This window comes from Mobula birostris, chromosome 2, assembly GCF_030028105.1.
Source record: "Mobula birostris isolate sMobBir1 chromosome 2, sMobBir1.hap1, whole genome shotgun sequence".
NCBI lineage: Eukaryota > Metazoa > Chordata > Chondrichthyes > Myliobatiformes > Myliobatidae > Mobula > Mobula birostris.
The window spans coordinates 191,571,797-192,725,229 of NC_092371.1; the positions used below are offsets into that span (position 1 = coordinate 191,571,797).

The 1,153,433-nt window shown below is 41.6% G+C and overlaps 2 protein-coding genes and 3 long non-coding RNA genes across 44 annotated transcripts; 1 reads left to right on the top strand and 4 right to left on the bottom strand.

The window, feature by feature from the left end:
* Positions 1-16,163: 16,163 nt before the first annotated feature.
* LOC140193988 (uncharacterized) lies at positions 16,164-72,568 on the bottom strand. 2 transcript variants are annotated; one of them, XR_011885015.1, is made up of 3 exons: positions 72,104-72,567; positions 69,451-69,624; positions 16,164-22,138 (listed from the first exon to the last, which is right to left on the bottom strand). It is a non-coding gene; the product is annotated as an uncharacterized lncRNA (long non-coding RNA). The 2 variants fall into 2 exon arrangements; XR_011885016.1 differs by lacking the exon at positions 16,164-22,138 and adding an exon at positions 49,298-58,376 and having other exon boundaries at positions 72,104-72,568.
* Positions 17,470-476,342, top strand: LOC140193984 (protein GREB1-like). Of its 25 annotated transcripts, XM_072251240.1 has the most exons (36): positions 17,779-17,883; positions 32,215-32,435; positions 110,081-110,147; positions 175,866-176,025; positions 181,804-181,941; positions 187,414-187,590; positions 202,038-202,220; positions 202,889-203,023; positions 204,691-204,831; positions 205,243-205,368; positions 217,162-217,299; positions 218,186-218,371; positions 219,678-220,028; positions 222,267-222,395; positions 226,690-226,809; positions 228,516-228,719; positions 240,347-240,527; positions 244,396-244,582; positions 246,133-246,269; positions 257,160-257,499; positions 273,364-273,479; positions 277,596-277,795; positions 278,159-278,254; positions 278,376-278,959; positions 287,874-287,976; positions 291,845-291,997; positions 295,029-295,171; positions 298,394-298,555; positions 300,474-300,678; positions 302,995-303,169; positions 304,025-304,252; positions 305,054-305,189; positions 310,549-310,749; positions 311,946-312,084; positions 314,510-314,691; positions 331,007-332,649. In XM_072251240.1, exons 4-35 carry the CDS (start codon positions 175,866-175,868, stop codon positions 314,671-314,673), a joined length of 5,838 nt encoding a protein of 1,945 aa, XP_072107341.1. In that variant the 5' UTR covers positions 17,779-17,883; positions 32,215-32,435; positions 110,081-110,147; the 3' UTR covers positions 314,674-314,691; positions 331,007-332,649. The 25 variants fall into 25 exon arrangements, with proteins under 25 accessions (XP_072107342.1, XP_072107341.1, XP_072107343.1 ...); XM_072251241.1 differs by lacking the exons at positions 17,779-17,883; positions 32,215-32,435 and adding an exon at positions 17,470-17,767; XM_072251242.1 differs by lacking the exons at positions 32,215-32,435; positions 331,007-332,649 and adding an exon at positions 412,062-412,141.
* Positions 100,870-163,481, bottom strand: LOC140193986 (uncharacterized). Of its 15 annotated transcripts, XR_011885011.1 has the most exons (6): positions 163,387-163,434; positions 157,888-158,112; positions 150,287-154,151; positions 122,331-133,071; positions 104,431-104,579; positions 100,870-103,523 (listed from the first exon to the last, which is right to left on the bottom strand). XR_011885011.1 is itself a non-coding variant. In XM_072251268.1 (4 exons), exon 4 carries the CDS (start codon positions 150,182-150,184, stop codon positions 147,653-147,655), a length of 2,532 nt encoding a protein of 843 aa, XP_072107369.1. In that variant the 5' UTR covers positions 150,185-150,416; positions 154,089-154,151; positions 157,888-158,112; positions 163,387-163,436; the 3' UTR covers positions 146,874-147,652. The 15 variants fall into 15 exon arrangements, 9 of the variants coding, with proteins under 9 accessions (XP_072107369.1, XP_072107371.1, XP_072107370.1 ...); XR_011885014.1 differs by lacking the exon at positions 104,431-104,579 and having other exon boundaries at positions 130,068-133,071; XR_011885012.1 differs by having other exon boundaries at positions 100,870-104,579; positions 130,068-133,071.
* Positions 311,444-324,533, bottom strand: LOC140193989 (uncharacterized). The gene is made up of 3 exons (XR_011885017.1): positions 324,311-324,533; positions 314,481-314,669; positions 311,444-312,529 (listed from the first exon to the last, which is right to left on the bottom strand). It is a non-coding gene; the product is annotated as an uncharacterized lncRNA (long non-coding RNA).
* Positions 476,343-559,617: 83,275 nt separating the features above from the next.
* On the bottom strand, positions 559,618-574,999 carry LOC140209909 (uncharacterized). Its single transcript, XR_011889094.1, has 3 exons — positions 574,974-574,999; positions 562,589-562,689; positions 559,618-559,692 (listed from the first exon to the last, which is right to left on the bottom strand). It is a non-coding gene; the product is annotated as an uncharacterized lncRNA (long non-coding RNA).
* Positions 575,000-1,153,433: the final 578,434 nt, after the last annotated feature.

The following is a 1,153,433-nucleotide window of genomic DNA, read 5'->3' on the forward strand; positions in this document are numbered from 1 at the left end:
CATGTCAGGCTGCCATTTATTGATTGGAGCTTGGTGCTCAACACTGTCACCCCCCCCCCCCAATACTAATTTACAAGCATTTAAACATGGGACTCAGTACCTCTCTTTGCAACTGGATTCCGAACTTTCTCACTGGGAGACCATAGTCTGTAGAATAGGTGATAACATCTCTTCCTTACTGATAATTAACACAAGCACACCTCAAGGGCGCGTGCTTCGCCCGCTGCTCTACTCTCTCCACACTCATGATGTTGTGGCTAGGCACAGTTTAAATGCCATCTATACTGTAAATTTACCAATGACATTGTTGGCATTGTTGGCAGAAACTCAGATGGTGATGAGGAGCAAAATAGATCCACTGGTCCAGTGATGTTGCAATAACAACCATGCACTCAGTGTCAGCAAAACCAAACAATTGATTGTGGACTTCAGGAAGGGGAAGTTGGGAAAACACACATCTCCTCACTGAGAGGTCAGCAGTGGAAAGGGTGAACAAGTTCCTGGTCATCAACAGCTCAGAGGAACTATCCTGGGCCCAACATATTGATAAATTTGCAACAAAGTGGCTGTAACATGAAGGGTTCGCCAGTTGAAAGCTGCTTCTTCTGTGTCGGTTGCTGATTGGCTCACTCAACGGATGTAGCAGTTCTTTTCCATTGGTTGGCTTTCATGCCATGGCACTGGCTTCAGGTTCTAGGTACCTCAGGGTTATAAGAGTAGCACGTGCGAAGGACTCTGTCTCTTTGTTTGGGGCTTATCTTCACAATGAGGTTGTGACCAATGCCGAAGAACTATTGGGAAAGTGTGCTGCAGAGATAGGAGGGCCCACATCCACACTTGCCTGTTTGTTGAATGTTTACATTTGTACTTGTGTAACTCAGGGAGACTTAACAAAGTACCTGTTGAGTTTGAAGTGTTAACTGCATGTCTTGTGTCATAGTTTTTGTAATTTAAGTTGGCTTATGAGTACTTGTTGACGTTGATGTTTGGTCAAGTGTTTTACTGTTTGTCTGTAAATAAATGGCTAATGTGTTGATCTGTTGTCATTGTCTTCTGTTCCACTTACTGAACCTGCTAACCTGCTTCCCCATAATATTTGGCACTGCAAGTAGGGTTTGGTGACTGAACAGGAGATGAATATCTTCAGAAGGTTATATGAGGGACGGAACCCCGTGTGTGAGCAGTGCTGAGTCCCAAAACAGACTGACAATGGTGCGGGATTTGGGAGTCTTGCCAACCTACTAGCAGACTATGGGATGCCTATAGGCAGGGCAGACAAGTTGGACACCACATTGTGACTGTACTAGAGAAGGTAAGGTTCCCCAAAAAGAAGGAGAACTGGAAGGATTCTCTCTGGCTGCTAGCAGTTATCATAAAGTACCAGCATGAAACAATTGCAGAGAGAGAGCAGGAGATAGTAAGTCTCAAGAACGAGGTGGAGACGCTGCACCAGCACTGCACCATCATATGAGAAGCTGCTCGGTCAGTGTTCACCCGGGCCATCAAGCTAGAAGACAAGGGTACAGAGATAGCCTGTTAGCTAATGAAGGTGCAGCAATTACAGGTTGCTGGATGGGCTAATTGGCAATCAGATCCCATTAAGGTCTGAGCCTTGATGCTGTGTGGAGATGATTCCAACATGTGGAGGGGGATGGGGGTATCTAGCTGAATGGTGAGGATGGGGAAGAGAGGGTAGAGTGAAATCCTATGATTCTCCCTCAGAAAGATCGTCCTCTCCCCTATGCAACTGAGACAGTACAGGCCAGAATGGTTACCGTGTTATGGGGAGCTTCATCCTGTGGCCTCTTTGGCCCTCAAGAGATAGGGCCAGAAACCTAGGGGGGAGAGTTGAAAGATGGGCCCCTCTGGGAAATCAGAGATCAGGGAGTTCTCCGCTAAGGACGATGGAATTAGGGGATAGGTACAGCCAGAAGTTGGGAGAGCCTCTGGCCACATGGTCGTGAATGATATGGGATGAGAGAGGTACTGGAGTGAGTCTATCTAATAAAGAGATGGATGTAATAGGAGGGCTGTTGTTCTAACACACGATGAATAATGCCCTGACGATACTGGTCGCTTTCCATGAGGGTAATACATCATTATGGGATCAGGTGACAGCAACGGTCAGGGTCAGGTACCGTTCCCTCCTTGAGTGGGATTGAAAGCCCTGGATAGAGTGGAGTACAGTACAAGAAGGAACCAGACCCCTTCACCAGTGGGTTCTAATTACAGGTTTATACAGCGATAGTGATAGATGGCCAGAGGATTCTTGAGTAGACCATTTGGTTATGGCAGTGGCTCTCCTCTTGAAACGAATGGTGGTGTCTTTAATGGGACTGGCAGTCGGGTGTACCATAAGTGTAGTCATTCAGTTGCTAGAAGAGTTGGAGTATGTAGAATAAGGTAGGTGTAGCCAGGTATGGAAGTTGGATGAGCAAATGGGAAGTGGGGGATCCCACATGACCTGTAGGGAGATGTTTCTAGCACTGTTCAGAGACAGGGTCACAAATGAGCAGGTGAATGGGGCTCCCACTCCTCCCCTCTATGCCATGTGGTCAGAGCACTACCAGGAGAAGAGAGGTCAGGAGGCCATTAAGGAAGAAGGGTCGTTCTTCAAGCCATCTCCCGACAAGGGCACCTTCCTTTCTCCACAGGATTCCTCCCATTCCATTCAGGATTCCTTATATCCCTTGCTAGGAACTCTGTAAAAGGCACTGGTAGACCTTCAGTGGCAGCAGGAGTCGGGGGTGGGTGGTGCCTTCCTGTCTCATTCCCATAGGGAGGGGAACATTTGCTGCATACCCCTCCTCCATGAGTAGTTCAACTTTAAAAAATGTTGCATGAGGTGTATCCACTCGTGAGTTTACTGGAGTGTGTACATCCAAAGTCTATCTTGTATTTGTTAAATCTGTAATGGAAGGGTTTTGAATTAATCCTATGCTTCAGTGGAAAAGATAACCTATTGAAATATTTTGCTACTTGGTAAAGTGAACTTTTAAGCAGCTGTGTAAATGAATAAATGTGTCAGGTGTCCCACCCAGCAGTCTTTTCTTTTCTTCTTTGGAAAATGTATCAGTTTTTCTATAGAGTCATACAAAAGTACAACACAGAAACAGACCCTTTGGCCCATCTAGTCCATGCCAAAACCATTTAAACCACTCAGGGATTCATTTTGAACCTGGATGAGAATGCTACAGTTGTTACCAACTTCATTAAAACCTGTGTGGATGAGTATGTGCCTACAAAGACTTACTGTACATTCCCAAACCAAAAGCTGTGGATGAACCAAGAGGTTTGTCGTCTGCTGAAGACTAGATCTGTGGCACTCAAGTCTGTTGACCCAGGCCTGTACCAGTAAATCAGGTATGATTTGCGGAGGGCTATTTCAAGGGTGGAGAGACAATTTTGAACGAGGTTGGAGGCGACATTGGATGTATGACAGCTCTGGCAGGGTTTGCAAGACATTACTTCCTATAAAGTGAAACCCAATAGCATGAATGACAGTGAAGCTTCACTACTAGATGAACTCGATGCCTTCTATACCTGCTTTGAAAGGGAGAATATAACTACAGCTGTGAAGACCCCTGCTGCACCTGATGATCCTGTGATCTCTGTCTCAGAGGCCGATGTTAGGCTGTTTTTAAAGAGAGTGAACCCTTGCAAGGCAGAAGGTCCCAATTGGGTACCTGGTAAGGCTCTGAAAACCTGTGCCAACCAACTAGCAGGAGTATTCAAGGACATTTTCAACTTCTCACTGCTATGGGCGGAAGTTCCCACTAGCTTCAAAAAGCCAACAATTATACCAGTGCCTAAGAAGAATAATGTGAGCTGCCTTAATGACTATTGCCCAATAGCACTCAAATCGACAGTGATGAAATGCTTTTAGAGTTTGGTCACGACTAGACTGAACTCTTGCCTCAGCAAGGACCTGAACCCATTGCAATTTGCCTATCACCACAATAGGTGAATGGCAAATGCAACCTCGATGGCTCTTCACGCGGCTTTAGAGCACCTGGACAACACAAATACCTACATCAGGATGCTGTTCATCGACTATAGCTCAGCATTTAATACCATCATTCCCACAATTCTGATTGAGAAGTTACAGAAACTGGGCCTCTGTATCCTCCCCTTCAATTGGATCCTCGACTTCCCAACCAAAAGACCACAGTCTGTGCGGATTGGTGATAACATATCCTCCTCGCTGACAATCAACACTGGTGCACCGCAGGGTGTGTACTTAACCCACTGCTCTACTCTCTATATACCATGACTGTGTGGCTAGACATAGCTCAAATACCATGTATAAATTTGCTGATGATACAACCATTACTGGAAGAATCTCAGATGGTGACGAAAGGGCGTACAGGAGCGAGATATGGCAACCTGGCACTCAACGTCAGTAAGTCAAAAGAGCTGATTGTGGACTTCAGGAAGGGTAAGATGAAGGAACATATACCAATCCTCATAGAGGGATCAGAAGTGGAGAGAGAGGCAGTTTCAAGTTCCTGGGTGTCAAGATCTCTGAGGATCTCATGTGGTTCCAATATACCAATGCAGTTATAAAGAAGGCAAGATAACGACTATACTTCATTATGAGTTTGAAGAGATTTGGTATGTCAACAAGTACACTCAAAAGCTTCTATAGATGTACCGTGGAGAGAATTCTGACGGCTGTATTACTGGTCTGGTGTGGGGGGGGGGGGGGTGGCAGGGGGTTACTGCACAGGTCTGAAAGAACCTGTAGAGGGTTGTAAATTTAGTCGGCTCCATCTTGGGTAGTAGCCTACAAAGAACCCAGGACATCTTCAAGGTGCGGTGTCTCGAAAAGGCAGTGTCCATTATTAAGGACCTCCAGCACCCAGGGCATTCCCTTTTCTCACTGTTACCATCAGGCAGGAGGTACAGAAGCCTGAAGTCACACACTCAGCGATTCAGGAACAGCTTTCCCTCTGCCATCCTATTCCTAAATGGAGATTGAACTCTTGAACACTACCTCATTTTTAAAATATACATTATTTCTGTTTTTTGCACCATTTTTAATCTATTCAATATATGTATACTGTAACACACATCAAAGTTGCTGGTGAACGCAGCAGGCCAGGCAGCATCTGTAGGAAGAGGTGCAGTCGACGTTTCAGGCCGAGACCCTTCGTCAGGACTAACTGAAGGAAGAGTGAGTAAGGGATTTGAAAGTTGGAGGGGGAGGGGGAGATCCAAAATGATAGGAGAAGACAGAAGGGGGAGGGATGGAGCCAAGAGCTGGACAGGTGATTGGCAAAAGGGGATACGAGAGGATCATGGGACAGGAGGTCCGGGAAGAAAGACAAGGGGGGGGGGACCCAGAGGATGGGCAAGAGGTATATTCAGAGGGACAGAGGGAGAAAAAGGAGAGTGAGAGAAAGAATGTGTGCATAAAAATGCTTTCTCTGGTGGACAGAGCGTAGATGTTCAGCAAAGCGGTCTCCCAGTCTGCGTCGGGTCTCGCCAATATATAAAAGGCCACATCGGGAGCACCGGATGCAGTATATCACCCCAGTCGACTCACAGGTGAAGTGTTGCCTCACCTGGAAGGACTGTTTGGGGCCCTGAATGGTGGTAAGGGAGGAAGTGTAAGGGCATGTGTAGCACTTGTTCCGCTTACACGGATAAGTGCCAGGAGGGAGATCAGTGGGGAGGGATGGGGGGGACGAATGGACAAGGGAGTTGTGTAGGGAGCGATCCCTGCGGAATGCAGAGAGAGGGGGGGAGGAAAAGACGTGCTTAGTGGTGGGATCCCGTTGGAAGTGGTGGAAGTTACGGACAATAATATGTTGGACCCGGAGGCTGGTGGGGTGGTAGGTGAGGACCAGGGGAGCCCTATTCCTAGTGGGGTGGAGGGAGGATGGAGTGAGAGCAGATGTACATGAAATGGGGGAGATGCGTTTAAGAGCAGAGTTGATAGTGGAGAAAGGGAAGCCCCTTTCTTTAATAAAGGAAGACATCTCCCTCGTCCTAGAATGAAAAGCCTCATCCTGAGAGCAGATGCGGCGGAGACGGAGAAATTGTGAGAAGGGGATGGCGTTTTTACAGGAGACAGGGTGAGAAGAGGAATAGTCCAGATAGCTGTGAGAGTCAGTAGGCTTATAGTAGACATCAGTGGATAAGCTGTCTCCAGAGACAGAGACAGAAAGATCTAGAAAGGGGAGGGAGGTGTTGGAAATGGACCAGGTAAACTTGAGGGCAGGGTGAAAGTTGGAGGCAAAGTTAATAAAGTCAACGAGCTCTGCATGCGTGCAGGAAGCAGCGCCAATGCAGTCGTCGATGTAGCGAAGGAAAAGTGGGGGACAGATACCAGAATAGGCACGGAACATAGATTGTTCCACAAACCCAACAAAAAGGCAGGCATAGCTAGGACCCATACGGGTGCCCATAGCTACACCTTTAGTTTGGAGGAAGTGGGAGGAGCCAAAGGAGAAATTATTAAGAGTAAGGACTAATTCCACTAGACGGAGCAGAGTGGTGGTAGGGGGGAACTGATTAGGTCTGGAATCCAAAAAGAAGCGTAGAGCTTTGAGACCTTCCTGATGGAGGATAGAAGTATATAAGGACTGGACATCCATGGTGAAAATAAAGCAGTGAGGGCCAGGGAACTTAAAATCATCGAAAAGTTTAAGAGCGTGAGAAGTGTCACGAACATAGGTCGGAAGGGATTGAACAAGGGGTGATAAAACAGTGTCGAGGTATGCAGAAATGAGTTCGATGGGGCAGGAGCAAGCTGATACAATAGGTCGGCCAGGACAGGCAGGTTTGTGGATCTTGGGTAGGAGGTAGAAACAGGAAGTGCGGGGTGTGGGAACTATATGGTTGTTAGCAGTGGATGGGAGATCCCCTGAGCGGATAAAGTCGGTGATGGTGTGGGAGACAATGGCCTGGTGCTCCTTAGTGGGGTCACGATCGAGGGGTAAATAAGAGGAGGTATCCGCGAGTTGTCGCTGTGCCTCGGCAAGGTAGAGGTCAGTACGCCAGACTACAACAGCACCCCCCTTATTGGCGGGTTTAATAATAAGGTTAGGATTAGTGCGGAGGGAGTGGAGAGCAGAGCGTTCGGAAGGAGTGAGGTTGGAATGGGGACAAGGTGCGGTGAAGTCGAGACGGTTGATGTCCCGTCGGCAATTAGCGATAAAGAGATCCAGAGCAGGCAGAAGACCAGAGCGGGTGTCCACGAAGAAGAGGAGGGTTGAAGACAGGAGAAGGGGTCATCGGTGGGGGTGGAAGAGTCCTTGCCGAAGAAGTAGGCTTGGAGACGGAGACGGCGGAAGAAAAGTTCCGCATCATGGCGAACACGGAACTCGCTGAGGTGTGGGCGAAGGGGGACAAAGGTGAGGCCCTTACTGAGGACCGAGCATTCTGCCTCCGACAGTTGAAGGTCGGAGGGGATGGTAAAGACCCGGCACGGATGAGAGCTCGGATCAGAGGGGGGAGGGGGGAGGCTGGGGGTGTCAATGGAGAGGGGAGGGTTGGGGTGAGAGGAGGATGGAGCCCCCGAGGGCCCAGGAGTTGACGGCTGGATCTGAGGAAGACGGGGCTGCGGAGTGGTAGTGGGGGAAGGGGAGACGGGAGTCACAACAGCAGCACATAAAGACCCGGCCTGGAGTTCAAGGCTGGAATCTGGAAAGCTGGGATCAGAGGGGGGAGGGGGGAGGCTGGGGGTGTCAATGGAGAGGGGAGGGTTGGGGTGAGAGGAAGATGGAGCCTCTGAGGACCCAGGAGCTGATTGGTGAGCTTCCCCCACCAATACTCTGCAACCCCGTCTCCTTCAGATCCCATCGTCAGCTCACTGGGAGATCCTGCTTTCTCTGGCGGACAGAGCGTAGGTGTTCAGCAAAGCGGTCTTCTGGCGGATAGAAAGCAGGATCTCCCAGTGGCCACACATTTTAATTCCACATCCCATTCCCATTCTGACATGTCTATCCACGGCCTCCTCTACTGTAAAGATGAAGCCACACTCAGGTTGGAGGAACAACACCTTATATTCCGTCTGGGTAGCCTCCAACCTGATGGCATGAACATCGACTTCTCTAACTTCCGCTAAGGCCCCATCTCCCCCTCGTACTCCATCTGTTACTTATTTTTATGCACACATTCTTTCTCTCACTCTCCTTTTTCTCCCTCTGTCCCTCTGAATATACCTCTTACCCATCCTCTGGGTCCCCCCCCCTTTGTCTTTCTTCCCGGACCTCATGTCCCATGATCCTCTCGTATCCCCTTTTGCCAATCACCTGTCCAGCTCTTGGCTCCATCCCTCCCCCTCCTGTCTTCTCCTATCATTTTGGATCTCCCCCTCCCCCTCCAACTTTCAAATCCCTTACTCACTCTTCCTTCAGTTAGTCCTGACGAAGGGTCTCGGCCTGAAACGTCGACTGTACCTCTTCCTACAGATGCTGCCTGGCCTGCTGCGTTCACCAGCAACTTTGATGTGTGTTGCTTGAATTTCCAGCATCTGCAGAATTCCTGTTGTTATATGTATACTGTAATTGATTTACTTATTAATTATTACTGTTTTTTATTTCTTCTATTTTATGTATTGCACTGAACCGCTGCTGCTAAGTTAACAAATTTCGCGTCATATGCCGGTGATAACAAACCTGATTCTGATTCAAGCTGCCTGCTCCCATCAATCGCACTGGTACCATAGCCGTCTATACCCCTATCATCCATATACCTATCCAAACCTTACATAAATGTTGAAATCAAGCTCGCATGCACCAATAGTGCTGGCAGCTCATTCCATACTCCCACAACCCTCTGAGTGAAGAAGTTTCCCCTCCTGTTCCCCTTAAGTTTTTCACCTTTCACCCTTAACCCATGGCCTCTGGTTGTATTCTCACCCAACTTCAGTGGAAAAAGCCTGCTAGCATGTATCCTATCTATATCCCTCATAATTTTGAATACATCTAGCAAATCTCCTCTCAATCTTTTACAATCCAAGGAATAAAAAGTCCAAACCTATTCAATCTTTCCTTATAACACTGGTCCTCCAGTTCCAAAAATATCATAGTAAATTTTCTCTGCATACTTTCAAACTTATTTACATCTTTCCTGTATGTAGGTGACCAAAACTGCATGCAGTACTCCAAATTAGGCCTCACTAACGTTTTGTTCAACTTCAACATAACATTCGATCTCTTGTACTCAACACTTTGCTTTTTGAAGGCCAGTTTGCCGAAAGCTTTCTTTTCGAACCTATCTACCTGTGACGCCACTTTCAATGAACTATGGACCTGTATTCCCAGATCCCACTGCTCTACTGCACTCCTCAGTATCCAACTGTTCACCGTGTAAGACCTACCCTTGTTGGTACTACCAATATGCAACACCTCGCACTTGTCTGCATTAAATTCCATCTGCCATTTTCCAAGCCGATCCAGATCCCGCTGCAAGCCATGATAGCCTTCCCTGCTGTCCTACACTGGTATCATCCACAAATTTGCTGATCCGGTTAACCACATTATCATCCAGATCACTGATATAGATGACAAACAATTACAGACCCACCCAGCACCGATCCCTGTGGCGCTCCACTTGTCGCAGGCCTCCAGTCAGAGAGGAAACCATCTACCACTACTTTCAGGCTTTTCCCACAAAGCCAGTGACTAATCCAATATATCTGAATCTTCTTGACCACCTGTCCTTGCGGGACCTTGTCCAATGCCTATCTAAAGGCCACTGCTGTGCCTTCATTAACTTTGCTGGTAACTTCCATGAAAAACTCTATAACTTTGGTTAGACATAACCTACCAATCAGGAAGCCATGCTGACTATCCTTAATCGGACCATGACTATCCAATACTTATATATCCAGTCCCTTAGAATGCCTTCCAATAACTTTCCCATAAATGATGTCAGACTCACCAGTTTATAATTTCCTGGTTTATGTTTAGAGCCTTGTTTAAACAGGTGAACAATATTGGCTATCCTCCAATACTCTGATACCTCCCCTGTCTTTAAGGCTGATTTAAATATCTCTGCTAGGGCCCTGGCAATCTCTGTACTTTCCTCCCGGAGTGTCCGAGTGTACACTTTGTCAGGCTCTGTGGATTTATCCACCCTAATCAGAATCAGGTTTATTATCACCGGCATGTGACGTGAAATTTGTTAACTTAGCAGCAGCAGTTCAATGCAATACGTAACTTACATCAGGGTAGCATACACCTCCTCCTCTGTAATCTGTATAGGGTCTATGAAGTTGATGCCACTTTGCCTCACTTCTATAGGCTCTGTGTCCATCTCCTGAGTAAATATAGATGCAAAAAAATTATTTAAGATCTCTCCCATCTCTTTTGGCTCCACACATGGATTACCATTGTGATCTTCCAGAGGACCAATTTTGTCCCTTGCAATCCTTTTGCTCTTAACATATCTGTAGAATCTCTCAAGATTCTCCTTCACATCTTGTGCTAATGCATCCTCATGCCTTCTTTTAGCCCTCCTGATTTCTTTCGTAAGTGTTCTCTTTCATCTCTTATACCCCATTAGCATATTTGTTTTTCCATATTGGTTCCAACCTGAGTATAACTGGTACGCAGTTACTTTTTTTGTTAACCAGGGCCTCAATATCTCTTGGAAACACGTTCCTGCAGATGGTGTGTGAACACGCAAACAGGACCAACATGTCAGAGTGCTGGATTTGTATGAGGACTCCTAACCCTGCCATGGAAGGGATGCCATTAATACCCATCCCTTTTGATGACAAGGAAAAGGGCTGTTGGGAGAAATTGTTCAGCTTCTTGGGTTTTGGCATTCTGTTTAGGGCAGTCGGAAGGGAGTATTCCAGCCAACCTCTCCGCATAGTATGGTAGCAGCCTTAAAGAACTTGACACCTAGTAGCCCCCGGTGGAGTAAGTGCTTTAATGGCTGGTACTTCCTCACATATGATTTATTTAACTCAAAGGCCTGACTCTGAAAGTGATTTCCCAACTGAAAGGGAAGGGAAAGGAACGTTGGTGTAGGCGATATGATGAGCACAGGTCCAACCATTTGCTGAGATATAGCGAGTACGAGCAGCAGCGGTATCCTGGGACAACTGTGTCTACGACGAGTGGTGCTGTAAAGACAGGCAGTCCCTGGTCATTGAATGGCACTCACTGGATATGCAGCTCCCAGGCCTACCTGTGGCTCCTTACGGGGTGGTACAGCTGCTGGTATCTGGGGTACGTAGTGCTGTACATACACCACCTCAGTGCCCTGGCTGAGCACCCAGCCTTTGTTGGTCGGCATAGTAAGAGGGCTATCACAGAGGCAGAAAGGTTTTGGATGATAGTCTCTCCCAAGTATGGTACAGCCAGGCTGTCCTGGGAAATGATACGCATGGTCTCTGCTGGCTAATGAGTCAGCCATAGTACTCAAGGATACAGAGGATGCACTGATCTATGTTTTGGCTGAAATGATGGCTATTCAAATGACTACTTTGCAGAACTAGACAACCTCCTCACAGAGAAAGGTGGTATTTGTGCTGTTATCAGTCAGCTGCACCTACATTCCTGTCTAGTTGGAGAACATCTTCACTGAGCTGATCACATCCTACGGGTTGCTGGATAATATTAGGACAGTGGGGGGGGGGGTAAGCTCCATAGTTATTACATTCTGGGAGGAAGCTGGTGGTCTTTTGGGGTGCTAGGAGATTGGTGGGCTACTGTAGTACACTGAGTGGTGACCACTGGGTACTGTAATTTTGCATTTTATATGTAGTTTCATGTGGTGTTTACAGGGGTTACACTAGCTTGAGAGCTGGATTGTCCTGGTGTCACATCTTTTGATGGGTGGAATGTAATCAAAGGGTTAGCTCGCTTGCTAATCGAAAGTCATTTCCGCTGTGCCGGTCTTCGATTGACCTGTTCGAAGGATATGGCAATTCTTTCCCATTGGTTGGCATCTGGTTCTGGGAGCTTCAGAGATAAGAATAGCAGATATGTGGGCACTAAGTACCGCTGTGTGCCCAGGTTCTACCTGTCACCCTGGCTGCTCAGGTTGGGTCTGGCCCCTTTCCCGCGCAACACCCCCGTCAGCTGGTCATTGCCGCCATACCTGTCCTTCGCAGAAAAGTTCTTCCAGTTCAATGCCTTTGACCACAGGGCCATCAGGCAGTGGTCGGCACGTAATGTCCTGTAGGCACTGCAGGGGAAGGATGAGATGGACACAGTGGGGTGGTTCCCTGAGCAGACCGTCCGGTACACCTGGCAAATTTCCTCACCGCCAGACCTCACCAGCAGGCACCAAGACCTCGCCCGGCTGGTGGTGAGAGGGGACCTCCCTGTCAGATCCCTCCCGTACGCCCGAAACATCGTCTCCACACCCCGCTACCCACGGGAGCACTGTAATGAGGCGGAATCAGTGACTTACCTCTTTGCACACTGTAGGTTCACGAAGAAGGTGTGGAGGAGTATGGAAGGGACGGTGTCGAGATTCATGCCCAGCAGCTGCGTAACTGAGGACTCTCTGATCTACGGGCTGTTCCCGGGGACGCACATGGAGACCAACATCTGGTGCTGCTGGCAGATCATCAACTCGGTGACGGACGCTCTTTGGTCAGCCCGAAACTTGATGGTCTACCAGCACATGGAGATGTTCGTGGCTGAATGCTGCTGACTGACACATTCTCGCCTGCAGGAGTACGTGCTGAGGGATGCACTCAAACTTGGTGCAGCCACCGCGAAGGCCCGTTGGGGAAGGACCACAGTTTAGGGTTCGTCACCCACGGGAGTGGGAGGGGTCGGGTGGGGAGGAGCATACCCCTCATTAGCGGTGTGGATAGATGAATCAACATAGTGCCACAGGAGTGGCTGGAAATGTGGAAGGGTAAAGACCGTAAAGGAACTTTGGTAAAGGAATGAGAGTCAATGCCTGGTTTTTATTGTAAATAGTTTTATTGTAAACAAGTCTTATTCTTGACTGAGGTTTGAGAGTCAACGAATGACTTATTGTAAACATCTTTATTTTGAATAAGGATTGAGAGCCAATGCATGAATTATTGCAAATAACTTTATATATTGAATAAGTACTCAGAGTCAATGAATGTTTTTTTTGTATATAAATTTATTTTGTAATATTTCTGAATAAAGTATATTTTTGGGGAAAAAAAGCACATATGAGGTCACGCATCATGCTGAAGAAGCATTGAGTAAGTGTGCTACATATATTAGAGGGCCCATGTGCATTTTTAACTAATTACCTGTTGAATGTTTAGTTCTGTAGTTGTGTGACTCGGGTATACTTAAAATACCTGTTGAGTTTAAAATGTTACTGAACGTTTAGAGTTGTAGCTTTTGTTACTTAGAGTGGCTTAGATGAGCACTTATTGACAAATGGTTGGTTGTGTGTTCCTTACTGTTTGCTTGTAAATAACTGGTTAATGCACTTACTTGTAATCAGTGTCTTCCGTCCCACTTACCAAAACTGCGAAACTACTTCCCCATAACAGCAGCTATACTTCATTAGGAATTTGAGGAGTTTTGGAATGTCATCAGAAACCCTTGGGAATTTCTGTAGATTTTGTGGAGAGAATTCAGACTGATTACATCATCATCTGGCATGGAGCCACCATTGCACAGGATTATTATAGGTTTCAAAGGATTGTAGACTCAGCCACGTTCATCATGGGGACAAGCCTCCCCACCATCGATGACAGCTTCTGAAGATACTGCTTCAAGAAGGTGGCATCCATCACCATCAGAACATGCCCTCTTCTCATAATTACCATCAGGGAGGAGCTACAGGAACCTGAAGACCTACACTCAATGTTTTAGGAAGAAATTCTTCCCCTCTTCCATAAGATTTCTGAACGGTCCATGAGCTCATGAACACAACCTTGCTATTCCTCTTTTGCTTGACTTTATATTTTTATTGTAATGTATAGTAATTTGTTCTGCCTGCACTGTACTTCTGCCAGAAAACATTTCACAACTTACGTCAGCAACAATAAACCTGATTCTGATCCCAAGAGCAATGAGGACTCTGTTGCTCTCCGTGAATTTCCAAGAATAGAATCAATAAAGAATTCACAGTAGCTTCACAATTTTATTATGAAGTTGCAAAAGGCTCTGTGCCTTGTTTGCTGTCAAGTAGATTCTTTGGCATCACTGAGACACTTCAGTGAATCAGTTAACTGGAAAGAAATTCCATATTTTATTTTCTGTCTAATAGGCATGGATTGTTAAGCATTAAAATGACTGAAAGAAAAATATTCATTTTGGAAATAAATTCTACAAAATACTTTATTTGTAAATGGCTATTGAGGCTGGAGGATAGGAAACTACTTAAGGCATAAATACTCATTGTTCTTGAAGAAACCCCACAGGTTCAGTTCATTACAGTTGTTCTAACAAAATTAAATATTATCGGAAATACCTATGACTTTTGAGATAGTGTTTTGTTTTAGATTGTGCAGCATCCATTGTAGGCATTTAGACTAAATGGAGCAACATAACACCTTCCATCGGGTCCTGCAAAGATGGATATTAACAAGAGTCAGCAATCAAAATAATCAAAGGTGTTAACTAATATGCTCTTCTAATTTCAATTCATTTATTATCAAAGAATGGATATATTATACAACATTGAGATTTGCCACAAAGCAAGGAACCCAAAAGAACCCAGTTAAAAAAAAACAACCAACACTCGATGCGTAAGAGGAAAAAAACCCATAAATCATGCAAGCAATAACTAAAAGTTTCCCAAAAGAAGTAGTAATACTATATATTTTTTTTCTGATTGCTTTAATACAAGGTAGGTCATGTGAACGGTAATGCCTTTGTACCAGGAGATTAAGAACAATTTTTTCTGCTTTTATTTCACATTTATCAATTTGCGGTTTAGTTTTGTTTTCTTCAATGGTTGACAACTGACTGATACTGTTTTGAGCAACACACATAAAAGTTGCTGGTGAACGCAGCAGGCCAGGCAGCATCTCTAGGAAGAGGTGCAGTCGATGTTTCAGGCCAAGACCCTTCGTCAGGACTAACTGAAGGAAGAGTGAGTAAGGGATTTGAAAGTTGGAGGGGGAGGGGGAGATCCAAAATGATAGGAGAAGACAGGAGGGGGAGGAATGGAGCCAAGAGCTGGACAGGCAAAAGGGATACAGGAGAATAATATGTTGGACCCGGAGGCTGGTGGGGTGGTAGGTGAACGGGTCCAACATATTATTCTCCGTAACTTCTGCCACCTCCAACGGGATCCCACCACTAAGCACATCTTTCCCTCCCCCCCCCCCCGCATTCCGCAGGGATCGCTCCCTACGCGACTCCCTTGTCCATTCGTCCCCCCCATCCCTCCCCACTGATCTCCCTCCTGGCACTTATCTGTGTAAGCAGAACAAGTGCTACACATGCCCTTACACTTCCTCCCTTACCACCATTCAGGGCCCCAAACAGTCCTTCCAGGTGAGGCAACACTTCACCTGTGAGTTGGCTGGGGTGATATACTGCTTCCGGTGCACCCGATGTGGCCTTTTATATATTGGTGAGACCCGACGCAAACTGGGAGACCGCTTTGCTGAACACCTACGCTCTGTCCACCAGAGACAGCAGGATCTCCCAGTGGCCACATATTTTAATTCCACATCCCATTCCCATTCTGACATGTCTATCCACGGCTTCCTCTACTGTAAAGATGAAGCCACACTCAGGCTGGAGGAACAACACCTTATATTCCGTCTGGGTAGCCTCCAACCTGATGTCATGAACATCCACTTCTCTAACTTCCGCTAATGCCCCACCTCCCCCTCGTACACCATCTGTTACTTATTTTTATACACACATTCTTTCTCTCACTCTCCTTTTTCTCCCTCTGTCCCTCTGAATATACTCCTTGCCCATCCTCTGGGTCCCCCCCCCCCACCCTCCTTGTCTTTCTTCCCGGACCTCCTGTCCCATGATCCTCTCATATCCCTTTTGCCTATCACCTGTCCAGCTCTTGGCTCCATCCCTCCCCCTCCTGTCTTCTCCTATCATTTTGGATCTCTCCCTCCCCCTCCAACTTTCAAATCCCTTACTCACCCTTCCTTCAGTTAGTCCTGATGAAGGGTCTCGGCCTGAAATGTCGACTGTACCTCTTCCTAGAGATGCTGCCTGGCCTGCCACGTTCACCAGCAACTTTTATGTGTGTTGCTTGAATTTCCAGCATCTGCAGAATTCCTGTTGTTTGATACTGTTTTGAGATGTTTTATGAAGAGGGAGAACTAAGCCTTTTGGAAATCCAACAGTTTCAGGGGTAAATCACAGCAATATGAAGTTACTTTATAGGCAACAGTCTTGCAAGAGGTGACAAGGTGCTGATAGTATGGAATGACCTTCCTTTTTGGGATCATCTCCCACTCTAAGAAAGTCATATTTTGATTTGCAAGTGTTGCAAGATTTGAAGAGGAGGCCCTTGGGTGTGATGAAAATTACACAAACCAACAATGGCTATGAAATTAGACGGTATAATTGTCCAATGTTATCTTATTGTACAGTTTTTGATGTAGCCTTGGTCCGTGTAGAACATTCTTGTGTTTTGTTACAGAAGGTTATGGATTCAAGCCCTACACCAGAAATCTGGGTTTGTAATTTTCACTGTATTGCCATTCAGGTCCTAAAGAATATTTATCCTCAATCCTGGAGTGGAGCTCGGCCCTAAACGTTGATTATTCGTTTCCATTGATGCAGCCTGACCTGCTGAATTCCTCTAGCATTTTGTGTGTGTTGCTAAAGGAATTTTTTTGGCGTTAAACAAAAATCTGTTTGGCTTCCCAAGTAAACACAGATACAGCGAAGTTTTATATAAGAGCATGGAATCCTTTTAAGATGATTATACCCAAAGAATCTAGAAGTTTGTGGGACATTGCTGCAGTTAAATTGACTACAGCACTTTTTTACAACAACGACTGATCCTCAAACATTCGTAAATAACTGTGAAAAGTACTTTACGACTTCCACTTCTCTTCACCTGCTTATCACCTCCCCCGGTTCCCCTCCTTCTTCCCTTTCTCCTATCGTCCACTCTCTTCTCCTATCAGATTCCTTCTTCTCCAGCCCTTCATCTTTCCCACCCTACTGGCTCCACCTATCACCTTCCAGCTTGTGTTCCTTTCCCTCTCCCACCTTTTCATTCTGGCTTCTTCGCGCTTCCTTCCCAGTCCTGATGAAGGGTCTCGGCCGGAGAGGTGGACTGTTTATTCATTTTCATAGATGCTGCCTGACCTGCCGAGTTATTCCAGCATTGTCTCTGTGTGTGTGTGTGTGTGTGTGTGTTGCTTTGTATTTAAAAGTTGATTTCTTTCTTCAGTCCGACCCACTCTGATAATAGCAACAATTGTGCGGGGCTGTAGGAAGAGGGCGCAAGCGCCCTGTGGAGCACGAGCAACACTACTAAAGACACACGTATTTACCTCGACCACTATTTGAATCTGATAAAAGGGGACATCTCCCTCATGCTCCTAATATTAATTCCTGCAAACGCAATTAAAGTTCATTGCAGAGCGCCGGAGGTGGTGTTAAAAAGTCTCTGCGAAGCCTAATCGTAAGAAAATAGTAAGAATATTCTAAAACCAGCGGACATGCAATCGCTTTGTGCATTGATAATCAAATAATGTCCGTTAACTGAATGCTGTAGGGCGAGAGAACTAAGTGTAAGGAAGCAGCATTTGTCTCCGATCATAAGGTCTTTACCCATTGGTTCTCTTCAGAGGAACTCCCTGGTGCGCAAGCCACTTGCTTCTGCTCTTCAGCAGTTTTGCAGCGTGGGGCTCGTCGACGTACGTATGCGTTTAATCGCTCGCTTTGTCATTATTTTTCAAAACAGCAAGTAATCTTGCACATACTGGACCGGAGATTTGTACCACGATAATAAGCAGCTGCATTTTGTCTGGCGGTAAGATTTTTTGGGCTTTTCTGTCTTAGGCAAAGTTCTGACCCACACGCTGGAACACATAAAAAAAAGTACATCTGTTTGAACGGGCTGGCATGTGTTTGTGGGGAAACTTGGGGTTGGAATTTTTCGTTTAAAAGAGTGCTTGTATTTCTGTCATTCCAAGTGCAAAAACGTATATAAGCACAACATAATTAAAAGCTTGCCGTGCTCTTGATTTACAGCTTGGAAGAGATATGTTAATATGAGTCTGTGGTAAATCTAAACGCGCGCGCGCGCACACTCATCATCATCCTCAAACCCTTCAGTGGTCAACGTCGTGCCAAGGAACGGTTTAACCTTTGGATTGTTTTTCGTAATATTCTTGGCGTCTTTTGAATTACAAAAAGTGCACTTTTTCTGTTTGAAGATATGTTAGCAATATTTGTAACATTGCTCAGAGTACAGTTCATTTTCGCACACACATGATTTGTACTTAAAATACATCCGATTGCCATTGCTTAGTGTTATTAGTCCTTTCAAAAAATATTATTATCCATTTGAAAGGCAATGGATGTAGTTTTTATGGAAGATATATTAAATAAATTTTCCGTAACCATTTTGAGATATTACCGTAATTATTGATATTATTTCCAGTGATTTGACAAATAGGATATTTCTGATCATTGGCCAACTTTCGGAAGTTCAACCACAACAGTGGCTGAAGCGAAAACACATCGCCCGATACGAATTCACTGAAGTTATCGCAGAACCTGCAATATTATTCCCGGATCGATGTTGCAAACTTGCCCATTATCCGCGATGACAATATACGATATCGAGGAGCATGAACTCTATCATTGTATCAATTTAATTTTCTCTGTAAAACTTATGCGATCGTTGATATTGTAGGAAATAATTTGTTTCCCTCCACCATTGCGACCGCATTGCATTGTTGATTTTGCTCGCAGATAAATAATTCAGTTTAGCGATTTGAATGGGCAGCGGTGTATTGTTGCAGTGGATTCCTGTTAATTGGGCTATTAGTTCATCGGGGCAGCCATTTATTTGGGACAACTCTTAACAAACAAAAACTAAATCGTGAAAATAGCTGGGATTCCCATCGTATATATGGGACAGTGCCGCTTCATTGGGGCAAGGGACGTCGAGCGTTCGACCTAGCGTCAGACGCGTGCACTTGAGTGGCTGTTGGACACAACACTGTGCTTAAAGCGAACAGTTTTTAAATAGCGTCAGCTCTGCGTGTCTGTGTTCACAAAGCAGTGATTTTGTCACAGAGTTGGCAAGAAATAAGCAGTAAGACCATTCTGAAATGTTTTGCTCACCGCGGTTTCAAGCATTTAGGCTTGGAGATGCCGGAAGCGACTTCAGTAAATTAAGAATTTACGAAGGTATCAACAGTCATCTTGAATGTTACAATGCAAATGACGATTTGGAGGATGCAATAAGCACCTGTGCTGATTTTGTTCATTTACAATCAAAAGAACACAGCAGATGAATTCCACCATTTCACCATTGATAACTTTTAGGAACTAATGCATAGTTTTATAGTATTGTAGAAGGATTGATAGTGTTCTAATTTGTTCTGAGTAACGATTAATGTATTTAATTTCATTTAAATACATTAATCGTTACTCAGTTAAATGGTGGTTTGTCTTTTTTATACCTTTAACTATTTCCATGAAACTTGACTAATTGGGGAAGCAGCTTAATTGGGTCAAAATGTACTGGTCTCCAATGTGCCCCAATTACCTGGTATCTACTGTATTACCATATTTATTTCCTATATTAATTAAATATGTATTGGCTACCTATTATTAGTAATACAGGTCAAATATGAGTTTTGAACCATTCATTAAATTAACAGTACTGGTCACCCTGTACCTGTGCTGCAAAAGAAATCAAAGCTAATATTAATCTTACATTTTTAAGCATCTTATATTGCTTCAGAAATATATCTGCCTTTCAGGGGAGTAGATTTAGGATGAAGATGAGGAGGAGCTGCTTTTTCCAGAGAGAGGTGAATTTGTGGCAATAAGGCAGTGAAGGCTACCTCAGTAAATATGTTTAAGACAAGGTTGGATAGATTTTTGATAGGGGAATTAAGGGTTATGAGGAAAAGGCAGGTAGGTGGAGATGAGTCCATGGCCAGATCAGCCATGATCTTATTGAATGGTGGAGCAGGCTCGACCGGCCAGATGGCCTACTGCTGCTCCTATTTCTTGAGTTCCTTTGAAAGATCCTGTGATCTTTTCAGTTGCTTCTCAGGGCAAGACATTCTAAGCTGCAACACTTGACAGATGAGAAAAAAAATGCCAATTTCTGTCCATGCCATCAATTTAAAATTGTTGCTATTTGCCAAATTTCTAAAATCCTCATTGGAAATTGTTTTTACCATTTAGATGATTACAACATTTGAAAATTTTAAAGATCTGTTTTTAGACATTCCTGTTCTGAAAGAAATATATATATTTTGCAAGTTTTTGATACAGAATTAAGAGTTCTTAATTTATTTCTCCGTGAAGAATGTCTGGATTGGTGCATGCTGCTTAGTGGATACCATGGTAAAAGTGATGATTTCTACTTGGATTTTCTCTGTATAATGAAAAAGCTGTTCTTTAATATTATGGAAATATTGACTCCTGTCTGGCATGTGGTCTCTGAATACCACTTGCTGGATGAGACTTCATTCAATTCTTCATTATTAATTTGAATCTTAATGATGCACTTTCATGGCTTTTTAACCATTGAAGGACATCACAGCAAAACCTGTTTCTGTCTATTAAAGCAGATTTACAGTGGGCCTTGTTTTTATTTACCAAGACTAAATTGGACACAATGCAATTCTGGTTACTAGCTGATTGGAAACTAACTACAAGAGGGATAATTTTCGTCCCTCTTCCCTCTGGGAGAAGGCTCAGGAGCTTGAAGACTCATACAGCCAGATTTGGGAACAGCTTCTTTCCAACTGTGATAAGACTGCTGAACGGATCCTGACCCGGATCTGGGCCGTACCCTCCAAATATCCGGACCTGCCTCTCAGTTTTTTTTGCACTACCTTACTTTCCATTTTTCTATTTTCTATTTATGATTTATAATTTAAATTTTTAATATTTACTAATTTTAACAATTTTTAATATTTTTATTATTTAATATTTGTAATCCAGGGAGTGGGAAGCGCAGAATCAAATATTGCTGTGATGATTGTACGTTCTAGTACCAATTGTTTGGCGACAATAAAGTATAAAGTATAATTAGAAAGCAAGGCTGAGATCTTGCTGTTTTAATAATTAATTATTTGTGTAACACGCTGTAAGGTTTCACTGCTAATGTAACAGCTTCTCTGTAATGTTCCACTGCTAAGGTAATGGTCTCTCTGTAGCAGCAATGTTTGGGTTATGACTAGAGATAACAGGGCATGTTAGCTAATGAACGGGATGTTGTTCTTTCTTGTGTGTCTGGAAACGGGGTATTTGCGGTCTTTTGCCGGGGAGAGATGAGGAGAGAAGACGTGAATGGAGAGAGTTGGTAGTCCACCGGATGGAGTGGACTTGGAGCGAGGGTCCGAAGGTCAGCGACGATCGGAGGAGGTCGATGGTTGACGAACGGCCTTATCAGAGAGTTCCAACATTGCACATTAGACTGTTTTATGAAAATGGGCCCTTTTTAAATTTTTTTTTACTAACTATATAGTCAAATTAAGAATTATAAAGCTCAATTGTTTAATTGCATATTGTGTACTGTATGTTATTTTGTGGTACTGATTTGTAACAGGGGACACATTGTGCAGCATCCACCCAAACGAGACTTCTTAAGTTTGGCTGGGCTGGTGGGGGGGGCGGGGGACTATCATCCCCTATATTAAACCACTAGCCAAAGCGAGAGTTACATTTGTTTGTACACTTAACTAACGTGAACATTTATCATAATCTTTTGAAGAGTGCTTTTTTTGCTTACTTAAATACCCTCACTGTTATAATAGCATTAGAAATGTTTGGTGCCATTTTGATAGCAGAGCCACAGTTTGAAATTCCTTCATTTTGTAAAATCTTCAACGAAAGTTTGCTTGGTTTTGGGATTGCACTGACCCAAGCAGACCAGGAGGTCCTATGTTTATCTGTTGGTTTTTGCTGAATTATTTAATTTTTCAGCTGAGGTTTCAGAGGAGAACTGTATTGAACATTTATGTCTCTGAGTTCGGAAGGGGCAGAAGTTTGCCTTGGTTCTGGAAAATCAACAAACTGCAGATGCTGGAATTCTGAAATGAAAAACAGAAAACATTGGAAACACTTATTAGGTCAGGTAGTAACAGTGGAAAGAGAAATAATTTGATGCTTCAAGTGGAAGGCTACTTGTCAGAACTGGGGAAAAGGAAAATAATTGCTGGTTTTAAGTTGGTGATTGGTAGGTGAAGAATGGGGTGCAATGGTTACTGCTCTTGTTTCAATGGATTGACTGCTGCAAAAAAGCAAACAAATCATTGAAGTTCAAATTCTTTGGAAGTGCATCAGTCAAGCCATTTGAATTAAAACCAAATTAAAATATTTTTGGTTTCAAAAAGAGGTGTGTTCTTGCTAACGTAAATGTTCCAGTTCTGTGTCTTTTTGGAGAAAAAATACGGATGTCTGGTTCAGTTATTACAGTGACATTATCATGTCCCATTGGAAAGTAAGAAATCAACCATTTTGTCTATTTAATGGAGGAAACATATTTACACTGAAAATTACAAGCTTATAGTCTTGTTGTCAGGCAGGTTGGAGCTATTACGAATAGTGATAACCAATTACTAGATGGTCAAATGAACATTTGATATTCTCAGTCAGATTGTTCAGAAAAGCACAGAATGGCTCTTTTAGCTATATAGTCACCGTTCTTCTGTTGTCTTCTGCCTTGGTTCTAAGATGACTGATGAGGTTAATGTCAGACTATTCATTCTTGTGGAGCAGCAAGTGCCTGCTGGAACAAGTCAGTGGTTAGCTGTTTCTAATTTCAAGGATGGGCTTCCATATTCTCCCAATGCAGATCACGATTATGGAACATCAATTCCTTGGAATGAGAGTGGACATTGCATACTTTCCAGGAAACCTCTGAGGACTAATGTTCTGAATGACTGTAAGGCTACAAATCCATATTAAGTTTGCTGACTGTCATTGGCTGATTCAAAAGTAGTGACGAATCAGCACATAGGAGGGAAATTGACAGTCTGGCTGAATGGTGCCACAATAACAACTTCTCACTCAATGTCAGCAAGACCAAGAAGTAGGAGTTTGCCTTGGTTCTTGAAAACCAACAAACTGCAGATGCTGGAAATCTGAAATTAACAAAAACAGAAAGCATTGGAAACGCTTATTACGTCAGGCAGCCAACAGGTCAGATTGACTAGAGGAAAAAGAAACCAGAGGTCCATGAATCGGTCTTCATCAGGGGATTAGAGGAAGAGAGGGTCAGCAACTTTAAATTCCTTGGTGTTATAATTTCAGAGGATCTGCCTTGGGTTCAGCTGTAAGTGCTATTACAAAGAAAGCACAGCAGTGCCTCTACTTTCTTAGAAGTTTGCATAGATTCAGCATCTCATCTAAAACTTTGACAAACTTCTGTACTTGTGTTGTGGAGAGTATATTGACTGAAAAAGGATCTAGTGCTTTCCCGGTGTTTGTGATGAATAAACTGTTCTTGGGCTTCCATCAGGGTACATGTATTGATTTTTACCGATGTTTCGAAGACAACCTCTGCCATCTTCATCAGGGATGATGCCTGGGCAAGTCTAGTCCGGTGGTATTTATACCCATTGTAGTTCATCCTTCCTGATTGGTTAGTCCTCATCCAATCAGGTTTCCCCTCTCCCATCTTACAGTGGAATTCCAGTTCTTATTTAGAAGTATGTTGGAAACCCACATCAAGGAGCATCGGAGGTGTATCATTTTGGGTTACCCGGAGAAATTGGCAGTAGCAGAACATTGCAGGCGCAATGTCTATAGGGTTGACTTTGGCACAAAACTACTGCACTGCATCAATGGCTTTTGGGACCGCATGGTGAAGGAAGCCATTGAAATAAAACTAGAGGAAAAGAATTTTAACAAAAACCGAAGGTCTCCTAAATAGGAACTGGAATCTGATTGTAAACAAGGTGGGACAGCAGAAACCTGCTTGATTAGTCCTCACCCAATCAGGAGAGACAGAAAACGGGGATATAAATACACTGTTCTAGACATGCCCAGGCATCATCCCTGATGAAGATGGCAGAGTTTGACATTGAAATGTTGGTTATAATTGATACCTGTACCCAGCTGGAAGCCTGAGAAGAGTTTATTTGTAGTATGTTGACTGGTTGTATGGAAACACCAATGTCCTTGAATGATAAAGCAAACAAAAAGTAGTAGATATGGCCCAGTCCATCACGGGTAAAGCCATTCCCACGTCTACATGGAAACCTGTCACAGGAAAGTAGCATCCATCATCAAGGACCTTCATCTCCTAGGCTCTGCTCTCTTCTTTCTGATGCCATCAGGAAGAAGGTACAGGAGCCTCTGAACCTGTACCACCAGGTTCAGGAATAGTTATTACCCCTCAACCATTAGGCTCTTGAACCTGAGGGGATAACTTGAACTGAACACCCCAACACTGAACCATTCCTACAACTTTCAAGGACACTTCATTTCATGTTCTCAATATTTATTGCTTATTTATTATTATTTTCTTTTTGTATTTGCACATTGTTGTCTTTTGTACACTGGTTGCTTGTCCATCCTGTTGCATGTGGTCTTTCATGGATTCTGTTGTTTCTCTTTGTAGTTACTGTGAATGCCTGCAATAAAATGAATCTCAGGGATGTAAATGGTAATATACTGTATATGTACTTTGAAAATAAACTTGCTTAGAACTTGAACTTTGAGGACATCCTTGAGTCTCTTCCCGTAATGCCTCTGGTAATGTCTTGTTGTGATGGAGCTGGGAATAGACCTGTTTCAGAAATGTCGTGTTAGGACATGAACGGCATTGCCTGCCAAGTGAAGCCATTGAATATAATTAGGACCTCAGTCTTGGTGATATTAGCATAGAGGATGTTTCTCTTGGTTCATTTATCTTTCTAGTACATTTGGGGAAATATGTAGAAACAGCAACAATGGTAACTCCGCATGGCTTTAAGGAACAGTAATTGCTGCTGGTATCTCAGCATCATGATCCTTGTATATGATGTATTTTTTGTCTTGCTTGTGGTCTTGGGTTTTTAAACATCCTTCTCTATCATTGACCGGTGGTAATGCTGGCACAGTTAATTTTTTCATGAATTTAATTGTTATCGTTGTCTTTATTGAGAATGAATCTTGAAATGTGGGAACTAGTTCACATTTTTGGGATCTTGCCATGAATTTTTTTTGTGAAAAGGTATTATAAAGCAGGACAGGTTAGTAGACCATATCTGTCTTTTAATATGTAATTGGATATGCATCTAGATTTTTAGATTACTAACCTTTGTGTAAACTGGCTTGAAAACACCATTCTTGAGCTTTGGATGCAAAAGTATAGCCCTGGAAAGATGCCATAGCGTTCCATCAGTTCAGTGAGTAGCTGGCTCTGCATCTAGTGTGTTTCTTGTAAAACGTTTTACTTGCTGGAGGAAAAGTTTATGTATACTTGGACTGTGGTTGTTTCTCCTTTTGCAGAGATGATCAAATCTCTGGGATTAGTCTTTCGAGGGTACCTATTAGTTTATTTAGGTTCATTATGAAAAAAAGGTTCTCTATAAATTCTGCTTTTGTAAATTCCAGGAAAAAAATCTACTGTTTGTAATGTCTATTAAATGTAATGAAAACAAATGAATTTTACTGTTAAATTAATGAAATACTCAGTTTTGCCATTGCCTGCTGAACATAGCTTCTGCTTTTTTTGGAAATAGATAGATCCTTAGGATTTTAAATCTTGAATCAAAGTTAATTTTCTTCCTCTTAAATGCAAGACATAAAGCATAATTCCTCTGGAATATTCCGATGGCAGTACTTATCTTTACAAACTTTCAATAATTTACTCAGTGCTAGTGTCATTGTTGAAAATCAACATTTTGTTTTGATGACATCAATTGTTAGAAGTATCTGAAGGCTTTCCCTTAGTTACACCAGATTTTTTTTTTCTGTGCTGTGAATTTTCACATATTGTATTAAGTTGCCAATCATTTTGCTTTTTGTATATTTATTATATCCAGAAAATCATCAGTGCACCCGTTAATTAACAAATGGAAGGACTTTTGCTCACCCCGGTATTATCAGTGTGCTTCTTGCATATGGAAGGAAGAGATTTAATAGCAAAAGAAAACTATTGTTTCCAAACTTCTTTTATTTCAAACAAAATGGGTGAGTCTGTGTCAAATAGAGATGCAACTTGTATAAATACACCTCAAAGAACTGAGCTGTCTCTCCATGTGAACAGAAATAAGGCTGCTGTGGTAAAGTTGTTTGCAGCATTACTAAAACCATTCTGTATGTTGATGTGTTGGGATTCATGAGCTCCACTTTTTGACGGCATGTTGAAACGTCTTTATTGTAATCCAATGTGGGTCCATGCGGAGGATATAGCACAGATCCTGAAATAGTGAAATAAAATAGCCTGGAAATTGAATCAGTAAGCACTGTTTTGTTTAGGTGCTCATAAATAATGTTAGCAATTAATTCTGTGTGGAAAAATAGCAGTGCTGTCAAAATTTGATGTGTACTGAATATTGTCTCTTCGCATGTTCCCATTTCTCGTCTTGTTGACATGGGTTGCATCTTTGAGTCCCAATTTATTGTTTTTTTTTCTCCATTAACTTGTGCTTATTTGAAGCGATTCTATAGGGGTATGGGGCAAAAGAAACATTAGGCCCAGGTGGGCTGATTACAGAAGGTTAAAAGTATGGCAGCCGATTGGATGGGATATCTGCACACCAGCTTACTGAGGAGGAGGATACAGTAGGGTGATACTTGTGAGATGGCAGCTGTGAATATGTTGTGAGTTTGTTTAGCCTGTTTACTCCCTTGTGCCCGGGTCTGATAATATTTCTGCTGTATGTAGGCTTTTGGATCATTTTCAGCTTTGAATAGGAAGAAGGAGAAGCCATTCATAGCTATTGGATTGGAGATTTCTGTTCTCCTATAGTGGGGCTGGTTATTGAGGGAATATTTGAAGCCTTCATGAAGCAAAATCTGTGCAGAATGTGGACATTAGATTTGGCACTGGTCTGGGCAAGATCAATCTCAATCATAGAGCAAGTTTGTCTACCTGGTTCTCTGAGAGATCCATTGGAATTGGGGAATATGCCACTCCACCTTCCTGTCATGCCAGCACCCTTGAGAGCTCTCATTGGCTCTTAGATCAGATGCTTGTCTTTGGCCCAAAGCTAGCTTCTCTAGAGTGGCCACACAAGGTGGCATGCTGAATTTGAAAATGGATCATCCCCTCATGGGTTTCTTTCTCAGATACTTGTTGGCCCTCAAAGTGAAATAGAGTAACTGTGTGCAGCCACTAAGAACACAAAAGAGACAGCAGATGCTGCGAATCTGGAGCAACATAAAAATGCTGAAAGAATTCAGCAGGTCGGATCACATCTATGTAAGGAAATGGCCAGTCAATGTTTCAGTCTTGATGAACGAAAACACTGACTGTCCTTTTCATTCGTAGATGCTGCCTGACTCATTGAGTTCCTCCAGCATTTTGTGTTGCACAGTAAGAACGTTCTGTCATTATGTTAGGCCAATCAGACTTAACCAACAGCACTTGCAATGGGAAAGCACTGGATATTATCTTTTTGCCCAATCTTCCAACTTGTTTACATACTGCTGTAGCTTTAGACAACCTTTGGTGGCATCCACAACTCTGTAAGTTTTAATGTCTTCTGCAAACTTACTAATCATATCTCCTAAGTTCGTATCAATGTTGCCTATATATCACAAACACCAAAGCCCAAGTGCTAATCCCTAATATGCACCATGAATCAAAGACTTGCACATTTAAAAATACATCTCTGCACTCTTGCCACTTGCTATCAAGGGAATTTTGGACATTTTTAGCCAGGTCACCTTGGATCCCATTTATCATAACCCTTTGCACTAGCCTACTAAGTTGCACCTTTTCAAATGCCTACTCAGTTTACATTTCACAGACGCCATTTGCAGTGATGGCAAGATAATATATGGAGCCAGGCTCCTGCCTGTCTGTTTCAACTTTGCATGATTTTCTGAACTATTTATTTTCTAATAATAAAGCAGAATTTCATTTTCTTCATTATGTGAGATCTATTGCTGTTCAAGACAAAATTGGCCACAGTATGATGCTTATTGATTGTTAATGGACACGATGTCAAGCTGTCCCTTCTGTAGTATCACACAGTTCTAACACACTGGTATTTGCAGTACTTGATGTTCTCCTTGCTTTGGCTGAGTTCCACACCATTGCCTTATGGTAACCCCTGAAATAATATCTGAGATGTCGTGTTGGTTAGGATGCAGTTGATGATGGTAAAGCCTTAAGACCTATTTGAGTGTACTGTGGTGGACAGCTCGACTGATGTAGACAGTGGATTCATACCTTGTGAAAGCTGTTGTAGTTCTCTAGTAGGAATCTGGTGGTGCTGGGGATTTCAGTACAGCAATGCTCAACCAATGTTGATTGAACATAGTGAAGTGTGAAAAACTGGAGATGATTGCCGTTCACCAAAATCCTGGCCTCCCAGTGCAGGTAGTGAAGGACACCAAGCAAGTGTCCTCATTTTGAATGAAGGAGTACTCAGAGTTTTGGATACATGGCCCTAGGAAAGTTTATTTTTTCTCTCTCATTGTCTTGTGACAAGAACATTGAGGGAGCAAGGCCTTTGTAATTTATATAGTTCCCTGGATTCTCAAAGGGAGCCTGAAATTCTTTAGGAGTGGAGTCTACCACAGCCTTGGTAGAAGCCAGAAATGCGAAACATCCACATATTTGCTAGCCCATCCTTTCCACAAATGGACAAAAGAAGACACTCCTTTCTCCTGGGATATAGTGCACTCCAGTGAGCAGCAGATGAAAGATGGTATCATTAGCCACCTGGAATAACACCAAGTTGCGGAAGTTGCGGTGATCTTGACCTTGTATGGCTGTAGGCCTGAACAGAGTGCCTCTGTGATACTTGTCTTGGTAAATGCCAGCCTCTGGGGACTTTGCTGTATGGGGGTATTAACATAAGAATATGTGGATTTTTTACCATAGTTGTCAAATGGGAGCACTTCCATACTTCCACTCCTGGGTCTCTGTCGCTGTGATCCCTAGCCTGTAGCTGTCATTCAGAAAGCACTTCCAGCAGGATTGCCATGGAAGCAGACATTCTAGGTAGTTTCCAGGTGTTGAAATGGCAATGGGAATCTGTAGTCAGAATCAGAATCTTTTTTCATCATTGATATATGTCGTGAAATTTGTTGTCTTGTGTCAGCTTTACAGTGCAATGCATCAAAAATTACCATAAGTTAAAATAACACACATAAAAGTTGCTGGTGAATGCAGCAGGCCAGGCAGCATCTCTAGGAAGAGGTACGGTCGACGTTTCAGGCCGAGACCCTTCGTCAGGACTAACTGAAAGAAGAGTGAGTAAGGAATTTGAAAGTAGGAGGGGGAGGGGGAGACCCAAAGTGTGCATACTTAGCCCACTGCTTTCATAGTGTGGAAAGAGTAGAGCAGTGGGCTAAGTATGCCCCCTTGAGATGCCCGTATAGATTGCCAGCAAGTTCGATCATCATGAGTGTAGTTTTCATTCTGTACCAAAGCTGAAGAAGACGGAACTTCCATTATATGTCCATGCATTACATAGCTTGAGGGCAGATATGCTGCTTCATCTCAATGTTATTTAGTTTGAACTGGTCACGCTTTAAAATGGCATTGCATAATAATGTCTTTAAGTGTTCATCTGAAATGGAAGCTGCATCAGTGGTGCTACAAGTATCATGACTGGAATTGCCTGCTTGAATATCTTGTGATGCAGATTGGAAATGGTTGTCATCCAAAATTCACTTTGGGGAAAATTAGTTTTCATGTTTGTGATATAATTTGAAGGCATGTGTTTGCCGCTTCAATTTCCTACCTAGCATTCATATTTTGGTGCTATAATTGTTGGGCACCGTCAGCCTGAGTAGCACAGAAAGGCTTAAAAGAGGTAATTACTTATTTGTTGTTGAGAATGGGGTAAAGAAAGAAAACATAAGAATGAACAAAAATTGACGGTCAATGTTGTGATTAATGTTTTTTTAATGGACATGTTATTGTTAAATACTTCTGTGAAATTAATCTTATTATTTATTTAACATAAACTATCCTGGCTGCTTCCTGTTTGGTCTATTTGCTTAATTCTTGGAGCTTTTTCAGAGTTGATTGTTTTGAATTTGTATTAGTTTCCAAGCATTTTGACCTTGCAATGATTTGCATTCAGTTTACTCCCACATGATCTGTTGTTGCTCACTTCATTTCCAAAAAGAGAGTAATATATTTTGCCCAATTATTTGGCTCATTGTAATTGTAGCTTATATGCTGCATTGTGATTTGAATGTGAAAATTACTTTATGATCCCAACGTAATTTATGGCTTTGTAATTAACAGTAGGACCCGATATTGAATCAGGAGAATAATTAAGGAGCAATATGTTAAACACAATCATTTTATTTTAAGCTAGTTCAATTTAGAAGTTGTTTCAAGATCATTATAAAATTGACCATTTGGGGCACACGTTTCAAAATTTCGACACAAAAGAACACTTGCAAGAGTTGATTGAGTGTTTGGAAAATTGATTGAAAATAAATGCAGTTATAAGGTTGGATGGGAATAAATGCCCTGAGAAGCATAGAAATGTCATTGAAGTAGCTTATCGAGATCCATGGTATTTACAGTTACATTGGACATGCATTCATGCTTTGAAAATTACTTGTTTGAGAACATGAGGAGTAATAGTCCTGATGAAGGGTCTTGGCCCGAAATGTCGACTGTTTATCCTTTCCCATCAATGCTGCCTGGCCTGCTGACTTCCTCCAGCATTTTGTGTGTTTTGCTTTGGATTTCCAGCATCTGCAGAATTTCTCGTGTTTGTGAGGAGTAATAGCCCAGTCCGTCACTTGGGCCTGCTGCTTCACTCACTGTCACATCTCTCTGAACTCATTTTTCTTGCCAATCTTCATGGTTAAATTATTTATGTAATATCCATTCTACCACTCAAATCTCACAATATACCTGACCTTATTTTGTACACTAGCTTGAAAATACTTGATGATCACGTTAGCTCAGTCATTAACACATAGGACAGCACAACATAGGAACAGGCCTTTTCGCCCACAATGTGACTAAATTTTAGCCTTTAGGCTAAATTACTTATGCTAGTAATTAGATGGCTAACTAAATTAATCTCTGCTCTTTATCTCTTCTCTGCTCATCACATGATTAGCTTAAAGCCTGTTTAATGTCTTTATGGTATTTACTTCCACTACCACCCCTGGCAGTGCATTGTGGGCACCCTTTATTCTCTGTGAGACAGCAGAGGAGCTCACCCAAATCTTCTCCTTCGAACTTGTCCCTCTCACCGGAAATGTCGGCATTAAACATGTCAACGGCTGAGGCCTAATGTTGATTCCTGTACCATAAGACATCGCAGCAGAATTAGGACTACTCCACCACTCCATCATGGCTGATTTATTATCCCTTTCAACCTCGTTCTCCTGCCATCTCCCCAAAACCTTTGACACCCTGATTAATCAAGAACCTATCAACCTCCGCTTTAAGTATACCCAATGAACTGGCCTGCAGTAGTTTGTGGCAATGAATTCCACTGATTCACCACCCTCTCACTTCTCATCTCATCTGTTCTGAATGGATGTCCCTCAACTCTGGTCCAACATCCTCTCTACATCCACTCTATCTAGGCCTTTCAGTATTCAACAGGTTTCAGTGAGATCCCCCATCATTCATCTAAACTCCAGTGAGTACAGGCCCAGAGCCATCAAACGCCTCTCATATATTCTGGACCCTCTCCAATGCCAGCACATCCTTCCTTAGATAAGGGGCCCAAAACTGTATGTTAGAACAATTTTTTTTGGATTTAGGACATTTACATTTAGCAAATGACTTTGGCTACCAGTCTTCACCACTGAATATAAATTGTGGATTTAATTTGGAATGCAGCTCTGAACAATATGTTCCTAGATCCCATGAATCCCAGACCAGACAATGCTGATTAAAATTCATTTGGATGTGTGTGGTGTGGGTGCAAATCGGGGAGGTGCGGAGTTTGTGTGTAGTTTCAAAGAAAGCATCATCAATATATTGTAAATATGGAATTTGTCCTTTGATGTTTAGCACATAAAATATCGAGCCGCACATTAGGCCTGCCAGATCTTTCGACTGAAAGCATCTCCATATGATGCCTGCTGTACCTTGTTTTGTCGAACAAAGGAGCTGCTTCATAACAACCGGTACTTTTCTCCAGTGACTTCATTCACACAGCAACACTTGGTGTCAGGAGTGGGATACCTTTGTGTGATCCATCATGTGACCAGTGATCTTAGCAGTCTAAGTGGGTGAGTATTTTTAAAATTAACACTCACACTTGGATCTGTTCAGGTTGGTGGTAGACAGGAACACGAGGTGTCACGAACATGGAGAGCTGAACTGGTAGATATAAAAGTTGTGTGCATGCATGTGTGCACGCGCGCCTTGGTGTTACAGTTAGATTCAAGGGAATACAGCAGGCATCTTGAGTTTAGGTGCTCAAAAGTGGCAGATTGCAGAGTACATACTCTATGGTTTTAAGTAGGTGCTGTTTAACTGATACCCATCATTTATACTTTGTGTAGTGTCGGAACTAGTGTGGGGATATTTCAGGGAGAAGTTTTACCCAGATATATATGTCAGGATGGCACCTAAGTCAGGTCAAGAACCCTGATGATCTGAGCCAGCCCTTTACTCCAGTTACAACCATTCAGGAGTTCATCACCCCCCACAGAGAAACAGCATTTTGTCAGAGTTGCCCTCAGTTAAAGTTGCATTTGGGAATTCAGAGTTCTAGTGCAAGCTCGAGGAAATGGTTGAAATTCACCACGTGCTCCCTAAAGATATACACGTGTTGATAAAAGCAAAGTGCCTGAGGAATATGTGGGACATTATGGCCCAGGGGCTGCAGGATGGTACATGGGCAACTTCCGGGAATATCAGCAATGAAGAAAGGCATTGCTCTTTTAAAGGGGAAGTGAGGCAGCGACTGGAGGGAGGGGAGAGTAACTGGAGAACGATAACGGCAGTGATTCAAGGAGTTGATGAGACAGCCATAGATTATGCAGAACATAAACATTGAGTGTATGGGGAGTATTCAGGGTTGGATAATCCAGGGAGGGACCACCCATTCTTCCAGAAAGTGATGAAGGAAGGCCTGAGCTCAGTCTACCAGGAAGTTTTTGATTTAGGAATAGCGGTGGGGTCGACCTACTCTGTGATAGTTTTGTTGGCTGGTGAGATAGACCAAAGAAAGTGCAAGAGAAATCGTAAAGTGGCTATAGTGGATGTAGCTCCTGTGATGTCCCAGAGGGTTTGTTTTGTTTGCCAGCAGCCAGGGCACGAAGCAAGTAGCTCCTGGAATAGAAGTGGGGGGGTAAGGGAGTTGATGTGCTACAGCTGTGGCCTATTGGGACTTGTTTGGAGGCAGTGTCCAAAAAAAAGGAAAGAAAAACAGGTGAAAGTCTTGGCAGACATGCGATCTCTCATCCCACTGACACTCAGTCTGACCAATCTGCTGATCAGATCACAGAGCTGGTGAAAGTGGCTCCTAGGTCAGAAAAAGAAGTGGCAGTGGCTCCCACTGCCAGTGCTGGTGACTCACAGATGTACACAGCAGCATTGTTAGGGGGATGGCAATGCAGTGTGTTAGTTGACATGGGTATCGATATTGATAACTGACCTACCCTTCCCAACAACTGGACAGGTTATTTATATTCAGGTTGTAGGAGGAAAAACAGTGAAATCAGAAAGAAGCAAGTCGCAAATACTTGCAATCAGTGGACTTCAGCTTCCATTGTATTTCTGTCCAAGTAATAGGGGTACTATCCTTGGAATGGATAGTCTGTTGGAAGTAGTAGCTGTTATAGATTAATGAAAGGGAGAAATAATATGGACAAGCCAGGGGCTGAGAACAGGTACAACCAACAGAGGACACAACATAGCCAGTGTAGTCGCGCTGATAGGGTAAAGTGAAGGAACTAGAACACCAGGAGATACTCAGAGAAACTATGGTAACTACTAACTTGCCTATATGGTCAGTAAAGAAGCCCGATGGATTATATCGATTAACAATAGTCTATACCGCCCTTACAATCTTGCCAAGATTGCATCCCATTTTGGTGAGCCCTGCAACAATCCTGAATGGTCTGTCTCCAGAACATAATGTTTTTTCAGTGCTGGATATCAGTGATGTATTTTGGGGCCTCCCCTTAGCACCTGAGTCCCAAGACCAATTTGCCTTCCCCATGGGTGGGCAGCAGTATGCGTGGACCAGTCTCCCCCATGAATTACACAGTAGCCCAGTCATTTTTCATAAGGTCATGGCACAGACTTTGGAAAAGCTCAATCTAACGATCTACCGATCAACCTGCTTACAATATGTAGATGACCTATTAACGGCTTCGGAAGATGAAGCTGGTTGTTTAGGGGCAATAGCCAGTGTTTTAGAGATACCGCAGGATGAGGGGTTTACAATCAGTCCACACAAGGCTCAGATAGGAAAGCAAACTGTATGGTATCCATTTCCCAGGGGAGAAAGAACAGATTCAGAATCCGGTTTATTATCACCGGCATGTGACGTGAAATTTGTTAACTTAGCAGCAGCAGTTCAATGCAATACATAATCTAGCAGAGAGAGAGAGAAAAATAAAATAAAATAAAACAATCAGGAAGAACCAAGTAAGTGTATTGAATAGATTTTAAAAAGTGTGCAAAAACAGAAATACTGTATATTTAAAAAAGTGAGGTAGTGACATTCGGCAATCAGCTTCATGCCCTGCCCAGTAAACGTAAGGCAAGTAAGGAAGGTAACGAGTCCATTCAATTTCTGGCATAATTTCATACTAGAGTTCTCCTTGCTGTGACCCCGATACAGGCCTTAATTAAAGGAGGGGAACCCCCTCTGGAGGAAGTAAGATGGAGGACAGATGAGAAAAAGCCTTTTACGGTTATCAAAAAAGCTCTGGTCTCTGCACCCGCGCTAGGATTACCAGATGTGGCTTGCCCCTTTCATCTATACTGGAGCAATGAGGGAGGGTACCACAATGCCGTAGTGGTCTAGGAGCATGGGGACACAAGGCCAGTGGCATATTATTCAATGATACAGTCACCCATTGCAGTCGGAATTACCCGCTGCGCAGCAGCTTCAGACTGCGCTGCGTGTGCAGTGTGAGGAAGTGAATGAGTTGCAATGATGGGACAACTCATACCACACACACCCCATGCCATTGTAGAGCCCCTGAATACGGGGAGGCTGAGAGCAGTCACAGACAGCAGAAGGGCAGGTATTCAGCGCAGGCACATAATACAGCAACTGCTGGGAGCAGTGAGTCTGCCAGCTGAGGTGGCAATAATTAAAGTAAAAGCTCACCAGAAATGGGAGAGTAAGGAGCAGAAAGGAAATGAGTGGGAAGATAGCAGTGCAAAGAAGGCAGCAGAGGAACAAGAGGCAATTGAAATTTCAGGCGTGCAGGAAGAAATGACAGAAGCCAGTTCAATAAAATTATGAAGAGGTGGAGACAGAAGAGACAGGGAAATGGAGAAAGGAAGCAAAGGAGGGACTAGATGGGGGCTGGACGCACTGGGAGAAAAGAGTCATGGTGGCCTCACCATGTATTAGGCAGATACTATTGAAGTTATATCATGGGTGATGCATCAGGAAAGGCAGAGCATGATCACAACCGTCCGGCAGGACTGGTAGTGGCCAGGGATAGGTGGAGATGTTGTGAAATTTTGCCGCCATTGTATCAATTGTGCCCAACATAACCCTGGTAATGGCAGAAAGCTACAGCTGGCAAATCAGCCACAGCCGAAGGAACCCTGGGAAAATATCCAGGTGGACTTCACAGGGCCCCCGCTGAAGAGCAAGGGGAAAAGCTACTGTTTAGAAATTACAGATCACTTCACTTGGTGGGTTGAGGCTTTCCCAACAAGGGACTGCATCGCTGCACAGATTCTAGCTCAGTAAGTCCTCCCAAGTGGGGAAGCCCAGTTCAGGTGGACTTGGAAGGGTGCACATTTCACAGGGAAAGTGATGAAGGAAATGTGCCAACTGCTAGGAATTCGACAACGGTTCCACGTGCCCTACCACCCTCACAGTTCAGGAATGGTAGAAAAGATAAACCGGACAATCAAGAACATCTTAGCCAAAACTATAGCTGAGATGGGAAAGAATGGATTGACGTATTACCAGTGAAGCCCCTTTTTACTGGGTGCGTCTGGAGAATCAGTTTGTTAGTCCCTCGCTAACAGCCACTGGAAATGGCGGTGAGAAAACCACCTTTCTCAGACTGTGTACATTAAGGCTAGATATGACTTTGGTCTTGCCAAACCCGTGAGGTTGGGATGTCTTGCCCACCAAACCCCGATTTGTGTGAATAATTTGTAGCTTACTACTCCCATGTGATCACCTGTTGGCAGGAAATAATAGACTGCGCACTGTATACAACATTTAAGAAAGTACAGTTATGAATGTTAACTTAACCAAATAGTTATTTAAAAAAAAAGAAAGGAAGAAAACAAAAGGTCCCATCATAATTAAACAGTCAAATGTGCACAGGTTGGAGCACAAATCTTCCAAAAGCCGATGTGTCCGATGTGCTGATGGCGCCAACTCATATTCACTGATACCTGGTAGTATTCCCTCTCTTGGGCCCACTGAGTCATGCATTCCCGCTGGATTGAATCCTAAGGGCAGTTCTCTCGAGCTTCTTCTCTCCATCTCCCGCAGAAAGAGACCTCGACCCACCTCAGTGCCCATCACGAAACCTCTCCCCCCAGCATTCTCTAGAACCTTCTCCCAGTTCTATCCTCCTGATTGGATGACACAACATTCCTAAGCGTCCCATATCTCTACCAGCATAACACATTTCTTCTTCAGAAAACCATTATATGAAATACTCTATAGTTTTATCTTTACCAGGGATCCTGATGAGATCGTGAGCAACCCCTACAAGTTATTGACTCCCTTATGGAGTAATTACAGGTTGCAGTGAGCTTGGGGCTTACAGGGATAGAATGACACAGTGCGTGAAAGACTGTTTAACCAATTTAAAATGTTGAAGGACTGAGCAAAACAACAACAGCACATTGCTGATCAGAGCGAACTGAAGGGAAAGGAGATAATCCTCCCACAGTGGGGAACCAAGTCATGGTGAGGGTATTGCCTGAAAGGGCAGGGGTTTGCTCCCAGATGGATAGGACCTCGGATGGTACTTTAACAAGTGACACTTGTGTCTGTGTGCAGACTCAGTGAGGCAGCCCTTGGAAACACTGGACTCAGGACTCAGATTAAACTGTACAACTCACCTTCTTGCTCCCACAGACAGAGTGGGGGATCAAGTGTACCCAGTGTTACGTACCCCGTAACTGGGTTGCCAAAACAGCAGAAATGGACCACTAGTTGGAGTCTGGTTTAACAGAAACTAATAAAGTTTTATTAAAGAAATAAGTAACACAGTACTCTAATCGTAGGGATATAAATGCAACGGGTTAGCAATGATAAAACACACATGTACACAGAACGAGGGTAATAGGAATCAACCAAGCTCTATCGCAGTCGAGGGGTAAAATGATCATTCTCAAGTGACGCAGAGTTCAGTTCAGCTTAGTACATTTCGCAGTAATCGCTGTTGTGCTGTTGGAGAGAGAGAGAGCGAGAAATGCAAATTTTGATTCAAGCAGACCTTTGATGTTCACAGGTGGTTTCGGGTGGACCCTTTTTATGTCTTCTGTGGTCACCGACTGTGACCCCTCCATTCCGGATACGACCGTTCTTCCGCGGTGAACCCGGCACCCAGGCAAGCACGGACACACACACCAGGTTCCCGCCAATCGTACCCTTTTCACCCTGTGCGTCTATGGTTGGTTCCTGCAAACCAGACCCCCAAACTCCCACCAACTTGTAGGGGCACGTCGCTCTTCCAGGGTCTCGTTATCTCGTGATCTTGTGGTGTGTGTCGTGCCTTAGCGAGCCTGTTCTTTTTATCCCCCTGCTGGGGTATCGCCTTTCCATCAAACTTCAAATAGTTCAGGTTCAAAGCATTGGTCTGTCAATAACTGAAATGTGTTTCTTTCTCGCTAATCTCTCTCTTCTCTCTTATTAGCATTTTGAATGTTTCTCCATTGTCTCCCTTATCTCTCTCTCATTAGCATCAATCTTCTGATAACTTGGTTTTTCGTCACACCAGTAACCATGTGATTACAGAGAACCTAAAATATGAACACCAGCTGGCCACACCGGACCTGACCACAGTTGATGGAAACACACCCACAGCAAACCTGAAGGCGGAAGACATCAAGGGTGTGACAGAAACCTGTGAATAGCATGCTAAAGTGTGATGGTGATGGTACTCTGTAATGAAGGCTGGTTGCTGAAAGTAGATGATCAGTTGAATAGCATGGAATAGAAAAGATATTGGGGAAACTAGACTTGGAGGATTTAAGTTAATGCAGAAACAGCAGGTTCCACAACTATGGTAGGGTGGTAGATTGAGAAAGATTGCACACAGCATCTGAAAGCAGTCACCCCCACCCTGAATGGGGATTATATACAAATGAGCTGGGCCCTTTCAGCAGTCGGACCAGCAATCGACTGGACAGTTTGGAAGGGAGTGCCCCGGGGGAGAAGGTCCTTGCAGTCATTCAAATTGAGACCACCCCAACCCCTTCCTGTACGTTGATAACAGGGCCTTTGAGCCTGATGCACTCACCTTGCTGATGCCCCTGGAAAGAGAATTTAAGCTCCCAGAGGATGAAGGGGTGAAGATAAGGAATGTGACTGAGCTGCAGTCGGCCAGCAGGCAAAGAGCCAACAGGCATGTGAATGAAGTGCATTCTACCAGACACGGAGCAAATCAGCTACACCCTGTTATGTTTTCTGTCCCTTGTTAATTCTTTTCATCACCCAAAAACTGATTCTACTTTCTTATCTTCTGAGCCAAGAAGCTTCTCACAATAGTTTCAGTGTTTTCCTAGAAATTTCATTCTATTCCTTTCTTATGCGTCAAGTCCCAAGGAAAATGCAATTGGTAGAATTATCACGCACCCATATCTCTGTATTGGTATTACGTGAAGCTTAATTCTCTTTTGTTTTTGCAATTAATTTATTCATTTTGTTATAACATCTTTGTGCTTCCAGATAAATTTGCAAAACTCATCTGCTGCTGCATTATAATTATATATGCTATTTCCTCACAAAGTACAATCTGCTTATCATTAACTGGTTACTACATTTTCATCCTGCTTGTGTTTCCCCTCTCACTCACTATTCAAGTACCACCCCCCTCCCCCCCCCCATAGTCCTTAATATTATCAGTACACTGGACTTAATCAAATTTGAGTAAACCTCTCTCTTTTCCTGGTACTGGTGCCAACACTCCATAAATCAAAATGCCTTTCTCCCACAACAAATTTTGAGCCATATATTCCACTCTCTGCTTTGTTAACCCGATGTCAATGTATAGCTGGCTGTAATCCAAAGCATTTTTACCTTGTTATTTACACCCTAGCTCCTCCTACTCCCCTCGGAAAAGCCTCCTTTTAAAGTAAATTTAACAAAGTCATGTTCCCTCGAGAATCGCGGTAACTCAATCCTCCCCCTCTTGCTCCAGCACTGAATCATATAAGTAATAAATTGATTGTTTCTGTGATCATTATAGCTGCACCAAACAAAAATCAGAATGGCTGACGGAAATTTACTTCAGTTTGCTGATTTTCAGTCAAGTTTCTTATTTGATCACGTATGTAGGGTGGGCCTCACAATCTGTTATCAAGAAACTTGAATTTTGTAAACTGTGTGAAAAACCTCACTGGTTTTTGTCCCTGTTTTTAAATATTTACTCAAGTAATTTGGAAATCGTTGGTGAGGAGGGCATTTATTGTGCATGCCGATTAATCCTTTATGCAAACAGATTTAAACACTGGACCCAGAGTTTATTCTGCATGAGTTTACACAGGGGGAAGCAGCTTACCATTCCCGATGTACGAGCGGACTAAATTAGCCTTATCATAGATTGGAAGTTTTGTGGTTATTATTGATCTTTAATTACAGATTTTGTAATTATGTGAACTTAATATTTCTTGCTGGAGTGTTGAGATTTGGACTTGTGTTCCTGGATCAATGGTTTGGCCTCTTGGTGGAAGTGCAAAAGCCTGGTTCTGTCAAAAGACAGAGGGACATTCCTTGTTCTGGGTACTTGAGTATGTTGGAACAAGAGATTGCATTGTTCAGATGCTTAAGTGTGAGATGATATTCAGTCCGCAGTGTGAATGCGAGCACTGAAGATTTTTCTGAATTTCAGAGAGATAGACAGTTGTTTGCTTCTTACGATCTTGCCCAAGGTTGACTATTCATTGGGAGCAGGGAACTGAGTCTCTGCAAAGCAATGTGCAGGGATTCTTCAAGCTTTTTGTGATACTGTCTTTTTGTTTTTAAGAGAACAACATCCCGATCAGACTTCAGGCCATGCCTCTCATGGATTTGTGCTAATATTATTTTGTGTCTGTATGTGCTGTTATTACTACATATGCTGTGCTCTGTGTGTGATCATATGTACTGTGTTTTATTCCTTGTCACCTGAGGAATGTTGTTTCGTTTAGCTATATAAATGTATATAGTTGAACAACAATTGAACTTGAACTTGGGAAAGCCCCTAAGGGTTAACAATATATTTTGTGGCCTTTATTGTGATGGACAAATTTGGGGTTTAAAGTCTTAAAACATTTATTTACTATGAAAAATTATGCAGGAAAGATGGATAATGTAAATTTCTGTATCTGTGTATATCTGGGTCTAATCATTTGTGTAATTATTGCAATTTTATCTAACAGCAACAAAGATAAAAATGCAAAGTATGATCGCTAAAAAGAAGTAAATTTTCAAACATGAGCCTGAAAATTATTGATGGTCGTAGGAATGACAGTGTTAAATACAAGCTCTTCTTTCTACCATGTTACTAAACGGGTCTAATGTTTAAATAGTGGAGAATGAAAGGTGATGCAAATTGCCTAGAAATTCTTGTACACCAATTGAGGTTTTGTGATCTCTTGCAGGTGGAAATGCTTCTATAGCTTGTTAGGATAGGGTGGAAGGTAGCTTGGAGATCGATATGGGGCATGGTCAAGAATAGGAGAACATTGGGTGTGAAGCTGATTTGTTGTGTGTGGGTTTGGGGATGGAATGAAAAATCAGAAGCTGGAAGTTCCTGAAAGAAAAGAGATCGGAGACTGAGAGAGAAGTTAAGGGTTTGGCAGCGAAGGTAGGGTGGGTGGAGAGAATTCCACGGACTGTAAACACAGATTGTATTTTTGGCAGTCATTTTGATATTAGGGCCATTGAGTTTGGTACTGGGACAGGGGCATGTGTTTTGATTGTGTTACTGTGGATATAGGGCCTAAGGATAGAGTTAAGCCATACCTTGTCTTGGGAGTGCCCATCACAAGGGTCCTAAGGGCAGCTTTCCAAAAGGAGCAGTGGATAGTATTGGATACCATCCTATATGCTGCTGCTGAGGGGGTTGTGTTGAGGTACTTGGGTGATTCAGGGCCAGAAGCATCAGTCATATTTGACAAGTGACCCAGAATGAGGTGTTCACTTTAAAAAATGTATACATCTACTTTATGCAATTGAAATTCAATGGAAAGGTGTTTAATATTTGTAATACTGCAGACAGTAATTTCCAAAATACATCTTGGTCTTGTACTAAATCCCTGAAATCTGGAATGTAGTGACCATTATGCTTAGCAACTTTCCACATAATCAAACTCCCAAGATTATAGATTGATTTTAATGAATAGTTTATTGTAACATTCTTCCTCAGTTTGGCGTTTATAAGCTTGTGACCAGGTCATGGAAAATATGTACTTTTACATCCCTTAAAACGCTAGCTTAAATTGGAAGATGATGCAGTACAAGGTAATTGAATGTTTTTGGGAGTAAAATTTGACAAAAGTTGTTTAAAAAGATGTGCTGTATATCAGAAGTGGAGATGTAATTTGGCCTCAGCAAAGCCTTCATTCAGAAAGATAGGAAGGTAGACAGGATCTTGAATAAGTCTTCAAACCATGATCAACTGCCTAAGAAGAAAGGACATCTGATTTGGCGAAATCATGTTGCTGCTCTAAGAGATGGAAGAGGAAAGTTTGCTCAGGTTGTTTCCAGCAGGAAAAGCATGTCACAGTAGTTTCCACGTTTGGATTTTTATTCTCTTCTCAAAGATGTTCACTCCTTTTACGTTCCTCAAATCAGCAAGATTTTCTTTCTGAATGGAAATCTTAATTGTAAATCTGCGAATGGAAAACATGTCCAACAGCTTTGAAGATCATGGTCAAAATTCTTTCAGACTGGGGATCTTGCCTTTTATTATCTCAGTGGATGACAAAACTCACAGAGAAATGTGGGTTTTGAATAGATTGTTTTTTGGGGGTGCTATGTGATGGATTCAGTTATGCTATCTGTTCTCTAATTTTTCTGTTTAGGAGCATTTGGAAGTTCTATTGCTTTGGGGTTTTGTTGGATCTTATCATTTTAATGTGGTAGTACTATTTCAGGATTATAAAAAGGTTTGACCAGGAGAGCTTAGGCCATGAATGATGTTAGTAACACTGTAGAGACTACCATGTCATGCCTCCCTGCAAACGGTTGGATTTTCCTTGAATTTTTATTCCTCCAGTTATTAATTTCACCGAAGGTGAAATGTATGCCATGATGCATTGTTTCCAGCCTCAAAATGCTTTCTTCTTTTTCTCTGGTAAGATCTTGATTGATGTATCATTTTCATTAAACTGATCACAATGATTGGTGTAAAAATCATTTCATAGAACATAAAACACAGAAATTTACAGCACATTTCAGGCCCTTCGGCCTACAATGTTGTGCCGACTATGAAACCTACTCTAGATACTGCCCAGAATTTCCCTAGCACATAGCTCTCTATTTTTCTAAGCTCCATGTCCCTATCTAAGAGGTTCTTTAAAAACCCTATTGTATCCGCTTCCACCACTGCCACCGGCAGTGCATTCCACGCACCCACCACTCTCTATCTGAAAAACTTACCCTGACATCCCGTTGGAACCTATTTCCAAGCAGCTTAAAACTATGCCCCCTTGTGTTAGTCATTTCAGCCCTGGGAAAAAGCCCCTGGCTATCCACATGATTGATGCTCCTCATCATCTTGTACACTTATATCAGGTCACCTCTCATCCTCCACCACTCCAAGGAGAAAAGGCCAAGTACACTCAACTTGTTCCCATAAGGTATGCCCTCCAATCCAGGCAACACCCTTGCAAATCTCCTCTGCACTGTCTCTATAATATCCACATCCTTCCTGTAGTGAAGTGACCAGAACTGAACACAGTACTCCAAGTGGGGTCTGACCAAGGTCTTTCATCATCCTCTTTTGGTTCTGGAATCCTCATTGTCCAAATGATAGATTATGGTGCAGTGGTCTGTTATTTCCTTCAGAGGCTTTTGGCTTATATACATTGGACCTTACTGAAATTGATAATGGATTTTTAGAAGGCGATGATTGTTAGCATCTCACAGGATGTTGGTGATGCAATTATTTTCAATATTTTAGTCTTGGATGTGTCAGTGTTCTGAAAGTTAATGTGTTAAGGTCGAATCTGAATAAAACTCGGGAGAGCAACTTTTGAGGGAAGGCACGTAAGTTCTGCCACCATCCGACAAGTGGGCCCACTCTCTCCGGTTACAGCCGTATATTTATACATAGTAAGTCCTATACATTACTGTTGCAAGATGTCATTTGAACTGATACGCCCACCAGGTCTGTTCATGAGAAACTTAGTTACAGATAAGAGAGTCTGCTAGATCAAGGCTTAATTACAGATGGATGTGCTGTTCAGTCCTTATTAGTTATTCCCTTTGTTAGACCCTGACTTAATTACGGATGGATGTTCATTCCTGTCCTTATTGGTGAGTCCTCTTTCCCCTACTCAAACAAGGGTACAATGTACAATGTTCTCAAACTCTCAATGTCTCCCTGCAAACCAAGGGAGAACTAGTATAAGCAACACACATAAAAGTTGCTGGTGAACCAGCAACTTTTATGTGTGTTGCTTGAAATTCCAGCATCTGCAGATTTCCTCGTGAGAACTAGTATAAGCCAGTTTTAGCTAACTGCTGAAGACAGAGTTTACTTCAGTTCAAAGATTCCTATTCAGTCCCAATTATTCTTTTTGCCAGAGATTACATAGGTTCAAAATGATTTTTTTTATATAAATTTCAAGTCCTCAGATGTTATCATGTACTTGGCATGTGATTTTAACAAATTGTGTTGGTAATCACAAGGTCAAGCTTGGCCCGTTCGCTGATGAAGAGAGGTTGTTGAAATGTGCTGAATTTGACCTTGTGATAACTAACACATGTTTTAGATGACATAGCAAGTCAGCTTGGACCGCATCTATGTCTCAAGGACTCTATGACTGTTTGTGAGCAGCGGTTACCAGCAGCATAGCAGTTCAGGTTGTTAGACTTTAGAAATCTATTACTGCAAATACCAGTGTCGAACTCTATAAGTCACAAAGAATGTAAATACAAATTCAGTTTTGTTATTGAAGTCATAGTGTTTTTTTTCAGTTTGGGTTGATGGCCACAATTGTATTATATTTAATTTTCTATTTATAAGGAAGATTTGCAATGATTTGCTGATATTCAGTCATATGTTTTTGAGGAATGTATGGTGTTCAGATTTTAAATCTGATGTTAACTTAGGACACCTTTTTTATCATTTGTTTGCATTTGTTCTGATTCTTGGATGGAGACTCGTGTTCCAAAACACAGAATTGGAGTAGCAGCTTAAAGGTGCTTAATTTGGAATTTAGTCCAACACACTGATGTCAGTGCAATGGTCGATATAACATTTGCCATGGTTCACATAAAATGTCATTTGAACTTGCAAGAAACAGCTTGTGAGTTATTTGTGAACGCAGCATGCCAGGCAGCATCTATAGGAAGAGGTACAGTCGACGTTTCGGGCCGAGGCCCTTCGTCAGGACTAACTGAAGGAAGAGCTAGTAAGAGATTTGAAAGTGGGTGGGGGAAGGGGGAGATCCAAAATGATAGGAGAAGACAGGAGGGGATGGGATGGAGCCGAGAGCTGGACAGGTGATTGGCAAAAGGGATGTGAGAGGATCATGGGACAGGAGGCCCAGGGAGAAAGAAAAGGGGGAGGGGGGAAAACCCAGAGGATGGGCAGTCCCTCTCACTATACCCCTTGCCCATCCTCTGGGATTTTTCCCCCCTCCCCCTTTTCTTTCCCCCTGGGCCTCCTGTCCCATGATCCTTTCACATCCCTTTTGCCAATCACCTGTCCAGCTCTCGGCTCCATCCCTCCCCCTCTTGTCTTCTCCTATCATTTTGGATCTCCCTCTCCCCCTCCCACTTTCAAATCTCTTACTAGCTCTTCCTTCAGTTAGTCCTGACGAAGGGCCTCGGCCCGAAACGTCGACTGTACCTCTTCCTATAGATGCTGCCTGGCCTGCTGCGTTCACCAGCAACTTTGATGTGTGTTGCTTGAATTTCCAGCATCTGCAGAATTCCTCGTGTTTGTGAGTTATTTGTCTGTTACAGGTTTTATAAAATTATTTAGAAATACACAGACTTTTTAATTTTTATTGATTTATGATTGTTGTATGTGATAAGATATAGTGTAAAGCTTTTGTTTTGCACACCATCCCAACATTCATTCCAGGCACAAGTACATCAAAGTAACATAAAGAAAACTGAATGCAGAATATAATGTGCAATTATAGAGAAAGTAAATTGCACGGGCCACAGTGAAGTAGATTGATGTGAGAAGTTCATCTTGCAGCATAAGAGAGGTCCATTTAATTATCTAATAGCAGCACAATAGAAGCTGTCCTTGACCTTGTGGTATGTGTTCTCAATCATTTTTGTCCTCTGCATGATGGGAAGGTGGAGAATAGAGAGTGACTGGGTTGGAAGGGATCCTTGAACATGTTGGCGCTTTACCCAAGGCAGCAGAAAGTGTAGAAAGCAGAGTCAATGGAGAGGTGGCTGTTTTGCATAGTTGACTGGGCTGTGTTCACAACTCTCTACAATTTCTTGCTGTCTTGGTATTAGTTTATTGAAATATGAACTGAGGGCGCCATGTTGGCATAGTGCAACACTATTACAGCTTGGGGTGTTCCAGAGTTCTGGTTTCATTTCTGGCACCATCAGTAGGGAGCCTTTCCATCTTCCCTGTAGAATGTGCTCCAAGTGCTGTGGTGGGGCTTAAAATTAAGCAACTCATCTTCAGGCCAATAAATAATAGTAATACGACTTCAAGACCCAGCTCTGAACATTTGACAAACTGGAAATATTTGGTACCAAATAATCCATTTACTCTGTCATTTTGCTTCTGTGACTCAGCCTCTGAAATTCACTCCAAAATCCATGAGCTTCTATTTTGTGCATTTAATGCTTTTTCCCAATTGCATTTAATTGAATAACTTGTGGAAATGCAGATGCTCTGCATCTACTGGCTTCTATTTATGTACTACAGTGGCATCCTCATACATTAGTCTCACTCGATTTTCCTTCCATACAATTACAAATTTGCTTTATTGTATTATGACTTTCTATATTCCTACCCGAATCTTAAAATAGATCCCAATAAGATTTGCTGCTTGAATTTATTACATGGCCCTTAAAGTAGTAATCTCCTCTATTTTTATTTTACTATTGGAAGGAGAGGGATGTTTAACATCAAGGCAGAAGGTGAGAGCCCTATTGCAGACACAGAGCCTCAGTAAAGATGGGATGCTCATAATGCAGTCTGATTTTAGTCCCATGTTTCAGTTGTGTTTGGATTACGGATTCTTGTGACCTTTCAGTTTTTACTGTAATAGAGCACTGGCAAGCAAATTGTATTGAAATAAACTGCACATCAAGAAGAAGAGGTAAAGGAGTAGTTGTATTTTCAAAGTAATATTTGTCTTGTACCACACGTGTATTTGCTGGTGATGGTGTCTGGTGTCTGGGATTGTTGGTTATAAAGTTAGTTTTATTTTATTATTGAAGTCAATGAAAAAGCATGAAACACTAATATGAATAATCCGATTGCATAAACACATCTTCATCCATGTCCTTTGCTGATTGCTGGGGAAGCCAAGACCAGTTGCAGGATTATGTAATCAGGGAAAGTCATAGATAATTGGCCAGATACAATCCCACTTTTTTACTCAGTCATTTTATTTGTTGAATGTTGGCACCGATGGAGTGTGAGGCGGAATATTATGGCAGCAGAGGGATTTGTATAACTGAGGTGTTATTGCAGCATCACTGCTATGCACATTTAATTACAACTTGACAATTTTACTGCAAATGTAGACGAAAGAATTTGTGTAAAATATGACAATGTGATAGAACATTTCAGCATGAAGTGGGGTTTTGTAAATGGATTGCTTTGTTGTACCAATTATACTTGCACTGCTGAGATCCTGGCCAAACGTAGTTGAGTCAAAATGTATCAGATTGAGAAATAATTGAACCAAGATGCCAAAGCAAAATTCAGTTCCTGTATGGTTATATATATTCTTTTGTCCAGCAGCTGATCTTCAATGTGATGTTGAGTGAATAAAATGAAGATATTGGGGCATAAATGTTGAGAGAATATTAAATTCAGAGGTATCAGAGTTGGGTAGAGAGCAGACAAGAAAGGTTTCACTGTTGGGTTGTCCCAGGTCAGCCAATTTTCTAGTGCGTCACGGAGGAGGGATAATTGAGGGTGAATGTTCTGCTGCAGTATCACATCATGTTAAGCCTTTATTACAGATCAGATTGGCAAGTTTTTACATTTGTTGTTCACCATTGTATTTTAATTGAGATTTAAAAGTTGGAAGGCTGTATACTTGGGTTGCCTGATTTGCTCGGCTGTCAATAGCAGCAAAATGATAACTGAGAGATAGAAAAAAACAAAAGAGAAATGGTTTTAAGGGCAAGAGCTGCAATAGATCCAGAAGTTATTTAGGAAGTAAAAGATAGCGATGTGGGCTTTATAGTTTTTCAGAGACTAAAGAGATTGGTAAATTATTGTCAATCTGTCACTGTAGCGTAGTAAATTTGGGAGAGTGAAGTTTGGTCATTTTAAAAAAAGAAGATGGAGTAGGCGCCTAAGCACAAACTTGTGGTGCACCTGTGCTGATGGAAATTGTAGAGATGTTGTTGCCAATCCAAATTGACTAGGGTCTGCAAGTGAGGATGTGCAAAAGGAAGTATTGAAACCAAGATCTTGAAATTTATTGATTAGTTTCGAGGGGATGATAGTAAAGACCTATGCTGATCAACTGGCTGGAGTGTTCACTGAGATCTTTAACCACTTACTTTGGTAGTCTGAGGTACCCACCTGCTTCAAGCAGGCTTCAATTGTACCACTGCTTAAGAAGAACATAGTAAGCTGCCTCAGTGAGCTGCTGTCAGTGAAGAGCATTCTGATGTATGCATCTTTGCTATCCAGCTGTTCCAGGATTGAGTGAAGAACCAATGAAATAGTGGCTGTGTTGACCTGTTTTGACAATTGTCAAATTAGAGCAGATCCAAGTAATTTCTTAGGCAGGAGTTGATATGTTTCATCACCAACCTCTCAAAGCACTTCATCGCCGTGGCTGTAAGTGCTACTGGACGATAGTCATTGGGGCATGTTCTTCTTAGGCACTGATATAATTGAAGTCTGCTTGAAGCAGGTGGGTACATCAGACTTCTGAAGCAAGAGGTTAAAGGTAGCGGTGAGCACTCCAGCCAGTTGATCAGCGCAGGTCTTTAGTACTCAGCCAGGTACCCTGTATTGGCCGGATGCTTTCTGTGTTTACTGTCATGCAGGATGTTCTCATGTTGGCTTCAGAGACCTTTAAATCACAGGGTCATTGGGGGCTGTGGGAGTTTGTGAAAGTGCCTTGATGGTTTGACAGTGAAACAGCATAAAAGTCATTGAACTCATCTGGGAGTGAAACCTTGTTGTCACCTATGACACTTGGTTTTAACTTTGTAGGAGATGATAGTATTCAAGCCCTGCTACAACTGTTGAGCCCCTTGCCTGTGCACAGGGAGGAGAACAGCCAAGAGATCAGATTTCTTGAAATGCAGTCTAGACAGGGAACGGTAGGCATTCCTAATTGTAGTATAGCAATGTCAGAATATTGGGACCCCTGGCACTGTAGGGAATATGTTGATAATTGTACAGAGATTTCTTGAAACAAGCCTGATTTAAATCCCTGCCAATGATTTGAAAGGCATCAGGGTTGGCTGTTTCTTGTTTGCTGATTGTGGCACTCAATCTATCAAGTGCCTGCTTAATATCGGCCTTTGGCAGTACGTAAACTGCTGTCAGGATCACAGAGGAGAACTCTCTTGGTAAGTTGCACAAGTGGAGAGTGTCCATTCACATTTCTAACTTGTGCCTTGTAGGTAGCAGAAAGACCTTGGGGTATCAGGAGGTAAGTTACTCCGACCTGTTCCTATAGCCACAGAATTTGTGTGGTTGGTCAAGCTGAGATTCTTCGCCATAGAGTCTTACAGGATGGAAACCAGCTTAAATCATCCATGCTGACTGTTACCCAGTGAGCCTACATTTGGCCCACAGCCTTCTAAACCTCTCCTATACATAGATGGCTTTTAAATGTTGTTAATGTGCTCACCGCAACCATCAACAGGTAGTGTAAAGACAATGAGTCTGCAAAAGAACTAGGACCTACTGGGAAAGTGGACGATAGAATATAGTGTAAGGAAGGTTGGGTTTATGCACTTTGGTTGTCAGAGGCTGTTTGAGACCCATACCATTGGGAGCATTTAATAGGTAGTGGGAGGCTGTCCCACTAACACCCCCAACTACAACAACCATTAGTTATTGCTGAATAGAATCATAATTTGTCCTTCTCTAATTAAATACTTTTCCATACTATCTAATCTGTGCTCTGTCCATGGCTTGGGTAAAGTACAGGCAATTGTGACCACAATCTCCGAAATGCTCACCCACAGCGAGATCTTTCACTTTACCTGATTTATCGCCAAGTACTAGACCTCACTAGTTGGCTTGTCTAAGAATTGTGTCAGAGTCCTTCCTGGACACAGCTAACAAATTATGAACCTTTTTTTTTAAAACTAAGGAGGTGCCAATTAATATTAGGAAAGATGAAGTCGCCCTAGACAACAACTGTGTTATTTTTGCACCTTTCCACAATCTGCTTCCCAATCTGTATCCCAGTGTCTCAGTTGTTGTGGGGGAAGGTTCCATAGAATACTCCTGTTTCTAACACCCACCCATTCTGACTCTGTAGACAAATCCTCGAGGACAACCTCCGTTTTCTGTAGCTGTGATACCATCCTCGATGAGCAATTCTACTCCCCATCTCTTTTCCCTCCCTCACTGTAAATTTTGAAACAGCTAAGCCCCAGAGTGGTATGCTACAGGCAGCACAGTAGTGTAGTGGTCAGTGCTCATTGGGGGATTGGGGCTCATTTTCCACTGCTGTCTGTAAGGAGCTTGTATATTTTACTCTGGGTTTCTTTTGGATGCTCCGGTTTCCTCCCATATTCCAAAGATTTATGGTTGGGGTTTGTGAGTTGGCACCTCTTGCAGGTTGTCCTGTGCATTCCTTGCTGATTTGCTGCAAATGCCACATTTCACTGTATGCTTTGATATAAATATGACAAATAAAACTAATCTTTGTCTTTAAAAATCTTAAATCTGAACGTTCAACTGCATTTCTGCCCTCGTGACAGTCAAGTCTCTGTAATGGCTACAACGTTGTATCTCCATGTATTGATCCACGCTCTAAGTTAGTTGTTTTAATCATAGAAGCTTCTCACTTCTGATCATGCGATAAAGGAAGGTCGTTGATTAAACTCTGAAGCTGGTGGAGCCCAGGACTTTACTTTCTGGAACTCCTGCTGTGATATATTACAGGGGTTCCCAACCTTCTTTGCACCGCGGACCGGTTTAATATTGACAATATTCTTGTGGACTGGCTGACCGGGGTGGCGGGGTGGGGGGAGAGCAGTGTTAATCACAAACAACAGGAATTCTGCAGATGCTGGAAATAAAAGCAACACACATAAAAGTTGCTGGTGAATGCAGCAGGCCAGGCAGCATCTCTAGGAAGAGGTACAGTCGACGTTTCAGGCCGAGACCCTTCGTCAGGACTAACTGAAGGAAGAGTGAGTAAGAGATTTGAAAGTGGGAGGGGGAGGGGGAGATCCAAAATGATAGGAGAAGACAGGAGGGGGAGGGATGGAGCCAAGAGCTGGACAGGTGATTGGCAAAAGGGATACGAGAGGATCATGGGACAGGAGGTCCGGGAAGAAAGACAAGTGGGGGGGGGACCCAGAGGTGTTAATCACAACTGGAATATAGGTGATAAACCAACTATAAGTCACTTATCAGTGGCTAATACACTCAATTTCGTTTCTAAAAGCGTTTAAAGAATTTAATATTAAACACACAGGGCATATTTTCCTCACACGAATATAGTGATAAGTCAATTATAAGTCATAAGGGGGTTCCTTATGTCCAGTCTATTCCGCAGTTTAGTTTTCGTTGCATTCATTGCAGAAAACTCCGCTTCGCAGAGATATGATGTTGGAAATGGAAGCAACGTTTTCAGTGCTTTCGTGGCTATCTCAGGATATTCAGCCTTGACTTTCTTCCAGAATGCTGGCAGAGATGTTATGTCAAACATACTTTTCAGCCCACTGTCACTTGCAAGCTCGAGAAGTTGATCTTCTTCCCGTGCCGACATGGATGATTCACCAGGGACATTCACAAATGGGTCACGGATCCATTCCATTGCACGCCTTGGGTCATTTGTGGTTGGGAAGTAACGCTCAAATTCTGTTGACAACGAAGATAGGTGCTCATGCACCAGCTGTGAGCCTCAGTCTCTTCCAAATTCCCAGCTAATGTTGGGAACATGTCAAATATACCCCTGTCCACTCGCCGACCCCACAGTTCCAGTTTGGCTGTGAAAGCAGATACTTTATCTGCCAACTTGAAGACAGTTGTCATTCTCCGCTGAAGTGACAAATTGAGTTCATTGAGCAGGTTGAAGATGTCACACAGATAAGCGAGTTTTGCTATCCACTCCTCGTCACTGAAGTGTGCTGCCCTTTCTTGAAAGAAATCTCTGTAGCTGCTCTCTTAATTCAAAAACCCTGGCCAGGGCTCTCCCCCTTGATAGCCACCTGACTTCAGTGTGTAAGAGAAGGCGTTTGTGCTCTGCATCCATTTCCTCGCAAAGCTGCTCAAACAGATGTGAGTTAAGGGCTTTTGCTTTGATGTGATTGATAACTTCAACAACGTCACTCTATACGCTGTTAAGATCAGGTGACATTTTTTGGCTAGCCAGCATTTCCCTGTGTGTGACACAGTGTGTAGACTGGCATTCAGGGCAACCTCTTTGACTCAGGTAGTGAAACCAGACTCGTTAAGCCGTTCCAACAGCTGTGCTTCGATGCCCTCCACTATGTCATCGATTCTCCTTGAGACTGTGGTAGCTGAAAGAGGAACTTGTGCCATCTTGTTAGCTGCAGCTTCTCCCTACAGTCCACAGCACATTGTCTTGGCAGCAGGCAGAATCAATTCTTCACCAACGGCGAAAGGCTTCTTAGCCTTAGCAATACGGCTAGCCACTAAATACGACGCTCTCAGAGCAGCAGCATTTGTGGAGGTGGTGGCTCTCAGCACTTGCTTCTGTCCCACTTGCTCACGTTTTTTTCCGCTCAAAAAACTCAACGGGTTTGTCTTTAAGTGCAGGGTGCTTGGACTCCAGGTTCCGAAGCAGTTTTGAGGGCTTCATTGCCTCATTAGACAGCTTGTCTCCACATATCACACAAAGGGGGCTTGGAGAGTGTGAGTCACCGGTCGCAATAAAGCCATATTTTATGTACGACTCATCGTATTTTCTGTTGAAAGAAGCTCTCTTTTTTTTTGCAGTCTCGGCTTCAGCTGTCTCTGCGTTTATCATCCTTTTATGTCCCCTACCATCTCTTCCAAAGAAACTCTCTAGCGACGTCTGTTTTTTCACTGATCAAGTAGTTGTAGGTTAATGACCCACTGATGACCTCGCGTGTGTTCAAGTTCAACAGTGGGTGTGACAGGGAATGAGGAAAGGTGCAGCTGACTCATATCGTTTTTTCGCGGCCCAGTAGCACACGCTTTGCGGCCCGGTGGTTGGGGACCACTGGTATATTGGGGATGTGGTACATGATTTGTATACACGGCACTTTTTAATGATTGTGAGCAGGTTTCCTTTATGCTTTTGGTACTTGCAGCCCTCTGAAATGCACTTTAATTTAGAAATACCATTGCCAATTAATTGTATAGCTGGTTTAAAAACTCTTTTATAGGCTTTTTGGACGATGCCTCTTGTTCAGTTTTGTGAATATGATCACGAAGGTTACTTTGATTCTTGGTAGTGCAAATCACAATCTACTATGAATTTGACTTTGACAAACTAACAATTTTTTGTAATTTGTTAGTTTAATATTTCATCACACTATTAATACATTAAAAAAATTACACAATGATATTCTGATAAACCCAGTAGGTTTAAAGTGTACTGGAAACAGAACTAGGTGACTTTAAAGGAACTGTGGGAATCTGGGCCCTGGCAAGTGGGTGCAGACTAAGTCACATTCAAGTTTAATGGTCGTTCAATCCTGCATGAAACGGTGTTCCTCCGGCCAATGTGCATAACACAGTACCAACAGTTGTCATGACAATAATAAAATAACTTAAATAACTGTGCCCAGAACACACACATACACTGTTGACTCAAGTATTCCTTTTATTTTACTTGTCCGCAAGGAGAAATAGACTCCTGTCACCCACACTCTTCTGAACAGAAAACTACTATTTTACAGAGAATTGGCTTATCAGTTATGGATATTGATTATTGTAGGTTATATATGTTTGAATTCCTTACCCTCAAGATCAATCACCATTCATGATAGAGGTGTTAAAGTCAATCGAAACTTTGAGTGGACAGCGGATGATATTTTGAAGTTAGTAAAGACAATAGAGCCTTAGTTGTTGGGTATGTTTCACGTCCTTCTATCATCTTGTCTGTCTTTGGCACCCCTTATTGTGCAAAGGGACTCCATGGTTTTGGAAGACCTTTCTGGAAAAGTCTCACTACAGAGGCTTCACTCGTCTGGCTTGAGTACACAGTGTCACAGTCACTCCTGGATATCTCAGCTGTAGTAAGTAGAGGTTTCCCTAGCGGTCTCACTTCAAAAGACAGCTACTCCAGGCTGTCCTTGCCTTACCATGTCTTCCACAAGGCATAAGGCACATATAGCACATATAAGATAGCAGTAAACTTCATCTCACACAAAAGAAGTAATATAGCCGGTCCAAGTCCAAGTCCATGAATATTGTTGGCAAGACCAAGCCCTTAGCAGTCTGCAGGCGAACGCAATCCAGCTTGACTGCCATTTGAGCAAATGCATGAGGGCAGCACCGCCTCTGGTGTTTCCTCTCCTGTCTGGCTGCAACAGGTGACACTGCGGCATGAAGCCTAGTCCATGCCGCAATGGAGACCGTGCATCACCTTGCCTTTGGTCCTGCCAATAAACCAGTGAACCGGACTTGCAGATGGTACATTACCAGCGTACAACAGGGCAACAGGGTCTTGAGATCACAAGAGAAGTGATGAAGACAATCACAAGAGAAATGATGAAGACAATTGCACACCTTTGCACACTGATTCAGATGCTTCTTTGTAGCAGGCAGTGACATGATCTGTGCAAAATCCAGCTTCTCCACCAACGAGCAACTTGCTGATGAGGTAGACCTGCATTACTTGAAGTTCTTAATGTCCTGCATTGTCTTGCAGTTGTAGAAAAGATGCTTAAAAAGGACAAATGCACCTTTAATTGGCCCCATGGATGCCACTGCACCTGATCCCGCCGCTGCCTGACTGCCATGAACTAATCAAATGTAACTTTTTGAGCCAGGTTCTGAATGGTTAGATAGTGGACTATTGGAGACACAGGAGACTTCACATGCAGAAATTTGGAGGAAAAAAAAACGTTCGATGAGTTCAGTGGGTCAGGCAGCATCTGGAGGTGTATCGATGGTCAATGTTTTAGGCCAAATGTCTGCATCAGGACTGAGAGTGGAGAAGGAAGATAGCTAGTATATAGAAGCGAGAGAGGGGAGTGATACAGAACCAGGCAAGGAAAAGAAACTTGGGTGTGTGAAGTTGGATGGGGGAGGGTAGATACTGAGAATTATCAGACATTTAATTTAGTTTGTTACCATGGTTATCAATAACACTTGCCTCCATGCCTGAAGGCAACATCAGTGAAAGCTAACTATGCCATAAAATAATGATTTAGTCAAATATATAATTAGCCATAATAACATGAAATTTACTGGCACTGCTTCCTTTTCCGTGGATTACAGTCACAGTTAGTATCTGGTCAATAATCAGTTATTACTTAAATAAGCTGAACCACACAGTAAGCATCGGTTCTAGCAATCCTTTCTTTAAAATGTAAAGTGATGATTTGGATCAGGACATTGCACAGCAGAACAGGATTTACAGTGCACTGGCTAAAGGTAAACTTGTACTAACATTCAAGTTCTCAACATAAAAATTCCTTGTTCGCTGATTCATTTTAATCAGAGCGATTTTGCCATGCTGCCATAATTTTTAAAAAAAGTTCAGAGTTAAAATTTAAAGTAAATTTATCATCAGAGTACATACATGTGTCACCACATACAATCCTGAGATTCCTTTTCTGGGGGCATACTTAGCAAACCTGTAGAACAGTAACTGTAAACTGTAAACATCAGGAACTGTAAACAAACTGAATGCAGATAGAAATAAATAGCAATAAACAACAGGCATGAGATAACACTATAACAGAGTCCTTAAATGAGTGCAGTTATGTTCAAGGGCTTGGTGGTTGAGGGGTAGTAACTGTTTTTGAACCTGGTGGTGGAGTCCTGTGCCACTTGTACCTTCGACCTGATGGCAGCAGCGAGAAAGGAGCATGGCCTGGTGCTGAGGTTTTTCATGATTGCAGTGGCTTGATATTTGTGGATCATCACCTCTTCTGCTCATCAACCATGAATGGTTAAATCAGTTTAACAAGATGGCAAGGGGAAAACCTGATCTATTGTTTCGGGCAACATATTTTTGTAATTCTTGTCATTTTTACTTGAGGTAACTGAGACAAGAATTGTAATGTAAGTGTAAGTAACCATGATTAGGTTGCATGCACACTTGCTGCAGGTGATAAAGATCCCTCCTTGCTGTTCCCAGTCCCATTTGAGCACATCGTAGCCTCAGAGTCAAAATGATTCTCTCTACTTCTGTCCCAAGTTATCTTTAGTGGATTCTGTGAGAAGTTAAGATTGTACACTGCAAAATCCTGTGAAAGGAGTCTCAAATGGTTTGGCGTTGTTTCCTGCCCAGTCTTTCTAATTAGCATTCTGTCTAATTAGTTTTCCCATAACTCACTCAATCCTGTTGGAAATACTCCGTTTTGTTATTGTGCTTTTTAAAAAAATGGTTTTCAGTACTCTTATTTCTTGTAAGTACCTGAATCCACTAATGATTTTTAACGCCTGTACAACAAACTACTGAAAGCAGGATATGGGATACTACAGGGGATAAAATATTGTGAATAATGTCATTTAACCACCAATTTGCAAAAAAGTTGTGAACTAAAACGTTGCGGGGAAGAATTATAACTGATTTGCCCAAACAGCACAAGAGCAAAATAATTATGGCAAAAGCCTGTAAAACCACGATTGAAATGATTCAGTCTACATTCATATGTTTGTGTAGGTTTATATTTGGGCTATTGATATATTACAGTTGAATCATGCAAATTATAAAGTAATTTTGAAATAAAAGGATGTCTTTTTAAAAAAAACGAAACTGAGTTTCATTGCACCACCCAGACTTTTGAGCTCACTCCAGACGTCACAATAACAACTCACCTCGTCAGATTTCATAGGAAAGGTTTACCTCAACTTGCAGTCATTGTGGCTTCTTACATGCATAGTTGCTTTCATTGACTTGTTTTTGCTTTCCTCATTGACTCGTTATCCTGTTGCTTTTCTCATATAAAGCACTTCTTCTCCATTGCCCACTATAACTTGGTAGAAGATATGCAGAACAAGACCTGAAACTATGCATTTAGTTTGGAGTTGCTTCCTTTCTAATGTCTAGATTTTCCACTGACATTATTGGAAGCTGATCATGATCATGCGTTGTCTGAGTGAATGTAGCAAAAATTCTTCACGTTATGGCCTCCCACAATCAGCAGTCGGGGGAATAGGCAATTGGTCTGTAATTGAAATTGCTTCAAGCAAAATGCTGGTCAAAGTAACAAAAAGAACTCTTTGCTCTTTGAACAACACTGCTGCATTAATTAAGATCCACTGAAAGAGATAGACTTCAGTTTGGCTCAGTGTTTCACATAAAGGAATACTCTTCTGATGCTACGCTGCATCTTGCATGAACAGAAACCTTTGACTCACTTGATTAACAGTCAAATAGAACTTCATTGCCCAGTAGAATTTCCATGTTTTATGTAACTTATCAGATATCTTTCAAGGTAATGCCTTGACAGGCGACGGAATCTGAGCCCGGAGCAAGTTGCTGGGCAGTGAAATCTGGGCCTGGAGTGAGTCTCTGGGCAGCGAATTCTGGGCCTGGAGTGATTCACTGAACAGCGTGGTCTAGGCCCGGAGACTTTTTCTGCAGCTGGATCCTAGTGTGAGGTATGATTCGCTGTTTAGACAATTAAAATGCCAGCCCAGATTGGAGGTGAGGGCTGATTTTACTTTCTGACCGTCATCTTCACTCATCTTTCCAGGGCGCGGAGCCTTTCACTGTTCCGTCGTTGGATCAATTCAAATGCCGGCCCAGATAAGAGTGAAAAGACAGGTATCAGTTGGGATGAATGGCAATTTCACTCACTCCACGCAATGGTCACTCCTCTCTCCATGGTTCTGAGGCTATGAAGACTGCCCTAGCTGCTGTGCTTCATGCCTGCTAATGTGGTTAACGGATAAGTGAGGCTTTGGGCCTACTCTAGGCTGCTCCAGGGTGTGGATGTGATGACTCAGTTTTGGTTTGGAATGCTGCTGTTACTTGCCTCACTTGCTTGCATGATATTTTTTCTTTCTCTTGTGTGAGTATTGGTCTTATATTTTTTATTTTTATTCTTTTTTTAAAATTGAGTTCTTTTGTGTTTCTTCCTTTGTGGCTACCTGTAAGCAAGCAAATCTCAAGGTTGTATAATTTATACATTCTTTGATAACGTACCTAGAATCTTGAATCTTTAATGTGGATGTAACAGGCAAGGTCAATATTTACTGGGCATTCGTTTTCCAAGTTTGTAAAGAAAAAGTATTGGCATTCTTCTGTCTTAATCTTGCGCATTAACTTGATGGTGCTCCCACAGTCTCATTAGGTAGGAATTTCCATGGTTTTGACTAAATGATGTGTAAATTATTGTGGAACCTGCAGGTGGTGGTGTTCCCAGGCATGAGCTGCCTTTGACTCTATGTTTGGGCGGCACTATTGAAGAACTTGGAGGGTTGTTATACTGCATTTAATGAATGGTATGCATGACAGCTTTGTTGAGCCAGAGGCGGAAGGAGCGAATGTTTTTAAAGTGTTGGGTGGGTTTCTAATCTAGTGAATTGCTTTGTCAGAGACAAGCTGAGAGTATTCATTCACACTGCTGATGTGCCTCATAAATGGTGGAAAGGCTTTGAAGATTTGGAAGCTGAGCCACTCTGCAACATTCCTTTGACCTTTTGTCTGATAAAAATTAAATCTCAGTTTAAAATCTTTGATTTTATTTTTAAAATTATAAATTGTAGTAAATTTCTTAAATTATCCATCGTTATAGACCGAAAGGGCTTTAAATTAGGGTAAAATTGCAGTCAGTGGGATGAGTTGAAGTATACCATGGGGGCAACATTGAAAAGGGTGATGGATACAGGACTGAAGGTTTTATATTTGAATGCTTGCAGTATAGAGAATAAGATAGGTGATCTTGGAACACAGTTAGAGATTGGCTGGTATGGAGTTGTGGGCATCAGCGAATTGTGGCCGAAAGATCATAGTTAACATCCAAGGACACACATTAATCGAAAGGACGAGCAGGTAGGCATGGGGTTGGGATGGCTGTATTGGTAAAAAATGAAATCAAATCCTTAGAAAAAAAGTGACCAGAAGATGTAGATTCGTTATGGGGAGAGTTAAGATGCTGCAGGGGCAAAAGGACGTGCTGTGAGTTATATACAAGCCTATAAATGGTAGCCAGGATGTGAGATACAAGTTATAACGGGAGATAGAACAGGCATGTAAACAGGGCAATGTTACAATAATGACGGGTTATTTCAGTATACAGGTAGATTGAGGAAATCAGGTTGGTGCTAGATCCCAAGAGGGAATTTGTAGAATGCCTACAAGTTGGCTGTTAACAGCAGCTTGTGGTTGAGCCTACTGGGGAAAAGGCAATTCTGGATTGGGTGTTGTGTAATGAACCAGATTTGATTAGTGAGCTGAAGGTAAAGGAACCCTTAGGAGACAGTGGTCATAATATGATAGAATTCACCCTACATTTTGTGAGGGAGAAGATAAAGTCAGATGTATCAGTATTGTACTGGAGTAAAGGGAATCAAAGAGGCATGAGACAGTAAAATTTCATGTTTTACAACAGTGGCTGCCTTTCATAAATTTTTTAATTACTTCTGCGTGGGACATCTTGATATTGTGAAAATTGCTGCACAACCGTCTTTCTCAAATACGTTGAGAAGTGTAACAGCTATTCAAGTTTCTGATCTGCTTTTTGATAAAGATCAATTTATTTATGTTTATGCATTGATTTTGTTTTTGCTCAACATAGTGGATAATGGCAAACACATTAACCTAAAATGTTTGTATATTGGAAAATGGGATGGATTGCCATGTTTAATCTGCACATGTGTATTTTAAATTTTAGTGTAACAGACAATTTAACTGCTCAGATGTGTTGAAAATACTTTCATGAATCTCATGACTACATGGAATTACACCATCCTTTACAACTTTTGTTGCTTCACACAATGGAAAACTCTCTTAATGAGGGTCAGGGTTTGATGAAAAAGAGGTCAGACTGGGGAATGGGTGAACTGTACGTACTATTATCATATCATTCAAGCTTCCCGTTTTATATTTGTGGTGACTTGATTAATTCGCACTGCTCTGACTCTTAAAATTAGACTTTATTTAACTGCAATAACTCATAACAATATGGGATTTTAACTAATCTTCATTGTCCCTCCGGTGCTTGTAATAGGAAAATACTAAGGCTGCATTTTCATTTTGAATTTGATATTTCATCATATAGACCAAAACAAAGAACCATCTGTTTCACTAACAACACAATTTAATTTTTTGACTGATTAGTTCCAAAATGTATCCTTTATGTTAAATGCACAGGTCACACTATGAGGGCTTAGGGTGTCAAAAGGTGCTGAGAATAATCGCTGTGGGGGAAATGTGGCTTGCAGCAGCCTTTTGTTTCTGCACACTGGTTGTTGAGGATGATGACTGGAGACATCAAAGAGTGTTATATAGCTTTATCTTTTGCTGGTTTTATATTCCCAAGATGGTTAAAAGAACTAGGCGTGAGAAAGTTGTTGAGTGCAGCAATTCAGCCCAAAACAAGTTTGTTTGACTTTAGTTTGTATGTTCTCAATCTTGCTAAATTCAAGTTTGCTATCAGCTACTCTTTCTACCCTCATTTAACCAGTAGGTTTACTGCAAGTAAAGTTAGCATATTATTACCGTATAACTTTCAAACTAACTTTGCCTTTTATATTTAGTGGCACTACAAAGTTACAGAGGTCCATTTTATCATGGAAGGTTAGTGGAAATATCTAAGCAATTTACAAAATTTAGGAGCCGAGAGGTAATGTTGCAGCTATATAGGACCCTGGTCAGACCCCACTTGGAGTACTGTGCTCAGTTCTGGTCGCCTCACTACAGGAAGGATGTGGAAGCCATAGAAAGGGTGCAGAGGAGATTTACAAGGATGTTGCCTAGATTGGGGAGCATGCCTCATGAGAATAGGTTGAGTGAACTTGGCCTTTTCTCCTTGGGGCAACGGAGGATGAGAGGTGACCTGATAGAGATGTATAAGATGATGAGAGGCATTGATCGTGTGGATAGTCAGAAGTTTTTTTCCAGGGCTGAAATGGTTGCCACAAGAGGACACAGGTGCTTGGGAGTAGGTACAGAGGAGATGTCAGGGGTAAGTTTTTTATGCAGAGAGTGGTGAGTGTGTGGAATGGGCTACCGGCGATTGTGGTGGAGGTGGATAAGATAGGGTATTTTAAGAGACTTTTGGATAGGTATATGGAGCTTAGAAAAATAGAGGGCTATAGGTAAACCTAGTAATTTCTAAGGTAGGGACATGGTCGGCACAACTTTGTGGGCCGAAGGGCCTGTATTGTGCTGTAGGTTTTCTATGTTTCTGTGTTTTAAGATGTCAAAGAACACTCTTGCAAATCCACAGAATGCACTGCTCTTGCAAAGAACCATTCTATGGACGTTATAGTCCATGCTAGCTCAGTGCAAGACTGATTAATCTTCTTCAATTTTTTAGTAATTTCCCCAAAACCCTAGCGTATGTTTTTCTTTTGAAAATTTATCTGCATAAATAGCATAGCATAATTTTCCTTTATTATTTCACATGGTTATACTTTCCAAACCCTTATGAACTGCTGTATAAATAAAGTCTTCTCCCCTGTTGTTTTACTGTCAGTCTTTATTCTGTTTTCAGTGCTTGAGCCATTTCACAAGATCACAAGACAAGTCCACCATGAGCTAAACTATTCTCCCATCTAGTTCCAATTTCTGGCTTTTTCCCCATATCCCTTGATACCCTGACAAATTAGATACCTATCAATCTCCTCCTTAAACACCCTCAATGATCGGGCTTCCACAGCTGTATGTGGCAACGAATTCCATAAATCCAGGACCCTCTGGCTAAAAAAATTCTTCCTCATCTCTGTTTTAAATGGGTACCCTCTAATTCTAAGACTGTGACCTCTTGTCCTGGACTCACCTACCAAGGAAAGCAGCCTTTCCACATCTATTCTGTCCAACCTTTTCAACATTCGAAGTGTTTCTATGAGATCCCTTCTCATTCTTCTATACTCTACTGAATACAGTCCAAAAGCCGACAAATGCTCCTCGTATGTTAGCCCCTGCATTCCAGGAATCATCCTCGTAAATCTTCTCTGAACTCTCTCTAACATCAGAACATCCCTTCTCAGATAGGGGGCCCAAAACTGCACACGGTATTCCAAATGAGGTCTCACTAATGCCCCACAGAGCCTCATCAACACCTCCTTACTCTTAGCATTCTCTTTCCTTACTGCCGATCCAACCTGGTGGTTAATCTTTAGGTTATCCTGCACGAGGACCCCTAAGTCCCTTTGCACTTCTGAGTTTTAAATTTTCTCCCCATCTAAATAATAATCTGCCCGATTATTTCTTCTTCTAAAATGTACAACCGTACATTTCTCAACATTGTATCTCATCTGCCATTTCTTTGCTCACTCTCCTAAACTGACCAAGTCTGTCTGCAACCTTTCCGTTTCTTCAATACTTCCTGCTCCTCCACCTATCTTGGTGTCATCCGCAAACTTAGCCACAAAACCGTTTAATTCATCATCTAAATCATCGATATACATTGTAAAAAGAAGCGGCCCCAACACTGACCCCTGCGGAACACCACTAGTAACTGGCAACCAAACAGAATAGGATCCCTTTATTCCCACCCTTCGTTTTCTGCCTATCAGCCAATGCCCCACGCATTTCAATATCTTTCCTATAATTCCATGGGCTCTTATGTGGCACCTTATCGAAGGCCTTTTGAAAATCCAAATACACAACATCCACAGCCTCTCCCTTATCAATCTTTTTTGAGATTACCTCAAAAAATTCCAATAGGTTGGAGAGGCAGGATCTTCCCTTCATGAAACCATGCTGGCTTGGGCCTATCTTGTCATGCACCTCAAGGTAGTTCATAATCTCGTCCTTGAGGATTGACTCCAATAACTTTCCAACTACTGATGTCAGACTAATAGGTCTGTAATTTTCATTTTGCTGCCTCCCTCCTTTCTTAAACAGCAGAACTATATTTGCAACCTTCCAGTCCTCTGGAACCATGCCAGATTCTATTGATTCCTGGAAGATCATTTCCAATGCCTCCACAATCTCCAAAGCCACCTCCTTCAGAACCCATGGGTGCACCTCATCCAGTCCAGGAGACTTATCTAAGTCCATTTAGCTTCCCAAGCACTTTCTCTCTAGTAATCTTGACTGTACCTAATTCTATTCCCTGAGACCTCTGGCTATCAGGTATGTTGCTAATGTCTTCCACTGTGAAGACTGATGCAAAATACTCATTTGGTTCCTCTGCCATTTCTTTGTTACCCATTATAATTTCTCCAGCATCATTTTCAAGGTCCTATATCTATCCGTGTCACTCTTTTACTCTTCATATATTTAAAGAACTCTTAGTATCCTTTTTTATGTTAATTGCCAACTTCCTTTCATAATTCATCTTTTTTTTCCTAATGACTTTCTTAGTTTCCTTCTGTGAGTTTTTAAAAGTGGTCCAGTCCTCAGTTTCCCCACTAATTTTCGCTTCCTTGTACACCGTCTCTTTTGCTTTTATTTTAGCCTTAACCTCTCTCATTAGCCACATTTGTGCCATTTTTCCATTCATGATTTTCTTTTTTCTTGGAATATATTTTTCCGGCAGTTGTAGGAATTTCATCCAATTCTGCTCTACCGTCCCTCCATCTAGCTTACTTTTCCAATCTACTTGGACCAGTTCTTCTCTCATACCACTGTAATTTCCTTTGTTCCACTGAAATATCGATACACCTGATACCAGCTTTTTTTCAAATTTGAAACTGAACTCAATCATATTATGATCTCTACTTCCAAGGGGTTCCATTACCTCTAGCTCCCTAATCGCCTCAGGTTCATTGCACAGCACCCAATCCAAAACAGCCGATCCCCTGGTGGGCTTATGGACAAGCTGCTCCAAAAAGCCATCCCGTAGGCATTCTACAAACTCCCTCTTCTGAGATCCAGTACCTTCCTGACTTTCCCAATTCACTTTCATATTAAAATCCCCCATAATTGTCTTGACATTTTCCTTCTGACATGCTTTTTCTATTTCCAGCTGTAACCTGTAGTCCACATCCCAGCTGCTGTTTGGAGGCCTGTATATAACTGCTATTAGTGTCTTTTTACCCTTACCATTTCTTAACTCGACCCATAAGGATTCTACCTATTCTGATCCTATGTCCCTTCTTTCTCGTGATTTGATATTGTTTACCTTCAGGGCCAAGCCACCCCCTTTACCTACCTTCCTATCTTTCCTATATGCTGTGTATCCTTGGACATTCGGCTCCCAATCACATCCATCATTTAGCCATGACTCGGTGATGGCCACAATGTCATATCTATTAACCTGTAGCTGTACAACAAGGTCATCCACTTTATTTCTAATGCTGTGTGCATTTAAGTACAGTACATTTAGATCAGTATCTGTTACCGATTTTGCTATATTTCTATCGCACAGCAAATTATCCTGTCTATTCACCGGCCTGTCCTTCTTGCCACCTTTGCTGCACAGTATCTTTGACTTATTTCTATTTTCCTCTTTCTCGACCCTAACACCCTGGTTTCCTTCCCTCTGCCAACTTAGTTTAAACCCTCCCTAACAGCTATATTAAACAATCCCACCAAGATATTCGTACCCTTTGAGTTCAGGTGTAACCCATCAGTTTTGTATAAGTCATACCTCCCCCAAAATAGATCCCAATGATCCAAGAATTTGGAGCCCTACCTCCTGCGCTGGTTACTTAGCCACACATTCATCTGCTTAATTCTGCTAAATTAAAGGCATCTGTTAGTCTTGCGAGACCATGATCTGCACCTGGAAAGTCTTCACTCTCCAGGGCGCAGGCCTGGGCAAGGTTGTATGGAAGACCAGCAGTTGCCCATGATGCATCTCCCCTCTCCACGACACCAATGTTGTCCAAGGGAAGGGCATTAGGACCCATACAGCTTGGCACCAGTGTCATCGCAGAGCAATGTGTGATTAAGTGCCTTGCTCAAGGACACAACAACATGTTGCCTTGGCTGTGGCTTGAACTCATGATCTTCAGGTCGCGAGTCCAATGCCTTAACCACTTGGCCACGTGCCCACTGCTATTCTTACCCTAATTAGCGCGTGGCTCAGGCAGTAATCCTGAGATTATTACTCTGGAGGTCCAGCTTTTCAATTTTTATTCCTCGCTCCCAGTAATCTTCCTTCAGGACCTCCTGTCTTTTTCTGTCTATGTCATTGGTACCAACGTGTACCAGGACTTCTGGCTGCTCGCCCTCTCTACTCAGAATACTCTGGACCCAATCTGAGACATCCTCGTTGTCCACGGGAATGGTACCGGAGGATTGGAGGGAGGCGAATGTTGTTCCCTTGTTCAAAAAAGGTAGTAGGGATAGTCCGGGTAATTATAGACCAGTGAGCCGTACGTCTGTGGTGGGAAAGCTGTTGGAAAAGATTCTTAGAGATAGGATCTATAGGCATTTAGAGAATAATGGTCTGATCAGGGACAGTCAGCATGGCTTTGTGAAGGGCAGATCGTGTCTAACAAGCCTGATAGAGTTCTTTGAAGAGGTGACCAGGCATATAGATGAGGGTAGTGCAGTGGATGTGATCTATATGGATTTTAGTAAGGCATTTGACAAGGTTCCACATGGTAGGCTTATTCAGAAAGCAAACATGCTAGCAAACCTACCTGCAAGGATATTGCTCCCCCTCGAGTTCAGGTGCAACCCATCCAATCTGTACAGGTCCTACAGATCATTGAACTGACTTGAATGTAAGTTTGTTTACAAAGTTTAGGGGAAAGCAGTAGTTTATCATAATTAGAACGGTAATTTTCAGGTTGCATTGGAAATTAAATGGAAATTAAATGTATATCAACCGTAAAGTTGCAAATTAACTGCAGGGGTCAGTTATAGGTCTGCTACTTTCATATATATTTTAATGATGTGGTTGATGGAATTGATGGCTTTGTGACCAAGTTTGTAGATGATACAAAGATAGGTGGAGGGGCAGGTAGCATGGAGGAAGCAGGGAATCTACAAAAGGACTTGGACAGATTTGGACAGTGGGCAAAGTTGTAGCAGATGGAATATAGTATAGGGAAGTGTATGGTCATGTACTTTGGTAGAAGGAATAAAGGCATAGACTATTTTCTAAATGGGAAGTGAATTCAGAAATCAGCTGCAAAGGGACTTGGGAGTCCCAGTGCAGGATTCTGTAAAGATTAACTGCAGGTTGAATCAGTAGTAAGGAAGGCAAATGCAATGCTAGCGTTCATTTTGAGAGGACTAGAATATAAAAATAAGGATGTAATGCTTTATAAGGCATTTGTCAGAACACATTTGGAGTATTGTGAGCAGTCTGGCCCCATATATAAGAAAGGATGTGCTGGCATTGGAGAGTATGAGGAACATTTGATGGTTCTGGCTAGGCCTGTACTGGCCCGAATTTAGAACATCTCCTTTACACCTATCAAATATTGAAAGGCCTATATGGAGTAGATGTGTAGAGGATGTTTTCAATATCGGGAGAGCCTCGGACCAGTGGGCAGAGCCTCAGAATAGAAGGATATGCCTTTAGAACAGCAATGAAGAGGATTTTTTTTAGCCAGAGGTTGGTGAATCTGGACTTCATTGACACAGATGACTGTGGTGGCTAAGGCATTGTATTTTACAGTGGAGGTTAATAGGTTCTTGATTAGTAAGCTCATCAAACATTAGAGAGAGAAGGCAGGAGAATGGGGATGAGAGGGGAAAATAAATCAGCCATGATGAAAGGTGGAGCAAATTCAATGTGCTGAATGGCGGAATTCTGCTCTTAAGTCATGTCGTCTTATATAAAACAATGTAAAATCATAAAGAGAAAATGCTAGCTATGCTCAAGTGTTCAGGCAACCTCTGTGGAGGGAAAAGCTGTTAGTATTTTCAGGTCAATGGCTTTTCATCAGAACCGGTGAAGATTTGTAAAATCATAGTGCTATTTCAGAAATAACTTCTTTCCTGAGAGTCAGCCAAGGCTTGTGTCTCCAGATAGAGTCATAAAATATTTCCAAAAGCTATTTCTTTTCCCAAATTATTTGCATCTGTTTCACTTGTCTGGAGCTAACAATTTTATCCCATGCTTAAAAATGTGCCAGTTAAAGTAGTGGGCAATGGGAAGTTGGTAGGAAAGTGTCTAAATTAGTCAGAGCTCTTACAGAAAAACAAACAAGCTACGGCCTTCAAAATTCTGTTTTCTTTTTGTGTTTGAACTGTTAAAGCAACAAGTAATGTCGTCAGGGATATTAGTGAACTGTGACCCTGATCTATCCATTTGTTGGCATGTGACCCCTCACCTTTCATAGGCTGAAGTTGAGGTCTATCAGGTAATGACAAAAAATATAATGTGGATTTGTTATTCTTATTAAATCTACAATCTAGCTGGCTAGAGAAGTTACTTTTTATTTGAAATAAAGGAATGAAGTAATGTAGTTCAATTGGCTGATGAACAACAACACTTGTTTATTATGAACTTGGATTTAATATGGAACATAGATTCTTGCTTTTTAAAGGTCTCTTGATGTTCAAAACAGCTTTTGACTCTTGGGTGGTGACCAAGATATTAAAAATAAGGTTTATTTTATTGTTTACCAGTATAAAATGAAATTCCAAAGTACAGAAAGCAAATACTGCTATTATTGTGTTGCCGACACCTTTGGAACTGAAGTAACTTAATGATTTGGAATAAGGTAATTTTTAAGATTATCTTTGTGTGACTTGCATCAATAATGTAACTTCTTAATAGTAGTATCCTGGGCTATGAACACGACAGAGAAGTTTTATAAATATTGTTCTGAAAGTATTTCTATTGATGACTAAAATAAACTGGAATGGCCTCTGCAGTATGGAGATTATTTATTAACATCTGAAACTTTGGTAACGGCTCCTTTGGTAAACTGGAGTAGTTAAGTTTCAAGCATCTCTCAGATTTACCAGTTAAATGGAAATATGCCTGTTATCATAAGTGTGCACTAATTACCTTCAGTTTGATATTGAATAGACTGCAAATCCAGGGTAGTGTCAAAATTAGTTTTCTAAATACTCTTGGCAACTATACCTGATTTAAATATAAATCTTTAGAGGAAGAATGCTCTCCTGCTTCAATTTAGGAAACACAAAGTTCTTATGCTTTATAGGTAGTTAGAAACCTTGGCTTTAAATAGATGAGTTAATGCTCTTGTCGGGTAAGAACCAAATAGTGTGAAAGGGTTTATGTCCAGCTGGAACATGAACCACAGTAACTACTCAACACCCAGTAACTGCCTAACTGGAGTCTAAGTGCTCCTTCTGAAGGGTGTTGTTTCTTTACAAATAGCCAACCTACAGACAAATTTAGAGATCCAAGGATTGTGCACCTTGACGCTCAGTTTATTTGCTGCAATATTTACATATCTTAAATGGTTCTTTCCTGGGTTTCTTTTTGACATTTGAATTGAATTCCGCTGTCTGCTATCTAGCTCATGAACTCTGGCTTCAGACAGCTCTGAGACCTGAAAGAATTTGGTACAATTTGGGAAGTTTAAGTTTATATCTTAAAAGAAGCACCTCAGTGCTGCATCTGGAATTCAACGTTAAATACTGTTGGGGATCAGCAAAAAATTTCAGTTAGTCAGCCATGTTATATGCCTCTGCATGCAGTAGCTAAGTGGGACAGGAACAAAATCTGTTAAGTCTCATTTTCTGAAGACTTCTTCCAATGTATTATTGATGGACCTGATTGTGTGGTAGAGTTCTTTTACTTCAGTAAACAACTCAGCTCAATATTTAAAGTTAATTTATTATCAAAGTACTATACATATATGTCACCATGTACAACCTTGAGATTCAGTTTCTTGTGGGAATACAGGTTTCCCCTGCGATCCGAAGGTAGAGCGTTCCTATGAAATGGTTCGTAAGCCGAAATGTCGTAAAGTGAAGAAGCAATTACCGTTTATTTATATGGGGAAATTTTGTGAGCATTTGCAGACCCAAAAATAACCTACCAAATCATGCCAAATAACACATAAAACCTAAAATAACAGTAACATATATATAGTAAAAGCAGGAATGATATGATAAATACACAGCCTATATAAAGTAGAAATAATGTATGTGCAGTGTAGTATCACTTACGGGAATCAGGAAGACAGCGCCGAGCACACTGATGATGGTGTGTTAGACGGAATCGTCGCAGGTTGGGTGGTGCAGTGGCCCCCGCCCTCCAGGCCCCTGAGCGATACCGATCTGCGAAGCATGCAGGGGTGCAACGGTAGCCGGGAGGCACACAGCACATCTTTAAGAAAAAAGCTGAAATAAACATACTAATTAATTAGGTGCCGCCCGGCACATAATTGTCAGCCCAGATCAGAGGCAATTGCTGCCTTTTATCTAGAATGCTCAGGGCGTGTGCTGCCTTTTATTGCACGCTGCTTTTCCCCGTGCGCTGCCTTTCTTCGTAACAGTGAAAACACCTTCTGTTAGCGAAAACAGGTAACTAATGTAGGTCTTTCGTAACAGTGAGGTTTCATACAGCGAACGTTCAAAAAGCGGGGGACACCTGTACTCAGAAAATCCAAGAAACATAAGCAACACACAAAATACTGGTGGAACTCAGCAGGACAGGCAGCATCTATGGAAATGAATAAACAGTCAATGTTTCGGGCCAAGACCCTTCTTCGTGACTGGAAAAGAAGGGGGAAGATGCCGGAATAAAAAGGTGAGGGAGGGGAAGGAGGACAGCCAGGAGGTGATAGGTGGAGCCAGGTGCGTGGGAAAGGTAAAGGGCTGCGGAAGAGGGAATCTGATAGGCGAGGAGAGAGGACCATAGAAGAAAGGGAAGGAGGAGGAGGTAATAGGCAGGTGAGAAGAGGCAAGAGGCCAGAGTGTGCAAAAAAAAAAGTTGGGGGGGGGGAGGGAAAAACATTTTACCGGAAGGAGAAATCGATATTCATGCCATCAGGTTGGAGGCTACCCAGATGGAATATCCTCTACCCTGAGCATACGAGGAGGGCATGGACTGCCATGTCAGAATGAAAATGGGAATTAGAATTAAAATGTCTGGCCACAGGAAAGTATCGCCTTTGGCGGATGGAGCGGAGGTGCTCAGAAAAGTGGTCCCTCAACTTGTGTTGGGTCTCACCAGTGTAGAGGAGGCCACATTAGGAATACTGGGCACAATGGCTGATCCCAGCAGATTCGCAGGTAAAGTGTTGCCTCACCTGGAAGGACTGTTTGGGGTCCTGAATGGAGGCGAGGGAGGAGGTGAATGGGCAGGTGTAGCACTTTGGCCGCTTGTAGGGATAGTGCTGGGAAGGAGATTAGTGGGGAGGGACAAATGGGCAAGGGAATCACAGAGGGTGCTATCTCTGAAAATGGAGGGGGATGCGTAAAGATATGTTTGGTGGTAGGATCCTTTTGGAGATGGCGGAAGTTATGGAGGATGTGGAAACTCATGAGGTGGTAGATAAGGAACTCATCACTGTTAGTGCTGTAGGTAGATGCGGATGTCAGGAAATGGAGGCAATGCAGATGAGGACAGCATCAATGGTGAAGGCAAGGAAACCCTGTTCTTTGAAGAAGGAGGATATCATGTATGTCCTGCAAAGCAAAGCTGCATTCCGGGAACAGATGCAGTGGAGACGAAGGATTTGAGAAAAGGGAAAAAGCAGTTTTATGGGAGACAGGTTGGGAAGAGGTTTAGCCAAGATAACAATGGGAATTGGTAGGATTATAAAAAACTGTTGACATTTTGCCTCCAGAGATGAAGACAGAAGGATTGAGAAAAAGGGGAGGAGGTTTCAGAAATGTAGCAAGTGAATTCAAGGGCAGGGTGGAAGTTGGAGGCAAAGTTAATGAAATTGATGGGGTCAGCATGGGTGCTTGAAGTAGCAGTAATGCAGTCGTTATTGTAAAGGAGGAAGAATTGGGGAGCATTCCTGGCAATTTCTTGAAACATGGACTATTCTACGTAGCCATGGAAGAGGCAGCCATAGCTGGGGCCCATGTGGGTGCCCATGGCTACCCCTCAAATCTGGAGAATGTGGGAGGAGTTGAAGTAAAATTGTTGAGTGTGAGGACCAATTCTGCCAGACAGAGCGAGTGGTGGTGGAGGGGAACTGGGTGGTTCTTTTTTTGAGAAACATAATAGAATCAATGAAAGACAGCACCTAACTGGATGGGCAAACAATTAATGGGCAAAAGTCAACAAACTGCAGAAACAAAAAGAATAAATAAATAAAGAAACAAACAAACAAACAAATCAGCAGTTTTTTTTATGGGGAGGTGTGTTTTATGTTTTTCTCTGAACAACTTTCATGTTCTTTGTTTCATGGCTATCTGGAGAATACAGATTTCAGAGTTGTATAGAGATACGTGTTTTGATAATAAATGAACCTTCGAAATTAATAAAAAGAAGATTTGTTTACATGGGGCCATAAGAATGTGCAGCTGACAAACAGCGATATCCAGTTGGGAATAATGCTCAGATTCTTTTCTATATTTTACATAAGCACTTAACCAATGCAGTACACACTATCTTCTATCTTCCAAATACTTTTCACAGCAGAATATTGTATCGTTGTGTTGGGGGTGGGGGGAGAGATTGATTGAACTCCTCAGTGCTGAGTGATTGAGTGATCTTTTCCAGTTTGCAATAAATATTTATCCTTCCACAAATTTTTTTTTCTGAAAATACATACTGAAATGTTTTATTGCATTATAATACAAATATGTCTTAAAATATTTATAATGGAGATCTATAGAATTAATTTTTATATTATGTACTCACCTAATTGAGCAACTCTTCCATGCTGTACAGCCTCTTAGAGGTAACGTTCTGTTAAAATAATTTACTTCCTTTTCAGAAAATCAGCTTTATTTTGACAACTTGGTTTCTTGTTTGTTCTTTCAAGCTGGACATCATCAAGATTCATGGGTATTAGTGCAGTACTATTTATTGAAAATCCAAATTCAAAAACCCAGACACTTCAGATAAAGCTGATGATGCTATTTTTACAAAATCAGTTGAAATTCTCTGCTATGTTCATGCTAAACAAAATCCAGTAGTACTTTGTATTTTAATTTACTGTCATGTACGCACTGGGGTACAAAATGTACAGTACGTTTGAGTATCAGCATGTTCACATTTTTTGGACTTGCAAAATCCCAATATTATTTTCCAGCTTAAAAGCCAAATCATTGTGTCATTGGCCCCAGCATATGCATTGTTCAAAAGCCATGCCTCTTTTTCAGCACTAGTGCAGGCACCTGTGACTCACTTTCCTCCCGCTGTCCTCCTGAGCCACTTTCTGCTGTTGAGAATGTGGCAAGGCTCAAAGGTTGGGGAATATGCTTGCAGTCTTCTACATCCACATCAATCATTAGAGTTGTCACATGTCAACTTCTTGAGGGGGCTGGAGAAATTAGTGGAGAAACCATTGAAGCGGATGGATTTTCAGAGGAGTAGAGGAATTTCATTATTATTATTAATACTGACATTTAATTCCAGTCTTTAGTTAACTGGATATAAGTTCTCCTGTTGCTGCGGTGGAGTTTGAATTCAGGTTGTTAGTTACAAGTCTCTATTTTTGGTCGAGTAGCATGACCACAGCTTTGCCATTCAGTGTAGACCACTGTCCAATTACAGTTTCAAAGATTTGCAAAGTTGAAAAGAAAATGCAGTTATGAAATTTAAATTTTAAGACATAGATAATTTAATATTTTTAGCTAGATTATACCAAGCTTCCCGTCAGAGTCATAGAAAAGTACAGCACAGAAACAGGCCCTTTGGCCCATCTAAGCCATGCCAAAACCATTTTAAACTGCCTACTCCCAACTGGACCACAACCCTCCATGCCGCTAATATCTGCCAGATCCAAACTTCTCTTAAACTTTGAAACCAAACTCGCATGGACCACTTGTGCTGGCAAATCATTCCACACTCTCACAACCCTCTAAATGAAGAAGTTTCCACTTAAGTTCCCCTTAAACCTTTCACCTAAGCCATGACCTCTGGTTGTAGTTCCACCCAGCCTCAGTGGAAATACAAACGAGAAAATCTGCAGATGCTGGAAAAGAGTAAACAGTTGACATTTTGGGTTGAGGCCCTTCATTACGACTTCATGAAGGATCTCGGCCTGAAATATTGACTGTTGACTCTCTTCCATAGATGCCTGGCATGCTGAGTCCCTCCAGCATTTTGTGTGGATTACTCAGTGGAAAAACCACCTTGCGTTTACCCTGTTTATACCCTTCATAATTCATAATTTTGTATACCTCTGTCAAATCTCTTCTCAATCTTCTACGTTCTAAAGCATACCTGTTGTAATGTGAGTGTAATTAAAAGTAAGTTAGTACTAATTAGGATATCGGGGGGGGGGGTCTACTTCTGTCTGTTGTTCTTCCGGTGACCCTCGTGTACTTAGTGTTCCCGCCATGCCGTACGGGTTGTGAAACCCTCTATATATACGTAACGTTTTGAAGTTCGAGATAAAGTTGTTTCTTTGGCATGAAGTTGTCGAGTGTGCTTTTTCAAAGTAGAAGTTACCACATATTTTTGGTGACGAAGGTGAACTGGTTTTGTGAACGTATTGGCACATCTTTCGAACGGGAGTTTTCGCGTTCAGTATGGCTACGTTTGGAACTATCTGTGAATTCCTGGAAGAAGCCGAGGCTGGAGTATGAGGAAAGGTTGGGACACTTTTTCTGTGCCAAGGGAATTATGGAGGAGGCTAAGAAGTGCTCTATCCTCCTGAGTGTGTGTGGGTCAAAGACTTACAAGCTAACAAGGAATTTAGTAGCACCGCGGAAACCGGGGGAAGTTCCATTTGACGAACTAGTGAAAATCGTGGGGAACCATTTCAATCCAAAACCTTCTCTGGTAGTCCAATGGTGCAAGTTTCACAGCCGTTTCAGGAAGCCAGGTCAATCTGTGGCTAATTTTGTGGCCAAGCTTTGGCAGCTGTCGGAGCATTGTGATTCTGGAGCGGTGTTGGAAGACATGCTCCGTGATCGATTGGTATGCGGCATTAATAATGCCGATATACAACGCCGCCTGTTAGGGGAAACCCCACCGTTGACTTTCAAGAAAGCCTTAGGGATTGCCCAAGGCATGGAGATGGCTGCTAATAATGTCAAGGATATCGGGTTGCAGTCAGCGGCAGTGCACTAAGTCAGGAGGGAGACTGGTAAGCGGGCAAAGTGCATGGAATGTTTCTGATGTGGAGGGTCGCACTATGCAAATGATTGCAAATTCAAAGACTCTGTCTGCCATGCTTGTAGCAAAAAGGGACATTTAGCTAAAAAGTGCAGAAGTTCAAAGGGTAAGATTAAGCCTGGGCAGGGGAAAGCTCAACAGGCTCAGGCAGCCACACACCATCTAGAAGAAGCAGATGAAGAGGCAGCATGTGCCTACAACATGTTTGGAGTGGAAACAGATGAGGAACCACCTGAACCATATTATGCCACAGTCACTGTCAGGGGAAAGGACATTAAGGTTGAGATTGATTCAGGGGCTACTGCATCAGTCATTAGTGAGGAGACCTACAGGAGGACATGGGGGTCCAACCTGCCACCCATCAGACCGTCAAATCTCAAACTCAGGACCTATATGGGGCAGCCCATACCTCATTTAGGGGTGTTATACTTGGACATTTCAGCCGGGGGTCAGAAGGCTGAAGCCAGGCTAGTGATAGCTAAGGGCAGGGGCCGGGTCTTTTGGGTCACGATTGGCTTCACAAAATCCAGCTAAATTGGCATGAAATTAAGTACGTACACACGACGGAGAACATTCTGCAGTGGTACAGTGACGTTTTCAGGGACGAGCTGGGCACACTGAAGGGCGTGACAGTGAAACTCCATGTCGACCCTGAGGCTATACCACGTTTAAAGCCCAGGTCGGTGCCCTATGCCATGAAAAGCAAAGTTGAGGAGAAGCTGGAACGTTTACAGAGGCTGGGCATTATTGAGCCCATCCAGTTTTCAAGATGGGCAGCTCCCATTTTTCCAGTTTTGAAGGCAGACAAAACGGTGAGGATATGTGGGGATTATAAGCTTACGGTGAATCAGGTCTCTAGGCTGGAGGAGTACCCATTGCCACGGATGGATGACCTGTTTGCCACCCTGTCAGGGGGTAAGCTGTTCACAAAGCTGGACATGAGCCACGCCTACCAACAGCTGCTGCTCGATGAGGATTCAAAGGAGTACGTCACAATTAATACGCACAGGGGATTATTAAAGGACTATCGCCTGGTGTTTGGAGTGGCGTCCAGCCCTGCCATTTTCCAAAGGACAATGGACACTTTGCTGCCGGGGATTCCGCACATAGCAGTGTACCTTGATGATATTTTGATTACGGGGGCTATGGAGGCGGAGCATCTGGCGAACATAGAACAGGTGCTGAAGAGGCTCTCAGACGCAGCTCTGTGGTTGAAACGTGGAAAATGTGTGTTCCTGGCATTGAGTGTGACTTACCTGGGACACAAGATCACAGCTGAGGGGCTTTGCCCTGTGGAGGACAAAGTGAGAGCTATTAAGGAGGCCCCAAGCCCTAAGACTGTCACAGAACTCAGATCATTTTTGGGCATTGTGAATTATTATGGCAGGTTTCTTCCGGACCCCTCAAGGGTTTTGACCCCATTGTATAAGCTGCTTCACAATGACACTAAGTGGCAGTGGTGTGAAGAGCAGGAGAAAGCTTTCAAGGAAGTGGAAGAACTTCTCCACTCAGCGAAGCTGCTTGTTCACTATGACCCAGACAAGGAGATCACCCTGGCATGCAATGCCTCGCCCTATGGAGACGGGGCAGTTCTCTCACATGTAATGGAGGACCGTTCAGAGGAGCCTATTGGTTTTGCTTCACATACTCTGACAGTTGCAGAGAAGGGATATTCACAGCTAGAGAAAGAAGGTCTAGCCATTGTTTTTGTGGTCAAAGGCTTTCATCAGTACCTTCATGGATGCGTATTTACAAATTATACGGACCACAAACCACTGATGAGCCTCTTCAGTGAGACTAGATGCATCCCGCCACTAGCCTCAGCCAGGATACAGCATTGGGCTCTTACCTTGTCAGCCTACCAGTACACTATAGTGTACAGGGTGGGTGGGAATAATGCAAATGCTGATGCACTGAGTCGACTACCTTTACCTGAGACACCTGTTACTACATATGCGCCTCCAGAGACTGTGTTTACACTGCAGAGGTTGTCAGAGACACCTGTAAAGGTGACCCAGATCAAGCAGTGGACAGGGAGGGACTCAGTCCTGTCCCAAGTCAAGACTTTTCTTTTACAAGGTTGGCCCAGAGTCATGGAAGGAGAGGAACTGAGGCCTTATGCCAAACGCAAGACAGAACTCAGCTTGCAGGATGACTGCATTTTCTGGGGGGCGAGGGTTATCGTGCCTCCCCCTGGCCGTTCACAGATTGTGGAGGAAATTCATGAGACTCACCCAGGAGTGTCTCGAATGAAAAGCCTTGCAAGATCCTACGTTTGGTAGCCAGGAATGGGTCAGGATCTGGAGAACAAGGTAAAATCATGCACGCAATGTCAGACTAATCAGAATATGCCACCACCAGCTCCTTTGCACCCATGGGAGTGGCCAGACCACCCCTGGTCTAGGCTACATTTGGACTTTGCTGGCCCTTTTATTGGGCAGATGTTTCTTGTCATGGTAGATGCACATTCTAAATGGATTGAAGCTCACATCATGAGCAACATCACAGCCCCCTCAACCATAGACAAACTCAGGCAAGTGTTTGCAGTCCACAGGCTACCTGACACTCTGGTCACAGATAATGGCCCGACGTTCACTAGTGAGCTGTTCATTGAGCTCATGCAGCAGAATGGCATTCGTCACATTCGGACAGCCCCTTTCCACCCAGCCTCCAATGGTTTGGCTGAGCGGGCTGTTCAGACAGTGAAGGAAGGCCTGAAGTGGATGACAGGGGACCCTCTTAGCATGCCGCTTACACGTTTCCTGTTTAAATACCGCCTCACACCACAGACTACAACTGTACGCACTCCAGCAGAGATGCTGATGGGGCGGAGGCCCAAGTCAAGATTGGACCTGCTGCGCCCAGACATGAAGACGAAAGTGGAGAGAAAGCAGGAAAAGCAGAAGGAGGGACATGATCAACATGTGCGAGAGAGGCAGTTAAAAGCGGATGACAATGTCTATGTGAGAAACAATCAGCATGGCTGCCTTGGGTTATTCTTAAGCAGAGTGGTCCCGTCTCCTATGTTGTTAAGCTGACTGATGGGCGTGTTTTCTGCAGACATCAGGACCATGTGCGTCTGCGTCATGATACCGGCTCAGAGGCAGACAGTTCCATGGAGTTTCCATTTGTGAGTCAGACTATGGTGGAAGCATGTCCACCAGTGACTTTGCCAGAGGGAGAGACGCTGACAGAGGGGTTGGGGTCCCCTGAGGAGGATGGACATTCTCACGCAGACACACAGACCCCTCTCATGCGCCCAACACCAGATCCACCCAAAACACCCTCACCAGCGGTGCCTGCTGGGTCACCGGGGGTAGTGTGCAGATCACAGCGCACGCATAAACCTCCTGACAGACTGAATCTTTGATGGGACAGTTTATTTTTGTGTTGTTAGATTGAATGTTGAATCTGTCACATTTTCCAGATGTTTTGTATTGGTAAACTGTTGCTAAGGTACTAGTGTAAGTTTACAGGGGTATGCAAGTTAATAACATCACTTTTTTTATTTCCTAGTATTTTACCTTTGGGGATGTTGGATTTTAAAGTGGGAGAAGTGTTGTAATGTGAGTGTAATTAAAAGTAAGTTAATACTAATTAGGATATGGGGGGGGGGGTCAACTTCTGTTTGTTGTTCTTCCGGTGACCCTCGTGTATATCGTGTTCCCGCCATGCCGTACGGGTTGTGAAACCCTCTATATATACGTAACGTTTTGAAGTTCGAGATAAAGTTGTTTCTTTGGCATGAAGTTGTCAAGTGTGCCTTTTTCAAAGTAGAAGTTACCACATATTTTATTGAATCTTTCCTTAACTCAGGTCCTCCAGACCTGGCAACATCCTTGTAAATTTTCCCTGTACTCTTTCAACCTTGTTTACATCTTTCCTGTAGGTAGGTAACCAAAACTGCACACAATACTCTAAATTAGGCCTCACCAACGTCTTGTACAACTTCAACATAACTTCCATCTTCTGTACTCAAGACATTGATTTATGAAGCCAATGTGAGAAAAGCTTTCTTTACAACCCAATCTGCCTGTGACGCCACTTACAACAAATCATGGCCCTGTATTTCCAGATCCCTTTGTTCTACCACACTCCTCGGTGCCCTTCTACTGTTCGCTGTGTAAGGCCTACCCTAGTTGGTCCTACTGGGAACTGCAAAATGCCACACTTGTCTGCATTAAATTCCATTTACCGTTTTTCAGCCCATTTTTCCAGCTGATGCAGATCCCTCTGCAAACCATGATAACCTTGCTTGCTGTCCACTATAGCCCCAATCTTGGTGTCATCTGCAAATTTGCTGATCCAGCTAACCACGTTATCATTCAGATTATTGATAGACAGAAGATAAACAGCGAAAGACCCAGGTAACACTCTCTGTCTTCTCCCTCAAAGCCATTGTCTGATCCAATTTGCTACCTCATCCTGAATGCCGAATGACTGAACCTTATTGACCACTCTCCCATGTTGGACCTTGTCAAATGCCTTGCTAAAGTCCATGTAGATGACATCCACTGCCCTGCTTTCATCCACTTTTCTGGTAACTTCCTCAAAAAAACTCTAAGGTTGGTTAGACTTGACCTACCAGGCACAAAGCCATGTTGATTATCCTTGATGAGTCCATATCTATCCAAATACATATATCCAGTCCCTTCAAGATGTAACATATTCCTGTTTACAATGTAAAGTGATATATAAGTGTATGATTTATTAATTTTAGATACAAATGGCAAATAGCTTGGCCCACAATCGAAGGTGAAAATGACTGGAATATTCAGACTTGTCTATAAGCTGTTTCAGATGAATATACTAATTCATGGTTTGTTTTGAAACCTGTTCTTGAGTAAGGTATCATGGTACCAAGAGAACTGTTTTTACTGGTCAGGAGACCCAAGTGTTAAGCTATCTGCAAATGAAATACACATATTTGCTATTGTATCTTCGGCGATATTTTCATCGTGTTTTTTTTTGCCCAAAGCTGTCCCTCACTCTGTGCCCCTTATTTAATGTTATAGTTTTGTTTTTGCTCAAAAGTATCTTATATTACAGTATGCCAAACTTAATATAAAATCTTTCTGATCTCTCCTGTTGGCTCTACCTTCAAGAAATTGATATAGATGTCAAAGGCAATTCTTTTATGAAGCCAGATTTATCTGCTGATCAGATATTGATTATTTTGTTTTAAAGTGTCCTGTTAATAGAGTATTAATACAGGCTCTTAGGACAAACTTCTGATCTATTGGATATGCTATTCCTATAAATATTGGATATATACTATTCCTGTTAAAAGTTCAAAATACATGTATTATCAATGCATACAACCTTGAAATTCGTCTCCTTACAGGCAACCTCAAAATGATGAAACCCAATAGAACCTATTTTTTAAAAAAACACCCAATGTGCAGAGAGAAATGAAAACAAATTGTGGAAACAATACAGTAAGCACATAGCTTTCAGAATTGAAGTACACAAAAGCAAATCCACAGACATGAAGCTAGGCATTACTGCAGCCAATCAAGGAGCAGGCCGCAGCCCCAGTTCAGCGCAGAGACAAGTAAACCTCACGGAGCTGCGACCTGAATGGGCCTGTACGTCACCCTGACATTCTTACCCTTTCAATCTGGCCCAATGCTTACCTCGTCCAACCCTTGGGCTGTTCCTTGCTGTCGGATCTGAGCTCAGCAGCTTTGATGCACTCTCGGGCTCAGGCCCCACCACCTTAAGTCGGTGCCTACACGCTATAGCACAACTGTCTTGCACCTTTGAGACTTCAGTTCACACTGCAAAAATGCCATGTTGTATAGGTGGTTCAGTAGTTCACCTTTGAAAGGGAAGTTACAGGCTTTTGTTACACCAATCATTTTCAAGAAAAAGTGTGATTAATAAAGTAGTTAGTTTTTTCTTGTCTTGTTTTCTGCTCGTAAGTGGTTACTGAGCTTCACAAGTGCTACCTTAAACCAGGGTGGAGATACGTCTCTACCGAAGGAGGTGTAAGGCACTCCTTCCCTCTGCTAGCCTGTAGGTCACTGTTGGGCAAAGTATAGCAGCTGCTTAGCCCCCCTCCGATCAGGATCATGTGAAGTCACCGTATGAACATCTGGTGCATGTCACAAGCCCTTCGTATGCGACCACTGATGCCAATCAGGCAATCTCTGAAGGGTATTGATAATGGTTGGGGTCACCTGTCTTGTAAAGACACTGTCAAGAAGAAGGCAGTGGCTTATCTCTTGTAGAAAAATTTGCCAAGAACAATCACGGTCATGGAAAGACTATGATCGGCCACGTCATATGACATGGTGTCTGAATAACAAATGAAGAATAGTTCAAATTTTTCCAGTGAATCCAAAGGGTATGTAGGAAACAGAATGTGACAAGATTAAATGCAGACAGTTGAGGCTCTGCTGAATTTAAGGGGAGTGCTGGAAACAGCCCCAGTAAATTGGACTTCCAGAAAGTGTCCACAGCAGGGGTGATTGATAAGTTAGTGGCCTAAGTTAGAAGGAGATGAGTTACACAGCTCTCGTTACATGTGCATGCAGGTCAACTCTTTGAGTGATTATGCAGAAAGTTTGAAGTTAATAACTCATCAGGGATGATTGATAAGTTTGTGACCTTAGGTAGAAGGAGATGAGTTATTAACTTCAAACTTTCTGGAGGTCCAAGATCAGTATGCTCCACTAAGTGTGTAAATGTAGGAGGGGACTATGTTGAAAAATAAACGTGCTAGGTCTTCTAAAATTGACTCCTTGTACCTTAGGCTATGAACTTATCAATCACCCCTTGTAAATGGTTTGTGATTTAACTTTTATTCATCAATCAGTTTTAAATTGAACTTGACACAACGTTTTTGTTCCACTGCTGAATCGTTCTGAGAATTTTCTATTCTCTTGGTATTTGTTTGGAAACATTCAGTACTTCAGCAAATAACTTTTGTTCTAGTACTCTGGACTTCTTGTTTATACCAAAGGGAGATGACATATCCCAAACTACTTTCTGTAATTTCAACATTATTTTCCATTCTACAGCTCTAGCTCAGAGAAAGATACTTTTTTGACTTTTTATGGCAGTTGGCATCCACATTATTGCATTACTGCCATCTTCATGATTTATTTTCCTCATTGTCCATTCACTTTAAAGCCGTCTTTCCAGTCCAATATGGCAAACATTTCAACTGCATATACACTCAAGCAGTCAGGTGTTCTCTTGCTAATCTCCGCTCGATAACTTGGTACAACAATTGCAGACCCTGTTGCACCTGTTTCTGGATCCTTTGATCCATCAGTAAAAACCTGTACGCCTTTATATTTACATTCCCTGTAACTATGATATTCACTGAGTATATCAGCCGTCTTATTACTGTGCTTAATTTTAAGCAATTCCAAATCTAGAGGGATTTTCTAATACCCAGAAAGGTCTGACAGGCCACACCCCACTTGGACAAAACTCTTTATCGTATACACCCATATCTTTTGCTGTTTGCTCTCCTGTCCAACCAAAACTTTCTTTTTGTGACCTCTCCTTCTCCCAGCATGTCTGCAACACCCTTCTTGTAGGATGGCTATCACCATGCCCCCTTAAATTAATCCAGTAATTGGCCTCCAGCTGTTTACACCGCAACCCCAATGGCATTTCATTTGTCTCAACTTGGAGAGCACACGCTGGGCAAGTTCTAACCGTTCCCAAGCACACCCTTAGAGCCCGAGCTTGTACGATAGTCAGTTCTGCCAGCACAGATTTTGCTGCTGACCCGTATACAATACTTCCATAGTCTAATCTTGATCTTATTAATGCTACATAAATATACTTCAGTGATGCAAAATCAGCACCCCATTCCAATCCAGCAAGAACTAACTACATATCTAACATGTTCTCTCCATGTTAATTTCAAGTCAAAGTGCACTCCCAAAAACCAAAAACTTTCAACTCTCTCCAGGTTACATCCATACAGATTCAAATTAAGTCCCCTGAACTTTTTCCTTGTAAGGAACATGGCTTTTGTCTTCTCCACTGAAAATTTAACACCCCACTTTGTCCCCCACTCTTCAACCTGATTAATTCCATCTTGCATTTTCGTAACTTTATGTTCAATATTTCTCCCTCTTTTCCACAAAGCCCCGCCATCTGCAAACAAGGATCTCCCCATTTCCATTGGAATATTTACGAATATATCATTTATCAAAATGGAGAATAAAGTTGGACTCACTGCATTCCCCTGAGGCGTCCCATTTAATACAACATACTGGCTTGATAGCTCTGATCCTATCCTCACCTGAATAGTTCTCCTGTTTAAAAAGTCCTTAACCCAATTGAACATTGCCCCCCCCCCCCAATTCCCATTAAATGTAGCTTGATTAGGAGCTCCTCTTTCCATAACATATCATAAGCTTTCTCAACATCAAAAAAAACTGCAACCACTGTCTCCTTATTTACTTGAGCTTTTCTTATTTCATCCTCTAGACACAACACTGGATCCATAGTATTCCTTCCTTCCCTGAACCCACTTTGATACATAGACACCATACCTCTACTTTCCAAGAAGTATACTAACCTCTCATTTGTCATACGTTCCATAAGTTTACATACATGTGACGTCAAGGCAATTGGCCTGTAGTTTTCTGGCCTGCTGGCATCTTTCCCAGGTTTCCTTATTGGAATAATTATTGTCTCTTTCCAGCTTCCTGGTATTCTCTCTTCATCCCAGACTTTGTTATAGAGAAGCAGTAGTTTCTCCAGACTCCCTTCACTCAAGTGTTTTATCATACTATAACATATTTCATCTCTACCTGGTGCAGTCTTTCCTGTTTTATCCAGTGCCTTTCTTAATTCTCCCATGCTGAAAGGAACATCTTGCACACCGTCAAGGTTAGTTTTCCTACATAAAGCCTCCATATTTTCAGCTTTTGTTCTCTCTCTACTTCTTCTACTCTTCTCAGACAAATTATCAGAACTATGTACCATAACAAAGTGTTTGCCAACAACTCTGCCTTTTCCTTATTTGTTTCTGCAGTCACATTTCCATCAACCAGAACTGGGTAACTCCACTCTCTCCTGTCCCCTCCCATCCTTTTTATCATTCCCCACACCTCTCCTACTTGAGTTGTGTTTCCGATTGAATCACAATACTGTCTCGAGTGCGTTCTTTTAGCTTGTCTTATTGTCCTCCTTACTACTGCCTGAGCTTGTTTGTACTGAATCATATGTTGGAAGTTATGAGTTCTTTTAACCAGTTTAAGTGCCTTATTTCTATTTCTCACTGCTTCCTTACAATTATCATCCCACCATGGTATTATTCTCTTCTTTACTCTTCCTTTACTTTTAGGGATGGATTCTAATGCAGCTGATGTTATACTTTGTTTTAATATGCTGTCAAGTGTTCCTATGTCCATTCCATCACTGACCTGACTTAGATATCTATCACTTTTTTTCCACAAATTTCTCCCAATTGGCTTTCTCAAGGATCCATTTCCCACCTGTATTCTCTGTGACCAATGAAGCAGAAATATTTATCTTGCACCAGATTGGGTAATGATCACTCCCTACAGTTCCTTCTTGGTACACTAACCAATCACACACTGATGCAATGGAGTTTGATACTAATGTAAGATCAAGCACAGATTCTTTACCTGTATGAACATCAATTCTAGTACTACTGCCATCATTTAAGCACACTAAATACTTCTCATCTAGTAACTCCTCTATTACCTGACCATTGATGTCTGTTCTGTCACTCCCCCATAATACTTTACGTCCATTAAAATCACCACACCAAACAACGTTACTACTATTCTGCCCTTCTATCTCCTCAAGCTTGTTTAACTCTAGTCTTTTGCATGGATTATAATAATTCACAATCACCAACTCTTTCTTTTCAGACCATACTTTTACTACCACATACTCTTGTTCACTGCCTACACCTAGTATTCTATAAGGAATACCTTGCTTTACATAAGTTGCACATCCTCCTCCTCCACCCTCTCTCCTGTCTCGTTTTACTGCCTCATAACCATATAAAACAAAATCTAAATTAGGTTTTAACCAGGTCTCTTGGATACACACAACATCTGGCTTTTCTCTCCTACTAGCTATAAACTGCTTGAAATCTTGTCCATTAGCAATCAGGCTTCTTGCGTTCCATTGAAGAAGTAGCATTACTAGTAATATCAACCCACACATACTGTCTCTTGACTTGACCGTACCCTGAGTTCATCATTTACTTCTTCCCATTTTAATCCTATCAAACCCAAATGGTGCCCTGCAGCTTTCACAATAATCTAGATCCTTTCAGTTTTAGATTTGATCTCATACGTTGCATTTACCACTCCTGCTATAAAGGTCACCAGTTTCTTCTCTATCCACGCATTCTTTTTATCTTGCCTTGCTTTAGCTGCCACATGCTCTTTGCTCCACCCTCCATCATTCATTTTCTTCTATCCTGCCAACTTGACTGCCTCAGCATATGAGACCTTTTCCTTCACCCTTATCTGCTGCACCTCCACCTCTTTTTTCAACACTTCACATCCCCAGTACGCTACACTGTTACCTCCACAATTGCAGCACCTTGGTCTCACGCCCTCTCCACATTTTCCGTATTCATGTTCCCCACCACACCTTGCACATCTTCTCTTTCCTTTGCACACTTTAGCCACATGCCCAAACTCCTGGCAATTGAAACACCTCATAGGTTTTGGTATATATTCTCTTACATTGTATCTTAGAAATCCAAAATATAACTCCTTTGGAGGCACCCGATCCTCAAATTCTATCAGAAGGGTTTTAGTCTCCCTTTTCTCTGCTCCCTTTGTCATTCTTTTCACACTCTTCACTGAACTACTCCTCACCCTCAAGTTCTCCACTCACTCCTTCATATTAACACTGAGGGGAACCCCAGATATCACCCCCTTGCAACCATTGACCCTTTGTGCTCCAACTCTTACAACCCTGGACACTTTGACTTTCCCAACATTAGTCACCTTCATTGCCTTCTCCAGCTGCTCTTCAGTTTTACATCCAATCAGCAGGTTTCCATCTCCTAAAATTCTCGCATGGTTCACTTCCCCTACTTGTCCTCTAATGATTTTTGTTAGCTTAAGCGGATCAATTTTCTTTACTCCCCCTTCCCCCTCAAATCTTATCACTACATTTAGCAATTTTGCCCTCGGGCCCTTCTCCTCAACTTCTCTTCCCTCACTTTCCGATCCACCTACTTTAGACCCACCTCCTTTCTTTCTCTTCCAACCCATCATCTTCCTGCCCTTAGTCCCTCTCCCTACCTCTTCTCACTCACACTCCGTGCTATTGCTGTCACCATCAGTCTCCCTCCCTGCCATCCTATCAGAGTTTGCAAGGGACCATGTACGGATATCGTCCTGGACCTATACAGGTCGTCGGTCAATATTCCCACAGAATGTCCCCCACAACACCCCACAGCCAGCAGCTAACTCCCTCGCCCACTCAGCCACTCCCGCAGCAGCCAGCTTTCAGCCCTCCCATCCCCCGCAGAACGCCGTTGATTAGACCACACTCAGTTTTTCAAACCGTAGACCGGTCCTAGTGATTGATCTTTAATTGACTCAAGTTGTTCTACAGTATTTACAGGATCGAAACAAGAACCGTTGAAAATTCCTCTTTTTAAACCTAATATATGTTGCTAGGCAGTTCTCGATGACTCTAATGCTCGGCGTCTGGTTAGACACGACGTCTCTCCTCACCAACAAGTTCCAACGACACTAAGTCGACTGACCGGTATCGACAGCGTCTGTTTCTTTCTCGAAGCTGGCTTTCTAAGAATCCATACTATCTGCCTTGCAGGTATTTGTTTCTGGCCTCAAGGTAACCAAAGTTTAAACCCTGAAAATCCTCGGATTTTTTATAGAAAGATACTAACCTAATGTAGTTGGAGTTAAACATAACCTTATTGGCTGTTCTTTTATGGATGAGCCTAATGGTATTACTCGCTTTCTGTTATTTTGTAGTCTTGTGAAGTTAGACCGTAAGATCTAAGATATAGGAGCACAAATAGGCCATTTGGCCCATCGAGTCTGCTGCGCCATTTCATCATGGCTGATCCATTTTCCCTCTTAGCACCAATTTTCTGCCTTCTCTCTGTACCCCTTCACACCCTGGCTAACAAGAATCTATCAACCTCTGCCTTAAACATACCCTGTAACTTGGCCTCTACGGCCACCTGCGGCAATGAATTCCACAGATTCACCTCTCTCTAGCTAAAGAAATTCTCATCTCTGTTCTAAAAGGATGCCTATCTATTCTGAGTGTGTCTCTTCTGGTCCTAGACTCTCCCACAATAGGAAACATCCTCTCCACATCCACTCTATCGAGGCATTTCAACATTTGATAGATTTCAGTGGGGTTCCTATCATTCTTGTGAATTCCAGTGAGTAGAGGCCCAGAGCCATCAAATGCACCTCATATGATGCCTTACAATCCCAGAATAATTTTTGTGAACCTCTTTTGAACCTTCTCCAATGTCAGCACATCCTTAATTAGATAAGGGGCCCAGTCCTGTTGAAGGGTTTCCGCCCAAAACGTCAACGTATTTTTTTCCATAGATGCTGCCTGGCCTGCTGAGTTCCTCCAGCATTTTGTGTGTGCTGTTTGGATTTCCAGCATCTGCAGATTTTCTCTTGTTTGTATCTTAATACATTAGAAGTGCTGATAAATGGGCTCAGTATGGATAAGTACTTCATAGTTGGTATAGATTGTGGTTTAGAAGGCATACAGTGTATTGGCCTTCATCAATTGTGGAATTGAATTTAGGAGCCAAGAGGTAATGATGCAGCTATATAGGACCCTGGTCAGACCCCACTTGGAGTACTGTGCTCAGTTCTGGTTGCCTCACTACAGGAAGGATGTGGAAACCATAGAAAGGGTGCAGAGGAGATTTACAAGGATGTTGCCTGGATTGGGGAGCATGCCTTATGAAAACAGGTTGAGTGAATTCGGCCTTTTCTCCTTGGAGCGATGGAGGATGAGAGTTGACCTGATAGGTGATGAGAGACATGGATCGTGTGAATAATCAGAGGCTTTTTCCCAGGGCTGAAATGGCTGCCATAAGAGGGCACAGGTTTAAGGTGCTTGGGAGTAGGTACAGAGGAGATGTCGAAGGTAAGTTTTTTTTTACGCAGAGAGTGGTGAGTGCGTGGAATGGGCTGCCGGCAACGGTGGTGGAGATGGATACGATAGGGAATCCTGATGAAGGGTTCCGGCCCAAAACGTTGACTGATCTTTTCCATGGATGCTGCCCGACCTGCTGAGTTCTTCCAGCGTGTTGTGAGTGTTGCTTTGACACCAGCACCTGCAGGTTATTTGGCATTTACGATAGAGTTTTTTAAGAGACTTTTGGATAGGTACCTGGAGCTTAGAAAAACAGAGGGCTATGGGTAAGCCTAGTAATTTCTAAGGTAGGGACATGTTCGGCACAACTTTGTGGGCCGAAGGGCCTGTATTGTGCTGTAGGTTTTTCTGTGTTTCTACATGGTGGGCTGATGAGTACATCTTTGTGCTCCTTGATTGACAGTTCTGGCCAAACCTGTATACACTGGAATTTAGAATTAGGGACTTGTACGTGGAGATGTCTTTCATGTGTGGAAAACTGAGAACTGAGATCACTGCTCAAAAAAATACAGACTTGCTCATTTAAGACAGATGAGGATTGTGGAAGCTATGTGAATCTTTAGATTGTATCTCTGAGAGTCTTTGAATATTTTTAAGGCTGTGTTAAAGAGATGGGGTGAGCAATGGGGTGAAAGGTTACCGCGGGTAGATGGGAATGTAGAGATGAGGTTTCAATCAGTCCCAGCCAATGAATGGAGAGCAGGTTCGAAGAACTGAGTTGCCCATTTTTTTTTGTTTTTTTCCCTATTCAAGTCCTATAAAGTAAAGGATTAATTCACAACAGGAAACGCTGAGTGAGAATAAGCTGTCATCTTCAAGTGGTGTTGTAATGCAAAACAGGAAATCTGTCTCAAACAACAGGAATTCTGCAGATGCTGGAAATTCAAGCAACACACATCTAAGTTGCTGGTGAACGCAGCAGGCCAGGCAGCATCTCTAGGAAGAGGTGCAGTCGACGTTTCAGGCCGAGACCCTTCGTCAGGACTAACTGAAGGAAGAGTGAGTAAGGGATTTGAAAGTTAGAGGGGGAGGGGGAGATCCAAAATGATAGGAGAAGACAGGAGGGGGAGGGATAGAGCCAAGAGCTGGACAGGTGATAGGCAAAAGGGGATACGAGAGGATCATGGGACAGGAGGTCTGGGAAGAAAGACAAGGGGGGGGGGAACCCAGAGGATGGGCAAGGGGTATAGTCAGAGGGACAGAGGGAGAAAAAGGAGAGTGAGGGAAAGAATGTGTGTACAAAAATAAATAACAGATGGGGTACGAGGGGAAGGTGGGGCCTTTATGATCTGTTTTTGTTCTTAACCTTCTAAAGTTTCCCACACAAACTACAACCACCTGCAATGACCCAATCACTCCCATATACCATTCAAACAATATTTAGTTTAAAGTCTTATCTGTCGCTCTGCAGGGTGGACAGAGAATGGAGGAAACCATTGTTTTCTAAGTGGACTATAGAGTAATTGAATACACAAACCAGGAAGACAAGTTAAACTTCTACTAATTTTTGTATGGCCTCAGCTGGAACATTTTCTACAATTCTGTGGACCACATTTTAGGAATAATGTGAAGATTTTGGTGAGGGTACAAAGGAAGTTCATCAGTATGATTTCTAGAAATGAAAGCTGAATTATATGTGGAAATATTCTAAGCAATTGATTTTTCTGCTTTTGGACAGGAAGGACCCTTAGTGACAATAATATTCCAATGTTTTGATCTGGCAATTGAAAGAAAATGTTAACTTTGACAATAGATTTAGTAGCTTGAAGTCATGAGTTAAATATGTTAGGTAAAATGAAATAAAGGTAACTTGCATCTCAAGCAATGTTGTTTAGATGGGAAGAGAATTTTTTTTGTGTAAGACATGAGATTGCTCTAGCAGACAGGGTGAAGGAGAACCCTCAGGACTTCTGCAGATATATTAAGAGCAAAAGGATAGCAAGGGACAAAATTGATCCTGTGGAAGATCAGAGTGGTTCTATTTGTGGAGCTGAAAGAGATGGGGCAGCTCTTAAGTGGATTTTTTGCATCTATATTTACTTAGAAGATGGACACAGAGACTATAGATGTGAGGAAATGCAGCAGTGAGGTCATGGGCCATATAGAGACTACAGAGGAGGAGGAGGAGCTGTTTGCTGTCTTGAGGTAAATTTGGGTGGATTAGTCCCCAGGGTGTGACAAGGTGTTCAGTCGGACCCAGTGGGAGACTAGTGCAGAAATTGCAGGGAACTTAGCAGCGATATTTAGTCAAGGGTGAGCTGGAGGATTGGAGAATAGCTAATGTCATTCTGTTGCGTAAGAAAGGCTTTAAGAATCCGCCAGTAAATTATAAGCCGGTGAGTCTGCCATCAGTACTGAGAAAGTTGTTGGAAGGTATTCTAATGAACTGGATATATTAGTTCAGCGGTCCCCAACCGGGCCACAGAGCATGTACTACCAGGCCGCGACGAAATGATATGAGTCAGCTGCACCTTTCGTCATTCCCTGTCACGCACTGTTGAACTTGAACATAGGGTTGCCAACTGCCAGGACATCCCATATATTGGGCTAAATTGGTTTGTCCCATACAGGACCGCCCTTGTCCCGTATTTCCCCCGCTAAGGTAGAGCATTCCTTTGAAAGCTTTCATGCTGAAATGGCGTGAAGTGAAGAGGCAATTACCATTAATTTATATGGGAAACATTTTTGAGAGTTCACAGACCCAAAAAATAACCTACCAAATCATTACAAATAACACATAAAACCTAAAATAACACTAACATAGTAAAATCAGGAATGATATGATAAGTACACAATATGATAAAGTAGAAATAATGTATATACAGTGTAGTTGGGAAGATTAAGTCAAAACCGATTTGTGGGAAAAAATCGGCACTTATGTGCATGCACACCTCACGCATGTGCACACAGGTGCCAGTGCAAGGCTTCATGGTCATTGTAGTGTTTCTTGGGGTAAACACTGTCCCGGGATTTGACTGCTACTTTTGTCCCTTATTTGGGAGTGAGAAAGTTGGCAACTGTAACTGTAAAAGAAATGTTGAGGTGAGTTTAACCCTACTTGAACACCCCCCCGCCCCGGGTCGGCTGGTCCACAAGAACATTGTCAATACTAAACTGGTCTGCAGTGAAAAAAAGGTTGGGGACCACTGTATTAGTTGGATAGACAGGGACTGATTAGGGATAATCAGCATGGATTTGTGTGTGGTAAATCACGTCTACCTAATCTTAGAGTTTTTTGAGGAAGTTACCAGGAAAGTTGATGAAGGCAAGCCAGTTGATGTTGTCTACATGGACTTTAGCAAGACCTTTGACAAAGTCCAACATGGGACGTTGGCAAGAAAGTTCAGTCAAGATGAGATAGTAAGTTGAATTAGACATTGGCTTGTTGGAAAAGCCAGAGAGTGGTAGTATTTGGTTGCCTCTGACTGGAGGCCTGTGATAGCGGAGTGCCGCAGGGATCGGTGCTGGGTCTGTTGTTGTTTCTCATCTATATCGACGACTTGGATGATGACGTGGTTAACTGGATCAGCATATTTGTGGATGACACCAAGACTGGGCTGTAGTGGACAGCGAGGAAGGCAGTCATGGCTTGCATTGGGATCTGGACCAGCTAGAGAAATGGGCTGAAAAATGGCAGATGGTATTTGATGCAAACAAGTATGAGGTGTTGCACTTTAGGAGGGTCAACCAGAGTAAGTATTGCATGGTGAGCAATAGGGCACTGAGGAATGCGGTAGAACAGAGGAATCTGGGAACACAAATCCACAATTCCTTGAAAATGTCGTCTCAGGTAGATAGGGTTGTAAAGAAAACTACTGGCACATTGGCCTTCGTAATTAATGTATTGACTACAGGAGTTGGGATGTTACGTTGAAATTGTATAAGATGCTGGTGAAATTTAATTTGGAGTATTATCTGCAGTTTTGGTCACCTACCTACAAGAAAGAAGTAACTAAGATTGAAAGAGTGCAGAGAAAATTGACAAAGATGTTGCTGAGACTTGAAGATCTGAGTAATAGGAAAAGGTTGAAAAGGTTAAAACTTTATTCCTTATAACATAGAAGATTAAGAGGAGATTTGACAGAAGTATATAAAATTATGGGGGGTATAGGGTAAATGCAAGGAGGCTTTTCCCACAGAGTTTGGGTGCAATTACAAATAGAGGTCATAGATTAAGGGTGAAATGTTTAAAGGGAACATGAGGGGGATTTTCTTCACTGGGTATTGAAAGTGTGGAATGAGCTGTTAGTGCAAGTGGTCGATGCAGGGTTGATTTTAGCATTTAAGAGAGATTTGGATCAGTTTATAGATGCGATGGGTATGGAAGGCTATGGGCTGGATGCAGGTCGATGGGAGTAGGTGGATTAATGGTTCAGCATAGACTAGATGGGCCAAAGGGGCTGTTTCTGTATTGTAGTGTTCTATGACTATGACCCTAATGGCTTTTAAATTGTATTCAGTTCTGTGAGGCATGAATCTCATGTGCAACTAAAATAAAGAACCTTCAATTCTGTATTTTTACCATTTTCCCTTTTCCTAATTCCTACATAGAAGTATATACGCAAACACGAGGAAATCTGCAGATGCTGGAATTTCAAGCAACACACATAAAAGTTGCTGGTGAATGCAGCAGGCCAGGCAGCATCTCTAGGAAGAGGTACAATCGACGTTTCGGGCTGAGACCCTTCGTCAGGACTAACTGAAAGAAGAGCTAGTAAGAGATTTGAAAGTGGGAGGGAGAGGGGGAGATCCAAAATGATAGGAGAAGACAGGAGGGGAAGGGGTGGAGCCAAGAGCTAGACAGTTGATTGGCAAAAGGGATATGAGAGGATCATGGGACAGGAGGCCTAGGGAGAAAGAAAAGGGGGAAGTGGGGGAAAGGGGAAAGGACTGGATGTCCAGTCCCTATGTACTTCCATCCCCCATCCGGAAGGTCTCAAAGCTCTCCGCTTCTTTTTGGATTCCAGACCTAACCGGTTCCCCTCTACCACCACTCTGCTCTGTCTAGCGGAATTAGTCCTTACTCTTAATAATTTCTCCTTTGGCTCCTCCCACTTCCTCCAAACTAAAGGTGTAGCCATGGGCACCCGTATGGGTCCTGGCTATGCCTGCCTTTTTGTTGGCTTTGTGGAACAATCTATGTTCCAAACCTATTCTGGTATCTGTCCCCCACTTCTCCTTCGCTACATCGACGACTGCATTGGCGCTGCTTCCTGCATGCATGCTGAGCTTGCTGAGTAATTGATTTTTCTGCTTTAGGAAAGGAAGGACCCTTACTGATAAATAGTGATTTAATAATATTCCAATGTTTTGATTTGGCAATTGAAAGAAAATGTTAACTTTGACAAGAGATTTAGTAGCTTGAAGTCATGAGTTAGGTATTTTAGGTAAAATGAAATAGATAACTTGCATCTCAAGCAATGTTGTTTTGATGGGAAGAGAGTTTTTTTTGTATAAGCTTTCAAAAGACAATTGGGTATGTATTTAAGGATTGATTTTTTTTTCCCCCTGGGTTAATTTGGGGTGGGGATGATGGAATGAACAACTCCAGCTGAATGACCTCTACTAGTGCTGTAAAAATCTATGATTTGGCACATTTATGAGTGAAACTTGAGTGCAGGTTGATATAAACTAAATTTGGTAGCAGCCATTTGTGTGGAGGTACTGCTGGAATTTATCTAGCTAACCTGTCATTTGCCAGCACTAGTCACCTTCCTATTGTTTGTCCAACCTGATTGCTTATCGATTAGGGTATTTGCTGAGAAGGTTATCCGAGGCTGACTGGGAAGAATTCCAATCCTCAGTACCACAGCTAACCTTTCCAGGTCCCATTGATTATACAATCTAACCAATTAACCATAAGCACTTTCATGGAGGATTGAAGATCTGCTTGGCTTGAGTAGGCAGTAGCTAAGAATTTCAGAGGTTGATTTTTTTTTTACAAAGACATAAAGACTTTAATATAGATAAATTGAAAGTGCTAGAACAAATTGCCATCAAGAGAAAAAGCACACTTGTAGGAATGCTCCAAATACAAGTCCCTTCACCGCAACAGTTATTTCCTTTTTTAAAAATTTTTTTAATTTTAATTTTCAAATTTAATTACATAAAATAATATCTATCCTCCCCCTCCCCTTAACCCTTCCCCCGTAACATACCGCTACCTAAAAAAAAGGAAAAAAAACAGGAAAAAAAGAAAGAAAGACTGCCTGGATAGTGGAAGGTCTCCACATGCTCCATGGGATTCAAAATAAATTTAATATATGTATTTGTTTCTTTCCCCAAAGGACCAACATCTTTATCATTAGAGCACCTATATGTACAATACTATTTTTTGTAAATAAGGGCGCCAAATACTCAAAAATGAGGTTGATTTTGAGCTAAGTGTGACACATCTTGAAAATATTTCACCATGCACAGACCAGGACTAAATTTGATAGCTCTCACAAACAGGAGAGGAAATTGCATTATATTATTAATCTGTTCTTGTTGATTGCATTACACATGGTACACTAACTTCCTTGTAACTATTCAATGATCTCAGCTCAGTGATTTGCTTTTTTTTCTGCCTGTGTCAATAGTACATTAATATTAATCAGTGTCTAGATCTAATTAATGCTAATCTGCTTTCCTTAGGCCATCTTGCATCACAGCTTCTGAGGAACTGAGGATATAAAAAAATCATTTGGAACCTGTGTCACCTCTGACTAAAAGAATAATTGGGACTGAATAGGAATTTTTGAACTGAAGTAAACTCTGTCTTCAGCAGTTAGCTAAAACTGGCTTATACTAGTTCTCCCTTGGTTTGCAGAGAGACATTGAGAGTTTGATAACATTGTACATCGTACCCTCGTTTGAATAGGGGAAGGAGGACTCACTGATACGGACAGGAATGAACATCCATCTGTAATTAAGTCAGGGCCTAGCAAAGGGAATAACTGATAAGGACTGGACAGCACATCCATCTGTAATTAAGCCTTGATCCAGCGGACTGTCTTATCTGTAACTAAGTTTCTCACCAACAGACTTTGTGGGCGTACCAGTGCAAATGACATCTTGCAACAGTAATGTATGGGGCTTACTATTTATAAATATATGGTTGTAACCGGAGAGAGTGGGCCTACTTGTCGGATGGTGGCAGTACTTATGTGCCTTCCATCTGACAACTGGGTCTCAAACTCCTGCAGGAGGGTGCGCAATAAACTGATGTATCATAAGAAGTTGGTCTCCCGAGTTTTATTCAGATTTGACTTTAACACATCAGGGATATGCTGTCTTCTTGTTATCACCATTGAGGAGGAGGCATAAGAGCCTGAAGACTGAACCTCAATGATTTAGAAGCAGTTCCTTCCCCTCTGCCATAAGATTTCTGAACAGTACATTCTGAACTACCTCTATTTTTTTGCACTATTTATTTCTTTATTTTGTTATTTATTGTAACTTTTGTCTTTCCACTATACTGCTGTGGTTGTGCACTGAGGCAATTGGCCACATACTCAGTGGATAATCCTTGACATTCAGTAGCCATGTATTGCTTTGCTGCTGCTACTGCATTTTGAAGGCACCATGGTGCCTGGGATGGACCAACATGATTTACTTCCGGTGAATGCACTTGTGTAAGCAAATGGACAAAAGAGTCCCATAAACCAGTGCCTGGTAACTTGCAAAACTGCGTGCTCTTTCACTTGCTGGTACTTGGGGGGGGGGGGGTTGGGGAGAAAGAAAATTAATCATTTTTGGATAGTGTCTCAGTGACTTCCCTTGCACACATTACACACATTAGTGAGGAGACTGCAATAGTCAAGATGTACCCTGGAAGGAATCAGATGTGTAAATGTTTATTCCACAACCACAATGACAAATCTAGTGATGCTGCTTTCAGCACCTCTGGGTTGAAATGATGATCGTAGTTGGTGGAACATTGCACTCTGAAACTCCTCGCTGAAGCGCGGATACCTTGTAAATCATTCTTCACTGAAGTTCGGAGAGGAGAGTTGTACCATGAATAACTTGGATAGTCATACCTCCTACTGTGAGGACTTTGTCTCCTTCTTTCTTATCCCTTGTCAATGAGCTTGTGCTGCTGTTTATGCCCTTTGCCTAATCTCCCAGTCATGTTGCATTGCAGGGGCATTTCTTACTTATCTGCCTGTCTGAGGAAACTGGTATGTGGAGAGGCATTGTATCAGAATTAAGCACTTTAATGTTCACTGCATCAATTACTGTGTACTCTAGAGTTAAGGAAAAATAAAGTCACCTAAGCATTAGAGGTAATTAATTAGCGGACATTCTATATATTTGCTGTTTTCTTTGGCTTCTCTAACATCAGAAGCAGAATCAGGCTTAAGGCCAATTTATACTTGTGCGTCAAATCGACGCCGTAGGTGCGGCATAGCCGAGAACCCTACACTGTACCCTAAGCCGTAGCCTGACGCGCACCTCCCCAAAAATGTAACTATGCGTCGCGGTGACGCAGACAGCAACAACTGTGATTGGTCCGCTTTGTAGCATCGCATTTCCTCCTACGCTGCAGTAGCTTCCCATTGGGCAGTTGTAGAGCAGGGAAGGAACTCTGGCTGCAATGCTTTCCATAAGGCTTTACAGACCTCCGAAATTATGGAGGACCCTGTGCTTGACTCCAGTTTGTAGCTAGCTGCTACAGCCTGTTGACTTCCACCTGAAGCTAAAACTCGAATGGTGATTGCCAGTCTCTGAGTATACTGTGCTTACACTAATGCAAAATGGTTGGAGACGATGAATCAAATCATCAAATCAACCTGCCGACATCTGAAAATATTTGAAATGCATTTCCTCGTCCATGTCTCTCAGTGGCCAGACAAGCACAGAAAATTCACTCTCCTTCAGTTTCAGTCGCCATTGTTTGAAGTTTGAGTTTCTTCGTGTTGAAACTCAACACGAAGAAACCCAACACAGTGGCATAGAAACCCCACTGCCAACTAGCATTTTGGCAGTGAATTGCAGAGCGACGCAGACACACCAATGCACAAGTATAAATGCTCACAATGGCGTAGGCTACTACGCAGAAGTATAAATCAGCCTTTATTATCACGGACATCTGTTCAAGCCATGCCGCCCGAGTAACCCCTGACAGCCCCGCTTAACCCTAACTTAATCATGGGACAGTTTACAATTACCTATTAACCTATGTGGTACCTCTTTGGACTGTGAGTGGAAACCAGAGGACCCAGAGAAAACACTTGCATTCCACAGGGAGGACCCAGAGAAAATACACGCAATCCACAGGTAGACAGTACAGGGACTCCTTACGCAGCAGTGTCGGATTGAACTCTAAACTCCGGAATGCCTCAAGCTGTAATAGCGTCACACTAACTCCTATGTTACCATGGCCCTGGTTGTTGTGACACCACCCAACCTGCTGATCTACCTCACTCCTGTACATCTCCTCATTACCATCTGAGGTTCTCCCAATAACAGTGATGTCTTCAGCAAATTTATTGATCAGGGGTTCCCAACTTGGGGTCCACAGGCCCCTCGGTTAATGAATAAAAAAGGTTGGGAACCACTGTTGTAGATGGTGCTTGAACTGTGCCTTGCCACATGGTCGTGAGTATAGAGAAAATGGAGCAGAGGGCTCAGGACACATCCTTGGTGAGCCTTATTGTCAGAGAAGAGGAGATGCTATTACTGATCCACATTGACTGTGGTCTCACAATAAGGAATTTGAGGATTCAATTGCAGAGAGAGGCATAGAGGCCCAGATTTTGAAATTTGTTGCTTGGTACTGAGGGGATGATGATGTCAAATGCTGAGCTGTAATCAATAAACAGCAGCCTGATGTATGTTTTGCTGCTGTTTAGATGTTCCAATGCCGAGTGGAAAGCCAGGAAGATTGTGTCAGCTGTAGACTCATTGTGGTGACAGGCAAATTGCAGAAGGTCCAGGCAGGGGTTAACTCTAACCATGACCAATCTCATGCTTCTTCACAGTAGATGTCATTGCGACTAGGCAATATTCATTGAGGCAGCTCTCCCTGCTGATCTTGGGCATCGGTTTGACTGCTGCCTTTTTGAGGTTGGAACCTCTGACTGCATAGTGAGAGGTCGAAGATGTCCTTGAACAGTCCAGCCAGTTGATCTGCACAAATTTTTAGCACACTGCCAAATTTACCATGGGACCTGATGCCTTCAGCCTCTAATATTCAGATGTTGGCCTCCGAGGCACAAATCACAGGGTCACCATGTGTTCTGAAAAATTTGCGCAGGGGTAATGTTATTCTTCCTTTCAAAGCATGCATAAAAGGTGTTGAGCTCATTGGGCAGTGAAGTATCACTGTCGTTTGTGCTGCCTGTTTCTCCTTGTAACACCCTCTGGACAAATTTTTAAACACTCCTAATCAATCTTGGCTTCCTTTGTTTAGTGTCCATTTTTTCTTCTGCCTTGGAGGCTCTGAAGTGCAGGTTAGGATTGTTATTCTGTTAACTGACTGTATGTATACATGTTAAATAAAAAATGGTTGGCTCAAGGCTGAGATTGAATACATTTTCAGACTTCCAGAATCTGCAGTATTTTTTTCTTTGCTCAATATATAGGAGTGGGCAGGCTGATGTGAGAATTTTTGGAAATCTGGAAGTATATCTTTTGCAGAATTTAATTTAAAAACAATTGTCATTTCAACAGTTTTCCTGCTGAAAAATAAATAGATTTACACTCCCAACAGTGTGCATTACATGCATTTAAAATTATATTTTACTAACTTATTTATGGTAATATTTATGGTCCCCCGCTTTTCAAACGTTCGCTTTACGAAACCTCACTGTTACGAAAGACCTACATTAGTATCCTGTTTTTGCTTTCAGAAGGTGTTTTCACTTTATTTTCCGAGATTCTGGAAGAGTATGAAAGAAAACTGAATAAAAGTAACTGGGAAAGTTTTAAAGATTTCTTGAATAGTAGGTATGGGTTCCTCACCTACTACCCAACTTTAATTTGGAAATGAGAAAGTTGAAGATGGGTTTTTGTCTGAAAATTGGAAGATATCTCTTCCACCCCTCCTCAGTCTCTCCATCCAAATGCATGGGCATGGGGGCAGTTATGAAAATTCCTTTCCTCCATATTTTGGATGTAATTTCTTCCTTGAAACTTAACACCATCAGCATGAAGCAGCATTTTTGTTTAACCTTATACTGTCTTTGCCATGAATGTTGGTAATTGCTTTTGGAAGCTCTGTAACTTGTAAAAATTTATGTGGGTATGGGTTCTTTCTGTTACATTTGCTCCATTACTGTTGGTACTATACATATGTGGAACAATAGGTCTCAGTTTGAAGATGAATAAAGTTATCCTGGTGAACAACAATAGTGACTGAGTACTAAATAGGGAAGAGAGACCATTAATCTGTCAGAAAAAAGTTAATCAAGTGCGAGTTTACAAGTATATAGGGGTGTACAGTATTATAATTTTATACCTTTGTTTATCCTTTTATTTGTTTGCCTTAGTTTTAATTTGGATAATAACTCCTTCTGTGCTGGGGAGCACATGCCACATTGGTTTGCTGTTTTTACTGCAGACAAATTGAAAGGCTTGATTATTTGCTTTCCTAAAATAGATGAACATATTTTGAATTCTGTAGAGGAATGTGTCGTTACCAGAGGAATTGGTGAAAATACCAGCTTTTAGTTTTTGCAAAACATTATGACAGCTTAGAACTGGCTCTAACCAAACGTGAAGTAAACAGTGTCAAATTTCTGGCATAATATTTGTGGTCAAGTCTCTTAACCACAAAGAAATAACTAAAGACTAATTTAGTTTAATTAAATGAAAAATGGAAAGCTGTTTTCTGTATATTTATTTTTCAAATACTTTTAGCTCTTCCAACTTTCTCTGCTGCTTTACAACTTCTATTTGACTTAGTTTTTAGTTTCAGTGACATCAAGTCACACTTAGCTACCTCAGCTAAATGGCCGCTCCTCATCCATGAGCCTAAATGTTCTTCTACATCCAACTTCCAAAAATGCTATCTTCTAGTAGGATTTATTGAATAGTCATCTGGAGCAGAATTTCAGGTTGTTAATCTCTGTCAACCAAGCATGGAGCATTGTTGTAGAAGTTAAGGTGAAGAAGTATTGAAATCAGTTTGAAGATGAATAAAGTTATCCTGGTGAACAACAATAGGTGTGGAAATGTGTTCTGATTTTGCCTGCAGAAGCATAATACTACTTGTATTTATTTACATTTATATGATGAAAGAAACAATGGAATACTTGCACTTACTGCTTACTGAACTGCACTCAAATGGTGGTTGCTCTCAGAAAGTCCTGTGGACTTGTATTCGCAACAGAATTAAATTTAATATCATTGGTATATGTCATGAAATATATTGTTTTGCAGCAGCAGTACATTGTATTACATAATCAAAAACAATAAAGAACAATAAGAAATACAGTGGATTCCAGCTACAGGTTACCCTCGCCATCTGAAGGTAGAGTGTTCCTATGAAACGGTTCGTAAACCGGAATATCGTAAAGCGGAGAAGCAATTACCATTTATTTATATGGGAAAATCTTGTGAGCGTTTGCAGACCCAAAAATAATCTACCAAATTATGCCAAATAACACATAAAACCTAAAATAACAGTAACATATAGTAAAAGCAGGAATGATATGATAAATACACAGCCACAATCATTGCCGGCACTGTTCTCCGTAGCAAAAATCTCACGCAAGTGCTCTCGGCAGAAAATCTCACGCAAGCGCTGTTGGCAAAAACATTCTCTCCAGTAACCTTTAAACTATGAAGCTGCCAAATGATACCAAATAACATGTAAAAATACACAGCCTATATAAAGTAGAAATAATGTATGTACAGTGTAGTATCACTTACGGGAATCGGGAAGACAGCTTGCCGAGCACATTGATGATGGTGTGTTAGACTGAGTCGTTGGAGTTTGGGTGGTACAGTGGCCCCCACCCTCCAGGCCGACGACCGATACCGATCCGTGAAGCATGCAGGGGTACGGCGGTAGCCGGGAGGCACACAGCACATCTTTAAGGAAAAAGCCAAAATAAACATGCTAATTAATTAGGTGCCGCCCGGCAAGTAAATGTCGGCCCAGATCAGAGGCAACGCAGTCGGCAATCGTCTCTGACCTGGGCCGACATTTACGTGCCGGGCGGCATCTAATTAATTAGCATGTTTATTTCAGCTTTTTTCTTAAAGATGTGCTGGGTGTCTCCTGGCTACCGCTGCATGCTCCGCGAATCGGTATCTGTCTGCGGCCTGGGGGTTGGGGTGGTGGGACACTGAGGTGTCATCTCGTCGTCTGTTTCCATTAGGGCAGGTAGCTCATCTTCTATGACTGCTCGCCTCGATGTCAAAGGTCGAGGTTCGTCGTCTGCTGTGGCTGATGTGGAAGGCTTGCTTGACCGCTTAGCCTCGCACATTTTTCTATCATACAGTTCTTCGTAAACACTCAAACCATCTTGCAAATACTGTATGCCCTAAACCAACGTACCCTTTCAAAATTAAAGTCGTACTTTATCATAGCAGTGAAAATTTCACGCAGCTGCTTCACGTTCAGTTCCTGGACGACTTCACTTTCGCTGCTGAATTCGGTTTCGATTGTTATCCTTTCCTTTTCCAATTGCATCAGTTCTTGGCCATGGGATGCCAAAACCATCTTCGTCAGCTTCCACAAGCTAAACTCACTTTGTCCTTACTTCGTTCACCACGATCGAAATGCTTAATTATGTCTAGTTTTACGCTAAGGGTAACACCCTTACGAGCTCTTTTAGGCTTTTCCGATACCTTGGAACTCATCTTGCAAACGGCTGCTCACAGGCATGTGTTTAAGCAATGCTGGCTAGAATGCCGTTCTGAATCCGTGGGGGGGGGGCGGTGGGGTGTGGCTGCTCGGGGTGTGCACTGCCTTTTATCGGGCGCTGCTTTTTTATCGTGCACTGATTTTTTTTCGCGCGCTGCCTTCTCCATAACAGTGAAAACATCTTCTGTTAGCGAGAAAAGGTAACTAATGTAGGTCTTTCATAACAGTGAGGTTTCGTAAAGCGAACGTTGGAAAAGCGGGGGACACCTTAGGATCAGTATGATTTGGTCCCATTAAGCGGCTGCCCCAGTTAGCTGAAGTTTCATGGAAGTAGTTAAAAAGGTATAGTTTAAAAAAAGCAAATTACCATTTAACTGTGTAACAAATAATGTATTTAAATGAAGTACAGAACAAATTAGAACACTACTAATGCTACTACAGTACTATAAAGCTGCGTATTAGTTCCCAATAGGTATCGACGGAGAAATTCATCCAGTGTACTTTGTTTATGGGGTATCCAGCGAGGAGTAGTACCTCCAGTGAAGGGGTTTGTCGTGTCCATTCTAGGACAGCTCACTCACCTTTGGTTCCCACCAGACAATCAACTCCCATCTGTGGCTCCAAGTAGCAGTTTGTATGTGACAGAAGGCACCCTGGGTACACTGCTTATACAGGTGTGCTAAACCTGTTGATAGTAGTGGGCACCTCGTACCCTGGTTCAATAGGGACATGCCTGTCCTAGCATATGAAGTCAGCTCCAGCAGACTGGGTGGCTGAGATCAACAGTCAGATCAAGCGGCCAAGAATGCAGTTCTGCAACACTTTGTGGAGAACGAAGGGCATGATGAGGTACAGAAGAAGTCGTGGTTATTCACTGCAACCAAGGAAGATCCCAGTTTGTGCCGACTCTTCATACTACTGGACCTGAACTTCCAAGTTGAGAGATTGGAACTGTCCCAGTGCAACAGCTTTTCCACTTTAAAACTCTCCCACATTCGTTTCACCGTTATGACAAAAACCACCATGCTGCTGTGTTGTCTTACCCGACTGTAAGTCAACAAAATTAGTGCAGTTAACAGACTAGCTTCATATACTGTAATGCTTCTGCATCCTTCAGCTCTTCATTTTCATTGCATCATTCAGGATGATTGTTGATACCTTAAAGTTCTTCAGAGTTCCTAACTTGAAGTAGTGAAATAGTTTCATTTTCACCCTTGGCTATTTCTGGCTTATCCAAGCCTGAATGCTTGAAATCGCAGTGACTAAAACAGTTCTACATTTTCTTACTGCTCATTCCTTCCCAAATATCAGAGACAAAAGTCACTGTATTTTGAACATGTAACTGACACCATTAAAAAATGTTTGCTCAAAGTACAGTGAAGTGTCTAACGTCCATACAAGTGCATGTGATTAAAGTTAAGTAGTGCAAAAAGAGAGCAAAAAGGAAAAAAAATAATGAGATAGTGTACATGGATTCATTGTCCATTCAGAAATCTGATGACGGTGGGGAAGAAGCTGTTCCTAAAACATTGAGTGTGTGTCTTCAGGCTCCTTACCACCTCCTTGATGGGAGCAATGAGAAGGGGGCATGTCCTAGGTGATAGTGGACCCTAATGACAATGATGTGTCTTTGAGGCATCGCCTTTTGAAGATGTCTTCGATTCTGGGGCGGCTAATGCCTGTGATGGAGCTGACTGAGTTTGCAACTTTATGAAGCTTTTTCCAATCCTATGCCATGGCTCCTCCGTACCAGAGGCTGAAGCAACCAGTTAGAATGCTCTCCGTGGTACATCGGTAGAAATTTGCATGAGTCTTTGGTGACATATCAAGTCTCCTCACATTCCTGCTGAAATATAGCCGCTGTCATGCCTTCTTTGTAATTGCATCGATATGTTGGGCCCAAGGTATATCCTCAGAGATGTTGACACCAAGGTACCTATCCATTGCTGATCCCTTATCAGGAGTGGCGTGTGTGTTCCCTTGACTTCCCCTTCAGAAGTCCACAATCAATTCCTTGGTCTTACTGACGTTGAGTGCAAGGTTGTTGTTGAACCAGCTGTTCTGCAAGACCATAAGGCACAGGAGCAGAATTTGGCCATTTGGCTAATGGAGTCCATTCAGCAATCCTATCATGGCTGATTTATAATTCCTCACAACTTCATTCTCCTGCCTTCTCCCCATAGCCTTTGACACCCTGATTAATCAAGAACCTATCAACTTCCTGCTTAAATATACCCAATGACATGGCCTGCACAGCTGTCTATGGCAACGAATTCCACAGGTTCACCACCTTCTGGCTAAAGTAATGTTTCCTCATCTCTGTTCTAAATGGATGTCCCTCAATTCAGAGGCTGTGCCCGCTGGGTCAGAGGCTCACCCACTGCAGGAAACATCTACTCTATCAAGGCCTTTTGATAGTTGATAGGTTTCAATGAGGCCAGAACCATCAAACGCTCCTCATATGTTAACCCTTTCATTCCTTTTTGTACAGGTTATACTTTCCCCAGAACAGATTCCAATGATCCAGCAATCTAAATACCGCCTCTTGCACCAATTCTTCAGTCATGCATTCATCTGCCAAATCATCCTATTCTTACACTCACTGGTGCATGGCACAGGCAGCAATCCAGAGATTACTACCCTGGGGCTCCTGCTTTTCAGCTTTCTACCTAACTTGCTATATTCTCTCTTCAGGACCTCCTCCCTTTTCCTATTTATATCAATGTGCAAAAGACAACAAACTGTGGAAATACACAAAGAAAGAAATAATAACAATAAATAAATAAGCAAATAATATTGAGAACATGAGATGAAGGGTCCTTGAAAGTGAGTCCATAGGTTGTGCGAACATTCTACTGATGGGGCAAGTGAAATTGAGTGAAGTTATCCCCTTTAGTTCAAGGGCCTGATGGCTGAGGGTTAATAACTGTTTCTGAACCTGATGGCAGGAGCCCTGGGGCTCTTGTACCTTCTTCCTGATGGCAGCAGCGAGAAGAGAGCATGATCTTGGTGGTTGGGGTTCCTGATGATGGATGCTGTTTTCCTGCAACAATGCTCCGTGTTGCATCCTCCGATTTAAGATGGTGCTGGTGAACCTCAGGGGCTTCTGGCTGGTGGCTAATGAATCAAGGACAGCAACTAAATACTTCGTTAACCACATTTTGTCTGGCAAACAATCATCACAAGTAATGGTCTGCAACTTCCCTTTGGACGTGGAGGCAATTCGGTGTGGCAGAACTGAGGCGAGGCGAGGCGGCAGCCTGTCGCCAAGAATTTGAAAGGTCGGGCACAGGTCGAATCAAAGCCACGGGTTCCAGGCCTCAGAGCGTATCAACGGGATGTTTGGACAGAGGTTTACAGGCCAAATTGAGGCAGTGAAGTCCAGTGTGTCTGGAGAGTTAAGTGCTGGGCGAGATTCGAAAGGTCAGGGTGTTGGGGCCCAAGTCGATGCACAGGCTCCACGATGTTTACTCAGCTGCGCACTGAACTTTGGGGCTCTCTTATGGACTTCAGTTTAGAAACACTATTTCCCTGTGGTTACTGTTTGCATGATTTTTTTTCATTGCTCATTTGGTGTAAGACACATATTTTTTCATATGTCTAGGGTTTGTTTTTTGTTTATTTGTTTCGTGGCTGCCTGTTAGGTGGCATATTTCAAGGTTGTGTAATGTATACTTACTTTGAACTTTGTGTAGATGCTTTCAATGGTGGAGAGGGTTTTGACTGTGATGGATTTGTGCCATTTCCACTACTTTTAGTAGGGTTTTCCACTCAAGGGCATTGATGTTTCCATACCTGGTTCTGATGCAGCCAGTCAATATACTCTTCACTACACATTTATACAACATAGATAGAACATAGAATAGTACAGCACAGTACAGGCCCTTCAGCCCACAGTATTGTACCGACCCTTAAACCCTGCCTCCCATATAACCCCCACCTTAAATTCCTCCATATACCTGTCTAGTGGTCTCTTAAACCTCACTAGTGTATCTGCCTCCACCACTGACTCAGGCAGTGCATTCCACGCACCAACCACTCTCTGAGTAAAAAACCTTCCTCTAATATCCCCCCTGAACTTCCCAGCTCTTACCTTAAAGCCATGTCCTCTTGTACTGAGAAGTGGTGCCCTGGGGAAGAGGCGCTGGAGAAGTTTGTTAAAGGTTTGGATGTCAAGCCTATTCAGGATTCCTTTAAGGTGTAGATTAAAGTAAAGAATGCAAGTGCAACATGAACATTCATTTCAAGAGGACCAGAACATAAAATTAAAGGATGTACTGCTGAGGCTTTATAAGACATTAGTCAGACCCTATTTGTAATATTGAGCAATTTTGGACATTGTATCAAAGGAAAGTGTTGGTCCTGGACAGGGTCCAGAGGAGGTTCACAGGAATGACTCCAGGAACATAAGGTTTAAAATATGAGGAGCCTTTAATGTTTCTGGACATATACTCGATGGAGTTCAGAACAATGGGAGTGTGTGGATATTACCAAAACCAACCAGATACTGTACTGAGAGGCCTGGATAAAGTGAACATGGAGAGGATATTTCCATTTCCAGATCTGAGGGCACAGCCTCAGAATAAAAAGGCATCCCCTTAACACAAACGAGAGGCAATTTATTCAGCCAGAGGGTATTGAATCTATGGAATGTATTGCCACAGACTAAACACAGAATGTTTAGTCCAACGCCGTGATTAATGTGCTCTTGATTGGTAAGGCGGTGGTGGGGGTAGGGGAGGTTAAGGATTATAGGGAGAATAGGATTGAAAAAAGTCAGCCATAATTCAATGGCAGTAAAGATTTGATAGGCTGAATTTTCAAATTTTGTTCATATCTCTTATGGTTGTATAGGAGTATTTTAGGAAATCATTCTCAATTTACTTTTCTTGAACCAAAAGTTATAAAAATATATTCTAACTTTGATTTTGATTAATTTTCTTTCCACTATAGTTTTCAATGAGTAAATTATGTAGAGGGATAGAGAGTGTCGAGGTCCTCAATGAATACTTCTCTTCGGTATTCACCAATGAGAGGAAACTTGATGATGGTGAGGACAATATGAGTGAGGTTGATGTTCTGGAGCATGCTGATATTAAGGGAGAGGAGGTGTTGGAGTTGTTAAAATACATTAGGATGGATAAGTCCCCAGGGCCTGACGGAATATTCCCCAGGCTACTCCACGAGGCGAGGGAAGAGATTGCTGAGCCTCTGGCTAGGATCTTTATGTCCTTGTTGTCCACAGGAATGGTACTGGAGGATTGGAGGGAGGCGAATGTTGTCCCCTTGTTCAAAAAAGGTAGTAGGGATAGTCCAGGTAATTATAGACCAGTGAGCCTTACGTCTGTGGTGGGAAGGCTGTTGGAAAAGATTCTTAGAGATAGGATCTTTGGGCATTTAGAGAATCATGGTCTGATCAGGGACAGTCAGCATGGCTTTGTGAAGGACAGATCGTGTCTGACAGGCCTGATAGAGTTCTTTGAGGAGGTGACCAGGCATATAGATGAGGGTAGTGCAGTGGATGTGATCTATATAGATTTTAGTAAGGCATTTGACAAGATTACACACAGTAGGCTTATTCAGAAAGTCAGAAGGCATGAGATCCAGGGAAGTTTGGCCAGGTGGATTCAGAATTGGCTTGCCTGCAGAAGGCAGAGGGTCATGGTGGAGGGAGTACATTCAGATTGGAGGATTGTGACTAGTGGTGTCCCACAAGGATCTGTTCTGAGACCTCCACGTTTCGTGATTTTTATTAACGACCTGGATGTGGGGGTAGAAGGATGGGTTGGCAAGTTTGCAGACAACTCAAAGGTTGGTGGTGTTGTAGACAGTGTAGAGGATTGTCGAAGATTGCAGAGAGACATTAATAGGATGCAGAAGTGGGCTGAGAAGTGGCAGATGGAGTTCAACCCGGAGAAGTGTGAGGTGGTACACTTTGGAAGGACAAACTCCAAGGCAGAGTACAAAGTAAATGGCAGGATACTTGGTAGTGTGGAGGAGCAGAGGGATCTGAGGGTACATGTCCACAGATCCCTGAAAGTTGCCTCACAGGTGGATAAGGTAGTTAAGAAAGCTTATGGCGTGTTAGCTTTCATAAGTCGAAGGATAGAGTTTAAGAGTCTCGATGTAATGATGTACCTCTATAAAACTCTGGTTAGGCCACACTTGGGAGTACTGTGTCCAGTTCTGGTCACCTCAGTATAGGAAGGATGTGGAAGCATTGGAAAGGGTACAGAGGAGATTTACCAGGATGCTGCCTGGTTTAGAGAGCATGGATTATGATCAGAGATTAAGGGAGCTAGGGCTCTACTCTTTGGAGAGAAGGAGGATGGGAGGAGACATGATAGAGGTGTACAAGATAATAAGAGGAATAGATAGAATGGATAGCCAGCGTCTCTTCCCCAGGGCACCACTGCTCAATACAAGGGGACATGGCTTTAAGGTAAAGGGTGGGAAGTTCAAGGGGGATATTAGAGGAAGGTTTTTTACTCAGAGAGTGGTTGGTGCATGGAATGCACTGCCTGAGTCAGTGGTGGAGGCAGATACACTAATGAAGTTTAAGAGACTACTAGACAGGTATATGGAGGAATTTAAGGTGGGGGGGGGATATATGGGAGGGTCGGCACAACATTGTGGGCCGAAGGGCCTGTACTGTGCTGTACTATTCTATGTTCTATGTTCTATGAACATAATGATTTACCATCCCTCTGATCTTAGAATTCATAGGCTACACCTTCTTCCCCCAATCAGGGAAGCCTCAAAGCTCTCCACTTCTTTCTGGGCCCCCTCCACCACCACTCTGTTCCGTCTGGTGGAACTGGTGTTCACTCTCAATAATTTCTCCCTCGGCTTCTCCCACTTCCTTCAAATGAAAGGTGTAGCCATGGGCACTAGCATGGGTCCCAGCTATTCCTGGCTTTGTCAGCTACGTGGAACAATCCATGTTCCAAACCTACACCAGTATCGCTCCCCAACTCTTCCTACACTACATTGACGACTGCGTTGGTGCTGCTTGCTGCACCCATGCTGAACTTGTCGAGTTCATCAACTTTGCCTCCAACCTCCACCCTGTCCTCAAATTTACTTGGTCCATTTCCAACATTTCCTTCCCCTGTCTCAACCTCTATTTCTGGAGGCATTCTATCTACTGATACCTTTTATAAACGTACTGATTCTCAGAGCTACCCAGACTGCAACTCTTCCCAACCTATCACTTGTAAAATTGCCATCTCCTTCTTCCATTTCCTCCATCTCTGCTGCATCTGCTCTCAGGATGAGGTGTTTCATTCCAGAATTAATGAGATGTTCTATTTCTTCACAGAAAGGGGCTTTCCTTCCTCTACCATCAACGTTGCCCTTACCCGCATCTCTTCCATTTTGCTCATCTCTGTCCTCACCCTGTCCTCCCAATACCACACCAGGGATAGAATTCCTCTCTTTCTCACCTACCACCCAACTAGCCTCCATGTCCAGCACAAAATTCTCCATAATTTCTGCCATCTCCAAAGGGATCCCGCCACCAAACACATCTTTCCCTTCCACCAACCACCCCTTTTCCGCTTTGTGCAAGGATTGCTCCCTACACGACTCCCTTGTCCACTCATCTCTCCCCACTGATCCTCCTCCTGGTACTTATCCTTGTGAGCAGAACCAGTGCCACATCTGCCCTCCACGTTCTCCCTCACAACTATACAGGGCCCCAAACAGTTCTTCCAGGTGAGAAGACACTTGACCTCTGAGTCTGTTGGGTCGCTGTTCCTGGTGTGGCCGGCTGTACATTAGTGAGACCTGGCATAGATTGGGAGACTGCTTCACCAAGCACCTATGCTCTGCCTGCCAGAAAAAGCCACCCATTTCACCTCTACTTCCCATTCTCATTCCGACATGTCAGTCCATAGCATCCTCTGTTGTCACGATGAGGCCAGGGAAGCAACACCTTTTATTCCGTCTGGGTAGCAACCAAACTGGTGGCATGAGCATTGATTTTTCGAACTTCCCATAATTGCCCCCCCCCCCCCATCTTTAACATTCCCCATTCCTATTTCCCTCACTTTCCTATCTCCTTAAATCCCCATCGCCTCCCTCTGGTGCTTCTCTCCCTTTCTCTCTTTCTCCCCCATCCCCCCTTTTTCTCTCCCCCCCCTCTTGTTTTTCTCTCTCCCCCCCTCTTGTTTTTCTCTCTCCCCCTCCCCCTTTTCTCTCTTCCCCTTTCCCCTTTCTCTCCCTCCTCCTCATAATTAAGTATAATTATATTCATTAGATATTTCACAATTTGGAAGTCAGAGTCTTGGCATTAGATATTTATTTTTCTTAGATAATCTTTGGATGATAATCTTGTGCCCTGAAATACCTGCTGGAAATTGAAATTTGCATGTTCCATAATCTTCCACTGTAAGTCTCATTAAAGTGGATTAGCAAACCTACAAAAATTAACAAGGGAAACCTCCTTTCAGAATTTGGATTTCTCTTTTTAATTGTAAAACCTGTTGAAGAGTAGATGAAGCAAAAATATTGCAAATAGAAGTACAATATTAATAGATCTGAATTTTTTTAAAAAATCAAGTATTTCATATAGCCTGATTTTCTTTTCTCTCCAAATCTGTCTCCCTTTTATTCAGGTGTGCAGTAGAAGGCAAAATCAGTATGTGTGTGTAACAGGCCTGTTCGAACAATGAAGAATGCAAGGTAAATCCTTTTTCCATTTTGTTCTGTGCATTGCATGATTACATATTTCTTTTGTTTGCAACTGATTTGTATCAATTTTGAATGGTAACATTTACCTCAACTTACTTTGTGTATTTGATATTTGGGTACTACCCATTATTCAGGGCAAAGAAATCAGTCAGCTAAGTATTCGGAAATGATTTGAAAGAACATAAGCAGCACAATACAGAAACAGGCCCTTCTGCTCCCAATGTTGTGTTGAGCCAATTAAATTGGCATTCAGATAGCTAACTAAACTAATCTCTTCTGTTTACATAATGTCCATATCCCTCACATTTGTGTGCCTATCCAAATGTCTCTAAAATATATCTGCCTCTACCACCCAGCCAGTGCATTCCAGGTGCCTGCCACTCTATACTGAAAAAAAATTACCCCTCACATCTGCTTTGAAATTGCACCCTCTGGTATTTGACATTTCAATCTGGGAAAACTATCTGTGCCATTCATAATCTTTAAACCTCCATCAGATCTCACATGAACCATGGCTGCTTAAGAGATCACAACTGAAGTTTGTTCAATGTCTCGTTATAGCACATGCCCTCTAATCCAGGCAGCATCCTGGTAAACATCTTCTGCACCATCTCCAAAGCCTAATGTCCTTCCTGTAACGGGGTGATTAGAACTGTATGCGATACTCCAGATGCGGCCTGACCAGAGTTTTATAAAGCTGCCGCATAATTTCCTGTCTTTTGAACTCAATGTCTCAACGAAGAAAGGCAAGCATACTATATGTCGTCTTAACCACCCTACCAACCTGTGTTGCCATTTTCAGGGAGCAATGAACTTGGACCCCAGGGTCACTGTTAAGGAAGGGTCTTGCCCTGAACAGTACACCGTCTCCTTACATTTGATTTGGGTTGGTCGCAGTTACTAGATGTTGGGAATGTAACTAATTTGTACCAACAATAATGATAGACGGTTTGATATTTCCAAGCATAAAGCAAAGTATTGGTTGTTGATGCACTTTTTGAGTGAAGGCTAAATTTCTGGCAAACCCAGCAGCAAAAATTTGATCTCATTAACTTGGGGTTTAGATCCTTATAAACTGTGTTAGGTTGCAATTTTATTATACATACTTTGTTAACCCTGGATTTTTTGAGTGGCCTCTGAAAATGATTATTTAGTCTCTTTTGCCAACATTTAAAGTTAAAGGAACTGCTCATTCTGAGACAATATTAATCAAGTGGCTCGATCAGGTACTTGATCAACTGCAACACACATCAAAGTTGCTGGTGAACACAGCAGGCCAGGCAGCATCTCTAGGAAGGGTCTCGGCCCGAAACGTCGACTCTACCTCTTCCTAGAGATGCTGCCTGGCCTGCTGCGTTCTCTAGCAACTTTGATGTGTGTAATTTTTATGCGTGTTGCCTGAGATTCCAGCATCTGAAGATTTCCTCGTGTTTGCGATTTGATTACCTGGCTGATTTAATGCCACTCATGGCAGTATTTAGCAGGTAACGATTGTTTTTGGTTTATGTTTTGCCATAGAACAGTACAGTACAGGTGCAGGCTTTTTGGTCCATTAATTAAGCTAATAATGCCTAATTACATGGATCCCTTCTGCCTGCACATAGTCCATCTAATACATGACAGTTACACGGCTGCCTGAATTTTTTTTTACTTTTGCTCTGTTAACCTCTATGTGATTCAACCTTACAGCTCTTGGCCAATCGCCTTTAGCAGTCTAACACTCGGATGTGCTCACTAAGAACTTCTGAAAGATTATAAGAGTATTTGCCTCCACCATCCCCTCAGGCAGTGTGTTCCAGAGTTTAACTTTCCCCTGAATGGAAAAAAAAACATTCTTCAAAGTCTGCACTAAATCTTAATCCATGCTTTTGGTCATAAGCATCTGCCAAGGGGAGGTATTTTTGTGCTTTCAGTTAGAGTGCGGTTTGGGTAGATGATTCATTTACATTTAGGTGAATCTGGCCTCCAGTCTTCTGTTCTTTGACAAAGTACTGTGGATTGAGTTCACAGCAATGCATTTCCTAAAAGCTGTGAATAGCCAGACGCTGCAGATGGAGGTGTGAAGTTTACAGGTAGTTTCGAAGACAGTATTATCTATACTTTATAAATATGAATTGTCCTCTGTTAGAATGTAAAATACCAAATAAGTGTATTGTGGATTTAACTTGCATTCCTAAAGGCTGTGAGTACCAACCCAGACAGGCAGGTGTCTGGAGGAGAGGATGAAGTCAGAAGGTTTGATATTTTGTATGTAGCTTCAAAAGAAAGCATTGTCTATGACTTTGTAAATAGGAATTGCCCTTTGTATTTAGTATATAAATATCAAGCCCAAATTGGGCTAACAGACCTCTCTACCAAAAGCGTTTCCATCCGTATGATGCCTGCTGTACCTTGTTGTGTCGAATAAAGAAGCTGCTTTGTATCTACCAGTAACTGTGTTTTTCTGGTGATTTCATCCACCCCGCAACGTTTGGTGTTAGAAGTGGCCAGCATTCCTAGCAGTCTAAGTTGGTGAGTGTTTTTCCAGAACACTCACACTTGGATCTGTTCAGTCAGTGGTACACGGGAACACAAGGTATCACGAACGCGGAGAGCTGAACTGTTAGATATAAAGTAATGTGTGTGTGTGTACGTTGGCAAGACTGAGCCACCAATTGCGAAAGGTGGTAACTGATGGTACGGTTCGAGATGCCAGAGTAGGGAGGTGTATACTCGTTCGGGGAGCTGCATTTTAGTGTATGTGTTTGCAAGTGTGATGCACAGGAATACAGCAGGCATCATGAGTTCGGGTACTCAAAAGTGGCAGATTGTGGAATACATACTCTGTGGTTTTAACCATGTGCTGTTTAACTGGTACCCGTCTTTTATATTCTGCGTAGTTTGGGAATTAGTGTGGGGATATCTCAGGGAGAGGTTTTACCCAGATAGATCTACCAGAATGGCACCTATTGAGGTCAGACAACGTCAGGTTGAGAACCCTGATGATCCGAGCCAGCCCTTGACCTTGATTACGACTATTCATAAGCCCTTCACCCCCGGGGAGAAATAGAGCATCTTGTCTGAGTGGCCCTCACTTAAAGTCGCCTGTGGGAAATCAGAATTCTGGTGTAAGCTCGAGGAAATGGTTGAAATTCACCAGATGCACCCTAAAGATATACATGCGTTGGTAAAAGCGAAGTGCCCGAGGAACATGTGGGACAGAATGGCCCAGGGGGTGCGGGATGGTACATGGGCAACTACCGGGAGCGCCAGTAATGAAGAAAGATATCACTTCTTTAAAGGGGAAGTGAGACAGTGGCTGGGGGGAGGCGAGAGTAGCTGGGGAATGATAATGGCAATGACCCAGAGGGCGGACAAAACAACCATGGATTATGCAGAACGTAAATACCGAGCATATGAGGAGTATTCAGGGTTGGATAATCCAGGGAGGGACGACCCAGTCTTCCTAAAAATGCTGAAGGAAGGCCTGAGATCAGCCCACCAGGAAGTTTTAGATTTAGGCATAACGGTGGGGTCCAACTTCTCTGTGATAGTTTCATCGGCCAGTGAGATAGACCAAAGAAAAGGCAAGAGAAATTGTAAAATGGGTATAGTGGATGCAGCTGCTGTGATGTCCCAGAGAGTTTGTTTTGCTTGCCGGCAGCCAGGGAAGCTAGCAAAGGACTGCCGGACCAGATATAAGACAGTGAAGGAGTTGATATGCTACAGCTGTGGCCTATCGGAACATGGCTGGAGACAGTGTCCAAACGGGAGGGGGAAAACCCAGGCGAAGGTCACGGCAGACACCCAGTCACTCACCCCATCAGCAACCAGTCTGACTGTCGATCAGATCAAAGCGCTAGTAATGACGCCTTTTAGGGCAGAGAAAGATGTGGCAGTGGACTCCACTGCCAGCGCTGGTGACCCGCGGATGTACACAACGGCATTGTTAGGGGGACGGCAATTCAGTATGTCAGTGGACACGGGCATCGGTATCGGTAACAGATTTACCCTTACCAACAACCGGACAGGCCAGTTATACCAGGGGTGTAGGAGGGAAAACAGTAAAAGCAGAAAGAAGCGAGTCGCAAATACCAGAAATTGGGGGAGTGTGGCTTCCAGTATATTTCTGGGTATGTCCAAATAATGAGGGCATGATCCTTGGAATAGACATCCTGAGGGAAGCAGGAGCTGTTATAGATTCAGGAAAAGGAGAAATGATATGGACGAGTCAGGAGCAGCGAACGCGTACAACCAACAGAATACACAGCCTTGCTAGCATAGGCGCAGTTGCCCCGATCATTAGAGACTGGGGCCAGGATGGTGTCTTTGGGTTACTTTGACAGCAGTTCCCAGCTGTGTGGGCTAGACACAAGCAAGATTGTGGGCGGGTAAAGATAGACCCAGTTAAAAAGATGGGGACCTGCATAAACCCCATATGCAGTATCCTATAAAGCCTGACGCATTGGCAGCTGTCCAGGGTATATTGCAGGAACTAAAACACCAGGGGATAGAGGCTGCGACCACTACTAACTCACCTATACGGCCAGTAAAGAAACCTGACAGGTCATATCGGTTAACAACAGACTACACCGCCCTTGATAAGACCATGCCCAGATTGCATCCCATCGTGGCGAGCCCTGTGACAATCCTGAATGGCCTGTCTCCACAACATAAACTTTTTTCAGTCCTGGATATCGCTAAGGGGTTTTTGGGGCTCCCCTTAGCACCTGAATCCCAAGACCGATTTGCCTTCTCCCTGGGTGGGCGGCAGTATACGTGGGCAGACTTCCCCAGGGATTCCACAATCACCCAGCTATTTTTCATAAAGTCATGGCGCAGACTTTGAAAAAGCTCAATTTAATGCCCTACCAGTCGACCATCTTACAATATGTAGATGATCTACTCATTGCTTCGGAAGATGAAGCGGGCCATTTAGGAGTGATGGCCAGTGTTTTAGAGGTACTGCAGGATGAGGGGTTTAAAATCAGTCTGCAGAAGGCTCAGCTAGGCAAACAAACCGTACAGTACCTGGGCTGCACCATTTCCCAAAGGAGGAAGGACATGTCAGATGACAGACGTTCGGCAATCAGCTCCATGCTCCGCCCAGTCAACGTAAGGGGAGTGAGGAAGGTGATGGATTTTTTTTAACTACTGCCGAAATTTTATACCAGGGTTCTCAGCACTCGTCGCCCCGATACAGGCCTTGATTAAAGGAGAGAAGCCCCTTCTGGAAGAAGTAAAGTGGGGGTCAGAAGAGGAAAAGGCCTTTACAGAAATCAAGAAAGCTCTGGTTTCCGCACCCACGTTAGGGTTACCAGATGCAGCTCGCCCCTTTCACCTGTACTGTAGTAATGAGGGAGGGTACTACAACGTGGTAGTAGTGCAGGATCATGGAGACACTAGGCCGGTGGCCTATTACTCTACGAAACAGGACCCCGTTGCAACAGGACTTCCCCGCTGCGTTGCAGCTTTAGACTGCACCGCGTGGGCTGTGCGAGTAAGTGAACCAGTTGTAATGATGGGGCAACTGATCCTACACACACCCCATACCATTGTAGAGCTCCTGAACACGGGGAGGCTGAGGGCAGTCACCGAAAGCTGAAGAGCAGCTTGGGAGGCAGTACTCATTCCAAAGGACAAATCAGTAACTATAGTTAGAGACACTGGGGAGAATCCCACGAGCACTATCCTAACAGAGGGAGAAGCACACGAGTGCCAAATAGGAATTGTCAAGGAAGAAGATATCGGTGTGAAGGAACCTACCTCTGGAAGGAACAACAGATGAAGTCTTTATAGATGGGTCTAGGAGGTACGTAGATGGGAAACCACGAACTGGGTGGGCCGTGGTAAAGGAAACAGGTGAAGAGTTAGCTTCAGGAGCACTGCCGGGGTCTGCTCAGCTCAGGTAGCAGAACTGGTAGTCCTGATAGAAGCTCTACACTACAGTGAGGGCAGACGGGTAAATATATATACCGACAGCCAGTATGCATTCGGGGTGGTGCATGATTACCTAATGGCTTGGGCACGACGACGATTCATAACTTCAACAGGTGCTAATATTCAGCATGGGCACCTAATACAACAGCTACTGGAAGCAGTGAGCCTGCCAGAAGAGGTGGCAGTGATGAAGGTAAAAGCGCACCAGAAGGGTGAGAGCATGGAACAGAAGGGAAATGAGTGGGCAGATGTCGCCACAAAGAAGGCAGCAGGGGAGTAAGAGGCAAGTGAAATTGCAAGCGTGCAGGAGGAAATGCCAGAAGCCAGTTTAGTAAAATTATATGACGAGGTTGAGGCAGAAAAGAAGGAAAAATGGAGGAGGAAATGAGCAAAGGAGGGACCAGATGGGTGCTGGACGCGTGGGGAGGAAAGAGTAGCGGTGGCCCTACCCTGTATTAGACAGATACTATTAAAGTTTTATCATGGGGCGATGCATCAGGGGAGGCAGAGCATGATCACAACCCTTCGGCAGGACTGGGGGTGGCCAGGGATGGGCGGGAATGTTGAGAAATTCTGCCACCGTTGTATCATTTGTGCCCAGCGTAACCCTGGTAAGGGCAGAAAGCTACAGCTGGCAAATCAGCCTCGGCCGAGGGGACTCTGGGAAAACATCCAGATAGACTCCACAGGGCCCCTGCCAAAAAGCAGGGGGAGAAGCTACTGTCTAGTAATTATGGATCACTTCACCCAGTGGGTGGAGGCTTTCCCAACAAGGGACTGCACCGTCCACACCGCTGCATGGATCCTAGTTCAGGAAACCCTCCCAAGGTGGGGAACCTCAGTTCAGGTGGATTCAGATCAGGGAGCACATTTCACAGGGAAAGTGATAAAGGAAATGTGTTGACTGCTAGGGATTCGACAATAGTTCCACGTACCCTACCACCCCCAGAGTTCAGGGATGGTAGAAAGGATGAACCGAACAATCAAAGCTATAGCTATAGCTGAGACAGGAAAGACATGGGTTGATGTATTACCAGGAATCTTGATGAGATTGTGCGCAACCCCGAACCGCACTTTGGGTCTCAGCCCCTATGAATTATTGATGGGGCGAGCAATGCGATTCCCTTATGGGGTAATTACGGGTTGCGGGGAGCCTGGGGCTTACAGGGATAGAATGACACAATACGTGAAAGACATTTGTAACTAACTTAAAGTGTTGAAGGACCGAGTGAAACAATAACAGCGAATCGCTGATCAGAGAAAGCGAGAGGGAAAGGGTCTTCCAGAGCCCGGTGACCAAGTTATGATGAGGGTGCTGCCGGAAAGGCCGGGGTTTTCCCCCAGGTGGATAGGACCACAGACGGTACTCTTAACCAATGATATGTGTGTCTGTGTTCAGACTCGACGAGGCAGCCAGTGGAAACACTGGACCCAGGTTAAAGCATACAACTCACCCTCTTGTTGCTCCCACAGACAGCGGGGGACCACGTGTACCTATTAACCATGTAATTACAGTGAACCTAAGAGAGGAACACCAGCCGGCTGTGCCAGACCTGACCACAGCTGATGAAAACATACCCGGAGAAAACGCAAAGGCAGAAAACGCTGAGAGCGTGGCAGAAGACACTGAGAACGTGTTGGAAAACCATGAGTAGCCTGCTAAGGTGTGATGATGATGGTACTCTGTAAAGAAGGCTGGTTGCTGAAGGTAGATGATTAATTTTATAGCATAGAATAGAAAATTATTGGAAAATAGATGGGGAGGGATTTTTGAGTTAAAGCAGAGACAGCAAGTTCCACCACTTCGATGGCATTTCAGACTGCACACGGCATCTGGAAGCAGTCACCCCCAGTCTGAGGAGCTGGGCCCTTTTCAGCAGTTGGGCCAGGGATCGACGGGCAGTTCGGAAAGGGGGTGCCACTGGGGAGCGGTCCTTGCAGATATTTACATAGAGGCCACCCCAACCCCTTCCTGTACACCGATGAGAAGGGCTGTAGGTGCTCCTGGAAGGAGAGTTTCAGTGACCAGAAGATGAAGGGCTGAAGACAAAGGAATGTGATTATGCTGCAGTCAGCCTGCAGGGAAAGAGCCGACAGGCACAGGAAAGGAACCGCATTTCTAAAGACTTGGAACAGCCTCTCTGCTTAACATTTGGTAGGTAGCAATTAAGGAATGCTAGGATAGATATCGAGGCACATAAAATTGGGGGGGGGGGGATTTCGAGACAAGATGTTTTTGCTGCCCTATTTGAGCAGATCCTCCTAGGTTGGCCTTTCCTGGCACAGATTTATTTTTTGTCCAGGAGGGCCAAGAGGAGGGACTGTTAGAGAGAGTGAGCTTTTGGGTAGATGATTCATTTACGCTTAAGTGACTCTGGCCCCCAGTCTTCTGTTTGACAAAGTACTGTGGATTGAGTTCACAGCAGTGTATTTCCTAAAAGCTGTGAATAGCCAGACGCTGCGGATGGAAGTGTGAAGTTTACAGGTAGTTTCGAAGACAGTATTATCTATACTTTATAAATATGAATTGTCCTCTATGTTAGAATGTAAAGTAGCAAATAAATGTATTGTGGATTTAACTTGCACTCCTAAAGGCTGTGAGTACCAACCCAGACATGCAGGTGTCTGGAGGAGAGGATGAAGTCAGAAAGTTTGGTATTTTGTAGGTAGCTTCAAAAGAAAGCATTGTCTATAATTTTGTAAATAGGAATTGCCCTTTGTGTTTAGCATATAAATATCAAACCAAGATTGGGCTAGCAGACCTTTCTACTGAAAGCGTCTCCGTCCGTATGATGCCTGCTGTACCTTTTTGTGTCGAATAATGAAGCTGCTTTGTATCTACCAATAACTCTGTTTCTCTGGTGATTTCATCCATCCCACAGCACTTTCTTTTGGCAACACTTGTCACCAAAGCATCAGAGCTCACATCAGGATTTTGGGAAAATCCTCCATATAATTTTCAATCAGTTCGTTTTGCACGGAAAATCATAAGGCATAATTGTCAAGGATATGGTAGCAGGGTGAAAATCTTGCGAATAGGAATGTGCTCAGTAATTCAGTGGAGCATCTGAGTCTTTATCGGTTTATATTTTAAAAGTACTTTTTATTTATCGTAATTTTGTTGCATTGGCTATAGACAGTGAAACAGTGTAACTCAATGAAACTGCATATTTATCTAATTTAGCATTAGATTTGTTTCAAATATAGTAATCAGATTGGGAAAGGGCTTTGTAACAAACTTAAAAGGATAAATTTCCAATTTCCTAGAAAACTGTTAAATTTTGTACTGACAGATATTTGTCTGATCTGGCAGTGTACTCAAAAAGTGTGAGTGCTATGCAGAAAGCAGTAAAGAAAACCATTTCAAATTCCCAATGTGCAATTTAGCTGAAGATTCAACATTGAAATTATTTTGTAATTTAATGCTGATAGGCAGATATGTCCATTATGAGGATATTCTAAATTAACATCTAAGCCATTAAATAGAAATGCCACTGGGATTATAGGTCTTAATCAACTGAAGGTAGGCTTGCATTTTCAATCTACCAGTGATGGATGTGAAACAATCCAATTATTTTAAGCAATACACACAAAATGCTGGAGAAACTCAGCAGGCCAGGCAGCATCTAGGAACGTCAACTGTACTCTTTTCCTAGATGCTGCCTGGCCTGCTGAGTTACTCCAACATTTTTTGTGTGTTACTCGGATTTCCAGCATCTGCGATTTTCTTTTGTTTGCGATTCAATTATTTTAAGCCTCGAGTTACAATTCGTTTAATCAAGATCATTTCTAGTTTATGTACAATTTGTTCATTGTTTTCTGGTAGATAACAATGACCACATCCTTGTCCCTGAGTAAGAATCTTAGCTTCAATTTACCTTTCAAAAACTTGGACCCATAATCTCAAAATGACTCCTCAGTGAAACAAACGGGGTTGCCTTGTTTCAGGTGAATGTTTTCACTACTAACTTGGAGATCTTGCCTTGTAGGAACATGGTTGTTTTCAGCTTAGTGAGTAAACATCGGCAAAAGATGTAATATCTATTTTGTGATGTGTGTCTACATCAGCTGTAAAAAGAAAGAAATTGTTGCAGCCCCATCATTAGTGAGATCCTGAAGACCTCACTGCTACTCACTACGTAAGCCGAAACAAAGTGGTCAGCCAGCACTATGATAAACGGCCTCCTAAAATGGTATGTGTGGAGTAGCAAACACGGATCTATGGAAGTTCCATATCAATATGCAGTGCTGAACAAGTAATTGATGCTGCCAGCAACAGAATGCAAGTGATACAAGTATGTTATTAGGACTATGTATAGAAGCATGTGAATGGCTCTCAGGAATTCATTGCAAATATAACTATGCAGCATACCACAATTAACATTTCACTCAACTGGAGAAGTAAGCAGGGAAAAGCAAATTCCCAAAGCATGGCAAGACCCCAGAAAAATTTCAAAGAAGTTGATAATTTAAGAGTAGAGAAGATGGTCTGCCAAGTTAAGCATATATTTTAGTTCTGGGGATAAGTCTTGGCAAGCCAGTGACCATTGTGTTGGAAGAATAAACCAAGAAGTGGCTGCAAAGGGATCAATGTAAGATGATTTGAGAACATGGTCAGACATATGAGGGGTGATTGATAAGTTTGTGGCCTAAGGTAGAAGGAGTCACTTTTAGAAAACCTAGCACACTTATTTTCCAACATAGTCCCTTCCTACATTTACACACTTAGTCCAGCGGTCATGGAGCATACAGATCCCTTCTTTGTAGAAGTGATCCACAGCAGGGGTGATTGATAAGTTTGTGGGCTAAAGTAGAAGGAGATGAGTTATTAACTTCAAACTTTCTGCATAATCACTTAAAGAGTTGAACTGCACATGCTTGTACTGAGAGCATCTTGGGCCTCCAGGTGGTCCATAGCAGGGGCGATTGATAAGTTTGTGGCCTAAGGTAGAAGGAGATGAGTTATACTGCTCTCGTTACATGCACATGCAGTATGCAGAAAGTTTGAAGTTAATAACTCATCTCTTTCTACCTTAGTCTACAAACTTATCAATCACCCCTGCTATGGACCACTTCTGGAGGTCCATGATGCCGACTTCTACAAAGAAGGGACCCGTATGCTCCACGACTGCTGGACTAAGTGTGTACATGTAGGAAAAATAAATATGCTAGGTTTTCTAAAATTGACTACTTCTACATTAGGCCACAAACTTATCAATCACCCGTCGTAGTTATAGAATGGGAATGGTGTGTTTTCGATAGTGTGAGTACACTCAGTGGCCACTTTATTAGGTATATCTGTGCAACTGCACGTTATTGCAAGTATCTTAATCAGCCAATCATGTGGTAGCAACTCAATGCATAAAACCATGCAGACATGGTCAAGAGATTTAGTTGCTCAGACATACCATCAGAATGAAGAAGAAATGTGATTTAAGTGACTTTGATCATGGAATGATTGTTGGTGTTGGACGGGGTGGCTTGAGTATTTTAAAAACTGCTGATCTCCTGGGATTTTTATGTACAATGGTCTCTGGCATTTACAGAGAATGGTTTGAAAAACGGAAAAAAAATACCCATTAAGTGGCAGTTCTTTAGGCGAGAGTGCCTTATTAATGAGAGAGGTCAGAGGGGAATGGCCAGGCTGGTTCAAGTTGACAGTAACTCAAATAACTACGCATTAACACAGTTGTTGATAGAAGAACACATTGAACCTTGAAGTAGATAGGCGACAGCAGTAGCAGAAGACTATGAACATACACTCAGTGACCACTTTGAAAAGTGCAGGAGGAAACCCATGTGTTGCAAGGACCGAAGGAAGTGAACCCAAGTGCCGGACACAAGCACAGAGATTGAGTTTGGATGTTCACAGGGGCGTAAATGCCAAATAACAAACAGGAGGGATCTTGACACGGAGCCCTGATATGGAGTCTTGACTCAGAGAAACGGAGTCTCATAGGTAAGCCTTGAAACTGGAGCTAAACTTAGAACAAACGATTCTAAGTGGTTGGGAAATGTAGTTATCTCACAGGAAAAAGACAACAATCTGGCGACTAATGGTTGTAACGCCAGAGTTCTTATGCTGCAGGTCTTGATGGAACCCAGCTGTGCCGTTATCAAAGAGAATTAGCAGTAAATGGGAAATTAACAGTCGGAATCAAGGCATAATCAAAGGAAATTAGGAGGAAGATAGGGAATTAACGACTGGGACCATGACAGTACCCCCCTGCCCCCCCCCCAAAAACGGGAGCTTACAGGCGATATACCAGGCTTGTCCGGATTGTCCCGATGGAAATCACGGATGAGGGGGATGTCTTTAGAAGAGAGCCAAAGGCCGATAATCGGGTGCAGAAATCCGATAGCGATTGGCGATCCTCTGGTTGCGGTTGGTTGAGCGGAGCAGGGCCACGCGTGTGTCGTTCCAGATCTTGCAGCACCGTCAGAGATGGGCCTGAACTGAAGGCACAGCAATGTCATCTTCATGAGCGGAGAACAGAGGGGGTTGGTAACCGTGTGAGCATTCAAAGGGAGACATTCGGTGACAGTGCTGACCAGGGAGTTGTGGGCGTACTCTACCCAAGCGAGATGGGTGCTCCAGGAAGACAGTTGTTGGCAGTTATGCAGCACAGTGCTGCTTCCAAGTCCTGGTTAACTCATTCTGTTTGACTGTTTGTCTGTGGATGAAAGCCGGACAACAGACTTACTGAGGCTCCAAGGGCTTGACAAAAAGATCTCCAGTCTTGAGAGATGGATTGGGGACCCTGGTCAGAAATAATGTCAGAGGGAATCCTGTGAAGGCGGAAGACGTGATGGACGAGAAGGTCGGCTGTTTCACAAGCTGTAGGGAGTTTGGAAAGGGCTAGGAAGCGCACAGCTATAGCGAAGCAGTCCACCACGGTGAGTACGGCAGTGTTTCCATGTGAAAGGAGTAGTCCAGTAACAAAATCCAGCGCAATGTAAGACCAAGGGTGGTTAGGGACAGGTAGGGACGAAGCAATCTAGCAGGTGGTCGGTGGGAGGCTATTCCGTGGGCACAAACAGAACAGGCAGAGATGAAGGAACAGGTGTCAGCGTCCATGGAGGGCCACCAGAAACGTCTCTTCATAAGGGACAGAGTCCGATCGATCCCGGGATAGCAGGCAAAACGAGAAGTATGCCCCCACTGGAGAACCTGAGACCGAACAGATTCGGGCATAAAGAGGCGATTGGAGGGTCTGTTGCCTGGGTCAGGTTGAGTCCGTTGGGCCTCTTTGACTATGGATTCGATCACCCAGGTGAGGGCAGCAACTACACAGGATGGTCTCGGGGTTGGGAAGGCCCTCCACGGAAACATATTGACGGGAGAGAGCATCGGGCTTCCCATTCTTGGACCCCGGACGATAGGTGAGTGCGAATCTGAACCAGCCAAAAAATAATGCCCAACGGGCTTGGAGGGAATTCAGGCGTTTGGTGATTTGGATATATGTGAGGTTCTTCTGATCGGTCCAGACGATAAATGGATGTTCTGCTCCCTCCAGCCAGTGCCTCCACTGCTCCAAAGCAAATTTGACCGCCAGTAACTCCCGGTTCCCTATGTCGTAATTTCATTCAGAGGGGAGGGGCGGACAGCCGGTGAGAAAAGAAGGCACAGGGACGAAGTTTTTGGTCAGGGCCTGAACGTTGTGAGAGGACCGCTCCCACCCCAGAGTCAGAGGTGTCAACCTCCACAATGAATTGACAAGAGGGGTCTGGTTGAACCAGGATGGGAGTGGAGGTGAAACGTCTCTTCAGCTCCGAGAAGGCAGCATCTGCTTCGGGGTCCAGTGAAAATGGGTCTCAGAAGAGGTGAGTTGTGTAAGGGGCGCTGCCACCCGGCTGTAATCCCCGATGAAACGACGATAAAAGTTTGCGAACTCCAGAAATCGCTGAAATTGCTTGAGTGTTGTGGGTGTTGGCCACTCCGCCACCGCCCAGATTTTTTCGGGATCCACCCTCACTTGCCCGCTCTCAATGATGTATCCTGAGAAACTGGCAGAAGGAACGTGAAACTCACACTTCTCAGCTTTTATGAATAGTTTGTTCTCCCAAAGCCTCTGCAAAACTTGATGGACGTGGTGTGTGTTCCTGAAGACTGCTGGAGAAGATTAGGATGTCATCCAAATAAACAAACACGAAACGGTTAATAAAATCTCTAAGGATATCATTTATCAGGGCTTGGAAAATGGCAGGAGCATTGGTGAGGCTGAATAGCATGACCAGGTATTTGAAGTGACCAAGAGGGGTGTTGAACGCTGTTTTCCTCTCATCTCCCTCCCTTATCCTGACCATATGATAGGCACTTCATAGGTCCAACTTGGAGAAGATGGTGGCTCCGTGAAGTGGTTCGAAAGCAGAGTTGAGAAGGGGTAGTGGATATTTGTTCTTTACAGTGTAAGGGGTTTCTTCTTTTATGTTACTGCAAGGCTAATAAAAACAGCTTCTTTGTTATGTTAACTGCTGAGAAAGTGCTTCTTTATAGCAGCTTGTTTGGGTTATAATTACTGATAGAGAGAATTGTATTCATTTGCTTTGGGATAGATGTTATTCTTTCTTGTGTGTCTGTAAGCTATTGTTTTCGCGGGCTTTGGGGCAGAAGGCGCGATGGGGACAGAGAGAGGAGACGCGATGCTGTAAGCTGGGCGACAGAACGGACCCTGAGCGAGAGTTCGAAGCCCGGGGTCTTCAGCGAGGAAAGGAGACGAGGACAGACTCGTGTGGAGCGTCTGGTCGACCACCGTGGTTGGTCCCAGGCGGCGGGTCGAGGTGGTCGGAGGAGATCGAATGGTGGAAAGAGGACCCCGTTAATTGAGCTCTAACGGTTGTGCACGAAGTGGTTGAACTCTGATAAGTTTGGCGCCCTTTACTTTCCCTTTTATATTGTATCTCTATTAATTACATAGTTCCAGTAAGATTTATAAAGTGTAATCATCTAATCGCATATGGTATACTATCTGTTATTTGGCGTGGTGGGGTACGTCACACAGCATCTGCACAAACTGGTTAGCCAGTTTGGTGGGGCCGAAGGCTGCTCCCCCTAGACGAAAGCAAGCCGAGCGATCCTGAGGCTTACCAGGGGGCTACAACGGTTATGCTACTCAGGCCCCGGTAGTCAATGCAGAGGCGCAGTGAACTGTCTTTCTTCCCCACAAAGAAGAAACCTGCACCAACAGGGGACGATGAGGGTCGGATAATGCCCGCCGCGAGATATTCATTTAATTAAGCTTCCATTGCTTCCCTTTCTGGCCGGGACAGGTTATACAGCCGGCTGGTGGGTAAAGGAGCTCTGGGGAGAATGGCAATAGCACAATCGTAAGGTCGGTGTGGAGGCAGGGAAAGGGCCCGTTGTTTACTAAACACTTGTCCCAGGTCGTGATACTCTGCTGGAACCTTGGATGAGTCAGGGGTTTCAGAGGCAGACGAGGTCGCGGTGACTTTCACAGGGGACAGGGCCGACTGTAGACATGTGGAGTGACAGAACGGACTCCAGCTGGCTATCTTCCCAGTGGACCAGTCGATGTGAGGAATATGGCGGTCCAACCAGGGATACCCAAGTACCATAGGAGCTTGAGAATAGGAAATTAAGTTAAATTGTACATGCTCCTGATGGTTTCTGGAGAGAATAAGAGACGGGTGGTGTGCAGTGTGTGACTCGGGCCAGAAGTCTACCGTCCAGTGCCCGGGATTCTGGAGGGGCACTCAAAGGCTCCCGAGGGGTTCCGGCCTGGGAAACTATGTCTTCATTCAGAAGGTTTCCCTCAGCACCGGAGTCCACTCGAGCTGACAGAGACAGGGACCGTTGGTTGTAACATAAGGTAGCTGGTATCTGCATCCGGTTTCGGGGGACGGAAGGGAATGTTGTCTAGCTCACCAGGGTCCCCCTTTCTACAGGCAGGACTTCCCTCTTTGGCTGAAAGGGAAGGGTAGCACAGAAGTGGCCGAATTGGCTGCAATATAGACACTCACCGGCTCTCAATCTCCGTAGTCATTCGGTGGGGGAAAGGCAATTCCGACCCAGCTGCATGGGTTACTCTGCTGGGGCGGTGGAAACGGCCGGGCTGGGAGCTACCCTAGGAGCAAGAGAAGGAGAGGGGCTTGTTCTTGTGGGAGGCAGAAATGAGTGCCGTAGAGTGGCCAAAGATGGTAGACGACCAGTTCTTTCCCTGTGGCATTCTCAAAGATGATTGTCTAACCTGGTGGCTAGGGAGATTAAGGAATCCTGGCTGTTGGTCTCATCTCTTGCCACCAACTCGTTTTTTACCCTGTCACTGAGACCATCCTGAAATACCCCTTGGAGTGCCTCGTCGTTCCACCCCAGTCGGCCAGTAACGTCTGGAACTCTACGGAATATTTGGCAACGCTGCTTGAGTCCTGACGGAGAGAGAGTAAACGCTTAACGGCATCTTTACCATGGACAGGGTGGTCAAAGATCTTTCTCATTTCTGTGATAAAGGTGGAGAAAGAAGAGCAGGTTTCTGGTTGATTATCCCAGACAGCTGTAGCCCTGAAACGTCGACTGCACCTCTTCCTAGAGATGCTGCCTGGCCTGCTGCGTTCACCAGCAACTTTGATTTGTGTTGCTTGAATTTCCAGCATCTGCAGAATTCCTGTTGTTTGTGTTTTTAAATTCACTACTGCGAAGCCTCTTCTGGTGATGCCTACACCGAAGAAGTTTAGATCCTCTCTTCGACGGGAGTTCAGTGAAACCATCTCTCACTGCTCCCCATCTGTAATTTCTTCGGCTCTTCAACTTTTTGACCACATTTTGACTCAGACTCGCTATCACAGCCATATATCCTTTCTTGGAACGTGCCTCCGTTGCTAACTTACTCCAGTTGGCTTTAGGATTCGTTTCCGAGCCTCTCAATTTGGACCTTCTGAGGATCTCAGGTACTCACATTTTATTGACTCTGCCTCCCGTCGCTTCTCCCGTCAAGCTCTGAAGGCGACTCTCTCCGCCATGAGGAGGTACTTGGTGTCCCTATCCCAGACCCTTCCACACCTTCGGGACACTTTCTTCACCGTCTGTAATGGTCCTACCCGTTATTTCATCCTCCGTCGGATTCACACCTGCAATCGCCGTTTTTTTGACTTTGTCATGTTAGGCAAAGATCGCAAGATCCTACATCTACGGACTCCAGAGCCTGCCAGCCCCGACGCTAGCAGGCATGAACTTCAGATTGCGGCCCCTGCCACTGATCTCGCCGGCTCCAACACCTCAGGGCATATTCAAAACCCGGATTCCAGCAACGACCATGGACACCTTCACAGCGATTGCGCAACCACCAACTGCGACGCCAGCCTTGAACCCCAGGCCGGGTCTTTATGTGCTGCTGTTGTGACTCCCGTCTCCCCTTCCCCCACCAATACTCTGCAACCCCGTCTCCTTCAGATCCCATCGTCAGCTCCTGGGTCCTCAGAGGCTCCATCTTCCTCTCACCCCAACCCTCCCCTCTCCACTGACACTCCCAGCCTCCCCCCTCCCGCCTCTGATCCGAGCTCTCATCCGTGCCGGGTCTTTACCATCCCCTCCGACCTTCAACTGTCGGAGGCAGAATGCTCGGTCCTCAGTAAGGGCCTCACCTTTGTCCCCCTTCACCCACACCTCAGCGAGTTCCGCATTTGCCATGATGCGGAACTCTTCTTCCGCCGTCTTCGTCTCCGAGCCTACTTCTTCGGCAAGGACTCTTCCACCCCCACCGATGACCCCTTCTCCCATCTTCAACCCTCCTCTTCTTCACGGACACCCCGCTCTGGTCTTCTGCCTGCTCTGGATCTCTTTATCGCTAACTGCCGACGGGACATCAACCGTCTCGACTTCACCGCGCCTTGTCCCCATTCCAACCTCACTCCTTCAGAACGCTCTGCTCTCCACTCCCTCCGCACTAATCCTAACATTATTAAACCCGCAGATAAGGGGGGTGCTGTTGTAGTCTGGCGTACTGACCTCTACCTTGCCGAGGCACAGCGACAACTTGCGGATACCTCCTCTTATTTACCCCTTGATCGTGACCCCACTAAGGAGCACCAGGCCATTGTCTCCCACACCATCACCAACTTTATCCGCTCAGGGGATTTCCCATCCACTGCTACCAACCTTATAGTTCCCACACCTCGCACTTCCCGTTTCTACCTCCTACCCAAGATCCACAAACCTGCCTGTCCTGGCCGACCTATTGTCTCAGCTTGCTCCTGCCCCACTGAACTCATTTCTGCATACCTCGACACTGTTTTATCCCCCCTTGTTCAATCCCTTCCGACCTATGTTCGTGACACTTCTCACGCTCTTAAACTTTTCGATGATTTTAAGTTCCCTGGCCCCCACCGCTTTATTTTCACCATGGATGTCCAGTCCCTATATACTTCTATCCCCCATCAGGAAGGTCTCAAAGCTATACGCTTCTCTTTGGATTCCAGACCTAATCAGTTCCCCTCTACCACCACTCTGCTCCGTCTAGCGGAATTAGTCCTTACTCTTAATAATTTCTCCTTTGGCTCCTCCCACTTCCTCCAAACTAAAGGTGTAGCTATGGGTACCCGTATGGGTCCTAGCTATGCCTGCCTTTTTGTTGGCTTTGTGGAACAATCTATGTTCCGTGCCTATTCTGGTATCTGTCCCCCTCTTTTCCTTCGCTACATCGACGACTGCATTGGCGCTGCTTCCTGCACGCATGCAGAACTTGTTGACTTTATTAACTTTGCCTCCAACTTTCACCCTGCCCTCAAGTTTACCTGGTCCATTTCCGACACCTCCCTCCCCTTTCTAGATCTTTCTGTCTCTGTCTCTGGAGACAGCTTATCCACTGATGTCTACTATAAGCCTACTGACTCTCACAGCTACCTGGACTATTCCTCTTCTCACCCTGTCTCTTGTAAAAACGCCATCCCCTTCTCGCAATTCCTCCGTCTCCGCCGCATCTGCTCTCAGGATGAGGCTTTTCATTCTAGGACGAGGGAGATGTCTTCCTTTTTTAAAGAAAGGGGCTTCCCTTTCTCCACTATCAACTCTGCTCTTAAATGCATCTCCCCCATTTCATGTACATCTGCTCTCACTCCATCCTCCCACCACCCCACTAGGAATAGGGTTCCCCTAGTCCTCACCTACCACCCCACCAGCCTCCGGGTCCAAGATATTATTCTCCGTAACTTCCGCCACCTCCAATGGGATCCCATCACTAAGCATATCTTTCCCTCCCCGCCTCTCTCTGCTTTCCGCAGGGATCGCTCCCTACGTGACTCCCTTGTCCATTCGTCCCCCCTATCCCTCCCCACTGATCTCCCTCCTGGCACTTATCCTTGTAAGCGGAACAAGTGCTACACATGCCCTTACACTTCCTCCCTTACCACCATTCAGGGCCCCAAACGGTCCTTCCAGGTGAGGCGACACTTCACCTGTGAGTCGGCTGGGGTGATATACTGCGTCCGGTGCTCCCAATGTGGCCTTTTATATATTGGCGAGACCCGACGCAGACTGGGAGATCGTTTCGCTGAACATCTACGCTCTGTCCGCCAGAGAAAGCAGGATCTCCCAGTGGCCACACATTTTAATTCCACATCCCATTCCCGTTCTGACATGTCTATCCACAGCCTCCTCTGCTGTAAAGATGAAGGCACACTCAGGTTGGAGGAACAACACCTTATATTCCGTCTGGGTAGCCTCCAACCTGATGGCATGAACATCGACTTCTCTAACTTCCGCTAAGGCCCCACCTCCCCCTCGTACCCCATCTGTTACTTACTTTTATACACACATTCTTTCTCTCACTCTCCTTTTTCTCCCTCTGAATATACCCCTTGCCCATCCTCTGGGTTCCCCCCCACCCCTTGTCTTTCTTCCCGGACCTCCTGTCCCATGATCCTCTCGTATCCCTTTTGCCAATCACCTGTCCAGCTCTTGGCTCCATCCCTCCCCCTCCTGTCTTCTCCTATCATTTTGGATCTCCCCCTCCCCCTCCAACTTTCAAATCTCTTACTCACTGTTCCTTCAGTTAGTCCTGACGAAGGGTCTCAGCCTGAAATGTCGACTGCACCTCTTCCTAGAGATGCTGCCTGGCCTGCTGCGTTCACCAGCAACTTTGATGTGTGTAGCTGTAGCCCATGTTAAGGCACTTTCCTGCGACAGAGCCATGATATAAGCTACCTTTGACTTGTCTGTGGAGTACGTGGATGACTGCTGATCGAAGTCATCATTGCAGAAGGAAGGCCCTTCTCCGGGTCCAAGATATTATTCTCCGTAACTTCCGCCACCTCCAATGGGATCCCACCACTAAGCATATCTTTCCCTCCCCGCCTCTCTCTGCTTTCCGCAGGGATCGCTCCCTACGTGATTCCCTTGTCCATTCAGAAATGCAGAAATCAGCATTGCAGAAGGAAGGCCCGGCACTTCCCCAAATTCCCAGCGTAGTGTTCTGGTTCAGGTATGTGCAGTTCCGTTGGCTGGGGTGTTGCTGACACGTAGGGGGTTGCCACTACAGACTGTCTGGACTCGTTTGACAGAGTTCCAGGAGAGGATGGGATAAGATTAGTGGATACACGGTCCACCTGGTCACTGATCTTCGTTATGTTAGCAGACAGGGAATGGAGGTTCTCCATGACATCCCAGAGAATTTGATCATGTAGACCCAGTAGGGAGCCCTGGCTGGCGAGGGCTTGTTGCAGGGTCTTCGTGTCTGCTGGGTCCATTGCGGCCAGATCGTTCTGTTGCAAGGAGCGAATGAAGCGAACCCAAGTGCCGGACACAGGCATGGAGATTGAGATTGGATGTTCACACGGGTGTAAATGCCAAACAGCAAACAGGAGGGATCTTGACACGGAGCCCTGATATGGAGTCTTGACATGGAGCCTTGACTCAGAGAAATGGAATCTCATCGGTAAACCTTGAAACTGGAGCTAAACTTAGAACAAATGGTTCGAAGCAGTCGGGAAACGTAGTTATCTCACAGGAAGAAGACCAACAATTTGGCGACTAATGATTGTAACGCCAGGGTTCTTATGCTGCAGGTCTTGATGGAACCCAGGTGTGCCATCATCAAAGAGAACTAGCAGTAAATGGGAAATTAACGGTCGGAATCAAGGCATAATCGAAGGAAATTAGGAGCAGGATAGGGAATTAACGATCGGGACCATGACACCATGAAGTGTCCACTAAGTATATGTAGTCAAATGTTCAAAGGTACATTTGTTATCAAAGTATACAACTCTGAAATTCTTCTTCTTCAGATAGCCACGAAAGAAAAGAATAGCAGCACAATCATCAACCCAAATCCTTCCTCCCCGCACAAAAAAATGAACAAAAATGAAACAGGCACATCAACCCCCCCAAATCACCCTCCCTCGCACACAAAATAAGACAAGAGTGAAAAGGCAAAAAGCACAGGATATAAAAAAAATATAAGGTCTATAGTCCAAGTCCGTTTCCAAAATGCAGAAAACCTCGGTGTCATTCTTCTGGCACAGCAGCAGGCCTTTCCCTTTCCACCAGCAGAGTGATTTCCCCAGCAATCAAAAGATAGTCTCCCCTGTCCAGTAGCAGAGCGATCCCACCAGTGATCAAAAGGAATGTCTCTCTTCTCCGGTAGCAGTGTAATCCCCCAGCAATCAAAAGACAGTCTCCCCTCTCCGTAGTAGAGCAATCTCACCAGTGATCAAAAAGCAGTCTCCCCTCTCCGTAGTACAACAATCCCTCCTGTGATCAAAAAGCAGTGTCTCCCCGCTTCAGCAGCAGACCGATTTCCCCCAGCAATCAAAAAGCGTAATGGTTTGATCCCAGCAGTGATCAAGAAGCAGTCTCCCCTCTCCGGCAGCAGAATGATCTCACTAGTGATCAATAGGCAGGTAGCTGGTACTCACTTTTGCATTGGCCTTGATGTTTCAATCTCTCTCATCACTTTAATCTGTGCACAATGGAAGCATTAATTGGCAAAGTGGATTGAACATTGGCTTGCAGCCTTCTTGCCACGACGTTCACACATGCTGCCTCTGCCTCTTGGAATCCTCTCGGAGACCGCAGAGAGCTGGAACACCCAAACGATCTCCAAACTACAAGTCACAGGCTCCCAACAGTTCCAGGGTCACATTCAAGACAAAAAACAAATGTAAAAGACATTAACAGAAGTGAAATATGGCTTCTTCGTCTACCCAGAAGATGTCGACTGAAGGAGCATTGTACGCAGGTGCCATTTTGATGGGAAGTCTGATCTCCATTTGGGAGCTAGATGTGATATTGAAGTCTTGGTCAGCTTCACTGTTGACTTAAATTTACCAATTGAATTTTAGAGCGCAATGCTGTGAAGAAGGGGTGAGTATATCCATTTATCCTTCAATTAACTTGGTTTGATTGGTATCATATACTTAAGTTAGAAGATGAAGAGTTCCAGCTATCCCAGGGGATGAGCTTATAGCTCAGCCTGAAACTCTAGAGAACATTTTCAAATGAGTTTACAAAAGGAAATGTCATTTAGAGACACATAAGGAGTTATTCTGTCAGTTAGCTGACATAACCTCATGGTCAGTATCTTCAGATTAACCTCCAGATTGTTGACTGTGAGTACTTGCAATAGTTGTCTGTACTGCAGTCAATCACAGTTCAGAAGTATTTCATTCTTTGTTCTGATCTATGGCCATTGCCTGCTTCACCATAGTGTTGTTGATTATCTTGAAGGGAAAATCATAAAGCAGGCATTTGCAGTGGGTCCCTCAATAGCATAGGTGAAACAATTTGGAATGCAACATAGAGAGGAAAGGTGCCTCATAAATTCAAATTCTTTGCTTTACACAAACTGCTCTCTCAGACTAGCTCATTGGCACATCTCAGTACATCTACATTGTTGAGCCAAGTATTATTCATTCTTTGCTTCAATCTGCCTGTCCAATGTTGTTCTTTTCAATCAAGCTGGCATAGAGCGTCGAGTGAATTGTATGCTAGTTACGCTCTCTGCTCTTCTTCCTCCTCCCTCTGGTATGGTAATATAGCTGTTGATGTCTATCGATGAAAGCAAAAGAAAAAAGTCTGTTGGTTTATGTTTTACATCTCTACTGCACATGAGATCTTGTATTCAAATAATATTTTTCTTCCTCTACTGAAATTGTGCTTCAGAGTGAATATAATTTAAATTATAACTTGAAACAAGTGCTTGGTGTTCCTCAGAAATGGGTCAGGTGTACTTACCTTTCTGTGTCAAGTCTCTAATCAGTTTGACTGAGAAAACAGGTCATGCTGTAAATTCAAAGTCAATCATGCCCCTGTTTGTTTATACAAACAGGGGCATGATTAAACTTCTGGTCAGGATGACCCAAACTGAAAATGATTTTGCACGAAAGGAAATATGCATGTAGATGTTCTTTACTGTTCAATGAACATATTCTGATATCCCTTTGATGCAGTTTTAAAAAACATTTATTTTAGATTAGATGATCAATTTTGCAATCATTTTATATCCCTCTCCTAAGACCACATACATAAGTAATGAGTGCTGTGTTTCTGCTGATACCTGGCCACATTAATTGGATTGGTTCATTTATCGTGACCATGCCACAAATTTGGATTTGCAATAGAAGAATAAATTGAGGCTGAAAGCTGAAGAAGCAAGCATTCAGTTAATTTGTAAATTCTATATTTCTTATCGATGCACCATAGAAAGCATTTGATCTGGACGTATAATGGCTTGGTATGGCAACTGCTCAGCACGAATGCAAGAAACTGCAGATTGTTGTGAACATGAAATTCTGCGATGCTGGAAATCTTGAGCAACATACACAAAATGCTGGAGGAACTCAGCAAGGCAGGCAGTATCTGTGGAGGGACATAAACAGTCGACTTTCTGGCTGAGACCTTTCATCAGGACTCAGATGGAAGGGGGCAGAAACCAGGATAAGAAGGTGAAGGGATGGGAAGGAGTACAAGCTGGCTGGTAATAGATGAGACTCTACAGGGAAAGTTAGGTGGATAGGGAGGAGATTAAAGTATGAGTGTGGGGAGTGATAGGTGGAAGAGTTAAAGGCTGAAAAAGGCATCTAATAGGAGAGAACATTGGGAAATGATGTAAAGGGAAGGAAGAGGGAAACAAGAGGGAAGGAATGGGCAGGGCAGTGAGGAGAAGAGAAAGTGAGAAGGTAACCAGATTGGGGAATGGGAAAAAGGAACAGTGGGGAGTAATTACTAGAACATAGAGAAATTGATGTCTATATCATCAGGTTGGAGGCTACCTGAGCTTGAGGTGTCACAATGGGAAAGTGAAGTCAAACAGAAGGGCATGGCTACTGGGAGATTCTGCATTTTGTGGCAGACTGAGTGAAGTTGCTTAAAGAAGCAATCCCTGCAATCTACGTTGCGTCTCACCAATGTAGGAGAAGGTGCACCAGGAGGACTGGATACAATGATAGATGACCCTGACAAACTCACAGGTGAAGTTTTGCCGCACTTGTTATGAGTGTTTGGGGCCCCGAATAGTGGTGAGCTGTAGAGACAGGTGTGGCAGTTGTCACGCTTGCAGCGTGAGATCAGTGGGGAGGAACGAGTGGACATTTATCCCTACGGAAAGTGGAGAGGGGTGGAGGGAAAGATATGCTTTATGATAAGGTTCCATTGGAGATGGTGAAAGTTATAGAGATTGACATGCTTGTAGGGTGACAGGTAAAGACAAGGGGAACCCTATCTTTGTTATGATAGTGAGACAATGGGTTGAACGCAGATGTGTGGGAAATGGAGGAGATGGGCATGAGGGCAGCATCAATGGTAGTGCAAGGAGAAACCCATTCTTTGGGGAAAAAAAAGAGGATATTCCTGATGTTCAGGAATGAAAAGTCTCACCCTGAGAATAGGTGCAATAGAGATGGAAGGACTGAGGATCAGAAATTACATTTTTTGAAGTGACAGGATGGGAAGTGATGTAACCAAGATACTTGTGAGAGTCACTAGGTTTGTAAAAGCTGTCAGTAGATAGTCAATTTCCAGAGATGGAGACAGAGAGCTTGGGAAAGGATTGAGAGGTCAGAGATGGGCAAAGTAAATTTGAGGGAAGGTAGGAATTGGAGGCAAGATTAATGAAATTGAGCTCAGCACAGTTGACTGAAACAGTACCAATGCAGGTAATCAGAATAGCAGAGAACGAATTGGAGAGCATTGCCAGTATAAACTTGAGACATGAATTGTTCCACATAGCCAACAAAAAGCAGTCATAGCTGGAGCTCATGTGGTTGCTGATAGCTGTCCTTGGGTTTGGAGAAAGTGGAAGGAGCCAAAAGAAATTGTTGAGGGTGAGAACCAGTTCTGCCAGGCAGAGAAGGGTTGGAGAAGAACTGGTTAGGTCTGTTGCCCAGAAAGAAGTGGAGGGCTTTAAGGCCTTCCTGATGGAGGATGGAAGTGTACGTGGACTGGATGTCCGTAGTGACAGTAAGACGATTAGAGGCAGGGAACAGAAAGTGATTGAAGTGATAGAGTGTGTGTGAAGTGTTACAGATGTAGGTAAGGAGGGACTGGGTTGAGGTATGTGGACATGTGTTCAGTGGGGCAGGAGCTGGCAGAAATAATGAGCGTACTGGAACAACACACATAAAAGTTGCTGGTGAACGCAGCAGGACAGGCAGCATCTCTAGGAAGAGGTGCAGTCGACGTTTCAGGCCGAGACCCTTCGTCAGGACTAACTGAAGGCAGAGTGAGTAAGAGATTTGAAAGTTGGAGGGGGAGGGGGAGATCCAAAATGATAGGAGAAGACAGGAGGGGGCGGGATAGAGCCAAGAGCTGGACAGGTGATAGGCAAAAGGGATATGAGAGGATCATGGGACAGGAGGTCCGGGAAGAAAGACGGGGGGGGGAGTGGAGACCCAGAGGATGGGCAAGGGGTATATTCAGAACTACAGAGGGAGAAAAAGGAGAGTGAGAGAAAGAATGTGTGTATAAAAATAAGTAACAGATGGGGTACGAGGGGGAGGTGGGGCATTAGCGGAAGTTAGAGAAGTCGATGTTCATGCCATCAGGTTGGAGGCTACCCAGACGGAATATAAGGTGTTGTTCCTCCAACCTGAGTGTGGCTTCATCCTTACAGTAGAGGAGGCCGTGGATAGACATGTCAGAATGGGAATGGGATGTGGAATTAAAATGTGTGGCCACTGGGAGATCCTGCTTTCTCTGGCGGACAGAGCGTAGGTGTTCAGCAAAGCGGTCTACTGGCGGACAGAGCGTAGGTGTTCGGCAAAGCGGTCTTCTGGCAGACAGAGCGTAGGTGTTCGGCAAAGCGGTCTTCTGGCGGACAGAGCGTAGGTGTTCAGCAAAGCGGTCTTCTGGCGGATAGAAAGCAGGATCTCCCAGTGGCCACACATTTTAATTCCACATCCCATTCCCATTCTGACATGTCTATCCACGGCCTCCTCTACTGTAAAGATGAAGCCACACGCAGGTTGGAGGAACAACACCTTATATTCCGACTGGGTAGCCTCCAACCTGATGGCATGAACATTGACTTCTCTAACTTCCGCTAATGCCCCACCTCCCCCTCGTACCCCATCTGTTACTTATTTTTATACACACATTCTTTCTTTCACTCTCCTTTTTCTCCCTCTGTAGTTCTGAATATACCCCTTGCCCATCCTCTGGGTCTCCCCCCCTTGTCTTTCTTCCCGGACCTCCTGTCCCATGATCCTCTCGTACCCCTTTTGCCTATCAACTGTCCAGCTCTTGGCTCCATCCCTCCCCCTCCTGTCTTCTCCTATCATTTTGTATCTCCCCCTCCCCCTCCAACTTTCAAATTCCTTACTCACTCTTCCTTCAGTTAGTCCTGACGAAGGGTCTCGGCCTGAAACGTCGACTGCACCTCTTCCTACAGATGCTGCCTGACCTGCTGCGTTCACCAGCAACTTTTATGTGTGTTGCTTGAATTTCCAGCATCTGCAGAGTTCCTGTTGTTTGCGTACTGGAACAGTTAGGATTGTGGATCTTCGGTAGGAGGTAGAAGAGGGCAGTGTAGGTTACAGGAAATATGAAGTAGGTGGCAGTGGACGGGAGATCTCCAGAGTTGAAGTTGGTGATGGTGTGGAGGCAATGGCCTGATGCCCCTTAGTGGGGTCCTATTCAAGGGGTTAGTAGGAGGAGGTGTCATAGAATTGACACTATCCTCAGCAAGATTGAGATCAATCTGCCAGACTAGAAGACCGCTCATTGTCAGAAGGTTTGATGGTGAGGTTGTGATTAGTGTGGAGAGAGTGGAGCACATAAAAGTTCCAATGTTAATAGACCAGTTATTGATATGTTAAATTATATTATCCATCTGGTGGGAAGTTTCCTTGAACCAAGCAACTTAATGCAGTTTGTCGGTTTTCAAACAAGCCAAGTTAAATAACCCATTGTCTCTTGAACAGTAATAAACCAGGTGCAGCGAACTACATTTTACTTTCTACAGACTGAGCGTCTGCTATTTATTGAGCTTGTTTGCAAGGCTGTTCTATGACCATTTTTGTTTTAGCTTTCCATTTACATTTTGAGAACTGAAGACTAACTCCCATTTATGACCAGAAGCTAACAAACGATATAGTTGGAAGTTTATTTACATTTGTTTGATTGTACAAGTGATAGCTGCTGAGTTTAGAAAGCGAGCTTTGCAAAACATGAGACCCCTGGGCCAGGAAATGAATATCCATCACGCATGTAAGTAAAATAGGAATCAGCTGCATGAAATTTTTTTTATGTTTAAGTATATATAGACTACTTCTGCGTGACTTTCACTTTAATGGCAATCATAATGACTTAAACCTGCACTACTCAAGTTGTAGCAATATACTTCTCTGACATTTAAGCAGTGGTTGTCACCAATTTATTCACTTTATTTCAAGTAGCATTTATATTTCTGTAATGATGGACCGATAGCAATCACACAACTTTAAAATACTAACATTGTCTCTCCAATATTCTTGTTTCAGAGCATGGCAGAAATTTCTGGCATTAGTAAGCATATGGTTGTTCTGGTGAGGATGGGGGTGGAAGTCAGCTTTTCTAGGGCTTACAAGTTGAAATGGAGGTCTTAAGTTTAGTTCAAACTTGCTTGGCCGAACTTGCTAAGAGTATATAATTTGACTTGGTCACAGACCTTTGGAATGCATTTTAGAATTTCAGAAGTATCAGTACCCAACCTTTATTTTAACTGTTTGCAATGCAACTTTGAGCATGGGTTAGAGTGAACAAAGTAATTCTCTGCCAACCTAGATGCATTTAGTTTCAATTAGTATTCTGAAGCATCTTAATCAATATGTGAACTACGAATTAATTTTAAATGTTCTTTACTTCGTAGAAAATCTAATTTCATGATGCTGCTTTTTATTAGGAATTTCTAAGTCTTTTCCCAGCTGGAGTTTGATTGGAAATTTTTCAATTCAATTTTCTGAATAGGCAGAAGTTCTCATCAGGACAGAGTTGAATATTTTATCCTTTAAGAAGAATGCCTACCTCTGTTGGACTGGTGGTTTTAAATTACAGGAAGGAGTAAAGGAATACAGATATATCATTGGACCTGTGATGTATTAGATTGAATAATGGATTTCTAGCCAGGGTTGTGTTACTAAGTGCAGGAAGGATTCTGGCAGTGACACAACCTTGAATCCATGACAGGGCAAATTGAAAAGTTGTAATTAATAACCATAATAGTTAGGCTGCAGAGGTTATGTTTCAGTTTTACAATTCATTGGACAGGTCATGTTTAGAGAATGGTCTTGGATTGCAGCCAAAAGAAAAATCATAATTTGGAGAAGCTGGTGAGATGAGCAACAAATACAAAATAAGATCGATTAAAATGCAGTTCATGTTTATTCAGTTGACAAAACTCTTATTAATACACGTAAAATATGAAATATATATGATAAGTCAGTTAGAATATTCCTTCTGAGTAGGTGATCAAGACAGGACAATGAAGATTTAAAATTAACATTGGAATTACTACTTAAAACATGATTAACTATTTGGAGTAATCTGCCTTATTGCCTGTTGGTTAGAAAATGTAAAGGTGATACAACTTGAACATTAATAATTTGGATGAATTACAGTGGCACTGAATGCAGTGCTACATCCCACAACTGCAGTGTTCAGGGTTTGATCTTCACCTGACCTGCATTTTCATGTGGAATTTATCTGCTTTCCTTTAGACCATATACGAGGGGTGATTGATAAGTTTGTGGCCTAAGGTAGAAGGAGTAAATTTTAGAAAACCTAGCACATTTATTTTTCAATGTAGTCCCCTCCTACTTGTACACACTTAGTCCAGCGGTCGTGGAGCATACGGATCTTGGACCTCCAGGAAGTGTCCACAGCTGGGATGATTGATAGATTCGTGGCCAAAGGTAGAAGGAGATGAGTTATACGGCTTTCGTTACATGCACATGCAGTTCAACTCTTTGAGTGATTATGCAGAAAGTTTGAAGTTAATGACTCATCAGGGGGTGATTGATACTTTCGTGGCCTAAGGTAGAGGGAGATGAGTTATTAACTTCAAACTTTCTGCATAATCACTCAAAGCGTTGAACTGCATGTGCATATAGTGGGAGCTGTATAACTCATCTCCTTCTACCTTAGGCCACGAACTTATCAATCACCCTTGCTGTGGCACTTTCTGGAGGTCCAAGATCCGTATGCTCCACGACTGCTGGACTAAGTGTGTAAATATAGGAGGGGACTATGTTGAAAAATAAATGTGTTAGGTTTTCTAAAATTGACTCCTTCTGCCCTCGGCCACGAACTTACCAATCACCCTTTGTAGGTTTCCGCTGATTTTTACCACTGTCACCACAACTTAGATGCTAGTTGCTATTGTCCTTTGGAAAAATATATTGCATTATGTACTTGCCAGATATTCTTCGTATTATATGCTTCAAAAGTCAGGTCACGCCTTTTGGGTCGGGTTGGGTTAATTCCGAATTTGTGAACCAGACTGGTGTGCCGTACAAATGAAGTGGCAAAACTGGTGTACTGGTGGCTAGCTGAACTTCTGAAAATGTAATTTTTGAACAATTTCTGTTTCTGGACAGCTGGACTTTTCATTTGTAGTTTCTTTGTGACTTCATTTGGGGGAACATGACTGAGATGTGGAGATAAACTATGTTCTTTTACTGCCAACTGACACTAAATCCATTCAGAATTTGTCAGATTCCCTTCAGAGAAGCTGAACAATGAAGCTAATAAGCAACAGGTGAGACTTGCTTTCATTGTTTCCCTGAACCAGCTGATCAAGTGATGAGCCTATAATGAGACCACACAAAGAGCTGAGAGCGTAGGTAAGAATATGATCAAACAAAAGCATGCAACTTCTTAAAAGTTCAAAGTTAATTTATTATCAAATTATGTATACATTATACAACCTTGAAATTCATCTCCTAACCGGTAGCCACGAAACAAAGACACCCAAAAAAACTCATGTATAAAGAATGCAAACAACAGGAATTCTGCAGATGCTGGAATTTCAAGCAATACACATCAAAGTTGCTGGTGAACGCAGCAGGCCAGGCAGCATCTCTAGGAAGAGGTGCAGTCGACGTTTCAGGCCGAGACCCTTTGTCAGGACTAACTGAAGGAAGAGTGAGTAAGGGATTTGAAAGTGGGAGGGGGAGGGGGAGATCCAAAATGATAGGAGAAGACAGGAGGGGGAGGGATGGAGCCAAGAGCTGGACAGGTGATTGGCAAAGGGGATATGAGAGGATCATGGGACAGGAGGTCCGGGGAGAAAGACAAGGCAGGGGGAACCCAGAGGATGGGCAAGGGGTATAGTCAGAGGAACAGAGGGAGAAAAAGAAGAGTGAGAGAAAGAATGTGTGTATAAAAATAAATAACGGATGGGGTACGAGGGGGAGGTGAGGCATTAGCGGAAGTTAGAGAAGTCGATGTTCATGCCATCAGGTTGGAGGCTGCCCAGACGGAATATAAGGTGTTGTTCCTCCAACCTGAGTGTGGCTTCATCTTTACAGTAGAGAAGGCCGTGGATAGACATATCAGAATGGGAATGGGATGTGGAATCAAAATGTGTGGCCACTGGGAGATCCTGCTTTCTCGGGTGGACAGAGCGTAGGTGTTCAGCAAAGCGGTCTCCCAGTCTGCGTCGGGTCTCGCCAATATATAGAAGGCCACATCAGGTGCACTGGACGCAGTATATCACCCCAGCCGACTCACAGGTGAAGTGTTGCCTCACCTGGAAGGACTGTCTGGGGCTCTGAATGGTGGTAAGAGAGGAAGTGTAAGGGCACGTGTAGCACTTGTTCCGCTTACAAGGATAAGTGCCAGGAGGGAGATCAGTGGGGAAGGATGAGGGGGACGAATGGACAAGGGAGTCGCGTAGGGAGCGATCCCTGTGGAAAACAGAGAGAGGGTGGGAGGGAAAGATGTGCTTAGTGGTGGGATCCCGTTGGAGGTGGCGGAAGTTACGGAGAATAATATGTTGGACCCGGAGGCTGGTGGGGTGGTAGGTGAGGATCAGGGGGACCCTATTCGTAGTGGGGTGGTGGGAGGATGGAGTGAGAGCAGATGTACATGAAATGGGGGAGACGTGTTTGAGAGCAGAGTTGATAGCGTAGGAAGGGAAGCCCCTTTCTTTAAAAAAGGAGGACATCTCCCTCATCCTGGAATGAAAAGCCTCATCCTGAGAGCAGATGTGGCGGAGACGGAGGAATTGCGAGAAGGGGATGGCCTGGAATAAAAAGCCTCATCCTGAGAGCAGATGCGGCGGAGACGGAGGAATTGCGAGAAGGGGATGGCCTGGAATGAAACCTACTGACTCTCACAGCTATCTGGACTATTCATCTTCTCACCCTGTCTCTTGAAAAAATGCCATCCCCTTTATTTACAAAAATAAAAGAATAAAATAACCTATAATAAAAAGACCATCTAGCACCTAATGTGCAATGTAAAAAGCATCATGCAAACAGTAACTGCAAGCAAATAGTGCTTCTGAACTGAAGTCCGCAAGAGACCCCATTGTTCAGTGCTGAACAGAGTAAACACTGTGGAGAAGTGATCTGAACTGGGCCCCACCACACCTCAGGCTCCAACACATTGGCCTTTTCAATCTGGCTCAGTGTTTAACTCTCCGTCCGAACATTGCCTTCAGTACCATCAATATGCACTGGAGCTTGGACTCCCAAAGCTTCTACTCGGCCTCTGCCTAACCTTTCATGCTCTTCCACGCTCTTGTCAGTGGGCCCGTTGCCTCACTTTGCTTCGAGTTTGCCACAGTGAATTGCTTCTAAGCTCAAAGGGAACTTGCAGACTATTACTTGCGATGATCATTTACCAGGAAAAGTGTGGTTAACAAAGTACTTAGTTGTTATCCTTATTTTGTTAGCCACCAGCCAGTCGCTGAAGTTCACCAGCTTCATCTTAAACTGGAACCCATCTTGGTCAGTGCATCCTTCTGAATCTGCTTTGCTGCAAATCACCAACACTACCCTGACAGAGAAAAGCTTTTCCAATAGATAACATTTCAAGAATCTGTTCCTGAGCATTACAGGAGGCTAGGTCAACGGTAGGTTGCCTTGACATTAATTCCTCATTTAATTATTGTAAAGTGAATGATAAATTGTGACAACTAGAGTACATTCCATAATTTTTTTTAGCTTTCATGTACATGTCATAAAAATCTAGCTTGCTTTGTGGGAGAAATCTAATAAACAATCTCCTTCTATGGGCACCTCATTACTTGATTTCTAGCTTCTTAAATTGCTTTCAGTTTGATAGGCAAAGCAAGGTCTTAGATTTGAGCAAACAGTTAACAATACTTCAAGATATTTGTCCTCCAGTAAATGTGGTTATTGTGCTGTAGATTTTCTGTGCAATGTTACACATTTTTTACATTTTGGATTTCTTGGCGTGTTATCTGATTTTGTTTTTCCTGACTTAGTTTACCAGTGCAACTAACTGTTGTTTCGTTAGGGCAACATGACCCAGCAAATACTTTTTCTGTCACAAATGAAAGAATGACATTTACAGCCACTTTGTTCTCCTCTCTGGGTTGAATGGAAATGTAATTATGATAAACTAACACCAGTGATGTTGAATTCATCGCGTATTTGATCATGGGAGTTTAGATTGGTTCTGCGGCATTACGGTTGCATTTCAGAATCAGGTTTATTATCGCCGGCATGTGACATGAAATTTGCTAACTTAGCAGCAGCAGTTCAACGCAATACATAATCTAGCAGAGAGAGAAAAAACAAAATAAAAATAATAATAAATAAACAAGTAAATCAATTACAATATACGTATATTGAATAGATTTTTAAAAACGTACAAAAACAGAAATACTGTATATTAAAAAAAGTGAGGTAGTGTCCAAAGATTCAAGATCTATTTAAGAATCAGATGGCAGAGGGAAAGAAGCTGTTCTTGAATCGCTGAGTGTGTGCCTTCAGGCTTCTGGGTACTTTGTAGGCTAGTACTCAAGATGGAGCTGACTAGATTTACAACCTTCTGCAGCTTCTTTTGGTCCTGTGCAGTAGTCCCTCCATACCTGACAGTGATGCAGCCTGTCAGAATGTTCTCCACGGTATAGCTACAGAAGTTTTTGAGTGTATTTGTTGACGTGCCAAATCTCTTCAAACTTCTAATAAAGTATAGCCGCTGCCTTATCTTCTTTATAACTACATAGATATGTTCGGACCAGGTAAGATCCTCAGAGATCTTGACACCCCGGAACTTGAAACTGCTCACTCTCTCCACTTCTGATCCCTCTATGAGGATTGGTATACACTTGACTTCTACTCATTTTAATATTGTTGACTTCTGGAGTATGCTAAGAGGGAGATAATTTACTCTGATCAGCACTGAAGAGCAAACTAGTCTTCCAAATTTTTAGGATAAATTAGTAGAATGATAATGAGAAACTGTTTTGCATGCCATCCATACAGATAACTTCATTACAACAGAATCAGCATTGGATTTATTATCGCTGACATATAATGTGAAATTTGGTTGTTTTGTGACAGTAAAGGCCTAACAGTTACAGGTGTCCCCCGCTTTTCAGACGTTCGCTTTACGAAACCTCACTGTTACGAAAGACCTACATTAGTACCCTGTTTTCACTTTCAGAAGGTGTTTTCACTGTTACGAAAAAAAGCAGCGTGCGATAAAAAAATTCAGCGCGTGAAAAAAATCAGCGCGCGATAAAAGGCAGCGTGCTCCCCGAGCAGCCGCTCTCCCCAGATTCAGAACTGCATTCTCGCCGACATTGCTTTAACACGAGCCCGTGAGCAGCCGTTTGCAAGATGAGTTCTATGGTGTGGGAAAAGCCTAAAAGAGCTTGTAAGGGTGTTACACTTAGTGTAAAACTGGACATAATTAAGCGATCCAATCATGGTGAATGAAGTAAGGACGAAGTGAGTTTGGCTTGTGGAGGCTGACGAAGATGATGGTGAAGAGGTTTTGGCATCCCATGACCAAGAACTGATAGATGAAGAGCTGATGCAATTGGAAGAGGAAAGGATAACAATTGAAACCGAATGCAGTAGCGAAAGTGAAGCAACTACATGAGATTTTCGCTGCAATGATAAAGTACGACTTTAATTTTGAAAGGGTACGTCGGTTTAGGGGATATTTGCAGGATGGTTTGAGTCCTTACAAACAACTGTGTGATAGGAAAATGTGCAAGGCTCAGCAGTCAAGCAAGCCTTCCACATCAGCCACAGCAGATGATGAACCTCGACCTTCGACATCAAGGCAGGCAGTCATAGGAGAAGATGAGCTGCCTGCCCTGATCGACGATGAATTGACACCCCCGTGTCCCACCACCCCAACCCCCAGGCTGCGGACAGATACTGTACCGATTCGCGGAGAATGCAGCGGTAGCCGGGAGACACACAGCACATCTTTAAGAAAAAAGCCGAAATAAACATGCTAATTAATTAGGTGCCACCCCACACGTAAATGTCGGCCCAGATCAAAGGCGATGCAATTGGCAATCAGCGCTGATCTGGGCCGACAATTACGTGCCAGGCAGCACCTAATTAATTAGCTTGTTTATTTCGGCTTTTTTCCTAAAGATATGCTGGGTGCCTCCCGGCTGTCGACCCCTGCGTGCCTCGCGGCAATGTATTGCTCGGCGGCCTGGAGGGTGGGGGCTACTGCACCAGCCAACCTGCAATGACTCAGTCTAACACACCATCATCAGTGTGCTTGGCGCTGTCTTCCCAATTCCAGTAAGTGATACTACACTGTACGTACATTATTTCTACTTCATATCGGCTGTGTATTTTTATGTGTTATTTGGTATGATTTGGCAGTTTCATAGCTTAAAGGTTACTGGAGAGTGTTTGCGCCATGTTTTTGCCAATAGCGCTTGCGTGAAATTTCCTGCCGACGGCACTTGTGTGAGATTTTCGCTACGGAGAACAGTTCAATAATGATTGTGGAAAAATATTTCTACTTTATATAGGCTGTGTACTAATCATATCATTCCTGCTTTTACTATATGCTACTGTTATTTTAGGTTTTATGTGTTATTTGGCATGATTTGGTAGGTTATTTTTGGGTCTGCGAACGCTCACAAAATTTTCCCATATAAATAAATGGTAATTGCTTCTTCACTTTACGACGTTTTGGCTTACGAACCGTTTCATTGGAACGCTCTACCTTCGGATGGCGGGGGAAACCTGTACCATAAATTACAAAATAACTCATAAAAAGGAATATTAAGGTAGTGTTCATCGACTGTTGAGAAATTTTATGGTGAAGAGGAAGAAGCTGTTTGTAAATAATTGAATGTGGATCTTCAAGCCCTTGTACCTCATGACGATAATAATGAGCAGCAAACATGTCCCAGATGCAGAGGGTCCTTTTTGATGGATGCTTCCTTGCCGAGGTGGTTAGGAGATTTGTGCCCTTGTCTACAATACTTTGGAGCCTCTTGCAATCTAGTGTATTGGAGCCACCCTTCCAGGCTGTGATCTCACCAGTCAGAATGTTCTCCACCATACATCTAAAGAAATTTGTCACTTTGATGACATGCCAATCATTTTGAAACTCCTGATGAAGTAAAGCCGCTGACGTGCCTTCTTCATGATTACATCATTGTGTTGGACCCAGGATAGATTCTCTGAGATGCTGATGCTCACAAACTTGAAGCTGCTCACCATTTTCACCACTGATTTCCCCCCTCAGTAACGATTGGTGCATGTCCTCCCAACTTCCCCTTTCTGAAGATCGCAATTAATTCCTTAGTCCTGCTGACGCTGAATGTGACACCACTCAACTAGCCAATCCATCTCACTCCTGAAAGCATCATCAAACTCTGCTTGACAGAAAAACAGACCAAATAAGCCTCCTTCAGAAACAGAAATTTAAAGTGGACAAGGGATAAGTTTCTTGACTTTTGATCTGATGTTTTCCTTGAATAACAGGCCACAAGTGAAATAAAAATACATTTAAAATTGGTTTTAAGATGCACCTCGGAGTAGTAATAGAGCATTATAGAAATGCAAGTCTGATAAGGTTAATTAGTGTACAAATTATCTTAATTAAATGGTCAACAAAAAAAATCATCCCCAGTTGCCTCTAACTAAACTAACCTGACTAACTAAGATAAAGAATGAATATACTTACTCATTTAATTATATAATAATTTGCTTGTACCACGCCCTAACCCATGTGACAAATTACTGAAACCCACAGTAAATGTGCAACACAAAATACTGTACAAACAGAAAAAAGATACATGGAATCAAGATAATTGTGCAATTTATATTCCCTCTGTGTAACAACACTGCTAATGTGTTTTGACCGGAAATATTAACAGTTCCTCCTCCAAAAGATGCTGCTTGACGCATTGATTTCAAAGGCTCATTTATTATCAAAGTCTACAACTTGAAATTCTTCTTCTCCAGGTAGCCAAGAAACCAACCACAATCATCAACCCCTAAAATCCACCCCCCTCCCACTTCCTGCACAAAAAATGAATAAAAACGGAACAGGCACATCAACCCCCAAATCCCTTCTCTCAGCACAAAAAAACAGGAAAGTTAGGCAAAAAGCACAGAAGATAAAAGCTGTAAGACTTTAAAAAAAAGTCTGTAGTCCATGTGCACATCCAAGATGCAGAAAACCTGGGTAACACTCTCCAAGCTCAGCAGCAGACTGTTCCCTCTCTGGTACAGAGCAATCAAAAGGCAAGCAGCTGGTGCTCACCCTCCACATTCACCTCAATGCTTCAATCTCCCTCGTTTTAATTGACAACAGTAGAACCTTTAATCAGTGAAATGGAGTCTTAACATTGGCTCACCAACCCCCCCCCCCGCCAACGACCACACCGTTTTGCAGCCTTCCTTCCATGAAGTTTGCCCACACTGTCTCTGTCTCCCAGAATCCCCTTGGAGACTACAAAGCGCTGAAGCACCCAAACGATCTCCAGTCTGCAAATCACAGGCACCAACAGTTCCAGAATCACATGAGGAGGAAAAACAAACATAAAAGACATAGAAGAAGTGAAATACATGGTTTCATGATCTGTCCATAAGACCATAAGACCATAAAACAAAGGAGCAGAAGTAGGCCATTCGGCCCATCGAGTCTGCTCCGCCATTTTATCATGAGCTGATCCATTTTATCCTATTTAGCCCCACTGCCCCGCCTTCTCACCATAACCTTTGATGCCCTGGCTACTCAGATACCTACAAATCTCTGCCTTAAATACACCCAATGACTTGGCCTCCACTGCTGCCCGTGGCAACAAATTCCATAGATTCACCACCCTCTGACTAAAAAAATTTTTTCGCATTTCTGTTCTGAAAGGGCGCCCTTCAATCCTGAAGTCATGCCCTCTCGTACTAGACTCCCCCATCATGGGAAACAACTTTGCCACATCCACTCTGTCCATGCCTTTTAACATTCGAAATGTTTCTATGAGGTCTCCCCTCATTCTTCTAAACTCCAAGGAATACAGTCCAAGAGCGGACAAATGTTCCTCATATCTTAACCCTCTCATTCCCGGAATCATTCTAGTGAATCTTCTCTGTACCCTCTCCAACGTCAACACATCCTTTCTTAAATAAGGAGACCAAAACTGCCCACAGTACTCCAAGTGAGGTCTCACCAGCACCTTATAGAGCCTCAACATCACATCCCTGTTCCTATACTCTATTCCTCTAGAAATGAATGCCAACATTACATTCGCCTTCTTCACTACCGACTCAACCTGGAGGTTAACTTTAAGGGAATCCTGTACGAGGACTCCCAAGTCCCGTTGCATCTCAGAACTTTGAATTCTTTCCCCATTTAAATAATAGTCTGCCCGTTTATTTTTTCTGCCAAAGTGCATAACCATACACTTTCCAACATTGTACTTCATTTGCCACTTCTCTGCCCATTCTTCCAATCTATCCAAGTCTCTCTGCAGACTCTCCGTTTCCTCAGCACTACCGGCCCCTCCACCTATCTTCGTATCGTCAGCAAACTTAGCCACAAAGCCATCTATTCCATAATCCAAATCGTTGATGTACAATGTAAAAAAAAGTGGCCCCAACACTGATCCCTGTGGAACACCACTGGTAGCCGGCAGCCAACCAGAATAGGATACCTTTATTCCTACTCTCTGTTTCCTGCCAATCAGCCAACGCTCTATCCACGTATGTAACTTTCCTGTAATTCCGTGGGCTCTTATCTTGTTAAGCAGCCTCATGTGTGGCACCTTGTCAAAGACCTTCTGAAAATCCAAATATAGAACATCCACTGCATCTCCCTTGTCTAGCCTACTGGCAATTTCCTTAAAAAATTGTAATAGGTTTGTCAGGCAGGATTTTCCTTTAAGGAATCCATGCTGAATTCTGCCTATCTTGTCATATGCCTCCAGGTACTCTGTAACCTCATCCTTGACAATCGACTCCAACAACTTCCCAACCACCGACATCAAGCTAACAGGTGTATAATTTCCTTTTTGCTTCCTTGACGTCAAGCTAACAGGTGTATAATTTCCTTTTTGCTTCCTTGCCCCCTTCTTAAATAGTGGAGTGACATTTGCAATCTTCCAGTCTTCCGGAACCATGCCAGAATCTATCGACTTTTGAAAGATCATCGCTAATGCCTCTGCAATCTCCACAGCTACTTCCTTCAGAACACGAGGGTGCATTCCATCTGGTCCAGGAGAATTATCGACCTTTAGCCTATTCAGCTTCCTGAGTACTTTCTCTGTCGTAATTGTGACTGCGCACACTTCTCTTCCCTGCCACCCTTGAGTGTCCGGTATCCTGCTGTCTTCCTCAGTGAAGACTGATGCAAAATACTTGTTCAGTTCCTCTGCTATCTCCTCATCTCCCATTACAATTTCTCCAGTATCATTTTCTATCGGTCCTATATCTACTCTCACCTGTCTTTTACTCTTTATATACTTGAAAAAGCTTTTAGTATCCTCTTTGATATTATTTGCTAGTTTCCTTTCATAGTTAATCTTTTCTCTCTTAATGACCTTCTTGGTTTTCTTTCGTAAGGTTTTAAAGACTTCCCAATCCTCTGTCTTCCCACTAATTTTTGCTTCCTTGTATGCCCTCTCCTTAGCTTTAACTTTGGCTTTGACTTCTCTTGTCAACCACGGTTGCATCCTTTTTCCACTCGAAAATTTCTTCTTTTTTGGAATATACCTGTCTTGCACCTTCCTCATTTCTCGCATAAACTCCAGCCACTGCTGCTCTGCCGTCCTTCCCGCCAGTGTCTCTTTCCAGTCAACTTTGGCCAGTTCCTCTCTCATGCCACTGTAGTTTCCTTTACTCCACTGAAACACCGACACATCAGATTTCGGCTTCTCTTTTTCTAATTTCACAGTGAACTCAATCATGTTATGATCACTGCCTCCTAAGGGTTCCTTCACCTCAATCTCTCCAATCACCTCCGGTTCATTACACAATACCCAATCCAGTACAGCAAATCCCTTAGTGGGCTCAACAACAAGCTGTTCTAAAAAGCCATCTCGCAGACATTCTACAAATTCTCTCTCTTGAGATCCAGTGTCAACCTGATTTTTCCAATCTACTCGCATGTTAAAATCCCCCACAATTATCATAACATTGCCCTTCTGACAAGCCTTTTCTATTTCCGGTTGTAATTTGTAGTCCACATCCCTGCAGCTGTTTGGAGGCCTATAAATAACTGCCATCAGAGTCCTTTTACCCCTGCTATTCCTTAGCTCAACCCATAAAGATTCTGCACCTTCCGATCCTATATCACCTCTTTCTAATGATTTAATATCATTTCTTACCAATAAAGCCAAGGATGTCCAAGGATGTCAACCGAAGGAGCATTGTACACAGGCACCATCTTGACCAGAATTTCTCCAATAGATTGTTTGTTCCTCTAGATTCCAGCACCTGCAGTCTCTTGTGTCTGTACTTTTATGAAAACTGATGTTAATATGTCTGCCTGAAATTGAACTAAAAGCTTTGCTTCATGCTTGTTGGGGTTTAAAACATGAACTTGGATGTTACATGATCATGATCAAGCTCATTGATGTCATGTATCTAAACTGGAAAAAATGATCATTTGCCTGGAATTCTTGGAGATCAGGGAAAATGTATTTTGTCACTAGATTAAAAAAATGAGTTAAGTGAGGGAGAATATGAATCCAAAGGAGGAATAAGCCTTGATGGTCAGTCTCAGACTGTGACATTTGGAACAACAGAGGTAATTATCAGGCTTGGGAAGAATATCTGTTACCATTTTTATTACTTTACTGCAGTTTTACAGTTGTTGAACACTTTATCGTGTAACTTGCAAAATGATTCACAAAAGAATTTGTTTTTGACTTTGTAGATGAATATTACAGACCAGAAGGTCAAAGGTTTGATCCCTGATTCATGCTGAGTGATCTTAGGGCTGGAACTGCAATACAGCATCTAGCTCCAAGGGAGAAGGGAAAAAATAACCAAGCATGATTCCCCTACTGAACTGCTGTTTGGTGATACTAACTGAAATGTTTGCATGCAACAAAAATCTTAGTCCGATGTAGCAATTCTATGCAGCAGCTCACCAAGTATGGTTGCAGTATGACATATTTTTACTGATCAGTTAATGCAGTCACCTTTATTAATGAAAATCACAAATTTATTTTCAGGTCTTCCATATACATGGCTTGATAACCCTTGGTAGCAGATTTGTATAGAAATTTCCAAAGCCATGCTACTTCCAGAAAACTCAATTGTGCATGCTTCAGCAGACTCCAATAACTGCAGTGAATATGATGTGATACATGCATAAGCAACTGTTAAAGGCAGGGGAGGTGACAAGCTGTGGAGTTTAGTTCTATGACATGGCTCTGATAGATCCCCCCCCCCCCCCATTCAAATCTGGCTCAGAAGTAGCCAACTCAGACTATTCTTTCACTTTGACCACATCTCAACTCTGACCCACCACCATCAAGAAGAGATGCTAAGCATTAATCCCATTCCCACTAGTGAATTACTGTGCAGCGCCCACATGACCAAAACAACATTGGAAATCCTGAGATGGACTTCCCAATATCTTTCCTCTGCTTGGGTCTAATAGGGAAGAGAGCAGGCCTTATGTATGGTAAACTTGCAATGTGTTGGTGCTCTTGTCTTACAAGGTTTTTTGTACTAGTCTCTCTCATGATAAACATTTGTTGACCTGTTGTGTATCCAGACATCCTACCTCTCCTGGAAGTTCCGGGAGTCTTTCGCATATTGATAGTGGCTCCCTGATGCCCAGAAATTATATACAATATCCTGGAAATCGATTTTTTTGAAAAGGAGAGCGAGAGCGAGAGCAAGCATCCTGATTGGCCTCTCTTCGTGCTAAGTAGACCTATCAGTTTTCTCTGTGGGCAGGCTTTACAGTCGACCTCAAAAATAATGACAGTGTTGCTCGCTGCACTGTTTGCAACAGTGACTTTTCTATTGTCCATTGTGGGTTAAAATGTAAAAGACATGTTGAGGTGAGTTTAACAGGTGTCATTACAGCATAGCTAACATTATTTAAACTAGCTGGCTGGCTGCTAAGGAGCTACGCTATTGATGTCCTACATGATGAGGCCAAACTCCCTGTAGACTTGCTTAAAGTTGTAATAGAATAAAAAAAGACTCCATGATAATGTAATACAAGTACTTATTTCAATGTCACATTTTCTGTATATACCCAACTTGGTTTACAGATTAGACAAAATTACTGAGCTTTTGCAGAAAGAAATGACTGTGTTCATTCCCCGGAAATTTTATGTCACCCCTTCCTTTCTTCATATTCCTTGTGACCTCTTTTATTAAATTCTCAATCCATCAAGAACTTGTGAACACCTTGGCCAGATTTAATATGAATTACATCCAGACAGCACAGATTCTGTGAAACCACTGGCAAAAGCTGGAGGAAATCAGTGGGTCAGGCCATTAGAAATGGAGGGAAATTAGACAGTTGTCATTTTAGGTTGAGATCTTTTATCTGGATTGAAAGGTAGAGGGAAGAGCTAATATAAAAAAAGGTGGAAGAGGAGAATAGGGCAAAAGCTGACAGGTGTATGCAGGTAGGACAGGAGCTGGGAGGGAGAGTGAGAACAGCATGATAGTTGAAAGTGACAAAGGGGTAAAGATGAAGGAATTTGTCAGGAGAGGAAGGTGGAGCTTGAAATAGAGGGAGGAGAGTAGGGGGGGACGGGGGAGGTGGGGGAGCCAGAGTGAGGAATGTGTGGCAAATAGGTAAATGAAAGTGGAAGGTGGTGAAAAAGGCAGGATGATGTGGACTGGGTAATTCAGGGGGAGAGAGAAAAGGAACAGGGGGAGTGCAGTATACTGGAAGCTGAATAATTCTCTCTTCATGTCTCCTCCATCTAGGCAGTAGAGGAGGTGATGGGCAGACATGTCAGTATGACAGTGGGGAGGAAAATTTAAATGGCAGGTTATTAGAAGATCCAGATGGCTGTGGCAGATGGTACGCAGGTGGGGAAGAAGATCCCGTGTCTCAATTTTGCAGAGGAGTTGAGATCAGGAGTATGGGATGTAATAAATAATGCTGGACGATTGTAAAACCTGCTTATTTTTAAATGATATCACAATGTGAGGATTGTGAGATGTTTTTCTAATGTAAGAAATGTAATGACTACTTTGCACATAGAAACCTTAAAATCAGATCCATTAATCTCTTTTCATCATTGCACAAGTTGCACAAAAATGATGTCCCATTGATGTAATAATGATGTCACCATTGCTGGTGTGAATTGTAGCTTTTAAGTAGAACATAGACTTTCTGTGAGTTCTCACAAAAAGTGAATGGTGTATCAATTGCTATGTTAGTTAAAGAGTCTGCACTGTGTTATTGATTTCTTGTGGATAAGATCTTCCAGTGTCAATTTTCAACTCTGAGCATTGTCCAGATGTGTTATCCTTACTGGCAATTATTCTATGTCCTCATTAACTGCAGCCATATTATATGTTGGGGGATCTGTAGTTCAGGCTGGCTATGGAAAGCTAGTACAGGATGTTAATAAACCAGGCTTGACAATCCGTTGACTTTACATTCACAATTGCTGTCCTAACTACCCACTTAATTCAGCTTTTTAGAACACATATATTTACTGTAATTCGGATTTTTTTCTCTATTGTATTGCATTGTACATACTGCAGCAGCAAAAACAAATTTCAGGACATTTGAGGGTAGGGAGTCTTCATCTGGAGGGTGTCAGTTTGAGATGAATGGGTAAAGATTTAAAGAGGACCTGAGGATCAAGTTTATGGCACAGAGGGTTATGGGGGGGTGGGGGTGGTGGAATGTGGAACAAGCTGCCAGAGGATATGAAAGAAACAGGTACAATTATAAAGTTTAGAAGACAAGCACGTGGAAAGGAAAGGTATAGAGGGATGTGAGCCAAATGCAAGCAAATGGTACTTGGCTTACTTGGGCACCTTGGCAGGGTGAATAAGTTGAGCTGAAGGGCTGTAACTGTGACTCCTTAATGATGGTCAGGAAGTGGGGTCATGGGTGATGGGGTGGATGGGGAATGTATCAGAGCCATGGATATGGGTGGAGAGGTGGTAGGGTACGGAAAGAAATTAACTTGCCAGACTTGGAATTAACCATTGATTCCTCCTGGGTTGCTCCAGGCTTTCCATTGGCAGATGTTCCTGGAACAATACAGAAAGCTACAGGGTACAGTCTGCATCAGATGTAGAAAATCCCCTCTGGATGATGTGTTGGGAAGTGACCAGTCAAATGTCTGGAATTGTTCTAAATTAACTAAAAATTATTAAGTTTGACCCTCAGTCTGGGAGTTCTTTTCAGTAACATAGTGATGAAATACACATTAGAATTGTAGGTTGAAACTTTATAATCCTGCTTCCTTGGGACTTGACCGGTGCTGTATCACAGAACACCCAGATAACCAAAATTATTTCCGCCTCCTCTCTCCCACCCACCCACCCCTGACTAATTATCATCCTATGAGCAAGAGAACCGTTCCTTTTCAGAATAGGTTTACCAGCTCACATAAAAGTTCAAAGAATTGCCTGCAAACAGAAGTTTCCATAAGGTGGAAGCACTGTCAACTGAAAGCATAGGTGTTGCACTGGCAGCATAATTAGCTACAGATTAGTATAGAGCACACACACAAAATATTGGAGGATCTCGGCTGTCCTGCCGAAGGGTTTTGGCCTGAAACGTTGGCTGTACTCTTTTCCTAGATGCTGCCTGGCCTGCTGAGTTCCTCCAGCAGTTTGTTTGTGTTGCTCGAATTTCCAGCATCTGCAGATTTTCTCTTGTTTGAGATTTGTACAGATCTTATTTGATTTTAGATATTACATCTTAATTGGACTCAGTTAATTAGCACAAATCTGTACTGCAGATTCAGAACATGCTGGACCGTGGGAGATGCCTATCCACAAAATGCCAGAGTAAAGGTTCAACCAACAAACCAGCACAAATACAGCAATTAGATAATCTGTGATGATGACTGAGTTGTAGATATGACTACTTGCTAGTTTTTCTGAAAATGGTGACATGATGTCATTGGACAGAAGAAATGGTGTGCAGTTTGGTCACCTATCTACAGAAAAGATGTTAATAAGTTTGAAAGAGTATAGAAAGAATTTCTCTGAACATCCAAGAAATGGCACCTTTTTCCATCTGGGAGAAGCAGCATGGTTTTATTGGTGGGAAATCCTCTCTGACTAATTTGATTGAGCATTTTTCTTGAAGAAGTAACAAAATTATTCAGGAGAGTACTGAGGTTTATGTAGTCTTTTAGAATATAAAAGCAAAGATGTAATGTTGAAACTTTATAAAGCACTGTTGAGGCCTCACATGGAAGTTTGGACCGCTTAGAAAGGATGTGCTGGAACTGGAGAGGGTTCAAAGGGCGTTCACGGAAATGATTCCAAGATTGCATGGCTTGTTATATGAAGTTTTATGGCTCTGGGCCTATATTCACTGGAATTAAGAAGAATGACGGGTGACCTCATTGAAATCTATTTGACAGTGAAGGGCCTTGAAAGAGTGAATGTGAAGAGGATGTTTCCTAGGTGGGAGAGTCTAAGACTAGAGGACGCAGTCTCAGAATAGAGGGGTGTCCTTTAATAATGGAGATGAGGAGGAATTTCTTTAGCCAGAGAGTGGTAAACCTGTGCAATTCTTTGTCACAGGCAGCTGTAGAGGCCAAGTCTGTATGTATATTTAAGGCAGAGGTTGATAAATTCTTGATTGGTCAGGGTAAGAAGGGATACGGAGAGAAGGCAGGAGGTTGTGGCTGAGAGGTAAAATAGATCAGCCATGATGAAATTGTGGAGCAGACTCGATGGGCCAAATGGCCTAATTCTGCTCCAATATCTTATGATCATATGGTCTAGGTGTACTTCATCAAGACTTTCGATAAGATCACCATAGTGAACAATGGTCTAAGGTTAGAGCCCATGGGAATTAAGGCAAGCTGGCATGTTAAATCCAAAGGTGGCTTGGCTATAGGATACTGAGCATGATGTAAGATTTGCTCATGTGATTGGAAGCCTGTGACTAATAGTGCATCAAAGGGATCTGTGCTGGTTCCCTTGGTATGTGCAACAGGACTGTCAATGTAACATAGAAATACAGTTGTGTCAGCATAAGTTAATCAGTCTGATGGCCTGGTGGAAGAAGCTGTCCCGGAGCCTGTTGGTCCTAGCTTTTATACTGCGGTACCATTTCCCGGATGGTAGCAGCTGGAACAGTTTGTGGTTGGGGTGACTCGGGTCCCCATTGATCCTTCAGGCCCTTTTTCACACTTGTCTTTGTAGATTTCCTCAATAGTGAGAAGTTCACACCTACAGATGCGCTGGGCTGTCTGCACCACCCTCTGCAGAGTCCTGCCAGTCAGGATGTTCTCAATTGTGCCCCTGTGGAAATTTCTTAGGATCTGGGGGCCCATACCAAACTTCCTCAACTGTCTGAGGTGAAAGAGGCGCTGTTGTGCCTTTTTCACCACACAGCCAGTATGTAGAGACCACGTGAGATCTTTGGTGATGTTTATGCTGAGGAACTTAAAGCTGTTCACCCTCTCAACCCCAAATCCATTGATGTCAATAGGGGTTAGTTTGACTCCTTTCTTCCTGTAGTCCACTACCAGCTCTTTTGTTTTTGCGACCTTGAGGGAGAGGTTGTTTTCTTGACACCACTGTGTCAGGGTGATGACTTCTTCTCTGTAGGCCACCTCATTATTGTTTGAGATTAGGCCAATCAATGCAGAGTCATCGGCAAATTTAATTAGCAGATCAGAGCTGTGGGTGGCGACACAGTCATGGGAAAACAGGGAGTAAAGGAGGGGACTTAGTACACAGCCCTGAGGGGCTCCTGCGTTGAGAGTCAGAGGGATGGAGGTGAGGGAGCCCACTCTTACCACCTGCTGGCAGTCTGACAGGAAGTCCAGGATCCAGCTGCACAAGGCAGGATCAAGGCCAAGGTCTCTGAGTTTCCTGTCAAGCCTGGATGGAATTATGGTGTTGAATGCTGAACTGCAGTCCGAGAACAGCATTCTCACATAATCATCCTTCTTCTCCAGGTGTGTTAGGATGCTATGCAGAATGTCTGTAAACACGGCTACCATTTGTGCCACACTCATCCTCTGTACCCGCCCTGGGATGTCGTCCGGACCTGCAGCCTTGTGACTGTCCACCTGCTGTAAACACCTGCGTACTTCGGCCTCAGCAATGACCAAGCTGCAAGCCACGTCAGCTGTAGGTCTCCTCAGGGGCAGCAGTGAATCGGGCGTAAAAAAGATTTAGCTCATCTGGGAGAGAGGCAGCGATGTTGGAAATTCCACTGCGTTTAGCTTTGAACTCTGCGATCATGTGCAGACCTTGCCATAAGCTGCGTGTGTTGTTGCTGGAAAGTTGTGTCCGAAGCTTGTCCCTGTATTGTTGTTTTGCTGCCTTGATGACCTTGCGCAGATTGCAGCTGCATTTCTTGAGCTCCTGTTGGTCTCCAGCAACATAAACTCTCTGTTGTGTGGTAAGTGCTGCTCGCACAGAACTTTTGATCCAGGGATCCTGGTTTGGATAGACCCTGACCAATTTCTGGGGGAAAACACCCTCGATGCACTTCTGGATGAAACTCATGACTCCATCTGTGAAATTGGAGACATCCTCATCATGGAAGACATTGCAGTTGAGTTGAGGTCATCAAAATAGGCCTGTAGCATCGATTGGTCGGACCAACTGTGGGCAGTTTTTACGATGGCCACCTCTTGTTTCAACTTATGCCTGGACTTCGGCAACAGCAAATTAGAGGAGTGATATGATTTTCCAAATGGTGGGAGGGGGGGCAAAAGAGTGCTTTGTATGCATTGCTCAAGGGAGAGTAGCAATGGTTGAGTATGCTATCTCCCTGTGTGCTCACCTGGATGTGTTGACAAAACTTCGGAGAGACTTTAGTCAGCGACGCTTGATTAAAGTCACCGGCGACGATGAAGACAGCCTCTGGGTGTGCAGTCACCAGGCTGCTGATGGCCTCGCACAGTTCCTTGAGAGCCAGGTCAGTATCAGCCTGCGACGGGATGTACACAGCTGTGAACTCCCTAGGCAGCTAGAAAGGTTCTGCACAGCAGCACCAGGTACTCCAGATCTGGGGAACAAAAGGATTTGAGGGCATGCACGTTCCGGGGGTTGCACCAGGCATTATTGACCATGAAGCATACCCCACCTCCTTCACTCTTCCCAGAGAGGTTTTTTACCATCCGTCTTATCCTGAGTCCCTTCACTCCGGTGTCCATCCCCCTGCCATATTAGTTTAAACCCTCCTCAACAGCTCTAACAAACCTGCCCATGAGAATATTGGTCCCCTTGGAGTTCAGGTGCAACCTGTACCATTTTGTACAGGTCACACATTCCCGAAGAGATCCCAGTGATCCAAGAACCTGGAGCTTTACGCCCTGCACCAGTTTCTGAGCCATAGATTTAACTACCAGATCATCCTGTTTCTAACCTCACTGGCACATGGCACAGGTAGCAATCCAGAAGTTACTACCCTGGAGGTCCTGCTTCTCAGCTTTCTTCCTAGTTCTTTAATTTTCTTTTCAGGACCTCTTTGCTTTTCCTTCCTATGACATTGGTAACAATTTGTACCAAGGTATCTGGCTGCTCCCTCTCCTCTTCAAAATGCTGTGGATGTGATTCGAGACATCCCTGACCCTGGCACCTGGGAGGCAACATACCATCCGGGTGTCCCATTCACGTCCAAAGAATCTCTTGTCTGTTGCTTTGACGATTGATTCCCCTATCACTGCCACACCCCTCTTCTCCCTCTTTCCCTTCTATGCCGCGGACTCATGCTCAGTGCCAGTAACCTGGTCTCCGTGGCATTCCCCTGGGAGGTCATCCCCCACAACAGTATCCAAAAATGTATACTTATTATTGAGGGGAATGGCCAGAGGGGTGCTTGGTGCTAACTGCCTAATCACCGTCCCATTCCTTCTCTTGACAGTCCCCCAGATACCTGCCTGCTGCACTTTGGGGGTGACTTAATTCCCTGTAACTCAGATCAATGATCTTCTCACTCTCCTGTACAAGCCAAAGTATAAAAAAGTTTAAGATTTTAAGTTTGTAGATGACACAAAAGTTAGGGATGTTGTTGGTAATGAAGAGAGTAGTCTCAGTTTAGAGAACAATACTTATTAACTGATAACTTGGGTGGAACAATAGCAGATGAAATTTAAATAATACATTTTGGAAATTTCAGGATAGGACATGTACCATAAATGGTAGGCCCAAGAGAGTATTAGGGAGCAGAAAGATTCCGGTGTGTAAGTCTTTTGATTGCTAGAGGTGACAGCAAAGCTAGATAAGTTGATAAAGAAGGCATACAGGGTTCTGGTCTTGAGTAGTCATTGTATAGAGTATAAGGGCATGGAGGTCATGATATAGGTTGGGTAACCCTTATTAAAAATCCGAAAAGTTCTGAAATCTGAATTTTTTTTGAGCACTGCTATGACGTTAGAAATGGAAAATTCCACAAAGCGCTGCGAAGGTTTGTGGGTGATACACAGGTCTCTACACACTACAGACAGTTCTCAGAAGTGACCTCACATATGTAATGAACAGAAGGTGATGAAAAATAGGTAAGCACTGCATAAAGTGAAAAATTAAAATCTCAGTCATGTATTGGAAGAGTGGACTCTTCAGCATCAGAGTAAACATGCTGCTTAATGGTGATGAAATAAGCAAACTGCAAATCGAAGGTAATTGTGAATATTTAGGTGGGCTATAGAAATTTAAGAAAAGGTTTAAATTAAATGTTTAAATATTTTAAAAATTTTAAAGATTAAACATCTGCTGATCAAAGTATCATCAAAATATTGAGTATAGGAGATGGGAGGTTATGTTGAAGTTGAATAAGATGTTGGTGAGGCCTTATTTGGAGTTGTTGTGCGCAGTTTTGGTCACCTACCTACAGAAAAGATGTAAATAAGTTTGAAAGAGTACAGAAAAAATTTACAAGGATGTTGCCAGGATTGGAGGACCTGAATTATATGGAAAGATTGAATAGGTTAGGACTTCATTCCTTGGAATGTAGAAGATTGAGGGGAGATTTGATAGGAGTGTACAAAATTATGAGGGGTATAGGTAAGTTAAATATAAGCATGTTTTTTCCACTGAGGTTGGGTGGAACTACAACCAGAGGGTTAAGGGTGAAAGGTGAAAAGTTTAAGGGGAACATGAGGGGAAACTTCTCCGCACAGCGGGCTGTGAGTGTGTGGGGTGAGCTGGCAGTGCAAGTGGTGCATGCGAGCTGGATAGCAAGGTTTAAGAGAAGGATAGGTGCATGGATACTAGGGGTGTTGATGGCTACGGTCCGGGTGCAGGTCAATGGGACAAGACATTTTAAATGGTTCAGCATGGACTAGATGAGTCAAAGGGCCTGTTTCTGTGCTGTACTTGTCTATGACTCTGTGACCACGTAGCAGCAGAGAAATTCATTGATGAGTTTACCAAGATCGCTGCTGAATGAAAATTTACACCAGGACAAGTTTACAATTGTGATTGTTTTCATACCTTACATAAAATCTTTAAAAAGGTAAAATACAAATACAGTGTTCTGTAATCCTTTAATTAAAATATGACATTGTGGATGGAGACTGAAAGCCTGCTGTTGTTTGTTATTCTGCAACTGATTCAGGTATTCTCCCGATGCTGCCGTGCTGTTTTTGTTACCCTGCACACATTATATTTTCATTATATTAATGGTATTAAAGAATTTTTACAGTTATGTATATATGTGTGATGAACAAGTGAACGACAAAAACTGCTTACCCATACACATAAATTCAGAGTTGGAAATGAAGGAGATTCCAAGCTAACTGATTATATATTCCAAAATCTGAAATCCAAAATACTTCTGGCGCCAGGCATTTCAGATAAAAGGTACTCAACCTGTAGATCTTTGTCAACCATTGTTTTAGCCACAGCTTGAGTTCTGTGTCACCATGTTATAGGAAGAATTTGGAATGGGTGAAGAAAAGTTTCACTGTGATTTTGCATGAGATGGAGTGTTTCAATTATGAGCATAGACTAGATAAGATGGGTCTGTTTTCTTGGAGTGGGAATTTGCTGTTGAGAGATTCAGCATTGAATGGGGCAGACCTGTTTTGCTCATCTGATAGATGCCCCATTACATAACCAAAAAGAAAGTTAGGCAATGTCCGCTCCAGTTAAAGCTATTTTTTTTATATCTTGGTATGTGTATTCTTCATTGAAAGTGGCTTCATAAGTAGGCAAGCGCAAAGCTCGTTGAAAGTGCATCAGGAGCATTTAGCATGCTTGCTTCTATCAGTCAAGGCACTATGTATATGAGTTGGGATATTATTTTGCAATTATTTAGTGTTTGGTGAGGTTGCACTTGGAGCAATATGCACAGTTTTGGGCCCTATGTTATAGGAAAGATGTGGTTAAACTGGAAAGAGTTCGGGAAAAATTTATGAAGATGTTGCTAGGACTGGAGGTCCTTAGCAATCGGGTAGATTGGCCAGGCTAGATCTTTATTCCTTGGAATGCAGGAGAATGAGGGGCAAATTTATATTGCAGAATTGTTTAAAATTATGTGAGGCATAAATAACTTGGATGGTAACAGTCTTTTCTCCAAGGTAGGGGAGTCCAAAACCAGAGGCATAGATTTTAGGTGAAAGGGACAAGATTTAAAATGGACCTGAGGGGCAACTTTTTCACCATGATGGTGTTAAGTAAATGGAATGAGCCGCCAGATGAAGTGGTTGAAGCAGATAGAATAGTATCATTTAAGAAGAGCTTGGTAGGTATTGAAGCGACAGGGCTTTGACAGATATGAACGGAATGCAGGAAATTGGGACTAGCTGGTTGAAATGGACTCATTGAGCTAAAATATAGTTCTGTACTTCTGTACTAATTTCAGCCTAATGTTCAACAATATTTCTCTTATGAAATTTCATTGCCCATTGTATCAATGATTCCCTATATCTGTCTGTTTATCTAATTTTTTCCTTTAATTTTGCTTTCCTTGACTGATTTGGCATGAAAATCCTCTTCTTTTCAGAGATGATTAAGAATTTGGAATGAGGAGGAGTTGAAGTTGTGTTACCCTTTGTTTCTTTTCACTCTGCTTTATACCTTTCTAATACTCCTTGTTGAAAGCATGCCTTAACCTACCCCGATAAAACTTTTGGACACCTGTCTTAAAATCTCATTTTTGTTTTTAACTTTTGCTAATGTTTGTATGATAATGCTCCCATGTAGTAAGTACTGGCATTTTACCATGGTAACAGTCTTACAAAATTAATTGCCTGATGTTTTGGAGGAGATTTCACCTGAAGACTACTTTCAGGCATGTTGGGTGTCAGCTGCATAATAACACTAACTTAGCCCGAGCAAGAGCGGCCTGTGGGTGACTACCAGCAACCTCTGATGGCAATGTTAAGCTGCAGTGTAGTTTGCCAAATCAGTGAATAGTTTTGCTAATTTTTGCAAATTAATTTCAGTTCAGAATGATCTTGGAAGATGCTAATCAGTATTGCAAAGTTTGAAAGGAAAGAGTATGACAACCGTAAGGAACCTTTAAGGTTGTCATAGCCAGGGAAGGTAGTGGGGATAAGCTTCACTAATTAAATGCTCCCAACAACGCGTGCCTCAAAGAGCCTCTGATAACCAAGTCCAGCTTTTGGCTTTCATGTGTGGCTTAGCTACTCAGCCCAACAGAACTGTTTCTACTGACAGGGAAGGAGTACAGCCGTACTGGCATCTTAAAACCAGTCACAAGCAGATGGCGGTTGTCAGCCGTGGATGGCAGCAGAGTTTTGTGATCAGTGATCCTAGGTGAGAAGGAAAACTCTGCTGCCTTGAAGCTATACATACTCATGGGGAAGGTTTCGGTAGTAAACCCCGAGGGTAAATCCAGAGCTGGAGTCCCTAAGGCAGTCCTACACTGATTTCAATGCCACTGGTGTCAAACTGCATTGCTGTCTGCCGTTCCTTGGATTCATCGGCTGCGCGGAGAGAAGGAGCCGACTGCATGGGCAAGATCTTGCTCTCCATAACGTTATGTACTTGGCTTGCGTATCCTGTTAGATAGCTAGGACGCAACATCCATGATTGAGCTTGACCAAAGTGTGACAAATTAATTAGCACTTTCATCAGCAACTTTTGTTTAGAAGTAAAATTTGAAAGAGAAATGAGCAACTTTTAAGTAGGATTGAGAAAAATGAGCTGTGCAAAATCAGGTACTCCAATTAGAAATAAGCAGATTAAATGAGCTGCTTAATAGAAGGCTCGTGTGATTAAAATATTTTCCAGAAGATGCTGAAAAAAACATCAGAATTATGGTGTTCATTGCTAAAAGTGCTAATCTAGAATAGAATATAAATGATTAACTTACCAGATTTCAATGTCTTCACTGTTTGCTATTGGACTCATTAGGACTGACAATGAGAAATTTATATAGTTTTGGATTTGCCCCAGAGTACTTTATCTCTTAATCTTGGAACCAAATCTTCCGAGAATGTAGAACACAACAATTTGTTCTGAACTGCCAGGAAGGGAAAATATTCCATGACATGAATCTTAACTTTACAATGGTATTCATATTTTGCCAGTAACATTCTGCAGATATTACATCAGAGTACATGTAGTCATCTTAAGCAGTGATAATTTAAATTTGCTTGTTATTTATTTTTGTCAAATAATTTGTTTGGTAAAGCAGGGACTCACGAAGCGAATACATGGGTAGGAGTGGAGATGCATTAAACTTCAGGCCTAGTGGTTGTTTACTTCTGTTTCTTCTGTCATTTCTTGAGTTATGTGATCCTTATATTTTGAGTTATGTTTTCTATCCTTTTTTAAAAAACATGTCTTAAGACTTGAAATCAGCATGGGACTGAAGAAAATATGGAATGATTGGACATGATGTTTTAAAAATAATTTCTAGTCATCTATGTGTGTGGACCCAGATATAACATTTAGCACGAGAGATTAAGGACAGAATTTTTTAACATGTCAGCTGTGAGCCTGTGGAATGCACCATCAGAGTAATTAAAGATAAGTTGGGATATGTGGATGATCGAAAGGAAGTCTGGGGTTGGAGCTGGAATTCTTACCAGTCTTGAGTTCCATGATGGGTGGGTTGGATTTTCAAGTTTCAATTTGTGCATTATTTTGTGGCTCATGATTGCAAATGGGTACTGCAGCTAAATAATTATTTTTATGTATGCATCTTCTTTCCAGGAGCTTAAAAAATATGTGAAACTATTTTGTGTGTTTTTATTTACCAGTGATGAAAGGGACAGCTGATGAGTTAATGGCATTTACTTCAGTTGTCATGGTAAACCAGAATGTGCTGAAACAGCTTGAAGCTTTACATTTTTGATTTTGACTGGTTAAATATCAGCTCTTTTTACAGATAATGTGTATGTACAGTATTTGCAGCTTGTGTAAATCTTGGTGTGAGTCGGGGATAGATAAGTCTGGCGCCCGATTCAAGGTGACAGTAGATGAGCTGGAATTGATCCTTGTGCTTCATTCAGGCTAGAGTTGGAGGAAACACTGTCTGTAATTGCACCACATAATGCCGCAGGGGAGGATTCTGCGCAGGATAGAGCTGACACTTCCATGCTTATCAGTTACTTGTTGGGAAGGTTCTTCAGCAAGCTTTAGCAAATCCAGTGATTGTTTTAGACAACTACCCGTAATTCATTAAAATAAGAGTGCTGTGGCTTTTGCAAGTTGTGTGGCCCATGATTGTGTACTCTGGTACAGTTCGTGCCTGCTTTATGCTTGAAAAATAATACAGATAGCATTTGAAATAATTATGTTGTGGATTTTATTTCCTGGTATATGAGCACTAGCTATTGCATCTTGTTAGCTATTCGTCTAGATACAGCTTCTTAAAGCATTTTCATTAAAGTAATGGTGGAGTGTATATATGTATTCCTAAATTAATATAACTAATCTTTCAGATGATAGTTTGGGCACTTTTCTAGTAATAATTTTGATAGTAACTGTAATTGTGCCTTTAAGCTGGTTTTACTTGTTCGATTTGACTCTTCATCTACAATTTCTAACCAGATTATTCCTATTCTTCACCTCTGAAATGCCACATTAGTTTCTTTGCGAATCCGGTGTGACCTGCTGTTGATCAAGTGGTGTACTCCAATAAACCGTGCTGCACGCTTGCCAGGATGATCGATTGGAGAGACAGCAAAGTCTCATTTGGTCATTTTGCAACGTTAACATTCATTTTTGAGAAGGACTAGAATAGAAAATAAGGATGTAATGCTGAGGCTTTAAAGGGCACTGGAGAGGTGTCACTTGGAGTATTGTGAGAGTTTTGGGCCCCTTAACTGAAAAAGAATGTGCTGACATTGGCGAAGGTTGAAGGGAGGTTCATGAAAATGATTCTGGGATTGAAACAGTTAACGTATCTGGAGCGTTTGATGGCTGTGAGCCTGTGCTTACTAGAATTTAGAAGAATAAGGGAGGATCTCATTGAAACCAATCGAATGTTGAAAGGCCTAGAGAGAGGGTGTGGAGAGGATGTTTCCTATGGTGGGGGAGTCTAGGACCAGAGGGCACAACCTCAGAATAAAGTGATGTCCATTTAGAACAGAGGTGAGGAGGAATTCCTTTCGCATCTGTGGAATTAGTTGCCTCCGGTGGCTGTAGACATCAGGTCATTGAGTGTATTTAAGGAGGAGGGTGATAGGTTTTTGTCAGGGTATGAAAGGTGACAGGGAGAAGGCAAGAGAATGGGGTTGAGAGGGAAATGATCAAATGGCTGAGCAGACTCGATGGGCCAAATGGCCTAATTCTGCTCCTAGGTTTTATGGTCTTGTGGTCTACACAAGTGTAAAGGAGCAGGTGCTACCCTTCAATAAGGATCATTTTCAGGGAGTTGGAAATACTCAGACTAATGCTAATCCAAAGCAAATTTCCCATTGGTGCCATGTATTGATTACACAACAGCAATCTGGACTTGTACATCTACTGCCTTTAATGGTCAGAAATGTATCAATTTACAGAAATATGCTTCATGCCTTCAAAAGGAGAGACGACAGAGGAGTAAAAAACTTGTTTTTAAGCAATGTTTAGAGAAATGAGGTAGGGACAGGCATTTCCTGAACAAATTCCAAGCACAGTCATTAGTGAGGAACTGATTAAGTTTGGATATGCTCACCAAAAATCTCAATTGCCAGTGGACAAACAGCTGAAGGATACAGAAAGGAAGGGCAAAACCCAATGGAATAAAGAAAACAAAGATGACAATTTTAAATCAGAGTCATGACTAAACTGGGAGCCAGGTTACCAAGCATAGGCGTGATAGTGAATGGAACTTGGTTGAATTTGTGCAGGAGCAGCAGTGGTTGGATGACTTCAAGCGTAGAATATAGAACATAGAATACTACAGCACAGTACAGCCCCTTCAGCCCACGATGTTATGCCGACACTTTAACATTCTAAGATCAATTTAACCCTTCTCTCCTGCACAGTCCTCTATTATTCTATCCTCCATGTGCATGTTTTAAGAGTTTCTTAAATGTCCGTAACATATCTAACTCTACCACCACCCCGGAAAGCACATTTCACGAACCCACAACTCTTTGTGAAAAAAAATACTATCTCTGACATTCCGCCTATACTTTCCTGTCAACACCTTAACGTTATGTCCCCTTGTATTAGCAGTTTCTGCTATTTCCACCCTGTGAAGAAGTCTCTGGCTTTCCACTCGATCTATGCCTATTATACTGTTATACACATGTACAGTATCAAGTCACTTCTTGTCTTCCTTCACTCCAAATCAAAAAGCCCTAACTTGTTCAACCTATCCTCCTAAGACATGCACTGTAATGCAGGTGGAACCCTGGTAACCTCTGCAACCTCTCTAAAGCTTCCACATCATTCGTGTAATTAGGTGACCAGAACTCAACAAAATAGTTTTGTGGAGCTGCATCCTTATCTTTCATCTTTTGAATTCAGTCTCCCAACTAATAAAGGCAAACGCACACCATTTGCCTTAACACCCTATGAGCGTGTTGTACAACTATGGATGTGGATTCCAAGATCCCTCTGTTCCTCCACACTGCTAGCAATCCTTTCACTCGTCTGTATTGTGCCATCAAATTTGACTTGTCAAGGTACATGGATTCCTAAAGGTGTTGGAATATGCAAAGTAACACACATGAAAGCCCTAGTTTCTTCAACCTATCACCACGCTCTGTAATGCAGGTAGAACATGAAATTTGTGTTATCGAATCTATCAAATAGTGAAAGGCCTTGATGGAGTGGATGTGGAGAGGATGTTTCCTATGGTGGGAGAGTCTAAGACCAGAGGACACAGCCTCAAAATAGAGGGTTCTCCTTCTAGAACGCAGATGAGGAGGAATTTCTTTAGCCAGACAGTAGTGAATCTGTGGAATTCTTTGCCACAGGCAGCTGTGGAGACCAAGTCTTTATGTATTTTGAAGGCAGAGGTTGATAGATTCTTGATTGGCAGGGCATGGAGGGATACAGGGAGAAGGGAGGAGATTAGGGCTGAGAGGAAAATTGGATTAGTCATGATGAAATGGTCTAATTCTGCTCCTATATCTTATGGCCCAGAGCACTGCAGGTCAGGAAGCGTGTATGAAAAGGAATAAAGAGTAAGTGTTTTGGTTGGAGAGAGAGGGGGCAGCAGAGACAGGTGAGGCCACAAAGAAGGGGGCGCAGAGGGTTTGGGACTGCTGGGGCACAGAGAGAGTGTTGCATGCTGAGGGAGAAAGTAAGGACAGAGAGAGACAGAAGGGCAGGGAGGGAGGGGGTGCAGAGAGGAGTGAAGGGAGAGAGGGGTGAGAGAGAGGCAAAGAGAAAGAAAAAGTAGAGAGGGACAGAGAAAGAGAGGCAGAGAAAGAATGAAGGACAGAATATATGAAAGGGGGAGTGTGAAAAGGGTAGAGAGAGAAAGGGAGGGAGAGAGGGGAAACAGAAAGGAGGGAGAGGGAAAAGGAGCGAGTGGGAGAAAGGGGTAGAGGGACAGAGAGTGGTAGAGGCAGGGACAGATGTCCATAAGCATGTATGTTAATGTGCAAATGCATTAAACAGTTAGAGAGCTTTTTCAGTCTGTTAATTGGACTTATATTTCATGGCAAGAATGGTGAATTGGCTGCAAAATGGATTGGGTTCTCCACTTCCTAGAATCCCTGGAATTAGAAAACAGCAAAATTAAGCAAATTGAAGGTAGTGTTAAGGGAAATATTGCCAAGCTGGAAAGACAGCATGTTCTGTAACCTACCAAAGGAATTTTTACAGTCGTGAGACAATGCAGATACAATTACATCATTGTGACTATTTTGTGAATCTGGATTAGAAAAGTAAAACCAGGGAGTTAACAGGAAGGGGGCATTACATAGAACGTAGAACAGTACCGGACAGAACAGGCTATTTGGCCCACAATGTTGTGCTAAACCAGCTAAAAAGCCAGTGAAGAACACCCAAACACTAAGCCCCCTCCTACACCATGTCCATGTAGCTCCATTGTGCTTATAGCCATGTGCCTATCCAAATGTTTCATAACAGCCTCTGGCTCAAACGTTTATTTTCCTCCACAAGTGCTGCCCAACTCTCTTGAGTTCCTCCCAACATTTTATGTTGCTCCAGATTCCAACATCTGAAGTATCATGTCTCCAATTGGAAAGGTTCAAAGGAATGTGAAAAGATTTGGCAAGCAAAAATGTAACTGAAAATAGACCTTTTTAGGAAGCATTAACTTAGTACAGCAGATATTCCCTTTAGAGAGAAAAGTAGGACAGTTAAAGCCAGTGATTCCCGAATGATTCAAGAAGTCTCCTTCTACCTTAGGCCACAAACTTATCAATCACCCCTGATGAGTTATTAACTTCAAACTTTCTGCATAATCACTCAAAGAGTTGAACTGCATGGACATGTAACGAGAGCTGTAGAACTCATCTGCTACCTTAGGCCACAAACTTATCAATCACCCCTGCTGTGGACACTTTCTGGAGGTCCAAGATCCCTATGCTCTCCACGACCACTGGACTAAATGTAGGAGGGGACTGTGTTGAAAAATAAATGTGCTAGGTTTTCTAAAATTGACTCCTGCCTTAGGTCACGAACTTATCAATCACCCCTCGTATGTATATGTGGTGCGTGGCCAAGTGGTTAAGGTGCTGGACTAGCAATCTGAAGGTTGTGAGTTTGAGAGCCCCAGCTGAGGCAGCATGTTGTGTCCTTGAGCAAGGCACTTAACCACACATTGCTCCAGTCCACCCAGCTGAAAATGGGTACTGGCAAAATTCTGGGGGTCAACTTCACGATAGACTGGCATCCTATCTGGGGCGGGGGTGGGGGGGTGGGAGTCTCATACTCTCAGTCGCTTCACGCCACGGAAACCAGCATAAGCACCGGTCTGATGGGCCACAAGACTCGTGACAGACTTTAACTTTAACTCGTACATATATATATATTAAACAAGAAGACTATCGAACACCAAGGTGCAGAGAGAGAAAAAAACAAATCCTGCAAACAATAAATGCTAGCAAATAGGTCCACAAAGAGAGTTTGTCCACGAACCCCTAATTCAGTGCAGAGCGGAGCACCAAACCGAACCAGCCCATCTTTCGCCTCAGGCCCCGACATTCTGATCTTTTCAAACTGGCCTGGTGCCTGTATTGTTTTCCAGACATCGTGTTCAGTTGCTTTGATATGTTCTGGGGCCCAGACCCTGTTGCCTCGGTTCGGACTGAACCCAACCTTTCTGATTCAGCCTGGAGGTTAAATTGATTGAACCTCAGGTCTTTGCTGTAAGTGAAGTGCCCTTTGCCTCGCCTCAACTTGGTTCTACCACATCGAATTGCCTCCAAGGCCAAAGGGAAGTCACAGGCTATTGTTCTGCAATGTCATTTACCAGAAAAAGTGTGATAAACAAAGTATTGTTTATCTGACCTGCTGCGTTCACCAGCAAATTTGAGGTGTGTTGCTTGAAATTCCAGCATCTGCAGAATTCCTCGTGTTTACGTAAACAAAGTATTTATTTGTTTTCCTTGGTTTGTTAACCACCAGCTAGAAGTTGCTGAGAGTCACCAGTGCCATCTTAAACTGGAAGAAACTAAATCATAAAGTATTTGGTGTGTTCCTGTGGTAGGCTGCAAAGGAGTAGGAGGGAGGGAAGCAACTGTTCAAGGAAAGCATCGATTTCACTGGTCGCTCACTCTTGAATGTACTTCGGACAGGACAAGGAAGAATTCTTGATCCTCCAGCGCTTGCAAGTGGAACAAGTGCTACACCTGCCCCTACACCTCCTCCCTCACTACCATTCAGGGCCCCAAACAGTCCTTCCAGGTGAGGCGACACTTCACCTGTGAGCCTGTTGGGTGCATCTACTGTGTCCGGTGCTCCTGGTGTGGCCTCCTGTATATAGGCGAGACCCAATGTAGATTGGGAGACCGCTTTGCCAAGCACCTGCTATCCATTTGCCAGAAAAAGTGGGATCTCCCAGAGGCCACCCATTTTAATTCCACTTCCCATTCCCATTCCGATATGTACATCCATGGCCTCCTCCACTGTTGTGATGAGGCCACACTTAGGGTGGAGGAACAACACCTTATATTCAGTTTGGGTAGCTTCCAACATTGGTATGAACATTGATTTCTCAAACTTCTGGTAATGTCCCCCACCTTCACTCCTCTCCTTCACTATTTTTCATCCCCTTTTCCCTTTCTCACTTTATCTCCTTGCCTGCCCATCGCCTCCCTTTGGTGCTCCTCTCCCCTTTTCTTTCTTCCATGGTCTTCTGTCTGTTTTACCAATTTACTTCCCAGCTCTTTGCTTCATCCCTCCCCTTCCGGTTTCACCTATCACCTTGTGTTTCTCTATCCCCTTCCCCCTACCTTTTAAATCTACTCCTCAGTTATTTCCCTCCAGTCCCGCCGAAAGCTTTTGGCCCAAAACATTGACTGTACTGTTTTCCATAGATGCTGTCTGGCCTGCTGAGTTCCTCCAGCATTTTGTGCGTGTTGCTCTTGATCTTTCAGCCTCCTTTACCATGGTCCTAGTCCTTTTGTGCGTTCTCAATATACGTATGTATAATATCTGTCTTATGGCACGCAGAGAAAAACTTTTCACTTTATTCTGTTACTTGTGACAATAATACTTTGAATGTTTCTGTCCACTCCTTGAGTCATTCAGGAATTTCTGGGTTTAATCGTCCTACTTTTCTCTGTAGAGGGAATATATGCTGTACTAATTTAATGTTTCCTAGAATGGTCTTCTATTTTCAATTACATTTCTGCCTGCTAAATCTTTTCACGTTGCATTGAACTTTTCCATTTGGAGACATGATACTTCAGATGTTGGAATCTGGGGCAACATAATATGTTAGAGGAACTCAGAGGGTCAGGCAGCATCTGTGGAGGAAAATAACATTTGAGCTAGAGGCCTTTAAGAAATGTTTGGACAAGCACGTGGATGTAAGGAAGATGGAGCGACATGGACATGGTGTAGGTGGGGGGGATTTGTGTTTGGGTGCTTTTAATTGACTTTTTAGCTGGTTTGGCACAACTTTGTGGGCTGGATAGCCTGTTCCTGTGCCGTGCTGTTCTACGTTCTATGTAATGCCCCCTTCCTGTTAACTCCCTGGTTTTACTTTTCCAGTCCTGATCCATAAAATAGTCACAATGATGTAATTGTATCTACATTGTTTCACAACTATAAAAATTCCTTTGGTGGGTTACAGAACATGCTGTCTCTTCAGCTTGGCAATATTTCCCTTAATACTGCTATCAACTTGCTTAATTTTACTAATTCCTGGAGTTTAGGAAGTTGAGAACCCAGTTCATTTTTCAACCAATTCCCCATTCTTGCCTTAAAGTATAAATCCAATTAACGGAGTGAAAATGAAGCTCTCCAATTCAGTTTGTTGCATTTGTGCATTAACATATACGTGTGTATGGACACCTCTCTCTCTATCTTTCTCTCTGTCTCTGTCTCTCTCGGTCTTTATGTCTCCTCTCTCTCTCTTGCTGTCTCTGTCAATCACTCTCTCTGTTTCTCCTCCCCAGCTCTCTCCCTCTCTTTGTCTCCTTTCCTCTCTCTGTCTCCTTACCCCCACCTTTCTCCCCTCTTTCTCTTCCCCCCTCTCTGTCTCCTCCTTGACTCCTTCCCCCCTCTCTCTTGCCTCCTTTCCTCTATCACTCTCCCTTTCTCCCTCTCGCTCTCCCTTTTTCTCCCTCGCTCTCCCTTTCTCTCTCTCTCACTCTCCTTTTTCCTCTTTTCTTTTTTCTCTTTCTTTTCTTTTTTCTCTCTCTCCCTTTCTTCTACTCAATCAATTTTTCTCTCCAATTGACTTTATTTCTTCCATCCTTCACATGCACGAGGAGTAAAAATCTTTACATGAAATCTCCATCTGAATGTGCAATTTATCATAATTTGTAAAAAAAAAAGTATGTACAACAGAACAGTTAATGTAGCTTAGAAATACAAGTGTGTCAGTGTGAATTAATCAGTCTGATGGCCTGATGGAAGAAGCTGTTCCTGAGCCTGTTGGCCCTGGCTTTTATGCTGCAGTACCATTTCCTGGATGGTAGCAGCCAGAACAGTCTGTGGTAACTCGGGCCCCCAGTGATCCTTCGGGCCCTTTTTATGTCCTGAATAGTGGGAAGTTCACATCTACAGATGCGCTGAGCTGCCCGCACCACTCTCTGCAGAGTCCTGCGATTAAGGGAGGTACAGTTCCCATACCAGGCAGTGATGCAGCCAATCAGGATACTCTCAATTGTGCTCCTGTAGAAAGTCCTTAGGATTTGGGGACTCATGCCAAACTTCCTCAACCATCTGAAGTGAAAGAGGCGCTGTTGTGTCTTTTTCACCACACAGCTGGTGTGTACAGACCACATGAGATCCTTGGTGATGTGGATGCTGAGGGACTTAAAACTGTTCACCCTCTCAACCCCAGATCCATTGATGTCAATAGGGATAAGCCTGTCTCCATTCCTCCTGTAATCCACAGCCAGCTCCTTTGTTTTTGTGACATTGAGGAAGAGGTTGTTTTCTTGACACCACTGTGTCAGAGAGATGACTTCTTCCTGTAGGCCAACTCATAATTGTTATTGTTTGAGATAAGGCCAATCAATGTAGTGTTGGCAAATTTAATTAGTAGATTAGAGCTGAGGGTGGCAATACAGTCATGGGTATACATACATACTATTTCTCCCCATAATCTTTTATGCCTGATTTATCAAGAATCTATCAACCTCCACCTTAAATACCCTCAGTGACCTGCCCTCCACAACCATCTGAGGCAGTGAATTTCATAGATACACCATTCTCTGGCTTAGGTAATTCCTCCTTATCTTCATTCTAACTGGACGTTCTTCAGTATTCTGAGGTTGTGCCCTCTGGTCCTAGACTCCCCCACTATAGGAAGCATCTCCATATCCATTCTATCTAGGCCTTTCAACATTCGATAGCTTTCAGTGAGATTTCACCCCCCCCCCCCCCCCGCCCCCGGCTCATTCTTCTAAATTTCAGTGATTACAGGCCCAGAGCCATCAAATGCATCTCGTATAATACTCCTTTCAATCCCAGAATCACTTGCATGAAGCTCCCTTGAACCCACTCCAATGGCAGCACATCCTTTTTTAGATAAGGGACCCAAAACTGCTCGCAGTGCTCTAAGTGAGGCTACACCAGTACCTTGTAAACCCTCAGCATAACATCCTTGCTTGTATGTTCTGACTCAACCTGCAAGTTAGCCTTTAGAGAATTCTGCAGGAGAACTCCCAAGTCACTTTGCACCTCAGATTTTTGAATTTTCTTCCTGTTTAGACACTTCTTGACACTTTATACCATCTGCCACTTCTTTGCAGCCTCTGCAGTCCTTCTGCAGCCTCTGCTTCCTCAGCACTACCTGTTCCTTCGCCTATCTTTGTGACATACGCAAAGTTGGTCACAAAGGCATCAGTTCCATCATTCAAGTTATTAACATACAACGTAAAAAGAAGCTGTCCCAACATCAACCCCAGCAGAAGACCAGTAGTCACTGGGAGCCAATGAGAAAACGCTCCCTTTATTCCCACTCATTGCCTCCTGCTAATCAGTAATGCTCTATTGCTGCTACACACACAAAATGCTGGAGGAACTCAACAGGCCAGGCAGCATCTATGGAAAAGTTAACCAATTTCCCCTGGGATCAATAAAGTATGACTATGACTATGACTATGACTAAAAGAGTATAGTCGATGTTTTGGGCCGACATTTCACCGAGTCCTGATGAAGGGTCTTGGCCGAAACGTCCTCTAACTTCCCACTATTTTTTGCTTTATTATATACCCTCTCTTTTGCTTTTACGTTGGCTTTGACTTCCCTTGTCAGCCCTGGTTGTGCCATTCCACCTTTAGAATACTAATTCTTCTCCAGGATCTATCCATATTGCACCTTCTGCTTTGCTCCCGGAAACTCCAGCTGTTGCTGCTCTGCCATTATTCCTGCTAGTGTCCCTTTCCAATTAACTTTGGTCAGCCCCTCTCTCATGTCTCTGTAATTCCCTTTACTCGAATTTAGCTTCTCCCTCTCAAATTGCAGGGTGAATTCTATCATACTAAGATCACTGTCTCTTTTACCTTAAGCTCCCTAATCAAATCCAGTTAATTACACAACACCCAATCCAGAATAGCTGATCCCCTAGTGGGCTGGAAATGACATTAAATAATATTTGATTTTAAATAGTATGTTTAAGATTGTGAGAAGTATTCAGGGTTGCTTCTTGTTGAGCTTGAATTCTTAATGGAGTGGCTGTGGGGGTGGTGGTGTGGGATAATATATGTCGATATGAACCAACGCTCCCTCTAATGTTTCTTTACAACTGTACCAACCATTGCTCTGAGGAGGAAGTTTTTGCATGGTCTAAAAACTGCGCAACACTTCAATAAAACATTATATAAATGAAAATTCTAGCTGTGCATCATCAAAGACTACATGCGCGAGAGCATTTCAGTTACTGCACAGCCACGCACCTGCGCAGCTCTAAGGGAACGGTCAAAAATAATATGCTGTCTTTTAAAATCCATTCCTATGAGGAGAGCGTTATAATCCTGATGAAAATACATTTATGACAAGGCAATAGAAAAGCAATCCCCAAGGAAAAAGTAAGGACTTTTCATCATCTGCAAATATTGAATTGCATCATTAGCTAAAGGTTTTGTTTTGTTTGTAGCTCTTTTTATGACATGGAGAGAGATGTTGTTATTAGTCAAAGCAAATAAATTTCATATTATTTAACAGTGTGACACACGAAAACTCTGTTGTATTCATTGCTTTTATTATATTGCAGCTACAGGCCAGTTTGTTCCATCGTGCTGCAACCATTTCTTCCTGACGTTTCCATATTGCCACCTTTTGGTTATCTGGAACTAAATGACAAGTCTTAGAAACAGGAAATGTAAAACTTGTGAACTCAGTTTGACTAATTCATGTAACAAAGTACCTTATCATTAGGTGTTTATACAGTATTTTAATGGTTCTTGCTGCCTTTTATGCAGGAGAATTGGACAATCTTGTAGATGAGTTTATTGCTTTTTTAACTGCACGTACTTACTAATGCATGCCTCATTAACATATAACATTAGATGTCAATAACTTCCACAAAAGGGTGTCTCACATGGCCCTACAGTTAAAGAATACGATTTCCTGAAATTTATCAGCAGGGTGCTTTTGCTGTGCTGCTCCACTTGACTAAACATGTTGAAAACAATTCAGAGGATAAACGCAATTCATCTTCAAACAGCTCAATCTAGTTTCTAATTCTGTGTTCAGATCTTTATACAGTCAGTCCATTCTGAAATTTGAGGCACTTGTGCTTTTTATTTTATAAAGATGGGAAATTCATATGCTGGGCAACTGAAGACAACCCGTTTCGAAGAGGTTCTGCACAATTCTATTGAGGCCTCTCTTCGTTCAAACAGCTTGGTCCCCAGACCTGTGTTTTCCCAATTATATCTTGAGGCTGAAAACCAGTTAATCTCCAATTTTGAAGGTAAGAATAAAGATGCATTTTTTAAAGCTTAACTTTGCGCTGTTTTCATGCTTGTATTTAATGTGTTTCATATCTAAGGTTTCTATTTTATAGGAAAAGAAGCCGAGCTCATATCAACATTTCATCTCCCTACATTGTTAAGACTTTTTAACCGAGCAGTGCTTTTATTGATGACTCAATTTTCTTGGGAATTCATTTCATTGCAGTCATACTAATGTAACAACACAATTCATCATTACTTCTGGAAAGCTGACTGTCGGAAAAAGTCTATGAAAAAATCTTTTCAAATTTGGACTGTCTGTATCAATGACTGTAAGATTGCATCTCCTTAGGCTTGAAAGCTGAGAAATTTGCCTGTTCTATAAGCGCCCAGTGTAGGAGGTAGGAATTTATAGAGAAACATAGAAACATAAAAAACCTACAGCACAATACAGGCCCTTTGACACACAAAGCTGTGCCGAACATGTCCTTACCTGAGAAATTACCTAGCACTCTTATTTTTCTGAGCTCCATATACCTGTCTAGGGGTCTCTTAAAAGACCCTATCGTATCCACCTACACCACCGTCGCCAGCAGCCCATTCCACGCACTCGCCACTCTCTGCATAAAAAAAATTCCCTATCTTTATACCTATCTTCTCTGCTCATAGTATCCAGGATCTGTCCTGTAAGCACTGTTCAGACTTTTACACATGCAAAAGTAACACAGCTTCTGTTTGAAACTGTCTGTAAAATTTTTGTGCCCTGAATAGGACCTGTGGTTAGCCAGCTGTGCGGATGTTAACTCTGCCTGCAGGAAGCCTGAGCAGCGGTCCATAAGGAACAGTTCAGCCAGAAAGGCTCACCAGCAGTCTTAGAACAGACCACTCCTCACATTTACCATTCACTGCCTTTCTGTGTGCCCTCTTCTCCTTCCTGAGGGCCTCTCTTGGGATGTAACTGGTTCCAATGTAGAATTGGTAATCTACCTTTTTGTCCCCAATGGATATCACAGCTCACTAACAGGAAGCTGATATGGCCTGAATAACACTTTCGGGTGGCCTCCAGCACCCTACCTACAACAATGATAAACTAATTTGTCACGTGTAGAAATGATTTAGAAGAACTTGCAGTTGATATTGAAGTAGATGACATTGCAGACTGATAGGAGAAAAGCTTTAGGCTGTAAGAAAAAGCTGACTAGTGGAACTTAATTCAGAAAAGTGTGAATTAGTACATTGGCAAAGTGCAAAAAGATAAGGGCATATACAATACATGGCAGGATATTGAGTGGAATAAAGATCTTGGACATCAGCGGGACTAGACAATGATTTACTGATCTTTTACTGTGTATATAGGGATCTGTGTTTTATATTCCAAGTTCACATTTCTCCTCCATGCCACGTAAAATCCTGCCATTTATTATTATTAAAATCCTGGAATATAAAATAAGGGAGACTGTGATGAACTATGTTGGATCCCAGCTTGTATACTGTGGATAGTGTCGTCTCCAGATTACAGGAAAGACGTGATTGTACCGTGCGACAAGTGGCTGGGAGTAGAGAATTGTAATTATGAGGGGAGAGTGTTAAGCTGGGAGTGGTTTTCTTTGGAACCAAAGAGGCGGGAAGGAAACTTAAATAAGCATTATAAAATTATGGGGGGGTCTAGACAGAGTTATCAAGAGGAATGTATTTCCCTGATCAGAGGGTTCAAAATTTAAGGGATTTGAGGAAAAGTGAAGGAAGTTATTTTTACTGAGATTTGTTGGATCCTGGCACTCAAGTGCTTGAAAGGTTATTGAAGTCAAAAAAACTTGGCATTAAAAAAGTGCTTCGATATACAGTGGCATGCAAAAGTTTGGGCATCCCTGATCAAAATTAATGTTACTGTGAATAGCTAAGCGAGTAAAAGTTCTATTCAAAATGTTCAAAGGAACATCTAAACAAGCCTGATGCATTTTGGAAACAAGTCCTGTAGACTGATGAAGTTAAAATAGAACTTTATGGCCGCAATGAGCAAAGGTATGTTTGGAAAAAAAAGGATGCAGAATTTCATGAGAAGAACACCTCTCCAACTGTTAAGCATGGGGGTGGATCGATCATGCTTTGGGCTTGTGTTGCAGCCAGTGGCACGGGGAACATTTACTGGTAGAGGGAAGAATGAATTCAATTAAATACCAGCAAATTCTGGAAGCAAACATCACACCGTCTGTAAAAAAGCCGAAGATGAAAAGAGGATGGCTTCTACAACAGGATAATGATCCTAAACACACCTCAAAATCCGCAATGGACTACCTCAAGAGGCACAAGCTGAAGGTTTTGCCATGGCCCTCACAGTCCCCTGACCTAAACATCATCGAGAATCTGTGGATAGACCTCAAAAGAGCAGTGCATGCAAGATGGCCCAAGAATCTTACGTAACTAGAAGCCTTTTGCAAGAAAGAATGGGCGAAAATCCCCCCAAACAAGAATTGAAAGACTCTTAGCTGGCTACAAGATGCGTTTACAAGCTGTGATACTTGCCAAAGGGGGTGTTACTAAGTACTGCAATGCAGGGTGCCCAAACTTTTGCTTCAGGCACTTTTCCTTTTTTGTTATTTTGAAACTGTAAAAGATGGAAATAAAAAAGTAATCTTGCTTAAAATATTAAAGAAATGTTTAACATTTTTAACTTTATGCCTTTTGGAAATCAGTTCATCTTTTACTTGCTTAGCTATTCACAGTAACAGAAATTTTGACCAGGGGTGCTCAAACTTTTGCATGCCACTGTACACTGGAAGAGCCTGGAACTGTAGGACTACTGACAAGTGCTGGAAGATGCGATGATGCTGAAAATCTTCCTTGCCCAGCATGGACATAAAGAGCCAAATAAGCTCCTTCTATTTTAAATATGTCTGTGGTTCTATTGTTTTATGAAGCTTTCTTGGAAAGTTCCACCAGGTAAAGGAAGCAATAGCGTTAATGCAAAGCTGGATTTAAACTATTCACATTAACTTGTCACAATTGAAGCTATCAACTTAATTAAATTTCAAAGCTGCTGTGCTATTTTACTTGTTTATAAATGCTAGATAAAAAAGATAATGTGTAGAAGGCATATTTGAGTTTCTCAGGAGGTCACTGCATTGAAGCTTTACCTCACTTTTGTTAACAACTCAGGAAAATCTATTCTAAGTTTCCGGAATGCACTGCTGGTTTGGAACAGTCCTAGAGCAGGTGGTTCAAGTGATAGGTCAACTGTTTCTTTGTCTACAGAATGCTGCCCTACAATGCCGTGTTTCACTTTCCAAATTTCTGCACCTGCAATTTAAAAAAAAACAGTTTAATTTCATTTAGCATTTCTTGTTAATCAATGTTGATTTGGGTACATTGCATTGAAGTGTTGGTGATCTGAAAGCAGAACGTTGAATCATATATCCAGTTAATAAATTGACAAAGGTGATAATGCTATCTGTTAACCTGGATTACTGCAGCTGAGCATGTCATCCCTTTGACTGTCTTCACAATTTTTTCTTCAACCATTTGAATAGTCAAGAGATAGCTTGAGGCTGCCATGTTCTGCTAAGCGACACACACAAGCTGCTGGAGGATCTTAGCGGGCCAGCTAGCAACTGCGGAGGGAAATAAATAGTTGGCGTTTTGGGCTGAGATCCTTCATCACGATTTGAAATGCAGGAGGCAGAAGCCAAAATAAGAGGGTGGGGGAAAGGCAAAAGAGGTACAAGCTAGCAGGTGATAGGTGAGACCAGATGAGGGGGAAGGTGGGTGGGTGTGGGAGGGGGGGTAAGAAGCTGGGAGGTAATAGATGGAAGGGTTGAAGAAGGAATCTGGTAGAAGAGGAGAATAGCCCATGTGTAAACTTCTATGTTGAAAAGGATGTGAGAACTGGCAGGAGGTAATGGGCAGCTCATGAGGGTGAGGGAGAGGAAGAGAAACTGAGAGAGTAACCAAAATAGGGAATGGGGAAAGGGGAGGGGGAAACAGAAGAGAGTGATTACGCAAAGTCAGAGAAATTAATGTTCACGCCTTCAGGTTGGAGAATACCCAGACAGAATATGAGGTGGTGTTCCTTCAACCTCAGTTTGGCCCCATTGTGGTGGTAGAAGAGGTCATGGACGGATATACTGATGTGATTTCCAGCACCTGCAGAGTCACTTGTGCCGCTGATTTGCTGCTTCTCTGATCTCAGTTGTTGGGATGTTCTGACCAATGGAAGTGTGAATTCACAAGGGGCAAACTACAATTTAAAACGTTTGGCCACTTTCAGAATTTTGGCTTGCCTCTGTTGATTCCAGAGTCAGGTCATTGAGTCATAAGAAACACTGCATGGAAATAGCCCTTTAGCCCACTGAATCTGAGCTGATCATCTGCTACCCATTTACACTTACCCAACTTTAATGCCATTTTAGTACTCCCACATTTTCAGCCATTCCCTCCAGATTCTACGACTCGCTTGCTGTCTGGAGGTAAATTGCAGTGCGAATTAACCTACCAATCCACATATTTTTCAGATGTGGGAGGAAATTGGAACACACAGACAAAACCCATACTGTCTTTCTGGGTGTCTGCAGAAGATTTGGAGAATGGGCAAAGAAGTGGCAGTGTAGGGAAGTGCATTGTCATGCTCTTTGGAAAAAAGGAATAAAGGCATGGACTATCTTCATAATAGAGAGAAATTTCAAAAATCAGAGCTGCAAAGAGACTTGGAAGTCCTCGTGTTGGATTCCCTCAAGTTAACTTGCAGGGTGAGTCAGGCAAATCCAATTTTGCCAATAATTTTGAGAGGACTAGAATACAAAAGTAACAGTGAATTCTGAGGCTTTATAAGGACCTGGTCAGACCACCCTTGGAGTACTGTGGGCAGTTTTAGGCTATTTATCTAAGAAAGGATGTGCTGGCATTGGAGAGGGTCCAGAGGAGGTTCACAAAAACGATCTCAGGAATGAAAGGGTTAACATATGAGGAACATTTGATAGCTCTGGACTTGTACTAACTGGAGTCTAGAAAGGTGAGACGGGATCTCATATTAGATACGAGTGGATGTTTCCTATAGTGGGGGAATCTATGACCAGAGGGCATAGCCTCAGATTAGAGGGACATTCATTTAGAACAGAGATGAGGAAATTTTTCTTAAGACAGAGGATGGTGAATCTGTGGAATTCATTGCCACGGATGGCTGTGAAGACCAAGTCATTAGGTATATTTAAGGTGGAGGTTGATAGGTTCTTGATTAATCAGGATGTCAAATGTTACAGGAGAATAGGATTGAGAGTTATAATAAATCAGCCATGATGGAATGACAGAGGAGACTCAATAGGCCAATTGGCCTAATTCTGCTTCTAAGTCTTATGGGCGTATGGTCCGTCACAGGGAGAACCTGCAAACCCGAAGCAGACAGCTCTAGAAGTCAGGTTTGAGTAAGAGTCTGTGGGACTTCAGCTCTACTGCCTGGTCACTTTGCTCCTGGAATTGTATTCAGTATTTCTGATTCACCTCTGAAGAAGACAGAGCCCAGGAGTATTCCTCCTTGTCTCATTAGTGCAGGTGCATATGGTCTTTCTCAGGCAGAGATCAAGGTCTGCATGTCTGGTGTGCACAGGAGAATTTGCCTGTCCTTTGATGTTCCATAGTAATTTCTTGTACCTTCAAGTGCACAAGCAATGTGAACATTAACCCTATTTTCAATGGTCTATTTTTAAAGAGCTCAAATCTCTGTATGAAATGGATATTTGCATTCTGTGTGTTGTACTAGTTTCAAAAGTTCATGAATCAATATACTGTTGGCCTTCCAAATAATACAGCTTGCAAAAGACCAGGCAACGAGGAAGAGGAGGAGGAAGAGGAGGAAGAGGAGGAGGACGATGATGGCTCTGAGTCTAGCAGCCCCCTCATTCGTTATCAAATGAATGCTCCCCCGGAAGGGTGTTGTACCACTGATGGTAAGGTGATAAACCTTTCATACAAAGAATGTTAATTTTCAATCAAAATTAATATTTTTATGAATGACCAGCTTTAAATTTAAAATATTAGTATATAACTAAACTGTGCTCCATCACTTCCTGAGGTGGGAATTAATGGAGGGGAGCTGGTTTCTGTGTTATGCTGAGCTGTGTCCACAACTCTGCAATTGTCAAACCAAGCTGTGCTGCATCCAGATAGGATGCTTTCTGTGCTGCATGCATTAAAACTTGGCGAGGGTCAAAGGATGTTCCAAGTTTCTTTCTCCTCTTGAACGGGAAGTGCTGGTGAGCTTTTTTGGCCGTGGTGTCGATGTGGTTGGACAAGGGCAGGCTTTTGTTGATGTTCCCTCCAGGGACTTGAAGCCTTCAACCCTCTCAAACTCAGCATCACTGATGTAAACAAGATCATGTGCATCTTCCTGAAGGAAATGAGCAGCTCTTTTGCCGGCATTGAGAGAAAAGTTGTTATCATGACACTGTGTCATTAGGCTCTCACCTGCTTCCTGTAATCCGAATCATCAGGATTTGAGATGCAGCCCACAACTCCGGTGTCACTTGCAACCTGGAGTTGGAGCAGAATCTGGCCACGCAGCCAGTGGGGAGTGTATAGGGAGTAGAGTAGGGGCTAAGGACACAGCCATGTGATATATCATTATTGAGAATATTTGAGATGGAGATGTTGGTGCTTGGCCAGTCAGTTGGTCAGGAAGTCAAAGATCCATTGCAAAGGAGGGTACTGACTCCCAGCTTCAGGGGGTTTGGATATTATTTTGCTTGGAATTACAGTACTGAAACAGGAGCTGTGGGAAATAAACAACACCAGTGTCTTTGCTCTCCAGATGCTCCAGAGATGGTGTTTCTTGTATACCTGTTCTGGGTATACTCAGGGCAAATTTCAGAGGTTTAAGGGGTTCTGGAAAGCTGGAGTTAATGCATGTCATGGTTAGCTTTTCAAAGTACTTCATGCTGGCTGCCACAGTGATAATCATTCAGGCACATTTGCTTGTTTTTAGAAACATAGAAAAGCTACAGCACAATACAGGCCCTTCGGCCCACAAAGCTGTGCCAAACATGTCCCTACCTTAGAACTATCTAGGCTTTACCCATGGCCCTCTATTTTTCTAAGCTCCATGTAGACATCCAGGAGACTCTTAAAAGACTCTATCGTTTCCGCCCCCACTGCCGCTGCCAGCAAGCTATTCCATGCACTCACCACTCTCTGTGTAAAAAAAAACTTAACCCTGACATCTCCTCTGTACCTACTTTTAAGCACCTTAAAACTATGCCCTCTCGTGCTAGCCATTTCAACCCTGGGGAAAAGCATCTGACTATCCACACAATCAATCCCTCTCATTGTCTTGTACACCTCTATCAGGGCACCTCTCATCCTCCGTCGCTCCAAGGAGAAAAGGCTGAGATCACTCAACCTATCCTCATAAGGCCTGCTCCCCAATTCAGGCAACATCCTTGCACCCTTTCTATGGTTTCCACGTCCTTCCTGTAGTGAGGCAACCAGAACTAAGCGCAGTACTCCAAGTGGGTCTGACCAGAGTCCTGTATAGCTGCAACATTACCTCTTGGCTCTTAAACTCAATCCCACGATTGATGAAGCCCAATGCACCGTATACCTCCTTAACCACAGAGTCAACCTGCGTAGCACCTTTAAGTGTCCTATGGATTTGGACCCCAAGATCCCTCTGATCCTCCACACTGCCAAGAGTCTTATCATTAATGCTACATTCTGCCATCATATTTGACCTACCAAAATGAACCACCTCACACTTATCTGGATTGAACTCCATCTGCCACTTCTCAGCCCAGTTTTGCATCATATCTATGTCCTGTTGTAACCTCTGACAGTCCTCTACACTATCCACAACACCCCCAACCTTTGTGTCATCAGCAAATTTACTAACCCATCCCTCCACTTCTTTATCCAGGTCATTTATAAAAATCACAAAAAGTAGGGGTCCCAGAACAGATCCCTGAGGCACACTACTGGTCACTGACCTCCATGCAGGATATGACCCGTCTACAATCACTCTTTCCCTTCTGTGGGCAAGCCAGTTCTGGATCCACAAAGCAATGTCCCCTTGGATCCCATGCCTCCTTACTTTCTCAATAAGCCTTGCATGGGGTACCTTATCAAATGCCTTGCTAAAATCCATGTACACTACACCTACGGCTCTACCTTCATCAATGTGTTTAGTCACATCCTGAAAAAATTCAATCAGGCTCGTAAGGCACAAGTTGCCTTTGACAAAGCCATGCTGACTATTCCTAATCATATTATACTTCTCCAAATGTTCATAAATCCTGCCTCTCAGGATCTTCTCCATCAACTTACCAACCACTGAAGTAAGACTCACTGGCCTATAATTTCCTGGGCTATCCCTACTCCCTTTCTTGAATAAGGGAACAACATCCACAACCCTCCAATCCTCCAGACCTCTCCCATCCTCATTGATGATGCAAAGATCATTGCCAGAGACTCAGCAATCTCCTCCCTCACCTCCCACAGTAGCCTGGGGTACATCGCATCCTGTCCTGGCGATTTATCCAACTTGATGCTTTCCAAAAGCTCCAACACATCCTCTTCCTTAATAGCTACATTCTCAAGCTTTACAGTCCACTGCAAGTCATCCCTACAATCGCCAAGATCCTTTTCCATAGTGAATACTGAAGCAAAGTATTCATTAAGTACCTCTGCTATTTCCTCTGGTTCCATGCACACTTTTCCACTGTCACACTTGATTGGTCCTATTCACTGACGTCTTATCCTGTTGCTTTTCACATACTTGTAGAACGCCTTGGGGTTTTCCTTAATCCTGTCTGCCAATGCCTTCTCATGGCCCCTTCTGGCTCTCCTAATTTTATTCTTAAGCTCCTTCCTGCTAGCCTTATTATCTTCTAGATTCCTATCATTACTGTATCTAGTTTTTTGAACCTCTCGTAAGCTCTTCTTTTCTTCTTGACTAGATTTACAACAGCCTTGGTACACCATGGATCTTGTACCCTACCATCCTTTCCATGTCTCATTGGAACATACCTACTCAGAACCCCACGCGAGTATCCCCTGAACATTTGCCACGTTTCTTCTGTACATTTTCCTGAGATCATCTGTTTCCAATTTATGCTTCCAAGTTCCTGCTTGATAGCCTCATATTTCCCCTTACTCCAATTAAATGTTTCCCTAACTTGCCTGTTCCTATTCCTCTCCAATGCTATGGTAAAGGAGATAGATACCAAAATGATAGTGATCTTAAAGCAGTTGGGAACATCAGATTGAAGCAGGGAGAGGTTAAAAATGTTTGCACATATTCCTGCCAGTTGCTCTGCACAGGAATTAAGGATGTGGCAAGAAGCTTTCCATGGGTCCACTCTCCAAAAGACTGATCTTGTATCTGCAATGGTGACTGTGGATGTATTGGAGGCTATTAGGGCAAATGGTGACATTCCAACCCCTTCATTTTTATAATGTGCACAGAATGTGCTATGTTCATCGGGGAAGGGATATGCTGCCTGACTTCTTTTTGTAGCCCATTATAGCACGTAATCTATGTCAACACTGATGACTGATCTGGGACTCAATTTTGCACTGATGTTGTCTCTTGGTATGGCAGAAGTCATCTTTTGCATGTTTATGTTCATGTACACATTAAGTGTGGACTCAGAGTGCAAGTTGCTGGCAGCTTCTAATTGCCAGTGAATGGGCCCAAATAACTTGATAAGAATTAAGATTGGCTCTTTGGTCTCTGCAGTCTATTGCCCGTACTATGTCAGCAAGCAAGTCAACACTGGGCATCCATTTAAACCAGTGTCATCACCTGTGTCCAATTAACACACTGTGGAAACCGCTTTTCTCTGCATCTTATCAAAATCACCATGCATTCTTGGTGGGTATTTGGAAATAGGAAGACTGGTGGACAAGTGAAATTAGAAAAGCACAGGAAGCTAGAAACCTGACTAAGACTGCCCCCAAACTAATTCCTGTTCCATATCTTTCAAGAAATCTGTTGGTAAGGAGTGGGGTTATTTAATAAACTGGCCCAACTTCTGTTTTCATTTCTGCAGTGGAAAATATAATTTTGCTGGGATCCGTTATCACACTTGGGAAAGAGCGACTGAGTTGCTCTGTGGCTGACCAGGTTTTGGTTCTGTAAGGTGATTTTAGGCCTTCATGATCTGAATGTCCAGAATTGCCAGGCAGTACCAGGAGTGATTCTGACTCAATAATATCTTTATAGGACTCTGTCTACAAATCAGCCTTAGAGATAGCTACTTGAGGCACATGAGATTAAGCCAACCAATAGTTACCATTATCTTACACTCGCTCCTCATTGGAGAATAGTGTCTTACATTTGTTGTCTTGCTTTTATTTACTTTCCACTTCCACAATGTAAACTATCCTGCATACATCTATCACCTACCTGCCTCAACTCCACCCCTCCCTCAATGGCTTCTTCTATGCATCATCGCTCACCCTCCCACCTTCTTCCACCAATCAACAAGGACATTAGGGATAACTTTGCTGCTGTTCTGTAAAGTATTGCCTTGGCAACTTTTACGTCGACCTGGAGAACAACTGTGGCCTTGGATAATCATTGCTTCCAAAAATGCAGCATGCTGTCAGATTTACCTTAGAGCATCAACTTTGATTTATGTCTTATGAGACTGACACAAGAACCCTCAGATTGTTAAAGGAAAAGCACTATGACAGAGCCATCTTAGATTAAAAAGATCCATTAAAAGTGATGTCCATTATTAAGGACCCCTATTACCCAGGGCATGCCCTCTTCTCATTGTTACCGTCAGGCAGGAGGTACAGAAGCCTGAAGGCACACACTCAGTGATTCACGAACAGCTTCTTCCCCTCTGCCATCCGATTCCTAAATGGACATTGAATCCTTGAACACTACCACACTTTTTTAAAAAATATATAAATTACTTCTGTTTTTGCACTAATTTATTCAATATACATATGCTTATTGTAATTGATTGATTTATTTTTTTCTTTCTATATTATCATGTATTGCATTGAACTCCAGCTGCTAAGTTAACAAATTTCACAACTCATGCTGGTGATAATAAACCTGGTTCTGATTCTGAGGTTATCTCTTTTTTTTTGCGGGCAATGTGATACCAGATACAAGATCAAATATATGGCATCATTTTAGTCAAGATGTATGTACCATTTTTTCTGTCTTTAGTTTTGGATTCATGGATTGCTCAAAGATTAACTTGAATTTTCAAGCAAACACAAATTTCCTAAATTGACCATTTTGTGTTTGGCCTGCACAAGAAATATTCAAACCAAGTAGCCAAGTAAGTTTATAAATGTGAAAATTCAGGAACTTGTCTGATGCTCTTTTCAGGGGAACCTGTCGTTTCTTTCTTGTCTTAAAAAATGAGTCTATTTCAGTTTGATTCTTATTACTCTTTTTTTTTTAGGTTTCTGTCAGGCAGGAAAGGACATACGACTAGCTTCCATATCAAACGAGCAGTTTGAACTGCCATCAGGATTCTTGCTAGTTGGTGTAAAGTCTCCAAACCTTCCTGAGCACCTGTTAGTCTGTGCTGTGGATAAGCGATTTTTACCAGATGACAATGGTCGAAATGCTCTATTGGGTAAGATTGGCTTTTTTAAAAAAGTCATGACAGTCTATCATTGTGTTCTCAGGACCATATTATTCATGTGGAGTCGGAATCAAGATGCAATCCTAATTCATTCTTAGTTCAATTCATTAAATTTTGATGCAACTTTCATATTAGTAATTCAGCAACAGAAATTCCATGGAATAAAAAAATGTCAATTGAAGAACTAAAAATGCAACCTCTGTATTTTGGAAAAAATTGAAGCAGATAATTTTGTTGATCCATGATGATTATATCTGTTTTTGATTTAAACCAACAGCACAAGTAACCTTCTAAATGCAAAAGGAATAAAGCAGCAATTATTTAGCTATAGAGGGATAGCTCATAGAGGGAGCAGAAGTGTAGAGAGTGAGCAGCTTCAATTTCCTGGGTGTCAAGATCTCTGAGGATCTAACCTGGTCCCAACATATTGATGTAGTCCTAAAGAAGGTAAGACAGCGACTATATTAGGAGCTTGAAGCAATTTGGCATGTCAACAAATACACTCAAAAAATTCTATAGTTGTACCATGGAGAGCATTCTGACAGGCTACATCACTATCTGGTCTGGAGGGGCTACTGCACAGGACCGAAAAAAGTTGCAGACGGTTGTAAATCTAGTCAGCTCCATCTTGGGCACTAGCCTACAAAGTACCCAGGACATCTTTAGGGAGTGGTGTCTCAGAAAGGCAGTGTCCATTACTAAAGGCCTCCAGCACCCAGGGCATGCCCTTTTCTCACTGTTACCATCAGGTAGGAGGTACAGAAGCCTGAAGGCACACACTCAGCGATTCAGGAACAGCTTCTTCCCCTCTGCCATCCAATTCGTAAATGGACTTTGAAGCTTTGGACACTACCTCACTTTTTTTAATATACAGTATTTCTCTTTTGCACATTTTTAATAATCTATTCAATATACATAATTGATTTACTTGTTTATTTATTATTATATTTTATTTTATTCATTTTTTTCTCTCCTCTCGCTGCTAGATTATGTATTGTATTAAACTGCTGCTGCCAAGTTAACAAATTTCACGTCACATGCCGGTGATAATAAACCTGATTCTGATATTGTCCCATTTTTACAATAATCTCCATAAGAAGACAGCAATTGTGAAAACTCATTTTGGTATTCAGATATTTAGCTGAAATTCCTGAAAGACCTGGTTTCTTTGCCACATATCTTTCCACATGATGGTGTTCAGAAGTAAAGCAATCCAATTTTAGTCCTGTAATAGTGTTACCCAATTCTAGTCCTGTGTGGCGTTAGGAATTTAAATCACTTTGTTTGCTTGCGTGTCCCAGATTACCTGCAGCTCACAGTTCTTGATTTTCACCATTTCTTCTGAGCAAGCAATGACAGTCATAATTTTTAAAGATGAAAAACGAAACAAAAAGCTGCAAGACAGCAAATGCTGTAAGTCTGAAATAAAGCAAATGCTAGAATCACTCAAAAACCAGGCAGCATCTATGGTAAGAGAACCAATTAACATTGCAGGTCTGAGACCTGAAGGGTTTCTGAGCTGAAATATTAACTGTTACTCTTTCTACAGTTGCTGACTGAACTGCAAAGCATTTCTAGCATTTTCTATCCCAGTTTCTATTTTAGAACTGCCCATTAATGTAATTGAAATCCAACTACAATTTTAACAAATCATTGAAAAGAGTAAGTTCTGTTAAATTTCCCCAGAAAGTAATCTAATAAAAGTTCAAAATGACACTTTCTTCATCAGGTAGGCTTTAAGCACCTTTCCTACAAACTAATCTTGACACAAAACCAGGACAATCTGGCATTAGCCCCTGTCAGTCTTGGCAGAGTATCTCCGGACACCCAGTGATTTATTACCTGGAAAGTGTAAGAAGCTGGCTGGTGAAATTTAAATAAAACATGGATTTTACATTCATCTAGCAGAAACTAAGCCGCAGTTAAAATCAGAGTCCACTGCTCCAAATTGCAGGTTCTTAAGTTGGTGCCTTGATTACGGAGAGAAATAGCCTGGGTCTGGGTAAATGGGACAAAGCAAAGAAAAGATCAGCACGGACTGTATGGGTCATAGGCCCTGTTTTTGTGCTGTAGTACTCTATGACAAACTTAAAATTGAAAGTAAAATAACAGTTTGGAGGTAAAAGTGAAATTATATCCACTGTACAGTGTTTATTTTACTTTAAGTGTTTTATAAATATTTACATTCTGCTCAGACTGAATCAAACCAGTTCACAGATGGCACTTTGAAGGAATTATTGTATCGAAGTAAGATAAAAAAAATCTTGACATACAATACACATCACTCAAACCTGGCCAAGACTGCAGAGTAGTCTCAGTGCTCACATTCCACAGTACTTTTACAGTGGATACTGTGGAGACTGCAGCAAGAACTACATCAGCTAGACAGGACATAAACTCTCAACTTATGGGAACACAAACTGTGGAGGCTGCAACAAAAGTACGTTGGTTAGACAGGACATAAACTCTCAAATTACGGGAACACAAACTGGCAGCATGGAGACATGATCCACTGTCGTTGATCTGGGACCATGAAAACCACTTTAACTGGGACATTGTGGATATTCTGGTGCAGGCAAATGTGAAACAGGGATGAGAATTATTAGAAGCATGGTTCCCTTCTCATAACTCCATAAACAAACTTATCAAAATAGACACCATCTACGAACACCTACAAGCCAAAGAAACGCAAGCCAATAGAATTCAAAGGTAAACTGAAGTGGAAGCTGATCAGAATTGAGGCATGCAAACAGGGGCCTATATAAATGTGAGCACTCCCAGAGAGAAAAACAAACAACTGGGCACTTAGGACAGGGGTCCCCAACAAATTTAACAAATCATTGAAAATAGAAAGTTCTGTTAAATTGGTTTGCTTGTTTATTTTTTAGTATATTTTTTGCACCGCGGACCGGTTTAATATTGACAGTATTCTTGCGGACCGGCCGACCGGGGGGTGGGAGGGTGCTCAAGTAGGGTTAAGCTCACCTCAACATGTCTTTTACAGTTAGGGTTGCCAACTTTCTCACTCTCAAATAAGGGACAAAAGTAGCAGTCAAATCCCGGGACACTTTACCCCGGAAAAGACTACCATGACCTTGAAGCCTTCCACGGGCACCTGTGTGTTGCATGCGTGATGTGCGCATGCGCGTACGTGCCGATCCCAGAAATCGGTTTTGCCTTCATCTTCCCGACTATACTGTACATACATTATTTCTACTTTATATAGGCCGGGTATTTATCATATCATTCCTGCTTTTACTATATGTTAGTGTCATTTTAGGTTTTATGTGTTATTTGGTATGATTTGTTAGGTTATTTTTTGGGGCTGGGAACGCTCAAAAATTTTCCCCATATGAATTAATGGTAATTGCTTCTTCGCTTCACGCCATTGGGCACGAAAGGTTTCATAGGAACGCTCTACCTTAGCGGGGGAAATACGGGACAAGGGCGGTCCTGTATGGGACAAACCAATTTAGGCCAATATATGGGATGTCCCGGCAAATACAGGACAGTTGGCAACCCTATGCTCAAGTTCAACAGTGCGTGACAGGGAATGAGGAAAGGTGCAGTTGACTCATATTGTTTCCTCACGGCCCGGTAGCACATGCTTTGCGCCCGGTACTGGTCCGTGGCCTGGTGGTTGGGGACCGCTGACTTAGGATGTCACCTCAACTGGTGATGAAACATCTGCAAGCTAATTGTCAAGCTCTGCGAACACCACAATATCAAACTTTTACAGACACATTGAAAATATGTGCCTCTTAAACATAATGAAAGCTTATTAGATATTACAATGAATATATATTCAGTTTATAGAGAGTCACTTGCTTACAGTTTTCCTGGCCATTTTACAGTTTAAGTTTGTCTTGAGTATGTTGATGCGTCAGCTCAGTTGTTTATGTATTATGTTCATCTTTGACCTCTCCAGTTAGCTTTGTTTTACGGACGTAACAAGTAAGAGATTGCAAGATGTTAGGATAGGTTTATGTGTACTGTTTTACAATTCCAAGGATGTTTGCAAAACAGAAGAGTGGGAGAATATTTGTTATTTATATGGATTCTTTTAAGTGGATAGCTTCAGACATCGGAACACAAGGTTGAAAAACAAATTGTTCGTGCAAAGCTGTTAAGGAGTTGACCATGTATATGAGCTATTAATGTGACAGTGTTTTAGGAAATTTGTAATCATGGAGGATATGAATATATCTGAAGTGTCATACACAGACTAGATTGAAAGAACTGTTAACAAATTTATTTGTTGAGGCAATTAATAAGTGTTCCAATATGAAATGTGTGTTTCAAAACCTACAATCTTGACTCCTGTATTTGTTGTTCAGTCAATGTAATTTAAACATATTAGACCGGTCAGTCTCGTCGTTTGTGGGAGCTTGCTGTGCATTACATATTAGTTGCTGTAGGCCCTACGTTGATTATAAAGTGTTTTAGAATATCCTGAAATTTTGAAAAGTGTACAGTGGAGAGCATTCTGTCAGATTAGCCTGGAGGCTGCAATGAACAGGATCGCAAGAGGTTTCACAAGGTTGTAGACTTATCAGGCTGTGTCATGGGCAAATACTCCCCACCATTGAGGATATTGCCAAGAGCTAGTGCCTCAAGAAGGTGGCATCCATCTCTAAGGACCCTCAATGTGCAAGACATGCTTTCTTCTTGTTACTACCTTCAGGAGGAGGTGCACGAGCTTGAAGACCCACACTGAACGAATTAGAAACAGCTTCTCCTCTGCCATCAGACCTTTGAATGGTCGATGAACACTACTTCATTATTTTTTGCACCACTTAATTATTTTGTAATTTTTAGTAATTTTTATGTCTTTATTCTTTACTGCTGCCACACATCAACACTACATATAAGACAGTGATAATGAACTCATTTCTAATTCTGATTTTTCATACAAGGTGCTAAATAAATAAAATCTTTCTGGAAATTGTGGAATCCTACTTGTGGAATGTTGCTTGTTAAATCCTAACAAGTACAAATGAATAATTGATGTAGAATTCTGTGCAGGCAGTTTGCGAATCTTCTGGAATTTAAGTTTGACTGTTCAGAAATTCACTACAAATGATATAATTTAAAGTCTTGAGTGCTTTAAGTGTTATGTTGGAAAAATCCCAAAGACAGAAATGAATAGGGAAAATATTTAAATGCCTTCCTTTTGTGCTACCAGTCGTAGCCAAGAGGTCAGAGTTGTACATAATATGTAAGCAAATAGGCTGATAAATCAACAAATGCCAAGACATGCTAAAGAGCAGCTTAAATTGTAAAAGGGTCATGCAAAGGTAACTCTTTGACAGCTGGATTTGCACTTAGTGGCCACTTTAAATACACCTGGATTTATTAATGGAAATAGCAAATCAGCCAATCGTGGCAACAACTCAGTGCATAAGAGCGTGCAGACATGATCAAGAAATTCAGTTGTTGTTTGGATCAAACATCAGAATAGGGGAAGAAACAAAATCTAAGTATCTTTGAACTTGGAATGATTGTCAATACCAATCTGCTGAACTCCTGGGATTTTCACACAGTTCTGTGGAATTTACAGAGAATGGTGCGAGAAACAAAAAACATCCATTCAGCAGCAGTTCTGTGAGCGAAAACTTCTTATTAATGAGAGTGGTCAGAGCTCAATGGCCAGACTGGTTCAAGGTGACTGTAACCTAAGCAACCGCATGTTACAACTGTGGTGTGCAGAAGAGCATCTCTGAATGCACAACACATTCAGTCATGAAGTGGATGGGCTACAGCAGCAGAAGACCGCAAATGTACAATCTTTGGCCACTTTATTTGGTACAGCAGGTAAATAAAGTGGCCATTGAGGGTATATCCATTGTAATATTGTGAATTTTCTTCCATGGGAACAAATATAAATGTTGATGCTCCCACCTCAGGTGACAGTCTGTAGCTGAAAGTTGTGTACAATGTTTTTAAATGTGAAAAATGAGCATGTTAGTGACATACTTGAGAAATGATCCTGTCAGAGCAGAATAACCTGCAGTCAGTGTGTAATCAACAGATTGGGTCAAAGTTCTGTGTTGACCACATTCGGTCATGAATATGACATTTACTCAAATGAACGTGGCCCTGACTGCCACAAAAGCAAACTTTTGGCCAGCTTATTTACACTGTCTGATAAAAAGAACGTGTGAGTGTGCTGGATACTAGAAACACTGAGCTTTTTGACCATCAGACTAAATGCTATGTTTGGCATAAGCCACACACCGCACATCATAAAAAACACACCACCGCTACTGTGAAGCATGGTGGTAGCTGCATCATACTGTGGGGATGCTTTACTGCAGCAGGCCCTGTAAGGCTTGTGAAGTAAAATGAATGCAGCAAAATACAGGGAAAACTTGGAGGAAGACCTGATGCAGATGCAAGAGGACTGCGACTTGGGAGGAGATTTGTTTTCCAGCAAGACAATGACCCTAAACATAAAGCCAAAGCTGTGCAGGAATGACTTAAAGACACAAAGTTAATGTCCTGGAGTGGCCAAGTCAGAGTCCATAGCTCAATCCAATTGTGAATTTGTGGCTGGTGTTGAAAGGGGCTGTTCCCTCACATTCCCCATGCAATCTGACAGAGATTGAGCAGTTTTGGGAAGAAGAATGGGTAAAATTTGCAGTGACCAGAAGTGCAGAGCTGATAAGAGACCTATCCACACAGACTCAAGGCTGTAATTGCTGCCAAAGGTGCATCTACTCGTCGTCGTGACTATCCCTTGAGGTCGAGGATGATGGTCTTCATTCTGTTCATCTACTTAAGGGCTCTCAAGTGGCCTATGGGACCAATCTTGGCTTTGAAAGTTCTTCAGCATTCAGGACAGGTAGTTCCAGATGGCAGATCGGGCTTTGGTTGTTGCTACCTCTCTTTCCATTTTCTTCTCTTTTCTTCTAATTCTGCACATCTGTTAGCTTCAAAAGTTGCTGTTCCTTCTCGAATGATGGCTTGCCAGAGTTTCCTGTCCTTGGCATTGGTTTCCCAATTGTTGATGTCGATGTTACATTTCTTCATGTTGGCTATTAAGATGTCTTTGAATCTCTTCTGTTGTCCGCCTCTTTTACGTTTGCCTTCTTTAAGCTGGGAGTAGAAGATTTGTTTTGGCAGTCTTTCATCCGAACATGTCCACTCCATCTTAGTTGGTTCTTGATGACGTAGGCTTCAATGCTTGTTGTTTTTGCTTCACTTAGCTGCTAAATACTGACTTGAAGGGGGTGAATACTTATGTATTCAATTATTTTGTGTTTTATATTTGTAATTGATTTAGATCACATGGTAGAGATCCGTTTTCATTTGGACACAAAAGAGTCTTTTTCTGTTGATCAACATCAAGAAAAAGCCAAATTAAAACCACTGTGATTGAACGTTGTAAAACATTAAGACATGAAAACTTTCAGGGGTGGGGCAGTGTGAAGACTTTTTTTGGCATTGTATCTCCTTAGTAAACAGAGTGTTTTTTCCTGTGCATTGTCTTGATCAAGTCCTGTAGCTGGGCATTGGAGAACCTGAAAGCACCCACTGGATCCTTTCCAACCATTTTTAAATTTTCCCATGGGAAGCCAGTTGCATTGTCATGGAATTGTGTCCATAGGAGGCTGAAGGAGTGTGTCAGAAACTTACTGTGTCTGCATTTCTCAGCTGATCAAATTTCTTGGCAATTGCATTTAAGACTGGCTAAGCTTGTATATATGAATCGAGTATGAAGATTTGGGTAGGCCCTGCTTATATCAACCAGCTGCTGCTTGTGTTCACTTCAGCATGTTCAGCTCCAGTGATTCCATAAGACCATAAGACATAGGAGCAGAAATAGGCCATTCAGCCCATTGAGTCTGCTCCACCACTCCATCATGGCTGATCCCAGATCCCACTCAACCCCATACACCTGCCTTCTCACCATATCCTTTGATGCCCTGACCGATCTGGAAACAATCAACTTCCACCTTAAATATACCCATGTACTTGGCCTCCACTGAAATCTATGGCAGAATTCTACAGATTCACTACTCTCTGGCTAAAAAAATTTCTCCTTGCCTCTGTTCTAAACTATTGCCTCTCAAATTTGAATCTGTGCCCTCTTGTGCTGGATACCCCCACCATAGGAAACATCCTTTCCACATCCACTCTATCTAGTCCTTTCAACATTCAGTAGATTCCAGTGAAACCATGTAAAAACAGCATGAATATTGATTTCTTAAACTTCCAGTAATGCCCTCCCTCACTATTTACCATCCCCCTTCCCTCTCCCACCTTATCTCCTTGCCTGCTCATCGCCTCCCTCGGGTGCTTCTCACCACGTTTTCTTTCTTTCGTGTCCTTCTGTCTCTTTCGCCAATCAATTTCCCAGCTTTTTACTTCATCCCTTCCCCTCCACATTTCACCTATCACCTGGTGTTTCTTTCTCCCCTCCCCTCACCTTTTAAATCTAACCTCAGCCATTTTTCCTCTAGTCCTGCCAAAGGGTTTCGGCCTGAAAAGTTGACTGTACTTTTTCCATAGATGTTGCCTGGCTTGCTGAGCTCCTCCAGCACTTTGTGTGTGTTACTCTGATTTCCAGCATCTGCAGATTTTTTCTTGTTTGCCAGTCTTCCTGCATATGCTTGTATTCCAGCAATTAAAGCTGAAAGTTTGTGTGCCAGAACTCGCCACAGCTCTAGTCAAGCAGATTTAGTATTTTTTACTTCAGTAGCATTTACTCAACCATGTGAAAATTTGTTCCAGTATGCTCTAGCTGCAAAAAAAAAATCTCGTCCAGTTAACTATATCCGATGCCTTGCCTGTACTGCATGTCAGGAGTGGGATGCCTCCTGGTCCTGGCACACAGTTTGGATTTTGTCAGCACAATTAAATTCCCCTTTATAGCCTTGCTCAAAAAAATCAACAAAAAGGCTAACTGTCATAAGAATGAGTTCTCTGAAGTCAAGGGAACATTTAATAGGGTATGGCATCTTAAACTGACACGACTGAAGTCAATAGGAATTGGGAAGTTCTATTTCTGGAGTTATCCTTAATGTTTGACCATTGCTGGATGTGTTCCACAGGTCATGTTTAGGTTCAACTATCTTCAGCTGCCTTCTGAATGACTTTGCTAAAATGCTAATTTCCGAAATGGGGATGTTTGATGATGAATATACTGCAGTAAGTTCCATTTCCTCAGGAACTGTGGCAGCTCATTCCTTCGTGCAGCAAGATCCTGACAGTATTCGGTGATTGGCTGATAAGTGGTAAGTAGCAAATAGACAACACAAATGCCAGGCTGTGCCTATTTGAAACAAGAGAATATTGAACCAAATCCTCTTTGCATTCAGTGACATTGACTCTGCAGAGTTGAACTACCTACAAAATCGTATTTCCATGTTTTATGTACTCCAATGACAATTCCCAACCTGCATTCTCTACTACCAGGAAAGACAAGGCCATTAGACTCAATGGAGCTTCACTTGCATATTCCCTCCAATATGCTTATCACCTTGACGAGGAGCTATAGTCTCTGTATCTTCATCGTGAGATCTGAACTATGGAACTACTTACCCAACAGTGGGAATGCTTTCACTAGAAAGACTGCAACAGTTCAAGATGGTGGTTCAACACAACTTCATTAAGGACATGATAATTGTTGATAAATGCTGACCTTGCTGGTAAGCAGCATTCCATAAATTACAACAAACATTAACAATGAGTTTAAGGAGAGAGATTTTCTCTCAATGAGAGGAGAAGGAAAATGCTTGCAGAAAATGTAATGCTCTGTATTAGGAAGAGTTGAGGCAGAAACTAAAACACCTATTCAGATAAAAATGAGTAAATATTTGAGCAAGCAGAAGAGTATGGCCATTAGGGTTTGGTTTTGATTGCTCTTGCTGAGATTTAGCACAGATGTCACTGATTAAATGTCTGATTCCTGCTCTAAGTGTTTATGGTTTTATTGTTAATTCCCTGAGCAAGATGTTGACAGCAGAATCTAATTTTCCTTTACCGTGACCTTGCACAACCCTGCTCTCAGTACCTGAGTCGTGCTTTCCATGGGTGGATATAGATTTTGTACAACGTTTAAAAGCTTGTTTCTGATTGCTTAATTTATTTAACTAATTATGTTAATACTTGATTTTTTTTTGTATTTTAAGTAAAAGTATTCCTAAATGCTAAGTATGCCTTTTAAAGTGGGTAGAATTAGACCATAAGACCATAAGACAAAGGAGCAGAAGTAGGCCATTCAGCCCATTGAGTCTGCTCCGCCATTTTATCATGAGCTGATCCATTTTCTCCTATTTAGTCCCACTCCCCCGCCTTCTCACCATAACCTTTGATGCCCTGGCTACTCAGATACCTATCAATCTCTGCCTTAAATACACCCAATGACTTGGCTTCCACTGCTGCCCGTGGCAACAAATTCCATAGATTCACCACCCTCTGACTAAAAAAAATTCTTCACATTTCTGTTCTGAATGGGCGCCCTTCAATCCTTAAGTCATGCCTTCTCGTACTAGACTCCCCTATCATGGGAAACAACTTTGCCACATCCACTCTGTCCATGCCTTTTAACATTGGAAATGTTTCTATGAAGTCTCCCCTCATTCTTCTAAACTCCAAGGAATACAGTCCAAGAGCGGACAAGCGTTCCTCATATGTTAACCCTCTCATTCCCGGAAACATTCTAGTGAATCTTCTCTGTACCCTCTCCAACGTCAGCACATCCTTTCTTAAATAAGGAGACCAAAACTGCCCACAGTACTCCAAGTGAGGTCTCACCAGCACCTTATAGAGCCTCAACATCACATCCCTGTTCCTATGCTCTATTCCTCTAGAAATGAATGCCAACATTGCATTCGCCTTCTTCACTACTGACTCAACCTGGAGGTTAACCTTAAGGGTATCCGGTACGAGGACTCCCAAGTCCCGTTGCATCTCAGAACTTTGAATTCTTTCCCCATTTAAATAATAGTCTGTCCGTTTATTGTTTATGCCAAAGTGCATAACCATACACTTTCCAACATTGTACTTCATTTGCCACTTCTCTGCCATTGTTCCAATCTATCCAAGTCTCTCTGCAGACTCTCCGTTTCCTCAGCACTACAGGGCCCTCCACCTATCTTCGTATCGTCAGCAAACTTAGCCACAAAGCCATCTATTCCATAATCCAAATCGTTGATGTACAATGTAAAAAGAAGCGGCCCCATCACTGATCCCTGCGGAACACCACTGGTAACCGGCAGCCAACCAGAATAGGATCCCTTTATTCCCACTCTCTGTTTCCTGCCAATCAGCCAACGCTCTATCCACGTATGTAACTTTCCCATAATTCCGTGGGCTCTTATCTTGTTAAGTAGCCTCATGTGTAGCAGTTTTAAGCATAAAGAAGAAAGTTCTGATAGATAATAAATATTATTGATGTCAACTTGAGTTAAAAATAGTCTGTTGCTGTTTGGAAGAACTGTGACAATTTCATTCTTCTCTGCAGAAATGTAATTTCAGTGTACTTATGATGTAGAAGTGGCATTAGTCGAGTATGCATGTTAATTCTGGGAATCCTCTACAAGGAATAGATTTACTTGATGCATCATCGTGGCTGAAGTACTTAACAGTGGTGTTTCTTACCTGGCACTAATACTGGCACAATATTGGAGTAACTTTGGGTGACTTGACCTGTTTCTAAAAGTGTCAGGAAGGAAACTGGAAAAGTAAGACTGCTTTTCTGGTGCTTGATTAAACGTCATGATGATATTTGGGTCACGATAAAATGTTTGGAGTTGTCTGAGATTGTAACCAAAAATGAAAATTCAAGCCCTCACCTGATAAACACAGACAACGTTTTCCACGTAAGATTGGTGAATTAATTTATTATTGTCATGTATACCAAGATACAGGGGAAAACTTGTCTTGCACACTGTCCATACAGATCAATTAATTAAAATTGAGGTAGTATAAGGTAAAACAATAACAGGATGTAGTGCAGGTAGACAGAAAGGAGCAAAGTCACACCATGGTAGATTGCAAGATCAAGGGGGTCATTCAGTAGTAACAGTGGGATGGAAGCTGTCCTTGAGTCTGGTGGTACATGCTGTCAGGCTGTTGTATATTCTGTCACTAGTGTGGGAAAGAAGAGAGAATGTCTAGAGTGAGTGGGACCTTTGATTATACTGGCTGCTTTAGCGAGGCAGGGAGAAATGTAGACCATGGAGAGAAGGCTGGTCTCCTTGATGTATTCACCTATGTCCTATCCAGATGCATCATGGCTTGGTATGGGAGCTCCTTGGTCCATGACAGTTTCTTGCAGTCATGGGGGCGCAGACCTGTGGAGCAGCAGTGTTGAGAATGAACATGGTGGAGGTGTTACTGCCTTTCCACACTGATGGTGGTCTGTTGATCAGCAAGTTACAAAGGGAGATGTTCAATCCCAGGTTTTGAAGTTTGCAGATGGGTTTAGAAACATAGAAAACCTACAGCACAATACAGGCCCTTTGGCCCACAATGCTGTGCCGAACATGTACTTGCTCTAGAAATTACCTAGGGTTACTTATAGCCCTCTATTTTTCTGAGCTCCATGTACCTATCCAGGAGTTTCTTAAAAGACCCTATTGTATCCGCCTCCATCACCGTCGCCAGCAGCCCATTCTCTGCGTAAAACACTTAACCCTGACATCTCTGTACCTGCTTCCAAGCACCTTAAAACTGTGCCCTCTCGTGTTAGTCATTTCAGCCCTGGGATAAAGCTTCTGTCTATCCACATGATCAATGCCTCTCATCATCTTATACACCTCTATCAGGTCACCTCTCATCCTCCGTCGCTCCAAGGAGAAAAGGCCAAGTTCCCTCAACCTATTCTCATAAGGCATGCACTCCAATCCAGGCAATATCCTTGTAAGTCTCCTCTGCACCCTTTCTATAGTTTCTACATCCTTCCTATAGTGAGATGACCAGAACTGAGCACAGTTCTCCAAGTGAGGTCTGACCAGGGTCCTGTATAGCTGTAACATTACCTCTCGGTTCTTAAACTCAATCCCATGCTTGATGAAGGCCAATGCATCATATGCCTTCTTAACCACAGAATCAACCTGCGCAGCAGCTTTGAATGTCATATGGACATGGACCCCAAGATCTCTTTGATCCTCCACACTGCCAAGAGTCTTACCATTAATACTATATTCTCCCATCATATTTGACCTACCAAAATGAACCACCTCACACTTATCTGGGTTGAACTCCATCTGCCACTTCTCAGCCCAGTTTTGCATCCTGTCGATGTCCCTCTGTAACCTCTGACAGCTCTCCACACTATCCACAACACCCCCAACCTTTGCGTCATCAGCAGATTTACTAACACATCCCTCTAGTTCCTCATCCAGATTTGCTTAGAGTTATAGTATTGAGGCAGAGCAGTAGGCAGTAAACAATAGACTAACATACACTCAGTGGCTTCCATATTAGTTGCCTCTGTACAAACTGCTCATTAATGCAAATGTCTAATCAGTTGATCACGTGCAGCAACTCAATGCACAAAAGCATGCAGACATGGTCAAAAGGTTCAGTTGTTATTCAGATCTAACATCAGAACAGGAAAAGAAATGTGATCTAAGTGACTTTGACCATGGAATAATTGATACCAGGCGGGGTAGTTTTAGGACCTTAAAAACTGCCAATCTCTTGGAATATTGACGCACAACAGTCCCTAGAGTTTACATAGAATGATACGAGAAAGAAAAATGGGTGAGCATCAGGTCTGTGGTCGAAAATGTCTTTTTAATGAGCAAGGTGATAGGAGAATGGCCAGGCTAGTTCAAGCTGACAGGTAGGTGATAGTAACATAACTAACCACACATTGCATCAGTAGTGTACATTAGAGCACCTCTGAATGCACAACACATCGAACCTCAAAGTGGATGGTGTACAGCAGCAGAAGACCATGAACATACACTCAGTGGCCACTTTATTAGGTAACTTCTGAAGAGTGTAGATGTCTTTACTGTCCCATTGCTCCAGAGATAAATGAAGGGTGTCCATCCAAGATGGTGCCTGTCATAGAGCTGTTTTGTGTCAAGGTGTTATGAGAGGCTGGAGTTAATGCATGCTCCTCGAAGCACTTCACGCTGACTGATGTCAGAGCCACCTGACAGTGGTCATTAAGACACTTTACCTTGATTTTCTTAAGTACCAGGAAGATAGTTGCTGTCTTAAGCTTTGCAATTTACAGCTATATCAGACTATTTTTGTTTTCCACAGCAGGTCTTACATGAACCTTGAGCACATCAAGGCTGTGTTTCTATTTATGAACTTGTGAAACTGAAGTTTTCTGTCCTTTGAGTTTTAACAATGCAGTTCAGACTCAGGGTAAAAAAAAATCTTCTCTCTGACAAATTGCAAGTCTGTATTGCAAATGTACTTATTTAAATTATGCAACAACTCATTATTTCTGCTCAATATTTCTCTAGGTTTCTCTGGAAATTGTGTTGGCTGTGGCGAGAAAGGATTTCGGTACTTCACAGAATTTTCCAATCATATCAACTTAAAATTGATCACTCAGCCTAAGAAACAAAAGTACCTGAAATGCTACCTGGTTAAGAATGCACAGGGCACACTGTCTAAAGGGCCGTTAATTTGCTGGAAGGGCACAGGTGAGAATTGGATAATGAATTTTTATTTACTGTATATATGTAGTTGAGGATCATCAGTGCCTGGCAGATTTTGCTCAGAATTCATTGGGTTAGATTTAATGAAAAACATAGGGACAGAACTTGAAATAGCTCCATTATTAGTAATGTTTTTACAGATGTATTTCACCTTTTGAAAAGAAGAAATAAGGTGCTGAAATCCCCAATCTCAAAGAATCATTGTTATGTTTAGCATTCTCAATTTCGGAGGCCTTCTCCATCTCTACATCCTAGGATATCTTTTCCTTCCTATTGTGCTTTTCCAGTTTTTTTCTGTTTGTACCATTAATGGTGGCTGTGCCTTCAACAATTGTGAGCACTGTGTTTGGAATTACATCCATGATTCCTTTCTTCTCATCACTGCTCTGTTTCCCTTTAAGGTGCACTTTAAAATGACCTCTAATCAAACTTTTCATCACCCCGTCTGATCGTCTTCTGTTATGGCTCGCTGTCAGTTTTGGCTTGCTTGTTTGGTTTCAGGGAAGCTTTTCTATACTGAGGTCAGAATATATTGCAAGTCTTTGTGGATGCTTTTGAACTAGTAATATTTCCTAGTGTATCTAATGCAAAACCTGTAAGACTACGGATTCAAAGTAGCTGTGTTGATAAGAGTAGACTTTTAATTTTAACAGAGGGCAAGATACAACAATCAGGCTCTAGTTCCACCTCTAGTGTTCCCTCACAACCTCCTGAGAGCCCGGCCTCATCCACTACAGTGTCGTCAGCGGAAAGCATTGCTGGAACATCAACTGGACTTCAGCAAGCAGGTGTCGTGATCTTTTATTCCTTTAGTGGCATTATTTTGATGTGTTTTTGAATAATTTAAATCTGAAAATCTGTTAAGTACAACGAGAGGAGGCAGCAGGATGAATTCTAACACGGCTTGAACTCTTCAGAGATATTCATGCTCCATTCAACCTGCCAGTTACTCTCTTCTGACGGAGTTCATGCAAAGATAAGTAGGTTAGATAGTTAGAAGTAGTTGACCTTCTACCCTCTCAGATGTGCCCGTACTCACGGTTCTGTCCATTGATTCTGCTTTTAAACTAATGTGAATAGAAGAAGTAAAACAATTAAGCCTGATTTATTATTTCTACTTCTTGATGTAGGGTCTCACCTGCCAAGAATCAGGACCAACTCTTCAGAATCTGAAGATTTCTGTCTCAGCAAATAGATAAGGAAGTTGCAGTTGTGTTAGCCGTTATTTTTCAAAGCTGTCTCTTCAGAAATTTTCTCGATGGATTGATTGTAATATTAAGGAGACAGGGAGAAACCAGCTTTTGACAAACCTACCAGTTTAACATTAATTAATTTGATTATTAGAGTCAGTTAGAGACAAAAGGATGATGTGAAAGTCAGCATAATGTCAGAGTAATCCAGAAGAATTTTATTAAAGAGTTCTTAACATCATTTCAGAGTTGAATTGAATCAGCCTTATCTCCCTCCCCCACACACCCATCCTAATTCTGATAATGGACTAAATGTACCCGAGGCTCCAAAATATATAAATTTGTACAGGTACTTTGCAGTAGCAGAATTTAATTTATCATGATTATGCAGGGTTCTCAAAGCTTATTGCTGCCTAATATTTTCACTTTCTGTGATATTAAATTTGTAATTTCTGTTTTGTTCTTTGGAGTTGTTCAGTGTAAGGAATAGGGAAGTGGAGTAAGGTTCAGTCAGAGGAAAGCAGTGGACAGGGATCAAATTAAGACATCATGCGGGGCCAGAGTTCACATTGGGAAAGGATGGTAGTGATGCCAACGATCGAAAGCTGTGAATAGCACAAGAGATAGATGTAAGGTACAGGAAAATATTAATGAGAATCCATTGCATGAGGATCCAAGCATCAAACTAGAAATGGAGCAAGAGTGATGTCCAATCAGTGTTTGACAGCACTTTGTGTGCTTGGACACTTCTGTCCATAAGCAAATAATTGTCACAGATGACCCAGAATAAGTTTGGTGCCTTACACAAACCAGAGTAAGTTTATGATGCCAGAATAAAAGATTTTGCTAATGAAGGCAATGAAAATAGGCTTGTACATCTTACTAACAAACGTACTGGGGGATTTCAGCAAGCTAGGCAGCATCTATGGAAAAGAGTAAACTGTCAATGTCTCAGCCTGAAACGTCGGCTGTTTACTCTTTTCCATAGATGCTGCCTGGTCTGCTGAGTTCCTCCATTATTTTATGTGTATTGTTTGGATTTCTCGCATCTGCAGGTTTTCTCGCCTTACATATCTTGCTGCTTCTCCGTTTTCCTAAGAATCTTTTCCTAATTTTAGTATTGACTACTAACACTTTTTTTGGCACCATACCAATTTGAAAATTACATGAACTGTTGGCAATATAATGTCCCCCTTGTTTCCTCTTTGTTGAAATTTTGCCCTATTATGAGGAAAGCCATTGACAAGAAAAGATTGTAATTACAGGTTTTGCAACAGATCTGACTCTTTTTCGTGCTGCTACAGGAATTTCTGTAACTGATAACAACAGAGAATCATCCAGGCACCAAAATGCATTGAAGGTCAATAATGTAGCCACACAGATTATGTCAAGACCTTCAGTAATAGGTATGTAATCATAGGCATTGACGTCTTCTTTTTGGTTTCAGCTCTGGTCTGCCAGCTAATTCAAGCTCTCTCTAGATACTTGAACGTAAAGGTCTAGGCTTTTGCTGCTGTTAGTACCTTAGGACTGTAGTAACATCACAGGCACCTTTCTTTTCAAGGGACACATAAAAAAGAAAGATGCAAATTTATAAAGTTCTTCAAATTCCTAGTTTTCAGAGCCCATGAACTACTTTTGAAGTACTGTATAGTCAGATTTATACAATAAATAAAATAACAACAGAAGTATTCTGAGCAGTCTTCTGAAAAATACTGATTGTTGCTAAGATCTTTGTCATGTCCTTTGGGTTTGTCAGTGGTAGCCATGGACACAATAAGTAAATGCCATTATCTTTATTGTTGGTGTCTTTTCAGGCAACTTAGTTAATTCAGGTCCTCCAAAGAAGCGCCACAGGGGTTGGTCACCAGATTCTCCTTCAGCAGCAGAAGCGAGCTACATTCAGTGCAATCCACCTGCTCAGAATTTAGGAAGCAAAGCTGGTATGACATATCAATAACATTATCAACATCCAGTTTCTGCTTTTAAGTTCTACTTTCTCACTTTACTATCACCTAGCATTTTGAAGTGATGTATACGTATCTTATATTCATTGGTTTATAGTGCTTTCCAGACGATTATAAATCAGTGAAAAACAGAGTCATACATTCAGGAAGGAGTAAAACACAGCAACAGGCCCTTCAGCTCATTTAGTCCATGCTGAAACTATTTATACTGCCTTCTCCCATCAACCTGCACTGGGACCATAGCCCTCCACACCCCTACTATCCAAACTTCGCTTAAACGTTGAAAGCAAGCCTGCTTGCACCACTTGTGCTGCTCACTCATTCCACGCTCTCATGGCCCTCCGAGCAAAGAAATTTTCTGCATGTTCCCCTTAAACTTTTCACCTTTCACCTTTAACCCGTGACCTCTGGTTGTACTCCCAGTCAACCTCAGTGGAAAAATCCTGCTTTCATTCACTCTATTTATACCCCTTGTAATTTTATATATCACTATCAAATCTCCCCTCAATCTTCTATATTCTAAGAAATAAAAACATAGAAAACCTACAGCACAATACAGGCCCTTTGGCCCACAAAGCTGTGCCAAACATACCCTTACCTCAGAACTACCTAGGGTTACCCATAGCCCTCTGTTTTTCTAAGCTCATGTACCTATCCAGGAGTCTCTTAAAAGACCCTATTGTTTCCGCCTCCACCATCGCTGCCGGCAGCTCTTTCCCGCACTCACCACTCTCTGCTTAAAAAAACTTACCCCTGACGCCTCCTCTGTACCTACCTCCAAGCACCTTAAAACTATGCCCTCTCATGCTACCCATTTCAGCCCCGAGAAAAAGCCTGTGACTATCCACAAGATCAATGCCTCTCATTATCTTGTACACCTCTATCACGTCACCTGTCATCCTCCGTCGCTCCAAGGAGAAAAGGCCGAGTTCGCTCAACCTATTCTCACAAGGCATGCTCCCCAATCCAGGCAACATCCTTGTAAATCTAACCTATTCATTCTTTCCTTATAGCTCAGGTCCTCCAGACGTGGCAACATCCTTCTAAATTTTCTCTGTTCTCTTTCAGCCTTATTTACACTTTTCCTGTAGGTAAGTGACCAAAACTGCACACAATACTCCAAATTAGGCCTCACCAACGTCTTATACAGTTTCAACATAACAACCCAACTCCAATATGGAATACATTGATTTATGAAGGACGATGTGCCAAAAAGCTTTCTTTATGACCCTATCTACGTGTGACACCTTTCTCAACAAATTATGGACTTGTATTCCCAGATCTCTTTGTTCTACCACACTCCTCAATGCCCTACTGTTCACTGTGTAAGACCTTCCCTGGCTGGTCCTGCTGAAGTGCAACACCTCATACTTGCCTGCACTAAACTCCATCTGCTATTTTTCAGCCGATTTTTCCAGCTGATGCAGATATCTCTGCAAGCCATGATGGCCTTTCTTGCTGTCCACTACACCCTCAATCTCAGTGTCATCACATATTTGCAAATCCAATTATCCAGATTATCATGGATATAGATGACAAACAACAGACCCAGCACTGATTCCTGCAGCACTCCACAAGTCACAGGCCTCCAGTGAGAGAGGCAACCATCTACTACCACTCTCTGGCTTCTCCCACAAAGCCAATGTCTAATCCACTTTACTATCTCATCTTGAATGCCAAGTGACTGAATCTTCTTGACTAGCCTCCCATACAGGAGCTTGTCAAATGGCTTGTTAAGTCCAATTAGTCAACTACTGATGGTTATTCTGTCCAAATAGGAATGGATAAATGTTATTTTATTCACTTCCTTCTATCCTTTGTCATGGGATATTTTTCATCCATGTCCTTAAAAACTGGGCCAGCATGGATGAGTTGAGGCAAAGGGTCTACTGCAATGCTATATGACTTCCTGGTTCTCAATGCCAGATCTGGTTTAGTTCTCTCTTTACATCTGAGTGAATGCACCACTGGATCTGTTATCACCTTCATTATTTACATCATCTATTCAATGTATTTCCATGCATTTTCACAATGTGTTGTACAGCTGCCTTAATATTTTATAGATTCCAAGATGGAGCTTTAAGGATATTCAACTCCTACGTACTTCTTTCAAGTACCCAGACACAGCTCTGTTTTGACTCTAGTGCAAGATTAATTTTGTCATTTATAGGATTTTAGATATTCACCAGAATTGTCAATGTAAAGACCCAAGATTTTGAAGAAGTAACAGTGCTGTAATTCATTACACTTCAAAACACAATTTAAGAATGTTTTTTAAATTTTGGTATACATGCATGTAACTAGAGAGCATGAGTGGCTTTATAGAGAAAAGTTTTTTTCTCTATTCATGTCAACTACTTAAAAAGTACTAATTTTCTACTTTTGGAAATACACCATAACTTAAAATGTGCTTGCTAGCACATTTGGTCTGAGTTCTTGTAAAGCTTTTTTCCTCTCAGTGGAGTCCAGGTTTTATGACCATTCCAGATCTTTGTAAAAGATAGAATATTTTCCTTTCTATTTATCAGATTGCCCAGAAAAGGTAGGCGGTAGTGGAGGCCCAGAAAAGGTAGATGGAGTGTCTTCTGCTTGGAAGAATGGTGACCACTGATGTTTTGCAGGGATATGTTCTCGGGCCCCTGCTCTTTGTGATTTTTTAATAAGTGACTCAGACAAGGAAGTGGAAGGTGATTGGTAAATGTGTAGGTGATACTGTTGACCATGGGGGAGTTAAAATATGGAAGAAAAGATTGGACTTGAAAGGGTCAAGGACACTGGAAGCAAACAAACCAGTTGTCTTTGTTCTTGCCATGAGGTTGAAGGAATGGAGGTTGCCATTTTGTGAAGCTGCTCTGCATCCTCTGTTTTGTGAACTGGAGTTGATTGGCTTGATCAGATTTTTAAAGTAGGCACAATAATGCTCTGGGTAATCAGCTGGACTAGAGATCATTTCCAAATAAGCAGTTTTTTGTGAGGTGGTCTTTGGTTAGATACAACATGCAGGTTTGTGAATGGTGGTGTCTGTGTCTGTCCTGAGTGATTCAAGCTGGTTACTAGTTTGGTAACTAATTTAAAGCAAAGAGCCATAAACTATCAGATGTTATTTGCAGAAGAGGGCAATAAATGGATGCTGGCTTGGACAAGAGCCAACAAGAAGGTGTTATAAGTCTGTCATATGACACTGAATAACACCAGTAACACTGAAATGAAACATTTGAATTGGTAAGGACTGTATATAAAAGCAGAGACTTTAAATAAAAAGTAACGATAACTTCGAAGATTCAGAATCACAAGGAAGAACTCCCATTCCAGGAGCTAACATCTGGCAAACAGGAGATCCCCTATTTCAGTGTTGTAAGTTGGAAAAGCTTTCTGAGTGTGTATGGGTTGTTGGCCTGGGATCAACATCGTTACGTCGTTGTTTGTGCCAAGACAGTGAAGTGTGAAGTTCAATTAATTGAGAGTTGCCTAACCTAGATCCGTTGATGAATGGTCAACAACACAAAGGTTGGTGGTTTAGAAAGTTATCATAAGTTACAATGGGATAGCGATTGGAAGCAGAGCTGGGCTGAGAAGTGGCAGATGGAATTCATTCTATAAAAGTGTCAAGTGATGTACTTTGAAAGGTCAAACTTGAATGTAGAGTATAGGTTTAACAGCAGGATTCTTAGGAATGTGGAGGAACGGGGGAAGTTGAAGTCCATGTCAGACATGGAATGCTGTTTCATTTAGCTGTATTCATGTGTATGGTTGAATGAAAATTAAACTTGAACTTGAGATCCCCAAAGTTGCTGGGCAAGTTGATAGGGTGGTTAACAAGGTGTATAGAGTGTTGGCCTTCATTAGTTGGGGATTTACTAATGTTGCAGCTTTATAAAACTGGTTACATACTTGGAGTATTATACTCTGTTTTGGTTACCTTATAGAAAGGAATTGAATTGAATTGACTTTATTTCTTACATCCTTCACATATATGAGCAGTAAAAATCTTTATGTTACATCTCCGTCTAAATGTGCAATCATAGTAATTTATAATAATTTATAATAAATAGAACAGTCAATGTAACAGAAATACACTCAAAGCAGCGTGAGTTAATCAGTCTGATGGCGTGGTGGAAGAAGCTGTCCTGGAGCATGTTGGTCCTGGCTTTTATGCTGCGGTACCATTTCCCAGATGGTAGCAGCTGGAATAGATTGTGGTTGGGGTGACTCAGGCCCCCAATGATCCTTCGGCCTCTTTTTACACACCTGTCTTTGTAAATTTCCTGAATCATGGGAAGCTCACAACTGCAGATGTGCTGGGCTGACGCACCAATCTCTGCAGAATCTTACGAATAAGAGAGGTACAGTTCCCATACCAGGCAATGATGCAGCCAGTCAGGATGCTCTCAATTGTGCCCCTGTAGAAAGTTCTTAGGATCTGGGGGCCCATACCAAACTTCCTCAACCGTCTGAGGTGAAAGAGGCGCTGTTGTGCCTTTTTCACCACACAGCTGGTGTGTACAGACCACGTGAGGTCCTCGGTGATGTGGATGCCAAGGAACTTAAAGCTGTTTACCCTCTCAACCCCAGATCCATTGATGTCAATAGGGGTTAGCCCATCTCCATTCCTCCTGTAATCCACAACCAGCTCCTTTGTTTTTGTGACATTGAGAGAGAGGTTGTTTTCTTGACATCACTGTGTTCGAGAGATGACTTCTTCCCTGTAGGCCACCTCGTTATTGTTTGAGATTAGGCCAATCAATGCAGTGTCATTGGCAAATTTAATTAGCAGATTAGAGCTGTGGGTGGCAACACAGTCATGAGAAAACAGAGAGTAAAGGAGGGCATTTAGTTCACAGCCCTGAGGGGCTCTTGTGTAGAGAGTCAGAGGGGTGGAGGTGAGGGAGCCCACTCTTATAACTTGCTGGCGATCTGACAGGAAGTCCAGGATCCAGCTGCACAAGACAGGGTGAAGGCCGAGGTCTCTGAGCTTCCTGTCAAGCCTGGATGGAATTATGGTGTTGAGTGCTGAACTATAGTCCGAGAATAGCATTCTCACATAAGCATCCTTCTTCTCCAAATGTGTAAGGACAGCATGTAGAGCAGTGGCTATTGCGTCGTCTGTCGATCGGTTGTGCCGGTATGTGAATTGTAGGGGGTCCAGTTTGGATGGTAGCAAGCTCCAGATGTAATCCTTGACCAGCCTCTCAAAACAAGGACATGGATGCTGGAGCTGCTCCGGCCTATGGTCAGGCCACACTTAGATCCCCTCCAGTCTGCCTACCAGCCCCGAGTAGGAGTTGAGGATGCCATTGTCTACCTGCTGAACCGTGTCTACGCCCACCTGGACAAGCCAGCGAGCACTGTGAGGGTCATGTTTTTTGACTTCTCCAGTGCGTTCAACACCATCCGCCCTGCTCTGCTGGGGGAGAAGCTGACAGCGATGCAGGTGGATGCTTCCCTGGTATCATGGATTCTCGATTACCTGACTGGCAGACCAAAGTACGTGTGCTTGCAACACTGTGTGTCTGACAGAGTGATCAGCAGCATTGGGGCTCCACAGGGGACTGTCTTGTCTCCCTTTCTCTTCACCATTTACACCTTGGACTTCAACTACTGCACAGAGTCTTGTCATCTTCAGAAGTTTTCGGATGACTCTGCCATAGTTGGATGCATCAGCAAGGGAGCTGAGGCTGAGTACAGGGCTACGGTTGGAAACTTTGTCACATGGTGTGAGCAGAATTATCTACAGCTTAATGTGAAAAAGACTAAGGAGCTGGTGGTAGACCTGAGGAGAGCTAAGGTACCGGTGACCCCTGTTTCCATCCAGGGGGTTAGTGTGGACATGCTGGAGGATTACAAATACCTGGGGATATGAATTGACAATAAACTGGACTGGTCAAAGAACACTGAGGCTGCCTACAAGAATGGTCAGAGCCGTCTCTATTTCCTGAGGAGACTGAGGTCCTTTAACATCTGCCGGACGATGCTGAGGATGTTCTACGAGTCTGTGGTGGCCAGTGCTATCATGTTTGCTGTTGTGTGCTGGGGCAGCAGGCTGAGGGTAGCAGACACCAACAGAATCAACAAACTTATTCGTAAGGCCAGTGGTGTTGTGGGGATGGAACTGGAATCTCTGACGGTGGTATCTGAAAAGAGGATGCTGTCTAAGTTGCATGCCATCTTGGTCAATGTCTCCCATCCACTACATAATGTACTGGTTGGGCACAGGAGTACATTCAACCAGAGACTCATTCCACCGAGATGCAACACAGGGCGTCATAGGAAGTCATTCCTGCCTATGGCCATCAAACTTTACAACTCCTCCCTTGGAGAGTCAGACACCCTGAGCCGATAGGCTGGTCCTGGACTTATTTCATAATTTACTGGCATAATTTACATATTACTATTTAACTATTTATGGTTCCATTACTGTTTATTATTTATGGTGCAACTGTAATGAAAACCAGTTTCCCCCGGGATCAATAAAAGTATGACTATGACTATTTAGAAAGGGTGCAGAGGAGATTGACCAGGATGCTGCCGGGATTAGAGTGTACGTCTTATGAGGGTACGTTGAGTGAGTGAGAGCTTTTCTCTTTGGAGCAAGGAGGCTGAGAGAAGACTTGGGAGAAGTGTACAAAATGATGAGACATGTATAGAGTGGGCAGACAGAAACTTCTTCCCAGGGTAGAAATGGCTTGTACAAAGGGCGTAATTTTAAGGTGATTGGAGGAAAGCTTACGGGGGGGCGCGGGGCGGGGTAGGTGAGTGGAATGTCAGGCAATGTTACACAGAGCGTGGTGGGTGTGTTTGGAACTCATTGCCGGGGGTGGTGGTAGAGGTAGATACGTTGGGGCATTTAAGATAATCTTGTATGAACATGGATGAAAGAAAAATGGAGATCTTTGGAGGAGGAAAGGATTGGAATGATCACAGAGTAAGTTAAAAGGTTGGCACAACATTTTGGGCAGAAAGGTGTGTACTATTCTATCAATGTTGAACGTTCTATTATGCTTGTCATATGAAGAGGGGGAGGAGAAGATGGCGGCACGACAGCAGCGCGCGTGGCCTCTCCAGTGATGAATATCTGTTATCTGTCAGGTAGGGGACCATGCACAATTCTGATTTGATGGAGACAGACGTGAGAGTACAGAGAAACATCTGGAAAACTTCTGAAATGCCCGCTTCGCTGCCGCTGCTACTGTGTGGTAACCAGAATCTCCGGAGCAGAAGGCCCCGAAATCCTCAGCTTTGCTTGTTTCAGCGGCCGGGGCGAGGTTGAAGGCACTCGGCAGAGGATGGCGCTCGGGAGGCTGTATCGGAGGGGCTGTTAAGAGGTTCGAAGTTTTTGGACGGATGGACTCAGTGTCGACTGTGGTCGGCTGCTTCCGAGGCATCGGCAAGTTAACGGTGCCTGGAGGTTTATGGCAGGGAGATTCTCCCTTTTGCCGCCGCTATCGGGAACTCAGGACTCAATCGACTCGGGGACTTTTGAGACTTTTTTTTACCATATCCATGGTTCGTTCTTCATCAAATAATGGTATTGCTTTGCACTGCTGTAACTATATGTTATATTTATGTGATTCTGTCAGTGTTAGTCTTTGGTTTGTCCTGTTTTCTGTGATATCACTCCGGAGAAACATCGTATCATTTCTTAATGCATGTATGCATTTCTAAGTGACTATAAAAGAGGACTGAGTGTTCTCGTAATCTAAAGAGTGTTTGATGACTGTGGGCCTGTATTCACTAGAATTCAGAAGAAAGAGTGGTGACCTCATTGAAACCTATCGAATGTTAAAAGGCCTTGCTAGAGTGGATGCGGAGAGGATGTTTCCTTTGGTTGGAGAGTCTGAGACCAGAGGGGTGCCCTTTTAGAATGGAGATGAGGAGAAATTTCTGTAGCCAGCGAGTAGTGAATCTGTGGAATTCTTTGCCACAGGCAGCTGTGGAGAGCAAGTCTTTGTGTATATTTAAGTTATAGTCATAGTCATACTTTATTGATCCCCGGGGAAATTGGTTTTCATTACAGTTGCACCATAAATAATAAATAGTAATAGAAATAGTAATAGTAATATTACTATTAGTAAATAGTAATAGTCATAGAAATAATAAATAGTAATAGAAAATAGTAATAAATAGTTAAATAGTAGTATGTAAATTAAGCCAGTAAATTATGAAATAAGTCTAGGACCAGCCTATCGGCTCAGCCTTAAGGCAGAGGCTGGTAGATTCTTTATTGGTCAGGGTGTGAAGGGATACAGGGAGAAGGCAAAAAATTGGGCCTGAGAGGAAAATTGGATCAGCCATGATGAAATGGCAGAGCAGACTCGATGGGCCAAATGGCCTAATTCTCCTCCTGTGTCCTATGGACTTTTGAATGATACAAATAAGGCACAATTATTTTCTGCATATTTATTTTGTTACTTGAAACAATCAAATAAGACAATGCCATTTAAACAAGACAAATAAACAATGTATGTCAATGCTGAAAATATTAACAGTGAAGTAAATACTGTCACGTTTCAGAGAATGGTGCTTTTGGAATGTTTTGGTATAGAGTAGTTGATAGAGAATTATGGAAGAGACGGGTTCTTGATGAGATGTAACAGTTTGTTACATATGTGAAACTTCATGTCTACCATTTATTGGACTAGTTTTCCTCTTTGGGATTTTGGGTCAACAACAGTGCTATTCATACCCGTCTGATAATGTTGGTTCTGGGGCTGCTATTGTGGTAGGAAGTGCTGGGAGCTACTCTAGTGGTACAACCTTAATGCATGTTTAATGAGGTGTTGTGATAACATACCAGGCTGATTGTACTCTTGTTGATGTACATCTCTGTTGGATGGTTTGCTGCTTCTGATGTGTAGATTAAGGCTGCTTCTTTTCCTACATTAACAGTGGTTTATGTTACGTACCCCATAACTGGGTTGCCAAACCAGCAGAAATGGATCACTCAGTTGGAGTCTGGATTACTAGAACTAAGAAAGTTTTATTAAAGAAACAAGCAACACAGTACTCTAATCAAAAGGATAATGAATGCAACAGTTCAGCAATAATAAACATACATGTACACAGAATTCAGATAACAGGATTAATCAAGCTCTATCGTTGTCTAGGGGTAAATGACTAGTTTCAAAGTAACACAAAGTCCAGTTCAATTTAGTTCTGTTCGCAGTAATCGTTGCCATGGCGATGGACAGTGGGGGGGGGGGAAGGAGAGAGAGCAAAACGAATGAATATTCAACACAGCCTCCACACAGACCTTCGCAGTCAGCTTTCGTGCGAGCCCTTTGTGATGTCATCTGAGGTCACCGACCGTGACCCCTCTGTTTCCAGATACGACCATTTCTCTGCGCTGAACCTGGCACCCAGCCAAGGGTGGACACACACCAGGTTCCCTCCGATCGTGCCTTTCCACCCTGTGCGTTTATGGTCCGGTACTTCCCACCGACTTGTGAGAGGCGCACCGCTTCCAGGGTCTCGTTACCTCGGGTGTCGTGTGTGTGCTGCCTTAGCGAACCTGTCCCTTTTTATCCCCCTGCTGGGGTATCGCCTGTCCATCACTTCAAACAATTCAGGGTTCAAAGGAGGAGCCGCTCTAGACAGCTCTCTCTCCTGTCCCTTCATTACACATCTCCAAATGCTGCTCCATTGTCTTCCTTATCTCTCTCTCTCCCGAAGACAGGTGGCAGACCAACTGCTGATCACACAGGACAGCTAACATCTATGTGTATTCTTGTCACACTGGGTAGAATAATGTGTTGGTTGGTGGTCAAAATACTGTACGGTCGGCCCTCCTTATCCGCGGGTTCTGCATGCGCGGATTCAACCAACCGTGGATCGGGAAAACCCGGAAGTTCTTTCCCCAGCACTTGTTGTTTGAGCACGAACAGACTTCTTTTTCTTGTCATTATTCCCTAAACAATGCAGTATAACAACTATTTACATAGCATTGACATTGTATTAGGTATTATAAGTAATCTAGAAATGATTTAAAGTATACGGGAGGATGTGCGAAGGTTACCACGGATCGGGATCAAAATAAAACTAAGTTCTCTTTCTAAGTAAGTCGGAACAGGTACATCTGGTATTATTTAGCGTCAGTCAGTCAAATGTTTGTCTTAGTGTATAGTCATAGTCATAGTCATACTTTATTGATCCCGGCGGAAATTGGTTTTCGTTACAGTTGCACCATAAATAATAAATAGTAATAGAACCATAAATAGTTAAATAGTAATATGTAAATTATGCCATTAAATTATGAAATAAGTCCAGGACCAGTCTATCGGCTCAGGGTGTCTGACCCTCCAAGGGAGGAGTTGTAAAGTTTGATGGCCACAGGCAGGAATGACATCCTATGACGCTCTGTGCTGCATCTCGGTGGAATGAGTCTCTGGCTGAATGTACTCCTGTGCCCACCAGTACATTATGTAGTGGATGGGAGACATTTGACCAAGATGGCATGCAACTTAGACAGCATCCTCTTTTCTTTTCTTTTCTTCTTTTCTTAGACAGCATCCTCTTTTCTTTCCTTTAAAATATAGAGTATATATTTTACTTTCCTATGCATATAAAACACTTAAGAAATGTATGCATTTCAATAATTAAACCACTGCATTGCTTAGTAATAATTGCAGCTTTCATCGGGGCAGGGCCTTTCTCACTTTATCCTTTAAAATTGTTCTGATCGTTAACCGACTGTAGCCTAACGCTTTTCCAGTGACCAATGGCGTTTCACCTCTTTCCGATCGCTTTATTATTTCCACTTTACTTTCAATCGTGATCGTGATTAATTTCGTGAACAGAAATACTGCGGATTCAGCGCTCTGCCGGGTCCTAAAGTCCACCGCACTGAGATGGGTTAAATAAGGTTCGGGCTCCGCTGGGTCCTAAAGTCCACCGCACGGAGACAAGTTGAATAAGGGACTTGAGCATCTGCACTTTTTGGTATCCACGGGGTGTCCTGGAACCAATCCCCTGTGGATAAGGAGGGCTGACTGTACTGCCAATGCTGGAAATGTGAAATAAAAATGTTCCATTAAACTATATAAATTGTATTATTTTTCTTCCTCTCCTGCCAGATTGTATGTGAATAAAGTAAAGGAAAATTATATAAAATTACATAAGTTGCACTGGCGGGCAATATCTTAGACCATAAGACCATAAGACAAAGGAGCAGAAGTAGGCCATTCGGCCCATCGATTCTGCTCCGCCATTTTATCATGAGCTGATCCATTTTATCCTATTTAGTCCCACTGCCCCGCCTTCTCACCATAACCTTTGATGCCTTGGCTACTCAGATACCTATCAATCTCTGCCTTAAATACGCCCGATGACTTGGCCTCCACTGCTGCCCGTGGCAACAAATTCCATAGATTCACCACCCTCTGACTAAAAAAATTCCTTCGCATTTCTGTTCTGAAAGGGCGCCCTTCGATCCTGAAGTCATGCCCTCTCGTACTAGACTCCCCCATCATGGGAAACAACTTTGCCACATCCACTCTGTCCATGCCTTTTAACATTCGAAATGTTTCTATGAGGTCTCCCCTCATTCTTCTAAACTCCAAGGAATACAGTCCAAGGGCCAATCATCCTTCAAATTTCCAATGTCTGCTCCATTTTGCTTTTGATCTAAATGGCTACAGAATATGCTGTCAAACACCATCATCTTCTTACCTTATCTTGGTTAAGACTGAAAAAGTACACCCACATTTGTATGCTGGACCACTTGCTGACTGTAAGTCTTTCATGAAATTCATTGATTCCCCTTGCTGCTTACAGAACCTGTGGAAATAACTTGCATGACTCAGTCCAGTCATTTAGGACCTGCTCATTCTCCACTTACAGCCTCCGAAGAGCCTGTGGTTGTACCTGATAATCTACTTCAAAACTGCGGGACCCGACCTGTAATCTTTAAAGGTAATTGAATGTCAATGAAATGAACTGGACATTTGGGCCATTATTCTGGCTGGAAAGTAGGTTCAGATTGGGCCCAGTAGAGAGAAGTATTTGGAGTCTGGCTGGGACATGTTGGCAAAGCCTAGATTAAGTGAAATGTCCTGGACTCCTGTTTCACATCTGGTCATCTTCACAATCTGTGCAGACAGAGCAAGAATTTGTCCATCAAAACCTTTGGGCCCATAGTTGTGATCCTTGACAATCAGATGAAGTAATTATCTTGGTATTTGCAATTGGGTTGGAAAAGGGTAGGATCCCTGCACATTGGGTGACTCTTAAGTAACTCCATGGGATTTCTAGGAAAAGCACTCTCCAAACAATTCAGAGATCTTGTTTTGCTAACAATCAGCTTAACCCTTTCTGGCCTGTCGCTGTATTTCATTACTCTGCCTTCAATATACGGTTTAACCGAGGCTCCAATATATCAATCAGATGTGACCTTTGTATCTTAAGTTGACTCCTGCTTCCTTTTGAGAGAGACACCAGAAACTGAACTACTGCACCAATGTTCTGACTGGCATGGTGATTAGAGGTGGAATTTCAGTTTTCCCAAATTTTAGTTTCATTTATCACCATGTGGGGACTGGGAGGGTAATTTGGGGATGCAATTGTTTGGGTAATAATAGCACATTGTTTACAAAAGATTAAGTATTTTACTTTGTGTGCCAAGCTTACCAAAAGAATTGCTTATGTACCGAAGATGGAATCTTCAGCAGAATTATTCTCTTATGGTTATAAAAAAAGAACTTTACGTTCCCTTTAAATCCGAATAATCTCTAGATTGTAATAAAATGAAATAATTAATAATTATAAAATGAAAGGATAATTCAAAAATTTAATTTTTTAGGCCATGGAAGCTTTCCTCACCTTTGTGGTAATCTGAATGATGTGGTGGTTAATCCATTGCTACAGAATTGCTATGGAAACACCCGGTCGTTACCCAGAGGGTATGAGCAGCATTGTGCATCTGTGTCCACAGTAATGTCTGTAGAGATGCAGATCTTACTAACAGTGTACTATCTTGTTCAACTTGGTAAGTAATTCAAAAGCAGTTTTATCGATTGTAAATTAGTAGAGTTCAGTTATTTTGAATAGAAGTATAGTTTCTAGAAAAAAGTAAGCAGTTTAACCCTGTAATTTTCTTCTTAAACCTGTACTGTATCCTCTGCAGATATTTGTCCTCCATTTAGATGCATTTCAAACTACATCTCTTTGGCCATGCATTTGTTTGTTTACCCTAATACTTCTTAATGGATTCCATATCAAATCCTGGCAGATAATGTTCCAGTGAAGCCTATTTTAAGATGCTGAGAAGCGTATAGAATTGCTTCTGTTGTTGTAATCACTCTTACCTCGATTTCTTTGGTTGTTGTTTTAAATAATTCAAGACTTTCTAGTGGATTTACCCTAAAATATTCAGAACAATACTGCAGCATACAAGCCTCCACTTAAAATCAAGAAGTCAGTGTATTGGGAACAATGTGTTAAATGCCTCATGTTTATTTAAAGCAAACCTCTTGCAATTATATAGTCCTTTTTAAGAAACAAGCAGCCAATTTACCCAAGTCAAGATACTGCAGAAACTTTTGTAATAATTAGTAAATTATTCTTATAATGGTTAAGGGATAAATATTAGGGACGCCTAAGGGCAGTGCTGTCTTTTGAAATAAGGTTGTGGAATTCTTCATGTCCTCATTACTTGGTAAGCTAATATCTTCTTGCTTGAAAGACAATGAACCAAGAATGCAACAGTCTCCTGGTACTACAGTAATATGTTAGTCTACTTATTTTACTCATGTTTCTGCAGTGGGAGCTGAACCCAGACTACGCAGATTCACATAACCAGTGTACCTATAGAACTGAACTTCCATTATGGATTCATTTTTGCATGGCAGGAGAGCGGAATGAAGAAGTGTTAAAATTAACAGCCGCAAAATGTGGAGTGATGTAAATTGACATATAAATCACTGTGATCTTCTGATTGATGTACTGACAATGGGGTTATAAAATAGGATCTAAAGTCACTCTATTAATCATTGATTTCATTGTCAGTACATATTCATTATTCATATGGCTGCTCAGAGTAATGATGGCTTGATGATGTACAGAATGTTGCTAAATGAAGAAATACTCATTTCTACATTAGCAAGTGTATTGTGAAGCTCTGATTATCTCCCGATCGTACACTTGTGTAATTGAATAAACTAAAATACTGTTGTAAGCCAGTTCTTTCTTTTATGAAGTGCATGTTTCTGATTTTTATTGGAAATAATAAGTGGTTAGATTTCTATACCATTGAAATCTTGCATATTTGAACTTACTTATTTTTTGTTTCCTAGAACCAGATCAGGTGCCCTTAATTGAGGAGTTGGAACATATATTGGTGAGAGCATGGCAGGAGTCTAATCTTACTGAAACCAAACATTACCAGCAAGCAGTATCTCAGATAGGAACATGTGTGCCATCGCAGGCTTTGGCTGTCACCCCGAAGCAGCTCACCTGGCTGGCTAAATTAGCAGCCAGTTCCTGTAAGAATGTCGTCGAGATCATTGACTGGACAATTTCATTGGCAGAAGGCCTTGCAGAAACATTTAAACTTCTTGGTGAGGGTAAATTACAAGGAAAGAATTTTGTGGTAATCATTTGCACCAGTAAGAACCAAAGCACTGAATCATGTGTAGTGGTTACAGGTCAGTATTTGATATTTTTGAAACTTGAACAGAATAATTTGCCAGTAAAATCTTAGATTTAATTTGTCTTGCATTAATATTTCAACATGTATCCAGTTTCCAAATCCATGTCTACCTAAAGTGAATCTCCATTTATGAATATCCATCAGCATTTTTCTTACCCCACCCCACCACAGTACTGCAGTAGTCCCTTATCAGAATCACAAATGGCATCCTATATGACAATGTAAAGGTAAACCATTGTCTCCCACTCTCATTCCTCACAGCCTTTTTTTTCAGCATTTCATATGCTTGAACACATCACCCTCCTCCACTGCCTCCCCTCTCTTACAGAGGTGGGTGGTTTACCTTTGGCTAGGTTCTCTCTCCTTTTAGCCAGTTTTAACATTTTGTGGTTCCCACTTAATGATTACTTCCCAAGTCTCATTCTTGTGCTGATTCCTTTGTCTGGTTCTTTGTCATTTCTTTTTAGTATTGCATCTTTAGTGCACTGAGGTAATTTTCGCTATACGAAACATGATAAATAATTGTATTTTTTAATATAATGCTGGTTGAATATTATGGATTTCCAGAAGTACCTCCCCCAATGTGTCTGTGTTGGCATTCTCAGAGAGCATATTTCCAGCACCCATGGTGTTTTCTTTATGGACAGAAATAATTACATCATCCACTTTTCTCAATTAAGGTGACATTTCATTAACAGTTCCACAGTTAGTTATTATGCTTTATTCAGATTTCTTCATGCTCTAAGGGGTGACCACACCAACTGGAATATGTTAGGAGAGTATTTGACTATGTCTAATTGCTTAGCTGCTAGTAAAAGAATTTGCAGTTAAATCACATATTTCATGCTCTTGGGATGTCCCACAGTTCATCTATGGGACATTTTTTGAAATATTTTCTCTCTTGTAATGCAAGAATCAAGACAACCCAATTTTCACACAGCAAGCTACCATAAATAGCAATGAGCTGAAAGTATGGATGATATGTGATTTGGTGGGAAACTAGTACGAACTCATCTTCGTGTGATTTGATTCAAGGTTACAGGAGAGAGGTGTCGTCAAAGTTGCTGAAGAAATCTCATTGGAATAGACACTACAGGGAATATAAACACCATTTTCTAATTAACAATTTCTTGGGACGTACTCCAACCAACAACACAATTTATAAATGCAGTTAAATGAATAATGATTTATTTCAATGGATCTTTTGTTCTCTTGACTTTTCTATTCATTTTTACATCTTAGTTGTCACTGTGGTAAAATAAAATAGCAATGGAATAGAAATTGGAATGTATTGCCAGTACCAGAAAATTGATAACATAATTGGTATCTGTTGTTTGTTAATTAGCTTCATTAAAACTATGTTGTAGTGCAGTAAGTGGAGACTCTTAGGAAATTATGTGTCCACTCTGGAAACCTAAGAAATATTCATCCTATCACTTTAATCCCATTGACAAGAGAGAGAAGCTTCTTTAAAAAAGGTTTTACTTGAATTATTCTTAAAGACAGAGAGCTAGTCCAATGTATAGGACTACTCCTGTTTTTCCCTTGGCTCTGTTCTATGCAAACTCCATTCTCCAGGCTCTCCCACTGTCCTTCATTAAGATTTCAGTGAAATTAATGCAAGGTGGCTGGAGCAGTTTGTAATTTAAGTGTTTTTTTTAAACCAGGAATCTCCGTTCAATAAAAGGCCCCTATATAGCCAGTATTCAAGCTAACCAATCTGTTCAACTGGACTTTGGAAGAAATCCTTATGCATAGAATGCAAACACATACATGCACTTTTGTGGGAATAACCATTCCTGTATACTTCTGATATAACTCTGCAGTCAAAATAGGTTACTAATGTGTGGTTGTCGTGCATCATAGCTATATTGAGTCAGTGAGCGAAAAGCAAAACATTGCAGGTGCTTGAAGTCTGAAACAGAAATATCAAATGCTGGGGATAGTCAGCAGATCAGGGATCATCCGTGGATGGAGAAGCAGAATTGATGCTTCAAATCAATTATCTTTCATTTGAGCTAAAAGCTTAGGAATCATGTTTAATTTGTAGTCAAACAGGAGGGTTGGAGCGAATAATGGGAACATGTGGGAGGGTGGAGACACTGAGGTAAGTGGGGTGTTTGTGTTGCCTAAGAGAAGCTCTTAGAAGGCATGTTTATCTCTAATGATCTGTCTCTAATTCATTCTAAAAGGTTCCCTACTGTTCGTTTTTACGTACCTCTTATTTTTCAAGGGAAACATCAGGCTGTATTTTTGACTGGAAGAATGCTTGGTCCAAAAGAGCATCTGAAAGAAATTAACTATGAGCTTGTCACCGGGAAAATTGGGACATTAGGAGATTTCTTTAGCAGCCTTTGTCCAGGTAAATTATTGCTGTCACCAGCCTCCCCCCCCCCCCACCCCATTTCTTATTTCCTTATTATCTGGTTGCTTAGGAATTTGATTACATATTTGTGATGTGGGTGTTTATCAATGTAGGGGTGGGAAAACAGCCTTCATTTTCTGGCCCAGCGCCTCCATGAACTTACTTGACCTGAAATAGCACCTAACAACATCTTGTGTATGATGGAAGATCTGTTCATACGTCTTTCTGCCTTGGACCGGATTCTCAGACTGATGTGTCGTCCAAAATAGTAATGAGCCTACTGAAAACTAGAATCAAAATTAGGATTGTAGGAAATCTTCATTATCTCCAGAAACCTCAATATCATTTTGCTGCTGGTTGGATAAAAGAAAGGCCATTTCTCTTCAGGCTGCTGTAAGGCACTTGTTTAAGTAGGTCATGATAGTTGTCCAGGAGCTACACATAGTACTGGGAACATGTGTTGTAAAGTATCCTTGAAAGTGAATCTGCAGATTGTAGAATCTGTTCAGTTAAGTTTTCCACACCAGTTCAGGAGCGTGATAATTGTAGGGTAATACAGGTCCACAATCCCTCATCCGAAATCCTTGGGGTCAGTTGCATTTCGGAATTCAGAATTTTTCAGATTTCAGACCCCCCCCCCCCCCCCCCGATACCAAAAACCACGTATGCTCAAGTCCCGTATTTAACCTGGCTCAGTGCGGTGGACTTTAGGACCCGGCGACGCAACAAACATACGCACATCCTCCCATATACTTTAAATCATCTCTAGATTACTTATAATACCTAATACAATGTAAATGCTATGTAGTGTGGTAGTTCCGACACTATTTTCTTCAGTAAGACACCGCACAGACACACCACGATTAAGCTGCTACAATAACCCCACTTTCTGCATTATTGATAATGATAGGTAGATGCTTCCTTCTCTTTTCCTCATTGTTACCCATAGGGGTATCTGCAGCTCTTTTTGACATTTTCACAGTGAAATTAAACACAATGTCAACAGTAAACACAGAATATCAGCGAACAGCAAATGCACGTATAACCAGTACGAGCACTGAGCCGTAACTGATGTCTTGCGGCCTCTGCTAGTGCTGCCACGTCACACCTGAGTGACGTCAGCTTTTGACGAAAAAAAACTTCGGTTTTCGGAGCTGTTTGGATTTCAGAATTTCGGATAAAGGAATGTGCACCTGTAGTTATTACAGGTGCACATATGACAGTGCTCCATGTAAACGTATTCAGTGCTGAGAAGGGTTTTGCTTGTGATAGAATAAGTTGCTTACTATAGCCTTCAATGTTCCTATACTTTGGTGTTTCCATACCAGGCCATGATGCAACCAATTAGGATGCTCACTGCTGTGCCCCTATTGAAGTTGTTGAAATTTTTGATGTCAGATCCTCTGATATGATAACACCAAGGAATTTAAAGATACTGATCCTCTCCACCTCCAGACCCCAAATGAGAACTGACTCAAGGAACTCTCGCTTCTTCTTCCTGTAGTCAATAATTAGCTCTTTTTGGTTTTTGCTGATGTTGAGTGAGAAGTTGTTGTGGCACCACTCAACCATATTTTCAGTGTCCCTCTTATATGCTGTTTTGTCACCTCCTTTGATTCGACCAACAACAGTGGTGTCGTCAGCAAACTTAAATACAGCATTGGAGCTGTACTTTTCCACACAATAATAGGTTTCAAGTGAGTAAATCAGGGGCTTAACACAGAGACGTGGTGCATCTATGCTGATGGCAAATGTGGAGGAGATGTTGCTGATCTGTACTAACTGGAGTCTGCCAGTGAGCAATTTGAAGATTCAGTTGCACAGGAAGCTACCAAGGTGCAGGTCTTGGAACTTATTGATGAGTTTTAAGGAGATGGTAGTGTTGAATGCTGAGCTGTAGTCAATGAAGAACTCCCTGATGTCATTGTCCAGGAGTTTTGGAGTTGAGTGAAGAGCCAAAGAGATGGTTTCTGCTGTTGTCCTGTGGTGGTGGTAGGTAAACTGGCATTGACCTAGGTTGCTCTTCAGGCAGGAATTGATATGCTTCATGACCAACTGCTTGAAGTACTTCATCATGGTGTCATTGAATGATAGTTATTGAAGCAGGTGGGTACTTTAGACTGCTGAAGTGAGTGGTTGTAGAAGTCTGTAAACCCCCATCTAGACAAGTACAGGCCTTTAGTACTTGAGCAGTGGGCGAGTGAGGGCTAGACTTACTAAGGTGAGTGGGGTCTTTAAGGACTCTTTGTGAAGCTTGAGATCACTCGGTTTATTAGGCACTTGGCAAGGGCCAATAAAATGAAGTTAGGTTTGAAAAGAGAGGCCATTGTTGATCGGGCAGGGTTAGAGTGGGCAGCTGAGGCTTTAGCCCAAGAAGCTTTGCCTACAAGAGGCGAGATTACGGTAAGTTTCTGGTATGTTTCTTTCTTCCTTTATTGTTGCACAGATTGAGCAGTGGGAACGATAATCAGGACAGTGGAATTCTCCTCTTGTGGGGCGTGGGAAGACAGGGCGACCTCTAGTATCCCTGACAATTACTCTTGCAAGGAGTGCTTGCTGCTGCAGCTTCTTGCATGTTACATCAGGGAACTGATGCTGGAGTTGGACGAACTCTTCATTCGGGAGTCTAAAGAGTCTTTGAATGGAGATACAGGCAGGTAGTTACACCTAAGGTTCATGACACAGGTAACTGACTAACCGTCAGGAGAGAGATAGACAGCCATTGCTGAGTATACTTGTGGCTGTTCCCGCCAATAAAAACATAAATTTTTTGTGTACTATTGGGGAGCACAGCCCAGCAGAGGAAAGCAACAGAGTTCGTCTCTGGCACAGAGTCAGTTGATCTCTGTGACTCAGAAGGGAAGTGGGGGAGAAGGTGTAAGCAGTAGTGATTGGTTAGGGGAAGGGACAGGAAGTTCCTTGGTTGAGAATGCGATTCCTAGATGAGACATCTCGGATTGAGTCCTTGGCATTCTTGAGGAGGATGAGCAGTCAGAGGATGTGGTCCAGTGACATAGGCAGGAAGGAGTTTTAGGAGTTAGATGCTAAGTTAGGGTGCAGGACCTCCAGGATTGTGATCTCAGGGCCATTGCTGTTTGTCACATTTATGGATGACACCAAGATAGGGTTGTAGTGGATAATGAGAAAGACAATGAAAGCTTGCAGCGGGATCTGGACCAGCTGGAAAAATGGGAATGGAAAATGGCAGATGGAATTTAATGCCATGTGAAGTGTTTCACTTTAGGAACATCATCTAGGGTAGCACATACATAGTTAATGGTAGGACACTAAGGAGTGCGGTAGACAGAGGCATCTGACAATACAGATCCATAATTGCTTGGTGTCAAAGTGGATAAGGTCCTAAAGAGAGCTTTGGCACATTGGCCTTCATAAATTAAAATATTGAGTATAGGAGTTGTGATGTTATATTGAAATATTCATGGGTTAACAGTGAAAGGTGAAATATTTAAGGGAAACATAAGGTAGAACGTCTTCACTCAAGAGGGTGGTGCGAACGTGGAAATGGTGGATGCAGGTTCGATATGAACATTTAAGGGATGTTCGTATAGGTAAATGGATGAGAGGGCTGTGATCGAGGTGCAGGTTGATGGGTCTAGGTAGAATAACAGTTGGGCACAGTCTAGATGGGCTGAGATGACTGTTACCGTGTGGTATTTCTCTATGACTCTAATCTGTCAGGTCTTCCATCTGGAATGATCAGCCGATTTCCTGGTCCATCTTTAGGATAATGCCATAAAACTTCAGAGGATTATGACCGATGTTTCAATTGAACTATGATCAAGAGAAAAGTTTCTCTTGTCATCAGCAATAGTGGTACATTTCAAATGCTCATCTGTGGTTACCAACAGTAATTTTAGTTATGAAAAGCTGGACATTCCCCCCAAAGAAATGTTTTTTTCTATGTAAAGATCAAACCAGCAGGAAGAACTGATGAGAATTGAACAAAGCAAGAGAATCAGCACTAGGAAGTCTCCTTGGTGTCTTTGGTCAGTGTACAAGAAAATAAACATAAAGCTTTCTGAGAGGGAGTTTTGATCTGTGCTTACTTGATCAAATTTCAGTAAATTAATTCCATTTTGTGTTCAAAGGCCTTGAGAGCAAAGTCTGACAACTCCAAAATATATTTTAGATGAATGAGGAATGAAAATAAACCTTATGAGTATCAATGTATTCTACAACTGAAAATTTAAATGCCAAGACAATACTTCGTTTATTTGCCACATGTAACAAATAAGTTTATCATTTTTGCTTCTGTTGGTATTTTAACCAGATGGAGATCTCGACACACTCTTGAAAAAGTGCACTCTGGTAGAGAATAGTCAAGGTTTTGGTTTCAATGCTTCATTGAAGAAATCTGATGCCTCAGTTGAAAGATCAACAGTTTGTTCAGGTGAGCCTCCAAAATTCCCATCCAATTAGCTTATGAAATGAGGGGGCAGCCCCGCAGCTTTATAAGGCATTGGTCAGACTGTATTTGGAGTACTGTGAGCAGTTTTGAGCACTTTATTTAAGAAAGGATGTGGTGTCACGAAAGCAGTCCAGAGGAGGTTCATGAGAATGCTCCTGGGAGTGAGGAGTGTTCGATGGCTCTGGGCCTGTACTTACTGGAGCTTAGGAGATTGGTGGGGGATCCTACCAAATATTGAAAGGCCTAGACAGAGTGGACATGCAGAGAATGTTTCCAATTGTGGAAGCATTAGGGTTGAATGCCAAGTAGACTCAAGAGCGCTGAATGGCTTAATTCTGCTCATCAGGCTTATGGAAAGAATAAACAGTCTGGGCCTGGAGTTCAGAAGAATGAGCCCATAGAAACAATACAATTCTGAGAAGACTCATTTGGGTAGATGCTGTGAAGATGTTTTCACTTCTAAGTGAGTCTCAGATAACGAATTAGCCTCAAAACTAATATCAGGAAAAATATCTTCTCTGAGGGCTGTAAAAGTTTGGCATTCTTGAACCTTAGAGATCTGAGGATACTGAGTTATTATGTTTATTCAGGGTTGAGGTATTGAGGATGGTGAGGTTTGGACAGTGGAGTTGATTATTGAGGGATCACATGCCCCGCTCTTGCTTTAATTACTCATATTCTTCTGATAGAATACATTTTAATATCAGCAACATTAAAAATATATTTTTTTAGAAAGTCAATATTAGCTCACTTGTTCTGGGGAAAAGTGCAACAAAATAAGTGGAAAATGTTTGGATGTGAACATTATGCCTGTGTGTTGATGAATGTGAAAACAGAGGCAGCTATTTAACCTGCAAAATTGATTATCTCTATTATTGATTTTTTTAGAACCTAAACGAGGTAATGTAACAGACTATAATTTTGTAATCCCTATCATCATTTATACCTTGTATCAGTGTGTGGCATTTGTGGAGATTATTCCCTTGGTTTTCAGCAAAATTATGCAATAAGGTACAGAATGTGAATTGCAAAAATGGGAAGCAGCAAAGATCAATTTAGAGGCAGTATGATGCAAATTCGGCCACAAAGTGAGTAACGAAGTCGCTAAGATACTGGTCCTGTGTCCACTGGTAGGTGTGACAGTTCATCCAGAGAGACAAGCCGGAATCTCCTTAAGGCAACTGTGCAACCCAAATTCAAGTAATTCAAATAAAAGCATAAAATAAAAAGATACTGTTAGCAGTGGTAACCATGAAACTGAGGCTGCCTCCTCCTCCGCAAGTTTTTAGCTAATTAGTGATTGATAATAACTTTACACTCTATGAATGGATACATACAAAGAAAATAAAATGGAAATGGAAAGACTGGAATGAGAGAATTTGAGAGAAGTGGGTTTGCAGTTAGACGAGAATTGTGGTCATAAATTTTGTTATGTAAATGACAATGAAGGAATATTCAGAAAGTTGGAATCTGTTCTATAATTTTAAAAATATTGGCAGATTTATTTCATGTAGCATGGTTTCACCTTATACTAGTTAGTATGATATGGGGGAGTAAGGTCTATTCTGTGTGATTATAGTTTTTGTTGTCAATGTAGTTTGTCATATTCAGTGATCCAGTAAAGTCAATAAATTGAACTTTTAAAAGCAGTGATTAATATCTTTTGTTTTAATTTTTATCTCCACTAGCCACAATTTCAAACAAAGAAACATGTCATATTCATCCCATACAACTTGCTGCAGCTCGAAAGCTGTTATCTCATGTCTGCGCAATTGCTGACTCCAGCACGCAAAATCTGGATCTGGGCTCTTTTGAGAAGGTTGACTTCCTTATTTTGGTGCCTCCATCAGAAGTGGCTTACCAGCAGACAGTGCTGCGTGTCAGGCAGTCAGGTAATGTTGCAGTTTCAAGCACCTGTTAAATTTATGTTTCAGCTTTAAGTTTTACTTTTCTCACTTTTAGGATCACTGGCAGGGTCGGCATTCATTCCCATCCATATTTGCATTGAGAAGCAGGCGACGAGTCACCTCTTAACACACTGCACTCACTCAGTTGAAGGCACTTCCCTAAGACCCTGCAATGTCACCAGAATACTGTTACCTTTCATCAAGATGGTGTTGGATGTGTAGGTGGTGATGCTCCCACATACCTTCTGTGGCTGATCCTTTTTGTAGGGATGGTGAGTTTGGGAAGAATTGTCAAGAATATCCTAAGTGAGTAACTGTGGTGTATTTTGTAGTTGGTGGAAGTGGCAGCTACAGTGTTGTATAGTGGAGAGAGTGAATGTTTAGGTGGTGGATGAGGTTCAGGCAACTGGGCTTCTCTCTAAGTGGAAAAGCTTTGAACAATCAGGATGCAAGTCTCTTGCCGCAGGATACTTGGCCTCTGACTTGCTCTTGAAGGCACAGTATCTTTGGGTTATTTTTGGAAAAAGTATCTTTGGGTTATTTTTGGAAAAAGGTTTTTTCATGATTAATTTCAGGATGTTGACACAAATGCTTAGAATTTGAATGTTAAAGGCTACTCACATCTGCTGAAGCTTGAATGTTTGTAGACTATACAGCTTTAGGCCTGCAATACTTTGTTATTGGATCACAACATAGAACACTGAACATGGTGCTTTCAGAGTCATCTAATTTATTGATCACACAGGAGTTTGAAGTGCTCGCTGAATAACAAAATTGTCTTCTCCTTCTTTCTCTCTTAGGATTGGTCAATAAAGCATTTCTGTGAGCAAGGGATTTTGTTGAAGCCTTGAATTGAAAAACAAACTGCTTTAGGTACATTAGTTCTTGAAGACTTTGCAAACTGTAATGAGTCCAGGAAACATGAAATTGTAGCCTACCCCATCCACCACTCCCGACAACTAATGTAGGTTGAGCCACTAAAGTCCTTATTCAAGAACATTGCAACAGAACGTGTGTGCAAGCCCACACTCCATTGATCAGGTAGCTGAGTTGTCCTTTCTTCTAGCTCCGGGTACAGAGCATTTATTCTATAAATTCAATAAATAATAATTCAATAAGACTGAGCAAGCCTCTAGGCTAATCTCCACAGCATGACGACTGTCTTTATTTGAGCCAGTGTGATGTATGTGTCAGATCAAGTAAAGATTGCTTCATTTTGTTCTCCTGCTGCTTGATCATTGTATTTCTGGTTGGACATCTGGCTTTCTAAAAGGGGAAAAATGCAAGGCATGGTTATAAGTGAAGGAACTAGTTGGAACACCATAAAGTGCAGATCTATGTTGAGGCACTGAGATATATAGATGTCTTGTTATCATCATATGGTTGGAGAGTTCCCATATGGTTCTGATTTCCCAAAATGGTGCTGGCTAGATACAGTGATGCTTTGTGAGGAGCTAATACCATTTCTAACTGTTGTACCAAATATACTTTCTCTGGACTACAATCACTAATCACGGCGCGCTGGAATCCGTACTCGTTTGGGGCCTGGCCCTCTGGTAGGTGCTGCCATCCAGTGTTCGCTCAGTGGAAGAACAAGTTGGACCAGGACTGGGACTTTTTTTTTCTTTGTAACTGTGTGTTTCTTGGAAATCATAACCATAAGTCCAGTTGGTAATGTGAGTTACACCTTGTTCCTGGAGTAATGCTGTTTCGTTTTATGACCATTGTCTTGAGGGACATGTGCTTGACGTGTTATGTTCGGTTTTGTTTGTGCGGGAGGAGGGATTTGGGTGTCAACTTATCTGATCCACTTTGCTTATTTTTGTGCAGGAAGAGGAATTTGGGTGTTGATGTGCCTGTTGCGTTTTTTTGAGGGGTTGATGTGCCTGTTGCGTTTTTTTTGAGGGGTTGGTGTGCCTGTTGCGTTTTTTTTGAGGGGTTGGTGTGCCTGTTGCGTTTTTTTGAGGGGTTGGTGTGCCTGTTGCGTTTTTTTGGAGGGGTTGGTGTGCCTGTTGCGTTTTTTTGAGGGGTTGGTGTGCCTGTTGCGTTTTTTTGGAGGGGTTGGTGTGCCTGTTGCGTTTTTTTGGAGGGGTTGGTGTGCCTGTTGTGTTTTTTGGAGGGGTTGGTGTGCCTGTTGCGTTTTTTGGAGGGGTTGATGTGCCTGTAGCGTTTTTTTGGAGGGGTTGATGTGCCTGTTGCGTTTTTTTTGAGAGGTTGATGTGCCTGTTGCGTTTTTTGGAGGGGTTGATGTGCCTGTTGCGTTTTTTTGAGGGGTTGGTGTGCCTGTTGCGTTTTTTTGGAGGGGTTGGTGTGCCTGTTGCGTTTTTTTGAGGGGTTGATGTGCCTGTTGCGTTTTTTTGGAGGAGTTGATGTGCCTGTTGCGTTTTTTTGGAGGGGTTGATGTGCCTGTTGCATTTTTTTGGAGGGGTTGGTGTGCCTGTTGCGTTTTTTTGGAGGGGTTGATGTACCTGTTGCGTTTTTTGGAGGGGTTGGTGTGCCTGTTGCGTTTTTTTGGAGGGGTTGGTGTGCCTGTTGCGTTTTTTTGAGGGGTTGGTGTGCCTGTTGCGTTTTTTTGGAGGAGTTGGTGTGCCTGTTGCGTTTTTTTGAGGGGTTGATGTACCTGTTGCGTTTTTTTGGAGGGGTTGATGTGCCTGTTGCGTTTTTTTGAGGGGTTGGTGTGCCTGTTGCGTTTTTTTGGAGGGGTTGATGTGCCTGTTGCGTTTTTTTGAGGGGTTGATGTGCCTGTTGCGTTTTTTTGGAGGGGTTGGTGTGCCTGTTGCGTTTTTTTGGAGGGGTTGGTGTGCCTGTTGCGTTTTTTTGGAGGGGTTGGTGTGCCTGTTGCGTTTTTTGGAGGGGTTGATGTGCCTGTTGCGTTTTTTTGGAGGAGTTGGTGTGCCTGTTGCGTTTTTTTGAGGGGTTGATGTACCTGTTGCGTTTTTTTGGAGGGGTTGATGTGCCTGTTGCGTTTTTTTGAGGGGTTGGTGTGCCTGTTGCGTTTTTTTGAGGGGTTGGTGTGCCTGTTGCGTTTTTTGGAGGGGTTGGTGTGCCTGATGCGTTTTTTGGAGGGGTTGGTGTGCCTGTTGCGTTTTTTTGGAGGGGTTGGTGTGCCTGTTGCGTTTTTTTGGAGGGGTTGATGTACCTGTTGCGTTTTTTGGAGGGGTTGGTGTGCCTGTTGCGTTTTTTTGAGGGGTTGGTGTGCCTGTTGCGTTTTTTTGGAGGGGTTGGTGTGCCTGTTGCGTTTTTTTGAGGGGTTGATGTGCCTGTTGCGTTTTTTTGGAGGGGTTGATGTGCCTGTTGCGTTTTTTTGAGGGGTTGGTGTGCCTGTTGCGTTTTTTTGGAGGGGTTGGTGTGCCTGTTGCGTTTTTTTGGAGGGGTTGGTGTGCCTGTTGCGTTTTTTTGAGGGGTTGGTGTGCCTGTTGCGTTTTTTTGGAGGGGTTGGTGTGCCTGTTGCGTTTTTTTGAGGGGTTGGTGTGCCTGTTGCGTTTTTTTGGAGGGGTTGGTGTGCCTGTTGCGTTTTTTTGGAGGGGTTGGTGTGCCTGTTGCGTTTTTTTGAGGGGTTGGTGTGCCTGTTGCGTTTTTTTGGAGGGGTTGATGTGCCTGTTGCGTTTTTTTGAGGGGTTGGTGTGCCTGTTGCGTTTTTTTGGAGGGGTTGGTGTGCCTGTTGCGTTTTTTTGGAGGGGTTGGTGTGCCTGTTGCGTTTTTTTGAGAGGTTGATGTGCCTGTTGCGTTTTTTGGAGGGGTTGGTGTGCCTGTTGCGTTTTTTGGAGGGGTTGGTGTGCCTGTTCTGTTTTTTTTGGAGGGGTTGGTGTGCCTGCTGCGTTTTTTTGGAGGGGTTGGTGTGCCTGTTGCGTTTTTTTGGAGGGGTTGGTGTGCCTGTTGCGTTTTTTGGAGGGGTTGATGTGCCTGTTGTGTTTTTTTTGAGGGGTTGGTGTGCCTGTTGCGTTTTTTTGGAGGGGTTGATGTGCCTGTTGCATTTTTTTGGAGGGGTTGATGTGCCTGTTGCGTTTTTTTGGAGGGGTTGGTGTGCCTGTTGCGTTTTTTTGGAGGGGTTGGTGTGCCTGTTGCGTTTTTTTGGAGGGGTTGGTGTGCCTGTTGCGTTTTTTTGAGGGGTTGGTGTGCCTGTTGCGTTTTTTTGAGGGGTTGGTGTGCCTGTTGCATTTTTTTGGAGAGGTTGATGTGCCTGTTGCGTTTTTTTGAGGGGTTGGTGTGCCTGTTGCGTTTTTTTGGAGGGGTTGATGTGCCTGTTGCGTTTTTTTGAGGGGTTGGTGTGCCTGTTGCGTTTTTTTGGAGGGGTTGATGTGCCTGTTGCGTTTTTTTGAGGGGTTGGTGTGCCTGTTGCGTTTTTTTGGAGGGGTTGGTGTGCCTGTTGCGTTTTTTGGAGGGGTTGGTGTGCCTGTTGCGTTTTTTTGAGGGGTTGGTGTGCCTGTTGCGTTTTTTGGAGGGGTTGGTGTGCCTGTTGCGTTTTTTTGAGGGGTTGGTGTGCCTGTTGCGTTTTTTTGAGGGGTTGATGTGCCTGTTGCGTTTTTTTGAGGGGTTGATGTGCCTGTTACGTTTTTTTGGAGGGGTTGATGTGCCTGTTGCGTTTTTTTGGAGGGGTTGGTGTGCCTGTTGCGTTTTTTTGAGGGGTTGATGTGCCTGTTGCGTTTTTTTGGAGGGGTTGATGTGCCTGTTGCGTTTTTTTGAGGGGTTGGTGTGCCTGTTGCGTTTTTTTGGAGGGGTTGGTGTGCCTGTTGCGTTTTTTTGGAGGGGTTGGTGTGCCTGTTGCGTTTTTTTGAGGGGTTGGTGTGCCTGTTGCGTTTTTTTGGAGGGGTTGGTGTGCCTGTTGCGTTTTTTTGGAGGGGTTGGTGTGCCTGTTGCGTTTTTTTGAGGGGTTGGTGTGCCTGTTGCGTTTTTTTGGAGGGGTTGGTGTGCCTGTTGCGTTTTTTTGGAGGGGTTGGTGTGCCTGTTGCGTTTTTTTGAGGGGTTGGTGTGCCTGTTGCGTTTTTTTGGAGGGGTTGATGTGCCTGTTGCGTTTTTTTGAGGGGTTGGTGTGCCTGTTGCGTTTTTTTGGAGGGGTTGGTGTGCCTGTTGCGTTTTTTTGGAGGGGTTGGTGTGCCTGTTGCGTTTTTTTGAGAGGTTGATGTGCCTGTTGCGTTTTTTGGAGGGGTTGGTGTGCCTGTTGCGTTTTTTGGAGGGGTTGGTGTGCCTGTTCTGTTTTTTTTGGAGGGGTTGGTGTGCCTGCTGCGTTTTTTTGGAGGGGTTGGTGTGCCTGTTGCGTTTTTTTGGAGGGGTTGGTGTGCCTGTTGCGTTTTTTGGAGGGGTTGATGTGCCTGTTGCGTTTTTTTTGAGGGGTTGGTGTGCCTGTTGCGTTTTTTTGGAGGGGTTGATGTGCCTGTTGCATTTTTTTGGAGGGGTTGATGTGCCTGTTGCGTTTTTTTGGAGGGGTTGGTGTGCCTGTTGCGTTTTTTTGGAGGGGTTGGTGTGCCTGTTGCGTTTTTTTGGAGGGGTTGGTGTGCCTGTTGCGTTTTTTTGAGGGGTTGGTGTGCCTGTTGCATTTTTTTGGAGAGGTTGATGTGCCTGTTGCGTTTTTTTGAGGGGTTGGTGTGCCTGTTGCGTTTTTTTGGAGGGGTTGATGTGCCTGTTGCGTTTTTTTGAGGGGTTGGTGTGCCTGTTGCGTTTTTTTGGAGGGGTTGATGTGCCTGTTGCGTTTTTTTGAGGGGTTGGTGTGCCTGTTGCGTTTTTTTGGAGGGGTTGGTGTGCCTGTTGCGTTTTTTGGAGGGGTTGGTGTGCCTGTTGCGTTTTTTTGAGGGGTTGGTGTGCCTGTTGCGTTTTTTGGAGGGGTTGGTGTGCCTGTTGCGTTTTTTTGAGGGGTTGGTGTGCCTGTTGCGTTTTTTTGAGGGGTTGATGTGCCTGTTGCGTTTTTTTGAGGGGTTGATGTGCCTGTTACGTTTTTTTGGCGGGGTTGATGTGCCTGTTGCGTTTTTTTGGAGGGGTTGGTGTGCCTGTTGCGTTTTTTTGGAGGGGTTGGTGTGCCTGTTGCGTTTTTTTGGAGGGGTTGGTGTGCCTGTTGCGTTTTTTTGAGAGGTTGGTGTGCCTGTTGCGTTTTTTTGAGAGGTTGATGTGCCTGTTGCGTTTTTTTTGGAGGGGTTGGTGTGCCTGTTGCGTTTTTTTGGAGGGGTTGATGTGCCTGTTGCGTTTTTTTGAGGGGTTGGTGTGCCTGTTGCGTTTTTTTGGAGGGGTTGGTGTGCCTGTTGCGTTTTTTTGGAGGGGTTGGTGTGCCTATTGCGTTTTTTTGAGGGGTTGATGTACCTGTTGCGTTTTTTTTGGAGGGGTTGGTGTGCCTGTTGCGTTTTTTTGGAGGGGTTGGTGTGCCTGTTGCGTTTTTTTGAGGGGTTGATGTGCCTGTTGCGTTTTTTTGGAGAGGTTGGTGTGCCTGTTGCGTTTTTTTGAGGGGTTGGTGTGCCTGTTGCGTTTTTTTGAGGGGTTTGTGTGCCTGTTGCGTTTTTTTGGAGGGGTTGGTGTGCCTGTTGCGTTTTTTTGAGGGGTTGGTGTGCCTGTTGCGTTTTTTTGGAGGAGTTGGTGTGCCTGTTGCGTTTTTTTGGAGGGGTTGATGTGCCTGTTGCGTTTTTTTGGAGGGGTTGGTGTGCCTGTTGCGTTTTTTTGAGGGGTTGGTGTGCCTGTTGCGTTTTTTGGAGGGGTTGGTGTGCCTGTTGCGTTTTTTTGAGGGGTTGGTGTGCCTGTTGCGTTTTTTTGGAGGAGTTGGTGTGCCTGTTGCGTTTTTTTGGAGGGGTTGATGTGCCTGTTGCGTTTTTTTGGAGGGGTTGATGTGCCTGTTGCGTTTTTTTGAGGGGTTGGTGTGCCTGTTGCGTTTTTTTGGAGGGGTTGATGTGCCTGTTGCGTTTTTTTGAGGGGTTGGTGTGCCTGTTGCGTTTTTTTGGAGGGGTTGGTGTGCCTGTTGCGTTTTTTGGAGGGGTTGGTGTGCCTGTTGCGTTTTTTGGAGGGGTTGGTGTGCCTGTTGCGTTTTTTTGAGGGGTTGGTGTGCCTGTTGCGTTTTTTTGGAGGAGTTGGTGTGCCTGTTGCGTTTTTTTGGAGGGGTTGATGTGCCTGTTGCGTTTTTTTGGAGGGGTTGATGTGCCTGTTGCGTTTTTTTGAGGGGTTGGTGTGCCTGTTGCGTTTTTTTGGAGGAGTTGATGTGCCTGTTGCGTTTTTTTGAGGGGTTGGTGTGCCTGTTGCGTTTTTTTGGAGGGGTTGGTGTGCCTGTTGCGTTTTTTGGAGGGGTTGGTGTGCCTGTTGCGTTTTTTTGAGGGGTTGGTGTGCCTGTTGCGTTTTTTGGAGGGGTTGGTGTGCCTGTTGCGTTTTTTTGAGGGGTTGGTGTGCCTGTTGCGTTTTTTTGAGGGGTTGATGTGCCTGTTGCGTTTTTTTGAGGGGTTGATGTGCCTGTTGCGTTTTTTTGAGGGGTTGGTGTGCCTGTTGCGTTTTTTTGGAGGGGTTGGTGTGCCTGTTGCGTTTTTTTGGAGGGGTTGGTGTGCCTGTTGCGTTTTTTTGAGGGGTTGGTGTGCCTGTTGCGTTTTTTGGAGGGGTTGGTGTGCCTGTTGCGTTTTTTTGAGGGGTTTGTGTGCCTGTTGTGTTTTTTTGAGGGGTTGGTGTGCCTGTTGCGTTTTTTTGAGGGGTTGATGTGCCTGTTGCGTTTTTTTGGAGGGGTTGGTGTGCCTGTTGCGTTTTTTGGAGGGGTTGGTGTGCCTGTTGCGTTTTTTGGAGGGGTTGGTGTGCCTGTTCTGTTTTTTTTGGAGGGGTTGGTGTGCCTGTTGCGTTTTTTTGGAGGGGATGGTGTGCCTGCTGCGTTTTTTTGGAGGGGTTGGTGTGCCTGTTGCGTTTTTTTGGAGGGGTTGGTGTGCCTGTTGCGTTTTTTGGAGGGGTTGGTGTGCCTGTTGCGTTTTTTTTGAGGGGTTGGTGTGCCTGTTGCGTTTTTTTGAGGGGTTTGTGTGCCTGTTGCGTTTTTTTGAGGGGTTGGTGTGCCTGTTGCGTTTTTTTGGAGGGGTTGGTGTGCCTGTTCTGTTTTTTGGAGGGGTTGGTGTGCCTGTGGCGTTTTTTGGAGGGGTTGATGTGCCTGTTGCGTTTTTTTGAGGGGTTGATGTGCCTGTTGCGTTTTTTTTGAGGGGTTGGTGTGCCTGTTGCGTTTTTTTGGAGGGGTTGGTGTGCCTGTTGCGTTTTTTTGGAGGGGTTGGTGTGCCTGTTGCATTTTTTGGAGGAGTTGATGTGCCTGTTGCGTTTTTTTGGAGGGGTTGGTGTGCCTGTTGCGTTTTTTGGAGGGGTTGGTGTGCCTGTTGCGTTTTTTTGGAGGGGTTTGTGTGCCTGTTGCGTTTTTTGGAGGGGTTGATGTGCCTGTTGCGTTTTTTTGAGGGGTTGATGTGCCTGTTGCGTTTTTTTGGAGGGGTTGATGTGCCTGTTGCGTTTTTTTGAGAGGTTGATGTGCCTGTTGCGTTTTTTTGAGAGGTTGGTGTGCCTGTTGCGTTTTTTTGGAGGGGTTGGTGTGCCTGTTGCGTTTTTTTGGAGGGGTTGGTGTGCCTGTTGCGTTTTTTGGAGCGGTTGGTGTGCCTGTTCTGTTTTTTGGAGCGGTTGGTGTGCCTGTTGTGTTTTTTTGAGGGGTTGATGTGCCTGTTGCGTTTTTTTGGAGGGGTTGGTGTGCCTGTTGTGTTTTTTTGAGGGGTTGATGTGCCTGTTGCGTTTTTTGGAGGGGTTGGTGTGCCTGTTGCGTTTTTTTTGTGGGGAGGTGGGATTTGGGGGTTTATTATCACGCTGCCTTCCGTTTTTTTCTTCTTGGTTTCACAGCTACCCGCAGAATTGAGGAATTTCGGACTTGGATACTTTGATAATGAAATGAACTTTTGAACATAGGAGCAGAATTAGGCCATTCGTCCCATTGATTCTCCTCCAGCATTTGATCATGGTTGATCCATTTCCCTCTCAATCCCATTCTTTACCTTCTCCCGGTAACCTTTCACACCCTGACTTACCAAGAATCCGTCTTAAAACTACCCAAAGACCTGGCCTCCACAGCCACCTGTGGTAATGAATTCTACAGATTCATCACCCTCTGGCTAAAGGAGTTTTAAGTGGACGTCAGTCTATTTTGGACCTAGACTCCCCCACTACTGAAACATCCTCTCCACATCCACTCTATCTATTCACGTTGGTTGAATGATAATTGAACTTGAATCCGCAGCCTGTAATTTCCCTTTGGGAGTTGTGCTTTTGAACAGTCTGTACAACCTGGCGTTTTGTGGTATCCTGGAGGAGTCAGCCAACTGGACTCTTGAGAATGCAGGTATGGCTGCATCAGCCATTGTTGGAACAGAATGCAGGCTGGATTGAAACTTCAGGTCAGGTCGAAACTTTGGGTCAGGTTGAAACTTTGATTCGGTTTGAAACTTCAGACCAGATTGAAGTGGTGGGACCTGGGACCAAGACTGAAAAATAAACCGATGTTTAGCCCTTTTAAGTGTCGCGCCAGATTGAAATGATTAAGGCGTCGAGGCTAAGGGCAAAGGAATAACTGATGTTCAGCTTGCTATTCCGAGAGGTTTCACCTGCTTCGGTGCTGAACAGCAGACATCCCACCTCTCCCGGAAGTTACGGGAGTCTCCCGCATACCGATAGTGGCTCCCCGATGCCCGGATATTATATACAATATCCCAGAAATAGATTTTTTTGAGCAGGAGAGGGAGAGCGGCATCCTGATTGGTCTCTCTTTGTGCTAAGAGTGGTTCCCAAAACCACCGGGCCGTGAGGAAACGATACGAGTCAGCTGCACCTTTCCTCATTCCCTGTCACGCACTGTTGAATTTGAACGCACACGAGATCATCAGTGACCCAAGACATGCAAAGGAATGGGTCCGTGACCCATTTGTGAAAGTCTCTGGTGAATCATCCATGTCAGCGCGGGAAGAAGATCAACTCCTGGAGCTTGCAAGTGACAGCAGTTGAAAAGTATGTTTGACATAACATCTCCGCTGGCATTCTGGATCAAAGTCAAGGCTGAATATCCTGAGATAGCCTCAGAAGCACTGAAAATGTTGCTTCCATTTCCAACATATCTCTGCGAAGCGGAGTTTTCTGCAATGAATGCAACAAAAACTAAATTGCGGAATTGACTGGATATAAGGAACCCCCTTCGAGTATCGCTGACTCCCATTACCCCTCAATCGGACCATCTTGTTGCAGGAAAACAAGCCCGGGGCTCCCACTGATTCAGCGATATTGGTGTGTTGCAATGATTTTATATGTTCATACGGGGAAAATATGTGCTGTGTGTTTAATATCCAAACGTTACTTAAAATGTGATGATGCAATTGACTTATCACCTATATTCCGGTTGTGATTAACACCCCTGCCCCCGGTCGGCCGGTCCACAAGAATATTGCCAATATTAAACTGGTCCGCGGTACATAAAAGGTCGGGGACCCATGCTAAGTAGACCTATCAGTTTTCTCTGTGGGCAGGCTTTACAGTCGACCTCAAAAATAATGACAGTGTTGCTCGCTGCACTGTTTGCAACAGTGACTTTTCTATTGCCCATGGTGGGTTAAAATGTAAAAGACATGTTGAGGTGAGTTTAACAGGTGTCATTCATTCATTAGCATAGCTAACGTTATTTAAACTAGCTGGCTGGCTGCTAAGGAGCTACTCTATTCATGTCCAACTTGATGAGGCCAAACTCCCTGTAGACTTGCTTAAAGTTATAATAGCATAAACATGATAATATAATATAGTATTAGTACATATTTTAATGTCACATTTTCTGCATATACCCAACTTGGTTTACAGATTAGACAAAATCACTAAAAGTATTACACACACCCTTGGAGGTCGGGGTGGGGGGGAGGGTTGTGTGTGGATATGGGGTTGCAGGGGGCAGGGATGCTACCTCCCTGAAATGGTGGTGCTACCTCCCTGAAATGAGTTTTTGCAGGGTGGGATGTCTGGAACTGGCTCCATAGCCATGTACCCACTTTTGGGGATTTTCTGGTTCATGTTGTGTGTTATTTATTTACTTTACTTTTCGCACATTAGATGTTTCGCGATCTTTGTGTGAGGTTTTTCATGAATTCTATTGTGTTCCTTTGTTTTATGGCTGCCTGCAAGAAGAATTTCAAGCTTGTATGTGCTATATGCTTTGATTGTAAATGTACTTTGATCTTTGAATATTCTGGATACACGTTAATAGCTTAGGTCATTGCAGTTTGTCTAAATAGTCTCTCGTTAGAAAATTGACCTGGCTGCTGCTACTTGTGTCCTTCCAGCAAGCTGCAGTTCAAGTAGCCCACAGTGATGTGCAAAGACAGCTATCAGCACGTACAGCTGTATTCAGTGAAGAGCATTTGGCACAGATTGTGTTTATTAAAGAAGAATATCTTTAATCTCCAAAAAATTAGGATGTTTTAATGTAGATCTTTCCTCCCAGTTAGGAATTGCATTTGATAGTTAAGTTTTTATGTAAGCTATGTTTGGTATTTAAAGCAGGTCAACAGATCTAATCACGGACAATTATTTTCAGGGGATCACTTAAAGCAAATCTGCACCTGAAATAGTGCTTTTGGATTCACTGATATTTCATCTTGTGTATTGTTTTGCAGGGATCTTGGGGGATCTTGGATTGGAGGCAGAATCTGTAGCAGATCAGTGTGCAGAACATTATGTTATGAAGCTTACTGCAGAAGCTCAGAGCAAGTTTGAAGCTTTTCAGCAAAGAGTATTAAACAGCCGTTACACATTATTCATACTGATCCATGACCATGCACATTGGGATTTGACAAGGTGAATGTCTGACATACATTTCACTCTTTGGAGTTCTATAAACAAGATCCTGATTTTTTTTTTGGCTGTGGGATGATTGTGACTCTGCTATATCCATAATTTGAATTGCAGTCCACTCACATGCTTTTGTTTCTTATAACTTAGTTTGTGAGCTTGCATCGTATTCCTTCTGTCTTGTTCAGTTTGTGGGGCTGCTCTTGAATGTGCCTTATTCTGCCACTGTTGACTGGTGTCTGACATTAATATGTCGTGGTTGTCACCTTCCCCACCACCACCAAACCCTTCATTCAGTGCCAGCCACTGGGCTGTACTCTCACTTAGCTGGAGTCCTGGAACAGCACTGTAATGCGCTTAATATTGGATTAGTTGTGAAACTCTTACTGAAGGTCTGTGTTTTAATTCCTCTTGATTTTGCATTTTGTATACAGTGAACTGCATAGTGTCTCTCATGTTAAGAGTGCTCAAGACACTTTTGTACATAATCATGTGTGTATAATCATGGTATTTAAGAATATATCACTTACGGGATGAAAAAATACTTAGTGATGAAAACATGACATGTGCTTCTGGAAATACAGTCAATATATAGTCTTAATCTGTATATCACTGTAAATAATGCGTGTAGTCAGAAAACTTTGTCACATTCTTTCTTTGTATTTCAGATTTATAGTAAATAATGACATCAGCTAGGGAATTCCATTTGTATCAAAGGCAAGATTATAAAATTTACAAACAAGAGAAAATCTGCGGATGCTGGAAATCTGAGCGCGCGCGCACACACACACACACACACACACACACACACACACACAAATGCTGGAGGAACTCAGCAGACCAGGCAGCATCTATGGAAAAAAGTACAGTCGATGTTTAGGGCCGAAACCCTTTGGCAGGACTAAACTACAAAATTTAGTTTTGTTACATTTCAGGGTTGGGTTGCATACCAATAAGCTTTAGCAGTGGTGGTCTGGACATCAGTAACAAAATTTGTCCCTAACACCTAAATAAGGATGTGAGATGTGTAGCGTGTTTTTCATTCAGATAATCTGATATAAATTTTTTGTTCTTTCCATTCTCAAACTATATTTTTGACTGTCTCAGTTAAATGGTTAAACGGTGCTCTGCTATTGATTCTGAGTTGGTGACGTGTTTTTTTCTTTTTAAAATCAGATTGTGCCCCATGACTTCAGGTGTAGATTCTTAAATAAGGTTTTCATAAGCAAGAATAGTGCAGTGCCATTGCTAGTGCGTGTTTCCAGCAGTTAGAGCTGTTTTAACAAATGTTAACACCATTAATATGTGAAGAAAGCCTCTTGCCATGTCTGTTGGAAGCATCAAACAGAGCATCATATGATATAACTGTGGTATGGTTAAATGTGCCAGTGATTTAGAAAAGGTGATATTGATGCTTCAAGAGATATTCGCCAATGCCTGTAGAAATGAGCGGAAGATTTCTGTAGAATATTTGAGCATATAGAATATGTACAGATTTCTTTATGTTTGAGAGATAAATGTTGGCCAGGCCAGTAATGCTTTCTTTTCAAAAATGCCTTTTGGACCTTTTACATTCGCCTGGGGGAAGGTTGGGCCTTAGTTTAACATGGTGAACAACAGCATTGGCAGATTAGCCCTATTCTTGTTCTGCCAAATATTTGTAGTCACAGCTTTTTGTGAAACATCGTGAGATGTATGAATATATTATACAATCTTTCTGGCTTTTGCATTTGAGAATGATGCCACCTAAAATTAGCTAGCAATGCAAATACTAATGGACAATCTTGCATCATTACATGAAATTTGTATACTTACAATTTGAGGCTTAGTAGTCTGATCCACCATATTTAAGTTGCTGCTGCTTGTCTGTTAAAGGCCTGTGTCAAACTACTCATAACTTTTTTTTTACTTCAGTATTGCTTTTTTAAGAGGCTGTTTCTATATTGCTTGTTATAACACGGAATTTTGGAATTGTATGTTATCAAGCTGGCATAATAGTGGTTGGGCACATTAAGACCATTACAAATTGAGTAGAGAATTGACAACAACTGATCTGGTGTTATGGTAATTTGTTTTACGCTTTCTTTTGAGCATTGGTGTTCAGAAATTAAGTAAAATCAACTCTGTTGTCCAAGTGTTGAGAAAGGGAAATTTAATTTTACTTCTTCTAGAAATCGATCAGCCGATCTCTAACTGATAGATTTAAGTTTGCTGGTGACACCGCAGTTGTAGGCTGAATCAAAGGTGGTGATGAACCAGTATATAGGAGGGAGACTGAAAATCTGGCTGAGTGGTACCATAACAATAACCTCAAACAATGTCAAGGAGCTGATTATAGACTTCAGGAGAAGGAAGCCAGGGGTCCATGAGCCAGTCCTCTTTGCAGGAGCAGAGGTGGAGATGGTCAGCAAACTTTAAACTCCTCGGTGTTGTTATTTTGGGGGACCTGTCCTGGGCCCAGCACTAAGTGCAATTACAAAGAAAGCACGGCCGTGCCTCTACTTGCTTAAGAGTTTGTGAAGATTCGGCATGACTTCTAAAACATGGACAAACTTATATATATAATAGATGAGTAGTGGAGTGTATATTGACTGGCTACATCACAGCCTAGTATGGAAACACCAATGAACTTGAATGGAAAATCCTACAAAAAGTAATGGATACGGCCAGTCATTGAGCACATCTACATGAAACGTTGCAGGAAAACAGCATCCACCATTAGGGGCTCCCTCCACCTAGGCCATGCTCTCTTCTCATTGCTGCCATCAGGAAGAAGGTACAAGTGCCTCAGGATTCACACCACCAAGTTCAGGAACAGTTACAACCCCTCAACCATCGGGCTGTGGAACAAAAGGGGATAACTTCGCTCAACTTCAATAACCCCATCATTGGAATGTTCCCACTACCAAAAGATTCACTTTCTAGGATTCTTCATCTTCTCTTGATATTTATTGCTTATATTTATTATAATTATTTCTTCTTTTTGTATTTGCACAGTTTTTTGTGTTTTGCACTCTGGTTGAACACCATAGGTGGGCAGTCTTTGATTGATGATTCTGTTATGGCTATGCTATAGATATATTGAGTATTCCCACTAGAAAATGAATCTCAGGGTTGTATTCATTTTATTTATTTATTGAGATACAGCATGGTATAGGCCCGTCTGTTCCTTCAAGCTGCGTCGCCCTACAATCCCCCCGATTTAATCCTAGCCTAATCACAGGACAATTTAAATTGCCTGATTAACCAACCAACCAGTATGTATTTGGACTATGGGGGGAAACCAGAGCACCCGGAGGAATCCTACGTGGTCACAGGGAGAACGTACAAACACCTTACAGGCAGTGGCAGGAATTGAACCCAGGTCGCTGGTACTGTAAAGCTTTGTGCTAACCATTGTGCTGCCATGCCATCCCATATGGTGACATATATGTACTTTGATAATAAATTTACTGTGAGTCTTTGAATTGATCCCAACTTGTGGTGGATTTTGAGTAATGGTGGTCATGAAGCAGGTTGTTGCAACACTGGTACCAAAAGCAATACTTTTCAGGGAAGGCGATATTGTTATGTTACGATAAACAGTAAATGGATTTCTCAACTAATGTGCTCAGTTAACACAGACAGTGTGCATTTGGCACAGTAGTACTTAGTTTGCCTTTTTAACATAAATAATTCATGGTAGTTGCTCTTTCATTTGCAGCATCTTTACTCTTTAAGCAAGCACCCAGCATTTTGCTTTTCTTGAAATTTGTTTGCCCTACTTTATTTTGCTTGTTCGTGCTGTAGTTGTGTCTCATTTTTGCTGTACCAGGACTTGTATATACCGAATGATCTCACTAATTCACATTTCTGTGTTTTGTCTTGATTTTAGTGGAGGAGCAGTTTCACGAAATGAACCATTCCTGGGTGTAGCAGACAGAATCATAAACTGCAAGGAAATGAAAGAAGCACTGAATGTTTTAACACTCCAAGTTACATCTTTCCCCTTTGCTTTCCAAACACAGCAGACTTGCATCAGTCCCTACAATGAGATCCACTGGCCTTCATCCTGGAACAATGTAAATGTTACTGATGTTTACCATTCCTAATACATAAATATTTTTCACTATTGCTATAATAGTGTGAGAGCAAATTAAGAAGTCCGAGTCCTTTTTCACCAATTTTTAGAACTGGGGTTTAAAGGATTGCTAAAATAACGCTCGACAACAAATTTTTTTTGGAAGTGTTGCTTTATCAAAAATTTCTTTTGTTTTTGATAGACGACTTGAAGCTGAACACAAATATAATATACTTGTTTCACGTAGGAATTTGGAGAAACAGGAAATTAACTTCTTGAATATAATGCATTTAATTGCATAACGGTGCTGACACTTTGCAATAGTTTAAAACATTTTTAGCTTAATGGTTGATGATCTTCATTTGTACTCAGTGTCTGAGGATTCTTGCTTAAGTGTCTAACAATAATCAGCCCTGATACTGTTTCTCCATGACTGCAATGTTCTGGTGAATCCTTTCACCGTGCTCGTCACTGACAGCGGCAAGGCTTGCAAGGATGAAGTCTATAAGTAGGAATGAAGAAAATGAATCTTTAATGACATGTTGCACTTCAAGATTTTGTATGCTTCAAACATGTTGTCAACCAGCTGCACACAGTTTGGCATTCTGTAGTTGCCAAGAAAATTTTCAACAACATCCCCGAATGCCTTCTATGAGATTTTCTCTGGTCCCACCAGAAGTTCTTTGAACTGCCTGTCATTGGTGACCCTGTTTGATTTGTGGACCACCAAAAATGCCTTCCTTAGTCTTGCCATCAGTTATTCTGACTTGAATTATGAATTGAAATAACAAATATAGGCAATTTCAATAAATGGTGTTAGAGATCGAAATTTCATGGTGATTTTCCTGATAAGCAGCCCAAAACCCATAAGACACACAGGAAGCAAAATCTTTGTGGTCCAGTGTAATTGAAGAAGTAAATATTCTACCTTTTGTACTCAACTTTTCTAGTCTGAACCAGGCAACATTAAGACTGGATGAGAGAGGGAAAAATCACTCAGTTGGTTTTGTTCATTCAATGTCATTAAGTGAACATTGGTGACAAGGTGGGTAAGATGGCACTGGCTTGTATTTTGTTCCTGTCACTAAATAACCAAAATTCCTGTGACACATAATCTTTTACAAAAAAAAAAGGCAAACATGTGAATAGAGACTCTGCATTAGGACTAAGAGTGTTCAGGCAAGATAGACGGTATAAAGAGGTGAGATGGAGGGATGAAACGGGCTGGTAGATGATTGGTGGAAGCATGTGATGGGCAGATGGAGTGAGGGGGTGGTGGAGCCACCTAGCTCCCTCTGTCCATTTTTTCTTTGTCTGGTTTCCCCTAATACCCACTGGTTTCTATCTCAAAACTTGTCTGTCTCTTGTGGGTTTTTTTTTTTGCATACACACAAATCATTAAATGTCCAAATTAACAGAAACAGACTGTTCTCATTTCTGTGGGTAATTTAACACTTAATTATTATATTTGAATTCTGAGGCTTAGTCTTTTTTCTGTAAAATATTTGGTAGTTAATTGATGGCATGTAACTTCTGTTCTTTGTCTTGTAGAGAGTGAACTTGTATCAGGAAAACAGCAAGTATTTTGGGCTTTCGGACTTAATTGATTCCACATACTCAGCTCACAGGCTCCCATTGTTGAGATATGACAGTTCATTTGAGATTATGGTTACTGCAGTACAAGAAAGGTAGGTAATTAATATGGTTTTATGGTCAACAAAACAAGCTGATACCAGAGGTCACATCAAACCTGTATGGTTATCTCAATCATTTGCAAGGACTTAATACAAGAGAGGAGGAAGAGGACTCCACTAACTTATGGCTATATCCACTCATGGGGGGAAGCTTTGGGAGTAACCCCCAAGGAAAGGTCTGGAGCTGGAGCCCCTAAGGTAGTCCTATGTTGAGTGTAGTGCTGACTGGCAACTGCTGAGACGCTGCTGGAACATACCTTTATTTCCATGTTAACTTTATAGTTAAGCACTGCACTAGGTACTCATTTTTCACTGTTGCAGTAGAGAGGACAGAGCATCCTCAGACAGAACATTCAGTATACGATGAAACACTGCAGTGGGTGGTGTACGACCAGATGCAATGTCCAGCATACAGTGTCACATTGGGGTGGACAGAATGTGCTCAGTGTGAAATGGTCAGTATATGATGACCTGGGAGGGCAGAACATGAGGTTCAGCATGAACAATTTGGAACGTTCAGTATATGATTTCACACTGCAATTGGCAGAGTAATTACACATTGGAATGTTAACGATTATTTCGGAGTGCAGCAGATGACAAAATGTTCCCTCGAACCCTATTGGAGGCAAGAGCAGAAATCGCCAGGGCCCTAGCAGAGGTATTTATAACATCCTCAGTGACTGGAGAGGTATCAGAGGATTGGAGGCTAGCCAATGTTGTTCCACTGTTTAAAAAAGACACTAAACATAAACCAGGAAATTATAGGCCAGTGAGGCTGATATCAGTTGTGAAAAAGTTATTGGAAGGTATTCTAGGGGACTGGATATATCAGTAATTGGATGGACATGGTCTGATTAAGGATCGTCAGCGTGGCTTTGTCAAACCAATCTTAGAGTTTTTCAAAGAAGTTCCCAGGAGAGTGGATGAAGTCAAAGCAGTGGATGTCTACATGGACTTTAGCAAGGAATCTGACAAAATTCCGCATGGGAGCCTGGTCAAGAAGGTTCAGTCGCTTGGCATTCAGGATGAGGTAGTAAATTGGCTTAGACGTTGCCTTTGTGGGAGAAGCCAAAGAGTGGTAGCAGAGGGTTGCCTCTGACTGGAGGCCCGTGACTAGTGGTGTACAGCAGGGATCGATCCTGGGTCCTTTGCTGTTTGTCATCTGTATCAGCAAATTTGCGGTTGACACCAAGATTAGGGGTGTCGTGGACAGTCATCATGGCTTGCAGAGGGACCAGCATCAGCAGGAAAATTTGCAGATGGAACTTAATGCAGACAAGTCTGCTGTTTTGCACTCTGGTGGAACCAGCCAGGGTGGGTGTTACACAGTGAACGGTGAGGCACTGAGGAGTGCTGTATTACAAAGGGATCTGGGAATACAGTTCCATAATTCACTAAAAGTGGCATCACAGCTAGATACGGTTGTAAAGAAAGCTTTTGGCACATTGACCTTCATAAATTAATGTATTGAGTACAGGAGATGGGATGTTACGTTGAAGTTGTATAAGACATTGGTGAGGCCTAATTTGGAGTATTAGGTGCAGTTTTGGTCACCTACCTACAAGGAAGATGTAAACAAGTTTAAAAGAATGCAGAGGAAATTCGCAAGGATGTTGCTGGGTCTGGAGGACCTGAGTTATAATGAAAGATTGAATAGGTTAGCACTGTATTCTTTAGGACATAAAAAATTGAGAGGAGATTTGATAGAGGCATACAAAATTATGAGGGGTATAGATAAGGTGAATGTAAGCAAGCTTTTTCCACTGTGGATGGGTGGAAGTAGAACCAGAGGTCATGGGTTAAGGGTGAAGGGTGAGAAGTTTAAGGTGAATACAAGGAGAAACTTCTTCACTCAGAGAGTCATGAGAATGTGGAATGAGCTGCCAGCACAAGTGGTTATGCTAGTCTGATTTCAAAGTTTAAGAGAAGTTTGGACAGGTGCATGGATACTAGGAATATGGAGGGCTTATCGCCCTGAGGCAGGTTGATGGGAGTAGGCAGTTTAAATGGTTTCAGCATGGGCTGGATGGGCCGAAGGGTATGCTTCTTGTCCTGTACTTCTCTATGACCCTATGAAGACTGCTCAGATTGGAGTTCTGTCCTCGTTCTTTGCTAGAAAAGCACCATCAAATTGGAATTTTATTTTTGTGATGTCAAAGTAGAAAAAACTCAAAGTAAAATTTATTATAAAAGTACGTATGTTATCAAATACTACCTTGAAATTCATTTTTTGCAGCATTTATGAAAATAAAGTACAACAGAATTTATAAAAACCAAAGTCTGATGAACAACCAATGTGCAAAAGAAGGCAAAATATGCAAATAAAAAATAATAATGAAAACATGAGTTGTTAAAGATCCTTGAAAGTGAGTCTGTGGATTGTAGAATCAGTTCAGAGTTTTGGTGACAGGCCAAATCCATGGAAACGTCTAAAAAAGTAGAGGCATTGTAGTGCCGCCTTTGTGATGGCACTTACGTGCTGGCCCCAGGAGAAATCCTCAGAAATGAGATTGCCAAGGAATTTAAAGCTACTGACACTCTCCACTTCCAATCCCCTAATGTGGACTTAACCAAGCTTCTCTTAAATCTTGTAATTGAACACACATCCAACACTTCCACTGGCAGGTCTTTCTACAGTCGCACCACCCTCTGAGTGAAGAAGTTTCCCTCCAGTTCCCCTTAAATAGTTCACCTTTCACTTCTGATCTCTAGTTCTAGTCTAATGCAACCTGACTGGGAAAAGCCTGCTTGCATTTGCCCTATCTATACCCCTCATAATTGTGTATATGACTATCAAATCTCCCCTCATACTCCTTCCTCCTGGAAGAATGCCCTAACCTATTCAACCTTTCTCTAACTCAGGATCTCAGTCCTGCATTATCCTTTTTAAATATTTCCTTTACTCTTTCAATCTTATTTGTATCTTTCCTGCTGGTGGGTGACCGGAACTGCACACACTATTCCAAATCAGGTCACACCAATGTTTATAAAACTTCAACATAACATCCCTATTTCTATACTCAGTACTCTGATTTCTGAAAGCTAATGTGCCAAAAGCTCTCTTTCTGATCCTATCTACCTATGAAATCACTTTCAAGGAATTACGGAACTGTATTCCCGGATTATTCTGTTCTCCTGAACTCCTTCGTGCCCTACCATTCCTATTCTGGTCTGTCCTCCCAAAGTGCAACATCTTACATTTTTCTGCATTAAATCCCATCTGCCATCCTAAGCCCATTTTTCCAGCTTGTTCCGATCCCGCTACAAGCTTTGATAGCCTTCTTCACTGTACACTATACCCCCAATCTTGGTGTCCTTCTGTCTCCATACAAGCACAGGCCAGGGAGCAAAGCTCCAGAAATTAGGATAACAAAGAGGTGGTCGCGCGAGGTATAAGAGCGGCTACGGGATTGCTTTGGGCTAGTGGACTGGGCTTTGTTCAAGGTCTCAGCTGTGGATCTGAGTGAATACACCACAGTTGTCATGGACTTTCTAACAACAGTTGTAGGCAATTGGAAGAGCAGAGGTGGGGAAAGTTAGAAACTTCAAATTCCTCAGTGTTACCATTTCAGAGGGTCCAGCACGTAAGTGCGATTATGAAGAAAGTACGGCAGCGCCTCTACTTCCATAGGAGTTTGTGAAGGTGTGTCATGACAACTAAAACTTTGACAAACTTCTATAGATGTGTGGTGGAGAGTATATTGACAGCTGTATCACAGCCTAGTATGGAAACACCAATGCCCTTGAATGGAAAATCCTACAAGAAGTAGTGGTTACTGACCAGTCCATCACAGGTAAAGCTGTCCCCACCTTTGAGCATAACTACAGGAAGCACCGTGGCGGGAAAGCAGCATTCATCAGCAGGGACCCCCACAAGCCTGGACATGCTCCCTTCTCACTGCTGCTGTCAGTAAGAAGGTACAAGAACCTCAGGACTCACACCACCAGGTTCAGGAACAATTATTACCTCTCAATCATCAGGCTCTTGAAACAAAGGGGATAACTTCACTCAACTTCACTTGCCCCATCATTGAAATGTTCTGACAACCTGTGGACTCACTTTCAAGGACTCTTCATCTCATGTTCTTGATATTTATTGCTTATTTACTTATTATTATTATTATTATTATTATTATTATTTCTTTTTTATTTGCACAGTTTATTGTCTTTTGTATACTGATTGAATGGCCAAGTGGTCTTTCATTGATTCTGTTATGGTTATATTTCTAATATGGATTTATTGAGCATGCCGCAAGAAGATGAATCTCAGGGTTGTATATGGTGACGTATATCAACTTTGATAATAAATTGACTTTGAACTCATAATTTTGTATTGCTTGTGTATTCAGCTACACATATACTGAGATCGTACATCTTCTCTCCATGTCTCTAACTTGCCTTCCCTTTAAGATGTCCTTTAAAACATCCCTTTGATCTTGTCTTTTCACCTGGACTAATGCCTCATAGAAAGAGTAATTGTTAAACTTATTTGATGCCACAGAAACACTCAAAATGCTTAATATTCATAAAAGATATTACACAAATTGCATATTGCTTTTAATTAATATGTCTGACTTGGGTAAATGGAAGCTGTTCAGAGTAGGTTCTTCTGTACGTCCTGTCACAATGGGGAAGGTGGAACATTGTCAGATAGGTTGTGCTTTCACAGTGAAAGAACACTGTATAATAGAACACTGTGTTCATATTTGAGTAGTGTTCATGACAGAGAACTGCATGTACCTAATTATTCATTTGAAATCTAATGCTAATTTCAAGTAATATTGAGGGAAAGGCAATCAATAGTAATTACTAAAATAGTTCTTGATAAAAAGTAGTCCAAGCATATTTTAATGAAGTGTCCTGCAATGGAGAGAAATTGAAACATGAACTTTAGGTTATAAGCTGCTTTCTATTCATTTTAGATAGCCAGAGATATAACCAGAAATGCAAGCAGGTTTACCACTCATACTTTGGTTTGCCGAATCCTGCTACTTACTTAAAGTGTTTGACTTATCATCAAGAACTGACCATTTACCTTCTGTTAAGATGCACCAAGAAGTCATTATCTGGCCTCATGACCCTCAAAGGGTTCAGCTGAGCTCAGCTGTAAAAGGATTAGCAATTATGGAGGTGGTGAGGTTGGGTGAGTTTATTTGGTCACTGGATGAGTGGAGTCTAAAGGAAGGTGGAAGGTTGCAGAAGATCATGGCTGGTTGTTGGTGGAGTATTGAATGAGAAATTGAAGGTTATGGTGGTTTATAGTATACAGTGGCATGCAAAAGTTTGGGTGCCCCTGGTCAAAATTTCTGTTACTGTGAATAGCTAAGCAAATAAAAGATGACCTGATTTCCAAAAGGCATAAAGTTAAAGATGACACATTCCTTTAATATTTTAAGCAAGATTACTTTTTTATTTCCATCTTTTACAGTTTCAAAATAACAAAAAAGGAAAAGGGCCCAAAGCAAAAATTTGGGGACCCTGCATGGTCAGTACTTAGTAACAGTCCCTTTGGCAAGTATCACAGCTTGTAAACGCTTTCTGTAGCCAGCTAAGAGTCTTTCAATTCTTGTTTGGGGGATTTTCACCAATTCTTCCTTGCAAAAGACTTCTAGTTCTGTGAGATTCTTGGGCCGTCTTGCATGCACTGCTCTTTTGAGGTCTATCCACAGATTCTCGATGATGTTTAGGTCTGGGGACTGTGAGGTCCATGGCAAAACCTTCAGCTTGTGCCTCTTGAGGTAGTCCATTGTGGATTTTGAGGTGTGTTTAGGTTCATTATCCTGTTGTAGATGCCATCCTCTTTTCATCTTGGGCTTTTTTACAGATGGTGTGATGCTTGCTTCCAGAATTTGCTGGTATTTAATTGAATTCATTCTTCCCTCTACCAGTGCAATATTCCCCATGCCACTGGCTGCAACACAAGCCCAAACCATGATCGATCCACCCCCATGCTTAACAGTTGGAGAGGTGTTCTTTTCATGAAATTGTGCACCCTTTTTTCTCCAAATATACTTCTGCTCATTGCGGCCAAAAAGTTCTATTTTAACTTCATCAGTCCACAGAACTTGTTTCCAAAATGCATCAGGCTTGTTTAGATGTTCCTTTGCAAACCTCTGACGCTGAATTTTGTGGTGAGGACACAGGAAAGGTTTTCTTCTGATGACTCTTCCATGAAGGTCATATTTGTGCAGGTGTCGCTACACAGTAGAACAGTGCACCACCACTCCAGAGTCTGCTAAGTCTTTCTGAAGATCTTTTGCAGTCAAACAGGGGTTTTGATTTGCCTTTCTAACAATCCTATGAGCAGTTCTCTCGGGAAGTTTTCTTGGTCTTCCAGACCTCAGCTTGACCTCCACCGTTCCTGTTAACTGGCATTTCTTAATTACGTTACAAACTGAGGAAACGGCTACCTGAAAATGCTTTGCTATCTTCTTATAGCCTTCACCAGCTTTGTGGGCATCATTTATTTTAATTTTCAGAGCGCTAGGCAGATGCTTAGAGGAGCCCATGGCTGCTGATTGTTGGGACAAGGTTTGAGGAGTCAGGGTAGTTATAAAGCTTTGAAATTTGCATCACCTGGCCTTTCCTAACAATGACTGTGAACAAGCCATAGCCCTAACAAGCTAATTAAGGTCTGAGACCTTGGTAAAAGTTATCTGAGAGCTCAAATCTCTTGGGGTGCCCAAACTTTTGCATGGTGCTCCTTTCCTTTCTTTCACTCTAAAATTGTAGAAAACAAAAATAATGCACTAATCTTGCTTTAAATATTGAAGAGAATGTTTCATCTTTAACTTTATGACTTTTGGAGATCAGTTCATCTTCTACTCACTTAACTATTCACAGTAACAGAAATTTTGACCAGGGGTGCCCAAACTTTTGCATGCCACTGTATCGCATCATGACATTGATCGGGTCTGTGGGAGGCTGTTGGGTTGGGGCCAGTAATGATGAGAAAGATAGTGCCAGGGGAAATCTGACAAGCACGGGTGTTGAAGCTTAGAGTGATCAAGTAAGGGAGGAATAGATCTGCTGCATGGAGCTCTGAAACAACAATGGGATCCCAGTCAGGTGTAGTTCTGCAGAGGTTCTTAGAGAGACCAAGGACATTGTGGATAACTTTTATAAGACAGTGATTTGCAGAATTATGTCTTGTTTTTGTACTACACTGAAGGAGAGATGCAAAGTGTGCAGAAGAGATTTATCAAGACAATTTCATTTGGGAAGAACGTTGGTTCTGTGGGAAGGCAGAAGAAGCTGGAGTTCTTCTCCTTGGAACAGAGAAGTTGAGGGCTGATCTGAAACGTATTTAAAGTCATGAAGGCTACAGACAAAGTAGAAAGAGAAAAGTTGATCCCATTGGCAGAAGCGTCTAGAACCAGGGGGTATGGAATGAAGGTGAATAGCAAATGAATCAAAGCTAACATGAGGAAAGTTGATTTTACACGGTGAGCATTTGAAGCTTTACACTGTTTTCACTTGTAGGAGGAGTGGTGGAAATATCTAGTTCCAATGATAGCATTCAAAAGTACAACCAGAGAAACTATAGATGCTGGAAATCTGAAATTTAATTAAAAAAAACAAATTTCTGAAAGCACTCAGTAGGTCAGGCCACATTTGTACAAACAGAAACAGAGTGACCTTTTCATGCTGAAGACCCTTCATCAGAACTGGGAAGGAGAAAAAAGAAGGTTGTAAAGCTACAGGGAGAGCGGTGGAGGGAAATAGAATAGTACAGCACAGTACAGGCCCTTCGGCCCACAATGTTGTGCCGACCCTCCCATATAAACCCCCCCCACCTTAAATTCCTCCATATACCTGTCTAGTAGTCTCTTAAACTTCACTAGTGTATCTGCCTCCACCACTGACTCAGGCAGTGCATTCCACGCACTAACCACTCTCTGAGTAAAAAACCTTCCTCTAATATCCCCCTTGAACTTCCCACCCCTTACCTTAAAGCCATGTCCTCTTGTATTGAGCAGTAGTGCCCTGGGGAAGAGGCGCTGGCTATCCACTCAATCTATTCCTCTTATTATCTTGTACACCTCTATCATGTCTCCATCCTCTTTCTCTCCAAAGAGTAAAGCCCTAGCTCCCTTAATCTCTGATCATAATGCATACTGTCTAAAGCAGGCAGCATCCTGGTAAATCTCCTCTGTACCCTTTCCAATGCTTCCACATCCTTCCTATAGTGAGGCGACCAGAACTGGACACAGTACTCCAAGTGTGGCCTAACCAGAGTTTTATAGAACTGCATCATTACATCGCGACTCTTAAACTCTATCCCTGAACTTATGAAAGCTAACACCCCATAAGCTTTCTTAACTACCCTATCCACCTGTGAGGCAACTTTCAGGGATCTGTGGACATGCACCCCGAGATCCCTCTGCTCTTCCACACTACCAAGTATCCTGCCATTTACTTTGTACTCTGCCTTGGAGTTTGTCCTTCCAAAGTGTACCACCTCACACTTCTCTGGGTTGAACTCCATCTGCCACTTCTCAGCCCACTTCTGCATCCTATCCATGTCTCTCTGCAATCTTTGACAATTCTCTACACTATCTACAACACCACCAACCTTTGTGTCGTCTGCAAACTTGCCAACCCGCCCTTCTACCCCCCCACATCCAGGTCGTTAATAAAAATCACAAAAAGTAGAGGTCCCAAAACAGATCCTTGTGGGACACCATTAGTCACAGTCCTCCAATCTGAATGTACTCCCTCCACCACCACCCTCTGCCTTCTGCAAGCAAGCCAATTCTGAATCCACCTGGCCAAACTTCCCTGGATCCCATGCCTTCTGACTTTCTGAATAAGCTTACTGTGTGGAACCTTGCCAAATGCCTTACTAAAATCCATATAGATCACATCCAATGCACTACCCTCATCAATATGCCTGGTCACCTCCTCAAAGAACTCTATCAGGCTTGTTAGACACGATCTGCCCTTCACAAAGTCATGCTGACTGTCCCTGATCAGACCATGATTCTCTAAATGCCCAGAGATCCTAGCTCTAAGAATCTTTTCCAACAGTTTTCCCACCACAAACGTAAGGCTCACTGGTCTATAATTACCCAGACTATCCCTACTACCTTTTTTGAACAAGGGGACAACATTCACCTCCCTCCAATCCTCCGGTACCATTCCTGTGGACAACGAGGACATAAAGATCCTAGCCAGAGGCTCAGCAATCTCTTCCCTCGCCCCGTGGAGCAGCCTGGGGAATATTCCGTCAGGCCTCGGGGACTCATCCGTCCCAATGTATTTTAACAACTCCAACACCTCCTCTCCCTTAATATCAACATGCTCCAGAACATCAACCTCACTCATATTGTCCTCACCATCATCAAGTTCCCTCTCATTGGTGAATACCAAAGAGAAGTATTCATTGAGGACCTCGCTCACTTCCACAGCCTCCAGGCACATCTTCCCACCTTTATCTCTAATCGGTCCTATCTTCACTCCTGTCATCCTTTTTTTCTTCACATAATTGAAGAATGCCTTGGGGTTTTTCTTTACCCTACTCACCAAGGCCTTCTCATGCCCCCTTCTTGCTCTTCTCAGCTCCTTCTTAAGCTCCTTTCTTGCTTCCCTATATTCCTCAATAGACCCATCTGATCCTTGCTTCCTAAACCTCATGTATGCTGCCTTCTTCCACCTGACTAGATTTTCCACCTCACTTGTCACGCATGGTTCCTTCACCCTACCGTTCTTTATCTTCCTCACCGGGACAAATTTATCCCTAACATCCTGCAAGAGATCGCTAAACATCATGTCCATAGTTCATTTCCCTGCAAAAACATCATCCCAATTCACACCCGCAAGCTCTAGCCTTATAGCCTCATAATTTGCCCTTCCCCAATTAAAAATTTTCCTGTCCTCTCTAATTCTATCCTTTTCCATGATAATGCTAAAGGCCAGGGATGTTCCTAATGGAGTGAAACGAAGCTGACCGTGGGGTAAGCTGTAAACAAAGCTATCAGGTCAGTGAGTAAATGGAGGGGTTAGAGAGTGAGAATATGGACAAAAGGAAACTCACAGAGGAATGTCGAAGTTTTGCAGGAGGACGTGCCTGCTGGATCAGGCTGGGAACGTCCTGCACTTCAGAGAAACAAAAACGTAGAAGCTGGACTATTATCGCAGATGGATGATTGATGCCGACAGAGAAATCAGCTTGCCTGAAGTTGTAGAATTTGGTATTGAGTTCAGAAGGTGACAACATGCCTCGATGGAAGTTGGTTCACTTTATCATTTCCTGTCACTCACATGTTCAGATACTCTGGCACCTAGCATCACTTTATGTATATAAGCTAATCTTATGTATATTTGGCCATACTCAACAGTTACTTGTACATTCTTTTATACTTACATTGTGTTTTTTTAAATCCTGCATTGGATCTGGAGTAACAATCATTTGGTTCTCCTTTACCCTCGTGAACTGAAGAATGAAAATAAACAATCTCAACTCTTGAGTCTTGAATCTTAACAAATCATTTTGATGTTTACAATTGCATCTGTAGAATTACAATCCTGAGACTCTGCTGTTTTTATTCCAGAAAGTTTGGAAACCTGTTTGCTAATTAGGAAATGTATTCCCAATAATTCAATCTCATTTCATAGGAATCCAGATTTAGTAAATCGTGTGTATGATTAAGAAGTGGTATAAAATGGTTCCAGAATGTGGAATTATGACCACTAATGAAGTCTAGAACATGTGTTTTTCTTCAATGTTTAATACCTCTAATGTCAATTGAAAGCTTTGAAATTCCATGTGGGTATACATTGAAATTGTAAGGCAATTAATTTAGAGAGCTTCATATTTTATATTGGTTGTTCCATTGTCAATGATGAGAGAATAAAGACCAATTCTTTTTGTTTTGGTTTCAGGTTTCCCACAATACACAGTGCAGTGACCTGGACATATATTTTAATTCAGCATTACTCTGCAGCAATGATGGTAACAGCAGGGCACTTGCAGATGAAGAACTACTCTTCTGTGGAAACATTAGAGATAATTCAGAGCCTTATTAACTCCGCAAGGAGCTGCCCAAGTAGTCATGGGTACATGGTTGTACTCAGGATTCCCTCTGTTTCTCTGGCTGCACTGGCATATGAACGGTTAAGTCAAGTTAGGTGCCGTTTGGGTCTGCAATATACATTTGAAATCATCCTTGGGACACCAAATGCAAGGATCACTATTGACCAGCACTTTATAACACGACTGAAGGTAACCAATGGTCTATATTTACAATGACTTAATTCCATATCAAATAGGATATGAATTGATCTCTTTTCGTTATGTAGATGTTCCTTGGTGCCTATAGTATTTTCATCAGTATACTGAGTATGCAAAGAGGTAGTTGTATAGTTGTTTGTTAGGTAGAATGTCTAGCTATTTAAATATTGAGACTCCTACTAGCAGACTAAATGTTCTGGACTGTGACAATGTTGCAGAAAAGGCAGACTGTGACTTCCTATCCAATCGGGTCACGATGTGAATGTACAATGGGATGCAGACAGAACACCAAACCTGTGGTTACAGATACAATGTCCTTTTTTTCACCAAAAGCAACAAATTGTTAGAAGGAGTCGAGGGGGGGAAATTACTTGACAATGTTGGAACTCTGCCTCCCATCACACGTGAGGAAAAAGCAACTTGGTTGACTACTTGGAAAACCAATGATTGTAGTGCTATGGACTAAGACCTAGGAAGTGGTGTTAACCAATGGTCCAGAAAGAATGTGATAATCCAGAAGGCCTCAATATAGACTCTATGATTCAGAAAAGGCTGACTTCTGTGTGTATAATGATCTATAGTGTAACAATGAAAGAACCTAGCGTTCTGGACTGGCTCTCTTCATCTATTTGCTGCCTTTGAAAGAACCTTGAGTTAATACTCTGCAAGACAAATATAGATCTGGTTTCTAACCTGTTTAATTTTACAGTAAACAAAACATAAGGTACATGGATGAGATAAATGACACTCGATACGGTTGATGTCTATCTTCCATTTCTGTATTGCCCCAATTATACAAGACATCATGCATGGACCCACACTTTCTTAAAGAATGAGAAGTACAATACAATCTCTTTGTAATCAAAACTGCCAACCATAGAAGATGATTGTTTCCTCCAGAATTTTGTCTTCTTCTTGAATTTTGAACTGTGACAGATCCCTTGATATTTTGCTTTATTTCTAATAACGTTGATCTTGGGAAACTTTGCTACATTTCTGGATGTCTTTCTGCCGAATTTCCTTACATGACAATGTAATAGTAAGGCATTGATTTACTGTATTGTCATAAAATGTTGCTCCAGCAGTCTGAAAAGGCTGCAATTTGCAATAAAATAGTCCTGGAGACAACATTTTGTTTTTAACAAATCCTCATCACAAAAGGGATCTGCAATCTGGTGACTAAGTAAAATACAGGAGGTCCAGGTATGACCTCTGGAAAGCCATCTCACATACGAAGTGGCAATTCTGGACCAAACTTGAATCACTGGAGGATGCTGACAGCTGTGGTCGGGTTTGAATGCTATCACCTCCTACAAAGTGAGTAAGCAACATAGGTGACAACAAGGTCTCACTTCCAGGTGAGCTCAATGTGTTTTATGCTCGCTTTGACCATGAAAACATGGAAACACCTTCATAAACTCTAACAGCCCCTGATGACCCTCTGATTTTAGTCTCTGAGGCTGACATATCCTTCAGGAGAGTGAACACAAAGAAAGCATCTGGCCCAGAGAGGGTACCTAGCCTAGTACCAAAAGACATTGGCAGAGTGTTCACTGATATCTTTAACCTCTCACTTCAGCAGTCTGAGGTACCCACCTGCTGAAATCAGGCTTCAATTTTACCACTGCCTAAGAAGAACATGGTAACCTGCCTCAATGACTATTGTCCAGTGGCACTTACGTCCACTCTGATGAAATGCTTTGAAAGGTTGGGAATGAACCCTATCAACTCCTGCCTGAGGAGTAGCTTGACTCCAGTTTGCCTAGCACCACAACAGGTCAACAGTAGATGCCATTTCATTGGCTCTTCACTCAACCCTGGAACACCTGGATAGGAAAGGTGCATACATCAGGATGTTCCTCATCAACCACAGCTTGACATTCAATACCAGCATCCCCTCAAACTAATCAATAAGCTCCAAAATCTTGGCCTCAATACCTCCTCGAAACTGGATTTTCAATTTTCTCACTTGCAGAACCAAGTCAGTTTAGATTGGTAATGGCATCTCCACAATTACCATTAGCACAGATGCATTATAAGGCTGTGTGCTTAGCCCCCTGTTCTACTTGTTTTATACTTATGACTGTGAGTTCTAAGCACAGCTCCAATGCCATATTTAAATTTGCTGATGACACCACTGTCATTGGCTAAAAGAAAGGTGGTGACAAATCAACAGATAGGAGGGAGATTGAAAATCTGGCTGAGTGGTGCCACAACAAGAACCTCTTACTCAATGTCAGCAAGTCCAAAGAACTGATTATTGACTACTAGAGGAGGAAACCAGAGGTCCATGAGCCAGTCATCATCAGGGAATCAGAGGTGCAGAGGGTCAGTAACTTTAAATCCTTCGGATTTATCATTTCAGAGGATCTATCCTGGGTCCAGCAAGTAACTGCCTTTACAAAGAAAGCACAGCAGCGCTTCAACTTCCTTAGAAGTTGGCGAAGATTTGGCATGTCAAATGAAACTTTGATAAATTTTTAGACGTGTGGTGGAGAGTATATGGACAAATTGGAAACACCAACACCTTTGAACTGAAAAGCCTACAAATAGTGGATACAGCCCAATACATCATGGACAAAGTCCTTCCCACTATTGAACACAACTACATGGAACGCTGCTGTAGGAACACTGCATCCATCATCAAGGACCCACACTAAGCCAAGCTCTCTTCTCTCTGCTGTCATCAGGAAAGAAGTACAGGAGCCTCAGGATCCACACCACCAAGTTCAAGGACAATTATTACCCCTCAACTATCAGACTCTTGAATCACAGTGGATAACTTCACTCGCCCCAACACTGAACTGTTCCCGTTACCTATGGACTCACTTTCAAGGACTCTTCATCTCATATTCTTGATATTTATTGCTTATTTATTGACTAATTTTCTTTTTTCTTTTTGTTTTGCACAGTTCGTTGTCTTTTGTACATTGGTCGGTGCTATGTGCAGTCCTTCATTAATTCTATTGTGTTTTTAGTATTTACTGTGAATACATGCATGAAAAATTATCATAAGGTTGTATATGATGACCTATGTGTACTTTGATAATGAATTCATTTTCAACCATGAACTTTGAACATCACTCCCAAACAAAGGTAACAACTCAGAAGTTAATAAAACCAGAATATTTTGGGCTATCTGTTATGTTGGAAAAAGATTTCATGCAAAGACTTTTAATTGCCATTCATATCACATTATTCTGCTCAATTACTCTGGCTGTGACCAAGTATTAACCCTTAATTCTTAGTTGGATCCTAGGTTTTAGTAAGACCTTTAGTAAAAAAAGACAGAAGAGAGGAGCAGTAGTAACTGGGCACTTAATAGTCAGAGGAACAGACAGGAGATACTGTGGACATTAACGGACGCTTGAATGCCAGGGTCAGGGACGTCTCAGATTGTGTCCACAGCATTTTGGAAGGGGAGCCAGATGTCTTGGGGCATACTGGTACCAATGGCACAAGGAGGAAAAGCAATGAGGCTCTGAACAGAGAATTTAGAGAGTTAGGCAGAGAGCTGAGAAGCAGGACTTCCAGGATAGTAATCTCTGGATTGCCACCTGTGCCATGCACCTGTGAGGGTAGAAACAGGATGATTTGGCAGATAAATATGTGGCTGAGAGGGTGGTGCAGGGGGCAGGGCTTCAGGTACTTGAATCATTGAGATCTGTTCTGGGTGAGGTATGACCTGTATAAAAGGGATGAACCTGAACCTGAGGGGGACAATATTCTCGCAGAAGGCTTTGTTAGAGGTGTTAGGGAGGGTTTAAGCTAATTTGGCAGAGGGATGGGAACTGGAATGAAGGGACTCAGAATAGGACGGATGGTAAAAAAGCAAAGATAGTGTGCAGTCAGAATATCAGGAAGGGCAGACAGATGATAGGACTCAATTGCAGACAACAGGGTGAGTATCTGCATTAGGGATACAAAATCAAAAAGGGTAGCAAACACAGTACTTAAGGTGTTATGTCTCAAAGCATGGAGTATAAGAAATAAAGTGGATGATCTTGTTGCACTTTTACAAGTTGTCAGGTATGATGTGGCCATAACTGAATCATGGCTGAAAGATGGTTATAGTTGGGAGCTGAACGTCCAAGCTTACACATTGTATTGGAGGGATAGGAAGGTAGGCAGAGGAGGTGGCATGGCTCAGCTGGTAAAGAATGGCATCAAATCATGAGAAAGATGTGACATAGGATCAGAAGATGTTGAATCCTTTTGTGTTGAGTTAAGAAACTGCAAGAGTAAAAGGACCCTGATGGCAGTTATATACAGTCCGCCAAACAGTGGCTGGGATGTGGACTACAGATTACAGTGGGAAATAAAAGAGGCAAATCAAAAGGGCAGTATTATGTTAGTCATGGGAACTTTTAACTTGCAGGTAGATTAGAAAAATCAGATTGGTAATGGATCTTGAGAGAGTGAATTTGTTGAATGCCTGTGAGATGGCTTTTTAGAGAAACTTGTCATTGAGCTTACTAGGGGAATCAGCTATACTGGATTGGGTGTTATATAATGAACCGGAGGTGATTTGGGAACTTAAGGTAAAATAACCCTTAGGAGGCAGTGATCACAGTAAGATTGATTTCAACTTGAAATTTGATAGGGAGAAAGTAAAGTCTGTTGTAGCAGTATTTCAGTGAAGTAAAGGAAATTACAGTGATATGAAAGAGGAGTTGGCCAAAGTAAATTGGAAGAAGATTTTAGAAACGTAAACACGAGGAATTCTGCAGATGCTGGAAATTCAAGCAACACATATCAAAGTTGCTGGTGAACGCAGCAGGCCAGGCAGCATCTCTAGGAAGAGGTACAGTCGACGTTTCGGGCCGAGACCCTTCGTCAGGACTAACTGAAGAAAGAGCTAGTAAGAGATTTGAAAATGGGAGGGGGGGAGGAGGAGATCCGAAATGATAGGAGAAGACAGGAAGGGGAGGGATGGAGCCAAGAGCTGGACAGGTGATTGGTAAAAGGGATATGAGAGGATCATGGGACAGGAGGCCCAGGGAGAAGGAAAAGGGGGAGGGGGGGAAAAACCCAGAGGATGGGCAAGGGGTATAGTCAGAGGGACAGAGGGAGAAAAAGGAGAGAGAGAGAAAGAATGTGTGTATATAAATAAATAACGGATGGGGTACGAGGGGGAGATGGGGCATTAGTGGAAGTTAAAGAAGTCAATGTTCATGCCATCAGGTTGGAGGCTACCCAAACGGAATATAAGGTGTTGTTCCTCCAACCTGAGTGTGGCTTCATCTTTACAGTAGAGGAGGCCGTGGATAGACATATCAGAATGGGAATGGGATGTGGAATTAAAATGTGTGCCACTGGGAGATCTTGCTTTCTCTGGCGGACAGAGCGTAGGTGTTCAGCAAAACGATCTCCCAGTCTCGGGTCCCCCCCCACCTTTCCTTCTCCCTGGGCCTCCTGTCCTATGATCCTCTCATATCCCTTTTTCCAATCACCTGTCCAGCTCTTAGCTCCATCCCTCCCCCTCCTGTCCTCTCCTATCATTTTGGATCTCCCCCTCCCCCTCCCACTTTCAAATCTCTTACTAGCTCTTCTTTCAGTTAGTCCTGACGAAGGGTCTCGGCCCAAAACATCAACTGTACCTCTTTCTAGAGATGCTGCCTGGCCTGCTGCGTTCACCAGCAACTTTGATGTGTGTTGGAAGAAGATGCTGGCAGGGATGACAGCAGAGCAGTAATGGCTTGAGTTTCCAGGAAAACATGAGGAAGGTGCAGGGTAGTGTGTGTGTCTTCAGATTCGTCTGGGGATCCAAGATGGAGCGGGTGAGACGGACCGTCATGCACAAGTCCCTGGACAACGGGGGCAAGAATGCCCCCAATGTCGCCCTCACCCTGATGGCCAGCTTCGTATGTGGCTGCATCAGGTTGTGTGTAGAACCCAGGTATGTGGGCACCAAATACCACTATGTGCCCAGGTTCTACCTGTCGCCCTGGCTACGAAGGATGGGTCTGGCCCCACTCCCGCGCAACGCCCCAGTCAGCTGGTCGTTGCCGGCATACCTGTCCTACATAGCAAAGTTCTTCCAGGAGAACGCCTTTGACCACAGGGCCATCAGGCAGTGGTCGGCACGTAGTGTCCTGCAGGCACTGCAGGAGAAGGACATGATGGACACAGTGGGGTGGTTCCCTGAGCAGACTGTCCAGTTCATCTGGCAAAATGCCTCATCGCCAGATCTCACCAACAGGCACCAAGACCTCACCTGGCTGGCGGTGAGAGGGGCCCTCCCAGTCAGAGCCCTCCTGTACACCCGGAACGTCGTCTCCGCACCCCACTGCCCACGGGAGGACTGCAGTGAGGAGGAGTCTGTGACCCACCTCTTTGCACCCTGTCAGTTCGCAAAGAGGGTGTGGAGGAGGATGGACGGGCTGGTGTCACGTTTTATCCCCAGCAGCTGCGTAACAGAGGACTCTCTGATCTACGGGCTGTTCCCAGGGACGCACACGGAGACCAACATCCGGTGCTGCTGGCAGATCATCAACTCGGTGAAAGACGCTCTTTGGTCGGCCCGAAACTTGATGATCTACCAGCACATGGAGATGTCCGTGGGAGAATGCTGCCGACTGGCACATTCTTGGCTGCAGGAGTACGTGCTGAGGGACGCACTGAAACTCGGTGCAGCCATCGCAAGGGCCCGGTGGGGAAGGACCACAGTATAGGTTTCTCCACCCGTAGGAGTGGGAGGGGTCGGTGGGCGGGGAGTATACCCTTCAACAATGATATGGTAAGCTGAACTACTGGAGTGCCACGTGGGTGGCTATAAATACGGATATGTATTGAGTATAATGCAAACGTATGTAAAGGATGAAAAGTTATTGAATGGTTTATTGTATATATTTATTTTGAATAAAGTATATTTTGAAATTAAAAAAAAATGTATTTCAAAAACAAAGAAATAGTTGCCTGGATTGGGGAGCATGCCCTATGAGAATAGCTTGAGTGAACCTGGCCTTTTCTCCTTGGAGCGACGGAAGATGAGAGGTGACCTGATAGAGGTGTATAAGATGATGAGAGGCATTGATCATGTGAATTGTCAGAGGCTTTTTCCCAGGGCTGAAATGGCTAACATGAGAGGGCACAGTTTTAAAGTGCTTTGAAGCAGGTGCAGAGGAGATGTCAGGGGTAAGTTTTTTCATAGAGAGTGATGAGTGATGGAATGGGCTGCCGGCGACGGTGGTGGAGGCAGATACGACAAGAGACTATTAGGAAAATAGAGGGCTATGGGTAGCCCTACATAATTTCTAAAGTAAATACATGTTTGGCACAGCATCATGGGTCGAAGGGCCTGTAGGGTTTCTATGTTTCTGTGTTCTGTGTTACTGAAATAGCAAAATAGTACAACTGTGGCTGTCAAGGGAAGTCAAAGCTAATGTAAAAGCAAAAGAGAGGGCAAACAACAAAGCAAAATTTAGTGGGAAGATAGAGGATTGGAAAGCTTTTAAAAACCTACAGGAAGCAACTAAAAGAATCATTCGGAGGGAAAGGATGAAATATGAAAGCAAGTTAGCTAATGATATCAAGTTGGATAGAAAAAGCTTTTTCAAGTATGTAAAAAATAAAAGAGAGTTGAGAGTGGATATAGGTCTGTTAGAAAATGAGGCCGGAGAAATAATAATGCATTGGCAGATGAACTAAATGAGTATTTTGCATCAGTCTTCACTGTGGAAGACAGTGTGCCAGGTGTTGAAGGTGTGAGGGAAGAGAAGTGAGTGCAGTTGCTATTACAAGGGAGAAGGTTCTCAAAACGCTGAAAGACCTAAAGGTACATAAGCCACCCGGACCAGATGACCAGGTGTTGGGACCACTTCTTTCTGCGCTCTATATCAATGATTTAGATAGTCATAGTCATAGTCATAGTCATAGTCATATTCATACTTTATTGATCCTGGGGGAAATTGGTTTTCGTTACAGTTGCACCATAAATAATAAATAGTAATAGAAATAGTAATATTACTATTAGTAAATAATAAATAGTAATAGTCATAGAAATAATAAATAGTAATAGAATAGTAATAGAAAATAGTAATAAATAGTTAAATAGTAACATGTAAATTATGCCAGTAAATTATGAAATAAGTCCAGGACCAGCCTATTGGCTCAGGGTGTCTGACCCTCCAAGGGAGGAGTTGTAAAGTTTGATGGCCACAGGCAGGAATGACTTCCTATGACGCTCTGTGTTGCATTTCAGTGGAATGAGTCTCTGGCTGAACGTACTCCTGTGCCCACCCAGTACATTATGTACTGGATGGGAGACATTGACCAAGATGGCATGCAACTTAGACAGCATCCTCTTTTCAGACACCACCGTCAGAGAGTCCAGTTCCATCCCCACAACATCACTGGCCTTACGAATGAGTTTGTTGATTCTGTTGGTGTCTGCTACCCTCAGCCTGCTGCCCCAGCACACAACAGCAAACATGATGGCACTGGCCACCACAGACTCACAGAACATCCTCAGCATCGTCCGGCAGATGTTAAAGGACCTCAGTCTCCTCAGGAAATAGAGACGGCTCTGACCCTTCTTGTAGACAGCCTCAGTGATCATTGACCAGTTCAGTTTATTGTCAATTCGTATCCCCAGGTATTTGTAATCCTCCACCATGTCCACACTGACCCCTTGGATGGAAACAGGGATCACCGGTACCTTAGCTGTCCTCAGGTCTACCACCAGCTCCTTAGTCTTTTTCACATTAAGCTGCAGATAATTCTGCTCACACCATGTGACAAAGTTTCCTACCGTAGCCCTGTACTCATCCGCATCTCCCTTGCTGATGCATCCAACTATGGCAGAGTCATCCGAAAACTTCTGAAGATGACAAGACTCTGTGCAGTAGTTGAAGTCCAAGGTGTAAATGGTGAAGAGAAAGGGAGACAAGACAGTCCTCTGTGGAGCCCCAGTGCTGCTGATCACTCTGTTGGACACACAGTGTTGCAAGCACACGTCTGCCACTCAGGTAATCAAGAATCCATGACACCAGGAAAGCATCCACCTGCATCGCTGTCAGCTTCTCCCCCAGCAGAGCAGGGCAGATGGTGTTGAACGCACTGGAGAAGTCAAAAAACATGACCCTCACAGTGCTCACTGGCTTGTCCAGGTGGGCGTAGACACGGTTCAGCAGGTAGACAATGGCATCCACAACTCCTAGTCGGGGCTGGTAGGCGAACTGGAGGGGATCTAAGTGTGGCCTGACCATAGGCCAGAGCAGCTCCAGAACAAGTCTCTCCAGGGTCTTCATGATGTGGGAGGTCAATGCCACCGGTCTGTAGTAGATGATGAAATAGATGGCTTTGTTGCTAAGTTTGTAAATATGAAGAGTGGTGGAGGGGCAGATAGTGTTGAGAGAACAGAAAGACTGCAGAATGACTCAGGTTATGAGAATAGGAAAGAAACGGGCAAGTGAGATACAGTGTTGGAAAATGCATGGTCATGCACTTTGGTAGTAGAAATCAATGTGCAGACTATTTTCTAAATGACAGAAAATCCAAAAATCTGAAATGCAAAGGGACTTGGGTGTCCTTGTGCAGAGCAGCCTAAAGGCTAACTTGCAGGTTGAGCTGGTGGTGAGCAAGGCAAATGCAATGTTAGCATACATTTCAAGAGGTCTGGAATACAAGAGCAGGGATGTGATGCTGAGGCTTTTTAAGGCACTGGCGATGCCTCACCTTGAGTATTGTGAACAGTTTTGGGCTTCTTATCAAAGAAAGATGTGGCATTGGAGAGGATTCAGAGGAGTTTCACACGGATGATTCCGGGAATGAAAGGGTTATCATATGAGGAACATTTGATGGATCTGGGCCTGTGTTCACTGGAATTTAGAAAGATGAAGGGGACTCTCATTGAATCCTTTCAAACGTTGAAAGGTCTAAACAGAGTAGATGTGGAAAGGATATTTTCCATGGTGGGGGAGCTTAGAACAAGAGGGCACAGCCTCAGAATAGAGGGGCGTCCATTTATACACAGTTACAGAGAAATTTCTTTAGCCAGAGGATGGTGAATTTGTGGAATTTGTTACCTCAGACAGCTGTGGAGGCCAGGTCCTTGGGTGTATTTAAGGCAGAGATTGATAGGTTCTTGATTGGCTATGGAATCAAAGGTTTCGGGGAGGAAGTCAGTGAGTGGGTCTGAGGAAGTGAAAAAAGGATCAGCCATGGTTGAATGGCGGTGCAGACTTGATGGGCCAAATGGCCTGATCTGCTCTTATGTCTTATGGTCTTAGTCTGATTGGGAATCTCCCCCATTTTATTGGAAATTCGCTTGACTAATGTAATTTCACCTTCTTTTAGCCATCAATCTTCATTTCTTTCACCAGATGGAATAATGTCCACTTGTACTTTGGTGTATGTTAAAATAAAAATGGTACTTCCTGTAGGTGTTATATTGGCAGTTGCTAATGGCACGAAAAGACCTGTGCGCTCGAATTAGCTCTCAAATGAAATGATCTGATGTAAATAATGATTTCCAATGTAGCTTTTAACCTGCTATCATCTTGTTGATTTTATTTGTCATTGTTATGGATCCCTGGGGTTCCACTCATGAACATTCTGGTGTTCAATTTGTGATTAATTTATGCAAGTCATTAACAAAAGATGTGACCCGATTTGACATTGTACGTAATATTAAAACAATTACAAACTTCAATTTTACGTTTTCTGAAAACTCATTACAATACCCTGAGGTAATCTAAATTCAAGTCTTTAACATCCTTCTGCTGTTCTCTTTCTGTCCTTGAGCTAAATAGGCATTATGTCCTAAATGGTCTGCCTTCTCATTTCATTTTATTTGAATGGATTGACCCTCATTATTAATGACACCTCTACAAGCATTTGGATAGACAGGGACTTATTAGGGAGAGTCAACATGGCTTTGTGCGTGGTAGGTCATGTTTGACCGATCTATTGGAGTTTTTCGAGGAGGTTACCAGGAAAGTGGATGAAGGGAAGGCAGTGGATATTGTCTACATGAACTTTAGTAAGGCCTTTGACAAGATCCCGCATGGGAGGTTAGTTAGGAAAATTCAGTCGCTAGGTATACATGGAGAGGTGGTAAATTGGATTAGACATTGGCTCCATGGAAGAAGCCAGAGAGTGGTGGTAGAGAATTGCTTCTCTGAGTGGAGGCCTGTGACTAGTGGTGTGCCACAGGGATCAGTGCTGGGTCCATTGTTATTTGGCATCTATATCAATGATCTGGATGATAATGTGGTAAATTGGATCAGCAAATTTGCTGATGATACAAAGATTGGAGGTGTAGTAGACAGTGAGGAAGGTTTTCAGAGCCTGCAGAGGGACTTGGACCAGCTGGAAAAATGGGCTGAAAAATGGCAGATGGAGTTTAATACCAACAAGTGTGAGGTATTGCACGTTGGAAGGACAAACCAAGGTAGAACATACAGGGTTAATGGTAAGGCACTGAGGAGTGCAGTAGAACAGAGGGATCTGGGAATACAGATACAAAATTCCCTAAAAGTGGCATCACAGGTAGATAGGGTCGTAAAGAGAGCTTTTGGTACATTGGCCTTTATTAATCGAAGTATTGAGTATAAGAGCTGGAATGTTATGATGAGGTTGTATAAGGCATTGGTGAGGCCGAATCTGGAGTATTGTGTTCAGTTTTGGTCACCAAATTACAGGAAGGATATAAATAAGTTTGAAAGAGTACAGAGAAGGTTTACAAGGATGTTGCCGGGACTTGAGAAACTGAGTTACGGAGAAAGGTTGAATAGGTTAGGACTTTATTCCCTGGAGCGTAGAAGAATGAGGGGAGATTTGATAGAGGTATATAAAATTATGATGGGTATAGATAGAGTGAATGCAAGCAGGCTTTTTCCACTGAGGCAAGGGGAGAAAAAAACCAGAGGACATGGGTTAAGGATGAGGGGGGGAAAAGTTTAAAGGGAACATTAGGGCGGGCTTCCTCACACAGACAGTGCTGGGAGTATGGAATGAGCTGCCAGATGAGGTGGTAAATGCGGGTTCTTTTTTAACACTTAAGAATGAATTGGACAGATACATGGATGGGAGGTGTATGGAGGGATATGGTCTGTGTGCAGGTCAGTGGGACTAGGCAGAAAATGGTTCAGCACAGTCAAGGAGGGCCAAAAGGCCTGTTTCTGTGCTGTAGTTTTTCTGTGGTTTCTAAGTTATGGAATTCTTTTACCTTGAGAAATTCCAATAAACAACGATGGATAATATCACAGTAGTTTCAGGATAAAACTGAATAGTAGAATATTAGTTAGTAAGTAATACAGTGCAGAAGAGGTTGTTCTAGCCCTTCGAGCTGCACCGCCCAGCCACCCCCAGATTAACTCTAGCCTAATCTCAGGACAACTTGCAATGACCAATTAACCAACTAACCAGTATGTTTTTGGACTGTGGAGGAGACCGTTGAACCCAGAGGAAACCCACACGGGGAGAACGTACAAACTCCTTAAAGGCAGTGTCGGGAATTGAACCCCGGGTTGCCGGTATTGTAAACCGTTGTGCTAACCACTCTGTCAGATGCTTAACGTGGCAAATTCAAGAGCGATTTGTTTTTGTCTTCTGGTCGACCTGGTTAATACTTATTTCTCAGCTAACAGTACTAAAATAAGTAGAACACAGCACAGTTCTGGCCTTTTGGCCCACAATGTTGTTTCGACCTTTTAACCTTCTCCAAGATCAATCTAACCCTTCCCTCATACATAGTCCCCCATTTTTCTTTCATCCATATGCCTATCGAAAAGTCTGTAAAATGTGCCTAATGTATCTGCCATCACCACCACCCCCAGCAGTGCATTCCATGCACCCACTATTCTCTGTTTAAAAAAAAAACTTACTTCTGATATTCCTTCTATATTTTTCCTCCAATCACCTTAAAACTGCTTCCTTTTGTATTAGCCATTGCCACCCTGGGGGGGAAAAGCTCTAGTTGTCCATTCTGTCAGTGTGTCTTTATCATCTTGTACACTTCTACCATCCTCTCATCTTCCTTCGCTCCAAATCAAAAAGCCCTAGCTCACTCACCCTTTTCTCATTGGATATATTCTCTAATCCAGGCGGAATCCTGGTAAATCTCCTCTGCACCCTCTCTAAAGCTTCCACATCCTTCCTGTAATAAGGCAACCAGAACTGAACAGAATACTCCAAGTGCAGTTTACCCAGAGTTTTTTTTTTAGAGCAGTAACAGCACCTTGCAGTTCTTGAACTCAGTCTCCTGACTAATGAAGGCCAACATATCTTCTTAACTACCCTTTCAATTTATGCAGCAACTTTGAGGGATCTTGGTCTCCAAGATCCCTCTGTTCCACAACACTGCTAAGAATCCTGTCATTAACTTTATATTCTTCCTTCAAGTTCGATTTCCAAAGTGAATCACTTCACACTTTTCCAGGTTAAGCTCTATCTGCCACTTCTCAGTCCAACTCTGCATCCTGTCAATGTCCCGTTTTCACCTACGACAACCTTCTACGCCAGCGGTCCCCAACCACCGGGCCGCAAAGCATGCGCTACCGGGCCGCGAGGAAACGATATGATTTGGCGATATGAGTCAGCTGCACCTTTCCTCATTCCCTGTCACGCCCACTATTGAGCTTGAATGCACGCGAGGTCATGACCCGCACATCATCCATTTCAGCGCGGGAAGGAGATCAACTCCTCGAGCTTGCAAATGACAGCGGGCTGAAAAGCATGTTTGACATAACATCTCTGCCGGCATTCTGGATCAAAGTCATGGCTAAATATCCTGAGATAGCCACGAAAGCACTGAAAATGTTGCTTCCGTTTCCAACATACCTCTGCAATGAATGCAACGAAAACTTAATTGCGGAATAGACTGGACATGAGGAACCTCCTTCGAGTATTGCTGTCTCCCATCACCCCTCGATAGGACCGTCTTGTTGCAGGAGAACAAGCCCAGGGCTCCCACTGATTCAGCGATATTGGTGTATTGCAATGACTTTATATGTTCATATGGGGAAAATATGTGCTGTGTGTTTAATATCCAAACGTTACTTAAAATGGTATGATGCTATTGACTTATATAACAATTGCAGCAGGGAAATAGGCGATCGCTGCCCTTCTAGTCTGTGCCGAACGCTACTCTCACCTAGTCCCACCAACCTGCACTTAGCCCATAACCCTCCATTCCTTTCCTGTCTATATACCTATCCAATTTTTCTTTAAATGATAATATCGAACCTGCCTCTACCACTTCTACTGGAAGTTCGTTCAACACTTGCTTCAAGCTCCCCTGATAATTGACTTATCGATATATTCATGCGAGGAAAATATGCGCTGTGTGTTTAATATTAAATTCGTTAGATAAACCCTTTTAGAAACGAAATTGAGTGTATTAGCCACTTATCACCTATATTGTGTTCGTGATTAACACCCCCCCCGACAGAATCGCCAAAACCGATTTGTAGAAAAAAATCGGCACGTACATGCATGCGCACTGGTGCCCGCGCAAGGCTTCATGGTCATTGTAGTCTTTCTCGGGGTAAACCCAACGCATTTGCTACCCTTGTTCGTTGGCAACCCTATTCCCCCCCCCCCCCCCCCCCCCACTGGCCGGTCTGCAAGAATATTGTTAATATGAAACCGGTCCGCAGTGCGAGAAAGGTTGGGGACCCTATCCACAACATCGACCTTTGTATCATCTGCAAACTTGCTAAGTCAGCCTTGCACTTCATCTATGTCATTTCTAAACAAAATCACAAAGAGCAGGGTCTCACAACAGATCCCTGTGGAAGACCACTAATCACGGACCTTCATGTTGAATATGCTCCATCTACTACCCCCCCCCCTGTCTTCTACGGGAAGCCAGTTCAGAATCCATGCAACCAAGTCTAAACTTATTGCAGCATGGGCATTCATTGCTCTGTTTTCCTTCATTCCAACTCTGACTGTAGTTCAAAAAGTGTTCATTGACTTTTAAGTGTTCTGCTTTCCATTGGAGCAATGAAGGATAATAGGATATTTGACAGAGATTTCCAAAGTTAGTAAGCATCTACATAAGGCAAGTAGGAACTTTGCATAATGATGTGCAATTGTCAGTTTAAAATGATCACAAATGTAGTGAAATGGGGAATTAACTGAAATGTTTCCATTCTAAAAGTTCCTGAAGTATGAAGTACTTTGTCACCAGGATTACTTGAAACTGTATTCATTGAATTGGGTAGTGAGAAATAAAGGTATTTGTGGAAGAGAATAAAAAATCATATTAAGTCGGAATTGCTCTTTCAAAGAGATGGTTATGCCACACCGGGCAGAACAGTTGACTTTAATTATGTGACCTTCTAATTTTTAAGTACCGCAGCACTTCTTGTCATTTCACAAACTGACAGCTTGTTCACCTTCTCTGAGTCTCAGGCAGTTATTTATCTACATATTTAATATTCTGTTTATCAGTGATATAAATCCCTGCAGCTTGATATCAACGGCTGCAAACAGATTGAAAAATAGTCGTCAGGCCTATGTGACTAAATAAATAAAACAAACACACAATACTGGACGAACTCAGTAAACCAGGCCGCATCTATGGAAAAGAGTAAACATTCAACATTTTGGGTTGAGACCCTGTTGATGAAGGGTCTTGGCCTGAAACATTAACTGTTCACTCTTTTTCATTGATGCTGCCTGGCCTGCTGAGTTTGTTCAGCATTCTTGGATTTTTGGCACCTGCAGATTTTCTCATCTTTGTGACCAAATAAGTGGTTCTCTATTCTCTTTTTGTGAATTCTTACAATATTTCATTTGATCTACAGATAGGAGCATTGGTTCTACTGAACAGATCAGAGTGAATACTCAGTAAATATTGTTGTGTACTACCATTTGATTACAGTATGTCTTTTGTTTTGAAAGGAGTGGCAAAAAATAGAAGATCCTGATTGGGTACCTCAGACTTATTTGGATCTTGAAGACCTACCCTGTATACTTATCTTGTCTGGCACCGATCATTATGGAGAATCTTTTCCAAGGTAGGTACATCCTGAAAACATGAGCTTGCTTCCGGCTGAAATTTCTCACCAGAATAATAAAGGGAAACTTGGTAAAGGAAGTGCATTCCCTGGTATCAAGAATATTGTGTGTGACCAGATTCAAGTTAACCAGTTCCCCTGCTTCAATCAAAAATCGCTCGCTGCAGAAAGAAGGGTCTCAGCCCACAACGTCAGCTGTTTATTCCCCTCCATGGATACTCTGACCAGATGAGTTCTTCCAGCAGTTAACATCTTTTCAAAAGTAATTATGATATTTTAAAAACATTAACTTCATTTTGTAGCAGCACACACAAAACACTGGAGGAACTCAGCAGGTCAGATAGCATCTATGGAAAAGTGTCTGTAGTTGATGTTTCAGATGACTTTGTGTTTCCACAAAGCTATCATCTGAATCTCTGAGCAAAATTACAACAAGGATGAGAAAGGTCTTTTATTTCCATTTTAGTGGTTTGATACAGTAGCTTGGTAGGTCACATGAGAGAATAAAAACAGAACTATGCTGACCTATGTCATTGACATATACAGTGGAGCTAGAAAGTTTGTGACCCCTTTAGAATTTTCTCTATTTCTGCATAGATATGACCAAAATTATGATCAGATCTTCACGTGTGTTCTAAAAGTAGATAAAGAGAACCCAATTAAAACACAAAATATATTATACCTGTTCATTTATTTATTGAGAAAAATGATCTAATATTACTTGTATTTGTTGGAAAAAGTATGTGAACCTTTGCTTTCAGTAACTGGTGTGACCCCCTTGTACAGCAATAACTTCAACCTAATGTTTCCGGTAACTGTTGATCAGTCCTGCACATCAGCTTAGAGGAATTTTAGACCATTCCTCCACAGAGTTCAAGATTTCTGGAATACTTTGCATGAACAGCCCTCTTCAGGTTATGGGCCACAGCATCTCAATTGGGTTAAGATCTGGACAATGACTTTGGTATTTCAAAACACGAATTTTCTTCTTTTCAAACCGTTCTGTTGTGGATTTACTCTTGTGTTTCGTATCATTGTCTTGTTGCATCATCCAGCTTCTATTAAGCTTCAGGTGACGGACTGCTACCCCAACATTCTTCTGTAAAATGTCTTGATACAATTTTGAATTCATTGTTCCCTGAACAACTGCAAGCTGTCCAGGCCCTGAGGCGGCAAAGCAGCCCCAAACTATGATGCTCCTTCTACCATGCTTCAGCATGTTGAGATGAGGTTTTGGTGTTGGTGCGCAGTGCGCTTTTTCCTCCAAGCAAAGCACTGCACACTTCTGCTGAGAAGTTCAACTTTTGTCCACAGAATATTGTCCCAGAAGCATTGTGGAGCATCCAGGTGGTCTTTGCAAACTTGAGGCATGCAGCAATGGTTGTTTGTTGAGCAGTGGTTTCCTCCATCGTGTCCTTCCATGAACACCATTCTTGTTCAGAGATTAGCATGTCCTAGGGATTTCTGCAGGTCTTTTGCTGTTATCCTTGGGTTCTTTTTCACCTCCTTCAGCATTGCACATTGTAATGTTGGTGTGGTCTTTGCAGGTTGTCCACTCCTAGGAAGAGTAGTGACAATACTGAGTTTCCTGCATTTGTAGACAATTTTTCTTACTGTGGACTGATGAACACTCAGGTCTTTAGAAATGCTTCCGTAGTCTTTTCCAGCTTCCTGCAACTCTACAATTCTTCCTCTAAGGTCCTCAGAAAGTTGTTTTGATCGAGTCATGGTCCAGATAAAGAGATTTCTCTTGAGAAGAGTAGGCTCTGTCAGTAACCTGACTTTGTGTATCTTTTTTAAAGGGCAGGGCACCTCTACAACCCACACCTCACTGAATCCAAATAGCTTTTGTAGAAGGCATTATCCCAGAGTTTCACATACTTTTTTGAACCTAGACTGTTATTGTTTAAATGGTGTACTCAATAATGGCGAGAAGAAGTACGATGTATTTGTGGTTATTAGTTTAGGCTGATGGTGTTCGTCTATTATTGTGACAGATGAAGATCAGACCATATTTTATAAATAATTCATGCAGAAAACCAGGTAATTGGAAAGGGTTTGTAAACTTTTTCTTGCAACTGTAAATGATCTGCTGAGCTATCCTTTCAAGGGGAATATGAATTTGTGTTGGCCACACTAATGAAGTCCAGACACTGAAAAGAACTACATTAAAAAAAATCCTTCTCTAAAGGCTGATTTATTCCAACTCTTAATCATTTTTATCAAACTGGATTTTGATCTCAAAATTGTTACACTCAAAATAATTATGACAGCAACAGAATTTGTCTCAAAAACTTTATTTTAAGACAATTAAAAGAAATGTTAGCCCTAAGGGCAAGCATTTTTTGTAGTTTTATAATTTCTTTTGATAAATCAACTACTTTGATAACTCACCCTTCTGAGTAGAAAGCATAGGTAATAGAAGGCAAGAAAATGTCCACTGATAATGCAGTTATGCTCTGCTTGATATTGTTGTGGCATGAAGAATCCCTAAGTCTATCACTGGTGTCTTAGCATTTGACTGATTAGACAGAGACTGTAACTGGATAAGCTAATTGGTAAATTTCATTGAACTTTTTATAAAGGTTAAGTCGCAATAATTAGGTCATAATTATTTTTCTTTTGAATCCCACAATTCTTTATAGTCTTACTCTAATTTCCACAGTGCTTCAATATCACTGCTCCCAAGTCTTTTCACTCAGTGAACATTAATTTCTTCTTCACTTCTTTCTGCTACAATTCTCTTGTTCCTTTTCATTCCACACCCTCTCCCTTATTTTTATCCTCTTTGTCATTGTGTTTCTTTTGTCCATTTTTTCCCTTCACAACATGTCCACTTACTGTTCTCCCACAAGTTTGAACTTGCTTAGTGAATCATGCAGTGTTGACCTATCAGCAAAAGGCTGAGTTCTTATTACAATACTTAATCAGCCTCCCAGAATTCATTTCGGAATTTGATTTAAATTTCATGATCACTGCCCAAGAGCTTTGAATTTACTGTTGGCCAGTGCCAACAGTAATAAGTGCAATTAGGCAACACTTTGAAACATTTTCTATTATACTTGTTTTTGAAAGTATTCTTTGATAGATTTAAGAAGGTGACTGTGCTGTTTACTGGTAGTTTTCCATGATAAATCTATTTTCTGTTTTATTAATTAAACTATTTTAAATATTATACAAAATAATGAAGGTTTACATATTATGGTAAACCTTTTAGAAAAATTTTAAAGACATTTCCAGACATTTTAAGAAATTTTGTTAATGTTTTTGCACATATTTAACATAACTTTTGAGTCTCCTTGTCAAATCACAAACAAGTATAGTTAATGGAAACTCGTCATAGTAATCAATGACCAGTTTATTGACCGGTAACAAGTTACAATATGATATTCTGTCACTTATATTAATTTTAATTGTTTTAAATAATCAGTGTAAATTGTGGTGAATAACTGTTATTATTCTCAAAAATAGACTTTATTCATGATAAATATATATAAATAGGAATAAGCAGTGCAAAATAATTGAATATTCATGATCATTACATTCAGTATTGTAAACTCTTTAAAATGGACACAAACAAACATAGCACTATTGCCACTCACGTGGTTCCATACTCCTTTCATTGGTTGAAGGGCTTCCTCACCCAAATCTGCTGCTCTGTGTAGTAGTGGAAGGAGCCTACACGGAAGTCCTTCCCCACAGAGCCTTAGAATTGGCTGCACTGAGCGTCCACGTTTCCATCAGCTCTTTCTCTTGCAGCCTGGTCTGTGCTAGTCTGCTGCATTCCCTTACAGGCATCGAGCTGTGCTGGAAGATCAACAGGTTTCCAAACTTGTGCTTGAACACCTATAAGTTTCTCAGCTAGCTGGTCAGTGTCAGGCAAAAGTGTATTGAGTAAGCCGCACCATGTAGCAGTGCACATGAAAACTGAAGCCAGTGGTTATCCCTGAGATTTCGCACACTGGCACATATTTAAAATCACTTTGTCCCTGCTCTAATTTCCTTAACCTTCCTGGCAGATACAGAGTTTTATATAGAAAGTAATCAGTAGATTCTGTGAATGGAATAATCTGGATATTTGCTTGGGATTGCTTCAGCTTTCTGCTTCTGTCACAGATCTGCAAAGTACTATGACTTGCGTTTAATAAATTCAACTTGTCTTTTGCGAACTGCTTTGGAACAAGAACTGGGTCTGGCTGCTTGTTACATAGTCCCCGATGCCATTGTGCAAACTGGAACAATGAATGATCCCTCTGAGAGTGACCTGGATAAGCCAGGCAGCACTGATGATGATGAAGACAATGTTGCAGTTGAAGGCAAGTTGTTTTGAAATATCCAAGTTACCAAAACGTCGGCTTTTTAAGAGACGCGTAGATGTAACTCTAAGTAGGATAAGATGGTCCTGGTGATTGTTGTTCTGTTTTTATTACCGTGGCAAAGGACTGAGCAGGAAAAGCCCTGCCGTTATCCCTGGTCTGGGCTGAGTTATTTGGCTTTAAGCATTTGATGTACATGGTCGGCTATGATGTACCGGAGTTTTAATGCCTTTGTATGCCCATTGGCTATGCTTAGAGATGGCAAATACTACAAGCAACAGGGTAGTAAGGACCACAAGAATCTATTCAACAGAAAACACATGGGCTCTCATTACAATTTCTCTCCTGTGGCTTTTATTTTAGCGTCAACAGTTGAAGGCTCGGCTAAGAGTAGCAGCACTAAAAGACAGCGTTCCCATTCTAATCACTCAGCTTCGTCCAAGTCATCGAAAGCTTCAAGTAAGAAAAAGATTTGAACTTTCATTTCCAATGCATAATAGATCAAATGATGAATTAGTCAAATGTTACAATTTTTCATCTGATGCAAACTAATCTCTTTATTTTTCTATGTCAAAATTAGGCTTGATCGGTGATGGTGATCATTTCTCAGGCTCTGGAGCAGACAGTTCTGCAAGACATCCACTGAATGTTGATTCTGTTAATGTTGAGGACAGTACTGTGGCCAGAGAGATGTCAAAGCTAAAGTCAGATAACATAAAGCAGATATCGAAATGTGAGATAAAGCATTCAGAAAAAGATCAAAGTAACACCAAAAGCAAAAGCTCAAGGAAAACTTCAAAGGGAATTTCTTCAGACCCTTCCTCTACTCAGACTCCCATTGTAGGACAGGTGTCATCCCATTGCCCAAAGGCAAAAGCATTCAGTCAACCGCCAACTGTGATTCTCCCAAAATTGGTCTATGGAATAGTTACTAAAGTGGACAATGCTGGAGTGGCCAAATTATCATCTTTCCTTCCTCATCATTCCGTTCAATGGATTACTCCCTGTCGTCCCTCATTGGCTAAAATTATGACCTCCACTGAGCAATCACTGTACTATCGTCAGTGGACGGCAGCTAAGCAAAACCACATGGATTTTAACAAGATGCAGAGTAGAACTGAGATATTTCATCCCCGCAGACTTCTGCTGAGTGGCCCACCGCAGGTGAGGTGGAAGGAGTAGATCGAAAGAGAACATGAATATTGTATGACTGTTGCTTTAAAACATCATTTGGGATGGGGATTAAAAAGAAAGTCAAATTCACCTGTAGCACACCTAAGTACAGAAGGTGCCCCTAATCAGTCTTGATCATCAGAAGGTAACCTTTTGGTTGTGCACATCTAAATTACTCATTCTTGACTTATTGATATTGCCACCTGGATAACTTGAGTATAGTTCTGCCTTACACAAATTAGCAGTATATGTAGAAGTTAGAGGACTGTCCTGTGGAGTGTAACCTGCTACCTTCCCACCATAGTTAGGAGAGAAAGATGCCCAAGGCTTCAGAAATATTAGACTTTTGTGTAATTGTCAGAAAAGAATATTTTAAGAGCATTGTGCGTACATCCAAGGCTGCTCTGTAGGTTAGATTGCAGATGATCCGGTGAGATCTAGCTAATTGGATATAAGACACAGTGAACAGTGGAGTCCTGGGGAGTGTTGTGGAGGAAAGGAACCTAGGAGTACAAGACAAAGTTCCCTGAATGTGGCATCACATGTAGATGGGCTGGTGAAGAGGGCTTTTGGCACACTGACCTTCATCAGCAGGGCACTGAGTACAGTAGTTGGAATGTTATGTTTCAGTTGAACAGGACAGTGGTGAGGCGATTTAGTCATAGTCATAGTCATACTTTATTGATCCCGGGGGAAAGTGGTTCTCGTTACAGTTGCACCATAAATAATAAATAGTAATAGAACCATAAATAGTTAAATAGTAATATGTAAATTATGCCAGTAAATTATGGAATAAGTCCAGGACCAGCCTATTGGCCATTTGTAGTATTGTGTTTGGTTTTAGTAAGAGTACTGAGGTATTGCCGAGACTGAGTTAAGGGGGAAGTTTGAGCAGCATGGAACATTTCATCGAGGAGTAGGAAGATGAGAGGTGATCTTACAGAAGTCAATAAAATCATGAGGGACATGGAAAGGCTGTATTCACAAACAGCCTTTTTTCCAGAGTTGAGGAATGAAGAACTAAAGGGCCTGGGTTTAAGGTAAGGTAAGAGAGATTTAACAGGAACACGAGGGGCAAATCTCCTTCACTCAGAAGGTGGTCAGTATATGGACTGAGCTGCCAGAGGAAAGATTTGAGGCAGGTATGTTAACAATATATAAAAGGCACTTGGACAGGTATGCAGAAAGGAAAAGTTTGAGGGAAGTGGGTGAAACAGAGACAAATGGGACGAGCTGATTTGGGAATCTTGGTTGGCATGGACCATCTTGGACAAGGGCTTGTTGCTGAGCTTTATGATTTTCAGTTACAAAATTTTAACGGTGGGGGATTATATATGGATCCTTGTAATATTGTGTATGCTGCAGTTTGGAGAAGATGAGTATGAAATGAAACTATATGCTCTGTGTCATTACATGCTTGCTGTCAATCCAAACAAAATGCATTCCTTATCTCTCCACAGTGCTGTCAAGCTGCCGAAGGATTTTATGTTTGATATTACTATCTCTGTTCTTGCTGTTGCACCGTCCTCCAGTGACTACTTGAAATGTGCTCATGGGTCTGAGAACATTGATTCTCATTTTCACTACCCCAAGAAGAATTGTCCATTTTAATAAGTCTTGGCCAGTATTCTTCAGCTCATTGTTACTGTTAAAGAGAAGCATTTCTAGAAGTAGTAACAAGAATCTTTCAAAGAAGAATCCATTCATGTTGTTGGCCTGTGCATTATTTTGGAGCCTTAATTTCTCCAAAATATAATTAATTTGCGTCTTTTGCATTTGCCAGTAAATTAAAGGCCTTTTTACGCAAATGGTGGTATGTTTGTGGAATGACTGAGGCAGGTACAGTAACATCTTTTTGACAGGTGTGTTGGATTGGAAGAGTTTACAAAGTTATGGACTGAACACTGGCAAATGGGGCTAGCTCGTATGGGGCATCTTAGTTGGTCTGGACCAGTTGAGTTGAAGGGCTTTATGATCCCATGATGCTTTCCTGCTTTTGAGATCCTGCTTTTTATTTTATATTGGTGAAACATATCCAAAACATTAACGTAATTTTTCCCTCAATGAGTGTTGACTGACTTGTTGCCTGTTTACAGTTTTTTTTTACAGTTAACTGTTTTAAAATTCCTCAGGATCAAAGTCAGATTCAGATTTATTATCTTTGGGATATGTCTTTCTTTATTAATCTTTTTATTGCTTTTTTAAAAAGGCAAAGATACAGTCAAGAGGTGAATTAGTTCAAATACATATATCAGTTACATTATAAAGCCAGATTAAGATAAACATAGATAATATTAAACCAGTGTAAAATATATAATAATAATAAAAAAAATAACAATTCTCCTCTTACTAGTTTATGAAAAGAAAGGAAAAAACATTGGATTTTAAATGAAAAGAAAAAAAACCCACTGCACTATAATAAAACAAAAACAAAGGGACTGGGCAGTCCATTTTGAGGATATGACAAAAAGAAAGAAATGCTTTCTGATCAAATCTAAGACTTCGGAAAAAAAAAGATTGAAAGTGTAATAAATCAAATTAAATGAAAATATTGGATAAAAGGTCGCCATATTTGCTCAAATTTAAAGGATGTATCAAATGTCCGACTTCTTATTTTCTCTAAACTTCAACAGGACATAATGGAGGAGAGCCAGTAAAAGACCGTAGGTGGATTAGAATCCTTCCAGTTCAATAAAGTGGCTGTCCTAGCCAGTAATGTCAAAAAGGCCATCATACGTTGAGCAGAAACAGGAATATTTCCTGCTTCCAGTGGAATAATCCCAAAAATTGCCGTAAGCAAGTGAGGTTGTATATCCAGATCCAGAACTCTTGATAGTGTTTTAAAAACATCTCTCCAAAAGTTATCTAGCTTTATACAAGATCAATACATATGAGTTAAAGTGGCCAACTCAGTATTACATCTGTTACAAATCGGATTAATATTAGGGAAGATATGCGCTAATTTATCCTTTGACGTATGGAACCGGTGTACTACCTTGAACTGTATCAAGGAATGACAGGCACAAATAGATGAGTTGTTAACCAAATGAAAAATTTTACTCCATTGACTATCTGTAAATGACGCGAAGTTCCAATTCCCAAGCACGTTTAATTTTATCATTAGATATCATTCGTAAACTCAGTAACTGCTTATATATTATAGCTATCAACCCTTTTTGAGATGGTTTAAACTGAAAGAGAACATCTATCATATTAGATGGATAAACAGAAGGGTAATTTGGTAACAAACCACGTTAAAAATTCCTAATTTGTAAATATCTAAAAAAGTGTACATTAGATAAATCATATTTGTCGGCTAACTGAGAAAAAGACATTAAACAGTCCCTAAAAAATAAATCTGAAAAAGTTATTATTCCCTTAGTTTTCCAAATTAAAAAGACCTTATCCAAAGTTGACAGTTTAAAAAATAATTGAGATAAATATTACTAGAAAGAATAAAATTATTAAACTCGAAAAATCTCCGAAACTGGAACCAAATCCTTAATGTATGTTTAATAACAGGATTAAGTTCTTGCCTGCTAATCTTAGAAAGCAAAAAAGGGAAGAGGAACTCCCAGTAAAGAGGCCAAAGAGAAACCTTTCACCGAGTTTGCCTCTAGATCCAACCATGAAGGACATCCATATATATCTAAATAGTGAATTGAAAAAGTAACGTATTGAATATTGATTGCGCAATAGTACATTCTAAAATTAGGCAAAGCCATACCACCATCCTTTTTTAATTTCTGCAATAAGAGTTTACTCGATCTAGGATTTTTATTGTTCCAGATGTAAGATGAAATTATAGAATCTATTCTACCAAAGAACTTTTTAGGAACAAAAGAGGGAACTGCCTGAAATATATATCTTTGGGATATGACATGAAAATTGTTGTTTTGCGGCAGCAGTACATTGCAATAGATAATAATTTTTAAAACTATAAATTACCATCAGAAAAATATATTTAAAAATTAAATAGTGCAAAAAGATAGCAAAAAAAAGGTAGAGTACATGAGTTCGTTGTCCATTCAGAAATCTGACGGTAGGGGGGAGAAGCTGTTCGTGAAACCTTGAGTGTGTATCTTCAGGCTCCTGTACATTCTTGATGGTAACAATGAGAAGGGGGTACGTCCAGAGTGATGGGGGTCCTTCGTGATGAACGCCGCCTTCTTGAGGCATCGCTTTTGAAAGTGTCCTCGATGCTGGGAAGTCTAGTGTCCCTGATGGAGCTGGCTGAGTTTACAATTGTCTGCAGCTTTTTCCTATCCTGTCCCTCCATACCAGATGGTAATGCAACCAGCTAGAATGCTCTCCGCACTGCATCTGTAGAAATTCGCTAGAGATTTGGTGGCATACCAAGACTCCTTAAACCTTAACCCTCCTTTAATTGCATCAGTATGGTGTGCCGGGATAGATCTTCAGGAATGTTGATAACCAAAAAACTGCTAACCCTTTCCACCACTGATGCCTCAATGACGTCTGGTGTGTGTTCTCTCAACTTCCGCTTTCTGAAGTCCACTAAAATTTCCTTGGTTTTACTGACCTTGAGAGTATGGCTGTTGTTGCAACACCACTGAACGAGCTGATCTATCTTGCTCCTGTGTGCCTCTTCATCACCGTCTGAAGTTCTGCCCACAGTAGTTGTATTATCAGTAAATTTATAAATGGCATTTGAGCTGTGCCTAGCTGCACAGTCGTGTGTGTAGAGAGAGTAGAGCAGTGGGCTAAGCATACATCCTCGAGGTGCTAATTGTCATTGAGGGAATGTTATTTCTGATCTGCACTGACTGTAGTCTCCTGATTAAGAAGTCAAGGATCCAGTTGCAGAGGGAGGTGCAGAGGCCCAGGTCTTGGAGCTTGGTTGGAGTTTCCTGTCCCATCTCCTGATATTATATTCTATATGTGACTTGTAGTCTGATTTTTAGTTTATGGGGCTGCCCCATCCTAACGTCATTCCCTCTGTCTTTAGTGGAATCAACTCTATCTCCTATTGTAAATTCCATTGAAAATATTGATGCAGGTTCATCTCGTCCTTTGCTTAAGTCATTGGTAAACTATTCATTTGCTTTCATCAGACTAATGGGAGTTCTTGATTATGCAGATCAGGTAGGGAGGTGAAGATGAAGGTTACAATTTTATTGGCCATGATCACCCTGTTCCTGCTTTGTTCTTGTTGCAAGATCAGTTTATTTTGTGGAAGTTGATTTCATCTCGTGGTCACAATGGTGCCAAGCTGCAAGCTGTGGATGTTGTGCCTCAGACTTAGTTGTGTTTTAGGTTGGTAGAGGTAGTTTGGGGGATAAGTTAGGAGTCAGTTTAGGGTTTAGGGGCAGGAATGAGAGAGAGTTGGAGGCCATGGGGCAGTAAATGAAGAGTTGGGCAGGAGCTGGTGTTTGGAGTCCAGGCTGGAGCACTCCACAGTTGAAGGCCAGTGATCCTAGAAGTTGGGTTGGCAGGTGCTGAGAATGGAGACTGGTGATCCCCAGGTTGGCATCCCAGTTTAGAGTTCTGAGCGGGCAAGAAGCATGAAGGCCTGTGACCTACCCCCTACCCCCCGCCTTTGTCAAATCCTATCGGAGGTCTGTGCAAGTTTGGAGATAGAGACCCAAAATTCAAAATTGCTGGGTCAGCTTGTCTGAAGGTCAGAAGCCCATTGTTTGCGCGTGCAGGTTAGGGGCAGAAGACTGGAGGCCCATTGTCTGTGAGTCTGGGTCCAAGGACTAGAGGCCCAGAAGCAGCATGTACTGGAGTTGGAGTCCTGACTGTGTGAGTAAGAGTGTGGTTGGGAGGATGGGAAAGCGGCTTGTTTTGTTTTGTTGTGGCATATGTTCTGCTGAACATTGTGGACATGCAATGTTGGCACTGGAATATGTGATAACACTTGCAGGTTGCCCCCAGCACATCCTTAAGTGTGTTAGTTGTTAATGTAAATGATGCATTTCACTGTATGGTTTTATGTACATTTGATAAATAAATCTGAATCTCAGTCGTTGGTTACATTAAATTTTCCCTACAAACTGATGACGTGGGGTAAGAAGGGAAGATCCTTACCTCTGAGTTCAGAACTGAGAAGATCGCGTGTGTCGGTGTTCCCTGCACAAGCCTCTGACCTCATGCCCCAATATTGTCAGTCACTGTAGGCTGCTGAATGTGTCTCTGGAAGCCATTGGCTAGAAGCTGTGTAGGCCCCTTCAAACATCTGTTTGAGTATAGGACATGGACTAATATCTAGGCTTTGTAATTTTTTCCATTCATATACAGGGTCTATTAACTATATGCATCCACATGTTTCTTCACAAGTGAGTGAATGCAGCCAAGTCTCATCATGAGAACAACTGTGGTTTCACTTACTTCAACTTCTTTATTGTCCTACTATCTGTTTTTTTTTCTTTGTAACCAATTTTAATCTCGCCTTCTTTACAATTAATTCCCTCCATCATTTTTCTGTGTAGTGTCTTATTAAAGGCATTTCACATGTGAACTGTGAAAGGCACAAAGTGAATACAAGCCACTTTTCTGTTTTTCTCTTTTTCAGATGTCCATACATTCTGCTTCCACATATTACTTCCATTTACCTCCTCAAAGAACTAAGATTTGATGAGCATAATTGTGCCATTGAAACTCTGTCTATTTCTCATTCTACTCTAAATCCAGTGTAATTTTTCCTTAACTGAAAGTGCTGAAATATTCCTTACTGCAGATGTTGCCATTTGGTCATTACCTCTGACACCTTGTTTAAAACATTGTACAGATCAGCAACTTTTCAGTTCCCATCACATAACTGCATTGCTCTGAAATAAAATTGCCAAGACCTCTGTAATTTTTTCCTTCAACTCCTAGAGTAATCTGTTAGTTCCTGGCATTTTGTTTTGCTGTATCTTACCAAATGAATAAGGCTACTTTGTTCTGGACCCTTCAGTGATCTGATCAACATCTGAACCTCTTGACCATGTCTGCATGTGTTTATGCATTGAATTATTGCCACGACTGGTTGATTAGATATTTGCATTAGTGAGTTGGTATACCTAATAAAGTAGTCATTAAGTGTATATACCATCATTATAAAATAAAAGGTGTGATATACAGAGGGAAGAATTTGGTGTGACCAATGTTGATGATGTCTCACATGGTAATTTGTACACTTTGACTCACTTTCTTAAACTTGCTTAAAGAGACTTGGCTCCATGCTAGCTTTATCTTAGGAATTATCACTTCAGAATTTCACTGTCTTGACTCCCATGCCTGGATTTGTTATTCATTTTCTCCTTCACCCAGGAGTGCCAGTTCTGTTTTATGTATGAAGTTTACATACATTTGTCTGGAAAAGATGGAAGTTGTCAATTGCACCTATGAATTAAAAACAAGTTTAGATGGCCAAATTGATATCCATTGAATGATTTAGATAACATCAACCACACTGAGTGCTTTCCACAGTAGAGTAAAAATATTTTGACAAATATAACTACAACTTAAATTACAAAGCTGCTGCTGGTTCTGGGATTTTTGCCAAATAGAGCATTAATTTTCTGTAGCCAGAGAACTAATAAATCACTTGTTTACATTATGGAGATCTGCTTTAATAAATTTGTTTCTCTGTGTAATTCTTTACCTCCATAGCAGATGCAGCCAACACAGGAAACTTGACTTGAGTGGTCTCTTTTAATTTAGTTATTTGACATGTATTCCCCCAGCAGACCTCCCTTGTACCTCCCCCCTCATCCCACCAATGTTTCCTCTGTTATCCAGTTCACTCCTCCAAGCCCTGATTAGACAACTCAACTCTTAACCATCTTGTCTGTGTCTCCTGTAACCCTGGTGCATTTCTTGGTGTGCTCTGTGGTGTTACGGCATGCAAAATGAAATGTGCAAAGCCCTCTTAATTGCAGCTGTCTCCTTGGGCCTCTGCCACTACTGAATTGTTGTGTAAGAGGCCTGCAAACTCATGCCTGCAGCTTGAGTAATGGCTGCTAAGTGGAAGTGAGCTCTGCCTCTTTCTACCAGATAAGGTCACACAGCTGCATTTATCCCCAACGACTTCACTGTCGCTTCCTGTGATTTTATGCCTCCTTGTGAAGGGGATTGAAGGTCATCAGTGCACATGAAGGATTATGTTAAGGCGAGTATGTCAAGCAGTTGGAAGTGTGCGTGTGCGTGTGTGCAGGTATGGGAGAGTGAGACTTGTAACAGCATTAAGTACCTGAGGAGAACCTATGAATGTTCAAAAGGCATCCTGAAAAAGGTGGTTGATGGGTGACTGATGACACTACTTTTCATGGAGCTGAGGCTAACGGTGCAGAAGGTTAATTACGACATTTGAATATCCTTGCTAGTAAATTTCTTGCAGCATTGAATTAAGCAATTTGATTCTGTTGACCACAGCTTCAGCATGGCTGCTCCAAAGATGGTGAGCATTTGATTCTTCTTGATTTAAATGTTCCCACACAAGCTCCTGCAATGAAGAAGGGAGTATTGGTCCCCTGGAGTTTGACTGCTGGCTTCAACAGACACAGTAATCCCTACCACAGTTGGTCAGGAAAGTGTGACACCCTCTAAACTCTGTCATCTCCACTAATGTCTCGGGTGTTTGAGAAAATCGTGGAATCTACTGCTCTTGAATATCTTCCATACTATAGCTTCAGGATGACTGTCAGTGAATGCCCCTTTTCAGAAGTCTGGGTCAGTTCCACGTAGTTTGGGACAGGTTCATTCATGATGTTGGCTCTATATTGAGGCAGCAATTATCCAACAGAATAGATAGCAATGACAGCAAGCTGTGATTATGCACATCACAGGAAACAAAAACTTGGTGTATTTATCAATTATTTCATCCATGCACTCCTGCTGCAGCCTTAATTTTTATATGGATCTCTTGTAAACATTCCCTTACCTATATCATTATTTTCAGGTGGGGAAGACTGGGGCTTATCTGCAGTTCCTCAATATTCTGTCGAGGATGTTGATCCGACTGATGGAAGTAGATGTTTATGATGAGGAAGAAATTAATCTCAGTAAGTGGGTCTCTAGCATGATCTTGAAAAGTTTGTCTCTAACAATAGTTCATATCTGCAGTTCTACTGGTGGCAAAGCTCTCAGTATTCACCATTGTCACAGTGAATCTGATAACTTTGAGGTGATGTGCAGTTAAATAGGAAAACTAGAAGTATATGTTGATGATTCTGAGCTTTCCAAACTATGAAATGTAAAGTTGCATGTTTTTGCACCACGCTTCACAAAGCATACACAAGGGCAAGTGATGGAAGTCTGTGTAGGAGAGCACTTTGGTTCCAGTGATCATAACACCATTAGTTTCAATTTGATCATGGACAAGGATAGATCTGGTCCTAGGGTTGAGGTTCTGAACTGGAAGAAGGCCAAATTTGAAGAAATGAGAAAGGATCTAAAAAGCGTGGATTGGGACAGGTTGTTCTCTGGCAAAGATGTGATTGGTAGGTGGGAAGCCTTCAAAGGGGAAATTTTGAGAGTGCAGAGTTTGTATGTTCCTGTCAGGATTAAAGGCAAATTAAATAGGAATAAGGAACCTTGGTTCTCAAGGGATATTGCAACTCTGATAAAGAGGAAGAGGGAATTGTATGAAATGTATAGGAAACAGGGGTAAATCAGGTGCTTGAGGAGTATAAGAAGTGCAAGAAAATACTTAAGAAAGAAATCAGGAGGGCTAAAAGAAGACATGAGGTTGCCTTGGCAGTCAAAGTGAAGGAGAATCCAAAGAGGTTTTACAAGTATATTAAGAGCAAAAGGATTGTAAGGGATAAAATTGGTCCTCTTGAAGATCAGAGTGGTTGGCTTTGTGCAGAACCAAAGGAGATGGGGGAGATCTTAAATAGGTTTTTTGCGTCTGTATTTACTAAGGAAGCTGGCATGAAATCTATGGAATTGAGGGAATCAAGTAGTGAGACCATGGAAACTGTACAGATTGAAAAGGAGGAGGTGCTTGCTGTCTTGAGGAAAATTAAAGTGGATAAATCCCCGGGACCTGACAGAGTGTTCCCTCGGACCTTGAAGGAGACTAGTGTTGAAATTGCGGGGGCCCTGGTAGAAATATTTAAAATGTCGCTGTCTACGGGTGAAGTGCCGGAGGATTGGAGAGTGGCTCATGTTGTTCCGTTGTTTAAAAAAGGATCGAAAAGTAATCCGGGAAATTATAGGCCGGTGAGCTTAACGTCAGTAGTAGGTAAGTTATTGGAGGGAGTACTAAGAGACAGAATCTACAAGCATTTGGATAGACAGGGGCTTATTAGGGAGAGTCAACATGGCTTTGTGCATGGTAGGTCATGTTTGACCAATCTGTTGGAGTTTTTCGTGGAGGTTACCAGGAAAGTGGATGAAGGGAAGGCAGTGGATATTGTCTACATGGACTTCAGTAAGGCCTTTGACAAGGTCCCGCATGGGAGGTTAGTTAGGAAAATTCAGTCGCTAGGTATACATGGAGAGGTGGTAAATTGGATTAGACATTGGCTCGATAGAAGAAGCCAGAGAGTGGTGGTAGAGAATTGCTTCTCTGAGTGGAGGCCTGTGACTAGTGGTGTGCCACAGGGATCAGTGCTGGGTCCATTGTTATTTGGCATCTATATCAATGATCTGGATGATAATGTGGTAAATTGGATCAGCAAGTTTGCTGATGATACAAAGATTGGAGGTGTAGTAGACAGTGAGGAAGGTTTTCAGAGCCTGCAGAGGGACTTGGACCAGCTGGAAAAATGGGCTGAAAAATGGCAGATGGAGTTTAATACCGACAAGCGTGAGGTATTGCACGTTGGAAGGACAAACCAACATAGAACATACAGGGTTAATGGTAAGGCACTGAGGAGTGCAGTGGAACGGAGGGATCTGGGAATACAGATACAAAATTCCCTAAAAGTGTTGTCACAGGTAGATAGGGTCGTAAAGAGAGCTTTTGGTACATTGGCCTTTATTAATCGAAGTATTGAGTATAAGAGCTGGAATGTTATGATGAGGTTGTATAAGGCATTGGTGAGGCCGAATCTGGAGTATTGTGTTCCGTTTTGGTCACCAAATTACAGGAAGGATATAAATAAGGTTGAAAGAGTGCAGAGAAGGTTTACAAGGATGTTTGTGGAACTTGAGAAACTCAGTTACAGAGAAAGGTTGAATAGGTTAGGACTTTATTCCCTGGAGCGTAGAAGAATGAGGGGAGATTTGATACAGGTATATAAAATTATGATGGGTATAGATAGAGTGAATGCAAGCAGGCTTTTTCCACTGAGGCAAGGGGAGAAAAAAACCAGAGGACATGGGTTAAGGGTGAGGGGGGAAAAGTTAAAGGGAACATTGGGGGGGGGCTTCTTCACACAGAGAGTGGTGGGAGTATGGAATGAGCAGCCAGACGAGGTGGTAAATGCGGGTTCTTTTTTAACATTTAAGAATAAATTGGACAGATACATGGATGGGAGGTGTATGGAGGGATATGGTCCGTGTGCAGGTCAGTGGGACTAGGCAGAGAATGGTTCAGCACAGCCAAGAAGGGCCAAAGGACCTGTTTCTGTGCTGTAGTTTCTATGGTTTCTATGGTAAAAGGCAGTTATTTGACGTAGAAGTCAGAAGATCTGGATTCTCACCTTAATAGTAACTTCACATTTGAAACAGTTTGAATAGTATAGCCTTGACGAAAGAGTTCTCTAAACTTTCAACTTTCGTATGAAGTAAAATGCATAACACCAGAGATACTTGCCCGTATATATTTCACCCAATTATCCATAAGTAGGTTTTACCACTCATTTTATTTCTCATAACTAGCACTGCTGAATATCTACTTATATTTAATGATTTATTACAGTTTCATGATCAGGCTGTATACAGAATATTTACCTGAGTGCAGTAGCAAAGTAGTCAAATTACTTGACTAGCATACAGACCTAGACGATGATTTGTGAACACAAGGAAGCATCTCATGACAGCAGTGAGGGGTATTTAGATTCAATTCATTAAGTAAAAATATGGATTTTTTTTAAATCTAGAAGATATAATGGTGCTCATGAAACTACTTAATAATAAAAAAACTTCTAATAATATCTCTCACTACCATTCAGACTTGGATCCATATCTGCACTGACATGGTTCCTTCTTACCAGTCTTGCAAATAACAAGCACTTCCTGTAAATGAACAATATTAAAAAATTGGTGAATCTAGGTACACAGAAAGAACTATGATAGGTAGTGTCATGGTTTTGCTAATAACCCTGCTTTTGGTGTAAGTAGAATTATTAACAAACCCCTAGTACGACAATAGTGATATTCAATAGAGGTCTTACAGAGTTGGAACTTTTTAAATGGCCATGATGTGTACTGGAACCATATCCAGTCATGAAAACTAATGTGAGTATGAATGTGCTGGAGATAAAATTGACTTTGTGTGACTGTAAATAAAGGGCATGGGATGGTATCAAACTGGGAGTACTTTAAATGAAATTAATTCGGGTATAAAATGGGATCCTGATTCATTCATTTTACAAGCTCTATTTTACTCTGTTGTGGAGAAAAATCTAAATTTAGAGCATTAGTCATGAGGATTTAGAATTTGTGATGAGATTCAAGAATGAATTTAGCAACTTACAACCAATATGTGAGCTTGGCATTGAAAGTTTTTAGATTTGAAGATTCATTCTATGTACCAAGTAAAATGAATTTTTTATTGTCTGGGTATTGATTTTATTATAGAGATTTATTTGTATATAAGTATGGATCTTATTCTATACATTCTAATAACTAATCAGATTTCCTTGTATTATAATGTTTTATTTACTCACATAATAAACCTTTGTTACTGGAAATGTGAAGAACCATAATGAGTGGATAAACTCATAATTTAATTTTCTCTATTTCTCTTTGATCTTTTAGATGTTAAAGAACATTCTGTATCACAACAGAAAGAAAGCTTACAGTGGCCTGATTTGGAAACCTTCAGTAAATTGCTTTTTGATTACACGGTCCATGATCCAAATTATGAAGATGGCAGTCCAATTTATTCAAAGGACCTTGTCGACAATAAAGGTCAAAATTCATTTCTGTTTCTACTGCATGACCAGCATATATTGTTCGATGGTCGTGGTCCTTGGCCCGAAATGTCAACTGTACTCTTTTCCATAGATGCTGCCTGGCTTGCTGAGTTCCTCCAGCATTATGTGTGTTTTGATTAAAGTGCTAGTGGTGTTGGATTATAAGGGTATCAGTGTTTTTCATTAGCTGCTGCTGTTATTGTAGTCAACTGATGTTTGAAAATTGGTAGGGGAGTCTATAATTCAGAAGCATAGGTTTAAAGTGAGATCAGTGATTTAAAAGGGACTGAGAGGCAATTTTTTTTTAACACAGATTATGCTGGGTGTATGGAACAAGCTGCCAGAGGAAGCTGTAGAATCAGATACAATCACAGTGTTAAAGGGAAATTTGGAGAGGTAAATAGGCGATGAAGTTTTAGCTGGATAAAGGTTAAATGTGTGGAAATTAGACCGACTCGGATATAAGTCTTGATCGGCATGGATGACCTGGGCCAAAGGGCAGTCCTGTGATGAGGTTACAATTACCCAACCTATTTATCTTTTTTTAAAAAAGCACCATGTCTGGTTTCTCAAGAGTTTTCTGGTTGCGTGGCCCCTTAAGCGCTGGAGGTTTTCTTTTCACACACAAAAGAACAACTCTGCCAGTATCAAGATCTGCTCTCTCCAAGCTATCAGGGGCCCTCTGTAGCATCACCAGGTAGGCCCACTGTTTCTGCCAGCACCTGCCCCACTGAACTTGCGTCCACGTACTTCAACTCCATCTTGTTCCTCTTGGTTTAGTCCTTTCCCACTTACATCCATGACCCTCCACATGCTCTGGATATTCCCAACAACTTTCAATTCCCTGGCCCTAATCTCCTCGTTTTCACTATGGATATCCCAGCCCTACATACTTCTATTCCCCATCAAGAAGGTCTTAAAGCTCTTCACTTCTTTATTGTCCACAAAGCCGATTAGTATCCCTTCACCACCACCCTCCTTTGCCTGGCGGAACTGGTCCTCATCCTCAACAAATTCTCTTTTGGCTCCTCCCACTTACTCCAAATTCAAGATGTAGCAATGGGCCCTAGCTACGCTGGCCTTTTTGTTGGCTTCCTGGAACCAAGCAATGCCAAGCCTTCCCTGGTAATGCTCCCCAACTCTGTCTGTGCTACATTGACTACTGAATGTTGAGCTTGTCAATTTCATTAATTTTACCTCCAACTTCTAACCTGCCCTTAAATTCAGGAAACACACATAAAAGTTGCTGGTGAACGCAGCAGGCCAGGCAGCATCTCTAGGAAGAGACGCAGTTGACGTTTCAGGAACCATTTCTGACACCTCACTCCACTTTCTAAATCTTTCTGTCTCTGTCTCTGGAGACAAACTCTCCGGATATCTTTTGTAAACCCACCGATCCCCACTATTCCTCTTCCCACCTTGTTTCGTGTAAAAATATGATTCACTTTTCTTAGTTCTTTCATCTCTGTTGCATCTGTTCCTATGATGAGGCTTTCTGTTCCAGCACATCAGAGATGTCCTGTTTCTTCAAAGAACATGTTTTCCCTACCTCCACCATTGATGTTCCCCTTTCCCACATCTCCATTTCCCAGAATACATGCTCACCCCATCTTCCTTTTGCCTCCACATCCACCATTCTCCACAACCTCCACCATCTTCAATGAGATCCTATCACCAAACACATTATTATCCCCACTCTCCACTTTCTGTTGGGATCACTCCCTCTGTGATTCCCTTGTACACGAATCTCACTCCTGGCACTTAACCCTGCAAGCAGCAAAGGTGCTACACCTGCTCATTCACTTCCTCCCTCACTTCATCTCGGGCACCAAGCAGTTCTTGCAGGTGAGGCAACTTGTTGGGGTTGCCTGCTGTATTGCTGCTCCCTCCCTCTCGATGTGGCTTCCTCTACATTGGTACCGCTTTGTTGGACACCTCTATTCCATCTGCAGAAAGCGGAATTTTCCGGTGGCCAACCATTTTAATTCCTATTCCCATTCCTGTTCGTCCATGGCCTCCGCTTCTGCCATGATGAGACCACCCTCAGGGTGGAGGAGCAACACGTCATATTCTGTCTAGGTAGTCTGCAATGTGATAGCATGAACATTGACTTCTCCAACCTCTGGTAAATGTTCCCCCTTCTCTCTTCTTCAATCACCCACTTGGTCTCTTACCTCTTCTCCTCGCCTACTTATCACTTCCCCCAAGTGCCCCTCCTCTTTACCTTTCTCTCATGGTTCACTTTCCTCTCCTGTCTGATTTCTTCTTCTCAGGCCTTTTCCACTTATCACTTCCCAGCTTCTTACTTCATCCCCCCTCCACTATCCTTCATTTATCACCTTCTGGCTTGTCTTCCTTCCCCTCCCTCTTCTTATTCTGGCATCTTCTCCCTTTCCATTCAGTCCTGATAAAGGGTCTTGGACCAAAACGTCAACTGTTTATTCATTTCCATAGAAACTGCTTGAGCTGATGAGTCCCTCCAGCATTTTGCGTTTGATGCTCTGGATTACCAGCACCTGCAGCATCTCTTGTGTTCTCGTGTTTTCTTGTGCATTGGTACCACCAAGTTCCTGCACAGAGACGTTGATCTGCCTTGTGCATGTTTTCTCATTACCTGAAATGCCTTCCTCTTAGAAAGGATATGGATCCATCTAACTGGAGCAATTTAGCAGAGCTACCGCACTGGGGTGGCACTTAACATTTGCTCTCTGCATCTACATCAGTCTTATATATTGATGCCTAATTGTGAATTGATGGTGCTAAGGATTATAGAGTTCTGAGCTACGTTACCTAACCATACTTTTTAATCAGTCTTCATTGGGAACTTAGTTTCTTGGTTCAGTTTAATATCGTTCCAGTTGTTTGGATATAGTTAGGTCAGTGAGTTGCTTAGTATTTCCCTTCATGAACTGGATGAATGGAATTATGCAATCCTATTGCACCAAGTTCTAAGCTCATACATAAATTCTGAAAATTTCTGCTTGTATAGTGCTTATTTGACTTACTAAAATCCCTGAATTTAACAGGATACATAGCCAATAAGAAAGATGACGACATCTATCTGCGGCGCCATACAACACGTATGAGGTTATCCAAATATGCTGCCTACAATACCTACCATCACTGTGAACAGTGTCATGAATACATGGGTTTCAATCCCAGATGCCAGGTATGCATGAGGATCAAACAGCAATTAGTTAAACAGATAAAGAATAAAGGTACAAACAGATTTGAGCTCATTGTGTGGAATTTTTGTGGGCAAAGTGAACTATCTCCTTTCACAAACAAGCATGAACTGAAATCTAGTCTTGAGGCCCTGATACTAGAATGATAATTTTGAGTGTGATTATTTTTCAGGGAAAATTGGCTGTTTGTTAAAATAAATGTTGATTAGATTAATTTAGGATTTATGTATAGATACAGCAGTAACAAATTTTTGAATACATTCAGATAAATTTTGAACATCTCTAAAAGGATATCTTTAATAAGTTTTATCAACTTAATAAAATTCATATTCTTTCAGTAGGCAAAATTGAAGTTGTTACATTTAACATAGTGCAACTTTAATACACAAAGAAATGCTGCCAAATATTATCCAATTTGAAGGACAAACTGATTTGTATTTCCTACATAAACAGCATTTACAGTTTACCTAACTTACAAATATCAAGGTACGATGAAGGTGAACAGTTTTACACATTTGACTGGCTGTAAAACATTATTAACTCAATTCAATCCATTTCAAAGTAAGATGGATAAATTTCTTTTAACATGATTACCACAAATGTTTTGAGTGAATGTTCACTCTTGACCAGATTTTGGAATTAAGGTACTTGTTAGGAGGTATATATTGTCTTTTCCAATTGATAATTCACTTCGAAGTGAATCTGGAAACATTATTTGGAATAAATAATTTTGGAACTAATTTTGAGAAATAGAAAAGATAAAGGAAACAAATATTTTCTTGTTGAATTGTGTACTTTTCCTAAACCTCTCCCATCTAGCTTAATATAAACGATAATATTTATTTGGTGATGCTGTGGAGCAGGCCCTTCCAGCTCTTCGAGTCGTGCTGCCCCAGCAGCCCCACAACCCTAACCTAATCACTGAACAATTTACAGTGACCAATTAACCTACCCAGTACCTCTTCGGACCTTGGGAGGGAACCAGAGCATACGGGGAAAACCCACGCATTCCGTGGTGAGGATATACAGTGACTCCTCGCAGAATAGTGCCGGAATTGAACTGCAGAATGCTCTGAGCTGCAATAATATTGACTAACTGCTACACTACTGTGGTGCCTTTGATTTAAAGTATTATTGGTATAGTTTAAAGATTGGAAATTCTCATAAGTTTTCATTATACTGCTAAATCTAAATCTGTAATATTTTATACTCAACCGATACTTCTACTAATTTGTAATGAATGAGAAATTGATTGGAGCCATGTTATAATCTTCCTCTTTTGAACTTCCATGAAATACAGTTGTGTGAGGGGTGTTACTTCAGAAATGTGGCCTGCTATGTTTTTGATTTACTTCTGGCATTGATGTGGTTACTGTTGCAAAAGTTTTTTTAGGTTACATAAAATCAAAATACAGTGCCTATAAAAAGTATTACCCCCTTCCCCCCCCCTGGAAATTTTCATGATTTATTGTTTTACAACATTGAATCACGGTGGATTTAGTTTCGATTTTTTGACAGTGATCAACAGAAAAAAGACTCTTTCATGTCAAAGTGCAAACAGATCTCTGCAAAGTGATCCAAATTAATTACAAATATAAAACACAAAATAATTGATTGCATGAGTATTCACCCCCTCCCCTTTAATATGACACACCAAATCATCACTGGTGCAGCTAATAGTAGTCACATAATTGGTTAAATGGAGATCTGTTTTTGGAGACCTATGGGCAGTCAAGGTGTTTCAATTGATTATCGTAAAAATACATCTGTATCTGGAAGGTCCGGCTGCTGGTGAGTCAGTATCTTGGCAAAAACTACACCATGAAAAAAAAAGAACTCTCCAAGCAACTCTGCAAAAAGATTATTGAAAAGTACAAGTCAGGAGATAATTACAAGAAGATTTCCAAGTCACTGAATATCCCTTGGAGTACAGTTAACTCAATCATCAAAAAATGGAAATAATATGCATAACTGTGCACGTATGACAAATCTGGAGGAGTTACCAACTTCAGTGGCTGAGATGGGAGAGACTACACATAACTCTTGCCCAGGTGCTTCATCAGTTGCAGTTTTATTGGAGAGTGGTAAAGAGAAGGCCACTGTTGGGGGAAAAAAAACTCAGATGAAATCTTGGCTAGAGTTTGTCAGAAGGACTTTGAAATCGCTGGAAGAAGGTTCTATGGTCAGTTAAAAGCAAAATTGAGCTTTTTGGCCATCAGACTAAACGAGTAAGCCAAGCATTACACATCATCAAAAACACACTATCTCCACTATGAAGCATAGTGGGGGCTGCATCATGCTGTAGGATATTTCACTGCAGCAGGCCCTGGAAAGCTTGTGAAGGTAGAGGGTAAAATGAGCGTAGTAAAATACAGGGTAATCCTGGAGGAAACCCTGATGCAGTCTGTAAGAGAGTTGCGACTTGGGAGGAGACTTGTTTTCTAGCAAGACAATGACTCCAAGCTACAAAGTCAAAGCTACACAGAAATGGCTTAAGAACAACAAAGTTAATGTCTTGGAGTGGCCGGGCGAGTCCAGAGCTCAATTCAATTGAGAATTTGTGGCTGGACTTGTAAAGGGCTGTTCATTCACAATCTCTATGCCATTTGAGAGAGCTTGAACAGTTTTGTAATGAAGAATGGAGAAAAATTGCGGTGACTAGATGTGCAAAACCTAGCCGCACAGACACAAGGCTGTAATTGTTGCCAAAGGCACAGCTACTAAATACTGACTTGAAGGGAGTGAATACCTATGCAATCAATTATTTTGCATTTTATATTTGTAATTAATTTAGATCACTTTGTAGAGATCTGTTATCACTTTGATGTGAAAGCGTCTTTTTTGTGTTAATCAATGTCAAGAAGCCCAAATTAACTCCACTGTGATTCAATGTTCTGAAGCAATAAATCATGAAAACTTCTGTGAGGGGGAGGGGGGTGTTGAATACCTTTTATAGGCACTGTACAAGGAATAGGTTTACATAAATTTATTTCACTATAAAATCCAGATTATATTTTCAGCTCCAAATCTAAGGGTTCACTTCAATGCAAATGGAATAAAATAACATTTTGTGTTGTGTGCTGCAAAAGTAAATAGAACTCTCTCTCAATTTTTCAATTATTCATAAAGACAAATATAATGTTAATAAGGATTGTTCCTGCAATGCAGAATACATTTGGAACTAATTTTACTTTGTTTTCTGTTAGCCATATGATTCTACACTCCATGCTTTCACCTTTTCCTGCTCGATGCTGGGAGAGGAAGTCCAACTCCACTTCATTATTCCCAAATCAAAAGAACATAATTTTATTTTTAGTCAACCTGGAGGGCAGCTGGAGAGTATGAGGTTGCCTCTTGTTACTGACAAGGTGAGTTTTAATCTGAAACTGCAATTTCACTGCTATTTGTTATGCTTATGATCTAATATGATTAATTGAAGATTTTTTTAAAATTCCTCTCATTTATCATTTGAAGGTGGTGCCATAGAATGTATTCTAGTTTAAGCAGAGGAGATAGTGTAATTACTATAATTAGGGAATGTTTATTTTGAGATGCTAAAGTTTTCTACTATTTGGCTAAGAGGAAAAGCTGTTTTCCTGTTACAGACTTAAAAAGATATTTACACAGTGTGCCAATTTCAACCATATCTGGCCTCATTTACTGTTGGATTTTGGGTGATAGCTTTGATCCAACAATGTGGAAGTGGCTTGTGTTAAAGGATGGGCCTGCCACGAACACAAAGAGAAGGTTCCTAGTGGTCACGGCAATCCTCCAAAGGTTCTAATTTAGCAGCTGTGAATCTAGGGATTTTTGTTGTAGGAAAAGACTAAATTTTATTGTGGGTAAAATGGCTTACGTCATTAAAAATTATTTCCATCCAAGTAATCTCTGCTGTTCTTGTGATCTGAAATATATGTGATCAACAGGTATGTTCTATTTAAAGCTGTGGGATGTATGCCACAATTTCATTATTTCTGGGAAATAATTTACCTTTTTCCACAAACGTACAATAACAATAGAGTGCATATTGATAAAGTTAAATTTTAAGTGCAGAGCTACTTGGTGGAAGACAAACTAAGGCTACATCCACACTATGCCAGATAATTTTGAAAACGAAGCTTTTTCTCTTTGTTTTGACCTTCCGTCCACACTGAAACGGCGTTTTTAGCCCCCGAAAATGGACATTTTCAGAAACGGTCTCCAGAGTGAATAAATCTGAAAACGCCTAATATCCGTTGCAGTGTGTACGGGGTAACCGGAGCTTTTTAAAACCGCTGTCATGACGTGCCAGAACAAATGGCGGCAGCCCGGCATTTCATTGTTTTCTCCTTATTATTCTTATTATTATTACTACTTTATTGTTTAGAGCGTACAGTCATCACAGTGATATTTGATTCTGCGCTTTGCAGAACCTAACAATTTCAGAACAGACGGTAACGAGACTGAAGCCAGAAGAGTTAGAAATGTACTCACCAAATACTTTGACCCATAGCTTACTGAATAAGTAAGTATACTCACTTTGCCCTGTTTTCTGTCCTTGCTTGTATGAAGGTAAGGACAGAAAACACCCTCTGCCACCTTCAGTTTAAATTCCATGCGGAGTATTTTGGAGGATCAAGAACCAAGAACCAAGGTGGTTTACCTATTTATGCAAGTACTTCTCTGACAATAGATGTGTAACAGCCTAATGTAACATTGTGTGGGAATACAAGATAACACTGATGCAGACATGTTTTTATACATTTAACAAGGTACTTTATTAATGCAACAGAGTTAGTCAGTTTTTCAATGTTCGTCGTCAGCCGGGTCATACTGTCTGTGAATTCTCTGTCGGTTGCCTCCATACGCTCCAGTATTTGTGTTTTTTTTTAGCTTTAAGTCCTTCTGTGCGAGAGCCAAGAGCAATTTCTTTTAAGTTTTTCTACTCTAACTGGACAAACGCACACCAAGTATACCGTTTCCTCTTCGCTTGTTTTCTGTGTGTCCTGCACATGCCCAGTAGGAGGAGATTCACCCAAATATCCATCTAATGTGGATAGAAATATTTTGAAAAACACTTTTTACTCGAAACCAGCATTTTCAAAATTATCTGGCGTAGTGTGGACGTAGCCTAAATTACGCCTTTGCTGTGGCAGGTCCGGCTGCTTTGCTTAAAAAGCCAAAAAATGTCAGTTCTTGGGTATATTCAAGGCAGAGAACAAGGGAACAAGGATATAGCAATCAGATAGGAAAGAGGACTTGTGAGGTTCTATAGCTTTACTCATGCTGCTGGTTCTCATGTCCTAGAATTCAGATTGCATAAAGAGTCCAGTCTTTACGCCAACTACTGGACGTCATGAACATGGTCTTTTCAATCTCTATCACGCTATGGATGGTGCTAGCCATTTGCACGTGCTGGTTATCAAGGAATATGAGATGGCAGTCTACAAGAAATATTGGCCAAACCATATTATGCTCGTCCTACCCAGCATCTTCAATAACTCTGGAGTTGGTATGTTTTAAATGTAATACCTGTGAACTTCTTTCATTTTGTTTGTAAAAGTATAGCAGTTTCCATCTACTGATTTATAACTTAATTGTGCTGTTAAGTTTTGTTTATTTTTTTAAATTTCATCTACTGCAAAGCTTTTCATGCAGTGTCAATACATAGATTTTTGGTAGTTGTAACTCAAATATGTTGGACAGGTTTTTAAAAGAATATATGTGGTCAAGGGGGAAAAAGCAGTCATGACACGTTAATGAACTCTTTCCTAAGAGGGTGGTCACGCTGTTAGTACGTCTGACTTGTATTACAGGCATGAGGTTCTGTTATTACAGACAAATAGCAATGTGTAATGAGTATTGGAGTAGCAGTTTATATGATTGAAAATAGTGCACCTTGTGCTTTCCATGGCATTTTGAGGAGCTTTGTTAGGTCTTAAAATGTTGCCGTATAAGGTTAATGAATGAGAACAGTAAAATCATTTACATTCTGGCTACTTGAGTGATAGTCTAATATAAAGTCCAAACTGACTATCCTTTATCATGTCCAGTCAGAATTAATTTAAATTTAATTTCAACACAATGAATTGTTAGTAATTTTGTGTTACTCTGAATTTCCAGTACCTCCAGAATCTCTTGTGATTATGAATTTTTAAAAAGATCACCTTCCATGTATTTAACCAGTCATTGACATTATCTGCTAAAAGTTAACGTGAGCCCTTGTCTAATCTTGTTAATAATTATTATCAATTAAACCTGAAATTTTTTATGTTTTAATTGAATTAATTTGAAAAAGTTCTAATGGTCTTAACTCAGCAACTTATGTCTAAACAGCAGTATTTCTATTCCTTGTGAAGTATTTTGCAAATTACAATCTGGGAGGTAAGTAATAGTAAAGATGATGGGTAGGGACAGAAACTCAAAAACTATAACTTTGCCTTGGAGCATGCACATCCAACCTGTAACTAGTTCATAAAGATAGATAAATCAAAGTTCTTTCTATTTACATCAGTTAAATCTATTTTGGAGCAAAAAAAAACGTGCTTTCTAACAAACACTCTGGTAATTTATTTTATATATCCTCTTTCTTTACTATTTACTGGCAAAGAAAAATAGAAGGGTTTCCTTTTGTAAGATGTACCTTGGCTAACATTACCCCATTTCAGACAGCGATGTTGTCAAAGTCAAAGTACATTTATTATCAAAATGTGTATAATACATTGAGTCTTGAGGTTTATCTTCTTATAGGCAGCCACAAAACAAAGAAGCTCAATAGAGCCCATTAAAAAAACAAAGACTGTCAAACACCCAATGTGCTGAAAAACACAAATCGTGCAAAAAACAAAAGTAAACAAATAACTAAAGTGGAACCACAGCCACGTAGTCGGTCATCACTGCAGCCGGTCCAGTAGCCTGTTAGCTGCAGGCCACAGTCTTAGTTCAGCACAGAGACGAGTAAACCTCATGGAATAGTGAGCTGAACCGGCCTGTCCCTTGCCTCTGGCCCCAACACCCTGACCTTCTCAATCTGGCCTGGCGCTTAAATCAATCAAACCTCAGGCCATTCCTCACTCTCGGGCCCGGGCTCAACTGTAATCAAGATTTTATTCCCACCCTTCACTGACATCCTGTGAATGTATTCCTCTCTTGTTATGCTATGAACACCAACTTCAAGTCAGTCATAACCTTAGCTTGTTTTTGTGGAAGCAATTTCTGATTATGCCTAATTCATAAGTCTTTAACGTTTCATGAGAAAGTAGTTGAGGCACTAAATTTATAATCCAGTAGCAGTGATTTTGCTTCATCCAACACCTGAGGAAGTGATTATGAAAGCTAAGGCAACCTGAATTGTGGATATCTATCATGCCAGCTGAACCTTGTGCACTTTGTACCAAGAAATGAGTTACTTCAGCCACGTTAATAGAATGCACAAAACATTCCCGCCATGGATCATGCCCAGTATAAGTGGAGAAGCAGCAGTCAGGATGGTTTTGAGAACCTAGACTCCATGCACTGGAAGCTCACGGAGATCTTGTATGAAGTACATAGCAACTTGACAGACTTCCCAACCCCCTCATCTGCCTCCATCTGCAGAAGATTTTGTTGTCCCATCATCTCTCTCAGAACCCACAAAACCAGAGTGAAATTAATTAGTTTTCAGTCTCAAGGGACTACATTGGAAGGAGGAGGAGGACTCTGGTATGTAGGTTGGTGCATTACAAAGAGGAGCAAAATGAGAACCTGATTTTTTTTTTGTTTTGTTTTGTACTGCAAGATTTTAATCATATCCAACCCTCTGAGTAACATTCCTTTTATTTTGTTTTAGGTGCAGCTCACTTTTTGATTAAAGAGCTTTCCTACCATAATTTGGAACTGGAACGTAATCGTCAAGAGGAGCTTGGAACTAAACCCCAAGATGTGTGGCCTTTCATTATCATTGCAGATGACTCTTGCGTGATGTGGTACAGTATTTGTACTGAAATCCCTAAGAACTCTACCAGGTAATTATAAAGGCATACCTATTTCAAGTGCCAAACTTTCAGCTGTAAAATAAAAGTCAAGATTTTTTCATTTATGTATACAGTAATTACAATTCGGTAGAAGTGACAAATAAATGAAGATAAAGTTAAACGTTTCTTTGCATTATGTTACATTGTCAAAAAATATAAAGCTAATGTTTTAAATAGCAAACCTGAGCATAAATTCAGTGATGCTCCCTTTAAATCTCCATTTATGTCAAACATTATTGTAACATCTTCAATGCTGTCAGACAGAATATTTCAGAATCTATTATGGATAATTTATTCCATGTCAGAAATTTGGCAACTATTTTATACCGGGTGAGATCTACAAAATGCATTCAAATAACGGCTCTGATAATCTGGTTGTGCTGAGATTTGGGGATTAAGTTTTCCCCAGGTTATCAGGGGAGACTTTTTCATTGAATTCACACAGTGAGAGCAGATGGCACTTTGAAATCTGAACAGTGACATCATGGGCAGAAGCACAAGCTCTCAATGCTACACTGATACATCAGGCAGGATGAAAAAAACAAGTCTGTGGAGTAAGGTTCCAATCTTCAAACTGAATGAAGGTTATTTATATTCAAGAATTGGCAAAAAGTTATTTGCTTGGATGTTTCTGACATTGTTTATGAAACAGGGAAGTATAGTTCAACTTCTAGGGACTGCCAGTTTAATAACAAACTCAACCTTGTGAATGTTCAGATAACTTAATTTAAGTCAGTATTTTTCTACAGCCATTAGAACAATTCACTGTATATGATATATCACTAACCCATCACCTTTATTATGAACTAACTAAATTTTTACTTTTAATATCTTTTTGCCATCCAGTGTACCTACTGAACAAAAAGTTGTAGAGAGAAATGTTTCTTTGAAGCATGTACTCCAACACATAGAGGCAACTGGTCAAATCTCACACTATGCTCTTTGTGGGATCCGAAAGTGGTCCAGCAAAGTAAGCAGTCTATACCTCACAGAGCCCTTCTCTCGATGTCATCTGCATGACTTTTTGATGCTGAACGTGGATTTGACGCAAAATGTTCAGTACAACCAAAACAGGTAATGTTGCTTGTTATTTACTTTGTGACACACGAACATATACCCTCACCAAAAATTTTATTTCGTAATCAAATCCTGACCCAATTAGCAATGAGAACTGTTCTCAATAAATTTGGACTTCAACATAAATTTGGGTAACAACATAATTTGGGTTATAAAATTCATTTGCACCTGCCTAGAAATTCATCCCCATTTGTTAGCACTAAATGTGCACTGTCTCCACAACATATTCTATTAAAATCAATAAATCAATGGGTTAGGGCTAGGACTGGATTATGGCTATCCAATAATTATTTAGGAGCTAGCAGTTGGGAGATAAATTTTTGGGTAACAATATCACTGTTTGTTCCAAAATCCAGATATCGGATATGATTAGATTATCCTGGATGGTGTTCAATGTCAGGAGTCTATCTTGCGCACATGACTGCTGCTTCTGCTCTGGCTCCAAATAAATTCTATGATATTGATTTATGTCTCGGAGCTTCAAGAAGAGACAGGGACTCTATCCCTCAAACAGAGACCATACAGTTAGCCATACATTGGTGCAGTTAGTTGATGCATTGATGTAGTAGCCAACAAAATCTCAAACATCATTTGAAGATGTATTTTGTTGGCTTGTTTTATTTAGAGGTACAGCACTGTATTAGGTCTTCTGGCACAACAAGCCCACACCACCCAATTAGAATAGCTCGAGTGTGCAATATGACAAACAATTAATTAGTTACTATGCACAAGAAACATGTTATGCCATGCTTCAGCAAAGCAAAAAAAAAACTATTGTACTATTGTACCTTGTTTCAGATTTACCTGTGATGATGTAGATTTCAACCTCCGTGTGAACAGCGCTGGTCTCCTCATCTGTCGTTTTAATCGCTTCAGTGTTATGAAGAAACAAATTGCCATTGGCAGACACAGGACCTTCTTTATTAAGTCAAAGGTATTCTGAAAGGATTATAACGATTTGCTCCTCAGTGATTTGATGAAAAGTTATCAGTTTTGAGAAACAGCAGTAGGTTAATTTTTGCCACAGTCATTCTTGTTTCCATTGAATTGGTGGATAAATGTTGCGCCTGTCCCGGCAAAGATGGAAACACAGTGACAGATAAATATGCAGGATAACCTGACATCTGTGCTGTCCTTGCACTGGGCGTAGTTCCTCCAGATCACTTTGTCTGAAGTGCTGGTCAATGAAATGCTGGCTGGCCAAGCTTTTACTCTGTTGTGAATTTGAACACTTTTTTTTGTTACTTACATGGTTGAGATTGAAGGTTTTAAAGCAGAATATATTGGACTGAGTAGAATGTCTCTTTTGCTCGATGTAAACATTGTGCCTGTACCTAATTTTCTGAAAGTGGTTAGACTGAAGTTAATCACAACAAAATTATCAATCACAGAAATAATTACATCCTAACATTTTCTCATCCATCTCTTAGGAGAGGTCAAGACTCAACCATCACTGTGCTATTCTCTTTTTATATATTTATGTATTAGATTGTGAATGCACAGGCCATGGGACCAACATTATGATGTCTGTCACCTGTAAGTGCTATAGTATCATTTCATTTTTATCATTTGACTGCAGCACCAACTAAAAACATGAACTTTTGCCTTCAGCAATATCAGTTATTTTTACTGAACCCTGCCATTCCCTTCATGCTGCACGCTTCCTTATTGTGGCCAGTAAGCAGAGCCACATTAAAGAGCACTGTATAGGTATGAGGTTTAGCCTGCATCATCATGTTCCCCAAGATGGCGAATGCAGAGGAAGTGGAACTTTTTTTACACATTCTTGGGAAATTGCTGCAGGACATTCAAGACAAACAAGACAGGCATTTATTACCCATCTCTGTTCTCCTTTTAGGTGGCTTGGGTGTCAGCCATTTCATTGATAGTTTGTTAACACTGAAGGGCTGAAACTGTTTAAGTCAACCCCATTGTGTAGGGATTATGGGCCAAGATGGGATGTTTTCTTGCTTGAGTGGCATAATTGAGCGAGTAGCACTTATATGACAATCTATCAATTTCTTTTTCATTCACTAATATCAGCATTTCCTTTAGAATCTCCATTCTTAAAACTTAATTTTGAATTCACAATTTGTCACATTTGAGGAACCATTTTCTCCACTACTATCAGATTCTGTAGATGACTCATGCTATCACGATTGCTGGTTTAGCAAATAGCAATGCCACAATGCTCTTGCCTGACAAATTCCCACCTGTATTTCTAAGTATGGAGTTCTGTATCTCAGCCAAGTGAGGTTCTAGTTCTGTGCTCTGTTTGTACTGTGCAATAAAGCCTGGATGCTCTTTCTTGTTCAACCCTGTTAGAAAGTTTTGGGAGTCAAAAAATTAAAGAAAAGTTTAGACTGTTGGAATTAATTTGAAACCAATGTGGCAAGATGTGGGCGATGATGGTCTGCAAAGCTAAGGAAAAACTAAGATTGTAAACTTGACTTTGATTTAAGGCCTTTGACCACTGCTCTCTATAGCTTTGTTACTTCCTTGCTAAAAATTGCAGGGACTTTTGTCATGAGGTTGAGGTTGTGTGTTGGACGATCCTGACCCATCCAAGATCCATGTGAGCCCCAATCCATTGTACCTGCTTCTAAGAGGCAGTTGCAGGTAGAGGGGAATCTGCATTAAAAGGAGAAATTATGTCAATGGACTATCCAAATTTTAAGTTAGCAAGGTTTTCTTGAGAGCCTGATATAATATCTCGTGGCAGCATTGTGCTGACTGGTGGTTGCTTGTTACAGATAATGAGAAATGTATATTCTGTGTAAAGGTAGCAATACATGACTTTCTGCTAAAATGTAGATCTTTGGAAAATATCCACTTACTATTATGTATTTTTAATCAAAGTTCTATTTTTTGCTACTTGTAATGAATTATACCAATCGAAGCACATATACAATCAGTCTTCAATTTATTCGGTGCACCTGTACATCTGATTAATGCTAATAGAAACACAGAAAACCTACAGCACAATACAGGACCTACAGGCCTACGGCCCTTACCCCTGACATCTCCTCTGTACCTTCTTCCAAGCACCTTAAAACTGTGCCCTCTCGTGTTAGCCATTTCAACCGTGGGAAAAAGCCTCTGACTATCGACATGGTCAATGCCTCTCATCATCTTATATACCTCTATCATCCTCCACTGCTCCAAGGAGAAAAGGCCAAGTTCACTCAACCTATTCTCATATGGCATGCTCCCCAATCCAGGCAACATCCTTGTAAATCTTCTCTGCACCTTTTCTATAGTTTCCACATCCTTCCTGTAGTGAGGTGACCAGAACTGGGCACAGTACTCCAAGTGGGGTCTGACCAGGGTCCTATGTAGCTGTAACATTACCTCTTGGCTCTTAAACTCAATCCCACAATTGACGAAGGCCAATGCACCCTATGCTTTCTTAATCACAGAGTCAACCTGCGCAGCAGCTTTGAGTGTCCTATGGACTCGGACCCCAAGATCCCTCTGATCCTCCACACTGCCAAGAGTGTTACCTTTAATAGTATATTCTGCCATCATATTTGACTTACCAAAATGAACCACCTCACACTTATCTGGGTTGAACTCCATCTGCCACTTCTCAGCCCAGATTTGCATCCTATCGATGTCCCAGTGTAACCTCTGACAGCTCTCCACACCATCCACAACACCCCCAACCTTTGTGTCATCAGCAAACTTACTAACCCATCCCTCCACTTCCTCATCCAGGTCATTTATAAAAATCACGAAGAGATAACATTTAATCATCCAATCATGTGGCGCAACTCAATGCATAAAAACATGCAGACATGGTCAAAGCTCCAGTTGTTGTTCAGACCAAACATCAGAATGGGAAAAGAAATGTGATCTAAGTGACTTTGTGGAATGATTGTTGGTGCCAGACAGGTTGGCTTGAGTATCTTAGAAACTGCATGCATTACTAAATGACAATAAAAGGGGACTGCGTGTCCTCATAATCTAAAAAAACTGTCAATCTCCTGGGAGGGATTTTCATACTCAACAATCTCAAGGGTATACAGAGAATGGTGTGAAAAACAAAATCTATCCGGTGAGTGGCTATTCTGTGGACAAAATGCCTTCTAATGAGAGAGGTCAGAAGAGAATGGCCATTCTGGTTCAATCTGACAGGAAAGTGACAGTAAATCAAACAACCATACATCACAACAGTGATGTGCAGAAGACTACACCAGGTTCTACTCTGTACCCAGTATAGTGGTCACTGAGTGGATAAGCACACTTAACTTGGCAACTCTCCTGAGGCCAACAATTGCTTGATGTGACATTGGTCACTTAATTATTTCTACCTCGACTGGTTCAGTACTGCTTCTCACAGGAAGATGGTTTTAGACTCTTTAGCTGTCCCTCTCAAGTTTTAGAATTAAAATAATCAGTAGTCATTTACTGTGAATGTCCAATAATTTGCCTCCATTACCCAAGGTTTACCCTCTGCACCAGGCTTACTGTTCTCATGCCATTCAGATAATCCTGCATCGTAGCAGGTAGCCAGATTTCAGCATCATGATGCATTAACAGCTGTCCGTTCTGATACCACATTGCAGAACTGCACTGTTGCATTGTGGGTTTGTATAATTCTTGTAAACACTAAAGGTATTCTGAATAGTTTTTATTTACCATTACCAGAATGTGAGATTCAATCAAAATCTAAGTCCAGGGTTCAGATGCAGACTTGGTTATGAGGAGAAGGCAGCAGAATTGGTTTGAGAGGAATAATAAATCAGGCATGTTAAAATGGCGGAACAGAGTTGATGGGCCAAGTAGCCTAATTCTGGTCCATTGTCTTACTGTGATTACTCACAGCACTAATTATTCCAGTTTGTGTTCAGATTTTCACTGCTCCTTTGTCAGATATCTCATAACCCCAATATTGTTTATAATTCCTTATTCTAATATTCCACTGCACCAGGAGAATGAATGCCTGTCACACTTTCATACCTCAACTATACCTCTTCTCACCCCACCACATGCAAAAATGCCATTCCCTATTCCCAGTTCCTCCATCTCTGCTGCATCTGCTCTGAAGATGAGGTTTTCCATTCCAGGACATCTCAAATGTCCTCTTTCTTTAAGGATCGTGGTTTCCCTTCTGCTGTCATCAATGATGCCCTCACCCGCATCTCCTCCATTTCCTGCACTTCGGCTCTCACCCCATCCTCCCGCCACCACAACAGGGACAGAGTTCCCCTTGTCCTCACCTACCATCCCAGCAGCCTCCGGATCCAGCTCATTATCCTCCACAACTTCCACCACCTTCAACAGGACCCCACCACTAAGCACATCTTACCCTCTCCACCCCTCTCCACTTTCCGCAGGGATCAGTCCCTCCGCAACTCCCTGGTCCACACGTCCCTCCCCACGGATCTCCCACCCGGCACTTATCTCTGTAAGCGCAAGTGCTACACTAGTCCCTACACCTCCTCTCTTGCCACCATTCAGGGCCCCAAACAGTCCTTCCAAGTGAGGCAACATTTCACTTGTGAGTCTGTTGGGGTCATCTATTGCATCCGGTGCTCCTGGTGCGGCCTCCTCTACATCGGTGAAACCCAATGTAGATTGGGGGACTGCTTCGTCGAGCACCTCCGCTCTGTCCGCCACAACAGACAGGATCTCCCAGTAGCCACCCACTTCAACTCTGCTTCCCACTCCCATTCAGATACGTCTGTACATGGCCTCCTCTACTGCCATGATGAGGCTAAACTCAGGTTGGAGGAGCAACACCTCATATACTGTCTAGGTAGTCTCCAGCCCCTTGGTATGAACATAGAATTCTCCAACTTCCGGTAATTCCCTCCCCCTCCCTTCCCCTATCCCCATGTCATCCTGTCCCCTCCCCCAGCTGTCTATCACCTCCTTCATGGTTCCGCCTCCTTCTACTACCCATTGTGTTTTCCCCTTTTCCTTCTTCACCTTTTCTGCCTATCACCTCCCTGCCTCCCCGCCCCCACCCCTTTATCTTTCCCCTTACTGGTTTTTCACCTGGAATCTACCAGCCTTCTCCTTCCCACCCTCTCCCCCACCTTCTTTATAGGGCCTCTGCCCCTTCCCTCTTCAGTCCTGACGAAGGGTTCCGGCCCGAAACGTCGACCAATCTTTTCCACAAATGCTGCCCGACCTGCTGAGTTCCTCCAGTGTGTTGTGAGTGTTGCTTTGACCCCAGTATCTGCAGATTATTTTGTGTTCACCTTCATACCTTTATATTTTATATTGCTCTGGCTTAGAAAAAAATTATTGTTCATAATCTCTCTGAATTAATTTGTATCTTGCAGGTCCCTGATGTGCCAATGTCCATTTCTCCATCTCAGTATATCTGTGCTCCAGACAGCAAACACACATTTTTAGCTGCACCAGCCCAGTTACTGCTTGAAAAATATCTGCAACAGACAAGCAACAACCTCTTTCCATTGTCGGTGAGGAACTTCAATCATCCAGTGGTGTCAGTAGATTGCTATCTAAACCTGGGACAAGAGGTATGGCACTGACATCATAAAATCTATGCACACTCTTTCATTAATAATCACAAATTGAAATATGTGTTTGGTTAGGGAATAAGTGTGAAATGTTAAACTTTAAAATTAGGCAGTGATCAAGTTTTCCCCAGTACACCTACACCATATTATCGCCAGTAATAATATAATGGTCTGTGGGCAGGTCAATGGGACCAGGCAGTTTACATGGTTCTGCACTGGCTAGATGGGCTGAAGGACCTGTTTCTGTGCTGTAATTTTCGATAACTCTCTGACTCCAATTCATGTATGGCACTTCCTGGAATTTTAATTCTGCCTCATTTTGGAAGAACACTCCAGCCTGCTGTAGAGGGATTTTTTGACTGGCAAGAGGTCATCAGGAACCTTCTTTCAACTTTCCTTTCGATTAGTGTCATGGCATGTCAGTGCCTGTCAAAAGAACTTATGCAATTGAGGTCAGCAAGTTCAAGACTAATGATGGAGGAGCATATGGGAGGTTGCCCTGTTGTGAGATCCATGCAATGAAGTTACTATAGACACTTGCTTTATTTGCTGCACAGGCAAATTTTGTGTCTGTTTGCTCCCCAATCTCACTGATGTATAGGATTTTAGTGAAGCTGCTATTGTTTCAATTCCAGTCTTCAAATAAACACAAGAAATTTACTGCAACTCTTTACAAAAACTTCTGTGTCAGTGAACCATCTTTTATTGATTATGCTCTGAAACCCAGTTACATGTGGCTTAATCAGAGATAACAGGAGGCCAATCCTGAAACATTAAGTTGCTTAAAACTGCTTTCCTGAATCTGGAGGCGGAGGACCAGACCTCATCACTCACCCAATCGATTGCTTTCCTTGTTCTGACCACCTCCAACTTTCACCCCACCCATTCCCCGTTTCTTTTTATAATTGTCTGCAATCTCTTCCTGGGGTTGACCTGAAGCACTGTACCATTAAAACAGCAGCACAAAACTAGAATCAGGCTTGATGATGGGGTGCTTTGGTGCATGTAGGAAAATATGCTCAGTATTGGACTGCCAGCATCATTTGTCTGAAAGTTATCCTGCCGGCTGCAGCCAGTGTTCAATATTGTATTCATACTTATCTGTAAGCTTGTTATTTAAGTCGATTGTATAATTTGAAAGCATAATTGATTTCTGAAGGTCGTAACATTTGCAATCTCAATTTTTAACATTTCAGATTACAGTCTGCTTTGTGAGTTCTCGTCCTCATTCTTTAAACATCAACTATTCAGACCTTGCTTTCAGTGGACTCCTCTTGTATCTCTGTGACTCATTTGTCACAGCAAGTATTTTGAAAAAATTCCATTTTCTGAAAGGTAAGATTGGATTTGTTCAGATTTTCACATTTTGAAAAGGTGGCATGACCTTTTAAATGGATTTTCTGAGGTAATTTTAAGTACAAGAAGCAGTTAGCCTGGGGTGACTTGGACATTAAAACCTGATGATGTGTCCAAATGGAATTGGGATGGGGTCATCTTCCAACACACACAGGAGGTGGGTTGATCATTCGTATAATTAATTTTGCATGAGCTGGTTTTGAATCTTGTGTTGATTATGGAAGGGATGAGTACTTTATGATTCTGCCTACAGCCTATTGCCCTGCCTGCAATTTGTCTCCTTACACCATATCCCAGAGAGCACCAGTCAATTTCTCAGGATGCTGCCGCGTCCACATGCAGATTCCAGACCTCATGTTCGACAGAGTTGGATGCAGCCCTTCTGGTTTATCTTGACCTACTGTCTTCTCAGTTAAATTGTTATCTGGGTGGGAGAAAAAGGCACAAGTAGTGAACAAAGTAGATTGTTGGCACTCACCCGACCCACCATAGTTAAGAATAGAGATCGGCAATTCATAGAAAGTTTCCCATTAATTGTCACCCTATGTTTTATAGCTTCATGAAATGTTAAGAAACTTGCTTCAAAATGTGTGAAACAGTAAAATTATAATCTCTAAACAAATACTGACCTCTCTAGCCTTTTACCCATGAGCATTTAGATTTTCTTCTCTTATCGTGGTTACTACGTGGACCTTACTAAAGAAAAATCATCCCTTTTCCCCCAAGATGTTCTGTTTTCATTAGTCTACTGTTGACCGTACCATTTACGTTCATATTCCCAATGTTCGTGTGTTCTGGTGATCAACTTTCAAGTTGCTGTTGTGTGGCAAAAGAATATTTTAATTTTTTTTAATATAGATGTAATATTGAGGAAAGACTGAGCAAATTCACCTTTCAGGACTCCACCTTGTTTATGCAGCCTCCAGTCAATGGACTCCCAGACTTCCCTACTTTTGTACTCTATCCCTCTTGCAATATAGACCCAAGTCCCATCTGCCTTACCAATTGTTTGCTCTTCCTACATGCTAACATTGTCTAACATGAAAGGACACTCATTCTTCTGATTGGCATTCTGTTGTTCCTTTAACTAATATTTTGTTTTTTTTTTGTTCTTTCTGCTAAAGCGAACATCCTCACATTTCCCCATTAACTCAAATGTTTGCGCACTCATTTAACCTACTTTGCAGTCTCTGTGTCCTCCTCACTCTCTGTCTTCATATCATCAGCAATCTTGGCTACAGTACACTTCATCCATTTATCTAAGTCAACTGTAAAGACTGAAAATAGTCCCAGTTCAGATCCTTGTGGTACTGTATGAGTTATCCAAAAATGATCCATTTATCCTGACTTCAGTGCATTTTTGCATGAAGACAGATACATAAACAATCAGTCCTGCAGAAGGGTCTCAGCCCAAAACGCTATTTATTCATTTCCATATAGGCTGTCTAACCTGCTGAGTTCCTCTAGCGTTTTGTATGCGTTACTTTGTACTTCCGGCATGTGCAGACTTTCTCCTGTTTACAGAAGGTATTTATTCAAAACTGTTAATTCTCCCCTTCAATCCTTAAGAAATTCCATCTGCTTTTAAATTGTAGTTTATTTGTAATTTTTAAAAAAAATACAGCTATATCTGGTTTCCAAAATAAATTACATTTTCACAATGTTGTTCTGCTTTTTTTTCTATTTAATAACTTCCTTGGTTGGGCACACAAATCATCCTCAGTGATTAAGATTCTCAATCGAATTATATCCTGAAGGATTATGAAGCATCTCATTTAAAGTCTGTCCCTGATCAATCTAACATCTTTCAATCTATTTTCCCAGTCCACTGTTGCCAGCTCTGTTTTCATACCTTTATATCGATTTTATTTATCTATCAGTTTCAGACCCAAGTTCTAACACTCAAACCAAATGTGAAATTTGATGTAAGATCTCTGCCAATGATCATTTACACAGGGATCATTAAGCACTACCATCTCACTGCATATCAGCAGATCTAAAATTAGGATTAACTCCTTTGGCACAGGCAAGATTTAAAGTCAAAAGTAAAGGCTTTTTGTGGATCACGAGATTACAACAATAGAGTATTTTTCTTGTGGGGACATGTAGAATTTTCATCCAAATCACAATGGTTAACAAAGCCTGTTGTCGCAAAATGTATTTTCTTGATTTGGCTTATAATACTTGGCTGAGATTATTACGTTTTCCACTTTTAAGTTCAAAATGTTGAAATTCGATTTTGCCTTTAAAAGGACAAATTGCGAACATTTTGTAATTTGTAAAAAAAAAGTCAGACGTTAATTTCCAGTGCCTTTGTTGCAAACACATCCTTAAGGAATGAGCAGTTTTAAACTTTAAGAAAAATATTAGCTCACCTATGTTACTTAAGAATTCTCTTTTTTAGGTGCAACACTATGTGTCGTTTGTCAAGATCGTAGTTCTCTTCGGCAGACCGTTGTGAGACTAGAGCTGGAGGATGAGTGGCAGTTCAGATTACGAGATGAATTCCAGACAGCTAACTCGCAAGAGGACAAGCCACTCTTTTTCCTGACTGGACGGCACATCTGAAGAGTTAAAATTTCCCCGGTAAAATATACACTATAAAACAAGCACTCCAGAAGTAACACTATTTTCTATGAGCCATGAACATATTTTAATATGTAAAAGTGTTTTTTTCTTTTTTAAAAAAAACTGAATAGAATGGTACCAAATCAAATGTAAATACTCATACTGATCAAGAAAAAAATACCATAACCATTCACCTATCTTATGCACTGTCTTAAAATATTTTTTGAACAGAATTTTTGTGATGTCTCTATTCGCCTGAATATCAGACAGAAGGTTAATTTCAATTTTGATATAGCTCAGACTAAATGATCTTGTATTTGAACTGGTTTAAAACACCATGGCTTGAATCTCAGCTCTGCTGTTCTGAAAGAAATCAGGAAGTTACTGCGGTAGTTTGTGGCAGACCTGCACTTTAGGACTACTTAACTGTGAAAAGAAAAATAAGTGACTGAACTCTCATGTTACCCCTGCAAATAATAGATTTATTCCTAAATAGGCCTCCTAGAAGTTTCGACCCTTTGATTTAAGAAAGAAATCTGACCTTTCATTCCTCATAGGATATTTCTAGATGAAGAATTGGAAATGGGCGTAAGTGCTGGCCTTGCCAATGATGCCCTCATCTGGTAAATGAATGAAAGAAATCCACTTTTATCTGCTGTTCATTGCATTGTAGCGTTTTTCAGTAAGATGTTGCATTGATCATATTCTCTGAAGGCATTGGATGTCAGATACTTTTTACTCGCGGCACTGTCTATCCTGAATTTAGTATACAGTGATACCTAGACGAGGAATTATTCTTTAAAACGTGTATTGGAGCAGTGTTAGTTGCAAGTGTATGATTTTTGTTTTACTTTTCCAAGACCTTTGTTCGTTTCAAAGAGATAGGAGCAACTTGAATCCTAAACACAAATTTATAAAAATTTATTGGCTATTAAAAGTTCCATACTTATTACGTTTTTCTTGTCAACAAATACTTCAGTTGTCAACATGTTATATTAATATGTTTATAATAATTGAGTTAATGGAAATTGAAATGTCACACTAAAAGCTGGTAGCTGGATTTGTTTTTTACCTAACGTTAGAAAACTTCGTTTTCCCATCTTATCAGAAAATAATGCAAAAAACAGGAATATATTTTTCAGGATTTAAAAAAATTGAATCACTCCTAATTAAGAATAGTTTGCATAACTTTTGTGGAATTCCCTTATCACCTGAAGGACAACATGCATAAAAACTATGCTTTATGAGCATTGCCTTACTGATTGAGAAGGATAACATTTTGCCAGCATGAAGCCTCCCCAACTGCATACAACTTCCATCATTTGATGCAGTGGTGTTGTAGCTCATTACCAGCTTATACCTTGACTCTGCCTTCTTCTCTGGCACTTTCTCCCACTTTGAGTACCTCGTTTTCTCTAATACCACTGCCCCTCTTAAAATACAACTACCAAATATAAATTCTCACCGAGCTGGCTCCACTGTTCCCTTCCATCAGCCTCTGCAAAATCCATATCAATTCATCTTTTTCTTGCACCTCCAGCATTAACTGACCTCGTACCACTGCTTAATTTCTCATCCAACTCATTTTCCTGGCTCACTGTTCCCATAATATAAATCAAAGTCATGTTGGATCACTTCCTACTTCTGTTCCTCTCCTTACCCTACTTCCTTCTAGTTTCAGTAACTCCTCAACCTCCAGGAGAGGAGAATCTTGCTAGTTTATAAACATCTCTGTGCTCATAATCCCAGATGACTGGCAAGTGATTTCTGCTGTTATAATTTATTCAGCCTCATAATCACTTCTGTCTTTGATGAACTGATCCAGATTAAAAATATGACTGCCCCATACACAGCTTTATCACAGGTACACTCCTCATTTCTGCTTCAATTAGATTCTGGGGGGTAGAAGTACTTTGCTATGTTTTAAACAACTGGTTTACTCACAAACAAGAGAAAATCTGCAGATGCTGGAAATCCAAGCAACACACACAAAATGCTGGAGGAACTCAGCAGGCCAGACAGCATCTATGGAAAAAAAGTACAGTCAACGGTTTGGGCCGAGACCAAGATGTTTTGGGTCCTGCCGAAGGGTTTCAGCCCGAAACATCAACTATACTTTTTTCCATAGATGCTGCTTGGCCTGCTGAGTTCCTCCAGCATTTTGTGTGTGTTAGCTGGTTCACTCATCCAGTCTGACTCAAATACAAGGCATCAGTATCCAAATTCATGTTGTTGAAACTCAAGTCTTCCTTCGCCACTTCTCTTGCAACCGCCTCCCCCAACTGTCTTTACAATAAGATTACAGATAATTGTCTAATGTCCGGTATTGGATGCGCAGAAATATCCTCTAGCTATATGGAGCCAATGACCAATGTCCTTTTCATAAACTGCTAATCACAGACTCCATCCTTCTCCCCGGTACTTCTCTGATACTGAACCAGACAGTTCACAAAAATTGGTGACAGTCAGCATCAAGTTTGACTGTGAAAAGCCCTCTGTCCACTCCCAAACACCTCTGCCCATTTCCAGAACCATTCTAGGTGTGCAGAAGAAAGGTATAGCTTCTTTGTCATTTTGAAAGCCCTTTCCCCTGCCAAGAGTTGATTTACTCAATCACATTATCTTTGTTGTAACAGAAACTCTGCAATTTTGACTTCTGAAACATTCTTCCAAATTCAACTACTCAGCTCATCAGTGCCAAAGCCCACATTCAACTTTTACACCTCTTGACTAGACTATTCCAACACTCTCCTGATCACCCTTGCATGTTCTACTTTGGCCAGTATTGAGGATATTTGAATCTCTGTTGTCTGTGTCATAACCCACACCAAACCCCATTAATCACTGAGCTTGCTGGGTTCTTTATTTAACTGACACTGCCATTTTAACATTCTCTTCCTCGTTTTCAAATCCATCAAACTCTTGCCTAATCCCCACTTACCTTCAACTTCGAGCCCCACAGTGTAGACATGCCACTAAAAGTGAGCACTGCTAATTTTAAATGCTCCATTGTGGGCAGTCATACACAGACCCCAGGCTCTGGAACTCTCTGCCTAGCTGCCTCTTTCCTCCTCCAGACCTGCCTCTGAGACCAAGCCTTTGGCTACCTACACTGATATCAGTGAAACTGGTGGCAGGTTTTCTTTTAATGTTCGTGTGAAGTACCTTGGAATGCTTTATGAGTAGAAGCTGATGTTTAAGATCTAAACATCAATTTCACTACAACATCACACAAACTACTATTATGACAAACCTTGACATCATTTTGCATCCAAGCCAATAACTATCAGATTTTCAATATACACGTTGGAAAAGAAGAAACATTTGCCGAGAATGCTTAAATTAGTCATATGTTGCTCAAAGGATTGCTTGACTTCCAGACCAATACAAGTCCTGTTTCTAACTCTCTCTACCTTTGTCAGAGTGGAAATATAATTAACACTCTGTCATTTACCTTTGCTCTCTAGAATGCCACTACTATAATCTTATTTGTTCAGAGGTGACCAAAGTGGCCACCACTAATCGGGGTCTTGCAATTTACTTGGGACCCAAATGCAATTTTAACCCAACAATTCTGGTGCTTCGATGTCCGGATAAATAACATGGCAACATGGAGTAACCCGGGAGCCTCTCCCAAGACCAACTTCAATGCCTTCTAGGATGTCTTTTCCTCCATAAATGGACAGGCTTATTTCTTTCAGTCTTTTCACTGATGCCACTGTTCAGCTAATATCTGGTACCAGGCTAGAGGTAGTGGACTGAGTCCAAGCAATTGAGGCAGAAGAGTTAAAGGTCTGACAAGTAGAGGGTGATAAATGGTTTCCGGTTGGTCTCAGCCCTGCCAGCTCCCCTCAATCATTTACCACATTACTGCAAGAAAGTTAAAATCATAAGACCATAAGACATAGGAGCAGAATTAGGGTATTTGGCCCATCGTGTCTGCTCCGCCATTCAATCAAGGCTGATCCTCCCCCCCCCCCCTTCTCAGACCCACTCTCCGGCCTTTTCCCCATAACCTTTGATGTCATGGCGTATCAATCTCTGCCTTCAATACACCTGGCGACCTGGCCTCCACTGTAGCCTGTGGTAACAAATTCCACAAATTCATAGTCATAGTCATACTTTCCCGGGGGAAATTAGTTTTCGTTACAGTTGCACCGTAAATAATAAATAGTAATAAATCCATAAATAGTTAAATAGTAATATGTAAATTATGCCAGGAAATAAGTCCAGGACCAGCCTATTGGCTCAGGGTGTCTGACCCTCCAAGGGAGGAGTTGTAAAGTTTGATGGCCACAGGCAGGAATGACTTCCTATGACACTCTGTGTTGCATCTCGGTGGAATATCGCCCTCTGGCCAAAGAAATTTCTCCACATCTCTGTTTTAAATGGACATCCCTGTATCCTGAGGCTGTGCCCTCTTGTCCTAGAATCCTGAACCATGGGAAACATCTTTTCCACATCTACTCTGTCTAGGCCTTTCAACATTCAAAAGGTTTCAATGAGATCCCCCTCATCCTTTTAAATTCCAGCAAACCCAGAGCCATCAAATGTTCCTCATATGATGACACTTTGATTCGCAGAATCATCCTTGTGAACCTCCTCTGACTCTCTCCAATGCCAGCACATCGTTTCTTAGATAAGGAGCCCAAAACTGTTCACGGTACTCAAGGTGAGGCCTCACCAGTGCCTTATAAAGCCCCAGCATCACATCCTTGCTCTTGTATTCTAGACATTTTAAAATGAATCCCAGCATTGCATTTGCCTTCCTCATCACCATTGCAACCTGCAAGTTAAATCCCAAGTCCCTTTGCATCTCAGATTTTTGGACTTTCTCCCCATTTAGGAAATAGTCTGCACATTTATTTCTTCTACTAAAGTGCATGACCATGCATTTTCCAACTTCGCATTTCATTTGCCACTTTCTTGTCCATTCTCCTGATCTATCTAAGTCCTTCTGCAGTCTTCCTGTTCCCTACACTACCTACCCCCCCACCAATTTTCATATCATCTGCAAATATGAAAACAAAGCTATGTATTCCATCATCTAAACCATTGGTATATAGCTTTAGAAGAGTGGTCCCAAAACTAACATCTGCGGAACACCACTAGTTACTGGCAGCCAATCAGAAAAGGACCCTTTTATTCCTACTCACTGCTTCCTACCAATCAGCCAGTGTTCTAACCATGCTAGTAATTTTCCATGGGCTCTTATCTTGGTAAGCAGCCTCATGTGTGGCACCTTGTCAAAGGCTTTCTGAAAATCAAAATATACAACATCCACTGCATTCTCTTCATCTATCCTCAGAGAATTCCAACAGGTTTGTCAGGCAAGTTTTTCCCTTAAGGAAACCATGCTGACTTTGTCACCAAATACTCAATAACCTTATTCCTAACAATTAACTTCAACATCTTCCCAACCACTGAAGTCAGGTGAACTGGTCTATAATTTCCTTTCTGCTGCCTTCCTCCTTTCTTAGAGTGGAATAACATCTGCAATTTTCCAGTCCTCTGGCACCATGCCAGAGTCCAGTGATTTTAGAAAGATCATTACTAATGCCTCCACAATCTCAACTGGCACACTGATAGTGTCTTCCATAGTGAAGACTGATGCAAAATACTCACTTAGTTCATCTGCCATCTCCTGTCCCCCATTAGTATTTCTTCGGCTTCATTTTCTAGTGGTCTACTTTCCACTCACATAACTTTTATTTTTTATATAATTGAAAAAACTTTTACTATTTACTTTGATATTGTTTGCTAGCTTGCTTTCATATTTCATCTTTTCCATCCTAAGGATTCTTTTAGTTGCTTTCTGTAGGTTTTTAAAAGCTTCCCAATCCTCTATCTTCCCACTAATTTTTGCTTTGCTGTATGCCATCTCTTTTGCTTTTCCATTAGCTTTGGCTTCCCTTGTCAACCACGGTTGTACAGTGGTGTTAGGAAGTTTGTGAACACTGCAGAATTTTCTTTATTTCTGCATAAGTATGACCTAACATATGATCAGATCTTCATGTAAATCCTAAAATTAGATAAAGAGGACCCAATTAAATAAGTAACACAAAAAAAAATTATACTTGTTCAATAATTTATTGAAAAATAAGGGTTCCTTTACCTTATGCTCCCTAATGGGTTCCAGTTCATTTCATAATACCCAATCCAGTATAGCTGATCCCCTAGTAGACTCAGTGACAAACTGCTTTAAAAAGCCATCTTGAAGGCATTCAACAAACTCATTCTCTTGAGATCCATTACCAACCTGACTTTTCCAATCTACCTGCATGTTAAAATCTTCCATGACTGTCATAATATTGCCCTTTTAACACGCCTTTTCTATTTCTGTTTGTAATCTATAGTTCACATCCCAGCTACTGTTTGGAGGCCTGTATATAATTGCCATCAGGGTCCTTTTACCCTTGCAGTTTCTTAACTCAACCCATAAGGATTCAACATCTTCCGATCCTATGCCACATCTTTCTCATGGCTTGATGCCATTCTTTACCAGCAGGGCAACGCCACCTCCTCTGTCTATCTTCCTATCCCTCCGATACTGTATGTAACCTTGGACATTCAGCTCCCAACTACAACCATCCTTCAACCACGATTCAGTGATGGCCGCAACATTATACCCGACATTTTTGAAAAGTGCAATGAGATCATCCATCTTATTTCTTATATTCTGTGCATTGAGCTATAATACTTTGAGTACTGTTCTGCACCCCTAATGCCCTAATACTTACCCTGCTGTCTGCACTTTTGTCCTATCACCTGCCTGCCCTTCCTGACAGTCTGACTGCACGCTGTCATTGCTTTTTTACCATTTGTCCTATTCTGAGTTCCTTCACTCTGGTTTCCATCCCCCTACCAAATTAGGTAAACCCTCCCCAGCAGCTCCAACAAACCTGCCCACGAGAATATTGATCCCCTCAGGTTCAGGTGCAACCCATCCCTTTTGTACAGGTCATACCTCCCCCCGCCCCCCAAAAGAGATCCCAATGATCCAAGAGCCTGACGCCATGTCCCCTGCACCAGCTTCTCAGCCACACATTTATCTGCCAAATCATCCTGTTTCTACCCTCAGTGGTGCATGGCACAGATAGCAATACAGAAGTAACTACTGTGGAGGTCCTGCTTCTCAGCTTTCTGCCTGGCTCTCTAAATTCTCAATTCAAGACTTCTTTGCTTTTCCTTCCTATGTCCTTGGTGCCAATATGTAGCAAGAAATCTGGCTGCTCTGCACCGACCCCTCCAAAATGCTGTGGGTGCAATCCAAGACACCCCTGAGCCTGTGACACCTGGGAGGCAACGTACCACCTGCGTGTCCCTTCTACGTCCACAGAATCTCCCGTCTGTTCCTCTGACTATTGAGTCCCCGATCACTACCGCAATCTCTCCCTCTTTCCCCTTTGCACCACGGACCATGCTTAGTGCCAGTCACCTGGTCTCCATGGCATTTCCCTGGGAGGTCATGCCCCACAACAGTATCCAAAATTTTATATTTATTATTGAGGGGAATGGCCACGGGGTGCTCTGCGCTAACTGCCTATTCACGTTCCCATTTCTCCTGACAGTCGTCCAGCTACTCGCCTCCTGCAACTTAGGGTTGACTACTTTCCTGTAACTCTGATCGGTGATCTCTTCACTCTTCTGTACAAGCCAAAGGTCATCTAGCTGCTGCTCCACATCCCTAACACGGTCTTGAAGGAGCTGCAGCTGGATGCACTTCACACAGATGTAGTTCCCCAGGAGATCCTGGGTCTCCCAGGACTCCCAACAGCCCAGCATGAAGAACACACAATAGCCATGTAAACTACACTAAGTACCCCTGACATAGTAAGAAAAGAGGGAAACTTAACAGAAACTGACCTGGACAACTTGCCCAGAGCTGAAGCCTTCTTTGAGCCGAAGCCTGACAGTCCCACCCTCACCACGGGCCCACTCACAACAATGGCCGTTCCACCTATCCCTTCTGTACTCTTATTTACTCCTCTTTGCGCTGCTCCCACCACTGACTGGCTGATGGAATGACACCAAATGCCTGTGGAGCTCTCCTTTGAAGTGAGACTGTAAGAAACCTCCTTGCTGTGCACTGCTTCCACCGCTGATTGGGCCTCTGGAATGACTTGGCTTTATGACCTGTAATTATCACCAGAATTTCCTTCACTTGATGAGTACCTGGCAGGTAGATGGTTCAATCTTAAGCTTTTTAGCATTGTCTTTCCTAATCCCCAAATCGATGTTTTAATAAAGTAACAATTACTTTATAATTGTTATAAAGTGCATATATCTTCAAGGTCAAAATTGAGCATCACAGACATATAGCATCAGAGAAGCAGCATTTGCGACCAAAGCATAAATTACTTATTATCCTCAGAATCAGAATTAGATTTAATATCACCGGCATGTGTCTTGAATCTTTGGAGTACTTCTGCAACATTTGTGAATCTTTCTGCTCCATGTTGTTTTAACCATTTAGTTTCAATTTTAAACTGATGTATTATGCATCAAGCCTCGCATACAAAAAAATCCAAGTAAACATTGCAATATTTTACAATACAATTTCTGTTTAATAATAATTCAACTTCTGTCTGCTGTTACTCCACTGGTTTAGACAATACAAAATAGTCTTTAGATCAGTGATGGAAATATAAAAGTCAGTAAATGGCTACAAATAATCTACCTGAATGATGCAACGTAACAGTCTGAAAATAAGGGAGACATGGGTATTATTTTGCTTCCTGTTTGTGTCAATGGCCTTTATTGGCTGAAACTGAATCACACTTTGTGTCAATGGCCTTTATTGGGTGAAACTGAACCACACTTTGTGTCAATGGCCTTTATTGGCTGAAACTGAATCACACTTTGCCACTCCAGTTGCATTTTCCCGCCCAGAGAGGAGAAGCTGCTAATGTTACAGCCTTGGGTTGTGATTTAATCTAGATTGCTCCTCCCATTTCTTCTCCCTAATCTGGTTTTCCTTTCCTGAGGTGCTTGCTCTTTGCTGAGTTTCCTGGTGTCCTGTGGTTCTTTAATACATTTTGGCAGGTTTTTCAGCTTTGCCGTAATTTCAAGCAAATTACATTTGAATGACAAATTTAAACAGGATTTGTTGATCTAGTTATGACTGATGGGGCCTCATGCCTCACTGCCCCAGTATGTGTATTATTTAATAGAAAAAAAATCGAAGTGCACAAGAGAAAAGAATCACTGATTTTACAGAATTTTAAAAACCTTTAAATGTGGTGTAAGATTTGGCAATGCACACTCTCTAGTTAGTCACCATTCTTGTGAAGAATGGTGATGCTGTTAACTTAATAGCTAGTGTATAATTGAAGGATGACGGATAAATCACAATATAATGCATTGATTAACTGTAACAGCCAGTCAAGCTTGCACTACCATTCAATTATATCATGACTGATATGATTGGGACATTAATTCCACTTTCACCTCCATCTGTGATAATCCTTCACTCCATTGTTTTAACAAAAATTCATTAACCTCTGCCTTAAAATAGTCAACATCTTTCACCACTCTTTGAACAAGCGTCGCTGAGGCTCACTATCTTCAAAAAAATTCTACCTCATCTCTGCCTTAAATGGGCAGTTACCCTCTATAGAACAGTTCTGGATTTCACCTGCAATTCTGATCCGAACAACGTCTCAGCAGTCCTCAGGATCTCAAGTTTCCATAAGCTCCCGTCTGGGTATTGTAAACAACAGTAAATACAACCTTAGTCTGTCCAACCTTTCCTTCGGAGACCATGCACCGCTCAGTCCAGTAAACTCTCTCTAAGCTGCCTGCAATGCATGTACTGCTTAAATAAAGAGAGTTGTAGTGTAAACTGCACTCCAGTGATGTCCAGCCACCTTCTGGTCCTAGATCTGCATGTTGGCTGATTTTAAAGGCAAGATGTGTTTTTTTTTAAGAATGAGACATGTGCATCACTGGTGATGCAATGTTATTTTCATTCTTGTTGCCTCATACTAAGAAGGCAGCCAAGAGTCAACCACATTGACAGGTCTGGAATTATGTAAGTGAGCAGGGCCAGTGACGAAAAGAGGTTTACTTCTCTGAAGGACATTGGTAAGGTGATGAGGAACAATATAATAGTTTCATGCTTTCTGTTGCTGAAACTAGTTTGTATTTAAAATTGTGGAAGTATTTAATTCTATTTACGTATTTAAAGATAATTCTCCCCCCTATCTCGATGGATCAAAGCTCCAGAATGCTAGTCTGGTAATTTAGCTACAACCCTATTATAACCAATTTAACATGACAGCATTGAACCCCTGTATTTACGGTGGCACAGCTGAGCTGCAGGTAATGCAGCTATTTCACAGCTCTAGCTTTCGGGAATTGATTCTGACTTCTGGTGCTGTTCATGTTAGTTTACACACTCTCCATCGGCTGTTCCGAACTCCTCTCACATAAGACCATAAGATACAGGACCAAATTGGGCCATTCATCACATTGCATCTGTTCTACCGTTCAATCTTTGCTGATTTTTTGTTAACTCAGTTCTCAGAATCCAGTTTAATATCATCGTCATACATCATGAAATTTGTTAACTTGGCGCAGCAGTACAGAAAGAAACATACATAAGTAAAACAATTACATTAAGTATATGTATGTATATTAAATAGTTAAATTTAAAATATTGCATAAACAGAAATAATAAAAAATGAGGTGGTGGTCATGGGTTCAAGGTCCATTTAGGAATCGGGTGGCAGAGGGAAAGAAGCTGTTCCTGAATCACTGACTGTGTACCTTCAGGTTTCCGTACTTCCTTCCTGACAGTAGCAATGAGAGGAGGGCATGTCTTGGGTGATGGGGGTCCCCAATAATGCCTTTCTGAAATTGTCTTGGATACTACAGAGGCTAATTTGCAAGATGGAGCTGACTAATATTAAAACTTTCTGTAGCTTCTTTTGATCCTGTGCAGTAGCCTCCCCACCCCTCCCACTTTTGGAGCTACCTTTATAGCTGCATCGATATGTTAGAACCAGATTAGATCATCAGCAATCTTGACACCCAGGAACTTGAAATTTCTCAGGCCTGCTTCCGATAACCATTAATCCCACAGAAGTAACACACATAAAAGTTGCTGGTGAACGCAGCAGGCCAGGCAGCATCTCTAGGAAGAGGTGCAGTCGACGTTTCAGGCCGAGACCTCTTACTAACTCTTCCTTCACTTAGTCCCGACGAAGGGTCTCGGCCTGAAACGTCGACTGCACCTCTTCCTAGAGATGCTGCCTGGCCTGCTGCATTCACCAGCAACTTTTATGTGTGTTGCTTGAAATTCCAGCATCTGCAGAATTCCTGTTGTTTGTGTTTTTAAATCCCACAGAAGTGCAGGTTTGTGGGTATTTGGCTGTCTTAAACTCCTCCTTGTGTAGTGATTGCTAGGAGACTCACAGGGAAATTCATTGGCACATTAGAGAGAATAGGTTGCAGTGAAAATACATGGAGTAACGTGATTGCTGTCAAAGCTGGCATAGATTCAGTAGGGTGAATAGAGTCCTATCAAGTTTTAGTCAGTGGGAAAGTTGGTTCACTTAAAATTAGTCTCTACTTGTAGTACCAGTTGTACCTGTGGGTGGCGTTGCAGTTCGTACTCAGTGTACGAAAAGCAGCTGAATGGGTAATGTGTTCCTGGCATTCAAATCCAAGGAGTCAGCGTGCATTTCTAGTACAAAGACTCCAGGTGGCAACAGAAACACATTGGAAATGTTGTCGTATGGGAATCAAAGACCTTACTTCAGAGGGGAGAAAAGGAAATTCTAACTGAAGTATAAGCAAATTCCAAAATGGAAATGTAATTGTGGGAACTTGTAAGTCGAATCAGTTTAAGCTAACAGAAGTAAGCCTTTGCAAATAAAGTTTCTGAAAAGTATCCAGAATGACTAGCCCAGTGGCACTCTGTTTGCCAGGCTTAATCCTTTTCTCTGTTTTATCCCATTACTTGCACCCAAAGTGGTTGTGGGATCTGGCAAATTTTCTGATTTTCTCCCTTTCCTGCTGAAATTCTATGTTGTAAATTAATGAGTTGATGAACATCAATCTGACACTTGCTTCCACAAATCTATGTCACAATGGTATTAAGCAAATGTGTCCATTGATTATTTTATGAGAACTGCCCTTGATGTGCAAACACTAGTATAACTCTTGATAGAAGTGGTATCTATGCCACTAGGAGAGAGATCCATGCAGTATCCTGCTCCTCACCCATTTCCTGGGTCTCAATTCCCCCTATAGGCTCCAAATTATTACCCCCATCTTTATTATCACCCTTCCACTGTATGTTTAGACTCCTGACACATTTCATAACAGGCTGTATATCCCAGTTCCAACCTACTCCAGAGCTGTTCACTTGCTTTCTTATTTCTCATCACTATTGATCCCATTCCTCTGACTTTCCAGCATCTCTCCCATCCTCCTCCATTACCCTTATCCACTTCCTTCTTCTTGTCGCAAACACAAGGAAATCTGTAGACGCTGGAATTTCAAGCAACACACATAAAAGTTGCTGGTGAACGCAGCAGGCCAGGCAGCATCTCTAGGGAGAGGTACAGTCGACGTTTCAGGCCGAGACTCTTCGTCAGGACACTGATGAAGGGTCTCGGCCTGAAATGTCGACTGTACCTCTTCCTAGAGATGTTGCCTGGCCTGCTGCGTTCACCAGCAACTTTTATGTGTCCTTCTTCTTGTAGCTGTTTATTCCCTCTTTCCTTCACTTCCCATCTTCTTTCTGTAAATACTTGCATTTCTGCCTCCCCTCCATCATTCTATTGCACCCCATATTATTTCACTTACCTCTCTTTCACTCTCTTCTTTCCCATCCTTTCCCCTTCAAACCTTTGCCCATCACATCTTATGTTCTCCAACTGCATTTCTGCAACAATCCAGTTAAAACTTCTGTCCTTTAACTTTGCTCTTGGCTGTCCATGTGTAATCCCATGGGCACCAATTAATCAAATTAAACACAACTCTCTCTACATACTTTTGACATATCCCAGGACTGTTTTATACCTGATTGCATTTAGGATTCCATTACTTTACACAATTACTTGATTTGTAAATTATATTATGTGGCACGCACGGATATAGTTGTCAATTCCCATGATTGCTTACGTACTTTGTTGGCCTTTAGTATAGTACAGAACCAAAATCAAGTAAGTACAACAAATTAAACAAGCTGTAGGTAGAAATGTTGCCTGGAGGAAATGGTATTTAAGTTTCACCAGATCAAGTTGATTTTGTAATCCTCACTTTTATCATTGGAGTACAATAGATCCTGTTCAAGAATGAGCTTAAATTATATTATTATTTGCATCACAGTGAAAGCGTTCCACCATCATAATCTATGTCATGGGACACTGTTGATAATTTCATTCCTATTTAGTGCTCTTCTCAGATTTTACTACATTTCAAACACTGCTTTAAGACTGTAAACAAATTCCACAGCTATACTCAAATTTGGACTTTTTAATTGCCAACTTTATTTTAGAGATAGATAGATAGATAGAGAGATCTGTCCATTTCCATCTGGCCTTCTATATATATTCCATCATTTCCACCCTTCTTTCCTTTATTTTCCACCACTCCCTTCTGCATCCTTTTTATCTGTTTCTCTCTTTGGTATTCAGGTACAAAATGGTCACTTAGAAATTTTGAGCAACACACATAAAAGTTACTGGTGAATGCAGCAGGCCAGGCAGCATCTCTAGGAAGAGGTAAAGTCAACGTTTCGGGCTGAGACCCTTCGTCAGGACTAACTGAAAGAAGAGTTATTAAAAGATTTGAAAGTGGGAGGGGGAAGGGGAGATCCAAAATGATAGGAGAAGACAGGAGGGGGAGGGATGGAGCCAAGAGCTGGACAGTTGATTGGCAAAAGGGATATGAGAGGATCATGGGATAGGAGGCCTAGGGAGAAAGAAAGGGGGAGGTGGGGGGAAGCCCAGAGGATGGGCAAGGAGTATAGAGAGAGGGACAGGGGGAGAAAAAGAATACATATATATTTCAGAAGGTAACTGGTCGACAGCGTATGAACAAAGTAATCTTTCAACTCTGTCTATGGTAGCTTGCTGGCAGGGGTTAGGAACCCTCAGCATTTCTGGCAGCATTCATTTTTCAAGATCTGGACATCAGTGGCAAGGATAACATGTCTTGCCCCTGAGAAGGTCACATTGCTGAACCAGCTCCTTCAACTACTACCTTCTAGTGAAGCTCTTCCTGACTTACTATTGGAGAGGGAGTTCTAGATTTAGATGCAACTGTTCATCACCATCTGACTGAAAAATTTCCTCCTCATCTCTGTTCTAAAAGGACATCCTTGTATTCTGAGGCTCTGTACCTTGGTCCTAGACTCTTCCACTATAAAAATAAAGAAATATCCCCTTCTCATCCGCTGTATCTCAGCCTTTCAAAATTTGGTAGGTTTCAATGAGGCCTCCCTTATTCTTCTGAACTCCAGCAAGTTACAGGCCCAGTGCCATCAAACACTCTTCATACATTAACCCTTTCATTCCCAGGATCATTCTCATAAACCTCCTCTGGACGCTCAGATTAGAAAGTACCAGAATTGAGTGTTTGAATCTTCACATACACCCACCCTCTCAATATGTGGAATTAATATACCTTTTTCGAAGAGTAATTCTTTCCACTTTTTGTTAGCATTGGTTGGACAATAGCAGTATACAGGTGAACAATTTCTAGTGCATTTAATATAATACAGAATTCTCTCTTTACTCTTTGGATCCTTTCATGTATTATTTTGTCAACTGAGTTTTGAATTCTGTGAAAACCCATAATAATACTCTTAAACAAATAACATCTGGTTCTTGCAAGTAACTTAGGTCTTTCATTATATTTTGTATGAATAGTATCACAATTTATATTTTTGTAAACTTATACAAATAATATTTTTCCCATTTTCTAAAATTACTTTTCTAGAACATTTTTTTAGTAAACATTTAAGAGATTTTGTGTTACAAATCTACAAGTTTGTGCTATTTTCTTTTGTTAAGGACTTTCAGACAGAAAGTCAATCTTTGCGCTGTCAGGTACTTTTATATTGACACTGGAATTGACATTTATGAAACTTCTATATTTATACTTTCATTGCAAAATACTTGTGCTTTAATAGAGGACTTTGAAAATGTTTGCGAGTGTCTTTAAAGTCAATAAAATAAAATATTTTGAACCATGTAGGAAACTGTTCATTAAGTAGTTCCAAGACATGCTCCCTAAATGCAGGAAAATGAAAATCTGATACAGATTTTCAGTCATGTGATATATATATTTTAAAACTGGTAAAAGAAATTTACATTACTTAAATAAAACCATAGAAACCATAGAAAACTACAGCACAGAAGCAGGCCTTTTGGCCCTTCTTGGCTGTGCTGAACCATTTTCTGCCTAGTCCCACTGACCTGCACACGGACCATATCCCTCCATACACCTCCCATCCAAAAGAATAAAAAATGCTGATTAATTTGTTTGACGTTAAGTATCAAAGATGGTGTTTTCTAAAATAACCATATGGAAACATACTATATAGAAAATGCCATTTAAAGTATCGCTTCCATACTGATTTTGAAAGAGCTATGCAATTAGTTGCTCTTTTCATTAGTCCTCAGTTCTGCAGTTTCCCAAGTTTGTATCCAATTCCTTTTTGGAAGCCAACAGAAATTTCATCCAGCTCATAATAACATAGTCTAAAATTATTCTCCTCATCTACCCTCGTTATTTGGTTGGTGAACTTGCATTTGCAGACTCAACATGTTACTTGAACCCTATAGTGTGCAATTATAACAAGGCAGAAATTGGAACAACTCGATTGAATCACATGTTAACATTCCCACCTTTGAGAACAATATTTGGCTCACTGGGGTCTCTGCATAAATGCATACAACACCTCCCCCCCCATCCTCAGCCATCTTTTTAACCTCTTTTGCACCTTCTCTATGACTTCAACATCTTCCTTGAGTGAAGTGGCCCTGCTTTAAATGGGGCACAGATTAACCATGATCCTTTTACACTCTATTAGCCAAGCCCAACTTCCCTTACTTAAAATTACCAAGGTATACACTAGTGTGATTTCTGGCTTCCAAAAGCTCACCGAAAATGACAATTCCTCAATTAAATTTGTCATACTATTAAATGTTTGAAGGACGTATATACAGGCATAGCAGTAAAGTCTTTTAACAATTTTGTTTTCCTGTTATTACTTATCTGTAGATGTGTGATTAAAATAATGGGTAACTCCAAGCTGTAAATGGATTTTTTTAAAGTATATTGCAACTCTGAAATGTATGTTTGATCTTTAAAGTCGAAGATTTTCACCAATGAGATGGAAGTCACATTTTCAGCTCAGAAGCAAGTGTTACTAAACAACTGTACCACGGAAAATAAACCAAGTCACTTCGTTTATAATGAATTAGTATGCTCTTATTCATGAATACCTATCAAGTAGAAAATCTTTATTTCAAAGCTCTTCAAGATCATGTTTAATAATAATATAAACTATTGTAGCAATAGAAGCTTATCATATCTTTGGAGAGCTTTCTATTTTCGCATTATGGACAAAAGCTTGAAATTCATTTTATTGTGTTTACAGTTGCCAGATCTGGGTACGTGCAAAAGTCCATATTGTTGTATTTTGAAACCTTCAGTGTACACATGAAGTATATTGTTCGTGATTAATATTTTTGGAATTTAGTTGTCAATGAATAAATTTGTTTTGTGTTTTCTCATGATTACTCTTTATTGATTTCTCGAAGTACTTGTGTAAAAAAAAACATTAGGAGAAATGCTGCATGATGTTCACCTTCTTTGAATTTTCTGCAGAAGTCTACTGATGTGGAGTTATTTCAGCTTCATTTGAAATAATCATAGAACAAAAAGGAACAACCAATGCACAGTATTTTCATCTTACTTCTGAAAACTATTCTGTTTTGTATTTTGAATTAAATAGGGGGATAAAAGGAAAGTTTGCATTTTGTAAAGGGTTGTCTCTTAGGATGACATTTCAGATGTGACTGTGATAAATAATGAAAACTAGCTGAAATTAACTAGATTTCCAGAATTTGCTAATACAGCCATTAAAAGATGGATAACTCAAATGGGTCACTTTGTGATGTTGCCAACTGATTTACTATGCAATATATGCATTCCCTGAGCCTCTTGAACTTAGTTGTAAACGTTTCATTTATCTGCACATATAATCACTCATTTAGCTTTATTGTGGATTAATTTGCAAAATAAATACATTTTGAAGTAACTGTGTATCTTAAAAAAATACTGATTTGAGAAATGAAATTCACCCTATACACCAATCTGTAAATATCGTGGCAACATTTGCCACTTTAACCATTAGTCAGTTAACACTTTTTACAGTAGTGAGTCAGTCTCTCAGTTTCAGCCCTTTTTAAAACAAGGATTCGCCCCCATACAACCGTCCAACCAGTTCTCATCTACCTCACTAACAATATGAATTTCCTACATTAAATTCTGGGAATAAAGGGGTTTCAAGAAAATATTTAAAGGGATTCTAGTTCTTCCCATCTTTTAGTAGCACATTCATTTTGTTCTAGTTTGACCAGTCAGGAATCTTTTATTCTCTGGTGCATGGATAATTCTACTTTCGATTAAGTTATACTCTTGTCAATGAAACATCAAATGGTCTGTACTGGTCTCCACACTGAACTTCGACTCGTTACTCTGTAAGGTTTACTCGTCTCTGCACTGAACTGTGGCTGAGGTCTGCAAATAGCACCGTGTAAACTCACTTTTGTGAACTTCAGTTCTGAATGCTATTTGCTTACTTCCATTGTTTGTATGGTTTTTCTTTTTTTATCTCTCTGCACATTGGGTGTTTGACCGCCTTCTTTTGTTTTAATGGGTTCTATTTGGGATTCTGTGTTTTGTAGCTGCCTGTCACAAGGTTGTATAAAGCATTCATAATTTGGTAATAAATGTACTTTGACTTTGACAAAGGTCTAGACTTCTCCTTAAGCCATGCTACATTAACTAAGTACATTTTTGTCTTGTTCAGTGAAATACAGCATCAACAGTGATTTCAAATGCATGCACACGTGCACATTTCCAATATCTGTTTATCAGATGAAACACTAGACCATGTCTCAGTCTGCCAGCCTTTCAAGATAAGTCAGAACTGTCAACTGATACTCCTTCCTTAACCTTCCTCAGAGCAGATTCTGGTTAATCTTTCATTTCCTGTGTGTAGGACTATATGAAAAATTGCTGCCACATTTGCCTGAGTAACTGCAACAGGATCCATGCTATCTATGGATAACAAGGATAAAAGCTATTCACTCTTTAAAGTTTGTTTTTAAATGTGAAGGTATCTTTGTTCTTTAGCTGGAATGCAGAGACATAATTATGCCAAAATTCTGTATCTTTCCCCAGTCTCCTCTCTGCTCCCCTTTTGATAACCTAAATATAAGATTATGTACCCTAACTCATAGGCCTTTTGAATGTGGGAGGAAACCTACACAGTCATGGGGAGAAGGTACAAACTCCTTACAGACAACAGAGGGAATTGAAGCCCAATTGTTGGCGTTGTAATAGCATTTAGCAACTGTGCCACCAATCTATAGTCTTGTGGTAGTTGTTGCATGAATGGATGACTCATTTTGAAGCTGGCAGCTGTTCAGTGAAATACAAAGTGTTACTGGCAAAGCATGCATCATATTATAGACCAGTTAGCCTGACCTCAGGGGTTGGGAAGATGTTGGAGTCTATTGTTCAGAATGAGGTTATGGAGTACTTGGTGACACAGGACAAGATAGAACAAAGTCAGCATGGATACCTTGAGGGAAAATGTTGCCTGACAAAGCTGTTGGAATTCATTGAGGAAACTACAAGTAGTATAAATAAAGCGGATGCAGTGGTTGTTGTATATTTGGTCTTTCAGAAGGCCTTTGACAAGAAGCTACATATGAGGCTGCTTACCAAGTTAAGAACCCATGGTATTACAGGAAAGTTACTGGCATGGTTAGAGCATTGGCAGATTGGTAGGAGGCAGCGAGTGAGAATAAAAGGATCCTTTTCTGGTTGTCTGCCGGTGACTAGTGGTGTTCCGCAGGGGTTGGTGTTGGCGTTTCTTCTTTTTATGCTGTTTATTAATGATTTAGATGATGGAATAGATGGCTTTGTTGCCAAGTTTGCAGATGATATGAGGGGCAGGTAGTGTTGAGGAAACAGGTCAGATGCAGAATGACTTAGAGGATGGGCAGGAAAGTGGCAAATGAAATACAATGTTGGAAAATAAAATGTCATGCACTTTGGTGGAAGAAATAAATGTTGAGACTATTTTCTAAATGGGGAGAAAATCCAAAAATCTGATATGCAATGGGGCATGGGAGTCCTTGTGCAGAACACCCTAAAGGTTAACTTGCAGGTTGAGTCAGTGGTGAGGAAGGCAAATATATTGTTAGCATTCATTTCAAGAGGTCTAGAATACAAGAGCAAGGTCGTGATGCTGAGGCTTTATAAGGCACTGATGAGGCCTCACCTTGAGTATTGTTAAGAGTTTTGTGCTCCTTGTCTTAGAAAAGATGTGCTGGCATTGGGCAGGGTTCAGAGGAGGTTCACATGGATGATTCTAGGAATGAAAGAGTTATCACACTAGGGATGTTTGCTAGCTCTAGGTCTGTACTGACTAGAATTTAGAAGAATGGGAAGGGGAAGATCTCATTGAAACCTTTTGAATGTTGAAAGGCCGAGACATAGCAGATGTGGAAAGCGTGTTTCCCATGGTGGGTAGTCTAGGTCAAGAGGGCACAGCCTTAGGATAGAGGGCCATCCATTTAAAACAGAGATTTCTTTAGCCAGAAGGTGGCGAACTTGTGGAATTTGTTACCACAGGCAGCGGTAGAGCCTAGGTCATTGTGTGTATTTAAGGCAGAGCTTGATGGGTTCTGGATTGGACATGACATCAAAGGTTACAGGTAGAAGGCCGGGCAGTGGGGCTGAGTAGGGAAAATAAAAGATCAGCCATGATTGAATGGTGGAGCAGACTCGATCGGCCAAATGGCCTAATTCTGCTGCTGTGTCTTATAGTCTTATAAAATCTGTAGAATAATGTCATTGTTAACAAAGGTCTGATTGCATTGAGGCACTACTCCAATAAACCCATCTGTTTCACTCCTGTCTCTGAAGCTACTTGGTATGTTCTGGTCAGTAACAGGTGGCAGCTCCACTTTGAAGTCATTTAAACGATGTCATCTGTTGAGGATCTCTCGCTCTTGAGAGCTTTTAAAACAATTTTCCAATGTGGCTGCATTTGTCACTTTTGATGACTATTTAGTTAAGTTGCTCACGTAGAGCAGTAGTGCTTACACCCCACAGCATCAATTCCAGTCACATGGAACTGCTCAACTCACATCTGGTCGATTGACAGGACAAAACAGAAATCAGCTGTATTCTAATTTGGTGGCACTCCAACATGAAATGTAGAACTTATTAAGATTGGGAAAATTGCCCAACAGTTTGCAGATTTATACAAATTAATCGTCATTTGTATAATTAATGGCTAGAGAAGTGTTGGGAAAACACCATCTTCATATCAAGTTTTTGTTGGCCATGTGGGAAATAACTGGGTACTATCTTGATACATTGATTAAAGCTGTTTACAATTAATATTGGTTTTTGTGTATTTCAGCAGAATTAACCCGAGTGCTTCTATTGAGATTTTCTTAGTTGAAGCTGATTGTAGGTGCCAGTGTTGCAAATATTTCAAACAAGATTAGATTGAACAATGGAGGAGAAAAATTGGTATTTCAACGAACAGCTGAAATACAGGCTTTCAGTCAACAAATAAGTCTGTTCAGACAATGGCACAAACGTATTGTGCCCCTGTTTCCCATGGAAGAGCATTGTGATTAACAATGGTCAAGGGCTGAAATCAAACATTGATGTGGTACATTAAAGTTCAGATGTAAAATATAAATGCTCAATTAATTTCCATGATTACAACAATTTGATGTGCATGCAGAAGCACACCAGAAATCTAAGATTTGACACAGAAAGAGGGATGAATGTAATATTTGTTGTGCCTTTTTTTGACATAAACTTCCAGGTAAGGAGTGGAGAGCCATGGCTGAGACGCACCATGCCGGGAAAAGTCAGAGAATGTACTCACTCAGGGCAGCACTGGAGGTGGAGGTGGGCAGGGCAGTAAGGAGTCCTACAGCTAGATTAGCCCAGAAAGTTCCCTGATGTTTTTCAGGAATCTTTTCTGCAGCTCTAACAACAATAGCTAAAAAATTGTCACAGCCTCTTGAAATTGTGCTTAAAATCGCCATCATCATCATCATCATCATCCTCATCCCATTTTCCTCCCAAACACTGAGTGTTTGTCTGGAATGGGTGTTAGTTGCTGCAATTCACTGAAGTACTGTGCCAGCTCTGTAATGTTAACTAACGGGTGCTCTGTGATGTTTTGATAAGACTCTTCAGCAATCCTCACCATACCTACGTGTCGGTTTAATTAAGCAGTATATTGTGGAGAATAAAGCCAATGTCAAAAGACCTCACAACATCTAAAATCCAAGAACAGATTTTGATCTTTGAAAGGCAGAGATTGTCTCGTGTCCACACTCCCAGTGAACTTGACAACCAAATCGGTTAGCTTCAATGCATTGGCTTCTGGACAGCACAGAATCGCGTCTCCCAGAACCAGAGGTACATGGTTAGTGATTGATCAGTTATTGTGGCTGGGGTGAAAGAAGATGAGATATAGGGTTGGGACAGTGAAGAAAGTATGAAAAAAAACGAAAAGATAAATCAAAAAGTGTTAAATGACAGGGTGGTACAATCTTCTGAAGATCACTCAATACTGAGCTAACCACCTCTATAAAAGCAACAATGCACTCCACAATTTGAGTGCAGGGAAACAAACCTTAGCTTCCACCCCATAATAACATAATTCCAGTTAACCTTGAAAATATTCAGAGTAATAGGAATACATAATTGTGGAAGGGTCTCATGTTTCCACTTCCTTTATCACCCAATTACCATGATAATTTGAAGGGAGTCAGTGGAGCAAGTTTTTGTGTGTGGGCTAGCCAAGCTACTGGGTCTGGAGTGCTGGATTTCAGAGCACTGAATAGATCATGGTTGTTACGGACTTTATTATAATACAGTCGGTGGACAAGTGTGTGCCCACAAACTTGAGTCACTGGTGGATGCTCAACAGCTGTGGGGGTTTGAACACTATCAACTCCTACAAAGTGAAACCAAGCAACATAGGTGCTAATAAGGCTTTGCTCCCAGATGAGCTCAATGCCTTCAATGCTTGCTTTGACCGTCAAAAGTAAATGGCAGGATACTTGGAAGTGTGGAGGAGCAGAGGGATCTGGGGGTACAGAACAGAACAGGAAGGACTTGCAGCGGGTGGTGAGGGTAGCAGAGCGGGTTATTGGCACAACATTACCCTCCCTCAGAGACATTTATACTGGCAGACTTCAAAAGAAGGCTTCTTGTATTTCAAAGGTTCCCACTCATCCTGGACATCACCTGTTTTCCCCTCTACCTTCTGGGAAGAGATACAGAGCTTTAAGGACGAAAACAAAGACACTCCTTAACAGCTTCTACCCCCAAGCAGTGAAATGTATAACACCCTCTTCCCTTCTCCTGCCCCCCTCCTAAGACGGCGGCACCTAAATGCATCACACTTCCAGGAATGGCAGGTGTGTAATAGTCCTACCCCCCCATCCATATATTATTAATTTTGGACTGCGCTCCTGAGGTTTTAGAGTTTATTTTATGTATATATTCTTTGTCATGCTGCAAAACGTTGAGCTGCTAAACTGTGTTTCATTGCTCCACAACAATGACAATAAAGATATTCTTTATTATTCTTTATGTCCACAGATCCCTGAAAGTTGCCTCACAGGTGGATAGGGTAGTTAAGAAAGCTTATGGAGTGTTAGCTTTCATAAGTCAAGGGATTGAGTCTAAGAGTCGCGATGTAATGATGTACCTCTATAAAACTCTGGTTAGGCCACACTTGGAGTACTGTGTCCAGTTCTGGTCGCCTCACTATAGGAAGGATGTGGAAGCATTGGAAAGGGTACAGAGGAGATTTACCAGGATGCTGCCTGGTTTAGAGAGTATGGAGTATAATCAGAGATTAAGGGAGCTAGGGCATTACTCTGTAGAGAGAAGGAAGATGAGAGGAGACATGATAGAGGTATACAAGATAATTAGATAGAGTGGGCAGCCAGTGCCTCTTCCGCAGGGCACCACTGCTCAATACAAGAGGGCATGGCTTTAAGGTAAGGGGATGGGAATTCAAGGGGAATATTAGAGGAAGGTTTTTTACTCAGAGAGTGGTTGATGCGTGGAATGCACTGCCTGAGTCAGTGGTGGAGGCAGATACACTAGTGAAATTTAAGAGACTATTAGACAGGTATATGGAGGAATTTAAGGTGGGGGGGGTATATGGGAGGTAGGGTTTAAGGGTCAGTACAACATTGTGGGCTGAAGGGCCTGTACTGTGCTATACTGTTCTATGTTCTAAAACATGGAGGAACCTTTATGATCTCCCACAGCCCCTGATGACCCTATGATTTCAGTCTCTGAGGCCGATATGAGAGCGTACCTTTAGAAGGAAAGCATCGGTCCAGATGGGGTTACTGGCTGAGTACTAAAGGCTTGTGCAGATCAACCTGCTGGAGTGTTCACCAATGTATTTAACCCTTCGCTTCGGCAGGCTTCAATTATACCGATACCTATGAAGAATGTGGTGACCTGCCTCAATGACTATCATCCAGATGCACTTACATCCACTGTGATGAAGTGCTTTGAGAGTTGGTGATGAAATCTATGAACTCCTGCCCGTGAAGCAACTTGGACCCACTCCAATTTGCCTACTGGGACATTTTATTGGCTCCTCACTCAACTCTGGAACAACTGAATAGCAAAGATGCATATATCAGGATGCTCTGTATCAACTACAGCTCAGTATTCAGCACTATCATCCCCTCAAAACAAATTAAAAAGCTTCAAGACCTGGCCCTTAATACCTCCTCGTGCAATTGGATCCTCAATTTCCTCACTTGCAGACCCCAGTCAGTTAAGATTGGAAACAACATCTCCTCCACTAACTCCATCAGCACAGATGCAGCACAAGGCTGTGCTGAACCCCTGTTGGCTGAATTAAAGTTGGTGAAGAATCAGCAAATCTGGCTGAGTGGTACTAACAAAACAACAACCTCACCCTCAATGTCAACAAGAGCAAGGAGCTGATGTTTGACTTCAGGAGGAGGAAACTGGAGGTCCATGAGCCAGTTCTGAGGTGGAGAGGGTCAGAAAATATTAATTCCTCAGTGTTACCATTTCAGAGGATCTGGCCTGGGCCCAGCATGTAGGTGCAATTAGAAAGAAAGCATGGCAGTGTCTAAACCTCTATGGATCTGTGGTGGAGAATGTATTGACTGGTTGCGTCATGGCCTAGTTTGGAAACACTAATGCCTTTGAACGGAAAATCCAACAAGAAGTAGTGGATATGGCCTGGTCCATCATGGGTAAAGCCCTCCCCACCATTGAGCACATTTACATGGAGTGCTATCACAGGAAAGCAACCTCCATTATCAAGGATTCCACCACCCAGGCCATGCTCTCTTCTTGCTGCTGTCATCAGGAAGAAAGTACGGGAGCCTCAGGACCTACACCACCAGGTTCAGGAACAGTTATTACCCCTCAACCATCAGGTTCTGGAACCAGAGGAGATAACTTCACTCAGCTTCATTCGTCCCATCACTGAACTGTTCCCACAACCTATGGTCTCACTTTCAAGGACTCTTCATCTGATGTTCTTGATATTTATTGCTTATTTATTTATTATTGATAATTTTTTTTTGTATTTGTAGTTTGTTGTCCTTTGCATATTGTTTGTCCAGCCTGTTGAGTGATTCCATTTTTGTTTCTTGGATTTACTGTGTATGCGGGCAAGAAAACAAATCTCAGGGTTGTATATGGTGACATCTATATACTTCGATATTAAATTTACTTTGAACTTTGATTTCATTTCGGCATTCAACACTATTGCCCCACAGACCTTGGTAGACAAACTCCTTCTCCTCGATCTCATACACAATTGTGCAACTGGGTGTTGGACTTCCCAACCAGTCAGCATGCACAACCGTTCCTCAACACAGGCTCCTGCACGCACCCACCCCCCCTCCCCGCGCTCTGCTGAACCCTTTACTGTACACTCTGCTCACACATGACCGCACAACCAAACAACCAAGTACTCACATTGTCAAGTTTGCTGATGACACAACGATAGTAGGGCTCATCACCAACAATGATGAGACAGGCTACAGAGAGGAGGTGGAAGAGTTCATGGCCTGGTTCCAGGCACATAGCATCTTCCTCAAGTGACAAGGCAAAGGAGATGGTTATCAACATCAGGAGAACTCACACCACTCACACCCCTCTTTGCTTTGTTGGCACAGCAGTGGAAACTGCAAGCAGCTTCTAACTCCCAGGAGTGCACATCTCACATAACTTCTCATGGCCCCAAAGTATATTCTTCACAATCAGGAAAGCTCACCAATGCCTCTACTTTCTGAGGAGGCTGAAGAGAGCTGGACTATGCATACAGTATCATGTCACGCTACAGATGCACGGTAGAGAACATCCTGACACGCTGCATAACTGGTACAGAAACTGCGCTGTGTCAGACAAGAAGGCTGTACAACGGGTAGTCAAAACTGACCAAGACATCACTGGCACCAGCCTACCTGCCATCAAGGGCATTTATACAGAAAGGTGCCAGAAAAAGGCCAGTAACGTGGGAGATCCCCTTCCCCACCGTGCTCATGGACTGTCTGACCAACACTCATCAGCGAGGAGGCTACATAGCATCCACACCAGGACCACCAGACTCTAAAACAGTTATTTTCCCCAAGCAGTAAGACTAATCGACACCTCCACCCACTAACCCACCTCGCCACACCTCCCACTGCCACGACTTTATCATTTCCTGTCAATCACCTTATGTACAGACACTCCTGTGCCTATCAACACTTTATGGACATACAATCAATCAATCTATCTGCAATCTTATGTATTGACACTTTGATTATTATTGTGTTCTTTATCACATTGTGATTTTTTTTTGCGCTGCAGCAGATCCAGAGTAACAATTATTTCATTCTGTTTTACACTTGTGTACTGGAAATGATGTTAAAGAATCTTGACATTCAACAATCTTGAAGAGGTAATTGATGCTTAAACATATATAGAATAAAAACATCCCGGATCAATCACAGTTACCTATGATTTGTTTCATGAACGTCCATCAGGTGAAGAAATGTGTGCTCCATGTGGTTGCCCTTTAACTGCTTTTCAAATGGAAGAACTGAGAGAAGGGTGTGGCAAGTTTACCATCCATCACCACCGCACCTGCTCTCAGGATTCAGCTTTTCATTCCAGAACTAATGAAGTGCCCTCCTTCTTCAAAGAAACGGGCTTTCCTTCCTCCACCATCAATGCTGCCCTGATCCACATATCTTCCATTTCACACACGTCTGCACTCAGCCCATCTTCCAGCCACCCCTACAAAGGTTAGGGTTCCTCTTGACCTCCTCTCCTACCACCCCAGAGTCCTCTGCATTCAGCACATAATTCTCCATAACTTCTGCCATCTCCAACTGAATCCCACCACCAAGCACATCTTTCCCTCACCCCCCTCCCGACTTTCTGCAGGGATCCCCTTGTCCATTCATCCCTCCCCACTGATCCTCCTCCTGGTACTTATCCTTGCAAGTGGAACAAGTGCCATAACTGCCCCTACACCTCCTATCTCACTTATTACGTACACGCAGCCCTGGGCAAAGTACCGGTTACTTGCACGCAACACTGTAAAAGTATCAGCAGCAATAGAACACACCTGGAGTCTGGTTTTGATGTTAAAATCCACTATCTTTATTGATAAATACTAAATATAGTAAGATAACCAGGTGAACCAAGAGTTAGGTGTTAGGCATATATAGGTGTATAGATAAAGTTCCCAAACTTATTCAAGCTCAAGTTGCAAGAGTTACAGTCTTACGATGGTATGTAAGAAAGTTTAGGTCAATCCTCAGGTTAATTAATGCGAGATATTTGTAATCCAAAGGCGAATGTTGTGAGAAGGCAATTACGTCGATATTCCACAGATTCCACGACAGCAATACAAAATAACAATAGCAGTAGGTTTTACCTCTGAAGTTGCTCCACTCCACACAAAGTATCACCGACAGTGATCTTCAACAAATATCCTTTCAACACAAGTGGTACCACACCCAAATTCAGCTATGGGACATCCCAAAGTGGTGGCCACAGGATACTCAAACTGAATCCAAGTATGGATTATCACCAACAGTAGCTTATCACAAAGGGGACCCTCTTCCAGGGAAAACTACTACCCAGACACACTGGTAGATTCCACAAGGTTAGCCCAACCATACAACGTGATAACCACTTATCCATTTCCACGACATACGAAATAACTCCAACAGTGATTTGCCACAGGGGTGCCTTTCTCAGTGCACTACCATACCCAGACAAAGGGTAAACACACACGTGGTATTCATAAAGGTTTTCCCCTCACCAGAGAACCCTCTCTTGTGCATTAACTATGTGACAATCACACTTCCGTATTTGAATGGAATCAAACTCACCCTTACGGGCTAATTAGAAGAGAGTCCAAACAGTGATCTCTTTATCACTAGGTTTCTTTTGTTTCAAATCTTTCTTCCCCCTCCTCTTTCTCTGCAGACTTCTTCTAGTTGCAGTACTTTGTGAGAGTTGTTTATCAATACTCTGGATCGATCTCAACTCACCCCTTTTGGGCTACTGAAAGTTTAAACCAGCGACCCCACTCACTGGCATCTTTCATTGATTGAAACCATCTCGACTCTGAGCATGTGTCTCTCTATGTGTCTATGAGAGAATCCTCTGACCTTGCTTATTCAAAACAAGCCACGAACTTGTATAAACATTCATTGTCCATCAAATAACTCCACCTCTCTCACCAAGCAATTTTGTAGTCAGTAGAAATCCAACAGTGTCCAAAAGTCAGTCTCATTCTCTTGGCGTTTTAAAGTTACAGTCCACAGAAAAAATGAACCCTAGGGGTATATAACGCACTCTTATTCAAGATCCAAAACAGTCCTTCCAGGTGAGATGTTACTTCGCCTGTGGTTATCTACTGTATCTGGTGCTCCTGGTATGTCTTCCTGTATATCGGTGAGACCTGACATACATTGGGAGACAGTTTGTCTGAGCACCTACACTCCGCCAGAAAATATGGGATCACCCATGGCTACCCACTTCAATTCTACTTTCCGTTCCCATTCCAATATGTCAGTCCATGGCCTCCTCTACTGCCATGATGAGGCCATACTCAGGTTGGAGGAGCAATATATTATATTCTGTGTGGGTAGTCTCCAACCTGATGGCATGAACATCGATTTCTTGAACATTTGGTAATTGCCCCCGCAACTCCTCCATTCACATTCCCTTTTCCCTCTCTCACATGAACTACTTATCTGCCCATCACCTCCATTTGGTGCTCCTGCCCCTTCCCTTTCTTCCATGGTCATCTACTTTCTGTTATCAGATTCCCCCTTCTCCAGCCACTTATCTAGTTCGCCAATCATCCAGCCCTTTACTTCACCCTTGCTCCCTCTCAGATTCACCTATCACCTACCACCTTGTACTTCTTCCTCCCTTTCCCCCATCTTCTTATCCTGACTTCTCATCTTTTTATCCAGTCCTAATGAAGGGTATAAGTTGTCTGTTTACACTTTTCTATAGATGCTGCCTGGCCTGCTGAGTTCCTCCAGCATTTTGTGTGTGTTGCTTGGATTTCCAGCATCTGAAGATTTTCTTGTCTTTAATGAAGACAGGTTGCTCTGTGAGGAAATATGAACTGTTGTTTTTGGAGCAGTGAAGATGAAACTCAAGCTGGAGACAACAGTAACAGAGACATTACTGTTGAAATCAATTAAAAGAGGTACTGGTAGAAGGTAGAGGGTGGAGATTTTTCTTTATCAAAGGCACACAATGAATGAATGAACTGATGAAAACAGTGTGCTTTCATTCCAAATATGTCTGAATCTTAATTGCACTATATCTGTGATGGATTTTTAACTTGCAACCAATGAACTGACCATTATTCAAGATACCTCCCCAACAAACAGAAACATTGTCTCCACATTCACCCTTTCAAGATCCTTCAGGACCTTATATGTTCCAGGCAATGTCCCTCTCACTCCTCCGAAGTTCTAAATGTACATGTCCAGGCAATCCAATCTTTCCTCACTTGTTTTAGATGTTAATCTAGTAAACTTCTGTGGAGTGCTATTGAATCATTCTTCCTCAAATAAGGATACAATACTGTGCATGTTAGTCCAGATTTGGTCTCACTGATGTCATAAGAACATAAGAAATAGGAGCAGGAGTAGGCCATCTGGCCCGTTGAGCCTGCTCCACCATTCAATAAGATCATGGCTGATCCGGCCATGGAATCAGAATCATCTCCACCTATCTGCCTTTTCCCCATAACCTTTAATTCCCCTACTATGCAAAAGTCCTATGTAACTGAAGTATAACCTCCTTACTTTTATATTTGGTTCCTTACTGGTTTCTATACCTATTACTAGGCTTTTGTGAATCATATGCCCAGATCCCTCTGCATCTCTGCAACCTCTCAGTATTTTGATAATATATTTATTTCCTAGACGTTGTACTCCATTTACTAGATCAGTGCCCACAACATAATCTGTGGCCTCCTTCTGTGTCCTTTACAACTTTTTTTTCTTCCTACCTTTCTGCAATCAGCAAATTTAACAAACATATTTTGGAACTGGAATTCCTTTATTAATGTCTTATGTACTGAGATACAGTGAAAAAAGAAATTAATTTCGCAAGCCATCCCAACAGATCAGATCAAAACAGCAGTACATGGATGTAGTACAAGGAAAAGGCAGTGACAGAATACAGTGTTAAAATTACAGTTACAGAAAGAAGTGCAGTGCAGACAGACAACAAGCTGCAAGGTGGACTGAAAAGTCAGGAATCCATCTTTAATGTACAAAAGGTCCATTCCGACCCCGTGGTGTGGGCTTTCAAGCTTCTGTATTTTCTGCCCTTCTGATTTCATCCAAGTTATTTTTATAAACTGTAAAACAACTGAGGCACACCTCCCAATCGTCTTGCTACCCAAGATCTGGCTTCATGGTCTGTTGAATCTGTTTGGGCATACAGTCTCACAACTGATCCAATCTTAGCTTCTTCCTGTTCTCCATAACCCTCAATCGTCTAAAACTCCTTGCCTTAACCTCTGATTTTCTTGCAGAGAGAATTCAAAGAAACCATGGTCCTGATTTCTTTGAATTCTCAATGATGAGAACAGTTTAACATTTAGAGATTTTCGTAACATATCTGTTCGGCCCCAATTTATAGAACCGGTAGATTGTATGTTGAATTATTTTTGTAAGAAAGTGCTGGTGTTGAAAACATGGAGAAGAAGCTCACCCTCAGTCAGTAGATCTTCAAATACATCATTGTTATGTTTCCTCTGCTTCCAATATTTGTCTCCATTTAATGATGAATGTTAAGTTTTTATGGCAATCGTTATCCCGAATATCCGAGAAGCTGCTTTTGCTTTGGAACGGGAACATTTTGGGAAGAACAGTGGAAATGTAGTTTAAGCACGTGGGTTAAGAGTTCTGGATGCGGGCTGTGTGTATTGGTTAAGTTACTTGGTTAGTAGCCAGAACACGCACCATTGAATGTCTTCAAATTCCACCCTGTTAACTGCGAAACATAAATGAAAACCTGGGGTTTTAAAACAAAGAAACTAGTCTAAGTAACTGTGAATTTGAAATTGCCAGATAGTCCCTCTCATCATTATCCTCTAAGGAAGGTTAGTTTCCTTACCCAGCCTGCCCCACGACACTTGTTTGGCTTTTGGTGACTTGTCCCCGTGAACAACAAATTTTTCAGCCCTTCAACAGTGGAAAACATACTCAGTATCATTTTTTTGTACTTAAGTTGGATAACTTCATTTTCCCACATTGTACTCCATTTGTCAGGTTCTTGATCACTGTCTATATTCTTCTGAAGCCTCTTTCGATCTCGTCATTACTTACATTCCTGTTGGGTTTTGCCAAATCAGAAAATTTGGGAATGTTACGTTTGGTTTCCATCAGCCAAATTGCTGATATAGATTGTCCTTGGCCCCACTCATCACAACCTTCCAAGCCAAGTAGGACACATTTATTTCCATTCTTTGTTTTGCATCTGTTAATCAATTCTCAATCCACAATATTAATTACACCCTAACTCCTTGCTCTCCAACCTTCTCTGCGGGACTTTACCAAATGATTTCAAATAATCCAAAAACACCACACTTACTGGTCCCTCCTCATTTACTCACTTAGACACATCTTGAAAAAATTTCAGGTCATAAGTAAACATGCTTTCCTTTTCAAATATCCACATCAACTTTCCTCAAATTTTACTATTAATTTCTTGATGTCCCACATTTTATTCTGGATTCTAGAACTTTCCTATTAACAATGTCAGGTTAACAAAATTGGTAGACATAAAGGTCTGCAGATGTAGGAATCTGGAGCAACACAGAAAACGCTGGAGGGATACATAACAAAACTGGTAGTTCTCCATTTTCCTCGCTCTCTCCTTTTTTTAATAGTAGGGTCACATTTGCTACCCATCAATCTTTAGGAACCGATCCAGAATCAATAGAACTTTGCATGGTGATAACAAAGGTATCTTCCATCCATTTGGCCGTCTCCTTCTAATTCCTAGGATGTAGATCATTGTCCTTAAGATGTGTTGTTTTTTAGGCTCATAAACTTATCTAACAGTTTTTTAAATATATAATTATATTTCTTTCTAACTTTCTCACTTACACCAGGACTCTCGGCTCTTTATTACTTATGTGAAGTTCTTGGGTGTCTTCCATAAAGGCTGACACAAAGTATTAGTTTAATTGCTCTGCAATTTCCTTATTTTCATCATAAATCCCCCCCCCCATATTTATCTACATTTACATTTGCTTGCCTTCTTTTGATATTCTTACCGAAGTAGTTACAATCTGCTTATTACATGTTTTCGCAAGCTTACTTCCTTCGTCAATGTTTAAATCATCTTTTGCTGAATTCCAAAATACTCCCAATCCTCAGATTACTGCTCCTCAAGCAGTGTTATAAGCTTTGATCTTAAGATACAGGACTCTCTTTGATTTCCCTAGTAATTTACAATTGGACCTTTTGCCCTGTACTTCAAAGTCATTTGTATATTTTGCAATTAATGTGTTGGTTCTTTAAATGCTATGCATTCCCATCCACCGTCATACAATTTAATACCAAAATACCGGAAACACTCAATGGGCCTGTTCTCAGAAAGGATCCTCACACTGAAATATTAGCTGTTTTCTCTTTCCACAGGTGCTACCTGACCTACTGAGTTTTTGAAACATTTTCTCTTTTTATTATTACTCTTTAATGTGGCGGGGGGGCAGAAAGGGAGTGGAGAGGAGCTCTCAAATCAATATTCATCTCAAAGCCATGAATTCTTGATAGAAACACTTTCTATTTACATGCAAATAATTCCCAAAGGAAGTTCACTGATGTTGTGCTGAACTGTGAGATGAAAGGAATATATAAAAACATCAAAATCAGAATCGGACTTAATATCACTGGCACATGTCATGAAATTTGTTGTTATGCAGCAGCAGTACATTGCAATACACAATAAAACTGTATTACAGTGTGTGTATATATATATAGACACACACGTGCATATACATACATATATTAGTTAAGTGAAATAAGTAGTGCAAAAAAAGTAGTGGGGTAGTGTCCATGGGTTCAATGTCCATTCAGAAATCTGATGGTTCAGGGGAAGAAGCTGTTCCTAAATTGTCAAGAGTGTGCCTTTAGGCACCTGTACCTTCTCCCTGATGGAAGCAATGAGTTGGGCGTTGGGTGTTGGGAGTCCTTAATGATAGATGCCACCTTTTAGAGGCAACACTCCTTGACGTTGTCCTGGATTCAGTGGAGGCTAGTGCCTAGAATGGAGCTGACTGAGTTTACAACCTTCTGCAGCTTGTTTCGATCCTTTGCAGTGCCCCCCATACCAGACATGGTGATGCATAGTCATAGTCATACTTTATCGATCCTGGGGGAAACGGGTTTTCGTTACAGTTGCACCATAAATAATTAAATAGTAATAAAACCATAAATAGGTAAATAGTAATATGTAAATTATGCCAGGAAATAAGTCCTGGACCAGCCTATTGGCTCAGGGTGTCTGACCCTCCAAGGGAGGAGTTGTAACATTTGATGGCCACAGGCAGGAATGACTTCCTATGACGCTCTGTGTTGCATCTCTGTGGAATGAGTCTCTGGCTGAATGTACTCCTGTGCCCAACCAGTACATTATGTAGTGGATGGGAGACATTGTCCAAGATGGCATGCAACTTGGACAGCATTCTCTTTTCAGACACCACCGTCAGAGAGTCCAGTTCCATCCCCACAACATCACTGGCCTTACGAAAGAGTTTGTTGATTCTGTTGGTGTCTGCTACCCTCAGCCTGCTGCCCCAGCACACAACAGCAAACATGATAGCACTGGCCACCACAGACTCGTAGAACATCCTCAGCATCGTCCGGCAGATGTTAAAGGACCTCAGTCTCCTCAGGAAATAGAGACAGCTCTGACCCTTCTTGTAGACAGCCTCAGTGTTCTTTGACCAGTCCAGTTTATTGTCAATTCGTATCCCCAGGTATCTGTAATCCTCCACCATGTCCACACTGACCCCCTGGATGGAAACAGGGGTCACCGGTACCTTAGCTCTCCTCAGGTCTACCACCAGCTCCTTAGTCTTTTTCACATTAAGCTGCAGATAATTCTGCTCACACCATGTGACAAAGTTTCCTACTGTAGCCCTGTACTCAGCCTTATCTCCCCTTGTTGATGCATCCAACTATGGCAGAGTCATCAGAAAACTTCTGAAGATGACAAGACTCTGTGCAGTAGTTGAAGTCCGAGGTGTAAATGGTGAAGAGAAAGGGAGACAAGACAGTCCCCTGTGGGGCCCCAGTGCTGCTGATCACTCTGTCAGACACACAGTGTTGCAAGCACACGTATTGTGGTCTGCCAGTCAGGTAATCGAGAATCCATGACACCAGGAAAGCATCCACCTGCATCGCTGTCAGCTTCTGCCCCAGCAGAGCAAGGCGGATGGTGTTGAACGCACTGGAGAAGTCAAAAAACATGACCCTCACAGTGCTCGCTGGCTTGTCCAGGTGGGTGTAGACACGGTTCAGCAGGTAGACGATGGCATCCTCAACTCCTAGTCGGGGCTGGTAGGCGAACTGGAGGGGATCTAAGTGTGGCCTGACCATAGGCCAGAGCAGCTCCAGAACAAGTCTCTCCAGGGTCTTCATGATGTGGGAGGTCAAAGCCACCGGTCTGTAGTCATTGAGGCTGCTGGGGCGCGGCGTCTTCAGCACAGGGACGAGGTAGGACGTCTTCCACAGTACAGGAACCCTCCGGAGCCTCAGGCTCAGGTTGAAGACATGGCGAAGTACTCCACGTAGCTGAGGGGCACAGGCTTTGAGCACTCTGGTATTGACACCATCCAGTCCTGCAGCCTTGCTTGGGTTGAGACATTTCAGCTGTCTTCTCACCTGTTCAGCTGTGAAGCCCACCGTGGTGGTTTCATGTGGGGAAGGGGTATAGTCATGAGAGCGGGGTGGGGGACTGTGAGGAGGGGTAGGACAGGAGAGTGGAATATGTGTTGGGAGCCGACAACAGATGACTCATGTGGGGGATGGCCAGGGGCCACAATGTCAAATCTGTTAAAGAACAGGTTAAGTTCGTTAGCCCTGTCCACACTGCCTTCAGCTCCTCTGTTGCAGCCAGTTAGAATGCTCTCCATGGCATATCTGTAGAAATTTATAGCAAATGGAATTTGTTTGGTCGATTTAAACACCAGGCCAGGTGGATTGAAAAGGCAAACAAGAGAAAATCTGCAGATGCTGGAAATCCAAGCAACACACACAAAATGCTGGAGGAACTCAGCAGGCCAGGCAGCATCTGTGGAAAAGGGTACAGTCAACATTTCAGGTTGAGACGTTTCATCTGGACTGAAAACAGGGTGTCGGAACCAGGGGCAAGGGTTGGACCACTTCCATTCGCTGAACTGTGACGTTTATTCTGCTCTTCGCTGCACGGAGAATGAGGCCGTGACCTGCTCCACCTGCCTCGGGCTCCGTGTCTCCGGGCTCTGTGTCCGCGGGCTCTCTCTCTCCAGGCTCTGTGTCCATGAACTCTGTCTCCGCGGGCTCTGTGTCCATGAACTCTGTCTCTCTGGGCTCTCTCTCCGCGGGCTCCGTGCCTCCGGGCTCTCTCTCCGCGGGCTCCGTGTCTCCGGGCTCCATGTCCGTGGGCTCTGTCTCTCCGGGCTCCGTGTCTCTGGGCTCTCTCTCCGCGGGCTCCGTGTCCACAGGCTCTGTGACACTTACTCTGCAACGTGCTGAACTGAGGCTGAGGCTGGGTCCTGCTCGGACTGCTCCAGGCTTCGTGTCTGAGGACTCACTTTCGTTCTAAATGCAATTTGCTTACCTTTATTGTTTACATGATTTGTTTTTTTTCCTCTCTCTCTCTCTCTCTGCACATTGGGTGTTTGTTGGTCTTTTTTTTGGTTCTTTTGGGTTTCTTGTGGCTACCTGAAAGGAGTCAAATCTCAAGACTGTATAAAGTATACATACTTTGATAATAAATACATTTTGAACTTGGAACTTTTGAACTTAAATAATGCTCCACTTAATGGCATTAAATAATACACTCCCTTAACTGGTGTAAAAAAGCACTCTATCCTAGGCACTGTGGGGAAACAGTCATTCTCAGCAACTTTTGTAAAGTAGTGGAGTATTTCCTTTTATCAGTATCTGTAGTTAAATAGAGAGTGTTTCAATCAAGAATTCATTTATGTCTTTGAGATGAATAGTGATTTGAGAGCAGCCCTCCTCTCCCTTTCTGCCCCTCTCTTCCCTTTCTGCCCCTCTCTTCCCTTTCTGTTTGCAACAATGCCACAGGCCTTTAGGCCTTCTCTTGTTTCAGTCTTAACACGTGCAAGCGAGTGGTGCAAGACTTCCCGCAAAGTAACAAGAGAGGAGCAATGAATATATTTACCTCTTTAATTCAATAAATAATCTTTGTGATTCAAATGTGATCCAGCTACAGTGAAACAGAATTTCAGCAAACATGCAGATTATCATGTCAGCCACAACACCCCAAAGCAGCATGCAATTAAACTCATTCATTTGACACGTGAGCCATGTATGGATAGTTTTCACTGGGTTAAGATTTTGGTCTTTGGGACTTGTATTTCTCTTTCGTAAAGTGAGTGAGCCCTTTCATGTTTTATTATTGCATTAAATAATTATTAATATTGATGAAGAATGCTTGCATGAAGTGAAATGTCATGATTTTAGTCAGAAATATTGAAGCAACCAAATAAGCACTAAAATAATCACTTTTTTATGCTTACTTTTCTTTGAGTTTCTTCTCCTAAATTATGAAGGAATAGCCTCAAGCAGAGGAGTCTGATATCACCAAATTCAAAATAAGAACATTAAAATATTATTAATACTTTAATAATGATTAAAATTAATCAAATTATCACTTAATTAATTTATTAAATGTTTGGACTAATTTATGAAGACTTTTCATTGTCGTTGTTTATCTATATTTCTGCCTTCTATTAAAATTGTGGCCTAACATGTTATTTGGTGACACTGGAATATCTTGAGGGTTAGATTAGCATGACTGCAGCCTGACTCCCTGCTCAGGTTTCTGCTTGGATGGCCATTCTAGAACTTGATCATATAAAATTAGCACATGAACATGATCAGCAACTTGCTGAATACACAGCGATGAGATTTCCTCAGAAACCACACTGTCGTGCAAGTGATTAGAAGTCGGGGCTTGTTTTTAAATTTGGACTTGGGAATCAGACAGCAAATTTACAAAAAGAAAATGACAGAAGAAGAAAATGAAGAAGTTATGTACATCGGGAGTCCAACAGAATCGATTTGGTCATGGGTAACTTTTTTCTTAAACGTATCTAATGGTTGTGCGAAAGAAAAACAGGATGATTTAAGCAAGTGAGATAATGTCTGCATTGCTGGAAAATTTCTGTGTATGTGGTGTTAACAATTCAATTGAAAGAATTATAAACTTATAAAACTTGGTGATATCTGAAGCAATGCAACCTGATTTTGTTTGGAGTTGAGTTGGTTGAAAAGTTCTTCATTGCATTATATATTAATGAGCTGGTTTGGGTATTGAAAAGGCTGTTTATGGATATTGTGATGTATCTCTTGGTTAGTCCATGTGGTGTATAAGTTCAGTGTGTTAGTGATTTTCTCCATTTCCCTAATCTATTTTGTGTCCATGGAGATTATAACCATGCAGTACTGGGAAAAGGAACTCAAATGCTAGCTGCATTTAAAGAAAGGATTGTATTCATTATTTAAATCTGCATGCTGCCCAGTAAAAGAACAGAACTGAACAAATGCCTGCTAAGTCAAAAGAAATGTCTATGGCCAAAAATGTAACTGTGCAAAATCTGAGGACAACCCACAGCAATCAGATAATAGTGGCAGTTATATCAGGAATCAGATGAATTATTTCCAGGTTTCAGAATCTAGAGAGAGCTGTTGATAGGGCTAGGGTGGATTGATGGAGAAAGTGGCTGGGATGATGAGCAAGAACACTTCAGGCATTTTGTAATGCACTCTGCCCCTCTAGGCTCACAAGCAGTGCCACAAAAAGGGACATCCTCCACAGCCAGGGGTACCCTTTTCCATTTAGTTTCCAAATTACTCCAGTCCTTCGGGAACCTGGAGTGTACCTTCCCAATGAGTACTGTTAGTTCCAATCACTGCTGGGGTGTACCTTCCCAATGAGTACTGTTAGTTCCAATCATTTCACTAGCATTTGTCCGTTTGAATTTCATTTGTGCATGATCCCAAGGCTTCATCTGTGGATCCTGCCTGCAAGCCTGAGATGGTGTCGCTTCTCTCACAGCCCTCCTCTGCTGGACCCCACATGTAATTTAACAAAAGACTTGGTCTTGCTGAGAACTCACAGCATTTTAAGATGAATAGTTAAGGGGTGGGGGGGAGAACACCCCAGTGTTTGGAATCATACAAGAAAGGTGGCTGTGGTTACTGCTGGTTTCCCATTCAAAGTAATAGTTTACATTAATATACCAAGAGTCATTTTAATGTGTGCTTATTGGCAACCTAGTAAAGTTCCTCCAACACTTTTACATGAAGATACACATAACAAGGCCCAAGCAAGGTGTTGATATTTCGAATGCAAATCTCAAAAATTTCCCTGGATAGGAGAGCCAGATCTATTGCTTGGCTTTCTGCATGTTCATGCAGTGAAAGACATTAATGTGATTTTCTGCTTGTGTTACCCAATACAATGAGCCAAACTGAACTGGTGTTCTACATGGCAACAAGCCAATACTGCAATACTGCAAAGCAAAACCGCTGGAGTGCTACATAGTCAGATGTGTGACAAATTGTTAGATTAGTTCGCTTTCACTGAATTGCAAACATATCAATGCATTATTCAAAGAACAACAGGAAGTTCTCCCACAATCCTCGTGAACTATCATTCTCCGGTCAGTTCCACATGGATCAACCTGTTGACTCACCTTGTGAGTATAGTGAAGTGGGACAATCATATATGCTAAATGGACAACTATCATTCTCTTCACCTGTAATTCATTTTCTAAAGTAACTTCATGATCATGAAACTTAAAAACTAATACAGGTTGAGTATCCCTTATCTGAAAACCTATGAAATCCAACGTTTATTTGAGTTCTGACATGACGTCACAAATGGAAAATTCCACAAGATGTTGAAAAGGTTCCCAGGCGATGTGCAGGTCTCTGCACGCCGGAGACAGTTCTGAGAAGTGACCTCTCGTATGTAATGAACAGAAGTTAATGAAAAATAGAAAAACACTGCATAAAGTGAAAGAATAATAACTCCATCATGTATAGAAAGAGTGGATTTGATAGTGTTGGAGTGAATATATACCATTTAATAGAACGTTGATCATGAAGCAAGCAAAGATTTATCACGATGAAGTGAAAATTGAACATTTGACAGGCTGTTTGCAGAAATTTAAGAAAAGGCACAGCATTAAATTTTTAAATATTTGTAGTGATAAAGCATATGCTGGACACAAGGCAGCAGAGAAATTCATTCATGAATTTGCCAAGATCATTACTGATGAAAGTCTAACACCAGAACAAGTCGACAATGCTGATTTTCTTTATAGCTTGCATACAACCTAAAAAAAGGAGTAAAATACAAATACAGTGTACTGTAACCTCTTAATCAAAACACAGCATCATAGGTGGAGACTGAAAGCCTGCTGCTGTTTGTCGTTGATCTGCAGAGTGCTGCGATTAAGCGAGGTACAGTTCCCATATCAGGCAGTGATGCAGCCAGTCAGGATGTTCCCAATTGTGCCCCTGTAGAAAGTTCTTAGGATTTGGGGGCCCATACCAAACTTCCTCAACTGTCTGAGGTGAAGGAGGCGCTGTTGTGCCTTTTTCACCACACAGCTGGTGTGTACAGACCACGTGAGTCCTCGATGATGTGGATGCTGAGGAACTTAAAGCTGTTTACTCTCTCAACCCCAGATCCATTTGTCATACATCGTCACCCAAAGTCATACATTTAAGACAAAACTATGAAGGCAAACCCAACTTGCAAAATCTAAACTTAGCATCAGTTCTATTTTCCAGTGCCTGGGCGGCCTCCTGTTACATTTGCTTCCTTGTGTAGGAGAACAGCTCCACTGGCATTAGCTGCAGGTACACAGTGGATGCTGAACAGAATCAGCCCCACATATACAATCTTCATTGCAAAGTTACACCTGGGCCCATTGGCATATCTGTGTTGAACGTGCTCAGTGCTTCTGACATTAGTGAAATGCTTCCAGATATTCTACTGTAAAGATGAAGCCACACTCAGGTTGGAGGAACAACACCTTATATTCCGTCTGGGTAGCCTCCAACCAGATGGCATGAACATCGACTTCTCTAACTTCCGCTAGGCCCCACCTCCCCATCGTACCTCATCTGTTACTTATTTTTATGCACACATTCTTTCTCTCACTCTCCTTTTTCTCCCTCTGTCCCTCTGAATATACCTCTTGCCCATCCTCTGGGTCCCCCCCCCCCTTGTCTTTCTTCCCGGACCTCCTGTCCCATGATCCTCTCGTATCCCCTTTTGCCTATCACCTGTCCAGCTCTTGGCTCCATCCCTCCCCCTCCTGTCTGCTCCTATCATTTTGGATCTCCCCCTCCCCCTCCAACTTTCAAATCCCTTACTCACTCTTCCTTCAGTTAGTCCTGACGAAGGGTCTCGGCCTGAAACGTCGACTGCACCTCTTCCTACAAATGCTGCCTGGCCTGCTGCGTTCACCAGCAACTTTGATGTGTGTTGCTTGAATTTCCAGCATCTGCAGAATTCCTGTTGTTTCCTGACAGAAATTGTGTTTTATGGCTATTAATTTGACTTGTACTTCAGCAAGTATGCTTAATATTTTAAAACTATTGTAATTTTCCTTTAAAGAATGGTGCTGAACTTACATTAAATTCCACTGTTAATTTTCACCTAAAAGGTTTGCTGGTGTCAAAATTTCAGACACTGATTAAAAATGTTACCAATTGTACTAGTATAACTGCAAATAGAGAATCTGGCACCTGATGTTAGGTGTCCAGTCTAGATTTTTGATAAAAATTAGCCTATGATATTTCCCTTTTTTGTCCATTGAAGTATTAACGCTATATTTTCACACTGCATTTAAAGAATTAGAAATAGAAATTGAAAATCTAAAAATGACAATCTGGCAATGTGTTGCAAATTATGGGATATTTCAATCCATCCCAATTCCATTCCAATTTATTTATTTATTTATTTATTTATTTATTCATTCATTCAATCATCTATCTATCTGTCTATCTATCTATCATAAATCAAATTTACTAGTCATTTTATGTCAGTTGATTATAACACCTCTGCCCACTGGGAACAGTGCATAATTTAAAACTTTAAATTTTGCCAGTAGTAAGGAAGAGAATGCTTTCAGTTCACAAAAATAACCACAGTTGTTTGATGATACCAACAGGGAAATAGCTTTTAACAGACACTCCTTTACAGTGATCAAGCAGCAAGATGTGTCAGTGTCAACCATGAGCAGAATCATTCTGCTTGGTCTGTTCAAGTTAATCTGGTTTGCAGGGGATTCTAAATGTTCTTTGTCTTTCACTGCCCTCAGTCCACTAATGAATCAATCACAGATGAACAGCTTTAATGACTTCTCTGTCATTAAGTAATGTAGTCACACCCCTCCCTCACCTTGGGCTTTGTCTTAGTCATTTTCCCAAGCTGCCCTCTGAGCAAGATGACTTGCTGTATGCCAGTTATGAGGAGTTGAAGATGTGCATGCAAAAATCTTTTAATATGAAGTCTCTGTTACACGCCAGCTTCGTGGTGGTCACACACACAAGCACATCCCCTCTGCACCTGATAATTCATCCATCTCTCCCCTCAAGCACTCTTCCTTTCACTCACTCAGCTTCCCCCTTTTCTACTTGCCCTCCCACAATGCTCACTCCAGTCACAGAGAACTCACTCATCCTCATTACATCTAGTCCTCTGGCAACCCCCCACCTCCAAGCTCTGTCCATCTTCCTTTCCCTCTCCATCTCCAACAACCCATTTGTCCAGCCAGTTCATATTAGCCCACTCTAACTACCTTATCTTTCAAAATGGCATCAATACCTATATCTTCTTCTTCTTCTGTTTTTCTCCTCTTTACCTGCAACCGATTAAACATGGCAGAATGATTTTATTTCCTCAGAAATGTGACCTGGTCCTCTCTGAACTCCAGGACCACAAACATTTGGCTTTACAGCTCTGATATTTAAAAAAATGCTCTTAGTAGCCACTTTATTAGATTCTCCTGTACATCTGCTCATTAATGCAAGTCTCTAATCAGCTAATTATGAGGCAGCAACTCAATGCATAAAATCATGCAGACATGGTCAAGAGGTTTAATTATTGTTCAGACCAAACATCAGAATGGGGAAGGAATGTGATCTCAGTGACTTTGACTGTGTAATGATAGTTAGTGCCATACAGGGTGGTATGTCTATCTCAGAAACTGCCAATCTCCTAGAGTTTTCATGCATGACATTCTCTAGAGAGTTCGGAGAATGGTATAAAAGCAAAAGAATCCAGTTAATGGAATTTTTGTGGGTGAAAATGCCTTATTAATGGAGAGGTCAGAGGAGAATGGTTCAATCTCACAGCAGCTCAAATAACCATGTGTTACTACTGTAACACATCTCTGAATGCACAACATGTCAGACATTGAAGTGGGTAGACGACAGCAGCAGAAGGCCATGAACATGCATTCAGTGGCCACTTTATTAAGTACCTCCTGCATACCACTGAGTGCATGTGAAACTCGCAAGTTGAAGAATGTTGCCTGTCTGTCCTTCTGAGGTCCTTTATGATTTGCTCCCTTCCTGTGATATCTTGACCAATACCATTCCATGGTGATGTTAACATTTTACAAATGAGTAACTCAGCATTTCTCACCATACTTGTGACAACCAGTCCATTCAGTATAATAATGAGCATGTTGGCCGCTAGAATCATTCAGTAACTAGCCTAAAGTTGAACCATTCAGTCTTGCCAACACTTGACCTCAACTTGGCTCCTGATGAGCTCTGAATTTAAATGTATTTTAATTTGGCAGTCAGGAAACCAGCAGATGGCCACCTCCTGTGTTTGAAGCGAGATGGAACAGAGGGGGACTCAAAAGGCCATTAAAATTTATAAAATGCTGTTACTTTTCAATAGAATCGGTGTAGAGAAGTAGGAGTGCAGTTCTGGATCCTGATTAAAATTCGGGTGCTTGGTCATCCTTTCCTCTTGACTGGTATTAATTTGGCAACCTCCACATGTTTATCCTGTTCCCCTGGGTCACCCGAGGCACCTTTGCCAGAACCTGAAGAACTGAAATGATCCTCAGCTACTTCAGTCAGCTGGGCCTTAAAACCTTTACAACTTTCCAGGTGCGATGGCCAGTAGCCATTCAGGAGTCCCTCACCAAGTCACAAACATTTGGTATTCTTTCCACTTACATTCTGTGAGGTAATGTGAAGCAGAGATTCCCAACAGCGGGGAACAACACAATCGAATCAGGTTTATTATGACTGACATAAGGCAAGAAATTTGTTGTTTTGTGGCAGCCGTGCAATGCAATAGGTAAAATATACTGTAAGTTACAATAAGAAATATATACACACATACGCATATAAAATAAATAAGTCATGCGAAGAGATGAGGAAGTGTTCACAGACCACTGAGGAATCTGACGGCTGAGATGAAGAAGCTGTTCTCAAAACAGTGAGTCTTCTTGCTCCTGTCACTCTTCCCTGATGGTAGCAATGATTAGAGGGCATGTCCTGGATGATCCGTAATGACGGATGCCAGTTTCTTGAGGTGACAGCATTTGAAGATGTCCTCAGTGGTGGGGAGGCTAATGCCCATGACGAAGCTATCTCAGCTTACAACTCTCTGCAGCTGAGCTTACAAATTTCTGCAGCTTTTTCCCATCCTGTGCATTGGTGCCGCAGTACCAGACAGTGATGCAAACAGTTAGGATGCTCTTCGTGGTACTTCTTACAGAAGTTTCCTACAGTCTTGGGTGACATACCAAATCTCCTCAAACTGCTAATGAAATACAGCTTCCTGTTGTAGCGTTAATTGTAAAATTTAGAATATTGACTTTCAAGTGTTTTCTCTTTTTTTCCTACTAAAATGTCTCAATCCAGTCCAAAGTAGAATACATTCCGAAAGCTGTAGACAGATTTCTTTTCCCCACAGTTTATTTATCGATTTTCTTTCTTTATATTTGCTTAGTTACAACAGTAGAGATGCCAGGAAGTACTATAGAATGCTCCTCTTGCAGGATGTGGGAAGGCAGGGAGACCGCCAGTGTCCCTGACAACTGCAACTGCGAGGTGCATTCAGCTGCAGCTTCTAACAAACCACAGAAAGGAGCTGGAACTGGAAATGGGTAAACTCAGAATCATTAGGGAAGCTGAGGTGGGGGTGGTGAGGTAGTTACAGCCAGGTTGCAGGACACAGGAAACTGGGTGACAGTCAGGAAGGGGAAAAAGGTTAAACAACCAGTGCAGGATACCCCTGTGGACATTCCCCTCAACAACAGGTATACCTCTTTTGATACCGTCAGGAGGATGACTTGGCAGAGGAAAGTCACACCGGTCAGGTCTCTGGCACTGAGTCTGTTCTGACTCGAAAGGAAGGGGAGAGAAGTGGTGAACTGTGTGATTGGGGATTTGTTAGTGAGGGAACAAAAGGTAGGTTCTGTGGACCAGAACGAGATCCCTAGATGGTATGTCGCCTCCTGGGTGCCAGGGTCTGGGACATCTCAGACCGAGTCCTCAGCTTTCTTAATTAGGAGGGTGAACAGCCAAAGCTCATGGTCCATGTAGATACCAATGACATAGGTAGGACGAGTGACGAGTTTCTGCATGGGGAGTTCAGGGAGTTAGGTGCTAAGTTAAAGGGTAGGACCTCCAGGGCTGTGATCTCAGGATTGCTACCCATGCCACGTGCTAGTGAGGCCAGAAAAAGGAAAACTATACAGTTTAACACATGGCTAAGGAGATGGTGTAGGAAGGAGGGCATCAGATTTTTGATCACTGGGGTCTCTTCCAGGGAAGATGGCACTTGTACAGAAGATTCTGCTTGCACCGGAACTGGAGGGGACTAATATCCTAGCGGGAAGGCTTGCTGGTGCTGCATGGTGGGGTTTAAACTAGGGTTGCAGGGAAACGGGACCAGAGTGTCAGAACGGATAGTGAACAGTTTGTGGAAACAGATGTTGGTAAAACCTCAGAAAAAAAATCAGGAATCAAAAGGTTGAACATGGTGCAACTAATGTCCTGATTTGCGTAATCTCAATGCAAGAGGAATGGTAGGAACTCAGCATGGATCAACAAATGCAATTATGACTTAATCACACATTGTTCTGCAACGACACCGTGCCAAGCTGTATGGGTCCTAATGCCCTTCCCTTGGACAACATCGGTGGCGTGGAGAGGGGAGACTTGCAGCATGGGCAACTGCTGGTCTTCCATACAACCTTGCCCAGGCCTGCACCCTGGAAACCTTGCAAGGCGCAAATCCGTAGTCTCACGAGACTAACGGATGCCTATAAAATAGACTACCCAAGAGTCCACAGGGTTTAGAGGAACATATTTGTAGAGAGATCACAGACTGTTGCAAGGAACATAAAGATGTTACAATAGGTGATTTTAACTTTCCACATATTGACTGTGATTCTCATACTGTAAATCGACTAGATGGAATAAAGTTTGTCAAATGTGTTCAAGAAAGTTTCTTTAATCAGTACATACAAGTCTCAATGAGAGAGTATGCGATACTGGATTTGCTGTTAGGGAATGAGACAGGGCAGGTGACAGAATTTAGTGTTGGGGAACACTTTGTATCTAGTGATCATAATGCCATTAGTTTCAAAGTAAATATGGAAAAAGATAGGTCTGATCCATGGGTTCAGATTCAAAATTGGAGAAAGAGCAATCTTGAGGGTGTCAGAAGTGATCTGGCAAGTGTGGATAGGGACAGGCTGTTTTCTACCAAAGTTGTACTTGGCAAGTGGAAGGCCTTCAAAAGTTAAATTTTGAGAGTACATAACTTGTATGTCCCTGTCAGAATAAAAGGTAAAAACAACCTTGGTTTTCAAGAGATATTGAGCCTCTGGTTAAGAAAAAATTGGAGCAGCATAGCAGGTATAGGCAGGTAGGAACAAATGAGGTGCTTATGGAGTATAAGAAATGCAAGAGAACACTTAAGAAAGAAATCAGGAGGGCTAAAAGAAGGCATGACGTTGGCCCAGCAGACAATGTGGAGGAAAATCCTTAAGGATTCTACAGATATGTTAAGAGCAAAAGGATTACAAGGGACAAAATTGGTCCTGTGGAGGATCAGAGTGGTAATTGATGCATGGAGCCAAAAGAGATGGGGGAGATCTTGAATGATTTTTCTGCATCTGTATTTACTGAGGAGATGGACAGAGCCTCTTGAAGTGAGGCAAAGCAGCATCAACTTTATAGACCCTCTACAGATTAGAGGGGAGGCGGTGTTTGCTGTCTTAAGAACATTAGGAGCAGAAGTAGGCTATTTGGCCCATCCAGTCCCAGGCAACTCAATCTCTCCTCATAGTCTAACCCCCCAGTCTCTGGAATCAACCTGGTGAACCTCCTCTGCACTGCCTCCAAAGCCAGTATATCCTTCTTCAAGTACGGAGACCAGAACTGCACACAGTACTCCAGGTGCAACCTCACCAGTACCCTGTATAGTTGCAGCATAACCTCCCTGCTCTTAAATTCAATCCCTCTAGCAATGAAGGCCAACATTCCATTTGCCTTCTTGATAGCCTGCTGCACCTGCAAACCAACATTTTGTGATTTATGCACGAACACTCCCAAGTCCCTCTGCACAACAGCATGCTGCAATTTTTGCCACTTAAATAATAATCTGCTCTTACATTTTTCATTTTTTTCATTTGAGGCAAATTAGGGTGGATAAATCCCCAGGACATGACAAGGTGTTCGCTCAGATCCTGTGAGAGGCATGTACAGAAATTGCAGGGGCCCTAGCAGAGATATCTAAATCATCCTCAGCGACAGGGGAGGTACTAGAGGATTGGGAGATACTCAGTATTTTCCCACTGTTTAAGAAAGGTTCTAAAACTAAATCAGGAAATTATAGGCCTGTGAACCTGAAATCAGTAGTGGGAAAGTTGTTGGAAGGTATTCTAAGGGACCAGATATATGAGTATTTGGATGTTGTCTACATGGACTTTAGCAAGGCATTTGACAAGATCCCACTTGGGATGTTGGTCAAGAAGGTTCAGTCACTCGGCATTCAGGATGGGGTAGTAAACTGGATTAGACATTGTCTTTGTGGGAGAAGTCAGACTGTGGCAGTAGATGGTTGCTTCTCTGACTGGAGGCCTGTGACTATTGGTGTGCTGCAGGGATCGGTGCTGGGTCTGTTCTTTGTCATCTATACTAATGATCTGGATGATAATGTGGTTAACTGGTTCAGCAAATTTACAGATGACACCAAGATTCGGGGTGTAGTGGACAGTGACGGAGGCTATCATGGTTTGCAGTGGGATCTGGGCCTGCTGGAAAAATGGGCTGTAAAATGGCAGATGGAAGTTAACGCAGACAAGTGTGAGGTGTTGCACCAGTGTAGGTCTTACATAGTAACTGGTAGGCACTAGAGAGTACAGTAGAACAAAGGGATTAAGGAATTCAGGTTCGTTATTCATTGAATGTGGCATCATAGGTAGAAGGGATTGTAAAGAAAGCTTTCGGCACATTGGCCTTCATAAATTAAAGTATTAAACATAGGAGATGGGATGTTATGTTGAAGTTGTATAAGACGTTGCAGAGTCCTAATTTAGAGTATTGTTTTGGCAACCTACCTACAGAAAAGGTGCAAATAAAGTTGAAAGAGTACAGAGAAAATTGAAAAGGACCTTGCCAGGACTGGAGGACCTGAGTTACAAGGAAAGATTAAATAAGTTAATACCTTATTCCTTGGAATGTAGAAGATTGAGAGGAGATTTGATAGAGATATACAAAACTACGAGGGGTATAGATAGGGTAAATGTCGGCAGGCTTTTTCCGCTGAGGTTGGGTGGGATTACAACTAGAGGTCATGGGTTAAGGGTGAAAGGTGAAAAGTTTAAGGGGAACATAAGGGGAAACTTCTTCACTCAGAGTGTCATGAGAGTGTTTAGTGAGCTGCCAGTGCTAGTGGTGCATGCAAGCTCAATTTGAACATCTAGGAGAAGTTTGGATAGGTACATGAACGACAGGGGTATGGAAAGCTATGGTCCTGGTGCAGGTCAATGGGAGTAGGCAGTTTAAATGGTTCTGCATGGTCTAGATGGGCTGAAGGGCCTGTCACTGTGCTGTACTTTTCTATGGCACTATGACTGAAGGATGCTGGGAATCATAAATAATCTAGTCTGGTGCCTTGGTACCTCCTCCTGTAGGTAAGTCAATGACTTTTGACCCAGCATCACACTCTAACATGGAAACAATACACTTACACTGTCATCAGCCTGGTTTGTGGTGAGGGAAAAAGTCCATATTCCAGCTTCCTAACATAAAAACTCCTTGTCCACATTGCAGATCATAGACATCAATGCCACTGTCAGAAAGAATGCTTTCTTATGGAAATGTCCAGTTGACTGGGTGGGGTGGAGACTCTGATTCCAAGAGCCCTACTCTTGGAAAAAATATTTTGAATATAATATCGTCAGCAGGGAAACAAGTACAAGATCTCATGGTAACATTACTGACTCAGGCACCGACATGTTAGATTACAGCACCATGACAATTTTGATGGCTTGAATATATTCACCGCCTAATCCTGTTTTATCTTCATTAGTCTGGCCCCAAAACAACAATGGGAAAGAAACACCCCTGCAAGTAAAATCAATTCCTACAAGGGAAGCTCTTCTCAGAAACCGGCTCAAGGACAATCTGGTGACTTAGTCAAAACGGACACTGCAGGGGAATTCGGCCATCATTGTCGTTAATGGCTGAACCTGCACCACCTTAAAACCTGTCAGATTTTAGCCTGTTTTAACCTACTGTACATATGAATTAGATAGTTAACTCAGCCTCTCAAATTTGCACCACCATTGAATAAGGCTTGACCATAAACTGCACTTTGCATTCCCTCATCCCCTTATCAAGAATCAACCTACTTACCTCTAATGATCAAAAGCTGTTTCATTGCCCTTGATCCAAAGACTCAACATGCAGAAATAAAAAATTCATCTCATCTTTGTCTTAACTGGCCAGCCCCTTATTTTTAAATATTGAACCCCCACCCCCCCATTCTAGATACTGGAAGAAAACCCCTTTCCATATTTTGCTTTGTTAAGACCCCTCAACTCAGCATAGTATTGGCATTAACATTAAATTATTCAACTACAATTCTAATATTGGTTGGCATAACAATGACGTTAACCAATTTCAGGACAGAATGTTCACGTAATATATTGATTTTTTAATTTATTCTCGATGCACACAACTGAAATTAATAGCCCATCTTTCTTTCATTTATATCTTTTGATGAAGCGCTTCATTCTTGAACTGGAAACTTTATTAATCTCTCCTTTTTGTCAGACAGAAGCCTTCCTTCTTTCAATTGTGCTTCATTTTCAAAATATGTAAAGCTAGTTGTATAATTACTGATAATCAACAGATGGCCATTCAAGAGAGCAGTGATATGACGATAAGATCTAGGAGCAGGATTAGGCCATCTGGCCCATCGTGTCTGCTCCATCATTTCATCATAGCCAATCCATTTTCCCTCTCAGGCCCAATCTCCTGCCTTCTCCCTATATGTCACAGTCCTGATCGGTTATTCCCTGGTTCCCTTTAAATTTCTTTTGTGTCACGATCGGGACCGTTGACTCCTTGTTTTCCTTTAATTCAATGTTTCCCTGTGTTCTTGGGCTCTATAACTAAAGGCACGTGATTCTCAGCTGAACGAGCAGTATTTTGTGTCCAGTTTACAGCTACTTGGCGCTAGACTGTCACCAAAGCAAATGCGAGCAAGTCATATCGCCGGAGCTAGTCTAGTCTCCTTTCCGAAGCGAGTGCCAGTAAGTCACCTCTCCTCGCCGGAACGAGCCCGTCAAGTTACCGCGCCTGAGCAAGCCTGCTACGCTACTTTGCCAGAGCGGGTCCATCCAGTTAACCTGCCAGAGTGGGTCAAGAGCCGCTGTCTGTAGTTCCGGGGCCGAGTCGAGAACTTGGCGCTACTTGGAGCCACTTTGTGCCAAGATAAAGAATTGTCTATCTATCGTTGTGTGGTTTTGGCTCTTTGTGTCCTTGCCTTCGCTGGGAAGGTCTGGCCATTTGCCGCTACCCTGAATTGAGAATTGTCTCTTCATGTTCTCGTCTCCGCTGGATAGGTCCGGCCGTTTGCCGCTACCCTGAGTGGGAAACTGTCTCTTCATGTTCTGTGTTCTGTGTCCTGCGTTCAAGAAGAGTCTCGGCTCTGTGTCCTGCGTCCAAGAAGAGTCCTGGCTCTGTGTCCTGTATCCAAGGAAGAGTCCCGGTTCTGTGTCCTGTATCCAAGGAAGAGTCCCGGTTCTGTGTCCTGCGTCCAAGGAAGAGTCCTGGTTCTGTGTCCTGTATCCAAGGAAGAATCCTGGCTCTGTATCCTGCGTCCAAGAAGAGTCCCGGCTCTGTGTCCTGTATCCAAGGAAGAGTCCCGGCTCTGTGTCCTGCGTCCAAGAAGAGTCCCGGCTCTGTGTCCTGTATCCAAGGAAGAGTTCCGGCTCTGTGTCCTGTGTCCAAGGAAGAGTCCCGGCTCTGTGTCCTGCGTCCAAGAAGAGTCCCGGCTCTGTGTCCTGTATCCAAGGAAGAGTCCCGGCTCTGTGTCCTGTGTCCAAGGAAGAGTCCCGGCTCTGTGTCCTGTGTCCAAGGAAGAGTCCTGGCTCTGTGTCCTGTGTCCAAGGAAGAGTCCCGGCTCTGTGTCCTGTATCCAAGGAAGAGTCCCGGCTCTGTGTCCTGCGTCCAAGAAGAGTCCCGGCTCTGTGTCCTGCGTCCAAGAAGAGTCCGGGCTCTGTGTCCTGCGTCCAAGGAAGAGTCCCGGTTCTGTGTCCTGCGTCCAAGGAAGAGTCCCGGCTCTGTGTCCTGCGTCCAAGGAAGAGTCCCGGCTCTGTGTCCTGTATCCAAGAAGAGTCCTGGTTCTGTGTCCTGTATCCAAGGAAGAATCCCGGCTCTGTGTCCTGCATCCAAGAAGAGTCCTGGCTCTGTGTCCTGCATCCAAGGAAGAGTCCGGCTCTGTGTTCCGAGTTCCAGGTCCAAGCTCCGATGTTCCGAGTTCCAGGTCCAGGCTCTAATGTTCCGAGTTCCAAGTCCAGGCTCTGACGTTCCGAGTTCCAAGTCCCAGTCCAAATCCAAGTCCAGGTCCCGAGTCCCAGGCCAAGCCCAGGCCCTGAGTCCCAATCTAAGTCCAGGGTCCAAGCCCAACACCAGCTACGCAGATTCCCACCTCCACTTCATTCATTCCTTGATGTCTCTCTGTACAATCCTTGCTTCCCTGCTTTTCTAGTAACTATTAATAAACTCTATTTTTGTTAACGCTACAAAACGTGTTTGTTTCCTTCATTTGGGCCCACCCATGCTCCGCACTTGTGACACTATATCCCTTCATGCCCTGACCAATCAACAATCTGGCAACCTCTGCCTTAAATATAACTGGTGACTTGGCCTCCACAGCCACTTTGTGGCAATGAATCCCACAGATTCACCACTCCTTGGCTAAAGAAATTCCTCCTCATTTCATTCTAAAGGACACCCCTCTATTGTGAGACTGTGTCTTAGAATCCCCTACCATTGGAAACATCTTCTCTACATCCACTCTACTGAGGCCTTTCAATATTCCATTGGTTTTAACAAAGTCACCTCAATATGCTTATATGTGCCCCCCATACACACATGCATGAAATCGAGTCAGGAATAGAATTAAGTTCATTTTTTATACATGATATACTTTTTAACCTTATCTGGAGAGCAGAAGAATCTTGGTGTGTGTAGTCACTGCACTAATGGTGCCCTATAGCTATACATACAGTACTTTGCTGCTTTCTCATTTATAGAGGAATTTACAGATCTTTGTCTTGGAGATCTATACATTTTGCAAACATTTTCTGATATTCATCAGCTCTGATCTCTTCTTTCCCAGTCATTTTATTCCTTTGCTCCACCCCTCCATTCCCCCCCCCCCACCAATTTATTTTGTGAAGAACTTTGCACCACACGTAATTTTACAATACGATGCAAGATCAGTGCAAAATTGGCCGGCAGAACAGTGTTTCTGAGTCATTTAAAATTCAGCAAGCTGTAGCACCTGCGGGTCAGTAAGTGGAACTGGCTGACCTTTACCGTAGAATACAATATAAAGTACAAGCCATCTGGACACAAATTTCCAATTCCAACAAAATGTAAAACACAGATCTGCAAATACAAGATAGCATTTGTAAATGAGCCTTCTTTTGGGAAGTACTTTCTGCAACGCTATCATCCCTCGTGCCACTGGCATGGTAGAGATGCACGAACAACATGGGCTTTTCCCAAGCTTGGCACGTATCCAATTGTGCTTTCTTTTGTCTGACCTTTCCCCGGCAGGGTGACAAAATACATGGAAAGCTCAGTAGTCAATTCTGCTTGTAAATTCTCAATGTAACAAAAGGGAATTCGCCATCAACTCTATCCAATCCAGCCGTACTGTGGCTTGAGTCAGAAGTCTTGGTGACTGAATTTGTCAGCTGTTGTGCAAAGTGCTTTGGGGAAAGGGCAAAAAGGCAGACCCGTGCCAGGACTGTTATAGATGCCGATTTTGTAACAAGCATATCCCAACCTGAGCTGGCAGTAAGTCAAGACTGAAAGCACTGAAGACATTGGAAGCCTTTCATAGAGAGACACAGCACAAAAACAGCTTGCTTGACCCTCATTGAATCTGTATCATCATCAAGGAATCATTTTTGCATTAATCCAGCCTTAAACCATTTTAATAGCTCCATATTCCTATCATTTCCTCTCTGGGTTACTTATCTTGGCTGGGTTACTTTCCCGCCAGGGGAAATTTACAGCCAACTGACCCACATCCCTTTAGGATGTGGGAGAAAAGCAAAGCACCCAGAGTGAAACCATGCAGTCGCAGGGAGAACGTGGAAACTCCACATAGACAGCATCATAGGTCGGGATTGAACCCAGATCACTGAAGCTGTGGGGCAACAGCTCTTTTATCTAGGAATCTGTTTTGCTGTAGGAAATAAAATACTTCTTTATAAACAGGTTTACTATTCTTTAAACACGGAAAGCAGCACAATTCTTAACAGACCAAATTTCTCCTAGCTGCAGACACTTTCAAATTTTGTGCTAGGGAACCCCCTAATTCCTGGGCATCAAACATGATAGGGAACAAAAGTTGCTCAAAGTGAAAATGAAAGTAAAGCTTATTTTTTGAGATTTTGCTCAAATAATCCAAAAGTAAAATCCTGCTGTTCACTGATCTGGTTTTGAAGAGATTGCAGAAAAAACATGCAAAAAATAATACAATTGTTGTCAAAAGTTAAGAATATATTGATCATTCATCCCGAGCAAGGATTTGCAGCGAAGGAATTATTTTTAAATCGGTAAGGATTTGCTTTGGTTTTAAAAACAACAGCCAGCAGCCCTATGGAGAAGTCAATGAACACCAAACATGAACACTATTACGTATAATCACGTGGATAAAGAAAATGAGATTAGCTCTGTGATGGTGATCATGAACTGTGGCTAAAGTTCTGAGATTTGATACCAAGAAAATAATTTAAAATAAAATTAAGATTTGTTCTTGTGGACAGTTTCTCCCTAAAAGTGTTCATTTTTGCTTTGTGATTATACAACTAACAGTTTTGCATGCCAGTAAGAACAAGACTAAAAATAATATTGGTCAAAGTAACAAGCCTGGTCAGGCAGTACCTGTGGAAAGAAAAACTGAGTCATTGTTTCAGGTTTACAAACTTCCACAAGAATCTTGCTGAATGAGTTGTTGATATTAAGCATTTTCCCCAATTTCTCATTTTCCAAACAGCTAGCTATTTCCTGCATTTTAGCTGTATCTCTGTAAAAATATAATTGCAACTTGAAGTTAAACTGACAAAAGTGCAAGCATGTAATATAAATACATTATGGTTATGCTGCCATAGATTTTGAGAACAGGGTGTTCAGCTTTGTACAATCTGTTGGAATTCCAAAAAAGCTCAATTATGATTGCAAATTAAAGTCTTTAAAAATTGGATAGTAATCCCTAATATTTATTCCAATATTTCTTTAACAGAGACTAGAACTACAGTTTTACTGAACTGAAAATAAATGTATTTATTAAACATCCAGGACATCCTGAAGAGTGAATAAAATATTAAGTTAAATGTTGTTACTGTTGTAGACAAACTTGACAGTAAATCTGTGCAGGACAAGAATCTGTCAAACAAGAAGATAAATCATCAGACCTGCTTATGGATTAGTGCTGACTAAAGTACTGGGGAAAAAAATCTTCCTGCTTTACATGGAGTGGTTGCAGAGGACACTGGGATAGGTAGTGCATTAAGGACACATGAGGATCAAGATTATTAGAATGAATACATGTTCTCTCTCGATGGTGAGAGAGAGTTTGCTGCTGACTCTCAAACTGGGGGAACTCAATATAGGCGATGCTGCAGACTGTATCATCGAAACAACGAGCTGTGGCAGGAGCAATATCGCCCTCTCTCTTGTTACTGAGGGAGAGGACCTGCAGGATGTCAGGGTGTTGTGATGAACTGTCGTTTTTAATGGACTATAGATCATCGTCTCCAGGAGCTTACTATTGCTTGCATGGTGGGTGGTTGCTGGGGTGGGCGGGGTGTGGTTCTAATGCCTTCTGCTGAAGCAAGGAGGGGAGGAGGGAGGGGTTGACGCTTTGCCACTGCTTGCACGTGGGAGGGGGAGGGGGGTTTTGTGGTTCTAAAGTTTTTCTGTCATTCATTCTTTGGGTTTTTTTCTTTCTGTTTTGTGGATGTCTGTGAAGAGAAAGGATTTCAGGTTATATACTGTATACATTCTCTGACATTAAGTTGAGCCATTGAACCCCTGAACATATTCAATTTAAATAATCTTCAAAGGTGCTCATCTTCTGTATTGATTGTAAATCTCCATTGCAATAATGTTCAATGGTAATTTACTGACTAGTTAAAACAAATCCACTGCTAGCACCCCTCCCTATTAACACTGATTATTGATTACTAATTATCCTTCCTGGACCCTTTATTAACTGATATAATTAGTGGCCCTCTCCCCTCCAGAATCATACCTGTCAACATCAATCTGCTCCCTTCAACTCCTTTCTGCAAAAATATGCCTACTTCCTGCACACTACTGTCCCATCTGCAAACCCACTTTCCACTTCCAAGTTCGTGAATGCAAGATTGCCTCTGAACTACTGTCCATCCTTCTTGGACCAATGCCTCCAGTCAGGTTTATGACCTTGTGCAAACCAACTTATGACTCAAATCACTAATGGAACTCTGTGTGACTGCTGCAAAGTGTTCTTATTCTTCCTTCATGACCAGTTAGGATCACTTTAGATTAGATTAGATTATGAGGACACGCAGTCCTCTTTTATTGTCATTTAGTAATGCATGCATTAAGAAATGATACAATGTTCCTCCAGAATGATATCACAGAAACACAAGACAAACCAAGACCGAAAAACTGACAAAAACCACATAATTATAACATATAGTTACAACAGTGCAAAGCAATACCGTAATTTGATAAAGAACAGACCATGGGCACGGTAAAAAAAAAGTCTCAAATTCTCTTGAAAGTCCCATCATCTCACGCAAATGGTAGACGGAAGAAAAACTCTCCCTGCCATGAGCTTCCAGCACCACAAACTTGCCGATGCAGCACTCTGGAAGCACCTGACCACTGCCAACTCGAAAACTTCCGAAAACTTCGAGCCTCCAACCAACCCTCTGACCCTCCAACCAACCCTCTGACACCGAGCACCAAGCACCATCTCTGCCGAGCGCTTCAACCCTGGCCCCGGCAACAGGCAATAGGCAAAGCCAAGGATTTGGGGCCTTCCCCTCTGGAGATTCTTGATCGCACAGTAGCAGCAGCAGTGAAGCGGGCATTTCAGAAGCTTCTCCAGATGTTCATCCGTGCTTCTTACATCCGTCTCCATCAAATCAGGTTTGTGCACGGTACCCTACTTACAAATACGATATCATTTGAGAGCGGCCGCGCGCGCTGCGTCGCGCCGCCATCTTCTACTCCCCATTTGACATGGTTCCCTCTCATTCAAAGGCAGCTTTCCTCCAACCAGTTGAGTGGGTCAGCACGTGCTTTGTTTTACCACAAATGACTTCACTTCCTTTACTTGCATTGCCCTGATGTCTCCTAGGGATCTAACTCTAGCCCGATATCATCCAAAAAAAGTTCGATCTGTACAGTGAAAATGTCCAGCTGTATATCACAGCCTCTTCAGTCCTCTGGATTTCATGAATAAATCCAATACTGGATGAGTAGAAGTTTTCTTCACCCAAATATTGGGAAGACCAAAGCCATAGTCATCACTTTGTGGGCATCACTGAGTCGTAACTGAAAGAAGGACATTGTTGGGAGTTTAACATCAAAGGATACACTTTGCATCGAAAGGACAGGCACAAAGGGATAGGCAGTGGTGTGGCTCTGTTGATGAGATATGGAATTACAGCTTTAGAGAAAGGGGGTGACATTGGATCAGAGAAGTTGAATCTTTCTGGGTGGAATCAAAAAATTACAAGGTAAAAATACCATTATGAGAATCATATATAGGCCTCCAAATAGTAGCCAGGATGTGGGGTTAAGATCGCAAAGGGAGCTGGAAAAGGCATGTAATGTTAATGACACAATTGTAATTGGAGACTTCAATATGCAAGGGAACTTTGAAAATTAGATTGGTGTTGGATCAGAAGAGAGGGAATTTGTTGAAGTCTATGAGATGATTTTTTAGAGCAGCTTGTGCTTGAGCCTACTCAGGGAAAGGCCATCTTAGATTGGGCATTTTGTAATAACCCAGATGTTATTAAGGAACTTAAGGTAAAGGAACCCATAAGAGACAGTGATCATAATATGATTGAATTCATAATGCACTTTGAGAGGGAGAAGCTTTACTCACGTGTATCAGTATCACAATGAAATAAAGGGGATTACAGAGGCATGAGAGAGGAGTTCACCCAGGTGGATTGGAGGAGGATACTGGAGGGAATGCTGACAGAGCAGAGATGGCTGAAATTTCTGGGAATAGTTCACAAAGCACAGGATAGAGGAAGAAGTTCTCAAATGGCAGAGCTAGACAACCGTGGCTGAAAAAGGAAGCTAAGGACTGTAGAAAAGCCAAGGAAAGTGTATATAAAGTAGTAAAAGTGAGTGGGAAGTTGGATGATTGGGAAGCTTTAAAATCCAGCAAAAGGCAACTAAGAAAGCTATAAGAAGGGAAAAGATGAAATATGAGGACAGACTAGCTAATAACGAAAAGCAGAATACCAAAAGTTTTTTCAGTTATACAAAGAGTAAAAGAGAGTTGAGGGTTGATATTGGACCACTGGAAAATGATGCTGGTGAGATAATAATGGGGGACAAAGAAATGTCAGATAAACTTTATGGGTACTTTGCATTTGTCTTCATTGTGGAAGACACAAGCAGTGTGCCAGAGCTTCATGAGTGACAGGGAGCAGGAGTGAGTGCAATTGCTATTACAAAGGAAAAAGTACTACGCCAGCTCAAAGGTCTTAAGGTGAATAAATCACCTCAGCCGGATGGACTATATCCCAAAATCCTGAGTGAGATTGCTAAAGAGATAACGGATGCATGGGCTCCTTATTTTAGAAAGGATGTGCTGACGTTGGAGAGGGTTCAGAGAAGATTCATGAGAATGATTCCAGGAATGAAAGGGATTACCGTATGAGGAAAGTCTGGCAGCTCTTGGGCCGTATTCCCTGGAGTTCAGGAGAATGAAGGGGGATCTCATAGAAACATTCCGAATGTTAAAATGCCTGAACGGATTAGATATGGCAAAGGTATTTCCCATGGTATGGGAGTCTAGGGGAAGAGGGCACGACTTCAGGATTGAAGGACTCCATTTAGAAGAGAGATGCGGAGAAATTACTTTAGTCAGAGGGTGGTAAATCTGTGGAATTTGTTGCCACAAGCAGCTGCCGAAGCCAAGACATTGGGTGTATTTAAGGCAGTTATTGATTAGCCAGGGCATCAAGCGGTATGGGGAGAAGGCAGGGGAGTGGGGATGACTGGAAGAATTGGATCAGCCCATGATTGAATGGTGGAGCAGACTCGATGGGCCAAATGGTCTGCTTCTGCTCTTATATCTTATGGTCTTATGATCTTCCAAGAATCATTTGATTCTGGCATGGTCCCAGAGGACTGTAAGATTGCAAATGTCACTCCACTTTTTAAGGAAGGAAGGAAAAAGAAAGGAAATTATAAGCCAGTAAGCCCACCCCCAGAGTTTGGGAAATTGTTGGAGTCTATCATTAAAGATGAGATTTCAGGGTACTTGGAGACTAATGATAAAATAAGTCAAAGTCAGCATGGCTTCTGTAAAGGGAAATCTTGCCTGACAAATCTGTCAGAGTTCTTCGAGGAAGTAACAAGAAAAGTGGACAAAAGACAGGCAGTGGATGCCATTTACTTGGATTTTCAGAAGGCGCTTGATAAGGTGCCACACATGAGACTGATTAACAAGATAAAATCCTATGGTGTTACAGGAAAGATACTGGCATGGATAGAAGAATGACTGACAGGCAGGAGGCAGAGAGTGGGACTAAAAGGGGCCTTTTCTGGTTGGCTGCCAATGACTAGTGGTGTTCCTCAGGGGTTGGGACTGCTACCTTTCACATTATTTGTTAATGATTTGGATAATGTAATTTATGGCTTTGTGGAAAAGTTTGCAAAGATATTAAGACAGCTGGAAGAGTGGTAGTGCTGAGGAAGCAACGTGATTGCAGCAGGGCTTAGACAATTGGAAGAATGGGGAAAAAAGTGGCTGATAGAATACAGTGTTCAGAAATATTTTGGTTAAAGGAACAATGGTGTGGACTATTATCTAAATGGAGAGAGGGTTCAAACATCAGAGATGCAGAGGGACTCAGGAGTCCTCGTGTAAGGTTCCCAGAAGGTTAATTTACAGGTTGAGTCTGTGGTAAAGAAGGCAAATGCAATCCTGGCATTTATTTCAAGGAGAATAGAATATAAAAGCAAGGAGATAATGCTGAGGCTTTATAAGACACTAGTTAGGCTGCTCTTGGATTATTGTCAACAGTTTTCGTCCCCATATCTCAGAAAGGATGAGTTGTCATCAGAGGGAGTCCAAAGGAGGTTCACAAGGATGATTCTGGGAAAGAAGGGGTTAACATATGAGGAGCATTTGGCAGCTTTGGGCCTGTACTCATTGAAATTTAGAAGAATGCATGGAGATCTCATTGAAACCTACCAAATGTTGAAATGACTAGATAGGGTGGATGTGAGAGGATGTTTCCTACGGTGGGGGTATCCAGATCTAGAGAGCACAGCCTCAAAACTGAGGGGCAATCATTTCGACCAGATGAAAAGAGGAATTTTTTTAGCCAGAGAGTAGTAAACCTATGCAATGGTCTGCCACAGACTGCAGTGGAGTCCATGCCCGTGTGTTTATTTAAGACAAAATTTATCATTTTCTGATTGGTCAGGGCATCAGAGGGTAAGTGGGAAACAGTCAGGAGAGGGAAGGGCAAGAGTCAGATCTCGGGATTACTGTCTGTGCCACGTGACAGTGAGTATAGGAATAGAGTGAGGTGGAGGATAAATGCACGACTGAGGGATTGGAGCAGGGAGCAGGGATTCAGATTGCTGGATCATTGGGACCTCTTCTCTTCATGATCTTTATAAATGACCTGGATGAGGAAGTGAAGGGATGGGTTAGTAAATTTGCTGATGACGCAAAAGGTTGGGGGTGTTGTGGATAGTGTGGAGGGCAGTCAGAGGTTACAGAGGGACATTGATAGGATGCAATACTGGGCTGAAAAATGGCAGATGGAGTTCAACCCAGATAAGTGTGAGGTGGTTCATTTTGGCAGAATATAGTATTAATAGTAAGTCTCTTGGCAGTGTGGAGGATCAAAGGGATCTTGGGGTCCGAGTCCACAGGAAACTCAAAGCTGCTGCGCAGGTTGACTTTGTGGTTAAGAAGGCATATGGTATATTGGCCTTCATCAACTGTGGGATTGAGTTCAAGAGCAGAGAGGTAATGTTATAGCTTTATAGGACCCTGGTCAGACCCCACTTGGAGTACTGTGCTCATTTCTGGTCACCTCACTACAGGAAGGATGTGGAAACTACAGAAAGGGTTCAGAGGAGATTTACAAGGATGCTGTCTGGAATGGTGGGCATGCCTTATGGTTGAGTGAACTTGGCCTTTTCTCCTTGGAGCGACAGAGGATGAGAGGTGACCTGATAGAGGTGTGTAAGATGATGAGAGGCTTTGATCGTGTTGATAGTCAGAGGCTTTTTCCTAGGGCTGAAATGACTAACACGAGAGGATACAGTTTTAAGTTGCTTGCAAGTAGGTACAGAGGAGGTGTCATGGGTAGGTTTTTTTTTAACACAGAGAGTGGTGAGTGTGTGGAATGGGCTACCGGTGACAGTGGTGGAGACGGATACAATTAGGGTCTTTTATGAGACTCCTGGATAGGTACATGGAGCTTAAAAAAATAGAGGGTTATTGGTAACCCGAGTTAATTTCTAAAGTAACTACATGTTCGGCACAGCATTGTGAGCTGAAGAGCCTGTATTCTGTTGTAGGTTTTTCTATGTTTCCCTGTTTCATCAAAGGATACGGCGAAAAGGCAGAAGTATGGGGTTGAGTGGGATCCGAGATCAGCCATGATGGAATGGTGGAGCGGAGTCGATAGGCTGAATGGCCTAATTCAGCTCCTTCATCTTATGGTCTTATCCTGACTAAACAGTTCCCTAGACAAGCTCCCTCTCCATGGCAATGGTCTAGAAGTGAACCACAGGCCACAAAAACATTTCAAACAGGATGCCAAGACCACCCTCTGACCAAGCAGCTGTCCTTTAACCCTGAGAACTTACTCCACCTTGTAAAAAAGAGTTCCCAATGGTATTTGGGATTTAGCTCATCTGCTGCTGAAACCCTTGCCCATCCTTGTTAAATACAGATATACAATTTTAAAACAAATCTCTCTCTTTCCATTTTTCAGAGAATATAACATCCAAAGTTTTGCTGCTCAGTTTTTTGTCCAATATTACTTTTGGGCTACCAGTAACCAGTTGGAGGAATGCTCCTTTTTAAAATTATTATGCATATTTATTCAAATCCTTTTCATCTCCATAATATCATCCACCTCAACAATCCTCTGAGGACTACTCTTCAAGTTGTACCTCTTGAGCTCTCCCATCTATAACCATGCCATCAGCACCATTGGCAGCAGCTGGATGTTCTGAATTTCCTACCACTCCTCCATGGCCTTCCAGCAATGTTCTCTTTTAAGATTCTCCTTGGACCACAGTGGCACAATAGGTAGGGCTGCTGCTGCCTCTCAACTCCACTGAGCCAGGTTTAATGCTGACCTTCTGTGATGTCTGGGACTGTGAATGTTTCCTCTTGAAAACTCAAGTTTGCTTCCACACATGGGTTGATAGTTTAAATGGATATTGCATATTGCCCCTAGGGTGTGGGTGAGTGTAATGGTGGTGGTGGAATCTGAATACTGTTGAAGAACATGAGAGTGAAAATGGGTGTTTGATGGCTAGGTGTGTTCTCTGTGGGATGCCAGTCCTCTGACCATATCCAATATCTCCAAAACTTACTTTTTCCAAAGTACCTATCATATTTATGTAGCCGTACCAAATTTTCATGATAAAATTCACGTGGATAATCGAGAGATGTTTTACTGTGTTAAAATCTTTATGCAAATATAAATCACTGTAGAATACTTGATGTGGTAGATCACAAAGACAATACGTCCAGGAGTTTCCAATATCTTGCCAGCCCATGGTTACTAACCCGTATCTGGAAAGAGCAGGCAGCCAAACGCTGCTGTAAAAACTATTGGTCAAGGGCATAATTCCTCTGCAGATTGGTAATATTATGGTGCTGTTGTTTAATTGGATAACACACTGTTAAACTGCTGTGTCTGTGTGAGATTAGTTAGTGCTGATTGTTTGAAGGCAATTAGAGATTAGGAGAAACAAACAAAAGAGGAGAAATGGATAGCAGCCTCCTTTCCAACACAAATTGGACCTCTCTGTCTGCTGACCCTGGAACCTGATTGATAGTGGACCACAGAAATTGTCTCTGAACATCCTCCTCCGAGCAGGAGAGCTTTTTAAAGTATAGACACCTGCTGGATCACACAAGGATCCTTAGACCTGTCTGTAACCCCAAATTTCTGTAATTCAGAAACACTATTAGCTGCGATTCCAAAAGTTACACAGATAGGTTAATTAGCAACAGGCTAACACAGATCTTAGTTAATTTTAGATCCTAGACAGAATTAGTTAATTGATATAGATCTTTTCTGAAGCTTCAAAACATGCCGAACCATGGGAGTTGCTAAAATTGTATAATTTCACACATTAGATAAAGATATACATGGCATTCCTCTTACATTAGGGATGATTATGTGTGCTGACCTCCAACGAGCAGCAATTTAAAAACTCTTTCGAATAGGCATTTTGGAAATTGGTCCTGGTGCCAGTATTGCAACCTCGTCTAGAAACCGATTGTGGAATGAAATTATTCTGGGGCGAATGTACAAAATGGATTGTTACGAATTGATCACCTTTTGTTGTAGTCCTGCCAACTCACTTTTCTTCCTTACCAGCCTGCAAGATTTTCACTTAGACCTGGGGAGTAGGCGTATGGCAGCTCTGGAATTTGTGGACTTTCCTTATCCATATGCAGAATTGTACTCAGATACAATAACACAATCTACTCTGAGACATTGGCCTCACGAATGGGAACAGTCTTTTGGATTAGAAATTGCTACTGCCGTGTTTATAGTGAAATAAGGGATTGTGCAAAAGCAGGTGGGCCCCCAAGAATGAAAATTATTAGAGCATTAATACATAATGATACACAAAATCAATCAACATCCATACAGGCACCACATACCTGAATTGCTACAATGCCTTTATGAACATCGTTGAAGATGTACTGTGACACTTCAACAGTACCTCAAGGCATCATTCATTATATCTTTTCAAATAATACTTGTTTTGCTTAGGAGTGTGAAATTAATTTCAATGAAACACATAACAATGTAGAAAAATCTTTGATGTTTCTGATGTTGTGAAATAAGCTGGATCTTCTCCTTTTGAGATCAGCTAAATTACCAGGCTTGCTCTGCCTAAGATAGCTGCCAAGTTCTACAATATATGAAAATACCAATTTTCCTGACAGAATAAGAGTGCTTGTGTCAGATATTGTTAGTTAATTGGTAGAATTTTCTCCCATGTATAAAAACAATGTGGTGATTTCTGAACAAAACATAACTCATTGTTGTGTGACTCAGGATAATGCACGTGTTGTACTGAAGTTCAGCAGTAAAAAAGAGACTGAATTTTGAGCCAAACTCTCTAATTGCTTCAGTCATTTTACTTTCAAAGGTATTTTTGTTTTCTTCTTCATTCTGTGTGGCTCTTTTGATGAGTAGGAACTGAAAAATATAATCAGTGACAATTATTCTTATCCACAAACAAGAATAGGAGTTGGAACTTTTGGTGTTAGTTCCTATGTTGTCCATTCAACATATCAACAAATGTAACCTTTACGAATTACATTGCAATCTCTGAAGAAAATAGCCATAGGAAAATTAGTTGCATTAATATAGTCCTGATATGTTTTCAAGTCTTACAGTCATACAATCATACAGTAAAGAAACAAGCCGTTCAGTCCAACTAATACGTGCAAACCTGTGGGCACCCTTCTGTATTAGACCCATCTCATACTGCTTTGTCCACAACTCTCTATGCCTAGCCAATTCAAGTGTTCATCTGGACAATCAGCAAGGACCTGAACCCATTGCAATTTGCCTATCGCCACAATAGGTCAATGGCAGATGCAATCTCAATGATTCTTCACACAGCTTTAGACCACCTGGACAATACAAACACCTATGTCAGTATGATGTTCATCGACTAAAGCTTAGCATTTAATACCATCATTCCCATAATCCTGATTGAGAAGTTACATAAGCTGGGCTTCTGTACCTCCCTCTGCAATTGGATCCTCGACTTCCTAACCAGAAGGCCACAATCTGTGCGGTTTGGTGATAACATCTCCTCCTCACTGACGATCAACACTGGTGCACCTCACGGGTGTGTGCTTAGCCCACTGCTCTACTGTCTCTATACCCGTGACTGTGTGGCTAGGCATAGCACAAATACCATCTATAAACTGGCTGATGATACAACCATTGTTGGTAGAATCTGAGTTGGAGACGAGAAGGCGTACAAGAGTGAGATATGCCAACTAGTGGAGTGATATCGCAGCAACAACCTGGCACCCAGTGTCAGTAAGATAAAAGAACTGATTGTGGACTACAGGAGGGGTAAGATTAAGGAACACATACCAATCCTCATTGAGGGACTAGAAGTGGAGAGAGTGAGCAGTTTCAGATTCCTGGGTGTCAAGATCTCTCAGGATCTAATCTGGTCCCAACATATCAATGCAGTTAGAAAGAAGGTATGGTAGTGACTATACTTCATGAGGAGTTTGAAAAGATTTGGTACGTCATTAAATACACTCAAAATCTTCTATAGATGTATCGTGGAGAGCAGTCTGACGGGCTGCATCACTGCCTGGTATGGGGTAGGGGGCCTACTGAAAGAAGCTGCAGAGGGTGGTATTTCGGCTCCATCTTGGGTACAAGCCTACAAAGCACCCAGGACATCTTCAAGGAGTGGTGTCTCAGAAAGGCAGCGTCCATTATCAAGGACTTCTAGCACCCAGGGCTTCCCTTTTATCACTGTTACCATCAGGTAGGAGGTAGAGAAGCCTGAAGAGACACACTCAGTGATTCAGGAACAGCTTCTTCCCCTCTGCCATCCAGTTCCTAAATGGATATTGAACCAGTGAACACTACTTCACTTTTTAAATATATATTATTTCTGAATTTTGCATGATTTTTAATCTATTCAATATAAGTATACTGTAATTGATTTACTTATTATTATTTTCTTCTGCTATATTATGTATTGCATTGAACTGCTGCTGCTCAGTTAACAAATTTCATGACACATGCTGGTGATAATAAACATGATTCTGAAATTCTGTCCATGATCCAGCTTCAACCACTTTCTCAAGTAGTGCATTCCAAGTAGTTGCAGTCAGAATCTGGCATATGTTGTAAAATTTGTTGTCTTTGTGGCACAATGCAATACTTAATAAGAGGGAAAAGATACAGTAAGTATATATATTAAATAGCTGAATTACATAAGAAGTACAAGAAAAGTAGTGAGGAAGTGTTCATGGGTTCAATGTCCATTCATAAATCCAATGGCAGAAGTAGACAATTTAAAGAGGAAACAGATATTTTATTTGAAAATAAATATTCAAGGAATTGGGGTCTATGGAGAACTGGCTCTGAAGAAGAGGTGAGTGAATACATCAGCCAGGATCATACTGAATGGTGGAGCAGGCTAGAGGGGCTGTGGCCTACTCTACTTTCTTGTATTGTTATGAGCATAAAAGAGTTTGCATGACCATGTGAAAGGGCAAATAGCAAGGCATTTAAAATATAATTATATATACCCTTCGGACTTGTAAATAGTTGTGTTAATGTAACTTGGTAAGTTATCACAACTGTTTATTCCACAGTGCCATAGCTATGACTGTATTGCTCAAAAATGATGTCAAGTTAAACCGGGCTTGCAGCTTTCTGAAGAGTTGATATACTCTTCTCTGTAAGTGATAACTTCAGCAACAACCCTAAATATCTACAATCCACCTAGTGACACTCATGAGATAAGTCAAACAACATACTCGTAGTGCAGCAGAGATCAGCTACAAGAAATTCATCCCATGGATGTAGAGGTGTTGATGGACTTCGACTAGTCATGTCGCACACAACCTCTGAGATCATATCGTGCTCACTATGGTGCAGGCTGTTAATGGAAAATGATTCCTGCTGTGACAGTCATAGCTTCCCTCTCATTGCTTGGGTATTTATAGATGAAACAGCTTCTTTCCCTCTGTCATCTAATTTTTGAACGGTCCGTGAACACGACCTTGCTAGTTCTTTTTATTTTGCACAATTTATTTATTTTTGTAATTTACACATTTTTAAAATAGATCTATCTTTGCACTGTATTGCCGCCGCCAAACAGCTAATTTCATGCCATATGTCAGTGATAAGAATTTTGATTCAGGTGATGCAGATTGAGATTTATCTGGAGCTTACTTAACTAATAATGCATTGATCAGCAGTTTGACTAATGAGAGGTTACTCTGCCAAAGTTTCAGGTAATAACAAGTTTGTGACCCCCAAAGGAATGTATCACAAAATAGAGTATACCTTTCAACAGGTAATAAGAAACACTTAAGTACCTGAGATTTATGACTTTGCAATATTCTCATCCATCACATAGGCTGCTACAAAAACGTTGTAGTCCTCAAAGCACTGAGGACTATGCAGTAACAATGTATTTTTTAAAGAGGCCATTTGCAGTGACAGGCTCAATTAATTTTACCCATTTCTTCCCCTAGCTTAGCTCAGACATGTACTGTGAATGGAACTCTGCAATGAGTCAGAGTCAGAAGCAGGTTCATTAAGCAAAGGCATATGTCATGAAATTAGTTGTTTTGTGGCAGCAGTACAGAGCGATACATAAAAAAATAACTACAAATCACAGAAATGAATAAATAGTACAGAAGAGGAATAACAAGGTAGTGTTCATGGACTGTTCAGATATCCGATAACAGAGGAGAAAGAGCTGTTCCTAAAATATTGAGATTGTTTCTTCATGCTCCTGCACCTCCTCCCCAATGGCAGTAATGAGAAGTGGGAAGGTCCCAGATGGTGAAGATTCTTTTTGATAGATACCTCCTTTTTGAGGCAGTTCCTCTTAAAGATGTCCTCAGTGGTGGGGAGGTTTGTGACTGTGGTGAAGCTGGTTGAGTCCTCAACATTCTGCAGCTGAGTTAAATATTCTAATAACATAGGTTTAGTTTTCCAAGGAACATTGTGTAACCTAGATATCCATTTGATTAGAGAAAAAAGAATGATCATTGCCTGAGAGTTAATCTTAAAACAAGATCAGATGTTGCTGATTGTACTGGCCATCTCCCCTCAATTTTTTTTTTTATAAACAGTCCAAATGAAAGATCTTAATTATTTGACTGTCCATTCCCCTTCGCAGATGCTACCAGATCCACTGAGTTCCTCCAGCAATTAGGTTTCTGCTCCAAATTCCAATGCCTGTATCTTCTTGTAGCTCAATTGTTGCTCATCCTGTTCCAACCTGGCGTTAATTGCATCAATTCCTTCAAGTGATTCCAATGACTCACCTTGATGTATAATTTAAAAAGGCAACTATTTCTTTTAGCAAGAACACTCCCATTGCTTATTTGATAGAATTAGTTAAGATCCCTTGATAGCAACACATTTTCTTAATTAACCATTATGCTTTCATAGATGTATGTTGCCAGGGATCCAGCTGTTGTGGATCAACTATGATGCTCCCCTAATAGTGTTTTTTTTACCTTTTTGATAAGCATTTACAAAATGAAGTTCTTTGAAGTTTCTGATATGCTAATTAAAATTAAAAGCACCCTTGGGATTTTCGTGGGATCTGCTACTGGGCTTTTTCCACTCATCCCCTGAGGGTATCAATTATGGTGATACTCTGCTGGAGTTGATGGAAAACACATCACTGTGTGACTGAGGCTTTGCTGCTATTTGTGCAATATCCTAATTCCTTGAGTTTTCTGCAAGAAAGCATTTTTTCACCTCCCGTGATTGTCTGTAAGGGGAAGAGTAGTTAGTTCTTAGATTTGCTGTAGCCTTGCAATTTGTCCATTGAAAGTCATTTGCCGAAGTGAACTGTGCGACCATTTGAAAGTCCAATGGGACACCTCTCAGAAAGCGTTCCCAGTGGCAAGGCATGCTCATGGAAATCTTCCGACTCTTTAGCTGTCTCTGATTGTATATTATAGCCTCCCTCCTGTGGAAGTCTGCAAGATCCACATTGTCCTCTTCTTGTAGATCCTGATCCCTTTCTACTCTGGGGCTAGTTTCCTCCTCATCCTTCTGCTGCGGTCTCTCAGCTAAGGTTGAGCTCTCCTGTTTGCTGTTGTACAGCATGAATCAGGTCATCATCATAATATGCAGATTGACAGAATATATTACGGTGAACCCGCAGAATGGAGGGTCTCTCCTCCGGATGGATGATTGGTTTTGTCATTTGATTCCTGGGGGTGCCTTAGCTTTCATTATAGTGATACAGTAGGTATTGATAAGAGACATATTTATTTTAGAAACCATGATTGAAGGGGGTGGCTCATCATTCTCACAGCAGTGCTGTCCATGAAAATCCATGGAGAACTGGATGCTTGCCAAGTGAGGAGTCATGTGATAATCCCGGACACATACCACTGGCTATTAGAACATTCATTTCATGATTCCAGTGACAGACATGTTAAAGGAGTATACTGTAAGCCCTTGTATTTCATGAAACACAGAGCTTGGGCTTCATTTAACGGTAATTCACCATGGCTCAGACCCTACGAAGCCACCAATCTTGGCAAGTTCTCAAGCTTATTGTAGATAGAAAGAATTAATACAGAGTCTCAGGTTAGCCTTTTATTACAAGCTGACATCAACAGGGAGTCACTCATCCTGAAACAAATGCTCTCTGATCCAGAGTTTTCATTATTCTTCACTATTTCTTTTCTGCTTCCTCTCCCACTATTTCTATCTCACACGAGGTAAACCGTTTGCAGTGTCAAGCTTCAGTGTCTACGTGCTACGTGAGCTGTGTGCAATTCTGTTTTTATCTCTGATGTAAAATGTCTCCTGTGTGGGCACGTGGCCAAGTGGTTAAGGCACTGGACTAGCTACCTGAAGGTCGTGAGTTCGAGCCGCAGCCGAGGGAACGTGTTGTGTCCTTGAGCAAGGCACTTAATCACACATTGCTCTGCGGCAACACTGGTGCCAAGCTGTATGGGTCCTAATGCCCTTCCCTTGGACAACATTGGTGTCGTGAAGAGGGGAGACTCATGGGCAACTGCTGGTCTTCCATACAACCTTGCCCAGGCCTGTGCCCTGGAGAGTGAAGACTTTCCAGGTGCAGATCCATGGTCTCGCAAGACTAACGGATGCCTTTACTTTATAAAATGACTCCTCCATTCTGGAGATTGTGGGGTTAGGCTAGTAAACAGGCACAAGTTTACTCTAGTTCACTTTAGCCTGTGGTTGTGGCTGGTTCGAGCCTATGACAGACTTTCAGTGTCTGGTATGAACCCTGTAGAGCCTCCCTTTATCTCTGTGCTACATGATAATCTCCTTTATCTCTACTGAGCTACAGAACCTAGAATTCACTATTTTACAATCTCCTGTGGCTTTCCACCATTTTGGCTGTAAATTAGCTAATATAGTCGTAATGGCCACTAGTGTAGGTTCCTCCTTCCAGTTGATCAGGCTCTCGGCAGGTAGCATGGAGGAGTGAAAATTCTACAGCCACAAACTGTCTCAGAACCTTGCCGCTCCTTCCAATCATTAAGTCGATCACCTCTGACGTTTCTGTCCTTGGACGGAGATTGGGTGTGACAGTCCTTGCATAATTAAACTATGCCACAGTAGGCTACAGTTCATTCTGCCTTTTGTGTACCATGTAGCTGTTGTTGCTACATAATTATTTCCCAGTGGGTCTGCAACACTGAGGAAAGAAGAATTAGTCTTAATATTAAGCGTGAGTTGACAAGCATTGTAATGGGTAAATCCACAACTGGATCCTACTGTGTTGATTACTTCCTCTGAACAAGTCCAGCAGGCTCGGTGTTGGTGGTCCAAATGAGATCTCACCTTCTCTGGGTTTCCTATCAATTATTATAGTGTGGTTTGGGGCCTCGCATGCTTATATTGTCTGATGTTATGAACTCAGTATTGGGCAAAGATTTTATTTTGCTGCTCGTGATGAATTTGCAGTACTTATCCCCTTGGGAACCTTGACAACCTGATCTACCTAGCTCACTATGGTTAAGGCTCCCATGTGCTTCATTACTCCTTTATCCAAGTTGTCAGCTTGATATCATTGTCAAAGTTTCTTTCATGATCTTACCAGTGAAATATCTTCCGTTGTCAGAGTCAATCTGCACCTGGGCCTAGTCTCTCTCAGTGGTGTTTTTTCAATTCTGTTCACAGAACATTCCCTGATCACAAAAGCCTTTATCTGCTTTGTAAATTGCTTAATAATAACTGAACAAAATTTCTTGCCCCTCTCAGGATTGCGGTGTCCAGTGAAGTCAAACAGGATATTTTCCCAGGGTCTCAGTGGCTGTGTTGATGGTCCATTTGGACCTACACTTTTTAATCTCACTGTTCTTTGCATGGATAATGAATTTCTGTCAATATCCGACCACTTTTGGCTATCACCTGCCACACCCAATATTGTTTCAGTAGATATAGCATTTTATCTCAGCCTCTATGGGTAAACCCACAATACAGATTTAGAAGCTGTTGTATTAAGCATCCAAACACCATCAAAGCCCTTGTGCTATTATTTTATACTCCTCCCTTCGTACTCCGATCAATGCCTTTCAACTTCTAAGGCCCTAACTACTTCTGCCTGCATAGATTAATGACGGATCTATGGCCTCCTCCTTCATGGGCTGATTTGCAGAGTTATTCTCAAATGTTTGCACATCATCTTGTTCTTTCTCCCAACAAGCACTTTAACATTTATGATAGTCATTTCCTGGATGTCCTTGGTTACCTGGAAAATTTGTTGTATCTTATCTCCGTACTTCACCTCTGGCCCCACTAGTATGCATTAATCCCCTTCTACTCCATATTACATATAGACAAGTTCTACTCCAAACACAAAAAGCTGTCTCTGTAACTATTGACTCTTCTGTCTGTACCAGTTCCAAAGCTTAGTTAAGGATCACCCTACAACCCTAGAGATGGAAATTCTAGATAATACTCCCCAATCTAGGATATAGCCTCTCCCATTAACTACTGAACTCCTTGCCTTAAAAAAGCCATCACAGTATCTTCTGGGCCCACACACATGCATTTCCATGTCTGTGTTTGCTCTGGACTCTTCTCAGACTTACCCCTAGTTTTCTAACAGTAACCACTCAGTGTCTGCTTCTACAGCATATCATTAAGGGAGGTAAGAACTTTAATACATTTTACAGTAATATCTTCACCTTGAGGGTCCAGAGAGATGGGGCTTACTGATCAAACCATTGCAATTGGACTGTCCAAAAGCAGCTGCATAGCTGTGTACTCTGTCTTGTTGGTGAGGGGTTTAGGCTCACCAATATAAGTAACATGCTAAACTATCTCTGGTCCAATCCACAATTCTAACTGAAATCTTATTTGCATTTTATGAGGCACACTGATTCATTTGAAAAATGAGTTTTTCAAAGGAAATCTAAAACTCCAAATGACTAAACACTTGAACAACTTCACAGTCATACTAATCCTTCCCTCCTACACAGCCCACAAACCTCTATTTTTTCTTTTATCCATGTGTCTATCTAAGAGCCTCTTAAATGTTTTCTCCTCTCATTTTAAAAGGATGCTGTCTGGTTTTGCTCATTGTTGCCTTGGCATAAAGGCACTATATGTCCACTTTATCTATACCTCTTATAATCTTAACCATCTCTATAAAGTCACATCTCATCCTCCTTCACACCAAGAAGCCCTTGCTCACTCAAACTATCTTCATTCTCTCTAATCCAGAAAGCATACTGATAAATCTCCTCTGCAACCTCTCTAAAGCTTCCACATTCTTCCTATAACTTCCAATATAAGACCATAAGATGTAGGAGCAAAATTAGGCCATTTGGCCTATCAAGTCTGCTCCACCATTTCATAATGGCTGACCCATTTCCCTCTCAGCTCCAATCTGCCTTCCCCATGTATAACCTCCATGCCCTGACTAATCAAGAATCTATCAACCCCTGCCTTAACTTACCCAATGACTTGGCCTCTATCTTCCTCTCTGACTCAAAGTGTATTCTTATACTGGGTAATTTTTCACCTGGGAGTTAACACTGCTGTTTCCATTTCTGCCTTTTAACCCTCTATCAAGACATAGAACAATTATTTCTTCTGTCCCCTTTCAACTATCTTTACCTTGCATTGTGAATTTCCATTTTAGCCTGTTAATATCATTTTTTTTCCAGTTTTTTCTAAGTTTATCAATTTTATCAGTGGCAACCTCTCTGTAGTTTAAGTCTCTGTACAGATCTTCCTACTCCACAAGTAGGTCCATACAATTCAGTCTTGCCAGTTCTTTCTTCTGTTTACAACCTGCCAGTTCTCCCACCTTCCTGGATCTGAATCATACCACGGAATTACCATTTTATTTTGTCATGGTTCGCAACATGCTCCTGTTTGTTCTTTTGGTTGTCTGGACTTCTCTCCGTCGATGTGTTGGTTACCAGATCTCACCTTAACAGATTCTCAGAGTGGTGATTCTCCGTTCGTCCCCATCCCAGTGGACCCGGCTCACAGTGGCAATTGTAGATGGAATGAATTCACACAGAGTACTTAGCTTTCTTTCAGAACAAGCTTTCTCCTTACTACAAGCTGACAACGACAGGGAGTCACTCATCCTGGAACAAATGCTCTCCAATTCAGAGTTTTCATTATTCTTATACTATTTGTTTTCTACTCTCCCCACCCCCAAGCACTATCTCTACCCTGTATGCACATAGATTGAAGACAGCCCTTGGTACAGTCAGGCTTCAGTGCCTATGTGATGTGTGAGCTGTGTGCAGTTTTGCCATTGTCTCATATGTATAATGACAAGCGCCCATTCTGTAGTTTATGGAATTGTTGTTAGGCTGGTAAACAGGCACAAGTTTACTTAGTGCACTCTCACCTATATTTTGTGGCTTGGTGCATTTTGAGCCTGTTACAGACTTTCTCTGCTCTGTAGAGCCCCCCTTTATTTCTCTGCTAGATGATCATCCCCATTAGGTTGGCACAGTAACAGATTGGTTAGTGTAATGCTTTATAGCATCAGCTGTAGGATTAGGGTTCAGTTCAGTTCCTGCTGCTGACTATAAGGAGTTTGGATATTCTCCCCATGACTTTGTGGGTTTCTGTCAGGTGTTCCAGTCTCTCCCGCCCCAATATTTTAGACAAGTACAAGTTAGGGTCAGTAAGTTTTGGGCATGCAGTGTTGCCACTGGTAATACTTGTGGGCTGTGTTGGTCGTTGATGCAAAACAATTTATTTCAATGCATGTTTTAACGTTTCAATGTACATGTGACAAAATAAAGCTAATCTTTAATCTTTAACCACTACTGCACTACATAGCCAAGAATTCGTTATGAGTTTATTCTCCCCTAATACACCTTTATAGCTACATCCATGCCAAAGGAAGGAAGGCAGAGCAAGTCCCTTCTTGAGAAAAAGAAGATCAACAAGTTCTCTAATGATGCAGTGACAGCAAACTATATACTGGCAAAGATGGAGGCCTGCCTGTGAAATGCCATTCATCTCTGTGCATTTACAATGTTGAGCCAGCACATGTACACACAGGCATCTGGGCATGCGTGCCTTCTCTCGTCTTCAAAGATAAGCACTTTGTTGTCTCTCCATTCAGGGTCCCTGAACTTGCCCAGGTACTGGCAGTGCCTGACCCAAAGCTCTCACACTGAGAGCTCCCAATGGGATCACACAGAAGTAGTTTCTCAGTCGGGGTCAACTGAAGTGGCCATGGAGAATTGAAATATTTATCAGATTGAGAAAACATCCTTCAGAGATTCCTGCATTAGCATGCAGTAATACGACGTTTCAAAGCAAGTGACCCTCCAAATGGCAATGCTAAACAACGCCATGGAGGCCCGCTTGGCAAACGACTGCTGCAAGATCATTGTCATCAAATTTAAATTGGAAATGAAATGCTGCATGAGAATTGGCATCATGAGGTGTGTGTCAGACACAATAAATGTGTATCCCAACAGGAGATGCATGATTAAACTTACAGAGAAGTACAATACAAACTGGAAATTGTCAAATTTAAATTATGCTCTAGGTTAAACACATTTTCAGTCATATACCACTATAAAATCCAGTTCGTTGTATTCTAATTTCTAGATGTGAACACAATTACACCCATTGTTTTCCCTCGTAACATTCATATCAACTACAAGCCTGCATCAGACTATATCTTTTGGGGGGGGGGGGGGAAGAGAGAGAAAAACATGTTTGAGCATCAAAGAGAGAAATAGACTGAATGTGACTCAAATCCAGTGGTCCTGCCAGTTACCCAGTTGAAAAAGCTGACCCTCCAGCCCTAAGGATCAAGTGGCAAGGCCTGAGCTAGTGTGCCTCTCAGGCCCTGTCCCCAGAACCCCCCTGATAGCCTTTGACAGGATGCAAGTCTGGGCACAGCAACTTGCTCTGCATTAAAGCTGTCAAGAATATGTGAACTTTTAAATATATCTGAACATCAGAAACATATAAAAGCTCTTCAATTGCTTTACATGATGAAATAAAATTTTAAAGTACTGTATAATAATATTGACATGTTTACAAGGATGTTGCCTGGATTGGAGAGTGTACCTTACAAGAATAGGTTGAGTGGACTTGGTTCTTTCTCCCTGGAGCGACAGAGGATGAGAGGTGACCTGATAGAGGTGTATAAGATGATTTGAGGCATTGATCATGTGGATAGCCAGAGGTTTTTTTCCCCAGAGCTGAAATGGCTAAAGTGAGGAGGCTAGTTTTAAGGTGCTTGGAAGTAGGTACAGGGGTTGTCAGCGGTAAGTTTTTCACATGAAGAGTGGTGGGTGCGTGGAATGCACTGCTTGTGATGGTAATGGAGGCAGATGCAATAGGGTCTTTTAAGAGACTCTTGGATAGGGACATGGAGCTTAGAAAAATAGAGGGCTATGCAGTAGGGTAATTCTAGGTCATTTCTAGAGGTGGTTGGTAAAACATTGAGGGCCGAGGGGCCTGTAAGGTGCTGTAGATTTCTATGTCAACGTTAATTAAAACATGTTAAATGCCAATAGCAAAGATAAGAAATTAAATTAAATGAAATAAGTAAAATGAAGTAAATATCCAAACTTGCCTTTTTCTTTCTTATTTCCAGGAACAGGAATCCCTGTTCAAAGACATAAAATGCAGTTGAGCTTCAGTGGTTCCCTGATGGAACTGTTAGCAGAGGCAACTATTTTGGCCCATTGAAATAGGTTTACTTTATTGCTTACTCCATTGTGTTCTCTCCTTCAAAGCCTAGATCTGTCATGTATAGCCTTCATGAAACCAAGTATAAGCTGCCCCTTTCTGATTACTCCATGGTGCCTGACAGGATGATCTGTGGGGGAAACTGCAACCCTCATAGAGGTCTCAGCAGACACCCCGGTTATGGCGTGTAAACAGGTCATCTCCTGTCTGTCTGTATCTTGTTTTACGGCAGTCAGCATCCAGCTTAATGGTGCATTACCACCACCCTCTGCTCCAGAATGTGCACTAGACATATATTCTAAATCCTTTCACCCAATCGTACACGTACACACACACACACACCCCTACACTTTACCCTCCCATCTTTGACCATCCTAGTACCCTATTCCTGTTTATCCGTCATATCCTATAAAAAAAAACCCTTTGCCCCTTAAAAACGCTAAAAATACCCGGACTTGTGCTCTCTCACCCATGCCCAGCAACCCTTTTAATGTGAATTCCTGCATCCCCAACTCCCTTAATTTATTTCTCATCATCTCTCTCTGTATCCCATACTTCCTGCAACACAAAACTACATGTTCTACTGACTCCTCTTCCTGACATTCCTCACACAATCCTGTCTGGTGTTTCCCTATCATTTTCAATGTTTTGTTTAATGCACAATGCCCCAGCCTTAACCTAGTCCACACAATTTTCTCTCTTCTGTTTCCATTACCTACCCTAGTAACTGCAACACTCTTTTGTATTTGATATAAATACCTCCCTTTCCCCTCCCTGTCCCATCTTTCTTGCCACATTCGGTTGACTTTTTCCCAGGTTACACACTTAACCTCTGCTTTACTGATACTAATGTGCATTTCCACATTTTCTTTCTTTAACACCCTCTTTGCCAACTCATCCACCCTCTCATTCCCCTTCACCCCTACATGTGCTGGAACCCATAGAAATTTTACCTGACCTCCCTGATTTGCAATTCTTGTAACTAACTGAAGGACTTCATAAAGTACATCTTGCTGACTGTTTGTGTGAAAAGACCTTAAACTTGCTAGAACTGAGGATGAATCTGAACATATCAATGCTTTGACTTGTCTGGCTTTCTGCACCCATTGCAATACAACCAACACTGCCAGCATCTCCACTGTAAACACCCCTAACTTATTAGATGTTCTTCTGCTGATTCCAATTTCTTTTGCTGGTGTCACCACCCCAAACCCTGTCACTCCTGTTTCAGGTTCCTTCGCACCATCCGTATAAATGTGAGTATAATCGCTATACTTTTCCATCACATGACAGTTAAATGCATTTACCAAATCTGTTTTATATCTTTCTTTCCTTTTTACCTCTAACAAATGCCAGTCTATGTCAGGCCATACAAGCTTCCATGGAGCTACAACCGGATAAACTACTGAAGGACTTATCCTCAGATCAAATACTCCACATTCTTTCGCGATATCATTCCCTACCCGACTAAAGGTATCCCTCTGAAACCTCCCATTTTCCCAGCACTCCTGCAACACTCCTTTAGTAGGGTGAGAATCATTGTGCCCCTGCAAGTTAGCCCAGTAGTTTGCCATCAGTTGCATCCTTCTTAGCTCCAAAGGCATTATTCCCATTTCTACCTGTAGGGCTGATACTGGTGACGTTTTAAAAGCCCCACTGCACACTCTCAAGGCCTGAGCCTGAATCACATCCAGTTTCCTTATAAGAGACCTAGCTGCTGATCCATATACTATATTTCCATAATCCAATACAGATCTTACTAAAGCCACATACATTCTCTTCAAAGCTGAACAACTTGCTCCCCATTCCCTACCAGTCAAACATCTCATCACATTTATTACTTTTTTACATTTCTCCTCAACTTTCCTGATATGGTCTGCCCATGTTAATCGTGAATCAAATATAACTCCCAGAAATTTAAATGATGCAACCCTTTCTAATTCAACCCCATACATCCTTAACTTCTTCCCTACCTCAACCCTTTTCCTGGTAAAAAAAATACAGATTGAGTTTTGTCTACTGAAAATCTACATCCCCAATCATAACCCCACTCCACCACTTCATCAATTGCTTCTTGTAGTTTCCTGATTATATGGTCCATGTTCCTGCCTCTTTTCCACAAGGCCCCATCATCTGCAAACAGTGACCTACCTATATCCACTGGTACCTTTGTGAAGACATCATTGATCATAATCATGAAAAGTAATGGGCTAATCACACTACCTTGAGGTGTGCCATTTTCCACTATGTACTGTTTTGATAATTCTGATCCAATCCGAACTTGAATTTTTCTACCAAACAAAAAATCTTTAATCCAATTAAAAACTCTCCCACCAACCCCAATCTTGTGCAGTTTAATTAATAATCCTTCCTTCCACATCATATCATAGGCTTTTTCAATGTCAAAGAACACTGCCACTGCTGACTCTCTATTTGCCTGGGCCTTCCTTATTTCAGTCTCTAACATAATCACTGAGTCCATGGAATTCCTTCCCTTTCTAAAACCACTGATAACTTGCCAGCATTCCCCTTTTCTCAAGCTCATATGATAACCTTTCTGTTATCATCCTTTCCATTATCTTACATATACTTGATGTTAATGCAATTGGTCTGTAGCTAGTGGGTTTTGACAGATCCTTGCCAGGCTTCCTTATTGGAATTACTACTGCTTCTTTCCATGCACTTGGTAATCTTCCCTCCTCCCACACTCTGTTATAAAAATGCAGCAACTTCAAGAGCGCTCCTTCTCCTAGATTTTTTAGCATCACAGAGCATATCAGATCTTTCCCTGGGGAGGTTGGTCTCGATCTCTTTATTGCTCTCACCATTTCTGCTAATGTAAATGGATCATCAATTATATCATCTGTTCCTTCCCTCCTGTTTAACACACCTGGGTGTTGGCTCATTATCCTTTCCCTTCTTCTTCTCCCTTCTTCAGACAAATTTTCTGAACTGTGTATCAGTACAAATGACTTGGCCATGACCTCAGCCTTATCCCTACTGGAGACTGCAGTTTCCCCCTCAGATATCATTACTGGATATTCCCATTCCCTTCTATCTCCTCCCATTCTCTTAATCATTCCCCATATCTCTCCCACAGGTGTTGTTCTTCCTACCTTGTTGCAAAAACTCCTCCAACTTGCCCTTTTAGCTTGACGTATAGTTCTTCTCACCACTGCCTGTGCTTTCTTATATTGAACCAAATGCTGCATATTATGGGTTCTTTTAACTAGCCTGAATGCTCTATTTCTGTTTTTTACAGCCTGACAACATTCCTCTGTCCACCATGGTACCAATTTTCTATTCATTCTATTTTTACTCCTAGGTATAGATCCTTCTGCTGCCATGATAATTGCTGAAGTCACCTGACTGTTTAATTCATCTACATTTCCAGAAATATCAATCTTTGTCAACCCTTCTTCACTCAACTTCTGGAACTTACCCCAATCAGCTTTTTCAAACACCCACTTTGGGGTTCCGCCACCTGGTCTTACTTCAACTCTTTCACCCACTGAACACAAAACTGGGTAGTGATCACTGCCTACTGTTGAAGCAGTCCAAACTCCCCAGTTACTAATGCCAGCCAAGGTATTAGACACTAACGTAATATCTAACACTGACTCAGTTCCTGTTGTTATATCTATCCTTGTGCCGCTACCATCATTCATACACACCAAACCCCTTTCTTCCATCAAATCTTCAATTACCTTGCTATTTGGATCTGTAATCTGATCCCCCCATATTGTGCTATGAGCATTGAAATCTGCACACCACACTACTTTATGTCTGTTTTGTCCTTGTATCTTTAATAGGCTGTCCAAATCCAACCTTTTACATGGATTGTAGTAGTTAATTATAACCACTCCCTCCCCTCTCTCCCACACTTCCACCACTATGTATTCCTGATCAGCTCCTTTTTCCAGTACCCTATATGGTATACCTTGCTTGATTAACATAGCACAACCCCCTCCTACCCCTAGATTTCTATCTTTCCTTATCATTGTATACCCATATACCAATAAGTCTAAAGTTGGTTTCAACCAAGTTTCCTGAATACACACTACATCCGGTTTTACAACCATTTCTTTAATAAAGTGCTTGAATTCCTGGCTATTGGCCAGTAAGCTCCTTGCATTCCATTGTAAAAGAATCACCATAATTAGTATTAACCAACACATGACACTTCCTGGCTTGACTGATTAATGAGGTTCTCCCTCACTTCCTCCCATATCAGTCCTACTAACCCTAAATGGTTTACTGCTGCTTTTACCACCAGCTGAATTTTGTCACTTTTTGACTTTACCTCAGCAGTACTATTAATCACTCCTGCAATGAGTGTTACTAGAGCCTTTTTGTCTACATAAATCCTGTCATTTGTTCTTTGTTGCATCTCTCGTATCCCTATTGCTCCCTGTTCATTAGGAACATTATTCTGTTCTCTTGACATTCTTACAGCTTCTGCATAAGTGATCTTTCTTTTCACTCTTATTTCTTGAATTTTAGTCTCCCGTCTCACAACCTCACACCCACTATATGCAACATTATGAGCTCCTCCACAATTGCAGCATTTTGGTTGAACTCCTGTTCCGCACTTTCCATATTCATGATCACCCCCACATCTAGCACATCTCCTCTGCTTTTTACAGTTTTTAGCCACGTGTCCAAACCTTTGACAATTATAGCACCTCAGTGGCTTTGGCACATACACCCTTACTGGGTAACTCATGAAACCCAGGAACACCTTCCTTGGCACTCTTTCTTCTTCAAATTCAATCAATACTGATTCACTTTCCTTTTTCATTCCCTCCTTTGTTGTTTTCAGTCTTTGAACATTCATTACTTTCCCTCCTTTGATATTCCTCTTTATCTCCTCCATATTTATACTCATTGGTATCCCCGTGATCACTCCTTTACAACCACTGTTTTGTGCTCCCACCCTCCCAGTATATTCCACCTTGCATTTTCCTATCTCTTTTAGCTTGAGTGCTTTCTCAAGTTGTTCCTCATTCGCACATCTTACCAATAAGTTGCCATCATTAAGGACTTTTGCAAATACTATTTCCCCTATCTTATTTGTCAGAGTTGTTGTTAGCACAAACGGGTTAATTTTTTTCATATGTCCCTGAGCCTTCTCATTAAACCTAATTATGACAACACCTCCTCTCTGAGCTTGTTCATCTTCCTCACTTTCAGAGCTTTCTCTACTATCATCTCTTATTCTTTTATTCCCTTTGTCTTGGTTTTTATTCATCCAACCCCTCATTACCTCCTCATTCCCTTTATTTTTCCCTTCACAATAATCCACCTCTCCCCAGCTGCCTACCTCTGGTCCCAAGTCTCTATCCCTCTCCTTCTCCACTTTCTTTCCCTCAACCCCGCCTCTTATCTTGTCCACCATTACCAGACCCACACAACCCCCTCCCAGCAATTTCCATTCCTTCCCCACTCTCCTTCCCTCAACAGGTTCCAAAACACACTCACGCAACAAGCAAAACACAGCCAGCTTCCAGTCAAGCCAACTCAGCCACCTCCCCATTTTTGTCCATCACCACAAGTCATTCTTATTCTGAGGGACTGTTTAAGAACTCCAAGTCCCCAAATCACCTGAGGTTACTTTTCTTGACGAGAGTGTGATATTGTCAATGAAATACAGCTGAAGTATAGTCACTGTTGTGATGAGAACGCCACAGTCAATTAGCACAAAGCAACCTCTCAGAACAGCAGTTTGGTATTTATTTTTATGATTTATTTTCTAACAACTAAATGTCAATGGGACACCAGATGCAACTATCATTTTTTTCCCAAAATAGCATCATGGAATGTTTTAGGCCCAGCTGAGATAGCAGATGTAGATTTTGTTAAGAGATACTTGTACCAGTGAGGTTCTGTGGTTGTTTTGAGTTTCTGCAGGTTTTTCTTCTGGCAGAAAACAACCGCTGAGCTCTGAAACTCTGAAGGCAATTTTACTTCACACAAGATCATATACATCAACTGGATCCAAGTTCAAAGTTCAAAGTAAATTTATGTTCAAAGTAAATTTATTGTCAAAGTACATATACTGTACGTCACCATATACAACCCTGAGATTCATTTCCTTGCAGGCATTCATAGTAAATACAAGAAACAACAGAATGAATGAAAGACCACCTTCAACAGGATGTACAAACAAACAATGTGCAAAGGGTAACAAACTGTTCCAATACAAAAATGATATAATAATAATAACAATAATAATTAATAAGGAATAAATATTGAGAACATGAGAGGGAGAGTTCTTGAAAGTGAGTCCATAGGTCGTGGGAACAGTTCTGTGATGGGGCAAGTGAAGTTATCTCCTCTGATTCAACAGCCTGATGGTTGAAGGGTAATAACTGTTCCTGAATATGGCGGGGCTCCCTGATGATGAATCTGCGTCAATGCTTTGTGTAGATGTGCTCTATGGTGGGGAGGGCTTTACCCGTGATGGACTGGCCTGTATCCATTAGCTTTCGTCGGCTTTTCCATTCAAGGGCATTGGTGCTTCCATTCCTGGCCGGGACGCAACTAGTCAATATATTATCCACCATACATCTATAGAAGTTTGTCAAACTTTTAGGTGACATGCCGAATGTTCACAAACTTCTAAGAATTTTCTAACTTCTAAGAGATGCTGGACTCAGGACAGATCCTCTGAAATGATGATACAGAGGAATTTAAGTAGGTTAAATTTTGCTGACCCTCTTCCCCTCTGATCTCCCGATGAGACTGGTTCATGGACCTCTGGTTTCCTCCTCCATAAGTCAATAATCAGCTCCTTGATTTTGCTGACATTGAGAAAGAGTTTGTTATTGTGCACCATTCAGCCAGATTTTCAAACTCCCTCCAAGATGCTGGTTCATCACCACCTTTCATTTGACCAATCAATTGCCGTCATCAGCAAATTTAAATATGGCATTGGAGCTGTACTTAGCTTCACAGTCATAAATATAAAGCAAGTAGAGCAGGGGGCTAAGCACACAGCCTTGTGGTGCACTCCTGCTGAGGCAGACTGTGGAGGAGATGTTGTTGCCAATCCAAACTGACTGGGGTCTGCAGTGTGAAAATTGAGGTTCCAGTTACATAATGAGGTACTGAGGCCAAGGTCTTGAAACTTATTGACTGGTTTTTAGGGAATGATAGTATTGAATGCTGAGCTGTGGTTAATGAAGAACATCCTGATGTATGCATCTTCGCTGTCCAGGTGTCCCAGGGTTGAGTGAAGAGACAATGAAGTGGATCTGCTATTGACCTGTTGTGACAGTAGGATAACTAGAGCTGATTCAAGTCATGGCATCATGACATCATGAAGAAAGTGCATGATTCTGGCCATTGCTTTCTATCCATACTGATGGAACCATTTTTTGAATTCATGGTGTCTACATTTAGTGAGGCAGATGACTATAGGGTTAACTTCATCTCATCCAACAAGATCTTAATGAGGTCATTTCTGAGCTGTGTATTGTGCTGGTTAATCTAATCTCCATGCAGATGGATGCTAATTGAAAACTGGCTTCTGTGTTAATCTTTTCAGAAATATGGCAGATTGGAATTAAATGTATTTTGTGATTTATGTGATTTATTTATCAGCTCTCTCACATTTGTTAACAGGCTCACTTCTTTTTGCCATCTCAGATTATTTAAAGTTTTCACTTCAGTAGTAAAACTACACTTACCATTTTGCTGGACACTTTTTCCAAGTATCTTCATGTCACTTTGCAATTCATTCATTCACAGTTCAAGTCTACTTCCCCCTATCAGTAGATCAAGATGTTGGAATGTAAGAACTTCTAAAGGAAAGTTAATTCAGATTAAGAGGTGTCACATAAAATGAATGATCAATTTTAACCATGTTTTTCTCTGTGGTATGAACCAGAACCACTGTGCTACCATGGCGGGGCGGGGTGGGGTGGGGGGGGGGCATGGTAGCGTAGTGGTTAACACAACACTTTACAATACAGATGACCCGGGTTCAGTTCCTGCTGATGCCTGTAAGGAGTTTGTACGTTTTCCCTGTGATCGCATGGGGTTCTTCTAGGTCCTCCAGTTTTATTCTACAGTCCAAAGACCTACCGGTTGGTAGGCTAATCAGTCACCGTAAATTGTCCCATGGATTAAATCAGGGTGATGTGCACCAAAGGGGCAGGAGAGCCTATTCAACATTGTGTCTCAATAAATAAATAAATAACCCCCATTTGTCTATTTGTGGTGGTATTGAGAGTCAAATTCCACAGATGGATGGACCATAAAGCAGTGCTTTAGTTACGGGGTACAGAGAGATTAGAGATCAGCTTTATTTCTTACAAGTGCATTGAAACATACGGTATCAATGACTAACATAGTCTGATGATGTGCTGGGGGCAGCCTGCAAGTTTCGCTGTGCTTCATAGCATGGCCACAACTTACTAACTCTACCCCGTATGTGTTTGGACTGGGAGGAAACTGGAACACCCTGATGGAAACCGCTGCGGTAATGGGGGACAGCAGCAGGAACTGAACTGAACCCTGATCTTATAACTGGTGTTGTAATGCGTTACACTGACCAATATGCTGCTGTGCCAACCTAATGGTGATGATCAGACAGTGGCAGGAACTGAACTCCAAGCTTCCGATCACAGGCACCGTAAAGTGTTACACTGACTGCTATGCCATCGTGCTGCCCTCTAGTGCTAGCTGATCCATTCTGGCACCTGCTTGATGTTTCCGGCAGATAGAATACTCTTCGAGCCCTTGGACAGAAAGACCGGGTGATTCTGCTTTAAGTATGTGATTATTACATGCCTGAGACCTCACTCTACAGGAAATTTGATCATGGTAAGAGGAAAGGCTTCTTTTTTAGGCCAGATCTGCTGGTAAAAGATTGTAGGGCAAACAAATCCCTAGTTGTACATCTGAAAACTCATTCTCAGCTGGCAATATTAAATGTGCTTGATAGCTTGTCCCTGAAATTCTCTTCCACTGGCTTCATCGTTCCAGGGACCCAGGTCTGATCCCACACCACACACATCAAAGTTGAAAAAGAGGTACAGTCGACGTTTCGGGCCAAGACCCTTCGTCAGGACTAACTGAAAGAAGAGCTAGTAAGAGATTTGAAAGTGGGAGGGGGAGGGGGAGATCCGAAATGATAGGAGAAGACAGGAGGGTGAGGGATGGAGCCAAGAGCTGGACAGGTGATTGGCAAAGGGGATATGAGAGGATCATGGGACAGGAGGCCCAGGGAGAAAGAAAAGGGGAGGGGGGAAAACCCAGAGGATGGGCAAGGGGTATAGTGAGAGGGACAGAGGGAGAAAAAGGAGAGAGAAAAAGAATGTGTGTATATAAATAAATAACAGATGGGGTACGAGGGGAAGGTGGGGCATTAGCAGAAGTTTGAGAAATCAATGTTCATGCCATCAGGTTGGAGGCCACCCAGTCGGAATATAAGGTGTTGTTCCTCCATTATATAAATAAATAACGGATGGGGATTATATGAATAAATAACGGTTGGGGTTTGATACTGACTTTGCGTTCCTTCCTTGACTCTGCGGATTTACTGCAGGTTCTCTGGCTTCCCCTTATATCTCAAGATGCGCTGGGAAGTTATTGTAAATTACCTCTCTGTTAGTTAAGAAAGAATAAAATGGGAGTTGTTGGGCACTCATAGAGAAAATAAGCTGCAGAGACCCAGGGAAATAAGGAGAGGTGGAATGGGCTGAATGAGATTTCATCCCTGGACCAAATCAACCACGTGACCTCCATCTGTGCAATAACGTGTACAAGACAAGAGATTTTAGATCCATGATTTACCTTAGGCAGAACTCTGATCCAGGAGAAGCAGGAATACTTGCTCAGGTCACATACAGAAGTCATGGACCTTTCTTTTCATGGGCTGCCCCATGTCCCAGTTACAATCAGTAACTGCAGAGGTGGGACTGTGATGTTGGGCTCCATGCTGCAGCACCGCTGGGTAAATGACCAGAAATGTATTGAACAAGCCAGCGCAAGGTAGCGCAACCTGACCAGCCATGGCTTGGTCCCATCAGCAGATCAGCTCTGGAGCTTGTGCAAACATCATATCTGCAATGCCACCATCCCCCACACCCTTGCTTTCTAAAATCAGGGATTAATGGCTGTCTGGTGCAACTACTCTGACTACTGGCAGTTGCCTGGTTGTGTTAATGGGAGATGCATTGTGACTCCTGCGTTCAACGTCAGCTCTTCACAAACGGGAGTAATCTTGTGTAATGAGAGGCACAGTGGATGAATATGCAAAATACTTGTTGAAATTGTAACTCAGCAGTAAAGGAGAAAGCGAAATGCCTATGAACAAAAGCACTATTCTGCTCATAAACATCTTCATTGTTGAGGCTCATTCCCAGAATACTTGGTCCAACCTGACTCAAGACCAATGCTTGGATTTTTAAATAACAGCTTTGGACTCAATGAAAGGCAAAACACTCGACATCCAAAAATACTGTTGAGTTGTAATTACAGATTTAATTTCAAGTCGCAAAGCTGATCCTGTAGCCAATAGCATTTATAAAACAAGGGATTGGTATAATCTGTCAGTGCAGGAATTGTTTGGCATACAATTTATTTGAAACTTCTGGTTAAAGTCAGTGAAGCTGGAAGAGTTTTGACAGTTCAGTTACTAGAATTTGCATAGTGCAAAGCTCTCATTGAATAGACCAGATAACCACAATCCTGTGCTAGCATACATAAGCTTGTATGTCAAAAGCTGACAACAATTAGAATGTACAACAGGCTCACAGCAGTAGTATGGTTTTGTACGTTCATGTTTTCATCAATATTAAGAAACTCTAGCTCAAATGTGGAAAGAAAGAAGACACCATGGGAATTATTCCCCAGTTAAAATACTCTGTGAAATATCAGATGACTCCAGCTAACATTGTTTTTTTCCAAAGATGGAGCAACAAGTTGGTCAGTATCTATATCTAATCATTCTATAATTCTCTGATTATTCATGGATTTATCTCAGCTAGTAGCCGTGCAGAGTAAATGCATGGATTTGTATTGTGAGATGAAGACTTTGCATGTTTTGTTAATGAAATAGAATTTGCTATTTTCACAAAGTGTCACAATTGTAAATTTCTATGTTCAGTGAAAAGATAACATACAAACATGGGAACTTTTCCATTCAACCATAATCTTTATTCTCCCTTCTCTCCACGCACCTATTTCAATTCCAGATCCTTTATGTGTTTGCTTGACAAAAATTGATCAATGTTAGCATTTTCTATTATGCAGTCCTCAACAGCTTTTTCAGTGTAGGCATTAGAGCTTGATTATACTTTGTGTTAAGAAGTAATTTCTGTTTTTAACTCTTTGAAGTCTTGCTTGCATTACTCTACACTGAGGCTGAACAAACTTAGTAACGTGCGGAGGACAAAGGCTGGGTACACTTCATATCCAGACCCAGCTTTATGTCAGCTGTTACTGGCACACCTATTGTGATGCTATTCATGTGAATTGAATCACAGACCTTCTGAAAAAGAGATGAGAGAGGCTATGTTTTGTTTGCAAAAAGCAGCCTGCTGGAGAATCTCAATGGTTCAGGCTGCATCTGTGGAGGCAAGCAGATAGTTGATGTTTCAGGCCAAAACCCTGAGTGTGGAGGGGAGATGAGGAGAAGGGGTGAGGCTGGGGCTGGCAGGTAATAGATGGAACCAATTGATGAGTGAGATGATTGGCAGATGGATCAGGTAGGGGGAGGGCAGGGTGGAGAGAGACAGAGGCTGGAAGGTAGTAAGGGGAGACAATTTAGGGCTATGGGTTTTGGAAGAAAGGGAGATGTGAAACCGCATAAGGAAAGGATGAAAGGCAGATGGAAGCAGCGGGAAAGGGAAAGGAGATGGAGACACAGTGGGTTAGCCAAGTAGATGATGGACACATGGAGCCAGATGGGGAAACCAAGTAATGGGAGGGTGTGGGATTGGAAAGAATCTCTGTGGATCAGAAAGAGAGAAAAAAACAAATACAGGGTGCAGATACCTGAAACTAGAAAATTCAATCTTTGCACCAGAGGGTTGTTGACTACCCAGGGAGATCAGGAGGTACCGTTCTTCTAATTAAACTTTGACCTCATCCTGGCAATGGAGAACAAAGAAAGACAAGTTGGTGTAGGAACGTGAGAGAATTTGAAATGGCACGGAACTGGGAGGCCAAGATAGTTCAATCGTTCAATTCTTCTGACTTTCAATGGCGGCTGACAGTCCAACTTAAAGGTGCATTACTACCACCAACTGGACTGAAGTGTGCTGTAGAGAACTGGGAAATAATTCCATTTAATATCATAGAATGTATACAGTATACAACCTGAAATTCCTGCTCTTCACAGACATCCACAAAAACAGAAGAGTACCCCAAAGAATAAATGACAGTAAAAACATTAGAACTCCAAAGACCCCTTCTCCCCCTCCCATGCACAAGCATCAGCTAAGCATCAACTCTTCCCCCTCTCTATTTAATTTAACAAAAAGCACCAGAACCTACCACCCACCAAGCAAGCAATAGCAAAGCCCCAAAAAGAGATCATGATCTTCAGTACAGACAGCCATGGGGACAGAGTGCAAATGTTTGTCAAAATGATTGCTTAGATAATGCTTTGTATAGAAGATGCATGTGAATCTCTGCCTCATTTGTTTGTGTCCCTGGATGTGATGAGGGAGGATGTATAAGGATAGGTGTTGCACCTCCTATGGTTCTAGGGAAAGCGATGGGAGGGTGAGTGAGTGGGTGTGATGAAAAGAGTGGTCCCAGTGGAAAGTGGAAAGGATTGGGGAGGGGACAATGTGACTGGTGGCAGAATTTCACAGCTAGTAGAAATGATGAAGAATGATGTGCTGAATTTGGAGGCTGATAGGATAATGGTAAAGACCAAAGGAACTGTATCTCTGTTCTGGGTGAAGTGCAGTGAGGGAAGTGGAGGAGTGAGGAACACACGTTTCCTGAAAAATGAGGACATTTCAAATATTGTGGAACAGAAAGCATCATCTCAAGAACAGGTGCAGTGGAGATGGGAGAAATTGAGAGAAAAAGGATAATGTCCTTACAGAGACAAGCTGGGAAGAGGTTTCATCAGTTTCTAAAATCTCTACTCATTAATGAAAACGCCTTGTAGAGCACATGTACAGGAGAAGTCAGAATGACCGGCCTGATAAAAGATCACTGGTTGTCATTGTTCATGGTCCTCCCAGCCTGCAGAAAGACTACAGCACTGAAACCAGTGGGGCTTTAAAGGGCTGCATAGGGGTTAAGGTCATTGTGGCCTTGTGCACCCTCTAAAAAACAAATGGTGTGGTGATGGTGGATTGGTGTCACGGGGTGAAGAGAGGAGTGGGCTGGGATGAGAGTGATCTGGCCTGATTTATCCTTCTTGATGTGTAGTGTCCAGAACCAAATTAACTACTCCTGACCCCTAACCCCCACCTGGTTTAACAAGAACTTTGTATGACCAATCACTTCAACAGAATTGTGTTGTACAGATATTGAAATTCGAGCTAGAATCTTTTAATGAGGGTATAGCCTCAATGCTGATTATTTTTAATCCTGGGTGAGGGAAAGTCTTGTAGCCACTAGGTAGTCTAATAAACCGTATAAGTAAATAGCTGTATTCAGAGTTGTACTACCTAAGGTTTTGGCAAAGGATTTCACATCAGTGACAGATAGGCTGTCAACATTTAAAATTCTGTAAAAAAGTATGTCCACCATTTTTTCCAGTATCCTTTTACTATGTGTGAGCACTACAGCACCTAATGCATGCTGGTCTCCAATAGCGTAATGGGACATGCAGGAAAACCTGCCTCCAGCTTTCCAAGCAGATGGTAAATGGATCACCTGACAGAGGTGCAGAAGATCCCACAATTAAGAGCAGTGAATTCCCCTCAGTACTCTGGTTAATATTTATCATCAGCTAACAGTCTATCTGGTCACTGCCACATTGCTATACACAAATAAAACACTGCACTTTGTGAGAGCGACGACACTTCCAACTTGCCTCATTTTTGGATTCCATACTTTCGGATTCTGGAAAGGATGTAAAGTCTGAATACAGCTGTTTGCTCATACGGTTTATTGGACTACCTAGTGGCTACAAGACTTTCCCTCTCCCAGGATTAAAAATAATCAGCATTGAGGCCATACCCTCATTAAAAGATTCTAGCTCGAATTTCAATATCTGTACAACACAATTCAGTTGAAGTGCTTGGTCATGCAAAGTTCTTGTTAAACCGGGTGGAGGTTAGGGGTCAGGAGTAATGCATTTGGTTCTGGACACTACACATCGGGAAGGATAAATTCAATGTGACTCATTGAATGAGAGAGGACCAATTTATACATGAGCTAATGTTTTGCTAGGTCTGCTGTTTGACTACTTTCCAGGCATTTCTTTGGTTCATTGCATCATTTTGCAAAGTTAGCTTAGTCAGTAGAGGTGTGCTCTCCTTGCATCTAACCTGGGTGCAGTCATGAGTGGTGTCATGGGGCTGCCTATGAGCACAGAGGACAGATGGGACCAGTAGTGATGTCAAGATAAAGCTGGGGAATTTGCCACAAGGAAGAGGGTATTGAACAGAAGGCCCGAGGCATAAAGAGTATTTTGTGCTACATCACCTTTACTAAGGAGCAATATGATTTTGGCATGGACTAGATGGGCTGAAGGGCCTGTTTCTGCATTGTATTTCTCTATGACTCAAATAAAGAAGATCTTTGCTTCAGCAGGGAAGCTGCTATTGAGCTTTGTCACCTGTGGCAGCAACGATTCATGCTTTAAACTAGTCTGTGTACAACATTCTCAGTGGCTGGTAAAGTTTTTGTCAACCACATTTTTTATGCAACCTACAGTCCACCAGGGAGTGATGTCAGCAACCTCTCTCAGCCCTTTGCTAAATTAAAGAAGTCATCAAATCTCTGAAAATCAGAAGAAGCACTCAAATTACTTTTGCTTTTTGCAGAGCAAAGCTATACACATGAGGATTTTGTCACAGAGGCACGGCATCTTTCCGTCTGTGTTGGGTGCCATTAAATGCCTAAACTTTATCTTGTGAGCTCTCTATCAGCAGCTGTGCTTATTGACCAGTCAAAGGGACTCTGTTTACTCAAAGTTCAAAGTAAGTTCATTATCAGAGTACATCTATGTCATCATATACAACCCTGAGAATTATTTTCTTCCAGGCTTTCTCAATAAATCAAATAACTGCAATAGAACCGATGAAAGATTTGGGTGTACAGTCAATGTGCATAAAGCAACAAACTATGCAAATATATAAAGCAAGAAGTGTTAATACTAATAATAAATAAATAAGCAACAAATATCGAGAACGTGGGATGAAGAGTCCTTGAAAGTGAGTCTATGGGAACATTTCAGTGACTTGGCGAGTGAAGTTGAATGAGGTTATCCCCTCTGGTTCAGGAGCCTGATGATTGAGGGGTAATAACTGTTATTAAACCTGGTTGTGTGAGCCCTCAGCTGTACCTTCTTCCTGATGGCAGCAGCGAGAAGAGAGCATGACCTGGGTGTTGGGGGTTCCTGATGACGGGTGCTGCTTTCCTGCAACAACTTTCCATGTAGATGTGCTCAGTGGTGGAGAGGGCTTTACCCGCGATGGACTGGGCCGTATCCACCACTTTCATAAGATTTTTCATTCAAAAGCTTCGGTGTTTCTATGCCAGGCAGTGATGCAACAGTCAATACCCTCTCCACCACACATCTATAGAAGTTCGTCAATGTTTTAGATGTCACGCTGTATTTTCAAGGAAATGGAGGTGTTGCTGTGCTTTCTTTGTAATTGTTCTTGTGTGCTGGGGCCAGGACAGGTCCTTTGAAGTGAGAACACCAAAGAATTTAAAGTTGCTGACCCTCTCCACCTCCGATACCCCAGTGATGGACCTCTGGTTTCCACCTCCTGAAATCTATAACCAGCTCCTTGGTCTTACTGACATTATGTTAGAGATTGTTGTTGTGGCACCACTGAACCACAATTTCAATCTCCCTCATATCAATTGGCCTACAATAATGATGTCATCAGCAAACTTGAATACGGCATCGATGCTTTGTTTAGCCACACAGTTACAAGTATAAAGTGAGTAGAGCAGGGGACTAAACAAACAGCCTTGTGGTGCACCTGTGCTGATGGAGATTGTGGAGGATGCCAATTACATCAATTATATAATACAGGTTTGTGGCCAGTACACTTTGAAGCAGGTATTACTTTTTTTTTATCCTGTGATACCAGGCCAACAAGTTACAGCCTGGTTGATTCCAGTGATTCTATCTGGAAATGGATAGTGAAACAGTCAGGGGTCTAAGTCCAGCTGTAGAAAAGGCCTCCAACATTACATAACTATGAGAAAAGGCATCAGACCTATGTTTCCTACTTCATTTCACTGCAATGCCAAATACTAGCTCCAAATTCATAACAAAACCGCAATGGTCACAACGTAAAACACACAAATTGCTGGAGGAACTCAGCAGGCCAGGGAGCGTCTATGGAAAAGAGTAAACAGTCAATGTTTCGGGCCAAGATCCTTCATCAGGACTGTCACAACAACATCAACAGTAAAAAAAAAGACCCAATTGCACCGATACCTGATTCATATACTGTACTTATTTCTTTTCCTTCTTGCTTCTACAACTGGCCTTTCCCAATGGCCAAGTGTTGAGAGACGGACTTTCGCTGAGATTGCCATATGGCTTCGAGGTCAGCCTTGAACAGTACTGGGACTAAACTGTCCAGATTCTGAGTGCAGTATCACAGTGTGCGTTGCAGCAGCTGAATTAAGATGACACGTAATCCAGCAGGGTATGCTGCCATTCTGAGAGGGGGCACTCGCCAATGGGACAATTCCTTTCTACAGGAACAGTGCACAGGGGCTCCAATTCTTGGACATGATATTAGGGAAAAATAGCCTATCATTGAGAGGATCTGGAGCTCAGTGAGGAAGTGTGATCAGTAAACAGAAAAGCTTGCAGAAATGGTGGATGAAGAATCAGAAGGTCTGAGATGGAATGGTGAAGTCATTTGTGATAACACTGGCAGAAGAGCTTTTTTCTCATTCCTTGATAGGTCTCCAATTGAAGATTGCTATCCTTGCAAGTGGAACAAGTACCACTGTATATCTCCTGTATATCGGTGAGACCTGACATAGATTGGGAGACTGCTTCACCGGGCATCTACGCTCCGTCCACCAGAAAAAGTGGGATTTCCTGATGGCCACCCACTTCAATTCTACTTCCCATTCCCATATATCTTTACATGGCCTCCTCCATGGCCGCGATGAGGCCACATTCAGATTGGAGGAGCAACATCTTATATTCCGAGAAACACACAATAAATGCTGGAGGAGCTCAGCAAGCCGGGCAGCATCTATGAAAAAGAGTAAACAGTTGATGTTTCGGTCTGAAACCCTCCACCTTATATTCCGTCTGGGAAGCTTCCAAACTGATGGCATGAACATCAATTTCTTGAACTTCCAGTAACTGGCCCTCCTTCACACTTCACCATTCCCATTTCCCTCTCTCACCTTATCTCCTTACCTGCCCATCACCTCCCTCTGATGCTCCTCCCCTTCCCTTTCTTCCTTGGTCTTCTACCCTATCCTATCAGATTCCCCCCCTTCTTCACCCCTCCTCCTCTCCCAGTTTCAACTATTACCTACCACCTTTTACCTTTTACTTTTTCCCTTTTCTTCCGTCCCTCCACATTCTTACTCTGACTTCTCATCTTTTTTTTCCAGTACTGATTAAGGGTCTCGGATGGAAACCCCAACTGTACTCTTTTCCATAGATGCTGCCTGACCTGCTGAGTTCCTCCAGCATTTTGTGTGTGTTACTGTGGATTTCCAGCATCCGCAGGTTTTCTCGTATTTGTGGCTCCAATTGAATAATCTCACTCTCAACAGGCTGCTAAATCTCACCCCTCTTAACGGCCCAAAACTTCCAGTACCGGTAGCGCTGTAAGTGTAGCAGCTGTGGCAAGTAATCACGGCTGCCAGGTCTTTCACTTAGTACTATTGCCACAATAAGAAACAAGTTAATTCTCGACCTCCCTACCCACTGGGGTCACTAACCGAGGCTGTAACCAGCATTTTTCGTTTAAAAAATAAAATCAAAATTAAAACAATCACTGTTGATATCAGATACTGAATTCAATAAACAGTTCCAGTCATGCAAGTGTTTAAAAAAAGTCTTTTAGGACAATCAGAAAATATTGTTTGTTTTCTCCTTATGAAAAGTTAAGAGATGTAAACAGATTCAGTAAAATATTATATATCTTTCTTTCAAAGTTCATCAGAATTTTCGTTTTGAAACTATTAACCAAGAACGTCAAGTGCAGGTTAAAAATTTCGCCGATGAATCTGAACAAAACAAAAACTGATTGGCAAGTCAGTGAAAGGTTCCTTGAAACGATTACCTTATTCGTTTTATGCAAATAAAATCAGCTAAGCATATATCGTAGAAGTACTGAAGTACCGACGGTCGCCTGATTGGTTGAGCAGATCACCTCAGGTTGAGCCCGACGCCTGATGTATCAGTCATCATATTACAGGCTAATGACTGTACCCAGGACATTGCGAAGACAGAATTCTCGGGAAACAGCACTATCTCCTCGGACAGCAGAGATTTTCCCCAAGATATTTTAATAACCAATACTGTATATATCTTTGAATAATGAAAACAAAACACAAGAAGCCTTAAGATCCCGATATCTTCTGTTTATCAAATAGTTCTGCATTGTTTAAACTATGCCCCAATGTTACTATTCACATCCTCCCTCCCGTCCTTTCAAACGCCAAAACACCAGAATTCCTTTCAACTTCCCGGCTTTAAGACACTGCATATTCTGTCTTCTGCCCTACTGCCTCATTAGGTGCCTAGCTAAGCTTTTGAGAGCTCCCCTGCAAAGAAGAATGTGGAATGTGTTGTGCAAATGGGGGTTTGTTTTTGTATGTGTGTGTCAGCGAAGAGGAAGTCAAACGGCAGAAGCAGAACCTAGCGGGAGCTGGGTCGCCAGATGTCGGCAGCGCTGAGCGGCGAGGCCCCGCCTCCTCGCCGCGGTTCCCGTCCCGCCATTGGAGCGCCGCCTTCGGGTGCTGGTGACGTCAGAGGAGCCCGGTCTGACTCCGGCTGCGGGTCGTCCTTGCCGCACACGCTCAGCTTTCGGCTCAGGGGACGGGATTCGGCCGAGCGGCTGCACGTAGCGTCGTTGAATTCAAGCCTTGGAGTTGTGTTTCCCGGCAGTGTAGGTGAAGCTGAGGCAGTGGGGTGTTGGTGAAGTGAGGGGGCAGGTGTGACTGTGTTGATGGTGGTGGTGGTGGTAGCTGGGGTTGGGATGAGGGTGATGGAGGGGGTTTGCGGCAGGAGTGGGAGTGTAGCAATGTGTGTGGTGACCTGGCTGTTGGAACAGGTATTATCCTCAAGGAGTTCCGTAGCTGATCTATCATTTTCAGTTATTTAATCACAAACCTTAATGGTTCCTGTTGTTTGTCGAAGGAGTTGAACACTCTCTCAGTAAGTCGGCGGTTCATCCTGTATGCATCAAGATCTCGGACAACGTTTAGGCGCGTGCTGCAAGTAAAATTCACGGTGCGGAAATGACCAACCTAAAGACAGGATCTGACCACCCACCCACCACTGATATTCACTGGCATTACTGTCTGTGAGTTCCCCACTCTCAATATCCCGCATGTCACCGTTGACCAGGACTCCACTGGATCAGCACTATATACCCTGGGCACTAGAACAGGCAAAATGCTGGATGTCCTCTGGCAAATGATTTACCAGATGATACCTCAAGGCCTTTCCATCATCGCTGAAGCCAAAAGTGTGATGGCATACACTCCCCATATATGAGTGCAATTTCCAGCATTTGAACAAGGTTAAGCAGCCTGCTTAATTTACTGCCCCCCAATATTTATCCTCTGTCACATATGATATAGGAGGCCATTCAGCCTAATGGGTACTTCTCAGTCTCAACAAAGCTATCACATTGCTCCCAATCCCACTCTTTATTTCTCTAAAATCCTGCAACATATTCTCAGTCATATGGGTAATGTAGAATGGTCAGTTAATTTACCAGTACATCTTCAGGATGCTGGAGGGAACCAGAGTGCCCGTTGGAAACTGATAAGGAGAACCTGCAAATTTAACTCGGATGTTTGCCAGTATCAGTATTGAACACAGCCCCATACAGCTGTGAGGTAGAAGTGCTGAGTTGTTGTACTGCTAACGTGTGCCGTCTACAAATTATTGTAGTTAAGAATCTATAATCAGAAGGAAAAAGTCAGGAAAGAAAAAATTGTGGTACACCGTGCTTGCAAGTGTAAAATTATTGAATCAAAAGCAAAGTACTAATCTTGAGTTGAATCTTGGGATAAGTTTTTACTTGTATGTAGGTTTTGGATTTGTTTTTTTTTCAAGGTGAGCTTAAGTTTTCAAATACATTTTGTTGATTACAAGCAGGTTGTAATCTGTCATACAGATGACTTAACTATCCTGACACCTATAGAAACTTGAATGAATATCTAAATGTAGATGCATTTTACATACCTTAAAATAATCCATTGTAAAATTGCTTTGAAGTCTTCGCTTGTAGAAAAACTTTGAAGTGAAGGGTGTGTGGGTGAGTGGACGGGGAAACGAGATGAAAAGGAGATGGGTAGAAGTGTAATAAAATGCATCCAATTGTGCATGTGCAAGTCAAACTATAAGCAGAAAAACAGAAATCTACAATAGCAAGGGAGCAAATAAAACTGAAGTGGTAAGGTTCTTTAGTTGGAAAGTAGGCTTTTTTTTGAGAAGTGTTCACAAAAGGACATCCTCCTGGAGGACTTAACCATTTTAGATTGTTTGATAATTGAGATACTTAATTATGGGTCAAATAATTTGGATTGGGAGTTGGAACAAGAAGTTGAAGAGGAGGTAATGATGCAATAGGGAAAGTAAAAGTCCAGAAAAGTTAATGCTTCATGATTTGTGTGGATTTTCTGATGAAACGAAAAAATTCCAGGGCTGCATTAATGGCTTTGTTCACTGTACTACTTTGTGCAGTTTTTGTTGTTTTACGAACATCTTTAAATTTACTTACAGAGGCAGATAATAGTTGTGTGGTTTTACTTCATGAGTTGGTAAAATACTTGAGTTTGTCATCTGAATCGAATCGTTTGCTTGACCTGCTGTTTGTTTGCACCATTCTTTTAGTCTAACAAAAGTCTTCTGGCATCCTGTTCTCTTTTGGATTAGAATTTGGTGATGCTCCATAAATTAAAGCAAGTTACCCTCGGGAGGCTAAAGAAATTTGACATGTCCCTTTTGAATCCTTATCAATTTTACTCAATGCACTGTAGAATGCATCCCATCAGGATGCATGGTGGCTTGATATGGCAACTACTCTGCCCCATGACTGCAAGAAACTATAGAGAACTGTGGCACTCAGCATATTATGGGAAATAGTCTCCCCTCCATAGACTCTACCTATACTTCTCACCTCAGTAAAGCAGCCAACACAATCAGAGACCCCACCTACTCCAGACATTTTCTTTTCTCCTCTCTCCCATCAGGCATTAGATAGGAAGGCCTGAAAGCATGTAACAAGAGTCTCAATGATAGCTTCTATCCCACTGCTATAATGTTCCCTAGCAAGATAAGATGAATACTTGACCTCACACTCTACTTTGTTACGACCTTGTCCCTTTTTGCACTTTTTCTGTAATTGTTACACTTTATTGTACATTGTGTTATTGTTTTACCTCATTGCACTGTGTAATATACTGTATGAGCAGTACACAAGACAAACTTTACACTGTACCTCGGTGCATTTGGCAGTAATATTCCAATTCCAACCGTAGCTGGGGATACACTGACAACTTGAAGGTACCACTCAGAGTTTAATTGTGAAATTTCCAATCTGAGGTAGTAGCTCTAATATTAAACCATTCAGCAAATTTCCATTTCAGAAAACTTCTAAGCTTGCAGTTCATTTCCTGTGCTATCTTTATCCATTTAGTATTATTAAGGCATATTTCTTGGCATGTACTTTTAATAGAAGTAAGTGGAGCTGCTTTGCAAGTAAATACTTGTTTTGTTTCAAAGGCACAGACCATGAATTACGTTGGACAATTGGCTGGCCAAGTGTTTGTAACAGTGAAGGAACTTTACAAGGGATTAAACCCTGCCACTTTATCTGGCTGCATTGATATCATTGTTGTCCAACAGCCAGATGGCAGCCTCCAGTGCTCCCCATTCCACGTTCGCTTTGGGAAACTAGGAGTACTCCGATCCAGGGAAAAGGTGGTAAGTCAGCAATGGCCTTTTGGTCTATTGGGACATGTTCTTTTACGTACAACAATAGCTAGTCAGGTCATTTTATGTTGGAGTGATTGAATATATTAAACATGTCTTGAGCCCAGTTAGAGCCTCTTAGAAACCTACAGCACATTACAGGCTCTTTGGCCCACAAAGCTGTGCTGAATACGTCCTTACCTTAGAAATTACCTAGAGTTACCCATAGCCCTCTATTTTTCTGAGCTCCGTGTACCTGTCCAGGACTCTCTTAAAAGACCCTATCATATCCGCCTCCATCACTGTCGCTGGCAGCCCATTCCACACATTCACCACTCTCTGCATAAAAAAACTTACCCCTGACCTCTCCTCTGTACCTACTTCCAAGCACCTTAAAACTGTGCCCTCTTGTGCTAGTCATTTCAGCCCTGGGAAAAAGCTTCTGACTATCCACACAATTAATGCCTCTCATCTTAAACATCTCTATCAGGTCGCCTCTCATCCTCCGTCGCTCCAAGGAAAAAAGGCCGATTTCACTCAACCTATTCTCATAAGGCATGCTCCCCAATCCAGGCAACATCCTTGTAAATTTCCTCTGCACCCTTTCTATGGTTTCCACATGCTTCCTATAGTAAGGTGACCAGAACTGAGCACACTACTCCAAGTGGGGTCTGACCAGGGTCCTATATAGCTGCAACATTACCTCTCGGCTCCTAAACTCAATCCCACAATTGATGGCCAATGCACTGTATGCTTTCTTAACCACAGAGTCAACCTGCACAGCAGCTTTGAGTGTCCTATGGACTCGGACCTCAAGATCCCTCTGACCCTGCACACTGCCAAGAGTCTTACCGTAAATACTTTTGTTGGATATCAAGGAAGTAATGTGATGTTAGTACTGGAAAGAACAGCCATAATCTCACTCAAATATGCAACTACAAAATAGAATAGGATTTTGCTTTCGTGCAGCTATTGAATCTTTCTGTAATAAGCAAAACTGTGTTTTCATTAGTAAATTAAAAAGCCAACTTTGTATGAATAAAAGAGGACACTAATTTGAAATGTGCCCCAATGCTGCAGGCAATCAGGTAATCTGAAAGGTAACTGTGACTAAGAGCATTATGTGTGACAAAATCTAGAGTTATATCCTTTTGGCTGCATGTAGATTGAAATGATTTAGATAAAATAATGTGTACACTGAAACAAAATCAACATTTAATTCTTTTGCTTTTTCATCCTTGGTCATAAGTATACACTTGTTAATTGAAATATGTTATAACTGAACATTTTTAGGTGGATATAGAAATAAATGGAGAACCTGTAAAGCTGCAAATGAAGCTGGGCGATAATGGGGAGGCCTTTTTTGTTCAAGAGACAACAAATAATAAGGTAATATCACATTGTTTCCAAATCAAACTTAGATAATTGATAACTGAGAAATTAGCTTATTCCATCAGCGGTATTATTTATCTCTTCGATAGTATTGACTTTTATACATGTATTTCCTTTATAACAAACTAAGAAATATTGGCTGCATAGTATATAGTTTGATTTTTTACAAATTTGATAGCTCTCCAAATGCTATTTTTCCTCTTTTCCCAGTTGACTGTATTGAATTTCTGAAATGCATGCTTGCATGACTGAAATATATTAAAAATATTTTGTAGTTAACAGACCAAAAATGCCATCATTTCACCAAAAAATTTCTTCTATGTCCCCACAACCTTGCAACTTCTTTCTGATTTAGACTTGTTCCCACATTGTATATCACATAGAAAAGTAGCTGGAAAAAGCAGTGTGAAGTGAGTGGTTGGGAAGAATGTGCAGAAGGAAATGGATCTTTTTTTTTTGGATTTGGAGTTTCACGTGGGAAAAGGTGAAGTTATTCCACTTTGGTAGGAAAAAGTGAAAAGCATGATTTTGCTCGAGAGAGGCTTTGGAATGCTGCTTGAGGATCAAGGTGACCTTGTACATGATGCACAAATATTATCATGCAGGTAGGGCATGTAATTGGGAAGGGAATTGGAACATTGCAGAGTAGGTAGAGTATAAAAGCATTACGGCAACTGATATGATAGTGAAATTATCCTGGAGTACTGTATGCAGTATGATAGTGAAATTATCCTGAGGTGCTGTATGTAGTCTCCTTATTTAAGAAGGGATCCCCTGGCTTCTACTCAGGTTATGTGGTACACATTGTTGAAAGGAGCAAAGATACAAGGCTGCGGGGCAGAAACTATAGAGCAATACTTATTGTAGCCCTGGACTAGAGCCCGTAAGGTAGTGACCCATGTAGGACAGGTGACCTTGAGCCAATGGGATGGAGATCCATCAGCTGAGGAATATTATAGGAGTCAGGAACTCCAAACATGAGTGATGGCTCTCTAGGGGATTTACTATTTGTGGATGTGAGGTGCCCTACAAACTTGGTGATTTGAAACAGGACTATGAGAAACACATAGCCAGCAGCAGAAATTCTTTTTTAACTGGTATTATTTCCTGTTCTTTGACTGTTCGTGGAAAGTCAGGAAAACTTAGTAGTGTGTAAGCTCAGGTGTGCTTCTGATGAGACAATAAAGGTACTTATTGGTAATTACAGATTCTCCCTGCGTATGTCCCTGATCATTATTATAAGGGATGATTCTTGTAACAAAGTAAAACCAGTCCTAACCTTGTAACTTCTGTGAAGCAGGAGATTTCTGGTGAGGGTAGGTTGTTTGTGAGGTGGTGCACTCCCTCTGTCATTGACCCTGGGCTTTCGATTTATGGACTCGTGATTTTCAGTACTTTCCTGACATTGAATGATCATGGACAGGGGATTATGAAGAATCAGTGTGGATGTCACGTTTTTTTAAGGTGCTCAGAATGGTGCCTGCTTCAGGGAAATGGTATCAGGCCTGTGACTGATGTGGCCTCACTTAAGGGATCGGTGTTTATTTATTTACTGAGATACTGTGCGGAATGGGATCTTCTGGCCCTTCGAGCTGCAGCACCCAGCAATCCCCTGATTTAACCCTACCCTAATCACAGAACAATTTACAATGATCAATTAACCTATCCATGGGTACGTCTTTGGACTGTAGGAGGAAACCAGAGCATCTGGAGTAAACCCACACACTAACAGGGAGAACGTAGAAACTCCTTACAAACAGCAGTGAGAATTGGGAACTTGGCCTTAAAGAGTTTGCTGACAGTAATTTGCTTATTCTTCCAGTTGATTTGGAGCAGGGGCTCCCAACCTGTGGTCCAAGGACCCCTCGTTCAATGGTAGGTGTCCATGGCATAAAAGAGGTTTAGAGGATTTAGCAAGCGATATTGGTAGTAACTCTTCAGTGCTACAAGGTGCCTCTTGGTGGTGTCCAAGAATCTGAAGCAATTAGGAGGGCAGGGATTACTGCTGCCCAATAGACTGTTTATGCTGATTCTGATAACAATCTTCAAACACCCTCTTTCATACTTGACCAAACATCATGTTGATGTATTGAAGGCGATGGTGAGTTTCATTGTAAATCTGCCTTCAGTATTTCCCTAGATATAGGAAGTAGTTTCTCGGGATTTGGCTGGCATTGGAGACAATTCACTAAAGATTTACCAGGTTGTCCTGGGGTGCAGAAGTTGAGGAATGGTTGAGCAGATTGGGGCGTATACACGTTGGAGTTTAGCAGAGTCTTGTTGAATAATGGAAGTTGCTGAAGGAATTCTACAACTTGATTCTGAGAGGATACTTTCCCTTTGGTAGGAGGTGAATTGAAGATGTAGTTTCAGAATAAGTGGTTGTCCATTTAAAATGTAAATAAGGAAGATTTTATTTTCTCTCCAGAAAGTTGAGAGTCTTTAGGATTCTACTCAGCAATCTGTGGAGGAGGAATTAATAAATGTTATGTAGTCAAGGCTGTGACAGTGTGTGTTGCTTTAGATTTCCAATGTCTACAAAGTCTCTTGTGTTCATAATCGCAGGGGCATCAGTTAATGAGGTCTAGAGCAAGTTAGCTGTGCTACAGTGCAACAAACTAAAGGGCCTGAATTGCATATTCCTGCGCTTCTCTCTTTGTTCTTGCACCAGACTTCCTCTTACGCAGCAGCAGTGCGAGGGATTTCACAAGAAGAACTACAGTTCAAAAAGATGGTTCACTTCTATCTTTTCAGTGTAAGCAAGCATTGGCAATAAATGCAACATTGCCAGCAGTGCCCACATCCCAATAATAAAAGTTGATATCCTTGACAAAACCAAAGCTGATCCATGAAATTATTTGTATTATTTCTTGTACAACTTGCCTACTTTTAAATGTGTGATCTAGACTGTTACTCGTATACATGCACCAACCTGGGGTACTTGGGGGTGTACCTGGATGACAGACTTGAGAGGAACACCAAAACAGAGGCTGTGTACAAGAAGGGCATAGTTGCCTCTACTTCCTGAGGAGACTGATGTCTTATGGAGTGAAGGAGAGGCCTGCATACATTTTCTACCAATCTGTTGTCTTCAGTACAATCTTCTATGCAGTGGTGTGCTGGGGTAATGGCATCAACACAGGTGATGCCAATAGGCTCAATAAACTGATTAGAAAAGCTGGCTCTGTTTTCGGAGTCAAATTGGATACATGGTAGAACAAAGAACCTTATGGAAAAACCTGGCAATTCTGGACAATGTTTCTCACCCTCTGATGCCACCTTGGCTAATCAGAGGAACATTTTTAGTAATAGACTAAGGCAACTGTGCTGCTCCAAAGAGCGCTACACGATCATTCTTACTCTTGGCCATTAGGCTCTAAAATGAGTCAACCGAGAGCCAGGGAAGTGATGAATCCCCTCCTGTTTGTGGTAACTTGTTTTTTATTCTTTCTACTTTTCTTTTAATATGTATATCTGTGTACTTGTAATGCTACTGTGACACTGTAATTTCCTTTGGGATTAACAAAGTATCTATCTGGTCTTTAGATTTGTCACGACAATTTTTTCTATTGGCAGTTTAAAACAAAATATTGAGTCCAGCATAAATGAAAGTTGGAAGATAGATTTCTTGAATTGGATCACGATTAGGGCATTTATTTTCATTTGCTGCATTCTCTGATGTAATTCCTTGTCATTGAAATGGAAATTCAGTTTATATAGGGTGGTAGACAATAGAGAAATTAGCACCTGTGAACACACAATAAGCATACACCTGCTGAATCTCATTAGGCATTGGATGAATTGTGTATTTGGTGGTTCAGTAGCAATTCTATAAAAGTAGGCAGCAGGCTGACTGGTATAGGACAGGGAAAGTGGCTCATGCATTGCACCATAGTGCATATTCTTCTGGGCACAGACTAGAAGGGCCGAGATGGCCTGTTTCTGTGCTGTAATTGTTACATGGGCAGATCATGAAGCAGAGCTGCAACTTCAGCCAAGGCAGGACCACCAGGCTGTTGACAGAGCAGAATAGTAGTCCTCTTGATAACAAGTCCTCTAAACAACCAATAAATTAAATAAAGGCATCTTATCTCACATGAAAGCTCATCTTAAATTGGAGCTGTAACAGCATGTGAAAAATAGCAAGCAGAAAAAAACTTGCCACATTGCCCTTTCCCAGAAATACTCCAGGGGCATGCTAGTCTTTGTGTTGGCCTATATGGAGATAATAATAATAGGCATCCGTTAGTCTCATGAGACCATGGATTTGTGCCTTGGAAGGTTTCCAGGGCGCAGGCCTGGGCAAGGTTGTATGGAAGACCAGCAATTGCCCACGCTGCAAGTCTTCCCTCTCCATCCCACCAATATTGTCCAAGGGATGGGCATTAGGATCCATACAGCTTGGCATCGGTGTCGTCGCAGAGCAATGTGTGGTTAAGTGCCTTGCTCAAGGCCACACACGCAGCCAAGGCTCGAACTAGCAACCTTCAAATCACTAGACGAATGCCTTAACTACTTGGCCACGCACCAACACGGAGATAAAGGGCTGAGTTTAAAGACTGTAGCAGAAATAGCTCCAGAAGGCATGTAAGGATGAAGTCTGAGTAATCCAAGCTGGAGATACAATGGTGCGTATCGAATGATGAGGTTTGGCCTTGATACTGTCAGAAGATAGGCTGGTTATGCAGTGTTAATGATATCAGGAATGGCTGATCATTTGCACCTAATTGATTCATTACCGTTAACTTTGTGAATTGGATGAAGGTGCTATTCCTTATTTCCACATGTGTACAAGAGTGCTGTCGCTGTACAAATGGGAAATGTGACCAAACTTGGTAAGGTGGAGTAGTCCTGTTTTTCCCACCCAACTTCTTCCCAGAAGCAAGCATAAGAGTGGTCAAATGAATTCCTGTTTGATCTGAAAAGGAAGGTATCAGTATTGATTATTATTGTGGAGTGGTGGCTATTGTGTTAAAGAAAAAGCCTTCATTAGGTAATTTGTTTTCAACTAAAGTGAATGGAATGCATTTTTTTCAGATTGGTGCCTCTGATCTATGATAATGACATCATACTATAAAATTGCACAAAAGAGGAAATAAAATTTCAAGTTTGAATTACATAAGTGCACTTCTCCTTGTGTAATGAAGCAATCTATTGTTATCAATATCAGCCCTTTCTATCAGCAATTTTTGAGGGGAGAGGATTAAGTTAACAAATTTCACGACATACGCTGGTGATAATAAACCTGATTCTTATTAGTTACATTTTGATTAAGTCATTAAAAATATCCTCAAAATAAAATTTCATTTAACTTTTCAGCCAAGGAAAAGGCTAGGCCTTCCTGTTTTTCAACATTAGATTAGATTAGATTTAGATTAGATTCAACTTTATTGTCATTGTGCCGAGTACAGATACAAAGCCAATGAAATGCAGTTAGCATCTGACCAGAAATGCAAAGAATAGTGTTATTTACAAAATAACTGTGAATAAAAAGTAAGTGCTACAGCACACAAATACAAAGTACAGTATGGGTGCAATACTGTGTAATGCTGTGATGTGAGGTTCAGCAGGGTCACAGCCTCAGGGAAGAAGCTTTTCCTGTGCCTGCTGGTGCGGGAGTGGAGGCTCCTGTAGCGCCTACCGGATGGGAGGAGAGTAAAAGGTCCATGGTTCAGGTGAGATGCATCCTTGATAATGCTTTTTGCCCTGACCAGGCAGCGTTTATGGTAGATGTTCTTAATGGTGGGCAATTGGGTGCTGATAATCTGCTGGGCGGTTTTCACCACACGCTGGAGTGCTTTGTGGTCCGATACGGGACAATTGCCGTACCACACTGAGGTGCAGTTGATGAGTATGCTGTCAATCGTACAATGGTAAAAATCCGTCAGTATCCTGGGACAGAGGTGAGCTTTCTTGATGCTCCGCAGGAAATAAAGGCGCTGTTGTGCCTTTTGATCAGGATGGAGGAGCTCAGGGACCAGGTGAGATCCTCAGAAATGTGGACACCAAGGAACTGGAAGATTGATACATGCTCCACTACAGCTCCGTTGATGTAGATGGGGATGTGAGTGTGGCTCCTAGCATGCCTGAAATCTACAACGATCTCCTTGGTCTTCTGGGTGTTAAGGGCCAGGTTGTTGTCGGCACACCAGGTGGCCAGGTGCTGGACCTCGTCCCTGTAGGTTGTCTCATCCCCTCTGATTAGGCCAACCACCGTGTCGTCTGCGAACTTGATTATGGAGTTAGAACCATGTACGGGAATGCAGTCATAGGTGAAAAGGGAGTACAGAAGAGGGCTCAGCACACAGCCTTGAGGCACGCCGGTGTTCAGGGTGAGAGTGGAGAAGGAGAGGTTGACTAACTTAACTGATTGAGGTCTGTTAGTCAGAAAGTCCAAGGTCCAATTGCAGAGGGATGAGCTGATATCAAGCTGGCGAAGTTTGGCGATCAGCTTTGAGGGGATCGCAGTATTGAATGCTGAACTAAAGTCAATGATCAGCATTCTGACGTAAGAGTTGGGGCTGTCCAGGTGGGTCAGGGTGGAGTGAAGTGCCGTGGAGATGGTGTCCTCTGTTGACCTGTTGGTACGATAAGCAAATTGATGGGGGTTCAGGGTAGTGGGCAGACAGGATTTCAGATGTGATAGAACCAGTCTCTCAAAGCACTTTGCAATGATGGGGGTGAGTGCAACTGGATGGAAGTCATTCAGGCCCATGCCAGTGGAATGCTTTGGCACTGGCACAATGGTGGTGGTCTTGAAGCTTGTGGGGACAACTGCCTGGGCCAGGGACAGATTAAAAATGTCCGTGAAGACCCCGGCCAACTGCCCTGTACAGACTCTGAGCACACGACCAAGTATTCCATCCGGACCAGCTGCCTTCTGTACATTCACCCTGCTCAGGGTGGCACAAACATCGGAAGTGGAAAGTGAGAGAAACAGTTCACCAGGTGGGAGATCTGCTTTGAGGGTGACCTCCTTGTTCTCTCGGTCAAAGCGAGCGTGGAAGTAATTGAGTTCATTAGGGAGGGAAGCAGAGCTGGAAGGGAGAACAGTACTAGGTGGTTTAAAGTCTGTAATGACCTGTATGCCATGCCACACGCGCCAGGGGTCCTAGGAGTTGAAATGCTCCTGGGTTCTCAACCCTCCTTCCTTCATCTCTTTAAAAGAAGTAAAGACATTGGCGTTCTTTCCTTGTGATTTCTAGACAGATCGTCACATTAACCACTCCAGTGTTTCGTCTGCCACCTGCTGTATACACTGGAGTTCATCCAGAGCATGGTTTTGCAGCTGCTGATGCTGTTCACACATTTGATTACCGAATTAGCAGGGCTTGTTTAGTTCTGGTCCAGCAAAGTCTCGGTTCAGATTCCTACTGCATTTTCAATTCCCTCCTTATATTCAGGCCGACAGGTTCCCAGTCTCTTTTTTTTTTAAATACAGGTCTTATGCACACACCTGCATTTAATCAGCCTACCAGTTTCTTTGGTTTCAGCTGCACTGTTGAAAGTATCCTAACTGGGTTTCATCATGGGTTAGTACGGCAATTCAATTACCATATGAACATAAAAAAACGAGAGTGGTGGTTTCAGTCCTGCACATCACAGGCACATGCTGTACCTCCCCACTACCGGTAGTATGTACAACATGCAGTGCCTCAAGAAAGAAGCATCCCCACAGATCGGGCCATATAATTTTCTCACAGCTACTATCAAGCAGAAGGGACAGAAACTTGAAGTCCCACACCGTCAGGTTCAAGAACAGCTATTTCCCTTCAACCATCTGGCTTTTGAACCAACCTACATAACCCTCATCGCTGCAGTAAAGCAACATCGTGATCACTTAGCACGAAAATAAATGTTGTTCTTTTTTTTCCTGATCATTATGTTCTTGTAAAAATTGTCTGATTTGTATTTAATTTATTTTTGTGAATTCTGCTTATATGAAATGTAGCTTATGGGAATATTAGTTGGCACAGATTGGTTTGGCCACAATGAAGCTGTAACTGCATTTTTCATTGCTCGCATGCTTGTACTTGCGCATCTGACAACAAACTTTAGGTTTACCTTTTTCTTTCTTTCTTTTTCAATCTTTTTATTAGTTTCATAATAATAAACATAACATAGTAATGGTACAAAGTTATTGGGAATACATTGTTATAATTGACATAGTTGACACTTAAATGTTAAAACTCCCAATCATACAGGATACAGCTGAACAATATAAAACAAAGAAAAATATCTAAAAAAAAGTCATGAAAAGGGAAAAAAAATAACACTTTAACCCCCCCCCCCCCCAAAAACTAACCTAAACAGTATTAATCAACTAAACTAAAAAAAAAAGACATGGGCTGTTATGTAACGTCATTAAAAAAAGAAAGCATTAGTGTCAACAACTCCGTTCCTCTCAACCAATATTACAAAGAAATAGAATAAGTTTGGAAAAGGTCAAATTACGTTATATGAAAATGTTGAATAAGTGACCTCCAGGTCTTATTGAAGAGTTTTACCTTTTGAATTTGATTTCATAAAGGTAACAAAGGTATTAGCACTAGATGAGCAGGAGCGGACGAGGGCAATAATATGTAAAGGAAGTAGATGGTCTCGATGGGGCAAACATTTGTTGCTTAACCCTATCAAATAGTAGTTCAATAATTCCATTTAATATCAGAGAATGCATACCATATACAACCTGAAATTCTTACTCTCCACAGACATCCTCAAAAACAGAACAGTACCCCCAAAAAATGAGTGACAGTAAAAATGTTAGAACCCTGAAGCCCCCCACTAAATTATACTATATTAAATTATACTGTAAAACAGTTTAATTGCCCTGTGCCTAAAATATATAACTAATTTTATATTTGATCTTCGCTGTTCGATTTTGTTTTTTTTTTGGTCCTGTTTTCCATAGTAGGTTGTAGCATAATTCTGCTTAAATTTAAATATTTATTGCCTCCTAGGTAAATGTTCCGTCACACCTGGCCACCTCACCTATCATCATTTCTGAAGGTGCTGCACTGATGGAGACCGCAGTGGGGAGAAGCTTGGCTGGCAAGCACAGAAACCCAGAGTCTGTTGTCACGTCGCAAGCATCTATATCTATTCATTGTACACCGTGTTCTCCTGAAAACCAATTGAGCGGCAACTCTGTGAAGAAAAGAAGAAAAAGGAGACGCAAATCGAGATTGGATAGCGTGAGAAGAGATGACGTTGGTGATACTTCAGAGAATGAAAACATGTTCCCTATTGAAATCAGCTCTGAAGAAGAGGTGGAATTCACTGAGACTCCAAGGTACATACCTGAATGATTCTTAGCAGTACAAAAACTGCTGTAACAATTAGTATTGTAATTCATTGGGTCTGTACTTAGTTATTTATAGGTTTAGTTACGATGAAATTTTATATACTTATGGTATTCAAATGAAGAAATTAATTATGGGCAATTTGCCTGGATCAATTTTGACTGACTTTTGCCCGGTACTTTGCTGTTGTATATAACCTAAAGGTGGCGGATTTTGAAGCGCCTTTTCCCTTTCTCTCTTGCTTACATGTTTGTATTACTTTATCATACTGAGGCGGTAGCTGGTCTGAATACAGAGTGGAGTAGGCACTATTTAACTGAAACGTACCACTAAATCCTACCAGAGCTTCAGAATTTCCTATTTGTTTTTAAGGTAGGGTTTTGAAAATTGCCTAGTCTTAACTTGCACTGTTCTCCTTAATCAAGTCTTCCTTTGCTTTGTGCTCTTCTGGAACTTCATGGTATGCGATTTGAATACATCAAGAACAAAAGCAGATACATCCGAAAAAATCCAAATGTATTTTCTCAGCCTATAGGCAAACTTGTTGGCCGCTTGTACAGCTGCTAGAAATTGGAGACATCAGAGACTGCAGATGCTGTGATCTAGAACAAAACACAAACTGCTAGGGGAACTTAGCAGGCTAAGCAGCATCTATGGAAGAAAATGTTGATGTTTTGTGTTGAAATGCTCTCGCAGGGTCTCACCCCAAAATGTTGATGATTTCTTTCCCTCCGCAATGCAGCTTGACCTGCTAAGTTCCTCCAGCGGTTTATTCTTGTGGCCAGTGTATGTGAATTCCTTGTCCGCTTCTGTCCTTTAACCAAAGTGTGTAAAATTATGATGAAACCACATGACAGCTAACATTAACGCCAATTAATTTTCCAAACTTAATGTGGAATTTAAAGTCCTTGGCCTGCAATTATCAGTTTGATTAGAATGACGAGCAAGTAAAGAGAGATGAAATGCCTAAAAATTGCTGCAAGAAAAACGGGAGAGAAGATCGGCCTACGTTTTAGTAAGAGTCATGCTGTGTAATGGGTAGCATGAAGACTTAGCAGAAAATAGCCAGTGATCTCCAACAGTCGGAAGTTGATGGATTTGACAGACTTGTGTTGTGCTGAGTTAATTGGAGATTGTTAGACAGTGAAATTATTTTGTTTAGAAATGCATTATAGAAGCTAAATAATGCACTCGAGGACATGATGAATTTTATTTATTCACTCTCGGGAGACAAGTTCAGCATTTTATTATCAATCCCTAACCACCCATAAAATAAAATGCAGATGCAGAAAATCTGAAATGAAAACAAAAGCTCCAAACACTCAACAAGTTAGGTCTCGTATACGGAAAGGGAAATAGGGTTAATATTTCAGTTCAAAGGCATTGTCATTTATTTCTAAAAATGAAATGTCAACACTGGTTTCTCCAATAGTTCCCTGAATTGGCTTGTGAGGTAGTTAAAAGCACCTGTGTTGCTTGGTCTGGAGTCACTGGTTAGTCAAACCATGTCAATAGCACACACATTACTGGGTCTGGAATCACTGGTTACTCCTGCCATGCTAGGTTGGCATGTTTTCTTTTCTGATTGATGAACTGAATCAAGAGGATGAACAAAACATTGTACTCTTATCAAGCTGATCCGTGCCAAACAATATTTTTGTGATGGTCTTCAGTGTTCTGCATTGTTGCTGTAGTCCTTTCATGTGAGGAACAACCGGACCCTAAGTAACAAGAGTGAAGGCCTTCCTTATTGGTTATTCCAATGGTTTTATGACAGCTTGTTGACAGGAATCATTTTCACTGGGAGACAGTGAGGGTATAAAGATTTCCTGGGACAGTGGTTCATCCTGACAGTGTAACGGCAGTGTGGTGAAGAGCAGTTGGTTTTATTGTCTATGCGAAGTTAATAGATGATCCCGTTTATAGACAATAGTTCTCGACATTGAAACAGATTTTATGCGGTGTTACAAAGACAGAAAATGCTGCAAGGGCTAATCAGGTGAGGCAATATCAGCAGTGAGAGAAATGACTTAACATTATGGGTTCAACGATTCTACAATCTGCGACTTTGGCTATATGCTAATATAGCCAGTGTGTCAGCCCCTTCTCCCAGCATTTTGCCTTTAGAGCAGCTGCTTAAAAAGGTCTGAGGCAGGTTGTGCAGTAATCTCCACTGCTATGCTATTCTACAATTCCACAACAGCTGACTTCTCCCCTCAGTGTAGTGGAGCATGTGGGAACGTTTCATTCTTCAGGGTGCCAGTGACTAATTTTAGAAGCGAGCTGAATCCAAATTAGATTTGGTATTTGTTTTGTTGATCATCACTTGCGTACTAAATGTCCTGAGGATCAAGCAGCAATCATGTGGTGTCACCTTTCAACTTCATATGTCATGTATATATTTGAAGCTTTAACAGCCCTCGTGGGTTTCCTTTTTGATGGTCTGAGGTACCTCAAGAACCTTGAATCAATTTTGATTTTTGAGTATGGAACTGTCGCAGATCTTACAGCATGATTTACCCCAGGTTTTCCTTGGGAATATCCTTTGTTAGCATTGGCATTATCCTGAGCCCACAGTTGCAGCAGCAGTAACTTCTTCTGCCCCGTTGCTGTCCAGCACTGGTGGACTCCACACATTATGGGATAGCAAGGTCTTCTGCAGATGTGCGGATGGGAAGCCTACACCTAGTTCAGTCTGGCATAGTCTCAGTGATCCCAACTCAATGGGGGAATATGCTGCTGGGAGAATAGGACTCTGGTCATTTCCATTATTTAAGTTGGCATAGTAATTCAAAATGATTATGTGAATGTTTCTTTTAGTATAACGAAACTAGTTTTTAAGCTTTTTGACATGATCTACATGTTTTGCATGCCAAGAACATTTACAAACATCCGGTGGCTCCAGATGGATGCGGCAGGGGAGTGGGGGATAATCTCAGCATTTGTCAAAGCCATTCGGTCAGTACAGTGGGCTGCATGCAGGGAGGCAACACTCTGCTCAGTGGAAAGTGCAGACGTGCTGGCAGTCCATCTTCCTAGGGGAATGTTGTCCAAGGCCAGCCAACAAGTAGTTGTATGACAGAGAGAGAGAGACCCCATGATCCTGGGGCAACAATAGATCTACACAGTAATTTTCTTTACATTTAGTAATAAAAATGTAACTGGAAGAACTGAAACATCTGGCTGTTCATTAGACTGAGCAGGCAGACTTCTGCATAAATGTAAAATTCTTTGTGTGTACATGATTATTGCCTACAGATTTAATGTGAAAGAAAAAGATTGAAAGGATAATATGATAATTACAAGTAGAATTCTTTGTTTCTTCTGCTTCCGTGACATAGATGTATGTGTGAACATTGTTATATACATGGAAAAGTTTTAATTCTGATGACCTGAAAGGTCAGTTATTTCTTTCTCTACAAACTGCCTGACCATCAGAGTATTTCCAGAGCTTTTCTGCTTCTGCAGCTATCGTTTTTTTGATTTTCATTTTTATAATAATAAAGGCATCCGTTAGTCTTGCGAGACCATGGATCTGCGCCTGGAAAGTCTTCACTCCAGGGCGCAGGCCTGGGCAAGGTTGTATAGAAAACCAGCAGTTGCCCATGCTGCAAGTCTCCCCTCTCCATGACACCGATGTTGTCCAAGGGAAGGGCGTTAGGACCCATACAGCTTGGCATCAGTGTCGTCTCAGAGCACTGTGTGATTAAGTGCCTTGCTCAAGGACACAACACGTTCCCTCGGCTGGGACTCAAACTCACGACCTTCAGGTCGCTAGTCCAATGCCTTAACCACTTGGCCATGTGCCCACACAGATGAAATTATGAAAACACTTTAGCACGGCGCCACTTAGTACCTAGAACACCTCACTGCAGAAAGATCTGGTCAACTTAAAATATTCCTCCCTCACTGATGCTAAATAGATTGCAATCATGTCTGCTGACTTTCAGTGCATGCATAGATGTTACAGAATGTGAACAGAGTAACATACAGTTGATATCTTTATGAATTTAAAGGTAAATCATATGAAAATCTGTATCAGTGTTGTACTGTTCATAAGATCAAAATATCAAATCGGAGTCAGGCTTAATATCATCGGTATATGTTGTGAAATTTGTTTACTTTGCGGCAGCAATGCAAAGCATTACATGATCTATCGAGAGAAAAAAAAGTGAATTACTGCGTGTGTATGTGTATATGTGTATGTATGTGTGCATAAAAATAGATTAAAAGTAGTGAGGTAGTGCTCACGGGTTCAGTGCTCATTCAGAGGTGAAGGAGTGGTTTCTGAATCTTGCATGTGGATTTGAATTTCACTTTATCTAATTCTGCTTATGAGAAAACAAGCTTTTCTGAACCAGATTATCATATAACCAGGCTGGTCTGCTCCATTTTCAGTACCTTTATCAAAATTAGTTATTTCTACAGATGTATGTTGGAGAAAATTCTAACTGGTTGCATCACCGCCTGGTATGGTGGGGGGGGGGGGGTGAAATGCAGGGATTGTCAAAAGCTGCAGAGGCAGAGCACTTCTATCACGGGCACTAGCGTCCTGACCATTGAGGGCATTTTCACAAGGACATGCCTCAAAAAGGCGGCATCCATCATAGTGGACCCTCTTGGCTTTTGATGTTTTAATACAAGGTTCTTTTTTGGAAGTCAGGAAAGAGATGCAAAACTTGTTTCTTCACTTATCATTTTATTAAGCATTAATAGAACAAAGAGAATTGAATAACGGACAGTGATAGAAGTCTAGTAAGTGAAGGAAGAGAAGTAAGAACTACTGGAGCCTCATGGTCTGATGGAATTTTATCACTAAGTCTGGGGAGCCTAGTTTGTTGATTGACAGTCACCAGTTTAGCTATGATCTTTTCTCTGATTGCAGCAGCCAGCGTCGATATGCCCTGAGATGAGGTTCGAACTTGCACTTGCCGTGTGCAAGGTGTTGCTATTACCTTTGCTCCATGATGAAAGATCCTGACAAAAAGCAACACCTTCAAACTTCTGGCCTATAACCTGTCTGTCAATAACATGGAAGCTTCTATCAGGCATTGTAGCCACCAAGCTGAAGGAATGTGTGTAAATTTCTGAGCCCTGCTCAGAGGGAGATTAATAATGAAACCAGAGCCTCCAAGCACCAACTACTGATAGACAAAGCAGTCGTGTGAGACTCCAAGACCAGGCACACCAACCTAAACATAGCTTGGATCAACTACCAGAAAGCATATGACTCAATGCCCCACACATGGATCCTGGAATAACTGCCTCTGTACAAAGTCAACAAGACATGAAGCACCTTCATCAAGAACTCAACAGGCCATTGAAGGATAATGCTAGAAGTTACCTCAAAGCCAATAGCACAAGTGACTATCATATGTGGAATATATGGTTGGGCACAGGAGTACATTCAGCCAGAGACTCATTCCACTGAGATGCAACACAGAGTGGGGCATAGGAAGTCATTCCTGCCTGTGGCCATCAAACTTTACAAATCCTCCCTTGGAAGGTCAGACACCCTGAGCCAATAGGCTGGTCCTGGACTTATTTCCTGGCATAATTTACATATTACTATTTAATTATTTATGATGCAGCTGTAACGAAAACCAATTTCCCCCGGGATCAATAAAGTATGACTATGACTATACCAGGGTGATGCTGTTCTGCATAGACTTGAACCCCTTCAGGCATATGGTCTCAAAGAGTGGATATCGATACAGGTTCAAGAGTGGAGTAACCATCAGCCACCTCCTGTACATGGATGACATCAAGTGCTATGCCAGAGATGTAAGAGACACTGACTCACTAATCCTCCTGACAAGGATATACAGCAGAGTCACTGGGATGCCATTTGGACTGGAAAAGTGGAGGCAGACGGTAGTGAAAAGAGGTAAACTCATCAAGACCGAAGGAGTCGAGTTACCTGAAGGCCACATACCAGATGTTCAGGATAGCTACAAATACCTGGGCATCCTGAAGGTTCTTGAGAGCCACGATGGGGACACAAGGAAGGCTGCAACATCCATGTTACTCCAAAGAGCGAGACAAGTCCTAAAACGCCAGCTGAATGGGAAGAACAAGATCAGAGCCATCAACACATTCATCCTACCCGTCAACAAATGCGCAGCCGCAATAGAGTGCTAGCCAAGGAACGAAATGGAAGCCACTGACATCAAGACCTGGAAACTACTTAAGATACATGGAGGATTCCATCCAAAGTCCAATGTTGAGTGAATGTACACCCGCCAGAATAAAGGAGGACGGGGGCATGGAGATGTCAAGGCCTGGAAGAAATGCGAAACATCCATGAATACGTTAGGAAGATGGCCCCCAAGGATGACCTGCTAGGAGAATGCCTCAGACAGCAAGCAGGGGACATGGAAATGGAAGTGGGTGTAGCAGAGCCAGAGAATCCGGGGCCACGGCATGCCAAGCCACTGTATGGGATGTACCATTGCCAGATATTGGAGGTGGCTGACATAAGAAAGTCCTACCAATGGCTGGAAATGGCAGGGCTGAGGGACAGCACAGAGGCGATGCTCATGGCTGCACAACAACAGGTGCTGAGTACAAGAGCAATAAAAGCAGGGGTCTGACACCAGACAAGACCCAAGGTGCAGATCGTGCCCAGAATCTGCTGAAACCATCCAGCACATAGTAGCAGGGTGCAAGATGCAGGTAGGAACAGCATACACTGAACGGCACAACCAAGATGCAGGAATTGCGAACAAGAATATCAGTGCTGAATATGGACTGGACACTCCCAAGTCCAAATGGGAAACACCTGAGAAGGTATTGGAGGATGACAGAGCTAAGGTCCTGTGGGACTTCCAAATACTGACCAACCAACCAGACAGAGCAATAGTGGACAAGGAACAGAAGAAAGCAATAGTAATAGATGTGGCAATCCTGAATGACAGTAACATCAGAAAGAATGATAATTCTGGTTGTCATCTGACTTTGCCTCCTCACTCTGATTTCTGGATTCCCTTGAAGCCTTTTTACATCCTTTTTCTCACTCAGAGTTCTACCTACTTAATGCCGTCATGTTCTCAACTAAAATGTTGAATAGATGATGAAAAGCTGAGATCTGAGCCGCAGTACCTCACTAATCAGAGCCTGCCTACCTGAGCAGTGGGTTTATTCTCACTTTGTTTTCTATCTGATATCCAAGTTGTATTCCATTTTAGTATATTACCCTCCCAGTGCCATTTTTTTTGTCCTAACTGTTGATCAACATCCTGTTCAGAGTTTATTTATGAGCGATACATGCACATACAGTTTTCTGTGATAGAAATTTGATAATCAAGAAGCCAAAAAAAACCCTTGCAATATCTAATTCAGGAAATGGTTAAATTAAACCTTAGTTTCCTTCTTGTGCCAATGCCATGTCACCAATGTGGAAGGTTTTACCTTGCAGATTAACTCTAATAGTAGGTGTTGAAATCTGGTACTTTTGATGTTAGTTGTCACTTTATTTGATTTGTTGTAACATTATGAGTTTATCTTTCAACAGGGAAATAATGATGGACAGACTGGTATATGGGTGTCCACACACTTGTCCGTTGATTTAAGTGCAAATTTATGCTTTTAAATCACTCCTCCTCTCAGAACAATTTATGAACTGTCTTTGGAAGTTTCCTGCTAATTGGTGCTTTGCTTTTCCTTTTCCAGGAATTCAACACATATGCAGAGTGACCTACAAGTGCAGAACCGCACCTTGGTTAACATAACTCATTCTCAAGTGCATCCTTATTCAGACACAGAATGTTCATCCAGACACAGGTATTGGTCTTTACTGAGTTTTTCAATGCTTCTGACTCATTCCTGCACTAGCTGTTATTGCTGTCCTCTTAATTTTTTCTGCAGCAAACAACTTTCATATTTCTGATGGCAAACAACAGAAGTTTCTTCAGTTTGTTAAAGATGAGGTTGCAAAGGTGATGAATTCTTGTTTAGCCATTATTTAAGAAAGTTAATTCCTTGCACTGCTTAATCTTAATACTCTTGTTCATCGGCACAATATAGGTGATGGTGAACAATTCTAAAATGGAGGCAGCTGCATTAATATTGCTGTTTGTTGAAGAAAGAAGCTCAAAGAAACAACAAACACGGCTAAAATATGCTTAAATTATCAAAGCTGGAGGATTGTGAAAGATGTTTGTTTGAAATGAGCAAACTTATGTTATCTTTGCATAGGATAATGTGCATTACTTTTATTGCTAAAATGTCCCATTTAAAGAAATGGGCCCAATTTTTTAAGCTTGGATGTTTCTACTCAGACAACCGAATTTTCAGAAAATTATTAATCTTAAATCACAGCTCTTTTAAAGATGGTTTGTGATATTACTTAATATCAGAACGGTTAGTGGGACAGCAGTTGCAATGGTTAACTCAATCAAGAGATTAATGTCATATTAGAAGTCAAAAGATAAACAAGTCATTCTGATGGCAAAAGATGTCTTGGTTGCTAAACTAATAATAAGATATTATTCGTGATGATAATGTCACAATCCTTCAATGAAAGACAAAGACTTTTTCAAAGTTAGTTATGTTTGCTGAATTCATCACTGAATACTTCTCAAATAATAGTCAATGAGAAAACACAGCAATTAGATGAATTTAACCAAAACCATCTGAAAAATACAATCTGGGAATAGTGAATTTCACTGAACCAACATCAGAAAGTAGTCTTTTTAGCCCTACCTCCCTCAATAGTTGTGTGGTAATCAATTCAGTTTAGGTATGGTCTCAGTCTGAAGCGTTGACTGTTTATTCCTCTCCACTCATGCTGCCTGACCTGCTGAGTTCCTCAGCATTTTGTGTGTGTTACTGTGGATTTGCAGCATCTGAAGAATCTCTTATGTTTATTCATATCTGGCAATTCTTGGAAAGATTTCTAAACTCAATAAATCATTGATATTTTGTGATAGTTACAAGAGTACCTATATTAATGGATTTTGATTATTAGTGACATATTTATTTGTGAATGAGGTAAATTTATCACACTTTATAAGATTAATTCTGCTAAACTCAGCTTTGCTTTAAAGTATTATTACAGTTTTAGAGGAGTACAGTGCTGTGTTTGCCCAGTTCTGAATATTCCAGCTCATGTTCTGAATTGCCGGTACAGCGAGTGTAATGCAGGGATGATGTCACAGCTGGTTGCATTGTTGTCCTTGTCATTTGTACACTCTGCATTCAGATATTTCGGCAAGATCCAGGCAACGTAAATAATTCTGCTTTTTATGCTGCACTGCAAAACTCCAGTCTGCCTGCAGAAAGCAAGCAATTGACATCACACCTTTCGGTTACCGTTGCTGGAGGCTTGTCTAGCTCTTGTCCACAACCAGAGCTTCTTTATCCATCTATGCTCAGGTATAAGATTGCTACTGCACATCCCAGCAGGCATGCCTTTGTGATGCTACTAATGCATTCATCAGTTTGCAATAATGGTGTTTGTGAATGTGATTTTTTTTTTAAAATTAAAATTTTCTTTTCTCTTAAAACTTCTAAATTAAGTTTAAATTCAGTTCAGAAGCTTACAATACATACGTATTCCCTTTTTAAATAGGCATTGCAGGACCTTGTGATACCAATGTCAAATATATTTACCTGAGAGCTGTTTATACATCTGAAGATTAAATATGCATTTAACTAGTCAAATAGTTGTTTTATTGGTTTCGTGGTTTGTGAAAGGCAATGAGTGCTCCTCTAAACTACCACTCCTTTTAATCTTCTGTAGTAATGCTGCTGTTCAGTGAGCCAAACAAAAATTAGTGAAGCTTTATAAATTTTATTTTACAGCATCATTCAGCATTTGCCAGGAAGATGAATGAGGTTATGAGTGTATTGTAATGCTCAACCCTATTTTGAATAAACTCATTGGCAGATAGAAGGTTTAATGTTTGTCTAGTGTTTTGGATGGCAGGTGAGATTATACTGAGTATGATAGTGAAGGAAATAAGGACAATGTTAAACTCAGGATTACAATTAGATTAAGGAAACCTCTATCAGGGGGACTCAGTGACTCAGCAGCTACAGCTCCTGCAGTTTAGTTCAGTCCTGATATCCAGTGCTGTTTGTGTGGAGTTTGCAGTCAAAGGAAGAACATGCATGTGTTTCTTCTGGGTGTTGTAGATTCCTCCCACATTGCATCGACATGCTGGTTAAATGGCCACTGTAAGTGATCCCAAGTGTACTTGGGTGGTAAGAGACTTGTGTTGGAGTTGATGGGCATATAAATAGGGATTTTTGGGATTATCCTGAGATCTAGTCTAGGCTCAATGGGTCAAATGGCTGTCTCCTTTGTCAGCAGAAATATGAGATGTACATCAACATGAATCAAGAGGGAGGACAAATCTGCCTTTCAGCACTGCAAAGGTTTAGGTTAAACACTGGAACAAAAGGCAGGAATTCAGTCATTTTACAAACATTCTTATTCCCACAACGCATCAGTTTCTGAATGTACTTGCAACATATTTATGTAGTTTGATTTCTTTAAAGAAAGCATAAATATTTCTACAGCTATGGTTGCTGTTGATGAATGCTGACCCCTTTTTTTTAAAATCATCTTTAAAGGATGGCGGATTTGTTTAATGCACATTCATCACAGAGCTCCATGCTCCAGAGAGAAGGGATTTGATTAGGTTGGAATATCTCCATTTAAGAAAAAGAATAATCCCCTTTGGGGAAAACTACTTTTGTTCCCATCAACATCAATCCAACAGACGTTAAGTTCATTGAATCTTAACCCAGCAAGTACAGGGAAATAGAATAAATATTTATTGCATGAGCGGTTTCATAATTTATAAGGTCAGCTACAAAAGCACGCTATTTACGCATGTTTCGTTGCTTTGGGATTTGTTCATTTTACTTAAATCTATCAATATCTCTGCCTGTAAACATACCTCATCTCCCAAACTATTCTTGAAAGTGAAATGTTGGTTAAAAGATATCTTCATACAGTCATTAGAGCTTCTAATCTACATAAATGATTACTTGTTTAAAGAGCAGGTTAATGAGTCTCTTATCACCTTTGTGCACTTTTATTTGATCAGTAGTCACTAACTACTAATTCATCATGTTTAATAGATAATTAGTGTACTTAATATATTCTAACTGAAGTTTTTTTACCCATGAAATGAATGCAAAATATTCCAGTCTATAGGCATAAAAATTATGGGAAATCATCTCTTTCACATAACATAGAGAATGTCAATGTTCATTTTGAACCAAGTAAAACTCCCAGTGTAGTATAGTGTAAGTATCCAGTTGTATTGATAGAGAAAAGCAGGATTGGGTTAATTAAATGTAGCAAAGAAAGATGTCTTTTTTAGAAAGTTGTGAGCTGAATCTTCTATCTATCCCATGCTAAAATACATAAGTGTAAATTTATATTGTGCAAGTCTTTAATCTGTGGTATTGCACTGGTAGCTGTTTATTTTTCATTTTTATAAAAGTTTCCATTGAAGATTTGCTTAATTATTTTTCAGTCACTCAAGGTTCCACCCTCCTACGCCTAACAGCGATTCTGAGTTGGTCAGCAAGCCATCGGAACGGGGGATACAAAATATAAATACGCAAGTGCACTGGGCTTGGGGAGAACTACCTCAATCTGCCAAGGTATCAGGGAAGGAGTTCGAGATTATGTAATTGTGAAAGCGTATTCATAATGCTGCTCATAAGAATACAAAAATGAGAAAAGGCCATTTGATTTATTTTGGTCTGTTATCCATTTATGTTCATTGATGTGGAGTCACAGAAATCCCAGTGTAAATGCAAGCTTTTTGTTCCATCTGACCACTTCCATACCTGCTGCTTTGACCACCTGATTTCTTCATTGCTGCTGTCTATTCTGCCTTAATTCCATATAGCTTGAAAGTGAAAATCTTTAAAATGCTTATCTACTTCCCTCTCAAATGTCTTGTGTCACTCTGTTTCAACAACCTTCCATTGTTGTATTCTCATTATAAATCACATGTTAAAAAGACCCTTTCAGTTGGTTTACTTTTTTCTCATTTGCAGATTTGTGGAACTGTTGACAAATTTTTCAGGGAACTACCAATGCCATAACACTTTGAAACCTCTACAGCAATTGCTCCACTGGTTTGCTCCAGAAATCCTTGGGAAATAGTACCAAATCATTATCAGCTTGCTTGTGCACATAGTTCCAAACCTAACAACAGTTAATTTGCAGTATTGGTGGCTGACCTCTTGTTGGCAGCAGCCTCAGAGCTCGATGTTGTCATAGTTTCGTGGCTTTGACTATGGGAATCCACTTGACACACTTTAGGTTAAATCTGGTGCGGGGCAGTGACACTATTCATTTGAATGGAATAGAATGGCTGTAAGGAAAAAGGAAGCATGTAATTTTATTGTACTTATTTTTAAATATTATAGTTTTAAATTCTTCCAAAAAGTTGTTAAAAGAAATATCTTCTGATGTTTCTAACTTTAAAAAAAATAGTCATTGATAGGTTTGTAGGAATTTGTTACTTTGAATGTACTCTATAGCAGGGGTCCCCAACCTTTTTTGCACCGCAGACCAGTTTAATATTGACAATATTCTTGCAGACTGGCCGATTGGTTCGGGGTGATGTTCAAGTAGGGTTAAACTCACCTCAACATGTCTTTTACAGTTATGGTTGCCAACTTTCTCACTCCCAAATAAGGGACAGAAGTAACAGTCAAATCCCGGGACACTTTACCCAAGGGAAGACTACCATGACCATGAAGCCTTGTGCGGGCACCTGTGTGTGCATGCGTGACGTGTGCATGTGATGTGCGCATGCATGTACGTGCCGATTTTCTTCCCCCCACAAATCGGTTTTGCCTTCATCTTCCCAACTATACTGTACATACATTATTTCTACTTTATTTCTGTGTATTTATCATATCACTCCTGCTTTTACTATATGTTAGTGTTATTTATTTTCGGTTTTATGTGTTATTTGGTATGATTTGTTAGGTTATTTTCTGGGTCTGGGAACTCTCAAAAATTTTTCCCATATAAATTAATGGTAATTGCTTCTTCGCTGCACGTCATTTTGGCACAAAAGGTTTCATAGGAACGCTCTACCTTAGTGGGGGAAATATGGTACAAACCAATTTAGCCCAATATACGGGATGTCCCGGCAAATACAGGACTGTTGGCAACCCTATGTTCAAGTTCAACAGTGCGTGACAGGGAATGAGGAAAAGTGCAGCTGGCTTGTATTGTTTCCTCATGGCCTGGTAGCACATGCTTTGCGGCCTGGTAGTTGGGGACCGCTGCTCTATAATCACTGGCAAGCATGGATGGTTTGTTATGGACAGGAAAATTTGGCCGACTTTTGTTAACTCCCTGTGCCAGCCCAAGATTTTATGCAGTACCATAACATCCCTTTGAATTTCTCTGCAAGTTTTTTCCCTCAAATTTAATTTTACTACACCTGCTAGCACCTTTACACTCAAGGGAGTTTAAATTGTACTTCCATCAGGCATCATTTATACCAAGCTCTGTCTAATGTTATAAAGTATGATACTTTACGATTAGCTGATACAATTTCATTTCAGAGCTGAATGTGGCCACATATAGGTTGGAAGAAAAATGAGATAAGTGACATTGATTTATTTTCCTCTTATACTTTGTTTTCTCTTTATTGTGTTTCTGCATTCTCTTTTCTCCCATAAAATCTGTTTTTAAATGCTGCCAAACAACATTATACATATATTTATGATGAGTAGATGTACTGTTAATAAAACTACGTCTGTCATTTATTAGACAATATTTGTTAATCAGTGTAAATAGATAAATGTACAAAATATTAATACTTTTTCAGCTTATTCCTTATCAAAAGGTGGAAGATCTTAACAGGGTAAACATAACTCCATCAGGAAACACTCACTTCAGGGTAATCAACAGTGATCCATTCGTAAATTCTCATGACAGTTCGTCAACTCCTCCTCCATTAATGAAACCTGAGCCTTTAACAGCAGGTGGAATGATGCCTCAGTCTGTGGACAGTTTCATGTGTGATTCAGAGCACTATGAACCCTCTACTGCAATTGCTCCTATGGTTCCAGAAAATGGGGAGGTGAACAATACTCAGAATCAGAACAAGCAAGTCAGTAAAACTGATTCACCTTCCAAGAAGAAAGGTAAGAATGTCACATTTGGATCAGCTATTTCATAGAGTTTTCTTTTGTAAGATAGGCTGCCTAATAATAGCCTCAGTTACTTTTTAAATTAAGTTATTTGTGTTGTGACTTTCCACTACTGGAAATGAGCAGTTTAGTTCATATTCAGGTATCAGAAGCACTTGGGAAATTTAGGATAGTTTGAAGCTCTGAGTCATTGGCATCAAGTTTTAGTAACTGTCATATTCAGTTCTGAATTGTGATGTGTCGTCCATTTGAAAAATGCTTCCTCTTGGCAGTTGAGAATCTGAGTGGACATTGGCAGAATACGTAAGCAGTGCAGATGAAATGTCAGATAAGCTGCCCAGATATTTGAAATGTAAATGAAGCTTTTTGTTGGATATGTGGGTGTTTAGTCACAGAATCCAGTCCATGCTAAGCTTGGGATAAGCAACAAGAAAATGAGGTTACAAGGCTCCTACACATCTGCAGCAAAAAATTTGAAGCTGTACATTTACTTAAAAGTCTACTTCCTGTATTGCATTTTTACAGGCAAGGTCTCGCCCTACTAATTATTTTTGGACTGCATTGAAAAATTTTGGATCCTTATGCAGCTCCCACAACAGAATAAATATATTTCCTGACCAAAAGAGCAGTTTCTTTCCTCTCTAATTTCCTTTGTTTTTCCACTACTCAGTAAGCTATATTTTATAAATGTATGTTTGTGTGATGATAATAGGTTGGTGATAGGAAAAGTGCATTGACTCAGCATGATTAACTGTTCAATTGGATTAGTGTCTGACGGCTGAAAACAACTTATCTTAATGAAATGTGTTTTCATCTGTCAAGATATCTTTTTCACTGTAGCTGTTGATGAAGATGTGGAAAGTAATCTGATTATTTAAAAGAAATAAACTGGACTTTGTGGGAATTGATAAGATTGAAATTGATGTCTCACTTTGGTTAAATTTTAGGGAAACTTAAGCCCACAATTATTCTACAGATTCTTCGTTCTCATTTTTTCCCCCAGATAAACGCAGTCGTCACCTGGGTCTGGATGGTGTCTACCTGGATGATATCACAGAGATGAACCCTGAAGTTGCAGCACTTTATTTTCCAAAATGGTAATTCCCATGAATGTGTAAAGTTCCTTTCGAAGTTCAGTCATGATGTGAATTCTAAAATACTATAATTGTTTCGTCTGCAGTGATAACAACACAGCTGGTCGAAACGGCTCTGAACAGGGAGTGCACTCAGAAAGTCAGTCACCGCAGTCAATAGGAAGCTCTGGAATGGACAGCGGTGTTGACAGTTTCTCTGACACTATTGGGGACTTGCCAACCATTGCCATTTCACTCTGTGGTGGGCTAAATGACGACAAAGAAATAACAAATGGTAAAATCTTTATGGGCCCAAATCTTTGTTTGTCACAGAAATAATGCAGGCTCGGTCTGTTAAATGTGTTATTTTATTTTCAGGTTTGCCAAATGAACCAGTATAATCCACAGTTGAAACTTGATTTAAAATATGTCAGTTTCATATACATGCCTGTGAACCCTCAACCTCAACAGCATGTTGTGACCTGTGGGAGTTGCTTAAGCCCATTTCTTTGTTGGTCAAAAATGAGCCTTAGGTTACTAGCTTATGACTTTTGTGGGACTGAAGATACATACAGGCCAAAACAGATGAGGACATTTTTTTTCTTCCCCTGGGGACAACAGCAATTAAAATGACATGTTATTTGTTATCTGTCAGCTTATGGGCAGCTTCACCATTTCTTGCATTTTAGTCTCTTGGAAACTTTTAACAATTCAAGTTTAATATATCAGAGCCTCAAATTTAATTAGGTATTTTCATTATTTTAATTTAGATGCTCACAGTAGATATTTCTGACTTGTGTACTGCACAATTTATTGTAAGAGGCTTAGTTGGGGCAGAATTTCCAAGGGTCATTAAAGAGGTTTTCTTGAAAAGATGTTGTTTGGAAAGGCCTACTAGGGAAGGCATTGTGCTGGAATTTGTTTTGGGAATTGAGACAGGCAGGGTGAAAGGTATTTTACTGGGAGCCAATTTTGGGATAAGTGGTCACACTCAGTTTTAAGATAGTTTTGAATAAGGATCAGTCTGGATCTTGCAGGGGAGTACTAGATTCGGTCAAGTTAGGAAATCATTAGAGAGAAGCTGATGACCTGGGGGAATTGTTTAAGTACCTGTTAAGCACTGGTATGTTCCAATAAGGAAGAACAAAGCTGGTAAGAGAAGCTTGGGTGACAGGAAAGGTTATGAATTTAGTGAAAAAGAAAAAGGGAATATCTAAGGTTCAGGATGCTAAAATCAGATAGGGCTTCAGAAGTGCAAAGGAAACAGGAAAGAAGTCCAGCAGGAGATTAGGGGGGCCAAAAGAGGCCATGGTCTTTGGCGAGTTGGATTAAATAAGGACATCTAAGGCATTTTGTACCTGCATTAAAAACAGGAGGATAAATCAGCAGAGGATAGGACCATGCAAGGATAGAGGAGAGAATTTATTCTTGGAGTCTAAGGATATGGATGAGGTACTAAACAAGTACTTTGCATTGTATTTACTACGGAGAAGGAGAGGGAGGGTAGTGAGAGCAGTATGGGATATGGTAATATGCTAGGACATTTTGAAATCAAGAAAGAGGTAGTGCTGGGGCTCTTAAAGATCCTCAAAGTGGATAAATCCCTCGGACCTGAAGAGAATTGTTTCAAGTTATAAAAAGAGACAAGGGAGGAGTTTCCTGGAGCCTTGATGAAGATTTTTCTATCCTCAGTACCCAGAGGAGAGGTCCCAGAGGACTGGAGAGTAGTTAATGTTGTTACTTTGTTCAAAAAGGGAACAGGGAATAATCCATGCAGTGTAGGCTAGTGAACCTCACACCAGTGGCAGGAAAGCTGTCAGACAGGGTTCTTGAGGACGGCATTTGGAAATATGTGGCCTAATTGCAGACAGTCAGCATGGCTTTGTGTGGGGCAGGGCATGTCTTATGAACTTGATAGAGTTATTTTGAGGAGGTGATGAAGGCGATTGATGAGTGTTGGCTAGTAGGTAGACTTTGGTAAGACATTTGACAAGGTCTGTCATGGTAAGCTGATACTGAAGATTAAGATGCATGGGGCCTTATTTGGAATTGACTTGCCCAGAGAAGGCAGTCATGATGGAGAGATGTTATTCTGACTCTCTCTGTGACTAGTATTGTTCTTTGAGGATCAGTGGTGGGATCATTGTTCGTGATATATATAAGTGATGATGAAAATGTAGATGGGTTGGTTCGTCAGTTTGTGGATGACAAAGGTGGGAATTGTGGACAATGTACGAGTGCTGTCAAAGGATACAGCAGAATACAGGTCAGTACGTGTGGCAAAATGACAGACTGAGCCAGTGTGAGTTGTTGCACTTTGAGACGTTAGTGTAAATGGGAAGCATGCCATTCACGGCAGGAGCTTTAACAGTTTTGAAGCAGTAAGGAATCATGGGGTCTGGGTTGTAGTCCATTGCTTCCTGAAAGTGGCCACCCAATAGATATGGTGGTAAAGAAGATGTATGGTATGTTTGGCCTAATTGGTCAGGGCACTGAGTGTAAGAGTAAGCAAGTTGTGTTGTAATTATACAAAACATTGGTTAGATTGAACATGGACTGTTGCGCGCAGTTTTGGTCATCCTATTACTGGAAAGATGTGGAGGCCTTCGAAGGGATATGGATTAGCTGGAAAGAGAGGTTGCCTTGTTTTCTGTGAAAGCAGCAGAGCTTAAGCAAGGACCTGACTGAAGTTTACAAAATTATGAGTGGCATACATAGATAGGCTAGATGGTCAAAATGTGTTTCCCAAGGAAGAAATATCAACTATTAGAGGGCATGTATTTAAGGTGAGAGGGGTGATGTTTAAAGATGTATGGGGCAATTTTTTTTGTTGAGTACAAAGTAAGGGATATGAATTATGTACAAGTAGAAGAGAGAGTTTAATTCAATATCATATTTGGCACAGCCATTGTGGGTAAAGGCACTGTTCCTGTGCTATGCTGCTCTGATTGTCTTTAACCAAGATGGCACTTTGATATACGACGACATTTTGCAGGCAGCTCACAAAACCACTAGATGTACTTCTTCTGAACTACAATTGCTGCAATCTGCAGCCTGTAATTTCCCTTTTAAGAAACATACTTTTGAACTGTCTACATGAACTCTGATTCAGCGAACTTGACTCGGGGATGCTGTTGCAGCATCTTGAAGTGGATGAAAATCATCGATTGCCAAGACGGACTTCAAGCCAGATTAAAAGTTGAGACCCGAGAGCAGAAAAAAAAGCAGCGGTCAGCCCCGCTACTATATGCCAGCGAAGATCCCCCATCTGTCCATCCTCTCTTCCTGCGTTTGACCTGTCTCCCCCTCTTCTCACTACTACCATCAGGCAGGAGGTGCAGGAGTCTTGGGTCAAATGCCACAACTATTGTGCTTCTGGATTGGCATGGATGGTTCTCTTGCCTCAGCGCAGAACTTGACTACACAACCTATAGACATCTGCCTTTGTTATGTATGGTTTTTCATGGATTCTATTGTATTTATTTATGTTCCTGTGAGTGTCTGCAAGAAAATGAATCTTACGATTCTGTATGGTATACACACTTTGATAATAAGTTTACCTTGAACTTTAATTGGAGGAGCACTTCATGTGAGATGTGTGGAAGAGGCTCCCATCAAAATTAGTTAAGGCAACGTTATCTTTAATGTCTTTTAGAATGAGTCAGTAGGATATGTGGATAAGAACATACTTAAGAATGTAATGAAATACATAGGTATTAATGATCCAATGTGGGATCCTGTGCTGTTGAGATTATAGAATCATCTGGGGAGTGCAGCTGTTCAGGCTTGATGAGTGTAGCTTGTGCTATTGGATTTAGATTTTCACTAATTGCTTTGGGGGATAAGGAGGAAATTTCAGAGATTTGTTTTGTAGGTTTTGCCTGTCATTGTTCAGGTCCCTCATAAAATTAATGTAGTGGGCACAGTTTATGATAGATTATATTAGTTTGCGGTGAAAACGTATGTGATCAGTCAAATAATACTTTCTTATTTTGTTGAAACTGAGGCTTTATTTCCTGTTGCGAGAGCAGAGTTTTATTTCAGTGAGTTTAGTACATTCAACCCATTTCCTGGTGGGGCTTAAATCCACACTGTCACTCTGCTTAATCTTCAAAAAATGGTAGAAAGCTGTCAAAGCCTGAGAGGTGGCTGATGTTTAGGCAAATATAGCATGTTCATGCAAGATCATAATAAGCAATCTTTCTTTATGATAAAACTTGGACAAATTATATGACTGATAATGAAGTTTTTAAAAAAAAGACAATGTCTTATTTCAGAGTAAAAATTCATTGTTCTTCAATGAAATCAAACATTTATGCTGTCGACTATCTTAAACATTTTTTGTATCAGGTTTTATCAATGTAATATCTTCCTTTGAATTTTAAAAAATAATATTTGGTGACTTTATTATTGTCATTTAAATCCTGTTTCATTCAATTGCTTGTCAGTTGTCAACGTGGAACAGGATTGGGAACCTGCTAAATTGGATCCCATGACTTTTCTTGCTATTACTGACTCCCGTCTGTGTCAGTGGCATTACGATTTTGAAGATAAAATTGGAGACTTCGGAGAAGGCTACTCTGAAATACAAACATGCAGTAAATGGCCAGCAGAAAAAAACAAATGGCTGGAGAAACTACAGAGGTGGCAGGGAGTGGTAAGAAAGAGATCAATTGTCCCATTTTAGGGTGAGGACTGAGAGTAGAGCGGGAAGGATGACATGGGGGACTGTTTTGTGATAGGTGGATCAATGAGAGAGTAGGTTTGGGATGGGGGAGGGGTTGAGGGGATATGGAGGCAGGTGGATGATGGATGGAAGCAGACAAGGAGAAAAATTGGCGAATGGAGTTGTGATAGGTGAAAGTTGAGACAGAAACTGGTGTGTGATAAGTGGAGATACAAAGGCCAAAAGTATGAGACTCTAAGTAAGGAAGGTGATGTTTGGAACTATTTGTGAGAGATGAAGGGCAGATGGAACAAGTTTGAGGAAGGGTTGAGCTCTTCCAGCAGTTTTTGTTGAGTTCCTGCAACTGTTGGTTTTTGCTCCAGATTCCAGAATCAACAGACCACTGTAATTGTCCATTCTGGTTTGTAGATAGAGCAAAGAAAGTTATCAACAGCAAGTGTAAAGTTCTGGGTGCAAGATGGTGGTGGCAATGGTTTTGCAAGAGATTGAATGAAGCTTTAGAATCTGTAGCAGAATGGATGTTCAACATCTTTAGTTAAAGCCTGGAAACGGTGAACAGAGCCAATAAAACTGGAATGGCTCTGTACATTCAGAGCAAGCAGCATTCAAACTGTATAGTACTTGGTGAGTTTACATGTTGAGTGTTGTGGTATCAAACTTGCAAGATGAGTAGACTCAAAATACTGTGAGACCAACTGCTGGAGTCAAAAGAATTGGGAAAAGAACATCTAAGAGCTGGTCTTGACGTTGGGCAAGATTGGAAATGGTAATGGAAGATTTTGAAACTTACTTTAAATTTTAAAGTGGATGCACATAAATAAGCATGTGTTCACATGAATGTGGTAATTGTTGAACATGTCAGAATGCTGTTCACTCAAAATGTGGAATAACTAAGGAAAAGCCACGATGTTTTAAGAAATGAGGTTGCCATAGGAAACCTTGAATTTTTTGGGTAGATGGATGAAGTTGCATTCATGTCTTATGATTTTGCAGTAGTATTATTGGTTAAAGTCGAATTTGTCCTCATATGCACAAGTATATGTATGCACGAATGAAATGAAAAACTTGCCGCAGAATTTCAGGCATGTAGCAAATAAACATTCATAAAAAACATGAAACATAAATTATACAGTATTTTTACAAGAAAGAATATAATTAGAACAAAATAAGGCCAATTTACTGCAAAATGGTATGAAAGACTAAGAATACAAATGATTTTGTTCTTGCAGAACAGTTTATGGGGCGTTCTGTATCATATCAAGAATTTGCAGAGAATCCGGCAATCATTGATGATCCCAATCTGGTAGTGAAGATTGGCAGCAAGTAAGTGAAACAGACAAGGGAAAAAATGTAAAGAATTTGTGACAACTGCTCAAAGTGCATTATGATTTGAACTTAGTCTGTAGTAGTTTGAAGATCTGTGAAGAATTAGAAGCAGACTTCCATGACTAATAATTGCTCTGACCCTCCATTGCATCTTGCCAAGTGTTTCAAATGAGACAAAGGAACGTCAGCAAATACCCAAAAATATTAGAGGAATGAATTGGCAATTTTGTTCAATAGACAGCTTATTTAATTGTTTGCTTATTTTAACTATATTCATGTTATCTAGTTTGTAAAATTTATGGTGGTAAGATAAGTTAATTTCATACTGCTGCATCTGGTTAATTTATTGCTACTTTGTGGGAAAATGAGTCTTGTATGCCACATTTAAATTATATAAGATTAATTAGCCCTTTACATTTTGAGTGATATTAATGCTGTCTTCATCTGCTGATGAAAACTAGGTATTATAACTGGGCAACTGCTGCTCCTGTGCTGCTTGCTATGCAGACATTCCAGAAACCATTGCCAAAGGTGAGTTAACAATTAAATGCTAACTCTTGCAAAAGGGTCCCAAGAAGTCAATAACTGGAGGATTTAATTGTTTAGTAAACAGTTAATAATTGTTCATCAACAATTTACGATTATTTTACAGTTTTAGGGTTGGTCATGTTCAAGGAGTAATGAGATTATGTTCAATACATTATGTTCTAATTTCATAACTAGGGAATTATTGTTGTACAAATACTATGTATCTTTTTAATTAATTCCCCAAGGAGATGGACTGAAAACCATTTGTGGCATTATCAAGCTTAACTGAATTTCTAATTCTAATGTATTTTTATCTGAACATTATAGGTATGTGCAATTTATTATCCCTTCACTTTTCTCCCCCCCCACCGCCACCCCCACATTTCCATGATAGGAAGCCAGTAGAATGTCAATGTCTCCCACTAGTGGAAATTTGAGCACAGACAGAGTTCAGTCAACAGAAATGTGGGGTGATACATTTTGAGAGGTCAAATGCAAGAAGAAAACATAGACTAAATGGCAGGACGTGTGGAAGCACTGCTGTACGGTGGTATCTGGGAGTCAACTCCATAGCTTCCTGCAACTAGCAATGCAAGTGGATGGGGTGGTGGTAAAGAAACTGTATAGTATGCATGTTGGTCAAGGTGTCAGTCCAGAGAAGGGTGTTAGCCCGAACTGCTGACTATCTGTTTCTCTGCGGTGATGCTGCTTGACTCCCTGTATTCCTCCAGCATCTTCTTTGTTGCTCTGTAATGCAGCATCTGCAGTTTCTTTGGTCTTCATTACATATAAGAACTGGCAACTTAAGTTGCAGCTGTATAAAGCCATGGTGAGGTTACATTTGGAATACTGTCTGTATAAAGCCACAGTGAGGTTACAGTGGCATGCAAAAGTTTGGGCACCCCGGTCAAAATTTCTGTTACTATGAATAACTAAGCAAGTAAAAGATGAACTGATTTCCAAAATGCATAAGGTTAAAGATGACACATTTCTTTAATATTTTAAGCTAGAAAACTTTTTTTTATTTCCATCTTTTACAGTTTCAAAATAACAAAAAAAGGAAAAGGGGCCCAGAGCAAAAGTTTGGGCACCCTGCATGGTCAGTACTTAGTAACATCCCCTTTGGCAAGTATCACAGCTTGTAAACACTTTTTGTAGCTAGCTAAGGGTCTTTCAATTCTTGTTTGGGGGTTTTCACCCATTCTTCCTTGCAAAAGGCTTCTAGTTCTGTGAGATTCTTGGGCCGTCTTGCATGCACTGCTCTTTTGAGGTCTATCCACAGATTCTTGATGATATTTAGGTCAGGGGACTGTGAGGGCCATGGCAAAACCACCAGCTTGCGCCTCTTGAGGTAGTCCATTGTGGATTTTGAGGTGTTTAGGTTCATTATCCTGTTGTAGATGAAATTCTGCACCTTTTTTTCGCTAAACATACCTTTGCTCACTGTTCTATTCAAAAGGTTCAAAGGAATATCTAGACAAACCTGATGCATTTTGGAAACAAGTCCTGTGGACTGGTGAAGTTAAAATAGAACTTTATGGCCGCAATGAGCAAAGGTATGTTTGGAGAAAAAAGGATGCAGAATTTCATGAAAAGAACACTCTCCATCTGTTAAGCACGCGGGTGGATCGATCATGCTTTGGGCTTGTGTTGCAGCCAGTGGCTCGGGGAACATTTACTAGTAGAGGGAAGAATGAATTCGATTAAATACCGGCAAATTCTGGAAGCAAACATCACACCATCTGTAAAAAAAAAAAAAAAAGCCAAAGAGGAAAACAGGATAATGAACCTAAACACCTCAAAATCCACAATGGACTACCTCAAGAGGCACAAGCTGAAGGTTTTGCCATGGCCCTCACAGTCCCCTGACCTAAACATCATCGAAAATCTGTGGATAGACCTCAAAAGAGCAGTGTATGCAATATGGCCCAAGAATCTCACAGAACTAGAAGCCTTTTGCAAGGAAGAATGGGGGAAAATCCCCCAAACAGGAATTGAAAGACTCTTAGCTGGCTACAAAAAGCGTTTACAAGCTGTGATACTTGCCGAAGGTTAGTATTGCCATGCAGGGTGCCCAAACTTTTGCTTCAGGCCCTTTTCCTTTTTTATTATTTTGAAACTGTAAAAGATGGCAATAAAAAAGTTTTCTTAAAATATTAAAGAAATGTGTCATCTTTAACTTTATGCCTTTTGGAAATCAGTTCATCTTTTACTCGCTTAACTATTCACAATAGCAAATTTTGACCGGGGTGCCCAAACTTTTGCATGCCTCTGTACATTTGGAATACTGTCTGTATACAGCCATGGCGAGGCTAGTACCCATGATGGAGCTGACTAATTTTATAACTCTGTAATTATGGTTGCCGTGCTCTTGGAAGGACGTGAAGGCTTTGGAAAGGATGCAGAATAGGTTCACCAGGATTTTAGCTGTAAGGAGAGTTTGAACAAACTTGGATTACTTTCTCTAGAGGGCTACAGGCAGAGTAGCAGCTTGACAGAAATATAATTGAGGTTTAAAGCATATGTGCAAGTCATTTTTGTTTTGCAAAGAGAGTGATAGATGCCATGGGACGTGCTAGTAGCAGATCTGACAGTAATGTTTAAGAGGCTTTTAAGGAGACAGTGAACTGATAGGAATCTGGACTTCTCTGTGTTCAGTGGGTGCACCATTTCCACAAAATGTGATTTCTAGTAACTTGGCCAATATTAGATAACATTCAGGTTGTAGTGACTACCTGTCCAGTGGCGTTATTCCTTTTTCAGGAGGGATCTGTTATGTAAAAATCCTACTTGGTGTGAGACTGAGCTAAACTCTGCTGACCTTTCTGGAGAAGATGGTGGATTAAGGAAGGAAACAGGAAGAACTAAAGCATAAGCCAGCCTTGTTGATAGCCCTGTTGTACTCCAGTATTAGATTGCTGAAGATGTTTTATGTTGGTGGAAGCCTTGTAGTCTAGCCCAGATCTCAGGCCTGAGCTCGCTGTTGAACATAAGTTTCACAAAATGTAAAGTCATGTACCAACATACAGTGTTAAGAGCCAGTTTACAATTAGGCTGCAAATCCTCTTCCTGGCCTATAGCTCTGCTTATTAGATAATCCCTCTATAAACCCAGCAAAATATTCACATGGTGAACCATAATTCCACATACAATTAAAGTTGTGCAAAGAAACAAAATGAATTCAGCTATCATTTGTAAGAACACGGAATTATACACAGTTGTTTTCTTATGCCACCTGAACTAGTCATGTGGCTATGTTGCATATTATTTTATTAATTTCTTTGCCGCATACCAATTTAGTAGCAATACATATGGCAGCTCTATTCATTTTCTTTGCCAAGCCCGTGAGTCCAGGCTTTCAGAAGTGCAGTCCATCACCCCTCTGTGTGGTCCTTAGACAAAGCCTTTTGATTTATTTTTGGGAAGCTTATTGCACCAAACTACTTGTTGTTCTGTGCAATTGTTGCATGAATGCAAAGTTCTGCTTCGGATACTCAATCTAAAATAACTTTCAATACTTGCATTGTCAACATTTAGAAGTAATAACTTAGCCCTTTGTCATAAATTTAATCTGGAGTAAAAATAAATGTCTGTTAAGTGTTCATGTGTTTTTCCACTGACTATTGATTGAATAAGGGGTTTGATATCTAAAATCCAAGGGCCTTGCCTCTATCATGAAGTCCTGCTGTGTCAATGATAGACATGTAGCACCAGTGGCTGCATTAGAGCTCTTCTGCAGCCAGAAACTTGCATAAAGTTCATTTTTTTTCAGATAGGGCTTTCAGTTCCCACTTTAACAGAAAAGGTGATAGATTTAATATCTGGTCTGAGCAGAACTCCTTAACAGTCTGAATATCGGGAACCTGTTGCTTGGTTTTGCTGTCTCTGGTTCTTGACAGGGTGGATGCATAGAGGATTTCCTCATTGGAGAATTTGGAAATAAGCGTCACTGTTTAAAAGTAAAAGGTCTTCCATTTAAGGCAGACATAAGTATCATTCATTCTTGGAGGACTGTGGGCCTTTAAGTGCTCTTAAGGCAGAGGTTAATGAGTCATTATGGAAGGTTACTTGAGGTAGACTGGAATGTAGAGTTGAGTTTATAAATGCATCATCCATGATCCTAGTGAATGGCTAAGCTGACATGAGTAACCTTCTCCTGTTCCTTATCTTTTTTCTCTTACTGATAACAACTTTATATTGCCAGCTTGACCAAGAGTTCAATATAGCTACATCTACACTTGTCCATGGTGGTAGTTCTTCACCACTTGGACTTCCAGTGGAATGATTTAGATCAGATCATTAACCCATTACTTAAGTCTAGAACACAGTGAATACGAGCATGTCCAAGAAATGTGTTGGTGAATTTGTAAGGAGCCTAACCTCAATGTAGAGCTTGCACTGTACTTGGATTGTTCATATCCCAGGATCTCTACATTTGTTTTTGAAGGATGTTCTTTAAGGAAATTCACTTACTTACAGAATATTACCTTGCAAGTGACAATAGTCAAGCAGTAGTAGATTCTGTAATTGGGGCTTTCTGTAGTTAGATTTTGAACTATTTTCATATGTGGACACTAAAATTTCTGCTTTTGATTGAAACCAAATTTTAATCTTCATACTTCTATGTTTATATCCTTCAAAAGTAACCTTTTCTCTTTTCCTCTTTTTCCTTTTGGTCATGATTTTTGAATTTGTTTTATAAATCATTTAAGCACTCATGCCTCAGTTACCTTTGTTCTTTACTCAAATACGCAGTATTTTGTGTTGCAGAGATTAGTTTTGTGGCCACAGTATGTTTCTTATTATTTCATTCACTTGGGGAGAGCAGCATTTTGTTATTTTGTATGACATTTATGTTTATCTTTTTATTCTATTAGTTAATTTTGTACATTTAAAACAGGCAACAATGGAAAAACTATTTAAAGAAAAGATGCCCAAGAAAGGTAGCAGATGGTGGTTTTCGTGGCGTGGAAGAAAAACCAGTGTAAAAGTGGTATGTTCTCCTGCTATACCCAAGTCTTAATTTGTTGGTAAATAACGTTTCAGGCCAAGACCCTTCATCAGTCCTGCTGAAGGGACTCAGCCCAAAACACCAACTGTTTACACTTTTCCATAGGTGCTGCCTGGCCTTCTGAGTTCCTCCAGCATTTTGTGTGTATTGCTTGGATTTCTAGCATCTGCAGATTTTCTCTTGTTTGTGCTTGCTATAGGGTTGTCATATTTAATTTCTGACTATGGTATTAAGCGGCTAAATTTTAACCATGTAACCATATAACAATTACAGTACGGAAACAGGCCATCTCGGCCGTTCTAGTCCATGCCGAATGATTACTCTCACCTAGTCCCACGGACCTGCACTCAGCCCATAACCCTCCATTCCTTTCCTGTTCATATAGCTATCCAATTTTACTTTAAATGACAATATCGAGCCTGCCTCTACCACCTCTACTGGAAGCTCATTCCACACAGCTACCACTCTCTGAGTAAAGAAACTTTTGCCCCTTAACTCTCAACTCATGTCCTCTCGTTTGAATCTCCCCTGCTCTCAATGGAAAAAGCCTATCCACGTCAACTCTATCTATCCCCCCCCATAATTTTAAATACCTCTATCAAGTCCCCCCTCTACATTCTACACTCCAAAGAATGAAGACCCAACTTGTTCAACCTTTCTCTGTAACTTAGGTGCTGAAACCCAGGTAATAAACCCAATTTTGATTTCTAAATCTGGGTCCTGCAGTTCTAAGTGGTAGCAATGCACAATTCGCTTCTTCTGTCATCTCTTGTGCTTGCAATAGCTGGAGGTCATGAAGAGTTAGACTATTATACCATACTGGATTGGGCCACTTGCCCAGTAGAATGTTGGAGCCTTCCCTGCAGGAGAGTCAAGCTTTAGGAAGCCAGGCCAGGGATTCTCATGCAATCTATGTTCGAATGATTCATTGTAGAATGTTCAATTTACCCTTGTATGCTGCAGTTCTTTGCATAATCTGCTGGATTCCAGCAGCTGCCAACCTATTCCAGCAATGCAATTATGGAGGCATTCATTTTAGAGAAATATAATTCGTGTAGTAGATTTTTATGAATAGAACGCACACACAAATTTGTAAGTTAAGAATTGGGCTGACATTCCGCACATGAATTACACATCGGTTTAAATTAAAATGGATTGAGGTTAAAAATTTGACATATTGATCATGGGAAAATTAAAATGTTTTGTGACTCATGACCACCAGATGGAGGAAGAGAACTGCTGTAAGATACCTTTTAAAGAAAGACTTGTTTATGGAGCACAGTTTACAACTCCAGGATATTGCTGCTAAGCCATACTTTCGGAAGTGTAGTCACTACTGTGATGTTAAAAATGCAGCACCCAATTTCTGACTAACAGGGCAGTGATCACAAAAATATCAAATTGGATATCAAGCATAAATGAAAGCATTTAATTAGCTCAAATCACACTTGTTAATTTACTCCTGAATATTGCTTTGATATCAAACTATACTTGAGTATTAATTTTTGATATATTAAAAAGAAGTTTTGGTAATGCTTTATTTTGAGACAATGGGAGATGCAAATACTTTGTTTTTGTTTTAAACATTAATACTATTTTGAACTTCTGTCCCAGCTCACCTTGAAATAGTTTAGAAAATGATGAGATATTACTGGAAGCAAACTGCAACTGGGTATTTGCTAGCAAAATGATTTGATGTAAGAGAGTGCACAGACAAAGCACTACATGACTGTAATTTGCATAAGTTTACAGCCTTTGTGGCATTAAGCACAGTGTTGCAAGATCTTGCAACAAACATCTGTTGTAAGCTCCTGTGAGATTAAGTTTGCCATAAAACTACAGGAGGCTATTTCTTGATGTTATAACTCATAATAGAATAATTTTCTTTATTTTCTGACTCTCAGCATATGCAAAACAGGGCAATATTAGAGTATAAATGGATAAATGAGCATATTAGTAAATTTTATATGGAATATCTAATGCCTTTTGAGATGATTTATTTGTACTTAGCACAAACCCATAAAATTCATCTTGATATTCATAGATTTCAGCTAAGTATTCTTTGTTTTCAATTGCACTTAACTCTTAATTGTGCTAGCCATGATGTCAGCAGTTTGAATGCAGAACTAGTTATGATTCCTTGCTTAGCTTGATGATAGATGCTTATATCTTTTCACTGCATAATAGTATACAGTTAGCATTGAATGGTATGTGCTATTTAGAAAAAATGGTTAAAATTATCTATATTGTTCATTTTTAAAGCCTTTTTCAGCTGAGTTTTTCATCAGGGTATCTTGGATTTTTGTTATTTAATGATATTTTGGAAATGAACAATGATATAGTAGTCTAATACTTTTTAAATTTTGTGGCATAATCTTGAGGAATTGTTATGCTTTTTTTTGCATGTGATTTTTCTTTTGCGAGAGGAAACCTATGTCAAAGTTATCTGTTACAGGAACCAGAAACTGAAAAGATCCAAACTGAGCAGAATGCAGGAGAGCGGTCTGTATTCCCTGAAAGCAGGTATTAAGTTGCTGCAAACTTGATTGACTCTTGCTTTTAACAGCTTTTGTTAATTTTGTCCTCGTGTCACTGTCGAAGGACTGTCAATGTTGTTGGCTTTAAGGGACATGAACAAACATATCAATGTCTTACGGAAACCTCTGAGACTAACTGTTCTTTCCAGCTTCCAAATTATACAGATACTAATAATGTAATACCTGAAGGACTTAATGCAAATTATTGCTGTGATTTTTTTTAAATGCTCTGATAGAAATCTACTAAGCATTCAAGCACACCAATTTATAAAACTCAACAATTTACACAGAAGATTAAATTGTCACAGTTGTTTGAAATAGGAAACCTGCAAGTCTGGCACAGCAGATCTATCAGGTTTCATATTTTAATATTGCATCAATAATTCTTGTCACACTTCCTTGTCCTTCACCACCTGTGCCAAATTTTAACACAGGATGAGCAGAAGAGCCCGGAATTGCAGGCCTCTTGTGGTCTCAGTAATACCCACCAGAAGCTGTGAAAGAACAGTCTAATTTCACTGGCTTCTCATTCCCCTCCGTTGCCCCTTTCCTCTGCTGTGAGGAAACATCTGGCCTCTGCCTTGTGCATCACTCCTGTGTCATGGCTGAGATTAGAAGTTTCCACATGGGAAACAACAGGCTTAAATTCCTGTCCTACCATCCAAAACATAGTATGTTTTGCACCATGGAGCTGAAACCATAACTTACAAAAATGAAATCAGTTTGCTGACGCACATTTGCCACACAGCCATGACCATTTATACAAAGGTGAAATATACATGCTTCATTAACATTATGTTCCAGAGGAGAATTATAAAATAGTGCACTTTGTGTTTGTCCAAAGGATATAAGCAGGGAAATTCCACTTTCTCATGAAACAATGCTGTCTTTGTGGCATTTGGAACTCTGTTCAATTTTATATTAAAAAAGCACATTTTGATTGGTAATCTGTAATGTTCAATTTATTAAAAAGCATTAAAATGTTAGGTGTTGGTAACTGAGTTTTAAAGGGGCTCTTTGTTGCCCTTGTTTTATATAGTATGGTGATGTGGTTATTAGTTATTTTGCTGATTGAATTGCTACAGCTAGTCTTGTATTTGAACTTCTGTTAGGTTAAAGGATGAATCATCATCAAGTGATGAAGATGTCAGAATGATCAATCAAAATAGTAGTGTGGCCCAGCAAGATCTTAACCTGTCATCTTTACCCTATGTTTCATACGTGAAGTCCCTTCGACTCAGCTCTGACCAACTCGTAAGTACAAAATGCACTGTAGGATGATGTTGGTCTGTATAAAATCATATAATATGTTTAAGCTGCTATGTGCTAAGGGTCCCGGGAGTTCTGCATTATATGTTTGTTCTTAAATTATATCTAGAGCTGGATGTTCCAGGCAGCTGAGAACAATACCCTGTCAATCCCCTTAGTATCTGTAAACTTGTTTCAAATTGCCCTTTCTGCTCCAAATTCTAGGAAAACAAATTTATGTAGGATCTCCTCTTAATTTAATTCTTGAAACCCTGGATCAGCCTGGGAAAATTGTGCTGTCAAGGCCAGAAAGGCTTTTTCAATGAATAGTGCCTGGAACTGATTTCAGAAGTTCATTTTGACCATGTGATTGTAGCATAACTTTTAAGTTTTAGTGCTCTATCCTTCAGACATTAAAAAAAGAGCATCTATTAACACTTTGGATTATTTTCTGTTCTTCTAGAAATGAGTTCTATTTTCAGTTCAGTGTACCTTTTGCTTAATAGATTCAAACTGAACTGCTTGATCTCTGTAGTTAAAGTAACACACTCAATATGTGTGTTATATTATAAAAGGTTAAATCCACAGTGAAGGAACTGGTTATTAGAGATCAAAAGAATCCAACTAACTGACACAAACCATGTTGGTTTATTTGAATTGTAGAAAAGCCTGCAACTAAAGGATGGCCCAAACGACATTGTGTTCAGTGTCACCACGCAGTACCAAGGCACATGCCGTTGTGAAGGAACTATCTACCTCTGGAACTGGAATGACAAAATTATTATTTCTGATATTGATGGAACAATCACAAGGTGCATTTTAATCAGATGTGTATTCCTGTATTTGTATTTGAATGCATGGATTTCCAGTGAAATAGTGAATATCTTGTACTTATGCAGGTCTGATGCCTTGGGACATATCTTACCCACACTCGGTAAGGATTGGACGCATCATGGAATAGCAAAGCTTTACCACAAAGTTAGCCAGTAAGTTTTACAGCATATTTTACATCATTTTGTTAATTTTATCTTGGATATTTCTTTTTTTTTTTGCTCTGTTACTCTGTACAGGCTACTGAAAGTTGACAGTATCTGAATTCAACACAGATAAATCAGAAACAAAATAGAACTAAAACCAGAATACGCTGGAAACATGCAGTGTCGGGCAACCATTGTGGATAGAAAATACTGTTCAGTGACCTTTCAAAGCCCCAAAGTAAATTTATTATCAAAGTCCAAATATGTTACCATCCACAACTCCTGAGATTAGTTTTCTTGTGGGCGTACTCAGTAAATCCAAGAACCATCATAGAATCATTGAAAGACTGCACCCAGCAGGACCGACAAGCAACCAATGTGCAAAAGACAGAAAACTGTGCAAATACACTTTTTTTGCAACATATCCTACTGTACAGAATAATAGTGTTTTGATTTATTGTCACTTATGAAGGCAAATGTAACAGTTGGTTTGCACAGTGAGGACAGCTGGCTGTAACGTTATTGAGTTCCTCCTACTATGTAAGGCTTTTAAAAGACCATGGAATATTTTATTTGCAATTGAACGTGTAAGTCAGTCTGATGATGGTGCTCTGATAATGTGCTTGAGTCATGGAGTGGGGCTAATACCAATGAGTTCCTGACTTGTGCAAGAGCAACCACTACATGATTTTTTATTCTTTAGTTCAGTTCTTAATTTGTGAAGTAGTTAATGAATTTAGATTTTTTTTATTACCATTACTCAGTGCTGGAGGTTGGTTTTTTTCTGTTGGAAAGTGTGGTTGTACTGAATTGATTAATCTAATAGATTTGGAGGCTGTATGGAAAATTCACATTATTTGACTCCAATGGCTGCCAAGGAACCACTCTGACGGGTGCGATGATAAACTTTTGTTCATGGAGATAACCGATCACATTTGTCTGGGCCATTAATGAGTCTCTGGAATTTGTCTCCATGCCATTCTGGAAGTGAAAAATCTAATTACAGCTACTGAGAAGATAGAAGTCCTCTGATTATATTGTGTAACAAAATTATAAGCCCACACATGACCGTGCCAATTTCATTATCTTCCTCCTCATGACTGTCAATATTATTGTTTAGAATATAAGAATTAGAAGTTGGAGTAAGTTGTTCAGCTGAGCTGTTACTAGAATACCGGCTACTTGTGCTAACTTCACACATGAGAAAGTCTGCAGAAGCTGGAAATCCAAAGCAACACACAAAATGCTGGAGGAACACAGCAGTCAGGCAACCTCTATGGAAAAGAGTAACCAGTTGACATTTCCGGCTGATACCCTTCATCAGGACTCTATCAGTTCATCATGTCCTGAAGAAGGGTCTCAGCCCGAAACATTGACTGTTTACTCTTTTTCACTGATGCTGCCTTGTACTACCTCTATGTCCCTTGGTTCTTTTAATATCTAAACATCTATTGATCTCTACTTTCTGCGAAGGCTGAGAAAAGTCCATCTCCCACCCCCCATCCTCACCACATTCTACAGAGGTTGTATTGAGAGCATCCTGAGCAGCTGCATCACTGCCTGGTTCGGAAATTGCACCATCTTGGATCACAAAACCCTGCAGTGGATAGTGAGGTCAGCTGAGAAGATCATCGGGGGTCTCTCTTCCCACCATTAGAGACATTTACACCACACGCTGCATCCGTAAAGCAAACAGCATTATGAAGGACTCCATGCACCCTTCATACGAACTCTTCTCCCTCCTGCCATCTGGCAAAAGGCACCGAAGTATTCGAGCTCTCACAACCAGACTATGTAACAGTTTCTTCCCCTAAGTCATCAGACTCCTCAATACCCAGAGCCTGGCTTGACACCAACCTACTGCCCTCTACTGTGCCTATTGTCTTGTTTATTATTTATTGTAATGCCTGCATTGTTTTGTGCACTTTATGCAGTCCTGGGTAGGTCTGTAGTCTAGTGTAGTTTTGTGTTGTTTTTACGTAATTCAGTGTAGTTTTTGTATCGTTCATGTAGCACCATGGTCCTGAAAAACGTTGTCTTGTTTTTACTGTGTACTGTACCAGCAGTTATGGTTGAAATGACTGTAAAAAGTGACTTGACTTGACTTGATCTGTTTTGAATGTACACTGCACCAGAGCCTCTGCAGATTCCTAAATAGGAAATTGCAAAAAAATAGGCATTTGAACATGATATAAAGGGTGGGTTAGTAAGTTTGCTGATGACACAAAAGTTGGGGGTGTTGTGGATAGTTTGGAGAGTTGTCAGAGGTTACAGCGGGACATTGATAGGATGTGGAACTGGGCTGAGACGAGGCAGATGGAGTTCAACCCAGATAAGTGTGAAGTGTTTCATTTCGGTAGGTCAACCTTGAAGACAGTACATAATATTAATGGTAGGACTCTTAGCAGTGTGGAGAATCAGCGAGATCTTGGGGTCCATGTCCATAGGACACTCAAAGATGCTGCGCAGATTCAGTTTAATAAGAAGGCATATGGTATGATGACGTTCATCAATCATGGGATTGAGTTCAAGAGCAGTGAGGTAATGATACAGCTATGTAAGCCTTAGTTAGATCCCACTTGGAATAATGTGTTTAGTTCTGGTCACCTCACTACAGGATGGATGTGGATAGTATAGAGAGAGTGCAGAGGAGATTTACAAGTCTTTTGCTTGGATTGGAGAGTGTACCTTATGAGAATAAGTTGAGTAAACTTGGCCTTTTCTTCTTGGAGCGATCAGAAGTGACCTGATAGAGGTATATAGTTGATGAGAGGCATTGATCATGTGGATAGCCAGAGGCTTTTTCCCTGGGCTGAAATGGCTAAAATGAGGGGACGTAGTTTTAAGGTGTTTGGAAGTAGGTACAGAGGTAATTTTGTTTTACACAGGGTTGTGGGTGTGTGGCATGCACTGCCAGCGGTGCTGGTAGAGGTGGATATAATAGGGTCTTTTAAGAGACTCTTGGATAAGTACATGGAACTTAGAAAAATAGAGGGCTATGCAATAGGGCAATTCTAGGCAGTTTCTAGTAGGTTACATGGTCAGCACAACATTGTGGGCTGAAGGGCCTGTAATGTGTTGTAGATTTCTATTCTATGAACTTCTCTGGAATGGTCAGTTCCTTGAGCTTGTGGGCTCTGGTTGCAGATTCTTACATCTATACTATCGTGTGCATTAGGAATTTGTAAAATCCAGTGAGATTATTTCTCATTGTTCTAAAATCCAGACAGTTTTGGCTCAGTTTGGTTAATCTCCTTGCTGTGCCAGGAATGTTTGCTCTTGCAGGGAGAGAAGACCCCTACATACTTTCCAGATGTATTATTATCACCACAGACCAATATATTTATTGTCCTGGTCTCTAGAGGTGCAGGTCATTTTGTATGAGCGTCACTTCCTAAACGCAAGCTGGTTTATATACCATTTCCTGCGCAGTTTTTATCCTGAGAAGCGTGCAGTGGAAAGGCACACAACTCCGTTCACTCTTTACTTGCCTTTGAAACAGCAATATCTTTTTCCAAAAGAAAAGAGATCTCATTAAAAACCCTGAAGAAAGCTCCTGTCTCTGGTGATTTTTGAGAAGTTGTTGGCTCACTGCACAGCTGTGTCCACACACATGGTGAAGGCAATAGAGAGAAAAGATAGTTCGCCCCCAAAATCATCGCCCTGGACTGGACACACATCTAAACACCCTGGGCGATAATGTCAGCTTCCGTCCTGATGAATGTCGATTGCCAAGACCTGTAGGTCAGGTCAGAATGGGACTCATCTGCTATGACTTCAGGGTGCTCAAGTGGACCCGCAGTTATCATAGCTGCAGCACAGGCTTGCACCAAAGCTGAAGCGACAGGAATGAGAGCAGTGTATGGTAAGCATGAAATTGAGATGCAAACACGTATAGACATGGAGAGGGCGCCTATAGAGGCTACATTAAGTGGGCTCAAGTAAGAGTGTGAAGCTGAAACTGCCTCAGCAGAGGCAAAGGTATGTGAAGCAACAGCTGACTCGGACAGTTGGGTCTATAATAGAACTAGTCATGCTTTACTGTCACAGTTGCCAATGCATCTTACAAAAGAGTATGTTCAAATGCATTTTGGCTATAAAAAAGAGAATTCTACAAGCAGAAGCTGTCTTCACCACTCCAGTCAACATGCCTTTTCATGTAGTCTGGGCATTGGCAGTCAAGGTCTACAGCAGCAAAGACCTATAACAGCCCCTTTAGAAGTTCTTCCACAGCAAAGACCTCAATCGAGGTTATAGAAGAATCTCGCTTCAGTAGGCTTCATAATTTTCCAAAGCTCTCACACAAAGAACCACAGAGGCTACAGCAGCTTGCAGAACTGTTGTTGGAACTACAAACCTCAAAAAGTGAAGATTACCTATTGAGGCCTGCGTTTCTTGGACACAGTAGAGGAGTAGACCCTTGAGGGTACTGCTGAAAAATATCCAAGAACAGTGGATAACTGAAGGTTAAAAACGGTTATGTTCTCTGAAGGTCGGAATTCTCTAGTTAAATTGGAATGTTTTTGAATGTCATATGGGAAGAAATGTTTGGAAGTCATGAACAATGAGTATTGGTTAATTCTGTTTATGGTGATCTTGGTCTTCAGATGTCCTCCCATAACCTGTATTTTTATTTTTATAAATCAAGTGAACTGTTCATGGAGATAAATCCAGATTTCCCTACTCTAGCCTTTTAGAGGAGGAGGAATTATAGCAACAGAGGCTTAGTTAAAGTAATGCGTCTGGACATTAGGAAAATATTACACACTGACCTGCAAGTGTTCATTTTTATGAGCATGTACCTTGTGGAATTATTAAAACCTTAAAATAGAGTGCTTTGAGAGTAAGAGGGAAAAATTGAGTTTGATTTTTACTTATCCAGCCTGCTTGTCAGTTCCCACCCCCAACCCCTGGTCCAACTAACCTCCTACCCTTGGGTTGGTTGGAAGGTCTTGGCGGTGATAAGGACCTGGATGACGTACTTCTGAGCTTATGGCACTTGCAGTGTGAAATACTGAGAGTTGTCAATGCCAAAATTAAACATAAAGATTTATCATGTATACACTAGCCAAGATCATGATTGCCATTGTCTATTCAGTCACAGGATGTTCATAGTCTGGAGAATAAAGAAAATGCAGTGGCTGAATATATTGTTTTGATTTCTCTGCAGAAATGGGTACAAGTTCCTCTATTGCTCAGCACGTGCTATTGGGATGGCTGATATGACTCGAGGATATTTACATTGGGTTAACGAAAAAGGAACGGTGTTGCCAAAAGGCCCTTTATTGCTATGTCCCAGCAGTGTGTTCTCAGCATTGCACAGGTGATCCAACTTCTGTTGCTTTTAGTTTTCTGTTCTTTTTAAATTCCATTCTTAATGAAAATAGATCTTTTTGGCATCTCCTGCAATTATGTAAAATCAAGTCCCTCTGTAAAGACAATGTCGAATTCCTTTCTTGATTGGTTTCAAAAGATAGCCTCTGTATATTGAAATCACTGGCATTGTGCTTGCAGTTAACATCATTTAAGAAATTCTTTTAAATTTCAGCATTGTAACTAGAAGCTCTTCTGAACAAAATCAGTTTAGTAAACTGAAAATACGCTAACTACAACTAGTTTGTAGAATTATAATATTAAAATGAAGTATGCATGTAACACCTTAATAAAGATGTTACGTATAAAACCAAACTTTATCAATCAAGATTAGTTCCTTTGCATGTCATCCCAAGTTAATAATCATATATATTTGCTTTTTTATTATTTTAGGGAAGTAATTGAAAAGAAGCCTGAAAAGTTCAAGATTCATTGCCTAACAGACATCAGAAACCTTTTTTATCCAAATAAAGAACCCTTTTACGCTGCTTTTGGAAACCGATCAAATGTAAGTCAAACTCTACCCACTGAGAACCATAGTTATATGAAATATGTCAAAATACAGAATTGTAATCAGTCAGGACTGCCATGTACACTGAAGATGCAGTGCTTTAAAAGCAAGCCTATTAATTTTATTGAAAATGTTCAGTGGGGTACTTTTCATGCAAGTTCGAGCACTCTTTTTGCATTGAATTTACCAGCTCTTCTACCTTCATGACTGCTCCTTGGCCCTTCACTTCAAGGAAATGATTTGTTAAGCATGAAGACCCTTAAAACAGAAGGATCTGAAGTCTAAATGTAAAACACAATCTCATGAAATAGGGTAGATTGTAAATAGAGTTGATGAGTAAGTTATGGTAATAAGCTCTTTCAGCAAATCATACTATTCATGATAACCATTCCTGTCTGGAGATGTAAATTGGAGTCGGAGAAGATAGCATGGCAGTCAGTGTAACGCTGTTACAGCGCCAATATAAGTGGTCCAGTTCTGCCACTGTCAGTAGGAGTTTTGCATGTTCTTCCTGCGATTGTGGGGTTTCCTCTGGGTGCCACTGTCTGTAGGAGTTTTGCACATTCTCCCTGTGATTGTGTGGGTTTCCTCCAGGTGCTCCTGTTTCCTCCCACATCCCGAAGCCGTATGAGTCAGTAGGTTATTTGATCATATGGGTGTATTTGGGTGGCGTGTGTTCCTTGGGCTGGAAGGGCTTGTTCACATACTGTATTACTAAAATAATTGAATGAATGGATAGATATAAAACACAGAAAGAAACTCTGAAAAGGAATTAGAAAATGAAGGGAGCAACTCCAGGTTTGGCCAGCAGTTGTAGACAAGTCTTGGGTCAATGTTATTTCATGAGATCTTGGAAACCCTTTTAAGCAAGTTGCATATTTAGGTTGGATGGACAGGAACAGGTCTTTTGTAGGCTTGAACGGCAGGTGTGATTATTGAATTGATTTTATTTCTTACATCCTTCACATACATGAGTAAAAATCTTTACGTTACATCTCTGTCTAAATGTGCAATTTATAGTAATTTGTAATAAATAGTATGTACAACAGCACAGTCAATATAGCGTAGAAATACAATTGTATCAGCGTGAATTAATCAGTCTGATGGCCTGGTGGAAGAAGCTGTCCCGGAGCCTGTTGGTCCTGGCTTTTATGCTGTGATACCGTTCTCTGGATGGTAGCAGCTGGTTTGTGGTTGGGGTGACTTGGGTCCCCAATGATCCTTCGGGCGCTTTTTAAGCACCCGTCTCTGTAAATGTCCTGAATAGTGGAAAGTTCACATCTACAGATGCGCTGGGCTGTCCGCACCACTCTCTGCAGAGTCCTGCAATTGAGGGAAGTACAGTTCCCATACCAGGCAATGATGCAGCCAGTCAGGATGCTCTCAATTATGCCCCTGTAGAAAGTCCTTGGGATTTGGGGACTCATGCCAAACTTCAACTGTCTGAGGTAAGGCACTGATGTGCATTTTTCACTGCACAGTTGGTATGTACAAACCTTTAAATGATATGGGTGATGACATATGCCAGGCTTTGGTAATTGAGACAGTATAGAAACAAAATTCTCCAACAGAAATGTAAACTGATTCTGAAGCATGGGAAGGGTAGTTAAGAAAATTTGCCAAATGGCAAGTGAGGATGGTTGGGAAAATATAGCGCACAGTATATAACAGATGTGCAGCCCTTTCCTGCTCCTGAACAAATCATAAGGAGCAGTTGATTTACAATAAATAAACAGAACGTGGGAAAGTTTATTTTATTGGCTTTCTGTTTGTCCAGTATACTTCCTTATATAAACTCCATTCAGGGTTTAAAATCTAGGATTTATATTCTGGAATTACTAACTAATTTGGTTTGGCTGCTCAAGAAGTAACTCAAAACTTGTTTTTATGTAATTGGCAGATAAATTGAACTGATGGGAACTAATGAATCTGCAGTTGCAACGTAGTACAATGAAAACAGATTTCTTGATGGGCTGAATGGCAATTTTTCACCCATACATTTTATGTAATTAATAGAGCAGAATGCTGCTTTGTTCATTGCCACTAAAGTTAAGTGACTGATGGTATGGCTCTCCTCCCTGTCAGCTCCTTTCAGTATCTGTCTGGCATGCAGTATATCTGGGAGATACTGATGAATCACTGGTAACATGAAACTGCAGTGTAAACCAGAAGCCATGGTTCTACAATGTCAGTTTAAGATGCTCCTTTGAATTTACACATTCCACTAGCCATGTTTTAAGAAGCCATATGAGTGTAAAAAAATAACAGAAGTAAGCTAACCTCTCCCATGTGCCTTTTCCCCTGTACAACTGCAACAAAATCCTCCACGTTCTTTTCTCCCTGCAATGAAGAGCAATGTCTCATTTCTTTTATGAATATTTCCTGTGCTTTATACACAAAGTTATTCTGAAAGCTCCAAGTGAACAGAATTGTGTAGATTGACACACAGAGGGAGACTAATTTGGAGTATTGTGAGCACTTCTGGAACCCATATCCAAAGGATATGCTGGGTTGGAGGGGGTCTAGAAAGGTTTGAGAATAATCCTGGGATTGAAAGGGTTAACATACAAGGAGCGTTTGATGGCTCTGGACCTTACTTGCTAGAGATTGGAAGGATGGGGGGGGGTGCGTGGGGAAGTGGTTGGGATCTCATTGAAACCTACCAGATATTGAAAGGCCTAGATAGTGTTTTCTTGGACTGGATGTTTCCAATAGCGGGCAAGTCTAGGAGTGGAGAGCACAGACTCTGAAAGATATATCTTTAGAACAGAGATGAGGATTTTTTTTTTTTTTTTTTAGCTCAAGGTTCATGAATCTGTTGTACTCATTGCTACAGAAGGCTGTGGAGGCCAATTCATTGGTATATTTAAAGCTGAAGTTGTTTGGTTCATTATCAGCCAAGATCAAATGGCAGAGCTGACTCAATGGCCTAATTCTTCTCTTGTATCTTATGGTCAATCATGAGCTTGTTGACTGAATAAAATCAAATGCACCTAGTCTACTTCCTAGCTTTTGGTCCATTACTTTTGAGTTGGTGCTCATCCAGGCTTCTTTTAGATGTAGTGAGGGTCTTTGTCTCTATCTTTTTTGCTTCTTGGGCAGTACTTCTGGATTAAGGATAACTTGCTTCCAATCCAAGTCTTTGGGTTCTGAAGTGGCTGCTAAGGCTAATATGAAACCTGCAGGTAAGGAGAGGCGGTGCCTGACAATGGGAGCAGTTGTATGATTTGGAAGGTGGTGAACTCTACCTGCTTTAGATCACTGGGCTTCTGACAAAGGGACACAAGTTCTCAGTGCTGTCTCAAAGTTTGCTGCTCTCATTTGAATGGTTATGGGCCAGGAATTCCCACTTTTTAGAAGGCTTTGAACAGCCAAGTTTGAGAATGATTCTTCACGGATCTTCCTTGGAGTTTGTGAGGTCAGAGTAGGTAGTGTTTAATAAATGTTTCTTTTTGGATGTGGTGAATGTTTCTGTCTCAACCAACTTTTCATTGTTGTATGTATTTTTTTTTCCTTGGTTCCCTGCTACTTCCCATTTGTCCTATGGATTAATTCCACACCAGTGGGGAAACTTGGAGGTAGGATTAAGCATTGCATTAAGGAGAACTAGTTAGGGCAATGATATCTAGTGATTAACTTGTCCACAAGGGAGCAATGAAATATTTTGGAAATGGTTTCAAAAAACAGTATTTTAATACCAAAGTGAGTAACACTCATTTTCTCAAATTATACATTATACCCTTGCCCACTTCTTTAAACTGCCTCCACACTTTTGTAGACTCTTTGCAAATTCCGTGCTGCTTTTATTCTCACTTGAATCAAATAAATTTGAATAAGTTATATTTGATTGCTTCATGTGAATAGTTGCCAGAGGTTAATTGTTGTTCAGCAATTGAGCAGACTATGATAGTCATGGTCATAGTCATACTTCATTGATCCCGGGGGAAATTGGTTTTCGTTACAGTTGCACCATAAATAATTAAATAGTAATAAAACCATAAATAATTAAATAGTAATATGTAAATTATGCCAGGAAATAAGTCCAGGACCAGCCTATTGGCTCAGGGTGTCTGACCCTCCAAGGGAGGAGTTGTAAAGTTTGATGGCCACAGGCAGGAATGACTTCCTATGACGCTCTGTGTTGCATCTCGGTGGAATGAGTCTCTGGCTGAATGTACTCCTGTGCCCAACCAGTACATTATGTAGTGGATGGGAGACATTGTCCAAGATGGCATGCAACTTGGACAGCATCCTCTTTTCAGACACCACCATCAGAGAGTCCAGTTCCATCCCCACAACATCATTGGCTTTACGAATGAGTTTGTTGAATCTGTTGGTGTCTGCTACCCTCAGCTTGCTGCCCCAGCACACAACAGCAAACATGATAGCACTGGCCACCACAGACTCGTAGAACATCCTCAGCATCGTCCGGCAGATGTTAAAGGACCTCAGTCTCCTCAGGAAATAGAGATGGCTCTGACCCTTCTTGTAGACAGCCTCAGTGTTCTTTGACCAGTCCAGTTTATTGTCAATTCGTATCCCCAGGTATCTGTAATCCTGCACCATGTCCACACTGACCCCCTGGATGGAAACAGGGGTCACCGGTACCTTAGCTCTCCTCAGGTCTACCACCAGCTCCTTAATCTTTTTCACATTAAGCTGCAGATAATTCTGCTCACACCATGTGACAAAGTTTCCTACCGTAGCCCTGTACTCAGCCTCATCTCCCTTGCTGATGCATCCAACTATGGCAGAGTCATCAGAAAACTAATGAAGATGACATGACTGTGCAGTAGTTGAAGTCCGAGGTGTAAATGGTGAAGAGAAAGGGAGACAAGACAGTCCCCCGTGGAGCCCCAGTGCTGCTGATCACTCTGTCTGACACACAGTGTTGTGTACACACGTACTGTGGTCTGCCAGTCAGGTAATCAAGAATCCATGATACCAGGAAAGCACCAGATAGAGTGCAGATTTTAAGTCTCTGACATTCAGGTTCACATTGCCTGAATTTGTAAGTCCTGGGCTCAAACAAATGCACTGGTTGGACTTCGCTTTGGCTGAATGTTAACTGCCCTAGCTATGGCCGGCACCGTTTGGCCAGTGATCTGAGTTATAGCCTCAACAAGAAACTTACTTTTAGCTTTTGTTTTAGATCAACAACTTGCCAGTGTGATTGGTTTTAAGTATTTCAGCTGAAGGTATTTGAGCCCTATGTGTAAGAAATAATGTTAAATCATTAGAAAGGGATGACATAGGATCGGAAGGTGTAGAGTCTCTATGGGTTGAGTTAAGAAATGGCAGGGGTAAAAGGACCCTAATGACAGTTGTGTACAGGCCTCCAAACAGCAGCCGGGATGTGGATTACAAATTACAGCAGGAGATAGAAAAGGCATGTCAGAAGGGCAATGTCATGATAATTGTTGGGGATTTTAACATGAAAGTGGATTGGTAGAACCAGGCCAGTACTGGACCTTGAGAGAGAATTTGTAGAATGTCTAAGGGATGGCTTTTTAGAATAGATTGTTGTTGAGCCCACTAGGGGATCGGCTGTGCTGGATTGATTGTTGTGGAATAATCCAGAGGTGATAAGAGAGTTTAAGGTTAAGGAACCCTTAGGGAACAGTGATCACAATATGATCGAGTTCACTTTGAAATTTGAGAAGGAGAAACTAAATTCCAGTGTGTCGGTATTTCAGTGGAATAAAGGAGATTACAATAGCATGAGAGGGGAACTGGCCAAAGTTGACTGGAAAGAGACACTAGCAGGAAGGACAGCAGAGCAGCAATGGGTGGAGTTTCTGCAACAAATGAGAGAAGTGCAAGACAGATATATTCCAAATAAGAAGAAATTTTTGAAAAGAAGAAGGACACTACCATGGCAGACAAGTGAAGTCAGCCAAAGTAAAAGCAAAAGAGAGGGCATACAAGGAAGCCAAAGCTAGTGGGAAGGTAGAGGATTGGGAAGCTTTTAAAAACTTGCAGAAGGAAACTAAGAAGGTCATCACGAAGGAAAAGATGAATTATGAAAGGAAGTTGGCGACTAATATCAAAGAAGATACCAAAAGCTTTTTTAAGTAAGTAAAGGGTAAAAGAGAGTTGAGGGGAGATATCGGACCAATAGAAAATGACACTGGTGATATTGTAATGAGACGCAGAGAGCAGATATTAAATGCATAGTTTGCATTAGTCCTCACAGTGGAAGACATCTGCAGTATACCAGACATTCAAGAGTGTCAGGGAAGTGAAGTATGTGCAGTGAAAATTACTGCTGAGAAGGTGTTTAGGAAGCTTAATGGTCTGGGGGTGGATAAATCTCCTGGACTTAATGGAATGCATCCTCGGGTTCTGAAGGAAGTAGCTGGAGAGATTGCAGAGGCATTAACAATGATCTTTCAAGAATCGATAGATTCTGGTATTGTACTGGATGACTGGAAAATTGCAAATGTTGCTCTGCTATTTAAGAAGGGTGGGAGGCAGCAGAAAGGAAACTATAGACCTGTTAGCCTGATATTGGTTGGGAAGTTGTTGGAATTGATTGTTAGGGATGAGATTACGAAATACCTGGAGGCACATGACAAGATAGGCCAAAGCCAGTATGGTTTCCTGAAAGGAAAATCCTGCCTGACTAACCTCCTGCAATTTTTTAAAGGAAATTACAAGCGGGGTAGACAAAGGATATGATGTACTTGGATTTTCAGAAGGCCTTTGACAAGGTGCTGCACATGAGGCTGCTTAGCAGGATAACAGCCCATGGAATTACAGGGAAGTTACTAGCATGGGTGAAGCATTGGCTGATCGGCAGAAAGCAAAGTGGGAATAAGGAGACCCTATTCTGGCTGGCTGCCAGTTACCAGTGGAGTTCCACAGGGGTCGGTGTTGGGACTGCTGCTTTTTATGATGTATGTCAATGATTTGGACTATGGGATTAATGGATTTGTGGCTAAATTGGTGATGATACAAAGATGGGTGGAGGAGCGGGTAGTGTTGAGGAAACAGCGAGCCTGCAGAGAGACTTGGATTGTTTAGGTGAATGGGCAAAGAAGTGGCAAATGAAATACAATGTTGGGAAGTGTATGGTCATGCACTTTGGTGGAAGAAATAAGCAGGCAGACTATTATTTAGATGGGGAGAGAATTCAAAATGCAAAGTTGCAAAGGGACTTGGGAGTCCTTGTGCAGAGTACCCTGAAGGTTAACCTCCAGGCTGAGTTGGTGGTGCAGAAGTCGACTGCAATGTTGGCATTCATTTCTAGAGGTATAAAATATAAGAGCAGGGATGTGATGTTGAGGCTCTATAAGGCACTCGTGAGACCACACGATTGCGTGCAGTTTTAGCTCCATATTCTAGAAAGGATATACTGATATTGGAGAGGGTTCAGAGAAGATTCATGAGAATAATTCCAGGAATGAAAGGGTTTACTGTATGAGGAACATCTGGCAGCTCTTGTGCTGTGTTCCTTGGAGTTCAGGAGAGCGAAGGGGGGATCTCATAGAACCATTCCGAATGTTAAAAGGCCTGAACAGCTTAGATATGGCAAAGTTATTTCCCATGGTAGGGGAGTCTCAGACAAGAGGGCACAAATTCAGGATTGAAGGACGTCCATTTAGAACAGAAATGCGGAGAAATTACTTTAGTCAGAGGGTGGTAAATCTGTGGAATTTTATGCCATGAGCGGCTGCGGAGGCCCAATCATCGGGTGCATTTAAGGCAGAGAGAGATAGATTCTTGATTAACCAGGGTAGCAAAGGGTGTAGGGAGAAGGCAGAGGAGTGGGGATGACTGGAAGAATTGGATCAGCCCATGATTGAATGGCAGAGCAGACTCAGTGGGCCGAATGGCCTACTTCTGCTCCTATATCTTATGGTCTTATGGAATGATATTCCATTTCCAGAGAGAATTTGTAGCATGCTGCCTGCCTCACTGCAATACTCAGGCCTCCCCCTTTCTAATATTTTAAATGTTCATATTAATTTTTTGATTGGTGCATTCAGAAGATGCCTGTTGTAAATCAACAGTCAGCTTCGTTTGTAAGTTTCTGAAAAAATTTAGCATTTTCTAATGTATAAAATTAGCCATTTCATCCTTTTTTAAAATCACAATTCTTCAGGGAATCCCAACATCTAAAAATAAGTAATCGCCACTTTTTTTTTAAAGCACTGGAGGTGAGAATGATGGGTGAGATTACTGACTGTGAGGTGTTGCCTATCCAGTTTTAAATCATGTGCGACAGATGTAGGGCTGTATGCAGAAGCATTTGTGCAATGTGAGAGTGTTCCAGGCAGTCCTGCCTGTTCTGAATCAACCTGTCACTATCAGCCTTGGCTTCCTCTCTGAGAACAAATGTCACGGCAGAAATACAGCTCCAGTGGGAGTGAGAGCATCTCGCTATTACTGTAAGCAATTGGGAGCATTCTCCTTCCTTAGAAAATCCCTCTGCAACTGATTCAGAGGGTCATGAAGGTGAACCATTAAAAAAAAATGATTGTGTTGTCTATTAATTATTACATAAATTTGTACAATCATTTTGTATTCCACCCTAATCACAGATTGCTCCAAATGAATAAATTCCCCAAGGGTAATATCATTCATTAGAAACATTTCATCTGCTTTTGAACTGGATTGCAAATATGTAGTGGACCACATTATAAATGAACTGAGACTGCAAACATGTTTTTCTTTTCTCTCCCCCCACCCCTTTTTTTTTTACAGGATGTTTATTCTTATAAACAAGTGTGTGTCCCAATAAGCCGAATTTTTACAGTCAATCCTAGAGGTGAACTAATACAGGAACATGCAAAGACCAGTGTATCATCGTGAGTGCATTTCATTCCTTAATCTAATATTTTAAGTATTTTCTAATAGATGTATTTTCTTTTCCAAGAATTGTTTTAAATACAATGCTTATTCTGGAACTCATAGTGTTTAATACATTTCCAGATGCTGGGAAATATTATCTCCTATCCCTAGTTTTTAATGTTATTATCAGATGACACAGAAACATAACTTTCAGCCCAACAAACCCATGCTGGTTATCTATCACCCATTTATACTCATCAAACTTATCATCCTTGGTTTAGAGCTGACTACCTGGTGTTTATATAGATACTTAAATGCCGTGGAGAGTTTCTGCTTCAACTCACCCCTCAGACAGTGTACTCCAATACCAGTTAACCCCAGATGGATGAAAATTTCGTTCCTTGGATAACTTGTGGCCTCCTTTAGCCCAGAAATGACTGAGGTTTTATAAAGTGGGTGCAGAATCTCTCTACATCTGTGTTCAGTGCTCTGACCAGTGAAGACCAGAATCCTTTATGCCTTCTTAACCATAATAACTACTTGTGTTGCCACCTTTCATGAATCCATGGATGTACTCCAAGATCCTCTTGCTCAGTACTCTGAGACCCTACCAACTATGCTGTATATTTTAGCCTCATTAGAGCTCCCAAAAGACATCACTTAATATTCGTCTGAATTAAACTCCTGTCTACTACTTTTCAGCTCATTTCAATAACACATCACCATCTCTCTGCAGCCTTAGCCTACTCTCCATCCTTTCAATAACGATCATTCTTTGCGTTATCTTAAACTTGCTCACTTGCCTTATACATGGAATCACTCGTGTGTACTTCGATTAGCAAGGGTCCCAGCACTGATCCTTGTGGAACATAGGAATTCAATCGCAAAAGCAACCCTCTGCCATCACCACATCTGTCTGTTATTGCCAAGCCAATTTTGGATTCAGTTTGCCAACTTGTACTGGATGCATGGGCACTACCCTTTTCTATGTGGGACCTTGTCAGAAGGCTTTAAAGTCCATCAAATTGCATCTTCTGCCATGCCTTCATCAATGCACTTTGTTACATCTTCAAAGAATTCACTCATATTGGTCAGACAGGATCTGTCATTAATAAACCCACATTAATTGTCTCTGATTAGTTCCTGCCTTTTCATTTGATCATTAACCCCTCCCTCAAGCAGTTTTTCAAGAGTCTTCCCATCAGTGATGTTAAGCTCAGAAGTCTACAGTTACCAGATTTTTCCCTAATTGCTTTCTTGAAAAGTAGTACCATGCTTGCTGTCCTGCAGTCATTGTGTCTAATGAGGAGTAAAAATCTCAGGCAGAGCTACATCGCTGTCTTAGCTTGCCTGGCATCGTGGCTTGGGATAATTCCCATTTGATACTGGGGATTTATCCAACTTTAAGCCTCACAAAGCATTGAGTGCTTCCATTTATGGAGACTTGCACCAGACTTTCACCTGTCCTTTCACTGAATTATCCAGCCACATAGTCAGTTTTCTTGGGGAATGCAGATAGACAAAGAAGTGAGTGTTAACCATGAGGTGTCAGGGTACATGGAGGCAAATGCTAAGGTAGTCTGGAATCAGCATGGTATCCTTGAGGAGAAATCTTGTCCAACAAATCTGTTGGAATTCTTTGAGGAAGTAACAGGCAGGATAGACAAGTGAGTCAGTGGATGTTGTTAACTTGTATAACAGGAAAGTTACTAGCAATGGAATACAGGGAGCCTTTTCTGGTTGGCTGCCCGCGACTAGTGGAGTTCTGCAGGTGTTGGTATGGGTTCGCTACTTTTCACATTACGCGTTAATGATGTGGATGATGGAATTGATGGCTTTGGTCACTTCTTGGTTGGTAGGCATCCTCGTATGAAGTTCTGCAGGCATTCCTTTCATCGGAATACTTTAAAGAGACACTTCCACACACCATCCTTTAGTTCCACTGTGCTGCAATGTGTCTATGGAGATTCTAGAATCAGAGGGCAGAGCCTCGAGTACAAGTACATCCCTTTAGAATACAGATGAGGAATTTCTTTAGGCAGGGGGTGGCGAGTCTGCAGAATTCATTGCCTTTGCCAGCTGTGCAGGTCAAGTTAATGGGTACTTTTATAGCTTTCTATACCTGTTATATTTTGGTTGTCCATCATAACCAACGATGACAGGAATCCTGTGTGGGAGAGTTTTTAATGGGAAAAGCCCATTAAAAGTGGGGCAGTTCTTGCCATTATGTATTCATCTCTTGGATATATCTTGCCCTACAGGCTTCCTTGGGATGCCTTTCACCCTTAAAGAACCCATTGGCTTCAAACTCTCTCTTTCAGTTTTAAATGATTCCAAGTTTATTCTTGCCAGGCCATGCCATATTTGAAATTGGCCTTTCCCAATTCAAGACTTAATTTTCCAGACCATCCTCGTCCCTTCCCATACACTTGGTGTTTTGGTCACTATCTTCTCTCACCCATCACCTGTCCCACCGACACATCAGTCACTTCATTTCCTAAAATTAGGCCCAACACCACCATTCTCTAGTGAGACAAGTTACATACCTAAATATAGATATCTTAGTGGACCCACAAAGCTGCTTTTTCCTTTGCTCTCTCTTGTCTTATTGGCCCTACCCTATTCATTCACCATTCCCCTCTGTCACTGAGTAACCCTGATTTTTCTGCCATCTGTCCATCACACTTCCTGTGCCCACACAAACACCTGCTACTCCTATTCAAGATCATGAACTGAAACAGTAACATAACTGGTTCATGTTGTTCCTATTCCAACCACCGGAACCTTTTATTCTTTCCTTGCCATTTGTTTATTACTTTTATTGCTATTTAATCCCCATGCTTTATGTCAACAAAACTAATTTCTCTTCCATTGCCATCCTTATTTATTCCTTTGTCAAATATAGTTTGCTTTTCTAATTCAGATCGTCTAGTCATCTGGTCTAACCCAACCCAGTTCTGCCAGATCACATGATCCTTGCTGCCTTTGTTTTCAGATCAACATCTCCCCAGTGCTATTACATTTCAAGAATGTTTTCCCGCTAGTCCAACATTACATTTGCCAGTCCAGCACATTTTTTCCATGACTATCAAAGCCTAAAATTCCACTTCCTTATGGAGCATTGCCATTTGTCAGGATTCTTGTTCCGTCCTATACCTGCAAGCTATTTCTATTTTTATTACACACTGTCATCTGTTTTACACTGTTCTTAAATCCTAGGATCATCTCGCATATCTCCATTTTCCCAGGACAAACCTTCCTAATGAAGCCCCTGAGCCTTCCTATTCCTACTTGATCATTCCCAGCAACCCTTCAGATTCCTAATACTACCATAACCTAATGTCAATTCAGAAGATGAAGACAAGGAAATACAAGTAGGATTAGGTCACCAAGTCCTTTGAGACTGCTCCGACATTCAGTACGATGCACTTGGCCACATTTGCACCAGGTGCATCAAGATGCAGCTCCTTAGAGACCGTGTTAGGGAACTGAAGCTTGTTAGGGGAAGTGAAGAGCTGATAGATAGGAGCTACGGGGAGGTAGTCAGCCCAAGGCTACAGGAGACAGATAAAGGGGTGACTGTCAGGAGAGGGAAAGGAGAACGTCAGATAGCGGAGAGCACCTCTGTGGCTGTTCCCCTCAACAATATGCACTCCAATTTGAGTACTGTTGGAGGGGAAACTACCTGGGGGAAGCAACAGTGGCCTTGCCTCTGGCACTGAGTCTGGCCCTGCATGGTATTCCAAATATGGCCTCACTAACGTCCTTTACAACTATAACAAAACAAATCTACCATCTGCAATAAAGGCCAACAGACCTGTTGCTTTCTTAACCACTTGCTGGACATGGCTGAGGTGTGAGTGGCTGATTTTTAAACTGAGGCAGCATTTGACCTGTCAAAGTAAAATTGAACCCAAAGGAAATTGAGAGGAGCAGGGTTCTTTTGTTGTTGAGTCACACCTGGCAATATAGATAATGGCATTGGATGCTCAGAGCTAATCAAAACACTCCCTTCCAATATTAAATTGATTGATAACCTTTCTTAAAAAAGTCACAGTAGGGTTATTTGCTTTATTGCTTGTACAACATTCAGTTTCAATATTAACACCTTAGACGTAGAAGCAGTTAATCCCCACGTGTATTTAGAAATGTACCTCATTCTGGGTTGGTAAGTGGCAAGTAATACCCATCTAATGAGCAATAGACACCCCTCCCATCATATGTAATGGACCCCATCACTAACCTCATTTCCACTCCTTTTCACCCACCCCACACAATGAAATGGGCAACATTTGTTTGTCATGAGAAGGGATAGATAAATGCAGAAGCACTTCAGAATATGAGGAAAATTCTCATTCACTGTCATTTGGGCGTTTCATGCTTCTACCACCTATTAAGAAAACATATTTTCTTTAAAACAAAGAGATCTGCCTAGAAATGTGTTCTTATTGTGGCTGAAACAGTTCAGAAGCCCCCTTCAATTGTCTTCAATGGTACTGTATTACGAGAAGTACAAAATTAAATCTTTATTACATCAGCGATTGAGGACCTTCCTGTTGGTTTCAGTGAGCCGTGGGTGGCATCTGCTGGGATATGATGTTAGGTTTTAAGAACATGTATCCATATGAGCATGCACGCACATTCTCCTGCTTGTAAGTACTGATGTGATCGTGTGTTCAGCTTCTCATGCAGAACTCTTGTGTTTTTCCAGTTACGTAAGGCTGAGCGAAATAGTTGATCATGTGTTCCCTCTTCTAAAGAGAGAGCATTCCTCTGACTTCCCTTGTTCGGATGCCTACAGTCAATTCACCTACTGGAGGGAGCAGCTACCAGCAGTGGAGAACCAGGACCTTCATACTTGAATTAAACATAAGCACATGAGAAATAGATTTTTGTAGTGTAATGGCAGGCAGTCTTTTTTCACTGTTTGAAGTTGTAATTTTCTTTTTGTCTGGCTTTATTGAAGCAGGAAAGTTCCTGTCCTGTCACTGAGCATTTTATCCTATCAGCTGTTAAGAACATTGGAGAGTGAAGTCTGTTGAAAGTATGTTGCATCTTAAGCTGATTTATCATAAGAAACCTGTTGCTTGTGCTAGTGACATTTTTTGTACCATCTGTTTTGTTCAGATTGCAGCTACTTTAAGATCACTCTTCTCATTCATCATTTTATGAAGCGTTTAAGTCAAATTTTCTATTTTATTTTTCCTCAACAAGTACAGAACTGTGATTATTTATACAATGCACTTTTAATAATTAGTTTGAAACATTTACTTTAGATCCAGCTTGCATAATGCATCAGTAAACATTTTCAAAGGTTCAAATAGCGTAATCATTTATCTTCACCAGATGTTTTTCTCTCACCACCCCCACACAATCTACCTCTTTTTCCTCATGAGGGCAGTGACTCCAGCTGGCCTATATTTCTGTGGCTGGAAACTGCTGTTTACATGTGCACTGATTTTCCCTTCCACCGCCCCACACAAATTCACTTTGGCAGAAATAATGGTTAATAAGCAAGTGCAGGAACAATTGAAGCCAGCTTTGTCCTGGTTTGGCATAGGATATCCATTGAACCTGATAGATAATTGCTTGATTAAAATGAGAACAAATGATTTTTGCATTTTAGTTTAAATAGTTATATATATGAATGCAAAGGACTTAATTTTCTGCAGAACATATAGCAATTAGGTGATAATTCTGATGTTAAAAGTATTATAGGTACACATGCAATTATTTTTATATGTAAACTATGGTTAAGTAGTTGCAATGCAGATTTATTTTTTTCAATAAGTAGAGCATGTAGATGTTGCAAATCTGAAATAAAATGAAAAGAAACAGCAGATCAGGTAGCATCAGTGGAGAGAGAAGCAGGGTCGACATAACAAAACAATGACCATCAGATATCAAGATTAATGACATGACAAGTCTACAATTTCCCTCTTCACTGATGTGATCTATTCTGTTGATCGCTTCCAGCATTGTGTGTCTTTCAAGCAAACGTTCCCTTTCCTGTAAGGCTATAATGGTGCATTAGGATTGTTGCCTTTGTTGCAGCCTGTAATTCAGAAAAATACAATCAAGAGTTTTGTTCCCTGACCTGTACACTACCGAGCTTTATTGGAGGAGCCGATATAATTCAATCAACTACCATTTTGTTTATTGAAGAAGCAATAGACCCAATAAATAGTGCTTTTTTTTTTTAGAAATCTGGATATGATTTTGTTGTCTACAAAGTGAAATTAAAATTCTTATCTAGAAAGGAAAATCTTTAGATGAACTCGCCCTCTGGTCTGAATGTCTTTCTACGTTATTTTAAGAACTCTTGAACTCTTAATGCAGGAGAAGTACTTAATCACTTGCAAGGGTGGGAAGATATAAATTGACTCTTCAAAATAACATCTGATATAGTTCAAGAATGATATCAATAATTTGGATATTTTGTATGCTCTTTCATATTTCCAGTATTGCCACAATTTGGAAATTGCCATTCATAATGCATGCAAGATTGACTGATGTGGGTTTTACGGCTGTATCTAAGATGGGAAAAGTTGGGCCCAGAGCACAATGCGAAGTGTATTTTCTTTCTGTGAAAGATAAATAAATGAAGCTTTGCTTTCAAATCTATAATGTTACATTTACTAAAAGTATCGCAACAACTGTGTACTGAATTGCAGTGTTACTGGTGATACGCTGTCATACATTGTAGACAGGTAAAATTGCAATAAATGCAGAAATATGAAAATGTATGTCTGCCATTTTTTTTAAACAGCATATGTATATTTAAGAACAGCTTGGACAATTCTGTTACAGGGTCTTGTATGAGATTAAGAAAAAAATGTAAAACAACCCCAAGTCCTGTCGAAGGGTCTCGGTCTGAAACGCCGACTGCACCTCTTCCTAGAGATGCTGCCTGGCCTGCTGTGTTCATCAGCAACTTTTATGTGTGTTCCAAGAAAATTAAATTTGTTTTTAATGTGTCCAAGGAGGAGAAGGTGCCACGGCAGAGGGGTTTGGGGATAGGTAGAGGTAATGGGAAATGTCGAAGAAAAATGGAGAATTGGAGTGTGGTGAATCAATTTCAGTATTACTGTTTTTTTCACCTGATGGGTTTTGAATGCCTTAAAGATCTGAAGCAAAATTTTTATCAAGAATTGATGGGTGGAGGCCATTTGTCCATTTCGTATCTGCCTGGCATTATTCTTCTTGACAATAAAATTACCAAAGTATCAATCTTTGTTTCGTATCATTTGCCAATGAAAAAATGGGATCAAAATGATGGGTGTGAATGGTTCTGAGTGCAAAGTCAAAGGGGAGTTAGTTCTCGAGTGCACAGGTGCAATGAAGACCTGCTTGGCAATAGCATCGCAGGCTCATAGCATTAGAAATGCATCAATCGCAAGAAAAACATGCATTCCACAAATTATGCAAGAAAGAAATTGATTAGAGCTTAAGGACTGGCTAATATCTCAATATCAAAGAAGGGTCATTAAGTACACTATTGCCATCTTTTAAAAAATTATTAATTCCCATTATCTTTAAAAGGTAGGACAATGTTTTATAAGTTCTGTACAGGAAAGCTTGAATGATGCAGTAGTGTGGCCATGGTGTTTTAGCAGAGCAGTTGAATTATGAGCTATTATTCAGAGGCCTGGATTGAATGCCTGGAGAGGCAAGTCTGTTCCCTGTCAGGTCAATTGGGGAACTTAGAAATCTGGCTTCTTTTTGTGAGTCTGGCATACTGCATGTAGTGGAGAGGTTAACTGTCCTGAATTGTTCCATTCTGTCTGGGAGTAATTGTTGGACTTGGCCAGCAGTGCCTATTTGTTTTAATCACTCAAAGGATAGAGTCATAGAAAAGTGCAGCACAGAAACAGGCCCTTCAGCCCATCTAGCCTATGCCAAAAACATTTAAACTGCCTACTTCCATCGACCTTCCACTGGGACCATGGCCCTCCGTACCCTACCAGCTGTGTACCTATTCAAACTTCACAAGTGTTGAAATTGAGTTTGCCGTGCACCACTTGTACTGGCAAATCATTACACACTTGCACACCCCTCTGAGTGAAGAAATTTCCCCTCATGTTCCCCTTAAACTTTTCACCTTTGACCCTCAACCCATGACTTTTTGTAGGCCCTCCCAATGGAAAAAGCCTATTTGCATTTATCCTATTTATACCTCTCATAATTTTATCAAATCTCCCTTCAATCTTCTACATTCTAAGGAATAAAGTCCTAACCTATTCAATCTTTCCTTATAAATCAATTCCTCCAGACCCAGCAACATCCTTGCAAATTTTCCCTGTACTCTTTCAACCTTATTTACATTTTTCCTGTAGGTAGGTGGCCAAAACTGCACACATAACTCCAAACTAGGCCTCACTAACATCTAATATAACTTCAATATAACATCACATCTCCTGTAATCAATACTTTGATTTATGAAAGCCAATGAGCAAAACACTTTCTTTATGACTAATATTGACCTGATGCCACTTTCAATGAATTAGGGTCCTGTATTCCCAGATCCCTTTATTCTACCACATGCCTCGGTGTCCTATCATTTACTGTGTAAGACCTATCCTGTTTGGTCCCACCAATGTGCAACGCCTCACACTTGTCTGCATTAAACTCCATCTGCCATTTTTCTAGTTGTTGCAGGTCCCCCTGCAAGCCATGATAGCATTTTTCTCTGTTCATGACACTGCCAGTCTTGGTGTCATCCACAAATTTGCTGATCCAGTTAACCACATCAACCAGATCATTGATATAGATGACAAACAACGATGGACCCAACACCGACCCCTGTGGCACACCACTTGTCACAGGCCTCCAGTCAGAGAGGCAACCATGTACTCCACTCTCTGATTTCTGCCTCAAAGCCAATGCTAATCCAATTTACTACCTCATCTTGAATGCCAAGCGACTGAACCTTTTTGACCAACTTCCCATGTGGGACCTTGTCAAATGCCTTGCTAAAGTCCATGTAGACTTCATCCACTTTTCTGGTAACTTCCTCGAAAAACTGTAGGATTGTTTAGATATGACCTACCATGCATGAAGCCATGCTGACTATCCTTCATCAGTCCATTTCTAGCCAAATACTTGTATATCTGGTCCCTTAGGATACCTTACAATAACTTTCCTACTACTGATGTCAGAGTCTGCAGCCTATAATTTCCTAGCCTATGTTTGGAGCCTCTTTTGAACAGCAGAACAACATTGGCTATCCTCCAATCCTCTGGTACCTCTCCTGTTGCACAGGAAGATTTAAATATCTTTGCTAGGGCCCTTGCAATTTCTGCAATTGCCTCCTGTAGGGTCTGAGAGAACATCTTTTGAGGCCATGGCAATTTATCCAGCCTGACTTGCCTCAGGACAGCAGACACCACCTCCTCTTTAATCTGTATCAGGTCCATGAAGTTGATGCAGCAAAGCCGCTATGCCTCACTTCTAGACTCTGTGTCTGTCTCCTGAGTAAATACAGATGCAAAAAATACATTTAATATTTTCCCCACCTCTTCTGGCTCCACAATGAATTACCGTTCAGATCTTTCAGAGGACCAATTTTGTCCCTTGCAATCCATAAGGTATAGGAGCAGAATTTGGCTATTCAGCCAATCAAACGTACTCCACCATTTCATCATGCTGATCCTGGATCTCATTCAACTCCATACACCTGCCTTCTTACCATATCCTTTGATGCCCTGACCAATCAGGAATGGATAGACTGGCAAACGACACTTAATGGATTGACGGTGGATATGCAATGGCAAGCATTTAAAGGTTGCATGGATGAACTGCAACAAATGTTCATCCCGGTTTGGCAAAAGAATAAATCAAGGAAGGTAGTGCACCCGTGGCTGACAAGAGAAATTAGGGATAGTATCAATTCCAAAGAAGCAGCATACAAATTAGCCAGAGAAAGTGGCTCACCTGAGGACTGGGAGAAATTCAGAGTTCAGCAGAGGAGGACAAAGGGCTTAATTAGGAAGGGGAAAAAAGATTATGAGAGAAAACTGGCAGGCAACATAAAAACGGACTGTAAAAGCTTTTATAGATATGTAAAAAGGAAAAGACTGGTAAAGACAAATGTAGGTCCCCTGCAGGCAGAAACAGGTGAATTGATTATGGGGAGCAAGGACATGGCAGACCAATTGAATAATTACTTTGGTTCTGTCTTCACTAAGGAGGACATAAATAATCTTCCAGAAATAGTAGGGGACAGAGGGTCCAGTGAGATGGAGGAACTGAGCGAAATACATGTTAGTAGGGAAGTGGTGTTAGGTAAATTGAAGGGATTGAAGGCAGATAAATCCCCAGGGCCGGATGGTCTGCATCCCAGGGTGCTTAAGGAAGTAGCCCAAGAAATAGTGGATGCATTAGTGATAATTTTTCAAAACTCGTTAGATTCTGGACTAGTTCCTGAGGATTGGAGGGTGGCTAATGTAACTCCACTTTTTAAAAAAGGAGGGAGAGAGAAACCGGGGAATTATAGACCGGTTAGCCTAACGTCGGTGGTGGGGAAACTGCTGGAGTCAGTTATCAAGGATGTGATAACAGCACATTTGGAAAGCGGTGAAATGATCGGACAAAGTCAGCATGGATTTGTGAAAGGAAAATCATGTCTGACAAATCTCATAGAATTTTTTGAGGATGTAACTAGTAGAGTGGATAGGGGAGAACCAGTGGATGTGGTATACTTGGATTTTCAGAAGGCTTTTGACAAGGTCCCACACAGGAGATTAGTGTGCAAACTTAAAGTACACGGTACTGGGGGTAAGGTATTGGTGTGGGTGGAGAGTTGGTTAGCAGACAGGAAGCAAAGAGTGGGAATAAACGGGACCTTTTCAGAATGGCAGGCGGTGACTAGTGGGGTACCGCAAGGCTCAGTGCTGGGACCCCAGTTGTTTACAATATATATTAATGACTTGGATGAGGGAATTAAATGCAGCATCTCCAAGTTTGCGGATGACACGAAGCTGGGTGGCAGTGTTAGCTGTGAGGAGGATGCTAAGAGGATGCAGGGTGACTTGGATAGGTTGGGTGAGTGGGCAAATTCATGGCAGATGCAATTTAATGTGGATAAATGTGAAGTTATCCACTTTGGTGGTAAAAATAGGAAAACAGATTATTATCTGAATGGTGGCCAATTAGGAAAAGGGGAGGTGCAACGAGACCTGGGTGTCATTATACACCAGTCATTGAAAGTGGGCATGCAGGTACAGCAGGCGGTGAAAAAGGCGAATGGTATGCTGGCATTTATAGCGAGAGGATTTGAGTACAGGAGCAGGGAGGTACTACTGCAGTTGTACAAGGCCTTGGTGAGACCACACCTGGAGTATTGTGTGCAGTCTTGGTCCCCTAATCTGAGGAAAGACATCCTTGCCATAGAGGGAGTACAGAGAAGGTTCACCAGATTGATTCCTGGGATGGCAGGACTTTCATATGAAGAAAGACTGGATGAACTGGGCTTGTACTCGTTGGAATTTAGAAGATTGAGGGGGGATCCGATTGAAACGTATAAGATCCTAAGGGGATTGGACAGGCTAGATGCAGGAAGATTGTTCCCGATGTTGGGGAAGTCCAGAACGAGGGGTCACAGTTTGAGGATAGAGGGGAAGCCTTTTAGGACCGAGATTAGGAAAAACTTCTTCACACAGAGAGTGGTGAATCTGTGGAATTCTCTGCCACAGGAAACAGTTGAGGCCAGTTCATTGGCTATATTTAAGAGGGAGTTAGATATGGCCCTTGTGGCTAGGGGGGTCGGGGGTATGGAGGGAAGGCTGGGGCGGTGTTCTGAGTTGGATGATCAGCATTGATCATAATAAATGGCGGTGCAGGCTCGAAGGGCCGAATGGCCTACTCCTGCACCTATTTTCTATGTTTCTATGTTTCTATGTTTCTATATCAGATTTCCTCCTGTTTGCGTTTATGAATCAGACTTATGTATTTGGAAATTTACCTTGAAACTAATGGCAGTGTGATCACTAGATGGAACATGTTCTCCCTCACAAATTTTTGTCACTTGCCCTGTCTCATTCCCTAATAGTAGTTCAAGTATCGCACACTCCCTTGTTGGGACTTCTATGTACTGATTAAGAAAACTTTCCTGAACATATTTGACAAACTCTATCCCATCTTGTCCTTTTGCAGGATGGGAGTCCCAGTCAATATGTGGAAAGTTAAAACTGACTATAACAACCGTATGTTTCTTGTGACAGTCTGCGATCTCTCTACAAATTTGTTCCTCTAAATCCCTCAGACTTTTGGGTGGTCTGTAATATTAATGTGATCATATCTTTCTTATTTCTCAGTTCCTAATGCCTCACTAGACGAATTCTCCAGTCTGTTCTGACGGATCACTGCTGTGAAATTTTCCTTAACTAGTAACGCCACCCCTCCTCCTTAAATTCCTCCCGTTCTGTTTCATCTGGAACAGCGGAATCCTAAAATATTGAGCTGCCAGTCCCGCCCCTCCTGCAAGCAAGTATCACTAATGGCTTTAATATCATAATTCGAGGCAACACACACAAAATGCTGAAGGAACTCAGCAGGCCAGGCAGCATCTGTGGAAAAAAAGTACAGCCGACGTTTTGGTTCATCCGCCTTTTCCCACCAGTGATATTATGTGCCATCCCTTTGCTGTCCTAATTTCTTTAAAGTATCTCCAACAAATTATATATAAAGTTAAAGTTGGAGCTTCATTGTCATTTCTGAGGACAATGAGATTGCAGTGTTTTGCTATTCAGTGCAAAACACATATTGGCAATTCAATTACTAAAAACACAATGCCTAAATTTAAAATAACGTCTGAGTTATTTAGAATGACATCTGAGTTACAACTGAATTAAAAACAAAGAACTCTAAAATTAAAAGTTACAGTGGCTGCTCCATTCAAGTGTTCCACTTGCCTGTGTTATAAAATAGAAAATTAAATATAAAAAAGTATTAAGGAATATACCCACATATTGCACATAGAGATTGTCCATAGCACCAATGGACTATGGGGAGGGGTGGGATTTGTTCAGTTGCATGACAGCCCTGGAGAGAAAGCTATTTTTCAGTCTGGATGTCCGTGCAGAGATGTTTCTGTATCTCCTGCCGGTTGGTAGGGGATTGAACCGATGATTACTGGGGAGGGATGAGTCCATCGTGATCTTGTGAGCCTGATGTAGACATCGTGAGTTGTAGATGGTTTCCATATCTGGTAGTTGTGTCCTAATGATACTCTGTGCAGTCTTGATCACTTGCTGATGTGTTTTTTTGGTTGATCTTGTTGCAGCTAGTGTACCATACTGTCATGCAGTAGGTCAGTATGTTCTCAATTACACACTGATAAAGATTTACCAGCAGTTTTCGGGGCAGATTTTCTCTCTTTAAACTCCTAAGGATAGTATAGGAGCTGCTGAGCCTTCCCTACCATCAAGGAGGTGTTGGTGGTCCAAGAGAGCTCCTCTGTGATGTTCACCCTCAAGAACTTAAAGCTGGAGACAATTTCCACTGCTTCACCATTTATGAGTCATGGAGCTTGTTCATAGCTTCTTGATTTCCTGAAATCAATTATCATTTCTTTGTTTTATGATGTTGAATGAAAAGCTATGGTTATTGCACCATTCAGACAGTTTCTGCACCTCCTCTCTATTTCGTTATTGTTTGTGATTAATCCAGTCACTGTGGTGTTGTCTGCAGATTTGGTGATGGAGTTGGTGGCATAGGCAGGGGGACAGTCATGGTGAAAAGAGTGCAAAGGAGTTCAGGGCCAGGGAGGTTGATGTGTTCTTGCTTAGTCTGACCGTGGGTGTGATTGGTAAGGAAGTCCAGAATCAGGTTTCACATTGACGTATAGAGTCTCAGATTGTGTCGATCTGTTGGGGAGATCAGACTCCCTTTAGTCACCTTGTTGCGGAGTGTGGAGTTGAAGGCAGAACTGTAGTCAATAAAAAAACGTTCTCCTGTAGGTGTCCTTGTACTCCAGGTGTTGTAGCATGATGTGTAGAGTGATGGAGATGGCATCCTCAGCTGACGTGCTGACCTATATGAAGGGCCTCTAATGTTTTAGGAACCTTTCCTACCTGAAACCTTCAAAGGATGTTCTGATGGATAATTCATTGAGGATTAGTGTCTTACTACAGGGAGATTTACCACACATTCCAGCCTTTTAACCTACTCCATGATCAAACTAAGCCTTTCCTCAAACATAGCCCACAGCCCTCCATTTTACTTTTATCCCTGAGCTGTTAAAGAGTCTCTTAAAATTCCAGAACGCATTAGCCTCTATGCTCAGCAGTGCATTCTGGGAACTTCCTTCTCTGTGTAAAAAAAAACTACCTCTGACATCGACCCTAAACCTTTCTTCACTTACCTTAAAAAGATGTTTTCATCTCAAAATCTTAAAATCCAGTCTTCTTATATCCAACTCGAAAAGAAAGGAATGATGTGGGAGTTAAGTATTAAAATCACTGACATTTACCATCTAAGACAAGGGTTCCCAACCTTTTTTATGCCATGGAGCCTTACCATGAACTGAGGGGAACAGACTGGGAAGCTCTGATCTAGGATTATATAGCAAATCAGTAGAATGAAGCACTTAATGTCAATTGATTTGTTAAACTGAACTTGGAAACCATATTGGAATTTATTCATTGATATATACTTTGGATTGGGCCATCGTTTGTTGTAATGTAACTCCTGAAATAATCCCTTGGCTTTAAATGCCCTATCTTCAAAGAGTTGTAATTCTGGCAAGTGTTTACTGACTAATGCCAAAATAGTGCTGTAAAGCCAAAAATTTTCAGCAGCTTTGGACAATGCACTGAACTGACAGTTGATGAGAAAGGTTAATAGCATTCTTTCAGCTCTGCATCATTACTGTTTATTCTATATTAAATTTGGGCAAAAATGATACTCATCACAGTTGTACTCGGACCTATTTTCTGAATTGTAAACTGTATCATAGGTTATCCAGATTTCTGTGTATCTGCATAATAAGATGTCCATTTTAGGATGTGAACATCAATGACATAGCTAGGAATTAGTGGCCATCTGCAATTGCCCCTCAGTGGATGGTAGTGATCCACCTTTTTCCTGTGGTGGTCATTTGCACCAGCGCTCTTGGGTAGGGAGTTGCAGAATACTGAAGTACCGGTGACAGATGGTGAAGTTACAATGGTGTGTGTCATGGAGGGAAATCTGCAGGCATTGGTGTTTTCCTTACTTTGTCCTTCGAGGTGGAACAGGTCATGATTTTGGGAGGTTCCACTGGTGAGAGTGGGTGCGGTGCATTTTGTAAGTAGCACGTAACACGGCCACAGTCACCCAATCATGCTGGGAGTGGAAGTTTGGGATGTGAATCAGGTGTCCTGAATGGTATTTGGCTTCATGAGTGCTCTTGTAGTTACTGGAGCTGTGCTCAATCAGACATGTGCAAAGGCTCACAGATGTTAGGTGGTGACTCACTTCCACGGGACACTGCATTTTGAAAATAAGTATAATATTTATTTAGTTGTTTGCTGCCATTAACGTCACAGAGTTAGAGCGCTGTCGTAGATCCTTTAAACAGTGAGTCTGCACTGCTATCAACCACCTATATAAACTAATACTACACTCATTACACATTCTCATCAGAAATCTCTACTCATCTAACACACCAGGGACAATATACAGTTGGCAGTTAACCTACCAAACACACATCTTTAGAATGATGGAGCAAACTAGAGTGCCCAGAGAAAACTCATATAGTCACAGGGAAAATGAGCAAACTTCACACAGACAGCACCTGAGGTCAGGACTGAACCTTAGTCTGAGGCAGACTGTGATGAGGTTATGAACTGTATATGGATTACAGAAGAGGAGAAAAAGCTTGCTGTCTTGAGGAAAATTAGGGTGGGTATGTCCCCAGGGCCTGACAAGGTGTCGCCTTGGACTTTGTGGGAGGCGAGTACAGGAATTGCAGGGGCACTGGCAGAGGTATTGAAGATGTCTTTTGTCATGGCTGAGGTGCTGGAGGGCGGGTGGATAGCTAATATTGTTCCTTTGTTGAAGAAAGGTCTAAGAATAATCTGGGAAATTATTGGCTGGTGAGCCTAGCATCAGTAGTGGGAAAGTTATTGGAAGATATTCTAGGGATCGTATATACAAGTATTCGGATAGACAAAGTGTGATTGGAAATAGCCAACATGGCTTTCTGTGAGACAAGTCATGTTAAACAGAGTTGTACGAAGAGATTACCAGGAACGTTGATGAAGGAAGGGTAGTGGATCTCGTCTACTTGGACTTTAGCAGAACCTTTGACAAAGTACTGCATGAGAGGCTGGTCAGGAAAGTTCAGTTGCTTGGTATTCAAGATGAAGTTGTAAATTGGATTCAAACTGGCTGCACAGAAGAAGCCAGAGAGTGGTAGTGGATGGTTGCCTCTCTGAATGGAGACCCGTCATTAGTGGTATGCTGCAGGGATTGAAGCTGGGTGGCCTCTAGCCTGATGGCACGAACTTCGATTTCTTCTTCTGGTAAAACAAGTTCCCTCCCCCTTCTCTCCTCTTCTATTCCCCACTCTGGCCTCTTACCTCTTCTCCTCACCTGCCTATCACTTCCCCTGCTGTTCCTCCTTTTCATCTGGTCCACTCTCCTTTCCTATCAGATTCCTTCTTCACCAACCCTTGACCTTTGCCACCCACCGTGCCTCACCTTTTACCTTCTAGTTCTCCTCTCTTCGCTTTTTTATTCTGGCATCTTCCCTCTTCCTTTCCAGTCCTGAAGAAGGATCTCAAAATGTCGCCTGTGTACTCATTTTCATAGATGCTGTCTGACCTGCTGAGTTGCTCCAGCATTTAGTGTGTGCTACTCTGGATTTTCAGCATCTGCAGAATCTCTTGTGTTCATGGGTCCATTATTATTTGCCATCTTTTTCAACAATCTGGATGATAATGTGGCAAACTGGATTAGCAAATTTGCAGATGACATCTATGGGCCTGTACTCACTGGAATTTAGAAGAATGCGGAGGAATCTCATTGAAACTTACCGAATGTTGAAAGGACTAGATAGGGTGGATGTGGAGAGGATGTTTCCTATGATGGAGGTATCCCGAACTAGTGCGCACAGCCTCAAAACTGAGGGAAACCCTTTAGAACAGAGGTCAGGAGGATTTTTTTTAGCCAGAGTGTAGTACATCTGTGGAACGCTCTGCCACAGACTGTGGTGGAAGCCAAGTCCGTGGGTATATTTAAGGCGGAGGTTTAAATATGCCCTGATCGGTCAGGGCATCAAAGGATATGGCGAGAAGGCAGGTGTATGGGGTTGAATGGGATCTGGGATCAGCCATGATGGAATGGCAGAGCAGACTTGATGGACTGGATGCTCCTAAGTCTTATGGTCTCATGGTCTTATCATGATTAGGGGCAAAGTGAACAGGGAGTAAGGCTATCAAAAGTTGCAGTGGGATCTGGACCAGCTAGAAAAATGAGCAGAGAAATAGCAGATGGAATCTATTTTATTCATTTCATTGAGATACAGTGTGAAATAGGCCCTTTTTACACAAAGTGGTGGTTGCATTGAATGCACTGAAAAGATTGCTGGTAGAGGCAGATGTGTTTGGAATATTAAAGAAACTCTTAGATAGTCACGTGGATGAAATAAAAATGGAGAGCTAATTGGGAGGAATGGATTAGATTGATCTTGGAGTAGGTTAAAATATCAGCAAACATTGTGGGTCGAAGAGCCAGTAATGATGTTCTGTTCCATGTTATATTCAATGCAATTGTTCGCTTTGTCGCAAACACATCTTATCCAACTTCAGTTTTTTTGGCTATTGCACTATCTGAGCCCCAAATGCTGCAGGTCTTCTCTTTTTCTCATTCCTCTCGTTCACACTGGGATTCTCTGTTCCATTTCTACTTCGCGTCAGCTGGCATTTCGTCCCAATTTTTCACAATCTTTTCCTCACGCTTGCCTGTTTCAACTTGCCCTTCTATTTGTACAGTCTGTGATGATGCACCCCTATTCGATCACCTTACTTGTTCTCTAACTCCTGCTCTTGCCAGTGGATTGACAACTACTACCCATTGACAGCTGGAATTCTTGATTCCATTTCCACTTGATGCCTATCGTTTGAAAGTCAATTTAATTTAAGTGCAACAAAAAACATTCATATCTTTGAAATAAATAAAGATTGCATATTCTGGAAATCTTGGCAAATTCCTATTAGCAACATACTAAAGAAAGTAAAGCATAATCTGATCCTGAACACCCCTATTGCCTCACCCTATCAGAGATATTTTCTTTGCTCTTCCCAGCCCTCTCCCATCTTCTCTGCTACTGAACACAAAATGCTGCAGGAACGCAGCAGGCCAGGCAACGTCTATGAAAAAGAGTAAGCAGTCAGCATTTTAGGCCAAGACCCCGATTAGGACCAGGAAAAAAAAAATGAGGCCATCTTTTCATCTTTTTCTTCCACTTTTCACTTTTTTTTTTCAATTCCTGGTGAAGGGTCTTGGCCTGTAACGTTGACTTTTTCCCATAGATGCTGCTTGGCCTGCTGACTTCCTCCAGCGTTTTGTGTGTGTTGCTCCGATTTCCAGCATCTGCAGATTCTCTCTTGTTTGTGACAAAATTGCCTTCTCTCTTTCTCAGTTACAATGAAGGGTTGTGGACTTGACAAGGTTGACAATGTCCCTTTCCATGGATACAACTGCCTTGCTGAGAGCTACAGTGTTTTCAATGTTTAATTCATATTTTTGAATGCAATTCGGAGCTCAGCCTGTTGGGATGTACACGTATGTGAAGCAATGTATCTGTTTCAGAGAAAAGCTGAAAACACAAAAAACACTCAGCAGTTCTGGCAACACCCAATGGTCTACCCACATAGAAGCTACCTGACCTGCTGAACATTTTCAACAATCATTGTTTCTATTTCAGTATCAGCAGCATTTTACGTTTGGACACCTACAATATTTCTAATGTACCTCACAATAACAAAACACTTGATGCAAAAAAGCTTTACAATTTGGTTTACTCTAGTAGGATCCATCCCTGATAATTGGTTTAATTGATACTTCAGTCTTCTGTGCTTAACAGGCATTACAGCCTTGCTTAATTCATTGTAGATAATTCAGCTGCAGTAATTATGGTAGAAAGTAGTACATTCATCAAAATAACAAATAGATTCTGATTTCTGTAAGTAAGCAGAGATAAAAAGAAAGCAGTATTTTTTTTCCACTGCTGTCCTTAATTCTCTTCAACAGACGTTTTTACTGAACTGAAATTGAAGCCTGCATCAAAATTTATTGTTAATAGTTAATGATTTTCACAGAAAATTCTGGAATTTGGTTTTAGTGACAGCACTGGGGAGACAACACTAATGATGAGAACATCCTTTTTCTTTGATTTGGCACAGAAAATAAATTGCATGCTCTGATTTCCGAGGCACAGCAGCAAACCATTCAGTGAACTATTAGGTGCTTTTCCTGTCACACATTAAAGCTACATGCTCCGTTTGCAAGACAGTGCGGCAACATTTTACTTCTCATCAGCATCTCAGTCTTCATTCTTTTAACAGTGAATCCCGAAGTGTGTATCAGTTGACCTCTTCAGTAACAGCAATCTATTTTTTGACACAGGAAATCCATTTTGTCTAACATTACTTTTAATGAGTTCGGCAACTGCATGGCCTCTTCCTGTGACTCATCCTGTGTTTCCCAGACCGGAGACTGTGGTTTTGTTTTAAATTTAAATCTAATGGCTCAGTTTGCAAGTGTACTGACATCTTTGAAAATAAAACAATCTTTTATTCTTTTTATATAGATGCTCAGGATATGTTATTTATTTCAAGACAGCATAAAAAGCAAGATTAATTACAATCATAGGTGACATCATATAATGGGAGGATGATTAATAGGGACATCATTGTGAGGATAATTTTGGCAATCCTTGATTCCCAAAGCATGTACTGATTATTTTCCCTTTTGAAAAGAGGTAACATTTTCAGGCATCTCAGTTAAAAGTACTTACTCAATTCCTTTAATATAACACAATGTATGTATTTTTTGTTCTTACTTTCTGCATGTAAACTTGCAAGGAATCTTTCCTCACACATACTCGGCAGATTCTGGGTATAAGCTGTGCACATTCATTGTGTTGTAAAGGATACAGTGCAAGACACCCAAATTAACCAAATGACATTACATTAAAGCAGTTAAGACCGAGCAAGTGAATTACTTCCAAAGACTTTAAAAAAAAACGACAATTGGAGGTGAGATGAGGTTAAAGCAATGAATTTAAAGTCATAAAATCAAGTGCTGCACAGAACCTCATGATTGCAGTTTCCCGGAACAGGTAGAAATGCCCAGCAAGAGAAGCAAAACTGAGCTAAGTAGGGAAGGGTAATTGAACATTGACTGATAGCATTTGGAAATCAGGGAGAACCTTTCTAGAAAGGTCAAGAGATTAAGTGGATAAGGGTTTGGAACGTGCTGATATGCCCACTGAATTTAAATGGGGATGAACTTGACCAAGGAATGATGGTTATCTTATAGCCGGTTATAGATTACAACAATAACAATCTATCATTCCTTTGAAAACTGTACAATTGCCCTTTCTGAAGGAATGTTACTCTTCAATGGAAATTTTCAGTCTGGGTCAGCTTCAGGAAGTAATTAGTCCAAAATGGCACCTGTATTGCTACCACACTTGCTCCTGGGGAAAATTTAAACTGAAGCAGAAAATAAAGAATGTTAATCTTCAGTGTGTATCCTTATCCAGCCTAATACTGTATTTACGTTCTGAGTCCTGATGAAGGGTCTTGGCCCAAAACATCGACTGTTTACTCTTTTCAATAGATGCTGCCTGGCCTGCTGATTTCTCCCAGCATTTTGTGTGTGTTGCTTGGATTTCCAACATCTGCAGATCTTCTCTTGTTTAACATGATCATTTCTTACTCTCAATTGACAACTATATTGTCCACCTCATCTGGCAATATCTTGTTTTTTCATGTCTTGGAGTAAATGTTAATTCACCTCTTGGTGAGAACAATTTGGTCTATTGCACTTAAATGTGTAAAAGTGCAAGGAGGTATGGCTGAGTCTGTATAAGGCATTGGCCAGATTGCATTTAAAATATTGTGTGCAATGTTGGACCTGTGCCTAAGGAAAGATGACCTCACCCCTAGGGAGTGTGTAGAAGATGTTCACAAAAATGATCCTGGGAATGAAAGACTTTAAAACTTGAGGAATGTTTGATGATTTTGGAATTATGCTCAGTGAAATTCAAAGGATGAGGGGGAAGTTCTCATCAAAACATGAAGAGTATGGAAAGACCTGGACAGAATGGACATGGAAAGGACATTAGTAGGAGAGTCTAGGATCCAAGGGAAAATCCTCAGAAAAAAAGGCATGTCTCTTTAGAACTGAGATGAGGTTGAACTTATTCACCAGAAGGTGGTGAATCTGTGGAATTCATTGCCACAGAGGTTTGAGAAGGCTGGTTCATTGGCTGTAATTAATGCAGAGATTGATTGTTTCTTGATTGAGAAGGAGGTTAAGGGTTAGGGGGAGAAGGCAGGAAATGGGGCTGAGAGAAAAACAGCCATGATTGAAAGACAGAGCAGACACAATTGTGTGATTGGTCTAATAATGATCATATCTTATGGTCCAAGAACGTCCTCACCATCTAAAATGCTTAAATTCATCCAGGCAGGTTTGAAAAGAATTAGGTGAATGTTTTTGAGGGGTCAGTTGATGGTGTTACTCATTGATTTTAAACAGCGACTTCTGTCTTTACAGTAACCTTATGAAAATGACTACATAATATGTTCTAAGTGATGAATCACACAGCCCCCTTTGTAACTCTGCTCAGTTGGTACTGCAGCCAGGTCCAGTCCTGCCTTCTGTCCATCCTTCTCTGGGCTGCCTTCAAACACTCAGATGTCTGCACATCAGATGTCGACACCCTTGCACTTCGTACCTGACTTTATGGCTGTCATGCGTCTGAGCTGCGCTTTTGTACTGCTGGACATTGCTTGTACTTGATTTTATTTATTGTTTATTTATTTTATTTGTTGTTTTATAGCATTGAGTATGAGAGTTGCATCTCATTTTCGCTGTATTGGTGCATGACAACTGTACTGTGCAATGACAATAAAGATATTTCAGTTAATCACTCCATCGATTGTGGCTGAATCTGCCTATGCTGCAACCTTTTACAAAACTTCTGCTCAGCTGCCCTAAGAATTGCTTTTTTGATTTAGTTTGTTTGATAGCATGTTTGTAAAGTTGCTTGGGATACCTTATTACTTAAATGTTGCGATCTTCTTAAATTTTTTAGGTTCTGGAAAAAATCCCAGAGGTTAGTAGGTAGGAATCTTCCAAGAAAACAGAGAAGTGCCATTGCTTAACTTGACATCATTGGTTGGGAAGATAACCAAATCCATTATTAGGGATTCAGAACAGGGCAGCTAATAAACAGGAAACAATTAGAGCAAATCAATATGGTTCTAATTAAAGGAAAATCAAGTTTGTTAGAACAACAGAATTCTTTGAAAATGTAGCCAGTGGAATATAAATAAAGAGAAGACATTGTATGTATTGAGTTTGGATTTCAAAAGGCATTCAATATAGTTGAAATAAGGATTAGGCTAATATGGTGGCATGGATAAAATTTTGTTTAAAGGAACAGAAGACAGAAATAAATGGGATATTTTCAGATTGACAGGCTCTTAGAAATGGGGTGCTAAAAGGTAGGTGATGGAATCTTGGCTTTTTGAAAGCTATATTCGTGGCATAGATGAAAAGGCTGAGTTTAATCTATCTGCATGTAATGCCCTGGTTCATATGATTAATGTTATGCTGTATGTATTTCATTTTGGCAGTTCTGTGAGATCAGCTTGTTTTCAGCTTGTTTGGTTTATTGTTGAAGCTGAGGAGAAATGTGCACCATCCAATTAGGATGGTCGAATTTAAGGGTGGTTTCTCCGGTGAGGGACACTAAGGTTGGGCTTGAAATTTTGAGAGGAGATGAAGAGGGAAGACACTGGAGATGCAGGATTCGATCTGGAGCGGGACCGTGATTTGACGAAGCCCACGGTGAGATCGATTGAGGATCGGTGACTTGGAGAAACTGTGAGCTCCAACTTGTGCACTTTAGACTGTTTCACTAAAATGGACCCTTTTCTTTTTGTTCTTTTCTTTACCAACCCTTTAGATAAATTAAGAATCATAAAGATAATCTTTTAATTGTATGAGGTGTACTGCCTGTTATTTTGGAGCATTAATTTGTTACAGGGTAATGAATTACACAGCATCCACTCAAACAGGGGGTTGGCGGGGGGGAATGTGCCTCAGTCTCACGAGTTTGGCGGGGCCAGAGGTTGTCTTCACTACAGCCGAGGAAACCAGGGTGTTAAATATGTTTGCTATCAATGAATAGCTAGGTGGGAAACTGTGCTGTGAAGAAACCATAAAGGACCTAAAAAAAATTAAAGGGTGGATGGTCAATAGAGTATATTGTGGTGAAATATGAGGTTATTTGCTTTGCTGGGAAGTATAGGGAAAAACTCCAAAGTATATTCTAAAATAGTGAGAAAATATTAAACATTGACGCTTACAGGGATTTGGGTATATTGTATATATAAACATATCGGACAATGAGCACCGATAAAGGAAAATTAAATATTGCCCTGTATTGCTGGTGAGCGGGATGTGTGTGTGTGTGTGTGTGTGTGTGTGTGTGTTTGTTTGTGGGCGGGGGGGGGTGGTAATCTTTGCAAGAATGGATATCTTAATGCAATTAAACAGGGAACTGGAAGAACACACTTTGAACAATGTGTAAGGTTTTGGCCTCCAAGCCCAAGGAGGGAGGTCCTTTCACAGAGCCAAAGTTACTTATGTAACACTCAACTCTATCGACCCATGTTCTACTGGCAGGCCCCCATGAGCCTCCTCACCAGCGGGGTGTTGGTCCCCTCCAGGATCAAAACACTGCCCATCACAACAGTGTCCAGACACATCAGCACTAATGATTCATAACCCTCAGACACCCCCACATTGGCCTCTGAGAACTCCAGTTTCACTGACCAATAACCATCATTTGGATAATCACCAGCACTGGTACCCCAAATCTCCAGTGCCCTGAATGTTGTCAAGGGTAAATGCTTCAGAAACCAGTTGTAAGATGAACTGTACAGCAGCTCGATCTGCGACTTGGTGCCGAGTATGGCTTTAGCATAGTTTCCATCCCTCTGTAACGACCCACTGGAGCACAGTCCCACCAGGCCTTCACAAATAGGGTCTTTATCTTTCAGCAGTTCCTTGGTACACTGCTGGGAACAAGAGACACCAGGCAGTTCCCCCACTGAATCTCCTCTCTGTGCTCTCAGTTCTCTGTTGGCCCTAGTCAGACAGCTTCCTTTGTCTTCCCCAACATGCAAGCCTTCCAACTTGTTCTGGATCAATTCCTCCAGTTTCTGGTTGGAATTCTGTTTCTCCGTCTCCACTTCAAACATGATCTCAGACGAGCCCCCACATTGTAACCCTTGCTTGGTCTAGCGGTATGATCGAGGGGTGATATCCTCTGTCCACCCAAACCATAGAGCTCTTGTTTGGGTGAATGCTGTGCGATGTGTCCCCTGTTTCAAATCAGTACCCCGTAATGACAAGCCGTACACAGGATACGGTTAAATAATTAAGATTTTATAACTCTTACTTGAACTATGGGGTTAGTAGAGAACCAAAATATAAAATAAAACGGTGCCACTATATCTTTATTCAGTCTGTGCACAAGTAATTCTTTGGAACTCACCCAATATCCACTTTCCACCATTCGATCCCTTATGCTGCCGGGTTGGAAGCAAATGTTGGTGGAGGAGATGTTGAAGCTGGAAAGTGTATTTTCCCCTGGCGAGTTTATGTGGGTTATAATTAGTGATAACAGGACTTGTATTCATTTGCTAACTAATTGGGACAGATGTTATTCTTTCTTGCGTATCTGAAAGCTGTTGTTTGCGCGGGATTTGGCCAGAATGCGCCATGGGGATGAAGAGAGAAGACGCACACGAAGAAATGCTGTGAGCTGGCTAGCGGAGTGGACCTCGAGCAGGGGCTCAGGACCCGGCGGAGTTCGGAGGAGATCGAATGGTGGAAAGTGGATGTTGCGTGAGCTCCAACAAATTATTTGTGCACAGACTGAATAAAGATATAGTGGCGCCTTTTTATTTTATATTTTGTTTCTCTACCAACCCCATAGTTCAAGTAAGAGTTATAAAATCTTAATTATTTAACCACATCCTGTGTACGGTTTGTCATTATGGGGTACTGATTTGAAACAGGGGACAAATTGCACAGCATCCACCCAAACGAGAGTTCTAAGGTTGGCTGGGCAGGGGATATCACCCCTCGATCATAACGCTCGACTAAGTAAGGGTTACACTTAGGATAATGTATTCAGTCAGTCAGTGAGTGCTGTCCCGAATCCGGGGTTGGTGGCTATGCACTTCCATCTTCTTCGATCTTGCGCTCTTTTTCTGGCCTCAGCATAACTCAACCTAGTCCATTGCCTCACATTGTCATACCAAGTGGTTCGCTGCCTTCCTCTTTCCTTCTATCATCCCTTCCAATAACAATTTCTGCAGTCCACCACCTCTTACCAAGTGCCCAGCGTATTCCAGCTTCCTTTTCTGCACATTCTTTAGCAACTCCTTTTCCCTCCTCGCTCTCTTCAACACTTCCATATTACTGACCTTCATCACCCATCTAATTTTCTGCATTCTCCTTAAACACCACATGTCAAATGCCTCCAGTCATCATTGTGCTTCCTTGCATAAGGTCCACGATTCGACTCCATACAACAGATTGCTCCAGACGTAGCATTTCCAAATTCTACAACGCAGCCCAAAGTCCAACCTTTTGCCACACAGCACGTCACTCAGGCTCCAGAACGTTGATCTTGCAATCTTAATTCTTCGTCTAATTTCTGTATCACATTTCCCATCCTCTGTGACCATCTGTCCCAAGTACACAAACTTCTTGACTTGCTCTATGCCTATGCCGTTAATTTTGATACTGATTTTGGGGACTTCTTTCTTCCGTGATACTACCATCATCTTTGTCTTTGCAGCATTTATTTTCATTCCAAATCATTCTCCTTCAGCATTTATCTTATCGACTATTTGAGTAACTCGTCCTCAGTCTCAGCTAACAAAACTGAATCATCTGCATACCTCAAGTTGTTCACTGTCACTCCACCAATTTGGACGCCAGCTTTATCTGAGTAAATGTTAAATAATAAAGGGGAGATAATGCAGCCCTGGCGAACCCCTTTTTGGTTCAATTGCCTGAACGTGTTGGGGCTGGATGGGAAAGATGTTCGACTGATTGCGAGGCTGTACTGGCATCAGAAGGCAGTAATAAGATAATGTATTAGCACAATTATAAAGGTAGGGTTAATATACATTTACACAGCAGCTAATCAAGTGTCATTTGAAAATGAAATACACTCCAAAATGGCTAAATTGAAAACATCAGCTATCTACAATGATAAACTACACTAAAAAATAATTGCTTAATTTAATCACTTCAAGCTCAAAACCCTCCAGGACAAAGTAGCCTGTTTGAACAGTGCCTCAACAACCATCCTAAATGTTTGTTCTCTCCACGATCACCACAATTATACAGAGGCACAATGTGTACCATCTACAAAACGTGCCACAGTCCTCACCTAACCCACTCTAATGGCATCCCCCGCACGCACAGCCTCTGCCACCACCGAGGAAGGTATTAGGCACACAGGAAAACCAGCATAGAAACCATAGAAACCATAGAAACTACAGCACAGAAACAGGCCTTTTGGCCCTTCTTGGCTGTGCCGAACCATTTTCTGCCTAGTCCCACTGACCTGCACACGGACCATATCCCTCCATACACCTCCCATCCATGTATCTGTCCAATTTATTCTTAAATGTTAAAAAAGAACCCAAATTTACCACCTCATCTGGCAGCTCATTCCATACTCCCACCACTCTCTGTGTGAAGAAGACCCCCCTAATGTTCCCTTTAAACTTTTCCCCCCTCACCCTTAACCCATGTCCTCTGGTTTTTTTCTCCCTTTGCCTCAGTGGGAAAAGCCTGCTTGCATTCACTCTATCTATACCCATCATAATTTTATATACCTCTATCAAATCTCCCCTTTTTCTACATCTGGAGGTTTCCCTCAAGGTGTACGTCATCCTCACTTAGGAAATTGTGTCACTGGTCCTTTATCTTCACTGTCTGGCACCACACTAAACCACCAGCACCCTGCCATGCAACAGCACTGTGGAAGGACATTCAGTAGAACAACTGCTGCAGCTCAAACACGTGGCTTCCCCCCATCTTCAAGGGTAATGGTTGGCGGGGGCATCATTCAGTGCTGGTCATGTCAGCGATACTCAGATCCCAAACATGAAGAAATAAACGAAACGTAATCTATGGCAAGCCAGGATTCCCCCTGATCTGGTGACAAGTTCTTGTGCTTTTAAAAATGTATTACGTTTTGTGTAGTTATGAGTATGTTCTACTTTATCAATGATCAACTGAGTAAAACTTTTAGTGGTCTGCCTTCAATACCACTACCATCTGAGAACAGGTGAACATACTGTATTTTTTAAAGTAAAGGCCTATGTTTTTGCTACCAATTTGATTGAATTGAATTTACTTCAGAATCTATCATGTGAATTTATGAGTGGCACTATAATATTAAAAATACAGAAAACATGGGGGAGGATTTCAAGGCTGTAGTATTGGTTTGCAGCTCCAATGCCAGTCTGCTAATCTTGCTCATGTAGTTTTTGATGTCATTCAAATCTCTCCATGCCTTGTAATTGTTTCTGGGTATCTATAATACTGAATGTAGTGAAGGCACCACAAATACCCGTATTTATTTTCAAATGGGTAGCTTGACTTGGTTTGTCTGAAAGCCAGAGACAGCCTGTGCAAGTAATTGCTTTCCCCTGCTCAGCTCTACAAAGTGCAATCAATTCTACTGCAGGCTTATTCAGACTCCATTCCAAAATTGTCATGGAATATTTTATAAAGCACTGCCAGACTACATCTGATTTCTCAGCTTTATTGGACTATGGGTCTCTGGCATGCTGTCATTAAGGTCATTATCTTGTATCCTTGGTTTATCACAAACACTCTAATTTAAAGAATAGTCCTATACTTAAATGTTCACAGAGAAAATTCTATCCTTTTGAAACCTTGCCATATATTTCCCATTGTATTTGGTTTATTTATTTTAAAACAAAATGAAAGTTAAAAATATTTCAAACAAACAGAAAATGCAGGCACTGAATGATTTGTGTGCTCTGTTAATCTGTCAAGGAAGTATTAAAAAGACACAGCGTGCACCTAATTGGATAAAATAAAATGTTAACGCAAATCCTCAGTGCTTTCATGCAGGCCTGAGGGTGCACTGACATTGTCTAGACAGCCATACCCTTGCTTTAAATACAAAATGGTAGAGGAGGTCACCACAAGGTTAAGTGATCTCTGTCTCCTGTCTTAAATTTTTTTGAGCAAAACCCTTACTTTCACTAACCATGGGCAGACACTAAACAAAACTTCATTGAACAAAAGCAAGCAAAATAATTTATTTGATCCTGGTTATAAGATATATCCTCCTGTGCAACCATTTCTAGTGTGTCTCCATGCTCCACACCAGCTCCTCTTCTAATCATATTGCAGAACCTGCTCTTATGCACAAAGGTTTCCGATTTCTGCTCAGCTCTACATCTTCAGCACTACCACTGTGGCATTAGACAACTGCTTCCCTCACCACTAGCCCTCAATAACCTTCCATTTGCAAGAGGTCAAACCATATTCAGATGTCAATATGTTCCCCAGTTTATGCTCAATGATCTCCCTCACTGTCCATTTAGACCCAGCCCGGTGCACATTTGTTAAAGTTTTTCTCCTTCACTTTCACTCTGTTTTCACACTGCTTTCAGTGTTAGTTATTTCATGAAATCTCTATCCAGATGAATAAATAGGAACAATGCAATACATGCTGAGCTACAATATTATGTGGGGAGAAAATTCAAAAATCGGAAGTGCAATGGGACTTGGGGGTCCTTGTGCAGGATACCCTAGAGGTTAACCGCCAAGTTGGATTGGCGGTAAGGAAAGCGGATGCTATGTTGGCACTCATTTCAAGAGGAATAGTGTATAAGACTACGGAGGAGTTGGTGAGGCTCTATGGGGCACTGGTGAGAACTCATTTGGAATACTGTGTGCAGTTTTGGGCCCCCTATCTTAGAAAGAATGTACTGATGTTGGAGAGAGTTCAGAGAAGATTTACGAGGATGATTCCTGGAATGCAGGGGCTAACATATGATGAGTGTTTGTCGGCTCTTGGACTGTATTCATTAGAGTATACAAGAATGAGAGGGGATCTCATAGAAGCATTTCGAATGTTGAAGGGGTTGGACAGAGTAGATGTCTAAAGGCTGTTTCCCTTGGTAGGTGAGTCCAGGACAAAAGGTCACAGTCTTAGAATTAGAGGGTACTCATTTAAAACAGAGATGAGGAGAAATTTTTTTAATCAGAGGGTCGTGGATTTATGGAATTCGTTGCCACATACAGCTGTGGAGGTCCAATCACTGAGGGTGTTTAAGGAGGAGATTGATAGGTATCTAATTAGTCAGGGTATCAAGGGATATGGGGAAAAAGCCGGAAATTGGAACTAGATGGGAGAATAGTTTAGCTCATGGTGGAGTGGTGGAGCAAACTCGATGGGCTGAATGGCCTACTTCTGCTCCTTTGTCTTGTGATGTGATCTTGTGATATCACCATTGACTGTGAGAAAGAAAGTGGGAGCTCCAGAATCCATCCAGTGAGGCTGGCAACGTGAACCTGATTAGTCTTGAAATGATATCTTCTGCCTGGAAGCCACGGCACTAGGATATGCATTTGGTGCTGACTGCGATAAGATTGATTTCAGCTCATCTAATGTGTCTTATTTCTCACCAGTAACTCATCCACATAAGCATCTACTCGTATCCCTTCAGGTGTGGAGAGCAGCAAGGCTGCCTAACGTTTTAATTAGTGGCAACATTTATTTAACACTAATGTGCATTACCATGCAAAAGCATGTCTATCTCATCAAGCTTGAAGTTACACTGTATTGTTCGTCCAGTTCTGGTAGAATAAATTTGAAGTTGGCAGCATTTTATTTCTACAGACTCTCTGGAAATGTTTTCTTCACTGGTTCTCCTCCATCTATCTTAAAGTCTTCTCAATCTTATCTTTCCTTCCAGCTCTGAAGTGCATTGCATTATATTTAGCAGTGAAATAACTACTCCAATGTACTCCCCTGGGTTTAGACTGCACGGGTTCAATTTTCAGGGATACATTCAAGGACTACAGATCTCCCAAGGGAACACCATGAAACGTGCAGCTGGAAGAACAACTTCAGCCATGTTTAGGATCATTTTGGTAAAGGGATTCAAGTCTGTGTTAGATTGGGTGTTCAGAAGTTTCATTAAAATATTGACTAACTTTTATCAGTCTCCGCCAGCAATAATTGCAGAAGTTGCAAGGGGTATTTTCGTGACTAATGCTTCAATTTACAGCCTCTTTTTACATCAACCAACTGTTTCACAACAAGCTTGGTGTTGACATAACTTTCAAATGCAACTTAAAGTGCCCCTCAACAAATTCATGGGCCGCCTGAACCATGAAGAGGACCTCAAAAAAATCATCATGGTCAAGTTGTCAAAGTTTCAACATAAGAATTACAGTTTACTTCGTCAGCTTCACAAGGCATAGCATTTCATTGCACTCTGCTGTATAGAACAATAAACTATAGCGTGGAGTCTGTGCTTGGTTGGGAGCTGGCCTCTTCCATCAGTGCTGCCCCCCAGTGTTCAACAGGTGGATGGACAGGCTGGATTGCTGGGAGCTGTATCATCAATCTGCATGTTGCTCAGGGACTTGGACTATACATGTGTTTCTTGTATAACAATGTGTATGCTTTTTTCTCCCTCTCACTATTTTGAATGTATTTTATGCATCTGGGCCCCAGAGGAATTCTGCCTCGTTTGATTGTATCCATGCATGGATTGAATGATAGTTAAACTTGATTTGGTTTGATTTTGTTTCGCACCATTACACAAGGTTATCCAAAATCTGGGCACCTTTATCCTGGCTTGCACCTATTGCCTCTATGTTTGTTGTTTCAGAATGGCTTCTGGTTAAGAAGCGTTTTGATTTTGCAAGTCTGATTTTCAAATCTCCCTCATGGTCTCTGCCATCCCTGGGCTAGATATTCATTCATACAATCCAAAAAAAAAACTTTGTATTGTCGAAAATTGTCTTAATCTGGAAGTTTCTTAGTTCCATTTGGAAGTTTTATTTCTCATCAGGGATTTTGTTTCTCATTAGAACTTTATCCCTGGTGTAAACTCCCCAAATGACTTAAACAGTGATACAACACAAAATTCATCTGATAATCCTAACCCACTCACAAAACCATCTAGTTTTACTTAGCCATTTCCCCTTGAAAGCATACTACTTCAAGGGCTATTGTTCTCTCTGAGATCCCTGATCTTCAATGAGTTCAAATACCTTGTGTGCCTCGATGGCTTTGCTCACCCAGGCCAAGTTCACAATCTCTCTTGGTCCCCAAGCCTCAGGGTCAGCCCAAGCTATTGCTGCTGATCTCTGCCACATCTCTCAGTTTCCCACTCACTCCTTGGTAAATAGTTTGTAGTTACAGCTGAGTCATCTGTAAAGAATGATGGAACTGCTGTAAGAAAGTAATTGGCTTACACTTTCCCACTCCTCCCATGTGAATGGACATGATGGTAGTAACAATCAAGATAATGTTACAGTTCCGTTTCCAGAGTCTGGCCATGTCCTTGTGCATAGATGAATATTATTACATTTGGTATTCAAGAAGTGGCCTGACATAAACAAAACCGAGCTTAGGCTCGAAAACTTTCAATAAAGTTCAAAGTTTAAAAAGATCAAAGTAAAATTTCTTATCAGTGTACATACATGTATCATTTCTTAATGCATGCATTACTAACGACAATAAAGGAGGACTGAGTGTCCTCATAATCTAATCTAATATGTCACCACATGCAACCCTGAGATTTCTTTTTCCTGTGGGCATACATAGCAAATCTAGAGAACAGTAACTGTAAACAGGATCAATAAACAACAAATGGTGAAAATGCAATGTATAGCAATAAATGATGAGAACATGAAATAACAAGATAAAGAGTCCTTAAAGTGAGACTATCAATTGTGGGAACACCAGAAATAGAAAAAGTGCAGTTATCCCCTTTTGCTCATGAGCCTGATGGGTGAGGTGTAGTAACTGTTCTTGAACCTGGTGGTGTGAGTCCTGAGGCACTTGTACCTTCAGCCTTTTGGCAACAGTGAGAAAACAGCATGGGCTGGGCGCTGAGGATCTTGATGATAGATGCTGCTTTTCTACAGCACGTTTCATGTAGATGCGCTGAACGGTTGGGAGGGGTTTACCCGTGATGATCTGGGCCGAATCCACTACCTTTTGCCGGATTTTCCACTCAAAGGTATTGGTGTTCCTATACCAGGCCACATTGCAGCCAGTCAGCACACCTTCCACCACACATCTGTAGAAGTTTGCCAAGGTTTTTGATGAAATGCTGAATCTCCACAGTTTCCTGAGGAAATAGCAGCACGGTTGTGCTTTCTTTGCAATTATATTTATATGATGGGTCCAGGACAGGTCCTCTGACACCCAGGAGTTTAAAGTAACTGACCCTCTGCACCTCGGATCCTCTAATGATTACTGGCTCATGGACCTCTGGTTTTCCTCTCCTGAAGTCCACAATCAGTACCTTGACACTGAGTGAGAAGTTGTTGTTATCATACCACTCAGCCAAATGTTCAATCTCCCTCCTGTATGCTGATTCATCACCCACTTTGATACAGCCCACAAAAGTGGTGTCGTCAGCAAACTTGTATATAGTGTTTGGATAGGGTCTTGTATATGGATTAGCTACACAGTCATAGGTGTAAAGTGAGCAGAGCAGGGGGCTAAGCACACGTCCCTGTGGTGCTCCCGTGCTGGTGGAGATTGTAGAGGAGATGTTTTTGCCAATCCAAACTGACTGAGGAAATCCAGGATCCAATTGCACAAGGGGGCACTGAGACGCAGATCTTGGAGTTTATTGATTAGTTTTGAGGGATAATAGTATTAATTGCTGAGTTGTAATTGATAAAGAGTATCCTGATGTATGCATCTTTGCTGTCCAGATGTCCCAGGATTATGAGAAGAGCCAATGAGACGGCATCTGCTGTAGACCTGTAGGCAAACTGGAGCGGATCCAAGTTGCCACTCAGACAGGAGCTGATATGTTTCAATACCAGCCTCTCAAAACACTTCATCACTGTGGGTGTAAGTACCACTGGACAATAGTCCTTGAGCCAGGTTAGCACACTCTTCTTGGGCACTGGTACGACTGAAGCCTGCTTGAAACAACTGGGCACCACTTACTGCTGAAATGAGAGGTTGAAGCTATCCGTGAACATACCAGGTAGTTGGTCAGCACAGATCTTCAGAACTCAGTCAGACACACTGTCCAGACTGGATGCTTTCCTTGGATTCACTCTCTTGAAGGCAGTCTGCACGTCATCTTAAGATACGGAGACAAAAGTATCATCGGGAGACATGGGAGTGCAATATGGTTCCTCACAGTTACGGTGGTCAAAGTGAGCATAGAAGGAATTGGAAGCAAAACTCTGCTGTCCTCTATGTTGCAAGATCTAACTTTGAGGGAGCTTATGGCATTCAAATCCTGCCACCACGGACGAGCATCTCTTATTGATTCCAGTCCAGAATCTCCACTTCACCTGAGACATGGCTTTCTGGAGATCACACCTGCACCTCTTGTAGCATTCTTGATCTCCAGACTTGAATGCCTCTGATCTGTCTCTCTGCAAATTCTAGATTTCATGATTCATCCAGGACTTCTGATTGGGGAAAACCCTGAATAAATTTGTGGGGACACACTCATCCACAGCTGTTTTAATAAAGTCTGTTACGATCCTGGTGTAGTCATTTGGGTTTTCAGTTGAGTTTCTGAACATGGCCCAGTCCACTGACTCAAGGTAACCGTTCCTCCACCTCCCACGACCACCTCTTGGTTGGTTTGATCTCTGGAGCCTTGCCCTTTAGATTCTGTCTGTATGCAGGTAGTAGGAGCTCAGCAAAATGGTCTGATTTGCCAAAACATGGTCTTGGTTCAATTTACCATTGGAGAATGTATACAGTATACAACCTGAAATCCTCACACTTCTGCATGCATTTACCTCACCATTTTGTTTTCATGCTTCCTTCTTGGAAGCTTTGCAGTGAGAGTATGATACACTATTACTTCTAGATGTCTTTGACTGCGCTCCAGTCAGTTCAACGTCATTTAGAATGCTTCCTTCAATAATGCTCATGTATGAAAAGAATCCCTGGCATCAATCTTAAACTTGCTTCTCACTTGGCTGTCTTTCAACTGTTTCCTCAGCCGGGGGAGTTATTTTTGATGGTGGTGCTGAGGGACGGTTGTCATGCCCTAAATAGAGCTGGAAGATTCTTAAAAATAGAACTTGGTTATTCAAGGAAGATGTCCAGGAACAATCCTTAACATGTGTGTCAGGAATCCTGAGCTTTACACCATAACTGGAGGCTAGGTCAACAGAGAATGTCAAAACTAAGACTGATATTTTGTCTGACTTACCAAAGGTGGATCAAAAGGGACAGAAATTTATCTTTGTTAGCAGGCACTAAATGTGCAATACTGTAGAAAATGCACAGTGCAGTGTGTTTCTGAACTGATTCCATTGAAGGCAGCTACTATTGTTTCACAGTAGTTGAAAGGCAGGGCTTCAAGTGTAGTAATCTCTGGACTGCAGCCTGAGCCCCGTGGCAGTGAGGGTAAGAATAGTATGATTTAGCAGATGAAAAGCAAAGACCTGCAGATGCTGAAAATTTGACATAAAAATGTTGTTTGTCCATCGTTGACGTCGATGAAGGCCTCGACACCATTAGTCACTTTGAGACTGGATGCGGTGTGTCTGAAGATGACTGGTCAGGCCACTTCGGGCACGAAATGTCTTGGCACATGTTGGGCAGACACGTGTAGGCACTGCAGTTGTTGTACTGGTGGCTCTGGACTTGCACAGCTCACGCTTATGTTGTGCTTCAGCAGTGCGCCTTGTTTCGTAAGCTTGACAGCCCTTGTGGATGAGGCCGTGCCAGGTAGGGTGGTTTTGTGCCAGTGTTTCCCAGGTGGTCGTGTCTATGTTAAATGACTTCAGGGAGGCCTTTATTGTGTCCTTGTAATGTTTCTTCTGCCCTCCATGCGAGCGTCTTCCTGCAGAGAGTTCCCCAAAAAGGAGCTGCTTGGGTATGCGCTCGTCCGGCATGCGGATGACATGACCTGCCCACTGGGTCTGTGCTCTCATCAGCAGTGTGTGGACTGATGGCAGACTTGCTCTAGACAGAACTTCAGTGTCTGGTACTTTATCTTGCCATCTGATGCCTAACATTCTGCGAAGACAAGTCATGTGGAAATGGTTGAGCTGTCTTGCATGCCCTCAATACACAGTCCACGTTTCACAGGCATACAGGACGGTAGTGAGTACCACAGCTCTGTAGACCATCAGTTTTGTTGCTGGACTGATGCCTCGGCGTTCCCATACAGTGGAGCGCAGTTTACCGAAAGCAGAACTTGCCTTTGCTATTCTGCAGTTAACTTCTGTATCAATAGTCACTGCTCGGGAGAGGGTGCTGCCAAGGTCAGTAAACTGGTGCACTGCCTGTAGTTTCTGTCCTTTGACTGTGATTTCCGGTTCTGTGTACGGTGCATGAGGGCCAGGCTGTTCATGACTTCGGTCTTTTTGATGTTGATGCTGAGTCCAAAGTTGTCACAAGCCGTGGAGAATTTGTCCATGTTGATTTGCATCTCTGGCTCCAAGCCAGCATACAGGGCGCAGTCATCGGCAAAGAGGAAGTCTCTCAGAACAGTCTCCTTCTCTTTGGTAATAGCTTGAAGTCTCCTCAGGTTGAAGAGCCTCCCATCCACTCTGTACCTGAGGCTGATTTCAGCATCACTGTCCTGGAAGGCACCATTCAACATGGCAGTAAACATCATGCTGAACAGTGTGGGTGCGAGCACACAGCCCTGTTTGACACCATTGGTGACTGGGAATGCCTCAGAGGATTCTCCGCCGTCCAGTACTCTGGCCATCATGCCATCATGGAACTGGCGTACTATCTGAATGAATTTGGCGGGGCAGCCGAACTTTGACGTGATCCTCCACAGGCCTTGTCAGCAGACAGTGTCGAAGGCTTTCGTGAGGTCAACAAAAGTTGTGTAGAGTTCGCGATTCTGCTCCTGACACTTCTCCTGAAGTTGGCTCGTGGCAAAAATCACGTCAATAGTCCCACGACCTTTGTGAAAGCCACACTGTGACTCTGGCAGCAGGCTCAGCTCCAGATGAGTGACCAGACGATTTAGCAGGACCCTTGCAAGGGTTTTTCCTGCGATGGAGAGCAGCGAGATTCCTCAGTGGTTGTCGCATACTTGTCGATTGCCCTTCCTCTTGTAGAGGTGTACAATGGATGCATCTTTAAGTTCCTGAGGAATGGATTCTTGCTTCCAAAAAGACTGAAACAGCTCGGTGAGCTTATCTATAAGCACAGGACCACCAGCTTTATAGATCTCTGCAGGTATGGCGCCTGCCCCGGGGCTTTGCCACTGGATAGCTGGCTGACAGCTTTTGTGTCTTTGGCTACTACCGGTGGGTCATCCATGGGCTGTTGATGTCGACCTGGGGAATCCTGGCTATCGCCACATCGTTAATAGATGACAGTCGGTTGAGGACGGCTTCGAAGTGTTCAGCCCATCTCTGCAGGATCTGAGCCTTCTCTGTAATGAGGGTTATACCATCTATATGCAGGAAGGGGGAACTCCCGAGAGACTGAGGTCCGTAGAGAATGTTGAGGACTTCATAGAATCGTTTCAAGTCGTTTCTGTCAGCGTATCCCTGTATTTCATCTGTCCTGGTGCTCGGCCAGGCATCTTGCATTTTACACAGTTTCTTCTAGACTGTCCTGCGAGCACTGGTAAAGGTGTTTTTCTTGGCAGCTGATGAAGGGTTGTTCTGATGGGCACGATGAAGGCGATGCTTTTCAACAAGTAGAGCCTGTATCTCCTCATCATTCTCATCGAACCAGTCATGCTGCTTGTGGGTAGGGAGCCCTTGCATCTTCAGTGCAGATGAATGGACAGCATCCCTGAAGCGATCCCAGTCGTCCACAGTGCTGCCTGCAAGGTGTAGGTCAGCAAGCTTGGTTTCTAAATCTTCAGCCAGTGCTGAAGCAATGCTGGAGTTCTTCAGCCTGGCCACATTGAATCTTTTCATAGCCTTGCTTCCTTGTGGTCGCCTCTTGGTTCTGATGCAGAGCTTCATTTTGGAGACAATGAGCCTGTGATCTGTCCAGCAGTCAGCGCCACACATGGCCTTAGTCACTGACATCCTGCCTGTCTTTTCTCCTGACAATGACATAGTCGATAAGATGCCATTGCTTAGAGCAGAGTTGCATCCAGGAGGTCTGGTTACAGGTAGGCAGGCGGAAGGTTGTGTTGGTGATGAGGAGGTTGTGTGCTGCACAGGTCTTCAGTTAGAGTAGGCCGTTACTGTTACATTTGCCCACTCCATGACTCCCAATGACTCCCTGCCAGGCTGCAGAGTCGCATCCTACTCTTGCATTGAAGTCGCCGAGCAAGATCAGCTTGTCGGTGCTGCTCACTGCTGATAGTCGGGTCTAGTTCTTCATAGAACCTGTCTTTCATCTCGTCCGGGTTGGTCATTGTGGGGGCATAGGTGCTGATCAGGGTGGCTTGACTTCTGTTCTGTAGCGGAAGTTGTAGTGTCATGAGCCGGTAGTTCACACCCTTGGGGAGACTGGCAAGTTTCTGAACAAGGTGACTCCTGTCGGCAAACCCAGCTTCAGCATCACGACACTCATCGCTGCCGCGACCGCTCCAGAAAAAATGTATCCACCTCCAGTTTCAGTCAGCTGACCTACATTGGCAAGATGAGCCTCACTCAGGGCTGCAATGTCAATGTTGTAACTTGCAAGCTCTCTGCCAACGAAGGCTGTTCTTCTCTCTGGTCTGTTTGCTGCAGGGTTGTCCAGTAGTGTGTGCATGTTCCAAGTGCCAATGGTGAGCGGTGTCACCTTGCGTTTTGTTGTATTTGTTCGACCGCCAAGATAGGATCCCCGCCAGCCGTGGTAAACTGGCCAGGGTGGAATGAAGCAGGCAATGTTTAGGGCACCTTTTCTAGCCCCTTCCTCGTACTACAGTGAGCAGTGCGTTTCTGAAGAGGGCTGCTCAGTCGCCCAGGTAGACGCCAAGTTACACTGCTGCTTCCGTCAGTGAAAAGCGACCATTAAACCTGAGCCGCCTGTGTGCAGGTCTGTGACTACAACTCCCAGTATATCCACACCTGCTGCTTCGTCGCTCGCTCATCGCCACAGGACTTCAAGGGTTGAGGGTGATGATGATGATGATGGTGTCGAGACTAGCACTTGATCTAGATTGAAGTGAGGGAGAGTTGCGCAGTGTCAGTCTCACTCTCTCTTCCCAATTCCCATGTGGATCCAGTGGCAAGACAGAGTCGAGACAGCTGGAGATGGGACTAAGCACAGCGGATGACCAGGACGTCTTCTGTGTCTTGTCCAGCTCTACATGTTCCATGATGCTTGTAGAGTCTGCTTTCTTGACCTTTGGACTTTGCATTGGTCTCGTCCGCTCAATCCGCCGGAGTCTGTCTTCACATGCTGGGATAGACAACTCCCTATCTCACCGAGGGTTTGAGACCCGTCGGCTACCCTCACGTGGTTTAGCCGGCTTGTCGAAGCCGTTGCCCAGGGTCTGGCCTCTGTCGCATGCAAACAGCTACGGGGAGCCACAGGTGAGAGCTGAGTGTCAGGTGGGGACCAAAGGTGGACTAACTGCCTTGTAAAGGACGCAACATGTTCCCCCATCAGAGGTGCTACTCCTCCCTGACACCCCATACAACCCTGACATAAAAATAGAAAATGTGTGAAGTATGCAACAGGCCAGACAGCATTTGTGAGAAGAGAAACAGAGCCAGTGTCTCATATTGATCATAGAACACAGAACAGAGAAATCTATAACACATTACAGGCCCTTCGGCCCACAATGTTGTGCCAACCATGTAACCTCCTCTAGAAACTGCCTAGAATTTCCCTACCACATAACCCTCTATTTTTCTAAGCCCCATGTACCTATCTAAGAGGCTCTTAAAAGACCCTATTGTATCCGTCTCCACCACCATCACTGGCAGTGCATTCCACACACCCACCACTCTCTGTGTGAAAACTTACCTCTGACATCCCCTCCGTAGCTACTTCCAAATACCTTAAAACTATGCTCCCTCATGTTAGCCATTCCAGCCCTGGGAAAAAGCCTCTGACTATCCACACGATCAATGCCTCTCATCATCTTATACACCTTTATCACGTCACCTCTCATCCTCCATCACTCCAAGGAGAAAAGGCCAAGTTCACTCAACTTATTCTCATAAGGCACACTCTCCAATCCAGGCAACATCCTTGTAAATCTTCTCTGCACCCTTTCTATAGTATCCACATCCTTCCTGTAGTGAGGTGACCAGAACTGAACACAGTTCAGTGGGGTCTAATCAAGATCATCAATCTGATGAAATGTGATCAGGATGAAATTTTTATTCTTGTTTTGTTTTTCTCTCAAAGATGCTACCTGACTTGCTCAGTATAGTGTTTATTACTATTCTGCATTGGTTCCAGAAAATAAGGCTAATTTCTACATTAGTAGAGTAAAGAAAGAGCTCTGATACAATCCAACTGAACAACAGAACTAAATCCATGACATGACTTGAGCAGCATAGTAGGGCAATGCCAGAGCCCTGGGTGACAGTCAGGAGAAGGAAAGGGAATAGGTCAACTTGCAAAATACCCCTGTGGCCATTCCCCTCAATAATAAGTATACTGTACTATCTCAGCTACAGTTGAGGGGGTCGACCTACGAGGGAAAGCTGCAGTGAATGGGTCTCTGACACTGAGACTGGCTGGGAGGCTCAGAAGGAAAGTGGGGAGAAGAGGAGTGTAGTAATGATGGGAGTTAGAGGAGCAGCCAGGAGATTCTGTGGACATGAGGCACCCAGATGGCATAGTGCCTCCCAGATGCCCAGCTCAGAGATGTCTTAGATCAGCTCCACAGCATTCTAAAGGGGGAGTGTAAATAGCCAGAATTCGTGGTATTTATTTGTACTAATTACATAGGTAGCAAAAGATGAGGTCCTGAAGAACCAATATAGAGAATTAGGCAGGACTTCAAGTGTAGTAATCTCTGGACTGCAGCCTGGTCCCCGCACCAGTGAGGGTAAGAATAGGATGATTTAGCCGATGAATGTGTGGCTGAGGAATCGGTTCCGGAGGCAGCATTTCAGATTTCTGGATCGTTGGGAATCTCTTCTGGAGAAGGTATGACCTGTTCAAAAAGGATGGGTTACACCTGAACTCGAGGACTGTTGTGCTAGAGCTGTTGGGATGGCAGAGCATGGAGCAGTTAGTGTGCAAGTAGACACAGTGCATAGGGGACTGTGAGGACTGATAGGCAGATAATAGGGCAAAATTGCAATGGGTTAAAGGGTGTCATTGAACGAAATGTTAGTTTCAACACTTAGAGATTGGCAGGTATGACGATGTGGGCATCAGCGAGTCATGGCTGAAAGAAGATCATAGATGGGAGTTCAACATCCAAGGATATATACATTGTATTGGAAGGACAAACAGGTAGTTAGATGTGGTGGATGGCTCTGTTGGTAAAATAAAATGAAACCAAATTTTTAGGAAGAGTTCATAGGGTTGGAAGGAATAGAATCCTGTGGATAGAGTTAGGAAGCTGCAAGGGTAAAAGGGCCCTGATGGGAGTTATATACAGGCCAATAAATGGTAGCCAGGATGTAAACTACAAATGACAGTTGGAGATAGAAAAAGCATGTAAATAGGGAACTGTTACAATAGTCATGGGGGATTTCAATATGAAAGTAGATTGGGAAAATTAGGTTGGTGCTGGATCCCAAGTAAAGAAATTTGTAGTATGCCTATGTGACGGCTTTTCAGAACAACTTGTGGTTAAGCACACTAAGGAAAAGGCAGCTTTGGATTGAATGTTGTGTGTAATGAACCAGATTTGATTAGGGAGCTTAAGTTTAAGCAAAACTTAGGATGCAGTGAGCATAACCAGATTCAGGACTCAAGATTGCTTAATGTCATTTCCAGGACACGTATGTAAAGGACAACAAAATAATTGTTACTCCAGGCCTGATGCAGGACAAAAAGCACAATAAGTTAAAGAACACAACAATAAAAAACACACTAAATATAAAAACATAAGATAGCTTATATACATAGATTATCTGTATGTCCTTAAAGTGATGCTAGACACAGGTGTGCCAGTACATAAGCTGACTGACAGGAAGGGATAAAGTAGTGGTGGTTGGGGGTTTGGAGGTGTGAGTTAGTGGGTGGAGATGTTGATCAGCCTTACTGTGTGGGGAAGGTAACTTTGAGTCTGGTGACACTGGCATGGATGCTATGTAGCTTCCTCCCTGATGGGAGTGGGACAAACAGACCATGAGCGGGGTGGGTGGGATCCTTCATGATGTCACTGGTATTTTTATAGTACATTTCTACATACATATGTCCTTGATGGCAGGTAGGCTGGTGCCAGTGATGTATTGGGCATTTTTGATTACCTGTACTTTTGTAGTGGACCAGAAGTATAGATGCGCATAGTCCAGCTCTCTTCAGCCTCCTCAGAAAGTAGAGGCATTGGTGGGCTTTCCTGATTGTGTGTAATGTGTTATAAGACCATGAGAGGGTGAGCAAGATGTGCAATCCCAGGAATTTGTAACTGCTCACAGTTTCCAAGGCTGTTCTGTCAATGTAGAGAGAGATGTGCGTGGTGTGAGTTCTCCTGAATTTGATAACCACTTCCTTCATCTTGTTAATATTGAGGAAGAGGTTATTTGCCTGGTACCAGGCCTTGAGTTCTTCCACCTCCTCTCTGTAGGCTGTCTCATTGCTATTGGTGATGAGATTCACCACTTCAGAATTCACTCTGCAGTTTGAGAGAGAGAGGCTAAAATCAAAAATATCAGTATTATAATGGGGTAAAGAGAACTACAGAGACACAAGAGAAGAGACGGCCAAAGTTGATTGGAAGCAGATATGAGTTTGGGTTGATGGCAGAACAGGAATGGCTGCAGATTCTGCGAGCAACTTGGAAAGTACAGGATAGATACATCCCAAAGAAACAGAGGTATTTCAAAAAGAGGATGAGGTAATGATGTTTACCAAGAGAAATCAAAGACAGCATATAAGAAAAAGAGAGAGTAATCAATATAGGAAGTGTTAGTGGGAAGCTAAAGGATTGGGAAGCTTTTAGAAAGCTAACAGAAAGCAACTAAAAAATCAATAAGGGGAGAAAAGATGAAGTATAGAGTTAAGTTAGCCAATAAGGTCAAAGAGGATAACAAAAGTTCTTCCAGATTCATAAAGAGCTGAGAGTGGATCTTAGACCACTGGAAAAAGATGCTGGAAAAATAGTAATAGGGGGACAAGAAATGCCTAATGAAAATAAGTATTTTGCATCAATCTTCGTTGCAGAAGACAGCAACAGTATGCCAGAAATTCAAGAGTGACAGGGGAGCAGAAGTCAGTGTAGTTGCTATTACTAAGGAGAAGGTTCTTGAGAAACTGAAAAGTCTGAAGGTAGATAACTCACTTGGACAAAATGAGTTGCATCTCAGTGTTCTGAAACGGGTTGCTGAAGAGTTTATGGAGGCATTAGTATTGATCTTGGAAGAAACACAAGATTTTGGAAGAGTTTTGGAGGACTGGAAGATTATAAATGTCACTCCACTCTTTACGGAGGGAAGAAGGCCAAAAGCAGGAAATTGTAGGCCAGTTAGCCTGACTTCAGTAGTTGGTAAGATGTCGGAGTCCATCATTAAAGATGAGATTTCAGTTTACTTGGAGGCACATGATAAAATTGGCCAAAGTCAGCATGGTTTCCTTGAGGGAATTCTTGCCTGAAGTATCTGTTGAAATTCTTTACAAACATAGTGTAACACGCTCTAAAGTTTCACTGCTAAGGCTAAGGTAATGGTTTCTCTGTAGCAGCAATGTTTGAGTTATGACTAGAGATAATGGGGCTTTGGAATGCAGAGGCCATCCAGTGGGAGAAATGTTGTTCTTTCTTGTGTGTCTGGGAGCGGGTGTTTCGTGGTCTTTCGTCGGGGAGCGATGGAGAGAGAGGATGTGAATGGGGAGAGTTGGAAGACCACTGGATGGAGTGGACTGAAGAACAAGGATCCAAGGGCCGGCTACGCTTGGAGGTCAACGGGAACAAATGAACGAACAGTGAGCTCCAATGAAACGCAATACATTGTTTCATGAGAATGGGCCCTTTTCCTTTTTTTGTTTCTTTACTAACCATATAGTCAAATTAAGAATTATAAAGATGAATTGTTTAATCGCATATTGTGTACTGTTTGATATTTTGCGGTGCGGATTTGTAACCGGGCAACATATCACGCAGTATCAACACAAACGAGGTTTCTCAGTTTGGCGGGGCCAGGAGTTGTTTTCCCCTAGATGAACACATGCTGGCTGAGGCTGATGGTTACGAAAGAAACACAGAAAACCTACAGCACAATACAGGCCATTCAGCCCACAAAGCTGTGCTGAACATGTCCTTACCTTAGAAATTACCTAGGGTTACCAACAGCCCTCTATTTTTCTAAGCTCCATGTACCTGTCCAGGAGTTTCTTAAAAGAAACTATCGTATCTGCCTCCACCACCGTTGCCGGCAGCTCATTCCATGCGCTCACCACTCTCTGTGTAAAAAAACTTACCCCTGACATCTCCTCTGTACCTACTTCCAAACACCTTAAAACTGTGCCCTCTAGTGCTAGCCATTTCAGCCCTGGGAAAAAGCCTCTGACTATCTACACGATCAATGTCTCTCATTATCTTATACACCTCTATCAGGTCACCCCTCATCGTCTGTCGCTCCAAGGAGAAAAAGCCAAGTTCACTCAACCTATTCTAATAAGACATGCTCCACAATCCAGGCAACATCCTTGTAAATCTTCTCTGCACCCTTTCTATAGTTTCCACATCCTTCCTATGGTGAGGCAACCAGAATTGAGCACATTACTCCAAGTGGGGTCTGACCAGGTTCCTATATAGCTGCAGCATTACCTCTCGGCTCCTAAACTCAATCCCACGATTGATGAAGGCCAATGCACTGTATGCTTTCTTATCCACAGAGTCAACGGCAGCTTTGAGTGTTCTATGTACTCAGACCCCAAGATCCCTCTGATCCTCCACACTGCCACTCTTTGAGGAAATAACAGGCAGGATAAACAGAGGAGAGCCAGTGGATGCTGTTTAGTTGGGTTTTCAAAAAGGGTTCTTTTCTGTCTGGGTGCTGGTGACTAGTGATGTTCCACGGAGGTTGGTGTTGGGGCCTCTTCTTTTCAGGTTATATGTCAATGATTTAGATGATGGAGTTGAAGACTTTGTGGCTAAGTTTGCAAACAATACAAAGACTGCAGCTTTTGACTGGTGTGAACACACAATGAGTCTCATTGTGGACAAGACTAAAGAGTTAATTGTGGACTTCAGAATGCTGCAGGATGACAACTCCCTACTGCACATCAATGGCTCCTCCTTGGAGAGAGTCAGGAGTGCCAGTTTTCATGGCGTGCACATCACAGACGAGCTCACCTGTCTCTCAATGCCACCTCTTTTAGTGAGGAAAGCACAGCAGTGCCTCTGCTTCCCAAGGAGATTGAGAAGAGCAAGTCTTCCCACACCCACTCTAAACACATTTTACAGGAGCACCATCAGAAGTGTCTGAACCAGCTGTATCAATGATTGGGATCGGAATTTCAAGGCATCTGACTGCAAGACCTTGCAATGGATTATGAGGCCTGCTGAGGGAAGCATCTGGGTCTCCTGCCACCCCCTCACATCCCGGACATCTACCAGAGGCACTGTGTTTGCAGAGTCCTCAACATTATCAGGCACCCTTCCCATCTGTCCCACAATCTCTTTGATCTCCGACCATCAGGCAGGAGGTACTGCAGTATAAGAACAAGGACTGTCAGGCTGGGTAACAGCTTCTTCCCCCAGGCTGTGAGACTTCTGAACTCCCTGTACACATTATTTACGACAGTGCCAGTGGCATTATACTGTTCTGTATTTAATTATGTGCAGTATAAGTCAATTTGTGTACCTACAGAATGTGTTTTATTATTAGTTAATATTATTGTGTTGAAGTTATATGCTGTACCTCATTGCTGTACCTTGGCCTTAGAGGAACGTTGTTTGTTTAGCTGTATACATTTGTAGTTTGAATGACAATAAACTTAAACTTGAAATTGAACAAGTTAAGTGGAGAGGTGGATAGTGCTGAGGAAGCAGGGAGTCTGCAGAAGGACTCAGATTTGGGAGAATGGGCAAACAAGTGGCAGATGAAATACTTTGTAGGAAAGTGTATGGTCATGCAATTTGGTAGAGGGAATGAAGGCATAGACTATTTTACAAATAGAGAGAAAACTAAGAAAGCCAGAGCTGCAAAGGGACTTGGGAATCCTAGTGCAGGATTCCCTAAAGGTTAACTTGCAGGTTGAGTCATTGATAAGGAAGGCAAATGCAATCTTAGCTTTCATTTCCAGAAGACTAGAATATAAAAGTAAAGATCTAATACTGCATTAGATAGACTGCACATCGAATATTATGAGCAATTTTGGTACCCTTATCTGAGAAGGGATTTGCTGGCATTGGAGATGGTCAAGAGGAGGTTCACAAGAATGATCTTAGGAATGAAAGGGTTAACATACAATTAGCACTTGATGGCTTTAGGCCTGTTCTCAATAGAGTTTAGAAAAATGAGGGAGGAGCTTGTTGAAACCTATTGAATATTGAAAGGCCTAGATATGGAGTGGATGTGGTGAGGATGCTTCCTTTAGTGGGATAGTCCAGGACTGGAGAGGACAGCTGCAGAATAGAGGGACATCTATCTAAAACAGAGATGGATAGGAATTTTATTACCACAGATGGCTATGGAGGCCAAGCTATTGAGTGTATTTAAAGCTGAGGCTGATAGGTTCTTGATCAGTCAAGGCATCAAAGGTCATGGGGAGAAGGCAGAAGAATGGGGTTGAAGGGACAATAAATTTACCATGGTGGAGAAAACCCAATGTGCCGAATGGCCTAATTTTGCTCCTACGGCTTATGTCTTATGGTCTTAAGTTCAGTCCTGAGCGTAGGTGCTGTCTGTGTGGAGTTTATATGTTCTGCATGTGACAACATGAATTTCTCCAGATAGCCTGGTTTCTTCCAACTTTTCAAAGATGTGCAGATTGTTACATCCCCTGTTTGTACACATGTGGTAAAAATTTGGGGGTGTTACAAAGAATATGGAGAGAGAAAAAGAATGAAATTACTGCAGTATAAATAGCTGGTTGATAATCAGTACTGACTTGATGGGCCAAAAGGCCTTTTTCTGTCTAGGACTTTCTCAGTGCCTAGATTTGAACTTATGCTTCTTCAGTCTTTCAGAGTATAATAATCCTTTCATACCCTGCTGTACAAAATTCATAAAAGGAGCATTCACACGACTTCAAGCTGGGAAACTAACGACAGCGGATGGACATATTTCATCTTATTATATCTTCCCTTTTACTTTGGCCCCAGAGCTACTTTTTAAATTCACACACTCACACCATTAATTCATTAGAAGTTTAGCAAGTGTCTGCAAATGTCCTGTTTCCAGCTAACTGTTTCTGGTCACGTTATCCTGGATATAACTTCAAGTTACGTGGGGCAATAAGGCAACACTTGGTCCATTTCTGACACTTCTCTCCCCTTTCTTAATATCTTTGTCTCCCTCTTAGGGGGAAACTCTCCACTAATTTATCATTTATAAACCTACTGACTATCTGAGCTATCTTGACCATACTTTTCAACCTCCTTTCACCAGTAAAAATGCCATTCCCTTTTCTCAATTCCTATGTCTCCACTGTATCTATTCTCAGGATAAGTCTTTCCTCTCCAGAAGAACAGGGTTTCCCTCACCTGCATCCCCTTCATTTCCCAGACATACACCCTCAACTCACCTTCCCACTGTCTTAATAGGGGTGGAGTCCCTCTTGTCCTTGCCTACAACTCCATGATCCTCCACATCCAACACCTCATTCTCTGCAATCTCCACCACTTCCAATGCTGAAAGGCATAGGCAGAGTGGATGTGGCAAAGTTGTTTCCCATGGCGGGGGAGTCTAGTACGAGAGGGCATGACTTAAGGATTGAAGGGCGCCCATTCAGAACAGAGATGCGAAGAAATTTTTTTAGTCAGAGGGTGGTGAATCTATGGAATTTGTTGCCACGGGCAGCAGTGGAGGCCAAGTCATTGGGTGTATTTAAGGCAGAGATTGATAGGTATCTGAGTAGCCAGGGCATCAAAGGTTATGGTGAGAAGGCAGGGCAGTGGGACTAAATAGGATAAAATGGATCAGCTGATGATAAAATGGTGGAGCAGACCCAATGGGCTGAACGGCTGACTTCTGTTCCTTTGTCTTATGGTCTTATCTTCAATGGGATCCTACTATCAAGCACATATTTACCTCCCCTCCACTCTCCGCTTGGGTCACTTTTTCCATTATGCCATTGTCCATTCATTCCCCCCCACTAATCTCCCTTTTGGCACTTCTCCCTGCAAGTGAAAAAAGTGCTAGACCTGCCCATTTATCTTCTCCCTTATCTCCATTCAGGGCCCCAAACAGTCCCTCCAGGTGAGGGAACACTTCACCTGCAAATCTATTGAGATCTTCTACTTTGTCCAGTGCTCCCGATGCAGCCTCCTCTACATTGGTGAGACCCAAAGTAGATTGCAGGACTGCTTTGACGAGCACCTTTGTTCTATTCGCAACAAGCAGGATTTCGTCCCCACTCCCATTCTGATATGTTAGTTCATGGCCTCCTCTACTGCCATGATGAGGCAACCCCCAGGTTGGGGAAGCAGCACCTAATACTCTGTTTGGGTAGCCTTCGACCTGATAGCAAGAACATCAATTTCTCTAAAATCCAGTAAATTTCCCCCCTCCCTCTTCTTTCCCACTTTGACTCTCCTCTCCTCTCCTCTCCTCACCTGCCTATCACCAACCCTTAATGCCCCTCCTCCTTCAATTTCTCCCATGGTCCACTCTCCTCTCCTATCAGATAACTTCTTCAGCCAATTACCTTTTCTACCTATCATCTCCCAGCTTCTCAATTCAATCCCCTCCCTCAGCCATCTGATTTCAACAATCACCTTCTAGCTTATGTTCCTTCCTCTCCCCACCTCCTTATTCTGGCTTCTACTCCTTTCTTCTCCAGCCCGGTTGAAGGATTTCAGCCCAAAAAGTTAACTGTTCATTCCTTTCCATAGATACTGCCTGACCTGCTAGGTTCATCCCACATTTCAAAAATCTAAAAGCTAAAAGTGACAAATCTCAATATTAAATTGAACTCCTAAGTGTTAAGCATTGTTCCCATTGAAAACCTGGGGCAGGATGTATGGTTTGGTGGGAATGGGCCAGGGAGAGATTAAATGGGAGTGATAAGAGGCAGAGAGTGGGAAAGGAAAAGTTTCATTTGGGAATGCAGCAGCCTAACTTAGGAAACCAATACTCCTGAAATCAAGGCAGGTATTGTGGATTCCTCTGAACTCTAGGTGATAGCACAAAACAAATGATATTGAATCAGTAATTTATTATTTTATCTGGCCATGTTTCATTTAAGTACATTTATTATCAAAGTATGAATACTATATTCAACCTTGAGATTCGTCTCCTTGCAGGCAGCCATAGATGAAGAAACCCAACAGAACCCATTTAAAAAGAAAGCCAAGCACCCAATGTGCAAAAAAAAAACATGCAAACAAATAAAGAGGAAACAAATAACATTCAGAACAGAAGTTCATAAAAGTGAGTTCACAGCTATCAGCCAGTCACACCCGATCCAGGAGATTGTTAATTGCAGACCACAGCCTCAGATCAGCACAGAGATGAGTAATCCGCACTGAGCAGTGAGCCGAACCCTTGCCTCTGGCCCCGAGACACTGATCTTTCAATATGACCTGGCACTGAAATCAGCCAAGCACCAGCTCCTTCCTTGTTCTCAAGCTCTACTGCCTCAACTCTGCCTCACCTGGGATTTGCCACTTCGAATTCTTTCCAAGTCCACTCCAGGAGTGGTCATATATTGGCTTGTCCCTTGTATTCAGGCCCGGGCCCCTCTGCCCTGATTTGATCCATACATGCCACGTCACAACTGTCCTGCACTGTCAAGACTTCAGTTCATATCACAGAAATGCCAGGTCGTACAGGTGGTTCAAAAGCTCAGCTCTGAAAGGGAAGTTACAGGCTATTTTCCATAAAAAGTGTGATTAATAAAGTTGTTAGTAGTTTTCTTTGCTGCCAGTATGTAGTCGCTGTGTTTCGCCAACAGCACCTCAATGGAAATTAAAACTGGAAGAGGTGTATAAGTGGACAGCCAAACTAACAGGACTCAGTTATGGCAAGAAATGGCAAAGATAGACTCAGTTAGTCAAATGATGCAAATAGATTTGAGCTCCAAATGAGAGGTGATGGACTGCACAGACAGTTATGGGGCAAACTGCCCCAAACCCTAATGTTACAAAATATTTTAGCATGTATGCTCTAAAGAATGAAATCTGTGCAACAGAGACACAAGGGATCATGAATACTGGAATGTGGAGCCACACAACACAGCAGTCCTCTAGCAGTTAGTTTTTTTTTGCTTTTGAAATGTGCGAAAGAGACAGATGCAGATTTGACCAAATCAGATGCCAATACAATCACTTTGGAGCTCATATTCCAGCCTATGGCCTTTCTTAACTGGCTGTGTATAGTCTCACTCACACCAGGGAAATCTGTAACAAAGGTGCTCATCTCTTTTTCCATCAAGACCAGGGTTAACGCCCAAGACTGATTGTTCTTGAGCAGGTGGATAGGAATTGCACTTTTGAATTGGTGTGGCCCATGTAACAATTTATCTAATGAATAGTTTAATTGATTCATTGTGATCTGACGGGCCTGTTCTTGCGCTAAACTATGTTCCATTCTGTATGTTCTCGCCTCCTCTCTCTCTGCCTCTTCCCTCTTCCTTCACTCACCGTCTCACTCTCTCCTGCTCTTTTTCCCTCTTGCTCTCCATCTCTGGGATGTCTCACGGGACGGGTATGTCCTGTTCTGAAATCCAGTTACTAGGTCTCTGTCTCCAGCCATCGCCCACCGGCGCCTTCACCGTCCATTGGAAATACCCTACTGCTCTGACATTTCTGTACCCCCCGATGCCTCTCCATTGTGGGCCGGGTGGCGACCTGACTCTTTTTATAGGAAAATATTTAGTTTCACCACAATGCTGTTTATGATGGGACACACCCTCCACCTCAGGAATTTTCTACTGCCCTCCTCCCAGACTATTTCCACTGAAAGAGGAGGATAGAGGCAGTGAAGAGGGAGTGAGTGAGAGGGCAGTGAAGAGGGAAGAGAAAGTAATGGGAAGGATGGGGAGGAAGGTGGATGTGCTGTGAGAAGTTGTTTAATACAGATCTTCTTCTCCCTGCTCCTTCAGCCCTTCCTGCCCCCTCTCCCCTCTCCATCCCCACTTCCAATTCCTATCCAGCACCCATAAAAACTACATGGGTCACTAAAAATAGTGGGAGATATTGGAGGAGACTTGTACTGGTCAGTGCTCTTGGACTAGGCCAGACCCTGGTCTCAGAGATGTCTGAACACTGACCTTTGCTAACCAGTTCCACATCCTACCTAAACAATACCCTTCATCCCTTTGTGGAACAGACCCCTCATGGCTCCAGCCCATGGGCCCTCAGGACTTGGTGACCTGCTGGCTCCGTCAGGTGCCTTCTCGACACATCTAATCCTCTGGCAAGGTAGAGGGTGGCCCAGAGTCCCATCTTGGCGTAGGACACCCAGCTAGCTGAACAGTAGGGAGCAGAGGCTCGTCCCACCAGCAGTCAGCTCTGAGCCTGCTCCTGCCACTTGAATCCTGGGCGGGGTGTAGGTGATGGTTGGCCCCAGATCTTCTTCTACATCCAGTTTGTGGTGCACGAGGCCTCTTGGCCATCCTTGTGATGTGAACCTGGTGATGTGAGTTCTGAGCTGTTGGAAAAGATTCTTAGAGATAGGATCTATAGGCATTTAGAGAATCATGGTCTGATCAGGGACAGTCAGCATGGCTTTGTGAAGGGCAGATCGTGTCTAACAGGCCTGATAGAGTTCTTTGAGGAGGTGACCAGGCATATAGATGAGGGTAGTGCAGTGGATGTGATCTATATGAATTTTAGTAAGGTATTTGACAAGGTTCCACACGGTAGGCTTATTCAGAAAGTTAGAAGGTATGGGATCCAGGGAAGTTTGGCCAGGTGGATTCAGAATTGGCTTGCCTGCAGAAGGCAGAGGGTGGTGGTGGAGGGAGTACATTCAGATTGGAGGATTGTGACTAGTGGTGTCCCACAAGGATCTGTTCTGGGACCTCTACTTTTAGTGATTTTTATTAACGACCTGGATGTGGGGGTAGAAAGGTGGGTTGGCAAGTTTGCAGACGCACAAAGGTTGGTGGTGTTGTAGATAGTGTAGAGGATTGTCAAAGATTGCAGAGAGACATTGATAGGATGCAGAAGTGGGCTGAGAAGTGGCAGATGGAGTTCAACCCGGAGAAGTGTGAGGTGGTACACTTTGGAAGGACAAACTCCAAGGCAGAGTACAAAGTAAATGGCAGGATACTTGGTAGTGTGGAGGAGCAGAGGGATCTCGGGGTACATGTCCACAGATCCCTGAAAGTTGCCTCACAGGTGGGTAGGGTAGTTAAGAAAGCTTATGGGGTGTTGGCTTTCATAAGTCGAGGGATAGAGTTTAAGAGTTGCGATGTAATGATGCAGCTCTATAAAACTCTGGTTAGGCCACAGTTGGAGTACTGTGTCCATTTCTGGTCACCTCACTATAGGAAGCATGTGGAAGCATTGGAAAGGGTACAGAAGAGACTTACCAGGATGCTGCCTGGTTTAGAATGTATGCATTATGATCAGAGATTAAGGGAGCTAGGGCTTTACTCTTTGGAGAGAAGGAGGATGAGAGGAGACATGATAGAGGTGTACAAGATAATAAGAGGAATTGATAGAGTGGATAGCCAGAGCCTCTTCCCCAGGGCACCACTGCTCAATACAAGAGGACATGGCTTTAAGGTAAGGGGTGGGAAGTTCAAGGGGGATATTAGAGGAAGGTTTTTACTCAGAGAGTGGTTGGTGCGTGGAATGTACTGCCTGAGTCAGTGGTGGAGGCAGATACACTAGTGAAGTTTAAGAGACTACTAGACAGGTATATGGAGGAATCTAAGGTGGGGGCTTATATGGGAGGCAGAGTTTGAGGTCGGCACAACATTGTGGGCCGAAGGGCCTGTACTGTGCTGTACTATTCTATGTTCTATGTTCTATCCTTCATTTACTCTGGCCTGCCTCCCCACCCTTCCCCTTGCATCCCAGTGATCCTCTACCACTGGACAGGAGGTGCCGATGGAGGGTGCTGTCCCGGGCCCAGATGGGGGGGGACAGGCCTCTCCAGTGTCTGGTTGCTTTGACGTCAGAGGGTTACTATAGGCCAGACTGCAGAAGTCCCGGGACGCTGGCCTCCTACGGGATGTGGGTGGGCAGCCATAGAGGATAGCGTACAGAGACAGGACACAATGTCATGCTCACCACCTGGACCAGGACCTGGGACTTCATGAGAACTACTAACCTCCTCACCACTTGGACTTGGGACCTCATTAGGTTCACAGTCTTATTCAACACCAGGACCTGGGTGAGACTGCTGACAAAATATTGCCCTGCAACAGCGCAGAAGGAGCAGCAAGCAATAATCCCATGCTGGGAACCCTCTCGAGGATGGGCCAAGGATAACAGAGATAGGCAGAGCCTTGTCAGTAGGCAGCAGGTCATATTCTGGGAGAGGAAGAGAGAGGGAGCCTGATGGTTAAGGGGTAATAACTGTTCCTGAACCTGGTGGTGTGAGTTCTGAGGCTCCCGAACCTTCTTCCCAATGGCAGCTGTAAGAAGAGAACATGTCCTGGGCAGTGGGAGTCCCTGATGGTGTGACAGCGTTTCATGTAGATGTGCTCAGTGATGGGGAGGGCTTTTACCTGTGACAGACTGGGCAATATCCATTACTTCTTGTTGGATTTTCTTTCCAGAGGCATTAGTGTTTCCATACCAGGCTGTACTGCAGCCAGTCATTATACTCTCTATTACATACCTTTCGAAGTTGGCCAAAGTTTTAGATGTCATGCTGAATCTTCACAAACTCCTAAGCAGAGATGCTGCTTTCTTCATAATTGCACTTACGTGCTGAGCCCAGAACAGGTCCTCTGCAATAATAACGCCGAGGAATTTAAAGTTGCTGTCCCTCTGCACCTCTGATCCTCCGATGAGGACTGGCTCATGGAGGTCTGGTTTCCTTATCGTGAAATCAATAATCTGTAATTGATGTTCCATGGGATTGTGCGTTGGTTCCATTTTCCATGATGGTCATAGAATATAGGGGATTTCTGGTACATCGTGATGATTCATCTCAGTTCCCTGCTGCTCACTCTCGGGAACTGCAGACGGACGAGCTCATGTACAGCAGCAATGGGAAGCCCGTGGGAAGAGATCACAAAATTGCTAAATTGTTAGAATGGCTGGGACTGCGCTCCTAGTGTGGTTTGACCCAGGGACATGAGCACATTGTACTCAGAAGCAGAGGTTTGTCATTGTCTGAGAGCTAGCATTATTTCAAGTCTCACAGGAGAAGAATTGGGAGAATATATACAGTAAGTACAGAATGCCGCGATTGTGCAGTAAAGCAAGCAGATTTTTGAACTATATCCCAACCGTTGTAGGAGAGTGGGACAGAATTTTATCCTCCGGGTGTATTGACTATTTGGATAATTCAATCCCAGAGCTTTTTCAGGGGACATCAAATATGAACAGGTCCTTCAGCTCATGATGTTGAATCAAATGAATTAAACTACAGTAACTAAATGCCTAACTGAGCTAAAGTCTTCTGCCTACGCTGTGTCCATATCCCTCTATTTGTTGCACATCCATATGCATATCTAAGAGTTTTCTCAACCACCTCTCTCATATCTGACTCCATCACCATCCCTGGCAGTGCATTCTAGGCCCGCACTGTTGTATGTGTAGAGAAAGTACCCCACGCATCTCCTGTGAACTTAACCCTCTCACCTTAAGTGCATGATATATTGTATTAGACAATTCCACCTTGGGGGAGAACATTTCTAGATGTCCTCCCTATGCCTCTCATAATCTTAAAAATTTCTATTAGATCTCCTTCAGCCTTCATTGCTCCAGAGGAAACAACCCAGGCTGTACAACTTTTCCTGGTGGATAATACCTTCTTGTCCAGACGGCGTCCTGTTGAACTTCTCTGTAGCCTCTCTAAAGTTCCACATCATTCCTATAACTGGGCGAACAGAACTGAATGCAATGCATCAGCTATGCCCGGAGCAGGATTTTATACAGCTGCACTGTAACCTCTTGAACCTTGAACTCAAAGACATAACTAATAAAGACATATCTTCTTTACCATCCTCACCCTGCGCACTCACCTTCAGGAAGCCATGCACTTGGACCCCAAGATTCTTAGTCCTCTATAAGATCAGACCTCAGGTAATCCTGTAGTAAAGAGAGACTTGTTTAGAGTAAGTACAAAACCTATGAAGGGGTGTTGATGGCTCCTCTGTGGGCTGGAGTTAACTTTCTTGAAAGGTGGTGATTATAGTAATGTGGGGAGATGATCAAAATCGCACAGAGTGTAGGAGAAGAGATGGGCACAGTCAGGTGGCGATGTCCTAACTCCCGCTCTGATTTCCCACAGGATTCAGTCTTGGTGAAGAACTCACTGACAAACAACATGAACTGTAGCACAGAATTTGCCTAGTGCATCGAAGAATGAAGCAACATGTGAAGAGATCTGTTGCCTTCCTGAATCATTGGTTCCATGCAGTGTTATGTTCTCCACAGTGTGACAGGAATAGGAGGAGCTTCACTCTGTGTCTGATCCTGGGAGTGTGTGACGGGATATTGTGGAGGGAGCATCACTCCGTATCTGTCCCTGGAAATGTGTGATGAGACATTGTGGAGGGAGCTTCTCTCTTTCTCTGGCCCAGGGAGTGTGTGTGCATGTGGGTTGAACGCATCTACCCTCAACACACACAAAGCACCACAATCTAATGGGAGGAGGCTGCAAGTCCCCGAGATGGGAAAGAGGACAGCACATCTGATGACTGTTCCCAGAGAAGTGGGAAACGATGACACGTTTGTCTCCCATTTCCAGAGAGGGAGAAGATGCTGAGATTCAGAGGGGGAGAGGACAGTGTGTCTGATGCTCTGTCCTGGGTCTAGGACAAGGACACATGCACTTTGCCATCTTTGACCGTTGATATCTAGCCCCTTTCCCTTCACTGCAGGTCTAGCCCATGCTATCCTGCAATCTCCAACATGCATTCGTCCACTACAGCACACTTTCTGTTTCCCATGGGATTTCGCTATGTTCTCCCTCTCCCCATCACCAAGCCTCTCCCTCCTAGCCCTCTGTCACCCCCTGCTCATAAACCACCACCCTCTCCTCTCTCTGGCTCCCTCACCTTGCCTCTGTTTCCTGGCAGGCAGGTTTCAGTCTAATCAGAGACATGTTTGTTTGCTGTAGAATGCGATGATTTCTAATCTGCTGTAATAGATGGAGAGAGGCTCTGAGGTGCTTCTCATTCTCTGGGCTCAGCTCATAAATGTCTGACCTGACATCCCTTTGTGAGCTCTCTGGAGGGAGAAGGGAGGGGGCCCAACACTTTTTCCCCCCTTTGAAACATTGTCCAGACCCACCCTATGCTCCTTGACCATATTCTCTACCCCCTCCTTACATTGTCCACGCCACTCAGCACAAGACAAGGCATGTCATTCACTCTTCTCCCTTCTTCCAACAGGCAGAAGATATAAGGTGCTGAGAACATGTGCTATCAGGCTCAAGGACAGCTGCTATCCTGCTGTAATAACACTATTGAATGGTGCCAGTGTGATAAAATGGACTTAACCTCACAATCTCTCTCATTACGGCCCTTACATCTCACTGTGTACCTGCACTGCACGTTCTCTGTAGCTCGAACACTATTCTGTTTTCTTCTACCGCCTCAGCATGCAGTTGTAATGAAATGATCTGTGTGTTTGGCATGCAAAATAACGAGCTTCACCGGACCTCAGTACATGTAGCAGTAATAAACAAGGTCCATCCTATATGGACATTGTGTAGGCAGGAGGAACTAGATTAGTGAAGAAGTTAAGTAGTTTAGTACAACATTGTGGGCTGAAGGGTGTATTCCTGTACAGTACTTTTCTATGTTCTATAACTGATGTTATATACAGTATCTGTTTTACTTGTGAATGCTGCTTATCTGATGCTACAGTCTGTGCCTATGGTGCTTCTTCAGGCAAGGTTTTCATTTCCCCTGTGCCTACTCAGACCTGACTTACACAATAAACTCGGCTTTCTCCAGCACTGACCTGGACAGCTGGAATGGGATATCCCAACTTGTGTACTCCATCCCATATAAATTACTTATTTAATTTCGCTGTTTATTTTACTTCCTGTCATTCAGTTTTTTTCTCTCTATTATCTTGTATTGCATTGTACCGCTGCTGCTAAGTTGACAAATTTCACAACATATGCCGGTGATAGTAAACCTGATTTTGACTCTGAAACAACCAGTGCAGTCTGAGGACATACTGGGGACAGCCCTCAAGTATCACCATGTTTCTGGCATGCCCAGAACTTAGCATACATCCAACACGTACATCTTTGGAATATGGGAGGAAACTGGGGCACCCTGGAGGAAACCCCTGCAGCCATGGGGAGAAAGTATAAACTCCTTACAAGACATCAGCAGGAATTGAATCCCCATCTTCCAGCTGATTGATGCCGGTGTTAGCAGCTGGTGCTGTGAAGTGTAACGCTAGCCGCTACGCTATCTGTATAAGTAATGATGCCAAGTAAACTGTGATCTAAAGCAATTTCAAAACTTGTTATTTTGGAGCAATTCTCATGCTTTTCATTAGAGAGTAAATTTTTTGGCCAATGGAACTACACCAAAATCAATGGACCTCGATTTATCTTCTCAGAGCTCTCATTATGATCAGGTTTTATGCAACTTTTAAGATCATAAACCTTAAGCCAATAAATTGCAAGCTGCTTTAGTGCTAATGATTAGCAATAAGTTTTATTCATAGCTCCCTGGCTGATTTATGTCTGGCTGTGAGCTCAGGTTGTCACATGGTGTCACAGGACAGTCCAGCAGCTCAAAGTCAAAGTCAAGGTAAAATTTATTATTAAAGTACATATGTACTCAGTTCGGTACCTACTGTACACAATAAAACTCAACCATTTCAATCTGGCCCAGCTCTTAAATTGCCAGACTTCAGGCTGTTCCTCACTCTTGGGCTTGGGCTCTGCTGCCTCGACAAGGCCAGTATCCGACCTTTTCAATTTGGCTCAGCTATTAAATCGAAAAATCCTCGTATGTCTCCTCTCTTTGCCTCACCTTGGCTCCACCTCATCAAATCACCCAACCTTTCCAATTCTGCTTGTCTCTTAAATCGATCACACCACAGAGCTTTCCCACACTTTGGCTCTGCCACATTGAATTGCTTCCACCCACTCCAGCAGCTCCAGCTTGGAAATGCCGTGACAGTCCTGCCCCAGGACTCCAGCGACACTGCAAAAGTGCCAGACTGTACAGGCGAATCAGCCCAACTCCAACAGGGTAGCTACAGGCCAATGTTTGCAGCAATCGTTAACCAGAAAAAGAGTGAATAATGAAGGTACTTAGATGCTTCTTTTGTTTCTTTGGCTACCAGCAAGATGTTGCACAAACCGGTAGTAGCACCATCTTAAACTGGAAACCTTATTTAAGGTCAGACATCTTGCACACTGCTGTTTTAATATGAGGTTGTTTAAGTTACTGTTGCCTTCCTGTCAGCTTGAACCCGTTTGGCCATTCTCCCCAACCCTTCTCATTAACAAGGTGTTTTCACCCACAAAACTGCCACTCACGGGATGTTTTTTGTATCTCACACCATTCTCTGTAAACTCTAGAGACTGTGGTGCATGACATTCCCAAGAGATCAGCAGTTTCTGAGATACTCAAACCACCGAGTGGCACCAACAATCATTCCATGGTCAAAGTCACTTAGATCACATTTCTTCCCCATTCTGATGTTTGATCTGAATAACAACTAAACTTCTTCATTATGTCTGCACACTTTTATGCATTGTGTTGTTGCCACGTGATTGGCTGATTAGATATCGGCATTACAAGCAGGTGTAGAGGTGTACCTAATAAAGTGGTCACTCAGTGTTCATGTATCTGTGTACATGCCAATGAACTCCACTTTTACTTAAATTGGCAAGGTATAGAAGGATACAATTCTATTGTTAACACTGCATGTAGCATTTAATGTAACAATCCCACAATTCTGTTAAGCAGGAAATTCTTAGATTTGGGCCTTGTCATGACTGGAAAAACAAGTAAATGATTCCTTAGGACGTTCTACTGCTCGAAGAGGAAGTGAAGGACTTGCATCCTCTCATCATCAGTATGTGGAGGGACCTACCTGAAAACTAGAGGGAAAGGATGTATGATACGTGAAAGGTTCATGCAGGATGTCATCACTGAATTTTGCCATCTGTTGCAACTTGAATCTGGACAAGGACAACATTGAAAACAGTAAGAGGTTATCAAGGTGACCATAGCAATGAATCTGTATGTCCAAGTCATTCAAGGCTAGAACTGGGGAAATTTTGCTAACCTCTTTCAAGAGACCAGCGGACAGAAAGAATACAGAGCACCAGCTGGCATTTAGGTTCTCCTGTCATGTTAGGCACCATAGGTTGCTCACACTTTGTTCTGAGGGAGTTAAATGTCAATGTGCAGTTCACAGCAGCACAAAGTGTATGGAAATGACTAAATGACAATAAAATGGGACTGCGTGTCCTCATAATCATAATCATAAAATAAGCAGAATCATCTCAGTGCTGGCATAGGTCCTGATTGGTAAAGGTTATTGATGTATGGTCTGAGCCTGGGACTCCAGTGGATGGGAGATGGCATTTGCTGAATTTGACTATTGCTTTGAGGGGTTTGAACTTGTTGTGATGCTGTATCCAGACTTTTGGATCCACGTTCCTGCTTTTTGTCTCTGATGATGCCTGCTCTCTACACCAGAGGTCTTATTTGCTCCCTACGCATAGAGAGAATCTCCCCTGCTCTGTAGCACCTTGACCAAAGCCTTGTCCAGGCTTCATGACTCTTGTCGTTCATGTTCTCTCCAATATTTTGCCATTTTTCACTATTGCTCAGGGTACACCTGCTTCTCACAGCCAGCACCTGTCCCTGCCACGATTCAACTCTTCTTATTATTGTCTTTAACTAATATACACTAGTCACAGGTTGAAGCAGCTGTACATGATACTCGCCTCCTCCTCAAATATCAGCGGACAAAGTTGGTATTGTTGAGAGTATTTTAATCACTGGCCATGGAGCTTTTTTAGGTGGGGTGGGAAGGGGTGGAAATGAATTTAGACTCTGATAGCTAAATTTACTCCCGTGTGTTTGTTAATGCATCTTGGACTTGATCCACCTTGTGTTGTTATAGATTCTATTTTCATTCAAATTAAATTGTTTATCTTAGATCAGTCTTGATATATTTAGTACAATGATTCAATTATATTATTCATTGGCTGACTCTGATGTTTAAAAGATAGTTTGCACTCTTGCTGATAAACTCAAGTTGACAAGGGCTTATTTTCCAGCAGGCTACTAATCAGCAGCAGTCAGAGAATGATGTACTATAACCAGAAAAGTTTTAAATCAAGCTGAAAATGTGTTACTCTGGGTATGAAATACGATGAGAACACCCAATTAGTAATAGCACCAAAGAAATAGTGTCCTTTCTGAAAGAGCTAGTCACAAAGTCCATTTACTTAACAATTTCATGTTAGAGTACTGAGAATTAATCTTTAATGGCTGGTCAAATTCTCTCCTTGACAGAGGAAGAGAGATGGATACCGGCAGGGTAAACAAAATGTTAATGACCTTAACAGATTTAATAGGCCAGCTACTGAACGAGTCACCATAACGATTTGGGATAATAAGGATATTATTTCAGTTTGGATGCTCTCAATAAGCATTAAAAATAAGGAGGTGCAAGAACTTCTCTCTGGCAGCAGTTCACTTATAGGATGGCAGCTGCCAATTTCATTGTCAATTGTACTGGTGAAATGCTTGGTGAGGAAGAGATGGAGACGGTGGTCCAAACATCTTATTAGCAACAAGAGGTCAAAGGCTCACAGTTCAAGCTCAATTAAGAAGATTGCTGAGGGATGTTGGCCTAAGCTCAGGATAGAAATTAAGATGAAACAGGTTAATTTTTTGCAAGGGCATATTATTGTTACTGTAAAACCATAAAACATAGAAGCAGAATTAGGCCATTTGGGCCATTGACTCTTGTTCACCATTTAATCATGGCTGACTTATTATCTCCCTCAACCCCATTCTCCTGCCTTCTCCCCGTAACCTTTAACACCCTTACTAATCAAGACCATATCAACTTCTGCTTTAAATACATCCAATTGCTTGTCTTCCACAGCCACCTGTGGCAATGAATTGCACAGATTCACCACCATCTGGCTGAAGAAAATCCTCCTCATCACTGTTCTAAAGGGATGTCCTTCTATTCTGAGGCTGTGCCCTCTGGTGCTAGACTCCATGACTATAGGAAACAACCTGTCCATGTCCACTCTGTCTAGACATTTCAATATTCAATTAGTTTCAATGCAAAACCCCCTCATTTTTCTGAACACCGGTGAGTACAGGCTCAGAGCCAGCAAGTGATCCTCATATGTTAACCCTTTCATTCCCGGGATCATTCTTGTGAACGTCCCCTGGACTCTCTCCAAAGCCAGCACATCCGTTCTTAGATAAGGGGTGCTATTGCAGCTTGGGGTGTCAGTGTTCAGAGTTCAACTCCAATATCACTTGTAAAAAGTTTGTACGTCCTCCCCGTGAACACCTGGGTTTTCTCCAGCTGCTCTGGTTTTCTTCCATAGTCCAAAGACATACTGGTTGGTAGATTAATTGGTCCTTGTAAATTGTCTCATGATTAAGGCTGGAGTTAAATTGATGGGTTGCTGGCAGCACAGTTTAAAAGCCTGGAAAGACCTATTCCACGCTATATATCTAAAAAAAATAAATAAAATAATGGGTCTCCATATTCCAAGTGTGATCTGACCAGTGCCTTATAAAACTTCAACATTACATCCTTGTTTTTATATTGTAGTCCTCTCAAAATGAACGCTAACATTGCATTTGCCTTCCTCACCACTGACTCAACCTGCATGTGGACCCCTATGTCCTTTCACATCACTGAGTTCAGAATTTGCTCCCATTTAGAAAATAATCTATGCCTTTATTCCTTCTACACAAAAGCATGACCATACACTTCCAGACACTATATTCCACCCGCCATTTCTTTGCTCGTTTTCCTAATTTGTCCAAGTCCTTCTGCAGGCTCCCTATGAGGCTGTTTCCCACAATTGATCAAAAGCAATCTTCTTCCCAAAGACATCAATATCTTTGAAGTGTCAATATCTTCAAGGAACAAAAGGGAAATGTCACTCAAATCTGCTTGGTATAATTTGTTATCAGCTGTGGATAGGTTGTTCATTCTCTTGACCATGAATCAGAGGCTGTGGATTTAAGTCCTACGTCAAAGACTTGCACACAGAAACAAAACCAGAATCTGCTGGGAATAATTGACTGGTCAGATAACCTTTGTGGAATATAAATAGTTGAAAGGCCACGGTCCTTAAAGATTAACTTTGCCTCTCTCTCTCTCTAGTTGCTGTTTGAATGATAAATATTTCTAGCACAGTATTGTTCTTTTTATTTTAGATGTCTATTTTCTGCAGCATTTTATCTCAGGTTTGTTTACATAAGGTAGTCTTGATGGTTCAGTACAGCCCTAATGAATACTGTCTCTGAAATTTCTATTGCCCCATCTGCTCTTTCAAGTGGCTATGGAAAAGTTCCTTTGGATTAGTTTAAAGAAGTGGTCCGGCCAACAATTACCCCACAGCCTGCAGCTCTAGAACTTGTTATGCTTCTGTTTTTTGGTTTAGCTGTGTGTTAATTATCTGCCTCAAATCCACAGGGGGCATTCTTCAAAAAGATAAACGAAATTCAAAAAGCAAACTGCAGATATTGGAAATCTGAAATAAATTAAAATCAAACTGGATGCACTCTGTGGCAGGGCAGCATCTGTGGAAGGAGAAATATTTACAGATGAATTGTTTCTTCTTCTGAAGATATTGCCTGACCTGCTGAGTATTTCCTGAATTTTTGGGCAAGGAAGTAATTCATTAATGTTAATGAATTTTAAAACAGTCCGGAGTTTCTAAAGTTACTAAATAAATGGAAGTCCTTATTTCCATTCTCCATTTCATGCCCTCTTATCATTTGCCTTCCATTTGCTCTGTCCAAACCAGGAATTTCTACAGAGGACTTACCTTCACAACTTGGCTTCTCCCAACCAAGATGACTGGGAGAATCATCGTTCCATTTTCTGCTACTTAAGTAATCTCACCTTTCTGTCCTTTTGCACTTTATCAGTCTAACATCATCCTCCCTGGTCATTCACTTCCAGTGGAGGCTGTTGAGGAGACTGAGACTTAAGGATGTTCAGAAGGCATTGCATCCATATGACTTAACGCATACATTCAAAGTCAACAAGACAGCACAGTTCCATTGCTCCCACAAAATGTTAGGACAAGAGCAAATGAAAAAATCAGAAGGTGATTGATCAAAGCCTGAGAAAGTGAAGGCTGTGTAGGCCAGTCCGCACCTTGCATCGCTCTACCATTCATTAGGACATTTTTACCTCAGTGCTACATATCTGTATTCACCCAGTTCTTTTCATATTTAAAATTCTATTAATTTCTGCAATAAATATAATCAGGGCTGAGACTCACTGCAATGTAGTGAAGATTTTTTTTAACCACACCTCTGTCCTGAATAGTCAATGTCAAATATTGAAACCATAATGCAGTTTCAGACATTCCTGCTTTGGAAAACTTACCCTCATGTCTACCTTGTCAGACCACTTAAGAATTTTGTACATCTGAATGAAATTACTTCTTGTTCCTCCAAACCTTGCAGAGCTCAGGTCTGGTTCTGCTTAAACTCTGAACCTTTGCGGCACTTCCTCTATCGTAAGTGCTTCCTTTCTTTAGGTAGGAAGGCCATGCCGAGATATAAAAAAGATGGAAATAGAGAGCGGAGAAGGAATGGGAGATGTGCAAAAAGTGACAAAGAGAGAAAATAATTATTGTACAAAGATTTGGAAACGAACAGAGGAGATAAAAAATATGCGATGAGAAATAGGCACAAGGAAAATTGTAGAATAATAAATGAGGGATATAACTGACAGAGGAATATAAAACATTATTGGAGAGAAGTAACTTTATTGTCCGTCCAACAAGAGGTGAAGATGGTAAAGTTGCCCCTGCTTTCTATTTTACTTCAAGGGTGGATGAAATTGGGTGGGATATCAAACTGTCAATCTTCTCTTTGGTGGGAGATCAGTGTGACCTGCTCTCAGTACTTCCCCTCTGTGATCTCCACTTTTCTCCAATTGAAGATGTCCCTTTCATCCAAATACTTACATATATGTTCCCTTTGAATACCTTCCAATGGGTAAGTTATTGATCAGCTATAGAAGTATTTGGGTAGATAGGGACTGATTACAGATAGTCAACATGTCTTTGTGCATAGTAGGTCATGTGGTCGGTCATAGTAGGTCTACGAGTCTGTGGTGGCCAGTACGATCATGTTTGCTGTTGTGTGCTGGGGCAGCAGGCTGAGGGTAGCAGACACCAACAGAATCAACATACTCATTCGTAAGGCTAGTGATGTTGTGGGGATGGAACTGGACTCTCTGACGGTGGTGTCTGAAAAGAGGATGCTGTCCAAGTTGCATGCCATCTTGGACAATGTCTCCCATCCACTACATAATGTACTGGTTGGGCACAGGAGTACATTCAGCCAGAGACTCATTCCACCGAGATGCAACACAGAGTGTCATAGGAAGTCATTTCTGCCTGTGGCCATCAAACTTTACAACCCCTCCCTTGGAGGGTCAGACACTCTGAGCCAATAGGCTGGTCCTGGACTTATTTCCTGGCATAATTTACATATTACTATTTAACTATTTATGGTTTTATTAATATTTAATTATTTATGGTGCAACTGTAACAAAAACCAATTTCCCCCGGGATCAATAAAGTATGACTATGACTATGTCTAACCAATCTTCCAAATTTTCTACAAAAAGGTTTTTTGAGGAAGTTACTAGGATAGTTGAAGGCAAGGCAGTGAATATTGTCTACTGACTTTAACAAGGCCTTCATCAAAGTCCGCATGGGAGGTTGGCATCCAAGATGAGATAATAAATTGGATTAGACATTGGCTTTGCGGATGAAGCCAAAGAGTGAAAGTAGTTGGTTGCCTTTCTGAATGGAGGCCTGTGCTGCAGGGAGCAGTGCTAGATCTGTTGTTGTTTGTCATCTATATCAAAGATCTGGATGATTATGGATAATGTATAAACTGGATCAGCAAGACTGAGGGTAAAGTGTACAGTGAGGAAGACCATCAAGGCTTGCCTTGAAGTCTGGACCAGCTGGAAAAATGGGCTCAAAAATATAAGAAGAAATTTAATGCAGGCAAAAATAAGATTTTTCACTTTGGAAGGTAAAAACAGGGTCGGACTTATACGGTGAGTAGTTGGGCACTGAGGAGTACAATTGAACAAAGGGATCTGGGAATACATATTCATAAATCCTTGAAAGTGGCATTACATATAGATAGGGACTTAAAGAAAGCTTTTGGTTCATTGGCATTCATAATCAAAGTACTGAGTATTGTGTGCAGTTTTGTTCACTTACCTACAGGAAGGAAGCTTGAAAGAGTGCCAAGAAATTTACCAGGACCTGTGGGTTTATAGGGCAAGGTTGTATAGGTAAGAGCTTTACTCTCTAGAGTGGAAGAGAATGAGGGGAGACTTGATAGAGGTATACAAAATTATGAGGAGTTTTAGATAGGGTAAATGCAAGCAGGCTTTTCTCACTGAGGTTGGGTGAGACTGGAACAAGTGATAATGGGTTAAGAGTGAAAGGTGAAATATTTAAGGGGAAATTGAAGGGGAATGTCTTCACCCAGAGGGTGGTGAGAGTGTGGAATGAGCTGCCTGTGGAAGTGATGAATTTGGGTTTGATTTCAACACTTAACAGAAATTTGAATACGTGACTTGGATGGGAGGAGTATGGAAGGCTATGGTCTGGGTGCAGGTCGATGGGACTAGGCAGAATAATAGTTCAACATGGACTAGATGGGCTGAGGGGCCTGTTTCTGTGCTGTAGTGTTCTATGAGTCTATGACTCAATGTCCTTGGACATTCCAGTCAGCCAGTTGGTTGGTGGAGGTTTAACATTATTGCAATTTCAACAACATATGGGATCCCACAGTTTGAATATCTTTAGGTAGGTTAGATTAGCCTTATTTGTCACATGTACATAAAAAAAAAACAGTCAACAACCACCACAGTCCACGCTGTACTGGGAGTAGCCTACAAGTGTTGCCATGCTTCCAGTGGCAACATAGCATGTCCAGAACTTACCAACCCTAACTTGTACAGCTTTGGCATGTGGGAGGAAATTGGAACACCTAGAGGAAGCCCATGTAGTCACGGGGAGAATGTATAAACTCCTTTCAGCCAGCTGCGGGAATTGATCCACAATTTTACAGCTGGCGCTATAAAGCAGTATGCTAACCACTACACTACTGTGCTTCCCTTAAGTATCTACTTAACTACTGAACAATAAGCTTTTGTAATTCCATATCTTTGCATGCTCAATTTCAAGAATGGTTTCACTAAACCAAAAGGCAGATTCTATTCATCTTCATTCAACTGCTGCTGATTCCCATCTTCTGCGGCTAAGTACAAAGAAGCTACTTTTATTTGTATCTTGTCCTCAGCACTTCCTTTTTCCTCCTTCGGGACAGTTTAATTTCCTTGCGGCCTGTTTCTACAATATGTTGCCAATAGAGTTTAGCTTAGCCGCTTTCCTCCTTGCCATCTGGAATTCATACCAACAATTGATTGAGCGTTCATTTTTTCAACATTCTGCAGATGTTACCAAACCACATCAGCTTCCTTTCTCCTGATTATTGTACACACCGAGGGAAAATGGCCTACTTTCCATTTCTGGTTTCCCCATTCAACAGGCTCATTTGGGGCCCACAATGTTCCCCTTTGCTTCCTGCAGCTGAATTTCAGAAAAGTTTCTTTTAATTTGTATCATTCAAGGTGTTCTCTGTTCAGAGAATTCAGCAACCTAGTTTAAATTAAGCATCACATTTAATCCAGAGCAATTGAGCCTTTCATACAAAGGGCCATTTTATAAAGGGTGATTATATCGGTCAAACTGGAGTCATTACTGTATGATTATCCAATAATCCTTCTGGCCAGGAGATACCTCCTGAGTCTTTGTCACAATTGTTAAAATTATAAAATGGGAATTCAGGGGAGTCAATATTTGAAACTAAGATGTATTGAATTAGAAAAGGTTTGTAACATCAGATTGCAAGCAGCAGCAATTACTTTAAAATTAATCTTAAATGATTAGGGTAGAAGTGTGGATTATCAGGATTATGCCTGGAACTGATACCATTCGAAAGAAACCAAAACATGGCCAACTCTGAACTTAGATAAGAAAGGTAAAAACTTTCTCATCTATGAAGCATTAGACTTTCTTTTGTTTCTAAAGAAGGTCAATCCGTGAAGTTCCTCAGTTACATAAGGTTGGACACAATTGATAAACTTCAACCACCTACACTTTGCCCTTACAAGATTTCACCCAGGACAGAAATTCCTCAGCAGACATGACAGCCACATGTGCACCCACTCACTTTGCTCAGGGAATTTACTTGTGTTTATATTCAAGGATCAGGAAAGTAGAGGCAGCATGCAAATTTTCATCAATTCCTTAAAATTCCTGGATGTCACTATTTCCTGGACCCATCATATAAATATTATTGCGAAGAAAGCATGACAGCACCTCTGCTTCCTCAGGGGTCTGCAGAGATTTGGCATGTCATCAAAAACCTTGGAAAACTTCTGTAGATGTGTGGTGACTGGTTGCATTATGGCCTGGTATGGGAATACCAATGCCTTTGAGTGGAAAATCCTACAAAAGGTAGTGGATCCGACCCAGTACATCACGGGTAAAACGTTTACACCATTGAGCACATCTACATGAAACGTTGCCATAGAACAGCAGCAGCTATCGTCAAAGATCCTTACCACCCAGGCATTGTTCTTTTCTAGCTGTAGAAGTTACAGGTGTTTACTCATTTAAGGACTCTGTTATATTGCTATTTCATGCTTGTTATTTATTGCTATTTATTTGTATCTGCATTTGCACAGATTGTTTACAGTTTATGGTTCCTGATGCTTTCAGTTAACGTTCTATAGATCTCTTAAGTGTGCCTTCAGAAAAAGAATCTCTGGGTTTTATGTGGTGATATGTATGTACTCTGATAATAAATTTTACTCTGAACTTTGAAAAATATCACTAATTGCCAGATGTTTAAATGTACACTAATTAAGTTGCACAGAATAAATTTATAAAATGAATATTTTATGTTTTTTAGATTTACATTGAAAACTACCCTTCGGCACATCCCCCTTTCTTTACAGCTAAAAGCTACATAGTTCTTTTCACAGATTCATAAAGGCAGAAAGATACACTTTGGCCCCGAGTCTACACCAAACATTATCGATCCAGTACACTAATCCTACATTAATCTCAATTTTAATTTTTCCCCACATTCTCAATGAACTCTCCCACCTAAAAAAACAATTCTTCCAATCACCTGTACACTATGAGGTAATCTACAGTGGCCCAGTAGATTTACCAACCACACATTCTTTTGATGTGGGAGAAGCAGGAGTATCCAAAACAAACCCACCTGGTCACAAAGGCATGCAAAGTCTACACAGAGAGTAAGTAGAGCCAGGAACAAATTCAGGTCTCTGGCAATATGAAACAGCAGCTGTATTAGCACAGTACTCACTATTTTTCCTAGATTGACTTCACTTGATATCTCTCTTTAACCTGGAAATATAAAGCCATTGCAGAAAGCCGTAACCACTGTGTTTGCAACTAGTTTAATGTTTCTTTTTTTAAATGTGTCTTTCAGGACCTGGGCTTCGCCAACAGTGCCGTTAGTTATTGTTCATTCTCATGCCCTTGAACTGAGAGGATTGCTCCTCATTTCAAAGATATTTAAGTGTTAACCGCATTGGTGACTCTGGTAGGGCAGCAAGGATGGCAGCTTTCCACCCCTTAAGTCTTCAGTTAAGCAGATTTGATTTTCTAAAAATCCAGTAGCTTTGGGGTTACTTTTTCAATTCTAGATTATTAAGTGAATTTAAGCTTTGCAGTTGCCAGGGTGGGACTTGTAGTCAGGTCTCTGAAGTTGTTAACCCACACGTCTGTATTATTACTTCAGTAAGCTAAACCCTTCCACCACCAATGCATCTTGTGAAAGAATGGTTTATAACATAAAATAGTTATTGATTTAAGGAAATAGATTCTGTCTGTGCTGGCCAATGGGAAAATACAAAAATCTGCAGGGACAAAGATATCAAACTCAATATTCAGAGCTACAGCTATAAAAACTTAACACCAACTGTAGTGATTTTCTTAGCAACTACATTGGAATTTATATTAAAAATTTTATTATTAGCTTAATTTTTTCCAGTAAATTTCTGCTCAGTGGTATACTATTATGTAGTGGTAAAGGGCAAACAATGAGCAAAGAGGGAGACAACTTGCTTATATAATTGAAAATTGCCATAAAATTGGATTATTTTCAGGTTTCTAGTTTATTGCACACCTGTAATTTTTATTTCCCGGTTTGATTTATTTCCATCCTCAAATGTCTTTTTTTTCTGATAGTAATTATTACAGTAATAACAATTGCTAATGTGACTTTCACTCATCCAGAAAGTAATGAGGCATGGGATCCAAGGAGACATTGCTCAGTGGATCCAGAATTGGCATGTGCACAGAAGGCAAAGGGTGGTTGTAGATGGGTCATACAAGGGGTGATTGATAAGTTTGTGGCCCAAGGTAGAAGGAGTCAATTTTAGAAAACCTAGCACATTTATTTTTCAACATAGTCCCCTCCTACATGTACACACTTAGTCCAGCAGTCATGGAGCATACGGATATCTTCTTTGCAGAAGTGGGCCACAGCAGAGGTGATTGATAAATTCATGGCCTAAGGCAGAAGGACATGAGTTATACAGCTCTCACTACATGCACATGCAGTTCAACTCTTTGAGTGAAAATACAGAAAGTTTGAAGTTAATAATTCACCTCCTTCTACCTTACGCCACGAACTTATCAATCACCCCTGCTGTGGGCCACTTCTGGAGGTCCAAGATACCAAGATAAGTGTGTAAATGTAGGAAAAAATAAATGTGCTAGGTTTTCTAAAATTGACTCCTTCTACCTTAGGCCACGAACTTATCAATTACCCCTCGTATTCTGCATGGAGGTCAGTGACCGGTAATGTTCAGCAGGGATTTGTTCTGGGACCCCTCCTCGTTGTGATTTTTATAAATGACCTGGATGAAGAATTAGAAGGTGGGTTAGTAAGCTTGCTGAGGACACAAAGGTTGGGGGTGTTGTGGTTCTCAGAGCCTACAGCAGGACATCGATAGGATGCAGAACTGGGCTGAGAAGTGGCAGATGGAATTCAACCCAGATAAGTGTGAAGTTGATCATTTAGGTAGGTCAAATATGAAGACAGAATATAGTATTAAAGGTAAGACTCTTGGAATCGGAGGATCAGAGAGACCTTGGGGTCTGTGTCCATAGGACACTCAAAGCTGCTGTGCAGGCTGACAGTGTTGTTAAGAAGGCATATGGTGTGTTAGCCTTCATCAACTGTGGGATTGAGTTCAAGAGCCGAGAGATAATGCTGCAGCTATATAAGACCTTGGTTAGATCCCATTTGGAGTACTGTGCTCAGTTCTGGTCACCCCAATACAGTAAGGATGTGGATACTATAGAGAGAGTGCAGAGGAAATTTACAAGGATGTCGCTTGGACTGGAGAGCGGGCCTGTGAGAAAAGGTTGAGTGAACTTGATCTTTTTTCTTTGGAGCAACGGGGAATGGGAGGTGACCTGATAGAGGTGTAGAAGATGATGAGAAGCATTGATTATGTGGCTAGCCAGAGGGTTTTTCCCAGGGCTGAATTGGCTAACATGAGGGGCATAGTTTAAGGTGCTTGGAAGTAGGTACAGAGGGGATGTCAGGGTAAGTTTTTCACACAGAGAGTGGTCGATGCATAGAATGCATGGCCAGCAATAGTGGTAGAGGTGGATACAATAGGGTCTTTTAAGAAACTCTTAGATAGGTACATGGAGCTTAGAAAAATAGAGGGATATGCAGTAGGGCAATTCTAGGCAGGTTCTAGAATAGGTTACATGGCCAGCCCAACATTGTGGGCTGAAGGGCCTTAATGTGCTGTAGATTTCTATGTTCTATGTGGATGGGACCACAATGTCTTCATAAAATGCAGTTTGTAAGGAATTTTGCACATTGGCAGTGCATATTCTGAAATTCCACTCACTCAGAAAGAGAGTTCAACCTATTTCTAATCATTTTGATGCTCCAAGTCATTCACATGCTGCTTGCTCCACCAAGTTGCAACCAGCCATTTACAAACCCACCTCACATTTTGTTTCGTATGTTGTCCACGGAACATGCTTAATACCTTTGAGATTTAATTACTTTTATATGAAAAGTTTCAGGTGGTTTCTGGGTAGAGGAGGTTGAAGGACAAAGTGGAGCTCTGGCTCAAGGCCACAAAACAGATTTTGTTCACTCAGCCTACTTTCTGCACCTATAATTCTTCAAAAAACTCTGCAATATAAGATTTTACCATTGCTACAGTGGAAAACTCAAGGATTCTCATGTTTTGAAGTAAACTCCAATGCATCAATATTATACACAAATAAATTTATGAAAAAAACAGCACTCTGGATTAAATTGAACTAACAATGTGCTTAAATAGCTATTTTCCCTTCAACATTTGTGTGATGGTATTGGGTTTGCTGACTGCAAAGTTCTAAACATAAATGAAGGCCTTTAGCCCTATCAGATATAAATAGCTGCAAGTACTGTCACTGAAGGGAGATTATATTGTAACTACCCAATCTTCAGAGACTAGTTCACTTCCCTGTTTATCCTCCATGGCCAGATTAGCTGGCAATGCCCTCTATTTGAGCATTGGGTCAAGAATCTTCTCCTTGGTAGGCCCTCTCCCTCTCAAGGAGAGAATACTTCCATCTCACAATGTAATTTAAAACACAGTTCATTTATTTTCAGTGATGCATGTTTAAATCCAAACAACGTTGTTAAAGCACATTTAAAACTCACAGAGGATTTCTATCTTAAACATTTCCAAATTACAAATCACTTTGATTCAAGCAGCAATAAAGTGTTGTGAGCTACATCCTACTTTTACTGAGCGTCTGCTGTATACAGAGTTTATTAGCAAAGCTGCTTCATAGATAGTACCTTGTTTCAACTTCAAACCAATTATTGCTTGCCACTTACATTTTGAGAAATGAAGACTGGCTTGGCTCCCTTTTATGACCAGAAGCTAAAAAAAGCAACAAAGCGTATAGCTGGAAGTTTACTTTTTGATCTCACAACTTTCGCGACTTGTGAGATCTCTTTGATCTCATGAGTAACTTTACTTTAAAAATGTTTTGTTGTTTTATGTAAAAGTGGTAACTTGGTGTAAATTGATTAATAACACTGAGAATGGGATAAGGCAAAGCACGGTAGAAATAAGGGCACAAATATACTATTTGATGAGTAAACTTATTTAAAACAAAATAAATGTGATTTTCAAAAACTGTGTAACTAATTGCAATTAAAATTTACCGATGAGTCTTCTTGAGCCCAAAGAAAAATTAACTTTTATGCTTCTCTGATCTAAATTGCAGAAATTACCTGTAGTGATTAACTCAATCTGAAGTTATGGGTAGTTTTTTTGTGCTTGTCTGCGTCCTAATGCAACATTTAAAAAATTACACTAATTATCCTTTAGAGATGGCATTTTTGCTGAAAAATATTTACACTTCAGAATCTGTGTCTTTTACACCGGTTTAACTAATTCTGTGTGTAAGGTGGCACGGGAGTATCGAGTTAGCACAATTTCTTTACGGGGCAGCAGTCAGGATTTGATTCTTGCCGCTCTCTGTAACCATAAGACCGTAAAGCAGAAGAGCAGAATTAGGCCACTTGGTCTATGAAGTCTGCTCCGCCTTCTATCATGGCTGATTTATTATCCCTCTCAACCTCATTCTCCTGCCATCTCTCCATAATATTTGATGTCTTGGCAAGCAATGAAACTATCAACCTCTGTTTTAAGTATACTCAATGACCTCCACGGCTGTCCATGGCAATGAATTCCACAGATTCACCACCCCCTGGCTAGAGAAATTCCTTCTCATCTCTGTTCTAAATGGATGTCTTTCTATTCTGAGACTGTGCCAACACTCACCCACTATAGGAGACATCGACTCCATCTAGGCCTTTCAATATTCAATAGGTTACGATGAGAACACCTCTCATTTTTCTCAACTCCAGGGAGTGCAGGCTCTTTCCCAGAATCATTCTCATGAACCTCCTCTGGACCATCCCCAATGCCAGCCTATCTTTTCTTAGAAAATGGGCCTAAATTACTTACTATACTCCAAGTTTGGTCTGACCAATGTCTTCTGAAGCCTCAGCATTACATCGTTGCTTTTATGCTACAGTCCTTACCACTTACTCAACCTGCATGTTAACCTTTAGGGAATCCTGCACAAGGACTCCCAAGTCCCATTCTACCTCTGATTTTGGATTTATCTCCCTATTTAGAAAATAGTCTATGTCTATATGCCCTCTACCAAAATGCATGACCATACACTTCCATGCACTATATGCCCCTTCTTTGAATATTCTCCCAATCTGTCCAAGTGCTTCTGCAGACTCTTTGCTTTCTCAAAACCACCTGCTCCTCTGTCTAACTTTGTATCATGTGAAAATCTGGCCACAGAGCTATCAATTCCATCATCCATCTTTGACATACAATGTGAAAAGAAGCGGTCCTAATATTGACCTCTGTGGAAGACCAGTTTTTACTGCAGCCGACCAGAATAGACTCCATTAATTCCCATTTTTTGCCTCCTGCCAATTAATCAATCTTCTGCCCATGCTAGTATCATTCCTGTAATACCATGGGCTCCTATCTTGCTAACCAGCCTCATGTGTGCCACCTTCTCAGAGGCCTTCTGAAAATCCAAGTAAGCAACACTAACCCTCCTTTACCTTCCCTGTCATTTCTTCAAAGGATTCCAACAGATTTCTCAGGCAAGATTTCACTTGAAGGAAACCATGTTTATTTTGACCTACTTTATCATGTGCCTTCAACTACTCCAAAACCTTATCCCTAATAATGGATTCCAACATCTTCCCAACCACTGAAGTCAGGCTAACTTTTCCTTCTGCCTCCCTCTTTTCTTAAAGAGTGGAATGACATCGGCAATTTTCCAGTCCTCTGGAACCATTCCAGAATCTAATGTTTCTTGAAAGATCATTACTAATGCCCCCATAATCTCTTCAGCTACTATTATCAGAACCTTTGATTGTAGTCTATTTACTCTAGGAGACTTCAGACCTTTCAGCTTCCCAAGCACCTTCTCCTTAGTAAAAACAACTACACTCTCTTCTGCTCCCTGATACTTCTGAATTTCTGGCATACTGCTAGTGTCTTCCACAGAGAAGGGTGATGCAAAATACTTGCTAAGTTTGTCCATCATTTCTTTGTCCCTCATCACTACCTCTCCAACGTTATTTTCCAGTGGTCCAATATCCACTCTTGTCTGTCTTTTACCTTTTATATTATATTACTGAAAATACTTTTGGCATTCTCTTTGATATTTTTCGCGGGTTTACCTTCATCTTTCCTCTATTCTCTGCTTATGTATTTTTTATTTGCCTTCTGTTGGTTTTTAAAAGCTTCCTAATCCTCTAACTTCCCACTACTTTTTGCTCTATTATATGCCCTCTCTTTTGTTTTTATGCTGTCTTTGACTTCCCTTGTCACAGACAGTTGCCTCATCCTCCCTTTAGAATGCTTCTTCACCTTTGGGATGTATCCATTCTGTGCATTCCGAATTGCCAACAGAAATGCCAGAGTTTGCTGTTCTGCTGCCATCTCTGCTAGTGTCCCCTTATAATCAACTTTGGCCAGTTTCTCTCTTATCCCTCTGTAATTCCCTTTGATCCATTGTAATACTAATACATCTGACTTTAGCTTCTCCCTCTCAAACTGCAGGGAGAATTCTATCATATTATGATCACTGCCTCCTAAGAATTCCTTTACCTTAAGCTCCCCAAACAATTCTGGTTCATTATACAAATCCAATCCAGAAATGTCGTAGTGGGCTCAGCTACAAGTTGCATCAAAAAGTCATTGGCATTCTCCAAATTGCCCTTCTTGGAATCCAGAACCATCCTGATTTTCCCAATCTACCTGCATATTGAAATTCCGCATGACTATTGTAGCATTGCCCTTATTACATGCCTTTTCTACTTTCTGTTTAAATTTACATCTCACTTCCTGGCTACTGCTCGGGAGCCTTCATATAACTCCCATCAGGATCTTTTTACCCACTCTACCCACAAGGATTCTGCATTTTCTGTTCCAATGTCACCTCTTATAAGGACTTGATTTCATTTTTTACGGACAGATCCACTCCACCCCCTCTGCCTACCTGTCTGTCCTTTCAATACAAGATGTATTCTTGGAATTTAACTTCCCAGCTATGAACTTCTTTCAGTTACATCTCAGTGATGCCCACGGAGTCATACCTACCAATCTTCTGGACTCAATATTGAATTCTATAACCTTAGGTAGCTTGATTTTTCATCCATCTATGATAATAGCTCTGCTTGTTTGTCTTTTCTTCTTTTCTCCCCCTCTGGAAGTAGGGGTCATGCCTGGCCTGACTCACTTTCTGTGACCCCAGGCAGAAATCCACTCTGTCGTCCTTGAGTGATCCTATGTTGAATTCTACGACTTCGTGTGATTTGTTCCTCAGCCTGTAATAAACAATCTGTAATATTAGCTCAGCATCTTTATTTTGCTCCGTGGGAGTGGAGAACATGTCCAGCCTGAGCTGCATTTCTTGTCCTTCTGTAATGCATTTCACACCTCCCGCAGTCTTTTGCTTAGGTTCTTTTGCCTATTTACTCTCTTGGTAACTACTCCCACTTACTCAGTGACTAGAAACCCTTGTTTACAGTTTATGCTCATAATGATCCCAGTTTTATCCTGTCAGAGACAACCCCCTCCTCCAGCATCCCTGCAGCTTTAACAGCTTCTTTGTTTCCTTTTCAATTTTCACAAAGAATCTCTAACCTAAGACATTTACTCTGTTTCTCTTCTCACTGATGCGACCTATTGAGTACTTATAGCATTTATTAGTTATACTAAAGTACAGTAGTCAACTTCCTAGATAATTAAGAGCACTGGTCCGGCCACAGCTGGAGTTCTGTATGTGTGATGGGTTGGGCTGATCAGAACCGAAAGACCCAAACCAATTTGAGGGTCCAGGAGACATGGTAATAAGTGTACAAGTACAACAAAGCAACAAATTATTATTATAAAACAGAAAGCACAAATAAACCACAGTAAATACTATGTAGTAGTTGCAAAGATTTCCACAAAGGTTTCAGGGCTCATGATTCTCAGCCTCCTCTTGATTGTTATCATTGCCAGGGGACTTGATTGTTACTGTTGTTGGGGGAACTCCGGATTCCAACTTGTGAAATCACCCTGGGTCTGTCCTAGGCACTGATGATTGCAATTCCTCAGTCTAGCTGAAGTCAATAAATAGGGGTTCAATCCACAAGTACAGCAAGACGCACAGAGACAGACTTTTGTTCTCATGCCACCGTGCCTGAGGCCAGATAGAATCCAGTGGCTATTAGCAAACATTTAACAAACCTGTAGTGTTTGACTTGTAGACCACATAACCATATAACAATTACAGCACAGAAACAGGCCATCTCGGACCTTCTAGTCCGTGCCGAACTCTTACTCTCACCTAGTCCTACCGACCAGCACTCAGCCCATAACCCTCCATTCCTTTCCTGTCCATATAGGTGTCCAATTTAACTTTAAATGACAACATCGAACCTGCCTCAACCACTTCTACTGGAAGCTCGTTCCACACAGCTACCACTCTTGGAGTAAAGGAGTTCCCCCTCATGTTACCCCTAAACTTTTGCCCTTTAACTCTCAACTCATGTCCTCTTGTTTGAATCTCCCCCACTCTCAATGGAAAAAGCCTATCCACGTCAATTCTATCTATCCCCCTCATAATTTTAAACACCTCTATCAAGTCCCCCCTCAACCTTCTACGTTCCAAAGAATAAAGACCCAACTTGTTCAACCTTTCTCTGTAACTTAGGTGATGAAACCCAGGTTGCAATAAGTACTCAATAGGTCACATCAGTGGGAAATCTTCTCTGTACTCTCTCTATTTTGTTGACATCTTTCCTATAATTCAGTGACCAAAACTGTACACAATACTCCAAATTTGGCCTTATCAATGGCTTGTACGATTTCAACATTACATCCCAACTCCTATACTCAATGCTCTGATTTATAAAGGCCAGCATACCAAACGCTTTCTTCACCACCCTATCCACATGAGATTCCACCTTCAGGGAACTATGCACCATTATTCCTAGATCCCTCTGTTCTACTGCATTCTTCAATGCCCTACCATTTATCATGTATGTCCTATTTTGATTAGTCCGACCAAAATGTAACACCTCATATTTTTCAGCATTAAACTCCATCTACCATCTTTCAGTCCACTCTTCTAACTGGGCTAAATCTCTCTGCAAGCTTTGAAAACCTACTTCATTATCCACAACTCCACCTGTCTTAGTATCATCTGCATACTTACTAATCCAATTTACCACCCCATCATCCAGATCATTAATGTATATGACAAACAACACTGGATCCAGTACAGATCCCTGAGGCACACCACTAGTCACCAGCCTCCAATCTGACACACAGTTATTCACCACTAGTCTCTGGTGTCTCCCATCCAGCCACAGTTGAATCCATTTTACTACTTCAATATTAATACCTAACGATTGAATCTTCCTAACCAACCTTCCGTGTGGGACCTTGTCAAAGGCCTTACTGAAGTCCATATAGACCAGGGGTCCCCAACCTGTTTTGCACTGCCGACCGGTTTAATATTAACAATTTTTTTGCGGATTGGCCAACCGGGGGGGGGGGGGGGTGGGTGGAGTGGTGGGGGTGGGGGGTAGGGTTGCCAACAGACCAGAGCAGCAGTCAAATAAGTTGTGTTTAACCAAAAAGACTACAATAACCATGAAGCCTTGCGCGGGCACCAGTGTGCATGCGTGATCTGCGCATGCCTGTACCTGCCGATTTTTTTCCCCCGCTAATAGTATTTGGCGATTCTGTCCGGGGGGGGGGGTGATGTTAATCATGACCGGAATATAGGTGATAAGTGGCTAATACACTCAATTTTGTGTCTAAAAGGCTTTATCTAACGAATTTAATATTAAATACACAGCGCATATTTTCCTCGCATGAATACAGTGATAAGTCAATGATCAGGGGAGGACAGGGGAGCTTGAAGTAAGTATTGAACGAACTTCCAGTAGATGTGGTAGAGGCAGGTTTGATATTATCATTTAAAGAAAAATTGGATAGGTATATGGACAGGAAAGGAATGCAGGGTTATGGGCTGAGTGCAGGTCGGTGGGACTAGGTGAGAGTAGCGTTCGGCATGGACTAGAAGGTTGGAGATGGCCTGTTTCCATGCTGTAATTGTTATATGGTTATATAAGTAAGTCAATAGCATCATAACATTTTAAGTAACGTTTGGATATTAAACACACAGCACGTTTTCCTCGTATGAACATATAAAGTCATTGCAACGCACCAATATTACTGAATCAGTGGGAGCCCTGGGCTTGTTTCCCAACAACGAGACGGTCCTACCGAGGGGTGATGGGAGTCAGCGATACTCTAAAGGGTTTCCTTATGTGCAGTCTATTCCGCAATTTAGTTTTCGTTGCACTCATTGCAGAAAAGCCCGCTTCGCAGCGATATGATGTTGAAAATGGAAGCAACGTTTTCAATGCTTCTGTGGTTATCTCAGAATATTTAGCCTTGACTTTGATCCAGAATACCGGCAGAGATGTTATGTCAAGCATACTTTTCAGCCCGCCGTCATTTGCAAGCTCAAGGAGTTGATCTCCTTCCCGCGCTGACATGGATGACGCACGGGTAATGACCTCGCGTGCATAATGACTCAACAGTGGGCGTGACAGGGAATGAGGAAAGGTGCAGCTGACTCATATCGCCAAATCATATCGTTTCCTTGCGGCCCGGTAGCACATGCTTTGCGGCCCGGTACCGGTCCGCGGCCCGGTGGATGGGGACCGCCGATATAGACAACATCCACCACTTTACCCTTGTCAACTTTCCTAGTAACCTCTTCAAAAAATTCAATAAGATCTGTCAAACATGACCTTCCACACACAAATCCATGTTGACTGTTCCTAATCAGACCCTGTCTATCCAGATAATTATATATACCATCTCTAAGAATATTTTCCATCAATTTACCCACCACTGACGTTAAACTCACAGGCCGATAGTTGTTAGGTTTACTCTTAGAACCCTTTTTAAACAATGGAACAACATGAGCAATACTCCAATCCTCCAGCACCATCCCCGTTTCTAATATCATTTGAAGTATTTCTGTCAGAGCCCCTGCTATTTCCACACTAACTTCCCTCAAGGTCCTAGGGAATATCTTGCCAGGATCTGGAGACTTATCCACTTTTATATTCCTTAAAAGCACCAGTACTTCCTCTTCTTTTATCATCATAGTTACCACAACTTCCCTACCTGTTTCCCTTATCTTACATAATTCAATATCCTTCTCCTTAGTGAATACCGAAGAAAAGAAATTGTTCAGAATCTCCTCCATCACTTTTGGCTCCACACATAGCTGTCCACTCTGATTCTCTAAGGGTCCAATTTTAGCCCTCACTATCCTTTTGCTATTAATATAACTGCAGAAACCCTTGGGATTTACTTTCACCTTACTTGCAAAAGCAACCTCATATCTTCTTTTAGCTTTTCTAATTTCTTTCTTAAGATTCTTTATACATTCTTTATATTCCTCGAGCACCTCATTTACTCCATGTTGCCTATATTTATTGTAGATAGCTCTCTTTTTTTGAACTAAGTTTCCAATATCCCTTGAAAACCATGGCTCTCTCAAACATTTAACCTTTCCTTTCAACCTAACAGGAACATAAAGATTCTGTACCTTCAAAAATTCACCTTTAAATGACCTCCATTTCTCTATTATATTCTTCCCATAAAACAAATTAACCCAATCCACTCCTCTAAACCCTTTTGCATCTCCTCAAAGTTAGACTTTCTCCAATCAAAAATCTCAACCCTGGGTCCAGACCTATCCTCCTCCATAATTATATTGAAACTAATAGCATTGTGATCACTGGACCCGAAGTGCTCCCCAACATAAACCTCCGTCACCTGACATATCTCATTCCCTAACAGGAAATCCAACACTGCCTCTTCTCTGGTTGGCACCTCTATGTATTGCTGCAAAAAACTATCCTGGACACATTTTGCAAACTCCAAACCATCCAGCCCTTTTACAGTATGGGCTTCCCAGTTTATGTGTGGAAAATTAAAATTTCCCACATTCACAACCTTGTGCTAACTACAAATATCTGCTATCTTCTTACAAATTTGCTGCTTCAATTCATGCTCCCCATTTGGTGGTCTATAATACACCCCCATAAGTGTTACTACTCCTTTCCCATTCCTCAATTCCACCCAAATAACCTCCTTAGAAGAACCCTCTAATCTATCCTGCCAGAGCACCGCTGTAATATTTTCTCTGACAAGCAATGCAACACCTTCCCCTCTTTTCCCTCCGATTCTATCACACCTGAAGAAATTAAATCCAGGAATATTTAGTTGCCAGTCACACCCCTCCTGTAACCATGTTTCACTAATAGCTACCACATCATACTTCCAGGTATCAATCCATGCTTTAAGCTCTTATAATGCTCCTAGCATTAAAATAAATGCATTTAAGAAATTTTCCACCTCTTACTCTCTGTTTATCACTAACGGTGTGAACAATTTTACTATCTCCTTTTTCTTCCTTCTCCCCTACATCTGTTCCTACACTCTGGTTCCCTCCCCACCTTGTATCTAGTTTAAATCCACCGGAGCTTCTCTAGCAAACCTACCTGCAAGAATATTTGTCCCCCTCCAGTTCAGATGTAAACCATCCTGCCGGAACAGGTCCCACCTTCCCTGGAAAACTGTCCTATTATGTATAAATCTGAAGCCCTCCCTCCTGCACCATGTCTTCAGCCATGTGTTGATCTGCGCATCTTACTGTTTCTAAACCCACCTGCACGTGGCACTGGTAGCAATCCTGAGATTGCTATCCTGGAGGTCCTGTCCTTTAACTTGGCGCCTAACTCCCTAAACTCACCTTTCAGGACCTCCTCAGTCTTCCTTCCCACGTCATAGGTCCCTACATGGACCATGACATCTGGCTGCTCACCCCCGCTCTTGAGAATACCAAGAACCCAATCTGAGATATCGCGGACCTTGGCAGCAGGGAGGCAACAGACCATCTGGGATTCTCGATCTCTTCCACAGAACCTCTTATCTGTCCCCTTAACTATCGAATCCCCTATCACTACTGCTCTCCTCTTTTCTCTCCTTCCCTTCTGAGCTGAGGGTCCCATCTCGGTGCCAGAGATGCAGCCACTGCAACTTGTCCCTGGTGGGTCGTCCCCACCAACAGTATCCAAAACGATGTACTTATTATTGGTGGGAATGGCCACAGGTGTGTTCTCCTCATTCTGTCTATTCCCCTTCCCTCTCCTGACAGTCACCCAGCTACCTGTCTCCTGACTCTTAGGGGTGACTATCTCCCTGTAACTTCTGTTTATTTCTGCCTCTGCCTCCCGAATGATCCGAAGTTCATCCAGCTCCCTAACTCGGTTTGTCAGGAACTGCAGCTGGATGCACCTTTTACAGGTGTAGCCATCAGGGACGATTGTGCTCGCCCTGACTTCCCACATACTGCAAACGGAGCACTCAACTGCCCTAACTGCTGCCTCCATTACCTACTCTTACGGTAATTCGATTTATTAAAGGAACTTACCTGGCCTTACCTCACTTGGAGTGAAGCTCTTCCTCAGCCCCTGCTCGCCAAAGCCTCAGGAGCCAAAGTCTTCCTACTCCGTCTCCCTTTACTCTGTTGTCCGCTACAATGTTGCCTGCTCCATTAATCTTCTCTCTTTTAAACACTCTTGCTGCCTCACGGTCCAACTTACACGTGCTTGCTCAGTTGTGCCCCGTTCAACTGCCGAAGAAATGACCGACTTCCACAAACTTGTTTCTTTTAAAACACCTTTTAAGACACTTTGCAAAGAACTCACAAAGAGTTAAAGAGTCACTTGGAATTGGTCAGACTTCCATTTAATATTTTTAACAATTTGATACCCCACAATACAGTATGCAGCTCTGATTACCACACTGAAGGAAGTACGTGATTGGATTGTAGGGGTTACAGAGGAGGTTCACCAGAATGTTGTTTGGATGGAGTATTTCAACTGTGAGAAGAAAATGGATGTTCTGGGTTTGTTTTCCTTGGCGCAGAGGAGTGACCTGATAGATGCATACAACAGTAGGAAAATTTCTCTTCCCAACATTCACAGTTCTTTTAATAAATAGTTCTTCACAGTTTTTAATCATTTTCTTGTCTAGATCTGCTTATTCAATGATGATGGATGCTGACCTTTAATGTGAAACCCATTCTTAACTGCAGTTTGACAAATGCATTACACATACCTTAATATATCACACAATATTTTTTAAAGTAACCTCCTGTCCATTGGTTGAATGCACTGATTCATGAAGATTCTGTGCCTACTTAAGTACAAATGAGTTTAATTGAGTGGCATAGTGGCACAACTCATTGACCTGCTGTCTTACAACTCCAACGACCGCATCTCCAGTACTGTTTGTGGGAAGTTACAATATTCTCTCCATGACTGGATGATCCAGTTTTCTTCTGTTGGGTGAACGACCTGATTCCAAGTTGTATGGACTCTTCAGTGGGAGGGGATGGGAAAATAGGAAAGACTTTTAAATGCAGTTTTTGCTGGACTGTGGTTTGTGCGTAAGAAAAGCCTATCAACACAGACATGAATTAATCAGTAAGTGGATGTTCAGTGGGTTACATTGCAAATAGGAAATTCCTCAAAATCTTCTCGACATCAGAATGAAGAATTATTCTTAAACTACAACACATCATTATTTAGTGCAGTTAATCAAATTTAAGTTATTCAGTATAATCTAATATTTATTTCACAATAGGAACACAACACAATCACTTAGACATTATATGGCAGTATTCAGTTGCTTGGAACACTACTGCTTTAGAAGCACTAAAACTGTAAAACTGAAAATCTAATCATCGACAAATAATCAGCAAGTCATCTCCCAATGCAAGTGAAAAACTATAATTACACTATTTTTAATCTACACTTACTTTCAGGTTGCATTAGTGCTTCTAACAATTTTTTGGCTCTTGCTAAAAGATTAGGGCAACAATCCCATCCTGACTTTTACAATCATTCAACTGCAAAAGGATTCAAAATAAGTTCAACGGCAATTCATTCTCAGCAAATAACTTCCTTGCTTTTAATTTGAAAAACTGCAGGTGGAGGTATTTTGATGATTTACTGTCAAGTTGAAAAAAATGTTCTGGCTCACAGGGAAAATGTCACGCAAAACTCTGTGTGTCTGTCAGCACATTCCAGGAAGGTCATGAAAAATACTGGATGGTTCTAGATAGAAGTGATTTTTTTTTCTTCCTCCATGTATTATTGCATCATTTGGAAGCTTCTTGGCTTCATTTATTTGACTCTCATTATTGCAATGCTTTGGTTCTTCCGCAGGCCTTTGTGGCTGTGTCAGCAATGTTAAGCCTGGCTGACCCAAGGACACTGGAGTCTTCCAGCTGTTTTTTTCCCAGAAAAGCTGTTCGGTTTCTCCCACGTCCACAGTATCCTGTCAGCTCTCAGGACGTTCTGAAGAAAACTTTCAGGACAACCATGTGATACACCTGCATTACTCTCAACAGGGAAAGTAAATGAAAAGATTTTATCTGTACCAATCTGTTCTCAATGAAGATTGGTTCGTTGGCCAAATAAGAGCCCTCACCACAAACGAGCAAATTGACTCTTTATCTTTTAATCTCCCCTGCCTTGTAACCTATTAATGACTTCTTTGCTTCTCTTTTTCTTTCCTTCCCCACCTCTAAATTCATTTCCAATAGTACAGTATATATATAACATTGGCTGAAAACAATAATCATAACATTAAACCTGTTACTCCTTCAAACGTCATGTTCTATGACCTGCTACTCTCTGGGCTGCAACTTCTGTAAAAAAGTTTCAGAGGCAGTCCAAGTAGTCAACTCATGTTGACTGTTGTATCACATGCATTAGTCTTTACACTCTGAAACCAACTTTGTTGTGTATTTTCTGCGTTCACCAGCAACTTTTATGTGTGTTGCTTGGAATTCCAGCATCTGCAGATTTCCTTGTGTTTGCGTTGTTGTGTATTTAATATTTCAGTAATATTTGAGTAGTTTTGAATATATATTGGTTAATTAAGCATTTTTGTTTGCTTAATTAATTCATTATGTGTTATCTGGGCAAATACATGAATTGCGTACATCATCATGCTACCATGTGATATCTGCTCACCTCGGTTAAAGTAAGAACAAACTAAGACTTGCATCTCTTGGCTTTTGTTTTCCTTTGAATTATTTTAATGTTTGAATTTACAAAACATAACAAATTTGATTATTTAACCCATTGAATACATACAATATGCAATACACATCTAACTTTCTTCCAGTTCAGATAAAGTTCGTCAGCTTGAAATACTATCTCTGGTTTCTCCCTCTTCAGATGCTGTCTGATTGGTTAATCATTAATGTCTTCCACAGATACTCAGATAAAGGTCACGTCCCTTCACTATTATGTGAAAATGACACTCGCTCAAAATGAACGGTATTTGAACATGAATACACCATTGAAGTATAAAATATTAATAAGTTTTAAAACTTGGGCTATCAATTTATCACAGTGAGGAAATTACAAGCAGGGTATATAAAGGAGATGCAGTAGATGTGGAGCACTTGGATTTTCAGAAGGCCTTTGACAAAGTGCTGCACATAAGGCTGCTTAGCAAGATAAGAGCCCTTGGAATTACATGGGAGTTACCAACATGAGTGGAGCATTGGCTGATTGGCAGAAGACAGAGTGGGAATAAAGGGATCCTATTCTGGCTGGCTGCCAGTTACCAGTGGAATTCCACAGGGGTCCGTATTGGGGCTGTTGCTTTTTATGATGTATGTCAATGATTTGGACTACGGTATTAATGGATTTGTAGCTAAATTTGCCGATGCTACAAAGATAGGTGGAAGAAGTAGATAGTGTTGAAGAAACAGAGAGCCTGCAGAGAGACTGAGATAGTTTAGGGGAATCGGCAAAGAAGTGGCAAATGGAATACAATATTGGAAAGTGTATGGTCATGCATTTTGGTGGAAGAAATAAACAGGCAGACTATTATTTAGATGGGGAGAGAATTCAAAATGCAGAAATACAAAGGGACTTGGGAGTCCTTGTGCAGGATACCCTAAAGGTTAACCTTCAGGCTGAGTTGGTGGTGAAGAAGGCAAATGCAATGTTGGCATTCATTTCTAGGGGTATGGAATATAAGAGCAGGGATGTGATTTTGAGGCTCTATAAGGCACTCGTGAGACCACACTTGGAGTATTGTGTGCAGCTTTAGGACCCTTATTTTAGAAAGGATATACTGACATTGGAGAGGGTTCAGAGAAGATTCACGAGAATGATTCTAGGAATGAAAAGGTTACCGTATGAGGAACATCTGGCAGCTCCTGTGCTGTATTCCCTGAAGTTCAGGTGAATGAGGAGGGATCTCATAGAAACATTCCAAATGTTAAAAGGCCTGACAGATTAGGTATGTCCAAGTTATTTCCCATGGTAGGGGAGTCTAGGACAAGAGGGCATGACTTCAGGATTGAAGGACGTCCATTTAGAACAGAGATGCAAGAAATTGCTTTAGCCAGAGGGTGATAAATCTGTGGAATTTCTTGCCATGAATGTATGTTCATTGGGTGCATTTAAGGCAGAGATAGATAGCTTTTTGATTAACCAGGGCAGCAAAGGGTATGGGGAGAAGGCAGGGGAGTGGAAGTGACTGGAAAAATTGGATCAGCCCATGACTGAATGGTGGAGCAGACCCGATGGGCCAAATGGCCTACTTCTGCTCCTATACCTTATGGCCTTAAATGCTCCAACATTTTGAGTGTGTTGTTCAAGGATAAGTGAAAGCCAGATATTTCTTGAACCAGATTTGACAGTCTCAAAATAAAGGTATGACTATTCAGAGCAGAGATTAAATCAAATTTCTTTACACAGAGGATAGAGAATCAAGGAAATGAAAAAAATGGGGTTAAAGCAGGAAATGGATACTGAGGTAGAAGATCAATCATGACTTTATTAAACACTGGTACAGACACAATGAACTATTATTCTTGGTGGTATTTCCTATGTTAGAACAGAAAAGGTAGATGATAGAATAATTCAGCAATAGAGCAGGCTCTTTGGTTCGTGATCTTTGTGCTGAACATAATGCCAAGTAAACTAAATTATCTAAGAAATGGGAAAGAGAGGCTACTGAAGTCTCCCGAATAAGGAATAAGACAAAATTATTAGAAAGGGTAAGAAATTAACTTCAGACAACATGGAAACAGAACTGGAGAGCGTTTGGTACCGAGCTGAAGGTGTATTAGTCAAATGCATGCAGTAGATGAAATAAGGTAGATGACATTTTAGCACATTTAGAAATTGGCAGGTATGATATTGTGGGCATCACAGAGTTGTGGTTGAATGATCATAGCTGGAAGCTTATCATCCAAGAAAAAATAATCATATCAAAATGACAGGCAGGTCTTCAGAGGCAGTGGAAAGGCTTTGTCGGATAAAGAAAATGAAATAAAATCTTTAGAAGGAAGTGACAGAAGATGGGAAGATGTAGAATCTGCTGAGGAGAGTTGAGAATCTGCAAGGGTAAGAGGACCCTGATGGGAGTTATACACAGCTTCCAAAAGAAATAAGAATGGGAGATAGAAAAGTCATGTCAAAAAGACTGTTACGGTAGTAATGGAGGACTTCCAATATGCAGCTGGATTGGGGAAATCAGGTTGGTGCTGGATCAGGAAATTGTAGAATGCCTATGGGATGGCTTTTTAAAGCAGCTTCTGGTCGAGCCCACTCAAGAAAATGTAATTCCGGATTGGATGCTTGTGCAATGAACCTGATTGATTAGGGAGCTTAATGCCTTAGGAGGCAATGATCATAATATGATAGAATTCATCCTGCAGTTTGAGAGGGAGAAGATAAAATCAGTTGTACCAGTATCCCAAATGAGTAAGTGTAACTGTAGAGGCATGAGAGAGGAGGTGACCAAAGCCGACTGGTAGGGAACAACAGCAGCAATGGCTGGAATTTATGGAAGTCAATACAGTATTACTTTGTCTCAAAAAGAAGAAGCATTCTAAAAGGAGGAAGGCAACCATGGCTGAAAAGAGAAGTGAGAGACAGCAGAAAAACAAGAGAGAATGCATACAATATAGCAAAATTCAACGGGAAGCTTGAGGCTTGGGAAGCTTTTAATAATCAACAGAAAGCAACTAAAAAGCCATAAGGAGAGAAAACATGAAATATGAAGGTAAGCTTGCCAATAATATACAGGAGGACACCAAAAAGTAAATATATATAAAAAGTAAAAGAGAGACAAAAGTGACATTGGATCACTAGAGATGTAGTAATGTGAACAAAGAAATGGTAGGCAAATTGAATAAACATGCATCCATCTTCACCGTGGAAGACACCAGCCGCATGGCAGAAAGTCAAGAGTGTCAGGTGAGTGTGGTCGCTAGTAATAAGGAGAAGGTACTTGGAAAGCTGAAAGTTTGGAATGAAGATAAGTCACCTCAATCAGATGGCCTACACCCCAGGGTTCTGAAAGGGGTACCTGAAGAAATTGTAGAGGCATTGTTAATGATCTTTTATGAATCAGTTGTTTCTGGAATGTTTCAGGAGGACTAGAATATCGCAAATGTCACTCTACTCTTTCAGAAGGGTGGGAGATAAAATAGAGGAAATTATAGCCAGTTAGCCTGCGGTGTTTGGGAAGATGTTGGAGTCATCTTCCAACATCATTCCAAGATGAAAGGGCAGACTTAATAAGGAATTGGAATCAAGCTCTCAGTCATTGATGACTCATTCACTGAAACATGCAAAGGTCATTGCACATAAAATTTGCAAAACAAAGTTGATTTACCAACCTAGCTTGACAATAAAAATCCAGTACGACTCTGGAAAGTGTGAGCTTATTTCCATATTTTTGCAGCTGTCTCTCAGTGAAGGCAGATACCGATGTTAAAACGCAGCACTGACCTTGACCAGCAGAGATAAGGCGTATTTGAATATCAAGACCACAAACAAACACGGCACAAAGCTTGTGATCTACCAAGTTTTTCCTGTGCTTCTATATGATTTTGGTACACAGATAATCAACAACCTGCTTCTCAAAGCACTGAAGAGATACCACTAATGACGTTTCCACAAAATCCTCCAGGTCAGCCAGCTGACTGAACAGTCTAGTATTCCAAGTTCCATCATGGTAGTTTGTAATCAGGTGAACAGAGGATCTTCAGATCCTTGTTGGTGGTCCTGATCACTCAGCTCCCTGGTGTCCCACTGCCCGGATGGTCCCATTTCCCTTGACTCCAATAATCTCGATTGCTGACTTTCTAACTCCCATATGGAGACACTAATTTCCACCATCACACTTCCCACTTCCCATACGTGACCTGCCCCCATTCACCCATACTTCCATCATGCTCTTCACCTGACCTTACTTCACTTCTTCCTGAGCTTGATGGGCCTTTGACCTCCAGTCCTTTTGCTCTTTTTTTTTGCCGAACTCCTGGACATGACCTTGATCCAAGATGGTGCAGTTCTCTTTGTAATCTTCAGAGACTGCAATATTGAAGCAGCCGATCTGGGCCAGTGACTGAAAATGTTTGATGTTGTGTCACACAATACATGTCAAAAATAGCACATTACAACTTCTAGACCAACAGAAAGAATAAATTAATAATTCCTCCCAAGTTTAGATTTTCATCTCTCACCTCAAACTGGTGGTTCCACAATGCTATTTTATTGCAGTGCCTCTGGTGTTGTACAGCTGAAATCAGCCAGCACAAGGCAGGCTTATCATTCAAAACTGCAACATCAGTCACTTATTTTCCTTTGTTTCCACCTCAGATGATGCAATTTACCACTTACTCATTGTGGGAGTCACTTAGAAAATGTAAACTTTCTTATTTCTCTCTCATTACAAACATATCAGGTTGCTGATCGGAAGCAGACAACAGAATTATAAATTTCTGATTCCTGCTGCTTCAGTTATGAAAGTTATAAACAGAATCATTTACTGAAGTCTAGAGTGTAAGGTCAGAAGTACTGGGGCTATATTTTCTGAATGTCAATAGTGGCAAATATCCATGTATTAATGTCACATTAATAAATATATTTGCTTCATTGTGTATTAAAGAAGTGGATTTCCATAAGATTATAAGATATAGGAGCAGAATTAGGCCATTTTGCCCATTGAGTCTGCTCCGCCATTTTATCTATGGCTGATCCAATTTCCCTTTCAGCCCTAGTGTCCAGCTTTTTCCCCATGTCCCTTTATGCCCTGACTAATCATGAATCTATCATCCTCTGCCTTAAATATACCCAATGACTTGCCCCCCACAGCCACCAATGACAACAAATCTCACAGATTCACCACTGTCTGGCTTAAGAAATTCTTCCTCATCTCCATTGTAAATAGATGCCCCTCAATTCTGAGGCTGTGTCCTCTGGTCTTAGACTCTCCTAGCATAGGAAACATCCTCTCCACGTCCACTTTATTGAATCCTTTCAAAATTCGATAGGTTTCAGTGAGGTCCCCCTCATTCTTCTGAATTCGAGTGAGTGGAGGCTCAGAGCCATCAAATTTTCCTCATATGACAAGCCTTTCGATCCCAGAATCATTTTCGTGAACGGGTGTCAGAGTAAATGAAATGATTGGGTTCTGTAGCTGTTTTATTCAATTATGGAAGAGCTTCCAGTAAGAGAGTCTTTTTTTAAGTTCAAAGTTCAAAGAACATTTATTATCAAAGTTTGTATGCTATATACAACCTTGAGTTTCATCTCCTTACAGACTGGCAGAAAACAAAGAAACCCAATAGAACCAATTAAAAAAGGTCATCAAACACCCAATGCAAAATGCTGGAGGAACTAAGCAGGCCAGGCAGCAGCTATGGAAAAACAGTACAGTCGACGTTTCGAACCAAGACCCTTCAGCACGACTGGAGGGAAAAAGCTGAGGAGTAGATTAAAATGGGGGGCAGAGGGGGCATTACCGGAAGTTTTAAGAAATCAATGTTCATGCCATCTGCTAGAAAAAGCAGGATCTCCCAGTGGCCACCCATTTTAATTCCACTTCATATTCTTATTCCCATATGCCTATCCATGGCCTCCTCCACTGTTGTGATGAGGCCACACTCAGGTTGGAGGAACAATACCTTATATTCCATCTGGGTACCCTCCAACCTGATGGCATTGACATTGATTTCTCGAACTTTCGGTAATGCTCCCCCCTTCATCATTTCCCATCCCCTTTTCCCTCTCTCACCTTATCTCGTTGTCCACCCACTGCCTCCCTCTGGTGCATCTCCCCCCTTTACCTTCTGCAGATTTTCTCTTGATTGTGATCAAACACCTAATGTTTAAAAAAAGAGAACATATCATGTAAACAATAAGCAAATAGCATTCTGAACTGAAGTTTACGAAAGCAAGTTCACAGCCACAGAGCCAGTCATCGTAGCAGCTGGGCCAGGAGCCTGTTAGTTGCAGGTTACAGCCTCAGTTCAGCGCAGAGACAAGTAAACCTCACCAAACAATGAGTTGAATACTGACCATCCCTCACCTCTGGCCCCATCACCCTAACCTTGTCAATCTGGTCTGGTGCTTAAATTGGCCAATAAGCTGGGGGGACTTGGGGTTCTCACGTTTAGTTGTCATTCATTCTTTAGGGGATTTCTCTGTTTTCGTGGATGTTTGTGAAAAAGCATTTCAGGATGTATATTGTATACATTTCTCTGACATTAAATTTGACCTTTGAACCTTTTGATTGTAGTGATCATTGTCCAGAAAAAGTGTGATTAACAGTATAGTGACTAGCTCTGTTTGCTGCTAGTAAGATGTTGCTGTGCTTCATCAGCAAAGTGAAGGGGTATTAGACTGGGGCCAGCAAATTCAAGCCAATTGCTTTATTTAATTCTGAAATTAAGAAGAAAATGCTGGAAAAGCGTAACGATCCTAACAACATCTGGAAGGAAGAACATCAAATGATTGCATGCAATAAAGACTTTTCAAAGGATTATTACTGTTACTTAGAAGTCAAAAGGCATATTTATATAATGATCAGTTCCAACATTGGAATATCTTGAACCAACTTACAAACAATGAGTGATCATTGTTATATAAAGTGCAAAGTATAATTATTAATGTCCAAATAAATATGTTTATATAATGGTCTGGGCTTGAGGACTATTTACCTGTTCTGTATAGAAGTTATGTCGTAAGAACATTTATGACCCCCTGAGGAAAGATGATACCTCATATTAATGTAGTATCCAAAGGAGTTAAAGAGAAGTAGTTAGATTATGTATGAAATAATTTTTGTTTTTTCTTGTATATTGGTTAAGTGGACATCATAAATATTTTAAAATATAAACTGAAGTCAAATAGGATGCTTTTCTACCTAAGCAAAATGAAATCTTCCAGGAGGCATAAATATTCGAAGTGGAAGCTATATTTCTGTCAGCATCTGCAGATTTCAATCTTCGATATCAGGACTAATGATGATACTTTCGAAGGGAATAGGAACCGGATCCCACTTAATGGAGCTAACCAGAAATTTAAAAGGCAAAGAGGTAGAGAGAGTGAAAGCATAACAGCTGTGTTATCCTTCATCTATCAAAGTTCAAAGTTTAAACTAGCTTTTATTATCGAAGTACATACATGTCACCATATACAACCCTGAAATTCATTTTTCTAAGGACATGCTCAGCAATTCTAGTGAATAGTAATTATAACAGGATCAATGAAAGATCAACCAGAGTGCAGAAGGCAGAAAACAGTACAAATGCAGATATATATAAATAGCAATAAGTAAAAGGATATGAGATAATAAGATAAAGAGTCCTTAAAGTGAAATCATTGGTTGTGGGAACATCTCAATCAATGGACAACTGAGTGTAGTTATCCCCTTTTGTTCAGGAGCCTGATAGATGAAGGGTAGTAACTGTTCTTGAACCTGGTGGTGTGAGTCCTGAGGCTTGTGTAGCTTCTACCTAATGGCAGCAGCGAGAAACGAGCATGGCCTGGGTGGCAGGGATCTCTGATGATGGATGCTGCTTTTCTACGACAGTGCTTCATGCAAATGTGCTCAGAAGTGACAGAAGCACTAGATGGTTTGGTCCTTCACTCACTCATTTATATCATGTCTCATCTTCTACCTAAGCACCACTTTCCTGTTCAACTCCATACCCCTTTATACCCTAAAATCTGCACATCCCTGTCTTGGTTATTCCCAGTGACTGAGTCTCCACTTCTTCAAAGAATGCAAAATATTCTCTCCTCTCTAGGTAAAGATATTTTTTGTCATCTCTCCTGAAAGGAAAGATCCTTCTTTTGAGACCAATCACTTGAGATGCTGGACGTTCCAATCAGGGGAACTATAACCTTGTCATCAACTTGTGACGGCTTATAAGATGTTTGTATGTTTCAGTGAAATTGTCTCTCAATTTTCTGAGCTTGCCTAATTTCATATAATGTGTTCTAAGACCATGAGAGGTTGTGCAAGATGTACGTTCCCGGGAATTTGAAACTGCTTGCAGTTTGCAATGCTCTGCAGCTGATGTAAAGAAGGTGGGAGTGGTTTGAGTTCACCTGAAGTTAATAACCATCTCCTCTGTCTTGTTGACAGTAAGGAAGAGGCTGTTTTCCTGGTACCAGGTCTCAAACCCTTCCATCTCCTCTCTGTGGGCCAGTTCATCATTTTTGGTAATGAGCCCTACCACTATCACATCATGGGCAAACTTAACAATGCGATTATTCAGCTGTTTGGCCATGCAGTCAAACAGAGTGAAAATCCCACTTCTCAACTGACCAGGCCACCATTTAAAATCGAAGCCATATTAGCTTGAGGGACTAATTTAAGGTACATTGATTATTTATTATAATGATTCTTGTTTGCTGTCAGAAACATTTATTCTCCAGTTTAAACTGCCGCGGGGCCCTATATTTTGTAATACACTATTGGTGGAATTGAGTGACAATGTAATACTCTGCAAAAGTGAGGAGGAATGGCCAGTTCTCCTGTCTGACAAGCCTGACACCTACACTTCTCTAAGTGATGACAATTGATTTCAACAATATAATTAGTATGGTGATACAAGTTGTCAATAAATTCTCTGTTAAGTGCTGACCTGTTGTACATACTTTGTAAAATGAATGGAAATAAAAAGCAGCAAAAATGTAAAACAGACTTGTTTTCATTCATTAGAAATTATCAAATAACATCGTAATTAAAACCCAATAGTCAATATTACCTTGATGGCTCACTGGCTGATTTATGTCTGAGCAGCTGCCACACGTTGGGGTTTCTCCCTCACTACTAGGTATAAAACTCCTGAAGCAAGCATCCAAGGCCCTGTTAAACAGAGTTGGCTGTTAATGCCAGATGTAGCTAAGACATCTGATCACTGTCTGAAATGGCAGTTTCATCAGATCATTGCATTTGGTTGGAAGTAAATCAAACACAAAACATATGACCGTCCTTTTGACTGACTAATGCCAAAACATTGCGATTTTTCTTTTAAAGAATTTCAACATACTCATTCTTTATTTAACTTTCTAGATCAATTGTATTTAATTTATTTTATTTTATTGAGACACCACGCAGAATAGGCTCTCCTGGTCCCTCAAGCCACAGAACCTAGCAACCTTCAATTTAACCCTAGCCTAATCATGGGACAATTTACAATGACCAATTAACCTACTAACCAGTATGCCTTTGGACGTGGGACCACTGGGAGGAGACCAGAGCACCTGGAGGAAACCCACGTATTCCATGGGGAGAACATCCAAAGTCCTTACAGACAGCAGCAAGAATTGAACTTAGGTCTCTGGTACTGTAAAGTATTGTACTAACCACTACCTACCATGCCACCCCATATAAAAGATAAAAGATACGAATCACAGTGCACTAAAATAATTCTGGTTATTGGTCAGTACATTTTTCTAAACTCAGAGCTTAAAAAATGATTACACAAGGCTGTTTGAAGACCGTAATACTGTAAAGTTTAGGCAATGCAGATTCTTTTCTCCTTCGCGCCAGATTTGCAACCTGTACAGTGAAGACTAATCGGGCAATTAATTGTAAATATAAGCTTGCAAGTGTTCTGTTAAATTCATGATTCTAGCAGCAGGAATGCAGTTCTTGCAATGAAACTGTTCTTTATTTGACACAATAGAACAGATAGCTTGCCCTGTTCATCTGAATGGTAGAAGATAAGTTGTGCAGGCTAATTCTGCTGTGCAGCTCTGCTGATCCCTCAGAAGATGGATTTTTCTGCTGTTTCTAAAGAAAATCCAACAATAGATTGCACAAGTGATGCCTCATGACCTCGCACCTCTAAGATGACTCTTTTTTGTGGTCAGATTTAGGTATAAAATGGCTTTGTACCCAGACAGAAATACACGTCAAAACCCTGCTGAACTCTGAATCTTGTTTACTTGATGTTTACGTCGATTGAACAGTGATTTACATTACCACGTCAACAATCACCCTGGCTTTCTTGCCATTGGTCTACCATCCATCCATGATCTTATTCCAAGGGTTAACACCCAAGTGAGTTACTCAGGCTCTCAATTCATATGTTTTTTTGTTTATACTGAGTGCAAGAGATGCTACATTTTTTTATTTTACCTCCTCCCTCCCTTCCAATATCCATGACCACACTGCTCACGCTACTCACTCTGCAAACTGCCTTTTCCAAAAAGCCACCTCCTGGAAAGCACCACATTAAGACAAAAAAAGAAATCATGCCAACTTAGAAGTTTTATTCACCCAGGCAGATAACTTGATCAACCATTCTAGTTAGACCCCACCCATCTCTATTTATAACCATACCCCTCCCCCATCATTGCTCTGCACTGTAAACACTTTAAGCAACGTTTTATAACGCTGTTTACATTATAAGTGCATGCTTGTATTTATGTATTTATGTATTCATGCACATTTTATTCAATATCCTTACTTTACCCTCTAAGTTTATTAGCGCTATATAAATATATTTATTTATATAATTCTTTATTCTTTATAATTGTTGACTGATGTTATTGGATAACATCAGAGTTGTAAACTCAGAAGAAGACCTTATGCCCTATCAAATATAAATAACCATGCGTACTCTCACTACAGCAAGGATGTAATGTTGAGCCTTTATAAAACATTGGTGAGGCCTCACCTGGAGCATTGTGAGCAAGGATGTTACCTAAGAAAGGATGTGCTGACATAGGAGAGGATTCAAGGGAGGTTTGTGAAAATGATTCTGGGATTGAAAGACTTGTCATATGAAGAGCATTTGATAGCTCTGGGCCTCTACTCATTGGAAGTCAAAAAAATGAGGGGTGACTTCATTGAAACCTATCGAATGTTGAAAGGCCTCAACAGAGTGGATGTGGAGAGGATGTTTCCTGTGGTGGGATAGTCTAAGACTAGAGGACACAGCCTTAGAATAAAAGGGCATCCTTTTAGAATGGAGATGAGGAGGAATTTCATTAGCCAGAGAGTGGTGCATCTATGGAATTCATTGCTACTGCTGGCTATGTCATTGGGTATACTTAAGGCAGATGTTGATAGATTCTTGATTAGTCAGAGCATGAAGAGATACAGAGAGAAGGCAGGAGATTGGGGCTGATTTAGAAAATCGATCAGCCATGGTGAAAGCAGAGGAGACTCAATGGGCCAAATAGCCTAATACTGCTTCTATATCTTATGGTCTTAAAGGGAGATTATGCTGTTACTTCAAAGACTAGTTTACTTCCCGGTTTATTCTCCACAGCTCCACATGCTCAGCCGCCAATACCTACGACTTAAGCAGTATGTCCCCTCTCCCCACCAAAGAGAAGGTACTTCCAGATAATAAAGTAGTTTAAAACACAGTTGATTTATTTTCAGCAATACACGTTTAAATCTAAACACTATTCTTAAAGCACATTTAAATCTTACAGACAATTTCTATCTCAAACATTTCCAAATTACAAACCATTCTGAAAACACAAACCATTTCTAATACACAAAGCATTCCCAAAACAGAAAGCATTTGTTAAAAACAAAGGACAAAGTATTTCCAAAACACAAATACAATTCCTATAAACTAAAAAGACATACCAATGGTGTATATGAACAAATTGTCCTTTGAAGAAATAGAAGCTAGTGTAATGGATTCTAGTTCTCTCCATTTTTCTTCCATGTGGTCCGATGTTCCTTACCCCATATTCGTGAACTGCTCTCTACATTTATACCCTTTTTCTTTGACTAGGGTGACTTCACACACATATGATATTTCCTCAGCTTATCCTTTTAACACGAAAGTTCAAAAAGCATCTTAGAGGTACAGCTAGCTACCATTAATGCTGTAAAGCTAACTTCCTTAAGTATATAAAGCTCCCAACAATAAATACAATACTTCTTGTTATGTTAAATAATATTATCCATCTGGTCTTCGGCATCCTTGAACTAAGCAACTTCAAGTCAGCTTGTCTGTTTGAAACATCCCAAATTAAATAATCCATTGTCTTATATTACATCTCATGCAAGTCAGCTGCATCTTACTTCTCACAGAGTGTCTGTCTGTATACAGAGCTTGCAGCAAAGTTGTGTTTTAACTTCAAGCTGTTTACTGCCTGCTATTTACATTTTAAGAACTGAAGACTAACTCCCAGAAGACGACTAGAAACTAAACAAAGCATAATTGGAAGTTTACTAAAAACTGTGTGTGATCTTACAAGTGGCAGCTGCTGTGTTTAGAAAGCAAGATTAGCACAAGACCAAGGAGTGAATATCCATCACATACTGGCACAGGAACTCTTGACCTGTTACATTTGCCTGCAGTGAACTTGAAGAGGCATAAGCCAATGAGGTTAGAATGAACAGGTTGAAAAATATTATGAATGAATGCTGAGGAAGACCTTTTGGGTGCTCCATTGACTGTGGCCTCTGTATGCTTTCACCACAAATCACAAATGTGGCTTTGATAAGACCACTCAGCAACCTTTCCTCTACTTATGTCGAAACTTTGCCTGGAAACTCATAAGTCTGAAGTGAATGGCAAAATGATTTCTCGATGAATCATACACAAATTCTGTGGGGAAGTCCAAGGTGGCTATGGAAACATATACAAACATGTTGATGCAATAAGAACTGAAGCTCAGGCTCGACTGAATTCCTTCATGCCATCTGCATAAGTTTCTTCCCATTTTTGTGATTCTGGACTCAGGGTATAATTGTTCAGGTTTTCCCCTTTGTTAAAGATCGGGCCTATCTGAGAAGAATTGACACATCTTCCCAACTTTTGTGTTTTGCTAGAAAATGTCAACTAAGGAAGGCTACTCTGTCTGCCCTGTCAAACCATGGAATTTTATCAACCAAGTTGTTTGAGTAACATTAAATGTTATGCAAATAGCAGTATTGGTAGGCTTAGTGGTCCAACTTTTGCATGTAGGAGTACCACATGTGTAATATATGTTCATACCCAAACAGTAAGCAAAACACATTCAAATAGTTCTACCTTGTAACAATATAATGCTTTGTAGACCTCCGAGACCCTAGAAATCAGTAACGAAATCGCAATAGAATAGGTAAAAAGATTATCAGGAGTATGGCTTTTGTCAGGGGTAGCTATCTTTCTCCTTCTGGGAAGTCTCGTACTATTGCGTAAAATTATATACAAAATTTAGTAATATAAATGGTTTTAAAAGTTTAAGGTGTAAACCATGATAGTATAATGCCATCATTAGCAATAAACAAACTATTTACAAAGTATGTTATATAAAATCTTAAGAACCACATAGGTATATTAAAAGTTACTCATCTTAAAAGTAAATATGTAATATCTAAATTGTTGAGTGAAAAACAATGTTTGTTGACTCACCTTTTCGTGGGATTGTCTTATTAAATCAGTTAATCGTGACAGACACATCCCAACCACCCCCTCCCATCAAGATGAGGTGAGAAATATGCAAACCCATACACAACGCTAGTGATCAGGACTAGGGAAAGGAGAGGAGCAAGGATAATATGATCAAGGCAGTCCCTGCTCTTCACTCTTTCAGAGTTAAGGATGAACTAGTGGAATTGGTAAAAAAGCGAGTATGAGGCAAGGGATAACAAAGCTGTCATACGAGAGATAACCCGTAGTAGTGCAGGTCAGCTCTTGGAGTTAATGGAGTCTTTGGAGTAGAGCTGTTATACAAAACATAGAAGTCACCAAAATTCCATTCTTGCAGACTTTAATGCTTCAACAGAAAGAGCAACTACAAAAGCAATAATTCCAATGGCTAGGGGAACTGTCCATTGGAAAACTGTAAAACATACCTTCAACCCAATTTAAAGCAGTGCCAATCACCCAGAAACTGTATTCACTGCTGCAGTGGCTAAATTTGCAAAAGATGTAACCTACTGCCTGTTATGCCACTGGCATTTAGTGCAGCATTTAGCCTGCCATCTCCGGTGTTGTTCAGGGCTTACTTCATTGTGCCAGTAGCTCGGTTTTCACCACTGTCAGCCAGGCAAGTTCCATGAGGAGACTCAGGAATACCGTCATATTCAGATGTAGAAGGATTCTTCATTGTTGTTTCTGTAACAGTTTTGTCTTACCAGTCAGGTTTGTTCACCCGGAGCTGAACCCCTGAACATGGAGGACCGGTGAACTACCCTTAGTCTGGCCTCTGCCCTTTGACCTATCAGATCAGCGACACTCGTTGTGTATATAGAACTATTCTTTTAATTTGACTGAGTTTCTTTGAGCCATCATTGATTGAGTCCTTCTACAACATTCTTTGTTGCGTCCATCATAAATTGTTCCTTAAAACTGGACTTGTGTTTCTATCTTGAGTTACGCAACATAGTTACATTATTGAGTTACATTATTCCAAGAATCATTGCTTCTATAAACCTTAAAAAGTGAGTGATCCTCTGATAACAGTACGTCTGAACAACTTTTGTCATCAAAGTTTCCACCTACCAAGTGAACCAAAGGATCACATCAGTGCTATTAAGGGAGTGAGCATGGTCATGGCGTGGCTGTGCAGGCAATTTTACTCGATTAATTTAAAAAAAATTGTGAACATTGTTTAGGGCCGAATTGTTGTTTTTTCCCTGTTGATGATAATACCATGTGACTAAGTACGCAGCAATAATTGAAGGCTTGTCTGTGTATGTAACATTGTCTACTTGGGAAGTAATGTCACCCTAACATTTTGGCTCCAATCCCTATGGCACATCACTAGTCACAGGCAACTATCTATAGCCACTCTCTGGCTTCTTTCATGAAGCCAATGTCTATTCCAGTTTACTACCTCATCTTGAATGACAACTGACTGAATCTTCTTGACTAACTTCCCATGTGGGAGTTTGTCAAAGTCCTTGCTAACTTCCATGTAGACAACATCCACTGCCTTGGCTTCATCAACTTTCCTGGTAATTTCCTTGAAAAACTTTACAAAGCTGGTTAGACGTGACTTACCATGCACAAAACCATGTTGACTGTTCTTAATCAGTCCCTGTCTATCCAAATACTTATTTATCAGGTCCTTTAGAATACCTTCCATTAACCTTCCCACTACTGAAATCAGGCTCACCGGCTTATAATTTCATAGCTTATTCCTAGAAGCCTTCTTAAATAATGGAACAACACTAGCTATCCTCCAATCCTCCAACACCTCACCTATGTCTAAGCATATTTCAGATATCTCCGCTAGGGGCTCCTTCAGTTTCTTCACTAGCTTCCCACAGGGTCTGAGAGATCACATTGTCTGGCCCTGGGGATTTATTCACCTTAGTTTGCCTCAAGACAGTAAGCAACTATTTCTCTATTATCTGCATGAGGTCCATAACCTAGTTGCTGCAATAACTCATTGTATCCATCTCTGAAGTAAATGCAGATGCAAAAAAATCTAATTAGGATCACCCCCATCTCCTTAAGCTCCACACACAGATTGCCATTTTGATTTTCCAGAGGACTAATTTTGTCCCTTGCTATTCTTTTGCTCTTAATATATCTGTAGAAGCCCTTAAGATTTTCCTTTACCTTGTCTGCTAGAGCAAGCTCATATCTTCTTTTAGCCCTCCTGATTTCCTTCTTAAGTGTTCCCTTGCATTTCTTATACTCCTCAAATACCTCATTTATTCTTGTATGCACCTGCTTCTTTTTCTTAACCAAGGCTTCAATATCTCTCAAAAACCAAGGTTCTCTAAACCTGTTATCCTTGCCTTTTATTCTGACAGGAACAGATAAATTTGGTGTTCTCAAGATTTCACTTCTGAAGGCCTCCCACTTATCAAATATATTTTTGCCAGAAGACAACCTGTCCCTATCCACACTTGCCAGATCCTTTCTGATACTATCAAAATTGGTTTTTCTCCAACTTAGAAGCTTCAGAACAATTTTTTGTTGTAAGGTATTATTTGTATTATAGCACAAACTATTCAGGACTGTTTAATTAAGGGCAAATAGGAAATCTGGGTAGATACAATTGTCTGTGGGATTAAAATCTCTGAAAAAGCTTATTGGATTTATCAATGTCAGTTGTCCAGGGAGGAAAACTTCTTTGTTTTATCTTAGTTTCTGCTTCAGTGACACCCTTCCATCTTACATTCCCATGCAAAAGCCTGAACCATTTAAAACAAAACCCAGAATCACAGAAAATAGTCCTATTACCTCGGCATTTCACAATGGAGTGGAATTTAGGATGTGGGTGAACCACTCTCCCTAAGGCAGGCCATCACCAGAGAAGTAGCTCTCACTCCATCCTCCCGCCACCCCACTAGGAGTAGGGTTCCCCTGGTCCTCACCTACCACCCCACCAGCCTCCGGGTCCAACATATTATTCTCCGTAACTTCCGCCACCTCCAACGGGATCCCACCACTAAGCACACCTTTCCCTCCCCCCCTCTCTCTGCTTTCCACAGGGATCGCTCCCTACACAACTCCCTTGTCCATTCATTCCCCCCATCCCTCCCCACTGATCTCCCTCCTGGCACTTATCCGTGTAAGCGGAACAAGTGCTACACATACCCTTACACTTCCTCCCTTACCACCATTCAGGGCCCCAAACAGTCCTTCCAGGTGAGGCAACACTTCACCTGTGAGTCGACTGGGGTGATATACTGCGTCCGGTGCTCCTGATGTGGCCTTTTATATATTGGCGAGACCCGACGCAGACTGGGAGACCGCTTTGCTGAACATCTACGCTCTGTCCGCCAGAGAAAGCGGGATCTCCCAGTGGCCACACATTTTAATTCCACATCCCATTCCCATTCTGACATGTCTATCCACGGCCTCCTCTACTGTAAAGATGAAGCCACACTCAGGTTGGAGGAACAACACCTTATATTCCGTCTGGGTAGCCTCCAACCTGATGGCATGAACATCGACTTCTCTAACTTCCGCTAGGCCCCACCTCCCCCTCGTACCCCATCTGTTACTTATTTTTATGTACACATTCTTTCTCTCACTCTCCTTTTTCTCCCTCTGTCCCTCTGAATATACCTCTTGCCCATCCTCTGGGTCCCCCCCCTTGTCTTTCTTCCCGGACCTCCTGTCCCATGATCCTCTCGTATCCCCTTTTGCCTATCACCTGTCCAGCTCTTGGCTCCATCCCTCCCCCTCCTGTCTTCTCCTATCATTTTGGATCTCCCCCTCCCCCTCCAACTTTCAAATCCCTTACTCACTCTTCCTTCAGTTAGTCCTGACGAAGGGTCTCGGCCTGAAACGTCGACTGTACCTCTTCCTAGAGATGCTGCCTGGCCTGCTGCGTTCACCAGCAACTTTGATGTGTGTTGCTTGAATTTCCAGCATCTGCAGAATTCCTGTTGTTTACCAGAGAAGTAGTTTGGTTTGTTGATTATGTCTTCCTCGCTGAGGGGCTGGTGTAGGAGAACATTGTGAACGTGATTGACCTGAGGAATGAGGTTGGTTCGGTGACTTTATTACTGATCCTTCGTTCTCTTTCGAGGGAAAAGGGGATGATTGTTTGCTGGCACCTCGTTGCTTTTATGTGGGAACGAGCGGTAATCCTGCTACCATCATGACGGTATGCAGAATGTTCATCTATTGAGTTTGAGTAAGAGCTGTTCTGCACACGGTATTAGCGTTTTCACTAGGATAAAGCATTAGCATTACAAAATGAACTGGGTCCCAGTCTACCCTTGCTGTTTGTTCTCTGATCTTATAGACTGTTATTAAGCCCTGGCTTTTGACTATTTCGCTCAATACACTACTGAGTCCTCCACATCTACACCTTTGATTTGTTTATAAACCTATGCATATATCTGATAGTAAATTGGATTAGACATTGACTTTGTGGGAGAAGCCAGAGAGTGGTCATAGATGGTTGCCTCCTCTCTGAGTGGAGGCCTGTGACTAGTGGAGTGCCACAGGGATCGGGGCTGGCTCCATTGTTGTTTGTCATCTATCAATGATGATAATGTAGTAAACTGAATCAGTAAACTTGCCGGTGATACCAAGATTGGGGTGTCATGAACAGCACAGGAAACTATCATGGCTTACAGTGGGATCTGGACCAGTTGGAAAAATGGGCTGGAAAATGACAGGTGGAATTTAACGTAGACAAGTATGAGGTGTTACACTTTGGTAGGACCAACCAGGGTAGTGAGCGATAGGGCACTGAGGAGTGCAGTAGAACAAAGGGATCTGGGAATACAGGTACATACTTCACTGAAAGAGGCATCACAGGTAGATAGGGTCGTTAAGAAAGCTTTTGGAACACTGGCCTTCATAAATCAAAGTATTGTGTACAAGAGATGGGATGTTATGTTCAAGTTGTTATGATGTTATGATAGTAGATGATCAGCCATGATCTCAGAATGGCGGTGCAGGCTCGAAGGGTCGAATGGTCTACTTCTGCACCTATTGTCTATTGTCTATTGTCTATTGTATAAGACCTTGGTGTGGCCTAGGTTTGGAGTATTGTGTGCACTTTTGGTCACCAACCTGCAGGAAAGATGTAAATAAGTTTGAAAGCGTACAGAGAAAATTTACAAGGATGTTGCCAGGATTGGATGACTTGAGTTATATGGAAAGATTGAATAGGTTTGGACTTCATTCCTTGGAGCATAAAAGATTGAAAGGAAATGTGATAGAGCTATACAAAATTATCAGAATCAGAAACAGAGTCAGGTTTATTACCACTGACATGTGTCGTGAAATTTATTAACTTAGCAAGAGCAGCTCAATGCAATGCATGATAATATAGAAAGAAAAATATAAATAAGTAAATCAATTACAGAATTACAGTAAATATATATATAAAATAGTTAGATTCAAATAGTGCAAAACAAAAATAGATGGCGGCATCTGTTAGTCTCGCGAGACCATGGATCTGCGCCTGGAAAGTCTTGCTTCAGTCTGTGTTGGAGCAGCGTCTGTTGTGGCTGTAGAGGCCCACACGGGAATGACAGTCTCGGCTGCAGCCACTGCACTTGAAGGCACTGTCCTCCAGTGTTGCCTTGGTGCTGTTTTTCCGACGAGTGCACTTTTCTTCAGCAGCAAGCCTCAGCTTCTCTTCTCCTCTTTTTAGACCTCTGCGTAGTTCCAGCCTCCAGCGAGAGCGATCGCTTGCAATGTCCTCCCACCTCTCGACGTTCATGTTCAGTGACTTCATGTCTCTCTTGCAGACGTCTTTGAAACGAAGATGAGGTTGCCCTTGCGCTCTCTTGCCGGAGGCCAGTTCCCCGTACAGCAGGTCTTTCGGGATCCTTCCGTCTGACATGTGGTGTACATGGCCCAGCCAGTGGAGACGGCGTTGTTGGAGCAGGGCGTGGGCCAGGACCTCATTTTTGGTGACTCGGTCAGTCCACTTGATGTCCAGGATGCGTCTCAGGCTGCGAAGGTGGAAGGCGTTGAGACGTCGCTCTTGTCTGTCTGCTCCTTGAAGATGTCTTGGATACTATAGTGGCTAGTACCCAAGATGGAGCTAACAAATTTATAACTTTCTGTAGCTTCTTTCGGTCCTGTGCAGTAGCACCCCTGTACCAGACAGTGATGCAGCCTGTCAGAATACATCTATAGAAGTTTTTGAGTGAAATATGAGGGATATAGATAAGGTAAATGCAAGCAGGCTTTTTCCACTGAAGTTGGGTGGAACTACTACTAGGGGTCATGGGTTAAGGGTGAAAGGTGAACATTTTAAGGGAAAAATTAGGGGAAACTCAGAGGGTTCTGAGAGTGTGTTATGAGCTACCAGTGCAAGTGATACATGCAAACTCAATTCCAACATTTAAGAGAAGTTTGGATGGGTAAATGGATGGTAGGGGATTGGAGGTCCCGGTGCAGGTCAATGGGAGTAGGCAGTTTAAATACCTCGGCATGAGCTAGATGGGCCATAGGACTTGTTTCTGTGCTGTACTTTTTTATGACTCTATGGACTCTTACTTGGAGGTGGTACTAAAGCTATGGGAAATAACATTAATAAGAATTGATGAATATGTTGGGGAGTAACCTCCTGGCATTCAGAAATAGCCACTTCAGAATTCCTTAAACATCAGATGGAGGCGTGGAGCATACTGCCCTGCAAATTCCGAACAGTCGATAGTCCAAAAAGTTGATGGGAAATTTGCACTGGGGAAGCTGCAGTGGCTCCCTGTACAGGAATCTGTCCCTGGCTTTAGTCAATCTTTTAAGAAATTCTACTGCATGTTCTGAAGTATCTGTTCTCCAGGCATCATTAGTGCCTTCAGTGTTTACTGGCATGGGAGAAATACATTTTCCCCATGCATTGGGATTGAGATCTAGGTCAACAGGTTCTATCACAGAAGCATGTGGACTCCACCTGGGTGTTTGGTTTCTATCTAAAAAGGAGCTAATTTGTTGTCCCCAGGCATGAATTATTGCTACATTGTTGAGATCTAGTACAAACCTGAGTCCAGCAGGTTGTACAGTGGCTTTTGATCTGTCTAACCTGCATCCCACTCGATGTTCTATCCCCTTGTCATCCCAGTCTCTAACTTGAAGAATAAGATATTCATCATGTTCAATTTGAGGAGCAATTGGGGTATCCCATATTTCAGATATATTATTAACACATTAATAACATCGGCCTGTGCAATTCTGGAAACGTGGATGTTGACCATTTTATAGTACTAACTGGGGTGCTGTCCTATTTGTTGAGCGCTATCTGAGTTGGACTACTGTTAAATAATAATTCATTCTAAAATAATACTTCTGGTATAACGCAACCACATTGGGCACCAACTGTGATGGTATTGGGTTTGCTAACCCTGAAGTTCTAAACTCAAACCAAGATCTTAAGCCCTATGGGATATAAATAGCCACGGGTACTCTCAGCAAAGGGAGATTATATTGTAACTACCCAATCTTCAAAGACTAATTTATTTCTCTGTTTATTCTCCACGACAAGTTTAACTGCCTATATTTGAGCGGTTGGTGCCATTCAAGTAGTTTAAAACATTGTTAATTTATTTTCAGTAATACAAACAACACTCTTAAAACACATTTAAAACTCACAGAGGATTTCTACCTTAAACATTTTTGTGTTTTACAAACTATTTCTAAAACACAAACCATTTCCTAAATATAAAGCATTCCCAAAACATGAAGCATTTGTAAAACACAAAGGACAAAGAGTTTCCAAAACACAGTGCAACTCCTATAAACTAAAAAGACATACCAATGATGTAGATGACCAAATCGCCTGTCACAGAAAATGAGGAATGGATTCTAGTTCTCCCTGTGTTTCTTCCATGCTTCTTGATGTTTCTTACCCCATTCCCAATAAGCCTGAACTGCTATCTACGCTTTTTCCTTCACTTGGCTGACTTCAGCATAGTTGGAAGTTTACTTACAACCGTTTGTGATCTTGCAAGTGGCAGCTTGCTGTGTTTAGGAAGTGAGATTAGCAAACAACCAAGAAATGAATATCCACCACATACTGACACTATTGACCAATTACGTTCACCTGCAGTGAACTTGAAAGAGGCATGAGCCAGTGAGGTTAGAATGACCAGGCTGAAGAATGTTATGAATGAATGCTGAGGAAGACCTGTTCAGTGCTCCACTGGCTGTGGCCTCTCTATGCTTCCACCACAAGTCACAAATGTGGCTTTGATAAGACCACTCAGCAACCTTTTCTTCACTGACATTGAAGCTTTGCCTGGAAACAGTTAAGTCTGAAGTGAACGGCAAAATGATTTCTCAATGAATCACACACAAATTCTGTGGGGAAGTCCAAGGTGGCTATGGAAACATATACAAACATTATGTTGATGCAGTAAGAACTGAAGCTCAGTCTCAACTGAATTCCTTTATATGTGTGATGACCCAAACATTGGACATTTGTTGATGCAGAGCTACAATATACTTGCTGCTTTGCAAGGTACATCACAGCAAGACTGTATATGGGGAATATAGTTAACTGAGGCACATAATTTGATGATGTTGTGGTTAAAGTGGCACAGTTGTGTCATAAAGAAAGGCGAATATAAATCCCATTCCTCTGAGATTTATTTATGTCCAAATGGATCTATATATATTGATTCAAATTCAGATTAGTTTATTGTCATATTCACCAGGGAGCAATGAAATTCTTTGCTCACATAAAGCTCTCTCCATCCATAAATGTCTCTCTCTATCACTTGGAAGTTTTGCCATGGTGGCTTCAAATAAATAAATCCATTGGATGTAAATGTTTGTTCTGAGTTATGCTGTGCACCTATAACATGGAGTTGTGGAGTCTGCTGGCCATGACTAATCCATCTCCTTTCCAGGGGCTGATTGAAATGAATCTATTTTCAGGGAATTTTCCAGGTGATAGCTACTGCATTGAACTCCAATCACTCTCACTTCCATTGCTCTGCTGACGTTTAAGGATCAAAGCATCAAGGATTAACTTTATTCACCATATACATTGACATGTTTTAAGAGCTTGCTCTGGTGTTTGGCACAAAATGCAACAAAATACAACAACGTTCAACAACTATAAGTATAAAGAATTACGTAAAATAAACTTAGAGGAGAGGTTAAAGTACGGATATGGAATAATATGTGAATGAATACTTAAATGCCAGTATGTAGTTACAACATAAACAGCATTATAAAAGTTTGTTTAAAATATTTACAGTGCAGAGCAGAGAAAAGGGTAATAGATAGAGAGGGTGGAGTGGCTAACCAGAATGGTTGATCAGATTAACTGCCTTGGGGAAGAAACTTTTAAGATGATGTGACATTTTTGTTTTAACAGCCCTATAGTGATTTCCAAAAATAAGCTTTTGGATTAGGCAGTTTGCTGGGTGGGTAGTGTCCACAATGATTTTTGCTGCCCTCTTCTTTGTCCTGGAGACATCCCAATGCTGCATTTAAGGTAGACTGTAGCCAATGACCTTTTCAGCTGACCTGGCAGTTTGTTTAAGTTTTCATATATTTTGAGAGAATGCTGCACTGAACCAGATTGTAGTGACTGATGTGAGGATGCTCACTATGAGGGCAGTGTAGAATTACACCAGTATGTTCAGGGAAAGATGGAAGTTTACCATCTGTTGAAAGAAGTGTATCCTCTACTGAGCCTTTTTGTTAATGAAGGAGATATTGCTTTTCCCCATGAGGTCCTGCCCAGGAACCTGAATGTTGAAATGGTGCTAACTGTAGAGTTCCAACATGGTGTTGGAGAAAGGTTCATAAACCCAGAGGGTAGGGCTGAGCTGGCAGAATGCTCAGCTGCTAGCAGAATAGCTGGGCACATCACAGCAGGTCTGAGGGATCAGGTTTCAAGTTGTGGGGTTTAGAAACAGAGAAAGATTGCAGAGGCTTAAATCGAGATTTATAATAGATACATGACACATGGAAAGAGAAAAATATGCAGGTCCAACAGTGGAGAACACACCTGAAAGTGGAGATTATGGGTCATAGGCAAAGCTAGAAGTGCACTGGCAGCAGTAGTGCGGGATCCAGGGGTAAAAGTACTACAACAGTAAACGAAGGTGTCGGGGTGAGAAGTTTAGCTTCAAGGTTAAGTAAGGTAAGGAAGTCACATACTACCTTGTTTAGACTGAATTGGGGTGGGATGGGTAAATTGCACAGAAAGGAGGGGACAGGATTTATGTGTCAAGTTATGGAATTTTTGGCAAGATCCAAATAATACTAATTACAGGGTCACAACAAGTGTCAATGGTTCCACTATTCCATAGGATTTTAGCTGATCTGGTATTCTTCAAGCCCACTCTCCTATCTCTTACCAAATTCACATCCCACCAATGCAGCTGTGGAAATTAAACTCAATTAATAATCAGCAATTTTTTGTAGTGATGATCATAAAACTAACAGAATATCATAAAATCTCAGATGGCCCAGGGGAGGAAATCTGCTATCTTTACCCAGTTTGGCCTATAGGTGACTCCAGACACACAACAATGAATTACTTTTAACAACTCATTTGTGCTATTACTGCTATATTGAAACAGAAAAAAGAATAAAGCAGTATGAGCATGTGACATTGGCTTTAATGTTAACTTTAGACATGGCAAAGGTACCCCTAGCTAACCTGGTAAAGCTTTCGTTGCACACTCACTGAATTGAGAGACGAGCTCAGCATGTCTCTCAGTTAATGTAGCATAGAAACAGTTGTGGAGCTTAACCACCGAGGGCTTGGAACGTGGACTGTTCTGTGCAGCCAGTGAAAAGGCAGGCAGAGCTGGGGCCCGTGTGGGTGCCCAGGTCTGCACCTTGGGTTTGGAGAAAGTAGGAGGAGCCAAAAGAGAAACTGATGTGTGTAGGTACGAGTTCTGCCAGACGGAGGAGGGTGGTGGTGCAGGGGAACTGGGAACTGGGTAGGTCGGTTGTCTAGAAAGAAGCAAAGAGCCTTAAGGCCTTCTTGATGGTAGGGAGGGAGGTTGGGGGGAGGCTGTAGAAGTGCAGAGGGTCTTGACGTCCATGGTGAAAATGAGATGATCGGGGCTAGGTAACTGGAAATTGTTGAAGAGATCAAGAGCATTCAAAGATTCGCCGGATATTTATTATCAAAATATTTATGCAGTATTCAACCCTGAGATTCATTTTCCTGTAGGCAGCCACTAAACAAAGAAACACCATGAAACCTCTTCAAGGAAAACATCAAACAACCAATGCACAAAAAAAGAACAAATGTCGCAAACGCCCAAAAATGAGCGATTAATACACAGAATATTAAACATCAAACCACAGGGTCCTTGAAATTCTCTAGGAATGTTCAGCTTGGTTCAGTTCAATTCTACTTAGTGCTGTGCTGTACCTTGACCGCAGGCTGCGGAGCCAGTCCACATCGAAGAATTGTGCAAAACAGCAATAAAAAAAAGTACAATCAGAAACCAGAAACATGAACTGCAGAATCCTCTGAAAATGAGTCCAATCCACAAACCATGCTGATCAAACCTTGCCCAAGACACAAGACTCCTGCACGTTCCTCCCGCACCAGCAAGTCAGAGGGAGAGAGAGAGCAGTCAAACAGGCAGACAGTGCAGAAAACCCATGGGAATAGAGGTTGGTAGGGACTGAACCAAGGGGAATAAAGTGGAGTTGAGGTATGCAGACATGATTTCATTGGGACAATGGGCCCACGTGGACAGCTAGGTTTGTGGATCTTGGGTAGGAGGTAGAAATGTGCAAATGAGAAATAAGGGAACTATGAGATTGTTGGTAGTGGATGGGAGATCTCTAGAGTTGATGAGGGGGTAAGTAATAGGAAGTGTCTGATTGTCTGTGGGTTTGATGGTGATGTTGGGATTGGCGTGGACAGAGTGGAAGTCAGTGCATTCAGAGACAGTAAGGATTGAATAAGAGAGAGGAGTGCCAAAGTCAAGTTGGCAATTAGAGATGAAAAGATCCAGAGTCAGCAGAAGACCGGAACATAGTGTCCAAGAAGAGGAGAAGAGTTGGAAATGGGAGAAAGTGTCATTGATGAAGGGTGAGGAGTCCTCAGCAAAGAAGTGGGCTCAGAGGCATTGGAGTTGGAAGAAGAGCTCGGCGTTGTGGCAGGTTCAGAACTTATTGAGATGTGTGTGCGGGGGAGTAAAGCTGAGCTCATTGCTCATGCAGGGGAGGTTAAGAGGGGAATAAGCCTTCTTTACTATTTTATCCACTTGTGCCACTTTTCAGTGAACTATGGACCTGCACCTAAAAATCCCTCTGTACCTCAATGCTATTGGCAGTCTACTTTCTCCTTTAAGTTCACCTTCCAAGGTGCAAGGCATCACACTTGCCCAGATTAACCTGATCTGCCACTTCTCTGCCCATATCTGTAACTGATTACAGCCTTACCTGCAGAAAAAGAATCTCAGGGTTGTATGTGGTGACATGTATGTACTCTGATAATAAATTTTACTTTGAACTTTGATTATATCCCACCATATTCTTTAATAGTCATTTATGCCGTCCACAACTCCATCAATCTTGGCACCATCAGTGAACTTTCCAATCCACTCATCTATATTTTTATCCAAATCATTGATATATATACTATAGAAATGGAGGTCCCAGCACTGAACACAGAACATCACTATTCATGGACCTCTAGCCAGAATAACAGCCTTCCACCTGTGGTTTCTGTCTCCTATGGGCAAGCCAGTTCCAAATCTAGACTTGTGTTTCACCCTGATTCCATGCAACTTATCTTCTGAATCAACCTACCATGAGGGATTTATCAAATACCTTATTAAAGTCCATGCTCATAAAGCCTGACACCTTACTTTCAACAAGCTTCTTTGTCACCTACTCCAGAAACTCAATCAAGTTTGTAAGGCCTTTCAACATTTGATAGATTTCAATGAGATTCTCCCTCATTCTTCTGAATTATAGTGAGTACAGGCCCAGAGCCATCAATCAGACCTTGTTTGGTAACCTTTTTATTCCTGGAATCATTCTCATGAACTTCCTCTGAACCCTCTCCTATGTCAGCTCATCCCAAAGCTGCTCACAATATTCCAAGTGAGGCTTCATCAGTGCCTTAACGTTATATCCTTGCTTTTACATTCTAGTCCTCTTGAAATGAATGTTGGTAAACCAACTACCCCATTGTTAGCTCTATGACTCCGGTGCCCATCCCCCTACCAACTTAGGTTAAACCCTCCCGAAGAGCTCTTGCAAACCAGTCCACAAGGACATGCATCATCCTCATGTTCAGGTGTAACTCATCTCTTTTGCACAGGTCATACCTTCCCCAGAATAGATCCCACAGATCCAGAAATCTGCACCCCTGCGCACTGCACCAGTTCCTCAGCCACACATTTATCTGTCAAATGCTCCTATTGTTACCCTCACAGGTTCATGTCAGAGGCTCCATTACAGAGCTTACTACCTGGAGGTCCTGCTTTTCAGCTTTCTATCTAGCTCTCCAAGATTTTTCTTCGGGACCTCATCACCTTTCCAACTTACGTCATTGATACCAATATGTACTAAGACTTTTGGCTGGTTACCCTTCTCCTTTTGAATGCCATGGACCTGATACAAGGTATCCCTGACCCTGGCACCTGGGAGACAAGCTACCATCCGGGTGTGTCTATCACATCCACAGAATGTTGTCATGGAATCTACTATCACTACTACAGTCCTTTTCATCTCTCGTCTCTTCTGAGCTACAGCGTCATACACAGTGCCAGAGTCCCAGTCGCTGTGGCTTGCATCCGGTCCGTCGTCCCCCTCAGCAGTATCCAAAATGGTATACATATTGAGGGGAATGGCCATAGTGGTACTCTGTACTTGTCACAATGGCGGGGCATTGGGAGCAAGGGTGGACCCAAATGCAAGACACATCTTGTTACTTAGGTTTTGTTTATTGTAGGAGAGCAAGAAGCAGGAATAGCGAACAGGATAAGGACTCAGGACTACGACTAGGCTGGGACCAAGGGTCTGGGCTTGGACTCGGAATCGGCTCCCAGAACTAGAGGAGACATGAAGAGGCTAGGGTATGGACTCCGAGCCCGAGACTGGGCAAGGACCCAGTACATGGGTCTTGCCTCGGGCTCGGACCCCAGAACCAGGCATGGACATGACATGGGCTAGGGAGAGGAGGAACATGGAAAACAGAGCCTCAGGTCTTGGGAGAGCAGGTACATGGAACCTTGGACACATACACAGAGCAGAGAGCCAGGACCCCTCCTTGAGTACAGGACATAGGGCCAGGACTCGCATGCAGAACAGAGAGCCGGGACCCCTCCTTGGGTACAGGACATAGGGCTAGGACTCATGACCCTCCGCGGGGCAACAGCAAGACGGCCTGACTTACCCCACGGAGGCGAGGACAGGACAAGACAAGACATGACTCCCTGCGGGGCAACGGCAAGACGGCCTGACTTACTCCCACGGAGGCGAGGACAAGACAAGACAAGACCAACACGAACGAACACCAGACAGTACCTATCTAGCTCCGGTGATGGGACTAGACCAAAGTGCAGGCGGGGGCTGCAGACGACGGCTAGAGTCGAGAGGGGCAGAGAAGGGTTTCAGACAAGGGAGTAGGACAGGAATCACAGACCGCCAGGGCCAGGACTTGACTCAGAACTGGAAGCCGCCAGGGCCAGGACATGGACGTGGTACTTGGACGCCGCCGGAGCCAGGAAGTGGTGCTTGGAACCTCCGGGTAGTGCCGCGCTCTCGACTCGGACCGGGAACAGTAGACAGCGGCTCTTGATTCCCTCCGGCGGGTTAACTGACTGACCCACCTTGATGAGGAAACTTTGCAGGCTCGCTTTGGCGAAGCGAGACTGGACATGGTTGCTCCGGTGAGGAAAGGCAAATTACCGGCACTCACTTCGGGCGGAGACTAGACTTGCTCCGGCCAGATGACGTTGGCACGCCGTGACTTTGCAGACTTTGGAGACGCTCCCCCACCGAACGGCTGAAAGCCGGAGACTATAAACTACCGGTTCAGCTGAGCGTTAATTGCCTCTAATCACCAAAGTCGAGGGATACGGGAAAACAGGGAATCAACGGTCCGGATCGTAATGTAAACAAGGTAAATTTAAAGGGACCCCGATCCGGACCATGACAGTACTGGCTGCCCATTGCCCTTTCTTCTTCTGACAGTCACCCAGTTACCTGCTTCCTGCAACCTAGGGGTGACTACCTCCCTATCACTTCCTCAGTCTCCCGTACGAGTCGAAGTCATCAAGCTGCAGCTCGGGTTCCTGAGCATGTTCCCTGAGGAGCTGCAGCTCAGTGCATGTCACGCAGATGTGGTTATCTGGGAGGCTGGTGGTCTTCCAGAATTCTCACACCTCACACACAGATCAAATTATTGTCCCTGGAGCCATTCTCATTGGACTAACTGTGTCCCAAAGACAAGGAATGAGGAATAAAGAAGATGAAGGGAAAAAAAGAAACTTACCAGATACTTACCTCGCCTAAGCTTGGTGAGCCAGAGCCAAAGCCTCCCCACTCTAACACTGACCCATTCCCACATTGGCTGTTCCTTTTGTTGAATGTTGTGCCAAAACACCACAGGAAGTTCCTAATATATGTAAAAGTTTACAGTGAATAAAGTCGATCCTTCTCCGATTCTTGATCCTTGATGAAAGAAAGACTGTGGAAGAGATCCAAGGAACTGAAGCCGGTGACAGGCAAACTGAAGAGATACAACAGCCCTTGCTGCACAACAGGAATTGCCATTCACCAGACCTAAGTGTAAGTCCTGAAAGAAGTTCTTTCCAACTCAATTCGTGTACTTCGCTGATTCTAGATGTTGTTGGATTGGAAATTTGCATTGAAATTTTATGCTGAATGGTTCAGACTGAGTGGAAATTGGTATGTGCAAAATTATTTGGTTTACTGGAATACTAGGAGTACAGATTCTGTATTGAATGCTGAAAACAGACTCTTTAAAATGTACAGAGTGGATGTGAAAAGGATATTTTCTATGGTGGGACAGTCTAAGACTAGAGGATGCAGTCTCAGAATAGAGGGGTTGTAGCGGTGTGCTACACACAGCGTTAGAATAACCACACGGAGTCGGTGAGTTAGATTTGCGATGAAAAGAGATTTATTCAAACTTTGCGGCCTGCTTTTAAGCCTTCCCGTTCCCGCCCTCCCTGGAGCGGGACTGCTGTGTGGAATGCATATTCCCAGACCCTTTCCGCGTGCGGGATTTTCTCCCTGCTGGTGAAGATAGCCTGGCGCCCTTTTTGGGGCCGGCCCTCTGCCTGCGCGTGCTGTTGTGAGCCGGTTCATGTGTGCCAGAAAGTGAGTCGCCACATAAACCACCCCCCCCAGAACCGGAGATACCTCCCCCAATGTCCACAGTCTGGATCGGCCTCTGTTTGGGAGGTCTGCCCCGGCGCCGCAGTGCCTGAGCCTGGGCCGGCTGTGCCAAGTCCACGTGGGCTGGTTTGAGTCGGTCCACCATGAAAACCTCCTCTCTCCCCCCAGTGTCCAGCATGAACGTGGACCCGTTGTTCCTGATCATCTTAAACGGTCCCTCGTAGGGCTGCTGTAGCGGTGCCCGGTGTCCACCCCGTCGTACAAAAAGAAACTTACAGTTCTGCAGGTCTTTGGGTACGCAGGTCGGGCTCTGTCCGTGCTGTGAAGTGGGGATGGGGACAAGGTTACCGAGCCTCTCCCGTAGTCTGTCCAGGACTGCTGTGGGTTCTTCCTCTTGCCCCCTTGGGGCTGGTATGAACTCTCCTGGGACTACCAGGGGTGCGCCGTACACCAACTCAGCCGACGAGGTGTGCAGATCCTCCTTGGGCGCCGTGCGGATTCCGAGCAGGACCCAGGGAAGTTCGTCCACCCAGTTAGGCCCTTCCAGGCGGGCCATGAAAGCCGATTTCAGGTGACGGTGGAAGCGCTCCAGTAGTCCGTTTGACTGTGGGTGGTAGGCAGTTGTGTGGTGTAGCTGAGATCCTAAAAGGCTGGCCATAGCCGACCACAGGCTGGAGGTGAACTGGGCGCCCCTGTAGGAGGTAATGTGGGCCGGTACCCTGAAGTGGGCTACCCAGGTTGCGATCAGTGCTTGGGCGCAGGATTCGGAGGTGGTGTCGGTGAGCAGGGCTGCCTCTGGCCATCTGGTGAAGCAGTCTATCATAGTTAGGAGGTACCGTGCTCCTCGCGACACTGGCAGGGGCCCCACGATATCCACATGAATGTGGTCGAACCTCCGGCGGGTGGGTTCGAACCGCTGCGGCGGAGCCTTGGTATGCTGCTGCACCTTGGCCGTTTGGCATTGCACGCATGTTTTGGCCCATTCACTGACCTGTTTATGCAGCCCATGCCACACGAACCTGTTGGCGACCAGCTGGACGGTTGTCCTGATGGAGGGGTGAGCTAAGTTGTGAATGGATTTGAAAACCTGCCGGCGCCAGGCTGCTGGGACGACGGGGCGGGGTTGGCTGGTAGCTATGTCACATAGTAGGGTCCTCTCACCTGCAGTCCTGTAACTGGGGATCTCAGCGTCTGTCTGCTGTGCCTCTGCCAGCGCTGCATAGTCCACCCCCTGGGACAGGGCCTGTATGGTAGGTCTGGATAGTGCGTCCGCCATGACGTTGTTCTTTCCAGAGACATGCCGGATGTCCGTCGTGTACTCGGAGATGTAGGACAGATGTCGCTGCTGGCGGGATGACCAGGGGTCGGACACCTTCATGAACGCAAAGGTAAGCGGTTTGTGGTCTGTGAACGTGGTGAAGGGCCTACCTTCTAAGAAGTACCTGAAATGCTGGATTGCCAGGTATAGTGCCAATAGCTCCCGGTCGAAAGCACTGTATTTGAGTTCAGGTGGTCGTAGGTGTTTGCTGAAGAACGCCAGGGATTGCCAGCAACCCTCGATGAGTTGTTCCAGCACTCCACCGACCGCTGTGTTGGATGCGTCCACAGTGAGGGCAGTAGGAACGTCCGTTCTGGGGTGCACTAGCATCACGGCGTTTGCCAAGGCTTCTTTGGTTTTAACGAAAGCGGCTGCGGCCTCTTCGTCCCAGGTAATGTCCTTGCCCTTACCCGACATTAGAGTGAACAGGGGGCGCATAGTTCGGGCTGCTGAGGGGAGGAAACGATGGTAGAAATTCACCATACCCACGAATTCCTGCAGGCCTTTGATTGTGTTGGGTCGGGGGAAGTTGCGGACCGTGTCTACTTTGGCGGGCAGCGGGGTTGCCCCGTCTTAAGTAATCCTGTGGCTCAGGAAGTCGATGATGTCGAGTCTGAACTGGCATTTGGCTGGGTTGATTGTAAGGCCGAATTCGCTCAGGCGGGAGTAGAGCTGGCGGAGGTGGGACAGATGCTCCTGCCAACTACTGCTGGCTATGAGGATATCGTCCAAATAGATGAATGCAAAGTCCAGGTCGCGTCCCACCGCGTCCATTAACCGCTGGAAAGTCTGTGCGGCATTCTTTAGACCAAACGGCTTTCGGAGGAATTCGAAAAGTCCGAACGGGGTGATAAGTGCTGATTTGGGGATGTCGTCCGGATGTACAGGGATTTGATGGTATCCCTGGACGAGGTCTACCTTGGAAAAGATCCTTGCGCCGTGTAGGTTTGCTGCGAAGTCTTGAATGTGCGGCACAGGGTAGTGGTCTGGCATTGTAGCCTCGTTCAGTCTGCAGTAGTCACCGCATGGTCTCCAGCCCCCCGTTGCCTTGGGCACCATGTGAAGGGGGGGAGGCCCATGGGGTGTCGGACGTCGTATGATCCCCAATTCCTCCATCTTCTTGAACTCCTCCTTCGCCAGTCGGAGCTTGTCCGGGGGAAGCCTTCGAGCACGGGCGTGGAGGGCTGGTCCCTGGGTTGGGATGTGGTGCTGTACTCCGTGTCTGGGCATGGCTGCCGTGAACTGCGGTGTCAGTACTGATGGGAAATCCGCCAGGACCCTGGTGAATTCGTCGTCGGACAGCGTGATGGAGTCCAGGTGCGGGGCTGGCAACTGTGTTTCACCCAGGGAGAACGTTTGAAAAGTCTTGGCGTGGACTAATCGCTTCCCTTGCAGGTCGACCAGCAGACTGTGGGCTCGTAGAAAATCCGCTCCCAGGAGTGGTTGGGCCACGGCGACCAGTGTGAAGTCCCACGTGAACCGGCTGGAGCTGAACTGTAGCCGCACCGTGCGGGTGCCGTAGGTTCGTATTGTGCTGCCATTTGCGGCCCTCAGGGTGGGTCCCGGTTCTCTGTTGCGGGTGTCGTAACTTGTTGGAGGTAAGACGCTGATCTCCGCTCCGGTGTCGACCAAAAAGCGGCGTCCCGACTGCTTGTCCCAGACGTACAGGAGGCTGTCCTGATGGGCAGCTGCTGTAGCCATCAGCGGCGGCTGGCCCTGGCGTTTCCCGGGAATTTGCAGGGTGGTCTGCAGTGGCGGGCCTCTGTGCCCCACCGCTGGTGGTAGAAACACCATTGTTCGTTGGGCTCCTCACTCCTATCGCCGGGTTTTGTAGGCTCTGCTGCCGGGCCTGGTCTGGTCTGTCGGGCACGCGGCTTGGTGATCTGTGCGATGGACGCCCCTCTCTCTTTCCTGGCATTCCACAGCACATCTGCTCGGGCCGCCACCTCCCGGGGGTTGCTGAAATCTGTGTCGGACAGCAGCAGGCATATGTCCTCGGACAGTTGCTCTAGGAACGCCTGCTCAAACATGAGGCAGGGTTTGTGTCCTTCAGCCAGGGCCAGCATCTCGTTCATTAATGCTGACGGCGGCCTGTCTCCCAAACCATCCAGGTGCATTAAGCGGCGTGCTCGTTCACGCCGTGAGAATCCGGAAGTCCTTATGAGCAGGGCTTTGAATGCTGTGTATTTGCCGTCCTCCGGGGGTGACTGTATAAACTCCTCAACTTGTGCAGCTGTCTCCTGGTCGAGTGAGCTCAGCACGTAGTAGTAACGAGTGGATTCCGAGGTTATCTGCCGAATGTGGAATTGTGCTTCTGCTTGTTCGAACCATAATTGGGGTCGCAGCGTCCAGAAGCTTGGCAGTTTTAACGAAACTGCGTGAACAGATGCAGTGTCGGTCATCTCTGGTCCAAATATCGTTTGGGCCGTCGGGGTCACCAATTGTAGCGGTGTGCTACACACAGCGCTAGAATAACCACACGGAGTCGGTGAGTTAGAGTTGCGATGAAAGAGATTTATTCAAACTTCGCGGCCTGCTTTTAAGCCTTCCCGTTCCCGCCCTCCCTGGGGCAGGACTGCTGTGGGGAATACATATTCCCAGACCCTTTCTGCGCGCGGGATTTTCCCCCTGCTGGTGAAGATGGCCTGGCGCCCTTTTTGGTGCCGGCCCTCTGCCTGCGCGCGCTGTTGTGAGCCGGTTCGTGTGTGCCAGAAAGTGGGTCGCCACAGGGTGTCCTTTTAGAAAAGAGATGAGGAGGAAACTCTTTAGCCAGAGAGTGGTGGATCTGTGGAATGCTTTGCCACAGGTAGCTGTGGAGGTTGTCTTTATGTGTATTTAAGGCAGAGTTTGATAGATTCTTGATTGGTCAGGGTGTGAGGGGATATGGGGAGAAGGCAGGAGATTGGGGCTGAGAGGAAATTGGATCAGCCATGATGAAATGGTGCAGCAGACTCGATGGGCCAGATGGCACAATTCTGCTCCTTTATTTTGTGGTCTTGTGATTATAGGGGACACAAGAGATTCTGAAGGTGCTGGAAACCTTGAGCAACACACACAAAACGCTGGAGAAGCACAGCTGCTCACGTAGCATCTATGGAGGGAAATGAGAGAAACAGTTAATGTTCCATGCCAAAACCCTTCTTCAGAACTGGAAAGGAAAGGGATAGAAGCCAGAAATGGTTTAAAGAAATTGTGTAAGATGTGAATGCCATCTGCTTGTCAGATAATAGCAGTAGGTGCAATTATTAAACAGTTCCAGTTCAGAAGGAGGACAACTACTCTGCAGACAAATGAGTTGCTCAGAAATAATCTTGTACCACAACCCAGTAAGAATCCAGAGAAATGCTGAAACTTCAATGAAAGAGGTAGTAACAGAGCACCAGGAAAAAATTAACGGGGATGAGCAGAGTCAGTATGAACTTACGAAAGGGAAATTTTATTTTGGAAGTTTATTGTAGCAAATAATTGGACAGGCAAATAATTTTCTGATCACCATTATGAGAGTGTTTACATACAACAATAAAGGTACATGCTGCAATTACGTACGGCTTTGGCGTGAATAACCTGGAATATTGTCAACAGTTTTGATCTCCTTACTTGCCATAGAGGAAGTACAGCTAAGATTTATCAGTGGCTCCGGGAATGGTGGGCTTGCTATTCGAGGAGGGATCAAGTGGACTGGGCCTGTATTCTCTAAAGATTAGAGATAAAAGGAGACTTCACAGAAACCTACAAGGTTCTTACAGCGTCCAACATAGTGGATAAATGAAGGATGTTTCCCTTGGCTGAGGAGGGGTACAGTCTCAGAACAGGGGTGGTTCTTTAGTCCTGAGACGAGGAGGAATTTCTTCACACAGAGGCTGATGAATTCTCTACCTCTGGACTCCGGAAGCTCTGTCACTGAGGTAATTTGGAACAAAGATTGATAGATAGGAGATAGAACATAGAACAGTACAGCACAGTACAGGCCCTTCAGCCCACAATATTGTACTGACCCTTAAACCCTGCCTCCCATATAACCCCCACCTTAAATTCCTCCATATACCTGTCTAGAAATCTCTTAAATTTCACTACTGTATCTGCCTCCACCACTGACCCAGGCAGTGCATTCCACGCACCAACCACTCTCTGAGTAAAAAACCTTCCTCTAATATCCCCCTTGAACTTCCCACCCCGTACCTTAAAGCCATGCCCTCTTGTATTGAGCAGTGGTGCCCTGGGAAAGAGGCACTGGCTGTCCACTCTCTCTATTCCTCTTAGTATCTTGTGTACCTTTATCATGTCTCCTCTCATCCTCCTTCTCTCCAGAGAGTAAAGCCCTAGCTCCCTTAATCTCTGATCATAATGCATACTTTCTAAACCAGGCAGCAACCTGGTAAATCTCCTCTGTACCCTTTCCAATGCTTCCACATCCTTCCTATAGCGAGGTGACCAGAACCGGACACAGTACTCCAAGTGTGGCCTAACCAGAGATTTATAGAGCTGCATCATTACATCGCGACTCTTAAACTCTATCCCTCGACTTATGAAAGCTAACACCCCATAAGCTTTCTTAACTACCCTATCTACCTGTGTGGCAACCTTCAGGGATCTGTGGACATGTACCCCCAGATCCCTCTGCTCCTCCACACTTCCAAGTATCCTGCCGCTTACTTTGTACTCTGCCTTGGAGTTTGTCCTTCCAAAGTGTACCACCTCATACTTCTCTGGGTTGAGATGTGAAGGAAGAAGCAGCCATAGCCAAAGTCTAAAATTTAAGATGTAATAGACATCAATACAAAAGGGAACCAGTCTTCATGAAGCATTTCCTAATGTTGTTCATAACATTTGCACTTAATGTTAGCTGGTGTGATAATTAGTCACTGTAAATACCCCTGATGAATAGCATAATCCACAGGAACTTGATGAAAATGTGGGATAATGAAACAAACAGGATATATGTAGGATCAGTGCAAATGGGCCGTTGATAGTCAGCATGGACCTAGTGGTCTGAAGGGACGATTTCAGTGCTCGATGTCTCCATGTCTCAAATGTGACCATGGGTTCTATATCGGAAAACAGGCTGTTGTTGGAGGTAGCACACTTACCTGTCGTGTTCTCATACATTTGCCTCCAGTACATGACTTCTCTCACTCCAGTCTTGATGCCCATGCTCAACTATCACCTTCACAATGATGTTGGCCCAAAGTCACTTGATTTAAAGTAGGATACAGTCCTCAACATCACAGGCAAAGTAGTTCATGATGTTGTTATAAAAGTGAACAAAATGTTTTAGAGATTGATTATTAAACCAGTAATCACACTTAAGTCTTGAATAATCAGTCTAAATGAGAGAATATAAAACTTTCATTTGGAAGGGCAACAGTGTAGTAAAAATAGTTTAATGGTTATGCTCGGAAAAGCAAGATAATCTCTTTAAGCTTCCAATCATTTTACAAGGATTAATTAACTTCCTTGTTAATAGAAATTCTTTATCACAATTCTTCATTAAAATTAACATACCTTTCTTTTTTTAATTATTGGCTATTAAAGGGCATGTTCATTTAATGTGAATGATGTACTTTAATCCTTAATGTGAAAAAACAGATCATTCTCAAGATGGAACATAAATGCATTTTATGTCCTATATGGATAGAGTGACCTTCATCTCCCATTTTGTTATGACAGGTTGAAAGATACTGAACGACACACACAAAATGCTGGAGGAACTCATCAGGTTAAGCAGCATCAATGGAAGGAAATGAACAGTTGACTTTTCAGGCCAAGATCCTTCGTCAGGACTGGACTGGAAGAGATAAGAAGTCAAGGTGAAAAGGTAGGGCGAGTGGGAGGAGCTCAGGATGGCAGGAAATTGATGAGTCCAGGTGAGGAGGGAAGGCAGTTGGATGTAGAAGGGAGGATGAAAGCGAATGATGTGAGAAGCTAGGAGGTGATAGGTGGAAGTAACTAAGGCTGAAGAAGAAGGAATCTGATAGGCAAGGAGAGTAGACTATGGAATAAAGGGATTAAGGCTGGGAACCATGGAGATGTGAATCACAGGTCATGACAGCAGTGGAGGGGAAGAAGGGGTGAGATGGCCACTGGACTGAGGGTGTGGGAGGGGAAGCAAAGACAACAGTGGCAAGTGGTTACCAAAAATTTGAGACAATTGATGTTGATGTCATCAGGTTGGAGACTACTAAGAGGGAACATGAGGTCTTGCTCCTCCAAATTATGTCTGGTCTCATCATGACACCAAAAGGGGGTGTGGACAGACACACTGGTGTAGAAATCGGCATGGAATTAAAATGAGATCATGACTGTTGCGATGAACAGAAGGTGTACAATGAAGCAGTCACAAATCTGCATTGGATCTTGTCAATATAGAGGAGGCCACACTGGGAGTACCGAGCAATAAATAACACCAACAGACTCACAGGTGACATGTTGTGTTGCCTCAAATGACAGAACTGGTTAGGGCACTGAATTTGGGTGAGGACAGGGGCAGGTGTAGCATTTAACATGGATATTGACATGGCCCGAGAGATATTGATAAGGAGGGACAAATGGACAAGGGAGTCACAGTGAGTGATCTCTGCAGAAAGTGAAGGGGAGAGGTGGGCTTTCAAGTATCTGCAGAAATTTGTGTCTCTATTGCAAGAACCTGATCCTGAAATTATTTACAGTACTTCTGGGGTGCTTTTTCTGTGATATGAGTTTTTGGAGGCGAATTCCTAGACAAGCACCTGTTTTGTATGGTGTCCACTTACAAACTGTAGCAAAGTCATTTCTGATCACATGACACAGTTCATTGTAAATCACAAAAGAAAATAGTTGGAAAAATGTAAGTGAAGTAAGTTTGTTACTTCTGTTCACTGAAACAGTAGATGTGCTTTTCTTTGGAGTCTGTGATTTGAATACACTTTTCAAAGTGATTTCTGGGTAACAGATTAATTTTTAAACTATCCTATTGTATGTTTTGTTACTGAAATAAAGCTCATTTTGATACTAATGGCAGATGGTTGGTCTGCGAGACCACTGGAATGTATTTCACTAAGTACATTTAATGTTAGAGAAATGGAATCCTGAAATTTTTTTCTTCACAAACATCCACGAAAACAGAGTGCCCCAAAGAATGAATGACAGTTAAAACGTTAGAACCCCAAAGCCCCCCAAGCTCCCTCTCCCGCACACAAGCAGCAGCACAGCAACGAACCCCCTCCCCCACCGAGCACTCAAGCGTGCAATAAAGCCTCAATATAGACACAGACTTGCAGTTCCCCAAAGTCTACTTGTTCACCCAGTATTTGACATACCACAGGCTCTCTCTCTCTCTCTCCCTAATAAGGGTAAAAGAGGTGTCCCTGTTTCACAGCGAGAGGAGAGACATAACAAAACAACTCACTGATTTATGGTGTAAAAGTCTGTTGCATTGCTTTTTCCGAGCTCTGTGCCCAAAGAACTCGGGTCCCTGGGTACACAGCCAGCAACAAGCTTGCAGCTTTTGATCTTCTCTGTACTCCCACGTCAAATTAGGCGGCCTCAAATCAGCCTGCCTCCAGAGCCACAAAAATCCAAAAATTTTATTGTATTAGCTCTTTAGAGGATCCAAGTTCCATGTATGTAGTCACAAACAAGGCAATACCCATGAGTAATTTTAACAGGTAAATGATGTTTTATTTCAAAAATATATCTGATTTGTAATATATATATATATAGATATAATAAATAACATTGGTTCTTAACTCTGTCTCTACAATAGGTGTAGCATCGATTCTATACATTCTCTTCTAATGCATTAGTATCACAAGTTTCTTCCACAAACTATGCACCTGTGAAATATTGAGAGGTTGTTACACTGGATCCAGCCATTCAGTGTCCAGTGGCAGCAGGACACCAGATGTGGTCATTCCCCACAGAGCTTTCCACGTGAACCCCCTGCACCATGGAACATGTCAGACACAACTTTCCTTTTCAGACATTTTCTTATGCTGGAAGACCAACAAGTTTCTGATGGATCATTCTGGTGCATCTTTCACCAGTTGGTCTTTCTTTCAGTCTTGGGAACAGCCCATAAATCTGAGTCCTCTGCTGAGTAGCTGTTCAAGGCAAACTTTGTCAAGGACCACTGAATCTTTTGCCGGACCTTCTTGGCAAGCACAGATGTTTGCTCAGTGCTGCCCTCTGCTTTCTGGTGTTGTGTTTGCTTGGTGGAAGATAAGCTGACCAGGACAATTGACAGTCATGCTACTCAGGGACCTGTTTTATATTTGCTTTCCTTCAAATGATTGTATGTTTTTCTGAAATCGTGTCCATATGGGCTATTCGTGCTATGTGCTACGTGCAGTGTGCTGTTGGTAATGTGTTTAGCACCTTGTACCTGGAGGAACACTATTTCGTTTGGCTATACTTATATATGGTAGAATGATAATTAAACGAACTTGAGCTTCTCTTGTTCTCCCTTCTGCTGCTGCCTTATTCCATTTGGGAATTTAGCTTTGCAGCTGTTGGCAGTGTTATTCTGGTTCAGTATTTCATCAGATTCTGGATTGGGACAGATTATACCCTGGTGTCAGTTCATCTCTATATGCTAAAAACTGAATTATTACATACCTGCCTGCCTCTCTCAGATGTAACCCGTCTGTTTTTTTTAGATTAGATTGTGAGGACACTCAGTCCTCGTTTATTGTCATTTAGAAATGCATGCATTAAGAAATGATACAATGTTCCTCCAGTATGATATCACAGAAGCACAGGACAGACCAACACTAAAACTGACAACCACCATATAATTATAACTTATAGTTACAACAGTGCAAAGCAATACGGTAATTTGATAAGAGCAGATCATGGGCACGGTAAAAAAAGTCTCAAAGTCCCGATAGCCCCAACACCTCACGCAGACGGTAGAAGGGAGAAACTCTCCCTGCCATGAATCTCCAGCGCTGCAAACTTGCCGATGCAGCATCCTGGAAGCACCCGACCACAGCCGACTCTGAGTCCGTCCGAAAACTTTGAGCCTCCGACCAGCCCTTCAACACCGAGCACCAAGCACCATCCCTGCCAAGTGCTTTGACCCTACCCTGGCCGCCGAGCAACAAGCAAAGCCGAGGACTCGAGGCCTTCCCCTCTGGAGATTCCGGATCACACAGCAGCAGCGGCAGCAAAACAAGCATTTCAGAAGTTTCACCAGATGTTCCTCCGTGCTCTCACGTCTGTCTCCATCAAATCACAATTGTGCACGGCACCCTACTTGACAGAGTACAGATATTCATCACCAGAGAGGCCGCGCGTGCTGCGTCGCGTCACTATCTTCTCCTCTCATTCAAAGCCTGTTCTGCCATTCCACTGGATTGTGGATAGTGTGTTGACAATGTTGCAGAAGTGCATTCACACTCCGTTCAGAATTTGCAAATTTAACCTGCAGCAACCTCGTGGAAAACCGTATCTGTCATATTGAGCCTTAGGCTTGTAAATGACGTTTGATAATTTGAGGGAGCCTGCTGCCAGGAAATTGGTAAAATTAGAATCAGGATTAAATCAAGTTCATTATCACTGACACATGTCATAGAATTTGTTGTTTTGTTGCAGTAATACAGTGCAAGACATAAAAATTACTATAATTCACAACAAACAAACAAACAAATAAATAATTAAATAGTGCAAACAAAAAATAGCAATGTAGTGTTCATGGTCTGTTCAGAAACATAATAGCAGAGGGGAATAAGCTGTTCCCAAAATATTGAGAGTGAGTCTTCAGGCTCCTGTACCTCTTCTCTGATGATATTAATGAGAGGAGGGCATGTCTCCAATGATGAGGGTCCTTCATAATGGATGATGCCTTCTAGAGGCAATACCCCTTGACGATGTCCTCAATATTGGATGACGTTGTGCCACCAGACTGACTCTGAAGAAATTCAGTTCCCTTTTCAACTCCACTTCCATTTCTGTACATTATCTCATGTTCCCTCTGTTGTCTTATCTTCCTTGATCTGTACCTAGCACATTTTCACATGAAGCTTCTCACTTCCACGAACATTCCTAACCAGAGTAATGATTCATGACACTGCCTCAACCAGCTGTTTTCCTACCTGGGTGTGACCTCTCTGGTTTTGGTGGCACCATACATTCACCTCAAAAAAGCAATCCCTCAGAGACGCTGAACTCATCTCAAAAGTGGAATTATTTCCTGTACTTGTCTCTCTGCATTCTTAGTAGCACCAGATTCAATCCTTGCAGTGTTGTAATGAGTGATGAGTCTACTTGTGGCTTCCTATTTATTGCTTAGTATATTCACTTAGTCTGGTTTTGAATGTCAGCAATCAGTCTTCCTGCAGGAAAATATGCATGACTTTTTTTTTGATAAACAGTCTACTCTTTGGTTTTCTTTGTTGACTTTATTGCCCTGACCTACATTCAACATACGTTTGTATTTTCCAGTGAAGCATTTCACTTCTGTGAGCATTCCTGGCCAGTGCAATGATCTGTGAGATCCATTACAGACTAATAATAATAACTACTATTATTAGTCTTTAAGTACAGAACCGATCTTGGTAGTTACTCTGTGGCTTAGTGGAAAGTCTTCATATTTACTCAGTTCCGATGTATCAGAATATTTTCAACTGTCTTCAGCAGATAATGGCTTCCCCTCTGCTTTATTTGCAATATTTCACTCCAAACAGTTCCTCAAATTTCTGGTTATTTCCACACCATTATTAAGGATCTCCAGCACCCAGGGCATTCCCTTTTCCCACTGTTACCATCAGGAGGGAGATACAGAAGCCTGAAGGCAAACACTCAGTGATTCAGGAACAGCTTCTTCCCCTCTGCCATCCGATTCCTAAATGGACATTGAATCTTTAGACACCACCTCACTTTTTTTTAAATATACAGTATTTCTGTTGTTGCACATTTTTTAAAAAAAATCTATACGTAATTGATTTACTTGTTTATTTATTATTATTATTTTATTATTACTTTTTTTTTCTCTGCTAGATTATATATTGCATTGAACTGCTGCTGCTAAGTTAACAAATTTCACGTCACATGCCGGCGATAATAAACCTGACTCTGATTCTGATATCAAATGGAGTACTAAGTGATGTGTACTAACATGCGAGACACCTACTAAAAGGGCGATCTCTGCTTCTTTCTATCTTTCAGGCTCAGTTTTCAGTGATGGCTTGGGAGCCACTAGGACACACCACAGGCAGTTTACTCTGAGTTCAGCCAGAACATGTCCAGGTAGAGCCAAAACTAGTCAAGGCTTCCAGAGAAGCACAACCAAGATTTGTTGATTAAATGCCACGAGTGATATAAATGTAAATATTGCAGATAATGTGATAAGATAGTACAAGGAATTATGAGCTGAAATGCTACAAGCTGTTACACACCAATATGGCCTCTACATTCTGTACTGTGCTTCAATCTTTAACTGCAACTAATTGTGTTTACACGCACACACACACACACCCTGCTCTAATTTTGTACAAGCAATCAATTCCCTCTGCATCTGTCTTGCAAACTATTCTTTACTCATTCTTTAACTCCATATGAGGTTGGACATGCTTAGCCAAGACACCCTGTAGAATTTGGAACAACTCTGTCTATGGCTCCTTGCAATTTCCTCCAACATTCTGAACCCTCCTAGCTCAGCAATCTAAAAAACAAATGACACCTGTGACTTTTTGAATGAGGTAAACTTCCCTTTTCATTTACTGCTCTCATCCTCTTTGCCTAATACAATATCACGAATTGCCTGAGATAGGAATGTTTGATGACCAACCATCAGCACAGACATGTCTTGTTAGAGGAAAGTAACTTTATCAGCATTCTAAAAGTTGTTAGTGAGTTTCTCACTGATATTTACATTTTCAATGCCTGTTGAGAGCGATCCCAGTCATGCATCTTGTGATGACTTGTTACTTTAGTGATATTGTCACATAGCAGGGGTCCAGAAAAAAAGCTTATGTTTAAATAAACAATACCTTAGAATGTATTTTTAGCTTCCTACCTGCTTGAAAACACTCAGTTCCCCATAGCATCTTGGGATAGGTATTTTGGTCCTCCGTGTGCTATGCTTTCTAGTACCACTACTCATCCTGGAGAATGTATTGCTGTCTGTTTACTCTCATCTACCTATTCCTTGATGATATTTCCCTTGAAATTTCCATGTCCTTCAAGCACATCTGCAAATTCATCCAGCAGTAACTACTTGTTGAGTTTAACATATGCACTGACAGAAGCCTGTATCCTCATCACATTCTCTTTTCCTACTGAAATCAGATCCTTCTGGTGGGCTGCAGGATCTACAGAAGATTGGCACATAGCTCACTATAAGTACAATGCACTCCATTTTTTACTCTCCATTAGCTGGAATTTTAATTTCCAATCTGTATTTTCCCAGTAGTGCTATTAAACGTACAGTTGTATTTGATTTTGCTTTGTCAGTACAAGCTTCTGTGTAATCATCAATACAACTGCATGGAAACTGACCCTTCTCATTCATGCCAACCAAGGTGCTCTTCTAAGCAGGCCTCATTATGAGTGATATCACACCATTTGCCTATGCGTTTCCATGGTGGCTAACTATTGATTCCTTTTTGTCCTCTAATCCCATTGTTTGTTTCATTTCCTCCTTGCCTGTGTCCAGTGACTTTCATTTTGTCACAGACATCAAAGTTGCTGGTGAATGCAGCAGGCCAGGCAGCATCTCTAGGAAGAGGTACAGTCGACGTTTCAGGCCGAGACCCTTCGTCAGGACTAACTAAAGGAAGAGTTAGTAAGAGATTTGAAAGTGGGAAGGGGAGGGGGAGATCCAAAATGATAGGAGGAGGGGGAGGGATGGAGCCAAGAGCTGGACAGGTGATTGGCAAAGGGGATATGAGAGGATCATGGGACAGGAGGTCCGGGGAGAAAGACAAAGGGGGGGGGGAACCCAGAGGATGGGCAAGGGGTATAGTCAGAGGGACAGAGGGAGAAAAAGGAGAGTGAGAGAAAGAATGTGTGTATAAAAATAAATAACGGATGGGGTACGAGGGGGAGGTGGGGCATTAGCGGAAGTTAGAGAAGTCGATGTTCATGCCATCAGGTTGGAGGCTACCCATCATGCCATCAGGTTGGAGGCTACCGTCGGCTGGGGTGATATACTGCGTCAGGTGCTCTCGATGTGGCCTTCTATATATTGGTGAGACCCGACGCAGACTGGGAGACTACTTTGCTGAACACCTTCGCTCTGTCCGCCAGAGAAAGCAGGATCTCCCAGTGGCCACACATTTTAATTCCACATCCCATTCCCATTCTGGCATGTCTATCCACGGCCTCCTCTACTGTAAAGATGAAGCCACACTCAGGTTGGAGGAACAACACTTTATATTCCGTCGCGTTCACCAGCAACTTTGATGTGTGTTGCTTGAATTTCCAGCATCTGCAGAATTCCTGTTGTTTTCATTTTGTCACACTTCCCTCAGATGTCTCATGACAACTTCAGTGTGTTTATGAGGCATGGTGATCTGGCCTTGATGGTTTGTCAATACCCCTTTGCATCCTCTCTCTGCATTGTGTTAAAAGTGCACTCTCTCACAAGTAAGCATTTCTACTTCTACTATTCAAGATGTTTGACATGATGTTTGCATACTTAATACTGTTCATAACTTTTCCTTCTGTTACTCCCTTTGATTTTTGAACAGAATTTCTTTGCCTGCTATCCAACTCATTGATGAGACAAGAGAGTGGAGATGCCAGAGTCAACAATCAAACCACTGGAGGAACTCAATGTGCTGAGCAGCACCTGTGGGAGGAAAGGAATAGTTGATATTTTAGTTCCAAACTCTGCATCAGAACAGATTGATGCTGGACAGCTCTGAGGATGGACGGGATTTGACACTCTGCATCAGGTGTGTTTCATTCAGTTGTTTTTGCTCTGCAATACAAATTCCACATTCCATCTTCTTTCAGATTGATAGGTCCATTGGTCTCCGAAGTTCATTGCCCCTGCGTCTTGCACCTTTTCTCACCCCAAACCCCTCAGTCTTCAGTTTTCATTTTATATAGCAAAACTCCAAATTGATTATTAGATGCAATGCAACTTTAGTAGCACTAATGTCCCACAGACCTTGGTGAACAAACTCTTACTTAGTCTAATTACACCATTCTGCAACTGTGTGTTTGCACTTCCTAATCACAGACCTCAGATGCACAACTGCTCCACCCTTCCTATCATCCACAACACAGGGCTGTGTGCTCAGTCCATTGCTGTACACTTTGCTCACACATGACTTCATGGCCAAACACCCAAGTAATCACATTGTCAAGTTTGCCAATGGCATGACAGTGGTGGACATGAACAATGATGAGACAGCCTATAGAGAAAAATTGGAAGTGCCCAAGTTAAATAATCTCTTCCTCAATGTCAACAAAACGAGCGAGATGGCTAATGACCTCACAAGAATTCACAGCAGTCACACCCTCCTTTATGTCAGTGGCACAGCAGTTTCAATCTCTCATAGTCTCAGAACACATCGTACACCATTAGGAAAGCTCACCAACGTCTCCCCTTTCTGTGGAGGCTGAAGGGAGGTTGACTATGTACATCTATAGTTATGTACTTCTACAGATGTGGAATAGAGAGCATGTTAACATGCTGCATCACTGCACAGTATGAAAGCTGCACTGTAGGGACAGGAAGACTCTACAATGGGTAAAATGGCCCAACACATCACCGGCACCAACCTACGTGCCATCAAGGACATATGTAGAGAAAGGTGCTGGAACCGGGCCAGTAACATCATAAGTGATCCCACCCACCCTGCTCATGGACTGATTGGCCTACCCCCATCAGGGAGGAGGCTATGTAGCATGCGCACCAAGACCACCAGACTCAAGCAGTAAGACTGATCAACACTACCACACCACTCCCCACCACCACTGTTTTATCATTTCCTGTCAGTGTCATCTTATGTACAGACACTCCTATGCTTAGTGTCACTTCATGGACATACAATCAATCTATGTATGTAAGCTATCTGATGTGTTTATATTTCTCACAAATAAGACAAAATCTGCAGATGCTGGAAATACAAGCAAGACACATGAAATGCTGAAGGAACTCAGTGAGTCAGGCAGCATCTGTGGAAGAGTTCCTTCACCACTTTGTGTGTGCATTGCTTGGGCAGATGTATCTGCCTGGTTTTCTTTTTGATGCCAATACAGTTAAATAAAGCAGCATTTTATGGAATATTCATTACTCTGTTTCTTTCAACACAGCTGCCAAGTGACCTGCTGACTGCTACCAATTCTACTCATTTTTAAGTTATATTTCCAACATCAGCAGCATTTTACTTTCATGCGACTTCATGCAGATTGATTAACATCATCATGTAATCAATTTCAATTTTCAATAAAGCAACAAGAGCTGAGGGTCACGCTTGGTTGAAAAAGAGCTCCTCTGTTTGGGAGTCAGGTGATTGTGGGTTTAAGTTGTTGAGTAGCACCAGAACATGGAGTCCATTCTGAAATGTCGGTTGTTAGTAATTCTACTCTATTGAAGTTGTTCATCTATGGACCTAAGACACAGCAGTGCCATGTAAAAAAGAGTAGGTAAATCCTCCGAGCTACCTAGCTAACATTTATCACTTAAATTACATAACTATGAAGGTGTTTAACAAGTTATAGCTCTTAATGCAATTACGTTTGTTGAAATCATAGCAAAAGCAACTCTTGAAGTATAATCATTGGCCATAAAAATGCTTTTGATGTTCTGGCAAATGGCTCTGAACTACATTACTATAAAGTTCTTTCTCTCTCTGTAATAGGTTCCAACCGGTACCATGCTATTGTAATAGGTTTCACTGGTGAAAATAAAGAGCTGTGCTCTATCCCCCTGCCTTACTTACATTCTCAAATTTTCTCGTACTGAGGGGCAATTTTCCATCATCACAGAAAGATAATAGCATCTCTAGCATGCTTCCCTTCACCTTTTATTCACTTTATCCAGAACAGCCAGCAACAAAGCTGGTCATGAGAACATAGATAACTTCCCCTGACAATAATGTCAAAAAATGCAGGGCAGACGGATTCCCGGCCAGTGACAGCTCAGTCTGTTTGCTCCAGTACATAGATGGGTTCTCATTTGTTCAACTATCATGATAAATCAATAGGCTTTTGTTTATTGGTTTCAAAATGTTTGAAAATCTCAGTCTAAAGGTAAGTTGGAGCGAATAATGAAAGAATGACACCCTATCTGTCAAAGCCACCTTGACCAAGTCCTATATAATTTCAAAGAATTTTCCTTTTTCCAAGAACTCATGCCTTTTGTAATTTTTCTTCTGTACTGATATTTGCATTTTAATCCCGGACTGAATTAGATTGCTGTGCCAGCAAAGAGTCCTATTTTGATCCTTTATTTAATTGAAGATTAATCACTTGAGCTTGAAGGTGAATGAACAATTTTGTAACTTACCAGAAACATATTGTACACAAAAGACCAATTTAAATGATCAGCCAAAAGAAATTTGAGACTTCAGGCAACAAATTGGGACATTCATTGAAATGGGTCACCTTGAGCTACTTTCACCAGTAAACAATCAATGTGACAACAGAGACTGCAGATGCTGGAATATGGAGCAGAAAGCAATCTGCTGGAGGAGCTCAGCAGTTCAGACAGCATCTGTGGATGCAAAAGTATAATTGATGTTTCAAATTGAGATCCTCTATTGGTAAGAAGGGGCTGAGAAGAGCAAGAAGGGGGCATGAGAAGGCCTTGGCGAGTAGGGTAAATGAAAACTCCAAGGCATTCTTCAATTATGTGAAGAAAAAAAGGATGACAGGAGTGAAGGTAGGACCGATTAGAGATAGAGGTGGGAAGATGTGCCTGGAGGCTGTGGAAGTGAGCGGGGTCCTCAATGAATACTTCTCTTCGGTATTCACCAATGAGAGGGAACTGATGATGGTGAGGACAATATGAGTGAGGTTGATGTTCTGGAGCATGTTGATATTAAGGGAGAGGAGGTGTTGGAGTTGTTAAAATACATTAGGACAGATAAGTCCCTGGGGCCTGACAGAATATTCCCCAGGCTGCTCCATGAGGCGAGAGAAGAGATTGCTGAGCCTCTGGCTAGGATCTTTATGTCCTCTTTGTCCACGGGAATGGTACCGGAGGATTGGAGGGAGGCGAATGTTGTTCCCTTGTTCAAAAAAGGTAGTAGGGATAGTCCGGGTAATTATAGACCAGTGAGCCTTACGTCTGTGGTGGGAAAGCTGTTGGAAAAGATTCTTAGAGATAGGATCTATAGGCATTTAGAGAATCATGGTCTGATCAGGGACAGTCAGCATGGCTTTGTGAAGGGCAGATCGTGCCTAACCAGCCTGATAGAGTTCTTTGAGGAGGTGACCAGGCATATAGATGAGGGTAGTGCAGTGGATGTGATCTATATGGATTTTAGTAAGGCATTTGACAAGGTTCCACACTGTATGCTTATTCAGAAAGTTAGAAGGCATGGGATCCAGGGAAGTTTGGCCAGGTGGATTCAGAATTGGCTTGCCTGCAGAAGGCAGAGGGTGGTGGTGGAGGGAGTACATTCAGATTGGAGGATTGTGACTAGTGGTGTCCCACAAGGATCTGTTCTGGGACCTCTACTTTTCGTGATTTTTATTAACGACCTGACCTGGATGTGGGGGTAGTAGGGTGGGTTGGCAAGTTTGCAGACGATACGAAGGTTGGTGGTGTTGTAGATAGTGTAGAGGATTGTCAAAGATTGCAGAGAGACATTGATAGGATGCAGAAGTGGGCTGAGAAGTGGCAGATGAAGTTCAACCCGGAGAAGTGTGAGGTGGTACGCTTTGGAAGGACAAACTCCAAGGCAGAGTACAAAGTAAATGGCAGGATACTTGGTAGTGTGGAGGAGCAGAGGGATCTCAGGGTACATGTCCACAGATCCCTGAAAGTTGCCTCACAGGTGGGTAGGGTAGTTAAGAAAGCTTATGGGGTGTTAGCTTTCATAAGTCGAGGGATAGAGTTTAAGAGTTGCAATGTAATGATGCAGCTCTATAAAACTTTGGTTAGGCCACACTACTGTACAGTGTCCAGTTCTGGTCACCTCACTATAGGAAGGATGTGGAAGCATTGGAAAGGGTACAGAGGAGATTTACCAGGATGCTGCCTGGTTTAGAAAGTATGCATTATGATCAGAGATTAAGGGAGCTAGGGCTTTACTCTCTGGAGAGAAGGAGGATGAGAGGAGACATGATAGAGGTGTACAAGATAATAAGAGGAATAGATAGAGTGGATAGCTAGCGCCTCTTCCCCAGGGCACCACTGCTCAATACAAGAGGACATGACTTTAAGGTAAGGGGTGGGAGGTTCAAGGGGGATACTAGAGGAAGGTTTTTTACTCAGAGAGTGGTTGGTGTGTGGAATGCACTGCCTGAGTCAGTGGTGGAGGCAGATACACTAGTGAAGTTTAAGAGACTATTAGACAGGTATATGGAGGAATCTAAGGTGGGGGCTTATATGGGAGGCAGGGTTTGAGGGTCGGCACAACATTGTGGGCCGAAGGGCCTGTATTGTGCTGTACTATTCTATGTTCTATGTATTGCGAATGTAGCGGGAAGATAGCCAGTATGAAAAGATGAGATGCCTAAATTCAAGATCTGATGCCCTTTGAGGCTGCCTTGCCTTCCCCACCCTCCTCTCATCCTATTTCCCATCCCTAGACTCTACCCTCTATCCTCCTCCATTCTCTGTAAGTCAAAGGTATTCACATGATCCCTGCTACGCCTCTTCTTTTGCTAGCTACGTAGAACAGTCCTGGTTCCAAATTTACTCTCACATCCCTCCTCAACTCTTACACTGCTACATTGATGACTGCATTGGTGCTGCTCTCTGCACCTGTGCAGAATCAATCAATTTTATCACCTTTACTCCTAACTTTCATCCTGCTCTCAAATTCATTCGGAATATTTCAGACTCTTCTCTCCTTCTTCTCAATTTTTTGTCTTCAACTATGGAGACAAACTATCCACTGATATTTACTATAAACCCATTGACTCCTACATCTACCTTGATAACACTTTCTCCCGTCCTGTAAGATTTTCTCAGTTTCTTTCTCCATTCTGGAGAAGAGGTTTTCCATTCCAGGACCTCTGAAATTTTCTTTTTCAGGAAACATATCCTCCCTCCATTATAGGTGATGGAGACCTCAATGGCATTTCCTCCATTTTCTGGATGTCTGCTCTCAACTGACCTCCCTTGAGCCAGAACAGATATAGAAGTCTCTTAGTCTTGACCTTTCACTTCACCAGCCTCCTCATCAGCATGTCATCCTTTACCATTTCTGCCATCTGCAATGTGATCCCAGTATCCATCACATCTTCCCCTCTACGCTACTTTCTGCTTTCCATGGAGACAACTCTAACTGTGACATCCATGGTCCATTCATTCCTGCCCACCCATGTTTCATACCCCCACCACTTTTCCCTTCAACTACAGAGATGCAACATCTGTCCCTACCAGGGACCTAAATAGTCTTCCCAGATGAGGCAGAGACTCACATGCATCTCCAAATCTTGTCCATTGCATTTGCTGCTCTCAATGATATCCTCTACATTGACTGTTTTGTGGAGCATATATCAGTCCACTTGTTCAGCTTCAGCTTCATGTCATTTCAACTTCCTTTGCCACTGCTACACTAATTAGAAGAATAATATATTGACCTACTGCCCAACAGTATGAACAAAAAATTTTCCAATTTCATGTAACCCACATCCCATCTCCTTTCCCACTCCTAAAGGTCCACCTAGGTTCTCTCTACCTTTGTTCCCCTTGAAGATGTAGCAGTTGGTAGGTTAATTAGTCATTGTAAATTGTGCCGTGTTTACGGTAAGATTAAATCTAGGGATTGCTGGGCGGTGCAGTTCGAAGGGCTGGAAGGGCCGTTTCCACACTGTATCTCAATAAATACATAAATTGCCATACCATATCTGATCCCACTTTTCAGTTTCCAACCTCTGTCTCTACCTTCCCCATCCCCTGCTCTCATCTGCCCAAATCTTGTTTATCCATATCTGTTTCAACCTATCACCCACCAGTCTCTGGCCTCTGTGTCAAAACTTCTCCCCTGCCCCTGCACCAAAGCTGGCTGGTTCCGTCTGCCATTATCCCCCATTGCACCAGGTTCAACCTGAAAAATATCAGTCTTGGCCTTACCCCTCTCCTCTCTCTATCCTCTTGATTTTCCTTCTCCAATCTTAGTCCTGATGCACTTACTCCCTCCAAATCATTGACCATTTCTCTGCTTCCACAGATGTTGTTTGATGCACCATATTTCTCCAGCAATTTGTTAGCTTTTTATCCACTTGTCCCACCATCCTGTGAAGGGATCTTTTCGGGATTGACAATGACTTATTACATTCTGGTTGTCTGGGTTCGGATATACCTAGCAAGGCCGATTTGGAAACTGTGGATTGCTCCTCAGGTGGGGGGAGGAGGGGGTTAATGGTTGCTGTTACAGACAGGTGGGTAGTTTGTGAGGTAGTCCGTTCTTCCATTCTTCAGCCACTTTTACTGCACCTCTGCATGCCCTTGAAGCATAGCCCTGGAGTTTTAAATATCATGAGTTAGGGATTCCCAGCAGAGAATGCTGCATTTCTTGAAGGAGAATTTGAGAACATCCTCAAATTTTCTCCTTTATCAATCTGATAATCTCTTCTTGTGACAGAACTTGGAATGGGGTATGTATCTTGGGTGCTAGGTACACAAATTATGTGGCCTGCCCACTTTGCTGACTAAGTGTAAGTCGGGCCTTAAAGTTGGTTTGGGAGAGGATGTCTATCACTGATTCACTTTTTTCTTCCCGTGAAACTGGATTTTGTATAGATAATGTTGATGGTATTTTTCCAGTGTGTTGAGATTTTTGACCATAGAAATGAACAACAGCTGCTGTGGAAACACACACAGTCTGGGAGTGCTGGAAAGTAGGTACTTATTGCACAGCTTTGTTTTTCTGTATTATATAATCATAATCATTCTTCTGCATTTAAGCTCCAAGCTATGGTCATCTTACACTTTATGCAATAAAAGGACTGTAAATGTAAAATGTGCAAATGCAAATATCTGGAATAAAAAATCAATGTTTAAAATTTCCTGAACAGATGATGATATACACAACAATACTGCCAGCTGGATAAACTTCAGCGGATAAGGAATAGACTAAATGCAGATAGTATTAAATGAAGTAAATTGGGTGTCAAAGAAAGACAGACACAGATTGGTTAGACCAATATTTTTGAATCAAATTCAGTAGTATGTCATTTTAATACTCTGATCTGTTATCTTAATTTATTCATTTTAGTGTCATAGAGTCATAGAGAAGCACAGCACAGAAGTAAGCCCGTCGGCCCATCTAGTCCATACTGAAACCATTTAAACTGCCTAATCCCATCGACCTGCACTGTCAATATCCCTACTATCCATGAACCCATCCAAACTTCTCTTACATATTGAAATCGAGCTCACATGCACCTCTTGTGCTGGCAGCTCATTCCACAGTCTTATGACCCTCTGAGTGAAGAAGTTTCCCCTCACGTTCGCCTTAAACTTCTCACCTTTCACCCTTAAGCCATGAAGTTGTAGTCCCACCCAATCTCAGTGGAAAAATCCTGCTTGTATTCACCCTATCTATACCCCACATAATATTGTATACCTCTATCAAGTCTCCTCTCAATCTTTTATGTTCTAAAGAATACAGTCCTACCTATTGAGTCTTTCCTTATAACTCAACTCTCCAGTCCTGGCAACATCCTTGTTAATTTTCTCTGTGTTCTTTCAACCTTGTTTACACCTTTCCTGTAGGATGGTGACCTTATCTGCGCACAATGCTCCAAATTAGGCCTCACCAACATCTTATACAACTTCAACATAACATCCCATCTTCTGTACTCAGTACTTTGATTTATGAAGGCAAATGTGCCAAAAGCTTTGTTTACTACCCTATCTATCTGTGAGGGGTCTTTCAATGAAGTATGTACCTGTAGTTGTAGATCCCTTTGTTCTACTTCAGTGCCCTACCATTCACTGTTTAAGATCTACCCCACTTGGTCCTTCCTAAGTGCAAGACCACCCACTCGTCTGTATAAAATTCAATCTGCCATTTTTCATCCCATTTTCCAGCTGGTCCAGATCCCTCCATGAGCCATGATAGCCTTCTTCGCTGTTCACTTCATCGCCGATCTTGGTGTCATCCGCAAATTTGTTGACTATCCTTAATCAGTCCAGTTCTATCCAAATACTTTATACTTTATTGCCATCAAACAATTGATATTAGAACGTACAATCATCACAGTGATATTTGATTCTGCGCTTCCCACTCCCTGGAGTACAAATCGATAGTAAATATTAAAAATTTAAATCATAAATCAAAAATAGAAAATAGAAATTGGAAAGTAAGGTAGTGCAAAAAAGCCAAGAGGCAGGTCCGGATATTTGGAGGGTACGGCTCAGATCCGTTCAACAGTCTTATCACACTTGGAAAGAAGCTGTTCCCAAATCTGGCCATACGAGTCTTATATACTTATATATCCGGTCCCTTAGAATACCTTCCAATAACTTTCCCACAAATGATCTCAGATTCACTGGCCTATAATTTCCTAGTTCTGTTTAGAGCCTTTTTCACACAGTGGAACAAGATTGGCTATCCTCTAATCCTCTGGTACCTCTCCTGTCAGTAAAAATGTTTTTAGAATCTCTGCTAAGGCCCTGGCAATTTCTGTGCTTGCCTCCGAAAGGGTCCGAGAGAACACCTTGTCAGGCCTTGGAATTTAACCACCCAGATTTGCCTCAGAGTAACAAACACCTTCTCCTCTGTAATCAGTATAGGGTTCAGGAAGTTGATGCCACTTTGTCTCACTTCCATAGACCCTGTATCCGTCTTCTGAGTAAATACAGGTGCAAAGAATGCATTTAGGACCTCCCTCATCTGTTTTGGCTCCACATGTGGATTGCCATTTTGGTCCTCCGGAGGACCAATTTTATCCTATAGCTGTTTGTCATATCTATAGAATCCCTTAGGTTTTTCCTTCACCTTTCCCCTAGAGCAACTTCATGCCTCCTTTTAGCCTTCCTGATTTCTCTTGCATTCCTTGTACTCCATTAGCACCAGATTTGTTCCTACTTGCCTATACCTGCTACTGTATGCATCTCCTTTTCCCTCTTAAACAGGACCTCAATATCTCCTGAAAACCAAGGTTCCCTACGCTTGTTACCTTTACCTTTTATTCTGACAGGCACATACAAGCTTTGTACTCTCAAAATTTCACTTCTGAAGGCTTCCCACTTTCCAAGAACACCTTTGCCAGAAAACAGCCTGTCCCAATACACACTTGCCAGATCATTTCTGATACCATCAAAATTGGCCTTTCTCCAATTTAGAATCTCAGCTCATGGAACAGACCTAACTCTTTGAATATTTACTTTGACATTATTGTCACTGGATGCCAAGCTTTCCCCTACACAAACTTTTGTCACCTGCCTTGTCTCATAGCACATGCTCTCTTTTTGGGATTTCTATGTACTAATGAAGGAAACTGTCCTGAACACACTTGACAAACTATCCTACCTACTCCTTTTACAGGCTGGGATTTCGAGTCAGTAGGTAGAAAATTAAAATCACCTACTATAACAACCTTATGTTTCTTGCAACAGTCTGCGATCTCGTTACAAATTTGTTCCTCTAAGTTCTATGGAATCTCTGAGCATCACTAGCACAGCCAATAAGTATAGCCCATCTTCAGCTTATCTTAGAATGGCGTTGGTATACTAATGTCTTGAAAAGTTGCAGATTTATTGCTGAATTGCTTCCACAGTGCTGTCTGGTAAGGAGTACCAGGATTCACATGTGGTGTTCAATGAATGAATGGCTATACTGTATAATTCCTTCAGAATATTGTGCAGTTTGAGGAGTGATTAGCAAGTGGGGATGTGTCCATGCATCTGCCGATCTTGTTCTTCTTGATGTTTGAACTCACAGATTTGGGAGATGCTGTTGGAATAGCTTAGACAAGTTTGTGGATGGTACACATTGCAGCTAGGGTTCACCAGTCATGCAGGGAATTAATGTTTAGAGTAGCAGAAAGGGTGCAAATCAAGTGGACTGCTTTGTAATGGAAGATATTGAACATCCTGAATATTGTTAGAACGATACTCATGCAGGCAAGTGGAAATTATCCCATCATAGCCCGGACTTTTGCCTTATAGAGGGTCAAAAGGCTTTGACATGTCTATATGTGAGCTAGTTTTCACAATGACTTGTTGGACAATTAAACACCTGAAGAGAGCAGGAGACTCCAAGAATGTCTCCTTCATCAACAATAGCACAGCGAGGTAGATGAATGTTGAAGATAAAGCTGAAACAGTTTAATCTGTGTTCAGTTTGGCATGCTGAAGAGATGATCCATCTCTATCTCCTTACTGAAAACTCACCACCACCAGTATTCAGCCAGTTTGATTCACTCCATGTTGTATCAAGAAATGGCTGAGAGTTCTGGCTATGAATCGAGCCAACCTCCCAGCTGCACCTCGAAAACAAGCTGTTCCAGAACAGTAACAACATTGACAGCAGTTACAACATAGCTGTCAATGTGGAAAATTGCCCAGTTATGTTATATTCACTAAATCTGAACAATTCCAATCTGCTTAATTATCACCCAGCCCATAATCATTAATCACTAGCAAACCGATCAATGGAATACCATCACCTCTGAGATCACCAAAACCTATTCACCAATATCTAGCTTGGGCTTTGCCAGGACTATTCATCTCACACCTTCTCATGGTTCTGGTCCAAAGACAGACCAAAGTGTAGAATTCCAGAGGTGAGGTCAGAGTGACTGCCCTTAATATCAAGAGAGCATTTAGGCACTATTCTGCTCAAACTGAAGTTAGAGGGCATCAAAGGAAAATACTCCAATAGTTGCAGTCACACAATGCACAGAAGAAGATGGTTTTAACCTTCAGATATTTATCATCACAGTTCCAGTACATCTCTGCAGGTTCTACAGGACATGCAACCACCCAATTATGTCATGTTCTTTCTTCTATGAACATCATAACATTAGAAATGGGATGTTCACTGGTTGTTGCACAAAGTTCAATTCCATTCACGACTCTACCTAAGCATCTTGCCATTATCTTCACTGTATCCCCCTCCACCGGCATTCTAAGCTCACCACTGAACAAAACATCATCTGGACCAGTCACATAAATGCCATAGCTCGTCTCCGCTGGGTCCCGGTCAACTGGTTAGCTGAGTGATCCCTGGTGGCCCATATCTCTAGCTATTGGATCTTAGCTATCAGGTTGACCAGCACCCAGTGGAGACTAGTGGCTAGTGCAACAACCAGCCAATCAGAACAATGAGTCGGACCAATATCGATGCGAGCACTCGGCAGAAACGACACTCATTTACACACTGATGACATCACCTCGAATGGTAACAAAACTTTCGTGACCAAACCTCCAGGCTCGACGAACGACCCTACAAGGAACTAGCCCTATGTGTTTGTGGAGAGGTATTTGTAAGTTCATTTTGTTTTTTCCATGCTCAAATTCAGTGATTATGACAATACTGGGAAATTTGTCTGCTTCTATCCCTTTTCCTATATTAATATGTTGCTCTGGATTTCCAATATCTGCAGAATCTCTTTTATTCTAATGTAGCAGCTTCTCATACTTCTTCGTTTCCAGGAGGACTTAACAGAGTTAATCATGTTGCTGCTGATCTGAAGTTACATGTAGGCCAGGTAAGTGGTATGGATGGGAAATATCTTCTGAAGATCATCAGTGGGACAAATGGCTCTATATAACTAGCTTGTTGTTTGATGGTCCCATTACTTAGACAAATTGTGCTTTAAAATAAAGCCTGTAGAAAATTTTACATTTTATAATTTATATGACAGACCCTGAGCTCATATGTATGGCTTAGTCAGGCCAGGTTTCTGAGTTATTCACCCAGTATCCTAGCCACTGCACCATGACCAGACCAAATAGATCTTTGCCTGCTTCTCTGCACTGCACTTACTGATTCATTACTTGACTGCCTCTTGAAATGTTGACTGCAACTGTAAATGTTTGCCTGGAGTACATTGGGACCTGTGAATGGAGCAAATCGTTCAAATGATGGTGCCTGCAGCGTTCTTGGATGAACTGCTGAATTTGAGACTTACTTCAAACATTTTGGACACCTTTGCCAATTGAGAGTTCCGAGGAGGCAGATGGAAAGGAGGATTCTATGTACCAACAAACATTCGTTCCCAGCCACTGAAAAGAAGGCATTCAGAAAAGACTTGCCTTGAGAAGGGGATTCAAATCCAAACTATATTTCGTTTTGTTAAGTATTGCATTGTCTAGCAAGGATATCTAGTAGTCTGGTAGAGGAAGGTAATTACAAAGCTGTTGCATGTGGTATCAGCACACTTTTAATTCTGACCTTCATGGTAAACTTAGATTATGAAGACATGCAGTCCTCTTTTATTGTCATTTAGTAATGCATGCATTGAGAAATGATACAATATTTCCTCCGGTGTGATATCACAAAGCACAGGACAGACCAAGACTGGAAAAAACTAACAAAACCACATAATTATAACATATAGTTACAAAAGTGCAACAATACCATAACTTGATGAAGAAGTCCATGAGCACAGTAAAAGTTCAAAGTCCCTCAAATGTCCCACATCTCACGCAGACAGGAGAAGGAAGAAGAACCCTCCCTGCCATACCCGACCACGGTCCAACTCTGAGTCATCCGAAAACTTCGAGCTCTGATCAGCTGTCCGACACGGAGTACTGAGTGCCATCTCTATCCGAACGATTCAACCTCCATCTCGGTCGCCAACAGCAGGTAAAGCCAGGGATTTTGAGGCTTTCCCTCCGAAAGTTTCCCGACCACGTAGTAACGACAGCAGCGAACGAGCGTTTCAGAAATTTTTCCAGATGTTCCTCTGTGCTTTCACGTCCATCTCCATCAAATCAGAATTGTCCAGGGCCCCTATTTAACGGATATGATATCATTTTTCACCGGAGGGCTGCGCATGCACGGCGTGCTGCTTCTCTCTCCTCCCGCTCTAGGAGAGGAGACTTAAGGAGCTTCTATTTATTTGGCACTATAAAGACAAAATTTTAAATAAAAGTAGTTTCTAACATATGCAGCATTCTGGCAAGGTAAAGAATGCCATTATCCAACATGTTCTTTTCAACATACAGTTTGTAATTACATCGGATATTATTCTAAGTGACTAACTGCAACTCAGCAATGTTCTCATGCAGGAGACCAAGAGGCTGCAGATGTTGAAATGTAGAGAAAAAACTGAGCTGCTGGAGGAACTCTGGAACAGGCAGAATCTCCAGAGAGGAATGGATAGTGGACACTTCAGGTCAAGATCCTTTTGCTGTTCTTGTGGGGAGATAACCTATATAAAGAGGTAAGGTGGGGGGGGTAAGTGATAGATGGATCCAGGTGAGGAGGGTTCTTATAGTAGTCATCTAGTAGCACAACCACCATTTATTTTACTCAAGTAGTAAGAAACCAACTGTGACAAGATTATTTTGTGAGATCATTGGTTGTGGGCTACTACTGAACTTATGTCACCAAGTTTTACACTGGAATAAACATAATCTGTAGAATCATGCTTAATTTGGTCTGTTGACCTGGAGATGTCCAACCCCACACTATCTCCCCAAACCCTGACAAAGCATGGGACAGAAACATGGGTCCAAATGTCTGAAGCCTCATTGGTGACAAAGCTTTTGCTAAACCTTACTTCCTGTCAGAGCCTGTGAGGCTTGTAAAAGTTTTAAAGGGGTCTGATTTGCAGAGATGTTTTAAAAAAAAAACATAATTCTAAATGATTAAATGCACTGTTCATTAATTTTGAAATTTATAGTAATTTTAAGTTTTTGCAATGCACTGCTCCTGGAAAACAACAAATGCCAATGTGTTGCTGTAGAAGAGGATTCCTCATTGTAACTCCAGAGAATTCTAGTACTATTACGATCTGGTATTAGACCCATGCTGACTGCATGAAATTAAATGACTAGTGTGCTGGCATCTGTCACTCAGCTCAGCCCGGACTCATGGCTAGCAGTGTATGCCCTCTGTGTATTTATCTGCATACAATGGATCACAAGTAATTCCAATCCCAGTTTGAGATTTGGTCTAAGTGTTCTTATTACTGAACCCCATAGTTATTTTGTGATGGAAGAAAAATATTTATAATATGTTTGGACAAAAACATGCTGCTCTGCTAAATTTACCTTGATTGTATAGCATGGAAGTCATCCTAATCTAATTGGTAGTGAATAGTCTGGATTTGGACATATTATCATACTGATAATCACTGTGAACCTTTCAGCTTTTAAGATTAACAATGGAAAATATGCACTTATCAAAGGGCATTCATGCAAATAATACTTAAATCTGGCAACGATTTTTGCAATACTTGGGCACAGTGTGGGTAACAACTCATGGATTAAAAGTGACCTTTCCTCTCAGATAAGGCATATATTTAATGAATCACTCTTTAGTGTTTTTACATGCAAATAAAACCCTTCTCATATTGGTAATAATACATCAGTGTTAATCCTTTGTTCACAAACATCTAAATGTTAGTCTTGTAAGTTTCTTCATTCTTTCCATGAATGTTGAAGGAAGTCGGTTTGGTCAAATGTTCAATGTTCTCAGAAACTTACTTGTGGTAATTAAAATATGACAAAATCATTGCCTTATGCAACTACTGCAATTAATTGAATTGAGATTTCAAATAATAGCCAGACTGGCACTAATTAATCTAAATAATGGCCTTTTGTTTCCTGAGACTTGGCTAAAACTGCTTTTGAGAGATTGGTGTTTGGGGATTCCAATTTTGAATGAAATGAAGCCATTCACTCAAGGGAAACACAGATTTTAGTTTATTGTGAAGACACAAGAGCGCAAATCTGAAGCTAAAACCAAACTGGTTGAGAGACCTGGAGCAGTCGACCACCCCTCTGCTTCACAGGTGCTAATTGACCTACTGAGTTTCTCCAGCAGTTTGTTTCTTTTTTGCTTCAGTTTATTACAGCATGAAATATAGAAGAGCACAGCAGAGGAACATGCCTTATAGCCCATGATGTCTATTTCAAACATGATGCTAAATTAAATTAAATTGCCTCTGCCTATGCACAGTCCATATCCCTCCATTCCCTGCGTATGTCAGTGGAAAAGCCCCTTAAAGGCTCCACCACTCCCCCTGGAAGCCCTAAAGGCTGACTAATACTTGTGTGTCAAAGGTACACCGTAGGTATTGCGTACCCTGCACCGTAGGGTGACGTGCACCTCCCCAAAAATGTAACCCGCACGTCGCTGCGATACAGACCGCAACAACTGTGATTGGTCCGCTTGGTAGCATCACATTTCCTCCTACGCATTTCCGGTTGCTTTTCTCCGCCATGTCTGTACACTGACGCGAAATAAATGGTTGGAGACGATGAACCAAATTGTCAAATCTACCTGCCGACATCTGGAAATATTTGAAATGCATTTCCTCGTCCATGTCTCTCATGAAGAAACTCAACACAGTGGCACAGAAACCCCACCGCCAACTAGCGTTTTGGTGGTGAATTGTAAAGCTATGCAGACACAACTATGCATGCTCCCTACGGCGTAGGGCTACGCAAAAGTATAAGTCAAGCCTTCGGCGTACGCTACAGACACACATCCCTTAAAATGTTGCACTTCTCACTGTCAGTACATGTCCTCTATTATTTGACATCTTTCAGTTGTGTTGAAGATGGTTTCCTTGCACTCAAATAACATTTACTGAAGCTGATTCACTCCAAGAGATCTTTAAGGTGGAATGTGGTCAGGCCGCAGATAGCAGCCACCAAGTGACTGTCTGGCCTCCAAGCCTTTCCTTCTTTCCAGAATAAGAAGCAAGTCTGTAGATTTCTGGAGTATTCTGACAGATGAGACAACCAGTAAATTTGTAACAGGTTTTCGCTGCAATGAAAGGGAGTTAAGCTGAAGATAATTCTATGAAATGAAACCTGACAGTGTGGGAGACAATTACTGGGGAGAATTTCAGAGATGAGGCAAGCATGACTGCCCTCAACATCAAGAAAGTAATTGTCCAAATGTAACATCAAGAAGTCTGTGAAACTGAGATCAATGGGAAACAGAGGGCAGAGTCCTAGATCCAAGCACCTCCAGCCCTTCAGTGCCCTTCCTTGCATTAAAAGACCAGGAGTAAGAGTATCAACTAATAGCTCAATGTTCAATTCTATTCACAACTCCTTGGCAATGCAGTAGTGTAGTCTAAACATGACAAGACATTGATAACATTCAAACAAAACATGACCAAAACGACTGTGTTTAACTTCAGTAAGGACAATAATCTCTATAATGATGTAAGGCTGGTCTATAACATCCAGAAGGAATTTCAGGAGAAAGTAGTTGAATCTGTGGTTAACAAAGGAAGTCAATGGCAATGGTAAATTGAAAAGCAGAGCATAGGAAGTGGCAAACGTGATAGACCAGAGAAATGGGACGTTTTTAGGATCCAGCAATTAAGAAGACATTATTGGCTCATAAGAAAGGAGAAAATTGATTTTGAGAGAAAACTTGAATATAAGATGAAAATGAACAGTTAGAGTTTCCATGAATATGTACGTAGGAGGAAGGCAGCTAAACTAAGTGTGGGATCTGTAAAAGATGAGCCCTAGTGAATTATTATCGGAACAGAGAAATGTTAAATCAATATTTCGCACCAATCTTCAGCATGCCTGACACTGCAACTTATCTCTATGATATCAAATGGACTAATTTCAAATAACACAGAAGATCTTGTAACATCCCCAATCACAAGGGATAAAGTATTAATGAAATTTATGGGACTATATGCACAAAAATCACTAGGACCAGATGACCTGCACCCAGGGGTTTTAAAGAAGCTGGTGGGGCAAGGCCAGCATGTGCAACGGAATGTCAAGTCATTTTCATTTCAAAATAGGTTGCTGGTTATTCATTGTCACTGGGTTTAATCCAATCACATCCTCCCTAATTGTGTTTAAAAAATTACCTGCCCTCAGTTTCACCTATAGGTCACACAGATAATATATGCACTGACCTCATTAACATGACATCAGTGCCCGTCAGTGCTTCGTTCTAAACCTTAGTGCTGACAAGTACCAACTTAAGATTCAGCCGTGTCTATTAAAGCCAACTTCCATCTTTTAGAGGAGGGTCTCTGTGCTTGTAACCTATAAAATTGATTATGAATAATGACTGTTGGTTTCAGGTTGATGCCCCTTAAAGGATTTTGTCATGTGATCAAACTGGTCTCTAGTTTGCAGCAATGTTTGTAGAAATCTCTACAGGGATAGACTCGCAATGAAGCAAAGATTACTCCACACTCTTTATTTCAGCTCCACATTTCTCTTCTATATTATTTACATATTCTGACAGAAGTTGAAATTGACCATACCAAGAGCATTGGTGTTTAGCGGGAAAATTGGCAAAATTTGATAAAAGAGGATCCCTCTTTATCTGGTCTGGCTTTGAAGTCTGTGTAGGAGGAGAAATGAGCACACAGATGAAGGAGATGCCCAAGGGTGATTAGTTGATGTTTCTGATGTTGACTTCCTGATTGTCTTGGCATACTGGTTGGCTTATGTCTTGTACTCATGACACTCAGTGCTTATGTAACATTAAAATCCATCTGGTTCCTAATGCCCCTCAGGGCCTATATATGACTCAAGTCACAGTAAAGTGGTTGAGTCAACTCTCTTCAGTTTAAGTGTGATTAAGGATGGAATAAATGCGGGAATTGCCGGAGACGCTCACATCACACGCACCTCACAACTGCTGGCCAGATTTATGCTGGAATGGAATACTTACCTTTGGGTATGAAATAGTATCAAACATACGTACAAAGTTGCAAGGAGAAAACTAACCAAAAATAAATGCTGTAATTTATTAACCGGAGCAGGAGTACAAACACGAGAAAATCTGCAGATGCTGGAAATCCGAGCAACAAGCACAAGATGCTGGAGGAACTCAGCAGGCCAGGAAGCATCTATGGAAAAGAGTGATCTGTGGATGTTTTGGGCCAAGACTCTTCATCACGACTGGAAAAGTGATGAGGAACAGGCCACTTGATGCCTCGGGCCTAACCTGCAATGATTCATGGCTGATCTGACCCAGGCTTTCTCTCTTCTCTGCCAGTTCCTAATACTCCTTAATTCTCTGACTTTTCTAAAATTGATCCTCTTTAAATGGAATGATCCAATCTTCACATCCTTCTGGTCAAGATGGCACTTACGTTAATTGCTCCTTCACCTGACATCTTCTGAATAGATCATGAAACCATATAGAACTTAAAACAGAGAAATCTACAGCACATTACAGGCCAGTCAGCCCACAATGTTGTGCTGACCATATAACCTACTCTAGAGACTGCCTAGAATTTCCCTGCTGCATAGCCCTCTATTTTTCTAAGCTCCATGTACCTATCTAAGAGGCTCCTAAAAGACCCTATTGTATCCACTTCCACCAGCACTGCCGGCAGTGCATTCCATGCACCCACCACTCTCTGTGTGAAAATCTTACCCCTGACATCCCTTCGGTACCTATTTCCAAGCACCTTAAAACTATGCCCCCTCGTGTTAGCATTTCAGTCATGGGAAAAACCGCAGGTATCCACATGATCAATACCCCTCATCATCTTATGCACCTCTATCAGGTCACCTCTCATCCTCTGTCACTCTAAGGAGAAAAGACCAAGTACACTCAACCTTTTCTCATAGGGTATGCCCTCCAATCCAGGCAACATCCTTGTAAATCTCCTCTACACTCTCTCTATAGTATCCACAACTTTTCTGTAGTGAGGTGACCAGAACTGGACACATAATTCCAAGTGGTGTTTGACCAAGCTGCAACATTACCTCGTGGCTCTTGAACTCAATCCCACAGCTGATGAATACCAGCACACCATTCACCTTCTTAACAACACTGTCAACCTGCGCAGCAGCTTTGAGTGTCCTATGGACACAGATTCCAACATCTCTCAGATCCTCCACACTGCCAAGAATCTTACCAATTATATTATATTCTATCTTCAAATTGGACCTACCAAAATAAACCACTTCACACTTATCTGGATTGAACGCCATCTACCACTTCTCAGCCCAGGTCTGCATCCTATCGATGTCCCACTGTAACCTCTGAAAATCCTCCAGATTATCCACAATACCACCAACCTTTGTGTCATCAGCAAACTTACTAACCCACCCTTCTATATCTTCATCCAGGTCATTTAGAAAATTCATAAAGAGGAGGAATCCCAGAACAGATCTTTGCATGACACCATTGGTCACTGACTTCCATGCAGAATACGAACCATCTACAACCTTTGTTTTCTGCGGGCAAGCCAGTTCTGGATCCACAAAGCAAGGTCTCCTTGGATCCCATGCCTCCTTACTTTCTGAAGGAGCCTTGCATGGGGAGCCTTATCAAATGCCTTACTGAAATCCATATACAATACATCCACTGCTCTACCTTCATTAATGTGTTTTGTTACATCCTCAAAGAATTCAGTCAGGCTTGTAAGGCACAACTGCCCTTGACAAAGCCATGCTGACTATCCCTAATCAGATTATGATTAAACTAACGCGCAATGCATATTTAAGGAATGGCACCTTCTCTGCCAATCAGGCACATTACAGTCAAAATGACCTTAACACTTTAGACAATCAACATTTCCAGCATCCTTATGTCAGATTTACATTATGCATGGCAATTTCTTCCATTAATTTTGTTTGAATGTGCTTTTTAACATCCCCACCACTACCACCTACTCAATTTACACTGTTATTTCTTGGTCATTTATTGTCAGCTACCACCCCTTTCCCTATCATAAGCTTTGTTCCTTGTAATCTCCTTCCCTCTCCCATTTATTCCACCTTAGAACGATATTGAAATTGCTGAAAAATTCCCACACTTTTGTTATATTTTGTATTTCCAGCATTCATAGCATTCTGTTTTGATAATCAAAAACATGCAGTAACAATTATTTGTAACAAAAATTTGGAGTAACAATTATTTCATTCTCCTTTACATGTGCAGGAAATGATATTAAACCATTTTGAATCTTGAATGTTGAATCTTAAAAATGCCAGCAATCTGAAATCTAGTCTCAGAGGTATTGTTTTTGTCTGATCTCACCTACTCTTCACTATTAAAATACTGAATAAGTATTTCGTGTCAGACTTCACAGTGGAAGACACTAGCAGTATGCCAGAAATCCGAGAGTGTCAGGGGACAGAAGTGACCATAGTTGCTATTACTAATGAGAATGTGCTTGGGAAGCTGAAAGATTTGAAGGTAGTTAAATCACGTGGACTGATGGACTATTCTACAGGGTTCTGAAGGTAGCTGAAGAGATTGTGGGGGCATTAGTAATGATTTTTCAAGAATCACGAGATTCTGGAACGGTTCTGGAGGACTGGGAAATGACAAATGTCTCTCCACTCATCTTGGGGGGGGGGGGCAGAAGAAAGGAAATTAAAGGCCAGTTAGCCTGACTTCAGTGGTTAGGAAAATGTTAGAGTCCTTATTAATGATGAGGTTTCAGGGTACTTGGAGGCATATGTTAAAGTAAGCCAAAGTTAGCATTGTTTCTTTAAGGACAAATCTGTTGAAATTCTTTGAGGAAATAACAGGCGGGATAGATGAAGGGGAGTTAGTGGTTGTTGTTTAGTCGGATTTTGAGAAGATCTTTAACGAGGTGCTACAACAGGGCTGCTTAACATGATAAGAGCCCACAGTATTACAAGAAAGATACAAGCATGGATAGCAGATTGACTAATTGGCAGGAGACAAAGTGTCAGAATAAAGGGGGCCTATCCTAGATGGCTGCTGTTGACAAGTGGTGTTCCACAAGGGTTGGTGTTGCGACTGCTCCTTTTCACATTCTATGTCAAGGGTTTGGGTGGCAGAATTGATGGGCATGTCTGTTGACGACACAAAGAGACCTGGAGGGGCAGGTAGTGTTGAGGAAGCAGGGAGTCTGCCTAAGAACTTGGACAGATTGGGAGAATGAGCAAGGATGTTGCAAATGCAATACAGTGTCAAGAAGTGCATGCTCATAAATTATGGTTGAAGGAATAAATGGGTAGACTATTTTCTAAGTGGGGAGAAAACTCAAAAATCAGAGGTGCAAAGAGACATAGGAGTCTTCATGTAAGATTCCCTAAGGTTTAACTTGCAGGTTGAGTTGGTGGTAAGGAAGGCAAATTCAATGTTGGCATTCATTTCGAGAGGACTAGAATATAAGAGCAAGGATGTGATGCTGAGCTTTTATAAGACCATAAGATATAGGAGCAGAAGTAGGCGAGTCAGCCCGTTCAGTCTGCTCTGCCATTTAATCATGGGCTGATCCAAATTCTTCCAGTCATCCCCACTCCCCTGCCGTTGATGTCCTGGCTAATCAGGGATCTATCTATCTCTGCCTTAAATACACTCAATGAGTTGGCCTCCTCATCTGCTTGTGGCAACAAATTCCACAGATTTACCACCCTCTAATTAAAGTAATTTCTCCGCATCTCAGTTCAAATGGACATCCTTCAATCCTGAAGTCATGCCCTCTTGTCCTAGAATCCCCTGCCACGGGAAATAACTTTGCCATATCTAATCTGTTCAGGCCTTTTAACATTCGGAATGTCTCTATCTGATCCCCCCTCATTCTCCTGAACTCCAGGGAATACAGCACAAGAACTGCCAGACATTCCTCATACGGTAACCCTTTCATTCCTGAAATCATGCTTGTGAATCTTCTCTGAACCCTCTCCAATGTTAGTATATCCTTTCCAAAATAAGGAGCCCAAAACTGCACACAATACTCCAAGTGTGGTCTCATGAGTGCCTTATAGAGCCTCAACATCACATCCCTGTTCTTATATTCTATACCTCCAGAAATGAATGCCAACATTTCATGCACTTTCTTCACAACCGACTCAACTGGAGGTTAACCTTTAGGGTATCTTGCACAAGGACTCCCTAGTCCCTTTGCATCTCTTCATTTTGAATTCTCTCCCCATCTAAATAATAGTCTGCCTGTTTATTTCTTCCAACAAAGTGCACGACCACACACTTTCCAACATTGTATTTCATTTGCCACTTCTTTGCCCATTTCCCTGAACTATCTAAGTCTCTCTGCAAACTCTCTGTTTCCTCAACACTACCTGCTCCTCCACCTATCTTTGTATAATCAGTAAATTTAGCCACAAATCCATTAATACTGTCGTCCAAATCATTGACATACATCGTAAAAAGCAGTGGTCCCCTGTGGAACTTCACTGGCAACTGGCAGCCAGCCAAAATAGGATCCCTTTATTCCCACTCTCTGTTTTCTGCTGACCAGCCAGTGCTCCATCCATGCTAGTAACTTCCTCAAAGAATTGCAGTAGGTTTGTCAGGCAGGATTTTCCTTTCAGGAAACCATGCTGGCTTTGGCCTATCTTGTCATGTGCCTCCAGGTATTCCTCAATCTCATCCCTATGTTTCTATGTTTCTAACAATTGATTGCAATAACTTCCCATCCACTGATGTCAGGTAACAGGTCTATAGTTTCTTTTCTGCTGCCTCCCACCCTTCTTAAATAGTGGAGTAACATTTGCAATTTTCCATTCATCTGATACAATGCCAGAATCTATCGATTCTTGAAAGATCATTGTTAATGCCTCCGCAATCTCTCCAGCTACTTTCTTCAGAACCCAAAGGTGCATTCCATCAGGTCCAGGAGATTTATCTACCCTCAGACCATTAAGCTTCCTGAGCACCTACTCAGTCATAATTTTCACTGCAGGAACTTCACTTCCCTGACACTCTTGAATGTCCGGTATACGCAGACTTCTTCCACCGTGAAGGCTGATGTAAAATACGCATTCAGTTCCTCTGCCCTCTCTGCATCTCTCATTACAATATCTCCAACGTCATTTTGTATTTGTCCTATATCAACCCGCGACTCTCTTTTACCCTTTAAATTCTTAAAAAAGCTTTTGTATCTTCTTTGATATGAGTCGCCAGCTTCTTTTCATAATTCATCTTTTCCTTTCTACTGAATTTCTTAGTTTCCTTCTGCAAGCTTTTAAAAGCTTTCCGATCCTCTATCTTCCCACTAGCTTTGGCTTCCTTGTATGCCCTCTCTTTTGCTTTTACTTTGGCTCTGACTTCACTTGTCAGCCATAGTAGTGTCCTTCTTCTCTTTGAAAATTTTTCTTATTTGGAATATATCTGTCTTGCATTTCCCTCATTTTTTGCAGAAACTCCAGCTATTGCTGCTCTTTCCAGTCAACTCTGGCCAGTTCCTCTCTCATGCCATTGTAATTTCCTTTATTCCACTGAAATACTGACACATTGGATTTATTTTTTCCCTCTCAAGTTTCAATGTGAACTCAATCATATTGTGACCACTGTTCCCTATGGAATTCTTAACCTTAAACTGTCTTATCACCTCTGGATCATTGTACAACACCCAATCCAGCACAGCTGATCCCCTAGTGGGCTCAACAACAAGCTGTTCTAAAAAGCCATCCCTTAGACATTCTACAAATTCTCTCTCTTGAGGTCCAGTACTGACCTGGTTTTCCCAATCCACTTCCACGTTAAAATCCCCAACGATTATCAAGACATTGCCCTTCTGACACACCTTTTCTATCTCCTGCTGTAATTTGTAATCCACTTCCTGGCTGCATCTGGAGGCCTGTATACAACTGCCATTAGGGTCCTTTTACCCTTGCCATTTCTTAACTCAACCCATAGAGACTCTACACCTTTGAATCCTACGTTGTCTCTTTCTGATGATTTAATATTATTTCTTATACACAGAGCCACACCACCCCCTCTGTCTACTAACATATCTTTCCGATACACCATATATCCTTGGACATTCAGCTCTCAATGTCAGCCATTTTTTGGCAAGTTTCACAGAAGGCCATAACATCATATTTGCCAATCTGTAGCTGAATTTCAATATCATCCATTTTATTCCTTATGCTGCGTACATTCAAATATAACACTTTCAGTCCAGTATTTGTTGCTTTCTGTTTTAACTGCACCATGCCTCTATTGCCTTGTAACTCAGGCCACTGGCTGTGATTAAGCCTCATCTCCTGCTTGTTCTTTCTATTATCTCTGTTGCATGCTATGGTTGATTTATTTCTGTTTTCCCCTTCCTCAATCCTATCACTCCGGTTCCCTTCTGCCTGCCAAATTAGTTTAAACCCTCCCTAACAGCTCTATTAAATGTGCCCACTAGGATATTGGATCCTTTTGGGTTCAGGTGTAACCCGTCCTTTTTGTACAAGTCGTGCCTCCCCCAGAAGAGGCCGCAGTGAACCAAGAACCCAAAGCCCTGCTCCCTACATCAGTCTCTCAGCCACACATTGATATGCCTCATCATGCTGTTCTTGTACTCGTTAGCATGTGGCACAAGCAGCAATCCTGAGATTACTACCCCAGAGGTCCTGCTTTTCAGCTTCCTACCTAACTCCCTGAATTCTCTCTTCAGGACCTCCTCCCTTTTTCAACCTATGTCATTAGTACCAATACTGAGATTCATCCTCTTGCTGGCATACTCAGTAAATCCATAATAAAGTAATAACCATAACAGAATCAATGAAACACTACACCAGTATTTACGTTCAACCAGATTGCAGGAGACAACAAACTAGGAAAATACAAAAAGAAAGAAATGATAATAATTAACAATAAATATGGAGATCATGAGATGAAGTGTCTTTGGAAGTCAGTCCATAGGTTGTAGGAACATTTCAATGATGAGGTAAATGAAGTTATCCCCTTTGGTTTACAAGCCTGATGGTTGCAGGGTAATTATTGTTCCAGAACCTGGCGATGAGTCCTGAGGCTCCTGTACCCTCTTCCTGATGGAAGCAATGAGATGAGAGTATGTCCTGGGCGGTGGGGATCCCTGATCATGGATGCTGCTTTCTTGTGATAATGCTTCGTGTAGATATACTTAATAGTGGGGAGGTCTTATCAGTGGTAGACTGGACTAACTCCACCATTTTCTGTGCGATTTTCCATTCAAGGGCAATGGTGTTTCCATACCAAGCTGTGATGCAGTCAATATACTCTCCTCTACACATTTATAGAAGTTTGTCAAAGTTTTACATGTCGTGCCAAATCTTCGCCAGCTCCTAGGGAAGTAGAGGTGCAGCCATGCTTTCTTTGTAATTGCACTTACATGTTGGGCCCAGGACAGGTCCTCTGAAATAATAACAACAAGGAATTTAAAGTTACTGAGCCTCTCATTCTCCAATGACAACCTCTTTTTTTCTCATCCTTGGTCTTGCTGATGTTGCGTGAAAGGTTGTCCTTATGCCACCACACAGACCGATTTTCATTCTCCCGCTTATGTGCTGATTTTGACTTAGCCTATAACAGTGGTGCCATCAGCAAGCTTGAATGTGGCATTGGAGCATTAGAACACAAATGAGAAGCATGTTTATTTTAGCAAGAGGGTGTTGAATTTGTGGAATTAATGCCACGGGCGTCTGTGGAGGCCAAATCATTGAGCATATTCAAAGGAGAGTTTCTTGGTTTGTCAGGGTGTCAAAGATGGCAAGAAAAATGGGATGAGAGGAATAATAATTCAGCCATGTTGCTAACGGTGGAGCAAACTGGGTGAACTGAATAACCTCATTCTGCTCCTATGTGTTATGGTCTTATCCCTTAACATAAATCTGACTTCTCACCCCATGTTTGACAAGGAGATTGCGAACCTGAATTTTGCAAGGCTGAAAGATTGCAAGTTTGAAAGAGTCTGAATCAATAAACATTTCTCTTTTCACAGATGCTGCCAACCTGCTAAGTGTTTCCACCACTTACTGATATTAATTTACTGATTTTATTTCATTTTTCTCTCATAAGCTTCTCACTCTGTTTCACCCAAAACAGTGAACCTTTCTTTTCTATTCTCTCTTATTTCCTTCAATACACATCAACATATGGTTGCTGAATACAACTTCAAAATATTGCCAGTTAAACCAATTAATGTTTTATTAGGAAACATTACATTTAGCTGTCCAGACAGTTCTGGACTTTGTAGTTGGTTCCAGGAAAGAACATTGGATTTTATGGAGGCTGCTAAGTGGATACTTTCTTACAGGATCTTCTTTCTACAAATTATATTTTATTTGGAAAAACTCATGAACTCACTTCAATGTACCTGTATTTTTAAGGTAATAAATACAGTGGATTTTTTTGGGCTGTTTAATTCCACTTTGCAACATTTGCCATCCAGGGATCAAAGAACATTGATGTCCTTATTATTGATTCAAGATGACATCCATGCTAAAGAACAACTGGCAGTTGCTGGAAATAATGTAGTCAGTGCATACACTAATTACTGCAATTTACTCCAGTCCTTTGATGTCAGTAAAATGTGGGGAATAAAATACTTCATTAACATATGTAACAAAACAAAAAAAATGACCAAGTACTTTAGCTGAGCAGTATGGATTTTATTCACACATTTAAAAAAACTTCAAAATTATTCATGTCTATTTAATAGCAAAAACTCTTTAATAGGATGAATATTATTTATCATGTGAATTGATCCAAAATTTTTTTGGCTTGAAATCTGAAAATATCTATCACGTTTGTTTGAGCTGTCAAGTGGTTGAAAGTGAATCAGCCTCCAGGTGTGTGTACTTATCTTCTTTTTCATTGTAATTCAGCAGATGACAAAGTGAGCGAATGATTTCCCTATCACTCATTTAATTTGCTCTTTTGCAAAAAGTGAAGTTCAACCCCAGTAAGCCCCCAGTTATTTTCATAGCTGTGGTTCATTTTTATTTGATTCATTCAGTTGGTTAACCCATAGTATTTAGCATCAATCCACAAGATCATAATTAGCATTTACTTCAAGTTAAAATTTCCCAATGAACATGTTATTATCATCATTGTTGGGTTTAGGTTCTCTAATTTGCTTGAGTGTGTACTGACATTATCATCAAATTATCCATTGAGTCACACTATCCACAATGATATTTAAAGATAAGCTTGAAAAACTTCCATTTATATTGCACCTATTAAAGTCCTAATATATCCAAAATCTTACCAAAGGAGATATTTTCAAGTATTTTGTCAAAAAAGAAATTGGCACCAATTTTTCAATATTCAGGAATAAGGGTTTTTTAGTGACAAATGAACATGATTGATTATTGCGTATTACAAAAGCTATAGCACTTTCTTGTCTACTTGGTTTCATATTCTCCAGAGTAATGGACATTGAATAACGTGCTGGTCAAATGTATTCAGATTATAATTGTAATAATCAGTCATGTCTGTTTGACATGGAAAGAGGAATGTAGTCTATCTTTAAACACGCACATGCTAAACTCTCTATATCTACCAATTGTTCACACTGCACCATTGATTAGTACATTCTTTCATTACAAACTTTCTTTTGTATTTCAGTTTTGGTATTTTATAAGAATATGTAACATGTGACAGGTAGATTGGTAGATGAATAACATTGATCAAAGCTACTGTGGGTGGCAAATCTGACATGAAATTTGCAAGTAACTTGCTGTATTGATAGAAATAATATCCAACAATACTCACAGTTAGTCCAAGACAATGGACTGGTCTAGCTGGAGACTGCAGTTTGAAAGCCAAAGCAAAACTTAAGGCTTTGAGATCAAAGCCAAAGTATACTGGTGAGATCACTTTAGTGTGTTGTTGTTGCATTGGCCATCACTTATCACAGGCTTGTCAATCTTCAGCTGTCAAATGTATTAGCTATCAATAGAAAGGTCTCATCTGGATAGCCTACTGACCCAAAGACTAAGACAAATGGCAAAAGCAATTTTAATGACAATTGGAAATATGGCTTCGGTGTGTAAAACTTATTTGGATAATCAATCAGAAATTGGTAACTTAGAGAGTACCTGTATTAGAAGGCAGAGTGGGTGCTGGCTTTCAAATAAAGGTATTGATAAAAAGTATATTATACAAGATGTCATGGTCCCTTCTGGCAATCCCCCACCATGCCATTTACCTCAGGAATTGGGCCTCAATCACCTCATTTAACTTCCAATCATTCCCAGGTTCCACTAACTACACACACCTGCTTCCCATCAGAAACTGCAGGATAAAGACCCTGTGATCACAACAACAAGTTGCTAGTTTGTTGGTTGACTCTTGTGTGAGTAGCCTTGTTCTATGGTTCTTAGGACTATCAGCTCTAAGGCTAGCATTGTTCCTGAATTCTCTACTGAAACCTAGACTCTGGCTAAAGACTCTGGACACCAATTCCACTCCCGCTATGACCATAATGCCTCCTGACTTGGCCTCTGCACCTGTGTTCAGCAGTTGGGTTCGTACCACTGCCATGTTCTTGCAACACAAGAATAAGTTTATAGTGTGCTTTGTCAGTAGTATTTGGCATGCTAAAGTGTTTCAACTGATGCACCTGAAGATTTTTTTTGAGACATTTACTCTCAACTAGATATTGTTGATAGAAAGCACCATTATAGTGTAACCTTGTTCTTGTGAAGTTTGAGATATTGGGGTGAATGCATCACAATGGGAAGAAGTACGTCTAACTATGGAAACAAACCACTCTGGTTTGACCTTTATTGCAAAGGTGTTGAAGTTCAGAGAAGTTCCCTTGAAATTGCACAAGTTGTTGGTGAGGCCTCAACTGGAATAGGTTATGCCCCAGTTTGTGCATCACAGTTTTTGCCCCCTTTACCTAAAAAAGGATATAGCAACACTGAAGGCAATACAAAGGAGATTCACTGGGATAATTCCTGGGATGAAAGTGTATCACACAAAGCAAGACCAAAATAATTTGAGTCTGTATTCCTTAAAGATTGGAAGAAAGAGGGCTGACCTTATTCTAATACAGTACATATATTATTCTAAAGTGGCTTAACAGGATAGAGGTTGGGAAGTTTTTCCTAGTGGAAGATTTTTGAAAAAGAGAGGTATAAGTGTAAAATAAGAGGCCAGTCATTAAAAAATTGGGGTGTTCAGAAATTTGTTTCAGAGGAAAGAATTATTGGAATTTTCTGCCAAGTAAGTGGTGAAAGCTGAATCATTAGAAGTATTTAAAATGGAGATGGTGAGATATTGCTAGATTGAAGAATAAAAGGTTATGGAGACATGGCATAAAAGAGGAATTGAGGCCAGCATAGATAAACCATTATTATATTAAATGGCAGGATAGATCTCAAAAGCAATATTTTGCAATGCTCTGCCATCCTTCAGAATGACTAGAACCCTGCCACATTTTTAGGCTTTAATAAATATATGGTCACATCAGTCAAACCAAAGCTGATGAAGAATATACCCTGCCCACTTTGCTAAATTTATAAGCAAAGTTAATAGGATTAATGTGACTTCTTTCACTCAGTTTCAACAATGGTAGTGAGCGATTACTGGCCACCAACACACACAAAGCACTCTACAGATACTGTACATACAGAGTCATGCCTTCACCCGAGGCCATGATAAATATGATCTTGAAAGAAGTACATCATTGTGCATACCATGAAGATAGTTATTGACTGCCATGAATGGAGATGAAAAAAGTCTTTTGATTTCAGTGGAAATGCTCATAAGATTATACAAGCACAACGTGAAGTTGTAGTGAAGCAAGTACTCATTATTCTGAAGACATATAGCTTGTTTTGAAGGTTATGCCACCAGTGAACTAAAAAGTAGAGGCTATCAACAATATACAATATGAAGCAGAGTTGAGCTTGTTCCAGGGGAAGATATTACATGCAATTCCTTCTGTGTTTGTAACTTTGCTCATATCATAGCATTAATTGTGATTAAAACTGGACTTTGAATGTGAATTAGAGCAAGGTACAAAGTACCTAGAATGAAGACAAGAAAGTTTAGCTAGTGAAGTTGTCCTTGATAATTATGATTCTATAGACACCGTGAATTTAGCTTGTGATGGATCAAACAATGGTGTTGGTGTTGTAACAGGGCACATTGTGGATGATGGACAATGGAAACTGATCACTTCTCAAATTTCAGATGAAATAATTTAAGATGGCTTGAAAGAGTGATTGATATTAAGAAATTCCATCTGTTCTTATTTGGTATACACTGACTACAGTGGAAATAAGAATACAAAGATGAAAATCTATTCAGTACAATTGTTCAACTGAGTACCGGAATTTCAAGCAAAGCGCCACTGCAGATGTCTTATCAGGGTAGACACATGGGAAGTCTTGTGTAGGGAATGAAACTGTGATGTAACAGTAAGTACAGCTGCAGCGTACTTTTCAGTGACCATCTGAATGTACAGATAGGATCTGGACAAACATACTATTGAATAAGTTGCAAGCACAGAGAATGAAAGCATGGACAGAATTTGACCAGTGTACAGACAAGGATACAAAACTGTTCTAGATTTGAGAACCTGATTTATTGTATGAGCACAGCTGCTTTAAATAGCATCATACACGGGTACACTTACAACTTAGCGAAAAGACTGGCCAAACTTCACATAAAACATGAGTAGTTAATATAAAAGTAATTGCAAAAAGCTTTATTTAACAGATGACTTTGAATCATTACAAATCAAATGCAATATTTGCAAAGTTATTACTTCAACCCAGTAAAAGCTCTTTTGCTGTCATTGTCATAGTCTACTTGAGCTTAGAGAGTAGAGATTAATTTTTGAATTTAAAAAACAGCCTCCTGTTAGTGACTGATTGTCACTCAGACCGGATTGCAGAGAAACAACATTGCTTCATGTTCAGTCACTTGCCTATTAAAGCTCCTTTGTCTAACAATGTCATCCTGTTCATAAACTTTATGAAACAGAGTGATATAAAATATTCTCCCATTCATTCACATTCACAATTTAATTATGTAGGTGATTGGAATAAAACCATAAGACTAGAATATAGGAGCAGAATTAGGCCATTTGGCCCATCGAGTCTACTCCGTTATTTCTCATGGCTGATCCAGTTTTTCTCTCAATCCCAATCTCCTTTCTTCTCCTCATCACAGGACTCTGCAAAGAGTGGTGCGGACAACCCAGCGCATCTGTAGATGTGAACTTCCCATTATTCAGGACATTTACAGAGACAGGCCTGCATTTTTTTGGTCATTGGAATGAGGAGGCTGTGAGGGAATCTGGTAGGGGTGCATAAAACCATGGAGAGTAGAGAGAGAGAGAGAGAGAGGTGGAAAGATCAAGAACTGATGGACTTGGAATGAATCTGATTGCTGAAAGAACCAAAAGCAACATGAGGTATGTTTCCCACAAGCAGCAAGTGGTGAGAGTTTGTTATATAGGAAACAAAATCTAAACCCACTACCAAAGTCAGAGCTATTAGGAAAAGCAAGGAAAAAGGGAAAACAACCCTTATCATATAGTAAAAAGTACTATTAGCCACCATCTGTACTTTTACAACAAATCAAAGGTTTTGAAAATAACTCAAAAATGGTCCCCACAATGTATAAAAGTCTTGGCTGGATTCAAAAACTGAACAATGGATCTTATCTAAATTTAAGCATGACATAACATCATCTAACCATTGAGCATGAATAGGCGGAGCAGCATCCTTCCATTTAAGCAAGATCGCCCTCCTAGCTATAAGAGAAATAAAAGCCAAAATATGCAAATCAGGTGTCTCCAAAATAAGGTCTTTTCCTCCAACAGTACCCAATAATGCAATCAAAGGGTTAGGCTTAAAATTTACCTTGAAAGGTACAGAGAAAGTTTGAACTACTTCCTTCCAATATCTTTCAAGGCTCGGAAATGTCCAAAACATGTGAAGTAATGAAGTTTCTCCAATATTACAACTATCACAGAAAGGAGATATAGCCGAATAAAAATGAGATAGCTTATCTTTAGACATGTGAGCCTTATGAACCACTTTAAATTGTAAGAAGGAATGATGGGCACATAATGATGAAGTGTTCACCAATTTGAACATTTTATTCTAAGCTTCCTCAGAAATCGAAGTCTGTAAAACTTGTTCCCAAAGATTTTTAATTTTGTCTATAGGAACATTTCCCATTCCTAGCAACATACCATAAATATTGGCTATTGAACCATTATAAAAAGGTTTCAGATTAAAAATTACATCTAATATGCCCTTATAGGGACTTAAGGGAAATGTATAAAATAGAGAATGCTCAAAGTCTCTAATTTGTAAATAATGAAAAAAAGTGAGCTTTGGGTAACCTATATTTAGCTGACATTTGCTCAAAAGAAAGAAGACTTCCTCCATAAACAAATCCTGGAAGCATTTAATACCCAATCTATCCCATTCTTTAAAAACTGAATCGGTCATCGAAGATTTAAAGAACAGTTAGAACAAATGAGACTAGACAAAGAAAATCTCAATAGACCAAAGAATTTCCTGAATTGTAACCAGATCCTCAAGTTATGTTTAACTACCAGATTTTCAGTTAGTTTACTAAAGTATAAAGGAAGTGAGGATCCGTGAAGAGAAATAATAGAACATTTATAAACAGAGTTAGCTTCTAAAGAAACCCATATTGGACAATCCTCAAGGTTAATATAATATGTCCAAAACATAAGATTTCGTATATTGACTGCCAATAAGACAACCTAAAATTTGGTAAAGCTAGATCTCCATTCATTTAGTCGAGTGTGTTTGCTTTTCTATATATAAGAAGATATAATAGAATCGAGAGAATCAAAAAAAAGATTTAGGAATAAAAACAGGTAATGCCTGAAAAAGGTATATAAATTTAGGTAAAACACTCATTTTAATAAACTTAATTTGACCGATCAAGGATAACAAAAATGGCGACCAGTTTGAAAGTGTTATTTTTACAAAATTCAGTAAGGTAAGAAAATTTTCATTAAATAGGTATTTATAATTCTTAGTAATTGTTACACCTAAATAGGTAAATTGATTTTGTACAATTTTAAAAGGAAGGTTAGTATTAATTGATAACAAATTATTCAAAGGAAAAAGTTCACTCTTGTGTAAATTCAGTTTGTATCCTGAAAACTCGCAAAAACAATAAAGTAGAGAAAGCACAGGAGGTAATGAAGTCTCGACATTAGAAATAAAAAGCAATAGGTCATCAGCATAAAGCAAAACTTTATGAACAGTCCCTCTCCTTAAAATATCAGTAATACCATTAGATTCTTGGAATGCAATGGCTCAGGGTTCTAATGTCAAGTTAAAGAACAAAGGGCTCAAGGCACAACCTTGTCTAATTCCACGTTGAAGTTTAAAAGGTTTGGAATTCTGAAAATGGGTAAGAACCCTAGCAGAAGGAAATAAATAAAGTAATTTAATCCATTGAGTAAAATTGGGCCCCAAATTAAATTTTTCTAAAGTTTTAAATAAATAATTCCATTCAACCTGATTGAAAGCCTTCTCGGCGTCCAAAGAAATCACACCTTCTGATATCTCCTTAGAAGGGGAATAAACAACATTTAATAACTGATGAATATTAAAGTAGGAATATCGATTTTTAATAAATTCAGTCTGATCATCAGAAATGATAGATGGTAAAATATTTTCAATCCTACAAGCCAAAACTTTGGATAGGATTTTAGTATCAACATTAATTAAAGATATTGGTCTGTATGAAGAGCATTTGGTTGGGTTCTTATTCTTTTTAAGAATAAGAAACTTCATAAAAAGATTGTGGCAACCTACCCAACTTAAAGGAGTCTGAAAAAAACTAAACATAAATGAGGTATAGGCAGTAAGGAAAAAGCCTTATAAAATTCTGCAGAAAATCCATCAAGACCCAGAGCCTTCCCTGAGTGCAAGGAATGTACAGCCTCGGCAATTTCCTCATACGAAATAGGTTGATCCAACTGTTTACGGTTATCAACAGAAAGTGTAGGAATGTTTAATTGGTCTAAAAATTATTTATTGCAGTGTTATCTTTGGGAGGGTCAGAACTATAAAGTTTAAAATAAAATTCTTTCAAAATATCGTTTATTTCTACATGATCAATTGTCCTATCACTGTTGGCTTTACAAATTTCTTTAATTTGCCGTTTAGCTATAAAGGTTTTTAATTGGTTAGCCAATAATTTACCTGTTTTGTCTCCATGGATATAAAATTGACTCTTATCTTTTATAAGTTGAGTTTCAATTGGGTATGTTAAAAGAAGATCATATTTAGTTTGAATTATAACACCTCTTTTATATAAAGCAGGATCCAGAGCCAAGGCGTATTTTTGGTCTAACTGTTTGAAATGATTAGCTAACCCAATTCTCTCTTTATTAACTTTTTTCTTGACACTTACAGTATAGGAAATAATTTGACCTCTAATAAAAAGCCTTAAAGGCATCCCATCTAATAATACTAGAAGTCTCTTCCAAAGAATTCTCTTCAAACAAAAAATTGTCTCTAGAAATTTTAAGAAATCTTTATCAGATAACAAAGTTAAATTAAAATGCCAAGATCTGTTTGTTTGAGGAAGACCAAAGAGATTTAAAGATAAAAGCACCGGCGCATGATCAGTAACAGCAATTTCTTTATATTCACAGGATTGAACTGAAGGGATCATTTGACTATCAATAAAAAAGTAAACAATCCTGGAATACATATGATGGACATGAGAAAAAAATGAATACTCCCTATCTAGTGGATGTTAAAAATGCCATACATCAACAATACCACATTTCATTAAAAAAGATTGATTAAACAAAGCTGACCTATCTAAAGCTGCAATTAAAGTCTCCTCCCATCACCAATGAGTAAAGGCTCAAATTGGGCAGCAACGAAGAAAAACGCTAAAAAAATCCTGGATCATCAATATTTGGAGCATACAGATTAGCAAATACCATTAATTTACTATCTAATTTCCCTGACACTATCACAAAACACCCATTAGTATCAGACACTACTTTATGTTGGACAAAGGGAACTGTATTACCCATAAAGATCGAAACTCTCCTATAGTTAGCTTGGAACAAGGAGTAAAAATGTTGTCCATTCCATCTACTGAAAAGATGTAAGTTGTCACATTTACGTATGTGTGTTTCTTGTATATAAAAAAAAAATTGGTGCCTTAAGTTTTTTAATATAGGCAAAAATCTTATTTCACTTCACAGGGTGATTTAATCTTTTCACGTTAAGACTGAGTAAGTTAATATTATAACCCATTATTAATACCATTTAATAAATAAATAAGAGCAATAACCAGTAAAATAAACATTAAAACCAAACAATAAGCCTTGAAATAGGGTAACCAAGGGACAGATTTGGCTAACATCCCACAACAGCTCACAGAAAAAGACAGCTTCCCCCTCCCAAAGTCAGAAGGTCAGCCAAAAGGCGGCTGGCAGCTATAGCTAATGACATCACCCTCCCAAAACAACCTGCTGGATTTGATTCCTAATTAATTCGAAGGTCAAATGTATTCCAAGCTAGAGTAAACAACGGACAAAAAACAACTTAGCCCTCATAACAAGAACACAAATAGATTAATGTTTCAAAACAATGGAATGAAAAATACCCAAACAAGCCATATTGATTAAAAAAACCTTGAAAAAGGCATATAAGATAATAAAAAACTTATCAAAATTCATAACATTTTCACAGTCGGTATTTACTCATTAAAATCTTATTCTCTAAGTGAAGTAATTTAAATCACAAGGAAGTTTAGCTGCGAAGGTTCACCAAAAGTAAGAGAAGCAATATGGCAAAATACTAAACAGTCAACCCATTGTTCTTAAGAACGCCCAGACTTCTTCACTTGAGTGAAACCATTCTTTTGAACCATCTTGCAGAGTGGTTCTAAGACGAGCAGGATAACGAATAGAGGACTTTAAACCTTTTTTAAAAAGCTCCGACATAACCTCCTTGAATTTAACATGCTCATTCATGACCTCGGGTGAAAAATCTTTGACAATTCTAATCTTCTGAACTTTGTAATCAATCATTCCTCTTCAACGAGATTTACAAACTAAATGTTCCTTTGTTTGAAATTCATGAAAGCAAACTATAACTGATCTGGGTTTGGCTCCCGGAGAAGGTCTGGGCATGGGCAATCTATGAGCTTGGTCGATCATAGGTGCAGATGGTAAGATTTTAGGAAGTAATTGTAGCAAAAGGTTTGCAACGAATTCAGTAGGTTGATCACCTTCCATTAACTCTTCAAGACCCAGAACTCGTATGTTATTCCTTCTACTTCTGTTTTCTAAATCGATAATCTTCTGTCTTAATTTCTCATTAGATTTAGATCGTTTTCAGAGAGCTTTTGTAGGTCATCCATTCTTGCTTCTAAAATCGTCAGAGCTTCTTCATTCTCTTCAATTTGTTTATCGTGCTCAGTTAAGGTCTTTTAAATAGAATCCAATTTTGTGTCCGTTAATTTAACTTCAGACCTAAGTTGCTGGAACTCATCGGAGGATTCTTTACTGTGTTTTCGAATCAAATCTATTATAGAATCCGAGAATGCAGGAACATCTTTTTTTCAGTACTTTTGGCACTCCTTGTACTCATAGTACTTATAATAGAAAATATCATGTTTAAGTTTCAAAACAGATTGGAAACAGTAAAGTAGGTGAGATAGGAGTGACTGCAAGAAACTGTTACTCCATTCACAACCAGCAGGAGAATCCAGGTTCAAAATACACTTATAGGAGTAATAGTCGAGCAGGAGTCAGTTGCAGAATTCAAAAATCAACCTGGACGAGAATCTGCAAAGGAATAATTTTCAGGATTATGGGGTGAGGATTGGGCCAAGGGGCTACATGAATTGCTCCTTATTGCATTGGGTCATTACCAGAATTATTAGGAAGAATGTTCTCCTTCTGTGCTGTAACCATTCTGTGATTCTGTGAAACAAGCAACTGAAAGGTCAATCAGAATACATAGAAACATAGAAAACCTACAGCACAATACAGGCCCTTCGGCCCACAAAGCTGTGCCGAACATGTCCTTACCTTAGAAATTACCTCGGGTTACCCATAGCCCTCTATTTTTCTGAGCTGCATGTATCTATCCAGGAGTCTCTTAAAAGACCCTATCGTATCCACCTCCACCGCCGTCGCTGTTAGCCCATTCCACGCACTCACCACTCTGCGTAAAAAAACTAACCCCTGACACCTCCTCTGTACCTACTTCCAAACACCTTAAAACTGTGCCCTCTTGTGCTAGCCATTTTAGCCCTGGGAAAAAGCCTCTGACTATCCACACAATCAATGCCCCTCACCATCTTATACACCTATATCAGGTCACCTCTCATCCTCCGTCACTCCAAGGAGAAAAGGCTGAGTTCACTCAACCTATTCTCATAAGGCAAGCTCCCCAATCCAGGCAACATCCTTGTAAATCTCCTCTGCACCTTTCTATGGTTTCCACATCCTTCCTGTAGTGAGGCGACCAGAACTGAGCACAGTGCTCCAAGTGTGGTCTGACCAGGGTTCTATATAGCTTCAACATTACCTCTGGGCTCCTAAACCCAATCCCACGATTGATGAAGGGTAATGCACTGTATGCTTTCTTAACCACAGAGTCAACCTGTGTAGCAGCTTTGAGTGTCCTATGGACTCGGACCTCAAGATCCCTCTGATGCTCCACACAGCCAAAAGTCTTACCATTAATACTGTATTCTTCCATCATATTTGACCTACCAAAATGAACCACCTGGGTTGAACTGCATCTGCCACTTCTCAGCCCAGTTTTGCATCCCATCAGTGTCCCTCTGTAACATCTGACAGCCCTCCACACTATCCACAACAACTCCAACCTTTGTGTCATCAGCAAAAGAATAGTTGCTTTTGATTTAAAATTATTGTGATCATGCTCTTCTCCATATCTATAATTATGTGCTGTGGCATGCTTGAATGGTATCACCTCTCACAAAGCGAAATCAAAAGACATAGCTGACAACAGAGCTTTGTTTCCAGATGAGCACAATGTCTTTTATGCTCTGTATGACATGGAGATGCATCACGAATTCTCTCAGCCGCCAATGATCCTGTGACCCTGAGGCCAACGTGACAGCATCCTTCAGGAGGGTGAACCCATGGATAGCATCCGACCCAGATGGGCTACCTGGCTGATTACTAAAGACCGGTGCTGATCAACTGGCTGCAGTGTTCCCTGAGATATTTGACCTCTTGACTCGGCAGGCTGAGGTAGCCACCTGCTTCAAGCAGGCTTCAATTACACTGGTGCTGAAGCAGAATATGGTAAGCTGCATCAATATCTACATTGATGAAGTGTTTTGAGAGGTTGATAATAAAACATGTCAATTCCTGCCTGAGAAGCCACTTGGATGCATTCCAATTTGCCTACCAGAACAATGGGTCCATGGCAGATGCCATTTCATTGGCTATTCACCCGGTTCTGGAATATCTAGACAGCAAAGATGCATATGCATCAGGCGGTCTTTATCGACTGCAGCTCAGCATTCAATACCATCATCCCCTCAAAACTAGTCAAAAAGCTTCCAGACCTTGGCCTCAATACCTCTGACTGAATGGTGCCACAATAACAACCCAAAGTCAGCAAGACAAAATAGCTGGTTATTGTCTTTAGGAGGAGGAAGCTGGAGGTCCGTGAGCCAGTCCTCATCAGGGGATCAGAGATGGAGAGGTTCATTAACTTTAAATTCCTTGGTGATATCATTTCCGAGGACATATACATAACCAAGGTGCGTAAGACTTTACACAGTACTATAGTCAATGTGGAGCAGAGAGTGAGTTCATAAACCTGATGGGTGCAAAGGATGTTGGGAAATGTGAGGTTGGGACAGGTGGCAGAGAAGTACGGGGGAAGGTGTTGGTGCTGACACACCCAGCACTAAAACACCAGGCAAGGTCATTTGATTCCAAGCAACCGCTTTATTGATCATTACAGAATGTCTCTTTGGTGATTCCTACTGTCTCCCCTCTCCCTTTTCACAGCCATGATTCCCTCTTCCTGCTCCCTTCTCACTCTCAGTCTACAACAGAGATCCATATCAGAATCAACATTTATCATCACTCACATATATCATGTAAGTTGTTTTTATCTGCGACTGCAATACAGTGTAATACAGAAAATTACTACAGTACTGTGCAAAAGTCTTAGGTACCCTAGCTATATATAAGTGCCTGATTCTTTAGCACAGTACTGCAAGTGCAATTACAAAGAAAGCCTGGCAGCTTCTCCTTCTTGTGGGCACCTTTCAAGGACTCTTCATATCATTCTCTCAATATTTATTGCTTATTTATTATTATTATTATTATTTCTTTTTTTTATTTTGCATTAGCGCAGGTGTCCACCCTATTGTTGCTATCATTGATTCTTTTATGGTTTTTGGATTTACTGAGTATGCCCACAAGAAAATGAAAATCAGTGTTGTATATGGTGACATATACATACTTTGGTAATAAATTTATTTTGAACTTTGAACCAAGTCCTTCTTTCATATTTTGTGTCAAGATAAACTCCCATCAGTGAATCCTCATTCTCTGAACTGACATCTAATCCAACATGCACAATATCTATTTCATGCTACCAGACATTAAAATATTGATGACACTGTAAATTCCTTTCTTCCCATTTCATTGACTGTGCACAGCTGAAGAGCAAACACTCTGCAGGACCATTTAACCTTACTATAACCTTATAATTAGATTTATTAAAGGTAAACATGAACTCTGGCAGAAAGTCAATAGTAGATTTCAACTTGATCATAAAATATTTAACTTGCACCTTCTCAGATCCAAACAATAATAAAACTCAATACTTTTTTAGCTGCATTATAATATTAGGTCAGGAATAGATCTGGGAGGGAGGGGTATGTTGATATTAAGAGGAGGAGATGTTGGGTCTTTTGAAGAACATTTAAGGGCCTGATGGAATCTATTCTAGCATATTACAGGGGCCTTGAGGGAAATCTTTATACCCTCTTTGGCCTTATGTGAGGTCCAACGATACTGGAGAATAGTCAGTGCTGTTCCTTTGTTTGGCGGGGGTGTGGCGGGGGGAATAAGGATAATCCAGGAAATTATAAATCTGAAAGCTTTATATCAGTAATTTGGAAACTATTGGAGAAGATTCTTAAGGACAGGATTTACTCAGATTTGGAAGCACACAGACTTATTAGAGATAGTCGTTGGGACAGACCATGTCTCACAAACTTGACTGAGTTTTTTGAAGAGGTGACAAAAGTAAATGATGAGAGTAGGGCAGTGGATGTTGTCTAGATGGACCTTAGTAAAACTTTCAACAAAGTTCCACATGGCTGATCCAGAAATCTATGAGAGACATAGTTAGGGTGGATACTCAGAGTCTTTTGCCCAGAATGGGTATTTCCAATACTAGAGTGCATAGCTTTAAAGTGAGGGGTGGAAAGTTTTAAGTAAATTTAAAAGGCAATTTTTTGTTTTTGCACATAGGATGGTAGGTGCCTGGAATGTACTACCCAGGAAGTGGTAAAAGCAGATAAAATAGCAACGTTTAAAAAACATTTAAACTGACACATAAACAAGCGGGGGAGAGAAGGACAAGGAACTTGTGCAGACAGATGAGATTAGTTTAGAATGATTGGCATAGACATCCTGGGCCGAAGGGCCTATTCTAACAGAAATACAAGAACGTTCTGCAGATGCTGGAAATCCAAAGCAACACTCACAAAAAGCTGGAGGAGCTCAGCAGATCAGGCAATACCTAAGGAAAAGAGTAAACAGTTGACATTTCAGTCTGAGACCTTTCATCAGGACAGATTCTATGTTCTATATTTAATAACACATGAGCATGCGGGTGCTTTAGTTCTCAACATTTTGTTTCCAATCAATAGACTCACCCCAAATATATAAAAGTAAAACTGATACTCAGTGTGTATGGTGTATAGAATAAGGTTAATATCTGCATAAGGTGGGGATAGGCCAAAGATAATAGTGCCAAGGAGTCTCAATAAAAATAATAGTCAATTGGTATTATTGTCATGACTGACAGCCTTGCAAGTGTTGGTTGCTAACACAAATGACATGTTTCACTGTATGTTTCGATGTACACATGATAAATAAACTTGAATCTTGAGTCTTGAAGTACATTTGCCAGGTTCTGCTCCCATGGTAGAACCTTCACAAACAGAAGCATGGGTCAAGAAATCAAGCACGGAAGTTAATTTACAACAATATTCAAATGACTTGGAACAAACAACAATTTTTTGATTTATGTTCCCAATAACCACAAAACCGAGAAAGAAGCAGAAATGTAACTTTACTAGTCACATTCCACTACGTTTTGGTGTGAAATTTTTCCCCTCTCTGTTTGCTATCATTAAGTCAATATTAACATTTTCGAGAAATAGATTAAAGGCCATCACATGAGTTAAACATTTGTATGTGAACACTTTGGTTGAAATATTTGCCTAAAAGGGAATTTAAATTAAGCTTAAACACAGGAAATTCTGCTGATGCTGGAAATCCAAAGCAATGCACACAAATTGCTAGAGGAACTCAGCAGGTCAGGCAGAATCAATGGAAATTAATAGACATTCGATGTTTTGGGCCTTGAAGTTAAGCTGATCCCTTTCTTACACCTACCAACTTTAAATAGTAATTGCTGGATAATACTTATACCTCAGAAGCACTCAACATTTGTGTCAGATTTGTTTTTTTCTTTATAGCTGAGATCAAATATATAAGCACAAGATGGAGAACTAAGGTGGTTCCATCCAATTTCACTCCATTGCTTACAGTCCAGTAGAAAGCTGAAGAAGAGGAAGCTATGAAAGGGCAGTCTGCAGGATTAAAATCATATTCATAGGTTGACAAAACAAATAAATTTGAAGCAACAAAGCAATGGGGATTGGAAACAAAAAACAAACAAAGAGTAGAAATTTGTCCTAGGAAGTGAGATGGATACAATTTTGCGTATTCAGTGCACGAGATTGAGAACTAGTTTCAAGTCACTGTTAGAAGAAATATTGTGACAACTTCAATAACATTTCCTATTTGTTACAACACCAGCTCATACAAATGCAACTCCATTATAAGGTTTCACTTTGCTTTGATATCATAAATGACAATTTTAACAGAAGTTTTCATTAAAGAATTGCTTAAATGGATTTGCAGTCCAGGAGTAATCTCTCTGGCTATCCATCCCATAGGATGATGATGGTTCCTTTCAGTCAGTTGGTGGGGTTTGATATATGCGTCCTGGAGTGGCTGTACAGGCCAATCCTTAACAGGCACTGCTTGCCACATACTTGGCAGGTGAGGCCTGGAGGGGCAGTAGGGGCAGAAGCTCTGTTGTGGCGCTTCCTGTGCCTTTCCTCTGTTGCCTCATTGAGCTTGTTCTCAACAGTGTCCACACCTTTTCTGATGGTGTCCCTCCACTATGAGCGATCTTGAGCCAGATCCTCCCATGTTGATGAGTCAATGTCAGCTTTCTTGAGGTTCCTGTGCAGAACATCTTTGTACCGTAGTCGCCCGCCTCCTCGTTTTCGGGTACCGCTAGACAGTTGGCTGTGCAAGATGTCCTTGGACTGTCTTCTGTCAGACATTCTGACAACATGTCCTGCCCAGTGCAGTTGGACTGACATCACCAAGGTTGGGACTGCTGGCATTCCAGCTCGAGAAAGGACCTCTGTATTGGAGACCTTGTCTCGCCAGGTGATCTTCATCAGAAAACGTAGGGGACGCTGCTGCAGTTGGTCAAGCTGGCATAAGTGTCTCTGATATGGGCACCATGTCTCACATCTGTATAACAAGGTTGATATGGCAACAGCCCTGTATACCTTGCACTTGGTGGTCAACCTGATGTTCTGTGACCAAACTTGATCTTTCAGCTGACCAAAGGCAAAGCAGGCTTTACTGGTTCTTGACTCAATCTCTACATCCAGAGAAGCTGAGGATGTTATTATGCTGCCCAGGTAGCAAAACTTATTGACAGCATTGAGACGAGTGTCATCAATGAGGACAGTTGATTCTTTGTAGCTTGAGCCAGGAGCCAGTTGGTGCAAAACTTCTGTCTTTTTCAGGCTGGTTGTCAGTCTGAAGCTTTTAGCTGCACTGGCAAAGTGACTGGTGATCTCCTGTAAATCTTTGAGAGAGTGGGCAACCAGTGCACAGTCATCAGCAAACTGTAGCTCATACACCACAATGTCCCTGACTTTTGTTTTTGCTCTCAATTTTGTGAGGTTGAGGAGCCCGCCATCAGCCCTCGTTTGTAGGAAGACCCCTGACTTCAGGTCTGATGTGGCATCCTGAAGAACAGCAGTGAAGAATAGTCCAAACAAGGTAGGAGCCAGAACACAAACCTGTTTTACACCGGTGCTGATGGAAAATGGTCCGCCAACTCACCGCACATGTTGATGTGGCCTTCCATGCCTTTGTGAAACTGACGAATGATGTTGGTTAGGCGTGGGGGTGGGGGCGGCAACCAAATTTTGGTAGGAGCTTCCACAGGCCATCTCTACCAAAAGTGTCAAATACTTTGGTTAGATCAACAAATGTGACATAGAGACTGGCGATCTCCTGTAAGTCTTTGAGAGAGTGGGCAACCAGTACACAGTCATCAGAAGTCCAGGAGTAATACAGAATATCTGGCTGTACAATTGAATGAGAACGAATATCTTCAGCTTAATTGATGAAACTGACCTAGTGCTCATATTTTTCAACAATTTTACCAAGCTTCAGTCATAACCAGTGGACCCCTGATTGTTTAAAAGCACATAAATTCCTGCATGAATTGAAAGCAAATTAGGGTCTGGCCTAGTGAAATCACAATTAGAGCACAAATATCCACCAGAACCATAATAAGCAGCAATGTACTGTAACTAAAATGCTGTCATAACTCATCTCTTTATGAGTATAATGATAAATGTTAGGCCAGGGTTTCATTTTATGAGTGTCATTAAAACTATAATGACTTCAGATAACTTCTATGTGACTCAATGTTATTTTGTTAATGGAACAATGCGACATGTATTTTGCAATACTGCTGATGTTGCAAATGTATTTTGGCTTTTGGAAGGAAAATAAAAGTTGCTGAGCACATTATTACAGATGCATGGAAGAATTTAAGGCCAAGATGTTTATTAGGGTTATAAAGGAAATGTGACATATTCAAGTGATTGATAGTTCAATGTGTATTCATGATCAGATGTATATATAGTCACAAAGGGTTAATTTGACTTGATCTGTGCTTTGAATAGAGCCTTGACTACACTTGAGCAAAAACAACACAATCAACTTCTCCATCTCTTCACTTTATAATTGTACCAAAACCTCAAGTTGACACTGGCCCTAAAATTATCTGATGGTGTCTGTGAAATCAGTTACTCAGGGAGTTTTGAAAAAGACTTGAAAATTGCAGCTTACATCTTGAGAGTCTAAATCTTTGAAATCAATGAATCAGAGTCAGGTTTATTATCATAGTCCTATATGACATGCAATTTATTGCTTTGCAGCAGCAGTATGACATAAAAACATGAACTTACTATAACAAAAAAAGTGCTAAAATATTGAGGTTCATGGGTTCATAGATCATTCAAAAATATGATGGCTGATGGGAAGAAGCTGTTTCTAAAGCATTGAGTGTGGGTCTTCATGCTCCTGTATCCCCCAAAGGTAATAATGGGAAAATGTTGTTTGGTTTCCAAAAATATTGGTATTGTATGACATAATGTATCCTATAATTCAGAAAGAAGCAAAACAGTAATAAGAAAATGGTATGCCTGTTTAAGAGATGTGCAAACGAATGAGAGAATTAATTGTGGTAGCAGAGGTGATGGGCGGGAGTTTGGGGAAAATCGAGAAAGTGACAAGTGATTCTTTGTATACATGGACATTAGAGTCCTTGGTCTGTTCTGTTTGGATCAGGAAGTATTCTAAGGTCCCACATAGAGCATTATTTTATAAAATCTCCCTGTAATGCTGCCTTCTTCAGTTGTATGCTTGTAATTATAAATATTTAATTTGCACTTGATATATTCCTACACTGCATCTTTTAAACTAAAAGAAGTGATAGGAACAAATCCAGGCCTGTGCCAGGTTATACACTCTTAGCTCAGGCATTGTATTTCAATAAGTGTGGTGGTTCATTTTGGTCGGTCAAATATGATGGCAGAATATAGTATTAATGGTAAGACTCTTGGCAGTGTAGAGGATCAGAGGGATCTTGGGGTTCAAGTCCATAGGACGCTCAAAGCAGCTGCACAGGTTGGCTCTGTGGTTAAGAAGGCATACGGTGTATTGGCCTTCATTAATTGTGGAATTGAATTTAGGAGATGAGAGGTAATGTTGCAGCTATATAGGACCCTGGTCAGACCACACTTTGAGTACTGTGCTCATTTCTGGTCGCCTCACTACAGGAAGGATGTGGACGTCATAGAAAGGGTGCAGAGGAGATTTACAAGGATGTTGCCTGGATTGGGGAGCATGCCTTATAAAAACAGTGAACTTGGCCTTTTCTTCTTGGAGTGATGGAGGATGAGAGGCGACCTGATAGAGATATAAAAGATGATGAGAGGCATTGATCGTGTGGATAGTCAGAGGCTTTTTCCCAGGGCTGAAATGGTTGCCACAAGAGGACACAGGTTTAAAGTGCTGGGGAGTAGGTACAGAGGGGATGTCAGGGGTAAGTTTTTTATGCAGAGAGTGGTGAGTGCGTGGAATGGGCTGCCAGCAACGGTGGTGGAGGTGGATACGATAGGATCTTTTAAGAGACTTTTGGATAGGTACATGGAGCTAAGAAAAGCAGAGGGCTATATGTAAGCCTAGTAACTTCTAAGGTAGGGACATGTTTGGCATAACTTTGTGGGCCGAAGGGCCTGTATTGTGCTGTAGGTTTTCTATGTTTCAAGAGAGAGTGGAACCAGACATGGCTATTATTGAGTAATAGTGGAACAGGCCAATGCTGAGCAGAGACTGGAATCATACTTGAGGAACCGCCACTTTGACAAGATATGAAAAGGTGGCTGACAGCTTTAGAGCAACATGATCATTACCTGCAAAGAAAGCAGAAAGCAGAGAAGTTAACTGAAGTTAGTAAAAAAAAGGACCAATGGGAAAGTAGTTGGCTACATCTGAAATGAAGCTATCAGTAGTATAAATCTGCGTACGTTTAGCAAATGGAACAGAAGACAATCTCTTTGTGTTCAACTTCTGATGCTGCTATTAAGATTTTGTTTTTTCTGGATTGAAAGGATTTGAGATGCCTGACTTCCTTGATAAGGCTTCTGGTCATTTGCCCAAGCATCTCTTTATGTGGTCAAGAGTAAAAGTTTGAATTAAATGCTTCTGTGAAGCACCTAGAGCTGTTTGCTACATTAAGGGCACAATACAAATGAAAATCTTTCCTGCTGCTGTTGTCATCCAATGGTTGGTATTTTCCGTTCAGATAAACAACAATGTAATTGTGAGGCAGTAAGACCTGACTGGCCTGCAGCCAATGCACATTGATTCAATCCCCTGCAAGAGGAAATCGCAGCACTTGAGCAATGCATGGGAGAAAGCACAGTTCAGAGGTCATTTCTTCCAAGTATGCAATGTGCCACCTCCTAGATGTGCATCTGCAAACATAGAATAGAGTCAGCAAACTTAAGTGAAACTTCTGTAGAGGTGCTAAGGATAGGCATTGTGGAGATAAGACCACAGGAAAGAGAACTATAAGAACCTCAAATTAAATGTGACTGGAGACCAGGATATAATGCAGGCATGTGATTTTCAGCTTGACATATATTTTTTGAGAAAAAGATTTTTGACAAACCAGGATTATCATTGAATACTCCCCTCCTGGCACTGTCTAGCTTGATTTAATTCTTGATCAAGCTTCTTAATAGTACTCCTCTTGCATATCCTAGCTGCATTCAACCATTCTCTTTTTCTTCTATCTCTTTTTCTATCGTCTCCACTCCTGTTTGCACTAGGTAGTTCAAAATAAAGTGTTTTTGATAGTTCTTGCCCTCTGCTTCATATCAAGCCTCTTGGCAAAATGCTTGGATGTGAATCCATGGGAAATGTAATTGAAGTCCAATCTAGCTTCCTGTTCTTTCCTTCTCTCCCACTGATCTGCTCCTTCATGTAAAAAGAATATGCTACAAATTGAACATGTACACTGTTCCACCAAAGCCCAATGTCTGTTTGATGAGCGGCATCTCTACTTCCATCAAACCCAATATTGAATTCAACAATTTTATGCAACCAGTCCAGCACCAGAACCAGGTTTATTATCACTAACATGCCCCCTCCTCGATGGTAGAAATTAGAACAGCACAGGTCCTGGGTGGTGAGGATCCTTAATGATGGATGCCATTTTCTTGAGGCACTGTCTTTTGAAGATGTCTTCAATCATGGGGAGGGTTGTGCCCATGATGGAGCTGGCTAAGTCTATAAGGCTCTGCAGTCTCTTTCAGTCTTGCATATTGGAGCCTTCATGCCAGATGGTGATGCCCAGCCGGTCAGAATGCTCTCCATGGTACATCTGTAAAACTTGCTGGAGTCTTTGGTGACATTTTCTGACTCTCCAGCATTTGCGTCTTTTTTGCTCAGATATTCAGTTCTCCCTGATAACATGCCAAACTTGAAGATAGTGTTGAGAGTAAAGCTCCAGCAACTTTTAAGGAAATATATATATATAAGGAAAGAATATAAAACTCCAGCGCTGTTAAGGAATATAAAAGTGGATAAGTCTCCGGGTCCTGACAGGATATTCCCTAAGACCTTGAGGGAAGTTAGTGTGGAAATAGCAGGGGCTCTGACAGAAATATTTCTAATATCATTAGAAACGGGGATGATGCTGGAGGATTGGTGTATTGCTCATGTTGTTCCATTGTTTAAAAAGGTTTCTAAGAGTAAACCTAGCAATTATCGGCCTGTGAGTTTGATGTTAGTGGTGGGTAAACTGATGGAAAATATTCTTAGAGATGGTATATATAATTATCTGGATAGACAGGGCCTGATTAGGAACAGTCAACATGGATTTGTGCGTGGAAGGTCATGTTTGACAAATCTTATTGAATTTTTTGAAGAGGTTACTAGGAAAGTTGACGAGGGTAAAGCATGGATGTTGTCTATACGGACTTCGGTAAGGCCTTTGACAAGGTTCCACACTGAAGTTTAGTTAGGAAGGTTCAATCGTTAGGTATTAATATTGAAGTAGTAAACTGGATTCAGCAGTGGCTGGATGGGAGACGCCGGAGAGTAGTGGTGGATAACTGTTTATCAGATTGGAGGCTGGTGACTAGTGGTGTGCCTCAGGGATCTGTACTGGGTCCAATGTTGTTTGTCATATACATTAATGATCTGGATGATGGTATGGTAAATTGGATTAGTAAGTATGCAGGTGATACTAAGATAGGTGGAGTTGTGGATAATGAAGTAGGTTTTCAAAGCTTGCAGAGAGATTTAGGCCAGTTAGAAGAGTGGGCTGAAAGATGGTAGATGGAGTTTATTGCTGATAAATGTGAGGTGCTACATTTTGGTAGGACTAATCATAGCAGGACATACATGGTAAATGGTAGGGCATTGAAGAATGCAGTAGAACAGAGGGATCTAGGAATAATGGTGCATAGTTCCCTGAAGGTGGAATCTCATGTGGATAGGGTGGTGAAGAAAGCTTTTGGTATGCTGGCCTTTATAAATCGGTGCATTGAGTATAGGAGTTGGGATGTAATGTTGAAATTGTACAAGGCATTGGTGAGGCCAATTTTGGAGTATTGTGTACAGTTCTGGTCACTGAATTATAGGAAAGATGTCAACAAAATAGAGAGAGTACAGAGAAGATTTACGAGAATGTTACTTGGGTTTCATCACCTAAGTTACAGAGAAAGATTGAACAACTTGGGTCTTTATTCTTTGGAGCGTAGAAGGTTGAGGGGGGACTTGATAGAGGTATTTAAAATTATGAGGGGGATAGACAGAGTTGACGTAGATAGGCTTTTTCCATTGAAAGTAGGTGAGATTCAAACAAGAGGACATGAGTTGAGAAGGGCAAAAGTTTAGGGGTAACATGAGGGAGAACTTCTTTACCCAGAGAGTTGGAGCTGTGTGGAATGAGCTTCCAGCAGAAGTGGTTGAGGCAGGTTTGATGTTGTCATTTAAAGTTAATTGGATAGGTATATGGACAGGAAAGGAATGGAGGGTTATAGGCGGAGTGCAGGTTGGTGGGACTAGGTACAAGTAAGAGTTCGACATGGACTAGAAGGGCCGAGATGGCCTGTTTCCGTGCTGTAAGTTTTATATGGTTAATATGGTTATATAACTGTGTTCAGATAAGCAGTGGTTGGCAGACACATCATTAGAATCCGCTTAACTAAATCAGAGCTGAATCTTAATAAGGCAAATTATCTGCTCCATTCTGGAACACTTAATTTTCTCAAGTTTCAACTCATTTACACATCACTGCATGTACAACCAACCATTAAGATATGGATTCAGACAGTGACTTAGAAAGTATTTTTTAAAAATTAGGCAATGTTTACCTTTGATCTCAATGGGCTTTTGTTGCTTTATTGTCCTGATGTCACATGTGTTCCGGTATCTACTGCTTGGGATTAAGAAAGAAGATGAAGTAGAAAAACATAAAATAAATATATATTTTTAAATTTCTGAATCGGACGTAGGACAACAGCTCTTGAATTTCGCCGTTTAAACGTGCATGGACAGATGTTAAAAGTCACTATTAGCTTTATAGGGTAATGGTTTTGAATAATCATCTCCCCTGTTACAACCACAAATTCCAGACCAAGATTTTCCTTGATTATTTAAGAGCTGTAACTTGATGCAGATGCAGTTTGATTAATACTGCTGAAAGCGCCCTTACTACAAGCATTTTGCAATTTTGTATATCCATGTCACCACAGATGTATGATTGGATTTTTAGACCTCTTAATCTTTAATCTTAAAAATAGTTCTAGTGTCTCTCCCCTTTCTTTCCAGTTCTGAAGAAGGGTCTCAGAAGGCGGTGGAGGCCAATTCTCTGGATGCTTTCAAGAAAGAGTTTGATAGAGCTCTTAAAGATAGCGGAATCAAGGGATGTGGGGAGAAGGCGGAAACGGGGTACTGATTGTGGATGATCAGCCATGATCACAGTGAATGGCTGTGCTGGCTCGAAGGGCCGAATGGCCTACTCCTGCACCTATTGTCTATTGTCTCTGCCTGACATGTCAACTGTTCATTTCCATAGAAACTGCCTGACTTGCTGAGTCCTCCAGCATTTTGTATATGTCGCATTGGGTTTCTAGCATTTGCAGAATTTCTTGAGTTTGTGACAGTTTGCTAAATATATACGTAAAAGAAAATATATTTTAAAATATTCTCTGTTTATATGTACCCCAAAGAACCGGTTTCAATTTCATAGACTCCTTGAAGATACTAAAGTGAGTCAATAATCAGGGATTAATTCTTTTTCTGGTGGAACCAGTATAATTGGTGGAGTAGGTTTCTATGGTTATATCTTCTATGCAAGCAGAAAAGATCCTGATACTCAGTTTGTGTAACTTCAACATTGCCTCTAAATTTATTCTTTTACAGCGGATGGACTAAATGATGACTAACTGTGCTTCAATGAAAATGCAGCACATGTATTTAGAAACTCCTAACCTTTAGTTCAAAATACATATTACTATAAGGTCCATACATAAACTGGAATTTTTAATAATTATAAAGTTATCCAATTTGCATATATCTCTTTCCCAGCTAGAAATTCAACCAATTGATTATCACTCCCTTCAGAAAATGATTAATCTCATCGCCTTGTTTAAGTAAATGTACTTTGATTTCTGAGATGTTGTTATGTCAAGGGTTAAACTACATTAAGGCACAATGTGCAGAAAAGGGAGGTTATTCTGTCTATTAAATCAATCCTTTCATTGAAAGCTTTTATAACCACTCCTCCCCCACATATACAGAGAGCACAAAGATAATTATAAACACGAATGTGTTTGAAGGGGCAGTGGAAAACACGACACCGTCTCAGTTTCCTACAGTCCTTATGAAACAAACAAATTGAAATGCACACATAGCAAAATACTCATTTTCCATAATGACATCTCAAATTATGGTTCTCAACATGACTCAGGTGAAAAAGAGACCCACAATTAAATAAATTGCAAAATAAAACCAGGCTCCAGTTCAACCAACATTTATTTCAACCGAACAATGCATTAAGGAAACTAAACTAGTACTGTAATAAGTTAAATCTTTGTACAAATTGTGGCACTCCTTTCAAAATTGTCCTAGGAAAATAAATGATGTGGCAGTGCTCCTTTGAAACAAGCATTCAAACATTACAGGAAATTCTTGTTGTTCACATAGGAACTGCTGTTACCAGACGATTGGCATATTTTTAGAGACTTAATCAGGGTATCGTAGGAGAAGTACAATTGCTTACTGCATTTAAAATCTGCAGCTCAGGCACAGAATGGCACCGGCTATGTAACTGTGAGAATCAGGCTTCAGACCCGCTCACCCAAATCTACTTACTCCCGCTTGTCTCATTAGTGCTGGCCCAGCTCCTGCACTCATCCATATAAGGACCCCACACCAACTCAGCAAGAGCTGGGATCAGTGACTCAGTCAAGCATACTGTTGAGATTAAGATTTATGGGGGTAATTTTCTGAGTGTGTTCTGGCGCCAAAGAATGTTGCCTGACTTCAATTCATAATGGAGTGTTTTGGGCATGTCATGTGTGACGCTGTATCCAGATGAATGAAAAATGGTGGCAGTGCATTCACGACTTTGTTACATCTGCTGGCAAGGTTCCTTGTTCCCTGTCTATGCTCTGAAAAATGTAGACTTTTAAATTTGAAATGAAGCATGATGTGTCTCTTGTATTATTGAATGAATTGGAGCACTAAAGCAACAGGGTACTCACATGGTACCAAATGGCATTGCCTTTTCAAGGTGCTGTGGTGCAATCACTGGAAAACAATGTTCACAAAATACTGCAAAACAGTACTGAGCTCTAACACTCTGAGAACATGTCCTGTTTTACATAACCTAAAGCGTTTGGTGAACCTTACACACAATTTGTTTGCAGACTCTTAAAGTGCAAAGTTCTTGCTATTCGCATTTCCCTGCATTCATCTGTACAGGTACAGATTGAATACCTAGTCATCCATATCTTCAGTACCAGGACTGCCAGCATCAATTACATTATGCCAATTCTGCAACAGCATGCTAGAAAACATTTTTCATCATCACATTGTCCTTCTGGCTTCTATTTAACACCAAATAAAATTGGGCAGAGCCATGGTGCCACATTTGACACCAAACTGAGTTAGGATCTCCTATCACTTCATCTCATGACTGTTTTTTCCGTCTCTGCAGCCCCGACAAACTCCACCCACGTTTTTGCAGTCCTGTTGAAGAAATCCCCATCAATGTATTTGTTATTTCCTATTCCTGGCTGGCCTCCTTCTCTACAAACATGAGCTCAGTCCCACATCCTTACACACCCAGAGACCAATTCACACTGCACACTGATGCTCGTTTAACTACATTGGGTCTCAGTTAAGCAAAATGTTGATTATATAAATTGCATCATTTTCAGTCATTTGTGCCCCTCCCCACTTCTTTCATCAGTCTTTGAATTTGCCATTAAGTCTTACTGTAAGCTCAAATCTATAAATAAATAAATAAACAAGGCATCCGTTAGACTTGCGAGACCATGGACCTGCGCCTGGAAAGTCTTCACTCTCCACGGCGCAGGCCTGGGCAAGGTTGTATGGAAGACCAGCAGTTGCCCATGCTGCAAGTCTGCCCTCTCCACGGCACCAATGTTGTCCAAGGGAAGGGCATTAGGACCCATACAGCTTGGCATCAGTGTCATCGCGAGCAATGTGTGATTAAGTGCCTTGCTCAAGGACACAACACGCTGCCTCAGCTGGGGCTTGAACTCACGACCTTCAGGTCACTAGTCCAGTTCCTTAACCACTTGGCCACATGCCCACATGAATCTATAGGTGCAGTGGAAAATTTACATTACGGGCCCATAGCATCAGATAAGCAGTTCACAAGAAAAACGTGCATAAATTTATACAATTAGCTTGTAACCGGCGTCACGGTCACGGTGCAGTTAGCGTAATGTTGTTATGAGGCAGAGACCTGGGTTCAATTCCGCCCCTCTCTGTATGTATTTTGTAAATTCTCCTCGTGACTATGTGTGTTTCCTCCAGCTGTTCCTGTTTCCTCCCACATTCCAAAGATTTACAGGTTAGTGGGTTATTTGGTCACTTGGGTGTATTTAGGCAGCACAGGCTCATTGAGCTGGAAGAACCTATTACCATGCTCTACTTCTAAATAAAACGTAAAAAAAATATATGTCTGCAATTCTGCCTCTTTCTCATCCCCCAATTTTCCCACCCCATCACTCCTGGTTTTAACTGCCAGTGCCCTACACTGGAATCCCTCTTCTCTGCCACTGTATCTCCTCACTACCTCTTTTTCTAAAAAGCACCTTAAAACCTACTGCAAATACATGTTTTTGTTATCTGGCCAAATGCCTCCCATGAAGGGCAGCAACTATTATTTTTCTTTGCTATCACTTTTGTGAAGCACCACATTGGTTTTTCTACCTTGAAGGTGCTATTTTAATGGAAATTGTATTTGTGCAATATGAACAACAAAACAGAACTTTCCAATTAGTTTTTCAGAACATCCCTTTAGCAAGATGGACCCTTCAAAAGTATGGTTAAAGACCGATATAAAACTATCTTTAATAGTCCAAGAACTGCAATAGTTTCTTTAATTCATGAATTTAGTTTCTGCTTCCACTTTCCTGGTGTATGTTTCATTATCTACATTCCTGTCATTTCTGCAACATTTACTGGAATCAGAGGATGTAAGGAAATATTGGGAATTGATCTCACACACCTTGAATTACATTGCAGCTATGTCCCATGTAGAAAATTGGCCATTTTATGACACAGCCAAGTTAAAAATATTTAATTCAAATATATATTTCAATTTAACATATATTCTTCCAACTTAACTCATGCGGATGTTACCCAAGCAAGGTAAAATAATTGAGGGTATTTTGTTCAGTTTTTAATCTCATTTAATCTTATTTATGCCATTTATTTAGTTTAGTTCTGAAGTATTTCAAAAATGCAAACATGCAGCTTTAGTTATGGGAACAATTCTTCGGATTACATTGAGTACTTTGCTCCATTCTTTTTTGCAAAGCCGCTGCTGAACTCTTGCCTCAAATTAAACCCAAACCATTCAGTATGCGGCTACAGAATCAAATTAAGCCTTTTTACTCATTAGGCCAGATAGATTCCAGCAGAAAATCTATCAGTTTCTTTCAGAACTATAGCTCTATTACAGGGCTACTGAAGTGACTAATATAACCAATGGCAACTGGCAACTACCTTACCATGTGAAAATATCTAATGGCAATTCAGGAAGTTTATCCGTAGAACAGTAAAAGTAACAGTATTTGCAAAAAGTCAATTTCAATCCAATTACCAAAAAGAAAACAAATATGTAATCACAAGGAAATCTGCAGATGCTGGAATTTCAAGCAACATACATAAAAGTTGCTGGTCAGGATGGACGAAGGGTCTCGGCCCGAAACGTCAACTGTACCTCTTCCTAGAGATGCTGCCTGGCCTGCTGCGTTCACCAGCAACTTTTATGTGTGTTGCAACAAATAAGTAATTTTTTTTTGTAAATATAATACTGGTTTGATGTTTGATCCTTATGCTTTATCAGATTTAATGATTGTTTTTAGTGATGCTTTATGTTCCTTTTGCAACTGTGATTTTCACCTTTCCCAGAGATAGCATGGTAGATCTTGACCTGGTGAGGCACTGATAACAGATTCTACGTATTTCCCAATATCGATTGAAATAAGATTCAGGAATATTGCCAGACAGGTTGTGAATTTGCTGTTACTCAAATCAAGTTCTAGCAAATATTCCTATTGGAAAAGGTTCCTTAAACAGTGCTCTCCAGTAGGTTCTAACTATTCATCATCGAAGTTGAGTTGGAATAGCAAATGTTGCAACCATTTTATTTTCAAATATCGTTTTGAGATCATTCATAATTTTTTTTATGTTTAAAAATAAAAATAAATTATTTTCTGCAGTTTACCTCAACTATTATTTTATAGGTCCAACGCTGTATTTCAGTAATGTGCAAAATTATAGCATTAAATCCTAAACATATTTATATAGCACTATCTTCGGTATGATTCTGTTTTTATTATGAAATTATCACTGTGATAGTTCTTCAGTACAGTCAAAATGGCTAATTCCTAAAATGTGAAAGATTCCTATCACACACTGAACAATGAATCTAATTCACTGTTCACTTAGGGTGTTAAAATTCAATTTACAGTTTCACAGATGTTCCTGAACTCCCAGAATTTAATGAGGGTGATTCATATGCACACAATCTAAATGGAGTGGGTTTAAATAGTGACTCAGATTTCTCCAGTGGCTTTTGAGATTAATTTCAGCAAAAATATTCCTATTGTTAAAAAAACATGTTGATTGTCTAATTCTGTTGGGTAATTTTTTTCTGCTGTTTTCAGTCTCTACCTGAGTTTCATTAAATGAATCAGAGTAGTGACTATTACTGAATGAGATTTACTTTAAAAAGAATTCTCATTGACTTACTATGGTTATTGGTGGCTTTTGTTCTTTGGCATTATTTCATGCAGATTAGATCCCAAAATGGAAATCTATACCTTTTTAATTTCTTTCTCCTTTTACCAGGTGTGTCGAGCTGCAGGTCCTAGGGGACTGAGTTAGGGAACTGGAGATGCAGCTCGATGACCTTCGCCTGGTCACGGAGGGTGAGGAGGTGATAGAAAGGAATTATAGGCAGGTGGTCACACCGGGGCCAGGGGAGACAGACAAATGGGTCACAGTCAGGAGGGACAATGGGAAGAGTCAGGTACTAGAGATTACCCCTGTGGCTGTACCTCTTGATAATAAGTACTCCTGTTTGAGTTCTGTTAGGGGGGACAGCCTACCTGGGGGAAGCGACAGAGGCCATGCCACTGGCACAGACTCTGGCCCTGTGGCTCAGAAGGGTAGGGAAAGGAAGATAGGGGACTCTATAGTTAGGGGGTCAGACAGGTGATTCTGTGGACTCAGGAAAGACCCTCGGATGGTAGTTTGCCTCCCAGGTGAGAGGGCCTGGGATGTTTCAGATCGCGTCCAAGATAACCTGCAGTGGGAGGGAGAACTGCCAGAGGTCATGGTACATATTGGTACTAATAACATAGGTAGGAAAAAGGAAGAGGTTCTGAAAAAAGACTACAGGGAGTTAGGAAGGAAGTTGAGAAACAGGACTGCAAAGGTAGTAATCTCGGGATTACTGCCTGTGCCACGCGACAGTGAGTATAGGAATAGAGTGAGGTGGAGGATAAATGCGTGGCTGAGGGATTGGAGCAGGGGGCAGGGATTCAGATTTCTGGATCTTTGGGACCTCTTTTGGGGCAGGTGTGACCTGTACAAAAAGGACGGGTTGCACTTGAATCCCAGGGGGACCAATATCCTGGTGGGGATGTTTGCTAAGGCTACTGGGGAGAGTTTAAACTAGAATTGTTGGGCAGGGAGGGGGGTGGGAACTAAACTGAAGAGACTGGGGAAGAGAAGGTTGGCTCACAAATAGAGAAAGCTTGTAGATGGTGCGAGAAGGAGGATAGGCAGGTGATAGAGAAGGGATGCGCTCAGACCGAAGGTTTGAGATGTGTCTATTTTAACGCAAGGAGTATTGTGAACAAAGTGGATGAGCTTAGAGCGTGGATCAGTACTTGGAGATATGATGTGGTGGCCATTAGAGAGACTTGAATGGCTCAGGGACAGGAATGGTTACTTCAAGTGCCGGGTTTTAGATGTTTCAGAAAGGACAGGGAGGGAGGCAAAAGAGGTGGGGGCATGGTACTGTTGATCAGAGATAGTGTCACGGCTGCAGAAAATGGGGACGCTATGGAGGGATTGTCTACGGAGTCTCTGTGGGTGGAGGTTAGGAACAAGAAGGGGTCAATAACTTTACTGGGTGTTTTTTTATAGGCCACCCAATAGTAACAGGGATATTGAGGAGCAGATAGGGAAACAGATCCAGGAAAGGTGTAATAATAACAGAGTTGTTGTGATGGGAGATTTTAATTTCCCAAATATCGATTGGAATCTCCCTAGAGGAAGGGGTTTAGATGGGGTGGAGTTTGTTAGGTGTGTTCAGGAAGGTTTCTTGACACAATATGTAGATAAGTCTAGAAGAGGAGAGGTTGTACTTGATTTGGTATTGGGAAATGAACCTGGTCAGGTGTCAGATCTCTCAGTGGGAGAGCATTTTGGAGATAGTGATCATAATTCTATCTCCTTTACAATAGCATTGGACAGAGATAGGAACGGACAAGTTAGAAAAGCTTGCAAGGGGAATTATGAGGCTATCAGGCAGGAAATTGGAAGCATACATTGGGAACAGATGTTCTCAGGGAAAAGTGCGGAAGAAATGTGACAAATATTCAGGGGCTATTTGTGTGGAGTTCTGCACAGGTACGTTCAGATGAGACAGGGAAGTTATGGTAGGGTACAGGAACTGTGGTGTACAAACACTGTAATACATCTAGTCAAGAAGAAAAGAAAAGCTTACAAAAGGTTCAGAGAGCTAGGTGATGTTAGAAATCTAGATGATTATAAGGCTAATAGGAAGGAGCTTAAGAAGGAAATTAGGAGAGCCAGAAGGGGCCATGAGAAGGACTTGGTGGTCATGATTAAGGAAAACCCCAAGGCATTCTACAAGTATGTGAAGAGCAAGAGGATAAGACGTAAAAGAATAGGACCTATCAAGTGTGACAGTGGGAAAGTGTGTATGGAACCGGAGGAAATAGCAGAGGTACTTAATGAATACTTTACTTCCGTATTCACTACGGAAAAGGATCTTGGTGATTGTAGTGATGACTTGCAGTAGACTGAAAAGCTTGAGCATGTAGATATTAAGGAAGGGGATGTGCTGGAGCTTTTGGAAAGCATCAAGTTGGATAAGTCGCCAGGACCAGATGAGATGTACCCCAGGCTACTGTGGGAGGCGAAGGAGGTGATTGCTGAGCTTCTGGCGATGATCTTCACATCATCAATGGGGACGGGAGAGGTTTCAGAGGATTGGAGGGTTGTGGATGTTGTTCCTTTATTCAAGAAAGGGAATAGAGATAGCCCAGGAAATTATAGACCAGTGAGTCTTACTTCAATGGTTGGTAAGTTGATGGAAAAGATCCTGAGAGGCAGGATTTATGAACATTTGGAGAAGCATAATTTGATTAGGAATAGTCAGCATAGCTTTGTCAAGGCAGGTCATACCTTACGAGCCTGATTGAATTTTTTGAGGATGTGACTAAACACATTGATGCAGGTAGAGCAGTAGATGTTGTGTCTATGGATTTCAGCAAGGCATTTGATAAGGTACCCCATGAAAGGCTTATTGAGAAAGTAAGGAGGCAGGGGATCCAAGGGGACATTGCTTTGTGGATGCAGAACTGGCTTGCCCACAGAAGGCAAAGAGTGGTTGTTGAGGGGTCATATTCTGCATGGAGGTCATTCACCAGTGGAGAGCCTCAGGGATCTGTTCTGGGACCCTTACTCTTTGTAACTTTTATTAATGACCTGGATGAGGAAGTGGAAGGATGGGTTAGTAAGTTTGCTGATGACACAAAGGTTGGAGGTACTGTGGATAGTGTGAGGGCTGTCAGAAATTACAGTGGGACATTGATAGAATGCAAAACTGGGCTGAGAAGTGGCAGATGGAGTTCAACCCAGATAAGTGTGAAGTGGTTCGTTTTGGTAGGTCGAATATGATGGCAGAATATAGTATTAAAGGTAAGAATCTTGGCAGTGTGGAGGATCAAAGGGATCTTGGGGTCCGAGTCCATAGGACACTCAAAGCAGCTGCACAGGTTGACTTTGTGGTTAAGAAGGTGTACAGTGTATTGGCCTTCATCAATCATGGAATTGAATTTAGGAACCTTAATGTTGCAGCTGTATAGGACCCTGGTCAGACCCCACTTGGAGTACTGTGCTCAGTTCTGGTCGCATCACTACAGGAAGGATGTGGAAACCATAGAAAGGGTGCAGACAACAGGAATTCTGCAGATGCTGGAAATTCAAGCAACACACATTAAAGTTGCTGGTGAATGCAGCAGGCCAGGCAGCATCTGTAGGAAGAGGTGCAGTCGACGTTTCAGGCCGAGACCCTTCGTCAGGACTAACTGAAGGAAGAGTGAGTAAAGGATTTGAAAGTTGGAGGGGGAGGGGGAGATCCAAAATGATAGGAGAAGACAGGAGGGGGAGGGATGGAGCCAAGAGCTGGACAGGTGATTGGCAAAAGGGGATACGAGAGGATCATGGGACAGGAGGTCCGGGAAGAAAGACGGCGGGGGGGGGACCCAGAGGATGTGCAAGAGGTATATTCAGAGGGACAGAGGGAGAAAAAGGAGAGTGAGAGAAAGAATGTGTGCATAAAAATAAGTAACAGATGGGGTACGAGGGGGAGGTGGGGCCTAGCGGAAGTTAGAGAAGTCGATGTTCACGCCATCAGGTTGGAGGCTACCCAGACGGAATATAAGGTGTTGTTCCTCCAACCTGAGTGTGGCTTCATCTTTACAGTAGAGGAGGCCGTGGATAGACATGTCAGAATGGGAATGGGATGTGGAATTAAAATGTGTGGCCACTGGGAGATCCTGCTTTCTCTGGCGGACAGAGCATAGATGTTCAGCAAAGCGGTCTCCCAGTCTGCGTCGGGTCTCGCCAATATATAAAAGGCCACATCGGGAGCACCGGACGCAGTATATCACCCCAGTCGACTCACAGGTGAAGTGTTGCCTCACCTGGAAGGACTGTTTGGGGCCCTGAATGGTGGTAAGGGAGGAAGTGTAAGGGCATGTGTAGCACTTGTTCCGCTTACACGGATAAGTGCCAGGAGGGAGATCAGTGGGGAGGGATGGGGGGGACGAATGGACAAGGGAGTTGTGTAGGGAGCGATCCCTGCGGAATGCAGAGAGAGGCGGGAAGGGAAAGATGTGCTTAGTGGATGTGCAGAGGAGATTTACAAGGATGTTGCCTGGATTGGGGAGCATGCCTTGTGAGAATAGGTTGTGTGAACTCAGCCTTTTCTCCTTGGAGAGACGGAGGATGAGAGGTGTATAAGATGATGAGAGGCATTGATTGTGTGGGTAGTCAGAGGCTTTTTCCCAGGGCTGAAATGAATGCCACAAGAGGACACAGGTTTAAGGTGCTGGGGAGTAGGTACAGAGGAGATGTCAGGGGTAAATTTTTTACTCAGAGAGTGGTGAGTGCATGAAATGGGCTGCCGGCAATTGTGGTGGAGGCGGATACGATTGGGTCTTTTAAGAGACTTTTGGATAGGTACATGGAGCTTAGAAAAATAGAGGGCTATAAGTAAACCTAGTAAATTCTAAGGTAGGGACATGTTTGGCACAACTCTGTGGGCCGAAGGGCCTCTGTTGTGCTATAGGTTTTCTATGTTTCTGTGTTTCTAATATATAATTATTTTATATAATGATGCAATGTATTTCTTCCCCATGGAGCGCATGGGCTTTCTCCAGGTGCTCCGGTTTCGTCCTACAGTTCAAAGACATACCGGTAGGTTACTAGGTCATTGTAAATTGTGCCATGATTAGGTTAGGGTAATAGGGTTTGTTGGGGATCGCTGAGGCGGTGTGGCTCAAAGGGCTGGAAAGGCCTACTCTACTGTATCACTAAATAAATAAAAATAGATGATTTTAATTACAGCATTTCCCTTTTACTGCGTTTTCAGCATGGTGGCATTGCTACGAAAACAGACAGATAATAGATGGTCTGTTTTGATAATGAAAAAAATGAAAAACAGCGGTTGTTGTAAATTTGGAATTATAAACACGAAAAAGCTGGGTGAAAATAGCAGATCAGGCCTCATTTGTAGAAAGAAGAAAAGCAGTCAACATTTCATGTTTGAATCAATGGTTTGGAATTGGATAATTGGATTCTGTGATGAAGATTGAAAATATAACAGCTGAAAGCATTGGAACAAAATACAAAGAGACCACAGCTAGCAGCTAATATTCTGAAATGCTTTTGAAGTGTCTAATGATGGCTTCCTTTTCCACATCCTTTTCTTGAATCCCACTCTGATGATATACATGTCTCTACGCTTATGGCTTAGTTTGGGGTTTTTCTGTGTTTGATGTAGTTGGCTACCATTTTCAAACCAGCATCAGATTCACAAGCAGACACATGAGAGAGCAGATGCTGGAATCTAAAGGAACAAACAATCTGATGGAGGAATTTAGCGTTGGTGGTGGTGGTGGAGTGGAGAGGAAGGAATTGTTGGCATTTCTCACTGATCAGTCCTGATGTAAGGTTTTGATCCAAAATATCAACAATTCCTTTCCCCCAACAGATGCTGTTTCCTCCAGCAGATTGTTTGTTGCATTTGATTTACGTGTTACTTGCATTCAGTTTATCAGCAACTGAAGTAAAACTAATCACATTCACATTTTCAAAGGGAAAGTTTATGTTTGTCACCATTATTATTCATCAAGATTCTCACCAGATCCTGAGAAACTGACAATTCTAGTGATGTGCCCCAGTATTCGTTGCTGATATTGAAATCAAGGCAAACACTTATCCATTATCTCCAAAATCATTTCCGTCACAAACTTGCTCTCCACAACTCTTGAAGCCATTCCTTTACACATTCGTTGTTAGGTCGCATCTGGAATTTCCAGTTGTCGGATGATTTCCCTCCACGCTGCTCTGTCCCGACACTTGTCCACAACAGCCCTGGTCTTGTCCAGCCTGGTCCAATCCTTGATGTTATCCAGCCACGTTGTTCTTTGCCTTCCTCTTCCTTTCTTTCCTTCCACCTTTCCATATAGCAAGTCCAACAAGACGTTATCTCTCCGCGTAACATGTCCACAATAAGCAACTTTTAACTTCATGATCTTCTCCAGCAGTATCTGTGGTCTATCAGCTTCGGACAAAACCCTCTCATCTGAAACCTCCTCTACCCAGCTGATCTTCAACATTCGTCGATAGCACCTCATTTCAAAAGCATTAATTCGTTTCATGTCATCCTTCTTCAGGGTCCATGTTTCTGATCCATACCTCAGCCCTGACCATACGTAACACTCGAGGAAGCGGATTCTACTTTGGAAATCTACCTTCTGATTGCATAGTAGCTTCATGAACTGGGTCTTAGCCATACCTATTCTTCCAATCTCAACTTTATATATTACAGATTGTAAATATGCCAGTGGAAAGCCTATGTGTTATTGTTTGTGTTCTTTTGTTAATATTCCATCCTTTTCCTGCTTGGTGAGTCTGACGTCCTGTGAAAGAGCATCTTCAGTATCTGCTCCCACCATGTGTTTACGGATGCTTCCATACTTTGAAAGGCATGCAAATTATTAATGGCATCCGTGAAGGTGCACACCTTTGATGTGGGGAGATGTGATAGAGGAGGGATTCATCAGCAAGTCTAAAATCACAATGTCAGAAGGCTAACACCACCTCCCTGGATGAAAGAATGTGTAAGATTTTATTTAATTTTTGAAGAGATTAGTTTCCTGTAAGGAATAATTCCCCCTGTGACTGATTGCCTTTGGGATTCTAGCTTTCCCATTTCTCGGTCTCCCTCAAACTTGGGCTCCTGGTACTGAGAGTTGCACACAGTTATTTCTTATTTCCAGCACTGCAGTGCAAGAAAGGCATTTCACTATAATTGGTCAGAGTATTTTGCATACACCTGAGCAAATTAGGCAGTTTTGGTGGAGAATGAAAAAGAAGCAAGGGCTCAGGTCACAGCCTACCAGTCAATAACTGTCTAAGTCCCATTGGTGCTGTCAAGCCTGCTACTTCCAACATATTTTAATATTTTTTTTCAGATTTTTCATTTGTACAATGTCATACACATTCAGGAGTTTGGAAGCAGCTTTTCTATGTACCAATTCCATTTGTGCTCAGGATGGAAATTCAGCTAACCATGTTTTGCATCAAATGTCCCGTCACTTGCCTAGAGTCTCTGCCTTGTCAACCAGAATGTCTTCCTCGGCTTTTTTAATATCACCTTCAATCATTTTTATTCTTTCACTTATCCTGACTTCCTGGTTTGCCATTTGTTCTTAAATCAGTTAATGCTGCTTTTGATTTCAAATTTGAATTAATTTCCTAGTTAGAATTACACCCTTTACAAAACTCCCTTTCACATTCACTGGAGGATGCATCCAGTTTAAAATCACTCATTCTTGATTAATGCTTATATTGGATTCCATGAAATGAAGGCAATTCCCCTATTAATGTTCATGCAGTGTCATAAATTTCTTATTCCATCATTGTGGAATAAAATGTGCGGACTGTAAAATAACCAGGAAGAGTATGATAATAAGGGTTTACTGTCAAATCCTTGGATGGCCACAGACTAGCTAGTTATTACTGAGATTTACTCCAGGGCTGAAGTCTCACCCATAGGAATGATCTGGGCTGCTGCAGTTGAGGAACTTGGTGTAGTCCTGCTGTTTTGTGTTAAATTATGAATTTTTTGAATTGTTCATTATGCTGTGGGGTACGGATTATTGTTGTGGAACCACTCAGAAACCTCAAAAGTGTTCCAAAGTTCATATATTAATTTAGGAATCCTGTCTGTTTTTTCCACTCTGCAACCTGGAAGCTTTGGAACTGATTGCTCTGCTTTTCCATCTGTGGTTACTGTTCCAGCTGAACTCAATGCAAACATTGGGACAGGCTCCAGCTCCTTTCTAGTATGTACATCACACCATAGATTAAATGGTGCATTCACCCACTCAACCATACTCCACCTCTCCTTCCGTCATTTTGACATCTAGGAAAATCAATTAATAGTTGTGCAATTTCTTAGGTTAAGGATTAATCAAAGTGCTAAAGTGCTGAATTGTTAATTGGAGTTTGAGGAGTAGTTGCTGGGGTTGAAGCTAGTGAGTTTTGCAAAGAAAAGATTTTGATCATCTAATGAGATTTGTGAAAGAAGGAAGCAAAAACAACAGTTCAGTTTTCATCTGTTACTGGCGGGTTCCAACAGCCTCTCAATGTGCTTCTGCATTCAGATTATTCGTTTACACTTTAAATCCCGAAGAACGTCATTCACTTTCCAATACAGTTAGGCATGCAAGCGTCACTTTTTAAAAAGAGTTGTCTAGATCTCCCACTGGGCTGAAGGATCAGCTAAGATCTAATCAGCTCATCCACCTGATCCTGTACTGGACCCTTGTCCCATTAGACTTCCCGTGGTTTTGGCAAGCTCCCTGTCCTGCACATGATAGCTTGCCTGTGAGAGGTCAGGGAATGGCTATGGCAGGCCCTTGGGCCTGTGAGATCTGTACTGGCAGAACAAAGCATTTTTTTCTGATTCATTTTTAAACAGGACCAAACTGCAGTTTTTTTGTGCTTAACATTATGTTACATAAAGGTTTCAGCACAGAAATAAGGTTCTATTTGGTACTCAGCTGCCCATGCTCCACAGAAAATTTCTCCACTCTATATGATCCTATGAGCATTTCTTCTCAATTCATTTGTACCCATCCAGATATCTCTCTGACTTTGTGCAATGAAATTTTAAAGGGCTCTTTGCCACCCACACAATATGAGTGACATCTCTTGCCCCTATGCTGCTAAAGCACAAATTTGTAACCACGCGCATGTATACTTTGACTCTAGTTTAAATGTCTTCATGGATACTTGGCCATGTGAGTTTGATGTTCTGTCCTCATAATTTCCAGGGAGAAGTTGCAGGAGTAATGAGGACAAGCAGCCTTTTGGCAAAGTAGCTTTGAAGGAATTTTCCATGGTATTTTGTTTTCTGGCATGATTCCATCAGAATGTTTAATTCAGCAACATTTTCTTGACACTGATGTTTATTTTAATGGCTCTGGTGGGGCTTTTTTTTACACTGTGTTCAATAGGTTTTTGTTGTTTAGCTTCTGCACTGTAGCCTCTTTAAGTTAGTATCTGTGATCTGGGGCATAAGCAGGCAAATCGGACTAGCTCAGGAAGATATATTGGTCAGGATGGACAAGTTGGGCTGAAGGGCCGGTTTCCATGCTATGTATCTCTGTAGATTTGTTTTCCCTGTACTTCTTACCTTGTTTTCTACTGTCCTCTTGAATAGGTTGTATTCCTCATTTGCGGATGATTGAAGAGTCTATGTATGATATAGTCAATACCATAGTGTAGAGACATTATATTGCTATTGTACTGGTTCACAGCACCTTACAGGTATCAAACTTTAAGCTGGTACACTTGTTCAATTAAGCAAAGCAATCATGGGCAGGATGCCTTTTCTTGGAGATAAGTTACTATCTTCACAGAAACTGCATCCACTTCTACTAATGCTACTATAGATAGACTTGTCTGCTTGAGATAGGTAGGTGATGACAGAATCACATAGCTGTTTCACATGCAATTCCTTCATCAGCTGACACAAGTCTAGTCAGGCGGCTCTGTCCTTTGAGACACAGCAAGCTCAGTCACTGGTGATCAGTAACTAATTGTGCTAATGCCACCCTTAGTCAAAATTATTCATAAAGTTTACTAACTCGAGGATGTTTGCTTGCCTGGCTGAGTGCCTCCATCAAGTGATGCCCAAAATAGAGGGACTCCAATTCACAACTTGACAATTCATAATGATGTGATGTCTTAATAGAAACCATAGAAACTACAGCACAGAAACAGGCCTTTTGGCCCTTCTTGGCTGTGCTGAACCATTTTCTGCCTAGTCCCACTGACCTGCACACAGACCATATCCCTCCATACACCTCCCATCCATGTATCTGTCCAAACAGCACATTTGGAAAGCGGTGAAATCATCGGACAAAGTCAGCATGGATTTGTGAAAGGAAAATCATGTCTGACGAATCTCATAGAATTTTTTGAGGATGTAACTAGTAGAGTGGATAGGGGAGAAGCAGTGGATGTGGTATATTTGGATTTTCAAAAGGCTTTTGACAAGGTCCCACACAGGAGATTAGTGTGCAAACTTAAAGCACACGGTATTGGGGGTAAGGTATTGATGTGGATAGAGAATTGGTTAGCAGACAGGAAGCAAAGAGTGGAAATAAATGGGACCTTTTCAGAATGGCAGGCAGTGACTAGTGGGGTACCGCAAGGCTCAGTGCTGGGACCCCAGTTGTTTACAATATATATTAATGACTTGGATGAGGGAATTAAATGCAGCATCTCCAAGTTTGTGGATGACACGAAGCTGGGTGGCAGTGTTAGCTGTGAGGAGGATGCTAAGAGGATGCAGGGTGACTTGGATAAGTTGGGTGAGTGGGCAAATTCATGGCAGATGCAATTTAATGTGGATAAATGTGAAGTTATTCACTTTGGTGACAGAAATAGGAAAACAGATTATTATCTGAATGGTGGCCGATTAGGAAAAGGGGAGGTGCAACGAGACCTGGGTGTCATTATACACCAGTCATTGAAAGTGGGCATGCAGGTACAGCAGGCGGTGAAAAAGGCGAATGGTATGCTGGCATTTATAGTGAGAGGATTCGAGTACAGGAGCAGGGAGGTACTATTGCAGTCGTACAAGGCCTTGGTGAGACCACACCTGGAGTATTGTGTGCAGTTTTGGTCCCCTAATCTGAGGAAAGACATCCTTGCCATAGAGGGAGTACAAAGAAGGTTCACCAGATTGATTCCTGGGATGGCAGGACTTTCATATGAAGAAAGACTGGATGAACTAGGCTTGTACTCGTTGGAATTTAGAAGATTGAGGGGGGAATCTGATTGAAACGTATAAAATCCTAAAGGGATTGGACAGGCTAGATGCAGGAAGATTGTTCCTGATGTTGGAGAAGTCCAGAATGAGGGGTCACAGTTTGAGGATAAAGGGGAAGCCTTTTAGGACTGAGATTAGGAAAAACTTCTTCACACAGGGAGTGGTGAATCTGTGGAATTCTCTGCCACAGGAAACAGTTGAGGCCAGTTCATTGGCTATATTTAAGAGGGAGTTAGATATGGCCCTTGTGGCTAAAGGGATCGGGGGTATGGAGGGAAGGCTGGTGCAGGGTTCTGAGTTGGATGATCAGCCATGATCATAATAAATGGCAGTGCAGGCTCGAAGGGCCGAATGGCCTACTCCTGCACCTATTTTTTATGTTTCTGTGTTTCTATTCTTAATAGAAACCATATAATTAATGAGTTTAAAAGACTGGTAAATAGCTATGTTACCAAAAAATTAAATAACAAGTAAAAATAATCAGCTTCAAGTTCAGTGTGCTCCTTATTGGCTACGCCTCAGCATTCAATACTGCTTGTATCTGCCACAGTGAAGACTGATGCAAAATACTTACCCAGTTTTTCCACGATTTCCTTGTCCCCTTTATTACCTCTGCAACATTGTCTTCCAGTCATCAGATATCCACTCTCACCTCTCATTTACACTTTATGTTTCTGAAGAAACTTTTGGTATCCTCTTTAATAATATTGGCTCGCTTACTTTTGTATTCCATCTTTACCTCCTTAACGACTTTTTTAGTTGCCCTCCGATGGTTTTTAAAATCTTCCTAATTCTCTAACTTCCCACTAATTTTTGCTCTATTATATGCCCTCCCTTTGGCTTTTATGTTGCCTTTGACTTCTCTTGTTAGCCAGGGTTGTGTCAACTTTCCTTTAGAATACTTTTTCATCTTTGGGATATATATATCCCATCTTTTACGAATTGCTTACAGAAAATCCTGCCATTGCTAATCTGCTGTCATCCCAGTCAATGTTTTTTCCCTATCAATTCTGGCCAATTCCCCTCTCATGCATCTGTAATTCTCTTTACTCCATAAGACCATAGACCATAAGACAAAGGAGCAGAAGTTGGCCATTCGGCCCATCGAGTCTGCTCCGCCATTTTATCATGAGCTGATCCGTTCTCCCATTTAGTCCCACTCCCCCGCCTTCTCACCATAACCTTTGATGCCCTGGCTACTCAGATACGTATCAATCTCTGCCTTAAATACACCCAATGACTTGGCCTCCACTGCTGCCCCTGGCAACAAATTCCATAGATTCACCACCCTCTGACTAAAAAAATTCCTTCGCATTTCTGTTCTGAATGGGCACCTTTTAATGCTTAACTCATGCCCTCTCGTACTAGACTCCCCCATCATGGGAAACAACTGCCACATCCACTCTGTCCATGCCTTTCAACATTCAAAATGTTTCGATGAGGTCTCCCCTCATTCTTCTAAACTCCAAGGAATACAGTCCAAGAGCAGACAAACGTTCCTCATATGTTAACCCTTTCATTCCCAGAATCATTCTAGTGAATCTTCTCTGTACCTTCTCCAACGTCAGCACATCCTTTCTTAAATAAGGAGACCAAAACTGCCCACAGTACTCCAAGTGCGGTCTCACCAGTGCCTTATAGAGCCTCAACATCACTTCCCTGCTCCTAAACTCTATTCCTCTAGAAATGAATGCCAACATTGCATTCGCCTTCTTCACTACTGACTCAACCTAGAGGTTAACTTTAAGGGTATCCTGTACGAGGACTCTCAAGTCCCGTTGCATCTCCGAACTTTGAATTCTTTCCCCATTTAAATAATAGTCTGTCCGTTTATTTTTTCTGCCAAAGTGCAAAACCATACACTTTCCAACATTGTACTTCATTTGCCACATCTCTGCCCATTCTTCCAATCTATCCAAGTCTCTCTGCAGACTCTCCATTTCCTCAGCACTACTGGACCCTCCACCTATCTTCGTATCGTCAGCAAACTTAGCCACAAAGCCATCTATTCCATAATCCAAATCGTTGATGTACAATGTAAAAAGAAGCGGCCCCAATACGGACCCCTGTGGAACACCACTGGTAACCGGCAGCCAACCAGAATAGGATCCCTTTATTCCCACTCTCTGTTTCCTGCTAATCAGCCAACGCTCTATCCACATATGTAACTTTCCCGTAATTCCATGGGCTCTTATCTTGTTAAGCAGCCTCATGTGTGGCACCTTGTCAAAGGCCTTCTGAAAATCCAAATATACAACATCCACTGCATCTCCTTTGTCTAGCCTACTGGTAATTTCCTCAAAAAATTGTAATAGGTTTGTTAGGCAGGATTTTCCTTTAAGGAATCCATGCTGAGTTCTGCCTATCTTGTCATATGCCTCCAGGTACTCTGTAACCTCATCCTTGACAATCGACTCCAACAACTTCCCAACCACTGATGTCAAGCTAACAGCTCTATAATTTCCTTTTTGCTTCCTTGCCCCCTTCTTAAATAGCGGAGTGACATTTGCAATCTTCCAGTCCTCCGGAACCATGCCAGAATCTATCGACTTTTGAAAGATCATCGCTAATGCCTCCGCAATCTCCACAGCTACTCCCTTCAGAACAAGAGGGTGCATTCCATCTGGTCCGGGAGATTTATCTACCTTTAGACTATTCAGCTTCCTGAGTACTTTCTCTGTCGTAATTGTGACTGCGCACACTTCTCTTCCCTGCCACCCTTGAGTGTCCGGTATACTGCTGATGTCTTCCTCAGTGAAGACTGATGCAAAATACTCATTCAGTTCCTCTGCCATCTTCTTATCTCCCATTACAATTTCTCCAGCATCATTTTCAATTGGTCCTATATCTACTCTCACCTGTCTTTTACTCTTTATATACTTGAAAAAGCTTTTAGTATCCTCTTTGATATTATTTGCTAGCTTCCTTTCATAGTTAATCTTTTCCCTGTTAATGACCTTCTTGGTTTCCTTTTGTAAGCTTTTAAAAACTTCCCAATCCTCTGTCTTCCCACTAATTTTTGCTTCCTTGTATGCCCTCTCCTTTGCTTTAACTTTGGCTTTGACTTCTCATCAACCACGGTTGCATCCTTTATCCACTCGAAAATTTCTTCTTTTTTGGAATATATCTGTCTTGCTCCTTTCTCATTTCTCGCATAAACTCCAGCCACTGCTGCTCTGCTGTCTTTCCCGCCAGTGTCCCTTTCCAGTCAACTTTGGCCAGTTCCTCTCTCATGTCATTGTAATTTCCTTTATTCCACTGAAATACCGACACATCGGATTTCGGCTTCTCTTTTTCAAATTTCACAGTGAACTCAATCATGTTATGATCACTGTCTCCTAAGGGTTCCTTCACCTCAATCTCTCTAATCACCTCCGGTTCATTACATAATACCCAATCCGGTACAGACGATCCCCTAGTGGGCTCAACAACAAACTGTTCTAAAAAGCCATCTCGCAGACATTCTACGAATTCTCTCTCTTGAGATCCAGTGCCAACCTGATTTTCCCAATCCACTCGCATGTTAAAATCCCCCACAATTATCATAACACTGCCCTTCTGACAAGCCACGTCTATTTCCAGTTGTAATTTGTAGTCTACATCCCTGCAGCTGTTCGGAGGCCTATAAATAACTGCCATCAGGGTCCTTTTACCCCTGCTATTTCTTAGCTCAACCCATAAAGATTCTGCACCTTCTGATCCTATATCACCTCTTTCTAATGATTTAATATCATTTCTTACCAATAAAGCCACGCCTCCCCCTCTGCCTACCTTCCTATCCTTCTGATACACCGCGTATCCCTGGACTTTCAGCTCCCAGAGACTCCACTGATATATCTGACTTTAGCTTCTCCTCAAATTTCAGGGTGAATTTAATCATATTATTATCACTTGCTGCTATGAGTTCTTTTGCCTTAAGCTCTCTAATCAATTCTGGTTCATTGCACACCACCCAGTTGAGAACAACTGATCCCCTAGCGGGCTTAACCAAGAGTTGCTCTAAAAATCTATCTCATAGGCAGTCTAAAAATTCCCTCTCCTGTAATCCAGCACCAACCTGATTTTCCCAATCTACTGACATATTGAAATCCCCCATGACTATTGTAACATTGCCCTATTGGCATGCATTTTCGATCTCCCATTGTAATTAGTAGGCCATTTCCTTACTACTGTTTGGGGGTCTGTGTATAACTCCTATCAGGGTCTTTTTACCCTTGCAGTTCCTTGGCTCTCTCCTCTATGATTCAACACCTTCCAGCCCAATGTCATCCCTTTCTAAAGATTTGATTTCATTTTTTACCAACTGAGCAATGCCGTCCCCTTTGCCTTTCTGCCTGTCCTTTTGATACAATGTGTAACTTTGGACATTAAGCTCTCAGCTACAATCTTCTTTCATCCATAACTCAGTGATGCCTACAACATCATATCTGCCAATCTGCTGCTGCCTTATCTACCTTATCATCTACTTTATTTCTTATACTGCACGCATTCAAATACAACACCTTCAGTCCTGTATTCACCCTTTTCTATTTGTCCACCTTTTATGTTGCAACACATCCTGTTGACTACAATTTTGCCCTGTCAAAAGCCTCTCCTCACTACACACTGCCTGTTTGTAAACCAGCTACCCCATCTTCAGCACTATCATCTGCCTTTCCTCCAGTACTTCTTCCATTGAAATATACGCAGCTCAGGACACTAGTCGCACCATGCTCAACCTTTTTATTCCTGACTTTGTCTGAGGTCTTTCCAACACCTGCCCCCACAGCATCTCCACTAAATGTTCTAGCACACTGGTTCCCATTCTCCTGCAACTCAAGATTAAACCTTATCATGTAGCATTAACAGAACTTCCCACTGGGATATTAATCCCTCCTCCAGTTCAGATGCAAGGGTACAAGTCCCACCTTCCCTAGAAGTGAGCCCGACAATCTTATGCCCTCCCTCCTACACCAAGTCCTTAACAATATATTAACCCGTATAATCTTCCTAGTTCTGGCCTCTCTAGCACGTGGCATGGGTAGCTAGATTGAAATCATAACCATGGAGGTCCTACTCTTTAACTTAGCACCTAATTTCCTGAACTCCCTATGCAGAACTCTGTCACTCGTCCTACCTGTGTTATTGGTACCTACGTGGACCACGACTTCTGGCTGTTCACCTACTTAAAAATGCTGAGGACTCAATCTGAGATATCCCAGACCCTGACACCTAGCAGGCAACCTATCATCCAGGAATCCAATTCTAGCCCACAGAACCGCCTGTCCATTCTCATAACTAACAAATCTCCTATCACCACATCTCGCCTCTTCTCCCCCCTTCCCTTCTGAGTCACAGATCCACTCAGTGCCAGAGACACCACCACTGTGACTTTCCTCTGTTAGGTCAATCCCTTCCAACAGTACTTAATGAAATGTTGCATGAAATGAAATGTTTGAAATGGTTTGAGAGAGGTAGAGGGGTTTTGAGATAATGTTTCATTCAAAAGATGGCATCAGAGTAATGCTTCCTCGACACTGCACTGGAATAACATTGACATATTGAGTGTTGGTACTGAGTAAAATTAGGAAAACAAGGCCTTTGCAGAGTTATCATTGTGATGTCTTTGTATGAAGGTATAAAAATAATTCAAATGTTAAACACAAGAAGTTCTACAGATGCTGGAAATCCAGAGAACATTCACAAAATGATGAAGGAACTCTACAAATCAGTCAGCTTCTATGGAGAGGAATAAACAATCAATGCTTTGGGTTGAGACTCTTTATCAAGAACTGGAAAGAAAGGGAGAAGAAATTAGAATAGGTGGGGTGAGTGGAAGGAGTACAAATCTGCAGATGATAGGTGAAACTAGGTGAGGCAGGGCCTGGGCAGGAAGGTGGGGAAGGGGGATGAAGTAAGAAGCTGGGAAATGACATGCGGAAGAAGTAAAGGGCTGAAGAAGAAGAAGAAGAGGACAGAGGACAGGGAGTGAGGAGGCAAGGAGAAGAGAAGAGCTAAGAGTTGCGAATGGAAAAAGAGAGAAGGAAGAAGGGAGAGAAATTATCAAAAGTTAGAGAAATCGACTTTCATGCCATCAGGTTGGAGGTTGTCCGGGTAGAATATGAATACTCAGACTGGACTCATCATGATAGCAGAGGAGACCATGGATTGGTAGAAGACACAGGAGCAGAATCAGGCCATTCAGCCTATCAAGTCTGCCCCGCCATTCCATCATGGCTGATCCCACTCAACTCCATACATCTGCCTTCTCACCATATCCTTTGATGCCCTGACCGATCAGGAAACTATTGGCATTGGTAGTAGTGGAAAGGAACCTTGTGTTCTTTGAAGAAAGAGGACACCTCAGAATTTCTGGCTTGGAAAACCTCATCCTGAGAACAGATACAGCAGAGCCAGAGAAACTGATAAGAGGATAGTATTTTTACCAGCGATATGGTGGGAAGATATAGTCAAGATAACTGTGAGGGTCAATAAGTTTATAAAAGATATCAGTAGAATGTCTGTCTTTGTAGATGGAGATGGAGAGATCAAGAAAGGGGATGGTGATCTCTGAAGTTATTGAAAATGTTCAACTTAAGACTGATTACCTTGATCAATGATGGTGATTACATTTTAAGCACCTCAGCATCCATTGCAACACAGAACACAATGATTGGAACTCAGAGACTTTCCTGCTTTTAGGGTGTTTGTCTCAAATGTGGCTCCTTGTATCAGAGGTTTAGTAGCAGATGTGCAAGGTGGAGTGATGGGAATGGCTATCCTTGGTTGAGGCCTGGATGGCTGGGGAATATTCCTTGCTGATAGATGAGAGACCAGTGGGTGAACATACGTAACAGAAAGCACACCACAAAGCAGAAGCAGTAAACTCTTCTACATTTGTTTGGAATTCATCAACTGCAAGCACAAAGATGAATGGTTCTGCAATACTGCTTCTCCTGACCTGCCTGACCATGTTACTACATTGCAGCCCTCTCCCAAGCCCCATGCGATCAACCATTGTGGTATGACACCAGCCAGGAAGTCAAGTGAAGGCACTTTCCTTCTTACATTGGAATCTCTGACAGGAGCAAGCTCATTTTGACAAGGATGGGATTTTAAGCCCTGCAGACTTTCAGACCCAAGCCATTGCCATCTACTGAATTGCTCTTAAAGAGTAATAGAAAAGGAAGTTTAGGTTGAACTTCATCTATGAGATGACCACATGTTGGAATAAATTATCAAATAACATCATTGAAGAAAATTAAATCACTGAGCTCAAAAACATTCAGGCCCTTCTGGTCTTCTGCAATGGGTCCGGAAGTATACTGACCCTTTTGTGCAGTAGAGAAATAAAGAAACATTTCTTTACCACAGTTTTCATGAATGTAGTGGAAATTTGGGGTGGCTACGCAAGATATGGTACCACATGAATTTACACATGCACATCTAAAGTAGTTCAATTTTATCATTGTGTCTGATTTCCTTTCCGTTCCTTAGGTGGCATGAGAATTGAGGGAGAGGGTATTCTTTGTAGAATCAGTGACCTTGAAGATTGATTAATATCACAATGCTATTAAGTCGGTCACAGACTTTAATCTGCTTTGTTTTATTCATGCTAATATTCTACCATTAGCATTTTTGCTTATTCTTGAAGGTATCTGTGCAAAATGACAGCTTCAGATTGTTAATAGCTTGCAGAGAAGATAAAGAGTAGGCAACTTTTAAAAGACAGCTTCTTAAACTATTAACATCCTGAGGTGAAATCACCTACAGAACTGCATTGACAAAGAAAATACTGAGACCACATTGGTAGCCATAGATTGAGAATTAAACGTGAAGGATAAAAGCTGACAAAATATAACCTACTTTTGTTTACCAGGTTGTTAGTTTCCAGCAGTAGTGATGAATGGATGAATTTTCCTGGACATTTACAACAAGATGCTGGAGGAATTCAGCGGTTATGCAGGATCTATGGAGGGAACTGGGAAGTAGACATTTTGGGTCAAGACCTTTTATTTGGACTGGAAAGAAAGAGGGGAGATAGCCAGTGTGAAGAGGTGAGGGGTAAGTCTGGAGAAGCAGGCAAGTGATAGGTGGAGGAGAGATGACAAGCAGATGGAGGTGGGAAGGATGGAGAAGGGGCAGACACTGGGAAGTGATAGGTAGAGGCAACAAGGGGCTGCGGATAATGCAAAGAAGGAGTTAGAGGGTAATGGGCTGATGGAGGTACAATTTATGGATCTATTTCTTTAGCCCCTAGCACTACGTACGGAATGATAACTTGCCCATGCACATTGATCTGTTGTCTACGCATGTGTATTGATCTGCTCTCTCTCTCTCTCTCTCGTTTACTGTGTAACGCTCAGTTATATTGGCTCGTATATGTCTAGGGGAAATCCCGCCCAGCACCTGCCTGAACGCTTCCCACTGAGTCGGTCGCTGCACCACTGCCGCCTGAATCAATCCCAAACATCAATCATCAGCCAGCACACACAGTACGTTTCACCAAGTACACCTTATAGATACTACTAAGTCTATGAAATTAATATAAATTTGATACAGAAAAGGAAGTAATGGAAAAAAAAGGCGCCAGATTTATCAAGGTCCGAGTTCTTCATGCACAACCGTTGGAGCTCAATAAATTCCTGACGACCACCCGGATCCTGTCGACTCACGGCTCAGGACCACCCGGAGTGATCGACTGGAGCCTTTCGCACATCCGCCATCCTCCCCGTCTCTCCTCCGACTCCCCCCAAAAAACCCCAGTTCCCAGTCATATGAGACAGCATTATCACATAACATGAACACCCATTGGCTAATAGCACCCTGCTGTCTGTATTAACTTAAGCAAATGTCTAGCTAGAGACTTTCTCAGCATTTAACGTAACAAAGAAGCATTCCCAAGTATAACATAACAAAGGAGCCATTTTAAATTTAATTTACAAAAAAAGACCCCCTATAACTGCAATGTGAGTACGCCAGTTAAAGCCATACCCTGCATGCGTGCTTTAATTTAATTGATATGTAGTTGCACAGCCACAAGAGGAGGGGCTGGAGAAGGAGAAAGAAACAGGATGAAGAGTGAATGTCTGAGCAGGGTCCTCCTGGACTGGTCATGCCAGATCAGGAACCTGGCTGCTATTATTACTTCAGTGACTTTTACTTTATACACCTTTGTTGCTTCCTTCTTTTCCTTGTCTTTGATCAAGAATCTATCAAAACTCACTTTAATAGCTCAGTAACTATCTCTGGTTGAGGCTTTTTGGGTATAATTCAAAATGAAATCCCACCCTTCACATTTCACCTATAATGTCAGAGAGTTATACAGCATGGAAACTAGCCTTTTGGAAACTAGCCTTTGAACCAAATAGTCCATGCTGACCAATATTCCCATCTAGGCTGCCATTTTCCTGCATTTCACCCAAATCCCTCCAAAACTTTCTTGTCTATGTACCTTTTAAACATTTTATACCTGTCTCAGCCACTTCCTTTGGCAGCTCATTCCATACACTAACCTCTCTCTGAGTAAAAATGTTGCCTCTCAGATTCCAACTAAATCTCTTCCCTTTCATCCTAAACTTTTCATGAATCAGGAGAGATTTAATAGAAATCTGAGAGTTTCCTATTAAAAGTAGCCTCTAGTTCTTGTTTTCTCCAACCCTGGAAGAAAGACTGTGCACATTGACCTTATTTATACTCCTCATAACTTTATACAAATATAGAAGTTTTCCCTTCATATTTCTTTGCTTCGATGAAAGAAATCCCAACTTGTTCAACCTCTCTGCATAACTGAGTCCTTTGGGTCCTGGTAACATCCCCCTGAATCTCCTGTGCAGTCTTTCCAGTTTAATGGCATCTTCCCTATAGCATCCATGCAGAGAACACTGATGAAAGGCCATGGACCACAGAAATGGGCCGGATCTCAATGAATAACACAATGTTACTAAACCTAAACAACGGCACCCAGCTACTTAAATAATATTGAACCCAGGTCATCTGTTAGATATGTTAGAGGGAGTTAGATATGGCGCTTGTGGCTAAAGGGATCAGGGAGTATGGAGGGAAGGCAAATACAGGGTTCTGAGTTGGATGATCAGCCATGATCATACTGAATGGCGTTGCAGGCTCGAAGGGCCGAATGGCCTACTCCTGCACCTATTTTCTATGTTTCTATGGTTCTATGTTTCTATCTGTTACTGCACCATCAAATGTGGAAGTCCCACACTTACTGATAGATTTAATGCACTCCAGTGCTGGGATCCCCATGGGGTCCAATGGAAAATCCAAGATTTCCCGAGAACTCCTGGTGCAGGATCTGAATTAACAATAACTTCATTGAAGGTTGAAGGGCTCCCGAGGAAAAGGTATTTTTAAATTATGTTCTTAATGTTTTTAATCACTTGCAAGTGGTTATACTTTTATTTTTTCAAACATTTTAATAAATAATTTATTTTAGTTTCAATATTTAAAAATACATTTATACATCTGCTTATTTTTACAAGTGGTGAGGTGGTTTAGGGGTTGAGTTTCTTCACTGCATCACAGATCAGACTAATACTGATGCTAGGGACTTATCAGCTTAGACCTCGATATCTACACCACATACATATTGATATGGAGGCACCAGTGGGGAATGGGATCAGTGAGATCAGGCTCATCCATTCAGTTTGTCATAGATGCTGACTGGCCAGTGAGATTTCCAGGAATTTTTGTTTTCATTTCATATTCCCAGCATTGACAGTATTTTATCATTCTTCTGCTTTCAAAACTTTGGAGCACTCCGATGCAAAGTAATTTATTCTTCCCTAGATTTTATTTATTTGTTGATGGGATGTGGATAATGTCAGATATGATGGCGTTCATACTTCATTCCTAATTGCCTCAGAACTGAGGAGGGGAGTTAAATGTCTCCAACATTGGAAGTGGTGCTCTCGAGCGACACATAGACTGGGTAGAACAGCAGCTTTTCTTCACTGAAAGACATCAGCGAACCTTCTATTTTCTCAATTAACATCACACAGAACAGTTAATTTATAAAGAAAATGTCCAAATACACTATTTCTTGAATTTAAGCTCCACAGCCACCATACTTGGATTCAATTTTGCTGCAGTTCCTGCTGCTCAGGCCTTTTCAATTGGTTTTTGCCTGTATAAGGGATGAGGTAGTTATACTGTCCTTCCAAACCTCATTCCAAGTGAATATCTCTGACTCATTGATGAATAGAATTAACAATCACATTTAAAACCATATCTATTGGCTTTCAGATGTCTAGAAAAGCTTGATCGTTCGATAATACATCTCTGCAGAAACTGAACTTCACCAATTCATTGGATTCAAAGACAGTCCTATGAGTTCAGGCTCCCGGTAGGTGTAGCACATGCTTCGATTTGTTCCCTTGGCCTTCCAATAGTCTTTTAACGTTCAACTAAAGTTCTATAAATCTATAAACCATCTATAAATTTGTGACAATACAACCATTATTGGTAGAATCTCAGGTGGTGACGAGAGGGTGTACGGGGGTGAGATATGCCAACTACTGGAGTGGTGCCGCAGCAACGTCAGTAAGACGAAAGAGCTGATTGTGGACTTCAGGAAGGGTAAGACGAAGGAACATACACCAATCCTCATAGAGGGATCAGAAGTGGACAGAATGAACAACTTGAAGTTCCTGGGTGTCAAGATCTCTGAGGATCTAACCTGGTCCCAACATATTGATGTAGTTATAAAGAAGGCAAGACAGCAGTTATACTTTAGTAGAGAGTTTAAAGAAATTTGGTATGTCAACAAATGCATTCAAATTACTCTACAGTTGTACTGTGGAGAGCATTCTGACAGGCTGCATCACTGTCTGGTATGGAATGGCTACTGCACAGGATGGAAAGAAGCTGCAGAAGGTTGTAAGTCTAGTCAGCTCCATCTTGGGTACTAACCTACAAAGTACCCAGGCCATCTTTAGGGAGCGGTGTCTCAGAAAGGCAACATCCATTATTAAGGACCTCCAGCATCCAGGGCATGCCCTTTTCTCACTGTTATCAGCAGGTAGGAGATAAACACTCAGCGATTCAGGAACAGCTTCTTCCCCTCTGCCATCTGATTCCAAAATGGACATTGAATCTTTGGACACTATCTCACTTTTTTTTCTGTTTTTGTATGATTTTTTAAAAACCTATTCAATATATGTAATTGATTTACTTGTTAATTTATTATGTTTTAAATTATTTATTATTAATTTTTTTCTCTGCCAGATTATGTATTGCATTGAACTGCTGCTGCTAAGTTAACAAATTTCACATCACATGCTGGTTGATTCTGATACTCCTTCAAAAGCAGTTAGGGAATTCCATTATCTTTAACAGTGGTACAGAGGTAGATTGAGAAAACCCTTCAGAAATCTAGAACAAATCAAGTACAAAATGGTACAGATTTTCCAGGTAATTTATGTCATTCCTAATAATACATCAACACACTTATAAATCACTTTTTTGAAAATGTTTCACAGTATTACACAGTGAATCAATTATGTTTAAAGGGAACTGGGAAATGGCATCTCTGTCAGTTTAAACAGAGATCAGCAGACACCACCTGGTGAGTTAGATACTGAACCATTGGGATTTCTGATGATCCAGAGAGCAGATTACTGAAGTTTTACTAAGTTAATCACCCCACTTATAGATATTGCTTAAATGCAGTTGGGAACTGGAAATAGAACATAGAACATAGAATAGTACAGCACAGTACAGGCCCTTCGACCCACAATGTTGAAGAGTTTGTGTTCTGTATGATTCTCCAGCTTTCCATGATTGGATTCCATTGCAAAACCCAATCTCGGCCCTAAAAAAATAGCTTGACCTTTAAAAATGTGGCAGTAACAGCTATTTGCAATATAATGAAAGAAGGAACACTGTTCAGTTTTGAAATGCTCAAAGAGAAACACTTATTAGAAAAACAAGACTTTTACCGGTATTTACAAATGCTACAGTATGTTAATAGGAAGGTTAAAAATGTAACCAAGGCAAGTACGTGTCTGATAGAGCTATTTAGAAAAGCATATAATTCAGCCAACGGTAGTAGAATCATTTCAAGCATGTATGAGGGTTTGAAAAATCTTAAAACTCATTCGACTTCATACATTAAAACAAAACGGGAGAAGGAAGGAGGGATAATAGTATCTGAGGAAGACTGGACAATAATATGGAGGTTACAATGGAAGTGTACTGGTTCACAGAAATGGAGGGAATTCGGGTGGAAAAACCTGATAAGCTATTTTATTACACCCTCTCAGAAATCCCATTATGATAGTAACCTCCCTGTTTGCCGGAGAAATTGTGGAAATCAAAATGCAAACCATTATCATATTTTCTGGGAATGCCCTGTTATCAAAGACTATTGGAGTGGGATACATAAAGACCTACAAGACATTTTTAAATGTGAAATACCCTTAGAGAGTAAGACCATATATTTTGGGTATATACCTCAAGAATGGTTGAAAAGAGATAAGTATTTAATGAATATACTGCTGGTGGCTGGTAAAAAGACCCTTACCAGGAAATGGTTATCATAGGAGAGCCCAACTTTAAACGCATGGATGGAAATTACAATGGACATTTACAAAATGGAGAAGATAACAGCATATGTTAATCATAAGTTGGAACAATTTGATTCATACTGGAAAAAATAGTTGAACTACATAACACCTCATAGGCCTGATTTTATTCTCACAAGTCAATGAATATGTTGTAAAAAAAAATCACTCCCTACTCTGTACATAGTTTTCTTCTCTCGATTGTTCTTTCTTTCCTCTCCTTTCTATAAATGTATACTTCAGATAAATATTATGCGGAGATTTGTGACAAATATGACTATATGATATATATGTACAGTATTTGAAATACATCTTATGGAAATGCTTGTTTGATGATGAACTTCAATAAAAAATAAATTACAAAAAAAATGTGGCAGATTCACATTGTTCAACCAAAATTTTCAACACTTAACATGGGGGAATATCATAGTGAACTTTCTCTAAAAGAAAATCTTGAGGCAAATTATTTTTGATTAAACACTGAAACAAGATTTCCCCAGTATCCCACATAGGTTTGTGGTAACATTGTTTCAGAGTTATCTTAGGATGCTGTAATGCAACAGTAATACTGTAATAAGAATAGCTGGAAGAAACAGAGTCAACCCCTTGAACTTGAAGTATTAACTTTGTCTCTTTCCAGATGCTGTCTGAACTGCTGAGTTTTTTTTCCAGATTTTCAAAATCTACAGTTTTTTTTAAAATCTTTGAGTGTTAATGCCAGTATCTTCTGTATAGTTTCTGCTGCATATTTAATCTTTCCAATGTATTTGTGTAATATTGTAAATATATAGTTTGATTAAGCATTCTTTGTTGTTTATGTGACTCTCGCTTCGGCTAGCAGCTTAATATAGGGGGTGATAGTCCCCGGCCCAGCCAAACTTAAGAAATCTCGTTTGGGTGGATGCTGCATGATGTGTCCCCTGTTACAAATCAGTACCCCGAAATAACAGACAGTACACAATATACGATTAAACGATTAAGCTTAGTAAAGAAACGAAAAAAAGAAAAAAAAGGGCCTAATCTTATTAAACAGTCTGTTGTGTAATGTTGGAACTCACTGATAGGCCATTCGTCCACCATCGACCTCCTTCGATCGTTGCTGCCCTTTGGACCCTCGCTCCAAGTCCACCCCGTCCTGCGGTCTACCAACTCTTTCCATTCGTGTCTTCTCTCCTCATCTCTCCCTGGCCAAAAAGACCACGAAAATCCCTCTCCTAGCTCACAAGAAAGAACAACAGCATTCCAAACCCCGTTCTCTCTAGTCATAACCCAAACATTGCTGCTACAGAGAAATCATTATATTATCAGTGAAACCCAACAGCATGTTACACTCTCCCCAGACCAAATTTAGTCATTTCCTCATGACGTTGAGATAATTCGCCAACCCTTCCTGCAAAACACAAAGCCCAATCCAGGTGTAAAAGGCAGTGACATAGCTCCCCCACACAGTAGGGGGTCACACTCTGTTCCCCTGGTGCTATGTAGGCCAACCTATCCAGATGTCTCCTAATTCTCTGAGACCTCCTTACCCCATCATCTAACTCTTCAGGTTCTGACACTACTGGGGATACTTCCTGTCTACCTGGCGAATCCTCCCCCGATCTATCACTCATGCCCACCTGCAACTCGGAGCCATCTGTCCCATGATCAAACCCCACTTCCTCCCCTGCAGAGTCCTGCTGCAACCTAGGCTGCCCACAGTTAGCACCACCCCCCACCCACTTCACTTCTCTCAATGGGAGAAGGGCTGGGAGTTCTTCGTCAATCACTGGGGAGTTAGCAAAAGGCAGCATATACCACACATTCAGGTCCTCATCCTCCGAATCACTATCCCTCTCAGGGGTGGGGGCCGGCCTAACCTCACCTGTTGGGGGCCCGGTAGTCACTACCTATTTCCGCAGAGACCTCTTACTAGGAGCAGGATCCAAGTCGGGCTCTGGGTCTACCTGCACCTCTTGACAAAAGGGCAACAGGTGGTTCCAATAGAGAACCTTGACATGCCCATTCCCATCCTTTGGTTTCACACGGAAGACTGGTAGGTTTGGCATCGGACTGTCCACCACATAGGGTGTGGCCGCCCAGTGGTCAGCCAATTTGTGCTTCCCAGGTAATCCCAAATTCCTTATGAGGACTCGGTCTCCCAGCAGGAGTTGGGAGAACCTCACTTTCTGATCATACCTCCTCTTATTTTCTCAATTCTGCTTGGCGGCCGTGACCCCAGCCAATTCATAAGCCCTTTTCAGCTCTCTCCTCATATCAGACACATACTTCAGATAAGGTTTCGGTGGTAAGTTACCCTCATCAGTCCCAAAACAAAGGTCAAAGGGCAACCTCACCTCGCGCCCAAACATCAGATAATATGGCGGGTACCCAGTAGCTTCATTTCGTGTACAGTTGTAACAGTGAACCAGATGCCCAATATGTTGACTCCACCTGCTCTTCTTGCTGATCTCCAGGGTCCCGAGCATGTCTAGCAAGGTCTGATTAAACCTCTCAGGCTGGGGATCGCCCTGCGGGTGATAGGGTGTGGTCCTCGACTTCTCAATTCCGAGCATGCCCAGCAACTCACGGATGAGTGTGCCCTTGAAATCCCATCTCTAATCATTATGTATCCACCTGGGAAGGCCATAATAAATGAAATATTTCTCCCATAACATCTTTGCCACCATAGATGCCATCTGGTCCTTGGTAGGAAAAGCCTGAGCATATCTGGCGTAGTGCTCTGTGATGACGAAGACACTTGCCATGTTGCTGGTATCGGGTTCTATTGACAGGAAATCCATATACACCAGGTCCAGAGGCCGCGCACTCTGCAGGTGGGACAAGGGAACTGCCCGCGTAGACAGTGTCTTCCGCCGTATGCATCGAATGCATGACTTGCAGTATTCTGCGATCTCCGACTTCATTCGGGGCCAGTAAAACTGATCTCTGAGCAATCCTAGGTCTTTTTCACCCCCAGATGTCCAGAATAATCATGAAGTAATTTCAACGCCATCCTCCGATACTTCTCGGGCAGAACCAGCTGGCAATGCTGGGGTTGGTCTGGGGGTGATGTGACCCGGTATAAGTTCTGGTTCTTCAACTCCAACCAAAGCCATTCTCGTAGTAATGGAGGCACTGACGTGTATTTATCCTCTTCACCTAAGCCATGTCTCCCTTTTTCCACCGCCGCCCAAATGGTACCAATGCCCGGATCATCTCGCTGAGCAACAGCCACTTCTCCAGAACTCAAATCCGGCAAATGCTTTGTCTTCAGAGCAGTCAGGTTACAGTAAACTTGGGGGAAGGCATCATCAGAAGCCCTCAATTGATCCACCGCTCCCTCCTTTTCTGAGGTAGAAAATGGAAGAGTTCATGGGTTCTTAAAATGAGTATTGGGTGATAATAATCATAAAGAAAAAAAAGCAGAAATGGCCAGCTACTTCAGAAAGATATACACATTCAATTGCATAAGAGATAACTGGCTGCCGCAGTCAGTGAATCGTTTAGCATTTTGAAGCAAATGAAATAGCTAATGAAAAGTGAGGGCCAAGTTTGCTGAGTGCATTGGATTTAAAGCTGTCCAGTTTGTTCAAAGGTTTGACTGTTCTAACCAAATCATCTGAAATGAGCTTTGCTGATATTGTGAAAGTAATGCAGGAACATTTAGAACCGAAACCATTGTTGATTGCAGAATGCTTTAGATTTCATAAACCGAACCAAAAGGAAGGGGAGTCCATTTCAGCTTTCATTGCTGAACTGAAGAAGTTACCTGAGCATTGTCAGTTCAGTGATGGGTTAATGATGCACTGAGAGATCAATTACTTTGTGGAATGTTACAAGAAAGCATTCAAAAATAGCTCCTAACTGGAGCACAACTTAGATTTGAAAGACCAGTTCCAACAGCAGTATCAATGGAGACAGCAGACAGAGACACAACTGAGTTGCACTCAGGAAAAAAAGTGAGCATGAACAAAATTGACATGTCTAAACAGAGACTAGCCTAGCTGAATAAATTGTGTTACCATTGTAGCAGGGGCTCACATACACAAGACCAATGTAAATTTAGAGCGGAAACGTGAAAAATGCAACAAAGTAGGATGCATTCAAAAAGCATGTTGAGAAGACAAAAATAAATGGACTGGACAGGAAAGAGTTAAAGATTAAAAATCAAGCTGCAGTTTCAAAAAGAACACCAATCTGCAATCTTTTGATGAAAAATCTGATAATGATGAAAGTGATGCAGGACTGAGTAGCCTTGAGATTTACAATGTGAAACTAACAACAGACAAGCAATATGGTTTACACCAGAAGTTAATGGCAAATTAATTAAAATGGAATTGGATACTGGCTAGGCTGTTTCAGTTTAAACAGCATTTCAAAGATAGCAAACTGAAGCCTGCAACTATCCAACTAAGAAGGATTTAGGGGAACAAATTTGTAGAGAAACCGCACACTGCTGCAGGAAACATAAGCTTGTGATAGTAAGTGATTTTAAATTGCCACATATTGACTGGGACTCCCACTCAGTAATAGGACTAGATGGGACAGAATTTATCAAATGTGTTCAGAACTTCGACATACCCAGTGAGAGGGTGTGTGATACTTGAACTGCTATTAGGGAATAGAAACGTAGAAGAAAAATAGAATACCTACAGCAAAATACAGGCCTTTCGACCCACAAAACTGCAGTGAACATGTCCTTACCTTAGAAATTACCTAGGGTTACCCATATCCCTCTATTTTTCTGAGCTCCATGTACTTATTCAGGAGTCTCTTAAAAGACCCTATCATTTCTGCCTCCACCACTGCCGCGCAGCCCATTTCACACAGTCACCACTCTCTGCGTAAAAAAAAACTTACCCCAACATCTCCTCTGTACCTACTTCCAAGCACCTTAAAACTATGCCTTCTCGTGCTAGCCATTTCAGCCCCGGGAAAAAGCCTCTGACTATCCGCATGATGTCATGGTCTGGTCCATGAAATCCACATTTCAGTTCACGGTCCGGTCCATGTTCCTTATTCCAGGTTTTCCGGTATTCCCCAGTTTCTGTTGAGGCAGCTGATTCTCGTTTGGGCTGGCTTCATAAATAGCTTCAGGATTCAGCCTCTGGCTGCTGGATTGTTCCTGTCCAAATCCCTTGTCTGAATCCCTTCCTCTTCCTTCTGTTTCCTTGCCTGTAACCCTTGCCTGCACTGCTGTCAAGTTCCATCGCTGGAGCAAGATAAGGAACTGTCTATTGTTGTTTTGAACTGTCTCTGTGCCCATACCTTCACTAGGTAGGTCTGGCCATTTGCGGCTACCTAGTGTTGGGAACTGTCTGTATCCACGCCTTCGCTAGGTAGGTTTGTCTGTTTGGCACTACCTAGTGTTGTGAACTGTCTGTGTCCATGCCTTCGCTAGGTAGGTCCGACTGTCTGCCGCTGCCTTGTGTTGGGAACCGTCTTGTTGTATTCTACATTCTGTGTAATGAGTCCTGGCCCTATGTCCTGTACCCAAGGAGGGGTCCCGGCTGTATGTTCCATGTTCCTGTCTCTCCCTCGACCTAATCAAGGCTTCAGGGTCTCATCCAGTCCTAGCCACGATCCTAGAACCTTGTCCTGTCCAAGCCATGGCTTTGTGTTCTCATCTTGTCCATGTGTCTCACCCAGCCCAGGAGTACCTTACCCAGCCCAGTGCTGGGGTTCCCTTGTCCTGTCCAGGAGTCTTACGTCCAGTCCTGTTACCTCTCCTTCTAGTTCTGGAGTCCGAGCCCAAGTCAAGTCTCAGGTTCTGGGTCCTTGCCCAGTCTCTGGCTCGGACTCCATACCCAAGCCTCGAAGTACCCTAGCCTTGTGGAACCCAAGCCTCATCATGTCCTTGCCTAGTTCCGGGGTCCGAGCCTGAGTCAAGACCCAGGTTCTGGGTCCTTGTCCAGTCTCTGGCTCGGAGTCCAAGACCAGGCTCCTAGTTCCCAGTTCCATGTCCTGGTTCTGCAATCCTAGTCAAGTCCTAGCCCAGGCCCTGAATCGTTGTCTCGTCCAGGGCCTGTGTCAATGTCCAGTGTAATTTCTTCACCTCTTCCCTTGCTTCCTTATCATGCCTAGTCCTGTTCCTAGTGCATCAGTGTCTGTGTCTTGCATTTGGGTCCACCTCCCAGCACCCCCACTATGACACACGATCAATGCCTTTCACCATCTTGTACACTCTATCAGGTCACCTCTCATCTACCGTCGCTCCAAGGAGAAAAGGTTGAGTTCTCTCAACCTATTCTTATAAGGCATGCTCCCCAATCCAGGCAACATTCTTGTAAATCTCCTCTGCACCCTTTCTATGGTTTCCACATCCTTCCTGTAGTGAGGCAACCAGAATTGAGCACAGTACTCCAAGTGGGGTCTGACCAGGGTCCTATATAGCTGCAGCACTACCACTCGGCTCTTAAACTCAATCCAACAATTAATGAAGGCCAATGCACCATATGCTGCCTTAAGCACAGTGTCAACCTGTGCAGCAGCTTTGAGTGTCCTATGGACTCGGACATCAAGATCCCGCTGATGCTTCACACTGCGAAAAGTCATACCATTAATGCTATATTCTGACATCATATTTGACCTACCAAAATGAACCACCTCGTATTTATTTGGTTGAACTCCATCTGCCACTTCTCAGCCCAGTTTTGCATTCTATCACTGTCTCGCTGTAACTTCTGACAGCCCTCCGCACTATCCACAATACCCCCAACCTTTGTGTCATCAGCAGATTTACTAACCCATCCCTCCACTTCCTCATCCAGATCATTCATAAAAATCAAGAAGAGAAGTGGTCCCAGAACAGATTCCTGAGGCACTCCACTGGTGACTGACCTCCATGCAGAATATGACCCCTCTACAACCACTCTTTGCCTTCTGTGGGCAAGCCAGTTCTGCATCCACAAAGCAATGTCCCTTTGGATCCCATGCCTCTTTCACCACCATCACCATCATCAGGTGCCATGCTCAGTTTGAGCTCTGACCGCCATGGCCTACACACTCCAGTTTCGGGTCAAGTGGATCAGTTCATTTGTATTCATTTCCAGTTCTCTGGCTGCTGTCTCCATCATCATTTGTCTTTGTCTTCCTCTTGCTTTCTTCCCTTCAATCTTTCCCATAATTACCATGCATTCTAACTCCTCTTTCCTAATCACATGTCCAATGAAGTAATGTTGTCTTTTCATGATCTCATACATTATTTCTCTTTTTGTGTTTGCTCTGTTCATGACATCCTCATTAGATATTTGTTTCATCCATGACATTCTTTGCATCCTCCTCAAAAACCACTTCTCTGCTGCTACAATTCATTTGCTCATGTTACTAGATATTGTCCAACATCCTGAGCCATATAACTTAACTGGATAAACGTAACATTTCAGTACTCTGAGGTGGGTTGTCATGCCTAGATTAGTATTGTTCAGTATACTCTTCATTCTCGTAAAGGTGTCCTTTGCCATCCCTATTCTTCTTTTGGTGTCCATTTCACACCTGCCATCTGATATCACCCAGCTTCCTAAGTAGCAAAAGTTCTGTACTTGTTTTATGTCTTCCCCGTTTATTCTCAGCTGCAGATAGGATTCTCCTTCTTTTTGGATATCACCATACATTCTGTGTTTTTGCAGTTGATAGATAGACTCATTTTTGTACTTTCTTCAACAATTATATCAATTAAGTTTTGTAGTTCTTCCTCCGTACTTGCAATTAACACAGTGTCATCTGCATATCTGAAATTATTGATGTTTTCACGCCAACTTTCATTCCCAAGATATCCCTTTTTTTTTGTAATATTGTTTCACTGTACACATTAAATAAATCAGGAGAGAAAACATACCCTTGTCTAATGCCTCTCTTGATTTTTGTAAACTGACTCACTTCTCCATCTATTCATACAGCGGCAATTTGTTCCCAGTACAGATTTCTGAATAGGTGGAGGTCTTTCGAATCTAGATCTAGAGTTTTCTGTAATATTTCAAATAACTTATTGTGCTTCACTTTATCAAATGCTTTTGTGTAGTCGATAAAACAAACAAATCTTTTTGCACTTGAATAGCTTGTTCTGATAGTATCCTTAACATCAATATTGCGTTTCTTGTACCTTTGTCTTTCACAAAACCACATTGTTCTTCATTTATTTCAGCTTGTACCTTACTTGTCATCAAAATTCTTAGAAGTGTCTTGGTGATATGACTCATTAAACTTATTGTCCTATGGAATTCACATTCTATTACTCCAGGTTTCTTAGGAAGAGTGATAAATACTGATTTTTTTTCATCCCTTCTGGTATTATTCCAGTCTCATAAATGTCATTGATTAAGTCAGTAGGTTTTTCAATTCCATAATCTTCAAGAGTGATAATTTGTTCTATTACTAATTCATCAGGACCTGCTGCCTTTCCTTTCTTCATCATATTAATTGAATTACGAACTTCAGATTTTAAAATACTTGGACCTTCAATGTTTTTCTTAATTTCTGTGTTTTTGTCTTGATTGTCTTCAAACAATTCCTGAATAAACTCAGTCCATCCGTTCATAATCTCATCTTTTTCCATGATAATAGTACTGTCCTTGCATAAAGGGGGCACTGGAACCGGACCCAAATGCAAGACGCAGACACTGAAGTACTAGGAACAGGACCAGGACTAGAGTTAAGCAAGCAAGGGAAGTGGGGAAGAAGGGATGCTGGACATGACACAGGCCCTGGACGAGACTAGGATACAGGGCCTGGACAAGGACTAGACTAGGAAAGTGTGAACTGAGGAGGAACAAGGAACTAGAAACCTGGAACCTGGACACCACTCCGAGCCAGAGACTGGACAGGGACCCAGAACCTGGGTCTTGACTCGGGCTCAGACCCCAGATCCAAGCGAGGACAAGATGTGGCTACCGGACGTGGAGTGGCAACAGCACATGATGAGGGAACCCCAGCACCGGGCCGGGCGAGGCACATGGTCAGGATGAGAACATGAAGCCTTGACTTGGTTGAGGCAGACAGGAACACAAAACTCAGAGCCTTGGCCGTGGGAGAACAGGAACACAGAGCCTTGGCTGTGGGAGAACAGGAACATGGAACACAGAGCCGGGACCCCTCCTTGGGAACAGGACTTGGGGCCGGGGATCAACACAGAACACTGAGACACAGATCTTCACTCAAGGTAGCGGCAAACGGCCAGACCTACCCAGTGGAGGTGAGGGCACAAAGAGACATTTCCTAACACTAGGTAGCAGCAAACGGCTGGACCTACCTAGCAAAGACGTGGATACCGAGACAGTTCCCAACTGAAGGTAGCGGCAAATGGCTGGACTTACCTAGCAAAGGTGAGGACACAAAGAGACAATTCCAAATAACGACAGACTGTTCCTTATCTTGACACAGCAAGGCCCCGGTCTTACTCCGGTGGCTGGACTTGACAGCGTTACAGGCGAAGGTTGCAGGCAGGGCTTCAGAAGGAAGGGGAAGGGGAGGGAACAGTTCAGCAACTGAAGCTGATCCCAGGAGCTGTTTATGCAGCCAGCCCAAAATGGGAATCATGTGCCTCAATTAAGGCACGCAACAGGACAAGGGAAAACTGGAAGACCTGGAATAAGGAACGATGGACTGGACTGTGAACCGGAATGCGGACTTCATGGACCGGGCCATGACAGTCCTTTGCTTTCAAACATCCACCTGAAGAACAGAGGAGCTTTTTACCAGTGATATTCTTGATTTGTTGATGTAGCCATTTTGGATCAGTAATAAGGATTCTTTCTATTTGCTCACATTCCTGGTTTAACCATTTTTCTTTGACTTTTTGACATAAACTTTTAACTTTTTTATCTAAGGACCTATATTCTATAGGATTTGCTTTCTTCCGCCTCCTGTCTTCCATTATATTTTTGATTTCATCTGTCATCCATTTACACTTTGTGCTTTTTTCTTTTTTAGGAATCACTGACTTTGCTGATTCTACCAAGGCATCCTTTAGAGAGTTAAATTTCATTTCTACATGATTGCTATCATCTTCAATAGATTCTATTTCTAGACTTTGAAATCTATTCCTTACTTCAATTGTAAATTTTTGTCTTAAGTTTTCTTCTTTAATTAATTGCAAGTAGTCAAGGGATTGTTCAGGTTTTTGCTTCTTTAGTTTTTTAAGTTTTACTTTTACATGACATACTACTGGGTTATGGTCACTCTTGCATTGAGTCACTGAGTTTCTAAATCTTTGGTTTATAGTAATAAAGTCAATTTGATTTCTAGTGTTATCACCTGGACTTTTCCAGGTCCACAAGGGTCTTGGATGGTTTTTAAAATAGGTATTCATAATGACCTGATTATTCATCTTGCACCATTCTACCCATTTCTCACCTCGTTCATTTCTTTCCCCATCCAAATTTTCCTATTGTATTTCCATCAGCACCTTGTCCTACCTTAGCATTTAGATCTCCCATGGCAATAACAATATCTTGAGATTTGTATCTATTCTCTTCTTGTTCAAGCTCTTCATAGAATTCATCTATATCCTCATTTGTTCCAACAGTTGTTGGTGCATATACCTGTATAATTGCTAAATCAAATGGTTGGTCTTTGAATCTAACAAGGAGCACTCTTTCTGATATTGCCCAATGTCCTAAAACACTTTTTGCCATGTTTTCATCCATAAGAATTCCTACTCCATTAGTATTGGATGTTCCACAAGAATAAATTAGTGTCTTATTTCTATTCTGACATGCTCCAGTACCTATCTAACGAACTTCACTAATTCCCGTGATGTTAATCTTTAGTCTTTCCAGTTCATTTATCATATTGTCCAATCTTCCTGCTTACATTCCAAGTGGCAATAGTTTTTTTTTGTGTTGCTTGAATTTTATGAGCAGTAGCTTGATGATGGTCGGGGATCCCTTGCTGACCAGAATCAACCCTACCAAGCGAAGCATCTTCAGAATTGTCTTGAAAATCCTCTTGACGCTGTTGTTGTGTGATACATTTTGTGAGTTTGACCATGGTTTTTTTAGCAAATAGATTCCAGGGAACCTAGTATCTAGCAATGGTGGTTTGCTATTGCCTACCGTTGGGCAAACTAAAGAAATCGTCATTCCTCTTCCCAAATGTTCATCTGCCTCTACTATAGCTGTTGACATTTGAGGTCCTAGCTCATCCACCTTCTCTGTCATAAGTTCAGTCACTGAACCTGCCGGATCTGCCGATGGCCTTCGCTCGTATCCTGAGCAGGAACTCTTGCAGGTGCTACTGTTCTGGGTCAGAGCGGCCCTGGGATCAATGAATGACTAAGGGGTAACTCCACCTTCCCCAAAGCTCTGAAAGTCCCCAATCAGAGCCTCATCACTGGTTGCAGTTTAGGGTCATACTCAGGACATGGCTCTTTATTTTCTCAATAAGCCCTGCATGGGGTATCTTATCAAACATGAGACAGGGGCAGGTGACAGATTTTTGTGAAGGAGGACACTTTGCATCTAGTGATCACAATGCCATTAGTTTCATAGTACATATGCAAAAAGATAGGTCTGGTTCAGGGGCTGAGATTCTAAATTTGAGAAACGCCAATTTTGATGGTATCAGAAAGGATCTGGCTAGTGTGCATTGGGACAGTCTGTTTTTTGGCAAGGGTGTACTTGGTAAGTGAGAAGCCTTCAAAAGTGAAAGTTTGAGAGTATAAAGCTTGTAAGTACCTGTCAGAATAATGAGTAAAGATGACAGGTTTAGGGACCCTTGGTTTTTGAGAGATATTAATGCTCTGGTTAGAAAAAAAAGGAGGTGCTTAGCAGGAAAAGGCAGGTAGGAACTTATGAGGTGCTAATGGAGTATAAAAATGCAAGAAAGAAACCAGAAGGGCTAAAAGCAGGCATGAGGTTGCTCTAGAAGACAAGGTAAAGAAGAATCCTAAGGGATTCTATAGATATGTTAAGAGCAAAAGGATTACAAGGGACAAAATTGGTCTTCTAGAATGGTAATGAGCTGAAAGAGATAGTTGAGATCTTATATTGATTTTCTGCATGAGACGATGGACACAGAAGAGAGGCAAAGCAGTATTGACTTCATGGAACCTATACAGATTACAGGCGAGGAGGTGTTTACTGTCTTGAGGCAAATTAGGGTGAATCAATCCCCAGGGCCTGACAAGGAGTTCACTCAGACCTCATGCGACACAATTGCAGAAATTTCAGAGGTCCTAGCAGAGATATTCAAGGGCCTCAGAGGTTTCAAAGGTACATTTAATGTCAGAGAAATGTATACAATATACATCCTGAAAAGCTTTTTCTTCGCAACCATCCACAAAAACAGAGGAGTGCCTCAAAGAATGAATGACACTTAAATGTTAGAACCCCAAAGCTGCCCCCAGCTCCCCCTCCAACGTGTAAGCAGCTGCAAAGCAACGATCCCCCCCCACCAGCAAAAAAAGCATAGGCACCCCCCACCAAGCATGCAAGCGTGCAGCAAAGCATCAATAGACACAGACTTGCAGTGTCCCAAACACTACTCGTTCACCTGGTAATTCGACATACCACAGGGTCTCCCTCTCTCTAATAAGGGTAAAAGAGATGACTCCATTTCACAGCGAGAGGGAAGGCATAACAAACAACTTGCTGATTTATGATGTTGAAAGTCCATTGCGTGGCTTTTTCCGAGCTCCGTGCCCAAAGAACTCGGGTCCCTGGGCACACAGCCAGCAGCCAGCTTGCTGCTTTTTATCTACGTCTCCCACGGCACACCGATTCACTGCAGAGGTACCGACCATGAGTCCGCCCGCCTCCAGAGCCACAAGATCCTGGAACTCTGAAGGTGAGCTAATCTTCTGGGCCGCGTCCTAGGTATATTGAATAACAGCCAGTCATGAGACCCCAAGAGTGGGTCCCATTCCTGCAAAGAACCAAAGTCAGCATGTAACTCCAGGTCAGGGTCTTCAAAAGGACCCTGAAAGGGGAAAACAGAGATATATAGAGCTGTTTCCGAAGATACAAGCAATGGAGTCACCATTAGGTACCACTGTCTCCTTAGCTCCACCCACAGGTAGATATTTAAATCATTTTTAATGAGAAAGGAGGTACCAGAGGATTGGTGGATATCTAATGTTGTTCTGCTGTTTAAGAAAGGCTCTAAAGTAAACCAGGAAATTATCCAGCTCTTTATTTTTTTCACCTATCAACTTCCCAGCTCTTTACTACATCCATCCCCTGGCTCCCGATTTCACTTCTTCCTCCCCTTCCCTTACCTTATTGCACTGACTTCTCATCTTTTTTCCAGTCCTGCTGAAGGGTCTCGGCCTGAAACATTGACTGTTTACTCTTTTCCATAGATGCTGCCTGGCCTGCTGAGTTCCTCCAGCATTTTATGTATGTTGGCAGGAAATTATAGTCCAGTAATCCTGATGTCAGTAGTGGGAAAGTTGTTGGAATATATTCTAAGGGACCAGATATATGAATATTTGGATAGAAGGGACTGATTAGGGATGGTCAGTATGGTTTGTGCTTTGGTAACCAATCTTATAGGGTTACCAGGAAAGGTAATGAAGGAAGGGTAGTGGATATTATCCGCATGGACTTTAGCAAGGCACTTAACAAGGTCCTGCATAGGAGGTTGGTCAAAAAAGTTCAGTTGCTCGGCCTTCAAGATGAGGTAGTAAGTTGGATTAACCATTGACTTTGTGGGAGAAGCCAGAGAGTGGTAGTAGATGGTTGCCTCTCTGACTGGAGGTCTGTGGCTAGTGGAGTGTTGCAGGGATCGGTGTTGAGTCTTTTTTTTGTTTGTCATCTTTCAATGATCTGGATGGTAATGTGATTAACTGGATCAGCAAATTTGCGGATGACACCAAGATTGGGGGTGTAGTGGACAGCGAGGAAGACTATCTGAGCTTGCAGCAGGTTATGGACCAGCTAAAAAAATGGGTTAAAAGTGGTGGACAGAATTTAGTGCAGACAACTGTGAGGTATAGCACTTCAGTAGGACCAACAAGGGTAGGTCTTACACAACGAATAACAGGGCACTGAGGACTGTTGTAGAGCAAAGGGATCTGGGAATGTAGGTTCATAATTAACTGAAAGTGGTGTTACAGGTAGATAGAGTCGTAAAGAAAGCTTTTGGCACATTGGTCTTTGTAAATCAAAGAACTGAGTACAGGAGATGGCATGATATGTTGTAGTTGAGGCCAAGTTTGGAGAATTGTGGCAGTTTTCATCCCCTACCTACAGGAAAGAGGTAAGTAAGGTTGAAAGAGTACAGAGTAAATTTACAGGCTGTTGCCGGAAATGGAGGACCAGAATTATGAGAAAAAATTGAGTAGGTGGGGACTTTATCCCTTGTCACATAGAAGATTGAGAGGAGATTTGATAGAGATATACAATGTTATGAGGGGTGTAGATAGGGTAAGTGCAAGCAGGCTTTTTCCACTGAGGTTGCGTGGGGCTACAACTAGAGGTCATAGGTTAAGTGTGGAAGGTGAAATGTTCAAGGGGAAGATGAAGGGAAACTTCTTCACTACAGGGGGTCGTCAGAGTGTGGGCTGAGCTGTCAGTGCAAGTGGTGCATGCGAGCTCAATTTCAGCATTTAAGAGAAGTTTGGATAGGTACGTGGAAGGGAGGGAAATGGAGGGCTATGGTCCCGATCAATGGGAGTAGGCAGTTGAAATGATTCACCACAGATGAGATGGGTTGAAAGGCCTGTTTCTGTACTGTAGTTTTCTATGACTCTATGATTCTAGGTAAGTCTTGAGCTGGATGTCCTGCTCACTTAAGGAAGGTGAAGCATCTTCCATAGTCTCTCCTTTCCAGGTGTAGGGATCACCACAAAACATTTGGCTTGCCATGCAGGAGGCCACTCGCACACGGCCTCACGTACACTGCTGTGCCCATAGTAACGCCTTCACGTGGCGTCCCTTTTCTTACTGAGTTTGCTATGTCACGGCGTAACCGAGTGTCCAGTGGTATAACTGGGAGGGCAGGCTGGGCTCATCAACCTTGGTTGGCAGCCAGCCTAGGACAAGGACAACTCCGATTCCTCACCCGGGTAGATAGGACTTGTTAGCCTAACCAAACAGTCTGTCAAGGAGAAGGAAAACTCCGATACTCAACCTACAGCCTTGCAGTCGCCGCAGCTCGCTGTACCATCATGGAATTTCCCCCGGCCGAAAGCATGGAATCGGTTCGCATGCACTGATCCTCACTATATACCTAGGGGTAAGCATGGAGGAAAGAAAAGTCCTACAGAGTTGGACTTTTCTCTCCTCATCTTTGCAAGCAAAGAAACAACCATCATGATTCTATTTTAAACTTCTAATTTTTTTCTGAAATCAAGACGGCATGTATTTGTAACTGACTGACAGATTAGCTAGGCCATTGAGTAATCCCTGGTCCTTCAACTACCTTTAAAAAAGTGAATCAATCTTTTGTCATGAGCTCCGGTTTGGATCACAAGCCATATCCAATTGCTGTTCTATGTTTCAAAGCAGGGTGTGGTACAGAGTGCTATTGTTAGTCAAATAAGCTCTTTTGCAACCAATGTCCACGTTTTTGCTGTTCATTACTAATTATCAAGCCAAAGATCTATACAGAATGCCTTGAACTTGTGAACTTTAATGATGAAAACACTGATTTGCAGATAAAGTTATTATAATGTTGAATAAGATTCCATTGAATAGTTTCAATTATAAGAACAATCTCCAAGACACTGAAAAGTTTCAAAAACTTAAACAAAATTACATCATATATTTTGAATGTAAGCCACATTGTGAACAATAATGTTTGTTGATGATTATAAATAATATCTAAGGAATGATTAGGGCTGATGTGTTGCAGTTGCAGGAAGTGGTTGCATTGTAAGCATGCTGATAACACTGAGGGTGGAAGTGTATTACTGCACTCGTATTGATAACATTTGCTGCTTTGGATTTCATTGTACTTTGTACACAGTGGCTTGCAACTCAAGGTCAAATCCAGTGACAGATCACAGTAAAACCTCTCATCTCAGTAACTTAATATCGCAAGTCTTGCTGAAATAAGTGAAAGGGAGCACTGAATGTCCAAGTTTTTAAAAGTGAACAATGCCTTTTATTAATTCCCATGCACAAAAGTTGTTGAAGCCTTGTAGAGATACTTCACGAATTTAAACTCAAATAGCAATATGCTTCGTACTGGATGCTTTAATGGAGTGCTTTACCCTTTGATGTAGGGACATGCAGATTATACCAAGAGTGCTCAAGAAAAGGGTAACTAAAGTGCAGGCTTCTGAGATTTTTGATGAGCTGAACACTTTTTGCACGCAAGGTGTCGGGCCATGAGTGTGTACTTGGCAGGGCACTGAAAACATGTACCAATCAACTGGCTGGAGGAAACCTTCAATCTCTCGCTGCTGCAAGAGAGTATCAATCATACTGGTGTCCAAGAAGAGCAGGGTGAGGTGCCTTAATGATCATCACCCAGTCGCCCTCACATCTACTGTGATGATATGCTTTGAGGGGTTGGTCATGGCTAGAATTAACTCCTGCATGAACAAAAACCTGGAGCCACTGCAATTTGCTTACTGCCACAACAGGTCTGCAAAGTGGATCCAATCTCACTGGCTCCCCACTCAGCCCTGGACCATGTGGACAACAGCATTACCTACGCCAGGCTGCTGTTTATTGATTACAGCTCAGTGTTCAACACCATCGTACCCTCAGTACTAATGAACAAACCTCAAAACCTGGGCCTCCGAATCTCCCTCTGCAACTGCATCCTTGACTTCCTTTTTGGGAGACCACAGTCTGTTCAGGTTGATAAAAATATCTCCTCCTTACTGATAATCGACACAGACACCTCAAGGGTAAATGCTTAGCCCATTTCTCTACTCTCGCTACATTCATGCCTGTGTGGCCAGGCAGTATTCAAATGGTATCTATAAATTCATCGATGACAGAGCTGCTGTGGACTGAATATCAGATGGTGACAAGGAGGCATAAGACATAGGACCAGAATTAGGCCGTTCAGCCCATCGAGTCTGCTTTGCCATCCCATCATGACTGATCCTGGATCCCACTCAACCCCATACACCTGCCTTTTCACCATAACCTTTGATGCCCTGACCAATCAGGAATCTATCAATTTTCACTTTAAATATACTCACGATCTTGACCTCCACCGCAGTCTGTGGCAGAGCATTCCACAGATTCGCTATTCTCTGGCTAAAAAATATCCTCCTTACCTCTGTTCTAAAGGGTCACCCCTCAAATCTGAGGCTGTGCCCTCTAGTTCTGTACACCCCCACCACAGGAAACAGCCTCTCCACATCCACTCTATCTAGTCCTTTCAACATTTGTTAGGTTTCAATGAAATCCCCCCTGCTACATTGTTCTAAATTCCAGTGAGTACAGGCCCAAAGCTGCCAAACATTCCTCATATGTTAACCCTTTCATTCCCGGAACCATCCTCGTGAACCTCCTCTGGATTCTCTCCAATGACAACACAACCTTCCTGGCATACAGGAGTGAGTTAAATTGGCTGGTTGAGCAGTGTTGCAGCAACAACCTTGCTCTCAATGTCAGTAAGATCAAGGAATTAACCGTGGACTTCAAAAAGGGGAAGTCGAGAGAACACACACCTGTCCTTATCGAGGCATCTGCAGCAAAAAGGGTGAGCAGTTTCAAATTCCTGGGTGTCAACATCGCTGAAGAACTATCTTGTTTAGCATATCCAGTGCTGAGGACACTCTCAAAAGGCAATGCCTCAAGAAGACAGCCCCCATCATAAAGGACCCCCGTCATCCAGGGCATGCCCTCACCTTATGACTATCATTGGGGAGGTGCTACAGCATCCTGAATATGCACACTCAGTGTTGAGGAACAGCTTCTTCTCCTCTACTATCTAATTTCTGAACCATCCATGAACCCCACCTCTCCATTTTGCCCTCTTTTTGGACTATTTGTTTACTTTTATATATTATATTTTTATTGTACATATCTGGTAATTTTTATGCCTTGTCCTATACTGTCACCACAAAGCAACAAATTTCACAACAAATGTTACTGATAATAAGTCTGATCCTGATTTTGACTCTGATTAGATAACTAGAGAACCACAGTGTTCAACATTTTAAAAGGCCTTGGCAACATATGGGACAAAATTAGTTGTGTTTAAAATTGGATGGTTACCTTTGGACTACAAAGGACAAGAAATAAATTGGTAACAAAAAAGTTGATCTATTTTATGAGCTCATGAAGTGCACAAAATTTAGGTTATCAGCTTTGTCCTTCAGCTTCTGCATTATTTTCATAATTAAAAATTGATGTGTCATTAATTCAAAAGGAATGTACACTTTCGGAAAGCTGAGGAGGTCCTTGAAGACTCCTGGATCTGTTTTTTGCAAACTATAAGTGCTGATGCTATGTGCCTTCATTGCAATTGAACCTGATGTTTAAATTTAATTTCTGGCACATCGATGTGCCAAGACCATTGTTTCCTGCACCAGCAGCATTGGGATCCCACACACTGCAAAACTGAGCTGGCGAGCCTTTACTCTCATTTCCTTTGTAAAAGATACAGCTGAAAACACATTCCTGTTTTCTTTTGCCCCTTACAGACCCCCCTAGAATCTTCCTTCTTTTATTTTAGTTTTTGGAAAGTCATTGGATAAAGGAGCAGCTTTAAAGAAGAAAAGAGCAGGAAAACAAAATTACAGTAGAACATTCTAATGCAGAGTGAACAGTGACACACACTCCCCTAACTCGAAAGTAAATTGTCTGGTGCTGATTGTTTCAGTGAAATGGGATTGACGATACTCAGGGCAAAACGTGGTAACTGCCTAGACTTGGTCATTTAGAATTACTGCAGAGCTTTGACTAAACATTGCCTTAAATGATTTACCTTTATGTGTCCAAAACAATTTTTTTCTCACTCGTCATCCCACCAACCATCACCTTGATGAGATTTTTTTTTTTTGGCCCTCCTTTCAGAGCATAAGTTGTAGGGTGGGCACGGAATTAGATGAAACTGTCCTGATTAAAACCGTCATCGGGCTCTCCCAGTGCAACAGGTATTGTGGTGCTATACTGGATGGGGATCCCTCTACGAGAAGTATCTGCATCCCTTTGGTCAGTTCCCTACAACATCTCCCCATTAGCATTGAAATTACTCCTGTCCCTCTGATCTCACTTCTGACCACCTGATCTAATGTCTGATCCTTAGATTTCAGTCCTGATCCCACATAACTTCACTGCTCGCCTTTAGATCTCATTTACAAATCCCTTTAATATCTTTCCCAACTCTCCAATCTGATCTCACACTTCTAATCCCCTAATTTGACTTCTTATTGTACAGTACCTTGACCTCATTTACAGCACTCCTCCCTCCTGTCAATGCCCTGTAATCTCATGCCTAACCCTAATCTCATCACCCTCTGATCCCAGTCCAAATCCTCAAATAGCACTTGCAGCTCATACCCCAATCTCACTTCCAAACCTCCAGCGTCACTTCCAATACCTCCAATACCTTTCTGATCTTATCCCTAACTTCGCCACTCTTGACTCTACTCTGATCAAAGTTCAAAGTTCAAGTTCACAGTTCAAAGTACATTTATTAACAAAGTATGTGTATAGTATACAACCTTGAGATCTGTCTTACTGCAGACAGCCACAAAACAAAGAAACACCATAGAATCCATTTGAAGAAAGCCCCCACACAAGAAGACCAGCAGATGTGTGAAAAAAGGAACAAATCATGCAAACAGCAAAAAGTGAACATGTAACACACAAAATATTAATTATCCAACCGTAGAGTTCACAAAAGAGATTCCACAGCCACCAGCCACCAGCCACCAAGGCATGTAAAGCCAGTCCAGGAGGCAATCACTGCCAATTTTCTGATCTCACTCCCAGCCTTCTGATCTGATAACTGAACCCATCCCAATATCAGTTCCAACGTTCTAAACTGACTCATGACTCATGCTGATCTCACTCATAGACCCCCCACACCTGACACTCTGATCTAATTCCTAAACTTACCTTGATTTCACTACCACATCTCTATTCTTTGTCGGGACCCTATAGCTGTCTCACTCCTGAAGCTCTGATCTCGTGATTGACCACCTCTAATCTTGCATCAGATCCCGCTGACATTGTTCCAGATGACTCCTCCCCATTTTCCATTTTGTTCACAGTCCTCTCTACCTTGGTCCTTAGCCTTCAGCAATCATGCCCCTAACAGCTCCTACCCTTCATCTCATTCCCAATACCTTGTTGGAGACCTGCCAAAAGACAAATGCACCACATTTACTGCCTCTCCCTCATTCTTTTGTCTTAATGCAGCCTCAAAACAATTTCTCACACAAGATTTCCCCTTTTCAGGTTAATGCTGACTTTGTCTGATCACGTCACAGTTTTCCAAAAGCTCCAATATTGAATTTTATTATTAAAGATTTTTTAAAAGAGTGGGCTTACATTGGCTACACTCCAAACCATAGGAACTGACCCAGAGTTTAAAGAATGCTGGAAAATTACTGCTAATGATCCACTATTTCTAAAGCTGCTTTCTTAAGTACTTTAGGATGTACACCATCAGACACTTGGGATTTATTAGCCTTAATTCCAATCAATTTCCTTAACACCATTTCCCTTCTAGTGCTGATTTCATTCCGCTCTTCCCTCTCACAGTTTGATGGCAACAAAAATAATGTAAAATATGGATCTTAAATTAATCTTATTACTTTGAATTACCACTTCTTTTATGATACATATAATTTCAATTAAGAAAAGTAACTTGATTTTTGTTACTTATACAGAAACATCAGAACAAACTCTGTTTATTGTTGATCTTCTGTTTCCATCGTCTTCCTCTTTAATTGTTAAAATATTTTTGCTCAGATTAATTTCTGAGAAGGAGTCAAACAAGTACAAAATATGGGGAGGATTTAGTTATTAATAATCTTTATCATTATCTATGTTGCTCAATTTCCATGCTGATGGACTATGTTTAGACAAAAGCAATTTGAAAGCTTTTTCACAAATAGAATCTACATCTCATTATGCTTGACTTCCTTCCTGAAGAGAAAATAAGGAAGATGAAACTGGACATAGAGGAAGAGAAGACAAAGAGAAAAGTAAAGAAATGTTAATGGCAAAGTGCAGCAAAGAATCAAACCAGAGAGTCAGAAGCAGAAAAATCAAAGGAAGTAACGGCAGCACACAGGCTGAGAGACTGATCATCCTCCCTAATTTCCCAGGGGTAATTTGAAATTTGGACAACATTGTAAAACAGATGATATTAGTTTAACTGTCTGCTTGGATTCAGGAATATGGATAACAGCGGCAAAACAATATTTTATTTTCTACTATTGCCAAAATAACGCATGCCAGAAGATTAGCCAATATTTAATAAAACTGCAGCAATATTGATACTTGGAGGCAATTCCATACAATTCCTAAATGGACATTGAACCCATGAACACTACCTTACTTTAAAAAATATATATTACTTCTGCTTTTGTACTATTTTTAATCTATTTAATATACATACACAATGCAATTTATTTATTTATGTATTTTCTTTCTATATTATCATGTATTGCACTTAACTACTGCTGCTGTTGACAAATTTCACGACACGTGCCAGAGATAATAAACCAGATTCTGATTCTGAGTTAGAACAGATTTCTAAAGTCTACGAACAATGTAAATTTGCTGCTAATAATGAGCCAATGGTTCCTGGCCAAAGTTTGTATTGTTAGGGTTTAAGTTAGTTCTTCAAAATCCTTCCTTCTAACCTATATTGAGTCTGTACAAAAGCAGATATCATCAACCTTTCAGAGCAAGAAGGAATTTTCAAACACAAAAAAAAAGGGAAATAGAAAAGACAATATATTAACTCAGGGAACTTGAGGCAATGTCTCTACTTAACAAAGAAAATGTACATTAGTAACCACAGAGCAACACAATATGATTGATTTGATCAGCTGGTCTAAATGATTACTGTAATGTCAGGTTATTCTGGGCAATCTCTTTGTGCGTTTGACTGCTGATTGATCAGCTGCTTTACTTCCCTTGTCTTGTCCTATTTAGTTAAATCCTATGAGCACCAATGATTTAGACCTACTAAATCTATAATGGACACTATAATGGATCTATAAAATCTATAACGGATAATAAAATCTATAATGGATCTCTGCACAGAGCACTGGTATGCAGATCAGCTTCTTAAGCTATTGGCTAGCACCGAACAGTATTCCATTAAGTATGATGGTTAGGAACTACATTGAAGGGAGTCAATCAATGACACTAAATTAGTTTGACTAAATAAATGGAGAGTGTAAAAGGGAAAAAGCTGCTGGTTAGTTGTCTGTCTAAAGAGTCTGTCAACACTTCGGCTCATCATCGGAGACCAACAGGAACCAGGATAACCATAGGAGCAGCCCTTCCAGCCTCTCCTACTAATCAACCAACTGAAAATCAAAAAATGGCACTTGCTGGAAATCTGCAATAAAATCAGGAAAAGCTACAAGCATCTTGGCAGCATTGTGAAAAGATTAGGACTGTTAATATTTCAGATCGAAAGTCTTCCATCTGAGGAGAATTTCGTCTGCATAGCTTATTTGCATAAATCAAAAGAAGATACTGAACACCATTCAAGGGGCAAACTGGCATTTATGTGTTTACATCTACTTGCTCTCTTTCGGGGTGATCATTGTACATAAGTCCTGCTGTGTTGCATTGTTGAATATGATAATCTGACATTTTTAGAGACCTTTGTTCAGATTAGGTTTGTAATTAATGCGCTGTTCCACACAAAGAAACAGCATTACTAGCCTGATGATGAGATGACTGGCAGAAGAGCTCACTGCCATTGAATTTAAGGATTCTGGGACCGTTAAGTTATTTTCCTCATTGAGAGGTTGGTGGAACACACTGCCACAAGGGTTAGTTAAGATGATCAGCATGGTGGTTTAAAGTGGAATATGGATACAAAGGTAAGGGAGGTAGGAAAGGAAGAATGTGTTGAACAGACTGAGGCAAGGTGGGAAGAAGCTCCTAAGTTGCAAAACCATTGGCATTGACTTGTTGGGCTGGAAGGCCTTTTTGATGTAACATTTTAGTTAAGTTTCCTCCATTGACCCCATGCTCAAAACCAGCTGTGGATTTCTGTACATCCTGGCTGTTTTCTTTTAAAAAACATGATGGGCAAACACAAGCCATTCTTCTTCCCAGTGCATTCCTGGAACACACAGAATTGTAGCAAATTCTAGCAGTGTGCCAGATGTCCGTAAGTGTCAGGGAGCAAGAGTGAGTGCCATTGCTATTACAAAGGAAAAAGTGCTAGGCAAACTCAAAGGACTTAAGGTGGATAAGTCACCTGGGTCAGATGGACTACATCCCAGAGTCCTGAGAGAAGTTTCTGCAGAGATAACAGATGCATTGGTCATGATCTTTTAAGAATCATTTGATTCTGGCATGGTCCCAGAGGACTGGAAGATTGCAAATGTCACTCCACTCTTTAAGAAGGTAAGAGGCAAAAGAAAGGAAATTATAGGACAGTTAGCCTAACCTCAGTGGTTGGGAAAACGTTGGAGTCTATTGTTATGGATGAGGTTTCAAGGTACTTCAGAATCAGAATCAGGTTTATTATCACCGGCATGTGACATGATATTAAAATAAGTCAAAGTCAGCATGGTTTCTGTAAAGAGAAATCTTGCCTGACAAATCTGTTAGAATTCTTCAAGGAAGTAACAAGCAGAGTGGACAAAGGAGAGGCAGTGATGTCATTTTGGATTTTCAGAAGATGTTTGAGAATTTGCCATATGTGAGACTTCTTAGCAAGATAAAATCCTATGGCATTACAGGAGAGATACTGGCATGGATAGTGGAATGGTTGGCAGGCAGGAGGTAGTGAGTGGGAATAAAAGGAACCTTTTCTGGTTGGCTAATGGTGTTCCTCAGGGGTCAGTATTGGTACTGCTGCTTTTCACATTGTTTATCGATGATTTGGATAGTGGATTTGATGGCTTTGTGGCAAAGCTTGCAGGTGGAGGGGTAGGTAGTGCTGAGGAAGCAATGCGATTGCCGCAGAACTTAGACAAATTGGAAGAATGGGCAAAAAAGTGGCAGATGGAACTCAATGTTGGGAAATGTATGATAATATATTTTGGTGAAAGGAATAATAGTGTGGGCTATTATCTAAATGGGGAGAAGGTTCAAACATCAAAGGTGTAGAGGGACTTAGGAGTCCTTGTGCAAGACTCCCAGAAGTTTAATTCACAGGTTGAGTCTGTGGTACAGAAGGCAAATGCAATGTTGGCATTTATTTCAAGGGAAATAGAATATGAAAGCAAGGAGATAACGCTGAACCTTTATTACATACCAGTCAAGCCACACCTGCAGTATTGTCAAGAGTTTCGGGCCCTGTATATCTGAAAGGATGTATTGTCATTGGAGAGAGTCCAGAGGTGGTTCAGGAGGATGATTCTAGGAATAAAGGGGTTAACATTTGGCAGCTTTGGGCCTGCGCACAATGGAATTCAGAAGAATATGGGGCGATCTCATTGAAATCCAAATGTTGAAAGGACTAGATAGGGTGGGCGTTTCCTATGTTGGGGGCATCTGGAACTAGGGGGCACAGCCTTAAAATTGAGGAGCATCCTTTTAGAGGTAAGCGGGAACTTTTAGCCAGCGAGTACTGAACCTGTGAAATGATCTGCCACAGACTGAGGTGGAGGTCAAGTCTATGTGTGTATTTAAGGCAGAAGCTGATCTTTTCCTGGTCAGTCAGGACACAAAGGATATGTCGAGAAGGCAGGTGTATGGGGTTGAATGGGATCTGGGATCAGCCATGATGGAATGACGGAGCAGACTCGATGGGTTGAATGGCCTAATTCTGCTTCTATGTCCTATGGTCTTATGGATTCCAGAGGCTGTCAGCTTATTTGTGATATTTTGTTGAATGAAGAAACTGCTTTATGTCTGCCAGTACTTCTCTCTGGTGACTTCATTCATGCGACAACAGGCTCTAACACTGAATGGTTACGAGTTATCTGCAGGGCAGTATGTTTCCACCTGAATACACATCGGTGAGAAATAACAACACCCAAAGAATGCAAGGTGGCTCCATGTAAGCTGATTTGAGGTGACTAATAGTTGATCTTTCTATAGAATAGTGCTGGCTCTCAGCTATGTGAAGCTCTGTTTGTTTAACATTTTCTTGTGTATCTGATTTAACTTGGAGTTAGATGCCAGTCCTGCTCTATTGTCTGCCTCGCTGCAAGGACTTGATGAAGAGATGGTGCAGAAGAAAATGGGCGCTTTATCTATTTTACTCTGTTTAGTGACTTTAATTGATTGTTAGTATTCTGTGATGTTTTTAAACACATTTACTTGCTTTTTTTTACAACTCACAAAATTTTGAAATTGATTTATTCTTTTTAATCAGTTCTTCAAAAGCCTTCGACAGCAGTGAGTTGTTAAAGGCTGATTGGGATTTTCCAGGGCAGGGCCTTAGGACAAGGACCCTTTTGGAATCTTGTCCCTTTTTGTTACTTCTTAAAGGTATATTCTGAAGTGATTGAAAAGGGTTGGGGGTGGGTGGGGTGGGTCAGAGATTTTGCCTCACCTTCCCCACTCCCCTCTCCATTAAAGATGAGAGCATGTTGGTGGGCACTGTGTGTGATGAGGCTGGATGGTGGCTTGGGTTCAGTTTGATATGGGTCACATCAGCTTGAGACAGAATGTGCTGTAGCAACGTTGAATAATCGGTCCCCCAAAAATTCCTCCATCTAAATGTAAGTACATTGCATGCCACATCAAAGCCTATATTATTATTTTCTTTCTGGAGATATTTATTTTGTAGATTGAATAGTCATAAAGTCAGAAATTTCTTCAGCACCTCTCACTCTTGCTGACCTATTCATCCATACAACAATCCCATTTACCCATATTGTCAAACATGCATTGCACTTTTTCTAACTGCAACACCATGTTCTGCATTCTGTTTTTGTTTTTAATTTTGTACTTCCTCTATGTACTTGCGCATGGAGTGACCTGTCTGGGGCGGATGCAAATTAAAGCATTTCACTGCAGCTCACCACATGTGACAATTATAAATCAGCTTATCAATTTACCAATTTCTGTGCCTTGCCCATTTTAGTTTCTGTCTAATGTTCTTGAATGTAGTACTTGTATGAAGAAAATGCGAGGCATTTGATAAGGTACCCCTTGCAAGGCTCATTGAGAAAGTAAGGAGGCATGGGATCCAAGGGGACATTGCTTTGTGGCTCTAGAACTGGCTTGCCCACAGAAGGCAAAGTGTGTTTGTAGATGGGTCATATTCTGCATGGAGGTGGGTAACCAGTAGTGTGCCTCAGGGATCTGTTCTGGGATCCCTACTCTTTGTGATTTTTATAAATGACCTGGATGAGGAGGAAGTTGAGGGATAGGTTAGTAAATTTGCTGATGACACAAAGGTTGGGGGTGTTGTGGACAGTGTGGAGGGCTGTCAGAGGTCACAGCGGGACATTGATAGGATGCAAAACTGGGCTTAGAAGTGGCAGATGGAGTTCAACCCAGATAAGTGTGAGGTGGTTCATTTTGGTAGGTCAAATATGATGGCAGAATGTAGCATTAATGATAAGACTCTTGGCAATGTGGAGGATCAGAGGAATCTTGGGGTCCGAGTACATAGGACACTCAAAGCTTCTATACAGGTTGACTCTGTGATTTAGAAGGGATATAGTGCATTGGCCTTCATCAACCGTGGGATTGATATTAAGGGCTGAGAGGTAATGTTGCAGCTATATAGGACGCTGGTCAGACCCCACTTGGAGTACTGTGCTCAGTTCTGGTCGCCTCACTACAGGAAGGATGTGGAAACCATAGAAAGGATGCAGAGGAGATTTACAAGGATGTTGCCTGGATTGGGGAGTATGCCTTATGAGAATAGGTTGAGTGAACTCGGCCTTTTCTCCTTGGAGTGATGGAGGATGAAAGGTGACCTGATAGAGGTGTATAAGATAATGAGAGGCATTGATCGTGCAGATAGTCAGAGGCTTCTTCCCAGAGCTGAAATGGCTAACACGAGAGGGCACAGTTTTAAGGTGCTTGGAAGAAGGTACAGAGGAGATGTCAGGGGTAAGTTTTTTACGCAGAGAGTGGTGAGGGCATGGAATGGGCTGCTGGCAGTGGTAGTAGAGGCGGATACGATAGGGTCTTTTAAGAGAGTCCTGGATAAGTACATGGAGCTTAGAAAAATAGAGGGCTATGGGTAACCCTAGGTAATTTCTCAGGTAAGGACATGTTCGGCCCAGCTTTGTGGGCTGAAGTGCCTGTATTGTGCTGTAGGTTTTCTGTTTCTATGTTTCTAAAAATTTCTTTATCCAGAGGGTGAGAAATCAGTGCAATTCTTTGGCACAGACAGCTGTGCAGGCCAAGTCATTGGGCGTATTTAAGGCAGAGATTGATAGGTACTTGATTAATCGGGGTGTCAAAGGTTATGGGGAGAAGGCAGGAAAATGCAGTTGAGAGGGTTAATAAACCAGCCATGATGGAACAGTGAAGCAGGTTTGATGCACAGTGTTAGAGTGATTTTTGGGTTTAGGACATATCCATTTAACAATTGACTTTGGCTGCCAGTGTTCCTATCTGAAAGTGTATTGTGCATTTAATTTGGAGAACAGCTCTGAACAATGAGTTCCTAAAAGCTGAGAATCCCAGTCCAGACAATGCTGATTAAAATTAATTTGGATGTCTGTGCTGTGGATGTGAATCAGGAGATGTGAAGGTTTATTGTGGTTTCAAACAAAGCATTGCCTATACATTGTAAATATCGAGTTGTCCTTTGATGTTTGGCCCATAAAATATCAAGCCTCATGTTGGGCCAGCAGACCTTTCCACCAAAAGTGTCTCCATAAGATCCCTGCTGTACCTTGTTTTGTTGAATAAAGAAGTGGCTTTGTATCTACTAATAATTTTCTCCAGTTACTTCATTCATGCAACAACAGGTTGATTGTCGTAATTTTGCTCCTAGGTCTCATTGTCTTATGGCAGCAGTCCCCAACCACTGGGCCGCGGACCGGCACCCAGCCGCAAACATGTGCTACCGGGCCGCGAGGAAACAATATGATTTGGCGATAGGAGTCAGCTGCACCTTTCCTCATTCCCTGTCACGCCCTCTGTTGAGCTTGAACACACGCAAGGTCATTACGCACGCCTCATCCATATCAGCGTGGGAAGGAGATCAACCCCTCGAGCTTGCAGATGACAGCGGGCAGAAAAACATGTTTGACATAACATCCCTGCTGGCATTCTGGATCAAAGTCAAGGCTAAATATCCTGAGATGGTCAGGAAAGCACTGAAAACGTTGCTTCCATTTCCAACGTATCTCTGCAATGAATGCAACGAAAACTAAATTGCGGAATAGACTGGACATAAGGAACCTCCTTTGTGTATCGCTGTCTCCCATCACCCCTCGATAGGACTGTTTTGTTGCAGGGAAACAAGCCCAGGGCTTCCACTGATTCAGCGATATTGGTGTGTTGCAATGATTTTATATGTTCATACAGGGAAAATATGTGCTGTGTGTTTAATATCCAAACGTTACTTAGAATGTTATGATGCTATTGACTTATATAACCATATAACAATTACAGCACGGAAAAAGGCGATCTCTGCCCTTCTAGTCCATGCCGAATGCTACTCTCACCTAGTCCCACCGACCTGCACTCAGCCCATAACCCTCCATTCCTTTCCTGCCCATATAGCTGTCCAATTTTTCTTTAAGTGATAGTACCGAACCTGTCTCTACCACTTCTACTGGAAGTTCGTTCAACACTTACTTCAAGCTCCCCTGATAATTGGCTTATCGCTATATTCATGCGAGGAAAATATGCGCTGAGTGTTTAATATTGAATTCGTTAGATAAACCCTTTTAGAAATGAAATTAAGTGCATTAGCCACTTATCACCTATATTGCGTTCGTGATTAACACCCCCCTGAACAGAATCGCCAAAGACGATTTGTAGAAAAAGTCGTCACGTACACGCATGCACACTGGTGCCCGCGCAAGGCTTCATGGTCATTGTAGTCTCTCCCCACCCCCGTCGGCCGATCCGCAAGAATACTGTCAATATGAAACCGGTCCGCAGTGCGAAAAAGGTTGGGGACCCCTGGTCTTAAGGTATCTGATTTTGCTACCTCTCTGACAATGCAATTCAGATATCAACAACGTTCCCTATGTTGAAAATGTAACCGTAAGGTTCTCTTTAGAATTCTTACTTCTCATCTTAAAACTATGCCCTCTTTGATCTTAGGAAAAAGACTTTGACTATTCGCCATATCAACGTCTCTCATTATTTTGTATGCTTCTTTCAAGTCACCCTTCAGTCTCCTTTGCTCCAGGGAAATTGAACTCAGACTATCCAATCTCCATTCTTAACTAAAGTCTTCCAAAACGCCAACAACCCACCAGCCTCCAGGTCCAACATATAATTCTCCGTAACTTCCGCCACCTCCAGTGGGATCCCACCACTAAGCACATCTTTCCCTCCCCCCCCCCCCCGCTTTCCGCAGGGATTGCTCCTTACACAACTCCCTTGTCATTCGTCCCCCCCCCCATCCCTCCTCATCGATCTCCCTCCTGGCATTTATCCTTGTAAGCGGAACAAGTGCTACACATGCCCTTACACTTCCTCCCTTACCACCATTCAGGGCCCCAGACAGTCCTTCCAGGTGAGGCGACATTTCACCTGTGAGTCGGCTGGGGTGATATACTGTGTCCAGTGCTCCTGATGCGGGCTTCTATATATTGACGAGACCCGATGCAAACTGGGAGACCGTTTTGCTGAAAACCTACGCTCTGTACACCAGAGAAAGCAGGATCTTCCAGTGGCCACACATTTTAATTCCACATCCCATTCCCATTCTGATATGTCTATCCACGGCCTCCTCTACTGTAAAGATGAAGCTACGCTGAGGTTGGAGGAACAACACCTTATATTCCGCTTGGGTAGCCTCCAACCTGATGGCATGAACATCGACTTCTCAAACTTCTGCTAATGCCCCACCTCCCCCTCGTAACCCATCCGTTATTTATTTATTTATATACTCACTTTCTTTTTCACTCTCTCCTTTTTCTCTCTCTGTCCCTCTCACTATACCTCTTGCCCATCCTCTGAGCTTCCCCCCTCCCCCTTTTCTTTCTCCCTAGGCCCCCTGTCCCATGATCCTCTCATATCCCTTTTGCCAATCAACTGTCCAGCTCTTGGCTCCATCCCTCCCCCTCCTCCTATCATTTCGGATCTCTCCCTCCCTCTCTCACTTTCAAATCTCTTGCTAGCTCTTCTTTCAGCTAGTCCTGTCGAAGGGTCTCGGCCCGAAAAGTTGACTGTACCTCTTCCTAGAGATGCTGCCTGGCCTGCTGCGTTCACCAGCAACTTTTATGTGTGTTGCTAACATTAAATCTATACTGATTCAACCTGAATACAGAAGTTCAGTACTAAGCCTGATTTTGACCATTCTGGTGAATCTCCTCTGCACTCTCTTCACCCCCAATCACATTCTTCCGATGGTGTGGCAACCAGAAATATACACAATTCTCCAAGTGTGTTCCAAATAGTGCTTTATAAAGCTGCAATGTAACATCCCAAATCAGAACATCTATACCAAACTTATGAAGACAATCATGCTATATGCCTTCTTCACTATCTTTTCCACCTGTGTTGCCACATAGAGATAGATTTGGACCCTTAGGTCTCTCTGTTCATCAACATTCCTTAGTGTGTCACCATTTACTATGTACATATGTCCCACCCTTACCTGACTTCTTACACCTATAGGGTAAAATTTCATCTGTCAAAGCTAGGCCTTATTTGCCTAACTGATCCATATCTTGCTGCATCTTTACACAACTTCCCTTGACATTCACAACATCACCAATTTTCTTGTCATCAATAAACGCACCAATCATATCTCTCGTACAGGTCATTAGTATATATCATAAACCACAAAGATCCCAGCACCAACCCCTATTGCAGACTTCCAGTTAGGAAAACGTCCTTCCTCCACTATTACAGACACAAGAGATAATGCAGATGCTGGAAATCTAGAAGAATATACACAATATGCTGGAGGAGCTCTGCAGGACAGGCAGCATCTATAGATGGAAACAAACAGTTAATATTTTGGGCCAAGGCCTTTCATCAGGATTCCTTGATCAGAGTCCTGATGAAAGGTCTTGGCACATTGTGTGCATTGCTTCCTTCACTATTTTCTGCTTCCTATCAATACCAATTTTGAGCCAAATTAGCCAGCTTGCCTTCGACCTCTTGTACATTGACCAGCTGGGCCAGCCCTTCTTGTGAGACCTTGTCAAGTAGCTTACTAAAATTCATATGCACAACACCTAATTCCCTGCCTCCATCAGTTTCTTTGGTCACCTCCTCAAAATACTCAATCAAGTTAGTGAGACAGGACTTCCCCTCTATAAAGCCATGCTGACTATCCTGAATTATTATTCTTTCCAAATCCTGTCCCTGACGGTTTTCTCCAATAATTATCCCTATCACCAAATAAATTGCCTGGCTTCTCTCTATTGCCTTTCCTAAATAAATCAATAACAGTAACTATCGTCCATCTTCCTGCCTGCAGTGAATGAAGATGCAAAAAAACCTCCATCAGGTCCTAGCAATCTCCTCCCTTATTTCTCGTAGCTTTCTTGGATAGATTACCAATGTTTAAAAAATTAATTATTTTGTTTGCAGTATTTAAAGTAATAAAAGTTTTCATGTTTTGTGATCTTAAGCAGCAAGTTTTTGGAATAGAAAAATGTATTGCAAACATTGGTGTTGAAAATTGCTGTTATTTTTTCTACTCTGTATAAAAAGATAGAAGCTACAAAGAGTTGTTTTTGAATGCAGCAGGCCAGGCAGCATCTATAGAAAGAAGTACAGTCGACATTTCGGGCTGGGACCCTTCGTCAGGACTAACTGAAAGAAGAGATAATAAGAGATTTGAAAGTAGGAGGGCCTCCCCCTCCCACTTTCAAATCTCTTACTATCTCTTCTTTCAGAGAGTCCTGACGAAGGGCCTCGGCCTGAAGCGTCGACTGTACTTCTTTCTATAGATGCTGCCTGGCCTGCTGCGTTCACCAGCATTTTTTGTGTGTGTTGCCTGAATTTCCAGCATCAGCAGATTTCTTCTGCCTGCAAAGAGATGTTTTGTTTAGGCTGGAAATGTGCAGGAAAATTTTCAGTATGTTTCATTAGGTGAGAAATAGGTTTACTAGATTGATCTCAATAAAATACTACCAAAATTGTCACACTCTATATGACATTGACTTTACTAACATGACCTTCAAAACCTTTTAAACTGTAAATCTTGAAAATAAACGAGAATTCCTTTTGTCACACAGAAATGATAATCATTCTCTTAGCAGTAAAAAGACTAATGATAAGTTATGTATTCCCAACCTATCAAAATCAATGAGCAATCAGAACAGGAGAATGAGAAATCTTCAAATAAATCATTGGATCTACGAAAACATATTTCCCAGCAACTGTCCAAAGGTGTAATTAAACTTCTTTAATTCTACATGCTATTATATGGACTTTCCCGCTTTATCCACCAACATTATTTTATATCATTATCAAATTAACTGAATGAATTGAAGAATGATCCACAGACCTTTAGCTGTAACACTGCTTAATAGCAGGGTGATATATGGGTACCTGGAGGCAACTTAATGATATATTAGTCTACTTTGATCTGGGACCCCCTGAATCTCCAATGTGTCTGCTACATATAGTCTACATTTTGGTAATGAAGTCATAGCAAAGATCTCGAATGTAACTACAGTTAACTAGGGTAATTGTCAATTACCAGTAACACAGTATACTTTTGAAATAATAACAGATAGTAATTGCCCAGGGGCTCTGCAATAAGCTGCTACCAATTGAGGGTTTCCTGTCTGCCTCAAAAGATGCACGACTTCCTTTTGAACCTTGGAACTCCGAACAGAAAAACCAATGTTCGATTCTAGCAGTTTCCATGTCCAAACCTAAATCAGGATTCAGTGCAGTGAGTAAGGTGACCCTTAGACACTTAGCACTCAAGTGCCTTTACTCAATGTTTGAAGAGGTTGTCATTAGGCCTATCTGACTGTGAACAGAGTCAGAGGCAACAGCCTGGGTGAATGGATGTAGAATTCCTGGGCAAACAGAGGCAGATGATTAAACTGGTGCTTACTCATGCATAAGGAGTGTCCCTCTAATGAACCTGCATCCTCCAGCAGGGACTGCAGTGATGGCATTGTGAGCTATCATTGTGGGTAACTGCTACAGCGCCAACCTGAGCAACTTTGGGATTATATACAGGATATTTCAGTGGTACACAGTGAGCAATAGATAGAGCTCAGCAATCTTATAACCAGCAGACCAGATTGAAGTTTTGCAGCCCTGCCTCATCTGATCAAGAAAGGCAGACAATTATTTGATAAGAGGATGAGAAGCAATATCTCTGATTGCAGCAATGGCTGGTCCAATAGGTAGATGCTAGAGACAAGGCTGAAGCATTAGTTACCATGTCCAAGTGGGAGTGGTGAATAGACGATTCTCCTTCACTTACCTCTGAGATCCTCAAAGAAGTCAGGATTCAGATAATTTGTTAGCCTATACTTGGGTAACAGTGGACAGCAGTGATAGTAGAAAAGTCTACAGGACCTGTTAGAATCAACTGCATTATGGAAAATCAAATATGTATGTTCTGTTCCCCAAAATGGTTTAAATTAATTGACTAATTTCTTACCAATCTATTTATTCTGAACATCAGCAAAGTGATATAACCTGTTATGATAGTCCTGTCGAGTAACACTTCTTGCTTATAACCTTGGTTTGATATCACCAAGGCCACTTTCTTCTGAATTTCTTCACAGCCTTTGCTTTAAAATGAATCGAAGAGCTGAGTCCCAAAGGTGAGGTGAGAGCAATTGCCTTTGAATTGCATTTGAATGAGAGTGGCATATGCCAGAGATATTCAACCTGATTCTGATTTTGATACTGGTATCCAGGAGCCCTGCTAAAACTGATATTAACCACCGTCAAAGGAAAAATTACTCCCATGACTGGAATTATATCCAGGGAAGATGGTTGTGATTGCTGAATGTCCCAGTATCAGGACAAAACTGCAGGAGTTCCCCAGCTGCTTGATCAAAGATCTCCCTCCTATCATAGTGTCAGAAGTGGTAATGCTTGCTGATGATTTCACAACGTTCATTTCCACTCGCAGCTTCTCCAGAAATGAAGCAACTCATGTAGCAAGACCCAGACTGCATTTGGCCGTAGGCCGACAAGTGGCAAAAGATGTATGCAGCAAAACAGTTCTAAGCAATGACGACCTCCATCAAGAGAGACATACACAAGTTGCTGGAAAGATTTAGTGGGTCAGGCAGCATCCATGAAGGGAAATGGACAGCTGATGATATGGGTCAAGAGATTCTGCCCTACCTGCTGAGCTCCTCCATCATCTTGTGTGTTGCCCCAGATCCCAGCATCTGCCATCTCTTGTGTCTCCATATCGAGAGAGTTTAACCACATGCAGGTGTGCTTAATGTTCAATATAATTTCTTTTGCCAAGTCTGCAAAAGAACTTTTCAGTTTTGTCCTGGTACTGGGATACTTAATCCTCAACAACCATAACTATCTTCCCTTGGTGTGAGAAATGATTCTAGTCACAGGAGTGTTTTCCCTTTGACGCTGCTTGATCTCAGTTTTAGCAAGGCTCCTGGATATCACACCCAGTCAAATGCAATTCAAAGGCAATCTCTTTCACCTCACCTCTGGAACTCAGCTCTTTGATTCATTTAAAGACCATCAGCCATCAATATCCTAAGGGCTAACTAGGACCAAAAACTCAATTAGACCAGCTACATGAATACTCGGGCTACCAAGGCAAACCAAAGGTTGACCCATGATCTATACCATGACTTAGGGCAATGATAGCAGGCATGTGGGTATGCCATAACCTGCAGGTTCCCTTCTAAGTTCCCCAGCACCTTTAGTAGGAAATATAACATATTGCTTAAATGTTGTCAGGCCTAATACTGAAAATATCCACTGAACAGCATTGTGGAGTGCCATTCCCCCAAAGGACAACGGTAGTTCGAGAAGGAGAAGCACCACCCCTTTTAAGGATGGGTAGTGTGAGATCTGAGAATTACAAAATTGGAAACCCAGATTTCCATCGCCATTGCAAGGATGCTTGAGAGTTTTGTTAAAGTTTCTGATAATCTGGTCCCAATATCATTTACATTTGTCTGCCCTCCCAAATGGTGAAATCAATAAATAAACCAAGATGTGGCAGAAAAGCCATTATTCAATTGTTCCGAATGCAGTCTTGTTGACAGGAGTGTGGTCAAAAGTAAATCAAATGACATAGCAAATATGCCAGATGTGCTGTTAATAAAGGCAACAGATTAAATAGATGGGAGCAGCTGCAATGTTCATGTCTGTAAGGAGAAGCTCAGTCAGTTATGCATGTCCTTCAATGAGCCCTGCAAGCACTTCAAGTGCTTAATGATTGGGCTGCCCCCAGCTCAATCCTTGCTGATTTAATTTGACGTAAACAACACATTTCACTGTATGCTTTGGTGTTCTGAAGTACATGTAACAAGTAAAGCTAATCTTTCTTTCCATTCCAGATGGAAAGGTGTCAGCTCAAAAAGTTGACTATTTATTCCTCTCTATAAATGCTGCCTAACCTGCTGAGTTCCTCCATACCTTTCTAAGTTCCAGATTCTCCACCGCATCGGTTTTCAGGATAAGACCATGAGATATAGGAGCAGAATTAGGCCATTCAGCCCATCGAATTTGCTCTACCATTCCATCATGGCTGATCCTGGCTCCTAATCAATCCCATACACCTGCCTTCTAACCATATCTTTTGAGGTCTCGACCGATCAGGAAATGAACAACTTCTGCCTTAAATATACACATGGACTAGACCCCACCGCAGACTGTGGCAGAGCATTTCACAGATTCACTACTATCTGGCTAAAAAAATTCCTCCTTACTTCCATTCTAAAAGGTCGACCCTCAATTTTGAGGCTGTGCCTTCTAATTCTGGATACCCCACCATAGGAAACATCCTCTCCACATCCACCCTATCTGATCCTTTCAATATTCCGTAGGTTTCAATGAGATCCACTCCCCACCCCGCCCCGCAATCTTCTAAATTTTAGTGAGTACAGGCCTAAAACTGCCAAATGCTCCTCATATGTTAAACCCTTCATTCCTGGATTCATCCTTGTGAACCTCCTCTGGACTCTCTGCAATGACAACACATCCTTTCTGAGATATGGGGCCAAAAACTGGACACTTTCCCTTCCAGAGCATCTGAGATGTTTTCTTTCTTCAAATGACAGGGTTTCCTTTCCACCACCAGTGATGCTGTCCTCAGTTCATCTCCTGCATTTCCCACACATCTGCCCTCACCCCATCCACCAGCCACCATAACAGGGAAAAGGCTCCCCTTGTCCTACCTACTAGCCCATGAGCCTCTGCATCCAGCACATCGTTCTTTGTACCTTCTGCTATCTACAAAGGGATTCTACCTCTTAGCACGTTTTTCCCTTCCCTCCACTCTCCACGTTCACAATTATTGCTCTCCATGAGTCTCCCTTGTCCCCTCCTCCCTCCCCACTAATGCACCTCCTGGCACTTATCCCTGCACGTGGGACAAATGCTGCACCTGCCCCTACACCCCCTCCCTCATTGCCACTCAGGTCCCCAATCAGTCCTTTGAGATGAGATGACACTTCCTTTGTGATTTTGTCAGGCTCGTCCATTGCATTGGGTGCTCCTACAACTTTATCACTGCTTTCCTGCAGATGAATATGAACTTTGAATATTATTTTGCCCTTTTGCAGAGTTCTTTTATGTTTGCTTGGGTGAACTTAGACATTGCTCATAAATCAGGGATTGCAGTTTATTATTAAACAAAGAGGGACTCTTGTGTTGTAAAGCACAGCCCAAATCACTTCACAGCTAAAGAATTATTTTTAAAGTCTAGTTACTGAAGTGTGGTCACCGAGAAAGGTTATGCTATGTAAAAGTCTTGTGTGACCTCAAAGCAGCATCAGCTGAATCCCACACCCACTTTTGTTGGCAAAAGGCTGCAGGCAGAACCACTAGATGGGGAAATGTTGACTCCCTGCCCACTGTAGATGAGGCAAGTAATTCCAACCATTCTTGAGTCTACAGTCTGCCTGAATCGTTCTTCCAAATTGATGTCTCTTCCTGAAAATTACAGCTGCCAGTTTGCTTCTTGTAAAAACAATTCCATTAATTCATGGCGAAGACCTGGACTGTAACAGCAGGAAATGAATTAAATCCCCATCAGGAGCATAGAAGAGGAACGTTTGTTTTTCTTGACTGCATGTAAATGATAGCAACAGATGTTATTCATTTCTTTTTACCCTGCTCACACCACATCCTGAATCAAATCTGATATGACCTCAGCACAGAGGCAAAGCAGCGATGCTGGTGATTTGTGGATTTTTGGGGTATTGTTAGCACCTGCCCCAGATTCACTAACACTCAATTTAAATGGTTGCAGAAAACCAAAATTTTCTCTGGGCCACCTAAGGCCCAAGGAAATTGCGATTAATCAAAACATCTCACTTGTTGAGATTCATTAACTCACTACTGAGTGGAGTTCAAATATTGCCAGCAGCTCATATTTATTTGGAAACTTTAATGTCAAAACTTGGGGCCTTTCAGCAATGTGCGTTGAAGTGCAACATGTGGTGCAACATCAGGTGGTGCAACATCCCATAAGGTTTTTCAAGAATGGGTGCATAGAATAATAGAATAAAATCATTCTGGATTTGTCTGCAAAAACTCCTAATATATTAGGAGCATTGAGGATGCTTATTTGCTCAAGTATTCATGCTGCTGTGACCAAAGTTAAAACTTACTTTCTATGAAAATGTTTCAGCATTATGTGAGAAGTGCTCTCTAATTTGTTCCTTTGTGACGTCTTTTTTTAAATCACTTTTATGTTGTATTTTGCTGCCTTTGGGAATCTCTTTCTTTGTAACCTTCCACTGACTTGCTGGATCACAACTGCAATTGTCTAGAAGTTGCCACGTTGTTGGAATCTATAGTCTCCCTGCCTAATAGCTGTGTTATGAAATGTTTGAATTCCAGTCATAATTCAAACATTTTACTTTGTTTGAATTGGATACACTTTGAAGAGTGAGCACAGAGTGCCAGCCCATCCTGAAATACCAATGTACGTTTTTCATTGAAGATGGAACTCCTGCCTTGTGTGCATTAGAAACCCATTTATAAATGATAACAGTATGGGCAAACAAGGAAACTAGAGCAATTATTCTCCCTTTGTTCTTATTGAGAAGAAGCTTATGTGGAGGTAAAGGAGACAAGCATATAACTTATGCATTTGAATTGTACCTACAATGGAATGAAGGTGAACTGGAGTATAAAAGTTTTATAAAGTCCACTCAGTACCTTGAGTCACAGTTTAGTTGTGGTTCTGTTAGTAATAGATACTTCATACTTTATACTTTATTGTCGCCAAACAATTGATACTAGAACATACAATCATCACAGCGATATTTGATTCTGCGCTTCCCGCTCCCTGGATTACAAATCGATAGTAAATATTAAAAATTTAAATTATAAATCATAAATAGAAAATAGAAAAATGGAAAGTAAGGTAGTGCAAAAAAAAACCGAGAGGCAGGTCCGGATATTTGGAGGGTACGGCCCAGATCCGGGTCAGGATCCGTTCAGCAGTCTTATCACAGTTGGAAAGAAGCTGTTCCCAAACCTGGCCGTACGAGTCTTCAAGCTCCTGAGCCTTCTCCTGGAGGGAAGAGGGACAAAAAGTGTGTTGACTGGGTCGGTCGTGTCCTTGATTATCCTGGCAGCACTGCTCCAACAGCGTGCGGTGTAAAGTGAGTCCAAGGATGGAGGATTGGTTTGTGTGGTGCTGCGCCGTGTTCACAATTTTCTGCAGCTTGTTCTGGTCTTGGACAGGACAACCACACCAGGTTGTGATGCACCCTAGAAGAATGCTTTCTATGGTGCATCTATAAAAATTAGTGAGGGTTATAGGGGACAGGCCAAATTTCTTTAGTTTTCTCAGGAAGTAAAGGCGCTGGTGGGCCTTCTTGGCAGTGGACTCTGCTTGGTTGGACCAAGTCAGGTCATTTGTGATATTGACCCCGAGGAACCTAAAGCTTTTGACCTGTTTCATTTGCTCACCACCAATGTAAATTGGGTTGTGCCGTCCGCTACTCCTTCTGAAGGCAACAACCAATTCCTTCGTCTTGCTGAAGTTGAGGGATAGGTTATTGTCTTCGTACTATGCCACCAGGTTCTTAATTTCCTCTCTGTACTCAAACTCACCATTACTCGAGATACAGCCTACAATTGTTGTGTCATCAGCAAACTTATATATTGAGTTCGATGGAAGCTTAATAGATTCATTGTTAGCTGTAAGATTGAGGGTTCAACCACCTCTGATGAAAAGCTTTAGCTTTAGCCTGAAACATTTACCCTATTTTTCCCTCTACGAGTTCTGCCTGACCTGCTGGACACTTTCAGCATTTCCATTTTTTATTTTAGATATCCAGCATCTACTGTGTTTTGCTTTTGGGCTGAGACTTGAACACCAGGACCTATCACAGATCTCGAATGTGACACTGAAGGACATCACACTTGGCCTCACTTTGAGTTCAAAACATTATAAATAACAGTCCGATGAAGCATATAGGATAATGGCCTTTATTACTTTGAAAACAAGAGGAGGGAAATTGTACTCTAGTTCAATAAAACTTTTCTCAGACAATGCTTGGAGTACTGCATACTATTCTGGTCACTACTACAGGAAAAATGTGATACGTTGAAAAGTGTGCAGAGATTCATTAGGATGTTGCCTGAAGTTGAATGTTTCATTTATGAGGAGAGACTAGAGAGGCTCAGTCCATTTGCCCTGCACAGAAGCAACAGTTTTGTTTGATGTCATTTTTCATGTGCGTTGTTTGCTCAAAAAATACCATTGCTTCACCAATGGCTTCCATACCCACTTACAAGTGTACTACAGTGCTGAGAGACTAGCTAGGTCACTTACTGTTTGGGAGTTGGATCTATAATACTTCCAAACAGAAGGTAAAAGGGTTGAAAACAAAATGCATTTGCTGGAGCTTTCTTCCTTGAACCATAAAAGGTGATTATCAAAAAGAGAGAGGAAACATGTTCAGCAGCTGCTCCAGCAGTCTGCATCCCGTGTTTATACTATTAATATTTAACAGCCTCTGCTGTTCATGATGGTTAAGTTAATGAAGCAAAATAATTTAATGTCACGAACAGCAACTACATACATCCAGTCAATGTGATCAGAGTGAGGAGAGAAGGGTCATGAGCACCCACTCTCAACAGAATGAAACAGTGATGTTAAACAAATGAACAATATAGAAAGTGATCTGATCTGCTATTAATCCCCTGAATTGTTTAGCTAAGCCATACGAAATACAAGCACAGCACTGACACTTGTTTCTAAAATAGCGGAATTACCAAAATGTTTTCAATGTATTCAATACATTGGTTAGACCACACTTGAATTAGTGAGCTCAGTGCTGGTCTCCAGCTTGCAAAGCAGGTGCAGAAACATTAGAGTGCAAAACAAATTTACAAAGCTGATATGAGAACTGAGGTGGCACAACTATCAGGACTGATTGATCAGATTGGGGCTTTTTTTCTTGCAAATATGATGCTGAGAAGGAATAAAGTTAAAGTAATTTTTAAAATAGTGAAGATGTCTGATAAAGCAGTTGTAGAAAAGGTGAAGACTTTTTTAATGACTCTCATGGCCAGGAGAGGTGTTTGGGATGTGGAGAACAGGTTACATTGATAAAAATGGTAACCTGAATTCCACGATATCGTACACGTCTCCTTCTGGTTTGGTTGCTGCAGGTCTGAGGAAAGCTGAGTTTTCTGCTCTAGGGAGGTAGGTGACAGAAGAAAAGGAAATACATTTGGGAGCAGGTCACTCAGCTCCTCAACCTTGTGCTGTCATTCAATCAGATCGTGGCTGATCTATCCAGATCTCGTCTCCTCTTCAGTGTTAGTTCCCTAGAACACTCAATTCTCCACTCTTTCAAAATATTTTCTGCATCCTCTAATTATCTCCGGTGATCTAATCTCTATAACCCTCTATGAGAAGAAATTCCTAATCATCTCAGTCTTAAATGACTGACTTTTTCTGTGATTAAATTGTTTCAATGAGTTTCCATTCTTTTGATAGTCAGTCAACTTTTCCAGCTTCATAGTGGGTTTCCCAAGTCCTGGGCACTTGGTAACTAAAGGAAGGCACAATTGGCCTTATCTAACACTTAGAAACTCTTCCAGCACTGCTCGTAGACGATGAGGAATTGGATGTATCTGTAGCAGAGCCACAAGCAACATTTCTGCACTTTTCCACTTTTTAATCCTTATCTGCAATTAGTCCCTCCCCAACATCTCTTTTTCTATGTTGCCTCCCCAATTTCAACCTCTCTGTGTTTCTGTCCGGAAACATCACTTCTTCATTATCATCCCCACGCTGCACCCCCTTGTAATTTCTATCTTTTTCATATCTGCTCTCTTGATCACCATCATAACAACATAAGACATAGGAGCAGAATTAGGCCATTCAGCCCATCGAGACTGCTCTGCCATTTCATCATGGCTGATCCCGGATCCTACTCAATCCCATACACATGCCTTCTCTCCATATCCTTTGAAGCTCTCACTGATCAGTAAATGATCAACCTCTGTCTTAAATATACACACAGACTTGGCCTCCACCACAGTCTGTGACAGAACATTCCACAGATTTACTACTCTCTGGCTAAAAAAATTTCTCCTTACCTCTGTTCTAAAGGGTCACCCCTCAAACTTGAGGCTGTGTCCTCTAGTTCTGGATACCCTCACCACAGGAAACATCCTCTCCACATCCACCCAATCCAGTCCTTTCAACGTTTAGTAGGTTTCAATGAGATCCACCCCCCCACATTCTTCTAAAATTCCAGTGAGTACAGGCCCAAAACTGCAAAACGCTCCTCATATATTAACCCTTTAATTCTCAGAATCATCCTTGTGAACCTCCTCTGGACTCTTTCTAGTAACAACACATCCATTCTAAGATATGGGGCCCAAAACTGTTGACAATACTCCAAGTGTAGCCTGACTTGTGTCTTATAAAGGCTCAGCATTATCTCCTTGCTTTTATATTCTATTTCACTTGAAATAAATGCCAACATTGCATTTGCCTTCTTTACCACAGACTCAACCTGTAAATTAACATTCTGGGAGTCCTGTACGAGGACTCCTAAGTCCCTCTGCACTTCTGATGTTTGAACCTTCTCTCCATTTAGATAATAGTCGGCGCTATTGTTCCTTTTACCAAAATGTATTATTGTACATTTCCCAACACTGTATTCCATTTGCCACTTTTTTGCTCTTTCTTCCAATTTGTCCAATTCCTGCTGCAATTGCTTTGCTTCCTCAGCACTACCTACCCCTTGAACTATCTTCATATCATCTGCAAACATCATGCCTTGAGATCTCCAAAACCTCACCACTCTGAAGGAATCTCCCACCCCAAAAATCATCCTGAGCTCTCTCCTTCTCCAAGATAACACCTATCACTTCCTATGATCCCCACGTCCTCCTGTATGAACTTTATCATTTCTCCTCATTCTATCCCTTGATTTCCAGTTGTGCATGATAATTTCTTTCCTGTGATCACTATTCCAGTTTTATAATTTCTATATCCCCCCAACTCCTCACCATATTTCTAAACTCAGCAATTCCTCCCACCAAAATACACTGCTAAAGAAACCATGGAATGGCTTCAAATGAAGAAAATAGATGTCCTTGAGTGGCCTAGTCAGAATCTTGACATTAACCGTTTTGAACATCTCTGGCAATACCTCAACGTTGTTGTGCACAGCTCTCCCCAACTAACCTGGCATAGCTTGAGCAATTTTACAAGGAGGAATGGGCAAATCTTGCTTCGTCACATTGAGCAAAGCGAATGAGACTTATCCAAAAAGACTATGGTCTGTAAAAACTGCAAGAGGTGGTTCAGCTAAGCATTGTGCAAAGGGGGATGAATGCTTTTGAACTGCTGTCATTTCAGTTTTTGAATTTTGAATTTTTCATGTTTTACATTTTTCCTTGCTTTTTGGGCTCGACTGTGAAAAAAAGGAGCACGTGATTCACAATTAAAAATTGTCAGTTAAATGGTTCAAAATCCCTGGTTGTAATACTCATTTATGTGATCAAAGGGTTGGGTGCTAAATACTTTTCAAGGCGCTCTAAATGTATCAAACAAAAAGCAGGAATAACTTGAAGGAAACAAACAAATGAAGATTGTAGTAGATTTGAATGGGACATGAATCCAAATATGGAGATGTGTTGCTGAATTCCTTGTTCTTAGCAATTTGTGTTTTAATGTAGCTTTTTAGACTTTTCAAAATCATGAACACAAGGACGAATACTTAGCAACACTCTGTCTGATACAGGAATGTGACAACCTTGAGGAATGTCATTTTTTATTACAGAACTCCTGGTGGAGTAGAAGCTGCCTGTACGTGGTGAGTAACAGAGGAGTTTACATCACATACTAGTGCACTGAAGCAACTGATGGAGGCACTGAATCCATTGTAGCAAGATGATCAGCTCAGCGATGACATCCCTTTCACAAGATTCCACCCATCCCCTAATCACAGACATTCTCTCTCACAGCAGAGTACAGTGCCATGAAAGATCCTCTTTATAGCAAAGAGATTATATCACCACATCTGTAATACACAGCATGTATCATATATTCAGATCTATTTTTTTCTTCAATATAAATAATAATAGAGGGCAAAGAATAAAAGAATTAGTTGACAGAATTTATCTCCAGGAGATTTACTGCTGTCCATGACAACATTTATTTAATTTTAGATGAATCACAATCTGACATCAAAGTAAAACAGCTGCAGAAGGAGTTCTCAATGGGAGTTGAGCCATATGTTTGAAATAAGTTATCTCAGGGAAGGCACAGGGGCTTCTAAATTGTGAGACAAGCTCCAGCTATGGTTGCTATAGATTCACGAGTGACCAAACAAGCGAGTGGATGCTATTTTAAAAAGCCAGTGCTTGTTATAATATCTCACAGCCAAAAATGAATATCTGCTTTGTAGATTTTGATGCATAAGCTACTGTCACTCTTAAATGCTTTCCCTTGCTGAATTGCAGCTCAAATTCTGAACCTGGTGTGAAATTACTGCTAGAAACTGACGGGCACCTTTAGTGCCGATCCTTGTCCAGATGCAAGTTAATTCTGATAACTTCTTAGTTTTTATCAGGAAGACAGTCTGTGAAAAACGTGTAATGAGGTTTGTCATGGCGCTTCTGTGGAACTTTGCAAAGTTATTAATTCAACATTCACTAAATTTTGCTCAGCTGTTCAGTAGGGGGCAGCAATGGCTTAGATGAAGTCAGCAGCACCAACTCTCTTTCATAAAGTGTTCTGAATGTGTCTATGCAGAAGTCCATATGTAGTTTTGCACTTTGTATAGTATGTGTTGTAAGGAGACAGCCAGGAGAAATGAGAATAATAAGGACAGTAGGGTTTCAACATCAGACAGGCTGAATGAAGTAATGCTAGAGACAGGTAATATTACAGAGATAGACATAAGTGGCTTTGGTGTCTGGGAGGAAATGGACCAAGAGCACACCTCACAATCAAGAAGATGTCAAGGTTACTAACAGCTTGGTTCAACTACAGCCAGTTGCCAGACAGCCAGCCGTTCAGCAAACACTGTTCCATCTTCCTGGTGAGGCGGCGCTTCATCTGTGAGTCTTTTGGGGTAATTTATTGTATCTGGTGCTTGTGGCGAGATCTCCTTTACTTTTGTGAGACCCCGGCACATACTGGGGTACCACTTCGTTGAGAACCTTCACCCAATCCACTACAACAGTTAGTATTTCCTGGTGGCAAACCATTTCAATTACACTTCCCATTCTCAATTCAACTGTCTGTCCACAGCCTCCTCCACCGCCACAATGAAGCTATACTCAGGTTGGAGGATCAACATCTCATATCAACTCCCACTCCCTCTCCCCCTCCCCCTCCCCCAGGATCTTTCCTTGATCTATTCCTTTTTCTCAGCTACTGCAAATGTAGCCATTCACTAGCCTCTACTGTATACAGTACTGACACCCTATTGTACCTCTTCACTCACTCACCTGAACCTGTCACTTTCTGACGGAATTCGAACATTCATTACCTGGTTAACTCTTTTGATGCTGGGTATTTCCTCCCAAATATTAAGCCAAACTGTTTTCATCTCCTTAACACTGTCCATCTCTGGCCATTGCAGCTTGTCACCTGTTGAATCACCATATTGCATTTTTATTAGCTTTCAAGTTGTTACTTTAAATTCTCTTGGAAGAACTTTGGGACACAGGCCTTCATAAACAAAATGTTGAGTACAGGAGATGGGATGTTATGTTGAAGTTGCTCTTTGACTCTGTGACGGTAATTCAAATTTTCCACTCTCGATAAACTTATCCAAAATCCTGCTGCTTGTGATCCATGCCCCATTCATTCCTCAGCTCAGTGCTTGCTGATCTTCACTGATTCCTGACTTGCAAATCCTCAATTTTTGAAACAGTGATGTTTTCATAGAGTCATAGCCTGATAGAACAGCACAGCACAGAAACAGGCCTTCGGCTCATCTAGCCCATGCCAAGCCATTGTTCTGTGTTGTTTTGTCGACCTGCTCCTGGACCATAGCCTTCCATAAACCTCCCATCCATGTACCCATCCAAACTGCTCTTAAATGTTGAAATCAAAACCACATTCACCACTTGTGCTGGCAGCTCGCTCCACACTCTCACCTCCTTTGGAGTGAAAAAGTTTCCCCTCATGTTTCTCTTAACCATTTCAACCTCCATCCTTAATCCATGGGCACTAGTTGCAGTTTCAGCCAACCTTAGTGGTAAAAGCCTGCCTGCTGTTGGAGAAAAGTCCTAACTTATTCAGCCTTTCTGCATAACTCAGGTCCTCGTCTCAATGACATCCTTGTAAATTTTCTCTGTGCTCTTTCAATCTTATTTACATCTTTCCTGTAGGTAGGTGACCAAAACTGGACACTGTACTGGCAGAGGAACTGAAAGCATGTTTTGCATCAGTCTTCACAGTGGAAGACATCTGCAGTATACCGGACATTCAAGAGTGCCAGGGAAGTGAAGTATGTTCAATGAAGATTACGATCGAGAAGGTGCTCAGGAAGCTTAATGGTATGAGGGTGGAAAAATCTCCTGGACTTGATGGAATGCACCCTCAGGTTCTGAAGAAAGTAGCTGGAGAGATTGTGGAGGCATTAACAATGATTTTTCAAGAATCGATAGATTCTGGCATTGTACTGGATGACTGGAAAATTGCAAATGTTACTGCACTATTTAAGAAGAGTGGGAAGCAGCAGAAAGGAAATTACAGAGGAGGCACCTGACAAGATAGGCCAAAGGCAGGATGGTTTCCAGAAAGGAAAATCCTGACTGACTAACCTACTGAAGGCTTTTGAGGAAATTACAAGCAGGGTATATAAAGGAGATGCAGTAGATGTGGAGTACTTGGATTTTCAGAAGGCCTTTGACAAGATGCCGCACATAAGGTTGCTTAGCAAGATAGGGGCCCTTGGAATTTCATGGGAGTTACCAACATGAGTGGAGTATTGGCTGATTGGCAGAAAACAGAGAGTGGGAATAAAGGGATCCTATTCTGGCTGGCTGCCAGTTACCAGTGGAGTTCCACAGGGGTCGGTGTTGGGACTGCTGCTTTTTATGATGTATGTCAATGATTTGGACTATGGTATTAAGGGATTTGTGGCTAAATTTGCCGATGATACAAAGATAGGCGGAGGAGCGGGTAGCGTTGAGGAAACAGAGGCCTGCAGAGAGACTTAGATATTTAGGGGAATGGGCAAAGAAGTGGCAAATGAAATACAATGTTGGAAAGTGTATGGTCATGCACTTTGGTGGAAGAAATAAACAGGCAGACTACTATTTAGATGGGGAAAGAATTCAAAATGCAGAGATGCAAAAGGAATTGGGAGTCCTTGTGCAGGATACCCTAAAGGTTAACCTCTATGTTGAGTTGGTGGTGCAGAAGGCGAATGCAATGTTAGCAATCATTTCTAAGGTATAGAATATAAGAGCAAGGATGTGATGTTGATTCTCTATAAGGCACTCATGAGATCACACTTGGAGTATTGTGTGCAGTTTTGGGCTCCCTATTTTAGAAAGGATATACTAACTTTGGAGAGGGTTCGGAGAAGATTCACGAGAATGATTCCAGGAATGAAAGAGTTACCATATGAGGAACATCTGGCAGATCTTGTGCTGTATTCCCTGGAGTTCAGGACAATGAGGAGGGATCTCATAGAAACATTCCGAGTGTTAAAAGGCCTGAACAGATTAGATATGGCAAAGTTATTTCCCATTGTAGGGGAGTCTAGGATAAGAGGGCAGGACCTCAGGATTGAAGGACATCCATTTAGGACACAGATGTGAAGAAATTAGTTTAGTCAGAGGGTGGTAAATAATTGGAATTTGTTGCTACGTCATTGGGTGTATTCAAGGCAGAGGTTAGCCAGGGCATCAAATGGTATGGGAAGAAGACAGGGGAGTGGTGATGACCGGAAGAATTGGATCAGCCCAGGACTGAATGGAGGAGCAGACTCGACTGGCTGAATGGCCTACTTCGGCTCCTATTTTTATGGTCTTATGATCTATACTCTAAATTGGGCCTTAATGATATCTCATACAATTTGAACATAACATTCCAACTCCTGTACTTAATACATCAATTTATAATACTATATAACCATAAGACCATAAGATATAAGGGCAGAATTAGACCATTTGGCCTATTGGTCTGCTCTGCCATTTCATCATGGCTGATTGAGTTCCCTTCCAACCCCAATCTCCTGCCTTCTCCCTGTATCCTTTCATGTCCTGAATAATCAAGAATCTATCAACCTCTGCCTTAAATATACCCACTGACTTGGCCTACACAACTGCCTGAGGCAAGAAATTCCACAGATTCACCACTCTCTGGCTAAAGAAATTCCTTCTCATCTCCATTCTAAAAGGGTGCCCCTCTACTCTGAGGCTGTATTCTCTGCTCTTAGGCTCTCCCACCATAGGAAACATCCTCTCCCCATCCATTCTTTCAAGGCCTTTCAACACTTGTTAAGTTTTAATGATGTCTGCCCTCACTCTTCTGAATTTCAGTGAGTAGAGGCCCAGAGCCATCAAATGCTCCTCGTATGACAATCACTTCTGTGAACCTCCTTTGAACCTTCTCTGCTGACAGCACATCCTTTCTTACTACTCACAATACTCCAAGTGAGGCCTCGCCAGTGCTTTCTAAAGCCTCACCATTACATCCTTGTTTTTATATTCTGGTCCTCTTGAACTAAATGCTAACATAACATTTATGAAAGCAATGTGTCAGATGCTTATATTAGATTGTACTTACCATTGCTGCCACTTTTAAGGAATTATGGATCTGTGTTACCAAATCCCTCTGTACTACTGCACTCCTCAGTGCCCTACTGCTCACCATCTAAGACCTACCGTGGTTGGTCCTCCCAAATTGCAATGCTTGTCTGCATTCAATTCATTCTGCCATTTTTCCATCAGGTCCAAATCCTACTGCAAGCATTGGTAGTCTTCCTTCTTGTCCACTACGCCCCCTGTCTCGGAACCACCTACACATTTTCTGATCTAGTTTATCACATTATCATCCAGATTGTTGATATAGATGGCAAACATCAATGGACCCAGCACTGATCCCTGTGGCATATCATTAGTCCCAGAACTCCAGTCAGAGAGGGTACCATCTACTACCACTCTCCAACTTCTCCTACAAAGCCAGTATCTAATTCAGTTTACTACCTCATGTTGAATGCCAAGCAACTGAACTTTCTTGACCAACTTTCAATGCGGGACATTGTCAAAGGCTTTGCTAAAGTCCATGTAGACAACATCCACTGCCTTGCCTTCATCAACTTTCCTGGTAACTTCCTTGAAAATCTCTAGACATGACTTACCATGCACAAAGCTATGATGACTATTCCTATTCAGTCCATGTCCATCCAAATACTTATATATCTGGTCCCTTAGAATACCTACTGATAACTTTCCCATTACTGATGATGGGCTCACTGGTCTATAATTTCCTCGTTTATTCTTAGAGAGGTCCTTAAACAATGGAACAGCATTAGCTATCCTCCAAAATCCTCTGTAACCTCACCCGTGGCTGAAGATGTTTTAAGTAACTCTGCTTGGGTCCCTGCAACTATTGCATGTCTCCCACAGGGTCTGAGGGAATACCCCTTGTCAGGCCCTGGGGATTTATCTATCCTAATTCTGGCTGTGTAAGCATCATCAGTGTTAATTTGTGCACTGGAGATGATTGTGCTGTATCTGGTAGGATCTTAAGCTCACTATCTATTACAATAAATCTCTCCATCACTCCCATCAACACTAAGAAACTTCTTAAAACTTACCTCTGTCCAAACTTTTGTTCATTCATCCTAATATGTGGCTCAGTTTTAAACTTTATTTGGTAATGCTCTGGGATGGAGACTTGATACGTTTTACCATGTTGAATGAGCCAAATAAATATAGGTTGTGCTGAATTTACATCAAGTGGTCGTTTCTGGGTTTGGATGTTGGGAGGTGAGTTGAAATTGGGAGAAGATATCACTAAGGGGCTGGGTATGGGATGGGTAGTCAGAGAAGTGTGCAGTACTTGGATATTGAGAGAAGAACTGACATCTGGAACGAATTGGATATTGTATGGAATGGAGGAACGTGGAAAGGGTTTAGAATTGGAAAGATCAGACATTAGTAGGAGTCAGACTAGCAGGAGCAGGAATATTGGGAGGCTGCCTAATGCTGGGAGAGGGGTCAATGTCAAGATGGATTTTTGGAATATATGACAGACAAGGATTATAGGGCCCAACCAAGAAAGTGGAGTTGAAGCCAAGATTCTGTGAATGACAGAGCAGGCATGGCCCTTAACCTAGCCCTGTTTCTTATGTTCCTATGTATGAGCAGGCACTGGAAGAGCAATTTATGTAAATTCAGATTGTGGAGAGTAGCAGGTTAATAGATTTGCATATTGGCCCAGAAGTGAAAGAAATGCTGGAATGCCACACGGCTATCTCAGCTAGTTATTCCTGTTTGCTTTCACCTGTTGGATTTCATGTGAAACAAAAGACCCACCCAGCCAGCATAAAGTTCAAAGTGGAGGTAAAATGTAAAGGACGTTACTTTGCAAAATTTAAAATTAATACTTGACCCTGAAAAACAAGTTAGACACTCGTTTCCATTAAAGGATAGATAAATACTTCATTGATTCCAACGGAAATTCGGTGTCACAATAGCATTACAAGTGCATAGATGAACACATATATAAATATTAGAAGAGAAGCAAGAAAGAATAAAAAAATAAGTTATCTCAAACAGTCTAACAGGAGGGGGTCATCACTTCCCTGGCTACTGATGGTCTCATTTTAGAGCCTCATGGTTGAGTGTAAGAATGACCACATACAGTGCTCTTTGGAGCATCGCTGTTGTCTTAGTCTATCACTAAAAGTGCTTCTCTGTTCAGCCAAGGTGACATGCAGTGGGTGAGGAACATTGTCCAGAATTGCCAGGTTTTTCCATAGTGTTCTTTGTTCTACCCTATGTCCAGTTTGACTCCTATAACAGAGCCAGCCTTCCTAATCAGCTTATTGAGCCTATTGGCATCACCCATGTTGATGCCATTGGCCCCTTGCACAACCACATAGAAGATTGTACTGGTGTCAACAGACTGGTAGAACATGTGAAGGAGAGTCCTGCATAGAACATAGAAATCTATGGCACATTACAGGCCCTTTGGCCCACAATGTTGAGCCAACCATGTAACCTTTTCCAGAAAATGCCTAGAATTTCCCTGTGACTTCGCCCTCTATTTTTCTGTGCTCCATGTACCAATCTAAGAGGCTCTTGAAAGACCCTATTTTATCCTCATTCTCATTCTCTTCATGAAGTAGAGGCAACTCTAGCCCTTCTTGTACACAGCTTCTGTGTTGGTGCACTACTCAATTCTGTCATCCAGGTGCGCCCCCAGGTTCTTGTAGGTGCTCACCACACCCATGTCCTCACCGTCAACAGTATCAGGGAACAGTGCAGGCTGAGTCTTCCTAAAGTCCATCACGTTCTCCTTTGTCTTACTAATGTTGAGCTGCAGACAATTCAGCTTGCACCATTTGACAAAGTCCTGCTCCGGGGCCCTGTATTTATCTGGATTCTGAAGTTTTATACTGGATCTTATGTCTCTCAGAACCCTCCCTTTTTCTCAGCTACCTGGAGACTTAAAATTACCCCAATTATTTACATCCATCAACAAAACCTCAGTAAATAATGAATCATATTTAACTTATTAACTCACAGTTAAATGTAGTAAAAGCTCCTGATAATGATTTGGGTGCTTGCTGGAATTGTTATGAAAATCCCTGATCAAAACTCTTATCAGTATGACAACAGTATTGCAATGTGTGACCTGGAAGATATTTGATCAAATTTTTAAAAATAGGATACCTCAAATGCTGGAAGTCCATAAGACCGTAAGGCATAGGAGAAGAATTAGGCCATTCAACCTCATTGAATCTGTTCCACCACTCCATCATGGCTGATCTCAGATCCCACAAAACCCCATACACCTGCCTTCTCACCATATCCTTTAGTGCCCTGACCCATCAGGAAATGATTAACTTTTACCTTAAATATACCCACGGACTTGGCCTCCACCACAGTTTGTGGCAGAGCATTCCACAACTTTACTACTCTCTAGTTAAAAAAAATTCCTGTTTACCTCTGTTTTAAAAGGTCACCTCTCAATTTTGAGGCTGTGCCCTCTAGTTCTGAATACGCCCACTACAGGAAACATCTTCTCCACATCCACCCTGTCCAGTCCTTTCAACATTTGGTAGATTTCAATGTGATCCCCCCGCATTCTCCTAAATTACAGTGAGTACAGGCCCAAAGCTGCTAAACGCTCTTCATATGTTAATCCCTTCATTCCTGGAATCATCTTTGTGAAGCTCCTCTGAACTCTCTCCAATGACCACACATCCTTTCTGAGATATGGGGCCCAAAACTGTTGACAATACTCCAAGTGCAGTCTGACTAGTGTCTTATAAAGGCTCAACATTATCTCCTTGCTTTTATATTCTACTCCCCTTGAAATAAATGGCAATATTGCATTTGCCTTTTTTTACCACAGACTCATCCTGTAAATTAACCTTCTGGGAGTCTTGCACAAGGAATCCCAAGTCCCTCTGCACCTCTGATGTTTGAACCTTCTCCCCACTTAGATAATAAATGATCAGAAATGAAATCAAAACAAAATAAAATGCTGGAAGTGCAGGTCAGGAGCATCTGTGAAGAGAAAAACAGAGAGTTAACATGTCAATTCTGTTCCTCACTCTCCAGATAAGGGTTCTTGGCCATTTTTATGAGATGGACCAATACTATTAAGGAAGGGGCCCATGGGCCCCGGTTGGGAACCCCTGATCTAAATACTTCCTGACCGGCTGACTATTTCCATATTCATTTCATCTATGTGCTAAATTTGTCAGTGGATCTTATTGTTTATATGCTGATGCCATGCACTGAGATTGTGACAGGCTGACAGTTCACCTTGCATTGAAAATTATGATGGATTAACACAGAGGCCACTTTAAACAGTTTCTGGCAGCTGCATTTCATGGGAAGTTCTCTGCTGATCTGACTTCAATCTCTTGAAGGGAGCTTCACATTGCTGGCGGCAAGCAGGCACGACTTAGGGAGCAGATGACTCGCACCTATTTAGTACAGCAATCAAAGAAAATTGTAGCCTCTGTGCATCAGCTTCACTCTGCAATCAGTAGGAAGTGAATCTGATGACAGAGGTAATTTATATGGATAACTGATCACTGTGTGTTCTGCAGGGTTCCACAGTCTACGTTGTACTATGGTGCACAGATCTCAATAAACGATGACATGCTGTTAACTGTTTACCTGACATGGGACATTGCTTTGTCCAGAAGGTGTCGGATTTACAGAGGCTGAAAACAAACATTTCCCTTGGCAGCTCAGGAAGCTCATTAGATTGACAGGCTGATGCTATAGGATAGGCTTGCCATGAATAACTGTTACTTCATCCTGAGCAATCTCTGTCTGCTGTTCTCACCTAATACAGTAGTGTCCAACAGTGTTTTATGGTTAAACTCTGACACAAAAAAACAAAGGTAGAAAATCAATGTGAACCTTCACATTTCCTCAGAGACATCATCTGAATTAATATGTTGAGACATTTATTACTTTTGGGCTTGTACTGATTTTTTAAGACTCTGAAATCTACTGTTTCTCTTGTTATGCCCTGTGATTTTATTAAAGTTCTTGATTCACAGTCTGTAGCTGAGATACGCAGAGTGTATTTGTTCCCTATTCAGAGAGATTACTAATACTGGTGTAGGCAGTGATGTTAAAATGAGATTATTGTTGATCTTTCTCCAGACGACTTTGTTCACGAGGCCACCCTTTAGTTTATAAAACCAACGGTTCCTTGATTTGGGGCTCCAGCATATGTGGTGTAGCTATTGCCCGTTGCCAGACTGATGTTAATTGGTGACTCTCTTTTCACTAATGCAATATAGAAACAATCCTTGTACTTCCTGCTGCATGTCATGGGAATTTGCCTTTAGACCTCCTGCTGAATGTTATGGCATCCAGAACTAGAAAATGTAGTCGGGGAGGGACACTAAATCAATTTGTGGTTCACAAAAACCTAAAGATTCATTGCTGGTCAAAAGTTTATTCTGATGCCTTTTGGGTCAAAGGGCAGGAAACCCACCACCAACTGCTAAATTGTGGCCTCTTGCATTTTATGTCAAACTGTGCAGTTACACTGAACACATTTACACATATTAAAGCATTTGGGCAATTTATAAGATTAGGAACTGAGGCACTTGGCTCCTGTCAGCTTGAGGGGTTAAGATAACAAAACACAGTTATTGTTTCTCATGAACCAAAAGCTTCATCTCTATTCAATAGCTAAAACTGTGTTTTGGTTGCTGCCTTTTCTCAAGGATCTGATTAACAGGCTTAGAGGCGCGACGCCAGGTTACACCAAATGGCTGGCTTGCTTTCACTGAGCCTAGCACGCCCCTAAAGTAAATTGCTTCTTGCATTTAAACTTGTTGGTTAACTGGACATTTCTTCAGGGTTGGGTATTTTGTGTTGATGCAGCTCCACATAGACGGCTTTCAAGGCTATGTTTCACTGACATAAAACTGCGTACTTGCTGATGGAAGGTGTATGTACTGAAGCTGCTGAGGCAGAAATTTACAAAAATAAGCAAAAGGGAAACTAAGGAGATTTAATTCATTTAGTCACTTATTAAGATCCAGAATTCACTTTCTGAAAGGGTGGAGGATGTGGATTTTAAAAAAATGTGAAATATATTGCAAAATAAAAGTAGTTGGAATCATAGAGTCAGAGTCATAGAAAAGTACAGCACAGAAACAGGCCCTTCAGCCCATCTAGTCCATATTGAACCATTTAAACTGCCTACTTCCATCAACTTTCCACTGGGACCATGGCCCTCCATACCTCTACTACCCATATCCCTATCCAAACTTTTAAACTTTGAAATTGAGCTCGCCAACACCACTTACTCTGGCAGCTCTTTCCACCCTCTACCGACCCTCTGAGTGAAGAAGTTTCACCTCATTTTCCCCTTAAACTTTTCACTTTTAACCCATGACCTTAGTTGCAGTCCCACCCAACCTCAGTGGAAAAACAAGCAACACACATCAAAGTTGCTGGTGAACGCAGCAGGCCAGGCAGCATCTGTAGGAAGAGGTGCAGTCGACGTTTCAGGCCGAGACCCTCTGAGGATCTCAGTGGAAAAAGCCTGCTTGCACTTACTCTATCTATACGTATTATAATTTCTTTACATAAAGAAGAAAAATCTGTCCAGCTATTAGGGAAGAAATCAGGAGTGTACAAATTGGACAGAAATTTGTAGGTGTTACAAGGATGTGAATGGCTTAGTCACCTTATATGCAGTGCAAAGTTATGAATTATAATTACATACTCACAATGTGAATAAAGCATGAGCTAGCAGAACAGTATGAAGTTGTATCTTCAAGAGAGAATGGAAAAAAAAACAGGAAAAACATTCTTGCAGAATAATTCAGAATGGCATATCTGTGAGGGTTTTTTAAGTAAAAAGTTTTTATCTTTTGGTCATCAATATGTGGACACCACAGTATCAGTCGTTAACGTGCCACTATTGCAGGTCGGGACGGAGAGTTCGAAGTTAGACTCTGATGTCCTCTGTAAGGAGTTTGTATGCCCCCCGTGAACACGAGGCTTTCCTCTCACATTCCAAAGACCAGTTAGTGGCTTCATTGGTCATTGTAAATTGTCCTGTGATTAGGCTAGGGTTCAGGAGGTGGGGTGCTGGGTGGTGGGTCTCACTGGGCCACCAGGCCTATTCTGAATTAAATAATAAGTAAATAAATATGTAAATAAATAATAAATAAATATACAAACTCCACAGAATAGGGCAAATTTCTTAAAATCAGTCATCTGCTGAAAAAATGAACAAACAGTTTTTTTACATAATTATAATTCAGAAAAATGCCTTGCTAGTGTTAGCATTTTTATCTTTATTCCATCTATCCATGATACATATTAAAGAGATGCCTAATTGGCCAGAAATAACTGGCGGCAGCAGCAAGCTGTTCAAGCTTGTCACCAATCTATGCATTGGGATGAACTTACAATTTCTGAATCTGCCAGTGTTGATTTGCTGACTGAAACTTTCTCAGTCCTAAATAGCAGAGCACAGCGTGTTGGCACAGCCTTGTGCAATGTAATGGGCATTGGATCAAACCCTGCAGAGAAATCTCAACTAGGCCCTTAGGTTTAGACAGCTCATTAACCTGCCAAAGGATTCTGTGTATTTCCTGACCTTCAGAAATTTTCAAAAACTATTACAACTCAATAAAACAAATTAAAAAATCTGGAAAATAAAAATAAAAAGAAATTAAATATAATTAACAAAATGCCAATTGAAAGTTGTATAAAACTTTGGTTAGTACACACTTGTGTGCAGTTCTCTTTGCCCCATTACAGGAAGGATGTTGAGAGTTTGGAAAGGTTTTAGAAGACATTTACTAAGATGCTGCCTTAATTAGTATGGATGACTTAAAAAGAAAGGTTAGACAAAGTTAGGTTGTTTTTTTCAGGAGCATCAGAGGCTGAGGGGAGAACTGATAGAAGTTTATAAGATCGTAAGAGGCATAGGGTAGACAGAATCTTTTCCCTTGCGTATAAATGTCAAGTACTAGAGGACACTTAAGGTGGGGTGGGGGCAGAACAGGTGAATCCTAAAGGAGATGCATAGGAAAAGTATATTTAGACAGAGAAAGGTGGGTACCTGCTATGATAGCCAGGGGAGGGACTGGTGGAAACAGATAAAATTTAAGAGGCTGTTAGATAGATTTTTGAATAGGCAGGGGTTCAGAGGGATATGGATCATATACAGATAAAAGGCCACTAGCTTAACTGGGCATTGCATCCAGTGTAGACATTGTGGGCTGGATGACCTGTTCCTGTGCTGTATGTTCTATGTTTTATAATGGAAAATTATAGGGTTGGACTGAACATGACTCCAATCCCACCTTAGCTAACTTCTTTCTGTGTAATTCTTGCTGCTGTTTAACCTTCTGTGGGCCTGTGGGATAGCATAGCCATCCTGTGTAGTGGAGCAGACAGTTTTTGCAACTAGGCCTCAGGCACTGATTTGAGGCCTTGCCTTCCTACAGCTATGATGATATCTTGACAGCTTGAACCGTTAACTGTTACTAAATAGCTCCAATACTCAAAGTTAATAAAGAACATATAAATTATTAAAACTATAAAATGTCATTTGTTATGAAATCATAAATGCTTTTTAATTTAAATATGTTAATTAAAATAAATATAAGGAAACCACTTGTCGTCTTTGTTTTTCCAGTCCATTTTGATATGAATGGGCAATGATAGCATTCCCTGCCCAGGGAAGCAGTTGAGGCTTCTTCACTAAATATATTTAAGAAACAGTGAGATACGCTTTCGCATAGTTAGGGAATTAAGGGTTATGGGGAAAAGGCAGGTAGATGGAGCTGAGTTTATGGACAGATCAGCCATGATCTTATTGAATGACGGGGCAGGCTTGATGGGCTGGATGGCCGACTCCTGCTCCTATTTCTTATGTTTTTATGTTCTGCCTCAGATCAACATGATCGAGCTCTACGTCTGCACTCAGCGTGCAATGGAACAGAGGGAGCTCTGATGCATCAGCATTGCCTACTGGTGCAGCCTGTACCACAGCACTGCCATATGCAGACTTGCAAGCCTGACATGCATTGATCAGCATATGATAGATGGGCCTTAGTATTGGAGCGATACATCAAGTTTTCACTTATGTCCTGCACTCCACTAGACAGCGCTCCATAAAACCCTTCTGATAAGCAGTAAGCATATTTGGGATCTCCACATTTGCAAGGGAATACCAAGTGCCATGGTATTTTTGCTGGCACAGGTCGGCTGACATTTGCCAGCAAATTCTAACCCAAAGCCAGCTCAGTTTTGGCTTAACTCTGATCCTCTGCTGAAGTAGCTTTTAACTGTCTGCCAATAAGCAACAAAAAGCATTTGACGCAGTCTATTCCATTCTAAAAAATATTCAGCAATGGTGGGTGTAAAAGGAAACTAAAGTTCATGGCTCATTAGAGGAGAACGATCTTGTTACAAATATTTTTCATACGTTGATGTGGTCATGGAAACACAGTTAAAAAGCAGTTATGCATAAGGTTTGGGGATTAAATGCAAAGAATTAAATAAATGGGTGACAGAAAATAATGCTTTTAAAATTCAGACAAAATTCTTTGTTGAAACCTAATGTGTTGCAGTTCAAATCCTGAATGCTATCACTAATTCAAACGTTTTTGTGATAAGACTTCATCGGTATGGCAGTAGTCCTGCTTTTCTTCTCTTTTTAATAGATACTAGCATTATATAGCTGTCTACCATTTTACATATAAGCTTAATGCAAGTCAACTTGGGAGTTATCACAATTAAATATAAGATAAAAGCAGAATCCATAAATTATTCCTTCATAACCAGGTAATGAAGATGAAAATTTTATTAATATGGCACTTGTTGATTTTGTCTCTGTTTACAAGAGAGTTAACCCCATTTATTAATATGGTACGGACTTCAAATTCTCATCTATCCTGGCATTCCGCTCAGTTAAATGATATTATCGATAGTCCATCACCAAGAGTTCATCGTCAATAAGATTTTGAATTACATTGGTCAACATCATGACAGTCACTGTTCACTAGCAGTTAGTAAACATTGAAGATTTAAATTAGTTTTTACTTAAATGATAGGGAACATGCAGAGCACTGTACACCTCTCTGACAAACACATGGCAAATTGGAATCTCAGTCATCACACTCCCCGAGTTTCAACAGGTTCCCTCTCATAATTAGAATTCTTGTGAAAAGAAAGGTGGTTTCTGTGATTATCAGATCCACAGTGAGCTTAGAAGATGACAAAAACATTTGACAAAGAGGAGGTTTTTCACCTTTCCTTGAATCTCTTACCTTAGGAAATAGTTGTTAAAGCGTTGCATGGTAGTACAACAGCATTGCTTGATCTACAGGATGTTCCTAGCTAATTAAGGAGTTTTGTTTTCACAGATGAATTCGCAGAAGTCAATTTTATCTGAAAATATATAAAATCACTCAATATGGCAACTGTACCTCTACAGTATTGCAATGAATTGCATCAAAAGCACATACGACTGATAAGAATGATAAAGACTGATAGGAGGTGTTTATGGACATCTTCAACCTCTTGCTTTGGCAGTCTTAGGTACCCTTCTGCTTCAAGCTGGTGCCCAAGAAAAATGCAGTAACTTCCCTCAATGACTATTTTCCATTAGCACCTACATCCACTATGATGAAGTTCTTTGAGAGGTTGGTCATGAAGCATATCAACTCCTGTCTGAGGAGTGACTCTTCTCCAGGGAGTGACTCCTCCCCAATTGACAACTCTCACAACAGGTCAACAGTGGTTAACATTTCGTTGGCTCTTCACTCCGCTCTGGAACACTGAGATATTGGTTGTTTCTCATTCCTTGGTTATTTTTTCTTGAATTGTATTACATTTTTTTTCATTTTTCTATAAATGCCTGCAAGAAAATGAATCTCAAGGTAGTAGCATATATGAACGTACTTTGATAATGAATTTTACTTCAACTTTGACTTGAAGAAAGAATAAATGCTAAATGTGGAGAGAGAAAAGAAACTAGTTCTGTTATTCATTTCTAAGAACACATCTACATATATCAGACTTATAGATTGAATATTATTAAGGGCACTTGTTTGTCTGTAGGGGTAAGGACTTTTGTAATGTGGGAATAGCTTGTATGGAGGAGGAGTGTTGGCAAGGAAAGAAAGTTACAACTAAGGAAGAGGAGGGAAGGGCAGAGGGACCTGCATAGGATTCTGAAAAGCAGTTTACCCAGGATACAGACTCTTAGTGTAGTGGACATTAATGCAAGACATTACAATGACCAGAGTCAGACATGCTTTCTTGGCTTTCCCAGCTTCTTTTGACCAGCAATGCAGTTGTGAGCATGAAATTTCCAAGTGTGGCATAAACCAAAAGGCATAGCCTGCAGTGATCCTGAGACAGGGTTTGTGAAAGTGCAAGTGACGTGGACTTTAATTCTGAGAGTGGTGCCTGCTCAGTGTGAGCTCGTGCGAGATTTTCAGAGGTCACAGATGCATGCAAGGTTGATATTGTGAAAGGGTAGCCTGTATGGACGTCACTCCTGCAGGAAATGTTGATAGACTTCCTGAAAGGCGGGTGAAGTCAATTTTGTGCCAACTCTTGAGCTGCTCTTCTCCTGCTATTTTAACTGATTTCTGCACCTGCAGCTGATCCTCTTTTTGGAGGGTTTCTATCATTTCAGGGTTCCTTATTTTCAGCAGGAACCTGGTGAAACCATCCGGGGATTGTTGACTCCAATCTACATAATGCTTGTTTCATTTCTCGTGGTTTGTCTGTGACCTCTTATACAAGTTCCCACAAATGCCTCTGCTGCTCTTCCAGTTCACATTGCCCTTGCTGTTGGAGGCAATCCTTACTGCATGTCTCTATTGTGGAATACGACGTGTTACTCCTTCCTGTACACTGTTCACCTGTATATATCACAAAACCCAGTCAGCAAGATTTGGCACCTTTCATTTCTGATTAATGTGATGTTTGTATTCGAGAGGTAATGTTACAGCTATATAGCACCCTGGCCAGACTCCACTTGGAGTATTGTGCTCAATTCTGGTCACCTCACTACAGGAAGGACGTGGAAACTTTAGAAAAGGTGCAGAGGAGATTTACAAGGATGTTGCCTGGATTGGGGAGCATGCCTTATGAGAATAGGTTGAGTAAACTCAGCCTTTTCTCCTTGGAGCGACGGAGGATGAGTGGTGACCTGATAGAGGTGTATAAGATAATGAGAGGCATTGATGGTGTGGATAGTCAGAGGCTTTTCCCCAGGGCTGAAATGGCTAGCACGAGAGGGCATAGTTTTAAGGTGCTTCGAAGTAGGTACAGAGGAGATGTCAGGGGTAAGTTTTTTTTTTACACAGACAGTGGTGAGTGCGTGGAATGGGCTGCTGGAGGCGGTGGTGGAGGCAGAAATGATAGGGTCTTTTAAGAGAACCTGGCTAGCTACATGGAGCTTAGAAAACTAAAGGTCTATGGGTATAGCCTAGGTAGTTCTAAGGTAGGAACCTGTTCGGCACAGCTTTGTGGGCCGAAGGGCCTGTATTGTGCTGTATGTTTTCTGTGTTTCTATGTAGAGAGAGAGTTGCCTTGATTGTAGTTCCTGTATATGTCATTATGAATGAGGTACATTTTAAATTAATGAAAAAGGAAGGGCTTCAGGCCATATTGCAGGGTCCCCAGAATTGTATGCATTTATTTATAGGTGGCAATCATGCACTTATAGATACACGTGTGGTAATCTGGTATCGTGAATGGTCTCTGCACAAGAAGACTGCCTCCTCTGCTCACTGGCAGTATTCATTCCTCTACAGGGAATGACTATGCTAACTCCTGCCATCAAGCACTTGTTCCTTGGCAACCTTCCCCAGTAGTTGGAATTGTGTTAGTTGTGACACTCTGCAGGCTAGTTTCTTGAGGTCAGAGCTGTGAAGGAAGGTCATACGAATGTGGGAAATTCAGCTCTTAAAGCCTGCTGAATTTGGAACTGAATTATGCAATATTTTTATCGTGATTGCTAGTACGGTTTTCATGCTGGAAAACACCGCAGAGGAAACTCCAGGTCAGTGTATCTTGAAAAAAATATTTCTTTAGTAAGTGAAATTAGACTGTATTGGTTGATGAACTCGTGCAGTATCAATGAAGTAATGTAAAACGATACAAGTTCCAAATGAGAAAAGGAGAAAGTCATAATTATGGTAGTAAACCAGCAATCAGAAGATCATTGGTAAAAGAGGAGGCATATGGCAATCCATTGAGAATCAGGAGATGGACTCTGGCACTCCCCAAGGTCTGATGCAATTTGGGAGAATTAAGGGCAAAGTGTAGAAATCCCCTTGGCTTTTATATATGAAACGCTGTTTCGATACTATGCCCCACTTGCATCATACACATAGCAATGAATGACTCAGGTTTCACTCACAATGTGCCCACTTGTATCAGGCATTGGTCCAGTGGAATACTGGAACCCTCTCCAAAAGTGCCACCACTCTGCATGCCAATTCCTCAAAAAAGACACCCTTAGTATATTCTTCCAAACTGCTGGCTGAGAGCAGAAGGATTTAATATCCTTCAAAAAAACTCACCACTTCCTTCTCCTGTGACCTGATGTGACTCCACACTATGCGTGGCTCTGAAGGAGCTGAACAAGCAGCTGACAAATAATTTTGAAATAAGAAGGATCCTCATTCACACCTTTGCGAAGGCAGACTAGTGAATGCAACAAACACCTTGTCAACTCTATTCACATTATGAATACAAGTTAATAAGGTTCCTTTCTTGTCCATGAGGAGCTATCAAACTACTTTGGAATCACTATAGTTTTAATGACTTATGGAAAGGGTATGAATCACTCCGAAAGTCTAACCATGTAGAAATTAAAAATAAAGTGAAGTTAAAATAAATGGGCGATTCCTTGTAAATTATGGGTGGCTTTGATGCCTCCTGCTTTAATAGCTAGTTAAGTTATCCATAACATTTTATCACTTTAACATAGTCACTGCCCTGATAGGCCAAAATTAAAATATTGTGAAAATGACTTCTGAAGTAAAAAATATCACATGCTGGGACGTATTCAGCATGTCCAACAGTATCTGTGCAGCAGAGAAATGAGCTCTGAATGATGGTCTTCATCAAAATTATATTCCAACATATAGATCTTTGATTTGCTTACTAGGATATAGAGGGCTCATGCATATAAATAAAACAAGGGGCAGAGTTAGGTTAGAATAAAAGCCTTTCATTTTATCCTTGGGATTGTGGACATCAGATTCATGTCACCATTTACATGGTAAGCACCTTCCCTTTGTGTACATTCAAAAAAGCGAGTGTTGCCTGGATTGTGGAGCATGCCTTCTGAGAATAGGTTGTGTGAACTTGGCCTTTTCTCCTTGGAGCGACGGAGGATGAGAGGTGACCTGATAGAGGCGTATAAGATGATGAGAGGCATTGATCGTGTGGATTGTCAGAGGTTTTCCCCCAGGGCTGAAATGGCTAGCACGAGAGGGCATAGTTTTAAGGTGCTTGGAAGTAGGTACAGAGGAGAGGTCGGGGTAAGTTTTTTATGCACAGAGTGGTGAGTGTGTGGAATGGGCTGCTGGTGACAGTGACGATGGTGGAGGCGGATACAATAGGGTCTTTTAAGAGACTCCTGGACAGGTGCATGGAGTTTAGAAAAATAGAGGGCTATGGGTGACCCTTGGTAATTTCTAACGTATATGTTTACCACAACGTTGTTGGCCGAAGAGCCTCTATTGTGCTGTATGTTTCCTATGTTTCTATGTTTATATCAGGCGCAGTAATCTTATTTTACAGTAAAATACTAGGCTTTATGTCGGTGTGGTTACCTGGATTTATTTTAATCAGATAAATTATTTGGAAAACAATTTTCCTGGTTTTCAAAGATTAGAAGTACTTTTATTTTCAAAGCATGTATGTACACAACCCTGAGAATCATTTTCCCACAGACAGCCTTGAGAGAAAGAAGCACCATGGAACTTGTTCAAAGAAAACATCAAACACCCAATGGGCAAAAAAAAGAACACCGCATAAATGACAAAAATAGAGCGAAAATCACAGAATATAAAATATCAAACCACAAGGTCATTGAAATAGTCTAGGAATGTTCAGTTTAGTTCAGCTCAAGTTAGTGTTGTGTTGTTTGTTGACTGTAGGTCAAAGAGCCTATCCACCCCCAATCAAAATCGCACAAAATGGCGATAAAAAAATGTAGTAACCAGAAACTAGAAACACATCATAACATGACCTACAGGAGTCCAATCCACAAACCATGTTGACTGAATGTTGCCCGAGACCCAAGTCTCCAGCAGCATCAAGTGAGAGGGAGAGAAAGACTGGTCACACGCAGGAACCAACCTCCGGCAACAGCAAGTGAGAGGGAGAGAGTGGGAGACTGGTCAAACACAGGTAGATGGTACTGAACACTTGGTAGCCTTCTACTGTTGTTCCTGTTGATTTGAAACTTGCTTGATGCTTTAGGTCAAAGTCAAAGTAAATTTATTTATTTATTATTGAAGTATGTATACTTTATACAACCTTGAGATTCATCTTTTTACAGGCAACTACAAAACAAGGAACTCTAATAGAACCCATTAACAAAAAACTGTTAAACATACAACACGCAGTGAAGGAGGAAGAAAACCTGGGCACTCAGAACTGAAGCTCACAAAAGTGAGTTCACACTGTGATAGGTGCAGACCTCAGCCACAGTTCGATGCAGAGTTGAGTAAACCTCATGGAGTAATGAGTTGAATTCAGTGCGGAGATGAGTATACTTTGCGGAGCAGCAATTTGAACCTGCCCATACCTCATTTCTGGCCCAGACACCCTGTCCTTTTAAATTTGGTCTGGTGCTTAAATCATTTAGGGGTTGCTCTCGGACCAGGACCTTGCTGATTCGATACGTCTGGCCGATGCCCCACCACCTCAATTTGGCAGCAAGAAATGGAGTTGAACATTGGCTTCTTGGCCCCCAGACCACAAGTTCGGCTTGAAACCTCACTAAACTCCCTCGGAGGTAACAGAGCGCAGATTGCTCAATGGGCCCGAAAAAAACACCATGACAATATAAATGATAGGTTCCAATAGGAGCAGAATCATGTTTGAAAGAAGATGATTTAAAAGTAGTTTCATGAACTGCCTGCAGGACGTCACCTTTGGTTATGTTGTCACTGGCACCATCATCTTCAGCCACTTTTATTCCAGTAATATATCCTGTTTTTTTAAAATCTGTTTTGGGTTGGCAGGTGTTGTCTTTTTTTGAAAACTATAGAAATATGTGTCTAGAAGTTCATACCTAGTTTGTAGTGCTATTTGTGATCACTATGCTTTACTCTGTCTCCAAAACCTGTTCCACTGATGTTACTACGTTATGCATTTAACAATGTCGACCTGAGATGAATTTCTATTCACGAGACTTTATGATGCAGGTTAGTCTTCTCCTGATTATGACTGCACATTTATCTGATGGTTAATTTCATTTCTATTGTACACCAGCTTTCATGAGCCAGGCATGTGGTGATCTGATGAAATATTTTACACCCTGTAATTACTGTTGCGACATTCCAGTGTCGTGTGGGGCAGTAGCAAGTGTTGTGAGTAATGGAAGACAGGAGAGCTGTGTCCACTTCCTGATCAGGTACTAAAAGGTTTGCTTTTATGGTATTAATGTTTAAAAGGTTTTTATACTCAGCAATATATTAGAAAGACTTTACTGCCAGACGTAACTTTAGGTTTGGTTTCATAAACATTCATATTTTTAACACTTCCTACTATATTGAATTGAATTGACTTATGTACAACAGGATAGTCAGTATAACAGAAATATAGTTGCGTCAGCATGAATTAAGCAGTCTAATGGCCTGGTGGAAGCAGCTGTCCTGGAGCCAGTTGGTAGTTAAATAAGATATAGCAAAAGTACATCTAATATAGGTGATCCTCAGTAAGTTCTCCTTACTGAGTGAAGATTGATATCAAAGTTGAGGTACTACAGTCACGCTCACAGCTTAGGTTCAAGGCACATCTATTCTCATTCCTGATGGCATCCTGCTCAACCTCTTCCTCTCACCCATATCTCCCTCATTAATGATCAGCTACATGGATGTATTACTTTTGATGCTGGATGTGTTCCCTCCATTTCAGTTCCTGTGGGCATAGTGAGTGTAATGAAAATGATGCCATTTCCTTAACTGCACTGTCTCCCCAAATTTAATTTTTTTAATAAAAGCAATGCTCCTTTATTTTCCAAATCATCTCGTGAATAACTGCTCATTGAATGAATAACCAGCAATACTCAGTGAAATCACTACTGTTTTTAATAAAACACCTCAGGACTACAGATATTATCCAAGGTTGACTGCCTTGACTTAATGATTTATACTGCCATTTATCCACATCTTCATGCAGAAAGAAAATCTCGTTTAGAACTTCAAAATGCTCTTTTATTATTGTGCAGTGTTTTAAAGGACACGTTTAAATAATGGTGCAATCACACTTTTGAAATTGTTACAGACCTTCAGTCATGAAAACAACTCATTCTAGGTTCTGCCAACAAAAAAAGGGTAATTTTTGCATATATGAATTTTTGGCCTTCAAGCCTTTGTCAATGTCAGCATTCCATTCAAATGCCAGTCACCAGCATTTATTGTGATCATCCTAGCAAGGTAAAGACCAATGAAAGAAAATACATTCTGTAGAAGTCCCCAAAGAACTCTTCTGGATCAGTCCTTAATGATTTTTAGTTCAGTTACCAAATGCATTCATTTTCCTGCTGACAGTGAATACTCTGCAAAGCTAGTCAATCTTTTCATTCATTCAGCCTGCAAAGAATTTTCTCTATGGGCTAAAAATACATTCAGCTTTTAGCTGCTTCGGTTATATTTTTAATTCTCCACAAATCCTGTATCAAGTACCACAAATCTCTCTCCTGTGAAGTAGCTGTCAGTTAGCCATGCTCTCTCCACAAAACAGAAGGGCAAAAAAAAAATTATAGAGTGCATGACTCATTTGTGAAATAGCAATGACAATATATCCCTTGGGTTGTGCTTGAAAACCATGCACAAGTGGATGTCACAGAATTTTGCTTTCCAAATGCAGAACTAAAAAAAAAATTAGAGACACACTAATGTTATAGGTCAGTAATTGATGGTTTACCAGAAACAGCTCTGCTGTATTTCTCACCTACAATATCCTATCAGAGATATTTTGGCCGAGTTGGGGTGGGCTTGAAAACTGGTGACACAGGAAAATCCCTGCACTTCTCATCAATGTAACCAGCATTGTTTCAGCAGCTCTTGAAGTGTCTTCATGGAAGCGTTCCTTGAAGCATGGTGTTGTGATTGGGGAGCTATCTTGAGAGAGCACACAGAAAGAGCTTTGTACATGGGTTTGCCCTTTATGCATGTAGTAAGCATATCACATGATCAGCACATAAGACTCCCAGGATGAATCTCTATGCAAAGGAACTTTACAAGCAACTTCAATCAGTCTTAGTTTGAAATCTTTATGGTGCTTGGGGATCAACATTAAATTTAAATATGAACAAAACAGATGTAAATGCAGATGTTTTAATGTGCCATGGAATAAGCGATTGTGGGCAGCCTTGGAATGTTCTTGATACCCAGTATACCAAGATAACCTGTTGTGGCTCTCCTAACATGAAATGGCTAATGGGGTGGGAGGAAGGGGAATGAAGTGACAGTGACAGGTAGCTGGAAGAACTGGAAATGGAAAAGCAGAGTACAAAGCAACTAGAAGTTAAAAAAAAAAACAGAAAATTCTGGAAAAATGTCAGCAGGTCAGGCAGCATCCATGGTAAGAGAAACAGTTCATGCTTAAGTCCTACAACCCTCATCAGAACCAGGCCTGTTGAGTCCTTTCCCCGCATTTTCTGATTTCTGTCACCTGTAGATTTTTCAAAATTTTAGACCAATTCAAAGGTGGTGTTTAGCATCACTGGTTAAATGTTACATAAGAATTACATGCTGTGTACAAGTATTTGTTCATATATCATGTGCTTCAATACCACCTAATCAACCTTCCAGGAGTACTCCTATTCAGAATTGGAAAGCCAATCAAGGCAAGCTGAGTGTTCCAGAATATAGTCCAACTGGAATAACCAACTATATAAAATGAAGAATTGCAAATGCCAACAACATTTTTGTGTACTTTTTACACTAGAGCATGCAAATGACCAACAGAATGTGTTATAGTAGAGGACCACTGGTCATCCATCATAACTGGTTTTAAAAGGCTCCTACATAAAGCTGCCTATGAATAAACTCTTCTCAGCCGGGTACAGGTATTGATTTTACCTGACGTTTTGAAGACAAACTTGCCATCTTCTGAAGATGGCAGATTTTGTCATCGAAATGTTAGTTAAAATTGATACCAGTAACCGGCTGGAAGCCGAAGAGTTTATTGGTCATATATGCCAGGAAAGCACTAGATCTTTCTTAACACTGCCTAGTTTAGTAATCCTCATAGCCTCATGCAATGTTTGTTGGTCTCAGGCAGAATAAGTTTCATGTGGGAGCATGCTAGAGCTACTGGGGTAAATTAGACAATTTGGTTAATGGTTGGTAAATTGATGGAAAAAATTCTGACAGGCAGGATTTATGAACATTTGAAGAGGCATAACATGATTAGGAATAGTCAGCATGACTTTGTCAAAGGCAGGTCATGCCTTACAAGCCTGATTGAATTTTTTGAGGATGTGACTAAACACATTGATGAAGGTAGAGCAGTAGATGTAATGTATATGGATTTCAGCAAGGCATTTGATAAGGTACCCCATGCCAGGCTTATTGAGAAAGGAAGGAGGCATGGGATCCAAGGGGACATTGCTTTGTGGATCCAGAATTGGCTTGCCTACAGAAGGCAAAGAGTCGTTGTAGACGGGTCATATTCTGCATGGAAGTCAGTAACCAGTAGTGTGCCTCAGGGATCTGTTCTGGGACTCCTACTCTTAATGATTTTTATAAATGACCTGGATGAGTAAGTGGAAGGATGGGTTAGTAAATTTGCTGATGATATAAAGGTTGGGGGATCTGTAGATAGTGTGGAGGGCTGTCAGATGATATAGTGGGACATTGATATGATGCAAAACTGGGCTGAGAAGTGGCAGATGGAGTTCAACCCAGAAGTGTGAGGTGGTTCATTTTGGTAGGTCAAATATGATGGCAGTACATAGCATTAATGGTAAGACTCTTGGCAGTGTGGAGGATCAGAGGGATCTTGGGGTCTGAATCCATAAGACACCCAAAGCTGCTGCGCAGGTTGACTGTGTGGTTAGGAAGGCATACAGTGCATTGACCTTCATCAATCATGGGATTGCGTTCAAGAGCTGAGAGGTAATGGTGCAGCTCTATAGGACCCTGGTCAGACCCCACTTGGTGTACTGTGCTCAGTTCTGGTCGCTTCATTACAGGAAGGATGTGGAAACTACAGAAAGGGTGCATAGGAGATTTACAAGTATGTTGCCCAGATTGACGAGCATGCCTTATGAGAATAGGTTGTGTGAACTCGACCTTTTCTCCTTGGAGTGGCTGAGGATGAGAGGTGAACTGATAGAGGTGTATAAGATTTTGAGAGGCATTGATCGTGTGGATAGTTACAGGCTTTTTCCCAGGGCTGAAATGGCTAACACAGGAGGGCACAGTTTTAAGGTGCTTGGAAGTAGGTACAGAGGAGATGTCAGGGGTATGTTTTTATGTGGTAAGTGCGTGGAATGGGCTGCCGGCAATAGTGGTGGAGGCGGATATGATAGGGTCTTTCAAGAGACTCCTGGATAGGTACATGGAGCTTAGAAAAATAGAAGGCTATGGGTAACCCTATGTAATTTTTAAGGTAAGGACATGTTTGGCACAGCATTGTGGGCTGAAAGGCCTGTATTGTGCTGTAGGTTTTCTATGTTTCTAATTCATGATTTCAACAATCAATCTGCAGTTACAAAACATGACAACAGATTTGACCTGCAGACATTCAATTAGGAAAGCTGTCATTTGATTAAAGTAAAGGGAAAGAGACAAAAGGAATCTGACTGGGATTCTGTGTCACAGTGGGGGGCATTGGTAGCAAGGGTGGACCCAAATGCAAGACACAGACACTGAAGTACAAGGAACAGGACTTGACTACAGTAGGGACGTGACAGGATACAGACAAAGAGCAGGGACAAGAAAACAGACTTGGGCTAAGACATGGTCTAGACAGGAACCTGGACAAGGAACTAAGAACTAGGAGCCTGGGCTCAGGAAAGTGGGACCAGGACTAGAAACCATGGAGTAGGAGACAAAGCTTGGACTCCAAGCCAGAGACTGAACAAGGACCCAGAACCAGGCAAGGACATGACATGGCTTCAGGACAGGACATGGCTGGGGTCTTGGCTCTTGAGGCTGATAACTCAGAGGCTGGAGCTCAGAGACAGACTGGGAACTGTACATCAACATAGAGCTGGGACTTACCCTTCAAAAAGCCAGGACTCACCTTTAACACAACATCAACATGAGACAGGATAGTACATAGACATAGAGCCAGGACTTATACTAGACAAGCCGGGACTCAACTTCTCCACATCAAGGTGGGCAGGACCATCTGTCGGGTAACAGCAGAACAGCTGGACTTACTCAACAGAGGCAAAGACAAAACAAGACAAGACAGATTCCCCCACAGGACAACGGCAGAATGGCCTGACTTACCCCAGAGGCAAGGACAAGAGACAAACACCAAAGAATAACAGTTCCATCTCTGCTTCGGGGTAGCTCCAAGTCACAGTTTAGCCAGCAACCTCAGCTGCCTACAGAAAGAGCCAAATCCATACTGCAAAGACAGCTCTGACTACTGACAGCAAGGCTCCGTGAGGAGATGGTTCCCCAACACAGCCCAAGGATGGCAAGTGGCCACTCTAGCCTTCCACCAGCAGGTTGCTCCCAGGGAATCTTGACAAGACAAACCAGCAGCTCACACTATCTGTCTGTATCTTGTTTTACAGCAGTTGGCATCCACCTTAATGGTGCATTACCACCACCCTCTGCTCCAGAATGTGCACTAGACATACATTCTAAATCCCTTCACCCAATCACACACACACACAAACCTACACTTCACCCTCCCATCTTTGACCATCCTAGTATCCTATTCCTGTTTATTCATCATATTCTATAAAAAACACCTGTACCCCTTAAAAACACTAAAAATACCCAGATAAGCTCTCTCACCCATGCCCAGCAACCCTTTTAGTGTGAATTCCTGCATCCCCAACTCCCTTAATTTATTTCTCATCATCTCTCTCTGTATCCCAAACTTCCTACAACTCAGAACTACATGTTCTACTGACTCCTCTTCCTGACATTCCTCACACAATCCTGTCTGGTGTTTCCCTATCATTTTCAATGTTTTGTTTAATGCACAATGCCCCAGCCTTAACCTAGTCCACACAATTTCCTCTCTTCTGTTTCCATTACCTACCCTAGTAACTGCAACACTCTTTTGTATTTGATATAAATGCCTCCCTTTCCCCTCCCTGTCCCATCTTTCTTGCCACATTCAGTTGACTTTTTCCCAGATTACACACTTAACCTCTGCTTTACTGATACTAATGTGCATTTCCACATTTTCTTTCTTTAACACCCTCTTTGCCAACTCATCCACCCTTTCATTCCCCTTTACCCCTACATGTGCTGGAACCCATAGAAATTTTACCTGACCTCCTTGATTTGCAATTCTTGTAACTAACTGAAGGACTTCATAAAGTATATCTTGCCAACTGTTCATGTGAAAAGACCTTAAACTTGCTAGAACTGAGGATGAATCCGAACATATCAATGCTTTGGCTTGTCTGAGCAGCTCACACTCAACCCCAAGGCTACTTATATTCCAGGCCCCAAGATGGGAATCAGGTGCCCATGATTAACTCAACCAAAACAAGGGACAGCTGGAAGACCCGGAGTCCATAGACCGGACCGTGAACCGGAATGCGGATTACACGGACCAGACCATAACATTCTGGAGTATTTGGGAAAGACAATACAACAAGACTGGACAGAAAGAGACAGGAGAATGAGTTCTGATATAAAAATGTAGCACTTCTCAAGATTAATAAGCTTTAAACCAAATGGTGAATTGCTGCTCATCAATGAGAGAAATTACTCTTACTGAACAAAACTGTGGATGGATTGGAGGAGATGCCCACTGGGCAGGTGTGGATATAAGGTTTTGACTCATGGAGTCATAAAGCACAGGATCAAGCTCTTTGGTCCAACTTGTTCATGCTGACCAAGGGCATGAGTTAATTCCATTTGCTTGCATTTCCCTCTAAACCTCTTCTATCCATGTGATCTTTTTAAAATATTGTAAACATACAACTATCTTCAGAAGCTTGTTCACCTTCTCTCCACTACCCTTTGTGTGAACAAGTTGTCCCTTACAACCGTTTAATTTTTTTTTTGTCTTTCACCTTAAATGTACGCTCTGAAGGTTTCGACTGGCCTACCATAGGAAAGACCCTGGCCAGTAAACATACGTAAACCCTTCATGATTTTTATAACCCAACGAGGTCACCTGTCAGCCTCCTGCACTCCAGGGAAAAAAATGTCCCAACCTATCCAGTCTACTCTTGTATCTTAAATCCTCCAGTCTCAGTAACATACTTGTGAATCCTTCCTGTGTATTTTCTAGCTTAATGACATCCTTCCAATAGCTGGGCAACCAGCACTGTGCACAATACTCCCAGTGTGGTTTCACCTATGACTTGTGTGGTTGCAACTTGACACCCCAACTCTGGTATTCAATGCTGTGAACAAGGAAGGCAAGTGTGTCTGATGTTTCCTTCTACCTGTGTCATCGACTTCATGGAACTATGTACCTGAAACTCAGGTATCTGTGCTCTACATAACTCTTCATGGCCCTTGATTTACTGTTCAAATCCAGCCCTGGTTTAATTGACTAAAATGCAACACCTCTCAGAATCTGAGTTAAATTCGATTTGCCATTCCTTGGTCCACTTCCCCAATGTATGTATCGGGAGTTGCTGGCAGCACGGCTCGAAGGCCCGGAATGGCTTATTTGCACTGCACCTCTAAGTAAATAAATCTTATTGTAATCATAGATGACCTTCTTCACTGTCCAGAGTGTCTTATGAAAGGACAGATTGAAGTAACACTTGGCCTTTCTTCAGTCAGTGTAGGTAGGGGAGAGGCAAGTATGCATTGAACTGAAACCAAGAAAAGAATATGGATGAGGAGCAGGAATAAGGCTTGTATCAAATCAGAATTAGAGGATAAAACCGCAGCAAATAAATATTACATTTTAAACAGGCAAACCTGGTAAGAATATGCAGTGACAAATATTAAAATTAACTCATTTAACAAAAATCCTTGAATACCGTCATCTGAATGGCAATGACATATGACAGAACAATATGTTAATTTCAGCAAAATTACCTTGGTTACAATTTCAAACAATATAAAACTACATGATGTGGATAATAATTGGAATTGTTGATATAATCCTTTCAGTAAAGCTGAAAATGTATGTGGTTGGCAGTATAGTTACATCATATACTTCAAAACTTTAATTTCTGTTTTAAATTACACTTGCCAGAGGGTGAATTTTCCATTAATTCTATAACTTATCCTTCAACAAAATAAGTACAGCAATCAATACCACTGATGTTACTGAACTTACCATGGCTGCATATGAGTTTTTACCCTGTAAATAAAAAACAAATATTGATCAGTTGGATTGCTGGTGGGAAGGTGAGGACTACCAAGGTGAACGTGCGCCTATGGGAAACTGAATTCAGCTAGAACACTCAGTCATTAAGACAGCGATGAATGGAGGCAAGTAGTTTGGTCAGAATGGATTTTTTTTGAATCACATCGCAGACTTCCTGTGTTGCCGTCATTGTTGATGACATCAGTGCATTCTTCTTTGCTATGTGAATGAAGGAGCAAATTGATCCCAGTGGGGTTGTGTGCTCAGATGTTGTCAGTGAACCCAGGCTCGCTGCTCAGCATGATTCTTAGTTTTTTAAACTGATCTGGAGCAGCTGCATGTCTCAGACTCTCGCATCCCCCCCTTTGAAATTTCTTTTATGATTTGATGTGAGACAGACCCTCTGTTCATGTTTCTCCATCAGCTCACACAGAACACCTCTGGGCAGCATAGTGGTTCAGCTATTAGAACTCAGGCGATCTGGATCTCTGGTGCTGTCTGTGTGACATTTGCCTGTTGTCCCTGTGACTACACGAGTCTCCTCCATGCACTTAGTTTTATTCCACTTCTCAAAGACATGAAGATTGGTAGGCTCTTTGTCACTGTAAATCAGTGAGGCCGGACCCACTCCATCCAGCATGCTTTTATGACTGAATCTACATAACCAAGTGTCATAGCAAGCCCATGAATAGCATAAATACACGAGGTGCAGGAGATGTTGGAGTGTTCCTTTGCTACATTTGGCTGGAATGTGGACAGAAATTGATTAAGCTATTGGTTCAGCAACCTTGATGCAAAACCCAGGTTTATATAATGGACCTGGTCCAGAATTAGTGTTGATATATCACAGCCACAAATAACTTATTAATATGCAATACAAAGGAAGAGTAAGCATTTATATAGCACCATTTAAATCTTCAAAGTTTCCCAAAACACTTTATACATTACTGCTTTCTGCTAACAGTAACAATGGCCAAAAAGCATTTCTATATTATGTCATTTGATGCTCTGACTCCAGACATTTGAATGGAAGAGGAAGCTATTATTCAATAAAAGGCTGATATATCTCAGCACTTGCACTGAAGAAATAATGTATTTCTTGGCTATTACCGCCATGTGGTGTCTGCGGGTACAGACATAATGCACTCTTCAGTTGACGGCTCAGCCGTTACACAGTAAACTCATTCATAAATCACAATGACTTGCATTTCTATAGTGCCACTCACACAGTGAAGCAGAGTGCACTCTGAAGGGGAGGATGGGCCAGTGTCATACTAGAAAGATTTGAAGTCTGGCAAAGTGGATAAAATACAGTTATTATGAACTGCCCTCTCCATATGAGGAAATGCGTAGATTACAGTTAAGTTAAGAGGTGACTTGGAAGTGAACCGGTTAGCGCAATGTTGTTACAGCACCAGCGACATGGGTTCAGTTTTACCCAGGTCACTAGGTCACTGTCTATAAGGAGTTTATACTTTCTCCCTGTGACTGCATGGGTTTCCTCCGGGTGCTCCGGTTTCCTTCCACATTCCAACCATGATGTTGACCATATTATTATTTTTTCTGATCTGTAATCAGGGGATTACAGGTCTCTTACTCAACATATGAACATCGACTAGAATATTGTCCCACAGCAGTTGTAGAAATCTGAAGGGATACTGCATACACTTGTGCATCCTAAATAAGACAATAAACTGGAGGCTTTCCCATTTACAGTCCCTTTAAAAAGTATTCAGCCCCTCCTCGGAAGTTTTCATGTTTTATTTTTTTACAACAGTGGTTTTAGTTTGGCTGTTTTAACACTGATCAACAGAAAAAAGATTTTTGTCACCAAGTGAAAACCGATCTCTACCAAGTGATCTGAATCAGTTACAAATATAAACCACAAAATAATTGATTACATAAGTATTCACCCCCTTCAGGTCAGTATTTAGCAGATGCACCTTTGGCAGCAGTTACACGCTGGGATCTGTGTGGATTGGTCTCTATCACCTTTGCACCTCTGGACACTGCAATTTTCCCCATTCTTCATTACAAAACTGCTCAGGCTCTGTCAGATTGCATGGGGATTGTGAGTGAACAGCCCTTTTCAAGTCCACCTACAAATTCTCAAGTGGATTAAGGTCTGGACTCTGACTTGGCCACTCCAAGATATTGACTTTGTTGTTTTTAAGCCATTCATGTGTAGCTTTGGCTTTATACTTAGGGGTCATTATCTTGTGGGAAAAACAAATCTCCCAAGTCACAGTCCTCTTGCAGACTGCATCAGGTTTTTCCTGCAGGATTTCCCTATATTTTGCTGCATTCATTTTACCATCTACATTCATAAGCCTTCCAGGGCCTGCTGCAGTGAAACATCCCCACAGCATGATGTAGCCACCACTGTGCTTCACGTTAGGAATGGTGGTAAGGATTTTTTTAAGGAGGAGGAATAGGGATCTTCTGACCAGGGAGGAAGAATAGTGACAGGTATGACAAGAATGCATCCGGATTTTGGAGGTAGAGTGGAGATGGTTAGGAGGTTGGTTAGGAAGGGAGGTGCACTGCATGAGGGTCATGTCAACCCATGTAACTCTGAAGCAACAATCATGGCTAGCTTGCTCACATGACTCTCAACTGGAGGTCCTTGGTGGAATTTTGTGCTTGATGTGAAATGACACAGAAAAGGTTGTTATTTTATCCAGAGAGATCCATTTTAAATTGCAGAACACTGACAAGAGCAACATTATGCAACTGAATTTTGAGGCAATTACTTTAGATAAAATCAATGGATCAATCACTACAGGTCATCACAGGTGATACATTGAGAACGTAGTACATGACAAAGTGCTTGAATCAAACTGACAGTAACTGGTTGAGCTCATATGACTTTCTACATTAACAGTGTATTGCATGGAACAGATGCATGTGCCACAACAGCCCAATATTGAGCTAATCTGTTTAAATGCGTTCTTAGTGAAATATGATAAGTATAGAATCGGACATTTGCTCATTTGAACTGTACCAACATGCCAGAACAGAGCAGTAATACGAATGATTTGTTCTGTGACTCCAGGCTTGTTCATTTGGGCATAATACATTGCCAGAAACGAAGAAAAAATATTTATTTGACTAAAAATAATTTTAAAGTAACTGTTCAAAGGGATAATTCTATATGTACTAGCCGACTACTCGCATGTTGACTCTTTAAGGTACTGTTTTAGACTGAATGTCTGCAACAGTGTAACAATCCTGCAAAGCATGCACACACATGACTCCTATTTTTCAACAGACTCAAAGATGGATGTCTCCACTTAGACTCTTCGAGGTACACTACAATATATAACAGACGATCAGTTCTCATCATACACTAAACCTGATTTTCATTTTCTTCAGCTTCAATACAGAAAATAAGTCAAAATGTGTGGCCAAAGTGATAACATTCAAAAGATGCCATTGCCAAATGAAATCCCCCTATGGTGTTTCATCTCCAAGAGGGTTCAAATATAGCCCAAACTAATGGCATATAAGTCTCAATTACTTAGCTGTTAGCGTCTTGAGGAATGACATGGACAACTTTATTCCTCTCTTTCATGGGCATGAGGCCACAGACTAAGAAATGCCCTCAGTCAGCATTGTGATCTCACATGGTACAGCTTTCAGCACTCAACAATGAACCCATCAGCTTCAGATAATCAACCTTTGCTATCTCTGTCAGAATTGGCCTGTTCTAATCATCAAACTGTAATATTAACTCAGTCTTTCTCCCTCCTCAGAGGCTGCCTTATCTGCTGGGCACTTCCAGCATTCTTGTTTATTTCAGATTGCCAGCCAATGCAGTGTTTTGTGATGCACAGCTCCATCATTAATTATTATTTATTTCCTTCCAGTTACTTCTACTTCAGACAGATCAGTTGCAATTAACCAGCCTTCACTTCCTCTCTCAACCAGCACCATTTCTGTTAGTCAATCTCTCTTCAATCTCTTGAAACAATCATGGGAATTCCCTTTTTTCTTTCCCCCCTTCCTCCTCTTCTGCTGCTTTTCTTTTCCAATATTTTTATTATTAATTTTACATATAAGAATACAGAATACAAGAAAAAATATTTATCAATACATAATACTAAATTGCATATAAAGACTCCTTACCCTATATTCATACGGATTAATTAATTCGTAACATTGAAATATAGTAATTTTATTATATAAAAAAAATCTAACCCACTACCAAGACTGAAGCTGATTAGTAAAGAAGAAAAAAGGAAAAAAATATTAGTCATCATCTGTGCTTTAACAGCAAATCAAAGGTTTTGAAAATAATTCAAAAAAGGTCCCCTCAATGTTCGAAAGTCTTGGCTACATTCCGAGATTGAACATCGAACCTTCTCTAGATTTAAACATGACATGACATCTCATAACCATTGAGCTTGAATAGGAGGGGCCGCATCTTTCCATTTAAGCAAGAGCGTCCTTCTGGCCATAAGAGAAATAAAAGCCAAAATGTGCAAGTCAAATATCCTTTCCTCCAACAATACCAGATAAAGTGGTCAAAGGATTAGGCTTAAAGTTTACTTTGAAAAGTATAGAGAAAGTTTAATATACTTCTTTCCAATATTTTCCAGGACTCGGACATGTCCAAAACATATGAATGAGTGAAGCTTCTCCATTATTACATTTATCACAACACGGAGATGTACCTAAATAAAAACGAGACAACTTATCCTTGGTCATATGGGCCCTATGGACCACTTTAAATTGTAGGAGAGAATGGCGGGCACATAACGATGAAGTGTTAACCAATTTAAAAACTTGATTTTGCTGCTTAAAACATTTTCAGTTTCTAGTTTTCCCTAATTCTGATCAAAGGTAATCAAACTGAAATGTAGTCTCTTCACAGATGCTGTCTGAATGCTCCCAGTGCTTTCATTTTAATTTCTGATTTTTTACATCTATAGCTCTTATTTTGTTGTTTTATCATGCCTAAATTGACTTTTATGAATGGCTGCCATGGGAATTACATATTTTCCCTTTTTGAGGCTGGCGCGAAAACATTGTGCAGAGGCACATTTCTAATCATGATACACCTTTCCTGCAAGTGCTCATGCCTGACAATGGGCACTGAATTGAAACTCTTCAAAATTCTGGAATAGCTTAAACTGAAACACATCATGTGTGGCGAATCCCCAAAGTAATGCACAGCAGAGCCTGGCAAAAGAAGCAAAATAAATGATTGAAGTTGAACTGAGTAATGAGCAAAGACGTGGGAAGAGAAATTTGAACACAGATACGTTTAGGGAAAGAGATACGCATCTTTACTTGCATTTCTATCCGTAGAGACAAATATGTCTCTCCAGAATTTTCTGATTTATTTGAGATCACTGCTTCAATAATACTCTTATTATCTATCCTTCAGATACAAAATATTTCAAAATTTACTTTGATATTCTTTAAACTCACCACCAATCAAAAGCGGTCAGATATAACGGTATTCTGCTTGAATGAATGATTGGGAGAAATGATCAAGATCTTTAATGCTGAAGGAGAATTAAATCAATGCATGAAACATAGGGAGGGAGCAGCTGTAAACTGAAAATTAATATAAAAAAAGGCTGTAGATGCTGGAAAACTTAGGTAAAAGCAGAAAATGCTGGCCAGGCAACATTAGTGGAAAGAAACAGAGTTAATACCTCAGATCCAAGACATTCATCAGAACTAAGAATGAGAAATAAAGAAAATAATTCTGATATGCAGAGAAGGTGGCAGGAGGAATCGATAGGATGCGGTGGGGGGGAGTATCTATGATTGGGTGAGACCAGTGTTGCCATGGTGATGAGTTGCAGGGTGTTTGGTCAACTATACTCTTTTCCATAGATGCTGCCTGGCCTGATGAGTTCCCCCAGCATTTTGTGTGTGTTAATGGGGCTGTTTAGAAGGTGACACCACAAACAAAGAACATGTTATGTTTCTAATAGCAGAGTTGTGGGATATGACCAGCAGTCAATCTCTACTAGTGGAGAGAGATGGATGATTTACAGCAGAGTTATTGGGGTAGCATTGGTGGGGAAGGTGATGAGGAATTGATGAATGGACCTAGCTTGATTAAGTATTTGATAAGGGGTATAACTGGGTGGAAGGCCAATTAAATAAACAAATTGGAGCTTACACTGAATGAAAATCAAAAGATGACAGATGCTGGAAATCTGAAATAAAAACAACAAAAAGCAGGGAACTCTCAGCAAGTCAAGCAACATCTGTGGAAAGAGAAACTGAGATAAGGTTTCAGGTCAAAGATCCTTCAAGGGAGAGAAAAGGTTAAATCTAATTTGCCAACAAGGTAGGGAGTGGTTATTGCACTTGTCTAAGCCTTTATTTTGATCTTCATCAAATATGACCGCTAAAAGTCAGAGTCCAGGCCATTGCAATATACAAAGTGGTGGTCTAGTACTTACCCCTGAGGAGCTGCTTTATGCACTTCCCTCCAGCGAGGCTGATTGGTAACAAATATTGACCAATGCTCCTTGAACTGGGAAATGGCAATGCAGTGATATGGCTGTGTCATCTCTTTGACAATGGCACTCTTGCTACTGTTTCACTTTCAGAGGGTCAGACGGCACTCTATGGTTGGAAATGGAGTGTCAACATTTCAGGTCGAGGCATTTCATCTAGACTAGAAAGAGGGCAGAGAGGCAGTATAAAAAGGTGGGGGAGAGGGAAACGGACAGGTGATAGGTGGATCCAGGTGAGGGGATGTGATAGGTAGATGAAGGAGGATGGGAGAGTGGGGATAATGTCAGAAGCTGGGAGGTGATAGGAGGAAGTTACAAAGGGGCGCAGAAGGTGGAATTTGATAGGAGAGGATGGTAGAGCATGGAGAAGGAGAACCATTGGGAAGAATGTGTGGGTAGTGACAGTGTAAAGGAGAGGGGAGATAAAAAGATTGGATGATGGGCCAGTTGGATCAGGAAGAGAGAGGTATGAAAAAAAGAGAGAAAAAGGGACAAAGGAGAGTGGTTACTGGAGGTTGAGAGTTCGATATTCATACTCTCAGGTTGGATACTGCCCAAGTCGAATATGAGGTGCAGTTCCTCTAATTTACATTTAACCTTGACCTGGCAGCCCGTTGTTCCAGGATTACAGTATCTGCAGTTTCGTTTGTTAAATTTTCATATCCCTATTCCTGCCTTACGATTTGATAAATTCCCAGATGACATCACCATTGTTGGTAAAATCCCAGTTGGTGATGACAAGGTGTACAAGAGTGAGCTAGATCAGCTGGTTGAGTGGTGTAGTACCAACAATCTCACACTCACTATCAGCAAGACCAAGGAATTGATTGTGGACTTCAGGAAAGAAAAACTGGCAGCACATATACTATTCCTCTTTGATGAGTGAAAGGTGAAAAGGGGGAGCATCTTTTAGTTCCCGGGCGTTAACATTTCAGAGGATCTATCCTGGGCCCAATGTATTGAAGCGATCATGAAGAAGGCATACCAGTGGCTCTGCTTCTATAGGAGTCTGAGAAACTGTGATATGTTCAAAGTTCAAAGCACATTTATTATCAAAGTATGTATATATTATACAACCTTGAGATTTGTCTCCTTACAGGCAGCCACAAAACAAAAACTCAAAATCCCTTTGAAAAAAAGAACATCAAACACACAACGTGCAGCGAGAGAAAACAAAAACAAATTTGTGTAAGCAAGTAAAGTAAAAAAATATCATTGAGAATGAAAGTCAGGCATCCTGCAGCCAGAGCAGTCTGCAGCCTCAGTTCAGTGCAGAGCCAAGTAGATGTTGCGGAGCAGTGAGCTGAACCAGCCTGTCCCTCATCTCCAGCCCCGACACCCTGCCTTTTCAATCTGGCCCGGCATTTAAATTGTCCAGACATAGTGTTGTTCCTCGCTCTAGTACCTGGACCTCGTCGCTTCGATATGCTCTGGGCCTGGACTCCGTCACTTCGATACACTCTAGTACCCGGGCCCCGTTGCTTCGATACGCTCCAGTACCCGGACCCCGTTGCTTTGATACACTTTGGGCCTGGACCCCCGTCGCTTTGGTACGCTCTGGGCCCAGACCCTGTTGCTTTGATATGCTCCAGTACCCAGGCCCCGTCACTTCGATACGCTCTGGGCCTGGGCCCCGTTGCCATGTTTCAGCCTGTACCTGACCTTTCCAATTTGGCTTGGTGCTTAAATTGATCAAATCATGGGTCTTTCCTTGCTCTCAGAGATGACCTCGGGCTCTGCCTCACCTCTGCTTACCTCAACTCTGCCTTGCCTTGACTCTTGCAGATTTCTGCAGATGTATGGTGGAGAGCATTCTGACTGGTTACATCACAGCCTGCTGAGGGTTGTAGACTCAACCAGCTCCATCATGGACACAACCCTCCTCACCATCGAAGATATTTTCAAGAGGTGGTATCTCAAGAAGGTGAGATCCATCATAAAGGACCCTTTGCATCTGGGAGATGTCCTCTTCTTGTTCATACCATCAGTGAGGAAGAACAGGATCCTGAAAAGCCATACTGAATAATTCAGGAATAGTTTCTTCCGCTCTATCATCAGATGTTGAATGGTCCATGAACACTACGTCATAAATCCTTTCCCTTTGAACTGTTTACTTATTTTGTAATGTTATGTCTTTGCAGTGGTCTGTTGCCAATAAACAATAAATGCCCTGTCATATAAGACAGTGAAAATAAACCTGATACTGATTCTGATATGGTAATGAAGCCAAGATATTAGTGGGGATGTTGGAATAAAATAAGCTTTTCATTTAAATTTTGCTCTTCTAATATGAAACATCAGTTGGCCAGTCAGGGCACATATCAATTCTCAAATGTATTAGTGAACAATTTGAAATAAGTGTGCTGTGGAATTTCTGATATGAACTATCAGAATGAGAGGATCCCTGCAAGAAATGTGGCCTCCTTTCTGTCTACATTATTTCAAGCACAATGCTATGAAATGCTAATCTTCACTTGTTATTGTGAATCATAACCATGCTGTTGGAAGAATGTTCTCATTTCACTTAATGTATATTTTAAATGAAATATTTCAGATTTCAAATATAGAGGAGCCAGGAAGGAGCTTAAGAAAGGACTTAGGAGAGCTCAAAGGGGACATGAGAAGGCCTTGGCATGTAGGATCAAGGAGAAACCCAAGGTATTCTATGCGTATGTGACGAACAGAAGGATGACAAGAATGAAGGTGGGGCCGCTAAAGGATAAAGAAGGCAACATGTGCCTGGAGGCGGAGGAGGTTGGGGAGGTCCTAAATGAATACTTTGCTTCAGTATTCACAAGTGAAAAGGACGTTGATCAGGGTGAGGTCGAAATAGAACAGGCTTGTATGCTGGACAATGTGGAGATTAAGGAAGAAGAAGTGTTGGATCTTCTTAAAAACATTAAGATTGATAAATCCACAGGGCCGGACGTGATATACCCCAGGTTGCTGTGGGAAGTGAGAGAAGAGATCACTGGAGCAGTAGCTATGATCTTTGAGTCCTCTTTGGCTGCAGGGGAGGTGCCGGAGGATTGGAGAATGACAAATGTAGTTCCCCCGTTTGAAAGAGGTAATAGGGAGAATCCTGGGAACTATAGACCGGTGAGTCTTATGTCGGTGGTCTGCAAACTATTGGAAAGGATTCTTAAGAATAGGATCAAGGAGAACTTGGAGAAGTACAGTCTACTCAAGGATAGTCAACATGACTTTGTGAAGGGAAGGCCGTGCCTCATGAACCTAATTGAGTTTTTTGAAGAGGTAACAAAAGAAATTGATGAGGGTAGGGTGGTAGATGTAGTCTACATGGATTTTAGCAAGGCATTTGACAAGGTCCCCCACGAGGGACTCATCCAGAAAGTCATGAGTCATGGGATCAGTGGAACCTTGTCTGTTTGGATTAAAAATTGGCTTACAGGAAGAAAGCAGAGGGCAGCAGTGGAAGGGAAGTATTCTGCCTGGAGGTCAGTGACTAGTAGAGTGCCGCAAGGATCTGTCCTGGGACCCCTGCTCTTTGTGATTTTTATAAATGACCTGGATGAAGAGGTGGAAGGATGGTTGAGCAAGTTTGCAGATGACACAAAGATTGGAGGAGTTGTGGATGGAGCTGTAGGTTGTCGAAGGTTACAAGAGGATATAGACAGGATGCAGAGTTGGGCAGAAAAGCTGCAGGTGGAGTTCAATATGGATAAGTGTGAGGTGATGCATTTTGGAAGGACAAACCAGAAGGCTGAGTACAAGGTTAATGGTCAGTTACTTAAGAGTGTGGATGAACAAAGGAACCTTGGGGTTCAAATCCATACATCCCTCAAGGTTGCTGCACAGGTTGATAGGATAGTTAAGAAGGCTTATGGGATGCTAGGCTTTATTAATATGGAGAATGAGTTCAAGAGTAGAGAGGTCATGTTGCAACTCTACAAATCTCTGGTGAGACTACACTTAGAGTATTGTGTTCAGCTCTGGTCACCTCATTATAGGAAGGATGTTGAAGCTATGGAGAGGGTGCAGAGGAGATTTACCAGGGTGTTGCCTGGATTGGAAAACAAGTCTTATGAGGCAAGGTTAGCAGAGCTGGGACTTTTCTCTTTGAAGCGTAGAAGGATGAGAGGGGACTTGATAGAGGTCTACAAGATTATGAGAGGCATAGGTAGGGTGGATAGCCTGTAGCTGTTTCCCAGGGCATGAGTAGCAAACACCAGAGGGCATATGTACTAAGTTAAGGGAGGGAAGTTTAGGGGAGACATCAGGGGTAAGCTTTTTATACAGAGAGTTGTGGGTGCCTGGAATGACTTGCCAGGGATGGTGGTGGAGGCTAAAACATTTGGGGTATTTAAGAGCCTCTTGGACAGGTAAATGGATGAAAAAATAGAGGGTTACGGGGTAGTGTGGGTTTAATACTTTTTTTAAGGAATATATGGGTCGGCACAACATCGAGGGTCGAAGGGCCTGTACTGCGCTGTAGTATTCTAGTGTCTAGTGCCTAGTGTGTGATTTCTTAGTTACATGTGGAATTAATATTAAGCTAGCCTGATCCATCCATCTTTCAACTGTTGCTTTGTATCATTGCACACAATATAAAAGCATGCTTACTGTAAGCACCAGCACCAGGAACTCCACTTCTGAACTCGTTGATCCAGGTGGGTCTGCTTCCTTTTCCTGCCTGCAGCTTTCCCAGTCTCCAGCAATAACACACTCAGCAGTAGGAGGCTCTCAAGAATGGCAATGGAGAGGTCCTGCCCATTGAAACTCTCGTCACAACTTTGGCAGCTTGCAAAGACTCTCAGCAGTTTTGCTGGTTGACAAATTCATTAATAAATGTTCTTTATTATCTGTGATATTTATAAACAACTTAAAAATTAAAAATTAAGAAAAGTTAACAAATGTCATGGCATATGCTGATGATATCAAACCTGTTTCTGATTCTGATGTGAATTAAGAAGTACCGTATTTAAAAATATGAGGAAATTTTAACTAAGCAATTTAAAAGCATTTAAATAATTAAAAGTATTAGGTGAAGCAAAACACTTCTAAAAAAGAACTTTTTACTGTGTGGCCCTGTAATTGCATTGAAATCAATGGACTGGCAGATCCTGTGCCAGGTGGAAGGGAATCTGTGACCAGATGGTGCTTCACCATTAAACTCTGTGGGGGATCCAGCTTCTGTGGTCACTGTAACACGCAATGGCAACTTTGAGGCTTGACTGCATTTGAACTGATGTTCCAGACTCGCGAGCTTTTAAGTGGGCAGATGCCAGGTGTGCTATTCAGAATCATTGGCATTTAGCATCAAGACTGGGCTGTTAAGTGAAAATATTGTAAAAATTGAGCTCAATGCAGTTAAATATGAAGTTGCCATTTGCTTCAGTTGCTCCCAAACATTTCCTACATATCTGAAATAAAGAACAATGTTTATTTGCACTGTGCTTAAAGATGATAGAGTTTGGAATGTTAGCAGGCATTCAATAGGACATACGTCTATGCTGATAATCTGATTGTGTGCAAAACTCATTTTAGTTAGCACCATGGCAACAGAGAGACGGTGAAGTCACATGGATGAGGAAACAAGTGGACAGAATTATTGGTGTGTGAAGAGATGCAGAAAGAGACTGATGGTGGAGGCGGCCAATAATCTCCAAGGGACAGCTTTGCAGTGAGCTGGACCTGGTCAAAATGGTTTTAGTTCAATGTTCACAGCTGACCAGAATACAGTAAATCACTTACTATAACTACACTTAGTTTCAAGAAATAATTCAGTTTGCTTTTAATGATAGATGTCAGACACTCCTAATCAAAGTGTAAAGAATACAGTAGTGATTAAGCAGAAGTCAATGCAGAACCAGGGAATAAATTTTAAGCAACACACATCAAAGTTGCTGGTGAACGCAGCAGGCCAGGCAGCATCTCTAGGAAGAGGTGCAGTCGACGTTTCAGGCCGAGACCCTTCGTCAGGACTAACTGAAGGAAGGGTGAGTAAGGGATTTGAAAGTTGGAGGGGGAGGGGGAGATACAAAATGATAGGAGAAGACAGGAGAGGGAGGGATAGAGCCAAGAGCTGGACAGGTGATTGGCAAAAGGGGATACGAGAGGATCATGGGACTGGAGGTCCGGGAAGAAAGACAAGGGGGGGGGGGGACCCAGAGGATGGGCAAGAGGTATATTCAGAGGGACAGAGGGAGAAAAAGGAGAGTGAGAGAAAGAATGTGTGCATAAAAATAAGTAACAGATGGGGTACGAGGGGGAGGTGGGGCCTTAGTGGAAGTTAGAGAAGTCGATGTTCATGCCATCAGGTTGGAGGCTACCCAGACGGAATATAAGGTGTTGTTCCTCCAACCTGAGTGTGGCTTCATCTTTACAGTTAAATAAATTTTAAGCTTGTTTTTAAAATCCAAATAGTTAGAAGTAAAAGGTAGGGGTTACTTTGCTGGGAGTACACTACAGGTCTTCTGAGTTGCTGGGGAAGGAGCAGATAAAAAGATAAATAACAAAGTAGAAAGTGTGAAGTGTGATTTTCAACTTCCGCAATATTAACAGGAAACATTTTGGTGCAAAAGGTACAGAGAAGGTGAATTTTTTGAAGTGCCTTCAGAACTGCTTTTTGAGCTGGTAGGTGTCCTGACTAGAGATACTGCATGACTTGACTTAATCTTACAAAATGGGGCCAGACAAATAATTGCAGCATCACAGGGAGGATATTTTAAAACCATAAGACACAATGTAAGAATTAAACCATTCAGCCCATCTAGCCTGCTCGCAAATCCATCATGACTGATTTATTATCCCTTTCAACTCCACTCGCCCACCTTCTCTGTGTAACCTTTAACACCCTGATTAATCAAGAACCAATCATCCTCTCCGGATCAACTTTATCTAGGCCTTTCAATGTTTGATAGGTTTCAATGAGATCCCCCCTCATTCTTCTAAACTCCAATGTGTACAGGCCCAGAGTCATCAAACTCTTCTCATACATTAAACCTTTCATTCGTGGAATCATTCTTGTGTACCTCCTCTGGACCCTCTCCAATGCCAAAGCACCCTTACATAGATAAGGGGCCTAAAACTGCTCATAATATTCCGAGTGAGGTCTGACCAATGCCTCATAAAGACTCAGTGTTACATCCTTGCTTCGTATTCTAGTCCTCTCAAAATGAATGCTGACATTATATTTGCCTTCCTTACCACCGACTCAACTTGCAAGTTAATCTTTAAGGAATCCTGCATGAGCACTCCTACGTCCCCTTGTACCTCAGATTTTTGAGTTTTCTCCCCATTTACAAAACAGTACACAATAGTATTCCTTCTGCCAAAGTGCATGACCAAGCACTTCACTACCATTATATTCTATCTGTCGCATCTGCAGACACCCAGCTCCCTGAAGGCTACCTACCCTTCCACCTATTTTTGTATCATCCTCAGCTTGGACTGAAAACCATCAATTCCTTCAACTAAATCATTGACATATGGTATAGTGTGAAAAGTAGTGGTCCCTACAATAACCACTATGGCACACCATGAATCACTGGAAGCTCAGCAGTCAGGCCCCCATTATTCCCAGTCTTTGCCTCCTGCAAATCAGCCAATGTTCTATCCATGCTAGTATCTTCCTCTTAGCTTGTTAAGCAGCCTCATGTGCAGCACCTTGTCAAGGGCCTTCTGAAAATCCAAATAAACAACATCCACAGACTCTCCTTTGTCTATCCTGACAGTTATTTCTTCAAAAAATTTAAACAGATTTTCCATTCAAGATTTTCCCTGACTTTGGCCTATTTTATCATGTGCCTCCAATACCCCGAAACCTCATTCATAATAATAGACTCCCACATCTTACCAACCACTAGTCAGGCTAACTGGCCTATAATTTCCTTACTTCTGTCTCTCTCCCTTCTTAAAGAGTGGATTGACATTTGCAATTTTCCAGTCCTCTGAAGACATTCAAGAATCTAGTAATTCTTGAAAGATCGCAAACAACAGGTTGGAGGAACAACACCTTATATTCCGTCTGGGTAGCCTCCAACCTGATGGCATGAACATCGACTTCTCTAACTTCCGCTAATGCCCCACCTCCCCCTCGTACCCCATCTGTCACTTATTTTTATACACACATTCTTTCTCTCACTCTCCTTTTTCTCCCTCTGTCCCTCTGAATATACCCCTTGCCCATCCTCTGGGTCCCACCCCCCCCCCTGTCTTTCTTCCCGGACCTCCTGTCCCATGATTCTCTTGTATCCCTTTTGCCTATCACCTGTCCAGCTCTTGGCTCCATCCCTCCCCCTCCTGTCTTCTCCTATCATTTTGGATCTCCCCCTCCCCCTCCAACTTTCAAATCCTTTACTCACTCTTCCTTCAGTTAGTCCTGACGAAGGGTCTCGGCCTGAAACGTCGACTGCACCTCTTCCTAGAGATGCTGCCTGGCCTGCTGCGTTCACCAGCAACTTTTATGTGTGTTGATTCTTGAAAGATCATCACTAATCCCTCCACAATCTCTTCTATTACCTGTTACCGAACCCTTGACTATTGTCCATCTGGGCCAAGTGATTTATCTACCTTCAGACCTTTCAGCTTCACAAACACCTTCTCCTTAGTAATATCAACTACACTCACTTCTGCCCCCTGATTCTCCTGAATTTCTGGCACACTGCTAGAGTCTTCCACAGTGAAGACTACTGCAAAGTACTTTGTGAGTCGGTCTGCCATTTCTTTGTCCCCAATTACTACCCCCGTGTCATTTTCCAGCGGTCTGATATCCACGCTCATCTCTCTTTTACTCTTTATAAATCTGAAAAAAAACTTTTTGGGTTCTCTTTTCTATTATTGGCTTGCTTACCATATTTCATCTTTTCTCTCTTTATGGCTTTTTTAGTTGCCTTTTGTTGGTTTTTAAAAGCTTCCCAATTCTCTACCTTCCCACTAAAATTTGTTATATTATATGCCCTCTCTTTTGCTTTTATTTTGTCTTTGACTTTCCTTGCCAGCCACAGTTGTGTCATACTCCCTTTAGAATACTTCTTCATCTTTGGGATGTATCTTTCCTATGCCTTCCAAACTTCCCCAAGAAAAGTTGCCAACATCCCTGCTGGTGTCCCCTTCCTCTCAACTTTGGCCAGCTCCTCATTCATGCATTTGTAATTCCCTTCACTCCACTGAAATAATGATACATTCAATTTTAGCTTCTCCTTCTCAAACTGTATGGTGAACTCCATTGTATTTTGATCACTGTTTCCTTAGGGTTCCTTCACCTTCAGCTCCCAAATCATATCTGGGTCATTGTAAAACACCCAGTCCAGAACTGAAGTCCCTTAGTGAGCTCAACCACAAGCTGCTCTAAAAAGCCATCTCATAGGCATTCTACACATTTCCTCTCTTGAGATCCAGCACCAACCCAATTTTCCCAATCTTCCTGCATGTTGAAATCTCCCACGATTATTGCAATATTGCTCTTTTGACATGCCTTTTCTAGCTCCTGTTGTAATTTGTGCTCTACATTCTGGCTTCTGTTCAGAAGTTATTATAAAACTCCTATTAGGGCCTTTTTACCCTTGCAGTTTCTTAGCTCTACCCACAAGAATTCTGCATCATCTGATCCTAGGTCACCTCTTTCTAAGTATTTGATTTCAATTTTTACCAACAGAGCCACTCCACCCCTGCTGCCTGTCTACCTGTCCTTTCAATACAACATGTATCTTTGGATGTTAAGCTCCCAACTATGATCTTCTTTCAGCCAAGAATCAGAGATGCCCAGAACATCATATCTGCCAACTCTAACTGCGCTACAAGATCATCTACTTTATTTCGTATACTGTGAGCATTCATATATAACATCATTAAGTCCTGTATTCATCACCCTTTTTGATTTTGGCCCCCTATTACAGTTTAACATCCTACTGACAGAAATCTTGCCCTATCATCTGCCTGTCCTTCCTCACAGTCTTACTACACACAGCATCTAATTTTATACCAACTGTCCCAACCTTAGCCCTATCACTCCAGCTCCCATCCCTCTGCCAAATTAGTTTAAAGCATCCCCAATGGCTCTAGCAAACCTGCCTGCAAGGATATTGGTCCCCTTCGGATTCAGGTGTAACCCTTCTTTTTTGTACAGGCCATACCTTCCCCTGAAGTGATCTCAACGATGCACAAATCTGAACCCTGCCCCCTGCACCAACTCTTCGGCCATGCATTCATCTGCCAAATCATCCTATTCTTCCCCTCAATGGCATGTGGCCCAGGCAGCATCCAGAGATTACTACCCTGAAGTTCCTGCTTTTCATCTTTCTGTCTAATTCCCTATATTCTCTCTTCAGGACCTCCTCTCCTTTTCTACATATGTTGTTGGTACCAATATATACTACAACCTTCTGGCTGTTTACTGTACCATTTAGAATACTGTGGATCCAATCTGAGACATCACTGACCCTGGCACCTGGATGTCTTATTCACATCCACAGAATCTGCTTTCTGCTCCTCATATTATTGAGTCTCTTATCACTACAACACTCCTCTTCTCCCCACTTCTGTTTTGAGCCACAAAGCCAGACTCCATGCCGGAGACCTGGTCACTGTGGCTTTTCCATGGTAGGTCTTCCCCCCAACGGTATGGTCCACATTTTGGACCACAACTTTGTAAGCTTCAGGGCAGTTACACCAAGGAATAAGAATGGTCTGGAAATTAAGGTCTGGAGTAGGGAAAGTTGAATTTCAATATTGTTAGGACCTAGCAAAAGTATACTGGGAGTAGCTACTTGCAGGTAGTACACACTACTGACAAGTGAGGGGTATTTAAATGTGAACCAGTGAGTTCACTCTGTGGAATGGCTGTGGAGGCACAATCATTGGGTACATTTTAAGTGAAGGTTGTTAGATTCTTTAATAAGAAAGGTATTAAAGTTTATTGGGAGAAGGCAGGAAATGGGGTTGAGAATGATAATTAATTAGCCATGATCAAATGGCAGAGCAGACTCTTTGGGCTGAAAGGCCTAATTCTGCTCCTATTTCTTATGCTCTTATGATCAAAGTCATTTATTGTAACATGCAAGTTTATTGTACAGATACAATGAAAAACTTGCAGCAATATCTCAAGCACATAGCATCATATAAGTACCTCAGGTATCTGGACCTGCTGCCCAATGGTAGCTGCAAGGAGGTGGCATGGCTTCGATGGATGTTAGAGCATACAACAGCACAGCACAGGAACAGGCCCGTTGTGCCAAACCAGCTGAAAGGCAAATCAGAAACACCCTAACACTAAGCTCTCTGACCTACACAATGTTCATATCTCTCCATCTTCCTTACATCCATGTGCCTGTCTAATTGTTTCTTAAAATCCTCTACTGTATTTGCCTCTACTACCATACCAGGCAGTGCATTCCAGGCATCCACCACTTTCTGAGTAAAAAGCTTACCCCTCACATTCCCTTTGAACCTGCCCCTTCTCATCTTCAATGTATGCCCTCTGGTATTAGAAATTTCTACCCTGGGAATGAGATGCTCTCTGTCTACACCATCTATGCCTCTCATAATTTTATAAACCTTTATCAGATCTCCCCTTTGCCTCTGGTGCTCCAGAGAAAACAGCCTAAGTTTATCCAGCCTCGCATGATAGCACATGTCCTCTAAACTAGGCAGCATCCTGGTGCACCCTCTTCAAAGCCTCAGCATCCTTCCCATAGTGGAGTGGCCAGAACTGTATGCAATACTCCAGATGTGACCTAACCAGAGTTTTATAAAGTTGCAACATAACCTCCTGACTTTTGAACTCAATTCCTTGACTAATAAAAGCAAGCGTTCCATAAGCCTTCTTAACCACCCTATTGACCTGTGCAGCCACTTTCAAGGATCTGTGAACCTGGATCCCAAGATCTCTCTGCTCAGCTACACTGTTAAGGATCTTGCTCTTAACAGTGTACTGTCTCCTTGCATTTCCCCTACCATGGTGCAACACCTCACAGTCATATGGGTTAAACCCCATCTGCTATTTCCTTGCCCCTATCTGCAAATGATCTACATCATGCTGTATTCCTTGCCACACTATCCACAACTCCACCAATCTTGGTATCATCCATAAATTTACTAATCCACACATCTACATTTTCATCCAGGTCATTTATATACATCACAAACAGCAGATGTCCCAGCACAGATCCCCGCGGAACTCCACTAATTACAGACTTGTAGCTCAAATAAGTCCCTTCTACCACTACCCTCTGTCTTCTATGCTCAAGCCAGTTATGAACAGCCAATTTGCCACAGACTCCATCCATCTTAATCTTCTTGATTAGACTCCCATGAAGGACTTTGTCAAGCTCCTCACTAAAATCCCTGTAGACAACATTCACTGACCTACCTTCATCAACCTCTCATGTCACCTTGTCAAAATACTCAATCAAGTTGGTAAGACATGACCTGCCCCGCACAAAGCCATGCTGGCTGTACCTAATTAGGCCATGTTTTCTAAATGCTCATAACAAAAATTTTCTCCAGCAATTTCCCTACAACTGACATGAGACTCACCAGTTTATAGTTTCCAGGAGTTTCTCCTGTTCTGTTCTTAAATAAAGGTACAACATTAGCCACTTGACAGTCCTCTAGGATCTTGCCTGTGCCTAGAGACATAAAGGTATCAGTCAAGGCCCAAGCAATCTCATCTCTTGCCTTCTTCAATAACGGAGTAAATCCCATCAGGCCTGGGGACTTATCCACCTTAATCTACCTATCCTCACCTATATCTATCCTGAAAGTTAAGGAGTTGCTGTCACTGTTCCCTAACTGCTCACCCACTGAAAGATCAATCACCTGGCCCAGCTCATTACCCAACACCAGGTCCAGTGCAAACCCTCTTCTTGTTGGACCATACACATATTGATTTAAGAAATCCTACTGAATACACTTAGAAAATTCTGCCCCACCTAAACGTCTAAGAAGGTCCCAGTTTATATTAGGGAAGTTGAAATCAACTATGACAACAACCCTATTATTTTTACGTTCCCTTATCTGAAGAAGTGCCTCAAGAGATTCAAGGCCAATGTGTCCTGAAGGTAAAAAGAAATGACGGCCCAGAGACTCTGGTTGCCAAAGATATCATGAGCTGGATAAAGAAGAAAAGGAAGCATATTACCAGAGATTTGGAAACAGGGGAGGCCCTTCAGGAGTATACAAAGAATAGGGGGAACTGAAAAATGAGGTATTAAGTATCACGAGCAGGCAGGAATAAAGTCAGAAATTTTTTATATGTATAATAAAGGCAGGAAGATAACCAAGGAAAGAGTGGAGCTCATTGTCGAATGAGCTGGAAATCTGTGCACAGTGAGGTCATGTGCTTCTGACCTGTAAAAAACAAGGGGAAGGATTGCTGCAAAATAACAAATTTCACAACATAACAAACCTGATGAACACTGAAAAGGAGCAGGTACTCAGTGTCTTATGGGGATAAAGGTGGCTGAATTGATAGAACCTGATGTATTATATCTAGGGATGAAGGACAAGTCCAATCTACACATGGAAGGGCAGAGATGAAACATAAATATTCAGCATTTTGTGAGGGAGATATCCCATCTAGCAGGATTTTTTTCTAATTGCCTTCCTACCACTGATATTAGACTTACAGGCCTGTGATTACCAGAAAGGGAATGACGTACACAATGAGTTGTAGAGTCCTGGGGAGTATTGAGGAAGAGAGAAGTCTTGATTTACAAAGAAATCTACAGCACATTACAGGCCTTTTGGCCCCCAATGTTGTGCTGACCATGTAACCTCCGTTAGAAACTGCCTAGAATTTCCCTACTGCGTAATCCTCTATTTTTCTAAGCTCCATGTACCTATCTTAGAGGCTCTTAAAAGATCCTATTGTATCTGCTTCCACCACCACTACCGGCAGTGCATTCCACACACCCACCACTCTCTGTGTGAAAACCTTACCCCAGATAAGGGGGTAAGTCAGTACCTATTTCCAAGCACCTTAAAACGTCAGTACCTATTTCCAAGCACCTTAAAAGTCAGTACCTATTTCCAAGCACCTTAAAACTATGCCCTCTCATGTTAGCCATTTCAGCTCTGAAAACGCCTCTGGCTATCCACACGATCAATGCCTCTCATCATCTTATACACAGCTATCAGGTCACTTCTCATCTTCCATCACTCCAAGGAAAAAAGGCCAAGTTCACTCAACTTATTCTCATGAGACATGTTCTCCAATCCAGGCAACATCCTTGTACATCTGCTCTGCACTCTCTCTGTAGTATCCACATCCTTCCTGTAGTGAGGTGACCAGAATGTAGGAGGGAGATTGAAAATCTGGCTGAGTGGGGCCATGACAACAACCTCTTAATCAATGTCAGCAAGACCAAGTAAATTTGTTATCAACGTACATATATGTCAACATATTGAGATTCATTTTCTTAGGAGCATTTTCAATAAATCCGATAACCATAACAGAATCAATGAAAGGCTGCACCAACAGGGCAGACAACCAGTGTGCAAAAGACAACAAACTACAAAAATGAAGAAGAAAGAAAAAAGGAATAATAATAATAAAAAATAAATAAGCAATAAATATCACGAACTTGAGATGAAGAGTCCTTGAAAGAGATTCCATAGGTTGTGAATTTCAACCATATTACAATGGTAGGGCAAGTGAAGTTGAGTGAATTTATCCCCGCTTGTTAGGGGTAATAACTGTTCCTGAGCCTGACTGTGTGAGTCCTAAGGCTCTTGTACCTTCTTCCTGATGGCAGCAGTGAGAAGAAAGCATGACCTGCGATAGAGCTTTGTGTTTGATGTGCTCAATGGTGAGGAGGGCTTCACCCATAATGGACTGGGTCATATCCACTACTTTTTGTAGGACTTTCTATTCAAAGACATTGGTGTTTCCATTCCAGGCTGTGATGCAGCCAGTCAATACACTTTCCACCACATATCTATAGAGGTTAGTCAAATCTTTGGCACGCCAAGTCTTTGCAAACTCCTAAGGAAGTACAGGTGTTGCCGTGGCTTCTTCATAATTGCATTTACATGCTGGGCCCAGGACAAGTCCCCTGAAATGATAACACCGAGGAATTTAAAGTTGCTGACCCTCCCCACCTCTGATTCCTCAATGAGGACTGATTCATGGACCTCCAGTTTCCTGCTCCTGAAATCAATAACCAGTTCCTTGTTCTTGCTGACATTGAATAAGAGGTTGTTGTTGTGGCACCACTTTGCCAGTGCCTCCAAGTCTACAATATTGTTTTTAGGTAAAGAATCCAAAGCTGCTTGTGGCCCCACCAGCAAAACCTCCGTGTTATTAAACTTTGACTTCTTTACAACAAAAGCCAAAATGTTGCTTGTATTTTCAACTACTGGCAGGACCTGCCTGCTAACTTTTCTGGGGTGCATTTGATTCAGAAAATCCAATGTGCCGATTGTAAAACACATCCAAAATGCGTAGGTGCATAAACCCATCTAGCTTATTAATGAAAGCAGTAGTTGGTTCTTTTGATATACACTTGCAAGTTTGTCATTTGTCAACCTTGAGATGGACTGTTGGAAAACAAAAGAATTTAATTGCCAAGTTGCTTGAGAGATTGGTGAGAGAGTATTCTCATAACACTCTGTGAATAGCCAGTTTAGCTTTCTATAAGATAGATAAAACCACCCATTGCATTAAAATGCAGCATTCATTAACTTCAGGGGAAATCAATTATAGTTTACTGTTGTTTCTAGCAATTGGCATGGCCAGCAGCCAATCAAAATGAACGTGGAGAGAAAAGACACATGCCAACTCAATAACAAATGCTTTTACCATGTACTCAATATGCAGTATCTTCCGGAAGGAAGGAAATTATTACCATGATTTACAATGTCCTCTATGGAGTTTTATGAGAAGTGTTCAACTTTTATCGCAAATTGGTTTTATGTTTTTTTTACAATGTTTCTTATGAGTGTCATAATAAATAGCTACTTGGAAAATTGAAATGGCATCAAAATACGAGTTTGGAAAATCATTTGTGTATCTTAACTGATCATCCTCCATTACTTAACTGTTTAAGTTTGGTAACTGGATTGCGAAAGTAAGCAATTTGCTTGTTTTCATTTTTGAGCTACAGCATTCCCATTCCTCTTTGATACTTACAGACACTTCAATATTTGATAAGTAATTATAACATTGTTCACCATTAGAACCAGCAAAGCAGACATTTTCCCCTAAATATTGTGATTTCCTGATTTGTGAGGTATGTTTGAGCTGTGCTGCATTTTGACCACATCTGATGATACACTCTCAAAACGAGTGGTGCAATTGATGTTCACGATACAAATCATTGTAAGGAATGTAATGATGTTAGGTGTTTACAGAGAGTTGACTCAAAGTCAATAAGCACCCTTCATTAAATTCAAAACAGTTCAGCAACACGGTAAATCATTCTATATTGATTACTTAAGTTCTTTATTGTCGAAGATCAACAACCTTTTGGCCAGTTTCAATAGATTGATTCCTCTTCAAACAAAATAACTACCCATACCGATACCAGATATATGCTATTTCTCATGAATTCCTAATTTGTTTACTGACACATGCCTATAAGTGTATTGTGTGAAGCAAGCGCTATACCTGCTCCTACACCTCCTCCCTCATTACCATTCCTTTCAGGTGAGGCGACACTTCACCTGTGAGTCTGTTGTGGTCATATACCGTGTTCGGTGCTCCGGTGTGGCCTCCTGTACATTGGTGAGACCCAACGTAGATTGGGAGACTGCTTTGCCGAGCTCCTATACTCCATCTGCCAGAAGAATTAGGATCTCCCAGTGGCCACCCATTTTAATTCCACTTTCCATTCCCATTCCAATATGTCAATCCATGGCCTCCCCTACTGTCATGATGAAGCCACACTCAGGTTGGAGGAACAACACCTTATATTCCGTCCAGGTAGCCTCCAACCTGATGGCATTAACATCGATTTCTCAAACTTCAGGTAATGCCTACCCCCTCACCACTCCCCATCCTCCTTCCCTTTCTTACCTTATCTCCTTGCCTGCCCATTGCCTCCCTCTGGTTCTCCTCCCCCCTTTTCTTTCTTCCATGGCCTTCTGTTTTCTCCTATCAGACTCCCCCTTCTCCAGCCCTGTATCTCTTTCACCAAATCAACTTCCCAACTCTTTACTTCACCCCTCCCCCTCCCAGTTTCAGTACCCCTGTAGTGGCAACATGAGATACCTGAAAATAAATAAAATAATATCCTTGATTCCCTCACTCCAATACACCTTAAAATGACAAGCTTCAATCACACTGATTTCTAGATGCTACCCCTCCCCTGGAGTGCATTTCTGCTGTTTTCCTCCTCTCAATTTCACAAGAAACATTGACTGATATTTTGGATCATACACCAAAGCCCATATGATCAGTCTGCCCGTCTACCTAATACACACTTGGAGTTTTCTTAAGTTAACTTATGGGAAAGGTGCTATTAGGTTCTTCTCACCATTTAACTTAAGTTTAACCATTCAATAGAAATCTTGGCAACTTGGAGTAAACAACTGATTATGCCAGTATGCCACTTACAAACATCTGTGGAAAGAGGTTAGTAGCGTGTGTGGTATTGGAAAGGTGCAGAAAACCCCAATGAGAGCATTAACTCATGGCATCCATTTCAAAAAAGTAAAATGGTTAACTAGCACATTACACTGATCTTCTGCTTAGTACACGACCAAAGCTTTTACTTTTGGGTTCTTGTTTCTGCATTTAAAGTAAAGACATCCGTTAGTCTTGCGAGACCATGGATCTGCACCTGGAAAATCTTCACTCTCCAGGGCGCAGGCCTGGGCAAGGTTGTATGGAAGACTGGCAGTTACCTATGCTGTAAGTCTCCCCTCTCCACGTCACCGATGTTGTCCAAGGGAAGGGCATTAGGACCCATACAGCTTGGCACCAGTGTCGTCGCAGAGCAATGTGTGATTAAGTGCCTTGCTCAAGGACACAACACACTGCCTCAGCTGGGGCTTGAACTCACGACCTTCAGATTGCTAGTCAAACGCCTTAACCACTTGGCCACGTGCTGCATTTACTATTTGCAAATTCAGTTATTGAAAGCTTCTGTGAGAATTCAATCCTGTATGATTATCGCAAGAGTTTCTTGCTTTTACCTTTTGATCAATGACATCCACACAATGAATCACTGAAAGGGAAGGAAGGACAGGGTAAGCCAAATTATAGAGTATTTTGCTATATTGCTCCAGAAACAGAGAATCACTGACTGAGAATGACCAACTTATTTAGATAGCAGATGAATAACTTTCTTCAGAGTCAGGACTCAAAGCAGGTCACTACACCATGGGCAAGTTGCCTTCTACACAGGCACTAAAGTCAGCATGATTCATATTTTCTTCAAACATTAAAGGAAGCCATTTGGCCTATTAAGCCAGCTTTCGGAATAGCCTCATGCACACTACCCCAGTTACTTCCCTGTAACCTATTCCCTCTCACATTTGTATAACGTACCAATAATACTTGCAAATTGCTCTAAGCTAATTTGAACGCTTTTGAACTCTAAGCTAACAAAAATACTGACTTCTTCTCATAAAATAAAAGAAGCAATGGTGAGGTACAACATAACTGAGCAAAACCCAAACCCAGTGGAGCGCATTGACTCAACTCACAAACTACAAAATATCAGCAATCAATAAAGGGTCATGCTGGGACACCACTGAATCAAGCACCTGAGACAACGGGTAAAACACACTTTGTACCCGACCCATCAACTTCATGCCACAACGAATCAGGCTGCTGTGTGACTTTGATCAGAAAGCAAAGTGGAGGTGGGTTTTTACACATTATTTTAATTTATGTTAATGGTTTAATTAAATGTATATCTATTTATTTTGTCCTTGTGGATTTATTATTTTCTCTTCTCTACTGAAGTTCATTTCAACTGTTTCTACATGTTTCTAATCATTAGAAGCAGTGAAAATGCCCTTTTGAGCATAATCTGTTGTTAGTGTCTACCATCGTAGTTTGTGGGAGGACTAGTTATTGATTGTGGACTTTTCTACCTTATGGAATAGTTATACTCCAAGGTAGTGAGAGCCACATAACAACAACAGACTAATGCATCTGCAGATCTATTGCAGTCACTTGCAGGCTGCGCCCTGCACTATCTGGCCCATTGAAACAACTGGAGTCTCACTTGGGCGACATAGGATAAGCCAAAGTGTCTCCTACCTGACTAATTGGAAATACTAGTTGAGTACCAATGATCTGAAATTCCAAAATCAGAAAAGCTCTGAAAACCACATTTTTTTTTGAGCACTGACCTAATGTCCCAAGATGCTGGGAAGGTTCTGAGAAGTGACCTCACATATGTAATGAACAGAAGCTAACAAAAAATTGAAAAACACTGCATAAAGAGAAAAAAGATGATCTTGATCGTGTATTGTCAACGTCGGGGCGGCACAGTACTGGTTAGCACAACCAGCGACCCAGGTTAATTTCCCACCACTGCCTGTAAGGAGTTTGTACGTTCTCCCTGTGACCGTGTGGTCTACAGTCCAAAGATGTGCCTTGAAGGAGGTTAACTGGCCATTGTAAATTGTCCTGTGATTAGGCTGGGTTAAGTTGGGGATTGCCGGGCGGCGCAGCTCAGGGGGCGGGAAGGGCTTACTCTGCACTCTACCTCGATAGATAAATAAATAAATAAGCTGCTTAATGGTATGCTGATCATGAAACAAGCAAACATCTATCACGACAAATTGAAAATTGAAGGTAATTGTGAATATTCAGCAGGCTGGTTGCAGAAATTTAAGATAAGCCTCAGCATAAAGTTTTTAAAGGGTGAGCCGATCACGAAAATCTAGCACTAGGATAAGTCCATGATGCTGATTGTTCTTATACCTCATATAAAATCTAAAAAAATGTAAAATACGAATACAGTGTACTGTAACCTTTTAATCAAAACATGACATCATAGGTGGAGACTGAAAATCACTGTTGTTTGTTGTTGTTCAATGGCTGATTCAGGTATTCTCCCGATGCTGCCGTGCTGCTTTTGTTACCCTGCACACATTATGTTTTCATTATATTAATGGTATGTAATAATTTTACTGTTATGTGTGATGAACAAGTGTAAGACAAAGACTGCTTACCGATAGCACGTATATTCAGAGTCAGAAATGGTGGCGATCCCAAGTTATTTCGTTCTATATTCCAAAAGCTGAAAAAAAATCCGAAATCCAAAACACTTCCTGCCCCAAGCATTTCAGAGAAGAGCTGCTCAACCTGAACAGATAGAGTGATATCAGGCTCACCAGACCATGTTTGCCATCCGCTCATTGGCGGTCTTAGTTCCTGCTCTCCTTCTTCCACTTGCCAGGGCTACAGCTCCAGCATTTTCTTCTATTTATTGGACCCTAGGTTCCATTCTCAGTTTAAATTCACCAGGTGCTGTTGCCTGTCCTCCAGTAAAACTTACCTGATTCTGGTCTCCATGCTCCCTTCAAATTTATCTGGCTTTGTTTTCCATTTTTTTATTCACATTTACTACGTTCATTGGAAATAAATATTATTCTATTCAATAATAGTTAAAGAAAAAGTGAGCTAACAGTATGCTGGAACATTAATAGAATAGCATCGATGGTCTGAAATCACCACAGTCTCAATAACAGTTTTACTGTAGGTGCATTTTAACCAAGTTGCATTAACATTAGAAACTCCATAACCTGATTAGCTGATTTGCTCCAATTGCTCCAGGATGTCCCTTTGCACCAACTCCTCAAACTATAGAAATGGAAAGTTGTTGTGTGTGTGGCCTGGTTACACAACAATACTATTAATAAAAACGCTGCAGACGGGAGTTAAGGTTCATGGTTCTTTACTGGCAGAAACTGAACTCGGCACACACGTACAGATCAATACATGCCTAATAGCGCATGCAATGATGTGTCCCTACGACATAAAGTAGTCCCTCATTATACTGTAGGTCATAAACTACAAAAATAAAACACAAAATATCATTAAAACTGTATCTTTGAGTGATTGGTTACATGTGGGGCCCTGGCAGAAATATTTAAAATGTCCTTAGCCACGGGTATGGTGCCGGAGGATTGGAGGGCAACTCATGTTGTTCTATTGTTTAAAAAAGGCTCCAAAAGTAAACCAGGTAATTACAGGCCGGTGAGCCTGACATTAGTAGTAGGTAAATTATTGGAAGGTGTTCTAAGAGATCGGATATACAAGTATTTGGACAGCCAAGGGCTGATTAAGGATAGTCAGCATGGCTTTGTGTGTGGTAGATCGTGCTTAACGAATCTTGTAGAGTTTTTCGAGGGGACTACCAAGAAAGTAGATGAAGGAAAGGCTGTGGATGTTGTCTACATAGACTTTAGTAAGGCCTTTGGCAAGGTCCCACATGGGAGATTAGTTCAGAAGGTTCAGATACGAGGTATCCATGGACAGGTTGTAAACTGGATTCGAAATTGGCTGTATGGGAGAAGATAGAGAGTGGTAGTGGTCAATAATCTAGATAATAATGTGGTAAATTGGATCAGCAAGTCTGCTAATGACACTAAGATTGGAGGTGTTGTGGACAGCGAGGAAGGCTTTCAAAGCTTGCAGAGGGATCTGGACCAACTGGAAAAATGGGCCAGAAAATGGCAGATGGGATTTAATGCAGACAAGTGTGAGGTGTTGCAGTTTGGAAGGACAAATCAAGGTAGGACATACACAGTAAATGGTAGGGCACTGAGGAGTGCAGAGGAACAAAGAGATCTGGGAGTTCAGATACATAATTCCCTGAAAGTGGCATCACATGTAGACAGGGTTGTAAAGAAGGTTTTTGGCATCCTGGCATTCATAAGTCAAAGTATTGAGTATAGGAGTTGGAATGTTATGGGGAGATTCTGTAAGACATTGGTGAGGCCAAATTTGGAGTATTGTGTACAGTTCTGGTCACCTAACTATAGGAAGGATATCAGTAAGATTGAAAGAGTGCAGAGAAGATTCACTAGGATGTTACCGGGTCTTCAGGAGTTGAGCTAGGGGGAAAGGTTGAACAGGTTAGGACTTTATTTCTTGGAGTATAGAAGAATGAGGGGAGATTTGATAGAGGTTTACAAAATTATGAGGGGTATAGACAGAATAACTGCAAGTAGGCTCTTTCCACTTAGATTAGGAGAGATAAATACGAGAGGACATGGCTTTAGAGTGAAAGGGGAAAGGTTTAGGAGGAACATTAGGGGGACCTTCTTCACTCAGAGGGTGGTGGGAGTGTGGACCGAGCTGCCATCTGACGTGGTAAATGCGGGCTCACTCTTAAGTTTTAAGAATAAATTGGATAGGTACATGGATGGGAGAGGTCTGGAGGGTTATGGACTGGATGCAGGTCAATGGGACTAGCGGAATAATATTTCCGCACAGACTGGAAGGGCCAAATGGCCTGTTTCCTGTTCTGTAGTGTTCTATGGTTCTATTGTTCTATGTAAATTAACAGTTATTAAATCCCAAGAAAACAAGTTAAATTGATGGACAAAATAAACTTTTCTTTAAAATCATCTTCAGAAGCTGAAAACCAATAAATATAATTTTTGGTAATTGCAGCTTTGTCTGTGGATGTAAGTATTAATGTAATTACTGAAATTGTGTTGTCTTTCATTTAATCCACCTAACAGGTGTGGTGCTGTGCAGAAACCAATCATAGTTTCAGTGAACATTAAAATAAATTCATTAAGTATAAAGCTCTTTATTCAAAGAACGAAATGAGTACAACAGTTGTCTTGGGTGTATTTCTCTGCAGTGAGAAAATTAGTCTAGAAATTTTTCCTGATTGTGTGTAAAGGCTAGAATGCCTGTTTAATTTTGCTCATTGTGAAGCAAAGCAGTAATTCGATGCAACAACCAATTTGATTTGGGCTACTTTATTGAAGCATGATTGAAATAACAATTTGCATAAAGCTGACCATGATAACAGCACAGAAGGGTGAAAACACACTACCTTCCTATGTTGAACAGTAGGCTCAATTATCAAAGGATGCAAATAACTCTTTGACTGATTCACCTACCCAATTCTGGGGGACTTTCTTATTCTTCTTTCTCGGTCTAAAATATCCTATATTAGGAGTTGGTGATTAAATCCTTGTGTCAATGGTTTGGTTAATTATAGCCACTCTCTCAGTGTTGAAAGACAGACAGCTTCCAGCTCAGGCTTTTGCCCTGACAGTTTACCCATTCCTCTATCTCCTGCTTGCACATTACACACATTCACCCTCCCCTATTTATAACTTGAGTTCAGATCTCCCACTGGGTTGCTTTAGTTTCTCCATCTGGGTGGCTGCAGACCAGAGTACACATCTAAGAATGTGACAGTAAAAGCATACAGCAACAGAGTCCGCATTGCCTATCAAGTGTCTAGTTACATTTATCCTGCACTAACCACATTCCTATCAACTCCCTTCAGCTTCGACCACTCACCGAACCAGCAGGGACAATTTACAGTTGCCGATTAACTTACAAACGGGCAGGTCTTTGAGACATGGGAGGAAACCTGGGGGGTGCTCACATGGTTACAGGAAGAACATGCAAATACCATACAGACAACAGCAGAGATTAGGATTCACATTTGACAGAAGTAACTAGACTACGAAAATCATAAAAAAAACTGCAGGTTCTGGGACTCTAAGGTAAATATAGGAAATGTTAGAAACACTCAGCATGTCAGGCAGCACCTGTGGAAAGAAAAAGAATTAATATTTTGGATGAGAAGTCTCAGACCTAAAATGCAAAGTCTGTTTCTCATTCTACAAATGCCGCCTGACTTACTGAGTGTTTCTAGGTTCTCTGTTAACTCACCAGGTGCATTTGGAGAATTGAAGGGTAAGCTTTTCAGGCAATGAGTGGTGGTGAAATGGAATGAGTTAGCAGAAGAGGGGAAAGAGGCAGACACAATTATAACATTTATAGAGCATTCAGACAGATACTTGGATAGCAAAGGCAGCATAAGGGCTTGATGTAGGAAAATGAGATTAGTGTAGATGGGCACTAAAATCGTCATGGATACGTTGGGCCAGTGGACCTGTTTTGGTCCAATACAGGTCAATGACTCAATGTACTTCAGTGGATTTTAATGAGAAATTAAGTTCCATGGGTTGAGTAAATATCTTAATTCCACTACTTAAACACGTTCTCATGGTAATCTGGCACACCTTTTCAGTGTGAAAGTAGATTTTCTGATGTTAGTGATTCTTATATAAGTGATAGGAAGGACAGACATACAAATCAAACTATCATTACCATTTGCCATTTCCTTGAACAGTTTCACCCTTTTTCATTTCCACCTATCATCTCCCAACTTCTTGCATCATTCCCACTGTCTTCCCTCTTTCATCTGCCCACAACTCTCTTCACCTCAATCCACATTACCCGCCAGCTGTTGCTCCACTCCTTACCTCCCCCACCCTGTTATACTGACTATTATACCTTTTCTTATCCAGTCCAGGTGAAGGCATTCACCTTGAAACAGTGAGTATCAATTTCCTTCTGTAGATGCTGTCTGACTACTGACTGCTTCCAACTTCTTTGTGTGATGGTTTCTTCACCTAGTCGCTGAGGAGGCCTCAATCCATGTGGATGACACCCGAATACATTTACAAACCTTGTGGAACAGGGTTTTTTGTGATTTTGTCCTAAAATGTTGATGACAGTACAGTCGAAAATCTAGGTCATATTAAAAACCATTTCTACCTTTAATCTGGTTACATTGTTGTTCACTTCAAATGAGAATTGAAAACAAAAAGTGTAGATGCAGGAAATCTGAAATATGAACAAACTGATTATGTCTGATCAAGAGAGGGTGCCCAGCACTTACAATTTTCATTACTGTTCACTTTAACTTTAACAGAGGATATGAGAAGCTTTTGCTAACAATATTTTTTTTTTGTAGCCAGTGATGGGGTGAATTTTAGAAAACAAAGTCCTCAAGACAAGATATGATCTGGTAAGTTTTGAGAGGAGCCCTTTAAGCACAATACTTCACTTCCCTTTGGTTTCTTCTCTTTGCAGGCTATGGTGAGTTCCAAGTTCAAAGTTAATTTATTAACAAAGTACATATATGTCACCATACACAACCCTGAGATTCATTTCCTTGCGGGCATACTTAATAAATGAATCAATGAAAGACCATACCAACTGGGCCCAAGACAGGTCCTCTGAAATGATAATACGGAGGAATTTAAAGTCATTGACCTAATCCAACTCTGATCCTCTGATGAGGACTGCTTCATGGCCCTCTGGTTTCCTCCTCCTAAAGCCAATAATCAGCTCCTTAGCCTCACTGACATTGAGTAAGAGGTTGTTGCTGTGACACCACTGTGGCGTCATTCTATATACTGATTCGTCACCACCTTTGTTTCAGCCTATGGCAGTAGTATCATCAGCAAACTTGAATATGTCATTGGAGCTGTGCTTAGCCACACAGTCAGAAGTGTAAAGTGAGTGGAACAAGGAATTAAGCACACAGCCTTGTGGTGCATCTGTGCTGAGGGTGATTGTGGAGGAGATGTTGTTGCCAATCTGAAATGTCTGGAGTCTGCAAGAGAGGAAATAGAGTATCCAATTGCAGAAGGAGGTATTGAGGCCAATGTCTTGAAGCTTATTGATTAGTTTTGTGGGGATGATAGTGTTGAATGCCCAGCTGTATTCAGTGAAGAGCATCCTGATGTGTGCATCTTCACTGTTCAGGTGTTCCAGGGTCGAGTGAAGAGCCAATGAAATGGCATCTGCTCTTGACCTGTTCTGCTGGTAAGCAAATCGGAGTGGATCCAAGTCACTCCATTACCAAAATTTCAAAGCACTTCATCACCATGGATAAAAGTGTTAAAGGACTATGGTTATTGAGGCAGGTATCGCTCACCTGTGGATACACTTCTTGGAGACAATGAATAAGAGCAAACTAATGGTTGTCATGAATGTAAGTTCACTGATTGAGTTCATAATGTCATCAACCATGGAGGCCTATGAAAAATTCATTTGCAGGATGAGCTCATTGCAAACAGAGTTACAGGGAGGCTGCCAACCATCTGTCACCATGAGACCAAATCTGCCAGTGGCTGTCATTATGCAGAACACACTCACATTTGGCTCTATTCAGGTGGTGTGAGGGATTACTTGAATTTCTTTCACAGATAACTCAGAAGGATCAGCATCAGAAACAAGCTGTGTAAGGTTATTCAATTTCACTGCAATCTTGGCTTTCTCAAAGAATAGGGATCACTGATAATACCCATCTACTCTCCTAATTTCCTGTTAAACTGCTGCAGAGCAGTGACCACCACCACATAAACGAAGTGGTCCATCCTAAATGAGGTGTTGGGAATGATCCCCGAGTTCCTTCCCCGAGTGGCAGAAAATAAATCTTAAATATTAAGCACTTAGAGGCCAAGGCCAGGCTTAAGCATAACTAAAATTTCCTTATGGCATAAAAACAGAAAATGCTCAAAGCGTTCAACAGAATGGGCTGCATTTCATCAAAGTGAAATAGAGTTACACTTCGGATTGAACACCCTTCATTGTATCTCGCGAATGCTTCCAGTGTCTCTGTTATTATTTCAGATTTCTACAATTTGCTGCTTGATTTTCAATGTATTTATGGCAACAGCTCACAGAAGCTAAAGATGTGAGCTGCCTCCATCAACCAGGACCTCATAGAACCTGCTGCTTTGCAGCATATAAAGAGGCTCAACTAATGAAGTGCCCATTAGATCAGAGTATCTCATAATGCAAGCAATGATCAGCAAGGTGCTGCAAGAGGGCAACCAGCAGAACCAGGTTTATTATCACTATCTTATATGATGTGAAATCTGTTGTTCTGCAGTGGCCATACAGAGCAAAGACATATGTAACCAGGTGACATATCATATTTTTATTGTTAAAGTACACTTATGTATTCACCCTGGTAATGCTAAAATGGCTGCCTGTGCCTTTAAGAGAAAATGGTGGTGCTACTTTGCACATGTGGAGTAGAAAGAAGAGTTACAAGGTTCTAGAAAGGACGTCGAATGCTGGTCGTATGGTGAGGAAAGGTGAATAATACTTGATAATGTCTTTGTAGATTCGTTTACACTTGTTCGTAAATCTAGAATATCCGTAATTTGATATCCTTTACATGTGGATGCTTTAAATTTTCACAAGTAAGGTGTTGGCACTGGATAGTGTGGTTGTGCGAAGTTCCTTATTGGCCTAATAGGTTAGTCTTTTCAGTAATTCAAACTCCAAGGCAATATATTGTAAAAGTTAATATTGTCTTTCTTTATTGTTTCATGATGGAACATGAATGTAATGGAGTAAGGTGAACGTGTTAACCTCTGTTTATGTAGTGTGGGTGAGGAGAACTCGCTTCAGGGTCTAGCCTATATGTGCTTGGAAGTTAAGCATGTGTGTGCCAAAGTGAGTATATCTCTTACTTAAGATGAGGTATTTGTTCATATTTTTGATGTTGTGTGTAAGGTACAGGGTTAGTGAGAACCTAATGTTGTTTGTATTGTATTTTTAGAATTGCCACTACCATATTGGTTTTGTATATTTTGTCTTATGTGTTTTCATACTGCATATGTAACAAGGGTGTGGACTGAAATTAAGCTGAGATTGTATCATCAAGAGCTGTGGCTTTTAACATTCATTTTGCCGTTTTTTATTTTGATACCCTCTTTCTGCATTAAAACATCCAAAGCTGATAAAAGAATTAAAGACCAGAAAAATATTTGTTGACCTGTGTGTGTAATTTTCCCCAGGCTACACATAAATTTACTACAAATTACAAAATAAATAAAAAGAGCAAAAAAGAAAGGAATAACGAGATAGTGTTCATGGGTTCGTGAACCATTCAAGGGATGAGACTGCTTTTGAGTCATTGAGTGATGGTCTTCAGGATCTTGTACCTCCTCCCTGATGGTAGTAACAAGAAAAAGGCATGTCTTTGATGGGATGGGTCCTTCCTTTGTTTATCTATGTTACATAGATAGAGGCAGATTTGAAGAAATCAAAAAAGGAAAGAAAGAGCATCTGTTAACACATTTCATTTCTTATCATTTGGCCATTCCCAAGCACTTCACATGTAGTTTACAAAGAAATCACTGTTTAGTTTTCAGGCTTGCACACAGCAAGATCTCACACATAAATATTTAAATAAATGATTAGTTAGTCTAGCTAGGCACAGTTAGTTCATTGACAATGACAGAAACCCTAAAGGATAGGAGTGAATTAGGCTATTTGGCCTATTGAATCTCTCTGTCATTCAATCATGACAGATTTTTTCAATTCTGTTTTCCTAACTTTTCTGCAAAACACTTCATCTATTCGCAAATCAAGAAACTATCAATTTCTGCCTTAAGTATACTGAATGATTTACCCTTCACTGGATTCTCTAGTTATGAATTCTGCAGATTCCTCATTTTCTGTTGGTTGAAAGGGATGACCCTTATTCTGAGGTTGTGCCCCTGAAGCACAGACTGTTCTACTAATGGAAACATCCTCTCCACATCCACTCTATCCAGGCCTTTCAGTATTTACAATAACATTGGACTTTTTGCATCCATCTTAGAGACAATTAGAGTGTAGCTTAATGTCAAGTGCAAAATGTTGATATCTCCATCACATTATCCTCCACAACTTCCGCCACCTTCAACAGGACCCCACCACTAAGCACATCTTTCCCTCTCCACCCCTCTCTACTTTCTGCAGGGATCGGTCCCTCTGCGACTCCCTGATCCACATGTCCTTCCCCACGGATCTCCCACCCGGCACTTATCCCTGTAAGCGTAAGTGCTACACCTGTCCCTACACCTCCACTCTTGCCACCATTCAGGGCCCCACACAGTCCTTCCAGGTGAGGCAACACTTCACTTGTGAGTCTGTTGGGGTCATCTATTGCATCCGGTGCTCCTGGTGCGGCCTCCTCTACGTCGGTTAAACCCGACGCAGATTGGGAGACCACTTCGTCGAGCACCTCCGCTCCATCCGCCAAAACAGACAGGATCTCCCGGTAGCCACCCACTTCAACTCTGCTTCCCACTCCCATTCAGATATGTCCATACATGGCCTCCTCTACTGCCATGATGAGGCTAAACTCAGGTTGGAGGAGCAACACCTCATATACCATCTAGGTAGTCTCCAGCCCCTTGGTATGAACATAGAATTCTCCAACTTCCGGTAATTCCCTCCCCCTCCCTTCCTCTATCCCTATGTCACTCTGCCCCCTCCCCCAGCTGTCTATCACCTCCCTCATGGTTCCGCCTCCTTCTACTACCCATTGTGCTTTCCCCTATTCCTTCTTCACCTTTCCTGCCTATCACCACCCTGCTTCCCCTCCCCCACCCCTTTATCTTTCCCCTTACTGGTTTTTCACCTGGAACCTACCAGCCTTCTCCCTCCCACCTTCCCCCCACCTTCTTTATAGGGCCTCTGCCCTTCCCTCTACAGTCCTGATGAAGGGTTCTGGCCTGAAACGTTGACTGATCATTTCCACGGATGCTGCCCGACCTGCTGAGTTCCTCCAGCGTGTTGTGAGTGTTGCTTGGTATCTCCAGGCTGTTTCATTTCTTTTCAATCAACTTTCTTTATCAGAAAAGAAAACCCTTTTCAACGGTTGCATGATTCAACTGCATCTAAGGTAATGACTTAAAAGAAAAATAATCTCTCCCTAAACAGGATGTGAAAAATGTGTATATAAATTGGGTTATAGGCAAATGAGGGAAAGAAATCTGTTATATTATTGTAAAATGAAACAGAAATAAAAAAAACTTTTCATAACCTCAAAATTAATGTCAATAACCATACATATTTCTGTTACAGAGTCTGCATTTGCTACTGCATGATACTCCTGCTCAGATGAATACCATGCTCATCAAATATTTTCAACAACAATAGTTCGAAGAAATTATCTACTAAAACAGTAAGGGCCTATGCCTTTGCCATATTAATCTGCAGTTACGACATTATGTGACAGAATGGTACCCCTGTGGTCTGCTCTAAAGATTAGAGAAAAATATATTCCTGTTATTTGGTGCTTAATAAATATAAGCGATGGTAGTTATGGATAGACTCCAGAATATGGGCAACCTGAGTAACACATCCTATTATGAAATGCCTGGGTGCAGTATCGCCAAGCTCTTGATCACAGCAGGAAATATATCATTTCTATCATTCTGCCTCCAACAGTCACAATGGTGGAGTAGCTGCTATTCACTTATCGATTGCAATATGAAATCATGTTCTCTTAGAGAGCAGTCTAGCTAACATTGTCATCTGCCACCCTGATAGCTGTTTCCCCCATCATCTGCTTCTACCATAGTGGCAGGGGCTTCAGAGGAGCTGACACTGTGACAGCCACTGGAATATTCTGAGCATCCATGTTGAATATCTCATCTCAGGTTTACTCAACATGAGTGCTGAATCAAAGATCTTGAGCAGAACTTTGAGCAAGTAAATGTTTATAAAGGGACAAAGAATAGCCTTGAAGTGCTGAACTTTTTCCTCCTTGTAGCAGCTGTTCTTCTTTACAATTGGTCCATTCTCTCCCCAAATTGTGACTAGACAGGGGTCATTGGCAATGGAGGAAAAGGTCAAAAATTGGCCTGAAATCAGTCCAGTAGACATGGATTTGGCCTAAAGTGGGATGTTTAAAACTTCTTTTCAGGGCTGCTTCAAAAAATAGGAAATTTGAAGGATGTGGTTAAAAAAAAGTTCCTGAAGAAAGATCTTGGCCTGAAATGTTGACTGTTTAGTTTTTTTTCCGTATATGCTGCCTGACTTACTGAGTTCCTCCATCGTTCTGTGTGTGTTAAATTGGATTTCCAGCATCTGCAGAATTTCTCATGTTTGTAAAAACATTAATTTTACATGTTTGTAAAAGCCCCAGTTTAACACAAGTTGTAGTAAATAACAGCTGGATTAATACAATAATTATCAGTGATTTGACTTTTAAGGATCATCAGGGGTTGAGGGTGATCTGCTGTTATGGCTCCTGGGATACCTCAGCCTCACTGCCCTGGGTTGGCAGGCATAGAAAGCAATCTATCAATAGGTGTCAGGTCAGAGGAAAAGTGTTAGTTTAGCTGGTAAGATAGCAGATAATAGAAAAGGAAGGCTCATAACAGAAGTCAAATGGCACCTACTGGTTTATGCAACATAAGACCATAAGATACAGGAGCAGAATTAGGCTATTTGGCCCATCGAGTCTGCTCTGCCATTTCATCATGGCTGATCCAATTTTCCACTCTGCCCTAATCTCGTGCCTTTTCCCCGTATCCCTTCGTGCCCTGACCAGTCAAGAAACTTCCAATCCTCTACCTTAAATATACATTAAGACTTGGCCTCTGCAGCTGCCTGTGGCAAAGAATTCGACAGATTCACCACCTTTTGGCTGAAGAAATTCCTCTTAATCTTCATTCTAAAAGGACACCCCTCTATTCTGAGGCTCTATCTATGTCCTCTGGTTTTTAGACTCGCCCATTATCGGAAACACCCTCTTCATATCCACTTTATCAAGGCCTTTCACCATTCGATAGGTTTCAATGAAGTCAACCCATCAGCAACATTTGCAACAAAGCAATCAATTCCATCATCCAAATCATTGACATATAGCATAAAGGGAATCGTTCCCAAGACAGACCCCTGTGAAACACCACTAGTCGTTGGCAGCCAACCAGAAGGGGCTTCTTTTATTTCCACTCCTGCCGATCAGCCACTGCTTTATCCATGCTAATAATACTTGTAGATTATTACTTGTAGTAATATATGGTAATACTTGTAGGCTTGTAGATTATTAAGCAGCCTCATGTGTGGCACCTTGTCAAAAGCCTTCTGAAGATCCAAGAACAAAACATTAACCGATTCTCCTTTGTCTTTCCCGCTTGTTACTTCTTCAAATAAATCCAATAGGTTTGTCAGGCAAGATTTTCCCTTGAGGAAACCATGTGCCTCCAAGTACCCTGAGTCCTCATCCTTAATAATTGACTCCAGTATTTTCCCAGCCACTGAGGTCTGAATAACTGGTCTATAGTTTCCCATCTTCAGACTCCCTCTCTTCTTGAAGAGTGGAGTGACATTTGCAATTTTCCAGCATTCCCGAAGCCACAGTCTGGAGTGTCTAGGTGAGAGCCAGGTCCACATGTGGCTCTGGAAGTCATCATGGAAGGTGAATGGTGTCTCTGTGAAGGGGGAGCATCACGTGCAGTGTAGGCAACCTCTCAGAGATAATTATGCAAAGGTCTACTGGCACCTAACCCGTTCGTTTATTGCTCCAGCTTTTGAGAACTAGAGCTTACCCGACCAAAAGACAAAAGTGTTGTCTTTCCCTTTCTCCTGGTAGACTGCTGCCTACATAATCTGAGTAGGGTTCTGCTCATGATGAATGGCTGCTGAAGTTAAATAGGGTGGTTGGTGTTTTCACTCCTCTGTCTTTGCAGAAGGCAGGTCAGTTCCATCAGGTCTGTTGGCTGATGTTCTTCCACTGGTGTGAAGAACAGCTGGCTGTTGATAGGATGCTATTGTTTTGCTCTTATTGAGCCATGAGCCACTCATGGGCTACATCTCAGTGCCTAGTGAGAGGAGCTATTGGGGTCACAGTTTAAATCTCTCAGTCAATGAGGATATCAAGTTGCTGTCTCGTTGCAAAGGCCAGAAATCTAGCTGGATCAAAACAAGACTGCATTGAGGTGGTCTATGCATATTGCAGCATCTGCTTGTGTCTCCGCTGCAGATGATGCCTGTTGCCCTCTCCTTGCAAACTTGTTGTTTCGCAGCCTGGTGTAGAAACTCCAATGCATACAAACGTAAGAGACTACAAGTAGCAGTTGACTCAGCCAGATTCATCTCAGCCAATTCTCCCTACCACTGGAGACACCTACAGGAGGCATTGCCTTGGAAAGCTGACATCTATCATTTGGGGCCCCCACCATCGGAGCCTAGTCCTCTTTTTGATGCTGCCACCAGGCAAGAGGTACAAAACCTGAAGACCCACACCTCAAGATTCAATAACAGCTTGTTCTGCAATGCCACTAAATTTGTTGAGCTGACCAGAAAAAACCCTGAAACCCTGACTATATTTCTTTTCTTTTCTCTAATGTCATTATATTTATTTTAGTTTATTTTATTGCATAAGGTATGTATAACTCATGCGAATTTAAGACTATGTTATGTTTACCATTTTATGATATACTGTGTTTCTGCTGCAAAAACCAATTTTCATGGCACTTGTACTTCCCTATGAGAATAACTTTCAAGTTAAACTTGAAAGAAAAGCTCCTTGCTTCCTATGTGCTCTTACTGTCTGATCAATCAGCCCAGTGAGAGCCGGGAGACAGAATGCCCCACCTTTCTATTTATTGTCAGTTTGTATATTTGATTAGAAAGCCTGCTAATCTGCTCACCATTAGCCTTATAGAGTGATAGAGTCGTTCAGCATAGAAACAGGCCCTTTATGTCAATGATTTGGACAATTGGATTAATGGGTTTGTGGCTAAAATTGCCAATGATACAAAGATAGGTGGAGGGATCAATGATGTCTTCACAAAGGTACCAGTGGATATAGGTAGGTCACTGTTTGCGGATGATGGGGCCTTGTGGAAAAGAGGCAGGAACATGGACCATATAATCAGGAAACTACAAGAAGCAATTGATGAAGTGGTGGAGTGGAGTTATGATTGGGGATGTAGATTTTCAGTAGATAAAACTCAAACTGTATTTTTTACCAGGAAAAGGGTTGAGGTAGGGAAGAAGTTAAGGATGTATGGGGTTGAATTAGAAAGGGTTGCATCATTTAAATTTCTGGAAGTTATATTTGATTCACAATTAACATGGGCAGACCATATCAGGAAAGTTGAGGAGAAATGTAAAAAAGTAATAAATGTGATGAGATGTTTGACTGGTAGGGAATGGGGAGCAAGTTGTTCAGCTTTGAAGAGAATGTATATGGCTTTAGTAAGATCTGTATTGGATTATGGAAATATAGTATATAGATCAGCAGCTAGGTCTCTTATAAGGAAACTGGATGTGATTCAGGCTCAGGCCTTGAGAGTGTGCAGTGGGGCTTTTAAGACGTCACCTGTGTCAGCACTACAGGTAGAAATGGGAATAATGCCTTTGGAACTAAGAAGGATGCAACTGATGGCAAACTACTGGGCTAACTTGCAGGGGCACAATGAGTACTAAAGGAGTGTTGCAGGAGTGCTGGGAAAATGGGAGGTTTCAGAGGGATACCTTTAGTCGGGCAGGGAATGATATCGCGAAAGAATGTGGAGTGTTTGATCTGAGGATAAGTCCTTCAGTAGTTTATCCGGTTGTAGCTCCATGGAAGCTTGTATGGCCTGACATAGACTGGCATTTGTTAGAGGTAAAAAGGAAAGAAAGATATAAAACAGATTTGGTAAATGCATTTAACTGTCATGTGATGGAAAAGTATAGTGATTATACTCACATTTATATGGATGGTGCGAAGGACCCTGAAACAGGAGTGACAGGGTTTGGGGTGGTCATACCAGCAAAAGAAATTGGAATCAGCAGAAGAACATCTAATAAGTTAGGAGTGTTTACAGTGGAGATGCTGGCAGTGTTGGTTGCGTTGCAGTGGGTGCAGAAAGCCAGACAAGCCAAAGCATTGATATGTTCAGATTCATCCTCAGTTCTAGCAAGTTTAAGGTCTTTTCACATGAACAGTCGGCAAGATGTACTTTATGAAGTCCTTCAGTTAGTTACAAGAATTGCAAATCAGGGAGGTCAGGTAAAATTTCTATGGGTTCCAGCACATGTAGGGGTAAAGGGGAATGAGAGGGTGGATGAGTTGGCAAAGAGGGCGTTAAAGAAAGAAAATGTGGAAATGCACATTAGTATCAGTAAAGCAGAGGTTAAGTGTGTAATCTGGGAAAAAGTCAACTGAATGTGGCAAGAAAGATGGGACAGGGAGGGGAAAGGGAGGCATTTATATCAAATACAAAAGAGTGTTTCAGTTACTAGGGTAGGTAATGGAAACAGAAGAGAGGAAATTGTGTGGACTAGGTTAAGGCTGGGGCATTGTGCATTAAACAAAACATTGAAAATGATAGGGAAACACCAGACAGGATTGTGTGAGGAATGTCAGGAAGAGGAGTCAGTAGAACATGTAGTTCTGAGTTGCAGGAAATTTGGGATACAGAGAGAGATGATGAGAAATAAATTAAAGGAGTTGGGGATGCAGGAATTCACACTAAAAGGGTTGCTGGGCATGGGTGAGAGAGCACAAGTCTGGGTATTTTTAGCGTTTTTAAGGGGTACAGGTGTTTTTTATAGAATATGATGAATAAACAGGAATAGGATACTAGGATGGTCAAAGATGGGAGGGTGAAGTGTGTGTGTGTGTGTGTGTGTGTGTGTGTGTGTGTGTGTGTAGGGATTTAGAATGTATGTCTAGTGCACATTCTGGAGCAGAGAGTGGCGGTAATGCACCATTAAGCTGGATGCCAACCGCCGTAAAACAAGATACAGACAGACAGATAGGTGGAGGAACAGGTAGTGTTGAGGAAACAGAGAGCCTGCAGAGAGACCTAAATAATTTAGGAGAATGAGCAAAGAAGTGGCAAATGAAATACAATGTTGGAAAGTGTATGGTCATGCACTTTGGTGGAAGAAATAAACAGGCAGACTATTATTTAGATGGGGAGAGAATTCAAAATGCAGAGATGCAAAGGGACTTGGGAGTCCTTGTGCAGGATACCCTAAAGGTTAACCTCCAGGTTGAGTTGGTGGTGAAGAAGGCGAATGCAATGTTGGCATTCACTTCTAGAGGTACAGAATATAAGAGCAGGGATGTGATGTTGAGGTTTCTAAAAGGCACTCGTGAGAGCACACTTGGAATATTGTGTGCAGTTTTGGGATCCTTATTTTAGAAAGGATATAAGAAGGTTCAGAGAAGATTCACGAGAATGATTCCATGAATGAGAGGGTTACCATATGAGGAATGTCTGGCAGCTCTTGGGCTGTATTCTCTGGAGTTCAGGAGAATGAGGGGGGATCTCATAGAAACATTCTGAATGTTAAAAGGCCTGAATAGATTAGTTATGGCAAAGTTATTTCCCATGGCAAGGGAGTCTAGACAAGAGAGCATGACTTCAAGATTGAAGGACGTCCATTTAGAACCAAGGTGCAGAGAAATTACTTTAGTCAGAGCGTGGTAAATCTGTGGAATTTGTTGCCATGAGTGGCTGTGGAGCCCAAGTCATTGGGTGCATTTAAGGCAGAGGTTCTTGATTAGCCAGGGTATCAGAGGGTATAGGGAGAAGGCAGGAGAGTGGAGATGACTGGAAGAATTGGAACAACATATGATTGAATGGGAGAGCAGACTTGATGGGCTGAATGGCCTACATCTGCTCCTATATCTTATGGTCTTTAGCCAACCACATCCATAATCTTTTTGCTCATTCCATTTTCCCATTATCCTGCATTAGGACTGCATTTTTCTTTGCCGTGCCTATTTTGGTGTCTGTCTTAAACATAGAAATTGTTGATTTCACCAACTACTCTGGCAACATGTTCCAGATATTAACCACTGTATGTGTGAATCAGATTTTGAAAGGAACCCAATTACAGTCCTCACATCAAAACCCTGGGGATTACAGTTGAATGGACCCGCCCTGCAAAGAACCTGCACAACACATTCCCTCTGCCAGACTGCATTCCTTCCACAATCATCCCTGTAGCAAAGAAATCAGTTGTAGCCTATCTGAATGATTACTGTCCCGTTGCCCTGACCCCCATAGTGATGGAATGTTTTGAACGGCTTGTCAAGCCTCATATCACAGCCAGCCTCCCCTCATCACTGGACCTTCTACAGTTTGCTTATCATCCAAATCGCTCTACAGAGGACGCAATATCCACCACACTGCACACAGTTCTCTCTCACTTGGACACATGCCAGAATCCTGTACATTGATTTCAGTTCAACGTTCAATACCATCATCCCACAGAGACTAGTGGAGAAACTGTCGCTGCTTGGCCTTAGCACTGCCATGTGTCGCTGGATTCTGGATTTCTTGACAGAGAGACCACAGTCAGTCGGTGTTGGCAGGAACATCTCTGACTCCATCACACTGAGCACTGGATCTCCACAAGGCTGTGTGCTTAGCCCATTGCTGTTTACACTGCTAACACATGACTGTGCAGTCAGATTCAAGGAGAACCTGATCATTAAATTTGCAGATGATACCACAGTGGTGGGGCTCACCAGCAAAAATGATGAAGCAATGTACACGGAGGAGGTCAAACACCTAGAGAGCTGGTGCAGGGATAACAACTTGATGCTTAATGTCACCAAAACCAAGGAGATGATCGTCGATTTCAGACAGCCTCAGCCTGAGCACACAGCCCTCAGCATCAGCGGCTCCACAGTGGAGAGAGTGGAAAACATCAAGTTCCTTGGGGTGCAGATCTCGGACAATTTCACCTGGTCCAGGAACACCACTGGGATTGTGAAACGGGCCCCAGCAGAGATTGTACTTTCTGAGGAAGCTTAAACAAGCATCACTCCCCACTAACACCTTAACTACATTCTACAGAGGCGTGGTTGAGAGCGTGCTGACCTTTTGCATCACAACCTGGTACTCCAGCTGCAGTGCTGTCGACAAAAAAGCCTTGCAGAGGGTGGTTAGGGGAGCAGAGAAGGTTATTGGGGTCTCCCTACCTTCTGTCCAAGACCTCTTTCAGGGTCGATGCCTCCAGAAGACACAGTACATCATTAAAGACCCCTCACACCGTCTCCATGAACTCTTTGTTCTTCTGCCATCAGGCAAACGTTGCAGGAGCATCAAAACTAAAACCACAAGGCTACTAAACAGCTTCCTCCCACAGGCAGTCAGACTGCTAAATAGCTGCTCTACCTGACTCTGCTTTGGGCACTTTTAACTTGTACTGGACACTTATAACTTGATTTTAACTGACATGTGGCTGTTGTGTTTTACTATTTATTGTTAAGTTTATTATTTAGTGTCGCATTTGTTATGTTATGATTGCACTGCTCCTGAGAAACGCTGTCTCATTCTGCCCTGCAGAGCTGATGTACCGTTAGAATGACAATAAAGTCTTTTGAATCTTGAATCTTGGATGACTAGAATCTGGTGTATCTCCCTGTGATATTTATTCTTCTTAGCTATCTGCCTGCCCCCTGCAGAGCTAATCTCCGACCTAGTGGTGAAGGGACTTAGTGCACAGTGATGAAGATAGTCATGGTTACACAGGCACAGACTACCTTTATGCGGACTCATCCAATACAGTTGGAGGTCTGGTCTCTGCCACGAGGGAGTGGCTTTCAGATCCTCCTCTTCTGTATCTCATGTTCTGGGGAGGGGGAAAGTTCAGACAAAACATCAGAGATTTGTGAAGTACGTTGATAGTGATGCAACAGTACAGTTGGTGCTGTCAATGCCCAAGTACCTCTGCACCAATTTATGAGTCGTATCTGGCTCCCCTGCAGCCACGCTATCTTTCATGGTAACCGTAATGTGTATCTCTACCTTTTGGATGCCATCAGCTGTGTGATTATTTTTGGTCTATGATTGCTACACAGCAAAGTGTTGGCAGCCTGTGTTGAATGACTTGACTGAGAAGTTATTCAATGCAGAGCTGCCAACACCGGGAACTGCAAAGAGCCCCTTTGGGCTCTTCTTTTTATGTGTAAACCACCCAATTATAAATTTTAAACATATTTTATATCAATGATTTTTAGTTGGTCTGATTTAACAGCAGCATGAAGTACAATGGCACAGTAGTACACTAAAATAGCTTTCTATGTTATAGCTTCTTTCTTTGGTAATCCCACTGCAAATAAAAGCCCATGCTAGCTGATTTAATATTAGAGTGGCAATTCCTTTCCCACACTTAGACAGTGCGGTGGGAATCCTATTCTCATGGAAGGCGACCCATAGCTGCACATCAAACACCATGAAAGCAACCCTTACATTATGATCGGCCTGCCCATTCAGTGCAAATTTATTCATTACAATTAGCAATCAACAGAAAGATTTAATTTAATGCTGACAATTATGTCTCCAAGGGGAACATTTAAATCTGTACAATAGCATATTTTATGCTTTTACCCCTGAGATAAAATCCATTCCACTCCCTCTGGGGAAAATCATGACTCTGATTGCTCACTTATTGATTGCAAGTTGAGCTTTCACTACCTTTGTCCATATAGTCCATATTAAGTAAAAATGTAGCATTTTTTCTAACAGGAAGCAAAACTGCTCAGGAGCAACCATAAAAATGGATAAAATGTATAGCCAGAGACAAAAAGCCTTCTTGGGAAGAGTAAATTGAGAAATAGATTAATTTTAATGCTACAGGTGGAGGATGGAGTTAAAGATGGTTTAGGCTAATTGCTGACATAGCAGTAAATAATAGTGGGTGATAAAATCCACACTTTTAAAATAAAAATCAAGGCAATATGGCACAATGATTAGACTAAGGCCAAATACATTACGTTGCAGTGTGCACTGAAGGTTTTCTTGGGAGCAGTAGGTATTAATGGCTTTGAAATCACTCTCATAAATGTTTCAGAAGGCCCTGTTGAAGGAATTTTTAAGTCAATGTACAAATACAATTGGAAACTTCTTTTTTGAATAAGTTTAAAGAAGGGTAGCCAACATCATGTGGGAAGGGAGGGGGTATGTGGAGAGGAAAGATGGACTGACACCTGACTGGGAAGATTCAGAATTGACTGTATGTAGATCAAACACTGCGGTAGCACAAGAGTTATGGTGGTTAGGGATTAGCCACCAAGTACTGGACAGTCAAATCCAGTGACACGTGAGTTCCAACTTCAAAATGGCAGCAGAGGAAATCAAATTCATGAAATTAAATAAAAAATAAAGCTGGTCAGTACTAACAGCCATGAAACTACTGGATTATTGTAAAAACATCTGGTTTGTTAACTGCCCGACTTATATCCACTATGACTCTATACCCACGAATGTAATTCACAATTAATTGCCTTCTCAGTTGTTATGGATGGACAATAGCTGCTAGATTGACAATGATACCTAATCCTATGAATGTATAAATTTTATCCAACATCCGCCAGATGTGGTTTTTACAGTGGTTAGCTGCTGAGGTAATCATGCACTGGGTGTCTCAGCAGTGGTACAGTTGGCAATAGTTAATTACTGGAACATCCTGCAGTTCCTCTGAAACAGGTTCAGGGACATTGTTGTCTTGTGCTTTGTGCTGAATATTCTAGCCAACTGTACAGTATATAGCAGACCAGCCAGGGGAAATGGTACAGGTGTACTGGGTGCCTGATGACCAAACATTACAGCCTAAAGATCAGCAGGAGCAGGGGGAGAAAATTGGCACACAATGGTATTTCCCTGCACGTCATTCACAGTCTTATCTCTCAGATTAGCAGAGGAGGAAGACACAAATAATGGAAATGTAATAGAGGGATATTGACCATATACAAGCAGATGGGATTATTTTAAATTGGTACATGGTCAGTTCCAACCTCAGGGGCCAAACAACCTGATTCTGTGCTGTAAGTAAGAGTATCCTTCATAAAGAAATTCATTATAAAGCATCCCAATTCACATCAAGGGACCTGCCCCACACAACAACAGTACCTAGGTAATGATCCAAGGCTGATCAGATAACATATACCATCACTAGTGCTGCCAGTGATATCAGCATTGAGCCATGTTTGGAATGAGTACCTTTAAAGAAAGCACTCATTCTTAGTTGTGGCACAGCCAATGGACTTTGGAAAGTATATGAGCAGTCCTCGTCAATTCTGAATGGTTTTCAGTCAGGTCTCCTGATGATTTAAAATGCTCCTTTAAATACCATGAAATCAAATAGACATGACATGCTCCCAGTTATTTTGAGATTCTGCTCCAAGTTATGCTGGCATGGGTTAAAATGGACTTTGCATGACTGGTGGCAAGTTTGATACATGCCTGTTGAGGGAAAAGATCAAGTGTATGACTGAGAATGATGCTCAGAAATTTCAGTTCATGTTTTCAATTGGCATCACCGAGAAATTATCTCCAGTGCAATCTACACTGGGGAAAACTGAAACTGGATTGCCTTGTTTCTAAATATCAGACTCCACTCAACTCTATTTTTGAGTGTTCAAAAGGAGACAGAAACAACGAATGAGAACAGCATGAGTCAAAATCTCCTATAATAACTTTGGTGAAATTTTATGATCCCTACTTATCAAAATTTCCCACCATTTTACAAAAGTAAAGTCTATTGAGAATGGGTATGTAAACTGATACAGCGTAGCTTAGTGATACTGACATCTATTTTCACGTCACCATCTAGTTCAGTCACATCAACAAACAGGATGGTTGGGTGAGTCATATAATCAAAGTATGGATAAATGTCAAGGCAAATCAGACAGGCTTGCTGATCACCAGAGATCAAGTTGAGGGCATCCTGTGGCCGTTCTCTGCCGCTGATGCTCATATTGTCTTTCCAGCAACAATACAAAGGTAAAACATTTCAAATGAAATGCTCTCTGTGAGACTGGAGGCAATCTGGACCATGACGGACAACGATACCAGCTTTCAAAAAGCATAGAACCTAGTCACCTCCCCCTCAAAGCTCTTCAGAATGAAATGACACAAAAAAAGAATATTGATGGTGAAAATATTGGTTTGCAAAAAGAACTAAACACAATAATTTTAACAGTCAGTGAGTTTAATACATTTTCTATAACGTGAACAATTACCAAATAATATCAGTTTACTTTCTATCAGCCAATGGTAAAATGTACAGCACTCTAGTTGCATTGATTATATAACCAGCAAAGGTTTCATAAATCTATGGTAATCCTGTACACCAACACTTGGATCTCAAAACTGATTAACTGAGGTGAGTACTGAACAGAGATCAAAAATTTAAAGCAGAATCTGTTGCATAATTCATTAGATACATTGCCATCCAACTCAATTGTTTCCTGGAGCAACACAAGCAAAATGCTGGAGGAATTCTACAGGCCAGACACCATCTATGGAAATGAATAAACAGTTGATATTTTGTGCCAAGATCCTTCATCAGTATGAAAATAAAAGGGGGAGATGTGGGTGGGGGAGGGATTACCAGCTCGATGGGGATAGATGAAGCCAGGTGGGTGGGAAAGGGGGTGAAGTAAGAAGCTGGGAGGTGATAGGTAAAGGTAAAGGGCTGGAGAAGAAGGAATCTGATAGCAGAGGAGAGAGGATCATGGGAGAAGAGACACCAGGAGGAGGTGAAGTGAAGAGGTAGGAGGCCATAGTGGGGAACTGAAGAAGAGGGAAGGGGATGGGGGAACATTGATGTTCATGCCATCAGATTAGAGACTACCTAGATGGAGTATGAGGTGTTGCTCCTCCAACCTGAGACTGGCCTCATCATGGCAGAAGTGGAGGTTATGGACCAACATATCAGAACGAGGAGTGAGATAGTAAGTTTAATATTTTTTTCTATAACGTGAACAATTACCAAATAATATCAGTTTACTTTCTATCATCCAATGGTAAAATGTACAGCACTCTAGTTGCATTGATTATATAACCAGCAAAGGTTTCATAAATCTATGGTAATCCTGTACACCAACGCTTGGGTCTCAAAAAATGATTAACTGAGGTGAGTGCTGAACAGAGATCAAAAAATTAAAACAGAGTCTGTCATATAATTCATTAGATACATTGCCATCCAACTCATAATGGTTGGCCACCAGAAAATGATACTTTTTGTAGATGAAATGGAGGTGCTTGACAAAACAACCCCTGATCTACCGAGTCTTACCAAAGTACCCCAATCTACCCCAGTCTCACCAATGTAGAGGAGGCAGCATCAGGAGCACAAGATTCAGTAGACTATCCCAAAAGATTTTCAGGTGAGGTGTTGCCTCACCTGGAAAAACTGAATGGTGGTTAGGGAGGAGGTGAATGTGCAGATGTAGTACTTATTCCACTTGCAGGGATAAATGCCAGGAGGGAGATTAGTGGAGAGGGATGAATGGACAAGGGAATCACGGGGGGAGTGATCCCTGCGGAAAGCGGAGACTGGGTTGGAGGGAAAGATGTATTTGGTGGTAGGATCCCATTGAAAATGGAAGAAGTTGTGGAGAGTGATGTGTTGGAAGCAAAGGCTCATGGGGTGGTAGGTAGGGACAAGAGGAGTTCTATCCCTGTTAAAGCCTCAGTCTCGAAACAGATGTGGTGGAGACGAAGGGAATGAGAAAAGGGAATAGCACTTTTATAGGAGACAGGGTGGGAAGAGGTGTAGTCAAGATAGCCATAGGAATTGGCAGGTTTATAGAAGATATCAGTAGGCAGCTTGTCTCATGAGAAGGAGATAGAAAGATTGTGAAAGGGGAGGGTTGGTGTCAGAAATGGACCAAGTAAATTGAAGGGCAGGGTGGAAGTTGGAGACAAGGTTGATGAAATTGACGAGCTCAGCAAGGGTGCATGAAGCAGCACCAATGCAACTGCAAATTTAGTGCAGAAAGAGTTGAAGCACTACAAGGGAAGGCTTGGAACATGGACTGTTCTACTTAGCCAATGAAAATACAGGTGTAGCTTGGGCCAGTGCCGGCCCCCATAGCAATACCTTGAGCTTAGAGAAAGTGGGAAGAGCTGAAAGGGAAAATGTTGAGTGTGAGGACCAGTTCCACCAGAAGGAAGATGGTGGTGGTGGGGGGAAATTGGTTGGGCCTGATGACATGATCATCGATTTCTCCAACTTCTGGTAATATTTTCCCCTCCCCCTTTTCCTTTCTTTTCAGTACTGATGAAGGGTTTCACTCTGAAATGTTGACTGTTTATTCATTTCCATAGATGCCGCCTGACCTGCTGAGTTCCTCCATCATTTTGTGTGTGCTACTCTGGATTTCCAGCATCTGCAGAATCTCTTGTATTTCAGATTAATTTCCAGGTACTTGCTTTCATTTAGTAGGCGATGAAGCACCTTATCAAAGATGAAACAATGGCGATGCAGTTTTACCTCAAACAGGATTAGAGGACTGAGCAAAACAATGTTTATGGAGAAGAACCATCTCAGAATCAGAATCGCCGGCATATGTCGTGACACTTGTTGTCTTTGCAGCAGCAGTACAATGCAATGCAATACATGATAATATAGGAAGAAATAAACATGTAAATCAATTACAGTAAACATTTATATAGTTAGATTAAAAATAGCGCAAACAGAAATAATATAAATATCAAAAATTGTGAATCAGTGTTCATGGGTTCTATGCATATTTAGGAACCATATGAAGTGTGTGTGTATATATATATATATTTATATAGAATAGTTATATTAAATAAGAAGTGCAAAAATGGAAGTCAAAAAAAAGTCCATCTCATCAACAATAGGCAAAATATTTTGCAGAACGGCTGAATACTGGGCCGGGGGCTAGAAGGAAAAATTCATGGGCGTTCAAAAGAAAGGAAGTGGAACATAGAACATTACAGCAAAGTACAGGCCCTTTAACCCGTGACGCTGTGCCGACCTTTTAACCTACCTTAGGATCAACCTAAATCTTCCCTCACTTTGCCCTCCATTTTTCTACCATCCGTTTGCTGACCTAAGGTTTCTTAAATTTGCCTAATGCATCTGGCTTTATCACCACCTCTGGCAGGGTGTTCTACACACCCACCTGTGTTCTGTGTAAGAAACTTAACCTTTTACATCCCTCTGGCTCTGACATTGCTGAGAGCAAACGTCAAGGAATAGAAGGTAATGGGTCATGGGAAGAAGCATGCCAAGAAAAGGCCTGTTAAAAGTAGGATAGTAGGAAGGGTATGCAGTTGGAAAAGGGAATAAAGGATGGGACATTGTACAGTAGGTTGAGCATGGGTGTGTGAGAAGTCGGAGCAAGGTTGAGGCATGTTCGAGATGGAGCTGGGGCTGGAGCCAGAATGGAGAAAAGTTAGAGCATAGGAAAGGCAGTTTCAGGGCCCATCCACCTAAACCAAGGGCGAGGTTTAATTGATCGAAGTGCCAGGCTAAATTGAAAAGGTTGGGTAGGAGCTGAAATATGACAGCAGGGTCCAGGCCCAGAGCATATTGATATGACAGGGCCTGGGTCCTCGAGTGAGGACTGAGTCAGTGTTTGGATGATTTAAACTCTAGGCCAGTTGAACCTAAAAGGCAGGGTGTTGGGACCAGAGGCGAGGGTGGGGCCATATCTGCTTGCTGCTCTGCTTTTAGCTGCACTGAGGCTGAAGCTGGGGGCCTGCTCTGGCTGCTCTGTGCTTCACGTCTGAGGACTTACTTTCGTCCCAAATGCTATTTGCTCACCTTTATTGATTGTATGATTTGTTTCTTTCTCTCTCTATGCACAATGGGTGTTTGTTGGTCTTTTTTGATGGGTTCCTTTGTGCTTCTTGTTTTGTGGCAGCCTGTAAGGAGACAAATCTCAAAGTTGTAGAATGTGCACATACTTTGATAATAAATGTCCTTTGAACTTTCACTATTTAAGATAGTTGGGAGTGGTGTTCACAATCTGCTTGGTTAAGGATTGAAAAAAGGATTAGTTGGAGAGAGTTGGTCAGGATGAAGTCTGGTTGTGGGTAGTCCATTGGTGACCTACTAGAGTAGTAGGGGATGGAAGTGAGGAGAAGTGGAAAACTTAATGAAGACTGTAGCCATGGACCTCTTCATGGAGTCATAGACAGTAGCAGGCCCTTCAGCACATTCTCTTCATGCTGCCCTGATCTTTTGCCTCATTCAAACATGTACCTATCCAAACTTCTCTTAAATTTTACAATTGAACATGGATTTACCACTTTTGCTAGCAGCTCGTTGCACACTTGTTCCACCCTAGTAGGCCTTCTTCAAGCTACTGTGAATACTTGTTTCTGCATGCGCAGCAGATTTTTCAGGCTAACCAAGCGGATAGTGGATTCATACAGTATCAGAAAAGAAAGAATTTGCAAGGGCACAGGGAGAGAGAGGGCACGTGGGACTAGCTGAGTACTGAACGGCCTGGATAGAGTGCACAGAAAGAGGATGTTTTCATTAGTAGGACAATTTGAGATCTGAAGGCACAGCCACAGAAGAAAGGGGCATCCCTTTAAAACCAAAGTGAGGGTGAATTTCTTCAGCCAGATGGTACTGACTCTGTGGAATTTGTTGCAACAGAGGGGAGTGGAGGCCAAGTCATTGGGTGTATTTAAGGCACAGATTGATAGGATCTTGATTAGTTATGGGTTATGGGGAGAATGCAGGAGAAAGGGATTAAAAAAGAAATTAGCCATGACTGAATTGTGCACAGAGTTGATATACTGGATAGCCAAGTGCTGCTCCTCTGTCTTATGGTCTTATGGACTCCCCTTGCTGTCATGGAATCACAGAATCTTACAAGCCCTTTGGCCCAACTCACCCAAGGTGTTCACCTAAGCTAGTGCCATTGACTGTGTTTGGCTCATATTCCTCTAAACCTTTTCTATCCATGTACTTATCCAGGTGTCCTTTAATATCTCTTCAATAGAACTTCAGGACACCACTGACTGAATGTGCTGTAATTGTTTTGTGATTCAGTGGTGCTATCAGCAGAAGATTGTACGCTGGATTTAAGAACTCTCAACTAAACAACAGTGTCTGGTATAACAATGTATCAAAGTCACACCACATGGTACACATGGCTGCTGAAGGCACATTGGCACTAATACACTCTATATTACTTCCTCTTTAAGAAAAAATAAACCATACACAATATTTTCTATTTACATACATCAAATGATACAGTTAATTTATGTTTTACAATAATACTGTACGCAGTTGTAGATTCCACCATCTATAAATTAATTTGATCTCTTGATGACTTTGAGTCACTGAACACTGCAGAACAAGATGCACTTTAATCTCTGTAGTGCCAACTACAGATATGAGTCATTGAGAGATCTGATACAAATTTAATCTCACATCCTGTTCCACAATTGTTGCTTCAATGTCATTAACCTCAGAGTTGTAAATACTGTACATTATATCACACGTTTTTTTACCTCAGTCTTCTTGGTGTCACTTGAAATTAACCAAATTGTCCATTTAAAACAACATAGAGGCTACTAAATCATCAGTAACGAAGGTATTTATAATTATAAACTGAGTCTTGGTTTGTTACCGGATGCTATCAAGTCAAGGCGAGTTTATTGTTATGCACACAAGTGTGGCAAAGTACAGGTAGAATGAGAAACTAGCAGCAGTATCACAGGCCATAGTTGTTTATTGCTGAGGTAGTTCGGTTCAAGAACTGGACTGGTGCGGGAAAGCAGCTGTTGCTGAACCTGGAGTTGTGGGACTTTGAGATTCAACAGTTGCAGCAACTGGTACTTTGGTTACTTCTTATGGCTTTGCACTTCTGTTTTGATACAGTCTTGCAAACTGCCTCCAATTCACACCCACAACAGTCACTGGAACATTTTCTTGCCTTCATTTTTGAATTCACAAGGCCACACTTTTTATTAGTAATGCCGTACCGGACTCAGGAGCAAGACAGATAAGATGGATGGAAGCACTCTTTTCCCCAGAGGAAGGGGATCTAAAACCAGGGGACGCAGATTTAGGGTAAGAGGGCAACGATTTAAAGGGTACTTGAGGGACAACTTTTTCTCTAGAGGGTGAGGAGCATATGGAATGAGCTGCCAAGGAAGTGGTTGAGGGAGGTACGACAGTGTCAGTTAAGAAGCGCTTGGATGGGCGCGTGGGTGGTTCAGGCTTAGAGGGATAAGGGTTAAATGCAGCAAATTGGGAATAGGTGGGTGAGGCGATGGTCGGCATGGTTCTATTTGACTGAAGGACCTGTATCCCTGCTGTATTGCTCTATGACTCTATGTCATCTTTCACTCACTTCCAGGTTCCTTCACCTCAGTCCTTGGCTCCATGAGTTTCGTGTTTCTTTTGTTGTCCTGAGTATGCAACACCTGTGAGTTTCAGCCAAGTTATTGTCCTACACTTTCCACAAAGGTCCCTTGTTTAAATGCTTGAATCTCCTTCCTGTCCCAGACCCATATTCCCTATCAGGTGGACCCTTGGTAATTTCCATATGCAATGGTGCTGGTGCATCTTCACCTGCACTGTGATCATCACAACTATCTCCTGGAAGGAGCTGTATCTTCATCCCAGATTGCACTTTCTCTCATGAGGTAACTGAAGAGCATTTGTCTGATACTAAGTTTCCCAGATATCTAACTTAAATTTCAGCAGGCAAGCTTGTAGCACCAGCAGTTGCCAGCTCAAGATTTCTTGATGCCTCCATATCAATGATCTTTTTGAATGTGCCAGAGATTTGGACCTAAAATGTGAGTGACCTTTGGAATTTCTGGCTCTTCAAGACCATAATCTTTTCAAAAACACATTGCCTCAGTCTAAGCGACTTAATCCAGCCTATTCTCCAGAACAACACCACTTTGCTCTCCCAGCAAAAAATGTCTTGGGCATTTTGGATACATGTCCTAGCTGACAGGTGTAGTTATAGTATGATCAATGTGTTTATTTATAGTTGGTCCCTCAATCTGCAAGATGGCCTAAAATGCATTGTCCTTATCACTTTTCTTTGATAAATAATTGAAACAATTTAGTGTTCCAGTTCTAGCCCCTCATTATCTCGTTCTCCCATATATATGGTGTAGTAACTTCTACTTTGAAAAAAGCACACTCGACATCTTCATGCCAAAGAAACAACTTTATCTCAAACTTCAAAACCATTACGTATATACAGAGGCTTTTAACAACCCGTACAGCATGGCAGGCACACTATATACAAAGCCCACCGGAAGTAAAAGAGAATGGAAGTAGAACCCCCCATTATATTAATTAGTGTGTGTTGTATATGAGTTATATGTACTGTGTTGTGCACCTTGGTCCAGAGGAACGTTGCTTTATTTAGCAGTATACATGTATGCATTGAATAGCAGTATTTAGCAGTATACATGTATGCATTGACAAAAAACTTGAACTTTCCATCTAGTTTTTGAGCTAAACAGCAGATAACTACCTTCTTTACTATGGCTATTTTCTTCAGGGATTTGTCCTTTTGTGCAATATGTCCTACCCTGTGACTAATGTGAAATGTGTGGGCATTTGGAAGCTGAATGTTTTCATAAGATCAAATGTAAGCTTCCTGTGATATACCCACATCTACATGACTTGGCTATAAAGAAGGCCAAACTACCATTATCTTTACTTGCACCTCAGAATTGAGGCCTGATCAAAGCTGCCTTACAGTTTAAAGCACCATCTCCATTACATGGTTCCTCTATAAGGTCCCTTAAATGTTTTTCACTGTATTAAATGTCTTGCCTGCATTCTCTCAGTGATTAGACGTCAAGATTAGAAATCTCGCCTTGATGTCTGATCTTGGGATATCTGGAAATTATATCTTTCTCCTGTTTTTCTTTAGACTAATCATTTTCCCTGACCCCCATCTGTATTTTGTAGTTTGAATTGAATTGAATTGCCTTTATTACTTACATCCTTCATATACACGAGGATAAAAATCTTTATGTTACATCTCCATCTAAATGTGCAAAGTGCCATTTATAGTAATTTATAATAAATACTATGGTCAACAAGATGGTCAAGATAACATTGAAATACAGTTGTGTCAGCATGAATTAATCATTCTGATGGCCTGGTGGAAGAAGCTGTCCCAGAGCCTGTTGGTCCTGGCTTTTATGCCGTGGTACCATTTCCTGGATGGTAGCGGCTGGAACAGTTTGTGGTTGGGGTGCCTTGGGTCCCCACTGATCCTTTGGGTCCTTTTTACACACCTGTCTTTGTAAATGTCCTGAATAGTGGGAAGTTCACATTTACAGATGCACTAGGCTGTCTGCAGGACTCTCAGCAAAGTCCTGTGATTGAGGGAAGTACAGTTCCCATACCAGGCAGTGATGCAGCTAGTCAGGATGCTCTCAATTAGAAACAAAGAAACACAGAAAACATAGAGCACAATACTGGTCCTTTTGCCCGCAAAGATGTGCCGAACATGTCCTTGCCTTAGAAATTCAACCGTCTGAGGTGAAAGAGGTGCTGTTGTGCCTCTTTCACCACACACAGCTGGTATGTACAGACCATGTGAGATCCTGGAGGATGTTTATGCCAAGGAACTTAAAGCTGTTCACCCTCTCAATGCCAAAGCCAGTGATGCCAATAGGGGTCAGCCTGTCTCCATTCCTCCTGCTGTCTACAACAAGCTCCATTGTTTTTGTGACACTGAGGGAGAGAGTCCAATCAACATTCACTTATTTAATTCCTGGGAAACAATCAAGCATCTTACATAAGAACATAAGAAGTAGGAGCAGGAGTAGGCCACCTGACCGGTCAAGCCTGCTCTGCCATTCAATAAGATCATGGCTGATCTGGCCATGGACCCATCTCCACCTATGTGCCTTTTCCCCATAACCCTTAATTCCCCTACTATGCAAAAATCTATCCAACCTTGTCTTAAATATATTTACTGAGGTAGCCTCCACTACTTCATTGGGCAGAGAATTCCACAGATTCACCATTCTCTGGGAAAAGCAGCTCCTCTTCATCTCCATCCTAAATCTACTCTCCCAAATCTTGAAGCCATGTCCCATAGTTCTAGTCTCACCTACTAGTGGAAACAACTTTCCTGCCTCTATCTTTGGGCTTATGGTTTATGATTTTATTGAATGATATATGATTCCCAGGTGGAGTCACAAGAGAGCGAAGATGCTAGGAATCTGAATCAACAAAATGCTCTAAGAACTCATCAGGTCAGGCAGCATTGGTGGAAGGAAATGGAGAGTCAATGTTTCAGGTTGAGATTTTTTATCCCTTGTGCCTGAGGTGGTTTGACAGGATGGACATTGAAGGATAACCCTGAACCAGGGACATAGGTTGAGAATAGAGTTCCCCAATTTAAGATCAATAGATAGATAGATACTTTATTGATCCCAAAGGAAATTACAGTTTCACAGTAGTATTACAAGTTTACAGACATACAATATTAGAAGTAAGAAACAATAAAAAAGTTACCTTAAAAATAAAATGTATAAGATGGATAAGAAGAGATATTTTCTTTCAGATGGTTGTGAATCTTTGACATTCTCTAGCCCAGAGAATTGTAGAGGCTGAAATATCAGATCTATTGAAGATTGACTTAGAGAGATGGCACAGTAGCAGTTAGCAACAGTGATCACTGATCGGGGTTCGATTCCCGCTGCTGTCTCCTCATAACCACATGTGTTTCCTATGTGTGCTCCGATCTCCTTCTATGTTCCAATGATGTAGATGTAAGAAACTTAGGATATGATATGTTGGAGCCAGAAGCATGGCGACACTTGTGGGCTGCCACAACATGATCCTCATTGATTTTATTTGATGCAAACAATGTATTTATTGTATGTTTCAATGTTTCCATGTACATGTCACAAATAGAGCTAATTCCTCTTTTGATATGGGGAACAGGCAATAAAGTAGAGCTTAGTCAAGATTAGATCTATCAAGGTCTTACTAAATGGGTATGGGCCACTCTTAGCTCTCAACTTTACCAATTTATGGACCACATCACTGCTCACCATCATTACTGCTCTCCTCAAAGAAATATGTTCCCTATTTCCTTTGCAATAGATCACTGTTCTGCTAATCCTTCAACGGCATCCAAACTCCTCCTCTGAGTGGCTATTTGTATAAACAAATGAATAGAGATAAAGGTAGCAGCAACAGAATACCCCATTTTGAAAATCAGCAACTGTCAATCAACAGCAATACCCTGCGACAATATGTCAAAAGGTTCACATAATTCTTAAGGACAAACTTACTGTTCACTCACCGAAAGGGCCACACAATTAAAAATTATTAACTTGTTCCAAACTCTCTGTCTCTGATCTTTTAAATTGGTTCGAAAGATTATCATGGCAATTTCCTGCGCAGCGAGCATTCTCATGCATGAACAGATGGTTTGCATAAAATACAAATGAGTATTCAAGAAATGAAAGCTTCTTTGATAAATGCCTTTGAGGAAGTTGCCACACAGATTTTTAATAGTTTATTTGCTCTGTCAACTACTCCATGTAGATGCTAATTGCAGAATTGCTCTGTCAGATTCTATGGTGAATTTTCAAGACCTTTAAGCATTGTAAGTGCATATTGATCTGTAGTAAATAAATCTCTACCCACTCTGCATAACAATTCAGCCTTTCTGGCACTTCCTCCTTATCAATTTTATCTTCATCCATTATCTCTAAGACTTTTGTTGCCAGTGAGATAATGGCAGCATAATGCAGACGGGAGAGACTGCAGACGCTGGAATCCAGAACATAAAATAGAATTCTGGAATATTTCAGCAGATACTGTAGCATCTCTGGAGGCAAGAGTTGTAAGCTAACCTTTCAAGTCAAGACCCTGCATGAGGACCGAGAAGGAAGAGCAAAGAAAGACATGTTGGCCCGGGAAGCAAGGCGACCCTTGCTGGCTGCCCCGGCATAATCTTCAGGCTGTGTTGGCTATTAACAAAAAAATGAAGCATTTCACTGTATGTTTTGATGTACATGTGACAAATAAAGATAATCTTTCTTTAATAATGCTAATCTCTCTCGGACTGCCGATATGTGGCATTACACGGTGAAACTGGATGGGGAGGAGACATCGTGGAGCACCGTCTTCATAAAGACATACAAAGTATTTCAGCCTTGCCATCTGTCTTTGCAAACATTACTATTTTGGTGTGTGATCACTCTTTCCCCTTCTCTAACCACCAGCCTATAGAGAGATTCTACAGCTTTTTTTTTCCGTTGCTGCCATTCTAATTTCATATTCATACCTTAATCTGCATGAATGAAAGTTTAAACAGAAAGAAAAGATTTGAGGGTAGAAGCTGTATAAAATGTAGACACAGCAGAAGGATTCTTGGCAAATGAATTGGAGAATTACATTTGCCTAGTGCAAAGCATGTGAGTTAGTTTGTTGGAAGAGTTGAGAGTGAGTGATTTTTAGAAGTGGGGGTTTGAGTGTGGAGAACAAAATGTGATTTCATTTTTCAAGGAAACAGAGCTTCGTAAGGTAATTTGGAAATACACCACCAGTGTTGGATTATTATACACCACGTGGAAAGCTGCCTCTGTGTATTATTAAAATACATGTTCCTCCCAAAAATATGAAAGCCCCATCCAGGATGCTACAATAGCAGCTGACTTCAAATGAGAATCAAACATAAACTGCAGATGTTGCAATTCTGAAACACAAATAGAAAATGCTGTAACCACTCAGCAAGTCATGCGGCATAGAGAGGAGAGCAGATCTATTGGCCTTGTTCTGGACTTCGCTCTGAGCTGATTTCTATTTTAGGCTCTTTTAAGATCTAAATGAAGTTAATTGAAAAATTAAATCCTGTTCCACATAATTTCCTTTTCCATAGATGCTGCTTGATCTACTGAGTACTTCTGGCATTTATTTTGAGATATCAAATGAGATTATTTCCTTATCGGTTTATGAGAAGCAGGCAACTCTGACGAGGCAGTATTTATTTATCCTGAGAGCTTTGTAAGCGTTAATCACATATGCCTTGAAATTCATCCCCTGCTGTTAGCAATAGCAAGTGAGAGGAGAGTATCAGCATGTTTGAATTGAACATTCTGCCTTTGGAGTATTGCCATTGGCTTAAGTAGTGCAGGACTAGGTCTCTGCTTACTCAGATGGTGTTGTTATAGAGGATTCCATTTATGGAAATGTATTCTTCAATAGGCTTCCTTTCAAATTGCAAATTACCCACTTTATTGAATTTGTTTCAGAATTAGTCACAGTTCTAAACCCTGTGCTGATTGTCTGATTGGATAGCTACTAGACAAGTGTAGCCAGCGCTAGCTTTAACCTTGGAGTGCTGAAGGCACTTTTCAGTGAATTGCAAAGGTTGAGGAAATCTGCGCACATTGCTCCAGGAAGGGCTTCTCAGTTACGGTTAAAACTTTCTTTCTTCTCTTTTTTCCAACACAGCATCAATCCTCAGAGACAAGGCAAGAGATGAAAACCGTCAAAAATTGAAAGGGAAACATAAGGAAATAAGAGCAACAAGAAAATGCCCAGTGAAAGATTTAGGAAGAGAGCCTCAATCCTGTCCAGGCACATTACAGCTTTCTGAACTCTATCAGGTAACACAGTTTCACTGTCTGTACCAGAACAAGCAATTCTGCCGTAGGTCATCTATCTGTGATTTTGGCTCAGTTTGTCTCTCTCCATGAGCATGGGTTACATGCATTTAACAACACTTTATGTTTCGGTGTGTTCTTACCCTCCAGCTGCACCCAATAATTAAGTGACCACTGTAACTTACCCCCAAGGCAATGCTGACATCACCCTATCTCAAATCTTTCTCTCCTACCACCCATCACACCCGTTAGCTTCTCTACAGCTTAAAACTCTTGTTTTTTACCCAATTCAGATGGTCTTCAAATTGAAATATTAACTATGTTCCTATATCCACAGATGCTATTTCCAGCATTTTCTATTATTTTTATCTGCAATTGTTTTGATTTTAATTTCAAATAGTATTGGAATAAACCAGAGAAAGAAACCAGAGGTCAATGAGCCAATTCTCATTGGGAGATTTGAGGTGGACGGGGCCAGCAACTTTAAATTTCTTGGCGTAGTCATTTCAGAGGATTTCTCTTGGGAGCAGCATGTAAGTGTCATTACATAAAAGGGAACACTTCTACCTTCTTAGAAGTTTGAGTGAATTTGGTATGTCATCGAAATCTTTGACAAACTTTTATAGATGCATCGTATAGAGTATCCTGACTGGTTGCATCATGACCTGGTATGGAAACACAAATGCACTAGAATGGAAAAGTCGACAAACGGTAGTGGATATAGCCCTGTCCATCACAGGAAAAAGCCTCCCCACCATTGAGCACATCCACGAGGAGCATTGCCACAAGAAAGCAGCATCCACCAGTGCACCAACCAGGCCTTGTTCTCTTCTCACTGCTGCCATCTGGAAGGAGGTACATGAGCCTTAGATCTCATACCAACAAGTTCAGAAACAGATATTACTCCCTGGATAATTTTGCTCACCTTAACAACAAAATGATCCCACACCCTGCGGACTCACTTTCAAGGCCTCTACAACTCAGGATTATTTAATTTCATATTTATGATGAAAAATCTTTTCATGGGCTTCCAGCCGGGTACAAGTATTGATTTTAACTGACGTTTCCATGACAAGCTCTGCCACCATCATCAGGAATGATGCCTGGGCATGTCTAGTCTGGTGGTATTTATACCCCTGTTGTCTGTCCCTCCTGATTAGTTAGTCCAATCAGGTTTCCGCTATTTCACCCCTTGTTTACTGGAATTCATTTGGAAACAAGGTGGGACAGTGGAAACCTGATTCGATGAGGTCTAACCAATCAGGAGGGACTAGACTTGCCCAGATATCATCCGTTATGAAGATGACACGAGCTGGTCTTTGAAAGGTTGGTTAAAATCGACGCCTGTACCTGGCTGGAAGCCCAAGAAGAGTTAATTTGTCATATATGCCAGAAAAGCACTAGATCCTTTTTATTTATGATTATTATTGCTATTAGTTTGTCTTTGCATTTGCACATTAGTTGTTTGTCAGTCTTTGTTTATGTGTAGTTTTTCATTGATTCTATTGTTTAACTTTGTCCTGTGAAGGACCATAATAAATGAATCCCAGAGTGATACCTGGTGACATATACTGTATGTATGTATTTTGGTAATACATTTACTTTGCACATTGACTAGAAGATGTTATAAGTTGCCTGAGTGCTCTCGCATTGTTTGCTCATCAAAAAGCTGGTTTCTTTCTCCTTGCTAGTTGCGTGTTAAACTGAAAGCAGCAGTGCAACCAAATCCACAGACTTGCTTGAAGTGACCAGTTTTTTTTCACACAATATTATGTTTTGTTTTAATACAGATACCCCAATGAATACCATTAATGAATTATATCTGTCAGGTACAAGTTAATAAGCTAATATTATCAAGTCATGTGGGACAAAATTCCCTCAAACATCTCATGTTTTTCCCTAAATATATTTCAATGCTTTGGACAATCTTAGAAATCAAAGACCAGATCTTAGTATATCCCCTCCAGCAGGTGGATGATTGCGATGATGATAATATTTGAAGCTGCCTTCTTCCTGTCACTGCTGGTTTTTCCTTGCAGTTTGCATGGTTGGTCATGCCATCTGTCGGAGAAGATCCCACTAAATGTGTTGAAGTTGGGATATTATGTTTCACATTAGAATCAGAACCAGGTTTATTATCACTGTCTTAGATAAAGAAAAGCTGTTGTTTTGCAGCATCTGTACAGAGCAGACACACCATTACTATAATTTTCAAAAGAAATAAATAATGCAAAAAAACAATAATAAGGTATTTTTCATGGATTCAGGGACTTTAAAAAATCTAATAGTGGAGAGGAAGAAGCTGTTTATGTGGGTCTTTAGGCTCCTGTACCTTCTCCTTGTTGGTAGCAATGAGAAAAAGGCATTTCCTTGATGGTGTGGGTCTTCAGTGATCGATGCTGCCTTCTTATTGCACCTGCTTTTGGAGTTGACTTGAAGATCCCCAGTGCCATTTAATCATAAATAACAAAAGACCTGTTGAGAGTAAAACCTTCCTGTAGTAACTTAGCATCTTGGGTCTCTCTGTCAATGAGAGTTTTTAAGTTGATTGTTCCAAATAGCATCTTGCCCTGGTAGAGAAGCTTTCGTCTTCCAGTGATCTCGAGAGTTATGCTTCTGGGGCATATATGACTCAGTAAGGACAAAGGAAAGTTTCCAACATTGAGTAATCCAAAATCCTTAGTTGTAAAGTGGGAAGGAAAAGAATGTGGGCCCAGTGGCTGTGAAGGTGAAATGGGGAAATGGCTATGTTATCGTGGCCTGCCATGCCACTGAACCCTGCCATCAGCCATCAAGATTGCATTGATTTTAATACACTTTAGACACCACCCTTGCAGGTTTCCATCAGACCAAAAACTCTGTGTGGCGGAAGAATTGGTGAAGAGGGCAGCACTCTGATACCTGGCAGGTCCCAGCCAAGTATGTGTTCAGAAGCTGCAGATCCTTGAGAATTGTTAGGCGCTCAAACCATGACAAGGATGTCCTGTGGAAGCTACATCTGTGATGGAGCTGCCTCTTTGGGAGAATGTGTGCTCACTCTGAATGTGGAGCAGGCTGCCACAAACTTCAGATGACCCATATCTCCTGATATGGACAGTGCTGAAGGAGAACAGCAGCAGAGGAAGGAGAGGAGGGCCAACCCAGAGCTGCAAGTGCCACTCACTGATCTTTTTGTATTTTCCATGTGTAATGCCCTGGTTCATATTTTTACTGTTATGCTGTATGTATTTCATTTAGCAGCCCTGTAAGAGCAGTCTGTTCTGCTGTCAACACACATCAAAGTTGCTGGTGAATACAGCAGGCCAGGCACATCTCTAGGAAGAGGTACAGTCTAGGAAGAGGACTGTACCTCTTCCTAGAGATGCTGCCTGGCCTACTGCATTCACCAGCAATTTTGATGCGTGTTGCTTGAATTTCCAGCGTCTGCAGAATTCCTCGTGTTTGTGTTCTGCTGTCAGCCTGTTTGGGTTATCGTTGAAGATGAGGGATGATGTGGAATGTGTGCCATCCAATTAGAATGGTAGAATTAGGGGGAAATTTTCTTAGTCAGGGACACTAGGGTTGGTTGTAGGGTTTTTTGTTTGGTTTGGTGGGAGATGAAGAGAGGAGATGCTGGGGAGAACCGGTCATAGGATACAATCTGGTGGGAGACCCATTTGTTTGTGATGGATTGCGAGCACCATTCGGAAGGTGGTGTGTGCTTTCACGCTGACTGAGGGCCCAGCACGTGAGTGACTGAGAAGTTCAAGCTGAGCTCCAACTTGTGTATATTTGACTGTTTAATTAAAATGGGCCCTTCTCTTTTTGTTTCATTTTACTAACCCTTCAATCGTACTCAGTGTACTATCTGTTGTCTCGTGGCAATGAGTTGTAAAAGGGTAGCAAATTAGACAGCATCCACACAAACCGGGGTATGGGGGTGGGAGAGCCCTCTCACTCACAAGTTTGGTGGGACTGGAGAGTGTCTTCTCTAGACCTACACAGCCAAGGAAACCAGGCAGTTTCACATGTTAAAATACTCTGATGTTTTTTCAGCTATTTATTTTGTATTATCCAATTCTAACTTTCACTTACAGCTTTGTTTCTCTCCCTCCTGACTCACTTCTTCTATACCTATCCCCTTGACAAGCCAATTCAAACTCTAACAAAAGTACTAACAAACCTCTCTGCAGAGATATTGATTCCCATCCTGTTGAGGTATAACCAGTCTAAATCAGACAGTCTTATTTGCCCTAGGAATGGTCCCTAAGTGTGAGCAACCTAATGTCTCCTATCCTACTACATCTCTCCCCAGGTACATGTTCATTTGCCCTGTCCTATTTGTGTACTTGTTAGCAAACAGCACTGGGATTGCTATCTTTGAAGTTTCCTTCTTAACATTTGTTCTAATTCCCTAAGATATGCTTGCAGTATCTTAATCCCCCTTCTATATATGTCTCTGTTACAAAGGTGGACTATGGTCAGTCCTTTATTCTGGCACCAGAAACTGTATCATCCTTGAGTCATCTCCATGGCTGCCAGTGTGCCTTCCCCCGCCATCCCCCCCGCAATACTGAACACCCCCATTGCTATTGCTTTCTCACTCTTCTTTCTCCCTCCAGCACAACTGAGCTATCGCTACCCTCACCAGTAAGCAAAAAGGGAACTCTCCCTGTGAGGAAGAAGGATTTAGGGGTTTTCTGGACTACCGATCCCCTTGTTTTTCCTGTCTGTCTGTACAAGCTGGGGTGCAATGTCCTTGGAGGTTCCATTCACAAAGTCTTCAGTGAAACCCAGGCTTCAAGCTGCTTCAGCTGGAGACCCTCCCAATACACATAGTTACCTAGGTCACTGGAAGCATCCATAACTTGGCAGAGGATGCACATTGCACTTGGCTGAGCAATTCTGTCATGCGTCACCTTCACAGATGACTTTATAAAGTAGAAATCTGTTAGCGAACACTCACTAGCTATTTGCCAATTATGACCAGCTTTGCAACATATCACTTTGGAACTGTGGTTTACACATTTAAGCTAATAGAGGAGATGGAACTGTAATTGTACTTGGTTTATCATTGTAACATGTACCAAGATACAGAAGAAAGTTCGTCTTGCCTGCTGTTCATACAAATTAAGTCATTACATTGTGCACTGAGGTAGTACAAGGTAAAAGCAATGACAATGAAAGTAAAGTGTAACAGCTACAGAAAAAGTGCAGTGCAGGTGAACAATAAGGTGGTAGTGCTGCTGCTCACCTTATTGAGTCCCATCTCATTAGACCCCCTTCTTCACCAAAGTCCACACTTGTACACCTAGTGGGCTGCTGCATTCAGACCATACGGTGCCCTGGCAATTCCTCAGCTTGTGAGATGGCCCATGCAGTGAAAAGGAGGTGCTGTCATGATTGCATGCTGAGAGATGCGAGTGGAGCTGTGAAACACTGACGTTGTTAAGGAAACAATGAAGAGATTGGACCATATGGTGTGGAGAAAGATGGGGAGCTGTACTCAATATACCGACCCTTGTGGGATTTTGCAAATGGTATGCTCGATTCCCGAAGCTGTCGGGTGAGAATTCCATCTACATGTATCTATCCAGGCTCAACATTCCACAATGTCAGAATCAGAAACAAAATCAGTTTTATTATCAACGGCATGTGTCACGGAATTTGTTGTTTAGTGGCAGTAGTACAGGGCCATACACAAGAAGTTACTGTAATTTACAACGTAGATAAATAATGCAAAAGGGGAATGGTGAGACGGTGTTCATGGACCACTCAGAAGTGTGATGGCAGAAGGAAAGAAGCTGTTGCTAACACGTTGAGTGTGAGTCTGTAGGTTCTCCCTAATGGTAGAAATGAGAAGAGGACATGTGTGAAGATGGTGAGTGTCCTTAAAGATGAATCCCTCCTTTTTTAGGCACTGCCATTGGAAGATGTCCTCAGTGGAAAAGGAGGATTGTGTCTGTGATGGATCTGACTGAGTCAATAACCCTCTGCAGCCTCATTTAATCTTGTGCACTGGAGTTTTCCTGCCAGGCAATGATGCTTTCCTCGGTACATCTGTAGAAATTTGCGAGAGTCTTCAATGACAGGCAAAATCACCTAAAACTCCTAATGAAGTATAGCCACAGGCATGCCTTCTTTGTCATTACATCAGTGTGTTGGGCCTGGGAAAGATCCTCTAAGGTACTGGTGCCCAGGATATTGAAACTGCTCACGCTGGTGTATGCTCCCCTTCCTGAAGTTCACAATCAATCAATTACTTGGTCTTGCTGAAGTTGAGTACAAGGTTGTTCTTGTGACACCACTCAATCAACCAATCTATCTCATTCCTGTGCACCTCCTTGTCTCTATCATGCCCAAAACCCTGGTCAGCCCCTAGCAAAGAAAACTTTGGGCTCTGGCAGAGATATTTAATTTCATTCATAGTCACAGGTGAAGTGCTGGAAAACTGGAGGGTGGCTAATGTTGGGCCCTTATTTAAGGAGGGCTGTAAGGACAAGCCAAGGAACTACAGTATAGGTCAGTAAGCCTAACACCGGTGGTGGGAAAATTACTGAAGGGGATTCTGTAAGTCAGGACCTAGCAAAATTTGAAAAGGTAAGACCTGATTAGGAATAATTTCTCCTTTGGCTCCTCCCACTTCCTCCAAACTAAAGGTGTAGCTATGGGCACCCGTATGGGTCCTAGCTATGCCTGCCTTTTTGTTGGCTTTGTGGAACAATCTATGTTCCGTGCCTATTCTGGTATCTGTCCCCAACTTTTCCTTCGCTACATCGATGACTGCATTGGCGCTGCTTCCTGCACGCATGCAGAGCTCATTGACTTTATTAACTTTGCCTCCAACTTTCACCTGGCCCTCAAGTTTACCTGGTCCATTTCCAACACCTCCCTCTCCTTTCTAGATCTTTCTGTCTCTGTCTCTGGAGACAGCTTATCCACTGATGTCTACTATAAACCTACTGACTCTCACAGCTATCTGGACTATTCCTCTTCTCACCCTGTCTCTTGCAAAAATGCCATCCCCTTCTTGCAATTCCTCTGTCTCCACTGCATCTGCTCTCAGGATGAGGCTTTTCATTCTAGGACGAGAGAGATGTCTTCCTTTTTTGAAGAAAGGGGCTTCCCTTCCTCCACTATCAACTCTGCTCTTAAACGCATCTCCCCCATTTCATGTACATCTGCTCTCACTCCATCCTCCCACCACCTCACTAGGAATAGGGTTCCCCTGGTCCTCACCTACCACCCCACCAGCCTCCAGGTCCAACATATTATTCTCTGTAACTTCCGCCACCTCCAACGGAATCCCACCACTAAGCACCCCTTTCCCTTCCCCCCTCTCTCTGCATTCCGCAGGGATCGCTCCCTACGCGACTCCCTTGTCCATTCGTCCCCCCCATCCCTCCCCACTAATCTCCCTCCTGGCACTTATCCGTGTAAGCGGAACAAGTGCTACAAATGCCCTTACACTTCCTCCCTTACCACCATTCAGGGCCCCAAACAGTCCTTCCAGGTGAGGCAACACTTCACCTGTGAGTCGGCTGGGGAGATATACTGCGTCCGGTGCTCCTGATGTGGCCTTTTATATATTGGCGAGACCCGACGCAGACTGGGAGACCGCTTTGCTGAACACCTACGCTCTGTCCGCCAGAGAAAGCAGGATCTCCCAGTGGCCACACATCTTAATTCCACATCCTATTCCCATTCTGACATGTCTATCCACGGCCTCTTCTACTGTAAAGATGAAGCCACACTCAGGTTGGAGGAACAACACCTTATATTCCATCTGGGTAGCCTCCAACCTGATGGCATGAACATCGACTTCTCTAACTTCCACTAATGCCCCACCTCCTCCTCGTACCCTATCTGTTACTTATTTTTATACACACATTCTTTCTCTTACTCTCCTTTTTCTCCCTCTGTCCCTCTGAATATACCCCTTGCCCATCCTCTGGGTTCCCTCCCCCTTGTCTTTCTTCCCAGACCTCCTGTCCCATGATCCTCTTGTATCCCTTTTGCCAATCACCTGTCCAGCTCTTGGCTCTATCCCTCCCCCTCCTGTCTTCTCCTATCATTTTGGATCTCCCCTTCCCCCTCCAACTTTCAAATCTCTTACTCACTCTTCCTTCAGTTAGTCCTGACGAAGGGTCTCGGCCTGAAACGTCGACTGCACCTCTTCCTAGAGATGCTGCCTGGCCTGCTGCATTCACCAGCAACTTTTATGTGTGTTGTAGGAATAATAAGCCTTTGTTTCAGCATGGGAAATCATGTCTCACAAAGCTGATACAGTTTTTTTTGAAGAAGAGACCAAGAAGATAAATGAGGGCAGGGTCTACATGGACTTCAGCAAGCATTTGACAAAAACCCTCATGGGAGGTGTGTCTAGAATATTAGATAACATGGGATCCAGGGTAAGATAGCCTACAAGATGCAAAATTGGCTTGGTAGTAGGAATCAGAGGGTGGTAGCAGAGGGTTGTTCTTCAGTCTAGAGGCCTGTGATGAGTGATGTTGTAGGGATCAAGGGTGAATCCACCATTGTTTGTCATCTTTATTAATGATTTGGAAGTGAATATAGGTGGCACGAATAGTAAATTGAAATATGGCAGAGTTAGGGTGGTTAACTAAGATTTCAACAGAATCTAGATCAACGAGGAAAATGGATCAAAGAATGGCAAATGGAATGTAACTTGGGCAAGTGTGAAGCGTGATACTTTGGGAAGATAAGCCAGGGAAGGAATTCCATAGTAAAATGCAAGGCCCTAGAGAGTGTTGCAGAACAGAGAGATCCCGGGGCACAAGTACAGAGTTACATGAAAGTGACGATAAAAGGCAACAGAATGGTAAAGAAGGTATTTGGTATGCATGCCTTCATCAGTCAGAGCACTGAGTATAAGAGTTGGGATGTAATTTTTCAGTTGTGAAAAAAACTGGTGGGAGTGCACCTTGAGTGTTGTGTGCAGTTCTGGTCGTCTGGCTATGGGAAAGATCCCATTAAGCTGGAAAGGGTGCGAAAAAGTTTCACAAGGATGTTGCTGGCATTGGACAGCTTGAGCTATAAGGAAAGACCGGATAGGCTGGGGCTGTTATCCTTGGCGTGTAGAAGGCTGATGAGCAATTTTATAGAGGAATTTTATATTTTATAGTTAATAACATCATGAGGGGTATGGATAAGGTGAATGGTCATTCTCTTCTTTTCCAGGGTACAGAGGTCTAAAACTAGAGGGTTTAATGCAAAAGAGGATGATTTAAAGGGACATGAGGGTCAAATTTTACACACAGAGTTTGGTGTGTATATGGTACGGCTGCAACAGAAAACATTAGAGGTAGGTACAATTACAGTGTTTTAAAGACATTTAGACAGATACATGGATAAAAAGTTTAGAGAGATATGGGCCAAACACAATCAAATTGAACTGACATAGGTAACCACCTTGGTTAGCATGGATAAGCTGAGCTAAAGGGCCTATCCCTATGACTCTATGTCCTCCTCCACCCCCAGTGAAAATCAGTTTTTAACTATTTGCAACTTTTTAAAAGATGTGTAATTAAATTAAAATTGCTACTTCAGGTACATTGATTGCTATATGTCTGGTGTTAGCACATGCCAGTTGTGGGTACAAAAAGAAATCAGCATAATCTGCACTGAAACATCCCTTTAGTCTGAAGATGCTTTTCAGAAAAAAAGGCGTACTGTCGGGAATTAATTTTTCTCATACTCTTTACATGTTGAAGCATGCCACAGACCTCACTTATTCTGTTTGTTCACTCTTATCAGCAAATTGATGATGCAATCTACAGTATGCCACTGGAAAATGTGTCAAAACCAATGAATGTGTTAACATCTTGTGAATACATCTTGACCATGACTTTGTAACTATGATTCATTGTTTGAGACTGTCCTACTAGTGGAAATATCTTCACATCTACCCTGCCGATGTAAGCGCGGCTAATGTAGATGAACTGAACACACTGATGAGGGAGAGGGAGAAGTGGAGAGTCTGTCATTGTGCCCGATGCCGGCCCTCTAGGCCTGAGTCGACGTAGTAGTAGTAGTAGTAGTAGTAGTAGAACCCTGCTGAGCATTTTTAGATCCTGATTGTTATGATCCTGATTGTGATGGAGTGGACAACAGTCAAATGCCAGGAAATAGCCTTGGGAACCTCTTCAAGTTCACTTTTAGTGTCAGTATATTCTTTATTAAATATGGGAACCAGAACCATATATAGTATACCACATGCAGCCTCATTGATTCCTTGCAGACTTATAACGATACTTCTATTTTTAAACTTTAACACCTTCACAATAAATGCCAATATGTCATGGTTACTTGTTGTACCTGCCTGCTAAATGCTTGTGTTTCTTGTGCAAGAACACCTAGATCCCCCTGTAGTCCACTTATTCTCAGTCTCTCTTTGATTAGATCATGGTCTGCCTTTCGACCCCTCTGACTGAAGTTCGTGGACTTACACTTTCCTACATAAATTTCAATCTTACAAGTTTTCACCTACTCACTCAATCTGTCTGAATACCAATGCACAGTCCAAAAGTCCTGATGCAGCATACTCTTGCATCAATTTTCATGTCATTGGCAAACTTGGATGCCTTAGACTCCACCCTGTCCTTGAAGTCGTTAGTATAGATAATACATAATTAAAGGTCCAAACGTAATCTTGGGGGAATCCCACCTTAGCTTTCGATCTGACTTTTTCTCAAGTAACAGCACCTCATTTCTCACTGGGTGAATCCCATGAATTGACTCTACATACAACTTCAGATAACCGGCCTTTCCAGATCATATCAGGATTAACCAATTGTGATGAAGGATTATCCACCTGGTTTACTTTCTCCATGAGTGCTCTTTGACTGCTGTGTATTACCAGCATTCAAGTTTACTTCAAATTTCCTGCATCTGCATTTTTTTTTTCATTATTCATTTCCAGAGTTTTTTTCTCTCTTCTTTGTCCTCATTCATCTTTAATTTTCATTTCCTCTGGACAGATCAGTTGCAAACAATAAATCTTCCCCATCTTCTCTCAGCTATCAGAACAGTCTTTAGCACGATATGCTCTCCCTTGGTCCCTATGACCTAACTGCACTGCTCAATGTTTGCAACTTAAAACATGATACATTTCTAATTTTTCATTGCTCTGATAAGAAGTGATCAGACTGAAAAGATAACCCTGTTCCTCTCTCCACAGAGCTATTTGACATGTGACCGTCCCCAGCATTCACTGTTTTTGTTTCAGATTTCCAGCATTTGATTTTTTAAAATTTTTGACCTGGGGAAAAATTAGTTGAATGAAGAGACTGCTGGGTGGAAGATGAAGACAAAGGGGACCTTCTCCTTGGTATATTGATCAGCAGGCTCAATGGTATATGCCAGCAGATATCATATATTCATACAGAATCAAACCAATGATACTTGCTTCATGGAAAAGATCAGACAACGTTTCAGGCCGGAATCCTTCATCAGGATCTGATGTGAGTCCTGACGAAGGATCCCGGCCCAAAACGTTGACTGACCGTTTCCATGGATGCCGCCCGACCTGCTGAGTTCCTCCAGCATGTTGTGAGTGTTGCTTTGACCCCAGCACCTGCAGAGTATTTTGTGTTAATGATACTTGCTTGATTGAACAATTGCTATATACATTTTCCTCAATATTTTCCAGTTGGACTACATGTCACATGGCATCAGTATGCTAATTGAGGAATATTTATTACTTTCCTAGTGTAGTACGGGAAAGTAAGGGGTAATGTACAGCAACCTAACCAAATAAGAATGCATTTTGATTTGCTATTTTGACAAGTCCAAATTATTCAAGATTTAAGGTTTAAAGACATGTTAAAGTTTTGATTGAAGTATTATTTAAGTGAGTGCTGTGCTCCCACGACAAGTGAAGTATCAATATTGTGGTGTGGAGAAGGTCTCAGATAGATTTTGATGCCAAAGAAATTCTACTGGTGACTGAAATTACCTATTGAGCTGACTATTGAACACAGTGGAGATCAAACCTGAACACATGTACAGCAATTGGGGATGACAATCTACTGGTGGGCCACTGCCATGGCAAACGTTTTTTCCTGCTATTCATTCTCCTCACCTCTCATTCCGTCTTTGCTCTTTGCTTGAACAATATGCAGGCTGTACTTTGTTGCCTGTTTTCCAGCATTAACTCATCAATGGGCAGGCCTCCATGAGGAAATATTGAAAGCTGACCTTCATCTCCACTGGTCAGTCAAATGTCAAAACATACCCTTGGGTCTACAAAGAAGGGTTTTATGGGACACAAGGCCACCAGTTAATTATTTCTTCAATATATTCTGTCCAATATGATAGAAGTTGTTTTGTCAATGAGTCAGGTCTCCATATTGCAATATGAATACAAAAAGCACACAAGAAGCCTCAAAACTTTTCTTTTAACAGGCTGGGGAACATGTCTAGAACAAAGCTGAGAGGTGAGGCACTTTTAAATTATTAGAGCTGTTTTAAATTATTAAGCAGTTTCAATGCATAGAAGCAGAGATAATGTTCCCACCTTTGGGTAACTTAAAATTAAGGAATTTATGTTGGTAAAAGGATTTCTTAATATTGCTTTTAAATAGATTTTCAGAGCTGGTCCAATCATATTTTTCCACATTTTTTATTCCCTTATAAATAAATATGCAGAATTTATTATGAAAGTAGAAAAAATGCCTATGCTTTATATCAAATAAAGCAGATAATAGTGGAAGTACACAACAGGTCAGACAGAATTAGTGCACATGGGAACAGAATTAATATTTCAGATTTTTAACCTGAAACAATATCTCTATATCTCTTGCTACAGATTCTGCTTAACATTCTGTGCTTTCCCAGCACTGTCATGTTTTGTTATGGATACTTTAAAAGAAGAAACTTCATGGGAAAACACAAGGGCAAAGTGTTGTAGCAGTCAGTATTCCAGTCGCACAGCTACAGTGATCCTCATTTGATCATTCCGACAGGCTGCATCACTGTCTGGTATGGAGGGGTTACTGTACAGGACCGAAAGAAGCCACAGAAAATTGTAAAATTAGTCTGCCCCATCTTAGGTACTAGGCTCTGTAGTATCCAAGACATCTTCAAGGAGTGGTGCCTCAGAAAGGTGGTGTCCATTATTAAGGACCTCCATCTCCCAGGACATGCCCTCTTCTCACTGTTACCATCAGGTAGCAGGTGCAGAAGCCTGACGACACACACTCAGCAATTCAGGAACAGCTTCTTCCCCTCTGCCATCTGATTGCTAAATGGACACTGAACCCATGAACACTACTTCACTTTTTTTCTAAATGCATACTTGTTCTGGTTTTGCAATTTTTAAATGTATTCAGTATATGTATATATACTTGCTGTCATTGATTGATTAATTTTTCTTTCTATAGTGATAATAACCCTGATTCAGATTCTGATTCTGATCCTGAATTCCGATACATTAGTGATGAGCTTGCATGTTTTCCTCCTCTGATGATGCTCCATGGATGCTCCAGTTTCCTTCCACACCACGACAACGTGGTGCTAATAGGATGATTGTCCACTGTAAATTACATTACTGTAATAAGTTGGTGGGAGAATCAAAAGGAGCTAAAGGGCACATGATCTCACTGGGATTGGTGGGGTTGCTCTGAAAGCTACTCTTTCTCTGTCTTTATAAAAAATGCAATATAAAAACATAAAACACAGGAGGAAGAAATTGGGAGTGCATGAAGGTGGAGAGAATCAGTAATGTTAAATTCTTTGGTGTTATCATATATGATGATCTGTCCTGGGTCCAACACTTTAAGTGCCATTTCAAAGAAGGTGCTGCAAAGCTTCTACTCTTTTAGAAGTTCACACAGATTCGGCATGTTATCTAAAACTTTGACAAACTTCTATACATGCACAGTGGAAAGTATCCTGATTGGTTGCATCATGGTAACACCTATACCCAAACATGGAAAATCCGATGCAAAGTGATGGATACAGTGAAATCCATCACAGGAAAAGGCCTCCTCACCATTGAGCACATCTTCAAGGAGCACTGCCACAAGAAAGCACCATCCAGGCCATGCTCTCTTCTCGCTGCTGCCATTGGGTCTTAGCTCACACACCACCAGGTCGGGAATAATAGTAACCTTCATAAAGTAGGTTCCTGACCCAGTGTGGATAACATCACACACTGATCACCGTTATTCTAATTTGTCTGCAGGTGATAAAATGGACAATTTTTTTTTTGCATCAATTATTAATGGAAGAGGATTTGTTTGAGCTCCACCTACTCATTAGTGGAGGCACAAGTAGAAGACTAGACATACTGGGATTGGAAAAGGATATAAATGCCAGTATAGGCCAGATTGGGAGTAGCCTATTTCTTTGTTTATGTTTTATGCAATCTTGTGGATAGCATACACTGTATATGCATACTGCAACACCCAAGCAATTTTCTTATACCATTCTGCACAGAATGCACATGTTTCGTATATCTGACTTCATGTTGACAAACTAAGCTGCTTAAGTTAGAGTAGATTTAACCATGGTTCTTACGTTGTTATTTTCAAATTACAACATGGCTAGAGGCCTAAACATTGATTAACGTTCCAGTAACTCATCACACTCTCACGCTTTAAATCAAGTTCACCTCTTGGGTGACAGAGGTCCATGGTAATGATTCCAAGGTACCAATTAAAAAAGAACAGGATGTTCTCTGGTAACCTGAATAAATTCCTTCTGGCATCATTAGCACAGAAAACAAACAGCTTAGCTGGCAGCATTTTATTTACAGAAGTTGTCTTCCAGAAAGAATTAATTGGTGATTTGCTGGAATAAGAAAGGCAGCAGCATGCAGCTGATGCCCATTTTGTTCCCCTTGCGACACGCGTTGCCCATGTTCACAGAGACCAGGTGTGGGAGGTTGTTCATCTGATCGGGTTTGTGCTGTGACTGGTGACAATGGAAATGAGCGGCAGATGGTGGCAATAGAGAGTGAAGAATCTGGATTCTCAAACCTAGACAGGACTGAGTTTAGGTGAGAAGGAACCTGATTCAGAGACCGGACCACAGCACATTATGGATGGTGATGAAGGAGCTCAGCTTGTTCCCAGTACTAGTGGCTACACTATTCCATATGGAGAGGAAATAGATGCCATCCCATGCTCTATGATGTAGCAATCTTGTCAGGGTGCAAAGTGGCTGATGCCAGGGGGATGTAAAATAAAGTGTTGACTATTGTGCTTTAGTCCAGAAGAAAATCAACACTCTGTTGCAAAACAGTGAAGAAATTCTATATTATATAACTGAATATTTGGATAAATACAAATGATAGTACAAGATGAGGCCTGTAATACAGGATGCCATTAAAGTTCTGAAGGAAGTGATGTTAAATAGACAATATAAAGCTTTAGTTTATTAACAAGTGAATCAATTTTAAAAAGTATTTGCTGTTTAAATGGTTGTAAAGTTTATGGCTCTGGACAGAAAAAAGTTGGCAGTAGAAGCTGTTGAAGACAATGCTAATGCAAAGTGGAGGAGGGTAAGTGTTTAGCAGCTTATCAGATCTTAGTTATTAGGGAAACAAGTACGTAGCCTCTACTTGCTACCACCCACCTTTGACACTGCTGTGACTGCAGTATCCTGCCATTTTTGAGACCCGGTAACCTGGAGCATCACCTGCAAGCTAAAGGAGTTGCAATGGAGATTTAAAATGAACCCAACAACTTTAGATATTACATTCCTTCATCGTTCACTTCAAGCTAGGTGCCACATTTCTATGTTGCTTTTCTTTACTTCTGGTCACAGTACAGTCTGCTCACAGGGCTTGAGTTTGTGAGTCATAGAGATTGTGAAACTTCCAGTTCAGGCCACACTGGGAAACCAGTAAAGTGTTCCGTTACATCAGCAAACTTAATCAAAAGCACTTACAGAGATGGATAATACATCAGCTGAAGAAGCTTTTAGATGACATATTTATTAACATCTACATTGATAAAATCCATAAATGATTCCTTTGCCTAAACTAAATTTTAAACGTGATTACTTAGTGATTATGTGAAATGTTAAGTGTTGCCCATACAATATTTGGTAAATTTCCTTTTGCATTGTCCATACCCTTAAAAATCCCTTTTGTTCAGTTCACTATCACCCTCGATCAACATTTGTGCAAATCTTTTCTTGACACAGGGAGTGGAAGTGTATGCATTTCATGTTATCTTGATAGATCAGTTTCTGCTTTTGAAATGATTAGTAATGATGAAATGATTAGGACGTTCATTTTATTATTTGTTAGAAACATAGAAAATAGAAAACCTACAGCACAATACAGGCCCTTCGGCCCACAATTCTGTGCCAAACATGTACTTACTTTAGAAATTATCTAGGGTTACCCATAACCCCCTATTTTTCTAAGCTCCATGTACCTATCCAAAAGTCTCTTAAAAGACCCTATTGTATCCGCCTCCACCACCATCGCCCATTCCACGCACTCACCACTCTCTGCGTGAAAAACTTACTCCTGACCTCTCCTCTGCACTTACTTCCAAGCACCTTAAAACTGTGCCCTCTCGTGTTAGCTATTTCAGCCCTGAGAAAAAGCCTCTGACTATCCACACAATCAATACTTCTCATCATCTTATACACTTTTATCAGGTCGCCTCTCATCCTCCATTGCTCCAAGTAGAAAAGGCCAAGTTCACTCAACCTTTTTCTCATAAGGCATGCTCCCCAATCCAGGCAACATCCTTATAAATCTCCTCTGCACCTTTCTATAGTTTCCACATCCTTCCTGTAGTGAGGTGACCAGAACTGAGCACAGTACTCCAAGTGGGATCTGACCAGGGTCCTATATAGCTGTAACATTACCTCTCAGCTCTTGAACTCAATCTCATGTTGATGAAGGCCAATACACCGTATGCCTTCTTACCCACATGGTCAACCTGTGCAGCAGCTTTGAGTACCCTATGGACTCAGACCCCAAGATCCCTTTGATCCTCCACACTGCCAAGAGTCTTACCATTAATACTATATTCTGCCATCATATTTGATCTACCAAAATGACCACCTCACTCTTATCTGGGTTGAACTCCATCTGCCACTTCTCAGCCCAGTTTTGCATCCTATTGATGTCCCGTTGTAACCTCTGACAGCTCTCCACACTACCCACAATACCCCAACCTTTGTGTTATCCGCAAATTTACTAACCAAATTTACAGCAAATTTCTTATACATATGCAGTAAACTTCCATATTATCTCCAGTGATTTTTCATCTTGCTTCCTCCCAATCTGTTGAAGATAATGGGGTAACATTCCATCTTTGTTTTTCCAACAGGAAAGCTCACTGTGGAGGTCAGCACACATTGTGACTCTTATTAGGACCATTAACTGAGGAAACTAGTCCACTTATGTGGAAGTCATCCAGCACCAATGGCTTGTCAAATGGAGGTTGGTCCTGTGCAATGCCCATTGTCAAAGTGACCAGAACAAATCAGTCTGATCCTTACGCGTCTTTGAATATTGATTGGATGTTAGAACATTGGATCATTTTTTTGAATCCAGAGCAATTGTGGAGCTAATTATATCAGAATAAGTGGTTGCCTGTTTGGATTTGCTAATTTAGCACATCACAAGGGACAGATTTTGGGCTTTTTTGTAGTGCAGGTCTTCAATGCTTCCTGCAACAGATTGTTGAATGAGCTGGGTGCTAGATGACTTGTTTTAAGAAACTATTTGGTACTCTGGGGATTTGCAGTCTTCATCAATATATTAAATTCTTGCACTATGCAGCTGAACTGACCCACAATACGTATGCCATCATAAGGAAGTTACCTGGGCCAAGACCTTTATATTTTAGCCGAGCATAATCAAATAAAAATACAAAGGCTTGTTTCACTTCTGCTTTCAAATGTCATTCCATTACCACTTCTCTCAAATTTTCCATTTCAATTTGTGATGGTTAATTAAATTCAAGTAATAACATATCTCCGGATTTCAAAAACAAGTTGTAATGTTAGTAATGGTGATGATGAAACTATCACATTTTTGAAAGAAATGCTCAGTTCAACAATGCCCTTCAGGAAAGAAAATTTCTTGTGCTGGTTTGGCTTATCTGTGATCTATCATCATGCTTGATTCCTCGCTGCCTTCTCAGTTCAGGGGGATGGACAATAAATGCTGCCATTTGCAGCAACATCCATTACCCAAGAAAAAATAACAAAGTAAAAAAAAAAATCCTCTACAGTTTGCAGCTTTAAAATATGACATATTGATTTTAATCCACATAACTTGCAGTGTATTCTGGGTGACAGATTAGCAAGTAGGGGAATGGGCTTTGACTGCAAACCATTGATTCTAAGCCTTTCAACTTTACTGATTAAGTAAAACCACACTCTGTCAAATGCACCTTCAGAGCACCAAGTTATGGAGCTTTTCTCAAAAGTGGATTAAATGTGCTCTTCCCATTTTCACCAATGTAGGTTGATGTTAGTTCAAAGTGACCTGTTTTGGGAAGAACACTGAATTTCAGTGATTGCTAGTGTGGTACTCTGGATCCATGAAAAATTGTATTAATTGATAGCAGTTTAAAAAAGAAAACTGGCACTCCCACAAGAACCCAGTTAGAACAATGCAGACCAGGGTGGTCCCAGATACCAGTCCCGGTCAGTACTAAATTGGTTAATATACCTAGCTGAGAAAGTGTATTTGGAAATGTCAGAAAAAGGCAGAAACTTCTTTCTGGAAAACGTTCCTCCATGAACAACCAAGACGCGATACACGTGGAAAAAGTTGGTAGAAAAACAACCTTTTAACAATACATCAGACAACAAGCTACTAAGAAATTCTAGGCAGCTTCTAGGGTAGGTTACATGGTTGGCACAACATTGTGGGCAGAAGGGCCTGAAATGTGCTATAGATTTTCTATGCTTCTAAGTCTAGATAGAGTTTCCTCGCATGTAAATTATTCTGTGGGATAAGGGTTTGCTATAACGTAATTTATAGACATAATCAATACAAAGTCAAAAAGCAGAGACAACATTTCAGGGATTTGCTATAATTTTTGCTGAAAAATTGCTAATCCATACTACTGGTATTGACTGGTTACTAATTGTTGCTGTATCTGAATGTTAATTGGTGTAAAATTGTTACTTCATTAGCAGAGTGACAGGGGCATTATTTACAAATCGGAGAATCCTTCACCAGTGCTGAATATATTGGAAACAAAGTTTGCCTTAAAGTCCATCATATTCAGTATTCTCACTGGAAGGAGAGTACACAGATCTGCCCCTTGCTCTGTGTAGTAACCACTGGATTCCCTTAAGCAGAATAACTACCCATTGACCTTACATGTATCAATGTGATCAGCAGAAGAGGTCACCAATCTGTGCAATCCTGGGATAACATCTCTGAACAATTTAAGAACATTGGTCCTAAGTTTGAAGAAATGTTTCAAATGTTTCAATATTAAATAGTGGTCAGAAAAGAATCCTTACTTGGTCTTTGAAAGCAAATGTGGAACTAACAGATATGAGGCAAATGCTTTGCATATGATTTACTACAAACAATGTTGAATTGTTTTCAGTCAGTCAATCTTCAAAGTAGAAAATGTAAATAGCAGTACTGTGCCAACAGCTTTACTAGCTCGTAAACCTTGTTATGAAATGCATCCCTGATTTATTGCTATAACTGGGGGAATGATATAGTGTTTGCAGGAGGAGAAAAGCATAACCTAATAATTGATCAACTACACCATTATAAATGGGTTTCAATTATTTGTAATGATTGGGGTAGATGCTATATCTGACAGTGCTGATCTTTGGTGGTAATACTAGCCTTTTCTGTTTGCACGTTCCCTTCACCCATCCCTCCCACATATTTTAATCAAGAAGCAAATTCCATATTCTCAAAGATGAAAGTAGATTCCAAAGATGAAATATTAAAATTTTCAGCCTACCTTCTATTAGTATTATGTGTATGTGGCTTCCTTCTACATTGATATAGTATAAAACAAATATATGTTCTTTGCTGAAGGGCTATTGAAATGATTAAAACACAGGTATCTATTCTGTTCCTGCTACTTAAAGATTTTTAAACATGCTACCAGTCATCCCAGTTCATTTTATCTGCTGGGATTTTCTGTTTTATTCAGTTCTTGGAGGAGTAAAGAATTAATTTGACCCTATGTTTAACTTTGTTTTCCTGTAAGTCATACAAAACAATTGTCCAATAATGTTCCTCCCTCAGAGGAACTCAAAATGTTTTGCCCCATTTTACAATTACAGTACTTAAATGGCTGAAATTCAACAAACCATATTCCATCATCCCACTTTTATATACTCCCACCAGCCAACCTGCAGAATTTTAATATACAGCTTTAAAAGGGCAGAACCAATCTCCAGAAAAGTGCTAACAATGCAAACAATGGACATTTGGAAAACAGTTCCCAATAAAGGCCTGTAAGCAAAGTCATAACTTCAAGATGATCGAATAAATTAAATGTTATGCTATTGTAGACAGGGGGAATATAAAAGTACGTAAAAGTGATGTTGAATTTGACCTCTGAGCGTATTCTGTCATTCGGTAGAATTCACTATCTCATTTACCTTTCTGCCTGATGCCTTATATCCAAAAGTCCGCCCATCTCTGCTTTAACAATGCTCCCGAACATCTACCACCAAATTCAAATTCTCACATTCTTCTGTGCAAAGAAATATCACTTCATCTTCGTCCTAAATGTTTTTATTCTCCGACCAAATCCTTCAGCCTCCAACCTGAGGCAACGCTGGAATTCAAGTCATTTCTTTGCAATCACATCCCACCATTCAGTTCATCTGTGAAATCTGAAATAGGGTGGTCTGAACTGGGCATCATAGAAAGTATGTGAGAGTGCACAAACATTTAAGGTATTTTGTGGATTGCAGACATTGTTAGCAAGGTCATTATCTTTTATTCATCAATAATTATCCTCAAAAAAGTGCTGGGGTCCTGACTTCATTAGTCATTGTGGTCCCTCTGGTAAAAGCATTCCCAGAGTGTTATTGTGGCAGAGAGTTCCAAGATTTAGACCCAGCAACAATGAAGCATTGGTTTCCCTTGCTTTTCTGTTTCTTTTATGTGACCATGGTTTTGTCAGGTGTTGTGGTAAAGGTCTTGCAGCTTGCATTGGAGAAAGGAGGTTGCACAGAAGAATTTATAAAGTTGGTGGACCAAGTGTGAAGCATCAATCACTTGTTTTACTCGCAAGCTGGATGTGAAAATTAGATGTGGAACTTACTATACTAGCTTTATGTAAACCTGTTAAATGATTACAGAAGAAGATGGCAGATGGAATTTAACTATGAAATTATACAATTTAATGGGACATAAGAAAGGAGGTATTTTAAAATGTTGGGTTTCAGATGGATTTGGACATCCGCGCAAAGAGTTACAGAAAAATTAACGTGCACGGTCACCAAGCAACTAGCACATCAAATGATAAGTCAGCCTTAACTATACCTGTAATAGTGAATAGGATTTTTATGATACAACGAACAGCGAACTGGATGCAGTACTGGTCTCCTAATTCAAAGAAAGATTTAAGGACATTGCAACAAAGAAGGGCTGTCCTAGGAGGAAAGACCAAGTAGAATAGCCCGCTCATCTTTGCAGGGTATATACTGTCATCTTATCTTGTCTCAATGACTATCGTCCAGTAGCACTTACATCAACAGTGAAGGTGTGTTCTGAGAGGTTGGTAATGAAACATATCAACTCTTGCCTGAGAAACAATTTGGATCCAGTCCAATTTGCCTACACAACAGGTCCACAGCAGATGCCAATTCATGGGCTCTTCACTCAACCCTGCAACATCTGGCTGCACTTCATTGACAAGATCTCAGCATTCAATACCATCAACCCTCCAAAACTAATTAATAAGCTGCAAGGCCTTGGCCTCAATAGCTCCTCGTGCAATTGGGTACTTGATTTCCTCACTTGCAGACCCCGGTCAGTTTGGATTGGCAATGACATCTCCTCCACAATCTCCATCAGCACAGGTGCACCACTAGGCTGTGTGCTTAGCCCCTTGCTCTACTTGCTTTACAGTTATGACTGTGTGGCTATGCTCGGCTCCATTGCCATATTCAGGTTTGCTGATGACACCACTGTCGTAGACAGAATCCAAGGCGGTGATGAATCAGAATATAGGAAGGAGATAGAAAATCTGGCTGAGTGGTGTCACAACAACAACCTCTCTTACTCAATGTCAGCAAGACCAAAGAACTGATTATTGACTTCAGGAAGAGGAAACCAGAGGTCTATGAGGCAATCCTCACAGGAAGAGCAGAGGCGGAGAGGGTCAGCAAATTTAAATTCCTCAGTGTTATAATTTCAAAGGGCCTGAACTGGACCCAGCACTTAAGTGTAATTACAAAGAAAGTGTGGCAGTGCCTATACTTCCTTAGGAATTTGCGAAGATTCAACATGACATCTAAAACTTTAACAAACTTCAATATATGTACGACAGAGAGTATATTGACTGGCTGCATCAAAGCCTGGTATGGAAACACCAATATACCAATGTCCTTGAATGGAAAATCCTACCAAAGAATCGTGGATACGGCCCAGTTCATCATGGGTAAAGCCCTCCCCACTGTTGAGTACATCTACATGGAGCATTGTCACAGGAAATCTGCATCCAGCATCAGGGACACTCATCATCTATGTCATGCTCTCTTCTCGCTGCTGCCATCAGAATGAATGTACAGGAGCCTCAGGACTCACACCATGTTCACTAACAGTCATTACTCCTCAACCATCAGGCCCTGGAACCATAGGGGATAACTTTACTCAACTTCACGTGCCCTCATTGAAATGTTCCCTCTACCTATAGATTAACTTTCAAGGACCTATCTTCTCATGTTCTTGATATTTACTGCTGATTTATTTATAATTATTATTTCTTTATTTTTGTATTTGTACAGTTGTTTTTTGCACATTGAATGAACGCTCAAGTTGGTGCAATCTTTCATTAATTCTATTATGGCTATTATTTTATCCTGGTTTAATTGAGTATGCTTGCAAGAAAATGGATCTCAGCATTGTATATGGTGACATACATGTACTTTGATAACAAATTTATTTGAGTTTTGATCTGTGAAATTTGGGAGGGTGCATTAGGACGGGATAAGACTGGATAAGAACTTTAAACTTCAGTTCTTACTTTGACGTGGAGATGCTGAGAAGCTGGTTTCCATGGCTGCAGGGTCTAACATAAGTGTCATAATCTCCAGAAAAAGGTCCATGTTTTAAGCATTGGGTTAAGAGTATAGAACTTCACTCAGACAGTCAACAGTTATTAAGCATTCTACTAGCGGGTAATGGATGTTCTGAAAATGAGTGCATTCATAACGGAGAATGATAGAAATTTGGACAGTTAGATCCATATTGATGGACATGGGTAGGCAGATAGAACCGATGCAGAAGTTCAGCTGTAAAAATTGAGTGGAAGATTAGGGCTAAAGGCTCCTGATTCCTATTCCTCCTCATTGTGTTTGCCTTTTCAAGGACTACAACGTGTAAACAAATAATAATGTAAACTACTCTGGTTAGGAGGTTAACTTATATCATGATAAATAATAATTCCTTCAGTATTTCAAGAAATAATAGTTCTTTAAATACTGTATATGAAAAAATAACACTATTGACAATAATAACAACTTCAATTTATAATGTGTCTTCATGTAAAATATCCGGAGCAATTTTGCAGGAAGGTTTTCAAAGAAAATAACTGACAACAAGTCGCATGAGGAAATATTTGGTTGATTAAAGAAATCAGTTTTAAGGAAACAGACGAGCAGAGAGGGTAGGAATTCCTGCTCTGGGACTGAAAGTTGGAGGTATTAAAATCAGCTGTGAGTAAGAGTGTGTTCAAATGACTATATAGTCAGAGATAATAACAGAGATAAGGAGTGAAAAGACCTTAGAAGAATTTAAAAATATGAAGGAGAACATTCAAATTCATCAGTTGGCTAACCCAGAGACATTGCAAGTCAGTGAGCAAATGGGTGCTTGGTGAATGGCACTTAGGACCCAGCAGGAGTGGTTATGTCAAGTAGATGGAGTGAGGCTGATCACAAGTTTATTGGAAGGTTCGAGTTTAGAGGTAACAAATAAATGCAGGAGAGCATCAAAAGAAATTGTGAATATTTTCGCTATGTAAAATTGCATTCAACCTGTCACATTTGAGTCACAAAAACTCTTTACACTTTATAGAGAGTTTAAAAAGACCCTATTGGTGCACGAAGTAAAGGAGGGCTCTCCAATCATTTTCCCAGCATAAACTGATGCATGTTCTGCCTCATAAAGGGTCTCAGTCCGAAACGCTGACTGTTTACTCTTTCCATAGATGCTGGCTGGCCTGCTGAGTTCCTCCAGCATTTTGTGTGTGCCACTAATTCAATCTTGAATTTAGATCTCCCTCCTACTCACAATGGCTGGTTGTTCTCTTCCACTCTTCGTAATTCAGGCAAGTACCCCTAATTTCCCAGTGTTCACAATCAGCTCGATTTATGGAGTTACTTTTTTACTGAAGTCATTGTTGAAACTGATACCAAGTTAATATCATGAAATTGGACAGCAATGTGGAAGGAAATATAAAAAACTCCAAAATTTGGAAAGAAATACTTAGTGTTTTTGAATACAAAGGATTTTCTCTCCTCTCTAGAGTTCTAGCTACTCCATACCAATTCCAATCTGATCCTGTGGGGGAGGGACCATTTTCAGTGTATGTTAGGCTGCTGATGGGCTTCTCAGTGCTCCCAAATGGCGTTTTTCCCTCCTTGAATACAGTAGTAGTAAATACATTGCAGAAGTGCCCTCATGCTGAATGCATTTGCATCTACTGTGCCAAAAGAGGAAGTATGAACTTAGATAAATTAAAGGAGTCCATAAAGGGCAGGAAATGCACCAGGCATGAAGTAAGAAGTGGGAAGATAGTACAAGATCTTTCTCTCCATTAAATCACAGCTTCCCAAGTTTTATCTTTACCTTCACCATCACAGCCAAAGTAACTGAAATAGGTTGGGATATCTGCTTGGAACCAGGCCTACTGCCTTAAAAGTTATTTGCATATAGTAAAATACAGAGGGGAGGTGAGCATGTTTCTTAAAACATTTGTAATTCATTTGTAATATGAATAACAAAATTGATTACATTGCATACAAGTATCCTACTTCTGTACGGAAAATAGATGAGAGGTGACCTGATAGAGGTGTATAAGATGATGAGAGGCATTGATCGCGTGGATAGTCAGAGACTTTTTCCCAGGGCTGAAATGGCTGCATGAGACGGCATAGTTTTAAGGTGCTTGGAAGCAGGTACAGAGGAGGTGTCAGGGGTAAGTTTTTTTATGCAGAATGGTGAGCGCGTGGAATGGCTGCCGGCGACGGTGGTGGAGGCGGATATGATAGGGTCTTTTAAGAGACTCCTGGATAGGTACATGGAGCTTAGAAAAATAGAGGGCTATGGGTAACCCGAGGTAATTTCTAAGGTAAGGACATGTTTGGCACAGCTTTGTGGGCTGAAGGGCCTGTATTGTTCTGTAGGTTTTCTATGTTTCTAAGGAGAGAAGAGTGGATGAGGGGTTTAACTTACTATTACCATATTTTGCATATTTACTTCTACTGAGAAACTGTGGTGTATTCATGTGAGTTGTCACGATGTCACTCATGATTGTCTAAAATGGGATGACTTCACTGTCATTGGATCTGGCCAGTTCATGTGTGACTCCTGCACAGATGGTAAAATATGTAAGTCTACTGTTGACCTTCCCGTGAACAGCGACACAACATGCTTGGACTGTGCCCACTAGATATTAGCCACTGATGTCATTCAGCTATTCCTTGTGATCTTGATAAAACAACCCAATTGCATACCCTGTATTAGGAATAACATATACACAATGATGGAGAAAGTTATAAACCAGGCAGCATCTATGAAGAGGAATTCAATGTTTCAAGCCAAGACCATTTATCAGGACTGGAAAGGAAGGAAGAAATGTTTCTGTGATATCATACTGGAGGAACATTGTATCATTTTTTAATGCATGCATTTCTAAATGACGATAAACAAGGACTGAGTGTCCTCATAATCAAAATGACAGAAAAAGAAGGTGGGAGAGGGGTGATAGGTGAAGCCAAGTGAGGGAGAGGTATGTATGTGAGTGGGTGAGGGAGATGAAATGAGAAATTGGGAGTTGATGGGTGTAAAAGTTAAAGGGGTGAAGAAGAATAAATCTAATAGGAGAGGAGAATGGAGTGGGTCATGGGAGAAAGGGAAGGAGGAGGGGTAGCAGAGGGCGGGTGAGGAGAAGAGAAGGAGTAAGAGGGAGCTAGAATGGGGAATGGAAAATAAGAGTAGGTTGAGGGGGGAGAAATTATAGGGAGTTGGAGAAATTGATGTTCATGCCATCAGGTTGGAGTCCAACCAAATGGAATGTGTGGTGTTGCTCCTCCAACCTGAGTGGCCTCATCATGGCATCAGAGGAAGCCATGAACCAGGATGTCAGAATGGGAATGAGGAATGGAGTAAAAATGGTTGGTCACTGGGAAATTTTCCTATGCAGACAAAGTGAAGAAGCTCAACAAGGCAGTCCCCCAATCTACATCGGTTCTCACTGATGTAGAGGAGGCCACACCAGCAACACCAGATACAGTCAATGACCCTGATATATTTGCAGATGAAGTGTTGCTTCAACTGGAAGGACTTTTTGGGGCCCTGAATGGTGGTGATGGAGGAGGTAAATGGGCAAGTAAGTTGCACTAATATCAGTCAAGTGCAATTCTATGATCATTAAACACTGTGCTCGGAATGAAATGGCATCTGTTGCATGTGTTTGTGTGCAAAACGCGGTGATGTTTTGTCACTGATAGTTGGTGAGAGTTAAGCTGTAAGACAAATCAGAACTGTTTTGTTCACTGCGGTTTCAAACATTCAGGCTTGGAGATACCAAATACGGCTGAGAGTGAAAACAAAATGATTTCAGAACTTGAACAGGTTAGGAACTACTGAAAATTTGAAGGCATTGATAATCACCTTGAATGTTACAATGAAAATGAAGATTTGGAGAATGCAACCTTCAAAAGCAATGTATGAAGGTAGTCCATTATCTGGACTAGGTTTCTGCTGTGACTCTGTTCATTTACAGTGAACCAAAAGAACACAGCAGCATTCACTGGCAATAACTATTTGGAACAATTACACAGTTTTGTGGTATTGGTAGCATTCTAATTTTGTTCTGCATTTCGGTAAATACATAAAGTGTTACTCAGTGAAATGGTAGTTTGTCTTTTTATATGTTTTAATATTGTTCCAGGGAGCTTCAGCTAAATGGGAAAAATGGGGTCCAGATGTGTCACAATTAACTGGAATCCACTATATATAATTACAATGATATTATTTATTGGGATTAGTAGTAGGCAGCTGTCGATCCCAAGGGATCATGGATTTGTGCCTCTGGTGGACTGTGTCTTCTCCAGGGTGCAAGCCTAGGTGAGAAGATTTGAAGAACCAGCTGTTGCCCATGCAGTAGGTTTCCCCTCTCCACGTCACTGATGTAGTCCAAGGGAAGGGCAAGCGCCGATACAGCTTGGCACCAGTGTCATCACAGAGGTTGCCAGAGTGAAGTTGTAAACAACATCAAACTGCCTTAGGGAGCCCGACTCCAGATTGCTTCCTTGAGATAAACTCCCAAAGCCTTTCCCATGGATGGGAATGGGGTCGCAAGGCAGCTGGGGTTTAAAATCAGAATTTTCCTTCTAGTGGGCTGACGAGCCCCACCTACCGAAGCAACTGGTTTTGAGGTGCCAGCGGTCAGCCTTTGCCCCTTCTCTTGTCAGTGGAAATAGTTCTGCCATGCCTAGTAGCTAAGCCACACGTGAAGGCCGAGAGTTGGACTTGGTTGTCAGAGGCTGTTAGAGACGCACGCCATTTGGAGCACCTTGAAGGTAGTGGGAGCTTATCCCTCTTACCACCCCTGGCTATGACAATATTAAGATACAGCACGGATTAAGTTCTTCTTGCCCTTTGAGCCATGCCTTCCACCAATCCCTTGACTTAACCCTAGACTAATCACAGGACAATTTACAATGAGCAATTAACCTAACAATCGGTGTGCCTTTGGACTGTGGGAGGAAACTGGAGCACCTGGAGGGAACCCTATTTATGAGGAGAACGTACAATTCCCTTAGCCATATATTCTTATTGTAACTCGTAGTTTTTTAAAAAATGGTTATATATTGCACTGTACTTCTGCTACAAAACAACAATTTTCACAACATGAACCAGTGATATTAAACCTGATTCTTTCAGTTTGCTCCTTGGGAAACCCACCCTTAATCACTGCAGTAAAATAGTCATAGTTACATGAGTTCGATAGTAATTGTGAGATCTGTAGGAAGCAAGGGTGGGGATGAGGATCTATGTGAGATAAGGTGACAAATGGTGGGAGGGGCACAGTAGAAGCATTCCTGCAGAAGTCCGACGAAGAGTTTTAAAAACCCAGTCTCTATAAAAGAGGGGGAAACTGTCTTGTAGAGCGGTCATTGTCAGAGTGGCAAGGCTTTGGCTCAACAAGCTTTGGTGAGAATAGGCGGAGGCAAGGTAAGTCAGTTCATTCTTTATTTCTTATTTCTTTTTCCTTATTTAACTCCTGAGAGAATAGGGAGTATGTCTGCAGGGTTAGTGTTCTGTTCTGGGTGTCAAATGTGGGATTTCCAGGAGACTACCAGCCTCTCCGATGGCCACATCTGCACCAGGTGCATCAAGTTCAGCTCCTTAGAGATCATGTTAAGGAACTGGAGCTGCAGTTCCATGACATTCAGCTTGTTAGTGAAAGTGCAACAATGATAGATAGGAGCTACAGGGAGGTAGTCACCCAAGGCTACAGGAGAAAGTTAAATGGGTGACTGTCAGGAGAGGAAAGGGAAAATGTCAGATAGTGGAGAGCACCCATATGGCCGCCCCCCCCTCAACAATAAGTACTCCATTTTCAGTACTGTTGGGGGGGGGGGAGGGCCTACCTGGGGGAAGAAACAGCGACCATGCAACAGTCTTCAGTGTGGAAGACTCTAGCAGTGTGCCAGAAGTTTGTGAGTGTCAGGGAGCAGGAGTGAGTGCCATTGCTATTACAAAGAAATAAGTGCCAGGCAAGCTGAAAGATCTTAAGGTGGATATGTCACATGGACCAAATGGACTACATCCCAGAGTCCTGAGAGAGGTTGCTGAAGAGATAATGGATGCATTGGTCATAATCTTTCAAGACTCACTTGATTCTGACATGGTCCTAAAGGACTATAAGATTTCAAATGTCACTCCACTCTTTAAAAAGGGAGGAAGGCAAAAGAAAGGAAATTATAGGCCAGTTAGCCTAACCTCAGTGGTTGGAAAAGTGTTGGAGTCTACTAGTAAGAATGATATTTTGGGGTGCTTGGAGACTAATGATAAGTCAAGGTCAGCATGATTTCTGTAAAGGAGAATCTTGCCTGACAAATCTATTAGAATTCTTTGAGGAAGTAACAAACAGGGTGGACAAAGGAGAAGCAGCGGATGTCATTTACTTGGATTTTCAGAGGATATTTGATAAGGTGCCACACATGAGGCTGCTTAACAAGGTAAAATCCTATGGTGTTACAGGAAAGATACTGGCATGGATAGAGGAATGGCTCTATCAGAGGTGCAGAGGAACTTAGGACTCTTCGTGCAAGACACTCAGAATGTTAATTTACAGCTTGAGTCTGTGGCAAAGAAGGCAATGGCACTGTTGGCATTTATTTCAAGGGAAATAGAATATAAAATCATGGAGATAATGCTGAGGCTTTATAAGACACTAGTCAGTACACACTTGGAGTATTGTCAACAGTTTTGGGCCCATATCTCAGAAAGGATGTGTTGTCATTGCAGAGAGCCCAGAGGAGATTCATAATGATGATTCTGAGAATGAAGGGGTTAACATATGAGGAGTGTTTGGCAGCTTTGGGCCTGTACTCACTGTAATTTAGGAGAATGCGGGGGGTGGGGGTGGTGGGTTGGATCTCACTGAAACCTACCGAAGTTGAGAGGACTGGATAAGGTGGATATGGAGAGGGTGTTTCCTTTGGTGGGGGTATCTAGGACAAGAGGGCACTGCCTCAGAATTGATGGGTGACACTTTAGAACAGAGGTAAGGAGGGATTCATTTAGCCAGAGAGTAGTAAATCTGTGGAATGCTCTGCCACAGACTGTGGTGGAGGCCAAGTCCATGGGTATACTTAAAGCAAAAGTCGATAGTTTCCTGATTGGTCAGCGTATCAAAGGATATGGTGAGAAGACAGGTGTAGGGGGTTGAGTGGGATCCTTGATCAGCCATTATGGAATGGCAGCGCAATCTCGATGGGCTGAATGGCCATCTATCTGCTCCTCCATCTTGTGATCTTAAGAGCTATGTTGGCTAGAGTCAGGGCTCCTGGTAGGGTCACCCATGCCAAAGAGATCAAAGGGTAGAGGCCAGACTAGGAGTGGTCCACCGTTCCTTCAGGTTTGGGGTTTCAGCTCTGGGATAACAACCCTGATTGGTCGAAAAAATTGTTACAGAAGCAACAATGATGAACCATAGAAACATAGAAACATAGAAAATAGGTGCAGGAATAGGCCATTCGGCCCGTCGAGCCTGCACTGCCATTCAGTATGATCATGGCTGATCATCCAACTCAGAACCCTGTATTTGCCTTCCCTCCATACCCCCTGATCCCTTTAGCCACAAGGGCCATATCTAACTCCCTTCTTTTTCTGAGCGTGACAGTATGGACAAACCTAAAATTCAGCAGCAATATGCACAGTAAGTAACTAAGTTACAATTACTTATACCCCTCTCTGTTTGTGCACATCCTCAGGCCTTTTCTATATATTTACCGCTGCTGTCCACCATCAGCACTCGGTGTTGTCTCCTGATGGTTGGATCCATTAAGTAAAAATCCTGCTCACCCTTATGTCTGCTTTTCTCACTTGATGTAAGACAGGAGACTGGGAAAGGATGGGAGGGGTTCACTCTTCACACTGCTGGCAACTGCTCATGAAGCTGTGCTTGACACCCTTTCATCGTCCTTGACTACGTGAGAAAATCACACGAACCTGCCAGCTGCAGGTGACAGACAGAAGTGGACCAAGTGGAGCTAGTAGCGGCTGGCACTTTTGAAGGGAACTGAAAGCATTGGCACGATTGAACAGCTCTAGGAGCTTTAATTACTCCGCACTCCAGGTGAGGTCCAATAGAAAAAAGTAATTGGTGATTAGTTTATTATAGTTACATGTGCTGAGATACAGTGAAATGCTTTTGTGGGCATGCCAAACAGACCAATCATTCTACAGATAGCTACATTAAGGTATTACAAAAAGAAAAAAAAAACAGAGTGCTGAATATTGTGTTGCAGTGGCAGAGAAAGTGCAGTGCAAGTGTACAAATAAAGGGCAAAAGCCTTTATGAGTCCTCAGCATTACAGTGGAAAATCTGCCTGTCTAATCTCAAACTAGATTAAACCTGGTACAGGAGTGGGTGTTTCACAACTGCAGATCAAAGGAAGAAATGAAAGATAAGGAAAATATTTTAATTACTTTAGTTTATGGTCTGAATTAGTTCTTAGTGGTTTAATGTGTTATCGATTAACTTTATTCTTTCCTTTTACAAACTTTCCTTAACTAGTTACTTAATGCTGCTTTAATACTTTTTAAACTCTACATTACCAGGCATTTAAATAAAGAAAGCAAATTAAATGCTTAGCAACACACTTAAAAGGTGGGAGGATCTATGCAGGTAAGACAGCATCTATGGAAATGAATGAACAATCAATGTTTCGGGCCGAAACCCTTCTTCCTGAATGAAAGGGTTAATGTATGAGGAGCATTTGATGACTCTGGACCTGTACTCACTGGAGTTTAGAAAAATGAGGGGAGGGCATCTAATTGAAATGTACAGAATATTGAAAAGCCTATATAGAGTGGACATGCAGAGGATGTTTCCAATAGTGGGACAGTTAGCACAAGAGGGTGCAGCCTCAGCATAGACGGATGTCCCTTTGGAACAGAGATGAAGAGAAATCTCTTTTGTCAGAGGGTAGTGAATCAGATGGCTGTGGAGATCTAGTCATAGATCTAGTCTATTTAAAGCAGTGACAGGGGGCATTACTGTCTGGTATGGGGGGGGGGGCGCGGAGGGTCTGAAGAAGAAGCTGCAGTGGGTTGTAAACCTAGTCAGCTCCATCTTGTGTACTAGCCTACAAAAGACCTAGGTCATCTTCAATGAGACGTGTCTCAGAGAGGCAGTGTCTGTTATTAAAGGCCTTCAGCACCCAGGGCATGCCCTTTTCTCACTGTTACCATCAGATAGGAGGTACAGAAGCCTGAAGGCACACACTCAGCGATTCAGGAACAGCTTCTTCCCCTCTGCCATCCGATTCCTAAATGGACATTGAACCCTTGGACACTACCTCACTTTTTTTTAATAGATAGTGTTTCTGTTTTTACATGATTTTGAATCTATTCAATATATGTATACTGTATAAAGTATATTGAATAAGATTAATTAATTAATTAATTAATCATTTTTCTTCTATATTGTGTATTGTATTGGACTGCTGCTACTAAGCTAACAAATTCCACGTCACATGCCGGTGATAATAAACCAGATTCTGATTCTGATTCAGTGGTTGATGGCTATTTAATTTGTAAGGATGTTAAAGGTTATAGGGAGAAGACAAGAGAATAGGTTTGAGAGGGAAATTAAATTAGCCATGATCGAATGGCAGAACAGACTTGATGGGCTGAATGCCCAAATTCTGCTCCTATGTCTTATGGTCACCATCAAGGCCTTGCTACACCTCACTGGAGATCTAATGGGTGCAGATGACCACCTCATTCTGCCCTCTGTATTTGGACCAGGTATGTCAGAGATCCAGGTATGTTCAGGAGATTTATCTAATCCAGCATGATGCAGCTCCTTATGATCTGTTGACCTGACATGCATCATCCACAAATGCTGAAGTTAATGTACTTGAATATCGTGGAATTACCTTCACAATGATGTTCTTACACTACCAGCATTAATAACATCTTCTTCTTCCTGCCTTGCTTGGTGAATTGTCACAGTTGATAACCTTTTTTGAAACGGATACAAACTCAGCTACTCACATATCAGTGGGTTGAGTAGGCCTTGTAGTTGGCTATGTAACCTGGTGGTTCATGAACTGCACGTATTTGCTGATAGTTGAAGCAGAGGATTGCATCAGTAGGCCTCTTTCGGTAACTTTTCTGCTGCATGTTTGGGTCCATCATTGAAGATGAGAATCAACGAGCAGGAATGGTGACTGCACTGGAAGTTGCAAGGGTCCAGATCCCTGTTCAGACCAACAATCTCCCTGGAACATTGATTGTGGTTCTTGGCCATGCAGGCCTTGGAATGGCTGCAGATCTACTCTGTGCCAACAGAACTGAAGCTGAAGTGAAGCTAATGATAGGTGTCTGAGCCATCTAATTGGAAGCAGACTATTCTCCAGCACGATGGCTGCTTTGAAGTGCAACAGACCTATTATAAACAGGGAATATCTAAATGAAGGTTCCACTCAAATGCTCTGCTCTACTTTTCACCCGTCATTTCATATCTTCCTAAAACAATGCTGCCTGTGCCTTGATATCCAAATTTGTCCCTCCATTCTCCATTATAATCACATAAAATTCATCAGAATTCTGTTACACACATCAAAGTTGCTGGTTAATGCAGCAGGCCAGGCAGCATCTCTAGGAAAAGGTACGGTCGACGTTTCGGGCCGAGACCCTTCATCAGGACTAACCAAAAGAAGAGCTAGTAAGAGATTTGAAAGTGGGAGGGGGAGGGGGAGATCCAAAATGATAAGAGAAGACAGGAGGGGGAGGGATGGAGCCAAGAGCTGGACAGATGATTGGCAAAGGGGATATGAGAGGATCATGGGACAGGAGGTCCGGGGAGAAAGACGGGGGGGGGGGACCCAGAGGATGGGCAAGGGGTATAGTGAGAGGGACAGAGGGAGAAAAAGGAGAGAGAGAGAAAGAATGTGTGTATATAAATAAATAATGGAAGGGGTACGAGGGGGAGGTGGGGCATTAGCGGAAGTTAGAGAAGTCAATGTAATCTCCTGTCTTCTCCTATAATTTTGGATCTCCTCCTCCCCCTCCCACTTTCAAATCTCTTACTAGCTCTTCCTTCGGTTAGTCCTGACGAAGGGTCTCGGCCCAAAACGTTGACTGTTCCTCTTCCTAGAGCTGCTGATCTGGCCTGCTGCATTCACCAGCAACTTTGATGTGTGCTACTTGAATTTCCAGCATCTGCAGAATTCCTCGTGTCAGAATTCTGTTGTCCATTTTGGTTGTTAGTTGTTAATTCACTTTATAGTGGGTGAATTAAAGTGTACGATGAAATGATGTTCAATGAATGGAAGATCGATGACATGACAGTTGTCGGATAATGCTGAAGATGGCAAAAAGCAGATTTAAACTGGTAGTGATCCAATGTTGATAACTGGATCTAACACCTGTAAGCACTAATATTTCTCTTATAATTACAAATGCAAAACTTGGGATAATATCAACTTGCTCTAAAGTTTGTTTCAGTGTATTAGTGAATGATTTCAGTGAGATTTGGCCTCACATTTCACTCAAAGGCATCTATTATCTTGCTGCTCTGTGAAAGACAGCAGCCGTACACTAAAAGCTACATTACCATTACAAGCATTAGACAGAGTCATTTTGTGTAAATGTATGCATGTAAAATACCATTGAATAATTGAATAATTAAAGCTGTAATGTCCTTCAAGATTCTACTACACCTTAGAAGATCTGCCACCTGAAACCCAAGTTACTCCTTTTGAAACTACCATCCACTTAGTCTCATTTTCCATTGCTCCTTACTGCAGAATTTAAATTCTTCTTTTTCTAATTATAATAAGCTTTTCACTTGTTGGTGTCGCTGCTGGGACAATGCTATTGGAAATTTTACCTGACAGAGCATGGAAGACAGTAAAAGAGACATCTCTGTGTCCTAAAATTGGGTATTAGTCTCTTTCAGAACTACTTTCCTGAAATGACATCACCTGACCATTGGTTATATTCATTAAACAAAAGTAGCTTTACATGTGGTCTAAGCAGGAATCAATAGCTCCCTGAACTTTAATACAAGGAAAGTACTGCAAACAGAAAAGTGGTTTGAACAAGGACTTTCATGTGAATGGTCACTAATCCAAAACCTCAATTCTTGTTTTTTTTTGTTGATGTATGTATGCTGCTTCATCCCTCGACATTTCAACCCTGGAACGAGCATCAAACCAGACTGCACTTGATAGGTAGGTAAGGGTGGGAAGGATATGGCTTAAAAATCTATAGTTAGCAGTGGAAAGGGTGAGCAGTTACAATTTTCTGGATGTCAACATCTCAGAAGGTCTATCCTAGACCCAACATATTGATGCAATTACAAAGAAAGCATGCCAACGGCTATATTTCATTAGAAGTTTAAGGAAATTTTGTATGTTACCAAAGACTCTACCAAATTTCTACAGATAACTGGCCGTATCACTGTCTGGTATGGAGGGACAACTGCACAGATTGGAAAAAGCTTCAGAGGGTTGAAAACTCAACCAGCTTCACCATGAGCACTAGCTTCTCCAGCTTCGAATACACCTTCAGAAGATGAGGCATCCATCATTAAGGGCCCCCACCACCCATAGTTTCCATCAGGGAGGAGGTACAGAAGCCTGAAGATGCACACCAATGTTTTAGGAACAGTTTCTCCCTTTCTGCCATCAAAGTTCTGAATGGTCCATGAAGCCAGGAACACTACCTCAATATTTTTGCCTTCTTTCTGCGCTGTTTATATACATTAGCTTGTAATATATTTTATAGATTGCACTGTGATACTGGTGCAAAACAACAAATTTCATGATATATGTCTGATTCTGAAATAAAAAATGGAAGGTTTCACAATGATGTTTTTGCAGTGATGACTAGCTTGCTGTGCAAATTTTCTAGACTCATGTGGATTGGAATTCCATTAAAATATTTAAATCAGGTTTCCATGGTGTAATTGGAAGCTGGCTTTACATTTTACAGCTATTTACTAGGTTCCCCAGGTCTCAGGAAACCTGATAGTGAAAGGAATGCTGAAGTTACTAGCACAGGAATGTAAGCACCATTTTACAGGACTCCCTGGGGTCAATAGAGGCATGAATGCACTCCCTGGTATTCCCTATCTGCTGCTTGCCTTTCCACTCTGAGTCATCAACCCCTGCCTCTATTCAGGGACTACTGCTGGCCAGTCTGTTAAATTGGCTGGCTGCCAGACAGAAATAAAGGAGACCTATACGTCCATAACCCTGTTAGATTTCCCCTACAAGACTGCCTTGCTAAACTCTCTCTGCTTCGTCCTGAATATAAGGTCCACAGTGAATCTGCTCCCAATTGTTCTCATAGCATCTTGAAGGAAATATAATTAACACATCTCTGAGCAGAAACTACATTTGCATTGGACTGGGGACTAGCTTGCACCAAGATTTAAATAGGAAGGACTGACATACTGCAAACCCATCTCTTTGCCCATTTTCTGATATTTATTTTCTTCATTCTTAGTTGGTTATTAAAATGATTACAACTGTGGGCCTCACTTGGAAGACCTGCATTCGTCCTGCCATAATTGCTGCACTAAGACGGATGGTGTGGGGAAGAGGGATTATTTTACCTAATACTCAGCAGGGACAGAAATACTGGATTGTGAGCAGACTGCTACAGAACACTCCAGAACTGTACTTTGACTGATTCAGTGAAAACACACATCAGCAGAGAATCAAGAGAGGGCTGTTGATTCACTACCACTTGTTTTGCAGAACAGAACAAAGTTAAGGCCCAAGTTACTGCAGTCAGTGTTGTGGGCAACATACTACTAGGGAAATCACCTTGATAAAATTTAAATGGAGGCATGGCCTCCTCACGGAACTTTGAGTTTCCAGTTACTTCCTTGGAAATGACAAGTAGTACAGGTAGCGATAAACTGGTATCATTCAGTCCTGTTTCTGTCCCAATTTTAAAGAGATATAGGGGAAGAGTCTCTATGATATAAATAAATGCTCTACAGTAGAATGCTTAAGCCATTTGAACATTGGAAGAATTATGGCTTATTTAATTGCAGGACCAAGTGAATTGTGGCAGCTTTGCTGCAGTGTTTGAATTTTTGCTGCATTTTCTTTTATTCAGAAAGTTGAACATTTGACAATATGTATAAAGTTAGATATTCATCCCTGGCCAGTCACACTAAATGCTTCGTTGTGTTGCTTTCCCATGAAGCTCTCTGCATCTGAAATTTCAGTTGCAGAGCACGACATGCTGATGCTGCTGTTTGATCTGCTTAGTGTTACCAACCAGAAGTTTTTAAAAATCAATGTTTCTTGGCACCTTTCTGTTTGATTTGAATTTACGTTCTGGGTTTATTAATGTTTTTATGTATCTTTCACAATTTCTAATTTGGTACTGTTGGCAAATCTACTCTTTACTGCTTGTCCTTTTGCCCTTGAGAAAGTGGCAGTGAGGCACTTTCTTGAAATCTTCCAGCTCTCATGATGAAATTACTGTTCCAATCCGTTAGTGAGGTTGCCTCTTGAACTTGCTTCAGCAACAATAGATTTTCAAGTCAGGATGGTATGTGATTTGAAGAAAACATGCAACTTGGGACTTTTGCATTTGCCCACGGCCTGTGGTCTTTTTGGTGGGGGTTTATGATGGTTGAATTAGCCTTGGAGAACAATAAGTGTCACCATGGTGTGTCTATAGTGAAGGACATTAATGGCTTGAGAAATGTTTGAGGTGCCAATGATTACCCAGGTTGATGAGAATACGGAGTGGGGGATAAGATTATATATAAGGTTACAGATTATGGTATATTACTGTTCTACTGCTGCTACTATAGCACCATGCACCATGGGTACCCTTTTCAGAGCTGCTAGAGATTGCCAGTCTATGTTCAGGTTCTTTGGCAATGAGCTGCTGCTGATGATATTTCCACCAGGTTGCTGGCAGGTTTGTTCAATGCACATCAAGACCCAGAGCTTTGTTCTTGCTGGACTAATCTAGCCAGGTCAGGAGCCACATACATTCTGCATTGTTGCATTTTTCAGTGCTTCTTCCAAGTGGTGAGAGTAAAATGGTTCATCAGTAGAGGGAGAGTGACTTTTGCTAATTAGGGGGTGGCTGGATAGAGTGTATGAAACTTCACAAGGACCAGAGGCATTGTTGAAGACTTCTTTACGGTACCCCTCAGTTCTAGTAAATGTGACCTAAGAATGAAATATGATATTCCAAGGGATAGTGATGGGGAAGACAGGGAAAAATGACAGAAAGGCTAGATTTCCTGAGAATAACAAACTGTTGCTGGATAATCTGTGTGACGACTCTCCCAATCTCCATTTGTTAAGAGTGGGATTTTGCTGTGTTGCTAATGCAATGATTGATGCTCAGATTGATACCTGGTCAAATCAGTCATAAAATCAACAATGGAAGAACTGAAAATCTGACAGTAACCTTAATGACAATATATTTGTAGGTATCTATAGTTGTACTAAAGTGGATAGCTAAAGACTGAGTCATGGGCCAAGTAAAGAGGAGTTAAGCCATAAGAATCCCATTAATTTGTGTGAAATGTGGTATTGCCACACTTCATGCACAGCTGCATAAAGTCCAAGGAAATTCAGGGCTAATATAGAACTTATTTTTCCATATTTGTACCAGAAGCCTTCTGTATTATTTATTGTTGCATCTAGTGACATTGCTATGGTTAGCCAAACTACAAATGACTGAAAATGATCTTCTGGACAAAACTGGCATGTTACAATGTTCCACTCAATGCATTCTTCTAGAGAAATTGCCCTGCTTTTATTAGAAGTTGCTTGACTTTCTGTTTCCCCTGCTCTTAAATTAGATTCTGTTTTCTGAGCAAATTGACTTTACTTGCTGTCAAAAGTCTGCTTGCTGTGAGTCATTTGCCCTGTCCTCTCCAGCTCATTGACATTACATCAAGTCAACAAATATTCTTGTTAGTCACATGGATGTAATTATTTAGAAAATCTACCTATAAGGCATCTCCTTGGAAGATATCCACAAGAAATTAAATCTTTAATTAGAAAAAAATTGACTCATGAATTTTATGAAGCAGAACAAAATATTATTAATGTTTGAGCTGCAGAAATACAGGCCAGAGGGATTACCTGGCTTTTTGTTACATTATGATTCAGAATCATATTGACTGCTCCAAAGCAGCAATATAATAATTACAACAGAGGCTATACGCCAATAACTGCTGCCTCTCTGACCCTGTACTTTTAACACGGAAATTACGGCAGCCAACAAAGTACTCAGAGAAGAGAAGAAAATCCATTCTGAAGAATGTTTTAACTGGAAATGAAAACACTGTCAAATCCTCTCGTTCTTCCTAAATAACATTGATTTTCAAACCTCTGCAGCTATTAGAGAAGAAATCCATTAATATGAAATATGTATAATAAATAAAAACATAACAGAAAAAACATTTAGGATCTGCTGGGAGTCTACGCTCAACACGCTAGAGTTTCTTTTCCTTTCTCTGAAGCTGACACGCTATCCTTGTATCTCTGGAATTTTCTATTTTTATTACAACAAGGCTTAATGCTGCTTCAGAATCTGCCCATTGCTGATGGGAGATGCATTGCTAATATTAGCTCTTATTCACACTAAAAACATTTAAACTTCACTTTCAAATATTAAAGAACTTACTTTATTACAGTTTATTGATTACAGAATTTTTGTGAAATGAATTTATACAAGAAAGAAGCAGATATGTATTTGAAATCATCCATCATATCTTTAAAAATGTAGAAGATCATCACGTTCCAGATAAAACTGTATTGGAAATATTTTTGGGAATCAGTTCTATTAGAAAATCCTGTTTTGATAGTGCCAACATTTACCTGCAACATCTTATAGATAGAACAGTGAAAAAGGATTTAACCAATCACTTTCAGAAGCACCATAACAGCTTCTCTATCAGCTTCCAAAAGGATATCTTGCCATCTGCTTTGATTGCTACACAAGTCCACAAAACTCTTGATGCAAGTTCTATTTATTTGTAAGGTAACTCTAGCCCAGGCAGTGAGGTATAAAACTGCAAATAGTTGGGTGGGGAAGGGTTATGCACTCAGCTTAACTCATCTTGTCCTAATTACCATAACTACCCTCTTATTTTTCAATTGCAACAATTCAAGAGTTTCATGGTGTCCACACTGATGCCAACATTTCAATTTGGGTATAATTACCTGAATTTAAGTTTCTCAGGTGCCAGAATAGGGGTTGAACTTACATCACCAGATAGAAGGCCCAAGCCTCTTACTACTAGTACTCTAATCTTAAACATTTACCAACAATGCATGATCTCAGCAATTCATTGTGTCATTCTGTGGGCTTGGGTCCAGAGGGTGGAGTCATTTGTCTTGGGGTGCAAGTGTATTACTTGATTTCTATACAGAGAACCCAATTTCCTGTCCATGTATTTTCAACTAAAGAGTTCAAATGTGGCCATGTACTTGTGAATCAATTAACTCTCAAACATGCAAATGCTGATTTATTATTTGAAAACGAGAGCATTAAGCTATGACTCCAACTACTGGAGTTGTACTTTGCAGAAAAAGAAGATGGTATTGCTTGAAGGTAAATTTTCTCAGCCCTGTGACATCACTGCAAATGATCCTTAGGGAAGTATCCTATTTGGAACTATCTTCAGCTTTTTCAGCAGGCGAAGAGATCTTTACTAGGGACTTGGTAATCTTTGATTAAGGCTTATGCTTGCATCAGCAAAATCTTGACAATATTCAGGCATGTCCTAGAATGAAATAAATGCTTCAAAAATGCCAGGTAAGAAGACGTATCACCCATCCCTGCTGGCATTATCATTTCTGAATACTTCACTGCTTTAAGCACATAAGAAAAAGAGATATAAGGAAAAGCCAGGCAGTCTTAACATTCAATGAAATTTTGCTTGCTGCTTTGTCTCACTGCCTCTTTCCTGCTCTATCCCACAAATGCTCAATGATTGAACCACCATAACCCTCCTGGGTAGGAATTCCAAAGTCCACTATCGCTTGATGAAGTTTCTGCTCTTCTTCTTCCTGAATGGCTGACATCTTATTTTGACGCAGAACTGTTGGCCTCCTGGCTTTGGAGGCGGTGCAGAGGAGGTTCATGAGGCTAATTTTGGAGATGAGGGGGTTAAAATATGCAGAGAGATTGAGTTGCCTGGAACTGTACTTGCTGAAATTCAGAAAAATGATATGGATTCTTATAGAAATATATAAAATTATGAAAGGAATAGGTAAGATAGAGGCAGAAAAGTTGTTTCCACTGGTATGTGAGACTTGGGGATATAGTCTCAAGATTTGGGGGAATAGATTTAGAACAGAGATGAAGAGAAACTGCTTTTCCCAACAGAGAAGTAAATTTACAGAATTGTCTATCCAGGGAAGCAGTAAAGGCTTTCTCATTAAATATATTTAAGACACACTTAGACACTGTCTTGCATAACAATGGAATTAAAGATGAGGGGGATATGGGACGTGGGTATATCTGATTTCCTGGTATTACTGAATGGCAGAGCAGGATTGAAGGACCTGGTGTCCTACTCTTGCTCCAATTTCTTATGTTCTTATGAATCCTGGTTCTTGCATGCCTGTTTAAGCTTTGCTAATATGACCAACAGACCATCTCAGGAATCAATCTGTTGAACATTCACTACACTTTTTCAATGACAAGTTTATCCTTTCTTAGGTATGGCGATCAGACCTACCTGCAATATTTTACTTGGAACTTCATTGTGCTTTTTATAATTAGAACAAAATATCACTACTCTTGTACTCAAATCTTTTAGTAGTAAAGTATGATTGCATTGTAAACAACAGGAATTCTGCAGATGCTGGAAATTCAAGCAAGACACATCAAAGTTGCTGGTGAACGCAGTAGGGCAGGCAGCATCTCTAGGAAGAGGTACTGTAACTCTTCCTAGAGATGCTGCCTGGCCTGCTGCGTTCACCAGCAACTTTGATGTGTGATGATTGCATTGTCTTGCCTTTCTGATTGCTTGTTTACCTGATGTTATTTTCCAGTATTTCATATAGAAAGACACTAACTCAGTTCAGCACGGACAGATTTTCAATTCCTCACTGTCTGTAAAATACTCATTCCACTTTTTTCCTATCAAAGGATGACCTTCCATTTTTCTACTTTATACTCTATTTGTCACACATTTGTCATTCACTGAATTTGTCCATTTCCTCCGAAGCCTTTTTGCATTTTTCTCACAGCCCATGTTGTCACTTAGCTTTGTATCAGCAATAACTTTGATCCCAGCATCAAGATTGTTGATATCAATTATAAACAACTGGAACCCTAGGCACTAATTCCTTTACTTTAACCCACCATGAAAATCAGTCTATTTCTAATTTCTAAAACACTCTTTCCGTTGCAAACAAGTCAAGAACAAGGAGACATAGAATGAAGATGAATGGCAAACAAAATCTTCAACATTCTAAGGGTCATCCTTTATCAGAAACTCAACCAAGCCTGTCTCATTAGCCTCATTAGCATTGAGGCTTCATGAGCAGGTCAGAAGTTAGGTGTCTTGTGGCAGGGAGTGCGATGAAACACTCTACTTGCCTGAAAGTGTATAGCTCAGATAACATTCACTCAAGAGGATCAATGCCAATCAGGCTAGAGCAGAACCATCTTGGCACCAATTCACCACACCGATTATTCATTTCTTTGATCACCAGCAAGCAATGGATACTATGTGTATCCTTTGCAAAATGTACTGCAATTACTCGTCTGAGCTCCTTCGACAGCATCTCCCAAACTTGTAACCCCCTTCACCAAAAATGGTAAGGTTTACAGGCACACTATTATTTGCAGAGTTTCAGCAATATTTAGCACAGCGGAGAAAAGAGATGAGTGGCTCTGTTTAGCTGGGAGACAAGACCATATCAATTGGAAACACAATACAATATACAAGTAGTCCAGAAATGCTTGTGGAGAAAATGGGAATGTTCTGTTTTGCAAAACACATTCTCAATGTAAAGAATTACTTTGAAAAATGTACAAAGATATTCAGAGATGGTAGCAGAATGGAAAGTAGTCTTTCAGCTCCGAGTCCATGCCATCTTTATATAAGAGCAATCCAAGTAGTCCCACTATCTTCCCTTTCTCTATAGCCTGCAAACTCTTTCCTTTCAAGTACTCGTCCAGCTTCCTTTGGAACAGTGAATCTGCTTCCACCACACCCTGCAGTGCATTTCAAACCCTAGTGACTTATTCTTGTGTTATTTCTGGTTCTTCAAGCAATTTCCTTCGTTCTGAAGTCACTAGTTCTTCACCACCTGGCCAATGAGAATAATCTACTTGGTCTATAATTTCAATGATTTAAAACACCTCTAGCATATCCCCACATAATCTCCTCTGCTGCATGGAAACAACCCTAATTTTCCCCAAGTTATTTGTATAATTAAATTCCTCATACATGAAATCATTCTGGTAAATCTCTACTACACCTCTTCTCCAGAGCCTTCATATATTTCTGAAAGTGTGGCTACTAGAATTGGACATCATATCCAGCTACAGCTGAATGTGTTTAATAAAGGTTCATCATGACTTGCTTGCACTCGTATTATCATGCTAAGATCAGTATGTTTTCTCAATTTGCTCTACTACTTTCAAAAGACTTTGAATATTTACCTCCATATCTTTCTCCTTTTGTGTCCTTTTTAAAATTGTGTCCTATAGTTTATATTCCCTCTTCACATTTTTTCCTAACAAATATATAGAACATTTCTCAGCATTAGAATTCATCTGGCACCAGTTTGCTCATTTCACCAGCCTGTCAATATCTCCTTGAAGTCTATTTCTATCCTCATGTTCACTGTGTTTGAAGTTTATATCATTTTCAGATTCGGAAATTGTTCTCATTGTAAATTGCAGTGAAGTCCTAGTGTGACAACAAACCGAGTTATCAGAAGATTGATGCTGATGAGAGAGATAAGAGAGACAACGGAGAAACATTTAAAATGCTAATAAGAGAGAAGAGAGAGATTAACGAGAAAGAAACAGACCGGTATTGACAGACCGGTTGCTTTGAACCTGAACTGTTTGAAGTTTGATGGACAGGCGATACCCCAGCAGGGGATAAAAAGAACAGGTTTGCTAAGGCACGACACACACTACGAGATGACGAGATCACCCTGGAAGAGTGGTGTGCCCCCACAAGTTGATGGGAGTTTAGAGGTCTGGTTGCAGGAACCGACCATAGACGCACAGGGTGAAAAGGGTACGATCGGTGGGAACCTGGTGTGTGTGTCCACCCTTGCCTCGGTGCCGGGTTCACCGCGGAAGAACGGTCGTACCCGGAATGGAGGAGTCACAGTCAGTGACCACAGAAGACATTAAAAGGGTTCGCCCGAAAGCTAACTGCGAAGAACACCAAAGGTCTGTCTGAATCAGATTTGCATCTCTCTCTCTCTCTCTCTCCAATGGCACAACAGTGATTACTGCGAACTGTACTAAGCTGAACTGAACTCTGCGAAACTTGAGACTGATCATTTTACCCCTAGACTGCGATAGAGCTTGATTGATTCCTCTTACCCTAGTTCTGTGTAGATGTGTGTTTTATCATTGCTAACCTGTTGCATTTATATCCATATGATTAGAGTACTGTGCTGCTTATTTCTGTAATAAAACTTTATTAGTTTCTGTTAACCAGACTCCAACTAAGTGGTCCATTTCTGGTGGTTTGGCAACCCAGTTGGGGTATGTAACACTAGTCATTAATATACAGTACATTAAGAAAAGCAGTGGGCCTATTACCAATTTCACGAAACTCAGTATTTCTACCATGAAGAAAAACCTCTTTCTCAGATGTAATCATTCAATCCCTCAGACGTAATCTCTGCCTCCATGAGTAGATTTCATTATTGGTTTCTGATTAACCCCACCTCTCATCTTATAACACTTTTCCTGTTTCCAAATCTGTGGGATATTTTTGGATTCCATGTTACATTTGCTGCCAATCTTTTCTCATATTCTATCTGTGCCTCTCTTACTCTCCTTGTTACTTCTCTTCTAAATTTTCTGCAATCAACCTGAATTTTACATTTGTTAACAATCTGGCTTGTCATTTCACTTGTGCATTGCTTTTGCTTGAAACAAACTGTCAACCGATGGTTTTTATAAGCCTACTGGTTCCCAAGGTTATCTTGACTATACTTCTTCCACCTGTCGCTTGTAAAAATGCTATTCCATTTCCTCATTTTCTTCGCCTCTGCCACATCTTGTTCCCAGAATGCGGCTTTTCATTCCTGGACATCAGAAATGTCCTCCTTCTTTAAAGAATAGGTTTTCCTCCCTCCACTATTGACGTTTCCCTCACCTGCATCTCCTCCATTTCCTAAACACCACACTAACCCATCTTCCCACCACCTTAACAGTGATAGAGTTCCTCTTGTCCTTACCTAGTGCCTCATCAGCCTCCACATCCAACACATTATCCTCTGCAACTGATCTCCCTCCCGGCACTCATCCCTGCAGGCAGCCTAAGTGCTACACCTGCCCATTCACCTCCTCACTCACCTCCATCCCAGGCCCCATAAAATCCTTCCAGGTGAGGTAACACTTCACCTGTGTATCTTCTGGGGTCGTCCATTCTGTCCAGTGCTCCCGATGTGGTCTCCTTTACATTGGTAAGACCTGTCATAAATTGGAACCACTTCGTTCAGCACCTCCGATCCATCCACCAAAAGCAGAACTTCCTGGTGACCAAATATTTTAATTCCAATTCCCATTCCCATTCCGACATATCGGTCCATGGCCTCGCCGTGTGTCATGATGAGACCAGCCTCAGGGTGGAGGAGAAACACCTTATATTTCATCTGAGTAGCCTCCAACTTGATGGCATGAATATCAATTTCTCCTTCTGGTAAACAAATTTCCCCCTCCTCTCTTCTTTTATTCCCCACTCTGACCTTTTACTTTTTCTCACCTGCGTATTACTTCCCCCCGGGACCCTCCTCCTTTCCTTTCTCCAAATGTTCACTCTCCTCTCCTGTCAGAGTCCTTTGTCTCCAGCCCTTTACATTTCCCATCCACCTGGTTTCACCTATCACCTTCCAGCTATCCTTCTTCATCTTCCCCCACCTTATTATTCTGGCATCTTCAACCTTCCTTCTCAGAACTGAAGAATGGTCTCGGCCTGAAACGTTGACTGTCTATTCATTTCCATAGATGTTGCCTGACCTGCTGAGCTCATCCAGCATTTTGTGTGTGTTGCTTTGGATTTCCAGCAACGGCAAACTTTCTCATGTTTATGATCTCTTTCTTTTTAATCATCAGGAGAGCTCTGGCTTGACATGTGAGAAAGGGAATGAAGGCTACTCGGTTGACAGAAATTGGCACTGAGGCCCATTAAAGAGCTACAGAATATCAAAGATGTTTAATTCACAGAAGTGATGTAGAAGCCGGAGGATTATTTCAATCCACAGACATTTGAAACTGTGGGGTAATGAATTTGGAGACAGAAATCTAAGAGAACTAGCCAATGTCTCCATCATTGCACTGACAGGTTATACAGACATTGCAAGTTGTAGTGAATTCAAAACTATGTACTGTGAGTAGATTTCTGTGTGGCTTAAATCACAGATGATTCAGTCCAAACTTTTGAAACATCAAATCTTATGTTTGACATAGCTTCCAAAATTGCTTTGTTGATGGAAATAGCAACGAAAAGTCCCAAGGAATTTCAACCATCAGCAGGTGCGAACTGGATGGTACAATTTCTTGTTCCTGAGACATTGCCTGCCACAAATCAATTCCTTTAAGGAGGCAATATGTTCTGTATGTCAGAAGAAGAGGCATATCATGAAGGATATGAATCCTAAACAACTATTTGACCCATGCTAAAGAAACCGTGTCTCACAATTTGATTGATTTTTTTAAGGAGATATGCAAGTGGATTGATGAAGGCACAACGGTAGATATTGTCTACTTGGACTTTAGTGAGGCTTTTGGTCACCATGACCAAAGGTTTCCATAAGACCGTAAGACCATAAGACAAAGGAGCAGATGTCGGCCATTTGGCCCATCGAGTCTGCTCCGCCATTTTATCATGAGCTGATCCATGCTCCCATTTAGTCCCACTTCCCTGCCTTCTCACCATAACCTTTGATGCCCTGGCTACTCAGATACCTATCAATCTCTGCCTTAAATACACCCAATGACTTGGCCTCCACTGCCGCCTGTGGCAAGAAATTCTATTGATTCACCACCCTCTGGCTAAAAAAATTTCTTCGCTTCTCTGTTCTGAATAGATGCCCTTCAATCCTTAAGTCATGCCCTCTCGTACTAGGCTCCCCCATCATGGGAAGCAACTTTGCCACATCCACTCTGTTCATGCCTTTCAACATTTGAAACGTTCCTATGAGGTCCCCCCTCATTCTTCAAAACTCCAAGGAATACAGTCCAAGAGCGGACAAACGTTCCTCATATGTTAACCCTCTCGTTCCTGGAATCATTCTAGTGAATCTTCTCTGTACCCTCTCCAACGTCAGCACATCCTTTCTTAAATAAGGAGACCAAAACTGCCCACAGTACTCCAAGTGAGGTCTCACCAGCGCCTTATAGACCCTCAACATCACATCCCTGCTCCTATACTCTATTCCTCTAGAAATGAATGCCAACATTGCATTCGCCTTCTTCACCACCGACTCAACCTGGAGGTTAACCTTAAGGGTATCCTGCACGAGAACTCCCAAGTCCCGTTGCATCTCAGAACTTTGAATTATCTCCTCATTTAAATAATAATCTGCCCATTTATTTCTTCTGCCAAAGTGCATAACCATACACTTTCCAACATTGTATTTCATTTGCCACTTCTTTGCCCATTCTTCCAATCTATCCAAGTCTCTCTGCAGACTCTCTGATTCCTCAGCCCTACCGGCCCCTCCACCTATCTTCATATCATCAGCAAACTTAGCCACAAAGCCATCTATTCCATCGTTGATGCACAACGTAAAAAGAAGCGGCCCCAGCACGGACCCCTGTGGAACACCACTGGTAACCGGCAGCCAACCAGAATAGGATCCCTTTATTCCCACTCTCTGCTTCCTCCCAATCAGCCAACACCCTATCCACGTTTGTAACTTTCCCGTAATTCCATGGGCTTTTATCTTGTTAAGCAGACTCACGTGCGGCACCTTGTCAAAGGCCTTCTGAATATCCAAATATACAACATCCACTGCATCTCCCTTGTCTAGCCTACTTGTAATTTCCTAAAAAAAATTGTAATAGGTTTGTCAGGCAGGATTTTCCTTTAAGGAATCCATGCTGAGTTCTGCCTATCTTGTCATATGCCTCCAGGTATTCCGTAACCTCATCCTTGACAATCGACTCCAACAACTTCCCAATAACCGGTGTCAAGCTAACAGGTCTATAATTTCCTTTTTGCTTCCTTGCCCCCTTCTTGAATAGCGGAGTGACATTTGTAATTTTCCAGTCCTCCGGAACCATGTCAGAATCAATTGACTTTTGAAAGATCATCGCTAATGCCTCCGCAATCTCCACAGCTACTTCCTTCAGAACACGAGGATCCATTCCATCTGGTCCGGGAGATTTATCTACCTTTAGACTATTCGGCTTCCTGAGTACTTTCTCTGTCATAATTGTGATTGTGCACACTTCTCTTTCCTGCCACCCTGGAGTGTCTGGTATACTGATGATGTCTTCCTCAGTGAAGACTGGTGCAAAATATTTGTTCAGTTCCTCCGCCATCTCCTTATCTCCCATTACAGTTTCTCCAGCATCATTTTCTATCCGTCCTATATCTACTCTCACCTGTCTTTTACTCTTTATATACTTGAGAAAGCTTTTAGTAACCTTTTTGATATTATTTACTAGCTTCCTTTCATAGTTAATCTTTTCCTTCTTAATGACCTTCTTAGTTTCCTTTTGTAAGCTTTTAAAAACTTCCCAATCCTCTGTCTTCCCACTAATTTTTGCTTCCTTGTATGCCCTCTCCTTTGCTTTAACTTTGGCTTTGACGTCTCTTGTCAGCATGGTTGCATCCTTTTTCCATTCAAAAATTTCTTCTTTTTTGGAATATACCTGTCTTCCACCTTCCTCACTTCTTGCATAAACTCCACCCACTGCTGCTCTGCTGTCCTTCCCGCCAATGTCCCTTTCCAGACAACTTCGGTCAGTTCCTCTCTCATGCCACTGCAATTTCCTTTACTCCACTGAAATACTGACACATTGGATTTCGGCTTCTCTTTTTCAAATTTCATAGTGAACTCAATCATGTTATGATCACTGTCTCCTAAGAGTTCCTTCACCTCAATCTCTCTAATCACCTCCGGTTCATTACACAATACCTAATCCAGTACAGCCGATCCCCTAGTGGGCTCAACAACAAGCTGTTCTAAAAAGCCATCTCACAGACATTTTACAAATTCTCTCTCTTGAGATCCAGTGTCGACCTGATTTTCCCAATCTACTTGCATGTTAAAATCCCCCACAATTATCATAACACTGCCCTTCTGACAAGCCTTTTCTATTTCCTGTCGTAATTTGTAGTCCACATCCCTGCAGCTGTTTGGAGGCCTATAAATAACTGCCATCAGGGTCCTTTTACCCCTGCGATTTCTTAGCTCAACCCATAAAGATTCTGCTCCTTCGATCCTATGTCAACTCTTTCTAATGATTTGATATCATTTCTTACCAATAAAGCCATGCCACCCGTCTGCCTATCTTCCTATCCTTCCGATACACCGTGTATCCTTGGACGTTCAGCTCCCAGAGACATGCATCCTTTAGCCAGGTCTCAGTGATGGCCACAATATCATATCTGCCAATCTGTAGCTCTATGACAAGATCATCCACCTTATTCCTTATGCTGCGTGCATTTAAATATAACACCTTAAGACCAATATTTGATACTTTTTGCTTTGATTGCACTGCAACTCATCCCAATGGCTACAAATTTGCCCCATCACCTGCCTGTCTTTCCTGACATCTTTGCTGCTCACTATCTTAGATTTATTTCTGTTTTTCCCTTCCTCCGCCCTGTCATTCTGGTTCCTATCCCCCTGCCAAATTAATTTAAACCCTCCCTAACAGCTCTATTAAACTTTCCCGTAAGGATATTTGGTCCCCTTTGGGTTCAGGTGTAACCTGTCCTTTTTGAACAGGTCATACTTCCCCCAGAAGAGATCCCAATTATCCAAAAATCTGAAGCCCTGCCCCCTGCACCAGTCACTCAGCCACGCATTCATCTGCCTGATCCTACTATTCTTGCCCTCGCTATTGTATTGGAGAGGATGCAGGGGAGATTCACCAGGGTGGTGGCTGCGTGGGAGGATTTTTGTTTTGGAGAGAGATTGAATAACTTGTTCTTATGTTTCTGGATCATTTGAGACTGAGGGATACCCTGGTAAAGGTATATAAATTGTGAGATGCTTAGAAAGGGTAGTTAGCCAGAATACTATCTCATGGTTCATAAAAGAGAGAATAAGGTGAGAAGGGGATTGAAGATGATTTTATTTCACACAGAGAGTTTGGATGATGCTACCAGTGGAGGTGGTGGAGCTAATACAATCATTGTGTTTAAGAAGCAATTAGATAGGAAATTTAAATGACTAAACATAACGGATACAGACAAAATGGGCATGTTGGAGTCAAGATCTGGAGGTATATGTTAAAGGAAAGGTCCATTTCTGTGCTGTACAACTCAATGACTTTTGGCAGAGGTTCACTAAGTCTAAGACATATCTTGGAGTATGTAGCTGGACAAGTATATTATTTTAATACAGTGCACTCTGGTTAATTGGGACACATTGGGACCAGCACAATTTTGGCCCAATTTAGTGGCTGTCCCAAATAGGCAAAGGTTCATGTAAATATTTAAAAAGGTATAAAAAGTATTAAAAAGACAAACTACTTTTTAACTGAGTAACAAATTATGATATGCATTTGAATTAAATAGAGAACAAATTAGAATATTACCAATACTACTACAGTACTATATAACTGTGTATTAGTTCCTAATAGTTATCAGTGAAGGAATTCATCCAGTGATTCATCCAAAAGAACATATGTTGCTATGTTCTTTTGACTGATTGGAAATGAACAAAATTAGTGCAGAGACTCAGTGCAGGTAGCCGACTGCCTTCATACAATGCTTTCAACAACTGCATCATCTAAATCTTCATATGCATTATAACATTTAAGATGATTGTTGAGATCTTCAAATTCTTTGTAGTCCCTAACTTGTTGAAGTAGTGAAATAGTTTCATTTTCACTCCCAGCTATTTCTGGCATCTCCAAGCCTGAATGCTTGAAACCACAGTGAGCAAAATAGTTATGAATTATCTTACTGCTTATTTATCACTAATTATCAGTGACAAAAATCTCTGCTTTTTGAACACAACTGATGCTGTTTAAAAATTATTCACTCTAAGCACAGTGCAGTGTCTGAAAGCCAGGCAGGTACATGTGACTGACGCTAGTTAGAAAATATTCAGCAACAGTCTCTTGTCCCAATTAAGTGGCATAGTGTCCCATATAAACAAAGGGAATCCTGATCAACAGGAATTCTGCAGATGCTGAAAAATTCAAGCAACACACATCAAAGTTGCAGCAGGCCAGGCAGCATCTCTAGGAAGAGATACAGTCGACGTTTCAGGCCGAGACCCTTTGTCAGGACTAACTGAAGGAAGAGCTAGTAAGAGATTTGAAAGTTCACCAGTAACTTTCATGTGTGTTGCTTAAAGAGAATCCTGACTATTTTCTCGATTAGTTTTTGTTTTTTAAGTGTTGTCCCAAATAAGTGGTTGCCCTGATTAACCGATGGCCTAATTAACTGGAATTCACTATATTCACGTTCAAGATCTAGGCATCACTGTCAAAGTCAACATCTGTTGCCATCCCCAATGCCTCGACAAAGATATGGTGAACTGTTTTCTTGAACCACTAAAGTTATTTTGATGAAAGGACTTGCACTGTTGCTTGGACAAGATTTCTAGGATTTAAAGTCAATAATGATGAAGGAGTGGTGATATATTCCACAACAGGATAGCATGTGAATCAAGGGGAACCTGCAGGAGATGTTTTTACAATATGCCTGCTTCCCTTGTTCTCCTTAGTGATAGAGGTCATGATTCGGGAGATACTCTGTTGTTGCTAACAATATGGTAGCTGACGATACAGAGGGAATTTTCCAGTCCCCAGTGACTGAGATCCCAGAAGACATAGACAACTGACTTTAACAAGTGTGACTTTCAATTGCTAGGTCCAGTGAGGAAAACTACATTTAAAAGAAGTGCTCAAAACTAGTGTAAAAAAACATGAAACTGAAAAGAAGTTACGACTAGTCAAGGATTGACTAAGAAACCTAAAAATAAGTTCAGTGACCTTAGGAGAGATGTATTTACATTTAAGAGACTGCATGCATTGTAAAAATCTGTTTTGTATGGACTGGAGTAACATCGCAATCTTGTTGTCTTGAGCAATAACAATAAAGTTAATTTCCATTCTATTTTATGCTTAGTGAAGTTATTACATTAATATGAAGAAATCCTTGAGGATACTTATATTGTAAACCTCTAGCAGTGACATGTTCACTAAAGAAAAATTCAGGTGCAAGAAGATACACAAAATGCTAGAGGAACTCAGTAGGCCGGGCAGAGTCTATGGAAAAGTGTACAGTCGCTGCTTCGGGCTGAAACCTTTTGGCAGGACTGGAGTGTTTTGTGTGTGTTGCTTGGATTTCCAGCATCTGCAGATTTTCTCTTGTTTGTGATTGTGTGCAAGAAGAGCTAGGTGAGCTGGAGAAGAACGCTGGAAAACAACCCAGAGTGAATACAATCACTATTGCAATCAAGAGTGACAAATTGATTAGATGATGTCATTGTGATCACGAGATAATTAATGATCAATGATAAGCAATACTCCTTACTAATATCACAACACCTATTTGCAGAAATGGTGGCATGTGTATTTGTTTAGAAATAGATGAAGAGGGTCAAAATGACCTCAGCATTAATACACTTAAACATCTGTATTCTTATACCAAATTGCTGAATGGAGTAAAATTATCATTTGAAGTTTTCCAGTCTTCAATGGAATTATCCCATGAGACATGAACTATTGCCTGTAATAAGGATGGCCTTACCATTGTTATGACAACTGTGGAAGACTGCCTTCACATTTTTGAAGAGGTTTCAAAAAACTATTATCAATAATTGAATCACAACCTAAGTAAATGATCATCTGTCCGACTAGAAATTTAAATGTGGATTGTAATGGTTTACAGGGACAAATTCAAAGCCATTGACAAGCTACAGAGGTAAGTTTTGGCTGTGGTTGAGTCTGATGCAGGATTTTTTACCAGACTTTCATCACTGCAACAGTTGCTTAAGGAGAATGAGAAAGGGAAATGGAGACAGAATCAACAAAGAGCAGATGTCTTGTGTAGCAGTGGTTGAAATAGTAAGACTTTATTAGTACATTGTAAAAGTAAGTTCAGAGTAAATTTATTAGCAAAGTACATATATGCCACCATTAATTTGTCTGAGATTCATTTTCTTGTGGGCATTCACAATAAGTACAAACCAACTCAATGGGGTCAGTGAAAAACTGCTCACAAAGACAGACATCTAAACACTATGAAAGTGACAACAAATTGTGTAAAAGCAAAAGAAAAACAAAATAATAGTAAATAAGTAAGTAATAAAGATTGAGAACCCGAGTTGTAGAGTTGCTGAAAGTGAGTCCATAGATATGCAAACACGAACATTTGAGAGTTCATGTCATTTTTTTTTTGGATAGTCGCTATCAACTTCTTAATCTTTTTTGACACTCATTCTAGTGAATCAAATTTAGATATAAGTACTGATGAAACTGTAATTTAGGAGCTGAGATTGAATTTTAGAACTCATGAAATACCTAAAGAGTTGGTGTCAGACAAATCGTCTCAATTCACATCATATCTGGTGAATACTTCATTAGGGTAACAGTATTCATCAGTTAAATGCAGGCAGAATGTATATGTGCGTCCTTCTAGGAATGTTGAGAGAGACAGGATTTCGAAGGATCAGAGTGTAATCATGAATCATTGCTTAGCTCATTTCAGATTTGAGTATCATATGACTTCACTCTCTGTCACAGATTGAATGCACTCAAGCTTACTGCAGGGAATTGAGAGGAGAGAGCGGAAGGGCAGTGAATGAAGCAAAAGAAAAGTCATGATTTCTGTGTCCAGAATTCAATGGGAAGAAGCAAAAAGAAGAAGTTCAAGCAACAGGACAAAACGAGAGTAGGAAACACAGTTATGGGATATTAATGAGTTTAAAAACTGTGCTACTGAACAACAATCTGTTAAACTCTAAATAGAAACATAGAAACATAGAAACATAGAAAATAGGTGCAGGAGTAGGCCATTCGGCCTTTCGAGCCTGCACCGCCATTAATTATGATCATGGCTGATCATCCAACTCAGAACCCCGCCCCAGCCTTCCCTCCATACCCCCTGATCCCCGTAGCCACAAGGGCTATATCTAACTCCCTCTTAAATATAGCCAATGAACTGGCCTCAACTGTTTCCTGTGGCAGAGAATTCCACAGATTCACCACTCTCTGTGTGAAGAAGTTTTTCCTAATCTTGATCCTAAAAGGCTTCCCCTTTATCCTCAAACTGTGACCCCTCGTTCTGGACTTCCCCAACATCGGGAACAATCTTCCTGCATCTAAAATCAGAAGTGCTCATTTTGACCACATTATCGCAGTGAGACATGCAGAATATTTTGGATGTGCACTCAGCGGCCACTTTATAAAATGGCCAATGAGTAAATGTTCATGGATTTTGCTGCTGTAGCATATCCACTTTAAAGTTCAATGTGTTGTGCTTTCAGAGACGCTCTTCTGCACACTATTGTTGAGTGTGTGGTTATCTGAGTTAACCACTCAGCCCTTCCGTTCAGCTTGAACCAGTCTGGCCATACTCCACTGACCTCTCTCATTAAAAAAGCATTTTTGCCCACAGAATTGCTGCTTACTGGATTTTTTTGTTTTTTTTCCCACCATTCTCTGTAAACTCTAGAGACAGGTGTGTTGGCTCTGTTCTCTTGCTATCGCAATCTCTTTACAGGCCTGATTTGGCTGTTCTGAGTCAGTGGAGTAATCCACTGCTAAATTCCAGGCCTAGATTTCTCAGAGAGGTCGATGGTATCTCATGTAACTGCACTGAAATGTAATTATTTTTCTTTCTAACTCATATGATACAATCTTGCTCTGCTCACGTAGATTTCTTTCACCTGTGTCGCAAGGTGCCTTCATTCAGATTGCATGATCTGTAAATATTAATTAGCAGTATCAAGAAGTACAGAGCTGTAGCTGTGGACCGGCTGTATTCATCTCCACAATGATGAATGAACTGAAGAACACTGCTTTCCCACTTACAGGACAGCTGATCCTTTGAGCTAATACACACATGTTTTTTCAGTCCCATATGTTGAAAAGACTGACATCCCTGTCTGAAGGAACTCCATTTATCTAAATAGTTGAAATGGGGCTTTTGATTTGTCAATTGTTGCTTCAGCTGCTTTATCTGAGAAAATCCTGTGCATATCCACTTCAGGTTCTTTAAATACCCATGTAAGATTTCAGACAGTCAGCGTTACAGAAGCGTGTGTTATCACCCCATTCTATAGAAAGTCCTAGTTTGAGTCCTGAAGGGCTTCCTTTGGGACTTGATAAGGATGGGAAGGAGTGGTTGGGGTGGGCATATTGAAGAATGGTTTTGTTCTTGTTCTCTTTAAAAGGTCGATGAAGTCAGGGCAGGGAGAAGGATAGTTAACGGAACCAGGAGTCTCGTTTTCTGAGCGCAAAAGCGATGTACCAAATCATTCAAAGGGAAAGAGAAGACTTAGATCTACATAGCACCTTTCGCATTCTGATCATCTCCGAAATGCCTAACTGCCATTGAAGTAAGTACTTTTGAAATGTAATCACTTATTTTAATGTAGGAAACATAATATACGTAGCAAGCTCTCACAACCAGTAAAATTATAATAAGCAGATAATGTTTGATCTTACACATATTTTCTGCAGGTATAGAAGTAAGAACAGGTTATTGGGAATATCCCAGCCACTAACACCATTCCAGATCTTCATATTAAAAACAGTGCCAGAGAGAATATTATTGTCCTCCTGAGGGAAGACAATAATGTTTCTTCCAGCACTGTTTTGAAAATTAAACAGAGCCTCCATCTATTAGATCTCTTGAGTGAGTAGATGTGGCCTCTGTTTAACTGAAAACCACAAACTCTGACAAACAGCATCATTGCTACACTGGAGTGTCAGTGAGGGGCTTTGAGGTCAAATCTTTGAAGTGGGACTCTAACTTGAAATTTTCAGAGCCTGGAATGGAAACAAAGGCACAGCATTTAGTGCTGATGTGTAACAGCTCAAGGACCTGGATTTGAATCTGATCTTCGATACTGTCTGTGTGGAGTTTGCAAATTCGTATTGTGTGGGTTTCTTAGGGTGCTCTGATTTATTTCAATATCAATAGCAGAACCAATTCATTTATGTTTTCCTCTAAGTAAGTTGCAGAAATATTCATAAGGGGGAGTTGATGGGTTGTGTTGGAAGCTGACATAGACATGATGGGTCAAATAGACTATTTCTTTTGAAGTAAGAAAGTAAGAAAGATACTCTCCACCAAAAATCAAAATAGGTACAGCTGACTCTATTCCTTCCTGCAGCTGAAATGGGGAGTGAGTTAGGAGGAAAATTTTGTAAAGCAGGCAAACAGCATGACTATAGAAATGTTTGGAAAGGATTTGTTCTTCCTTTCAATAAATAATCCAAGGATTTTGACCTTACCCTGCTTTTATTTTTATTGTCTTATTTTTACCCTCCAATCATGAGATCCTGTTGGGCATATAGCAGGGTGCCATAGAGCACAGAAACAGGCCCTTTGGCCCGACTTGTCCATGTTGAACAAGTTGCTTATCTAAGCTAGTCCCATTATTCCGTGTTTGATCCATGCTCCTCTAAACCTTTCCAGCCTATATACATGTTCAAATGTCTTTGACATATTGTTATTGCACTGTTTCAACCACTTCCTCTAGCAGCTTATTCCATATGCAGTATGAAAGTTGCTCCTCAGGTTTTCCTGAATCTTCCCCTCTCATCTGAGACCTATGCTCTCTAGTTCATGACCCTGGGGAAAAAGATTGTGTGCATTCACCCATCTATGTCCTTTACGATTTTATACACCTTTATCAGATCACCCTCAGTCTTCTACACTCCAGAGAATAAAATCCTAGCCTGACCAACCTCTCTCTTGTAGTTCAGTCCCTCAAGTCCTGACAACATCTTTGTAGACCTTCCTCACATACCTTTTAGCTGGATGGCATCTGTTACACGTTGATCAAAACTGAAACTTGGGTGTGTCGAGGAAGGATTCCTGACCCAGTATGTAGACACACCAACTAGAGGAGAAGCTATACTGGATTGGTGAGAGGCAATAAACCAGGCCAAGATTCATACTGTATCTCTCAGTGTGTGAGCATAGTAGAGACAGTACCATAACTCCCTGTCCTTTATCATAACTCCCAGTCCTTTACCATACTCCCTGTCGTTTACCATAACTCCCTGCCGCTTACCATACCTCCTGTCCTTTACCATACCTCCCTGTCCTTTACCATACCTCCCAGTCCATTACCATAACTCCCTGTTTACCATAACTCCCTGTTTACCATAACTCCCTGTTGTTTACCATAACTCCCTGCCATTTGCCATACCTCCTTGTCTTTTACCATACCTCCCTGTCCTTCACCACACACAGTCTTGGCGGGGGATAGGGCCTGATGGTATGGGAAAGTATTTAAATGGGTGAGGGGGAATTATGATGCTATTAGGCAGGAACTTGGAAGCATAAATTGGGAACAGATGAAATCAAGGAAATGCATAGTGAAAATATGGAGATTGTGTAGGAAACAGTTGCAGGGGATCTGGATACGTTTGACACACTGAGGCAGGGAAAGGTGGTACAGCGAAGGATCCATGGTTGACAAGAAGTGTGGAACATCTAGTCAAGAGGAAAAGAAAGCTTACTTATGATTTAGGAAGTATGAATTAGACTGGCCTCCAGAGAGTTACAAGTTAGTTGGGAAGTAGCTGAAGAATGGATTTAGGAGAGCTAGAAGGGGTATGAGAAGTTGTTGGCGAGTAGGATTGTGGAAAAGCCCAAGGCGTTCCACACATATGTGAAGAACAGGAGGATGACTAGATTGAGGGTAGGGATAGATGAGGAAACATACCCCTAGTGTCAGTGGAGATAGGGGAGTTCATCAATGAATACTTTCCTTCAGTATTCAGCAATGAGAGGGACCCTGATATTTGTGAAGACAGTGTAAAACAGGCTGATATGTTAGAGCATGCCAACATTAAGAAAGAGGACACTCAGAACACAAGCATTTGTCAAGTCAAGTCAAGTCAATTCGCTTTTTATTGTCATTTCGACCATAAACTGCTGGTACAGTACACAGTAAAAATGAAACAACGTTCCTCCAGGAACATTTGGAGAAGCATGGTCTGATTAGAGGTAGTTGGTATAACTTTGCAAAAGGCAAGTCATGCCTCATGGCCTGATTGAGTTCTTTGATTATGTGACAAAGCACATTGATGAAGGTAGGGCATTGGATGTGGTGTTTATGCATTTTTGCAAGGCACTTGACAAGGTTCTGCATGATAGGCTTATTCAGAACAGGAAGCATGGGATCCGGAGAAACCTGGCTGTGTTGATACAGAATTATCTTGCCCACAAGAAGTTAAGGGTTGGTTGCAGATGGAGTATATTCTGCCTGGAGGTCGGTGACCAGTGGTGTTCTGCAGGGATCTGTTCTGGAACCCCTGCTCTTTGGAATTTTTATAAATGACTTGGATGAGGAATTGAAAGGGTGGGTTAGTAAGCTTGTAGATGACATGATGGTTGGTGGGGGGCGGGGTGCTGTAGGCTACAATGGGACATTGACAGATGGTAGAACTGGGCTCAGAAGTGCTAGATGGAGTTCACCCCTAGAAGTGTGAAGTGATTTACTTTGGAAGGCTGAATTTGAAGGCAGAGTACAAGGTTAATGATAGGATGCTTAGCAGTGTGGAGGAATAGAAGGATCTTGGTTTCTATATCCATAGATCCTTCAAAGTTGTCACGCAAGTTGATAAAATTGTTAAGGTATACAGTGTGTTGGTCTTCATTAGTCAGGGGATTCAGTTCAAGAGCTGCAAGGTATGTTGCCACTCTATAAAACCCTGGTTAGACCACACTCAGAATATTGCGTTCAGTTCTGATCACCTCATTGCAGGTAGGATGTGGAAGATTTAGAGTGGGTGCAGAGGAGTTTTACCTAGATTAGAGAACATTTCTTGTGAGAATAGGTTGAGCTCGGGCTTTTCTCTCTGGAGTAAAGGAGGTGAGAGGTGATTCGACAGAGATAATAGGATGTATAGATTGAGTAGATTGCCAAAGACTTTTTCCCAGGCTGCAAATGGCTAATGCAAGGGGGCATAATTTTAAGGTGTCTGGAGAAAAGCAAAGGAGGGAGGGAAGATGTCAGAGGAGGTATCTTTTTTGTTTTTTTTTACACAGAGAGTAGCGAGTATATAGACCGTCCCACCAGGGATGGTGGCGGAGGCAGTACATTAGGGGCATTTAAGAAACTTTTAGGTAGGCACATGGATGATAGAAAAATAGAGAGTTATGTAGGAGGTAAGGGTTAGATTGATCTTATAGTAGGTTCAAAGGTTAGTAGTACATTGTGGGCTGAAAGATCTCTACTGTGCTATAATGTTGTATGTTCTACGGACACAATACCCCAACTGTGGACTCGCATGTGTCTTGTACAAGTGCAAAATGACATTTCAGCTTCTGCATTCAATATCTTAATTGGTGAAGGCCAGAGTGCCAAAAACCTTCTTCACACCCTGTTTCTCTGAGACAGCACTTGCAGGATGTTTTAATTTCAATCTTACTGTACAGTTTTTGAAACTGTGGTTGTCAGTTCAGCAACTGATGGTGGTGAAAAGGCAGAAGCCCAAAGAGGATGAACACAGCACACCATTTGAGAGGTGATTCCCCTCTGTAATGCTGGGGAATCCCAAATGGAGGGGGCTCCACCAATAGTCTCCATGTGATATCTCGTGCTGGAGTGATCTGCCAAGGTCAGCTTTCTGAACCCACCAGTAAGACATAGAACTCTATATGTTACAGCCCTTGCAACCTACAGCCAGTAGAACGGACATGGTCAGTTACAATTGCAGCAGCAATTGAATCCAGCATAATCTAACCCCAAATGTGGTGAAACAATAGTGTTACAGTTAGTGGAATGTTATTACAGCATCAAAGGTTCAGGTTCAATTTCTGCTGCTGTCTGTAAGCAGATTATATGTTCTCCTTGTGACCACATGGGTTTCCCCTGGGTGCTCCCATTTCCTCCACCATTCCAGGTGTATGGGTTAGAAGGTCACGTGGGTGTAATTGGACAGCTCAGGCTTAGTGGGTCAGAAGGGCCTGTTACCCTGCTGTATCTCTAAAATAAAAATAAAAATAATTTTGAAAACAGCTTTTTGCTGATTTGAGGATGCCTGTCTCTTTTTCCATTCCTCCTTCACATGCAATAACTATTGATCTGGAGTTTTGACTTTATCCAACAAAGCATCTTCTTGTTTTACACTGTGAGGGGCGCTCTTTCCCTGACTTGTAACTGCCACTTTTCGCAGCATACTGAAGGTTCTGGACTTCAATGCCTCTCCATAGGTTTGAGCACAAAACTCTAGATTGGTATCCCGGCGTAGCACCGAGGGAGAGGTATTCATCATTAATGTCTTAATAAATAAGCACATTTTCTATTTCACCCAAGGCATATCTGGGCTTAGATCAATTGTTCTGTGACAATAACAATGAAATAACAGGGCTACTATAGAACAAGATCAACACTGGTGATCCGTTCAGACAGAGCTTTAGTTTAATAGGTTCCAGAAGCTTGACCTTGTGGTTGCTTTCGAGATGTACAGCCTTACGGATGTTGAAGTAATGCTTCATTGACTACAGTCACAGAGTTGGTCTCAGAGAATTTATGCATTCCAAAGACTCTACTAAACTGTCAATCTCAGGAAAAGCCTCTTTCCAAATCAGGCAAAAGAAAGATATCCTCAAAACTCATCTGAAGCCTTGTTACACTGACAATAAACATGGTGTTTAAGCTCAAGAAATAAAGTTCTGTGGTGCAGACTTACAAAATTGTAGGTTATATTTCTGAACATCATCTCTGGGTAATCAACAAGGAATAGTCAGCTCAAAGGCCTGCCCTGTTAACACAAAAACACTCCACTACTGAGACTTCTGCAGTTAGGTATGCAGATTATTGAGTAGCACTGCCTCCCACAAACGTGCATACAGTTAAATGTGATCCATTATATCAACAGCTCAGTTCAATTTCTATATGATCAGATGTCTTACTGCTATTTAACCTGGGCCTCTGTACCTCCCTCTGCAATTGGATCCTAACCAGAAGAGCACAATCTGTGCGGATTGGTGATAACATCTCCTCCTCACTGATGATTAACACTGGTGCGCCTCAGGGGTGTGTGCTTAGCCCACTGCTCTACTCTCTATATACCAATAACTATGTGGCTAGGCATAGCTCAAATAGCATCTCTAAATTTGCTGATGATATAGCCATTGTTGGTAGAATCTCAGGTGGTGATGAGAGGGCGTACAGGAGTGAGATATACCAACTAATGGAGTAGTGTCGCAGCAACAACCTGGCACTCAACGTCATCACAAGAGCTGATGTGGAGTTCAGGAAGGGTAAGACAAAGGAACACATACCACTCCTCATAGAGGCATAGGAAATGGAGAGAGAGAGAGCAGCTTCAAGTTCCTGGGTGTCAAGATCTCTGAGGACCTAACCTGGTCCCAACATATCGATGCAGCTATAAAGAAGGCAAGACAGCGACTATACCTCATTAGGAGTTTGAAGAGATTTGGTAGGTCAACAAATACACTCAAAAACTTCTATAGATGTACCATGGAGAGGATTCTGACAGGCTGCATCACTGTCTGGTACGGAGGGTGGAAGGTGATTTACTGCACAGCACCAAAAGAAGCTGCAGAGAGTTGTAAATTTAGTCGGTTCCATCTTGTGTACTAGTCTACAAAGTACCCAGGACATCTTCCAGGAGCAGTGTCTCAGAAAGTTCATTATTAAGGACCTCCAGCACCCAGGGCATGCCCTTTTCTCACTGTTACCATCAGGTAGGAGGTACAGAAGCCTGAAGGCACACACTCAGCAATTCAGGAACAGCTTCTTCCCCTCTGCCATCTGATTCCTAAATGGACATTGAACCCTTAAACACCACCTCACTTTTTAAATATATATTATTTCTATTTATTCGATGAGTTTTATTCTATTCAATATACATATACAGTAATTTATTTATTTATTTACTATCATCATTTTAATTTTTTTCTTTTATATTACGTATTGCATTGAACTGCTGCTGTTAAGTTAACAAATTTCATGACACATGCCGGTGATAATAAACCTGATTCTGTTTCTGAGATTTTGGGTTTTGCCCAAGTAGCTCAGAGGCCTTTGATACTCAATGATTAGAAGAGCATGGACGTAAACTTGAAGAATTTTCACAGTGTGCTGTAATGGTCTGACCAAAATAAAGTGGAAATAAACCATGATAAACAAGGTGTTAATGTTGGTGCACTTAGGGAGTGAGGACTCAGGCCACACGCAATGATGTTTACTCTGGGAAGAGAGCAACTAAAAGCCTTTTAAACCAGGCTATAAGTAGAAATGTGCCTATTGCAACACAATGAAATTAGTTGCTCAAAGTTCAGGCTGTCATTAGAAATATCAAGACTTCTGAAAGGATATGGGAACATGACACATCATCATTCGTGCTTTCATTGAGTACAAGCAGTGATTTACCTCTCTCACCTTTTCTTATTGGGGTAATAATACATAAAATAGTTAGCTTTCATTTCTTCAGAGTTTAATCATGTTTCCAATGCAGAAAAATGAAGTTGATGCTTCAATTAATTGATCCTTTGGCTCTGGATGTTTGCTCAGTTAGATAACAGGTGCTTAGTTTGAAGTTTATTCATTCATGAAAAAATGCTTGGTAATTGCTTAAATAAAAGTACAATATTATGATTGCTGAGAATCAGGTACTACAAAAAGCATGCTAACCATGGATTTTCATAATCACCGTATTCCATGAATTCCCAGTTACCTAATTGCACCTCAGCTTTTGTTGGATATTGACTTCACACATGCTGATCCTGTAACTGCATTAATAAATTTTGCAGGCTGCATTTGAAATTGTGAATGCAGAAATGCTGCTGTACTATTTTCAATTTGTTCACTTCCTTTCTCCCTTACAGGGAATGAGAACTGCCTTAACAATTCTAACTTTTGTATATAGGACATGATTTTTCTTTCTTTTTCATTCTGCAAGGCTAATATAATTCCCTTTGTGGAGTAATTGTTCATATTTTCATTTTGAAGATTGCACATCCCACCCTAGATTGCAAATATGAGTCATGGTGAAAACCGCAAGCCAAAGTGCTGTTGATATTCTTGTGTAAATCTCCACAAATCCTGGAGCTTAATTGAAATATAATATATTGCTGCCATGGAGACTAGACACACTCTACCGGTTTCAGGACCAGACAAAATGAAGAAAATGCAAGACTTCAATGATTGAATTTCTAATCCACTAATCTGAAATTGTGATTGGAAATGGGATTTAAAAGTTATATCCTCTACTATTAACCTGCTCAATAGTTTGGACTAATCATTCCAGAATTGTGGTAACTGAGGAAGTGAAGTATTGTCTTTCAAATCATAGCTCTGTCAGTTGGGAAAAAATACATAAAGATGTACAGCAGAGGGACAGGCCTTTCAGCCCATCTAGTCCTTGCCAAAACCATTTAAGCTGCCTACTCCCATCGACCTGAACTGGGACCATAGCCCTTCATACCTCATCCATCCATGGACCTATCCAAACTTCTCTTAAATGTTGAAATTGAGCTTGCATGCACCACTTGCACTGGCAGCTCATTCTACACTCTCATGACCCTCTGAGTGAAGAAGTTTCCCTTCATGTTCCCCTCAAACTTTTCACTTTTCACCCTTAACCCATGACCCCTGGTTGTAGTCCCACCCAACCTCAGTGGAACAAATCTGCTTGCATTAACCCCACAGAGGGTGTACATGAGTGAGATATGCCAACTAGTGGAGTGGTGCTGCAGCAACAACCTGGCACTCAACGTCAGTAAGACGAAAGAGCTAATTGTGGACTTCAGGAAGGGTAAGACGAAGGAATACATACCAATCCTCATAGAGGGATCAGAAGTGGAGAGAGTGAGCAGCTTCAAGTTCCTGGGTGTCAAGATCTCTGAGGATCTAACCTGGTCCCACCATACTGATGTAGTTATAAAGACAACAGCTATACTTTAGTAGGAGTTTGAAGAGATTTGGCATGTCAACAAATACACTCAAAAACTTCTATAGTTGTATCGCGGAGAGCATTCTGACAGGCTGCCTCACTGTCTGGTATGGAGGGGCTATTGCACAGGTCCAAAAGAAGCTGCAGAAGGTTGTAAGTCTAGTCAGCTCCATCTTGAGCACTAACCTACAAAGTACCCAGGACATCTTTAGGAAGCGGTGTCTCAGAAAGGCAGCGTCCATTATTAAGGACCTCCAGCACCCAGGGCATGTCCTTTTCTCACTGTTACCATCAGGTAGCAGGTACAGAAGCCTGAAGGCACACACTCAGCAATTCAGGAACAGCTTCTTCCCCTCTGCCATCTGATTCCTAAATGGACATTGAAGCTTTGGACACTACCTCACTTATTTTATATACATTATTTCTATTTTTGCACCTTTTAAAAAAATCTATTCAATATTCATAATTGATTCACTTGTTTATTTATTATTATTATGGTTTATTTCATTTTTTTCCTCTCTGCTAGATTATGCATTGCATTTTACTGCTGCTGCAAAGTTAACAAATTTCACATCACTATTAGTTTTAACTTGCTCATGGAGAAAGATAGATCTGGTCCTCGGGTTGAGGTTCTAAACTGGAAAAAGGCCAAATTTGAAGAAATGAGAAAGGATCTAAAAAGCGTGGATTGGGACAGGTTGTTCTCTGGCAAGGATGTGATTGGTAAGTGGGAGGCCTTCAAAGGAGAAATTTTGAGAGTGCAGAGTTTGTATATTCCTGTCAGGATTAAAGGCAAAGTGAATAAGAATAAGGAACCTTGGTTCTCAAGGGATATTGGAACTCTGATAAAGAAGAAGAGAGAGATGTATGACATGTATAGGAAACAGGGAGCAAATAAGGTGCTTGAGGAGTATAAAAAGTGCAAAAAAAAACTTACAAAATAAATCAGGAGGGCTAAAAGAAGACATGAGGTTGCTTTGGCAGTCAAGATGAAGGATAATCCAAAGAGCTTCTACAGGTATATTAACAGCAAAAGGATAGTAAGGGATAAAATTGGTCCTCTTGAAGATCAGAGTGGTTAGCTATGTATGGAACCAAAAGAAATGGGGGAGAACTTAAATGGTGTTTTTGCATCTGTATTTACTAAGGAAACTGGCATGGAGTCAATGGAAATAAGGCAAACAAGTAGTGAGGTCATGGAACTTATACAGATTGAGGAAGACGAGGTGCTTGCTATCTTGAGGCAAATCCCCAGGACCTGACAGGCTATTCCCTCGGACCTTAAAGGAGATGAGTGTTGAAATTGCAGGGGCTCTGGCAGATACATTTAAAATGTCGGTATCTACGGATGAGGTACCGGAGGATTGGAGGATAGCTCATGTTGTTTCGTTGTTTAAAAAAGGCTCTAAAAGTAATTTGGGAAATTATAGGCCGGTAAGTTTGACATCAGTAGTAGGTAAATGATTAGAAGGAGTACTAAGAGATAGGATCTACAAATATTTGGATAGTCAGGGACTTATTAGGGAGAGTCAACATGGCTTTGTGCGTGGTAGGTCATGTTTAACAAATCTATTAGAGTTTTTTCGGGAGGTTACCAGGAAAGTGGATGAAGGGAAGGCAGTGGATGTTGTCTACATGGACTTCAGTAAGGCCTTTGACAAGGTCCTGCATGGGAGGTTAGTTAGGAAGATTCAGTCACTAGGTTTACATGGTGAGGTAGTAAATTGGATTACACATTGGCTCAATTGGAAGAAGCCAGAGAGTGGTAGTGGAGGATTGCTTCTCTGTGGAGGCCTGTGACTCATGGTGTACCACAGGGATCAGTGCTGGGTCCATTGTTATTTGTCATCTATATCAGTGATCTGGATGATAATGTGGTAAGTTGGATCAGCAAATTTGCCGATGATACGAAGAATGGAGATGTAGTGGGCAGTGAGGGAGTGCAATAGAACAGACAGATCTGGGAATACAGATACAAAATTCTCTAAAAGTGGCAACAAGGTAGCCAAGAGAGCTTTTGGTACATTGGCCTTCATTGTATTGAGTATAAGAGTTGGAATGTTATGGTGAGGTTGTATAAGGCATTGGTGAAGCCGAATTTGGAGTATTGTGGGCAGTTTTGGTCACCAAATTACAGGAAGGATATTAATAAAGTTGAAAGAGTGCAGAGAAGGTTTACAAGGATGTGTCCGGTGATAATAAACTTGATTCTGATTTTGTATACCTCTATCAAATCTCTTTTCAAATTCTACATTCTAAGGAATATACTCCTAACTTATTCAATCTTTCCATATAACTCAGGTCCTCCAGACCCAGAAACATCCTTGTAAATTTTCTCTGTACTCTTTCAACATTGGTTACATCTTTCCTGTAGGTAGGTGACCAAAATCGTGCATGATACTCCAAATTAGGCCTCACCACTGTCTTATACAACTTTAAGGAGTAGTGAGTTAATCTTGGTAGCTTGCCTAATATTTATTCATACCCTAGCATTACTAATGCAGTTTACTTGGTTCTTATCATACTGTTGTCTAGGTGAATTTGCTGCATTCAAAACAGCTGCCACATTTCTTATGTTACAGCATTGACAGCTCTTCCAAAATACTTAGCTGATGGCAAAGCATTTCAGGAGGCATTATATTTTTCAACATCATGAGAGAGTAGTTGTGAGCATTTCACACCTCTCCAAACATCAGTCATAACTTTATGAATTTCCATTGAGATCTAGTACAGCAGCAGTGGGTTCACATAGATCAGTAGAGCATGGTGCTGTACTTGGATGAAGAAGCCTCCTCAAGGAAGCTTTCACCCCTTTTCGTTCAAGTAGATGTGGGAGTCAGATCAAGGCCTGATTGCTGAGTTATTGTGCTCATGATGATCTAAGTGTTTAGTCAAGATTTTGTTTTCACTTGTAGCTCACCCACAGTTCAGAAGGAAGCTTTCCACTGTGAATATGAATGTGGCAGTTAGCAAGTGTCTTAGATGAAAAAAGTGGGCTGATTGCACTGTCATTCGGGGAGGATCATTGGTAACCTATTCAATGAGTTATCTAAGGACTGAAGGCTGTATTTAGCATAGGACAATGTTGAATGCAAGGAAACCATGCAACAGTTTTATTATCAAACATGCACGAAGGTTCAAGTAACCGATTCCTGCCACTATTTCATTTCTTCTAATATGTCATAGCTTAATATTTCCAGCACTCCCAAAATGGAATTCCAGGAATCGAGGTGTCTCTACAGAGGTATACAAAAGTATGGGGGGGCGGTGGAGATAAGTTAGATAGAAAAATAAACTTTTTTTTGTATGTTAAGGAGGCTGAAGAAAGCAGGCACAGATGTCATGTATGAGGTAAAATGTCTTGAGGGGTTCTGAGAGAGTGGGTTTCCACCCAATGGTTGGAATATCAAAACTGCTGTCCAAAGAAGATGAGGAAGGCAGGTACTCCCACAACATTTAAAGAAGCTTCTATACAAATGTTTGAATTGCCAAAGCACTGAAGGCTACAGACCACATTTGAATAAATGGGACTAGTACATACAAATATAATGTTGGCATGGACATGGTGGTTTGAAGGGCCATTTTTACTCTGCATAGTTTTTATCATTTTGACTTTGTATTCCCATATCTAACAAATTTTACATTGAAAATACAATAGAATACACTGGGCCTCGGAATCATATGCGTCCAGTTATGTCAGTTATGCCGGGATGTAACTTACCTAAAATTTGCCATGCACCCTGCTGGAATTCTGAAGTTCAGAGATTTGGTATATTCATTGATGGGGTGGGGGAGAGGGGCAGAACACACCTGCAATAATATTTCACCAAACTACCTAGGAACTGGAGGGGCTACTTCCTATCTTGTTTCCCTCACAGTTGGGTGCAGAGAACTGGTGGTTCTAGCAGCCACTGTGTCAGGCTATAGCTTTAAAATGATAAACTAACCATCACCTTCAGAAACACCAGAGCCAGCCTTTAACCTGCACCCTCTTGTATCATGCCTGATGATTCTCCATAGCAGTTTTCCGTCCTCCCATAGCTTATATCAGGACACACGTTCTGCAGGGGTGAGTTGATTCAGAGATATACTATGAATCCCTATAATATGAAGCAGCTGAATAAATATTCTACCACTAAGTATCTTTTTTCCAGAAATGTGTAGAGCACAAGTTTTTCAACCATCTTTTGATATTTTCAAAGAGGCAGAATCTCTTGCATAATTAGACAATACCAAGAACTGGCTGCTTAGGGCTATGCTTTAGATCACTGATTAGTTCCAGAATCAAATGAAGAGTGAAATGACCTTTAACCTAGTTTGTTTAATGGCATTTTTTGTGAAAGCTGCTATTAATTCACCTCCGCTCCACCAATTAACAAACCATGTTGAGAGAATTTGTAATCTATGTTAATAGTGAATATCACTGTTTTAACCACTCTGAAACTAAGTTCAGATTCAGTAGCAGGAAATCAAATAGTGATAAATTATCTTAGATGCCCAATAAAATTGCAAGAGAAATAAATCTTAGCATGAATATGATGGCTAGGATAACAATACTGAAGTGTCCTAAGCTTGCCAAAATGCAACCATACCAAGCACTTATATAGTGCAGCTTTGATGTGGTAAAGCTGGCTCTGTTTTTATTGGTGACTCATACAATATTTGACCTTGGGACGTGCATTATACCCAGACGTCCTGCAGAAAGTGTTCCGCTCTGTAGAATAAACAATTTATAAATAAAAATTCTTCTCTCAGAAAAAGATGTGGGAGGATACTAAAAGATGCACTCATTTATAACAAACTTCAAATTTTGTCATGAAATTCACTAACTTTTGTAAGGTTCTATAAATTACATCTGCATTGTCTGTAGAATGACAAAGAATAAAAATGACTAGCACTTATGTAATGCTTTTATTGATGTCTTTATAGTTGAAAAAGTACTTAATGTTTAATCAATATTGGAGTATAGAACATGCAAAAAACAATTTGTATGCAACAAGGTTCTGCAATGTGCAAGGTATTGATAGCCAGATAATTTGTTTTAGTGGTACTAAGGAATAATTATCAGCCAGAACTCTGAGGACTAGTCTATGTGCCTTTGAAAATTACCATGCAATCCTTTCTGTTTCCACCCATCAGTCACGAGTCTGTTTCTAAACCACCCCTTCCCCATGTTGCTCCATTTACACATGATTTCCCACCTCACTTAGTTCCAGCTATCATGCATCAGCTCCCTTCCTACCTTCCCTTCTCATCTCTGGTGATCTCTCTGTGCTGATGCAGATCTTGACCTGAGATGTTGAGCATCCCTTTGCCTCCACAGATATCGCCTGACCTACTGAGTTCCTCCAGCAGTTTCCACTTTGCATGCAATCTTTTATCTTGATCTGAGACTGAAGGCAATAAATGTTTGTTCTTCGGTTGCTTAATTACCTGTTTCAGGACTTAGACAAACGTTTGATCTGAGGTGACACTTCAGTAGAAAATTCAGATCAATACTTTCTGCTCCCATTTGGATGACAGGTTAAAATGAGGCTCTGTCTGATCGCTCAGATGAATGTAAGAGAGGCCTAGTCATTACTGAGAAGTAATTGATTTATTCTAGTAGCTTCCTCAGCATTTAGCATCAATCAACAGAAATTAGTCAGAGTAACTGAATTTAAGATTCATAGGAATTTGCAGCAGGCCCACATTGTCTATGTCAGAATTTAATCAAATTAGGTGACTATCTGAAAATTCCAATGAAAGGTCTCTAGACCTGAAATACCAAGAGGGAGAAGTAAGGGGTTATGCAATGGCAGACAGTCAAGAGAAAGGTGTCATACTGGCAAACTGAAGACAGAAAGATTCATTCTGATAAACATAATGGGGAGAACTAGATTAAAATAGAGAAGGATCACTCTATCAAAGACAAACATTTGTTACTCTTACCTAGCATATAAGGAGTTACATCAAACAATTATGAGGGTAAAAAGAGGAAATGTGAAAAATTCCTTAAAAGATAGTAAGTGAAGTCAGGGATAGGACTTAATTTAACTGAGATGAGTCAAAAGTAAAGTGATAGAGTTCCTCCAACAAAGCCAAGACCTGAAGATTGGCTAAAATTCAGCAAAATTAGATCAAAGATCAGGGAGAAAGAGATGCAGCCCCCCAAAAAAAAGAAAAATGAGCAACCAAGGAAAATAAATTTCTAGCCAATTAAAAAAAACAAATATGGAAGCTGCTCTAGAGAACGAGAGTACAGACCGTGAGAGTGAGGAGTGAGGAGTGAGAGATATGAAATCATACAAGGTCCAGGCCCTTAAATAAAACAATTAATCAATTCTTGTAAAGATTTGGCAAACTTCCACATCTGAGGCAAATACAGATGATGTGTCGTTGCTCTCCACATTGGGCATTTAGGTTTACATTATCCTCCATGGATAGCCATCGATAATCCCTGAAAACATTCTGCTTTTTTAAATAGTCGTTTTGTTGCCGCAGCACTGTGTGGGGCCTGAGATGGTTTTCTGATATTGCAGATATTGCATTCTTCAGAGGGAAAGTTCCACGAAAATAAAGAATGTCTTTCAGTGTTTGCTGTGTGTGAGTTTTAGATGATTGAGACCAATTTTCTGCAGTACATACACTATAAACCCCAAGTACATTCTCTGCTCTTATATGATGTTAATTACCTCCTAAACATATATAAATAGAAATGCATAAAATAACATGGAAGCAGCAAACTAGAAACTGTCTGTTTGGCTTTATATCTACATATTCCAAAGCACAGATGTTAACTTTTAATGCAGCTGTAAGAATTATTACCCTTTTTGGGTTAGAATGGGGGTTTGGTTTTTAATATATTAAAGAAGCCACTCTGAAACTTTGCCTTCTTACATGCAAGTTTGTTTGCAGGGATTATAATTTAGTGCATATTATCAGAGAGAGAAGAAGGGTTAATTGCTCATGAACAGTAACAATGTTGATTCATGTTAACAGAAGTAATTGTACTAGTTGTTGCAATGTACAGTATTGGCTCCTAGCACTTCTGTTTGAATACGAACTCTAGTGATGTTGTTGGGTTTAGGAGGAAGTTTTTACAGATTTGCTTGCCAATGACAGGAGGAAATTCTACCAGAAGCAGATAAAGGGAGCCTATTCTAGTCAGGAGGCTAAACTGATGGACAAATGTAGTTGGCCATTGAAATTAGCTGTAGCTGCTTCCATGGCCTGTTTTTGAGTGAGGGCCTACTACAATGGGGAACATTTAAAGAGATGCACAGTTCAAAAATTTGATCTTGGCTCCATTTTCAGCTTCTCATCTGGCAATTATAGCAGGGGTACATCAGCCAACCATTGCCAGCTTAATTGGGCGGCATGTGATAATGATTGGTTCAGATCCCTTGCAACAACAACCACATTTGTCGTGACCAGGTCTTCAGTAAACTTTACTAATCCAATGTATGTGCAGTGGGACAGAAAACAGAAAACGCTGGAAAGACTCAACTGGTCAGGCGAAGCTGTAGAAAGAAAACAGAGTTAAGCTTTCATAGAACATAGAAATCTACAGGCCGTTCAGCCCACAATGTTGTGCCGACTATGTAACCTACTCTAGAAACTACCTAGAATTACCCTGCTGCATAGCTTCTAATTTCCTAAGCTCCATGTACCTATCTAAGAGTCTCTTAAAAGACCCTACTGCCTCCACAACCGTTGCTGGCAGTACATTCCATGCACCCACCATTTTCTGTGTGACAAATTTACCACTGACGTCCCCTCTGTACCTACTTCCAAGCACCTTTAAGCTATGCTCCCTTGTGTTAACTGTTTCAGCCTTGGGAAAAAGCCTCTGGTTACCCACATGGTCAAAGCCTCTCATTATTTTATACACCTATATCAGGTCATCTCTCATCCACCGTTGCTCCAAGGAGAAAAGGCCAAGTTCACTCGACCTGTTCTCATAAGACATGCTCTTTAATCCAGGCAAAATCCTTGTAAATCTCCTCTGCAGTCTCTCTATAGTACCCACATCCTTCCTGTAGTGAGGTGACCAAATCTGAACACAGTACTTCAAGTGGGGTCTGACAAAGGTCTTACATAGCTATAACATTACCTCACGGCTCTTGAACTCAGTCCTATGGCTGATGAAAGCCAAAACACCATATACCTTTTTAACAACACTGTCAACCTGCGCAGCAGGTTTGAGTGTCCTAGGGACATGGACCCCAAGATCTCTCTGATCCTCCACACTGCCCAGAGTCTTACCATTAATACTATATTCTGTCTTCAAATTTGACTTACCAAAATGAACCACTTCACACTTATCTGTGTTGAACTCCATCTGCCACTTCTCAGTCCAGTTCTTCATCCTATCGATATCTCGCTGTAACCTCTGACAACCCTCCAGACTATCCCCAACACCCCCAACCTTTATGTCATCAGCAAAATTACTAACCCACCCTTCTAATTCTTCACCCAGGTCATTTGTAAAAAAATTACAAAGAGGAGGGGTCCCAGAACAGATACCTGCAGAACACCACTGGTCACTGATCCTCATGCAGAATATAAACCATCTACATCCGCCCTTTGCCTTCTGTGCACAAGCCAATTCTGGAACCACAAAGCAAGGTCTCCTTGGATCCTATGCCTCCTTACTTTCTGAATGAGCCTTGTTTGGGGAATCTTTCATGTTTTTGACCTGGAACATGAGTCTAACCTGAGGACTACTTCCAGTATTTTCTGTTTATAGATCAGTGTTCCAGCATCTGAAGCTTTTTTTTTGGGGGGGGGTGCTGCTTAATATTGAACACGCTGGAAGAAAACTGGAACAGTTACCTTGTTTTTGGAGTGAGTGGTCGGACTGATAACCGAGTGGGGTTTTCAAAGCTGGCTCATAATTTGTTGGGTTTCCTTCATCCACACCTCCATTGTAACAAACTCTGTACCAAATTCCTCCTGAATAACCAAATAAGTCAAATCAATGATCCAATCAATCTGCTAAGGCAGTTAAATCCTTAAAGTGCCTCATTTTATCTGCCTGATACAACTTCCTTTTCATTAAACCATATTGACTCTGCATAGTTATACTGTGAATTTGCAAGTGATAATGATAATGATGATAGGTTCCAAAATACGGATGTCAAGCTAGCTGGATTACAGTTTCCCTTTATTTTCTCTCCACCTTGTCTTAAATAGTGGGTTTACATTTCCACTTCCCAATCTAGGGTACTGTTCCAAAGTCTGGGGGAATTGTGGAAAATCAAACCTAATTCATTTTCTTTGCAGGCATCTCATTACAAACATTAGGCCATCAGGCCCTGGAAATTATTTAGCTTAAAATATTGATTAAGTTTTTGCTATTAATGAAGGATAAGAGCACGGACTAATGACAAAGAAACCCCACAGTTAGCATCAAGGTTGCTGGCAAATGACTCTTAAGACTTCAATGAGTTACAGCAATTAACCCCACCATGGATATAACACCAATCACATAAGTTTCAGCTCTAAAGTTTCAGTTCATTTATAATGTAAACGTACCCACATTCCTGATCACCTTCTGTTCCCTGACCTGACCCTCACTCCAGCTGTGTACACAGTCCACTCTCCAAACCTGGTTCCCAGCCACAAACCTATTCATGTTCCAGACCCCTAGAGTCTCCAAATGACCTGAAGAGTACATGGATCAGCAGACAAGTTAGATCCACACTTCCATCAGATCCCAAATTACCCAGAATTTCTAGTATGCACTTTATATATTCTGTTATGTAGAGGAATATGGAATACATTTGGCATTCATCATTGAATTTCCCCATTTTCAATATTTTTTGATATTGTGGTCATGCTATTTTGCATTTACTTTGCCAATATATATTGATGAGAAATACATCTTGATTTGAGAGGTCACCAAAAAACTATTGCCAGGTGAAACTAAACCAAAAATCACTTTAAAATAGCCCCATGATATTATGTTCGTGCAGGGTAGTTTTGAATCCCACTGTCTAGGCAGTAATGTGATGCAACAAATTTTTGTTCTATTGATTTTGACATCCTATAAGAGGCCGTTTGAAAATTACCTCTCCTGCCTAATAAAAGTGCAAGTTGTCTTTTTGTTGATATCGATGAGAGGAATGTGTAATCAGCTCTAAGTTCCTCTGTTCCATTCTGTGCAAATCTATTGGGAGAGCAGTTTTCATTACCAATATGAAGTTTACCTGCACTAACATTCATCATATTTGTAGTCTGTATCATCCCAAGTTTTTACTGTTCTTCATTTAGATTGATTATTTCCTCAACCGAGCTGAGATTCATCTGATTGTCTATTGGCTTCCAAATTAGTTTCAATCCTCGTTTAGAGCCGACCAGCCTGTGAGCTTACCCATTCTCATGCTGCATCAGCTGTTCCTAAGTCTTATTAAAGATTTTCACTCTGTGATCACAGGAAGAGATTAGCAATTCCATGGTAGAGTCATGCATGAAGGAGAACAGGAATATCATGGCTTGCAGGATTTTCTGTTCGACAGAGATCAGAGGTCATTGACAGTGAATTTTCATGGAGGTGATATGTTTTCTAGATTATGGAGCAGCAGAAAGATATTGAGAATGATAAGCTCATAGGATGTTTGGTCACCACTGTAAGAGTGGGGGAATTTGTAACATTATGGGCGATGACACGAGCCTCAACCCTATTGAGCAAGCATTCAATAATCTAAAATAACCTTGCACAAATGAAGGCCACAATCTGAAGCTAATATTAGTGACAATGAAAACTACTTTCCTAAAAGATTTATAAAGACTGAAGTGGGTGGAATTTCAGAGCTGAATTCACATTCATCTCACTGACATCAACAAAAGGACAATTTGTACTTTTATGAGGTAGAGAGTGCTATTTTCAACCTGCCTGTTATAGGACACCAAAATCAATATGATGAAAATCTAGGCCTGAAAACGACTGTGCCACAAGCACTATATTGTTGAGGCTATTTAATGGCAATTGTTGGTTTACTCTACAAAACATTCAGTGGGGCAATAGTTCATTGATAACAGAAACAAAAATTATGTATGTTTCCAGAACAGAACTCATACAGCATATATAACATTCCAAGAATTGTGGATATTTCATGATGAGAGTGATGATACTAATTTCACTAATATTAGTAAAACATCATTTCTGGAGAAAATAGTTGGTCTACAATCTAAGAACCCAATGGGACCCTGATGGGAGTTGTATACAGACCACCAAACAGTAGTAAGGATGTGGCCTGAAAAATTACAATGGGAGATAGAAAATGCATGCCAAAAGGGCAACGTTACAATAGTCATGGAGACTTCAATATATAGGTGGATTGGGATACGGGAGGGGGAATTTCTAGAGTGCCCACAAGATGGCTTTTTTAGAGCAGGTTGGGGTTGAGCCCACCAGAGGATCAGTTATTCTGGATGAGGTGTTGTGTAATGAAATTTAATTTGTTTTCGCTTCAGTACTCACTATGGAAAAAGATCCTGGCGATGACTTAGTGGATTGAAAAGCTTGAGCATATAGACATTAAGAAAGAAGATGTGCTGGAGGTTTTGGAAAGCATCAAGTTGGATAAGTCTGCAGGACAGGGTGAGATGTACCCTAGGCTACTGTGGGAGACGAGGGAGGAGATGGCTGAGCCTCTGGCGATGATCATCAATGGGAACGGGAGAGGTTCCGGAGGATTGGAGGGTTGTGGATGTTGTTCCTTTATTCAAGAAAGGGAGTAGAGATAGCCCAGGAAATTATAGGCCAGTGAGTCTTACTTCAATGGTTGGTAAGTTGATGGAAAAGATCATGAGAGGCAGGATTTATGAACATTTGGAAAGGCATAATATGATTAGGAATAGTTAGCATGTCTATGTCAAAGTCAGGTCATGATTACGGGCCTGATTGAATTTTTTGAGGATGTGACTAACTACATTGATGAAGGTAGAACAGTCGATGTAGTGTAAATGAACTTCAACAGGGCATTTGATAAGGTACCCCATGCCAGGCTTATTGAGAAAGTAAGAAGGCATGGGTTCCATGGGAACATTGTTTTTTGGATCCAAAATTGGCTTGTCCACAGAAGGCAAAGAGTGGTTGTAGATGGGTCGTATTCTGCATGGAGGTTGGTAACCAGTGCTGTGCCTCAGGGATCTGTTCTGGGACCCATTCTCTTCGTGATTTTTATAAATGACCTGGATGAGGAAGTGAAGGGATGGGTTGGTAAATTTGCTGATGATGCAAAGGTTGGGGGTGTTGTGGATAGTGTGGAGGGCTGTCAGAGGTTACAGCTGGAGATGGATAGGATACAAAACTGGGCCGTGAATTGGCAGATGGAGTTCAACCCAGATAAGTGTGAGGTGGTTCATTTTGGTAGGTCAAATATGATGGCAGAATATAGTATTAATGGTAAGATTCCTGGCAGTGTGGAGGATCAGAGGGATCTTAGGATCCGAGTCCATAAGACACTCAAAGCTGCTGTGCAGATTGACTGTGTGGTTAAGAAGACATACAGTATATTGGCCTTCATCAACCATGGGATTGACTTTAAGAGCTGAGTGATGATGTTACAGTTATAAAGGACCCTGGTCAGACTCCACTTGGATTACTATGCTCAGTTCTAGTCACCTCACTACAGGAAGGATGTGTAAACCATAGAAAGGGTGCAGAGGAGACTTACAAGGATGTTATCTGGATTGGGGAGCATGCCTTATAAGAATAGGTTGAGTGAACTTGGCCTTTTCTCCATGGAGCGACAGAGGATGAGGGGTGACCTGATAGAGGTGTATAAGATGATGAGAGGCATTGATCGTGTGGATAGTTAGAGGCTTTTTCCCAGGGCTGAAATGCCTAACACGAGAGGGCACAGTTTTAAGGTGCTTGAAAGTAGGTACAGAGGGCTAAGTTTTTTTACACAGAGAGTGGTGAATGCGTGGAATGGGCTGCCGGCGACGGTGGTGAAGGTGGATACGATAGGGTTTTTTAAGAGACTCCTGGATAGGTATTTGGAGCTTAGAAAAATAAAGGGCTATGGGTAATCCTAGGGAATTTCTAAAGTAAGTACATGTTCGGCCTTGTACACTAGTAATCCCAATGCTCCCATATGCATCAGAAACCTGGACAACAGACGACATCTGAAGGCACTTGAAAAGTTCCATCAACGCTGTCTTCGAAACATCTTAAATATCAGCTGGGAAGATAGAAGAACCAACTGTGCTAAATGAAGATAAAACAACAAGCATTGAAGCCTACGTCATCAAGAACCAACTAAGATGGAGCAGTCATGTCGTTTGGATGAAAGACGAACGTCTGCCAAAACAAATCTTCTACGCCCAGCTTAAAGAAGGCCAATGTAAAAGAGGCGGACAACAGAAGAGATTCAAAGACCTCTTAAGAGCCAACATGAAGAGATGTAACATCGACATCAACAATTGGGAAACCAATGCCAAGGACAGGAAACTCTGGCAAGCCATCATCCGAGAAGGAACAGAAACTCTCGAAGCCAACAGATGTGCAGAATTAGAAGAAAAGAGAAGAAAATGGAAAGAGAGGCAGCAACAACCAAAGCCCGATCTGCCATTTGGAACTACCTGTCCTGAATGCGGAGGAACTGTCATAGCCAAGATTGGACTCATAAGCCACTTGAGAGCCCATAAGTAGGTCAACAGAACAAAGACCATCATCCTTGACCTCGAGGGATAGCCATGACGACATGTTCGGCACAGCATTGCGGGCCGAAGGGCCTGAATTATGTTGTAGGTTTTCTATGTTTCTAATTGATTAGAGAACTTGAGGTGAAAGAATCCTTCAGGGTAAGTGAAAATAATATGTTGAATTCATCCTGAAATTTGAGAAGGAGAAGCTAAAGTCAGATATATCAGTACTGCAGTGGAGTAAAGAGAATTACAGAGGCATAAGAGAGGAGTTGGCCAGAATTGATTGGAAAAGAACACTGGTTGGGATGACGGCAGATCAGCAATGGCTAGAATTTCTGTAAGCAATTTGGAAGGCACAGGATATATTTATCCCAAAGAGAAAGAAGTATTTTAAAGGAAAGATGATGAAACTGAGGCTAACAAGAGAAGTCAAAGCCAAGGAGGGGGCATATAATAGAGCAAAACCTAGTGGGAAATTAGAGGATTGGGAAGCTTTTAAAAACCAACAGAAGGCAACTAAAAAAGTAATTAAGGTAAAAATAGAATACATTTGTAAGTCAGCTAATAATATTAAAAAGGATTCCAAAAGTTTTTTCAGATACAAATAATGTAAAAGAGAGGCGAAAGTAGACCACAGGAAAATGATGCTGGAGTGGTAGTATTGGGGGGATAATGAAATAACAGATGAGATTAATAAGTATTTTGCATCAGTCTTCATTGTGGAAGACACTAGCAGTACAATGGAAGTTCCAGGTGTTAGGGGTCATGAAGTGTGTAAAGTTACCATAACTAGAGAGAAGGTTCTTGGGAAACTGAAAGGTCTGAAGGTAGATAAATCACCTGGACCAGATGGTGTATACCCCAGAGTTTTTAAAGAAGTGGCTGAAGAGATTGTGGCGGCATTAGTAATGATCTTTCAAGGATCACTAGATTCTGGAATGGTTCTGGAAGACTGGAAAATTGCAAATGTCACTCCACTCTTCAAGAAGGAAGAGACGCAGAAGAAAGAAAACTACTGTATAGGCCAGTTAGTCTGACCTCAGTGTTTGGGAAGGTGTTGGAGTCAATTATTAAGGATGAAGTCTTAGGGTACTTAGAGGCAGATGATACAATAGACCATGGGCCGCATGTTTTCCTCCAGTGAAAAGCTTGCCTGACAAATCTGTTGGAAATCTTCGAGGAAATAACAAGCAGGGTAGACAAAGGGAAAATTGTTTGATCTTGTGTACTTGGATTTTCAGAAGGCTTTTGACAAGATGCCACACGAGGCTGTTTAACAAGCTATGAGCCCACAGTATTACAGGAAATATTCCATGGATGGATAAAGCAGTGGCTGATTGGTAGAAGGCAAAGACTGGGAATAAAGGGAGCCTTTTCTGGCTGGTTGACAGTGACTAGCGATGTTCCACAGGGATCTGTGCTGGGACTGATTTTTTTTACATTATAAGTCAATGATTTGGATGATGGAATTGATGGCTTTGTTGCAAAGCTTACGGATGAGATGAAGATAAGTTGAGGGCAGGTAGTTTTGTGGAAGTAGAGAGGCTACTGAAGGACTTAGAGAGATTAGAAGAATGGGCAGATAAGTGGGGGATGCAATACAGTATTGGGAAATGTATGGTCATGCACTTTGGTGGAGAAATTAAAGGAGTGATCATTTTCAAGGTGGAGAGAAATTACTATAAACCGAGGTGCAAAATGGATTTCGGAGTCCTTGTGCAGGATTCCCTAAAGGTTAATTTGCATGTTGAGTCTGTGGTGAGGAAGACAAATGCAATGTTAGCATTCATTTCAAGAGGACTAGAATATAAAAGCAAGGATGTAATGTGAGACTTTTTAAAGCACTGGTGAGGCCTCACTTGGAGTATTGTGAGCAGGTCTTAGAAAAGATGTGTTGAAACTGGAGAGGGTTCAAAGGAGGTTCACAAAAAATATTTCAGCATTGGATTGCTTGTCATATGAAGAACTTTTGATGGCTCTAGGTCTGTATTCACTCAAATTCAGAAGAATGAGGGGTGACCTCATTGAAATCTTTTGAATGGTGAAAGGCCTTGATAGAGTCAATGTTGAGAGGATGTTTCCTATGGTGGGAGAGTCCAAATCGAGACAACATAGACTCAGAATAGAGGGACATCCTTTTAGAATGAAGATGAGGAGGAAATTCTTTATCCAGAGAGTGGTGAATCTATGGAATTCTTTGTCACAAGCAGCTGTGGAGGCCGAGACTTTATGTATATTTAAGGCACAGGTTGATAGATTCTTGATTGGTCAGGTCATGAAGGGATACGGGGAGACGGCAGGAAACTGGGGCTGTAAGGAAAATTGAATCAGCCATGTTGAAATGGTGGAGCAGATGTGATAGAGCAAATGACTTAATTCTGCTCCTATATTTTATGGTCCTATGTATCTGGTCCATTTAAATTTGTGGTCACTGGTGAACATCTATGATATTGATGCTAGGATACTCACCGAAGGTAATATCTTTGAAAAACAAGGGTTATACTGCTAACTTTAGAAACTATAGACTGCTTCTTTTGAAAATGTCATGTCCAGGCTCTGTAATGATGTGAATGTAACTTGCAATTACCAATGCACGCATGTCATCTGTGCCTTGTTATATACAAACCTGGACTGATAAATGTTTTGAGTTGTATCAAGTGGAATTGAACACAGTAGCATCATCAATCAACAATCAAAGTATATTTATTATCTGTTACTGCATAAATTAGACACCTTGAGATCTGTTTGCTTACAGACACTACAAGGCAAGAAACCCAAAGGACCCAATAAAAAAAAGAGCATAACCACTGCACAGGGAAAGGAAAGAAAACATACACACACCATGCAAACAATAGATGCAAACGACAGCATTCCGGACCACATTGAGTCCTTAGATTCACTCCCCGAAGCAATCGGAGCAGTAAGTCCAAACCTCAGCTCAAGTTAATCTCATTAGTGGGGCAAAAATGTCACAAACTAACAGAGATGGCAGCCGCTGGAGAGAGGAATGAACTTGCAGGAGAGCAAGTGGAATCAGCCTAGCCCTCACTTCTGCACTCAGGCCGCTGTTTAAATTGTCCAAGCACCCAGTAGTGCTTCACTCTAGGGTCTGGGTTCTGGTGCAGCAACACACCCGGACCACACCGCCCAAAGCTGTTCATGATCCCACCAGATTGGCCTGCTGCCTGGAGCGATCCAAGCTCACACTTGGTTTAGGTGGATGGGCATCGAAACTCTTCTGCTTTGACTCCTCTTCAGATCATTCACTCCAACAGCGACAGCGATATGAACTCCTTGTCTGTGACCGCATCTTGAACTCTTCGCTTTCCAGCTTTGCGATGCTCCCATACAGGCCACCCATTGAATCACCTTCACCTCTGCATGCTCAGTAATGAGGAAACTCTTATGAAGGACACGTCCACTTATGAAGAAAGATTACTAATGAAGCAGTTGTAGGTGGTCTGCCCTGAAGAACTGTTGCAAAGATGTGTTGGGCTGGAATGGTCAACCTCTCATTATCACAATTGCTGTTCTTTATGAAAGGTATGACTACAACGATTAGAATTTTGTCATTTGATGCCCATTGTCACCAGTTTTATCAGAACTACTTGATTCCACACTAGGTCAAATGCTGTCTCAACTTCACAGGCACCTACTCTCACCTCACCTCTAGAGTTTAGCTCGTTGGTTCATATTTGGACTAAAGCTCAGATGAAGTCTGGAGCCAGGTGTCCCAATTGAGGTCCATTCTGGGCATCAGCAAGAAGGTTATCAGTGACCAAGTCTTGATTAATAGCCATGTCAATTTTTGAGTCACATAGACTAATTGAGAGGTAAGAATGTGTTATTGCCAATTTGGAATTGTCCTACTTTTGTGAATGGAACATAACTGGGCAACTTTCTATTAGGTTGAATAGATGCAGAGATTACAGCTGTTCTGAAACAGCTTAGCTAAAGGCAAATTTCTTCCATAGTGCAGCTGGGATATTATCTGGTCCCATAGTCTTTTCTGTAACTATTGGTTCCCACCATTTCTTTACATCGCATAGAGTAAATCCAATTGCCTGAAAAGTAGCTTCTTTTGAGATCTCAGGAGGAAGCCAGGATGAAACACCCTCTTGGCACTTCTACTTGAACTTGGTTTTAAATGCTTTAGCCTTTACATGGGTGCAGTCCAGAATATTTTCTGTTCACTAGAAAGTAACAAAAGAAGCTCACTGTTCAAGACAGGAAGTGTAAAGAAAAAAACCTAGGCTAGTAGGACAGACCTGTTGTCAGTCAATTATTGAAACTTAATCAATTTCAGGTAGTGATGGACTTTAGGAAGTCTTAGCCTACACTGCTCCCTGTTACTATTGATGGCGAAGACCTACAAGTACCTGGGGGTGCAGTTGGATGACAGACTTGAGTGGAGCACCAACACAAAGACTGTGTACTAGAAGGGCTAGAGTCACCTCTGCTTCCTGAGGAGTCTGAGGTCCTTTGGAGTATGCAGGCCTCTCCTTCATTTATTCTACCAGTTGGTTGCCACTGGAATAACCTTCTATGTGGTGGTGTGCTGGGGCAATGGCATCAACACGGGTGATGCCAACAGACTCAACAAACTGGTTAGAAAGGCTGGCTCTGTTATAGGAGTCAGACTGGACACACTGGAGGCTGTGGTAGAACAAAGGACTCTATGGAAAATCCTGGCAATTCTGGACAATGATTCCCACCCTCTGCATGCCACGTTGGCTGAACTGAGGAGCACTTTTAGTAATAGACTAAGACAACTGTCCTGCTCCAAAGAGCACTATACAAGGTCATTCTTACCATTAGGATCTATAATGAGTCAACCTGTGGCCAGGAAAATGATAACTCCTTCCTGTTAGATTGTTTGAGGTAACTTTTTTTTTATTCTTTCTTACTTCTCTTCTAATATTTGTATATCTTTGCACTTGTAATGCAACTGTGACATTGTAATTTCCATTGGGATCAATGAAATGCCTATTTATCTATCTAACTATCTATCTATCAATCAATCAAGGGTAAAATGATGCTTGGAAACTCAGAAAATGCCTGGGCAAACTCAGTTGAGTTTTGGAAATGAAAACCAAGAATGAAAGATTCATGAGAGTTTGAGGATTTTACTGAAAGAGTGGACAAAGAAGAATAGTGGACAGTGGGTATTTAGATTTTCAGATACTTTGGATATATAAGATTTACCCAAGATCAGTAGTAGAGGAATTATCGGGATAGTGGTGGTAGGTGTCAAGATTGCATAATGGACAAAAAACAAACTAAGAATAAATTGGTCATTTTTAAGTTGGCAGGTAGTAAACACAAGAATGCCAGATGGATTATTGCTTTGCTTTCTGCTGTATACAGTCTTTATTGATGATATAGATGAAGGAACATAAAGAGTTTGGTCAGGTTGGTTGAGGACTGGGTAAGAAGATGTGCATAACAGGGTGGGGTGAGGAGGGATACTAAATGTATTTATTTTGCTGAAATGAATCTGAAAACACATTTTAAAAAAGCTAAGTGATATTTGAATATTTTGTGCATTCTTAAGCACAATTCTCAAAAAAATGGACTTGGAGACAGAAATTTACTTTTACAAGGTGGTTGAAATGAAATAGCAAAATAGTCCTGGTTTTGGTGAGACTATACTTTAACTGTTGAAGTTATTATCCCTAATTATAGCTACCAACACAGGATTACTTTGTGGAGTGGGAAACAAAAGCTGTTCAGTGAGGAGAAAATAAGTAGATTAAATCTTTGACTGGTAATACTGAAATCTGCTAGAATGTTAGAGGGGTGTAAGTGCATGTTGCTGAGAAGCTGTTTTCCTGGGAACTCAGATAAGGAAGAGTGACTTCAATCAGAGAGGTGTAACTTTTAGCATTATCTATCCTCAGAGAGCAATATATTCCCAACCAATTAACTAATTTAAGAATGAGATAGATATATTTTTATTTATCAAGAGAATCAAGGAGTGAATGTATAAGGTGGGAATCTAGAGTCAATGTAACATTAACCATGATATTGTTGAATGTTCAAACAAGCTTGATGGGCTGCATGGCCTTCTGCCCTTAATTCTTCTTTTGGTCAATAATTTACTGCTTGCTAGAATCAGTGGTTATATTATTCTTTTTCTGGGCTTGTGAGGTTACGAAGTTCCTACACTCTTAATTACCAAACATAACTTCCACCGTAAGCATTCTGGCATTAATGTTCAAAGCCAACAACTTAAAATTAAAGGGAGGAAAATACTATATGAGTTTCATATAAAGGCAAATAGTAGGGCAGGAACCAGTAGAGACTTGCATCTCCCTAATCATCTCTCTGATAATATCCTCTTATTCGTATATAAATTTAGAATAAATCTGTTATCAGAAATCCAAAAAGCACACTAAATGTCCTTCACAGAGGAAGTTTCCCTTCACATGTTAAATCTAGACCTCTGAAATGGTCCAGCAAATTACCCAGTTAAAGAGCAATTACAGATGGACATGATGGCATTGTAATAACCTGTGATGGCTTTCTTAAAAATCAGTAACGGTGGGTCATTAACATGCCTTTATTTTTCTAGTGATAACCATTCTATTATTATTATTTTCTATTTCAGCTAGCCATTGCATTTACACATTGAATATTCTATGAAACTGTAAGAACCTAACTATCATCAATCTATTTCTTTCATCATCTCCAAGAAGAAATATTCAATGAGACAAGTGCAACATTAGGCCTCAAAATACAGAATTGATTTATCAGAATCAGGTTTAATATCTCTGAAATATTTCATCAAAGTTATTTTTTGTGGCAGATCAACACATAAAAACTCCATGTTCATGTCCCAGTAGAACGCACCATTGTTTTAGAAGGAACAGGATTTGGAGGTGGTTTAAGAGAGGTTGATCTCAGGATGTTCTGTGGAATTTCACTTAAGAATGGCCAAAAAGAGACCTTTTTGCAAATTGTTAATTAATAGCTAATTACTTACTTACTTACATAATTAATTAATTACTTAATTGATAGCAGCCAATAAAAAAGGTTAAGGTCATGTGGCGGGTGATTTTTTTTTCGAGAGTGGGCCAGTGTAAGAGTGAAGATGAAGATTACTTGTATATCAGTAACACAGGAAATTTGGCAATATATGCAAGACAGATATTATGGCTTCTACACAGATGGTTCAAATGGTCCTGTGTCAGGTCAATCAGGTGTTTCTGTTTATGTTCCAAAATTTCAGGTGACTATTAAGAAAAGATTATCAAACAAAGTATCAGTGTTCACATCTGAGATGTTTGCTATCATTTTAGCCTTGGAATAGGTCAAAGAAGTATGTCCTGATTATGTGCTTCTGTGCTCTGATTTGTTCTTGGATATATCCTTTGACATTTATTAAAACAGGTATTTCAGATTGTAGACTAAATATTCTTTTTGAGATTGGACAGCATCTGTTGAGGCTGTAGGGTCTGGGCATGCGTGTACATTGCTTATAGGTCTCTATACATATTGGGCTTGAAGGAAATGAGGTGCCAGACATTCTAGCCAAGCAATCACTTAAAATTAAGGATATAAATGTAGTGATGCCCTCGCATAAAGGGAAGATAAAAGCCATAATTACAAATTCTATTTGATTACCGTGACAACAAAGTTGGGATAATGAAAGGGAAGAAAGGCATTTATATAAAATCCAGGGTATTGTGGGAACTCAACTTGGAGATAGGTATAAAAGGAGGGAAGAAGGTATACTTACACATTTATGTATAGGGCATATGAGGTTGAATAATTCCTTGTTCAGAATAAATATGCATGATACAGACATTTGTAGAGAGTGCATGTCTCAAGAAATGGTGCAGCATATATTGTTCAAATGCAGTTCCTATGAGGTGCAAAGGAAATATTTAATTGCTAAATTGAGATCTTTTGTACAGACATGGTTTAATATGGAAGGTTTATTAAGATATCACTGCCATCACTGTAATGTATATAAGTGTGTATTTCACTTTCTGAAAAGCATTAGACTTCTTGACTTTTTTTGAGTTTTTTGTGGGGGGATTTAGTGGGTATACTTCCTGTCTCTTTGCTCCACACTCCAAATCAGTAGGTGGCAATAATGCACCTGCCGTTGTCTGCCAACTGCATTAAACTTTACAAGAAGAAGAAGAATGGGGAAGATGAGTCTTTGACGTGAAAAGATTGAGTAAGTGGCTCAGGTGTGGAGGAAGCAACAGCAAGTCCTCAAAAAATGGTTTTATTGTTTTGTTGTTGATCCTTAGTCCTTGCATCACAGTAGGCTGGATGGTAGTTAGGGCAGTGGATTGCTTCTCATGCAAGACATCAGGAACTGCCTTCTCGATGACTAACTCTGTGGGAAGTGCCCCCAAATGCAACTCCTGAAAGACCATATGAAGGAAATGGAACTGGAGTTGGATGTACCCAGGATCATCTGAAAGTCTTCATAGACAAGTATTTTAGTGAGGTTGTCACTCACAAGGTACAGGCTTTAGATATATGGGTGACCACCAGGAGAGGTAAGGGAAATGGCAATCAATGCAGGGTTTCCATTTGGTCATTCTCCCAAAAACAGGTATACCTCTTTGCATATTGTTGAGGGGGATGTTCTTTCAGGGGCTAGCAGTGGAAATCATGTCAGAGGCTCATAGGGAAAGGATGCAGTCAGACAGGGCAATAGTGATAGGAGACTTGACAGTGAGGGAGACAGACAGGAGATTCAGAAGAAATGCAGGCTGGTGTTTTGCCTCTTAGGTGCCAGAGTGAAGGATATTTCTGAGGGTCTGCAGAAAATTCTTGATGTGGTTATTTAGCATGCTGGTGTGAACAACATAGGGCTGAAGTCCCGCAGAATGAATATAGGGAGCTGGGTAAGACATTCAGATGCAGAACATTGAGGGTCATGAACTCTGGATTACTGTTGATGCAACATGCTAGTGAGTCCAGAGGAATGGATGGCTGAAGAGCTGGTGGAGGGAGCAGGGATTCAGATTCTTGTATTATAGGGGTCTCTCCTGTGTTAGGGTTAACCTTAACAGGAGGTGCTGGTTGCACTTGAAGGCGAGGGGACCAATATCTTAGTAGGGAGAAGAAAGGAACCTCATTCATTATCATAGTCAAGAGTGACAAAGTGATTAGATGATGTGGTGACTATAAATTGACTACACACCTAATGATCAAAGACATACAATACCCTTTACCAAATCTATATGCAGAAATTGCGACGTGTACTTGTTTAAATATAGAAGGAAAAGGTTATATCAGTACACACACTAAAAGGTCTGTGCTCTGATATAAATTGTTGGAAGGACTAAAATGATCATTTGAAGTTTTCCGGTCTCGGTGGTTGACAACCCACAAGGCAGACTACTGCCTTTAACAAGGATGACCTTACCATTGTCATGACAACTGTGGAAATCTGCCTTCACATTTTTGAAGAGGTTTCAAAAAACTTTATTATCAGAACGTGAATCACAAACAAATTAAATGATCTGTCCAACTAGAAATTTAAATGTGGATAGTAATGGTTTTGTCACGGTCCTGACCGTTGATTCCTCACATTCTCCCAATTCCTGTGTTCTCCCAGGCTCCTTGATTGGACACACCTGATTCTCATCTAAACCTGCAGCATAAATACCTTGGCTTTGCATCCACTCATTGCCAGATTGTTGTTTCAGCCAGTGTGGTAATTCACGTTCCCAGCTGCTTAGGATTGTGTATTCTAAGTTTTGTTTCAGCACTGAGGTTTGCCTGGGTAACTGTCTCTCCATGTCAAGAGAAGCATCGCCTGCTGCCTGCCTTTCCGTCCATTCTCCTGTTTGTCGTTCAACTCCAGCAACGCTCCGTGTCAAGATAAGTATTGCCTGCCACCTGCCTTTCCGCTCATCCTCCTGTTTGCCGTTCAGCTCCAGCCACGCTCATGCCCTTGTCTGCATTCCAACTCTATCTCTGTGCCAGTGTCTGGTGCTTAGGTTCACCCTCTCTTTGCAACAGGTCTACAACCTATTAGGGACAAACTCAAAGTCATTGACAAGCTGCTTAAATAATTTTTGGCTGTGGTTCAGTCTAATTCAGGATTTTTACCAGACTTACACCACAGCAACAATTACTTATGGAGAATGAGAAAGATAAATGGAGTCAGAATCAACAAAGAGCAGATGTGCAGATATCTTGTGTAGCAGTGTTTGAAATAGTAAGACTTTATTAGTACATTCTAAGTTCAATGTAAATTTATTGTCAAAGTACATAAATGTCATTACTAACTACAGTGAGATTCATCTTATTGCGGGCACTTACAGTAAATGCAAAGAAACTCAATAGAATCAATGAAAAAAAATGCACTGAAGCAAAGATGGACAAACAACCAATGTACGAAAGACAACAAATTGTGCAAACACAAAAGGAAAAGAAAAACTAAAAACAAATAAATAAATAATTTTGAGTCCTTGAAAGTGAGTCCAGAGGTTGCGGATTCAGTTCAGTGTTGGGTTGAGTGAAATTAGCCACTCTGGTTCAGGACCCTGATGCTTGAGGGCCAATAACTGCTCCTGATCCTGTTGGTTTGGGAACTAAGGCTCTAAGGCTTGTGTTCCTCCTTTCTGAGGGCAGCAGTGAGAAGATAGCATGACCTGGGCCTGGGTGGTGGGGCTGGGGGATGTGGGGGTCTCCTTGGTGGTGGCTTCTTTCCTGTGACAGTGCTCCTTGTAGATGTGCTTATTGGAGAGGAAGACTATACCTGTGATGGACTGGCCTGTATCCATTACTTCTTGTAGGCCTTTATATTGAAGGGCATTGGTGCTTCAATACCAGCCAGTATACTCTCCTCTACGCATCTATAGAAGTTTGTCAACATTTTAGATGACATCACAAGCAAGAGAAAGTCTGCAGATGTTGGAAATCTGAGTAATGCACACAAAATGCTGGAGGAATTCAGCGGGCCAGGCAGCATCTATGGAAAAAGCAGGAGCTGCCAAAGGGTCTCGGCCTGAAATGCCAACTGTATTTTTTCCATAGATGCTGCCTGGCCTGCTGAGTTCCTCCAGCATTTTGTGTGAGTTGTTTTAGATGACATGATAAACCCAATCTTCATATACTGCTAAGAAAGTAGAGGCACTGCTGTGCCTTCTTTGTAATAGCACTTATGTGTTGGACTGAGGACAGATCCTATGAAATGATAATGCTGAGGAATTAAAAATTGCTGACACTCTGTACCTCTGCTGCCCTGATGAGGATAGGCTCATGGACTTTAGGATTCCTCCTCCTGTAGTCGGCATTCAGCTCTTTGGTTTTGCTGATGCTGAGTGAGAGGTTATTGTTGTGACACCGTTCAGCCAGATTTTTAGTCTTCCTCCTATATGCTGATTCACCACCATCTTTGATTCAGCTGACAACAGTGATTTTGTCAGCAAACTTAAATATGGTATTGGAGCTAAACCTAGTATCACAGTGGAAAGTATGAAGTGAGTAGAGAAGGGGGATAAGTACATAGCCTGGTGCTTAAAGTGGGGGGGGGGGGGAGAATCAAGAATCCAGATTAAGAAGGAGATATTGAGGTCTAGGTCTTGGAGATAATTGATAAGTTTTGAGGAGACAATAGTGTTGAATGCAGAGCTATAGACAATGAAGAGCACCCTGATGTACTGTATGCATCTTGACTGCCTAGATGTTCCAGGACTGAGTGAAGATCCAATGAAATTGTACCTGCTGTTCTGCTGTATATACCTGTTGTAAAAGTAGGCAAATTGGAGTGGATCCAAGTCACTCCTCAGACAGGAGTTGATATGTTTCATCACTAACCTCTCAAAGTACTGAATCACAGAGGACATAAGTACTACTGGATAATAGTACTGAGGCAGGTTACCATATTCTTCAGGACTGAAGCCTGCTTGAAGCAAATGTGTACCTCAGACTTCAGAAGCAACAGGTATATCGTGTGTGTGTGTGTATATATGATTTGGATGTGGAGGTACATGGCACAATTAGCAAGTTTGCTGGTGATACTAAATTAGGGTATATTGTTGGTAGTGAAGCAGATTACAATGAATTATGAAGGCATCTCAATCAGTTAGGAAAATGGACTGAGGAATGGCAAATAGATTTCAACTTGGGTAAACGTGGGTGATGCATTTAGGACATTCAAACCAGGGTAGGATTTATACAATGAATGGCAGGCCACTGATGCTTGTAGTGGAACAGAGGAACCAAGCATTAAAAGTACACAGTTTGCTGACAGGGACTGTGCAAGTAGATAGGGTGGTAAAGAAGTTGTTTAGTGTACTGGGCTTCATCAGTCAGGTCATTGAGGTAGGTGGAGGTGAGTCACCCTGATATAGGAGAGAATTGTTTAGCTGATGAGGGTGTAGAAGAGACTTATGAGAATGCTGCCTGGACTAGATGGCCAGAATTATAGTGAGAGGCTGGTCATGCTGGATTTTTATTCCTTAAAGTGTAGGAGAATGAGGAGTGCCCTCATAGAAGATTATAAAATTATGAGGGGTATACAAAAGTCGGATGGTCATGTTTCCCCAAGCTTGGAGACCAAAATTAGGGGGCCTAGATGCAAGATAAGAGGGGAGAGATTTAAAAGACCTGTGAGATAACTTCTTTACACAGGGTAGATACTTTACACAGTAGAGATGTTAGGCAGGATAGTGCAATGCTTCCCTTGCGGGACGTGGGAAAGCAGAGAGACCTGCAGTGTCCCTGACCACTACATCTGTGAGAAGTACGTCTAGCTGCAACTTCTAACAGACCACCTTAAGGAGTTGGAGCTGGAATGGATCAGGAGGCTGAGGGGGTGATAGATAGGACATATAGAGAGGTAGTTAAACTGAAGGTGTAGGACACAGGAAACTGTGTGACAGTCAGGAAGGGGAAAAGTGTGAAGGAGCCAGTGTAGAATACCCCTGTGGCCACCCTCCTCAACAACAGGTATATAACTTCAGATAATGTCGGAGGGAGGACCTAACAGAGGAAAGTCACAGTAGACAGTTCTCTGGCACTGAGTCTACCTCTGTGACTCAGAAGGGAAGGGGGAAGAAGAGGCACGCTGTCGTGATAGGGGATTTGTTAGTTAGGGGAATGGACAGGATGTTCTGTGGGTGAGAACAAGATTTACGGATGGTATGTTGCCTCCCAGGTGCCAGGGTCCAGGAAATTTTGGATCGAGTCCTCAGCATTCTTAAGTGGGAGGTTGAACAGCCAGAGGTCGTGGTCCATGTAGGTACCAATGACATGGGTAGGATGAGTGACAAGTTTCTGCATAGGGAGTTTGGTGATAAGTTAAAGGGCAGGACCTCCAGCGTTATGATTTTAGGAATGCTACACATGCCACATGCTAATGAGACTAGAACTAGGAAGATTATACAGTTTAATTTGTGGTTAAGAAGTTGGTGTAGGATGGAGGGCATAAGACTTTTTGGATCATTGGGCTCTCTTCCAGGGAAGGTGGGACCTGTGCAGAAGGGACAGTTTGTACCTGAACAGGAGGGGGACTAATATCCTAGCGGGAAGGTTTGTTAATGCTGCACGATGGAGTTTAAACTAGAGTTGCAGTTGGATGGGAACCAGAGTACGAGAACAGTTAGTGGAGAGATTGCAGAGGCAGATGCTGGTAAGATCTCAAAGTTAGGAATGAAAAGGTTGAGTATGGTGTGACAAAATCAAAAAGGGTGAGCATAGGACTGAACATTTTGTATCTGAATGCTTGCAGTATATGGAATGAGGTAGGTGAACTTGCAGCATAATTGCAGATTGGCTGGTATGATGTTGTAGGCATCACTGAATCCTGGATGAAGGATTATAGCTGGGAACTTAATGTCCAAAGATACACATTGTATCAAAAGGATAGGCAAGAAGGCAGAGGGCAGGCATTGGTCTATTGGTAAAAACCGAAATCAAATCATTAGAAAGAGGTCACATGGCTTCAGAAGGTGTTGAATCACTGTGGATTGAGCTAAAGGACTGCAGGGGTAAAAATACATTGATAGGAGTTGTTTACAGACCCCAAGACAGCAGTAAATATGTGGCCTAGATAGAAGATGCATGCCAAAAAGGCAATGTTACAATAGTCGTGGAGGACTGCGATATGCAGGGGGATTGGGAAAATCAGAATGGTGCTGGATTGCAGGAGGGGGAGTGCCTACAAGATAGCTTTTTAGAGTAGCTCATGGATGAGCCCACTAGATGATCAGTTACTCTGGACTGGGTGTTGTGCAATGAACCAGAATTGATTGGAGAGCTTAAGGTAAAGAACCCTTAGGGGAGAGTGATCATAATACAATCAAATTCACCCTGAAATTTGAGAAGGAAAAGCTAAAGATTTTAGTATTACAGTGGAGTAAAAGGAATTACAGAGTCATGAGAGTGCAGTTGACTAGAATTGATTGAAAAAGAACACTGGCAGGGATGACAGCAAAGCAGCAATGACTGCAATTTCTGGAAGCAATTTGAAAGGCACAGAATATTAACACCCCGAAGGGGAAGAAGTATGCTAAAGGAAAGATGACACAACCATGGCTAACATCAGAATTCAAAATCAGCATAAAAGCCAAAGAGAGGGAATATAATAGAGCAAAAATTAGTTGGAAGTCAGGATTGGGAAGCTTTTAAGAACCAGTAGAAGACAACTTAAAAAGTCATTAAGAAGGTAAAGATGGAATACAAAAGTAAGTTACCTAATAATATTAGAAAGGATACCAAAAGTTCCTTCGGCTACATAGTGTAAAAGAGAGGTGAGAGTGAATATCGGACCACTGGAAAACTATACTGGAGAGGTATTAAAGGGGGAAAACAAAAGAGCGGATGAACTGAATAAGTATTTTACATCAGTCTTCACTGTAGAAGACACTAGCGGTATGGCAGAAGTCCCAGGTGTGAGGGGGCATAAAGTGTGTGAGGTTACCATAACTAGAGAGAAGATTCTTGGGAAACTGAAAGGTTTGAAGGTAGATAAGTCACCTGGACCAGATGCTGTACATTCCCAGAGTTCTGAAAGTGATGGCTGAAGAGATTGTGGAAGCACTAGTAATGATTTTTCAAGAATCACTTGATTCTGAAATGGTTCAGGAAGGATGGAAGATTGTAAATGTTACTCCACGCTTCAAAAAGGGTGAGAAGCAGAAGAAAGGTTATTACTGTATAGGCCAGTTACTCTGGCTTCAGTGGTTGGGAAGATGTTGGAGTTGATTATGAAGAATGAGGACTCACGGTACTTGGAGGCAATGATAAAATAGGCTGTAGTCAGCATGGTTTCCTCAAGGGAAGATTGTATCTGACAAATCTGTTGGAATTCTTTGAAGAAATAACAAGCTGGATAGGCAAAGGAGAATTGCTTGATGTTTTGTACTTGAATTTTAGGAAGGCCTTTGACAAGGTGCCACACAAGTAGCTGCTTAACAAGCTACAAGCCCGTGGTACTATAGGAAAGATCCCAGCATGGATAAAGCAGTGGCTGATTGACAGGAGGCAGAGTGGGAATAAATGGAGCCTTTTCCAGTAGGCTGCTGGTGACTAGTAGTGATCCACAGGGTCTATGTTGGGACTGATTTTTTCTTCTCAGTGTCAAAGATTTGGATGATGGAATTCAAACTTTGCAACAAACCAGATGGTGTACATGGGCCAGATGGTGTATATCCCAGAGTTCTGAAAGAGGTGGCTGAGAGATTGTGGAGCATCAGTAATGATCTTTCGACGATCACTAGATTCTGGAATGGTTCTGGCTTTGTTGCAAAGTTTGCAGATGATATAAAGATAGGTGGAGGGATAGATCATTTTGAGGAAGTAGAGAGGTTACAGAAGGTCTTAGACAGATAAAAAGAATGGGCAAAGAATTGGCAGCTGGAATACAGTGTTGCGAAGTGTATGGTCATGCACTTTGGTAGAAGAAATTAAAGGATTTAGTATTTTTTAAGTGGAGCAAAAATAAAAAAAAAAACCTGGAGTATTGTGAGCAAGTTTGGGTCCCTTATCTTCAAAAGGATATGCTAAAATTGGAGAGGGTTCATAGAACATTGATGGAAATGGTCTCAGGATTCAATGGCTTGTCATACGAAGAGTTTTTGATGGTTCTGGGCCTGTATTCATTAGAATCAAAAGCCTGAAGGGTGAAACCCATCAAATGGTGAAAGGCCTTGATTGAGTGGATGTGGACAGGATGCTTCTTATAATGGGAGAGTCTAAGACCAGAGGACACAGCCTCAGAATAGAGGGCGGACCGTTTGGAACGGAGATGAGGAGGAATTTCTTTAGCCAGAGAGTGGTGAATCTGTGAAATTCTGTGCCATAGGCAGCTGTATATCTATGTATGTATATTTAAGGCAGAAGTTAATAGATTCTTGACTGGGCAGGGCATGAAGGGGTACAGGGAGAAGGCAGGAGACTGGGCTGCAAGGAGAATTGGATCAGCCATAATGAAATGGCGGAGCAGAATCGATGGGCTAAATGGCCTAATTCTGTTCCTATATCTTGTAGTCTAATGATAATAATGAGCTGCCAGAGGAAGTGGTCGAGGTGTGCACAACTGAACATATAGAAGTTATTTAGATAGGTACATGGTGGGGTGGTGTTTGGAGGGTTATGCATCGAACATGGACAACGAGGACTAGCAGGGAAGAAACTGTGGTCTGCATGGACAGTGGGGCCGAAGGGCCTGTTTTCCTGCTGAATTACTCCACGACTCTTATAAGGAAACATTTCCTTCATTTCCTTGACCAAGTGAAAAACAAAACTTTGGAAATGCTGGATTCTGCATGCATACTTTTAGGTTAGGTTGGGCATCATCTGTGGAATGAAAAACAAAAGTTTAGATTTCTCTCTCCCTGCAGATGTTGCCTGCCCTGATGAGTATCTTCAGTAATTTCTTCTGTATTACGTCATTTCTCTGATTTGTTAATTTTAGCAGATTAACTGTGTCTCCACATTTTTTGTAAAATGCTTCAGTAGTTATATATTGTTGCTAATTGGCTACAGCATATTCAATAAAATTCTTGCAATTGTGCTTTACATTTTTCTCACGATCGTCTTAAAAATGTGAGAAAAAGCTCATTACAAACACCAGTGAAGATCCTTCAGTACAACAAATGTTAACACATGGCATCAGCTATGAATTCTGGTCTTCGCTTAATTTATTGATGTGCATTGTGTTTGCTTATATGTAATACATGCAGACATTATTCATACCCTTTCATTTTTAAAAACTTTAAATTCTTACATACAGCACAAGTCTCCACACCCACACTTTCACAGGATGCCCCCAACACCTGCTGCCTTGCCTTCAGTTAGATTCTAATTGACAAATGATCTGCAGCAATGGTTAGCTGCGATCAACTGCCAAAATGTGTTTGATACACATTAAGAAACCTCCCACTCCATTCTACAAATAGCTTTCAGGCTACAAAAAAATACAATTGCACTTGTCACATGTGCCACAGGAAATCTTATCCAGTTAATCTCATTTAAAGGTATGCCTTGAAAGAGGATTTCCTCTGTGTCAAACTGTTTGGGCAGGAAGCACCACGATGAGTCACTGCAAAATTAATTTAGTTTTACATTGACTCTGCTTCGAATGGTGGAACAGATGATTCATTATTTCCAGCCTGACCTCGCTGCCTTGAAATCAAACATGTTTGCCATGCTGTCTTACCCAATGCCATCAGATCAGACTGACACATTAAATGCACTGCAAGATTTATAAAATGTGGTACTGATGATGTTCATAATCTGGGTGCATGACAACCCTGAAAGCTCAATCAATATTTGGTTTCTCTCACCATAGGCCTACAGGTACCTTGTAAATTTTGTGGGATTCTTGAGTAACACTGATCAAGCGGCATAGAGTTAAGATAGTTAAGAACTTACAAGATGTCTTTCCATCCTGGTTTTTCAGATTATTTTGAACTTTAGCAGCAGTTTTTGTGATGAACTGACTATTGTCAGAAAATTAAATCCTCCTTTTACCACTGAGCCAAACTCACGAAAGTCATATCAAAAATGAAATTTGAAACTGCCTTTTCATTCAAAACTTTATTCTGAAGGAATCACTGATCAAACAAAAGCCAGCATTAAATACAGTATCTAAGGGATATCTGCCATAATACAATCGCAGATCAGACTCGAATGATAACCTTCAACACAGTTACACACTTAACAGATATCACTTGACTTTATGGGCACCATAACTAAAACGATGTTAAAATGAAAATAGGAATATCTTGGGAAATTGTAAGGTGCAGCCAGTTAAATATGGATTTAAAAAAAATTCATGTAATGTGTTCGCACTAGACCAATTGTTCTGCAGGTGTCTAAAATGAAGAGATTTTCTGTCACTTAGAACATAGAAGATAAAACAGTACAGCACAATACAGGTCCATTGGTCAATGATGTTGTGCTGACCCTTTAAACTACTCTAAGATCAATCTAACCCTTCCCTCCCACATAGTCCTTTATTTTTCTTACATCCATGTGGCTCTTTTTAGTGTCTCTTAAATGTCGTTAATGCATCTGCATCCGCCACCACCCACGCACCTACCTCTGACATCTCCCCTATACTTTCCTCTAAACACTTTGACGATATGCCCCCTTGTATTCGCCATTTCCGCCCTAGGAAAAAGTCTCTAGCTGTCCACTCAACCTGTGCCTCTTACCATGTTGTACAATTTTATCAAGTCACCTCTCACCCTCCTTCACTCCAAATAGGAAAGCCCTAGCTCAAGCAACTTTTCCTCATAAGGAATGCTCTCTAATCCAGGCAGCATCCTGGTAAATATCCTCAGCACCCTCTCTAAGTCTTCCACATCCTCCTTATAATGAGGTGACCAGAACTGAACACAATACTCCTAGTGTGGTCTAACCGGAGTTTTCTAGAGCTGCAACATTTCCTTATGGTTCTTGAACACAATCCCCAAAGTAATGAAGGCCAACATACCATTTGCCTTCTTGACCACCTTCTCAACTTGGGCTGCAATTTTGAGACATATACAGACTTGGACCCTGTGATCCATCTGTTCCTCCACACTGTTGAGAATCCTACCATTAAATCTGTATTTAACCTTCCAAGTGAATCTCTTCACACTTATCAGGATTGAAATCCATCTCCCACTTCTCAGCCCATCTCTACATTCTATCAATGTAAACCAAAATAACATTCTAACTATTCACAAATCCACCAACCACCATGTCACCTGCAAACTTCCACTTCCTTGTACAAGTCATTTATAAAAATCACCAAGAGTAGGGGTCCCAGAATAGATCCCCAAGGAGCACTACTGGTCAGAAATCTCCAGGCAGAATATGGTCACTCTACTACTACCTTCTGCCATCTGTGGGCCAGCCAGTTCTGAATCCATGCAGCCAAGTTTATCTGGATCCCATGCCCTCTGACTTTCTGAACAAACTTACTCTGAAGAACCTTGTCAAATGCCTTACTAAAATCCGTATACCCCACTTTCGCTACTTTGCCTTCATCAATCACTTCCTCAGAGAATTCAATCAGCCTTGCGAGGCACAACCTGCCCTTCATAAAGCCATGTTGACCATCCCTATTCGGACAATACTTCTCCAAATACGCGCAAGTCCTGTCTCTAAGTATCCTCTCCAATAGCTTGTCAACCACTGATGTAAGGCTCACTGGTCCTCTCCAATAGTTTGTCTACTACTGATGCAAGACTCACTGGTCTATAATTTTCAGGATTATCCCTTTCTTGAACAGGGGAGTTACATTTACCACACCCTTCCCCCAATCTTCCGATACTACTCTATGGTTAGTGAGGATGCAAAGATCATCGCCGAAGCTGCAGTAATCTCTTTTCTTTCTTCCTGTAGTAACCCGGATTATATTTCATCTGGTCCCAGGAACTAATGTTTTTCAAAAGTTCCAGCATATCTTTTTCTTTAACATTGACATGTTCCAGGATACCAGTATGTATATGCTGCCCTCATATTCATCAAGATATGTCTCACTGAAGAATACTGAAACAAAATATTCATTCAGGACCTCCCCTACCTCCTCCAAGTCCAGGCACATTTCCTCTTCTGTCCCTGATTGGTCCCACCCTAATTCTAGTTATCCTCCTAAACATTCTACGTATGAATAGAATGCCACAGGGTTTTTCTTAATCCTACTTGTCAAGGCCTTCACATGTCGCCTTCCATCTCTCCTAAATCTATACTTAAACTCCTTCCTGGTTATTCTGTAACTCTCTATAGCTCTGTTTGATCCTTGCTTCCTAAACCTTAACTATGCTTCTTTCTTCTTCTTGACTAGATGTTCCACACCTCTTGTCAACCTTGGTTCCTTCACTGTACCATCCTTTCCCTGCCTCAAAGGGACTAGCCAATCAAGAACCTCATGCAAATATTCCCTAAACAACCTCCACATTTCTGTTGTGCATTTCCCTGAGTACATCTGTTCCCAATTTATCTTCTCAATTTCCTGCCTAATAGTACATAATTCACCCTTCCTTCATTAAAATACTTTCCCATACCCTCTCACAAACAAGAGAAAATCTGCAGATGCTGGAAATCCAAGCAACACAAACAAAATGCTGGAGGAACTCAGTAGGCCAGGCAGCATCAATGGAAAAGAGAATTTCATACTCTTCATCAGGTGTCCTGATGAAAGGCCTCAGCCTGAAACATCAACTGCACTTTTTTCCATAGATGCTGCATGGCCTGCTGAGTTCCTCCAACATTGTGTGTGTGTGTGTGTGTGTGTGTGTGTGTGTGTGTGTGTGTTGTTCCCATACCTTCTGTTCCTATGCCCATCCAAGGCTATGGTAAAGTTCAGGGAGTTGTGGCGTCACTGTCTCCAAAATGCTTACCCACTGAGAAATCTGTCACCTGACCATGCTCAATGCCTTCTCCTGGATACACTATGGCCTCTCTACTTGATCTGTCTATATAATATGTCAGGAGTCCTTCCTGGACACCTAACAAATTATAGAGTTCATAGAATTCATAGAATAGTACAGCACAGTACAGGCCCTTCGGCCCACAATGTTGTCCTATTCTGTCCTATCTAAACCTTTTGCAATAAGGAAGAGCCAATCACATTACCGAAGTTGAATTCACCCATGACAACACCTTTCTAAAATCTGCCTCCCAATCTGCTTGTTATTTTTTTTTGGGGGGGGGGGGCAGAATTATTGCTATAAATGTACCTATAGAATACTCTCAATATAGTGATTGTTCCTTTCCTGTTTCTGACTTCTACCCACACTGACTCAGTGAACAATCCCTCCACAACATCATCCCATTCTGTAGCAGTGATACTATCACTGACTCTGTCACCTCAATTACCTCCCTCCCTGTTCCTTTTGAAACATCTAAACCCTTGAGCATCCACCAGCCATTCCGGTCCTCATGACAACCAAGTTTCCGTAATGGCCACAACGCCATATACTGACCCATGCTCTAAATCCATCGCCATTATTCCTGTTTCAGGCCGAGACCCTTCGAAGGTCGACTGCACCTCTTCCTAGAGATGCTGCCTGGCCTGCTGCATTCACCAGCAACTTTTATGTGTGTTGCTTGAATTTCCAGCATCTGCAGAATTCCTGTTGTTTGCCATTATTCCTGATGCTTTTCGCATTGTAGTGTATGGGGTGTCCAGAGAGGGATAGCACCTCTGGTGAAGGGGCTTATTGTGTCGAATCTGGAGCGCCACACTCACCCTTAGTCCCCATGGGTCACTCAGCTCTCACCTGTAGCTACAAGTAGCTGTTTGCAAGTGACAACGGCCACACCCTGGTGGACCACTTCAGCAGGCAGGCTAAACCAGGTGAAGGTAGCCAGTGGGTCTCATACCTCAGTGAGATAGTAGCATGCCTGTCCTAGCATGCCAAATCAACTCCAGTGGACTGGGCAGATGAGATCTACAGTGAGATCCAACAGCCAGGAAGGGGGTTTCTGCAATGCTCCATGGAGAGCGAAGGGCATGACGAGGCAAAGGAGAAATCATGTTCGCCCACTGCAACCAAGGAAGACCCAGTTCTGATGACTATTCACACCACTGGATCCAGAATTCTGAGGTCAAGTGAGTAGAACTGCCCCAGTGCAAAGGAATTTCCACTTTAAGAACTCTCCCACACAGGTTTCCTGTCATTATCAGATATGACAAACAATCAAAATTTTGCATTAAAATAGGCACATTTCAACCCATTCCACTGACTGCAGCTTTGTTTTTTCCATTGGCTATCCATCCTCAGTCTCTCTACACACTGCAACTACCGTCACCACAATTGCCCCATCCTCTGACCTATCACTCCAGTTCCCATCCCCTGCCAAACTAGTTTGAACCCTCCCCGCAGCTTGAACAAACCTGCCTGCTGAGATATTGTCCCCCTTGAGGTCTTGTGTAACTCTTCCTTTTGTACAGGTCATACTTTCTGCACAGTAGATCCCAATGATCCACAGATCTGAATCCCTGCTCCCTACACCAATTGCCCAGCCACACGTTATCTGCAAATTATTCTATTCTTGCCCTCACTGGCATATGGCACAGGCAGTAATCTAGAGGATACCACTCTTGAAGTCCGCTTTGCAGTTTCCTACCTAGCTGTCTATATTCTCTCCTCAGGAACACATCCTTTTCCTATCTATGTATGCTGTTGGTACCATGACTTCCAGCTGTTCACCTTCTCCCTTTAGAATGCTGTGGACCCAATCCAAGAAAGCCCTGTCCCTGGCACTTGGGAGGTGACATACCTTCCAGGTATCTCCTTCACCTCCACAAAATCTCCTGTCTGTTCCTCTATCAATTGAAACCCCTATCACCACTTCTCTCCTCTGCTCTTCCCTTCCCATCTGAGCAATACAGCCAGATTTATTACCAGAGACCTGTTTGCTGCAGCTTTCCCCACTAGGTCAACCTCTCCCCAAACTGTGTCCAAAACAGTCTACCTGTAATAGAGTGGGCCAGCCATAGGGGTACACTGTACCATGTACCTATTCCCTTTCCCTCTTCTGACAGTCACCCAGCTACCTTAAGTACTAATAGACAAAGGGCGGAGCTTAGGATGACGATGGTGCCTAATGGCAACTCCTTTGCTTTCATCTTCAGAAACAGCTCTATTTCTATCTTCAATATTTCTCTTTTCCCTTTTCAGGGTTCTTTTGAAGACCCTGACCTGGAGTTACATGCTGACTTTGGTTTTTACGGGAATGGGACCTGCTCTTGGTGTCTCATGACTGGCCGCATTTTGATATGCCAAGGATGTGGCCAAGAACACTAGTGCGCCTTCAGGGTGCCGGTTTTTTGTAGCTCTGGAGGCAGGCAGACTTGAGGTCGGTGCTGCTGCCTGGTGCGTCGTGGGGGACGGATGATCAAAAGCAGTGAGCTGGCTGTGTGCCCAGAGACCCGAGTTCTTTGGGCACAGAGCTCGGAAAAAGCGACACAACAGACCTTTAACACCATAAATCAGCAAGTTGCTTTGTTATGTCTCCCCTCTCGCTGTGAAACTGGGATGCCACTTTTTCCCTTATTAGGGAGAGAGAGAGCCTATGGTATGTCAAATACTAGGTAAACAAGTGGTCTTTGGGATTCTGCAAGTCTGTGTCTTTATTGATGCTTTGTTGCATGCTCGAGTGCTCAGTGGGGGAGGGGAGTTATTGGTTTGCTGCTGTCTATGCATGGGAGGGGAGAGTGGGGGGGGGCTTTGGTGTTCTAATACTTAGCTGTCATTCATTCTTTCGGACACTCCTCTGTTTTTGTGGATGTTTGCAAAGTAAAAGAATTTCAAGATGTATATTGTATACATTTCTCTGACATTAAATGTACCTATTGAAACCTATTGAAGAAAGAGAAACCAGACAGAAACATCATCCTCACCTCTGCCTCTCTTTGCTGAGGCCTCTGCAGCAAAAATCTCTGTTCCCCACTCTAACTCTCCTGCACCAATAATGGCTGCTCCGTTTAAACCTAACTTAATTTATTAGCCTTGCCAAGTGCCTATTAACCTAAATGATCTTAATCTCCTCAGAAACTTACAACAAGCCTCACTCACTTTTTAAATCAGGTGCTTAAACTCCATAAATACCTGTTTCAGTGATTTAAATTTCAAATCACTTCCTATCCTTTCCCCAGTGGCCAGGTGCCTACAGACCCCAAGTCCCTACCCTGATATGAATTGGCAATCAGAGATTCATCTTCACAACTACAATTTAGTTTATTGCATACAGTACTACAAAGTACTCCCATCTACACTAGGGAAGCAGTTTGCAGACCATCCTCATTGAGTTTTGTGTGTGGTCTGAACATCCATTTGGCTGCCACTTTGATTTTCTCCCCACAGTTGCTGTCTGACTTACTGAGTATTTATAAAATTTACTTTCTGATTCATGGCCTGACAACCCTCACTGAAATCCTTGTGTTTGAAGAGGTGGTAATAGTGAGAAATCTCAATAAATGAGCTCTGGCGTTGTTGATGGTGATAAAAGATGGAATTTATTTATTTAGAGGTACAACAAGTTAATAGGCCCTTCCATCCCAATGAACCCATGCCACACAATGACACACATATGACCAATTAACCCATACGTCTTTAGGATATGGGGGGAAAATCAGAATACCTGGAGGAAACCCATGTTGTCGCAGGGAGAACATACAAACTCCTTACAGACAGTGGTGGGAATTGAACACTGTGCTGCCATACCACCAGAAGCTAACTTGACCAAACCACACCTCACCCTAGAAGAACTCATCAAGTCAGGCAGCATATATGAAGTGGAATATACAGTCCAGGTTTTTGCTGAAATCTTTGGAAGAGAAGAGGGCAGAAGCCAGAATAAGATGATGTGGGGAGGGGAAGGTTTACGAGTTGATAGGTGAGACCATGTGAGGGGAGAAGGTAGGTTGGTGGTTTATGCAGGGGATGAAGAAAGAAGCTGGGAAGGGATAGGTGGAAAAGGTAAAGGGTGGAAAAAGGAAGAATCTTATAGGAGGGGATAGTGGACCATGGAAAAAAGGGAAATGAAGAAGGGAATCAGAGTGAGGTGATGCGCAAGTGAGGATAAGAGAAGGGTTGCACATCTGTATTCAGCACATCTTTTTCCCCAAATTCCACTATATACTAATAAGCATATTTCTCCCTCATCACGGCTTCTTTTAGGTAATTCTCTTGGCTCCCTCTTTGATACTTTTCCACATTCCTACCATGGGACTATCCATTTCCACCACTGGGCTGACTACATTGACCTCAGACAAGTCTTTTGTCTTTTGGGATATTCTCTGCTTTCCCATTGTGCAGCTGGTCTTTCTACTCACACACTCACTGGTCACTTCTACACTGCTGGACTCCAACTCCATTCCCACTCATTCCTGCCTAAGTTATGAAAGTCTGGACTTACTTCATCAACATTCACAGAGTAAAAGGTTAGGGGCAGTTCTGACTTTGCTTTGGAATCTTTTCGATCTCATGATCTGAGCAGTAAGTTCTTCTATACTGTGTATTGTTTGCAACTGTGTACAAAGTATTTTCCACATGTCTAATTCTCAAGTCTCATTTCTCTTGGAAAAACTGAACCCAGTTTGCACATCAGAAAATTTGTCTTTATATTGGATCTATTGTGCTCAAAATATGGATAATTTATCTCGTTTAAACAGTACATTGTGCCTGTATTTGCTGGAGCTTAGAAGAATGAGGGAGGATTTCATTGAAACCTACCAAATATTGAAAGGCTTAGATAGGGTGATCATGGAGACGATGATTCTTATTGTAGGGAATTCTAGGATCAGAGGGCACAGCCTCAGAACAAAAGGACATCTCTTTAGAACAGAAATGAGGAGGAATTTATTTAAAGAGGGTAGTAAATCTGTGGAATTCCTTGCACAGACAGCTGTCAAAGCTGATTCATTGGGTACACTTAAAATGGAAGTTGATAGGTTTTTCATTGTTAAGGGTGCCCTAAGTTAGGGGAAGAAGTCCGGAGAATGGGGTCGAGAAGGATAATAAATCATCCATGATGAAATAATGCAGCAGACTCGATTGGCCAAATGGCCTAATTCTGCTCTCATTCTTATGGTCTTGTTTGCTTCCTCCTTCCTGACCTCGTTATCTTCCTAAATGGGTGGTGGGGCGGAGATACGCCCCTACCAAAAGAGATGTAAGGTGCTCTTTCCCTCTGGTATCCTGCAGATCCCTCTTGGTCCAGGTGTAGCACCTGCTTTAATCCCCAATCATGGTCTCAGGAAGCATGGGAGCAGGTGTGGGATGGTCATATGAGCAGCTGGCACTCATCACAAGCCCTGGTTATGTGACCACTGACGCCCGGCAGACAATCTCTGAAGAGTATTGATAATGGCTGAGGTCAGCCCTCTTTTAAAGACACTGGCCAGAGGGCAACAATGGCAAACTACTTCTGTAGAAAAAATTGCCACGAATAATCATGGTCATAGACCATGATCGTCTACATCAAATGACACAGCACATAATGATGATATTGCAGATCTTTCTAATGGTTGTTACAATGGAAGGAGGAAGTGAGGAAATCGCTACTTTGAGGCATTTCTTGATTCCAGAGACAGATGGCCTAGTCCCCATTGCCTGCCCACTAATGCCTTAACCACTCCAATGTTTCATCTGATTAAAAACAGCCCCCCATGTTGCTGCTCTGTACAGTGGATCCATCATCCTCATCCGGGGAGACGTTTATATTTTGAGTTTAAAATCCACAATCATGCTGAGATATGATTTTGAATATTTTGCTAACTGATTTTAAGTTTTTTGTCTTTGGTGCAACATTCATTGGGACAACTACTGTCCATTCTTTAAATGCTTTGGAACAGACGGAGGACTTTTCAGATTCTGGTGCCAATGTAACAGCTTTGAGTCATGGTAGGAGAGTATTTTGCCTCCAAGGTGCTTTTGCAAAAAAGAAATAGGAAGTGGTTAGGCTTCCCCTTGGTGGAGATGGCTAATGCCGGTCATCTGTGTGGCACAGTGGCATCTAGTAAGATGGGTCCTCAAACTATTACTGGCGCAGGAGAGAGGACTGTGCATCCAAGAAGAGCCAACGTTCGTCCATCCGCTGTGGGAGATCAAATATGATGAGCAAGGAATATTGACAGCAAATGAATACATCACTTTAACGATCTGGTTGACCACTGAGATCTTTCAGCAATGGTGCTGAAAATTTTACACGTACAGGGATTGATAATCTGTTCTGTTGATGGACAGCTTGGATTTGCCCAAGCCCCTGATATGGACAATCTATCACCTATCACCTTCCCTGAATGATTAGTGATCTCTCTAACTGGATGCTTACACTATTACATGTGCTTAAACTATTGTGTTCTTCAGGCCTGAGGAAGATGAGACGAGTTCCCTTCTTGCAGAGAGAGAGCCCCTGATGTCACAGAGTGGTGGGGGCAACCTGCAACCCCTGGCCAAACTCAAATACTGCTGCTGGAATAATCACGGGCACAGTGACCTTCAGCTCCAAAGTCCAGGTACAAATGTACAGGTGGAACTTTGCACACAGAATGTGGAAGTACTCAGTCAATACACTCTGTAAAAAATTTGGCGTAGATACATTGCCTCTCAGATGTTTAGTTCTGAAATGATACCCTCAATTGACTCTTGGTGGGCCACCCTGATCAGACTTTCAGCCTCCTCTACTGAGGCACCAACAAAAGGAATTTTGTGCAAATTTGTCTTCCAAATGACATTTTTTGTATCAGATTAAAACATTTAACAGTAACTTTATTTACAGCAGTTGATTCCAAACTTAATTTAACAGCCAATGTTTTAAGATCCAGCTTACCATCACAAGAAAAACATAAATTAAACAGAAGTTATACACAACTTTACAAAAATGAACACAATTAAAACAAAAAAAGTCCATTTTGGTGTAAAGTGACCTAAGCGTTGTGAAACTGTGTTGGTTACAACCGTAAAATATAGGAGCAGAATGAAGCCATTTGGCTCATCTGAATGATGGCCGATTAGGGAAAGGGGAGGTGCAATGAGACCTGGGTGTCATTATACACCAGTCATTGAAAGTGGGCATGCAGGTACAGCAGGCGGTGAAAAAGGTGAATGGTATGCTGGTATTTATAGCGAGAGGATTTGAGTACAGGAGCAGGGAGGTACTACTACAGTTGTACAAGGCCTCGGTGAGACCACACCTGGAGTATTGTGTGCAGTTTTGGTCCCCTAATCTGAGGAAAGACATTCTTGCCATAGAGGGAGTACAAAGAAGGTTCACCAGATTGATTCCTGGGAAGGCAGGACTTTCATATGATGAAAGACCAGATCGACCAGGCTTATACTCTCTGGAATTTAGAAGATTGAGGGGGGATCTTATTAAAACGTATAAAATTCTAAAGGGAATGGACAGGCTAGATGTAGGAAGATTGTTTCCAATGTTGGGGAAGTCCAGAATGAGGGGTCACAGTTTGAGGATAAAGGGGAAGTCTTTTAGGACCGAGATGAGGAAAAACTTCTTCGCACAGAGAGTGGTGAATCTGTGGAATTCTCTGCCACAGGAAACAGTTGAGGTCAGTTCATTGGCTATATTTAAGAGGGAGTTAGATATGGCCCTTGTGGCTAAAGGGATCAGAAGGGTATGGAGAGAAGGCAGGTACAGGGTTCTGAGTTGGATGATCAGCCATGATCATACTGAATGGCGGTGCAGGTTCGAAGGGCCGAATGGCCTACTCCTGCACCTATTTTCTATGTTTCTATGTTTCTATCACATCTGCTCCACCATTTCAACATGGCTGATACAATTTTCCTTTCAGCCCCAGTGTCCTGCCTTCTCTCCATAGCCCTTCATGCCCTGACCAAGCAAGAATCTATCAACCTCTGCCTTAAAACTTGCCTTCCACAGCTGCCTGTGGCAAAGAATTCTACAGATTCACCACTCTCCGGCTAAGAAAATTTCTCCTCATCTCCATTCTAAAAGGATGCCCCTCTATTCTGAGGCTGTATCCTCTGATCTTAGACTCTCCCACCATAGGGAACATCGTCTCCATATTCACTCTATCAAGTCCTTTCACCATTTAATAGCTTTCAATGAGGTCACCCCTCATTTTTCTGAATTCTAGCGAATACAGGCCTAGTACCAAATGCTTTTCATATGACAAGCCATTCAATCCTGGAATCATTTTCATGAACCTGATTTGAACCTTCTCTAGTTCCAGCACATCCTTTTGAAGATAAGATGATAAGACCATAAGACAAAGGAGCAGAAGTAGGCCATTCGGCCCATCGAGCCTGCTCTGCCATTTTATCATGAGCTGATCCATTTTATACTATTTAGTCCCACTGCCCCACCTTCTCACCATAACCTTTGATGCCCTGGCTACTCAGATACCTATCAATCTCTGCCTTAAATACACCCAATGACTTGGCCTCCACTGCTGCCCGTGGCAACAAATTCCATAGATTCACCACCCTCTGACTAAAAAAATTTCTTCACATTTCTGTTCTGAAAGGGCGCCCTTCAATCCTGAAGTCATGCCCTCTCGTACTAGACTCCCCCATCATGGGAAACAACTTTGCCACATCCACTCTGTCCATGCCTTTCAACATTCGAAATGTTTCTATGAGGTCTCCCCTCATTCTTCTAAACTTCAAGGAATACAGTCCAAGAGCGGACAAACGTTCCTCATATGTTAACCCTCTCATTCCCGGAATCATTCTAGTGAATCTTCTCTGTACCCTCTCCAACGTCAGCACATCCTTTCTTAAATAAGGAGACCCAACTTGCTCACAATACTCCAAGTGAGGCCTCAACAAGGCTTTATGAAGTCTCAACATTACATCCTTGCTTTTATATTCTAGGCCTCTTGAAATAAAGGTCAACATTGCATTTGCCTTCCTCACCACAGGCTCAACCTGCAAATTTACCTTTAGGGAATCCTGCACAAGGATTCCCAAGTCTCTTTCCACCTCTTTTTTTTTGTATTTTCTCTCCATTTAGATTATGGTTCTGCTGGTTGCTTTAGGAACGGTATGGTTGAAAGAAAGTCGCTGTTTTTGCACATGATGGTATGGAACTTCAGGTATCTATACCTCCTGCTCAGTGGAAGCTGTGAGAAGATAACATGGCCTGGATGGTGGTTACCTTGGATGGATGTTGCTCTCTTGCGGCAGCACCTCATGTATATATCATTGATAGTCAGCAGGGATTTGTTTGGCATGTATTCTGCTGAGTCCACGACTACCTGCAGCTTCTTACGTTCCCTTGTATTTGAATTGTTGTACCAGACCATAATGTAACCAATCAGGATACTTCCAACAGAACATCTGCGGCATGTCCGACAGCATCTCTGTGCTGGGCCCAGGACAGGTTATTGTGGCACTACTTGGCCCGATGGTGCATGGGTAAGCTGACTCATTGCCAATTGTGATTCACCCAGCAACAGTAGTGCGGTCAGCAAATTTGATGTTAGGTTTGGAGCTGTGCTTAACCACATGGTGATGTGCACGAAGAGAGTAGAGCAACGGCTAAGCACACAGCCTTGAGGTGCACCTGTGTTTCTGGTTAACGAGGAGGAGATGTCCTCACCAATCCGCGCTGACTGACGTCTGCCAGTGAGTATCCAGTTGCAGAGGGGGGGGTGAGGACCAGGGCACGATGCTTGATGATGTGTTTGGAGGGGATGATTGTGTTGAACTCTGAGCTGTGGTTGATAAACAGTAGCCTGACTTCTGAGTTCCTGTGGTCTAGATGGGCCAGAGCAGGCTAAAAAAACCAGACAAATTGCATCTGCTGTTGATCTGCTGTGATAGTCAGCAAATTGGAGATCGGGTCATCTCTGAGGCAGAAGCTGGTTTACATCATAACCAGAATCATGCTTATTATCACCGGCATGTGTTGTGAAATTTGCTTGCTTAGCAAAGGCAGTACAATGCAATACATGGTAATATAGAAAGAAAAAAATAAATAAGTAAATCAATTTCAGTAAGTATATATACACATATTAAATAGTTAGGTTAAAAATAATGCAAAACAGAAATAATATATAAAAACGTGAGGTAGTGTTCGTGGATTCAGTGTCCATTTTGGAATCAGATAGCAGGGGGAAGAAGCTGTTCCTGAATTGCTGAGTGTGTGCCTTTAGGCTTCTGTACTTCCTTCCTAACAGTAATAATGACAAGAGAGTATTCCTGGGTGATTTGGGGTCCTTAATAATGGATGCTGCCTTTCTCAGGCACCTCACTTTGAAGATGTCCTGGATATTATGGAGGCTACTACCCAAGATGGAGCAGACTAACTTTACAACTTTCTACAGCTTATTTCAATCTGTGCAGTAGCACATACTCACCCCCCCCATCCCCACCATATCGACAGTGGTGCAGCCTGTCAGACTGCTCTCCATGGTCCATCTATAAAAGTTTTTGAGTGTTTTAGTTGACAGACCAATTCGCTTCAAACTCCTAATGAAATATAGCTGCTGTCTTGCCTTCTTTATAGCTGCATCAATATGTTCGGACCAGGTTAGATCCTCAGAGATCTGGACACCTAGAAGCTTGATATTGCTCACTCTCTCCACTTGTGATCCCTCTGAGGATTGGTTTGTGTTCCCTTGTCTTATCCTTCCTGAAGTCCACAATCAGCTCTTTTGTCTTACTAACATTGAGTGCAAGGTTGTTGCAGTGAGATCACTCAACTAGTTGGTTTATCTTGCTCCGTTATACTCTCTCATCTCCATCTGAGATTCTGTCAACAATGGTTGTATCATCAGCAAATTTATAAATGGCTTTGATCTATACTTAGCCACACAGTCTTGGGTATAGAGAAAGTAGATCAGTGGGCTAAGCACACACCGCTGAGATGCGCCAGTGTTGATCATCAGTGAGGAGGAGATATTATCACCAATTCCAAAAGATTGTCGTCTTCGGGTTTGGAAGTGAAGCATCCAATTGCAGAGGGAGATACAGAGACCCAGGTTCTGTAACTTATCGACCAGTACAGTGGGAATTATGGTGTAAAATGCTGACCTATAGTCAATGAACAGCATCCTGACATAGGTGTTTGTATTGTCCAGTTGATCAAAGGCCATGTGAACAGCCAGTAAGATTGCATCTGCCATTGTGGGGATAGGCAAATTATGGTGGGCCTAGATCTCAAAGCACTTCATTACAGTCAATGTAAGTGCTACTGGATGATAGTCATTGAGGTTGAACATGTCCATAAATACTCCAGCCAGTTGTTTTTCTCAGATCTTTAGTACTTGGCCAGGTGCACCAGCTGGAGCAGACATCGTTCACGAATTCATCATCTTGAAGGATGCCCTAACATTGGTCTCAGAGACTGAAATCATAGGGTCATCCAGGAATGTGGGGCCTTGTGTGGGTGTGTTCTCCCTATCAAAGTGTATATAAACAGATTAAGCTCGCCCAAGGTAGCTGTCACCTATGCTACTCAATCTCAGCTTCTAGGAATTTGTATTTTGCACGCCCTGCCACAGCTGCTGAGTATGCCATCTCTGATGTCTGCCATAACAACTTGCTGACTTCCCTTGATTTTGTTCATTTTTTAAATGTCTTACTTTTAAGGATGTTATGTAGCAGTCAGGAAGAACGAAGTTCTTCTTTGCTTCTGTTGACTGGAGTAAATGAGTTCTATCAAAGTAGCTACTTCAACAGCTGAGTTACGCAATCTGTGAAAATGCAACTGTAAGCAAACTTCTGCTATTTCTAATATTTTGTGCTGAACTAATAAAACAATATTGTGATGCAGCAAAATGACACCATGGGAAAACAAATTTTATGAATTTCTAATGATCAGCATTTGGCAAAATTCCCCATGTTCACCCTGTATTGCTTTACAATAGAAAACTATGAAAAAGACATCTAGTATGACAATTTATTAAGCTGCAGTTATGGCAGTCCATTAAGGTGTAATCTTGGTTGCCTAATGTAAATTGTAAAATGTTGAAGTTGCTGTGTATGCTGTTGAACATCCCCTGACTGGCAATTCTGGCAACTCAAGCGTGCAGGAATTTAATAAGCTTCAGTGAGTAGTGGACTCAGCCCAATACACTATCTATACATTCCTCCCCATCATCGGAAGTATCTACAGTCCATAAAGAACTGCCTGAAAGCAACATCCTTCATTAAACATCCCCACCGTGCAGGTTATGCCTTCTGTTTGCGTCCACCATTGGACAGATGGCACAAAAGTGTTAAGTTCAACACCACCAGTTTCAAGGGCAGCTATTTCCCTTCAACCATTTGGTTCCTAAACAAACTGCCACAACCTTAATCACCACAGTGTAGCTACACTAAGACTACTTTCACGATGAAGTCTGCAGCTGCTGGAAATCCAAAGCAACACAGACAGAATGCTGGAGGAATTCGGCAGGTCAGGCAACATTGATGAAAAAGAGTTGATGTTTTGGGCCGAGACCCTTCTTCAGGACTTCCTACTGAAATTAACTTTTTTTTTGTTCTAATCCTATTTGTTCTTGTAAAACGTGTCTATTATTTATGTTTAATTTGTTTTTCCTGTGAATCTGCTTACATGATACCATGAGCTTATGATAGTGCTGCAAGTACACCTTTCTTTGCACGTGCATATTTCAGAATCAGGTTTATTATCGTGAGATTTGTTAACTTAGCAGCAGCAGTTCAATGCAATACATAATACAGAAGAAAAAAATAAAATAAAAATAATAACAATATATAAATAAATCAATTAGAATGTATGTATATTGAATAGATTTAAAAAACGTGCAAAAATCAGAAATATTGTATATTAAAAAAACAAGTGAGGTAGTGCCCAGGGAATCAATGTCCATTTAGGAATCAGACGGCAAAGGGGAAGAAGCTGTTCCTGAATCACTGAGTGTGTGCCTTCAGGCTTCTGTACCTCCTACTGGATGGTAACAGTGAGAAAATGGCATGCCCTGGGTACTCCTAATGAAATATAGCTGCTGTCTTGCTTTCTTTATAACTACATTGCTATGTTGGGTCCAGGTTAGATCCTCAGAGATCTTGACACCCAACAACTTGAAACTGCTCACTCTCTCCACTTCTGATCCCTCTATGAGGATTGGTATGTGTTCCTTTGTCTTACCCTTCCTGAAGTCCACAATCAGCTCTTTCGTCTAATGACATTGAGTGCCAGGTTGTTGCTGCAGCTCCACTCCACTAGCTGGCCTATATACAGTATATGTGTGTACAAGATAATGAATTTAACATTGACTAGGTAGTTATCCAGTGTTCTTCATTAAATAAAACTGTTCATGCTGGTAAGATAGCATTGAGGGAGTCTGCAAACATCCAGATTAAGGAAGAAAGATGCATTTTAATAGCTGCTGAAGGGAAAATCTCTTTCTTGACCTTATTGAACATGATCAGGAAATTCTGGAAAAGAATACTGATCAGATGAGTGTGCATCATACCTCATTGTTGTGCCAATGATGAAAAGCTGACTCCTGTAAAAATTTTTCATTTTAAGATCCTTTCTTGTAACAAAAAAACTGGGAGAGATGAATTGAGTTTATTGTATCCTTGATTACATATTACGCAAATCTGGTGGAGTATTTTGTTTTTCACGATGTTTCATTGAGTAGGGCACATCAAGATAATTTAAAATATGTGAAATAGGAATGACACAATATAAGGATGCAAAATCTTTGCATAAAATTTAGCTCAAAGCAATATTTATTTTACATATCTTTGACAGCCTCATACAATGGAGAAGTTTAGTGATTAAGAATTTTTCTATTTATTTCAAAATTTAAAGTATAGTATTAAAAACCACAGTGTCACCCAGCAAAGGAAGAGGTCACTCAACTGTGGATGTGAAAAAGTGATTTACTTAATCTCATGCTCCTTGACTCACGATTAGTCATACACCAGATGGTCAGATTCTCACTACAAAAATGCTGTACTTGGGAGAGGTCAAGGACATGCACACTGAAAAGCAGCAGACCTGAACCCCTATAATTTTCATTCATGGAGGAAGAAAACTCTCATTTCTAATATATGTTTTAAATTTGTTGCCTGACTATTCTTCAATGGATTTTCCAGCAATATTACTCTTCCCCCACTTCTCTTCCAAATACATTGTATTCTGCACGTCAAGATAGTTTGTGAGGATTCCAATAGTTAAAATGTACAGAAATAAAATGACCAGTGACTTTTTTTTTGCCCCTGGCAGAAATGTATTGGATTAACCACAAGTTTGTGTCTGTGTAAACAGGTCAAGTATAAGTTGAGAATCTTGTGGCTTCATGCAGAGCTTTGAAATTTTGTACTGGTGCATCGAGTGTGAACTGGTCTGGGTAGTATGAGAGGAAAGCGATGAGCAGGATCTCAAAGATGGCAAGATGTTGAAGGCAATTTTATGCAACAGCAGGAAATTACCCGAGGATGGATTTGGGAGGCAACATAAAGCACCAGAAGGGACAACAAATGTATGATAAATGTTTTTAGTAATAGGGAAATTACAATAAGATAAAAGCAGAGTAAATTTCAGGTGAGATACCAGTATTAGAGCACTAGAGTGTGCAAATTCAACAATATGAATCTGGCGTTACCAATCACAGTTTTAGGTTACATTCAAGTACAAGACCATAAGACATAGGACTAGAATTAGATCATTTGGCCCATCGAGTCTGCTGATCACCCCAATCTCTTGCTGCCTTCTCAAATCCTTTCATGCCTTGACTAATCAAGAATCTATCAACCTCTGCCTTCAAATATACCTAATGACTTGGCTGCCTGTGGCAATGAATTCCACAGATTCCACCAGTTTTTGCCCTAAAGAAGTTCCTCCTCATCTCTTTTCTAAAAGGACATCCTGCTATTCTGAGGCCCTGTTCTCGGAACATAGACACCCCCAGCATAGAAAGCATCCTCTCTACATCGAGGTCTTATAACATTTGACGCTAGAACATCCTTTCATAGACAAGGGGCCCAAAACTGCTCACAATATTCCAAGTGAGGCCTCAGCAGTGTTTTATAAAGCCTCAACATTATATCCTCCTTTTTATATTCTAGTCCTCTCAAAATGAATGCTAAAATCGCATTTGCCTTCCTCACCAGACTTAACCTGCAAATCAACTTTTGCAGAATCCTGCACGATGACTCCCAAGTCCCTTAGCCCGTCATGCTTTTTAACATTTTCTTTCCATTTACAAAATAGTTTATGCTCTTATTTCTTCTTCCAAAGTGCATGACTATGTACTTTCTGACACTATATTCTATCTGCCACTTCTTTGCCCATTCTCCTAATCTAAGTCCTTCTATAGCCTCTCTGCTTCCTCAAGACTATCTGCCCCTCCACCTAACTTTGTATTGCCGCAGACTTGGCCACAAAGCCATCAATTCCATCATCCAAATCATTGGCATATAATGCAAAACGAAGCAGACTCAACACAAACTCCTGTGGAACATCACTAGTCACCAGCAGCCAACCAGAAAAGGCTTTATTCCCACTCTTTTCCTCCTGCCAATCTGCCAATGCTCTATCTGTGCTAATATCTTTCCTGTAATACCATGGGCTCTTAATATAGAGCAACTAACATGATCATACTATGTCAGGTATTTTCTAATTGACTTGAGAGCAAACTTGCCATGACGTGTAATTCAAGTAATTGAGCTTTATATCAGGAATTGGTTGTGTTCAAATATTCTGAATAAATGTTCACAGGATGAATAATTTTAAACAGGGAACCCAATTCAGCAGTTAAATATATATGGAATATTAATTGACCCATTTAATCCCCCAGAGTTGAACACTATTCTGTGCCATATAAGGACACATTGTGGGCAAATGTCACGCCTTATTGAATGCATAGAAACCCACAATATGTAGCAAATAAAAGTAAATGATGACTGGTAAACTTCACATTGTTGATTTTCTCCCTGTGCATATTATATGAAGACATGTTGCTTTGGCTTGACTGTGGCATTATGATTCAGCTGCAAAACATTTGGGTGGGAATTCCATTTAATAAGTTAGCATTCATTGATTGCCAAAAATGTTAGGTGAAAACAAATGCATTTCCATATTATTAAGTCAATGGTAGAAATCAACAACATTTTGAATTTCTGCCTTAATCTCATTTAAACACATTGGGCTGACTTTTCCCAACAGTGGATTGCCAAAGTCTGACCATTCCAATTGGCAAACTGAGGCGGGGACTGGATTTCCTCACACCTGATGTGAAATGTGGAAGATTAAGCACAAAATGATTCAGAGAACATTATACTGGGGAATTGCCCCTTGGAGCCTGTGGTAGGTCAAACCCAGTGCAAGAGCTGGAAACACAGTTATTTCAAAGTGGTTTGTTAAGCAAAGGTTAGAAAGGAAAAGAAAAGTTATATTTTTAAAATGTCTTACCTTTATCAAAATGGATTTATTTATTTATGTGATTTCATGTGTCCTCAGTTGATTTCATTTTAAAAAATATATAAATAGGTTTTTGTATACTTATGTATTCTTTACTTCACTTGTAACGTTTTTTAAGTATCTGAATGTCAGACACATATAAAGGCTATTAATATCAATGGACATTTCTATAGCTAGTAAAACCCTACTACCAGCTTTGCTGACTTGTAGTGGACCTTCAGTATTGTGTTTGAGGGCTAGCTGCTGTCTGGACCTCACCTCTGGACTCTAGTGTGAGACTCTGCTTGGTGATTCCAGATAGAACAACTGAATCAACAGGGCTTGCTCCATTGACTAGGAGTTTCATTTCTGTGTGACTTAGGGAGAATCTGGGAGGATTTTCAAACAAACTCTGTAATGGGAAACTAACATTACCCAGATTCAGGTCAACTGTGTCATCAGTTCAAAATTCATAGAACATAGAAAGCCTACAGCACCATGCAGGCCCTTCGGCCCATAATGCTGTGCCAAACATGTACTTATTTTAGAAACTACCTAGGGTTACCCATAGCCCTCTATTTTTCTGAGCTCCATGTGCCTGTCCAGGAGTCTCTTAAAAGACCCTGTCGTATCTACCTCCACCACCGTCACTGGCAGCCCATTCCATGTACTCACCACTCTCTGTGTAAAAAAAACTTACTCCTGACATCTCCTCTGTACCTACTGTAACTTTGCTTTGTCTTTAAGCTTTTTGACGAATTACCAGCTCCTGAAATTAAGATTGAATTCCTTTAATAGTGAGAAATTATGGAAAATTAACAGGCAGCACATTGCTGTACTGTCCAAGATTTTCCATCCATTAATGGAAATTGAGCAGAGCCTCATGTTGTTCCAATAAGTCACTCAGTGTACTTGAGGCCATGCTGGCACTGGGCCTCAGCTAAACCACTTGAGATATCTAAGGTCTTTTTATATGTGCATCATTCATTACTGGAGAAAAACAGACTCTCCTATTTTTCATTAAGAGGAATTTCACTCCCACATGTATATGCAAAGCTCATGAGCACAAAAGAAGTGATTACTGACTATTTCTTTTCTGTGTTCAGTCAGGCAGACTTTAAATTGATCAATCTGAAATTAAGCAAGCATTGATTTGGCTGTCCTTTAGCTTTTCAAAGCAGGGTGATAAATATATACTTCAAATGATGCATTCAGTGAATGGCTTTATACAAGAAGCCTTGGTTGGATAAATTGTGAATGAAGGATTCAATGGTTTAATTCCTGTTTAGATACAAAAAATCTTTTAAATAGTAGTTTGGGCACATGAAAGGAAGCAAGGATTGCTTGTGTAATACAAACACAAAACACCAACAGTGTGACACTAAACAGACATCTCTGAGCTGGTTAGCACAGCTCCTCATCATAGTGTTGTATCCTCAAGTGGACATACATTGCATGAAATTTAATGCAGAAGGACACATACAAATGAAATCTACAGTAAGGAAGGGCTAATCTCAAATGGTATAATCAAATTTCAATTAGAAACTAAGACAAATTGTGTTGTAAACTCCATGGAAAATCTCCTTATGTAGTAGAACTATATTAGCATTCTATGTTGACGCTGTGTTGTGGAGTGTACAGCATTTTAGACAACTAACCTTCATAGAATCATTGAGTCATAGAGTACTACAGCACAGAAATAGCCCATCTAGTCTATGACAAACTATTTTTCTTCCTGATCCTATCAATGTGTACTTGAAGCATAGCTCTCCAAACTTCTCCCATCCATGTACTTATCCAAACTTCTCTTAAATATTGAAATCTAATCCTGGCAGCTCCTTCCATACTCTCAGCACCCTCTGAGTGAAGAAATCCTCATTCATGTCCCCCTTAAACATTTCATCATTTACCCTTAACCCATGCCCTCTAGTTGTAGTCTCACCCAACCTTGGTAGAAAAAGCTGATCTGTATTTACCCTGTCTATGCCCCTCATAGCTTTGTATAACTCTTCCAATTCTCCCATCATTCTAGGGAATAAAGTCCTACTTTATTCAACCTTTCCCTAGAACACAGGTCATCAAATCCCAGCAATATAACTTTTATCTGTTCGCTTTTTATCTGTATGCCAGAACTTGCAAGTGCGAATTGGGATGATGTTTTTGCAGGGAAATGTACTATGGACGTATGGTCAATGTTTAGGGATCTCTTGCAGGATGTTAGGGATAAATTTGTCCTGGTGAGGAAAATAAAGAATGGTGGGGTGAAGGAACCATGGGTGACAAGTGAGGTGGAAAATCTAGTCAGATGGAAGAAGGCAGCATACATGAGGTTTAAGAAGCAAGGGTCAGATGGGTCTCTTGAGGACTTTAGAGTAGCAAGAAAGGAGCTTGAGGGGCTGAGGAAAGCAAGAAGGGGACATGAGAAGACCTTGGCGAGTAGGGTAAAGGAAAACCCCAAGGCATTCTTCAATTATGTGAAGAACAAAAGGATGACAGGAGGGAAGGCAGGACTGATTAAAGATAAAGGTGGGAAGATGTGCCTGGAGGCTGTGGAAGTGAGCGAGGTCCTCAATGAACACTTCTCTTTGGTATGCCCCAATGAGAGGGAACTTGATGAAGGCGAGGACAATATGTGTGAGGTTGATGTTCTGGAGCATGTTGATATTAAGGGAAAGGAAGTGTTGGAGTACTTTAGAATACATTAGGATAGATAAGTCCCCGGGGCCTGAGGGAATAATTCCCCAGGCTGCTCCATGAGGCGAGGGAAGAGATTGCTAAGACTCTGGCTAGGATCTTTCTGTCCTCGTTGTCCACGGGAATGGTACCGGAGGATTGGAGGGAGGCAAATGTTGTCCCCTTGTTCAAAAAAGATAGTAGGGATAGTTGGAGTAATTATAGACCAGTGAGCCTTTCGTCTGTGGTGGAAAAGCTGTTGGAAAAGGTTCTTAGAGATAGGATCTATAGGCATTTAGAGAATCATGGTCTGATCAGGGACTGTCAGCATGGCTTGGTGAAGGGCAGATCACGTCTAACAAGCCTGATAGAGTTCTTTGAGGAGGTGACCAGGCATATAGATGAGGGTAGTGCAGTGGATGTGATCTACATAAATTTTAGTAAGGCATTTGACAAGGTTCCACACAGTAGGCTTATTCAGAAAGTCAGAAAGCTTGGGATCCAGGGAAATTTGGCCAGGTGGATTCAGAATTGGCTTGCCTGCAGAAAGAAGAGGGTTGTGGTGGAGGGAGTACATTCAGATTGGAGGGCTGTGACTAGTGGTGTCCCACAAGGATCGGTTCTGGGACCTCTAATTTTCGTGATTTTAATTAACGACCTGGGTGTAGGTGTAGAAGGGTGGGTTGACAAGTTTGCAGATGACACAAAGGTTGGTGGAGTTGTGGACACAACTCCTGCTCAACACAAGAGGACATGGCTTTAAGGTAAGGGGTGGGAAGTTCAAGGGGGATAATAGAGGAAGGTTTTTTTTTACTCAGAGAGTTGTTGGTGTGTGGAATGCACTGCCTGAGTCAGTGGTGGAGGCAGATACACTAGTGAAGTTTAAGAGACTACTAGACAGATATATGGAGGAATTTAAGGTGGGGGGTTATATGGGAGGCAGGGTGTAAGGGTTGGCACAACATTGTGGGCTGAAGGGCCTGTAATGTGCTGTACTATTCTATGTTCTTTCAATCTTATTACAATATTTCCTGTAGGTAGGTGACAAGAACTGCACGCAATATTTCAAATTAGGCCTCACCAGTGCTTTGTACAAAAACTAACCAATTCACAATTAACAGTCACCCTTTCCACCTGAAATAGAGGAAAGCTACATCAGAGGAACTAAATCTGGGGGAGTTAATGGACCTTAAATCATTTTGTTCCCATCTGCCTCTTCACCAATTTTCTAGTCTGTAGAGATTGCAAAAATGGACAGTTGATAGCAGGAGGAAATGGACTGACATTTAGTTTAGGCTTGATGATGTCATCAGGGCTACAATGCTAATTCACTCTAGTTAGGGTGTGGGGTGTAGTGCGGTGGGATGGGCTGGGCTGCTCAGAAAAGTTTTGGGGAGACAGCATGGTGAGTGAAAGAGTTAGTTATATGTTTCATCATGTTTTTGCCTTGGAGAAGATTTGTCAAGGTCCCAGGGGAGCAGGAATTCATCTCCAGGACTTTGATATCACTACTCACCCAACTCCTACCTACTCATGATGACTGCTTGGGTTCCTGGTGGAATCTCATCACACTCACACACACACACACACACACACACACACACACACACACACACACACACACAGAAAATATTTCAGGACTAAATTTTAACTTCCTGATGCAAACTATTTTTGTAATGTGCTGCTTTAATCAGCTAAGGCATCAATATATTGCTTTCTGCTTTCCTTACTGTTGAGGTGAAATGGGAAGGCTTGCAATTCAGTTTGATATCTTGTTGTTAAAGACATGTTGCATGCATGGTTTTGAATGATTCTGGAGTGAGATGCACAATGGAAGAGAGATAGAAAATGGACTACAAATATTCCACTGCTCTAAGATTTGATAATTCCTCTTTGGTATCCAAGGCAAACTCCCATAGAAAGATCATATTGCCTGGTGATAGGAGGGAAAAGCCTCTCCCAAGAGTGTTTCCAGTATGCCTGCTTGTTGTGATGAATAAAGGCTTCTATATCACCAGCTTCTGTGTCTCTCTGGTGTCTTCGTTCACATAACAACATCTACAGTTAAAAAAAAGATTAGCAGAGACCTACAGGAAAATGGCTGAGATATTTGCTGACTGATACGTATGTCATCTCTTTAGCCTCTGTTGAAATTGACTTTTCCCTTGGTTTTATTGCCAAGTTCCAAGAAGCACTGGATAACTGAGACCACTGATTTGAAATTCACAAATTGATGTTAAGTTACTCTCATGGGATAGCAAGCATGAAGTTACAAATCTGCCTCCAATGAAAGATTTTCCTGCAGATAGACCGATATTATTCGGTTCAATATGAAGATTGGTGAGTAAGCATTGATTTTTTGATGGAGTATCTCTTTTACTGCGTTCACCCCTCAACTGCTTTCAAACAAAAAAGAAAATCTGCTTTTTGACAGCTGCGAAACCAACATCTGTCTTCTAAAGTTTCTAGATATACCCAGTCTACAAGAAACACATCATTCACAACTGTCCCAGTCTATTCCTGTTATGAAAATCATGGTAGGACGTCTCAGTGGTACAATGACGAAGTTACTTGTTCAAAACCTACTTAATGATGCTCAGTTTGGGTTCTGTAAAGTCTATAGTCCCTTCAGACTTTATTGCAATCTTAGTACAAATGCAGATACAAAAACTGAATTAAGAATGGAATATATGTGATTGCTGTTCATATCTAGTCAACATATCAAGCAGCCCTACCAAAACTGAAATTATTGAGAACTTAAGGAAATTCTCTCTAATAACAGGGAACATGATAGTAGGCAGGGAAGAAGGACTGTTGTGGTTGTTGAAAGCCAAACGGCTCACCACCGGGATATAACGGCAGGTGTTTCACGTGGCAATCTTTTGGACCAAACTGTCTTTAGCTGCTTCATTGTATTTTAGATTAGGTGTAGAGCTGGTTAGCAATGACTGCAAGATGTTCAACCCTGTTTGGAATTGCTCAGTTCATGAGACAGTTTATAAGCACATGTAACATCACATGGATAATAACTATACAAAGGGCTGTTTAAGGGTAAGCAATATTCATATTAATGAAGAGCCCAATAATATACAACTTGCAGTTTTTTCATTTGTTGAGCTACTGAATCTAAAAGACTAATTGTTGCTTTTTCAAAAGGGAATTGGATAGTCATTTGAGGAAAATTAATTTTCAGAATAGCAGTGAAAGATTGGAGTTCTCCCCAGTAGGTCTCAATGGGTGGAATAGTATCCTTCACCACTGCAGTGGTCTTACATAATCCTATGGCTTAATTTCATAAAAAGTAGAACTTTTCTAACAGTCAGTTACCTCCAGAGGTTTGACATTTTCAGTTCTTGAATCATGCCCAGATGCCCATTTTGTGACTGAAGCTTGATAGTGAAATTTATAAGTGCCTATAAAAAGTATTCACTGCCCCCCACCGGGAGAGTGGCAAAAAGAAAGCCACTGTTGAAAAAAAACTCACATGAAATCCTGGCTAGAGTTTACCAGACTCTAGTGGGATACTCTGAAGTCAGCTGGAAGAAGGTTCTATGGTCTGATGAAATCAAAATTGAGATTTTTGGCCATCAAACTAAATGCTATGTTTGGTGTAAGCCAAACACCGCACATAATCAAAATCACACCATCTCTACTGCAAAGATTTGTTTTCCAGGAAGACAATGATCCCAAGCATAAAGCCAAAGCTACACAAGAATGGCTTAAAAACAACAAAGTTAATGTCCTGGGGTGGCAAAGTCAGAGTTCAGAGCTCAATCCAATTGAGAATTTGTGACTGGACCTCAAAAGGACTGTTCACTCCTGATTCCCATGCAATCTGACAGAGCTCGAGCAGTTTTGGGAAGAAGAATGGGGAGAATTGCCGTGACCAGATGTGCAAAGCTGATAGAGACCTATCCGCATAGACACAAAGCTGTAATTGTTGCCAAAAGTGCACCTACTAAATACTGACTTGAAGGAGTGAATACTTATGCAATCAATTATTTTGTGTTTTACATTTGTAATTAATTTAGGTACTTTGTAGAGATCTGTTTTCACTTTGACATGAAAGAGTCTTTTTCTGTTGCTCAGGGTCAAAGAAGTAAATTAAATCCCCTGTGATTCAATGTTGTAAAACAATAAAACATGAAAACTTCCAAAGGGGTGAATAATTTTTATAGGTACTGTAAATAAGGACTAAATCAGTAACTGGTTCATACCTCCAGACCACAGCTTTGAGCTGTCACTGTGGGTACATTTTCAATATCTAGCCCACTTTGAGACCCATTTATAAATCTTCCCCAATATTATGCCACAAACACAAAATGAAACATTTAAATTACATAGATACTGTATGTCCTTGGGATACATCCCATCATCTTAACTCACATCACTGTTACCTTTCTCAGTGTAAGTATTGATGTATTTAAGTCAATGCTTCTTCTTTCCTAAATGACTGTTCAATCATTCCACAACGTCTAACTCTATTTTACTCTGCCTGAAATAGTTATCCTTCCTTGAACCTGAAACAGCAGGATAATCCAAATCATTCTTCACAATGTGAAACAGGAAAGACAAGAATGGTTTACTCCGATTGTACCATCACAAATAGGTGAGATCTTGACATAATTCTTAGCCATCACAAACAGAAGCAAGTTTGTTCATAATCCAGATTTGAGAGCTCACTTAAACCGGTGATGATCATAATCTTGCTGACAGGGTTGAAGTGTGTCACCAATGGTTTTGCTGCTTGGACTAATGACTGATGTTAACATTAGGAAGGTGATTTAATACTAAGTGTACATGGCAGTTAACAGAATACTACATCAGCCTCAGTTGCTTATTAATATAGCTCTATCCTATTCCCAAGTCAGCAATTTGATAAATTTTATCAGCTTCAATAAAGGATTTCAAGGGAAACACAATCATAAATAAAAATAATACAACACCTTTGTCAGACTTCTCTAGCTTTCAAAAGCATGACATATGAAGACTGTCAGAAGAAAAGGGATGCAAATGTTAGATACATGTCATTAAACATACTGAGATAACTGGAAATCTGCAAATGATTTAGGATTATGAAATTATGATTATTTTGCATTCCAGTGTGCACATTCACAGATTAATGACTGAGCAAATTGCTTGAACCCAGTGTGAATTATTTTGGTCATATGATATCATTAAATCGTACAATTTAATAAGATTCCTGTAAATTGCTTCTATATTCAGTCTGGGTGTTCTCATAGCTAACATGGGGTTAATGAATAACAGGCACCTATGCAAGGCCACATTATGCAATTGCAAAATGAGTGGAAGAAAGCTGATGAAGGTTGATTATACAGCAAGGCCATAAACATCTACCCTAGACTGTGCTGCTGTCTGCATTTAAGTGCACTTTGCAGCCACTTAGATGGTTTGCAAGATTAAATCAAATGGGATGAGTCATCTACATCTTCTTCCTGGGTATGGTCAATGGTCAATGCACTTGCTCACAATATCAAAGAGTCTTTTAGGTCTTTCTGTTTTAGATAAATTAGCAAACAGAACATCCATCATGTTGTGCAGGGAATCCAGTGCACTCTGATGACTGAAGGAAGCAATATAACATCACTCCTCTTGAAAATTCATAACTGATTTGAAGCTGTTTGTCATGGGAAACTAGATTTCCTTTTGTTCCATAATATTACCAGCTCTAAGTTGTGCTTGAGCACTGCAATATTTGTAATGCGGCATCAATTTTGCAGCTTCTAATGTATAATTGTTGTCAGCAAGCTGGTGTTATAGCACTCCATCAATCTACTGTTATGGGTGTTCCTTGTGGCTATTTAGGGTGTGATTGAAACCGTTTGTGCTTAATTTGCAATGCTTGGACTTTCAGAGTTTGTTGACATGTAAGTGATGATCTTGCTGGAGCAGCAGAAGGATTGCAGAAGCATTTAAAGTGACCTGAAAGAGGCATATACCAACATGCATCAGAGTACAGGAACATGAGAAAGATGTATTGACCCAGCACAGACACCAGTGAAAACAGTCTATTCTGAAGGGGAAGTGTTCCATATGGTTCAAACATTCCATGTGGATGCTAAAGACATGTGTGTTACAGCTTTGGCTTCTTCCCAGTGTCTATATTTATGTAAGCGGCTAGACTGTGGTTTCCATAAGGAGACAGAGACATCAAAATGAACCCTGGACCACCCTTTGGCTGGTGAACAGAGGCCCAAGTTAGAAAATTTGACCTGGAAATGTGCTCAATAGGATTTTGATTTCTGATATTCATTTAACCCCAGATTACTGATCTTCACATAATCTACCAGGAAAGCCATGTGTTCAATTGCCAGGACTGTCTTTCACAAGGCATGCTCTCCAATCCAGGCAACATCCTTATAAATCTGCTCTGTACTCTCTCTATAGTATCCACATCCTTCCTATAATGAGTTGATCAGAATTGAGCACAGTACTCCAAGTGGGGTCTAACTAAGGTCCTATGTAGCTGTAACATTACCTCATAGCTCTTGAACTCAATCCCACGGTTGCTAAAGACCAATACTCCATATGCCTTCCTAACAACACTGCCAACCTGTGCAGCAGCTTTATGGACTTTGAACAGCTGAATTGTAGTCCATTGTCTGATACAAGTGTCTCTGGTATTCCATGGTGAGCAAATACAGGTTTCAGGTGCTGTATAACTGCTGCTGAGGATAAAGAAAACAACTTCGACACTTCAACATTCTGTGAGTAGTAATCCACAGTGAGAAAATATTTGTCTCTTTTCATCTTGAAAACATCTGTGCCTACAAATTGCCATGGAAATTTTGTGGGACAAAGAGGTTCAGCGTGATTTTTGTGTAATTTTCTGTATGCTTCACATTGCCTTATATAATCTCCCAGCTGTGCGCTCAGACTAGGCCACCACATGGATTGACTTGCTCTTAGGTGACATTTTTTGATGTCTTGATGTCCTCGGTGGATTTGGCTGATGATTTTGGCATGCATAGAAGCGGGAATGATGAGTCTGGAGCCCTTTAGCGGCAAGCCATCGAGAATGGTGAGAGTGTCTCTTTCAAGCCAGTAAGGTCGGAATTTGTGAGCTCCTTTTTCCAGAGCAGACAGGAGCTGTGGTCCATGTAGGTACCAATAACACGGGTAGGATGAGTGATGCGGTTCTGCATAGGGAGTGCATGGAGTAAGGTACTAAGTTAAATGGCAGGACCTCCAGGGTTGTGATCTCAGGGTTGCGACCAGTGCGAAGTGCTTGTGAGGCTAGAACTAGGAAGGTTATACAGTTTAATACATGACTAAGGAATTGATGTAGGATGGAGGGTATGAGATTTTTTAGATCAGCAGGTGCTCTTCCAGAGAAGATGGGAACTGCACAGAAGGGTAGGTTTGCACCCAAGCTGGAGGGGACTAATATTCCAGTGGGAAGGTTTGTTAACGCTGCACGGTGGGGTTTAAACTAAAGTTGCAGGGGGATGGGAACGTGAGTGCCCGAACAGTTAGTGGAGAGGTTGTGGAGACAGATGTTGGTGTAATGCCCTGATTCACAGCTTTGCTGTTGTGCTGTAGGTATTTCATTTAGCAGATCTGTTCTGCTTTCAGCCTGTTTGGGTTATTGTTGAAGATGAGGGATGATGTGGGATGTGTGCCATCCAATTAGTGGGAGGTTTTCTTGGTGAGGGACAATAAGATTGGTCTTGGGCTTTTGTTCGTTGTGAGATGAAGAGAGGTTGCGCTGGGGAGAACCGGTCGTAACATGCGATCCAGAGGGAGACCCGTTCATTCGAGATGGATTGTGAGCAACGTTCAGAAGGTGGTGTGGGCGTTCATGCTGACCGAAGGCCCAGTGCTTGAGTGACAGAGAAGTTCAAGATGAGCTCCATCTTCTGCACATTTGACTGTTTAATTAGAATGGGCCCCTTTTCTTTTTGTTATCCTTTACTCAGCCTTTAGTTAAGTTAAGATTCATAAATATAATTCCTTTAATCGTACTCAGTGTGCTGTCTGTTATTTCATGGCACTAATTTGTAACAGGGTAGCAAATTACACAGCATCCACACAAACTGGGGTTTGAGGTGGGACGAGCCGTCTCAATCAATCTCACGAGTTTGGCAGGGCTTCAGAGTGTCCTTCCTAGACTTATGCAGCCAAGGAAACCAGGGTGTTTCATTGGTAAGATCTCAGACAAAGTTAGGAATCAAAAGGTGTGACTGGTGTCCTAAGCTGCATATACAGTCGTTTGTATTTCAATGCAAGAAATGTCGTAGGAAAGGCAAATAACAGAGCTGAAGATGAGGTAGCTGGTTTACAAAAAGAGACAATGGGTAGTGAGGAGAGGCTGTTTATAGGACAAAACTGCAGCCAACAGGATGAGCTGAAACGTGAAAGGTGGACAAAATCGAGAAGGGTGAATACAAGAGTGAAGGTGTTGCATCTGAATGCGTGCAGTATACGGAATAAAGTCAATAAACTTGCAGCGCAGTTGCAGATTGGCAATATTGTAGCCATCACTGAATCATGGCTAAAAGATTATAGCTGGGAGCTTAACATCCAAGGATACACAATGCATTGAAAGGAAAGGTAAGAAGGCAGAGGAGGTGGCATTGATCTGTTAGTAAAAAATGAAATCACGTCATTAGAAAAAGGTGACATAGGAAGGTGTTGAATGGGATCGGAGTTGTATACAGTTTCCCAAACAGTAGTAAGGATGTAGCCTACAAATTACAACATGCTAAAAGGGCAATGTTACAATAGTCATGGGGGACTTTAATATGCAGTAGATTGGGAAAATTATGTTGGTGCTGGATTACAGAAGGGGGAATTTCCAGAGTGCCCACAAGATGACTTTTTAGCGCAGCTTGTGGTTGAGCCCACTAGGGGGTCAATTATTCTGGATATTGTGCAATGAAATAGAATTAATTAGAGAGCTTAAGGTAAAGGAACCCTTAGGGGAAAGTCAGCATAGTATGATCGAATTCACCCTGAAATTTGAGAAGGAGAAGTTAAAGTCCAATGTATCAGTATTATAGAGGAGTAAAAGGAATAACAGAGGCATGAAAGAGGAACTGGCCAGAATTGATTGGAAAAGATCACTGGCAGGGATGATGGCAGAGCAGCAATGGCTGGAATTTCTGAAGCAATTCAGAAAGCGCAGGATATTAACACCCCAAAGAGGAAGAAATGTTCTAAAGGAAAGTTGACACAACCATGGCTAACAAGAGAAGTCTAAGCGTGGTGGAAGTTCCAGGTGTCAGAGGGCATGAAGTGTGTGAAGTTACCATAAATAAAGAGAAGGTTATTGGGAAACTGAAAGGTCTGAAGGTGGGTATGTCACCTGGACTAGATGGTGTACACCACAGAGTTTTGAAAGAGGTGGCTGAAGAGATTGTGGAGGCTTTAGTAATGATCTTTCTAGAATCACTACATACTGGATTGGTTCCGGAAGACTGGAAAATTACAAATGCCACTCCATTCTTCAAGAAGGCAGAGATGAAGAAGAAAGGAAACTATACGCCAGCTAGTCTGACCTCAGTGGTTGGAAGATGTTGGAGTCCATTAGCAAGATGAGGTCTTAGGGTATTTGGAGGCATATGATAAAATAGGCCATAGTCAGCATGGTTTCCTCAAAGGGAAATCTTGCCTGACAAATTTATTGGAATTCTTTGAAGAAATAACAAGCAGGATAGACAAAGACGAATTAGTTGATGATGTGTACTTTTTTTAGATTAGATTATGAGCACACTCAGTCCTCGTTTATTGTCATTTAGAAATGCATGCATTAAAAAATGATACAATGTTCCTCTGGTATGACATCACAGATCAAGACTAAAACTGACAAAGCCACATAATTATAACATATAGTTACAACAGTGCAAAGCAATACCGTAATTTGATAAGAGCAGACCATGGGCACGGTAAAAGAAGTCTCAAAGTCTCGATAGCCCCAACACCTCACGCAGACGGTAGAAGGTAGAAACTCTCCCTGCCATGAGCTTCCAGCACTGCAAACTTGCCGATGCAGCATCCTGGAAGCACCCGACCACAGTCCGACTCTGAGTCCATCCAAAAACTTCAAGCCTCTGACCAGCCCTCCGACACCGAGCGCTGAGCACCATCTCTGCCTAACGCTTCGACCCTGGCCCTGGCCGCCAAGCAACAGGCAAAGCTGAGGATTCGGGGCCTTCCCCTCCAGAGATTTCGGATCACACAGTAGCAACGGCAGCGAAGCAGGCATCTCAGAAGTTTCACCAGATGTTCCTCCGTGCTCTCACGTCTGCCTCCAGCAAATCAGAATTGTGCACGGCCTCCTACTTGACAGAGTACAGATATTCATCACTGGAGAGGCTGCGCGCACTGCGTTGCACTGCCATCTTGGATTTTCCAAAGCCCTTTGACAAGATGCTACACAAGAGGCTGCTTAACAAGCTACAAGCCAATGGTATTACAGGAAGGATTCTAGCATGTATAAATCAGTGGCTGATTGGCATGAGGCAGAGAGCCTTTTCTGATTGGCTGCCGGTGACTAGTGGTGTTCCACAGGGGTCTGTGTTGGGACTGATTCTTTTTACATTATACGTCAATGATTTTGATGATGCAATTGTGGGCTTTGTTGCAAAGTTTGCAGATGATATGAATGTAGGTGGATGGGCAGGTAATTTTAAGGAAGTAGAGAGGCTACAGAAGGATGTAGACTGATTTGAAGAATGGGCAAAGAAATGGCAGATGCAATATAGTGTTGGAAGATTTTTGGTCACGCACTTTGGTAGAAGAAATGAAAGTGTTGAGTACTTTCTAAATGGGGAGAAAATACAAAATAACTGAGATGCAAAGAGATTCGGGAATCTTTGTGCAGGATTCCCTAAAGGTTAATTTGCATGTTGAGTCTGTGGTGAGGAAGGCAAATGCAATGTTAGCATTCATTTCAAGAAGACTAGAATATAAAAGAAAGGTTGTAATATTGAAACTTTATAATGCACTGGAGAGGTCTCACTTGGAGTATTGTGTACAGCTTTTGGCCCCTTATCTTAGAAAGGATGTGCTGAAACTGGAGAGGGTTCAAAGGAGGTTCACTAAAATGACTTCTGGATTGAATAGCTTGTCATATGAAGAGCATTTGCCGGCTCCGGGCTTGTATTCACTAGAATTCAGAAGAATGAGGGGTGACCTCATTGAAATCTACCGAATGGTGAAAGGGCTTGGTAGATTGGATACAGAAGAGATGTTTCCTGTTTGGGGAGAGTCTAAGACCAGAGGACACGGCCTTAGAATAGAGGGGCGTCCTTTTAGGATGGAGTTGAAGAGGAATCCCTTTGGCCAAAGCGTTGTGAATCTGTCGAATTCTTTGCAAAAGGCAGCTGTGGTGGCCTAGTCTTTATGTATATTTAAGGCAGAGGTTGATAGATCCTTGATTGGTCAGAGCATGAAGGGATATGAGCGGAATGCAGGAGATTGGACTGAGAAGAAAATTGGATCAGCCATGATGAAATGGTGGAACAGTCTTGATGGGCCAAATGGGCTAATTCTGCTCTTACATCTTATAGTCTTTTGGAATAGCTTGTCATCCATGCTCACCGTATTGCATGATCTTGCTGCAGATTTGGTCCTTTTTCAACAGTGCAAATTTCATCCAGTTTACTCTATGGTGCAGGAAAGCTTTCACATACCTGAGCTAAGTAGATGTTGAAATCTTCCACGAGGGTGTGGGTATTTTCACTCACTTTTGTATGGCATCCTTGACAGTGTGTCTGGTGTTGTGAAAGGATTGCTGGGAACATATTCAATGTCATAACAGTATCATATAAACCTCATTCTGAATCTTTGCAGACATGGTCAGTTATTTCAAACTGAGGAGACTGATAAGTGGTTTGTGGTCTGTTTCAAGTAGGAATTTAGTGCCTATCAAATAGCAACTGAAGCACTCACAAGGCCACACGACAGCCAGTGTCTCCTTTTCGACTTGGGTGCAATGCTGTTCAGTAGGAGTTAATGCTCTTTATGCATATGTCACCGGTTTCTATTCACCACTGCAGTCTTGGATGAGCACTCCCCTAGGGCAAAGGAAGAGGCATCTTCTGAGACCATGGTTGCTTTGCTTGGATCAAAGAACACCAATGTTGGCAGAGAGATATGCTCTGTTTTAAGTGACGTGAATGACTAGTAGCCCAACAACAATCCAGATTCAAATGAGCCCATCTCTCAGGTTTTCATACATGCTGTTGTCTGACAGGGCATACAATGCTGTGATGAGGTCATTTATACTTTCATCTGGCCCTTGTTTTCTGGAGGTGGACTTTGCCCTCTCATATATTTTTATTTACCCTGTACTGTTTTGTACTCCTTTCTATAAGCATCTGCCAGTCCTGATCCACCCATGATGTCATCTGTTTTGTCAACTATGCAGTATATCAGTGTGCTTACTTGATGCTCTTCTGAAATGTGACTGAGATTGCTAGTAACCCTAAATCTTTCAAAACATCTGAGACATCTCTCAAAGTCCCTTGTATAAGAGAAATCAAATGTCTTGCTGTGTGTGTGTGTGGGGGGGGCATTTTTCTGTTTGTTTGTTTGTTATTTTACCTCTTTGGACTATAAGTCTTGTCTTCTCTCTTTCAGAGTTTGACACACTTCTCTGTTTTGTCGATTTCTGTGCACTTCCCCAGGCTAGTGGCTCTCAGATTACTACAATGTAGCCACTTTTGGGTATAGCTTGAAGGCATGTCTAGCACTCCTGGCCCCTTCTCTGCTCATGCCTCATGTTGCATAAATTTAGCAACTAGCACAGGCAATTTAGGTTGTTAAGTCTCTGGATATTTTTCATAGATATATGCAAACAAGAACAGCCGTACTGTAAATTCTTTCTTGATGGGGATCTAACTTGGTCTGTAACATCAATTCATCGATGATCAAATCAATTTTGACACAGTGTTGTGTTAGCTATTGTGATGACCACACCAGGAAACCAGCATGCTGGATGCACAACTGAACATTATTGATAATCTTGTTTGTTCCATATGTGGGAGTGGCTAACAGAGTGGTATTAGAATAACACTATTCCATTGAGGCAATGGAATGGAAGATCAACAAATATGTGAAGAAGTGGCTTGGAGTACCGAGCAGCCTCACCCATGTTGCAATCCACAGTAGCCAGACAAGGCTTACCTTCCCGGTGCAATCCCTTGTTGAAGAGGTCAAGGTAGCCAAGGTAAGATCATTCTTGATGCTTCAAGACTCAAAGGACCCTGTCATCAAGAACACCCAGCCGGATGTGAGATCAGGCAGGAAGTGGTCAGCCCATGTAGCAGTTGCTGAGGCAGAGTCTAGACTGAAGCAAAGGGAGATGGTTGGGGCTATCCAGCTAGGCTGCCAGGGACTTGGATGGACAACTCACAAGTGGTGGTCATCTTCTACAGGTAAGGAACGCTGTGAGCTTGTAACGCAAGAAATACGAGAGGTAGAAGAGGAGAAGAGGTTAGCTAAAACAGCTGGCCTGGCCAAACAAGGGGCTTGGATCCAGTGGGAAAACGTTGAACAATGACATCTATCTTGGAATGTTCTGTGGCAGATGGAACTGCTCCGTATTTCCTTTCTATGCAGAGCAGCGTACGATCTGCTCCCAACACCTGCCACCCTCAGCATCTGGTATGAAGATAAGACAGACAGGTGTGCTGCTTGTGGCGAGATGGGAACACTTCAACGTATTTTGAGTGCACGCAGAGTCAATCTTTCCAGCGGCATGTACACTTGGAGACATAACAACGTTCTCAAAGTTGTAACAGAAGCGGTTGAGCAGAGAGTACTGCAGCACAACTTATCTCATGCCCCATGCTGCACAGAACATCGCATATCATTTGTGAAAGAAGGCTCCAAGTCAAGGGTGTACAGCGCAGGCCCACGATCAAGCATACTTTCTTCAGCCAATGACTGGTGTGTCAAGGCCGACCTGGACGGGAAAGGCAGTTTCCGGAGCAAACAGGTTTCACCACATTGAGTGCAGATATAATCGTATGGTCTGACACCAGTAGAGAAGTGGTTATTGGTGAACTCACAGTCCCCTGGGAAGGCAACATCGATGAAGCCCATGAGTGCAAGTTAACCAAATATGCAGAATTAAGATCAGAGTGCAGAGACAGAGGGTGGAAGGTCTCATGCTATCCATTTGAAGTAGGCTGCCATGGGTTTATTGTGTTCACTTTCCAGAAGTGGCTGCATGACCTTGGCTTGGAAGAGAGATCAAGTCAACCAGCAGGGCTGTAGCTGAGGCAGCAGAGGAAGGATCAGCATGGGACTGAACCATGTACGTCCAGAGGGGCAAATAGTCAGACGGTGTATACATCTTTTGCAAACCCTTCAGTAGTTGCATAGGCACCTGAAGAGCAGACTATCTGTTGGATGGAAGTGACTGATAGAGGCAGATGCCAAGTTTTTAAGTTCACCAGTAGGAGGTGGTGCTTTAACACTGCTGGCCCACCACCTCGAGGGAGTCTTGACCATAAGCGGGCCGAAACTTCTGAGGACAGGTGGCAGATCAACTGATGATCCCACTGGTGATAGCACAGGGCAGTTAACATCTTAGTCCACGTGTATTTTAATTCAATTCAAATGGATCACCAATGCCTTTGAATGGAAAATCCTACAAAAGGTAGTGGGTTTGGCCTAATATAGAAAAGGTAAAGCTCTCCCAAGCATTGAGCATACCTACATGAAATGCTGTTGTAGGAAAACAGCATTTATCAACAAAGGCTCTCATCACCCAGGCCACCCTCTTTTCTTGCTGCTGCCATCAGGTAGAAAGTACAAGAGTGTCAGGACTCACACCACCAAGTTCAAAATCAGTTACTACCCCTCAACCATCAGACTCATGAACAAAAGAGGATAAATACACTCATCTATTGAGATTTTCCAACAACCAATTATCTCACTTTAAGGACTCTATCTTGTTATTTCATGTTATCATTATTTATTGCTATTGATTTATAGTTGCATTTCAACAATTTGTCACCTTGCTCTTTCATTGACCCTGTTCACAGTTATTATTCTATAGATTTGCTGAGTATACCCACAGGGAAAAGAATCTCAGGGTTATATGTGAAGACATGTGTGTACGCTGATAATGAAGTTTACTTTGAACTTTGTTCTTTGGACTGGGCAATTTAAATTAACATCACCTCACAATCTTGCAATCTTGATAACGCTTCAGGAAGTGATTTTTCCCATCTCCGCTCATTTGGCAGTGGGGTGGGAACCGGAGTGAAGGGACTCAGGATAGGACGGATGGTAAAAGTGCAAAGATAGCGTGCAGTCAGACTGTCAGGGAGGGCAGGCAGACGATAGGACATAATTCCAGCTAGCAGGGTGAGTATCAGTGCATTAGGGATGCAGAATCAAAAAAGGTAGCAAATGTAGCACTCAAAGTGTTATATCTCAGTGCACGGAGAATAAGAAATAAGATGGATGATCTTGTTGCACTTTTACAAATTGTCAGGTATGATTTTGTGGCCATCACTGAAATGTGGCTGAAGGATGGTTGCAGTTGGAAGTTGAATGTCCAGGGTTACACGTTATATCGGAGGGATAGGAAGCTGGCAGAGGGGTGGCGTGGCTCTGCTGGTAAAGAATGGCATCAAATCAGTAGAAAGATGTGACATAGGATCAGAAGATTTTGAATCCTTGTAGGTTGAGTTAAGAAACTGCAAAGGTAAAAGGACCCTGATGGCAGGTATATACAGGCCTCCCAACAGTACCTGGGATGTGGACAACAGATTGTAACAGGAAATAGAAAAGGCATGTCAAAAGGGCAATGTTATGATAGTCATGGGAGATTTCAACATGCAGGTCGATTGAGAAAATCAGGTTGGAAGTGAATCCTAGGAGAGTGAGTTTGTTGAATGCCTATGAGATAGTTTTTTAGAGCAGTTTGTCGTTGAGCCTATTAGAGGAACAACTATACTGGAATGGATGTTATGTAATGAACTGAAGGTGATTAGGGAGCTTAAGGTAAAAGATCCCTGAAGGGATAGTGATCACAATATGATTGAGTTCAACTTGAACTTTGATAGGGAGAAAGTAAAGTCTGATGTAGCAGTATTTCATTTGAATAAAGGAAGTTACAGTGGTATGAGAGAGCAGTTGGCTGAAGTAAATTGGAAGGAGATGCTGGCAGGGATGACAGCAGAGCAGCAATGGCGTGGGTTTCTGGGGAAAATGAGGAAGATGCAGCATAGATGTATTCCAAAAACTAAGGATTACCCAAATGGCAAAATAGTACAACCATGGCTGATAAAGGATATCTAAGTTAATGTAAAAGCAAAAGAGAGGGCAGACAACAAAGCAAAAATTACCGGTGAGACAGAGGATTGGGAAGCTTTTAAAACCTTACAGAAAGCAACTAAAAGAATCATTAGGAGGGAAAAAATGAAATATGGAAGCAAGCCAGCAAACAATATCAAAGTGGATAGTAAAAGCTTTTTCAAATATGTAAATAATAAAAAGATGAGAGTGGATGTAGGACCACTAGAAAATGAGACTGGAAAAATAATAACTGGGGCAAGGAGGTGGCTGATGAACTAAATGACTATTTTGCATGAGTCTTCACTGTGGAAAACACTAGCAGTGTACCAGATGTTGAAGGGTGTGAAGGAAGAGAAGTGAGTGCAGTTACTATTACAAGGGAGAAGGTGCTCAAAAAGCTGAAAGACTTAAGGGTACATAAGTCACCCAGACCAGATGAACAGCACCCCAGGGTTCTGAAAGAGGTAGCAGTAGAGATTGTGGATGCATTAGGAATGATCTTTCAAAAGTCACTGGACTCTGGCATGGTGCCAGATGACTGGAAAATTGCAACTGTCACTCAGCTCTTTAAGAAAGGAGGAAGGCAGCAGAAAGAAAATTATAGACCAGTTAGGCTGACCTCAGTGGTTAGGAAGATGTTGGTCTCAATTGTTAAGGATGCGGTTTTGGAGTACTTGGTAACACAAGACAAGATAGGACAATGTCAGCATGGTTTCCTTAAGGGAAACCTTGCCTCCTGATGAAGCTGTTGAAATCCTTTAAGGAGATTACATGTAGAATAGATAAAGGGGTTGCAGTGAATGTTGGATATTTGGACTTTCAGAAAGATTTTGACAAGATGCCTCACATGAGGCTGCTTACCAATTTAAGAGCCCATGGTATTGCAGGAAAGTTAATGGCACAGTTAGAACATTGGCTGATTGGTGGGAGGCAGTGAGTGGGAATAAAAGGATCCTTTCCTGTTTGGTCTCCAGTGACTGGTGGTGTTCTGCAGGGGTTAGTGTTGGGACTGCTTTTTCTGTTGTATGTCAATAATTTAGATGATGGAATAGATGAATTTGTTGCCAAGTTTGCAGATGATATGAAGATTGGTGGAGGGGCAGGTCTTCTCCTTGAAAGTCCGTCGGGATTGACGGTGATGTCAGTGACGCAGCTAATGAGAAGGAAGCCCAAACTGGAAAGCACAGATGTGCTTGCAGGTTGGTCACATTGTGGCCATTGAAGGATCAAGTCGTCTCTTCTTGCGGTCCTGGCGCTTTTGATTGAGGTCCTTCAGCCACTGCTCTTCGAATGTACTGGTGCCTTTGTAGACTGCCAGACACCAGGCATTGTGGTCTTCAGCCAAGACTTCCCAAACAGTCACAGGGATACTGAGTGCCTTCAAGGATGTTTTCACGCAATCTTTATGGCACTTTGTGGGGCCTCCCTGCTTTCTGATGCCATATACCAGCTTGGAAAAGAATACCATCTTTGGAAGGTGGTTGTCTTCCATCTAGACCACATGTCCAACCCATCAAAGTTGAGCTCTGTGCCAGAACTCTCGGTCCTTGATAGCAGTTCTGTGGTGGGCATTCTGTCTTGCCACGAGATGCCCATGATCTTATGAAGACATTGCAGGTGGAACTGGCCAAGCATCTTGATTTGCCTGCGGTATGAGGTCCATGTTTCACAGCCATAGAGCAGAGAAGTCAGGACGACTGCTCTGTAGTCCACCATCTTGTTCTTAAGCCGAATGCCCTATTCTCCCCACACGTGTCCATAGTCTGCCAAAGGACGCCCCAGCTTTTGCAAGTCTGCTTGAGATCTCGCAATCTAGATTGCAGGAGGAGGTGAGGCAGCTTCCCAGGTAGGTGAAGGCGTCAACGTTGCTGAGCTGTGTGCCTTCAATCTGAATTCATAGTTCCGCGGGTTTGGTATGGGGCACGGGCTGAAAAAGAACCTCTGTCTTCTGCAGCCTGATGGTTGGGCCGAATTTTCTTGGTGCCACAGCGAGGCAGTCAGCGAGCTCCTGCAGGTCCCTTTCACTGTACACTGCAAGGGCATAGTCATCTGCAAAGAGGAAGGATCATCTGCTAAGTTTGCAGATGATATGGAGATTGGTGGAGGAGCAGGTAGTGTTGAAGAAACACATAGGCTGCAGTAGAACATAGATTAGGAGAATGGGCAAGAGAATGGCAAATGAAATACAATGTTGGAAAAGGCAGGGTAGTAGAAATAATTGTGCAGACTATTTTCTAAACAGGGAGAAAATCGAAAAATGTGAGATGCAAAGGGACTTGAGAGTCCTTGTGCAGAATACTCCAAAAGTTAAGTTGCAGGTAGAGTTGGTGGTGAGGAAGGCAAATGCAATGTTAGCATTCATTTCAACAGGTCTAGAATACACGAGTGGAATGTGACGCTGAGTGTTTATGAGGCACTGGTGATGCTTCATCTTCAGTATTGTGAACAGCTTTGGGCTCCTCATCTAAGAAAAGATGTTCTGGCATTGGAGCGGGTTCAGAGGAGGTTCACAAGAATGATTCCGGGAATGAAAGGTTCATCATACGAGGAACGTTTGATAGCTCTGGGTCTATACTCTTGGAATTCAGAAGGATGATAGGGGATCTCATTGATACCTTTCGAATATTGAAAGGCCTAGTTGGAGTAGATGTGGAAAGGATGTTTCCAATGGTGGGGGAGTCAAGACACAGCCTCAGGACAGAGGGGCATACATTTAAAACAGAGATATGGAGAAATTTCTTTCACCAGAGGGTGGTGAATTTGTGGAGCTTATTACCACAGGCAGCTGTGGAGGCCAGGTCATTGAGGGTATTTAAAGCAGAGCTTGACAAGTTCTCGATTGGATACGCATCAAAGATTATGGTGAAAAGGCTGGGATGTGGTGCTAAGGGGTGGAAAAAATGATCGGCCATGATTAAATGGCCGAGCAGACTCGATGGGCCAAATGGTCTAATTCTGCTTCTATGCGTTATGGTTCTATTTATCTCGAATAACCCTGAGATCATTCCACTGCAACTCTAGCTAATATTTTAACAGTCTTCCACAGAAACATGCTTACATATGGAAGATATGAATGAGGAGCCTGCTCTGTTACTTAATAAAATAAAGGCTGACCTTATTGTAACTTCAAATCTGCAGTTTTTTTTATACACAGGTACCTTTCTTCCACTTGTTTATTAAGTGCCTGTATCTATCAAAGACATATGATATTCAAATGATGTCGTATCTGTTAAATAGGGGCAATTTCTGACTTGATGGAGACAGACGTGAAAGCACAAAGGAACAACTGGAGAAATTTCTGAAACGCCCATCCGCTGCTGTCATTACTGTGTGGTCGGGAATCTTTTCAGAGGGTAGGCCTCAAAATCCCCGGCCTTGCCTGCTTTTGGTGACGGAGAAAGAGGTCGAATCGCTCGGACAGAGATGGTGCTCAGTACTTGGTGTCCAGAACTGATCAGAGCTCGAAGTTTTTGGATGACTCAGAGTCGGATTGTGGTCGGCATGGTAGGGAGAGTTTTTCTTCCCTCTCCCGTCTGCGTGAGATGTGGGACATTTCATAGTCATAGTCATACTTTATTGATCCCGGGGGAAATTGGTTTTCGTTACAGTTGCTCCATAAATAATAAATAGTAATAAAACCATAAATAGTTAAATAGTAATATGTAAATTATGCCAGTAAATTATGAAATAAGTCCAGGACCAACCTATCGGCTCAGGGTGTCTAACCCTCCAAGGGAGGAGTTGTAAAGTTTGATGGCCACAGGCAGGAATGACTTCCTATGACGCACTGTGCTACATCTCGGTGGAATGAATCTCTGGCTGAATGTACTCCTGTGCCCACCCAGTACATTATGCAGTTTTGAGTACCTGTAGTTCTCAAATGTACATTTGAGAAACTTTGAACTTTACTGTGTTCACGGACTTTCTTCATCAAGTTATGGTATTGTGCACTGTTGTAACTAAATGTATAATTATGTGGTTTTGTCAGTTTTTTCAGTCTTGGTTTGTCCTGTGTTTTTGTGATATCACACCAGAGGAAATAATGTATCATTTCTTAATGCATGCATTACAAAATGACAATAAAAGGGGACTATGTGTCTTCATAATCTAAAAAAAAATCTCTACTTCTACCACCTTTTGAAAAATTGGGTTTCAATGGCCTGAGAGAAAAAAATTTTCATCTATGTCTTAAGTAGACAAATCTTTACTTAAAAATGTGAGTCTCCGGAGCTAGGTTCTCCAAAGGAGGAAAAACTCCCGTTTGTTTCCACCCTGTCCTCTGGACTTTCTCTTTCATTCTTCCTTACTGTTCAGATACAGCCCTTGTCAATAAAAATCTTTCCTCATAAGGCAACCTGCCCACTCCATATACCAGGCTGGTAAAACTTCTGTAAATGCCTTCCATTGCAACTAAGATCATTCATTATACAAGGGGATCAAAACTATACACAACACGCCAGTCATGGTCCCATCAATGCCCCATACAAATGGAGCACAACTTCTCTACATTTGTATTCAATGTACTGAGCAATAAATGAAATATTCTGTTTCCTAATTACATGCTGTATCTGCATAGTCACCTTCTGCAGATCCTGTACAAGGACACCCCAATGCTTCTGTATTTCAGAGCTCTGTGACCTCTCATTACTTAGATAAGACGCTTCTTTTTTAATTTAGTTTTTCCATCAAAACAGACAATTACACATTTTCCCACATTATACCCTATTGCTATATCTTCACTTCCTCAATATATCTAATCCTTACTTGTGTATTTGTGTTCCTTTAATAGCCAACTTTCATGTTCATCAGCAAAATGAGCAATCATATCTTTGTTGCATTTATTCATTTCACTTAAATAAAAGGTTTGGGACCTAGCACTAATCCATGTGGTGCGCCACTTGTTACATGCAACCAACCACAGAAAGTCACACTTAAGCTCTTGCTTTGTTTCCTCTTCGCCAATCAGTTTTCCATCCATGCCAATATGTTACCTTCTACACTAAAAGCTTTTGTTTTCCTCAATAACTCTGATGTAGTACAGGTGCACACTCCTTTATCTGAAATTCTGAAATCCAAAAAGCTCTGAAAACCAAAGTTTTTATTGCCAACAGCTAATGCCACTCAGGTGTGACGTGGCAGCACTAGCAGAGGCTGCCAGACGTCAGTTGTGGCTCAGCACTCGTACTGGTTACACGTGCATTTACTGTTCGCTGATATTTTGTGTTCACTGTTGACTTTGTATTTAATTTCACTGTGAAAATGTCAAAAAGAGCTGCAGGTATCCCTATGGGTAACAAGCAAAAGAGAAGGAAGCATCGATCATTATCAATAATGCAGAAAGTGGGGTTATTGCAAAAGCTTGATTGTGGTGTGTCTGTGCGGTGTCTTACTGAAGAAAATAGTGTCAGAACTACCACTGTATTTGATTTAAATAAACAGAAAGACAAGTTACTGAAGTTTTATAGTGACAGTGATGTTCTGCATTTATTCCAATAAGTCATTTACCATGTGTTTGATTCAGTTCGTTTGAAGCCGTATATTTTTATGTTTTATTGAATGTTTTTGTTGGAAATAATATTTTTTTCTTGTCATTATTCCCTAAACAATGTAGTATAACAACTACTTACATAGCAGTTACATTGTGTTAAGTATTATAAGTAAATTAGAGATGATTTGAAGTATATGGGAGGATGTGCGTAGGTTTGGTGCGCCGCCAGGTCCTAAAGTCCACCGCACTGAGTCAGGTTAAATAAGGCACTTGAGCATACGCGTTTTTTGGTATCGGCGGGGGGGGGGGGGTGGAGTCTGAAATCTGAAAAATACTGGATTCCGAAATGCAATTGGCCCCAAGGATTTCGGATAAGGGATTGTTGACCTGTACTTCATTAAATCTCTTCTGTAAATCTAAGTGCAATGCACCCACTATTTTTTTTGCCCAGAACAGCTTCAAATAAATCCAATAAATTGATCAAACATGACTTCCCTTTCATTAAAACATGTTAACTCTGCCTGATTATCTCAAAATATTTACCGTGCTCTGCTATAACACCAGCTATTAGAATTATTATTAATAGCTTAATATTTTCTCAATGTCAGTTGTTAAAGACAACTGGCCTATAGTTTTCTGCATTCTTTCTTTTTCCCTTCTTGACCAAAAGAGTTATATTTGCTGTTTTTCCATCTCATGAAAACTTCCTATATCCTATGAAATTTGCAAATTAAAACCAACCTGCTTACCTCTGTCCGTTTTCTCTCCTCTTCTGATCTACGCAGTTGGATCTATACTCACCAATATCACAATTTCTTTCCCATCCTACACACACTCTACATGCCCATCACCTACATACTCCTCCCACTGCTCCCATCAGCTGACCCCACCTCCTTTATTTGTCACAAAACTCCACTTTCCTTGTCTATCAGAATCTGTCATCTGTAGCCCTTTGGCACTTCCACCTATCCAGTCCCAGCCTCTGTTAGCAATTCCACTCTCCCTCCTCCATCTGCATATCACCCATCTTCGCCTGGATCCATTTACCACCTGCCAGCTCTTACTTCACCCCTCCCCTTCATCTCTTTATACTGGCTATCTTCCTTCTATCTTTCAGTCCAGATGAAGGATCCCCAACTCAGCAGTACACCGGATGACCAGATAAAGTGAGGGTTGTGAGTGGAGAGCTGGTGGTAACTCAAGTTGAGAGGAGTGTTGGGTGAGTCGATAAGCAGGATTTGTCTTTCAATATTTTTATTAGTTTCTACATATAAGAATACGGAGTACAAGAGAATATATATTATAAATAAAAAAGATAAGATATACCAAATACATTATATTAGAATCACACTTGCAATCAAATTACCCTATATTCATGTAAATTAAATTAAATCATAATATTGAAATGTAATAATTTTATTATACAGAAAAAAATCTAAACCCACTACCAAGATCAAAGCTGTTTGGTAAAGAAAGAAAAAAGGAAAAAAAAATCCTTATCATAAAGTGAAATATATTATTAGCCACCATCTGTACTTTAACAGCAAGTTAAAGGTTTTGAAAATAGTTCAAAACTGGTCCCCACAATGTTTGAAAGTCTTGACCAGATTCAGAAATTGAACAACGGATCTTCTCTAAATTTAAGCATGACGTAACATCATGTAACCATTGAGCGTGAGTAGGCGGAATGACATCCTTCCATTTAAGCAAGATCGCCCTCCTAGCTGTAAGAGAAGTAAACGCCAGAACGTGCAAATCAGATGTCTCCAAAATAATATCTTTTCCTCCAACAATACCGAATAGGGCGGTCAAAGGGTTAGGCTTAAAATTTACCTTAAAAAGTATCGAGAAAATTTGGAATACTTCCTTCCAATATCTTTCAAGACTCAGACATGTCCAAAACATGTGAATTAATGAAGCTTCTCCATTGTTACATCTATCACAAAAGGGAGATCTATCCCAATGAAAATGAGATAGCTTATCCTTAGTCATATGAGCCCTATGGGCCACTTTAAATTGTAGGAGGGAGTGGCGGGCACATAACGAAGAAGTGTTAACCAATTTAAAAATTTCATTCCAAGTTTCCTCAGAAATTGAAGTCTGTAAATCTTGTTCCCAGAGATTTTTAATTTTGTCTAAAGGAACATTTCTCATTCCCAATAACATACTAAAATATTGGATATTGAACCATTAAGAAAAGGTTTCAAATTAGAGGGGAGGACAGGGGAGGGAATGTCGACTCAGACCATGAGAGGCCTGCGTCCGGCATTTTCATGCCTTACAAGGTGCAGATTGGAAGTCTGTGTGGGGCGCCACTCCTTGCACAGACTACAGCAATGTGTGTTTAAGTGCCTTGCTCAAGGGCACAAACACGCTGCCAAAGCTGAGGCTCGAGCTAGCGACCTTGAGATAACTAGACGAACGCCTTAACCACTTGGCCACATGCCCAATTTCAAATTAGAAATTACATCTAATAAGTCCTTACCGGGACTATTAGGAAATGTATATAATTGAGAACGCAGAAAGTCTCTAATTTGTAGATACTGGAAAAAGTGGATAAGCAGGATTTGGGTCGACCCATGCTCTGATCTTCCCAGGCCCCAATGAAAGTCTGTCAATGGTCATGATGCAGAAGGGATGGTAGATAGGCTCAGAGTCCAAGCTGCACATGCTGATCCAGAAAGTTGCCTGCTGGGCCAGAATGCACCAGTGACTCCTGTGTGTGTAGAGCCATTGCTGTGTGGAAGAGGGCAGAGTGTGAAAATCAGGCTGTTGTGCTGGAATGAGAGGCCAGAGGAAGTTTCCATATAGAAGACTCCTCGTTTCTATATGGTGGTGCTATTATCCCAGACACAGTGGTCATTTGATGCATGGGTGATCAGCAGCTCCATATTAAGCACACAAGTTGTTTCTCCACTGGCGCTCGTGCTCTTGGAGTGTTAAGGAAGTTCTCTCTAAATGCATGGTTCTGGAGATGTTGATGATGAAGCCTTGACACAGGTGAAGTATCCAATCCACAGCCCCTCTTTTACGTTATTGGTAGCCTAGGTCAGAGTTCGCCCAGTAGGAGAGAGATGATGAGGGCAATCTTGGCTTAGTCTGTAGAATAAAAAGATGGCTGGAGCTTGAAGTGTAAGGTGCACTGGGACAGAAATATGTGGCATTGGGTTGGGGACCTGTCAAAGCATTTAAGCACTGAAATCTGGGGCTCTGAGGGAGGAGGTTGACTGGTATGCGATTGCTGTATCACGATGGAGATTTGGCTGTGAGCAGCAAGAAGGTGATTAGTGGTTTCCTGCTGCTGCAGGATCATGTGTTCAGGTCAACAGACAACTTTCTTTAGGTGAGCATACTCTGTTGGGTCAATCATTGGTTCACCCATCCTTTCAGGAAACATAGTGGAGACTTGACCCAAAAGCTGAGCACTGGAAACATTATAGCAGTAAATGATACTTTATTAATAAACTGCAAAATAACAAGTCAAGAGGGACCAACAAAGAAGAGAGAATAAATACTGAACACAACAAGGTAACTGAAGGCTAGGAGCAACTAGTTGAGACTGGCTCTGTTTGCTGAGTGAAGAAAAGACTGTGGATAAGAGCTGGTTAAATAGGCTGCAGGTAATGAGTTGGAAATGAATGTCAGGTGACCCATGTTAGCTGGGTGGAGACTGGGAGGTGCCTGTCTGTATAGGCCTGACAATGTGTTTTGGGTGGTAAGTCCCCCTCCAATACTTCAATAGGCTAAACATGACAATCTGGCTGTGTATCTGTTTGATACCATTACTGCCCAATGTAAAGTGATACTTTGCCTCAGTGATAGTGACTTCAATGAATCAAAGACACGTAGTAATCTTCAATAGCATTACATCTTTTTAATGATAAAGAAACTTTGGTGATTTTGACACCATTATTTTGTGGCATAATAAAATGGCTGCAACTGTAATATTTGTGGAATGGTGTCATTTCCTGTATGTTCTCTCCAGATGATTAATTTAGTTTGTTTGTGAAACAGTTAGTGATCTTTCACCTGACAGCTTGACTCTGATCTCAGAGAATAACCACAATTTACCATTCTCCTTTTCACAATCCAACCATTGTCAATTTTCTATCAGCAGTGAATTAATTAATTAATTTCAGAGTTGAATACACTAAGGGCACTTCTTAAAATCAAGTTTCTGTAGCTAAGGTGCTGAACCTGAATACTGTTTAATTATATATGTTATGGGTGTCCTAGAAACACATGGAAAGAGAAATGTTTCCTGCCATCCTTGTAAGTAGCACCTATGCTTGAAGCACTGTGCAAGCAAGGTAAGCATGAGCTTACTATGTGTCTGTGCAGGCTAGCTCTGATTACACAAATGCAGAGTTTTACATAAACCTCGCCCATTCTGCATGTGCACCCTCAGGGGAGTTTCAGCTTTAAGAGGAATCACGAGTATTGAAAGTAATGTATTAAATGAATATACAGGTGGCAGAGGGGAGGAAGTGCTGGCTGATGAAGAAAAAAAAACAACATTCAACATGAGATAGTTAAACGTATATAAATCATCTTTGATATCAAGAGTGGTCTATCTTGTGTAAATCCATCTTTAATATTTGTGAACCTCAATGATATTGCTTTGTTTTTGCAATTTACCATCCAGCAGCATGTAATTTTTGTTGTTCAGTTGAGTCTGACTTTCTGTGACCTCATGGACCACAGGGCCACAGGGTTTTCACGACAAGAAACGGAAGTAGATTGCCAGGCCTTTCTTCTGTGCAGATATTGCTGCTGCCCAGGTTGGGACCCGGCTGGGTTTCAACTCAGGACCATCTGCCTCAAGGTCCAGTGCAGATGCCATTACACCACCAGCTGGTCCCACCACCACCACCATCGGTCTGCATGTAAATAGCAGAGTTAAAATATCAGTAATTCATTTTACCTGATTTGTTTCTGTCTCACTTTCAATTGAATGATATTGGATAATTTAGGCCTAAGAACATTTCCAATCCTGATAAAAATGCTGTCTTTTTGCCCTTACACACAATAGTACCCAACTGTTCCAAAAATGGTCAAAGCTGAAGCCCATTTTCTTGTTCAATTATCTGTACACACACACACAGTGTGATAAAATCTGCAGTTATCTATAGTGTAGAGATGAAGAAATAAAAGGCTTTAATCTCTCACCAAGGTGCCAAAGGGGAAACCTGCCTTGTTGTAATAATGAGCACATGTGGTCTCAAGCAATACTTTGTTTAGCCAATTATAACAAATGTCAGGCCAGCTCAATGTAAGTGACTTGATCAAAATATCTTCTTTCATTGATTGATCTGAGCAACCTTTTGTGTCATTACTTTTACTCTTTGACCCACAGTGGTAAAGGCCAGAGATAGAAATCTGTACATAATACAAATATCTCTTCAATCATATAACAAGGTTATTCTGCATAGACTTTGAACTTCATATTTCTTTGTTGTAATGTATTTATTTTAAAATAATCAAAGCATAATGACAAGGCTGTTAATTCATAACGAAGTTGAAAATGGGTTTGAACAGCAAGGTGCCCAAAAGCTCAACAGTGCAGGGTCTCTGTGCAACTTTGTTCAGTCCTGTACCTAATAAAGTAGCCAGGGAGTGTACTGTATGCTACTGGTCTTCTGTTGCTGTAGACTATCCACTTCCAGATTTGATGTGTTTTGCATTCAGAGATGCTCTTTTGCGCTGCACTGTTGTAATGCATAGTTATCTGAGTTACTCTCACCTTCCTGTGAGCTTGAACCAGCCTGCCCATTTTCCTTTGTCCTCTGTCATTTACAAGGCATTCACTCACAGAACTACTGATCTCTGGATATGTTTTGTTCCTCACACTACTCTCAGTAAACTCTATAGACTGTTGCGCGTGAAAATCCCAGGAGATTAGCTATTTCCGAGATACTCAAAAGTGCAGGTGTACAGATATACTTAACAAAGTGGCCACTGAGTGTAGTGATGTCAAATGCAAATCTTATTGCCTTACAGTATTGAGTGACTCAAATTAAAGATTGACAAAGTTGCTTTGTACGAGCCTAGTCTGTCCTTCAAGTTTAATATTGTCCTCAGCTGTCAAATAACAGTGATGAGTCACTTTTTCATTTCCGTTAAATGGCTTAAAATGAGAGAAAGTCATGCTGTAGGAATACTTCTTTGCTTATAACATGAGTCTCGATAGTAAAATCTAGTTCTAATTACAAAAAAAAGATAAATCGGACTATTTCAGACTATTGGAAATTCCCCCCCTGCACTCATTGTGGGATAATCTGTTCCCCAATTTATCTTTCTGAATTTTTAGTTATTTTATGCTTTTTTTAAAAGAAGTCTTCTATCCAACCTTCTGACCTGCTATTCATTGTTGACCACGATGTACTTCCCTTTAACTTTTTGTGTGTTAGGCACAGATTTTGGGCCCTTCCCTTAGAATGTTTCCTTCTGATTGGAATGCATCTACTCAGATAGATCCCTTTTACTCTCTGCCACTGAAGCTGAACAAACTGTGTGATAGTATTGGGTTCACTCTTTGTAAAGCCTTAAATTCAAAAGGAGATTTTAAGCCCCATCTAATACAGGTACCTATGGGTGCCCTCACTATAGGGAAAGTTGTACTATATCAATCTACTCTTCAAAGGTTACTTTACTTACCTGTCTAGTCTCTGTGGCTAGGGCTAGCTGTCAATAACAATTATTTAAAAATAGTTGTGGGTCCCACATCCCTACCAAGGTGGAGATACTTCTATCTAACAAACTGATTTAAACACAGTTTATTTTATTTTTTAGGTACACATTTAAATTTAGACAATTTAAATTAAAACTCTCAGAGAATTTCTGATTTATGAAAGATATCTGAATTACAAAAGATTTATAAACTACAAAGGGTTTCCAAACTTAGGTGAAATTATTTCAATGTAAAAGAGAATACCAATGAGTTGCACATGAACAAGACTTTTGTCACAGAAACCGAATGTTGAGGAATGAATTCCACTTTTTTCTGACACCCAATCTTTCTCTCATCCTCCTTGTCATTCCGAACAGTCCTCAATGTTTTCTAACATTCACACAGGTTTGCTACTAGTTGACATTTTCTGCATGTGATGTTTATTAAATACCTTTGCTGGGACAAAGTAATTCACAAAGATGGTCTACTAGCTCTGGGGTTGGAGATCCCGGATATCTCTGAAATCAATATTATGAGGCATAATTCTCTGAGTACACAAATATCCTATTGATTGATCCACTATTCCATTGATTGTGTTTGATGTGCCAAGTAACAAAATCAGTCTGGTCTGCAAGCTTCCTTGAACTCAGTCACAATGGTGCAAATAAGCTAGCCAGCGTTGACTGGATGCATTACAGCCTCGCGTGGAAGCACCAATACCCTTGAATGGAAAACCCTATGAAAAGTATTGGATATGTCCCAGAACATCATGGGTAAAGCCCTTCCCACCATTGAGCACATCTACACAGGGCATTGTTGCAGGAAAGCAGCATCCATCATCAGCAACCCCTAACACCAGTTCATGTTGTCTTCTTGCTACTGTCATCAAGAAGGTGGTATAGGAGCCTCAGGCCTCACAGCACCCCTCCCCTATCAGTTCAGGAACAGTTATTACCCTCAAACATCAGGCTCTTGAACCAGAGGGGATAGCCTCACTCAACTTCCCTTGCCCCATCACTGAACTCTTCCCCCTACTATGGACTTACTTTCAAGGGCTCTTCATCTCATCTTCTGATATTAATTGTTTATTTATTTATTTAAATTTTGCACATTTTTTGTCTTTTACACACTGGTCGTCCACCCCGTTGGGTGTGGTCTTTCATTGATTCTATTACGGTTATTGGATTTATTGAGTATGCTTGCAAGAAAAAGAATCTCAGGGTTGTATATGGTGACATGTATGCACTTTAATAACAAATTTACTTTGATCTTTGAACTTCAAACCTCATTTACCTGTTCATCTCATTTAGTCCTGTATGCTTATACTTTGACATTGCTTCTCAGATTTCAAACACTTGACCCAAAATAGCTCTTAGGATTATCACCTCTGGATCTTTCAATTTCCATTCAAATCGTAGTTGTAAACAAGAAAAAATGGTGCTCCCAATACTGATCACTTATCCCAAATCTAAGTAGCTCCCATTACTTTTCTATTGTTTGATTTATTTTCCTGTTTCTTGGTACTGTCAACATTTTCCTAGGTAGCTCCCTACTATTTACAGACTGCCCGAACTCTATTACAAGGTGTAATAATACCATATAGATTTTGAGTCATGATTTTAGTTTGAATAGGCCTTCCAGCTCAGTTCAAGAATGCTGCCCTAGATTTTGTCATTCAAACAGTTCCAGCTTATCATATTCGTATCCCACAGAGGGTACTTGCTGAAAACTGTTGGCCAGGCCCTTAGACCTGAGGCCTCATGTGACAACCGGCCCTTCTGTAAATATAACTCAGGTGTAGGTGAACTGCTCCTCTCATCTCCAACTGTTCACAAGTTGCTCTTGTGGATATCCCAGTGTAATTATTGGGGAACAGCTGTAATTTTGCATTTTTGCTACAGATTCCATGAATGGGAGCATGACTGGTGAAACACTGTCTGCGGGTTTGGGACTTCCAAGTTTTTGGAAGCTTATGCGGAAATCCTGAACATGCTGGCATTACTGCAGGGAAATCCCAACAGCTCAGCATGTAACTATTGGCAATTCCTCACAAGATCCTTTGGTCAAGGAAATGTTGTTTAAATAGAGCAGGCAGTTTGTGGCTTTATGAATACTTTATGGAACTAGAACTGAAAAACTGAAACCTATGCCTCACAACCTGAAGGAGACATCAGATATGGTTCTCCCGCCATGGTAATGTCTAATGTCCAGACAGTGCTGACTGCACTTATTATTGGCTTTTTGCTACAGGAAGTTGTCCAATTTCATCATTAGCTGTCACTAATTCAAGCATGATTCATTGATAGCTGTTACCTTAAACAGAAGGTGAATTGAGGTGGTGATTATAATCTCACATTTCTGGTCATGGCCAGTGAATGTAGCTTCAAATATCATATCCCAAAAATTGCCTTAATACATTCTAACGCATTGCAGTAGGATAAGGAAAAGGCACATGATAATCAGTGTTGTGATGGAAGCTCATGCCTTTGAATATGGGTGTTTGAAGAATGTCACAGGAATCCAGCAATTTGTCTTCTGTCATTTCTAGCCTTGCTGTGGCATTGTTCTGGGAGAATAAACATTGTAATTCTCTGCAATTTCATAAGATCAATAATATTGGAAATTGAAAGAAGAATGCAGTGTACAGCAGCTAAACATTGTGTTTACCTATAGACATGGAGAGTAAGTTTCAGTCTTGTGTTATTTTTTTCACTGCATGCTCTGAATATGGCGAACTTGCTGTAAAATCCAAGCCGTTAAAGATAAAGATAAGATTTTTATGATTAGCTTTATTTGTCACCTGTATGTCGAAATATATAGTGAATTCTCTCACTTGCATCAAATCAAATCAGCAAAGGTTATGTTGAGAAGCCTATAAGTGTTGCCACAGTTGCAGCACCCACATAGCATGCTCAAAGCTCACTAACCTCACCCGTACATCTTTGAAATGTGGGTGGAAACAGGAGCACCTGGAAGAAACCCCTGTGGCTACAGGGAGAACATACAAATTCCTTACAGACCCTGATCACAGAGCTGATGCTGCAAAGCACCTGCAGTAACTGCTATGCTACCATACAAAAGCTTACTTCAAAAGCTTTACTGCTAAAGCTTAACTGTTAAAGCTTAACTTCAGGCCAACTGTTCAAAAATGAACAAATGTACTTAGTGCTTTCTTTGTGTGTTGCATTGTGAGGAGCAGGAAAGATATTGCCAATCACCTGCTGATCTCTTAAACCTGAAAAGTACAATGCCAAATCAATGGAGCACTTCTGGCACTTACCTGGCTATACACTTGTCCACTATGTTTTATTTTCAGAAAACCCAATAAAGGAAACCTCAAAATGGTCAACAGGCTACTTAAAGGATGCAAAGCAGATTGTTCTCCTGGACGCCGTGCACAATTTTTAATTTTAATGTTTGTGAGCAATTTTGACATGCTTGCTACTTTCAGATGTTCAGCAGTCTCTCTCCAATAATATATAAAGGGAAAATTGTATGCTACTCAGGAACGACAAAGTTTGTTTTTCAAGGATCTTTGTATTCCTGCTCTGTGGGAAACCTCCGCAGGTTATTTTACCACATTGTTCGAAATCTGGATGTAGCTTTGGTTTGGAACAGGAGTTCTATGGGCTGCATTATCGAAAGGAATCAAAGTAAAATATATGACGGTTATAGAAGGGGTGATTGATAAGTTCGTGGCCTAAGACAGAAGGAGTCTATTTAGAAAACCTAGCACATTTATTTTTCCTACATTTACACACTTAGTCCAGCAGTTGTGGAGCATACGGATCCTTTCTTTGTAGAAGTCGGCGCCTTGGTCCTCCAGAAAGTGGTCCACAGCAGGGGTGATTGATGAGTTCGCTGTCTAAGGTAGAAGGAAATGAGGAGAAACTTCAAACTTTCTGCATTTTCACTCAAAGAGTTGAACTGCACGTGCATGTAACGAGACCTGTATAACTCATCTCAACAATCTATGTTCCGTACCTATTCTGGTATCTGTACCCCACTTTTCCTTCGCTACATCGACGACTGCATTGGCGCTGCTTCCTGCACGCATGCTGAGCTCATTGACTTTATTAACTCTGCCTCCAACTTTCACCCTGCCCTCAAGTTTACCTGGTCCATTTCCGACACCTCCCTCCCCCTTCTAGATCTTTCTGTCTCTATCTCTGGAGACAGCTTATCCACTGATGTCTACTATAAGCCTACTGACTCTCACAGCTATATGGACTATTCCTCTTCTCACTCTGTCTCTTGCAAAAATGCCATCCCCTTCTCGCAATTCCTCCGTCTCCGCCGCATCTGCTCTCAGGATGAGGCTTTTCATTCCAGGACGAGGAAGATGTCCTCCTTTTTTAAAGAAAGGGGCTTCCCTTCCTCCACCATCAACTTTGCTCTCAAACACATCTCCCCCATTTCACACACATCTGCTCTCACTCCATCCTCCCGCCAACCCACTAGGAATAGGGTTCCCCTGGTCCTCACCTACCTACCACCCCACCAGCCTCTGGGTCCAACATATTATTCTCCGTAACTTCCGCCACCTCCAACGGGATCTAACCACATCTTTCCCCCCGCCCCTGCTTTCTGCAGGGATCGCTCCCTACGTGACTCCCTAGTCCATTCACCCCCCCCATCCCTCCCCACTGATCTCCCTCCTGGCACTTATCCGTGTAAGCGGAACAAGTGCTACACATGCCCTTACACTTCCTCCCTTACCACCATTCAGGGCCCCAGACAGTCCTTCCAGGTGAGGCAACACTTCACCTGTGAGTCAGCTGGGGTGATATACTGCGTCCAGTGCTCCCGCTGTGGCCTTCTATATATTGGTGAAACCCGACGCAGACTGGGAGACCGCTTTGCTGAACACCTACGCTGTGTCCGCCAGAGAAAGCAGGATCTCCCAGTGGCCACACATTTTAATTCCACATCCCATTCCCATTCTGACATGTCTATCCACGGCCTCCTCTACTGTAAAGATGAAGCCACACTCAGGTTGGAGGAACAACACCTTATATTCTGTCTGGGTAGCATCCAACCTGATGGCATGAACATTGACTTCTCTAACTTCCGCTAATGCCCCACCTCCCCCTCGTACCCCATCCGTTATTTATTTTTATACACACATTCTTTCTCTCACTCTCCTTTTTCTCCCTCTGTCCCTCTCACTATACCCCTTGCCCATCCTCTGGTTCCCTCCCCCCTTTGTCTTTCTCCCCGGGCCTCCTGTCCCATGATCCTCTCGTATCCCTTTTGCCAATCACCTGTCCAGCTCTTGGCTCCATCCCTCCCCCTCCTGTCTTCTCCTATCATTTTAGATCTCCCCCTCCCCCTCTCAAATCTCTTACTAGCTCTTCCTTCAGTTAGTCCTGACAAAGGGTCTCGGCCTGAAATGTCGACTGCACCTCTTCCTAGAGATGCTGCCTGGCCTGCTGCATTCACTAGCAACTTTGATGTGTGTAACTCATCTCCTTCTACCTAAGGCCACAAACTTATCAATCATGCCTGCTGTGGACCACTTCTACAAAGGAGGGATCTGTATGCTCCACAACCGCTGGACTAAGTGTGTACATGTAGGAGGGGATTATGTTGAAAAATAAATGTGCTAGGCTTTCTAAATTTGACTCCTTCTACCGTAGGCCACGAACTTATCAATCACCCCTCATATATGCCATCCAACCATCTGAACTGAAGGCCTGGATTATTGATCACAAGATGACTTCAAATCTTACCAAGGCAACAGAAGATTTTAATCTCAATTCAGTACAGTTAGAATAAACTAGAATTCTCAATGGTGGCCACAAATCTACTAGATTGTTGTAAAAGTCCATTGTTTCCCCGTTACTTATACAGTCTATGCTCCAGATGGCTCTTGACGTGAGTTGGAAACAGCACATGACGAATGTCGAACTCAATGACGACCTGCTGATACTCACCACTAAAATCGAGGCGAGAAGACTGCAACTAGCGGGGCACTGTTTACGCCAGCCCGAGCTATCTGCCAGCCTAGTCATCATATGGGAGCCCAAGCATGGGAGGATGAACCCTAGGCACCCTCCCAAGACTATGGTCAACACGTTCCTAGAAGACAGCGGCATGGCTAATGTAGATGAACCAAACACACAGATGAGGCAGAGGGAGAAGTGGAGAGTCCGTCATCGTGCCCGAGGCTGGCCCGCTAGGCCTGAGTCGAATGTTGTAGTAGTAGTAGTAGTAGTAGTAGTAGTAGTAGTAGTAGTAGTAGTAGTAGTAGTAGTATAATACAGTCTGGACTATAAGTGTCAACAAACCCATCAATCTGGTTGAGTCTTAAGAGGCTTCTCTAAATGTACAAGGAGCAATCATGGATGGATCATTCATAAGTGTTGCAAGTGACATCCACATTCAAAATATGAGCAAATAAAAACAAAATCTTTCATAGGTTTATGCTTAATATGTTCTTGTTTAACAGTTTTTTCAATTAGCTCAGCTGTATTCTGAATGTTCTTTGAAGATTTACTGTAACACTTTCAATCTTGTTGAGAAAGCAGAGAGTGAAACAAACCCCCCGGTGAGTGTAGTTTTAAAAAAAAGGGTAAAACTGTTAACCCTAACCTATAAATAATAGTCCAAACATCTTGAAGGAGAGGGCTTTGAAGCGTGATCATGGGTTAATTAACTACTTGCCCGCTTAATGGTATTCTATTATTCCTCCAGAGTTCCCTACTTACAGCTGAGAGCCAACATCGTATATATTGCAGATGGTGTGATGTTCAGCTATTCAATGATGAACAGCTATAATACAACAGTTTAAAAAATAAGGTTACGACACTTCCAATTAATGAAATAAAAACGCACCACTCTTATCAAACTACACAGTGCTGTTAACTTAGATTCCTTAAGAATGCATTTTAGTCACTTTACTTTGAGATGATCTTTCGAGTATTAAATCCTTCCTGATTTTGTTTTCCTTAGGCAAACATTCCTAGAGCATAAATGGCAGGTAGCATGGCACATAATGTAGTTCCCTCACTTGCATCACAATACTTCCTAAATTCAGAATACTGATAAAAGAACTAAATTTCTGAAACCAAGCCCAAAGGAAGGCACTCTTACACCACCCATGAAGTGCATGAGGCCAGAGGAATTTCCATTTTTCAGTTAAGTTTTATATTTTCATTTACTGGATATAAAAACAAATGGGAGAATTTAATGATGTGGTTAGAAGTGCGAGGTCCTGTGGTGAATCTTACAGGACTACATAGAAAACTGGCAACCCTAAAATGTGAAAACAGTTTAAATAATGCTAATCACTCGAGGTGCTTTTTAAATTCTTTCATTTCTTGGATACCTGAAGTATTGATTGAATGATCATATTGTAACAAATAGTAAATTACCTTTGCATGTCTGGGTCTCACCACAACATTTTAAGGAAAAGCAATGCATCACTACTTAATTTCAAGTGAACTGCACATTGGTTTCAAACATATGCCTTGACACAAACAGGAGTGAATGCTCAACAACTTTGTAGCTTAATCTTATTTATATTTAAAGGCATACAGCTTTACAAAATCTATCTTTACCAAAAGCTTTTATCATTTATTCATGTGTGCCAAGCAACAGTATCAATAGTGTAGCTAATATTGTATAAGTCCAATGGAATCCTACTATAGAAACATTGCCAATGCAAATAAGGCCCAGGTCATTTACATAATCCAATCATACTCTTGGTATATAGAACATAATACAGGGGAGATTCCCAGTGGAGTCTCACCCAGGAAATAGAACAGCTGCAGCAAACTGCCATTTTCCTTGGTAGAGGCTAAAGTAGAAAATATTACCAACTATTTTTGAATTCCTTTGTGTTATTTGAAATGCTTTATCAGATGGCTACTCAGCAACTAAAACCCAGTTCAATAATTTCAGTTAGAAAATAGTTGTCCACCTAAATGATATTACCTCTGCCAGTTTAATAAAGCTTGTGTTAGTGAAGCATATTGGGTTCATTAGGCACAGAGTAAACCTTGAGCTGAGATAACACAATAATGTGAGTCATAGTAGAGCAACAGGTAAGTGATCTTCACGTTGGACAATTGTGTGATGTATTATGGTGTGCTGATCTCATCCAGCTTTTCTTGTGATAGATTTTCACTGACTTTGGGCCAGTGAGACTTGCTTTATTGCAAGCTCAGCTTTCTAAACATAGCAACTGCCATTTCTAAAGATCACAGTATTGTTTTCGAACAAGTTAAGTTTTTAAAACTTATTTTCTTTGCTTAGCTTCTGGTTGTAAACGGGACCCAGGTTGTAAATGGAACTGAAAGATAATGATCTGTTTACAGTAAAAAACACAGCTTTGTGAACAAGCACCATCTATAGCAGACTTACTGACTTCACAGCTACTCAAGAAGCGCAGTAGGAGACAAGGGGTTATTTAATTTGGCTTATTTCAAACTAGACAGGTTGTTTAATTCAAGGAAGCTTGCAGACTAGATTGATAATAATTTTTTGAATTTTAATATCAAAACACATATATGTCACCTTATACAAACCTGAGATTCATCTTTTTGTGGGCATTCACAGGAAATAGAAAAAAACACAATAGAAACAATGAAAGACAACACCGAACAAGATGGAAAGGCAACAAACTGTGTGAATATAAAAATAATAAAACAAAAGTTATAATAAATAAATAGTCAATAAATATTGAGAACATGAGATGAATTGTTCTTGAAAGTGAATCCATAGGTTACAGGAACAGTTCAGTGATGGGGTGAGTGAGGTTGAGTGAAGTTGTCCCCTCTGGTTCAAGAGCCTGATAGATGAAGGATAATAACTGTTCCTGGACCTCACTGTGTGGGTCCTGATAGCAGTAGTGAGAAGCGAGCATGGGCTGAGTGATGCTGTCCTTGATAATGGATGATGTTTTCTGCAACAGTGCTCCCTGTAGATGCTCTCAATGGTGGAGAGGGCTTTAACCCATCATGGACTGGGCTATATCTACTGCTTTTTGTAGGCTTTTCTGTTCAAGGGTATTTGTGTTTCTATGCCAGGCTGTGATGCAACCAGTCAATATCACTTAGCATATCAATAGTTGAACATTTGTGCACTCATGGTGTCTGCTTCAGACCATTAATTGTGGGTACCAGAGTTCTCTGTCTCCAAAGCTTTTAGACCACTTGTGCTAAAATTTTGAAAGAATATCACATGTGAGTGAAGTCACCCAAGTGGCAAGAAGACAGAACAAATCAATAGAACACTTCAGAATTTTTTGGAATGGTCCAGAAACATCAAGAAAAAAGAAAAAAAAAACGGGGTGAATGAGATTCATTCCTCTGCCTTCAATTTTTGTGACCGGTAACTTGTTCACCTGTGACTCATGAGTATATCCTTTTAGCTTATAGAAATTGTACCTGTGTTTTGAAAATCCTTTGTGTTTTAGAACTGGCTTGTAATTTGGGAATCGTTTATAAGATAGAAATCCTCTGAGTTTTAAATGTGTTTTGAGAAGGTTGTTTGGATTTAAATGTTAATCACTGAAAGTAAATGAACTGTGTTTAAGCTACTATGTTCGCTGGAAGTATCTCCTCTTTGATAGGGAGAAGGGACCCACCACTTGTATTGTAGGTATTGCCAGCTAAACTGGCCATGGACAATAAACATGAAGTGAACTAGTCTAGTCTCTGAAGATTGGTTTGTTACAGCATAACCTCCTTTAGTGAGATATGTCAGACCAGCTTCTTATGACATATTCAATAATCAGGATTGCATGCTGTGAAGTACTTTTATGCACTTTGCTCACATTAATTGAATTGCATTGCAAATGTGGGGAGATCTTGTTAGGAAAGCTGGTGTGTTAATTCCCTTTTTAGTGACAATGATAGATCATTCTCCATTCTAACACATAAGCATATGGAGCCGTTCCATTGAAAGATTCATTAGAAGCTCCATATGCTGTGGCACAATCCTTTTAAAGCAGCTTTCATACATTAAAATTACCTGGAGTAAAATATTTAAGTTGCAAATATGATTGTGCCAATGGGTAAACTAAAAAGAACGAAAATGACATGCTTCTTGTGTTCCAGAATTAAGAACTGTGGGTAAGAAACTGAGTTCAATAGAAGTCCTTATTTAGGTGCCAAAAGTGCTATTGATAAGTGAAAATGGAATGCGATAAATCCATACATAGACACAGCGGCCACTTTATTAGGAACATCTGTATGTTATTGCAGATATCAAATCAGCCAATTATGTGGCAGTAGCTCAATGCATAAAAGCATGCAGACCTGGTCAAGAGGCTGAGTTGTTGTTTAGACCAAACATTAGTATGGGGAAGAAATGTGATCTAAATGACTGAGCATGGAATGATTGTTGCTGCCAGATGGGGTGATTTGAGTACAAGAGTCAATAGAGTTTACAGAGAAAGATGTGGACAACAAAAGACATCCAATAAGTGATAGTTCTGTGAATGAGAACACTTTTTTTGATGAGGGAAGTCAGCAGAGAATGGCCAGACTGGTTTAAACTGACAGGAGGGTGCTAATAATAATAAAGGCATCCGTTAGACTTGTGAGACCATGTATCTGCGCCTGGAAAGTCTTCACTCTCCAGGGCGCAGGCCTGGGCAAGGTTGTATGGAAGACTGGCAGTTGCCCATGCTGCAAGTCTCCCCTCTCCACGACATCAATGTTGTCCAAGGGAAGGGCAGGGCCAATACAGCCTGGCATCAGTGTCGTCGCAGAGCACTGTGTGTTTAAGTGCCTTACTCAAGGACACGACACGCTGTCTCGGCTGGGGCTCGAACTCACAACCTTCAGGTCGCTAGTCAAACGCCTTAACCACTTGGACACATGCCCAAATAACTACACATTGCAACAGCGGTGTGCAGAAGAGCATCTCTGAGCACACAGTACATTGAAACCTGAAGTGGATGGGCCACAGCAGAAGGCCACAAGTATACACTCAGTGGCCCCTTTATTAGGTACGAAAGGTACTAGTGCATATAGCCAAAGTTATTAGTGCACACAACCACCAGTGGTGCAGAACAGGCAGAATGTAACGTCAATCAACAAGCATTGCCATTTTGGAAATCCAGCTTCAGCTAATGGCCTCTTAACCAAGTACTGCTGAAAACACCTTAAGCAAAACCTACGAAATCTTAACTGGGCAGCACCTCAGTTTATTGATTTTATGTTAAACTTATAATACTTTGAATTTTCTCCACTGATAATAGCATTTCTCTGGGATTTCACACTATAGTCTTCTCCGTGGATTGTCACCTTGTCGTGGTGGAGAAACTTGTGTGATCCTATGATCCCGAGAGCAATGGAGCTATGCTCCTGGTAGGGTCACCCATGGCAGTAAGGTTGAGGGTGAGGTCCCTAACAAAGAACAATCCAACCAAGCCCTCAATGATGGAACAAGCAGCTGAAGTTACTTCGAACTCAACGGCTGTGAAGGTGGATGAAGGCTGCAACAAATCCATCATCTCCAGTCGTCGTGATTTCCATGCCATTGGAATCAGTTGGTTGATCTGTGAAGTATCATGTGCTTCTTGGAGTGCAACATCAAGTACACGTTAAACAAATACACGCACAGGCGTCTTCACTGTGTGGGCCACTTCTTCAGAATGAAGACCATCACCCTCAACCTCGAGGGATAGCCATGACAACGATGACACTATAGTCTAAGGAAACCACTATCAGGCAATAAATGGCAGCCCTATTAACAATATACAGGGTTAATGGTAAGGCACTGAGGAGTGCAGTGGAACAGAGGGATCTGGGAATACAGATACAAAATTCCCTAAAAATGGCATCACAGGTAGATAGGGTCGTAAAGAGAGCTTTTGGTACATTGGCCTTTATTAATCAAAGTATTGATTATAAGAGCTGGAATGTTATGATGAGGTTGTATAAGGCATTGGTGAGGCCAAATCTGGAGATTGTGTTCAGTTTTGGTCACCAAATTACAGGAAGGATATAAGTAAGGTTGAAAGAGTGCAGAGAAGGTTTACAAGGATGTTGCCGGGACTTGAGAAACTCAGTTACAGAGAAAGGTTGAATAGGTTAGGACTTTATTCCCTGGAGCGTAGAAGAATGAGGGGAGATTTGATAGAGGTATATAAAATTATGATGGGTATAGATAGAGTGAATGCAAACAGGCTTTTTCCACTGAGGCAAAGGGAGAAAAAAACCAGAGGACATGGGTTAAGGGTGAGGGGGGAAAAGTTTAAAGGGAACATTGGGGGGGCTTCTTCACACAGAGAGTGGTGGGAGTATGGAATGAGCTGCCAGACGAGGTGGTAAATGCGGGTTCTATTTTAACATTTAAGAATAAATTGGGCAGATACATGGATGGGAGGTGTATGGAGGGATATGGTCCGTGTGCAGGTCAGTGGGACTAGGCAGAAAATGGTTCGGCACAGCCAAGAAGGGCCAAAAGGCCTGTTTCTGTGCTGTAGTTTCTATGGTTCTATGGTATGGTTCTATCTGAATCCTGAGGACAGAACTTCTCAAAAAAATAGTCAAATTTCAGCAGGAGTTTGGGGAGATGCAACAAAAATTCCAGACCAGCACCTTGTGCACTTCAAATGGGAGATGCCTGTGTTGCACACAATATCTCAGGTCATGCATGGCTAAGGTTGAGCGTATAATTGCACGTTATACTGTTGAGTTGAATATCAGTGAAAAGTAGGGCTGGGATAATAATTACTAACTCAAAATTGAAAGTTCAATGTAAATTTAATATCAAATTACATATACATCATCAAATTCTACCCTGAGATTAATTTTCTTGCCCTGTAGAACAAAGAAATAAAATAAAGTTGATGGAAATCTACACACAAAGACAGACAATCAATGTGCAAAAGAACAAAAGCAGTGCAAATACGCAATAAAAACTAAAAATATGCATAAATAATACTGACAACTTGAGTTCTAGAGGCCTTGAAAGTGAGTTCATTGGTTGTGGAATCAGTTCAGTATTGATGTGAGTTAAGTTATCCAGCTGGTTCAGAAGTCTGATGGTTGAAGGGTAATAACTGCTCCTCACCCTGATGGTGTGGGACCTAAGACCCCTGTCGTTCCATCCTGATGGCAGCAGTGAGAAGAGAGCATGGCCTTGATGATGGCTGCTGCTTTCTTGTGGCAATGCTCCTGGTAGACGTGCTCAATGGTGTTGAGAGCTTTGCCTCTAATGGACTGGTCTGTATCTGATAACTTTTGTAAGCGTTTCCATTCCTGGGCATTGGTGTTACTATACCAGGTCTTGATGCAACCAGTCAGAATACTCTCCTCTGTGCACTTATAGAGTTTGTCAAGGTTTTTGACGATATGCTGAATCTGTGCAAACTTTCAAGAAAGTCGAGGTCCTGCTGTGTTTCTTTACAATGACACTTATGTGCTAGTCCTGGGACAGATCCACTGAAATAATAATGCCAACCAATTTAAAGTTACTGACCCCCTCCACCTCCCATTTCCTAAAGAGGACTGGCTCATGGATTTCTTCCTCCTGCAGTCAAACTCTTTGATTTTGTTGATGTGAGTGAGAGGTTGTTTGTTGTGCAGCATTCAACCAGATTTTCAATCTCCCACCCATATGCTAATTCATCACCACCTTTGTTTTGGCTAATAACAGTGGTGATGTCAGCAAAGCTGTGCTATTCAAAACGCTCCTATTCCCCCTCTTATTAAAATCCTAGCTACAGGACTTTGTATTTTCACATGACCAAGTACTGCTTCCTGGCCAGGTGATAGTAGAAGACTGAGAATAAATTAAGCATGACAACACAGCTGTGTTTAGCCTGATACTTGCAGCTTCCAGCTCAAATACCGAAACAGCGCAAGTAAAGGGCAGCTTAGAGGTAAGATTCACACATGGTGATTTACCAGCCAACAGCGCTATCTGTGCAAGACAGGAGGAAAAGACAAGACCACAAATAAAATCAAGCACAGAGGACTCAAGTGAGGATTAGAGGATAAGTTTGATGGATATAGTTGATGGAATACCTAGTACATTGTGGTGTGCCTAGAAAGACTGTGTTATCTCAAGGAACCTAGGAGGCTCCTAGGGTTTCTTTGCACAAAACTTTGTGGAAAATCTGGAACCCAAATGTAACGTATGTATTTGAAGGCTGCCTTTAAGAGCTTAAGTGTATCGTGTTGTATGTAGTACATTAGCATGCTTAGATGTTGTGGGTTTGTTTTTAACTGATGAAGGACAGGTTGGATAGGCTCTGCCTTTGTCTGCCTGAAATCTTACTGTAGTAATGTTGAAGGAAACTCACTGATGCAAAGCAGCTGACAAGGAGGATGGGATGTTGCTAGATCAGAGTACAGTGGGAACCCTATGCCTGAGAAGAGTAGATATGGGAATACAGACATCAGCATGGCCAATCTGGCTGTTGCAAACAGTAATTTAATGAGCAGAATAAAGGTTGTAATAACCTTCGGGGTCTCAGTGGCAAAGCAATGCTGCTGCAAAAAGCTCAATTAATCAGAAGTTAATGCTAACCTCAGATGCTGTTTCTGTGGAGTTGGTGTGACCATGCAAGCTTCTCCAGGTGCACTGCTTTCTTCCCATATCCCAAAGGTTGACTGGTTGATAGGTTAATGACCTGTGATGTAAGCTAGAAAATCAGGGAGGAGAGAAAAGGTCACAGGTAAATAAGGGAATTGTACTGACAAGAATGTTTTAAGAGCTAACACAGATTTGGTGGGCAGAATCGCCTTCTATAGTTCAAGAAAATATGAGGTATGGGTGCATGGTGGTAGAACTTACATTCTTCAGGGATAAAATCTAAAGGAGCTCATGAGAACAGAAGGTATCAGCCAGTTGGTGTGTTCAAAACAGTCCTGAAGCATGGAGGTTGTCTCTTAGGCCATACAATGATGGTCCTCTTGACTGAATTCTTCATTTTCAGCAGCAGTCAATATGTGGGGATTAACATTATGGAAATGTCATCAGAGAAGCCAAGATGGGGGCATGTTATCTGTGTACCGACTTTGAAATTTGAACTTTGATGAGTAGAAACACAGGTTTATGGTAAAGATGGAGAATACAGACAAAGGGCAAAACATAACCACCTGTGGTGCTGATGTACATCACAAGCTCTTCCTCTGCTGAAGAGAATATACTAAAGGTCTTGTTTGAAAGTCATGGATTCTTGGTTCCTTTGGTTCAAAAAACAAAACAGTAGAAACTGGATGCGTCTATACTTTGCATCTGGATATCAAGTAGCAAAAGAATTGTCTACTGAGATAAAATATAACTATATTGGAGAATTACCTAAATTCCACCAACATGTCACCGTGGCCACGAGGGGAACAAACAGACGCGACAATGTTTATACAAACAGATGTCCCATGCCATCAGGTTGGCCTCTCTGACTACATCACCATCTTGTTAATCCCAGCACACAGACCGCTGCTGAAAATGGAGAAATCAGTCAAAAGGACCATCACTACAAGGCCAAATGCAGCAATATCTACATTTAAGGATTGTTTTGAATGTCTTCTTGCACATCTGCTAGTTGGTCCAATCACAAACCAAGCAGACACAAATCTCAAGAAATCTGCTGCCCCTATCATCAGCTACATTACTCAGTGTGTAGACGATGTTGGTACCTCAGGAATGGGTCATCTTACGGCCCAACCAGCAGAACTGGCTGAACACAGAGGTCTCTACTAAGAGCCTGGAATGCTGCTTTCAAGTCTAGTGACAGAGCAGCTCTCCAAGCAGCCAGGAGAACCCTCATGTTAAGCATCGAGAGGACAAAGACTGCCTACCCACAAAACATTCAGGAATACCTGTCTGATAACAATCCCCAGTATTTGTGGTGGGGCATCATAGGAATTACTGACTATGTAATGCAAAACAGCATCAACCGTGCCTCCCTCCATAATGCTGTAAACAATATTTATGCGCACTTCGATGCATGCATCAGAATTGCGGGCAACGAAAGCCTCCCTCCTCCCAGGTGAGCAGCCACTGCCTGTAATAGCAGCAGACGTGAGAAGGACTCTGCAGAGACTCTGCCTCCCATGAGGCAGTTGAACCAGGCAACATACCAGGGAGTGTGCACACCAACTCTCTGATGTTTTCACTGACATGTTCAACGTTTCACTCATCGAGGCTGCTGTCCCCACGTGCTTCCCCCTCAGCCACCATAATCCCTGTATCAAAGAATTCTACACCTTCAGAACTAAATGTCTACCGCCCAGTGGCACTGACACCAATATCATGAAGTGCTTTAAATGGTTGATAATCAAACATATCAAAAACTCCATTCCTACTACATTGGGCATGTATTGATATGCTTACTCACAGAAATGATCTATGAGAGAAGCCATAGCATCTGTCATTCAACTGGGCCTGACATACGTAGAAAACAAGGACACTATTATCGGAGTGCTAATTCTGGATTTCAGTTCGGCATTCAACACTGTTGTCCCACAGACCTTGGTGAACAAACTCCTGCTCCTCGGTCAAAATACACCATTGTGCAAATGGGTGCTGGACTTCCTAACCAGCAGCTCTCAAACAGTCAGGAGGGACAACCGCTCCTACACTCCTCCCTTTATTGGCAATACGGATCCCCCCCCCAGGGCCAGGCACTGAGACCACTGCTCTACACTTTGTTCACACACAAAGCAGCACAGCCAAAACCCAGTCAATCACATTGTCAAGTTTGTTGATGACATGACAGTGGTGGGGCTCATCAACAACAATAACATGGCCTACAGAGAGGAGGTGGAAGAGCTTGAGGCCTGGTGCCAGGCTAATGACCTCTTTCTCAATGTCAACAAACAAAGGAGATGGTTGTCAAATTTAGGAGAACTCACACTGCTCGAACCCCCTTCACGTCAGTGGCACAGCAGTGGAAAGTGTGAACAGATTCAAGCTCCTGAGAGGGGAGTGCACATCACAAACCCCTCATGGTCCCAGAACACATCCTACACAGTTAAGAAAGCTCACCAGCTGAAAGTAGTTGAACTTTGTATATCCATACATCAATCTGCAGATGCACCATAGAGAGCATCCTAACAAGCTCCGTCACTGCTTGGTACAGAAACAGCACTGTGGCAGACACTACAACAGGTAGTCAAAACTGCAGAACACATAATTGGCACCAGCCTATCTGCCATCAAGGATATATATACAGAAAGGAGCCGGAAAAGGGCCAGTAACATCATGAAGGATCACACACACCCTGCCCATGGACCGTTTGTCCCACTACCATCAGTTATGCTTATTCAGCACCTCCACCCACTAACTCTACCACTACATTATTAATTCCATAAGACCATAAGACTTGGGAGTAGAATTGGGCCATTTGGCCCAGTAAGTCTGCTCCACCATTTCATTATGGCTGATTTGTCATCCCTTTCAACCCTATTCCCTTAACCTTTGATGCCCTGATTAATCAAGAACCTATCAACCTCTGCCTTAAATGTACCTAATGACTTGGCTTGCACAGCTATCTGTGGCAAACAATTCCACAGATTCACCACCCTCTGGCTTAAGAAATTTTTCCTCATCTCTGTTCCAAATGGGCATCCTCAGTTCTGAGGCTGTGCACTCCGGTCCTGAACTTCCCTACCGTAGGAAACATCCTCTCCACATCCACAATATCTAGATCTTAAATATTTGATTGATTGCAAAAAAATTCCACCTCATTCTTACAAAATGCAGCAAGTACAAGTCCAGAGGCATCAAATGCTCCTTAAGTGTGAACCCTTTCATTCCTGAGATCATTTTTGTGAAACTTCTCTTGATTTTCTCTACTGCCAGCACATCCTTTCTTACATGAGGTGGCCAAAACTGCTCACAATACTTCAAGTGCAGTCTGACCAATCCTTTTAAAGCCTCAGCTTTACATCCTTGCTTTTGCATTCTAGTCCTCTCAAAAATCAATGCTAACATTGCATTTGCCTACCTTATCATTGACTCAACCTGCAAGTTAACCTTTAGAGAATCCTGCACAAGGACTCCCAAGTCCCCCTGCACCTCTGATTTGTGAATTTTCTCCCCATTTAGAAAATAATCCATGACTTTATTCCTTCTGCCAAAAGTGCATTCGTACATTTCCCGACATTATTTTCCATCTGCCAGTTCTTTGCCTGTTCCCCCAACCTGTCTAAGTCCTTCTGCAGCCACCCTGCTTCCTCACACTACCTGTCTTTGTATCATCCACTAACTTGGCCACGAAGCCATCAAATCCTTCATCCAAATCATTGACGTACAATATGAAAAGAAGCTTTCCCAATACCAACCCTTGCAGCACACCATTAGTCGCCAGCAGTCAACCAGAAAAGGCCCCCTTTATTCTCACTCGTTGCCTCCTGCCAGTCAGCCAATCTTCTATCCACTTTAGTACTTTTCTCGTACTCCCTTGGGCACTTAATTTGGTTAAGCAGCCTCATGTGCAGCACTTGTCAGAGGCCTTATGAAAATCCAAAGAAACAATATCCTCTGGCTCTCCTTTGTCTATCTTGCCTGTTATTTCCTCAAAGTATTCCAACAGATTTGTCAGGCAAGATTTCCCCTTTAGAAAACCTGCTATGGCCTATTTTATCATGTACCTCCAAGTACACCAAAACCCCATTCTTAATGATAGTTTCCAACATCTTTCCAACCACTGAAGGCTGACTGGCCTATAATTTCCTTTCTTCTGCCTCCATCCCTTCCTAAAAAGGAGAGACATTTTCAATTTTTCATTCCTCAGGAACCATTCCAGAATCTAGTGTTTCTTGAAAGATCATTACTAATACTTCCACAATCTCTTCAGCCACCTATTTCAGTACTCTGTGGAGTAGTCCATCTGGTCCAGGTGACTTAACTACATTCAGACTTTTCAGCTTCCCAAGCACCTTCTCCTCAGAAATAGCAACACCACTCACTTCTTCCCCTGACACTTTCACATTTCTGGCACTCTGCTAGTGTCTTCCACTGTGAAATAGTTATTAAATTCCTCCACCATTTCTTTGTTCCCCATTACTACTTCTCCAATCTCATATCTCTTTTACTGCTCATATATCTGAAAAAAAAACTTTCTGTATCCTCTTTTATACAGTATTATTGGCTATCTTACCTTCATATTTCATTTTTTTTCTCTTCATGGCTTTTTAGTTGCCTTTTGTTAGTTTTTAAAAGCTTCCCAATCCTCTGCCTTATGTACAGTACAGCCTAGCACCACTTTATGGACATATATCAATTTATGTACATAAGCTATATATTTATAGTTTGTTTATTATTATTACTATGTTCTTTATCTTTTGTGCTGTATTGGGTCCAGAGTGACAATTATTTTGTTCTCCTTACACAGGAAATGACATTAAACTATCTTGAATCTTCTTTAAGACAACTTGGAAACTTGGAACCAACATACAGGAAAAGGCAACAAGCTGGTTAGAAACTGGAATCATAAAGTTAGTCTCCTAGAAGAAATAGTTTGAATGGGAATGAAATGCGAGAGCATGGACAGTGGAAGAGAGACTAAACCGGTGGTCTACAATCAGAAGCTCAGATCAGAAGACTGTTCAGAAGAGCTGGTGATATACATCAATAGCCCAAGAGAGTAATTTATCGAGGTTCAGAGTGAGCTGGATTTTTGTGGGGATTCTATTGCATTTTTGTAAGAAACAACAAGGTGTTGCAATCAGGTGTTAACTATTGAGTCCAGGACACAAAGAGGAAAAGAAGCCACAAATTCAGCAGAAGATCCTATTATTACAAAGTTTATGATTTTCACTGTGTTGCTGAATGAACTCAATCAGGCCTGAGGAGACACTGATGAGATGTGAGAGAACTGTGCCATGGAAGCAGTTTAGAGCTTGTAGGATTGATCAGATCCTCTGAGGGATATTGCAACATGGTACAAGCTAGAGCAGAATCCGAGTAGTCATTTCAGAATTAAAGAAAACCCTTGGCATCTATCCAGAAGGCAAAGGTTAGAGAAGAGGACGTTCTGACTCAAAAAATAAAAGCGCGGAAAAAAGCCAGTACTTACTGTAAGTCATAGTGAGAATTGATATGCAAACTAAATGGAAAGTGAGGGAAAAATGTGAGAACTGAAGTATGTCACCTGGTATGACACTGTTGTGTCCAGGCATTATTTGTTTGTTGCTAGTTAACACCTTGAATAAAAGATATGCTGGTTAAAGTCTGCCTCAGCCTGAAATTATATCTCAAAAGGTAGAAATTTATAGCACAGGTTCAGGCCATTAACCAAATAAATTAGTAATCAAATGGCCAACTATACTAATCCATTATGCCTACACAAAGTCCACATCGTTCTGTTTTCCTCATATTCATGTGCCTACCTAAAGGTCTCTTAAAAGTCCCCAATGTATCTGGCTCTACCGCCGCCCAAACAGCACATTCCAGGCACTCTCCTCTCTCTGTGTAAAACAAAAACTTGCCCCTCGCATCTCCTTTCAAACTACACACTTACCTTAAATGCCACGGCCTCTGGCATCAGATATTTCAACCCTGGGAGCAAGACACTGTCTGTCTACTTGATCTATGGCTCTCATAATCTTTTAACCTTTTATCAGATTTCCCCCAGTTCATGCTTAATAATTAAGGAAAACAGACACGACGCTACCCATTTCAGTATGGAACTGGCAAGCAATGTGATTATGGCTTATGTGAACTCAACATCTGAAGAGTACTGTTGCAGCTTTCCTTGGGCTTGAAGCTGAAGCCATTCAGTGTTAGGGGGGAAACTCTGCCTTTTGCTACTCTAGCCCTTGCTGTTGCTATCAACATTCTGGTTGACAGTGTCTTGCAGGGTCTCACAATATACCAGCAATGTTTCCTGCAAGTCATTACTGTACCTGAACTGCTGAAGTGGATACCACAGAACTGAAGCATAGACATTGTGGAGTTTGAATCTGCTGTCCACCTTTGGGAGTACCAGAATATGTCAGAGTCATTCAGTTATACAGGGCAAAAAGAAAGCCTTTGGCCCAGCATTCCATGCTGACCATTTGGCCCCTCTACACTGGACTGGTATCCTTCAATATCCCACCCATTTCCTGTCTGAATGCCTCTTCAACAATGATAGTATCAGACTCAACTACCTCCACTGGCAGAGCATGTTCCAGATATTAAACACTCTCTTTGTAAGTCCCCTCAAATCTCCTTTTAAATGCCTTCCTTTCACCTAAAACCTTTGTCTTTTTTTTTGATGCCCCTACTACATGAATCCATGTGTGCCTATACTCCTCCTCCTCTTGCCTTTTTTTCAGTTGGCCTGAGTAGGCAGCCTGAAGTTCGGGCCTTCATGACCTGGGCCACCCATGGTCCCCCCTCCCCACTAGAATTCAACATCCATCTATTGCCACTGTGGCAAACACTGGAATGGCAATGACTACAAACTGTGACAGGTTCTGAAGAAAATCACAATTCAGTTGATCTTATTACGATATTTTGCATGATTTGATTTCTAAATTTGGTTTGGAATAGAACATAGAATAGTTCAGCACATTACAGGCCCTTTGGCCCACAATATTGTGCCGACTCTCAAACCCTGCCTCCCATATAACACCCCACCATAAATTCCTCCATATACCTGTCTAGTAGTCTCTTAAACTTCACGAGTGTATCTCCTTCCACCACTGACTCACGCAGTGCATTCCACGCACCAACCACTCTCTGAGTAAAAAACCTTCCTCTAATATCCCCCTTGAACTTCCCACCCCTTACCTTAAAGCCATGTCCTCTTGTATTGAGCAGTGGTGCCCTGGGGAAGAGGCACTGGCTGTCCACCCTATCTATTCCTCTAATTATCTTGTACACCTCTATCATGTCTCCTCTCATCCTCCTTCTCTCCAAAGAGTTAAGCCCTAACTCCCTTAATCTCTGATCATAATGCATACTCTGTGAACCAGACAGCATCCTGGTAAATCTCCTCTGTACCTTTACCAAAGCTTCTACATCCTTCCTATAGTGAGGTGACCAGAACTGAACACAGTACTCCAAGTGTGGCCTAACCAGAGTTTTATAGAGCTGCATCATTACATCACGACTCAAACTCTATCCCTCGACTTATGAAAGCTAACACCCCATAAGCTTTCTTAACTACCCTATCCACCTGTGAGGCAACTTTCAGGGATCTGTGGACATGTACCCCCAGATCCTTCTGCTCCTCCACACTACCAAGTATCATAGAAACATAGAAACATAGAAAATAGGTGCAGGAGTAGGCCATTCGGCCCTTCGAGCCTGCACCACCATTTATTATGATCATGGCTGATCATCCAACTCAGAACCCCGCCCCAGCCTTCCCTCCATACCCCCTGACCCCCGTAGCCACAAGGGCCATATCTAACTCCCTCTTAAATATAGCCAATGAACTGGCCTCAACTGTTTCCTGTGGCAGAGAATTCCACAGATTCACCACTCTCTGTGTGAAGAAGTTTTTCCTAATCTCGGTCCTAAAAGGCTTCCCCTCTATCCTCAAACTGTGACCTCTCGTTCTGGACTTCCCCAACATCGGGAACAATCTTCCTGCATCTAGCCTGTCCAATCCCTTTAGGATCTTATACGTTTCAATCAGATCCTCCCTCAATCTCCTAAATTCCAACGAGTACAAGCCCAGTTCATCCAGTCTTTCTTCATATGAAAGTCCTGCCATCCCAGGAATCAATCTGGTGAACCTTCTCTGTACTCCCTCTATGGCAAGGATGTCTTTCTTCAGATTAGGGGACCAAAACTGCACACAATACTCCAGGTGTGGTCTCACCAAGGCCTTGTACAACTGCAGTAGTACCTCCCTGCTCCTGTACTCAAATCCTCTCGCTATAAATGCCAGCATACCATTCGCCTTTTTCACCGCCTGCTGTACCTGCATGCCCACTTTCAATGACTGGTGTATAATGACACCCAGGTCTCGTTGCACCTCCCCTTTTCCTAATCAGCCACCATTCAGATAATAATCTGTTTTCCTATTTTTGCCACCAAACTGGATAACTTCACATTTATCCACATTAAATTGCATCTGCCATGAATTTGCCCACTCACCCAACCTATCCAAGTCACCCTGCATCCTCTTAGCATCCTCCTCACAGCTAACACTGCCACCCAGCTTCGTGTCATCCGCAAACTTGGAGATGCTGCATTTAATTCCCTCATCCAAGTTATTAATATATATTGTAAACAACTGGGGTCCCAGCACTGAGCCTTGCGGTACCCCACTAGTCACCGCCTGCCATTCTGAAAAGGTCCCGTTTAGTCCCACTCTTTGCTTCCTGTCTGCTAACCAACTCTCCACCCACACCAATACCTTACCCCCAATACCGTGTGCTTTAAGTTTGCACACTAACCTCCTGTGTGGGACCTTGTCAAAAGCCTTCTGAAAATCCAAATATACCACATCCACAGGTTCTCCCCTATCCACTCTACTAGTTACGTCCTCAAAAAATTCTATGAGATTCGTCAGACATGATTTTCCTTTCACAAATCCATGCTGACTTTGTCCGATCATTTCACTGCTTTCCAAATGTGCTGTTATCACATCCTTGATAACTGACTCCAGCAGTTTCCCCACCACCGACGTTAGGCTAACCGGTCTATAATTCCCCGGTTTCTCTCTCCCTCCTTTTTTAAAAAGTGGAGTTACATTAGCCACCCTCCAATCCTCAGGAACTAGTCCAGAATCTAACGAGTTTTGAAAAATTATCACTAATGCATCCACTATTTCTTGGGCTACTTCCTTAAGCACCCTGGGATGCAGACCATCTGGCCCTGGGGATTTATCTGCCTTCAATCCCTTCAATTTACCTAACACCACTTCCCTACTAACATGTATTTCGCTCAGTTCCTCCATCTCACTGGACCCTCTGTCCCCTACTATTTCTGGAAGATTATTTATGTCCTCCTTAGTGAAGACAGAACCAAAGTAATTATTCAATTGGTCTGCCATGTCCTTGCTCCCCATAATCAATTCACTTGTTTCTGTCTGCAGGGGACCTACATTTGTTTTTACCAGTCTTTTCATTTTTACATATCTATAAAAGCTTTTACAGTCCGTTTTTATGTTGCCTGCCAGTTTTCTCTCATAATCTTTTTTCCCCTTCCTAATTAAACCCTTTGTCCTCCTCTGCTGAACTCTGAATTTCTCCCAGTCCTCAGGTGAGCCACTTTCTCTGGCTAATTTGTATGCTGCTTCTTTGGAATTGATATATCCCTAATTTCTCTTGTCAGCCACGGGTGCACTACCTTCCTTGATTTATTCTTTTGCCAAACTGGGATGAACATTTGTTGCAGTTCATCCATGCAACCTTTAAATGCTTGCCATTGCATATCCACCGTCAATCCTTTAAGTGTCATTTGCCAGTCTATCTTAGCTAATTCACGTCTCATACCTTCAACGTTACCCCTCTAAGTTCAGAACCTTTGTTTCTGAATTAACTATGTCACTCTCCATCTTAATGAAGAATTCCACCATATTATGGTCACTCTTACCCAAGGGGCCTCTCACGACAAGATTGCTAATTAACCCTTCCTCATTGCTCAAAACCCAGTCCAGAATAGCCTGCTCTCTAGTCGGTTCCTCGACATGTTGGTTCAAAAAACCATCCCGCATACATTCCAAGAAATCCTCTTCCTCAGCACCTTTACCAATTTGGTTCACCCAATCTACATGTAGATTGAAGTCACCCATTATAACTGCTGTTCCTTTATTGCACACATTTCTAGTTTCCTGTTTAATACCATCTCCGACCTCACTACTACTGTTAGGTGACCTGTACACAACTCCCACCAGCGTCTTCTGCCCCTTAGTGTTACGCAGCTCTACCCATATCGATTCCACATCTTCCCAGCTTATGTCCTTCCTTTCTATTGTGTTAATCTCTTCTTTGACCAGCAACGCCACCCCACCTCCCCTTCCTTCATGTCTATCCATCCTGAATATTGAATATCCCTGAACGTTGAGCTCCCATCCCTGGTCACCCTGGAGCCATGTCTCTGTGATCCCAACTATATCAAAATCATTAATAACAATCTGCACTTTCAATTCATCCACCTTATTACGAATGCTCCTTGCATTGACACACAAAGCCTTCAGGCGCTCTTTTACAACTCTCTTAGCCCTTATACAATTATGCTGAAAAGTGGCCCTTTTTAATGCTTGCCCTGGATTTGTCGGCCTGCCGCTTTTACTTTTCTCCATAGTACTTTTTGTTTCTACCCTCACTTTACACCTCTCTGCCTCTCTGCACTGGTTCCCATCCCCCTGTAGTGAACTAACCTCCTCACGCCTAGCCTCTTTAATTTGATTCCCACCCCCCAACCATTCTAGTATCCTACCATTTACTTTGTACTCTGCCTTGGAGTTTGTCCTTCCAAAGTGTACCACCTCACACTTCTCCGGGTTGAACTCCATCGGCCACTTCTAAGCACACTTCTGCTTCCTATCAATGTCTCTCTGCAATCTTCGATAATCCTCTACACTATCTACAACACCACCAACCTTTGTGTCGTCCGCAAACTTGCCAACCTATCCTTCTACCCCCGTATCCAGGTCGTTAATAAAAATCACAAAAAGTAGAGGTCCAAGAACAGATCCTTGTGGGACACCACTAGTCACAACCGTCCAATCTGAATGTACTCCCTCCACCATGGCCCTCTGCCTTCTGCAGGCAAGCCAATTCTGAATCCATCTGGCCAAACTTCCTTGGGTCTCATGCCTTCTGACTTTGTGGAACCTTGTCAATTGCCTTACTAAGACCCAGGTAGATCACATTCACTGCACTACCCTCATCTATATGCCTGGTCACCTCCTCAAAGAGCTCTATCAGGCTTGTTACATATGATCTGCCCTTCACAAAGCCATGCTGACTGTCCCAGATCAGACCATGATTCTCTAAATGCCCAGAGATCCTATCTCTAAGAATCTTTTCCAACAGCTTTCCCACCACAGACGTAAGGCTCACTGGTCTATAATTACCCGGACTATTGCTACTACCTTTTTTGAACAAGGGGACAACATTTGCCTCCCTCCAATCCTCCAGTACCATTCCCGTGGACAACGAGGACATAAAGATCCTAGCCAGAGGCTCAGCAATCTCTTCCCTCGCCTCATGGAGCAGCCTGGGGAATATTCCGTCAGGCCCCGGGGACTTATCCGTCCTAATGTATTTTAACAACTCCAACACCTCCTCTCCCTTAATATCAACATGCTCCAGAACATCAACCTCACTCATATTGTCCTCACCATCAATTTCCCTCTCGTTGGTGAATACCGAAGAGAAGTATTCATTGAGGACCTCGCTCACTTCCACAGCCTCCAGGCACATCTTCCCACCTTTATCTCTAATCGGTCCTACCTTCACTCCTCTCATCCTTTTGTTCTTCATATAATTGAAGAATGCCTTGGGGTTTTTCTTTACCCTACTCGCCAAGGCCTTCTCATGCCCCCTTCTTGCTCTTCTCAGCCCCTTCTTAAGCTCCTTTCTTGCTTCCCTATATTCCTCAATAGACCCATCTGATCCTTGCTTCCTAAACTTCATGTATGCTGCCTTCTTCCACCTGACTAGATTTTCCACCTCACTTGTCACCCATGGTTCCTTCACCCTACCATTCTTTATCTTCCTCACCGGAACAAATTTATCCCTAACATCCCGCAAGAGATCTCTAAACATCGACCACATGGCCATAGTACATTTCCCTGCAAAAACATCATCCCAAGGTTCTAGCCTTATAGCCTCATAATTTGCCCTTCCTCAATTAAAAAATTTCCTGTCCTGTCTGATTCTATCCTTTTCCATGATAATGCTAAAGGCCAGGGAGCAGTGGCCACTGTCCCTCAGATGCTCACCCACTGAGAGATCTGTGACCTGACCCGGTTCATTACCTAGTACTAGATCTAGTATGGCATTCCCCCTCGTCGGAATGCAGTATTAGATTTTGTGTTACCAAATTGGTCAAGTGGGTGTTGTACCAAAGGTGGTCAAGTTGGGAAGCATGTTCATTTGGAAACTGGTCTCCCAATAAATACAGTTGAATTTGCTGTAGGCAGCCAAGCCGGAATGGGCTTGTCGACATTCCTTCAATCTATCCTCTTGTTCTTCCATCAATACTTGCCTCACAGGTGCTCCCCTGCATAGCTGATGCAAGGACAAGGGTGACCCTGAGTCAACTGAGGCATTCGTTATTCATGTGCATGTTGTGCTATATGATCAGGAGAGAGCCTAATGAAGTTGCTGCTTCTCATTTGCTGTCAAGGTTCAAGTGTACATGGCACAGGTAGTTATTGCGTACCAAAGGCATCATGACTACGAAAAGAATATTGGCTGTTGCCTGCGTGATGTACTTTATATGGGACACACCAGCTGGCCATAAAAGAAATGAAATTCCAAACGCTTATCCAGGATCTCCAATCTGATATATGGTGCTGACAATGTGACAAGCATACATAGTCATACTTTAATGATCCCGGGGGAAATTGGTTTTCATTACAGTTGCACCATAAATAGTAAGTAGTAATAGAACCATAAATAGTTAAATAGTAATATGTAAGTTATGCCAGTAAATTATGAAATAAGTCCAGGATCAGCCTATCAGCTCAGGGTGTCTGACCCTCCAAGGGAGGAGTTGTAAAGTTTGGTGGCCACAGGCAGGAATGACTTCCTATGACGCTCTGTGCTGCATCTCGGAGGAATGAGTCTCTGGCTGAATGTACTCCTGTGCCCACCCAGTACATTATGTAGTGGATGGGAGACATTGACCAAGATGGCATGCAACTTAGACAGCATCCTCTTTTCAGACACCACCGTCAGAGAGTCCAGTTCCATCCCCACAACATCACTGGCCTTACGAATGAGTTTGTTGATTCTGTTGGTGTCTGCCAACCTCAGCCTGCTGCCCCAGCACACAACAGCAAACATGATAGCACTGGCCACTACAGATTCATAGAACATCCTCAGCATTGTCCGGCAGATGTTAAAGGACCTCAGTCTCCTCAGGAAATAGAGATGGCTCTGACGCTTCTTGTAGACAGCCTCAGTGTTCTTTGACCAGTCCAGTTTATTGTCAATTCGTATCCCCAGGTATTTGTAATCCTCCACCATGTCCACACTGACCCCCTGGATGGAAACAGGGGTCACCAGTACCTTAGCTCTCCTCAGGTCTACCACCAGCTCCTTAGTCTTTTTCACATTAAGCTGCAGATAATTCTGCTCACACCATGTGACAAAGTTTCCTACCGTAGACCTGTACTCAACCTCATCTCCCTTGCTGATGCATCCAACTATAGCAGAGTCATCCAAACACTTCTGAAGATGACAAGACTCTGTGCAGTAGTTGAAGTCCGAGGTGTAAATGGCGAAGAGAAAGGGAGACAAGACAGTCCCCTGTGGAGCCCCAGTGCTGCTGATCACTTTGTCCGACACACGGTGTTGCAAGCACACGTACTGTGGTCTGCCAGTCAGGTAATCAAGAATCCATGATACCAGAGAAGCATCCACCTGCATCACTGTCAGCTTCTCCCCCAGCAGAGCAGGACGGATGGTGTTGAACACACTGGAGAAGTCAAAAAACATGACCCTCACAGTGCGCGCTGGCTTGTCCAGGTGGGTGTAGACATGGTTCAGAAGGTAGACGATGGCATTCTCAGCTCCTAGTTGGGGTTGGTAGGCGAACTGGAGGGGATCTAAGTGTGGCCTGACCATAGGCCGGAGCAGCTCCAGAACAAGTCTCTCCAGGGTCTTCATGATGTGGGAGGTCAATGCCACCGGTCTGTAGTCATTGAGGCCGCTGGGGTGCGGTATCTTCAGCACAGGGACGGGGCAGGACATCTTCCACAGTACAGGAACCCTCCGGAGCCTCAGGCTCAGGTTGAATACATGGCAAAATACTCCACATAGCTGAGGGGCACAGGCTTTGAGCACCCTGGTACTGACACCATCCGGTCTTGCAGCCTTGCTTGGGTTGAGACATTCCAGCTGTCTTCTCACCTGTTCAGCTGTGAAGCCCACCGTGGTGGTTTCATGTGGGGAAGGGGTATAGTCATGAGAGCAGGGTGAATACAATGAATCTAACCATGTACATGGGAATATCGGCAATAAAAGTAATTTATTGACTCAACCTGTTCATCACTGACAAGAGAAAATACTTGTTTTTCAACCTTTTTTTTGAATGGAAAATGTTTGTGGCATCTCCCACTTTTATTGCTGGGGGATAGCACAGTATAGGCCAATGCCAGATATGATAAAGGTATCTCTAACTCTAGCTCCAGTCTGAAATATTGAAGCTCGTGGTCACTCTGACATGGATAACAAATCCAAACTGCTCAATATCCATACTGCTGATCTCACAAATCCAAAACTCTCTGGCAGGAGAGATTACTGACAAAGTTCAAAGGTTTATTATCAAAGAACTCTGAAATTCTTCTTCTTCAGATAGCTGTGAAACCAAGAAAGAAAAGAAAGGCACCACAATCATCAACTCCCCAAATCCCTTCTCACCGCAGAAAAACAACTAACAAAAACAGACAGGCACAAAGATCCCCCCCCACCCCAACATAACCCCACTCCCCACACACACAAAGAAATGAGAAAGATTGGGCAAAAAACACAGAATATAAAAAAAAACTCTAAGACTGGAAAAAATGACTATAGTCCAAGTCCACATCCAAAACACAGAAAACCTAGGTAAAATTCTCCAGGCATATTTGCGGGCCTTTCCCTCTCCATCAGAGAGCGACCCCCCAGCGATCAAAAGGCATTCTCCCCTCTCTGGCAGCAGAGCAATTGCCCAATGAACAAAAGGTAGTCTCCCCTCTCCAGAAGCAGAGCGATCCCACCAGTGATCAAAAGGCAGTCTCCCCTCTCCAGTAACAGAGCGATCCCCCACTGAAGAAAAGAGCAGGCAGCCACCACTCACCTTCCACATTTGCCTTGATGTTTCTATCTCCCTCATTGCTTAATTTGCCAAAATGATCTAAAAATTTATGGCGAAGTAATTTTCAAAAAGTCACCGGTCAAAATTTTTGCCTTGATGTAGTATGCAAAGCTCAGTGGAACTAACGTGACACTTCTCCAGTAGGAGGAGACCTCAGTGGGATACAGACAGATTCAGCTCTCAATCCACCCCCACCAATCAATAAATCCTAGATGTCTATGTATTACAATGCACAAGAAAGAATTTAACTTTGATTTGAATACCAAAGGTTTCTGATTAAAACCAATGGCCACCACTGACATGATTTTGCCCATTGTGTTTGTTGGATGAGGAAGATCATAATCTGGCAATGCTGCCTTTAAATCAGTGTTATACCATCTGTCATTTCCTCATAGGTCTTTTCCCTCTACCATGATGGTCATGAATTGCACCAGGAACAAATATATCTATACTGATATACTATTAGCACCTGTAGTGTCACATTTTGCAGCCAATACATTCTGTATTGCACCAAAACTTAGACTTGCATGTTACATGTTTTGATTCCCCATGTCCTCCAAGCAAGATTGACAATTCAATAACAGAACAAAATAATGGGTAATTTTCATACTGTAGAGTTGAATCAACAGAAATTCAACTGAAACCACCAAAGTTAATTATACTTAGGTCCTTAATAGTTGACAACTTGGGCAGGGTTCCAGCCAGAAGTAAACGAATTATATTCAAAAGAGCCTGAGAGGTAACAGTAATCCACACTGACAGCACAAGTGCATGAACTGAAAAATACGCCATTTGAAAATTGAAAGTAAATTCAGATGGATAAACTAAACTCAGATCTTTAGATCTAAGCTTTGAAGAAACAAACAAGTTACTACTGAATTTCATGTTAATCTGCTACATTTGAAGTGCCTGAGTAAAACAGATGGAATCCATTTGTATCTCTGCAATTGAGAATTGACACTTCAGTAAAACGTTGATAGTAGTTCCAATCATGAACTGGCTGGTGAAGCCATTATAAGTTTCCATGGCAGACTTGTTGGTACTCAATAGGAAGAGATGAAGAAACTCCCAAGTAAGTCTAAGTATATTAGGAGCAGAGGTACTGTTCCTGCAAGCTCCCATGAAAAACCATGGACAATAGACTTGGTTCATTGGACCCCACTATTTCTTTTTCTTCCAATTGAGTTTTCTGTTGAAACCCCCTCCAGAAGACCACAGATAGCCAGGTGTCACCCTAACATTTCCTCTCAGTTTGACAACATCTTAACCAGAATAGTTTCCTACCACTGCTGGCATGCCCTTGGAAAGAAATGCAAATCTGATTGGGAAGCTGTTGTCTATTGCAGTATGTCAATTTTCTTCTTAAACCCCAATCTTCTGTAAAGCATTTTGCTAACCGCTACACTTCCTTATGGTAGCATGGTGGTTAGTGTAACAATTTACAGTGAAGATCGGGGTTCAATTCCTATCACTGTCTGTAAGGAGTTTGTATGTCCTCCCCCTGACTGTTTGGTTTTTCTTCCATTGTTCCAGTTTCATCCCACATTCAAAAAGGAAAACAGCTAGGGTCAGAGCTAGTAAACTGTGGACGTGCTATGTTGCTGTTGGATGCATAACAACATTGCGGGCTGCCCTAAAAGCAAATCTTCGGGCTGTGGTGGTCAGTGACACAAATAACGCAGTTCACTGTATGTTTCAATGTACATGTGACAAGTAAAATTAATCTCATCTTGATATCAGCAGCAGTTCTCATGGACTGAATTTTCCAGTATTATTGTTGAATTTAAAGTTTCCATTATTAAGAAAAGAAACAAGACACAGGCTTAACCACATCAGCAGCAAGATGAGAGAGCACAAAATTAAATTGAAATCTTTTATTTAATATTAGATTCCACATTTAAGATTCCAGGAACAAACTCACTGGAGCCAGCTACAATCATCAGCAACACAATCATACCCTCAGTTGTAATCAACAAGCCTCAAAGCGTACAGGAGTGAGATAGATCAGCTGGTTGAGTGGTGTCGCAACAGCAACCTTGCGCTCAACATCAGTACAACCGAGGGATTGATTGTGGACTTCAGGAAGGGGAAGGTGAGGAAACGCACATCAGTCCTCAGTCAGGGATCAGAAGTGGAAATGGTGAGTAGTTTCAAGTTCTTGAATGCCAATATCTCTAAGGATCCAATATGTTGATGCAATTACAAAGAAGCAGTTATGTTTCATTAGGAGTTTAAGGGTAATTGGTATGTCACCAAAGACACTTGCATACTTCTACAGATGTACCATGGAGAGCATTCTAACAGGCTGCATCACTGCCCAGTGTGGAGGGGCCACGGCACAGGATTGGAGAAAACTGCTGAACATTGTAAACTCAGCCAGCTCCATCATGGGCACTAGCCCCCTCAGCATCCAGGACATCTTCAATGAATGATGCCTCAAAAAGGTGGCATCCATCATTAAGGACCCCCATCACCCAGTACGTGCCCTCTTCTCTTTCTACTATCAAGGAGGCACAGGAGCCTGAACACACACTCAACGTTTCGGGAACAGCTTCTTCTCCTCTGCTATCAGATTTCTTAATAGACAATGAAACTATAAACACAACCTTTTTTTAATCTTTCTTTTTGCACTACTTAATTTAAATTGCTTTTTTGATATATACATACTTACTTTAATTTATAGTATTTAATTATCACCTATTGCAATGTACTGCTGCCGCAAAACAACAAATTTCACGACATATGCCAGTGATATTAAACCTGATTCTGAACTCTAATAATGCTGTATATAGGTCTTTTATTTCATGGAACTCTGAGGCTTTGGGCCACCTGAAACTATGTACATGATTGAGCTCATAGATATATTAAGATGCAATTTTTGTGATTTAGAAATAACCACATAACATGCTCATTGTCCTTATTAAATTATCACTGCTTGAAACACCTGTTCCTTCCTATTATACCCTTATTTTGCAGCTTTTCGTCTTTTATAGCTGTTTGCCATTAATTGCTTCAGTGTTATATTGTTATTGTGTGACACTGAAAGATAGTGAAATGTACTAAAGCCTTGCTGACAGATCCTAAATGCGGAACCACGTTATTAGTGCCAATTCCCCAGGCAATTATCATTACATAGTTTTTTTAGAGATGATCTGCCAGCAGCCCTTTGGGAATACTTCCTCTTTGTAGGTTCTGGAATATGTGTGCCAATTTTTTTTTTGTGTTCCTCTCATGAGATTATAACAACGCAGTTGTAACAAGACAATAATATTTGCAACTGAACAAAATAAACATAATTAAGGAGAGTGTAGTGGAATTCTACAAATGTTTCACCAGGTCTTCATGCTGCAGTGACAGGAATAAATGTATCATTTACATTCAAGAAGACTTTTAAATGCTCTGGGTAATCCAGGTGAGAGTAGGAGAATAGGACTATATCCCCGAAATCTCTATGTATGCTGTCGTATGCAGATCACAAGCACATTACTAGGTTTCTAAATTCATTAATTTACCACGGAAATATGTAGCAACATGAGTTACTCCATACTTCCTTACAGATATTTGGTTTTAATGAAGCCCAAATTCAATGGAAATCCTTCCATACCACAAATTGCTCCAATGCCACAAGTAACAAATCATGCATGTTAATCCCAATCATTGCTAAATGGGCTAAATTTGTGATTAGCCAGAGTTTCATTATTACTTGATACCAATATTAAGATGCTTTCCAAGGAGGATGTGGTTGTGGTGATGGTGGCAGGCCATCCAATCCTTTCATAACTGCATGACAAGAGGAAAATAATTAAATGTTTCTTGGTTGAGGTCTCCAGTAGATTCCTAAAGAATGATCAGGGAAGAAAAAAATCCAGTCAATAATTCCAGATTGATTTTTGCTTCTGCTTAAACAAAAACACAATTCTGCTATATAAGTGGCCTCACTGCAGGCTGAAAAATATGTTTTACAAATCAATTGCAAAAGATGGCTGCAAATAAACAAGAAACCTAATAGTTGGTAAATCAACAAAGTGCCTCACTGAAGAATTATTGAGTCAAATAAATGTGTCACCAAAGTAGATATTTTGACATACCAATACAAGGCCTTTCACCAACAGATCATCAATAGTAGAATTATATGATTGTTGGGCAGTTATCATAAAGGACAAAAAATGCTCCATTAGATATTATGTTCTCTATTAGGAATTAGAACTAATTGATTCCACCCTAATTCACACAAATTACACTGGTATGCACATGTTCAATCTTTCATGTGTGCTTTATTACTGTATTTCTAACCATATACTTTATTATGTTTCCTCAGAGGGGAAGTAGGTGGATGACTGATGAGTGCTCTGGTGCATGATCAATGCAGTGACAGGCATCACATATATTGATGGAATGATGAGCTGCTCCTGGCTTCTATATTATAAATCTGTGTTGAATTGAACTGTATGCAATGGATCTGGTGTCACTCTAATGGGCAGTTTAATTATTAGAACCATTTTGACCCATTATCTGCAGGGAGAAGGTGTTGGGTACCAATGAGACTGTTCCAACTCTGCATTATGACTCCATCAGTCTGTTTCCCTTGCTTATTAATCTGGGCAAGAAAGGCTGCTGTAGTATAGAAAGTCAGTCCAAAACCTTGGTGGATCCCATGCCTTAAACTAGCTTCTCTGATATGGATGGTCTGTGTTACAGTACCAGGCTGTGGCTCTGTTTATCACTTCGATAGATTGCTCTATTGCTGTTGGGCCAATCTACTAACATAATTGGTGGATATCTCCTCATGCTTACTGCACTTAAAATAAGTCAATAAACTGCAATAAATGGATGATTTATCTTGGCATTTTCAAGTTCCCTTTTTATTGCTGGTGTGCTGGAGAGAATTGACACTGTTAGCTTTATCCCTGTTGCTAAAGCCCTACTCCTGACCAGTGGATTCCACTCTTCACCAATATAATTTATTGTTGTGCCATAGATCTTCCTCAAATACTTTCAATACAACAATTTGAACTGATGCTGTTTTGCTTCCACCTCTTGGTTCACAACGTTATGTATTGAAATGTAAGTTCTTTGTACTGAGGAGATATAATCAACTGCAACTGGTCAGTAACTTGCAGGCCACTTTATTAGGTACATCTGTACACCTGCTTCTTTATGCAAATATCTAATGCAAATCATGTGGCAGTAACTCAATACATAAAAGCAAACAGACATGGTCAAGAGGTTCAGAATAAACATCAAAATGGGGAAGAAATGCAACCTAAGTGACTTTGACTGTGGAATGATTGCTGGTGCTAGATGGGGTGGCTTGAGTATCTCAAAAAAGCTGATCTCCTGGGATTTCCACACACAACTGTCTCTAGAGTTTACAGGGAAAGGTATTAAGAACAAAAAAAAATCCAGAGAGCTGTAGCTTTGTAGACAAAAATGCCTTATTAATGAGAGGGGTCAAGTATCCACACATAACAACAGTGATATGCAGAAGAGCATCTCAGAATACACAACACATCAAACCTTGAAGTGGATGGTGTGCAGCAGCAGAAGACCACTAACATACTGCACACTCAGTGGCCTCTTTATTAGGTACGGGACTGAACAAAGTTGCACAGAGACCCTGCACAGTTGTGCTTTTGGGCACCTTGCTGTTCACACCATTCTTCAACTTCGTAATGAATTATCAGCCTTGTCATTATGCTTTGATTACTTTTAAATAAATATATTACCAGGAAATATGAAGTTCAAAGTCTATGCTGAATAATCTTTGTTATATGATTGAAGAGATATTCGTATTATGTACAGATTTCTATCTCTGGCCTTTACCACTGTGGGTCAAAGAGTATAATTAACGACACAGAAGGTTGCTCAGATCAATCAATGAAAGAAGATATTTTGATCAAGTCACTTACATTGAGCTGGCCTGACGTTTGTTATAATTGGCTAAACAAAGTACTGCCTGAGACAGCATGTGCTCATTATTACAACAAGGCAGATTTCTCCTTTGACACCTTGGTGAGAGATTAAAGTCTTTTATTTCTTCATCTCTACACTATAGATAACTGCCGATGTGTGTGTGTGTGTGTGTGTGTGTGTGTGTGTGTGTGTGTGTGTGTGTGTGTGTGTTTGTTTGTTTGTTTGTTTTACAGATAATTGAACAGGAATATAGGCTTCAGCTTTGACCATTATTGGAACAGTTGGGTACTATTGTGTGTAAGGGCAAAAAAAAACGTTTTTACATGATTGGAAATGTTCTTGGGCCTAAATTATCCAATATCATTTAATTGAAGTGAGGCACAAACAAATCAGATAAAATGTATTATTAATATTTTAACTCCACTAATTACATGCTCCTGGATGGTATACGGCAAAAACAAAGTAATGCCAATAATAATCACAAATATTCAAGGTGGATTTACGCAAGATAAACCGTTCTTGATATCAAAGATAATTTTTGTGTGCTTAACTATCTCATGTTGAATGGTGTTTTTTTTTCCTTCATCAGCCAGCACTTCCTCCCCCCTGCCACCCGTGTATTCATTTAATTCATTACTTTCAATATTCGTGATTCCCCTTAAATCTGAAACTCCCCGAAGGGTGTACGTGCAGTATGTGTTATGCTTTGTACAAGCCCCCGGCATTGTGTAATTAGAGATGCCCTGCACACATTTACAAGAGAAAATCTGCAGATGCTGGAAATCCAAGCAACACACACAAAATGCTGGAGGAACTCAGCAGAAGTACAGTTTGGAAAAAGAGTACAGTCAATGTTTCAGACCAAGACCCTTCATCAGGACTTGAAAAAAAGTTGAGGAGTCAGAGTAAGAAAGTGGGGGGAGGGGAGGAAGAAACACAAGGTGATAGGTGAAACTGAGAGAGGGAGAGGGGTGAAGTAAGGAGCTGGGAAGTTGATTGATGAAAGAGATACAGTTCTGGAGGTGGGGGAATCTGATAGGAGAGGACAGAAGGTCATGGAGGAAAGGAAAGGGGGAGGAGCACCAGAGGGTGGTGATAGGCAGGCAAGGAGATAAGGTGAGAGGGAAATGGGAATGATGATTGTTAAAGGGGGAGGAGCATTACTGGAAGTTTGAGAAATCAATGCTTGTGCCATCAACTTGGAGGCTACCCAGACAGAATATATGGTGTTGCTCCTCAAACCTGAGTGTGGCCTCATTGCAATACTAGAGAAGGCCATGGACTGACATGTCGGAATTGGAATGGGAAGTGGAATCAAAATGGATGGCTACTGAGAGATCCTGCTTTTACTGGCAGACAGAAAGTAGGGGCTCCCAGTCTGCGTCGGGTCTCACCAATATACAGGGGAGGCCACATCGGGAGGACTGGATACAGTAGATGACTCCAACATACTCACAGGTGAGTTATTGCCTCACCTGGAAGGACTGTTTGGAGCCCTGAATGGTAATGAGGGTGGAGATGTAGGGGCAGGTGTAGCACTTGTTCTGCTTGCAAGGATAAGTGTCAGGAGGGGGATCAGTGGGGAGGGATGAGTGGACAAAGGAGTTGGATAGGGAGCGATCCCTGCAGAAAGTGGAAATGGTGGGGGGAAGGTAAAGGTATGCCTGGTGGTAGGATCCCATTGGAGATGACAGAAGTTATGGAGAATTACGTGCTTACCTTGCATACAATAAAAAGATGGCTGCAGTGAGAGGCAGGTCCAATATAATGCACGGCACAGGACCCAGTCCTATTCGGTGGTCACCCCTCAGCATAATGCTTTCTGTGAACAGCCATCCACGTTATGAAGGTATCTGATTTGCACCGCGACCATCCATAGTTAACAGGAAGATTGGGTAGGTGGGGTGGAAAGATAAAGCAGTCAAAGTCTGGGTCAGCAGATAACTGGAATATACAGTGGAACCCTCAGCTGCAATACAAGGCCCTGGATTTGGCTGGGAACACTGTCATTTAGCTGACTGGCACAGGTAAATGTGTACTGGACTTATGAGGAACCTTAGTAGGTGCGGGGCAAGCTGAGTAACAGGTACTGGCATACCTGTCACTCCACTGTGTTGCTGCAGCTCATGCAGATCTTTTACAACCTCAGACTACCTGTAGAGCTTCACCACTACACTTCTTTTCTCTCAACTTGCACTAATGTTGCTATGTTTATTTTAGTTCATTTTGTCAGGAAAGTTACATGTTATTTATGTCAATTGAAGTCAATATTAACTTACGTTGGTTTAATGTACTGTGTTGCTGCTACAACAAATAAACTTCCATGGTATTTATACCCTGGATATACAGTACATGTGCATGGCAATAATCTTAAAGTTGAACTGGAAACATACTGGGAATCCCTAATCTTAAACTGAGTATCTTCCTCACCAATTCTATGTCAGGCATCTCTTTCCAGTGCTGATGAAGCATCACAACCCAAAACATCAAATGTTCATTTCCGTCCATAGATGCTGCCTGCCTGACCTACGGAGCTCCTCTGGCATTTTGTGTGTGTTTCTCAAGACATCCAACATCTACTGAATCTCGTGTCTAGGATCAGCATCCCGACTCATTGGAAAAGGAATTTACCACCTGGAGTGAAGGAGGAAAATGTCCCTGAATATCAGACACTTCAGAAAGCTGCGAAAGGTGGTTTGCATCTTTGCAATGACACCAAGCTCCATCCTACCAAGTCTAGGCATTGTCTCCTGTCCGGCGGTGATGTTCACCAGCTGAGACCTGGATGCTGCAGAGACCTTGCTATGCTTCAGTGGGTCCCTCACAGACAGTCTCCTCATGTAGCACAGGTATGTGTTTTCAGGTGGGGGGGGGGCAACTTAATGATCCAAATCCATCTAATCAAGCACACAACATAATATCATCCCTGATGAAGCAACCTGATACTTTGCTTCAAAGGTATTACTTACAAGGCAGGGAGGAATCATCTCTCTTTCCATGTGTTTCTAGCATACCCACAATTTATATAATCAAACAGCATTCCAGTTCAGCACCTTAGCTGGATTGCTACAGAAAACCCTTTGTGTATTCGCACCATGTAGATCTGCTACTTATTAATTAATTCACTGTTGACAGTGAAAACTGACAATGGTTGGACTGTGAAAAGGAGAGCATTAAATTGTGGTTATTCTCTGAGATCAGCATCAAGCCATCACGGTTGGGAGCTGAAAGATCCCTGACTGTTTCGTAACCAAACTAATTGAATCATCTGGAGAGAACATACAGGAAATAACACCTTTCCACAGATATCAGAGTTGCAGACATTTTATCATGCCACACAATAATGGTGACAACTATGTATCGTAGACTCATTAAATTTACAATCATTGAGGCAAATTATTCCTTTTAAATTGGGCAGTAATGGCATCAAATGGGTCCATAGCTATATTGTCATGCTTCATGGTAGAGGCGGACACATCTGCCGTGGGTGCTGGGGCCTTCTTCTCCAAGCAAGAACCAGATGGGAAGACACACCCTTGTGCCTTCTTTTCACGCAAGTTCAACTCTACACAGTGCTGTAGGAGACAGTGAGTTACTCACCATTAAATGGGCCTTGGAGGATTGGAGACACTAGCTGATGGGAAACACCCAGTCTTTCTGATCTGGGCTGACCATGATAACCTCATATTCATACAACAAACCCACATCTCAGCTGACATCAGACTCGCTGTGCCCTCTTCTACGAGCAGTTCAACTTCACCATATCCTACCGAACTGGCTCCATGAGCACAAAGGCAGACACCCTGCCACAATAGTTTGACCCATCGGGAACAGAGATCGACCCTCAGCCTATCATTCCATCCTTGCAGATCCTTGTCTTGTCCTTCTGGGACCTTGAGAACTGGATCTGCAAGGCCAACACATGTACGTGCCATTGGCTGTGTGCCCTAAGGCAGTCATGTGTCCCATGCATCTCTCTTGGGCCATCCAAACAAACAATGGACTCTAGATTTTCTGCAATGCTGAGTCTGGTGACCCACCACCATCGCATATGTACATCAGTTCATTGCTACCTCTCCTCAATGTGAGCACTCTAATTCCTCCAACCAGCAGCCCTCTCGGCTCCAGCCACCTCTACTGGTTCCCGCATTGCCATGGATTTCAGCATGGGTTTACCACCTTCAGATAGGGCCACAGTGATCATGACAGTGGTGGACCGGTTCTCCAAGGCAACACACTTCACTGACCTCTCCAAACTTCTATTGGCTGCTGAGATGGTGGACCTGTTTCTCCAATAAGTAGTTCACCTTCATGGCTTCCCTCAGGAAGCTGTGTTGGACGTGGGCCGACAATTCACTCCCACTTCTGGCAAGCCTCCTGCTCCCACCTCTACACTTCAGTGAGATTGTTCACCGGCTAAAATCGGCAGACCAATGTCCAATCAGAAAGAGTCAATCAGCAGGTGAAGAAGTTTCTGTGATGCCTCGCTGCCTGTAACCCCTCACATGGAAGAAATATCTTCTCTGCGCATAGACTCCTGCAAGCTCTCGCTCCTGTTCATTGGTCTCTTTATGATTACCCATCACATCAACCCACTCACTGACCATCTCCGTTTGCTTCTGTTCCTCAGGATTACACCTACCTTTCACATGCCCTGCCGCAAGCCCTTTGATCATGGGCCACTCAATCCACCTGAGCCTGAACCTCCAGAACCAAGATGGTGAAAAGTAGTCCAGTGTACACGGTTGGTTGTTTGATGGACTCACGTCACGTGCAGTACATGGACAACTGGGAAGGGTACGGCACGGAAGAGAACTCTTGGGTGCCATCCAGTTTCATGTTGGATCCATCCCTCATCAACAAGTTCTATTGGACCCTTCAGGGTCCTCCTGGGCTACCAGTTACCGGCTGTAGGAGGAGGGAGTTTTCCCCGTCAGGTTTGCACAGACAGGCACCTTCCAGTATCTACCCAGCAAATAGTAGTACTTGCCACTCATTTTCAACTCATCTCCTGCATCCTATTTAAACCCAACTCTCATCCACAGTGCTTTGTTCTCCTATCAAACCAGCCAGCCTTAACCAGTTGCTCCCAGCCATCAGTTTTGTTGCCTTGTTATGCTAACCATCTGTTCTCTCTTGTTTGGTAGCCTCCCAAGGCTTGTTATTTTGCAGTTTATTAAAAGATTTTTTCTGCTACATTTCCAAATGCACTTGCTCTTTCAGTGAAGAATATTGCAAATTGGGATCCTGAAAATGGTCTCCACCTGGATCCTGCCAGTTTCAAATTGGATTGAGACTCTCAAAATAGTGATTGGTATCTGGGTATAGTTTGTGTCTCCATGCAATTGTGAACTTGTCAGGAAATCATCTTCCATGAACACACGTAAATGAAATAAAATCAGGAAAGTCTGAAGAAAGAGCATCAGCATGAAAATATTATCTTAGTTTTCTGCCCCATCTGATCTGCAGAGTATTTCTGAAGTTTTCTGCTTTTAGTTGGGCTTTGTTGTAGCTGTAGATTTTTGCTTTTGCTTTCAGAGTATATTTTGGCTTGCCTAACATCGAAAGTCAAACTCAATGCAGAATTTCTTTCAGATCAGTATGAGCAATGCCATGGATGATTGGTTATCAATCTGTTAAGAGCTATAAGCAAAGATTTCTGTCAAGCTCCCTTTTAAGCACCTTACAGCAAAGCTTCATGTGTTAAGTAAAAAGGGTTATTTCCTGGCACCTGATTTAGCTCTGCGCTAATGTAAATGGAGCTGATAGTCTCGAGTACTATAGCACAGAAATAGGTCCTTTGGCCAACCTAGTCTGTGCTGGACCATTATTCTGCCTATACCCATTGACCTGCATAAGGACTATAGCTCTCCAAACCCCATTCCAACTACGAACTTATCCAAACTTCCATTAAATGTTGAAATGGAACCCACATCCACCACTTTCATTGGCAGTTCATTCCACACTCTTACCAATCTCTGTGCGAAGAAGTTTCCCTTATGTTATTCTTACACATTTCAAATTTCATCCTTAACTTATGGCCTCTAGTTCTAGTCTCACCTAACCTCAGTAGAAAAAAGCCTGCTTGCATTTACCCTATCTATGCCCCTCATAATTTTGTATACCTCAATCAAATCTTCCTCATTGTTCTCTGCTGCAGGAAGTGGGGTCTTAACCTATCCAACCTTTCCCTATAACTCAGGTCCTTAAAGGCCGACAACATCCTTGTAAATTTTCTCTGTACTCTTTCAATCTTGTTTGTGTGAAGGTACACATGTTTTTATTCTGAACTTCCTAATTCAAAAGCAAACGCATTGGATTCTTAAAAAGGCAACTTATGCTAAATTGGTCGCAAGATATATTTTCTGTGTGACTTTATGTTTATGTGCTATCTTGTATGTGCTGTATGTGCCTTGTGCTGTGTTTGACTCTTGGTACTGTGTTTTGCACCTTGGCACTGGAACTGTTTTGTTTGGCAGTATTCATGGAAATTCATGTATGTTGAATAGTAATTAAAATTGAACTTGAAAAATGCATGTTTTGAAGCATTTGCATCAATGCCTTCCAGCTGAAGTTTTCCCTAGCAGGACTGTCATTTCCCTGTCATATTTTGCACATACAATGATATCATCAACACGCATGGCATTCTCTTCTGCATGACTGAGAGAATATAAAATTGCAGCCAACAATCTTTATTATTCACTGACAGAAAAATAAACTACACACCAAATAGAAAATGAGGAACTATACCTGCATTAAAAAGTCCCCACTTAGACATCAATTTTATCATCATTCACTCCCACACACTGATTGCCATGCATTCCCCTTTTGCAGATAAGCAGTGCTGAAAAAGACACAAAATCTGGGTGCAAGATGCTGCTGTTAGATCCCCTTTACATTGCTGTAGCAGCTGCCCTATCACAACAAGCATTCCAAGCCCACATCACACTCCATAGTGGTGCTTAACTGTCTTGACTTTCCATCAATTTTACCCACCTCCTTGGTAGGCTAAGCAGCAGCTGTGGGGAGCGCATTTTAACAGCATTGACCCAATTCCTATCATGCACTTTGTGAATATGAAGGTAACTGCAAGCTCACAAGTAGACAGAGTATGAACATCAGGCTCTAAATCTTGGAAATAGGAGAAAACTGCCATACCAGTTTCAAAAAGCAATTTCATTATTGTGTGATATATCCTTTCCACCCCAACTAATAGTACAAAAACAAATTGAAATCCTTTTTCAGTTCGATACTGTCAAGGCCAGATGCAATATTTACAAAGTCATCTCAGATCCTCATCTTGGCCTCTCTGACCACATGTCCATAATGTTAATCCCAGTTTACCAATCACTGCTGAAAGTGGAGAAACCAGTTAAGAAGTCCCTCACTGTATGGCCTAATGAAGCAATCACTGTGTTTCAGGACTGTTTTGAACAGACTAACTAGTAGATGCTCCAGGAAGTTGGCACAAGTGGAGAAGACACAAACCTTGAGGAATATGCCTCATCTGTCACTGGCTACATCAGTATTTATGTAGATTGCAAGAACAGCCACCTTTTGGCTCTACCAGAAGCCCTGGCTGAACACCAGGTATGCTCCCTACTAAAAGCCCAGGATGCTGCCTTCAAGTCTGGTGACAGACAGCTCTCCAAGCAGCTATTAGAAACCTCATCTTAGGCATCAAAAGGCTAAGACTGCTTATCCTCAAAAATTTCAGGAACACCTGTCCAATAATGATCCCCAACATATGTTGCTGGGCATCAAAGGCACTACTGAGTACTCAAGGAAAAACAGAGTTGACTGTTCCAGTGACACATCCCAACCTGACACTTTAAGCAATTTTTATGCACTCTTTGAGGCATACACAATGCTGGTCACGAAAGCAACCCTTCTCCCAGGTGAACAGCCACTGTCTGTAACAGTAACAGATGTAAGGAGTCTTCAAAGAGTCAACCCCCATAACAGACAACATCCCAAGCCAAGTACTCTGCGAGTGTGTGCACCAGCTGACTGACATCGTCATGGACACACCATTCAACTGGACTGTTGTCCCCACATGCTTCAAATCAGAGACTATCATCCTTATACCAAAGAACTCTACCTTCAGAACTAAATGATGGCATCCAGTGGCAGCGAACCAATCATCAAGAAGTACTTCAAATGACACATATCAAAAATTCCATTCCTGCTACATTGGACTCTCTTAAATATGTTTACTGACAGAACCGCTCTACAACAGATGCCATAGCATCTGCTATGCACCTGGCCCTGCCCTACCTCAAAATCAAGGTCACTTCTTTTAGAATGCTGCTTCTGGGTTTCAGTTCGACCTTCAATACTATTGTTCCACAGACCTTGGTGAGCAAACTCTGACTTCTTAGTCTTAATATACCACTGAGCCACTGGGTGTTGGACTTCCTAACCAAAAGAGCTCAGATACTCAGGATGCACAACCACTCCTCCCTCCCCATCATCCTCAAGATGGGTGTCCCCCAGTGCTGTGTGCTGAGCCTATTGAAATTCGCTCTGCTCCCACGTGACTGTATGGCCAAACATCCAAGCAATCACATTGTCAAGTTAGTCAATGACAAGACAATGGTGAGGCTTATCAATAACAACGAGATGAACTACAGAGATGAGGTGAAAGAGCTCAAGGCCTGGTGCCAGGCAAATAACATCTTCCTCAATGTCATCAACACAAAGGAGATGGTTATCGACTTCAGGAGAACTCACCCCATTCACACCCGACTTTACAGTGGTGCTGTAGCTGTGGAAACTGCAAGCAGTTTCAGACTACTAGGAGTGCACATCTTTCACAACCTCTCAAGGTCCCAGAATACTTTATTCACAATTGGGAAAGGTAACAATGCTTTCTGAGAAGGCTAAAGAGAGCTGGACTATGCACACCTACACTTACATCATCCTACAGATGCACAGTAGAGAGGTTCGAAACAAGCTGTATCACTCCACAGTACGGAAAATGGACAGGAAAACTCTGCGATGGGTAGACAAAACTCAAAAAGCATCAATAGCACTAACCTACCCACCATCAAGGACATATATGCAGAAAGGTGTGAGAAAAGGGCCAGTAATGTCATGAAAAATCCTACCCATGCTGCTCATGAACTGTCTGTCCCACTCCCATGAGGCTACATAGCATCTACATTAGGATCACCAGACTCAAAAACAGTTACTTTCCCCAAGCAGTGAGGCTGATCAACGTCTTTGCCCACTACCCCATTTCTCCACACCCTCAACTACCATTATCATTTCCTGTTAGTCATTCCTGTGCCTAGCATCACTTTATGGATATACAATTAAACTATGTATATAAGCTATCTCATGTATTTCTATTTATTGTGTTTTAAAATTATTATTGTGTTATTTATCTTATTGTGTGTTTTTTTGCGCTGCATCAAATCTGAAGTAAAAACTATTTTGTTACCCTTTATACCTATGTACTGGAAATGACATTGAAAATTCTTGAATGTAATTGTGGACAGACTTGTTCTTTGAGCTAAAAAACTATGGTAATTATTAAACTAATTTTGCAACTTGGCACCTACATCATCAGTTTTGTTTCTTTTTTATAATTTCGGCAGATTCCAACCAAAACTGACAGGAAGTAGGTACAGAGGAGATGTCAGAGGTAAGTTTTTTTTAAAACAACACAGAGCGGTGAGTGCGTGGAATGGGCTGCCGGCCGCTGTAATGGAGGCGGAACGAAAGGGTCTTTTAAGAGACTCCTGGATGGCTACATGGAGCTTAGAAAAATAGAGGACTATGGGTAAAGCCTGGGTAGATCTAAGGTAGGGACATGTTCGACACAGCTGTGTGGGCCGAAGGGCCTGTATTGTGATGTAGGTTTTCTATGTTTCTATGTTACTATGAATAATCTAGAAAGGCACCTAGTCCTTTCTGCCTGCACATTTTCTGTATATTAGCATGCCTAGCTTAGAGCATCTTGGACCCCATAGTAGGGAAGTGGTTAGCGTGACACAATTACAGCTCGTGGCGTCAGAGTTCAGAGTTCAATTCCAACGTCATGTGAAAGGAGTTTGTATGTCCTCCCCATGAATGCGTCACTTTCCTCCGATTCTTCAGTTTCCTCCCACATTCCAAAGATGAACTGGTTAGAGGTTAATTAGTCATGGTCAATTAGCCGGTACCCGAGAAGAGCGTGGTGATCTGCCTCAATTACTAACATCCAGTAGCATTTACATCCACAGTGAAGAAGTGTTTTCAGAGGTTGGTGATGAAACATATCAACTCCTGCCTGAAAGTCTGCTCCAATTTGCCTACCAGAGCAACAGGTCCACAGCAGATACCATCTCACTGGCTCTTCACTTAACCCTGGACAGCAAAGATGCACAGATCAGGATGCTCTTTATTGACTACAGCTTGGCATTCAATACCATCATCCCCACAAAACTGATGAATAAGTTCCAATACCTTGACCTCAATACTTGCTTGTGTAATTGGATCCCAGATTTCCTCACTTGCAGACACCAATCAGTTTGGACTGGCAACAACATCTCTTCCCCGGTCTCCATCAGCACAGGTGCACCACAAAGTTGTGTACTTAGCCTCCAGCTCAACTCACTTTATACTTATGACCGTATGGCTAACCAGAACTCCAATGCCATATTCAAGTTTGCTGATGACATCACTTTCATAGGCTGAATCATTGTTGGTGATAAGTCAACATATGGGAAGCAGATTGAAAATCTGGCTGAGTGGTGCCATATCAACATCTTACTCAGTGCCAGCAAGACCAAGGAGCTGATTATAGACATCAGGAGAAGGAAACCAGTGGTCCATCATCTGGAGGTCAGAGGTGGGGAGGGTTAGCGACTTCAAATTCCTTGGTGTTATCATTTCAGAGAACCTGTCCTGGGCCCAGTATTCTTGTCTTGTCTATACTGCACCAACCGCCACTGCTGGCTATAAACATGCAGGAGCAATGTGTGGTTAAGTGCCTTGCTCAAGGACACAACACGCTGCCTCAGCTGAGGCTTGAACTCGTGACCTTCAGGTCACTAGTCCAACGCCTTAACCACTTGGCCATAATTTCTTCAATTAAGAAGAAAGCACAGAAGCACCTCTACTTCCTTGGGAGTTTGCAGACATTCAGCATGGCATCTAAAGCCTTAATAAACTATAGACGTGTAATGAGAGTGCAGGTCAAGCTCTTGAACTAATGGGGATAACTTCACAGAACTTCACTTGTCCCATCATTGAAATGTTCCCACAACCTATGGACTCAGATTCAAGGGCTACTTATTTCATGTTTTTGATATTTATTGCTTATTTATTATTATTATTTCTTTCTTTTTGTATTTGCAGTTGTCTTCTGCACTCCGGTTGGATGCCCAATTTGTGGGGGGTGGGGGGTGGGGGGGGGGGAAGAGGGTGGTTCTTTCACTGATTCTGTAATGGTTATTATTGTATAGATTTATTGATTATGCCCACAAGAAAATGAATCTCAGGTGGCTTATGGTGACAGACATAATCTTTGAAAATAAATTTACTTTGAAATTTGAACTTTGAAATTGTCCTGCAATTGGACTAGGGTTAAGTACAGTGCCTATAAGAAGTATTCAGCCCCCTTGGAAGTTTCATGTTTTATTGTTTTACAATATTGAAACTCAGTGGATTCAATTTAGCTATTTTGGCACTGATCAACAGAAGACTCTTTCGTGTCAAGGTGAAAACAAATTTCTACAAATTAGTCTAAATTTATTATAATTATTAAACACAAAATAATTGATTGCATAATTATACTCACCCCTTCAAGTCAATATTCAGTAGATGCACCTTTGGCAGTAATTACAGCCTTGAGTCTGTATCACCTTTGCACATCCGGACACTATAATTTTTCTACATTCCTCTTTACAAAACTGCTCAAGCTCTGTCAGATTGCATGGGGATTGTGAGTGAACAGCCCTTTTCAGTTCAGCCACAAATTCTCAATTGTATTGAGCTCTGGACTCTGACTTTACCATTCCAGAATGTTAACTTTGTTGTTTTTAAGCCATTCCTGTGTAGCTTTGGCTTTATGCTTGGAGTTACAGTATTGTCTTGCTGGAAAACAAATCTTCTCCCAAGACACAGTTCTCCTGAAGACTGCATCAGGATTCCCCTGTATTTTGCTGCATTCACTTTACCCTCTCCCTTCCCAAGCCTTCCAGGGCCTGCTGCAGCAAATCATCCCCACAGCATGATGCAGCCACCACCATGTTTCATGGTGGGGATGGTGTGTTTTTGATGACATGCAGTGTTTCGCTTACACCAATCATAGTGTTTGGTCTGTTGGCCAAAAAGCTCATTGTGGTTTCATCAAACCATAGAACTTTCTTCCGCTGACTTCAGAATCTCTCACATGTCTTCTGGCAAACTCTAGCCGAGACTTCAAGTGAGTTTTTTTTCAACAGTGGCTTTCTCTTTGTCACTCTCCCATAAAGCTCAACTGGTGAAGCACACAGACAACATTTGTTGTATGTGCAGTCTCTCCCATCTCATCCACTGAAGCTTGTAACTCCTCCGGAGTTGTCATAGGTCTCTTGGTGGCCTCACTCACTAGTCCCCTTTTTGTAATGGTCACTCAGTTTTTGAAGGTGACTTGCTCTAAGCAAATTTACAGCTGTGCTGTATTCTTTCCATTTCTTGATAATTGACTTAACTGTACTCCAAGGGATATTCAGTGACTTGGAAATTTTCTTGTATCCATCTCATGACTCATGCTTTTCAACAGCCTTCTTGTGGAGTTACTTGGAGTATTCTCTTGTCTCCATGGTGTAGTTTTTACCAGGATACTGACTCACCAGCAATTGGACCTTTCAGATACAGGTGTATTTTCACTACAATCAATTGAAACAATTTAACTGCACACAGGTGATCTCTATTTAACTATGTAGCTTCTAAAACCAAATGGCTGTACCAGTGTTGATTTGGGGTGTCATATTAAAGGGGGAGGGGCCAGAGAATATTCATGCAATCAATTAATTTGTATTTTATATTTTCTTTTTTCTCCAGTCCTGCCAAAGGGTCTCGGCCTGAAACATCAATTGTAATTTTTTCCATAGATGCTGCCTGGCCTGCTGAGTTCCTCCAGCATTTTGTGTGTGTTGCTTTGATTTCCAGCATCAGCAGATTTTCTCTTGTTTGTAGAGGTCTGTTTCCACTTTGACACGAAAGAGTCTTTCTCTGCTGATCAGTCTCAAGAAAAGCAAAATTAAATCCACTGTGATTCATTGTTGTAAAGCAATAAAACATGAAAACTTCCAAGAGTGGGGTTGGTGAATCATTTTTATAGGCACTGTAAAATAGTTGCAGGGTGATATTCCATGCTGTATTTCTAAACAAATAAATGAATACGTTCATACATATCTCCATCTACCTTCTTTGAACTTTCCCCCTCTCAACTTCAATGCACAGCCTCTAGTATTAGAAATTTCAACCCTGGGAGAAAGATACTGGCTGTGTACTGTGCCTACGCTTCTCGTAGTGTTATACACCTCTCCGTAGCTTCCATTTCATTCTGATAATAGGGTAAGCAGAACTAACTGCAATACTCCAGATACTGCTGGATAAGCGTTTTATAAAGCTGATCCTGGAAATAAATGGCTTGACTAATAAAGGCAAGCATGTAATTTTTAGTACGGGTTCTGCCTTTAACTGTGCACTAAATTATTGTCAAAACAATACATTTATTTATTTATTTACTGGTATATTTGTTGATTTTCCAAACTCAGAGCAACAATGCCAAGCCCAACATGCATAATTACCCTTGAGAAGTTGGTGGTGAGCTGGCTCTTCGAACCTTTACAGCACTTCTGGTGAAATGTTCTCACAGTAGATTTGGACAGGAGTGACGATGATGGACCAGTGACATATTTCCAAATCTGTTTTGTGAGCAACTTGAAGGGAATCTGAAGCTGGTGGTATTGCCAAGCACCTTCTCTGTTTTGTCCTTGTCCTCTATTTGCTCCATTATTTCTCCTTCATATATACTATCTTTAGCACTCCAATCCATTGGATAATTTTGCTGGCATTTCCTAACCCTGTCAACTGCTCTTTGCTACTCTGACCTTTATTGTCGTAGGCTCAGTTTCGATAATTGAGGAGTTTTCTTTAAAGAGAGAATAACCAACATTTGAACTTTGTTGCTGCCTACTGTGGTGACTGCAAATATATCACAGGTATTTTGAAAGGGAAATGGGAGAGATTTTGGAGACTTATAATCATTGCATATGTGAATGAAATGGGGTCATGGGTGAATATCTCACAGTGATTATTCTTTTATTTAGTAATTCAAAAACAGCATGGAATAGGCCCTTTCGTCCCTCAAGCCACAACACCCAGCAATCTCCCAATTTAATAAAAGCCTCATCACAGGACAATTTACAATGACCAATTAACCTACCAACTGGTAGGTTTTTGGACTGTGGGAGGAAACCGGAGTACCTCGAGGAAACCCACGTGGTCATAGGGAGAACGTACAAACTCCTTAGAGGCGGCAGTAGGAATTGAACCCAGTTGCCTATACTGTAAAGTGTTGTGCTAACCACTATGCTACTGTGCTGCCAGATGGAAATAGTTTGTATTAATATTTTCCCATTGCAATATTTTTTGGAGAAACATTTTCCTGAAATGGGTTTCCGCTTTTTTGCTGACGTATTTGCCTTTCCACAGAACTAACAAAGTTGAATTCAGGTGAGGAGCATTGCAAGCCTCTTCGTGGCACAGATGAATGGAACTGAGCTGAGGATCAGTAGATCTTCATCATCTTCTTATATCGTCCAGCTCCTCTCCACCTGAGGTTGACTGCAATTTTTTGGTATTCTTAAAACACTTAGGGCACATATGCCAATAATAATTAAGAACAGGAAGTATAAAATCGCCATTATAGTCACAGAGGTTGTCAGAATTTGATATCATTATCCTGAAAAAATGTCAATAGTTTCTTCCATCTGCACAAACAATCACAGGAATTCAGCGCATCAGTGATACCTTACTTCTCCATAGAGAACAATGATTTGGACTTTGTAGATGTAATCAGCACAGAATCAATAACTGACTAAACTTTTATGTAAAATCCTCCACTCTTGCTATAAAAAATATCAAAATTTTATGTTCTGTTGAATGAGGGGCAGCAAAACTTTTATCACTATGCATGGAGATAATTAACCCAGAATATTCCCCTTGACATTGAAGAATTATTATCTCCACATCTGGATTCCCTCTGCATTACATGTTAAATATATATGCTTGAAAGTATTTTAAATATTTTTTAATATTTCAATTTCTATCATAATGCCATGATTATATTACATCTTTCTTTCACTGAATCAAAATTAGGTCTCTTTCCTTCTGAGTTTGGTCTCAATGAGGATTACTTAAATCTGATTGGTTTCTCAGCTTCTTCAATTGAAAGACTTAGAATTACCTCCAAAAGTTCTTCACTTCAAATAATTCTGTATAAAGGAAATTCAAGCTAAAATCTTGTTCAGTTTGTATTGGGTTGTTTCCTTGTGATCAGCAGTGAGCACAATCCAATCCTGAAGGCCTCAGGAAGAATTAGTGTAGTGGTTAGCATGATGCTATTACAGCTCGGAGCATTGTAGTTTGAAATTCCATCCCGGCATCCGCAGTAAGACTCTCCTACATCCTTTCTGTGGAATGTGTGGGTTTTCATCGGGTCCTCTGGTTTTCTCACACAGTCCAAAGATTTATTTGGTTGGTTAATTGGTCATTGTAAATTGTCCCATAGTTAGGTTGGGGTTAAATCAGGGTGTCGGGGGTTGATAGGTGGTACGACTTGAAGGGCCAGAAGGGCCTATTCCATGCTGTATCACTAAATGAAAAGTAAAAATAAAACTGATCATACCTTTACAAAGTAAGCAAAGACTGTCTGGTTCAATATGGAGAGTAAACAATACTAGAATTCAGAAGAATGGGGGACTTCATCGAAATCTATCGAATGAAGAAAGGCCTTAATAGAGTGGATGTGGAGAGGATGTTTCCTGTAGTGGGAGAGTCTAGGACCAGAGGACACAGCCTCAGAATCGAGGGACATCCTTTTAGAATGAAGATGAGGAATTTCTTTAGCGAGAGAGTGGTGAATCTGAGCAATTCTTTGCCATAGGAAGCTGTGGAGGCCAAGTTTTTATGTATATGTAAGGCAGAGGTTGATAGATTCTTGATTGGTCAGGGCCTGAAGGGGTATAGGGAGAAGGCAGGGGATCGAGGCTGTGAGGAAAATTGGATCAGCCATGAAGAAATGGCAGAGAAGAGTTGATGGGCTAAACGGCCTAATTCTGCTCATATATCTTATGGTCTTATGATCTAAAACTCTCAGATCAAAAGTTAAAATAGGTCTTGGGTACAACAGAAGATGAAAGGTGAAGGCAAAATTCAGCATGGAAAGCCAACGTTCAGAAATTCAAGATTCAAGATTCAAGATTCAAAAAACTTTATTGTCATTCTAACTGTACGTCAGCTTTGCAGGGCAGAATGAGACAGTGTTTCCCAGGAGCAGTGCAATCATCGATGATGAAGATGAAGGAAGGTTGAGCAACAAAAGAATGTAAGGGGGTGAAAATATGTTAAAAAAGTATAGGTTTATGATTGCAAAAGAATAAAGGACTGAGGCAAAACAAGAAGTTGAAGGGCAGTCGAAGGAGAAGGCATACATTGTGGCAGCAAGCATCTAGTCTGGCAAATAGAAACAGTGGACAGTTGAGGCTTCATAGGGCACAATGCCACCCTATGAAGAATGTTGTAACGTGCCTCAATGATGGTCATCCAGTAGCACATCCACTGTGATGAAATCTATCAACTCCTGCCTGAGAAACAACTTGGATCAGCACCAATTTGCCTACTGTCACAATGGATCAACAACTGATGCCATTTTATTGGGTCTTTATTCAACCCTGGAACATCTGAGAAGTGAAGATGCATACATTAGGATGCTGTTCATTGACCATAGTTTGGCAATCAATGGTATCTTCCCCTCAAAATGAATCAATAAGTTTCAAGACCTTGGCCTCAATACAACTGGATCCCCAAATTCCTCACTTACAGATCCCAGTCAGTTTGGATTGGCAATAATATCTCCTTCACAACCCCCATCAGCATAGGTGCACCACAAGGCTGTGTGCTTAGACCCCTGCTCTACCTGCTTTATACTTATAACTGTGACAGCTCGAATGCCATACTTAAATTTGCTGACAACATCACTGTGATTGGCCATACCAAAGGTGGTGAGAAAGGAAGCATATAGGAAGGAGACTGAATATCTGGCTGAGTGGTGCCACTACGATAGCCTCTCACTCAATATCAGCAAAACCAAGGAGCTGATTATTAACTTCTGGAGGAGAAAGCCAGAGGCCTATGAGCCAGTTCTCATATGGGAGAGCATCAGCAACTTCAAATTCTTCAGTGTTGTAATTTCAGATGATCTGTCCTGGGTCCAGCACATAAGTGCCATTATGAAGAAAGCATGTCAGCACCTCCACTTTCTCAGAGTTTGTGAAGATTCGGCATACCATCTAAAATTTTGACAAACTTCTATAGATGCACGATGGAGTATACTGACTAGCTGTGCCACGGTCTGTCATGGAAAAACCAATGCCCTTGAATAGAAAAGCCTACAAAACATAGTGGATATGGTCCAATTCATCACAGGTAAAGCCCTCCCCACCACTGAGCACATGGACACAGAGTGCTGTCACAGAAAATCAGCATCCATCATCAAGGACACTCAACATCCAAGCCATGCTCTCTTCTCACTGTTGCCATTAGGGAGAGGGGACAGGAGGCTCTGGACCCACATTGCCAGCTTCAGGAACAGTTATTAATCCTCAACCATCAGGCCTTTGAACCAGAGGAGATAACTTCATTCAACTTCACTTGTCCTATTACTAAACTGTTCCCACAACCTATGGACTTACTTTCAAGAACTCTTCATCTCATTTTCTGAATACTTATTGCCTATTTATTTATGTATTTATTTTTCTTTTTGGATATGCATAGTTTGTTGTTTGTCCATCCTGTTTGGAACAGTCTTTCATTGATTCTATTTACCGTGAATTCCCGCAAGAAAATGAATCTCAGGGTTGCATATGGTGATATATACAGTACGTACTTTGATAATAAAATCACTTTGAATTTGAACATGGTGGTTGGACTCTGAAGAATGGAGAAAACAGCACAGAGCTGTGTGCATTGGGCAGGAGATGGAAGGATAGGCAAATTTATGAGATTACATTAGATACAGCTATTTCCTGCACCTCCGGACTACAGGAAATAACCGAGAAACTCTGGCAGTAGACAGAGTTTTTTTCAGTCATATTAATTATATGCTGTTTGATTTGTCTAACTACGATCATCATCTTGTGATGCTTAGCAACAGTTTAGAACTTGTGGCCTTGTAGAAGCAGACTGACTGTATTTGTCATTTCCCCATAAGCAATTGTTTGATCTTAACCTTGAGCCTTTTGGAAACGTGGAACAATGAGCAATGCTACAGGAGACCTTCTAATAAGGTGATGTGATCTTGCCAACATGCAACTGATTAAGGTACGTACAGTATATTGCCAATAAAATAATTTATATAAGTGATGGTTCATTTGAGGTTGCAAAATAAATGTAACTTCCTCTTATTTTTAGTCAGTTGTGGAACTTTCTCATATCAGGATGATCATTTATCTATTAAAAATCCAACTGAATGGTAATACATAAGGGACAATATCCTTTCAGTTTCAGTTCATTTTGCTTTTTTCAAAATGATACACACAAAATGAGTACCACCAGTGATAAATATGTTTATCACTGTCTAAATCCTGCATGTTTTTACTTACTTGGTAACCAATCCCTTTGGCCATGCTCGAGTTTACCCCAAATGCAAGACTCTCTGGGAAATTTAGGGTAATCTTAAGGAATATTGTAATATCATGAGTCAAGAGAGTGATTCCCAGCTTAAAAGATTTCAGCTACTCATGTAGTCTCAAGGTCTATGATAATTTTTGAGCAATATGGATTTAGAGATTATCTAAGGAGTCTTGTAAATAATATATGAACTGATAATGTTCATATTGATAAAACAAACCAATATAGCAGACTGGGAGGACCTGGGGAACACGAGTTTAAATCATGTTGGAACTGAAAAGGAATCAATGTTATTCATCTTTTCCTAGAGAATTTTGAGTCTCTGCAATCTTTCTTGGGTGGAGTGATGTCTGAAGACTCTGTATTCTCTCAAAATAAAACTAGATCTGATTCTGTCTGGCAAAGTCTGCAACACATAAAAGCCCTTTATTAATAACACAGACTCACGGTGACCATAAAGGCTGTATTTCATTTCCATTTAGATGGAGAAAATGTTATAGAATATCTTTTACTTTTTAGGTTCTATTTTCACGTTTTTCTTGTCTTTTCAAGAATTGAGATGACTGTGTGGATGAGATGTGAAGTTTCAATGGTCATTTGAGGGAAGGGAAGTTTTCACTATGTTCAAATGCATCTGTAATTCCTCAACAAATTAACCAATCCATACATCACATCTCAAAGCCTTGATAGCAGTCACTTGTCAAGATCATTTGCTTGGATCTTCCAGACCCACATCCTCTATTGTCAAGAAGAATAATAGCAGTGGAAGCATTGGAAAAACACCATCCTCCTGGTTCTCTTCCAAGTTGCAATCCACCCTGATCTGGAAATATATTATTTTTCCCTTCACTGTCACTGAGGCTAAATCCCACTATTTCTTATCAATAGCAGAGCAGTTCTAAAAAGTGGCTAACTTTTCTCTCCTTCAATGTGACCAGCCTATAAATAAATCTTTAAAACTGAAAAATGTGGGATTATGTGCTCCCTTTCTCAGTGCAGTTTTTCATTGATCTTTGGGAGATCTATCACCTGTCCTTTTACCCCTTTACTTCCCTTCAGCCAGGCAGACAAACAGTCCATCCAAGTGAAGCAGCAATGTGCTTGCACTTCTTCCAATTCATTTAGTCCTTACTCTCCTACACTGAAGAAATCAAAAGAAGAGAATTTGCATCAATGTTTGTCTGAAACCCTTTGTTCAGTCAGCAAGGAATTTTGCTGAACTTCCAATTGCCGGCATCTTAAATTCTCCTTCCCCGATCTCCATTTTTAACCACAGATTCTAGTGCTAAGAGGCTGAGATATGCTCAAGAAAAAATACCTTATCTTCTGCCTAGCCCTGAGGACTTAATACTTAATAGTGATTGTCCTTTCCTGCCTTTCTTGGAGTTTGTTGATCATCTGCCTGCAACATTAACCCTCCATAGATCTGCTGTCTATTTCCAGCATTCTCCTTTGTTTATTTTTTTTCCAACAACATTTGTGATCTGCGTTGGACAGTTGTGAAACAGAGACACCTCTTTTTCCCTTATTAGTGAAAGAGAGAGCCGGTGCTATGCTGAAATATCGGGTGAACAAGTAATCTTTGGGGTACTGCAAGTCTGTGTCTTTATTGATGCTTTGCTGCACGCTTGAGTGCACAGTTGGGGGGGGCGCTGATGCTTTTTTTGCTGATGGGGAGGGGGTCGTTGCTTTGCTGCTGCTTACGTGTGAGAGGCAGGTGCTGTGGGGGGGATTTTGGGGTTCTAACATTTAACTGTCATTCATTCCTTGGGGCACTTCTCTGTTTTCGTGGTTGCGAAGAAAAAGAATGGCCTAGATTTAATATCAGACAATCTGATCATCTTTTAGCACTGAGCTTGGGAGATATTCCTATTCAAACATTTCAAATACTTACAATGCTTCTCTACAGACACTTTCAATTTCCCAATGGTATGAGAGTAGGAAGAAGATGATAAAACCTGATAGTAAGATCTAATAATAGAATGAGGCCATTCAGCCCACTGAGTCTGCTCCACCATTCTATCATGGCTGATCTATTATCCTTCTTGGCCCCATTCTCCTGCCTTCTCCCCATAACCTTTGACACCCTCGTAAATCAAGAAAATATCAAACTCCACCTTAAATATACCCAAATGATCTGGCCTGCACAGCCATTTGTAGCAAACAAATTCACTGATTAACCACCTTCTATCTAAAGAAATTTTTTGTCATCCCTGTTCTCAATTCTCAAGCTGTGCCCTCCAGTCCTAGATTCCCCAGATATAGGAAATATCTACTCTACCCAGATTTTTCAATATTCGATAAGTTTCATGAGAACCCCCATCATTCTTCTAAACTCTAGTAAGTGTAGGCTGAGAGCTATCAAATGTTATGTTGCTTTAATTCCTGTGTTTACTCTCTGGGCTTTTTCTAATACCAGTACTATTCTCCGGTGATTTCACTGATGCAGCAACTCTCCTCATTGACAAAATAGTCCATGCCTTTACTCCTTCTGCCAAAGTGCATGACATTGCATTTCCCTACGGCCACCTCTTTGCCCATTCCTCCAATATGTCTAAGCCCTTCTTCTTCCTCAATACGATCTGCCCTTCTACCTATCTTTATATCATTTGTAAACTTGTCCGTAACGTCAAGAATTCCTTCATTCAAATCATTGAGATACAATGTGAAAAGAAGTGGTCCCAACACCGAAACCTATGGCACACCACTAGTCACCAGCAGACGATCAGAAATGGGCCCCTTTATTCCCTGTCATTGTCTCCTGCTAGCCAGACAATCTGCTATCTGTTCTAGTACCTTTCCACCAAGAACTATGAATATTCAGGGACTAATTCTTTCAGTTTACATGCATGGGGAATACAACACCTGTTTGTTTATGCACCTACAAGTATATATAAATGAAAGCATCAGTCTTCACTGTGGAAGACTCTAGCCGTGTGCCAGATGTTGAAGGGTGTGAGGGAAGAGAAGTGAGCGCAGTTACTAATACAAGGGAGAAGGTGTTCAAAAAGCTGAAAGACCTAAGGGTACATAAGTCACCCGGACCACATTAACTGCACCCTACGGTCCTGAAAGAGGTAGCGTGGAGATATTAGTAATGATCTTTCAAAAATCATTGGACTCTGGCATGGTGTCTGGCATGACTCTTTCAAATTTCACTCCACTCCACATAGTATTACAAGAACGTTACTAACATGGATATGGCACTGTCTGATTGGTAGGAGGCAGTGAGTGGAAATAAAAGGATCCATGTCTGATTGGCTGCCAATGATTAGTGGTGATCCATAGGGGTTGGTGTTGGGATTACTTCTTTTCATGCTGAATAAAAAAGATGTAGATGATGGAATAGAAGGCTATGTTGCCAAGTTTGCAGATGATACGAAGATTGGTGGAGGGGCAGGTAGTGTTGAGGAAACAGGAAGGCTGCAGAACGACTTAGACAGGTTGGGAGAATGAGCAAGAAAGTGGCAAATGAAATACAATGTTGGAAAATTCATGGTCATGCACTTTGGTAGAAGAAATAAATGCGCAGATTATTTTCTAGATGGGGAGAAAAAGTAAAAATCTGAGATGCAAAGGGACTTGGGAGTCCTTGTGCTGAACACCTGAAAGGGTAACTTACGAGTAGAGTCAGAGAGGAAGGCAAATGCAATGTTAGCATTCATTTCAAGAGGTCTAGACCACAAAAGCAGGGATGTGACACCGAGGCTTTACAAGGCACAGGTGAGACCTCACCCTTCAGTACTGTGAACAGTTTTGGGCTCCACATCAAAGAAAAGATGAGCTGGCATTGGAGAAGGATCAGAGGAGGTTTACAAGGATGATTCAGGGAATGAAAAGGTCATCATACTAGGAACGTCTGATAGCTCTGTGTTCGCTGGAATTTAGATGGATGATGGAGGTTCTCATTCAAACCTTTTGAATATTGAAAGCCCAAGACAGAGTAGATTTGGAAAGGATGTTTCTCATGGCAGGGGAGTCTAGGTCAAGAGGGCATGTCTCAAAATAGAGGGGCATCCCTTTGAAACAGAGATGTAGAGAAATTTCTTCAGCCAGAGGGTGGTGAATTTGTGGAATTTTTTACCACAGGCTGCTGTGAAGGCCAGGTTTTTGGGTATTTAGAGCAGAGCTTGATAGGTTCTTGATTGCACATAGCGTCAAAGTTTACGGGGAAAAGGCCAGGGAGTGGGCTGAGAAAGGGGTAAAAAAGGATCAGTCATGATTAAATGATGGAGCAGACTCGTTGGGCCAAATGGTCTAATTCTGCTCCTATGTCTTATGGTCTTAGGGTCTTTTTTCTATTTTGCACTAATTTAATTTAACTATTACTTACATTAACTCACAGGGTTTTTTTCTCTATTATTATGTATTGCATTGTACTGTTGCCCCAAAGTCAACAAGTTTCACAACACATGCCGGCGATATTAAACCTGACTCTGATTATTTTTCTGCTTAACCAAATAAATGGTATCATTTTCCAATACGTATGGATTAGTTATAGTCCTGTATTCTCCTATTCTGCATAAATGCCGAACTTCATTTTGCTAGCAGGCAGTTACTTTGCCATGTTGTTTGATAAGGAACTTAAACACAGACACTGTTTTACCTTGTTTGGTGATTAATATTATTATTCCAAAGCCCATACCAGTTGGCACTTTGACTTTATTATTGTTAAGCCACCAGTTTCTTACCCAGTCCATTACAATTGTGAAACATGTAGTTAGCAAACTATTTTATCTAACCTTGCTGCATGAGACATAAAGACATAATTCAAAATGATAGAAATAACTGTTTTATTTATCCTAAGACAACAAAAATTAAACCTTCTTCACAATATGTTAGAATGATAAAAAATTATTCTAATTTTAATGTACTGTATTCATCTCAAAGAAGGCCCTTGGGCATAAAGGTCATTGTGTAAGGTGTCACATTTTGATTGAAGTGGCTCCTAACGCCAATTTATGAGTGCAACTTCCTCACTGACTACTGTAGTCACTTACTGCTGGCATTCAACTGGGTAAGTTTGCTGCCATAGGAAACTAAATCTGGCTCAATTTACTTATAGACAATGAAGAAGGTCATGCTGTGGTCTTTGAAGTTTTGTTGTTCTTCAGTGAGCTAATGCTGGAAACAATGAGAAAACCTGCAATAGTACCATAAAATTTCACAGCTTTTAATAATTTTCTCCACCAGTATATTACACCACATTTTTAATGTAAATGCTGCTGAAGTCTTGTGGCAATCAGATACTTACTTACTCATCTCGTGATTTCGCAACTAATTTTAAATTCTTCAAAGACATACTGTATGTTAATCAAAACTGTTTTCCTTTAACAAATTGTATAGAATGCTTCTGAATTTGCAGACTGGAATTTTTTCTTCACAGGCTCAACCCTAAAAATGTGTAGGATGATGAAATGTGTTTCTCAAAATACTTACAATCTGATAAGTCTTGAATACAGTATATAATGGTAAAATGGAAATGAAGTGTTGATTAAGCAAATTAAAAAAGGTACTGGAAAAATTCCCCAAAAGACTACATTCATTACAGAAGGTTGAACAGGCAAATGGGCAACATAATATAGCTTTTAAAAATTATGAAAGGTTTGAACGAGTAGGTGCAGAGGAAAATTGCCTAGAAATTGAACCCATCTACACCTAGATTTTAGTGGTAATCATTCATAAAAAGTATTCTGCAACTGTTGAAGTCCCGCCAATTGAGAAAACTGGAACAAGTATTTCTGGTTGTGACTTGAGTAATTACATCAACAGAAATAAGAGCAAAGAGCCATGACTTATGCTCTTTGCAAATAATTCATGATAAATGAGGAATATATGATGCAAAAGTGACTTGTGTGGGAATTAATGGGCCCAACTGTTTTCACCGTGTAAAATATCAAGCCCTCTATATAGATCAAGGTAGGTGGGATGGGGACTGTCTCTGGACAGCTACATAACTGGAGCTTGCAAATCCCTCCATTTGTAAGCCCAATGTCAACAATGATCACAAAGGCTTGGAGCTGAGGCAGCAACTGTTTTAAGGGTCTCCTGAGGAGAGTTATGCAGTGAAAGCTCCTCCTATCCTTGTTTACCCCCAGCTCATTGTACTCACTCACTTTCATGGCAGTAGGGTAAATCAATGCACAAACCACACTCAGTGGCCACTTTATTAGGTATAAGAGGTATCTAATAAAGTGGCCTATTAGTATATATCCATGATCTCCAGCTTCTGTAGCCGATCCACTTCAAGATTCGACGTGTTGTGCATTCAGAGATGCTCTTCAGCACACCACTGACGTAATGTGTGATTATTTGGGCTACAGTCGCCTTCCTGTCAGTTTGAGCCAATCTGGCCATTCTGTTTCCTCCCCCATCCTGCAAGCTGTTTAGTTCTTGCTTTTTTTGTCAAGGCCCAGCATGGACAGCAACCTGCACGTCGACCTTGCCGGGAACCCTCTACAGCTGACCGCTGTGGAAAGCAGCCAGGTCTGCCAGCCTTTGTCCCTGCACTCCTGGACCAAGGACTGCTACTTCGGGGCTTCCTCTCATGAGCCTCCTCACATCCTTCCTCCCCTGGTACTGTGAGCTCCACCAGGATGACTTTCTTGTCTTCAGTGGACCACAATACAATATCTGGTCAAAGTGTGGTTTGCACCACCTCTGGGAACTGCAGCTTCCTCCCCACATTGACCCTCATCTCCTGTGATTTGACAATTTTCAGCAGATTAAATTTAGACCTCTTTGATATGACTGGTGCTGCCCTCTCCTTGATGGAAATGACTGCCCTGTTTGTCTCTCTACCAGCTGGTCTCCTTTTACTCCTCTCCTGCTCCAGAGTGTCAGCAAGGGACAGCAGGACTTTGTCGTGGCACCAACTATACCGTCCTTGTGTTAAACTGTTTTGCATCCTGACAGTATGTGTTCCAGTGAACTCCGCTGGCCACAAAGCTTGTAGTTAAGGTCCTCTCTCAGCCCCCATGTGTGCAGCTGTGATGGTGTAGGGAGAGTGTCATACATGCACCGCAGGAGGAAAAAAATGTGGAAGGGCTTCAGTCTCCAAACTTCTTGCCAAGTGATTTTGTGCTTGTGAAGATCCCATTTCATCCAGGTGCTCTGTGACCCCCAACTCCACTGCCCTCGATACTCACCTTTCATCCTCATGGTTCCATACCTCTGATTGGACCATGTCACGCCTATCCCTTGCACTTACACTTCCCCATCGTTGGAAGTGTATAAAGCCGAGGCCCTACTATCCCAGGCATGGGTTGACAATGTTGTCTCTCAATTGCAGGGATCTCACTACCTGGTCTATGGCCAAGTTGGTGGCCCACTTTCATTCCAATCTTGTTGCGGCTCCTGCTCAGTTTATTAGCTTATCATTGGAACTGCTCAGTGTTAACACAACTCTACACATTGCCACCTTGAATTCCTCCACTACCAATGACAACGAAGGCTGTAGCTGGTGTAACCTTATGTAGAATTCCACTGAAGAAAAACTTGGGAGGGGCGGGATTTTCAGCCACCCCTGCAGGTGCTTGTTGCCTTCTACAGTGGTCACAGGTCACTCTTACACTGTCAAAAGCCAGAGTAGCATTGGTAGAAGGTCATGTTGGTACAGCCATGCCTTAAATTTACCGGGGAGTCTGGTTATTACTTACAATAGCTGAAGGTATCTTACTTCTGTAAAAGGGTACAGCCAATATAACATACGGTATATTAAAATCTTCTGTACAAAACCAAAGTGGTCACTTTATAAAATGATACTAAAATGAGTCTGTTAAACTTGCAGGTAGGAGGAGAGAAGAGAAAAAGTGTTAAAAAAAACTAACACCATAATTATCTGCTTTTTTCCATGAGTAAATGTCAGGTCAGCAGCAGGGGTTATTTTCAGAATGTGAATAGTTTCTTCAGTCCTCATTTTCTGCTAGGTGTGACATTGTTAGAAAGGAATTTGTGAACATGAAGTGTAACAGTTATATGTCCCCAGATCATCTTAAGTGAAGAATAAACTGGAAGACCTGGAAAGCTGAATTTTCAGATTAGAAAGGAGCCAGAAGTACAACTACAAAATGGATGCATGAGAATAAGGTAGAGGTACTCTCGCACAGGGCAGGAAGCAAAACACTAATAGCAGGCTTAAGGTATAGGATACCATTGGCTTCTCTTCATTGTTCACAGTTTGGTCACAGGTGCATTCCCACAGAAGGAGAGGAAGGAAATTAATCTGGTTGAGTACCATCACAACTCTTGCAGTTCCTCAAACTCAGCTCTACACCTGCAGTAGCATTGAGCCAGGAGTTGGTTGAACTCCCTGTAACTTGGCAGCCTGGAATTTTTTTTTTTAAATTGAGCACTGTAAAGGTTTGGCGAAGTGGGCTTTTCATTTGCACCTACTCTAATGGTCCTGAGCCAGAAAGTTCCCTAGGAAAGGTCTAAACTAAGTGCTTGTTGGTGGGCATCTGAGATATCCATTCACATGAGAGAATTTTTCTCAATAAAGTTGCAGGAGTATTGAGACTGTAATTATGCACTAATTTAAATGTCAACCATTACCTCTAAAGCTAATTAGGCTTCATTCGAAAGACCTTTAAATTCTTAAATAGTCCCTTGGCTGAGCCTAATAGTATTGAGTGCTTGCAGGCAGTGCTGACATCCATTGCTACTTGGGTCGTGGAAAATGTGACGCTTGATCATTATGGTTCTGTTTGAATATGCATAACCAATGATGCTTGCAGAGGGTGCTGCCATTTCTGTGTAGAATACTCTCACTGTAAAAAATAAGTTAGAGATTCAGGACTGATGTTTCTTGGAATTGGAATTGGAATTGGTTTATTATTGTCACAAATACCAGGTTCCAGTGAAAAGCCTGTTCACACAGGTCAATCATTACACACTGCATTGAGGTAGTACAAGGTAAAACAATAAGGTGCAGAATAGGGTGTAAAAGCTACTAAGAAATAAAGTGGAGGATCATAATGAGGTATATTGTGGTGTCAAGAGTCTATCTTATCTATTAGAGTACCATATATCATCTTACAATAGCAGGGCAGAAGCTGTCTCTGAGCCTAGTGGTACATTCTATGAGACTTTTGTATCTTCTGCCCAGTGGGAGAGGAGAGAAGGGAGAAGGTCTGGAGTGGGTGGGGTATTTGATTATACTGGTTGCTTTACTGAGGAAGCTAGAACCCTCACCTGTCTCATCAGTGAAATGAATTGGGATATAGTTCTGCATAAAGGAGGTAAAGAGGAAAAACATAAATGATTCATAACTTTAGCAAACAAAAACAGAGCAATTACAGAACTCCCTTGGTCTCCATCGAGAGAATTATTAGGCTCAACTGATGATGATTCAACTCCTTGTCCAAACCTGACTCCATGCCCTCCCTGGGCATTAACTGTAATAATTTTGTAACCAAACACTGGAGTCATTCTGTGAGGTGTGGTGAAGCCTCAGTGTCCACTAGGCAACAGCCAACATGCTAATATGGTCTTGACCATGAGACATCCTGACAGCCTTTGACAGACTTGTACTGGAGATCGTGGTATATTTGTACACTTGTATACAACCACTGAACCATAGTATACATCAATCACATTGACTTAACTTTATGAGGTGTCCATTTATGCGTGTGGCATATCTATCTGCAAGCTGGTGACACCATTGGTCATAACCAGGAGGATTCAGAAGAGACCTGAAATAAATCTTCACAGAAAAGATGTGTTTTACTAAGGGGCAAGGTATCTGTAGGGAGTTGGAATCAAAAACAACAAAGACAAGAGTGCATGATAAAGTTAAATGAATTAAAACGTTTAAAAGTACAAAAAAAATTACAAAAATCAACCTTGGTGCATTAGTTGTCATCACTTCCATGACCCAAAGGACTTTAATGATAGCCATACTGCATAATCAAGCAAGCATTTTTAAGAGTCTCCTAAGATCTATGAATGCATACTTTGCTGAGAAGATCTGAAAAGGAATATAATGGTAGTTGTTGAGAATAATCCCAAATAACTGTGTAACATAGGACACTGAGCCCTACAGGCTGTCCACGAGATACTGAGGCAAATATCAGCTGCTGCTAAAGGACCATCAACTCAGTAAAAGATACCCACTAGTCTGTCACCCAGTGCAAGAAGTTGTCTGCACATACTTGAAGAGAACCACGATGATCTTCTGTCGGAATTGTATGTTCCAAGTTCTAGAACTACGTTATAGGTCACATTGAAGATTAGTGCTGTCACTGCAAGAGCTCCGTGGTAAAGTCCACAGCTTAATATCTTCTCAGGCTTGTTTTAATGTCATGCTGACATAAGACAAATGGAATGTTATGCATTGCAGTAAAAGCAGCAATGTGAACTTTTCACATTATTTACCTTTGCAAACTTCATGAATGAAGTAATATCTTTGGAACAAAGAGGACTGAGGATGCAATGAAGCCTGGTGTAGGCACCCCAAAGTTTCCATGGAAAAAGGCTCCATGGCAGTTTAAGATCCAACCACCAGTGCAGACTGAGGTAAACCAGAACCTCTGCATAATCCCCAACACATTACTGATGAAATATATGTATGAGAAAACAATGCTGTAATGGTGATATAATGTAAATCTCATAAGCAAATTTCTTTCCTATGAATAGGGACATATGAATGTACTGTATGAGCAAATGTAATGAATATTTTTAGAAAAAAAATGGGCATCACGAGTGATAGGGTGATATGTCAGCAGCACTCTAGGTTCTTGTTATTGTGATAAGCTAAGCAAATGGCTCCAACCAGCTGCGACCAACTGAATCAATAAGAGCACAGCTCATCAAATTGGTCCGGGGGAGATTCCCATATATAGGAATGCACTGTTGCTTCAGAACACAACTTCTGTGTGGGGCTGGTTTTACAGACATTCTTCCCACAATACATCACTGTTGCTTGTAGCAGATTTCAGCAAATATGCCTCTCAGGCCTTTGTTACATACATATTGTCTGTCTATTTTAAGTACATGTTTATTTTCTGAAGAGGGAACATCATCTGGGTAAGTATTTACAATGAGGTATTTATAAATGTCGATCTCTTTCATATGAAAATTCATGGAATTCAACCTTTACTAATGCCAGTGTTAATCACATAGTGTCTGAATATGTGCCTTTTGGGCTGTGTTGACATAACACTGCATCAGCAGAAAATGTACAAACTAAATTTGCTGTGCTTTCAGCAATGATTAACAAACAGCAAAAGGCGACTGATACACGTCATTGATACAAGTATTAAAATTATCAGTATATATGAATGAGAAGGAAACAATGGAACTATAGCATGATCTGCCCAGATCAAATGAAACATTAATTTTCTATGGATATGTATGGAACTAGAGCTATAAAATATCCCAGTTTTGGAAGTTATACAAATACTAGTTCTTTGTCTACAAAGGCCAGGAGAAGGAACAGATGGTTCATGTGCTGTATGTTCACTCTAGGTTGTTGTCACTAGCCCCAGGATTCCTGCCAATCATGTCATTAGGACTTGGAGGTGAAGCAGAAAGGCCACCTAAGCCCCATTCTATTATTATTCAGAATAGAGTTCTGAGAACCATTAAGTTGGGAAAAGTTTATATCAACCAATGGTTACCAAACAGAAACTTAACTGCTGAAAATGTTCTGGTTAGAAATAATCCTGCAGTATTTGTTGTTTGAAATAACATGTGAAAATGCACAAGAGAAAAGCAGCTCGAGCAGCCATTCAGAAAGTAAGAAGCATTTTAAAGAAAATATGCACTCTGGTCTGTTTGATTAAATAAGCTATGCAGTTTATGAATGGCTGCTAGATATGGTTTTAAATTTACATAAGAACATAACAGAATAGGAGTCAGGATTAAGCCACTTAGCACCTCAAACCAGCCTACAAGAAAATGTGATCTGTTTGCAGTATTTTCTCTTCTGCTCAGATAGCCTTGAATTCTCCAATGCTTCCTAAAGTATTTGCTTTATCTTTAATTGTCCACAGTAATCTGGCCTCCACAACCCTGCTGTAGAAATTTCTAGAGGTTCACCATGCTCTGAGAAAAGGGGTTCTATGCTCTTCATCTTTAAATGACCATCCATTATTTTTGTAATTACGTCTACTTGTTTAAAGTTGTCTTATTAATAACAATACCTCAAATACTACTTTGTCACGTCCCCTCAAGATCTTACATGTTTCTATTAGATCATCCTCTTTAATTCTAAAGTCCAGAGAATAGTAATTTAATTTCATTAGCCATTCATGATAGAACTTCCCTCTCAAGCCAGGAATTAGCCTAGTGAATCTCTTTTGGACTGCCTACAATGCCAGTGTATCTTTTGATCTGTCTCCATTGCCAGTAGGGATTTGCTCTTAGACTGATGATTATAGTAGGGAGATTCAGGAGTTTCATTCAGTAGAGGTGGAAGATCAGTAATGTAATGTATTTGAATGGTATACGATGCGGAGATGGTAGCATTCCTATAATTTGTTGATTTTGACTAACTTGCTGGAGAGGTCCCAGGACAGGAGATACTTCCAAAATGTTTGGCAGACTGCTGCAATGAATATCTGTTTCAGCTGCCATGTTAGAGGAGCCGGAGATAATGATTGCAATAGACTGCTTTGTCTAGAATTGTCTTGAGCTCCTTTAATTTTGTTTGAAACTGGATTCAGCCAGGACTACTCCATCACCTTCTGATATGTAGCCTGTCAAATTCATTAAATGTTGTAGTCTATTAGTTATTCCTATCAATATTATCTCTGAACAGTGTTTATTCATTTTTAAAGTGGCTCTTATTCAATTTTCATTTTTAAGGTGACTAACCAGGTTTCAATGATTATGCATGAAGCTCTAATTCAGTCACTCATTCTACAAGAATAATTTTCAAAAAAAAACCCCTTCATTTTCAGTGCTTTTATTTTTGAATTGATTCCACACAGGCACTTTTATTCTGCTGCAACCAGTAGCCTTGTTCGCTGAATGAGAGACAAATAAACGAACCGAGCATCGCCAAATAGCCCAATTTCATTGGAGATTGAAATCAAGTTCCAGGCCAAGTAATTCCAAGCAGCATGGAAACTGGATGTGCTTGCTAAATCAAAGTTGTGGCACAAATGCAAACCATTGATTGACTTCTGAAAACAGCAAATAATTTAACAGAAAGAAAAGCAATTTGGAATCCTGCCCAAACTCAGACTACAAAAAAAAAACAAATTCCAAACATTGTAATTAAAAAAGTTAAGAAGTGCTTAAATCTACAGTAGCTCAACTAGAATACTGCAACAATAGTCCAGCATTCTTATTTGTTATCTGAGATGCACTCACAATATCTTCAGTTCTTATTTTCAGCTTGCATTTGAATCTTACATAGCTGGCAGTTAAAGTTGGAAGCAGGAGGAGGATTTCTTTAATTTAAAAATATCAGAGATAAATGTCTTTGTGCTGTCTAAACTGTTCCTTTTGATGCAACCAATGTGAGACCTAAGAGAGATTGGAACTATTCAAAATTCAAAGTAAATTTATTATCAACGTACATATACAGTATGCCACCATATACAACCCTGTGATTTATTTTCTTGTGAGCATATGCAATAAATCCACAATAGAGTAAAAACTATAGTAGAATCAATGGACGACCACACAAACTTGGGTGTTCAATGAGTCTGCAAAAAGCAACAAGCTGAAAACACAATATTAAATAAGTAATAATAAATAGATAAGCAGTGTGCCAGATGTTGAAGGATGTGAGGGAAGAGAAGTGAGTGCAGTTATTATTACAAGGGAGAAGATGCTTAAAAATCTGCAAGACCTAAAGTTGCATAAGTCACCTGGACCAGGTGAACTGCACTCTAGGGTTCTGAAGTAGGAAGCGGTAGAGATTGTGGAGACAGTAGTAATGATCTTTCAAGAATCCTTGGACCCTGGCATGGTTCTGGAAGACTAGTAAATTGCTAATGTCACTGCACACTTTAAGGAGGATGACGGAGGCAGCAAAAAGGAAATTGTAAACCAGTTAGCCTGACTTTAGTGGTTGGGAAGATGTTGGAGCCAATTGTTAAGGATGAGGTGATAGAGTAGTTGGTGACACAGGACAAGATAGAACAAAATCATCATGGTTTCCTGAAGGGAAAATCCTATCTGATGGACCTGTTGGAATTCCTTGAGGAGGTTACATGTAGGATAAATAAAGGGGATTCGGTGGAAGTTGTATATCTGGACTTTCAAAAGGCCTTTGACAAGGTGCCACATATGAAGCTGCTTAACAAGTTAAGACCTCATGGTATTACAGTAAAGTTACTAGCATGGTTAGAGCATTGGCTGATTGGTAGGAGGCAATGAGTGGGAATAAAAGGATCCTTTTCTGTTTGGCTGCCAGTGATCAGTGGTGTTCTTCAGGGGTTGGTGTTGGGACTGCTTCTTTTATCTTGTATATTAATGATTTAGATGATGGAATTGATGGCTTTGTTGCCAAGTTTGCAGATGATATGAAGATTGGTGGAGGAGCAGGTAGTACTGAGGAAACAGGAAGGCTACAGAAGTACGTAGACAGATTAGGAGAATGGGCAAGAGAGTAGCAAATGAATACAGTGTTGGAAAATGCATGGTCATGTACTTAGGCAATAGAAATAAATATGCGGACTATTTTCTACATGGGCAGAAAATCCAAAAATCTGAGATGCAAAGGGACTTGGGAGTCCTTGTGCAGAACACCCTAAAAGTTAACTTGCAGGTAGAGTCAGTGGTGAGGAAGACAAATGCAATGTTAGCATTCATTTCAAGAGGTCGAGAATATAATCTAGAAGAGGTCTAGAATTTGTGGAATTCTCTGCCACAGGAAACAGCTGAGGCCAGTTCATTGGCTATATTTAAGAGGGAGTTAGATATGGCCCTTGTGGCTAAAGGGATCAGGGGGTATGGAGGGAAGGTAGGTACAGGGTTCTGAGTTGGATGATCAGCTATGATCATACTCGAAGGGTCGAATGGCCTACTCCTGCACCTATTTTCTATGTTTCTATGATTCTATAAGAGCAGGAATGTGATGCTGAGGCTTTATAAGAAGCTGGTAAGGCCTCACCTTGAGTATTGTGAATAGATTTGGGCTCCTTATCTAAGAAAAGATGTGCTGGCATTGGAGAAGGTTCAGAGGAGGTTCATAAAGATGATTCCGGGATTGGAAGGGTTATCATATGCAGAACATTTGATGGCTCTGGGTCTGCACTCGCTGGAATTTAGAAGGATCGGGGGGACCTCACTGAAACCGTTCGAATGTTGAAAGGCCTAGACAGAGTAAATGTGGAAAGGATGTTTCCCATGGTGGGGAGACTTGGACAAGAGGGCACAGCCTCAGGATAGAGGGGCATCCATTTAAAACAGAGATGCGGAGAAATTTCTTTAGCCAGAGGGTGATAAATTTGTGGAATTTGTTACCACAGGCAAAATGTGGAGACCAGGTAGTTCAATGTACTCAAGGCAGAGATTGATAGTTTCTTGGTTGGACACGGCACCAGAGGTTATGCGAGAAGGCCAGTAAGTGGGGCTGAAGGGGGGGCAAAAAAAGGATCAGCCATGATTGATTGGCGGAGCAGACTGGATGGACCAAAAGGCCTAATTCTGCTTCTATGTCTTATGGTCTTGTGGTCATTAAATATTCAGAGCATGAGATGAATAGTCCTTGAGAATCATTTTGTTGTGGGAACATTTCAACGATGGGGTAAGTGACGTCGACAGAAGTTAATCCCCTTTGGGTCAAGAGCCTGATGGTTGAGGGGTAATAACTGTTCCTAAACTTGGTGTGAGTTCTGAGACTCCTGTAATTTTTTCTCAATGGCAGCAGCGAGAAGAGAGCATTTCCTGGGTGATGGGAGTCCTGATGAAGGATCGTGTTTTCCTGCAGCAGCTCTTCATGTAGATGTGCTCAATAGGGGGAGGGCTTTACTCATGACAGACTGGGCCACCAGGCCGTAACGCAGCCAGTCAATATACCCTCCACTACACTTCTATAGAGGTTTGTCAACGTTTTAATTGTCATGTCAAATCTTAGCAAACTCCTGAGGAAGTAGAGGTGCTGCTGTGCTTTCTTCATATTTGCACATATGTGCTAGGCCTTCCAAAATAATAACTCTGAGGAATTTAAAGTTGTTGACCCTCTCCATCTCTGTTTCTCTGATGAAGATTGGCTCATCGAACTCTGGTTTCCTCCTCCTGAAGTGAATAATCAGCTCCTTGGTCTTGCTGATTTTGAGTGAAAGGCAGTTGTTATGGCACCACTCAGCCAGGTTTTCAATCTCCTTCCTCTGTGCTGATTCATCAGCATCTTTAATTTGGCCAACGACAGTGGTGTCATTAACAAACTTGAATATGGCATTGGAGCTGTGCTTAGCCACACAGTCATAAGTGTAAAGCGAGTAAGAACAGGGAGCTAAGCACACAGTCTTGTGGTGGAACTGTGTTGATAGAATTTGTGGAGGAGATGTTGATAATCCAAATTGACTGGGTTCTGCCAGTGAGGAAATCAAGGATCCAATTGCAGAAGGAAGTATTGATGGAAAGGTCTTGAAGCCTATGCTTAGAACCTTATAAATACGGAGCATCACACTGACGGATTAAAGCTTGGAAATGCAGCAGTACAATGTTCTGGTTAAAACTGATGACAGCATTGCATTGTTCCCATTTCAGCCAGATGGAATGGAATGCCACTTGGCAGAAAAGGCAATGATGGAAGGCTACAGCCAAGGAGCAATGGCAGCCATCAATGGCAACTGGAAGGATCACGGGTTGAGGGGAAAAATAGCCTGGGAATGATTTCAGGGCAGAAAGGTTCAAGGTTGTGAATTTGAAGGAAACATTCTTCAACTTTTAAAATGGAGAACACATCAAGAAGGTTTCTTGAATGACCCAGTGAATAGAGGTGGGATGTTAGTTAGAGGGGTTGGGGTTGGGGAGGAAGGCCTGCTAAGTATAGTGCACAGGTGGGTACTGAAGAAGAAGAGGAATCTGACGCATGAGCAATGTGTGACAAAGCATAGACCTTAACCTGCCAAGAGTTACCAGAGTTTATGCATTTAGATGTTGAGTTTCTTGATCTGGGAAACCGTATCAAGAACTCTAGAGTTAAATCTAAACTGCACAGTAAGACTTTGATTTAAACGTTGTAATGAAGATCTCACCACTACAAGCTGGGACACCCTCAAATGACTTAATCCAAAGTCAGGAGAATGCAGCCCACTGTCCATGGGATGAGTTTCTCACTTCCTCCCATCTTTTATAGGAAGCTTTTTTTTTCAGAAAAATATTCAGTCTTTACATTCGTCTTAATCCCCTGATTTCTGTTACAATCACTTGTTAAAAATATAAGGGCTGATTGCCACATAATGCCATTTGTGTCTTAGAAAATGACAGTGTTCTTCACAAAGTTACATTAAATTGCCTTGATGACCTCCCCCCATTCAGTGAAAGAATCTTATAGTATTACATGCAGAACAGGGTATGGTTCTTTTAATCTACAGTTCTTTTATTTCCCTTTGACAAAAGCTCAGTATGGTTATTGAAAACATTCCAAAAGCTTGTATAAAAAAATGAGGACAGGAAGTAATTGCTGCTAGACCATGGTTAAGTATTGATGAAAGGTCAGTAGACTGCGATGAACTAGAGTTTACTTGCGTCAGCAATGCATATAACACAAAGCAGTTCCGTGTGACGTAAGAAAAAAAATAACTTTTAATTTGGTAGCACTGCACAAGAGGTCATGTCTCACCATTAATATTAATGGATTAATTTACATTCATTTCCAACATGTATTATATGATGCCAGAATTATGATTGAATGGGAGAGATAAATAGCCCAGCATGAGGACTTAAAGGAGTTTCCTGTCCAGATATAAAGGATACTTTAAAATGTAAAAAAAAGTTACTGTTGTTATTAACTCCAGGATAAATCCCAATATGATAATTTTTCCGTTTATTTTTTATTGTTAAAGAACCTTCCCATTGCTTTTCTGTCTCTAGTAAAATGCAATTAATTAATCGGTGTAAGGGTTTACATTAAATAGCAATGATATCTATATTTATATGGATGGCAATCATCTTTGTCTCATCACTCATTCTGATGCTGCCACAGACCTTAAACAGGGAGATTCCTTAACATCGAGTACTGTCTGCTGCTGTTGGCAAAAGGTTCAGGAGTCTTGCCTCGGCCGTTCATGGCTGTGGACTCACTTTCAGCTGTGGTTTGATATTTAATGTCCTCCGCTCTGAACAGGTTTTATAAATTGCAAAATTTGATCAAGGCACTTCGGCTGGGAACTGGATCTGCGATTGAGGCCTGCAGCCATCGACAGACACAGCACTGAACTGACTCGGTGGCTGTGGCTGCGGCCATCTATTCCTGGACCAGCTTCACTCACCTCGGGGGCTCGTGACAGTGGAGTCACTTTTGGGGACTCAATGGTTTGATGTTTAATGTTCTGTGTGTTGTTTATGCAATTTGTTTCTGATAGGTGGGGTTTTCCTTAAATGGGATCTGGGGTGTTACTTTTTTTGTAGCTGCCTCCAAGAAGACGAATTTCAAAGTTGCATACTGTATACAGTACATAGATTAATAATTAATGTGTTTGAACTTTGAATTTTCGATGACTAAAGTTTCTTCCAGTTTGATCCTCATAACAGACTTCGTTGTTTCTCTCTGGCAATTTTCTAAAAACAAACCAAGCTACTTGCTTCCTTGTTTATATTACATGTTCATACGGATGCATAGAGTTGGGGGTGATGTATTAGCATGGATAGAGGATTGGTTAACTAATAGAAAGCAGAGAGGAGGGACACATGGGTGTTTCTCTAGTTGGCAATCAGTGGTGAGCAGTGTGCCTCAGGGGTCAGTGCTGGGCCCGCAGCTATTCACGATATACATTAACGATCTGGAAGTGGGAACTGAGTGTTGTGTATGTATGTTTGCTGATGACACTAAATTGAGCGGAAAAGCAAATTGTGCAGAGGATATGGAGAGTCTGCAGAGAGATATAGATAGATTAAATGATTGGGCAAGGGTCTGGCAGATGAGGTACAGTGTTGGTAAATGCGAGGTCATCCACTTTGGAAGGAAAAATGGGAGATCATATTATTATTTAAATGGTATACGATTGCAGCATGCTGCTGTGCAGAGGGACTAGGGAGAGCTTATGCATGAATCACAAAAAGTTGGTTTGCAGGTGCAGTGGGCTCTCAAGAAGGCAAATGGAACGTTGGCCTTCATTGCTAGAGGAATTGAACTTTAGAGTAGGGAGGTATGCTGCAGATATACAGGGTGCTGGTGAGGACACATCTGGAGTACTGCGTGTAGTTCTGGTCCCCTTACTTGAGAAAGGATATAATAGCTTTGGAGGTGGTGCAGAGGAGGTTCACCAGGTTGATTCCAGAAATGAGGGGGTTAGACTATGAGGAGAGATGGAGTCGCCTGGGACAGTACTCACTGGAATTCAGAGGGATGAGAAGACATCTTATAGATACATATAAAATTATGAAAGGGATGGATAAGAGAGAGGCAGGAAAGTTGTTTCCACTGGTAGGTGAGACTAGAACTAGAGAACTCAAGATTCGAGGGGAGTAAATTTACGATTGAGGTGACAAGGAACCGTTTTTCCCAAAGAGTGGTGAATCTGTGGCATTCACTGCTCAATGAAGCAATGGAGTCTATATTAGTAAATATATTTAAGACAAGGTTGGATAGATTTTTGCATAGTAGGGGAATTAATGGTTATCAGGAAAAGGCAGGTAGGTGGAGATGAGTCCATGGCCAGAGCAGTCATGATCTTATTGAATGCTTTTTCTGTAAAATTGATACTATCTTTACATTTTTAGCTTTCTGCCTTTTTGGAATATTTTTATATGTATTTTGAAAAATCCCCTTTAATATCCTACACTGGGTTTTGACAGATCACAACGTTAATCTAATTTCATCATGATGGCCTACTCTTGCTCCTATTTCTTATGTTCTAATGCTTTGGACCCCAGAACCACATCTTCTGTTGTCTATAAACACAAGAGATTCTGCAGGTGCTGGAAATCCAGATCAACACTGCTGCAAAGTTGCCTAATTCCAGCCTTGCTGCTGAATACTCAACTATAACTTTATCAGTTAAGGTGTTACAAATTCATGCACATCTGACTGGGTACCTGCCTAATCCCTGCAAACTTGAGGTTGTTCAACACTCCAAGCACATACCCAACAGCCATGTGATTGCAGACCTGCAGTGGCTCCTAAAATTCTCATCCATGTTTTCAAATCCTTCTACATTCTCACAATACCTCTTCAAATTTCTTCTATTGTCTGAACCTCTGAGATATCAAGTGTTCCTCTAACTCAAGCAGTTAGTCAGTCACCCTTTAATTCAGATACTTTATCATTGGCAATGTACTTTTGGTTACCAAACACACCCTCTGGAATTCCATCCTTAGATAATTTCCCTATTTTTTTTCCTTTACTTAAAATACTTCCTTTAAGATGTCTTGGATCCAAAAAGAGAGCAGGCCATAATAGACTTAATATTGCTCAATGAGCTAATGGTTATTAATTCCCTCATAGGTAAAGTGTTCTGATCATAATATGATTGAACGTTACATTCACTTTGAGAGAGTGAAGAATGGGACTCAGAGTTGTGTCTCAATCTTAAATAAGAGAAATTTTGATTGCATGAAACAAGAATGAATGATGAAATTAGATTAACGTTGTGATCAGTCAAAACCCAGTGTAGGACATTAAAGGGGATTTTTCAAAATACATATAAATATATTCCAAAAAGGCAGAAAACATGTCAAGCTAGAAATGTGAAGATAGTATCAATCTTACAGAAAAAGCATATACCGTGGATTCTGGCTAATTGGGAAACATCAGGACCAGTCTTACTGCTTATTTCTCAACAGCTATCAGTCATGAAAATCATTGCTATTTGCACACAAGCACATGCGTATTTACTTACTGTCCATTACACTGCTGATATTTAGGGCAGCAATGAAAGTTCTCCACCTCTGTCTGTCCGTACCCTCGCACACAGATAAAGAAGGATTCTTCATTGCTGTAACACGCACAACACACTGGAGGAACTCAGCAGGTCAGGCAGCATCCGTAGAAACGAACAGTCAACGTTTCGGGCCGAGATCCCTCATCAGGACTGAAGAGGGAAGGGGCAGAGGCCCTATAAAGAAGGTGGGGGGAGGGTGGGAAGGAGAAGTCTGGTAGGTTCCAGTGAAAAACCAGTAAGGGGAAGCAGGGAGCTGATAGTCAGGAAAGGTGAAGAAGGAATAAGGGAAAGCACAATGGATAGTAGAAGGAGGCGGAACCAAGAGGGAGGTGATAGGCAGCTGGAGGAGGGGGCAGAGTGAAACTGGGATGGGAGGAGGGAGGGGGAGGGAATTACTGGAGGTTGGAGAATTTAATGTTCATGCCCAGGGGTTGGAGACGACCCAGACGGTATATGAGGTGCTGCTCCTCCAACCTGAGTTTGGCCTCACCGTGGCTGTAGAGGAGGCCGTGTATGGACATATCTGAATGGGAATGTGAAGCAGAGTTGAAGTGGGTGGCAACCGGGAGATCCTGTCTGTTGTGGCGGATGGAGTGGTCACTCTGCTCCCTCCTCCAGCTGCCTATCACCTCCCTCTTGGTTCCGCCTCCTTCTACTACCCATTATGTTTTCCCTTATTCCTTCTTCACCTTTCCTGCCTATCCCCTCCCTGCTTCCCCCCCCACCCCTTGATCTTTCCCTTTACTGGTTTTTCACCTGACACCTTCCTGCCTTTTCCTTCCCACCCTCCCCCCGCCTTCTTTATAAGGCCTCTGCCCCTTCCCTCTTCAGTCCTGATAAAGGATCTCGGCCTGAAACGTTGACTGTTCATTTCCACGGATGCTGCCCGACCTGCTGAGTTCCTCCAGCTTGTTGTGCATGTTGCTTTGACCCCAGCATCTGCAGAGTATTTTGTGTTTATGTTTTTCTTCATTGCTATTTCTGCAACAATTTCTTTTGACCGGTCGGGGTTGTTAGCCCTGAGTTGGACCATTAAACCTGGAGAACCAGTGGATCACTGTTGGTCTGGCATCTATCCTTTGACCTGGCATGGGTAACCCTTCCAAGAGCCAAAACACAAGGCCCTGACACTAGCCAATGTAGCTCTCTGGGTTATTGAGGTACACAAGCCTCCAAAACCTACAACAAGGTTATGGTCCTCTTGGAGGAAACACACACAAACATGTTATATAAAAACCAGACTGATCAAGAATCTATCAACCTCTGCCTTAAATATACCTAATGACTTGACCACCACAACTCCTTGTGGCAACAAATTACACAAATTCACCACTCTGGCTAAAGAAATTCCTCCACTTCTCTATTCTAAATGGATGTCTCGCTATTCTGAAGCTGGTCTTAGACTTCCCCACCATAGGAAACATCTTCCCAACATCCACTCTACCGAGGCCTTTCAACATTCAATAGGTTTTAATGAAATCACTTCTCATTGTTCTGAATCCAGTGAGGTGAGTAGAAACCCAGAGCCATCAAACACTCTTCATATGAAAATCATTTCAATCCCGGAATCATTTTTGTGCACCTCCTTTGAACCCTCTGCGATGTCAGTGCATCCTTCCTGAGATAAGGGGCCTCAAACGTCTCACAATACTCCAAGAGAGGCCTCACTAGTGATGTATAAAGCCTCAACATTACATCCTTGCTTCTATATTTTAGTCCTCCCAAAATGAATGTTAAAATTGCATTTACCTTCCTCACCTTCCAACCAGCAAATTAACCTTTTGGTGAATCCTGTATGAGGACTTCCAAGTCCCTTTGCACCTCAGAATTTTGAAGTTATACTCCATTTTGAAAATAGTCTATGATCTTATTAAATGGTGAATAAGATATGATAGGGTGGTTGGTCGGATCTGCTCCAAATTCATATGCTCCTTAAAATCTATTCTTTAATCTTTAACTATCTCATTGCCTCCTTATGTAGCTCTGCTTCATTGATTTTTTGATAACGTTCCTGTGAGGAAGTTTGGAATGTCTATAATTTATTTTAAAAAACCCTTTAGAAATGAATGTTGTTTTTGTTATTATGTTGGGACTGTTTATCTCACAGGTCTTTGTTCAACAGGGTAATGTCCAATGTTTTTTCATGGAATGCCTGAACCCTGGGTTAGATTTCTGCAATCCTTTGGTGTATTACTGAGTTCCTGTGCAAAAGCAACTTATGCTCAGTTCTGTGCTACATCTGAATTCGCAGTGGCTCAATAAAATCTTTGATAATCACAAGACCTGTATCTGAATCATGTTTGTTTTGATTCATGTACTTTGAGACTGTACTGTTCATTAACTGAATTTTGTCTCTGAGCTAAAGATGGGAGGTTGTGATTTGCTTGATGCTTTTGACAGGTACACTATACACACAGTTCTAAAACTACAGGCGCAGAACTGCTGATGCTCTGCTTGAATCTCTTCATATTTTACTTGATCTTACCCCTATCAATGTAGGTTTCAATCTCTTACTCCCTTATGTATGTGTGTATGTCTCTCTCTCTGTCTCTCACTCAAATGCACATGCATGTACACACACTCAAGTATATACAAATATAATAGTTGCTTTTAGACTATGTCCCACCGCCTCAAGAAAAAAAGCCAACGTGATTAAAGAACTATCCCACACCAACTATATCCTCTTCTCCCTCAGGCAGAAGATACAACGGTTTGAAAATACCTTCCACCAGCCCCAAGAGCAACTTCTATCCCACTGTTATAAGACTTGAAAATGGATGTCTTGTATGATAAAGAGCAACTCTTTTTCGCTCAACCTATTGCTGCTGTTGCATCTTACTTGTCTACCTGCGCTTTATTTTCTCTGTTATCTGTGACACTATATTCTGCATTCTAACATTGCTTTATTGATGGCAAACAAAACAAGGTTTTTCCCTGTATCTTCTTATATATGAAAATAATAAAACAAATACCTTGAGGTTGGCTGCTGCTTTCCTGTGACAACGCTTCGTGTAGATGTGCTCGATGGCGAGGAGGGCATACCCATGATGATTGGGGCATATTGGGGCAATTTGTAGGGTTTTTCGTTTAAGGGCATTGGTGTTTCCATACCAGGCTGTGATGCAACCAATCAATATAATCTCCACTACACATCTATAGAAGTTTGTCAAAGTTTTAGATGTCTTCACAAACTCCTAAGAAAGTAGAGGCACTGCTGGGCTTTCCTTGTAATTGCATTTATGTGCTGGGCCCAGGACAGGTTCACCAAAATAATAACACCAAGGAACTTAAAGTTGCCGACCCTCTTCACCGTTGATCCTCTGATGAGGACTGGCTCATGGACCTCTGTTTTCCTCCTCCTGTATGTAGTGTATATCAAAAAGCATTCTTTGCATGCACATTATGTCATTAACTTTTCTTCTATTTAATGATATACATTCTGCATAGAACCATGCAGCAGAAATTCTGCATGACTCCTGAATCAACAAGAGATCACACATGCCTTGCTTGCTGATACAGCAGTGATGTTAGGAAGCAGCAGCAAGACACATTTAACATTTTACATCTGACCACAGAACTTCGTCCTATGCCTAAAACTGCTGTAAAACTTAATCTTCTTCTGCTTGGCACTGGTTGCTACCAACAGACACTCAGATGAAGAAAGTTTAGCAGATTTATTTTTTAACTTGACTTCCAGAAGGAATTATCTATAACTTGGACTTACTGAAAATAGGCATTCCTTCTGGAACCAGTAAATATTCTGGGCAGGGAAACCATAGGTTGAGCAGAAATCCGATCTTGATGTTGCATAGCATCAGAATTGCCTGTACTGTAATTGTTTTCTCATAGAGTGCTTAGGGTACATTTGTTCCCAATGTTACAATGCCAGCAAGTTGTGCATCTCTGTGAGGAGGACACTTTATTTTGAGAACATCTTGCTGAGACAGGTTATTGAGGTGCTATGCAGAGATGTGCTTGTGTGGCTTGCGTCAAAGGTGAAAGAGCAGATGCTCTCAGTGTTACTTTTGCCAAAAAATGTACAAATCAGCTGACTAATAATGCAGACTTTGCAGCAGGAAGCACATGCTGTGAAGAAACATAGTTTCATTGCGTCAGTTCATCACATTGCAGCCTACCTACACAAAACATAACAAGGACCATGTACTACAAATGGCCAGGTCGTGACTAATGGATGGTCAAGGAGTCAGAGAGGATATTACATTTGATACTTAGTTGCTAATACCAAGTACATAATAACCAATACAAAAATGGAATTATTGGAACTTCAGCAGACACGTAGCTTGGTCTGAAGATTAACAGTATTTTGAAAATGGCTTCTCTCTGCAGGGTACCATTAAATGGAATGTACATTTTCATTTGTTGATGAGAAACTGGAACTGGGTTCATGTTGCTTTTTTGGAGAAAATTCTGTCACTCTGAAAATGAAATTAGAATTCAGGCTATTAGCAGATTGCTGGAGGCATCGATTGATGGTCAGATAAATACAACAAACTCTTCAATGGTGGAACTCATTCTGTATTGAAAAAAGTAAAACAAACTAAAATGATGGAATTACCATCATTAACTTTTTCAAGATTCAGGAGATGGTCAAACAAAAAGCCTTGGAAGGTTTTTATTTCCTTCTATTTCTTCCACTTTCACTCAAATAGCTGTATTTCCACAGGGGAGCGGAAACTTAGCTGTTTCAGTGAGCTGGACAAATCATCATGTGGGAAACTAGACAGCGAGTGATGACAAGCTGTCCTGCGTGGGAAATATTATAACTGGGATTGACAATGTAGTCATTAATTCCTCATGTGCAATTTCCAGGCCAGATTTGATGATTAGCAGGAGGTTGTTTTGCTCATATAAAATTATTCTTGTGTTTTCCATGGAATGAAAAAATAAATAATCTAGAAGTAAACCAGTAAATTATTTCCTCTTGGATTTGTTACTATCACATTTTATCTGACAAAACGTTGATTTGCTTCATCTTGTCTAATGTTTTGTCAAAAGTTTTTTGTTTGTGTGACCTTCATTGTTTAGTATAGAATACTCTGCTGTGCTTTGTCCAGGCATGCAATACTAGCTGGTGACCTGTATGAGCCCTGATTTACCAGAGAAGTTCCCATGATCTCAATGAAAAGGGAGAAACAACAGAAAGCCCAAATTTCCAATTAACAGAGTCCTGTCTTGAATCAACATTGCATTCCTTGTCTCATTACATTGCTCATGTAGAGAATGTGAGAATTTCTGCCTTGATGCAGAATCCATATTAAATTCTGAGCAGTTTAATTTGCTGTATAAAAGTTATGGCGCTGGCAATGGATAGTGAGTGATAAAGGTCAGTGATTTTATTATATCTGGGGAGGGATGATATGAAATAAATTAAGTTAGTGAATCTCAATATCACTAAGACCTTCGTTTTATATTAATTACTCCTTGAAATGCAGCATTGAATGAACTAGCTTTAAGATTCAAGATTGTTTAATGTAATTTAAAGTACACAAATGTAAAGGAGAATGAAATAATTGTTACTCTGGATCCAATGCAGCACAAAACAAACCACGATATGATAAAGAACAATAATAATAAAAATCCATAAATATAAATAGATCAGACAGCTTATATGTATTGTTTCATAAAGTGATGCTATGCATGGGCATGTCTGCACATAAGATGACTCTGACAGGAAATGATAAAATAATGTTGGTGGGGGTGTGGAGGAGTAGATTAGTGTGCAGAGGTGTTGATCAGCCTCACTGTTTGGGGAAAGTAGCTGTTTTTAATCTGGTGGTCCTGGCATGGATGCCACGTAGCCTCCTCCCTGATGGGAATGGAACAAAGTCCATGAACAGGGTAGCTAGGATTCTTCATGATGTTGCTGGCCTTTTTCCAGCACTCTTCTGTATATGTGAACTTAATGGCAGGAAGGCTGGCGCTGATGAAGTGTCGGGCAGTTTTGACTACCCATTGTAGAGCATCCCGTCGGCCATAATGATGCAACATAATAGGACACTCTCCACTGTGCATCTGTAGAAGGACATGAGCATAGACGTGCATAGTCCAAATCTCTTGAGCCTCCTCAGAAAGTAGAGGCACTTGTGGGCATTCCTGATTGTGTATGAAGTGTTCTGGGTCCATGAGAGTTTGCGCAAGATGGTACTCCCAGGACTTTGAAACTGCTTGTAGTTTCCACTGCTGTGCCACCTATGTAAAGAGGGGTGTGTGTGGTGACATTTCTTCTGAAGTTGATATCATTGTTGACAATGAGGAAGAGGTTGCCTGGCACCAGACCTCGAGCTCTTCTGCCTCCTTACTGTAGGCCACCTCATTGTTGTTGATGAGCCCCATCACTGCTGTGTCATCGATGAACTTGACTATCTGATCCCTCAAGTGTTTGGCCATGTAGTCATGTGTGAGCAATGGGCTCAGAATACCAGGATCTGGGGTTGACGAGTAGGTATAAAAAACGATCAGCCATGATTGAATGGCAAAGCAGACTCGATGGGCCCGATGGCCTAATTCTGTACCTATGTCTTATGGTCTTATGGTCTACTACAGCCCTGTGGGTCACCTGTGTTGAGGGTGATGGGGCAGGAGGAGAGGTTGTGTTTCCTGACTATCTGGGGTCCGTTGGTTAGGAAGTCCAACACAGTGGTGTGTTTAGACTGAGAAATAGGAGTTTGTTCACCAAGGTCTGTGGTGCAATAGTGTTGAATGTCAAACTGAAATCCAGAAACAGCAATCTGACATAAATGTCCTTGTTTTCAAGGTGTGTCAGGACCAGGTGCATGACAGGTGCTATGACATCTGCTGAAAATCCATTGGTAAGCATATTGATGAGTGTCCAGTGTGGCAGGAATGGAATTTTTGATATTTTCTATGATCAGTCATTCAAAGCCCTTCATGATGTTTAGTGTCAGTGCCACCGGGCGCGAGCTGTTTAGTTCTGAAAGTGGAGAGTTCTTTGGTACAGGGCTGATGATGACTGATTTGAAGCATGTGGGTCAGCAGCCTGGATTTATGATATGTTGAAGATATCCATAAAGGCAACAGTGAGCTGGTGTGCACCATACATGAACATCGACCTGGGATGTTATCTGTCCTCGCTGCAGACAGTTTGCTCAGAAAAGAGGGCTTACGAAACAACTGCGATTATCATTAATCCATTGCACAAAGAGATCGTGATTTTCTTTAATTTATTCCTTCACGAGATAGGGACATCAGTGACAACTGCAAATTTTATTGTTCTATTCCAGGTTGCTCTTGTACTGAGGCAATTGCATTGGTGGGTCATGTTACAAAACACTGGTTTATTGCTATATACTACCAATCCAACCAATGCAGTCAAGAAAATGGTTTTGTTAAGAAATTAATATAAATAGAATAGGTTTGCCATATTAACGTAAAGGTACCTCTTATATTCTCTCTGACATGAGGAACCCAGGAGAGAGTGAATGTAAGGGTCTTTGACACTAGTCATTAACACAATTCAGAAGGCGATCAGGTCAATTAATTCAGGAAGTAAATAGTTCACAAACAAAACAGGATTTCCACACTTATCCTCCTGTCGAGGACTTCTGACAGCAGTAAATATACGAGTATCTTTTTCAGTTTATAGCCTTTTGCACTGCTCACCAAAGGATACATGATCAGTTTTCCTGTCATGTGACAAGTATTGTTTGATGACTTAAACTTAACTTCACCTATTTGCAATGATGTCATTCATTGTCAAGTCTCTGGAATAAGATCCTCAAGTGCCCAGTGTCGGTCCAGATTGCTAGAGAAGCTTGCATTGTTTCAAATAGTGCTGAAGCAACTTTTAACATCAAACAGCACAGGCAGCTAATCTAGTGATCAGATCAACAACAAGTTAGCATGCCTTCTGTGGGGCGGCACAATAGCATAGTGGTTAGCACAATGTTTTACAGTATCAGCGAAGCGGGTTCAATTCTTGCCACTGCCTGTAAGGAGTCTGAACACTCTCCCTGTGAGGTTTTCTCTCCGTAAGGACTACGTGGATTTCTTCCAGGAGCTCCATTTTCTTCCAAAGACATACTGGCTGGTGGGTTAATTGGCCATTGTAAGTAGTCCTGTGATTAGGCTAGGATTAAATTGGGGCATTGATGGCCGGTGCAGCTCGAAAGGCTGAAATGACCGACTCCACGTTGCATCTCAATAAATAATAAATAAGTTTCTATGAAGCTAGAATGTATGTTCAGGTTCTCCAGTAGAGCTCTTGCACCCATAACCTACAACAAAGGAAACATGATGCTAGCAACTGCATCAAGGTTTTGCAGAATTTTTTTATAAAATTCTAAATATTTTCATGCTGGAAGACAAAGAAGATTGAAGTAAGTATGCTTGGAGATCAGTTAAAATGAGTCTATGAGTAGCAACTGTTGTAAAGCCAACAATTTCCAACAATTACTGTGATCTAACAGTTTTATTTATAGGTTTTATCAACTTAAAAAGACCAAGCAGAGTTGCTGCTCTATGCTTTCAGATGAAGCTGATTCACCTGCATTTTGCTAATCTGCATTGCCTATTGTAATCAACGTCACCACTTTTCTTAATGCCAGTCAGGCTTTCTGTCCATTAGTAATTCAGATATGGGTCTAATCATTTTTCACATTAACCAGCAGCAGAAGCAGCTCTCATTGACCACATATATTTATTACACATGGATGAAAGTCATTTGTGGCCTTTTTGCATATCAATAACTGAACCTAGTTATGCTGACAAGAACTGCTCTGGGAAAACCCATTAAGATGTCAGCAAGGTAGCCATGCCAGAAGCAAGTTGATGTTTTTATCTATGCTTTGCTAGAGTATGGCCAAACATGCCAAACTGTTTTAGTAATGTGGCATCACAGACTTGTGGAGCACATTCCGACTGATTAACTTGTTCTGAAAATGCATTTGCAACATATTTATTGGAACCAATTCTTGCCATTGGAAGCTGCTGTATCATCACCTATCTTTCCTTCAGTATGCTGTCTTCTCCTATCTGGCACAGAGTAGGAACACTATCTGCTAAGCCTTGCAAGACACTTGGAGTGATTCTTTCCTGGCCAGTGTACCTTCGGTATAAATCACAACCTCTTTTTTGCCTCACCATGTAGATTCTCATCATAAGTGAACCATTCATAAACTTAGACACATAATTTCACAGCATTACAGCTCTGGTGCATAACCGTGGGCCAAATTGGAAATGGATTGAAGGATGACTGTGATGAATGTGTGCATCCCACTGTGCAAGGCTCCAGCTCGAGTGTAGATTGCTAAGCACAGACCAGGAATCAAGTCTGGAACCTTCATAGTTCTATGACAGAGCCGAGCAGCACAGAAGCTAAGCAGCACTTATTGCTTTGGAAGCTTGCAAATTTCTCTGAGTGAATTTTCTTTTAGTGAATTACATGGGAGGGATGAGTGGGTGGCAAGACAATTAGTTTGCTAAGATTAATCATTTGTCAAAGCATATATCTCTTGGAATTTAGATGATGTTACAGGATAGAATTTTTTTTTCAAATCAGAAAAATCTGAGAGTAAATTTAAGTTATTCTGGATAAGAGATTTATGAATTTCTGAGTGAAACTCTACTTTACAGATTTATGTTGTGCACATCTCTTTCAGTAGATAATACACAAAATCAAAGTGTTCCTATTAAAGAAGGAGGATATACCACATTCTACATACATCATGTAATGACTTTTCAAGAGGATTCTTTAAGAGTATTATTCACAAATAGAGTTCATGTCTGTTGGAATCAAGGTTTGCAGCAATATACTTGATGAAAAGACTGTAACCTATTATATAACTTTCAGTTCTAGTTTCTCATTTGGGAACCAAATTTGTTGAGGGCAGATATCCACATCTAGATTTAACAAATGTATGAGTATTGTTTGGCATTGTATGTTATATTGGTGCCTTAAAAGCAGTTGCTTTGGGCAGATAGGGCTTGTCACCATGGTTGGCAGCTCACCTAGAAGGTAAACTTTGATATCAAACCTCCTCTGCTCGATGAATATACCATCATTAGGGTAGGCTTTTGGAAGAATCTGGAGCTGGAGTCCCAAAGGCAGTCCTACATTGAGTTCAACGCTGACTGGCAAATCCTACATTGCCATTGGTGCCACACTGTATCGGCTTTTTCTGTCCCCTTGGATTCATCAGCTGCATGGAGAGGGGAGCCAACTATGTGCGCAACAGGTTGCTCTCCATATCGTACTGCCCTGGCTTGCAGAGACAGCTAGCACGCATCATCTAAGATTGACCCATTTCAATGAATACCCACAGGTACCTACTCCAGTTTCCAATATCACATAATTTGCAGCATAAGATATCATATGATTCCTTGGGAACCCATATTAACTGAACGACATCTACACATAATACCTTCAACTATGTTGAGAGGATTGAAAGAAAGAATGCAATACAAGTGAAAAAAATGCCATGTATGTAGTGTGGTTTTTGACAGCTTTATGAATGTTCTAAAAAATCTTGTGCTTTTATAATTAATAGGTACAAAATAAATTGAGTTTATAGGAAGGAAAAAGGACAAATAATGGTTATTTTACAATACTTTATAAAATTAATTGTACAAAAGTCAAAACTCAGAACAAATTCATTCATTAGATTTAAATGTATTATACACAGCATAATTGCATCAAAAGTAGATTTTTAATTTATTTTGAGGCTGTGGTTATTCAAGGTTATTCTTCAATCAGCATTGATTACTTTCAGAATTAAGCAATAAAAACGATCATTTCAGCTTTAATGGCTCCCATCAGAGTTTAACATTAACTTTCCATATCTCAGATGGAAATCAACAATTTATAAAAGCCTTGCATTTAATCCCTTGGGCAGGAACTTGTCCCCTGTATGCTGCTGTGCAAAAAGGTAACAACTGAACAATGCCATTTATGCTGTTCATTCAAGGTGGAACATGGCTTAAACCATTTAATATTTCCATATAGAATACAATTTACCATTGTTTCTTAAATGAAAACTTGAATAATACATCACATAAATGGCATTGTTCAGTCATTACCTCAAAGTGAGCATGTGAATTTTGGCTCTACTGCTAAAAGTCTCAACTGAACATACACAGCTCATTCAAACTTAAAGCATCTTAAAATTCTTGAGCTCCTGTAATTCTTTGTTCTTACACAACACTAAATTAGTTTCTGTGGCTTCAGTTGCAGTTTACTTGGCTCTGAAAATGCTCCCTAAATCAGTGCTCTTCTTCAGAGCCCTCCTTTCATTCAAAACACTCCTCATTTACCCAAATTTCTTAATACTTAATATTCCTTAATGTGGCTTGATGTTGTGGTTTGACAACATGTCTGAAATGCCTTTGGAAATAGTGTTCTAAAGACTGTTTGCTTAGACCCCTGACCTACTCCCTATACACACTTGACTGTGCTACTAAGCACAGCTCCAATGCCATCTACAAATTTGCTGAAAACACTACTGTTGTGGATGAATCAAATTCAGATTGAGGTGTATTTTTCATATGTACATCAAAACGTGCAGTGAAATGTGTCTCAAATTCGGCTCTCCTCTCTCCTCCTTGAGCCTTACCCCCTTTGAAAATACTGCTCACCATTCTCTCTGCACCATCCCAACTTTGCCATCAAACCCACAGACAAAGGGGCTGGTGTGATAGTGTAGAAGACTGACCTCTACATTGCTGAGGCCGGGCAGGCAACTGTCAGGTACCTCCTCATACCTACTCCGTGAAGAGGACCCACTCTGGACCATCAGAAAACTTTCTCTGATCCTCTGGTCCCACCCCTTCTTCTCTTTTTCCTATGGTCCACTCTCCTCTCCAATGAGTTTCCTTCCCCTCCAGCCCTTTACCTTTCCCACCCACCTGGCATCACTAATCACCCTCTAACTAACCTCCTTCCCCTCCCTCACCTTTTTATTCTGGTGTCTTCCCCCTTCATTTCCAGTCCTGAAGAAGGGTCTCAGCTCAAAATGTCGACTGTTTGTCCATTTCCTGCCTGACCTGCTGAGTTCCTCCAGTATTTTGTGTGTGTTGCTTCAGATTTACAGTATCTGCAGACTTTCCTGTGTCAGTAAAATGCGTTGGGGTTGCATTAACAACTAACATATTCAAGGCTATGCTGGGGGGGAAGCCTGTTAGTATTGCTGCACAAAATAGCATGCCCACCTTGCTCAGAAGATTAGAACAAAACAGAGCAGAACAAGTGACAAAACAATGACAGCAGAATAGCCACGTTCCTCCATCCCATCCACCTACGCATACACACAGTCCTCTAACAGGCCTCCAGCTTCCCGTGGACCCATGGATTCACAGATATTTGGCCTTCAACATCCCCAGCCGACTCATAGACTCGGGGTCCAGCCATCAGGTCTTGACTTGCAGACTTCCTGTTTACCTTTGGCTTCAGTTTGGCTTCTGAGTGAACTTAGGGCTCTGAACTTTGGTATCGTCTCAAAACTCGCCAATGATGAAGGACTCTAAATGAGGACCGGAACTCCAGGCCTGGAGCGCTGGACTCACCAATGATGGGACTTGAAAGCAAGACTTCGAGCTCCAGTCTCACCCGTTTGCACACCTATGGAGCCAACAGAACTTGTACTTCCTGCCAGCACGAAGCTCCAAACCTGGAACACGGCAACGATTTGCTGACCTGTGGGGGTGACACTAGCCCTTGTCTTTGCTGGTCTGCCAGCCTGATATACAGCCACACCCACAGGTGCTGATAAGCAGGTTGAATGGTGCCAGAAAAATAACCTCTTGCTCGAAGTCAGCAAAATTAAAGAACTGATAGCTGAATTCATGAAGGGAAGTAGGATGACCTTATTCAGATCCACACTGTGTGATTGGTGGTGGAGAGAGACAGCAAATTGAAATTCCCAGGTTATTTCATATTGGATAACCTGCCCTAGGCCCAGCACATAGACACAATCATAAGGAAAGCTCACCCATGTTTTTATTTTCTTGGGAGATTGGGGGTTGGCTTGTCATCAAACACTCAAATAAACTTCTACAGAATGCACTGTTGAAATTATACTCAGTCATTGCAGCATGGTCTATTACAGCAACTCGAATGCACAGAAGTTTCAGAGAGTAGTGGTCTCTACACAGAACACCATGGGCACACCCTCGCCACCACTACAGGAGGAACTGCCTCAAGAGGGCACCACCTATCATCAAAGATCCCAACTATCTGGGTCATGCTGACTTTTCATAATTATCATTGGGCAGGAGGAACAGCGAAACCTGCAGTTCCACACCACTAGTTTCAAGAACAGCTACATTTCTTCAACTGCTCAACCGGCAAAACCCTAATCAATAGAGTGTAGCAACACTATGACCATTTTGATCACTTTGCACTAATATAGACTTTATGTAATTTCTTCTACTTGTGTTTTCTTGTAAAAATTATGTATAATTAACATAGGCATTTTTGTGAAGGTTATTTCGATGATCTTATATGCCTGTGATGCTGCTGCATGCAAGCTTTTCATTACACCTCTTCATACATGTTCAGTGGAATAAAGGAAATTACAATGGCATGAGAGGGGAACTGGCCATGGTTGACTGGAAAGGGACACTAGCAGGAAGGACCGCAGAGCAGCAATGGCTGGAGTTTATGTGAAAAATGAGGGAAGTACAAGACAGATATATTCCAAATAAGAAGAAATTTTCAAATGGAAAAAGAACACTACTGTGGCTGACAAGTGAATCAGAGCCAAAGTAAAAGCAAAAGACGGCATTCAAGGAAGCCAAAGCTAGTAGGAAGATAGAGGATTGGGAAGCTTTTAAAAACTTGCAGAAGGAAACGAAGAGGGTCATTAGGAAGGAAAAGATTAATTATGGAAGGAAGCTGGCGACTAATATCAAAGAAGATACTAAAAGCTTTTTTAAGTTTATAAAGGGTAAAAGAGAGTTGAGGGTAGATATAGGACCAATAGAAAATGACGTTGGAGATATTGTAATGAGAAACGCAGAGATAGCAGAGGAATTGAATGTGTATTTTGCATCAGTCTTCACAGTGGAAGGTACCTGCAGTATACCGGACATTCCAAAGTGTCAGGGAAGTGAAGGATGTACAGTGAAAAGTACAACTGTGAAGGTGCTCAGGATGCTCAATGGTCTGAGGGTGGATAAATCTCCTGGGCCTGATGGAATGCACCCTTGGGTTCTGAAGGAAGTAGCTGGAGAGATTGTGGAGCCGTTAACAGTAATCTTTCAAGAATCGATAGATTCTGGCATTGTACCAGATGAATGGAAAATTGCAAATTTTATTCTCCTATTTAAGAAGAGTGGGAGGCAGCAGAAAAGAAACTATAGACCTGTTAGCCTGATATCAGTGGTTGGGAAGTTGTTGGAATGGATTGTTAGGGATGAGATTACAGAGTACCTGGAGGCACATGACAAGATAGGCCAAAGCCAGCATGGTTTCCTGAAAGGAATATCCTGCCTGACTAACCTACTACCATTTTTTGAGGAAATTACAAGCAGGGTAGACAAAGTAGATGCAGTAGGTGTGGTGTACTTGGATTTTCAGAAGACCTTTGAAAAGGTGCCGCACATGAGGCTGCTTAGCAAGATAAGAGCCCATGGAATTACAGGGGAGCTACTAGCATGGGTGGAGCTTTAGCTGATTGGCAGAACCAGAGAGTAGGAATAAAGGGATCCTATTCTGGCTGGCTGCCAGTTACTAGTGGAATTTCACAGGGGTCAGTGTTGGGACCGTTGCTTTTTACGATGTATGTCCATGACTTGGATTATGAGATTAATGGATTTGTGGCTAAATTTGCCAATGATACAAAGATAGGTGGTAGCGGGTAGTGTTGAGGAAACAGAGAACCTGCAGGGAGACTTAGATAGAAGTGGCAAAGGAAATACAATGTTGGGAAGTGTATGGTCATGCACTTTGTTGGAAGAAATAAATGGGCAGACTATTATTTAGATGGGGGGAGAATTCAAAATGCAGAGATACAAAGGGACTTGGGAGCCCTTGTGCACGATACCCTAAAGGTTAACCTCCAGGCTGAGTCAATGGTGAAGAAGGTGAATGCAATTTTGGCATTCATTTCTAGAGGTATAGAATATAAGAGCAGGGATATGATGTTAAGGCTCTATAAGGCACTTGTGAGACCACACTTGGAGTGTTGTGTGCAGTTTTAGCTCCTTATTTTAGAAAGGATATACTGATATTGGAGAGGGTTCAGAGATGATTCACGAAAAATGATTCCAGGAATGAAAGGGTTGCCGTATGAGAAATGTCTGGCAGCTCTTGGGCTGTGTTCCCTGGAATTCAGGAGAAAGAAGAGAGATCTCATAGAAAAAATCCAAATGTTAAAGGCTTGAGCAGATTAGATATGGCAAAGTTATATTCCACGGTAGCGGAGTCTAGGACAAGAGGGCACAGCTTCAGGATTGAAGGACGTCCATTTAGACCAGAGATGCAGAGAAATTACTTTAGTCAGAGGGTAGTAAATCTGTGCAATTTGTTGCCACGAGCGATTGTGAAGCCCAAGTAATTGGGTACATCTAAGGCAGAGATAGAGAGGTTAGAAACATAGAGGCGTAGAAAACCTACAGCACAATACAAGCCCTTCGTCCCACAAAACTGTGCCGAACATGTCCTTACCATAGAAATTACTTAGGATTACCCATAGCCCTCTATTTTCCTGAGCTCCATGTACCTGTCCAGGAGTCTCTTACAAGACCCTATTGTATCCGCCTCCACTACCATCACTGGCAGCCCATTCCACGCACACCCCACTCTTTGTTCAAAAAATGTACCCTGATATCTCCTCTGTACCTGCTTCTAAGCACCTTAAAACTGTGTCCTCTTGTGCTAGCCATTTCAGCCTTGGGAAAAAGCCTCTGACTATCTACACGATCAATGCCTCTCATCATCTTATACACTTCTATCAGGTCACATCTCATCCTCTGCTGCTCCAAGGAAAAAAGGCCAAGTTTACTCAACCTATTCTCATAAGGCATGCTCCCCAATCCAGGCAACATCCTTGTAAATCTCCTCTGCACCCTTTCAATGGTTTCCACATCCTTCCCAGAGAGAAGCGACCAGAACTGAGCACAATACTCCAAGTGCAATCTGACCAGGGTCCTATATAGCTGCAACATTACCTCTCAGCTCCTAAACTCAATCCAATGGATGAAGGCCAATGCACCGCATGCTTCCTTAACCACAGAGTGAACCTGTGCAGCAGCTTTGAGTGTCCTATAGACCCAGACCCCAAGATCCCTCTGATCGTCTACACTGCCAAGTCTTACCATTAATACTATATTCTGTCATCATATTTGACCTACCTCACACTTGTTGGGTTGAACTCCATCTGCCACTTCTCAGTCCAGTTTTGTATTCTTCAATGTCCCTCTGACAACCCTCCACACTATCCAGAACACCTCCAACCTTTGTGTCATCAGCAAACTTACTAACCCATCCTTCCATTTCCTCATCCAGGTCATTTATAAAAATCACGAAGAGTAGGGGTCCCAGAACAGGTCCCTGAGGCACTCCACTGGTGACCGGCCTCCATGCAGAATACAACCCATCTACAACCACTCTTTGCCTTTCTGTGGGCAAACCAGTTCTGGATCCACAAAGCAATGTCCCCTTGGATCCCATGCCTCCTTACTTTCTCAATCAGCCTTACATGGGGTACCTTATCAGATGCCTTGCTGAAATCCATATACACTACATCTACTGCTCTACCTTCATCAATGTGTTTAGTCACATCCTCAAAAAATTCAACCAGGCTCATGAGGCACAACTTGCCTTTCAAAAAGCCATGCTGACTATTCCCAATCATACTATGCTTCTCCAAATGTTCATAAATCCTGCCTCTCAGGATCTTCTCCATCAACTTACCAACCACTGAAGTAAGACTCACTGGTCTATAATTTCCTCTGCTACCTCTACTCCATTTCTTGGATAATGGAACAACATCCGCAACTCTCCAACCCTCCGGAATTTCTCCTGTCCCCATTGATGATGCAAACATCATTGCCAGAGGCTCAGCAATCTCCTCTCTCGCCTTCCACAGTAGGGTACATCTCATCTGGTCGTGGTGACGTATCCAACTTGATGCTTTCCAAAAGCTCCACCACATCCTCTTAATATCTACATGCTGAAGTTTTTCAGTCCGCTGCAAGTAATCCCCACAATCGGCAAGATCATTTTCCATAGCAAATACTGAAGCAAAGTACCTCTGCTATCTCCTCCAGTTCCATACACACTTTTCCACAGGTCCTTATTTAACCAGGGCATCAAAGGGTAGTCATAGTCATAGTCATAGTCATACTTTATTGATCCCGGGGGAAATTGGTTTTCGTTACAGTTGCACCATAAATAATGAATAGTAATATAACCATAAATAGTTAAATAGTAATATGTAAATTATGCCAGTAAATTATGAAATAAGTCCAGGACCAGCCTATTGGCTTAGGGTGTCTGACCCTCCAAGGGAGGCGTTATAAAGTTTGATGGCCACAGGCAGGAATGACTTCCTATGACGCTCTGTGCTACATCTCGGTGGAATGAGTCTCTGGCTGAATGTACTCCTGTGCCCACCCAGTACATTATGTAGTGGATGGGAGACATTGACCAAGATGGCATGCAACTTAGACAGCATCTTCTTTTCAGACATCACCGTCAGAGATTCCAGTTCCATCCCCATAACATTACTGGCCTTACGAATGAGTTTGTTGATTCTTTTGGTGTCTGCTACCCTCAGCTTGCTGCCCCAGCACACAACAGCAAACATGATAGCACTGGCCACCACAGACTCATAGAACATCCTTTGCATTGTCCAGCAGATGTTAAAGGACCTCAGTCTCCTCAGGAAATAGAGACGGCTCTGACCCTTCTTGTAGACAGCCTCAGTGTTCTTTGACCAGTCCAGTTTATTGTCAATTCGTATCCCCAGGTATTTGTAATCCTCCACCATGTCCACATTGACCCCCTGGATGGAAACAGGGGTCACCGGTACCTTAGCTCTCCTCAGGTCTACCACCAGCTCCTTAGTCTTTTTCACATTAAGCTGCAGATAATTCTGCTCACACCATGTGACAAAGTTTCCTACCCTAGCCCTGTACTCAGCCTCATCTCCCCTGCTGATGCATCCAACTATGGCAGAGTCATCCGAAAACTTCTGAAGATGACAAGACTCTGTGCAGTAGTTGAAGTCCGAGGTGTAAATGGTGAAGAGAAAGGGAGACAAGACAGTCCCCTGTGGAGCCCCAGTGCTGCTGATCACTCTGTTGGACACACAGTGTTGCAAGCACACGTACTGTGGTCTGCCAGTCAGGTAATCAAGAATCCATGATACCAGGGAAGCATCCACCTGCATCGCTGTCAGCTTCTCCCCCAGCAGAGCAGGGCAGATGGTGTTGAATGCACTGGAGAAGTCAAAAAACATGACCCTCACAGTGCTTGCTGGCTTGTCCAGGTGGGCATAGGCACGGTTCAGCAGGAAGACGATGGCATCCTCAACTCCTAGTCGGGGCTGGTAGGCGAACTGGAGGGGATCTAAGTGTGGCCTGACCATAGGCCGGAGCAGCTCTAGAACAAGTCTCTCCAGGGTCTTCATGATGTGGGAGGTCAATGCCACCGGTCTGTATTCATTGAGGCCGCTGGGGCGCGGCGTCTTCGGCGCAGGGACGAGGCAGGATGTCTTCCACAGTACAGGAACCCTCCGGAGCCTCAGGCTCAGGTTGAAGACATGGCAAAATACTCCACATAGCTGAGGGGCACAGGCTTTGAGCACCCTGGTACTGACACCATCCGGTCCTGCAGCCTTGCTTGGGTTGAGACGTTTCAGCTGTCTTCTCACCTGTTCAGCTGTGAAGCCCACCGTGGTGGTTTCATGTGGGGAAGGGGTATAGTCATGAGAGCAGGGTGGGGGACTGTGAGGAGGGGTAGGAGGGGAGAGTGGAATATGTGTTGGTTGGGGGCCGACAACAGATGGCTCATGTGGGGGATGGGCAGGGGCCACAATGTCAAATCTGTTAAAGAACAGGTTAAGTACCTTGGCCCTGTCCACACTGCCTTCCGCTCCTCTGATGCTAGTTTGCTGGAAAAAGTGATGGTCCTCATCCTCCTCCAGACGTCTCTCATGTTGTTCTGCTGGAGTTTCCACTCAAGCTTCCTCCTGTACCTGTCTTTAGCCTCCCTGATCCTGGCTTTCAGGTCCCTCTGTATTGCCCTCAGCTCCTCCCTATTTCCATCTCTAAACGCCCTCTTTTTAGCGTTCAGGATGTCCTTAATGTCCTTTGTCACCCATGGCTTGTCATTTGAATAACAAAGGACAGTTCTTGTCGGAACATTGCAGTCCACACAGAAGTTGATGTAATCAGTGATGCACTCTGTGAGTCCTCTCCCCTCTGGTTGTACAGCTCACATACTGCGTGAAGTTGGGCAGTGTTCTAGCCATGGTAACCTGGTTGAAGTCACCCGAGATGGTGGGAAGTGGGGACGACTAGAAGAATGTGATCAGCCTATGATTGAATGGCAGAGCAGACTTGATAGGCTGAATGGCCTACTTCTGCTCCTATATCTTATGATCTTATGGTCTTATGTACCTGTGAATACATAAACTCAGCTTTGACTTACTACTTTATGCAGTTCTATATAAATATATGCCATTGTCAATGCCTCACCAAGGATAACAGACTGATAAAGATTCCCTTTCTAAATGTCACAAATTTTATGACAGGATTAAGGGTTGCTTATTTCAAAGAAAGCTTAAGTCAAGATAATGGTCTGTACCCATGTCTCTCAACAGTGTCAATCTCAAACACATTGCATGAAAGAAAGAACTAGTATCAGTAAAACCCTTCCAATCCATGAGAATAAGGAAATGCAAACCCTGATTGAATTTCCTGTGGAGGTTTTAACAGGAAAGTGTTGTCAAGAATTTGAGAGCCTAAGAGCAAATGCAAAAACCAGCCGGTAGAGGGGTTGGATAAAATGATTACAAATTATGATGAACTCGTTAAGGTGCAATAACTATTGTAGAAAGACTTTCAGCTTTTCTTTTGTTCATTAATTCCTGTCGCATCTGTTCTGCTGAATGAATGAACAGCTGTAATATTCACCCTAAGCAACATTTCAGTGAAAATTCAGTCCATTCGGCGGCAATCAGAGTTGCTACAGATATTATGAGATGATAGAAAACCTGTTCACATGCAGCAATTTGGTATCGAACAGGCACTTCCTCTCTTACAGGTATGTTTTCAATTGTAGGTACTATTTCTCAATTGCATAAACTGTGATTATCATAGCAGTGGTTGTAAGTCTTTGTGTAGGTGATTCATCTGATATACTCTTGTAATAATACCAATGATACACATCAGTACCTCTTTTGATGACAGTAATTACATTAACAAAACAGTAATGAACATTATATTTTTGAATTATTGTTCAGAGTTAAATTACAATAAGCTAAAATTCACTGGAGCAGGCATTTCTCTTGGTGAATTTTTTCCCTCATCTTCAATCTTTAACCCTGAAAATCTCTGAAGGAACAAATGATATGAGGAAGGCGAACCTTGGTAAAATGACAAGACCAACAATCTACAGATAATGAGGTTTAGGAACTGAGAAAGAAAGATACAAAGTGAAAATGAATGAATTAGGATGGAATCAAGTACGGAACTACATATTGTTTAAAATGAGAGAAAGGAAAATTAGACGCAGAAAAAAAGGTCAGGAAAAGTTTTAAAATAGTAACTTCTGAAATGCTGTGTACATACATCTATTGATGCTTCTGGACACATCTTCAGTGATGTTCCTGGAATCATCGGGTGTTTCGGGTCTTTCAACATCATACAACCTCCTCCAGGTGACCCAGCCGGGGCTGATCAGACCCCAGCTTGTGTCCAGATGGCTAGCTACTTATGACTCCATGGCTCCCCTCTTTTGAGCCACGGCCATCTTGAGGCCCTCTCTGCCGCATCGGTAGTACTGTAGATGGCTCCCCTCTTCCTCTCTCCCTCAATGCCCAAAATGATGAAGGCTCTAACTAAGGAACAGGCTACGAATCACCTACAACCAACCTCCACTGGGAGACACCTCGGTCTCCATCCAGCCTGCTGACAGTTGCTGACCAGTCCTGCGTACTTGGAGAGCTTCCTTTCAAAGGCCTCTTCCAAGCTATCTTCCCATGGGACTGTCAGCTCCAGCAGCATCACTTGCTTAGTAGACTCAGACACTAGGACAATGACTGGTCGCAGAGTGATGGCTGCGATAAGGTCAGGAAAAGATTTAAAATAGTAACTTCTGAAATGTTACGAGTTCTCTTAGAGCAATTTGCTACCTACAGTTATAAGATCACTGTTTCAGCTCTTCCTTACTGGATGGGAAACATTGAGTGGCATTGAGGGAATTTAGGTTTCATCATTGCAGGACATTTATACTGGTACCTATCAAAAATGTTTTCTGTAATTTAAGGTAATTGCAGAAATATATGTTAAGATCCTATTTGTGCAAGTGTTAACAGTGGAGTAGAATAAATAGTGCAGCAATTGGCAGCAATTAATAGCTTCATAGGCTGTCTTTGTCTTGAAACAAACTACTAAACCTTTTATACAATAATAAAAGTGCACATTGAAATGCAATGTTCTTGGCATTTTCTATGCCCTTTGATGCTAAGCATTTTCATGTCTAACAACTTTCACTTCTGATTGTTTCAAATACCCTCAATGATACCTGGTGCTCCAGGTGTGGATGATTATGTTTGATGTACATTCTTGATATGAACCCAGTGAAAATCTATTCACAGTAAGTAACAACTGCAAACACTTTGATTAGAGGTCAAATTCTCATAGGAATGGCACTGGTAGGACAGCAACTCGATGACTATGATGCTTATAACACATGTTAATAAGGAGAATGGACACCAGAAGTACTGATGGCCAATCTGGTAAATGTTGGCATATGGTTTCAAGTTATGCCCACACTAAATCCTTCTCTTATCTTTACTAATTACAGTGATTTAACCCAGAGTTTCATAAAGTAAATTGGAAATTTACTGGATGAAAATTACAGTAGAACATAAGGATTCCTTCCAAACTGAAGCTATTTAAATAATCATACATCTGGTGGCTTGGATATTTAATGTGCCGAGGAAGCAAGCTGAAATAATTCCAAATCAAACTACAAAGAAATTCACAAAGGTAGGAATTCTTATTATCTGATGTGGAATGATCGCTCTTTCTCTCAACATTGTTAACCAGTCCCAAAGAATTTAGACATAGTTTGCCAAGAACTGAAAAAATACCAGCTAGGTTAAGCTATGCAGATCCTGTTATGTAATTTGATGTTAAGCTTGATCTGATCTAGCTTTAACTTCATTTCCTGCCTGATCCCAATAAGCCTCAACTCCCCAGATGACCAAAAGTCTGTTTACCTCTGCCGCAAATAATTAGCAATACCAGAATAATGATGAAGGCCAACTAACTAAAGTTGCGCAGATTTCCAAAAGAGACCACAGCTAATCATCCTGCTTTTATTTTTTAGTAGGACCACCCTGTCTGCAGACCATTGACTTGCAGAGTTGCTGGAGCCAAAGTAGAGGGAGTCCTGGATGCCAGTGGCAAGATTAACCCTCTGGGTCCTCTTTATGAGCCAGGAAACCTGATTAATCATCAACTTTGCCAAGCACTATTACAGGCCATGGGTTGCTTGCCAACAGCTGATTAATCTTGAGCCTTGTGCGAAGGGATTTGGCAATGGAATGTGCCCACCATGAAGCTGCCTCATTTCTGTAACAACACTTATGGGGCAATTTTCCAAAAATGCTGACTAAAAATTCTACCAAACGTTGGCGATAATTTTTATTCTGTTTGAACGAATGGCCAGTAAATGTCAATACGCGATGGCAGCAGCTATTCTCTTCATCAGGAAGTGTATATGAAACATAGGCTTTCAATGTAAAGAGGTAGCAAATGCTTCAATCTAATCTGAAGGAAGACTTGCATTCCATTGATTGATTCTGTGGTGAAATATTCTGCAGTGGAATGACTCACATAAGTCAAAAAGCTTCACTTATATAGATAGGTGCCTAAATTTATAAGTTGGTAAGTTGAAGGAGAAGATCCTGAGAGGCAGGATTTATGAACATTTGGAGAGGCATAATGTGATTAAGAATAGTCAGCATGGCTTTGTCAAAGGCAGGTCATACCTTACGAGTCTGATTGAATTTTTTGAGGATGTGTCTGAACATGTTGATGAAGGTAGAGCAGTAGATGTAGCGTATATGGATTTCAGCAAGGCATTTGATAAGATACACCATGCAAGGTTTATTGAGAAAGTAAGACCATAAGACCATAAGACCATAAGACAAAGGAGCAGAAGTCGGCCATTTGGCCCATCGAATCTGCTCCACCATTATATCATGAGCTGATCCATTCTCCCATTTAGTCCCACTCCCCCACCTTCTCACCATAACCGTTGATGCCCTGGCTACTCAGATACCTATCAATCTCTGCCTTAAATACACCCAATGACTTGGGCTCCGCTGCCGCCCGTGGCAACAAATTCCATAGATTCACCACACTCTGGCTAAAAAAATTTCTTCGCATTTCTGTTTTGAATGGGTGCCCTTCAATCCTTAAGTCATGCCCTCTCGTACTAGACTCCCCCGTCATGGGAAACAACTTTGTCACATCCACTCTATACACGCCTTTCAACATTTGAAATGTTTCTATGAGGTCTCCCCTCATTCTTCTAAACTCCAAGGAATACAGTCCAAGAGCGGACAAACGTTCCTCATATGTTAACCCTCTCATTCCCGGAATCATTCTAGTGAATCTTCCCTGTACCCTCTCCAACATCAGCACATCCTTTCTTAAATAAGGAGACCAAAACTGCCCACAGTACTCCAAGTGAGGTCTCACCAGCACCTTATAGAGCCTCAACGTCAATGAATGCCAACATTGTATTCACCACCTTCACCACCAACTCAACCTGGAGGCTAACCTTAAGGTTATCCTGTACGGGGACTCCCAAGTCCCGTTGCATCTCAGAACTTTGAATTCTCTCCCCATTTAAATAATAGTCTGCCCGTTTATTTCTTCTGCCAAAGTGCATAACCATACACTTTCCAACATTGTATTTCATTTGCCACTCCTTTGCCCATTCTTCCAATCTATCCAAGTCTCCCTGCAGACTCTCCGTTTCCTCAGCACTACCAGCCCCTCCACTTACTTTCGTATTGTCAGCAAACTTAGCCACAAAGCCATCTATTCCATAATCCAAATCGTTAATGTACAATGTAAAAAGAAGCGGCCCCAACACGGACCCCTGTGGAATACCACTGGTAACCGGCAGCCAACCGGAATAGGATCCCTTTATTCCCACTCTCTGTTTCCTGCCAATCAGCCAACACTCTATCCATGTATGTAACTTTCCCGTAATTCCATGGGCTCTTATCTTGTTAAGTAGCCTCATCTGTGGCACCTTGTCAAAGGCCTTCTGAAAATCCAAATATACAAAATCCACTGCATCTCCCTTGTCTGGCCTACTTGTAATTTCCTCAAAAAATTGTAATAGTTTTGACAGGCAGGATTCCTTTAAGGAATCCATGCTGAGTTCTGCCTATCTTGTCATATGCTTCCAGGTACTCTGTAACCTCATCCTTGACAATCAACTCCAACAACTTCCCAACCACTGATGTCAAGCTGACAGGTCTATAATTTCCTTTTTGCTTCCGGAGTAACAAGTAAGGAGGCATGGGATCCAAGGGGACATTGCTTTGTGATCCAGAACTGGCTTGTCCACAGAAGGCAAAGAGCGGTTGTAGACGGGTCATATTCTGCATGGAAGTTGGTGACCAGTGGTGTGCCTCAGGAATCTCCTCTGGGACCCCTACTCTTTGTGATTTTTATAAATGACCTGGATGCGGAAGTGGAGGGATGGGTTAGTAAATCTGCTGATGACACAAAGGTTGGAGGTGTTGTGGATAGTGTTGAGGGCTGTCAAAGATTACAGCGGGACGTTGATAGTATACAAAACTGGGCCTAGAAGTGGAAGATGGACTTCAACCCAAATAAGTGTGAGACAGTTAATTTTGGTAGATCAAATGTGATGGCAGAATATAGTACTAATGGTAAGACTCTTGGCAGTGTAGAGGATCAGAGGGATCTTGGGGTCCGAGTCCATAGGACACTCAAAGCTGTTGCGAAGGTTGACTCTGTGGTTAAGATGGCATATGGTACATTGGCCTTCATCAACCGTGGAATTGAGTTCAAGAGCTGAGAGGTAATGTTACAGTTGTATAGGACCCTGGTCAGACCCCACTTGGAGTACTGTGCTCAGTTCTGGTCACCTCACTACAGGAAGGACATGGAAACCAGGGTGCAGAGGAGATTTACAAGGATGTTCAAGTCAAGTCACTCATTTCGACCATAACTGCTAGAACAGTACACAATAAAAATGAGAAAATGTTTTTCAGGACCATGGTGCTACATGAAACAATACAAAAACTACACTGAACTATGTAAAACAACACAAAAACTACACTAGGCTACAGACCTACCCTGGACTGCATGAAGTGCACAAAACAATGCAGGCATTACAATAAATAATAAACAGGACAATAAGCACAGTAGAGGGCAGCAGATTGGTGTCAGTCCAGGCTCTGGGTATTGAGGAGTTTGATGGCTTGGGAGAAGAAACTGTTACATAGTCTGGACATGAGAGCCCAAATGCTTCGGTGCCTTTTGCCAGATGGCAGGAGGGAGAAGAGTTTGTATGAGGGGTGTGTGGGGCCCTTCATAATGCTGTTTGCTTTACGGATGCAGCGTGTGGTATAAATGTTTGTAATGGCGGGAAAAGAGACCTTGATGATCTTCACAGCTGACCTCACTATCCTTTGCAGGGTCTTGCAATCTGAGATGGTGCAATTTCCGAACCAGGCTGTGATGCAGCTGCTCAGGATGCTCTCAATACAACCTCTGTAGAATGTGGTGAGGATGGAGGTTGGGAGATGGACTTTTCTCAGCCTTCGCAGAAAGTAGAGACGCTGCTGGGCTTTCTTTGGTATGGAACTGGTGTTGAGGGACCAGGTGAGATTCTCCGCCAGGTGAACACCAAGAAATTTGATGCTCTTAACGATCTCTACGGAGGAGTCGTCGATGTTCAGCATAAAGTGGTCGTTCTATGTCCTCCTGAGGTCAACAACCATCTCTTCTGTTTTGTTCACATTCAGAGACAGGTTGTTGGCTCTGCACCAGTCCGTTAGCCGCTGCACCTCCTCTCTGTATGCTGACTCATCTTTCTTGCTGGTGAGACCCACCATGGTCGTGTCATTGGTGAATTTGATGATGTGGTTCGAGCTGTGCATTGCAGTACAATCGTAGGTCAGCAGAGTGAACAGCAGTGGACTGAGCACACATCCCTGGGGGGGCCCCCGTGGTCAGTGTGGTGGTGTTGGAGATGCTGCTTCCAATCCGAATTGACTGAGTTCTCCCAGTCAGGAAGTCTAGGATCCAGTTGCAGAGGGAGATGTTCAGGCCCAGCGGGCTCAGCTTCCCAATCAGTTTCTGAGGAAAGATTGAGTGGAATGCTGAACTGAAGTCTATGAACATCACTTGAACGTATGAGTCTTTTTTGTCCAAGTGGGTTAGGGCCAGGTGGAGGGTGATGGCAATGGCGTCGTCTGTTGAACTGTTGGGACGGTACGTGAATTGCAGGGGGGTCCAGTGAGGGGGCAGCAGGGTCTTGATGTGCCTCATGACGAGCCTCTCAAAACAATTCATGTTGATGGATGTGAGTGCAACGGGGCGGTAGTCATTGAGGCAGGACACTGAAGACTTCTTCGGCACGGGGACGATGGTGGCGGCCTTGAAGCACGTTGGAACGACAGCACTGCTCAGGGAGATGTTGAAGATGTCAGTGAGAACATCTGCTAGCTGGTCTGCACACCCTCTAAGCACTCTGCCAGGAATATTGTCTGGTCCAGCAGCCTTCCGTGGGTTGACTCTGCACAGGGTTCTCCTCACATCGGCCACGGTAAGACACAGCACCCGGTCATCTGGAGGAGGAGTGGTCTCCTCTCCGCCACGTCATTATCCGCCTCAAACCGAGCATAGAAGTTGTTCAGCGCATCTGGGAGGGAGGCATCACCAGCACAGGCAGGTGATGTTGTCCTGCAGTTGGTGATGTCCTGAATGCCCTTCCACATGCGCCGTGTGTCGCTGCTGTCCTGGAAGTGGCTGTGGATTCGCTGGGCGGGTGCACGCTTTGCCTCTCTGATGGCCCAGGACAGTTTGGCCCTCACTGTTGTTAGGGCTGCCTTGTTGCCTGCTCTGAAGGTGGAGTCACGGGTCCTCAGCAGTGCGTGCCAGGGTTGCCAGATTTTACCTGATTTATGATTGACCTGAAGTGAGCTAGATGTGCATAATCCCTTTTATACATCCCAGGGGAAGAGTACTGCCAGTAAAGTGTATTCTGATAGAAGATCCAAGAGTAAAGATCTCAAAACTGGCACAGACTAAGAATCAACATGGACTATGTGGCGATAATGAGACGGTTTCTGCGTAAGCTAATTCTGAGTCACACTTTAATAGCAGTGTGAAACTACAGTTTCTTTCCTTTGGTAAATGTGTCTGCACGCATTAACTTTGCATTCTTTTTGAGTATTGTCCCCTGGTCCTAGAGGAGCACATCAGAAACTTTGGTCCACACTGCCCAGTACTTTTATTAACCAATAGAGCTTAAAAAAATTTAGAATATATCTCTGAACTTCAAACTTATTTTTGCCAAAGGCCAAAATTTCCCAGCATTTGTACAAATTTATAAAAAGCAATTTTTAGTTGTGCAAATTGTCATGAACAACAAGATAAGAACTTTCAAATACATTGTCAGGGGCTAAAAATACAAGGTGGTTTTCACTGCATTGTCCAACTTAAAGACGGTGCTTTCCACTGGTCCATTCGAAAATGTTTAATATTTGATTATGTTTAATTATGTAATTAAAACAATAATGAACACATGATTTTTTTAAATTATCTGGTTAACTTGATTAATTGTTTTAATTGCTTGACAGCCCCAATTTAAACAGTCACATACTAATTTAAACAATTATTTATGCAAACTTTGCCATTTCAGTGTGACATATTGTGCATTTTGTTAATCTTAAAAAATTCTACATAAAACCTTAACACATATTTTGAAAGAGTGATGGGCAATTATGCAGTGTTTGGTGTCCATATGTGAAACTGCTATTTATACAATGCTATTTTAACACTCCCCAGAGATCCTCATACCAATGGAAATCATCCAGAAACACAAAAAAACCCATTGTTTATTAAGTGAATCTGCATCAGTGAAATGGAGCAGGGTGATGGCTATCTGAATTTCCAACATTTGCTCTTGCTACTTGATAGGAATATTTGTGGAATTCAGGAATAGATGTAGCTATTTCTTTCACTTATTCCTCTGCCCTCAGTCTTCGCACTGAGTTAAATAATACATATACTCAAGCTGCACCAAGCATCTTATTCAATGCATTAGTTGCTTACGACACAAGCTGTGCCTGCATGTAGAGACCATTACGAAAGAACTGTCCTGGCTGAGGAGTGGAAAGCAAGAAGTTGTTTATTTTCTTGCAAGTGGCAGATGCAAAGTGCTTCTGTTATATTTCCTGTGTAAATTTCATGTTGATCTATCCCACTCGGTTTGAAAAAAAGGTCCTCTTCTGCATTTTCTCTGTCCTCTCTTGGGATACATTCTTTTATCCTTCTTGTTTATGTACTATTTCTGAACTGTTGGAGCCTGAAATATATTTGAGGCCTTGAAGAGTACTCAGGTGGGAGGCTGCATGGAGGTGAGGATCTCCAGGCAGGAAATCAAGAAATAATGGTTTCTTGAATGTCTTGCAACATTAAGCATTAGAAGAAGCTTATCACTGCACAATTTTCAATCTGAATATTAATTAGTATGTGGGAGAATTGTAGATGTCCAGCAAAGCCCTTGCTCAAAATAAAGAATACTTCTTTCCATTCTGCTGAGGAAAATATAAACTCACCTTCAAGCAAAACTGATTAGTGAGACTAATTGATGGTCGGCTGCATGACATTTCAATATGTGTCATCATCTATTAGGGCATACAGTTCTCAAAGTCAAGTTCATTGTTCTTATCAGATATGATGTGACTACATTAGCTACGAACATATTTAGTAGAGATATGGAAAGGAAAAGGGAATAATTTCAAACAAAAAGAAGTCATGCTAAATTACTGAAACAAAATACCAAGCAAGATAAGAAGAGACAAAAACACTGGGACTGTTTGAAATTCAACTAAATGTCATTTTTTGCAGAATTAATGTATGAGACTGATGAGTTGGTACAGGCTGAATAGTCTTCTCACATCCCTAATTTTTCTTATGCTGCCGTGACAGAAAATAGATTAACTCCATAAGTAACAATACAAGTCAATGTTAAATGTAGTCATAATTATCTTTGCATTAACTGTGAATAAACGTATGGAAGCGTCTGCAGCCTGTGACTTCCCTGACTCATATAATAAACATTTAGTTAATATAAACAGGTTGCGTTCAAAGTGACTTTTCTTCTGCAGTCATGACTGAGACTCATGCAAATCTAGGAAAAAAAGATGGACTTCAGATGCCATTATTGAAAAAAGGTTATAAAAGCAAGTTATTGTGGATAATTATCAAAACATTTGATAAGTCAAACAGGATCTGTAGAAGGAAAAAACAGTTATATAACCAGTAATCAAATGCCATTAAGCTGAAATGTGGAGCCTAACTGAGGTGGTTGAGAGTCAGCAGTCCCAAGACGTTCTGCCAGCCTTTAGACATTTGTACCTGAGTAGCAATCAGACTTCCGCACATCTCAGATCAACAAGAAGGTTTGAATGGCAGGAGCTAGCACATGTGATCTTCCACTCTGCTTCTGGGCTTGTTTGGTCCTCTGCAACTGCAAAAGGGCATTGGAAGAGAGCAGATAGTCATAGTCATACTTTATTGATCCCAGGGGGAAATTGGTTTTCGTTACAGTTGCACCATAAATAATAAATAGTAATAGAACCATAAATAGTTAAATAGTAATATGTAAATTTATGCCAGTAAATTATGAAATAAGTCCAGGACCAGCCTATCGGCACAGGCTGTCTGACCCTCCAAGGGAGGGGTTGTAAAGTTTGATGGCCACAGGCAGGAATGACTTCCTATGACACTCTGTGCTGCATCTTGGAGGAATGAGTCTCTGGCTGAATGTACTCCTGTGCCCACCCAGTACATTATGTAGTGGATGGGAGACATTGACCAGGATGGCATGCAACTTAGACAGCATCCTCTTTTCAGACACCACCATGAGAGAGTCCAGTTCCATCCCCACAACATCACTGGCCTTACGAATAAGTTTGTTGTTTCTGTGATGCCACAAGTGTTAAGGCAGAGCCACAGGCCAGATTCGGGACGATCCAAGCAATTCTCCCTTTATAGATGCTAGCTGTCTTGAACATTTTCTGCAACATTCTTGAACATTTATTCCTGTCAAACTATTGTTTAAAATTGAAATGTAATTGTGCATTATTAATTATATAGCTTATTATAATTTATTTATCCCAAGTAGCTTCTTTTCATAATACCTCTATCAAAATGTCTCCAAGGGAAAGCACAACTAGCACTTCATGGGATATTACCAGAAAAATGCTGTAAGGCTTTAATAATGTTCAAAACCACCATGTCTTTTTACCAAGTTAGTGACTTTAAGCCTGTTGCAACTATTTTTATCAAGTAGTTTTGAACCTGTGTTTGAAATATTCCAAGTCAGATGAAGGTTCCAAATGAGGATATAAAATAAATTTGAACCAATTACATGCAATTGCCTGCACAAGTACACATTTGAGAACACTTTGTATGTGTTTTGTGTGCAGCAAGAAAAGAAATGAAAGTGAAAAGAACACAACAGGAGAAAATCATGTCCCATATTACTGTACCTAGAAATGATGATAGTGCTCATCTGTGAAAAATGTCCTCCTCATAAGTCTTTAATCTTTGGAAGCTCTACTGGTCATTAGTACAAGCTGATGCAGACTTACAACAGGAAATGGATGATTTAATTAAATAATCTAGACAACTTTTCACAGTATTTTTAATTTTGTGAAACTGACCGAGCTGCTTTACATGAGTAAAATCAAACACAGAGCACAAGCTTTATGCTGGATTGGAGGTTTTCATCTTCAGAGGCTTTTTCTCAGATGAACAGAAGTTGCTATTAATGCCTACTTTTACTGACAGGTAGCTGCTGAAATACAGGAAACAGTTCACAGAAGACAAGTTTTCACTGCACTGTGGAACATGTAAACCAATTGCAGAATATTGCAGGGAAGCAGCATTCATCAATAGGATTCCCCACCACCCGCGCCATGCTCTCTCCAAGCTGCTGCCATCAGGAAGAAGGTACAGGAGCCTCAGGACTCACACCACCAGGTTCAGGAATAGTTATTACCACTCAACCATCAGTCTCTTAGACCAGAGGGGATAATTTCACTCAACTTCACATGCCCTGTCACTGAATTGTTCCCACAACTTTCAAAGACGCCTCATCTCATGTTCTTGATATTTATTGCTTATTTATTATTATGATTTCTCTTTTTTCTTTTTGTATTTGTGCAGACTGTCATCTTTTACACACTGGTGTCTGTCCTGTTGGTGCAGTCTTCCACTGATTCTGTTATGGTTATTGAATTTATTGAGTATGCCAACACGAAAAAGATTCTCTGGGTTATATACAGTGTGTATATGACCATAAGATATAGGAGCAGAATTAGGCCATTTGGCCCATCAAGTCTTCTCTGCCATTTCATCATGGCTGATTCATTTTCTTCACAGCCCCAATCTCCTGTCTTCTTCCCGTATCTCTTCATGCCCTGACTAATCAAGAATTGATCAACCTCTGCCTTAAATATACCCAATGAATTGGCCTCCGCAGCCACCTGTGGCAACAAATTCCACAGATTCACCCCTCTCTGGTTAAGGAAATTCCTCTTTATATCCATTCAAATGGATATCCCTCTTTTCTTAAGCTGTGTCCTCTAGCCTTAAACTCCCCTTTGAATCTACTCTACTGAGGTCTTTCAACATTTGATAGGTTTCAATGAAATCCCTCTCATTTTTCTGAATTCCAGTGAGTACAGGCCCACAGTCAACAAAGCTTCTCATACGATAAGCCTTTCGTCATTTTTGTAAACCTCCTTTGAACCTGCTCCAATGTAAGCACATCCTTTCTTAGATAAGGTGCACAAAACTGCTTATAATATTCCAAATGAGGCCTCAATGGTGCCTTATAAAACTTTAACATTATATTCTTGCTTTTATTGTCTAATCCTCTCGACAAGAATGCTAACATTGCATTTGTCTTCCTCACTACTGACTCAACGTGCAAATTAACCTTTATGGTGACATAAACGTATTTTGATAATATATTTACTTTAAACTTCCAATTTACATTAAATTAGTCGCAGACCTTTAACGTTGAATGGTGGTGCTGTGGAGTGGTGCAGTCTGGTAGTGGAGCTGTTATGCATACATTGAGTATAAGGTATACACTCTTGGATACTTTGATGAACATTCTTGGTAATTTGGAGCTTGGCCTCTGAATATGTGAGTAAATGATCAAGTTTTGGATAACCTTTTTGTTGGAATGGAGATGGCTCATGTTGAACTTTTTCTTCTCTCCTGTAGATTAGCATTGCAACAGTCAGTCACTTGTTGGAGCCAAAGAGCAGCTTTTGATGAAAAATATTAAAAAGATCATTCAAGCAACAACATAACTTTTATTGATGCCTTTCTACTCAGAGATTGAATCTACTGTGGACCTGTTGGTTAAGATCACAGCTTGCATGACATTATGCCATAGGTACAAGGTGGAGCTGGTTTTCATACACACCAAGAATTAGAATGACACTTTATAGACCTAACATCTCAAAACTCATGGTCTGCTGGAAGGCAATGATCCCAGCCCTTCTAGACATTTCTGAGCCATGGGTAATCTATAGCAATCATCTTGACGGGAGACAGACAGCCAACATCATCCTGCTAAATATTCCAAATTCTCTGGCATAAAAAGTAAACCAAGAAATTCCAAAACTTTGGACTTTGGTACCTAAAGACAATGCTGTCTTAATCAAGCAATTAAATCCAACAAGCTCCAAAACCAGGACCTCTGTACCTCCCTCTGCAAATGGATCCTTAACCTCCTCATTGGGAAACCACAGTCAGTGAAGATTGGAAATAACTCTCCTCCTCACCGACATCAGCACAGATGCATATCAAGGATGCATGCTTAGACCATTATTCTACTCTCTCCACACTCAAAACTGTGTGGCTAAGCACTGTTCAAACACCATGGATAAATTTACCAATGACACAAGGGTTGGCAGAATCTCAGATGGTGACAAGGTGGCGTACAGCAGTGAGATATATCAGCTGGTTGAGTGGTGCTGCAACAACAAACTTGCACTCAACGTCAGTAAGACCAAGAAATTGACTGTATTTCAGGAACGGGGGAAGTTGAGGGAACACACACCAGACTTCATCAAAGAGTCAGCAGTGGAAAGAGTGAGCAGTTTTATATTCCTGGGTGTCAACATCTCTGAAGATCTACCTGGGCCCAACATATTGATGCAATTACAAGGAAGGCGCGACAGCGGCTATATTTCATCAGGAGTTTGAGGAGACTTGATATGTTACCAAAGACTCTCACAAATTTCTACAGACGTACTGGAAAACATTCCAACTAGTTGCATCACCGTCTGGTATGGAGGGGACATTGGAGGGGATTGGAAAAAACTGCAGAAAATTGCAAGCACAGTCAACCCCATCAGGGCTCTAGCCTCCACAGCATCGAGAGCATCTTCAAAAGGTGATGCCTCAAAAAAGCGGCATCCATCAATTAGCCTCTCCATCACCCAGGACATGCACTCTTTTTATTGCTACCAGCAACAAGGAGGTACAGGAGTCTGAAAACAGGCACTCGGTGCTTTAAAAGCAGCTCCTTCTCCTCCACTATGGATAATAAACCCTTGTACATACTTCACTATTTTTGCTCTCTTTTTGCACTACTTATGATATATAGATTTCTCATTGTAATTTATAGTTTTTTATTATTACGTATTGCAGCAAAATAACAAATCTCATGATATTAAACCTGATTCTGATTCTGAGGCCAGAACAAAAAACTTGTGTCAGAGGGTCTTGGGGACTGTGTTACAGAGATGATGAAGGGTCAAGACTAAGGTGGGGGTTTTAACCACAAGGACAGGAATCTTTTAATTAAAGCATCGCTCTGTCCAGAATCAACATTTAACTGAAAAAAGGACTGATGAGTTAATGGCACTTGCTGCTTTATGAAGTGTGGAAGGTAGGAAGTTGAGCAGAGGAATAAACAGGTGTCTAGGAAGCAAAAGTTAAGTGTATTAAAGGGATTGTTATCTTGTAAAAGTATTTATACAATATGTGCATACACTTATATCCCCATGATTGCTTTTAAGCGTGATGACCATGTTTATATCTGTCATTGTTAATGTTCCACAGGATGCAGCCAAATTAAAGCTGTAGGTTAACTATAATGGACTTTGATCACTAAGGTTCATGACAAATTTTCTTCATTTTGTGTGGTAATTGAGGACTGTTTTTTTTTGTACTCAATTGTTGAATGTTACTGTGGTTAATGCAAAGATTATGTAAAAGTCAGCTGATGGTATTTGTCCCATAAATGCAGGAGGAATAATATCACATAATTACATGCTGCCTTGCAGAATGCTGCCTGGAAATTCTTGTCCTACATCATAATAAACCAACATAGGGAAAATAGTCAGGAAATAAAGGAGATGTTTTTATTCTTGTATGCAACTTTATATTGCAAGTTACCTAGGTACAACTGCTTTCCCCTAGTCTGCTGTACATTTTGATTAGAACATATTTTGGGAATAATTTTTTATGTTTAGAGGAATTATTCTTCATTGGGAAGAATAAAGTGAACACTTTTAAACCAGTCAGAGATTGCTGGGGGCTCAGCCAGAAGCACTCCCTCCTCTGGTTGCGGTTTCAATTCCCACTCCAGAGAGTTGAGCAAAACATTCAGGCTGGTATGCCAGCACTGTACGGAGGAAGTATTGTACTATTAGTGGTGACAGTTTCTTGAACAAGATATTACATTAAGGTTGCTTATATGAATATAAAAATCTCATTGCACCCTTTTGAAGGTGACTTGGGAGGCCTTTGTCATGACTCAGCCAATACTTACACTTCATTAAAATCAGACAATCTGCTCATTAGTAAATTTTTATTTTGGGACCTTGCTGTATATTAATTGTTGGCAGTACCTAATACAGCACCAGGTGTCAGCAATGTCTGTGCTGATCCACAAACTGTTGACCCTATGAAATATACTTTTGAAGATGTGACAGTGAGTAGAGGGTTCCATTAGAATGCCAATATGTACTACATCAATAAATCACTCCCATGTTTAGGTTTCTGTTAGAATTAGCTTACAGTGTAGTTATAAGAGTCATATATCCAGACAATTAAGCAGATAGAAGTTACCATCATCCATAACTTTATATTTCCTGTTAAATCAGTAACTGAACTTTGACTACCTTTCAAGACAAGTTCCTTCATCGGGACTAGCCAGTCCTGATGAAAGGTCTCGGCCCAAAATGTCAACTGTTTATTCATTTCCATAGATGCTGCCTGATCTGCAGAGTTCCTCCAGAATTTTGTGTGCGCTGCTCTGGATATCCAGCATCTGCAGAGACGCTAGTGTTTTGACTGGCCTTTTTGCCTGTTTTATCCTGCTTGGATGCAGTGTACTATGGCAGGACAATTAGGCAGCTAGTATGTAATTTACAGTTTTGAAAATGACAAGTCCAGAGAGTACAACTATCAAAAACAACTGTGCAACATGTAGTTACGTGATTTATTACTTTTGTGTTCATTCCATGTCATCCCCTTCAAGCTTTAATTTTACACTCTGTACTGGAACCAATTTGAAAAGGCAAAAATTAGTCATATATAAAACAATGATTTTCATTGGAACTGTATCTTTGCTTTCCTTCTGTTGTTACATGGCTTTGCTTTGTTGAAGGACATCCTTGTCTATGTTTGGATGCTCTGTTATGTTCAGATCATAGTTTTTTGCACATACCAGGGTCACAAAAATAGCAATGAAATAAATTACCAGCTATTCTGTTTTTGGTGCCTGTGACTGAAGGCTAAATGACGGCCATTTACTACAGTGCAAATAGGAACATTCATTTTCCTCTGACAGAGATCTGCATCTCATGGAAGCTAGTCTATCAAGTAAGAAGCTTTCAGGTGTGCATTACTGGCATTTCAATTAGATGAATGATCTGGATGTTCAAAGAAGCAATACTTTGATTTGCAAAAAATTTTCAGAGATTGTCCCTTGCTCAGAGCTGAACGGACATGTGCTATGACTTGAAGGAGTCAGTCAAAACCAGACTGAATTTGCTATTGAGAGTTGATGCTCGAGCAGTTTACAGAATAGTATTTGTGTCTGCCTGATTTATATTAATAAAATGGAAAATCCTAGAGTGTCACTGAGATGAAATATGTCCAGTCATGATCCCAGCACCTTGAAATCTGTTATGCTTCCATCTGCTGAAGTGCAGTACAGTTAGAGGTTATTTGAATTTGAGAATTTGAAATATTTCCATTATTTCAAATGTGGATTAACCAACAGGCTTAGCTTGACTCTCCAGAGACAGGACTGTGCTAAATCCTTTGAAGGTTAAAATTTGTCAGATTGCAGCAGGGGCATCTCAAATTAGAATCATATAAAATATATAAGGAACTTTGGTGCATGAAACCCAAAATATTAATGTTAGTAAATGGCATTAACCAATAAACAAATATCTAATAAACTTATCCAAATGTAATTCACATATAGTAAAAGAACTGTATGTAGTCAAAAGCACTTAGTACAACATGGATTTTCAGGACAAATGTAGGTATCAAATGTAAGTGTCAGGATTTACATTTTGTGTTTATTTATTATGAGGTGAGAACAACTGTGGAATAACAGTTACCTTGGAAATGTAGAAAAATGAATCATGTTTGTTAGTATCATTTGACTAGGCCCTAACTAAAGTTTGTTTGATGAAAGAGGGAATTTAAGAGTTCATCCAGGAAATTGCCTGTAATGATGAAGTTAAAAACAAAAATAAACTCAGAGGTTGGTGGATAAGTCAGTGCATAGTTGTTCATTATGTGATTGCTCCTCAAAGTCAGAGTCATAATCAGAATCAGGTTTATTATCACCGGCATGTGTTGTGAAATTTGTTAACTTAGCAGCAGTTGCAAATTGCAATACAAAATATAGAAGAAAAAAAATCAATCAATTACAGTATATGTACATAGAATAGATTAAAAATTGTGCAAAAACCAGAAATAATATATATTTAAAAAAGAGAGGTTGTGTTCAAAGGTTTAATGTCCATTTAGGACTCGGATGGCAGTGGGGAAGAAGCTGATCCTAAGTCACTGAGTGTGTGCCTTGTGGTAAACCGTATATATATGTTGTAACTGGGTTACCTGTCTGGACACGCCCCTCTGCTGACTGCTCCTGTGGCTCCTCCCACAGACCCCTGAATAAAGGTGGTTGTGCCACTGCTCCTCCCTCAGTCCGGGGCAGATTTTCAGCAGGGACGTGGACCATTTACTGTTAATAAAAGCCTTTCAGTATTTACCCTACTTCCAGTCTTTTGGAGTAATTGATAGTGCATCATGCCTTCAGACTTCTGTACATCCTACCTGATTCTAACAATGAAAACAGGGCATGCTCTGGGTGTTGGAGGTCCTTAATAATGGACGCTGCCTTTCTGAGACACCGCTCCTTCAATATGTCTTGGGTACTTTGTAGGCAAGTACCCAAGATGGAGCTGACTAAATTTACAACCCTCTGCAGCTTCTTTCGGTCCTGTGCAGTAGCACCCCACCCCCCCAATACCAGACAGTGATGCAGCCTGTCAGAATGCTCTCCCTGGTACATCTATAGATGTTTTTGAGTGCTCCTCTAACTGCTCCTTAAGCCTGAGCCAAATAAAGAGATCAATGCAAATTAAAAAATACTGTACGTGCAAACTAAGGCTCAATTTTTAAGACACTATTTGAGCAAATGTGGTTTCCTCATGCAAATTTTTGCTACTTGTATTTGCCAACCAATATATTGCAGTTGGATCAACAGCTACTTACATTTATGTGGTATTTAAAAAAAAAACAAAATTTCTCCCCAGAGCTCTGACAACATTCATCACTAAGCTAAAGGAAGATTTATGAGGACACTTTGGTCAAATTGAGAGGTTTTGAATGCAAGGGGTGGTAGGGAGTCATTCGGAAGTGCAGTAGAAAGCTAAAGCTTGGGTAGCTGTCCACACGGTTACTAGCAATGGTACAAAGAAAGTGCACAAGAAGCTAGATGTGGAGGAGAGCAACTATCTTACTTTTGTTGTGTTTATGGTTACGAAAGTGAGGAATGAGACTGTATAGGGCTGTTCTTCAATTATTGTGTTGCAAAGTATTCCCAGTCTTCCTGAAACAATGCAATGCTGAATAGTCTGTTTTATATTTATAGTTCAGTAAGATAGATCACATTGGTACTCGTAATCAGTTAAAATCTTTCCAAGTGATTCAGGTAAGGTTCATTTTGGTCAAATTAGTAGTTACTCTCTTGAGGAACAGAGAATCTTAACTATGTTTGATTTAAATAATTTAGAAACTATGGTAACAGAGCAGTCTAGCACATAAATGCTGCGCTGTTTAAAATCCAGACTAATTTCCAATACGGGTATTTTGCAATTTTTATTATGATTATTTAGTCAATAAATACGAGATTCAGTCATTCTACGCACTGAATGTAGTTGGAAGATTAATTCTCCTGTCTTGCAAAAGTTACTTCAAAATATTCAAAAATTGTTACCACATTGTTATGTAAGCCAATTTCACAGATGCAAATATGGTGGGGGGGGGGGGTGGGAGAGGAGAGGAGAGGTTTGAAGAGTATGACAAGAATATATTTTGCACCTGTTGTTTCTGCCTCAAAACCCAAAGTTTTCTCCTGTAAAGTAGTGCAGGCTAAAATATTTAAAATTTCTTTCCTAAACTTGGAGAAGACTGAAATGTACTGAACTGTGTTTTATAGATTACAATGCTGAGTTCAGGTGCTCACCTAATGTGAAAGCATTAAGAAAAGTGTGTATTTAATGACCAGGTTGTCATTGATTGTAAAAGGGAGAAACAGTCCATGTCAAAATAAAACCAAAATTTGCTGATGTGATTTCAACCAGTGGACAATAAATTATATCTCTGATCTGTTCCTTTATTCCTTAACTAAACTTTACTGCCTTATTCTTTTACTGAAAGTTTACTCTACACTGTATTTATAAATTAGATGGTTGCAATAAATGAACTTTCCAATCTGAACTCCAATAGAATTGCTACCTAGATGCTTGCAAATTGCAGGCTACACTTTTATTGTTGTAACACCTGCAAAAAAAAGATAAATTCTTCACGGGAACATATGACACCTTTATAGGTTTTGGCAAGGTAGATGCAGGGATGATTTTACCCCTGGAAAGGGTGCCCAATCAGTCTTAATAAGAGGTAGTTTATTCTGGACTGAGACAACACACATAAGAAGGCCTGATGTGGCCTTCCAATGTGGCCTTCTATATATTGGCGAGACCCGACGCAGACTGGGAGATCGTTTCGCTGAACACCTACACTCGTCCGCCAGAGAAAGCAGGATCTCCCAGTGGCCACACATTTTAATTCCGCGTCCCATTCCCATTCTGACATGTCTATCCATGGCCTCCTCTACTGTAAAGATGAAGCCACTCTCAGGTTGGAGGAACAACACCTTATATTCTGTCTGGGTAGCCTCCAACCTGATGGCATGAACATTGACTTCTCAAACTTCCGCTAATGCCCCACCTCCCCCTCGTACCCCATCCGTTATTTATTTATATACACACACTCTTTTTCTCTCTCTCTCCTTTTTCTCCCTCTGTCCCTCTCACTATATCCCTTGCCCATCCTCTGGGTTTCCACCCCCCCTCCCCCTTTTCTTTCTCCCTGGTTCTCCTGTCCCATGATCCTCTCATATCCCTTTTGCCAATCAACTGTCCATCTCTTGGCTCCAACCCTCCCCCTCCTGTCCTCTCCTATCATTTCGGATCTCCCTCTCCCCTCTCAAATCTCTTACTAGCTCTTCTTTCAGTTAGTCCTGACGAAGGATCTCGGCCGGAAACGTTGACTGTACCTCTTCCTAGAGATGCTGCCTGGCCTGCTGCGGTCACCAGCAACTTTTGTGTGTTGCTTCAAATTCCAGCATCTGCAGATTTCCTCGTGTTTGCGTTTCTATGAATTTTACTATTTTTCTTGTCCTGCAGTTTAATAGTTTCTGTCAAATCACAGAAGTGTACATTCGTGATATTTGTAAGTGTTGAAACTATAACTACAGAAAAAAAACAGCAACATGCAAGTATTTCTGAACTGACACTTGCAACAGATAACTTGCATAGAAGCAGCGCGGTTGATGCAAATTTTTACACCTCAGAGTATCGGAGTTTGGAGTTCAATTCCTTTGTTGTCTGTAAGGAGTGTGCATATCCTCCCTGAGATTCCTGTGGATTTCCACCAGGGGCTTCAGTTTCCTCCCACAGTTAGAAGATGTACCTGGTAGTGGGTTAGTTGCTCATTATAAATTGTCCTGTGATTAGGCTAGTGTTTAAAAAAAATAGATGGGTTGCTAGGTGGCACAGGTCATTGGCCGCTATGGCATGTTTGGTGCTGAATCTCAAAATAAATAAGTAAATGTTAGCTCAGTTTTTCACTTTGTATCAAAACCTATAATTATAAGTTTATTATATATGTATTATGTATTTTATAAAACATATACAATGGCATGCAAAAGTTTGGGCACACTGGTCAAAATTTCTGTCACTGAACAGTTAAGGGAGTAGAAGATGAACTGATCTCCAAAAGTCATGAAGTTAAAGATGAAACATTCTTTTCAACACTGCAAGATTAGTGTATTACTTTTGTTTTGTGCAATTTTAGAGTGAAAAAAGGAAAGGAGCACCATCCAAAAGTTTGGGCATCCCAAGAGATTTAAGCTTTCAGATAACTTTTACCAAGGGCTCAGACCTTAATTAGCTTGTTAGGGCTATGGCTTGTTCACAGTCATTGTTAGGAAAAGCCAGGTGATGCAAACTTCAAAGCTTTATAAATACCCTGACTCCTCAAACCTTGTCCCAACAATCAGCAGCCACGGGCTCCTCTAAACAGCTGCCTAGCACTCTGAAAATTAAAATAAATGATACCCACAAAGCAGGAGAAGGCTATAAGAAGATAGCAAAGCATTTTCATGTAGCCATTTCCTCAGTTCATAATGTAATTGAGAAATGGCAGTTAACAGGAACAGTGGAGGTCAAGTTGAGGTCTGGAAGAACAAGAAAACTTTCCGAGAGAACTGCTTGTAGGATTGCTAGAAAGGCAAATCAAAACCCCCATTTGACTGCAAAAGACCTTCAGGAAGATTTAGCAGGTTCTGGAGTGGTGGTGCACTGCTCCACTGTGCAGCAGCACCTGCACAAACATGATCTTCATGGAAGAGACATCAGAAGAAAACCTTTCCTGCGTTCTCACCACAAAATTCAACGTCAGAAGTTTGCAAAGGAACATCTAAACAAGTCTGACGCATTTTGGAAACAAGTCCTGTGGACTGATAAAGTTAAAATAGAACTTGTTGGTCGCAAAGAGTAAGGCTATGTTTGGAGAAAAAAGGATGCAGAATTTCATGAAAAGAACACCTCTCCAACTGTTAAGCACGGGGGTGGATCAATCATGCTTTGGGCTTGTGTTGCAGCCAGTGGCACGGGGAACATTTCATTGGTAGAATGAAGAAAGAATTCAATTAAATACCAGCAAATTCTGGAAGCAAACATCACACTGTCTGTAAAAAAGCTGAAGATGAAATGATGGCTTCTGCAATATCCTAAACACACCTGAAAATCCACAATGGACTACCTCTAGAGGCGCAAGTTGAAGGTTTTGACATGGTCCTCACAGTCTCCCGAATTAAACATCATCAAAAATCTGTGACTAGACCTCAAAAGAGCAGTGCATGCAAGACGGCCCAACAATCTCATAGAACTAGAAGCCTTTTGCAAGGAAGAATGGGTGAAAATCCCCCAAACAAGAACTGAAAGATTCTTAGCTGGCTACAGGAAGCATTTACAAGCTGTGATACTCGCCAAAGGGGGTGTTACTAAGTACTGACCATGCAGGGTGCCCAAACTTTTGCTTCAGCTCCTTTTCCGTTAATTGGAAACTGTAAAAGATAAAAGATGGAAATAAAAAAAAGTAATCTTGCTTAAAGTATTAAAGAAATATGTCATCTTTAACTTCATGCCTTTTGGAAATCAGGTCATCTTTTACTCGCTTAGCTATTCACAGTAACAGAAATTTTCACCAGGGGTGCCCAAACTTTTGCATGCCACTATTTCAGTCTTCAGCTAGGATGCCTATATTTGTTGGATGAATAAAACTTGAGCAGTTACATTAATTCTTAGGTGCATAATTCTCCTCAGCACTTATTACTACCAGGTTCGTCATTAGATATATTTTGTGAAATGCAGATATGCTTCATCAGAGGAACATAAAGGACACTGTGCTATCTAAATGTGTATTTCCATCTACTTAAAGATAGACACAACATGTGGAAGACTTTTCCGACAGGGCCATCTTGAACCTTTTTACTGTCTCCTTGCTACTCAACAAAATTGTTTTAGTGCAGGAGTTGTTTCTATCTGGTTTTTAATTTGTTTTTCTTTCCACTTTTATTTGACAGCAACAACAATTTGAGTGTTAAGAGTAAAAGTATATGGAGGAATGTTTCCTTAAGCACGAAAGGTTGTTAATTCAAATTTGTCTATTGAAGTACACTTTAACTTTTAATTCCCTGTGGCATAGTTAGAGGCTAGCTTGCAGTCCTTATCATTAGTCCACAAAGTCATAGCAACTCTAAGCAAAAGTATTGCATTCACTGTCTGGAACCAGTAAAGCAACTGTAAGTTTCTATAGTCCCTACCATATATAACAATTGTTTTCAATGGCAAATATAATGGAACATTGTGGTTGCACAACTATATAATAAGACAGATGCTTGTGTATCTGACTTTTAGTTCAAATGTTTGCAGTTCTGTTCTCACCTGCAGCTTCACTGAAACTGCAGTCAATGCTTTGTACAAACTGTAAATTCATCCCCCTCTATTGTTAATTCCTCTTAATGGCAATGTTCATGTTGATTTGAAATCTATACCCAAGTGATCAATGTGAAAGCTCCCCTTACAGTTAGCAGAATGGAAAGTTGCAACACATGTCATAAGATCTATTAATGTACTGTTAAATCCATGTCTGCTGAGTAAGGCGTCTTTATGCCCCAATATGACACCACTCCTGATCCATTGTAATATCAGAAACATACCATCGTCCTGGGCTCTTATTCACAGATAGCTTACTAGTAAAATGCTCCGTATCTGCTGAATACACTTTGAAAATGTAAAAGATCCCCAGCAGTGAGGGGGCAAATTCTTAGCATTGCACTATTGGCAAATTTCCTCGTTAAAACTAATCTAATTTAGCAGCAACCAAACCATTTACCATACTCAGCCCTGACTCAGAATTTTAATAGTCTGCTACTGCAGAGATAAGGGAAAGAACACTTAAACAACACTCCAGGAAGAAAACTTCACCATGACTTATTGTAACATTTACTTTAAAAAAGTTTAAATTATTGACTTAATGCATGCTTATCACACAAAGTTAAAAATGCATTTGAGAGGATGACTACAACGGTAGCTGATCTATTGTTTTTGGGTCATGAAGTAATACAGCAGGGAAATAGACAGTTCTCCCTGACATGTATGTACAGGCCAGGATCACGCATGAAGATGTTGGGTCCTACTTGTGAGTTTATTGGAGAAACATTTCAAGCACAGGCTGGGGTCAAGCTGTTATTTGGAGAGGGAAAGAGAGAAGGACAGAGAAGAAAGTCTAATTGAGGGGGTTATTGGGATGCCTAAGGGAGAGTCATTGCAAGAGTTGCTTAAAAGGGGTTCAGTGTTGATTCCTCAGCCTGCAATTTACACAAATGACACAAATTTAGTGACCAGGCCTACGATTATTTTAATGGAATGTAATGGCTCTGAGAGATTAAATTAAGTGTTGGCATTTTTAGATCTTTTAAATTGCTGCACATATTAACAGCCACTGTACAATTTCAGGTTCCCTAAGGCTTTTATAACTGGGGGATAGTAATAGGGATAAATTCCCACTACCTATTAAATGATCTCAATAGTGTGAGCCTCAAGTAACCTCCAACAACCAAGTCCAACTCCTAGCCTTTAAGTGCGGCTTGGCTACTAAGCATGGCAGAACTGTTTCTACTGACAGGAGAAGGGGCAAAGGCGAGTTACTGGTGCCTTAAAACCAATGGCTTCAGGCAGGTGGGGCTTGTCAGCTATGGTTGCAGCTCATCTAGGAGAAGAAAAACTCTGATCTCAAACCTTGCAACACACCCACTCATGGGGAAGGCTTTGGGAGTAAATCCAAAGGGAAAAATCCAGAGTTCCAGTCCCCGAAACCTTTCACCTTTCAAAGCTGAGTGTGCTTCGCTACTTCCTAAATCAAAAGATTTTAATGGCAGAACTAATTCAAAATGAATAATTGCTCTGACAGAAGATCATTAACTAGATGTTGTCAGAGGAAAACTGGACTCCAAAGAGAGATTATGTCCACCTTGCATCAATTGCTTGAAGTCAACTTGCTGAGAAATTACTAAAAAATGAAGCATTTAAAAGAAACTCACACAATTAAAAACATCTACAAATATCAACATTAGACTCCCATGCACCCATTCTCTGTCAGGGCACTGGAGATGGGATCCAACCGCAGACCCAGTACTGTCCACAGAGTGGTATTAATTGAGTAACAAATCCCAAGGTGCAAACAAAGTCAACATCACAGTTCAGGCAGAGATCAAAACATCCAGAGAAATCCAAAAACCAGAATCAGGAAACAGGCAGAGTCAATATTCAGATGGACAAACTACAGATACGAATGCTAGACAGGCTCAGGAAAATTCACTGGCACAATCTCACAACAAACAGGTGAAAACACAGGACTGAAATACACTGAGCAATAAACAGAGAGGCAGGTGATAGGTGGAGCACAATGAGACACAGGTGGCAGCAATGCAGGTAATGATGAGAACCTGATGACAGACGGAGTACTCAGTAATACAGGGGCTGGAGTAGAGCAGGAGCGGGGACAGAAGCACATGGCAATACAAAACCACAGACTGACAGCTAGGGGGAAACACACAAAAAGACAGAGTTCAACTGGAGGTACTGACATTCTGTTGCTTTGAAATCATACAGGGGGAAAATCTTCCTGCACCAGGTTCTTCAATCAGCTCCCTCAGTGTAACTCTTGGAGAATGGCCGCAAAGGAGCTCTCCACGACAGGACTCTTTGAAGATGTACTGGTGATACATGATCATGAAATCATTAATGAGTGGCTCTCAATAAGTTCATAGCTGGCCAGTGGTGCAGTGGCATCACACAGGACTGCGAGGCAAGCGGTCCCAGGTTCAAATCCAGGTGGCTTCTTACACGCTTTCCATCTGTGCTGGGTCAAGGGTCAAGCTAGCAACTTAACCTTGTAAAAAAAACAGGAAAAAAATGCTAAAGAAATGTCAACGTTGCGCCCGTTGTGGCACAAGGTGAGGAAAGGAACAACAACAACAAGTTCAGGACATCTACTTTTCTGTGCACTTGAAGAAAAAGATCCTAAATTTGCTGCCACTTATGTTCAGCACTGCCACCATTTCTCTGTAAGATCTGGTTCATTAACTGTGTTTCTGTCCTGGACTGCTGTGTATTTCCAGTACTTTCTAGAACATTTTACTGATTTTGCAGCCTCCAGAATTATTTTGCTGTTGGAAACTTTAATTATCTTGGTTAGAAGAATTATAAAATGTACAGAAGTAATCAAAGCAGTCAGTCTCAGCAAGCACAATCTTTCCTCATGGTGCGGCAATAAAAAGTAAATATTTGTTTTAAAGATGCTCAAGTATAGACCTTTGTTTGTTAGCACATTTTTTCATTTGCTACTGGAGTCAAGGCCACTGCTTAGAATTCAGATTACGGTGGCATTTGTTAACTGCTGCTAATACTGCATTTAGACTGTGAGTAGCAATGAGGTCATGCTTCCACTTTCAATAAAGATGTGAAACAAAACTAAAAATTTGATTTGGTAAACAACTCCGATCAGTCTTCTGCATTGTCCTGCCAGTTTCCTATGCTTTATCCCAGGTCTTGAGAGGATTAGGCTATTTAAGTTTCTGTTGCAATGTGAGATCATCACTCTGGAACATAATAGCACAGGCCATTTAAGTTATTGCCAATTCAGCTGTGTAAGTCTGTGCTTTGTATCAAACAAATGAGTTATTTGTTCAAAGAGCCCACAGGAAAACAAGTATTACCTTTTATGTGTTCACACAGCTAAAGATTCAAGGAATGATATGTGCTACATTGAAATACAAGATAAAATGTAAATTTTCTATCCAGAAATACAGATCACACTTCACAATCCCACTGCCACTGTTATGTATTTTAACTTCTAAACATAAAACTACTTGAAAGAAAAACACAGGAGCCCAGGAATAACTTGTATGCAGTCTTAGTTTTCCTTTAGTGATACGTGCACATACAGTATGATGTCGTGGCGTGTGACATATGCTATTCATGTACTTTTACATATAACCCGTAATGAATTATTTAAACAAACAAAGAACATCTTACCTGACCGTAGTGGTGGGGGGGGGGGGGTCAATCTGCTTGGCAGGTAAGACTTGTGGCTGTGAAGCAACCTCAGGCACTGAGGTCTGGACACTTTTCTTCTCTAACAACTAACTCCATTCTCTTCAACTGATCAACATTCCCATTCTGACATGTCTATCCACGGCCTCCTCTACTGTAAAGATGAAGCCACACTCAGGTTGGAGGAACAACACCTTATATTCCGTCTGGGTTGCCTGCAACCTGATGGCATGAACATCGACTTCTCTAACTTCCGCTAATGCCCCCCTCCCCCTCGTACCCCATCTGTTACTTATTTTTATGCACACATTCTTTCTCTCACTCTCCTTTTTCTCCCTCTGTCCCTCTGAATATACCTCTTGCCCATCCTCTGGGTCCCCCCCCCCTTGTCTTTCTTCCCGGACCTCCTGTCCCATGATCCTCTCGTATCTCTTTTTGCCAATCACCTGTCCAGCTCTTGGCTCCATCCCTCCCCCTCCTGTCTTCTCCTATAATTTTGGATCTCCCCCTCCCCCTCCAACTTTCAAATCCCTTACTCACTCTTCCTTCAGTTAGTCCTGACGAAGGGTCTCGGCCTGAAACGTCGACTGCACCTCTTCCTAGAGATGCTGCCTGGCCTGCTGTGTTCACCAGCAACTTTGATGTGTGTTGCTTGAATTTCCAGCATCTGCAGAATTCCTGTTGTTGTCAACTGATCAACGTGTCATTTTCAAATGACATCAGACATAATCTCCACTGCATAGGCGAATGGTCCAATTCCGTCCTTAATTTTTCCAAGTAACCATTTTTGATCACCTCTGTAGCCCTTCCCCAGAAATTAACTTGTCCAGGAGTGAAACAGTAAAACTCCTTGTTTGAGGAGTCATCAATTAGATTCAGCTGTTTGTTTGGATAATTCCTTTTCCAAGGGTGAATGGGATCAGTACTTCCATGATTAGTTGTCCTCCTCAATTCAAACTTGTAATTGTGTCTTCCAAGAAACAGAGCCCATCTCTGCATTTGTGCTATTGCTGTTAGTGGAACACCATTTTAAGCATTGAAAATGGACAATTATGGGTTGATCATCAAAAATTAGGGTAAACCCGCTCCCAGACAAGTACTGGTTGAAACATTTTACACCTCAAGCAAAACTCAAGGCCTCTTTGTCAATCTTTACAGTAGTTTTCTTGGCAGCGGTAAGGAAACATAAAGCAAAGGCTATGTGGCTGTCACTTCCTTAATGCGACAAGACAGCATATATACCATAAGGTGAGGCATCACAGGCAAGTTTCACTGGACAATGTGGATCATAATGAGTGAGTTTAGTGTTTGACATCACCATTTCCTTTGTCTTTTGGAAAACCACCTCTCACTGTTTTGTCTGTTGCCATTTCTTCCCGATTTGTAGTAATGACTTCAAGGGGTAGAGGACGGAAGTCAGGTTTGGCAGAAACCTATTGTAGTAATTGCCAAATTCTAAAAGGGCTACAACTGTGACATGTCCTATGGTGTTGAGACCCTCTGATAAAAGACCACTGCTTGAATTTTCTCAGCACACTTGTATAATCTTTGTGAGTTAATGGTGTAATCACAGTAAGTCATACTTGCTTTAAAGAATTCACACTTTGTTGTATCATGCTCTGATCCCATAATCTTTGAATCTTTTTAACACTCTTGAGATTTTGAGATCCTCCTGGTCATCCTCACCAATGAAGTCATCCAGGTAAGATTGAGTGCCTGGGCAGCCTTGCAGTGTCTGGTCCATAGCTCTCTGCCAGAGTTCAGGTGCAGATGCTACTCTAAAAATAAGCCTATTATAGCAATGAAGCCCTTTGTGAGTGTTCATGGTGAGAAAAATTTTGGACTCTTCTTCCATATCCATCTGTAGGTAGGCCTCAGCTAAGTTCACTTTGCTGAAGTGTTTCCCTCCAGAAAAATTCACAAGGATATCCTCTATCTTGGGCAGAGGGTATTGATCTACTTTCAGTATCGGGTTGAGGTGGCCTTAAAAAATCACTACAGACCCTGACAGACCCATTCTTCTTGGCTACTGAGACCATTGAGCATTGCCCTTGAGCTCCACTCAACCTTGAAAAGAATTCTTCAGCCTCCATGTGATCTACTTCACTGGCTACTTTATCATGGATTGTATAAAGCTTGTAGAACTTGGTTGTGGCATTTTTATCTAACACTATTTTATTCTTGATGTTTGCATTTTCCATTAAGCCTGATTTATACTTTACTGTTTCTGTTAAGATGTTGTAATTTTGTTCACGTTCATTTTTATTCCTGACTACATCTCAATTGTTTCTCTGGCTGCTGTTTCCATTCATATGGCAATTTCAACTGCTCTATTAAAAGAAAGTTGCGCTTCAGTTAGGAGCTGTTTTTGAATGCTTTCTTGTAAGATTCCACATACTAAATTACCTCTCAGTGAATCATGACTGAACTGACAATTTTCGGACAATTTCTTCAATTCAGCCATGCAAGTAGAAATGGACTCCCCTTCTTTTTGCTTCCACTAATGAGACCTAATACATTCTGCAATCAACGATTGTTTTGGTTCCAAATGTTCCTGCATTAATTTCATGATATCAGCAAAGCTCACTTCGGCTGGTTTGGTCGGAGCAATTAAATGTCCAAGCAAACTGTGTGCACTTCCTCCTTTTGCGCTCAGCAAAACTGGCACTCTTTTCTGATTGACTATTTCATTTGCTTCAAAATACAGCTCAATTTGTTCAGTATATGTCAACCAGTTATCTTTTGTGCAATTGAACACATCCATCTTTCTGATGTAGCCAGCCATTTCTGCTTTTTTAAAAATTTACTCAGTACTCACTGTTTCTGACCCATGAATTTTGTTGAGTTTTGCCCTTTTTTAAACTTACCTGAGTTCTCCCCGCCCAAAAAAAAATGCTGTGCTTTTTTTTAAACTCAAAAACCTTCAACAGGTACGTAGTTGCCTTGGGTTTATGTAGCAACTTACTCCTGGCCACTGTAACACACACAAAATGCTGGAGGAATCCAGCAGGTCAGGCAGAATCTATGGAAAAGAATAAACAGCCAATGTTTTGGACCAAGACCTTTCATCAGGGCTGGAAAAAAAGATGAGAAATTAGAATAAGAAGGAGGGCAAGGGGAGGAAGAAGTACAAGGACCTGGTGAAGAGTCTTGGCATAAAACGTCAACTGTTTACATCTTTTCCACGGATGCTGCCTGGCCTGCTGAGCTCTTCCAGCATCTGTAGATTTCCTCTTCCATTGCCACTGTTATGTTTTGTAATTTTAAAACATAAAACTAATTGAAACAAAGCATGGGAGCCTGGAGATAACTCGCATGTACTTTTAGTTTTACTTAGTGATGTGTGTGCACATGACATAGTGGTGTGATGACATGCTTGTAATTAGTTATTTCAACAAACAAAGAATACTTTATGCTTGTCCACCACAATTTGATATAAAGCTCTTCAAACTGTATGAAAATACTGTAAAACTAAAAGGTTGCTAAATCTAAACAACAGGAATTCTGCAGATGCTGGAAATTCAAGCAACACACATCAAAGTTGCTGGTGAACGCAGCAGGCCAGGCAGCATCTCTAGGAAGAGGTGCAGTCGACGTTTCAGGCTGAGACCCTTCGTCAGGACTAACTGAAGGAAGAGTGAGTAAGGGATTTGAAAGTTGGAGGGGGAGGGGGAGATCCAAAATGATAGGAGAAGACAGGAGGGGGAGGGATGGAGCCAAGAGCTGGACAGGTGATTGGCAAAAGGGGATACGAGAGGATCATGGGACAGGAGGTCCGGGAAGAAAGACAAGGAGGGCGGGAGGGGGGGACTCAGAGGATGGGCAAGAGGTATATTCAGAGGGACAGAGGGAGAAAAAGGAGAGTGAGAGAAAGAATGTGTGCATAAAAATAAGTAACAGATGGGGTACGAGGGGGAGGTGGGGCCTAGCAGAAGTTAGAGAAGTCGATGTTCATGCCATCAGGTTGGAGGCTACCCAGACGCAATATAAGGTGTTGTTCCTCCAACCTGAGTGTGGCTCCATCTTTACAGTAGAGGAGGCCGTGGATAGACATGTCAGAATGGGAATGGGATGTGGAATTAAAATGTGTGGCCACTGGGAGATCCTGCTTTCTCTGGCGGACAGAGCGTAGATGTTCAGCAAAGTGGTCTCCCAGTCTGCGTCGGGTCTCACCAATATATAAAAGGCCACGTCGGGAGCACCGGACGCAGTATATCACCCCAGTCAACTCACAGGTGAAGTGTTGCCTCACCTGGAAGGATTGTTTGGGGCCCTGAATGGTGGTAAGGGAGGAAGTGTAAGGGCATGTGTAGCACTTGTTCTGCTTACACGGATAAGTGCCAGGAGGGAGATCAGTGGGGAGGGATGGGGGGGACAAATGGACAAGGGAGTTGTGTAGGGAGCGATCCCTGCGGAATGCAGAGGGGGGGGGGAGGGAAAGATATGCTTAGTGGTGGGATCCCGTTGGAGGTGGCGGGAGTTACGGAGAATAATATTTTGGACCCGGAGACTGGTGGGGTGGTAGGTGAGGACCAGGGGAACCCTATTTCTAGTGTGGTGGCGGGAGGATGGAGTGAGAGCAGATGTATGTGAAATGGGAGAGATATGTTTAAGAGCAGAGTTGATAGTGGAGGAAGTGAAGCCCCTTTCTTTAAAAAAGGAAGACATCTCCCTCGTCCTAGAATGAAAAGCCTCATCCTGAGAGCAGATGCGGCGGAGACGGAGGAATTGTGAGAAGGGGATGGCATTTTTGCAAGAGACAGGGTGAGAAGAGGAATAGTCCAGATAGCTGTGAGAGTCAGTAGGCTTATAGTAGACATCAGTGGATAAGCTGTCTCCAGAGATAGAGACAGAAAGGTTGCTAAATGGTATGCTTTAGTTTAACTTTGGATGTTTTCAATAGAAAAGCCTATAAATATAAGGTTTCAACACTGAGGTCAGATATCCTGGGTCAAAATTAGAGAGGCAGAATTGAAATTAAGATTGATAGGATAGAAAGAAAGTCAGGAAATTAGGAAAGACATCAGTATGTCTGAAGGTAATGCAAAATTCTCCAAAAGAGAATTGAATAAGAAATGCTCAGTGAGCTTGATGCCAAGTATGGAAAAGTGAATGTTGAACAGTTGTACAGGTGAACATCTATAGAATAATGCTATTCAACCTAGAATTAATAGTTAATGTGTTTCAAATGTGAGGAAAAGAAACAAATGAGTAGCACTAAAAAAGCCCTGAGTTTCTAGGGCTGCATATTTTTACAGGTTTTATTAGAACCAGTGAAATATGTGCAAATAAGGCTTCTAGAGCCTGTGGGAGACCCCATGGTAAGCAGGGCTTTTCTTATGATAGCCAACACTTAGCAGAAACAAATCAGAACTCTGGTCTGAATATTACACTTGGAGATGATCAGTTGATCCCCATAACTTCACATTTTAAAGATGTAGACTGTAACTCAGTGCTTCCTGACCAGGTTTTCATTTGACAGTTTTCTGGCAAGCACCGTCTTTTCCTCAGCCCTGCCTGAACATCACCCAATCCCTAGCCTATGAATATTGCTTACATCACCCATCTTCTCAGGCTCTCCTATTCTGCCTTCTTTCCCCTGACACAGCTTTCTGTGCACCTAGTGATAATTTCCCAAACCAGTGATGAATTCTCCTGACATTCAACCCAGTAACATAAAATAATGGTTTTCATGAAATAAATTTTAGAGGACAGAGGAGAGAAGTGTGAAGAAAAAGGCACGTGGAGAACAGGAAGGAATGCATGTCTTCTTTGGACTATAAAAAATTCCAGGACTGAAAACAAAACAAGAAGAACTCTGCTGCAAGATCCTTTTTCTAGGCTCGGAAAATGAAAATCAGATTTGACCGGAGAGTAACTCAAACTGTGACACTTCATCATCAGCTTTGTGGTTAGTCTGTCAGAATGTGGGCCACAGGCTGTGCACACATGCATTCTCTTGTTGCTGTAGCAGCTGTAACTGCGATATATAATAGCAATCCGGTACTAACAGATAAATAAATGGGCAAATAACTGAAGCATTACTTCTTATGTGATTTCCAGCACCAAGGAACATTCTTTCTCAAATGAAAATGCTGCCATCAGCACTCTTTGGGAATACAGAATATTTCACTTCTTGAATGATCTATAGGAATGCATACTCCACTTGAAAAATGTTCTTTAGATTGTCAAATTGGATTAAAATGAATGCCTTTTTTTCTTAAAATAAATTAAACAATTTTTTTTAAAAAATGCTAAATTATCTTTGCTTGTTTCAATTCTACCAGTTACACTTAGTGAATAAAAGGAAGTAGGTAGTGAGGATTATAACAGTGCAAAGCTTCTTTTATGAAGGTGTAATGTTACGCTGAAATGCATATGCTTCTGCAATAGAAGTATTTGATAGAATGAACGTGAAATAGTGGATAATCTTTCGACCAAGTGGCAGGTTGTCGAGGAGTGCAAACATTATAAGTATCATCAATTAAGTTTGGGTGTGTGCACTGTTTCTTAAACATGCCTTATCCTCTTGCACCCTTTGCCTTAGTTTGCCCCTGCTCATTACCATAGTGATGGTTAACTATAAATGGAAGGTTTCTTGAATGCTCTTATCTACGATCAACTGTTCTGAGCAGAAACCTGATGAGTTAGCGAAGATATACTTCAACAAATACCACTCTAGCCCTTGCAAAATACTGTAACTTTAATCAACCATATAAAGCACCCAAAACATTTTGAGGTGCACCAATTAAACAGAAGAAATCAATCTGTGATTGGTTAGCTGATGATGCCTTTAAGTAGTATGGTGGGAGGTTCTGGCTCACTTTCTATATTCAGCTGTGTGAGATTGGGGTCAGGCATTAACTGGAGTGTGCAATTCCTGATTAAAGCAACATTGTACACTGTTTAGTATCTTGACGTGACGGCCCGAAACGTCGACCGTACTTTTTTTCCATAGATGCTGCCTGGCCTGCTGACTTCCTCCAGCATTTTATGTCTGTTGCTCAGATTTCCAGCATCTGCAGATTTCCTCTTGTTTGTGGTTTAAATGCCATTTGCATTGCTTTATAGATGCTCGCAAACATGGGTGCAGCAGGGCTGAACATTTCACCTTATAGATGTCAATTAATTTTTTCTGTAATCAGCATCAGTACACCTTCTAAACTCCAATGAAGTATTTAGTCATACCTCTTGCTTTATGAACCACCAGGAAGCTGTCACCCATCTTCAGCAGCATCATCTTAAACCCAATGACCCAGTGCCCAGACAATTTAGTTACCGGACTGGATGGACTGAAGATGCGAGGTGTTGGGGACTGGTGACAAGGGTTGAGATGGTTCTGCTTGCTGCTCCACGACATTTACTCTGCTCTCCAATGCACTGAGGCCGTGGCTGTGGCCTGCCTCGGCTGTCCCGGGCTTTGTGTTTATGGACCCACTTTAGTTCTGAATGCTGTTGATCGCTTTTATTGCTCTTTTGGGTTTCTTGTTTCGTGGCTGCCTGTAAAGAGATGAATCTCAAGGTTGAGTAATTTACACATACTTTGATAATAAATAAACTTTGAACAATAGGTCATTAACAAATTGCCAAATTTCTTTCAAAAATAACCTATGTCAAGCCAAATGGCTTTTGGAGGCATAGTCTATAATAGAAAAGTACACCCAGCTCTTCCCTTTCATCTACTTCACAGTAAGGGATGAGGAGTATGCTTTGATCTGAGACTTTAGCATCTTGAACTTCTGCTTGGGAAATACCATGGGAAACACCATGGTACTTTGGATCTAGGTATAATAGTTATACGGTTTTGAAACCAGTACTGAATAACAACAGAACTAACATATGCAATTGTCATTCCCAAAACAGCCATGAAAGCTCCAAGCACCATTCCCCACCATTTGATGAAGCTAATAACAATTCCCACATTTGCAGTGCACACTGGAGATGATGTAACAATGAGGGAGGTCAGTGTTACAAGCCATGCTGGATTAAAGGATAATTTTAGCCTCCTGGATCTCAAATAGCTTCCAGACTTTCATGCTGAGGACAACTAGAAAATCTGGAGGGGAATATTTCTTTTTGGTTTCCCCTGCCTCCTTTGCCATGAGTCACACCAAACTGGCATCAAGCAGGCAAAGATAACACAATTTTAAGAACAAGTGGCATTTGCAATGTGATCTTAAAGACATCAAGATTTCAGTATCTCCACCGGCTTTACCTTACTGGCTCCAGAGGACTAAAAATTAATGTTAACTTTTGTTGTTTGCTCAGGCATCGGTGACTTAGCAAGTCAGCAGACTGTATTACTCCTTCCCTGATGCTTACTTCCACTGAGATCAATTGAAGCAAAACCTGGGTGAAATGTACAGACTGCTGACTTCCTATCACCCATTTTATATTATCTTTGTTCCAAAATATACTTTTTAGGATGTGAGCTTTGCTGGTTTAAGCTATCATTTATTGCCCATGAATATGCATCAAGGAGACTCCTGCAAAGATGTTGCAGCAATTCTGCAGCAGGTACTTTCACTGTCCTGTTGCACAGGAAGTTCCAAAATTTAAGACCAGTGATGATAAAGAAAGGGTAAATTGTTCTTTCTCAGACTGTTGATAAGCAACAGTTAAGGAATGGTAATTTCTTATCATCCATATTCTTATAGAAACTCCACTGGAGGTTTAGCACAAAGGAAGCGGGAAAGCCGATAAAAATAAAATGCATTTGGCACAAGACACTTCTTGTTCCACTTTCCTTCCTGTGTCCTTCAATGACAGCAAAGCATCTCATTTTCTCCTGATTGCACTAGAACATAAAACCTGTCTTTGCCAGCTATTTAACAAGAGGTCAAGGTAAGAGGTTAGGCTGATTTTGCATGAAATGTAGGCAATTGGGAACTATGCAGTTATTTGGTATTCCCCTCACAATTAAATCTACTATTACTGTCCTCCATTATTATTATTATTATTATTTCCATAGATGTAAATGTCATTGTCTCAGATATCTTTTGTGTGCCACTGAATTGTTCAGCTATTTTTTTCCCATGGGCCATTGCTACCTGCATCTTTTTTTTCTCCAAACATATTGCAAGAAAATGATCTGAACTTTTTCTCTTGGATCAAAGCAACAGATTTTATAGAAAGTGACAAAGCTTGGAAAATGATAAAATTTGAACAATTAAGGTCAATGCAATCTTTCTATCCCACTGGAATGCTTAGATTGCTGTTATATATGCCTTGAGATCCATACTTTAACACAGGAAGAATAGGTGAAAAGTCACAGGGACAGTAAGATTCTGCCCATTTATCTTCAGTGTGACATATAAAAACATGGGGAATTCGGCAGTGGCAATTTTGACCTAGTAGAACAGTTACTTATGTTTCACAAACAGGAGAAAATCTGCAGATGCTGGAAATCCAAGAAACACACATACAGTACTGGAGGAACTCAGCAGGCCAGGCAGCTTCAGTGGAAAAGAGTATACAGGATGTTTCGAGCCAAGACCCTCCATCAGTTACTTATGTTTATTGTGCAAGTTTATACAACAAGTTAGTTTATGCATTTGCAACAGATTTCTTTCATTTACAATGCTGAAATTGGGTAAATTTGATGGCTCAAAAAACTAATAGAGATAAAAAAATTAAGCAACCTAAAGTTTTAGGCAATACATGTTACTCAATTTTATGTATGTCCTGCAAAGCCAGTCATTTTTTGGTAGCTATGGATGGACAGAGTGCATTTTAATGGTGTTTCTCGGATTTTTTTTAACATATCTGGATGCCATACCAACCTACAGAACAATCAGCATTACTCAAATGAAAGCCAAACTACTATTGAAACAAAGAAACAATGAACAGTTAAATCCAATATGCTTAAAATAGAGTGCATGACAGTTACCATGACAACAGGCCATCCTCTGCTTAGTAGTGCATGCTCTGGCCATCTTTTAGTTGTTCAGAGAGCATCACTTGATATTTCCAATCAGTCTAGATTGATTACAAGAACCGGCAATTTATAACACATTATAAAGGTGATGGCATGGAATTTCTATTGCCAGTTGTATACTTATATTCTCCAGTCCTTTTTTAAGTGGTATCTCTTGTTATTCCTGAACAAACTCGCTATCCCTTCATTCCTGATGTATTTAAATGATCTAAATTAAAAATCAGGCAATGGAATTAACAACAGATCCTCTTACATTTAATAACTTTATATCATTCTTTTATTTTTTGTATATTTATTGTTAATGGCAATACTTTTGTTTTTCTTGTGTGACCTCTTTCAGATTTCAGATAGAGAAGTAATAAGATTCATTATCAAAAATATCTTCCCACACTAGGGGCTACTGAGACTGATTGAATGGGTAGTCATATGATTAGAGTCATGTGGCAGCACGAGGCCTGAACCATTTTCATGGTCAAATGTTATTCGGAAGTGAGAAAAAGCCAGAGTAACTTTGCGTGACCAACCAGAGAGAAAGTAGTTGAAACATTGAGTACAAATGGATAAAATAGGTGTCATTCATCGATACAAGTGTACTGCAAAGAAATTTAAGTTCCTTTCACCCTGTAAAGTGTTTATTTCTGAAATGTCAGAAAGCTCAGGCGTTGAATGAATGCTTACATTCTGTCTGCCAAAGTGGTGTAGAGGGAGGGTGAACAAGTTGGCAGAAGTGTGGAAGTGATGAATATTCAGTGACTTACAGTATAAGGTAGTCATGGGGTTGAATGGGAGGTGGGAGAATGATTATGCCATTGCAGAGGAGGTTTGGACTTTCTGACAGATGACATAAAGATTCATTCATCCCCTCCCGTGCAAATAAAACCAACTGTAAAACATTTGATGAGTAGCCTGGATTAAGAGCAGTGTATACTGAATCTTACAAGCCCACTGTACAGGCCTCTCTGTGCCTGATATCAGTAATGGAATATTCAATGTGTACCTATTGCTCACTGGAACCTGAGGATTAACCTAAAGCCCTAAAATCTTGTCAGAACTCATAGGTGGATACTTAAGCATGTCCCGCTTGCTCTGATGGGAATGATGCTTATTGTCTTTCTGAGCCACGCCAGTACGGCGATGAGACAATACAAGTGGAAATAGTATGCATACCACTGTTATTTGCAGCCTCTGAGAATCTTCAATATTATACAATATATTTTTTCCACCTGAGATCCATATTACTGGTGAAAGCATGTGCTTAATTTTACAGCGTAAATCCATTACTTACAGAAGTGATTCTGCAGATGCTGGAAATCCAGAGCAACACACACAAAATGCTGGAGGAACACAGCAGGTCAGGCAGCATCTATGGAGATGAATAAACAATCGCCATTTTGGGCTGAGACCTTTCATCAGGACTGTAAAGGAAAGTGGAAGATGCCAGAATAAGTAGGTGGAAGATGATTGGTAAAGGACGGTAGGTGGAGGCGGTGGGGGGGGGGGGGCGTGCGAAAAATGAAGTGAGGAGCTGGGTGGTGATAGGTGGAAAAGGTAAAGGGCCGAAGAAAAAGGAATCTGATAGGAGAGGAAGGTGAAGCATGGGAAAGAGAAGTAAGAGTGGCAGCAGGAGGAGGTGATAGCCAGGTGAGGAAAAGAGGTAAGAGCCCAGAGTACGAGAGTGGGGAATTGAAAAAGAGAGAAAGGAGAGGGAAAAAATACTGAAAGTTTGGAGTTTGGATGAGGAAGTGGAGGGATGGGTTAGTAAATTTGCTGATGGGGGTGTTGCGGATATTGTGGAGGGCTGTCAGAGGTTACAGTGGGACATTGATAGGATGTAAAACTGGGCTGAGAATTGGCAGATGGAGTTCAACCCAGGTAAGTGTGAGGTGGTTCATTTTGGTAGGTCAAATATGATGGCAGAATATAGCATTAATGCTAAGACTCTTAGCAGTGTGGAGGATCAAAGGGATCTTGGGGTCCAAAGCTGCTACGCATGTTGACTCTGTGGTTAAGAAGGCATATGGTGTATTGGCCTTCATTAATCATGGGACTAAGTTTAAGAGCCGAGAGGTAATGTTACAGCTATATAGGACCCTGGTCAGATCCCACTTGGAGTACTGTGATCAGTTCTGGTCGCCTCACTACAGGATGGGTGCGAAACCTATAGGAAGGGTGCAGAGGAGATTTACAATGATGTTGCCTGGATTGGGGAGCATGCCTTATGAGAATAGGTTGAGTGAACTTGGCCTTTTCTCCTTGGAGCAATGGAGGATGAGAGGTGACCTGATAGAGGTGTATAAGATGATGAGAGGCATTGATCGTTTGGATAGTCAGAGGCTTTTTCCCAGGGCTGAAATGGCTAACACGAGGGGGCACAGTATTAAGGTGCTTGGAAGTAGGTACAGAGGAGAAGTCAGGGGTAAGTTTTTTATGCGTAGAGTGGTGAGTGCATGGAACGAGCTGCCAGTGTTGGTGGTGGAGGCGGATGTGATAGATTCTTTTAAGAGTCTCCTGGCCAGGTACATGGAGCTTAGAAAAATAGAGGGCATGGGTAACCCTGGGTAATTTCTAAAGTAAGTACATGTTCGGCACAGCATTGTGGGCTGAAGGGCCTGTATTGTGCTGTAGGCTTTCTATGTTCTATGTTCAATATTTTCTATGTTTCTTTGTTTCTATGTTCAGAGAAATTGATGTTCAAGCCATCAAGTTGTAGGCTACCTAGAGCCAATATGAAGTGTTGCTCCTCCAACGTAAAAGTAGCCTCATGATGGCAGAAGGGGAGGCCATGGATTGAGATGTCAGAATGGGAATGCAGAGAAGAATTAAAATGATTGGTCACTGGGAAATTCTGCGGTTTGCTGAAGGAGCAGAGGTGCTCGACAAAGCACCAGTTTTCATTATGTTTCACCAATGCTGAGGATGCCACTTCAGGAGTCAAGCTCAACAGATGCGCAGGTGAAGTGTTGCCTCACCTGGATTGACCGTTTAGGGCCATGAATGGAGGTGACAGAGGAAGTGACTGAGCAGGTGCAAGGAGGGAGATTAGTGGGGAGGAGCAAGGGAATCATGGAGGGAGTGATCTCTGCAGAAAGGGGAGAGTGGGGGAAGAAAAAGATGTGTTTATTTGTAGGGTCTCTTTGAAGATAGCAGAGCGGTAAAGAGTCATGTGCTCGTTGCTGAGGCTCTTTGGCTGGTAGCTGAGGACAAGAGGAACTTTATCCCTGTGGAGGGAAGATGGTGTGAGCGTGAATGTCTAGGAAATGGAGGAAATATGGGTGAGGGCAGCATCAACGGTGGAGGAAGGGAAATCCCATTCTTTGAAGAAGGAGGACATCTCTGACATCCCAGAAAGGAAAACCTCATCCTGGACACAATAAGGGTGGAGATGAAGGAACTGAGAAAAGGAAAAGACATTTTTACAGGAGATTATTTTAGAAGAAATGTAGTCAAGATAGTTGTTGGAATTGGTAGGTTTATAAAATATATTGGTAGGCAGCTTGCCTCCAGAGAGGGAGATAGAGAGATCAAGAAAGAGGAGAGAGGTGTCAAAAATGGACCAAGTGAAGTTAAGGGGAGTTTGGAAGTTGGAGGCAAAGTTGATGAATTTGACGAGCTCAGCGTAGGTGCCTGAAGCAGCACCAATGCAGTCCTCAGTGTAGCACAGAAAGAGTTGTGGAACATTATTAGGGAGGCTTGGAATGTGGATTTTTCCATGTAGCCAATGAAAAGGCAGGCATAGTTGAGGCCTAAATGTGCCCTCATCGCTACAGCTGAGTTTGAAAAAAGTGGAAGGAAGGAGACAAAAGAGAAATTATTCAGGGTGAGGACTGGTTCTGCCAGATAGAGGAGGGTGGTGGTGGAGGGGAACTGGTTGGGTCTTTTGTCAAAAAAAGGCTGAGAGTTTTAAGGCCTTCATGATGGGAGGTAGAAGTGCAAACGGACTGGACATCCATGGTGAAAGTGACATGACTAGGAATTGAAAGTTGTTGAACATTATGAAAGCATGTGAAATATCGCAGATATTGGTGGAAAGGAACTGAACTAAGGGGGATAAAATGGAGTCGAGCTCTGCGGACACAAGCTCAGTGGGGCAGGAGCAGGCAGAGGCAATGAGCCTACCTGGACAGTCAGGTTTGTGGATCTTGGGTTGAAGATAGAAACAAGCAGAGTGGGATAAGGGAACAATGAGTTTGGTGGCAGTGGATGGCAGATCTCCAGGTTTGATGAGGTTAGTGATGGTGCAGCAGACAGTGGCCTGATGGTCCAGAGTGGAATCCTTTTCAAAGGTTAAGAGGAAGTGTCTGAGAGTTGCTGCCTGGCCTCAGCAAGGTAGAGGTCAGTCTGCTACACAACAACAGCACCCTCTTTATGTGCAGCCTTGAAGGTGATTTTGGGATTGGTGCAGAGAGAGTTAAGAAAGAGTAAGGTTCATAGTGTAGAGAGGAGTTGTGAAGTCAAGCTGGTTGATGTCTCAGTGGCAATCAGAGAGGAAATGATCCAGAGAGGGCAGAAAACCACTGCACAATGTCCAAGAAGAAGAGATGGGGTCATCATTGCGGGGTAGGAAATCCTTACCAAAAAATTGAACTTGGCAGGTGCTAAACTCATTGAATTGTAGGCAAGGGGAACAAAGGTTTCCCTTGCTGAGGACAGAATGTTTCACCTCAGAGAGAGGAAGTTTGGAAGGGATGGTGAAAGCATGGCAGGGATTAGAACTGGGATCAGAGAGGTGAAGAGAGTTGATGGTGACAGAGGACAGAGGAAGGTAGGAAGGTTGGGTGTTCAGGGAAGGGAGTGTGGGAAGAAGACTGAGGCTCTGAGGACCCAAGAGGTAACAGAGGAGCCATATTACCCTTTCAAAGCCATCATTATGCTCTCAGTTACAAACCTGAATTCTTATTTCTTAATTTGTTGATTCAGGATGACAAGTGGATCAGCTTCATTCCCTGACTTATTATGTGTCCCAAGTTCTATAGTCTGACTAGTTTTGATATCGTTCCCAATGTAACAAAAAAAGACTGTTCTCATTTCACTATCTTCTGAAAATTGGGAGCTCAACACTCTACCTGAAAAACTTTGGTTCTTTACCAACTCTTCATGAATCTCAGTTGCAATTCCCAGACAAGTTGATTACCCTACTGACATTAGAATTCTTTTGCTAAATAGTTCCACCTCTTTAGTTTGCATTTTTCTCTTAAAATTCTCCTTACATTGTGTCACTTTGTCAGTTTGTGAATCATCTACCCTAAGATTTTCATATTTGTCTCAGTGTCTAATTGTGGTTGGTAACACTCCTGTGAAGCACCTTTCATGTTGTAGGTGTTATATGTTTCAAATAGCTGTTGTTTAAATTAATTACTACGTCTTCTGGGTTGAACATAGTGAGTCGCAGATAAATAGATTCTTCACTGAAATTAACAACAAAAGGAATTCTCTCCTGCCTATTAATTAGTCAGTGACTTCCTCCCATAGGAACTACTTCAGTCTGATCAACTAAATAAAACAGACAAATGGCTCTGTCAATAATATTCATAAGATTCCTAAATTTCCTTCTTAAATTAAGTCCTCAGAGTTTCCTCTTTTTTAATAAATCTAGATTAATCTTCTGCATTACATTTTTACTTTAAAACCATACTTTCAATAATGTAATCATTCATTAGTTATTCGACACATGCATATCCTCCAACAACTTACATCAGCCACGCCATAACCTCCTCAGCTGCACATTGATAAAGTTAACTTTGAAGTTAATTACTTCCCTTCAATCATGTTCTTCATTTGAATAAACTTTTTGATTCTACTTTGAATTAATTAACCTGATATTAACTTCAAATAATGAATTGTTGCTGTCAAATTTAAACATATACACTTATTTTAAAAATAAATCATTATCTGTCCTACACAGAGTAGCTGCAAGGAATTTGCAGCCCAGTAACTAAACCCGAGCTAAATGCCTTGCCTATCACACAGCTTTCATAACTCTTGAGCCCCTTTTCTACAGGTTTCCTTTGGAGTCTCATCCCAGGAATAGTTTATTTTGTAGAGGCTTCCGTCTCTTTTTCTATGAGTCTGCATCTCTGCCAACTTACAAGCTCACCTAGTTTCTTGTTAACCTTCATTAATAACTGACTGGCAACCCTTCACTGGAGCTTCATGAATCCTGGGTTCAATTTACACCTGTTACCTTCGCTTTCTGAGTCATCATTTTAGCTTGAGGCCCTCTTAATGGGCTTTGCATGTTAATCTGCATCCTTCCATGATTTTTCATGGCATCTCCTCATATATCTAAGTTAAAATTACAGTAAATTTTAGATTATTCTCATCTAGCCATGTTCTCAGCCATTGTTTTCAAACAAAGACCTGCTGCCTATTTGTATTTCTTTCTTCACCAATGTTCATGCGACCTCTATCTCTTTTGTTAGGTATCATATAGTTTTCCACTTCTTAATCTTATTCAATCTGCCATTCTAGATTTAGTGCACCTCATTCTTTCTTCTTCCTTGTTTGTTCCCAGTCTCTGCTTTCAGCAATATAAGCATACACCAAGACCATTCAGGATAGTGCATCCATATTACTGAGATGTATTATGCATCAAAATGAGACAAAGAGCCTTGTTATCCCTGGATATAGGTGAAAAATGCAGGAAAAATAAGACAATTATGGAATAGAAATAGAAATCCCTTTGACAGTCTTATCTAATATGGCGATCAGAACCAATCCAAGCTCACACTGACACTACACTTAGAGCACCTATTCCTTGATGTGATGATCTCAGTTCTGGCTGAAAACAAATCTAGCAGATCAGTTCTCTCCACACAAACTAGTGACCTGTTCCACAGGCCAATATTCTTCGAGAAAGGAGCAGTTATTTAATATCTAACACTCGTCTCACTTTACATGAATTGTAGTTGTGGCACACAGTTTGCTCTAGATCCTAAATGCCCATTTATTTCATAAGTCAGCCTCAAATCTAAGTAGGTTTAATCTGATGAATCAATGTGTTTTCATAGTTTCAAATCCAAGCCTATTTGCGTGACAATGGTGTTGTTAACTGGGAATTAGTTGAGGAGATCTATTCTCCAGTCTTTTTAAAGGCTCAACATACTCAAAATTCAAAGTTCAAAGTAAATTTATTATCAAATACATATATGTCAGCATATACAACCTTGAGATTCGTTTTCTTGCAGGCAGACTCAATAATCCAAGAACTGTAATAGAATCAATGAAAGACCATACCCAACAGGGTGGACAAACAGTCAATACACAAAAGACAACAAACTCTGCAAGTAGAAAAAAAGGAAATAATAATAATAAATAAATAAACAATAAATCAGGCGAGAATCCCTGATAGTGGATGCTGCTTTCCAGCAACAATGCTCTGTGCAGCTGTGTTCAATGGTAGGGAATGGACTGGGCTGTACCCAATACTTTGTGTAGGATTTTCTGTTCAGGGGTTTTGGAGGAAGTAGAGGTGCTGCCGTGCTTTCTTCATAATTTGCACTTACATGCTGGGCCCAGGACAGGTCCTCTGAAATGATAACACCGACAAATTTAAAGTTGCTGGCCCTCTCCCCCAAGGAGCACTAGCTCATAGACATCTATTTTCCTCCTCCTGAGGTCAATAATCATCTCCTTGGTCTTGCTGACATTGACCGGAAGGTTGCTTTACTTAAATTACTTAAAGAAAGAAAAGCTGGAAATATTTGAATTGAGCCCTGACCAAGTTGTTACAGAAGTTCAAATGGGAATTATATTTTTTATTTTTAGTAGCATGTGAATACAACCTGAAACTTATTTCCTTCTGTCTTAGTGTTACTGTATTTATCATGAACCATGATTGTGAGGCAATATACTCCCAGGATTTCTTATTTTACCACTGCTCTGAATTCTGCGCACTGTATATGCCATTAAATATTTGCTCAGGTGTATAACACAACATTAATGACCATTCAACCTGACAGAGTTCTGTCAGGCATCATATGGCAAACATATGTCCATTTCCCCGGCTTGTCTGTGGTAGCTGAGTATAATGTACACTCTATCATGGTATCAGCTCCAAGAACTGAACACAAGTCCAGCCATAAGCCTTTCGCTTCTCTCCACTCTCCAACACTTACACATGTACAAACAGTCCAAGAACAAGTAAAGGAAGATTGCTGACATATTGAATGGTGACATGAAGCTAACAATACTGTCTATTACGGGGTAATACCATGATCTGTAATATATATTTTCCCTCTTTTGCACTTTTCTTTGTAACTAATAGTAATTGTTATATCAAGTACTGTACTGCAGCCACAAAGCAACAAATTTCACACTGTACTGTATGTCAGTGATAATAGACCTGATTCCAATACTAATTCTGAAAAGCCAGACCCATAAAACCTTGGCTTAATTCATTCACATTCCAGAATGGATGTTGAATCATATCATAAATGAGATTGGCAAAACACTCAGCATATCCCAACATTAATGAATAATAGAGAACCAGAAATTCTGTGGTCTGTTTCTGGCAATACCACTGACTGATAAAGGAAGTATTAGTATGCAGTAAACAAATATGATACTCTAAGAATGAGCTCAGCATCAATGCTCAGTAGTTGCATATATGCTGATTGGCCATTTGTTCTTGATTCTGAATTAGAGGATAGGGAACTGAATAAATTACTTGGCTATGCTTTAATCAGAAATCTGTCCCTTATCCCAGTATAAGCTACAAATTGGAATGTTCTTTAAAGCCATATTATATGATCGGCTTCAAGTTCCTGAATTGTTGTTATAGCCAGCATGTGCCGGAACTGTTATGCTCACAAAAGGATTATGAAAAAACCCTTCTAGTTATATTGCCAGATGTGACTCATATGGTCGAAGTCATTCACGGTTTATATTTTGGAATGCTGCGGTGACCGCTCTCCTGGACTTGATATGCGGGATGTAATTTGAAGTGAAGGCAATGATAAAGTAACTGAAACCTACAAGTGCAAACAAAAAAGCTGAAATATACTGTATGGGCACATGTTTTCTGTTAAAAATTATAGGTTCAAGAAGAAGAAATAAAGTGCAGGTTACAGAAAACATTTCAGTTTAGTGTTCCACCTGACAAAGCTTCTGCTGATCATCAGAAATACATTTTCCCATCACTATCAATTTTACTGAGAGATTATCGACATTAGCAGGATAAAAGCAAAGTCCGTGAAAAGGGCTCTCACAAGTAGATGCAGTACAGGTACCACCAAATGACAGAATTGTTAAACCACAGAAGTACACTATTTGGCCTGTCAAGTTTCTGCTTGTTCATAATACAATAAACTATTCAAAGTCACTTCCCTGCTCTGTCTGCAAAGTCCAGTAATATTGCCCTCTCAAGTGTCTGTACAATTCCCTTTTGAAAACACTCTTTGATTCTTTTTCCACAATCCCTCACAGGCAGTGAATTCCACACTATAGTTACATTCTGTCTCTGGTATTTGAGCCACCAGCTATTCTTTTGAAATTGTTTTATCATGAACAAATTCAGCTTCTCTAAACTAAGCTTACAGCTGAAATCCTTCACTCCTTGAGCTGCAACACTGAATCTTTTCTGCCTTCTCAAAACTGTCTTCACGTCTTTCCTATTGAACACAATGTCAGCATATTACACAGGTTCAAATAGACTTTCCCTGATTTCCTTTTCTTGTACACAACCATAACAGATTCCAACAACCTTCCCAGGATCTCAGAGATGCAGCCATTGTGTGTAAATTCTGCATATCAACTTTATTAGTTCACTATGGTTATGAAACTGTAATCACCCCAAAATTTCATTGAGAAGGAAAGGTTGCTATATAACATATTAAAATATGGCAAGATATCTGTACTAAGGCAGACAAAGTTTACTGACATTAATCTACTGAGTTAAAATAAACTACAGCAAAAAATGCAGCTAAGTCATACATACAAGGCACCATTAAGAGTCCTTTACCAGGAAAGTAAGGATAATGTGACCAGATCCTGACTATACTTATAAAGACAGTGTGGATCCCTAACCTACAAGGCAGTATGAGTAGACTCTACTATACCAGCAAAGTTACCATGAGTAATCCCTCTTAACAAGTAAATACAGTGTGAGTAGATCCCTACCAAAATTAGTAGATTCTAACATACAGACAACCAGCACAAACACACTTCTTCCAGATTTGTGAAAAGTGGGTAACTAAGCAGATTATTTCAAATGATAGGCTACAGAATGTTTGCATCAATGTGTTGGAAATTCTGCCGCAATGTATGTGACATTTGGCATTTCTAGTATCTGCAGAATCTCTTATGTTTATAATCTGAGAATGGATTTGTCAGGAGCCAAATTGTGAAGTTCTGAGGATAAGTTCCAAGTAATTTTGTCATGATGTAGTGTGACCTTTTACCCCCCAGCCATGGATTGTTGTTTAAACAAGATAAATATGTATGTCAGAATTAATAAAAAGCATAGAAGCCAATATTATTTTAACATGCGTAAAACTGCTGTACTTACTAATCATTAAGAATACATTCAAGTGATGAAATTCAATTGAATAGGATTTACAGTCACGGAGTGACAGGAAAGTACAGCATAGAAACAGGCTATTTGGCCCATCTACTCAATGCCAAACCATTTAAACTGCCTACTTCCATCAACCTGCACTGGGACGATAACCCTCGATGTCCTTACCATCCATGTACCTATCCAAACTTTGCTTAAATGTTGAAATCGAGCTTGCATACACCACTTGTGTTGGCAGCTAGTTCCACACTCTCACAACACTCTGAGTGAAAAAGTTTCCCCTCATGTCCCCTTAAAGCATTCAGCTTTCACCCTTAAATCTGATTATAACCTAACCCAACCTCAGTGGAAAAATCCTGCTTGCATTTACTCTGTCTATACCTATCATAATTTTGTATACCTCCATCAAATTTCTTCTCAGTCTTCTTGGTTACAAGGAATAAAGACCTAAGCTATTCACTCTTTCCTTATAACTCAGTTCTTCCAGATCTGGCAACATCCTTATAAGTTTTCTCTGAACTCTTTCAACCGTATTTACAACTTTCCTGTAGGTAGCTGAACAAAAATGCACACAATACTTCAAATTAGGCCTCACCAATGCTTTATATAACTTCAAGATAACATTCCAATTCCTGATCTAGATTTATGAAGACCAATGTGCCAAAAGCTTTCTTTACAACCTTACCTACCTCTGACGCCACTTTCAGCGAATTATGGACCTGTATTCCCAGATCTCTTTGTTGTACCACACTCTTCAGTGTCCTACTGTTCACTGTGTGTTCACAGAGCAGCCTTGGTTGGTCCTACCAAAATGCAACACCTTGCATTTCTCTGTATAAAATTCCACTGCCATTTTTCAGCCCAGTTTTCCAGTTGGTCCAGATCCCGCTGCAAGCCATAATATCCTTCCTTGCTGTCCACTACACCACAAATCTTTGTGGCATCCACAAATTTGTTGATCTGGTTAACCACATTATCATCCAGAGTTGATATAAATTACAAAGAACAACAGACCCAGCACAGATCCTTGTGACACTCCACTAGTCACAGGCCTCCATTCAGAGAGGCAACCATCTGCCACCACTCCCTGGCTTCTCCCACAAAGCCAATGTCTAATCCAGTTTACTATCTCATCTTGAATACCGAGAAACTGAACCCTCTTGACCAACCTCTCTCGTGGGATCTTGTCAAATGTCTTACTAAAGTCGATGTAGACAGCATCCACTGCCTTGCCTTCATCAACTTTCCTGGTAACTTCCTGACAAACTTGGTTAGACATGACCTATCACACAAAAAAGCTATGCTGAATAACCTTATTTAGTACATGTCCATCAAAATATATCTATATGCAGTCCCTCAGAATACCTTCCAATAACTTTTCCACTTCTGATGTCAGGCTCACCGGCTATAATATCCAAAATTAGTTTTAGAGCCTTTATTGAATAATGAAATAAATTTGGTTATCCTTCAATCGTCTGGTACCTCACCCGTCACTAAGGATAATTTAAATATCTGTGCCAGGGCCTCAGTAATTTCTGCACTTGCCTCCTGCAGGGTTCAAGGGAACACCTTGTCAGGGCCTGGAGATTTATCCACCCTGATATGCCTCAGGACAGCAAACACTTCCTCCTCTGTAATCTCTAAAGGGTCCACGATGTTGATGGCGCTTTGCCTCACTTCTATAGACTGTGTGTCCATCTCCTGAGTAAATAAAGATGCAAAAAATTATTTAAATCTCCATCTCTTTTGGCTCCACGGACAAATTACCATTCTGATCTTCCAGAGAAACAATTTTGTCCCTTACAATCCTTTTCCTCTTTACATATATGTAGAATCCCTTAGGATTCTCCTTCACCATGTCTTCTCGGGCAACCTCATACCTTTTTTGAGCTCTCCTGATTTCTTTCTTAAGTGTTCTCTTGTATTTCTTGTATTCCATTAGCACCTCATTAGTTACTACCTGCCTATACCTGCTGTGCAGCTCCCATTTTTTCCTTAACCAGGGCCTCAATATCGCTTGAAAACTAGGATTCCCAACACCTGTTATCTTATCTTTTTTGCAGACAGGCACATGGAAGCTTTGTACTCTCAAAATTGATGTCCTTCCAGAAAACAGACTTTCTCAATCCTCATTTGGTAGATACTTTCTAATACCAACAAAATTGGTCTTTCTCTAATTTGGAATCTCAAATTGTAGACCAGAACTATCTTTTGCATATTTTCTTTGAAACAAATGGCATTGTGATCACTAGATGCAAAGTGTTCCTCTACACAAACTTCTGTCACCTACCCTGTCTCATTCCGTAACAGCAGCTCAAGTATCGTTCACTCTCTCATTGGGCCTTTGATGTAATGATTAAGGAAACTTTCTTGAACAATTTGACAAACTCTAGTCCTTTTTGGTTCCTTAGGGTTGTTATAGCCAGGGGTGGTGATGGATATAAGCTCCCACTAACTATTAAAAGCTCCCAATGGCGTGTGCCTCAAATAGCCTCTGACAACCAAGTCCAGCTTCTTGTCGTCACATGTGGCTTAGATACAAAACCAAGTGGAACCATTTCGACTAACAGGAGAAGGGACAAAGGCAGGTTACTGGCACCTGAAAACCAATGGCTTTGAGTAGATGAGGCTTGTCTGCCGTGGCTGGCAACTCATCTAAGAGAAGGAAAACTCTGATCTCAAACCTCCACTGTGTTCCTCACTCATGGGGAAGACATCAGGAGTAAACCCTGAGGGAAAAATCCAGAGTTGGAGTCTCCAAGGCAGTCTTACACTGAATTCAATGCTGACTGGCAACTCCTTTGATACTGCTGGCACCAAACTGCATTGGTCTCTGCCATTCCATGGGTACATCAGATCTGTGGAGCTTGCTACATGGGCAACAGCTTGCTCTCCATATTGTACTGCCTGGGCTTGAGTATCTACACAGCTAGGATGCAATATTTGTGGTGAACTCTAACCAACAGAGGCCTCATGAGTCCTTTTATAATATGGAAGCCCCAGTCAAAATATGGAAAGTTAAAATCACTTATTATAACAACCTTATGTTTCTTGCAACAGTCTGTGATCTCTCTGAAAATTTGCTCTTCTAAATTCTTCGGACTGTTGGGTGGTCTGTTAGCAATGCTAGCAAGGTCTGATTAAAGCTCTCGGGTAAGGGATCTCACTGTAGGTGATAGGGCATGGTCCTCGACTTCTTGACTCCGAGCATGCCTAGTGACACATGGATGAGTCTGCTCTCGAAATCCCGTCCCTGATCACTATGTATCCACCTGGGAAGGCCATAATAAATGAAATACTTCTCCCATAACACTTTTGCCGCTGTAGGTGCCCTCTGGTCCTTGGTAGGAAAAGCCTGAGCATATCTGGTGACATCGTCCATGATGGCTAAGACATTCGCTGTATTGCTGGCATTGGGTTCTAATGACAGGAAATCCATACACACCAGGTCCCTGCTCTCTGCAAATGAGACAAGGGAGTTGCCTGCATTGGCAGTGTCTTCCGCCGCATGCTTCGAATTCACGACTTGCAGTATTCTTCGACCTCCGACTTCATCCAGGGTCAGTAAATCTGGTCTCTGAGCAATCCATTGGTCTTTTCAACTCCCAAGTGTCCAGAATCATCATGAAGTGACTTCAACACAATCTTCAGATACTTCTCGGGCAGAACCAGCTGGCAATGCCGAGGTTGGTCCGGGAGTGACGTGACCCAGTATAAGATCTGGTTCCACAACTCCAACCGAGGCCATTCTCTCAGTAATGGAGGCACCGATGCATGTTTCATTCTCTCTGTCTGAGCCACGTTTCCCTTTTCAACCACTGCCCAAATAGTACCAATGCCCGGATCATCTTCCCCAGAACTCAATTCCGGCAGCTGATTTGTCTTCAGAGCAGTCAGGTTACAGTAAACTTGGGAGATGGCAATATCAGAAGACCCCAATTGATTCACCGTTCTCTCCTGACCCTCCTTTTCCTCTGTCTTCATGGTGATGGCAAACTGACACGTGGCCTTCACCACAGGGGCAGGAACGTTCTGCCACTCATCGTCCCTGAACAGTCCCTCATGCACCAGTTGGGACAAAGCATCAGCATCCATGTTCCGACCCCCTGGCTGGTACTTCAGGCTGAAATCATAGGTAGATAACGCTGCCAGCCACCGATGGCCTGTGGCATCCAGTTTCGCCAAGGTCAGTATATAAGTTAAGGAGTTGTTGTCCATCCTCACCTCAGACTTAGCCCTGCTGGTGTAGTCACTCAGCTTATCCATCTCTGCCTATTTCAATGCCAGAAATCCAACTTCTGTGTGGGATAGTTTTTTTTCAGAGGGCGACAGACTCTGGCTGACAAACACAATGGGTCTCAAACCGGTGCCCTGATCCTGATACAAGATGCCCCCAAGCCCTCTCGGCTGGCATCCGTGTGCAGTACATACAGTAAATGGGGGTCTGCAAAAGCCAGCACTGGCACCTGGGTCAGCAGCTCCTCAACGACTGAAAGGCCTCTTCACATTTTGCATTCCACCTCGGTCCAAAGGGCTCCAATGGGCCAAGATACTCTCCAACCTCCTGTCCTTTATTCCCACTCCCTTTCTTCCCCAAGGGAGAGTAACCCCACAGAAGCTGATGCAATGGGTGACCCACTTCTGCATAGCCCTTCATAAACCTGCGATAGTAACCACAGAACCTGAGGAACGAGTGCAGAGCACTCACAGTCTGGGGTCTTGGCCAAGTGGTCACCACCTCTATCTTAGCCAGATCTGTAACTATTCCATCCCATGAGACTATGTGCCCAACATAGCTAACAGACATTTTGCAGAACTGGCACTTGTCCAGGGAAAGTTTTAACCCTTCAGCTTTCAGTTGGCCCAGCACCTTCAGTAGCCTCGCTTCATGTTCTTCCGAGGTGGATCTAAATACCTTGCGTTCATCCAGATACACCATACCTCAAGCAAGTTCATTTCCCCCACCATCTTCTCCATGACCCACTGGAAGGATGCAGGGCGGGGTCTCCCGATACACCATGTGGAATCCTTTCGAACTGGAAAAACCCAGGGGACATATAAATGCCATATTCTCTTTGTCAGCCTCACTCATGGGGATCTGGTAATATGCACTCCTCAAATCCAGCACACTGAACCACTTCACACCACTCAAACTGGCCAGCGTGCCTTCGGTCCTTGGGACCGTATACTGGTCAGGGATGGTGTGCCTGTTCAGAGTCCTATATCCACACACATTCATACCTTCCCATTCTTCTTTCTGGCTACTACTATTGGGGACGCATAGGGGCTTCGGGACTCGGTGATGATCCCAGCTTCCTTCAACTTGCACAATTGTTGCCTAACGTCTTCCACATCTGCAGTGGCCAGTTTCCGCAACCTCTCTCTGAACGAGTTGTCCTTGGTCTCCCAGGCAATGTGACAAGTGCTCCTGGAACAACCCACATCAAACTCGTCAGTGGAAAAGATACCTTTCAGCTTCATCTTCTCTACCAGCCTCCTCTTCCAAACCACAGGAACCGGGGAGTCCCCGAAGTTGAATGACTCAGCAGCCCCAGCTTGTCTCACAGGGGCACTAAGCATTACCATCACAGGGAACAGATGCGCCAGGGGCACCACCCGCTTGAAGGTGACATCCCTCTTCGTAGTGTTCCTGATAATCACTGCCATCCTGCTCGCCTGTACAATCAAGGACTTCTGCAATTCAGGCCTCACCAGTGCCCCAGCAGGAAATCCGACTCCCCCTCGTGGTCTTCCGGTGCATCCACAAAGAGGGGCTTGCCCTCAGGCACTCTGGGAAATTTGGGCATCCCCATCACTCTCGCTACTTCCCCGGACTGTACCATTATTGGCTTTGACTTGGTGAACCATACAGTCCTTCGTCTAAATTCGGTATCCGACCCTATGCAGCACACACTTCCTCAAAAGCAGCTCAAAACACTGGGTGCACGGACAAAGTTCCCAGAAAGCTCTCAACAGCCCCCATGAGCCCCTACTAGAGATGTTGGTCCCCACCAGAACTGAAACGCCACCCTTCTCAACAGGGTCTGGACAAACCAGCATTAATGTATCAAGGATGTCAACACTCCCACATTGGACTCTGAAAACTCCAGCATCACTGACAAATAACCGTTGTATGGATAATCACCGGCACTGAGACCCCAGATCTCCAGTGCCCTGAATGGTGTCAATGGTAAATGCTTCAGATACCAGTTGTAAAACAGGTGGTACAACGAAGTGACCTGTGACCCGGTGTTGAGTATGGCTTTAGCATAAACACCCTCTATCCATAGCGACACATTGGAACATGGTCCCACTAAGCCTTCAGGAATAGTGTCTTTTGCTTTCAGGGGTTCCTTCATATATTACTGGGAATGTGCTCCCCCAGAGACAACAGGCCGTTCCCTCACTGGGTCTCCTCTAAGTTTCCCAACACCCCTCCCTGCTTAGGTACCCGGGGGCTTACTCTCCGAGAGGCTTTCTGACGTGCACACTCCTGCCTGAAGTGTCCCTCTTCACCACAGTTATAGCAGATAGCAGACGATATCATCCATGCCCCCCTTCTCACGGAACCCCGGCCACCTGCAGCTCTCTGTGTAGTCCGTCCCCTTAGGGTGTCCACCTCTCTACCAGTCCTATCGTACAGGGAGGTTAACACCCGGGACATTTCATTTCTCAGCTCTGCCACAATCTTCTTTACTATCCCTCGGGTTGGGCTAACCGTGGTCATTTCATTACAAGGGGCTACTACTGAGGAGATAAGGCAGGAGCTGGATACTGGATAGTGGATGATCAGCCATGATCACAGTGAGTGGCGGTGCTGGCTCAAAGGGCCGAATGGCCTACTCCTGCACCTATTGTCTATTGTCTATTGACTCTACTTTGCTGACAGAACCCTCCCATGCCTCCGACATGTTCTCCTTCTCCCGTACCTGTCTGATCAGCTCAACAAAGGAGGGAGGGGGCGCATCTTATGAGACTGTCGGAGACCCCAAACAATCAGGGCGCCCTTGGCTTTCTGGTCCATTCTTAACTGATCCACCTCAGCCGCCTGAATGACCCCCCCAGCACTACAAACAACTTAGCTGCCTCTCTAGCCGAAAAATGTAAGCAGAAAGCTTCTCCCCCTTCTCCTGACACATGTTCTGAAACCCCACCATGAGATCCAGTGGGCTCCCTCTCGTACCAAAGGCACTCTCCAATGCGCCCAGATAATCGGTGATGTTAGCTAAGGGTTGGTGTGTTTTCACAACTCTCACCAAGTCAGTGGCCAACCCTCTCAAACTTTCAACCAATCTCTGTCTCTTTACGTCATCAGAGCACTGACACTTATCTGCCAACTGAGAGGTCTGCTCCACCCAAGTCTTATACTCCTTTTCCCCCTCGGGGGTGGACATTACTCTAGAGAATATTCTTAGCTTCCGGTGGGGACCCTCTGCCTGTGCACTGGGCGACTTATTTGCTAGAGAGATAAGGGCTGATGCCAACTCAGAACTCTCACTCTTCACTGGGGGATGGGGACTAATAAGACATTCCCAATCTGAACACTCCTTCCCCTCACTCCTCAGAAACGACAGAACCTGTCCTTGAAGTCTGCGCCCCCAGCTGCAGGAAGCTGGACTTGTGACTTGGCCTGCTATGCTACCTTCTCCTCCTCCCCGACAGTATGGACAGGCCATGGCCCCGCCTCACCTGGGGCACCAATAGAAGCGGGCAGTTCCACTACCGTTATGTCAGCGCTAATCTGAACTAAAACAAGGTCTGAGCTGGCCATTTTATCAAATCTCCGCACTACAACCGCAACTATGCAAACAGCTTTAACGGTACTCAAAAATCAATTTAACAATTCAATCTGGGGTACGAATATCCACTCTGCCAGCATCAATATCAACACAGACTTAAACACACAACCCACTGGTTCAATGCTCAGGTCAATCACACAACATCCAATGGAATCAATCCTGGATGAGCGCCCACAATTGTAACCCTCAGGTTCGGCCAGCATGTGTTTGTCTAAGGGACAGCCTCTGACCCAGCCAAACTGAGAAATCTCGTTTGTGTGGATGCTGCATGATGTATTGCCCAGTTACAAGTCTGAACCGCAAAATATCAGACAGTACACCATATGCAATTAAATGACTGAACTTTATAAATCTTAATCTGACTATAGTGTAGTAAAGAAAATAAAAAGAAAAAAAGGCCCATTTTAATGAAACAGTCTAATGTGCATAGTGGAGCTCACGGATTCGTCCATTTGTTCCCCATCAACCTCCTCCAAATGTCACTATCCTACAGACCCTCGCTCCCAGTCCACTCCGTCCGGCGGTCTACAAACTCTCTCCACTTGCGTCTTCTCCCTTCATCTCTCGCTGGTAAAAGACCGCAAAATCCCTGTTCTCAGATCCACAAGAAAGAACAACATTCCTCTCATTGGATGGCGCACATGCCAAACCCCCATTATCTCTAGTCATAACCCAAACATTGCTGCTACAGAGACACCATTACATTATCAGTGAACATTACAGAGAGGGCATTACATTAGCAGTGAAACCCTATAGCGCGATACACACCCATAAGGCTTCATTAGATGTGTTGTCCCGTCTGCCCCGACGGAGCACTGTCGTGACAGTTACCCCGACTAGTAACGCCTCCTTTAATCCCTCCGGTTCTGTCATGACTAAAATAATGGAATCCTGGGATATTAAGCTGCCAGTCTTGCCCCTCCTTCAACCGTCTCACTAATGGCTATGATATCATAATTTATGTGTTGATCTGTGCCCTGAACTCATCTCTCATTCCTATCATACTACTATATGCAGCTCAGGATATTCGTCACACCGTGCTCAATCTTCTGGTTCCTGATTTCATCTACGGTCTTAAAAAAATCTATCTCCACAATTTCTCCACTAACTATATGGCATTTTGGTTCCCATCCCCCTGCAAGTCTAGTTTAAACCCTACCATGCAACACTGCCAAACCTTCCTGCTAGGATACTAGTTCCCCTGGAGTTCAAGTGCAAAATTTCTCTTCTGTACACATCCACCTTCACTGGAAGAAAGCCCTAGGATCCAAAAATCTTATCCTCTCCTTCCTACACCAACTTCCGGAACAATATAATCTTCCTATTTCTGGCCTCACTAGCATGGTGGAATGGGTGGCAGTCCTGAGGTCACAACCCTGGAGGTTCTGCCCTTCAACTTAGCACGTAACTTCCTGAAAAGCCTTTGCAGAAATTCACCACTCTCTGTTACTGTGTCATTGGGCCACAACCTCTGGCTGTACATCCTCCCACTTAAAAATGCTGCAGACTTGATCAGAGATGCCCCTCACCCTGGGACGCAACATACCATCCCTGAATCTTATTCTTGTCCGCAGAATCTCCTTTCTGTTCCCCTATGATGAATTGACAATAAACTGGACTGGTCAAAGAACACCGAGGCTGTCTACAAGAAGGGTCAGAGCCGTCTCTATTTCCTGAGGAGACTGAGGACCTTTAACATCTGCCGGACGATGCTGAGGATGTTCTATGAGTCTGTGTTGGCCAGTGCGATCATGTTTGCTGTTGTGTGCTGGGGCAGCAGGCTGAGGGTAGCAGACACCAACAGAATCAACAAACTCATTCGTAAGGCCAGTGATGTTGTGGGGATGGAACTGGACTCTCTCACGGTGGTGTCTGAAAAGAGGATGTTGTCCAAGTTGCATGCCATCTTGGACAATGCCTCCCATCCACTACATAATATATTGGTTGGGCACAGGAGTACATTCAGCCAGAGACTCATTCCACCGAGATGCAACACAGAGCGTCATAGCATCATTCCTGCCTGTGGCCATCAAACTTTACAACTCCTCCCTTGGAGGGTCAGACATCCTGAGCCAATAGGCTGGTCCTGGACTTCTTTCCTGGCATAATTTACATATTACTATTTAACTATTTATGGTTTCATTACTATTTATTATTTATGGTGCAACTGTAACGAAAACCAATTTCCCCCTGGATCAATAAAGTATGACTATGACTAATTAATGAAACCCCTATCACAACTGCTTGCTTCTTCTCCCCGCTTCCCTTCTGAGTCACAGAGTCAGACTTAGTGCCTGAGTGACCACTGTGACTTTCCTCTGTTAAATCATTGCCCCCCCACCACACCCCAGCAGTATCCAAAGTGATATACCTGTGGTTGAGGCATCAGCTGTTATGTTTGTTCTTTAACACAAAAACAGTTGCATGGGTAAAAATACTAGAACTAATTTACTTACAGATTTACAGAATGGTTTCAACTCGACCACATTTTACTCAGGACCTTCAGCCCACCAACAGCGTGTGTGTGTCCTATTCCCCAACATTACTTCTGGTTCCAATTGATCCACCCACATTGCACACTGGGAACTGAAGTTCTTTATTATGTACAGACATAAGATATTTTCCCCCTTTAAAGAAATCAAACACAATAGTATGCCTCATAAACCTGCAAGACACAATAGTGCTTTTCTACAAAGATATTTACGTTAACTTTTATTGTAATAAGCAAATACAGACCCTTATTCGCTCATCTACTTTCCATCTACCTCTGTGGTGATTTAATATTCCCTTTCTGTCTGTTATCTTTTTGCACAAATGTCTAGCTTTCATTTGCTGTGTTCAGTCTCTGTTCTTGTTTTTGCTGGTGTGGCCATTATTTGCTCTATGTGCTTCATAATGGAGCCCTGGACTACATCCATGTGATCAGTAAATCTTTGCACAAATTCCAATTGATTCCATTTCAATTTACAGAGATCTTTCTGTTGTCTGCATATCATAGATAACAACTCCTCCTGCTAGCTTGTGTTAAACTGTCGCTGTTGTTCTGACTTTAGAGATGGTGTGTTCACCCCATCTTCCTTTTTATTTTTTTCGTTTCAACATTGGAGAGGATCGTGGAGATATTTTTGATTTTCACACTCTAACTGGAAGTCGATGAGAGACAGATTTTGAACCACAGCTGCATGTTGGGGAAGTAAGACTGCCGACTTCTTCATCAAGATCACTCCATTCAGCACTGGTATCCTGACTGTCATGCTGGTGTAGTTGGTAAAGATGTCAATGAAGAGTGGAGTTCTTGTGCTTCTCTTGCACAACCTCTCTGGAGCTCCTCACCATTGGTCTGTGAAGCCACTATGAGTACTCTTTCTAAAAGTTTGAGCTTTTCACATGCACTCAGATCTAATATCGGCTGTACTCTCTTATATATAATCAGTAGCTGCGCCTTTAGGTACTGTCCTTTGCACTTGAAGGTCACTATACAGCCTCTTTTTACTGTAATGTTCTCTCCAGTATAGCCTGTCACTTTTAACTTCACTGAGTAAATCTCATCTTTACTTTGAGAGTCTTGTAATCATCCACAGATAACAGATTTAGCTCGACTCCAGTGTCAAATTGAATGGAATTACTGTCTGATTCACAGTGACTGGAACAATCCATTCTGTTTTACCAGCACTGGCAGCCTGCTGAGTATCTACAAGGACTTCCTTCATTTCCTCACAACCTTGTGCACCTTTCTCTTGGTAGACCCAGCTTTGCAGCACTTCGCAAAATGATTCTTTTTCCCACAGTCATTACAGGAATTTCCGAAAGCACCATACGTCTTTGGAATGTGTCTACCTCCACATTTGCTGTATTTGCTGTTTGAGTCTGCCTCTTTGCTCTACCTGTGCTCTGCCCTTCTGTTTTCACAACACGCATTGTTGTTTCTGTTCTGTGCAGCTCCTCAGCTTGTGGTCATGCGCTCTCTGCTGCCCTTCACATATCTACAGCCTTTTCTAACATCAAATGTTTTTCACAGAGCAAACTTTCTCTGAGCTCATTATCTGGAATCCCACAAATTATTTTGTTTCTGACTAGTGAGTCTCTCAAATCTCCAAACTCGCAGGTTTACTCAGTGTGTGAAGCTCAGCTAAGTGTTGGTCAAAGCTAACGTCTTGTTTCTGTTTACAGAAAAATAATTTAATATCTTTCAAACATGATATTTTTACTTTGGACAAAATTTTGTCATCAGGGTGTCCAATGTAAAGACATCTCGTCAATTTCAAAGCTGTTATAGATGTCTAAAGCATCTTTACCAATTATGTGTAGAAAGATACACACTTTCAAATTTTCATCTGCACCACTGGCTCTGGTCACTGCTAAATCTATATTGAATCACTGTTTAAAGAGTTTCCGATTATCAGCTCGATTGCTGGTAAACTGCATAGTTGCAGGAGGACTTAGGTTACTTGGTGAGGAGGCTTTTAGGCTCTCACCTCAATTTCTCGGTGAACTTTGAGGCAGCATGCTCTCTTGCTGACAGCTTGTCTCCATTGGAAACTAATGTCGCTTTCTTAGTCACTTGCAGTATTCATTTATGCTCCGTATTCAGACCTCACACCAACTTCTGACACCGTGCCACGTTTGTTCTTTAACAAAGACAAACTTGTGTGGGTAAAAATGCTAGACTTACAGAATTACAGAATGGCTTCAGCTTGACCACATTTTACTTGAGACCTACAGCCCCCCCAAGAGTGAGTGTGTGTGTGTGTGTGTGTGTGTGTATGTCCTTTTCCCCAACAGCCTGCACTGCACACTGAGAACTGAAGTTCTTAAGTTCTTTATTAATAACACATTGGCCACAGGGATATTCTGCACTGGCTATGTAACCCCTTTTCCCTTACTGACTCTCATCCAGTTTTCTGTGTCCTGCACCTTGGGTGTAACTACCTCTCCCTATGTCCTATCTATCACCCTCCCAGCCTCCCGAATGATCCAGAGTTCATCCAGTTCCAGCTCCAACTCCTTAATGTAGAGTGCTAGTAGCTGCACCTGGATGCATTTTTCGCAGGTGTAGTTGTCAAGAGACACTGGATGTCCCCCTGCTTTCCCACATCCCGCAGGAGAAGCATTCAACTATCCTGCCTGGCACCACTACTGTAGACAATATTATTGGTGATGGTACTGGTGGTAGTGGAATTAGGTTGACATCAGATAACCTGAATCTCCTCCAAGATAAAAGATCACTTTTTAAAAAGTTGTGTAGTAAAACTCAGTTAATCCTAAATGTTTGGGATTTAGATGTTGCGGAATGGGCAGATTTCTGGATGTTTTCCTTTTAATATGTCAATACACTGTTAGTCCACTTTTTGTTTAAGAAATTACATTGTAGTACAATAAATATTCCAGTGAACTCTGAGTTTAAAGGCTGTATGGGAAACAGGACCCTAATAGGAAACATACTTGGTGATCCAGTTACCTTTCTATAAGGATTTCAAAATTGTAGGATGATGATGATCAAAGTTTTACTGTACTTGAAAGTTAGAAATTTAATACTGACCCCCACCCCCCCACTGAAACTTACATCTTCTCTGCACTATTGAAGACCATACCTTAAACATATACCTTAAACCAGTTCTTAGCTCTCTCCCTCCCCCTCCTGCCTTCCCCTATCATTTCAGATCTCCCCCTCCCACTCCCACTTCAAATCTCTTACTACCTCTTCTTTCAGTTAGTCCTGACAAAAGGTCTCAGCCCAAAACGTCGACTGTGCTTCTTCCCATGGATGCTGTCTGGCCTGCTGCGTTCCACTAGCATTTTGTGTGTGTTGCTTGAATTTCCAGCATCTGCAGATTTCCTCGTGTTGATATTTCAACCGAGACCCATTGTTAGGACTGGAAAGAAAGAGGAGAAGTCAGAATAAGAACGATGTCAGTGGATTTTCAGAAGGCCTTTGACAAGCTGTCACTCAAGAGCCCACAGATAGAAGATTGGCTGACTGGCAGGAGGCAGAATGGGAATAAAGGGACCCTTTTCTGGTGGACTGCTGGTGACTACTGGTGTTCTGCTGGGGTCGATGTTGGGACTGTTTCTTTTCATGTTATATATCAAAGGTTTGGATAATGTAATTGATGACTTTGTGGCGAAGTTTGTGGTCAATATGAAGATAGGTGGCACAGCAGATAGTATTGAGGAAGCAGCAATTCTGCAGAAGGACTTAGACAGTTCAGGGGAATGGGAAAAGAAGTGGCAGATGGAATATAGTGTAGAGAAGTGTATGGTCATGTAGTTTGGTAGAAGAGATAAAGGTGTAGACTATTTTCCAAATGAGGAGAAAATTCAGAAATCAAAGGTGCAAAGGGTCTTGGAGTCCTTGTGCAGGATTCCCTGAAGATTAGCTTGCAGGTTGTGTCAGTTGTAAGGAAGGCAAATGCAATGTTAGCACTCATTTTAAGGGGACGAGAATATAAAAATGAGGATGTCATGCTGAGGCTTTATAAGGCATTGGTCAGATGCATGGAGCATTTGTGAGCAGTTTTGGGCCCTTATCTAAAAAAATGGTGTGCTAGCATTGGAGAAGGTCTAGATGACATTCACGAGAATGATTCCGGGAATGAAAGTGTTAACGTTTGAGTAGTTTTTGTTGGCTTGGGATCTGTACTCAGTAGAGTTTAGAAGGGGGGAATCTCATTGAAACCTATCAAATATTGAAAGGGCTAGATAGAGTGGAAATAGAGAAGACGTTTCCTAGAGTGGAGCAGAGGCCACTGCCTCAGAATCGAGGAATGCCCCTCTAGAACAGAGATGAGGAGGAATTTTATTTAGTCAGAGGGTGGCGAAACTGAATTCATTGTCATGGACAGCGGTGGAAGCCAAGTTATTGAGTACATTTAAAGTGGAGATTGTCAGGTTCTTGAGGGTGTCAAAGGTTACAGGGAGAAGGCAGGAAGATAGGGTAGAGAGAGGTAATAAATCAGCCATGATAGAATGCTGGAGCTGATTTCATTGGTTGAATGGCCTAATTGTGATCCTATGTCTTATGTTCGAATGGTCTTGACATCGGGAAAGCCCCACATTGTATTCACCATTTTGATTTCTTTTTCATTGTACAGATTCTCATCGAGCCCCTTGGTAAGCCACTTTGAATTTATCGTGAGCTCTTTTTGCAGGAGAGACTGAAAAAAATAACAAACCACCTTTAGTCTTTAGCACTTCCACCACTAGCTTATTCTCGAGCCGGCAGACTGCTGGCTAAAGGATATGCTAGTGAGTGAAGGTATAAATTTAAACATTCAACAAAATTTGTAGGAAAATATATTTCACAGTGCACATCATAAAGTCCTGATCTGGATTGAATTTGCAGGAGCAGGACCAGCTGAGCTAATAATGCCAAATGAGGGGAAAAAAGTAAACTTTAATAGACTTTAATAGTGTATTTAATATTTCAGCAATATTTGAGTAATATTGTAAATATATTGCTTAAGCATTCTTTGTTGGTGTAGATAATTCATTATGGGTTATCTGTAAGAAGCACGTGAACAGCATATGTCATTCCATATCATACGTACATACCTCACTAAAGATAAACTGAGTAGACACATTATCCCGGCTCCCATGTTTTTCATTCAATTAGTTTCTGGAGTTACAAAGCATAACAAAAAAGAACAGTACTTTAAATTCCACTCTCTTCCTTTTGCCAAGTTTTAATAAAAGAGTGGATAGACTGTAAAACAATGTAGCTCCGTTTCTAACCCACATCTTCTTCCTGTTTAACACTGCATCTGGGGTTTGGACGATCATTTTCTTGTTTAGAAAACTACTAAACACTTCATCCCATATTCAAAAGTTTTTGCTTTGGCACATTGGAAGTAAGTGTATGAATCGGAATGCTTACACAGAAGCACTGCTTGCCAGAAGTGTCCTCAAAATTTGGACAGATTCTGCCGCAGTTTATTGGCGGACATGTGTCAGTGGAGAAGGTGGGCCCCTGCTGTGAATACTGATCATTCTTGTTTTTCAATTGTGTGTGCTTTAAATTATCAGTGTCCACAGGAAAGAGATCACTGCAAGCAAGTGTCATGACAAGTATGATATTGCAGCTGTATAAACTACTCTTGGTGTAATTTTTATCCACACTACTTAATTCTGAGAGTAGTGACTTAAAAACTATTTAGCCAAGTACTATGTTGAATACACAATTAAGAACAATCTTTGTCCAAAATGGATGAGGTTGATTAATTCAGAGGAGGTCACTGGCAGCACATTTGTACTCTAGTCATAGCATTGATGTGAAAGCAATTTGGCTTTGCACTGATGCTGAATGTACAGTGTAAATGTAGCTTACATCTGGGTGGGACTTGACACCTGAAGGAAGTAGACTTAGATTCCCTGGAGAAGGCTGCCTTGTTCTACTTTCCTTCAGCCCACAGCTTGGCAACTGATTTTCGCTCCATGTTTAGTGTTGTTGGAAAGCAGTCTTGGCTTCTCACCAATTTTCAGTCAACAGAGAGTGAATGCATTCAATTCACATCCAGGATATCTCTGAAAAAGGATTGTTACCATTGTGCATTAAATTTTATTTATCACTTCCTACATTTAAAGACCATGCAATTTGCAAAAAGAACCTCTATTTAGGTTGAAAGAAGAGTCATAGAAAAGTACAGCACAGAAACGGGCTCTTTGGCCATCTAGTCAATGCCGAAACCATTTAAACTGCCTACTTCCATATGGGCACAGGGCCCATAGCCCTCCATACCCCTTTATTCCATTTAGCTATCCAAATTTCGCTTAAATGTTGAGATTGAGCTTGCATACACCACTTGCGCTTGCAGCTCATTCCACATTCTCACAATCCTCTAAGTGAAGAAGTTTCTGCTCGTGTTCCCCTTAAACTTTTCACCTTTCACCCTTAACCCATGACCACTAGTTGTAGTCCCACCCAAACTCGGTGGAAAAACCCTGCTTGCATTTACCCAACCTATACCCCTCATAATTTTGTATACCTCTATTAAATCTCCCCTCAATCTTCTACATTCCAAGGACTAAAATCCTAACCTATTCAATCTTTCCTTATAGCTCAAGTCCTCCAGTCCTAGCAACATCCTGTAAATTCTCTCTCTACTCTTTCAATCTTATTTACACCTTTCCTGTAGGTAGATGATCAAAACTGCACACAATACTTCAAATTAGGCTGCACCAATGTGTTATACAACTTCAACATAACATCCCATCTCCTTTGATTTATGAAGGCCGATATGCCAAAAGCTTCCTTTATGACCCTATCTACCTGTGACACGATTTTCAATGAATTATGGACCTGTATTCCCAGATCCCTTTGTTCCACAGCACTCCTCAGGGTTCTCCCATTCACTGGGTAAGATCTACACTGGTTGGTCCAACTGAAGTGCACATCTTGCACTTGTCTGCGTTAAATTCCATCTGCCATTTTTCTGCTCGTTTTTCCAGCTGGTCCAGATCCCACTGCAAGCCATAATAGCCTTCTATGTTGTCTACTACACCCCAGTCTTGCTGTCATCCACAAATCTGCTGATCCAGTTAACCACATTATCATCCATATTGTTGATATAGATGACAAACAACAAAGGACCCAGCATCCATCCCTGTGGCACTCCACTAGTCACACACCTCCAGTCAGAGAGTCAGTGCACTTCAATTTATCAGAATCTGAATTCTTTCTGGAAATAAGTGTTATTTATTTAATTAACTAGGTCCAAATGGACCTCTTGCTCCATTTTTTCCATGGTATTATTGCCTAAAAGAACAGCACAGAAAGAAAAAAAATAGAAGCCACTAAAACCCCACTAGTATGCAATATAAAAAAGTTACAAGTAAACCACAAAGTTGGAAGTAAAGCCAGGCAGCCTTCACAAAATCCAAAGAACCACAACAAAGATTATTTAACAGTGGGCATATCACCATCTGCTCAAAGTGACCGGGCGAGTAAACCACAATCTACAGGAGTCAGCTGTTAACTTGGAGAGAACATTTTATAAACTCAGCACCCCAAATAAGAAGACAGAAGGGTGTTCGATAATTCTGGCAAACAATTATTACCATTTGAATAAAGAAACAGGAAGAAGTCCTTCAGCCTACAACACTATTGTGTAAGATCCTAGTTGAAACAGTGGCCCAACTCGAAACACCTGTCTTTGTTCTGCATCCTTCATTACTTTTAGTTTACAGAGATACCCACATCTTGGAAATTGTATTAATTAAATGCTACCAAATATGCAGAAGAGAGTTGCATTCTTCTAGTGCCCTTTTTTAATTTCTTATTTTTACTTATGAAGAATCTAGCGCTAGTTTGAGACTATGCCACCAGTTCCAGATTTACTAACCAACAGAAAGAGCTTCTACTTACTGAGTCCTTTCAATATAGTATAAATTTCAAGTCGCCCTTTAAGCATATCAATTTCAGAAACCATAAAACTGTGTATATTTCTTCACAAGTTAACCTTAATACTGAGGTATCATTATATTTAATTGATACACAGCTCTGATGAAAGCCAACATACAATTCTTAATATTGAGCTCAGCAGTGCTCACAGTAACTACACAGGTTTTCTATTGTCTATCAGTCACACTTTGCATGGTGGCATGTTTACCACTCTATTCAAAATACATATTCCCTCCCCTAAAGCACAGAATCTTGGCTTCTGTGGATAAAATCAATATTTTTAAGGGATTTTAAATTGGCATTAGCCCCTTTTATTAGGGATTTCCCATAACCTAATATGTGTCATAGGCCACCACCAAGGTCATTAAAAAATTGTCTAATATCACAGTTTTCAATACCAAATTTCTATCTTATATTTTACATTACTATATTAAATATAGCCAGCTGTATCAGATGGACTATACTCCAGGGATCTGAAAGATATAGCTGAAGAGATTGTGAAGGCATTAGTGATGATCTTTCAAGAACCACTTGATCTTGGAATGGTTCCAGAGTGATAGAAAATTCCTAATGTCTTCTCACTCTTCTCAAAGGGAGGAATTCATAGGCCAGCTAGCCTGACCTCAGTGGTTGGGAAGATGTTGGAGTTGATTGTTAAGGATGTGGTAAAATAGGCCAAAATCAGATTGGTTTCCTTAAGGGATAGGCTTGCCTAACAAATCTGTTAGAAATCTTTGAGGAAATAACAAGCAGGATAGACAAAGGAGAATCAGTTGGTGTTGTGTTCTTGGATTTTCAGAAGGCCTTTGACAAAGTGCTACACATGAGGCTGCTTATCAAGATAAGAGATCATGGCATTACAGGAAAGAATCTAGCATGGACAGAGCATTGGCAGATTGGGAGGAGGCAAAGAGTGGAAACAAAGAAAGCTTTTTCTGATTGTCTGTTGGCGTCTGGTAGTTTTTCACAGGGCTCGGTTTTTGGATCACTAGTTTTTATATTGCTTGTCAATGACTTGAATGACAGAATTGATGGCTTTTTCGCCAAGACTGTGGACAATACAAAGATAGTTCAAAGTTCAAAGTAAATGTTATTATCAGAGTACATATATGTCACCACATACATCCCTGAGAATCATTGTCTTGTGGAAATACTCAGCAAATCTATAGAATAATAACTATAACAGGATTCAATGAAAGATCAACCAGAATGCGGAAGACAACCAACAGAGCAAATGCAAATATAAATAAATAGCAATAAATAAATGGACCATAATATAATGAGATGAGAAGTCCTTAAAGTGAGATCATTCGTTGTGAGAACATCTCAATGGATAAACAAGTAAGTGTAGTTATCCCCTTTTGTTCAAGAGCTTGACAGTTAAATGGTAGTGACTATTCTTGAACCTGCCGGTGCAAGCTCTGAGACCTTCTAATTGGTGGCAGCAGTGAGAAAAGAGCATGGCCTGGGTGGTGAGAATCTCCGATGATGGATGCTGCTTTTCTATGATGGTGTTTCATATAGATGTGTTTAATGGTTGGGAGCACTTTAGTTGTGATGTACTGGGTCGAATCCACGACCTTTTGCAGGATTTTCGTTCAAGTCCATGAATTGAATTGAATTGACTTTATTACTTACATCCTCCATATACATGAGGAGTAAAAATCTCTATATTATATCTCCCTTCAAATGTGCAGTGTGCAATTATAGTAATTTATAATAAATATTATGTACAACAGGGTAGTCAATATAACATAGAAATACAGTTGCGTCAGCACGAATTAATCAGTCTGATGGCCTGGTGGGAGAAGCTGTCCCGGAGCCCGTTGGTCCTGGCTTTTATGCTGCGGTACCATTTCCCCGATTGTAGCAGCTGGAACAGTTTGTGGTTGGGGTAACTTGAGTCTCTAGTGATTCTTCAGGCCCTTTTTACACACCTGTCTTTATGAATGTCCTGAATAGTGAGAAGTTCACATCTACAGATGCGCTGGGCTGTCCACACCTGCAGATCCTGTGATTTAGGGAAATACAGTTCCCATACGAGGCAGTGATGCAACCAGTCAGGATGCTCCCAATTTCTTTGGCTAGAGGCTGCTGAATCTCTGAAATTCAACGCCACAGACCTTTGTGGAGACCAAATCATTGGGTGTATTTAAAGCAGAGATTGATAGGTTATTGATAAGTCAGGGCGTGAACATTTTCAGGTAGAAGGAAGAGAATGGGTTTGAGACGGAAATGAATCAACCATGAAGTAATGGAGGAACAGACCTACTGGGCCAAATGGCCTAATTCTGCTCCTATGTCTTACTATGATCTTATGATCTAAATGATTTTCCAGAACGAATATTGGGTGAAGTAATGACATGCCTGCTGTACAGTGCTGAAGTTGAAGTTAATGGTGGAATAAATCGTTCACTTTATTACTTCTGTCAAGTAAATTCCAGCTCAGGCTTTGTACTGGCCAACTATTGACTCTCTCCAAGCAGCCAAAGGAAGTAACTGTGACAGCTCTAGACCTATTAAAATCAATTAAGTGTAAATTTGCTGCATTGTAGCCCTTTGGATTCTCTACAGCCACACATATAGAACACTAATAGTTCTAGTACCTGACAGCAAAGTGGCCTAAACTTTTAATTGAGGAAGCCAGTACTATTTTCCAGGCTTCAGATACGTGTATACAATGTACATATAACCTTTTGCTTAATGATTCAAATTATCATGCAATGAGTATCATAGAACAAATATCAGAGTATTATATGTAACTTTCCATATTCAAAGCTGTTTGTTATGGAATTAATGTCATCTGCAACAATATATTTATGTTTTTTAAAGCCAGAAATTCAAAAAATCAGATCACAGAAACATTATTTTTATGCTGCTGGTACCTTAAAGCTTTGCTTTAAAGGGCCTGATTTATTACATGGTCCAAGGTATTAATCTGGCTGTTTTATTAAATCTGTGGAGTTATGTTGAAGGAAGGATATCTCCACTATTTACTGTTCTAGACAGGTGTAGGAGAAACAATTGTAAGTGTTCCAAGGTAGAATCACCTCTCACCTGATTTTCTTCCAGTGGATGTGGCACAGTCTCTGATGTGGTTGTTGTTATCAAAACACTGTCTGGTGGATAGAGATACTGAGGTCAACAAATGGACCCTCTAGACTCATGACTGCTCAGAATTCCCACCCACAGGCATCTGAAGTGTTCTTGATTGGGGGCGCAGGAGCTTCTCACCTCTCATGCTGCAACCAGTAAGGCAACAATTCACTGGTGCACAAGCACAGAAACCAAAATTAATCTGTGGTTCAGAGTTACTGGTAGCTAAAATATTTAAGCAGAATTAACCCAATCCAGAATTAATCAATGGATAGATTGGTTTCTTCTGTCTGGATTTTGTGCTGCAGTTCATACTTTTCATGAAGTAACATAAGTCCGATATGCCTAGGCTGAAAGAAGGTAAGGATTTTAGACAGACAGCAATACAATCACTGACATATCTCTTGTCAACTCGAATACAATTCTGAACTCATCACTCTCCTCCATCAGTGCAAGGTCTAAACCCTGGAACTACCTACCCAACAGCATTGTTGGAGTACCCTCACAGAGACAATTGCAGCAGTTCAAACTGACTCATTATCATCTTCTGAAGGACAATTAAGGATAGCCTTGCCAGAGGCATCTGATCCCAGAAAGCAAGTGAACGAAACAATTGAACAGAATGCTAAAATGCATACTCAAAGTGATATTCATCAGAGGAAGTCATAATTTAACCACAAATAATGGTAGTTTAGAAACTTGTGATAAGGACTGCAGGTCTGCTGGTGAACTGAGATTGAGAAGAACACACTCTTGAATAAGTTGAACTCAAAATACCATCCTCACTAAAGGTACTGGAGAAGGAGGCGCCAGGTGATTCAAAATTCAAAATAAAATTATTATCCAAGTATGTATATGTCACCATATAAAACCCTGAGATTTATTTTCTTCTGGGCATACACAATAAATCTATAGAATAATAACTTTAACAAATTCAATGAAAAAGATGCCCACTATGACACTCAACCGGAGTGCAGAAGACAACAAGCTGTGCAAATACAAAAAGAAGAGCCAATAATAATAAATAAATAAGAAATAAATATCAAGAACATGAGAGGAAGAGTCCTTGAAAGTGAATCCATTGGTTGCAGGAATATTTCAATGATGGGGCAAGTGAAGGTGAGTGAAGTTATCCCCTTTGGTTCAAGAGCTTTATGGCTGAGGGGTAGTAACTGTTCTTCAGCCTGGTGGTGTGAGGCCTGAGGCTCTGGTACCTTCTTATTGATGGCAGCAGTAAGGAGAGAGCATGTCCAGGGTGGTGGAGTACCCTGATGATGGATGTTGCTTTCCTGCGACAGCATTTCAAGTAGATGTGTCCAGTGGTTGCAAAGGTTTTACCCGTGATGGACTGGGCCGCATCCACTACTTTTTGAAGGATTTTCTGTTAAATGACATTGGTGTTTCCACACCAGTCTATAATGCAGCCAGTCAATGTACTTTCCACTACATAGCTTTGGAAGTTTGTTGAAGTTTTGGATGCCATGCTGAATCTCTGCAAACTCCTAAGGAAGTAGAGGTGTTTCTGTGCTTTCTTCATAATTGCACTTATGTGTTGGGCCCAGAATAGATCCTCCAAAATTATAACACCTAGGAATTAAAGTTGCTAACCTTCTCCACCTCCGATCCTCTGATGAGGACTGGCTCATGAACCTATGGTTTCCTTCTCCTAAAATCTATAATCAGCTCCTTGCTCTTGCTGACATTGAGTGAGAGGTTGCTATTATGACACAACTCAGCCAGATTTTCAATCTCCCTCCTCTATGCTGATTCATCGCCACCTTTGATTTGGCCAATGACAGAGGTGTCATTAACAAACTTAAACATGGCATTGAAGCAGTGCCTGTCTACACAGTCATAAGTGTATGAGTATGCCTGCAGAAAAAGAATCTCAGGGTTGTATGTGGTGAATTGTATGATCTCTGATAATCAATTTTACTTTGAACTATTGCTAAGTCAATCTGAGTAGGGTCTGTAAGTGTGGAAATCTGGGATCCATTTGCACAAGGAAGAATTGAGACCAAGGTCTTGGAGCTAATCGATTAGTTTTGAGGGGTTGATAGTATAGAATGCCAAGCTATAGTCAATAAAGTGCATCCTTATGTATGCATCTTTGCAGTCCAGATGTTCCAGGGTTAAGTGAAGAGCCAATGAGATGACATCTGTAGTGGACCTATTGTTCCAGTTAGCAAAGTGGAGCTGATTTAAGTCACTTCTCAGGCAGGAGTTGATATGTTTCATCATCAACCTCTCAAAACACTTCATCACTGTGGATATAAGTGCTACTGGGTGATAGTCATTGAGGCAGGTCACCCCTCCCTTTTTGGCACTGGTATAATTGAAGTAGTTGGGTTCCACACACTGTCAAAGAGAATGGTTAAAGATCTCAGTGAACACACCAGCTAGTTGATCAGCACGGGTCTTTAGTACATGGGCAAGTACAACGACGGGGCCCAATACTTTTCATAGGTTCAGCCTCCTGAACCCAGCTCACATGTCAGCTTCAGACACTGAAATCACAGGATCGCTGGGGGATGTGGGAGATTCCTCCATGTTTTGACATGGACCTGGTTCAGGATTAGATTTTAACGATAAAATCATAAAATGAGGTAAGCCATTACAAAAATACCTTGGTTCAGACGTCAACAGAAAATACAAGCAACATGTAAATAAGCTGAAACAAAAAGTGGGCCTAGTGGCAACACAATCACCATCAGAATGCGAGAAGAAGGAAGCTGAGAGAGCAACTATGTTCAAAATTCAAATGTGCAGAAGAAGACAAACTGTAGAAAAGCATAAATAAATAAACAAATACATGAAATAATAAATAAATGAATGGGTAATACTGAGACATGAGCTGTAGAGTCTTTGAAAGTGAGTCCATAGGTTGTGGAATCAGTTCAGAGTTGAGGTGAGTGAAATTATCCATGCTGGTTCAGGAACCTGATAATTGAAGGATAATATCTGATTCTGAACCTGTTAGAGTTGAATGCCACTTTTCTATCCTTCACTTTATTTTGCCCATCCACCAAATTAAAGACGGGCAGTATGCAAGGTAGCATAGCTGAAATACAAGCCACCTTCCACTCTGGGTAAAGCCTGGAACTCTGGGAAAAACCTTGTGCTTCCTACCTTGTGTCTAGCAGAATGGTGGAGAAATGGTTGTTCCTATCAGTGACCTTCTTGATATAATCGACTGCAAGCTAAGTCATATTTCATTCATTATTGACTCCCTTGGCATTTTTCTTTATGCCATTTATGTCAGATAACTAGCAAGTGACATTAAGCATTTTCCTTTACCAAAGAAAAGAACTGCAGTAGCAGAGCCTACAATGTGTAAAATACAACTACTGTTTGAGCAATTCAGAAAGCTTTTTTTCATTCTACTAAAGTGAAATACCAATAATTAAGTCTCCCTGTGTACAATTTTTAGAACTCAATTGTAACTGGATGTATGTATTATGTTTGTACTATTAACCATTCAGGTGGAGCAAAGGGCCATCGGTGACACTGTTTGTACCAAGAGGGTTGTGATGTGACATGATTACATGTTTTTACTGGTTTACATATTGGCTGCAAGATTTCATGTTTTCCCCCCGTAACTTGCCAACGTATTGTACCTCTTCCCTGTTTTAGATGTTAATAACTGTGCCTGAATAAGGAATGCTGGAAGCTAAATTGACTATTGATACTATCCGCATTCAACATTGGGTGATTTTGCAATCTACTGCTTTAGTGTACAAGGTGCATCAATGTCAAAGCACCCTCCTGAAATGGAGGGATTGTATTTGAAGTAAGTGAGGTATGCTCTTCTTTAGCTGCATGCTTCTAGTGATAACATGTCTGGTCTCCGTTTTCTATTTCTGTCACTCTTCTACTTCCCTCCTGTAATCCAAGTCTTACTGCTGCTGCAGCTGCTGTGATTCATTGTTTTTCCTCCTTTCTCCATAACCAAATCTGATTTCCTGAAACAGCGTCATTCAATCTCTTGTAAGAGATATGTCCCAACAAAAAAGTAGGAAGATGGTTGCTAATTACTGTCGCAAATTTACTTTTCATAAACATCCTCTGATTGTTTCTTGGTTTGACTTCCAAGTAAAAAGTCTGGACTGATTGCATGTTTTACAACAAAATACTTCTATGACTCGTATCACCATTATCATTTTCTGTAAATCCAAAACTTAATCTATCTTTTTGCAAGCTATTTTCTGACTCTTATTTCTACCTTTGTAGAACAATGATAAGATTCTAACACGGAGAGACAAGATACTGCAAAGAGGTTCTAGCATAACATAGCTTTTACTGTACAATAATTTAAACACTGGCCCAGATTGAAGAGAAAGCCCAAGTGCAGAGGTGAGGGCCAGGCTGATTTAGCTCACTCTCTCACGATGTTCATTCTTCTCTCCTGTGGCTGTCAGCACCGCATGTTTCACGGTATTTTTCCGCGCTAATATGATGAATTTGACATCCAGACTTGGGCCTACTACTCTGATTGCTGGAGGAAATCATCAGGCCAGGCAGCATCTGAGGAAAAGAGTAATCTGTTAATGTTTCAAACACGAGCCAAATATTCCTCCAAAATTGCTACACAATCTCTAAATTCCATTCTGAATTGCTTCATAAAATCAATCAGAAGAACAGATAGAAGACTAATTCAAATACATTTATTATCAAGGTATTTATGTATTCTTCTTCTCATAGGCAGCCATGAAACAAAGAAACAACATGGAACCCATTCAAAGAAAACATCAAACACTCAATGCACAAATGGCAAAAAAAAACAAGTGAATAACACAGAAACTATGAAACATTGAACTATAAAGTCCTTGAAACAGTTTAGGAATGTCCAGTGTGCTTAAGTTCAGTTCAATTTAGTGCTATATTGTTCAATTTGTCTCAACTGTTTGTCCTGCATCCTTCTTCTGAGACTGGGTTTGAGGAGATCCAAGCTTGAATGCAAGGAATGACCCAGGAACAGCATCACTGGTGAGTTGTTGATTGTGGAGTATGTTGTGTTACGATATGCAAGGAGGAAATTAGCAAGCTTCTGTTCAGTGTTAGTGTAGAATGCTCTGCTGACCTTGCTCACAATGCTTTTTTACACACTGGACAAACATTTCTGCCAAGCTGGGTAGTACGGTGCAGATATAATATATCATATTCCCTTCATTTTAGGAATGATTGCAACTGTTCCGCCACAAACTGTAATCCATTGTCACTGATTAAGTGTTGTGGAACTTCAGTCCTTGCAAAGAAGCATCTCAATTCATCAACAGTGTGCAAGGCTGTAGTACAGGCTACTGGGAACACTTCTGGACATTTTGTAGCTGCATCCACTACTACCAAGAAATTTGTGCCCACGAACGGTCCGGCAAAATCCACATGAATCCTCAGCCAGGGCATTGCAGGCCATTCCCAGGGATGCAGGAACTGCTCTTGGCATCTTCTGGATATGTTGGCATCCTGACCAGTGCATGGCAAGCTGCTCGATCTGCTGTTCTGTCCTAGGCCAGCAGCAAAAGTTTTGAGCCAATGGTTTCATTTTAACCATTCCTTCATGACTGGCATGTAACACTTTAACTCTCAGAATGGATGTTACAACAACTCTCAATCCCCACATAAGGCAACCTTCATCAAGGACAAGTTTATCCTGGCGCTGTTAAGAATAGGGAAACTGGAGTTTCAGCAAATTTGGATGGCCATGGAGACAGTGCGGAGTCTTTTCTGATTTCCCTTTGGATCATCTCTCCCATAATAGTTAGACCTTGTGTTAGGGAGAATACATCAAGAAGAGTATCATTTTTAGTAATTTTTTTCTGGTGCTTCCTTTTCCAAGAGTAAATGGGGCAATCTATCAGCATTAATCAAAATATATTTATTACCAAAGTATGCATTTAGTATACAAACCTGAGATTCATCTTCTTCACAGACGGCCATGAAATAAAGAAAAATCATGGAAAACATTCAAAGAAAAACATCAAAACCCTCATGTACACAAAAAAATCAAATTGTGAAAATGGCAACAACAAAAATCAAACAAAAAATATACAATAAAAGACACAAAATCGAAAGAGTCCAGGCATATTCAGTTCAGCTCAGTACTTGTTATTTGCAGGCTGCCCTGATTCAAAATTACCCAAAATAACAAGAAAAAAAGAGAACCAAAAACACATCAAAAAGTGACTGTAGAGTCCATTCCAAAGACTGTGTTGATTAAATTTTGCTCTAGACACAAAACTCCAGCACCAGTCTCCAACAGCACTGAGGGAGAAAGAGATCATTTGAACGCAGCGACCTTCCTTCAGGAGCAGCAAAAGAGAGAGTGACAGAGACAGACCATCGTACACAGACAACTTCTTCTGCAGCCACGAGTGAGAGGCTCATAGATGGTGCTGAACACCCGCTCATCTTCCACACTCTCCTCGGCACATTAACTGGTGAGATTGGCATGAAATGGAGCTGATCATGGACTCGCGTTGAGTCTCCAGGATTCTTGGCCCTGAGCCTGCACACTTATCATGTGGTAATGTGATAACGTATGCAATTTACATGTTTATACATCTAACTGTATAACTGAAATATTTGAATGAATGACAATGCTTAATCCAACAAAATATATACAAGATTATTCAAATATTACTTAAATATTAAATAACATCTTCCTCTGGCAGCAGCGAGTGAGAGTGAGAGGGAGAGGGAGACCGGTCACATGCAGGCAGAAGGTGGTGAACATCTTCTACTCTCATACTCATCGATTTCATTCTTGCCCGACAAGATTAGTGCTAAACGTTTTAATGCTAAATTTGCCGTCCAACTGCTAACCCTCTCTCCAGTGCAGCTTTGTTTTTATTGGGGAAATCCATGTGTTATACTAAAATCCCAAACGCATGATAATATCGCTCTTAATGAGCAATTATGATAGTGAAATCAACAAGCCATTTCTGTGATGGGGGGGGGTTTCCTATATGAAGCCCGATTCATTCAGATTAAATTGGAAATCAACAGGTTCATAACATTTTTCTGTTAAAGTGTGTTAGGGAGTATTCTTGTGTTACATGAACAGAGCAGATATTAATTCAAACCAGAACGAGTCTTCAGTTTTTATTGTAAGTCACAAGCTACAAATTGAATTTGAAAGCTCAGACTGGCCTACAGAGTGAGATATCGTATGTCCGTCAATCAAATATTAATAATTTTGTCAATTTCCCAGCATCAACAGTGGGTTTAAGGAATTTGCATAGTTGTAAATAGGTTCAGAGAAGTTTGCAATTTGCTTATCTTAGCCAGCCAAGGTGTTTTGAACATTCAGACATGTATCCCACTGTAGGTATGCAATCTAAAGGAAGCATTGTTAACCCAAGGTAATGGAGCAAACAATACTATTGCAACTATATAGGTCAGTGATCCTGACATCAATAGTGGGAAAGTTATTGGAAGGTATTCTGAGGGACCAGATATATAAGTATTTGGATAGACATGGAATGACTAAAGATAGTCAGAAAGGCTTTGTGCATGGTAGGTAGGTCTAACCAGTCTTATCAAATTTTTTGCGGAATTAACAGGACAGTTGATGAGGGAAAGGCAATGGATGTTGTCTACATGGACTCTAGTAAAGCATTTGACAAGATCCCACATGGGAAGTTGGTCAAGAAGATTCAGTCTCTCGGCTTTGTAGATAGTCATACTCATAGTCATAGTCAGGCAGGCAGTGAAGAAAGCTAAGGGCATGCTGGACAGCAGGCAGTGAAGAAACCTAATGGCATACTGGCCTTCATAACAAGGGGAATTGAGTATAAGGGCAAAGAGGTCCTTCTGCAACTATACAGGGCCCTGGTGAGACCACACCTGGAGTACTGTGTGCAGTTTTGGTCTCCAAATTTGAGGAAGGACATTCTTGCTATTGAGGGAGTGCAGCGTAGGTTCACAAGGTGAATTCCCGGAATGGCGGGACTGTCATATGTCGAAAGATTGGAGCGACTGGGCTTGTATACTCTGGAATTTAGAAGGCTGAGAGGGGATCTTATTGAAACATACAAGATTATTAAGGGATTGGACATGCTGGAGGCAGGAAGCATGTTCCCACTGATGGATGAGTCCAGAACCAGAGGCCACAGTTTAAGAATAAGGGGTAGGCCATTTAGAACGGAGTTGAGGAAAAACTTTTTCACCCAGAGAGTGGTGGATATATGGAATGCTCTGCCCCAGAAGGCTGTGGAGGCCAAGTCTCTGGATGCTTTCAAGAAAGAGGTGGATAGAGCTCTTAAAGATAGTGGAATCAAAGGTTATGGGGATAAGGCAGGAACTGGATACTGATCGTGGATGATCAGCCATGATCACAGTGAATGGCGGTGCTGGCTTGAAGGGCCGAATGGCCTACTCCTGCACCTATTGTCTATTGCCTATTGCCTATAGTCATACTTCATTGACCGAGGGAAATTGGTTTTCATTACAGTTGTACCATAAATAATTAAATAGTAATGAGACCATAAATAATTAAATAGTAATATGTAAATTATGCCAGGAAATATGTCCAGGACCAGCCTATTGGCTCAGGGTGTCTGACCCTCTAAGGGAGGAGTTGTAAAGTTTGATGGCCACAGGCAGGAATGACTTCCTATGACACTCAGTGTTGCATCTCGGTGGAATGAGTCTCTGGCTGAATGTAATCCTGTGCCCAACCAGTCCATTATGTAGTGGATGGGAGACATTGTCCAAGATGGCATGCAACTTGGACAGTATCCTCTTTTCAGACACCACCGTCAGAGAGTCCAGTTCCATCCCCACAACATCACTGGCCTTACAAATAAGTTTGTTGATTCTGTTGGTGTCTGCTACCCTCAGCTTGCTGCCCCAGCGCACAGCAGCAAATATAATAGCACTGGCCACCACAGACTTGTAGGACATCCTCAGCATCGTCCGACAGATGTTAAAGGACCTCAGTCTCCTCAGGAAATAGAGGTGGCTCTGGATGAGGTAGTAAACTGGATTAGACATTGGGTTTGTGGTAGAAGCCAGAGAGAGGGAGTAAATAGTAGCCTCTTTCACTGGAAGCCTATGGCTAATAAAGGCTGTAGTGATCGGTGTTGGGTTTGGAATTTAATACAGGCATGTGTGAGGTGTTTCACTTCAGAAGGCCCAACCAGGGTATGTCTTACACAGTGAATGGTAGGGCACTGAGGAATGTGATAGGAGAAAGGGATCTGGGAATACAGGTTTATAATTCATTGAAAGTGGCATCACAGGTAGATAGGATCATAAAGAAAGTTTTTGGCACATTGGCCTTCATAAATCAATGTATTGAGTACAGAAGATCAGAATCAGAATCAGGTTTATTATCATCGGCATGTGACATAGAAACATAGAAACATAGAAAATAGGTGCAGGAGTAGGCCATTCGGCCCTTCGAGCCTGCACCGCCATTTATTATGATCATGGCTGATCATCCAACTCAGAACCCTGCCCCAGCCTTCCCTCCATACCCCCTGATCCCCGTAGCCACAAGGGCCATATCTAACTCCCTCTTAAATATAGCCAATGAACTGGCCTCAACTGTTAAATGTTTTTAGCTTAGCAGCAGCAGTTCAATGCAATACATAATCTAGCAGAGAGGGAAAAAAATAATAAAAATAAATAAAATAAAACAATGATAGATAAACAAGCAAATCAATTACGTGTATTGAACAGATTTTTAAAAATGTGCAAAAACAGAAATACTGTATATTAAAATTGAGGTAGTGTCCAAAGCTTCAATGTCCATTTAGGAATCAGATGGCAGAGGGGAAGAAGCTGTTCCTGAATCCCTGAGTGTGTGCCTTCAGGCCTCTGTATCTCCTACCTGATGGTAACAGTGAGAAAAGAGCATGTCCTGGGTGCTGGAGATACTTAACAATGGACGCTACCTTTCTGAGACACCGCTCCCTAAAGATGTCCTGGCTACTCTGTAGGCTAGTGCCCAAGGTGGAGCTGACTAGATTTACAACCTTCTGCAGCTTCTTTCAGTCCTGTGCGGTAGTCCCTGCATGCCAGACAGTGATGCAGCCTGTCAGAATGCCGTCCACGGTACAACTATAGAAGTTTTTCAGTGTATTTGTTGACATGCCAAATCTCTTCAAACTCCTAATAAAGTATAGCCGCTGCCTTGTCTTCTTTATGACTACATCGATATGTTGGGACCAGGTTAGATTCTCAGACATCTTGACACTGAGGAACTTGAAGGTGCTCACTCTCTCCACTTCTGATCCTTCTATGAAGATTGGTATGTGCTCCTTTGTCTTACCCTTCCTGAAGTCCACAATCAGCTGTTTCGTCTTATTGACAGTGAGTGCCAGGTTGTTGCTACAGCACCACTCCACTAGTTGTCATATCTCACTCCTGTACGCCCTCTTGTCACCACCTGAGATTCTACCAACAACAGTTGTATCATCAGCAAATTTGTAGATGGTATTTGAGCTATGCCTAGCCACACAGTCATGGGTATATAGAGAGTAGAGCAGTGGGCTAAGCACACACCCCTGAGATGCACCAGTGGCGCGAGGAGCAGTGGGTTACCTGCGAGAGTCATGTGTTCAGACAGCTGTGCCTTGGGGCCGACTCCCTGGGCGCAGAGCTCGGAAAAAGCGATGCAACAGACTTTTAACATCGTAAATCAGTGAGTTGTTTGTTATGTCTCCCCTCTCACAGTGAAATGATATTGTATTTGTAAGTAGGACACCGTGCACAATTCTGATTTGATGGAGACAGATGTGAGAAAGCACAGAGGAATATCTGGAGAAATTTCTGAAATGCCTGGTTCGCTGCTGCTGCTACTGTACGATCGAGAATCTCCGGAGGGAAGGCCCCAAAATCCTCGGCTTTGCCTGCTGCTGGCGACTGAGGCTGAGGTCGAAGCATTTGGCAGAGATGGTGCTCAGTACTCGGTGTTGGAGGGCTGATCGGAGCTCGAAGTTTTCCGATGACTCAAAGTCGGACTGTTGTCGGGCATGGCAGGGAGAGTCTTCTTCCTTCTCCCATCTGCGTGAGATGTGGGACTTTTGAGAGACATTGAACTTTTTTACTGTGCCATGGCCTGTTCTTCATCAAGTTATGGTATTGTTGCACTGTTGTAACTATATGTTATAATTATTTTTGTTAGTTTTTTAGTCTGTCCTGTGTTTCTGTGATATCACACCAGAGGAATATTGTATCATTTCTTAATGCATGCATTACTAAATGACAATAAGAGAGGACTGCGTGTCCTCATAATCTCATAATCTAATCTAATCTATTTTTCCCTTATTAGGGAGAGAGAAAGAGCCTGTGGTATGTTGAATTACAGGGTGAACAAGTAGTCTTCGGGGTACTACAAGTATGTGTCTTTATTGATGCTTTGCGCACACTTCAGCATTTGGTGGAGGGCACTGGTGCTTTTTTGCTGGTGGGGAGGGAGGGTCATTGCCTTGCTGCTGTCTATGTGTGGGAGGGGAGAGCTGGGGGGGGGGGGAGCTTTGGGATGTGCACACTTAATTACCATTCATTCTTTTGGACACTTCTCTGCTTTCATGGGTGTTTGCGAAGAAAAAGAATTTCAAGATGTATATTGTATACACTTCTCTGACATTATATGTACCTATTGAAACCTATTGAGTTGTATAAAGAGGTTGGTGAGGCCTAATTTGGAATATTGTGTGCAACTTTGTTACTTAGCTACAAGAAAGTTGTAAATAAGTTTGAAAGAGTACAGAGAAAATTTAAAAGGAAGTTGCTAGGTCTGGAGGACCTGAGTTATAAGGTAAGTTTGAACAGGTTCGGACTTTATTCCTTAGAAAGCAGAAGGTTGAGCAGAGATTTCATACAGGTAAGTGCGAGCTGGCTTTTTTCCACTAAGGTTGGGTGTGAGCACAACATCTACCTACATATTGAAATCTCCATGACTAAAATAACATTGCCCTTTTGACATGCTTTTTCTATCACCAATTGTAATTTGTAGCCCATATCCTGGCTACTGTTTGGAGGCCTGTATATAACTCCCTTTGGGGTACTTTTACCCTTGCAGTTTCTTAACTCTACTTATAAAGGTTCTACAGCTTTCAGTCCTCTGTCACCTGCTTTAATTTTTACAAGCAGAATCACACCCTACCCTCTGCTTACCTGCCTGTCCTTTCAATACAATGTTTACAGATTACAGTTAACAGTTCCTGATGTTTAGTTACTGTTCTATAGATTTGGTAAGTATGCCCACAGAAAAATAAACTCAGGGTTGTATGTGGTAACACGTATGTACTCCGACAATAAATTTTACTTTGAACTTTGAACAATGCGTATCCTTGAATTTTAAGCTCCCAACTATAATCTTCTTTCAGCCATGACACAGTGATGCCCACACATGTCTGCAAATCTCGAATTGTGCTATAAGATTATCTACTTCATTCTGTATACTACATGCATTCAAATATAACACCTTCAGTCTTGCATCCATCACCCTTTTCAATTTTGTCTTATTTTTACACTGCAACTCACCCCACTGACTGCAATTTTGTCTTATCATCGACCTGTCCTTCCTGACAGCCTCAGTACACACTCCCTTACTTGTAAATCAACATCCCTATCTTTAACTCTAACACTTTGGTTCTCATCCCCCTGCCAAAGTATTTTAAACCCTTTTCAACAGCTCTCGCAAACCTGCCCACAAGTATATTTATCCCCCTTGTGTTCAGGTGTAACACATTCATTTTGTATAGGCCAGGCCATTCCCAGAAGGAATCCTAATGAAACAGACATATGAAACCCTGTCCTCTTTTTCAGCCACACATTCACCTGCCAAATCATCCTATTCTTGCCCTCATTGGCATGTGGCACAGGCACAATACAGAGATTACTACCCTAGAGGCCCAATGTCAATTTATGCCAATCAATCTGAACTAATGTGGCAATGGGATTCCAAAACGCCTCAACTTCCATATTGTAAAGTGCTTGCCACCTGAAATAGATGAATGCTTTAGACACTTGGTGAGAGGTATTTTTCAAAATGAAGTTAGCTTCATCAGTGATAGTAATGAAGCAGTTTGGGTTACTATATCCAAGCCAAAGACGTTACTGCCTTTTTAACACTAGGTGAAGGCAGTTAATAGCGATCCTGACAATTCTTACAATTATCCACATTTCATGTTATTCAGCCACTGTTTATTTATAAATTACAAAGGTTTTTTTCACCTTTTCAGGAAACAATTGCCATTATAGACTGATCCAGTCTGGTAGAGCCTCTTGTACATTCCTGCGAGTATTTGTCTTCACTGCATAAACCTGAGATCTTTGTTTTGTCTTTCTACTTAGAGATAAATGCTGTTCTTCCACAAGGACTTGTTTGCTTGGGGTATTTTTTAACAGCAGTAAAGCGCTAATTTAACATAGATTGTAATTACTTGGCAATGGCATGCTGGTGCTTTCCTGAGGAACTGTTTATAGTCAAATCTTTCAATAACATTCATGCACAATTCTTCTGTTAACAACATCTTTTAGGGTTGTAGTCTTTGATTGCTTCATACTGTTAGTGTATTCTAATAGTGTTATGCTGTAAGCTAATGTACAGGCTCACCTTTAGATGTGCATGTTAGAAGTTTACTAGGTTGGGAAATGCACCTTTCTTTCTGCAAGATCTCAGTGTTACCCAATTATTTTGGAGACCATTTGAATCCCTGAGTAGTAGATTTGGTAGGAATGGCGATTAAACATTGCAAGTGCACACACTTACTGTGACAATGATCAAAGTCACTGCAAATACACTGAAACTGATAATATAAGACCATAAGATATAGGACCAGAACTAGGCCATTTGGCCCATTGCGTCTGATCCACTATTTCATCATGACTGATCCAATTTTCCTCTCAGTTCCTATCTCCTACTTCTTCCCGTATTCCATCATGCTCTGCCCATTCAAGAATCTATCAAACTCTGCCTTAAGTATAGAAACATAGAAAACCTACAGCACAATACAGGCCATTCGACCCACAAAGCTGTGCCAAACATGTCCTGACCTTAGGAATTATCTAGGGTTACCCATAGCCCTCTATTTTTCTGAGCTCCATGTACCTAGGAGTATCCCCCTCCACCACCGTTGTCGGCAGCCCATCCTATGCACTATCTGCATAAAAAACTTACCCCGACATCTCCTCTGTACCTACTTCCAAGCACCTTAAAACTATGCCCTCTCGTGCTAGTCATTTCAGCCCTGGGAAAAAACCTCTGACTATCCACACGATCAATGTCTCTCGTCATCTTATACACCTCTATCGGGTCACCCCTCAACCTCCGTCACTCCAGGGAGAAAAGGCCAAGTTCACTCAACCTATTCTCATAAGGCATGCTCCCCAATCCTGACAACACCCTTGTAAATCTCCTCAGCACCCTTTCTATGCTTTCCACATCCTGCCTGTAGTGAGGTGACCAGAACTGAGCATAGTACTCCAAGTGGAGTCTGACTAGGATCCTACATATCTGCAACATTACCTCTCGGCTCTTAAACTCAATCCCATGATTGATGAAGGCCAATGCACCGTATGCTTTCTTGACCACAGAGTCAACCTGCGCAGCAACTTTGAGTGTCTTATGAACTCGGACCCAAGATCCCTCTGATCCTCCACACTGCCAAGAGTCTGACAATTAATACTATATTCTGTCATAATATTTGACCTACCAAAATGAACCACCTCACACTTATCTGGGTTGAACTCCAACTGCCACCTATCAATGTCCTGCTGAAACCTCTGACAGCCCTCCACACTATCCACAACACCTCCCACCTTTGTGTCATCAGCAAATTTACTAACCCATCCCTCCACTTCTTCATCCAGGTCATTTATAAAAATCACGAAGAGTAGGGATCCCAGAACAGATCCCTGAAGCACACCACTGGTCACCGAACTCCATGCAGAATATGACCCGTCTACAACCACTCTTTGTCTTCTGTGGGCAAGCCAGTTCTGGATCCACAACGCAAGGTTCACGTGGATCCCATGCCTCCTTACTTTCTCAATAAGCCTTGCATGGGGTACATTATTAATTGCCTTGCTGAAATCCATACACACTGCATCTACTGCTCTACCTTCATCAATGTGTTTAGTAACATCCTCAAAAAATTCAATCAGGCCCGTAAGGCACGACCTGCCTTTCACAAAACCATGCTGACTTTTCCTATTATGACCATTATGCCTCTCCAAATGTTCATAAATCCTGCCTCTCAGGATCTTCTCCATCAACTTACCAACCACTGAAGTAAGACTCACTGGTATATATATATAAAGTCTTGGCCTCCATAGCTGTCTTTGGCAAAGAATTCCACAGATTCACTACTCTCTGGCTAAAGAAACTCCTCCTCGTCTCCATTCTAAAAGGATGCCCCTTTATTCTGAGGCTGTGTCCTCTGGTCTTAGACTCTCCCACCAATGGAAGCATCCTCTCTACATCCGCTCCTTCAAGAACTTTAACCATTCAATAGGTTTCAGTGAGGTCACTCCCCATTCGCATGACTTCCAGTGATTGCAGGCCAAGAGCTATGAAATACTCTTCATATGACAAACCATTCAATCCTGGAATGTTCCTTTTTGTGAACATCTTTTGAATCCTCTCCACTTCCAGCACTTCCTTTCTTAGATAAGGGACCCAGAACTGCTCACAATACTCCAAGTAAGCCCTCACCAGTGCTTTATAAAGACTCGACAATGTATCGTTGCTTTTATATTCTGCTCCTCTCGAAATGAATGCCAACATTGCATTTGCCTTACTCACCATAGTCTCAACCTGCAAATTAACCTTTAGGGAATCATGCAAATGGACTCTCAAGTCAGTTGGCACTTCTGATGTTTGAATTTTCTGCCCATTTAGATGATAGTTTACACTATTGTTCCTTTTACCAAAATGGATTATCATACATTTCCCAACAGTGTATTTCATTTGCTACTTTTTTGCCCATTCTTCCGATTTGTCTAAGTCCTGCTGCAATCACATTGCTTCCTCAGCACTACCTACCCTATGGTCTTATGGTCTAGCCCTCCACCTATCTTCATATCATCTGCAAACTTTGCCACAAAGCCATCAATTCCATTATCTAAATCATTGACAAACAATGTGAAAGTAGCAGTTCTAATACTGACCCCTGAGGAACACCACTAGTCAACGCTCACAACACACTGGAGGAAATCAGCAGGTCGGGCAGCATCCGTGGAAACGATCAGTCAACATTTTGGCCCGGAACCCTTCGTCAGGACCGAAGAGGGAAGGGGCAGAGGCCCTATAAAGAAGGTGGGGGGAGGGTGGGAAGGAGAAGGCTTGTAGGTTCCAGGTGAAAAACCAGTAAGCGGAAAGATAAAGGGGTGGGGGAGGGGAAGCAGGGAGGTGATAGGCAGGAAAGGTGAAGAAGGAATAGGGGAAAGCACAATGGGTAGTAGAAGGAGGTGGAACCATGAGGGAGGTGATAGGCAGCTGGGGGAGGGGGCAGAATGAAATAGGGATAGGGAAGGGAGGGGGGAGAGAATTACCGGAAGTTGGAAAATTCTTTGTTCATACCAAGGGTCTGGAGACTACCTAGACAGTATATGAGGTGTTGCTCCTCCAACCTGAGTTTAGCCTCATCATGGCAGTAGAGGAGGCCATGTATGGACTTATCTGAATGGGAATGGGAAGCAGAGTTGAAGTGGGTGGCTACCGGGTGATCCTGTCTGTTGTGAAAGCACCACTAGTCACTGGCAGTCAATCAGAAAAGGCTCCTTTAAGTTCCACTCGCTGCCTCCTGTCTGTCAGTCATTCCGCTATCCATGCCAGTATCTTTCTTGTAACAACATAGGATTTTATCTTATTAAGTAGCTTCATGTGAGGCATGTCTTGAAATTCCTTCTGAAAAACCAAGTAAATGGCATCTGCTGTCTCTCCTTTGTCCACAGTGCTTGTTACTTCCTCGAAGAATTCTAACAGATTTGTCACTCAAGATCTCCCTTTACAGAAACTGTGCGGATTTTGACTTATTTCATCATTAGTCTCCAAGTACCCAGAAAACTTGTAGTTAATAATAGACTCCAACACTTTCCCAACCACTGAGGTTAGGCTAACTGGCCTATAATTTCCTTTCTTTTGCCTTCCTCTCTTAAAGAATGGAGTGTCATTTACAATTTTGCAGTCCTCTGGGACCATGCCAGAATCTAGTGACTCTTGAAAGATCATGACCAATGCATCTGTTATCTCTTCAGCAACCGCTCTCAGGACTCTGGGATGTAGTCCATCTGGTTCAGGTGACTTATCCACCTTAAGACCTTTCAGTTTGTCTGGCACTTTTTCCTTTGTAATAGCAATAGCAGTGCTGCTCCCTGACACTCACAGACCTCTGGCATACAGCTAGTGTCTTCCACAATAAAGACTGAAGCAAAGTACTTATTAAGATCATCTGACATTTCTTTGTCCTCCACCACCCCCCATTCCTACCTCACCAGCATCATTTCTCAGTGCTCCAATATCAACCCTCACCTCCCTTTTGTTCTTTATATAACTGAAAAAACTTCATGTTATCGGCTACTTTGCCCTCATATTTCAACTTTTCCCTTCTTATAGCTTTTAAGTTACCTTTTGTTGGACATTAAGAGTTTCCCAATAATCCAACTTTCCACTCACTTTTGCTACCTTATGTGCCTTTCCCTTGGCTTTTATGCAGTGCTCAACTTTCTTTGCCAGCCATAATTTCGTACTCCTGCCACTTGAGAACTTCTTCTGCTATGGGACATAGCTATCCTGTGCCTAGTGAACTATTCCCCAGAAAATTTATCTTCCTCTGTTCTGCTGTCATCCCCGCCAGTATCTCCCTCCAATTCACTTGGGCAAACTCCTCTCTCATGCACCGGTAATTCCCTTTATTCCATTGCAATAGTAATACATGTGATGTATGCTTCTCCCTCTCAAGTTGCAGTATGGAAGCATTAATAATGATCTTTCAAGAATCACTAATCCTGTAATGGTTCTGCAGGACTGGAAAATTGCAAATGTCACTCCACTCTTCAAGGGATAGAGGGAGAAGAAGGGTAGCCTGACCTCAGTTGTTGGAAAAATATTGGAGCCAACTGTTAAAGATGTTGTTTTGGGGTACTTGGAGGCACATGATAAAATAGGCTGTAGTCAACATAATCTACTTCAGGGAAAATCTTGCCTGACAAATTTGTCAGAATACTTTGAGGAAATAACAAGTAGGTTAGACAAAGGAGAATCAGTGGATTTTGTGTACTTAGATTTTCAGAAAAGTTTTGATAAGATGCCACACATGAGGAAGCTTAACAAGATAATAGCTCATGGTATTAAAGGATAGAGCATTGGCTGATTGGTAGGAAGCAAAGAGTTGGAAGTAAAGGAACTTTTTCTGATTAACTGCTGGTGACTAGAAATGTTCCAGAGGGGTTGGTGGTTGGACCACTTCTTATTATGTTATGTATCAGATTTGGATGATGGAAATTATGCTTTTGTGGCCAAGTTTAAAAATGATATGAAGGTAAGTGGAGGGGTGGGTAGTGTTGAGAAAGCAGGGAGTTTGCAGAAGGAGAAAGGACAAAGAGTGGCAGACCAGTAGTGTACGTTCATGCACTTTGGCAGATAGTCTTGAGGAGGTAGAGAGGCTACAGAAGGACTTAGACAGATTAGACGAATGGGCAAAGGAGTGATAGATGGAATACTGTGTCATAATGTGTACGGTATGCATTTTGGTAGAAGAAGAAATAAAAGGGTAGGCTATTTTCTAAATGGGGAGAAAATACAAAAATCCAAGGTTTTAAGGAACTTAGGAGTTCTCATGCAGGATTCCCTAAACTTTAATTAGCAGGTTGAATTGGTGGTGAGGAAGGGGAATGCAATGTTAGAATTCATTTTTAGAAGACTAGAATATAAAAATAAGGATGTAATGCTGAGACTATATAAAGTACTCTTGAGGCCACACTTGGAGTAATGTGAGCAGTTTTGGGCTCCCTATTTAAGAAGGGACATGCTGGCATTGGAGAGGCTTCAGAGGAGGTTCACGAGAATGGTTCTAGGAATGAAAGGCTTACCCTATGAGGAGCAAATGATGGCTCTGGACCATTACTTGCTGGAATTTAGAAGAATGAGGGGGATCTCATGGAAACCTATCAAATGCTGCAAGGCCGAGATAAAGTCGATGTGGAAAGGATGGTGGAGGATTCCAGGATCACAGGGTACAGCCTCAGAATAGAGGGATGAGGAGGAATTTCTTTAACCAGATGGTGGAGGTTCTCTGGAATTTGTTGCCAAAATCATTGGGTGTATTTAAGGCAGAGGTTGATAGGTTCTTAATTAATGAAGGTGTGAAAGGTTATAGAAAAAAGGCAGGAGAATGGGCTTCAGAGGAAAATCGATCAGCCATGATGAAATGCCAATGCAAACTTGATGGGCTGATTGGCCTAATTATGCTCTTATGTCTTATGCTCCAAGTGCACTATCTTGCTCAACATGTGTTGGTGCCAATAAGAGCTGCTAACGGGAAGTGTTTAATTATTTTGGCAAGTTCCCAAGCATTACCCACCTGCACCCACCTTTACACTCTCCACAATCAAAATCTTTGCTGCTCACCCAGCTGGAGGCTGTAACTGAAGTTATTTTGACAAACTGAGCCTAAATTGGATGCCTTGGTAATAATCCACAGCTCTCCTGTTATACTTAAATAAGGCCCATTCTCAGAATCATGTAACATTTTTCTAAACTAATATCCAATCAATCTGCTCTGCTGCATGGTCATCTTAATGATCAAGTAGTCCAGGTTTGTTCGAGAAAGTTGCTGAGTTTTGCTGGGACCCCTTCTGCTTCTAACCTAAATTAATTATGTAGAATTAGAGGTTAAATGCAAACTCACCACATACATAGATTACACTAATATAGTCAGACAGTTGCATTTGACAAGTCAGTTCAGGAACGTGGAAATAAATTTGATAAAATATTTAAGTGGGTTGTTCAGTGACTGATGAAATTTCACACACACCAGTGCAAAGTTTTATGCATCAGTACTTCATGAATGGTCTCAACATAGCTAAAGACAAAAAAAATCTAAGGTGTTCAGGACAGTACATTTCGACCTGCTACAAACTGGATTTTCCATCTGCTCTTTCAAGCACACAGTACTTTATACTTTATTGCAATGAGTGGTGGTAGGGGAGAGAAATTGTTGGCTACCAAGTACACAAATTGAAAATCCTCACCTTGATGATCCAGCAATAGAGAACTTCAACCAACTAAATAGGTGGAAAGCAAAATGATAAGGCCACAGCAGCAGAGTGGCTCCGAGAAAATCAGACTCAAAACGTGAAATGTTGGGATCAGTCTAACCCTCCAACACTGCCCACTGCTATGGTTAACAAATAAAAAGAAAACATTTAAACCCTATAGGCGTGGGAGAAAATAATGCATCCTGCATCAAAGTCAACAAAGTATTCATTAGCAAGGCCATTTACATACACCTTCATTACTTTGTCCTTTTCCACTGCTGCCTTATCCTCACTGCAGCTGAAACTATTCTGAACTTTTCTGTCTTGAGGCTTGATTTCTCCACCATTCTTTACACCATATATGCATCCCCTTCCATAAGCTCCAACACTCAAAATCCTACTGTTAATATCTAGCCATTCATGGAATAACCCTTGTTGACCTATGTTGGTTCTTTCTCCTCCGATATATTAAAATCTGCATCCTGGTCAACAAATCTGTTGGCTCCCTCTTTCCAATCTTGTAACACCTATGGCCTTTGATCCTTCACTAGCCTTCTCTGAACCACCACACCTTCTTTTCTTGAGCCTATATCTGGTGTTAGATATTAAATCCTTGTCCCAATCCATTTCTTTCTCAAAATTCACTTTTCATTGCCAAGTTTTCAGTTACAATTTCCTAACTCTGTCATTGTTGTTAATTATCCCAGTCATTGTTCCCCACTCCTGTTTTTTAGATCCCACTTCTGCAAAGCACTGTGGATAAGAGAGGTACCGTTCCTCAGCAAGATTAATTTCCCCACATAAGTAAGCTTAACTAAGAGGAATGGCTTAAGAATTGAGAGCTTCTCAATGTCAAAAAGTGATATCAGGAAAATGACATCAGAAGTAAATAATAAAAAATATAAACATGAAAAATATAAATCCAAAATTTCATTACAAAGGAGGAAACTTTAGGTTCAACATCAGGAACAGCCTTACAAAGGAGATTATTTTAATATTTGACTATGATGTAAAAGATTCTTATTAAATTTGCTACTCAGTTAAATGTCTTATTTTGCTCCCCATAAACTTAAATTTCTCCCTAGCTGTGGGTAATTTATGGATTATATCTCCAAATAGTGGTGAAGGTCTAAATTTTAATATGAGGCTTAAAATAAAGAAACAAAAATTAACTGAAAATTTAGATGCTCTCACTGATATTGAAAGAACTCATAAGCGTCCTCTAAACATGTTATTTTAGATGGAAATAGTAATGTACTTCAATGTTGCAATGTTCTAATGTCGGTAATAAAAAGCCTCTTGGAATATTTTAATTTTGCTACATTACATTAATTAAAGTCATGAAGTTTTTAAAAATGATCAGAAAATTAGTTATTAAAAGGGTATGATAACTTTTGAAAGTTTTTGATAACCAATGCTAATCTATGACAGTTGTTACAGCAGTAATCAAATGGGCTTAAGTGGGTGTGAAAGCCAAGACTATAGTTTACTATTTATGTTTGGATCCAGCTTATTCATGGAGATATCTATCAGGATCTTGCTGCAACCTTACAGGAGATAGAGAAATCAAAAGCCCAGAGTCATCAAAAGCTCTTCATATGACAAGCCATTTAATCCTTTCTAAAATAAGAGTGCCCAAAACTACTCACAATATTTGAAGTGAGGCCTCACCAGTGCCATATAAGGTTTCAACATTATATCCTTGCTTTTATATTCTAGTCCTTCTGAAATGTATGCTAACATTGTACCTGCTTTCCTCAGCAGAGAATCAATCCGTAAATTAACCTTTATGGAATCCTGCACAAGGACACCCAAGTCCCTTAGTGCCTCAGTTTTTTGTATTTTCTCTCCATTTAGAAAATAGTCTACACTTTCATTTCTTCTACCAAAGTGCATGACCATATACTTCCCTACATTGCATTCCATCTGCCGCTTTTTTTTTACCAGTTCTCCTAATCTATCTAAGTCCTGCTGCAGCCTTTCTACTTCCTCAGAATGACCTGCCCCTCCTCCCACCCTCATATCATCTGAAAACTCTGCAACAAAGCCATCAAATCCATCATCCTAATCATTGACATATAACATAAAAAGAATCAGTCCCAACACAGACTCCTGTGGAACCCCACCAGTCATCAGCAGCCAACAAGAAAAGGTTTCCTTTATTCCCACTATTTGCCTCCTGCCAATTAGCCACTGCTTTATCCATGATAGAATCTTTCCTGTAATCCCATGGGCTTGTAACTTGCTCAGCAGCCTTATTAGTGGCACCTTGTCAAAAGCCTTCTGAAAGTCCAAGTCCACAACATCAGCCAATTCTCCTTTGTCTAACCTGCTTATTATTACTTCAAAGAATTCCAACAGATTGTCAGGCAAGATTTTTTCTTGAGGATTTTATTTTCGTGAGCCTATTTTGTCATGTGCCGCCAACTACCCTGAAATGTCCAGGTGTTCTTGTAAATTTTGACATGTAACTTAAGTTCCCTGTCCAAAAGGTCCCCTGTCTGTCAATCACAGTGCCCAATGTCATTACTTTAAGGAGCCCTGCAACAAAAGCTTTCAGACATTCAGAAAGCTGTTTTTTCTGGGTTTGCTGACTTTACAATGACACCCCTTGAGGCTGAAATTCATGCTACTTTTCATGTTAATTAAATATTAAGCAGAAACGAATATCAGTTCAATTTATTTCAAGTCCCACTTAATCTTCTTTTTTGTTTTTTTTTCATCATTTACCATTTTTGTTCAATACAATGCTTTTATTTTACTTCATGAATTGTTCTTTTGAAATTTTGCCATTCTTTCAGTTGATTGAAGATCCATTGGTTTAAAAAATTAGGAACAGTGCTTGGAGTATTATAAAGGTCATTTTACTATTTATTTATTTGATAGATCCCTCCATTTAGTGTGTTTTGAAATGTGAACTTAATTTCATATTCAGCTTGCAGACCTTCTGTGGGTCTACAATGCCACAGGTGCCTCACAGTTTTAGCTGCCTTTGCTTGGAAATGCAGCAATAAGCATGAGGAATGCATATTGGATGTTGGCTAGAGCCCTTAATCAGGGTCAAGATTAATTATAGAACAGCTACTGTTAATTCATAAAGACAAGACCCTCTCCCATGAACATACATTCATAAAACTGTCTTCTAGTACAAAAGTATCATATACAGCCTGAATGCCCCTGTCCATTGAGCACTGTCAATAGTGCTTTATTTGTAATTAACAGTCTGATCATTAGACAAAAACAATACTTTGCTTATCAAAAGGAAAGCAAACGGGAAAATCACATATACACCTTACATTTTATTAATGATAGGTTCATCAAGATGCTTCCCTTCCCCTTGCCACTCATATTGCATTTCATTCCCATGCTGTGTTTGTGCTGGCATAGCAACATTAACCTCCTCATGTACTGTGAGCAATGCTTTCATTATTTATGATCTGTAAATTTTAGCAGCTGCTGGAGATCTTGCTTTCATTTTTTTCTCTGTCTCTGCCAGCTCAGATTCATTCACATATTCGTTGAACTAACATACTGATCCATAAATACAGGAAATTTAGAGAAGACTATGAGAAACTCAGTTCATTCCATTTTAAGTTTGAATGACTAAACATTAATGAATAACAGAACCATAAACAGGCCAGGACAATCTTACACTAATATATACAATTAACTCTGTAATTATGTGTTGGGGTTAGATCCTTGTGTATCTCCATTTCCTTTCGTTATTTGTTACAGGCAAACAAAGAAATGCAGAGCCCTCTGCTCATCAGATTTTCTGAAAATACTATGAAAATAAATGCAAAATTCCAACATGTACAGTACCTAATTATTCTCTAATTCACAGATTTAGCAAATAGTATTATCTGAGTCTAATATTTGAAATATGGGACATCCTAAAGCAAAAGTATGATCTCAATAAGGGTTCTGCCTCAGGGAAATAATTTTCACATTAAGTAATCTATTTGTAAATATTACTAAATTTAAACTTTGGATTTATCAGGGAATGACTCTCTGGGATTGTAAATCTGTTCCCCTTGTGGTATACCTCTTGTATGCGAGCACTCAGACAGTGTGGTAGCTTGAAAACTAAACAGAAGGTAACACAGATCTAGATTTTTCTTCCCACTAATATCAGAGTGATGCCAGTTGAATTGAAATTTCAAAGGCAGATTTTCATTAAGGATGTCAAAGAATATTGATTAAAATCCAGGAAAAGCAGTTAACAATTGGTTGTAACCTAATAAAAATAACAGAGCAGTCTTGGAGCATCAAAGGGCCTTTTCCTGTCCCTAGGATGAGGAAGGAGGCCTGGGAATATTTTATACAAGCAAAATTTATCAAGCATTCTTTAGGAATTCAACAATGCCTATTGTTGGGATGGAACTATAACAATGGAAGTGTGAATTAATGAAGAATAAATCTGGAATAGCCATCAAACACAAACTAATCTAATACACACCACAAGTATTAGATCATAGAACATGGAAAGAGTACAGCAAAGAAACAGGCCACTCAGCCCACAACGTTGTGTTAAACTATTGCCACATAATGCCTTCTGCCTGCACATATTTCATATCCCTCCATTCTCTGTATATTCATGTGCCTATCTAAGAGCCTCTTAAATACTTCTATTGTATCTATCTCTAACTATTCCAGGCATCCACCAATCTCTGTGTGATAAATAAAGTTGTCCCGTACATTTCCTTGGAATTTCCCCCCTTTCAATTAAAATGTATACATTTTAGTATTAGACATTTTGACCCAGGGTAAAAGAAAGACTGGCTGTCTACTATCCATGCCTAAAATAATAACTTTCTAAACTCCTATCAATTTTCTCCTCGGCCTCCACCACTCCAGAAAAATTTTTATCCTTGACTTTTAATTTTTCTTGTTTTCAATGTAACACCAGAGCCTATGTGGGGTAATTATTTCCCAGTATTTTCCCTTTTCTCACTTTGGTATTTTCATGGTCTCTTTACCAAGATTTAAATTCATTAATGCTTCTATTCTTGTTAAACTAGAAATACATCAATCTAGAAAGCAATCCTGGACACGTTCCAAAAAGTGGCTCTTAGTTAAAAATTATCCATTACCTTCAATTCAGTCTATCTTGGGATGGTTACATTTAACCAACATTATTGCCCAATTGCTTTTATATATCTCTTCTCTACAATGCCACTAGTGCTGTTTAACTATCCATAATGTACATCAAAAGTCTTACCAGTTCATTTCCTGTTTATTCATATGGATTCTTTCTTAATGGAACCCTCTAGGTCATCTTTACTTTCTACTCTCTGACAGAATCAATTCCACACACTACTATTCCATTTCCTTTCTCTGTTCCCAGTCCCCCTCTGAGACTTTGTAACCAAGGAAACAAAACTCTCAAGCCTTTCAAGGATCCTGTTATGATTAATATATCATCTATATCAGTGTTTCTAAATCAAGCCAATGGGAAGCTACCTGCTTCAGTGTCTCTGTACATGTATTGATCTCAGTGTTTTTATTTAATATCAAATGGAAAGTGATAATTTGCTGATGTATATGTGCAGACTCAGCTTACGTTATGCTATCATGCTTTAAGCGAATAGTTTTAGCTCTGAATCCTAGATTTACAAAAGTACACATGTTGCAGATAATAAGTTATTGAAGTACTGCATTTTTCAAGCATTTTCCCCTATTTTATTCATATTCTGACCATTCCTTATGTGAACACACGTATGTGTGAATACGGATCACAGTTGAAATGGGACACCTTCATATTTTTGTCAAAAAGCAAGATGATAGTGACATAACACACATTGATTTGAGCAAATTGTCTCTTGACAGGTTACGAATACAAATGGAGAAGAACAAGATGAATTTGCTCAAAAACTTCAATAATGTGGTAGCATTCATCGTTTTGCATACAATAAAGCATCACAATATAACTACAAAATCAGCAAAAACAACAGAAGAATTGCTGACACAATAAAGCTGACAGATCAACATAAACTTTTACTTGTGAAGGCTTATAATTTGAAGCAGTATGTCACTTTTTCCACACAAATCATATTTGAAAATGGAAAATGCTCCTCTGCTTAGGTCAATAAAAATTTTCAATTAGATTGTGAGATTTTTGGCCTATGAAAAGATTTGGAAAGGTGGTAAATTAATCTGGGGAACAGATAAACTGTAAACCAACCAAATGACAGGATTGGTTCAAAGGACTTATATATTTCCCCTTGCTCCTGTAAGGTAGGATCAGCACACCATGCCAACAAAAGCACTATTGCCTGGGAAATTGTCTCAATGGCCTATTAGTCAGGCTGTTTGCTGTGGTACAATGAACATGTGCTGTGGGGTCATAAAAACTCAGGTCTGGATTGAGAATTGGATTGGGACAAACCTGTGTGCCAAGAAATCAGAACATGGGGATCATTATTGGGCTTCTGTATAAAGCCATGTTGGTATTATGTTGAGCCTGGTGATCAGAGAGTTTGATTAAAGATTGGGCACAATTACAGGTCATTTAGGCAGCAGTTGGTGGTCACAGAGGTGTAGGTCAAGTAGCTGGTGGATTAGGTCAGTAGATTAGTAGTAATAGAGTGATTTAGGTAAGGATTATAAGCTTGATGGGATGAATGTTAGCTGAGTAAGTAATTATCTGAGGGGATACTCAGTGCCAGTCTCAGGTAGGTCTCGTTTTAAGGTTCACAGAAGTAGGCTTTGCAGGGCAGATACAGAATTAAGGTTTGCTCTGGTTAGATATATACAGCACAGGAACAAGGCATTCAGGTGACAATGTAGTGCTGTATCAGTAACATTAATGATCAAGAGGCTAACTAATCTCTTCTGCCAACACAATGTCCATTTCTTTTCATTCTCCTCACATTTGTGTGTCTATCCAAAATGTCTCTTAAAAGTCTGAGGTTTCTGCCTCTGTTACCACTGCAGGCAGCATATCCAGGCACCCAGCCCACTCTGTGTAAAAAAAAACATGCTCTTCTCATCCCCTTTGAAATGATCTCCTCTTCCCTTATGTGCCCTCTGGTATTAGACATTTCAACCATTGGAAAAATATGTTACCTGTCTAATCTATCTATGCTTTTCATAATCTTATAAACCTCCCCTTATCGTCATCAACTTCCACATCCACTTGGTTATCCTTTTCTTGCTTGTCAGTGCAGTGTCCATTAAGTTTCATGGCAGTTCCTTAACTGCATACTTTACCTGTCTTTGGAGAACTTCTCATTGCCCTGTGATAGTTTTAAATTCAATCCACGCTGGTGCAGTGTCACAGTATTACTTCCTGATCCCTCTATGAATCATTCTTTCAGCTGAGAGTCACTACCTTTCCCTGCACTAACCTCTGCAGTAATGAATTCTCCCTGCTTCCCAGATTTTTGCAGTTTTTTTTTATTCCTCCCCCTTACTTTTCTGCCAAGCAGCAGGTTGCTTGGCCCCTTGCATTTCCTTTTCACTGTTTGTAGTCTGGGCTGGAAGAAGCAATCTGAAGGCAAAAAGAACTCATCCATTAGCATTCTTTCTTCCTACGCACCAGGTGTGCTGACTAGGCAGAGTATGTTTGGCTGAAATGTTCTGAAAAGGCAACACACAATATTGTTGCCCTTTGGATATTATTTTCCATCATTATGAGCAACTTGATTTCCATTTCTTTGCCCATTCTCCTAATCTGTCTACGTTCTTCTGTAGCCTTCTACTTCCTGAAAACTACCAATCCCTCCACCTATCTTTATATCACCTGCAAACTTTGCAACAAAGCCATTGATTCAATCATCCAAATCATTGACATATAACGTAATAATAATCTGTCCCAACACAGACGCCTGTGGAATACGACTCGTCACTAGAATCTAACTAGAAAAGGCTCCCTTTATCCCCACTCTTAACCTCCTGCCAATCAGCCACTGCTTTATACAGGCTAGAATCCTTTGTCGCTTGTCAAGTAGCCTCATATGTGGCACCTTGTCAAAGGACATGCTGACCACGGTCATGTGCCTCTGAATACCTTGAGACTTCATCCTTATTAATCGACTCTACCACCTTCCCCATTACTGAGGTCAGACTAACAGGCCTATAGGTTCCTTTCTTCTGCCTCTCTCCCTTCTTGAAGAGTGGAGTGACATTTGCAGTTTTCCAGTCTTCGGGAACCATTCCAGAATCTAGTGATTCTTGAAAGATCATTACTAATGGCTCTACAATCTTCTCAGCAACCTCTTTCAGAACCCTGGGGTGTACACCATCTGGTCCAGGTGACTTAACTACCTGCAGATCTTTCAGTTTCCCAAGAACCTTCTCTCTAGTAATGGTAAGTTCACACACTTTATGACACCTGGAACTTCCACCATACTGCTAGTGTCTTCCACAGCAAAGATTAATGGAAAATACTTATTCAGTTCGTTCACCATTATGTTGTCCCCATTACTACCTCTCCAGTATCGTTTTCCAGCATACTGATATCCACTCTCACGTTTCTTTTTCCTTTTATATACTTGAAGAAACTTTTGGTATTCTCTTTAATACTATTGGCTAGCTTACTCCATGTTTACCTTCTTAATTACTTTTTAGTTACCTTCTGTTGGTTTCTAAAAACATCGTACTAATGTTTGCTCTATTATATGCCCTCCCTTTGGCTTTAATGTTGGCTTTGACTTCCCTTGCTGGCCGTGGTTGTGTCATCTCGCCTTTAGAATGCGTCTTCTGCTTTGGAATGTATATATTCTATGCCTTCTGAATTGCTTCCAGAAATTACAGACATTGCTGCTCTGTTGTCATCCTTGCCAGTGCTCTTTTCCAATCAATTCTGGTCAATTCCTCTCTCATGCCTCTGTAATTCCCTTTGCTCCACTGTAATACTGATACAACTGACTTTAGCTTCTCCTTCACAAATTTCAGGGTGAATTTGATAATATTATAATCACTTTTCCCTAAGGTTCTTTTACCTTAAGCTCTCTAAACAATTCTGGTTCATTGCACAACACCCAATCCAGAATAACTGATTCCCTAGTGGGCTCAAATACGTGCTGCTCTAAAAGCCATCTTGTATGCATACTAGAAATTCCATCTCTTGGAATCCAGCCCCAACCTGATTTTCCCAATCTACTTGCATATTGAAATCCCCCATGACTATTGTAACATTGCTCTTTTGGCATGCATTTTCAACCTCCCATTGTAATTTGTAGTCCACCTCCTATTGTTTGGGGATCTGTATACAACTCCCATCAGGGTCTTTTTACCCTTACAGTTCCTTAGCTCTATCCACAATGATTCAACTCTGACTCTATGTCACCTCTTTTTAAAGATTTCATTTCATTTGTTACCAACGCTGCTGCCTC

Excerpts from the sequence above, each read along its gene's own strand:
- LOC140193986 (XM_072251273.1), bottom strand. The coding sequence starts at position 150,184 with ATGGCAGTTATTTATAGGCCTCCAAACAGCTGCAGGGATGTGGACTAC.
- LOC140193984 (XM_072251241.1), top strand. The coding sequence starts at position 175,866 with ATGGGAAATTCATATGCTGGGCAACTGAAGACAACCCGTTTCGAAGAG. Across the intron at positions 222,396-226,689 it reads CTTTAGCAGCCTTTGTCCAG|ATGGAGATCTCGACACACTC; the intron begins GTAAATTATTGC and ends TATTTTAACCAG. Across the intron at positions 304,253-305,053 it reads GTTCAGTACAACCAAAACAG|ATTTACCTGTGATGATGTAG; the intron begins GTAATGTTGCTT and ends ACCTTGTTTCAG.